The 1,153,433-nt window shown below is 43.6% G+C and overlaps 12 protein-coding genes, 3 long non-coding RNA genes and 1 other non-coding gene across 37 annotated transcripts; 9 read left to right on the plus strand and 7 right to left on the minus strand.

Moving 5' to 3' along the window:
* Positions 1-55,198: 55,198 nt before the first annotated feature.
* FTO (FTO alpha-ketoglutarate dependent dioxygenase) lies at positions 55,199-584,172 on the minus strand. Of its 13 annotated transcripts, none has more exons than XM_088671937.1 (9): positions 583,969-584,172; positions 544,052-544,129; positions 537,211-537,868; positions 527,397-527,540; positions 522,088-522,167; positions 517,426-517,569; positions 511,049-511,168; positions 476,118-476,242; positions 55,199-55,244 (listed from the first exon to the last, which is right to left on the minus strand). In XM_088671937.1, the coding sequence occupies exons 1-9, from the start codon at positions 584,008-584,010 to the stop codon at positions 55,214-55,216; spliced, it is 1,422 nt and encodes a 473-aa protein (XP_088528063.1). In that variant the 5' UTR covers positions 584,011-584,172; the 3' UTR covers positions 55,199-55,213. The 13 variants fall into 13 exon arrangements, with proteins under 13 accessions (XP_088528063.1, XP_088528062.1, XP_088528060.1 ...); XM_088671932.1 differs by lacking the exon at positions 55,199-55,244 and adding an exon at positions 277,879-278,200; XM_035119015.3 differs by lacking the exon at positions 55,199-55,244 and adding an exon at positions 337,334-338,227.
* Positions 215,647-222,852, plus strand: IRX3 (iroquois homeobox 3). 2 transcript variants are annotated; one of them, XM_035120685.2, is made up of 4 exons: positions 215,776-216,501; positions 218,637-219,828; positions 221,081-221,147; positions 222,487-222,852. In XM_035120685.2, the coding sequence occupies exons 1-4, from the start codon at positions 216,280-216,282 to the stop codon at positions 222,539-222,541; spliced, it is 1,536 nt and encodes a 511-aa protein (XP_034976576.1). In that variant the 5' UTR covers positions 215,776-216,279; the 3' UTR covers positions 222,542-222,852. The 2 variants fall into 2 exon arrangements, with proteins under 2 accessions (XP_034976578.1, XP_034976576.1); XM_035120687.2 differs by lacking the exon at positions 221,081-221,147 and having other exon boundaries at positions 215,647-216,501.
* Positions 584,173-584,350: 178 nt separating the features above from the next.
* On the plus strand, positions 584,351-656,803 carry RPGRIP1L (RPGRIP1 like). 6 transcript variants are annotated; one of them, XM_035119297.3, is made up of 26 exons: positions 584,351-584,480; positions 587,215-587,297; positions 588,629-588,773; positions 591,095-591,393; positions 594,556-594,664; positions 598,198-598,341; positions 601,285-601,390; positions 602,213-602,359; positions 603,249-603,322; positions 608,178-608,317; positions 612,306-612,412; positions 612,660-612,710; positions 614,343-614,522; positions 615,987-616,104; positions 617,180-617,632; positions 619,570-619,706; positions 620,937-621,300; positions 622,006-622,202; positions 623,013-623,096; positions 624,213-624,293; positions 625,383-625,545; positions 628,139-628,233; positions 636,316-636,499; positions 648,274-648,358; positions 653,458-653,591; positions 655,401-656,803. In XM_035119297.3, the coding sequence occupies exons 2-26, from the start codon at positions 587,222-587,224 to the stop codon at positions 655,493-655,495; spliced, it is 3,768 nt and encodes a 1,255-aa protein (XP_034975188.3). In that variant the 5' UTR covers positions 584,351-584,480; positions 587,215-587,221; the 3' UTR covers positions 655,496-656,803. The 6 variants fall into 6 exon arrangements, 5 of the variants coding, with proteins under 5 accessions (XP_034975188.3, XP_088528069.1, XP_034975189.3 ...); XM_088671943.1 differs by having other exon boundaries at positions 584,373-584,480; positions 591,095-591,326; XM_035119298.3 differs by having other exon boundaries at positions 584,390-584,516.
* A 29,441-nt stretch (positions 656,804-686,244) lies between these two features.
* LOC148685300 (uncharacterized) lies at positions 686,245-692,647 on the minus strand. Of its 2 annotated transcripts, none has more exons than XR_015950518.1 (3): positions 692,509-692,647; positions 691,755-691,870; positions 686,245-686,372 (listed from the first exon to the last, which is right to left on the minus strand). It is a non-coding gene; the product is annotated as an uncharacterized LOC148685300 (long non-coding RNA). The 2 variants fall into 2 exon arrangements; XR_015950519.1 differs by having other exon boundaries at positions 691,755-691,873; positions 692,509-692,645.
* Positions 692,524-730,228, plus strand: ATP2C2 (ATPase secretory pathway Ca2+ transporting 2). The gene is made up of 27 exons (XM_035117919.3): positions 692,524-692,750; positions 702,218-702,328; positions 703,397-703,513; positions 704,668-704,757; positions 705,196-705,231; positions 705,328-705,389; positions 706,947-707,055; positions 707,722-707,871; positions 709,003-709,071; positions 709,185-709,260; positions 710,110-710,176; positions 713,653-713,777; positions 714,758-714,855; positions 715,685-715,786; positions 716,593-716,682; positions 718,172-718,273; positions 719,419-719,575; positions 720,790-720,960; positions 721,776-721,873; positions 721,979-722,029; positions 723,562-723,728; positions 724,657-724,725; positions 725,146-725,262; positions 725,871-726,018; positions 727,162-727,257; positions 728,443-728,584; positions 729,765-730,228. Exons 1-27 carry the CDS (start codon positions 692,646-692,648, stop codon positions 729,887-729,889), a joined length of 2,850 nt encoding a protein of 949 aa, XP_034973810.1. The 5' UTR covers positions 692,524-692,645; the 3' UTR covers positions 729,890-730,228.
* A 2,421-nt stretch (positions 730,229-732,649) lies between these two features.
* MEAK7 (MTOR associated protein MEAK7) lies at positions 732,650-748,108 on the minus strand. Its single transcript, XM_035117920.3, has 8 exons — positions 747,963-748,108; positions 745,120-745,313; positions 743,142-743,372; positions 742,691-742,835; positions 741,937-742,377; positions 739,667-739,785; positions 738,261-738,440; positions 732,650-737,094 (listed from the first exon to the last, which is right to left on the minus strand). Exons 2-8 carry the CDS (start codon positions 745,288-745,290, stop codon positions 736,969-736,971), a joined length of 1,413 nt encoding a protein of 470 aa, XP_034973811.1. The 5' UTR covers positions 745,291-745,313; positions 747,963-748,108; the 3' UTR covers positions 732,650-736,968.
* A 5,805-nt stretch (positions 748,109-753,913) lies between these two features.
* On the plus strand, positions 753,914-755,258 carry LOC148685301 (uncharacterized). Its single transcript, XR_015950520.1, has 2 exons — positions 753,914-754,162; positions 754,846-755,258. It is a non-coding gene; the product is annotated as an uncharacterized LOC148685301 (long non-coding RNA).
* A 14,101-nt stretch (positions 755,259-769,359) lies between these two features.
* COTL1 (coactosin like F-actin binding protein 1) lies at positions 769,360-786,068 on the minus strand. Its single transcript, XM_060276056.2, has 4 exons — positions 785,652-786,068; positions 785,100-785,182; positions 774,634-774,791; positions 769,360-770,988 (listed from the first exon to the last, which is right to left on the minus strand). The coding sequence occupies exons 1-4, from the start codon at positions 785,726-785,728 to the stop codon at positions 770,878-770,880; spliced, it is 429 nt and encodes a 142-aa protein (XP_060132039.1). The 5' UTR covers positions 785,729-786,068; the 3' UTR covers positions 769,360-770,877.
* Positions 771,871-771,941, minus strand: TRNAT-UGU (transfer RNA threonine (anticodon UGU)). The gene has a single exon. It is a non-coding gene; the product is annotated as a tRNA-Thr (tRNA).
* A 4,594-nt stretch (positions 786,069-790,662) lies between the features above and the next one.
* On the plus strand, positions 790,663-799,750 carry KLHL36 (kelch like family member 36). Its single transcript, XM_035120943.3, has 5 exons — positions 790,663-790,796; positions 793,302-793,383; positions 794,701-795,774; positions 796,934-797,091; positions 798,229-799,750. The coding sequence occupies exons 2-5, from the start codon at positions 793,321-793,323 to the stop codon at positions 798,782-798,784; spliced, it is 1,851 nt and encodes a 616-aa protein (XP_034976834.2). The 5' UTR covers positions 790,663-790,796; positions 793,302-793,320; the 3' UTR covers positions 798,785-799,750.
* A 2,761-nt stretch (positions 799,751-802,511) lies between these two features.
* On the minus strand, positions 802,512-805,014 carry LOC118087213 (NKAP-like protein). Its single transcript, XM_035119656.3, has one exon. The coding sequence runs from the start codon at positions 804,519-804,521 to the stop codon at positions 803,145-803,147; it is 1,377 nt and encodes a 458-aa protein (XP_034975547.3). The 5' UTR covers positions 804,522-805,014; the 3' UTR covers positions 802,512-803,144.
* A 2,080-nt stretch (positions 805,015-807,094) lies between these two features.
* Positions 807,095-845,295, plus strand: USP10 (ubiquitin specific peptidase 10). 3 transcript variants are annotated; one of them, XM_035118143.3, is made up of 14 exons: positions 807,095-807,235; positions 824,003-824,071; positions 824,495-824,618; positions 825,861-826,883; positions 829,228-829,319; positions 829,598-829,707; positions 830,757-830,812; positions 831,808-831,911; positions 832,737-832,836; positions 833,491-833,671; positions 839,122-839,287; positions 841,216-841,360; positions 843,217-843,282; positions 844,192-845,295. In XM_035118143.3, the coding sequence occupies exons 1-14, from the start codon at positions 807,215-807,217 to the stop codon at positions 844,377-844,379; spliced, it is 2,445 nt and encodes an 814-aa protein (XP_034974034.1). In that variant the 5' UTR covers positions 807,095-807,214; the 3' UTR covers positions 844,380-845,295. The 3 variants fall into 3 exon arrangements, with proteins under 3 accessions (XP_034974034.1, XP_034974036.1, XP_034974037.1); XM_035118145.3 differs by having other exon boundaries at positions 824,495-824,555; XM_035118146.3 differs by lacking the exon at positions 825,861-826,883 and having other exon boundaries at positions 824,495-824,555.
* Positions 845,296-857,763: 12,468 nt separating this feature from the next.
* On the plus strand, positions 857,764-904,392 carry CRISPLD2 (cysteine rich secretory protein LCCL domain containing 2). The gene is made up of 15 exons (XM_035118260.3): positions 857,764-858,363; positions 871,599-871,920; positions 878,046-878,164; positions 880,664-880,796; positions 880,942-881,057; positions 882,929-883,029; positions 884,111-884,248; positions 884,923-884,983; positions 886,969-887,035; positions 888,322-888,452; positions 889,666-889,709; positions 892,374-892,446; positions 893,388-893,463; positions 898,838-898,971; positions 901,716-904,392. The coding sequence occupies exons 2-15, from the start codon at positions 871,672-871,674 to the stop codon at positions 901,768-901,770; spliced, it is 1,497 nt and encodes a 498-aa protein (XP_034974151.3). The 5' UTR covers positions 857,764-858,363; positions 871,599-871,671; the 3' UTR covers positions 901,771-904,392.
* A 62,777-nt stretch (positions 904,393-967,169) lies between these two features.
* LOC118086927 (hepatocyte nuclear factor 4-beta-like) lies at positions 967,170-992,008 on the plus strand. The gene is made up of 10 exons (XM_035119026.3): positions 967,170-967,529; positions 977,599-977,770; positions 978,985-979,079; positions 981,999-982,105; positions 983,286-983,441; positions 985,186-985,273; positions 986,802-986,954; positions 988,192-988,428; positions 989,410-989,529; positions 990,150-992,008. Exons 1-10 carry the CDS (start codon positions 967,412-967,414, stop codon positions 990,287-990,289), a joined length of 1,386 nt encoding a protein of 461 aa, XP_034974917.1. The 5' UTR covers positions 967,170-967,411; the 3' UTR covers positions 990,290-992,008.
* A 2,372-nt stretch (positions 992,009-994,380) lies between these two features.
* ZDHHC7 (zDHHC palmitoyltransferase 7) lies at positions 994,381-1,023,540 on the minus strand. Its single transcript, XM_035119657.3, has 8 exons — positions 1,023,272-1,023,540; positions 1,016,239-1,016,320; positions 1,010,143-1,010,465; positions 1,006,927-1,007,051; positions 1,000,707-1,000,803; positions 999,969-1,000,050; positions 998,098-998,228; positions 994,381-997,913 (listed from the first exon to the last, which is right to left on the minus strand). The coding sequence occupies exons 3-8, from the start codon at positions 1,010,446-1,010,448 to the stop codon at positions 997,737-997,739; spliced, it is 918 nt and encodes a 305-aa protein (XP_034975548.1). The 5' UTR covers positions 1,010,449-1,010,465; positions 1,016,239-1,016,320; positions 1,023,272-1,023,540; the 3' UTR covers positions 994,381-997,736.
* Positions 1,023,541-1,131,390: 107,850 nt separating this feature from the next.
* LOC148685302 (uncharacterized) lies at positions 1,131,391-1,142,465 on the plus strand. Its single transcript, XR_015950377.1, has 3 exons — positions 1,131,391-1,131,630; positions 1,135,648-1,135,768; positions 1,141,924-1,142,465. It is a non-coding gene; the product is annotated as an uncharacterized LOC148685302 (long non-coding RNA).
* The last annotated feature ends 10,968 nt before the right edge of the window (positions 1,142,466-1,153,433 follow it).

The raw sequence follows: 1,153,433 nt of genomic DNA on the forward strand, positions 1-1,153,433 counted from the left end.
TCTGTCAATTTCAGCTTCTCATTTTTCTGATCTTCAGTCCATTTAGTTCCATTTCTGCATCAGTTTGCAATTCTTCTTTTTAGTTTTTTAAATAAAAGTCTACACAGAAAATTGTACACCTTTTTGGGTATCTTCTTCCTCATTTGCAAATGTTTGTATGCAGTTTCGCCCAAAATATGCATTTTTGAAAGCAATTTTCTTTTACCATAATGCATTTTGGGTATGTTATTTTTCCTAATTTATGCATATATTTTATTAGAGAAACTGCACTGTGACCTTTCGAGTTGTGCGAATTCTGAAGGATAGCTGTGTTTCAGTTTGTGTATTTGTTTGGGAGGTTGGCCTGCATCAAAATGTGAACTGAGGAAATGTAAAACACACACACACACACACACACACACCATTTCTACACACATCATTCTTATGCAGCTATATGGCTGTAAAATGACAAGGAAACATACCAATGCAGTTGGATTTACCTATTTATTAATCTTAAGTTTCTGGTTTGGGAGCTCAACCTCATTAAAACAAGTATGTTTTGATCACCAAAGAAATCTGCTTGAAAAAACATCTGCTTCTGTTATGTTTGACTCTTAAAATATTACCCAGAGGAATCAACCCCTTCCCTTGAATTTTGACTGCTTTTCCTCTTTCAGTACAGATCATCAGGGTTGGTGTAAGCATCATGTAACTGTGGACGTGAAGATAACATGTGGGGATTTTCTGGAAATACAAAACAGAATAATACAAGTGGGCTTGTATCATTTGTCTGGGCTGGAGAGAGTCAAAAGAGAAATAGTGCTCTGCATCTATAAATGTACTCATGTTTCTCATTCATACCTGAATGTGGCAAATTTAAAATTCTTTTCTATTCAGAAATGCAAGAGTATTTCCATGTGGTTCAGCTTTCACTGAAATGACTTTTCACAAGTTGGAAATTCAGTGTATTCTTCGTAATTGCAAATGGCATCAAATTCCTTTTCAGGCAGTGAAATGCTTTTATTGAGATCAAAGAGACATTTTCCAAGGAACTGGGGCAAAAACTTCAGATTTCCTTAGTGACTTTTACCTTTCCAAATGGTGCAATCTGAATTCTCTGGATATGAATTTCGCAAAGCTATTCATTTTTCCTGCCGTGGGATTAATAGATACATATTTGATATGAAATGTAGCTATTGTGTGCTAGTTTTAATGTCATGTGTCTATGGTTTTTCTGACTTGAATAGTCACTTTGTACACCACCAAGGTGAAAAGATTTAGCAAACAAGATAGCAGTTGACCTGCTATCTTAAATTACTCAGTATGGTGGGGGAACCGCATAGCATTTCTCCATGAAGCAATTCTGCTCCTACATACCTGAAATCCAAGAATAATGGAACTTTAGTTTGTGCTTGAAATCAAATAATAAGCACAGAGTCCCCTTCCCTGTATAATAGTTCCTGGGTTGGCTCGGAAATACGTCAATCTCTCCCAGTGGTTGAATCCCGTCGTCTTCCTTGATAGCAATTTGAGGGCTTCCCTCATTTAATTCGCTGGTTTCATTTCCTCTTTTATTTTTCTTTTGTTCTTGAGAGGGCTCAGGGTTTTCATGGGTTAATGGGAGAAATTACTGCTCTTTTGCAACAAAGCAATCAAAGGCAATTCAGGGCAGCCCACTGATAAAGCAAGAATAGCTTATTCAGATTGGAATGGCAGGCTTGAACTCACAATTGCAAAGTTTGAATACAAAATAAGATATTCATTTAAGTGGGTATTATATTTTTTTAATAATAAAAAAAGCAGAGCGGGAGAGAGAATCCGATGTCATTCATTCTAAAAGAGAGAGAGAAAGCATTACAGATTGCCGACACTGTACAGAAAAATAGGAGATGTTGACCTTTTTATTATAGACTTTTCTCTATCGCTCTCCTCTTTTCAAATGCACACCCACCGCCTCCCTCTCCACCAACACACACACACACACACACACACACACACACACACGCTTCAGCTGTATGTTATCTCAAATAATTACCCTCCGCTTTTGGCTGTCCCTAGTGACTGCAGCTAAAAAAGCTACTCATTGTCGGTGAGTGAAGAGGGATTTCAGACCTGCTTCTGGAGACCCAGCAACAGCTCTTAATTAACCACTCAGGTATTGAGAAGCCTCTTCAACCCGTCTCCTATCCATATGGCCAGAACATGTCCACAGCGATAATCACTGAAGAAAATAGTGTATCAAAAAAAAAAGAGGGGGGAGAGAAAGAGGAGGGGGTCGAAAGAAAGGAAAAGGAGGGAGGCCATCTCACAGAACAGAAAGCACAAGCAAATTATTTTTAATGATTCTCCTCTGATGGGTCGGATTATCTGTAATTTCAAGCAGGGCGCGATGGCAGAGGAGGGAAGCCGACCATAGCCGTCCTTGACCTTTCTTCTCCCCCCGCATTTGCCCCTTTGCCTGGCCCTCCTGACTGCAAAACCTGGTTCTTAGCACCAACATAAAGAGAGTGCCCCAGGTAGCAGGAGCAAGCCTTCAGGCAGTGCGGGGAAGCTTTTAGTGCCTGTGATTTTGCTAATCCTTTGTTTCTGGTATGTGACTTCCTTTTAGCGCACCTCGGATATATGGATTTCCTGCGAGCCAAGCATTCGCGGCAACTTGAGAAACACGAGTAATATTTTTTCCCCCTCTCCTTTCCCACCTCCCCACAAATTCTTTTTGCACCCCCACTTCCATTCGCTGATGAAAAGGAACAGAGGGGAGGAGGAGAAGTTTGGAGTCTGGCAGCCTAATTAAAAAGCAAACAAACAAAAAGCTCCACATTAACATTTTATATTTATTTTTTTGCAAAAAACACATACACACACAAGGAGAGAGGGAAAAAAACACCCATGCGAACATGGGCCTAGAGTGTCAAAAGACATTATGTATGATTTTCCTTTCTGACAGCAACCATTACATTTAAAAATTCATTACAGCAAGGTTAGTTAGACGCGTGATGGATGCGGCTTTAATCCTGCCATATATTATTACAGTTAAAATGTAAATGATGAAAAATATTTTGTGCTTATCAGCGTTTATGTGGAAATGTGTTCCGCAGTGATATATGGCGTTATATTTCTATTATTCTGATGAGAAAGAACTGAAGAAGTACAAAAACACAAGATGAAGTGTTTATTAAAACATGGTTACTTGTGATAAAATATGCTTGTTGTACATGACTTTAAACATATTTACTGAGGGCACGTGTCCAAAACAAGCATGAAATGTGTTTGCTATGCAAATTCTGCTTTGTCTCTCTTCTCTCTGTTGTACTGAATATTGGGCTTGCTTGTGGTTCTCTTTGGTGGGGAGTAGCCTAATAGTATTCATTTCAAGTCAGGCTAATAATTTTCTAGAGTAGGAGGAACCTTATTTTATTGTGGATGTTCATATTATATATGAGGACTATTTGTGGCAGCCTTCTTCAACCTTGCATTATAGGAACAACATAGGAACACAGAAAGCTGCCTTAAACAGAGAGTCATATCATCGATGCATCTGGCTTGGTATTGTCTATGCAGCAGACCTTCAGGATTTCCGACTCATGCACATGTTATTCTGAACACAAGTAGCGATTACCTCTGTACAAGAGTTCATGGGAAAGAGTATACACGTCTTGATTTGTACAGTCCAAATGTTGTATACAGAGATACACATAGTGTACACTTGTTGAATGGGAATAATTAAACAAGTATACAGCAGAATTATTTGAGGACCCAGGTACATGGACTGTACACTTATTGAATGTGACATGTGAATAAGCCTACAGTAATGGCACCTACGCTTTGGAACAACCTTCCATTAGAGATTAGGCGCACACCAACTGTACTATCTTTCCAACACATTTGCTTTCCAAAATATTTGCTCAAATAGGCATTTCCTGACCAGTAATGCTGCCTGCACACGCAAATACTAGATTGGCTTGCAAGTGTATTACTGGTTCATGGGTTTCAGTGATTTATTCCATTTGTTGTATTTTGCGACTATATATTGTACACTGCTTTAGATTTATAAAGCAATATATATATTTTAAAAAACAAAACAATAATAATAAGAATTAAAATACAGTGGTCCCTCGACTTACAAATTTAATCCGTTCTGAATGCACATTCGTAGGTCAAAAAAATTGTAAGTCGGAAAAAGCGGTTTCCCATAGGAATGCATTGGAAACGGAAAAATTCGTAAGTCAAGTAAACCGCATCTAAAATTCGTAAGTCAAGAAAAACCCATCTAAACCGCAATGGTTTTCCTTTCGGATGTCAAAAAAAATGTAAGCGTGCGACCAATTTTTTTTCATTCGTAACTCGAAATTTCGCAAGTTAAGTACTTTGTAAGTCGAGAGGACCACTGTACTTTAAATCTAGTTCTGTGTGCAAAGGCTATGGGCAATATCCATTGTAAGTCATACTCGGAGTAGATCAATTGAAATCAGTGGACTGAATACAACAAAGTTGTTGAGCAAGTGGAATGACTTCTACTCATGCAATGGAGCTTCTTCTTCTGCCTTGTGTGCCCTGCATCCCCATTCTGCTTCAGAGCATGCAGGAAACCCCCAGAGAAGATTTGGCATATGCAGGAGGTACACAGAAGAGGAGAGAGTGGGGAAGTTCTGTTGCATGAGAAGCCATTTCATTGATGCAATGACTTCACTGATAGAACCTAATGGACTTGAGTAACAAGTCCATGGATTTTAATAAATCTACTCTTGAGTATAACTTAGCGGAATACCACTCTAGGCATATAACTAAAGGACAGATCCACACCGTGCCTCTCAAGCACAGTCCAACCTACCTTTGAAACACATGGCTTCACTCAAAGAACCTTGGGAAATGGAGTTCCCCTCAAGCCGTGCTTCTAAGCCATGCTTAGATTGCCGTTAGTCATTAGGGGAGGGCCATAGCAAAATGGTAGAACACCCACTTTGCATGCAGAAGGTCTCTGGTTCAATCCCCAGCATCTCCGGTAAGGCTAGATGAGTCCCACTGTCTTAAACCCTGGACAGCTGCTGCCTATCAGTGTAGACAATACTGAGCTAGATCGAGTGATGTTCTGAATCTGTATAAAGCAGTTTCCACGAGGCTTTTCTAGGGTATCCTTCATGAGGCCGCCATTCTGCTGAGGCTAAGATGAGGTTGGACAGGTGGCTGTCTTGTAATCACTAGTATGGTGCTTTGGGTTCCATAACAAAAGAAAGGTGGGATATAAATGTAAGAAAATAATGGTAAGAAAATAATACAGGCCCAGCTGTTTAAATGGCAGCTTTCTAAGTTCCTAAGTATTTTACTGATGATGCTTTTGTTGCATGGAAGCTGCTTTGAAGTCATATATGATGGATATAAACCAATAAATAAATGTAATATCAGAAAGCAGAGCCCCTCATGCTGCACCTTTGCATTTACTGCTCTTCCATGCTGGTCAAAGGTGATCTCATTTCCTTCCCTCTGTAGCAGGGGTGGGCAGGGCCGGCTCTTTGTAGCCCCCGGGTGGCGCAGTGCACCATGGCGCGGGGCTGGTAAGCTGGGCACCGGCCTGGCAAGGAGGGCGCCGCACGGCAAAGCCGCACGGAAACCAATTGCGCCCTGTGAGGGCGGGGCGGGCGGCGGAGCGATCTCCGCCCCTCAGCACCAGGGGGCGTGATCTGCTCAAGACGGCCCTGGGGGTGGGGGACCTGTTTTCAGTTGAAGGGCTGCATTTCCTCCTGGATAATCTTCCAGGGACCATGGGCCAGTGGTGGCTTGGGCCATAAGAAAAAGTCGGTGGGGCAACAAATGTACATTTTACCTCTGTACAATAGGCTAATCTCCATGTACATTCACACACATCCACTGGCATTATCAGAGCTCAAGGATGCATTCCAGTGACAGCCAGGGTGGTGCAGTGGTTAGAGTGTTGGGCTAGGACCTGGGAGATCTGGATTCAAATCCCCCCTCAGCCATGAACCTCACCAGGTGATGTTCGGTCAGTCCCTGTTTCTCAGCCCAACCTACCTCACAAGGATTAAATGAGGAGGGGGAGAACCATGTTTGCCACCTTGAGCTCCTGAGGAAAAAGGGTGAGATATACATGGCAACAAATAAATAAATACTTTCAGCCAGGCAAAAACAGGATGTGAAGTGATGAGTGTGGCCTGGGGACAGAGGTGTATCCTTTAGAGCACGGGTGTCAAACACAAGGCCCGGGGGCCTAATCCAGCCCGCCAGACCTCGTCATGTGGCCCGCGTAGCCGCCGCCAAAATAGCCGCTGACAGTAGTTCTGGAGCCTGCGATTGGCCGAGGGTCAAAACCGGGGGCGGGGCTGCAGGCGGAGGCCGGGGCGCTGGAGCTGCGCTGACGGCCTTGGCCAGGGAATTTCAATTTCGAATGAGGCTGAGGGAGGCGGTGGCACAGCGGCTAGACGGGAAAGTGAGATGCAGGAGGAGGAGGAGGAAGCCCGCCAAGGAGGTAGGAAAGCCCTACAGGCGCCACCGGCAAAGTTGGTGCCGGGACGGAGCAGCGCTGGTTTTTTTTTGGCGGGCTTTGCTGTTGTCTCTGAGAGCGAGTGAGGCGGCACTGGGGAGCCGCCGCCCGCCGCTTCCCTTCCTCTCCTCGGCTGCATCCGGGAGGTGGGCGAGCGAGCGGGCGAAAGGGACGCGGAGTGAGCCAGAGGGGGAAGTAGGCGAAGCACAACAGCCGCTCTCTTGATGGAGCCGGGTTTCTCTTCCCTCTTCCCCCGTTTTCTCCTCATAGACACTCGGGAGGGTGCCTGGCTTTTGCTCTGCCCCCCACCCCCGAGCCGCCCTTTGGCTTCTCAGTTCCGGCGGAGCTGCTCCCCGGGGGGCGGCCGGGAGGGAGGCAGTGACGATGGCACGGGTTCCTGCTCTTCCTGCTCTGCCGCCGCCTCCTCTCAGCCCCTCGTGATGTAGGGTTCCAGATGGAGTCGCCTCGCGGTTTGAGTCGCCTCACGGTTTGGGGGGGGGAGGTTTTCAAGCCTCCTCTGCCTGCAGTCCCGGTAGGGAGAGGCGGCGGCGAAGACGACAACAGCGCGGGTGGGGGGAAGAGCAGCTCTGAGGCGAAGATGCACGTCCGCTGGGGCTGCCGCCGCCTTCCTCCTCGGGAAATCCGCTGCCCTCCCTCAGCGTGAGGGGAAGGGACTCTGGCGCTGAGGAGGGAGGATGCAAAAGCAAGGCAGGGAGTTGGCGCTGCACCGCATGTTCCTGCCCCTCTCCAAAGCATGGGGTGGGTTGCAGCGTGTGGCATCCTGCCTAGCGGGGTTTGGGTGTGCGCAGGGCGGGAGAGGGAAGCCCTCTTTCCATCTGCAGGTTTTTAATCCCAGCAGTGGCTTTCTCCTTCCTGCCGAAGGTTTAGTTGAGCCCCCCCCCAGAAGCCGTCGATCCCCACCTTTTGTTCAAATTTCCCTCGTTTACATCCCCTCCCACACACGTGCCACGACGCAGGAATGTGATCCGCGTGGGGCGGGAATGAGCTTACATTATTACAAAAAACAGTAATAATTGAATGCAGTGACAATAATTTATGATAATAAAGAGTGGACACATAGTCCTACAGACACAACCGGCCCTTTGAGGGTGACCAAACTGCTGATGCGGCCCCCGATGAATTTGAGTTTGACACCCCTGCTTTAGAGACTCCCAAGGGCCAGTTACAGAGTTTTGGATAGGCCACTGGATCTGAATTCCCCACTCCTGGTTAGTTTAAAAGGTGAGCCTAGAAGCATTCTGCTAGCCTAATATACCAGCAATTCCAAAACAACGGAAGCATGTTCCGCCAAGAACGACACTGAAGGAACGTAGCAATAACAGCAATGAAATATTTAAAGGAACCCAAAACATTTGACCGTTGCTGCAGTTCAGTGTTCCTTTCCGGTGAAGCCAGAGCGCGAGAACTGCTCCCTTAAGTGGCTAGTTCCGTATAAACTTTCCAAGTGCAACCATAACGTTTATTCAGTTGTTACGGAAGAAATCTCATTTGTCCATAGGTCCACAATTACCTAATTTGTTGCATAAACTGTTACTTTTTCTCCCTTCTCAGGTCGATGACAGAATCATTTAATTGACTTTGAATCACGGGGCCTTGGAAATTGGTTCCACATTCTCTCTTTTTCTCCTCCCCCCCCCCAGCCCTTTTAGTTTAGTTTCTTAAGAAGTCCCTTGGGTGAAGTCTACACAGGCTGAATGCAATTTACAATTGGTTATTTTTTCTTTCTAAAAAAGCAACACATCTGCTTGTATGAGGATGTTGTTATATGCATTAGCACCGCAGAGTTTAGCACCCTTTTGAATTCTGTTTGGCTCCTTTCTTTGGCAAGCTGGTCATAATATATCAGGAACTCAAGGTATTTCCTAGTTCTTCACTCTTCATAACTTGTGTGTATAGTTCACTGGAGCTGTTTTCTTTAGGAAGTCTAAAAGCAACAGGGTTGGGATAACCTGGCACCAGTCCTATTTATAAGATCCCCCCCCCCCCGAAAAAACACACACACACACACATCCCTGAACACCTTTGAAACTTTGTCATGTAGAGGTCACATCCGCTTAAATTAATAGCTATTGAACCAATGACGGAATGTTGACCACATAACCTTTATTGTCTTGTGAAACTTCTGTTTGAAGTTGAAAACCCAACTCAGCTGATCTGCTCCAGCATTAAGGTTAAAACATTCCCAACCATTCTCTTTTAAGCGTAATAAATTAGGAAGTGCGGTGCAGCCAGTTACCATGTGCAGTCTATTTTTATACTGGTTTCTGTAGTATAATTTTTTAATATATATTTTAATAATTGTGCCCTTGCGGTTGAAATAAATGTTCTACGTAAACGGGTCAGCAAATGTTATTTTTACTGGGCTTTTTAATTGGGGAAATGTGGGTTCACATACCTGGTCAAACATAAATCCTGTTCACATAACAATTCTGCATAAATTAAACATATGGAAGAATGGAAGGAGTTGGATTATGGCTTGTACTCCCTACCTTCAACATTTGCTCATTTAGCCTTTGTGGCCATCACTGTATCTCCTGAGTGTAAAGTCTATATTTTAATTTATGCATTTTGTGACAATCAACTTGCTTTTGTCTGTCCTGAAAAACATCCTTTGTTCCAGATGCATATATTCCTTTTTGTTGCATTTGATACTGTTTTATTTACGGTACTTTCTTGCTCTGTCTCCTCCCTATTTCCCCACCTGTGGTTTCAACGGCCGAGAACTGACTGTGGCGACCCTTTTTAATTATAGCCATTTTATCCTCCCGCAAATATTGTGTCATTTCAGGAGAGAAACAATGCCCTCCCCCTTTGATGGCCATGTTCTGTCCTATTTCCCCCCCATTCATTCATATTTCTTAAACAAACGTCCAGCCTTGCAACCATTGACAAGCTTACTCTGGTGTCTGGCTTGCTTGTTTGTTTTGTCTCTCAAGGCTGGATCCAATGTTAGTCATACACAAAGGAGACCCACTGAAATTTATTAGCATGATTTTCTTAGGTCTATTAATTTAAATGGGTCCACTCTGTGTAGAGACACCCCCCGACCTTCATTCTAAGACCAAGGTAGTAGAAACAAGGATTGCATTCTCCAAATTATCAGGCAAGTGAAGTTACTTTGTTTACAGAAGGGGGGGAAGTGGACACTTTTGTTTAAAACTTTGTTTAAAACTCCTTCAGTATACCTGAAGGAGTGTCTCCACCCCCATCGTTCTGCCCGGACACTGAGGTCCAGTGCCGAGGGCCTTCTGGCAGTTCCCTCGCTACGAGAAGCCAAGTTACAGGGAACCAGGCAGAGGGCCTTCTCGGTAGTGGCACCCATCCTGTGGAATGCCCTCCCACCAGAGGTCAAAGAGAACAACAATTACCAGACCTTTAGAAGGCATCTCAAGGCAGCCCTGTTTAGGGAAGCTTTTAATGTTTGATGGATTTCTGTATTTTAATATTTTGTTGGAAGCTGCCCAGAGTGGCTGGGGGAACCTGGCCAGATGGGCGGGGTATAAATAAATTATTATTATTATTATTATTATTATTATTATTATTATTATTATTATTATTATTATCTCTTCTGCTTGGCACCATATAGAGAGAGCTTCTCTAGTTGCTTCTATTTGGGAAAGTGTGTGTTTGTGTATGTGTATGTGTTTGTGTTTGAAGATATGCAACCTCCATTCAATTTGTAGGTGGCCTTCCTTAAAAAAAAGTTATAATAAAAAAAATCTATGCAGATTTATGTGAATTGGATGAACTCACTCAAGCATTTGAATGTTAATCTGTTGGAAATAGTCTTGGAATAGCTCAGCTCCATCGAGCAGGGAAGCCTAAACTGCAACCTCTCTTTCTCTGACATTTTCTCCATTGATGCCAAAGTAAACACAAGAGATTATTATGGGAAAAACCAATGAACTACTGGAAAGGAAACTGTGATATATTTAAGCCAGCTTTCCCTCCCCCTCCCAGATTCACAGAACTCTCAGCTTTCACTAATGCTTATATTTCACCTGCTTGGCCAGTCCTTGTAAATTACTTTCTGTCGATTTTTACTTAGCCAGCCTACATTTATGAGAGCTTTTCTTGACAGCCACCCTTACTTTTTGATGACTTACCTTACCATTTCACTCTCCCCTGCCTCTTAAAGAAACTTAAACAATTTTGTTTTGTTTTTCACCATGGAAGAGGGGCTCCCGGTTGATGGTGCTACCTTTTGTGCGCAGTTACATTACAGCAACAGAGGGAATGCCAAAGAGGCTGGAAGATGGGGGTAGGGGTAGGTGAAATGGTCAATTTCAGTCTTTTTCCCGTCTTAAGTTCAGATCTCCACATTTCCACATCAGTCTGCATTTTTGAAAATAGAAAGTCATCCTCAGAATTTTAGTGCGAATTTCTCCTAATATACACATTTTATTTGGCCAAATAAGCACACATTTTTGCTAACCAAATTTCCTGAATACAATGCATTTTTGCATGTTATTTTCCCTAATGTAATGCAGTTTAATGCACACTCTATCACAACATATGGATTTTTGCACTAGAGAAATGTGTTGCAAAATTCAGAAAAATGCAAATTTCAAAGGATGACTATGTTTTGGTCCATGTGCTGCTTCAGAAAGCAAAAATTAAGTAGGTGCACCTTTAAATGCAAATGAAGTTCTACTCCAACCACAGTGGTGATGGGGATTGGTTATGGGAAGAAAAAATGAGCAAGGGAGTTGGGTGCAGATGGCCATCTGTTATTCAGTTCTTTTTTTCTGTTTTTGTGTGTGTGGTTTTTTTGGTGGAATCTGAATGGTTCACACATTTTTCTCAGTTTTTATTCTTGTAGAACATTGTTATTTTTCTTACTGGAATTAAAGCAATATTTTGCTGATTATTTTCGCTTTCGAAGTTCCCACAGTTCCATCCACCACTTGCTTTGGGGTCTGTAGTGTTTCCAGTGGGTGTGTTTTTTTGGAATTCTGAAGTTTCCTGACTCCTCATTCATCCAAAGCATCCTTGGAAGTGTAGGGTCTCCTAGCAACTCTCAGCAGCTTTAACACACTGTAGTTCCAAGGATTCTTTGGGGGAAGCAATCACTGTTGAAAGTGGTGTGATACTGCTTTAAATGTAGAGTGCAGATGGTTCTAAGTAACTTTAACAAGTAAATAGAAAAAGAAAAGATAAATTTCAATATAAAATAAAAGGAAAGCAGGTTGCACTACATACACCTTGCTCTCTCTGGTTATGGTCATTGGGGCTTTGTACAACAACTTGCCCACTATTACATCATAGCACACTCCCTGTCTGAAAACCAGGAGAGCTGCTGCCAGTCAGTGTAGACAATATTGGTCTCCATGGACCAGTTGTTTGACTCTAGTATATGGCAGCTCCCTGCAGTCCTGTGTTGGCTGGCTTGTGCCTGCCATTTCCCCTGACTGCATCCTACATTTCTTGCGATCCACTTCTAGGAAAGCTCAATCCCTCTTTCCCTCCCCAGCTTCTCTGGAAACAGTATGCAGATCTGATGTTTTCAGCAGGCTGTAACCGAAGCAGCTTGCAGACTTCCTCATTGCTCTCATTAACAATGGTTTCCTCAATGGGCATAATGATTGAGATTACGGTTGTGGCCAAAAATTCTCTGGCACGCAGCAAATGCTGTTGGAACGAGAGCTTGAAGCCATTACAAGGGCCCGAAACAGCTGCAGGAATAATATAGCAGCATATCAGTGAGTGAGCTTGGAGTGCTTTGATGGATAAAAACAGAACAAGATGTTAGGTGAAGGTGTGCACACACATTGTGGTGTTGAGTGCAATGAGGACACCAATGTGCAGCAAGACCATACGCACATTTAGATATGCAAGTGATCGATTATTTTTGAAACCACAGCCAGGTTTTACCACAGGCAAGCAGATTATTTGAGGAACAGCCAGACATTGAATCTAGGCTGCATTCCCACTGCAGTTTACTTCATCTCCTCAATGTTTCCCTAACTGTTAATTCCCACATTATATCTGAGCTTTCACACAAGGCAAAAGCCACTTCTAGAAAAAAATAAAATAGCACATGTTTAGTGCTCATTTCTAAGTTATTTGATTTCAGAAAAAGGAATCTATTTGCAGCCCCCTTAACCCAGAAGATTGCAGGATGAAAGTAACAAAATTTGGGGCACTATTCTGGCATGCAGTTCTGTTTTCATGGAGAAGCAGCAACCTTGTCCAATGGTAGTTGTTGTTGTGTCAGCCCACCCCACACCCACCAATGGGAATGAAATTTAGCATGGCATGCTGGTATATGAGTCAAAAAGCTGTGGTTTCATAAAGCAGCAGGTACTATGAAATGAACTTGAGAAAAGGTGACAGAAGTGCTAGGAAGCAATATTCTTCATATCTGAATGTACTCTTAGTTGCAATCTGGCTGGACTCCATCAGCAAAGAGACTAAAGTGGGGACAGGCAAAATTAATGGACTATGCAGAAATGGCAAAACTCACAGGAAGAATAAGAAACCAAGAAGAAGGAACTTTCAATAAAGGATGGAGGGGGAATTGTGGACTATCTGAAAAACTATCGCAAACAATTAAACACAATTAGCAGGATTAATTTAAAACCAAGCAGTTAAAAGGTTAACTTAAAGAAAAAACAGAGAGTAGCTAATGAAAAGAAATTAGGGGGTAGGTGCAGTTTTGAAAATGATTCTGTAAGAAACCACGGAAGATGGGGAGGGAAGTCAAAATAAGTATGTATTAATGTATTCATTAATTTAACAAATTTTAAAAGAAAATAAAAAGAAAATACAGTAACAACTTTTTATATAAAAAAGAAATTAGGGAGGGGGGTAGAGATATATTATGCATCATGATATATCTGTATCTGATGTCACATATGATGTCAGGTGGGGTGGGGTTTGGGGAAACTGGCCTCTTGGCCTAAGTTGAACCCCTGACAGGTGAAGTCTGGCCTGTGGAACCAGAGGTTCTCCACCCCAAATATCTGAAAAACTGCCTCCTTCCCTACAGACCTTCATAGCAGCAAGAGGGAGCCTTCTTGATAGTTGCTCAGAAGCTCAGGGTGGCAGTGACCCAGGAGAAGGCATTCTCTGTGGCAGCCTCTAAGTTGTGGAGTTCCTTCTGCACAGATTTGCAAGCCCACATTCTCACTTGAATCTTCAAATATTCGAGTAAAAGACCTGGAGAGGGTTGTAGTCAGAAACAGGATCCCTGCTTGCCTGCATGTGAGACTACAATTGTAGGAGACCCTTTAAGACTTTCTGGTGGGCATATGGAGATTAGGGGGAAGGTGGAAAGAGACTGAGAAACACTAGCAGATATAATCCTAGCTGCATTCTAGAAATTCCATCCACACATGGAGAACAGGGTTACTGCTTATTGGTCCATCTAATCCCAGATGGTCCATTCTGACTGGCATCATCTTACCAAAGTCTCAGGTAGAGGAGAAGCTTTTTCCTGCCCTGTTCCCTGAAATTATTTTAACCAGAGACACTGCAGGTTGAACCTGAGACCTTTTGCCTTCAAAGCACATGTTCTACTGCTGAGCTGTGGGCTCTCCATGAGGCTAAGAGCAGCGTAATTTATGACAGAGACACACAAGACAAGGCTTGCTGCATCCAGCCCACCCAAACTGCAGCTGTGTGCTGGTGACTCACCTACAAGCTGGTTGTTCTGGAGAAAAACAGGGAGCAAGTTTTCATGGAGGAAATTTCAGTGAGCTGCATATTGGCCCATGGGTCTTATACCTCACTCACTATATAGAGCATTCTCCAGCCTGGGGCCCTCCAGACGTTTCAGACAACAACTTCCACCATACCTGACCATAGCCCACGTTGACTGGGGTTGAAGGGAGATAGCATCCAAGATGCCAGAAGGGCGCTAGTTTGGGGAAGGCTGCTTTAGAAGATTCCCTACCTGTCTATCTGTTCCTAATGAACATGAATATTAAGACAGTACAGAGGTGCATAGAGTAGTTTGAAGTGTAAAGGGTTCATATAGTAGAGATGCTCACAGGGCCTGTGTTTCTTAACTCTGAATTGTTATGCTTTTTACTTGTTTGTTTTACTGTGCATTTTAATTAAGGGTGTTTTTGTTGGAAGTATTGGAATTTAACTGAGCTTGCATGGCAGGCTGCTGCACCTAGATGGAAAAGGTAAATAGAGAGGAATCCCCCATTCTTCCTAGACTGCCTTTCTTATGATGACCTCGTTGATCTTCCTTCAGTGTTAGACTGTTACTCTCAGGGTTGCTGACCACATTTCCTTCTTCCTGCTTCTCCATCCTTCCCTTGAGAGAGGAAACATCTTTGTGTATCTCCCCAGCTGAGATGAAAGAGCAAACATGGCTTTTTGCATCCCCGCCTTGGGTAGACATAACTGGGATATTTCCTATCAAGTGTGTACTTCCTGCAATAAACACAGCTTTCTTCTTTTCCGAAATTCATTTTCGTGTGTGACTATATCCAGGGTAAAGTGTGATCCTCCAACAGAGATCCAGTGTTCTCTTCAGCTTCTGAGAATGTGATAAATTCAGATACCAATGCCAAACACCTTCAATGTAATTGCTATTGTATATTTTAATTATGTGCTGATTTATTTATTTTTTACCTGTAAACTGCAGAGAAGACATTTTGGCATATGAGTGGTTTTTAGAGTAATTAATTAATAATAAGCAGCTCCTGTGAAGGATATGGCCTTGGGGTGAGGGGATGGTCTTGAGAAGGCCACAGACAGACATTTGGGGGGCCACACTGGGCCATTCGGACTGAGGTTCCCCACCACTAGTATATGACCAATTTGTTCAGTTTGGTTGTATATTTTTAGATACTTCATTTGCTGTTCATGACTACTTTTGTTATATTGTAATTATGTAACTTTTGTTATATTGTAATTATGTAATTTTTTTCATGTTGTAAACCAACTTGAGTGTGGTTTAAGCTATGGAAAGTTGGCATGCAAATAATATTATGGATGCGTGTATGTACCTGAGTCTTGCCACTCTGAGCTTAGGCTTGATCTCTGCACCATGAATCCACCTCTCTGCCTGCCTTTGTAAAAGGTATAAGGCACTGTTGTTTTCCCCAATATGATTAATCAACCTCCGAACCCAAGCTCAGCTCCAGTCCTTCTGTCACTAGACACCAGTCTAGACCTCCCCTTATACATGAGCATCTAACTGCCATGCTGTTCACCTCTGTCCATTTAGAGCTTGCCTACCACTAGAAAGACCCTAAAGTTCCATCTCTGATGGGATGGAAAGGGGAAGTTTGGGAACTGGCTCTTCTTGAGCATCTAACTAAACACAGAAGCAATGCTAGGGGACAAACTAAACACGGCCATTTTGATAAGGTATGCTCTCCATATATCAACTATGTAAAGAGAAGTGATGTTAATGTAAGACCTCTGTCCATTCTTGCATACCTATGGAGATGCTACATCATGGATAGTTGAAACCTTGGTGATGTAGAAAGTGATTCAATTATTTGGCAGTCTCCCCACTCAGATTTTAATTTCTTATCTATGTGACTGAAATAAGCACATAGCACTCTAGAGGTCTTGTTGAATTGATCAATGTTATTTTACTTTAAATTAATTATTATTGTTTAAAATGGATATGTAAGGCCATCTCTCTCTCTCTCTCTCTCTCTCTCTCTCTCTCTCTCTCTCTCTCTCTCTCGTGTTGCCCCACAAATAGGATGATTGTATTGATCTACCATCCTAGAGGGATCTGGTGTGCCCTTAACAACAACAACAACAACAACAACAACAACAACGTACATTTGTTACTCACTTGTTGCTGGAAAGGTGTCTAAGCAACTTACAAAGTATAAGACATGGAGGTATTATCCTACTAATACTATGGTGGTGTCTTTTAAGTATACCAGGAGCCAAAGGTGTTATGTAAACAGGTGTAAGAATTCAAAACCAAAAGCTGAAGTCTTCCTGAAACTTGCAATCATGGTCAGAGGTGAAAAATCTCATTCTTAGAGCTTTTCAATCTGCCCCCTAGCTTTAATAAAGCCCTGGGAGATCTCGTTCTTTTGCCCAACTCTTGCCTTTGCTCTTTGGGTGGTCCATAAAAGAACAAAGCTTCTTGGCACAGGTTGGTAATGAACAAATCAAAAATATAAATGGGTGTGTTTGTGTCGGACTCCTTTAAAAACAAATCAGGAGCTTTTAATTGGCAGAATCAGGAGTCTGGTCTCCAGTAAACCAATGAATAATGAGGAAGAAGAGATAGAATGTAAAAGTTGGTGTTTGATTCACTCATGAGCTCCAGACTCTGAGGAAGTGTTGTTGTTCACCTGGGCTAACCTGATCCTTGCATTTGGCTTGGCTTCAACAGGGTAGTTTAGCAGGTAGAAAAGTAGTCAGTGGTGTGAAGCCTTTGTTGTTATGAGACAAAATAGCATATCTTCCTCCACCTGGTGGTTAAGAAGTACCATCCAGAAATGTGGGTGAAAATTCCATTATAAATAGCCATTAACCAATGGGGAAAGTCAGCTGGGGGCTGCAGCCAATAGTGGGAAGAGCAGAGCAGATGTTGCGCAGATTGGAAGCAAAAGGGATGGAGCAAAGGGATTATAATAGAGCGCCCTCCCTCCCTCCTTCTTTCCTCTTCCTTCTTACATTTGCCGCCCCGCCCCCCTCTGTGGCACCTCATCTTTCTCTCTCTGCCCTGCATATTACATGGTATTCAATGGGTAGAACATGCACTGCTGTAAGGCAGTACCAACTCTTTCACAAGTGATGTCAGATGATTGGCAGGTGGGTGTGGTTTGGAGAAAATGGCCTCTTGTACCAAATTGAAACCCCCCTGGTGGGCCAAGATTGACCTGTGGGCTGAAGGTTGCCCACCCCTGCACTTAAGAGATAGGTAGAGCCATGAAGTTGTGTAAATAAAATGTGTGACAGAAGTGCTGGCCAAATTAGAACAGGCTGTTAAAATTTATGCTAAGCATGCATATATATTTATTCATCATCAAAGCGATTTCCATCAGGAAAGAGAAACCCTCAGCTCTGTGGTGCTTAAAACCATAAGAACTATGCTAACTAGTTCAATTTATCAGGCACGTTTTAGCTCAGGTATTCCTCTGGTTGCCAATAGACTCTAATATGCATTGAGAAAAAGGGAAAATATTCAGCAAACAGAGTGGTTTCCATGGTGACCACAGGTGGCTTTGAATTTTATGCACTCTCAATGAGCTCACACATTTATGGCTGAATAAATAAAAGGTCAGTCATACTTGATGCCATAGGTAGGCAAATGATATATAAAGGTTATTTTGTGTGTGTTTATGTGATTTCTTTATTTATTTGCTTGGAAGCTCCTATTAAGGACAGGAACTTAAACATAGGCTTAGATCACCCATAATTTTGAAATGTTTTTGTGCAATTAAAGATACAGCTGGCAACCAGAAAGGTTGATGTCCTAAGTACTGTATGCCCGTCCTGGTGTGATGTTCTACCATAAGACATCAACTGCAGCTCAGTGGTAGAGCACGTGTTTTGCAAACAGAAGGTACCGGGTTCAATCACTGGCACCTCCAGGTCTAAAATCCTGAAGAGCCACTGCCAGTTGATTTATACAGTCCTGATCTTGATGGGCCAATAGTCTGGTTTGCTATAAAGTGGCTTCTTATGAGCTATAGGAAGTCACCCATATTGATGGTGAATATATCAGTGAATGGACCAGGCCATAGTTTTCCAAGCTGAGCTCAACCTGTGGCATCTTCATTTATATATCCCTGGGCAGTAAGGCTTTTCTGGAGCCCTTGGAAGGCTACTGCTTGTCAGAACTAGAAGGTCAAATTAGAAGATGCGCAAGACCATAAGAACATCTGGATCAAGCCAATGAGACATCTAGTCCAGCATACGGATCTTACAGTGGCCATCCAAATGCTTATGGGAAGCCGGCAGACAAGACCCAAGCACAAAAGCACTCTTCCCTCCTGCAGTTTCCAGCAAGTGGTAATCAGAAGTATTACTACTTCTGAACATAGAGCAGCCATTGATTGCCTTCTCCTCCATGAATAGGACTAATCTTCTTCTAAGGCCATCCGAGTTGGTGGCCATCACTGCCTTTTGTGGCAAAGAATTCCATATTTTACCTATGTGCTGTGTGAAGAAGGCCTTTCTTTGGCCTGTCCTGAATCTTCCAATATTCAGGTTCCTTGGATGTCCCTGAGTTCTAATTTTTATCTGAGAGGGAGGAAAACTTCATGTTCTCCACACCGTGCATTATTTTATAGACATCTATCATGTCACCTCTTGCTTGCCTTTTCTCTACACTAAAAAGGCCCAAATGTCGCAACCTTTCCCTGTAAGGGAGTTGCAGCATCCCTTTGATCATTTTTATTGCCCTTTTCTGTATCCTTTCCAACACTACAACATCCTTCGTGAGGTGAGGTAACCAGACCATTTGTACATATACGTACTTCTCCCATCTACGTAATGGACTGTGGTTTGGCCCTGTGAACAAAGATTATTTTGGATAATACACATGTGTGTGCGCGCACACACACACACTTCTTGAAATAGCCAACATGAGGCTCCAATACTTTGGCCACCTCATGAGAAGAGAAGAATCCTTGGAAAAGACCCTGATGTTGGGAAAGATGGAGGGCACTAGGAGAAGGGGACGACAGAGGACGAGATGGTTGGACAGTGTTCTCGAAGCTACCAACATGAGTTTGACCAAACTGCGGGAGGCAGTGCAAGACAGGAGTGCCTGGCGTGCTATGGTCCATGGGGTCACGAAGAGTCGGACACGACTAAACGACTAAACAAACAAACAAACAAATCATTGTGTACAAGTTTTTAAAGCTGGCAATTGAATTAGACCCTTGTATTCAACCTTAGTCTTTAGCTGCACCAAAGTATGAGAACAGGTGCCATGCTGTTGTCTCTAAAATTATCTTTTGCAGATGCACTTCTAGAAAATTGCCATGCAATTTGAATATATCAAAGAAGGAGGGGAAATATTTTCAAAAATCTGTGTTTGTAATTTTTATTTTTATTTTTTATTATTATTTTAAAAAAAGAGCAAGACAAGACAAGCAAAACCTCCCATAGTATTTTTTTAAAAGGCTTAGTTAAGGTCAGTTGGAAGTGAAAGATATTAACACTCCACTGACAAATGTATTGTTGTTCCTTTGAATGGATGATGAAACTGTCTCGTCTACTGGGTTGTTAAAAATTTATTAAGCAGCTCAAATGCCTGTTGACTGGAGATGAAATAGACATTGTAGTAAGTGCAGTTCAGTCTTTGGATGACACAATTGCACCTAACAATGTGCTGAGGGAACACTTCCCCCCACTCCCATAGGTATTTCATAAATAGAAAATTCTGCTTTTATTATGAAGTGTTTACCTCTTTTTTAAAGACAAAAAAAAAAACAGTCTTCAATATCAATTTGCAAACCACACACGTAAACACACACAAAATGTAAATGTTATTGGTGGGCATCGTTGAGGAAATCGATCATTCTGAATTGCAGAATAAATTTACCAAACATTCTAACATGTAGATTGAAACTTTGACTTCATTCCTAACCCCACTTACCTGGGAGTATACCCTATTGAATTCGACAGGACTTATTTGCAAGGAGACATGGCCAGGATTCATCTAGCTTTCACACTTTCCAAATGCTCTAGTGTAAATCTCAGCTCAAAAGATATATGAAATGTCTGAGGCCCTTCTTCATGTAACCCCTCTTCGGAAGATCTGGAGGGTGGCAACATGAGAACGGGCCTTTTCTGTGGTGGCTCCTCACTTAATGAATGCTCTCCTGGGGGGGGGGCTCACCAGGCACCATCATTACATATATTTAAGTGCTAGGCAAAAACATTCCTTTATAATCAGGTTTTAATATATGTATGTGGTTGGTTTTTGCTTAAAATATTGTAAGTCGTTTTGTGTTGCTGGGCAAAAAAAGGGACTAATAAATTCAACAAATAATAATAATTTAAGGGAAAAAATCATGTAGAAATATGCAGCTTGAGAGAGAATAAATTGGGGAAGGGATATGTATTTAAATACATAGGATTCTATCCAGTGCTAGAACTACTCGAAGTAAACATAGTGAAGTTAATGAGCATGACTTTGATTCATTAATTCCAGTGGGTCAACTCTGAGGGGAACTTTGTTGGAGACGATCCATATTTAAATGTGAATTTTCATGCAACTCTTTTTTAAATCCTCAGATGAATGCTGACATGACAGTTATGGATGGATGGATGGATGTGAAGGAGGTAGGTATTATCTAAGTAGACATTACAGGGGCTCTGGAAGCCATAACCCATGCCCCTGTTCTTGCTGCTGTGCTGTTCAAAAGCAGTTCTATGTGCATTCTGATTTGCATGCTTAAAATCCCTCCATTTGAGGGGGTTCCTAAGGTGAATCAGGTATATGTATGTAGAGCACCTTCCCATATGCTTCAAATGTGCAGATAGTCCTGAGTGCCTCAGTGGCATGGAGCCGGCTTAGTCTGCCACTGCTTTACAAAATTCTGCCAATAGCCGGGAGGTCACCCAAAGCCCCCTAGTGACTGTAGGGGGAAATAGACATACATCTGTCATTTTGGGTGGGGAAAACCAATTTCCCAGTTTCAGCCAGAAGGTAGTTGAAGAGGTTTTGAGTGAAACTTTGTTTTCGATGGTATGCACACATACCACCATCCACCCCGAATCCAACGTGTTTTGGAAATACAAAAACCTTCAAGACCTCTTTGGACATCAATGCAAAAGTGAGGTGTTAACAGAAGAGAGAGCTGTGACTTTTCTTTTAACCTGGCCTCTCTTCTTTCCAGAAATACACACCCATACACACATGCTTCCTGTCTCTAGCCTTTAATGTTTTCCTGATTTCTGATGCATCAGGGGGGAGAAATAAAGGTAAATAATTAAATCAGAAGAATCCTTGGAAAAGACCCTGATGTTGGGAAAGATTGAGGGCACAAGGAGAAGGGGACGACAGAGGACGAGATGGTTGGACAGTGTTCTCGAAGCTACGAACATGAGTCTGACCAAACTGCGGGAGGCAGTGCAAGACAGGAGTGCCTGGCGTGCTCTGGTCCATGGGGTCATGAAGAGTTGGACACGTCTAAACGACTAAACCATTGCTGGGTGTGTTTTAAGGATAATAATAATAACAATAATAACAATATTATAACAATTATTATTATTATTATTATTATTATTATTATTATTATTATTTTATACCCGACCAATCTGGCTGTGTTTCCCCAGCTACTCTGGGCAGCTTCCAACGCAATAAAACATCAAACATTAAAAACTTCCCTAAACAGGGCTGCCTTCAGATGTCTTCTAAAAGTCAGATAGTTGTTTATTTCCTTGACATCTGATGGGAGGGCATTCCGCAGGGCGGGTGGCACTACTTAGAAGGCCCTCTGCTTGGACCTCAGTGTCCGGGCTGAACAATGGCGGTGGAGACGCTCCTTCGGGTATACTGGGCCGAGGTCATTTAGGGCTTTAAAGGTCAGCAAATTCCAAATAAAAAACAGAAAACCATAGCTAACTTCAACATGTGGTCAGCCAGTGGCATGTGTAATGTAAATGGTTTGTGACTAGGGATAGGGGAGGAATTTGATAACAGATTTATCTATCTCTGCTTGTGGCATTCTGGGAAGGTGTGTACGATGTATTGGCTATAGCATAGAAATTCCTGTCTCATAATTGGAAGGAGGAGGGGAGAGAAGGAAAGGAGGAAGAGGAAGAGGAAGAGGAAGATTTGGCCTTCCAAACTCCTTCTCATCAACCAAGTCCCTTCTGAATCAAAAGCTGGCTCAATCCAGAGTTAGCCATGATAATGAAAAGTTAACATCTGTTCTGTCTTCCAGCAACAAGGATTAGCTGTTTACTTTTGCTGTCAAAAGCGGGGCAGCATAGGAAGTGACTGCAAAGAATTTTTCAAAGCCGCTCCATTATCTGCCGTTCAGGTCAAGCCAGCTACCACTTCTGAGTAATTTATAAAGTGCTATGCTCGGAGGTATTGCACAATCTCATTATCATTAGGAGGGCTTTTTTTTGCATATTTAACTACAGTTTTTAATTAGATGGTATTTTATTATTCATGCACATAATTTGACTCCAACTCTAGCACTTTCGCTTGTAAAAGGAAATGCATTTGAATTTGGGGTTTGAGGCTTGCTGGGTGCTTTTGGTTGGCAAAAAAAAAAGCAGGGGTGGAATGGTGCGAGCCTGCAGTCGGTAATGGCTTTCTTTTAATTTAGCTAATAGCTATCATGTTATGTACCTTTATAAATTTGTTAAATTCATAGCACTGGGAGTTGTCTCTCAATGCGGTAACAGTAAGTAGTTTGCTGTGTTTGGATTTCACATACAAACTGTTTGCACAGGCTCCTTGATGTATTATTAAAATTGGTAATGGACTCCCGGGACGTCATCTCGTTATATGCCTTCATTTGCAGAATAAACCATGCGTTGTTTTCATCTTTACTCATGATTGTTAATGGCATTGGTGATGAGAGGGGTGGGTGTTCCCCCCCCCTCCACTGCCTTTATCAGCTGTGCTTTATTATGCAGGCAAAATAGCCAAGCTGCTGATTTTGTTTAAGGTTTTCAATTAGTCATTTGACTGAACACATCTGTTACTGGCAAGCTTCCAGGCCTGGACTGCAGCTATTACTGGTTTACACCTGCTGGACCATGGCTATAAACTGTGAAGAGGAATAAACCTGAAATTGGCCTTTTAGATATGGTTGAAAAGTCGTAATGTTACGACGTTTGACTGCAGTATCAGAAAGGTATGGACTCCCCCCCCCCCCTTTACTGTTTTTTTCTGTTGGATCCAAGCTCAGTCACATACACAGCACTCCAACTCATCCAAATAAAATCTGTTTATGTCATCCATTTGAGTTATTGTTGTTATTAATATCCTCCAATTGTATAATCTCTTCCTCTTCCCCCACCCCTTTCCAGCCTCCATGGTTTAATCAAGGCAGCATTAAGGAGATAAGGCCATATTATATTTCTAAGGGTCTACCTCCTGCTTAATTAGCATATTCCCAAACAGAACACGGTAATTTAAACAAAACAAAATGTCTCCTGATAATTTCGGATTAATTTAAGAATATTTGTTATATGGATGAGTTGGGGATCTTGTACAAACTGGAGCATAAGCGTTGGGGATTGTTTGCTTTGAGCTTCAATCAGGAAATGGTTCCCTATTTTCTACTGTTCAGCCATTTGCCACAATGCTACGTCATTAAGATCCAGGTTCTCTACATCATAGTGTCTGAGAGCTCAAAAAAATTTTTAAAAATTGCTTGGTGGGGCATGGAGAAAGCAACCAAAAATCTACTGATGGAGTTCAGGGAAGGTTCAAGGAAGAAGGGAATGCTTTATTTGATCCTACTGATGCCATGGGGGAATGGGGTGGAAATATTTTGTTTTTGTACTCCACATGAGAAAGCAATGAGACGAATGTGCCAAATCACAGATGATATTCAAATAGGTAATGGAGCTGGAGGTACTATGTTACAGCATGGCATAGGTGATCATTATCAGCTCTTTATAATCTCTAAATCTTCTTTGAATTCATAAGGTTGGGATGAGCACCATTGTTATTTAAGACTGAGATAATGGTGACACTCATCCCAGTTCTATGGCTTTCTCTTAAAGGTAAAGGGACCCCTGACTGTTAAGTCCAGTCGCGGCTGACTCTGAGGTTGCGGTGCTCATATTGCTTTACTGGCGTTTGTCCACAGACAGCTTCCGGGTCATGTGGCCAGCATGACTAAGCCGCTTCTGGTGAACCAGAGCAGTGCACGGAAACGCCGTTTACCTTCCCGTCAGAGCAGTACTTATTTATCTACTTGCATTTTGATGTTCCTTTCGAACTGCTAGGTTGGCAGGAGCTGGGACCGAGCAACGGGAGATCACCCTATCGTGGGGATTCGAACTGCCGACCTTCTGATCAGCAAGCCCTAGGCTCTCTTACTATTGGTCAATTTCTCATACATCTACAGTTCCATCGGTGGACTGTTGGCTGCCCTACCAAAATTGTCTTTTATTGTTTGAGTGCTAAGAGGCTTCAGCAAGAGTACAGATAATTTTCCTGCTTTCCTCCCTTAAGAATGTAAGAAGAGCTCTGCTGGATTAGGCCAAAGGCCCATCTAGGATGCCACCAGATTGTCACTATTTCCTAGGAGGGAAATTTAGGGTTGTGGATTGAAGTTGCAGCACACACAAAAAAAAATCCATTTTAAAAATAGGCGTGCATAGCAAAATGACCCATAGACTGCAAGAAGATCAAACCTATCCATTCTGAAGGAAATCAGCCCTGAAAGCTCACTGGAAGGACAGATCCTGAAGCTGAGACTCCAATACTTTGGCCACCTCATGAGAAGAGAAGACTCCCTGGAAAAAACCCTGATGTTGGGAAAGATGGAGGGCACAAGGAGAAGGGGACGACAGAGGACGAGATGGTTGGACAGGGTTCTCGAAGCTACGAACATGAGTCTGACCAAACTGCGGGAGGCAGTGGAAGACAGGAGTGCCTGGCGTGCTCTGGTCCATGGGGTCATGAAGAGTTGGACACGTCTAAACGACTAAACAACAAGCAAAATGACATTGAAATGCACTGAAAAGTGGGAAATGGATAACTACAATTTTTCCAACTACAATGGTTTTATTTGGATAGTGATAAGGATGTGATTTGCAGCTGTTAAAATTGAACTAATCTCTTATGTAATGAACACCCTAAAATTACATAATTAATCCTGCAAGGCATCTTCAAAAATTTGCCCAACACTTAAGGTTACCAGCTGAACTTTATATGAGTACATTCAACAAAGTAAGAAATAAGGCAGTAGCACTAATGGTTTGATATTGAATCCTATGCACATAGTAACTACCGGTAACACTATGTGACCATGTAAGCTTCGTGCAATCAAATCAGGATGAGGGCTCAATAAACTGGTCTTCCAGCCCCTGCTCCAGCATCTTGTTCTCACAGTGACCAGCCATTCATTGTAATTAGAAAACATTGGTAGCAATTGACTTGTAGAACATTGTGGCACTGTTCACGGGTCCAATGGGATCATACCTAAGAGGTCGTTTCCGGCCCATAGGACCTCCTTGCTCACACCTCAGCTCTACGAGATCCCTAAAAACCTATCTCACAAATGGGACAACAGCAGAGGACAGCATCATCAACCACCTGCTAAAGCCGACACCCCAGAAGAAGCCTGAAGGCAAGCTTTTGAGCTCTCCTGGTCCTACTACTATTACCTCTTGCTGTCAATGCATGTTCACCCACTCTCTCTGAAGGTCAAACCTCCAGTTGTTATTCCAATCACATGGCATGGAAATGTCTACTAGTCATGATGGCTCGGCATCATGATACCTTCAGTATCAGAGAACTCTAAATAGGAATTGCTGGGCACCATGAGTGGGAGAGTGCTTTGAACCCATGTCCCGCATGTGGACTACCCATAGGCATTTGTTTGACCACTATGAGCAGAATGAAAAACTCTCCTCTATTCTGTGTAGCTAGGAAACTTAGGGAAGACGTTCCCAGGAGCCATCAGAGCAAAGTCTAGTTTCCTGTGATTGATTTGTAAAGCCAGTCTGACTAAACATACTGGGCCCTCGTGACAGGTTTTATATTATTTTTAGTCTAGGTCAGATGCAGCCAATGTGATGCCATCTGGACACTTTGGACTACAACTCCCATCAGCCCTATCTAGCATGCTCGATGGTCAGGGATAATTAAAGTTTTATTCCACAAACATCTGAAGGCCACCACATTGGCAGCACTCGACCTAAGCTTTTCATCCAGTGGTTCCCTACTTGCAATGTCATGGTGGATGCTGTATTATGAAATCGAAATAAATTCATCATGTAAATGTATGCATATTTTAGTGCATATAGAATTTGCATTTCCTCGTTAAAAAATTGGTTTGCTCTTAGGCCTGTTGATCATCACTGCAGATATGTTGGGAGAACCTACATCTGGTTGCACTCATGCTCAACAGTGCTTGCAGTCAAAGATTAGAGAAAATCAACTGTGTGTGTGTGTGTGTGTGTGTGTGTGTGTGTGTGTGTGTTTTGCCCATTCTCTTCTCACACAGTATCCTGGACAAAAGCACACAGCTCTCTCCTTCTCCAAAGCTTTTCCTGTATCCTTCTTTAGCTCCTCAGAGTTTTTTCTGAAGTCCATAGCTAATGCCTGTGGTAAGTGCAAAGCAGAGCTCACCCTGAAGGAGCTATGAGCAAGTTCTCCATAATTGTTAACACAAGTTTGGGAGACCAAAGGGGTTTGGCATCAAACCAACCCAGCCAGCTCCCATTGAAGTTCATGTGGATTTCACTTATATGGAAATCTCAGCTGTGCACCATTATTCTTATCGCAACCATCTTGCATTGGGCCCATTGCTTGATTGAATGAATGCCTGGTGTGGGACTCAACTGATGAAGAACCAGTGGTGATGGGTGTTCATAGGAACTGGTAGGGCAGAAGGCTGGGAGATTTGCCCATCCCTAAGCCTTTCCTAATTAATGTCCTTAGGAAAGAAGGTGAGGTGTTGTCATCTTCCTTGCCAATTCCTTCTATAATGAAGATGGAAGCAAATAATTTGTTCAGTTTCTCTGTAACAGCTCTGTCTTTAAGGACACTTTTTCATATCTAATATTCTAATGGACCCACTGGCTATCTGGCAGACTTCCCTCAGCTGCTATGCTTCAATCAATTTTTAATATTAGCTTTGCGTCTTCAGCTCACCACTTCTCATAGTGTCGTTTGGCAATCTTTTTTTTTTTAGATTAATTTTGCCACTGCTTCTTTTGTGAATGTTTTAAAGCTTTCTTTCCCTCCCTCTTCCCACTGAAGAAATGATTGTACCTCGCTCTTCCCACTGAAGAAATGATTGTACCTCTATCTAGAGTTGGGGGAGGCCCCTATCTGAAATTCTGAACAGCCTCTGTTACGTATAATTATGTAAGTGACACTGAAAATGGAAAATGCCTGTGTATTGTTGAACAGGATTTTACTGGAAGATTCCCTTGAAGCTAAAGAACAGCTACCGGTAGAAGAGCTCTCCCAGCCCGTTTAATGGTTGATAACTGTTGTTGTTCTCTAGTAGCTAACTTGTGAGTGTTAATTTGGATGTATCATTTAAGCATGTAAATGATACATCCAAATTATCCATACAAGGCTGTAGCTTGAGGTGAGGTGAGTAGAAGGTACCATCTGAAAGCAGAAGTGTACTTTTGAATCCATCCATCCATCTCTCTCTCTCTCTCTTTCTCTCTAAATAGAACTTTTAAAATTACTGTTCTCCAAATGTCTACTATGTGTACAAATTCAACGGCTAATATACAACCCTTGCTTAACAAACAAGAACGGATTGGTGGAAGCACTTTTCTGTAATCCATTTTGCAAATGTTTGAGCTTTTATTTTTTCACCAAGAGAGAGAAAAGAAGAAGAAGAAGAAGAAGAAGAAGAAGAAGAAGAAGAAGAAGAAGAAGAAGAAGAAGAAGAAGAAGAGGAGGAGGAGGAGGAGGAGGGAGTTTGGATTTGATATTGCGCTTTATCACTACCCTAAGGAGTCTCAAAACGGCTAAAGAATTAATTATTGGTGCCACTCACAAAAGCAACCTTGGAACCCATAGGAGATGGTTGTCATGATCCAGTAGCTCCTTGAACATGTGTGAGGCACAATGCATGTGGAGCTGCATTCTCCATTTATGGTCATGGAAGTTACATCTTCATGTGCAGCTTCCTCTTTGAAGGCCTTGAGTTGCCTGAGGTGAGAGAAGACATCCCTGTGTATCTGTAACTACTGGTAGCATGGCCAATGGTCAGGGATGATGGGGGTTGGAGCTCAGCTACATTTGAAGGACATCAGGTTCCATCTTCCTGTTTTAGAGCTTTCATTCATAACCAAGAAAAGGAACAATTTGCTTTTAGAAAAGGAAGTTGGTAGGGCACATAGGAGCCACCTCCTAGGGGCCGAGGTCCCTCTGGCTCCCCCAATAAAATATTTGAGGGTGCCAACCCCCCCCTCAGTTGATGGGTATTGCCATTCAAATGGTGTGCACATGCCACATCTTGTGATTGATTATGCAAGGTGGGGCTTACCTGGGTCCCCCAATATTTTATTCAAGTTGGTATCTCTGGTAGAGCACAAAACTTTTAATCTCAGGGTCTTGGGTTTAAGCCCCACCTTGAGCAAAAATCAGGGGGTTGGACTAGATGATCTGCATGGTCCCTTCCAACTCTACAATTCTATGAAAGTTGAGCTTCTTGTGAATTCAGTGGAAGCCCCCAAAGAGCATGCTGAAAGCCAACTTTCAGCATCTGTAGTGTTAAGAGCAATTCTTCTCCCATAGGTTACAGCTGATTGCTGAGTAATTATCTAACTCCCCAATGTCAGCCATGAAATAATTATATAGTTCAGTGAGGTTTCGCCTCATCTTTAGTTGAGCTGAACAAGTCCCCCCTCCCTCTCTGTCTCCTAAATAAATACCTTATTGCTACATACATCCATGGTGATAAGCAACTCACAAAACAATGAATACCAAATATATAAATTCAGCCTAGATGGCCTTTGTGTCAATGAGTAAAACAAAACACAGAAACAAAAGCAACAAGACAATCAGAGCTCAGCATAGGTCAACAATCAAGACTATGTGTATTCAGTTAATGATATCTGGAAACTTGAATAGAGTCAGCTGATCCTAGACTAAATGAAAAATTATTACGCATAGATGAAGCAAATATAGTTATTTGGAGCAAGTAGCATATTGTTTGACCTTCTTAATTCCCCTCTCTCTCCCCCTAAATTTTTCGGGGGGTGGGGGCAGTTTACATTCACACAATCTTCTTTTGTAGAAATTCACTCAAATCTGAGAGACAGCAACATATCTAAAATTGGAAATTATCTAGGTTCTGCATCTTTGCTCAAAAAAGAGGAAAGGAACAGAAATTGCTCCTTTACCCTCAATGACGATAAATTATGCCACTTAACAATGGATAGCACTTCCCTATGATACAGACCTATTGTGAGCTAGTTTTGGGTTGACAGAACAGCCGGAGAGGTGAGGCAAGTCAAAGACCGGGCTTCATTGGGCAAAGATGACCATTTGTTTGTTAACGGCTTCTCTGGAACAATTGATCATTTCTGAAAACAAAGCCTCCAAGCATGACATATATTTATCTATTTCCTCTATCTGTGTTCCTTTTTCCACCAGTACAAGTCTAGGCTTTGGGACTCTTTTGATGCAGTGAGCACATTGCACACAGTTCTGGAAAAGTAAAGTAGATGGACTTTATCTTCTCCTTTCCATTTCTTTCTTTCTAGATGCTTTGTACTCTGAAATACAGAAGCGTCATCCCCTGTAATTGACAGAATACATGCAAATCACAAAATGCAGAAATTGTATTTTATTATTTTATGTACAGTAGTCACTTTAGGATGGAGATGGTTGAGGAATTTGATTTGTGAAAAAAAATCCAATATAAACTGGCATGCTGCACACCTTCTGCTCTTAGGTGTGGATCGGAACATAGTTTCACACTTCTCAAAAAGTTGAAATGCAGATCAGATCAGAAAAAAAGGTTTTTAAATGCACATCTGGAGTAAAATACAGAAGTTAAAAATTTAAAAGAAGGTATGTTTAATGGTATGTATTTAGGTGCAAATGTACATGTGTATATATATATATATTTATTATAATAATATTGTTATCATTTGTACCCCACCCATCTGACTAGGTTGCCCCAGCTGCTCTGGGCAGCTTGCAACATATATAAAAACCTAATTTGCAAATTAATGTAGAAACAGGATAAGTTGTCAATTCCTGTCCCAAATCTGGCTGCAGTCACCCCTGAGATACTGGGGTTGATGCGTCTTAACTGCATCAGAGGTGTAAGGATCGGCTGGGTTGTTCATGGCATAGCCTAGGAACATTTCCCAGACAGTGGAACTGAAAATTGCAGAGTTATTTACAGGTCTTGCAACAAATGATGGCAAGCAGTCAAACTGCCTTCATTGTGGCAGAGCAGAGAATTGAGCTATGCAAGGTCTTAAGCTGGTGTGTGGCTGTTGTTCAGCTGGAGGTCCAAAGTTCAAACTTCAATCCTCTCTACTGTTAGTGGATACGATTTTTTTCAGTGCTTTATTGAGAAGCCATTTGATAGCAGCTGAGATCAGCCACAGCGATTTGCTCAGGGAGGAGGGGAGAGAGAAATTCCAGAGTTAAGAAAATGAAAAGGACATCTCACAGTTGAAGCTGCAGGTTAAGCATGGAGCATGTTCAGATCCTACCAGATTTCATTTAGCAAAGGTGATATCTAGACAGAAGCCCCCTGTAGTCAATGATAATGTTTGAATAACTTGGCAAGTGCAGCCTATGAAACCTGATCTAGGCCAAGGGGCTGGTGAACAAGGTGGAAACCATTTGACAACTATCTTGAAATATTATGAACACTCTCTCAAGCTTGTTGAAAATAGCAGATATGGCACCTCTGTCTGATAAGAGAGGCACTGAAGCAGACTTGCTGTGTCCATCATAGTTATGAACTTGAGAAATAGTGGAGAACCTTCATTGTTTATAGCCAAGACACCCCAAGAAAACCCATATTGGCTCGTGCAAGCATAGAAAGTGCTTTCAAACCATAGTGTCCATATGAACAAATGTCCCTTAATCACATCCCAATTCAGCTATTTGCTCTAGAGCAGGGAGGCTTCAATGCATAAGCAAATGCCCCCTGTTCATAAGGGTTATTCTATTTATTAGGGGAAACAGGACATGCACAGTATGAGCCGCCGACTCCACTGAAGTCAAAGTAGGAACCCTATGCATGGACAAGAGCAGACCTAGGGCCCGGTTCTGGGTGAGAAGCAGCCAACATAACCTAAGGACACAAGATGAGCCCTGATGGATCAGACCCTGAATGCCCATGTAGTCAAGCATTCTTTTCTCTTTTCCTGCAAGAAGCCTGCAAGCAGGAGTGGAGCATAAGAGTGCTTTCCCCATGTGTGATTCCCAGCAACTCGCAGAACATAGCCACTGACATCCTTCTTCTCCATGAATCTGATCCTCTTTTTAAAGCCACCCAAGTTGATCATTACCAGCAGTGTGAGGACACAGTGTCATTCTGAGGGAGCAGTTCTGGAGAGGAACTATGATGGTCACCATCCAGCATTCCCTGTAGAAAGGCATGCCATGGCTGTAAGCTCTTTCCCCTCCAGCCCTTCCAAGTCACTGGCATTCTCCGCCTCTCATCACCACCTTGAATGAAATGGTAATATTGGGCAGCTCATTCCAGCAAGTCTTGAATTGGGGGGTGGGAATCTCCAACCCCCAAAACAGGAAGGAAAAAAATGAGAAGTATAGGCATTGGCATAGGGTTATGAATTTCATTCCATGAGGACATGCCATCTGCACTTTTTCATAAGCACTTCTTGAGAAAAATAAGTTTAAACACCAATCTGCTACTGACTAATTGGAGACAACATTTTAATCTTTTTTTAAAAAAAAATCTAATCAATTCCTCCATTAAATGTTGCAGTCATGTTTGTTTATTTTTTAAGTTTCCCTTTAGCATGCGAGAGGGTATCATTTCAAATAAATAAATAAATGAACATACCCTGGTAAGCCCAGATGCCACTTACAGGGTGCATGTTCACTGCCTCAGACTTAACCAAAGAGCATAGGTAATCCCAAACGGTGCTGTGGTACAGTGGTACCTCGGTTTGCGACCACAATCCGTTACGCAGAGGCGGTCACTCTCCAAAGGCACGCTTCTGCACGTGCGCGAAGCGCCGATAGAGCGCTTTTGCGCATGCTCGCGCTGTGCAGATCGCGTCTGCGCATCTGACGCCGCGGAACCCAGATGTAAACACTTCCGGGTCTGCGGCGGTCACTCACTGAAGCGGTCGCTCGCCGAGGTAGTCGTAAACCAATGTTTGACTGTATTAGTTAAGTGCACAAAGTAATTATAGCCCTTGGTCATTACGATCAGAGCAGCAAAAGACCCCAATGTGCCTCTTGGAGTTTGCCTGCACATAGTCACAGCCACATACTTTGCATCAATGAATTATCTTCACTGGAACCATATTGCAAAGAAAATGCCAATGGCATGGAGTGCCGGTTGTTCTTGGTGGCCTTCCTTATGACAGTTCATCTCAGCAAACTCCTAAATGCTCAAAAGCTGCTCTGCATTTCAGGCTAAGCATCATGGTGTCATTTCTCTGGACTGGTCCCTGGAGGATTTCAGAATGCATCGTGAAATAAAAACAGCTGGAAGGGGAAACTTGTATTACTAGGATAGGTGCCATATAGCAATTAGCAGGCAGAAGTTTTGATCTGGAAAATCACATTTGTTTTAATTGCTCCACTGTTGTATTCATAAAGATTTTGGCTCGCTCTACTCCCTTCTCTTGTCTCCCTTATTAGATATCCTATTTAGCAATGGAACAATGTAGACATTACTCCCTTTGTTCCAGGTTTTTCATTGCTCTAAACGGAACGACAGAGAAATGTTCTACAAGGAAGATGGCATATAAATATTTATTGTAGCCTTAATAGATTGTTTTGTAATCCATCTTGATCGCTTAGCACATCATTCACCCAGATATTGCATTTAATCTGCAGTATAATGAGTGACAGCCTCTTACCTGAGAGTCTCGTAAAGCTACTTAAATAAATTCTGAAATGACTTGCTTTTTTTCCCTACCCAAGTTTGGCCAACCCCAAAATGTTACCTTGATAGTGACTGCCTCATAAACTGAGGGTGGAGTAATAGAAGACTTGTGATTTGGACAGAATTCAAGGTGCTAGCTGCCTTCCACCTACAGTAACAAAATATTTCTGGGCTGAGGGATTTTTCTCTCTTTACAACCACCACCCCGGTATCCAAGTATGGTTCCCAATAGATGGCATATTCCCTACAGGATGGCGAGGTGCTTATCATCAAAAATGGAAAAAAAAGACAACAAAAAGGCACAGATTTCCAGAACATTTGCATAGGCTAATGTTCATGTATACATGCCAATTTAGAAATGATTACTATAATTTATATAGACATGCCATTCATCTCACCATAGTGAGGGAGACAGTGACCAGGTGAGCTATGGGCCTTCTGGGGGTGGGAGAGAAACTCGGTTCCATTTGCCTTTGAAGAGAGGCCTGCCACATTTGTAATTTCGACAATACATGAACCAAAACACAGCTAGCCTTCAGAACTCACACTTCACTAGACTTTGCAAGCAGTCAAGTGATATAATGATGCACATACTAGGCAATAGGGTAAAGTGTGCCTAGAAATATGTATATTAAGGGAAAGAACATACAGAAAATTCACTATATCAGGAGATATTAGGAAAAATTCTCACTATAAGATTCACCTCTTTCCTCTGGCTTTCGACACTTGAGGTGTATATTTTTAGGATCCGCCTGATTTTTTTGTGATTGCAAGCTGTTTTAAACTGTTTTTAATATTGTGTTTAATGTTGTGACCCACCCTGGGACTTTTGGGTGAAGGGAGGGCAATAGAGAAATAAATAATACTGGTGACTTTTCATGGGGTCTTCTTTTTTAAGTGACAAGCTGATGTGGAAATGTGGAGAACTGAACTTTAAGATTAGAAAAATAGGAAACTGAAAATGACTGCTCCAGTTTATTTATTATTATTATTATTATTATTATTATTATTATTATTATTATTATTTCAACTTATTATTCATTATGCTTATTTTAAAAAAAATATTTATGCAAAGGTAGCTCAAAGCAACTTACTGCAATGAATAACACATCCAATAAAATCAGCTTAAAACTAAAACAAAATAAAATCTAATACAGTCTAACTATTGATGGGCAACTTTGAGGCCCCTGCAGGCCTCCCTTCTTAGGGTCCTTTATCTTTAAACTAGACTTGGAGTACACAGCCTTTCAAACATATAGGTACCTAAATGGGAAGAGGGACTTGAGTCTTGACCTGGAACCAAGGATGCCTTTCTCTTCCCATCAGCCAGACTTGCAGCTTTCTGGGATAGCAGTAGACTTGACAGAGGTGCACATGAGACTTTGTCTGCCAAAACTGGCATCAGTCAATTGGAAACAAATGAAGAAAACACCAAATCTTGGCTATGTTCTTTCATGTTTGAAGGAATCACTTCAGGTATAATAAACTTGAAGGGTTACTTCAGGCATACCCAAAAAAGGGGGGGGGGTTAAGGATTCGTATGAGTTCTGGGGAAAGCTCCAACAATGAGGTGCTAATTAGATTTCCATTTGCTAATTAGATTTCCAGTTGTGAAGTTACCTTCCTCCATGCCCTCCTTGCAACAAAAATATTATTTTTCTTCATGAATCCCATGTGGGAAATACATTGAAGGTTTGATAAATAAATTATTCAAGATACATAACATTTTCCCCTCTGTATAAACCAGGGAAGTGACAAGTTAGTGTTTTGGTTTTCTTAAAACTGTAAAAAAATGTTTTTAAAAACCCCCACACACTTTTTATTTGAACATTTGCAGTTACATCTTGTCAAACCCTACATGGCTACCTAGCAAATGGATTTGTGTGCTCAAAATGTAGAAAGACAGAAACCTATTAAAGCAGACTTTTATTAACCTAACATTTCAGAAAGAAATATTATTATGATGGGCATTCTTCTATCAATATAAAATACTAATGTTTTACAATTCAAGCCTATGCATATATGCTGAGAAGTAACCCTACTGAGTTCGTTAGCACCTTAATACCCACCCCCACCACCCGGAAGTGTGTCTAGGATTGCAGACTTGCATTTCCACCTACAAAGAACTTTCACCACAATGAAATTACCCATGACTCTTGCACACTGCAGAGACTTAGCTGCCAAGTATCCTGTTTTTCGCGGGAAACCCCCAGATTTTAATCCGTTTCCCATTGTTCTCCCGAATGGAGAAAAATCCCAGAAATCCCCTGGATTTCCTACCTGCCAGGGAGCCTCCATTTTGGGTGCTGCTCTGCCCATGAGTGGGCACTGGAAATAGGGCAGAGTGGCACTGGACGTCGCTTCTACGCATGCCCGGGGCCATCTTGGTGGTGGCCACATGGTGGCAGCCGTCACCAAGATGGCTGCTGCCATGCAGCCACCACCAAGATGGCCGCCGCCATGCGGCCACCACCAAGATGGCCACCGGGCATGCGTAGAAGTGACTTCTGGTGCCCTATTTCCGGTGCCCACACATGGGCAGAGCGGCCCCGGAAGTTGCTTCTACGCCGCTGCTGATTCTGCATTTTTCAGCGGGAAACTTGGCAGGTATGTGCAGAGATTGATGGAGAAAGTCCTAGACCATGGAGGGAGAATCTGTGGCCCTCCTGATATAGGGTTCCATTTCTCCCAAATGGAACGTCCCACAGGAATTTTGAAGATAAGGCAGAGCACAAAAAGTGACAAGGTTTGGGGCAGCAGATGTCCAGCTATCAAGTGTCACCCAGACTTGTTTTCTTTCTTTCTCTTATCTGCCTTGAGTTCATAAAGTGCAATCTATGAAAGAACTGAAATTAATTTGCAAAACAAGGTGCACGAGAGAGAATGATCGAGAGAGAGAGAGAGAGAGAGAGCAGCAATCCAAGCTCCATATTTTACTTATTTGAAAAGTTTCCAGCTTTTTTGGCAAACTGGTGCTCTCAGTTGAAGAAGGCTCATAATGGGCAATTTGCATTTCTTCATTGCAGTGTTATACAACAAACTGGAAACATGTGTCAAAAGAAATTGGCCTGCATCAAAGAAAGTGCTGCAAAATTAAGACGTTTTATTTTATTATAATACACACAGAGAGAGACGCACACACAACATGACCTTTTCTCAAGACGACACAGCCAAAGGGCATCCAAATTTTAAGGAAAGGAAAAAAGAGAGAGAAAAGACTTTCCATTTGAAATAATTAATATGTTTTGGTGGATTTTCCCAGTTTTTGTGGTTTTGTCATACAACATACTTCCAAAGAACTCTGTTGAACATGCATATTTTGGACGGAGTTCTTTCTGCTTATGTGTAGCAGCTACCAACAGCTGTCTCTGCTTTAAAAGTAAAGGGATAAAGTTTCATCACTGCCCTTAGTCAACAGAAAGAATTAGTGTTATGTTAAATGGGCCTGAATGTTTTTATAAAAAAATGCTTTGAGCAATGGCAGCTGGAGCCAGAAACTTATGTGCACATGTACACACACACACACATCTCAGAGCTTTTCACCCAGGCCCCAGAAAACCAAAGCTTTGCTTAAAGAGTTGATAAAAAGTCTGGGGGGGGGGCTCACTGACCAAAGACTGTTTCAGATGCCAAGGATATCTTATTATTTGAGGCACCAACTCATGTCTAAAAGATCCAGCTAATCAGGATTTCAAATCCAAATAAGTGGTATTTAGAGAATGTTCATCAGACCAGCTGATTGCTGCATGATTTATAACTGGAAACACCACAAATGGGACTTACGCTTTCCCACACTTAATCACATGACCGCAACTGTGCTCCATTCCCAGATTTCTTAGTTTCAGTCTTAGCATCTCATCAGATAGGATGCTTCGGACATTTTTTCATCACATTTGGATCCCAAATGTTTTTGCCCTGAGCTTGGACCTACCAAACGGCTTGAATTCTGAATGTTTGGAACAGAGGAAGTTGCCTTTTACTAAGTCAACCCATTGGTCTACCTTGCTCAGTATTGTCTACACTGACTGACAGTGGCTCTCCAGGATTTCAGACAGAGATCCCTCTTAGCTCTACCTGGAAATGCTAGGGATTGAACCTTCTGCATGAAAAGCAGGTGCTCTGTCGTTGAGCTATAGCCCCTCCTTATTTAAGTTGCAGCCGCTATAAGATGTGCAAACTGCTCTCATCACCCTCAGAGCAATGATACTTTGCTGGTCTCCCTCTCCTTCTGTGCTGATGCACAGACTAGGCTGGAGGAGACTTGGGTTTGAATCACCCTTCAGATGGAATACGTCCCTGAGTAACTTAGTGCAGTTACCATCTCTCAACCTAACCTACTTTACGAGTTGTCATAAAATTACAGGAGGAAAAACCTTTGGGAAAGGGTCTTAATTCAGTGGTAGAGCACCTGTTTTGCATTCAGAAGGTCCCAGATTTGATCCCTGGCATCTCCAGGTAGGGCTGGGAACATCCTCTGAAACTCAAGAGAGTCGTGAACAGTCAGTGTGTGTAGATGGGAGCAAGGGTCTCACTGAGCATAAGGCATCCTTATATTTATGTGTCTATCACACTGAGCTCACTGGTGGAAGGGTAAAATAAAGTGTGTGTGTGTGTGTGTGTGTGAAGTCCTTTGACATTTTAATGTCCTTTGACATTTCTTGGCATTTCACTGATGTACAAATCTTTACATTCATCTAGAGTTTCATGGAAGGTGAAATTTGGTAGTGACATGGACATTATATTATGGAGATGCCTTCTAGATCACCACTCTTCAACCTTTGGTTCCCAGATGTTGCTGGCCTACAACTCTGATCATCACAACATCGTCCAACATCATTAGGGGACCCGAGTTTGAAGAACACTGTTCTAGATCATAGGATGAATTCCAGATGGTGGTAAAATCATACCAGGGCATTGCTGTTGTGATTTGGCAATGGCTAGCAGCTAGACCCCAACCCATCTGTGCACACAATTCCCTCAAATAAAACCAATTATGGCTTCTTTAATTAAGAGTACAATCAGGTTTGAAACAGTCTCATGGGTTACTTGTTGAAGCGATAAACAGATGCATTGCACAGGCATTGTTCACCCATTTTCCCTGTCTAGTACTTTGGCAAGAATGAAATCTTGACAATCAATGCTATCTGGAGCCATTATCTTTGCTCTACCTTCTATAACACAAGCTGGAGAAGGTTGGGAGTCTCGATATAAAATTACCCTATGTTCAATTTAATTGGCCTCTATGGAGCGGTCAAGCATGGTCTCAAGTATCTAGTGTTACATCATGTGCGATGAGAAATCAAGGAGGCATTCAACTGAAATTGGGAGACGCTGATGAATCGGGTGACAGGTCACCTCATATCTCTCCCCTCCCTCGCAGGAGAGACATTCCTCATCTCATTTCTCCAGTTTGCCATGTGCCACTTTGCTGCTGTTTAACACAGGCTACCAGAAATGCAGAATAATGAGCCTAAGCTTATAGGGGAAAGCTGAGAAGCTGATTTATTTATGTTGTGTGAGCTACAGTGTTGGCATCAGCAGAGCCCCATAGGAGCTTGTACCTGCATATGTTTCTAACCTTTAGGATCCCAGGTTTCTTTCAGGACTCAAAATCACATCTTTTCTCCCCACTCCAACAATTTCAGATTGTTTTGAAAGGAATTTCCCCCCACAACTGCATTTTTAGAGTGAATCCATGATCAGCGTCATCCATTTATTGATATGTCACTTTTCCACAAAACTCTGTCCAAAGTGGCTCACAGAATATCAAATGAACTATAACAATGCAAAAAGAATTAGAAAAATGTGAAATAATCAATCATCCTAATACTCTATCAAAATACAAAAAATCCATACAACACTGTAAAAAAAACAATGCCGACCTAACCGAAAAGCTTAAAATTAAATTAAACAGGAGAGAGAATGATGCCAAACACAGAAATTAAATTGGATCACCAACAGTTGTGTTGTATTTTCAGGCATCAGGATGGAGATGGCTCACTACAGAGAGATCATCTTTGCCAATTTCCTTACTGTGACCATATCGTGGGCTCCAGCATCTGCTAGATGCAGTTATTTAATCTTGCACTGGTCTTGCTCTTTCAGCTGCTGTGTATAGAGCTGGCAAATACCCTTTCTGTTTGTTTCTGTGTAGGTACAGAAATTCTGCATGAGTTTCTTCTCTGTACACTTCAATGGAGAAACAGCTCCCGAAGAAGAAGAGGAAGAGGAAGAAGAAGAAGAAGAGCTCTTGCAACCACAAAATTGTTGGATTGAGCCTAGGGTGCCGCTTTGGTTTTGTTTGTTTGTTTGTTTTTCCTGTTCTTGCATCTTTAACATTAATTCAGCACATGGTAGTTAAGCTGGCAAAGCTTTCTCCGTCACTCATCTCAACACTAGTGAAGACTTTCCCAGCTTACATTTCAGGCTTCTGATAAATGTGGGGCCAAAAGAAAGAAAAAAGAAAAATAGTTGGGTCATGTGTGTATACTTCCTTAAAGAACCGCAAGACCTTGATTGAATCTTATTGAATAAGTTTATATTGCATTGCAAATGAGGGAGGAATGTTCATTAGGGAATTATGCTTATTTTTGGTGCAAGTTGAAAAGCATAATTGAGCACAGCATAGTTAAAACGCACAGACATGCAACAATTGAGAAAAAACTGTGCACAGAATTATAGTTAAAGTCTATATTGCATACAGGTACACATACTTTGGAATTTAGATTATATTAATGCAAAGGGAAGTACTACTACTACTGCTGTTACTATTAAGCACAGTAACAATACAGCTGAATGGCAAACCCTGTCTCCAGCAGGTCAAAACGTCATACTAGGAAAATAAAAGTTCTGCTTTACAATGTCTCCCTTTTCACTTTCACAATCATGTCTCCATTTTATTAACCAGCAGGCCTGGATTTGCAATTTCTCAGGTTTATGGTACCAGATACAAACTGGTATCTGTGAAATAAAGCATTTTATCCCCAAGCATGCCTAATGGTGGAGCGCAGATGGGTTGTAAAAGATTTTAAAACAGATCTCTTTCAAGGATATTATACTACCAAAGTTGTCCGTAGACTTTATAGCAGCCGGTTCCCAAGCTCCCATGCACTGCCCAACTAAGGCTCAAACAACATATAATGTTAATCACATGTAGACACGCTTCAGGAGCTGGTCTCTACCAGGAGACCAGCACAGGAAGGGGGGAGTGAGAGGGCTGTTAACTCTCTCTTCTCCAATGCTTTTCCATCTCTAAATGCCCTCCCCACAAGTTGCTCTTGGTGACATGGGAGAAAAGAAATTGACATGCCAAAAGAAGTGGACTTTTGTTGTGGTCAATCAAAGAAGGGAAGGGGGACAATATCATTTTCGTTCACAATTTAATGAGAAACTACACTTTCCAAAATGATGTGTGAACCAGAAACACACTCATCCTTCGAGATTCACACTTCTCTGAATTTTCGAAGCAGTTTTGGGAGGAAGCGTGCATAGATATTCATACAACAGTGTGTAAAAAAGATGCATAGATGCATTGCACATGGTAAATGGCTTGCAAAAATGTGCAGGTTGGCCCCAATGGCATACAAAAAGGATATATAAAGAGAAAGTTCCCCTTCATGGATCAATGCCTTGTCGTGGCGAAGGGGCTTGAATAACTCAGAGAAGCTATGAGCTATGCCATGCAGGGCCACCCAAGATGGACAGGTCATAGTGGAGAGTTTTGACTAAACGTGATCCACCTGGAGAAGGAACTGGCAAGCCACTCCAGTAACCCTGCCAAGAAAACTCCATGGACAAAGACAACAGGCATATAAAAGTTATGACGCTGGAAGATGAGCCCCTCAGGTCGGAAGGCGTCCAACATGCTACTGAGGAAGAGCGGAGGACAAGTACAAGTAGATTCAGAGCTGATGAAGCGGCTGGGCCAAAGCCGAAAGGACGCTCAGTTGCGGATATGCCTGGAAGCGAAAGGAAAGTCCGATGCTGTAAAGAAAAATATTGCATAGGAACCTGGAATGTAAGAACCATGAATGGAGGTAAGCTGGATGTGGTCAAAAATGAGATGACAAGAATAAATATCGACATCCTGGGCATCAGTGAACTAAAATGGAAGGGAATGGGCGAATTCAGTTCGGATGACTATCATATCTACTACTGTGGGCAAGAATCCCGTAGTAGAAATGGAGTGGCCCTCATAGTCAACAAAAGAGTGGCAAAAGCTGTAATGGGATGCAATCTCAAAAATGACAGAATGATCTCGATACGAATCCAAGGCAGACCTTTTAACATCACAGTAATCCAAGTTTATGCACCAACTACCGGTGCTGAAGAAAGTGAAATTGACCAATTCTATGAAGACCTACAACACCTTCTAGAAATGACACCAAAGAAGGATGTTCTTCTCATTACAGGGGATTGGAATGCTAAAGTAGGGAATCAAGAGATAAAAGGAACAACTGGCAAGTTTGGCCTGGGAGTTCAAAATGAAGCAGGGCAAAGGCTAATAGAGTTCTGTCAAGAGAACAAGCTGGTCATCACAAACACTCTCTTCCAACAACACAAGAGACGACTCTACACATGGATATCACCAAATGGGCAGCATCGAAATCAGATTGATTATATTCTCTGCAGCCAAAGATGGAGAAGCTCTATACAGTCAGCAAAAACAAGACCTGGAGCTGACTGTAACTCAGATCATCAGCTTCTTATAGCAAAATTCCAGCTTAAACTGAAGAAAGTAGGAAAAACCACTGGGCCAGTAAGATACAATCTGAATCAAATCCCTTATGAATACACAGTGGAAGTGAGGAACAGGTTTAAGGATTTAGATTTGGTGGACAGAGTGCCTGAAGAACTATGGATGGAGGCTCGTAACATTATACAGGAGGCAGCAACGAAAACCATCCCAAGGAAAAGGAAATGCAAGAAAGCAAAATGGCTGTCCAACGAGGCCTTACAAATAGCGGAGGAGAGGAGGCAAGCAAAATGCAAGGGAGATAGGGAAAGATACAGGAAACTGAATGCAGATTTCCAAAAAACAGCAAGGAGAGACAAGAGGGTCTTCTTAAATGAGCAATGCAAAGAAATAGAGGAAAACAATAGAATGGGGAAAACCAGAGATCTGTTCAAGAAAATTGGAGATATGAAAGGAACATTTCGTACAAAGATTACCATAATAAAGGACAAAAGTGGTAAGGACCTAACAGAAGCAGAAGACATCAAGAAGAGGTGGCAAGAATACACAGAGGAATTATACCAGAAAGATATGGAGGTCTCGTACACCCCAGGTAGTGTGGTTGCTGACCTTGAGCCAGACATCTTGGAGAGTGAAGTCAAATGGGCCTTAGAAAGCACTGCTAATAACAAGGCCAGTGGAAGTGATGATATTCCAGCTGAACTATTTAAAATTTTAAAAGATGATGCTGTTAAGGTGCTACACCCAATATGCCAGCAAGTTTGGAAAACTCAGCAATGGCCAGAGGATTGGAGAAGATCAGTCTACATCCCAATTCCAAAGAAGGGCAGTGCCAAAGAATGCTCCAACTACCGCACAATTGCGCTCATTTCACACGCTAGCAAGGTTATGCTTAAAATTCTACAAGGCAGGCTTAGGCAGTATGTGGACCGAGAACTCCCAGAAGTGCAAGCTGGATTTCGAAAGGGCAGAGGAACCAGAGACCAAATAGCAAACATGCGCTGGATTATGGAGAAAGCTAGAGAGTTCCAGAAAAACGTCTACTTCTGCTTCATTGACTATGCAAAAGCCTTTGACTGTGTCGACCACAGCAAACTATGGCAAGTTCTTAAAGAAATGGGAGTGCCTGATCACCTCATCTGTCTCCTGAGAAATCTCTATGTGGGACAAGAAGCTACAGTTAGAACTGGATATGGAACAACTGAGTGGTTCAAAATTGGGAAAGGAGTACGACAAGGTTGTATATTGTCTCCCTGCTTATTTAACTTATATGCAGAATTCATCATGCGAAAGGCTGGACTAGATGAATCCCAAGCCGGAATTAAGATTGCCGGAAGAAATATCAACAACCTCAGATATGCAGATGACACAACCTTGATGGCAGAAAGCGAGGAGGAATTAAAGAACCTTTTAATGAGGGTGAAAGAGGAGAGCGCAAAATATGGTCTGAAGCTCAACATCAAAAAAACCAAGATCATGGCCACTGGTCCCATCACCTCCTGGCAAATAGAAGGCGAAGAAATGGAGGCAGTGAGAGATTTTACTTTCTTGGGCTCCTTGATCACTGCAGATGGTGACAGCAGTCACGAAATTAAAAGACGCCTGCTTCTTGGGAGAAAAGCAATGACAAACCTAGACAGCATCTTAAAAAGCAGAGACATCACCTTGCCGACAAAGGTCCGTATAGTTAAAGCTATGGTTTTCCCAGTAGTGATGTATGGAAGTGAGAGCTGGACCATAAAGAAGGCTGATCACCGAAGAATTGATGCTTTTGAATTATGGTGCTGGAGGAGACTCTTGAGAGTCCCATGGACTGCAAGAAGATCAAACCTATCCATTCTTAAGGAAATCAGCCCTGAGTGCTCCCTGGAAGGACAGATCGTGAAGCTCAGGCTCCAATACTTTGGCCACCTCATGAGAAGAGAAGAATCCTTGGAAAAGACCCTGATGTTGGGAAAGATTGAGGGCACTAGGAGAAGGGGACGACAGAGGACAAGATGGTTGGACAGTGTTCTCGAAGCTACGAACATGAGTTTGACCAAATTGCGGGAGGCAGTGCAAGACAGGAGTGCCTGGCATGCTCTGGTCCATGGGGTCACGAAGAGTCGGACACGACTAAACGACTAAACAACAACAACAACAACAACAAAGAGAAAGTTGCACTACAATGCTGGTGGATTTCCAGGAAGATTTCTTTTCTTTTTAATTGCAAATTACCACAGAAATATGAAGAATTGAATTTGGGATCGGGAGCATGAGAAGCTGAAATCAGAAGGTTCAGGCATCCCTAATTCACAGGTGAAATAGTGAAGGTGAATACACACCCCTCCCTAGTCTCAATTGGAGACCAAAGCTTGGGTAGCTACATTAAATATAAGAGGAAAAGGTCAGGGGAAGTAGTATGCTCCCCAACAAACACACACTCACACACTCTTGTGAAGCTTAAGCACACAAGAAGTGTCCTGCAGGATCAGGCCAGTGGCCCGTTCTAAGCTCAGCATTCTGTTCTCACAGTGGCCAATCAAATGACCATTGGAAGTCCACAAGCAGGAGGACCTGAGTGAAACAGCTTATGATTCCCAGCAACTGGTATTCTGAAGCATACTGCCTCTGACAGTGAAGGTAGAACATATCCATTTTGGCTAGTAGCCATTGATAGTCTTATCCTCCATGAATTTGTCTAATCCTCTTTTAAAGCCCTCCAAGTTGGTGGCCATCACTACCTCTTGTGGGAACTGATTTCGTGGCTTAATTATGCGCTGTATGAAGACGGACTTGTGGCAGAAGGCTTACTCTTCTCAGAATATATTATGCACATTAAGCAAACCAGCTTACTTAGCATAGCTTATTCTGAATCTGAGCACCAAACCTAGCAATATTTATGTACATTGGCGCAAAGCAAGTCTGGTCCTGGAAGAAACAATGCAGATCTAAGTAACTGGAAGCCTCTGCAGGGCTATATATTCACTCAAGTTTGAACATATTTCTTGCACATTCAAACCAACTGATAAAAGTTATATTGGTCCCTTGCTAGCTAACCCATACTAAATGTTATTGCTTCACATGCCATGAATTCTAAAGCACTTTCTAATGGAGATATTATTTTTAAAGAGACGGGATGATCTATTGGTAAGGGACTGTTTTGTCACCCAAAATCACTTTTTCGCCTTCCTCCAGTGCTATAATATTCAGAGATTGTGCACTGCCATAAGTCTGGCTCCTACTGAAGTCGAAATAATAATTTTGGAGCTGCAGAGTGAGCACAGAAATTTGTATAGCCTTTAACTGGATGGGGAAGAGTTTTGTAGTTATTTTGTAATTTAAAACCTGCTCTGTCCACATTCAAAGTAGCTTACAAACTACTATTACCATTACTATTTCTGATGTTCAAGTTGGGAATATTGTTAGATGAGTAGCAAAAAAAAGCATCGCACACAGACACAAGAGAGGCTCAGAGGAACTATAAAGTTAGGGCTGGTGAAAGCAACTCTGTCCCCTGTGTCAGAGATGTCAAGGGTCCTTCCCGAGCAAGGCATAATGGAAGGGGGGGAACCTAAAATTTGCCTGAATGACTGCTGCTTTACCACAGCAGCAGCAAATACTATTTAAAGCAGGGGTGGGGAACCTTTTTTCAGTCCATTCTGTGTCAACTTCCAGGGGCCACTGTCAAACACTGTCTTACTATCATAAAGTTCTTCCTAAGTTCTTTCAACTGTTCCTCACAGGTTTTGGTTTCCAGAGAACACCAAGAGGATATTTCCTGGATCAGGTCAATGCAGCTCAGCATTTTCTTTCCAACAGCGCCAAGCCACATAAGCTCAAAAGCAAAACAGGGCATTTTTTATTTGAGTCTATATCTTCCTTCATTTAAATATTCTTAGGGTAGCTCATACCATCAGGCCAGCACAAGCAATGGGACAACATTCGCCCCCACACCTGAGAAAGCAAATTAGCAATACAGTGGTACCTCGGTTTAAGTACACAATTGGTTCCGGAAGTCTGTACTTAACCTGAAGCGTACTTAACCTGAAGTGAACTTTCCCATTGAAAGTAATGGAAAGTGGATTAATCTGTTCCAGATGTGTCCGCGGAATACGTAAACTGAAAGTACTTAAACCGAGGTATGACTATACAGGTTGTCGCCAACTGAGTCTTACACAGAGAAGACACATTGAAATTGATAGACCTGCGTTATGTCATGTGCACTCATTTCTCTGGGTCTAACTCTGAATGCCACTCAGTGAGCTCAGGGCATATACATTTCAGCCCTCCAAAAGAGAAGAATCCCCAGTCGTGGTTGTGGTGTGCTGAGAAGGAACATCCAGGAAGCTCTCTCTCCCCCACCCTCAGCATCTCCCACCTGGGGCAGCTGCCTCCTCCTGCCTAATGGTAGGACCTACCCTATCCCCAGTCCCTACATTCACCTGTGTCCATGTTGTTGGAGAATAGGCTGGACAGGATTTCTGGAGCTTAGTGACTGTCCAGTGATATTCTTCTGGGGAACTGATGGTCCTCTAGATGTTGATGAACTCCAACCAGCCACAACCAGCATGGTCGATGGCCAGGGTTGACTGGAGGATGCCAGCTTCTCCATCCATTTTTTTAAAAAATTATTATTATTATTATTATTATTATTATTATTATTATTATTATTCCATCTCATTTGAAAACTGATGCATCTCCTTTTAAACAAAAAAGGCAACAGGGGTGTGTGTCACTATTTGCATGCCTTCATCATTCTTAAATTGTTAAGAGGCTTCCTTGAATCCCAACAGCTACAGCCCTTTCCTGCCATTTTTTAAAAGAAGCATTCCCTGTCATTTTTTGTCCGTAATTTGTATGAAGTACTTAACATTCAGAACAGATCCTTTGTAACCTTTTGCCTAAGTCCCCCCCCCCCCGCCCCGGCTTTCAAAAATAGAAGAAGTGGAGGGGGGGAACCCACCAAGCGCCTTTAAGTATCTCAGGCCTGGCTTCCTTCAATATACAGGCTGTAAATGTTTTACTTTGATTTGAGATACATGACAATAAATTAGGGGGTATTTATCAAAGCCGCTTTGTTGCATTGCTGACAAAGGCGGCTTTTTGCATAAATTACTGCATTATACAAATACACTTAGCTGAATCCAGTTTCTTTGATGTTGGTGGAGGAGATTTACGTTCAGCCGAGTTTTTTATTTATCTGCCCTATTCACCTCAACAAGAGCCGGACATATTCCTCAATTAGTTCCATACTTCTAGAAATGACATATATATCTCACATCTTAGAAACAAAGAAATTTAACCACCACCAAAAATAGGGGGGTGGAAATCACACATGCCCCCCGTGAGTAAAAGGGAGGGGGGACTACTGTACACCATAAAGAGTAAATATTTAGTCAGAGCACTATCTTTGAAATCTTTGTTCTAAAAACACTTTGAAAACTAGTTAAGTAAGCTAATTTTTAAGGTAATTCTTATTTTTTTAAAAAAAACAAAAAACAAACCCTCTTTGCACAGAGAAAGAGGTGCGGGTGGGGAAGAGTTTGTCAAGACTTCATTACCAGACTAAGTAAACACAGGTCTGCTTCTACAAATGCTTGATATTGGAAGAAGTAGGTGAAAAAAGATTTTATTTTTATTTATTTTAAAAGAGCTATTCCCAGTGCACTTAAAATCCCTCTGAAGCTACGTTTCAACCAAAGTCTCTCCCACCCCCAGCGAATATATAATAAGTCAATAAAGAACGTCTTAGTCTAAATGGCAAATTAAAATAGTTAAAAAGGAGCTTGGTGAGTGAATAATTAGCTGAACAGAAGCATTTCTGAAAATTGAATATCTTCAAACCATATGCCCGCTGCTTTTTCAGTCACCTGCCTTCCTCACAACCATAATTTCAGATTATTTATTGTGCTACAAGGTCAGCAGTTCAAAGTCAGCCTTCCCTTTTGCCATCAGTGACTCAAAAGCACGATGGCTGCCACAGCCATGGAATTAAATGTGGTTCTATAAACCAAAAGAGTATTTGGAATTCAGGGTCAGTAAAGTAGATGGTGAAGAGACAGGGCTTGTTTCACTTAAACTAGAACTGCAGTTGGCAAAGTCTCAGCACGGCTGGTGGTAGGTTCAAGCAGACCCTCGCTCAAGTGTCCTGGATAAGACCCTATGCCTGCGGGGTCAGACCTCTTAATTGCTCAGGCATCTTATCTCCTAATTAGGGTTGCCAAGTTGGGAGCATCCCATACCATGAAATTGCAGGGAGACCTAGGGGTGGCCCCACATGATGCCACAGGGGTTGGGCCCCAGTGATGTCATTAAACACGATACATGAAGCATTGACCACAGTTGCCGAGAGCACGTCATTCAAATAAGAAACAACTACTGAGGATATTTGTCACTGGTTGGAAATTAAGAAACCAGCAGTGGAGCAACATCAGACCGCAGGGCAGCCCTGGTGGTAAAAAGCTCCACTGCTGTCCAAGGTAGACCTCAATGAGTGGACCTCCTGCTCCACAGTTGGACCTACCTTTTCATTTGCAGAAAGAGAGGTCTACACAGCATCTTTCGGGCTCCATCCACAATTTTAAATACCACATTTTCAGGCACAAATGTCTGGATATAGCTTTTATGTGCTAGGTTTATTATTTTTAATAAATAACGGCCACTTTTCATGTGCTATTGATGGACTGACATTTACTTGGCTGTGTCAATCATTATTTATGTCTGTCCGTATTTGATTTGAGGATAGGAAACAGCAGATAATCACACTACTCATATTGAAGTAGTTGGGCTAAAAAAATATTCAGTAATTCTGTGTCCTCCAACTAAATTCACTAGCAATAATTTGGGAAAGTGGGAAACCTCACATTCTTTATTCATATTAAATAATGAATAAATTAAATTTGAATGTTTGGGCATCGTTTTCAACAAACTTACAGGCTTTTATCCCAGTCTTCTCAAACTCGGTGCTTTTTAGATATTTTGGTCTATTTTAAAATTTTCATTATGGTGTTGTTTGGTAGAAATGAGAGCTGCTAGTTCCCTTCGCTCTGAAGCAGTCAAGGGCAAACTTTGTAGCATCTCCAGCTGGCCAGCTGCTATTACCAAGGTATCACCAAACAGAAATATGAGCAGTCATCAGTGGTCTTGTGCAAAGAGATGGGAGCCTGCGGCTCTGCAGACATTGCTGAACTCCAACTCCCATCAACCCCAGTTTACATGGCCAATGGCCAAGGATGGTGAGAGATTTAGGCCAACAGCATTTGGAGGAAACCAGAGTAGGGGTGGGAGTAGGACTGGTTTAATTGCAGCACCACTGGGAATCTGCTATTTGGGAATTCCAACCAGTCTCACTAACAGCACAAGCCTAAACACATGCAGTTGGAGATTAACCCCATCATGTCCAAAGCGATTTTTAAAAATTTAAATATTTTCGGACCACAGTTCCATATAAAATATTGCAAAGTGGTATATGACCTATTTCCACATAACTATGCTTAGGACTGCAGTCTAAAAGTGAAGGAAATTGTGACTGGAGGCCATGGAGATGCACAGCTTAAGAACCCAGGAAGCTGCCTTCTACCAAGCCAGACCATTGGTCCACCTGCCTCAGTGTTGTCTATGCTGGAGTGGGGAACCTTTTTCAGTCCAAGGGCCACGTTTTTCCATCTGGGAAACCTCCTGAGGGCCACATTCCAGGAGTCGGTGGAGGCCAGAAGCAAAAGTGGCTGAAGCAATAAATGCAACTTTGACCTTTGTACAGGTACTACATATAGTATACCTTTGTATAGTTTTGACACACATAGAGAGACACACACCACTGTCTCTACCCTCCCACCCAGACAAGCAAGAGACATTGTCAAATTTCAAGGACACATTCCAGCCAGGCAAAAACACCCAAGGAAGGTATGAAATAGGGGTAACGAAGGGTGTGGCCTAGGGAGAGGGTTATGGCCTGGGAGGGTCTCGAGGACCAGATGAAGAGACCCAAAGGGCCACATCTGGCCCCCAGACTTGAGTTCCCAGCTCCCCAGGGTTTAATCCAAAGGCTGGCATTTGCTGCAGTAGTGGATTCATGGGCCCGTAAGCCAGCTCGTGCATGTGTGAATAGCTTCCCTTTCCACTGATGTAAATTTGGAAGCTCAGAGGGAGGGGACATTCATATGTGCCCACTCAACTATTTTGAACTGCAGATCTGGCACCATTTCAGGTGCCACATAATACTCATTCCACAGTTGCAATAAATAAATCTTTTTCTTCTTCTTTTTTGCAATAAATAAATCTTTAAGAATGGCCATACCAACTTGTAGAAGCTCCATGCCTATTTTCGTCTAACAGGCTCTTTTGCTGTACTCTTCCCAGTGCCTGCTAAATATATTTCCTAAGCAAGTCTACCCAGACACGTAAATGTTGATGTGCTTTAATTTCTAATTTTAATTATCATTAAAAGTCTTAAATTGTTTTAAACTGTTCTTTATTGATAATCCCAATATTTATTGTAAACTGCTTAGAGGTTTAACTATAATCAAGAGATATATAAATTTTGTTAAATATGTGTGTGCTTTCATATATTGCATTATGAAATTAAGACAGATGAGCAGTTCACAAAAAGTTAAATGAACTGAGCAATAAGACAACCCTCCTCTCCCCATGTGTCTTTGTGTCCTCGAGAGTCCAAAGTTTCATTGAACATAGGTTTAATCACAGATATCTCTTTCATATCATTCATGCTATTTTAAGTGGGGGGGGAATGCATTTTGACATTGCATTTTTTTAAAGCATTTTCATATGATGTTCACAGCTATTGGGCCCTTGGGGCTGGAAAGAAGTATAAAAACAAACAATAAAAACAGGCAAACAACAATCTACAGTAACAATGTAATAATTCTGCTTTGAAATCCTCTTTCAATAGAGAGGCGGGGTGAGGAAAAGAGAAATTTGTCAGGTTTCTTTTCTTAATTGGAAAAATTAGAATGTCTGCTTCACTGTTTATTTGTTTTTAAATTGCATTTTCAACTGTCATTTACAGCTTCTTGGGCTGTCAAGGCTGAAAAGCAGAATAAAAAGAAACTGCAACGAAAGTAAACCGGGGGGGGGGGCAACCATAATCACAATCCCAACAGCATTTCCCCTCCAAAATAGCGCTCAGATTACCTTACGCAGCCATGATGAAATAAATCAACTTTAAAATTCTCTTTTAAAAGAGGGTGACGGGGGTGGAGGTGGGGGGAGAGAAGGAGAGAGAAGAAACTAGAACAGGATGGGGGCGGGGGTGATAAAAAAAAGAAAAAGAAATATATGACTGCTGAAGGAGCGAGTAATTAGCACTCTCTAAAATTGGAAACTCCCTGCCCAAACTTCATTCTGTAATGCAGAGTCCCAATTGGGAATTCTTTGGCAAGGCAGGAGCAAATGCACTCTTTTCTGTTCACTGCCAGCCATTCCTTAATCTATCCAGACAGCAGCATGTAAGAAGGTAAATATGCTATATTGGTAAGCACAGCCTTAAGTCATTTTGGGGTGGGTGTGTTTGTTTCTCTCATATATATATATATATATATATATATATATATATATATATATATATAATAATTTGCATGTAGAGGAACCTGTGCATCCAACATTTCTCTGAAAATTGTTCTGTGCATAGAACCATAATAATAATAATAATAATAATAATAATAATAATCCATTATCAAAACTGCTGATGTAATAAGGCCCTTGGTATATAAAATACACTTAATAACTCAGCTTTGGTAATTTATTGTGAACTGAGGTGCATTCTGCTTGATTCCATTTCCCAGAGAAATATAAGTGGAGTTTTCATCATGAACGCTTGGATTTATGGCGAGCCGTCCGAGCTGCATTAAGAAAGCCATACAATCCCTTCATTCAAGGCTTTAATAAGGAAGGCAAGGAAAAATTATCCTAGCTGGGTTGCGGGTAACAGCACAAGAACTTTTTTTCCCCTTCTTTCTTTCTTTCTTTTTTTGGAGTCAGAAAGTTAGCGCCATCGCTCCTTGTCAGCCCATTAAAAAGTAAGGTTGGCATTCCCTGCTATTAGAACCATGTGTGCAAAGGAATTTTTCTTCTGGTAAGACATTCCAAATATTGTCCCAGAGCCAAACACTTCGGTGTTAGCCTAATTTAAGCAGTATGTTGGAATCAACTTGCAAGCCTTTGATCATATGGAGATGGTTTGTTACAAATTGAACTAACCCAGTCTCTATTTCTGGTGGATCAGAACTCTGGATTTGTTGAATTAAATGCCTCATTTAATGCAGTTTGTACATAAAAGAAAGCTGAAAAGAAATTTTTCACCTAACCAACAGGTCTACTTTTTTCTTATATTATTATTATTACTTTTAAACCTAATCCATACTGGGCCCGCGCTGTTCCTAATCACCCTTAGGCTGTTTGCACTGAAGGTTTAAATCAGCTCATACGTTACAGGAGGCAGGACATCACTAAAATTATCAAACCATGTAATAAGGAACACATTGGAATCCAAAGCTAAAATAATTCTCTCTCTCTCTCTCTCTCTCTCTCTCTCTCTCTCTCTCTCTCTCTCTCTCCAACAAAGAAAAATAAATTACCCTTTTGGTTGTTAGTGGCCATCGAAAGCACCCAATTTTCATCTGAGTGAGCCATCAGTGAAATCGACAGAACGATTTGGCATTACTTTTGGGTTTCTTTTTCTCTCGCCCTTGTTTCCTAACCCAGATTCCCTTTCTTTCCACACCCAAAGCCATTTTGAGGGTTAAGAGAGCACAGGGAAAAAACAACCTCCCACATATGGCTGCAGTTTCTTTTCATTTCTCGGAGATATAATATCTCTAACTGTAGATAATGATATTATAAACTGTCATTAGTGCCTCCCTCCCTTCTTTTCGGACTGTGTGGAGTGCACGGCATAAAGATGAAGAGCTCCAGCCAAGTTTGAAAGAGGAACGCTGATTTGGTCAAAGAATGAAGGAGAAGCCACATGTTTTTAAGGAATATTGCATAACAGGTAATCAGAAACATACATAACTTGCACACCATTGATCCCGGAACATGAGACTTGATACAAATTCAAAGGTACACACATAAAGTTCAAAAGCAAAGAGATGAATTCCTGTTCTTTTGTTTTCATTTTTTATTATCATTCCACCCTGTATAACATGCACACGTACTAGATGGAGGGTGTGCGTTGCCACAGAAGACTCCCTCCCTCAAGGCCTCCATGCATTTTGAGACAGTATGTGAGTGTTTTTGTTTATTAAAGATTTCTTGAATTACAAAGGTGTGTGCAGTGTCTCTCATATTTTTACATGTATCATTTTTGCAAATCAGTTTCATTTGTTAAGACACTAAGAAGAAAGTTGCATTTTTGTTGCATTTTTGTTGTTCTATTGTTGTATACAGCATTTGGTAATGTTTAGAACAGGCATGGGCAAACTTGCCCCTCCAGATGTTTTGGGACTACAACTCCCATGATCCCTAGCTAACAGGACCAGTGGTCAGGGATGATGGGAATTGTAGTCCCAAAGCATCTGGAGGGCCGGGTTTGCCCATTCCTGGTTTAGATTTTTATAAATATTCAAGTTAGTCAGTAGGTAAGTAGTTCAATAGGGACCCAGGTGGCGCTGTGGTTAAACCACTGAGCCTAGGGCTTGCTGATCAGAAGGTCGACGGTTCGAATCCCTGTGACGGGGTGAGCTCCCGTTGCTTGGTCCCAGCTCCTGCCAACCTAGCAGTTCGAAAGCACGTCAAAATGCAAGTAGATAAATAGGAATCGCTACAGCGGGAAGGTAAACGGCGTTTCCATGTGCTGCTCTGGTTTGCCAGAAGCGGCTTTGTCATGCTGGCCACATGACCTGGAAGCTATACGCCGGCTCCCTCGGCCAATAATGCGAGATGAGCGCGCAACCCCAGAGTCGGTCACGACTGGACCTAATGGTCAGGGGTCCCTTTACCTTTACCTTTAAGTAGTTCAATAGCTAGTCGGATAGGTAGCTTCAGCACAAACAAAAGAAAGGACTTCTTCATGCAGTGCATAGTAAAACCATGGAACTCACTCTCACATGAGGCAGTGATGGCCACCAACTTGGATGGCTTTGCAAGAGGATTGTATAGATTCATGGAGAAGAAGGCTATCAGTCACTATAAGCAAGAATAGCAATGCTGGCGGCAGTAATGCTTCTGAATATCAATTGCTGGAAAACACCAGAGGGGAAAGGGGATGGGAGTCCTGCTTGTGGGATTTTCATTAGGGCATCAGGTTGACCACTGTGAGAAGAGGATGTTGAACTAGATGGGACACTGGCCTGATCCAGCAGGCTACTCACCGTTGGTCCTGCAACTGAGAGTTATCTGGGGCTGTCAGGGGCCAAGGCATCAGGTGGAAAGAAGGATGAACCATGAAAAGGACCTCCCCAGCAGCTACATCTTCACAGAAGAGGGCAAGGCTGGAATTGGGTGGGTGTCTTTCCTGCCTGACCTCTCCTTCTTTCCTGACAGGCTCTCCTCCTTCCTGCCCCTAGGAGCAGCACTGTTGTTGTTGTTTAGTCGTTTAGTCGTGTCCGACTCTTCGTGACCCCATGGACCATAGCACGCCAGGCACTCCTGTCTTGCACTGCCTCCCGCAATTTGGTCAAACTCATGTTCGTAGCTTCGAGAACACTGTCCAACCATCTTGTCCTCTGTCGTCCCCTTCTCCTAGTGCCCTCAATCTTTCCCAACATCAGGGTCTTTTCCAATGATTCTTCTCTTCTCATGAGGTGGCCAAAGTATTGGAGCCTCAGCTTCACGATCTGTCCTTCCAGGGAGCACTCAGGGCTGATTTCCTTAAGAATGGATAGGTTTGATCTTCTTGCAGTCCATGGGACTCTCAAGAGTCTCCTCCAGCACCATAATTCAAAAGCATCAATTCTTCGGCGATCAGCCTTCTTTATGGTCCAGCTCTCACTTCCATACATCACTACTGGGAAAACCATAGCTTTAACTATACGGACCTTTGTCGGCAAGGTGATGTCTCTGCTTTTTAAGATGCTGTCTAGGTTTGTCATTGCTTTTCTCCCAAGAAGCAGGCGTCTTTTAATTTCGTGACTGCTGTCACCATCTGCAGTGATCAAGGAGCCCAAGAAAGTAAAATCTCTCACTGCCTCCATTTCTTCCCCTTCTATTTGCCAGGAGGTGATGGGACCAGTGGCCATGATCTTGGTTTTTTTGATGTTGAGCTTCAGACCATATTTTGTGCTCTCCTCTTTCACCCTCATTAAAAGGTTCTTTAATTCCTCCTCGCTTTCTGCCATCAAGGTTGTGTCATCTGCATATCTGAGGTTGTTGATATTTCTTCCGGCAATCTTAATTCCGGCTTGGGATTCATCTAGTCCAGCCTTTCGCATGATGAATTCTGCATATAAGTTAAATAAGCAGGGAGACAATATACAACCTTGTCGTACTCCTTTCCCAATTTTGAACCAATCAGTTATTCCATATCCAGTTCTAACTGTAGCTTCTTGTCCCACATAGAGATTTCTCAGGAGACAGATGAGGTGATCAGGCACTCCCATTTCTTTAAGAACTTGCCATAGTTTGCTGTGGTCGACACAGTCAAAGGCTTTTGCATAGTCAATGAAGCAGAAGTAGACGTTTTTCTGGAACTCTCTAGCTTTCTCCATAATCCAGCGCATGTTTGCTATTTGGTCTCTGGTTCCTCTGCCCTTTCGAAATCCAGCTTGCACTTCTGGGAGTTCTCGGTCCACATACTGCCTAAGCCTGCCTTGTAGAATTTTAAGCATAACCTTGCTAGTGTGTGAAATGAGCGCAATTGTGCGGTAGTTGGAGCATTCTTTGGCACTGCCCTTCTTTGGAATTGGGATGTAGACTGATCTTCTCCAATCCTCTGGCCATTGCTGAGTTTTCCAAACTTGCTGGCATATTGGGTGTAGCACCTTAACAGCATCATCTTTTAAAATTTTAAATAGTTCAGCTGGAATATCATCACTTCCACTGGCCTTGTTATTAGCAGTGCTTTCTAAGGCCCATTTGACTTCACTCTCCAAGATGTCTGGCTCAAGGTCAGCAACCACACTACCTGGGGTGTACGAGACCTCCATATCTTTCTGGTATAATTCCTCTGTGTATTCTTGCCACCTCTTCTTGATGTCTTCTGCTTCTGTTAGGTCCTTACCACTTTTGTCCTTGATTATGGTAATCTTTGTACAAAATGTTCCTTTCATATCTCCAATTTTCTTGAACAGATCTCTGGTTTTCCCCATTCTATTGTTTTCCTCTATTTCTTTGCATTGCTCATTTAAGAAGACCCTCTTGTCTCTCCTTGCTGTTTTTTGGAAATCTGCATTCAGTTTCCTGTATCTTTCCCTATCTCCCTTGCATTTTGCTTGCCTCCTCTCCTCCGCTATTTGTAAGGCCTCGTTGGACAGCCATTTTGCTTTCTTGCATTTCCTTTTCTTTGGGATGGTTTTCGTTGCTGCCTCCTGTATAATGTTACGAGCCTCCATCCATAGTTCTTCAGGCACTCTGTCCACCAAATCTAAATCCTTAAACCTGTTCCTCACTTCCAATGTGTATTCATAAGGGATTTGATTCAGATTGTATCTTACTGGCCCAGTGGTTTTTCCTACTTTTTTCAGTTTAAGCTGGAATTTTGCTATAAGAAGCTGATGATCTGAGTTACAGTCAGCTCCAGGTCTTGTTTTTGCTGACTGTATACAGCTTCTCCATCTTTGGCTGCAAAGAATATAATCAATCTGATTTCGATGCTGTCCATTTGGTGATATCCATGTGTAGAGTCGTCTCTTGTGTTGTTGGAAGAGAGTGTTTGTGATGACCAGCTTGTTCTCTTGACAGAACTCTATTAGCCTTTGCCCTGCTTCATTTTGAACTCCAAGGCCAAACTTGCCAGTTGTTCCTTTTATCTCTTGATTCCCTACTTTAGCATTCCAATCCCCTGTAATGAGAAGAACATCCTTCTTTGGTGTCATTTCTAGAAGGTGTTGTAGGTCTTCATAGAATTGGTCAATTTCACTTTCTTCAGCACCGGTAGTTGGTGCATAAACTTGGATTACTGTGATGTTAAAAGGTCTGCCTTGGATTCGTATCGAGATCATTCTGTCATTTTTGAGATTGCATCCCATTACAGCTTTTGCCACTCTTTTGTTGACTATGAGGGCCACTCCATTTCTACTATGGGATTCTTGCCCACAGTAGTAGATATGATAGTCATCCGAACTGAATTCGCCCATTCCCTTCCATTTTAGTTCACTGATGCCCAGGATGTCGATATTTATTCTTGTCATCTCATTTTTGACCACATCCAGCTCACCTCCATTCATGGTTCTTACATTCCAGGTTCCTATGCAATATTTTTCTTTACAGCATCGGACTTTCCTTTCGCTTCCAGGCATATCCGCAACTGAGCGTCCTTTCGGCTTTGGCCCAGCCGCTTCATCAGCTCTGAATCTACTTGTACTTGTCCTCCGCTCTTCCTCAGTAGCATGTTGGACGCCTTCCGACCTGAGGGGCTCATCTTCCAGCGTCATAACTTTTATATGCCTGTTGTCTTTGTCCATGGAGTTTTCTTGGCAGGGATACTGGAGTGGCTTGCCAGTTCCTTCTCCAGGTGGATCACGTTTAGTCAAAACTCTCCACTATGACCTGTCCATCTTGGGTGGTCCTGCATGGCATAGCTCATAGCTTCTCTGAGTTATTCAAGCCCCTTCGCCACGACAAGGCATTGATCCATGAAGGGGAGCAGCACTATGCAGGATCAAATCCTCCTACTGACCAGCTTTGATTCTGTGTGGTGTCTGTCACTGCTACTTCTCGTGGTTTCCCTTACATGGAGGTAACAATCCTACTCTTCTTGCATGCATTCAACAAAGGGAAACATCTGCAAACCCCTAGAACGATCAAGCGCCAGGTAATTCTGCAGAGCTTCAATGGGGAGTCCTGCAGACACCAGAGTTACTGACCAGAAATGGGAAGTGTAAGTAGCTCCAACTCATATAATTTATAATCCTCCTGGGCTGGGAGATCAAGATATACAGGATGGCCAATCTCCAATACCACTGGCAAGTGTAAAGGCTTGCAGACTTCCTTAGACTAGTCAATTGGGGGAAGCCACCTGGTCATGCACACCAGGCTGCCGGCCATCAGCCAACCTATGTCCACCCTGCCTTTGGCTTCCCCAACTTCAAGATGCTCTTCAGCTTCAGCCCCAGGTTACCTTGTTCCACTTACTAGGGAAGGGATGGGATTTAGCAGAGTCTTCCAGTCAAGCTGCGGCAAGTCAGGACCCTGGGCAGCTCCCAGTGGGCTCTGCTGACTGAGCTATGGAAGATGTTGTCTCAGCAAAGGGGCAGAGTCCTATGAAGGCTTGATAAGGCTGGCAGGGCTTTCCCTTCCAGTGGAGTTTCGTGACCCTTAAGGGACCCATAGCTAATTATGCAGACAGATAATTCTGTGTGGCTCTGGAACAAGGGAAGTTACAGGGAAACTATCCCCAGAAGATAATGGGAGAGCCATGTCTGTAGGGTGGCCTATGATCAGTCCAAATCTCAGTTCTCCTCAGGGTGACACCACAGGCTGACCCTAGATAGCATAATTGAGACTGGGTGAGCGTTCATAAAGTTGAGTTTAGGTAATCAAAGCAATGTGAACTCCACTGATGGTTTGTGGAACTTAAATTAAAACAATGTGGATGAGTCACTGACAGTGTTTTGCTCCTAAAAGCACAATTATAAATGAGCAACATATTCACACCATATTTATTGTCAGTATATACCAGGGCTGTTAAATTAATGAGATCTCTAATAAAAATGAGAGATGAAGATCCAATGTGGGTTGTGTTTTTTTCTATTGTTCTCCAACGCAGAGCTAGATGTATGTTTGTTTTTCAGAGTGTAAGACACCCATGCTTAATATGATATGGTTGTATCCAGGGTATTTCAAAGCACCTTGAAATTCACCAGCCTGTTACAGTCCTTATATTAGCACTTACATATGAGTAGACATGGTTAGGATCACACTGTACACCATCAGTACCAGTAGGCTCTCCCAGTGCTCCAGGGCTTCAGAACAGCTCAAGGGTTCTAGGTGCTGCTTCTGGCTTTCAGTCTGTTAGCCAGTACATAACTCTTCCTAACTCTTATAAAACCAAACTTTGTGACCACTGCAGCAGTATGAGGAAGATTATTTATTTATTTATTTATTTATTTATTTATTTCCCGCCCATTTGGCAGGGCTTCCCCTACCACTCTGGGCGGCTTCCAGCAAATACCAAAATACATTAAAATATCGCAGATTAAAAACTTCCCTAAATAGGGCTGCCTTTAGGTGTTTTCTAAATGTCAGGTAGTTGTTTATCTCCTTGACCTCCGATGGGAGGGCGTTCCACAGGGCGAGTGCCACTACCGAGAAGGCCCTCTGTCTGGTTCCCTGTAACCTCACTTCTCGCAATGAGGGAACCACCAGAAGGCCCTCAGCACTGGATCTCAGTGTCCGGGCTAAACGATGGGGGTGAAGACGCTCCTTCAGGTATACAGGACCGAGGCCGTTTAGGGCTTTAAAGGTAATTGTCTCTCTTCTTTTCATAGGAACATTGAGAGGAACAAAGGAAGCTGCCTTATATCAAGTCAAACCATTGCTCTGTCCAGTTCAGTATTAACCACACTGATTGGCAGTCTTTCTCTGGGGTTTCAGGAAGGGGCCACTCTCAGCCCAGACTGCAGATGCCAAGGACCAAACCTGGGACATTCTATATGTAAGGCAGATGCTCTATCACTAAGCTTAGGGCCCTTCCCTAGAAAAATCTCACACCCTCCAAGACTTCTCTGATGAAAATAGAGACATCCCACTACATAATGATAATTTTACTATTTATACACCACACATCTTACTGGGTTGCCCCAGCCACTCTGGGTGGCTTCCAACATATATAAAAACATAATAAGCATTAAAAACTTCCCTATACAGGATTGCCTTCAGGTGTCTCGGGGGTTGGATAACTCCATACCCTCCAACATTTCTCCAATGAAAATAGGGAAAAGGGAAAAGCGGGACATTCTGGTATCAAAACAGAAACCGGGATGGCTTCTCTAAATCAGGGACATCCCTGGAAAATAGGGACACTTGGAGGGTCTGGAAGCCCTGATCACTGTCCTGTCCAGCTCAACATTGTCTAGGAAGGAGCATAGCTAGGTACATTATGCTGAGTCACATGATTGGTTCCATCTAACTCAGTATTGTCTAGGTTGTCTAGGAAGGTGTATTTTGCTGAGTCACACCACTGCTTCCAGCTCAGTCTTGTCTAAGCTGGCTGCATCATACTCAGTCTCATCATTAGTGCATCTAAATCAGTCTTGTCTACACTGGGGTCTTTCCCAGCCATGTCTGGAGATGCTGGGGATTGATCCTGAGACCTCCTGCATGGAAAACAAATGCTATCCTTCTGAGTTATGGCTCTTTTGTCTTCCATGTGCCTGGGAAACAGTGTTGAGGCTTCCACCTGCATGTCACACAGGTGACATTTCTCTCCAGTTCCCTAATTTGCAAGATAGACTAATGTTATTTAAAATGACAGGCCTACTCAGCACTGGGCATTCACTAAACGGGAGAGAAAATGGGTCCCATGCAATTATTAAGAAGCCATCCATCTTGTTCCAAGTGACTTACTGTACCAACCAAAAATTAAATACAACATGCCTAGGGAAGACAGCACTACAGAATCAGGAATTGCGAGGAAACCCAAAGCTTTTGGTAAGAAGCAACAGCAACATATTAAAGAGTAAAGGCGGGGGGCGGGTTCCACTGAAATTGACATAAATAAGTGGATTTCTCAGATGAAACATTGTTTGTCGCAAGAGAAGCTTTTAATCCCCTTAAGTTCATTTCTAATCTCTCTTGGAAGTGCTTGTCTAAGGAATATTACATTGATAGAAACAATTTAATTTATTAAAAACGAAAGAGCAGCCAGCACAGGGCTAAGAAATATCTTCTGCACAGTACTCTCCCAAATGAATAAAATGCTGCCACAGGTAGGAGGAAAGAAGGGAGGCTTTTATGCGCACTGTTAGCTCAGCTTTCATTAAAAATGCACACATTATGTTCCTGATTCATTTCTTTATTTCTCTCTTTCTCTCTCTCCATCCCCCCCTCCTTGCTCAGTGTGGGGGGGGGTTGTTTTTTTGGCAATAAAGCAAACACTTTGGAATTCATAAGGCTTCTTTATCCTGTGTGCACAAGCCACCTCCTCTCCTTTGAGCACCTAACAAATGAACACACACAAAAAGGAGATGGAGTAAGCAGAAAAATAAATATGTGTACATTTCCCCAGCCTCTGGGATGGTGGTGGGGAAATGCACACACAGAGAGGTTAGGGAAATTTCAGCCAAGAAGACAAAGTAACCTAGAAGCCAGCTCGCCAAGATTTGTCATACAGCTCAAGCATCATTAACAAAAAAAAATTGGAACCCACCATGAAAACTGATTCAGCTGAAAGGGCTGAATCCATACCTCACTTGCAACCAGACCTCAAAGGGGCTCCCACCCAGTGCCTGTCACCTGATCAAGACTGAGAGTGAGGCCTTTTGAAAGTGTCACATGATGTCATCATGATGTCAGGTGATTGACAGGTGTGTGACCATGTCTACCTTGTCAGTGTTGGCCTGTGGAGAGTTAGATATCCAGGCCACCAGCTGTATCTAGTTCTCCACCCCTGAAAAAGTAGCTGGTTCCGTGTAGAGTGGTATAATACTGCTTTAAATGGCTGGTGCAGATGGGTCCTTCAAGGCCAGAATGAAAAGGTGAGAGGCAAGGAGGTTTTTACCTTTGAACAGTGCATCCCTTTCTACCCTCCATCCAGACAAGCAGGAAGCATCATCGAAGTTCAAGGAAACATCCCAGCTAGACATAGTCAAGCAGGGTGTGAAGCAGGGCTGTTAAAGCATGTCCTCCCTAAAAGAGGGCACGTGTTGCGGTGAGACCTGGAGACTGACCTCCTGGCTGTGGGTCTATTGGACAGCAACGCACCCGATTGGTAGGTCCCTCATTGTTGGGTTTAATCTGGCCAATGGGGTGCAGTCTAAACGGACTGAGGGACCTATATATACCCATGCACGTGACCCAGAGCTTCCTCTTTTGGTGCATGCATTCGGAACACCCGCCCACTTTAGGGCATTTTTTGCAATTGACCTTGCTATGCTGCTGTGTGTCGTCTGTTGTTGGGACAGGGGCACGGCAGGATTTTTCCCCACTTGGCTGATTGGCTGGTGCAATTTGGGTTTCGCCTGCCGCGTAGCAAATCGTCACAACTTGTAAGTTTGTGGACAGGCACTGGTTCAGGTGATAGGGATGGGAGAACGGTCTCACCATCCCTATGTGAAGAGTATTCTGTTAAAGGAATCCAGGGACTCAACTTGGTTTGCTCAACCCTGTGAGGGGGTTCTGCCCGTGCCTGAGTCCAGGGGAGCATCTGGGGGAGTGGACATAGTCTGTTCCTGGGCTTTCTACCTACCTCAGGTGTTCACCCTTGGCTGACCTATGATAGAGCTCTGGTGCAGGGAGCTAGTCGAACCAGAGCCTATGCAACTACTCACTTTCTGTAATCAATAAAGTTGTGGCCTAAATTCTGCCAAAAAAAAACAACTAAAATTTGAGTCAAATGTGTGTTTATATAGGGGGGAAGTCTTTGGGTCTGAACACACAAAAGGGGTAACCTAGGTGAGGGTTGGCTGGGGATATGGTGTGATTTGGTAAGAGTCCTGAAGGTCAATAGAGAGGCCTGGGGAGGTTGTCAGATCTCACCCACCCCTCTTGTGGGTGCTAAAGTGCTAAACCGATGTCAACCCCATTTCCACTCCCTCCATTTTGTGATTGATTTCACGCTGACAAACTTTCTTAATAAAAACAGAAATGAAATAAATAATGGCAAGAACGAGAGAAGTTGCTATGTACTGAAAAGATGTATAGCTTGGTTAAACACATTTCTGACAATAGTAATCCCTGTGATACTTAGGACAAGCTGGCATTTTTTGGCCCACATCCTCATATACTTTACATCCCAAACAGAGGGAATTCTCATCATGTCTTAGACATAAATAATAAACGGAGACAGTTTTTTTAAAAAAATTACCTCATGCTAGTGCACACAATACACTGTAATCTATTTTTTGCTGTTGTCAAATTCTAAACTTACCTATGACTGATTGAAAAACAGTAGTCATCAGCCTCTCTTTTTTAAAAAAAAACAAAAAAAACCTAGGAACAGAGAGTGTGACTCACTAATTATTCAGGAATAACTCTTGTTAATGAAGTGGTGATAACAGATGCTGGATTTATTGCTCATGGGGTCTTAGCACAGGCACTGTGGAATTTCCAATTACTCCAAGGAGTTTGGGATGAACACCAGTAGAATGAACTCAAATTATTCCAACAATCCTGTTATTTTAATTCATTACAGGAAATCCAGCTCTCCTCACTACTCTGAAGTCAGCACGTAGCTGCTTCTGCCCAAAGGCCTCCACCTCTCATCCTTCTGAACACCCCCTTCTACCTTCTACCCCTTCTGTCTCCTAAATTCCCTATTCTCATAGCCCAGAGATGGGGAATATGGTGCCCTCCAAATATTGGCAGACATTCTTAATCTTAAACATTGGCCATGCTGGCTGGGGCAGATGGATTTTGAAGTCCAACAACATTGACAGGACAAAATGAGTTAGCTATTCTTACTCTGAGCTCTAAGAAATTACAGCAGAGCAAAACGGCAAGGAGTTAAAACTGGATTACAAGCCATGTGGTCAGAAAATATTTAGCAAATAAAAATGTGCTTATTAGTCAAAACTGCATGCAAAAACGTGTTTACTCTAAGAACTTTGCATTAATATATAACTTTTGCATTAATATTTTTTAAAAAAAAATACAAATTGCAGTGTAAATTGGGGGGATTTAATTTAAGATTGTGGAAATGAAAAACTGAAATTGAGAGATTTGTCTCTCCCTAATTGTGTGTATTTTTCTTCCTATTTATGGCTGCCTGTATCATTTTGTTTAGTCTTTAAGGAACGGTTACCACCCAAACCCAGACATTTTTACACTGACATCCATCACTAATGGTGATATCCCTGACCTTAACCAAACCTTACATTTTCTAGAATGCACTTTTATGTTCAGCTACCCTGAGGCTATGGTGTTTAAAAGTTTAAATTGAGAAAACTGGTTTGTTTGTATCGGGCCTTCTGCAATGCCATCAAGAAGGACAATATTAATTAGCAATGGCTAACAGCAAAGTCTAGAGAAAGTAAATAATCTTTAATCTTTTTTTAAAGCTATCAGTATTTTACTAGCTATAACAAATGATGCAGATAAAAATTAAGGGGGCAGGGGTAGAAAAAGCATACGGTAAACTATGCCAAAGCTGCCCATTTGAATAATTGATTTGACTTCCTTGAAATATTTTTGCAATACGGTTGCATTTGCTCTTACAAAATGTTGGTTGGGAAATGGTGAAACCCAGTGAAAAATGCTAATTGACTGCATTTGTTGTGTTGGAAGAGAGAGAGAGAGAGAGAGAGAGAGAGAGAGAGAGAGAGAGAGAGAGAGAGAGAGAGAGAGAGAGAGAGATGATAGATAGTAAGTAGTGTGTGTGTGTGTGTGTGTGTGTGTGTGTGTGTGTGTGTGTGTGTGTAGCCTGATGTCCTGGGTTACATTGTAAAATATTAGTTTTTGTACAAGGTATGTAATTATGCCAATTATTTAGCTCGCTAGAACAGAATGAACAGCAAAGAACATGAGCAATTGAGCATGTTTTCTGTTGCTACACCAAAGAACAGGTTGTGTGTGTGCCTCTGGCTATACACATATTTGCCTTTTATTCTCAAGAGGTCAAGGCATAGAAACACAGCAATCGTTATACCAGATTGGATCATTGGTCCAACTAGCTCAGTATTGCCTACACTGACTGGCAGCAGCTCTCCAGGGTTTCAGGCAGGGGGCATTCCCAGCCCCACACTGGAGATGCCAGGGATAGAACCTGGGACCTTCTGCATGCAAAGCAGATCCTCTGCCACTGAACTGCATCCCTTCTGCTCAAAAGGCAGAAAGCAAGCTTTATAAATGCAAGTGTGTTAAAAAATCAAGACTATAAAATATCAAAAAGCAAGCAAGCTTTTCATTGCTGCAGATGAATGAAAATTGTTTCATCTTTTGTTAAGTTTTTATTTATTCCCTAAATTCGTTTCCTCTGCCACGGTTCTCCTCCCTTGATACAGCCCGTAGAAGCCAGTGCAGCTATTCCAAATGTGCAGAGGGAACTTTTAATATGTTAAGACATCAGTTCCTCTTTCCCAAGCATTTATATAAGTGGTTGACAACTGCCTTTCAAAGTAGAACATGGGGTGGATGCTAATGAATCATTAAGGTTAATTATATGTCTCAACATAGCTGTGAAGAAGTCAAAAGTAAGAAAGCTTTGGCCTTGCAACATTTAAAAACTTAATGCTGAACTTTTAGACCACAATGGAAGTTGGCAGTGCCAGAAAAAAGTAACTGCCCCCTCCTTTTTTATGAATGCCAGGAAAATATAAGGGGAATCTAGGAAAAATGAAAAAAAAATTCTTTCCCCCATTCTGCATAAAGTAAAGAACTGGAATTGCCAACTCATGGGTGGAGGGGAATCTGGCCTGTTTGTAGGCTGGTGAATTATGAATCACTTAAAAGGGGGACAAATAGGGACACCCATTTGCATGACATGTATACTGGCTAATTTATAGGGATAGGTGCAAATTTAGAAACAATGCCTTTAAATTAAATAGAAATACACACATTAGCTTAGTAGGGAAAATAGTGAGCAGCTGCCCTGTGTGCCTGCTCAGTTTGCTGACCAGGGCCACATTCACGCCATACACATAAATCAGCATGACGACACTTTAAGTGTCATGGCTTCCCCCAAAGGATTCTGGGTGCTGTAGTTTGTTCAGGGTGCTGAGAGTTGTCAGTGCTGGATTTAGGGTGGTGCAAGAGGATCCCCTGCATAGGGTGCTGAGCCAAGGGGGCACAAAATTGAGAAGACCCATGATTGAAAAAAAACTTCCCTAAACAGGGTTGCCTTCAGATGTCTTCTAAAAGTTGTGTAATTATTTATCTCCTTGACATCTGAAGGGAGGGCATTCCACAGGGAAGGCACTGCTACTGAGAAGGCCCTCTGCCTAGTTCTCTGTAGTTTTACTTCTCGCAGTGAGGGAACCGCCAGAAGGCCCTCAGAGCTGGACCTCAGTGTCTGGGCTGAGTGATGGAGGTGGAGATGCTCTTTCAGGTATACTGGGCTGAGGCCGTTTAGGGCTTTAAAGATCAGTACCAACACTTTGAATTGTGATTGGAAATGTATTGGGAGCCAGTGAAAATCCTTTTGGACTGGTGTTATATGGTCCCGGTGGCCACTCCCAGTCACCAGTCTAGCTGCCGCATTCTGGATTAGTTGTAGTTTCCAAGTCACCTTCAAAGGTAGCCCCACGTAGAGCGCATTGCAGTAGTCCAAGAAGGAGCTAACTAGAGCATGCACCACTCTGGTGAGACAGTCTACCGGCAGGTAGGGTCTCAGCCTGTGTACCAGATGGAGCTGGTAGACAGCTGCCCTGGACACAGAATTGACCTGTGCCTCCATGGACAGCTATGAGTCCAACATGACTCTCAGGCTGGACACCTGGTTTTTCAGAGGTTTCTTCTTCTTCTTTGGCAATCACTTGTAGTCGAGTAAGATTGTCTTCCATAAACACGATTTTGACAATGGATCTGTAAGTGACTGTGGAGGCCAATTCTGGATCCACACGTCCTTCCACAGTGGGGACATTGGTTTCCAGGCAGGAGTTGATCACGGTGTGGATTTGCCAAGCATGCCTTCCTCTTAGCACGTTTCTCCCTTGCATCCTGCGAGAGGCACGGTTACCCTGTTCAGGACCAGAGAGTCCCCCACACACCCACCATGTATACCATTAAACGTATGGCATGAATGTGATCCAAGGACTGTCAGCTGTTGGTTGGCAACTTCAGAACCCCTGTTGGTTGCCCTTCTAAGGGCCCTTTATCTCTACACCAGACTTGGACAGCTCTTTGGTAGATACCAAACCATCAGCTAAATGTGGGAAGAACACTTTTTTTCCCCTCCAGCAGAACATGTTTTTTTTTTCTTAAGGAACCCAGCCTATAAATAACAAGGGTGCACTTAGAAAGAACAGCAACGATTTCTTCCTCTTCTTGGTGATTGCTGCTGAAATCCAACTGTTGCTATTGTACTGTTCCTTGACAATGTTCTTCCAGTAGGACCTCTTTTTTTACAAGTGTGTGCATAGTTGTAGTAGAGAGAGTAAAAGCAAGGAGTTAAGGGAATAGCAGAAAAGAAGGGGGGTCAAAGCAAAGAGGAGAGTTGTAATCTGGATAAAAAGACATTCATATTTCTCTTCTCCAGTTCTGCTGTCAGCTAAACAGACAAACCCAGAAAATGCCTGCGGGGGCTCAGTTTCCCAGGAGCGTTTCAATCAGAGAAGAAAAAGGGCACCTTGGGGTGAATGTACTCTAAACAGGGATTCAGACCAGGCAAGAGATGAAACGCAGTTGTGAAGGCTGCCGTCGCTCACCTCCATTAAAATATTGCAAGTGTCAAGCCAGCTGAAGAAGACCAGGGGGTCAAGTATCACGACAGGAAATGAAATAAGAAAGAAAGGAGACCTTTTTTCTTGTCTCTCCAGTTTGAAAACTCTTTGGTTGCTATGAAAGTTATATACTCTACAACCTCAGAAAGAAGTGTGAAAGACAGAATAGGAATTCCTCAGGGTTTATGACAAAGATCCAGCATGTGGTTGGTCAGACTGGAGGAGGTGACTGAATACACCAAATGTATGTCAGAACAAGGGTTGCCAACATGGCATCTGTGGATGCACATTCACACAGAGATGCCTTCCCTGGTTCCTGCAGGGTCTCCTTCCTTTGCTTAAATTAGGATTGAAAAAAGGAGATTTCAACTACACTTCAGGCTAAATGGCTCATCATCAAGGTTGCTGCAGTAGCGCATAGCTGCCAAGTTATCCCTTTTTTTAAGGGATTTTCCCTTATGCTAAATAGGTTTCCTCGTGAGAAAAGGGAAAACTTGGCAGGTTTGGACTTGATTACCTTTGAAGTCCTGCTCAACTCCATCAGTCTGACTTTCTAATCTTATTTCATCATTTCAACCACTATTATCATCCATGGAGTTGGTCTACACATTCAACTGCCAGTCATAAAGTGGCCTTTGACACCTGAAATGGATGGACCCACCAGTGGCAGACTTTGGGCTTTCAAATTGCAGAGGCGCCCTGTGCGACACGAAAATTCAGTTTTCCTTGACTCTTGCGCTCCACTCAACAGCATTGTAATGGTGCCCAGTGCAACCTAAAGCCACCTTTGGACCCACTCTTTTCTTGTGACTGTAATTTGTTTTGAAATGATTTAAATACTGTTCTGGGATTAGTTTTTTTTGGGGGGGGGGCTGATGATAACCTTGGGTCTAAGTCTGTGGTTTTATATCTGTAAGATGTGAGTGTCCAGTAGAAGGAACTGCTGAAGTGGTCAAACTGGTCTTTTTGTTAAGTTAATAGCCCTAGCCAAATCCGCTAAACATCCTTTTTATGTGTCTAAAGAGTTGGTCAGATATAGGTGTGTTGCCATAGAAACAGCTAGCCAGTTGCCTCCAGACGGAAGAGGCAGGTCTTCTCCTCCCTCACCTGGTGGGAGGTGTTGGGGCGCTGCCTGGAAGCCTAATGAGGAGGGTCTGATGGAGTGTCAATGCTGTGAGCCCCTACAACTTATATATATATACTGTATGCAAATAAAACTGTATGTCATAAAGACAATGCAGTCTCCAATGACTTTCATTCCAAGAAAGCCCAAACCAAGGCAAGCACTGGCAACCTTGAAGTCTCTCTCTGTTCCGAGAGTGGGCTGCATGCAACACTGTTTCTAAATTGCTGTAACCCAACCTGGGATCATATGCAGAAGGGCAGGTAAGAAACTAAAATAACCATGATGATGGGGGTAGTGATGATGAATGGGGAACGCAAGCATGAAGGAACAAGGTGTAACGACCATTTTGCATATTAAAGATTTTAGGTGTGTACCTGAAAGATTTTAAGCATATACTTCAAAAGGAGAAGTGTGAGTGTGGCAAAAACCTATTTCACTCAGGTAAACTTTGTCAGGAAGCCACAATCTGTAACACCCAGTAAAAAAAAATGGGTTTGTTTGGGATATGGGGACACACCAATTTTTAACTTTTTTTTTTATTAACCAAACACTTCAAGATAGCTCACAGCTGGTAACATTATTTAGGTGTAGACTTCTTAAGCTACCGGGAGTATGCAATAATGCAATTTTAAGTACTTAAGTGCCACTGATAATAATGGAATTAATTACGCCAAATTAGCTAGTGGAATCTTGGGGGAAAGGGTGGAGCATAGCGAACATCCTGGATGTGGTTTCCTGCGGTGCCATCAGAGGTATTTCTTTCTGGGCAGTCAGTCATTAGGTTCTTTTAAGGCTCACCTCCACACTCTGGCAGTTATATCTGGATAAACATGTTCCTGCTGTTACCTAACTCAGGGTCTGTTTCCTTGCTGACACAACAGAAACCAAAAGATGAAATGGAGCACATCACCATTAACGAGATCCAGTGATAAGATCGGCAGTGGAGACAGATTCTTAAAAGGCATAGCCGCTTTGCTCTGGCCACCATTTATAATACCCAAACTCCAGTCCTTTCTGCACATATGTTGGTATTCCTTTAAAAAAAGACAACAGACCTTGTTGTTAATAATCCTCCTACAACGGAGCTGCTCTGCTTTTTCCCGGCTCCTCTGAACCTCTTTCCTTTTTCACTTTCGCCTCTCTCTCTTGCTTTTCACTCTCTCTTTTCACTGCCTTTTCACATTCTGTCATGATTCTTCTTCTTCTTTTATCCTCTGACGGCAGGCCAACGTAGACATTGTTAGCAGAATCAATTGAATAATGTAGAGTCCAGAGAGGAAAGAAACTGATAATGCTTTACTTGGTAAACTGAGCAAGAACAGAGTATAACTTGAGGGGACACATACAGAATGGGGATTGTCTTTCTTAGATCAGGCCATGTTCATAGTAGGAAGACATTCGACAACTAATCATACAGGGGGAAATTTGTCAGAACTACACAGCCAATCAGAACACGTTACCTCAGCAAGGATCATGCCAGTCTGACTGGTTGCTAGGCAACACCTCCAGTTGTGGGTGGCCTATCAACAAAATTGACCGTTGGATTACTAGCTGAACGATCCTTGCTGTTGTGCTACCAACAGACATTATATTAATCACATCATGAGCTCATGTGCATGTGTGTTAAGCAACAGCAGTTGTAGGGGCTATGGGAACTACGGTAGATCAAGAACAGGGTGTAAGGGAAGGGGAATTAAAAACTTTGCCCGCAGCAGTAGTAGCCTGTGTGGTGGAATTGCAGAACCGTCTTCCCAACACCAGTAATGGTGAAGGGCATGTGGTGAAGTTGGGGCTGTGAGGATGCACCAGCAGAGCCAATCCAGCACTTCTGCTAATGCATTGACATAGCCCTGTGCTGATTGCTACACTGCCCTGTCCAGGTCACCTGCAGCAATGCCAATGCCAGGAGGGTGACTCCACCCCACCACACTGGACCACACCATGACTCCAGCCTGCCTATTCATCTGCTTTCTCCGAGCCTGCAAATAGCAATGGTATCTACAAGCATTTTCCAGGTACCCTTCTTGATAGATTTCATTCCTTTTATTGAAATTCCTTTTATTTCCTTCAGATTCCGTACAGCTATCTAGCCAGTGAGCAGCCCTCCCGCCATTTCCCCCTGTTTTCACTGTCAGCTGAAATAACTATCGTTTGAATTAAAGAAATAAATCTGGTAGCAAGTCTGAACAAAGATTCTCCCTGCCCACACTAACTGAACAGCTCTATATGAGGCCAAATCTGCTGAGTGGGTTGCAGGTACTGCTGATGTAAGCAGTGGATCAACTCATGGGAGAATTCCTCTAGCTATTCAACAAGACTCAGGTACTCCATAAGACAATAGAGGACCAGGGCCAAGCAGTGTAGCCTTGCTGGTACCAAGCCATCCTCCCCCTCTGGGTTTGGGGCATGATAGAACAAGGAGCAGTATAGATGCATGGAGCAGTATATGATGTATGCATCATAAGCATGCATAATTTATGACACTTTGCAACATCATTGCTGTCATGGGACTTGTTCATTAAGGCATCACCCTTAGTGGAGCTTGAGCCAGTATGTTAGAGACAAACTCTTAAACCATCAGGGGTTTGATGACTGCGTATTTGTTTAAGACAAAACGGCTTTTAGAGATGGGGCAGAAATTTGGTTTGGCTTCTGTTTAACTGCGATCTGACTTAAATTTGCCCTTCCCAAAATGACACACAGCTATCCTTCCTGACTTGTATTTCTCTGAATTTTGCAATGTACTTACATGTGCAACGATGAGTGCATGGTGGGCGGGGAACATAACTTGCAAAAAAAGGATTATATTAGGATAAATTGCTTGCAAAAAAATGTTTATATAAGAGAATAGTCATATCGTAATTGTCATAAGGTGTCAGGTGCCACACCATTCATTATCTGACATTGCCTCAAGTGAAGCTTCACCTACCCTTCTCTGTACTTCCCTATTCATCAGACTCCTCCTCCCTCCTCCCCATTATGGTGGCTGTTAAGTGCCACCAATTTTTCAGCCCTCTTCTCTGCTTTTCTCAACAAATGCCTGGTTTTAGGGGAGGGAATGGATTCTGGACTACTCTCAAATGACAGTGTGTCAGTCAGCTGCTGCTCAGGCTCTGCCTGTTCTATGCTACATGGTTCCTGCTCATGATCTTCCATTACAGTCGTACCTCGGAAGCCAAACAGAATCCATTCCAGAAGTCTGTTCCACTTCCGAAACGTTCAACTTCCAAAAGCGCGGCTTCTGATTGGCTGCATGAAGCTCCTGCAGCCAATCAGAAGCCCCGTCAGGCATTCGGCTTCCAAAAGAACGTTCGAAAACTGGAACAGCCGGAATGTTCAACTCCCAAGGCATTCGGGAGCCGAGGTATGACTGTATTTCCCAACTTCTTCCCTCTTCTTCTAGGGTGTGACCTGTGCCAAACCACTCCTTAGATCTATACTATCTGCCCTTCCTCCTCTCTGGAAGGCTTATGGGGAGGTGGTCTCCACGATTCCTCTTCCCCAGTCCCTGACATAAGGACTTTAAAAAATTATTAATTTCAAACTGATGTGGAAATGTGAGAAGTGAAAACTGATGGGAGTGAGGAGGAGAAACTGAAATGAATCAAGATCAACAGATTTGTTCATACCTAAGTGCTTTAGCCATAACAAATGTTACCGCTGAGGGAATTCCTATCCTTGAAGAATAAAGGCGGCGGGGGGGGGGGGAGAGTTAATCTAATTTCATTAACATCAACAACATTGGAAAACACACAAAAAAATCTTCCTAGCTTCTCAAGGTAGGGAGGAAACACCGTTTTTCATGTGTTCCCCATCCTAATCTTTCTAACAGGTGTATGGCTTTAGTCCCTAGCTCTCAGCTTTCACACACAAAGCACTGGGCCGAGAATCTCATTAAAGGGTTTTATAAAAGTTTAAAGAAGCTAACAGGTCCTATGGGCCAAATTAAGAAGCCTCAATTTACAGCAATAAAGTTATTAGAGGAGCAGCCATCACAATGAAAAGCCTGTTTCTTCTAACGACAGAATGCTAAGTGGTAGAAAAACGAGAACACTTGAGGGGTTTCCCCCCCCCCTGCAATGCGCCAGGAAGGAGGCAGATCCCCACAACCAGCCACTATCTATATTGTGTTGCTGTGGGGCCTCTGGCAGTGATTGGCTGAGCTAGTGTCATGCTTCAGACTGTTCAGTTGCTCAGTGAATTAAACCATTTGCAGGTAAATTTCTGTGAGGGAAGAGGGTATTGTCAAGTGGACTGAGATTGAAGCCTCACATTAGGCAGGGCAAGTTGAGGACTGGGAAGAATCCTAGACACAAGGAGGATAGGGGAAAATGGGCATTGGGGGGGGGGAGCGAGCCTGAAATAAAATTGAAAAAAAGAGTTTTGAGTTTAGGGATGCTTTGAGGAATTGGAATTTTGTGATTCCTATACAAATTGACCTGATCTACACCTCTTCCACTGATGTGTGAATTAGAATTGCAAATTTAGCTATGCAGATGTTTTTGTTTTTCTTTGAATATTGTGGCACAGTTCTATGCAGTTTAAATGTACAGTATTCAAACACATTTTGATGAGAGGAAATACATATCCTAAAAATGCATCTTAATGTATGTAGTTAGGCATTTTAAGAGGAATTTCATTAGGAAGGAAACAGTATCAGATTAACAGAGAATCAGAACAAAATTGGAGAGGGATATGCAAAAGTGATACTGACCAGGACTAGAGTAACTGAATTGGAAAGTTCCATTGCTCCATCCCCTTGATCATTTTGGTTGCCCTTTTCTGAATCTTTTCCAACTCTACAATATCCCCCACTTTGTTTGCAGTGAGGTGACCAGAATTCTCAGGCATCAAGCTCCCAGTGCCAGCTATATTGGGTAAACCCATCTCAGTGTTTCACTCAGCTGGAGCAAATGGCAGCTATTAATGAGTATAATTGTTTGTTATTTTTTGGAGCTGCCCTTAATCCTGTCAAGAAAATCACACACTACAGGCTCTGTGGGAATCCCCAGTAAAGGCATGTGGCTTCGTGTCCTGGCTCCAACTTCTGCTCTGTATTTTCATTTCATTTTTTAATGTATAGGGTGCCCACAAATGCAGCACCAGAAAGGGGGAGGGCAAAAGAGGAAACACATTTGCGTAGAATTTTCATATGCTGATTTAGATGTAGAGATGAAAATTCAGAAATAATTCCTATAATTTAAAGGAAAACATAATACATCTCACAATTGTGGGGAAGACAGTGACCCATGTTTTTCCAGCTCAGTTTGTTCTCCAGGTACTGAGTATAGATGGGCAAATCTGAGATGCTCGCTCTCCTTTCTGATAGTTCTTGTACTTTTGAACTGGACTTGGATGGGGCATTGCTTTAAACACAGAGAACTGTTCTTCAACATCCCTTTCAACCAAGGATTGAACTCTGTAAAATAAGACACATAGACACCCTAACTGTGGAACAGATAAGATTTGCTTTCCTGTTTGTCCCAAATATCCCTTTTTCACCCTAAATCCAGTGTGTAGTTTATTTGAATGACAGATTTACCAACACCACAGTCTCTCTCTGCGCCCCCCCCCTCTCTTCGAACTGGAAGTGATTTCACTCTGTCAAAGTCAATCAGCATATCAGTTTTAATCAGATAAAGCTTTCAGCTTCTGCTATCTTAATTGTCCTTCCCATCATGCATCACAGCTGCTTAAGATGAGGGCTTCGGCATTCCACCCCACAGAAGGAGGGCGTTGATACCCGATAGCCCATTTCTGCTCGACGGCGTTTTACATCTAAAGTTGACTTGGATTTTCATTTAAGACCAGTTATAGGTTTGCATTGAAAATGAAAACAATACTTCTCTGTTTCTATTGCCATTCATGTCGACTTTTGTTTCAGCCTAAAATAACACATCGCCAGAGGCTGTTTTCTTAACACTGCTAAGCTTCAATGCAGACCCTGTAGAAAATGTTTGTCCTGGGATCGCCATGGTCCAAGCTAATAAGGATGTGATGATGTATAGGTGAATTCCTGGTCTTCAAGTCCTCTGTGACAGAAGGATTAGGCCTGCCCTTATCTTCTAAGACATCTGGATGAGTGTCTGGGTTTTAATTTCACAATGAAATCACCAGGGACTAGAGTTATGTTATGTGCTTATGAACAAAGTGGAATATCCCTGGTAAGGGCAAGAGCGGATTACCTTAGATAACTTGACTTAAACCAGAGAACATTTGAGAATGTTGAAGAGAGGAAAGAGGTCCCAGCAATAAAAACAAACAGGGAGCCTAAATTTGTGCCCTGTGTACTAAACATCTAAAAGCATCAGATGGGTGAAATATGACCACATGAAAACAGAGTGATAAAGCTAAGCCCACTTTTAAAAGGGCAACATCAAACTGCCCAGGACAACTACCAGCACTAAACTCCTAATGGACACCATATATAAGCTGCAGACAGATTGGTTGAGAATTTGCTATTTGAAAAACAAAATTAGCTTTCCGATAACAATCACAACCTGTTATTAAAAGTCTTCAGAACTAAATATAAAGGAGAAAAGGAGGTAGGGAATCTCGAGAGGGTTCTGGGGTTGCAAGCCTAATCACACTTACCTGAGAGTAAGTCCCATTTGGACTCAATGGGGCTTACTGCTGAGTAGACGTGTACTGGATTTCACTGTAAATCCTCAAATGCCCACTACTGTGCTTGCTGATTTTTCAGAGACACACAAAAAGGCTACTTTTAATAATGAGCAGAAGCAAATTCTAAAGCATTTTCTGGACTGCACCACTTCAGGGTGCATAAAGAGCTGCTTTTGAAGGGGCCGGTGGGGGGGGTGAAGACAAAAACATTAGACTGACCCCCTTCCCTCTGGCTTTTGTTTTTACTCACATGGAGCTGTTGTGGCATTTACATGGGCAATACACCCACTCAGTCTCTGGAAACGTATAGTCCTGAAAGATAATGTACCATGACACTTTTTGCACAGCAGTCAAAGTGAGTGTAGAAGGATGAAGGGAAAGGGGACCCTTGGTAGCAGGAATGTCTTATGGATGGAACATCTATTAAGAGAGCAGGGATATGACAAATAAAAACAAAATAAGGTATTAGTTTGGTATCTCACTCCCCAATTAAAGGGTAAGTCTGTACATTTCTCCTCATCATCCAAAATAACCACACGTGAGCAAGACCAAACTTAAATTGTCATTGCAGCCAACCTACTTTAGTGTCCATCATCAGAAACATAGAGGGCCTGTGAGGGGAATAAAGGTTTCCCAACAACTCTTAAGTACGGTACCCTTAACAAACTACACTATCAAGTAAGCTTTGTGGGAAGGGATGACTGAATAAAGTGGTACCATAGCACTTCAATAGATTACAGTTACAAGAAAGGAGATTCTGACTAAACATCAGGAAGAACTTTTTGACAGTAAGAGCTGTTTGACAGTAGAACAGACTCCCTCAGAAGGTTGTGGACTCTCCTTCGTTGGAGGTTTTTAAGCAGAGGTTGGATGGCTATCTGTCATGGATGCTTTAGTTGAGATTCCTGCATTGCAGGGGATTTGACTAGATGACCCTCAGGGTCCCTTCCAACTCTCCAGTTCTATGACTTATGAAATGTATGGTGTGACTGTGGCCCAAGTCTATCCCCAACCTCTGGTGTTTTGTGAGCCCTTCTCTGCAATCTCTCAGCTGGGGAACTATCAAAACATGTTTGTGCTGCCTTCCTGGGAGGCCGCAAACTCTTTTATAATAGCCAGGTTGTGAAGCCATTATCTCCAAACATGCAAAGCTTTGTTGAGTCTCGTGATCTCATCGGCCTTAATATAGGCTGACTGGATACGCAGCCTACAAATTCACACTGTTGTTTTGTAACTGCTGTTAACTATTATAACTTCCTCGTGGCATTATCCAAGCAGCTAACCCATCTTCCCTCTCTCATTTAGCCACCCATTTGCTAAAGTTTTCAGTGCTTCAAAAGGCTGGCCATAACTGTGAGGCAGGGCAAAACAAAGCACTTGCCCTAGGCTTCAGATCTGGGGCAGTTGTGTCATTAAAGGACAGTCAATTACCAGTTATTTTATTTACTGTTACATTTCTACCTTAGCCGGGGGGGGGGGCGTCATTTGCATTTTCTGCTTTGGCTTTGAAAATGTTGCAGATTGCATCTTCAAGTGTGGGATAACACTTGTTTTCACTCAATGCCAGTTAGAATCTCTCTGCAAACCAATCAGCGCACATGGTTAATAAAGGGATCTTCTGGCAGCACCTTTGATATAAGATAGTTGTATCTGCTCCTGTGATCAGGAACCCTGAAAAAAAAGTGGATGGATAACTGCCTTTGCACAGCTAAGAGGGACATTTGAGGAACTGCCAGAGCTTAGTTAGTAGAGCACCTGCTTCATGTGCAAAAGGTCTCCGGTTTAATCCCTGGCACCTCCAGGTAGGACTGGGTATGTCACCCACCTGGAACTCTGGCCAGCTCCTGTCAATCAATGTAGACATTACTGAGCTAGCTGAAGCTCTGATCTAACTTGCTGTAAGTCTGCTTGCTATACTGCTTGTTGTGTTCTAAATGAAAGCTGTGCTACCCTCAACCTTATAGGCTTAGGTTATCTGAAAGACTGTAGTGTCCCATACAAACCTGCACGGGCTCCAAGTTCTTTAGGGGAGGTCCTTCTTTCAGTCCCAACAACAACAACAACAACAACAACAACAATAGTTGTGTATTTAGTCAAGAGAACTGAAATCATGAACCCCACATAATAATAATAATAATAATAATAATAATAATAATAATAATAATAATAAATTCTATACAACTAAGGATCGCAGAGCAATTTACAAGATAAAAATGCCAAAATATATAACATAGTAACAAAAAAATACCACCCCCAGTTTAAAAAGCCATAAATTGTTTTAATACTGGTGTGTTTTATTATCTGTACTTTAATTGATTTATTTAATACTGCTGTTTTTATTATTCAATAGATTTGTGTTTTATAATCTTTTAATTCTGTTATTGCTTGTTTACTTTTTAATGATTACCTTACATATGGTTTTTTCTTACTTTCTGTGTTTTATCTTTGTTGTTTCAATTTGTTTTTCATGTGTTTTTAACTTTTTGTATTTTTTGTATTTTACCTGTGTTGTTTCAATTTGTGTAAGCACCTTGAGTCCAGGTCTGGGGAAAAGACAGGATATAAACAACAACAAATGTGCCTTGTGCTCCATGATGGAGGAAGTGGAGGCGATATATAAATATAAATTAATAAAAAGAACTTGCCAAACTGCTAAAAATGGGGTGCACAATAGTCACTTACTTTTAATTTCATGGTAGTAGAAAATCAAGGCATGCCCGCACCTCCTGGAATACTAGCCTGCTGGAGGCAAATCTATTTTATAATCGACAGGCATTTGGGCTTTCTAACTCTCTCACCCTCCTTATCTGAACTTCTCAGTTAAAAAAAAAAGAATGGGAGGAAAAAACTGAGGGCAAACATTGAAACCTTTATATAGGCCATCAACACCCGCCTCCCCTCCCCCGCCCCCCCAATCGGTGCCTACAAATGGTTCCAATTTGCCCTTGTAATTAAATATAAGCATTTAAGGGTTTGCACTCAGATCGTTTTGCCTCTTTGGAATTTTACTGCCTATTTTGGAAAGAAAACAAAAAGAAGGCTCTGAGTCACCACCAGAGAGAGTTAAAAAGGAAAAAAAGAAGGAGGAAGCTGCCTAAATAAACTCCAAAGCTCAACTCAAGTGGAGCTGGGACGAGACAAGTCAGAAATGGTAAATATGGATCTGAGGATAGTGTAAAAGGGATTAGGGATCTTTGTCACATGAAGAGCGAAAACCCGCCTGCCAGCGGTGCCTTTGCAGGGAGAGCATCAACTGATCAAAGTAACATACACCAGTTTGTAAATATGCTAATCTTCATGTTTACACAAATGTGTCAGCACTTGCTTTACATCACAAAGAGGCTCGTACAGTGGAAGATTAATTAATTCCCAGGCCTGTGATCATTTCTAAATACTGGTCGTACCAGTACCCTGCCCTCTTCCTGTATTTGAACAGCTTCAAGCGAGGTGTGCATTGCTAAGACGGATCATTCCGAGACACTCAAATGTCAACTTTGTCTGAAATGTGATACTCTCCGCAGTCTGTTTGTGTTTGTGTGCACAAATAGTTCGGTGGTTTCTGTTGAACAAGGATTAGACATCATGGTTTAAGGGTAGGATTTGAAGATACACACACACGCATGGATGCATGCTTATCTTACATATTTCGTACATTCATTTCTCACCTTTTCTTTAAGGAGGGGGCACACTAAAAGAGGCCAATGAGGAGTGACCAGAGAATGTTGTCTGGGGACATTAAAATGGGTGTTTGTGTGGAATGGAGTATCTAGAAGGAAGGAATTGTTGTCTGGCTTGCACACTGAACATGAGCACCCCACAACTGCAATATTTGTATTCCAGGGCTCACTCATAATTCCAAAAAGCCTTTGTCCTAGATTTCTACCAAAGTTTTGTCAGCATGGCAACAGTTCTCATTCAAGGTACAGTGGTACCTCGGTTTGCGACCACAATCCGTTCCGCAGAGGCGGTCGCTCGTCGAAGCAGTCGCTCCCTGAAGGCACACTTCTGCGTGTGCGCGAAGCCATAGCTGCCAAGTCTCCCGTATTCCCCAGGAAACCCCCGTTTTTCCAGCCGTTTCCCACTGGCAGCCCGGATTTTTAAAAAACCCATAAATCCCCCGGATTCTTACCAGCCCGGGGAGGCTCCTTCTGCGCATGTCTGGAGTCTCCGAACATGCGCAGAAGCGATTTCTGGCACTGCAGCCATTTTGGAAATGGGCAGATCATGCATAGAAGCAACTTCCGGTGCCACTCTGCCCAGTTCCAAAATGGCCACAGCGCGACTTCCGGTGTCACGCCACGCCGATCCCGGATTTTTCAATCTGGGAGTTGGCACCTATGCGTGAAGCACCAATAGAGCACTTCTGCGCACGCGCGAGCTGCGCAGATTGCGTCTGCACATCCGATGCCATGGAACCTGGATGTAAACACTTCCGGGTCCGCGGCGGTCGCTCGCCGAAGCGGTCGCAAACAGAGGTAGGTGTAAACCGAGGTTTGACTGTACAGTACTTTAGCACCTTTACAGAAGTAGATATGATGATTCAGAGGTGCAGAGAGGGCATCCTCAAGGTCAATTTGTGGGACTCTTGTAGAGTCCCTTAACTGCCCATTTTCTTTATTTTGTAATCCCTGTGGGGGGGAGTGGGGAAATTGCCCCATGAAACTTTCAGAAAGAGCAAGTGGCCACACTGCTCTTCTGGATCCTATGATTTCAGAACACAGGTATGAGGGCGTATGTTTGCATGCCCCACTTTGTTGAAAGCACTGTCTGTGGGATATGGGAAACAAGGTTCCAGCACAACCTTGACAGTGTGCAATTTTGGAGCACACACACCCCCCCCCCATGCTCAGTCATGTCATAGTATGGTCCTCTTGGAGGATTTCTTGGAGGATTCAATGAGCACTAACTTTTGGGGGAAATGTAACATCATTGCTTAGCCACAGATATTTGGTGGCAAAAGTATCTGTTCTGGGCAGCTGAGAAATGATTAGCTGTGAAAGGAGGTGGTTGTCTTTTTAGGAAGGGATATAAATCTAATAAATAAATAAAATAAATGGTTAAGTTGCTGTATTACACACCACGTCCTCTGGATCAATGTGTCTGTGGTCAGAATTTGAGTGCCTTGCCCAGCACTTATTGAGGACCGCAGACAGCTAATCTTTGGATAATCACCTTTAGGACAGTAAGTATTTCTTAATCTCATAATCAGACAGGCCAAACCCATCCTTTGAAGCCATCAGTATCCTTTGAGCATTGATTGTCATCACTGCCCCATGCCTAATTCTCAGGCTTACTTAGGTTCTGTTGAATATTACATGAAGGTCTTCTTTTCCCCTAGGGATCTGTCAGTTGTTTGACCATTTTGGTTTTCCCATTTTGCTGATTTCTAAAATAAAAAATAGTTTTGTTTTATTTGAATATGTAGCTGAGGTGGCTTTTGGCAAAATGTAAGTTAAATTCTCTGCAGCTGATGGAGTTGAAGAGGTCTAATAGGGCTCAGAGGGACGCGGGTGGCGCTGTGGTCTAAACCACAGAGCTTAGGGCTTGCCGATCAGAAGGTTGGTGGTTCGAATCCCCACGACGGGGTGAGCTCCCATTGCTCAGTCCCAGCTCCTGCCCACCTAAAAGTTCAAAAGCACGTCAAAGTGCAAGCAGATAAATAGGTACCGCTACAGCGGGAAGGTAAACGGCGTTTCCGTGTGCTGCTCTGGTTGGCCAGAAGCGGCTTAGTCATGCTGGCCATGTGACCTGGAATCTGTCTGCGGACAAACGCTGGCTCCCTTGGCCAGTAAAGCAAGATGAGCGTGCAACCCCAGAGTCATCCGCAACTGGACCTAACGGTCAGGGGTTGTTGTTGTTTAGTCATTTAGTCGTGTCCGACTCTTCATGACCCCATGGACCATAGCACGCCAAGCACTCCTGTCTTCCACTGCCTCCCGCAGTTTGGTCAAGCTCATGTTGGTAGCTTCAAGAACACTGTCCAACCATCTCGTCCTCTGTCGCCCCCTTCTCCTAGTGCCCTCAATCTTTCCCAACATCAGGGTCTTTTCCAGGGTGTCTTCTCTTTTCATGAGGTGGCCAAAGTATTGGAGCCTCAGCTTCACGATCTGTCCTTCCAGTGAGCACTCAGGGCTGATTTCCTGAAGAATGGATAGGTTTGATCTTCTAGCAGTCCATGGGACTCTCAAGAGTCTCCTCCAGCACCATAATTCAAAAGCATCAATTCTTCGGCGATCAGCCTTCTTTATGGTCCAGCTCTCACTTCCATACATCACTACTGGGAAAACCATAGCTTTAACTATACGGACCTTTGTCGGCAAGGTGATGTCTCAGGGTTACCTTTACCTTTAAGCCCCTGGTCCAACCCACTACTGGCTTGTGCAGCCTGGAAATTTTTGCAGAAGGAAATGAGATTCAAATCATGGCCCTCTTTGAGGCTAGTGAACACATTTTGCTTGGGTTCTAAACTTTCCCCAGGTAGAAGGCAGGCAGATGAGGAAAGACGAATTTAAGACTAGCCTTGTGAAATCACCATGCTCAATCTCGTATTTGCATATCAGCAGATTCATTGCTAATTACAGTCTATTGCTCTTAAGTAGATTCACAGCAACAAGCAGTCATAAAAAAGACTAAAGGGAGTGTCATCAACATCCCTAATTATATCACCACTGTCAAGATTACAGCTCGAGTTATCAAACGCTGCTGAAGAAAGATACGTCTACCATTGCTTCATGACAGCTGCTTGATTGCTTCATGTCCTTTTGTCTCTTAAAAAAAATAAAAATCTGATCGCATCTGTGTTCTACAACTACCCACACACACATACACAATAAAAAAATGCTCCACCCTTAAAAAAAACACCCGTAATTATCTCATAATCTTGGAATAATAAGTGATCACCAAACAGACAGGCCAAAAATTATAATAACCCAAAATATTAGCAAATTGGCATCAAACCATATAGCTGTGAAAGCCGACAAGGGTTTATTGGTTTAGTCATCATAATCCCTTTTGGAAGGCTGGACTGTTGTTGCAAATTTGTTCAGAATCTGCTAACATTGACTGAGCAACAGGGCAACACCTGAAGCAACAAGATGGGTGGGGATGGCAAGAGAACATTGTGCTAGATATGCGTCTGTGGCATTACCAGGGGCAGGGACAGAGTGGGGGGGGGAGCTCTAAACAATGCCAAATAAGAGCCAGCTTGTTACATCTCTCAGTAGGCAGTTCAATCTTTACATACAAAGGAAACCGACTATCCCCCCCCCCAACAAGTGTTTAAACCTGATTCAATAGAACCTTATGGGGGTGGTTACTTTAACAAAGCTGCTAGGTGACTTAGTCTTATGGGATCCTCTCAAAGCAGGCATCCCCAAACATCGGCCCTCCAGATGTTTTGGACTACAATTTCCATCTTCCCTGACCACTGGTCCTGTTAGCTAGGGATCATGGGAGCTGTAGGCCAAAACATCTGGAGGGCCGCAGTTTGGCATATCTGCCAAGTCTCCCGCAGAAAAATATGGGATCAGCAGCAGCAGCGGCACCATAGCTGCCAAGTTTTCCCTTTTCTCAAGAGGAAGCCTATTCAGCATTATGGAATTTCCCTTTTAAAAAGGGATAACTTGGCAGCTATGAGCGGCACTGGAAGTTGCACCGGAAATTGTCTGGCGGCCATCTTGGGGGTGGCCATGTGGCCACCTCCAAGATGGCCACTTCCATGCGGCCACCCCTAAGATGGCCGTCGAGCATGCGTAGAAGCTATTTCCGGGACCAGCGGCAGCCATTTTCTGGGGCCCATAGATGGGCAAACCGGCACCAGAAAAATGGCTGCCGGCAGGAGCGGATTTAAGGGAGATTTAATGGAGAGGAGCTCAAACGGGAGACTGCCGGGAAATGGTAAGGAAAAATGGGGTTTTCCCGGGGAATACGGGGTACTTGGCAGCTATGCAGTTTGGGGGTGCCTGTCTTAAAGCAATGCTATTTACTGTATATTCCTGCGTATAAGACTACTTTTTAACACAGGAAAATCTTCTCAAAAGTCGGGGGTCGTCTTATACGCCGGGTCATATTTCTTATACGGCGAGTATATCCCAAACTCTATATTTTATCTGGAAAAGTTGGGGGTCGTCTTATACGCCAGAATATATGGCACAGTACATAAACCAGAGTGGAAAGCTTTGTTAGGCTGCATATATATCATATGTTTAATGCACATTTAAAGCACATCTCCTCCTCCACCACATCCCCCAAAGAATCCTGGGGACTGTGGTCTGTTAAAGGTGCTAGGAACTCTGGTTCTGTGAGGGGCAAAATAAGATTACCAGGATTATGGGTGGCTGCAGAAACAACCAAGTGTCAGGTTGGGTGATTCATGTCCCTTAGTCCATCTTCCCACATGTGTGCAGGGGAGTGAAAGTGTGTCTTCTACCAGGTCTGTCTCAGTTGACAATACAGTTGCACCTTGGTTCTTGCATTCACTGTATTTTTCCGTGTATAACACACCCCCATGTATAAGACGACCCCTATTTTTTGGGACCACACAAAAAAAATATTGAGGGGGAGATTGCCCAGAGTTGTTGAGCTTTTGGGGGGGGGGTCACTGCCACCAGTTGCTCTACAGCCTGCCCACAACTGCAAATCACACGCATCAACACGGCCACCAATCGTCTGCACACTCACAGCCAAAAGCCCACCTGCCCACTCAACACAACCACAGCCGATTGCACGCACCCTTTGCTGCTGCCGTAAATCGGCCGCCCAATTGCCGCAGCCACACCCAATCGCTGCTGCCAATCTCCTGCTGGATGCTGCCACCAATCAGCCCCCCCCCCTGCTTTCCATGTATAAGACGACCCACAATTTTTGGCTATTATTTCTAAGGAAAAAATATCGTCTTATACATGGGAAAATACAGCAATCCATTCCAGGAGTCCGTTCAACTCCTGAAATGGTTTGGAAACCAAGGCATGGCTTTCAATTGGCTGCAGGAGCTTCCTGCACTCAATTGGAAGCCGCGTCGGATGTTCAGCTTCCGAAAAACGTTTGCAAACCGGAACTCTCACTTCCAGGTTTGTGACATTTGGGAGCCAATTTGTTCGGGAGCCAAGATGTTCGACTCCCAAGGTACCACTGTACTGAGCTGGAAGGGCCCTTCCAGACTCTCACTATTTTGGGGTGAAGATTTAATCACATACTGGGAAATTCAGGTTCTGTCATTATAGTTGATTGGGAGTCTTCTGCAACAAACCCACTTACCTGGCCCAATGCTTGGCATCTCCAGGTAGATCTGGGAAAGACTACTTCGTTGCTTTCGAAAGGCAGTCAAGCTAAGATTCCATCACTCTGGCCAGCCACCATTTTAAATTGCTTGTAATGTGATGCCCTGTGCCCATCTATGGGCTGGGACATTGCATTCTGGGTAGCTCAAGATGGAAGGCAGGCACCACGTATGGGAAATCATCTTAGTACATACCTATTCTAAAGAATTGTCACCTGCCCTGCGACTGGAGCAGGAGGGGCACTGCTGCCACCACCAGTGTGGCAGTAGTGCCCCAGCAGTGGCCAAGAAAGCTTCTGGCAGCTGCAGCCATGATCACTACAAGAGGGCTTGATCCTGCCCAGATTTGGGGTGTTGTTGGAGTGGGGCCCCATCCTCATTACCAGGCCAAGCCACCGCTCCTTCAAAGTCAGACACTAGGCCTGAATCAAGACAAGCATGTTTGGACAAAACTAAAGCAGTTAGCGATCATCTCCTAGTATTATCTTGTCACCATTTAAAAAAGAATTTATGTATAGTTGTGTGCGTTTTAATACGAGGCATCGCATTTTATGAACCCAACTTCCCAACCTCATAGTTGAGTGTGCAAGACTGAAATTTAGGACCATTGACCTTTCACACAAAGTGGCCATAGGTGTCCCCGCAGCTGTTAAATAAACCTATGTTTATGGAGTCATAAATGTAGCACAGGTGAAGATCTGGGTGATGTAATAACAACTCCCATTACTACACAGTTTGTCATTTATACAGCATTTTCCCCATCGTGGGTGAATATTGTTTTACAATAACAGCACAAGGTCCTCTGGATTTAACCACTCTTTCTTCATTTATGAGTCATTTGACCTTTGACCTTTCCAAAAAAGATCAAACCGCTTCTGAAAGGCCCACTTCTCTCCCTCTCTCTGTTTCTCTCCCTCTTAAAAGAAAAAGAAAAAAAAACAATTCAACAGCAGTTGGCTGAATAGCAGAAGAAGCTGGTATGTGCCCCTAGGGTTTCCAAAACAACTGTCCTAGATCGTTTTATAAGATAATCTCAGTGTAATCGGTGTAGCCACAAATTATCGTGTAAACTCCCAATTAAAAACACAAAATAGGAGCTGTAAATCATGACACCAAACTACCACCTTCTCAGAACAGAGTTTGGGAAACAGGGGGTGGGGTGGGGAAATAGAGCAGCAAACTCTCCCCCCCCCCATTATTATTTCCACACTTTAAAAAACCAGGAAAAAGCAGCATTCTTGATTTATGAGCAGGTTTTAGAGCAAGCACAAGACAAAAAAACTATTTGAAATTGTAGCTTTAGGAAGACCGCACCACTTGTAAAATAATGATGATGATAATGCTCCACCCTCCTCGCAGGACCGTGCTTGTAAAGAATCAGCCTGTGCTTTTGGCACCATGCCACTCCCCACCCCGTCCCATTTAAGAAATTAAACTGGTAGCACGCAGTCCTTACTGTAAGGTTATGCTTTGCTTTGTTTTGCTCAGTGGTGGCTTAATTTTAGTCAATTAAATGATACAAATGAATTAAACGAATTAAGATGACGTCAGCCCAAGGTAAGGAATGAGAGGCTTTCCGCCGCCTTCTATAAATGCTATCCTGGGCTCCCCTTGCAGGTGTTCTTTAGCTAGCCTCTGGGTGCCAGGAACATTGGAAGCTACTCAAGTCAGAAGAAAGTGAAGCAATGATGGACGAGGCTTGACACCAGCCTGGTGGTTGCGTGCAAGGAGGAACACTTTGCAGGCCGTAGAGCAGGCATCCCCAAACTTCGGCCCTCCAGATGTTTTGGACTACAATTCCCATCTTCCCCAACCACTGGTCCTGTTAGCTAGGGATCATGGGATTTGTAGGCCAAAACATATGGAGGGCCGCAGTTTGGGGACGCCTGCCGTAGAGTGTCTCCTTTGCATGCACTATTGCAGGGGTGGAGAACCTTAGGCCCAGATGCAATATGTGGTCCTCCAGACCTCCCTATCTAGCCCTCAAGACTCTCTCCAAGCCACACACCTTCTCCCTAGGCCAAACCTCTCACCAGCCCTGTTCTGTGTCCTCCTTGCATGTTTTTGACCTGCCAGGTATGAGTCCTTGAACTCTGATAATGCTTCTTACTTACCTGGATGGAGGTGTGTGTCTGTGTCTACAAGCTATACTAAGGTAAGTTTTACATCCCTTCTTCTGTCCACTTTTGCCTCTGGCCCTGCCCACCAGTGCTTTGTGGCCCACAGAAGAGGATGCGACCCTTGCTGGAAAATGTTCCCCACTCCTACCCTGGGATCTACAAGCAAGGCTGGAAAAGACACCCACTTGCAATTCTGGAGAGCCACTGTATTCATAGGACTAAGCTAGGTGGCTCTGTCGTACGACTAGCGTAGCTTTGTTCCTGTCTCACATTAAACAAATGACCACTTGCATTTATCATTATGGAGTTGTGGTTAATTAGGATAGAGCAGAGCTGCTGGATCAGGCTAGTGATCAACCAGATGCCTGTGGGAAACCAGTAATCAGGATCTTGGCACAAGAGTACCTTTCCCTTCTGTGGCTCCCAACAACTGGAATTCAGAAGCACTACTGCCTCTGACTGGGGAGGCAGAACATAGCCCACAAGGATAGCCATTGATCACTTTGTCCTCCATGGTTTTCATGCCTTCCACTTGGTTTCTAGATCCAATCTGAATTTTGACCTTGTTTGCCCTGTAGAGTTTGAGCCCACAATCTTCTGCAGCATATATGCCTTTATTTTGGCCTTTTTTCCCTCCCACCTGCCCCAAATTTGCATATGACTAGCATTTGAATTCTGTCAATAAATTGTTGGCTTCGAAAGAGCTTGGTTCAAATCCCTTAGTCCAAAATATTGCTTTCCATGGTGAGGAAAAAACAGTGAAAAGATTACACTTCACATACACAGGGCCAGCTCTGCTATGAGACAGGTGGCAGATTTTGGGGGCAGGAGCAGCAGCCATTCTTCCTGACTGCACCCTTTGGCTGGAGAACAGGGCTGTGTGCCATGTGAAGCATCTGCAACCCCATGACTGGCCTGCACTCCTTAAGTGCAGTGGAGGAAACTATCCTATTCTAATTCCCCTAATGGGAAAGGGCCACAGCTCAGTGGCAGAGTATCAACCTTGCATGTGGAAGGTCCCAGGTTCAATCTCCAGGGAGTGTCCTCTGTTTGAAAGCCAGGAGACCTACTGCCAATCAGTGTAGATGGATCAATGGTCTGACTCACTTCCTATGTTCCTAATATTAAAACAAGTTTCAGCTGCTAGTGTGGCCCGCTCCTATACATGGAATGCTCAGTGTGGCATCTGCTCCCTCCCCTCAGGCTAGGATGAGCGAATCTGTCAATTTTAGTTTCTGTTTCCGTGAAAATTCATCGTTTTAGTGCAAATTTCTTCTAACACACATTGTTTTTTCAAACCAATAACCCCAACAGAATGCACTTTTGCATGTTATTTTCACAAATACATGCATTTTTATGCACACTGTACCATAACATATGCGTTTCTGTATACATTGCTTGGCTAGAGAACTGCAGTACAAAATTCAGAAAAGTGCAAATTTCTTCATTTTTCCTTTTAAAATTATTTATCTTAAGAAAGAAGTGCGCATCTTGGAGGATGGCTATGCTTCAGTTTGTGAATTGTTTGGGGAAGTGCAAATTGTGGGAGGAAAAAATACGAATCCCCGTGGCCCACATGTGTGGAAAGAATCAGCTGGGTGCCTGGATTCAAAATGCAGGGCTAAATTCACTCTCCAGCAGGCAAGAGCCGCTAGTAGCACAAAAGTCAAGCAGCGGCATAGTACTAGGAATACAGATTGTTAGATCCTTTTATCCTGTTTAGTAGTGTGCCAAGCACTCCCCACTTTCTATTCCTGCAATGAACAGACCATACACTGTTAAGTAAGTTTAAGTGCTTTACTTACAAATTCTATTTATTCAAGCAGCAGCAAGAAGAACACAGGTTAAAAAAAAGTCTTGGGTAGAAAATATAAAGAGAAAGCTTCAAACGTGTTCTAAGCTTGGAGCAAAACTTAGACATATCTTGGTCAGTTACATGGCACGGAGAGAGAGAGAGAACAGGAAAAGAAGGTTTTACTTCCCCATCTGAGAATAGTGGGCGTGACCTAACTGGGTCTAGGAACACAGCTCTATGATTTTAACTCCTTCATACACTAATTAACACTCATGCATAGTTATGTCTGACTGCAATTTCCTACACAAATGAGGTTGATTTGCTTTTGAATGCAAACTAAATTGAGTTTCTTTCCCATACATATCTCCAGCTGCCCCTTTAAGCACCCTTGCAAAACAAAGTGAAACCATGTTTGCAAGAATCCTCTCTGCATATTACTTCCTCCTCCAAAGTAATTACGGTTGTAAGTAGTATGATCGGAAATGCTTTTGTAGGCTACTTTCTTGACACACACACAATCTCAACAATTACTTAAAATCGTTTAAAGCACTCTGTAAACACACATCTGCCAAGAACTCCACCTGGCCACAGATAGCAATCAACTAAGGCAGCCCTTGCTTCTCCTCCTACTGCTTCGCATTACTCCATTGTCACCAGGGAAACTGGTAAGCTAAACAATAGAAGCTTTGCTAAACATGCTCCCGGTATCTGTATAATCTCTTTGAATGTACATTATTAACTTGGGCCATGCCCAGATTGTTGCTTCTCCTCTGTTGTCAGCACATCATGATCTGCAAGGAGATATTTATTGTTGCAAGCATATGACGCTCTTGCACAACCCACATGAGACTTCCAGAATTATGCCCAATTACGTTAGACAAATTTACACTGGCTTCTGTTTCTCTCCCACAGCTGATATGTGGCTTGAGGAGGCATTGGGAGGTTGCTCCATCATCTAGCCCAGCCTTTGCCCACCTGATGCCCTCCAGATGTTTTGAACTACGACTCCCTTCTGCCCCAGCCAGCACAGATTTTGAAGAGCTGTGGGCACCAGGTTAGCAAAGGCAGATCCAGCCCATAGAATGGCTCATATCTCAATTTCAGCTTCTCCTCCTCCTCCTCACAGCGCATAGTTAAACTATGGAATTCACTCCTGTAAGATGTAGCAATGGCTATCAACTTGGGTGTCTTTGAAAGAGGGTTAGGCAAATTATTAGAAGATAAGGCTCTCGTTGGCTGCTAGCCATGGTGGTTATGTTCTTTCTCCACTGTTGGAAAGAGTACGCCTCTGAATACCAGTTGCTGGAAATGACAAGAGGGGAGAGTGCTTTCGCACCCAGATCATGCTTGCAAGTTTCCCACAGGCATCTGGTTGGCCACTATGAAGGCAGGATTCTAGACCAGGCGGGCCTTTAGCTTGATTCTGGACCAGGTGGGCTCTTACATTCTAAGGCACATGCCTAAGTAGATATTGCTGAAGTAAAGCACAGACTCACCAACCCTGCAGTTTTCAAAGGCAACTGATCTAGGAACCGACCCAAGGAAGGCTAGCATAAAGGATTCTCATGCATGTTATGCTATAGTTCAGCAAAATCAGGATTTTCTCGTTCCATCTCACAGCTACTGAAAAAACACTCACCAGCAACCTGCTAAACCATTAGGCAGGCCTTCAGAAGATTACTTCTAGATAGGTGAAAAGGTTCAGCTGATAAATGATGATGGTAAAGTCCCCCCTTAAACTAATGCCATATTCTGTAAGTGAAGAGATTCCACATACAATGGAATTCATTTTTCAGCTACAGTCTTGGGAGTAAGCTGAGTATACTGAGACTTTCTTCTGAGGAACTTTGCATAGGGCTGCAGTACAAGTGAACTTGGATGCAGGATTGTTGCAAAAGCTGTGTTGAAGCCTTGTGGGTGGCTCCTGCAATGCCCCATAAGCCCTCCTAGAGAGTGTTCAACGCAGGATTTTAAGGGGCAGGAGTTAGTGTCATAAAAAGAGGGGGCAGAAATATGTGTAAAAGCAGCTGGTTGGATAAAATGGAAAGGAAAACGTCACGGGCTTTTTTGTTTAGTTTTTTTTGGCAAGGGTTTTGATTTCATCTACTTGGTGGAGATTTGAGAGGTAAAAAAAAAAATCTCAGCTGGAGAACATTTGCATGAGCTCCACCAGCTGCAGACTAACTGGAGCTCAGGGTTGAATATCTAGCTGCCTTGAAGCTCAGCCTCTGTAGGGTGTGTGGCCGTTTAAGAAGTTAGTGGCGGACGTGGAGAGGGGTGGGAGAAGGTGACTTAGGACATATTAGTGCTTAACACTTGGCAGAAAGAGTGTTTCAAACTTCAAAGTCCTTTCCCATCATTAATGATTTAATCCACACAGCATCCCTGTGAGGCAAAAAATGTTCTGTCCTAGGTTACTGGAGAACTTCAGAAATCGAGGGAGTTGAGCGTCGATAGGGTAGTACATAAAGCATGAGCCTTATTGATCACATCTGTACCTCATCTGTGGTCACACGGTGCTGACTAATCCCCTAAAGCTTCTCCCAGCATGCACTGAGCTCAGTGGAAAACCTGGTAAGAATTCTGTAGGGTTAACATCTCCCTCAAGTCACTTGTCCCAGAAGCAAGGAATCAAAGAAGGCTAACTGCAAGAACCATAGCTGCCAAGTTTTCCCTTTTCTCGCGAGGAAGCCTATTCAGCATAAGGGAAAATCCCTTTAAAAAAGGGGATAACTTGGCAGCTATGGCAAGAACCCATCACTGAATGTCTTTCATTTGTCCTATTTGTTTCATTCTTCTCCCTTTCATTGTACAAGAGAACAACTCTTAAAAAATCTGTACATGATGAGGAAAAAGTGCTTCTAGAAAGTTTTAAGAGCTGACAAAAATGCTGCAAATTAGTTTATCAGAAATATATTCTTTAACTACATTGAAAACAAACTCAGTAAATACTGAAAGCCTGTATATTCTCTCTCTCACACACTCTTACTCTCACTCTCTCTCACACACACACACAAGTTCCCTATCATTACAATTTTCAGAATCTCAAGGCCCTGCTATGATGTAACTGTAAACTGTTTTAAGTAACTATAGGTTCACAGAAACAAGCAAGCATAATAAACCATGGTTTGAAACTGGTGTATTTCTACAACCCATAGTGAAAACAAATTTATCAGACTTTTGGCATGATGCTTTGCAGTGGTTAGATAAAAATGGAAGCAGACGCTTCTAATCTCCTTCTTGTGGCTGCATCAGAAAGAAACAGAGGAGGGGGAGCATATAAGCCCCAAGTTTATAAGGGGGCAGCCATGGGCTTTTTCTGTACAGTTCCCTCTGAGAACAATGAAATATCACTCCCATGGGGACATGCTCTGTTCTATTAACATTTAACAGCAAGAAGCCTTCTGAGCTAGCCACGTCAGGCTGTCCATGCCTGGATGACTCCTGGAGCTTTGGAAAAGGGGTGGGGTGGACAAATTCAGCATTGCTTCCTTCAGACCATGCAGTAGTGGGATCTGCAGGACTGCAGATTCTAAAGCAGACTAAGGCCTTGTCCATACTTCTGTTTGGTCCATGGCTTCTAGGCATGGGTCTGACAGGGTTTTCTTTGGTACCTCCACTTTCCCCCGGAAAACCTTAATCAGCTATTCTGCAGGTTAACGTCTGTTCCTTTACAGCAGTAAACAGTAGGTATTCCCGAGGAAAGCTGCAGGAAGAGAAGGGAAAACCTCTCAGATCCATGCCTAGCAAATGGAAGAAATTGTGGGCCAAAGGGAAGTCTGGATGAACCCTAAAATGGATTCACAATCTGATCTGAGTCACGATCCACCCAGATCAAATCAGGTGAGTATACTTTTTCAGTCCAAATTCTGGATTGTTTCTTCATCTAATATTCCTACCCATCCACGCCTTCGGCCACCGTGCAACAGTGAGGGAACCTCAGAACCCACCAGTAATTTCAAGGAATTCTGAAGTGTCCTGAGAATGAGGCAGAAAAATTGGAAATCTTCCTACTTTGCAAAGGAAGGAAACTTTTGAGAAATTGGAGAACATGTTTTGGCACTTGTACTGTTAAACAGGTACTGTTGAATGGTATGACTATGTGGAGCCTGGGTGTACCATTAATTTAAAAAAGAAAAGAAAAACCAAAGAGGAAAGAAGCCTTTGTCCTTGTTTTGCAAACACAAATAAAGTGGTTGTGATATATGAAAGTATGCAGAGGCAGCCTGCCATTATGTACTGATCCATGTACTTCTCGTTACATTCTAATTTGTTTGGTAGCTCATTGCCAACCACTCATCAACATTCTTGGCCACAGAGCTCCAGGGAGATGTGATTCATGTTGTATCAAAGAGCCTGGCAGCCTCTTTGGCCCAGTTGTGGCAGTTCACAAACAATGTGTTCCCTGAAACTCCCACACCCAACCCAAAAAGATTTCACAGAAACCATCCATCCTGTCTGAGTGGGAAATGGCCATTCTGTTGCATTGTCATGCCAACCTGAAGTTTCACACTACATTGTTTCCAGCGTAGGATCATCCGTGGGTGAGGTTTTGTTTTGCATAAATCTATGCTCAAGGTCTTCATAGAGGTGTCCAACAAAACAAAAACCACAAATCCTAATGGCATTGTGCACTGTAGAAAGTCTGGGTTGTATCCAACTACTCAGAGTAGACTCATAGAAATGAATGAACCTGGTAGATTTGTCCATTATTTAAATGGCTCGGCTCTGAGTAGAACTAGCATTGCATACAACCCATTGAATAGCCAGTGAAAATGTATCAGTTCACTAAGTCAACAAACAGGTGAAACCAGATAAGTTTTAAAACCAAGCTTGTGTGCAATGAGGGCCCCTCCAGCTTGGAGAGTTTTGTTTTGTTTTGTTTTGTTTTGTGGATATATTTGGAACTGTCCACACCACATTCTGCTTTATTAGTTATTCTGTGATGCTTCCCCAGTGTTGCTGCACAATTGCTTTCTGGGAGGGCACTCTTGCACTTTAGCACAACAAAAGCAAGATAATTTTATATATATAAAAAAATGTGATATGAAAAGTTGCAAGATTTCAGCAGGAGACTATGTGACATGCACCAATTGGTAATGAAGCAGTATGTCTGCCCCAAAACATTTGCAGGCATAAACAGCATTGAAAGTGGGATTGTATGTTTTACAAAACCTGTACCTTCATGAGCACAAATAATTCTGAATGCACAATAAAAAGGACATTTGAAGGGCCCCTAAATTAGAAAAGTGGTAACAGTGACAAGAAAATAAACTGTACAACTGTTAAAATGTTCATCTTTCCATTTACAATGAGAATGGAAGGAACAAATCAGTCTTCAAAATGGAACAGTACAAGGACATCTAAGCCTTATGAACTCATGCATTTTAAGTTCTTAATTTGTCCAAATTGTTAATCAGGGTTCACATTTGCACGTCAACCAGCCAGTGAGTCATAGTGAACCTGCAGACTCAAGAATGTAACTGAAAGCCAATCAGACTAGGTTCAAAACATATTACGATCTCCGGAATACCGAAGCAAAACATTGTCTATTAACTTCAATGGGTATACTCTGAGTAGGACAAGCTTTGGATATCACACACTAACTTCGTTCCTGACCTTTCAGGAATTGGTTGGGGATCAAAATACAAAGTGTGCACCGCTGGTCCATATATACAAGGTCTGCTCTGCTTAACAACAACAAAAAAAGTATAGCTTTATGTGAACATAAGTACCATTACTTGGGCTTCTTATAACAGTGTATTTCTCAATTTTTGTTTCAATAAATTATTCCTTTTAAAGGAGGGAAGAAATTGAATGAAAGAGCTATTTCCACGCATGCATTTGGTGGCAGCATGTGAAATCTGCATGTCTTTAATTTGAGTTCTTTGATCTAAGATGATTAATTCAACTTCTTTAAGTTCATTAAAACGGTTGATAGAAGATGAACAGTTGTCAGCGGCTGTTCATTTTTTCACTGGATTATCAAGATTATGTTTTGTATTGATTTCTTCTAATTACTCTGTGTAATTTTTTTGTGTTTTTCGCTACCTGAAGTAGGACAATGGAGAGGCAGGATATAAATAGGGATGAACTGCTGTTCTGTTTCAGCTTCCCGGGCACTCAGTCATAGATCCTGTCCCATTTTGTGTGCACAAGTCTGCAATTAAAATGTACACACATTGTGCACATTGGCAGCATAACCTTTGCATTTCTGTTTGCACTCTGTATGAAAAATACACATTTTTCAACATTTTCCATCACACAAAAAATTCTGTGAAATTCACATTTTGTGTAAATTGGTTCATGAATAATACATGGCTTGGGGGTGCACCTTTTGCACCCAAACTGCATCACAACATCCAAAGGAGTGAGTAATCCAACTGGGAGTTTTGATCCACAAGGAAGTTTGGAAACATCAGAATGGATTGGTACACTGTGAAAAGGGGACTGGATGAACTCCTCTTCCGTATTTAAATATAGATAAATATAATATACATTACCAAGTATCATTGAATTGCATTTTCTGGAATGCCTGACTTTTTTCTTTTTTCTTTCATTGATACTCCAGAAAACCAGAGAACCTTTGAACTCTGTGATCCTGGATGAAACTACAGAGATGATCCTTGAGAAGCAGGATGGTTAATTGCCATCCATTTCAAGCATGCTTTCTTTGACAACAAAATGCAATTAAAGAAACCATCATTATCATGTTATGGTGCCTCTAGGAGGTCCTGGATAATGTGGAAAGGGCACTGCAAGAGTTGCTTAACCTTCTTAGAAATGAACTTCCTTAACATTTTTACATCTTCCCTTTGGTTCATGTCGGTCACAATGATGAAACAATTTAAAAGAGGAAAGGTCATGACAAAACGGTGAACCTTACATGCAGCTCAGTGCCGTAAAAGTCTCCTGAAGTAGCAGCAAGGGAATGGTGAGTCTCTTGCTAGAAGAAGAAAACAGTGGGTTGGTTTTAGTATTGGGGTTGATTATGCTCAAAATAATAGATTTGGATTCAAGGGGAGTTGTTGTTGTTGTTTTTTTAAAAAAACTTCTTTAAAAAAACTTTTGGATGTCGGTTCTTTCTTTCATTAGAGACTTGCCAAAGCTTAAACTCTTGTATCTTCCAGAAGTCATATAGGGTAAATATTGTTTGTTTTATTTATTTTCGAACAAACTGTCCTTCAGTAGCCAACTACCTCCAGTAAGTAAGTAAATACCATAAGTAAGTGAAATAAAGCAAATACAAACAAACAAATATTCCTGACAGATAGACAGATAGGTGATAACTAACAGAGCACCCTCAAAATATTGTTTCCTTATGTTTCCCACCATCCCCTGACTATTGGTAATGCTGACTAGGGCTGATGTAAGCTGGAGTTAAGCAACCTCTGGAGGATATTGGATTGTCTACTCCAGAGAGAAAGAAGATATTTATTCATGTCCAGGTGTTTGCTTTATCTTATTACTTATTTACTGGAATCAAAAGCGACTCTAAGTGCTCAGTTCAGATAACAATATGTTAATTTTCCTCCTCCATACTCTGTCCACTGAAAGATAGATCTATAACTAAGACTTGCCAATGAATATTTACACACCGCAATAATATGGCAAAGTACTAATTGCTGGTATGGGTTTTTTTGCTTGCCTGCTTGGTGCTATCTTTAATCCCATCTCCGCAATGTCTTTGGAACCAACTACCAGATGAATGATCAATGGTCTGTAGGCCAAAGTAGTAAAGGGGAACTAAATAAGTAAATAAATGGGGAGATAAATTATTCTTTATGAATGATTAGCCCTGTATTGTTTTCATTACAAAGAGAACACATGATTTACATTTCTCCTTACAGATAATCAGCAGCTTATTGGTGTCCTAGTGTGACACGGAATGAGGCTCTGTCATCTGACTCTATCATTTCCGAAATTCATCACAAAACTGTATTAAATATCGTATGCACCATGTAATTGTCTGCAGTGAACACCGCTAAGACAGTAATTGTGTAGTCAAGAGTTAATTTATTCACAGCAAGCCCGTGCAATGTAGATATTAATCTCCTGGAGTACACAAACTGTTGTTCAGGGTTAAAGTATTCACTCTTCCTGCAACATAAACAAGTCATCTCCTCATAGCTCTTCACATAAATTGCTAACTTACCACCAGGGGTGAATTCAGGATTGGGTAGGAGGCCAGCAGGAGCCTCTCCTTCCCCGTTGCCATTTCTGTCCATTTCAAGCGCTCTATTTACAACTACCCAGCAAACTGAGCACAAGGTAGGAGGGGGGGGAATCCTTTTCAATATCTTCACCCTTGCTACTGTTCACTTGCATGCTCAAGGTTGGCAGGCAGTTGAACAGGAAGGAACAGCAATGGGCAGCAACCACAGGGGGGGGGTAGCAGGAGAAATGGGTGAGTCTGTTAATTTCTCTCTCCTACTTTCTTTGTTACCCATTTTTCCAATCTTCCACATTCCACATCAGTTTGTGATTTTTAATATAGTCCACCTGAAGATTAGTCCCCACTTGAGTGTGCATTTGTTCTTATATGCCTGTTTATTACTTGACTAAGATCTTCTCAGAGAAGATGTGGAAATAGCAGCATACAAGAACCTACTGGTAAGGCAAGCAATAATTTTTGCAAGCATTAATTACGCACAGCTTTGGGTTGGAGGAATGCATCACAAAAGTCAGGACAGTGAGAATTGCAGCAAACAGCTGCGTTTGGGTTTTTGCATTGTTTTGGAGTGCACAAATTAGGTAAGTTCTCAATGAAATGCAAACTGAACTGAACTTTCAGTAAATGGTCAGAAGAAGAAGGAAGACCCCAAAGAATTTTCAGTCCAGCACTACATTGCTTATTTCCAGTGTCCTGTTGTCCAAAGAGCACTGAACAAATTCACATTGGCTCTTGTCTTCTTCCCACATGGAGAAGTGGGAGACTTTTTATTTAATCTAGCAAAACTGCTTCCAAGGGTACTTCAAAGAAGCACTTAGTCTCACCAGTGGTTTCGGAGAGTGGTGACAATGCTTTATTTCCATAGCTGTCAACTCACCCATTTTTCGTGGGAAACTCCCGTATTTAAATCCGTTTCCCGCTGTTATCCCAAATTGCAATGTCTGGGCACCAGAAATCGGGCGGAGCCGGCACCGGAAGTTGCTTCTGCACATGTCTGGACATGCGCAGAAGCGACTTCCAGTGCCGCACTGCTGCTGATCCCTTATTTTCCAATCCGGAAGTTGACAGCTATGTTTATTGCCTTATGACAAAGGAGGCCATACCATGATGGCACAATCTGGAAGGACTTACTAGGCTAGCAAGTTAAAGTGTGCCTGGGATCTTTGTGGTGTGGTTCTCATGGGTTGTACAAGATGTGGTTCTTTTGTTTTGTTCTTGCTTGTACCATTGTTGGGAAACCTAATGAATAACCAAATAATATATTTTAGGGGAAAAATATGACAATCAAAGATCAATAGATTTGTTATTCTAGTGATGCAAACATTGAATCATTAAATTGTAGAGTTGGAAGGGACTCCAAGGGTCATTATCTCAACACGCGGTCCCTCATCCAATTTGAAACCATGCAGGACCTGGAAATCAGTTAGACAAAAACGCTTTCTTAGGGATGGAGAGCCTGCAGCCTTCCAGATGTTGTTGGGCTCCAGTGCCCATCAACCCCAGCCAACATGGCCACTGGTGAAGGGTGATGGTCAGGGATGATGAGACTTGTAGTCCAGCAGCTTCTGAAGAGCCACAGGTTCCCATCCCTGCACTATCTAGAACAAACATGAACCAGCCCTTTACTGTTTACTCTCCTGAGTCAATTATAATGTATAATTACGAAAGGAAATAGTCCAAATGCCAAAGCAAAATTGCCTCTCTAGGGAGATACAGATCAGAATTAGTCGAGCATGATACTACCTGCATTTGAAAAGCATTTATAGTGGATTAAGATAAACTACTCACATTTATGAGTATTACACTCACCAATGCCTTCAAAATCTAGGCATACCCCTTTATTGATTTTGGGGGTTTTGTAGAGTCAAATAAACTGTCTATTAAACTGAAGATCAAGGTTGGCACAATAAATATGTAGCAGTTAGGTGACATTTGGTATGACCTGGAATTGTTGGCAGACAAACTGATGATGGCCTCGATCCATTTCATTATGAGACTGCTTGCTAAGGCCCAGTTTTTGCATCCAAAAGAAAATGTATTTTCTGCCACCTAGTTACAAGGATCCAGGGCAGTCTCGAGCAGATCGCGCGCCCTGGTGCTGAGGGGCGGAGATCGCTCCGGCGCCTCCGCCCTCGCAGAGCACAGCATGGCTTCTGCGCGGCTTCGCTGTGCAGTGCCCTGCCTACCAGCCCGGCACCCTGGCACCCCGCGCCACCGGGACTCTACCTAGAGCCGGCCCTGCAAGGATCGATGGTAGCAAAAATCAAGCCATATGCATGCATCAGCACACTTTCATTGAAAGTAGGTGATAGGGAAATTGTCACCTTCTGGGTGAGGTTTGACTATGGTTTCCATCTTCCCTGACCATGACCCATGGACCCCAACAACATTTGAAGGACCCCACACCAAATTTAAAGTGAGGAGGGAAGTTTTAATTCTAGAATGGAAAATTGCATTTACTTACCTACTTCTTTCCACTTCCTGCTTTGAACAATGCCAGAAGAGATCTTTCCAGTCTCTGAAGTTGGCAAAATGCTCTCAATGACTCCTCCTTATGCCTAGGTGCCATGGCCTGTTGACCATCTACTGACACACACACACACACACACTAAATATGGAAAAGAATTTAATATGAAGTGACTGAAATGGGACAAGTGGTTATGAATAGAGGGATTTCTGAACCAGACCTTTGCTTTTTCATGCTTCCGTCTCAAGGGGAAAGCTTTCATTCCAGAATGATAAGATTAGATACACTTTCTTACAGCCGTATTCTTCACCCTGCTACACTTTAGTCAAGAGACTTTAATTTGGGTGCTGTACAGTTGCCTAGTGATGTCTTCATCAGCTGTTCAAAAGCTCCGGGTCAGGAGCTCAGAGATTTGAATATATAATTTGGCTAATTGACTCAAGTGTCCCTTTTGACCATAGTCAATTTCTACTAATTAGAAATGAGGATCATTAGCTAATGTGTGTAAAGAGTGCTGAGGAGGATGTGTTGCAAGAAGGGCTGAGTGCTGCATTCAACACATGAGACAGAAATGATCTTCCTTTCTCCCTATTACCACTTGGAGTTTGAAAAGGTCCCAGACTGGATGGACATGGCCTGAAGGTCAGTTCTAAACTCTGTATTCTGCACATGAAGATTCTTGCCTGTATATGCACAAGCATAAAGCCCAGCACCACAGTTCTGATCTCTCAAATAAGGTGACCTAATTTATCTCTACAGTGTGTTTTCAGCTACATAATGAAGATGCCAAATGGATAAGTCATGGGAAACACAGGAAGCTGCCTTATACTGAGTCAGACCATTGGTCCATCTAGCTTGGCATTGTCTATATGCTGACTGGCAGCAGGTCTCTAGAATTTTCAGATAGGGGTCTTATCCCAGCCCTACCTGAAAATGCTGGGGATTGAACCTAGGACCTTCTGCATGAAAATGTGGGATGCTCTACCACTGAGTCATTCCCCTTCCCCTGACCTGGTAGAATGCAGTTTCCTCCATAGAGTGTGAAGTGCAGCACGACTCATCATCTATTCAAGTGGTATGATTAGTCATTGAGCCTAGGCAGAGCATGGGATCCCGATGACACATGGTTCCATGCAGACCACACCATTGCTACCTTCTACCTCTCTGCATGCACATGTCACCGTCTCCTACATAACCCCAGCACAAGGACCTCCTGCTGCAAAACTGTCGTGACAATAAGAGGCTCCACCAAGCTTACACAACCACAATGCAAGACTTGTTGCAAACAAGGAAGTGTCAAAAAATGTATGGGTAACCATCTTATCCAAGACCCATCCTACTGAGTGTTGTTGTGCTCGGGCTTTGCTTAAGGATTTCCATAGGCATCTGGTTGGCCACTACAGAAACTGGATGCTGGATTAGATGGGTTTTGGTCTGATCCAGTAGGGCTCCTCAAACGTTCTTATGAATAAGAATAAGAGTAAGATTAAGGAAGGGCTGTTGCTTTCATGCCCTGACTGTGAACCCCCCAAAATAATGTGGTTGGCCACTAGATCATCTATTTGGCCACTGTGGGAGCAGAATGCTTGACTAGATGGTCCATACAGCAGGCTTTTCTTATGTTCTATATGCTGACATCTAAGTGCCTTACTGTTGGGTTTTTTTCACCAAGGCTGTAGAGATAAATTCAGTCACCCTGTAAATCACCCAAAGCTGCTTCTGGTCCAGCTCCCCACCTTTATGAGAAACTAAAGCATTATCGATCCGTGAACATGCACTTTCTTTGTACATCACTTCAAAAGTGCCCCCTTATATACAAAAGCTACTAAGAGTATCAGGAAAGCCAGCTCAGGTGAAAGACTTCCTTACTCCCCCACCCCCATTTTTTTCAAAGAGTTAGACCTTTGAAAAAAAACACATAAAAGGAAAGAGAACCAAAGCCTCTATCCCTCCCTCCTGATAGTCAGCAAAGCAAAGCTGGTGAAGCCACAGGGGAGCCGCCATGTAGAACCTGCTGTTCTCACACAGCTCAAGCCTGGCTTTTGAGGTTTGCAACCATGACAAATCATGAGTTTCAGAATACCAGTACGCCGGGGATGGGTCATTCTTGTGTACTACTCGATCCCAAGAGGGAGAAAAATCCAGAGGGAAGATACCTGAGTGACATTTCAACTGACACATAGAGGAGTAGCAGAGACAGCTTCTCCGCTGTGTGCTGGGTTTGGTTGCATCACTCCCGTTGCTTCCAACCCTAGGACAAAGCATTGCTGCTGCTGTTGTTGAATTATTTGTACATTTGCAGGTTTACATTTATAACTCAACCTTTCCAAAGAAATCAGGACACTTCTCAACCTTTTTGGGGGGGAAAGGTTTTTGTTGTTGTTGTTTTTAAAAAAGGTGATATTCAAATTCATGGATCTAACTAAGGCCACATTCATTCCATACATTTCAACCACTACAATACCATTTTAAACAACCATGGCTTCCATCTCTTTGTTTGTATAGGGTGCTTTCTTTGCCTTGGCGTTGTTTGGCATTTGGGATACTTCCTTATAAATAAGTGAGATATAAATGTTGAGAAGTAAACTGAGGATGGGTGAGGGTGAATAAAAATGAAGAGTGTGTCCTGCTTAGACATTTGTGGAAGGCTTATCAATTCAATACACACAACCCCAAGCTATATTCATGCCATACATGGGCTTCCCCCAAGGAATTCCGAGAGCTCTCATTTGTTAAAGGTGCGAGAGTCACTAGGGGACCCCTTATTCCCCTTCTACAGCTGCAGTTCTCAGAGTGGTTTAGCTATCAGTCCCTCTTCCCAGGGAACTCTGGGAATTGTAGTTCTGGGACAGCAAATTCTGCTTTAAATGTATAGTGCAGATGAGACCACTGCTGGAGAGGGAGAGGGAGCCAACCCACCCCATCCTGTTTATTTGGATTTCTGATGGAATACAGCTGGTATAGGTGGGGTCCATACACAATTTCAGCAATCTTTGGTTAGGGCAAACAGGGGCAAAATGGTTTGGCTAGAAGCCGTCTGCACTGCCTGACCGAATCCTTCAGTCTCTCAAAGTGACTGAGATACATGAAGCCCAGTGGCATCCCTCACGTCCTTTTGACCAGTGCTTTCCCAAGAAAAGGAGAAAAGTCTCCACATTTCATAGTGAAAGGTCATATCCTCTCCCCTTTTATTTTCCAGGGAGTATTGCACCAAAAACATCAACACAGTCAGAGTTTCTTTATCAACTAGCAAGACAACACAGAAAACCAGCTTACCCAGTAGCTGCATGTATGCCATGATCATGTTATCGCTTAATAAATGGTTGTCTATATGAACTATTACAACTTAGAGGCAGGATGGTGGGTGGCGAGGCATTTTTCTTGGCAGGACTTGGTGCACAGGGTTGGGTGCTCCCTGTGAATAATGGTCCATTGGAGCCAGAAATGAACATTCCTAAGATCAGAGCACCAGATTGTTGATTGTCTTTGGAGTTTGGAGGAGGAATAGGGTCAAGCCTTCACTTATTTTATTGGCATATGGATAGTTGGGAGATAGAGATCCATGGAAGCAGCCACTGGTAGCTTCAGAAGCAGGGAAGTTCTGACCCTACAAATGTTGGGTTATAACTCCCACCAATACAACCAACATGGAATAATCAGAGTTGTAGTTGAGCAACACCGGGGTCTGGTCCATAGTTCAAGAGCAGACGACCTGATTTACCTCCAGAATGCCCTGGGATCAGTCTGGTGTGTTCAGTTAAAAGGATCTCAAAGTGGACAAAACAAGGCTAAATGGACCAAAACCTGTGTAAATATATGGTAGTTTCATATGTTCATATGGGCTAGTGGCTAAGTGGACCAATGTGGACCAATGGCTAAATGGATCAAAACAAGACTAATATATCAATAGCTGAATGGACCCATAGCTAAATGACTAATAGTCAATAGCCTGTCTCAATATAAGGTTGTTTCTTATGTTCATATATTGTCCCTCATATATTGCAATACAGGAGATACCCATCCTAGGAAGAAAGTAGGTGCAAAGAGTAGTTCAATCAGTAGTTAGTTCCAAAGTTAATTTGGAGCAGAGATGGGGAACTCTTTTCAGTCTAAGGGTTGTATTCCATTCTAAGCAACCTTCCAGAGGTTGTATGCAAGTGGTGACTGCAACAATGGGGAAAACTAATGTAAATATTACAGGAGACAGGAGACTGGCTTCTCACCCTCTCTCTGCCCTCTGTTCAGGCAAGCAAGGGGCATTCTTAGAATTCAAGAATGCTCAAAGGCAAGGTTGGTGAGAGGTGTGGAGAGAGGGGATGTGACCAGGAAGGTGATGGGGCATGGAGAGAGAGTTCTGATGCCCAGATAGAAAGACTTGGAGGGCTGCATTTGGGTCTCGGTCCTGACATTGCCTGCCCCTAATTTAGAACATGTATCTTATTCATACACAGCCACTGATACAAGTGTGGGATCATCTTCACTTTCCAGATGTTACTAAACTGCAACTTCCATCATCCACCCCTTCACAGGAGGTACAGAGTGTGGCAACACTGGAACAGGCCTTTTTAGCTATGGCTCCCAAGCCTTGGGATGGTTCACCTGGCACCATCTCTACTTTAGGTGCCAGCCAAAAAAGCTTTTTTCCCTCCAGGTCATTGACTTGTAATTAATTATCTGTGGCTTCGGTGGGTGGTATGTTTTAGTCCTGCCTTTTAAAAATACAAACGAGCTTTTGATTTTATTCTACTGTATTTTAGTTTTGTCCTGATTGCTTCTGGCTCCAAGTGGCCAGCACGTGTTGTGATTCCTGCATTTCAAGGGGGTGGAATAGATGACTCTTGGGATTCCTTCCAGTTCTACAATTCTATCATTCTAGGATTTATCTATTGTTGTAAATTGTTTTGAGGTGGTGGTGATGATGATGATGGTGATGATGATAGTAGGAGCCCCTGTCCATTGACCATGCTTGATGGTGCTGAGGTTGCCCACATCTACACCATGTTTATAGATGGGGACCAAGGACTGGAAGAATGCCCAGTTGGTTCATTGACCGTGGTCTAGGTCAAAGTCATGCTTCCAGGCCATCATTCATCACCCTGGTGCCTGCCTTCCAAGTGCTGCTGGACCTCAACACCTATCATTTCTGACCATTAGCGACACTGGCTAGGGCTAATGTGAGTCCAGCAATGTCCAGGTTGAACAAATCTTCTCCAGACTAATCTCACTTACCTTGCCACCAAACATTCCAATGAAGTTGTGGGCCAGTCCCCTGCTTACAGCTAAGTAGTTGTTATCTATGTAGCTCCTTAAGGGAAAAGGGAAACAATTGGGAGCGGGGGTGGGGGGTGGGTGGCTGCCAAAACTCTGGGAAATAATTAATTTCCCAGAGAAGTTGAGACTGGTGCATTTGAGAGCCCAGCAAAACACAGAAGGTTTGAGCATCAGCTAGCGCCGGTGTCTCCGAAAACTCAGCAAGCAACAGGAGATCAAGAACCCCTTGATATTTATTTATCTGGTGTTTTCTTTCAGATCTTGCAATATGACAACACATGTCAGTGTCAGTCGAGGTCCTGCTGGCAACACCTTGAAAACTATGTGGAGGTACAGAAAATAAACAGCGCCGGCTGTGATTTCAGTGATAAAATACCAATGTAAGGGAAGCCTCTTGGGATCCATAATCTCAAATTGTCACGGGATAAGAATTGTCTGTCTTTTTGATAAAAGATGTCAAGTTTCCCCTTCTGGGTTTTAAAGTGAAAGAAGCACTTTTTTCTTCTTCTTATTATTTTTAAAAGCTGGCTGTATACCAACCAAGTCTGCAGAAGGGATTTGCTTCGTGGTGCGACTGTTTCTGCTTCAGCCCATCTTTTCCTGTAGACTTTGATATCACAATCCTATTTGATAGTCCGATCCCCACATTTTATTTTTTTGTTCAGCACATTTAATTTTACCAGCATGGACTAAGGGTGACAGATCTTAATTACTGTTTACTTCAAAAAGCATGAGGTGAGCTTTTATTTTATGAAAACAAAAACAAACCTGCATTTGTAATTAAACAAACAACCAATTAATTAAGTTGGATGGAAGATTGATTTTCTTTGTTGTTTGTTTTATGGATTATTATTATTATTATTACTATTTCTTAAGATTACATTAAGGTTTCATTCTGCAATGCTTTTTAAAAAAAAACCCAAATCCTCTTGGAACCAGTGGCCATTTTAGAATATTTCAAATAACTCACCTATTTCCAGATAGCTGAAATAATTTTTAATTTGCTGTGATACTATGTAGGCTTCATGGGAGAATAAGGATCCTGTATAAATGTTTCATGGGTGTTACTGCCCTTTGTTGACAGGGTAAGTTTATGCATGTTTCTTCCAAGTATGTCCCACTTCGTTCAGTGGGACTTGCTCCCATGTAAGCGTTACATTGTTTTGGTGAATATTTTCTTCTGAGTAAGTTAATATGTGTAGGATTGGACTGTTAGTTTTGAACACTGCAATGCTATGAAATCATCAAGAGAGTGGAGAGATTTGCATGATATTGGGAATTGTTCAAGGAGTGTCAGGAGACAGATGGGCAAATAGGTCAATTTCAGTTCCTCATTTTCCTACTCTACATTTCCACATCACTTTGCTTTTTAAAAATCATCATGAAAATTCATAGTTTTCCCTAATGTGTTTCATTCTTATATGTTGCTTTCAGAAATATATGTGTTTATATGCACATGTTGTGCTAGAATATGCGTTGGGGTACACATTACTTGGATGGAGAACTGCATTACAAAATTCAGAGAAGGACACCCAATATTTTTTCTTTTGTTTTCAAAGGTACATTATGATCTGTAAAAACTACTGAATAAATTGTTCTGCGGCTCTCCAGGCATTCCAGTATGGTGTTGTCTTCGCTCATGCTCTCACCACCTACACAGGGATGGATGTGCCAAGATATTTAGGTTGGCTTCCTTCAAAAGAGTGGGAAAAACGGGCTCAGCCCTATGTCGGTACTTCTGATGGGGCTGCTCTTCCTGGCAATGGGGGCGGGCGGGGGGGGGGAGACTGCTGGCATAGGATCTGCTTTTGCTTCTCATATGAAGCCCTGGCACTCAACTTGAAGCTGTTGCTTACTTGGAAGGGGAGGGGCAAGGTGGTGGGAAGGGAGGCATGTTGCAATCACAATGTGTCCCAAATTGACAAAGTGTACTGTGGAACTTTGGAATTCGCTCCAACAAGAAGCAGTGATGGCCGCCAACTTGGATGGCTTCTGAAGCAGATTTAACCAATTCATGGAGAACATAAAAACATCAGAAGAGTCTGCTGAGTTAGGCCAGTGCGCCATCTAGTCTAGAATCTTATTCACATAGGGGCCAACATGTTGCCTGTGGGAACCCCACAAACAGGACCTGAACACAAGAGCACTCTCCCACTGTCCTGTGGTTACCAGCAACTGGTATTCAGAAGCATTGTCGCCACCAAACATGGAGGCAGGCCATAGACATCCTGGCTAGGACCCACTGATAGAGCTATCCTCCCTCCATGAATTGGTATACTCCTCTTTTAAAGCCATCCAGGTTGGTGGCCATCACTGCCTTCTTTTTATGTGATGTGTTGTGTGAAGAAGTACTTTTATTCTGTGTCCAAGTGAAATACAGTGTGATGACATTCTTATATTTTTCTTATATGCAGAGAGAGAGAGAGAGAGAGAGAGAGAGAGAGAGAGAGTTATGTGGTAGAGATATCAAAATTTTATTCTGTATCATTTTTACCCCTCTAACAGTCATGGAAGATCCTGGGAAGTGCAGTCTGAATCATATAATTGGAAAGTTGGAAAGGACCACAAGGGTCATCTAGTCCAGCTCCTTGCAATGCAGGAATCTTTTTGCCCAATGTGGAGCTTAAACCCATGACCCTAAGATCAAGGGTCTCATACTCTATTGACTGACCTATCCCAGAAAGCTCCCTGAGGTGCTAAGGGTGCTGGGAACTGTAGCTCTGTGTGGTCAGCACCCTTAACTAATGTGAGTTCCCATGATTTTGCAGGGAGGCCATGGCCATTAAAATGCTATAAGAGTGCTTTAAATATCTTGGTGGGATGTTTCCTGATCCATTCAGCAATGAGACCACTCAGTGGTGCCCATTTGGTTAAGCCAGAGCCTGAGCACCTTGCAGATTTTCATCTGTGCTGCTGAACACTTTTCTTGTTTCTGTAGCATTGCTTACAGAGTACATCAGCCTTGGGGAACATGGAATGCAGTGGCCCATCCCTGCCTATGACAAGCAGAGGATAAATTAATGTTATTGCCTGGTTGATGCATATGTAGGTACAGAATATTCTTCTTTTAATTGAGCTGGTTCTCTCTGTAATTGAAAAGCGCAGCTAACACAGAGGCAAGACTCATAACAATAGCTTGTCTCCTGTCACAACCCTCTAGTCAAAGAACATGGAGAACTCAAACATAAATGGGAGACTCAGTGACATGGAGGAAAAGCCAGTTTATGCTGTCTGTGTGTGTTTATGTGTATAATGTTGAAGTACAGCTAATGCCTGTGAAAATATGATCCCTGTAAACTTGCCACCATATAAATGTTCTTTCTGCAAGTCAGCTTACAGGTGAAGGAGGAGAAGAAGTGCTGGATCACCATTGGTGCATAATTGGTCAATTGATGTTAGATGCTGATGCTGATTAATATTGCATTTATTTGTCATCAAGGGTGGATTACATGGTTTCCCCCCTCCTCAATGAATCCCCACAACAGGTGTTTAGGCATGTGTGCAAACCAAGTTTATTCTCTGCAAAAATTCATCATTGGTCAATGTGAGATAGTAAGCCATTTCAGTTCTTGCATTTCAATGGGATTTGGTCTTAGTTCCAACATTTCAACCTGATTCACTCCTTGAAGTCACAGCAAGAGCTCAGCTGGGTGGGATCAAAAGATACACTCTAGCCTAGCAACATGCTTCCAACAGCAGACCATCAGATGACTCCAGGAAACCAACAAGCAGAATATGAAGTCAACATCACATCAAGTGGCATACCTCCTAGGAGCATTTTGGCAGGGACAAGGAAGATGTGGCTCTCCAGCTGTTGCTGGACTACAACTCCCATAACCATGACGATTGGTCATGCTGGCTGGTGGCTGGTGGGAGTTGGAGTCGAACAACATCCAGAGAACCACAGCTTTCCCATCCCAACAAGTTAGGATCATGCATTTTTGCCATTCTGTATCATAGAGTTGCCTCCTCTCTTCCCTGAATTAGTCTATAATCTCTTGAATCTCACAATCATGCCCATTGTGAATGATCCCAAGCCTTTAAAAAAAAAATTCTCTGCACCCTTTTGGCTCCAAGAAAAGGTCAAGTGGCCACTTCAGCTGAGTTGCTGTCTTTGATCCCACTGCTCTCTTCCCAGCACTGCACTCCTTAGAAGTGGTTTCAGCACCTGATTTATTAAGAGGCGGGTGGGGCCAGGCAAGTCTGTCGCAATCCCCAAGAAGATGATAATAAATCTGATCCTCATATCACAGGTGGTGCTGATGTTTTTGCCGGATTATGCTGAAGTTAGCAAATCAAACACAAATGTTTCTACCTTTTCTTTTCTTTTCATTTCTTTTTTTAAAAAAACACAATTATTTGTTTTTCCCTGATTGGTGCTAGCAAACCAGGAGCATGGTGGAGAACAGGTTTTGCAACACTTTTTCTTTTATAAAACACACACACACACACACACTTCCATACTAATAAATTTTATTTTAATAAAAAAGGGGTCAAAGAAGCAATAGTCCAGCTATTTTTATGCCATGCTGTCTGGGTTCAGTTTTTCGTTAGCCCTTTAAAACACTGTCAGAGGCACAGATGTTTCCTTATTGGCAACAAAAAGTAGTTACTTAGCTACTTAAGTAGTATTTTTAACCTGCTCTTCAGAGCGGGGGGGGGGAGGCTGTTAGAGCATCTTACAGAGATCATTAATATAACAGTTCTTACCGCAAGGCCTACAGTCTAAAAGACGCAACACAAAAGGAAAAGGAAACGAGAGGGATGAGGTAAAAAGCAATCTCTGGAACTTGAGTATGTTTCAAAGTTTTTGTGAGTTTTCTTTCCAGGAAGGGAGGTGGGGAGCAAGCTCCCTGCAGCATCTCCTTCTTTGGGTAACTGACAAAGCCCAGTTGGTCTCCACTTTGCCATGATATTCCTCCCAGGAGGCAAGGGAACAGCTTTCCAGTGTGGCCCTTGGTGCCTTGGCTGATGGCAAAGCATATTCCATGCCATTAGGGGAAGGGCTGTAGCTCAGGGGTAGAGCTCCCACACACTTTCCAACATTTGGGCAAAGATAATCAGGACAGGGTGGCTGGAGGAGGGCAGAGGCAGCGGGAGCAATGGCAAGGGGGCTGCTTTGTGGCTCCAGCAGCGGGGAGCAGTGGCAACAAGACTTGCCCATCACCTGACCCCGCTTTGCCTTACCTAGTGCCCACTTCCTATTATGGTATAGAGTTCTCTTAATCAGGCACTTTCTATGATAAAGACAGAATCCATGGTAGTGATTGTCCTGGCAAAAAAGTTGGAGGGTATGCTCCCACCTTGCTTGAAGGTCTCAGGTTCAATCTCTAGGTAGGGTTGAGAGAAACCCCTGCCTGAATCAAAACCTAGAGAGTTGCTACCAATCAGTGTAGACAATGCTGAGTGAGATGGACCAATGTTCTCAGTATAAGGCAGCTTTCTATGTTCCTATTCTAATGCAATGCTGCACATTAAGTCTTATTCAACATCTTTATCAATGACTTGGATGATGGGCTTGAGGGCATCCTGATCAAGTTTGCAGATGACACTAAATTGGGAGGGGTGGCTAATACCCCAGAGGACAGGATCACACTTCAAAATGACCATAGATTAGACCATAGCTGCCAAGTTTTCCCTTTTCTCGTGAGGAAGCCTATTCAGCATAATGGAAAATCCCTGAAAAAAAGGGATAACTTGGCAGCTATGGATTAGACAACTGGGCCAAAGCAAACAAGATGAACTTTAACAAGGAGAAATGTAATGTACTACATTTGGGCAAAAAAAAATTGAAAGGCACAAATACAGGATGGGAGACACCTGGCTTGAGAGCAGTACATGTGAAAAGGATCTAGGAGTCTTGGTAGACCACAAACTTGACATGAGTCAACTGTGTGATGCAGCAGCTAAAAAAGCCAATGCAATTCTGGGCTGCATCAATAGGAGTATAGCATCTAGGGATAGGAGTATAGCATCTAGGAGTATAGCATCTAGATCAAGGGAAGTAATAGTACCACTGTATTCCACTCTGGTCAGACCTCACCTGGAGTACTGTGTCCAGTTCTGGGCACCACAGTTCAAGAAGGATACTGACAAGCTGGAACGTGTCCAGAAGAGGGCAACCAAAATGGTCAAAGGCCTAGAACCGATGCCTTACGAGGAACGGGTTAGGGAGCTAGGTATGTTTAGCCTGGAGAAGAGAAGGTTAAGGGGTGATATGATAGCCATGTTCAAATATATAAAAGGATGTCATATGGAAGAGGGTGAAGGGTTGTTTTCTGCTGCTCCAGAGAAGCGGACACGAAGCAATGGATTCAAACTACAAGAAAGAAGATTCCACCTAAACATTAGGAAGAACTTCCTGACAGTAAGAGCTGTTCGACAGTGGAATTTGCTGCCAAGGAGTGTGGTGGAGTCTCCTTCTTTGGAGGTCTTTAAGCGGAGGCTTGACAGCCATCTATCAGGAATGCTTTGATGGTGTTTCCTGCTTGGCAGGGGGTTGGAGTGGATGGCCCTTGTGGTCTCTTCCAACTCTATGATTCTATGATTATAAGTGAAAGGGCCATAGCTCAGTGGTAGAGCATTTGTTTTGCATGCGAAAGGTCTCAAGTTCAGTTCTCGGCATCTCCACTTAGGGCTGGGAGAAACTTAAGTCTGAAACCATGGAGAGCTGCTGTCAGTGTCAGCAGTACTACCTTACACGAACCAATTCATCGTGCTTGGCACAAAGAAGGTTGAGAGAGAAGCAGGAAGGAAAAGCTAGAGGATGGAAATAAACTTTGGAAACTGAGGTTGTCATATAACATATAGAATGTATTAGGCTCACAATTTACACAGGGGGTGGTATACATACTGCAGATCACTCCTAAAGCCGAACTCATGTATAGTCATGACCAATATTGGGTTCAATGGCGGGTGGCGTTGCCAAAATCATTTTCCCCAGAACCTCACCCACTTTTAATTTTATTTTTATGCTTAAAGCTGAACGTGCATACGTTAAATGCACACAAGTTGTATGTAAAGGCAAGAGTCTGGTGAAAGGGAATGTTGACTGGAGAATGCATTCAAAACTCCAGTCCTTACCTGGGGGTAAGCCACAGTGAAGTCAATGGGGTTTACTTTTGAGTAAACATATATTGGACTGCACTAATTTTCTAATCCTCTTTTCCCACAGTCTAAGCTATTCTTGCAAACACCTTAACTCTGTGCCCATCTAAGTCAACTCCACCCCACCCACCTGTTAGGCAAGATTTTGCAAGCGCAGTATCAGTGTCGCCTCCCTTCAGTTATCTTCCTTTGCTCCTGTTACACTTTCTCTTCTTCTTTGCACTGATAGCTACACCACTGAAAGTGACCTCCTTCATTTCCAGACAGATCTGCTTTTATGTCTTTCTATCCCCATCTCGTTGTTCTTCAAGCTCCCCTCCCGCTTTTCGCATACTTTGCCAACATTTCTCCAGCGGATATTGCGTGCATTTCTCTAGTTCATGGATGGCTAACCGGTGGCAATGAAGGATTTTATTATTTATTTATTATAGAATTTTTATACTGTTTGATTGGAAGAAGAAGAAGAAGAAGAAGAAGAAGAAGAAGAAGAAGAAGAAGAAGAAGAAGAAGAAGACTCAAAGCAGCTTACAGAAAGCAATTACAAGATTCAGAAAATTAAAACCAGCTGTAAACTAAAAACACATCAGCATTGTGAGATGTTTGGAATATATTCTAGATATATTCTAGATATCTGTAAAAGCTACTGAATAAATTGTTCTGCGACTCTACAGGCATTCCAACGTGGTGTTGTCTTCACTCAGCAATGGTCAGGGATGATGGGAGTTTTAGTCCCACAATTTCTGCACAGCCACAGGTTGGCCACCTCTGCTCTTGGGTGACGCAGCTCCATACATGCATGTTCATCAGTGGAGAACAGCAGCATCAAGTGGTGACTTGCATAGGTCAATGGTGCAAACTACGAATGGGGTCTTCGGTGCAATTTCACATCACTTTATATGTAAACCATTTTAGAGGAGATGCTTCACACAAGTCTGGATCAAACGTTGAAGCATGGTGATGAGTAATGAGGGCATCGGCATTCCCAACTATTGGGAGACAATAATTGTCTGAAAGCAGGGATAAAAAAGTGGGAGGGAAGCTAATAAATAAAACAAAAGGAAAAATGTATTGGGAGGGGGGTTAAGCAGTGTACTGACACAGAAGTTTGACAACATTCTCCTTAGAAACACTATTATAATTATGATTATGATTATGATTGAATTTATTACCCTCCTTCACCGGCAGGTCCCAGGGTGGGTTACAACACATTAAAATTTGGAATTAAAAAGAATAGATTATAGTCACAGCTGTCTCTGTATGCAGTTGAATGTAGTAGTAAAAGCCCCAACTTTGTTTTAATGGATGGTGGCCCCAGAGATCCTCTCAAGACTCGAAAGTGAGATCCCAGTATTCAAAATAAATAAAATGGAAAATAATCCCACTACACACTTTTTTATGCTCTCCAATTTTGTTGTGTTATTGTAATCTTGATTTTTTAGCTGGTGAGTTTAACATGTTTCCTTGACTCTTTCAGGATTGGCAGCTGATTTGCATTTTAGAAATCATAAACAACACCATCAGCAGTATTCATCCCATATCTGGAAAGAAAATATGTCATCAGCGAGTGACTGAGTAAGAAAAGGTCTGGTCTTTGGACAATAGAGAGTGAATGGAACAGGGGATCTGGTTTGCCTAGAACAGGAGTAGTCAACATGGTGCCCTTCAGGTGTGGACTACAACTCCTATCATCCCCATCCAATGTGGCCATTGAACTGGGATTATGGGAGTTGTAGTCCAACAGCATATGGAGGGCACCACCCTGGCTACCGCTGGGCTAGAGCCCTACTCTATAGGGTCATTGACATCTAAATTAATACAGGCCTAGAACACGGTATCCGCTTCCTCACTCTTTTCCGGTTGTTTGGTTTGTGGCAATAAGGAAAGGCAAAGGCACATTTGAAACATACAAGAAACTGACGTGCTGAAATTTAACAGCCTTCCCCAGGTCTCAGTTGCTGTTTGTGCAAATTAGTATCCAGGCCACTTTACAAGTGTATATTCTTTGCCCAACAGATGCTATTCCTGTCTCTGGTGTAAATAACATAATGAGACAAAAAGTATGGCATGGTGTAAGCCATTTCATAACAATAAGAGGGGGTGGGGAGCCACTGGGTGAAGAAATAATTAAATCAACCTGTTTGAAACAATGCTGGAGACTTGAGTGATATACCATTACACGTTCCTGGGAAGAAGAAGAAGAAGAAGAAGAAGAAGAAGAAGAAGAAGAAGAAGAAGAAGAAGAAGAAGAAGAAGAAGAAGAAGAAGAAGAAGAAGAAGAGGAGGAGGAGGAGGAGGAGGAGGAGGAGGAGGAGGAGGAGGAGGAGAAGGGGAACCACAGCCAAGGAAGTGGAGAATGTTTAGCTGCCAACGTCAGAAGCAAGGGGATAACATTACTCGCTCAGTAGCTTTGACTTTGGCACCAACTTGAGTGTCACAGTATTAAAACAAAAAAATGTTGCAGCTAACATAACATTGCAGACAAAGAACAGATGATGCAGCTCTTCTGCCATCCATCATGAGCGGCGTTTCCAACTCCGGGGCTTCTACCGGCGCTGACATTTCAGACAAAGTATGTGTCAACCATATTAAATAATATACCAAGCTGCGGGTTATTAAGTGTGGGGTAACTTGACCACAGCAATTAAAGAGAGATTAAAGTATAAGGATCAACGGGCTGTGTGGCGTGCACCACTTTCCCCAGCAACATGTGGAAGCATTGAATATTTCAAAGTGTAAAAGCCACATCAGAAAGCAAAAGATTAGTCAGTCAAAATCTATTTATTTTCCCCTCCCCTGTTCTGCCTTCCATCTCCATGCAGCAGACACTCTCGAATACTACTTGGTCATTATCATTTTTTCTGGTTATTATGCATATACATAAAAAGGCAACTAAGACTACAGTCTTAGAAGCACATACCTGAGAGGGTCATTGAACTGAATGTGGCTTACTTCCATGTAAACACATGGAAGAGAGGGATGGGCAAATCTTTCGGTTTCCATTTCTCTCTGTTTCTCACTGTTCCATTCTTAAGTTCAGTCCTCCACATTTCCACACTCCTGTGATTTAAAAATGAAGTCCTTGCGAAAATTCATCAGTCTTTTTGTGTGGATTTCTCCTAATATACATGTGTTTAAAGCAATGTCCCTGAATAAAATGCATTTTGGCACATTCTTTCCCCTAATTTATTCTTATGCATGCTTGACCCCCCAGGTATATGTTCATTTTCAGACATTGTTTGGCTGGAAGAATCAGAGACAAGTGTGTTGTGAAAGGTGGCGGTTGGCAGATTGTTTAAGAAAGTGTGGATTTGGTAGGTTTACCCTTCAACCAATAGCTGCTAGCCACAATAGCCATGCTCGACCTCTATGGTTGGCTCTTCTTAAGCTCTTAAAAGTGAACTGCAGAAAATTTCTCCTGCATCCTTAACCTAAGAACATGAGAAGAGCCTGTTGGATGAGGCCAATGGCCCATCTAGTCCAGTATCCTGTTCCCTGGTGGACAGAAACCTGCAATCAGGAGCTGAGCACAAGAGACCTCCTGGGGTTTCCAGCAACTGGTATTCAAAAGCATTACTCCCTCTGACTGTGCATAGCCATCGTGGCTAGTAGCCTTCAATAGCCTTCTCTACAGATTTGTCCAAGCCTTCTTTAAAGCCACCCAAGTTGGTGGCCATCACTCCCTCCTGTGGGAGCTCATTCCATAGACCAGTGTTTCTCAACCTTTTTTGGGCCACGGCACACTTGTTCCATGAAAAAAATCACGAGGCACACCACCATTAAAAAAGTTAAAAAATTTAACTCTGTGCCGCCCTATATTGACTATATAATTATGACTGTAAGAAACACTTGCCAATTGCTGTGTTGGTTGCAATCTCCTGTAATAAGGCTTCACAAGCCGCTGATTTCTCTGCCAGCACAATCCTTTGCTCAGCAAGTTTCAGGTTGAGCTCATCCAGCCAGCTTCTTTAAGTTTGTCTAAATTTTAGTTTAGTTTGTCTAAATTTTGCCGCGACGTGCGGCGACGACAAGGGCGATTTGCATTGTCACCACTGACCCGCCGGAAAGGAAGCCGGCCGGGTCACGACGCTGGCGCTCGCCCCGTAGGTTAGAGCTACTTATTGGCGGCCGCCAGGCACGTGACAATGCAAATCGCCCTTCTCGTCGCCGCACGTCGCCGCACACCAGCCAGCGTCTCGCGGCACACTAGTGTGCCGCGGAACAGTGGTTGAGAAACGCTGCCATAGACTAACTATGTGCTCCATGAAGAAGTCCTTCATCTTATCTGTCCTGAATCTTCCAACATTCAGTCCTGTTAGATGGATGTTCTAGTATTATGAGAGAGAGAGAAACCTTTTCTCCATCCACTTTCTCCATATCCTGCATAGATGTTTCTCCATAAACTTCTGCCGCATATTCCCACAATGGCATTCATTGACAGTGTCCCTGTATGTTGCTGTCCTGTCCATTCCAACTGCAGCTCTTCATCTTCTCTCGGTAATTTTATTGGGCAGAAGGGGAGTTGAGAGCCCTTCGCGGCTTTTGTCCGAAGCGGTTGTAATGGGATGGGGTAGATTAATACATCACCTCTAGAGCAAGACAATAAGAGTCCCAGCATGTGACATATTTCATTTTTCCTCTCACTTTATTTTATTTACTTTTTAACAACCAAGCTGTAAACTCCTCAATAATGAGATTTGTAATGGGAAATGCTGAGTCTCCTTTTACTCCAGCGGCCTGAACTTGCTGCTATAATAAGCTATTTTTATCGTTTAAGTGATTACACCTTAGAAAATGACTGATGGTGACATAACTCCTGAGTTTAATGAGAGGAAGTCTTAAATGGCTCAAACTGATATTATAGCTGTTTAAACAGATGAAACAACAACAACAAAATATGATTATTATGAGTGGGAGGGAGAGTGTGTGTCGGGTGAAGGGCAGAATGCTCTGCAAATAAAATAATTATATACTGATAGTTTACAGCAAGCCATAACAGCAGATGAGACCATATATTACTGTTCTTTGAAAAACACGGTGGTTAACCTCTAAATCTTAATTTAAAAAATCAATGAATGCATTCATAGAAATGAGTGCTAAATAAATACACCCCAACTAAAAGCCAAGCAGCACATTTAGCTACCATTTCAAGAAAAATGATTTCTCTGCCTCGCTTGAAACCTGGTACACATTTTGGAACAGGGGTGATGAAACTGTGCCCTCCAGATATGGTGCTTTGGCTACATTCACATGACAGTTTATCCCATTTTACCAACATTCCCCTGTCAACTTTCACACAATGCAAAAGCTGCTTCTAGAAATATAGTGGAATACAGTGCAAGTTTACTGCTCATTTCCACATTATTTGCCAATGGTTTTTTCCCCCTTTCAAATAGCAAATATACATACATGTGCTATATTCCACTTTATTTCCCTCAAAGATTCCTGGTAACTGTAGTTTATTAAAGGTGCTGGAAATTGTAACTCTGGCCCCCATCTTGACTACATGTTTGAAGCATGATTAGATCACTTTAAATAGTCATGGCTCTCCCCCCCCCCCGCCCCCAAAACATGGGAAGTGTAGTTTGTTAATGGTGCTGATAAATGTTAGGAGACCCCTATTCCCATCACAGAGCTACAGTTCCCACAGTGGCTTCACAATCAATCCCTCTTCCCAGTGAACTCTGGGAATTGTCGTTCTGGGTGGGGAACAGCGGATGGATACTCAATGCTCTTAACAAATTACAGCTCCCAGGATTCCTTGGGGGATTCCGCGACTGTTAAAGTGGCTACCTGAAGGAGCATCTCCACCTCCATCGTTCAGCCCGGACACTGAGATCCATTGCCAAGGACCTTCTGGCGGTTCCCTCCTTGCGAGAAGCGAAGTTACAGGGAACTAGGCAGAGGGCCTTCTCGGTTGTGCCGCCTGCCCTGTGGAATGCCCTCCCACCATATGTCCAAGAAATAAACAACTATCTGACTTTTAGAGGACATCTGAAGGCAGCCCTGTTCAAGGAAGCTTTTAATATTTGATGAATTATTGTATTTTAGTATTTTGCTGGAAGGCGCCCAGGAATTACACGTTCCTGGGAAGAAGAAGAAGAAGAAGAAGAAGAAGAAGAAGAAGAAGAAGAAGAAGAAGAAGAAGAAGAAGAAGAATGCTTTAAATGCCAACCTAGCAGTTCAAAAGCACGTCAAAGTGCAAGTAGATAAATAGGTACCGCTCCGGCGGGAAGGTAAACAGTGTTTCCGTGCGCTGCTCTGGTTCGCCAGAAGCGGCTTAGTCATGCTGGCCACATGCCCCCAAGCTGTATGCCGGCTTCCTCGGCCAATAAAGCAAGATGAGCGCCACAACCCCAGAGTCGTCCACGACTGGGCCTAATGGTCAGGGGTCTTTACCTTTACTAAATGTAAGGTGGTGTGGATGTAACTTAAAACAGCTGCATAAATGCTGAGGGATACAGCATACCCTCCAACATTGCTCCAATGAAAATAGGGACATCCCATTCCATAATTTACTATTTATACTCCACACATCTTGCTGGGTTGCTCCAGCCACTCTGGGCAGCTTCCAATATATATAAAAACACAATAAAACATTAAACTTAAAAAAACCCCTTCCCTATACAGGATTGCCTTCAGACAGTTCGGGGGGTCAGATAAGTCCATACCCTCCAACATTTCTCCATTGAAAATAGGAATGTCCTATGGAAAAGTGGGACATTCTGGGATCAAATCAGAAACCGGGATGGCTTCTCTAAATCAGGGGCATCCCTGGAAAATAGGGACACTTGGAGGGTCTGATACTGCATAAGACAGACTCTTGGTCGGATCACAAGGCGATCGCTGTGGTCGTGTTTGTGTTTATTTTGGGCTCTGGCTTTATATCCTGAATGCAAATTCTTAGCAATTCTAGAACTTGAAAATCTGGGTGGAAAATGAAAGCTTTGGGGCCCTGTGGGCTTTCAGAATTTTATCTGAACGGTGAAGGCTTGTCTGTCTCTTCATTTCTCAGCCTGTTTGTTTCTCATCTCACTCCTCGGCTGACCTCTGGGGAACATCGGATCACATGGAACGACAAGCAACCTGCCATCCATGCAAATCTTCAAGCTACTTAAAACTATGCCTGCAACAGCAGGATCCAAATAATAGACACAGCTCGCAAAATGGTTCCAAAGATAGCAGCGGGATGAAGGCAATAAATAGGAGGCCCTTCTCCCGAAAGATCACGTTGTCTCTTGCAGTAAACGTGTGGAGACGTGCAACCTTTGAGGTAGAGAGCTTCAGGACCAGGGCGAATGCAGCCCTCGGGTATGTCTGTCTGGTCCTCTGGAGTTTCTCCAGGCCAAAAACTCTTCTCCCCCAGCCATACTCCAGCACTTGTGAATCACAGGTATATTGTCTTAGAACAGGTGGCATTGAGCACCGGTGGCTTCTCAAATGTCGCCATCACCTGAGACAGCCCTCTAAACCTAATGGATAAAGCAGGGCTTCAATCTGGCTCATTTAGACTCATGGGTTGGATGTTTTCTGACCCTGGTTCAGGAGATGTGGATCAGGTCTAGCTCATCTTGGAATCACACCCCTAAAACATCCCTCAGGTTCATTCATGGTCTCTGAAAATTGCGTGTGCACGCTAGATTTTCACTTCTGGAAAACCTTCCTCTTGTCAGTTAGCATGTTTACATCTCTTTAACTCTTCTTTAATGTCTTTTATTTTTCTCTCTCCCTCCCTCACTCACTCCTTCCCTCCCTCTTTCTCTCTCTCTCTCTCTCCAGCCTTTTTGAAGTACATGCCTTTGGGAATAACTTCAGAGACCTGGATCTTTCCTGGGTAACTGACTAATAAATACATCACCATAAATACAAACTTCAATGAAGCAGCTTTATTCAAAGCAACTTCATTTGCATATGGAAAATGTTGTTATTTTTAAAAAAACAAGTAAACAAATATGCAACAGCATTTATATACCACTTAATCGTCAAAATCCCTACCTGTGATGTATGTATGTATGTATGTGTATATAACTCCTGGTTTTATTTTGGAATGCTATTAGGGTGTGTGTGTGTGACCAATGAAATTGTAGATTAAAAACAAGTTAGCCTAAAAACATTCCAAAATAAAATCAGGAGTGCTACAAGATACATCACAATAATGAAATTACATATTAAAATACATGTGAAATGTACATAGCCATATAGTCTTTGTTGTTGTTGTTTAGTCGTTTAGTCGTGTCCGACTCTTCGTGACCCCATGGACCAGAGCACGCCAGGCACTCCTGTCTTGCACTGCCTCCCGCAGTTTGGTCAAACTCATGTTTGTAGCTTCGAGAACACTGTCCAACCATCTCGTCCTCTGTCATTCCCTTCTCCTTGTGCCCTCAATCTTTCCCAACATCAGGGTCTTTTCCAGGGAGTCTTCCCTTCTCATGAGGTGGCCAAAGTATTATAGTCTTATATAGTCTTTAATCTTGCTTAAACAAAACATTTTTAGCAGATGCCAAAAACAATATGGTGAAGGCTCTGGCCTAATATCAATGGGCAGGCAGTTCCAAAGAATCAGTGCAGCCACATTGAAAGATTGATTCCTTTGAAGTGTGGAACAAGCATTATGTGGTATGTGTGTGTGTGCGTGCGTGCGTGCGCAGCAGCAGCTTGCAAAAGGGAAGAGCCAACATACATAGATGCCATCCTGCACACACAACCACACACACATACACACACCAGACACAAAAATGCAATCTTTTAGGAAACATCTGAAGCTACCAACTTCTATATGTTTTTCTTCACATGATGAATTTACTTCTCTGTGACCTCTCTTTAGTCTGAAACTGAACCTGGGACAGCACTAGCTGACCCCAAACATTTAGTTACATTAATCATGGGGTGGGTGGTGTAGTGGATTTCTTTTATTTATTTATATTTTTTTGGACTCTGAGCACCCTCAACAAAAGACATTTTATCCAATGGACATTGATCAAAACAGGTATCTCCAGATCACAGGACATTAATCACTTTCCCGATTATCAGTTCCGCCAGTAGAATATGTAAATGGGATGGCTGTCAGCGATAAAAGGAAGTGGAATTTATTTCCCAGTGGAGCCCATCTGGAACTGTTGATACCATCTTCCCTAAGACAGTAGAGGTGTAGAGATAAATTCTTTGCATTCGTGATGCTGGCTGGCTTGTCGACAGACCCCCACCCCCACTCCCGCCTCCCTCAAAGAAATAATGATGTCCAAGTGCAATTAAATGAAAGCTCACAGTAGAGTGTTTGCGCAGCGAGGCGGGAGTTTCAGTCCTCCCGTCAGTCCCTGGAACGATTTGCTGACCTGCTTGCACAGTTAGAAAAAGAGGTTTGGGGCTTTAAAAGAGAGGGAGGGAGAAAGAGCGGCGATGTTTCCTGAAAGCTCTTCTAATTCTTCTGGAGCCTCAAATGCTTCGAGGGAATACAGCTCCTTCCTGCGCCAATCCCCACGCCCGGCTGTGATATCTTTGCCTCGTGACTAAGGACGTGTAACTGCAACGCTCAGAGGGGAAGGCTCCCCATGGCAGATGGCAGACCCTTTGGACATATTCATGAGACAGCAATTCTCACGTAGGAAACGCAGAGCTTGTTGGGACGCTCTGCCGGACATCTTGAGACACGTGTGCAGCATTTATGCAGAATGCAACAATTGCACTTTTGCTACCGGGCCAAGTTTAATTGTCCTACTCATATTGAAATACTGCCCCTCAATGAGGCTAAACTTAGATTCACAAAATGTTTAGGGGTATGTGTACCCCTGCAGGCTATTAGTACATAAAGCAGCTTAGGAAATACCTACCTGTGAGATTGCCTTACACTGTATGTGCCCACTTGACCAGTTTGCAGAACTGGCACTGTAATAGATGCTACATAATATTCATTTCAGATTGGTAAGATTTATTATTATTATTATTATTATTATTATTATTATTATTATTAATTATTTTATTATTATTATAATTTTAGTGTGCCAGCACCATACCCTCCAACATTTATCCAATGAAAATAGGATGACAACAACAACAACAACAATTTTATTATTTATACCCTGCCCATCAGACTGGGTTGCCCTAGCCACGCTAGGTAGCTTCCAACATATATAAAAACATAATAAAACATTAACCATTAAAAAAACCTTCCCTATACAGGCCTATCTTCAGATGTCTTCTCAAGGTGGTATAGTTACTTATCTCTTTGGCTCGGGGGTTGCATAACTCCCATACCCTCCAACATTTCTCCAATGAAAATAGGGACGTCCTAAGGAAAAGCGGGACATTCTGGGATCAAATCAGAAAGGGACAGCTTCTGTAAATCTGGGACTGTCCCTGGAACATGGGGACACTTGGAGGGTTTGCAGCACCCACACATAGGAACTCCCTGCCTATTGATATCATTTTACTGCTTTTGGCACCTGCTAAAAACAGACTGCAAGCTGTGGAATCACAAGTTTGAACTCTCCCCTTGCAGGTAAAAAACTAGCACAGGAGATAGTGGCCTGAGATATATGGGTTGTATCCAAGTATATTCTACTCAGAGTAACCCACCAAAATGAAAAAAACAAAACATGACTGTTAGGTCTATTCATTTCAACAGGCCTACTCTGAGTTACGAGTGGGTGAGTAATTCAATTCAGACTGCATTTTCTGCTTTATATTTTAGAGGGAGGGGGCAGAGTTGAATCACAGAGCAACAATTCCCAGGGTGGTTTAACAGTCAATTCCTCTTCCCAGGGAACTCTGGGAATTGTATCTCTGTGAGGGGAGCAGGGGCTTTCTCTCAGCACCTTTAACAAATACCAGCTCCCAGAATCCTTTGGGGGAAAGCCATGACTTTTAAAAGTGGCATCATGATGCTTTAAATGTATGGTGTTGATGTGGCCAAAGAGGAGGTGTCCTACATTGGACCTCCTTCTCCAAGGATAGATCTGTCTCTGTGCCCTTCAAGAAACAAACCTGATGGCTCATATAGGAAGGGCCTAGTTCAGCTGGCAGAGCATATGCTTTGCATGCAGAAGGTCCCAGGTTCAATCCCTGGCATCTCCAAGTAGGACTGAGAGAAACTTCTGCCTGAAACCCTGGAGCCCCACTGCCAGTCAGTGGAAACAGTAATGAGCTGGATGGACCAACAGACTCAATATAAGAAAGCTTCCTGTGTTCCCTGCAACACACTATTCCAGGTACCATAGGATTGCGGGCTTAAAATATAGCCATGTTGCTTGGAAAATGAAATATGTCCTCTCTTCCTTTGTTCTGGGCGCTATTCAGTTGGGTGTCCTACCGTCCCACTTTCTCCTATGTAGCCATGGATTTACCAGCTGAAAACATCAATATTTCAGGGTCAGCGTGAATGAGTAAATAAAATACAGGATAAACCTTGAGTTTTCCCTATTTGTCTATAAAATAAAGATTCTCTGACTTACACACTTCCAGCAGTCTCTTTTAACCCCGATTGTATTTTCCAACATCTTTATGACAAAGAAAAGGTAAATAGGTCTGGAAATGTTCATGTATGTAAACTCACTTATTAAAAAGGTACTATAAATATCAAGATGGGCTTGTTGTTGGCCTGGAGTTGTTTGTTTGTTTGCTGGTTTGTTTTTAGAGGAATCACGTACATGCATAATGAATGAATTTCGCCCTTGGATAACATCCTGAGCCTTCTCTTCGTTTAGTATGGAGGAACCAGTGCTTTTCATAATGCAAGGCAGAATTATCACATGGTGTAATTCCTAGCTTTATCACTGCCTCGTAGTGCCCTAAAGCTGTCATCAAAATGTTAAAATTGCACTTGCTTCGAGGATCTCTCAAATACAGAGAGCTACGTGTGTGTGGATTTATTACCTTCACCAGAAGTAGAACAAGCTTAACATCCATTATTTGTAAACATTTTAATTATTCCACCATGAAGATGTAAATCAAGTTTGCTTTAAAATAAATAAATTACTGTTTCCAGGATTTTAAACACCAACAACTCATTTGCTAAATGTTATTCTTATCAAGCATCATCATCATCATCATCATCTTCCTGCCATCTCTCCTTAAGGCTTCTGGTGAGCATTAATATTTATACAGCTCTGTTGGGCCTTACAACAATCCTGTAAAGTAGACTTATTTCAAATTTGTATAGAAAGAAACTGTCCCCAACAAATATACAAGTTGATGGGGGTTTTTTAAGTTAAAATGCAGTTAGATCACATCTACATTATACATTTGAAGCACATGACTCCCCCCCCCCAAAAAAGCATCCCAGGAATAGAGTTTATCCCTCACAAACGTACAATTCCCAGCACCCTTAACAAACTACAGTTCCCGGGATTCTTTGGGGGAAGCCATTTGCTAGTGTGTAGGTGACATGATGCTAGTGGCATCCATTCTTTGGCCCAAGCCAGTATTTCATAATGCCTTGGGTTTATGACACGTTAGGTCAAACTCAGAATCCATGCTAGACTGGAAGGACAAGGAAACATTCTAGAAGGAAGAAGAGGAGTGGCTGTATACCAGGCATGTCCAACAGGTAGATCGTGATCTACCGGTAGATCACTGGACATCTGCGGTAGATCACTGGCTCCCCCCAAAGAAGCTGTACAACTGTGGGTCACCAAAAAAAGCTCAACATTTTACCTCCTCCTTGAAAAAACTCAACAACTTTGACCTGAACCCTCCAAAAAGGGGGGTAGATCTCTGCCAGTTTTTAACTCTCTAAGTAGATCGCAGTCTCTTGGGAGTTGGCCACCCCTGCTGTATACAGTCCTGGGAAAGAACCTGAGCAATACACTCTGCATCTGTTAAGCATAACCCACATCCAGATTCTTATCCCCATGCATTCAAGGTCATGTGGCTCCTGCAATGAGGATGTGGGGTCTTCAAGATGGCTAGCAGCAATCCATAAAATACATGCACATGGATCATCATAGCTAAAAGAGCAGTCAACCAATATCAAAGAAGCAGCAAAATCAGAGAGAACTGTGTGCAATTAAGGAAAGGATTTAACTTTCCAGAGCAAAAGCATGTTGAGATGATGGGACCTTGCTCTTGTATATAAAAACAAGTAAGAAGGCAGTCAATCAGGATCCAAAGCAGAAAATTCCAAAGGATGGGAGTCACTACCAAGAAGACTCTGTTTCACAAACACACCTACCATTCCTTAGTTGGCAATGGAAGTTCTGAGTATTTGGGGCTTTACACAGTGGACATTTCTAATTTGTACTACATCTTTTGTAGTACAAAGTTGCTCTGGTGGGCTCCATCCAAACAACATCAAGTGTTGTTGTCCTTGCCACCCATTACCCTTGCACTTTTCTGAGCTTCTGGTTTGTCTAAATATAGTTTCATAAAGTGTGATGCACATTCATTGTAATATGGAATCATGTTGGAAGCCTCAGGCTACAGTAGACTTATTTCAGGCTACAGTAGCTCTTCCAAAGGATCACATAGGCAGGGCATGCAGCAAGTGTGAAAGCCATGATATGTACCTCCCAAGATTTGACACATGTATTATTCTCTATTAGAATACAACCATGTGAAAGATTAGAGCAGTAGGAACACGCCTTATACTGAGTCAGATGCATCTATTGGCTACGCTCACTGGCAATTACTCTTCAGTATTTCAGGCAAGGTTCTCTCTCAGTCCTACCAGGAGAGACCAGGGACTGAACTTGGGATCTTTTGTGTACAAAGCAGAGGCTCTGCCACTGAGTTGTGGCTTTTCTCCCATATTCATCAGGATTCAGCAGCTCTGACAATGGAAGGGAGGTGGGGGGGGGAGAGGTCATCACATGATTCATTGTGCAATGAGATAAACAAGGTTTGGGGGGAGATCACGGTGGCGAGGATTCATCATAGAATCATAGAGTTGGAAGAGGCCACAAGGGCCATCCAGTCCAACCCCCTGCCAGGCAGCAAACACCATCAAAGCATTCCTGACAGATGGCTCACATCAGACATGTGGTGGTATTCAGCTAACTTTTATGCACTGTAAAGTAGGTCATGTTCTTTTATTTCAGTGGGTCTACTTTGGGTAAAACATAGTTGAATACTACCCATGGATTCTTCATTCCAGGGCCAACCCAAGACATTTGAGTAGCTGATCAAACCGGCAACTGGATCTTACTTCTATGTTTGTGTTGGGTTGGCATATTCCACTGCTCCTGAAGGCAGCTGGTTCATTTAGGGGGCACAGGTAAAGTCATGTGGTACACACAGCTCTGTCCCCATACATATTGCCACCTCACCCCACCCACCAGCACTTCCCACCTGAAGTGGTTGCCTCATTCTACCTAATGGTAGGGCCAGCCCTGTTTAGTGCCATGACCAAAGTTCAGCATTGAGATGCAAGACTGTAATCAGCCAGAAACTAAGCTTGACATTAAGAGAGAGAGAGAGAAATAAGCATTTTATAATCTCAACCAAATTAGGTTCTTCAAACACAGGCAAGTATATCGGGAGGAACACTTAGAAGTAATTGCTGGAGAGGTAGGTGGCAAGAGGCACATCTTCTGAGACATTGAAGAATGGAAGTAAATGGGAGTGAATGAACAAATTAATGATTAAGGATGATTTCCCCCCACCCTGTTCTGGAAGCTCCGTCCAGCCTGCCCTCTCAGCTTCAAGCAATCTTTCACTGTCAACATATGCCAAGAAATTGATTCAATTAAGATTAGGAGCCTCCGGGTTGGGATGTGCACAAAGAGAAATGGCTGCACTGTGGATGAGTATTTCCTCTCTTCTCTGCTCCAACAGTGACCCACAAGGTCCAAGAATGACCTAATTATAATGGATCATCAGGTAAATCTTGGTGACCAGCTCAGAAGATAAACAAAACTAATGGCCATTTATATTTCAAACACTGTGGCTTTTCGAGGGGCACATGCACTCACACGCAGGCTCACATTCCAAAATAATGAGTTCTATCAGCCATTAGAACTTCCAGGAGAAAGAGTAGGGTACAATTCAAATAACTATGGGGATCGATTGTTTTTAAGACCATGGTCAATTCAGCATTTGTACTAGGGATGGACGTATCACAGTCATGTAAAAGTTGCAGGTCTTTTCCATCTTTTTCCCGCATTAATCCTCAATTTAACGCAAAATGTGCCCCTAAATTTGTATCTACATACATATTTTATAATGTATTACATAATATTGTGCCTCATAACACCAGATATGTATTTATATCTGTATTTTATCTCAATGTACACATTCTTAAATAAATTTTATCTAAAATACACATTTTGGAACACAACTTGGTATATATTTTTTAACCAAGAACTATATCACCATTTCTGAGAATTACAAAATCCAAGGGATGTGCATTCTAATCCATACATTATTTTTAAAAAAATGTATTTATTGACATTTTCAACTTAAAATTACATTCACGTCATCATATTATATCATAATACCATGTAGAGAGAAAAAAACGTATAAAAAAAAGAGAGAGAAAAGAAGTTACAAAAAAAACAAGAAACAAAAAACCAATCTTATATTAATAACTTTGTCATAACTTTGACTTCCCCATTCCTCCCTTCCCGAATCTAATTATATCCCATCTTGGCAATTTTCATAATTAAGCGATTCCAAATTCAACAATTTCAATCTTAAAATAATACCTTATATAAAATTATTTGATCCAAATAATAAACTACTTATTCCTCTAATTATTCCCTTTAGCCTATTAATTTCCACTAAAATATTCTAATTTATACCATAGCTGCCAAGTTTTCCCTTTTCTCACGAGGAAGCCTATTCAGCATAAGGGAATTTCCCTTAAAAAAAGGGAGAACTTGGCAGCTATGATTTATACATTCTAACAATTCTAACCTCTCACATTTATCAAATTGAATTCTAAATCCCCCCTCCTCCACTGGGTGACATTCCCCTGGATGTCCCAACCAGCTCCTGTATACAGTCCAGTTCCAAACCATTTAATCAGTCCCTTAATTACCCTAAATCTCAACCCACTCCGTCTCTCGACCACTCCAGCCCAGCTTCCTCTCTCCAACAGCCCCTCTGCCAACCACCCTCCAGTTTCTACTTTTTCTTATCCCCCCATTTAGCAAGTCCTTCGCCTGGTTCTTGCCTCCCTTCTCTCACTAAGGAGGTTCGAATCCAGGCCACCTCTTTGTTCCTTGACACAGCTTGGTTGTTTTTGCCAGGAACCTGCTCTCCCTCTCTCACTGGGTGAAGCAGTTCTTGGAAATCCCTACGCAATAAAGCTCTTTTGTTGTAACGCATGTCCTGTGCAACCTCTCTCACCGGTTGCACTTCGTTCAAAGTCTGGAGTTCCTCTTGATCTTCCTCTTTTAAAAGTTTAAAGTTATTATCTTCTAAAGTTTCAATCTGTGTCTCGAAGTTGTCAGTGGGGAGAAGTTGGTGCTGGGTTTCAATCCATAACTTTGTAAATCTTTTGTATTCTTTTAATCCCATCATCACTTCTTGAACTTTTTCCCATACACTTTGTATCCCATTCTCACACATCTTGTAAGATTGTTTTGACTGTCTGTATCCTTTGTCTTCTCAAGTTACAATATGGCGCATAGGCTGTTGTGCCAGAGACGAATTCTGATCTTGGCTAGTCAGAGCCTCCAGATTCCCGTCACCTGGTTACCGGAGAGCTCGTTATTAAACCGTTCCATTTTTTGCAGAAATCCACACAAAAAATCACTCACCTCCCCTTGGCTCCGCTACCACAGGGGAGGGATTCAGCTTAATTCTTAGCGAAATTCAGCGTCCTGTTCCACCATAATGGCTGCAGGCTCGGCAATTGCTTATTAGTTTCTCGGTGGGGGGGGGGGAAACAACCTCCGTTATCTTTTGAATTCCCCTCCCAAGTCCAGATTCTTTCCAAATTTATTAAAATTCTTTACTTACAGGTCCACATCAATTCTTTGAAGGCATCTAGCACGCGTTGTCACAGGCACGGAGCTTTGCGCCTCAGAGTTAGCGAGTCGACCCAAGGCTCCGTCCCGCTCAGCCTGCTCACATCGCCCCCGAAAAAGGGGCTTGTCGGGCGGCGAACAGGACTCTACGGAGCTCTGCTGGGTGCCCACGTTCCCGAAAAGCACAATTCGGGGGTTCTCCGGGTGGCTGCTTCGCTCAAGCGGCTCTCTCCCCCTCTGAGGCGCAGGGAACCTCGGAGCCCAAGAATTCCCTCGCCGGTTTCCAATGGCACCAGACCGGAAGTGTGTCTAATCCATACATTAGTCTGGGAGATGTGGGTCAGTGTTCTTTGCCTTGGAATTCACAGACATCAAATGCCTCAAGGATTTCCCATTTATACTGTGGTCCCAGAGAACAGGGTTTTCAGAATTCACAATGGGCCTTTCCAGGCCTTCTAAAAGTACATATAGTGAGCCTATATGTGCCTACAGTGTTATCATGTCTACTTTCTCCATCTCTGATCTCCACAAATTGACCAACTCTTTATGCACTGAAGTTATTCTGCCTCCAAGAGTACTTAGGAACATGGAGACTTGTGCAGTGCCACACCTACAGAAGTTGGTCCAATTGATGAATAACATCGTTTGAGACAGAGCTCACTAGAACCAGTCATCTCTTCTAGGGTTCAGGCTTGGAAATCATGATAAAAGAAGTTCCTCAGATCACATTTAGAGTGCCTATTCCAGGCATGAGGGGCATGGTACCGTCCATATTAATTGAGATTCCAAGTCCCATCAGCCAGTATGGCCAATGGTTAGGGATGATGGCAGTCCAGCAACATCTAGAGAACCAAAAGTTCCCCATCCCTGCTCTAACCCCTACCAAACCTCAACACATCTGGGGTTAGAGAGTAAGTAGGTGCAAACTATAAGGAATTAAATAAATTAGATTTCATTTGGAATTTTTTTAAAAATAAAAACTGTGTGGACCCTACAACTAGATCAGACTAAAAGGTCTAACTAGTCAGGTACCCTGTCTCAAACTGTGGCCATGCAGATGGCTCTTAGCATATTGTGAAAGCAACTGTTTCCCCTTGTCAGAAACAGAGGTGTCCTGCCTTAAATCATGGTGGTACTATCTAGCTGTGTTTGTTAATAGCTGTTGATCCAACCAATGCCTCACGAATTTGTATAATTCTTAAAAAGGAAAAGGAAAAGCCCTCTAACTGCAGTGGCCATCACTGTACCAACCATTAATGCTCCATCCAGAAGTAAAGAGGAGCCAACCAGTCCCAAAAAATGAAATTAAGCAGTCTTGTTGAGCAGATGAATCTTCCCAAACACCACCAAAGAGCTTTTCTATCAGTGCTTTTGGGGCAGCTGCAATTTCTCAAAAAGAGATGGTTCCTTGTGGAGTCCTCCCTCCATTCACAATTCATTTTTAAAGAGTCCTAACAATTTTATGTCCCTTAAGGATCACCCTCTTTGTGTGCTGGATTGCCAATCAAGGATCACTTAATGACAAAACAGAATAATTTAACTCCTATTCAGCAGACAAAGCCCAGAATTGCTCAGTTAGTGTTTTGACACAGCAGCCTCTTAGAAGAAAGCATCTTTGCAGAATAGGGTAGCTATCATTAACAAGCACGTCTTTGGGGCGGCCGACTACAATAGACTGACCTTTGCCCTTTGAGCTTTTGCTTTGACTGAAATCACAAGCATTTTAACATTCCAGTTAGTCGTTTAAAACCTGCAGGTGTGGCAGGAGTACAATACCTAATAAAGTGCATGCAGGGGGATGAATGCGTCAGCGCCGGCACCAGGGGAAGAATCTCCCCCGTTTAAACGCCACACAATGTGCGAGAATTAGCAAAAGACATTTCAAAAAAGTTAATGTACCGTACCCCAGATCCACTTGTTAGAGTAACGGGGCTAGGGACTGGGTTTCTTTTTCACTCTTGCCTTTAAAAGAGAGGTCCTGCCAACAGAGTAGTCATTACTTGAGTCAATTGAATTTCAAAGGGAACCAGCTCTTAAAATAAATTTGCGTTGGCCCTGCTGACAACTTTGGTTTAAGGAATACAGGCCATGTGAAGCAGAGTCAGAAGAAAGGTTTCTGAGTTCTTCAGAACCCCCTTTCTCTTTGGAAGGGGAGGGGGTGGATATTGGTGAAAAGCAGACCATCAAACAAACAGGAGCTAATGGACATGATCCAGGCTAAGCTGAACACTTCTGTCTCCTATCAGTTTCACTTAGATTTTTCTTATGGTGATCCTCATAATGCAAAAGTAGAAAGAAGGGTTTCCCAGGGACATGTCGGCTTATTTATTTTATTTCGAAACATATAGGCTACCTTTTAGGGATTAACTCTCCCGATATAATAATGTTTGAGCAGCTGTATTAGAAGCAATTTAATTCAAATCAATATATACAATCTAGAAACTCTTAAAGTTATAAAACATAATTTTCTATATTGCATTGTGGCTTTTGGGTTAACCTTTAGAAATGTAGAAAGGATTTGTGATACAATCTTTCCCTCTCTCTCTCTCTCTTCTTAAAGTATGTCTAAGTTAGAACAGCAATAAGTACCCAAGATACAATGTTTGTTTTTCTTCCTTCTTTTGTTAAAGCATGTTTGGAAGAAGAATGGCATTTTTCTTTCTTTAAAAGCATAAAATTCATAGTATAATAGCAAATCATAAAGCCACAGTTTATAAAACACTAGGGCCATGTCTGCACTGTACATTTAAGGCAGGATTATTTTAAACAGTGATGGCATTCCCCAAAGAATTCTGGGAACTGTAGTTTGCTAAGGGTTTTGAGAGTTCTTGGGAGACCCCTATTCCCTTCCCTTCCCAGAGCTGCAGTTATCAAGATTCCCTGGGGAGAAGGATGGACTGTTAAACCACTCTGGATGGGCCACTGGTCCACCTAGCCCAGTAGCGTCCACCCTGGATGGCACTTCCAAGCCTGCTATCAGATACCTCTTTAACCAGATATTTCAAGGACTGAACCTCAACACAGGCATGTTCTCATACAGCCACCATTGTCCAATAGACCCCACCCCCACCCACCTTTCCCCCCCCTCCACCTCTTTCCCCCTTTTCTTTCTTAATGTCTCAACAAATGAAACTGAACTGTAAAAAAAAAATGTTACTTGAAAAAGAGAGAGAGAGAGAGAGATTGCACATACTTTTGTAAACCAAGAAAATCTTTAATAAAAATACAATAGAGCCACTCTGTTTGCAAGCCTGCTTGCAGATCGTTGACCTTCTCAGTGGTGGCCCCACAGTTGTGGAACTCTCTTCCAGTTAAGAATCATTTGACCCCCTTACATAACATAAGAAGAACCCCACAGGATCAGGCCAAAGGCCCATGAAGTCAAGCACCCTCTTCTTACATTGGCCAACCAGATGTGATTCCCAGGAACTGGTATTCAGAGGCATATTGCCTCTGACAGTGGAAACGGGATATAGGTTTATTACCTTTGCATTTGTCAAACCCTCTTTTAAAGCCATCCAAGTTGGTGGCCATCACAGCGTGCAAGGAAGTACTTTATTTTATCTGCCCCAAATCTTCCAACATTCAGCTTCATGAGATGACTCTGAGTTTTATGGGTGAAGGAAAAAAAGAGGGGATGGCAAAGTGGGGTAGTGGTGTTGAAAATCCTTTATTTTCTATGACAAAACCTTAGAAGCCGCCGAGAGTGGTGGGGGAAACCCAGCCAGATGGGCGGGGTATAAAAAATAAATAGAAGAAGAAGAAGAAGAAGAAGAAGAAGAAGAAGAAGAAGAAGAAGAAGAAGAAGAAGAAGTATCCACATTTACAGTCATACCTCAGGTTACAGAGGCTTCAGGTTGTGTGTTTTCGGGTGGCGCACTGCGCCGAACCCGGAAGTACCAGAACGGGTTACTTCCGGGTTTCAGCGCTCACGCATGTGCAGAAGTGCTAACTCACGCTTTGCAGAAGCGCCAAATTGCAACCCACGCGTGTGCAGACCCAGCGCTGCGGGTTGCGAACGTGCCTCCCGCACGGATCACATTCGCAACCCAAGCGTCCACTGTATTTGGAATTATCAGTGTTAAAAATTATGAGCGCAGCCTTTTGAGTTGTGATGAACTCTTCATGTTATGGGGGAGGAAGGAGAAGAATGGCATTTCCTCCATATTGTGCATAATTCTATGCATTTTCTAAGAACATAGGGACATCTTGGTGGATCAGGCCAGTGGCTCATCTAGTCCAGCATCCTGTTGTCAAATGGTCCAACCAGATGCCTCTAGGAAAGAAGCAGGGCCTGAACACAAGATCCCTTCCATCTCCTGCTGTTTTCCAGCAACTGATATCCAGATGCATTGCTGCCTCTGACAGTGGAGGCAGAGCACAACCATCATGGTTAGTAGCCATTGATAGCCCTATCCTCTAATCCTCTTTTAAAGCCATCCAAGTTGGTGGCCATCATTGCCTCCAGGAGGAGCAAATTCCATAGTTTAACCATGTGCTGCTGTATATTTCTCATGTCCCCGCTTACTCGCCTTTTCTGTAAGCTGGAATATTGTAATCCTTCTTCACAGGAGTATTGTTCCAACCCTTTGGTTGCCCTTTTCAGTACTTTTCCCTGTTCTGTAACATCTTTTCTGAGGTGAGGTGACCAGAACTGTACACAATATTCCGAATGTGGTCGCACCATTGATTTGTATAGTGGCATTAGGATCATAGCTGCCAAGTTATCCCTTTTTTAAAGGGATTTTCCCTTATGCTGAATAGGCTTCCTCGCGAGAAAAGGGAAAACTTGGCAGCTATGATTAGGATACCAGCAGCTTTCTTTTCAATTTCTTCCTAATGAATTTTCTGCCTTTTTCACAGCCACCACACACACACCGGGTCAACATCTTCATCAAGCTATCCACTGCTACCCCAAGGTCTCATTCCTGGTCAATCACTGCCTGTTCCAACCCCATGAGCATATGGAGCTTCAGCTCTTAGATTCAAGTAAGCCTTAAAGGCTTACCTTTTTACCACTGCCTTCTTCCTTGAAGTCAGTTTTGGTGACCCAATTCCAGACCTCTTTGTCTGCATCCATCCAATGCTTCATTTTATGTTTCTCAAGCAAACACCATGACCAAAATACACAGTGTAAAGTTTTTTGAAAGTTAGAAACTTGTGACATCTTAAAAACCACTGACAGATACGACTCACTGATTCTCTCTCTCTCTCTCTCTGGCCAATGATGTGTCCCTGGTAATTTGTCTACAAAACAACAGTTGCAGTCCTAAATCCTTTATTGCACACAATAAATAAATAAAACAATTCTGCAAAAAAAGCAGTACACTAAACAGCAGGGCCAGGCTCAGAAACCTACTATAACCTACCAAGAACCTGTACCCAGGAATATTTCCTAGCCATGCCTGTCCCTTAACGGGTTCACAACTTCTATATTCTAGCAAACATCTTGATTCAATTGGCAGCCTGTGCTTAATTACACAGGGTTGAATGGGGGGGGGGAGAGAACCAGGGAAGGAGGGGGCAGGCTTGTTTATCTCTCTTAAACAGTGCCTTGGTTGCAAACATTTGTTATCTTTGGTGTGAAATGTAGGCCGACAACAATTAATGTTTCCTATCCCAGCAGCTCTACAGCTTTCGTCTGGGGGGTGGAGGGAGAGTGAATGGCGGTGGCAGTGAGGGGGGGAGGACAGGCTGTGGCTGAAGCAATGCAGCTCCTATCTTTCAGCTCTCGTAGGCCTGGAGCCTTCCTGTCACTCATTATGCAAGCGGCAGAAGAGGAACAGCAGCAGCTGACAAACTCGCCAAGGCCTCCCAAGAGCCCCCCCCCCATGATAAAGCGCCCTGCTTTGTGGTGTAATCAGCTTGCCGTACATGCATTACTTCCTAATGAGAGCCGTGTTTAAACAAGTGTATAGAACACATCTGTCCGAGCCTTGGGATTTGAATCTGTGTGACCAATTCAACATCTGAAAGTTAAATTAATGGTAAAGAGTTTAATTGTGAGTAAACAATGCCACATTAAAGAGCAGTAAACACAGCAGTAGGGTACTAAAAAGATGGAGTATTCAATCACAGATGTGGCCTGCTTCGATGCGTCCCTTAATGATCTTTCCCCAGCTGTACCTTATGACTGGTTCCTCCCCCTCCCTCCCTGGAAAGGGACACTTTTCTTTCTCTGACTCTTGCTCATGCGATGCGCCATCCACAAAATCATTTGCAGTTTCCATTTGGACTGGAAAGTTGTGTTTCTATGAAGGGGCCCGTAGACACACAGTGATACAACACTGCCGGGAGGACTTACCTATCCTATACAAGAGATTCCCCACGTGCTCCTGTGTGGGTGCTGCATGAGCAAGCTTCCTCATAGAGGGGAACAGTCCTGCTTGACCATCCCGGTGTGGTGTAGTGGTTAGAGTTTTGGCCTAGGACCTGGGAGACCAGGGTTCAAATCTCCACTCGGCCATGAAGCTCAATGGTTGACTTTGGGCCAGTCACTGCTCCTCAACCCAACAGGGTTGTTCTGGGGATTAAATGAGATGGGGAAGAACCATGCATGCCGGCTTGAGTTTCTAGAAGAAAAGGGCATATTCCTATGTCCCTAGATTTATGCTGGGTATCTAAACAGCAGGGACAAATTTCTGGCAGTAAGGGTTGTTTGACAGTGGAACAGACTGCCTTGGAAGGTTATGGGAGCTCCTTCCATGATGGTGTTTAAATAGAAGCTTGATGGTCATCTTTCATGGATGCTTTAGTTGACATTCCTGCATTGCAGGGGGGGGGGGTGGATTAGTTGACCCTTCGAGGTATCTTCCAACTTTACAATTCTATGATTCTATTAGGTTTGTGTGTGAGAGTGAGTGAGTGAGTGAGTGAAGTACTCCTGAGATCCACTTACATAGCCAAGACACTTAAATCTCCAAGGCTCATTTGCTGCTAGGAAGGTTGCTTCAAGGACTAAAAACCCAATCACATTATCCTTTTAGCATGCCGTAATGTAGGGCTCGAAGAACTGGAAGTGGCTGATGAAATCCAAAGCTCATACCCAGATATGCAACAACAGGTGTGTGAATCTTCCCAGACCGCCGCTGGATTGGCTACAAAATAGAAAACAGCATTTGCTCCTGACTGGGTTGGTGTTCAGTCATCGTTTACATTTGCAAAAACAATAACAACTTTGAAACAGCAGGTCTGGATGCAAAAATCCTCACTCCAGCTACAGCTTTATTTCCCTTATTATTCTCCCTCTTCTACCAACTGTGGAAGTCCATTCTCACTCTTTATTGATTTTGGTCTCCAGACGGCATATGAATGACAGACTGTATTAAGACGACGCTAGTTGAAATGTCACCTCCATCAATATCGCAAGGCAGCACTAAGTGAGCAGTCCTCTGTTGTTTAGTGATGTATGTTCACCCGTCCATTAAATGCCTAAAGAGAAGAGGAAGAGGAAGAGGGGGGAGAAGAAGGAGGGGGAGGAGGAGGAAGTAGGAGGAAGTAGGTGGACTTCCAAAGTGCTTCCCTGCATGATGTCCAGTGGGAGGATCTCCACTCAACGGCGTAGCTAGCTGCTCGGGTGCCTGGGGTGGGGTGAGCAGGGGCAGGGCGTGCAGTGCAGAGTCCGCCCCCCGTCAGCAGCCCTCCAGCTGAGGGGGAGGCAGCGGGCATACGCAAACCCCACACCACCTTTGCGGGTGGCACGATGCCTGCAGGCTCCCAAGCCAATTTGTAACCCAGCATACAAATTGACTAAAAGTGACCCTCGTTTGTTTAAAGTAAAGTCCCCAATTAATTGCTCCCGTTAGGAAAGCAGATAGTGTGGAGCTCTCCCCCAGGAAAACAAAACAAAGCCAGCATTCTATCAAGTGTTGTCCCACCATGTAACATTTCTCAAGACAACAAAACTCAGTGTTCTTTCTTACCCACCATGATTATAATGCACGAAGCTCTAAATCAGACATGAAGAGTCTTTACTGCACCGTTCTTCTCCATTCCAGTAGTAGTGTAGAAGTACAACAGACGTAGTATAATGCAGAAGAAGTGGAGCTTCCACAAGAAATAGGGATGGCTATCAACATGGATGACTTTTAAAGGAAGATTCGTAGAAGATAAGGCTATCCATGACTTCTAGCCATGGTGGCTGTGTTTTACCTCTACTATCAGAAGTAATATGATTCTGAACGCCAGTTCCTGGGAATCCCAAAGGCAGAGTGCTGTTGTGTTGAGGTCGTGCTTTGGGGCTGCTCATGGGCATCTGGCTGACCACTGTGTGAAAAGGATGCTGAGCTGGATGAACTCTTACTATGTCCTTATGAGCAGCAATTCTCTTGGCTTTCAAAGCATACACGCTGTACAATCTGACCCCAGAAACTCACTCCCTGTGCCCTTTCAGAGAATCCCACTGCCTATGACAAACAAACCACTGGGCTGTACTTTACACATGTACCCTCTGTAACTAACACAATTTGCCAATTTGCCAAAGGGCAGGAAACCTCTCTGCTCCCTTTCTTTGCCTCGCTGCTGAGTGACTTCAACTGTGGGGGCAAAGACTCAAGCCAAGTGCTTGAGGATGGGTGGTTGGTGTGGAAGAGTGCAAAAATGACAGCTCACAGCTCTGGAACCTGCCTCACGTGGCAAACCATGATGCGGCCATTTTCCTAATGAGCTTTAATTTAGCTACAGTATCTCTGTTGTTTTCATCAGTAAATAAAAAAGACGGACTTGCTCTCAGAAGCACAACACCGGCTTGTGGTCGTGTAGATGGATCGCAGTGGAGTAGACAAAATGCTGGTAATTAAGGAAGGCCCAAAGAGTCGCAGCTCTCGCCGATCCCGAACAGATTGGAGGGTCTTGGCTTTTTGAACCTCTCAGCACGTTTCAAAAACGGGAGACAAACAACAAAAGGTGTTAATAGCTTTACTGAGGGAGCCCCATGCTGATAGATTACCCATTAGAGTTATCCACTCACGGTGAAATGGCAAATACGTTTGATCAATTCGATTTTAATGGAAAGTGGGCCAGCAAGAAAGGAGCAGCGAGCAAAGCGTTGGTCTTTTGTTGCTAATGTGCCTGGGAGAAAGGGAGGGGGAAAGCACTTAATTGAGGTCATAATAATATTAGTGGCGATTGCCATCAATAATTCAGGCGTATTTATTACTACATGGGTAAAGTCCTGTCAACCAGGAATGGTTGGGGCTTTTGTTACATGTTAACACAAAGCTTGACGTTGGATGTTGTGATGCAGCTGATCTGGACAGCGGGATAGCAAGAGCTAATGCAACTCTTCCAGGCTGCTTGGCCTTCTATAAGAACAGTAATACTTTGTCTCCAGCAATGCCTACTTTTCAGCTTGCCTTCCTCAGTAATGGCCTGTATCCAATGCACTGCTAAGTTATAGTCACTCACCAGTATACTTGCTCTGCTGGTCACCAGTGGAACGTTGTTGCTCAAGAAAATGCACAAGCAAGTCGCTAGTCACTTGGCTGCACAATAGATTGAGTAGTCTGCTGTGCCACGGTTTTCCACCAGTGCAGCTACTGTGTTGGATTCCTCTGGTCTGCAACATTGAAGCTAACTCATCCAATAGCACAACAGCCCATGCACTAGTGGACAGGGAACGCCAGACACAGCCCAATGATACTTTGCCTTTTGCAATATATATATTGTATCCTGCCTTCTACAAAAAATATTCTGCCTCCTGTGCTACCGTACTTTGCTTTCCACAGTAATGATAGTTTGCCTTCTACAATGTGGATACTGTGCCTTCCACAATAAATGAATCAGACTTTGCTTCTACTGCAGAAATATAAACTAGGAATTGTGATAGTCCCACATGAAAAGGATTCATATAGTGATGAACAAAGTCAAAGTGGTCTGTTTCAAAGGACAGCTCAGCGACCCAGCCGGAGCAACCTGTCAAAAGTTCCTTTTTATACATATATATAATCTAAATGAATGCATAATTGTACAATTGCAGAGCCTCATTCTGGAGTTTAGAAATTTAAATGTATTAGCCTCACAAAATGCTCAATTAATCAGGGAGTCTGAAAGTGACATACTTTTCTGGTAATGAAACATTATGTATAGAAAATACATGGGGGGTTATTGGCTTATTGGAATATCCTTTCTTTAAAAACAATTTAATAAAAATATTATGATTCCTATTATTTATTAAATTTGCATACTGCCCTTTATCCATAGATCTGAGGGCGGTTCGCAACATAAAATTACAATATAAAAAACATAAAATATACATAAAGTTGTTTCCTTTTTCTTCCTTTTTTGCTAAAATCAAAAGCTGTGGGGAACTGTAGTTTGTTAAGGTTGCTGGTAATTGTACCTCTGTGAAGGAGAAACAACTGTTCCTGGGATTATTTGGGGAAAAGTTGTGTGCTTTAAACGTGCATTGCAGTTGCTTCTAATATATAGTGTAGATCTGCCCTTATAAGATGCAAATCTTCACATAAACATTTTCTGGTCATCCGATTGGGTTGGGGCAGTGTGCCAGTTACTATGGGAGCTGTATTACTTGGATTTCTTATCCTTGGTTTGTGGTTTCTATGGCTTTCCATTTATTTTATTATTGTCTCTTACCTGCCTCAATATTGCTTTAAAAGGCACAGTAGTAGAAAAGCATTTTAATCAATAAATTAATACAACAGGCAAAGTAGAGTTGGTAGTTATTTATAAATAACCAGGGTCAAAATGCTAAGGGCCCATGCGCCATTTGGGGGTCCATTGAGAAGACCCCTCCCCATGCCTGCTTTTTCTCTTCAGCTTATACACCCACACTTCACCTCTGACCCAGACCACTGTGATGGGCAGGTGGAGCAGAAAGAGGAGCAATAGGCGTCGCTGCTCATTGACTCCCTGGCTGGCAAACAGGGATGAGCAAACAGTATCAGGGGATCCTAAGGATGTCGTTCCAGTTCACAATTCCTCCATTTCCCAGGCCTTGCTTCTTACACCCCCACAATGCAAATATTATAACCAATACAGAAAATCTGAATCCCACACTGTGAAATGGCACAAAGGATTCAAATGCACTTATGCAAATCTCGTCACTGTACATAACTTATTCCAGTTGCAGAATCTTTGTAACTTGTTTCCTTTTCCCTTCTTTTTCAGACAGCTGTACCATCATATCATCTTCTCTTTCCCTTTTATTCTAGACTCAAAAGATGTCTGCCAAATGACTGTGTTTGATGAGGAAAATCTGCATGCTGTATCTCCTGATTATTTCTGTTGGTGTTGTTGCGACCTGTAGTTGACACAAATACATTCTATCTGACCTTAAAAGTCCATGGTTAGGATGGGCAGTGTGTTGGGGGGGGGGGTGCATGGAAGGGAAGGGAGCATTGTATACTGTAGAGTACTCAGGGAGACATATTGCAACCCCCATGAAATCTCAGTAAGGGCCACACACAGAAAGGCACCTTGATTTCAAAAGCAGGACTTGTATTTTCCCCATAGGAGTGAATGGCAATAATCCACTAAAATGTGGTTAAGCAGGAGTGGAGAACCTTAGACCCTGGGCCAAATCCGGCCTGCCTACTCTCTCAGAACTCTCCCTAGGCCACACCCCCATCCATGAATCACACCTTCTCTCCCCAGGCCACGCCGCTCCCTTTCCTTGCTTCTCACCCTGAATGTATTTGCCGGGCTAGAATGTAACCTCAGATTCAGATAATGCCTCTTGCTTCCCTGAATAGAAGAGAGGTGGGGTATGAGTGTGTGTAGAAACTAGCCTGCCTACTGCACAAATCTAAAATTTACATTTGTGGCTCCATGTACTTTTGCCTCTGGTCCAACCCAAGGGCATGAGGCCCTTGGAAGGTTGCCCAGAAGAAAATGTGGCCCTTGGGCTGAAAGATTCCTGCATTGCAAAGGGTTGGACTAGATGACCCTTGTGGTCCCTTCCAACCCTACAGTTCTGTTATGCAACCCCTGGGGTAAAGGGAAGAGGTGCAAAACACAGCTGAGGTGTGCCTAAAGCCTACTCCAGAAGCCACTGAGAATCAAATCTTTCCCTATACATATCCCCATCTCTTGATTTGCATAGCCCCACCTTCGGTTCTGTTCCTTGGTCACACTAGAGAGTGACAAATGGAACCAGCTCTTATATGCAGAGATTTATTTATTAATTCAATAGCAGTGGGCATTGAGGGATGGAAGTGCGTCCTGTCAAATTTCTCCCTCTCCATTCAAACTCTTTGCCCATGACAATGGTGTGGGTAAGTGTTTTGAGCATGCTTATTATTTATAGCAAAGCCTTTATCACTTTCACAGTGAAAAATTTAAATCATCCCTGATCCAACTCTTCTTACTGAAAGTCAGCTTTATCAACCACAAGAAATTCTGGGATTTTGGAGAGATCTCAGCAAATTCACATTGTTTAGATAAACTCATTCATGAGGCTTCAGCAAACCAGAGCTGAAGTGGATACTGATTCTAGAGAGGCTGCAGACTGAGAATAAAGAAAAAAATGAGTCGAGGTAGGGGCTTTCTTCAAGGGGGGATGGGGAAGATGAAGGGGGGAAACAGGTTGATAGCAATATATCTTATAAAAAGCAGATAGTCACAGACCACATTTCAAAGGGATGGTTCTGTCCCTTGATACTTAGTTCAGGTACAGATCACAAGAGAGAACAACATTATTTACAGAGGAGCAGAAATTGTTCAATGGAGATCACCGCCCCGGAGTATGTTGTATGGTCAGTTTGTTGTCCTATCAAGAATGCTAATGCCTGCAGTTCCACATTAGCCCCCAGTTTAAGTAACTCCAAATCATGTATATTTAAAACCGTCTCTCTGTAGTTTTAATTATCTCAGTCTGCAGGGGAATAAAAAAAAAAGGCAGCCATTCCCAAGCCCTAGACCCAAATGAAAGTGTTTGCATGCTGACAGCTAAGATGTCTGTCCTAGCTTGTCGGATTTCCAGTAAAATTTGCATTGAAAAGGAAGCTTTAAATATACTTAAAATAAAAAAGAGCATTTGCATCTCATTTGCTACACTGGCAGTCTTAAAGTTTTATCGGAATAAAGACATGTCAAATGGATTTATTATAGTTAAGCTGATAGCTTTTAAAATCAACACAGTAATGTTGGCTAAATTCAACAAAGTAAATGGCAGCAGCTAATGGCCTTTATTCCTTGAGCATCATTTACTTAAAAACCATAACGCAGATCATTTCCTTTCAACATGGCTGTTGTTTGTGATTCTTTGGTTGGGGCTGCATTCGTTTCTGCAAATAATAATATGGCAGGGAATGACATGTTGCTGACATGCTTTTCCAAGCTGGAAAGATTGGTTCTAAGAGGAGTGTGTTGGGCCATGCCTTTCTGAATACTGGGCTGCGTGCTTTAGCCGTTAAGCAGCTCAGATTATGACTGAACAATAACTTACTCAAACTAAAAAGAAAAGCTGGCTAGCATCAGCAATTTTATAGGACCATGTGGGATCCTATTGGCTCCATGTGTCACCTGATCTCTGCTGGATTCAAAGCTGCAGTATCTTCCTCCAGCCATCTGCAGTGGTGGACGGGCTTCAAAAATGCATATGGTGGCTGGTACCCATTGAGACGGGTGGGGCAGAAGGCAGGGAGACCAAAGAGTAGGTGGAGCCGGAGACACTGACAGATGGAGCCAGCTAACGACCATAGTTTCATCCCCATCCTTCTCTCCACTGAGTTTTACAGGACCAACATTGAGACTAAAGAGAAGGAAGCTGTTAGCCAGGGTCAACCTGCTGGACAGCATGTAAGTAAGAAGGCAAGGAGGTGAAGGCTTGGTGAGGGCAGGTGATTTATTATTATTATTATTATTATTATTATTATTATTATTATTATTATTAGAATCATAGAGTTGGAAGAGACCACAAGGGCCATCCAGTCCAACCCCTGCCAAGCAGGAAACACCTCTGCTTAAAGACCTCCAAAGAAGGAGACTCCACCACACTCCTTGGTAGTAAATTCCACTGCTGAACAGCTCTTACTGTCAGGAAGTTCTTCCTAATGTTCAGGTGGAATCTTCTTTCTTGTAGTTTGAATCCATTGCTCTGTGTCCACTTCTCTGGAGCAGCAGAAAACAACCTTTCTCCCTCCTCTATATGACATCCTTTTATATATTTGAACATGGCTATCATATCACCCCTTAACCTTCTCTTCTCCAGGCTAAACATACCCAGCTCCCTAAGCCGTTCCTCATAAGGCATCGTTTCCAGGCCTTTAACCATTTTGGTTGCCCTCTTCTGGACACGTTCCAGCTTGTCAGTATCCTTCTTGAACTGTGGTGTCCAGAACTGGACACAGTACTCCAGGTGAGTGGTACTATTACTTCCCTTGATCTAGATGCTATACTCCTATTGATGCAGCCCAGAATTGCATTGGCTTTTTTAGCTGCTGCATCACACTGTTGACTCATGTCAAGTTTGTGGTCTACCAAGATTCCTAGATCCTTTTCACATGTACTGCTCTCAAGCCAGGTTTATTAGTCGCTTTATCTTGCATGAGGCAATCCAAAGCAACTTACAATTAATGAAACTAGTGATTCCAGTTTTGGTATATGCCCATTCATAAGATCATTGGGCAGGTGTAGATCCACTGCAAAGTACTCCATCTCTACTGATTCTAGAACAAAATGTCATGTGAATGCAGTCCCAGGCATACACACTGAAATCATAACTCACTTAAGTGCATTTATTTCAGTGGGTTTACTCTCAGTATGACTCACAGTCTGATACTAAGATAATGACGCAGTGTTGCTGTGACATACAGCCCCATTTGGCTTGACTTGTTTCATTAGCGTAAAAGGATTCCGTTCTGGAAATCTTGTGACGTTTCAGTTTCTGTGGCTCTTTAAGCAGGAGAGTAGGAGAAAGCCAAGGGCTGCCAACATCTTTTGTGGTTTGAACACCCTAAGATCATAATGGCTCCAAGGGGGGATTTGTAGGAAATCAGTACGTCTCCAGGGAGGAACTCAAAACTTTGCACGGTTGAGCCTTCAAAAAGCAATGGGAAAATACAGTGCATTGTGTTAAGATCCCTCCCTCAGCCATACTGTATAGGTCATAAATTGTTCTTTTTAATAAAAAAGAAATAAATTTACCTTCTGAGAGCCTTTTAAAAAAAAAAGCACCACTGCTACCTATTCCCTAAAGCCTCAGGGCTTTCAGGGTAGACAGCCTGGTGGAATTCCAGTTAACAGCTTAATTTTCCTCCCGATAAAAGAGACAAAAAGTTCCTTTCAGTAAAAATAAAATTAACGCGGTCAGCAAAATTGATCTATTGTGACCTCTGACCTTAGCTTAATTGTTCACAAAGGGCTAACAGTACGGCTGGCAAATCAATGGCTTACAGAGAGCACTGGGACCTCGTAGCTTGGGAGAAAGTGACAGACTGTCAAAAATGTTTAATATGAACCTTTAAGCAAGTGAAACTATTCAATACAAACCTACACAGCGAGTCTTTGGGCATCACTCTATAGGTTCATTGGCAAATGAAATGGAAATGAACAGGCACTGAGCAAGGTGGGTTGTTCTAGAGAAACCCCCACTTATTCCAGCTGGGCTTGAACTTGAGAAGTTCTTGTGGATCTTGTCCTTTTGACAGCTTCTAGTCTTCAGTTACTAAATCATTGCTCATTTATCTCTTTACTGAAACATTAATCCTCCCTACTACAGTGGCTCAAAATGGAAAACAGCATTTTTAACAACTTGTAAGGACCACATGATACCTTATATCCCTGCCAATCACTGAGGACTTAGGAGCAGGTAAGAAATCCTATAAATAAATACCAATTAGTCCAACAACCGTGAGGGTCCTTATTTAAAATGCCCTTTTAAAATGTGCTGTGGAAGGGGGAATATTGGGATGATGATGATGATTCATTTTGTACTTTTTATATTGTAATTTTGTGTTGTGAACCACTCTAAGATCCATGGGTATAGGGCAGTATACAAATTTTAATAATAATAATAATAATTCACCAAAAAAGCTACACTTACACTTACATTAGTTGGCTTCCATAAAGTTCAGCTGCAAAACGGCCCAAGGTACATAAAAGTATTTATTCAAAAAAAATCATTGTGGGTCAGTAGTTGCAGTTCACTTCTTTGGGGACTGGCATGTACTGTACAAGAAAAGGAGACCATGTATCCAGAAATTCACATTCTTGTATTTTCCTCAAGCCAATTTGAATTGCTGAGTGAATGGATACAAGTCTTAAGGGTTCCAACTCAGGCAACTACAGTACTCTATTCCGAACATAAAAATGGAAAGCGTAATGCTGGTGGTCAACAAAAGAGGTTTAAAGACTGTCTCAAGGCAAATATTTAAAAAATGTAGTATAAACACTGACAACTGGGAAACACTGGCCTATGAGCACTCTAGTTGGAGAACAGCCTTTACCAAAGGTGTCATGGACTTTGAAGAAACTCGATCTCAGGACGCAAGGGAGAAATGTGCTAAGAGGAAGGCACGCTTGGCAAATCCACACCATGATCAACTCCTGCCCAGAAGGCATGTGGATCCAGAACTGTGGAAGGACGTGTGGATCCAGAATTATGGACTCATTGTTAAAACCGTGTTTATGGAAGACAATCTTACTCGGCTATGAGTGATCACCAAAGAAGAAGAAGATATCTATTCAGATTCCAAGGGAACTTTTTGGGGGGGACTTGCAGCCTTGAGATACTATTTGATGTAGCTGTGTCAGACTAGGACCTGGTAGACCAAGGTTCAAATCCCAGCTCATCTAGGAAGCTCATCAACTGCCCTTCATCCTCTCTCTCTCTCTCTCTCTGCTTCATCCATCTCACAGGTAGGATAAAACAGGGGTTGGAAGAATCAAATATACCACCCTGAGATCTTTGAAATTGGCATATAAATGTAATAAATAAACACAACAGTGCCAATTGCTATTCTGAGATCAAGCGTTTCATGCCCAGAAACTGTGAGGAAAGTTGGTACAAAAGTTGGCGAGGGGTTGATTTGTTATAAAATCTGGATTGCACTGTGTGTGTGAGGTAGCCCTCTTTCTCTCTCATTCTCTCTCTGTGATCTACCAGTCAAGTATGTGATTGGATTTCAGCTCAACAAAACCTTAAGATTACACACTTATTGTGCCTGAGCTAAGCCCAGATTCACAACAACACAGGCAACTCCTGTTGCTCTTTTCACCACTGTTCGATTGGAGCTCCTGCTATCATTTGCAGGTTGATGAATGAGTAATCGGATTAGGAAATCTCTTCTCTGAAACGCTGTAATTGTAACTCATTGGGTGAATTGACAAAAAGGGCCCAGGCGATGGAGAGGTACTCCTAAAAGCAAAACCATGTTCAGCTTGCACTTTACAGTTAAGAATGCATCAGGGAGCCAGGAACAGCTTGACTATTCTGATCAAAAAGCTCCATGCCTACCAGATAGTAACACCATCACTTAGGGATGGTTCACAAGGACCTGCACAGAGATAACTTGATTTCTCTAAACACAATTGCTGGAGACACAATGGAAAACAGCTGAATGCATGTTCCACTGGAAGGCACCAAGTCTGAGAATTGATGCAAACTTCCTGTTTAGGGTGTTCTACCTGTAATGCCTCATTTATATTAAATGGCAAATATACATGATATAACCAGCTGTTTGGGGCATCACCAAAAGTTATGCAGGGCTGCTTGCAGAGGTGAACACTCCAGTTCATCTCAAGTGGACTGCTCACCTTGGTTCGATTCACACATGCACACGCTCCCCATCACCCCATCCTGGTCTCCACAGGGAGCTCCGGATAAATTACCCCAGACAGGGAAAGGTGGTCCTAGCATTGCAACACTGACAGTGTCTTACCTCTCAGCATCCTTTACAAACTACAGCTCCCAAGATGCTTTGGGGGAAGTATGATACTGCTTTAAAAGTAGAGTGCAGATAGGACCAGAACTTGAAACTGCAGCTACAACAGACTGTATAATATCCAGAAATCAGAAATTAGAAGACGAAAAGGTTGCTAGCCTGGTTAGTAGTCCTTCACAATCACAACCAGACAACTGAGAAGTCATGACGGTTTCAAGGAGTATGATACTGCTTTAAATGTCTAGTGTGAATGGAGCCCCTACGGGGCAGCAGCTCTCCAAGATTTCAGGCAGGGACTCTCTCTCAACTCTTCCTGGAGATGCCAGGGATTTAATATGAGACCTTCTGCATGCAGAGCAGATGTCCTGCCACTGAGTTATAGCCCTGCCATTCTTCTTAGCTGCTAGAGCACACCAAATTTATGTAGTCACGGCCATTGCTTTGCTTTTCTTCTTCCTACTTTCCCAAGGATCTTGTCCATTATTCTATTTCAGAAACAGAAAGTCTCTTAATATCAAATTTCTTCTCCTGAGCAGAAGGCTCGGGAGAAGAAAAAGAAAAACCCGCAGAGTTGAGCCCAGGCCTCATTTACCACTGATTATTTTTGCTCCAAGTCTTCCACTCTGCTAATAGGTTTCAATGGAAAAGGCCAAAAGCTGAAATTTATTTTTAATTTACAATTTTCATTATCCTGCTCCTTTGGCTCAGAACAGCGGTCCCACAAGGCCAGCTATTAACTCCGTAACATGGTATAATAGAGTAAGATCATTCAAAGGGTTCTTCCTCCCCCCCTCTCCTCTTTCTTTCCTTTCCTTTTCCTTTTTTCTTTTAACTGAAGACATTATGACGATGGGAAGTGGTGAATAACTGCAGAACTTCCCACTCGCTTAGTACAATTTCACACCCTTTTGGAGTTTGTCCTTTTTAATCACACCTATGGACAGACTTGGCTGCTTCTAGGAGCAACCTGGTCCTAAGATGGGGGCAGGGAGGGGACAGGGGGGACTCAGAGAGAAAGAGAAGCATCCAGGGAAAGGAAGAAAATGGAAGAGAAGAGAGGTGGCTAACCTCTGGCACTCCAGATGTTGCCAGACTACATCACCCTTGACCATTGGCCATAAGGGCATCAGAAGAGCCCGCTGAATCAGGCCAATGGCCCATCTAGTCCAGCATCCTGTTCTCACAGGGGCCAAACAGATGCCTGTGGGTAACACACACAAGCAAGTTCAAGGACAAGGACACTCTTCCCTCCTGTGGTTTCCAGCAACTGGCATCCAGAAGCATTACTGCCTCCGAATGTGGAGGCAGAGCATAGCCATCATGGCTAGTAGCCATCAATAGCCCTCTCCTTCATTAATCTGTCTAAATCAGTCATAGGCAAACTCAGCCCTCCTGATGTATTGGGACTACAACTCCTATCTGACGTAGCTAACAGAACCAGTGGTCAGGGATGATGGGAATTGTAGTCTCAAAACATATGGAGAGCCAAGGTTGCCTATGCCTGTTTTAAGCCATCCAAGTTGGTGGCTATCACTGCCTCCAGTGGGTTTATCTATATTGGCTGCATAAAGAATCTTTACTGCAGCTGCTGGAAGTTGGAATCCAACACCATTCATTCATTCATTCATTCATTATTTGCTTGCTTAATATGCCACCTGTTCCTCCAAGAAGATCAAGGTGGCACACATGGTTCTTCCCTTCCTACTTTATTCTCTGTGGCTGAAAGACTGTGACTGGCCCAGGCTCAGACTATAACCTGGAGTCTTAGGTTATAGTCCAACACTCTAACCATCATATCACACTGATCTCCACAGGTTACCCATCCCTGCCCTATATATTGTCACACACCTCCTCAATCTCTGAGCAGTGAGAGAATCCAGGTGTTGCAGGCATGTACACAAATTTGGTTTTCTTGGAAGGAAGATCAGCAGAGACTGTGGTGTATTTAAGCTATATGGTTTTATTTATATGCAACCAGAGAACAGCTTGAAGGGTATCATAGCATTAACACCCCCATAGATTTTGCTTCCCCTTTAGGTTTCCAAGGGAGCCCCAAAGTCCGACACAGAGCAGACCTGTCTCTGTTGTCTCCAGCTCCCAGCTCAGTCACACACAGCTCTGGCTTTTTTTCTCCTACATACCTCAATGACTGCCTCTCCCCATATGAACCAATTCAGACTCTGCAACCACTATCTGAGGCTCCTTTTTGTGTGCCTCCTCCATGAGAAGTCCAGAGGGTAGCCTCTTCTGCTGTGGTTCCCCACTTGTGGAATGCTCTCCCCAGGGAGGCTTGCCTGACAGCTTCATTACAAATCTTTAGGCACCAGGCTTCCTCTTCCGCCAGGCCTTTGACCAGTTAATCAATCTATGGCTTTGTAAATTGGGTGTGTGTGTGTGTATTATTTTTGTTTGTTACTATGTTTTTATATTGTAAACTGCCCTGTGATACTCAGGTGAAGGGTGGAGTAGAAATTCAATAAATAAAATAAAGTAAAAACATAAATATCTGACAGGTGAGGAAGGTGGGGGGGAATGCCCACCTGGCACAGAGCAACTTTTTTGGATGTGCTAAATTGTGGAATGTAACTAGGCAACCAAAGTCATTCCCTTGATAAAGGTACTGCTCTGAGCACTTTCCCCTTATACATTCTACCCTCACAGATACAGAATCCCAGTTTTGGAAGAGGACCCAGGGTTTTATCCAGACTGACTCCCCAAACTCATGCTAGTATATGTATTCCAACTGAGTCTAAACCAAAGCATATGAGAATTCCATCCCGTTCCGTATGCCTCCCCCTTTCCTCCCTTTATTACACCTGCATTTATAATGTACTGGAGACAACTGTGTCCATTACTGAAACTTCAGACTTGGAAACACCCGTTGTCCTCAAAGATGTCCTTCCACTTTACATCTTGCTGTGCCACCTTAGATCTCTCCTTCTCCTCCAGTAGGGCTGCCAGACCTCCAGGGCTGACCTGAAGTCTCCAAAATATAAACTTAGTTGGTCTTTAAGGTGCTACTGAAGGAATTTTTTTATTCTGAAGTCTCTGTGTTTGCCTGGCTCCCTCCAGGGAGCTTGAATCTCCAAGTGGGCAAGAGTGCCTTATTTTTAAAATAAAATAAAGCCACACCCACAATTCTTAATAACGTGAACTCCATTTTCCCAGACTGTTCAATCCAAGTCTTCACTTGGAGCAAGAGACCTCTGCTTCCAGCATTAAAAATCTAATTCCAAAGAGTTTGACAAAGCACTGGCATAACACAGGTCAGCTGTGTATTGACAGGGTGTTAATTTCAAATTGTGTCAGCATTTCCTGGCTCCAGTGTTAATGTCAATTAGCACCTTACTGCATAACCTCAAAAAGTTATCCCCTTATTAGCAGAGAGAGGCCAAAACAGCTGCATCCCAAACACCCATGGATGGCTCAAGGAATGAATGCCTCAACAAAAAGCAGAAGAGTGACAAAGACCTAACTGTGATTTTGGAGTCTGCTAGAAACCTTAATCTCTCTCACTCTCACTCTCCTTGCACCCTTATTCCTACTATTAGTTGTGTGTATCATGTTCGAGGGAAAGGCTAATTAATGCTAAGACTCTTCAAAATATTTTTTTCAACCACTCTGAACCTCTAAATCTGACACAAAGCCTCTGGGCTTTGCATTCTGCGGCAGATAACTGACTATAATTCAGTCATACTGCAATGTGTGTACCGAACAGAAATATCAAAGTGGTATTTATTTCGAGTCACACAACACTAGCAGGATGACCACTTCTGAACATAGCTGCCAAGTTTTCCCTTTTCTCGCGAGGAAGCCTATTCAGCATAATGGAAAATCCCTGAAAAAAGGGGATAACTTGGCAGCTATGCTTCTGAATCATCAAAAACAGTTGGGAGAAGGAAAAAAATGAAAAGGGGTGCCCATTTGCACAAAATCTGCATGTGCTAATTTGTAGGTATGGATGCAAATTTACTCTGATTTGAACAGAAAGGCAAAGCCTGCCACTGTACTGGGGAAGACTGTGAGCACGTGATCCATGCAGGCTTGGTCTGCTGTCAGGGGCGTAGCCAGGATCAAAACTAGGGGGGGGCAAGCCATGGTCGTTCAGGGGCGGGGCCAAGGCATGGGAGGGGAGGGGCCACGAAGTGGGAATGTGGGCGGGGCTACAGGGCCAGCGGGCCTGATGACATTGTGGCGGCGGCAGCAGCGGCCACCTTGTGCTTCTGGGGCTGGCAGCGTTGGCAGCTACCCTGCTTGGCTGGAGAGGATGGGAGGGTCGGGCAGGCGAGAGGGGGTGGCAGCGCGGGCGAGGGCGAGGCAAGGCATGGCCGCAGCCACGACGGCTCCAAGGCGTTGCTGCATATCAGCATAATATTTCAACCATGTCGTGGGTTCAAGCCCCACCTTAGGAAAAAATTCCTGCATTGCAGGGGGTTGGACTAGATGACCCTTGTGGTCCCTTCCGACTACAATTCTATGATTCTATTGATATATTACCATAGCATATGCATCATTCTGCTTTCTTGAATTGTCCTACTCCTAGGCATAGCAGCCAACTCCTAGAGGCCTAGGTGCCTCTCCCCTCCCCCCCCCCCAATTACTGGTAAATACCGTATTTGAAAGAGTCATCCCCCCATGTTGATGGGCTTTCTATGTGGGGCTTATCTGCCCCCCCCCCAGTATTTTATTAAGGATGGAAGAGGGAGGGAAGGAAGGAAGAAATAGAGAGAGGGATAACTCATATTTTTGGGTGCCTCTGGGTGACGCTGTGATGCTGGAACTCTGCAGCAAGAGGAGTCTTGTAAGCAGCTTTCTCTCTGCTTGATTTACAGCAGGCACGTCCAACAGGTAGATTGTGATCTACCAGTAGATCACTGGATGTCTGTGGTAGATCACTGGTAGGTCACTGGCACCCCTAAAAAAAGCTCACCCAAAATTTTCCTCCTCCCTAAAAAAAGTTGAACTATGACCTGAAGCCCTAAACAAAAATGGGCCTCCCTCCCTCCTAAAAGAAGCTCAACAAGTTTGACCTAAACCCCAAAAAACAGGGCTTCCCTTCCTTAAAAAAACTCAACAGCTTTGACCTGAACCCCCCAAAGGGGGGTAGATCACTCCCAGTTTTTAACTCTGTGAGTAGATCAGAGTCTCTTGGGAGGTGGCCACCCCTGATTTACAGTATACAGATGCAGGAGGAGGGGCAGGCTGGAACACCTGTGCTTTTTATAAACATCACTGTGTCTGTCAAAGCTACAGCCCCCCCTTCTTATTCACTTCCTTTTAGCCTTGCAGAGCCACCTTAGTCAAATTGAATCCTCTGCACCCTCATTAAATCGTCAATAGAACTCTTAATGTGATTCCTGAATGCTCATTAAGAACTCCCACTCAAGAACAATAGGGTGAATTGGTCAGCTATCGAAACTTGCCTGGGGATATCTGCTCCATTGTCTTAACTGCTTAACTACTGGTAGCCACTTTGCTTTATTTATTTGATGTGTTTTTGTTACAGCTGTGTGTCCCCCCCCCCAGCAAGCGGAGACTTAGCTGCTCTTGCTAAAGCAAAGCCCTTTCCACTTCAGTTTTTGGAGGGGAAAAGTGCTGGTTATGGTCTGTAAAATACATTAATTTTTTGCTTCTAGGGGGGGCAGCTGCCCCCTCCTGCCCCCCCTGCCTACGCCCATGTCTGCTGTCCCAGTGCTCAGTCTGGATGAGCTACTTCAGACCCCTCATCTGCATTCTTATGATGCTTTAGCTTAAACCGGACTTTAACTAGGCAGGCAATGGGCAGGGAGGGTAGCAACTTCCAAGTCTGAACTGAAGTCCCCAGGTTTTCCTGTCCCCCTCCAGGCGCCAGGTGAAGGGCTTGAATCTCCAGGTGGGCAAAAGTTCTTTAATAATGGTGGCGGTGCAGTGAGAAAACCATCCTTAAAAACAGCAGCTAGAAATATATTAGCACAATATTGGGAAACAGTTACTAACTCTAGAGGCATAGTAGGAATAGAACATAGCTCTTGCTATGGAGAAACTAAGAAAGCATCTTAAAGCACTCAGGAACACGAAGACCAAAGGTGATTTTGAAATTGTGTGGTCCATGTTTACTCAGTACACTGGAAATTATTGTTATTGTTAGAATTTATATACCCCCCTATACCCAGAGGTCTCAGGGCTGTTCACAGAACAAAATCAAAATACAGTGGTACCTCTACTTACGAATTTAATGCGTTCTGAACACACATTTGTAAGTTGAAAAAAATTGTAAGTCAAATCCCATAGGAATGCATTGGGAGAAAAAAATCGTAAGTCGAAGCAACCCTATCTAAAAATTCGTAAGTAGAAAAAATCCTATCTAAACCGCATCCAAGATGGTGGATGGAGCTCCATTTGTAAGTAGAAAAATTCGTAAGTAGAGTTATTTGTAAGTAGAGGTACCACTGTACAAAACCACAAAATACATAATCAAAATAAAAACAACAACAACCCAATGGAATACACTTAACTGCTATAGTCAACTCTAAACTGTTGCGCAAACCTGCTTCATGTTTGACTGTATCATTTATATATGCATAGCATGTTTCCTGGGGGAGAGGTATACAGGGATTGCTTGTTATGAGTATTTTCAGAAGCTGAGAAATAAAGTTTTTTTATATATAAAAAAGGAACCAAAAAGAATGAATCAAGCTTTTTTTAATAATAATAAAAAAACAAAAAAAACAGCAGGTGGCATCATATAGTTGTTTTGAAAAACTCTTGGCATGTTCCAACTTCTTTCATTTAAAAATACTCATTTGCCACTCAGCTTCTGTGTTTACTTCTCCAAGCTGCGGATTCTCAGGTGTGGCCAGGTGTAACATCACAAATGTTTATCGCTTCTCAGGTGCTGTGTTGGAATTATGTAGAAGCATCAGAGTGGTAAAGTGCTTATTATCCGTTTGCATTCTCAACAAATTGACTAAGCAGATTTATGCCACACACCCTGTACTTGGCTGGCCACACCTTTGCTGTGCTCCCTTTGAAAGCCAGAAAAAGATCCACTTGGTAGTGCAGTGTGTTTTTCTTTTCTTTTCTTTTTAAAAAAAATGTATCCCGAACACGTTGGAGAGACATGTTAGAAGTATAGGAGCAGCAGCATGTAGATCTTCATGTCAGAGCACAGCAACAGCAGGAAAATATATATCTCCAAAGCTGCTACATGTTTCCATTTAATTAGCAAGCTCCTAAAATGAGTAATTTGTATGAGCAAATGCTTCTTAGCGGTTTCATAATGCCACAACTCGTGTTTCTTGGCACTAGAAGCAAAAAATACAATACAAAACCCGACAACATCAAAACATGTCGAAATCAAGCCAGGCAATGCCTTCCTTGTTTTGACATGGGAAAAGGTGCCAGGTGGGAAGAACATTGAACCCCGAAGGCTTTGAGAGCCTCTGAATTTCAGGGAACTGAACCCAGCTGTTCCATCCCAAGCAGCAAGCTGTGAATCAGGTTCCTCGAGGTTCATTTGGAGTTCGATGGGAGCGCTAGTCCGCAAGGAAGAATGTTGCCCAGACAGCTGCTTCCAATGAGGTAGGAAGAAAGAAAGAAAGAAAGAAAGAAAGAAAGAAAGAAAGAAAGAAAGAAAGAAAGAAAGAAAGAAAGAAAGAAAACCTCTGTGTATATGAAATATACTCGGAGTCAAGAGTGAATTTCATGCTCTTTATTCAGCTCATAGTCATCAAGGAGGAGAAGAGAAGACGAATGGCTCTTTTCCCCAAACCATCTGCTTATATACATTATTTACACAATGGGCCTTGCGTGATTGGCTACTTCAGGGCTACACCTGTGGGCCAATTATATTATGGATTGACTTCTGCCTGCAGCCTGATTGGCTGCTCCTACAGGCCAATCAGGTAGCAGATTCACTTCTGCCAGCCGCCTGATTGGCTGCTCCAGCAGACCAATCAGGTTGCGGATTCACTTCCACCTGGAGTTGGATTGGGTAGCTCCCGCTGATTCTGAATCCTATTGTTCTAGGATTCAGCTCAGTACATAACAGTATATTAAACTATGGGCGGGGGAACTGGACAACATGCGTAGATCAGGTTCCCATGACTCATGGTCTAGAGCAGGCATCCCCAAACTCCGGCCCTCCAGATGTTTTGGACTACAATTCCCATCATCCCTGACCACTGGTCCCGTTAGCTAGGGATCATGGGAGTTGTAGGCCAAAACATCTGGAGGGCCGCAGTTTGGGGATGCCTGGTCTAGAGGTTCCCCACTAATGGGTAATGGCTGTTCTTTTTTAAAAAAAGAAAGCAAAGACAAGTGGATTTGGGAGTTGTCTGAATGTACACCAACAGCACCTCCCATATTCAGATGTCACCTAATTCAGAGTGAAAATGGTGGTGGCTTTACTGTTGCCCTCCCCCCATTGGAATGTGGTGTCATGCTGCCTCAGACCATGGTTGCTTTTTATGTATCTAGAATATTTCTAGCATGCTTAATAACCCTGAAATACCGTACTCTCAAAGTGGCTTATAAAAGATTCTCACAGTAAACCAAAACCCAAATCACATTCAAGCAGCCTCAAGAATATGAGGAACAGAAATAACACGGCGCCACTCTTGGGCCAGAATTACTCCAATATTTTTAACCCTTCATTGCCCCTGGTGATGCCCTTTGGCCTTTACCTGCTGGGCAGCAGAAACCACCAATGAACTCTGAGGAAAGGAAGCGAAGCTGGTTCCACTGCATTGCCACCATCCATTGAATTGTTTGGACCTGTCAGAGAACTCTAAAAACATACTCTATCTCAGGGATCAGCAAACTTTTTCAGCAGGGGGCCTGTCCACTGTCCCTCAGACCTTGTGGGGGGCCGGACTATATTTTTTAAAAAAAATGAACGAATTCCTATGCCCCACAAATAACCCAGAGATGCATTTTAAACAAAAAGACACATTCCACTCATGTAAAAACACCAGGGAGGCCCCACAAATAACCCAGAGATGCATTTGAAATAAAAGGACACATTCTACTCATGTAAAAACATGCTGATTCCCGGACCGTCCACGGGCCGGATTTAAAAGGCGATTGGGCCGCATCCGGCCCCCGGGCCTTAGTTTGGGAACCCCTGCTCTATCTCATTTATAATGGGTACTTCAAATTTTAATAGACAGAGCATAACTTTGGGCAGAGTGTTCTATAACAATGCCTACATTTCCAAGCACAATTCGAAGTGTTGGTGCTGACCTTTAAAGCCCTAAATGGTCTCGGCCCAGTATACCTGTAAGAGCGTCTCCACCCCCATCATTCAGCCTGGACACCGAGGTCCAGCACCGAGGGCCTTCTGGTGGTTCCCTCACTGCGAGAAGGGAAGTTACAGGGAACCAGGCAGAAGATCTTCTCGGTGCCTGTGGAACACCCTCCCTTCAGATGTCAAGGAAATAAACAACTATCTGACTTTTAGAAGACATCTGAAGGCAGCCATGTTTAGGGAAGTTTTTAAGGATTGATGCTTTTATTATGTTTTTGGATATGTTGTAAGTGAGCCAGAGTGGCTGGGGAAACCCGGCCAGATGGGCGAGGTATAAATAATAAAATTACGTACTTACTTATATCTTACCTTTTCTCCAAGGAGCTCAACGTGGCATGCATAGTTCTCCCTCACCCAATTCTATCCTCACAACAACAACCCTGTGAGGTAGATTGGGCTGAGGAAAAAGAGTAATGGGGCCCAAGGCCACCCAGTGATCTTCCTGGCTGAATAGGCATTTGAACCCTGGTCTCCCAACATCCTAGCCCAGCACTCTAACTACCACACCGCACTGGCTGGCTACCCATTCGTTTGCATTTCTGTCCATTGGCCTTTCATTCCTGCGCTGTCTTGCCAGCATGGGCGGAAGTGCCTTATCTGAAAGCTAAGAGAAACAAGAAAGCAATGCGCCATGTTGGGGGGACCCTCCCTTCATCTTTTATTGGAGAGAATCGAACATAGCCTTTACACGAAAGGAACCATGTTGCAATGTTTTCCCTTGCTTTTGGAAGCTGCCGGTTCCTTTGTGACATCAGAAGCCATCAGACCAATCCCCACTCTCCTCCTACACCTACTTGCATGCCTACAACTAGCACAATTCTCCTAAAGGAGAAGAGCAAAGTGAGCCATGCTAAACAGGTTTGGGAGCAAACAAGAATGAATGTCAACATGCAAAGGTCGGCAACAAGGAACACAACCGCTGGTTACTGGATGTGCTTGGTACAATATCAAGCAATTCCTTCTATCAGAAGATCTCAGTCATTCCTTTTACCACTAAATCTGGTTTATCCTAAGATCTCTCTTTTGCTTCCTCCAGAAATCTAGATACACTTAGCATAATAAGAGGCTTAATGTATCAAACCAAAGAGCTGTTTCATCTAGCATCTGGTTTTCCATAGTGGACAACCAACTTGTCCACCATATTCCCCTTCCTCTGTCTGTTGCTGTCTGCCAAACTCAACATATTTGCCACCCTTAGTATGGGGTCTGAAGCAGGTCAGTCTGGAATGTTGCTACCGGTAAGTCCTTTTTCCCATCCAGAGACCAACCCTAGAAAGCTCCTCAGATGTATTTCACCTTTATCACCCCAGGCATCAAGAGTCTTCGCAAAGCTCCTCATTATGACTCCACCCTAACCCAAAGCCAGCTCTGTATACCAGTTAAATACTGCTTAATAAATTACACCCCACCCTTTAAAAACTAGTGTGGTTAATATACGACAGCTAAAGAGTTGTTTGTAATTAAAGGTAGCTCTGTTACAGCTTGAATGTTCTAACACAGAACATTAATAAAAGTAATAAAATTCCCTTGGTTAAGAGAATGACACATATTATTATTATTATCCACGTAATGCACTTATATATTAATTTCTCCTACTACAACCATGACTCAGGGCAGGGTTGGGTCTTTTGGCTGAACTCGCCCATTTGACATTCCGTTGCCTGTCTTGTAAGCGTGATAACTCCATTTAGCTTTGAGATACTGAAATAAAATTTGGTGCACACAGCAATAGTCTTTGGTTGCCCGTTGTCAAAATGGGCTGTCCCAGAGGGTAGGACCCAAACCAATGGCTTCAGATTACAAGAAAGGAGATTCTGCCTCTGCATTATAAAGAACTCTTTGTAACAGCTGTTTGACATTGGACGGGCTACCTCAAAAGGTGGAGGAATCTCCTGCATCGGGGTTTTTTTTCTTTAAGGCAGAAGTTGGGTTGCCATCTGTCAGGGATTCTTTAGCCATGATTCCTGCATTGGAGGGGCTTCAGCCTTCCAGATCTCTCATTCTGATTCTATGAAAAGGCTTGTTCACACATCACACTTCTTAGGAGACCCCTATTCCCCTCACAGGGCTACAATTCCCAGAGTTCTCTGGGAAGAAGGATTGCTTGTAAACCACTCTGGAAATTGCAGTTCTAGGGGGTCTCCTAAGAACTCTCAGCACCCTTAACAAACTACAATTCCCTTAATTCTTTGTGGGAAGCCATGGCTGTTCAAGTGGTATAATAGCGTATAGTGTGGATTTGGCCCTCGTTCATCTAACTCTCACTCAGTATCTACACTGATTGGCAAGCAACTCTCCAGAGTTTCAGCCAAAGGACTTTCCTGACCCTACCAGGAGATGCTGGGGGGTGGAACCCTTGACATTCTGCATGCAAAGCATGTTCCCTGCAGCTCCTCCAATGGTTCTATCACTAACTGCAGGTCTATAATCTAGTTACAGTTAGGTAGCCGTGTTGGTCTGACGTAGTCGAAACAAAACTCCTTAGAGACCAACTAAGTTTGTCATTGGTATGAGCTTTCATGTGCATGCACACTTCTTCGGTTATTTAGTCAATAACTAAATGTACTTGTTCCCCTTCTAGCAGATGTATCTCTCAATCCAAGGAGAGTATTGCCCATATAGCATACTGTATATATGAATATATATCGGGGTGGGAAACCTTTTTCAGCATCCCCTTCCACGCAACCTTCCAGGGGCCACATGTCAGTAGGTGGGCCAAAAGCAAAAGTGGGTGGAGCAACAAACATTTGTTTAATCCCACTCCGTCAAGCAAGAAGCATGATGTGAGTTTAAGGGCATATTCCAGCTAGGCAAAAACACTCAAGGAGGGTGTGAAGCAGTGCTGGGAAGGGGAATGGCTGGGGAAGGGTTGTTGTCAGAATGCTGCCAGCGGCTCCCGGCTGGTTCCCAGGGAGATATAAAGCCAAGGGAAGGTTTCTTACCGTCCTTTTTATTCAATAATTACAGAGAGAGGCTATAGAACCCAGCCTCTTGGATAATGGTATTGTCCTAAGTGAAGCTCCACCCCCCCCATCTCTCCCACTTCCTCATTCGTCACTTCTACTGGTGCTACTACATGCCCTCTGTCTTTGAGCTCTTTGCTCTCCTACTTTCAAGGCTCTCTGGATTCTTGGAGAGGGGTGGGGTCTGGAATGCTTTCTAATGTGTCCATCAGCTGTTGCCCCTCTGTTGCTTCCTCCTCCTCTCCCGTTATTTCCCAACTTTTCCCCTCATCTAACTCTAAGCTATGACCTCCTGCAAACCCATTGTAAATCTAAACTGTCTTCCTCTTCCTCCTCCCTGGAAGGGTCAGGCTGGGGAGGCAGTCTCCACCATTCCTCCTCTGCCCAGTCCCTGACAGTTGTGGCCTACAGAGTATGTCAAGGGCCACATAGAGGCACCCTAGAGGACCACATTCATCCCCCAGGCCTGAGGTCCCTATCTCTGATATATGTGAAAAAATGTAGGCACTTTAAGACCTTCATAATCTTCACTCAGAGTATAGTTTGGTACCACTACATAAACACAGAAACGTGTTAAAACTATCTTAAAACTGGCATGCTAAAAAGAATTTTTGTGTTAAAATACTGTTTTGCAAGATCTCATCTTTTAAGGAATCTCTCTCCCCACAAAGGAAATCTACACATACACTATTTCTGAAATCCTTGTATCAACCCTGAAAAAAGGTCCATCTTATTTATCCAAAAACCATCAGTTCATGATGGCCAAGGTAGGATCTGAGCCAAGACGTCCTTGGTCACATTTCAGTATCACTTACTGGCTATACTACCGTACTTCATGGTGTAGATAGACCTACATTACTTTGGGTATAGTAGACGGGAAACAAGAAATATCACAGCCATTACATGCTTATGCCTTTTGTGAATCAGACCTGAGCTCCAGTTTAATCTCGGAGCCCACACAATTCAGTGGTTTGCATTTTTGTCTAGGATTTGGGGAAACTCATCATTCAAGCTCAAGTTTAGGCACGGATTCACTGGGTCCCCCTGAGGCATGACACTGTCTCTCAGCCTCACTTCCTTGTCTGTAAAATGGCAGTAACCAAGGCTTTCTTCCCAGGATTGTGGTCAGAAGAACAAAGAGGTGGAAGGCCACATATCAGTGATGATCTGTGGTATCAACAGGACCACCCCAAGCATGTGGCTTGGGGACTGGAGGCTTCCTTCCCAAATGTGAACTAAAAGCTCTTATGATCTTATAGTCAGTACAAACTTGACGGTGGGAAAGGTGATAAACTGGGACATCATCTGGCTTGCCCCAGAGCTATAGGGGAAGTTAGTCAGCAACACATCTTGGCTTCAAGCCCTTTCTGTCTAGCTTAGTGAAATCATGGAAAATATCCCTTGCTTCATTTTAGTTGGCAGTGTTGGTAGCAGCTAAAGAAATACCTAAAAGCATGGGGGCTCTGCGGAAAGTGTATTTGCTTATTGATCTGCTTCTTTCTAAAATGTAAAACTGCCCTCCCGTGCCCCACACCCACCACCTCCTGCAAAACTCCCAAACTGGTTGGAAGAAAGGGTAACCACATAAAAATAAAACTAATTTTAGTTTGAAAATGTTTAAAAGCATAGAAGTGGCAAAAGAACAAAATCACCAGCAATTATTTACACACACACACACACACACACACCCTTTCCTTCACTATTTTCACATTTCTTGAGCATTCCTGGAAGGTAGCACTCCAGTAGATCTCTTTCAAGAGGGATCACCATTTATTATTATTATTATTATTATTGGTAAAGGTAAAGGGACCCCTGACCATTAGGTCCAGTCGTGACCGACTCTGGGGTTGCGCGCTCATCTCGCATTATTGGCCGAGGGAGCCGGCGTATAGCTTACAGGTGATGTGGCCAGCATGACAAAGCCACTTCTGGCGAACCAGAGCAGCACACGGAAATGCCGTTTACCTTCCTGCCAGAGTGGTACCTATTTATCTACTTGCATTTTGACATGGTTTCAAACTGCTAGGTTGGCAGGAGCTGGGACCGAGCAACGGGAGCTTACCCCGTCACAGGGACTCGAACCGCTGACCTTCTGATCAGCAAGCCCTAGGCTCAGTGGTTTAACCCACAGCGCCACCTGGGTCCCTATTATTATTATTATTATTATTATTATTATTATTATTATTATTATTATTATTTCCCACCAACCATTGTAAAATATACATGTGTGCGCACGCTCCCTGCCACTGCAGTTAAGTGGAATGTCAGTTGCCCAACTTTCTGACCTCAAGCAAGAAGGAGGTCTATAAAGGAAGATCAGAGTAGGTTGCAGCGAAGGGTGAATCGGTCAGTTTTGGTTTCTCTCCATTTCTCACCCTCTCAATCTTGAATTCAGCTCTCCACATTAGCTTGTGTTGTGTGTTTTTTAAAGTCCTCATGAAAATTCATCAGCATTTCTGCGTGAATTTCTGAGTGCAATTTTACCTAATACACACATTTTTGCCAAGCATTTTCCTCATTCCCATGTTATTTTCACTAATATATGCAGTTCTGTGCATACTTTACCTTAGCAAATGTTCCCTCTTTAGCCAGGCCTTTGGATGGTTAATATTCTACAGCCTTTTAAATGTGTCTGTTGGAAGGGGGGCATTATTGTGCTGCTGTTTTTATTTTAATTATTTACCTGTGTTTCTGTCTTGTATTTTATTCTGTGAACTGCCCTGAGATCTTGTGATGAAGGGCAGTGTATAAATTTAATAAATAATAATAATACATAATAGTATATATACTTTGGCCACCTCATGAGACGAGAAGACTCCCTGGAAAAGACCCTGATGTTGGGAAAGATGGAGGGCACTAGGAGAAGGGGACAACAGAGGATGAGATGGTTGGACAGTGTTCTCGAAGCTACGAACACGAGTTTGACCAAACTGCGGGAGGCAGTGGAAGACAGGAATGCCTGGCGTGCTATGGTCCATGGGGTCACGAAGAGTCGGACACGACTAAACGACTAAACAACAACAACAACAACAAATTTTAAGGTGCTACTTTAAACTTTAAGGTGCTACTGAAGGAATTTTTTTATTTAACAACAAATTTGTACAGGTTGGCTGCTGGACTGCATCGCAAAATTCGGAGAAATGCAAATTTCAAAGGATGGCTGTGTTTCAGTTTACATCTTGTTTCAGAAAGTGCAAATTAGGTAGGTTCACCTTTAAATGTGAACTGAATCTAATTCCTCCCCCACCCTGCCTGGCCCTAGTTGTCTTACCACCCACCTGGTAATTCGAAAGTCTTCTGGAGCAAAAAGTAAACCAGCAGGATGGGAATGGCTTGCAAGCTTATCCTCACTTAGATAATTCAAGATACAGTCTAAACACAACAACACCTCCCAAACTGCCATAGGAGGAGGTTCAGCAGCTTAGCAAAATTACATTAAATCAGGGTGTCTAACCTTTGGCCCTACAGATGTTGCTGGATTTCAGCCTCCCAGACTGCTGGCCCTACACTACTTTCACATCACCTTTGACACCAAAGAGAGGTTCATGGAGAGATTCCCTAGCAAGTGGGGAGGGCATCATCCAGCCAAGAGGGGAAGCTGGACAAAGGAGGAACCAGAGGAATTGAGCCCCGTCCTATCACCAGGAACTGGACATGGCATCTGCCATTGGCAACAGACCCAGCCCCTTGAGGAAGCATGAGACTCCAAGTTCTTGTTGGGGGAAAGAGTTTCATGCATGACCATGCCATGTCTCACCTTTAAAAGCTGGCAGAAGCGATGCGACGATTTGTTGAGACATCTTTGCAGCTTTCATCTAGTCTCAGACCCCTGGAGTGATTCCTGAACTCTCTAGCCATGCCATTGTTGATCTGTTTCTGCATCCCGAGCCATGCTGTTGCAAGAGCTGAATGAAACTTGCTTTATTACTCTCACATAAGAGTCTCTGTCATCACATAGAACAATCTTAGGGCTGCCGCACGTCCGGATTTTCCCAATTCCAAAGGTGGAACTGATTATCCAGGTGAATTTTGGGGTCTTCCTAAAAAACAGCTCAGCAACTTGTCCTCGTTTTAACCTTTTGAAATATGGCAACCCTTGTCACAGTCTCCAGGACTCCTTCCAACTAAAAAAATTCCAAGATTCTATTCTTCTTCCAAGTAAAGATAGATAGGATTGCGTGTTTAAGTTCAGCAGAGAAGGGGGATTTGTTAAAATCCTTGGCTCTATGGGAAACCAACCATGAGCTAGTAAGTTCTGTGGAAGAATCAGGAAACTGCCAAGCTTCCTCCCTGCTCCCCATCTCATGGATATTAGCTCTATGCAACCTCTGAGCACTACCATGAGGAAATTATACCCCATGTGGCCCAGCTCCTTCCAGTGAGTATTATCTGAAGCTGATCCATTTTTAGCACTTTCCAATTATAATTGCCCTAGTTAGGAATGCTAAATATCATGCATAATTACTTTCAATCCTCCCACCCACGTGCATATTCCGAAACCTCTGATATTAAGATGATGACGATGATTCAACGAGCCCAACTTTCCGCCACAGTGCAGAAGAAGATGGAGAAACACAATTAGGCATGTGTGCAAGTTTAAGCAAAAGCAAACAAAGCAAGGTGATAAACAGTAAAAATTCATAGCACAAATGATATTAAGGAGCGAGCTACAGGGTTTCTTACACAGAGATATTGGACACACAGAAAAGTTTTAATCAGCGTCACGCTTTTGCACTTTTTCAGGGTTTTTCTAAAAAAAAACACCACACAAATCAATCAAAAAATTACCGTATTAAACCAAGGAAGATGTAGTAAATTATGGCAGCATCTGGAACAATGTGGCCATGTTTGTCTGTGTTGGTTTCTCATTTCTCCAATCTTAAATTAGGTTTTCCATATTTCTGTAGTGACATGCAGGTTGGTTGTTTTTTAAAAAAAATCCTCATGAAAATTCATCACTGTTTTAGCACAAATTTCTCCTAATAAACACAATTTTTGTGGCTTTGACTAATGTACACATTTTTACAAGCAATTTCCCTTAATATAGCAGATTATTGTACACTGTTTTCACTCACAGGTACATTTTTATCTACAGTTTCCCATCATTATGTGCATTTTTGTAAGCACTGTTTGGTTGGAGAACTGCCTCACCAAATTTGAGCAAGTGCACATTTCAAAGGATAGATGTGTATATTTGTATATTAGTTCAAGAAGTCATAATCAGGTAGTTTCTCATTATAGTGCAAACAGAACTGAATTTTTATTTATTTATTATTTCATAAAATTCATACACTGCTTGATTGTAGGGGGGGGACAAAAAGAATAAAACAATTTTTTTAAAAAAAGTTTTTTAAAAGTTTAAAACAATTTAAAACATTCACAAAATTAAAAATCAGCAATAAATTAAAAACAGATTAAAGCACACACCAGCATTCTAAGTACTGTAGCTGGTTAGACTTGTCTAAACAAAAATGCTTTTTAGTAGGCACCCCAAAAAAGGTACTGTGAAGGTACCTGGATGGTGTCAAGTGGCAGGGAGTTCCAAAGTGTAGCTGCTGCCACACCAAAAGATCAATTTCTTACAAATGCAAGGTAGGGTTGCCACGTGTCTTCTTTTTCCAGGATACGTCCTCTTTTTCATGGGTAGAGTTGTCATAGCGATCCATAGCTAAAAGTAGAAGTTGGTAAATGTGTCCTCTTTTGTTGCTCTTCAAAATATGGCATTCACAGCGCTACCTGGAGATAAAAGGGATTGAACCTGGGACATTTTGCAAGCAAAGCAGATGCTCTGTCACTGAGCAATGCCCTTTAGTATGGAGCTAGTAGTTGGATGTGAATTTGTCTTTCTTTCTTTCTTTCTTTCTTTCTTTCTTTCTTTCTTTCTTTCTTTCTTTCTTTCTTTCTTTCTTTCTTTCTTTCTTTCTTTCTTTCTTCCTTCCTTCCTTCCTTCCTTCCTTCCTTCCTTCCTTCCTTCCTTCCTTCCTTCCTTCCTTCCTTCCTTTCTTATTTTGCATTAAAGGTCTTGCCCTAATAACAAAACAAAAAAAATATGGAATGTTTATGTTCCAGAATGGACTAGGCCAGCTACCCCCGTTAGTCTATGGACAACATCCACATTCATTCTGCTACACCTGATACAGGCCTTAGGTGTCAGAATCCTCTGGGGCACCTGAACAGATAATGACCAGTTCAGTGAAGACTTATGGCTACATGTTTTTCATAGTATGGGTAGCCACCAGGGAACCATATTTTAATGGAAAATGCAGCTTGATGGAGGCAAACCTCGTAGATTTATGAAGAAACCGCAGCACAGATCGATGGAAGGGTTTTGCTTCCCAAAGAACTGGGGAAGGGCTGGGAAAATCAGGCCCGGAAACACACCCTCGAGAGACCAGAAGAGAAGGGGAAGGATGAAGAAGGGCAGGTGAAGCTATTAAGAAGGCAAATTCCCCTGCAAGTGATTTATAGTGGACAGAAGGGGAGTGAAGTCCACTCCTGAACTTTTCACACCTCTCCCTCTTTGTGATTGTTATTCTTCCCCGTAGAGAAGTGGTCGTGTTACTCAGGCTGACACCACATCACACCTCCACAACGGGATTTGTCCACTTAAAGCAACATTCATCACCTTGCCGCTTTATAAATTGTTTCAGCCAAGGCAACTGTGGCTCTTGGAAGTCAGGCCCCCTTGAACTGATCCTTCTGTCAGATAGCTCGCCCACTTTGTGTTTGTTTGCACTGCCTCTTCAGCCAAAATGCTTCTGATCTCTGCCAAAGACTGCTGGGTTGGTCCATCTCAGCGCAAAGTCAGTCCCAGGTTCAATGCCTGCCATCTCCAGGTAGAGCAGGAGCAGACCTCTACCTGAAATGTTGGAGAGCCACTGTCAGTCAGGGTAGAGCAGTGGTTCTGAAACTTTTTTTCTCTGCGCCACACTTTCAGGGAGGGGGCAGGAAATGCTTGTGCCACACCACATTTTTTCATTGATAGGAAAACAAAAAGAAACAACTCCTAGCAGTGCCTGATTTATAACATAGAACACTACAGTCGTACCTTGGTTCTCAAACGGAATCCATTCTGGAAGTCCGTTCGACTTATGAAAACGTTCAAAAACCAAGTTGCAGCTTCTGATTGGCTGTGGGAGCTTCCTGCACTCAATCGGAAGCCATGGAAACCACGTCAGATGTTTGGGTTCCAAAGAACTTTCACAATCCAGAACACTCACTTCTGGGTTTGCGGTGTTTGGGAGCCAAAACGTTCGAGAGCTGTGCTGTTCGAAAACCAAGGTACGATCATGAGACATCCAGAAAGTATAAAACAATGCAGCTACATAAGAAAGCCGTTTTCTTTTCTGATTTTTCATATTTGTCGAGAGTTGAAAATCCCTGTTCACAACATGGAGAACTGTAGAAGAATAGCCAATGTTCTTGAAGAAAGGCATAGATGCTGTTTCTGGTTGTATATCCAAAAATAATATTTTGATACTATACTGTACTGTACTACACTGAAATGCTTAAATGTTTCTTTGATTGTCCTTGAATCTTTCCACCATACTTGCCATCCTCATCCTCACCTGCTCTGCCACCTGCTGAGATGCTCACATCTACGGATGGGGGAGGGATTCTGTTTGGCTCACATACCAATGTGAACTTGCCTACTGTTTAGGGAAAATTTTAATATTTGATGTTTTATTCTGTTTTTAATCTTTTGGGAGCCACCCAGAGAGGCTGGGGAAACCCAGCCAGATGGGTGAGGTATAAATATAAATAATAAAAATTACTACTACTACTACCACTACTACTACTACCGTACTACTTTGTGCCTCCCTGGAGATTGAACCTGGCACCTAATTCTCACTGAGACAAGCAGTCTTCAGCATTGATCCGAAGCATTTTGGCTGAAGAAGCACTGCAAACAAAAACCAATAGATACATAGCTGTCCTTCAAAAAGTGCACTTCTCTGAATTTTGCAGTGTAGCTCTCTGACCAAATACTATGTGCAAGAATGCATATATTACAGAAGTGTATGCACACAAAAATGCATGTATTTCTGGAAATAACATGCAAAGGGTGCAGTATAGTAGGGGAAAATGTTCAAAAATGTGTGTATTAGGGGAAATTGCATACAAACGTGTACATATTAGAGGAAATGCACACTAAAATGCTGATGAATAAATATAAAGAGGGTGGCTTTTTTTTTAAATGCGCAAACCAATGTGGAAATGTGTAGAACCGGACTGGAAAAATAAGAACCCCAAACTGACATATTTGCCTATTCCTACTCCCATGTGATGAAGCAATTCCTTCACAAGAGCTGTTGCCAATTCCTGACCAAATGGAAAGGAATACATCCTCTAGGAATGTAGAAAGGTGCACTGATCCATCTAGTTGGGCGCTGTCTACACTGACTGGCAGCAGCTCTCCAGGGTTTCAGACAGGCAACATTCCCCACCGTACCTGCAGATGATGAGGATTGAACCCGCAACCTTATGCATGCAAGCCAGATGCTCCACCACTGAGCTGTTGTCCTTCTCCAAAGATGCCTCCTGCATTCCACTACTTTTTAAAGCACTTGAATTTTTTAAATTTAAAAAAACCTTTAACAAATTAAAATATTCTGCCCAATTAATTGGGAGGGAGGCCGTATTAGTCAATCAAAATATTTTGATCAGCAATTGACCAATCAAATCAGTGTTGGAGGCAGAATAAATGTACTGCCCAGCATGAGGGTAAGGAATTAGTGATTGCTCAGTAAAAGTTGTGGAGGTTGTGTTTCTATTCAGAATTCCTTGCCTTTAAAAATAGCTATTTCCATTTCACTGCAAGTTACAATGTGGTTTGGTTTGGGGTTTTTTTAATTAAAAAAAATCACCTGCATGGTCTTTGCTTGCCTTCAAACCTTATAGTCTATCAAAGTCTAGGTTTCGTTTCCAAAACACAATGGCAAAGAGACAACAGGAGAACAGATCTGGGCAGTGGAAGATGACTAGTCCTGATTAATCAGTGTTGTATTTTTAGCCTGCAGTCAAGCCATTAATCACTTAATTGCTCCAATTAATCAGTTAATATGCTCCAAACGCTCTGGTTTAGTTAGAAAAGCCTATATTCTGTTGCCAACATAACAAGTTGAGTTTGGAACACAGGAATCTGCCTTCTACCAAATCTGGCCATTGGTCCACCCAGCTTAGTATTGTCTACACCAGGCATCCCCAAACTGCGGCCCTCCAGATGTTTTGGCCTACAACTCCCATGATCCCTAGCTAACAGGACCAGTGGCCAGGGAAGATGGGAACTGTAGTCCAAAACATCTGGAGGACCGAAGTTTGGGGATGCCTGGTCTACACTGACTGACAGCAGCTCTTCTAGGTTTCAGGCAGGGGTCTTTCTTGACAGCCTGGGTTAACCTGATGTTCACTGGCCACTGCTGTCAACCTCTGTCACACGGCCATTGGGTGCAGGCCTGCATACAGGCATACTTACCTGCTTTCCCACCCCAACACCTTTCTTCTTTAGAGAAGAGCCTCTCATTTGGAGCATGTCAGTGCTCACTCCAGCTGACGCACCACACAGCATATATTTATTCTGAAGAGACTCACCCCAGCAATGACACAGAAAGAGCTACACAAATTATGTTGAATACTAAAGCTTCATATGTATTCAGGAGTCAAGCTGGCGTTAATATAGCTTATTTTTCCAAAGCTGCTCTCACGTGCATGTTGAGAACCCCAAATAGAATCCAGTCCCTTGGCTCAGCCCACAGAAGAAATCAAATGAATTACTGTATAAAAGTTTGGTTTGCATTCTGAGCAGGTAGCCTGAAACAACACACCTTGCTACAGTCATAGAGTGAGAAAGAGAGTCTGTTGTGTGCCATGCAGTTCTGGTCTGCATTTCATAACGCTGATGAAAGCCAGCAGGTAGAGAGATAACTGCAAAGCACCAATTAAACATAATGGAGTGCTGGCGAAAATTCCCCCAGATGCATCAGCATCACTAAATGCTATTATAACATGGCAGGAGTAGTTACGAGTCATGTGGTTGCTTTGATCACTGAGTGCAAAGTGGGGTAATGGGGTTCTCCTGGCTTCATATGGTCTAGTATTGATGGGATCAGCGGACACTAATCAATGGGCAATCAGTTCAGCAGGTCACACCAGGCTGATCAGGTCAGGCAAATGGAATGCTGGGGGGGGGGGGCGTGCTAGTTTTGAACATGATGGTTTTGCTTGCGGCTGAGGATGAAGTGTATGTTCCTCCAGGAGAGATGCAAAAGCAACATTTCTGGATCCAGAGGAACTAGACTAATGTTGCTATCAGACTCCTATAACCTGCATACATGCTTTCTGCACCCTGTGATGTATATTTGTCCTACGTATTTAAAAGCTAACAGTCAGGCCTGTACAGAGCTTGTCTGAGGCTCAAGGCAGGAATCTTGTTAGAATAAAGTTATAAATTCAAGCAAAAAAAAAAAAACCACACACACAACCCACTTGGATCCATGCCTGAAACCCTGGAGAGCAGCTGCCCATCAGCGTAGACAGATCAATCAATGGATCCAACTCAGCTTAAAGCAGCTTCCTAAATAAATCATCATCTACTTGATCCTTTTAATTGGAGGTGCCAGTGACTGAACCTGAGATCTTCTTCATCCACACCAGGTGTTGAATGCAGCTTCACACTGAAGTGAAATGGAAAACAACTATGATGCCTGACAGGGAATCTCAAGCTCTGGAAATGCTAAGAAATGGGACTGAAACTTAGACCTTCTGCCTACAAGATGTGTGCTCCACTACCCCAAATTTATGGTCCCCCCTTACCTGTGAGAGACTTGTCACAGGTGCGTTGCTGTTTTCATCTGGAACCAGCTGGAGGGAATTTTATTACATGTATATCTCACCTTTGCTCCAAAGAGCTCAAAGTGGCATACGTGGGTCTCTGCCTACCCATCTTTGTCCTCACAACAACTTTATGATGTAAGTTAGGCTGAGAGACCATGGCTGCCGCCACTGCCCCAAGGTCACCCAGTGGGGTTCATAACTGAGTGGGGATTTGAACTATGGTCTCCCTAGTCCAACATTCTAAGCACTGCACCACATTGGTGTGACATTATCTAATTTGCATTATATATTCTAGTTGCAGAATTTGCATGTGCTGCAGAATTTGAGGAAACGTTTCAGCAGCACAAGCAATACAGCATGCAGTCCATCACTATCCCAACACAGAAGCCTGGATGCCTCAACAGTGCCAGAGAGAAGGGAGGGAGGGAGGGAGGGAGGGAGGGAGGGAGGGAGGGAGGGAGGGAGGGAGGGAATCTTGTGCTATACTAATCAGTGTATAGCAGTGTATACTTTTCTTGTATATTCTTCCCAGAACATACACTGTAGATGGGAAATTTCAGCCCAGGAACAGCAGAGTGCCTTGTTCCGATGGTTGTTTTATCTGGGGGAGGGGGGAGTTTAAACCATGCCAAATGGGTCCATTTTCTATCGTGAATTCCAAACACACAAAACCAGAGATGTTAAATCCTATCTCTGTTGCTTCTGTTCCCTTCAATGTGAAATTCAGAAAGTGTTGAATAGGAGTGATCAGAGAGAAAAAGGGGAGCTTGATTGATAAAGTCCCTATCTGGTCATTTACGATCTGGCTGAAGGAGAAGCCAGCTTGTGCCAACTTGGGGGGGGGGGGAAGCAATTAATCTGTAAACGAGCCCAGAAAACAGCCAGCCTGGGCATTGGAGTTTAAGCTGCTGGGAACTCACAGAGAAGATAAGGCCGTAGACTTCTATTTATTGTACATTTTAATTAAGTGGCTTGTTAACGGCAGTTATCTTCGCAGTCATAAAATTACTGTTGTAATGCATTTTTGGTGGGGGGGTGTATACAGAATGGGTGGGATGGGCTCTGCGCCTGCAAAGGCCTTTATGAAAGCAGTTGCAGATTGCTTTTACTTTAAATCAAAGGATAAATTCTGGTGAGGCGGGATGTAGCCATGATCTAAGCCGAGCCACTAATGGTTATTTAATGTGGCCATCGGCGTTTAGAAGTCCCTAGCATACGGAATGTACACAATAGCCTCCAAACCCTCTTTAACACTTATTTGAGATGACAGGAAAAATGAAACTGTTTGTGCTTTCAATGGGAAAGCAATCATTGGTACATTATATTCGGCTTGCCCTATCATGCTAATGCGTGGTAAAAATGTCACCAACTGTATTTAAGGACCTGATGGAGTGTTGCCGTTTGATTCCTGTTACCAGGCTGATTAATAATAAGAAGGGGGGGGAGAAAATCTTCAATTTGTATGTAAATGCAGCGGGGGTTTCATATCATCCGCGTACCTGCACCCGGAGAAAATAATAAACTGAAGTTTAATGTGGCAATTATAAGCATTTATGGAACCTTTGAATAGAGGCTGCTCCCTCCCTCGGCCATCAAGATGAGAAATTCACAGAGGAATATTACTGATGTTCAGACAAGGAAGGCTGCAGATGGTTCCCTGTGCAAATGTTGCCAGTGCAGATTAACTCATGCTCACTTTGGTACAACAATGTAAGCTACTTATGTTTAGACAAAAGTGTCAGATTTCTGCGCTCAACAGCCCCCCCCCCAACCCTCCCCTCATCATCTGAAATGCAACCAGATTACAAGGTACTTTGGAAGGGATTGTTGGCAAGGTGGGGGGGGGAGCAGAGGGGGGGGACAAAATTGGGAGAACTTGGTCATTAACATTTGCAATTAGGTGTGTTTGCATTAGGGTCTACAACTCATCCATATTGCCTTCAGGGCACAATTAGAAAATGTTGGCGTGGGGCATGAATGGATTTACCAGCTTGGGTGGTGGCCATGTGTCCTCGTTTTCAGGGGACAGTCCTCTATATCTGTCAGAGGACGTTCCTGCCCTCTGTTTAATGGTGTACAGTTTTAATATGATTTATTTATTATTTATTGCATTTATATCTCATCTTTTTCTCTAAGAAGCTCGAGGTGGCATTCTCCCCCTCCTCATTAATCTCCTGTGAGGTAGATTAGGCTGAGAGGCAGTGGCTGGACCCAGGGTCACCCAGTGAGCTTCATAGCCAAGTGAGGATTCAAACCCTGGACTGCCAAGGTCCTAGTCCGACACCCTAACCACTATGCCACACTGGCACTCATAAAGGCTTCCTGACACGTTCCTGGGTGGGCTCAAAAGTACATACTAAAATTACATTCCTGTGTAGACTTGGCAGCACAATAAATATTTTAGCAAGCACTGAAAATAGTACACTGAAAATAATACCAATGGGCAGGGAGTTAGAAAGTTTCCAGGTTATCATACCACTGAATCCTTTGGAAGAAGAGTAGGTTTCAGATATCACAAATATACATACTGTATATCATGCATACCTTTCTCTGAGAGAAGGCCCATATACCAGAACACCAAAATTAAATCCAAATATATTAGGTAATTTATTGTGAACTTTGGTCCTGAAAAGGATGGAGATGATAGAGATAGAGATACAGTGGTACCTCGCAAGACGAATGCCATGCAAGACGAATTTTTTGCAAGACGAATGCATCTTGCGATCTGATGGTGACTCGCAAGACGAATTCGTTTTGCGAAAAATTCGTCTTGCGAATCACGGTTTCCCATAGGAATGCATTGAAATTTAATTAATGTGTTCCTATGGGCAAAAAAAGAAATTTCAAAGCATTCCTATGGGAAACCGCGATTCGCAAGATGAATTTTTCGCAAAACGAATTGACTTGTGGAACGAATTAAATTTGTCTTGCGAGGCACCACTGTATGTGTGTGTGAGAGAGAGAGAAAGAGGGAGATGATAGATAGACAGAGGTAGAGATAGATGATAGATAGATAGATAGATAGATAGATAGATAGATAGATAGATAGATAGATAGATAGATATAGATTACTCCCTGAGAATTTTGTATATAATACATCTGCATTAGGCAAGACTATTATTCCACCTGTCATGATACATTCTCATGTACCTTTGGAGATGGTTAACAGTGACTAGTACAACATAAAACATAGGGAGCTGCCTCCAACCAGCCCAGCATTGTCTCATTTCACTGGCAGAGGCTTTCCAGCGTCTCATGCAGACACAGTTACCGGTATATATTCTCTCCTACAAACTAATTTATTGTTTTATTTTTTATTATTTTTGGTATACCGCCCTTCATCCATAGATCTCAGGGCAGTCCACAAGATAAAAGACACAAAATACATAATGATATCAGGAACAAAAACAAAACAGAACAATAACTCCCCCAACCCCAACCCCCCCCCCACAAACACATTTAAAAGGGTATAGGATGTTAATCCTTTTAAGTGGAGAGGACAGCAATTGGTCCTGGGACTTTCTCCATGTTTCATAGCTGAGCTATGACTTGATGTCATTTCCAATTTTTTCACATAATGTTATAAAGCAGATTGTGGATATTTGAATAAATCAATAAATGCAAAACATGTTCTTTTGTTACCAGAAGGCACCTTCTCTATACCAAAGAAACCCCTTCTTTGGATCTGACCCTTATATTTTTATCTTGATCTTTTACATCATAAATGTGTGCCAAACTTCCCAAAGCCCACAATACACAATTGACGGACGAACCAACTGAGAATCATTTATTCCAGGATGCCTCCAATACTAGTCAGAGTAGACCCACTGAAATTAAGGAACGCGATTAACATAGGTCAGTCCATTCCAGTGGCTCAACACTAAGCAAAACTTAACTGCACATAACCCACTGTTCCCTCACTTGATATATTGCCCTTAGTTTCTATCATTTTTGTAATCATTATTTTATTAGATGTTGGTTGGCTTGCAACCTTGTAAGCTGCCTTAATTTTTAACTTTGGGGAAAGGCAATATCTAAAATATCAGCTATAAATACCAATTGTGTCTCTGTGATCTTGCCACTCAAAATAACTTTTTAAAAGGGCATTGACAGAGCTCTTTGATATCCATAACTGTATCTCACATCTATCTACCGCTCTCTATATATACAGTGGTACCTCGCTAGACGAATGCCCTGCTAGACGAATTTTTCGCTAGTCACATTCCTGGGACTATGATGTGGGGAAGAGGCTTGCGGTTGGCTTGCTAATAGAACGGTAAGTACTGCCAAAGCAGAGAATATGGGGCTTGTATATGAATACATTACAGCTAGGCACCCACTTTGATGTATGCTCATGCACAAAGCCTTCCTACATGGGAACTTGCGATTAAGCCTGCCCACCCCATAGATGCTCCCAAATTGTGGTAATGTATTGATCTGTGCTTTCATATCCCAGCCTGTGTATACATACAGATGACAAACAAGCACATTAAGCCGTGAGCACCGCCAGCCTGAGAACAGGATAAATTATTGTCCTCGCATAGCAACAGTACATCCTCATTAGAATGGAATTCTTAACTAACCCAAGGGTACGCAGTTTGTTTTCATTTACCGTAATGTGCCATAAAAGGTTATAGATATTCTTCATAGATCATCTCCACAAGATGAAATCAATGACCTGTTAAAAACTGCAACCTTGACAAAGTCTTTTTCTAACACTCTCAGACAAGGGTTTTAACTTCCACCAGCCCCAGGCTGATGATCTTTTAAAACAGATGAGCTAGGTGTTGTTGTTTTAATTATTCTCTGGTTAAAATTACAAAATAAAATAGGGTCTCTGATTTAAAAGGCAGTGCTCAGGTTTCCTTTAAGAAATAATAACACTGTGTGTAGAGATCAGATATTAATTAATTTTAAACAATTTTGGAGCAAATGTAGTTATGAATCGCTTGGATATGTAAAGTGCGGGTGATATTTATTTTGCTGGCTTTGGTTTGATTTGATTTGGTTCAGTATTTCATTCACAACCAAGAGAGGTTGTCCATGAGGAATGCCATTTTTCAGAGACAAGATCAAGAGCAGTGAACTGTCCAAGGTCATAAACAAACATTTCCAAGTCTCCTGCCCACATTTTGATACACAATGTGTTTCTACCACAAAGGGTCCTCCCATTCACTCCAATGGAGGGGACACCTCTCCATGCCATATGACACACAATTGATTTATGGCAAATATGGGGGATCTGTGGCCATCAGCTCCTGCCAGCACAGCCAATGACAATAATAATAATAATAATAATAATAATAATAATAATAATAATAATAATAATAATAATAATAATACATAGCTGCCAAGTTTTCCCTTTTCTCACGAGGAAGCCTATTCAGCATAAGGGAATTTCCCTTAAAAAAAGGGATAACTTGGCAGCTATGATAATAATTTCATTATTTATGTCCTTGGTAAACAAACAGGGACAGGTGAAGTGTTTGTATTCTTCCTTCGTATATAATTCATGAAAGGAGAGTAAATTGCCCCTACCTTTGTCTACCATCTCAGAGATGTACCATTTTTGTCAATATAGTTGCTACTGATACTTTATGAGCTGTTTTGGTTTTGGTGCTACTGTTGTACATCGTTTTAAAGTTAATTTTTAGGGAATACCAACCCTTTTCTTACATTACAGCTATAATTTTCTCCCTAAAACTCCCCATGTCCACCATCCATGCGCTGGTGACACATTTCCATGTATCACTAACAATGTTATTATCTTTTATGTATAGCTGAGCAAGTCCATTTCCCTCTGCCTTTGTCTCCCTCTCCCATCTTTTGCAAGTGGAGCCTGTTTTCTTACCCTTCTGGGAATTCTATATGGGACGCTGAATACTGACATAATCCCTCTGTTGTCATAAAAACATTCAATTTTCCCTCTGGTTTTTCAGAGTAAATTACACAGGTTAGCCGGTCGACATCAAAACTTTATGATGAGAAGTGTCCCTCCTTGGAGGGTTCCCTAACACCGGAGTAATCAACTTGCTAATGCTCTCCATTGGGAGAACCCATTAGCAGAAATCTCTAAAGCATTGCCAAAGCTAAGCCTTGCATGGGTTGGGTGGAAATGCCTGGCTTTTACTTCTTCCATGGACGAGTCCAAACACTTCATTTAAAATAGACATGAATGGAAAGTCATATCAAACCAATTTAACTGCATTGGCTCCTTCTCAAACAGGGAGCCTAGAGACTTTTAGCGCCATGAAAACACTAAGGTTGCTTCCCAGACACACAACCTTCAAAGTTATAGTGCTGTGAAGGTGCAAAGGATCTGCATTAAGTTGTGCTAAGCCAGGTATCCCCAAACTGCAGCCCTCCAGATGTTTTGGCCTTCAACTCCCATGAGCCCTAGCTAACAGGTCCAGTGGTCAGGAAGGTGGGAATTGTAGTCCAAAACATCTGGAGGGCCAAAGTTTGGGGGTGCCTGTGCACTCTCACCATTCCCGCAGTTCTTTGAGGGTACCAAATTGATGGGCGATAATTTAGTGGTAGGGCACGTGCTTTGCATAAAATAAAATAAAATTCCCAGGTTCAAGATATGGTCCAGGACAGATTCCTGCTGAAAACTCTGGAGTGCTTCTGCCAATCAGTGTAGATGATACTAAGCTAGATAACCCAGTGATTTGACAGTATAAGGCAACTTCCTATTTCCTAAACAGGTTTGAAAACTGGTTTAAAAGTATAGGGTGCAAACGAAAAAAGGAGCCAGTGTGGTGCAATGCAATGGCCTCCAAAATTTACATTTTCATAGCCCACCTTTGACCTGCAATGTGTGGGATCCACTTTTGGTACCATCACTGCATAAGAGGGAGGAACCAGCAGGCCTAGAGGAACCACAAGGTTTTCAGAGGAAGGGGGTGGAATGGACTATGGTGGAGGAAGCCTTCACTGGTTGATGAGAACAGGGAACAGGTACAGTCTGTGCTGCAATATTTTGTTGCAGGTCCCACTTGTATCTACCTGTTCACATAGTTCCTACCTAAGTATGGAAATCGGTATTTATTTATTTATTTATTTATTTATTTATTTATTTATTTATTTATTTATTACATGTATATTCCACCTTTCCCAAAACAACTCACTGTGGCATACATGGTTCTTTTCCTCCCTGTTTTATCCTCACAACAACCCTGTGAGGTAGGCTAGACTGAGGGATTGAGTTTCAAGGTTAGCCAGTGAACATCATGGCTCAGTTCTTTTCTTTTTCTTCTCTTTCTTCTCTTTCTTCTCTTTCTTTCTTTCTTTCCCATCCCAAGGCATACCTCATATTTTATATTGTGCCACTCATCTGTTCTTGAGCATTCACTCTCCTGCCCTTGTTTATACAGATCCCCCTTTCCCTCGGGCTCCTTAGCATTATTTAAAGTGAGTTTTAATTGTTATTTATTGCATGAGAAACCACCAGAGGTTCAGGGGGGGCAGGGCCACTGTATAAATCCTCTGCGGCTGCTATGAATGATAATATTGGAGGGCTTGCATCTGGATACACTTTCATGGCGAATATTTTGCTTTATACCGAGATGGGTGTACAATACACAGATGGCACAAGCTGGTACAAAACAGGCAAAGAGAATCTCTCTCTTTCTCCCTCCATCTCCTCCTCTTCCCTTTGCTACATTTGTTGAAAGCCTTGAGTGGGAGGATGTTAAAGCTTATACACATCCCAGCATGTCAACCTATGGCCTACTGTGATATTTGACTGTCTGCTGCGTCTAAGCAGCTGGAGGAATGTCAAACTGTCATCGCTGATTAAAATGGGATTTTACACGAGGCATCAAACATATTGTCAAAAATCTTGATTTCACACCATGAAACAGAGAAGAAGTTAATCATTCTTCCATTGGAACAGTGAATACAGGGTGAGGGGATTTTATTTTATTATGTTTTAGTTGAGGTGGGGGTAAGCTACCATGTTTTCTTTCCTCCCACTGAGATCCAGGAATGTTTAGTCACTTCCTGTTGACTCGGTGAACAAGGCATGATCTCTTCCCTCCAGCCCTCCCAACTGGAACAGTAGTCCTGCGACTAGGGAGGTTCTCCCAAACTAACACAATTATCCATACTTACAGACATGTAGCAACCTCCTGAGTTCTAAGGGCGACTCTGCTGGAACCAGGGAACTCATCGCTGCTGCAGTCAGGACTTGTTTGCGAGTTTTCCACAAGCATCTAGGTGGCCACTGTGAGAACAGGAAGCTGAACTGGACGGGCCAATGGCCTGATGCAGCAGAGTTCTTCTCATCTTTCAAGAAGTTGGTCATCGTTCACGCTGCACCTGCTTGTAATTGGCCCACAGCAGTTTGACAGGCAACAGCTGCTTTACCTCTCAAGAGGAATTATGATCCAACCTGGTTTCAGCAGGGGTGAATCTGCCTCACATAACCCTAGAGCACTGGTCTTCAACTGGTGGGTCGGGACCCACTACTGTAAACTGCTCGGGGGGGGGGGGGGGTGTAAATAAAAGTACATAAATAAAACTATTGTTATTATTATTGTTGCTGCTGCTACATTTATATAACACTTATTTTCCAAAATGGCTTCTAGCAGCTTCTATATTCAACAGGTGCCGATTTTAACAGGCACTGATCTGGGGACTTCCTGCAAGACAAGATGGTGATTGCCAAGGCTGCACCAATGTCTCACAACAAATGTAACTGATCTGTAGAAAACACAACCGGAAGAAAGAGACAATGCATGTCCTTTTGTAAACGAGGAATATACTTTTTAGAATAAAAAACAGGCACCGATCTGCACTACAGACCTGTATTGGTTTTATTCTGCTCTAAGGGCAATGGCATCATTCAGTGAATCCTGGGAATTGCAGTTTGAGGGGGTGGTGTTACGAGATCCCTATCCCCACCATGCGCTCAGTGGACTAAGAGAAAAAACACTGCTAAGCTTGTTTGTTTGTAGGGTGCTCCCATCCTGGTTCCTGAATGCACTTTACAAATCCGAGTCCTTTCCACTCAATGCAGGAAGGTGGAGGGGGGTGGAAGAATTCGGATTGGCGTATGTGACCTTGAACACCCTCTCCTGATAAGAGTTCAATAATACTTGGGAGATGGTTACAGTCGCAATACCAAAACAAAACATCTGGCTTGTTGAAATAAGCTAGTTCCATTGACTAGTAGTATGGCGTAGTAAAGAAGTGAGATCAATTCTGAAGAGCCCTGCTGGATCAGATCAAATATGATCCAGCAACCTGCTTTCCACAGTGACCAATCAAATGTATCCAGGAAGTCCATGTGGAGGACTTGGAAGGCAATAGCCCTTCCCTCCTACTATTGTAGCCCTACAGCTGATATTCAGAAGTACTCTACCTCATCCTCCATGCATTGGTCCAATCCCCTTTTCCAGTTCAACTGGTAGTCACCACCACATCTCCTGGAAAAATCCATAATTAAAACTCCACTAATTGTGGGATTTTATGGGGAAATCTTTTTTTTTCCTTTTTTTGAGTTCTGAACATCTTGGCAGTTAGGTTTGAATCTGGTGAACCCAAAACCTAGTATCCAGCCAAATATTTGACTATCTGGCAGCTGTTTCTGTTTTATAATAATCATACACAGTTTTCTTCTTTCCATGCTGTTGATCACACAAAATGATTTGAAACACACACACACACACACACACACACACACACACACACACACACACACCACAGGGTCATTAAGTTAGATTGCATCTTTTGCAGCATTGACTTCTCAGTGAAAAAATGGGAAGAAAAACAAACTTTTCAAGCCGCGTGACAATTGAAAAACCAGCTCCCCCCCCCTTTTTTTCCCACAACAAGTTTGCCCAACGAGCGATATCATCTCAGGCCTGCTCCATGTCTCTTTCAGAATTTTAATATAGACACAAGGCAAAGGTACAAACAAAAATAGAAGATTAATCTCCAACCTATCACAGTGAATGCCACAGTGTGTTGAGATTGTTCAGAACAGCTGCTTGGAAACCCTAGAGGACACGGCTCTCTAAATATTTTACAGATCATAGTCATTAATAACCAAGGGATTATAGATTAGACTAATCACCTGGAGAGGACCTGATTTCGAGACAACCTAGAAACTAAGTCAACAAGCATATCGTTTAGGGGGCTGGTGGTGTTTTCGTTCTTAACCCTGCTGTGCCAGCCCAACTGCATACGTAGTTGCCTTTGAGCAAGGACTTTGGTGCCAGGTTCCTTTCTGGGTTCAGCTTTGGGCATGCCACCGTTTTGACAATCTCACTCATTCTGATAAATGCGCATGGAAGCAGTTTTACTTTTCAGCAATGATATACTCATCCTGGAACAAAATTAGGAGGCAATTAAACTTTTTTAAAAATCCACTTTTCACATGCATCTCCGAGTGGTTTAAGAAGAAAAAACCAAATCATATAATGTACAATGTTTGAAACGAATGCTGCATATGGACCATACATTTAAAGCACATGACCTCTCCCAGATAATCCTAGGAACAGTAGTTTTCCCCCACAGAGCTTCAGTCAGGGATATCATTGGGGACCGCCTCTTGGTTTTAGGTTTGGGCCCTTATATCTCAAGGTCAGAAGCGTAGCAAGCCCAGGTGGCACCCAGTGCGGAATTTTTTTGTCACCACCCTCCCCCCCCCACGCAGCTCTGGCTCTGGTGAAAAGTGAAAAACATGAATTGCACAAAAACTAGAGCTTACAGAACAAAACCGACTTCAGATATGAAATCAGCATTGAAAGAACATATAAGAACAGTTGAAAAATCTCATGCAACAGGGGTGAAAATTGTTCCCCAGTGGGGGGACGCCGAGTGTCACCCCCCTACAGGGTGGCACCCGGGGCGCACCGCCCCCTTGCTACGCCACTGCTCAAGGTCTGAGATGTTCCTGACCAGGCCACCTCTATTCGTTGGTTAGCTGCTGCTTCACAGGTGGTAGAGGGGGAGGCGCTACATTGGCCTCATCTTGCTCCTTCCTCTTCTACAGCAGCAGCAACGTGTCCCACCAAATCATCTGTTACTGGGTGTAGCCAGTTTTTCTGAATGATAATAGCTGCCAAGTGCTGAGAAAGTAGGTAGTGTGGCATTGGCACACAGCAGTGTGCAGTGACAGGCACCAGTACCACAGGTTTTTCCCAATGCTACTGTGTGCAGGTGTGAACAGGACTTTAAGAGGACATAATAACTGCTTTGCTATAGCAAACCATGAACCATCCAGTTGAACATTCAGTCTGTGCCCATACTGACATATTCTTCTCAGATGTGTTGAGGTGTTCCCCATGCAGAAGCTCATAGGTTCAATCTGTAGCATCAAAAAACACCACCGGCAAAGAACTCTGTCTGATACACTGGAGAGCCACTGTCAGTCTAAAATTAGTACAGTTAATACTAGATTGAATGGACCAATGGCTATTAGAGTGTAGCTCTCCCAATTCAATGTAGAACAGCCAAAGACCTGGTAAACAATATGTAACCACGTCTATGCTTGTCCTGATTATCATCTCAAGAATTTTAACACACTTAACCTCTACTTGAGAGCAATATATAAATAATAGACTGCATTAGATTGTAGTGTTAATCTTTATTTTGTTTGTTTATTTAAATTTCTCTCCAACCCTTCCTCCCCAAGAAAGCCCATATGTGTGTGTGCGCATGTGCAAAGAGCCAAGAAATTAAAATGAAATAAAATAAAAACATATTTTAAGAATTTGAAAACATTAACAACATCTTCTTTTTTTAAAAAAAAAGTCACATAGACATTTCAAAAATGCCAAGAACAGTCCGTTTCAGCCATCACATGCCTGGGAATGTGATGGGAATGTTTTTAATACCTCTTTGAAGGTTGATGATGATGGGGAGAAACCCATTTCATCAAGGAAGGCATTCCACAAATGGGGAACCACCACTGAAAAGGCCCCGTAACAGGGCCTACAGGGAGTCAATACAGTTAAACTAACTTAAAAGGGCTGTTGATTTGTGACTATCACATACACATTCCAGTTCCCCACATACACATGCTCCAGTGCTCTCTCTCTCTCTCTCTCTCTCTCTCTCTCTCTCTCTCTCACACACACACACACACACACACACACACACACACATGTGTTTGTATTGTACCATGCATGTGGATCAACCTGTGTATGTAGATACACACACACAAATTAATGATCAGACCCAACAAAGCCCCACAATTCCACAGATCACACCTCCTCCCCAACCGGCACACTGACTTCTACCTACATATGGTACTATATGAAGCATGTAAACCTTTTCCTGTTGAGAAAAGTAAATATTGGCTTAGTGTGCAGGCAAAGTAATACAAGTGGCATTTGTCCCAACAAAGAAGCCATTGCTTCTCCCCCACCCCACCCCACTACAAACAGAGACAAAAGGGACAGAAAGTAATGTGTCACACAACCACTGAAGCCTTGGGCAAATAAGCTCAGCTTGTTATCACAACAGTTTGTGCAACGGTGGCGCAGGCATCTTGGAACATGAGAGAAGGACTGTTGTTGTTGTTTTTTTGTCTTTATGGAGGTCCTTACTGATGGCCTGATCTGTATGGCAGATTTAAGAAAGCAAGAAATGAATCCAAGTATGACCAGAGGTGTGCTCCTTATTATTGCTCCTTATTATTGCTCCACATATCCTGAGCAGGGCTGGATGAGGCCCTAAGCTACTGAAGGTACCGTAATGGGGCCCTTTATATGTCCAGCTGTCCTTTGTCAACAACAAAGTGTTGCTGTTTCTTGTGCTGAATATATGCTATATGGTAATTTATGGACCTGGTAGGTATCTAAAGCCATTTGCACATAACAAAACACACCGTTGCTGTATGTAGGTTTTATTTTATTTGTTTTTTTATCTTATGTTTTTGGAAATGTACATCCAATTTTGTTCTTTTTTAAAAAATGGGGTGGGCAAGAGAGTGGGGCCCTAAGCTATAGCTGGTTTAGCTTATACATGAATACGGCACTGGTCCTTAGGCTGATCTCTGCCACTGAAATGAGATTCTGGGAATGAGATGTAGGAAAAGGCTCTGCTCCCACATAGCCTGTTTATTTTCTGGTGCTGATCTAAGGCCCTGCACTATCCTCAAGGCTGATTCACACATTGCAGGGGTTTGGTGTCCTCCATAGATGCTTGAGGGTATACCCATAATTGTGAGTGCAAAACCCTCATGTCTGCAACCTTGGTATGAGTGTACGGTCACACTTGGCAGTGAGCTGGGACTGGAGCTCTGTTGAAGCTCAAGCCAAAACCTGGGTTTGCTGCCATGCAATGTGTGCCACACACAAAAATGGGCAAAAGAAGCTTCACCACACAAACCAAGAGGTACCTCCCAGAATTCCTTATGGTGGTACAGATTGTGCTCCATGGTATCCATGAGTGGCACCATCCCAGCATCATCCAGTGATGTGGCTCAGTTGTAGAGCACATGATTTACATCAGCAATGGCCAATGTTGTCTCCTGCTGCAGAGGCTTTGAACTGCTGCACAGCACAGCTGGAGTGGTGAAAGTTGCAGTCTAGCAACATCCGGAGGGCACTAATGTTAGCTGACTGCTTCACATACAGATTGCGCCACACACTTAGTCTGAGTTCAGTCCCTAGCATCTCCAATCGGATGCTAAGACTGCTAGTGAAGACTATGCTCTGGGCAATCTTGGGCAAGGTGAACCAATTGTATAATGGCAGGTGTCCTTAATGCAGCATCTTCAAGTGGTCCAAATATAGATAGATATAGATGTGGATAGAGATAGATGGATATCTATCACACACACACACACACACACACACACACACACTCCTGCCGAAACAAGAGCAAAGGCAGCAAATGCAATCAGGACTCAGTCCTAGCAGTATGCCATAAACAAAAATGGAAATTCCATACATTCTGTCTTTCCAGTCCATCATTAGGGGGTGATGAGTGTCATGTCAATGAGGTTTTGAATAATAGCGAGAGAAGATGGGTTCCCATTACTGTTATCAAATTCAGGGTCCCTTTCTAAGAAGCCAGAGTGTCCCTGGTAGGCAAATAATCTGAAATCTCAGCTGTGACCGGACACTTAGCTATCTCATATGTTTCACTTCCTTTCCATCAAAACTGCAGGGAATTGACCATTTTCATGCAACAATGCAAAGCCCCTCATTACCATCTCCTAAATATGCATGAAGAAAATGCTGAATAATGACCAGCCAATTGTCACAGGAGATTGGCCTTTTACTGTCCAATACAGCAACAAATTCATCTCTCCCAGCTATGGCATATAAAAACTTGAAGCCTAGAAGGTTTTTTTTTTTAATATATAGAAAAATAGACAGGTGGAAAAACTAAGAGGGAGGAGGGGATTTCGAAATGCTAAATAAAATAAAGAAAATCCGTCATGTTGACTGACATTTTTAAACTCCATGCATCTTATCCAGGGTGAGATATGATTATCTGACTGTCATAGGATATGACATGACATATCCACCAGCCCTGCATAAGGAGGTGGACGGTGACTGTATTGCAGGTGGCTGGGTGACAATCTTGCATGTGATTTGATTCCTTAAAATATAAATAAATAAAGTATTGGCATTCGGTGCATTCCCAAGCAAATGGGGGGGGGTGTAATCCAGAATTAATATCCAACCCATTGTAATCAGCCCCTGAAGTGCTGAAAAGTCAAAACAAGTAAACAAGCTTTAATCTTTCTGCTTACACACCATTCCAGGCTATTGGGCCATTTTATTATTACTATGTTTTTATCAAGCACAAGCCCAGCATTCAGAATAGATGGATAGGGGTTCTCAGCACTATTAATTATTATAAATACCGTTATTTATAATAACTGCACCCCATAGCTGCACTCCAGTTTTAATTGCAAGAGGAAAACCCATTGATCTGGATTTCAACTGAATTATGGGGTGTCCAATTCTGGAGCAAGTTGTTTGACATTTTTGATGCACAAAAGATCAGGTCCAGATTTTTCAGCAAATGCAAGGTTTTCACACCTGGAAAGCTGCTTTGCCTAACACCCCAAATTCCATGTCATTTGCAACCATTTTCATATTCTCACATTTAGTAGTTTCATTATTCAATGACCATTCTGGAAAAGGATTTCTCCTTCCAAAGCCTCAACATATGAAAACACGGTCACATTATGGGTGCAGTCACATTTGAGATGCGTGCACAGCCCAAACATTTCTTTAAATTCAAATGAAAGGGAGAGAAGGGGAAATCTTCTAAAGAAAATTAATATATATTTATATTGAAATTTGCAAAGGGAGGGGGAGAAAAATATTTCCTCTGCCAATCCTCTTTCATTCTATGAACAATGATTTCTGTTTGTTTATTTTTCTGCTTTGGGAATCCACTTCACAGGTCCGCCTTGTCAGGATTGGAGGGGCGGGGGGGGGATAACACTTTGCCTCCTTTTCCCCCAAATCAAAAGCGAGCATTTGAAACTCATGTCCAAAGAGCTTTGATATGCTCAGAGTCCCCCTCATACGGCAGTATGAAGGGGAGGGGAGAGAAAATTCTCAGCTCCATTTAAGTCTCATGCAAAGAGCTTACAACTGTAATTAAATCATTAAATTCTTGTCTACGCTTCACAGAGCGTAGAGAAATTAACTTCCCACCAACCTCATTTTCTATTTGAACATGAAATAATGATTTTCTGCCAGTCTAATTACAAAGGCAACATCTGATCAAGCCAGCATCCAGAGGGGATTATCACGTGCGCGAGTATTAGACCTCATTACTAGCTTGAGTGCAAAATTATTACATCTTGTAATTGGATGGTGAGATTTATATACAGATCGGGCCGGTTTCTGTAAGATTATAATTACAAGCTTCGTTGGTTAGCTACTTATCAGAACTTTGCAGGAAAAAAACAAAACAAACGACTGGGCGAAATGAGGATTTCATTAACCTGTAACCCTACCATGGGGGGAAAACGAGTGTAACATTCATGTTATGCATTAAGGAAAATGGGTTCATCCATTTCTCGGTTGGCTTTGTGATGGCTGAGCAAAACAGTCTGTTTCATTTATTTAACCTGGATAATCTGGCACTGGAAGAAGGAGGGGAAAAAGAGTGAGAGAGAGAGAGAGAGAGAAATAAATGAATGAGCTGTCTCTTCTGCTAGGCTGGGCCCAATGTATCTATTACTTAAGGGTAACTGGCTGTGAAGCCATCCATTTTTGCAGGTTGCAAGGGGTTGCTTTTCTGCAAGCAGGAAAAGGGGAGAGAGAGGGCCATTGATTGCACACTGCTGGTTGGAGGGAGGGGGAAAAGGAAGGGAGGAGGAGGAATTAGATTTATGTCACAGAAACATTAACACAAACAGATTATACACACACACACACACACACACACACACACACACACACACACACCAGATTAGACAGAAAGACAGGCAAGTATTGTTATACTTGGAGGTTTCCAAAGCAGCAAAAGCAGAAAATGATAAGTCTCTGCCCCACGGAGCTTACACACCAATATTAGCATAAGGGTCTAAGGGATTTATCAATGAGCCGCGGCTTTACTGCATATGAAAAGGGATAATTTCTCTTTCTGCTGTTTTCAAGTCTCCAAAGAGCACTAGAGTTTGAGGTTTGGGCTGTATGCAAATGAATTTAAATTAAATCAGTTAATCGATGAGTTGGTTGAAAGGCCAAAGTTGAATCCATTGGAATATCTTTGAGCAGATGGCAGTCCTCAGACAAACAGTTCAGCAGGCAGACTGCAGATAGTCCAAATCAGCCGCCTTATCCTCACCCTCTCGCACAAGGAATCTAACAACAGGATTCTACCTGACTGTCTGGGGCTTACACCCAAGTAAGTATGGTTCGGAGGTCTGAAGCCCTCATCAGTGCTTCAGCTGATCTGATACCTTGAACTAAAATTTGAAGGTGCAGTGAGGGTGAGGGTGTGAGATGTAGCCAGCAGTTAGTCCCTTGATTCTGCTGTTTCTACTCTATAACCCCCAACATATAAAGGTGCCTAATCAATGCATCAACTGATCTGATGCAGAATGAGAGAGAGAAGGGGGCAGCAGGTTAAAATAATAAATAAAATTGTTCAATTACCAAGCAAACACAGGTTTTCTCCTTCCCCCCTTTCTTCCACCGCCCCCTTTCTATTCCGCCCCCTCCCCTCCTTAAACAAGTGATTCCACTGCGCAAATCAATGTTGGCAGGGCAGGCAGCCCGCCACTAATCTTGGCATTACGAGTCTCCAATCACAACCTGGCAGGTAATGGAGTTGTTATTGAACTTCATAGTTCGGATTAGATCCTCTGCAAAGATCAATGTGCTTCTAAAATAGGATTGATAAACCCTTGATAGAAATCTGAATCCCTGAAGCCACGGAGGGTGCCCTGGCCGTTTATATACAGGCTAGAAGGGGGGACGGGGACGTAGTGGAGGGGAAGGGGAGAAGGGACTGGAAGGATTGGAGACCCTTTTAGGAGAAAATGGATTCTTGAAGCTGTTGAAAGGGGTGTGTCTCCTAAGGAAAGTGTGTGCATGGGCATTCATGGCTCTGTTGCTTTAAATTTTAATGTACTGTCAGTCTATCACTACAGGGGGGATGCAATCTTAAGCATGCTTACCAAGAAGTAAGGCCACTGCAGACAGTGGGGCTTACTTCTGAGAAAACATGCATAGAATCAGGGTCCATGTGAGCTGCAATGGGTGGCATCTAACTAGCTGGTCCTACTGAAATTAGACTCATTGAAGTCAGTAGACATTAGTCATTCGTTTCAGGGGGTCTACTCTGAGTAGGATTTAGTTGGCTCCAACCCTATGCCCCTAGAGAGAGAGAAATGCCTCAGGAAGACCAACCTGATACTTTACATGTTTACTCAGAAGTAAGAGTTACTTACTCCCAAGTCATTGTACAAAGATGTTTGTATTGTTAGCGATCCCTGCCCAATTCCATAAGTGTGGGTGAACATCCTTTGGAGAGTTCAGACTGAGCGAAGCAAAAAAAAAAAAAAGGCTACTCTGTGCATGCTTAGATGCCCTTAATTATTATGTTCCTTCCAGCGCAGTGATTTCAGTGCACTGGGGTAAAGTTATCTTATAAATATTATAAGATATCTTATATATGCGCTCCAAATGGGCTGGGGCGTGTTTGTTCCTGTTATCACAACAAGGTAAACCTCCAGTTAAACCTATTGAGAAGTCAATTCCATTGTGTACAGTTTGTTTGTTTGCTTGCTTGCTTGCTTGTTTTAACTCCTTAGATGGGGATGCTTAGAGCTGCAATCCTCATTCTAGAATTCAAATAGAATAACTCCACAACAGCCTGAACCCCGGACTCTTTATCACTCGCCTCTCTCAGCAATTCGGGCGAATGTGGAAGAGAAATAGGAATCCTGGTTTGGAAATAAATATTATCTACCAGGCCGAAACTAAAGATTCCTAAGATGTGTATCTGTGGGAGACCGGCTCACACGTGCACGTGTCTGCGCCTTGCCTTTGCCTTGCGGTACCCGTGAAGACGGGAGGCTGAATGTGTGAATGGACTCCACCGAAAGGCATCGCGTTCAGCATCAGAGCGTTCTCAATCAACTGCGCTGTTCAGAGTTCTGATTACGGGTTCACGCTGGCTTGCAAGTCAGCACGTGATGTTGTCTTCAATGTGAACGTGTGAACCAACTCAGTAATCTCTCTCTGTGTGTGTCCCTCTCTCACACACACACGCACGCGCGCGAGAGATATTTGGGTCTCACGTTCATACACAACACACATACACAAGCAAACTGAACAAGACCCAAACAAAGCCGAGCATTTTAATGTCTCGTTACTTTTCAGAGGGACTGAACACATATTTCTCGTAGAAATCAATCGACTATAAAAGTAATCAGTGTTGGCTAAATCACACCCCGTGCCAATTGCTGTTGTTGTTTTAATATAGAATAATGATATCCGTCTTTTACACGCACCTGCAGGCACAATTCAACACAGTACCAGCACCCGAATCCGGATCGACATAATTCGGAGCATACTGAAGATCCCAAATCAAAAGGGCGCGATCTTATACGAGTCTACTCGAACGTAAGCCGCATTGATCGCAGAGGAGCTTGCTCCCAGGAAAGTGGTTCTAGCGCTGTAGCCTAAATATCTGATTCTCCAATTTCCTCCTTTCCATTTACACTACTAGTTCTGAGACTTCTAGCCGAGGCTATCAATGACGGGTGTCTTGCCAGGTTGAGAAACGCCTTTCGGTGTACAATGCATCCATTGTTTTAAAAATAAAATAAGAAAGATTATTTGGATTAGACAAGGGCCAGCCCCGTTTGGCAAAAAGTTCTTAACCTTTGCTTTAAGGGGGGGGGGGCAGCAGGCTGACTTGAGGGTAAGCCTTATTGAACGGAGTGGGACTCACTTTTGAATGCATTCGGCTGGAATCGGACCGCAAGACTGCAGCTTGGAAGACTCCGGCTAAAGGTGAGGTTCCTCTGCCTCCTTAGGGAACGCAACGAGTTTGCTTTCAAGAGAAATCTGCAATAGGATAAGGCTAGTAAGAACCTAGAATCTCTCCTTTTCTTCTTAGCTTCGGCTAAGTGGCCTTCACAGATTGCCCTGCCCTTGAAGGCAGGCGATTGAACGTGTGAACGGGCTGTCTCGAAAAGCCTCTCATTGGAGTTGATCAGAATGTTCTTTATGTGGTGCTCTAAACTGGGACAGAGAGAGGTGGTCCATCTAACATAGAACAGGCTCACTGACAATGACTTTCCAGAGTTTCAGACAGTCGTCTTTTTCAGATCTTACCTGGAGCTGTTAGAGATTGAATTTAGGACCTTCTGCGATATCTCTGAAGTTCTGGGTGCCATCTTCGGCTGAAGAGTGGGCTAAAAATCCTTTAACTTAAACAAAATACAGGTAAAGAGATACATTCCTATATGTGCTTCCTCATAAGGGAATCCCATTGAATTCATTCCTGCTTACTTTTGAGCAGAGGACATGCTAGGGCTGGGGCAAAGTCCATGCTTCCCACCAGCACCCATAAAACTGCATATTATGGGAGCAGCAGTAAACAATAGTGGTTAGAAGGTTGGACTAGCATTCAAATCCATGCTCAACTAGGGTTGCCAGACTCAATAGAGGACAGGACTTCTCTGCCTTTAATTGCCCTGCTCTCTTTTGAGTCTGGAAAACTTAAAGAGAAACCAGCAGACCCTTTGCTTGGAAATTAAACAAAGGGTCTGCTGGTTTCTCTTTAAGGTTTCCAGACTCAAAAGAGAGCAGGGCAATTAAAGGCACAGAAGTCCTGTCCTCTATTGAGTCTGGCAACCCTATTGAGTCAACCATCATAGGAGCCAACTCTTAGCCCCCCCCCCAAATAAAATATTTGAGGGCCTTGGGCCACCCCAAAGTTGATGGGCATTGCCATTCAAATGGTGTGCCTGCACCACATCATATGATTGATTACCGGTATGTATGGCAGGGCTTGCCTGCCCCCCCCCCTCAATATTTTATTCAAGTTGGCACCCCTGTCAACCATCAAGCTGACTGGATGGTCTTGGGGTGGTCACTATCTCTGAGCCTAACCTACCTCACAGTGTTGTTGTGAGGATTTAAAAAAGGAGCCATGTTCTTAAGCTTATTGGAGGAAAGGTGTAATCGTCCTCTCTAGGCTGAGGCCTAGTGGCAATGTTAGGCCTACTGGTTGACACCAGCTTCTTTTGTTCTTATTTTAAAAAAAAATATTTAGACAGCCGGGCATGTATATCATGCTTACAGACTGCCATTTTATTATATGTATTTATTTTAAAAATAAACTATCGTTTTCTACAAGGGAATGGTACTTGTTTGAATTCGTAAGTAAATGTGCTCGCAGAAGCAAGCTCTGTTTTATTACTATAGTCATGGTGGTAATGCTATGATTTAAGTGAGCTTCCAATATGAAACTGCACATGCTCAGAGTCTGCTGTGTTTTAAATATCAGTGTTGGAAAACTGTTTTTATTTCTTAACATATCAAGACTGCAGAAGCAGATGTGAGGCGTGAAAAGCCTGGAGAGGAGGAGGAGGAGAGAAATGTTAATTGTTTGCTTCACAACTAAAGTGATACATTTGGTCACCTAAAATGGGGGGGGGGGCGCACTCCATAAGGACCATTATGTCAAAGGTCTAAAATAACTGAGTAACTATGCACAGGATTGCAGCCTTAAGAAAAGCAACCCTCTCTGAAACCCACCCACTCACACACCCTTAAAACTGCAATATGAGGATGAGAGGCCAACCTTAGAGGGATGTTGTAAGGATTTCTGGAATATGACACATGACACCATTTGAACTCTGCAGCATAATTACTATCAGGTGGTATCCAATATCAGCTCTACTCAAAGAAAACCCATTGACATTACTATATTGTGTTTCATCAAAAGACCACAGGGTGGTTTATAACATGGAACACAACTGTCATCTATACAATATAAAAATCAAAATTGCTACATATATAATCAGATACTGTTTCTCATAAAATACAGATTCTCATAACACCGATGGCATATACAATAAGGGGGGAGACAATTCTCATGACAGTGTACATGACTATGTTGTTGGAAGCTGCCCAGAGTGGCCGGGGAAACCCAGCCAGATGGGCGGGGTATAAATAACAACAACAACAACAACAACAACTTGGGTCCATCAATTTCAACAGGTCTATTCTGAGTACAAATTTGTTGAATACAGCCATTATTATTATTCCACTTTATCCCTTATATACCCAGAAATTCTTCTGTGGGAGAGCAGAAGAGTTTCTCCCTGAAGTCCCTAAAAATATCAGAAGCCCACACCACTATTACTCCAAGTGGGGCCTTCTGTATGGCTGCCCCTCTTCTGTGGAACAACAACTCTGTTGAGATCCAAGAGGCACCCATTATCTGTACATTCAGAAACAGCGGAAGACATTTTTGGTTTGGACAAGCTTTTCCAGCTAGGTGAAAAGGTCTCTGTCTTTAGTGATCATTTTGTATAGGTTTTGAAACCTCTCATTTGCTGCTTTATGGTGTGCTTGTAAATCACCTGTAGACTCATTAGGCTGTGGGTACACACCATACATTTAAAGCACATGCCTCATCCCAAAGAATCCTTGGAAAATTTTTATTTTATATTATTATGTGTGAATCACCTTTCAGAGGAAGCTGCCTCAATACCATACCCTTAAAGCACACTTAAAGTGCATGGCTCCTTCAAAAGCATCTAGTTTCTTAAGGGTGTTGGGAACTGTCACTCTGTGAGGAGTCAGCTACAGTTCCCAGCCATCCTTTTGAAGAAGCCTTGTGTTTTAAGTGTGCTTTAAAGATATAGTGTGGAGGCCCCCTCGCCGGAAAGGGGATCCATACATTAATAAAATACTCAAAACAATTTGACAGTGGTGCCCTCACAAGACTTTTATGGATAAGTTTAATGTTCTGTTTTTAAAAGAGGTTTTGTTACAATCAAGTGGTATGTAAAAAAAAAGCAGCAAATAAATAAATGGTTGCAATTTAATTAGTGAAACAGCCGCATAAGGAAGAAGGAACCGTTCGCTTCTCCCGCGTCCTTTTTATAAGGGAGCAGTTTCGGCATCTGGAGGACCATTCGTGGGGAGATCTTTTCTCCAGAGCCTTTTCGGGAAACGTGGTGGTTGTGCCTGTGTCTCTGTGTGTGGATTTAAAGAAGCCATCGCGGTGAATGAAAGAGGCCCCGGTGAGCCGTCTGTCTCCTTCGTCTCCCTGGCCAGAGCCCCCGTTCCGCCTCCCCTCTTTAGCGCTTGTGCCAAGCGAGACAGGCTGGGCGCGCCTTGGCGGATCGATGGGCGATCGATGCGGGAGGCAAATCAATCACGCGGGTTTTCTTTACGAAATATTTAATTAAATGCGGTGGCAAATAACTCCAGGATTTATGGCTCGACGCTAAGAGCTCTGCCGATTTCCGCGCTGCTAAATTTCCACACGGGGACCCTCTTTCCTCGGTTGCGCCAGCTCGGGAAGGGATTAGCAAGGGACGAGGGAGGCCGCCCAAAGACAGATTCCCGATATATAATAACTTGTCTATGTACATGATTATGGACTCACGCGCCGCGCTTTAAATAAATCCCTTCTGCTGCCGATGACTCATTCCATTAGCGCAGAGAAATAGCGCGCCCAAAAAGTGCAATCCGGTTCAGAAGATCCTCAGTGTCGTTGAGGTTCGACGCTGACATTAGAGGGACTAGGAAATCCTCAACAGTGACAAGGAATCCAGAAGGTCAGGGCAGGGTTCAAATCACCGCCCCCCCCCCTCATAAAAGTTCATGGGATGACCTCAGGCCAGTCAGTGCCTCTCAGCCTAACCCACTCCACAGGGTATTTGTGGGGATTAAGTGAAAAAAGGGTAGAACCATGTTGGAGAAATAGGTGGGATATGACTGTAATAAATTTCTGTTTATTCTGAAACATCTATACCTCTCCCTTTAGCAGAAAAAGCTCCCAGAGTAGCTTATTTATCAATATAAAAAACAGCACAGGCTTTGCCCTCAGGTTAACCATCTAAAGAGACATGACATAAAAAGAAAAGAGGAGGGGAGGGAAGAGGAAAACTAGCAAACTCACCTCCACAATTTCTTAATGTTGTAGTGACCACCAGTTTGGATAGGAAAGGGCTATTTACTGTTGTTGTTGTTGTTGTTGTTGTTGTTGTTGTTGTTGTTGAAAAAAGAAAGAAAAACAGAATGAATGGCTTTATGGAAAGATATGTGCTATTTTCCTGCTTTGTTATTTTGTGGGAAAGCCGGAATGAAATATCTGCCTTCATTTTTCTTCTGTTTTCCATGCTGCTTGTCTCATCTGGATCGAATCTGAGATTGCAAGCTACCAGAGACAGAGACCTGTCCTTTTGTGCTCTTCAAACATGAAAGAGAGAGCAAAAAGACAGAGAGAAAGTGTTAATGACAGGTAAAGATACACTTCCCTTACATTTTCTGAGGAGAGAAAGAGAGTGCACTGGGGTTTAAAGGACAAGTAGGTCATTTTAGATGGAATCTCCTTGGGAGATATTGCTGCACTTAATGCCGAGGCCTCATCCATCTTAAGAGCGATTTAGTGAACGATTGCTTTGTAAGGAAAGAAACTTCAATAGGAGGGGAAAGTGCTCTCCTGCCGTCTGCATCATCTCCACCAACAAGCATGAGAGCCACCAGTGTTGAGCATTATGTGTCAGTGTCTCCAAATACGGAACAAGGAACTGTCCCACTAGAGAAGGCCAGAGCTTGGGCCAATCAGCTTTGCAGAATGACTGATTCAGTTCAGGCCTAGGTGGCAGTGGTGGGAATAGGACTACGTACTACAAATCATACATGTAGAGCAGATTTCTTTTCTCCTCACAAAGACCCCTGGAAATTGTGGTTTGTTAAGGGTGATGGAAACTGGAGCTCTGTGAGGAAGTAAACTACAATTCCCAAGAGTCTTTGGAGGGGTGTTCTTGCCATTTATTTGTATTTATTACCTTTATTTATTGTTACATTCCTTCATGATCAAAGATGTATCCCCTTCTCTGAGGCACCTTCTCCGAGGCACCTTCTCCGAGGCGCACAGCTCCCCCTTGCCATTTATCATCGCAACAACAACCCTGTGAGGTAGGTTAGCCTGAGAGTTAGTGGCATGCCCCAAATCATACGAATGAGCTTTATGGGTGACTGGGAATTTGAATGCTGGTCTCCCAAGTCCTTCTAGCCCAGCACACTAACCACCACACCACACTGACTCGAGGGGGGGGATGTTATCCTCACAACAACCCTGTAAGGTAGGGTGCACTTTAAACATGTGCTGTGTACTGTTGTTCACCTTGACAGGCTACTGCCAAGTGACTTCCCTTGTATGCCCTATTTGTAGTAAAATGCCTCCACTGTTCCTCCCAAGACACACGTACTCTTCCCCCCCACCACCACCTCACTTTCTTTCAAGGGAACAATCCTCAGGAAGAGCAGAAGGGAATCAATAGCACCTAACGATCTCATCTGACCTGCTTAAGAAAACAGCAGTAATTGTTATCAGCCACCTTCTAAAAAAAGAAAACCAGGTTTGTTTGCATATCTTATTTTAATGAACAAAATAAACAAAATTTTAAAAGCCATTTTAGAATCAAAGTGCTCTAGAGAAGGAAGGAGTTCAGGGTGGCCTTTGGGTGTGTCAGTGATTCCACCTGGATAAGTGGCCTTGATACTTGATATGAGAGAGAGAGAGAGAGAGAGAGAGAGAGAGAGAGAGAGAGAGAGAGAGAGAGAGAGAGAGAGAGAGAGAGGCAAAGCATTGCATGAAAGCAAGCCACAAATCAATACAGTCTGGGAAATTAATCTTTTTCTCCAGAGCCTACACTGAGACTGTCTTAAGGAGGTAAGGTGAGTTCAAGGGTTAGCAGCAGCTGACTGGTAAATAATATGCTCTACCAGGGGAACCCTTTGAGAGGTGAGAAGATGGAGAGAGGGAGAGCAAACTAAACTGACAGAGGCAAATAATAAAGAAATTACAACAGATAATATAAATACAGAGTAGATGGCTAAGGAGCAGAAATGGGAGAGGGATAGAGAAAGAGAATCACTGTGCTTAGTTTTACATAGGTTATAGCTTTCATAAGAAGATAGAAAGAGCCCTGCAGGATCAGGGGAAGAGCTCATCCAGTCCAGCATTGAGTCGCACAGATGCCTATAGGAAGCCTGCAAGCAGGAACTGAACACAGCCAGTGTGCTCAGAGCATTGGACTAAGACCAGGTTTGAATCCGCCACAGAGCCATGAAGCTCACTGGGTGACTTTTGGCCAATCACTGCCTCTCAGCCTAACCTACCTCACAGGATTGTTGTGAGGATAAAAGTGAGAGGATAACCGTGCACACTAGTTTCAACTCCTTGGAAGAAAAGGTGGCAAAAGAGGCATGTTTAGGGAAGCTTTTAATCTTTAAGAAATTAGTGTACAGTATTCTAATATTTCTGTTGGAAGCCGCCCAGAGTGGCTGGGGAAACCCAGCCAGATGGGCGGGGTATAAATAAAAAATTATTATTATTATTATTCAACAAACAACACACTGCAGTACTAACTGAGGGCACTCCCAGATTGGAGGCGGGATTTGCCACTGCAAAGGGTCCTAGAGAGGTGGACAGTCGAGGTGCCATTTTGAATGCCAGTCATGTCGTATGGATGCTACAAAAACACTTGCTTGCAGGCAAGTGACCCCATCTCACAATAAACAGCCACTTGGTTGCTCTCTGAGTTGGTGGGGGGTTGAATTTCATGTCCTTTGACCGTACTGCTTGGCACTCCTATTTCCCCTCACCAAAAGGAAAAGAAATGGACGGATCTAGGCAAAGAAGCTTAGAAAATAAACAAGAACTGGGTTAGATGAATAGAGAAGAAATCTTAAAAGATGAAAATTTGAGAATGGGGAGATTTGGGGGGTAGATTTTGATTTAATTTCTTTAAAATCTGCCCAGACTTTTCAACAATAACATTCAAGTGGATGGGTGGATATAGCTGGATCAAGGAAGGAAGGGAGGAAGATTGTCATAATTTCCAAGTATCACCTCCATTGCAAGATTCCCAGCAAAGCTGACCATAGCATGGGTCTTCCCAAATCCTTTCATGTAGTAACAAAGTAGTTCTGAATAGCCCAATAAAATCAGAGAGAGAAACTAACTTGAGTTTAGCACTTGCACCAAATTCTGTTCAGTAAGATGGAGAGAGGCAGTTCACTTGGCAGCAGAGCATTTTTTCTGCATGCAGACAGTCCCAGGTTCAGACCCCAGGCAGGCCTGGGGAAGCCCCCTGCCTGAAGCCCTGGTGAGCCACTGCCAGTCAGTGTAGACAATCCAGACTCTGCTGGAGCCCAGCTGCAGCAGGAACAGCATTCCAGCTGATCCCTTTGGGAAACCTGGGCAGGCAAGAAATGCAGCATGCTTGCACAATATCAGGTGCTTGAATGCCATGACTCCATGGATGGGAATCTTCCTGCCCAGGCAGCACAAAACAAGCCTATATTTTTCTGATGCCATTTTGGTGATGGGAAACAGATGGTGTGTGTTTGCGTGTTTGCTCTGCTTGTTATTGACATCACACCTGACTCCCATCCTAGAATTTTGTATAATTCAAGGCCTTCTTCTTCCTCCCTCCCTCCATGCTGCCCAGGCTCCCCTGCACCTGCTGAGGTTTCTTTCACTCGGTAACCTGCTCTGTCTTCCACTGCCTGCCTCTCTCTCCCTCCCTCCCTCCCTCCCTCTTTCTCTTTCTCCCCGGTTGGAGGCAAAAATCTCTATTGGAAATCAATGTGGGTCACGCTTTCGTTAATGATGGTGAGCCTATAAAAATTAGCCATGGAGAAAACAGTGTGGAGACTGGGGCAAAGGGCATCCACAGAGGCACCGTGGCTCCTTCCCTAGCCCATCTCCTAATCCGATTTGCTGTTCAGCATGTCAACTAGACCCTTTCCCTTCTCCTTGTACCTCTTCCATAGAGACAGGAGACAGAAATTCTGTACCATGTACAGGCCCAGTCCTACCAAGAATTGTTGAGTTGGAAGGGGTCCCTCAAAGATCATCCAGCCCAACCCCAGGGATTAGGCATCCCGCTGGAACACCATCCAGCCTCTACTGAAAAAAGGAGAGTTCGCCACCTTTGGAGGCAGTGTGTTTGCCTGTCAAGCAGATCCTAACATCAGAAAATTCTTCCTAATGCTTAGCCTCAATTGTTTGTTTGTTTGTTTGTTGTTATCTGAACCCAGAAAGTACTACCCTCTGAAGCACCTTGGGGTGAAATCCTCCACCATCAACATGGCAGCCCTTGAAGATGTTTGGGGGGCAGGCAGAGGGCCTTCTCAGTAGTGGCGCCCTCCTTGTGGAACACCTTCCCTTCAGATGTCAAGGAAATAAACAACTACGGGTATCTGACTTTTAGAAGACATCTGAAGGCAACCCTGTTTAGGGAAGTTTTTAATATTCTGTTGCGAGCTGCCCAGAGTGGCTGGGGAAACCCAGCCAGATGGGTGGGGTATAATTATTATTATTATTATTATTATTATTATTATTATTATTATTATTATTATTTGGCGGAAGGGCTGTAGCTCAGCGGTAGAGCATCTGTTTTGCATGCAGAAGGTCTCGGATTCAGTCTCTGGCTGAATCTCTCCAGGTATGACTGGGAGAGACACCTGTCTGGATCCCTGGAGTGCCACTGCCAGCCAGTGTAGATAATCTTGAGCAAGGTGGATCAGTGTTCTGACTCAGGCAGCTTCCTATGTTCCTATGCTACCTTACTGCCTTTTAACCGTCTCTTCTTCAGGTGAAATTTAGTCAACTCTTTCCAACCATTTTGGATAGCGCTGGATAATATGGGTTCCTTCTTAAACCACAGTGCCCATTACTGGACACAGATCTCATGATCTGACACTATACTTCCATTGATGCAGCTTAGAAGTGTATTACCCTGTTTAGCTGCTGCATCACACTGCTGGCTGATGCTTCTGGTTTGGTCTTTAATTGTCATGAGCTGCTTTGAGCTCAGCTTGATAGCTGGGAAAGCAGCATACAAATATTCATTCAAACAAATGTTTATTAAACACTGCTGGTTTTTATTGGGGGATTCGGTTATGCTGGGGTTTTATTTATTTTTAAAAATGATTTTTTTAATTATTGCTAGCTGCCTCATGGATTTTCTGAACTGCAAAGCTTTAAATAAATGTCACTCACACCAGCCCCCTCATTCCTTCAGGTCGACATTAGAGACCCTACTCTGAGTGCTCATACTTTCAGTGGATGACAGCTGGGGAAAAGAGCCTTTTCAGTGGTTGACCCCTGATTTTGGACTCCGCATTGAAGCAGTGGCGAAGCTGCATGCTCCGCTACCGGGGGCAGAGAGCAGGCGGGGGCGTGGCGCACATTCTGGGGGTGTGACACGCCGCCTGTGGGGGCATGGCGCCCAGCGCTTGGGGGTGCGTGTCCGTGTCTGGGGGGTGCGCCGCAATGGCACCCTACCAGAATAGTGGTACCGGGGGTGGTCCGCTCCCTCCACACTCCTGTTCCTCCACCAGTGCATTGAAGGGCTGCCTGCTAAGCACCTTCTTTAATAAACTTCAGGTGCCAAGCTAAGGGTGGTATCCAATGTGAATGGAGTTCTGCTCACACAGGATAGCTCTGTCAGTAGAGCATGAGAATCAGGGTCATGAGTTCGAGCCCCACGTTGGACAAAAGGATTCCTGTATTGCCAAGGACTAGATGACCCTCATGGTCCCTTCCAATTCTGTGATTCTGTGATTCTATTATTCGAAGGTGCCACCAGGATGTGCAAGGGGCTGGAGGGGGCAGGAGAGGAAGATGATGTTTGTGTACACAAAAGTATGCTGCATGAGTGGATATAGCCCTAGGATTTTTCTCCACCCCGGGTTTATTACTGCTGCTGCTATTACTACTATATATATTTTTTACTCCAAGGAGTTCAAGGCAGTGTAGGTTTTTCTCTCCCCTCTCCATTTTATCATGGCTCAGACAGCATCCTCCTGTTGGGTGGCCTCTATATATTTTGGACTACAAGTCCTATTTGCTCATGGCTAGGAATGATGGGGGCTGTAGTCCAGCAACATCTGGAGGGCACCAGCTTGGGGAAGAATATATTTAACCACGAAGCTCACTGGGTCACTTTGGAGCAGACACTGTTTCTCAACCTACCATACCTCAGAGGGTGGTTGTGAGGATAAAATGCAGAGGGAGAGAACAATGGATTCCACCTTGAGCTGCACAGCTTATTGTCATTGCTGGTTTTAAAAGTATTTTCAGGAAATTCTGCAAATATTGTGTGTGCATGCATGTGTCCATTTTGTTTGTTTCTGGTTGATTTCTTGGAGAGATCATAAGCCACCTTTAATTATAGGATGAGTATAGAATTCTTCTTTTTTAATGAATGAATGAGTGAGCTGTGCTGGTCCTCTGTACCTGAGCATACTGTGCAATCAGTTCTGTCCCTTATATGAGCAGCAGCACCTTGAAGATATTTCATGCAGCCCTGATATGGATCCAAGTCCTCGCCCGCCACACACACAAACACAAACACACACACACTCCTTCAACCTTGCTTTCTGCTAGACAACAGATGCAGCCTCTAATGCAAATATTGCCATTTCCCTGCTGAATTAGCCTTGTCACTTAGCCCAGAAGCTGGCAGTGTTAAGCCAGCTTGCATTTTAATTTGGCCCTGAAGTTACTTATTTCATTATTGATCAAACATAATGCTGAATCAATGTTCATCTTGTTACCTGGGCCATTTCCATGTAATACAGTGATAGCACTGCCTGGAGTTACTCATTCCCATCCCAAAGTGACTTTACCATAAAATCAATGCTTGTTTGTTACTGATATAAGGGGGCAGCATCTATGGAATGAAGTGAAAACCCAGCGCTTATATAGAGCAGGTGAGAAGGTCTCTGGCAAAGCCGCCCCCAGACAGCTCTGAGATGCAAACAGCAGCTTATCAGCATCAGAACCACCCAGGCCCAGCATCAAAGGCTTCAAAAATGAGAAATGTTGAGCCCCCCCCCTTGAGTGTTGCCCTGCACAACATGATGCACCCCCAGCTTGGGAGAAAATGTTTTCTGAGCCAGCCTGGCCAAAGCCTAGCAGATCATGTGGGATGGCAAAATTATGGGGCAAGGAATTGCTTTTCTTCACCTCTGAATAAAGTGATAAGTGAGAGTGAGTCCAAAATTCTGCATATATATATTTTTTTGTTTTTTTGGGGGGGGGGGGGATACCAGATCCGGCATATATATTGAACTGGAGTGTTTTGCAATTCCATCTGCAAAATCTCCCACTGAAGACACATTTTCACAACTACAGTACCAGGGATCTCTAGGGGGCAAATAAATTTGCTTTTCGGCAGGGTGGAGTCACATTTGGCCCCTAACCAGTTGGCCAAGCCCAAGACAGACAATACAGCAGTGAAAGTGCAAGGTTAATGGTCACATTTATTGTAATGATGAAAGTGATATACTAGCAATCTCAGTTTTCACTATACACACACAGAAAGGAGAGATCAACAGGTATGGGGTAAACCACTGCTAACAGAAGTACAAAAGAACTTTAGGGGGGGAATTCAAGGAAAACAACTCCCTCAAATAGCAGCCAATGAAGAATGAGCATGCTCAGCTGAGGGGAGGGGAGAGAAAACTAGGAAAGTGGAATAAAATGCGTTGTCTGAAATCCAGAACAGAACAAGATATTCCACAATTTGGAGGCCACTGCTGAAAAGGCCCTGTTTCTTATACTTGTCCATCTGCTCTCACTTAATGGTGGAATGGAAAGTGATCCCAGGGGTCAGCCAAGGGTTCTCAAACATTTTTTTCTCTGGGCCACACTTGGAGAATAAAAATTTGCTCATGTTACACTAAATTTTTAATTGATAAGAAATACAATACACTGGAAAACAAAAAGAAACAACTCCCAGCAGTGCTTGATTTATAAGAGACAACACAACTACTTTATAATATATGATGGTGGTACCCTCAGGAAGTAGAAAACAATGCAGCTGCATAAGAACATGAACCATTCCCAAAATATAATACATGTACTGTATTGGTTTTCCTTGAATCTTCCTGCCACACTTGTCATCCTCTCCTGCCATACCAGTGTGGTATGCCACACCCTTTGAGAACCACTGTCCTAAGCTTAAGTCCAGATGCACACACAAAACCTTTTATGGGTTTATCTACAAAATGTGAACATGTGAAGCGGTCAGCAGCTGGAGGAGTAGAAGAAGAGAGACAAGAAGAAAGTTCTTAGGGGACGCCAATTCCCTTCCCAAAGCTACAATTCCCTCTTCACGGGGAACTCTGGGAACTGTAGCTCTCTGAGGGGATTCTTGGAGTCTCCTAACAACTCTCAGCACCCTGAACAAATAACAGCTCCCGGAATTGGGGGTGGGGCATGGCTGTTTAAAGTGGTCTCATGGTGCCTTAAATGTGTGGTGTGAACATGGGCACAAGAGCAGGAAGACTCTTGTAGAATTAGGTTTAGCTTCCAGTTGCTGTTGAATCCTGACCGCTTCTTCTAATCCACATCATTGAGTTGGAGCTACTGTTTAAACAGCAGCACCTGCATGGGAGCCAGCCTGAGCAAACAGAAAGCCAAATTTTGGAGGGGGCAGCGGCTGTTGTTGTTTTTTGTGGGGTTTTGCTTTTCATGCTTTGGTTTCAAAAGCCTCCCATTCCCCTCTTAGGGCCCTTGATCTCAAGGCTGGAAAATGAGTTTATTATGCCGGCTTCTCCAGATGAGTCCATAATGGAGGCTCAAGAGGCCTCAAGCCACTACCCTCTCCTCCCCACCCCAAGGTTGTGTTTACATTGATTAATTAACACGTCCCTGCAGTATTTGGCTAGAGCTGGCATTGAAGAGGGGAGAGATGAGAAAGAGAGTCTTCCTCTCTTTCCATTCCCCATGCGCACGCACAAACACACACACACACACATGACCATGTTCAACTCAGAGCAAGCATTGGAGTTCATTGGGGACACACAAGGGTAAATACCAAAATGGGGAGCTGTGAGGAGGAGGCAAGGCACAAAGAGAATAATCGGATTTAAAAGGACCTAATAAACCCCAAGAAGCCCAGCTCAGCCAAGATCAACAAGCTAATATTGACAAAGAAAGAGAATGTAGATGCCCAAAAGGGCATTCACCATACAAACACACACACCTACTGTCTCCATCAATACTCTCTGGCTTTGGCTTTTTGGTGATTGAATGCATTTGTAGGAGTTGTTGGGGGGGGGGCAGTTCTGGGACTTGGGGTGAGCTGATCACTAAGCAACTTTCTCTGCTCCCAGTGAGCTCCTGGTTCACCCAGGCCAGAAGCATGGCCCTTGTTCCCATAGGGGGAATTGTGGCATTGAACCTGAATGAATTGCATGTGTTGTGTGTGTGGTCTGAAGGCACAAAGCACAGAAGATTCAGATCTGGTTTGTGCCTAGAAGGAACGCAGGGCGACCATGTGTCCTACTTTACAGAGGACAGTCCTCCACTGAAGAGCTGTCCAGTCTACATCCAGTTTAGATAGCAAAGGATGAACAGGATTGCACAGCAACAGTTAGCACCTGGGCAGCAGATGGAGGAGCAGCCTTACAGGTCACACCCTATCCATGGCAGACATGGGGAACCTTTGGCTCTCCATCTGTTGCTGAACTAAAACTCCCATCAGCCACACTTCCTGGGAATGGTGGGAGCTGTACTTCAGCAGCATCTGGAGGGCCAAGGGTTCTCCACACTTGAGCTATGGTCTTCTCCACTACAATGTGTTGTTGTTGTTTAGTCATTTAGTCGTGTCTGACTCTTCGTGACCCCATGGACCATAGCACGCCAGGCACTCCTGTCTTCCACTGCTTCCCGCAGTTTGGTCAAACTCAAAAGACTCCTGCTTCTTGGGAGAAAAGCAATGACAAACCTAGACAGCATCTTAAAAAGCAGAGACATCACCTTGCCGACAAAGGTCCGTATAGTTAAAGCTATGGTTTTCCCAGTAGTGATGTATGGAAGTGAGAGCTGGAGCATAAAGAAGGCTGATCGCCGAAGAATTGATGCTTTTGAATTATGGTGCTGGAGGAGACTCTTGAGAGTCCCATGGACTGCAAGAAGATCAAACCTATCCATTCTGAAGGAAATCAGCCCTGAGTGCTCACTGGAAGGACAGATCCTGAAGCTGAGGCTCCAATACTTTGGCCACCTCATGAGAAGAGAAGACTCCCTGGAAAAGACCCTGATGCTGGGAAAGATGGAGGGCACAAGGAGAAGGAGACAGAGGACAGGATGGTTGGACAGTGTTCTCGAAGCTACGCACATGAGTTTGACCACTACAATGTATTTCTGTTTAAACCACGGATAGGGAACCTGTGGCTCTCCAGATGTCATGAAACTCCAACTCCCATCAGTCCCAGTTAACATGGACTCCAAATGGTCAGGGATGATGGGAGTTGAAATCCAGCAACATCTGCAGAGCCACAGGTTCTCCATCTGATATAAATTGTAGCAATTATTTATAAAGCTAAATAAAAATCCATTAAATATTACATAGACCAGGCATCCCCAAACAACGGCCCTCTAGATGTTTTGGCCTACAACTCCCATGATCCCTAGCTAACAGGACCAGTGGTTGGGGAAGATGGGAATTGTAGTTAAAAAACATCTGGAGGGCCGGGTTTGGGGATGCCTGACATAGACATTTTAAAAGTTGTAGGGAGCTTCTGGTGCCTAATGAAGTCATTCTTATTCCAGCAAGCATTTTAACTGGTTTGATTTTATTTTTTTAACTGACTAATGATGGTGATGATGAATGATTATATTGTATCTTTGTAAACTGCTTAGAGACTATTGTACTTTACCAGTATATAACTTGTTAAAATACATAAAACTATAAATCACCTTCAGGGTCAACAATCAAAAAGTTTGATCAGAAAGCTGTTTCGAGGGGCTTCCATTTACTAAGAGTTATACAATGATTTTTAATGAAAACCTTTTTTTAAGAACAAACTTCAGTCTAATTGGTGGGGGGATTTGGGGGTTTTTCTTCGTCTCTCTCTCTCTCTCTCTCTCTCTCTCTTTCTGCCTTCAGACTCTTTCCAGGAAAAGAATAAGTTTATACCTCTAAAGCAGGCTTCCCCAAACTGCAGCCCTCAAGATGTTTTGGCCTACAACTCCCATGATCCCTAGCTAACAGGACCAGTGGTCAGGGATGGTGGGAATTGTAGTCTAAAACATCTGGAGGGCCGAAGTTTGGGGAAGCCTGCTCTAAAGTTTAAAATAAAGAAAGGCAGCAGAAAAGAGGTGAGGAAAGACAACCTTCAAGGCCTTGTTTTTCCAAATCAGAGAAATATGCTTCCTTTGAAGTACTGAAGCTATTGGTCAAATTCTCTTATGGGCAAACTTCTGAGGGCTGCATACTGGCAATGGGTGGAGCCCTAGCTAAAAGTGGGTGGGGCCATCATTTTTAGCTTTACCTTCGTAGAGTAGGCTGATTTCTAAACATATGTACCTCTCTGTCCTCCACTCAGAGTTTGCCTGCAATGCAAAGCAGGGTGGGCAAGGAGTGTGGGAATGTTAAGGTAGGTCAGAGAGGATATATTGTTTTGATATTATCCCTCCTCACTCACGCTAGTGAGTAAACAGCAGAGCACATTCCCATTGCAACATACTGGAAGCAAGTTGATGATTTGTTAGAATCCTTAATTAAGCAATCCAGTCTGGCTTGTCCAGTCTGGATTGCTCCTGGTAAGTTTCCCCTTTATTTGCCCCCTTAAAATAATAATAACACAACACGGTCTTCTTTAAAAGTAAGAATAAAGGTTTCTCACATTCAGTTCACAGCAATAATCTGAAGGCAGGCTTTATATTGTGGTTGTGGTGGAAAGTAGTCTGAGCTACACCTCGGACTTTCTGTTCATGGGCTCCATCCTATGTGAAGGTTGAGCCATGCGCTGGCTAAGAGCCAGGAGACCAAGAGTAAGAGTCCAAAAGACCAAGAGAGAAATGATTGTGTGGCCTGCCATTTTATCTGGTCAGCCATCTACCTGGTCACACACAGGGGGAGGAAACTCCAGAGCAGGGAGGACAGAAAGTCCTCCCTGCCTGGAGCCCCATTCCTCTGTATGTCCATTCTAGGCAACAGGAAAATGTTGTACTTGACTGCTCTAGTAATAATACATCCCACAAGGAGTGAGGCCTGGGGAGAATTCCAAGGGCCAGGTTTGCCTCATTTGGCCCCTAGTCCAAAGTTTTCCTATTCCTGCTCTACTATGACAGACGAGAAAAGGGGACAAGAAACAGAATAGGCAGAATGCCCAAAGAGATCGTCTTTTGGGGCCTTCTGTACAAAAATATTTCCTTCAAAACAATTGTTTTAGTCGTATGTGCAGATTTAATTATTGCTCACTTTAGTCATCTATGCAGATTTAATTATTGCACTGTCCTTCTTTTGTCCAACTTTTAATATATTGTTTACTTTATTGCACTGCATTTGCAGGCCGTATCGCAACACTGATGCATGATTTATCACTGTCACATAAGACAATGCATCCATGCCCACGGATCTGATCACAAGCTCAAACATGCCATATGTTGAATGGGTACACATGTTGTACCTTTTATTAGGTACACAGGGAACCACCCTGGATTATATCCTCATCCCATTGGCCATATCTAGCTCTACTGCCAGGGCAGCTGCTCTCCAGGATTCCAGGCAGGAATCTTTCCCTGGTCTACAGGCTGCTTATGTTTATTAGATTTTAAGAAGCACTGGTCCTTATATTATGGCAATATTGTGGGATATGGGAGTGTTAAGAGCCAGCAGCAATATTACTTGCAATAGGGGAGAATAATACACACAGAACTTAAAGATGCTTTGGACATCTGCACATTTTTCTTGTAACTTGCTTTTTCTCTGTACAGGTACTTTGGCTCCCTTCTTCTCCCCCCCCCCTTAAATGGCTTAGAAAGCACTTAAGACTCCTGGAGCCGCTGTTGGCGAGTGTTTCCAGATTAACTAATTTCACTTCGATCCTATTAAAATGGAGGCTTTATAACCTTCAATTGAACTCCCCACCTCCAAAAGAAAATCCTTTTGCCTTCACATTTAATGACAGTGAGAAGCGCATGCTCTCTCTTTCCAGAAGGCTATCACACCATCTGGTTCCGGTCTCTGCTGCCCTTATGTTTTGCAAGATCTAAGGCGCACTCGTGAAAATGTAACAGTATGTCTTCTTCCACAAAGGAAGAAGGGAGCAGGAGTTAGCTCCCCTCAGATCTGATTGTTTATAATTTGAGGGTTTCACTTTGGAATTTGCAATGGGGTAGCAGGCATGGCAGGGCTTCTGAGAATGTGCAAAGGGCCTTTTCCTCACCACCTAGTTGTCACTGTGGTGATCTGCTCGTTCTGAGGCAATACCACTTCGGACTACAGCTTATATGGTGTAATGCAGGCACCCCCAAACTTTGGCCCTCCAGATGTTTTGGCCTACAACTCCCATGATCCCTAGCTAACAGGACCAGTGGTTGGGGAAGATGGGAATTGTAGTCCAAAACATCTGGAGGGCCAAAGTTTGAGGATGCCTGGTGTAATGCTACACACACAAGTAAACATTCCTATCAGGTGTGCCACACGTTTAAAGAAAACTTAATCCATTGATCAAAGGAGCTTTCACCAACTGAGCAATAACTAAATCTGCATATACGACTAAAGCAATTGTTTTGAAGGAAATATTGTTGTACAGAAGACCATATTATCATATGAGCATTCAATATGCAGTGAGGCCTCTTTGTGATAACTGGGCCAGCGTTTGTGAAGAGAAAGCAGAAGTCACCAACATTTGGGGGGCATGGGAAAGGCTGTTGTGCACACACACCACAACTAAGCACACACTGCTATTCAAGCTATTGGCAACAATGGGATGCTTTTTTCAAGTCTCATTTCAGTAGGGAGAAGGCATTCCACAGGCACCGGGGAAAGCCTCTGTGGGCCCCGTGTTAGAACCCCTTGAGAAAATGTGGTTTCCATGGTGGAAAGGGGGGCAGAACTGAACTGAACATTCTTCGGGATGCTTCCTTGTTTTGACTATAGTGAAAGACGTGGCAACAGGACCCTCTGAAGTCCCAGAATTTAAGTCTGAGAACTCATCTGCTATGATGAACCAGAGAGTTCAAATCCCTCCTTATCACAGCCCCAAATTATATTGTTTTGATATTTGATAAATTTAGATGCGGCATATAGAGGGGAGAGAGAGAGATTCTCTAGTGAAGGATATCAAAGCAGGGTACCCCAATCAAAGCAACAAATCCAAAAAACACATTGGAAGTGGATTTTCTTTCTTTTCTCTCCCCTCCCTCGCTTTCTCTTTCTTTAGGTTTCTCCTTTCTTCTTTGTCCTTTACTTGCTTCTAAGAAGACTAAGTAGCTGTTTTATCTCAGTGTAAAGATACTTTGTAATGGGTATGTATTTTTGTATATCTTTGAAGTACTGTATGTGTATGTGTTGGGGGGAGGAGTGGGTAACAATAATAAAGAATGTTATAACACAAGTGACAGTAATTACAAATTTAACAATGAGAGAAACAATTACTAAGCACTAGTAAATAACCAGGTTTTAAACTGGTGCTGAAATGAAAACAAGGTTGGCTTCAAGTAAATATCAGTTTGAGGGCATTCCACTATCTGGGTGCCACTATCAAAGAAGCACACACACCCCTTCTAAAAAACACTTCAGCAGGGCAGGCCCCCTCTGCCCTCTTACAATTTGAGCACTGGTCCCTACTCATCAAGTTCATAGGGCTATTCATTCATTCATATGGTTTTGAATACTTGTATTCCGCTTCATAGCTCCCAGAGGTTTTCAAAAGCAGTTTACAAAAGGTTACCAAACTCAAATCTACCGCAAATCTTCCATCAAGGTGGTGTAGATCAGGTGGTCTCCCACCCAAGCACTGAGTAGATCTGGACCCGCTTCAATTCAACAAGGTGGTAGCTTCAAATACCTTTAATGTGGTTTCTATATGGACTCATTTGGGACCTAGGAACTGGTTATAACAACAGTGGAAGAGCAAATCTCTCCCTCCACCTCAATTTATTGTCAAGACTCTTAAGTAAATTGGAGTTTATAGGCCCTTTGTTATTATTGTCATTAACTACCAACTCCCCGCTATTTCCCAGGGGACCCTTGCAGATTTTATAAAAACGAAGAGGAGGAGAAAAAGAAATCAACTGCAAAGGAGCAGCAGTAGACACAACAACCACAAACGTTTTCAGCGACGCCTCAGTCCTAATCGCTCGCAAATGAAGCAAAACCGTATTTGTTGGGGAATGTTGATCTCCGGTGGAAAGAGATCGGCAGCGCCCCCTTAGCCAAGAAAGGGGGACCGTCTCGCTTTGTGCTGGCTGTCCCGGATCAGACGTGACCGCAATTAACGAATCGTTGATCAAGAAGCCGAGCGCAAGATTGATCCCATATGGGATAAAGGAATGCAGAGAGCGCTATCTCTTCGGTAGCTTAAGAGAACGTCGGCGGGGCCCGGTTTTTGTTGTTGTTTGTTTGTTTTGAGAAGGAGGGCTCGAGCAGAAGCTAGCAATTGGGAAGGTGTTAAGTGACACCTCCCCGTCCCGACCTTCCTTTTCTTTTAATTACCTGTTGCTTGGGATGGCTTAATTAACACCTTTTAGCTTCACGTCGCTTTGGGGCGTTTACAGGGTGGATCAGGAAGCTGTGTTCCCTCCCCTCAAAGTTGTTAGAGTCCATCTCTTATCGCCCGCTCCAAGCCAGCATGACCAATGGTCTCAGAGGTGATGGAAGCTGCTGGAGGCCGACAGGAGCCCCGCGGTCTAGTTCAAAGCAAATTCCTCTTCCTCCATTATTATTTTTTTAAGGTGGAGCATGGACTTTTCCTTACTTACATATACTGTATACCGGTAGTCCGCCTTTCCTCCCAGGAGCGCAAGGAGACCTACACGGTTCTTCTCTGCCATGTTATCCTCACAGCAACCCTGAGAAGTAGACTGGCGCCAAGGACACACCCACTGAGCTTCAGAAGACTGAGTGGGGATTTGAATCCTTGTCCTCCAAATGTTTTGGACCACGGAGCCCATCATTTATGACCATTGGCTGCTGGGACCTGTCGCCCGAAACATCTAGAGGAGGATCTCACGTCGACTGCATCTGTGATGCAGGACCTCCGCTTAGCTCATGCTTGGCGCGCCAGTCCCGTTGCCTGAAACGTGTTTTTACTTCCGAGTAAACTTGCGTAGGCTGGAGCTGAAAAGCTATCATTCGGTGATCATTTGCTGATCACTGAGTGCAGAGGCATTTGTTTCATAGGAAACAAATAGGGCATGGCTGCAAATTAGCGATCTGAGCAGGATCCAAGCAAAGTTCAGCCGCAATTCTTATGTACAATTGTTAAGAAGTGTGCCCCAGTGAACAAAAATCAGAGTGTGGAGGCTGCGTTTGAATGACGTTTTGATAGAGAAGACAGAATGGCTGGATTTTGTAAAGGGGGGGGACAAATCCACCTTATTCGCCCATCTTCGCCCTGTGAAATAGACTCAACTCGCCTGCGACGGATTCTTTGTAGAAGAGCCTCCATATGCAAGAGCAGTATACCTCTCAACACCAGATGCTGGCATCGCTTCCTTGAGACATCTGGCTGGACGCTGTTGGAGGCTGGAGGCTGGAACAGACGGGCACCTTAATCTAATACTAACGGATCTCTTGACGTCTTGGGTGCCAACTTGAATAAAATATTGTGGGGGACCACGTAAACCCCGCCCCGCATAATCGATCACATGACGCAGTGCACACACACCATTTGAATGGCAATCCCCATCCATTTTGTGGAGGCTAGCCCCCCCTCAAATATTTTATGGTGGGGGCCGAAGCCCCCACGGATTCTAGCAGTTGGCTCCTATGCTTGACGTTAATGAATAGCTCAGTACCCCCGGCGAGATTTCCCCCCCCATCCCCCGCTCCCTTCCTCAAGTATAGCAAGGGACATAGGAGCCACTTCCTAGGGGCTGAGGTCACTGAGGGTCTCCCCAATAAAACATTTGGGGGCGGCCCCCCAAAGTTGATGAGTGTTGCCATTCAAATGGTGTGTGCACACCGTGTCATGTGATCGGTTTTGTGGGCCTCCCAATATTTTATTCAAGTTGGCACCCCTGGGAAGGGTTGCTAAGTTAGGGCACTCCCGATGTTGTTGTTATTGTTTTTGGGAATTTGGATCCCATCAGTCCCAGCCAGCTGGCCAATGGTCAGGGCCCGGGGATGATGAGAGTTGTAGTCCAACACCTGGGGACCCCAGTTTGAGAAACACTGGGCTAGGACCTGGGAGACTAGAGTTCAGATCCTCCCCTCGTCTGTGAGGTTCAGTGGGTGACCTTGGGTCAACTCTCAGGCTAACCGACCTCACAAGGTTGTTGTGAGGATCATCTGGAGGGGCGGGAGAGAACAATGTAAGACATCCTGAGCTCCTTGGAGAAGAAGCGGGATAAAATGCCATCAAATAAATAATAATGTTAGGATTGTGCCAATTCCCTCCCCTATTTGCCAAATACCCACATTCATCGTTACAAAAAGTAAACAAAGCATAAATGTGTGGGGCTTGGGGGTGAAGCTTAGGGGAAGCATCTAAAAAAAACCCCGAATGGACTCCCCACTACTACCACCACCCATCCAAAGGCTATTTTTAACGGTTGCAGATGCAGGCAGGAATCCAACAGGTATATCTTTCATCTCAGCAGGGAGATGTTAACTAAGCAATTGGGAAATAATGAGTTCTCTGTGGAAATCCCACCAGCTGTTAAAAGCAGAGGAGCCCTGCGGGAAACAGACCCACAGGACGGCAACCCCTATAGAAACTGTGCCGCGCGAGGAGGGAGGACGGTAAAGAAAAAGGCTTTTCTCTCTTTGTCCCTCTCCCTCCTCATGCCCCCTTCCAGGGAGGAGAAGGCCTTAATATTTGAGCAAGTGCTTAAACCCGGGCGCCTGCCAGGACTCAGCTCCGCAATAAGAGGAGCAAAACGAGAGTATTTTCGAGCACGCACAGAATGCACTTCATTCATGGTCGAATAACCCTGACCTCTCCTCATGTCTAGAACTGGGGTGCGAAAGGTGCGGGAAACGTCCCCGCCCCAGACCCCAGCTCAGGTATGTAGAAGTAGCAATAGATAATATTATTACAGTTGGCAAATGAAGCCCTTAAAGTGGGAGGAGTGGAGGAATAAAAGTGGCTTCTTATTTAGTCCAGGGATAACAGATCAAGAAGCAAAGCTCTTGGCTTTTGACAGATCTCAGACGGAAGACACGTGTCGTCGGAGGGAGTTAGTGGCTCTGCCCGGGCTGGTTTTCCTTTTCTTGGCAGAGCCCGTGGCCGAGAACGGGGGAGGCCTCCTCTTCTCCCCGCCTCCTTGGCTCGCTTCTCTAAAATTTGCAGCTTGTGGAGGTTTTCTACAAACGCTTATCCCGTCAACACGCAGACATGACATTGACTCTGCCACCTTCCACGCCAGGCGATCGTTACCTTTGGCCCTCTGGTTGTTGCGGAATTACAACCACCACCATCGGTCATTCTCTATGAGGTTGATGGGAGTTCAGCAACATCCGGAGAGTCGAATGCTCCCCACGTCTGCTTCACAGGTTCCATCTTGCGCCTCCATGCATCTTCTCCACGTGCAATTAGGATTGCGGATCTTTCCCCTGCTGGGATCTTTCCACCCTCCACTCTAGCCTCGCCACCAGTCACCCTTACCGGCCTTCTGAGATTTCCTTCCTCTCTTTGCTCCCCGATTCACACAACCTCTAGGTACTGGCTTGTCCATTCCCTGCGCTCCCCATTCATTTTTCAACACTACAATGCCACTTCCTCTCCTCTCCCACCCCACACTTGCCACAGTCAAAGAGGGGTGCTGGTGTCCCCTTTTGATCTGGGAATGGGGAGAGACGAGAGACGGAAGAAAAACGGTTGGGTGGCGAAACTACAGTTCCCTTCTATCTTTGCTTCTGCTAGAAGCGTCCCGCCAGGCCAGCTGCCCCTCTCTTCCCCCGGGACCGTGAACCGAGGAAGGGAGAGGAGGGAGGTCGCTCAAAGTCCCAAGCCCTGCACAACACGTGGCTCTTTTCCTTATTAAGAGGCTCGACCTGTATTGAATAATGCTGTTTATAAAATTAATCACCCCCCCTTTCTTGAGAAAACCAAGCAGGGAGGGGAAAGTAGTGGGGAATTTCAGAACCCCGGAGGTTTGTTTCCACCTAGATGCTCTGGAGATTATCCGGGAAAAGAAGGGACCGTGGTGGCTCAGTTGGTAGAGCATCTGCTGCGCAGGCAGAAGGTCCCAGGTTCAATCCCCGGCGTCGCCAGGAAGAGGCGGAGGAAAAACTTCTTGTCTGAGAGCTTGGGAGAACCTCTAGCTACCTGTCCGCGTTGGCAATGAAACAGAGATGCTAGGGTTGCAAACAGGCACACAGGCGGGCTGTGGATCGCTCCCATGAATGAAGAGGTTGAGGATCACAATGCGTGCGTGTGACTAAAATCGCATTATTAAAAATTCGTGCACGATTTAATTTTAATATACCTCACCCATGAAGACACACACACACTTTTGACATATATAAAGTACACGTGCAGGCTTGCAAATATTCACACACACACACCTCCTCACGTTGCTCGTTTTTTCAAGCAATTAAGAAGGCGGCTTTTTTTAAAAGAGGAAAGGTTGACTGGAAAGGAAGGGGTTAATCGTCACACCACCGCCCGCCGGTCTTCCTCCTCCAGCTGACTGCTTTTCACTAAAGGAAAGACGAGGAAAGCCGTAGCAGAGAGGCTATTACGCGCATCTCTCGGGCACAGCGCCCGTTGGGCTCCGAAGCGCCCCACCAGCACCTCTCCGCACCCCGCTTGCAAGGCAATCTGGCCAACTCTTTTCCCCACGCGTCTGTTGTATATTGGTTTTACACGCCACTGAAAGGCGCCTGTAGTCAAGCGAAGGACGGCTGAACTCCGGTCAGGGCCCTTTCCAGGGTTCAAAGCGCCCCCGCCGATCCGTACGACAGTCCTGCAATGCAGGACAATGAGACGGCGGCTGTGAGAGGGGAAACACAGAATATCTGAAGATTTGAAGGAAAGGCGCGTGTGCGCCTGGACTATGGTATCCACAGCACCTCCAGGCTTCACACGTGTGTGTGTGTGTTTAACCTTCTAAGATTTCTTTAGGGAACTCCAACTTGAACGAGCTGAGGTCCCAATCCCAGTCTGATGCCAAGAAACAGAATCGGCAAAACCTTTTGCCCACCGCTTATTCTTCTTTGGGGAGACTGTCCCTTCTCGATATTGGAAGAGGAGGCAAAAGTTACTCGCGAGTAAATTGCACCGAGGAATAAGGTTTTCGACCGTTTCTCCCTTCCGGTTCCCCTTGGTCTCTAACCGACTTTTCCCGTCCTAACTCTGCCAGATCACCACCATCCTAACCCTATGGAATATACTAAATTCTTGAAAATAATATAGAACAAAATAGCAAGTAAAACGGGGAGCTGGCGTTTTCTCGTGAGGGTGCTTCTCTGTCTCTCTCTCCTCCCCCTCCCTCCCTCCCATATTTAATCATTATAATGATAATAATATCGAAACTCAGTTGAATATTGGGATATCCACCCATCACACGGCACTTCTAAAACTCCAAGAGGAATTTTTAAAAAAAATATTAGGGATGGGATACAGAGAAGACTGCATTAGATTAGCAGATAGGGAAAGCTATCAAGAGGAGCGTAATACGATTAGAGATGTTTCTTCGAGATTGCTCGCTATTGATTCCGAGAATTTTAATTCTGACTCTTGCTATTGGATATAATCCGCGTTTATTACAAGACGGGAGAGGTTTACGAGAGGAAGCTATCAAGGTCGATTTCTTGAACTGTATAATCCAACATGCACTTCATTTTAAAAAAAGGATAATAATAATAATAAATAGAGTTATAAAATTAAACCCAGACAGGACTGGAAGCTGGGGGGGGAGGAATGGGACAATGGACGATTATCTGAGAGCACTCAAGATATATTGTGGAAGAAGTTATATATCCGGCGGGAGCCGGGAAACGGAGGAGAAATTGCGATGCCAAGTTAACTTTAACTTTGAAACGCTTAGAAACTTTGTGGGATATTCCACAAAGTGAAAACGCATGTCCTCAGGTGGGTTCTGAGCAGAACTTTTTCTGCCGGACTTACTTCCCGGTAAAGGTGCGTAGGGGCTCCTAAACAGATGGCCAAAACTATAAATAGGTCCTGTGATGCATCTAATGGACTGTAGCCCACTAAAGGCTGACGCCAATGTTGCTAGCCCTGAAAGTGTCGCAAGACGCTTTGCTGATGTGTACGCGCGTGCACCGAGGCGACCATGTCCAGGCAGACGTGCGTGTGCGTGTATACTAAACTATGCGTAAATTAGGGCATGACCGTAAACTGAAGGCTGGAAAAGGCTGTCAAACTACATATGCATAATAACATATAAGAAATCTACACTACAGGAAAATTTGTGTGTGTGTGTGTGTGAGAGAGAGAGAGAATATGAAAAGGTTAGTAGAGTCTCATGAACAGCAAAATATTCTTCTCAAGAGAAGAAGCAATTTTGCCATCGCTGGGGGGGTGAGAGTAAATTAAGTCAGTGCGGTTGCAATATTTATATGTGGGACTCAGCCCCACTGAGCTTACCTCTGAGTAAAATACGTGCAAGTTCGCCCTGCCCAAGTCAATTAAATGCCCACGCATTTGCGAAAGAAAAATGGTGGCGATTTTCGGAACAACGTCCGATTATAACATCCAGCAATAATTGAACCAAAAGGGGGTCTTTCTCCCTAAAAGTTCCCCCGTCTCTTATGCCTACACACCCTCTTTCCCTCCTGCGATTTTCTTACAGTTTTGTCTGGTTCAGGTACTCAGGGAAGTGGTACCTCGCCCTTCCTTTGCGCGCACCGCTAAAGAACCCAGGGACCGAGCAAAACGATCATAAATTTCCTAATTAGAGTTTTAGCACCAAGACAAAAAGCTCTTAATGAGTTCCATTCAGATGCCTGTCATTGTCTCCTTGTCTGCATGTGTGGTGTCTCCCACCCACCGCCCCCACCCCATTTTTTCACACCGCTTATTTACCAACGGCCCACGGGGCTGTCCCTACGTCTCTTTTGTTAAAATTTTAATTTGCCTTCTTTTCTCGCCTTTGATGTCAAAATTCTGACCTACAAGCCTTTGAAGTTTCTTATTAGGAGGGAAATTAACTTCGCTAACTCCCCCGTCTCACTTTATTTCCCCCCTCCTTTCTCTCTCTCTCCACCTCTCTACTGCATTTTGCCCTACTGTGTTAAAGAAACTACTTTAAAATTCGGTGCGAAAAGAGAAATTCACCGTGGGGGGGGAGGGCGGTTCGCGAAAGAAAGAGAGTGAAAGCAGACTTTTAAATCTATATTAGTGTTCAGTCCAACAGCTCCAGGAATGAATGGGTTAATTTGCGCGAGGGAGGGGAGAGTCGAGGGAGTTTGGGAGATTAATTTTGTGGATATAATCAGCAAAATAATAATAATAAAACAATAACAATGGAGGGAGTCTGCGTGTGCCACAATTCTTCACGGATCCCTGTCTTAACTCTAGTTGATACATTTTGTTCTGAAGGGAGATTATTTTAATAATAATAATAACAATAATAGCAATAATATTTTTTATTATTATGTTTTAAGCAACAACTCTCCTAGACTGAGTTGAATCTTTGAACAAACCCCGAACTGATTGGCGATGGCTTCCACCAGATTTGAAAAGCACTCAAATAAAAGACGGCGACGTCAGTAAATGGAAGGCGTGAGTGGCGGGGGGAGGGAGTGAGAAAAGAGCCGGAGTGAGAAACCGAGAGCGAGAGCGAGAGACTGACTTAAAAGAAAGAGGAGGAGCTTCGAGAGAGAGACTCCGGCTGTCAATCAAAGGCGGGAGTTCCAATAATCTCCAGCAATCTGTTAGGACCTGACCTGGAGTCCACTCAGATCAATAGGAAAAGTGAAGGGAGAAAGAGACGGAGGATCGTTACGCAGCAGCGGCTGGAGGAGGAGGAAGAAGAAGACGAAGAAGAGGAAGAGGAGGAGGAGGCGGCGGCGGCAGGAGCAGCGGCAGTCCCCCCCCCCGGCCTCGCCTGGTCTCCCCACCCCGCTAACCCACCCGGCACCGCCAATGCCTGGCAGAGTTTCTGAGACGCACTAAAAAAGTGCAGGCGAGGCGAGCAAAGGGCGAACTACCGGGCTCCTTTTCTTCGCTTCTGCGCCTCTCTCTCTCTCTTTTTCCTTCCTTCCTCGCGCTCTTTCCTTTCGCTTCTCTTTCCTTTCCTCCCCCTCCCTCTTTCCCCTCCCCTCCCCTCTTTCCTTCCCCCCTTCCTTTCCCTCTTCCCCCCTCCTCGCCTCTCCCCCCACCCCCCTACCCCAACCACACACCACCCCGCCATGGCATTTTCCCAGTTGGGATACCAGTATATCCGGCCGCTCTACCCGTCGGATCGCCAAGGGAACAGCAGCTCCCGAAGCGGGGCAGACCTCAGCCCGACGGGGACGCTCTCCAACGTGCTCTCCTCCATGTACGGAGCGCCGTACGCGGCAGCCGCGGCTGCTCAGGGATACGGAGCCTTCCTCCCCTACACCGCCGAGCTACCCATCTTCCCGCAGCTGGTAAGGAGACGAGTCCACAGATTGCGCTCTTCTTTCTCTCTTTCTCTTTCTCTCTCGCTCTCTGCCACACACACCCCAACTCCAGATTTCCCTCTTTAAAAACCCGCAGTCCTCCTTTCCCCCCTTTCTTTCTCTTCTTGGAATCTTCAGCTTTTCTTTCTCTTCCAACTCCGCCTGCGATGTGACTTTGCACAGCTGCAGGCGTAAAGCGAAGACGCAGGGAAAGGTGAAATTGGCTGGCGGTGGTTTGCAAGTGAACATCTCGGTCTCTTGTCCCCCCCCCTCTCGATCTGGGCCCGGGGGTGCGCTAGGGGGCAGAGCAGACGGGGGGGGCTTAAAAAATATCTCTTCTGCAGATTAAGAGAATGCAAAAAACTCCTGCCTCGGCTTTATTTTTTATTTTATTTTTAAAAAAATAACTCTCAGAGTTTAGGACGCAGTTCGCGGCCGTCCCCCCCCGTGACTTTTTAAATTTTTATTTATTTATTTTAAAAGAGGCACCCGGATCCTTAAACCACTGCTTAGTCGGAAGTAATGGACCGTTTTAATTTCAATGCAGCTTGCAAATAATTCCGGGTGCGTGGAGAACTGAACTGAAGCAAGGGCAGCGGAGGGGGGGGGAGAGAGAAACACCTCCGCGAGTGCCTTTGATCGTCTTTTCTCAACTTAAGAACAATCGCATATTGTGCCTTTTCCTTGTGAATAACACGCACTGGATGTGACGGGGAGGGGGGAGTCGGAATCCCGCTTTAAAAATCAGTAATCATGTTACTATTAATAAGCCTTGGAAGCCAAAAGATCTGCTGTGGGGATCCAAACCTAGCAGAAAATAAAGTGTTTGGGTTTTTCATAATATAAGGGAGCCTGATTTCAACAGAGAGTTGTAGGAAGGAGTTACTGAGTCCTTTTGTTGTCCATATATCTTCGAGAGTTTGAATATAGTTTCAGAGCGCCATTCCTAGGCCCGTGTTTTCCCAATGAAAGTTGAAAAAGGGAAACAATTTCCCCAATACGGACACACATCAAAACACAAATGGGCGCCGGTATTCTCTCTCTCTCTCTCTCTCTCTCTCTCTCCCCCCTTTCCGTGAGGGGTTGATTGACAGTTCCATCTAGCGCACGGAGGAATCGTCAGGCAAAGGGGTGTTTTGTTTTTTATTTAAAGGGGTTTTAGCAACAACACCTCCGTTGTGTAAGTTGCGGGGCGGGGGAAGAGACGCGCAGAGATTTTGTCAAGTTAAGCCTGAGCGTTTCTTTAAAAAACAAAACAAAATCCAACTTCTGCAAAGTTGCAAGCGGTGAATTAAAAACTAGAGCCCCTGTCTAATAATACCCTGATCTGTTATGTTTTCTCTCAAGGAAACAAAACAGTGTAGGATCTCCCATTAAATGCACGCCATATGCTGTGCATCCCCCTCGTCTCCCCACACCACGTCTCATTTGGGGGGTTGTGTGTGTGTGTGTGTGTGTGTGTGTGTGTGTGTGTGTGAGAGAGAGAGAGAGAGAGAGAGAGAGAGAGAGAGAGAGAGAGAGAGAGAGAGAGAGAATATATACCTATACCTATTTTACTTCTGTCATATACATGATAACGTCCAGCTACTTTTCGAGATTGTGTTTCCCGAGTTCTGGAGGAGAGGACTGCATGCGAATGGCCCAAGAAGTTTAAAAAACGTGAGCGGGGTGCGCGTGTGTGCGCGCGTTCAACTCGCTATTGAAAAGTACTTTTCAAAAAGGACTGAGTGAGAAACTTGGCTGGGACACCTCTAGACCCTGTGGATTTAAGAAATAACAGACAACCTCCCAGCCCTCCCCCGCACACACATCAATCCCCTTTATAACTTTTGAAATGAGAAATTATTATGAAACTGCGGGCGGAATCGCACTTCTCCATATATATATATCGAACTTAAAAGGGCAAGCTTCTGAGTCTCACAGCGTTCTTCGTCACCCGGCAGAATGACAGCCGCGCAGCCCTTGATTCATTTGATCCTGTCGAATATATTGCTCGGCTTATCTTCCACCCCTTTGGGAGTCAAGAGGGCTACTGAACCGGAGTGGGGGCTATCTCCTCCTTGAAAGAGCCCATTTCCATGCCTAACACACACCCCTCCCCATTTTTTTCTGTCCTTCTCCAGGGAGCCCAGTATGAGCTGAAGGAGGGCCCCGGCGTCCAGCACCCGGCTTTTCCTCACCACCACCCGGCTTTCTACCCCTATGGGCAGTACCAGTTTGGCGACCCGTCGAGGCCCAAGAACGCCACTCGCGAGAGCACCAGCACCCTCAAGGCCTGGCTGAACGAGCACCGGAAAAACCCTTACCCCACCAAAGGCGAGAAGATCATGCTGGCCATCATCACCAAGATGACCCTCACGCAGGTCTCCACCTGGTTCGCCAACGCCCGGCGGCGCCTCAAAAAGGAGAATAAAATGACCTGGGCTCCGCGGAGCCGCACCGACGAGGAGGGCAACTCTTACGGCAGCGAGCACGACGAAGAGGACGGCGAAGGCGACAAGCGGGACCCCGACGACGAGGAGATCGACCTGGAGAACATCGACACCGAGAATATGGAGAGCGGGACGCCAGGGGCCAAAGCGGGGCAGCTTCTCCTGGAAGGGGAGGACGACGAGGAGGAGGACGAGGAGGAGGAAGAGGACGATGAACCGCCGGATGATTCGGTGCTCCTCCATTCCGACGCCAAAACCACCGACTCGGAGGGCTCCGACGGCTTCGAGGACCTGCCGGGAGCTCAGGAGCGCTTCCTGAAGGCTATGGAGGCCCGGCAGCGCGCCTCGTCGGGCGAGCTGCCTTCGCCAGCGGCTCTCCAGCAGCAGCAACAGCTGCAGCAACAGCGCCATCCTTCCTCCCCAGCGTCCCCCCCAACGGCTCCCAGCTCCGCTTTGGCACAGCAAGCGCAGCCTCCCAAGCCCAAGATCTGGTCCTTAGCAGAGACGGCTACCAGCCCGGATAACCCGTCGCGGAAATCTCCCCCCGGCGGAGGTTCCCCCCCTGCGGCAGCGGCCACCCCCCAGAGCCTCCAGCTGGTGGGAGCCCCCGCACCGCCGCAGCCTCCTCCGACGGCCCCGGGCCCCGCACACAGACTGGTCGCCTCTTGCCCTCTGGGCAAATTCGCTAACTGGTCCAGCCGGGCCTTCTCGGCCCACCCCCATCATCACCACCACCACCATCCCCACCCGCTCACTTTACTGAACACTCCCCACCTGCTGGGACTTGGGGGGTCGAACCCCAGCGCGGCCCCCAGCGCGGCGGCTATCGCGGCTTTCTCCAGACCCGCGGACCAAGCGCAGAGCGCGGAGTCCTCCGGAACAGGTAACCCATTCGATGGGAGGGAGGCGTATACCTGAGAGGGGGGAAAGGCAAGGTGGGGGGAGCAACTCGGCTGCAACCCTAAGATCCATGGGACTTACATGGGGGAGAGAAGTTTGAACTAGGGTGGGTTTGTATGTGAGGCTACACGTTTATTCCCTGAGACTTACGGTATGTGGCATTCAGTTAAGTTTCCTTAGACAACACTGAAATGAACCTGAAGAAATTTGAGTCCATTCATTTCAGTGGTTCTACTCTGATTAATACTAAGCTGGCTACCACTAAAACAACTTATAAGAACGCAAATGGTAGAAGGGAGGGGGGACTTAGAAGGAAGCTCCAGAATAGAGTAGGTGGAATAAAAAACGACGAAAGCGGGAGGTATTCCTCGAGGGTTTGAAGCCCAAAGAAGCGATTCATTATGGCGGGGAAAGACAACCAGACCCTCACTGTTCCCTTTTCTGGACTCTCTATATCTCTTTTCCCAAAAGAGGTCCAGGCTTTCTATTTGGCCTAAAGATTCAGTTTATATTTCCGACAGAAACATTGGCTGGGTCTCCCCACAACCCACGAACATGCAAGCCCCCCCCTTCCAGGCTGGATCAGTTTCTGTCTCCTATTCTATCGACTTCAGTGCCAGGCTCCCCATTCAGAATCACTTGGTAATAAATAAATCAGAAGGCCTTTACCTGGGGCCCTTTCTTTTTAAAACAACAACTTCCACAAATATTGCCTTCAAAACTGGGAGAGTTTTTTAGTTTTTTAAAAATGTATTCTCCCAGTTAGGGATACCCTAGTTGCTGTGGTCAGAATTGGTGTTCTCTGTATGGATGGTATCATCTGCCTATTTTAAAAAGCACATTTAACACCTCCACAAAAACAAAACAAAAAACCCTCTTATATTTGCTAGGAAAGAAATCCCCAAACTGAAATCAAAGGTGTGGGTCTTTGGTTTGTTTGTTTTTTTACTTCCATGTAAAATGGGTTTGGCAATCCAGGTGTTCTGTGACCTTAAGCACACACTCTGAAGTGATCAAGAAAATCCCACTGAAATGAAGCATTTTTATTTTAATACTGGACATGGTTAGGATCTGGGTTCTCTTTAACAGGTTTTCATTTTTTCATTTTTTAAAAAAGAATGTACTGAGCTAAGTTCTTAAGAGTGACATGAATTCAGGAACCTTAGAGAAGCAAATCCAAGGTGGGTTTTTTTTTAAGGAACTTTTTTTTCTTTGTTTGCTTTTGTTTGTTTTAGATCGATCTAGTGCCTTGGAAGTAGAGAAAAAGTTAATAAAGACAGCTTTTCAACCAGTTCAGAGGCGGTAAGAGATTATCTATGTCCTAGAGGGTACATTTAAAAAGGGAGAGGTATTTGCTTGTAGACCACTTCCCATTGACATCAATGGGACTTGCTGTCCTGCAAGATGCAATCTCTTGCAGACTTACTTGGGAGTAAATGCCAAGACTTGGACTTTCTTCCAAGTAAAGATGTGAGGCATTTGGGCACCACCATGTATATTTAGGACTGGGGAAGAATTATAAATGGCCAGTTTGGTTCCAGTCCCTCTGAGATTCATTTTCCAAGCCAGCTTTAGTGCACTTTTGTGATATTAGATTAGAGGACCAAGGAAAGATTGCAGAGTCAGTTTTCTAGAATTTGTAAACTAGTCCTTGTGAGATACAAAGGTCTCCTCTGCAACTCTTTAGAGTCTTGTTAAAATCAATATAGGGAAGCAGAAAATTCCCAGTCTGCTCAGCTCCTTTTTAATCCTCCAGTTCAAAACTGGCCAAATTGAAATATTGGTCTAGTCAATGAAATAAGGTGGACAGGCCAATGTAAACCTGTGGAGTTTAGGTGTGTGATATATCTGCATATATTTATTTGCACATGCACACCTATATGTATAATCTATCCTGGTTATGTACAAGTGTGCATTCACAAATGCATATAGATGCACCCTAATGAAATGAATAGCTTTAATTGTGTGGTTGATGCGTATACATACGCACATATATTTCTTTGGATATAATATCATGCACTGTGTCTGCACGTTGACTAGAAAGAATGTGTCATGATTGCATGTGAGAGAGGACACATGCCTGTGCATAAATGTACATATATTTCATAACTTGCCTTTATCAGTGAAATAGAGTTCAGTGCAAGGTTGCTTGATAGTGCTTTAAAAATGCACAGCACTTTTGCCTAAATAATAAAAAAATAAGTAAAAGGATTATGTCCCTAACATATTAGAGTGGCTATAAAACTGCACAGGGTTAGCCACGTGAATCTGCTGCAGCAAAACTAAGAAAAGATTCTCCTGGCACCTTAAAGACTAACATATGGATTGTGGCATCAGTTTTTATGGACTAAAGGCAAAGGAGCAGGCGGGTTAGTGCATTTCAGAACTCCGCAAAAGCTTATGTTGCAGTCAATCTGTTAGCCTTTAAGGGCCACCCCCCCCACTCCGCATAAAATTGGAGTAGTTTTTGCTCATGGCTTTTGAATGTTTTCAAAGACTTTTTGTTCCACGTTAAAGAAAGCATAAGCTCCGCTGCAGTCTCCAGTTCTGGCTGCATATTAGATGATCAGAGAAATCAGTATTCAATATATATATCTATCTATATATCTTCCTTTTTTTTTCTGTGTTCCTTTTCTTCCAGGCCTCAGAACCAACTTGATGCAGCTATGGTTCTATCTGCGTTGTCATCATCTTAGTTAATTTTTTTTATAATTATTGTTCTAATGATTGTAAAATAAAATTCTCTGTATAGTTACAACTTGTACGCATGTCCATGTATCAAATGAAAAAAATTACAAAAACCAAGAAAAAAACCCCCTGCTTCTGTGCTATCATCTGGATTAGCTGAATTCGTGAGGTTTTTTGGAAGTCCAGTGCGAAATAGGCGTCTTCATTTTCTTTTTTGTATATATAGTAAAAAGAAAAAAAATATGTACATATGTGTGAACCAAATTGTACAAGAAAGTATATATTTTTGGCTAATAAACTGTTGCCACTTTGACTACAATTTTCTGATACTTACGTGAATTATTATTATTATTATTATTACTATTATTATTATCATCACCATCACCATCAGCATAATCATTTCCTTTTGTCACTTTGGGAAACTTTTGAACTAACTTTGGAAGATTACCCACTATGCTTAGATTTACAGAAGGGTAGCCATCTTTAGAGGCTTCCAAATCCTGATTTTCTATAACTGCGAGAACGAAAACCAGTAGCAATCCTAAGTACATAATGCAACTGTGAGCTAGCTAGAAGAAAATGTGAACAGTGTGTGTTTGTGTACAGGGAAGAGAGGAGTGTGCGTATTCATTTGAATTAAAGAGAGCGGGGGCAGAAATCTGCATTTGGGACTTTCTGGTTACTTTGCTGTATTAATTTTTAAATATATTTTGGAGGGGGGGGGACCCGCGTGTTTTTGTACTGTATTAGGAATCATTGGTGGGGCCATCGCTGCAGATCTGATCAAAACGCCTCGCACTATCCTGTTTTAATTTTGTGTGTGGTTTAAGAGGTTTCTGCTTGAGAGCAAAGTCCGCTGGTTTAAATGGCCCATATTTTTCAAAGTTGCAAAAAGAAAAGAAAAGAAACGTCCTTAGGAGATCGAATCGTCTTTTCGCTTTGCGGCTGGAAATCCTGGGCAATTTCAGGGGGTCGTTCAAAGCGCGCTCGCGTCTGTTTGAATTGCTAAGCGCTACGGGAATTTGTTTGTGTGTGTGATTTCCACCCCCCCCCCCGGCCGCTTCTCCTTCCACGTTAGCGTAAGGATCGCACTGTATATTTGAGACAGCTGTTGGCTAGATCAAGTCAGGGGCAAGGCAAGTTGGGAAAGTCAGCCCCGTCGTATTCCTCCTTGTCCTTTTTCCACGGCTAAAGAGACACAAGGTCGGAAGGAGGTGGGCGGAGAGACGAAAGGCCCGAGTAAAGAGAGGAAGAGGAGAGGGGGTCTCTCTCGCTCTCCAAGGATATGTGGATTAAGAAGGAAAAGCTATTGCTGGCTGAGCTGGCAGCGCACGGGAGGGAAGGAGCAGGATCGCTGTCTCCCGTGATTATTTTATATTCATTATCCGGCCGTTTCTATTTATTAAAGGGGGGAGAGAAATCAGAAAGTGAGAGGGGGACGGGAACCCGCAGTCTCGGCTTCGGAGCGCGAGTGAAATCTGGAACTCGAGCGCCCTCTGCAGGCAGAAAGCCACATGTCTAGTGCGCATTACCCTGCTGGGAGCCAGCTAGCGTGTGTGTGTTTACTCGGAAGTAAGTTTCGCTGAAACCAGTGGCCACTTACTCCCGGGAAAGTTCGCATGGGAGTTCGGCTTTTTTCTTTTCTTTGGAGGAAGGCCTGCTTTGTTCGTTTCCCTTTCTTCTGACTTCCCTGCGTTTTCCCCCCGCCGCCTTTCACGGAAAATATGGGTTTTCTATCAGGCTCCAGCATGCATTTAAAGTTAACCCTCTCCCTAAACGTCCCTGGGAACTCTATAGTTTAATCGCCACGGAACTACAATCCCCAGCACCCTTCACAAACTCTTTGCGTGGGTGCAGGTGCTTTAAATATATGGTGTGCTTGCAGCCAAACAAAACCGATACATACCTTTAAAGCACATTCCAAGCAAATTTTGCCCTCTCAAAGAATTCTGGGCAATGTAGTTTGTCAAGCCCTGCTGGGAATTGTTACTCTGTGAAGGGTAAACTACAATGCCCTGGATTGTTTTGAGAAAGTGAATATGTTTCAAATGTGCTTTAAAGGTATAGTGAAAGCCTGGAGTCACATCAACATTCAGTTATTTTGGCATAAGCTTCAGTGAACTCCATGGGGCTTACTACAGAGTAGACATGCGCCCTTTTGGTCTATTTCTGGAGTGGTGGTGGTAGGGGGAATAATCTGGTTCAGGCTACCCCAATTAGGTGCCTTTCAGTTTTTTTATTACTACTACTACTAGTACGGTGGTAGTAGTAGTATTAGTATTTTGCCAAGCTACATCTCCCATCAACCTCTGGTCATTGGTCATTGCTGGCTGGGGCTAATGGGAGCTGGAATTCAACAACATCTGGAAGGCACTGGGCTGCTCTGGTTTGTACAATGCAGGGCAGGGGAACATTTTTGGGCTTCTAGAGCGAGCTTGGTAAGCGATGGGAGAAGTCAGCAGCAACTTTGACCTGCCTGCAAAATAATCTATGACGCCCCAAGGACCTTATTACCCCATGTTGTAGCTATTGATTAGCTTTTTGGTTAACCCACCTCCAACCCCAGAAATGGAGCAGCAGGCTCCTGGGGGGCTGGACTGGCGGGGTTGGGGGAGTGGGGAGAGAAAAACAAAACTAGGAATTTAAAACCAAAACAAAAAAGATTGGAGGAGAGAATTATCTTCTTAGGGTAAATGATATGGTGGTTTTAAAAAGTGCAAATGGTACTGCTTTGCAAATAAGGGATGCTAGCAATATTCACCATGTCTTTAAAGAGCGCAGCTGCCCCACCAAAAAAGAGAATCATGGGAACTGTAGTTTGTGAAGGGTGCTGGAAGTTGTAGCTCTGTGAGGGGGAAAACTACAGTCCCCAGGATTCCTTGGGGAAAGCCATGTGCTTTGGATATGCTTTGAATGAGTGGCACAGACCTGCGTTTCTATTGCAGTTCCTGTGGAGGAATGTACACAAGTGATGTATGGAAGACAAAGGCTGGGGCAGGGGGAACAACAACAACCACCCAAATGTGGGATTCTGTCAGTGTCACTTGTGAATGTGCATCCTACAATCCCTTTGCAAGAAGTGGTTTTTTTTGAAAGTTAATATGTAGAGGAAAACCCTACTGGGAAAAAAGCTTAAGGCCAAGGCTGCGTTGGTGCACACGCTTATTTGGAAGTTAGCCCCATTGAACTCGGTGGGGTATACTTTTGAGTTGAGTAAACATGGAGAGGTTCTCCAGCTGCCCACTTTGGAAAGGAAACAGGGTTAAGGCAATGATTTTAGTCCTCCTTAGGTCCGGCGTGATCAGTTGGAAAATGCATGGTTGGAACTTGTTGGGAAGGTTCCATTTGCCGAACACAATTGGCTAGGATGGAAAAACCTCACAGATTTTCATTCATTAGAGTGTATTGCATCAATTTCACTAGTTTGCAGAAAGGTGTATAGGGAAACAAATCTAATCTAGGGTATTACTTGTTACAGATACCCTTTAAAAACAAAACAAAACAAACAGCAACTATTGAGCTGCATTATCCAAAGTTAACACCCCTTCCTTAGTTTGTTAAGTGTGATGGGCATTGTGGCTTTGTGAGGGGTAAGCTACAGTTCCAGGAGTGTTTGAAGGGGTGTGTGCTTTATACGTGCTTTACATATATGGTGTGCATACGGCCTTGTAAGTCTTTTTATCAAATTTCTTCCAAGGAAGTTGCAGCAGGACACACAGGCAAAAAAGAGGGACCTCTCTCACAGCAAAAACCCTATGCCTATTTACTCAGTAGTAAGTCTCAGCTGCATTCAATGCAGCTTACCGTACTTCCAAGTAGGAAAAGTTACTCTCCTGTCATTTCTTCTACTTCTTCCCCTCCACCCTTTTTCAGAGAAAAAGCCTCCTAAAAATCTGGAAGGGGAAGAAAAATATAGGAAACACCCCTTCCAAATTTGATTGTAATTGGAAAAACCCACAAAGTTTTGCATGCGGATCTTTGCATGAGGTAGAAAAGAAATGAAAAGCAACAAGGTGGCGAATCAGCTCCATTTCCTTAGCAATGTTGAAAATTGGCCAGCTTTGCAAGAGGTCAAGCGGCTTAGAGTCACTTCAGTTTTACCTGCCGGTTTGAGGAGGGAAGGGAGTAATTTTTTTCTCAGTCTGAAAGAAGCATGGGTTTATACAAGGTGGGGGATTAAAGCCGAGCTGCCTTTGCCCATTAGGAAAATTAAAATTAAATTAAAACACACACTTTCCCCGTAACTTTTGACTCCTAGCTTCAGAATTCAGGAAGCTTAGCACAATCAAACCACAGCCATCCCATCTCCCCATTTGCTGTGGGTCCCTCCCCCCTCCTTTCTTTGGCAGTTAACTTCAAAAACTGTACAATTATGGGATATTAAAACTAACTACAAGTCAGGCCTGTTATGAGGTTGGTGCAGGGCCCTCTCAGATCTAACAAAGCAGCTTTTGGTGTGAACAAAAGGTTGCAAGATTATTATTATTTTATAAAAAAATCAGTTTAAAACACATAAAAAAGCTAGTAGTTGTGTTAGTCAGCAGAGCGAAAGGAGATCAAGGAACAGAAATAATAACCTCTTTTACGGGTTAACCAATTGTTGCAAACTTTGAAAGGCAGGTAACTTTCACCAGCGTAAGGACAGCCAGTCTGTTCATGCAGGCAAGCGTGTAGGAGATTACAAAGTGGGGTTTGCATTGTGCAATGAGGCTGACATCCAGCGGTTTGCTTTGGAGTAAGCATGCACACAGGATTGCATTGTAAGACGGACAGGGTGTGTGTTTGCTGAACTTTCTTTACAGCAGGACTCTTGTCATTTTAATTTAGGGTAGGTTGCTGGTGCGCGCGCTAACCTGTGACTCTTCAGAAGTTGTTCAACTCCCATCATTCCCGACCATTGATCATGCTAGCTGGGGCTGATGGGAGCTGCAGTTTAACAACATCTGGAGGACCAATGGTTAGCCCTCCTGATTTAGGGTCAATTCACATCCAAGGCAAAAGCTGTGTGCACATTTACCATTTATTCTGTCCCCAGTGTGCTCCCACCACAGGTATTGAAGCTAAGTACACATGACATGAATCTAGGGCTTGATGATCAGAAGGTCAGCGGTTCGAATCCCTGCAATGGGGTGAGCTCCCGTTGCTCGGTCCCAGCTCCTGCCCACCTAGCACATCAAAGTGCAAGTAGATAAATAGGGACCGCTCCGGCGGGAAGGTAAACGGTGTTTCCGTGCGCTGCTCTGGTTCGCCAGCAGCAGCTTTGTCATGCTGGCCACGTGACCCGGAAGCTGGCTGCAGACAAACGCCGGCTCCCTCAGCCTATAGAGCGAGATGAGCGCCGCAACCCCAGAGTCGGACACGACTGGACCTGATGGTCAGGGGCCCCTTTACCTTTTACCTTTACACATGACATTAGCCACAACCCATCTTTAACTTGTAGTTTCTTGAGAAATACCACCCGTTGATGTGTTTACCCTCAAAATGGCTCACATCTAGTTTGAAAATGTAAGCTGTGGCTAAGCTGAGATGTGCATATTCCAGACATCCACTGCACATGCGCAGATGATCATGCATGCACAAAAGGGTTCAGGAGGTTGCATGAGCAGGGAAACAAATCAGGTGATCTGTTAATGGTGGGCACAGGAAGGCAAAACATGATCATTGAAGCAGCAGGGGGAAATGACGTCGCTGATAGGGTTGCCAGACTCAATAGAGGACAGGACTTCTGTGCCTTTAATTGCCCTGCTCTCTTTTGAGTCTGGAAACTGTTTAATTTCCAAGCAAAGGGTCTGCTGGTTTCTCTTTAAGGTTTCCAGACTCAAAAGAGAGCAGGGCAATTAAAGGCACAGAAGTCCTGTCCTCTATTGAGTCTGGCAGCCCTACTCGCTGAGTTTTAAGCTGTTCATGTGCCCTAAGATGGAGTCGTGCATTGCCAAGAATGTGGAGCTATCAGCGGGAATGACATCTCTAGGTGGAATCCCCTCCTTCCATAATAAATAGTAAAAATTTCACGTTGAGTGTTTCCCCATTTTAATTTATGTGTTAGTTTATACGTCACTTTGAGTTACATTGGTAAAAAATGACCAATAAATTTAATTAATTTATTTATTAAGTACTGGTAGGTAAGTAAGTAATAATGACATTGAGACTTAGGTTTATGCCGGGTTTTTTTTAACTACACATTGCAGAAAAACTCAATATATTGATGCCATTGTCAACAACAGGCACATTCTCCTTGTAATACAGGCAACTCCTCATTTGTGCAGGACCGGTGATGCACAAGCTGTTTTCGGCACTGGAAGGGGGTGTGGCAGGACTGGAACAGGACAGGCTTACATGCGTCCCACTGGCACGTGCGGTGACATAGAACCTCCACCTCCCACGTAAATGGGGAGTTGCTCTACAACACCTCAACTTGCTATTAAGCCTCTTTGATACTATGTGAATGCATGTGTGGCTATTATTGATGCAGGATAGAAAGTCTGCAGCGTGTGTCCATTGTTAAATGGCATGTGCTTCCCAGGCTCTATGGGAATCTGTGGTCCCCCTGCAGATGCTGGCGGACTCCCACCAGCCCCAGCAAGCATGGCCAAGGACAATGGGAGTTGTAGTTCAGCAACATCTGGAGGGCCAGAGGTCCCCCACACCTGCTCTATGGGTTTTACATTAGCATTTTAGACATAGGAAATGCAACAGACAAAAGTCTCTTCTTGTTTTGTGCAAAATCTTTCCAAGAATGCATTTTAGGCTGGGTTATGCCCCTTGCAAATGTTGTTTGTGAGAGGCAAAACAGAGCCATTTCCCAATCAAATGTTTGGGAAATCTCAGTTTCTTAAGTTTGAATTGCAGAGTTAAGTAATGCAGAATGCCAATATTAGCATGGGGGGGCGGGGCGGCGGCTATAGTCATTCTTTCTCTCCCTCCCTAACCACCACTCCATCTCCCTATGCTTTCCTTGTGTGTTGTATAAACAAATGCCAATTTGGAAATTCAGTTGGGTTGCTGAATTTCAGTCGGATTGCATTCTCAAAGTACCCTGGGAATTGTAGTTTTGTGACTGGAGAGAATTTCCAGAAAGGACATATCTGCACGGCGAATTAAGACACCACCTTTTCAGAGATGTGGGAGGGGGGAAGGATCAAGGAAGGACTTAGAGAACATGGGGGAATACAGGAAGCTGCCCTATACCAAATCAGACTGATGGTCAGTATTGTCTATACTGATTGGCAGCGGCTCTGCAGAGTTTCTGATAGGATTCTCTTTCAGAGCTATCTGGAGATGCCAGGATGTGAACCTGGGATCTTAGGCATGCTCTACCACTGACCTATGGCCTTTCCCTATGAGGGGAGAAGGACAAGGAACGAGTGAGAAAGATGGGTGCTCCAGGACTCTGTGGAGGTACAGGCAGCTTCATGGGCAGAAGTTATTTTTACCAACTTTGGCTACTTCACCAACAATAGTGTTATTGGAAGAAGGCAGATCTTGCCTCAGTTAATAACATGTTTTGGTTACCCCCCCCCCAGGTTAGATTACTGCAATGCACTCTACAGGGGCTGCCCTTGAAGATTATTTGGAAAGGTCAGTTAGTGCAGAACTGGGCAGCTAGAACACTTGTAGGGGACTAGGCATTATGTCCAATCCATGCTAGTTACATTGGCTGCCTATTTGTTTCCAGATCCAGCTGAAGGCGCTCTGTTATTGACCTTTAAAACTCTTGTAGTTAGGGGCCAGGCTCTTCCTGCACTTATATGAGCCTGCCCTGGCCTTAAGAACATCTGATCATCTGCCCTGGCCTTAAGATCATCTGAGGCCTTGCTCTGGTGAGAGTTTTCAGGCTGGCAAGTGTCAGAGACATTTGTAGTGGCTTCACACCTCTGGAATACCCTCCCTGAGGAGATCCATACAGCCCTTTCTTCACTGACTTTGCAGGAGATCCTTAAAGCCCTCCTTATTCCAGTCTGCATATAATTTTATGTAGATCTGTTTTAGCACATCTTTCTCTGGTGCCTTTATTTTCATTGTGCTTAATGCTAGTGCTTTATGCAATTACAAATTATTTTCAAAACATGGGGATTTTGTTGTACTGTGGTATTTCATATATATACAGTCATACCTCTGGTTGCATCCGCTTCAGGTTGCGTATTTTCAGCTTAAGTATGCAGCGGACCCGGAAGTAAACACTTCCGGGTTCTGCCGTGCGTACATGTGCAGAAGCGTTCTGTGCGCTTTGCGCATGCGCAGAAGTGCTCTATTGGCGCCGCATGCGCAGAAGCGCCGCTCCGGATACGTACTTTTCGGTGTGAGAACAGCACCCCGGAACGGATCAGGTACGTATCCAGAGGTACCACTCTGTGTGTGTACACACACACATATATACATATACATATACATATACATATACATATACATATACATATACATATACATATACATATACATATACATATACATATATATATATACATATATATATGACATCACCTTGTGAGGCTATATAACTTGAAAGGTGGAATAAGCATCTCTGAGGCCCCCTCTGCACTATACATTGAAAGTAGTATCATACCACTTTCAACTGCCATGGCTTCCCTAAAATAATCCTGGGAACCGTAGCTCATTAAGAGGGCTGAGAGTTGTTCCGAGAGTCTTATTCCCCTCAAAGAGCTATAGTTCTCAGTGTAGCTTAACAATCAAACCCTCTTCCGAGGGCCTTGGTGGGTCCTCAAAGTTCCTGGTCTTGGTCTGACCTCTGTGTTTCTGTTGTAACTTCTGAATGGAATCCACATGTCTACACACTGTACATTTCCACAAATTACTGACTGTGCAACACAGATCCACTTTGAACATGTGTAGACTCTGTTATGATGAGCACATAAGAACATAGGAAGCTACCAGTCAGACCACTGGGTCATCTACGTCAGTATGGTCTTCACCAGGTGCCTCCAACCTTTTCAGACCCAGAACCCACATGAATGTGGGGACCTATTTCTTAACCACATATTTGAATGGTGGTGTGACCCACTTTGCATCAGGCCATGACCCAATAGTGGGACATGACCCACTAGCTGAAGACCAGCAGTCTACACTGACTGGTAGTGACTCTCTGGGATTTGGGGCAGGGAGTCTTTCCCCAGCCCTATCTGGAAATGCCAGGATTAAGTCGGGCCTTCTGCATCCAAATAACCGGGTGCAATCCTGATCCCTGCCCCTCCAATGTGTGTGTGTGTGTGCGCACACACACACACACACACACACAATCAAGTATTATAAATATGCTGTCCATACACATACTTTTCTTTGAAGAGAAGCAAAATGCAGACTAAAGTTAAATTCAGGCTAAAAACACAGAGGTGCCTTTTCTTGCTGTATAATTCTTAGGGCAGCTTTCAACAACCTGGCACCTTCCAGATGTCTTGGACTATAGCTCCCATCATTCCCCACTCAGCATGGCCAAAGGTCAAGGACGATGGGATTTGGAGTCCAACAACGTTTGGTTGGGGAAGGCTATCTTATGAGAATCGCAGAGAAGCTTCATCAGAAGAGCTGCGGTAGATTTTATTACCACTATCCTTCCTACGCTGCATCTCCTGCAGAACCGATAAAAGCTGCCGGGTGCTAAGAGTTAACACCAAGTTAAAAGTACCAACACACAGGAGCATCCAGGGTGACATGCTTCAAGTTGAGACAGTACAAGTTATGCAAATGCAAAAGGGGTGTGCGGTATTGACATTTTGAGGTCACAGTGATAGGAATGTATTATTTATAGGCCTGGGTTGCAGGAGGCCGATAAACTACATTTGAAATCCTCGAGGTTTGTAAAGCTAGAAGAAGAGTCCCCCCCCATTTCCTCTTTCCCTTTTTAAAGATGCACATTAGTAGGTATGAGGTCAACCTACCTAAAAATTCTCTATTTAGGCAGCCTTTTCTGTAAGACGGCTGGTTCTGTACAATAAAGGATGTGATGTAGAAATAAAAGTTTTTATATAAAAAAAATAAGAGGAAAACAATTGTCAGGATGCTTGCTTTATCTCTTGCTACCTTATTTATTTATTACATTTAAACAGAGGAAGCCTCCAAAGAGAGGGCTGTCCTTTGTGAAACAGGACACCCAGCTGTATGGGGAAGGTCACACTTTTGCTTAACTTAGGGATCGCCGATGAAGCACCGGTGACCTTGCCAGTCTACTCCGTGGCAGCCACAAACAGCTTCAGTAAACATCCCCTTCAACAATCAACAGTGCACGAGAGACTTTAGGATCTTTTATTTTTTTTGCCGAATTCCTGTGTGCAGCAGCTTGGCCACTCCTGCCCTGAGCACGCCCCCATGCTTCCATTTTGCTGGATGCTGGGATTAGACACCCACCTTCCCTCCTGTTCTGAACAGAGGAGAGGTGCAAAGAGCTTCTCTATGTAAGTGAGCTCTACTTGGCGATGTAGGTTACTTTTGATCGGGGGCAGGCAGGCAGGCAGGCATGCTTGCTTCCACCATTTTGTGGTCCTGTTTCTTTTTCTGCTCTTTCAGATGTGACACCCCTTTTGTGCTTTGCCATGCCCCAAAGGAAGCTATTTTGTGTCATGCCACACATCCACAGCAGCCATTTTGTGGCGGGCACCCAGTGTACGTTCTGCGGGGTTGATGTGCCATTGGCTCCCTTGCATCACCTGACACACCAACAAATCAGAAGCCCGGGCATAGCACTACAGCCTCCAGATGTGTTGTGCCTGCAATACTGCCTCCTCGCCACTTGCCTTGGCAGTGCCCAAGAGCAGTCGATAATTTTCAGCATAGCTATGGCTCCCTCTCCTGGCAACCTACCTTGGTGACAAGGAACTTCAGTTGGCAGTGCCCCTGGTTTATCTCCAAGTGGCTGTGTAAATTAGTCCTCGTGATTTATGCCTCTGTTTTCATTGTGAGGCTCACCCTTTAAATCTTTCTCCTTCAGATGATCGCTGGTTTGCCAAAGCTCTGGCTAGCCAGAGAAAGCTTTTAGCCTAGCCCACCTGCCCCCCCCCCCGCTTCTTGGCTGCTCTTTCCCTGTCTAATCAATTATCTTCCTAGCTAGTCCTTCTCAAAGGTGAGAGCTCATTATGCATATTCATAAATCACAGTGCCCAGACCTGACACTGATTGATGTAATCATCTCTCTTCCTCCACAAGGGCTGGGATAGGGAAGAAAGGGAGCAGGGCTGTGTTGGGGGGGGGGCGCAGGAGATGGCAAGCGATTGAGATTTGCAAATTGTCAAACCAGGGTCCTCTCCAACTCTCTTTCCTGCTTCCTATTGACTGCAGAGCAAGGGACCCAGCACAAGCATCTTGAAAAGGCAAATGAAGAAATGCCAGCCAGTTGCCTTTGGTCATTTGTTTGACTTAGAATATCTGCAGGCTGCTTTTCATCAGTGCTCTCTGAGCAACTTACAATAAATAGAATGAAACCGTAACTGGGATATGGTGCGAGTAGGGAACCTTAGAACTGGGGGCCAACTGTGGCCCCTAGGCCCCTTTATCTGGCCCTCGGGACTCTTCCCAGAAAACAGCTCTCATTGGCTTTGTGTCTCACCCTCCTTGAGTGTTTCTGTCTAGATGAAATGTGTCCTTGAATGCTCATAATGCCTTTTGCTTGTCTGAATGGGGGGTCGGAGGGGTGTGTGTGTGTGTGTGTGTGTGTGTGTGTAGAAACCAGGCTACTGTACAGAGGTAAATTTTACATTAATTGTTCCAGCCACATTTATCTCTGGCTCCGCCCACCAGTGACATGTGCCCCTTGGAAGAGAATGCAGGCCTAGCACTCAGAGAATATGCTTGTGGTTAGCATGTAGATTGCCACCATAGAAGGCTATCAAGAACTACTAGCCATGATGGCTGTGCTCTGCCTCCTTGGTCAAAGGCAGTAATGCTTCTGTATACCAGTTGCTGGAAAGCATAGGATGGGAGAGAGGGTTCTTGTGCTCAGGTCCTGTGTGCAGGTTTCCCAGAGGCATCTGGTTGGTTATTATTATTATTATTATTATTATTATTATTATTATTATTATTATTACCTCCTTATGTTCTTAAAACCTTCTGAAGAAGTTTAAGACTTGGGCAAACATCCGTTTCCTCCTGGTGCTGAAAAGAAAACCAGTATGGTATTAGGTGCACCTCTTTGGGGAAGGGTTGCATGTTTTCTTCCTGCCACCAGAAGCCTGCCAAATCATGGCTTCTCTTGAAAAATCCTGGAGACTGTAGGTTTTTTTTAAAGAGTGCTGGGAGTAGGAGACCCTTATCTCTCCCCCCCCCCCGGAAGAGTTACAATTCCCTAACATTCAATCTGTATTCCCAAGGAAGTCAAGTACTTGTAGCTCTGTGGAGTCTCCTAACAACTCTCAGCATTCTTAACAAAGAAGCCATTACAGTGGTACCTTTACTTACGAATTTAATGCGTTCCGAACGCACATTCGTAACACGAAATAATTTGCAAGTCGAATCCCATAGGAATGCATTGGGAGAAAAAATCCGTAAGTCGAAGCAACCCTATCTAAAAATTCATAAGTAGAAAAAATCCTATCTAAACTGCAACCAAGATGGCAGATGGAGCTCCGTTCGTAAGTAGAAACATTCGTAAGTAAAGTTATTCGTAAGTAGAGGTACCACTGTACTATTAAAGTGATGTGAGACTGCTGTGAGATGCAGATGTGGCTTCCATTTGTTTCAGTGTGGATGTGGCTTCCATCTGTTTCAGTGTTTCTTGTATCTATTAAGGGAGAAACCGACACTCCCAAAGAAATGCTGAATCGAAGAAGAGAAAATGCTCAAGGACCAGCCTGCTAATAAAAAGAAGAAGCTGAAACTTATTTTACCAACGACCTTGCTATTTTGGATGCTATATGTATTCCTTTTGAGATGGGGATAGAAACAAGCTTTCCACAAGGTTTGTTTCACAGCTGAAAAGCACACTCTTCCCTTACACTCCTTCATAAGATTACACTGCATTCAGGCTCTGCAGTTACGGTGCTGTGCTCAGACTCACAACAACAAGAACCATATTGTGTTGATTAAGGCATGGGCAGTCAACAAGTTGTCCTCCCTATGCAGTTGGACACCAGCTCCCATCAGTCCAAGTCAATGTTGCCAATAATCAGAAATTATGGACCGGGGGGGGGCAGGTGTGGCCTGGGGAGCTTCCTGAGGGTCCGAAGAAGCTTGGAGGACAGCATTTACCCCCTCGCTGGCCTTCACCTTCTCATTTTTGGTACAGTACAGACAAAACTATGCTAGATGGACCAGTGGTCTGACTGAGTATAAGCCATCTTCCTATGTCCTTAAAGCATTAGGTCTATTATTCCAAAACAGATCCATTTACTTTCATGCATGACTCTGGAGGAGAAGGTTTCCATTCAACTTCTTCAAAAGATGTGCAGGTTAAAGGACTAAAAGTCACTGATGTTAGTGCGACTTACTTCTGAGTAGGCATGAATAGGACTGAACTATATTATAGACTATATTATAGAACTATATTATTGCCGACAAAGGTCCGTATAGTTAAAGCTATGGTTTTCCCAGTAGTGATGTATGGAAGTGAGAGCTGGAACATAAAGAAGGCTGATCGTCGAATAATTGATGCTTTTGAAATATGGTGCTGGAGGAGACTCTTGAGAGTCCCATGAACTGCAAGAAGATCAAACCTATCCATTCTGAAGGAAATCAGCCCTGAGTGCTCACTGTAAGGACAGATCCTGAAGCTGAGGATCCAATACTTTGGACACCTCATGAGAAGAGAAGAATCCCTGGAAAAGACCCTGATGTTGAGAAAGATTGAGGGCACTAGGAGAAGGGGACGACAGAGGATGAGATGGTTGGACAGTGTTCTAGAAGCCACCAACATGAGTCTGACCAAACTGCGGGAGGCAGTGGAAGACAGGAGTGCCTGGTGTGCTCTGGTCCATGGGGTCATGAAGAGTCGGACACGACTAAACAACTAAACGACAAATATTATAGACTCCCTGCTCACCATATAAACATTTAAGCTAGCAGTGTGTTTCACGCTGATGGTATTATTCATGTTTGTTCGAGCATAACCATGTTCAAACTTCAGTTTCCATGCTGAAAGATTCTACCCCCCCCCAAAAGGTTTGGGGCTTCTTCCTTTTCTTTGTTTTGGAAAAAAAGGAAACATGATTCTGATCAGGAGTGTAAGAGATGTTACCAAAGACCAATAATAAATCCAATAAAAGATATGTGCACCTCAAACCATGCCAGGGATATTACCAAAGAAAGTAACCGCTAATCAAGTGATTTTGAATGCCTTATCTCCCCTGTTAACAAACAGCTATAAGAAAATTAAGGCTTATAGCCTGATTGCTTTTTAATCTAAGAAAAACCAATAAAGATATCAAAGGTTCTTTATACTGAACGCTCTGAATGCAAAGCAGACTAACAAGGGCCTTGCTCCGCTTTAAGTAAGATTCTCCCCCCCCCTCTTTAAACTGCACAGATGTTAACCCTTACCTTTAAACAAAAATCCTCCAAACGTCACATTCCATAGCACAGCTGAGGAGAAATATTTAATTTTTATGGACAAAGGCCTTTGGAGAATACTGCCAGGACAAAACCTCCTTTTATGAAATGCCGAACAGGCGACGGCGCCCACAATGGCTGCTTGCTAACGACGTATGTCCAACAGGCCTCTTTAACTATTCAGCAAATGAAGGATATTAAACAACATTTTGCTTTAAGGTATGCTGAGGCCATCCCCATTAGGAGATGGTGCCATTCATTTATCCACATGTTAAGTGAATGTCCTTGTGGCTAATGAGCAATAATCAACAGTGACTCCACTTCATTCCTTCGCTTGCAGCAATGTTAAATACTCTGATGGAGCCTCTTTGCTCACACACACACACACACACACACACACACACACACACACACGAGAATATGGTTAAAGAAGTGCTAAAGGACATTCTTAGCAGTGAGGAGAGGAGGGGGGGGGAAGAATAGCCACACATCAGCAGACACAGGGAGAGATATTCCTTTATTACATAGCCTACCTTTCTTAGGTCCAGCACTTAGAGGCAGGACTGCGCAACTCCTTTTACGCCTTTCACTATTATTGTTCTTTATTAAGCTTATTTGTTGCCTTTTTGGCCAGATGCAACCCAAAGCAGCTTACAGCAATAAATAAATAACGCCATCATAAAGCAAAGTGTAGAAAAATCTAAAATGCATTCATATTTTTAAAAGGCAGAATAATTAAAACCAGGATAACTGAAAGCCAGAGGAAAATAAATGTTTTTGCCTGGTGCTTAAAGATATGTAATGATGGCATCAGCTGAGCCTCCCTGGAGGGAATGTTCCGCAATTGGGGGGGCCACCATTGAAAAGGCCCGTTCTCATGTTGCCACTGATTGCAGGGGCACTGTCCAGGTTCCACAGCATCTGTAAGGCTGTTGGATTGTTGCTGTTAACAGAGAGTTGTCTGTTCCAGGCCCGGCCCTACGTGCAGGCTGGGTGGCGCAGGGCACCATGGCGCCGGCCCGCCAGGAGGGCGCCGCGAGCTGCGCCCACCCGCTGGCCGACCGGTCCGCCGCGCATCTGCGCCTGCCTGCCCGCCTGCCGTGCAGCAGCACCTGTTGCACCCGCGCTGCGCGCGGCGCCCACCCACCCACCGCGCTGGGAACCGGGGTGGGAGGGCGCCGGAACGGGGCGGAAGGGGGCCGGAGGATCCGGCACACCACGGCGCAGGGAGCGCTTAAGACGGCACTGGTCTGTTCAGCTTGATAACTGGGGGGGGGGAGCTCAAAATGGTAAGTAGGATACGGGACATGCCATTTAATATAGAGACAAGGGATGGTCTCCAGGGTTTCAGGTAGGGGCCATTCCCAGGTCTATCTGAAGATGCCAGAGATTGAACCTGGGACTTTCTGCATGCAAAACAAGATGCTTTACCACTGATCTGGGGCACTTCTTCAAAGAAGGGCTCTCCTCCTTTGCACTCCAAGCAAAGATATTCCATGCATACTCTGAGACTTCCTATTTTTACAGATTTTAGGGCTGAACAAAGGCAATAAGGCCGAAGAAGTGACAGATTGAAATGCTCACGAGTCCTTGCTCAAATTAAATCCTGGCTGTTTAATGTTTAATTTACTCCTTCCTCTGCAATAATATATACACATCCAATCTGACACATCTTTTAGAAGAGAATGTTACTTCCACAGCACTTAATGAATCTATTTTATTGCAACATCCTCGGCACTTTCAGTAGGTCCATAAACTTAGTTAATATTATATATAATGCTGTATATCTATGTGCAGTTTTGCTCAGGCAACCTTCCCCATTGCTCAGTCGAGTTGCCCATTGCCTGGTTGTCTTCTGTGTCAAGTTTCGAAAGTCCGGGAGGTGTAAATGAATCATTTCTTTGCCATGATTAAGCTTAAAGTTAGAAATAAAATATGTCAATCAATCGGGTTGGAAATGTTCCTGCTGTCTAAGCTGGTTATGCAAAGCACTCGCAGGTGCATAGCTACAATCAATTAGGTCAAGGAAAGTGATGGCACTCGGAGCCATCAATGGGTGTCACTTGAATTCCTCATTATTTTTAGCACCGGTGGAAATGCGTGTCAGTAGGCCAGCATGCTGGGATGGGAATACAATTACTTATGAGCTATGCATTCAACTCAAGCTTCCGCCACATTAACATCTCAAAATTAAATTTTATTTTCAAGCAAAACAGCCAAGGTGGAGGGTATTTTTTTTAAAAAAGGGGGGTTGATGGTGGTGAAGAAATGCCTTCCATTCTATACGGTTGCACCGCTAGTCACCATGCAGAATGCCTTGATAATGATGAGGGCAACCATCCCAAAACAGCCGGATAATTGCTGCACTTAATCTATGACTGCCTGCATAAATAATCCAAGCAACCCCCCAAATGCTGGTGGAAAGGAAGAACAGGAATGCATGTGATATAGGAATTCAGAATGCAACCAGGTACAAAAAAAAAACACCAGCGAGAGGGCCATATATAGATCCCTCCTGCTTCAATGCATCATACTAGAACACAGGGTCAAATAATAATAATAATAATAATAATAATGAATATGATGGTGATGTCGCTCATCTGACTGGGTCATCCCAGCCACTCTGGGAGGCTTCCAACCAATTAGAACACAGTAACAAATTAAAACACAGTAATAAAACTGACTGGATAGTAGGTTCTTCATACAACAATCACAACACAATATTTACCACCCAAAGAAGTGGTAAATATTAGCATATGTAGATGATTGTTAAGAGGGTTAGACAAATTCGTAGTGGTTATCAGCAGCTACTAGCATCCTCCTCAGCTTTCCCAATCAGGGCACATGGCTATGAAGCTCACAAGGCCAATCACCACCTCTCAGCCTAACCTACCTCACAGGGCTGTTGTGGGAAATAATGAGGAGTGAGGAAACAATGTACACCACCTTGAGTTCCTTGGATAAAAAAGCTGGGATATAAATGCAATACATAAATAATACTGCAACTTTTGGCGGAGAAAAGCAGCTTTTGATTGTTACAGTACCACTTGGGATTGCCAGTGCAGCCTCCACCAAAAGACCAAGTCTAGGAAATGCAGGTCCATATTTTGTGAGCTCATCAGCAAGTTGCACCCATGATTATCTTTCTTTAATCCAGAGATTTTGCCAATTTAAATTTTGCTCAAATTCAAATTCAAATTGGTTTCATCTGTGTTCCCGTGTTGGAGCAAATGTTTGTCTCCTTGAATCTGTTTTCCAATTCCTGAGCACAATGGTCAATAATGCTGTTATTAACACCATCACTATTGCTGTTGGAAAACCTTTTGTGTGAGTTTACCAGGATGTTTTAAATGGTGCTTCAAGGTCCACAGATTCATATGACTTTTAGACTGCTTCAAAAGTGTTGTTGAAAACAACATCATTTCAAATTCCTTGCAACTCCAAACATTGTCAATAAGAGTTTCAATGCTTCCTTGACATCTAGATTCTTCTTCTGCAGCAGTGATGTTACAGGTTTAAACTATCCCAGCAACTTTAGCATAATTTCAGTAAGACAGGAAAAAGGAAAAACTGCTGATCAGATTGAGCAATTTAATAACCTCAGTTTTTAGATCACCAAATTTGTCACAAGGGGAAGATGCGCTGATTAATTTGGGCGTGGACATAATGAATTCCTTATCTGAAATGTAAACTGTAACTAATCCAAGCGTCCAGTCCATCATTGAACCAGCAGGCGTTTTAAAGAACTGCCTTTATAAATCTGAGCAACACACCCTTTCTTCAAAAGGTGTGTGCAGTTCACATGAGTCAAAATATTCCTTCATCTCAGGTATAGTCTCAGCTGCAGGTACTATTACAAAATGGAGCGGGTGATTAACAGAATGAAGAAGCAAAACATTTCGGTCAAGTTATTTTTAGAACCAAGCTTGAACAACACCAGATGTGCGAAAGGAAAGGAAAAGCAGGTGGTGAGGGAAGAGGGAAACCAACTCAGGCACCAGTTTTAACCTTGCACACAATGCTCTTACAAGAAGCAATTTGGCTGGAAACAGTTGAGGAAGGAGAGGAGCCTGATAGAAGTGATCTCTCAGCAGAGTTGCTGGAGTGGCCCTACTTCTCATCTCTCCCTCTGCTGCAGTCTGATGGAGTGGCTGCCGCCAGGTGACTCTGTTCGCTCTGAACCCAACCTGTTCTTCCCTCCCCCTATAGTGGTTCACGAGGCTTCCTTTCAATCACAGTTTGATGGTGGGGCACAAGAACTGATGCCTACCAGTGAGAACCGCTGTTTAGGTACATGGTTGGATGCTGCATGTTGTGAAATTAAAGCCAAGGCTGGCAGCAGCCTTCCTTCAAACAGGCGACTCCTCTGAATTTCACAGTGCAGTTCTTCAGCCAAGTAACATGTACAAAAATGCTTACGCTGGGCCAAAATGTGCAGTAGAATGCACATATAAATGAAAACAACATACAAAAATGCATTTTATTAGTGGAAATTGCTTTGCAAAAATGTGCATATTATAATGGTAATTATGATTATTAAATGTATTACCTGCCCTTGACCAGCAAGTCCCAGAGCGGGTTGCAGCAATTTAAAATTCAGAATTATTATGGAGTACAGTCACAGGAATTGGGGAGGCCCTGTAAACACACATCTCGAGTGTGAAAGATCAGAGTAAAGAGGGGCATCTTCAGCATTCATAGAAGCATAGAATTTTAGAGTTGGAAGGGACCCAAAGGGTTATGCAATTCAACCCCCTACCACTATTCACTGAAAGCTGTAAAGTTAAGAAGGTAGATCTGTGTGGAGGGAATACCACAGCTTAAGGGCTGCCATGGAGAATTCTCTCTCCTAGGCCAACCACGGCGCACCAAACACAGGAGCAGACTGCATCCAAAAATGGGAGAAATTCACCCTAAAATGCTGGTGAATTATCCTGAGGACTTAAAAGTAAAACACAAAACCCTCAAACTGATGTGGAAATGTGGAGAGCTGAACGTGGAAGTGGAGAAATGCAAAGAACCTGAAACTGGGAGGGGGTTGTTTATATGCTGGTTGGAGCAAGGCAACCAGCCATCTTAGGTTGTGTTGCTTCTTAAATAGTGCAAAGGCCTCTTGCTCATGCTGCTTAGAGTGGGGCAGGCCAGCCAGCTGCCACAGGTGAAGAGCCTTGAGCGCTTACCTTGCTGCCTTCTGCTCCTGCTCTCAGTTGCAGGTGGCATCCCGATGAGAGGCACGTTACAATAATCCAGGCCTTGAGGCCAGGAAGACAGAGATCCATCCTGATAAGGTCGATGCCTGGAAGTAAAGGTCTCACATTTTGAATTCTTTTGAGATAGTTTCAAGGGGAGGGGAGGGGTTGGGTTGGGGAGGAACAATCCAGTTTTTGATGGAGGCAAAAGATTACTGCCAGAAGCCAGTTTTCCACAGTCAGCTTTCCTTTGGTGACTGACCTCATCTCTCCGTGTCTGTCCAAAGGCGAAAAAGCTTCTTGCTGGGCTCCAATCCCATCTCCAGATAAGATAAATCAGCAAGAAGAGAGGGGAGCCCTGTCCCTTGAGGGGATCCTTTTCATCCGGCAATGGAAGCAACTAATTTTCTTGCGGCTGCTCCATTCAAATGGGTGAGAGACTAGGGGAAGTTTAATTCATCTGAATGGTTTCTACAAGGAGAGGAAGCCTGCCATCCTCCTGTAGACCCCTCTGACATTGGCATCTCATATGTGAGGTTTTGCACCCAAATCTGCTGTTGACTGCACAGCTGGGAAGCTATGGAATATTTCTGCACTACTCTCCAGTGTGTCCATCCATTTGAAAACAGATGCAGGAGGTCCTGGCAATGAGGGCTGTATCCACACTTGTCCAATGATGTTGTCGGTGGGCACATTTCAAGAGCACAACCACCACTTCCTTCTTCACTCACCTGGAATGTGTGGGTAGGGAAATGCTAAAAAAAAGGGGAGGGCTTTCAAATGTACTGTGTGTTCCCAAAAGCTTCTGTATCATTAGTCTGAATCAACATGAAACTGATGAATAGTGACATAATTTATATCCATCTGCTTGCTTAACCTCATTCCTGAGAGCAGGACTCCTCACCCCACTCTTTGGCCACTCATTGGTCTGAATCTTCTCCTGGAGACACTGCATCATTGAACACCAGCTCTCTGGAAGTCTAGGTTCAAGGTTTGCCACAATGGCACCTCTCAGATGTTGTGGTCTACAACTCCCATGTCCCCAGCCAGAGTGTCCAGTGGTAGATTCCCAGGGCGGTTTAACCATTGATCCCTCTCCACAGGGAACTATGGGACTTGTAGGCCTCTCAGGGCCATAGGGGTGTCCTTTAACATGCTAAACTTCCCAACATTCTTTGGGGGAAGCCATGACTGATATGATGCTGCTTTAAACATACAGCACAAGGCTGAGCCTAAGAATGAAGTGTGGCTTTGATTTAAATTGGGGCCAGGAGAGAGAGAACCAACCCAGGCCTCAAGAGTTTGGGGAAAACTTATATCGACTACGTGTGCTTGTTTGTAAACATATTTCTCTCTCGCTTCCCCACTCCCAAGATGTAGGTACCCAAAGCAGTTAACAAGAAGAAACATAAAATCAACAATAAACAGTGATGAAAAAATTCAGTTTGTAAATATTTTTTTCCCACTCTTAAGTCCAGTTCATCACATTTCCACATCAGCTTGCAATTTTAAAAAATCCTCATGAAAATTCATTAGCCAATTTCTCCAAATATACACATGCAATTTTGTCCGTAATGCACATGTTAAAAATGCAATTTAAAAATGTTATTTTACCAAAATATGCACATTTTGCCCCAGTATATGCATGTTTGTACACATAGCTCGTCTGGAGTATGGCATTGTAAAATCCAGAGAAGTGCAAATTTCAAAGGATGGCTGTCTTTCTGTTTGTGTATTTTTTTCAGAAAGTGCGAATTAAGAAGCTTCACTTTTAAATGAAAACTGAATCTCCACCATCAGAGATCACCAATGTCATACCCTCCGGATGTCACTGGTCTATAACTCCCATCATGCTTGACCACTTGCCATGCTAGCTCAGACTAATGGGAGTTGTAGTACACCACACCCGAAGGCCACCGCTTTGACTACTTGCTTAGACCATGGTTTACTATAAAAAAGCATTTTCTCCACTAGCTCTTTGTTGTTGGTGGCGGTGGTGCTTTGTGTATGTTTTTAAGATGCAACTGCATGCTAAATTAAACAACACTCGTGTGCTGAAAGGGCAAACGTTCTGTGCTCAGTGAGCCATTTTTTAACATACCCTTTATGAAAAGTTTCATAGGGAAAAGGATATCGCAGGAAGCCCAACACAGCTTTCTTGATAGACCAGAGTTGTAAAGTGCTTAGTTACAGTAGTCTCACCAGGGTTTTCAAGAAAGAGCTAATAGGGATGGTAAGTTAAGGGACTCTTAGTGAAGCCAGTGTGAACACCTGGGATGCCACTGATGGGATGTGACCTTGGCACATCTCTTTCTCATCTTTCCCTTTAAAGTGATGGCTGCAGCAGGGTACCATGCAGGAGACATTTCTTGTCCCCTTCAGCCCAGTTGCATGGATCTCAATTTTTACCAGGCCCAAGTGAGTGGCAGAATTGAGCCACATGAGATGCAGGGCTGGACTCAGGCAGAAAAAGAAGGTGGTAGAACAATGCTGAGGAGGTAGACTGGAACGCAACATTGCAACGGGGAGGGATATTGCCATAGCTGCCAAGTTTTCCCTTTTCTCGCAAGGAAGCCTATTCAGCATAAGGGAAAATCCCTTAAAAAAGGGATAACTTGGCAGCTATGGATATTGCATATTTACTTAAAACATTTTAGCCCCAAAGAAAGGCTCCTGGGGTGGCATAAAGAGGCGAGTCAGTAAGACAGCCCCTGCTCTAAGGCTTCCAATCTAGAAGACACGGCACAAAAGGGAAAAGGAATGGGCAGGGAGGAAGAAGAGAAGGAGAAGAGTTTGGATTTGATATCCCGCTTTATCACTACCCGAAGGAGTCCCAAAGCAGCTAACATTCTCCTTTCCCTTCCTCCCCCACAACAAACACTCTGTGAGGTGAATGGGGCTGAGAGACTTCAGAGAAGTGTGACTAGCCCAAGGTCACCTAGCAGCTGCATGTGGAGGAAGGAAAAGCCAGGCACCAGTTCTTAAAGTGACAGTTCTTATAGGGACCACTTGGGATGGAAACAGCCCAGGCAGACCAGAGGTAAGCAACAAGGTGTTGCTGGACTCCGACTCCCATCAGCATAGCTAATGGACAGAGAAGATGGAAGCTGTAGACCAACAATATATGGAGGCAGTAGCTGTCAGTGAGGCAGCATGTGCAGGGCATTGTCGCTCTCCTGGCGGCTTTCTAACATGGAGAGGGGAGGACAAGGCGAAGGGAGTACAGAGCCAGGGCTGGCCCTAAGGCAAGGCTGGGCATTGCCAGGGCGCTGGGCTGCCAGGAGGGTGCCGCGCTGCACCCGCCAGACAGCCACACTGGGAAACGGGGCAGGGGGCGCCGGAGGGATCTTCGCACCATGGCCCCAGATATGCTTAAGACGGCCCTGTACAGAGCAGAACCGTGTAGTGCACAGGGGCAGGAGTGCCCAGTTAGATCTGTGAACCATACTCTACACTGCACCAAGCTCCCTGCACCTCCCCTCCCCTCTGAGTAAGCACCAGTGACCCACCATATTGAGAATTTCGTGGTAATACCCACAGCACTCTCTCAAAATTGTGAATGTACCCATGGAATGAAAACCTCGAACGCAAGAAGAGCCTGCTGGATCAGGCCAGTGGCCTATCTAGTCCAGCATCCTGTTCTCAGAGTGGCTGACCAGATGCCTGTGGGAAACCTGCAAGCAGGATTCGAGTCCAACCCATTCCTTCCTCCTGTGAGTTCCAGCAACTGATGTTCAGAAGCACTGCTGCCTCCGGCTGTGGAAGGAGAGCAGAGCCATCGTGACTAATAGCCATGGGTAGTCCTCTCCTCCAGAAAACTGTCTAATCCTCTTTTAAAGCCATCTAGGTTGGTGGCCATCGCTGCCTCCTGTGGGAGTGAGTTCCATAGTTTAACTATGCACTGCATGAAGAACTATTTTCTTTTATCTGGCGAGAGAGAGAGAGGTCTCCAAGGAGAATCTTAACGCGCAGGGAGTTTTGTTGCTAAATTTCATTGCTAAATTTCATGATGATCTGTTTTGTGCTGGAAAAACAGCTAAAATGTATTAATAAATCAACCTTTCTTTGCCCCCCAATGCCTCTTTTTCTTCACAGGGACCAAAACCACACTTTCCTTGTATTTTTTTTTTAAAAAAATGAAATGAAATAAAAAGAGACAGTTGGGTAGAACTGTCAACTCCCCTTTTGAGGGAAGAAGAAGTAAATGGTTTGAGTTTGTCGTGGTTTCTGATTGAGGAGCCTTTGAAGTAATGATAGCTATAATTTAAAGCAACAGTTACCATATTTTCATCTCTCCCTCCCCTCCTTGCCCATGACAGTCTTTTATGCTGTTAAGTATAAACCTACTGAAAACTGTTGCTATGCTTGAACATACTAGCAGAACCCTTAGAGGTTCTGTCTCTAATTGCCATCATATGTAGCTAATATTGCAAACATAACTGCCTAATGATAAGGTTACTGCACATAATTTCTTGACAGAGGAAAGGGAGAGAGAGAGAGAGAGAGAGAGAGAGAGAGAGAGAGAGAGAGAGAGAGAGAGAGAGAGAGAGAGAGAGAGACTCAGCTTTTCTTTTTTCCTTACTGTTTGCTCGAAAATATCTTTTGAAAAGAAATTATTTCTCTTTCTGGAAGCAAGATTCTCCAGGCCTGGCAGTGAGAGTGAATTAGAGTGAAACGGGGTGCTATGTGGTGGTTTCGGAGTTGTTGTTTTAAGCTGTCTGTGCCAATCCATCATCCATGATCTGGGCTCATGAAAGGGTTTGGAGAACCTACTTGTGGCCTTCAGTGCATGCCCATGTGCCCTGCTTTGGGGAGAACAGTCTTCTAATTGAAGTGCTGCCTGGTCTAAGTTTGGTTTGAAGATTAGGCATCACAAGGAGGGAGAAGTGCAGGTGATTTCAGGTTGCCCAGCCACAGTTAGCACCTGGAGAACAGACTAAGGTGGCACACAGATCAACAGGTCATCATATTCATATGTCAAGATGGGCAAACTTGTCAATTATTGTTTCAGTTTTTCCAGTCTTAAATTCAGTTCTCCACATTTCCTTGCAATTAAAAAATATCCTTGTGAACATTCCATCTGATTTTAGTGCAAATATATTAGGATATACATAGGTTCGTATGCAATTTTGCCCAATAAGCACCTTTTTTGCACACTTTATGCGAATATAATGCATTTCATACGCTGTTGTCACACGTATGTATTTTAATGCGTCCTGTCCCCAAATATATGCATTCTTGTTTCACAGTTTTGGTTAGAGACCAGCTGCATCACAATATCCAGAGTTTGAATTTGGACAGATAGCTGCATTTTGGTTTATGTATGGTTTTGGGAAGTGCCAATAAGATGGGTTCTCAAACCGAGCCAAATTTCTCCCTCATCCCTACCTCAGAGGAAAAAAACAACCTGCACCCAAAACAAGCAGTAGGTCTGTATCTGGAATGTAGAACCTGTGGCCCTTCAGATGTTGTTGGATTCCATCAACCCCGGCCAAAAGAATGTGAGAAGAGCCAGCTGGATCAGGCCAATGGCCCATTTAGTCCTGCATCCTGGTCTCACAGTGTCCAACCAGATGTCCGTGGAAAACCCAAGCACAAGAGCAGTCTCCCCTCCTGTAGTTTCCAGCAACTAAAGGACCGAAGGCTGCTGTAGAACATGCTGAACTTGATGGACAGCCTTATTCAGAGTGAAACCATAAACTGGCCAAACCTTTCTCAGCATTATCTACACCAGCCTTCTTGAACCTCATGCCCTCCAGATGTTGTTGGGCTACGGCTCCCATTATTCCTGACCATTGGCCACGCTCATGGGAGTTATAGTCCGGAACAATTGGAGGCCACAAACCAAGATCATGGCCACTGGTCCCATCACCTCCTGGCAAATAGAAGGGGAAGAAATGGAGGCAGTGAGGGATTTTACTTTCTTGGGTTCCATGATCACTGCAGATGGTGACAGCAGTCATGAAATTAAAAGATGCCTGCTTCTTGGGAGAAAAGTAATGACAAACCTAGACAGCATCTTAAAAAGCAGAGACATCACCTTGCCGACAAAGGTCTGTATAGTTAAAGCTACGGTTTTCCCAGTAGTGATGTATGGAAGTGAGAGCTGGACCATCAAGAAGGCTGATCGCCGAAGAATTTATGCTTTTGAATTATGGTGCTGGAGGACACTCTTGAGAGTCCCATGGACTGCAAGAAGATCAAACCTATCCATTCTGAAGGAAATCAGCCCTGAGTGCTCACTGGAAGGACAGATCGTGAAGCTGAGGCTCCAATACTTTGGCCACCTCATGAGAAGAGAAGATTCCCTGGAAAAGACCCTGATGTTGGGAAAGCACAAGGAGAAGGGGACGACAGGGGACGAGATGGTTGGACAGTGTTCTCGAAGCTACCAACATGAGTCTGACCAAACTGCGGGAGGCAGTGGAAGACAGGAGTGCCTGGCATGCTATGGTCCATGGGGTCACGAAGAGTCGGACACGACTAAATGACTAAACAACAAGGTTAACGAAGGCTACTGTGACCCATTCATTCTTGACTGTTCTGTTATTTTATGTATTTCAGTTATTTCCTTTAAGCCCTTTTTGGATATGGTTTTCTTGTAGAAAATCAAGATACAAATATATGAAGCACAATAAATTCACATCAGGCTGCTTTGAGAGCCACACGACATACAAATCCTAGGTCAGATATGAATATATAATAACATTTATTTTCCACTGACAGCTGGCTAGTTAGTTATCAGTGAACAGATGAAGCCACTTATAACAAGCCAGCATTTAACAAGCCAGCATTTCTATCAATATCTGTCTGAGACAGGACTCTGCAACTAGGTGCTGATATTTCCCCTCACCCCAGTGCTGTGACCAGCTGTCCACTGCAATTGGTGATTGTAGTGACTGATACCCAGGCAAGGTTGAGCAATATCGATAGCAGATCTATAACATTCTACCGATGGAAGAATGGAAGACTTGAGCAAAACTTAAATGGAAAAGAAAAGGAGAAAAGGGTCATTAGCAACATAAATGAAATCTTTCTCTTTAAAAAAATGCATTAAAAAGGAAGTAAAGATTAAATCTTGGGAAACACTTAGGCTTTAGTTTTTAAAAAAAGAGGGAGGGAGGGAGGGAGTGAAGCAGGTGGAAGAAAATGGCTTTCCCTGTGGGAATAATGTACTCTCTACATCTCATAAACCAGCGCTTTTATGGGAAGTTCAGCCCCCCATTCGTTGCAGATATGCAGCAAGAGTGTAGGTACTTTATACAACATGAGTCCCTACAATAAGTCATGCAGAATCCAAAAGGTTGCTGACATTTTCGGTTATGTGTCTTTTCATTAAAGGTAACTACCACTTTAAGCAAATTGTTTCAGGGATTGGAATGTAGCAATGGCTGATCTAATTAGTGTAGGCTGTAATTTAGGAGGGTTCATTATGTCACAGACATTATGACTCCTGGGTATTACTAAAGGACTCATTTGTAGTACTCGAAATGAATTTCTTGTGAACGCATATAATGTCATCCATATACCTAGGATGCAGATTTAAGATGACTTGACATGTTTTAAAATCTCTTGAGTTTTCAGTGGAGATTAAGTTTCCAGACAGTTGTAAACAGATCTTCAAACAGCACAGATTTATTATTTTGCAAAATGCATTAAAGATGTTCACACAGTTTCCCATACTTTCTGGATGCAGAGGAAGAGGAACTTCACTTCTATATACTTCTGAACAAGATGCTCAGGACAGGTCAGGAAGGAGTTTCTACAACGAGAAACTTGCAACTGCCTCTAGACCCCTTTCCTCATAGCAATCACCTCTGGAGCAGGAATGGGGAACGGGGAACCTGTGGCCTTTCAGATACTCTTAGATTCCAATGAGCTTCATCCCCAGCCTGCATGACTAATGGTCTGGGATGGTGGGAGCTGTGGTCCAACAGCATCAGGATGGCCACCCCTGCTCTAGCAATGAGACTTGCATTTTTCCAGAATGCTGAACTCACTCACTGTTTAGTGCTAAAGGGCTCAACTGAGAGCATAGAACAGATGTGACCCGATTGTCACAAATGGAGTTGCTTTCATGCTGGAATTCTGTGGCAGAGTTTTACGTCTGTAAACCAAATCTACATTGACCCTGGAAGATTTGGTCTGTCTCCTGAGAAATCTCTATGTGGGACAAGAAGCTACAGTTGGAACTGGATATGGAACAACTGATTGGTTCAAAATTGGGAAAGGAGTACGACAAGGTTGTATATTGTCTCCCTGCTTATTTAACTTATATGCAGAATTCATCATGCGAAAGGCTGGACTAGATGAATCCCAAGCCGGAATTAAGATTGCTGGAAGAAATATCAACAACCTCAGATATGCGGATGACACAACCTTGATGGCAGAAAGCGAGGAGGGATTAAAGAACCTTTTAATGAGGGTGAAAGAGGAGAGCGCAAAATATGGTCTGAAGCTCAACATCAAAAAAACCAAGATCATGGCCACTGTCCCATCACCTCCTGGCAAATAGAAGGGGAAGAAATGGAGGCAGTGAGAGATTTTACTTTCTTGGGCTCCTTGATCACTGCAGATGGTGACAGCAGTCACGAAATTAAAAGACGCCTGCTTCTTGGAAGAAAAGCAATGACAAACCTAGACAGCATCTTAAAAAGCAGAGACATCACCTTGCCGACAAAGGTCCGTATAGTTAAAGCTACGGTTTTTCCAGTAGTGATGTATGGAAGTGAGAGCTGGACCATCAAGAAGGCTGATCGCCGAAGAATTGATGCTTTTGAATTATGGTGCTGGAGGAGACTCTTGAGAGTCCCATGGACTGCAAGAAGATCAAACCTATCCATTCTTAAGGAAATCAGCCCTGAGTGCTCCCTGGAAGGACAGATTGTGAAGCTGAGGCTCCAATACTTTGGCCACCTCATGAGAAGAGAAGAATCCTTGGAAAAGGCCCTGATGTTGGGAAAGATTGAGGGCACTAGGAGAAGGGGACGACAGAGGACAAGATGGTTGGACAGTGTTCTCGAAGCTACGAACATGTGTCTGACCAAACTGCGGGAGGCAGTGCAAGACAGGAGTGCCTGGCGTGCTTTGGTCCATGGGGTCACGAAGAGTCGGACACGACTAAACGACTAAACAACAACAACAAGTAGGTGTTGCATTTTTTTCACTGGACTATTCCGCTGTGGGACACGTATAGATATTTGTCTACAGCTACATTATTCTGAGAAGACGGAAGTCAACAGAGAGCCTTGTGTGTAAGGAAGTCAAACCTTTTAAAAAAAGAATAAAGTTTGTTGGATTCATGTTGAATTGTGTATTAGACAATGTTTGTTGAGGCCAGCACAGATCCAAGTGGACGTCTACCTTGATTGTAAAACACCACTGTGGGATAAGAAAATTCAACATTAACTATATTGGAAGAGCATGCATGCATTCTCTGTATTCTGGGGAAACCCACCATAAACAGACAAGGTGAACTTTAACATTGGCAAGATCATATGTTGGGATGAATCAATTATTGGATGTAGCTTTGACATCTGGGGCCACTATTGATCCCTTTGTTGCTTGATTAGCTATCCCGTAAGCTTTGTAACATGTACAAAAGAAGCAATTAGATAAGCTGCTTTGATTTCATGTTATTTTTAATTAATGCCCTGGCAGGCTTTCCTAATGCAATGCCCATATATTAAGACAAGACATCAGAGTGTGTTGAGAGTATTAAGAGGCTGGCTATAGGTTCTTTTGGTGCCCTGTTGGGCATACATTGAAATGAGCAATAAATTTTCAGGAGCAGATGGTGCAGGTAGGGTGGTACAGCCACCCTCCCAACACTGGTGTCATTACATGAATGCTGCAGGGCAGAGGCAGGGTGAGGTCAAAGTCAGGGCTGCGCAGGCACACTGGCACAACTATTCCAATGTTCTTGCACCCACATAGCCCACACCATACCACCACCTTGCCCATATGACCTCCAGGTAAGAAGCAGCAATGCCAGCACTGGAAGGGCGGCACAGCCGCACCCGCCTTGCTCACTTTGGTTCCTCTCTGTTGCTTCTAAAATAAAAGAGACTCGTCACCCACATGACTTGGCAGGGCTTGGGCTGCAGGCTTGAGGGGGGGGGTCCCCTAGCCACATGCCATTTTGCAGGTCTCCTCCTTCATCAGCAGGCCCCACTGGTGGGCTTATGGAGCAAGAGTGTGCCAGCGGCAGGTGCTTCACCATAGCAGCCCAAGCATTGCAGCACTCTGGAGGTTGTGAACTGACCCAGAGCCTGCGATCGTCACCTGAGCCAGGAGAGCGACAGACTCCATGCTACCTTAGTGCCAGAGAAAGTGCTATGATGCACCATCCCAGCTAGACAAAGCAATCTGGTTAGCCAGTAGAGGCTTGGCTAGTCTTGTACGTTCTATCTCTTCTGGGCAACCCTCTGGGAGCTGTGTATTTCAGGGGAGGATGGGACCAGAGAAAAAAAGGGGGTGATACCAATAATGTAAATTTTACCTACACACTTTTCCTATCCTCCACCCAGACAAACAAGAGGCATTATCCTGGCCAAGCAAAAATGCTCTGGGTGTGAAGCAGGGTCTGCGAGGGGGTATGGCCAAGGGAGGGTTGTGTGGCCTAGGGAGAGTTTTAAGAGCCAGATACAGGGGCTTGGTGGCAGGGCTGGATCTACTATGATGCTTAAGTTTCAGGCCCCCTAATCCTGGAGGGCCCCCAGAAATTACCATATTTTCCCGTATATAAGACTAGGTTTTTTTCCTTAAAAATAATGTCAAAAATTAGTGGGCGTCTTATACTCTAGGCCAGGCATGTCAAACCTGCGGCCCTCCAGATGTTTTGGCCTACAACTCCCATGATCCCTAGCTAGCAGGACCAGTGGTTGGGGAAGATGGGAATTGTAGTCCAAAACATCTGGAGGGCCGCAGGTTTGACATGCCTGCTCTAGGCCATCTCCCCGCCATTTTCTTAAATCTGAGTCCCCCAAATTAGGGAGCATCTTATACATGGGGGTGTCTTATAGATGGAAAAATACAGTACTTTAGTCCACATTGCTTTAAAATGTTTGCTCTAGTAGACCCAATTTGAGTGGCACTACTCAAAGTGATTAGTTATTTTCGTTGCATATTTTTCAACAATGACAAAGTTTGAGAGTCAGTAGCACAGACATTGTAAAGGTGTGGTAATCTGTTGTGCAACAACCCCATTAACAGTGGTTAGCCAGAAGATTAACAGTGGTTAGCCAGGCATTGTTGCTGGTTGCGAAGGGCCCCCCAGTCAAGCTTCAGGGTCCCCAAAATGTAGGTCTGCCATTCCTTGTTAGGCCAATTTTGTCCTGTAGACCAGAGGTTCCTCACCTCTGCCCCTCTTCAAGGTGGCATTTCCTATACCTACGGATTTTCAAAGAGAAGAAGCTGGTCTACTAAACTGGACAGAAGAAACCCCTTCTATTTGTTGCAGTAGCAAAATCCCTGTCTACTGCAAAATAATAAAATAAAATAATCTGTCCTAGACAACAGCCTAACTCTTGGACAACTGCCTACAGTCCTAGACAACTTTTTACAGTGGAGTATTGAGAAGGTCAACCTTGGATTTATTTATTTATTTTCTTTATATATATATAAAAATCTCTTTGGCATTTAGGATCTCATAGAAAGTTAAAAAACCTCCCTCGGTATGCATGAAACGTAAACCAATCAATTGTCCACGGGATGTGGTGGGTTTGCAAAAGTCCATTAAACTGATTAATAATTGGTTTGCTGACAAGTTAAGTGTCTCGTTGCCATTAAAACTAAGTATATTTTTAACATATCTGACTTCCTCCTATTATCTGTCATCTCCTCTGAAAAGATGGTCAAGTTAAAAAGGCTGATAATTGGAACCATGTCAAAGCTTCTGTATCATTAACATACTCAAGTTATTACATTAGACTTGCTCTCTTCCACTTAGAGCAATCTCACATGGCCCAAATCAGTCCCTGGCCAGCATCACCTGCAACAAAAAGTTACCTTTCCCCTCTTCTGTTCCACCCCCCCAAAAGGTACAACTCTGTGAGGCCCTCAGATTATCAAAGAGGTCTCACAAGAGGCAACAAATTGACTGTGGTCAAGGATGGCCAATGATTTGGGTGCAGGTCAATGCAAGTCCACTTTCCCCTATGTACGCCCATTGAAGAACTGCTTCTATCTGCAGAATTGGCACTGTTGGAGGTGCCACATAATACTTGTTCTGCATTTGCACAAAACCAATCTTCTCTTGTGGCAGCACCACACTTTGGAACTCCCTGCCTTTTGACAACAGGCAGACCCCTTCACTGTACACTTTATGGCACCTGCTAGAAACATTTTTGTTTAGACCAGCCTACCCGATATGTAGAATGTTGACAAGTGTTTTAATCTCCTTTCAGCTTATCACTATTTTTAAAAAAATGTTTTAAATTGTTGCTTTTAACTTTTTTTTTACCAATACCTGTATCATTTTATTCTTTTTGTAAACTGCTTTGAGGGTTTTTAATTTAAAAAAATCACGCAGTGTATAAATTTTATGAACTGACTAAATGAACACTACAGGTGTCATTTTAGTTTCAGAATTTTTTGGCCAGAAAAAAAAACTTTCTTTGCCATTCCCCACTAAACTTTTTAATACGTGCTTTTAAAAAACAACAACAAGTGCTGTATTTGTTTTAAAATGTTTGTCAAGAAAAATGAATAAATGTACATAAAAAGTGTCTGTCTCTGTGTGTTTTCTATTTATGTTACATGGGAAACAGAAAAGCAGCAGCAGCAGCCATGGAAAAGAGAGGCTATTTGAATTAAACTATTCTTTAAATTGTTTTCACAGCATTTTTCCAAGCTTAAGTTTGGTTCTCCTAGAGTTGCCATATGTCCGGAATTTCGCAGACATATCGGAATACTGCAGTTGGAAGCAGTGTCTGGGCAGAAATTGGCAAAAAGCTCAACAAAATTTCTGTCCGGATTTTCACCTTTTGAAATATGACAACCCTAGTTCTCCACATTTACACATCATTTTGTGATTTATTTATTTTTAAGTCCTCATGAAAATTCACCAGCATTTCTGTGTAAATTCCTCCTAATATGCACACATTTGTATATAATTTTGCCTGATATACCTATTTTTTTGTGTGCAAGAATTTCCCCCAAATATGTGGGGTTTTTTTGCATGCTATTTTCACTTATACATGCATTTTTATGGACACCACAGTATATGCATTTCTGCACACAAAACTTGACTCCAGTGCACTGCACCATTCTGAGAAGTGTGAATTTTGAGAATGTTTCAGTCCACACATTGTTTCAGAAAGTTCAGATTAGGTAAATTTGCCTTTAAATGAGAACTGAACCAAACCCCCTCCATCTTTAGTTAGGAATGAAGTCTGCATGGGCAAAAACAGCACACCTATTGCCTCCATCCCTCCTTGGGGTTCAACCACTCTCGGAAACTGGATACTGTACAAGTTGGACCTTTGGCCTGATCCAGTGGGGGCTCTTCTTATTGCAAGAAAAGGAAAGGGATGTCGCTTTTTTCAATAGTGAGAAAGTAAAGAAAACCATGGGAAACATTCAGTGCAGAAAGGCCCTCTTTTAAAGTCCCCATTTTTCACTTGTAATGCAAGAATGCTGATGTCACCCTCCCAGTAAATGAGATTGACAATTGCAGAAAGGAAAGAGAATGGTATTCTGTAGAGCAGACGGTCATGAGATACACTGGCAGGAAACTGTTTAGAGGTTCAAGGAACTTCCAGGAGACATGATGAATCCTCTGCTCTGAAAACAATCGTAGATTTGTTTTTCAACTGCCTTGTAGAAACATCTAGGTGTCTGGGCCCTCACGCTGTGCATCAATTTGCGTCCAAGCCCAGTGCTCAACCCCCCCCCCCTGCCACTTCTGCACATATTACTTTCTGTGCAGTTCACACCATAACAATACTCAGCCTCAAAGAGCAGTCTGAAAGATAGATCATGGTAGTGACACCACAAATATCTTGAGGGGGAAGGATCGAGTGACACCCTGCCTGGAGACCCAGTCTCCAGTTAGATGTTGCAAGGTAGCAAAAATTAAATTTGGCTCATTGTTCCCCCCCCCTTTCACTGTACCTATTCCCCAAACAGAATGACTGCAGCAATAGCTATTGCAAATGTGGAAAAGACCCTTTACTCACCCATATGGTGGAGTGTTTATCCCAATCAGTCTAGCACCGTCCTCCACCCCACCAGACAGGGACTATCACAAAACCACTTTGTGCATAATGGCTACAATCCATTATGAATATGGTGCTGGCTCAATGGAAGAAGACAACAGTCCGAACTAGAAGAGGTTGTTGCTATGTTGTCAAGGGCAATGTCTAGGATAGTTGTCCTTTTCTGTTAAGCCCGTGGCTTCTTCACACAACACACAGTTAAACTATGGGCTTTCCTACAGCAAAATGTAGCAATGTCCACCAAGTTGCTTTAAAATGGCATTAGAAAAATTCACAGAAGATAAGGCTACCAATGACTATTAGTCCTGTTGGTTGTGGAAGCACTATGTATCTAAACACCACTTACTGGGGAGCACAAATTGGAATTGTGCTCTTACACTTGGGTCTTGCTTGTGAGCTTCCCACAGGCATCTGGTTAGCCACTTTAAGAACAGAATGTTGGATCAGAGGAGCTTTGGTTTGATCCAGTAGGGTTATTCTTATGTGGAGGAGGGACATGCATGGAGCAGTCTTTTTCTAAACAACAACAATGAAGCCGCTTGCTGCACAAAGGATTGTGCCCCCACAATTCCTCTACTTTGTGTTGTCCTTTGCTCCCCTCTCCTGCCTCTCTCAGCTTTCCTGTTTCTGGTTCCTTATCAAGTCCACATCTCTCCCTCTGCATTTCTGCTTTATCTCTGCTGTGCGCTGACAGGAGAGGCATGCCTTCAAACCTGACCAGGCTTATTGCTGTCAGGGATTCCTTACTGAGGCATGGCACCCCCTCGCTTTCCTCTTCACAACTAACACAAGGCTGCAGTTTCTGAAAGAGCATGCCACAATAAAATCGTTAGTTTTTAACAGGATTGGTGTCCTGAAAGGTGGGGTGCAGCATGTGTGTGTGTGTGTGTGTGCGCGCACACACACACACACACACCAGGGTGATGACTTTTTTACAACCTCATTTCCCTGTATCATAATTTGATGAGCTTTCATTAAAGATTAGATAAAATCTTACTTTCAAAGAGATTTGATAAAAAAAACCCTCACGAACAAAATGATTTTTAAAAATTTATTTATCAGTTTTTTGACCATTTTTGAAGTCACTGTAAGCAGATATAAAATTGAACCCAAGCTTTAGAGTCACATATATACAGTACAACATTATATAGGGTCATCAAACACACAAGGAAGCTTTTTTTAGCTGCAGTAACAGTATAGACGCCACTAGAGGATGATGTTTTGCTACCACTCCTGTAGGTTCTTTTCCCAGCATGCCCGGCAGGGTCTGCTGGCTGAGTTTTTAGGTCCCAAAAAGGGGCTTTTACCTTTTGCAGGTGTGACATTTGTATACCCTATGTTGCTAAGAACACTCCCCATTGTGGAATGTGGTGTTGTGTCTAAATTTGATACAATATATATATAGAATTGTTAATACAATTTCATGAACCCGGCCAGATGGGCGGGGTATAAATAATAAATTATTATTATTATTATATGAAATGGTAAAACGGCATACAAAAAAATTAAAAAAGGTTTGTGCGTAACCTTTTTAAATATTTCAATGGAATATACCTCAGTTTAGCCATTAATAGGCAAAAGTTCATCCATTTGTGCTACAGGAAATAATTTTTGAGGGGAAAAAATATGAAAAAGTCATCACCCTAGTGCGCACACACACATCTATGGAAGCATAAAAGCAGCCTGCATTATTTGAGCCATGCTGGAGCATATTCATTTAAGGTAATATTGCTCTGCGGCCAGGGTGGGAAAGCTCAGGTCTAGCGGCTGAATGTAGCCACCCTGGATGAAGAATGGAGAGGGCTGTGTGTGTCCGTGCAGAAACCCGCCTACTATTCAAATATAAAGTTTATATTTGCTGCTCCACCCACTCTTGCCTCAAGCTCCACTCACCACGGGTTTGTGGCCCCTGAAATGTTGCTCAGAAGGGCATGTGGCGCTGGGCTGACCTTCCCCCACCCCCACCCCCTGCTCTACAGGAAATGGTTTTAGAGTTTGTAGCTTGCACCGAAGAGACCTTGCCGAAATATAAATCTATTGTACACACAGACCAAATCTATTCTCAAGAACTTGTCTCTTGTGCCAAAGACCTCACCAACAACTGTCCAACTTAACTCCTATCCAATCTGTTTAACATATACAACCCACTGCAGCTAACACAAATGATACGGCCTGCAACTTCCAATGATATGCCAAGACAAATTTCCTCCAGGATATTATATATATACATATGTAGAAATATATATCTCCTCAACATCCAACACAAACTAGTACTGTCTTCCAGATTTCTCAGTGCATGAAAGAGATTAGCTTCTGGGTGAAGAACAGCTGGCTCCAACTGAACTCTGGAAATCTAGGAGATTAGTCTCGATGGAAGAAAGGATCGCTGTCAGGAACTGATGTTTGATCCCAACCAGTCATCAGTTAGGGGGCCTTTAGCCGGTGCGCTGCAGTGTGGTGGTTAAGAAACTGAGCTATGAATCAATCTGGTTCAGATTTCACTGCTGCCATGAACTCAGAAGCAAACCACTTTTTCAGCAACTATCCCTTTCCCCCGCTCCCTCCGCCATATGGGAATGACAATCCGCACCTGCCTTACAAGATTGTTGTAAGGATTAGAAAGACATTGTAGTTAGAGTGTTGGACTCAAAAGGGGGTGCTGCAAGTTCAAGGCACCGCTTGATCATAAACTTCACGAGGTGACTCTGGGCCATTTGCTGCCCTAACTCTCAGCACAGCTCAATGGGGATTTCATGGGGATAAATGTTGTGTGTCTGTGAAAGATGCCCTGAGGTCCGAGGCGTACTTACTCAGAAGTTTGCAGTATTCAATGGGTCTCTCTTCAGGTATGTGTATAAGATTGCAATCTAACCATGTTTAAATATAATTAGGTACCATTGACTTCAACGGAATTTGCTCCTAAGTATGTATATTTAGGATTGCAACCTGAGCAACTGAAGTAGGGTCATCTCCTGTTCTCTAGAAATTATTAAGACTACATCTCCCATCAGCCCCAGCCAGCAGTGTCACTGGCCAGGGAAGCTTGGAGTTTTAGTTCAGCAACACCTGGAGGGCACCACCACCACGTTGGCTACCCTACCCTAAGTTATACAACACTGCTCTTTCTCTTGCTACCACACAAACTAACATCATTATTCCTCTTGAGGGAGGAGACAGAACTGTTATTTTCGATATTCTTTTTCAATCCAAAATGGATATATTTCTCCATCCCTTGTCTATAATCACAGTTTCTATGGAATGCTTTTCTAAGAAAAAGAAAAAGATGCCTTAAAGTCTTCTGGGCCAGTTACGAAACATGAAATGTATGCACGAGGTTTTGATTCAACCAGGCAATCCTGGAAAGCTTAATTCCACTCCCTATCCCCCCAAAGTATATTTACTGCCTCATCTGATAGATGGCTTGGGAAGCAGTGTTAAAAAAAAATTCTCCGTGGATTTTCAGAGTTTTCAATGCTTTTGCCAGATTATGATCTAACAACAGCAGGGACAAACATATAGCCACTTTGAGTCCAGTTTTAAAAGATTAAACGGCATTCTGCTGTTTCATCGGTAGCATTGTGGGCCCAGCTTTAGTGCCTCTGTCTTAAAACTAGATTTGCAACCTGATCTATGAAGTCCCAATTTTATTATTTATCTTTATTATTTATATAGGGCTCTCAACCGATTCAAGAAAAGTTAGAGTGCAATCACATCCATGATTATTGGGCCACAGCTTGCGTTGTGTTCAATAGTAAGCGCATTTAGGACTGCGTCCTTAGTTGATTAATCAAATTAGTTCTAACCAATTCATCAACAATTAATTGATCAAACCAGTGTGCATTTACTTCAATGGCCGCTGCTTCTCGTCTTCATGCTGCCACCGCTGGCCTGGAGCTGCTTCCAGCCTCCTTTCCCTCTGCGGCAGGAGAAGGAGGAGGAGCCAGAGCTATGGCCATGGCCATTGAGGCCACAATTTGATCGACTTCATGCTTAGCCTCCTTGGGAGGCCTTGGGGGGGGGTGGCTCACTCCCAAATGTAAGGGGGGGAAAGGGCTCAGCTCCTAGGAGATGACACCCCTTTGCCACACTCATTCTGTTTTTGTAAGAAATTGATCTTTAAGGGGAAACTTTCTGACAGTAAGAGGCGTTTGACAGTGGAACAGTCTCCCGCAGGAGGTTGTGGAGTCTCTTTCCTTGGAGGTTCTTAAGCAGAGGTTGCATGGCCATCTGTCATGGATGCTTTAGCTGAGATTCCTGCATTGCAGTGGGTTGGATTGATGACCCTTGAGGTCCCTTTCCAACTCTTCTATGATTCCAAGTGTGGCAGTAGGAGGTATGGCCTGAGACAGGTCCCAAGGGATTGGAGGGCTGCATTTGGCCCCTGGGCCTGAGTTCCCCCACCTCGACCTGTACTGAGGACAGAGGAAGCTATCCAGCCATAAAAGCTATGCAATCATTTCCCCTTTCACCATGGAGAATTGCCTCCTTTGGCTTTTGGCTTTCCTGCATTTCATACACAGCAGCTCATAGGATCAGCCCAAGAATGTTGCGTCAATATCGTATGATCTTAGCTAGCATCCACCTTAATAGAGGTGTTCGGCCTGAGTGAGAAATTTGAGACGAAGACCATAATGCTTGCATCTGCGAGGCACAGAGAGAAAATGCCACAGGGTATGAGGACAAATCTGAAGAGAGAGAGAGAGAGAGCACAAAAATCCATGCACATTAAGTCAGGCATATAAAGAGACTAAGTATAAAAGACAGTTCCCTTGTAATATCCAGCTGTTTCATCTAAATATTTCCAATGAATCCACATATGTACATTTTCAGAAATATACCGAGAGGGAATATCAATACTTATGTCTGAAATAAAGAATTAAAATCCCCTCAGATTACCTCATGTTCTTTCTCTCCCCCCCCCCCCCCGTCTTCTTATTCTACAGCTCACACTCAAAGCTGTCCAGATTGGAGAGGTGTTATTTCAGCACCATCCTAAATAGCTTCCCTACTGCCTTGCAGTGGACTAATCCGTTCCTCTTTTTTCCACCCTTTCTTGCTTTCCTATGGTCCAGCACAGATGTAAAAGAGATTAAGACTGTGTAGGGAGGGAGGTGGGGGAGGAGAGAAGAAAGTAGAAACCCGGAAGATTTCACCAAGCTCCTCTACAATAAAACTCGGGGCAGTGGATAAAACGCCTCAGGAGACTGTAGCAAAACGACGAGGGTCTTGACTGATCGCTTCAAGGGAATGACAGCTCAGCAAGTTCATTGTGTTTTGTTTTCCCTTTCGCATCTGTGGCATGGAAACTTCTGTCCATCCACAAGCCAAAACATATGTACAGTCAAGAAGAACCGCCGGCTTGTTTGTCAAAGCTCGCCTTCCTTGCTTTGACCACTTTCGAAGAGAACCTTGCCAAATAATTCATTACTTTGTCAAAAAGAAAAAAGAAAAGAAAAGATGCACAGAAATCAAAGTAGGTTGTGGAAAGGCCTCCACTTGTTCATATTTGCCTCTCAATTAGTTCTTAAACCTCCAAACGGCATTTCAGATAAGTTTGTTCTGGATCCTGGAAAGTTGTAGCTATCCCCAAATCTATATATTTAAAATGGTGACTTGGAGAGCAACCCTATGCACAGGAAGCTGGCATAAAGGAAGCCTGTTTAAGTTCAGCTGGTATAAAATACACTGGATCCAAACTCCGTTCAGGAGTGGGACTATGGCTGGCTGCGCTGTCCTAAGCCTGGCAGTCATGATTTAAAAATAATGTTTGAGTCACACCACCCTTTTTCTTAGTTTAACTTATGCCAGGTTGTGTGCCCAAGACTAGGATCTAGTCTAAGCACACCTGCCCAGTCCTGCCCCCACTGCACCTCTGGAAGGCACCTTTCAGGGCTTACACCTGTGTAAGATCCACTAGGCTCAGCCCAGCTACCTGGATCCCGGCTGAGCCATGACTGGAGATATACACCAGTGTGTCTCTGACTGTCTTCTAGAAGGTTTAAGCCAGGGGTCCCCAAACTAAGGCCTGGGGCCTGGTTGCGGCCCAATCACCTTCTAAATCCGGCCCGGCAATCAGCATGTTTTTACATGAGTAGAATGTGTCCTTTTATTTAAAATGCATCTCTGGGTTATTTGTGGGGCATAGGAATTCATTCATATTTTTTTTCAAAATATAGTCTGGCCCCCCACAAGGTCTGAGGGACAGTGAACTGGCCCCCTGCTGGAAAGGTTTGCTGACCCCTGGTTTAAGCAATGCCATGCCAATCCTCCTCCTCCTCCTCCCAATTATTACCCCACTGTTCTTCCCAAAGGAACCAAGGACAGCAAACACACAAGCCATAAATCAATTTAAACCTCTACAAACAATTCCAGTATAGATGCAGACTGGGACAGATCCCCACTTTAAAGGCTTCTCGGAAGAAGATCTTCAGCAGGCACTAAAACGATAACAAGCCTAACTAGTATGTAATGGGAGGGAATTCCTGCAGTGATCAATGGGGTATATAAGGGGTGAAACAATGTTTCAGATATACAAGGTAGAGCGTGAGACTTGTAACCTCGGGGTTGTGTGTTCAAGCCCAGCGTTGGGCAAAATATTCCTGTATTGCAGGGGGTTAGGCTAGATTAGGCTCATGGTCCCATCCCATTCTATGAGTCTATGATCCTACAATTCTAAGGGGTGAAATGTTTTAGGTATCTTGGTTCCAAGTTGTACAGTATGTTATACACCAGACCCAGCACTTTGACCTTAGCCACTAGCTAACTGACAGCCAGAGAAAACTTGAGAACAATGTTTTCAGATAGACAGAATACAAGTATTTAGGAAAAAATATGGCTCAGCTCCATTTGATATTTGGGGATATATTGTTAAGCATTTTCACTTTGTTTCCTTCCAGTGGCATATTATGCTGGTATAAAAAATATCACCACTGACCGCACAGTGTACACAGAGAGCCAAGACACTTGAGAATGGTATGTGACCACATCAGTAACCTCAAAATACATATTTTGCTGCCCACAGCTCTTGTGTGGCATGTTCTACACACACACACATACACACACACACCAACCAGACAACAACCCAGAGTATTACCAATGAGCGAGTGGGAGAGAGAATAAAACCAAGCAATAGTACAGGGGTCACCAACAAGGGTCCCTCTTGAGGTCATCCTCTGGCATCCACCATTGTTAGGCTGGCGGAAAATAGACTCCCAGAAATGCCTATCAGAACAAGCTGATAATATAAATCAGTATAACTGGATGCCCCAGTGTGAAGCTACAATGCAGGCATTTGGTACTGACTTCTTCAAATGTAGAAAACTGGAGCCTGGAACAGGGATGTAAAACACAATTTAAAAACATACACAAAGCAACCTGGGTTGTGAGAGTGCAGCACATGATATGGAGCTGATTAAGAGGTAGTTTTTATTTTATTTTTTACCAAATCTACATTTTTAAAATAGATTTGGCACCTTCTTTTTACAAAACGTCTTCCTTGCAATATCATTTCAAATTATCATCTTGGTTGTCCTCCTCTGTGCATGTTCCAGCTTGTCAAGATCCTTATGAACTGGAAACAGTGGTCCAGGTGGGTTCTGAGCAGGGCAGAATAGAGTGGTACTATTACTTCTCTTTATCTGGACACTAGACTTTTGTTGATGTGTGGCCTATTATTGCATTAGCTCTTTTTTTTTTTTGCCAACTCGGTCAATTTAAGAATGTAAAATAATCCAAATCTGAGAACTTCAGTATACGAGCAAAGGTACCGGCCTGCGTCCAGACAGTTGTGAGAACAGACCCAGATTCTTCTACAGGTCCACATTTCAGTAGAAATGTCCCTGGCAACATAGTTGACAGGAAGTCAAAGGGAAAGCTTTACAACAGCAGACAGCTCAACTTAAACAGGATATTAATATCATCATTAAAAAGGGGGGAAAGAAAATCTGCTTAAGGAAATAATATTTCCTTTCAATTCACTTTTTATTAGTGCCTTAGCACCAAGAAAAAGGCATCAACGTATAATTCCAGTGGCTCATAAGGGTCTCTAAATTTTAATCGCACTGTACAGAAAGTCACAGCTGGTGGAAAAATGAAGTTCTCCAGCTGTTTCACACCCTCCCTTGCCTCCTTCTTGCCCTCCCTTTTCTCCATGCTCCAGCTCGTTTCTTAAATACTGAATATTAGCTGACTGGTGATCAGCTAGCATATTCAAAGAATCAGTGGATATTAGCTTCTCCTTAGGCACCAGGAGGGAATGTTTTATTTTCTTTTTCTGATATGATCCGTCTTCCACTTGATGGGCACAAAGATTTTCTCTCTCTTTGCTGCAAAGGAGAGACTTAAGCACCTCATTCCCATTAGCCTTAACATGAATTACCTGTGTAAATCCCTAACACATTGAATGGAAAAAACAGACTCCAGTGATTTTGCACTTTCTCTCTCTCTCTCTCTCTCTCTCTCTCTCTCTCTCTCTCTCTCTCTCTCTCTCTCTCTCTCTTTTCACAGGGGAGTAGTATTAATACAATTGAGCCTGTTTAACATTAACAACTTATTGGTAAGTTCCTCCAAAGTTCTTCCCATAAATCTTCTCTTTTCTATGAGACAGATTTTTTTTAAGGGTTCTGGTTTCACTGATCTCACAGAAGAGACTTTTTAAAAAAGGGCAATCCAGAGTTCTGGGTATGATGATGTCTTTTAAAACCTTGCCACAGGAAGTACCTCTTTAAGGAAGCTACACTTCCTCTTTCCCCATTATGGAAGGGCAACGGGGCTTGCCCAGACAAACTGCCCAATGTGCATGACTTGCTGGAAACATTTTTCTTTGTGCTGTCATCTGCAACAGAGATAATCTAGGGGATTTGAAATTTCATTAATATCCCTTGCAGAGATGTAGCAGCATAAATTCCAGTTCACTCACATTCCAGATTCACACCACCCATTTATAGCACCACGATACCACTTTAATCAGTCATGACTTCTTCCAAAGAATTCAGGGACCTTTAGTTTTGTTTTGGGTGCTGAGAGTTGTTAGGAGTCTCCTCTTTCCCTTCCAGATCCACATTTCCCAGAGTGGATTAACAATTGTTCCCTCTTCACATGGCACTAATTTCATTCTTTCCCACATTTGGACCTTGTTCTTTCTTTTGAAGCAAAATAGCACAGGTACAGCAGAAAATCAGAAAGGACAAAATGTGACAAGAATGCCGTTGCAAACATTTGTGGTTGTCCAATATTACTGTATTATAGATCTCCAAATGGCTATAAATACACCAGTCTGCGTCTGTGTCTTTTGTTTACATTTCCCTCCTCCCTTTTCTTTTTGGAATCAATATAAATCACTGTGCTACATGGCAAAACCACGCTTCGTTGACAGTACATATGTAAGGCCTCAGTTAGTGGTTGATGTGAAAATGAGAACATGCTGTTGGCATTGCCTCAGAATGCCAGCCTTCTTAACCATAAGAACTGGCTTATAAACTCTTCACTCAAATGCATGTGTGAGAGAGAGTGAACCAACTTCTCCAATCAACTTCTTCCACAACCAACTTCTCCAATCAGATGCTGCTCTTTGAAAACCAGAGGCATATATGCATATTAAGTGCATTATGACCCACCATTACGAATAAATTATATTGTGGCATAGCTAACCTTTTGTCCACTTTTCAGCCATAAACCTCAGTTTTACTCTTTACACCCCTGATTTTTAAATTTACACCCCTGATTTTTTAAAAAATAAAAAACAACTCATTTCCACTGGAACATCTTGATGGCTCTTCTTCTGAACCCCCCCCCCCCCGCCCTTTTGTCCCTTTAAACATTTACACGTTGTTTAGGTAGCTCTGTTTTCACTTACAGCCACCACAATAGCCATAATTATGGACTACTTATCCTGTGCCAAGCACCTCTGATTTAACTTGTGAAACCCAGTTGGGTTTCCACTGTAGTTAATATCCCCAAACACTCCACAAGTCAAACATGCTCAATTAAATGCCATAGTTGAGGTATCAAATTTGGAGACAACCTTCTATTCTTTTCTAGAGGCGAGATCTAGATTTCCAGGCTACATGCCCAGCTTTGTCTGCAGGGATATCTTTTGCCAACTTCATGAAATGGCTGTGATTATGATCGGTGACTGGTTAATGCACCTAAAGTATAGGGTAAGATGAGTTTAAATGATGTCCTGGGGTCTTTAAGAGACAAGGCATCCCTCTCCCCCTCATCTATACCCTAAACCACAGGTAGGAAACCCTCTTCAGTCTGAGAGCCACATTCCCTTCTGGGCATCCTTGCAGGAGTAAAATACCACTGCTGGGCATGGCCAGAGGCAAAAGTGTCTGGAGCAATTAATGTGAGTCTTACCTCAGTCCATGAGGCTATTTTCTACACACACTCACAAACCCCTCCCTATCCTCCATCTAAGCATGCTCAGAGTTAAAGGACACATTCTAGGCAGGCATAAACACTCAAGGATGATGCAAAGTAGGGTCAGGAGAAGGTGTGGCTTGGGGAGGGGGTGTGGTACAAAGAGAATCCTGGGAGCCAGCTGGAGAAAGTTGCATTTCCCCCCCCCCCCCAGGACCAAGGCTCCCCACCCCTGCCATAAATTAATACCAGCTGTTAACTACCATGACTTCCTCCCAAAGAACCTTGAGAACTTTTGCTTGGCAAATGATTCTCTGTTGTTATGCTGCATCCTCAAAATACAATCCTCAAGAGAGGTTGTATCCAACTAAATCCTCCTTAGAATAAGGTAAAGGGACCCCTGACCATTAGGACCATTAGGTCGCAACTGACTCTGGGGTTGCGGCGCTCATCTCGCATTATTGGCCAAGGGAGCCGGCGTACAGCTTCCAGGCCATGTGGCCAGCATGAGAAAGCCGCTTCTGGCAAACCAGAGCAGCACACGGAAATACTGTTTACCTTCCCGCTTAGAGCGGTACCTATTTATCTGCATGCACTTTCACGTGCTTTCAAACTGCTAGGTGGGCAGGAGCTGGGACCGAGCAACGGGAGCTCACCACGTCGTGGGGATTCGAACCGCCGACCTTCTGATCAGCAAGCCCTAGGCTCTGTGGTTTAACCCACAGCACCACCTGCATCCCAGTTCTCCTTAGAATAGCCCCATTGAAATGAATAGATTTATTATTATTATTTATTAAATTTATATACTGCCCTTCAAGAAACCACAGGGTGGTTTATAGCATAAAATCTAACCATAGATCTAAGCTAGTCATTTTAGTGATTAAGCTAGTGATTTTAATGAGTCTATTCTGAGTAAGTCTAACATTGAATACAATCCAAGTTTCCCCAAGCAGTTATGTGGCACCTCTGGCCATCCAGATGTTGAACTGCATTAGTCACACTGGTTAGCAGTGATGGCAACATCTGGAGGGCACCATGTCAGGGAATATTGCAGTAAAGCGATCTGTGTGTAGTTTGGTGTATATATAACTGGCAGTAGATTGGATCCAATAGTTTCCTTCTCTGAAGAGAACCTTTGGATCCAGCCCAAGAATGCTAACAAGAGAACCAAGTAAAGTTTTTGGCTGCATAAGGAATCTCCCATTCATAAACGCTAAATGCAAGTCATAACATTTGGACAGTTCCTAACAGCATTGGCTGAGATATAAATCATTATTGTCTAACTAACCAAAAGGGATGAAAACTACATTATAAATGGAAAAGGCACTTCAGTGATCCTGCCATGGAGTCTTCCTATTCAAGTATGAATGCCATGCATAGATTATTTACCGTTCCTCAAAACAACCCGTCCCTTTTCAAACAAGAAGCCTTTGCTTTCTTGGATTTATAATACCCTAGACCTGTAAACCTCATGTCAAAACAGATTTTATTTTAAAGAAAATATCCCTCAGTTGATGGTGCATACCAGGTTTCAACCATGAGGAAATGTTTATGCATGAATTACCAAGCCTAGAAAAAATACAGAGTTACAAGCGAAATGGAAACATATACAGGCTATTAACTGTAATGGCAGCACCAGGGCAGTGCTTAGGCACATATACATCATATTTATTGACTAGTTACAGCATCTTACCAGTTTCTAAAAGCTCCCAAAGTTGGAAAGTTTGTCATGTGATGAAGCCAAAGATTAAGGGCAGTATTTCACTGCGGAATTAACTTTTTAGAACCCAAGAATTTAGTGGGCAGGGTTTTACCTTTCAAAACCTCATGGAACCAGAGCATATCAGTGACCAGGAGTTTCAGGCCACACAGACATACTGTATAATAAAATTAGACATCCAGCAGCATTCAGGCCAAGCTAAAACAGTTTTTCTATATAGGCAAGCTACAGGTATTACCAAGGGCATTCTCCCTTGGCCATTGATTCTGAGAAGGATGAAAGATGATTCAGATGACCTCATTCTCTAGGACTACATTCATGCAATTCTCCAAATCATGTTTTTAAAATAATTTGCCTATTCTGAAATGTCTCCCCTTCTGGCTGATGTTTGGACACTACTTCCTCTACTTCTCTTACCATTGGCACACAATGGAAGAAAGAATAAAAGCTTTGGAATGCTAGTGAGCATCAAACCATAGTTCCTTGTTGTAGCCAAACATGGTAAACTATGGCTTAACCATTACTTGGTTTGCAGATGAAATGGCAAACAATGGTTAGTGTTTGATCATTCTGTGCTTTTTCACTAACATACAAATGAAGTGTAAAGCTCACTGCAGCTCATTACCAAGGCTCTAAACATAAAATCTTGCAGCCTTTGTGTGAAAGTCAATAAGGGACCATTGCTCAGTGGCAGAGCACATGTGGGGCATGCAGAAGGTATGAAGATTCAATCTGAGAGAAACCAAAACAGAGAGAAACACTTCCCTAATATTGAACTGAGGCCTAGAAACTCATTGCAATGTTTGTCAGTTGAGTTCAGCAGATTTGCTTGGGCTGGCAACTTTTTAGTGGGGCAAGAAAGTTATATAGGATCTGAAAATTGCACAGCAGTGCCTTCTTCAACAGGATCTCAAAGTGTGCACTTCTTGGACTGCACAGCACAGGGACACCAAAATGTCCAGCCCTTGAAATTAAATCTGCCCTCCCTCCTGTCTATTTGCTAACAGATGACAATATCCAGGAAGACTGTACTGAATTAACTTCAAAATAACCACTAAATGGCACAGGCATAATTTAGCAGAAGAATCCTTAAATATGTCACATTCCTTTCTCAGGGAATAACCTGTCTTATGTGAGACTTGAGGGTCTCCTTCTAACCAGCACCAACTCAGAGTAGGTGCCTAGCTAAAGCATACAAACTAGTTAAAAAGGTAAAGGACCCCTGATGGTTAAGTCCAGTCACAGATGACGCTGGGGTTGTGGAGCTCATCTCACTATACAGGCCAAGGGAGCCAGCGTTTGTCTGCAGACAGTTTTTCCAGGTCATGTGGCCAGCATGACTAAGCCGCTTCTGGCACAACGGAACACCGAAACCAGAGCAGCGCATGGAAACGCCATTTACCTTCCCGCCGGAGCGATACCTATTTATCTACTTGCACTTTGGGGTGTGCTTTCAAGCTGCTAGGTTGACAGGAGCTGGGACCCAGGGCCGGCTCTAGCTAGATTCCCGGTGGCGCAGTGTGCCAGGGCGCTGGGCCGGTAGGCAGGGTGATGCGCGGTGAAGCCGCGCGGAAACCATGCTGCGCCCTGCAAGGGTGGGGGCGCCGGAGCGATCTCCGCCCTTCAGCGCCAGGGCGCCCGACCTGCTCGAGACTGCCCTGCTGGGACCGAGCAATGGGACCTCACCCCGTCGCAGGGATTCAAACCGCCAACCTTCTGATTGGGAAGCCCAAGAGGCTCAGTGGTTTAGACCACAGCGCCACCCGCATCCCTACAAACTAGTTAGTTATAGATATATCACATGCACTATTGCTCCTGGCCTGCAGTTGGGACTGCAGGGCTCCTTCCCTCCTACAATCTGCAATAGCTTTACCATGTGATCTGCTGTTAGCAGTGACAAACATGGTGGGGTGGAGGAGGACATTCTTCTGTTTAGTTAGTTGTTAGGTAAAGGTAAAGGGACCCCTGACCATTAGGTCCAGTCGTGACCGACTCTGGGGTTGCACGCTCATATCGCATTATTGGCCAAGGGAGCCGGCGTATAGCTTCCAGGTCATGTGGCCAGCATGACAAAGCCGCTTCTGGCAAACCAGAGCAGCACATGGAAACGCCGTTTACCTTCCCGCTGTAGCGGTCCCTATTTATCTACTTGCATTTTGATGTGCTTTCGAACTGCTAGGTTGGCAGGAGCTGGGACCGAGGAATGGGAGCTCACCCCGTCACAGGGATTTGAACCGCCGACCTTCTGATCAGCAAGCTCTAGGCTCAGTGGTTTAACCACAGCGCCACCTGGGTCCCTAGTTAGTTGTTACCTATTTGCAAAACAGCAATACATTTGCAAGGGAAGAGGATGCAGAGAACACCAGAAGTTGAACACACCCCTGTAATCTTGCATTGGACACCCCCCTATGATTTCTTAGTAGCCCACCAGGTCTAGTGGGAATAAGCCACCTCTGGTGCTGAGACAACTCTTAGGAGACCCTTCTTCCCAACACAGCAGCGGTGTTTGATGGGATCAGTAGGGCGAAAGGCAGAGTGACCAACAGTAAGTATTGCCAGAGCCAGTGACAAGCAGAACCAAATGATTCTAGTTTTGTTCCCATCCTCATCCCTGCTGAATTCTCTAAGGGCAGCACTGAGGCTAAATGCATAGTGTAGATGGGCCTTACGTGCATTACTTACAATGAGCCTGCTCTCAGAAGAACTTAGTTGGCCATCACCCAAAATGTTAAAATGATATCTTTCTCTCATCTTCTCCCCCACCCAAGGAAGAAACACAGCACTCACACAGTTAACGGCTTAAATGCCATTTCTAATAAAAGACACTTCCATTTTTAAAGAAGTCTTTTGTGTGAGTTTAATAAAATAAATTTTGAATATCAATAAAGAACATTCTATTTTTCTTGGCATACCTTTGCTGCTCTATATCCTTCTGTTGCAGAAGCTGCCATGCCATGGGGCGGATGGCTCCTCCGTACTCCATTGAAGTCATGCCATAAAAGCTGGAGATGGTTTGCTAAAATGCTCCAAAGGTATTCAAATTTCTTTCAAGAAGAAATTCAATTTATTGCATTTATATTACAATGTCTGTCAGGAAGAAAGGTTATAATCGCCAGCATATTTGCAATTTACATTTTCTTCTTTATATGAGGTAATGGTATTAGAAGTCAACTCTGAGATTTAAAGCTGAATTGGGTGTACAGGCCTCTCTCTCTTTTTGCTCTCTCTTTGCCACTAAAATAGCATTTTTAAGCTTTTGCGGAAAAGCATGAGTTACCAGGTGTTAAAGAAATGCCAAAGGCCGGATGCCAGGTGGCTTAAGGGGCTGCAAAAGGCTTGTCCTGGTTTCCTGTAGTTATGTGTCAACTGGATGGGACAGACGGAGACAAGCTATATGTGCTACTATTTCTTGTTTTAGGAACATAGGAAGCTTCCTTATAGAGAATCAGACAGCCCATTTACAGTTGCACATGTGTTGACTGAACACGCTTATATATCATGTGTGAAACGATGAATGCATGATAACTTTTAGTCAGGTAATTGGCCCCTCTAGGCCACATCCACACCATACATTTAAAGCACTATGGCACCACATTAAACAGTCATGGATTCCTCCCTAAGAATTCTGGAAACTGTCATTTGTTTAGGATGCTGAGAGTTGTTTAGAAACCCCTATTCCCCTTCCAGAGCTACAATTCCCAGAGTGGTTTAACAACCAGTCTCTCTTCCCAGGGAATTACTCTGAAAATTGTAGCTCTGAGAGATAAATAGAGGCTTCCTAACAAGAGACAAGCAATGACAAACCTAGACAGCATCTTAAAAAGCAGACACATCACCTTGCTGACAAAGGTCCGTATAGTTAAAGCTACGGTTTTCCCAGTAGTGATGTATGGAAGTGAGAGCTGGACCATAAAGAAGGCTGATCACCAAAAAATTGATGCTTTTGAATTATGGTGCTGGAGGAGACTCTTGAGAGTCCCATGGACTGCAAGAAGATCAAACCTATCCATTCTCACTGGAAGGACAGATCCTGAAGCTGAGGCTCCAGTACTTTGGCCACACCATGAGAAGAGAAGACTCCCTGGAAAAGACCCTGATGTTGGGAAAGATGGAGGGCACAAGGAGAAGGGGGATGACAGAGGAAGAGATGGTTGGACAGTGTTCTTGAAGCTACCAACATGTGTCTGACCAAACAGCGGGAGGCAGTGGAAGACAGGGGTGCCTGGCGTGCTCTGGTCCATGGGGTCACGAAGAGTTGGACACGACTAAACGACTAAACAACAACAACAACAAGAAGAGATAATACATAGCCCAAATAGAAGAGAATTCAGTCAATCTTTACTGGGAAGAGGAGTTGTCTACCTGAACCTCTGCTTGAGGGCTACAGTAGAAGTGCTGTAAGTCAATGCATGCTGTATATGCAAAAGATTCAAGTTTCAGTTTCTGGCATCTCCAGGAGGAGTGGGGGAAAGACCCTTGTCTGAAACCCTAGAAGTCCATATAGACAATACTGAAGCGGGCAGGCCAATGGTCTAGGGCACCTTAAGAACATATGACAAGCTTGCTTCATCAGGCCCTTGGCCAGCATACTGTTCTCGCAGTGGCCAATCAGATGCCTGTGAGAAACCAGCAAACAGGACCTGAGTGCCACATCCCTCTCTATTTGTGATTCCTAGCAACTGGTATTTAGAGGCATAATGGAGTTAGTGCATAGCCATAATGGCTAGTAGCCATTGAGAGCCTTGTTCTCCATGAATTTGCGCAATCGTCTTTTAAAGCGCCCAAGTTGACGGCCATCACTGCCTTCTGTGGGAGCAAGTTCCATAGTTTAGTTCATGTGCTTCATGAAAAAGCATTTTCTTTGGAATCTTCCGAAATTCAGCTTCATTGGAAGTTCGTGAGTTCTAGTGTTATGAGAGAGGGGAGCAAACTTCTCTAACCACTTTCTTCAGGTGCTGGTCCATAGCTGATGATGTAGAAGAATATGCTTATTTTTACTTACTTATTCATATATCAAGTCAGTCCACACAACACAATCTATGCACTTAAACATAAAACACCATTGAAGACAGTATAAAAGAATCATTAAAGTGACTGGCTAATCATGAAAATTTTAAACAACTGTATAGGCCTGTCAGCATTAAAGCATCTTCAGGAGAAGCCTGGAAGTCAAAAGCTGGAAGAGTTTTCCGCAGTACTGGGCCACTAACACAAAATATTCGACTTTTGGTTGAGGTCAATTGGGCCTCTGCACCATGGGAGTCTACTACCAGTGCTTCTTCAGACAATCTCAGTGTTCAGGTTGGGATATCAGGATTCAGGTGCTACTTGAAGTATCCTGAACCCAAATTGCTCAAGGCTTTGCATATCATCACAAGAGCCTTGAACTTGGCCTGGTAACATAGGGACAGGCAGGACAGAGGTTTCAGCAAAGTTGTCACATGCTGTCAACCATTTGCCCCCACCTGCAGTCAAGCCCAGACCCTCCAAGTGTTCCTATTTTCCAGGGATACCCCCAATTTAGAGAAGCCTTCCCGGTTTCTGATTTGATCCCGGAATGTCCCACTTTTTCTTAGGATGTCCCTATTTTCATTGGAGAAATGTTGGAGGGTATGCTAGCCGCTAAATTCTGAACAACCTAGACCTTCTGGAACTTCTCTTAGAAACCTGTAGAAGGTGTTACTTAGAAGATAGAGGAAATCTGCAGTTCAGTAATGGGATATTACCTAGTACATTTCCATCATATGCATACATCCGTAACAGCATCAGTGATGCTTGCCTAAGTTAAACAAACTTACTACTCAGCAACGACTCATGCCTAATTTAGCTCCCTGTGTGTTGAATTTAGTACAGCAACTTTGTTTTTGTTTTTTTTAAAAGTAGTAGTTGTATAAAACAGGACTTTACATCTTTCCTGTTCTACACATATTTACCTTGAGTTTGTAAATTCATTTCAGATGATGACTTCAGTTTTTGGAACCTCTCCCAGTTATAGAAGCATTAAATCTCTTACATGGTTTATTTCCACAGTGTGCTAATTTTTCTACACCTCCTTGCCGCTAGTGAAATCAGCTATAGCTCCTCAGTATTTCAAGCAGATCTTTTGCTTAGAATCCTAAGCTCTTACCTGCACTGAGTGCTGTTGGTATTAAATGGTCACAAACCCACAGCAATTGAAAACTTCTTCTGAAGTAAGGCAGGGGGCTACTGAAGAGAGGACATTTTCTTGGGTGGCCTCCAAATCATAAAACCAGGTTTTTGATCATTGGGTTATAGTCTGTCACTTCTCCTGGACTTCTTGTGTCCTCCCACCCTGCCTAACTTCTTCTCTACTGGCCACAGATGGTGGTAGCTCCAGATGAATGGTATGGGGGTAGCTGACCACTTCTAAATTAAGAATGGCAATGGCCTATGTCCTTGTGCAAAAACAAACGTTTTGAATTATTGATCCTGCTGTAGTATTTGATAATCTTGAAAGCAGACAGATGCTACGAATTTCCCTGCAATGCATCCAAACAAATGGCAGTTGTTGTTTTTTCCTTTTGTGAAATCTGACTCGGTACATAAGTAACACAGTTGGAATTCAAGTCATGGCTTTGATTCTTGCTCAGTACATTGTCACAGAGTAAAGTCAGGCCTGAAAGTGAAACCCTGTGGATGAGTCATGCAGGCACTTTCCGTGCTATGTATGCCTGTGTTATTGCAGTCCCACATGCAGTATGAAGTGATTTTGTGGGAAAGCTTCTGTATGTCTCCTGTTAAGAGCAATTAGGCAAGTATTTTCGGCTGACCGGGAATACTTTTAGATATCAGATGGATTAATCCAGACCTGTGGCAATGAAAAATAAAGCATGGGGTGGGTGGGAATACTCCAGAACGAATTACTCGCCATTTCTCTTGTAGCTTGACATGGAGTGGATCTTAGTATGAGTGAGCAAAATGGGTTATAGTTGGGGATGGGGAAATCTATCTACTCCAGTTTCTCATCCTCCCCCCCCCAATCTTCAGTTCAGTTCTCCACATTTCCACTGTTAGTGCCAATTTCACAGATCAAAGTGGTCAAGTGGGTTTGTAGTTCCTAGCACTGGGAACCTAGTGCAGCTAAACTGGTTCCTAGTTTTTAAGGGCTGTAGATTTGTTGTTTCTCAAGGTTTCACTTATTTTCTGCTTCTTCTCCAAGTCAATTGGTGTTACTGTTAACTTCATGACTCCACGATGACCATGTGTAAGCTTGTACTCAGAATGGCTTTGTTTGCCATACATAATAAACTTTAAGTTTCTTCATTCTTCCAACCAGCAATCTTAACAGACTATTTATCTCTGCACTTGGAACAGTAGATATAGGTAGATAGATATAGATCACACTCCAACATTCTATATATGCTCTATTTACAGGAAAAAACGATGGGGGATTCAAGATAACGGAGTTATCAAAAAATTAAAGGAGTGGGGATACCATTGGGTCATGAGTTGGATGTGGTCAATGGGGCTCCCTATCCAGCCTGCAGCTTTGCCTCCTCCCTCAAGTGTGGCTTGAAAATAGCTTCCTATTTGAGGAAGCCTACTTGCAGCATGGAGGGGGGGGGGCATTTCCAGGGCAGTCACAGTCAGTGTGAGAAGGGTTAATGTCCACGACCCTGTGTACTGCAGTCTTCTTGCCAAAAGCCACCCTCATGCATAGACACATACGCCAATTGCTTTGGGGGGGGGGAGGAATTCCATCTACCAGCTCCAAAAGGTTCTCAGCAGGATATACCTCACATTAAAGCTACGTATGTGTCTGTTTTCAACAAGCAGCAGAACTCAAGCTGGAAATGGAAATGTTACATGCGTTAGGCATGTTCACCAGAGTTTCAGGCATCTGTTTAATAGAACTGTAATGAGGGAGCCTTTTGGTGACTCTTCCTTTTAAATATATAATAAATGCTCTTTGCAATTGTCTCTGGGCATGCAGCATGCATGCAACACACACACACACCTGTGATGCGTTGATCAATATCTGCAGAAATAGATTACCTGCTGCATAAATCATGTTTATATGTAACTGACAATCCATCCCCATTGGGGAAAAGAGATGGAAACTTAGATAGGCCAGGTGTGTTGGCTGTTAGGTCGCAGCATGCAGCTTGTAAGTTATTAGAGTCAGATAGGAAGAACACCAGTGTTTCCACTCTGCCTCCATTCCTAGAGGAGTGGCACATTCTAGTGGGCTGGCAGTGGGCCTGTGCCAAAAATGTACCAGGAGTCACATTATGGGCATTTGCATGCCCCAGAAAGAACTGGATGTTGCACAACGACTGCATCTTGGGATAGCTATCATTACCACACGCTTCCATCTCAAGATTGGAGAGCTACCGCTGTGTAGTAGTGCAGGCCACTCCTGGGCTGGATCCAGACCCAGACCCAGCTAATCACACTTGGGTCCCACACTTGGACTTAAGACCTCACCTGAAGTATATATTTACAGCACTATTCTACCCCTCACAGAGCTCCAATTCCAAGACTTGTTTAACAGTCAATCCCTCCAGGCCAGGCACCCCCAAACTTCGGCCCTCCAGATGTTTTGGACTACGATTCCCATCTTCCCCGACCACTGGTCCTGTTAGCTAGGGATCATGGAAGTTGTAGGCCAAAACATCTGGAGGGCTGCAGTTTGGGGATGCCTGCTCCAGACTGATGTATTTTTGCAGGTGTGTTCTGAAACATGCCATTGATTCAACAATTGCATTGCATTGGTGCAAAGGGTGTTGTTTATTCCTGTTAATACTGACTCCCCAAACTGGACATTCCCAAAATCATGTTTCTATTTTTGCATTAGGGATGCTGCATCTTTTTAAAGCAGTTTATGTGGTTGCTCCAGTCTTTCATGCTAGCATCACAATAACCCCAAGAGGAAGATAAGCTCAAGGTCACCTCCCATGATCGTGTGGCGATTCGAACTCAGGCCTCCATAGGTTGCCTCCAGCATTCTAATCACTCCATCACAATGGCTTTGTCAATCGTCATGGGCCAAAAACCTGTGTTCCCAATCGGATGGCATCCCATGAGCAAGCAAGGACCAGATCATAGGCACACACATTGTGCTGTCTCAGACCCTTGGTTCATTTAGCTCAGGACACTGAAAACAATGGCCCCTCAGGGTTTTAGGCTGGGGCTTTCATAGATCCACTTGAAGATACCAAGGATGGAAGCTTCTTCATGCTAAAAATGTACCTGGCCAATAGGAAACTGCCTTACAAAACACATTGTGGGCCCACCTAGTTCAATATTGTTTTCACTGACCAGAAGCAGCTCTTTATCGTTTCAGCCAGGGGTCTATCCCAGCTGGACCTGGAACTGTTGGGGACTGAACTTAGGGCAGTCTGCATGCAAAGGCAGTTGATCTAGCACTGAAGTGCAGCTCCCCTCCCAAAGTAGAAGGGGGAAGAGAGACACAGGGTTACAATCAATGTTTGCCACGACATTATACTTTTCACTGCATTCTGTTGAGTCTTCACATACAACTGTTTCTGTACATGAGTTTGCTCAGTGTTGGAACAGGGAGATTTTTTGTGACATCTTGTACAAACAAGATGCAATTTCTTCTTCTCGCACAACCTGTTGGATTTCTGTCCTCCACACCACTGCTTCTGCCTTGCAGAGGTAGGAGAGAAGCAGCTTTCACTTTCTTTCACATATCTGCCTTTCGTTCTAAAGGGGGGGGGAGAGAAAAGAAAAGGTGAACCAGCAATGCTTTCCCTAACGTGATTTGTTTTCTAATGCACTCTTTTTTCTTTAAAAAAACAACCCACAAAACAACACAGTCTAAATTTAGTCACCTAAACAAACAAGTAATCTGTATATTATTTTTCATAAAGGTTTGCAACATCCTTCAATGTCTGTTCATTTTTTATTCTGTCTGGTTACTCAACAGCGAAGTCACAGGGGACTCTTATTAAAATTCAGTTCAGCTCCTCTTTCGCATCATGTTAATGTTGAATTTATACTTCCACAGAGCGTCGTGGATAAAGAGGGTAATGATACTTGTTTAGTACTTTGTCCACGTATGAAATTGTTGGCTGTAAAAATTCAAGAAGTATAAAAAAGGGATTGGGTCATTTAAAAGAGAAGCATAAAAAAGGTGAAAAAATTATTGAACTTTGGGGAATAGTCTGATTGCATGCTGCTGCTGTTTTTGCTTACAATGTACTCAAGACCACAAGTCTAGATAACTATATAGGAGATTATGTAGATTTCAAAATCTGCCCCATGCCATCTTCAGGCTCCTGATGAAACTTGCACAAGATCTATGTGGGATACTGAGCCCCTTAATTTATGAATGAACCAGAAATGATCCAAGTGCTTTGGTGCTAGAGGTGACAACCGAAATGCCAATCCTCCCTTGGAAAATAAAACAATATATTAAGACTGCATTCCCAAAAAAACAAATCTTAGGCAACATGTCCCATTGAGCACTATGGACCTTTCTTTTGAGTAAACATGCACAGCATTACACTTAGGGATAGGGGGAGAAATTCATTTCACTTCACATTTTAATGCAGAATTTCACACTTCCTGACATAATGTGTGAACCGAAATGCCCCTATCCTTCAGAATTTGCCTTTCTCTGAATTTTGTACAGTTCCCTAAAGGAAACTAGAACCAGAACCAGCATTTATTTGTAGGTGCCCCTTCCATAGTATACTATGCTCAGGGCGGTTCACAACACGAAGAATATTACATTATTCACTAAGATACAAAGTTCAACAAAATTTAAGTCGTCAAACAATAAGTGAATGGAAACATCACATTAAGAAATATGCAATTAATTTAAAGAATCCCCTTAAAATTCATAAGGCTGAAGAATATAATAACTTAAAACAAACATAATTTGAATAACAGCAAATTTAAGCCCTTTGTAAATTAAATCTTGGCCCCCAACAAAAGCCCAGAAACACCCCACCTTTATCACCTCTACAAAACTGAGGCGCATTAATGTAAATTGTAACTGTGATCTTTCTGTAATTCAGCTTGGGACTGTTTGGCAAAGGGGAGGGTATAAGTACAAATGGTTGATAAATAGACAGCTAGAATGAGCATTAAAAATCTTAACCTTGTTGTAGGTGAGAAGTTACAGGTTAGGACCATAGCTCAGTGGGAGAGCATCCATGTCGCAAGAAAAACAAACAAACAACCACAGGTTCAATTCTCTGCATCTCCAGGTAGGGCTAGGAAAAGATCCTTCTGAAACCCTGGAAACCCACTTCCAGTGGGTGTGTAGACATTACTCAGCTAGATGATCTGATGGTATGACAGCTGCCTATCTTTTCAATGTTGTTCCCACCACAGCTCAGTGATGTAGGGCAGGCTTTGCATGCAGAAGGCCCCAGGTACAATCTCTGATCTGAAACGTTGGAAAGCTTCTGTCTATCTGTGTAAGGAATGCTAGGCTAGATGGACCAGTATAAGGCAGTCACCTGTTCCTTTGTAAGTTTGGAAAAGTTGAAGGTTACTGGTCTAATAGTAGAGTCAATTCTGAAATGAAACAGTTCTTTCCCCCCTGACTATTGGATAACAGAGATGAAAGAAATATCAGGTGTCTATAGATGGACTGAATTATCTTTCCCCACAACTCACCTGGGCTGATGCTTATAGCTAAGGTGAGATCCCAAGATTAAAGAAAGATGTGTAGGAATGAAACTTTGAATGTGGGGCGGGGGGGGGGACAGACTTGGAAGCCCCGACATCAAATTTATGTAGTCTTCATTGTGTTTTAATCTCTTCCTTCAATATAGCTCCAATTAAATCTTTCCTCCTTTCCCTCATGCATATTTAGGTAAATTAATTCTGAATGGGGTGGGGGAAGAGGAGAGATCAAAAGGAAAATGTACTGCTATAAATTACTGGGTTCTCCTCCTCCAAAGACCAGTAATGATGTCAATCAATCAAAAGATCCTAGCCAAGATCCAACAAAACATGAAACCAGTTACTACTGAGAAGGTCTTGGACTTTTATTTTTATTTACACACAGAGAGAGAGGGGGGGGATGGGAAACTGCTCTTGAAATGTGGAGCACATCTACAACAGCACAGACTTAAATTGGCTTAACAGTAAGTCAAACTTTTTTTTCAGCTTATTGCATCTAAATATTTATCCATTATTTATCACTATTCCCTCCAGGAGCAGAAGTTTAGATTCCAAAATAAAATACATTTAGGCTGCAATCCTATGATCCCTGGGACGGTGTCCTGGGGGGGGGCATAGGATGCATCTCCTTTGCTGAGCTGAGAGAAAATGAGAGAGAGAAGGGGGAAAACTGGCCTCTCTGAGAGAAAATCCAATGTTGGACGTCCCCTTCCTGCTGCCACAACTTCTGCAGTAAGTTGGACCTTATTTATAACCCACCTTGAGCCCTGTCAGGGGAAAAGATGGGGTATAAATAAATATATTTTAATAATAATATTGATCAGGAATTCCCATGGCTTCTATTTAAATACAAAAATCAGACGTGTTTAATGTTTCCCTGCCTTTTGAAATCATGTATTTTTTACCCCCAAGCTGGACACCTAAAAAACACAAAAAACACCCCAAAATGTATGGGGAATCTTCAGCCATCAAGAGTTTTAGGAACATAGGAAGCTGCCTTAAATACCACTTCAGACCGTTGATCCATCTAGCTCAGTATTGTCCACACTGGCTGGCAGTAACCCTCCAGGGTTTCAAAATGGGGACATTCCCAGCCCTGCTTGGCAATGCTTGGGATTGAACCTGGGACCTTCAGCAAGTAAAGCGGGTGCTCTGCCACTGAGCTATGGCCCTTCCCTTTGTTGCAGAGTCTCACACAAGCAGTAAGGAGAAGAAACAAGCACTTCTTTCCCTGCACATTTTGCATTAGAAATGTTGCCCGTTAAATGACTCAGAGCCTGTGGAGCAAATGCCGGCTCCTTGCAACACACATACTGACATATCCCTTTGAAATTAATATAGTGGGCTTGGAATGTACCATATCATTAAGAAGGGATTACATAGCTCTGAGACAGCATAATGTAACACCGGCTGAGGAGCCTCTAGTCGTTAAGCTAATTGGACAGCCAGTGCTCTGATAACTGGGAGCTGCCATAAATAAGCAAAGAGAGAAGCTTTGGGAGGTGCTCCTTCGGAGTCAGCCCCTCAGGGAAGTCATTAAAATTTCCATTGCCACCTCCCACCTCAGAAACAAACAAACAAAACTGACTGGACATCCCTGAGATGTCGGGATCTAAGGGATCTCATCCTTAATGCTCCCGGAATTTTACTCGGAGCCCTCACCAGGGCCTCACGAAAACATTGTTGGTTTCCACTAATGGCGTCAACTTCCTGTAAAGAGGTGGGGGGTTGTTGTTTTTAAGCAGTTGCTGGGGCACATCAATTCCACCATTGCAAACCTTGGATGGTACTTCAGGGACAACGCGAGTCTTCTTTGACCTCCTGTGTATGCACAAACACCTTGAAGGATTGATTTTGGCATTTGTAACCTAAGCTCACTGGTATATGCTCAACTCACCGGTATAAGCTCACCGGTATATACATGGGTGGCGCTGCGGGTTAAACTACAGAGCCTAGGGCTTGCCTATCAGAAGGTCAGCGGTTCGAATCCCCGCGACGGGGTGAGCTCCCGTTGCTCGGTCCCAGCTCCTTCCAACCTAGCATTTGAAAGCACGTCAAAGTGCAAGTAGATAAATAGATACCGCTCCAAGCGGGAAGGTAAACGGTGTTTCTGTGTGCTGCTCTGGTTCGCCAGAAGCGGCTTTGTCATGCTGGCCACATGACCTGGAAGCTATACGCCGGCTCCCTCGGCCAATAACATGAGATGAGCGCCGCAACCCCCGAGTCGATCACAACTGGACCTAATTGTCAGGGGTCCCTTTACCTTTACCTAACCTCAGCTCACTGGTATATGCTCTGCATGCAGAAGGTCCCAGGTTCAGCCCTCGAAATCCCCGGCAAAGCATCACAAGTGGCAAACATGGACCGAACCTCTGCCAGAGGTATGCTGCTGGTTCAAGTAGGAAATGCTGAACTAGATGCACAAATAGTGTAAGGCATCTAGTACAAGTGTGTCGATGGATGAAACTTCCACACCCACGCCATCGATCAGGCATCTCCAAACTTCTGCCCTCCAGATGTTTTGGACTACAATTCCCATCATCCCTGCCCACTGGTCCTGTTAGCTAGGGATCATGGGAGTTGTAGGCCAAAACATCTAGAGGGCCACAGTTTGGGGATGCCTGCCATAGATTGAAAGCACCAGGATACCACTCCAACCCTGGCTTCCACCAACCAATCATGGCTTCCACCCAAGAACCGTGAGAGTAGTACTTAGTTAAAGGTGCTTGCTGAGAGCTACAATTCTCAGGGATCCCTGGGAAGAGGGATTTATTTGCTAAACCACACTGGGAATTGTAGCTCTTTAAAGGGAATAGGTCAGGCATCCCCAAACTTCAGCCTGCCAGATGTTTTGGACTACAATTCCCATCATCCCTGACCACTGGTCCTGTTAGCTAGGGATCATGGGAGTTGTAGGCCAAAACATCTGGAGGGCCGCAGTTTGGGGATGCCTGGAATAGGTCAAAATTCCATGCAAACATGATAAAACTTGCACTAAAATGCTTTTAAATAAAATAAAATAAATGCAAACTGACATGAAAATGTGAAGAACTGAAATTTAGATTGAGGGGGGGGGAATGAGAAACCTAAATCCAGCCCTAGATACCAAACACTAATTCCAAGAATGTTGATCATTCTTGTTTGGAAAGCTGGGTGGGGCACAGCAATTCTGTCCCTCATTTTTTCTTCCCTCTGCTTCCTACATGTGGGTTTCCCATTATGATGGATCTCTTTGGCAGCCCCACCCACTCTGCAAATTTGAAGAGCTACGTTTACAAGAAGACTGGGCCCAATTAACAGTCTGCATAGGAGAAGGATTGGGTCTAACTCGATTTCTTCCATAGCGGCCTCAAACTTTTTTTCATCTCATATGCTATGTAACATTTTTTTCTCATTGATGGAAATAAATAGATAAAGTGCAATGGGGGGGGGAATTCTTAGGTCCTGCTACATCATTAATGTAGTTGTGATTGGCAGTCTGTAATAGGACAATCAGCAATCAATGCCAAAAAAGGTGACCTGCCATCAGCCCTCTGGAATATCAATCCATATATAATTCTTGCCAAAGAGAGCACAGTCTCTAGATTTGATGTTTCATCTCAGTGGGCGTCATTGTGGGATAAACACACTTTTAAATAAATAGCGCAAGAACATCAGGGGTTAGTTTAAATTACATCCATCTAGCACAAAGGTGAAAGCAGTTCCACTTGAGAGATCTTACTCTTCTGTCCAAAACAAAGTATTCTAGCCCTCCCCAACACCCCAACCCCCAAAGAGAAAGAAAACCACTCTTCCTTAATAACTGGCTAGTTACACGGTGCACAAGTTTGCATTGCTCTATATTCACATTATCATAAACCATTTCCAATTTGATAAAGGGGATCTCATAGTAAAAATGCAAGCTATTATAATTCCTTGCATATAAAACAGAAAATTGGCATGGAGAGCTGATTCGTTTGCTTGCAATTTTAATCGGAAAAAGCATAGACAAGTATTACTTGTCTGTAACATGAATTTTCATGAAATGCTCTCTCTCTCTCTCTCTCTCTCTCTCTCTCTCTCTGTGTGTGTGTGTGTGTGTGTGTGTGTGTGTGCATTAAAAAGACAGTTCCTCCTTCCCCTAACACACAAACTAGCATACGCACATGCATCTGCACACACACACACACACACACACACACATCTTTCTTTTTGCCTTAGGTCAGTGTTTCAGTAAACGATTGCTAAGTCATTTTGATGTGGTATACAATAATACCAAAAAAAATTCAAGACATATTGGTTTTGTCTGCTGCCTGATGGACAATATTGATTACTTGTAAATCAATTGGATCAAGAACACTTTATCTGCTATCTTTTACACCATCAGTTATTCATTGACTTTGCTCTAGCTAAGGAGGTAAGTGCTCTGCTTCACTGTCATCCTTCTGTGGTCTTCTGGTGGACACCCCAAGGTGCAAGAGAACAGTAGATTATATATGCATTGGAAGATAAGAAGCTGCCTTGTACTGAGTTACATCCATTGGTCCATCTAGCTTGCTACTGTCTACACTAAGGGGCAGCGGCTCTTCTGGATTTCAGGCAGGGTTCTCTCCCTGCCCTACCTGGAGATACCAGTGGGGATTGAATCTTGGACCTTCTGCATGCAAAGCAGATGCTCCAGGACTGAGCTTTGGTCCTTCCCCATGGCAGGCATGCAAAACTATCTTGTACTGAGTCATGCCCATCTATGCCTGTATGATTTGTTGTTATTTTTAAAATTCATCAGCATTTTAGTGCAAATGTCTCCTAATAGACACATTTTTACAAAGCATTTCCCCCCAATATAATGCATTTTGCACATTACTTTCACCAATGTATGCAGTCCTGCCTCCCTCCCCGCCCCCCAGTGTATGCATTTTTGTACACATTACTTGGATGGAGAACTGTACTACAGAATTCAGAGACTTTGAAAGAATGGCTGTGTTTTGGTCGTGTATTGTTTTGCAAAGTGCAAATTTAAGTGGATCAACACACTCCCCAAAGCCTATGCACTGCTGATCACAGACAGTTGACCTTGCCCTATTCAAGTTCAACCATAAGGACATAAGAAGAGTCTACTGCATCAGCCCGATAGCCCATCTAGTCCAGCATCTTGTTCCACAGTGGCCAACCAGATGCCTCTGGGAAGCCCACAAGCAGGACCTGAGTGCAACAGCACTCTCCCCACCTGTGATTCCCAGCAACTGGTATTCAGAGACATACTGCCTCCACTGACGGTGGAGATAGAATCTAAGCATGCCAAAAATTCATTCCTTCCTGATATTTACATATGCTGGAAATGGCTGCATATCACTTGAACCTGAAAGTAGTCATATCAACTCATTGCCTTTGGGATATTAGAAAAAGGATGGGGTTAGAAAGACAAGCAAACAGTAGCCAAGTGCTGTCTTAATCATTCCCGTCCACGTTTCACAGCTGCAGAAGAGGGAAGCACCCCCAAACACACCTGAAAGCAAACCTGCAAGGCAGGCATTGAAGTTTTGACAGACAGGGAAAGAAAACTCAATTAAAGTCAAGAGAGAAATTGACCGGGGGTGGATGGGGGGGAGAGAGAGAGAGAAGCAATTAAAGGCTATTTGGGGACACAAATTGTAAATAACTCCAACTATAAAATATTCATTTTTTGATATGGAGAGGGGTGGATTTTGAATATTTCATTGCTTTTCCTCTGTCCCCAGTGCATTTCTGAAGAGAAGGGCTCCACTTCAAAGGGTGGGAGGCCTTACTGGTGCATTCAGTCTGCTGCTCCATTGAGTCTCTGCATGTCTTTCAATGGCTTATAGCAGGCATCCCCAAACTTCAGCCTGCCAGATGTTTTGGACTACAATTCCCATCATCCCTGACCACTGGTCCTGTTAGCTAGGGATCATGGGAGTTGTAGGCCAAAACATCTGGAGGGCCGCAGTTTGGGGATGCCTGGCTTATAGCATGTTAGCCTTAGAGCCTCACCCTGTGAAAACTTGAAAGGTGATTGGTCCAGAGGAAATGAGTCTTGTTCTGGGAGCATCAAGCAACCCCATTGTGTCTATGGTGGAAACACCTTGAAGGTCTCACCACCTTAGGTCTTTTGTCAAGTTATATCTTCTCCCCACTTTTTGCCCCTGTAGTCATTTGGGTTTGGATCCTACTGAGTTGGGCCCCATCTGCAGTATCCATTTAAAGCATCAACATACCACCTTAAACAGTCAGGGACTGAAGCATCCTGGGACCTATAGTTTGTTAAGGCTTCTGAGAGTAGTTAGGAGGCTCCTATTTCCCTCACAGAGCAACAATTTCCAGAGTGGTTTAACAGTCAGTCCTTCTTCCCAGGGAACTCATGTCCATAGATTTCAATGGGTTGTCTCCAGCCAAGTTCTACTCAAACTAGACTGAGTGAAGTTAGTGAATCCAAGTAAGCCATGTCTACTATTTTCAATGAGTCTAATCTGAGCAGGTCTAGCAATGGGTACAACCCAGTAGTGTTACTCTGAATAGGAATACAATCCTATCCTGAATAGGAATACACCCTTTGCTTATAGGGTGTAATTCAAAGTACAGTACTGGTGATTACATCTAAAGCCCTGAATGCAGAAGCTGGTTGCTAGGGGGGCTGGAGCCACTACACCAGCTTCCCAGCAGGAGGGTTGCTGCTGCTTACTGGAAGAAGGAGGCATCAAGATAATTGGTGTGATGCAATAATCTGGAACTCCTGCATCACATACTAGGTACAATGCAGGTAACATTAGGTATATCAAAATACCATTGAAGCCACTAAGACATAAGTCGATATAGACTTCTGTGTTAGGAACCTAAAAAGCTGCCTTACACCGAGTCAGTCCATCTAGCTCAGTAATGTCTATACTGATTGCCGGCAGCTCTCCAGGTTTTCAAACACAGAGGACTTTTGCAACCCTACCTGGAGATGCTCAGGATTGAATTTGGAAACTTCTGCAGCTGAAGCATGCGCTACTGAGCTATGACCCTGCCTACACATCCAAATCCGGATTACGATTGTTCAAATTTTGTCACTCACTATCTCATAACTCATGCAAAGGGAGAGGATGCCCATCCCTCTGCCATTAATATAGGATCCCTGATTGGCTAAGTGAGCCTGTATGTATGTGGTATTTTCCATTGACTTCAACAAAACTTTGGCATACCCGGCTTCCTCTCTGCAGCTTCCAACTCCTTTCAAATTTATAAAGAGCAAAAGAAGCGAGGGGGTGGGAAGAGAGATTAAATATCAATAACCGTAACTCATTTGCAAATGAGACTCTTCACAATTTTTTCACATTGCGTATTTCAACAGACTTCTTGAAGATCGGGATGAGAACTGATTTTGAAATACACAGGCAAACCTCACCAGCTCCAGAGAACTAAGGAACTCGGGCTGTTTAAGGTTTTTCAGGGTCTGGAATTCTCATCAGAAGTGATTCTGACACCGTCCCCCTCTCCGGGTAACCTTGGAGCACCTCTTTAAAATTCCAAAACGCAGGGCTCATGTTTTCTGTGTCTCTCTTCACTCCCCATGTGATGAAAGTGAAAAAATAAAGAGAACGAGAGCCTCATAATGGCGTGCTTGTATCCCTTTCGTTCATCGGGTGTCAAAGGCTTAAAATGCGGCTTCACAAAACACACACACATACATACATGCTTAGCGGGTATTTCAAATACAGATAGTGAGCCCTGGAGGGACTTTGAAAAGTATCAAATTAGGGTTTGTCAGATGGGTTTCCTTAAATACTGCAGATGTGCACTACATAAACGGGATAATCTTTTCGGTGCTCAGATGCCCCTTAAAAAAAACTTGACAAGCAATTTATCAATAAGGAAAACATGCAAGGGGGGGTATACATTTTGGGACCCCCTTCATCGAAATATAAAGCTCTCAGCGCCAGCAGAACAATGTATGGTAAAATAACAGCATGTTGTAAATTCTCTTTAGCTATGCCAGTGAAGTTCTCCAGGCTCTGAGTTAGATGCAGAATTTTGGGGCTCATTAAAACCACCTCAAAGAGGTGAGCGTCATAAGACCCAGGACTGGCACTAAGGGTTGGCATCTTTCAATGGCCTACTGACCAATGCAGGGGGGCCTACTGACAAGAGCCCCAAGACCTGCTCCTGCTCCTTATTGCAATGTGCTTGATGGTCCCCCCCATCTCTTGCTCTGGGTCAGGGAACTGTGGTGGTAAGAGGTTTCAAATATATGCTCAGCCATGGAGCTCAGCAGGTGTCCTGGGCCAAAATGCCACCTCTCAACCTCAGCTACGTCATAAGATTACTGTGAAGATATTATTATTATTATTATTATTATTATTATTATTATTATTATTATTATTATTATTTTCACTCTAAGGTCTCAGGACAGAATACAACATATAAAGCACATTAAAACACTTTAAAACAACTTACAATCACAAAAATAAGGTGGTTCCTAAAAACATCTCAAGTGTCAAAAGCCAGGGTAGAAAGGTATGCTTTCAGCATTCAATGAAAGGTGCATAATGAAGGTGCCAAAGACATATTTGTCGGGAGGGTCTTCTTAAAGTCAGACTTGAGTCCTGCTGGACCACATTTGCTTCAGCATCCTCTTCTCGCAATGGCCAACCAGTTGCCCAGAGGAAGCCTGCAAGTAGAAGTTGAGCCCAACAACGTGTTCCCCCTCCTGCGGCTTCCAGCACCTGGTGCTCAGGGGCATCAATCGAGTTGGTACCTGTCCCAAGTGACTTGTAGCTTTTGGTAGCCTTACCCTCCACAAATGTGTCTAATATTCTTTTAAAGCCATTCAAGTTGGTGGAGATCACTATATCTCGTGTAATAATGGGTGATCTTTTTTTACTGCTTCTCAAGAAAAAGCTACAAGCAAAATACTTTATTACACCCAAATTCAAACTAGACAGGGCCATCAGGGAGCATTTTAAGTTGGCACAAGTTGGCCATTGCTGGTTTACACCAGGATTCTCCCAATTGGTCCCCTCCAGCTGGGTGGCCTTAAGTCACAATCATGGAGAAGAAGCCAGCACAAATGGCAGAAAGACCACATGTGTCATGAGGCAGTGTGGGATTAAAAGTTAGGGGACAAGCAGCAGGATGTTTCGTACTTGTGTGGATTAGGTGCAGAGAGAGGATTTAGAGCAAAAGTCACCAGTGCGGTATCCATGGGCAAAATGGAAATCTTCCCTGGACCCCTCAAAAAATCCTCTGCGCCCCACGTCATTGTTCTTCTGGCAATGAGTTAGAGAATGTGGTCATACTTTTCTCCCTTGAAGAATACACAGAGCTGAGAAAATATGTTGGAAGTCTGACCATCTTTCCCACTTCCTCTTTTAGCTCTATGAGCCTTCCATTTGTTGTTGTTTAGTCGTTTAGTCGTGTCCGACTCTTCGTGACCCCATGGACCAGAGCACGCCAGGCACTCCTGTCTTGCACTGCCTCCCGCAGTTTGGTCAAACTCATGTTCGTAGCTTCGAGAACACTGTCCAACCATCTTGTCCTCTGTCGTCCCCTTCTCCTAGTGCCCTCAATCTTTCCCAACATCAGGGTCTTTTCCAAGGATTCTTCTCTTCTCATGAGGTGGCCAAAGTATTGGAGCCTCAGCTTCACGATCTGTCCTTCCAGGGAGCACTCAGGGCTGATTTCCTTAAGAATGGATAGGTTTGATCTTCTTGCAGTCCATGGGACTCTCAAGAGTCTCCTCCAGCACCATAATTCAAAAGCATCAATTCTTCGGCGATCAGCCTTCTTTATGGTCCAACTCTCACTTCCATACATCACTACTGGGAAAACCATAGCTTTAACTATACGGACCTTTGTCGGCAAGGTGATGTCTCTGCTTTTTAAGATGCTGTCTAGGTTTGTCATTGCTTTTCTCCCAAGAAGCAGGCGTCTTTTAATTTCGTGACTGCTGTCACCATCTGCAGTGATCAAGGAGCCCAAGAAAGTAAAATCTCTCACTGCCTCCATTTCTTCCCCTTCTATTTGCCAGGAGGTGATGGGACCAGTGGCCATGATCTTGGTTTTTTTGATGTTGAGCTTCATGAGCTTCATGAGTTTTTTTGATGTTGAGCTTCATGAGCTTCATGAGCCTTCCATGGCTCAGGCTAATTCTGCTGGATCCAACTTGCACCAAGATCCCATGGGAAAGCAAAAGTGTGTGTATATACCGGTATGTATGCACTTTTTGTCTTTCTCTGTGTTGAAGCTGATTTGTGTGGAGAGAAGTGGCTGGTGGGGTGGGGTTAAAAAAACTGAATATGCCCATGGGCTTAAAAAGGTTGGCAACCACTGATTTAGAAACATAGGGTCCCACTGCTAAGAAATGCAGAGCTGGCCCTCTGTCTTAAATTAAAGAGAAACAACACAATCATGACATATTTGCTGATCCCCCTCTCCTAATTATAGCTTTAAAGAACTACCATTTCAGTTCCAAAGTCGTAAACATGTGCATGTATCTGGAAATGTTTATCTGGGGAGTGATGCTATCGCAAAGACATCTATTCACGTTCTCACAAAAGTTCTGGTATGCGTTTCAAAGAGGCTTCCCAAGCAGTTACATTTTTACATGTCCAAGGCGGAGGGAAAAACCTGTGTTGAAAGGTAGCTTTGCAATTCTGCGTCTACTTACTCATTTACCTGGCAGTAAACCCCCGTGTGTTGATTGATACTTAATGCATCATCTTGGATAGGCTGTTGGTGTAAATCAACACCCACAACTTTCACACTGGTTCATTTTATTTCACAGGGTGCGTGGTGTTTTTTCTTACCTAAACCCTGATGGGCAGTGGCTGTGCACACAGCCTACATTTGAAGCACATTGTTCCCCCAAAGAATCCTGGGAATGGTTGCTTCTTCTTCTTTGGCAACCACAGAACTACAACTCCCAGCACCCTTAACAAACCACAGCGCTTCTTTTGGGATTCTTTGGCGGAAGACATGTGCTTTAAATGTATGGAGTGTACACAGCCAGCGGAGCATGGCTTAAAACTGTGACCAAATTGCAACAGTTCATTTTCTTTTATTCAAACCTTCTTCATTAAACCACAACACTCTGCTTTTCTTGCAGATCCAAGCATGTTTGCTTTCCTTTCAGTTCAAGCTGTATTCACAGCAGGCCAGGTTCACACCCCCCCCATCTCCCTCCGCCCGACTGCCTCTTCTTTTACTATTAAAGAGCTTCCTTGATGCAGCGTTCTGTCACAGATCTTAACTCAAAATCATTTATTTAACATCTGCTCTGTAATCATTTCTCCAAGATTTACTTCCTTGAAAACACAACTGGGACACTTGATCCTCCCTTGTTTTCAATCTGTGATAGCCTTAGAAAAAATAATAGTAAAAGACGTTGTGAGTGGGGAGGGAAAAAAGTCAAGCTGACACCAATAAATTGTAATGACTCATTTCTTTCGCATTATTCCTGCTTGGGTAATTTCTGGGAGGAGGTAAGCTGCAGAGACACTCAGAGGCAGCCTTGCAGAATTACAGAGAAATCCATTGAATATGCACAGCAAAAATTTCTCGTGTGTGTGAACACTAACAATGAAAAGAAACATTAATTCAATTACTGTATAGGACCTGGAATACTGTGTATTCCATATTAATTCAGACATATGACCAAAATTTTTAGCCTTCTCATCTGGGAAAGGATATGGAAGTGATGGAAAATCGGGTCCTCCCTTAAAGAGGGCACGTAATGCGGTGAGACCTGGCAACCAAACCCTGTGTTGTGGGTGGGTAAGATTGGAAAGCCACAATACCCAATTGGTAGGCCCCTTGATGCAGGGTTCAATCGGGCCAATGGGACGCAGGCTAAACGTATCAAGGGACCTATATATACCCATGCACGTGACCCAGAGCTTCCTCTTTTGGGCTCAGTGCATCGGAACACCCGCCCACCTCTCCCTACTTTTAGGGCTTGTGCGCTTGACCTTGTTATGCCATTGTGTGTCATCTGTTGTTGGGACAGGGGCACAGCAGGAATTTTCCCCACCTGGCTGATTGGCTGTTGCCATTTGGGTTTCGCCTGCCGCGTAGGAAATTGTCACAACTTGCAAGGTTGCAGATAGGCTCTGGTTCAGGTGATAGGAATGGGGGAATGCTCTCACCATCCCTATGTGAAGGGTATTCCGTTAAAGGAATCCAGGGACTCAATGGTTTGGTCAACCCTGTGAGGGGGTTGTGCCCGTGCCTGAGTTCAGGGGGACATCTGGGTGGTGGACATAGCCTGTTCCAGGCTTTCCGCCTATCCGGGTGTTCACCCTAGGCTGACCTCTGCTGGTGCCCTGGGTCAGCGCTGCCTGCAACGGTGCAGGGATCTAGTCGAACCAGAGCCTATGCAACCATTCACTTGCTGTAATTAATAAAGTTGTGGCCTAAATTCTGCCAAAAACCAAACCAAAATTTGAGTCTTGTCTGAATTTATTTAAGGGGGAGGTTTAAAGGTCTTAACATGCAAAGGTTCAGAAACTGGCAGCCTAAATGAGCGAGCGGCTGGAGCAAATTTTCCATGAGGAAATGCCGAAACATTTGGGACTTTTTAGTTTTGAGAAAAGGCAAGTAACAATGGGGTGAGAGGTACATGATAGTGGTGTATGAAATAAGGTATGTGTGGGGAAAGTGGGTAGAGAAGAGTCTCACCCCCCCCTCTACATAATGCTAGAATTCGGGGCATTGGCTTTGGATCCTAGAAAGGGTGCTCCTGAGAGTTATAGCACAGCAAATGTTCATCACAACTGAATATAGGGCCTTTTCAGTGATGGCTCCCATTTGTGGAATGCCCTCCCTAGTGAGGCATACCTGTCTCCATCATTATTAACTTTCAGGAGGAATTTGAAAACATTCCTATTTGCCCATGCATTTAGTGGCTGTAGAAGACTGAAACCCTGAGATAACTGGGTGAAATGATATGTTGAATTGAATCTGTTAACTAAAACTCTATTTAGATACCCCCCTCTTTTTAAATGTTTTTAACTGTAGCTGCTTTTAGAATGCATTAACTGTTTTTTATGATGCTTTAAAAAAGTGGGCACCTTTGCTGCCCTGGGTTCCTTTAGGAAGAAGGGCAGGATATAAATTTAATTGATTGCGATGATGATATTAATTGGCTGTAATTATAAGGGCTGTAGCCTTAGAGTAATGGACAGGAGTAACTTAGGTCCATTAATTTCAGTGGGGCTACTTGGAGTAGAATTTAGTTGGCTAGATGCCTCTAACTTGATTTCATTGTAGTGGATGTTTAATACTTCTTTATATTGTAAGCTTCCCTGAGTTTCTGTTGAAGGGTGGGGTATAAAAAACGATATATAAAAATAGAATAAATAAATATCCCAGACTGAACTGCTGCCCTGCATTACATTATCTTAAAAGAAAAATTTGTATGCATTTCCAGCTGATTTCAACACTATTTTTCATCTGCCTTCCAGAAACTGAATATCAGCTGAAGGATGCGTCAGTTTTTATACTGCTGCTAAAAGAGAAAAATGTTAACAAATAAAAACAAACAATGATATAATTGACAATCAGTTTGCTTGACCTGAACATCTCTCCATAATGAGCCAGGATAAATATTCACAACACAGTCCCTATCCTGGCACACAGAAGTATATTTTATGGTTTCACATAACATATTATGCTGGCTGCCTAGAGTAGCATGCTTAATGGTAACTTAGACTCAGAGATCTTCTTATGCATTCCATCCCTGTGCCTGCCATAATATGGAAAATGTCATAATTTGGATAATAGGTATGCTGATATATAGAAAATATTGCCGTCGTCCAGTAATTTTTGCCATGCACCAAGTTTCAATGTGCTTATGGGATAGTTTGATCATCATTAATGTTAATATAGGGAGCCCAATTCACATGGGTGTTCCTTTGCATGAACAAATCAGGTCCTTCTGCTCAAGTAAATGCATGCCCACACATGTGCAAGAGATCCATTTGATCACATATCAATCTCAGGATCAGGGCACTTGGTCCTCATTTTTAACAATGCTTCTTCAAGACAACCTGCTAGCACACCTTGAAAAGCTGAACTACCCAGGTAAATCCAAAGGTCTACAAAAGTCCAAAACCATTTAAAACCCAATCCTGAAATAAGCAAGCCTCACCCATCTACCTCCAAAAAACTCAATTAAGATTGAGCATGCTCAGTGGTCTTCTTGCTGAGGAGGAAAACATCTGGAGAAACTGGAGAAACATCTAGAGCCCAAGAGGAGAGGAGGCAGCAATTCCAGCTGGTGAACGCCGCTAAAGCAAGACGGTTGACAGGGACAGACTATCAGCAGCAGACAACAGCTCCAATGCTCAAAAGTCTACACTGGCCTTCCATACAAGATGCAAGATTTACGTATAAGATAAACAAACTATAGCTTAGAACCCCACTCTCTTGGAGGCTCCCAAAAAATTTAAAGGAAAAAAAACCCTAGATGTACATTTCCAAAATATTAATATACTTCTTCTTAATTGTATTTTAGTTCAACAATTACTTTGAGAAAATACATATTTTGTTATGTGCAAATGGCTTTAGATACCTATTTGATCCATAAATTACCATATAGTGTATATTCAACAGAAAAAACAGCAACAATTTGTTGTTGACAAGGGACAGCTGGACATATAAAGGGCCCTATTACCTTCAGTAGCTTAGGGCCTCATCAAACCTAAATCCGGCCCTGGTCCTGGTATTTAGGTCCAGGATCCCTCAAGAAGCACCTAACCCCTTATATCCTTGCTGGATCACTGAGGCCTTGGGGGAGTCACTGTTAAGTGCCCCCCCGGCTTGCATACACAGGTCACATACACCTGTAGTACAGGCCCCAATTGTGTGGCACTCCTTTCTAGATAAGATCAGACAGGCATCCTCCCTGTTGATCTTCAGTGCCTACTGAAGACATCTTCTTTTTTTATCCCAGCAGGAAATTCTAACTGATATTTTATTTTATAGTTTTAACTGATTCTTCTTCTTAGCATTTTTTTTGTATTGTATCTTTGTAAACTACCTAGAGACTGCTTTAGTTAAGCTGTATATAAATTGTTTGAATAAAGGAGCAGAGGCGAGGGGATCTTTCCCTTTGCGGTTTAGCTTTTAATCACAATGTACACCAGACTCAGCAAAGCTAAACACATGCTACATTCACCTAGCCCATAGCTGCCATAGCTGCCCATAGCTCGCGAGGAAGCCTATTCAGCATAAGGGAAAATCCCTTTAAAAAAGGGATAACTTGGCAGCTATGACCTAGCCAGATCCTCCCTGGGCATCAGGGCAGGAAACCTGCCATGGTCCAAGGGTCCAGGCCCCAAGCCATAAAGAAGACTGCATAAGTGGGGGGGGGGAGCAGGGCAGCACGATGGATCCCCAGTGGCTGCCTTGGGATGCCAGGTGCTGACACCAGGCTTATCTCTGGTTTTAAATTTGGCAACACTCAATGTGCTTGCTTTGCTTTTTATTCATCCACTATGAAATCAGACCCTCCAAGTGTCCCTATTTTCCAGGGACAGTCCTGGATTTACAGAAGCCATCCCATTTTCTGATTTGATCCTGGAATGCCCCGCTTTTCCTTAGGACATCTCTATTTTCATCAGAGAAATGTTGAATGGTATGGAGTTAGCCAACCCCCCCCAAGCCAGCTGTATAGGGAAGGTTTTTTTTAATGCTTAATGTTTTATTATGTTTATATATATGTTGGAAGCTGCCTAGAGTGGCTGGGGCAACCCAGTTCAGATGGGTGGGATATTGTTGTTGTTGTTGTTGTTATATCAATTAGGGTGTCCCTATTTTCATCGGAGAAATGTTGGAGGGTATGTGAAGTGTGTGTGTGTGTGCTGAGTTATGGATGGATTCCCACATCGCGGTCTGAAACCAGGGTGAATACTGTGTCATGTCAGACATGACTCTCACTGTATGAGTTTGAGGCCCCTTTCAACACTGCACAGGTATGGACAGACAGACTGGACTTCTGGAGAGCCAGCGTGGTGTAGTGGTTAAGAGTGGTAGACTTGTAATATGGAGAACCAGGTTCATGTCTCTGCTCCTCCACATGCAGCTGCTGGGTGACCTTGGGCTAGTCACACTTCTCTGAAGTCTCTCAGCCCCACTCACCTCACAGATTGTTTGTTGTGGGGGAGGAGGGGAAAGGAGATTGTTAGCCGCTTTGAGACTCCTTAGGGTAGTGATAAAGCGGGATATCAAATCCAAACTCTTCTTCTTCTTCTTCTGGAGCATTATTCCCAGTTCTCTTCTTGAGCCTGTGGTGCCATGCTGAGCTTTGGCACTTGTATCCCAGAAACTAAACTAAAGAAAAAACCTCCCATCGCCCCATTAGCCTCCATAACCTTTTCAGCAGATCCAGTATTCAACATCTTCCTGGCAGCTTTGGACCATCCTCCAATAAATGCCAACAGGAGGCAGGGATGGAGGAAAGGGGGGGGGGAGAGCCCATTGCGCAGAGAAACTCCCCTCAAGCCAGAATGGCTCTGCCAAGTTCAAAAGGTGAAATAAATGAATCTTTACACATTATAAGAACAAAATCAACATTCTTCAGTGGCATAAAGTGCCTGGAAAAAGCAGCAAGTAAAAGCAGGTGTGAGGTGCTCCCTGTCAGCTAACGACTGCTGATAAGCTTCCCATGCCTGGTTCTGCTTCATTTCAAACAAAATTGGGGTGGGGGGGGGAGAGAGAAAGGGTGGGGGGAGAAAGGGAGAGTGGGGAGCAGTGGGAGGAGGAGGCAGAGCAGAAATAATTGCTGGAGCTCCGAGTTAGCTGAGAAAGCCTGGGGGCTAAGATCAGCGAGAGAGATTTCATCCTCTTCCTTTTATTTCTATAACCTTAAACGTTCTGCTATTATAAAAGTCATCCTGTCAGCTTCCCCTCAAGCTTCAACAGCGGGCCCGTTTTCAAATTGTATCAATTGGCAAAGTGCTGGGCTGAAGGATTTTCATCTTGATGTTAAGGGTTGACGCTTTAAAGATGAATATATATATATATATATATATATATATATATATATATATATATGTCCAATTCCAGCAACCTGATCTGTCAAAAGATGGATCCACAAGTCGCTTATCCCAAGGAGGTGTTTCTAATAACATATGGACATAAGAAGAATCCTGATGGATCAGACCAAAGACCTATCTAGCCCAGGACTTATATACTTACTCATTTCCGCTATTTATAGATGACTCCCCCCCCCCATGAATGGTCTCAAAGCGGTTTACAGGGCAATCAATAAAACAGTGCGTCAGTCAAATAATATGGGGTTTAAAGCAGTAAAAAACCATAGGTGGAATTGTGAAAGAGGTGTAATGCAACTTACCGTACTTAAAATGCCAGCTGGAACCAAAAGGTCTTTTGTCAGGTGCCAGAAGTTCAACAGGGGTTGAATAAGGGCAACCTGGGAGGGACTTCCACAGAGTCAGGCCCAGGGCAGTGAATCATACCTGGTGGATACAACAAGTCATGTATCTGAGCCATGGAAGACCACTTAACAGAGACTCCCGCAATGATCTCAGTGATTGAGCAGGGATATAAGGAATCAGGAGGTATCATGGACCCAAGTTGTTAAAGGCCTTGTAAATTAATACAAGAACCTTGAACATGGCCCAGTAACACATGGAGAGACAGTGCAAGCTTCTAATATTACATTCAGACATGGGGAATATTGAATTTGTTTTCCTGATTCTGTTTTCTAATGCTCCCTCCACACTGTGTCATACAATTGAACAACATGGCTACTCCTACTCCACCCTACCCACACGTTTACTTCAGCTCCCCCTTGATCTTCACTTGAAAACTATATATAAATGCTGGTACACCACCACAAATTTCACCACTGTACTCCCATTATTTTCCAGGTTAAGGGGGCTGCAAACAGATTTTTTTCTTTAATCACATAGCATGAAAATGAGTGATAAAATGCACAATATTCCATTAGTTTCCCAAAAGAGCCTTGTGTGCCCCGTGAAAGCTCAGCTATAAGGGAGAAAATTAACAGTTATGGAAAGATCAGGGAAAGAGAACAAACTGCTGTGTGAATGCAGTGTCAGTACATACAAACATGCATACGTAGTTTTATTTGTACGCCGCCTTTCCACAGATCATAACTTGCCCAAGGCGGCTTACAATATGAAAAAAAATATGTAACTACAATGTAACAAAAGTAGTCATAAGCAATAAATAAAACTAGAAAATACACAACCCAACTGAAGCATTTCCACAGAAATCACATGAAGATCAATCATAAAAACAACATCAGCAATAGCAGCAACAGCAACAAACCCTACCAACCAAAACACCTAAACAACACCCTTGTCTCTCAGATCCTAGCCAGAAACTCTAACCACTACACCACACTGCCTCTCTGTGATGTGTTTGTGGCACCCTAACAACTCACTTCCCATCAGATTGTCTAATCTTTCTTTCTTTCTTTTTTAAAGCTAGTGTTCATATAACACTCTCTACACATTGTCTTACAAGTTGCCTTGGGCGTTGCCAATGGAGAGGTGGCAATTAAATATGATGGGTCTGCTCTGAGTAGAACTACCCTTAACCTCTGGACAGGGTTTCTAGGAAGGTCATTCCCCCCTCCCCCAATAAAGTCCCACTTCATAAGGACAGAAGACGAGCCCTGCTGGATCCAGCCAAAAGCCCTCCTAGCCCAGCATCCTGCTCTCACAGTGGCCAACCAGACGCCATGGGAAACCCTCAACAGCAGAACCTGAGTACAAGAGCAATTCTCCCCACCTGGGATTCCCAGCAACTGGTATTCAGATGATGATGATAATAATAATAATAATAATAATAATAATAATAATAATAATAATAATAATTTATTATTTATACCCCACCCATCTGGCCAGGTTCCCCCAGCCACTCTGGGCGGCTTCCAACAAAATATTAAAATACAGAAATCCATCAAACATTAAAAGCTTCCCTACTAAACAGGGCTGCCTTAAGATGCCTTCTAAAGGTCTGGTAATTGTTGTTCTCTTTGACCTCTGGTGGGAGGGTATTCCACAGGGTGGGTGCCACTACTGAGAAGGCCCTCTGCCTGGTTCCCTGTAATTTGGCTTCTCGTAGCGAGGGAACAGCCAGAAGGCCCTCGGCGCTGGATCTCAGTGTCCGAGCAGAATGGTGGGGGTGGAGACGCTCCTTCAGGTATACTGGACCGAGGCTGTTTAGGGCTTTAAAGGTCAGCACCAACACTTTGAATTGTGCTCGGAAACATACTGGGAGCCAATGTAGATCTTTCAGGACTGGTGTTATGTGGTCTTGGTGGCCGCTCCCAGTCACCAGTCTAGCTGCCGCATTCTGGATTAGTTGTAGTTTCCGGGTCACCTTCAAAGGTAGCCCCACATAGAGCGCATTGCAGTAGTCCAAGCGAGAGATAACTAGAGCATGCACCACTCTGGCGAGACAGTCCGCGGGCAGGTAGGGTAATACATCCATGCCAGTTATCCCTTCCTAGTTTCTGATGCACATCCCTGAGAAATGACTGCCCCATTTTGCCACAGACGTCCTTTTGAAAACGTTGGTGGCAAGGATATGAGTAGTAGGCTGCAGGAAACTCACTTCCCTTCCAACCCTCCTCCCTGCCCCCCCTTTCAGTCACCTTCTAGAGTGAGTTAATGTGGCCAAATGTGTTTGATTTGCAGCTATTCTCAATCGAAGCGTTTAGCCTCACAATGGATCTATTAAATGTTCTTATGCGGTTTTTAAAAAAAGGAAATTATGAGCCTAACTAGATGTGGAACAGCCACATATGTTGTCTGCCATCTGCTCTATTAAATGTACAAAGCAGGAGGGAAGGTCTTTTTTATATATATAAAAAACAAAAACATCAAAGGGGGTCAACATTTGGGTGAAAGAAGTTGAATCTTGCCCCTTACCTGACTTCTATATCCCTGTAATCCATTGGACTGTGTGGTTTCCTCCAAACTTAGTTCCCATTTAGAGGAAGGGTCATAGTTCAGTGGCAGAGCACCCCAGGTCCAGTCTCCACGTTTTCAGGTAGAACTAGGAATTTCTCCACATGGAACCCTGAAGAGCAGCTGCCAGTCAGTTTAGGCAATGTTCAGCTAGATGGACTGGCAGTCTGAATTGGTATAAGTTAGCTTTCTGTGTTCCTATGTGAAGAGAACAAGGCTGGGAGAAAGTGATAAGGTAGTCTTGGTATATGAGGAAATTCAGCAATTCTTGGTCAAATTACTGCACGGGGAACTTTTTTTTATTATTCTTGAGGATATCTCAATAAAGGGGAAGGAATGCTTAACTCTCCCTTCCTTGTCCACTGTGGTGCTGATGAAAATTCACCCTCCCCGACACCTAATATTTATTTATTTATTTATTAAGCAAAACCCCACCATGTGGCTTTGCTCATGACAGCATTAGCATCATGTCTAGCTCATTCCGCAGATCTTTTCCAGGAAAAGAATTATCTACATACAGTAGTTCCTCGGGTTACAAACCCCTCAGGTTACAAACACTTTGGATTACAGACTCCACTAACCCAGCCAGATGGGCGGGGTATAAATAATAATTAATAATAATAATAATAATAATAATAGAACCGAAATCACGTGGCAGCGGCGCGGCAGCAGCGGGAGGCCCCATTAGCTAAAGTGGTACCTCAGGTTAAGAACCGTTTCAGGTTAAGAACGGACCTCCAGAACAAATTAAGTTCGTAACCAGAGGTACCACTGTACAGTACTAACGTTTCCACAGCATTGGTTGGCAGCAGTAAGGGGACGGGACTTATTCTGTCATGGTGCTCCCACCCACCTCAGGAAACCAAATCGTCAGTGACCTTCTGAAAGACGGTAAAGGTATGCCTTCTGGTGGCGTTTTTCTGTTTGTGAAAAATAAGGTGGCTCTAAGAGCCAGGACAAAATGGGTGCCTTGGGCAGAAGAAAAAGAGGTGACAACATTCTCCATTGGCCACTTCTGTCACTCAGCCCCCACCCCCCAAAGTCTTCTGAAGACCTTACAGAAGCTATTCAGAGAAGCTTTGTGTACTGAGTTTTATGACACGTTTGTTGTATTGCTGTTTAGTACTGTTGATAAAACTTGAGTTCTGTTTCTTAGGCATGTAACCCCCTTGTGTCTATGCGCCAGAGCACTGGTTCCCAAAATGGGTGTTTACCACCGGCTTGAAGGGTGGGCTATCTAGGGGACCTTGGAGGCATAAATGACTTTGAAAAGCTAGTATCACTGAATCAAACTCATCAATTTTGCTGCATTAATTAAACTAAATATGTGCAATTAATCGTCACTGTTTTGAACTTTGTTGTGGTATTCTCTTCCTTATTTGGTTGTGCAAAGCTCTCTTCTGAATAATGCATTCTATAGGGCAGGGGGCATTGGGGGTGAGTTTCTAGAACCAAAGATGGGGGGGACTGAAAAAGTTTGGAAACCACCATGTTCCCCGCCCAACCTAGTGCCCCCCACTCCAAGAATTTGGGGTACAAAATTCCCACCATCACTCCTGCTTATTGGCCATGAGGCTGAGGCCAAAGAGAGTGTCTGGTTGGAGAAGGCTGGGATAGAGAAAGCTGGCGAAGAAATAGAGGGATAGAGCAATGATTATTATGTAGATAAGCCCATTCTGTCATACCCTGGTGTGACCAAAAGACAGAACCAAGACTGATCAGTGCAGATGAAGAGACAGGCTACGCAAATAAAAAAAAAGTTTTGATTCTCCGTGGCTGGCATCACCACAGGAAGCAGGTTTTGGTTTCTCAAAGTGCATTCCTTTACTTCCTCCCAAACTAAAATGATTCCCACCCATAGGAACAAACTCCTAGGGGCCGCTCCCCCCCCCCCCCGTGGATGGGCATTGCCATTCAAATAGAGTGCATCATGTGACCGGTTATGCAGGGTGGGGCTTACCTGCTCCCCCAATATTTTATTCAAGTAGGCACCCCTGTTCCCACCCACCCAATCTAAAGCTCCATCTCCACACCACTTTGCAAAAAAATTTAAAGTCCTTTCAAAATCTGTCCAGGTTCTTTTCTTCTAATATACATATTTTTGTATGATTTTTTGCCTAATATCTTCTTTGGGGGAAATGAATCCCCCCCCCCCCAATATGATGCATTTTTGGTATGTTGTTTTCACTATTTTTATGCACCCTTTCCCCCCTAATATATATGCATTTATTTCATTTTATATTTTGCACAAATGATTTGTTTAGAGGACTGCACCACTAAACTCAGAGAAGTCTGAATTTGAAAGGAGAGCTGTTTTTGTTTGTTTCTCTGTTTTGGAAAATGCAAAAAGCAGGTTGACTTGCATTAAAATGTGGCCAAAAGCAAATTTCTACCCTATCACTCTCATGAGACTAGAAGCTGACCTTTACCTGTTCTGGCTATGTGTGGCAGCAATCCCCCTTTTTGTTTCCCCTTATGGTCCTTGCAGTTTAGAACATCTTCCTCTCCAACTGCTCATTTCAGTTTTCCTCACTCTGGCTAATGGTAGGGCAAGCACTATCAAAAGAAGTACAGAAGGTACTGGACTCTTACGCTTTTAAAATGGTTGTCAAATGGGGGAAACAATTATTTTTTACTACTAGGAATGCTAGGAATGAACAATTCTGTCCATTTCAGTTTCTCTCAGTTTCTCATTTTTGTCCAGTCTTAAGTTTGGTTCTACACATTTCCATCAGTTTGTCATTAAAACAAAAAACAAAAAACCAGCCCTCGTGAAAATTCACCAGCATGTGAGTGCAAATTTATCCCAATGTACATGCTAGTACGCTATTTTGCCTAATATATACCTTTTTGCTTCACCCCACTATATGCAGTACGGTGTAATTGTTAGCATGTCAGACTAAGATCTGGAAGGCCTGAGTTCAAATCTCCACTCAGTCATGAAGCCCACTGGTGACCTTGGGCCAGTCACTGTCTCTCAGCCTAACCTACATTACAGAGTTGTTGCAGGGATTAAACAAGGACAGGGAGATTCATGTATGCCACCTTGAGTTCTTGGGTGAAAAATGTGGAATATCTTTTTTTTAAAAAAAATATTTTATTGAAAAGAAACTTTTAAACAATACGAATTACCAATAACATAACCAATTACACTCCCCCTTTCCCCCCTCCCCTCTTTCCCTCTCCTGCTCTCTCCCACCCTCTAAAGACTTCCCCCAACTCCCCTCTCAGGTTTGTTTGTACATATTATTCTCTGCATGTTATAAAATTGTACATATCATTGCTTTATCTATCATGTGTTCTACTAATAAATTGTGGGTGTTTATTCAAAACCTGCCAAGGAGTCCAAATCCTTTTGTTGTCTTTTTAAATAGTTTGTAAAAAGTTTTCATTCTTCTTTGAAGTCACGGTTGTCCTTCTCACATAGTTTATATGTCAACTTTGCCAACTCCGCATAGCTCATCAGTTTTTCTTGCCATTGTTCTTTCGTTGGAATTTCCTCATTCTTCCATCTTTGTGCTAACAAGACTCTTGCCGCTGTTGTAGCATACATAAATAAGTTCTTTATTTTCCTTGGCAGGTCTTGTCCTAGAATCCCTAACAAAAATGCTTCTGGTTTTTTTACAAATGTCATTTTGAACATCTTTTCCGATTCATTATATATCATCTCCCAATTTTTTTTGACTTCTTTACATTCCCACCACATATGATATAAAGTACCTTCTTTTTCTGTACATTTCCAACATATGTTCAACACGGTTTTGAACATTTTTACTGGTATAATATACCATCTGTACATCATTTTCATGTAATTTCCCTTCAAAAGAGAACAGACTGTAAATTTCAAATCTACCTTCCACAATTTCCCCCAATCCTCAAATTGTATATTATGTCCTATACCTTGCGCCCATTTGATCATAACTGATTTGACCTCCTCGTCTTTCGGTTCCCATTCTAGCAGAATGCTATATGTTTTCTTCAGTAGTTTCAAGTCTTCTTCTATCACCTCCTTTTGAAATCTAGAAATTGTATAGCTAAGCTTTTTTCAAAATCCTCCTTAAACATCTCATTTAATTGTCTGTAATGCAACCAACTCTGAAAATGATCTTTAATTTTTTCATAGTCTTTTAATTTCCATTTTCCTTCTTGATCTTCCAATAAATCTCTATATGTAGGCCACTTTCCCTTTTTGCCAAGCGGTTTGTGTAACGAAGCTTCTATTGGTGATAACCACCAAGGTGTTTTTTTTTTTTTGTTCTATTAAATCCTTATTCCTTTCCCACACTCTCATTAATGAGAAAAATGTGGAATATCAATGCAATAAAGAAATAAATTTTGGACACATAGCTTGGCTAGAGCACTGCATTGCAAAAAAAATAAAAATCAGAGAAGGGCAAATTTCAAAGGATGACTGTGTTTCGGTTCATGTGCTGTTTTGGAAAGCACAAATCAGGGGAGTTGCTTTTAAATGCCAACTGAAATAAAAATTTCTCCTCATTCGTACCTGCAACAGTTTGCTGAACTAAATAATAATAGTGCAACGTTCCTCCATAAACCTAGATGAGGGTTCCAAATCCAGTCATTCTGCTTCCTGATTTCATGCTTGTTGACAAAAGCGTAAACGCAGCAAAGCTTTTGCAAATTTAAAAAAAGGTGCCACATAAACAGTTTAAGTGGTACATACATAAACACCAACTCTAAAATGACTGTTGGGAACTCTGAGCTATAATTGGCATATTTAAAGTGTGCATTTGGGTGGGTGCAGTCAAAGCCTTAAATGTTAGCCTTGTTTTTCAGGGGGGGGGGGGAGTTTGATAGAGGAGGGGTTGTGTTGAGAATGTCGACAGATTTGACAGAAACTGTCTTCATTGAGAAACCTTGTTTTGAAGTTCCTTTGGAAATAAATGGACAAAAGGAACTGGCCTAGCTCTGACAGGAGGCAGGGACCCTGGACTTCAAATGCAAACATTATGGGGGGAAAACAAGCAACATCTGCAAACAGTAAGTACTTATTTATATTTTATGGAGTGTGTGCTTGGGATTTTGACAGGTTTGGTTTTTTAAAAAGAGAGGGAGGGGGAAGGAGAGACCGTTCTTATATTGGACGCAGACAAAGGGGCGAATGTCCCTTTTTAAAAATGCATTATGCCATTGAAAAGCAGTTGAAGGCGGCCGTCCAAGCCTCAGGTGAGACGGCGTGACCCCCTCCTAGCCTGGTCTAACAAAACACATATGCAGCCTTTGCAAGAGAACAGTTTACCGCTAGTTTCTCAAGGTCAGGACAAGGCAGACACTGGAGGGTTAGCATTCTGCAAGCTTTTTCCCCTGGCTGCCAGAGGCGCCTTTGAACTTTTCCCTTTTGAACAAATAGGAAGCGAAACTGTGAGGAAACAAGCGCTTGGAATCACAGAGCGGAGAGAAACACACACAAAGAGAGAGCGAGGACTGGAGAGAGAGAGAGAGAGAGCGAGAGAGAGAATAATCTAACTTTCAAGCTAGCCAAAAAGAGGCTTCCCATTTAATTTGAGGTTTTAAAACAGGTCCTTGCTTAGCGTGAAATGTTTACAAGTGCCACCCCTCTTCTCCCACAGGTTTATCCTTTTCTTTTTCAAATAAATTTATCTAGCTAACTAACTAACAACTAAGGCCACTTGGCAGGTATGCTGTGCTGTGTGCTATGAAATATTTAGTGAGGCAATAGCGACTCCCTGGGCAGCATAAGAAAACCACAATTATAGTTGGAGAGAAAGCCAGGAGAAAACAGAGGAAGTGGGGTGTGTGTGTGTGTGTGTGTGTGTGTGTGTGTGTGTGTGTGTGGAGGGGAGGGGGCATGGAGTACAAAGAGAGATAAAGGTGAAGCTTTCATCGGATCTTCCTGTCCAATAATACACTCAAGCTTGATCCATATGTTGTGCTGGCTGCAGTTTGCAGAGGGGCAAGGAATCAAAGTGTCACGGCTCTCCAAAATGTCAATCGCTCTCTAGTAAGGAATGTTGTCTAACATTTTCTCTTACACTGCTAAAGAATTTGCCTCGCGGCACAATTTGGAAGAGCCCTTTCCTTCCAAAATGCACACATCATCTACATATAGGATACATCCCAGCGAGGAACAAGGCCCACTTGTGTCAAGAGTGTGTAATATGATAACACAGTGGACTTCCCCGCTCCCTACAACAGTGGAAGGAAATGGATATCTTGATGAAAACGGGGTCCTTCGCCACACCTCTCAGGTTACTGAACCCTTTTCTACAAACAGACAGTGCCGCAAGCCACTTCCTGGTCAGCATGATCTAAGGGAAGGTTCGCCACCAAGGAGGGAAACTGGAGACGTCTCAGCTTCTCACCGTCGCTAATATTTCCCTAATCCTCCACCAATGACCCCAGGATTGGCTCACAAAAAGGAAAGCTAATTTTGCTGTGCTTTTGGCGTATCTGTGCAACACATTGCCCTCCCCCTTGCATTCACCACCCATCTGCCTGATTTCAAGGCACCCATATCTTTCTTTCTCTATCCACCCCATGGAGGTAGCCAATCTCTAAATAAGCCATTTATTGCAAAGCTGGTTTTGAAGTCTCCAACACGGTGCCCATGGGCACCGTGGCACCCCCAGGCACCTTTTTTGGCACCCACCAAGGCCAATTATGTTTAGTTGAGGCAAGGGTGCTTATTATGCAGTGTAGTGGGGTCATGACGCTCACCTGATCTCTGGTCAGTCGCATTGCTGGTAGAGCGGGACGGGCGAGGTAGCAGCAGGATCAGTGTGGTGCAAATGCATCAGCAAGTGTATCCTATTGGCTTCGCCAGTCCATTTGCATTGCACCAACTTCACGGCAGCTTCACCCCTTCTCCTCTACTTCCTGGTAAGCAGCAACAATGCTTCCAACCAGAAGCCAGGTTAGCACTGCCAGACCATCATGCTGTCCACTGCTGAGGACATGCCATCGTAGAATCATAGAGTTGGAAGAGACCTCAAGGGCCATCCAGTCCAACCCCCTGCCAAGCAGGAAAGCATCCATTGATGGCCGTGATCAGCATCCATTGATGGCCTTGTTCTCCCTATTTTCGCAAGCATTCCAACATGTTTCATAGTTGGCCAGTTGTGTATTTGATGGCTTTCTCTGGTTTTTATAGATGTACGGGTTCTCAGTTGCTGCTTCTGTATTGATTTTATATGATGCCATGCCATATTGTTTTATGGCACGCCTCCCTAGGAAGCTTGCAGCAGAAAGACGCTTATAAATGTATTAAATCATTTTTTTAAGGAATAATGGATGCTTAATTGGGAGCTTGGGGAGACACCGCTGGGTTTGAACTGCTTGATCCGGTCCTGGAAGACCCTTTGTACAGTTTACTACTATCCCTTCTCTGGATCCAAAATGCCTTCTTGCCAGGTGATAGCCATGTAACATTTGCCTCCCCTCCTAACGCACAGGAACAGATTGGGCCACTAAAGAGTTCATATGGAATATTTAATGGAAAACTGGCACTATCTCTTTCCCTTCAGAGGGGGATATATCGTTCCCAGGTGGCTCTGAGTCCCCTCTAGTCACTAACAGTAAACAGCAACAGAAATCAAAAAGTCACAAGGGTGTAGCTGTCATTAGTATGTAAATTTTAAAAGCTCAGTCAAAACTATCAATATTTCCCACTTAATTTATTACTCTATGAAGATGGATGATAGTAAAGTGAAACATTGATTGTCAATGTTCTTTTGGGGGAAAATGGTGATGAAGAAAATACTCAAGGACAGCGACCTCAAAAAAAGAAAGAAAAAAGCATCGTCTCAAAATTAATTATTGTATTTCAATCCTCTCTCACTATTTTTTCTCCCTTTTTGCTGTTCAGTGCAATGCAGTTTGATTGCTTTTTAAAAAAAAATGAAGAAAAGGACTATACCATTTATGTAAAGAGCCATTTGAACATTGATTAGATGTAAAGGCAGGTTAGCATTTTTACAGTATCGACAGAAAGCCATTAACGGAGCAACCTATGGACATGGTCACTGAAAGTTAATCGAAGGGAATAGTAATTCAGTAGTGCTTTGCATGACAATCATGCAAGTTGAGTCCATCTGAGTCAGGGAGATGGAGAAGGGACTGATCCCCAGCAGGCCGGCAGCCGTCCCTTTTCAGCACACTGCATGATTCCTTTTATATTATCATCGCTGGGTTTAAACCATCCTGAAAAATGAAGCGTTGTTGTCCTCGCATTGTTACAACCCATGCATTTAAACATCGCAAATCGAATTCTAGGTTTCTGTCCAAGCTACACTGGGGCTCCCTTCAAGCAGATGTGCATAGGATGGAACTGATGGTGTTGAGCCACAACAAAACTAAAACAGCAAGGTAAAATAAAATCCTAAAACAGTATCTGAACTGCAAACCATTTAAATCAACAGGATATAAGTAATCAAGAAATGACTTCCAATGTCAGTCCTACTCAGAGTAGACCCACTTTCAGTATTGATTATCACATAGGATACATACACATGCCACTTTCTGACAACAAGGCCCTTAAGGCAGTTACAGTGGTACCTCGGGTTGAGAATCCAATCCGTTCCGGGTGCCATTTGCACCCTGAAAAGTACTTAACCTGAGCAGCGCTTTAGCACATGCGCGAAGTGCCGATAGAGCACTTCTGCGCACACCTGAAGTGCGCAGAACGCTTCTGCACATGCGCAAAGCGCGCAGAACGCTTCTGTGCATGCGTGCACGGCGGAACCCGGAAGTAAACACTTCTGGGTCCACCGAGTATGCATCCCGAAGGTACGCAGCCCACAGTGTACTCAACCCGAGGTATGACTGTACAAGTTTGTTTTTAAAAAAGGTATGCAATAAAAAATAAAAAAGACAATAATAAAATGCAAATTGCTGCAAAAAATAGAAGCAACCAGGAAACAAACATTTGTGGCGGAAGGATAATTAAAGCAAGCTAAACTCCTGGCAAAATTGCTCACCTTAAGACCAAAAGAAAGAGAGGGAAGCAGTAATTGTGTTTGTATGTACATGAGTGCCTGTGTTCACACATGCGAGCTCACAGCACATAAACATTATTAACTTGGGCCTTCCGATTTAAAATCCCAACACAGAGTATGTTGTCTGAGGGGGTCTGCCAAAGCTCCTGCATTTTTTGTGGGTGTCGCATGAGTCAACTGCTCAGCTTTCTCTATGCAATTTCAGTCACGAGTACTTCTTAAAAGCAAAGTGTTGGGTTGTGGGAGAGCGAAGCCTGAGAAGCATCACCCTTGTTGAAGTGAGAAACTGCTCGATTTGAACTCTGAATATGGGATGCCTGCTAAAAGCCTGGTGTGATTCCTCCCCACCCCACTTTTTAAAGAGAGCTCTCATCCTCTTCTATTTAAAGGAAATCAAAACTGGGAGGAAAACAACAACCAAGGATGCTAAAAGCTTTCAGGACACAAACTCAGAGGCGTTTAGCAAAGGTCAGCCCAGGCTGTGATGAAAGGAATGCTGAAGCATTTTGTGACTAGCAGAAGAAACTAGTATCAATGTATGTGGAACTAAGTTAGCGGGTTAGGACTGCAGTCAGGGAGAGAAACTTAGTGACACAGAGGGAAGAATGCATATATTAAGGGAACAGCTACCAGGAAGTGGCTCTGCACAGAGAGTATAGCAGCAGGGCAGGAGAGTCAGAGACGTCTAGGAGATGAATGCAATCTTGTTTCAAGTTACTTGTTTTCTATGACTCCTGCTTGATTAATAATATCCCTAACACCACTTGAAACACTTGGGGGGGGGACACATGACCTCAGAGCACATTTGGCCCCCAACCCTCTCAATGTGCCGCTCAGGATCCTCCCTAGGTCATGTCTCCTCTCGGGGCCGCACCCTCTGTCAATGCTTTTGCCTCTCTGGAAAACGTGCCATTGAACTGTGACAACGCCTCTTTGCTTGCCTGGAAGGAGAGTTGAGAGTTGAGAGATGTGTGGGTGTAGAAAACTCTGGTGTTTGCATGGCTGAAAGGTAGCCTGCAGGACAACAGAAGGGTCACATTCATTGCTGCAGCTACATTTGCCTCTGCCCCGCCCCCTTGCTGGTTTTTGGACCACAGAAGATAAGAGGGCTGCTGGCCCATCTAGTCCAGCATCCTGTTCTGATCAGGCCCTGGAGATTTGAATTCATTTAATGTAGCTAGGTGTTCCCTTACCACCTCTTTTCCAATATTGGGGTGCAACTCCCTCCCTGAATCATTTATTCTTTTATCACCAGGTTGGGCACTGCCTTCCTTTTGGGCAAGGACAGAGGCAAAGTATTGTGTGGGGCAGTTCCGCCATCTCTCTGTCACCCATCTTCTCCATGCAGAGAACTTACTGCTTGCGTGTTCTTCTTGCTTTGAAAAACCTCCTTCAATACTTCTTGGGACCTGATTTTGTTAGTTTGGACTAACGTTAAGCCCAGCCAAACTGACAACTCTCCCTTCCGCCATTCTGAGCCCCTTCACTCGGTGGAATGTTCTGTGTGCTCACAGCAGCTCAGCCAATCAGTGTCAGAGTCTTCACTGCCGCATATGCAATCAAATATAGATCCTCTCTACCAGGTCTGGGTCGCCCCCCCCCCCAGCAAAGAGAATTAATATTTACTTCCTCCAGGCTCTATTCTGCTCCCCCCACCCCCACCGCACCTGCCCCAATATTCAAAACATTTATTCAAGGTCCCTTATGGAATCAATGAGCCAGGCTTGAAGTTATTTGACATCTCAATTATTCCAAGGCCAATATAGAAAGCTATTTGGCTAGTGTCAATCATGGGCGCTTACGACACCTGGGTGGGGAATCAGTGAAAGGGGAAATTTGGGGTCTGTCACGTCTTCATGCAAAATATCACTGATTATAAAAACCATTTTCATAAGGCACCTTTTTCCAGGCACCTGTAAAGCCATTTCAAAGTTTATTGAAAATGATAACCATAAACATGGAACATGGTGTCAAAGCTTGCCTCCCTGCTAATTTAGCAGCATTGATTAAGTTATTTAGTGATGCTTTTAAATTGGATTGTCAGGTCTGGGCTCCAAGATGTGGGTATCGAAATTGCAAGCTTGTGTTGTCTTTTCACTAGACAGCTGAGCAGTATTAAAACCTTTCATTTCCACTCTAAAAAGGAAGAGATCACTCATATATACCATATTTTCCTGTCTATAAGACGCCCCCATGTATAAGACGCCCCCTAATTTTTGACATTATTTTTAAGGGGGGGAAACCTAGTCTTATACATGGAAAAATATGGTATATCCAACTATGTCATATTCAGAGCAGACCCACTGAATACAATGTACTGTATGTATTTTAGTTGTGTTAACTGATTTCTGAGTATGACTTAATCTACATTCAGATAGCATTTTTTCCTGTTTTCCTAGCATTTCCTTCACTGATCATTCCTGCTTTTTATGTAATTATTCATATGTTGTAAAAGCCACTTTTGGAAATCTAGTGCAGGCATGTCAAACCTGCGGCCCTCCAGATGTTTTGGCCTACAACTCCCATGATCCCTAGCTAGCAGGACCAGTGGTTGGGGAAGATGGGAATTGTAGTCCAAAACATCTGGAGGGCCGCAGGTTTGACATGCCTGATCTAGTGGAATTTAGTGGATGTTTAGCACTCATTTCCATGTTTGATTTTTCCGGCGGGGGGGGGGGGGATCCATTTGCAACCCCATTAACTTGGAAAGTCTTGGGAGTTTTCCACTGTAATTTCATACAATAACATTTGGGGCAGCATCCTGCCATACACCTCTTTCCTGCTGCTTGAAATTTAGCATGGTATGGGAGTATATCCATCAAAAAGCCACAATTCCACAATACAACAGGTAATGGAACTTTAGGGTCAGCGAAATAGAAGTTCCCTCCTCCCCCTCCCCAAAATGATGGAGAGTCTCCAGAAAAAATAATAATGTAAAGGGTCCTTCTTATGAGGAGGGTATAAGGGGAAAAGTCCCAGAAACCTTCTCAGGAAAAAAACAGTTTTCTGAGAAATTTTGGCTAGTTCTTTTGGATCTAGATCTAGATAATGAGGGCAGAGATGATGATGAAGAAAAAACCCCACTAGCTTTAGGCTGCCAGCTTAACCATGTCTGTTCAGAAATAATTCCTGTTGAATTCAATGGGGTTGATTTCCAGGTAAGTGGGGGTAGGAATGCAGCCTAAGTATTTTTTGAAAGGCTTGCTGAGAGCTTTTTTTGACCTTTAACTACAGGCATGGAATTTTTCAGGGCAGACAGAAGCAAACCCTGTCATCAGTTCCATCTCATCTCCTAAGCTTAAACACACCTCACAGTGTCTCACCGGTTTTGGGGGAAAGCCCCCGGTATATTAAGGGCATCACACTTATTGACTTCATTTTTTAATATTAAACAGGTGGGACTCAGTGGCCCCCATATTGACACTCCTAAGTCCATTAATGACCCCTGGTGACATCACTTTAATTTACGCTTTGAAAGGGAAACGGCAGCCTTATGAGTCAGGGGCCAGGGAGAATATTGCTTATATTAAAGAGCTGTATAAAAAGAACATCAGCCCTGACCCGCTGAGGCAAAGTTGATCACTCCAAACAATATTTCCAACTCTGCTGTACAGGAGAAATAATATTATGAAACGTCTGGGCTCCCTTCCAGCCAGAAAGGTTGAAAGATCCCTATGTTTATCTAAGTAAGGTGATGAGGTCCTTAATATTTAGTTGGGAGCTAAAGGGAAAGCAGCCTGATTCTAGGCTAAGCTCTGCAGATAGAAACCGTATAATTGTAAAAGTCCCAGGCTGCCGAGCCGTGTGTGTGTTCACCTTAATGTGTCGGCAAACATTGGCTGATGGTTGCCCTGTCTGCACTTTAGATCTCTTGGCCAAATAATAGTGGGGGGGGGGGGCTATAGCTCAGGGGTAGAGCATCTGCTTTGCATGCAGAAGGTCCCAGTGTTCAATCCCCAGTGTCATCTCCCAGCAGGGCTGGAAAAGCCTGTCTGAAACCCAGGAGAACTGCTTCCATCTAGACACAATACTGAACTATATGGACTCATGGTGTAACTTACCATTAGCAGCATCCTATGTTCTCAATACACCCAAGCAGATTACCAGTGTTGGACCAGTCACCAACGAATGTTCACTCACACACCTGCTGCTGTCATATATCAATCGAAAGCCCTAAATGGCTCTTATGAGGGTTGACGCCTTATTCCGGAAATGGATAAGCTGGGCAGCAGGCAGAAATTCCACTGGTGAAACTGCTAACACATTTGAATAGCAGGTACTAATCCCACTGGGGAAGACAGGAAACTGCCTTTATCCTGAATCAGGCCATTGCCTCAGCTAAGGGGCAGGGAACCTGTAGTCCTCCAGATATGGAGTTCAGTTCCCATAAACTCTAACCATTGGCCATGCGGGCTAGGGGTAATGGGGCTTGAAACCCAATAACAGTTTCCCCACCCCAGTCTACACTGATTGAGAGCATAGCTGCCAAGTTCTCCCTTTTTTAAGGGAAATTCCCTTATGCTGAATAGGCGTCCTCACGAGAAAAGGGAAAACTTGGCAGCTATGATTGAGAGGCACCACCCAGGGTATGTGGTAGGGGGGGGGGAAGTCTTTCCTGTCAACTTTTGCCTCCTTCTATACCTGTTTTTGCAAGCCATTTCCCCAAATACAATGCATTTTTTTATGTTATCTGCAAAAAAAGGTGCCATTTATTCTCACTTTCCCCTAATACAAATATTTTTGTAGCCACGTTTGGATGGGAAAACTCCATTGCAAAATTCAAGGAAGTGCAAATTTCAAAGGATTTTGCTTCATGCAGTTGTAGGAAGTGCAAATTATGGATGTAGTTTCTCCCCCAACCCTGTTGGGTATGCTAGGGTTTTGTTTTGTTTTCATAATGTCCATAGTTTAACCTCAAATATCCCATAAAAATACAGGATTCTAGAATGACAGCCATGCTGCAGAAGCAAAACTTGCTGCTTCCACTGACACCAGCAGCCTCAAAAAAGAAATGTTAACAAGAGGCTAAAAATGAACATGAATGCGAGTAATGAAACAAACGCCAAGTTAATGAATGAACAATGAAACAAATCCTCCACTCCATTAATGATTAAATGAAGATCTTTTAGCAATGAAAATGAATGGACTAATGGAAAGGGAATGGAATCTTGTATAGACCTAGATTTCCTTGGGCCACTTCTGATGGAGGCTGTGTCAGGCTGTAACACTAAACCAGGCATCCCCAAACGGCGGCCCTCCAGATGTTTTGGCCTACAACTCCCATGATCCCTAGCTAACAGGACCAGTGGTCGGGGAAGATGGGAACTGTAGTCCAAAACATCTGGAGGGCTGAAGTTTGGGGATGCCTGCACTAAACTGAGGGTGGCTGACCTGTGGCCCTCCAGATGATGCAAGAGTCCAACTCCCATCAGCTTGAGCTGATGGCCAAAGGTCAGAGCTGATGAGAGTCCAACAGTACCTAAAGCAGTGGAGCCTAGTGCCCCCGCCGCCACTAAACCATTGTTTAGTGTGTCATAGGTCCTTTCATGCATCATTCATTGGATTCCAATGTGCAAATATAGTAGTAGTAGTAGTAAATGATAATCATTTCCCTTTTTATCTTTTACAACCATCTAAAAGCCCTGCCTTTCCTTACATCATTTGCAGGGCTGGCCCAACCATTAGCCAGAGTGTGGCAGCAATGGCAGGCAGAAGATGCTGGGAACATCCTGCCTAGCTGTCTCCCCGTCAGAGAGGTGGTGCGCCTTATCCTCACCTGTCGCTCTCAGGTGTAGCTGAAGATCTGTTCCATTGCTAGTGTTGAAAGTAAGACCGAACTGCCAGTTCATTCAGCTTCTGTACATTTAATTGGAGCTGGAAGAAGAAAGCCAGGTACTACCTTGTCCTTTGCCTCAGGCTGCAAAATGTCTTGCGCCGGCCCTGATCTTTGATCACCTTATGCTCCACATAGGCAAAAACATCTCTGTCCTTTTCCCCTTCGCCTCCCCCCCTTTTCCTCTCTTTTCCTGGGCACCGGCCCAGCCTGTTTCCGCAGCAGCTCCAGAGCACACAGTGCAATTTAAAGATATTGGCAGCCAGCTTTCAATAATTCCCTGTTAGATTACTGTCTGCGGAAGAGTATATATAACACAACAGCTACAAATGCTCGGAGCAAAATCTTCAATAACAACTCCGTGCTTATGATAACTTTCCCAATTTCCTGCACCGACACCACCCCTCTCTCTTTTGCTCGCCTCCGTAGCAGCTTGTTTCTATATTGAACATCTGCCTTGGGATCGGCTGTCACAAAAAGTAATAAACACATCAATCCAAAAGAAAGAATATTGTTGCAGCTTCTCTCTCCAGCACCCCCCTCCCCCCTCAAACCCTTCCCGAAACCAGCTACCCCCACCTCCTCTGACTACTTAACCAATCAAATTGGCAGCTGGCAGCGTGAAACTAAAGAGAGGAAGACTCAGAGGTGCATTTGAGCACAGGACACTCCTAACTATTCTGCACACCTGCTGCCATTTTGCACACTCAAAACTGCCGGCGCAATCTTAATAAGTTAATTACCATTTGAAGCGCCAATTATGGATTTCAACCTTTGTTTACAGGTATCAAGCAATGGGATTAATTTGTAAAGCTGTTGCTGAGCCAATATTTTGACAGCTATTCCTTTGATTTCATTGAGAGCTGCAGGAAATAAAGAGGGAGGTGTGTGTGTGTGGAGGGGAGGCCCTCTTTAATGAAATATAAGGGAAAAGAGCAATAAGCAAAAGCCTTGTCGCTTATTACCAATAGACCCACAACATGGTGAAAATGACAGTAATTAACATTGTTCTCTCTTTCCCCCTCAGGCTTTGGCAAACACAATGACAACACCTGAAAGGAACAACAAAAGCAATTTGCCATTCCCACTTATCCTAATATAAATATCCACAGATTATTCAAACGCGATGGAGATCAAATCTAATCTTGCCACACTGCTTGTAAATTACAGATTACATTTTTTTTTCCTGTCAAGTTTTATTGATTTCAGAGAAAGTAGCAGCAGCTGATCTGGGAGACCAATCCAAGAGCAAAACTACCTACGGGCATTAAAAAAAATAAAATAAATTAAAATGCTATCATACCTTGAAACTCAGTAATACAGACATCTTGCAGTCTGTGAATAAAAAGTGTGTTTACTTTTAAGGTGTGCACAAGCACCTGGGAATGAGGCTTTATTCAATGGGCAGCCTCTAAGTGACTGTAGCAGCTAAATTGCAACAGCTGCTCCCAGCCATAAGGAGAAAGCCCTCTTCCATCAGCTGCTCGTCATTCAATTGCTCACCTGCTGCTGTCTTTGTTGTTCCTCTACACTCCTGGGGTTTCCATCATAGCACCCATAGCACTACCCCTTCTTCTTAAGATGGCAAGAGTGGTTACCTTACCCCCCACCCCTTGAGAAGTGCATAGAAGTGAAAGAGGAAGCTCTTTTTCAGTTCTTCCTTCAACTTTATAGGAATGTGGAGCACCCAAGAGGGTAGGACGGAAAGGGGAGTGATCTGGAAAACTAGAAGGAGGAACATGAAGTGACTAGAGGAGAGAAAGCGAGGTGCCACGGGCATCAGCAGAGAAAGAGGTGGAGTGGAATGAGTATTATGTGAGCAAGGGGAGAGAGAACATAAGAAGGGATCTGCTGGATCAGGCCAATAGCCCATCTAGTCCAGCTTCCTGTTCTCAGTGCCCAACCAGGTGCCCGTGGGAAGCCTGAAAGCAGCCCTCCCCACCCCCTGCCTCTGATAGTGGAGGTAGAATAAAGCTGTCATGGCTAGTAGCCACCAATAGATTTAGCTTCCATGAATTTGTCTAAACCTTTGGCCCTCCAGATTTTCCTGGACTACAACTCCCATCAGCCCCAGCCAGGGATGCAAGTCTGTATCAATCCTCATCATTTTTACAAGGGGTGCCCTCAATTTGTTGTTGTTGTTGTTGTTTAGTCATGTCTGACTCTTCGTGACCCCATGGACTAGAGCACGTCAGGCACTCCTACCTCCCGCAGTTTGGTCAAACTCATGTCAGTAGCTTCGAGAACACTGTCCAACCGTCCTATGTTGTCTTCTCCTTGTCCCCTCAATCTTGCCCTCAAAGGCACCACCCAATCTCAGGTCACTGCTGTCACTGCAGACGATAAGCAACCTGAGCAGGTGATGCTGAGAAATTTCTCAAAATTCCAAATGTGCTTACTGGTCCAAGGAAACTGGTGACCCATGTTTCAAGTGTAGGCAATAAGCACAGGTGGAGGAACATGGGAGGAACGGCAGTAGTAGCTCTGAGGGAAAGTGTTGGAAGGGTGATCTCTGTCAGAACTGTTAGCTGCTACAGTCATGCAGATGCTTTTCCACCACATGCATCTTTGCTTAAACGCCTTACTAAGTGAGCGTAGGCTAAGGCAGCCAGGTTGCAATCTTGGCAGTTACTTCTGTAATGGGCCTCAGGGCAACTTGCCCCTTGGGTATACCCTAATCCAGGGGGTCAGCAAATGTTTTCAGCAGGGGGCCGGTCCACTGTACCTCAGACCTTGTGGAGGGCCAGACTATATTTTGAAAAAAAAATATGAACGAATTCCCATGCCCCACAAATAATCCAGAGATGCATTTTAAATAAAAGCACACATTCTACTCATGTAAAAACAGCTGGGAGGCCCCACAAATAACCCAGAGGTGCATTTTAAATAAAAGGACACATTCTATTCATGTAAAAACATGCGGATTTCCGGGCCGTCCGCGGGCCGGGCCTTAGTTTGGGGACCCCTGCCCTAATCTAATCTAATCTGACCAGTACTGGAAAGCAAAAGTTGCAAAAGCAGGGGAACATAGAAAGCTGCTTCATTGGTCCACCACTGGTCTGTCTAGCTCAGTATTCACACATCTGACTCAGTTTTGTCTATACAAACTGGTAGTAGTTCCTCAGAATGGCTTTCCAGAGTTTTGGGCAGGAGTCTTTTCCAGCCCTACCCAAAGATACAAGGGACTGAACCGGGGAACTTTTGCATGCAAAGCATATGCTGTATGTAGCCCATTTGCCCTCTTCAGGAAGGCTGGACAATGAAGCAACTCAGAACGGGAGATTATACAGCAGCTGGAGGTTCCACCCCTTCCTGGACCTCAGCTACACCCTGATCAAAGAGGCACCTCTACGTACTTCCCGAGAATGAGTAGTAAATCTTGCTGGAAATGTAAAGATAAAGATGGTGATTTTCATCATATGTGGTGGACATGCGAAAAAGTAAAAAGATTTTGGGAAATGATATATAATGAATTGAAAAAGATGTTTAGGTATACCTTTCCCAAAAAAACCCCGAGGCTTTTCTATTGGGACTGATGGGAGAGGAAATAACAAAGGGAGATCAGAGACTATTTATGTACGCTACAACCGCGGCTAGGACTTTATTAGCTCAAAAATGGAAACTACAAGAGACACCGACGATTGAGGAGTGGCAGACGAAAATGATGGACTATGCAGAGTTAGCAAAGTTGACCTGCGGGATCCGAAACCAGGGAGAGACAAAGTTCCAAAAGGAATGGAGTAAATTTGTGGACTATATGGAGAAGAACTGTAGAAGCTTAAAGACACTTGCAGGACTGAAATAAATCCTATGAATTGGTTTTAACTAGATGGACTAAAAGGAACTGCGAGATAAGAGTGGGAAAGAAAACCGAATGATGGGAGGGAGGGAAGTCAAAGCTCGGCAAAGCAAAATGAACTGAGATAGGCGAATATAAGATAAAATGCAAAAAAACCTTTTTTTTGTTGTTTGGTTTTGTTTATCTGGAAAATTTAATAAAAATTATCTTTAAAAGAAGAAGGAGAGAATCCTCTGGATAGATCGTCAGGCACTTGGGTGAGAGCTCTGCCTCATCATCTCCTCTTCTCCTGTGGCCCTGGGGGGAGATTGCGGGGTCTCCTGAGAGCCAGCCAGGCACCTGGGCAGGTGGCATGGGGATTTCAAGTTCTACAGCAGAGATATCTAGATCTGATAACTCATCCAAGTCATTGGCAATGTGGAGATCTGCTGGAGGTCCCAATTCTTATTGCCCATCATCTGGGAAGGTTCAAAGTCTGTGCTGAACCCTGACACTAAATTGTGGCCATTTCCAAGATGGAGAGTGTGGCTTTTCAGCAAGCAATAGGGCCTTAACTTGATAATAAACACCAAATCCCCAGTTCGTAGTTCTCCTTCCCTTGAAATGGAGTTACTGTTTGGAATCCTAACTTTTTTTTTTTAAAGCGGATACTTACATACAGGTAGATCAAGGCTGGGATATGATTCTCTACTTTTCCATTACCAAGCTCCTTCCAACACGGAAAACATCAAAAGCAAAATTGCCTGTCAAAGCAGCTGTCTTCCTAGCAAGCGTGACACAGAGAAAGTCAAGTTGGAGTTGAGAGTCTCTCTCTTTTCTTTCTTTCTTCCCCTCCAAGGGAAGAAGGTGTTGCGTTTTTAATATACAAAAGCATGCCAATTTCCTGGAGCCGGCATGGCAGTCGAGGAGTGTGAGCAGTGCCTTCAACAACAATAGCCAGAGGGCACTTTTGGCTCCGCAACTCAACTCCCCGATTGGAGCTGAGAAGAACTACAATCGGGAGATGAACGAAAAATAAATAAAGTGCCAATTTCACCTGGAGCTTTTTCCTATATTGCAAAGACTCCACTCCTGCCTGAATTGGATTCTGTCATAAAACATTAATTGAGTGAGACAACTAAATATTAATAGAAGACTAGCAATAAATAAATAAATAAAAGGCGCCCACCTTTTTGGTATCTGGGTGCGCAAATCTCTCCTCTTCCTCCCCATGTTGCAGGGGACCCCCAGGTTGCATTAATGGGGAGGAAGCACCTTCCTTTCCTTAGTCTAGGGGGCCTAGACTAAGCCCTCGCTGCCAGGCTGGCTCTGAATTGGCAAGCCCAGGGACAAAGGAAGGGGCTCTGAGCCCAGCAAGTGTGCTATGAGCCAGCTTTGGGTGGGTGGCTTTAAAAGAGGATTAGAAAAATTCATGGAGGATAAGGCTATGAGTGGCTTCTAGCCCCGATGGCTGTGTTCCCCCTCCACTGTCAGAAGCTCTACACTCCTGAACGCCAGCTGCTGGAGCTGCAGAAGGGGACAGCGCTGTTGCACTCAAGGTTTACTTGCGTGCTCCCCATAGGCATCTGCTTGGCCACTGTGAAAACAGGACTCTGGACTAAATGGACCCCCTTTGGCCTGACCCAGTAGGTTCTTCTTACGCTCTTGTTTTCTTCTGTTCTTATGAGACAATCAGAATCATAGAATCATAGTATGGTAGAGTTGGAAGGGACCCTGGGGGTCATCTAGTACAACCCCCTGCAATGCAGGAATCTATTGCCCAGCATGGAACTCGAACCCACGACCCTGAGATTAACAGTCTTATGCTCTACCGACTGAGCTACCCCAGCTTAGGTTTGTTCACACATTATACAGTGGTACCTCGACTTACGAATGCCTCGACTTCCGAAGGTTTAGACTTCCGAAGTCTGCTAACCCGGAAGTATTTTCACCGCGTGCGCGGTCTGCGCATGCGCAAAATGGACATTTCGACTTACAAAGGATTCAACTTCCGAAGAGCACCGCAGAACAGATCGCCTTCATAAGTTGAGGTACCACTACTGAACACAGGCAGAAGCTATCTCTGCACGTGTTAAATTTGCAATTTGTACAGCTCAGCCATGGTGTACACAGATTGTACCCTGGCCGGATGTTATGTGTGAATAACGATATGTACGAGTGCACAGCTCAGCTGATTCCTGCACAGGTACACAGATGGTACACGCACTCGATGCAACACTGATTTAGTATTCATTTCATTTACAGCACTCTACACATTTTCCATACTGGTACATTAAAATTTTTGATAAAAACCAGGGTTTAAAAGAAGCTAACCTTTTTTTACCTTTTTTTTTTTTACAAAATATAAATAAAACCAGCCATTATAAATATTCATTATAAATTAAAATTACATATTAAAATACATGTCCACTTTAGTTAAGGAGATAAGTGCTCTGGTTAACAGTCATCCTTCTGAAGCCTTCCAGCGGACACTCCAATGTGCAAGAGAGTAGAACATCTCTGCATAGGAAGATAAGAAGCTGCCTTGCACTGAGTAGACCATTGGTCCATCTAGCTCAGCACACTGACTGTAAGTAGCTCTCCAGGATTTCAGACAGAAACATCTCTCAGCCTTACCTGGAGATGCCAGATAGATATTACAAAAGGGACTTTCTGCATGCAAAGCAGATGCTCTGCCACTGAGCTATGACCCTTCCTCGGTTCTAGCCCAAATATTGGAGCTTATGGGAGTTGTAGTCCAAAACAACTGGAAGGCACCAGACTGGGGATGGGAATAATGCTGGCATAATGCGTTATACAGTATTTTCAGGTGCTCTTTTTAAAGAATACTGTACTTTGGGTCTACATAAAAAAGATACAATGTGTGAAGCAGCCCTAAGAGTCTCCCTCCCTCCCTCCCTCTCTCATTTTCTCTCCTGTTGAGGGTCACCCACACGACCAGGGAGAGCGATACTCTCTTTCAGAGCACATTATCACTGATTGGCATTCAAAGTGACTTCATTGAGCGTTTCTCTGGCCTCCTAATGCAGATGAGGTCTAAAAACCTTTCCCCCATCTGCCTCCGAGGCTTAAGTACATGAGATCCCGGTGCCATTGCGCTAGCTTATATTTTAGCACTAGGCACAGCTGAGAAGATTTATGCCCCTCCACGTGACTGTCCCATCCATCCATCACTATTAGCCACAATAAAATCTTTCTCCTTGTTTTTAAAAGCCCTTTGAGTTAGATTCCATTATGGAGTTAACATATCACAGATGGTCAAGCTGTCATTCAAGGCAAAAAGAGAAAGAGGTGGTGGAAAGCAATGCTTTGCCGCCTTGGGATGCTGATCAACTAGAGATCAGGATGGTTGGCCCGCCCTCTGGGAGCTTCAACACATTGAGAGCTCTGCATGCAAAACCAGGGAGAATCCTCATCTGACAGGAATGGTGTTCCTGTTCCAAAAGATCAGATGCATCATGAGAGGATCCTGTTGGATCGGCGGCCCAATGGCCCATCTAGTCCAGCATCCTGTTCTCACAGTGGCCAACCAGATGCCCCTGGAAAACCTGCAAGCAGGACCCATTCGGAAGTGCACACTTCCCTCCTGTGGTTTCCAGCAACTGGCATTCATATTATGACTCCAATCATGAAGGCAGAGCATAGCCATCATGGATAGCAGCCACTGGTATCTCTTTATTCCATGAATTTCTCTAATCCTCTTTTAAAGCCATCCAACTTGGTGGTCATCACTCCTGTGGTGAGTTTCATAGTTTAACTCTGCACTGCATGGAGAAGTCAGCCAGTGTGGTGTAGTGGTTAAGAGTGGTAGACTAGTAAACTGGTGAACCGGGTTCGCATCTCCGCTCCTCCATATGCAGCTGCTGGGTGACCTTGGGCTAGTCACACTTCTTTGAAGTCTCTCAGCCTCACTCACCTCACAGAGTGTTTGTTGTGGGGGAGGAAGGGAAAGGAGAATGTTAGCTGCTTTGAGACTCCTTCGGGTAGTGATAAAGTGGGATGTCTAATCCAAACTCCTCCTCCTCTTCTTTATTTATTTATTTATTTTGCCTGCCCTGAATCTTCCTACCTTCCGCTTCATTGGATGCCCATGAGTTCTAGTGTTATGAACGTAGGAGAAAATCTTTTCTGTATCCACTTTCTTCATGCCATGCATACTTTTATAAATTTTAATCATGCCAGTTCTTGCCTTTTCTCTAAATGAAAAAGTCTCAAAACGTTCTATGAAGCGGTATATAAATTGTTGAAACAAACAAATGGGTAGTCAAGATGGTGTCCTCCAGATGTTGTTGGACTCCAACTCCCATCAGCCCCAGCCAGCATTGCCACAGGTGATGGATGATGGGAATTGTACCCTAACAACTTCCAGATGGTGTCATGTTGGCTCACCTTGGTCTACAAAAACTCAGTGCTGTCTACATTATCTGACAGAAGCTGTCTAAGGTTGCAGATAGGAGTTTTTCCCCCAACCCTACCTAGAGATTCTATGGGTTGAATACTGGAACCTGGTGCCCTATAACTGAGCCAAAATTCCTCTTTCTAAAATGGGAACATAGGAAGTGAGCATCAGATGTTTGAAGTCTCTCAGCCCCACTCACCTCAGAAACTTCCCCAGTCTTACCTGGAGATGCCAGGGATTAAACTGAGGACCTTCTGCATGTAAAGCAGATACTTTGCCACTGAGCTATGGCCCTTCCCTTAAATTGTTAAGCGTCAATGGGCTAATAGCAAAAGAAAACAATCGCCTTTGACGTCCACAAACGCAGGGCCTACCACACAGGTGCCATGTTTTACAACCCCGCTCTATCTTGTCATTCATGAGAGTTCCCCGAACAAATTGCCTGTCATATTTGAAGATAAAACCTGACAGTGGCAGAGCTGACAAGTTGTCCTCAACCCTGACATACAACACGGAAAACTTGAATTTCACTCGACTCTACTGTGGATGGGCTTGTCTTCAGAGATTCGTGGCAGAGCAGAGCAGCAGCAGGAAAGAAAAAGAAAGAAAGGGAAGATTTCAAAATACCTCCAACTGAATGTCAGTCTTGATTTTATTTTTAATTTTTTAAAAAAGATGGCTTTATATAGGGTTCTAAGCACTGGTTTGGCCTTCCTCATTTACTTATTTTACCACTCCCCCCCCCCCCCCGCTTTACATCCCGCATTGTATGTCTCCGTAAAAATAATAACACGGGCCTTTCAAGGAATGAAAACACTGAAGCAAAAAGGGGGGGTGAGATACATTTTCATTACTCTTTAATACAGAAATGTATTTTCTTTTATAGGCCATTTCATTTATTATATATATATATATATATATATATATATATATATATATATATAGGAAAAAAGCCCTCGAGGTATCCCTAAGAATATGTTCTATAAATAAGCACTAAACAGCAATTACCTGGCAGTTTCAGTAATTATAGATCTCATGCTTCCTCAGTGGCTTGCCTTGCGAAGCTATTGGATTCTGCCTCGAAAATTACCATAAAGATTCTGCCTTAGATAAACAGATAAGGTTACATCTATTTGCAGGAACCTTTCTAATTACCAGAGAGGATAGCTGGGGATTGCAAACTTAATGATATTTTGCTACTGCACAGGACTGACAACTTAGATCCGTCGGAGAGTAGATGTGACCACTGATCCTTAAGTGAACACAGGGCGTTGTCTTAAACCGAGTCAGACCATTGGTCCATCTATCTCAGTGTTATCCAACTAACTTGTTCTGTCAGCACAAGGATTTCCCCTTGCACAGTGAAACTTCTCCCCCTCTCCTCACCCCAAAAATCTGCTCCGGAGGATTGCTGGAACCCCCCAGATTTAGGGGGAACATGCAAGGGGGAGAAAAGCTCCATTGTGCAAGCAGAAATCCTTGCGCTGATGGAACAAGTTGGCTGGATACCACCCCATGGCTGGCAGCAGCAGTTTCAAAGGAGAGACATTCCCAAAGCTACCTGGAAATGCCAGGGATTGAACCTGAGACCTTATGCCTGCAAAGCTCTTCTACTAAGCTGTGGCATGTCACTAATGGGAAGGTTTTGCCTCCTGGAAGACAGCAAAAGCAGATTTGTAAAAGGATCTATACTTACATTTAGGGTGGCCACGCCACCTAGAAAACAGCCCTCTGTTTAAAGTCCTCCAAGTCAAGGTTAAAGATAAAGACCTCTAAGACAGGTGAGTCAAGGCCTTGATGTTGCGTATTAAAAACGCTTTCCTTAAAAAGCAACCAGTTCCCAAGGGCCTGTTGGAATAAAACAAGGAGGGGCACAGTCTAACTTCTCTAGGGAAAGGAGTTCCAAAGTCTGGGAGCTCACTGTGGACAGAGGCCCTCAGCTTTGGATTTGCCATTCATACACACTTTAGGACTGTGCACACACCCTACACTTAATGCATATGGCTTCCCAGGCCACACCCCTTCCCAGGCCACACCCCCATCCCCAGGCCACACCCCTCAAAGGTATCACATTCACACCATACATTTAAAGCACATGGATCACCCTTAGGCATCCTTGGAACTGTAGTTTTCAATTTTCAGCACCCTTCAAAAACTAAAGTTCCCATGATTTTTTTTTGGGGGGGGGGTCATGTCCTTCTAATGTGTGGTGTGTACACAGTCTAAGTCTGGCGACAGAGATGCATGAATAAAGATATGAGGTGACAACAACAAGAAAAGGTCTATATTCATCCTGACAGTTCCCATTGTTACCTTGCGATGTGTGGCTTATTTCCTGAGTTCTTCTTTGACGTGTTTCACTTTATATATATATATATAAAGCAAATGCTCACTGTTAAGGAAGTTAAGTGAGGAGATTTAGCCTTATAAAGACAAAGAATTTTTCAAGGGAGAAAGAAACAACACTGTTTTGGGGTTTGCCAGAACAGAGGGTGTTGATCAGTAAAGCAATATAGCCATCACCTTCTGGCATAACATAACTCTTTCCTGTCGAAGTCTATCTAGAGCTTGAAATATCTGTCTTTGTAAACACCAAGCACTCACATTCAAAATGAGTTGTAGCCAGAGGGGATGCAGGAAAGAAAATTTAGGGTCTAGAATTTGGTTGGTATTCAGAGAACGACAGCAGAGGCAGCTACGGAGGAAGATTTTATTCTGTGCAAGAAATTGCAGGTGCCAAGCTGATCAGTGCTTCACAGAGGCCCCTAAAAGAGCAGTGGGGGTGGGGAAATGGGGCACTGCCCCACCAACCACAGTCTGTGCTCAGCTAGCCCCCACCTGTCTACATTCTGAATTACAACCAGCCCAGAGGCTGGTACTAACTTGCTAATTACAACTAGCCCAGGTACTGGCACAGAGGCTGGTACTGGCTGACACCTTCTTCCTGCTTAGTCTCAGTGTTACCTTTGTAAAACTCAACTGGAAAGAGGATGTAACTAGAATTAGTTGGCTCTGCATGCCGTTGGATCTTTGGCTCCACCTACTGTTGGGCTCCCTGCCTTCCACTCTACCAGTCCCGTCACTTCTAAGGAAGTTGTGTGGGATCGAGTTGGCTTTTGCATAGGGCTTTGGTTGTTATTATTATTATTATTATTATTATTATTATTATTATTATTTGTACTTCACTAGCAGATCTGTTCTTAATGTAGATTCATTTAATTTAAATTTTATTTAATTAATCTTAAATTTAAATTAAAAACAGTTAACACAGATTAGACTCACATCTCAGGTATCAAATGCTAGGGTAAAGAAGAAGCCATGTATGAAGGCAGTGCAAGTGCCCATTATTAAGACGACTATGTGCCCAGGCTTGAATGCCTAAGAGGCTGGATCCAAGCATTAGTCAAAGCACAATAATTTCTATAACTCAGCAGACCAGAATATTAACTGTGAGGACCAAGATCCCCTTGATCCCCTAAAGCCCAAGCAAACAGATGCATCTTCAGGCGACGCTGCAAGATTATCAATTGTGGGGGGCGGGGGCGGACAAGTGTTCCTATTTGGGAACTCCACAAATAGGGTGCCACAAGGCTTACAGTGGGATCCCCAACTGCAAGGAGAGAGAAAAGGCTTCCTGTTCCCTATCTTTCTAATTGTAGATGTTGGACATGGTTCCTGTTGGGATTGCGGCAAGATGAAGGGTATGTACTTGTAACCAGAGATTACTAGCATCTCTTTGTTCAGAGGTGGGGAACCTGTGGGCTTCTAGATGCCCTTGGACTACAGCTGACCATGCTGGCTGTGTCTGATGGGAGCTGGAGCGCAGCAATATCTGGAGGGCACCAGGTTCCCTACCTCTGTTGCTCAAACTGTTAGGCAAGCCCAACTCAGAGGAGTCAGGTCACATCACATGATCATCTATGGCAAATCAGCATAAAGGAAATGAAATGGCTTCCTTGTCGGTGTTTCTGGTTTCAATGCATTTCAATGTCGGAATATAGGCTGAAGCCCCACCCGATATTCCTCATTCTCCAGTTTGTGTTTTTATGTAGCATTAGTCTTTTAATTTAGTGCCTGGGCAGAACGACCCCCTTCCGTCCCCCGACCCCCTTTTCTCCTACCCAGATGTGACCCGATCTACCTGCTTCAGAGACAATGGATGGGTTTTGACCCATGTTCTTGGAAAGGTCGTTGAAGAGCTCGTGCCTTGTGGAATGTGGTTCTTACCTCCGTGAATCATCGTAACTAAACGCTGTAATTATCATTCCCTTGAGCTGCATCAAATGTTATTTAACGGCCCGTCTTCTCATTGTGGCCTGTCTCTCAAAAGTCCTTGTGCCCAAGGGACTGGCAATCTATTACCAAAGGAACTGTTCTGACCCCATTAGCCAGGGAGGCAGAAGTAACTTTGAACTACAGACAATGGAGGTGCGGGAGGACCGGCATCGGCAAGGGAAGGAGATGAGCATTAGGAAACCATTGAAAAATGGAAGGCCAATGTTGAGCTCTGGCACTGCCTGCTTTATAAATGATTCTCCTGATGTTCTGCACACAGGAACATAGAAAGATCAGACCAAAGCTGGGTACTTTAGGGGCAGAGACTCAGGTCACAAATTTGCCTCTGGATAAATTGAGACTGTTGCTGGCTGAAGTCTAGGGATGGGTGAATCTGTCAATTTCAGTTTCCTACATGTCACATTTTTGTCGTCTAACAACAACAACAACAACAACAACAACAACAATAACAATAATTTATTATTTATACCTCGCCCATCTGGCTGGGTTTTCCCCAGCCACTCTGGGCGGCTTCCAACAGAAAAATAAAATAAAATAATCGATTAAACATTAAAAGCATCCCTAAGCAGGGCTGCCTTCAGATGTCTTCTAAAAATCTGGAAGCTGTTTTTCTCTTTGACATCTGATGGGAGGGCGCCACTATCAAGAAGGCCCTCTGCCTGGTTCCCTGCAACTTGGATTCTTGCAACGAGGGAACCGCCAGAAGGCCCTCGGTACTGGACCTCAGTGTCTGGGCAGAACGATGGGGGTTGTAAGGGGGAAAGCTTATAGGGAACAACCCCCCCCCCCCAATCAGGTCGAGTTCCTCCCCAAGCAGTAAGTCAAGCACAGGATCAGATTACAAGAGCCAGGAAACAGAAAGGGAGAGCCAAGGCTCTGGCAGCATCAGACAGCCCTTGCTCCAAGGGGAGGGAGAAAGGGAGGGGGAAGAAGGGGCCGACAGTCATTCGGTCGGAAGGCCATTCCCCCCCCCCCACGCCAAAATTGAGGCGAACGGCTTCCCGTCAGAGAAAGGGGAGGCGCTTCACAGTTCCCAGGCTGTTATGTTGAGCGCGAAACAGAAAGCCAGCATTGCGAGATTCTGACTCAGACTGAGGCAGACATGTTTTTGGACGCTTTACACTGTAAATAATATGCACCAATAAAAACATCTGAAAGACAAGCAGATGTGGAGGGTCGTTACTCAAGAGTAGCCACAACAACCCCTGACAGGGGTGGAGACGCTCCTTCAGGTATACCGGACCGAGGCAATTTAGGGCTTTAAAGGTCAGCACCAACACTTTGAATTGTGCTCAGAAACGTACTGGGAGCCAATGTAGATCTCAGAGTTTGCTAGAGATGTGCTAATGCAAACTCAAAATGGCCTCCTTTATTTTGCACACACACACACCCCCTCTGAATGACATGGAAGTGAGGGTGGTGTGGGACTGAAATTCAGGGCGGGGAGGAGGCCAAACTCACCTGCCCCTTATTTAGTGCTTCTTTCAAAATTATCTAGTGGACATCTTCTTTTTTGGTACCTATTAGTTCCCATTAGTTCCCGTACATGATGCTATGTTATCACATAGCATTGTTCTCAGAGTCTGTTGGAAAAAAAAGATGGCAGCTATCATCTGATGGTCCCACAGATGGGTTTCCAGACTCAATAGACGACAGGACTTCTGTGCCTTTAATTGCCCTGCTCTCTTTTGAGTCTGGAAACCTTAAAGAGAAACCAGCAGACCCTTTGCTTGGAAATTAAACAAAGGGTCTGCTGGTTTCTCTTTAAGGTTTCCAGACTCAAAAGAGAGCAGGGCAATTAAAGGCACAGAGGTCCTGTCCTCTATTGAGTCTGGCAACCCTAGTCCCACAGCAGTTTTGCCTTCACTAAAGTGTACCGAGAGTTATCCCCTACTTCAACTTGGGCCCTTTTCCATATTCACACTTCAGCTCTTTCATAGCACACTGAATATGGTACACAAATTTTAGCGTTGATTTGTTCCACGTTTGAGGCCGAATAAGTGGGAAAGTGAGGTATAAAGGTTTAAATGCAAACATTGCTTTCTAGCTCCAAGGGTATCTGAAGAAGTGTGCATGCACACGAAAGCTCATACCAAAATAAAAACTTAGTTGGTCTTTAAGGTGCTACTGAAGGAATTTTTTTATTTTAGCTCCAAGGGGTCAGTCAAAAACATACGGTAGTGATGTTTATGAAAGAGTTAATTAAAAACTCATAAGTCAAGGACTTTAGCCAAGCTAGGCATTTCGCTTATGCACCTGTTGTGTTTGGCAAAATGAAAGCAGAATCTGAGAAGCACCATATAGAGGCTGATCTGTACCTCCTTAGAAACAGTGAAGAGACACTAATACAGTGGTACCTCGGTTTATGAACACAATTGGTTCCGGAAGTCTGTTCATAAACGGAAGTGTTCATAAACTGAAGTGAACTTTCCCATTGAAAGTAATGGAAAGTGGATTAATCCGTTCCAGACGGTCCGCGGAGTAACCGTTCATAAACTGAAGCGAACTTTCCCATTGAAAGTAATGGAAAGTGGAGTAATCTGTTCCAGACTGGTCCGCGAAGTACTTAAACTGAAGCGTTCATAAACTGAAACATGGGTGTAATTGGTTCCGGAAGTCTGTTCATAAACTGAAGCGTTCATAAACTGAAGCGAACTTTTCCATTAAAAGTAATGGAAAGTGAATTAATCCGTTCCAGATGGGTCCGCGGCGTTCATAAACCGAAAATTCATAAACCGAGGTGTTCATAAACCGAGGTTCCACTGTACCACCATGCAAAATCAAGCTTTCTAAGGAATACTGGGGGTGTTTAATGGAGCCCAAGTCATCAGACACACTTAGTTTCAAAGTTATGCCATTGCTTGCAGAAAGAAATCAATTGCCCAATATATTAAAAGCAAATCATTGCGGTTGTTAAAGCACTGGAATATTTTAAGCTTCAGATGCATTCAAACTAAATGAAATCTTTTCTTCTTCTTACTGTTAAAAAAAATAAGTTCCACTGATCAAGGCAATATGCATGAAAAACACCAATGAGTTGTGGCTTGGTTTTGTTTTGTTTTTAATGCAGGGGAGTTTGTAGGAAATGAAACATTCAGCTCAGTAGCATTACCCTATTCAGTGTAATAAGAGATAACGGAAATCCTATACACCAAATTCTTCTCTCTCTCTCTCCTCTAATCAAAGCAATGAATCAATATTGTTGACAGAGAATAAAGCACCTGAAGATCCATAACATGCTGTGGTGAGGCCAAAATCCAGCCTGAACCATACACAGAATTACTTATAGAAGCAAAACACAGCTACAGAGAGGGAAAGTCAAGAATGAATTAACCACTAGTAGAACGTAAGCTCAGTCCTCTAAATGCCAATGCAGGGGTGGGAAACATATTTCAGGCCAAGGGTCACATGCCCTCTTCAAGAGGTTGCATGTCAGTAGTGGGTGGGACCAAAGGCAAAAGTTGGCAGGGCCAAAATGTGAATTTTCAGGTCAGAGGAACCTTTGGCCCTCCCCATGTTGCTGAACTACAATTCCCAACACCCCTAGACATTGGTCATACTTGCTTGGGTTGGTGGGAGCGACATCTGGAGGACCAAAGGATCCCCATGCATGTGATGCGCAAATTCCGAAGGAGAGTGTGTTTCGGTTCACATATTGTTTTGGAAACAGCAAATCGGGCAGCTTTGCCTTTAAATGTGAATTTAATCAATCCCCCCCCCCTCCAGCAATACCAAACCCAAACATAATGTCAAATGGGCAAGTTGAACCTAAGACCTCATTTCAATCTCTGCCAACAAGAGATCATGGGTGTGAATAGTGAACTGAGAATTGCACCATCCAAAACCAGGGGCTTTCTATGGCAAACTTTTAAGAATGTCTGATTACTACTTCCGTCTTCAGCCTAGTGAGATGATAAAAGGATTTCATTTTCTGCCAACAATTTCATTCTGCTAATGTAAAATCACCTTTAGATCTGATTTTGTTTAGGCTTTTTGTTGTTCTTATATATAGAAAAGAGCCCCATTGCCTCGAGCGTTTCACATTTGTATTGGCTCCATGTTTAGTTGAGAGCTTTTTGTAAAATTGATGAATATTGTCTAAAGGCAAGTGCAGACAGGCAAACAGATCTGTATCTCCCGTAATCCATTTAGCCTGACACACATGTGCCGGGGACCAATTTTACTGCAATTCTTTCAGCGATGATGAAAAGTAAATGCAGGCAAAGTCGTGAACTTCATTTTGCAAGGAACCCTTTTGCAATCTAATGAAAGTTGCTAAAGAGAAGCATCTCTCTTCCACCTGACCCTGGCCCTCTGCACACAATAAACAAACACCAGGCGTAGGGAGAGGTTTGTGTTAAGAATGCTTTTGTGCGTCAAGTGATGTCCAGGTGGCACACAACTCCAGAAATTCTGAATAAAATATCTGCCTCATAAAGTCAAGTAAGTTGGAAGGAAGGAAGGAAGGAAGGAAGGAAAGTGTCTGTGTTATGAACTGGCAGGACTACAGGGAGGAAGAGAAGGAAGAGGATCCTGGTGAGGGGTGCAGCTGGGTCACATGGGGGCAGTATGGGGATGGGGAATGAGAGGTTTGTGTAGGTAGTACCCACAGAGTGACAGAGGATGACCAGGGGCCAATGCACGGGAAGTCGAGCAGCAGAACGCCAGAGAGGCCCCCGTCCCCACAAACACTGCGGGTCCTGAGACTTAAGGAACAGCAGGCAGGGCCTGCAGCCCAGTTCACTAGCTGACCAGATGGGGAAGGAGGCATGTGATTCCTCAGCTGGGGCAAGCTGAGAGCAGGTAAGGGTCACATGTCTCCTCAAGCCCAGATGCTTCAATCAGCAGGCACAGTATAAGGCATCAGAGGTGAGGTGCTGTGTCTGCTCAACTGGCCGCGTTGAGCAGCTTCTCCTTGGACCATCACAGGTTTCTACTTCAGGCATGATGTTGGACTGCATCCTGACTCTAGACTTGGACTGACCCTGAACCTCATTTCCGGACCTTTGGCCTTTGATTTTGGACCTTGGACTGCGGACTATTGTATATTTTTAGAACCCATCTTATCTCTGTGATTATAAATTGTAAGTTGTTATAAACGGTTGTTAAACATTGAGATTTGTTGTAGCCTGCCCTGCAACCTCAGGGTGAGAGTGGGTTTATATATTATTATTGGGAAATTGTTAGAAAATATAGTGGAAATATAGTGAAAATTAAAATATTATTTTACAAAAATAACTGTACAAAGAATGCCTATGTGAGAGGCTGATAAAAGCAGGTGCTGGACTCTGTGCATTGTGGCAGGCCCAGCTCAACCAGATATAAACACCAGCAGGCTGTAAATAACACCGCATGGCAATGGCAGGCTGTCTGATATCATTGGACCATAGAATTGCAGAGTGGGAAGGTAAGCCAAGGGTCATCTAATCCAACCCCTTCCTTGCAATGTAGGAATCTCAACTAAGGCATCCATGACAGATGACCATCCAACCCCTGTTTTAAAAACCTCCAAGGAAGAAGAGTCCATATCCTTCCAAGGGAGTCTATTCCATGGTCGAACAGCTCTTACTATCATAAAGTTATTTCTGATGCTTAGTCGGAATCTCCTTTCTTGTAACTTGAAGCCCTTGGTTGCTTTTGTCTCCCTTGCTGGTGCACAGAGGAAGAGACAGAGTGGAGGGTGGAGAGAGCACCTCATCAGGAACTTGGGGTTGTATCTGCTCAGAGTAGACCCATAGAAATTAATATACCTAATCCAGTCATGCCCATTAATTTCAATGGGTCCACTTTGAGTCTAACTAAAACTGGCCTTGGGCTACGAGTTCTACTTAACTTTGCCCAAGTTTAGCCTTTACAGGACAGGGATCAGGAACACTAAAGGTCAAGAGGAAAGCCCATTTGGGTCCCTTGAGCTACCCACAAGCAAGGAAGGAGACCATGGAGCGAGGTGGTAGAGATCATAAAGGGAGACTTAAGGGTGAAGCAGGGGGTTCATGGTGATTATGTGACAAATGCACAATGGTGAGCCAAGCTCCCAACATTCTTTCTTTAGGAAGAAGGAACACTCACACTCTCCTCTGGAGTAAGAGGTAGGCTTGAGGGTATCCAAAGGCTTTTTCATCTACCTGGACCTCAAGGATTGTGACAGTAACTTTGGCATACCAAAGGTTGATACTATATATAATTGTAGCAGCATAGAATATGTTATGCAAACTATTGGAATCATCCAATCAATTGAATGTGGGGGAGTTAGAGGAACAGACTATAATGTCAAAACTAACTATATATTTATAGAAATGGAGGAGAACATAACAATTTTGTTCAATATTGACAACTCACATTGACTACTGGAAAAAGCTAACAATATACTTCTAAGATAAATTATGTAGATGAAATGCTATAATGTATGTCGTGTAAATTTTAGAATTTGTTTTGCATGACTAGAAAACAAAACAAATCTTATTAAAAGGGGAGACTGAGAGACAGAGAAAGAAGAGCAGGCAAAATGGACTGAGGCCGCAATTCCCATGACACACACTACGATGTACCCCAAGACATCCCTGGAAATCCTCACGCACAATTGCTATTGGAAGAGGTAACAGAGCCAAAGAGTAGGGGATTTTGCTGGAATTCTGTTCCAAGCAGAAGTCACAGTCAGATGGTGTTTCAAACCCAAGTGTGATCTTCCACAGTAGTTCAGGATTAAGCAGGACCACGGACAGCTCCATGGAGTGTATAGGCTAGAGACTACCACATAAGCACAATACACAAATGTTGGAGCCCTGGGACTCCAAGGACATGGGTGGCTCAACTGCTTTGGACCATGGAGGTGGTGGCATCAAAATGTGTCCATGGGATTTTGCATGTACCCTTCCCACGCCACATCCTCCTTGAAATTCTGGACTCATTTCCTGAAGCTGTGGAGTATAATCCTGGGGTCACACATGCAAGACCCACTCCTGGTGTCCCTGTGCATGGGGAGGTCTGAAGTGGAGCCAGTGAGCACAAGGATATTGGGGCTTGGGCTTGTGTGTGTCCTACTTTCTCTCCCAGCCTTCCTCCAAAGTTGCACAGGGTGGCAAGCATGTCTATAATAAAATAGAGTAGATGGACTAGCACACATGGATTCAGACAAATGCCTCAACATCGCTAGAGTATATGTGCATCAAGGAAATGAACCAGAATAATCAAGAGCATAAAACCTATATAAGCAGAGGTTTGCTCGGAACTGGATGTGCAAGTATGAAAGAATTCAGTTGCAAATATTGACATTGTAATTGGTGAAGTACCACTGAGGAGATCTTGACAAGCAGATCACGCAAGTGTTGCTGGGAAAAAACCCTGTGTTTTAACCAGTGCTATTTTTCTAGAAAAAGAGGTGCTGGAACTCGTCAAGAATGCCTCCATTGTTCTCTTATAATGGTGCCCAGCTGAGAGGTGCCGGAACTGAGTTCCGGCGAGTTCTGGTTGAAAAAAAGCCCCTGTTTTAGCCAAATTCTATTATATGCACTAACCAGGCTCCTAATGCAAAAGGAAATTAGCACTGCAGACAAAAAAAAGCATTCAGTAGTCAGCCCCATTTGTCCCTTTCTTCTTTACAGAAGGCTTTCAACTTTCATGTGAACACCCTTGTTTTCCTGTACCCTTTATGAGTGTCAAGTGGATTTTGCCACTGCGAATCTCACAGCTTCTAACAATGCTTAATTAAAACAGAAATTAATCACAAATCAGCAGTAAAAGAAACACGATTGCTTTGTTCTCCACATTGCCACTTCAGTTTCTTTCAATCTGTTACGTTTGTTTTGAGGCAATCACTGTCAGGACAGAGGATAGCTGTGCTTTTCTTTTTCTTGCCAAAGCAAAATGCCCCTCCTCTTCTATTGGGCTTGCCCTGTGATTAAAAATAATAATAATCAAACAGTGTTTCTTAACCAGTGATCACCATGCACACAGTGCCAGCTAGTAATTTTTTATTTATTTTACTAAATGGTTAAATGAAGCAAACACAATAGAGATTCAATGAATCCAAGTTTGGAGAACCAGTTCAACCACCCACCCACCAGTATATCTGACTTTGCACTCAAGCACACATATGCCCAAGGAAATATATTTGGGGGTGGGGGTAATATATGTATTTATTTCCCTTTATCTCCCCAGGGAATTTATTATTTCAGTTTTGACCCTACCCATTTTCAAGGGCTTAGAAGTTGATAATAAGACTGTAGAACAGGCACCCCCAAACTCGGCCCTCCAGATGTTTTGGAACTACAACTCCCATCATCCCTAGCTAACAGGGATGATGGGAATTGTAGTCCCAAAACATCTGGAGGGCCAAGTTTGGGGATGCCTGCTGTAGAATATGAGCTAAGCATTTTTTTGTTTAGTAGGCCTACTAAAATGAATGGTCCCATGTGGGTCATGTCCACTAATTTCTATGGGGCAACTCACCTGTACACCTAACACTGGATACAACCTCTTGTCAATCAAATCCACGGAGTAAGATGATATGTAACATGATATGGCTTGCACCCAAGAGGAACAATATGGCCCAGATGTAAAACAATCCCAGGCTGGCCCTGCTTTTTTAGCCTGAGAAAAAGTCATGCTGCTGTGTGTACCTTCCTTGCCCTTCTGCTCCCCAGGTTTCATATTCTGGTTAGGAAGCAAGGATTAAGCCACGGTTTCCCAGTTTGGATGTAATGGGAAATGGGTAGTTTAAAGGAGCCATTTGGCTCCAAGGTCCAATCCCTGGTGGGATCTCCAGGTAGGGATAGGAATGCCCCCTGCCTGAAACCCTAGAGAGCTGCTGCCAGTCCGTGTAGACAACACTGAGCTCGCCTGACTCTGTATAAGGCAGCTTCCTATGAACATTGGCTCTTCTGTCATTTCTCCAAAGTTGAGCAAGCCACCTTTTCCACTGGATGTGGGTGATTTCTTTCTTCCTTTAACAGACAATATAGACAAGCCCCTTTTTTATTATAGCAATACAAGTGTAAAAATCCTGAATATGCAAGGAGGGAAGCTTCCTATCTCGGCAAAAAAGACATGGGTGCTGCAAGGTGCCCAGATGCCAACTGAAAAAGACCCTCAAAAGTTCAAGAGGTAAAAAGGGTGGGAATTGTGAACATCTGAGCACAGCTGGGCCTTCTTCCGAGTTAATATGCAGTTTAGTGTGAAGTAAATTCTTACCTTCAGCCTCAGTCTGCAGGCCCGTGAACAACATTTTGGTAACTCCTGACAAGGCCCGTGCTCCATTATCCTTTACTGACTATATTGAGACTGCAAGCATATTGTTGTGAAGCGTCATGGAATTTTTAAAGTGAAGGGTGGTATTTGAGATGCCGCAATGGAGATTTGGCTTTGTTGAGTTCTGCCCCACCCCCACCCCCCGGACAGCTGGTGCACAGAGCCTTCACAACACATCTTAATGGATGAGGAGAGCAATCCAGGAATACTCCCACTGAATTTGAAGTTTGAGAATGTCCTGATAAGAATATGAATTGGGGTTGGACCAATAGAGGATGAGGTAGCACATTTCATGAAACAAATAATCCTTGCATATCATCCCCACATTATAAAATATATGGGAGGCTGAGAAAAGGAGCAATCAATCAATCAATCAATCCTATTCAGAGTGAGAGTAGAAAGCATTGCCCTTACTCTGAATTGGCTTTGTGACAGCTCTATGTAGCCAAATCAGTATGGTGCTATAGCAACATGGTGTCCTAGGGTTGGTTACATGATTCCTGAATGTCTGACCCTGTAGTCAGAAGTAATATCTATCTATCTATCATATATCTATCTAACTATCTATCATCTGTCACCTATCTATATATGTACAAACCATGCCAAAAAAAGGATGGGTGGGTGTTTTTCCAGATAAGATTTTGTTGGCCCAGAAACTCTCTTTTTGTACTGAAATGTTCAACCACAAAAAAGACTCAACCATACTAACATTTAGTATCTAGGTAGCACTTTTATTCTATTTAAAAGAATTCACATTATTATCTTAGCATAATCCTCACAACAACCCTGAGAGGTAGGTCAGTATTATTTATCATATCCATATTGCAGATGTGGGGCCTAAGGCTCAGTGTGACTTGCCTAGGTGAAATTCAGCCCAGTGACTTCCCAATAGCTTAGTCTCTTATGGAACAATCTTGGACAAGTTTCCTTAAAAGTAAGTCCCGTTGAGTTTAATGGGATATACTTCCATGTAGGCATGTAGAAGATCACAGACTCCGCCATACCCTATGCATGCCTACTCAGGCACAAGCCACATTGAATGTAACAGGACTTACTGCCATATTAAGTGTGTAAAGGATTGCAGCCTAAGGCAGGTTTAGTGCTTGCATTGGGTAATTCAATGTTCCTTTGTTTACCATCAGAAAAAAGAGGGGGGGGGACATTTGCGCTAAAACAATTTGTAATTGGCTCTTTATTTCACTCATCCGATCTGAAACACAGCAGGGCAGTGGCTGCCTACCCAACTTGAAAACAAACCACAGATAATCTTACTTTCATGTTCTGGTGCTTGCGATGTACACTTTTGGTTAATTTCTTAACTGATTATGCAGCCAGAATGCTTCCCCCCTCTGGGCTGTTTCTTCCTCCACCCCACTCTTCTTAGAGAGATCTAGTGCCTCTTACAGAAGATGTTTCTTTGCGAAATAATCTCAGTCAGTTCATGATCAGATTGCTCCATCTAGCACTCTAGAAGACTCTGTAGCTCAGCTATTATGTCTTCAAGGTTGAATGGCAGCGGCATGCTGGCATCGCCTTCTTGCCAATAAGGATGGCATTCTGGCTTTTCATCCTTCGGTAAATTCTCCACAAGTTGGGAATGGCACCTAAAAAAATAAAATAAATCTATAAGATTAAAAATGAATTAAGGGGATGCATTTAGGGATTTATTATTTCTCATGTTTGCCTATTAATGAAAAGAGGGTGGGGGGCACACGCTAAAGGACTATTAACCAATGAAGTCACAAGGGTCTTTTCTGCCTTAATGCGAGTTTTTCTTTAAAATAAATAAATAAATTCCTAGAGGAATATTTGAGAAAGCCCATCACAAAGAAAACGCAGCTAGTGCACCTTTCGATGGGGGAATTATTTTTTCATTATCTCCAGTCTTATTTGAAGTCAGTCAGCAGTCTATGCCATTGTCTGCGGGTTTCTGTGATACTACTAGATTATTGGGAGAGATTAAACCAAGTTTACTGCATTTAAGGTCACAGCACAGATTAAACAATATCGCAGAATGTGGTTTGCAAATCTGAGAGTTACAAATCCATCAGGTTTTGGGGGAAAGTAACGAGGAGGAGAGCTGCTGTTGAAAGATAGATGCAAATGAAGGTTAATAACAATTTCTGCTGATGAATAGATGGGCAAAACTTCAACAAAATTAAATTAAGAGGTTAGCGTTTGCTAGGTCCCCAGAGAAACCCTTTGAATTACAGTGTTTCTTATTAAATGGATTCCTCATCAATAGTAGTGAAGTCTAATTATAATAAGCAGCTAAAACTGCAGTCCGGCACAGGGAAATTTTACGAGTAGTAAACCAACACATCTTGTAAGATTACTTTGTAATAAAGACTGCCACTTATTGGTCCTGCATTAGTAAATTTGTAGCAGTTCAGTGTTTTCGGTTTCAGGGGGTTTTGTGTAGGTTGTTTGTTTTAATTTGCTGGTTAATCAGCTAATGTTTATAAAGGAGTGAAAGCTGAAGAGAGGTGAGTATTATTATAATATGATCAGCAAAAAAAAAAGGTTAAAAGAAAACTAAATATCACAAAAAGGAACTACTTTAGTAGCTCATTTGTTGTTTTAAGTTTTAAAAAGTAGCTATGCAGCAATTTAATATAAGGTAAGTGACTGGCATATACAAGAAGATATTTTATGACTGGGAGAAAATTGACCAAGTGATCAATGCATTCTGTTCAATAGGCTTAGCTACTGTAAAAACCAATGAAACTAAATTCCTGTAAGTGAAAGTATTGTCTTTTAAACATCTATTTTATTTATCACGTTCAAATGCTGCCCAGTAATAATACTGACTGGTGGGGAGGGGGCTGCTTAAACATGAAATATTAAAATACAACAACCCACCATAAAAGAAAAGAAAATGGCAGCAATTTACAAGATCGAAGAAACATGGGGAAATGAAAAGATGTTTGTCTGGCGACCTCATAGTTTGTACCAGGTGAGCATCTCTTGGGAGAGCATTGCACAGCCAGAGTGCTGTCATTACAAAGGCCCTTTCTCCAGGAGTCACCTGCCATACCTCACTCGGCGGCCGGGGGGGGGGCACCTGTAGAGCATTGGAAGATGCTGTATTCTGAGTCAGACCACTGGTTCATCTAGCTGACAGTAGCTTTCCAGGTTTCCAGGTAGGAGTCTGTCCCAGGGATCAAACCTAGGACCTTCAGCATGCAAGGCAGATGCTTTACCATTGAGCTTACACCCTCTGAAGATGATCTAGAGCAGGGTTAGGCAACCTAAGGCCCAGGGGCCAGATGCGGCCCAATCGCCTTCTCAATCCGGCCCGCAGATGGTCCGGGAATCAGCGTGTTTTTACATGAGTAGAATGTGTCCTTTTATTTCAAATGCATCTCTGGGTTATTTGTGGGGCCTGCCTGGTGTTTTTACATGAGTGGAATTTAAAATGCATCTCTGGGTTATTTGTGGGGCATAGGAATTCGTTCACCCCCCCCAAAAAAATTTTTGGCCCGCCACATGGTCTGAGGGACGGTGGACTGGCCCACGGCTGAAAAAGGTTGCTGACCCCTGATCTAGAGGTCCAAGTAGAGCTACATGGGGCAAGAGGTGGTCCTTCTGGTAACCTGCCCCCAAGTTGTTTAAGGAGTTAAAGCAAGAGGCGCATAGAGAGAGAGGAGAGGGAGTTCCATCGAACAGCCAAAAAAGTGCTTGCAGAACTATTTGCTTGGATGCTGCCCATTATTACTATTTTGTTGCTTATTCAATTCCTATCTCAACCATCCTCCCAAAAGAGCCCTGGGCAGTAAACATCAGAGCGGTAAAGTAATACAATTAAATATAAAATAGTCGTGTTTCAAATTTTAAACAATTAAGAACGTCCACAAAAAGCAGGACAGAAATGGTTTTATAAGTGAACACAAAATAAACAAAGCTGAGGTGGTTCCCTACTCCTCTTTCCATTCTATTCAATGCAGGGATGGATCTTAGGTTTATGAAATGTTCTACATTTCACATGTACAGAAAATTTAATTCCCATAGCTGCCAAGTTATCCCTTTTTTTAAGGGATTTTCCCTTATGCTGAATAGGCTTCCTCGCGAGAAAAGGGAAAACTTGGCAGCTATGAATTCCCACTTCCCTTGGAATAGAGGTGTTAACTGAAACACATTTGTGGCTTCTCATCTTCACATGCTCTGCCACTTTATTCTAATGCACCTTTAAGATGCACTAGACTAAAGTGGCAAAGCTCATTCATTGCCATAATATATCCTTGACTGTTAATTGTAGGTAAGGCACCAGAGGCATTTAAGCAAACAGGAGGCTAGGAGAATGCTCAGAAAAGCAAGTGAGTTTGGAAAAGGAAAAAGGCCAGCAAGGGTTTGACATTTCTTTATGCATAGGAGATTAAGAAAATCCAAGAAAAGCACTGAAAATGTTAAACAATGAAGAACGTCCAATGAAAACAGCATGGGGAGAATATGGGAAAAGCATCTCTGCCTTAAAAGGCAATGCCTGAATCAGGCAAGCCAAAGAGAACTTTTTTTCCTCTTGCTGCGGGGAGGAAAGGAGGGTAGTGACAAATAAACCGTAGGTCGACTGCCACATCTTTGCATTTGCAATGGGGGAGATAACCGACTCATCTCAACAATTAACCGATTAATGCTTCCAGTGGCTGCTACAATGATTAACACACACGACTCTCTGGCCACTTCCCTACCCTGACCCTCTCTGAGGAAAGAATGAAAAAGCCCACACCAAAGAAAAGAGGTCATCTTCCTCTTGGGAATTATTGATGGCAGGAGAATCCCCAAGAGAAAACATACGTCAACTTTACACCCATGTTGGTATGCGGTTAATTGCGGCTCCAGCCTCCTCCCACACTCAATCCATCGTACATTACAGCGCAAGGACAGTATTAACACGTAACATTCCTATATATCTTCAGCTCCCCACATCGGCCCGTGATAATAGCATCTGTTAACATGCACTAAGCACTATTATGTAGCACATCACTTCATAAATAATAAGATTAACCGACCTCGGGCCCTCGGAGAAGAGTAATGTGTTCAAATGTTCTCATTATTTATTTAAAACAAGAATTAAAGGAGCACAAGCTACTTTTGACAATCCTCTTAGCATAAATATTAAACTGTTTGCATTGATAAGCCGCACCGTGTGGAAGAACGGTAGATTTGTTGGGCGGGCCGCCTCAAAACAGTCGTTGAGGAAACATAGTTTAGCGCGGAGGCCTCTCAGTGGTTCCCAGGTGATTCCGGAGCCCACTGCTGGAGATATTTCGCTTCCAACAAAATTGCAGAGAAAGAACTCAGTTATTACGCAGAGGAGACTGAAGCTGATTATAACCTCAAACAAAGAACTTGCTTTGTGTTCTCTCTTGGTTAGAAAAATATGAAGGTGTCATTTGCTGGGTGCTCTGGGTCAAAGGTGGGGAACCTCTGTCCTTTCAGAAGTTGCTGGACTACAACTCCCATCATCCCTAACCACTATGCTGGCTGGGATGGGTGGGAGTTATAGTCCAACAACACCTAGAAGGCCAGAGGTTACTCGCCCTAGCTCTAGATGAAGACTTTCAGTTGGTTTTCTATACATTACTATACCAATCTTCTGGAACATAGAGGCCATTCACTTGGAAGTACCTAATTCACCAGGTTGTCTTAGGGCAAAGGCACTATTTCTGAGCCTTAACTTCCCACATCTGCAAAATATGGATAATATACTGACCTACCCAACAGCTAGAGGTCACATTGAATGAGACTGCAACCAAACATTAAAATAATCAATAATAATAATAATATTGTACCCCGCTGATCTGACTGGGTTGCCCCAGACACTCTGGGAGGCTTTCACAGCTAGGAAGTCCACAGGGCAATAGCCATTTCCCACTGTTGGTCTATCTAAAATGCTTGGGTTGTCATTGTCAAGGGCTCAACCAGTGCTCCTGCTCTGTAGCAGCTAAATCAGGGGGAGGAACATAGAAAGTTGCCATATACTGAGCCAGACCTTTAGTTCATTTAGCTCAGTATTGTCTACACTGACCGGCGGGTCCGGGTTGGGGGAAGAAGCAGTTTTTAAAAATGGTTTCCTGTATCAAAACCCAATTAAAAATCTTGCTCCACAAGTAGTTGGCTCAACTAGAACCTTCCTTACTAATACACTCAGTTTTTCCTTCTTCCAGAGGGATTTACACAGTGGGAGAAATGGATTCCTCTGCCCTCCAGTCCAAACTGGTTCAGTCCACTCTTATCACTCCATTTTGTTGCATGGGTGGAACAGGTCTAAAATGGTGACTTCTCCTGGAATCTGGAGGAGACAGCTGGTTCCTTCCCCTGTGGCTTTACTTACATTTAGATGATTAGGGTGTCAACTACATTAGGAGACACTGGTCACAATGCTAAAATTAACCACTTTAGCTAAAGTGTGTGTTAATTATGGGTATGCAAGCAGTCAATAAAAGGTTAATGTAAGAGTCAAAGGGATAAATTTATTTCGGGATTGCATCACTCAAGAGACTAAAAGACTAACATTATGCTTGGTGTTTTTAATCAATAGGTTTTATACTAATGTGCTAACCATTTATTTTAAAACATTATTCTCCCCTCTTCCCCACCCCCCTTCTCCCTAGCTAAGATTTGCAGCTTGTAAGGGGGAGAAGCAGTAGGGTGGTTTTTCTCTCTCCATCTTTTTCTCTTCCTCTTAACAAATAGTTTATGTAAGTGTTTAGACCTCTGGTTTTTGGCTATTGTCTCACTTTGGCCCACCATGTAGACCATCTGAATTAACAGAGGTTTCTAACTAGGCTACACTTGTGCTATATGTTTATAGCTGTATCATGCTGCTTTAATGGCCATGGCTTCTCCAAAGCATCCTTGGAATTGTAGTTACTTAAGGGTTCTGGGAGGGGGATACCCCTATTCCTAATTCCCAGCTACAATTTCCAAAGTTCCCTGGGAAGAGGGATTGGTTGTTAAACTGTATCTCTGTGAGTTCATAACAACTTTTAGCACCCTTAACAAACTATAGTTCCAAGCAGTGTTTTTTTTCCTGGGGGTACACATATCTCTAAACATTTTGTGAATCTTTGTACTTTTGTTCATTTGCTGTATTTATTTTTCCCGATTTGAACTATAAAATGGTGATTTTCTGCAGTCAAAATGAGAGAACCCCTAAACATTTTAAAGGGGAAAAAGCACTGTTAAAGTTCTTGCAGATGGAGGGATGGACATAAAAAGGTAAAGGTAAAGGACCCATGACAGTTAAGTCCAGTCACAAATGACTCTGGGGTTGCGGCGCTCATCTCGCTTTACTGGCCGAGGAAACCAACGTTTGTCCACAGACAATTGGACATGTGGGTCATGTGGCCAGCATAACTAAGCCGCTTCTGGCAAAACCAGAGCAGCACACTGAAACGCCGTTTCCCTTCCCACTGGAGCGGTACCTATTTATCTACTTGCACTTTGACGTGCTTTCAAACTGCTAGGTTGACAGGAGCTGGGACTGAGCAATGGGAGCTCACCCCATTGCGGGGATTCAAATCGCCAACCTTCCGATCGGCAAGCCCTAGGCTCAGTGGCTTAGACCACAGCGCCACCTGTATAGTCTAAAGCACTGTTAAAGTTGTTGCAAATGGGGGGACGGACATAATCAATTATATATAATTTGATGACTGAATGCATTAAATGTCTGAATGCAACAGCAGCAGCAAATACCGATTGTATTTGCTGGATTGATTTCCATTCCAGACATTGGACAAGAAAGCAACCATCAGCATTTTCTGCTTCCGTTTCTGTTTTCTTCAGAATTCTATGACATCCCTAGGCAGGGCAATAGTATCTAAAAAACTGGTCTTGCATAGTTTACACCCCCCCTCAAAGAGAGAACAGAAATGGTACTATTTCAGATATCTCTTTAGATTCTTACAAGGGACAACATCACAAATCAAAAGCATGGTAGGGAAATTCAAAGCAACTGAAGATTTGCCTTAAAAATAAGGGGGTTTGACCCTTTCAGTTTAACAGAGATGTTTGCAAGTCTTTTATTCTTGTCAGGCATATTAAACTTGGGTTATATATTTTTAAGGTGTACAAAGAGTCTGAACAATAAAAAATAGTTAACATGATACCATATGTTGGTAGGTGTTGTCCATTGTGGCATTAAGCATATGACAAAGAATGATATGCCTAATTTTCATCTTTCTTCTTTCCTCTAGCCAGTTGTCTGCTCAAACTAACTCTTAACATGTGGAAATTTATGGCAGCCAATTAAGGTTTAGGGTCCTCAAGTAGCAGAGAACAATTTTATACCCCAGGACTATTTGTCAGTATGTCAGTTACATAACAGTGGTGATGAATGAGCTACCTTGACAACTAAACAGTTAGGACTTCGTGACCTCTGATCTTGGTCACATGATAGGGTCACCTGAAACTCACTTTGCTCCTACCTGACTGCGTGTAACAATATAGAGGTCAAATGGCTTGGGTGATTATATGTATCATGTCTGAGGTGGCCCAGTTATAAGCTGCAGGGTATGGTCGTGTTGAATTCCACAGCTCCATTGCACAAAAGCTGTAGAACAACTTCAGAAATGCGCCCGACAAAAGAGATACGATTTCAAAGGAGGATAAAATAACTTTCCTCACTACTCACTAGAATGGATGCAGTGTTCTTCCAGAGCAACAATGAAAACAAAACACATCGGTTGCAATGGTGACTCTGCCATAAGGGGGAAATGGACTGCTGTGCTGCCATTGGTTTAATTTATGCTTTTCCTTCTCTAGAATATGAATGTTAATATGCGGAAATGATATCAAACAAAACCACTTTCCAATTTGTCCCAGGAAGCTCTTCTAAGCACACCAAGACACAGACTACAAAGCTTATGAGCTTGATTCCACTCAGTTCCCCCCCCCTTTCACCGCTAGCAGTGTTCAGAGACTGCCACAAACTTAAAATGGAGCCCCTGAACGGTCTCAGGTGAGTGTATAACTTCAGTATCTATTGTTTGGGACTGTGAACTCTCCCTGAATGAGGTTTAAAGCCAGTAAAATTGAAAACGAATTCAAGGTGAAAAATGTATCCGGGTATGTTCTTATTTAAAGCATCTGTATCCCACCTTCTCATTTATAGAGCATGGTCTAAAGCACCTTTAACAAACTACACTTCCCAGGATTCTTTGGGGGAAGCCATGACTATCTAAAGTGGTATGATACTGCTTTAAATGATGTATTGTGCCGATGAGGCCCAGCTTACATGGGTTTTTGCCTTGCATGCAGGCCTGTGGCTCTCATTGGCTGATGAGTGTGGATATTCCTTTATATCTCGGCAGTGGTGCCCGCCCTGTGGAACGCCCTCCCACCAGATGTCAAGGAAATAAACAACTATCTGACTTGTAGAAGACACCTGAAGGCAGCCCTGTTTAGGGAAGTTTTTCATGTTTGATCTTTCATTGTGTTTGTAATATCTGGTTGGAAGCTGCCCAGAGTGGATGGGGAGGCCCAGCCAGATGGGCCGGGTATCAGTAATAAAATATTATTATCATTATCATTATCATCATCATCATCATCATCTCATCAGGGCCAGTCCCACCATTAGAGAGAGAATGGCACCTTCCTCAAGAAGCAAATGGTGGCATCAGCCCCCAGCCATTCCCCCCGAGTCCCTTAAGTCAGCCTGTTCAGGACCCCTATGCTTTCCTGCTGCCCTCAGGTATGGTGCAGGATGTTGCCCCATTGAAGTCAGATCCAACTGCTAGTCTGGTCAGAATCTGTACATGGATCACTTCAGGCAGCAGAATGTCTATCCCTCCCATGTAAGAATGCCAGCAGGGTCTTCCTTGCATTTCACATCTGCCTGCTTCTTTTTCTGGGTAATCCACAAGGCAAGGAATCAAATGATAGACCTCGGTTTATTGGGGGTCTGGGGTGAGAGGGTAGTAGAATTCCATTTGACCAACACTGCTAAATGCCACAGCATTTGCAGATACATGAAGTCTTCTGTTCAATATAAACTGCAAACTTTACATTGCAGACCCTACGCAGGCCTGCGGGCTGTTTCTCTTCACAGAGTTTTACAATCATGCAAGTTGAGAGAATACATTTGGAATGCATGAGGGGATCGCGATACATATGCATGTGCACACCTCCACATAGATATACAGACTCTGAAGGTTTAATAAATTACGCATATATTTTTGGCAACACAGTTCTGGATTCCCACAAGAAGGTTCTCGCATCTGACCAGAGGGCTGTGCAGCAAATCCTTTCCCCACTCTTAAACCGTATGACTCTCGCATCGCAGGTGACCAACCTGGGTTTTTTGTCTGACTACAACTCTCATCGTTTCTGTCCATTGCCCAGGCTGGCTAGAGCTGATGGGAGTTGGAGTCCAACAACATCTGGAGGGCCACATGTAAGCCACCCATGTTGCATGATGGCAATAAAACGTATCTCAGCCTCAAATGTATAAGGAGAATATAAGAACACACAGAGAACCCTCCTGGATCCGGCCAAATGCCCACCTAGTCTAGCATTCTATTATTACTACTGCTGCTGCTACTACTACTACTATCTATTGTTTGGGACAATTTTGCGTATGTGAGGTGGAGCAGGCTTTGTTCACCATTTCCTTCCCCCTTTTAAATTGTTTTTATGAAAGATTTTCTTGGGTTGCAAAAGTACATACACTGCCTCTGTTTCCAGGTCACAAAGTCCTTTCTACAGATCAGTTCTATTCAATGTGAACCGTCGATGTTTTTATAAGGTTCATTTGGCATTTTAACGGAATTCTGGTTTTGTAGTTTAAACTGATTTGTATTTTTTATGGTGCTATTTGCGCACCACTTAAGGGATGGTTGTAATTAAGTTTGATATAACCCGTTGGAACAAACAAACAAACATACATGTGGGTGTCATAAGAGGCTGTCAGGGGGACGCCATACAGAGAGAGAGCCGCTCCCTGTCATTCTGACTAGCTCCTCACCCAGCGTCAGCATGAGCAGCGAATCAGGAGAAAGGAATGAGGAAGTCAGTGGGGTGGAGAGAGGGCTCTGGCAGGAATCGGAGCCCCAGCCCCGCTATGAAAGAGGGTCAGGGGAGGAGGAGTCTGGAGAGATGTCGGACACAGGGCTGCCAGAAAGGAGACCGTTCCCGCCGACGCTCAAATTGAGGCATGCTCCCACCCATAGGCAGAATCCAAGGCAGACCTTTTAACATCACAAGGCAGACCTTTTAACATCACAAGGCAGACCTTTTAACGAATCCAAGGCAGACCTTTTAACATCACAGTAATCCAAGTTTATGCACCAACTACCGGTGCTGAAGAAAGTGAAATTGACCAATTCTATGAAGACCTACAACACCTTCTAGAAATGACACCAAAGAAGGAAATGACACTCATTACAGGGGATTGGAATGCTAAAGTAGGGAATCAAGAGATAAAAGGAACAACTGGCAAGTTTGGCCTGGGAGTTCAAAATGAAGCAGGGCAAAGGCTAATAGAGTTCTGTCAAGAGAACAAGCTGGTCATCACAAACACTCTCTTCCAACAACACAAGAGACGACTCTACACATGGATATCACCAAATGGGCAGCATCGAAATCAGATTGATTATATTCTCTGCAGCCAAAGATGGAGAAGCTCTATACAGTCAGCAAAAACAAGACCTGGAGCTGACTGTAACTCAGATCACCAGCTTCTTATAGCAAAATTCCAGCTTAAACTGAAGAAAGTAGGAAAAACCACTGGGCCAGTAAGATACAATCTGAATCAAATCCCTTATGAATACACAGTGGAAGTGGGGAACAGGTTTAAGGATTTAGATTTGGTGGACAGAATGCCTGAAGAACTATGGATGGAGGCTCGTAACATTATACAGGAGGCAGCAACGAAAACCATCCCAAGGAAAAGGAAATGCAAGAAAGCAAAATGGCTGTCCAACGAGGCCTTACAAATAGCGGAGGAGAGGAGGCAAGCAAAATGCAAGGGAGATAGGGAAAGATACAGGAAACTGAATGCAGATTTCCAAAAAACAGCAAGGAGAGACAAGAGGGTCTTCTTAAATGAGCAATGCAAAGAAATAGAGGAAAACAATAGAATGGGGAAAACCAGAGATCTGTTCAAGAAAATTGGAGATATGAAAGGAACATTTCGTACAAAGATTACCATAATCAAGGACAAAAGTGGTAAGGACCTAACAGAAGCAGAAGACATCAAGAAGAGGTGGCAAGAATACACAGAGGAATTATACCAGAAAGATATGGAGGTCTCGTACACCCCAGGTAGTGTGGTTGCTGACCTTGAGCCAGACATCTTGGAGAGTGAAGTCAAATGGGCCTTAGAAAGCACTGCTAATAACAAGGCCAGTGGAAGTGATGATATTCCAGCTGAACTATTTAAAATTTTAAAAGATGATGCTGTTAAGGTGCTACACCCAATATGCCAGCAAGTTTGGAAAACTCAGCAATGGCCAGAGGATTGGAGAAGATCAGTCTACATCCCAATTCCAAAGAAGGGCAGTGCCAAAGAATGCTCCAACTACCGCACAATTGCGCTCATTTCACACGCTAGCAAGGTTATGCTTAAAATTCTACAAGGCAGGCTTAGGCAGTATGTGGACCGAGAACTCCCAGAAGTGCAAGCTGGATTTCGAAAGGGCAGAGGAACCAGAGACCAAATAGCAAACATGCGCTGGATTATGGAGAAAGCTAGAGAGTTCCAGAAAAAGTCTACTTCTGCTTCATTGACTATGCAAAAGCCTTTGACTGTGTCGACCACAGCAAACTATGGCAAGTTCTTAAAGAAATGGGAGTGCCTGATCACCTCATCTGTCTCCTGAGAAATCTCTATGTGGGACAAGAAGCTACAGTTAGAACTGGATATGGAACAACTGATTGGTTCAAAATTGGGAAAGGAGTACGACAAGGTTGTATATTGTCTCCCTGCTTATTTAACTTATATGCAGAATTCATCATGCGAAAGGCTGGACTAGATGAATCCCAAGCCGGAATTAAGATTGCCGGAAGAAATATCAACAACCTCAGATATGCAGATGACACAACCTTGATGGCAGAAAGCGAGGAGGAATTAAAGAACCTTTTAATGAGGGTGAAAGAGGAGAGCGCAAAATATGGCCTGAAGCTCAACATCAAAAAAACCAAGATCATGGCCACTGGTCCCATCACCTCCTGGCAAATAGAAGGGGAAGAAATTGAGGCAGTGAGAGATTTTACTTTCTTGGGCTCCTTGATCACTGCAGATGGTGACAGCAGTCACGAAATTAAAAGACGCCTGCTTCTTGGGAGAAAAGCAATGACAAACCTAGACAGCATCTTAAAAAGCAGAGACATCACCTTGCCGACAAAGGTCCGTATAGTTAAAGCTATGGTTTTCCCAGTAGTGATGTATGGAAGTGAGAGCTGGACCATAAAGAAGGCTGATCGCCGAAGAATTGATGCTTTTGAATTATGGTGCTGGAGGAGACTCTTGAGAGTCCCATGGACTGCAAGAAGATCAAACCTATCCATTCTTAAGGAAATCAGCCCTGAGTGCTCCCTGGAAGGACAGATCGTGAAGCTCAGGCTCCAATACTTTGGCCACCTCATGAGAAGAGAAGAATCCTTGGAAAAGACCCTGATGTTGGGAAAGATTGAGGGCACTAGGAGAAGGGGACGACAGAGGACAAGATGGTTGGACAGTGTTCTCGAAGCTACGAACATGAGTTTGACCAAATTGCGGGAGGCAGTGCAAGACAGGAGTGCCTGGCGTGCTATGGTCCATGGGGTCACGAAGAGTCGGACACGACTAAACGACTAAGCAACAACAACCCACCCATAGAGCCAGGGGGTGGCGCTTTGGGGTGCCCAGGCTTTTATGCTGGTCAAGAACCCGGAAGAAGCCATTGCGGGGTTCTGACACGGACTAGGCAGTCATGCTTGCTGAGATCTTTGCACTGTAAATAATATGCACAATAAAACCTTGAAAGACAAGAAGGAGTGGAGTGTCTTTACTCAAGAGTAGCCGCAGACGCCTCTGACAGAGGCAAAGAGAAGTGAGGCACATCTACAATGACCAACTGTGATTATAGACATTAGTTGCATACACACATCCTTTTATTCTAGAATCAATGGAGACAGGGTGCTACTACGTAGTCCACACGCAATCTAGATCTATTACATCACCCCCTCCAAAAAAAGAAGCACTTATTGAGAAACAGGTTTAATTCTGAATTTATTTATTTATTTATTTTTTTAAAAAAACTCATTTCCCACCATGATGCTAAGTCAAGGGCACTATGGAAAACTAAAAGGGTGGCTTGTTCCTACTGCTTGGCACTGCTCAGAGTGGTAGGCTAAAGAAAGCAACAGTTAAAGGCTAGCTCAGTATCAGCATCAACTGGGGGCACTAGGGTCCTGGCAACAGCCCAAGGATGCCAGGTGCTGATGGCAACCCTGAGACTACTGCTGTATTAACCTTAAAATTGGTTGGCATTTTGTGAGCTTTGAATTTTAGCACCAATGCCTACCCCGCCACCCCCCCCCCAACTGGAACACCAGGAATCAGGAGAGAATACAGCATTAAGGATTTATACTGTGTTTGGCTTCTATTGACTTTGTACCTAGTACACCAGGATAAAATTAATCTCAATTAGCCCTGCTAATATAAAGGCAACCATGTTTTTCTTCACTTCTGGCTTGCAAGAGACCTGTGTGTTTTGGTTAGGGCTGGAGACAGATGAGTTAGGTGCCAGACGTTACATTTTCAAAAATGGGGGAAACAGTCATTATTTTTTGCTTTATCCCAGGAGACAAGGCACACCCTTGCATCCTGAAATCCACTCAAATCTGCATAACTGTTCCTGTGATGAACAGCTTTCTCACCACTTTGTAACATTTTGGCTGGACCTAGTAAAGGCATTGTCATATTGTGATTAAACATGGCATGTCCAAACTCAAACTGAAGACGTTGGGGTAAATGGGAAAATGGGTTGGGGTGGAATCCATCTAAGTGCTTCTGCTAGTGCATGGCCTTGTGGATCTGCAATGGACCTTCCCCTCCCTCTCTTCTCCTCACACACCCCCAAAATCTGTTCCGGGGCAGTAGGGTCCTTTAAGCCTCCAGTGCAGATCTAAGGAGCATGTGTGTTTGTGTATGTGTCCATGCGCATGCATGTTGGGATAGGAGAGGGAGAGAAGGTTCCACTGAACAAGAAGAAATAGTTGTTCTAGCAGATGCAAATAGCTGGACTTGTCCTAACACTACAAACCTTGGTGCTGATGTCTCCTAAGATTGCACAGGAAAACAAAAGGCATGCTACACACAGAGTATAAGGCATGAGTAGTTTCCATTGCCCCAATTATTGGCTTTATGCGCTTTCAAAATGTGTTTCCAATCTCCTTGTATTATCAGCCTGGACATTACTTCCAGAAATACAGATAAGGTTAAGGCTGAGAGAGCCTAACATTCAGGACCCATGCTTTGTTTTGTTTTTTTAATCATCACCAACATTTTTCTTCCTCTGGGTCATGAAGATAGCCTGGACAATGTTAGGATTTCTATTTTTTGCACCGGCAGCCAAAAGCAGTGACGCAAGAGCAGCAAGGGAGCTATGAACTTGCCCAAGTTGTTTTACTAGGGCTGTATTTACATTGGTCCAGAGACCTTCCTTTGATTCACAGGCTATAATGGAAAACAAAGGAGAAGGAAGAGAAAGAAGTGGAAAGAAAAACACAGCAGAGGAGATGATTCTTGGAAGCTGGAGATGAATGAATGATGTTGCTTTAGACCAGGGATGGGGAACCCGTGGCCCTCCAGATGTTGTTGGACTCCAACTCTCATCAGCCCTAGCCAGAACAGTCAATGGTCAGGGGTGATGGAAGCTATAATTCAATCACTTCTGGAGCACCACAGATTCCTCATGCCTGGCCTTAGACTAAGTCAGACCCTTAATCCATATTAGCTCAGTATTGTCAGCTCTGCCAGGCAATGATTCTCTAGGGTCTCAGACAGAGATGTGTTTTCCCTATCGCCCATTCAATCATTTAACTTCAGATGCCAGACTGAACTTGGGACCTTCTACATACTAAGCATGTGTTCTACTAATCACCCATGGTCATCTGCTCTACGAGCATTGAGAACTTCCTGAAGTCTTCTCCAGATCATTAATTTGATCATCTGTACAATCCTAAAAACACAAACCAATTGGATGAGAATAGGTTCTGTATGTACAGCTGGGGGCCCTGCAAATAGCAAGATCTCCAACTATGTGTACTCTTTACACACAGGTACAGATCAAACACTGTTACACTGTTGAGAGAATGCATGGAGATTAGAAAGGGGCTTGCCACCACTATCTCTTGTATGTTCATTGTTTGCACAATAGTCATGCTAAGAGGAATAGGGCATGATATGGTTGGTCAGGGTAATTCTAATTTTGAATATATGTTGTAAGACCTGAAAAACGTGTAGATAGTAGATCAGTTGCACCAAGAGCTCAGATCAGATAGAATGGGGTTTCTGGACAATCTTTCATTAACATTCCTAAAGTTTCCAAAAAACCACTTTTATCAGCTTTTGCCAAGCCTGCAGTCCTCATCCCAAAAGGAAGTCTAAGCATGTGGTAACTTCATTTTAGCATCTGGTTGTCCACTCTGGGAAACAGGATGTTGGACTAGATGGACTTTTGGTTTGATCCAACAAGGGCTTTGTCGTTTATCCTTTCCGCCATATGTCATCTCTTGCTTCTTTAATGTTGCAGATTGGCTAACTGGGAGGAAATGTGGATTTCCATCCTGTTGATTTTCATGACACACTGTAGCCCATCCATGGCTTGAGGACTGGTGTCTTGCCATTCCTGTGTTATGGTCAAAGCATTTGGACATTTTTAAAAGCACGTGGGGAATTTTCCAAGGCCCGCAAGCAGAAAGGAGCAGAAGACTTAAGGAGCTAATCTTCCCCTCTTCTTCTTTTCTACGAGAAAGCAATTTATATTGGTTTGCCTTAAAAATAAAATGAAAAAAATGAAATTCACATAGCACTAGTGAAATGCTGGAAAGCAGGAGGTCTAGGGAATTTAAAACTTCCCAAATACAGAGTTTACTATACAGCAAATGCTGTAAATTAATGTCCCTGATTACCCATGATCATAGCTGAGATCTGAAATGCTTGCTGCTTGGTCATAAAATGAAGAAATGGAAAGCAGATGCATACGTTATAAATACTGTCCACTAGTCATGGGGTGGAGGGATGCCTCAGTCAAAGAATGCAACCTCTGCATAGGAATATAGGAAGCTGACTTTTACTGAGTCACACCATTGGTCCACCTAGCTCAGTATTGTCTACACTGACTGGCAGCGACACTCCAGGGTTTCAGGGATCTCTCCCAACCCTCCCTAGAGATGCTGGGGATTGAACCTGGGACCTTCTGGATGCAAAGCAAATGCTCCACAAAATATGCTAAATTACATTAATTTGGTTTCAGAAAACCAACGCATTTGGTCCTGGGAGAAGACCCTGTTTCACATAAAAGCCTGTGTGCAATGGCTAATGAATTATTATTTGGACAATCTGTATACTGCTTAATTAGAATAGTCACTGAGAGGCATACAAGAGCCATAATTCAATCAGACTAAAAATGAGTTAAAACTATAAAATCAGAATTCAATTAAAATACTGGAATAAAAAAGCTGTCAGTAGGCACCAGAGATTCAGTAGTGAAGGGACCTGTCTAACCACAACTGGAAGGGAGATCCATAAAACTGGGCCTACAATATTAAAACACAAGGCTTTTGGTTGGATACAAGCCATACATCTGAGACATGAGGGAACACTAAGAGTGATTCCTCGAAGTCCTCAGTGATTAGGCAGGGATATAAAGGATTAGGGAGTCCTTGAGGTATCCTGAACCAAAGTTGCTAATGGCCTTGTAAATTAATATAAGAACCTTGAATCTGGCCTAGTAGTGTATGAGCAGCGTATGACAACTGAGTCATTCACCACAAGTCACTATGGTGGGACAATTGCCATATTTAGTTCAATAAGCCCACATATCCACATATTACAGGATGAAGATCCATTTGGTTGGAATTCCAGGCACTGCCTCCATAGAGTGCCACTCTAGAGTCTTCGGGGGGGAATCTAACCACTTGTTTTATGGATTCCTATATACAGCACTGGCTCTGAGCCATTCCACTACAAAGGCCTTTGAAGCTTTGTTCTATTTCACTTTAGGATGGTAAAGAACAAATAATGGCGAAGTCTTCCTTTACACCAGAGCTCGTCTGATGTCTGTCTACAGACACTTCAAACCTTCAATTTATGTCTTATGCTGAGGATTCGTGGAGAGGGGGTGGGAGAGAGAGTGAAGAGGTAATGTAATATCCCAAGATCTATGGAAGATTGAAATGACCTTCAGAGTAAACTTGGGTGTTGTTCTTAAAATTGCCCTTGCCTGGATTGAAATGACAAAATTGCTTTTCAATTGATGGCGTGCCTGGTTCTGAAATTCCGTGCTGGATGGAATCATTGGCACAGGGCATAACCTAATGAGAATAAAGTAGGTAGAACCCCAGGCGTAAACAAAGTGGCTTAGGCTGATCCTTTGTTAGTACTTATGAATGAACTGTGAATGAGTGTTATACTTTTGGTTTCATTCCCTTCCAGAGCAAATGTTCTGTTAATACATCCAGAGAACAGCCAGTTAAACTGGATAATGGAATCAGTCACAATATATTTCAACATGTTCTATATGTGACAGTGCTTGCGAGTGGGTTTTGGGCTTCCAAATATCCATACACCACATATAAAATATTTATTTATGGGAAGGGCCATAGCTCAGTGGGAGACCATCTGCTTTGCATACAGGAGGTCTCAGATTCAATCCCTGGCATCTCCAGGAAAGGATGGGAGAGTCCCCTTGTCTGAAACCCTGGAAATCTGAGCTTATTTAGCATTACTGAGCTAGATGGACCAATGGCCTGATTCAGTATGTTCTCATGTGAGTGTGCATCCATACACACGTACGACCTATTCATACCATCCATATCTTCTTGTTTGCAGCCCATTCATATACAGATATAACCCCTGTGGGCATCACACAATTCATGATGACGCTGGAGCAAGATTCCAACACTTGATGTCACACATTGCTGCATGTCCATATTAAATGTTGGCCAAAAGAAATTCATAAACGCAGTAAATAAAATCTAGGGGGGGAATTATCTTGAAGTCTACAGGCTTAATTTAACCACCAATTTATAAATACCTTCTAGTGTTTCTGAAAGAGGTCCAGAGTTCTGGAGCAGCCTCAGAGAATCTGTATGAGAGATTCTGTAACATCTCTCATTCTGACTCTGATTTCTCTTAATGCGCACGAGAGTTTTGGCAAACTAAGGCTATAAGCAGGAGTGTGCCGTTCATTGAGCTAAATAGTCGTGGCCATTGCTACTCAAGTACATGGTGAGACCCCAGTGCCTTGCTACAGATTTGACACTACGTTGCAGAGCTATGGAAGAACGCTGGAAAGAAGCTAACTACAAGTGCCTTCTGCTGCCATTAAAGCACCCCCATAACAAGTGCCATTTGTGCCACCACTGCTGCAGGTGTAAGGGGTTAACAAATCAACATTAGAAGAACCCTACTGGTTCAGACCAAGGCCCCATCTAGCCCAGCATCCTGTTCTCACAGTGGCCAACCAGATGCTTATGGGAAGCCTGCAAGCAGGACCTGAATGCAACAGCACTTTCCCCCCAGGTGATTGCCAGCAACTGGTATTGAGAGGCTTTCTGCCTCCAACAGTAGAGGCAGAGCACATCCACCATGGCTAGGAGCCATAGACCGTCTCATCCTCCTCCATGGATTGGGACAAACTGTGGGGCAGAGGCAGGCAGTGCTTTAGGCATGCCTAGCTAAAGGGTATCAGACAGCGATGGGAAACCTCAGGCCCAGGAAAGCATGAAGGAAAGCGTCACAGGTATCGGAGCTCCACCGCAATGCACTCCGAGTCACTCAACTTATATTGGGCGGCTTATCTATACAAAACATATCTCCATCAAGCCAAGTGTACCTTGGCAGAAACCTCCTTTTGGCACAAAGCTGCTTTTGAGACTTTACATGCAATAATTCAGAAATCCTACTTAACATTATCTACCACGAGCCCCGGTACAACCAGCCTATTCAGCAAAACACAAAAGGATTCTACTTAACTTCCTCTGGACGCTGCCGCTGCCTTAGCAGAGGTTTAAAGCTAATCGCATGAACGGAGGTGTTTTTCTAATTAGTAAAGGCCTTCACTATGTGCTAAGAGGCTTGGATGGATCAGGTGGAGGATCAATATTTCCTTCCCATCTGTGCTTTAATCAACTGCTGTGCACTCACGTACCTGAGGGCCTGGTGTGGATGCACAGGTTACATTTTCCAGAGACAGAAACAAATATCAGCAAGGCAAAGCCATGGTTGCTTTTGTTTGAATGGCAGGGGTAGCGGCAGCAGCAGCAGCAGCAGCAGCTACAATTAGGGCTGTCACCCAATTAAAGAAATCTTAGTTGATTCTTCAGGGTCAATTAATCAATCAATTGATTAAATTTGCATAACTTCCATTTCTTTATTTGAGGCACTTCCATCCCACTCTTCATTAAATTAAATTCCAGGATGGGATGCTATGTAATAAACATAATGTAGAAAGCATAATAAAAACTAATCATTCTTCCCTGTAATCTGATCTGTGGAACTAGCGCTTCCATAAGCACTGCACAAACCCCATTCCACATTGGTAAAAACTCTATATTTTAGTGTGGCAGCACCGAAATTTTGGAACTCCTTGCCCATTGACAACAGGCAGGTGCCTTCACTGTGCTGTTTTCAGTGCCTGCTAATTTTTTGTTTGTTAAGGCAACTCTACCCAGATATGTAGTTCACCAGCATTTGTGTGTGTGTGTGTATGTATGCACAAAATCTATGTTTTAACTGCTGGTTTTACCTATATAGTGTTTTTTGTCAACTTGTTTTAAACTTATTTCAATGTATATTTTATATTTTTATGTAAGGCGCTTTGAGGTTTCTACAACTCGAGAGCATACAATTTCTGTTCAATAAATAAATAAAAGAAGAGAAGCCTTCACCAATGTGGATGGCTTGCTTTAATCCTATCAGTAACAACATGCCCCCAAATCAGTAGACGGTGCCAATGATCTGAAATGAACTGCAGTATACAAATATTAAGATGCCCCCCCGCCGCCGCCCAGTCACATTTCTCAAGCTAACACTTGCACAAAGAGAGAGAATGAGAGAGAGAAGCTCTGTAGGTGAAAGAAAGCCCTGGCCGTGCCGTGTTCTCAGTTGCCTCTTTAAGGCGTCTTGGAATTGTGTAAACTGAGAAGGTCATTCTAAATCAAAGGACATCATCTGCCTGTTCAAAACGCTATTAACGGGGAAAGCAGTCTTGAGCAGTGCATTACGGCCCCAAGGTCACCTGGGAAACCACTGGGCCTCACTGGTTACCCCGTAACAGCTCTCGCAAGCAACTTGATTAGCTGAAATAACCCCCGTGCCCTTGTGACTGGACTTGATGGGAAGTCAAGTTTATCGGCAGACTGCTGAGCTGAAACTTGCACCTTCCTTCCTCTCTCTCTCTCTCTCTCCCTCTCTCCCTCCCTCCCACCACCCCCACAACTTCTTTTTTCGTCAAGAAAACAGCTTGGCTGGGAATTCAGATGACATATTCGGTGCTAACACAGAGCTAGCGTGGCATAATGGCAAAGAGACCAGGCTGTGAACCAGGAAAACGGCTGCTTCAAGTGACGCCTTGTCCATGAATTGACTTGCCAGCGTTAAAGATGATAATGTTCTCTTGCCACATCCCTCCATCCCTGGTGCCGCTGATACAATACAAGCATTCGTAATAACGGCCTGCCTTCCTGGGGCTTTTTAATGAGTATTTTTATTCAAATACTTTCTAAACATACCACTAACAAGCACCAGCATAAAACAGAATCACTGTACATATGTTGTAATATCGCTTACTATGAAGTCCAGCAGCTTAACTTAAGTCTCCCCACAGGTCTCTAAGAGTTGATGGAAGGATGATAGTATGGCTAGATCTGTTAGCGCATGTAATAAAAACAAAACCAGACAGTATCAAAGTATTTTATTTTATTTTTGCTGTTTTTATAGCCTTCAATCTTCCTGTTAACTTTTTGGCTGAAGCAAATGGCCAAATGTTTGCATAGCCCACCTGCCCATGCTTCTTACAACTTTCAAGGGATCCGGCCTTAAGTTATGTTTATACGAACAATTTTCAAACATTATTATTGCATTGGTATCCCACCTTTCCTCCAAGAAGCTTGAGGTGGCGTACCTGGTTTTGCCCTCAGAACCACTCTGCAACGTAACTTTGCCTGAGAGACTCTGACTTGCCCAGAGTCACCCGGCAAGCTGGTTGGGGATTTGAACCCTTGTTTCCCTAGCCAGCAGGATCAGTGTCATGCATGATCAAAGTTGTAGTCTGACAACAGCTGGGGACCAAGTTTGAAAAACACCACTTGGCCACTATACCACACTGGCTCTCTACATTAACTTTAAACAGCAATGGCTTCCCACGAAGAACCCGGAGAACTGTAATTCATTAAGGGTGCTGGGAGCTCATTCCTTCACTTCAGTAAGTGGCCCAGCAACCTGTGAGTTTTCCTCTCAACCGAGGATGGGGGACCTCAGTCCCTGGGGCTGAATGTGGCCCTCCAGACCTCTCAGCCTGACCCTTGGAGCTCCCTCTAGGCCTGGGTGTGAAGATTTTTAGATTTTTCAAATGAACATTAGGAACATTAGAAGCTGAGGTTTACTGAGTCATGACTGTTAGTTCATCTAGATCAGGCATCCCCAAACTTCGGCCCTCCAGATGTTTGGGACTACAATTCCCATCATCCCTGACCACTGGTCCTGTTAGCTAGGGATCATGGGAGTTGTAATCCCAAAACATCTGGAGGGCCGCAGTTTGGGGATGCCTGATCTAGATCAAAATTGCCTACAATGACTGGCAGATGTTCTCCAGGGTTGCATTACATAAGAAGGCAAGAAGAGCCTGCTGGATCAGGCTAATGGCCTATCTGGTCCAACACCCATTTCTCATAGTGGCCAACCAGGTGCCTGACACACACTGGCAATTAGCATCCGAGCACAAGAGCACTCTCCCCTCCTGTGGCTTCCAGCTGAGCTATGGGCCATCCCTTCCAAACTTCCTAACAGTATAGGTTGCTCTATAGTGGAAGAAGGTGCCTGGGGCAGTGGTGGATTCTCTTTTGCCAGAGGCAAAGATGGGACCTTCTACTCTCAAAGCAGCTGCTCTGCTACTGGGCTCCGGCCCTATCACGACTCTTGGTGGCGACTTAGCCATTCTCAGTCAGAAAGAAATCGTGCCAAATCCGCCAGCCATCAACACCACAGCAGCCTCACACTCCATCAGTATCCTAAAGACAGACAAGGGCCATGTGCTTGACTGAAATGCGCCCAGTTCTCGGCAGGGTAGCCATCAGCCTGTAACATGCAAGCAGTTTCTTCTTCTCCCCCCCCCACCCCTGCTCTCTCGCTCTCTCTTTGCCTTTAGGTATCTCAGCCAGAAAAGAAATGTAACTATAATTTCATCTGACTTCAATTGTGTTCAAATTACAGCAAAAAAGGAAGCAGACAACAAGCTGTAAATATTTAAAGAGACAGAAAATCATTGGGAATCACGCCTTTATGAATATTTGATGAAGAAAGGTTAGCTCTACTGCTGGTAAATTACAAGAAATTATGTCCGTCATGTGACTCTTGTCAGCAGAGGTTAATACAAATAGGTTTGGATTTAGTCAAGATGACAACGGGGATTAAAAAAGATTTGTCCTGTCTTCACCGCAATTAGTTTCCCCCCTTCCTATTATTAGTGTAACAGAGTTTATCGTTAGGATTATGGCAGCCAAGCTATACCTCTCGGAGAAATCATTTTGCTTCTCATAATACTGTGGCAGTTCCACAATGCATTTTTCATCTCCGCTAATCTGGCTCTTAATTGTGCATTTCCGGAGGGAAAGAAAAGACCATTAACCCAACGAGTGCCACCAATTCTTGGCAGATAATTATTTATTAAAATTATTGATGCCCCTGAACTTCCATCATGGACAAAAACAGAAACCTTGCATTTGCTAACAACCTTTATAAAGTAACACCAATCAAGCAACTTTTTTAATAAAAAAAATACAATAAAACATACAAGTAGATCTACAAACCACTGCTGGATTATCAGGCACTTACTGAAAAGCACAGCTGAACAATAATGCATTTTTTAAATAAAAAAACCCTGCTGCCTAAAAGCATACAACAAGGTTTCCTAAGGCATGGAATATTCCATAGCCTGGGTGACACCACCAAGAAGTCCCTGTCAAATATTTACCAGGTTTAGGTTTCTTGAACTGGTGATTCCCGAACTCTACATTGGGGTACACCAATGTGCCATGATAAGGGCTGGATGCATCCTGTATAATCTCCCTGGCCTTGTCAACAGATGAGCAGTGGTACCATCCCAAAGAGTGTGGGGATGTGTCAGGATTCTGTGGTGCAGTCCATGCTACAGCAGACAAGAAATCCTGGAAGTATCTGCACTTTCCCTGTTAACCCTCAGTGACCAATTGTATGGGCAAACTTTTCTGGAATGGGAGGACAGGTCACCAACAGATACTTCTCCTTCACAAAAGAGGAAATTGTTTTTGTGGGGAGTGGTAGATTTTCCACAACATTTTCAGAGGGGCCACAGTTATCTACTCAAGAGTGGGAAACCAGGGCCACATTTCCTGGTGGGCAATGCTCCAGAGGTTGGTTGCCAGTGATGGGTGGGGCAATGTTTCTTGGAGACTATGCATACTGACCAGAGAATGTGCATATTGCCCAGAAAATGTAGGTAAGATATGCACATTTCTCAAGGTCTGTTGGGGATTATGTACAATGATCGAAAAATGTGCACGATTCCTTTTTATTGGAAAAATTATGTGCAGATTCTGTATGAGGCTCAGGGAGTGTGCCCAATGACCAGTTTAATGCACATTTAGAGGTCAGTTCAACATTCCTTTATTATTCACTCACCCAGTGCTATTTTTTCAAGAAAAAGATGTTCCGGAACTCACAATGAATGCTTACCTAGTTCTCTTACAATGGCAATGGTGCCCACCTGAGAGGTGCCAGAACTGAGTTCTGGCTGAAAAAAAGCCCTGCACCCACACTGAGCTTCCTATCTTTGGCTATATACATATTTTCTTTTATTTTTCTGCAGACATCCATGGAAAGGTACGGCACTCATTTGCCAATTAAACATTTTCCTTGTCGAAACTTTGCGGCGAAGACCTCTGAGGCACCCCTCCAATGAAGGAAGAAGTATAAAAGCGTGCTAAATCAAGTTGGGTGGAAAAATCAAAAGGTAACATGCAGCTGCAGACAAAAAGGGTTAACCAAGCAGCCAGCCAAAATGATGAATCGGAATTGGCGTGCCTGGCACAGTTTGATCGCAGGCATCGGTACTTTGGGGATTCCACTGAGATTTGCTTCTGCAGCCGCAGACTCTTCCTTCCACACTTAGAGCCACGTGGAAGGAGGACATTTAACACATCAGGGAACCTTGCTGGATTATCAGATCAACTGATCAATACCATTGACAATACTGCTGTCTAAAAGCATTGGGGCCTGCCATCAGAAATGTACACAATAACCAAACGTTCAGGACCTCTGCCGATACATTACCTTTGACCCGCTGCTTCCACAGTGGGCCCAAGAGGCCACTGGCTCTTCCTTCCTGAGCTTTTCCACCTAACTGATTTCCAGCTGCCTGCTTGAATCAAAAGCACCCCTTCATAGCAAACCGTGACCCGGGGAGGAGGAGGAGGAGGAAGGGTATGAGAAAGAATCTGGAGCTACAACCAGAGTCTCTGAGGCATAAAAAGCCCAGTGATTCAGGTCATTCCCATTGCCACTCGGAGGCAGTAACCTCGTCGTCTGCTTCCATCAGGCTTGTGTAAAATCTCATCAATGCACTCTGCATCACGGGGACTCGGTGGGATACAAATGGCTTCTTCGTGTAGTCTGCTTGCTCACAGAGATTTGAGTTACCTGCAGAGTTACTTTCCTGCTCTGTGACACACACCTGGGCCTCCTGAATAGACATCACGACAAATTTCAACTTGCTGGATTTAACGCTCTAAAAAGCAGCCCAGATTTTTATTGCTCCCGTTGAAGTTAACTCTGAAAGACAGAAGGACAGGGCTTCGTCGATCTGAAAAGACTTCAGAATGCATTAGGGAGACCCAAGAAGAAGAAGAAGATGATGAAGAAAAGGCATGAGGGGGAAGGGAGGAAAGAATACCCATTAAATCTGGAGCATCAATGCAACGCATCAGGTTTGACCGTTGTACTTGATGTGTTGTTCTTATGGGCGTCTCACCGTCAAAGAGGAGGGAGGGAGCAACCTGTTCCAGAGAGGAAACATCACTCAGATCAAATGTACTACATAGGAAACATGGGCTGGCAAGGAAAGTTTCAAAACAGGTGGAAAAACCCCAATGAACTGCAGCGACGACAAATACAGAAGATGTTCCCTTAAATGTGCAAACATCCTACAAAAGATCAAAAGTATCACAGGGTGGATGAAATGGGGCTGATTGATTCACAGCTGGCTTCTCAGTACGCTACAACCAGAAGGCTGCACGGGAGCATAGAAATACCGGAAGATGCCTTATACGGAGTCAGACACATTGGTCCACCTAGCTGGATTCTGTCTACACACTGACTAGCAGGAGCTCTGCAGGGTTTTGGACAACGGACAGTCCCAGCCCTACCTGGAGGGGCCAGGGGTTGAACCTGGGACCTTCTGTATACAAGAAGATGGTCTACCCACTGAGCTATGTTTCTTCCACTAGCAGGCAGCAGGCATTGTCCTTGTGTGTGGGAACTCTGGTGCTGTGTATAACTGATGTTGTCCTTAAACTACATATTTATCTGTTCCATTTCTCTCCTGCTCTTCACCCCAAAGGAGCCCATTCTGAAGCAGTAATGCTCAGTTGTGGCTACTGCTGAATTGGTGGTTTTCTAGGTGGGATGTAATGCAATGAGACATTAAAGGTAAAGGGACCCCTGACCATTAGGTCCAGTCGTGACCGACTCTGGGGTTGCACGCTCATCTCGCATTATTGGCTGAGGGAGCCGGCGTACAGCTTCCAGGTCGTGTGGCCAGCATGACAAAGCCGCTTCTGGCAAACCAGAGCAGCACATGGAAACGTCGTTTACCTTCCCGCTGTAGCGGTTCCTATTTATCTACTTGCATTTTGACGTGCTTTCGAACTGCTAGGTTGGCAGGAGCTGGGACCAAGCAACGGGAGCTCACCCCGTCACAGGGATTTGAACCGCTAACCTTCTGATCAGCAAGCCCTAGGCTCAGTGGTTAAACCCACAGCGCCACCTGGGTCCCGGAAGGACCAAATAATGTACCAGGTCCTGAAAGAAGAAAGCCTGCAATTTGAATCGTCCATCTGCCATAAACTTGATGTTGTTGTTGTTTAGTCGTGTCCGACTCTTTGTGACCCCATGGACCATAACACGCCAGGCACTCCTGTCTTCCACTGCCTCCCGCAGTTTGGTCAGGCTCATGTTGGTGACTTCGAGAACACTGTCCAACCATCTCGTCCTCTGTCGTCCCCTTCTCCTTGTGCCCTCCATCTTTCCCAACATCAGGGTCTTTTCCAGGGAGTCTTCTCTTCTCATGAGGTGGCCAAAGTATTGGAGCCTCAGCTTCAGGATCTGTCCTTCCAGTGAGCACTCAGGGCTGATTTCCTTAAGAATGGATAGGTTTGATCTTCTTGCAGTCCAACTTAGAGTTGGAAGAGACCACAAGGGCCATCCAGTCCAACCCCCTGCCAAGCAGGAAACACCATCAAAGCATTCCTGATAGGTGGCCTATAATAACAGTCATTTAACTTACAGGGTTGTTCTAAGGGTTACAAAAGTACATGAGACTAGCCAGGGGCCCATCTATTCCAGCACCGTTTTATCCCAGTGGCTTATCAGATGCTTATGGGAAGCCCACAAGAAGGACTAAAAGCAGGGTCTCTTTCTGGTCCTCAAGACGCTCCCCAGGCAACACCCCTCCCCAGGCCCCTTCCATTACTGGCCCTCCTTGAGTGCATTCGCCTGCCTGGAAAGTGTCCTTGATATTAATGCCTCTCCCTTGCAGGGGTAGACGACGGAGGGTTTGTGCATGTGAAAACCTCTGATTTCTTTGTGGCTGGAATGCAGCCAGCTGCAAAAGGCAAGAGTCACTTCCATTGTTTGTCCCATTACTGCCTTTGGCCGTGCGCACCACAAGGCTGTGGCCTTTGTGGAATGTTGCCCTTGAACTGAAAAAGGTTCCCCAGCCCCGAGATGGAGTGTTGAACCTGGACCTGCAGACTTGGGTTCAAATCTGCATGCATCCACACAGCTCAGCCAGCCGCCTTGGCCCTACCACTGCCTCCAAGTCTAACCAAATCTAACAGGCTTGTTGTGATGACTGAAAGGAATTAGTTCAGATAGACTACTCTTCAAAAAAAAAAAAGGCAGAGAAACTGAAGTAAAATAAGTGGACTGGGTGTGTTTTCACATAGTGGCCCTGTTCTGTATTTTCTACCTGGTTCAGTTCTGGGTGGGTGGGTGTGGGGGAAATTCTGGCTTTCTTACTAGACTTGTGCATAAGAGTTTGTCACAGCAAGCTTCACGTGATATAAATTCAATTTTTATTGCAGGTTTATTAAAGAATAGTTGTTTCACCAACAGTTAATTAAATCGGCTATCTAAATTGAACAGAAAATTACAGGGCAGGCAAAGCTTGTAAAAGACTCTATTACAGATAAGGACATACTTGGTCATCTGAAGAGTTTGACATCAGTTTTGAAAGCAGCATTGTGTTCCAAAACTCCTCGGCAGTTTTCCTGAGCTCCTGGAAGCCACTTTTGTTCTTTCCTACCCATTCATTACCATGCCCCATTTGCTGAACAACTTCTCTGTTATTTTAAGGTTCCTCCCCACATCCCGCCCACCATTAATAAAGCGTGATATATATTTTTCTGCAGGCAAAAATTAAAATAAAAAACTCTGATTCTCAGCCTTTAAAGCTGAGAAAGCCCTAAAATTTCATTTCGCTTTGATGGCACAGCGGAATACACTATGTTTTAAATGCAAATGGAGTAGTGAGTTTAGCATGTTAGTCCAAGGAAGAGCTTCAACCTAGATAAAGATGCAGGAGGAAGAGGAAGATGCAAACAGATCGCCTTTTCCCTGTCATCCTGCTCGAAGATGGGGAAGGGCAGTAGCTCATTGTTAGGACATCTGCCTTGCATGTAGAACGTCCCAGCTTCAATCCTCAGCATCTCTAGGGAAGAGATTCCCTGTCTGAAACCATGGAGAGCCATGGACAGTTGGGGCTCATCCACAATTCTGTTTGCTCCCGCTGTTTCCCCCTGCGAAAACATGCAGTTTAGCCCTGAATTGGAACAAACAGCAATTGGGTTTCCCATGGATCACCGTTTGTTCCAATTTAGTGCTAAAGAGTGGGTTTTCTGGGGGAAAGGAACAGGGCAATGGCAAAACTGCTCAGACCCATGCCCACGAAGCATGGGGCAAGCAGAAAACCACTCAGACTTGTGCATTCTAGGCATGGGAGAAGCAGAAGTGTGGACAAGCTCGATGGATCAAAGGTCTGGCTCAGCATAAGGCAGCTTCCTATGTGTCTATGAAGCATTAGATCAGGGTGGGAAGGCCTTTTCAGCCCCATTTCCTTCTCTGTTATCTTCCAGTGGAGGGAGGGGTCAGACACAAAAGCAGAGAAAGCAAGAATTGCAGATTTTAGCTTTGTACCGTTGGCTAGTTTCTACAGATGCTCAGATCTTCTATGAGTTAGAATGACAAAGACAGCTCACCATTGTCTTTGCCATTCTTGCTAATCATTACTGGGACATTTCACTGCACAACTTGCTTTGCAATAGCTATCCCATTTATTCTCACCGCAATGTTGTGAACTAGGCTTAAAGGGACAGCAGATTTCTAGGGTCATTTAGAGAGAGTCATAGCGGAACAAGGATTTTAATGTTGGCTTTCCACACACAATGATGATGATGATGATGATGATAATTTATTTATACCCCGCCCATCTGGCTGGGTTTCCCCAGCCACTCTGGGCGGCTTACAACAGAAAAATGAAATAAAATAATTAAACATTAAAAGCCTCCCTAAACAGGGCTGCCTTCAGATGTCTTCTAAAAATCTGGTAGCTGTTTTTCTCTTTGACATCTGATAGGAGGGCTTTCCAGAGGGCAGGTGCCACCATCGAGAAGGCCCTCTGCCTGGTTCCCTGCAACTTGGCTTCTCGCAACGAGGGAACCGTCAGAAGGCCCTCGGTACTGGACCTCAGTGTCCGGGCAGAACAATGGGGGTGGAGACGCTCCTCCAGGTATACTGGACCGAGACCATTTAGGGCTTTAGAGGTCAGCACACACAAGAGCTGACACACTACCTACTGCTTCATATAGGCCCAGTTATAAATTATTGGTAATAATTCCTGTTCCTTACTTCAGATATTCTAGAGAAATTCTTCTGCACCCACTGGGGCTATGCACGGTTGGCATGGAGGCATTGTGTGTGATGGGGCAATGCACATCATAGGGACTTTTGACAACCTCAGGGTCAGAGTCACGTATTTTGGGGGAACTTCTGTCCTGGACTGTACCATTGTACTTCAGAGTGGAGGTATGAATCTCCTTACATGTAGAAAGTTAATTTGGGGGACAGAAAGGTTAGACACTTTCATATTGATGTGCTAAATTTCTACATGCAGGGATGTTTATTATTATTGTTTTCCCAAAGAAGAGCATTAAAAAATGCAACACCCCCCCCCCAATGCAATCTTAAATAGTATAGTTCAGGAAGGACTGCAACACATGAATCAATTTACTGACCTTGCAGTTTGAACCATAATCTTTCATTGTCATCAGGTTCTTGGGCTGATTTTCCACGACAGATTAAAGTGGCTATTTTGAAATTATTTCACCTTGCCTAATAGGGGAAAAAAATGTTTCAGCTCCTGTCATGGATTGTTAAGCTGGCAAAAATATTTCTGTTTATTCCAATTAGTGAAATCATTTGCTGGTAGGAGACATTTCAAGATAGAAGGATCCACTTTAAAAATAAACCTTGCCCCACTGGGAAACTCATCCTTTGTCTGACAATTCAGGCAATGTTATTTAGAGATTTTTTAATTGCTCAGTTGATCTGTGGGCAAATCTCAATAATCAAAACAATATAAAAACTGGGCTGGATGGGTGATTGTCTTTTTTGAAAAATAATTGTAATAAAATGCTGGTAACATCTGGGGAATGATAACTTGTGCAAGATTGGCAGTGTCAGAATTTATTTTCCAATACATCTTTGTGTCTCTGTGTGTTTTCTTTAAAAATTATAACCATTTAAAAAAAGTTCTTGTTAGCTCCGGGAAAGACGGACAATGTGACATATTAATGTTCATCGAGACAATTGAGTCTTGCTTAACGATAATTAGCAGGGAAAGCAGAATGCAACTAGGTCTCCCAGAAGCATTGAATAACGTTTGCAATTATTATTATTTTTAATTCTAAGTCACCTACAGAATATGAGTTAGAAATATGAATAAACAAATAAAATAAAGGAGGCCTGTCATCCTTCAAGCCTGTTGTGCAAACTTCACTACAAGGGTGGGAAGGCAGAATGCAGCCCCCAGATTTTTCTACTTGGCCCCTTGGAAGCTCCCCAGCTAAATCTTTTCTCCCCAGGCCACACCCTTCTCCCATCTTGCTTCACACCCTGATTGGCTGTTTCTGCCTGGCTGGAACATGACCTTGAAGTGCGATTGTGACTCATGCTTGCCTGGAGTGGGAGATACAGAAGGGCTTGAAAGTGTGTGTAATGGCAGTCATTGTTCTGGCCACCTTTGCCTCTGGCCCTGCCCACCACTGCCACGTGGCCCCCATCAGGTTGCTCTCAAGGGAATGTGGCCCTCGAGCTGGGGGGAAACTTCCCCACTCCTCCTCTAGTTTCAGACAGGGAGTCTCTCCCAGCCCTATTTGGAAATGACACTGAACCCAGGACCTTCAGCATGGAAAGCAGGTGCTCTGCCACTCAACTAGGGTCCTCCCCACACAGGAGAAGCACCATCCAATCCAGGCCAGAGCTGCTCTAATGTGCCAAGTCCACACCTGACCTTTTGGTGCATGAAGCTGACAGGCGCCTCGTGTGATTCTCCCCCTGACCAACACTACGCAATTTTCTACTTAAATCTGTAATTCTGAAACCGGTTCCAGTTATTTGGAGGGATGGGAAGGCAAGGCATGCCGTTACTGAGACCGAAGGCAACTTTCAAGAATGCCAGGAGAACACCAGCCTTTTATCTCCCTCCTGTATACGCACCGGAGAGTGTGGGTCAGAGGTTATTGTCCTATGTGAGCAGCATAGACCTTATCAGAGTAACACACATATCAAGCCGCCGATCAAAGCCCTTCTTAATGTGTGCTCAAAAGCACTCAAAAACAACAGCCGAAGCTTATTTTTCATGACACCATATGACTGTTGGACATGTATATTGACTGGGAAATGTGCACAATTCCCCCTTCATGGAACTATTATGTGTACATTCTCCATGAGACCTGGTGCACAATGTCTGGGTTGTAATGCACATTAACTGCTCAACTTGCATTCCTCTTAAAATATACAAATCATCTCAACAATTACAAACAATCATGAATCCCATCTGGTGTGCAGAAAATTAAAACCAAGAGTTCAACGTTCAGATAAATTGGGGGGGGGGGGAGAGAGAGAGAGAGAGAGAGAAACAAGTTAAAAGCAAAGCTATAGACAAAGATCCATTAATTCCCAAACAGCAAAGGATGCAATCCTAATTGCATTTTCTTGGGGGGATACAACCAATCGGGCTCACTTCCAAGTATAGACTGAGTGGTCAGAGTCCACGCCCCACAACTTGTGTTAATTATTTATTATCCATTAATTACTTCTATGTATAGACTGCTTACTATCTGAAAAATCTCAAAATTGTTTACAATAGAGAAATACGTAAGTATATATAATTATCATAAACACACAAGTGAATATGTCAATGCAGCGTGCTGCGGCTGTGCAAAAGGCAAATTCTATACCAGGGATCATTAGGAAAGGGATTGAAAATAAAGTGACCACTATTATAAAGCCATTGTACAAGTCTGTGGTGTGCCTGCCCTTGGAATACAGTGGTGCCTCGACTTACGAATTTAATCCGTTCCAAGGGCACTTTCGTAAGTCGAAAAACGCCATTGGAAACGTGATTTCCCATAGGAATGCATTGGAAACAGAAAAATCTGTAAGTCGAAGCAACCCTATCTAAAAATTTGTAAGTCGAAAAATCCCTATCTAATACTGCCACGGTCCCCCCCCCCCGGATGTTGAGACATTCGTAAGCGCACGGCCATTACCCCCATTCGTAAGTCGAAAAATTCGGTTGCTGAGTCGTTCATAAGTCGAGGTACCACTGTACTGTGTACAGTTCTGATAGCTTCCCCTCAAAAATAAAAATAAAATAAAATTGTAGAGCTGCAAAAGGTTCAGAAAAGGGCAACCAAACTGATTTCTCCTTCTGCTGTAGAATGTTCTCCCCCTCTCCACACCACCTCCATATGCCCCCTAAATGTGTTCTAGGTTAAGAAACTCCTCTGGAGCAGTTTTGGAAGTGGGGGTGGGAAAAGAGAGGAGAATTCCCATTGCGCAAGCAGAAATCCTTGCGCTGCTGAGTCACAGCAGTTGAACACTGCCCCTCAAATTCTTATTAATGTCAACCAACTCTTCAATATGGAAATTTGAATGACAGCAAAGAAATGGCATCTGTGGGTCACCTATGATAATACGCTACTTGAGAGAGAAAGAAGGGCTACATTTTAACATGCAGATGCAAAACAGAATATCTTGCCGTGCCCTGGTATGCAGCTGGTTTATGAGTATCTGGAAGGGAACCTTTATGCTTGGTCACCCCACAAGCAGGAGACAACTGGCTCCTCTCCTGTAATATAGTACTTCATTAAAACTCAAGACTGTTTGGCAGGCACAGACGTTGAGCACGGCTTACAGTTCACATCTGTTGGTAATGACAGGAGGCTGAGTCTGTTTCTTCCCACTAAAGACCAAGTACACAACCCAGCGCAGTTAATCAATAAGATAATGGAATGAATCAATAGCAAAGATTTTTAAAAGGTCTTAATTAAAGAAACACTTGCAGATACAAACGACGTCTTCAATCTATTGATGGTACCAGGGTGAGGGGATAAGCACACACACACACACACACACACACACACACACACAACTTTATTTTGCATGCATGCATTTTGCTGAACCACGCAATTGCTTTGGGGGCGGCCTGAGCTACCCAACTAATCAATGTCTTCTCCACTCCAGTTGGGTAAATGGCTCTACAAAGATATTCCAAAATGTCTTGCCTTTAAAAGAAGACATTGTGGTATGGTGGTGAACCCACATCTTGTGTTATTTGTTTTCTTGGACAGACTGCTCAATTACCTGGGTGCAGGATCAAATTGGCTGAACAGGCCCTTTTCGGCTCTGAGATGCAGATTCAGAATAATTAAGGAACACCTAAATTGATGGATCCTATTAATGCAAAGGAAGCCTCAGACGGGCCCTCCAAGCAAACGTTGTCAATAGTTTTGATTCTTCCACAGTTGTGTGCCAGACACTGTTTTAAAGAGACATCAATCTGTAATGTCAGCATTTATCTAACGAACCTTCAAAAATCAATGTCTAAAACAGTCCATTACGTGAATACACCCTATTTGTACATTTTCCACGAGAGGTTGGAAAAAGCTAGATGTTAACCTCATAATTAGAACACAAGGCTGGACAGTCTTAAAAGGACCGAACAACATGTTCAGGGTGCCCTGGGAGGATTTTTGGCTTCTTTCCTTCCTTCCTTCCTTCCTTCCTTCCTTCCTTCCTTCCTTCCTTCCTTCCTTCCTTCCTTCCTTCTTTCTTTCTTTCTTTCTTTCTTTCTTTCTTTCTTTCTGCAGTTCAAACCAGTTTGTGATACAGAGATCTGCTTAAAAAAAATCTCATTGGTCACTGGTATCCAATTCATGCCAGTAGGAATTAGAGGCATACCTGGTCAAGAGTAATAGTGCTCAGTCTATGTCTAATCATTTATTACAAGTTGTTTTTCACCATTATCATGTTATTATTATTAATTCGATTTGTTTGTCTCTTCTTGTCACTTGTAACCTGGAAATATCCAAGTGACTTAAATCACTGTTAAAAGCACCAAATAAATATTTTATCCCCTCAAACAGCACACACACAAACAAAATTAAGAAGTTATGGGAAATCCACCCCCCCCCCCAGTTCAGCTACAATTTGGGCTCAGCAAATTAAACTACAGTGGTGCCTCACTTAACGAATGCCCTGCTTAATGAAATTTCCGCTTAATGAAAGGTTTTTTCTAGTGGAGGTTGCCTCGCTAGACGAATGCGTTTTACGAAAAATTCGTCTAGCGAATCACGGTTTCCCATAGGAATGCATTGAAATTCAATTAATGCGTTCCTATGGGCAAAAAATAATAATAATAAAAAATTCAATGCATTCCTATGGGATTCGCTAGACGAATTTTTTGTTATAAGAAAAGACCTGTGGAACGAATTAAATTCGTCTAGCGAGGCACCACTGTATTGCCCATCTAAAATGGTGGGGGGGAGAGAGCAGAATTCTGAAATTCACACTCTGTTATGTTCCCTGTGGTGTCCTACTTATCAAGGAGCCCTGGGACATTTAGTTTCCAGGGCATACTAAAGACTCTGGGACCCTGGGAAAATAACATTTCCTAGGGTCTCTGGTGCCTGGAATTGTTGCCATGTTTAAGCCAGGAGGAAAAGAGCCACACTGGCTAGGATTATGAGCATTGCATGCAGAAGATGAGTATTGTGAGGATGCATTAAGAATGGAAAAAGTTTGTCTACCCTGACTAGTATTAAAAGTTTATAATTACTGAAGTTAGTGCAACTATTTGCTATTGTACTTTGCACTTTGCAGCTCAGGAGCTTAGCCAAGATGTACTCCTATGAGACCTTCGGGTATAGGGCGGTATAGAAATAATAATAATAATAATAATAATAATAATAATAATAATAATAAGCCTGGAAGGGAGGGACACTTAGAATTGCAACACAATTCACTGCACATCACCTTCCCAAAAGACTGGGCCACCTCTGTAGTACACAGAAGATTTAACAACTGCAGGGAATCAAGATGATCCCAATTATTATATGCTTTCCCACATCTCCCCTGCTAGACACACCAACTTGGTTTCTTGACACTGCCTTGGAAATATACCTGACAGTTGCGTTCTCTCTTTTTCCCTTGGCTATTCAGTAGGGAAGTCCACTTAGCTCCCCCCCAAACTTGTGGATGCTTCCAAGCTCTCTTCCTCCTTTTGATTTCTTGTTAGCATTTACTCTCCGCTCAGGCTCACTCTTCTGTCTGCGAGATTCCTTGAAAAATGATGTTTTTGACACAATGTCAGGCAGGAGGAAAAGGTTTGAGTTTGCTTCTCTTCTGCTTTTATTGTAAGCCGGCCCACATGATTGTCATAAAGCTGGGGTTCTTCTGCCTTATAACAAGGGGTGACAGGTATTCCATTCAAAGCTCTAGCAGATGGGTTGTCTTGTAATCTCTCTTTATTCCCAGTGACTCTCCCGCTCGCTCCCCTCTTCTCTTCTGTCCAGAGTGTTTACTCTAGTTGCTAGCATGTAACTGTTAGGCATGCCTGAGACAGTTCAAAGCACTGACGGCCTGGTGAATTAGTTGGGGTAGGATGCTCGCCGGCTTGATTGGGGAGGCTACTTCCAAGCAAGCCAATTGCCAGATGTCTGTCCAATTAAATAAGTCTTCCCCAAACTTTTGATATCTGAAGACCCCCCTCCCTTTAAATTATAAATCAGAGCCATGCTTCATCCTTCAGTTCAAAAAAGCAAACATTTAAAGGGTGCTGGTGTTAGCAGTCTGGGGTTGCAGGGGGCTGAAAACTCATCACTATTTCTGCAATGTCCTGGAGCTGACCAATCAGCATTTAAAAAGGGGACTTTCCAGCTGCTGTTTGCTCCAAAGCTAAGTATTTGGAAACACCGAAAACACAAGATGCTTCAGTGTCAAGAGAATGGTGGGCAAGTTCTGCCACGTACAATGGAATTTCATGGGAAACACAACTGAAGTCAGTCCAAAAGAAGATATTGGAGCACGCCAAATCATCTGCCCATATATGTGCATGGAAAATAGTAGGTCCAGCTGAAAGGCAACACGTGGAGATCGGTACTGATCATTGCACTGCATCCCTAATTATTATTATTGCAGAATTACAAGATTATTGTATAATCTTAGAAAGGGTGTAGCTGCGAAAATCATAAAGGGACCCTGCAATCCTAAATTTCTCACTATGGTACTGAAAGTGCGTAAGTGTTCACAGGAAGCTGCCTTACACCAGGTCAGTTGTCTATTCAGACTGGCAGCAGCTCTTTGGATTTGGGGGGCATTCCCAGCAGGGAATACTGGGGAATTACACCTGGTGCATTCTGCATGCAAAGCAGATGCTCTCCTACTGGGCCACAGCCCTTCATCACATTAAAAAAGAAGAAGACCTGCTATAATGAACCTGACCATGAGAAGAAGCCAGGCCCCCGAAAGACAGGTGAACCAATTGCATTGGGAAGACTGTGCAAGCTGTGGAGGTGCTAAACGCAGACCAAAGTCCATCCAGTGAACCTGAGTCAGAGACCACTGAACTGGGACCCCCAGAGACAGTATCCTTTGACCCAGATGCTCACGAGGAACTGGTGCCCTTTCTACAATAGGCCTCTGAGACTAGGATGCAGCACCCTAGCAGGTCTTGACCCGCCAGCTGAAAACCGGTGCTCTGGGTGGATTCAGTACATGAGCCGAGGAAGTATGTAATGAACACAATCCAAAATCAATAGCAAGAAACATGAGCAGCATCTGAATAATATTTGGTTGAAATAGGCTGACGGCAGAGAGAGCAAGCCAGAGACATACATCGATAGCTGTAACTGAGTTGTCTACAATTTTTGTACAATAAGAATTTGAGTACATATCAATAGAGCAATTCTTAGGGTGAGCAATAATAATGATGAAAATCAATGTCGTAAAACAAAAAGTTAGCTCAGCAGACAAACTCTCTACAAGCTAGGCAGGCCTGGGCTTTGAACTGGAAGCAGTTCTCTCCAGTCTTTTAAATCTAACACCCACCCATTGTTGTTGTTGTTGTTGTTGTTGTTGTTGTTGTTGTTGTTGTTGTTGTTGTACCTTCTTCCCAAGAAGGCAAACAACAAGTGATAAAACAATAAAAACATATTTCAAATTTTTAAATTAAGACGCAGACTGGGAAAGATCTCAAGTGAAAAGGTTTGTTGACAGAGGAAGGCCTACAGGTGAGGCCTAAAGGACAATAGAGATGATGCCTCCCTAAGATTCAAGAAGAGCGAATTTCAAAGGTGCCACAACACTATAGACCCAATTCCTACACTGTGTGAAATGAACCTCCTGATAAGGTGGCATCTTGTAGAAGGCCCTCACCTGAAGGATGCAAGCTCTGCTGATGAACTGGATGTAAAAGGGGTTAGATGATCTTTCATTAAGGGAATAGAAAGGAATGATAGGGAACCTATGGCCCTGCAGATGTGGTTGGACTACAACTCCTATTATTCTGACAGCTGTTCAGAACTAATGGGAGTTAGAATCCAACAACACCTGGAAATCTGCAAGCTCCCCAGCCCTGAGCTAGGGGAATAAAATGTGTTCCAAATGCTCCAATACACAAATATGTATAAAAGCAGGAAGATACCGAAAGCTGGTGGAAATGGCACTCTTTATTTTATTTGCACTTTTAATTGAATTGTTGTTTACTAGGTGAACAACTGTGACCCAATGCATGCTCATTCAGAAAGAAGCGTTCATTAGGGTTTACTCCTGGGGAAATGTGCATAGGATTTCAGCTTCTCCTGTATCTATTTGCAAACCTACATCCATCCATTTAACTGGGAGTTAGTTCCACTGCAAACTGTGGCAATAAACTCTGAGCAATTATGCATAAGATGGTGATGTAAATTGGTTAGATTGATTCATTACCCCGCCCCAGATTAATGGGAAAGCAAATTTTTATAAAAAGTACTTCCAACAAAACCCCATGAGCAGTAAGTGGCATCTCTGAAGAGAGATCCACTCCTTCTCTCACATAGAGGCATAATGTCTCTTCCAAGATGTTAAAAGCCTGCTGGATCAGGCCAGTGGCTCATCTAGTCTGGTATCCTGTTCTCATAGGAGCCAACTAGATGCCTATTGGAAGCCAATGAGCAGGGTCTGAGTGCAACAGCACAATGGATTGTATCCAGCGCCAGTCCTACTCAGAGTAGACCCACTGAAGTTAATGGACATGGCTAACTTTGGTTCCTTAGTTGCAGCGGGTCTGCTCTGAGTAGCCCTTAGTTGGATACAACCCAATAATAATATATGAAAGGCGATATATGTATTTCAAAGAAAGAAACTGGGCCTGCAGCAAAACAAAAGAAGTGGGACCGACATGGCAGCAAGCTTGTTCAGGATTCCAGCCAGCCATGCTCATTACCAGAATATGGCATTCCATCCTCCCTCCTCATTTTCTGCCATCCCTTCCCAACAGCATTGTGTGCCCACTGAGCATGCTCAGCATTCACCAATCTGCTTTGGAGTCCTCCAATCCTTGGGTTGATCTGCCCCTGTTGTGCGTGGGTGTGGGCTGCCTTGTCTACATAAGGATCTTATTGGTATACATCTGGGGTGGGTAACCTTTGGCCACACAGACGTTGCTGAACGGCAACATCAGCTCCAGCAAGCATGGCCAATGGCCCAAGAGTTGCTGTTCAGCAACATCCGGGGGGCACTGGTTCCCCACATGATAAATAAATTAACGTGCTCCAGCCAAGAGTTTGTGAATTTAGTCCCCTCACTTAACTGAGAGGGTTATTGTGAGGATAAATGGGCTAAGCATCGTAACGTGTACCTGGCGTGCTCAAAAGGGCTGTTGAACGTGAACAAATAATCATCAAAATGCAAGGGACGCTCCATCAATGTTGGCGGCTCCGACCTGCATTTAAAAGGGGGTGGGAGTAGGAGAAGGAGCAGCTTAGCCTTTTGAACACCTGAAGTTGGCTGCCTTGTTTGCATTTCGCCGAAAGTACTATTGAAAGTAAACAAGAAGCTTTGGTGAATTATTTAGCATACAAATAAACCAGGAGAAAAAAAAATCAGGCTAAGTAGGCCACTATGCGCTAACTTGGATTGAAATATTCATCTGTAAATAACTCCTCAATCTGCTGCTTTCACGTACAAATACTACATGGAACATTAGCCACAAGTAGCTTCCAGGGATATTCAGGCTCGCTGGAGAGCAATTTTTATGTCTAGTGGCATCTGTGGGTAGTGATATGGACTGAGTCTTAATATAACCAACATAAAATTTATGGGAACACTCAGAGCAATAGCAACACACCGTCAGACAGCTGGTGGCTGATGCGTAGCACATGCGGATTTTATATGCGCTGCGTAAACTAACCTTTGCAATAAAGATTTAGCAGGTTTATTAGTTTAGGAAATCGCTATAATTAAGGATAATTCATAATGGGCGCTTATCCACTCTACGGCAATCGCAAGCTTAATTTGGGCTCCATTTCTTTGAGCCATAAATAAGTGCGCCGCTATCTTCGGCACAGATGTGGCATTCAACCTGTTCAAGTTGGTTGGTTTTTGCTTGTGTTTTAATCAAAAGAATTAGGAGATAAGCCAATAAAATGCAGTGTGCTTGAAATGAATTAGCGAGAAAACGCAGAGTGGAAGTTTGCAAAACTCCACTAAAAAGTAATGTAGCTCCCAGGCTGAACACAAACATTGCAAACATTTCTATGTATGGAGAGCATCCTTACCATATATTTTCCGATCTGGGGAGAAGGGGCATATATGGCTGGAATAATTAAGGAAGGCAGAGGGGAGGGGAGAGAAATACGAGTTTGACCTTTGTGTGCCATTTCTGTTCCACGGCACCAGTAATTGGAGGTTTGACCTTTGTGAGTACCTGGCAACTTCCTTACGTTCTTTTGCCTTCCAAATTGCCTGCACACAAAGGAGAGTCCCAGAAAGTACTCCTGCTTAAGTAGGGATGTGTGAACATGTCAATTTCGGTTCATGTCAATTTCTCATTTTTCCAATCTTAAATTCAGTTTTCCACATTCTTCTAGATCGGTTTGCAGTATGTGTGTGTGTGTGTGTGTGTGTGTGTGTGTGTGTGTGTGTAATTGAAATTCATCAGCATTTTAGTATGAATTTCTCCAAATATATACTTTTTGGCAGTTTAGACTAATATACACATTTCTTTACAAAGCAATTTCCCCATTAGTATTGTATTTTTGTATGTTATTTGCACCAATATATGCATTTTTATGCACCCCTTACCCCAGCAGAGACATTTTTGTACACCCTATTTGACTGGAGTACAGCATTGCAAAATTCAGGAAAAAAGGCTGCGAATTTCAAAAGATAAACATGTTCCAGTTTGTATATGGGAAATGCAAATTAGGCAGGCCCACCTTTAAATGCAAACTGAATTGATTTCCTCGCCTTATGTGTGTGGTAATGGGGAACCGAATTCTGTGCCCAATACCTCCTGCTCTCCAAATTCAAAGACCAGAATAATTCAAAAGTTCTACAGCAAAGAGCAGCCTGCAAAGTCCAAAATGGCTTCTTCTGCCTCTGAAGCTGAGTGAACTGTGTTAAAATAATGCCAGTTTGAAACTCAGAGAAAACACAGCTCTCATAAGGAAAATACGGAGTTCATAGGGAATGAGCAAAGTGCATTGTTTTCTGGAGGCAGGGGGAGCTATTCAGAATTCATCTAGTACTTTCCATTTTTTATTCAGTAGCATGGAAATTTCCAGTTTCCCGATGTGGGGATGATATGGAATTTTGCAAGGCTCATGTTCTACCATGTCTGGGGCTAGAATGGTGCAAAGCTGCCATGGGGGAATCATGGAACGTCCTGATTCATTTATCATGACATTTTATATACAACCTTTCTGCCAAAGAAGGTAAAATAGGTGCCCTGCCTCCCTCCACCCATTCTGTCCTCACAACAATCCTGTGAGGTAGGTTAGACAAAAATGCAATGGCTGGCCCAAGGTCACCCAGTTGCCCATAACACTCACTAAAAAAAAAATCCAAATATGCCCATGGGATGAAAATGGTTGGTGAACTCTGTGCTAACTCTTCAACGATACTATTTAAATATAGTATACCACCATCTTGCTGCTGGACACAACATTGCCATTTGGATGGCACTTGTATGCAGCAACCATTGGGGCTTACTCTCAGGTAAGTGTGAACAGGATTGAAGCCTTAACCACTGCTAGACTATGATTATGCCTCATCTACCTGATTGCTCCTAAAATGCCTGATGCAATGATGCATAGAATCACTCTCTCTCTCCCTCTTTTAAAAGTATTTGAAACAGAATAAGAAAATTGTCTTTCTGATTTGCAAAATCCCTGATAATCCTTCAACAACATGTTTGAAATAAATGAAGGGGAAAACACGAACACATTTCTGAGTTCATCAGTTAGGTACTGGCACCTGCAGTTGTAACACTCATTCATTTCTCCTTCCTTTCCATCTCCTTTCCTTTCATTAGATTTGCAGATGGGGACCTCTATTGGTCTAAATAAAATGTCTCAAAATAATAAAAAATGCCATTAAGACCAATGGGGTAAATATGGCTAAGATGAAGCAGGTTGGAGGTTTATAAAATTATGACTGATGGGGAGAAAGTTGTTCCCCCACTTGATCTCATTAACTTAGTGCTGTGCTGAAATTTGTACTCCAGAGGTTCCCATTTTTCTGCCTCGATCCCAGAGAATCTCTTCTGAATCTCAACAGGTTACCATATCATTGCAGGGGGGGGGGGCCAAGGGAAGTGTATGAGTTTTCCTTCCCATTTTTTCCAGCACTCTACAGTTTCTGCAGCTGCCTGAGCTTCCTGACCTGAAAAAAAGTTGTCCCGTGATGACTTCCTATGGGCTTTGATTGACACGTGCAGTTTTCAGACTCCTGGTGAAATGGTTTGTAGAAGGAAAGAAAGGGCACACACAAAACTCCCACAAAAGGCCGGCAAGTGCATTTCCAGGCACAATTTTGTTTCCCCTTAATTCGCAGCGTATGGCTAGTGGTGGTGGGGAAACAAAGGAGGATATTCGGCACAGCACTAGAATTTGGTGCAACTGCAGTACATGTTTGTGCCCTAAAGGCCAGGGATGGGGAACCTGTGACTGACAGCAGCTCTCCACAATTTCAGACATGAGTATTTTCCCGTCCTACACAGAGGAGCCAGGGGTTGAACCTGAGACCTTCTGCATGCAAAGCAGGTGCTCTCCCACTGAGCCACTGTGCTTCCCATCCCTTTGCATACCAGAAGCTGGAAGCAAATAACAGGGAAGACGTTTGCTGCCATTTGGGGCTTCCTAGGGGCATCTGGTCATTTGCTCTTTGAGAATGTTGGGTCCTTGTTCTGATTCAAAACAGGGACCTGCTCCTAGATGGTAATAACCTTAATGATATTAATATGGTTCAGGTTCTAATTCAATCTCATGTTGAGCATTTGAGAGCAGAAGGACTACTGACACGGAGAACAAGCGCCAGCATTTTCCTTGCACATTTTAGGCCTGGGCGCAGTTACAGCTCTGCGGCTATATAGCTATAGATGCACATCATAAATAAATATATATAGCTGCGGAAAGAAGAAGGTGCAATGGTGTACATTAAAGTTAACCTTCTTTTTCCCGCAGTCGCCTGGGGCCCTGGTGCTCCAGCCTTCATGTATCTATGCAGTATTTTAGCTCCGGACTGACACATTGCTGTGTTGCGCTGGATTTTCAATCCTTCATGACTATCTATTTGTCACTTGCAGGTGAGTGGTAGCACTCAGGTTGATCCCTAGCCACTTTAACAGTTACTTATCTGTCTTTATGGATTCATCCGGTGTGTCAACTTGGTGCATAACAGCATTACTGTCAGGGTGACAAAACTGTCCCTAGAGTGTCACAAATGATTCCCCTCTCTGGGTGGATGCAAGCAGGTAGAGACAACGCACAGGCAGAGTCTGGCTGCACCCCCCCCCAAAAAAAACCTTCCTATTGCATTCCCACCTTGGGTTTAAATTGCTGCTTACAAGCACAGACCAAATACCCAATTCAGATTAAAATAGGACTCTCTTGAAATGAATGGGACTAAATGAGAGAGGGGATGGAGAGAGAATCTGCACAGTTAGGTTGGTCATTCCTTGGTGGGATTCCCATTTACTGTATCTTATTATGAAACAATGTAGTGTAGTCTTTTTTTCTTCCTTTCTTTTAATAAAGGGAAAACCAACAGGCAGAACTATCCTGTCATGACACTAACGAAGCTAGTAACAGGAATAGAGCTGTTAATGCCTCCTTTTATTTGAACTACTCATTCAAGTGAGTATTCTTATGGCCTTACTGCACTGAGTTCTCAAGTTTTACGCGAAACCCATTGACATAAGAAAGTCAGGGCACTAGCGAACCGCAGCTTGAGCATAATTGGCTACAGATGGAATTCTTACCTATGTTAAACAAAAATAGCTGATCAATTATCTGCCTTTTAGCCGATTAAGTGGTTATCCATAGTTTACATCCTAGCTATGGTTTGCTGTGGATTTGCAAATCCTGATAGAGGTGTTTAGCATTAACCGTGGCCAGAGCTGGTGCAGCAGATGTTTCACGGAATCACGGGGAATCAGCAGGCATAGAGTCTCAGGTCTCCTGTCTTGCAAATCAAACTTTGAAGGGAGCTAACATTCCTGTCTACACTAGGTCGAAGGACTAACCAAGACAGAGACATGTTTTTAAATTTAAAGAAACCCAAAACCCAAATACAAATATTGCTGCACTAAAGGGGGGTAATGGAAGAAAGTAGCAGAGTAGTAGTAGTAGTAGTAGTAGTAGTGCAATTTTACATGCCAGCCCACACTGCACTTTCAACTCCCCTTATATTTACCATTTCAGTACACTTCAATTGGTTTTGAGGTGATACAGTAAACACAGGTTGAAAGGTGAGGTAGGTGTACCCTGGGACAATTCATACAACTTCTCCAGCACATGGTGAACAGGGTATGTACCCACTCAAAAGTGTATCTATATCATGCTAAGTGAATGGTGAAAATGGGCCCCCCCAACTGGGTTGAGCAAAGGCATTTGAGTGCCTGACCAAAGCTGGTGCTTTCACAGTTCTCTGCTTCCACACTTGTGATGGGACTCCAACTCCTACCACACCTGAGTGCAGCAGGCTAGATTGAAGGATGCAGGGCAGACTGTGCAGGACACAGAGCCGGGTCCTTCAACACCTTGCTGTTGCTTACTCATTGTTCTCTCTAGCTTCTGTGCAAATGCTGCAATGTCAGGTCAACTCATGTGCATACTCTGGGGTGGGGAACCACATTCACTTCTGAGGGCCGCATGCCAGTGGCAGGGCAAGAGGCAAAACTGCACAGAGCAAGGAGTGCAGATTTTCTCTTGTACAGTAAGCTAGTTTCTACACACACACACACACACACAACCCTCTCTATCCTCCATTCAGGCAAGAAAGAGTCATTATCACAGATCAGTCAGGCAAAAAACACTCAAGGAGGGTGAGAAGCAAGATGGTTGATGGGTGTGGCCTGGGAAAGATTCCCAAGGGCTAGAGAGAAAGGCCTTGGGGCCCCTGGGCTTAAGGTTCTCCACCTCCTGAAATGTGTGGCCCATCTACCTGCCTTTCTCAGTCACACTGCTTGTGATTCCTTGGAAGACGGTGACATGGTGAAGCGACCAGACAACACATGCCAGCTATGCAAGAATTGCTAGTGCCAGGACACGAGGTTAGGAGGATAGGAATGGCTCAGGAGGACTGGACCAATCTTCTGTCTGAGGCAGCTGCCTCACTCTGCCTAATGGTAGGGCCAAGCATGACCCAAAGCACTATTTTAAAGTCTGGTATCATTCATATTCTAGCTGAGAGTAGGGACTCTGGAGCAATGGTGGCAGCAGAACAGCAAAGAGGGGGAGACTGTGGTCCTCCAGGCATTGCTGGATGACAACTCCCATCATCTCTGACCATTGGCCATGCTGGCTGGGGCTGATGGGAGTTGGAGTCCAACAGCATCCGGAGGCCTGCAATTTCCCCACCTCTGGATTTCAGCATCACCCTGAATTTGTTGGGACTTTTTGTGAGCTTTCATTATTTTCCTTTGCAAAGTGGTCTGGTGTGTTTCTTTTCTCTCCCCCCCCCTTCCTGAAAAATGGGGGAAGGGGTTGCGGAGAGAAACCACATCAACTAAACCTAGAAGCAATTTAGCAAAACACCTGCCCGTGAAGTCAAAAAGGCAAAATATCTAAAGCTTCTCATGGAATCTCTGACCTCAGAGGCTGACATGGTTTGATAGGAAATTTAATGTAATAGCCGGAGAAAGCCAAAGGGTCTATTGTCAGCAATGAAGTCCAAAAGTTAGCAGAATTAATATAAGGATACAATGGAAGTGCCCTCCAGGGACAAGGCCGCAGAACCCAGGTCACGAGTAAAGGCGGGGTGGGGGGATGACTCTGGAAGTCATTTCACTATGACATTCTGTCATTGCTGCTAAACAGAAAGTAAAGAAAAAAGAAAATCGCCAGATGCTTCTGTGTGCATTCTTTCCTTATCTAATATAAACTAATAACACTGACGTTCCAACGCCCCACCTGAGCTGGGAAGAGATTCTCCAGGGACTTAGAGCCCCCCCCCATGCCCCCAATCGCTGAAATGCAATAAGAATAAGTGTATCTGGGAGTCTGTTTAGCAGACAGCAATGCTAGCACTGCAGCCCATCAAAACTCAATAAATCTCAATGTTTCAAACAAGAGACGAAAATGATTCTCTCATCATTTTCATGCCAGGGACGAAATCTTTTCTGAGCCAGAGCCTCCCTCCTCTCTCCATTTCTTTCCCTTTTTTTGCACATGATTTATGCCCAGGACAGATAAGTGCTTAGTAAAATAGGAGGGGAATAAATGATGAACAGAAAGTAAACAGAATAAGCACTGTGGCGGCTCTTAGTTATATATGAAAAGTGTGTCCAATTGCTGGGGTGTGTGTGTATGCCTCTGAAAAAGTGTGTATATGTAAAGTTTAATCAGATTACATCTTAATTCTTGAAAATATTTTGGAATCTATTTATATAAGCCGGTCCCCTTAATTTCATCCACTCTCCCAATATTCTCTCATGGTCTAGGTTGCTATCTGCCTAGGTTGCACCACTTAATTTTTCAGAACAGGTGCATCTTCTTTTAAAGAGAAAAGCATGGAGAAAAGTACATGCCTGGGTAGGCCTGCCTAAACAACAACCATTTTCTTTTCGCAGGTGCCGCAAACAATACAGCGAAGGTGTCAGACGGATAACAACATGCAGGGAGTTCCAGAGAGTAGATGCTACCACACTGAAGGATCTATTCTTTGCAGGTGCAGAACGAGCACTTGTAAAAGTGCACTTTTTGCAGAGGGAAGTGGTTGAGTGGGTGCATAGAGGGGCAGGGTTGCAAGATGTTGAGGACTTTATATACCAATAGTAACACATAGGATTGCTACTACTAGCAACACCTTCAACTGAATTCTTATGTGCCATTTTCAGAAGACATCTGAAGGCAGCCCTGTTGAGGGAAGCTTTTAATGCTTAATAGATTATTGCATTTTAATGTTCTGTTCTGTTGGAAGCCGCCCAGAGTGGCTGGGGAAACTCAGCCAGATGGGCGGGTTATAAATAAATTATTATTATTATTATTATTATTATTATTATTATTATTATTATTATTATATTATGTTGATGCAGGTATCATGTTTTTGTAAGGAGGAGAATTCTAGCAACATTTTTTGCGGCTGGGGACACCAGATGTGGAATACTCTCCCCAGGGACCAGATACTTTTTCCTGAGCTGTTTTCAGTGCTTAAGTGACGGCCTTTTTGTTTTCTCAGACCTTTTAAATAAGCATGTTTTAAAGGTCCGGCTTTATTCTCTGTTGCAAGGTTTATGCTGCATTCATTTTCTTCCTCTTAGGGCAAGGGAATTTTCATGGCAAATGGTGCGGCACCTTTTTGCATCTTTGAACAGGTGCACAAGAGATGTGGCCAATAGAGTTCTGGATGAGTTTGGGGTTTGGGGTGAGTGGGTGGCTCAAAAGCCCCACCACGCATTTGGAACGCCCTGCTGGATCTTTGGTATGATCTTCAGTCATCAGACCCACAAACCAGTGCTTCACTGAAGGCAGACAATTTTCACATTGATAAAGAACTTCCAACTGATTTGGATGGAAGTCAAGCTTCTAGTCCCTTAGGATGGAGAAGGTCACTGCAGTGGGGGTGAGCACACCAGAATTTGCATTCAGCATGGCTTGGAAAAGCAGACCAAATGCCCAATCCTATGCATGTTTACTCAGAAGTGTCGCTGCATCCGGTGGGGCTTACTGTGAAAGTGTGCGCTGGGTTGGAAGCTAAATTATGCAGCATTTAAAATAAATGAATAAAGCCGAGATTCATATGGTTGCTGTCAATGTGTGTTGTGACTACTCTTGAGTAACGACCTTCCACATGCTTGTCTTTCAGACGTTTTTATTGGTGCACATTATTTACAGTGTAACGGATTGCTCATTTCATGTCTACCTGCTCGAGTCAGATTCTTGCACTACCCCCCTCCGCGTTCGGGACCAGCATAAAAGCCTCGGAACTGAGAAGCGCCTCCCTTCCCTCCTCCTCCGCAATTCTGGCGTCGGGGGGGACGGGTCTTCTGTCTGACCTATTCCTGTCCACTCTTTCCGCCTCCCTCCCTTCCTGCCTATGGAGCAGGGGCTCTTTGATGTTGCCAGAGCCCTGGCACTCCCTTTCCGTTTCCTGACACACCCCTTCAGACCCCTCGCTCTCATGACTGCTGGGAGACGGGCTGCTTCTGATGAGGGGGGAGGGTTCTCTATATCTACCAGAGCTTTAGGGGGGGGGATTCCTACTGCATTCCCTTGCACTCCACCCCCCACTACGAGGTCACATTTGACAGTTGTGGGGGACGGGACTGTGTAATGCAGCCAGAAGGAGAAATTTGCAGACCCTCCCACTGTACACATGGAGATGTTTAATTCTGCATCCTGGCTGCTGCACCTTTAGTCTACATGGTGTTTAATTCATACTGATCGCAAACCCCAGCTTTTCCCGGGGCAAAATTTAGGCTGCGTTAGTGCCTTGCATATAAAGCACTGCCTTCAACGACGTTTCTGTGCCCTGCAGTGATTTGCTGGATTGCAAGAGATGCGGAAGGGAAGGAAATCTGTATTCTTCAGGTGGATGTAACCGAAGAAACTGCAGGGAGGCCTTGTGAAAAATAAGCAGATCTGAGTGTTTGACTAAACAATAAGGTAGCGGCAAAATCAGTCGAGCCGGAAGTTGGCCTTTTATTTAAGATTGGTTGGTTTTCTCATTTGCATGTGGGGGGGGGTGAGAGATGGTCCCTCTCTTCTTTTTAGTTTTTAGGGATTTACTTCCTATAGCCAGCCATGGAGATGGAGAAACAAGAATCTAATTATCCTTTTAAATGCCCAAAATACCATGTCCACCAAAAGCCCGCTGCTCATTAGCAGTAGTAATTAACTTTACAACTGTCAACACAGACATCGCGCGAGCTGACAGATAGATAGTAGCTCTGAGGGTGCTAATAAATCCGGAAATAACAACTTGACACGCAGATGCACAAAAGGATGCAGGTGATAAAGAAATGTTGACATCAAATCTAATTATCTTCGAAACGGCCAACTACTGCCGAATCCCCCCAGTAATGCAGTGTTATTGCTCGTGATCAGCCCCTCCGGAACAGCTCTTAACTGCAGCATACAATAGAGCTTTTACAGCCCCTTGTCATATCAATTGAGGACAATATCAAAAAGGAAATTATGAGTGTCATGACCTCTCTCTCTCAGTAATATATATATATATATATATATATATATATATATATATATATATATATATATGAAGATCTAGTGACGAGTATAGGCTCAGCAAGGCATAGCAGATTACCCCCTTACCGAGTTTTAAAAGACTGGATGATATATGACATTTTCATCAGGCACTTCGGGAACGTCACCCGAGAGGGTAAATAAAGGGTCTGAAAAGAGACGATGAGGTGAATTATGCAACTGTAATTGCCGATCATAACCTGATATGAGCTGACAATTGCTCTGTTTTCATATTGAGATTGCCGGAAATTGTCAGAAAATGCAATGGCTCCTTAATGTGGCCTAGATCAGGCTAATATTTTGATCATTTTTCACTCGGCTGCTAGGTAAATTCGGCTTCCTTAACACCACTCGCACTGGCCCAGGGCAATTGCGGGGCCCAATTTTACTCTGGAAGGGAGACAATATGTGTAAACTACAATTTTTCATATTTTTCTGCATGCATAAGAAGATGAAACATCTTTATCATGTGTATTGTCTGGCTCAGCTTATACAAAATATTAGTTTATCTCCCTAGCTTGGGTTGATTCCATAAGCAAAAGACATAGATCTAAAGGAGAAGCAATATGCTATATACAAAATAGAGCCATATTTTATGCAGCTTCATTTCTACGATTCTTAGGAAGCACTTTGGAAAAAGCAAGCACTGCAACCATTATTTTTTCTCCCACCCGGGGGAGGGGGCAGGGATCCCTCCCCCTCAAAATGCATATACCTTCCTTGAAAATCTCTGCAGAATTCAAACCACAGCAATCCACTTTAAGGTACTTCTATGGGAGATGTGGTGTTTTTACGTTTTTTAAAATTAAAAATAATAATTCTGGGCAGGGGATAAAAAAAAGAATGTCTGTAAGGCAAACAACTAATTTCCCCACTTGGATGGATATTGGTTAATAAAAGTCATTTGCAAAATTGAAAATAAAAATAAAATAGAAATCTACACTAAAATAATGGGATGGAAATCTTGGTACTAACCATTTGGTGATAATGATCAGCAATAATACCTGGGGCGGAAAGGTCAAAGCCCTTCCAATTCAGGAGAGGGAGTAATTCATTGTACATACCTGTCTATAAGAATTAGTTTGATCAAGTCATTATCTAGACAGTTAGGTGTTGTCTGTCAATTTGACCTTCCTCCAAATATGAATCAACAAACTTCCATGTGGACAAAGGACACTTTGATTGCAGATTCAGTTATTTGGGCATCTTTGCTAACCTGACAGGCCTTCGTGGGGAAACAGGAGCATGAGAATGTACAGGCATGCTCATGGACTGTGAAGACACACTCCCGCTCATTTCTGGCTTTTGTAAAGCAACAATAACAAAACTAGGACCAAACCTTTATTGAAATGCAACTTGATGTTGTCCCCCTTTTGCTTTAAATGTCAATATTTCAATCGGAAGTAAACAAGCAAAAAAAAAAAAAAGAGAGAGAGAGCAAAGGGGATTAAGTTTCTTTGTTAGCATTTACATTATCTGTGTTTAATTCCTTATATATCCCCCACCTTATCTTGCAGCTTCAACGCTAATTGCAAAGCAGCATTGGTGTGGAGTAATGATCCTCTGCACTTTGGAAAAACCCAGCACATTGCTGGCTACTAGAGATAAGGGCTCCCTTTGCAAAGTTGAATATATATCTCGATCAACTTATTTCAGGCTTCGTTTTACATGCCTGGCCTCCCAGAGACCAAGATTTTGCACCAAATTGTGTAATGTCAGGTGATACCTGCTCCACTGAAAGAATCTTAACCCGGCTAGTTTTCAAAGGTTTTGGAACTAGGGATCTGCAGTGTTATACAAAAATACTAACACTTTACGAGGTTGCTCGTGTTATCCAGCTATTTGGAGGGATATCACACAGGAAATAAAATCATCTTACTTAATGTGGAGTGATCTCAAGCACCCTGTTCCTAAATCTATTGATCAGTGAGAACGGTACTATGAATTTGCCAATTTCAGTTCCTGTCAATCTCTCATTTTTCCAATCTCAAATTCAGTTTGTGATTTATTTATTTTATAACATACGTAATGAAAATTCATCAGCATTTCAGTGTCAATTTCTCCCAGTGCATACAATTTTGTATGCAATTTGTCTAATAGTATTATTATTATTATTATTATTATTATTATTATTATTATTATTATTATTATTATTATTAAATTTAATACCCACCCTTCACCCTAAGGTCCCAGGTTGAGTTATAGCATTAAAACACAATAAAACACTCCTGTCTTCCACTGCCTCCCGCAGTTTGGTCAGACTCATGTTGGTAGCTTCGGAACACTGTCCAACCATCTCGTCCTCTGTCGTCCCCTTTTCCTTGTGCCCTCAATCTTTCCCAACATCAGGGTCTTTTCCAGGGAGTCTTCTCTTTTCATAAGGTGGCCAAAGTATTGTAGCCTCAGCTTCAGAATCTGTCCTTCCAGTGAGCACCCAGGGCTGATTTCCTTAAGAATGGAAAGGTTTGATCTTCTTGCAGTCCATGGGACTCTCAAGAGTCTCCTCCAGCACCAAAATTCAAAAGCATCAATTCTTCGGCGATCAGCCTTCTTGATGGTCCAGCTCTCACTTCCATACAACACTATTGGGAAAACCATAGCTTTAACTATACAGACCTTCGTTGGCAAGGTGATGTCTCTGCTTTTTAAGATGCTGTCTAGGTTTGTCATCGCTTTTCTCCCAAGAAGCAGGTGTCTATTAATTTCGGTACTGCTTTCACCATCTGAGGTTGCTGATATTTCTTCTGGCAATCTTAATTCCGGTTTGGGATTCATCCAGTCCAGCCTTTCGCATAATGACTTTTGCATATAAGTTAAATAAGCAGGGAGACAATATACAGCCTTGTCGTACTCCTTTCCCAATTTTGAACCAATCAGTTGTTCCATATCCAGTTCTAACTATAGCTTCTTGTCCCACATAGAGATTTCTCAGGAGACAGATCAGGTGATCAGGCACTCCCATTTCTTTAAGAACTTGCCATAGTTTGCTGTGGTTGACAAAGTCAAATGCTTTTGTGTAGTCAAAGAAGCAGAAGCAGAAGCAGATGGTTTTCTGGAACTCTCTAGCTTTCTCCATAATCTAGCGCATGTTTGCAAAACATAGGATAATGCATTTTGTATGCTATTTGCAGTAATATATTCTTATGCACACTTTACCCTATTTGTATCACTGTCCACATAACTTGGCTAGGTCATTGCATTGCATGATTCAGGGGAGCACAACTTTCGAAGGGTGGCTGCTTTTTCGTTTCAGTATTGTTTCAGAAAGTGTGAATTAGGTAGGCTGACCTGTAAACACTACTTGAGAAATGAGAAATTGCAGCTGACATATTTGCCCATCCCTTCCTCCTAAAAACTTTCATTTCCCAATGAGTATTTTGGAGAGGCGGTTAGGTTGAAGGCATGACTTCTCTGTGGCCATGTAATAATGTGTTTCACAGTTGAGTTGGGGTGTGTGTGTGTGAACTTGGGCTTCTTGTGTTGCCTTGGCTTCCACTCAAAGATACAGTACTTGGACTCTCGGCTCAATTACTGCCAAATATTCCAAGTTTTACAGCAATGCCTGAATATGGATCTGGTTATGAGATATGCACCTGCAGCTATAGAAGAGCTCTAAGGTTCATGGCTAGGCATAAGCTAAGACATTGTATCAACACTTTCATGCCTCCTGAGCTCCCCTGCTGAAGAGCAAGGTGGGCACAGTCATTTGTGCTGTTGTCATCCCGAGCTTCGGGACTGGGCAAGCCAACAGACACTCCTGTGAGTACGCTGGGTCTGCTCGTGTCATCACAGCTGTTGTTGCATCCTGGTGCAGTTGACATGACTGGTTCACTGTCTGATCCAGCCTCATGTGCCTCGCCAAAGGCAAGGGGAGCTATGATGTTGTGAGGTGTAAAATCAAGTCAGGAGGCCCCTCCTTGGCTCTTGGGAAGTCTGGTGATACTGAGGTTCTCCTTTGCCTGACAAGTCGCTCCTCGGTGTCCAGACTCACACCTCCCAAACTGCTATGCCCTTCCCTGGGATCTGATTCCACAGCCTAATCTCATTCCTTCTTCCCTTCGGACCAGGCCTGCCAAGACGCCTAGATGGGGCTCATAGGTGTTTCAGGACAACCCCTTAGGCCGGGGGGTGGCTAAACTGTGCCCCTCCAGATGAACTACAACTCTCCATCATCCACAGACCATGATGGAAATTGTCATTTGGCAGCATCGTTGTTCTAGACACTAAAAATATTGCATGGGCTACAAGCAAATTGGAGCTGTATGGGGAAAATACATTTAGGACTGGGGTGTTGGCTGGGCATAAAAGAAAACAAACTGGAGACTCATGCCAAAATTATTATGACTCCTCTTACCGAAAGCATGTGATATCAGTTGCTGTCTATGTAAGCGACCTGTGTAGCAAGGGTGTGGACATTTTGAGAAGCCTTTCCTATCCATTTTATACTCAGGCTATCATCACTGTGAAATGTTGCAGTTTCCAGTGCTTCTGTTCAGAGTTCCAGCCAGCCATACTCCATTCTATTCCCTCTCCATCAGACTTTCCATGCCCCCAACAGCAGCCAGAATTTGGTACCCACTGAAAATGTTCCGTAGTGATTGGGCTGTTTGGGGTACCCTCCATTAGTCCCCTCCCTTTTTTGCACCAGTTCAAAATTTCAGGCTCCTCACAGTCTGCTGATACCTCCCTCCTTTGTGTAGCTGCTGCTGTTTTGGCTATGAAAGTATCCATGCTTGGAGTTTGCTATTAGTATATATTTTGAAGGGTGGTAAATGTTTTCCCATTGTGAAAAAGATCTCTCATGCTTCACCTTGGGTATATATGCATAGTTCCTTCTTGCAACTGGAGTAAGTAAAGTGCTTATTTTGGGTCTGGGTTTATAGAAGCTTTCTCTACAGACAGAATAACTTGACAGGTGTTATAGTCTCCTAACCAAGTCACAGAAAGTGGGTTAATTTCATCTTTTTGTCTCTGTATCCCCCTTCCGGAGACTTAGAGAGTCTGCTGGTGCTGCGGTTGCCCAGCAACTCCAGAGCAGCAGCACATCACCAATTTGCTAATTGTTCCCAGCGTTTTCAGCACTACAAATCAGGACATTGATGGGATAAATAGGAAGCAGCTGGGACCTCCAGAGTATGTTCTACAGACTGAAAAGTTAGAAGATCAAGAATGGGCAGGAAAAATAATGTGCAGAAACAACAGCAGTGGTCAGCTGTGGGCAAAGTTATGGACTTCTATGAAGCTGACTTTGAGTTAGATTAGGTGCAGGGAACCTCAGGCCTGGGGCAGTGCCAAATGTCGCCCCCCTAGCTTTGCTATCTGGCACTCTGGACCCTCCCAGTCCACACCCCTCACCAGCCTGCTTCGCGCTTTCTGCATGTGTTTCTGTCTGGCAGTCCTAGCCAGCATGGCCAATGGTCAGACATGATGGGAGTTGTAGTCTTGCAACATCTTGATGGCTACAGCTGTGGAGAATCCATGCCCCTGCAGATGTTGTTGAGACCCCAACTCCCAACTTCCCTGACCCACATTTACTGAGACTGATGGGAGTTGGAGTCCAACAACATCAGGAGGGCCAGAAGTTCCCCTTTCCTGCTCTATAGCTTCACCTAAAGATCAATCCAGTCTTGAATGAACATAAGATTCACTTGCATCCCTGATATTTTTCAAAATCCCATTCAAAGAAACCCAAGACCACAAGTCTTTTGAGCTGCTCAAAGTTAATTCAAGATCTATTCATAATCAAATTTCATCCCGGATTTTCTGGTTAGTCTAACAGACTTAATTCCCCTAATGTTGCTGATTCGCGGAAGAAGTCTCTAGCGACTGCGCCAACCTGGGATTCTGAGCAGCTGTCAGAAGGTACTCAGAGGGATTCCATATTAGCTGGGATGCAACCAGGCAGAAAGCCCATTAGATGGTGCTAAATATACTTAATCACATCTATTAAAGACAAAAATGGACTTGGTAATTACAACAAATAACCAAACTATAAGGGATTATAATGGGATTCAGGGTTGGGGCGCCTGAACCATCTGAATTTGTCAATGGAGAAGAGGCTTCTCGTCATAAAGCCACATATCCCCTCCCATACCTGTGCATCCTGCTAAATTCCCTTCCACACCCCACCTCTTAAAGAGAAGGAAACTTTTCATACCGGTTTCAGAAACACATGTCCCACACAACCCCTATACATTTTCATGATATGACTGCACCATAAACCCATTTATTATTTGGAAATATATAATCGAGTGGGGACATGGATCCCACATATATAAAGTCCCATTAAAGGGGCTACATTTTCTCTCTGCAACCATAAAACACCTCTTAAAAAAAGAACACAATCCCTTTGTTTCCAAGCCAAGCACATATAACTAAGACAGCTTGCCTTCTTTTAAGTAAAAGAAAAAGAAAAGATGTGTATTGAATAAAATGAAAGATTGCATGTTCTTTGTAATTTAGCAATAAAGCACATCGGAAGACATGCTTACTGCAAGCTGACCCTTGCCTTTGAGGTGTCAAAAGTCAGATGCTTTCAATGATTCAGAAACAGCATAGCAATTAAATGCAAAAATAAACCAACCAACCAACTAACTCCTACGGTAGAGTGCATCAGATACAATAGGAATCCCAGGGCCACAATGATTCATAATCATTAAAGGTCCCCTGAATTCTCACTGAACAAAAATTAGGGACAATGTACAGAAATCCAGTCAAGGGGTGCCTCTGGACTGTCAGTATTTTGGAGGAGAGATTAAAGGGTGTATTGGGAAAATATGTTCACATAATTAAAGCATATTAAAGTGCTTTAGTGCTCCAGCACAGCAAATCCAAAGGAAGGTGACTTTTTGCTGCTAGGAAAGTGACGGGAAAATGCAGTGGAAAGTGCAGAGTGAAAAAACAATTAACGGGAAGACATATAAACACCCTGTAGGGAGTTTCGCATTGTGCTACGGTGAACACCCCATAAAATGCTTTGCAAGCAAGAAGCCCTCACTTGCACTGATGGGACTTGTTTGGTGAATCCCGTCCATGGAACCAAATAAAAAACTCATTTTTGTACGGAGGGGATTTCCATTCATTTTGCCATTCCAAGCCAACTGTTTAAATTATGCTTTATGTTTCTCCTTTCTTTTGCGGGGGTGGTTATAAATATTTTGATTTAATTGATGCTTTTCACTTTAGGCACTATTTTGGTAATTGGAAAGACAAGAACAAACAAATAAAGTATCAGGTGGTTAACATTCTTACTGATTCAGATGAAAGAAGCATCAAACACAAATGATTTCAAGGATCCCGGGTAGAAGTCCTCCCAGGACTTGCTTTCTTAGACCCTTTAACATAAGATACAGTCATACTTTAGTTTAAGTATGCCTCGGTTTGAGTATTTTCAGTTTTAGGACTCCGCGGACCTGTCTGGAACGGATTAGACAAATTCGTGCAGGACAAGTCTCACAATTAAGGGTGGAGAAACCTGCCAATTTCAATGCCATTTGCCCCATTACTGCACCCATTTGTTATGCATTGTGTGCATTTTTCAATGCACATTTTTGTATGCAATTTTGCATAATATGATGTATTTCTGTGTTGCTATTTTCACTAATAGACACATTGGTGTATGTAATTTTGAGATGTAGCACTCTGCTAGAAAATTTGGAGCCAAATTCAAAGAATAGCTGTGCCAAAGCACTGTGCAGCTTGGATCCTGCCTCATCTCTATGGTATAATGTACACTGGTTTGCACATTGGTTCAGGGAAAGTGCATTTTACAGACCCTAATCAAAATGTGAACAAACTCTCCCCACCCACCCCACGCCAGTCTCCATCCACACTCTCAACAACAAAGGAGCAAAATAGGAGAATCTCCACATTCAGAGGCAGATCCAGGAGAATGTTTACTCCACTAGGGTTTCTAGGGGCAACTCTTTGGCCATCACTGTAGGTAGAGGGATGAAGTGGACTGTCCTTTTGATCTGCTTCAAGCATGGCAATTGTTATGTTCCTAATATTAGACACGCTACTCATGCCCTTGCACAGAGTGAATCCGAACTGAAGGAGTGAAATAGGTAATCACATTGCAGGTTTTTACTATTTACATTTCAAAAGATTTGACTTTATATTGTTTTAATTCTATTATGGTTTAATTAATTGTATATGTTTTAGCTTTATGTATTTCATGTATGTTTTAATTTGTGTAAGCAGTCGCGTCAAGGTCTGGGGGAAAAGTGGGATGCTACTACTACTACTACTACTACTACTACTAATAATAATAATAATAATAATACCACCTCATCAACCACATAGATGTTGCAATGATAGTCTTACTTATCATTCAGTTTGCTGCTGATCTGTCTCAGGTGCTAACATAAACCTGACAGTTATTCTAAGCCAGTGATGGCCAAACTTGGCTCTCCAGCTATTTTGGGACTACAACTCCCATCATCCCTAGCTAACAGGACCAGTGGTCAGGGATGATGGGAATTGTAGTCCCAAAACAGCTGGAGGGCCAAGTTTGGCCATCACTGTTCTAAGCACTTCCTGAGCAAGACTTGAACCATTTTTTCAAACAAGCACATAATAAAAGACATCACGTTCTAAGAATCCACCCTCCACCTGGTAACCCATTTACTAGGACATCATGTTCTAAGAAACTATCCCCCACCCCACTCGCTTGGTTACCCACTTGGGGTACTTTGGGGTGGGGTACTTTGTATCCTTGTTTATGCCAGTTAGCATTATTCTATGTTTCCCCCCCCCCCCATAAAAGATCTACCAAAGTGACAAGCACTTGTCGGGGTGGGGGGCAGTCTCACCGGCAGATTTGCTAAATTACATGAGTAATTAAGTATGCAGAGCTACAGCTGTTGAACAATGGTGGCTTCCAACAAAACGATACCCAAAAAAGGAAAATAACCAGGCATCTGGTTTCTCTATCGAAATATCTTTCTTAGGGTCTGGATCTTAATTTTTTACAGTTGACAGCAGTATTATTTCAGCCAGTCGGCGGCATCTGGATGCTAGATAAACACACACACGCACACACACACAGAGCGAGCGAGCGAGCGAGAGAAATCAACAACTCTATGCACTTTAATTAATTGTGGAGAGATTACATGGTCTTCCAACCGTGTAGTCTGTCATCAGCAGGCATTACAGATTTATATTAGATGTTTCTCTACGGTGTCAAGAATAATTAAAAGGGGGGGGGAGTGATGCCAGCCAGCAATACTTTACATCAGTGGCAATTCCGGAGGAAAAAAAAAATCACCGCTGCCAAACCATTTAAAAAGAAGATGTCAATTTTGGTAGCCTGACTGTGCGAGGAATAAATATTAGGGTGGTAAAGCAAGCCAAAATATTTAACCACCTTGAATAATGAGAGGCTCATGTTCAATCTATCAGACCCACCAGAACTGGAGTGACATGTCAGAGTTATTAACGGAGCAGCCACCAAAATACAATAACTAACATATGTTTTCCTGGTTACAGGTAGGTAGCCGTGTTGGTCTGGATCGAAGTAAAATAAAAAAATTCCTTCAGTAGCACCTTAAAGACCAACTAAGTTTTTATTTTGGTATGAGCTTTCATGTGCATGCACACTTCTTCAGATAACATATGTTTTCCTTTTCTTTTTCCTGAAACGATTTCTGTCCAACTGCTTCTTTTTATTCGTCGGAGAAGCAGAAGTGCCAAATGCACCCATGCATCCTAGCTATTTTCAATTGCTAATTTCCTTCAGTAGAAACTAACCAAGCAACAACAAGCAAGCTTCGATTTCAAGATCTCTGACTCCCTGACACTTATGCAAAGGCCCCCTCTGCACAGTATATTCAAAGCAGTATCATACCACTTTAAGCAGCCATGGCTTTCCCAAAGAATTCTGAGATCTGCAGTTTGCTAATGGTGCCAAGAGTTGTTAGGAGACCCCCTACTCCCCTCAGAAAGCTACAGTGCCAAGTGTCCCCCATGAAGAGGGATTGAATATTAAACCACTCTGGTAACTGTAGCTCTGTGAGCAGAATAGGGGTCTACCAACAACTTCTCAGCAGCTTTAACAGACAACAGTTCCCAGGATCCTTTGGAGGAAGCCATAACTCTTAAAGTAATATTGCTTCAAATGTGTGGTGCAGAAGGGGCCAAACTGAGCGGGCCTAGGTTTAGCATTTCAGAAGGGAGTGCAGGAAGGAAGGGTGAGAATATCCCCTAAACCTGAAAGAAGTGGGGTGTGCAAACTGAGAAATCTCATATGTTGCCTCTGACCTTCTTGAATGTTCCTTGCAGAGCTGAGAACAAGTGCACATTAGTAGTTAAGAGTATTGGGTCACATCCATACCATATGTTTAAAGCCCATGGCTTCATCTATAGAATTCCGGGAACTGTCATTTACTCCTCACAGAACTACAATTCCCAGCACCCTTAAAAACCAGGATTCTTTGTGGGAAGCAACATGCTTTAAATGTGTGGTGCAGATTAGCTCTTAGCCTAAAACAAGGAACGCTCAGGTTCAAATCCCCTCTCAGCCACGCAGATGAACTATGATCAACAATCACCACCTCTCAGACTAGCCTACCCCTTACGGTTGTTTTTGTGTGTGCAAACCATCAACACTATCCTGAACTGAGTGTTATTGATTGTAACATATCAATAAAAAGTAAAAACTGCTGTGGAGGAAGCTGGCCCCGCTCCCCTGCTAGAGGAAGGCCTTAAAAAAACAAAAAACCCTTGCCTCCAATTGGAAGATTTATCCAACTTACTTATTTGGAAAATTTCTATACCACCAACATTATCTACACCACCACAATCAACAATAAAATTGCATTCATAAAACAAATACAAAATACAACATCCCCGTAACTGATCGCCATTTATTGTGGGAAGGGAGTGCAAACACGCACGTCAAATGTTTACATTGAGAACATAAGAGGAGCCCTGCTGAATCCAACCAAAGGTTTCTCTCTCTCTCATAACACTAGAACTTGTAGGCATCCAACGAAGCTCAGTGTTGGGGCATTCAGGGCAGATAAAAGAAAGAACTGCTTCACAAAGCACACAGTTAAAGTATGGAACTCACTCCCACAGGAGGGTGTGATTGCCACCAACTTGGATGGCTTTAGAAAGGGATAGGAAAATCAGAGAGGAGAAGGCTACTACCCACCAGAAGGTCCCTTGTGCCCTTGGCAGTGAGCTGTATCGTCACCCCACCCCCATCACCTTACTGCTATAGCCACATTAGAAATTACTAGAAATTAGAAATTACTGGGTAAGGTAATTGAGAAAGCGGTTGCCAAACAGCTTGGTAGGTTTCTGGATGAAACATCGGCTCTGGATCCATTTCAGTCCGGCTTTCGCCCTGGTTATGGGACCGAGACAGCTCTGGTCGCCCTAACAGATGATCTCCGTAGACAGCTGGATCAAGGCGGGTCGGGACCTCTGATTCTTTTAGATTTGTCAGCAGCCTTTGACGTGGTTGATCGTGAACTTTTAGACCACCGCCTTGCCGGCGTGGGGATTCAGGGCACAGTCTGACAATGGGCTGCGCTCCTTTATCTCAGGTCGGGGACAGAGGGTGGCACTAGGGAGGGAGTTGTCGCCGCGGCACTTCTTGGTGTGTGGAGTCCCGCAGGGCGCAATCCTTTCCCTGATGCTTTTTAATTTCTTTATGCCTCCCTTTGCCCAGATTGTCCAGAGTTTTGGGCTGGGTTGTCATCAATATGCTGATGACACCCAGATTTATCTGTTGATGGACGGCCGCCCTGCCTCGGCCCCAGACACACTGACTAGGTGCTTGGAAGCTGTGGCTGGATGGCTACGTGGGAGCCGGTTGAAGCAGTTGGTCCCTTACCTTTCTCGCCCTGATCTGGCCACAGTGATCCATGCGATGGTCAACTCCAGGCTTGATTATTGTAACTTGCTTTAAGCGGGGCTGCCCTTGAAGCTGACCCAGAAACTCCAGCGGGTACAGAATGCTGCAGAAAGGCTCCTTACGGGGTCCCTGCTGCGGGACCACATTCACCCAGTGCTCTACCAGCTGCACTGGCTCCCGGTGGAGTACAGGATCAGATTTAAGGTGCTGGTTTTGACCTTTAAAGCCCTATGCGGCTTAGGACCCTTGTACCTACGGAACCGCCTCTCCTGGTATGCCCCACGGAGGACCTTAAGGTTCACAAATAACAACATTTTGGAGATCCCGAGCCATAAGGTGGCTAGATTGGTCTCAACTAGGACCAGGGCCTTTTCAGTACTTGGTGGAATGCTTTCTCACAGGAGACCACAGCCCTGTGGGATTTGACATTTTTCCACAGGGCCTGCAAGGTGGAGCTGTTCCGCCTGGCCTTTGGGCTGGACTCAGTCTGTCCCCTATGTTTTCCTCCCTTATGGTTTCGATTTGGGCTACTTTAAAAGGAGGCTACATTTTAAATTTAAACTGTATTTTAACCTGTGTTTTAATTAATTGTTTTTCTTTCTTTTTTCTTTTACATCTTATTGTAATTTTACTGGTGTCAGCCGCCCTGAGCCCGGTTTTGACTGGGGAGGGCGGGGTATAAATAAAATAATAATAATAATAATAATAATAATAATAATAATAATAATTCTACTACTACTACATTTTACATGACCCAAGTACTCGAAGCGTCTGAAGTGAGGGCAAGAAAGGAGGAAGGGTGGAAAAATTCACATGCTTTTATGCCGTGGTGCAAGAAGGACAGGAAGTTTCTCCTGTGTTTGATCTCACCGTGACAGCAGTGGTGCATCGCCACACACAAATACGTCATACATGCCGTAGTCTGGTAGGTGATTTTTGCACACACCCCACCTGGGCCTTCACCCCCACAGGAGGCAGCTTTGCCAACCCCTAGCTACACCTCTGCAAGCTGCAATGTCTATGCTCTGCCTCCAGGGTCAGAGACAGTAATACTTCTGAATACCAGCTACTGGAAACTGCAGGAGGGGAGGGTGTTTTTGTGGTCGGGTCCTGCTTACATGTTTTTTACAGGCATCTGGTTGGCTGGACTAGACATGCCATTGGCCTTTTATTCTTCTTATCTAATCCTGCATCCTATTTCCCACAGTGAGTTGCCAGATGCCTCAGAAACAGGGCCTAAGAGACAGGAGGTCACTTCTCCCCAGCTTCAGTTCCTGACCCTCTTCTCCAAATCCCGGAGGTTGCATACAACCATCACAACTGGCAGCCATTGGTAAGACTAACCTTCCATGCCTCGGGTCTCTGTGACTGCTCAAATTGCCAAAATTAAGGGCCACCAACAAATCTTGGGTAGCAAATCCCATAAATTAATTCCACAATGAGTGAAGAGGTATTGTCTTTTGTCTGCCCTGCCTCTACCAAACACCAGGCCGTATCAATTTCTTCCAGGACAGTGAGGAACAGAACTGAAACGAAATGCGGGAAGGGAGCCAGCTTGGATGCAATCCATAGTCTACTTCTGCAATATTGGAAATGGTTATACAGTACACACACACACACACACACACACACACACACACACACACATCACAGAGTCATACATTAACCTATAGTCTCAAGAATGACCTGGAAATTCAGATACCATGAATGTGTCTGGGAAAACGGCCTTTGTATCCGGTTACCTTGTCCCTTTTTCTTCTGCGGTGCAATGACAAGTTGGCACCGGGAGCCGTGAACAAAGCTAGGCGGTAGCTACTGAACCCACCCTGGCTTTGATGATGGCTTTGATCAAAAGTGATGTATCATATTCATTAGCGCTACAGAACACCTTAGTCTCCCCATTCTCTGTGCGTGCACCAGATGGAGGGGGTGTCTGAGCGTTATCTGCCAGAGTTCTCTTTTCCAATTATCGTTTCTCCACTGGAGAACTTATACCTTGCAATGTAACTTTCAGGTCCGACAAGCCAAGAAGTGACAACAATGCAGCCTCTGTTAAAGCTTCATTTGTACTGATGGACAAACGTGTTACGGTTCAAACAGCCTACCAATTAGTCCGCTCCTTATCACCGAGCTGGGAAGAGGCTGAGATGAGAAATATCCTGCTGCATGTCCTTCAGATCTACCTCTCCTTATACCAAAAAGTTAATTATTATTTGTATGTTAACATATATGTGGATGGAGGTTATGATTCTATGATTCTTTTTTTTAGCCTAGTTCCAATGTTCTCTCCTAGCAACCCCTTGTTCCAGACAGAACCCGGGTTCAAACTTTCATGGGATAGATGAAGGAGGAGAATGCCAGCCCCCCCCCCAAAATAGGGTGTGGCAATGACATTCCACCACCTTGAAAGGAGGGAGAAGGCGCTAGTAGGCAACTCAATGGAATACATACATACATACATACATACATACATACATACATACATAGCTAGGATTTAGAAAGCTGCCTTATACTGAACCAGACCACTGGTCTAGCTCAATACGGACACGGACTGACAGTGGCTTTCTGGGGTTTCAGGCTGATCCTGCAATCTTCTGTATGCAAGACATGTGCTTTGCCACTGAGCTACAGTCTAACATTTATGTAATGTGGAGGGGAAGAGACAGGAGGAAGCAAGGGGAAAACATCAGAGGGTTGCATACCTTAAGGGTGTAACTTACAAAATAGGAGGAAATGGAGTCAAATGAGTGTTGAGTTTCTTAGACATGTCTTTGGCTGAGGGTTACTCAGTAAAATTTCTAATGGTGGACAAACCTACCTGAAGCAACATTTCTAAATAACAACAGCAACCTTTGACAAACCAGGAGTCAGAGGCAAGAGAAATGAATGAATGAATGAATGAATCCACTAGCTAAATGGCTCCTGAAAAAGCCAGGCCTTGGCTTCCTGCCACGTGAATTGTGGAGTAGGGAAATGACACATCTGTGTGGGGAAGGCATTGCATGGCATTGTTGTCACAACTGGAAGGGCCCGGTTCACAGTGGATTGCTGCCATTTAAGCACAAGGATGGTCAAAAATAGCACTCTCATTCTCATTCTATGTGCAAAATTGGACTAGACAGGCAAATGGAACTAACTTCAACTATTGTGAAGGAGAACTTCCTCTTCACTATGCCCAAAGCACCAGGCTACCTTAGAAGGCAGGTAGCATAGAGAAGCTCTGCCCTTCAACAGAAGGAGGGACGGAGCGAGATGCTCAGAAGGAAGAGGCAAGGGGCTGTCATTGCTGGCCACCAGCCTCTGCTGCCTGAGGTGGTCACCTCACTTTGCCTAGTGGTAGGGGTGGCCCTGCATAGGCATCTTCCCCTCCCTTGCACAATGGACCCGTAGTACACACTTAGCATCATCAGCAACACGTAGGAATTCAGTGGCAGAAATACAGGTGCAGGAGTTAATTAATTAATGTCACTGATTAAGCGGCTCATGCTTTCAGCCCTGTTATTGGAAGTTGTGTACCGTATATCTCTAGGAGAAATTGCTCATTAAGTTCAAATTACAAAAGCTTTTTGACATTATTAACCAACTTACTTTTAAACTTTTTTTAAAAAGCTAATAAGGAAACATCGAATTACTCATATTACTGTGCACTGTCATAGCAGTGTATGTATTTTCCCTCTGGCGCAAAAGCGAAAATAATAATTGTGTGTCAATTAAAAATAATATACTTGTTGTAAGGTTAACCGAGCGCTGCTAATGCAGGAGCTCTGTTTTGAGAAGAAATAACAGTGAATTAGCCCCATTAGCTGTTCTGGTTTGTTCAGTTTTTATAACACTCTTTTAAAAATCTCTACCCTACCCTAGTGGGTCTGAAAAGACACTTAAATGCAACAATAAATCACAACAAGGAGACAAGCGAACGGGCAAGCAAGCAGTCCTTTCATATTTTGAAGGGGGAGAGGTTTGGGTGGGGAGATGTAATAGAAAAAAGAAAAGTGAGGGCCAAGCCAAATGCTTTCATTTCAAAGGAGATTGGATGATAATGCAAACAAGATTTTCCAGACTGAGCATTCTGTCTAAGCAATATTTTGTGACTAATAACAGCTATATATACTTATTGAAATCCCAGGCTCAGCAGCACCCCAGTTCATGGGAGAGTCACCCTTTAAAGCAGTAGAGATGCTGGGAAAGCTAGGCGGATCCTCTCCCCCCACCAACTGCCCCACAAAAGGTAGAGGGATAGTTCTGCAGTGGTGAATGTATATATTGCAAAGCAACTCTCAAGCAGTGAATCAAGGAAGCAAGCCCCCTCCTTCTGCAGAGAAAAACCCACAGCACAATCCTTTGCATGTCTACTCAGAAGTAGGGATGGCAGAGAAATTTGGTTCCATTCTCTTGGAAAGGCAGGATGACCTAATCTGCACTTTCTGGAATAATACGCATAATGAAATATAGCCACCCTTCGAAATTTGCATTTCTCTGAATTTTGCAATTCAGTTCTCCAACCAAGCAATGTGTACAATGATGAACGTACTTAAGTAACGTGTGCATAAAAATGCACAAATAATTGAAAATAGCCTGTAAAAATGCATTCCATTAGGCAAAATTGCATCCAAAGATGCATTTTTTATACCTTTTCTACACAGGTGTGCCATGCTCCTGCCTTGCAGTTCACCTGGTCTTTTTGAATGTGTGACAGGCAAAATTGCATACAGAAATACACATATTAGGAGAAAACTGCACTTAAATCCTGGTGAATTTTCATGAGGACTTTTTTAATGCAAACTGAGGTGGAAGTGTCAAGAACTGGAGTGGAAAAACTGAGAAATTGAGAAAAACCGAAATGGACAGAACCATCTATCCCTACTCAGAAGTAAGTGCCATAAAAGTCAGGGGAGCTTACACCCAGGTTCATGGATGTATGATTGCAGCTGGTTGCAGTACCCATGGTATGATTTTACTCCTTCCTTGCCCAGCCAGTTAAACAAACAAACAAACAAACAACACCAATGTGCAGAGGTGCATGCGCACTGAACATGTGAATGCACAATATAAGAAAAACATTGAACCTGGATCCATTTTCATACAAAGCAGATGCTGTACCACTGGGCTACAGCCTTTCTCCCAAGTCTGCATCTTGCATAACGACTGGGCAAAAATATCCAACTTCTTTTAGAAGTTAGAAACTGGGGCAGAAGCGCTAGTGGTATGACCAGGGAAACTACTGCAATAATCCCTACATCTGCATCTGCCCTAAGTGATATTATGCCATTTGGGGTCTGTTGCTTATTGAAGAATGAAAGGCCTGACGTTCTCTTTGGAAAGCAATTCCTACATTTGCAATATTCCACACCCTCCCCCCAAACCTACAATTGATAGAAGGCACAGTATTAATGTAAAGGGAGATCGAGCTACCTAAAAATAAAATGAAAGAAACTTACAATGTCATGATTATATTATTGGAGTGTATCTGGGATGGGAAAGGGAGAAAGGACGCCATTTTGATGTTGTAAATGAATCATCTTGTGTGGGAGATTTTTTTTAAACACACACACACACACACACACACACACACACACACACAAATTTGGATTCAGAAACTAATTTAGGTTTGGGGTTAAAATGGAAAATCTGACCAACTGAGTCCTATCCCAACTTTCCATAAGCAATTTAGCATTTATTAACACTCCGAGGCAGGTAAAGTTTGTTACAGAACCTCTGTTGGAGTAAAACCACAGAGTATATAAAAATTGCATTTAGCAGTTAGGAAATAAACACCTAGGATTTTATTTGCTCGATTCAAGAGGCCCCCAAACTTTCGCCTTGATGTGCTTTTATGCCAGAGGCCCTTGCGACACACCTTTTAACCTTTCAGCACTCAGAAGTACAGCCGAGAGGGCTAAAATGTGGGTGGGTGGGTGGAAATGTTGTAAAACATGGGACACATAATAAATTGACTTGCAGGATAGTGCCAATAAGAGCACTGAGGTAAGCTTCTATGGAAAAGGGGCAGAAGCATTTCATACAACATACCCACTATTTTTTAAATACCTGTGCATACTGTGGAAGGGCATCAATGGATTGAAAATAAGGAACAATTTTTAAAAAAAATTATTTTAAAAACACGCCTATATTCCACAGTAAATTAGGGAGAGGCACAAATATCTGCAGAGGTCAGATACCTGGGAGGTCGGATGCCATAGCTGAGTGGTAGGGGCGAATAGCAGTAAGGCAGCTCCTTGCAAATTCTAATACAGCCTGATCTGATCCGCACCTCCCGGAAAAATACATGGAGATTAACCTAGTTATGCACCAGCTTTTGAGCTGCTCCAACAAAGATCTGGACTAATATCTATCTATCTATCTATCTATCTATCTATCTATCTATCTATCTATCTATCTATCTATCTATCATCTATCTATCTATCTATCTATCTATCTATCTATCTATCTATCTAATCTATCTATCTAGTGCACACACACATTTAGAAATGTGTAATTTGAGAGAATACAGGTGGTAGGTTTCCCATAAGCATAGGGTTGCCAGACTCAATAGAGGACAGGACTTTTGTGCCTTTAATTGCACTGCTCTCTTTTGAGTCTGGAAACCTTAAAGAGAAACCAGCAGACCCTTTGTTTAATTTCCAAGCAAAGGGTCTGCTGGTTTCTCTTTAAGGTTTCCAGACTCAAAAGAGAGCAGGGCAATTAAAGGCACAGAAGTCCTGTCCTCTATTGAGTCTGGCAACCCTACACAAGCATCCAGCTGGCTACTGTAAGAACTAGATGCTGGACCAGATGGGCCATTTGCCTGACCCAACAGGCTCTTATTTTGTCACTGGCAGACAGGGATGAGTTAGAGGGTTCAATGATCTGACAGAGTATAAGGCAGTTCCAATGTTAACCTGAGCAGCCCTTAACACATGCATTCTTTATTTCTCATTCTGCACCCTCACCTTGGTTTCTCTCCCATCTCCCTGTGCATAAGGTCAAACTCTTGGAGCCCAGACTTTAAATTAAATCAAAAGGTGCATGCAGCCCAGCTCTCCTTAGCAGGATGTTGCATTTGATACTGTTTACTCGGCAAGCAACTTCAAGGCTTCCTTGCTTCGGGGCAAAAGCAACTACTACACAGTGTCAGATAAAGTACTTTATCTGTCAACAGCACTCTTGTGAATTAATCATAATTCAATAGGTTTACTAATCAAGATTGGAGATGAATGTTCTGATAAAGCAATCAGATTTGTCCCATCTATCATGAGTTGACAGCTGCCGGAGGCAGAGTGCTCACTTGGCATTACTACCTGGTTCTGATCATCGAAGTGTGGCCCAACCAACCACTAAGCACTGTTCAGGATTATAGCAGTGGGCCTCTCAGCATATACTAATTGATTCCTCTCTTGTCCAACCAGCCCCCTTCCTCCTAAGCATGCAGGGCTGTCTGGGTGGAGAAGTGCCCCGATGAAAGGATCCTCCCATCCTGTAATGCATCGTCGCCACATTTTTGAACAAGGAGTTCACTGAGAAATTCTCCCTTTAAATAACAGAGATAGGCCTAACCTGTTGACAAAACTGGGCTTGATTTATGGGCAAGGTAGGCAAGCCTTGCAAGGAGCTGGAAAGGGTGGGGTGGAGTGGGAGTGGGGTCACCGGGACAGAAAGGAGATAGATTTAATATATTGTTAAATGTTACTAATTACAAAGCCAGTCACGTCCAATGTCACTAAAATTGTTCTCTCTTTTGCCCGCTTCTGCATTCTTTGGGGGTAATTTACAGCACCGCTCGGAGCGCTCTGCTGAAGTTGAAAGCATAAAATGAAAGCTTTCATTGTCTATTGACATATTTTTCTTGTTAAGCAACATTTAAAGTATCAGGACAAGATGCTGTAATGGTGGGTTAGTCTACCAAGTGCAAGTTCAGTCTGTCGTTGTCAATAATACATTAGCGTGGGAAAAAAATAAGAGACGGATTGATTGGTAGGAGTGTGTGTGTGTGTGTGTGTGTTGTAGAATTGTGTAATGAAACTGTTCATCAAGATATTGAGGGGTGGGAACCTAGATATTGAAAAGACTACATGTTCCCACATGAAGCTGCCTAGTTATTAGGATTATTGGCAGCGGCACTTCTCCAGGGTTTAAGAAGGTGAAATGACCAGCAAATACGTTGTGTGTGTGTGTGGTGGCACTCTAACTCTGAAATTATTATTATTATTTAGGCATGTTGGTTCCTTGTTACCCAAAGTGACTTGCTTTCAAAGTCACTCAGTTTCATGGCTGAGTCAAGATTGGAACCCTGGTCTCCCAGATCCTAGCCCAACGCTCTAACCACCACACCACACCACACCACACCACACCACACCACACCACACCACACCACACCACACCACACTGGCTCTCTATCTATCAGCAAAAATGCTCACGATAGACCATTAAAGTAATTCATACAAAACAACATTCGTATGTAACAACAACCCAACCCATAACAGACACAGGAAGCTTTAGCAGCACAGTGACAACAAAAAAACTGCATCATTTCAGTCCATGAAAATCTTGTAAGTCTTCACCTTGCACTGAAAAGATGTCAATGAAGGAGCCTGGCGGACCTCACTAGGGAGAGCATTCCACAGACAGGGAGCCAGAACTGAAAAGGCTCTCTTCTTTGTCACCACCCTTTGAGCCTCCCTCCCAAGAGGCATCTGGAGTAGGGTCTCAAAAGGCCTACAATCCCTAGGACATTTGCAGTGCCAAATAATAATTTTATAAGAACTAGCCGGCACTTTTGTTTACACTTTTTATTCAACAGTCCCTATTGTCCGCTGAAATACAAAACACTTTTGAAACATTGGGGTTTTTTTTTTCCTACCTCCCCACCCCACCTCACCCCACCTGGAACTCATGTGTTTAGCATGGATAAGAGGAGACATGGTGGCTATCTAAAGGATGTCACATGGATGATGGAGCAAGCTTATTTTCTCTTGTTCTGCAGTGGACCTTAACCAATGGATTCAAGTTACAAGAAAGGAGATTCCAACTAAACACAGGAAGAATTTTCTGGTGGTAATAGCTATTTGACAGTGTAGCAGACTCCCTCAGTAGGTGATGGGCTCTCCTTCCTTGGAGGTTTTTAAGCAGAGGTTGGATGGTCATCTGTCATGGATGCTTTAGCTGAGATTCCTGCATTTCAGGGGGTTGGACTAGATGCCCTTTGAAGTCCCATCCAACCCTACAATTCTATGATTCACCCCCCACACACACTATTCATACCAGTTGTCAAATTGGGAGAATCCCTTAGTGTTGCATAAAGGAGGATCCACATCATTTAAGTCACTAATAATGAGAAGGCATTTATTAAGCTTACAGAAGCCTAACAATTTTACAAAAACAACAACCCAAATATAGTGTGATCATTTTTGTGCCTGTACTTTATTTATCTTCCCCTGAATCTTAATTTTTTCACCCCCACTTTCTCTCCCTTCTTCTATTTCCAAACCTAGATTCTCTTAATCAATCGTGAACCACATATGGGGGTCAAGGGAACCTACTTCCTTCTCTGATAGCCTCCAGTGCTTCCACTCTCAGGGATAAAAATGTTTTAAATGGAGTTATATTCTAGCAAAATCAATATGTGATTACTGCAAAGATTTGTATTGATTCTCCTGTTGCACTGCAAAAAAAGATTTCCAGAAATGGACGAAAGGGGGAAAAAACCTTTATGGTTTACTTCCCTTCTATTTTCCACTTTGCAAATATTTGGGCAAGCTCAAAAGAAAAGGAACTTGATTTCATAAACCAAACTGCTCTTCATCCAATCCATCTAGTCCAATCCAATCCAATCACCTGCATGTTTTTTCTCTCTGAAATGATTTGATTTTCCCTTTGAGTTCTTCTTTGATAAAGCCTGACATTCCTGTTTTGAGTCAGGTCTCTGAACAACTACTGTGCCACAGCTACTGATTTGCTTCTAATAAATAACCGCAATATGGTCTAGCCTAGAGATGTGAAGGCCTGGGGCAGCAGCCTCTTTTGGGGGGCAGGTGGGTTTCTTTCTCTCCAACTCTTCCACCTTCCTCCAAAAAGAAATTAAAAACAGAAAATGTTTTCGTTGCTTTTTCCAGGTCTTCATTTCTAGTCTAGCCTGTCTCTGAGCATCATATCGGGATATCCATTTATTTCTCCTAGTGACCTTGCATTTGTTCAGTTGGGTTCCATTTTGACTGCTGCAACCCTCTATGGCAGAAGAACTGATTTTGGTATTGTGTGCCTTTCATGTTCATTTGCTTATTCTCTGTAAAGACAACAAAACCCAAGCGGCAATGAAACTGCAAGCAAACCAGGAATATACAACCTGGGGCCACTCTAAAAAGGCATATTGAGAATACAATATGCAAATTGTATGAGATGAGCTAATATGCATGCATGGGGATAATGTGTGCATCTGAAATTACTAACCCATTGGCTTTACACATGTATTCTGACAGACTTCTTTGCTAAGCATTTTTTATCAAAAACATTAATGTACATATATTTTGAAAGAGGAAACTTTAAAAAAATATGTACTAAGGAATTTAAAGGGAAAAATTTTGTGCAGATTAAAAAAACAAAACACCACACATATCAATAGAGAAACAGGATGAAATAGCTTTATGGGTGAATACAACTGCAAGTAACATGGACCACAAACACGACTGATTCACCTAGACAGGAGGGGATCACAGTCAACATTGTGATTTGCAAATTCTAATGCACTCCCCTCTCTGCCAGATGTTGTCTGTATTGCAAATCTCTCTCCTTCTCCTAAACATTTTGCCCATCTCACCATTGTCCATATATTTGTAGTAGACACTGTGTAATATCGGATTAGGTAGATGCCCCTCCCATCCACCGTGGAAAGAACATGTGCGCTGAATGTTCACAATGGTACCCAATGGTGTAGCAGTCTCATTTCCTCGAGAAAAGGGAAATTAGTGCCTTGTATTATTGTATTAATTTACAAGGCCTTTACCCATGGGCTCAGCCAAGGGGGGTGGGGGAGGCAGCTGCCTCCCTAAATCAAGTAAATAATAATAATAAAACATATTCTGGCTACGTTCCTGCTTGGGTTCAGGATGCCTCAAGGACCCCCTAATCCCTTATATCCCCACTCAATCCTGGATGTCTTTCGGCAGAGTCGCTGTTGGTGGTCCTCCATGGCTTCGATGCATTGCCTGCATCCACCACCAGCCATTCATACAGCACTGTGGGCCCAATTTTATGGAACTCCCTTCCATAAGGCAAGGCCCACTCCCTACTGAAGAGTTTTATAATTATTATTCCAGTAGGCATTTTAATTGGATTTTATAGTTGTAATTGAATTCTTATTGTTTGTTTATTTGTAAACTGCTTAGAGAGGTGTAGTCAGCGGTATATAAATTGCTTAAATAAATTTTAAAAACTGCATGCAGAAGGTCCTGGTTCAATTCCACAGCATGTCCAGATATGGATGAGAATCTGAAACTCTGGAGAACTAGCGTAAGTCAGTCTTGACAACACTGCAGACAGTTGAACAGTTTGAGGTCAGCATAGAGGCAGCTTCCTATTTATCCATTATATATATATATATATATATATATATATATATATATATATATATATATATATATATGTAGCATGAGTGGGCTTAATTGTGGAGGAATACTTGGATCATTAAGTTCTTGGAGGGAATGGCAAAGGTTGGAGGGTGCTGCAATGGAGCAGTGGGGTAGAGCTCTGGTGCTTTTTCCATAGCAGGTACAATGACATCATTATCTACTGGGATAAACTGGAGAACTGGTCTGGCCTTTGTTAGGTAGGCTAGGCTCAGAACCTGACTGACCCAAGAAGATACTTTGAACTGCATGGTTGGTCAGGGATGTAAATTCAAGTCTCTTCAACAAAAGTTCAACCATGGCATTGTCTTTTGCCAGTTCACCATTCTATGAGCCTCAGATGAACTTGCTCTTGGGAAATTATTTATTGCCAATTATATCCCAACTTCTTTTCCAAGAAGCTCAAGGAGGGGAACATGGTTACCCCTTCATTTAATTCCCACCACAACCTTGTGATGTAAGTTAGACTGAGGCAGTAGCTGGCTACAAAGATCACCTTCAATGACTTCATAGCTGAGTAAGGATTTGAATCCTGGTCTCCCAGGTCCTAGTCCGATACACTAACCACCACACCACACTGGCTCTCTAGCTATTGGGACACAAATGCTCACATACTTTGGACTCTCCATGGGGGAATGGCTATTGGCTATGGGTTCTTTGGGGGGGGCACAGCAATGGGGGCTGTCCTGATGAATGGGAGCAAAAATTTATATGTGCCACTTCACCACTGGGTGACTTAGGATTCACTTCTGTAAGCACACTAAAGATGGATAGAATGGCAGCGAAAATAATATTAGGCAGCCTTTGATAAAGAAAAATAAAGGGGTCTTCTGTTTGTGGAGGTCTGGAATGCGCTAACCTACCTGCATTTTTTGCACAACTAGTTTCAGCTGCAAGGTAGCAACAACAATGTGTGACTCACACAAAAGAAAGCATCCTCTTTTCCTTCCCGATCTTCATCACATTATTTCAAAATGAAAATTTAAATGTAAGGAGCTCCATTCAAAGACTCATCCACCCCATTTCCACAATCCTTTCCATCAAAAAGCCAAATCCATTACATTAAATGTGTAATATAGAAGCAATAAGTAGAAAAATCTCATTTTTTACACAGTAGGCATTATGGACTTGCCTGCCTGATCTGTGAATCAAAAGAGGCCATCATTCCATTCCCATTCAGGAGCACTAAATTCCTTGACGTACAAACTGTATATATTTTATTAAATAAACACAAACTAGGATATAATGGCATGCATTTGTTTTCATTACAAGTCGTAATGCAATATTTCTCCAAGGCTTGCTACATTAGCATGTCTCTCCACGTTCCTGGTGCCTTTGAACTTCCTGAAAAGCTACATCTGTTTGCTCCCTTGTATACAGCAGAAAGTTACCAAGCGAATTAAGTTTTAATACAAATTGCTTTGTTCCCTATTAAGATTGATGTTGGACACTGTGTACTGTAAGTTGCAAAACTTGCAATTACAGTTCACTGCAATTATCTCTGGTTGTTAATAGCACAAGATAGCATGTCACTTTCTACCCAGTGTATAATTTATCATTTGCTTTTCTCTCTCTCCTTCTCTCCTTCTCTCTCTCCCCTCGCCCCCACCTCCTTCCCCTCCCTCCTTTCCCCATGAACTCTTGTGGTATTTCCAAATGTATAATCTTGTTGTATTTATTTCCCAAAGGCCCAACAAAATGAACACAAGTGCTGACTAGAACAAACTAAAAAGCAGTGCTATTGACAAGCCGTCAGTTGTGTAGTAATGAACACCCTGCCTCGACTTTCACCTCGCCAAGCTAACAGCTTTAATTTATGAATAAAGCAAACGAGAGACAACCTCCAGTTTTTATTATACCCTCAGTGCTGTTTCAAATAAAGTAATTAGAAGGTCAAGATGCAGGGCGAGGGAGCCAAATAGAAAAGCAACCTTTCTGCACTGGCTTTCCCCCCTCTTAAATAAAATCTTGAGTGTTCAAAGAGCATTTTATCCCTCATTTCCCCCCCCAGCAATAGCACCGCAACTCAGTTCCTTTGGCCAATGTCACCAATCCAAAGCAGTGGCCGTTCGATTGCTTCGTTTATTAATGAGCTCCATGTGGAAAATAGCCACGGTGCTTAATGGACATCACTTTCAAGGTTCTCTGCCTTTGGTGTGTGATAGCAAGCAAAAGGTGGGTCTGTTGCTGAAAATATGGAGGAAACAAGCCAAGCCCCTAGCAGGGGAATAGTTGCTTCTGATGTGTAGCAAAAAGAACTATTGATATGGTCCGAGAGGAGCAAATTCTAGATTATTATTAAAATCTGGAAGAGACTGAATATTAGGGCCCAGTTTAAAGCAGGCATGTTAAGACAACCTTCCCAGGATGTTGTGCAAGCATTCTCACATTTAAACCAGGAGCAACACATCAGCACGCCGGGGGGCCTGGGATTATGCTTCACTGATATGCTAATGCAATAACACATTGGTGCCATTGGTCCAGGATAAATGGAACCTCACAGGGTATAGGAGCAATGCTGGAAAGGGCTTTGGCCTGGGTAAAATCCCGAGGCCCAAATAAAGGAGGCCTGGCGGCTCCCCAACCCTGAATTAGGGGAAATAAATTACCTCTTTCTGGAGGGCTTCTGAGCGGATTTTTCCCCATGAGATTGTTTTTAATGGAAACTCAGTTACTGTGTTGTTATCTCTCTGCTGTATTTGGATTACATTTATTTATGGCTTGTTTTACAGGGTGACTGCATGGCAGGCAAGCATTCATGTACAGTGCTGGCTATGTGGTGAATCAGACTGTTTGCACATCCATGTGCTCCTGCATTACCAAATATTATTTCTTGCGCAGGTAACATATCCCTGGATTGAGCTGCTTTGCTAAAGTTTCCGCGGCAAAACGTATCTCAAGCATGATAATATTCGGCAATATGTCCTGGAGACTGGACAAATGCATCTCTCGAATACAATATATTCTTTCTGCATAATGCACATACGATTCATCCATATTATGCCAACAGAAGTCATGCTTTAGCGTAACTTCTGCAACATAAGCACTTATGTCAAAGTTCAACTGCACGCTTGTGCAGAACTTCGGCACCAAGTATCGATTTTCATATGTGACTGGACAGTCACAGGCTTACATCACATGTTGGATTTTCATACACATAACTTTTGTCACAAGGTCTTTTTAGGGACTAAAGGAAGGGCCATAGATCAGAGGCACATTATCTGCATTGCATACAGAAGCCCCCAGGTTCAATCCCCGACATCTCCAGGTAGCTGGAAAGTTATCGTGGGATGACTCAGTCAGGTAAAGCATAAGACGCTTGATCTCAGGGTTGTGGCTTCGAGCCCCACATTGGCCAAAAGATTCCTGCATTGCAGAGGGTTGGACTAGATCACCCTCAGAACCCTCTGATTCTATGACTCCTTCTCTGAAACTCTGGAGAGCTGCTGCCAGTCAGTGTAGACAACATTGAGTCAGATGAACCAATGGTCTGGTTCGCTAAAAAAAAGTAGCTTCTTGTTCAGATACAGGTTATCCAGTGAAGTACCAACAGATGTGAGCCATTCAAAAATGTGTTCCTGGCAAAAAATAAAGTTCATTTTAAAGTGGTCTCTGATTATACTGAAAATACTATATATATGGTCTCAACCTATTCATAAAAATCCCTTATTCAAAGCCTAAGCCTGCAGCTTCCTCAAGGAAAGGGTTAAACCCAAGCTCATATGGGCATTTGATTGAAAACTGGTTGAATATTATTTCAAAGGGCGGGAAGGAGGTGTATTTTAAGAAATTCCAATTACAGATAAGTAATTTGCTTCTCTGGCTTACTAAGCTCCATTTCATCCTTCTGTAATTTCAAGTGCCAAACCCTCTCCCCCCCTCCTTATTTCAACAGATATTTTGAGGATGAGAATCTGATGTCAAAACTTAGTCAAACCCTTCATGAGGGTGGTTTTTTTTTTTTTAACCTAAGTTAGAATTCCGTTTCTGAGAATAAACGGATATGGATCAGAAAGATTTTTCTACCAGCTAGCCTCCCTTTCTGGATACAAGTTCACAAGCAATGCCTTTAATCATGTTTTTGTTGATTATTTATTAGTTTCTGAGGGAAATCAAAGGATGGACAACCTAAAATATGTCTTCCATAAAATATTTCCTGACTCACAAGTTGTAGTAAAGAATTTATAGGAAGTGTCTTTCATGTGCCGATATGACCTGATTGAGGGATAAAATATATGTCTTCCGCATGCAGGCAACATGTAAATGAGATATGGTCCCTAAAATGGAGCACTATATCATGAATATCTGACTGAGTAGATGTTAGCCGCTCACCACCTGAGTAGGTAAATCTGTTGGGGTTACCTTGAAAGTCTGAGCAGAGAAGATTTCCATCCTTTTGGAGGAAATTAGAACATAGAACAATAATGTTAATTTAAACCCGAAAGCGAATCCTCAAAAACAGTACATTTATTTTTTTTAAGGAACAACTGGTAATCTGGACAATTCCTGATGATGATCTATATACTTCTAGAATAGAATCCAGTATTAAGAAACTCTACAGTACTAACAAAATCTTTAATCCACCATCTGCTCAATTTGTGAGTTAGGCTTTGAGAAAACACTAATGTACTTACTACCTTGATTGGTAACACGACACTAATTAGGAGAATTAGTAACATTTCGTTATAATAAAATTAAAGCACATTGTTCGTTCTTAAGAGAAATCTTTTACTATAAACAAAGTAGTAGATGCATCTTACAGGGGTTTGACAGTCAGCCCCTCTTCAAGGGGAACTCTGGGAATTGTAGCTCTCTGAAGGGGATAAAAGGTAAAGGTAAAGGGCTCCCTGACCATGAGGTCAAGTCGTGACAGACTCTGGGGTTGCGGCGCTCATCTCATGTTATTGGCCGAGGGAGCCGATGTACAGCTTCCAGGTCACGTGGTCAGCATGACAAAGCTGCTTCTGGCGAACCAGAGCAGCACACGGAAACGCCGTTTACCTTCCTGCTGTAGTGGTACCTATTTATCTACTTGCACTTTGACGTGCTTTCGAACTGCTAGGTGGGCAGGAGCTGGGAACAGGCAACGGGAGCTCACCCCATCACGGGGATTCGAACCACCAACCTTCTGATCGGCAAGCCCTAGGCTCTGTGGTTTAACCCACAGCGCCACCCGCGTCCCCCTGAAGGGGATAGGGGCCTGCTAATAAATCTCAGCACCTATAACAAACTACAGTCCCCAGGATTCTTCGGGGAAAGCCATGACTGTTTAAAGTGGCACCATAGGGCTTTAAATGTATGGTATGAATGTGCCCTTAGCCTGCGAAAAGGAGCGGGAAGGCAGTGAAAGCTTGCCCTTTAGCCAGAAGAACTCCTTTCTCCTGGTGCCCAGGTTGCCAGATATTTTTCTCCAAAGCTCATGCCGTCAAATATCTATTTAACTCACATCTTAAATGTGTTCAGGGTCAGATGACTTCAGTAGCTGTAAGGTTTCTTTTTCTTGTGTTTTTTTTTTTAGCATTCAGTAAAGATTTCTATAAAATAACTTATGGAACAATAGTGAGTGATTTACAGCTTTGAGTCACACCATTTTGAGGTTTGGGTTGGGTTTTTCTCCCCTTTTACAAAAACAGGTCATTACTTAATTCCTAGGTGTGTTTGTGGGAAGGAAACAAAGATAAATTTGTTCGCAAGTGAATCGGCGCCCCAGGTAAGAGCCCAGGTGTTCTTTCAACTATGCTGTGAGACTAATTTCTTCCTGGCCCTCCAGGAACCAGTTGAAGATGGAGACCAGCTGGCCTATCTTCAAATCTTACATACCAACATCTTTCCCTGATTCGTAGATTTCCTTATAACCCCAGACGTTCCACCCATACTTAAAGCTGGGGTGTGTGTGGGGGGGGAGAGAAGGACAGAATTTCAAAGACAATGGCAGTTGAAATGCCTTCCTTTACAGTCTGCTGTAACTCAGACCTTGGGGTGTAACCCTGGTGCACTTTGTGGAATTTATTTCCATGAAAGTAGACTTGCAGCAAAGTTCTTCCAGGGAATAGGCATGGTCCATCCCATTTCGTCGCCTGAGGCGAAATGGGAAGGTACCACTCTCCCCACCACAGGGTTGTGAGGCTGCAGCTTCCAGATTCTGGAAAGATCTTGCAAGAAGTCCATGAGATCTCTCCAGGCCCTAGAAATGCCCCACCACCACAGAAGAAGTGAGGCAAAACAGTGGCAAGATCTCATTGTGAGGCAGTGTCACTTCTCCCGAGCTTCTCCAGCTGTCTCAGCCTGTCTCACGGGGGGAGGGCCCTTTCTAGGATATTACCTGCATGGTAGTCAAGAATTTTGAAGGAAGTGCTTCTGTCAGGGAATTGTCGATCCTGCTCCTCTAGCCCTAAGCTGCTTACATCCTAAGGGCAGAGGGAAGACCTCATGCTGATCAAGAAATAAATGCAAGGGAGAACTAAAATGATTTTTATAAATTATTATTTTTTAACACGGAGATAGACAGACAAGGAAAAGGCTAAGGAGGCAAACACAAGATCAAAAACAGTGAGGATATTTTTTCCCAACACAGAGAGGGAAAATCCATGCCAACCTGACCAGAGGGCAGATCAGATCTGGAGAGCAGGATAGCTCCTCCTCCTGGACGAAGGAGCCATCTGTAGAAGGAGCCATCCTATTAACTAGATGTCCTCAAGTCCATTCTGGCAAACTGTTCATGGAACATTCAGTCATGAGAACCCACCTCCCTTGCAGAGTGAAATGGTATAGGCTAGAGACGCAATTTTAAGGAAAGATTTGCAGCTTAGTTGTAGAGCATCTGATTTGCATACAGATGGCCCCAAATTCCATCCCCAGCATCTCCAGGTAGACATCTTTGTAACCATGGAGAGCTGCAACCAGTCTTTGTAGACAAGACACTGAGCTAGGCAAACCAATGGTCCGACTTGGGAGTAAATCAGCTTCTGTTTACTGCCTTATTTGCTGTTTGAAGAACTAGGCTGATTTCACCAAAGTAAACATATTAACACTGTTTTATGTTTTGTAAATTTTACATTTACACAAGCCCTTTTACAGCAATCGAAACACATACACTCTAATTACGTGATTACATGCCTTCATCTCACTTAGGTTATTACATGCAATTATTATTACTAGTCTAAAAGTGCAGCAACAACAAAACTTCTACAAGAAAACTTTAATTAGAAGTCTATTAAACATAGGAGACACACCTTTCAAAGAGACTGACCTCATAGCTGGCAGTGGGGATGGATGAACCCTATAAAAATCTGTGCTGCAGTATTGCTTTATAGTTAGGGCTCTATGTGAAAGAAAATCCACACACTCACACATACATACATACACACACAGAGAGAGAGAATTGGGAAAAAAAGATGTGCCATAGATTATTTTTATGTTTATTTCATTTTAATTACATTTTCCCTCCATATATATATATATATATATATATATATATATATATATATATGGTTATCCCCATGTCCATTTTAACTTTACAACATTACACATATTAGGTACATTAGGCTGAAAATGTAACTGGCCAAAAGTGGGGATCTGAATCCTAGCCCAACACACCATTCTTTACACCTCCCTGTTCCATAAACAGCTGCCCATAACAAAAAAAAAGCTACAGTATTATTACTATTATTTTCTGGAAGCATTTTTGTTAGGAATAATAGGAGGAGAGATTAGAAAAGAAGATCAAGTATTGTTTATGTATGCGACAACCGCGGCTAGGACATTGTTAGCTCAAAAATGGAAATTACAGGAATTACCAACAATTGAGGAGTGGCAGACAAAAATGATGGACTATGCTGAACTTGCTAGGTTGACTTGCAAGACCCGCGACCATGGTGAGACGAGGTTTCAAAAAGACTGGAGTAAATATGTGGACTATATGGAGAAAAACTGTAGATCTTTAAAAACACTTGCAGGATTGAAATAAATCCTACGAATTGACTAAAAAAGTCAAAAAGGAACTGCAAAAATGGAGTTAACAAGAAACCCGCAAGAAGGGAGGGGGGGAAGTTACAGCTCGGCAGAGCAAGATGTAAGATGAAAATATAAGATGTTTTGTATAAAAGATTGTTGTTTTTTTAATTTGATAAATTGGAAAATGGAATAAAATTTATTTTAAAAAAATATTATTTTCTGACAAGATACTACTTAATTATAGTGGTGCACCGTAAGCTTAACAAATGCAACATACAATCTAAGTGTAACAGTAGAAATGACTTTAGAATGCCTCTTCAAATAATAAAAAGGTATTTCATCAGTATAACTGAAATGTATTAACATATCCAACTATGCTCCAGCCTTTATTGTATGTGTTTGTGGTGAATGATGGCTGCCTGGATCTAAAGCACAAACCATTTTGACATAAATCAGGGATCGCGGATCTCTGGCCCTCCAGATGTAGCTGGACTCCGAAGACCCATCAACTTTGATGGTTAGACATGGGGGTGGTTGGAGCTGGAATCCAATCACAGATTCCCCATCCCTGGCATAAATGAGCATGACTAAAGTTATGGCCATGTTACCCAGAGTGAGTTCCCACCAACATGTCTACTGAGAAAACTGCACTGCTAATTCTTCACTGCTGCAGAGCCTGTTTACATTTTCATGTAATCCTGCCTTCCCATCTTCCCATACAGCTGTTTGCCGTAGCAGCTGTTAATCATAGAACTTCAAGAGATGCTCATATTACTGAATCACAGGACTGCAACAAGAGTGCCTCAGTAGAACATTAGAGACCAGCCCACATAAAGCCTGGACTGCAGCAACATCACTCCTGCTGAAAAGAAAATGCTATTTCACCATCACAGATTCTCCCGCAGAATCTTGTTTTCTGAGGTTGTCAAGAATGCTATACTAGAGATCCTAAAAGCTTGTAAACAAATCAATGTCCACACCCTGCCAACATTCATGACATTCATGCATTGATTGCATAGAAACACATGTTTAGACACTCATGGGTACACATCCCTTCGCAGATATCCCTGTTCAATGGTCAAGTGTTGGAGCTCACAGGGCGTGTGTCCCTACTCTGCCCCCACATGTTAGCCCTATGCACAGAGGCTAACAAATGGGGATTCTGCCTTTTGACAGAGCTACACTTTTTAATTTTTTTTTAAAAAAGACTTTATTTCATTTCTTTAAAAAATTTACATGATAGAAAAAAGGAAAAAAGAAAAAAACAGACAAAGGAAAACAAATATGAACATAATAATAACAAGTCCTTTTAAGTTAATCTAAAGCAAAAAAAAAACTTTAACAAACCTTACAAACCTAAAATCATCAAATCAGAATTTACAGAATAAAGCATACAAAAACAGAACAAAGAAAAAAAACAATAATAAAATTAAGAATTAAAAAATGACTCCCTACTATTGATAATACTGCTTCCCTCTAAGATAAATTCCTCTTGTCTTGCATTATCTAAGTTTAACTTATATAGATTCACTATATATTATTTCTCTATACTATTCTCTATAGTATAGAGGACAGAGCTACACTTTGTATAATGCTTTGAGGGCAAGGGCAACGGTTTAAAATGGTAGCATAAAGTTTTAGCAGACGTATATGCCACGGGTGGAAAGGTCTTTAGTAAATTGGCTAGCTGTCATGCAACATAATTTGCATGCGTGTTCCAAAGACCCTGGCTCAGGTCCCATGTCTAAACTGCATATACACATACACCCTTCCCTACCGCAAGAGTTCAAATTCCATCCTAGTAAATTCCAGGTTAATAAAGTGACTCCAGCAACCAAACCACATTTTGCAACATTTACTCAAGCAAATTAGCTCATAAGCCTGCTTAAAACCAATTGCTCCTGGAAGAAGAACTGTTAGCTGCTTGACAATATTGCCTTCGTGCTGCTTAGGCATCTCTGTGATGAGAAGCAGATGCACGCAGGCCACTTCATTTGATTGGGAAGAAAGAGGTCTCCGGGATATATGACAAACTCAGGGAATGTGGCTCCTTTAACACTAGTCATTTTGTAGGCAAACTTTCATTAAGAGCAAAGCAAAAAGTTCTCTGAATATTTGGGGCAGCGAAAGTCCCCTCTGAGACAGCAATTTGGATGGCAGAAATAAGTGTCTGATTTTTCCTAATTGCTAGGAATTGGCTTGAAAGAAGGAGATGGAGAACAAATGTTCTACAAAAGTTACAATAGGAGCCAATTCTCTGAGATTACAGGAAGCAAGGTCTGGTCCAGAGATCTGGGCCCATGGTCACATCTTTCATCTGCTGGGAACTGGGTAAGGCCACCAGGGTGCAGATGCCCATCACTATAAAACTGTCCGGCTCACATATTTGTCCTGGATGCCTGTTGCTGGGAATGACAAGTGTAGAGAGTGCTGTTGCCTTCAGGGCCTGCTTTCAGGCTACCCATCGGAATTGGGTTGGCCACTGTTAGAACAGGAATGCTGGACCAGATGGGCCTTTAGCATAATCCAACGCTGCTCTTCTCTGACACTCTGCTGGCCCTGTTTAGACAAGCATTCCCCTGGACTTGAACTTTCTGATCTAATTGTTTTAATTTTTCTTTTCCTTCTTTATTTTTGTTATGCTTTTGAGCACACTTGCTGAATTGCTTATTTTCAGTATGGTTTTGCTTTCTTGTGCATTTTCATTATTTGCGGATATTTTATACCTGGAAATCGCTTAGAAGCTATTTTGACATGTAAGCAGTATATAAATTAAATAGTGCTGCTGCTGCTGCTGCTGATAGCAAATTTTCATGATGAAATGATTTTTAAAAATCTGGAAACTGATGAGGAAATGTGAAGAACTGAACATAAGATTGGAAAAAGGAGAAATGGAGAGGAACCGATATTGGCACAATCTCCCATCCCTACTGTAACGGACGACCCCTTTAAGGTTGGTTTGTGGGCCGGGTGGAAACTTGTTAGAATTCCCAATATAATGAGCTTCCACACAGCTGTCTCCTGTCAAGGCTTTGAGGCCTGCGTTGAAAGGTGATGAGAGATATGTGAGGGGTAAACGCCCATTATCAGCATTCTCTTAAAGTCTGGATGGGAGGAGACTCTCAACAGCCACAGCCAGGCCAAGGTCAGTGTCCACTGAGACCTTTGAAGATATCTCGTTGCTCAGTCTCTGTGATTTAAGTGTAAGAATTTTCTTGACATAAGGCAGTTTTTGTTATTTTAGCTTCTGAGCGATTTTAACCTATGTAATTATTTGAAGTTTTATTCTTTCTGGCCACTATCCAGGCGGAGTTTACCTTCCTCCATTCCAGCATTCCTTCCATGCCCATACCGCTGTCTTCTTCACTCACCATTATTATATCTACTTCTGGGTCGAAAATAGTAATGTTCATTTCAACCTCCTCCTCCTACTCCATATTATTTAAGAATCTAACTCCCTCCAGCCTTTTCTACCAACGTTCCAACTATCCAGCTGGCTAGAAAAAATAGCACACACGCCTCTGAGCATTCAAAACTGTGTATTCTAAATTTTGCTCAAGAGTAACTGAACCTACTCCACATTTACCACCATGTGATGGATGACCCTTGCTTCGAAAAGCTCAGTCAAAATAGAAAGAAGGCTCAAGAACTCAGACCAGATCAAATTTCACAAAATCACACCCAACTTTACTAAAACAGAACTCTTACAAGAGAGAAAAGGGGGTAATCTCACCACACTTGCGACTAACCTAGAGAGCTCCCTGGCTGAGTGGAAAAGCACGTCACGCCTTTTTAAGTAGGCAATGCCATCCACCATGGGCTAGAGGAGCAATGAATGTCTCAGGAAACAGCTATCATGAAGATGCTTATGCAAGAAGCATGTGATGTTCTTAGAGCATCGTCACTGGCAGAAGCATCCTAGATATTTATAGTTAAGGCTGCCGCTCTATACTAATTCCCACACAGGTTGGAAACCTGGGGCTCCCTATGGGAACATTGCACTTCTCTTCAAGCAGCGTCTCCTCTCTAGCCTAGAGGAATTCACTGTACCTCCAGAAAGTCTCTCTCTCTCTCTCTCTCTCTCTCTCTCTCTCACACACACACACACACACACCACCATCACATCCAGATACTAGCTCTGGGGAATAGTCATACTGTCCCTGCACTTGTCTTTTTTAAGGATGCTAGTTTACTGTACTTTCAGGACAGAATCCACTGCATTCAAGAGGATTCTTAGACTCCTTTTTCTTCTTCTTTGCACATTTGTTTAGTGAGGTAATTGCAGCCCATATGTTTGCAAAGATCCAAGTCCATATGGCAGCACAGGAAAGAACCAGATATTCAATTAAATTTTTAGTATTTAAATTTAAATTTGGAAGAGGTCCATTAGGGCCCTTGAGTCCCGGTCTTGTTAGTCCTCTTAATCTTTCTTCCCTTTTTTGCAAGATGCTGGGAAATTACATCAGTGCTCCAGCATCTGCACAGGCTCCATATTCTCCTCCAAGCATAATTGAGGCCTCTGGTTATAGCCAATAAAGCCCTAAAGATGGCTTAGATAAAGCATATCATAAGCAACAGTTTCCTTCTATGAGTCTAATAATTATCCCAGAGATTGATCAAGGGCGCCCTTGTAACCAACTCCATGCAACTCTCCATTGCAGAGGACCATACTTATGTGAGGGACCCAGTTAACTAATCCTTCCTCATCAAAAGGAAAGAGGTTTGCGCAAATGCACTCATCAGAATTTTGCAATGCAGTTCTCTAGCCAAGTACAGTAATGTATACAAAAACTACATCAACTCTGGTAAAGTTTGCAGAGAAATGCAGAAATTAGTGGAAATAAAATTACATTGGGGGAAATTGCCTTGTAAAAATGTGCATATGATGATGATGATGATGATGTATTATTTATACCCCACCCATCTGACTGGGTTTCCCCAGCCACTCTGGGCAGCTTCCAACAAAATATTAAAATACAATGAGGCAAAAAGGCAAATATAAATGTGTATAGTAGGAGACATCCGCCTACAAATGCTGATGAATTTTCACGAGGACTTTTATTTTTAAAAATAATAATAATGTCAAACTGGTACAATAATGTGGAGAGCTGAACTTAAGACTGGAAAAATGAGAAACTGGGAGAAACAGAAATCGACATCTTTGTCAATCCCTGCCACAGAATCAGTTACAAACACCAAATGTTAACCACACAAAGTTATTTTAGTTACAAGCTTGTACAAATGAAAGCACCATATACAGTGGTACCTCTACTTACGAATTTAATGCGTTCCGAACGCACATTTGTAAGTCGAAAAAAAAATGTAAGTCGAATCCCATAGGAATGCATTGGGAGAAAAAAATCATAAGTAGAAGCAACCCTATCTAAAAATTCGTAAGTAGAAAAAATCCTATCTAAACCGCATCCAAGATGGCGGAAGGAGCTCCATTCGTAAGTAGAAACATTCTTAAGTAGAGTTATTCGTAAGTAGAGGTACCACTGTAGAAGCAAGGAAAGTATTCACTAATGTAATGCTGTGAGCATTCTGCTCTCACATGTGTGAAGATTCATCTTATCACAGGTTCCTGTGTCTCCTGCATTACCACACAATCAATGAGTGCTCATGTGACCTCTTCACAGAGGACCTTGAAAGATTAGGGGATGTTGTCCCTTATTTATGAAGGAGAAGAATGGAAACCAAACCTCTTCTGAAACCCCTTTTTGATATGCCCCTCATAGTTCTCCTCTACAGAAGGTGATCTGAGAGAGCTATGCCCCCAGACATAATTGATCCAGCTCTCAATTAGTGGCTCTGCCTAGGCTTTCCAGTGATGAGCAACAGCCAGTTCTGCTGCTGTCAACTGAAAGAACTCTAGGTCCTTGTGTTCAATCGCTGGTTTTGTGTCACTTTCCAGTGACAGCGGGGGGGGGGGGGGGCTAAGGATGGATCAGGCTTCAATTCCCTTTCATAGTTCTCGTAAATTGATGGGGAATGGCAAAACATCAACAACACACGCGCAACACACACAAGCAATGTTCAGCAAAGCACTAATTCAAATGCTCCCAGCTTTCATCCAATCTGCTTTTATAGCTTCCTTTCCTGTATCTGCTACTTCTTAAAATTTATTACACTTTCATTAAATATCCTTGGCTGATTGGAGTTCAGAGGTGAGAATCTGTTTCAGGGCAATAATAATAATAACTTAATGGAGACCCTTGTTAATGAGGTATTAACAAGGAGGTCTCCAATCCTTATTTCTCCAGATTTAATTCAACCCATGCTACTGTTACTGCCATGTCACAAAGAGTGGGGGGGGGGAGCCCTCAGATCATCCATTATTATAGCTATCTGAAGATTTACTGGCCTGTCTTATTAAAATAATCAATTAATGCAGTCGTAATGCCAAGATCTAGGCCAACCTTGCAGGCTAAAGGGGGTCAACGCCTAGTTGATAGGTGGTTAGCTGACCTCCAAAGTACACCTAAGGTTTGGCATGGAAGACAACAGCTGGGGCGTAGGGGGAAGGTTACTCTTGAAATAAAAGTGGTTTGGGTGTTAAGAGGGATATGATAATATATGTAGTTACTAGTAGGACAATTGAGACATTCACATTTTTTTTTATCCCAGAGGGGGGAAACAGAACAGGGACAGAACGGGTAACACTGGAATTGAATAGGCACATGATTTTTCACAAAAAATCAGCAAGCTGAAGTTTAGATCCTTGTCTTCAAACCCCTGTGGATTTTTCATTCCAATGGAATTGCATCATGCCCTTTCTTCTGTGAAGAGGAAACATTACATCAGGCTTAATCCTCCCACTTCATGGAACAAATGTAGTGACTGGGTTTGGGGTCATGCAGTGGCTTTCATGGCTGAGTGGGAATTTGAGCCCACTCAGTCATACACTGTAGTCCTACATATTAAATACTATGCCATACTGGCACTGCAATTCACATCAGTTGTGGTTGCACCGGGGGTGGGTAGAGGTGGGAATCACTACTCTAAAGATGGGGAAATTCAGATGTTGTTGGACTCCAGCACCCACCAGCTCTACCCAGCATGGCCAACGGGGAGGGGCAATGGGAGATGGAGTCGAGCAACATCTGAAGGGCCACATATTCCCAACACTGCACTACACAATGGTCTGGTTCATTAGGTGAGTTGTACTAAATGATACAAACAGGGGCTGGACACATATGAAGGTACCATATCCTAAGTGAGATCACTGATCCATCTCAACCAGCCATCCCAACCTGCTGCCCTCTAGATGTTGTTGGATGGCAACTCCCATCATCCATGCCTCAGTAGCTCAGTGACACAACATGAGGAGAAAAGGTGCAAGGTGCAGCCTCTAGTGTCTCTAGGTAGGGATGGGAAAGTCTCCTGCCTGGAGACCTACTGCCAGTAAGTGTAAACAATACTCAACTAGATGGACCAATGGTCTTGCTTCATATTAGGCAGCTTCTTACATTCCTATTTTGTATGATCATTGGCCATACTGCCTGGGGCTGATGGGGGATGCAGTCCAAAACATCTGGAAGGCACTGATGGAGATGGATTGTGGATTAAATTTATAAATTAAAATGTAAACCTTCTGCCCCACATGTGTGGGAGAAATATGAGAGTATACAGGCTGCGTAGCCCTTTTAGCAGAGTGAAAAAGCTCACCACAGGAGGCAATGATGGCCACCAAATTGGATGGCTTTTAAAAAGGATAAGACAAATTCATGGGTTATCAAAGACTACTGGCCATAACGGCTATGCTCTGCCTCCACAATTGGAGGCAATGTTGGACTAGATTGACCATTGGCCTGATCCAGCAGCCTCTCCTTATGTTCTTATGTTTTCATACTAAAGACCTGGCTGTCTGCTTCTGTTGCAACCCGAAGTTAGATTCTTGCTTCTCAAAGTTTTCCTTCTTCTAATCCTCCTTGTTAAAAAAAACAACTTGCTATTTTTGAGTCTTTTTCTTTTTTCACTCCCCTCCTCCTTACAGCTTCTGGCAACCAGCAGCATGCCAACACTGGGTAGCCCATCTGAACCTTACTTCAGAATCAAACAATTTTCTCAGTCTCGCAGAGTCTGAATCGCTCAAGCTAAATCGAGAGGATTTACCTATTGAACGCTCAGGCAGGCTCCCTTTCAACTCTGAAAGAAGGAAGAATTATGAGACTGGAGTAATTCATTGAGAGCTATCTGTCCTGGCACTTAATCAAAGGGATTAGGACTTGGAAAGGAGTGGGGGGGGGAAGCCCACAGGTGAACCTCCAGGAAGCATACCAAGCAGTTATCAAAAACATACAAGTTCAAAGCAGCTCAATTTTCATATGTTAAAAGTATGTGGATGGAGCCCGGGGCTTGTTTCTAGGTAAAGTGCTGTGTTAAAGCTGTTTGTACTTGCATATTTAACAGACAAGGGGAATGAAGCAGTGAGTGGCGGAGCGGTATTTAGGGTCCACCTCGCCCCTCTTGCAATGCAATAAATCAAGCCTGGTGAGACGTGAACTGTTGCCGCATCCAAGTTTCACATGCCCTCTCCCCGACTTTGGCAGTCACAACAGATATTCATTTACCTCGTCAACAACGGGGGCTGTCATAACACACACAGGCAAAGATGTTATATGCTGGGGTAAAGGTTGGAGCTGGGGAGAGGGAAGAAGGCCTTTCCATAATTGTTATTAATCGTGTCACTGGGGCTGGTCTAACAGCTTTATTTAAACTCCCAATGGAAAAGGCTGTGTTTTCTTTTCTTTTCTTTTAAACACACATACTTTCTCTTCTGAATAGAACAGCGGCAAATGGTCTAAGTTAGGGCATCATCTGAGCCTGGGCTGATGGGGGGCTTAGACACCCAACCTGTTGCCAATGCCAGCGCTCAGAGATGAGCATACAAAACAAATAGTGGTTAGACCCAGGCTTTCCATCGTTTGGTGTCCTACAGCCTTCCCCAACCTCTGGCACCCTACAGCTTTGGCCTACAGCTCTCATCACCCTGTTGGTGGCTAGGGCTGTTGGGAGTAGTTGCCTGGCAATAGCTGGAGGGCACCAGGTTGGATAAATCGAGTGCTGCTTCCCCTCAAAAGCTATGCCCATGAGGTGTATGGGGTGTTAGGGGAGGGGTAGTACCTCTGGTGGGGGACAAGTTGTGATCCTTCTGGGGTAGTTTGTCCAATTTTACTCCCCACTCTGCACTCACTTGTGGCTCCTAGAAGCTGTCAGCGACAGCCGCCACACCCCAGGAAAGGCTTTGACTGGTTGGCCAATGGGTCTCAAACCCTCAGTGAATTAAGGTCTTCTCCTGCATGCCAAGACAGTCTCTGGAGGATTGAATGGGCATGACCAATTGTGGGTCCAATGGTTTCTGCATGCACTGTAGAGGGAAGGGGGGGGAGATGGGGCTCCGTCAAGGAGAAGGGAAACACCAATCCTAAACCTCCACTGCCTTTGGGAGAAGAAAAGGCTAAGGAGTAAACCCTACACAAATCTGGAGTGGAGTTCCTAAGATGGTTGGTTGGCACCTTGCACGCCTTCTTCCAGCAACTCCAGCATCCAAGCTGGTGCCAAACTATGGTATGGGCGCCAGGAAAGTCACTTTGTGCACTGTCTCTCAAGACGGATGGATGCCAACTTGCCTGCACACTTGATTTTCAGCAAACTGAGTCGCCGAAGTCACTTGATGGGAGTTGGAGTCCGGCATCATCGGGGGCAGGGGGGCAGACTTGTTCCGCAATCCTGCTTTACAGACTGCACCCATAGTATGTTGGTGATGCTTCTTTCTCCCCTCCCCCCCAAAAAGCCAAACAGGAAGAGAGAGAAATAATCCTTCCCTCTCCCTTCCTCCAGCTCTACTATATGTGGGAATGAAGGGTCATCTAAAGGTAGAAAAAAGCAAGACATTGCTGACATTGCTGCAAAACTTGCAGGATGGGGTCACTTTCTTATTTCCTCCCCATTCTCCATGGAGGAAGGTTTTGGTCCCACCACGAGCTTTACCATACAGTGCCATCCATGATGCCTTCTGCTGTCTCCAGCACAAAACAAACAAACAAACAAACAAACAAGCAAATGTGGGAAGGGAAGGGAAGGGGAAAAGAGTTGTTGTGACACAGACATGATGCAGAGCAATCTGAGAGATTCATTTGCAAATATCATAGCAGAGATACACAGAAACAAAGATCAAACTCTGTAATTCAGTAGAAGGGTGGCGTTTAGGATCTTGACACTTCAGGAATCGCATGAGAAGATAATGTTTGATAAGCATGACAGTGAACGTTGGCCTAAAGAGAAAGCCACAGAACATGCCATGGTTGAGCTGAGGTCCATAGCTTCTCACAAGGACTGCAGTCAAGTGGCTCAGTATGTAGAAGGTCCTTGGCTTCTTCTGTTAAAAGGTTCTCAGCAGAGTTGGAAAGACCCCCCCCCCCCTGGAGAGATGCTGCCAGTTGAAATAGACCACAAGACCAAAGTGGCACCCTTTAGATCGGTGCTTCTCAAACTTGGGTTTCCAGCTGTTGTTGGACTACCACCATCCCTAGCTAGCAGGAGCAGTGTCAGGGATGATAGGACTTGTAGTCCAACAACAGCTGGGGATCCAGGCTTGAGAAACACTGCTCTGGATGTTGCTGGGACTACAACTCCCACCACCCCATGCTGCTTGGGGCTGGTTGTAGTCCAGAACATCTGGAGGTCGCCAGGTTGGCTTTCCCCAGAACAAAAAATATTGAGACAGATAATCCAATGCCATGTCATGTTCCTCTTTCCCATTTCATAGCTTCAAGTGCTTTCAATGTGTGCATACTATTGAATGCAGAGCCAGAGCTGATGCTGGAGACCATGCAACAATCTTGAAAACCTATTCAGCATTTCCACCACTGCCAGTGTCCTTTATTTTAATCTAACGTCTCAACAAGCAAACTTCAACCCAGTGAACTCAGGATCCCACAGGTCCAAGTCCACCCATTGAGTATTGGATTTTCTGTTCTTTTGCTTGCTTCTTTGCCTTTTAAATTGGTGTGCTATTTAAATGAATTAACATATGCAAATAAAGATTGACAGAGCTTCCCTCCCCCCCCAAACCCAGAAAGCATTCCTCCGAAGAGAAAAAGGAAAGTATTCATGTGTCTTAATTACTCAAAAACTGTGTCTTCTATTTAAAGCCAAACTCATAAATAAAAGAATTAGCATATCATTCATTTTGTCATTGCTACTCTCTTCTAGGAATACACAGCTTTGTTTCCTTCAGGTTCATATAAGTTGTGTGTGTGTGTCACCTTTATTTTTTTTAAAAGAATAAATATTGGCTTCATGGTTGCAAAATTTTGGATGGGGGAGAGGAGGGTGAAGGGAGGGCGTTTGCCTGAAAGAAAATATGGCTTTAATAGAAGTTTTACATCTGTGTGGTATTACGTGCATGTAAAACAGATGTAACCTAATTACATTTTCATTTAAATTGCTAAATAGCTACTTCAGGTTTTTTTGGATTTTTTTAAAAAGAAAAAGCTAACATAACATACAAACAACAGTTACTATAATAACAAGTGTACTTAGAACTAAATGGGATGGATCAAAGAGACATCAGACAAAATTTGAGCTGGTCTTTGAAAAAGATACAGTGACATAACAATGCTGTATTGATTTACTTAGTAATTTAACGTCTCTCTAGCTCAGCCAGAAGACACAGCTCAGTTTAGCAGAGACACATGGAGGTAAATCCGTTGAGTTTATATAAAGACTTTGAGTTGCATGAAGATTAGATGTACTCTACTGGAGATTATGTAGCAAAACCCCAAATTGGAAATTAGAATGCTAATGCAATACAATCAACATGATTACAGTTTGAATAATGTTACAAATCGGACAGCAGCTACAGCCTTGCTATTTCATTTCTTTTTATGTCTCACGAGCAAATTCTAAGCATATTCTCCTGGCTCAGGTTATAGGAGGTCATCTGTTTGACTGTTGCTAGCATAATAGAGCTTTCTCCGCCATAAAAAAAATAAAAATAAAATTGCCCCTTTTGACTAAGAGTGAGTAGAAGAAAAAAAACTAGGGATGGGTGGCTCTGTCGATTTCTCACAGTCTCTCATGCTCACCATCTTAAATTCAGGTCACCATATTTCTGCAGCAGTTTGCAAATTTATTTATTTTTTAAAGTCCTTGAGAAATTTCCTCAGTATTTTAGTGCATCCTTCTCCTAATATAGACAGAATTGGGGAGTTGAAAGCATTAGGAAATGGAATTCCTTTGTGAATGAGAGATGTAACTTGTAGTCAGGGGGAATGATTTTACCCGGGAAGTATTTAATTTTATTCTAGTTCTTCCACCCCAAAATCAACTTTAAGGTGTCCAGCACAAAGGCTTCCATATCTATTTGCCTGCAATTTTGTAGGTTTTATTCACTCTGACGAAGCTACCATGCCTGCAAATTTCATCCAATTCTGTCAAAAAGGAGGGGAATCCTCTTTTTCATTTCTCAATATTTATCCACCCTCTCCCCTCAAGAACCCTTCCAACAATGCCCTAAACTTTGCTTTAATTCCCGATTCTCCCCCATCCCCATTTGGGGCTTGAGAGTGAACATGGCAATGGACCTGATGAGGATCCAGAGTCATCAGAGGAAAGCCCAAGTAATGAACTAGTAGAGGACCAGGTAGAAGAGGTCCTGGTAGTGATTGTGTAAGTCACCTCTTTTCCAGGGATATAACTCTTATTTCAGCTTCTTAATCTCCAGGTCTTCCTGGATCAGTTTTAGATGCAACTTCAATACCAGGTAGGGGTCATGGACACTTGAAATCATCCTTCAGCTTTACCTTTCGCAGTTATTTTGTGCCTTCTTACACACACACACACACACACACACACACACACACACACACACCCCTTGTAACTTAGTGCATGTATGAAAATGTGAAAAAGGCAGGAAAACTTGCAGATGAGAAGGTGGACAGCAGACCACTTCAAGCAGAAGCAGAATTCAGAGTGAAGTTGGGTTCAGTTTGGTAAGGTAAAGGTAAAGGGACCCCTGACCATTAGGTCCAGTCATGACCGACTCTGGGGTTGCGCGCTCATCTCGCATTATTGGCTGAGGGAACCGGCGTATAGCTTCCAGGTCATGTGGCCAGCACGACAAAGCTGCTTCTGGCAAACCGGAGCAGCACATGGAAACACCGTTTACCTTCCCGCTGTAGCGGTTTCTATTTATCTACTTGCATTTTGACGTGCTTTCGAACTGCTAGGTTGACAGGAGCTGGGACCAAGCAACGGGAGCTCTTGTAACTTAGTGCATTTATGAAAATGTGAAAAAGGCAGGAAAACTTGCAGATGAGAAGGTGGACAGCAGACCACTTCAAGCAGAAGCAGAATTCAGAGTGAAGTTGGGTTCAGTTTGGTAGCAACTCCAAATTTAACAACTGGGGGAGCTCACTTCCATCACTTCAGTTTGCAAAGTATTTCTTCATCCTGAGCTTTGGTGGTCAAGCAGCCCAAACTTAAACATTAAGAACCGTGAGACACCAATGAGCTTTCATGGATTGACTGACGGCACAGCCTTGCCTTTGCTCGTCCTGACCAAATTATCTTTATTAAAAGAAACACAAGTTAACTCGTCTGGGAGATGCTATTCCGGTGGTCCCTCTTTTGAAAACTTCCATCTTTAATACGAAGAAGTCTCCTGCATCACTATTTATAGAACCAGAACTCTTGTGATCTCTTGAAACAAAAAAAGGAGCTGTGTGTGGGAGTGTGTGTGTGTCCCACCCCCAAATTGGCAAAAGCAACAGAGGCGTTACTTTATCATGAAAGGCTCACTGTTTGCAGTGATATACATTAAAACACCGACACTTCTGAAAGATGAACAAATCCTCTGACCCTGTTTTGAAGTGCCAACACACTCCAGTGTTTGCCTCTTAAAATATTTATTCCCTTCATAAAATATCTATGTGCTGATCTCAGTCCCTCAGCAGTAAATATTCTTATTTTTCACATTAGCAGAAGCCCCAAAGAAACTTGAGTCTGCAATCAGAAAAAAACACAAATTTGTTGTTTTTTTAAAAAAGGAATATGGTTCCTATTTAAAATATTACTGCTTTATTACCAGTTGCTGTCTTCAGATTGAGAAGACTATTCACTACCATATAAATGCAAACCTTTTGCTTGAGGAACATATGAGCCTGCTGGATCAGGCCCATCACCCATCTAGTCCCGCATCCTGTTCTCACAGAGGTCACCCAGATGCCTATGGGAAACCCACAACCAGGACCTGAGCATAAAAGCACTCTCCCCTCCTGTGGTTTCCAGCAGCTGGTATTCAGAAGCATTACTGCCTCTGATCATGGAGGCAGAGCACAGCCATTGTAGCCAGTAGCCATTGAGAGCCCATTTATCCATGAATTTGTCTAATCCTCTTTTAAAGCCCTCCACGTTGGTGGCTATCTTTGCCTCCTGTGGGCGTGAGTTCCATAGTTTAACCATAAGTACACTGTTATCTCTGTCCTGAAGGCTCAGCCCGTCTCAACCTTTGTTGGGGCAAGTTGCTCATTCATTTGGTTCCAATAGGCCTTCCTAGCTGGATAAATGGGTCTTTGCCACAAGTGCCTATTTTGCATTGTTTTAGTCTTGTTTCAAATGCATTGCCTGGTTCAGAACATGAGACAGGCTCACCTTTGCAGCAACTGTATTTACAGTAAGCCATGAGTCCCATTCCAAAACCTTTTGATATTTCAACTTGCTACAAAGACAGGTGAGGTTGCTAAACAATGAGCCTCCATCAACAGTCTTTCAACTGTCATATTTCTTTACATAGTTCTTTTTAAAGAGGCTGCAACCTGCTCATCCCCGGAGTAGGGTGAAATCTCCTCCTCTTTCAGATAGCATTTGTGAAACTGGTTGCACTAGCTGTAAGAGTCCTAGAAAGGCACCATATAAGGATTTCACCTGCAGGAACTCTGTACCTGGGACAGGGAGGCTGTGGCCCTTCAGAATGCTGTTGGTCTCAAACTCCCAACAGCCCCCAGCAGCATGGCCAGCCAGGGAGTCCAACAGCAGCAGGATGCTCTGTCCCTCTCAGTGTAACATACCCCAATGGTTTGGGCAAGTAACCCTAAAAGTGAGAATTAAAGACACAATAACTACTTTTAACATGCATTTTAAAATGGCACCCTGTCATATAATACTGGTTTAGAGTTAATTGCAAAACACATTTCGAACCAGCAATTGGAATACACTTTGCCCTGAGAGCAGCCCAAGTTGAGAACATTGTCAGGACCTAGTTTCCAAAGGCTTGTCTGAACAGGAAGGTCTTGGCCTGCCAGTGCAAAGATAACAAGGAGGGAGCCAGCCTAACCTCTCTTGGGAGGGAATTCCACTCCAGTATAGTTCCCCCCCCACTTGCTGAATTAATGCACTTTGCACATTGACACACACTACACAATCTGTGACACACACTTCACAATCTGTGCCTTTGTAACACATTCTGGACATAAGCCCCACTTTTAAGCCTGCACTGTTCCAACCCTCTATGTGACGACCAAGGCCACAAGTCACCCATCTGCATGAAAGGTTTTGATTTCCTCATCCACGGGATCCAGGGGAAAGAAGTGGACACTCATTATCCACGCTAGGCTTGGAGATCCTGAAGGCTACAGAACAGCCTCAGGGTAAACAACTGAGCTTCCATTAAGCCCGGACTGTACCGCTGGCTGATTTCCTCTAGCAATAATATCCAGGGTCACACGTGCAGAGAATTCTGAGCTGAACGCTGCTGGAAGAATCCCGACCAAACACCACAGCTGCATTTCCCCATACTGTTTAGTATGATGTTTTGAAAAAGAATAGCCATCTCTCTATTCAACATGAGCACCAAGCCCCCCACCAAAATAAAATAAAATAATACTTAGGTTACTATGGCTGTACCAGGGAATTCCTGGGGGGCATTTTTCTCAGTTACTCAATCTGATTGTTTTATATAATAATAATAATAATAATAATAATAATAATAATAATAATAATAATAATTTTTATTTATACCCCACCCATCTGGCTGGGTTTCCCCAGCCATTCTGGGCGGCTTCCAACAGAAAAATAAAACACAGTAATCTATTAAACATTAAACACCTCCCTGAACAGGGCTGCCTTCAGATGTCTTCTAAAAGTGTGGTAGTTGTTTTCCTCTTTGACATCTGTTGGGAGGGCGTTCCACAGGGCAGGCGCCACCACCGAGAAGGCACCGAGATGTGCAATTTTTTTGGGGGGGGGGGGTTTGAAATATTCACTTGTGCTGTGAAATACTCAATACCATACACCCTCTGGGCATTAGTATAAAGGTCCAAATTAAAAGAAACAGTTTGACAAGTGGGAACTGGGGGGGTGGCAATGTGGGGTGCTTCTCTCCATGATCTCAGATGCTCCATTTTCTCCCTCACTCTCATTTTCATCCCCACCCGCTTCAACAGCCAGCATTATTTGAGCACTGCACACTGATCCCCTGGGGCATTTGGGGGGGTCCTTTTCCTCACCCCAAATAAACTAATCTACTACTTATACCCTACTAATACCTGCCTCTTATGTACATAATGTTCTGCTTGAGCTACATAGGATCTGCCGCTCAGAGCCTTGGGTATGTGAAAGATCAGACAAACCTGGTACCCAAAATAATTAATTTGTAGCTGCAACAATGTAAATGGCTTGGGCAGCTTTGTTACCCCCGCAGCAGCAGCAGCCTGCTTGCAAGAACTGGGATCCTCCTTCAGTCACTAGTGGGCAAAGTTGCCATCTCATGATACAGAATCGGAGATGGAACAGCAGTGCAGAAACTGCGTCCAGCTGTCTAGGACTAAGAACATAAGCCCTGCTGGATCACATGAAAGGTCCATCTAGTCCAGCATCCTGTTTTCTACAGCAGCCAGCCAGATGCCTCTGGAAAGGACAGAAGAAGGGAAGGCCTTTCCCTGGCATCTCCAGTGCAGAAAAAGAAGTCTCAGATAGAAGTGGTAGCAAAGATCCCTGCCTGAGAGACTCTGAATTGCTGATAGAACAGAGCTAGATAGGCACTACAAAAGTAGCTTAATGTGCACTCAAGAGGAAAGGTTGCAGCGTTTGTCACTTTTCAGTTTCAAGAAAAGGCAACCAAGAGCTGACATTGAGAGAAGTTGGCAAAATCATACATGGGATAGGGAAAGTGGATAAATGAAAAGTTTTCCTCCCTCTCTCATAACACTAGAACTCCTGGACATCCAATGAAGCTGAACATGGTAAGATCCAGGACAGATAAAAGAAATGATTTCTTCATGCAGGGCAGTGATGGCCACCAAGTTGGATTGCTTTAAGAATAGACAAATTCACAGAGGATAAAGCTATCAATGGCTACCTGCCATGATGGCTTCTTCTGAATACCATTTGTTGGAAACCAACATCATTTACATTCATTGCTCTGCTCGCTTTTGCCTTTGGTCCCAGCCACCACTGGTGTGTAAACCTGAGAAGACTGGCCAGAAGGGAATGTGGCCTCTTAGGTTGAACAGGGTTTCCCATCCCTGATCCACAGGGTTTCAGCTTTGAGTTCTATGATGATTGATCTGGAAGCTGCTGGTCAGACTCACAACACTGTCAACTTACGCAGGGTCTCATGCAGGTCTTTCTATTGCCTCTTCTCTGCTCCTTTAAACTGGAGATTGGATGTGAATCCTTCTGCATGCAGGGCCTGTGCTTTGCTATTGAGCTGTGGTCCCTCTCTGCTGAATCTTGCGGTTACATTTTAAAATGATGACTTTTCCAATAATACTTTTGGAATCTGATTTGGAAGAAATAATGTGCAGGCAGAGAGAAGATATAAAAGGAAGTATGGGTGGCAAACATAATTCTTTCTGGGACCATGAAAAGTTTTATTAGAATAGCCTTGTGGGGGGAGCCCTGGACATTTTGACTATAAAGTAATTGAAGCGATTGGATCTTTACCTGCATAAAATCATTATGTTGAACAATTAAAGCTTTCACAAATGTTAATGACCTAAATTTAAAGATGTGCCCTCCCCTATTAAACTGAAACAACACCTCATGCTGTTTAATCAATACTGACAGGATGGGAGCATTAAAATAACTTGGCACTTCAAGGCTGGCACAAACAGCTACTGCGGAAAGAAATCTGGGGGGTGGTTTTTCTTTAAGTATCGAGACTCGACTCTCTGTTCTGCTTACTGGGTGACAGAAACAAGAGTGAGAGTAGATTTTTAAGAAAGGAAAGCACTGCCGCATGTGTATGCAGCTTGAGGAGGCTTATTTCATCATGCTGGCTTGGGCCGGCATCTACACTAAATAACAACACTTTATTAAAACTCCGAACTCACAACTCCCAAGAAGCCTCAGAGTGACATTTAAAATAATCCAGTTATCACCATTCAGTACATGAGCAGAAAATGTCAGTGACAAACCCAGAGCACTTAGAAGCGCCAGGTAGCCATCGCCTTTGAAAATGAGCTTGCAGCATAATGTCAGCAGGGATCCATCCGCTACCCTAGGGCTACATTTTACCCTTAAGCAAGCTTGGCTATTTTTACACAATTAGGGAATGTGTTCATACGGGACAAGTGGCTTCATCCGTATGAACAACCCCTCCTTTTCCAACAACAACAAAAGAACTTTAAGCTTAGCATATGAAGGGGTTACCTGCTTTGATCCTCATGTGCTCCCAGTTCACTTCAAAGGAAGGACCGGTGGAATGGATCACATTTGCTCAGGTGAGTTGAAGCTGCTGCTTTGTTCTATCACTTTATGCCATTTTAATTATTCTTATTGTTTATATGGTGTTCTGCTGTATATATTGGTACAAACTGCCTTGGTATCTTATGATCTGGCGGTATATAAATATTGTGATGAAACAAATAAACAACGTGCACTGCTCAGGCCTGATACACCATCACGGCCACAGTGGGATGGACGAGACAACACCACCAACAGAAAAGGCGGGGGAAATACCTTTTTTATCACTGACCCTTCCCACCCACTACACACAGTGCTTCTAACTGGCATCAGGATTATGAGCACCAAAAACCATCTCCCCTAGGGATAGTGGTGGTTCTGAGCATGCATGTGGAGGAATTTTGGGGTGCAGGAAGGGACATAAGCTGAAACTTAATCCTGATGGGGAATTCCGCTGATCTGAATGGAGGGGGACAACTGGTTTCTGGAGGGGGCTACACCCCCCAAAAGAGACAAGTACTGTATACAATTTGGTAAGTGTGCAATATGCAGAGCTGCAGATGGTATTGGTGGCCACAACTACCTCAGAGGTGCTTGTTCTGGTTACATCCTGACTACATTACTGTAATGTGGAGTTGCCTTTTCTTTTCTCTTGTCTTTCCTTTCCTTTCCTTTCCTGTTTGGAAACTTCATCTGCTACAGAGTGCAGCAGCAAGAAGATTCATAGGAGCAAAACCATCAGAGCATATTGCACTCATTCTACCCCACTGACACTGACTGCCTATTTGTCTGCCTGAGCTCTGCAATCAGCCTCAGGGTCCCTACTCTGCTAGCAAAAACTCAGTGCATGGATCCCGAAATGCAGAACTGCACAAAGCATTTAATACTTACACTGTGTGGAAGTATTAAGATTCTCATCCTAATTTTCCATGAATTTTGTAAGAGCAACTTAAATTTTCCATGGATTTTGGAGCATAAATGAAATTTGTAGGAGCATTTAATCTTAAACTGAAGAGTTTCTGTGGTGGTGGTTGTTGTTGCCCATGAAGCCACGATGTACAAAGTTTCCTGTGTCCAGCAAATCCATTCAAATAATCAGAATAATTTATCCCTAAAATTGCGCAAGTGTCTCTCTGAATATATAGTGCAGAGGATCGATCTAGATCCAAAAAGATATATTGTTGAGACAGAAAGAACCTTTAGTCCAAGACAAAGGACAAAGGCTTTATTTTAATTAGCCAAATTTATCCTGGGGAAAAAGAACATCAGGTATATAACATAGAAGAGTCTTTTAATATAAAAAGGACAGATGGCGACATCACTCCTGGGACTTGCTTTGACTGCCCTAAGAAGAAGAAAAAGCCCATAGTTTTAAAAGGCTTTGAGAATTCCCGAAGGATTGTACGTCTAGATACAAGAAAGCTTGAACAGAACAGATCACAGTCCATTTCAGCAATGTTTTTCTGCTCTTCAAGAAGTGGCCAATGAGTGCCATTTCATTAAAGCCTGAAACTTTTGGCATACCAGGATGATATCTGTCAGTGGAGGAAGGGGCTGACAATGCAGAAAGCATAGCTGCCAAGTTTTCCCTTTTCTCGCGAGGAAGCCTATTCAGCATAAAGGAATTTCCCTTAAAAAAAGGGAGAACTTGGCAGCTATGGCAGAAAGTTAGGGAGGGCATTGATGAAGGTCCACATTGGTGGGTGCCCAGATGCATGCAGGCACCTGCCCATTAAGTATTTGTCTGCAAAAGTTAATGGAGAGGGGATGCTGTGCAGATCCACAGCGTCCAGTCAAATGGGTAATCCTTTTTTTAAATAATATTTTTATTAATTTTTACAATAGCAAAGCATCACATTAAAAAGAAAAACCATACATCAAAGCCTTAAAATAATTATCTATAAAATCCACAATTGCTCCATAACCTGGGACTACAAGAGTCCCATGGTTCCCTTGTTTTCTGTTATTCATACATGGCCATCCATTATTTACCTCATTTTACATTCCAATTTTGTACTTGGTAATCTCTGAACATGTTAAAGCCATGTGTGCATTTAATACACATGACTCTCAAGACTGGTTTTCTTGTGCTAACTGGAATCAGAATGCAAGGTTACATAATTCATAAACATTGGATAGAGAAAGCCCAAATGCACACAATAAAACTCAGAAAGCTGCCTTATACCAAGTCAGACTATTGGTCCATCCACCTTAGTACTGTCAACATTGACCGACAGCAACTCTTCAGGGTTTCAGGCAAGGAATGTTCTTTGTCCTTCCTGAAGATGCTGTGCATTGAACCTTGGACCTTCTGCCTGCAAAGCAGAGCTACAGAAACACTCTTTCTAAAGTGTTTTTTTTTAATTTTAAAAAAATAGATGACAGTTTGAGAAAATAAATGTGCAATGTGTTTTGCAGAACACCATCATTCAGACTCATGCTCTCAACTTCATGGGGTTAAGGTTAGAGGACGCTGAACGGGTCTTCTGTACTTAAGAAGCTACCTAATGGGTCCATGGCTGAGCTGGGAGATACAGACCCAAGCTTGATAGGCTCAGAGACCACAGTGGCTCTCAAACAGTCTTTGCTCAGGGGCAGAGAATCTGGTCTGCGTGCTGGAGGGTCCAGGTACAAACCCCAGCATCTCCAGGTAGGGCTGGGAGAGAACCCAGTGTGAAATCCTAGAGAGCTGCTGTCAGTCAAAGGGGACTGAGTCAGGTGGACCAATGGTCTGACTCTGTGTAAAAGAACTTCCTATGCTCAAGTCCTTCACCCATCTCTAATGTAGTTTACAATGCTCCATCCATGGCATTTTGTTTTGAATGCTGCGCTAACCCTAAATTATTAAATTGTCCACCCCCATCGCTAATTTTACATACGCAGATTATAAAGTGCGGTGGCGCATGCGCACCCATCAAGAAATGATTTGCACCCTTTTCTAAATTAATCCAATTATTCAAATGTCAGTTAAAACTGTCAAAAAGCCAGTCCTTGGGCTGGACCAAAACTGTTAAAAATTAAAACTGTTTTACTTCGTTTAGTCTCTCTGCCTTCTTAATGTAAAACCCATAGTCCTGACAAAAAGATGTGGGATTTGACACCCAGTGCAACACAACCCTGCTTCTGTCATACATGCATAATTCACTTTGGAAATGTGTGCTCGCTTTTAAAATATTACTAAAATATACATGTAACATATGCTAATCTGGCCTCTTTGGCCCGCCGGCGAGAGCCAATAGGTTAGATGTAAACTTTGCCAAGTGCATATACTGTACATAAAGGGATTATAAATGAAAGGGAAGAGAGCGCTTGTCCCTAGCTCTCTGTCTTCAGCTCCGGCCAAACTGACAGCCCCAAATCCCTGCAACATCTAACATGCCCTTCCTGTGGCGAAGACAGCCTGTTCTCTGAGTCTTAATTACATCCCAGCTGACTGCCCAGCCTTGCCAGAACCGCGCAACAAACGACGTACCTTCGCTGGCAATATGGTCTGCTAAACAGGCTCCCAGTCACACAGAAATAAAACTTTCAACAATGAGGAGGAAGAAGGGGACACACCAGCAAGGGAGGGAGAGGGCAGGCAGCTATCAAGAGGATGTGAGAGGAAAGAAGAAGGGGGCTGTTGTTGTTTTTTTGGGGGGGGGAGAGAAGCTTCTCCCCAGAATCCTCCAGGACTGGCAAGTGGCAGAATGCAAGTCAAGAAGGCAATCCCTCGCTCGCTACAGAGGCCTCTTGCGCCAAGGACTGCTGTTCTTCAAGATGGGCCGCTGTTACGAAGACTTGGTAGATTAATGATTGTTAAGGAAGGCTAACCAACCCCACACTGCTTAGGCCATTATAATTACAGGAGAACAGCAGGCCACATTCTGCAATGGCAAATGGTATCATATGTTTCCCTGGCTGGTTTGCAAAAGAAGCTTCCTTTATGCAGGCACTTCAAGGTTTAAAGCTTTCCCTTTCCCTTCTCTTTTAAAGGAGAGGGAGACCTTAAAAAGAATAATATAATGAAAGGATTAGAGCAACACTTTATTCTTCCAAAAAACTGCTTTCAGGCCAAGGTTTAATATTCAGAAGCTTTCTTGACAACTATTTAACCTCAACAATGGCCGTGCTCCTAAATGTATTTAAAAGGCAGGACAACACACTTCCTCCCCAATTCTAGCCTTATTATGAAAGTGTTATATGAAAGGCATTGGGTAGTATCCAGTGCTCCTCCTACTCAGAGTAGACTCATTGAAGTTAATGGACATGAATAACCTCAATTTATTCTACTCTGTGTAGAACTTTGTTTGATACAGTCCATTGATATTTTTAGATGTCATACTATTTGTGAGTCTGTGAAATGAAGTGTATTTAAACAAATAAAAATATAGCTCTAAAAGTCAAAGAGGGTTACTTGTTACTAAATTCACGGAGCCAGTGGCACTGCAGAGATGTTTAATTTCTTGTATTGCATCTTTGTAAACCAGTTAGAGACTACTTTAGTTAAGCAGTATATAAATTGTTTAAATAAAGAGAAATGATCTCTCTCCATGTGTACTTCATGTCCTCCTCAGATCTGCTCCAGGTGGTTGAAGGAAACCCCAGAACAGATTTTTTTGGGGGGATCTATTGTGCAAGCAGAAATTCTTGCACAAATGGAACAAGCACTACTTTGGACACAAGCAAATTCTGAGTGGTTTAACGATCAAGTCTTCTTCAAGGGGAACTCTCAGAATTGTAGGTCTGTAAGGGGAAGAGTGGTCTCCTAACAACTCTCAGCTGGGATAGCTCAGTTGGTAGAGCATGAGAGTCTTAATTTGAGGGTCGTGGGTTCGAGCCCCACTATGGGCTAAAGATTCCTGCATTGCAGGGGGTTGGACTAGATGACCCTCATGGCCCCTTCCAACTCTAAAATTCTATGAAGCTACAGCTTCCAGAATTCTTAGCGGGAAGTCATGGCTGCTGCTGCTGCTGATGGTGATGATTACAGTTTTAAATCTTATCTTTATGTTTTTGTACCATTTTAAAAACTAACCTCTACCTGTTTTATAGTACTTTAGTAAATCGCATACAGATGCATGTGAAAGGCAATATATAAATAGCACACTGAAAATTTGTGCTGTTGATGGAAGTTGGGACTCAAGCACCAGCCGGAGTTTCATGAGGCTTCTCAAAAGATGAAAGGACAATAGCGTAAGGTGGGACCATTTATCTGCTCGGAATGAGTACTTATCTTTTCTGCAGGAGGGGGATTTTAAAATGTCAGTTGCTCTACTGTTTGCCTTCTCTGGAGAACTCCAGGTTTCTTGGACTTGGGGATGGCGGAATCAAATACAGGAAGCTAATTCTGTATTTAGTTCGGATGTGTTATTGTTGGAGCCAACACACAGGAAAGTGAACTATTTCCCCTGTGGATTTTGGCAGGATATTGTTCCCGCATTGCGTTGGCAAGGAAATGTTTCCTCCTGGGCTGGACATCAGATGTGGCACCCCTAGTGGAGCTGCTGCATGGCTTTTACGTGCCTAGCGAGGAAGCAAGGAATTGGAAGGAGGGAAAATGTGAGTAGTGTGGCAGAAGGATACCAGTCCCTGCCTGTGGATTGTCTGCAACGAGAGGGGCCTGTTATGCAAGACACAAACAGCATTTGCTCTGAGACATGCCTATTGGGCATAGACAAATGTGACACCATGCAAATGGTTGGGGTCTGAGAAATAGCACTTTGGCTGGGGATATTTTATTTTTTTTAATACCTGAACTTAGGGACATGGGAAGCAGCCTTATACTGAGTCGGACCATTGGTCCAGCTTTCTCAGTACTGCCTGCACTGGCAGTGGCTTTCCAGGGTTTCAGATGGACATACCGTACACACACCCAGCCCTATCTAGAGATGTTGCAGGACTGAACCTGGGACTTTCTGCTTGCAAAACAGATGCGGGCTTTCCCAATTACTTCTTGTCATTGGCTGCAATGGGCAGGGAGATGGTCCAAGAAAAAGAGAGAAAAAGGTGTTTATTCCATACACAGCCTAGTTAACCAAAGGAGCTCAATGCTGTTGGAAGCACCATCTGGGGAGTCACCCAGGACTATAGATTGAAATATGCTGCTGTCCTAAGCAGAAAAGCAAAGATGGGGAACCAGTGGACCTATAAATGTTGTTGGACTCCAACTCCTATCAGCCGCAGCCGACACAGTCGGGGATGATGGGAACTGGAGCCCAACAATACCCTGGGGGCCACATGTTCTCCATTCTTGCAATGAAGGGTTTCTAGGTACTGGAGTGACTCTGCACACCCACGCTAGCCACGGGGTAGTCTCTGCTATTGAGGGTGGTAGTTTGCTTGGGCAGATCTGGCCTTCTTAGCTCTTGGTGTGTTTTGACTTCCTGACGTGATCCGTAGCCCTCTGGATCTTAGCTTACATTTTCATTAAAAAAAAAAAAGTAGAGATGTGACCAGAGAGGCATAAATGCATTAAAGTGAATGTCAGTTTATCACGAAAGTGAACCAAAGCTTCTTGTGATGGGAGTTACCACTGTGACTGGTAGAGCAGATATCAGGGGGGAGAAAAGTAAGATTTGGCAGCACAAAAGGCTAGTGGAGGTAGAACCAATGATAGGCAGAGAAACCTAATTCTGGTTTTGTCCCCATTGTCCTCCCTGTTAAATTCTGGTTTTGTCCCCATTGTCCTCCCTGTTAAATTCTGGTTTTGTCCCCATCTTCCTCCTGGTAAATTCTGGTTTTGTCCCCATCTTCCTCTCTGCTGAATTCTAGAAGGGCAACGCTAAGAGGACTAAAAAGGAGGAGGCTGGTTGTAAGTAAGAAGGTAGGTAGATGGGGACTGGCTGAGGACAGACAGAGGTGGTGGGGCAGTGTCAGACATGCCCAAATAGACCAGCCTCCACAGAGTTCAACAACATCTGAAGGACCACAGGATCCCTGTCCCTGGTTCAGAAGTCATAGTAGTAGTAACTCTATTCATCCTCCATGAAGGAAATGCATATTTGGAGTTGGGGAGAGAGAGAGAGAGAGAGAGAGAGAGAGAGAGAGAGAGAGAGAGAGAGAGAGAGAGAGAGAGAGAGAGAAATATTCCATCACGGGTCTAATCATGCACAGAAGTACAATCTCAAAAGAAGCGTGAGATGGATGCTGTGTTCAACAGGCACTCATAAATCAAACTGAATAATATTAATACCTGTTGCAATTTCCTCCAATTTATTATAGGAAATAACAAACATAGGAAGCGATTAGAATAAAGGTGGTGGGTGGGTGGGAGGGAGGGAAGAGATGAGTTCAGGTGGTGCAGCATTCGTTCAACATCCAGGATCAAATGTCAGCGCACATTAACAAATTTTCATTCATTTTTATCCACAGCAATGGAGACCCGCCGCAACCGGCTTTAATAGTTTGGAATGTCAGTCAGTTAAATGACTTTGTAAAGGCACTCGGGTGCAGGCAGACAGCGACAGTTTAATTAGGCAGTTTTGCTATAATTCTATCTGGGAGCTGAAGGCAGCAGACTAGGAACAAGTGTAAAACTCTGCTCGGTCCCAAGTAAGAAAAGCGGGGAAAGGGAGAGAGAAGATACTTTTGATGGCAGGTCCTTTCATTTACTCTGGCGTCAGGTTGGCTACAGGTGAACGGGAGCAATGTAACTGCTACAAGAAGAAGAAAGGTGAGGTTAAGAGACCAATCACTTGTCTTATATTGATTTCGGGACACTATGTCCCAGATATTTTTCCAAGATAGAATGACAGCTCTCGAGCCAGGCTTCGTGCTGGGAAGAGATGAAATTGACGAGGGCAGTGGGGACCAGCGCTCAGGAGAGGTTGGTCCATTAGGGCCCCCACCAGCCTCAGTCAGCCCCCACCTGCCTGCCTTCCTATTTATGACCAGTTCAGGGGTTGGCACTGCCTCCTTCTCCCCTTAAGCATTAGTCCCCTTGGAGAAATAGCAGGTCAGGTGGGCACAGACTAGAATTGTTCCTTACCCAGAGCTACAATTCCCAGAGTGATTTTGACAGGGAACTCTGGGAATTGTAGCTCTGGGAGGGGAATAGGGGTCTCCTAACAATACCCTTAAGCAACTACAGTTCCCAGGGTTCTTAGGGGGAAGCCAAGACTGTCTAACGTGATATCATAGTGCTTTAAAGGCATGGTGTGGATGTGGCCTAGCTGGTTCTGCCTATCACTGGGTCTGGCTCCACATACTGTTTGGTCTCCCTGCTTTCTGCTCTATCCATCCCAATGGGCACCAGGCACCATTCACTGCATTTGTATTATTACACTTCATTTAATAAATATATTACACTTGGGTTTAAAATGGGGGGGGGGGACATAGATGTGGAAGAAGCTAAAAATATTTACCATGCTAGGAAAAAAGGGAAGGGTTGGAAGCAGCACTTAATCAACCTATTTGTTGTCACTGCCACAAATCCTGTGAGTTAAGAGGTCAGAATCAAGTGCAAGTGGTCCTTAAAAAAAATATCTCAGGTAACCCCACATCTCTGGTAATTGAACCCATTCTGCCCAGTCAGAGGTCCTGTCAACTCATATTCAGTGTCGGTCATTACTGAGAAATATTTTGTGACATGTTACACTGAGAGGAGCATTGCAGCATGACTCAAAAGATTCCCCTGGCACCAGAGGTAGAAGACAATGGAGGCTCTTTTCAAGATTGGCGGTGTTTAACTTCTCTCTTTTTAACTTGCTGGTGCTCTGATTAGCCGCCAAAGTATTTAGAACCTCGTAAATGGCAGAAGTTTTTTTTTTTAATACAAAAACAAAAATGGGAAAGCTCTAAAGGGACCAGCAGACAAACCACTCTAGTTTTACATATCTAACATAAAAGAACCTATTCTCTAGGACTTTCATCCTAGCTTTTTAATGGATGATCTGGGGCATCTAACCAAATGAAAGACAAGCAAACATTTAAGATAATGTAAAGCTTTGCTGCAAAGAGTTTAAACCCTTATATATCTTTCAAACACAATTCTAGTGGGATAAATACATGGCTAAACAAGATATGAGACAAAGTGTGTCACTATTAACTTCACCCATTTTCTGGCACAGGTTTAGCCACCTCTTGGGATATTGCCACAAACTCAGCATGAAGGTTTTTTTTTAAATGTAGAGATGGGAACTCTTCGTTGACATTTTGATACCAGACACGATTTTGAATCAAGATGGCAGACTGGCTTTTGAGTGGCTGGAATGTAGCACATTGTGCAGAGGCACAGTGTCTGTCTGTCTACTCTTGCCTCTGGCCCTGCCAACCAATGGCATGTGGCCCCTGAAAGGTTTCCACATGAAGAAATGTGGCCCATTGACTGGAAAAGGCTTCTCTTCCTTAGAGTGGGAAAAACTGCAGTTTGATGGACAAAAATAATCTGCATCCACCAATATTTCCACCCTTAGCTCTGCTTCCACAAAGTGTCTCCCGATCAAAGCTAGAGAAATCTCAACAAGCACTACCACCACAGCCCAAGGATCATAATTAATGGTATTCAGGCCTTACAGCCTAGCAGGGGGGGAAATGTGTTGTAACAATTTTTTCTAATGCTGAAATACCACACCGCCAAATGTTCCTGTCAAAGAGCGGTTTAATTACTTTGGCACCCACGCCACTTATAATCACCTGTCATTAGCAACAACGCTTGCATCTGTTTACACGTCTGTCAGAATCGGCAGCCCAGCTGAAGCCGACGGATGCAAGACATCGCTTGCTAGGACATGGCCCCAGATGGGCAAAGGTCAGCTTAAGGTTATCCACCCAACCCTCCACCCGCACTTGGCCCCGAGTGGGATGCTAAGAACTTCTGAGAGGTATAGAAGCATACGAGGGGACACTGAAGCTGACCTCCTCTTAAAAGAAGCGCAGGGGCTTATATTCAAGCTAACACCCCTGCAACTGTTTTACTACCCAGATGAATGACTTTAAAGAGCACTGTCTTCTTCGGAGCTATGGGGGTCAAGCGTTTCTTAACATTATGTAGGGCTGAAATGTGTGGGCAGAGGCGTTATTCAGCCTAACAGTCATGTGGGAGCAGCCCTGGAAGGAAGAGAAATCGCGTACATGAGCCTGAAGAAGCTCACTTACAAGAAACTACTCCCGGTGTGAAAACTGCAGTGGTAGAGCCCCACAAGCTGGCTGTACCACCTCAGCTAATGAAGGTCTTTAACTATAACATACCATCTAATATTTTAGGGAAATTTATGCTTAGGACATTCAATCAAACAGATCAAAGGGACATAGCTGCCAAGTTTTCCCTTTTCTCGCGAGGAAGCCTATTCAGCATAAGGGAAAATCCCTTTAAAAAAGGGATAACTTGGCAGCTATGCAAAGGGAGCCAACCCCAGGGCAATGTGGGAACCTGCTACAACAACATCCCTCATAGGTTTTAAAGAGCTTTAAACAATTTTATTGTTTTATTCTCTCTGTAAACCACTTTGAGGTTGTTGTTTTTTAAAATCAGATAGTGTATAATTTTTATGAAATAAATAACCTCTGACAAAGGAGAGTCCACCTCTTTCTAAGGTGGCCTGTTCCACCATCAAAAGGCTCTCCCATATGTTTAGTTTAAATCTTTTTTCTTCCCACTTAAACCCACAGGTTAAGGTGTTGGTGCTGTTATATCGCTTTCTACACAATCATCTCAAGGTAATGTATAACAAAAACAGCAAAAGAGCAGTTAAAAACACAAAAAGTGCAGGTGCATTTAAAAGAAAACTAAAACCATTTAAAGCAGACGCTCGTGTTATATACCCATCCATCTAGCTCGGAAAGCCTATCAGACTAAAAATGTCTTCAAATGTTTCCAGAAAGTGCAGATTGTGGGGAACTGTCGTATCTTGGCAGGGAATGCTGTTCCATGGAACAGGAACAGTCACACTAAAAGCCCTGCTCCGAGTTACTGTGGCTTCTGAGATCTTTGGAACTTGCAGGAGAACTGGTCCTACGGTCCGCAGGGATCTACTGGGTACATATGGGATAAGGGATCTTGCTCTATTATCTCTGTGACAGCCCCTCAGATATTTGAAGATGGCTACCACTTTGGCGTGGATGCGGGTGGCGCTGTGGGTTAAACCACAGAGCCTAGGGCTTGCTGATCAGAAGGTCGGCGGTTCGAATCCCCGCGACGGGGTGAGCTTCGGTTGCTCAGTCCCTGCTCCTGCCCACCAAGCAGTTTGAAAGCACGTCAGAGTGCAAGTAGATAAATAGGTACCACTCCAGCAGGAAGGTAAACAGCATTTCCGTGCGCTGCTCTGGTTCGCCAGAGGCGGCTTAGTCATGCTGGCCACATGACCTGTACGCCGGCTCCCTTGGCCAGTAAAGCGAGATGAGTGACGCAACCCCAGAGTTGTCTGCGACTGGACCTAATAGTCAGGGGTCCCTTTACCGCATTGGCTCTTAATTTCCAGGTTAAACTCACTTAACTCCTCCAACCTATTTCAACATAAGAAGACCCCTGCTGGACCCATTGAGTTCAGCACCCTGTTCTCATCGTGGTCAACCAGATGCTCATAGGAAGCCTTGCAAGCAGAACCTGAGCAGTACAACACTTTCCCCACTTGAAGTCCCCAGCAACTGGGACTCAGAAGCTTCTTGCCCAACAGTGGAGGAGGAACTTAGCCATCATGGCTAGAGGCCATTGACAGCCATTGATATGCCTAATCCTCTTTGGAAGCCATCTAAGTTGGTGGACATTGCCACATATTTTGGGACCAGACGCCATAGTTAAATTACGTGCTGTGTGAAGAAGTAATTTCCATTGCCTCTCCTCACAGGACTTGGTATCCAAGCCTCTTATCATTTTCAACACAACTTTTACCTCCACTGTTCGCATCATGATACGCTCACGGAGCTACATCTCTGGTTTTCATTTGGTGGAATTATGTGTCATTATCAAGGGCCAAGATGTCTCACCCTAACAGTCTGCCTAAGCTCCCTGCTACTTGCTTCAAATTTGTCCACAGTTGTGGCTGTTCTCGGAGTTAAGGATAACTCATCTTCTTAATCGGTTGCAATACATCCTCAAAGCCAGCTCTTTTATTTGCTTAAATTAAGTGCTCACTGGGAATCCCTTAATGATGGGCCTAGGCTTTCAAGGAATGGAAATACCAGCGTGCTTACATTACATCTTGCATTATAGAAACGTCTGCAATTGTTAAAAGAAACATGTGGCAACATTTGATGCTAAATTTGAAATGCATTTTCTGCCCCTGTTACTCACCTGAAACGGAGCCAAGATATCTCTTTGCTTTGCATTATAGTGAAATCCAAACTGGTCTGAATGACTATAAATGGTTAGTGTTTGTCTTGGCTCCTACCTGTATCAGATTCAGACTAAGGAATCTTAGCAAAGAAATTACATGGGATAAAATGGATATTTCTAAATTACAACCCAGCAATTCCAGGGCCCTGGTATATCGGTTTTCTGTTTCATCTAATCCTGCTGGAGAGAAAATTGTGTGGATCTGACAACAAAGGATCGAAAAGCATTTGCTTTCATGGGCCAAACGCTCCTTGTTTTGATTATATTGAAGATTTTAAAACAAAATAAAGATCAAGATCAGTTACAGCTTACTAACGAATCAAACGGTTGTAGGTTTGAAACAGTGGGAAACTTGGAAAAAGTTTAAAATTCGGCATCGTGGCACTCTCTCAAGGCCAAACTATAAATTGTAAGGAACAAGGGGCTGCCAGTGAACACACAGTCCTCTGTCAAATTCCCCTCTTCAAAACGTATTGTGCAATTTACACTTTGTGTTCCAAATACACATTACCTTGGTTTATTTATTTATTAATATTCATCATCACTGAGTGTTTGGCCACCCATCAGTGGCAGCCAGTGGGTTGGGGCACAGTGTTAACCATCATTTCTTTGTCTTTATTCACAGGGAAATGGACAATGTCAGCATCAAAACCCGGGGGGAAGACTACCCTCCAGGGGTTGAGTCTGGGGCAGGCATCCCCAAACTTTGGCCCTCCAGATGTTTTGGACTACAATTCCCATCATCCCTGACCACTGGTCCTGTTAGCTAGGGATCATGGGAGTTGTAGGCCAAAACATCTGGAGGGCCGCAGTTTGGGGATGCCTGGTCTAGGGATTCATAGCTGGAGAGGGAATTGCCCCTCGGGGCCAACCCCAGAATTATTTTTGCATGAAGAGCTTGTGATGCCAGTGCCCCTCTGGCCTTAGGATACCACCATGTTCTCTTCCAGATGAGAGGGTCCCAACTCAGATCACAGTTTCTAACAGAGTCAATGACTGCTAGAGCAATTTGAGCCCCTTTAAATGGTGAGGATCCTCCCAGCAAATGCAGAACTATAGTTAGAAATTTTGATGGAAGTGCCCAGAGTGGCTGGGGAAATCCAGCCAGATGGGCGGGATATAAATAATAAATTATTATTATTATTACTATTATTACTATTATTATTCTATTTCAGGCTCAATCCAAGGGCTCCTGCTGCTAAAGCAACATCTGAGCTCTCCCCTCATGAGGTCTCGAACCTGAGCCCTGCATAAAACTGTCTAAGGCAGGGTTAGCCAATGTGGTTCCCTCCAGATCATCCCTGGCTATTGCTCATGCTTGTTGGAGCTGATGGGAGCTGTAGGCCACAACATCTGGAGGGAACCACATTGGGTATTCTTACCTCGCCTCTGCTGAAGTCAGCACTCACAACAGAACAATCAGTGTCCATTCAACAAATGGCATTTGTGTGTGCACCATTGTGACTGCAAACTTCATCATCTTACAATGACAGGGATAAACCCTGCACCCAGGTCTCCCGTCAAAATTGTGGCATGGACTATACATGTAATGAAAACAATAATACGGCACTGAATCGCTGAGCAAATGGAAAGGATGTGCCAAAGGCGCTCCATGGCTCGGACGCCATTTGGTCTAGGGCTGGCCCTGGTGCTATAAACATGGCCATAAGAATAAAAAGCACTAAACACAACAATGACTTGGGAATGTTAGAAAATCATGCTGGAAAAGTGCCTAGATTCCTCTGTTCAACAGAACTGTTATTTTATCACGGTCATAAAAAAGCATTTTTTTCCTTTAGGAAAAGAAGAACAATTTAAATGAGCTGTGATTAAAGTAATGAACCCCGGAGCCGAAGCATTTCAGATAAAAGATACATTTGGTGTTTGGAGAGATAAATTACATATGGAAGCGAAGTGAACGTCTCTGCAGCAAATGCATTGCCACATGACGGTGCAGGGGGGGGGGGGACAACATAAAGAAGTTTCCACTTGCATCATTAGCTTTCGCTATAATAAACGAGGCGCTCCATGTGATGTATAATACAGAAAAGAAAACACAGCTGCTTTGCTTCGGCAGGGGAAGTGCATAGGTGCGATGCACCTGAGTCTTCGCACACTTAATAAGCCCTCTATAGCGAGGCTGGCGAGCTCATAGCATCTACTGCTGAAAACCATTATCTATGGATAATTAACTATGTCAGGACACTGAGGTCCTAACATGAGGCCCTCATAATTCCCCACTAAGGGAGAGACAGTATAACATTATTGTAATATATTACTAATTTTTAACAATAAGGCTGTATCATTGTTGTCTTATTCGGGGGGGGGGGGCTGCTACAAAACGGCCCAGGTTTTAAATGAACGATGTTTTGCTTCTACGGTTTGTAATTCTGCTACCTCCTCTTCTCTGCCTGCTTTTATTTTTTAGTATAGGGATTTCTATCCCACCCTTCAAAGAGATTCCCAGGACAGCATACAGTATAAATAAAATAATTTAATAAATAAATAAATTATTATTATTATTATTAGTAGTAGTAGTACATATCTTGCTGTACATTTTTAATGTCAATTCAGAAAAAGTTAATCAATTATAGTAACTGTCCTGTAATACAATTATTTTGATTTTTAATTATGTTGGGGTGTCCCCCCCATTTTTTAAACGTAACCGTTCAAATAATAATTTAGATTGAGAATCTTTTGATATGACTCCGAGGAGGGTGTAAGGTTAAACACTGCCTTGTGCCGTGTTACTTCAAAGCATTGTGAAGACATTCCATTCATCGCCCATCAATTATCTGCCTTCGTTTCTTCTCTTCAATTTGACAATGTTTTGTCAATTTAATCATAAATACCATCTTCCAAGCACTTAACAGCCAGTCTGTTAAAGGGTGTGGATTGTATCCAACATCAGAATAGACTTGCTAAAACTCAGCGAGCATCACTAAAGTCACTTTATTTAAATGGGTCTACTCTGAGTACAATTTACTTGGATACATCACAGTGGGTTTACTTTACCCATACTGATGACTCTATGTACCTCCTTTTGATTGCTAATGACAATCATACATTAAACAAATATTAAACATTAAGCAAACATGGAAAAGAAAAAGAAGTTTGCAGTTTTGTTACTTTGTATATGTGTGCTCTATTATTAAATATCATGATTGTATAGATTTGTTATATTTGTAAACAGTTTTCTTATATGGTGGTCCGATTTATAAAACACGGTCCTAAAAATTATACTTCCCTCCTTTCAGATAACAGTAAATCATCAATTCACATTTATAGATGTTGACTTTGCAATCCACTTTATCCTCTCAAAGCATCTCCCTCTCTTTTGGAGGAAGGGAATGTTGGAGGAAATTTAATAAAAGTAAAATAAATATTTTAATCACTCAATGAAAAGGCTTTTTGACACGTGGAGACAAAAGCTTGAGGACATTTATTAAGAAGACTGCCTACCGTGTTGGGCTTTGTGCTACTTCATAATTAAAATTGCACCTGAGCAGAGCCATCTGTGAGTGTGTATTCAGTCTCTGCGAAAGCAAGAAACTACCCCCCCCATACACAAATGACAACACATTTCTGCATAACTCTTATGTGAAATAATACCAACCCCCCTCCCCACCAAAGAAATCACATAAATCTTTATAGAAACCCTTATAGAGGAATAAAGGAAGACTATTGACTTGATGGCAGGATTTCAATAAACACTCACACCTTTATTAACAAAGAACATTTAAAACAATAAAAGAAATGATATAGTAGATTCTTAAGAAACAGCAGTATGTAACAAGAGGGAAACAAACCAGAAGTGGAAGTTGGGGGAAGCCCAGGAGGAGAGGGAAGAAGTGATGAAACATAAATGTTATTGATATGAGATGTATGTAATGACAGAAAAAGAAAACTGAATAAAAATTTAATTAAAAAGGAAAGAAAAATAATAGATGGATAGATAGATAGATAGATAGATAGATAGATAGATAGATAGATGATAGATAGATAGATAGATAGAGATATAGACAGACAGACAGCAGTGTTAATCATTCTCAAAGTAGACCCACTGGACATGGCTAACAGACCCATTAATTTTAACTGGTGTACCCTGAATAAAAACTTAGTTAGATGCAACCTCACTAAAGCAAACGGTGGCCATTCTTAAGACTAATATGTGGATCAGAACAGCTAACAACTTGATTATATTTCACCAAATTCTGCGGTGCTGTTTTGGTTTGGTGTACAAAAATGAACCAACTAATTAATTTGAACTTTGCCTATGATCCCAGGCTCACTTACTGGGGGGGGGGGCATTGAACTCAGTGGAACTTACATAGGATTGCTCCAAATGTCATGGCTAACTTCACTAGGATTGGGGCATCTGTTTGTCCTCTGTTCTATTTATTTTATATGCAGTATGACCTCGTCCATCAAACTCTCCTTGAGCTGGATAGGGGCTCAAATGAGACCCCACAATAAATTAATGTCGCTCATATGGTGATATAATGATATGGATCTGCAATTGCTTTGAATAATGGAGAACTGTATCAGGGGGAACCTACAGTATACATATTTTTAGCTGCATGCATGTATTCAGCATCAGAGGGTATTTTTATTTCTGCATGTCTACAATTTATAAGTGCCTTTCTTGCTGACTGAAGGGGGTTGGGTGGGTAAACAAATGTCAAGACAGATCTCAATTTTGCAATCTGCAAATCCATAAATAAGATCCTATACAATAAAACCTAGATCTCAGTTAAATCAATGGAAGTTCTCTCAGGGCCAAGGTTTCTCTCTATAAAGGCAATTTCCCAAATGCATTTTTGACCTGGTACTGACCCTACCTTGAAAATGCAGTTTTCTTCCAGGATTGTTGATGCAACAAAATACAACAGGGCTTTTGGAATCATTCCCTCTTTGGTCTATTATTTCCTTCCATGGCATTTGCCTCCCCCTCCCCATTCTTTTTTTCAACACACACACACACACACACACACACACACACACACACACACACAAATGTATGCATTTCACTGAAAATATTTCACAGTTCACATGTGCCAGCAAGGTGCCCACCAGCCAAGTTTTAACACTGACTTTTAAACCAGCAAATTTTAGTATTCTCCTCCTCAAATAGTAGTTAAGGATTACAGAGGGGTAACTGAGGGAAGGAGTAATAAGAGCATGTGCTTGGGGCATAAAATAGGCATCAAAGATCATGCACTACACTGACAGTTATGAAAATAGTTACAGGTAGGTAGCCGTGTTGGTCTGACGTAGTCGAAGCAAAATAAAATAAAAATCCTTCCAGTAGCACCTTAGAGACCAACTAAGTTTGTCACTGGTATGAGCTTTCGTGTGCATGCACACTTCTTCAGATACACAGTTGTAAAAATAATTATTAATGGATGTAATGGTTTCATTAAGCACCTTTTTGAGGCAGCCAAGGAAAAGCCAGATACTGATAGAGTGAGGGGCTTAATGAGGGAAGTAGAACGGCTGCAGCCTAGCACAGTAAAGCTCATTGGTTTGTTACTACCAGTACTAGTGTAGAAGCAGAAAAAAATCGAGAAATGGGAAAGGAGACTGCAATTCTGCATCCACTTAACTGGCAGTAAGTTCCATTAAAATCAATAGGATTTCAATCTGAGTAAGACTGGTGTAGACACAGGATTACATTTGAGCAGCTATGGGTGGGATTGAGCTGTCAAAACTGTTTGTTTTTTTAAATAAAATTGCATTGCATTTCCAATTTCACAGAACTTTATCATACATTTTGTTGAACCAACCTTAAAACTGATCTCTCATAAGGTATTATTTTACATAAAAGTCCTATATTTAAATCAGAAGGTATTATCTTTCCTGGTTGGAAAAATACATTGCAATACTTTTTTTGGGGGGGGGACACAATGAAACCTAGGATTAGTTTACATCTTCATACCGGTAATTCATGTAACATTTGTTCATCAACACTTAAGTATGTCTCCTTTTCTTTTCGTAAATATAGATCAGTCAGCATTCGCTGATTTAGACAAATCTAGACAATTTGTAGACAAATCCTGTTGGAGAACATGCTATGATTATTAAATACATAGTTTGCTGAACATTACCTTGCTTTGATAAGCCACTGTGTGTCTGTGGAGGAGATTTTAGCTGCTTCCCCCCCCCCCCCCAGCTAATAAATAGCTAGAAGCCTTGCACCTGATGTTGCTGAGTAACTGTAAGAAGCCAAAGTAACAGTGAAGTTTTGAAAGGTTCAGTCCTCCATCTTGATTCAAAATGATGTATCCAAATGCAGACAAAATCCTGTTTTTGAATCTCAAGAACCATCATCATGCAAAATTTATCCATGTTATCTTAAGAGGTATCCAAATACACAGAGGATACACAAATAAACAACTTTCCAAAAAGATGGCTATAGTTGCCGTGCTTTAATGAATTGCATATTATAACTCCATATTGTTTGTTCACAGATGCTCTTCAGTTGGATATTCACCCCAGACAGCTAAATTCATATTTATTTACCTTGAACTCTGATATAAAAGTTGAGAAAATGAAAAGGAAGAAAACACACCGCTATGAGAGACAAAAGGTTTGATGCCCTCCCCCCCCCTTAAGATGCAACAAAGGGGATGAAAATACTTCACTTTGACTATTATAAATCCATGATACCTGAAACTTTTCCTATGAACTAATTTTGCAATGAAAACTCACCCCCCCCCGCAGAGTGCGCAAGAAAATAGAAGTGAACAGATGTCCCCCTCCCCTCTAAACCCATTCCTCCCTACAATTAAACCAGCAATGATTTTACAGACCAGTGAGTTGCTCCAGCGTGTGAGCGCGCATCTGTGTTTGTGTTTACGGGGCTAATCACTCGTGTCTTCGAGCGACCCCCCCCCCGATCCTGACTCTTCCTACACCCCTCCAACTCCAGTACATAACCACTGCCATCAGACAGTATCAAGTTCGTCTCTCCCTCTCCCTCCTTTTCTCTTCCTGCACTTTGCAGATGATGCCTCTAACCATCATGACAACAGCGAAGGCAGGAGGGAGGTCTCCGTACCTGCCTACCTAAAACAAGTTTCTGTAAAGTAATGAATAGAGACAGCTTGGGGACCATCCACCTGCACCAGCCTGCCTTTTACTGCTTGAAAAGCAAAACCACGAGGGATTGGCAGAAGGTACTTGTCTGACAGGGCCAGGACAGGCTTCCTCCTCGGTGACAGCCCGGGCCTTGCCTCTTAAACCTGACCCGCCATAATTCCTTCACAATGCAGCAGCAAAGCAGCTGACAGTAGCAGCTGCATCTCCTAAGCGAGATGGATGGAATTTTCATAACTAGTTCCCCAAGTTGCATTTTACCTTCAAGATAATTTATGAGCCGCTCCAGAGCCTTGAAGAGACAATATGCTTGCCATAAAATTAACTGTAACAGTCTTGTAGGTTATAATTAACACTGGGAGGGTAGCACCAACTGGGTGAAACACATGGCATAATTGATAGTGAAACTGGAAATTAAGGGGAAGCTAACAATATCATTACCGTGCACGCCGCTTGGGCAAAACCAACGCTTTCCAGGGGTTAATTGCACTCTCTTTCCAATCTACACATCTCTGATGGGGAGTAGATGTGTGTCCCGGGTAGGAGGAAAAGGCGAAAGAGGCAGGGATACTTGGCAAGTCCACTGTTGCACCTGGGCTGGTGGATTTGCATTATGGCTTCCTGACAGGAAGAGACATATGCATGGAACATGGCAGCATCTAAACATCTGGCGCCAAGGACACCACTGATGAATGGGGAAGCCTCACCAGATATTTCATTGTCTCTATAAACGGTGACCTTAATCTGCTAACAGTTCTCCTCAAAAGTTTCCCTTCCTGCTAGGTAAATACGCTCCCCACAAAAAAACCCCGTATGCCTAATGGGACTGGTAGAGTGGATGGCAAGGAGGCCAAAAGTAGATGGACAAAAGGTAAAACAAAGCCACCCCTGACTGGTTAGGAGAAAGAAGTAAGGAGGCCAGCCAATGGGGATAGCTGAGTGCAGACGACCGATGTGCTGTATTTGCCCGAATGGAACTGTTGGCCTCCATCTTGAGCAGCAGCTCAGACTCGATTCTGACCCAGGCAAGTGGGGGCTGCCAGATTAGTTGGTGAACTTGCCCTGGAGGCAGAGTTGTTGTTTAGTTGTGTCCGACTCTTCGTGACCCCATGGACCAGAGCACGCCAGGCACTCCTGTCTTCCACTGCCTCCCGCAGTTTGGTCAAACTCATGTTCGTAGCTTCAAGAACACTGTCCAACCATCTCGTCCTCTGTCGGCCCCTTCTCCTTGTGCCCTCCATCTTTCCCAACATCAGGGTCTTTTCCAGGGAGTCTTCTCTTCTCATAAGGTGGCCAAAGCATTAGAGCCTCAGTTTCAGGATCTGTCCTTCCAGTGAGCACCCAGGGCTGATTTCCCTAAGAATGGATAGGTTTGATCTTCTTGCAGTCCATGGGACTCTCAAGAGTCTCCTCCAGCACCAAAATTCAAAAGCATCAATTCTTCGGTGATCAGCCTTCTTTATGGTCCAGCTCTCACTTCCATACATCACTACTGGGAAAACCATAGCTTTAACTATACGGACCTTTGTTGGCAAGGTGATGTCTCTGCTTTTTAAGATGTTGTCTAGGTTTGTCATTGCTTTTCTCCCAAGAAGCAGGCGTCTTTTAATTTTGTGGCTGCTGTCACCATCTGCAGTGATCAAGGAGCCCAGGAAAGTAAAATCTCTCACTGCCTCCATTTCTTCCCCTTCTATTTGCCAGGAGGTGATGGGACCAGTGGCCATGATCTTGGTTTTTTGATGTTGAGCTTCAGACCATATTTTGCGCTCTCCTCTTTCACCCTCATTAGAAGGTTCTTTAATTCCTCCTCACTTTCTGCCATCAAGGTTGTGTCATCTGCATAACTGAGGTTGTTGATATTTCTTCCGGCAATCTTAATTCCGGTTTGGGATTCATCTAGTCCAGCCTTTCACATGATGAATTCTGCATATAAGTTAAATAAGCAGGGAGACAATATACAACCTTGTCGTACTCCTTTCCCAATTTTGAACCCGTCAGTTGTTTCTATATATGGATATGGAGGCGGGGGTACAGTACTAGATACCAACCCATGGCACAACATCGCCTGAGCCAGATCCTGATGGTCAGATGCCTCTTCAGTCCCAGATTGGGACTTCCAAAGGCAGTAAAACTTATGCCTCCTGAAGAGCCAGATTCCTCACACCAGGAATGTTATGCATGTGTTCATTGTTATGTTGTTGTTGTTGTTTAGTCGTTTAGTCGTGTCCGACTCTTCGTGACCCCATGGACCATAGCACGCCAGGCACTCCTGTCTTCCACTGCCTCCCGCAGTTTGGTCAAACTCATGTTCGTAGCTTCGAGAACACTGTCCAACCATCTTGTCCTCTGTCGTCCCCTTCCTAGTGCCCTCACTCTTTCCCAACATCAGGGTCTTTTCCAAGGATTCTTCTCTTCTCATGAGGTGGCCAAAGTATTGGAGCCTCAGCTTCATGATCTGTCCTTCCAGGGAGCACTCAGGGCTGATTTCCTTAAGAATGGATAGGTTTGATCTTCTTGCAGTCCATGGGACTCTCAGAGTCTCCTCCAGCACCATAATTCAAAAGCATCAATTCTTCGGCGATCAGCCTTCTTTATGGTCCAGCTCTCACTTCCATACATCACTACTGGGAAAACCATAGCTTTAACTATACGGACCTTTGTCGGCAAGGTGATTGTCTCTGCTTTTTAAGATGCTGTCTAGGTTTGTCATTGCTTTTCTCCCAAGACGCAGGCGTCTTTTAATTTCGTGACTGCTGTCACCATCTGCAGTGATCAAGGAGCCCAAGGAAGTAAAACACTGCCTCCATTTCTTCCCCTTCTATTTGCCAGGAGGTGATGGGACCAGTGGCCATGATCTTGGTTTTTTTGATGTTGAGCTTCAGACCATATTTTGCGCTCTCCTCTTTCACCCTCATTAAAAGGTTCTTTAATTCCTCCTCGCTTTCTGCCATCAAGGTTGTGTCATCTGCATATCTGAGGTTTGTTGATATTGTTATGTACTCATCCCTTATATCCTCACTACAACCCTGCGAATTAGGATAAGCTGAGAAACAGTGAATGATCCATGCTCTCCCATTAAACTTCATTGCTGAGTCAAGATTTGAAGCTGTCTCTCCTTGGTCCTCATCCAACACTGGCTTTTTAGGAACACTGGTTGCTAGGAACCAGAGGGTGTGGGTGTGTGGAAGGGGGATTACTTTGTGGTGGGAACAAAGGCATGGATCCTAACTTTCCTTTCATGAATGGAGTAGGGCTTTGCTATCCCCTTGCAGAAAGTACCAGGTAAGACTGCAGTACCCATATGGTGATGGGTATGGTGAGAAGATTGCAGGTGGACTGGGGACTTTATCTGGACTGGGGACTTTATCTTGTTGAGGAACAACAAGGCAAAGTTTAAGGAGCACAACAATGGGTAAGGATGGATCTGTTTTTAATGGAACACCCCATTTGGCACAGTTTGAGCATACCGGAACATTTTAACTTCTCTTAATGTAACAACCCAACCTGGCTGTGAATTAAGATATGCTAAGTGCATGTCTCTCCCCCCAAAAAACAATTCTGCTCTATTAACAGTTGCCTTAAGAAATGCTGAAGTGCAATTATCTTAACATCTAATTCATCAAAGGAGGAAAAACACGGGAAAATACTGATGCTGCAGAGTTGATGAACAGAACCAATTTTATAAAAAGGCAATCTGGAACACCATCCAACCACTTACCCATTCTCTAGCAAGGACCAGAAACTGAAGGTATTTATTTGTGTCTTTCATACACACCTATATATATATATATATATATATATATATATATATATATACACACACACACACACACACACACACACACACACACACATGTCCCTGGACAAGATATTGGAATATGGTTTGATAAATGATGGAACAGTGTCACCTACAGGCAAGATAAGCAGTTAATAAACCACCTCCATCCTCAGCCACTTCCCCAAGCTGACAGCTGAATTTAGACTTTATCTATAACCTGGAAAATACATGGCAAAGGAAATGACTAAGATACACCGGGGACACCCCTAGTATAAAATAAAATTACTACTCTTCATGTGTGGCAAATTGTCTTCTTAAGATAAACACACTGTATAGCTAGCGATTAATCCATTATGGGGCGGACAAATTGCTAACCTTTCCTCTCCAGGGCATTTCTTCAAATCAACCTTGACCATGATGGTCAAAAATCATTCTGATTAAAGGGCTAACACGGCAGCTAAAGACAAATTTGGGGGTGTCAAAGGTACACTTATCTCTCCTTAACATCAAGCAGAACGCCTACATAACTCATAAGCTTTGTGGAAATGTTATCCATGAATCTACCAGCCCAGAAACTAAAACTATGTACCGGCCAAGCTTATTATAAGTTTGGGAGCAAAGTTCAGAAAATATATGAAACCAAAACACCCAGCTAGCAAATATTCAATAGCTATTTACATTCTGAAAGGAGGTTTTCACTGGGTTACTATGTTCACTAGATTAGTGTAAATCTTCATGAGCATCTTGGATGAAGATGGAGATCCTAATTTGTACAGAGTTATCACCTATCCTAGGATGTCAGGGGAGTGCCAAAGAGCAATGAGTGTGTTCACTGCAGATAATGGCTGTTTCATATCCACCTTGAGATCCTAGGCACTCAAGGAGCGTATGGATAGGCTCAACTATCTTCTGTATGTCTTCTGCTTTCACAATACAAGCCACAAAGGAAGTCCCATTTTGAGCTGGTAACAATAAATACTCATTTGGGCCACCCTAAAGAAGACACATGCAGCAATGTGATCTCATGCATGTTCAGTGAGTAGAGACGGAGAGAAAAACTGTTGCATTTTAATGAGAAGCTACCTAAGTTGTGCTTCTTGAACCAAGACACAAATTGAAACAGCTGTCTTTCAAAATTTGCATTTTCCTGAATTTTGTTATTCAGTTCAGCAATCAAACAATATGTACCAAAATGCATATATTCATGAATATAACATACCAAATACCTTACATTAGGGAAAATTGCTTGCAGAAATGTGTACATTAGTCAAAACAGCAGGCAAAAAAAATTGTGTTTTTAGGGAAATTTCTCACTAAAGGGCTGAGAAATTTTCATAAGGATCTTTTCTTAAATAAACATGCACAAATTGTTGAGGAAATGCAGAGAGGTGAATTTAAAGTTTGGAGAAATGAGGAAGTTGCAGAAGCAACATTGACAGATTTGTCTATCTCTACCCATAAGTGAATCCCAGTGTGATCAGTTTGTTTAGGAATGCAGTCTTATAGAATTCCACCTCTGAAGCAAAGAATATCTGGGCTCAGCCAAGTGTTGGGAAGCACCACTGCTGAGCTCCCCGAAGAAAGTATGGGTTACAAATGGAATAGCTAGCTAAATTTGAAGGAGGCCATTCTGAGCCACTGGGTTGTATCCAACTAAGTTTGACTCACGGCAGAACAAGTTCTAGTTCATTTCATTTCAATATGTTGAAATGAAACCTATTCATTTCAATAGGTCTACTTCAAGTAGAATTTGGTTGGAATAATATTATTTGCTTTTGCCAAAAACAAAACAAAACGTAGACTACCTATAGCAGCAGTAGCCAAAATGGCATCATTCTCCATATGTTGGACTCACATTAGCCATACTACTGGTAGTTGAAGCTGATGGGGGCTGCTGTCCAATAATCAGTGTTAGAAACCGAGATATAAAAGCTAGGAGCTAAATGGCACCTTAAACCTGGGTTATGGGTGCAACAACGGAATGTCCAGGCACACTTTTTTATAACAAGAATACAAAGTTGAAAATGTATGAACTGCAGCTAAAATATTATGTTCATTTTTCACATGGTCTAGTCCCTCTCCTGCCCACCCCCCTAATATTCTTAAGAGGGTCTCTTCTCCAGTCTTTAGGGAGTAACTGGAAGTGGGGAGACAGAAAAAGGTCCTCCATTACTTCCACTTTGCCGTTTTAATCTGAACCCTTAGGCGCAGTACTGTGCACACTAGAGCTCAGAAACTGCTCGCACTAATAAAATTCCCCGTCGCAAAATGTGCCTAGAGCAGTGTTTCCCAACCAGTGTGCCTCCAGATGTTTTGGGACTACAACTCCCATCATTCCTGACCACTGGTCTTGCTAGCTAGGGATGATGGGAGTTGTAGTCCCAAAACACCTGGAGGCACACTGGTTGTGAAACACTGGCCTAGAGAACAATGAGAGTTCAAAACACTTCCAACAACATCCAGAAGACATCATGCTCCCTAACCCAATCTACAGAATTGTCTTCAAAGATTGTCTGCAAATGTTAACTAAGAATGGGCTTATGTGGGGTGATTTTACAGATTATCTTTCAGAGCTAGGGGGTACAAGCTGATCCTCAATGGGATGCCAATGTTCTAGGTCCACAAATATTTTAAATTATGTTTATATTAATTAAAGGTAAAGGGACCCCTGACCGTTAGGTCCAGTCGTGAACGACTCTGGGGTTGCGGCGCTCATCTCGCTTTATTGGCCGAGGGAGCCGGCGTACAGCTTCCAGGTCATGTGGCCAGCATGACTAAGCCGCTTCTGGTGAACCAGAGCAGCACACGAAAATGCCGTTTACCTTCCCGCCAGAGCGGGACCTATTTATCTACTTGTACTTTGATATGCTTTCGAACTGCTAGGTGGGCAGGAGCAGGGACCAAGCTACAGGAGCTCACCCCGTCACGGGGATTTGAACCACCGACTTTCTGATCGGCAAGCCCTAGGCTCAGTGGTTTAGACCACAGTGCCACCCGCATTATATTAATTAAGTTAAAGCAAATTAAGAGGGGGGTGGTGATTTGGAGGTGCACAATGCACAGACTTTTTAAAAATAATATGATACATAAATCTTGTTTAATAAATAAATAACATGGGGGGAAAGTAGAGCGGGTTTGAAGGAAGTGCAGAAAACAGGAAGTGACTTAACATCCGCTAAAAAGGGGAGTGGTTTCAAATCCTATTGAAAATAAGTGAATGGTATGCCACAGTATCCCACCCCAATAGGAACACCAACCAGCTTGGGTGGGGAAGGAGGGGGCAGATTCCACACCTCTCTCTCTCTCTCCTTGTCTCCATCTCTTCATCCAGCTACATTATCCGTACCTTCTCTCTCTGCCCTGTACCTTTTGTGTCCTGCCTTTTTAGATTGTTAAGCTTGTGGACAAGGACCGTCTTGTTCTGATTGCACAAAAGCTGCACAGGGAACCTCTTTAGTGAGGGCACACATGCTCTAAATAAATACATACATTTCATCAATAACTTCATTAAGGTCTTTCACTTCTCAATTTTCCAGGTCCCATCAATGTTGCCTTTGATGGAAGGAGGTGAGGGGAGCGTTACTAACTTCAATATTAAAGTTAACCCTAAGGGCTAACTCTATGATCACTGGATGGAAGACTTTAAAAAGAAAATACACACAATACAGAACTGCTTTTAGAACTCTGTAACTTATTTTAGGTTTTTTTCTAAATAAAAATGAAATTGTTTATTAGAACGTTTGTTTTGTTTTTGTCTTAAAAGATACATCTGTTTGCCACCCTGGGCTCCCCAGGGAGGAAGGGAGAGAGATAAATTTAATAAATAAATAGAATAAAATAATATTTTAGACTGATCTTTTCCAGCAGCAATCTAGGTAATTTTGCCAGTATTCTAGGGATTTCCTCAAAAATACTCAAAGCAATACGAAAATAAAAATAAAATCATAACTGGGGGGGGGGCAGTATTAGGATGCAAGGTGCCAATGGGACCTAAGAGGAGAAGAAGCATTTCTTCAAAAGGTTACCCCTCTCTGTAGTCATGGCTCTCCAGAAATTCCAATGGGTTATAAAAATGCTGGTCTTCCAATGTCACCTTCTGCCTCCTCCCCCTTCCCTCCTGCAGTTCTCATCTGTTGCTATAAATAATTTTTCAGGGGTCACTGAGATCATTGCTTTAAAAGTAACATCTTAACAGAAAGAACCATTACCCCAGACCAGAGTATGTTGACAACCTAGCTTGCACCAGAGATTTCTTTGGCGGCCGCTTCTTTGTTGAGAGCAGCGACTGCATGTGTGCGTGTGTGTATATATTATTCCAACGGGGAATTAGCTGCGTGAAATTCTAAGCAGAGCACATGTTTGAAAGCATCTTGTTTTTTTATTGTTGTTATTCTTTTAAGGAGATAAAGCAGAAGCACCCTTAAGAAGGGTGTGGTAGGGCTCACACACTATGAATCAGAGACCATACCCACAAATATGTGTGTAAGGGGGAGGGCTTATAGGGAACAGCCCCCCCCCTCATCAGGTCAAGTTCCTCTCAGAGCAGTAAGTCCAGTCAGATTACAGGAGTCAGGAAGCAGAGAGGGAGGGACAAGGCTCTAGCAGTGTCAAAGAGCCTCAACACCGAGTATAGAGGGAGGCAGCTGGGCAGGAAATGACGGGAGAGCAGTCAGAAGGACAGCCCTTCCCCCCGATGCCTGAATTGAGGCGCACGGCACCCCGTAGGGCAAGAGGGAAGCGCTGTGGGGTTCCCAAGCTGTTATGTTGGGCGCGAAACAGAAAGAAGCCATTGCGAGGTTCTGACTCAGACTAAGCAGACATGTTTTCCAGACACTTTGCACTGTAAATAGAATGCACAATAAAAAAACACCTTAAAGACAAGCAGGTGTGGAGCATCATTACTCAAGAGTAGCCGCAAGAACCTCTGACAATGTGTCAGTCGTTTGCATACCAAATAAAAATCCCTACCTTTTATAAAGCTTGTGCTCTTGTTCACCTGGAAGCAAATTTGGCTCATTACGGAATGGGTGGGATACCTGTGCCCCTCCAGATGCTGCCAGGTGACACAGCCCATCATTCCTGTGCTGGCTGGGGCTGATAGGAATAGGAGTCCAGCAATAAGGACCCAGCTGCACTACTCTGTTCCGAACTTCAAAATGGAAAGCGTAATGCTGGTGGTCAACAAAAGAGGTTTAAAGACTGTCTCAAGGCAAATCTTTAAAAATGTAGTATAAACACTGACAACTGGGAAACACTGGCCTGCGAGCGCTCCAGTTGGAGAACAGCCTTTACCAAAGGTGTCATGGGCTTTGAAGAAACTCGATCTCAGGACGCAAGGGAGAAACGTGCTAAGAGGAAGGCACGCTTGGCAAATCCACACCCTGATCAACTCCTGCCCGGAAGGCGTGTGGATCCAGAACTGTGGAAGGACGTGTGGATCCAGAATTGGCCTCCACAGTCACTTACGGACCCATTGTTAAAACCGTGTTTAGGGAAGACAATCTTACTCGGCTACGAGTGATCGCCAAAGAAGAAGAAAAGATACAGCTAAAGCAATTTCATAGCACTTGGAACAGGGAGATCGCCTTGCCCCATAGATGCCCACTTGACTGCTTCAATCTGCGGAACTGGCACTGTTTGTAAGAAATCTATGTTGTAGTGTGGTAGCACTTACATTTTGGAATGGCATCTCTATTGCTATCAGGCAAGTGCCTTCACTGTATTCTTTCTGCTGTCTGTTAAAAAGAAGTTTTGTTTAGACATGCCTACCCAGATATCCGGAATGCTGATGTGTGTTTTGATCTGTTTTTAGTTTACTGCTGATACTATTTTTTCTTAATGTTTTAAATTGTTGTAAACCTCTTTGAGGGTTTTTTTAAAAAAAATTAAAATAAAAACCGGTTCAAGTAGTGTATAAATTTTATGAAATAAAATTAATAAATTAAACAGTCGTGGCTCCCCCCAAAAAAAGTATTATGGGAACTGTAGTTTGTTCATGGTGTTGAGAGTTTTTAGGAGGAGACCTCTCTTCCCCTCGCAAAGCTGCAATTCTTAGGCCGGTTTTGCAACCAATCCCTCTTCACGGTAAACTCTGAGAATTGTAACTCTGTGAGGGGAATTGGGTGTTTTAACAACTCCCAGCATCCTAAACAAACTACCATTCTCAGGATTCCTTGGGGGAAGCCATGACTGATTGAAGTAGTATGAAACACACACACACACACACACACACACACACACACACACACACACACACATAGGAATGAAACATCCTTGTTAAGCAACATACAGTCGTACCTTGGTTGTTGAACTTAATCCATTTCGGGAATCTGTCCAATTCCCAAAATGGTTTGAAAACCAAAGTGCAGCTTCCGATTGGCTGCAGGAGCTTCCAGCACTCAATCAGAAGCCGTGTCAGATGTTTGGCTTCCGAAAAACGTTCGCAAACCTGAACACTCACTTCAGGTTTGCGAACGTTTTTCGGAAGATCCTGGTTTGCAGCATTCGAGAGCCAAAACGTCTGAGTACCAAGGCATTTGACAACCAAGGTACGACTGTATAGCACACTAACTAACAAATCAACTAAGATTCAAGCCAGACTAAAGAAAAATGAAAATGGTCATTGGATGTAAAATGTAAAATGATGGGAAGAAACAGGAGACTTGAAAATCCTGAATGCGTTCTGAGGGACAAAGCTTGTCCCTGACTTCCACAGCTTCTAAATGCTTCATCATTTATGAGGGATACTAAGCTGGTCAGCTGAGATCTTTTACTGGATTGGGTTCCATATCCAAGTGCCGGAGTTATCTTGATGGAGAGCTGTGTGACTCAAAAAGGCAGCAAACTCCCTTGCCAACAAAGGCTGGCCTCATAAAAGATAACACCTGATCTGACATCCTCTTATACAACACAGTGCCATATATAACTTCAACCTGGTATCTGATTATCCATGCAAGTGGTACAAGGCCACTAGAAGGGCAGATAGTTAGATATTTACACACATAAATAAGTGATCACTTAGATCATCTGGGGAAAATTCTACCCTGCCTAAATATTATAGGGCGGTAATTTTCCACCATTGTGCTTCTACTATGGAATGCCCTTCACTCTGGCACAGCAACCATCAGCTGCTTCAGATGGATTGTAAAGATACATCTTTTTGCCCAGGTTTTCCTTAATACATAAGATTGGACCCTATTTCTTTGTGTGGATAACTAGATCAATAATAATAATAATAATAATAAATCAAGCAAAAAGTCCTGAATAGTCTGGGCCAGAAGCTGGGCTTTTTCTTTCATCTGGCACTCGCAGGAACTCAGTTCTGGCACCACTGACATTCTAAGACATTCATTAGCGACACCTAGATCACAGAAGTCATAGAATCGTAGAATTGGAAGGGACCCTGAGGATCAGGTAGTCCAGGCATCCCCAACCTTCGGCCCTCCAGATGTTTTGGGCTACAATTCCCATCATCCCTGACCACTGGTCCTGTTAGCTAGGGATCATGGGACTTGTAGGCCAAAACATATGCATAGCTGCCAAGTTATCCCTTTTTTACAGGGATTTTCCCTTATGCTGAATAGGCTTCCTCGCGAGAAAAGTGAAAACTTGGCAGCTATGCATCTGGAGGGTTGGGGATGCCTGAGGTAGTCCAACCCTTTGCAATGCAGGAATATGCAGCTGCCTCACATGGAGATCGAACCTGAAACTTTGGTATTATCAGCACCATGCTCTAACCAACTGAGCTATCCAGGCTATAAGTCCCTTCTAGAGAAGGCTCACTTATCTCCTTTCTTTAGTCCTCACATCAAAACTTTGCTTATCTATTTGGGGTATGTGAATCTTTTGAGAGGAACACATAAAGCTGTCTTATATTGAGTCAGGCCATTGGTTTATCAAGATCAATATTGTTTACACTGACTGGCAGTAGATCTTGAGGGTTTCGGACAGGTCTCTCCCAGTCCTAGTTGGCGATATTGGGGACTGGAACTGGGATCTTCTGCATGTAAAGCAGATGCTCTACCACTGAGCCACATTATTGAGTTTTAACACTTCAACAGGGCTAATATGGGCACGTGTGAATCGGAACGAAGAATTCATAAAAGGAAACATGAGTTCAGAGTTTGAATGGGGCAGCTGCAATTCTGGTTTGCTAACCTAGATTGTCATATGCACTTCATCCCCCTTTAAAGTTATTATGAAGTGCAACAAAAGCGCCAAAGGCCCTACCAGTTCTGAACACCACCAAGATTATGGGGTCATTTCTTGGGAAGGTGAAAAAATGTAATCCATCTTTGGGACAGTTTAAATCCTCAACGTCTATTTTTTATACACAGTTTCACTTCTTGTGCTCAGTATGTGAGCAGGTTTTATGGAGATTTGCAGTTACGAGGCATAAAGGATGTTCAGGAAAAGGGACCTAAGAAAGTATGGATGGATGGATGTCTTGGAAATCAGAATCCTCGACAAGCAGATTAAAAATAAATATTGGCTATTTCCTTGTTCCCCAGGGAGTTGTTGTGTATTCCCAGTTGCAACACCAATTTGGTACTTGAAAACCAAGCAAGAGTCGCACGCTTTCCTCCTGCACAAACCGGCTGCCTCTGGCAGACACCATTGTTTTTAACAGGCACGATGACAGCTGATACTAATGCCACTTTGTGGGTCAACTGTCAGATGGTGGAGCTAACACTCTGTCTTCACAGATTATACATTTTTCAGTCCTGTGATGTGCTGGGCTTCCGCCATCCTACGCAGCCAGGAAGCCTGACCATTTCAGTTTCCCTCCACTTGCAGAGTCTATGTGGTAAGAAAAGTGGTGGGGGGGGGGAAATGTCACCAAATTACCAGAATTCCAAGCCAGCTCTAACTATCCTTCACGTACTACAACTACCAAAGCTGGTGTAAACAAGGAACACAGTCTGAATTCACGTCATGGATTACAGAGTTTGGAATTCTTGCTGGGAGGAAAGATTGTTGAGGTGTGGAAGGCATGTTGTTCTATGTTAGAGATTCAAAAATAGGGAACTGAAGAAAGAAAGAAAGAAAGAAAGAAAGAAAGAAAGAAAGAAAGAAAGAAAGAAAGAAAGAAAGAAGGAGAAGAGAAGGAATCCCATCAGTGCTGATTTTTAGGGTGTATGGTCACATCGTGGGTGGGGAACCTGTTGCCCCCCAGAAGTGGGCTCTAGTAGTGGTAAAACAAGAGCTGCCCAAGGTTCTGCTTGGCCTTGAACTTCTGTAGGAGGTCCCACTCATACTACAAACACCATCCATCTACAGCAAGGAAAGACAATCAGGTGTGTCCCCCTGAAGTTGCTGGACTCCAATTCCCATCATCCCTGACCATTGGTCATGCTGGCTGGGGCTGGTGGAAGTTGGAGTCAAACAACTTCTAGAGGGACACAGGTTCCTTGGTGATATCCCTCCTCTCTCAAGCTCTGGCCATTTCTACAGTCTGCTTGGTTTTGTTTCTCAGAAAAGAGTAGAGTGGGGTGGGGTGTCTTAACTTTCTGGAAGAACTAAGGTAAGAGAGTGACTCAGAAGCTTAAGGAGCCCCCAGTCCACCTTGAGATATCTTGTTGGCAAGGTGACCCAAGGCAGGAACCCAAGTTCTTGACATAATTCACCCTAATTGGCTTCACTATTTGGAACATGCACAATCCTAGCATTTCCACTTTTTTGGGTGCTGAGGGGGTTAGGTATGGAAGAAGAGTCCCTCTCAATCTTACTAGCTGTTAGCAGCCACAAGAAACTGAGAAGTGACAGATATCAGAGGGACAAGGAAATTACTGACAAAATACATTTCCCCCCCTAAATTGAGCATAAAGGCAATTTAATTTAAATCAATGTTACCATTCATATGACACTTTAGCAAACTGCTACAGTAACCAAATCTATAAACTATTTGTCTATTGTGTTAAATTTATTATAAAACATGGGTGGGTATGTGTTTTCGTTTTATTATTTCAACTAGGCAATAACCTCTGATTAATTCCTGTTTGGAATCAATAGTTTGAATCAATTAACATTTTTCCACTGTATAAGATGAATACAAACTATTATTATTATTATTTGCCTTGGGCCATGGTCTTTTATTATCTGTTTTTGTGTTTACGCCAGTGATGCCTAAAAGCCTGGGGATGCCTAAAATGTTCATTGTGCACCAGCATCAAAGTTAGAGAGGCATCTTAACTCCAGAATGTAGAGACTAGTCTTAGATTCATGTTTTTGAAGAAGCTTGCAAGAGAACTGATAAAGAAGTTTGTTCAAGAACTAGCAAACACTTCACACAGAGACACTCACCTTTATCAGAAGTGTTTTACCAGCAACAACCATTTCAATGAGTTCGAAAATGTTGTGAGGTTTGTCTCCTAAATTAAGAGGTGCATGTGATATCATACTGAATTCTTTTCCATAAGATGTCTTCCTAAGCCACAAATGGAATTAATGCAAAGAAGGGTCTACATGCCTACATAGAGTACACTTTTTAAAAACAGGTAGGTAGCTGTGTTGGTCTGACGCAGTCAAAACAAAATTAAAAAATCCTTCCAGTAGCACCTTAGAGACCAACTAAGTTTGTCATAGGTATGAGCTCATACCTATGACAAACTTAGCTGGTCTCTAAGGTGCTACTGGAAGGATTTTTTTAAAAAAACACACACACAGAAATACATTTTATCTTTTTAATATCTATCCACCACACTAACCCCCACTGAGACACATCTTTCATGGTTATGAAAACTCTAAATAGCCCTGGTGCTATATAAATGAATAGCTACAACCAGCATTTTGGCATAAAATATGTACTCTTTAAGCAGTTAAACAGCAGAATAATCTGCCCCTTGCCATGTTTGATGAGAAAAGGCAGAGAACCTATTATTGTTGATTAAAAAGCAGTATGGTGAAGACTCAGTCCTCTGCATGCTTACCTGGCTGCAAGACCCATTAAAGTCAATGGAACCTACTTCTCGACGCAGATAGCATAGGATCACACAACTTTCATAAACTAAAGGAGGGATGAGATAGATACTAAACGGCACTTTCCCCTGTCTTCTCTTTGTCTCGTCATGGGTTCATTTCTTCCATGGTCGCCATTAACTCTTAATCTATTCCAGCTCTCCTTATGGGTCATTGATTCTATATGTACCGTGGTTATTTTTAAATGCTTCCCTTTGGTCAAAGGGGGAGAGAGGAGAGGAGAGAGGAGAGGGTGGGGGGAGAGAGTGCTGCCTTGAGCCAGATGGGCGACTTCACACTTCATTTATCAAACCCAATAGACTAGGCTCCATCTCCCCATGCTTGCTTATTGCAGTTAAATTTCCATACAATTTGGTAATAATTTTCATTATCAGACAGTGACCCTAAAATACAACGAGCTTCCTTCCCCCCCTCCCCACTTTTTTTTTGGGGGGGGTTGTCTTCATGGCAGGTTTGAAATTCACAGCCGCACTCTTTTAGCTTCCCGACTCTACAGTAGGACGTGAGAAGCTGCCTTTACTTTATTAAGAGAAAGATGACCTCTTGTAAGCAGAGGTCAAGAAGAGGTCAGCTCAAAGGCCTCAAGAAGCTCTTTAACAGCTATAACAATCTGTCCATCAGACCCTATCTCACAGAATAAACAAACGGCAGCCTTTAGGAACCTTTGGTTGGTTCTGTTAACACTCTGAGCATATTCACATCCTTCCTCCTTCCCTATTTATATCCTGTTCTTTTTCCTATAACTGCTGTCGCTCTGTGTACTGGGTTGCTAACACACCAAGTCTGCTTTAAAACAACCAACAAACACTGGGCAGCTTGATCCTCTTTAGATCCAGACAGGGATGCTGCCGGACGACTTCCATCCCCCAGAATGCTCTCTGCCCTGCCAGTGCAGAAAATGATCTGAGATGGCCAACTGATTGGATAAGGAACTTTACTAGGATTCAAGGGCTGGGTCTTTCATAAGCGCATTACAAAAACCAAGAGGATTTCTAAGAAATAAAAGACACATATTCAAGAAGATTCTAATCACTATGATGATGATGCATTGCAAATTTAGCCAATTAATATCAGTTCTTGTTCAATTCTATAGGAAACGAAGAGCTACCATTTTAACACATGAAGTCATCTGCTAAGCCATGGTTTGTTTGATAAACTATGAGTTAACCATGGGTTGTAGCACAGGCAGGCAAAGAAACCATGGCTTGTTTCTCCAAAGTCTGGCATAGTTTCCCAGCAGCTCTTTTCCCATGCCTTTGCAGTTTGGTGAGCATTTGGTGTTCAGTGCTCAAACAAACCACAGTGAAGGAAAGGTGCTGGATACTCATATAACACCAAACAGTGGTTAAAATAAATTGAAGTTCAAAAGCCAACAACAAACCACATCTTCACATCATGGTTTCTTGGCAGTAAACAAACCACAGTTAAGTGACTGGGCAGGGTTCATGCATAAGACTAAATCAGGGTTTAATAAACCACAGTAAAACAAACCTGGCCTGATAATATGGGCTAAGCAGGTCACTGGCTGCATTTGCATGGAGTTTGCATGGTTTAGTACTACATGGAGAAGCTGCAGCAAACCCAAGTGGAACATTGTGTCTGCCTCTTCCTCCTCCTATGCACCCAGGAGGACTTCTGTGGAAATTCTATACATTTTCAAAGGAAGTTGACTTGTATTGTATGGACAAGTATTCTGGCTTATATCAAACTTCACGGAGTAAAGTTTGCAAACAAGACAACTTCAAACCATGGATTAGAAACTGGCTTGTTTAATTGGGGACCTTCTGTGCAGCGGCATAGCGAGCCGCCGTGACACCCAAGACGGCAAATTGCCATGCACCGGGGGGGGGGTCGCTACGCATGTGTGTTACATAACGACACATGCGTCGTTACATGGTGGGGTATCGCCGCCGCCCCACGCCTCCAAAGCCGTGTGCCTCCAGAGCCAAACTCTAGGTAAAAAGCCAGCTTGGCGTTGAGATTCCTGCACTGAAAAGGGTTGGGCTAGATGACCCACAACTCTACAATTCTCTGAAATCAATCAATCAATCAATCTTGGAGGAGGCAGAGAGAAGGTAAAAGCTGCCCTCAGCACCCAGCTCAAATGACTCCAGCACGTGCAGGACCCCAGCTTGCCAACATCTCCATGGCTTCAGGAGGTTGTGCTACTCTTAACTTCACAGTGTGAAGAATTCAGTCCAACAGAGCCACAATCCCACTACACCACTGGATTCAAGCACTTCCCCAATAGGGGAGCGACCCTTCCATTATAGGAGGCTTTCTCCAGTGGGCCTTTGCCTATGCTGGCTGGGACGTGTGGGAGTTGTAGTCCAACATCTGGAGGGCACCGCATTGGCCAACCCTGCTCTTTAGCAGGCATGGCTAATTGGTGGCTCTCTAGACAATGGAGGACTGCAACCCACGTCTTCCCTGGTCATTGCCCGCACTAGCTGGGGCAGATGGGAGTCAGAGGCCAACAACTTCTGACAGCCCACAAATTAGCTACTCAGGGCTACAGCCATTACTTGAGTGTCAGGACAATATAGGGTGAAAACTCTGGGGAAGAAAAGGAATATGATTTAGTGGGACACACACTTCTCAAATTTCCAGTTTTACATGGGAGCTCACAGCCAAAACTACAGTACTTGTAAAACCCGTTAAATATACACACAGACTTACAGAGTCTCTCCCCCCCCCCAGCTCTGGCTGTTTTCCCTCTGATCTACTTGACCTAAATTTCTCCAAGTTGCATTGTTCATAATATGTCTTCTCTAATGCACAACGTAAGGTAATTGGAGTCATCTGTATTTAACTTCCAGAGAAGGGGAAAAGGAGAGAGAAAAAAATCTATTATCTAATCTGGCTGATCCCCTGATGGCTTGCTGAAAGTAAAATACTATAACCTATTGCCTGGCCTTTGACAAGCGCTAATTATTTCCTGTCGAAGCACATTTTTCTTGTGTAATTCCAAAGTACACAATAGGCTGATCTCTAAAACACAGGGGCTGCTCCTCCAGAGCCTCGGCGGATGTTTTATAACTTTCACCACCCTAGCGAACGCTTGACGGCTACTATCGTCAGCGCCTCCATTCCAGACATCTCTCCAAACCTTTGAAGAGGTAAAAAGTGCGGGGATATGGTAACAGTCTGTTTATGTGGATCATATGGATGGGACATTTTAAGATAGGTCAGTGTGATGAGAAACATCAAATGTGAGTCAGAGGAGAGGGGAAACCGATTACAGTTATTTAATACTCTGGGGGCACTGTCTTTTCTAAGGCTTTCAAGACACCATGCTCTTGAAATTTTCTTTCAGGTGTTTAGTTTTAATGAGGCCTGTGTTTCGTCTGCTGCTAAGTCTCTCCTCACACATGCCCCCTGTTCCTCCCCTTCCCCACTCCACCCTGAAGCCTGCAAAGTACTTACCATTTTTGTTCTAGAAGCTAAATTATGCCTGTTGGCTCCAGCTTCTGACTAAATTGGTAGTTGTAAGGGAAAAGGCCAGAAAACCGTGTAACTAGATTCTTTCCAAGAGGGAGTCCTCTCCCCCTCATCTCCCTACGGTGCTGCTTGGTGATTATTTGTTCTGCTAAATTGATCCACTCACTGAGTTACATTTGTTATGTTTTCTTTAAAATACCCTGACTTTTCCATTTTTAGTTTGTTACATTTCTAACCCACAGCGCTCAGTCTAAACAGAGGAGGTATTCGCTGCTAGGCACAGACCCTATGGAACTGAAGGCGAAACTTCTAAAACCTCAAATCTGGTGGGTGGAACCCAACTGCACCAAGAGACTCAGTGAGAGGAATCCATTTAACTGGTTTGAGGAAACCAACATCTGGTATGGTGTTGTCCCCAGAAAGTGGGCATTTGCCACTAGTTCGAAACACAGATGCACTGGCTCAATTTGAAGTGCTTTTTTTTTTTTTACACAGAAAGCCCAACCCAGCTCCAGACCTCAATTATCTTTCAAAGTGGCTCTTCCATTATGAACCTGTTTGGATTCTTTGGACGTCTTTTGAGGTCCTCCTCTGGGTGCTCCCTATAAAATTTTTTTGGAGGGTAGAAACAAGGCATAGTCCTCCTCCACTGGGGCTCCCAGTTTGTGGAATCCTTTTTCCAGTAAGATCTACCTGATACCATCATTAACATTCTATTGGCACCAAGTAAAAAAACAACAACACCCTTATCACTTCTCCCAGACATTTGACAGAAGATGATGATTTGCTGGATATGTTTTGCTGCTTTCCCCCCTTTTCTTTTTTGCTGTTGTTTTACTGGGTCATATCAGTTTATTTATACACCACATTTCCCACAAATTTGTGCTCAGATCTGTGTACTGTATGCCCCAATCTCCCAGCCATATAATGTTGTCCAAAAGTGTCAAATTCTTGTTTTCATTTTGCTCATGCACAAAAATATATCTACAGTGCATGGCCCAACACACAAATATGTTTTGCAGACAACCATTTGTTTTGAAAATGCAACAGTAGAGGGATGGCCAAATAGGGTAAATTTTCATTTTTTAGGAAAAGGAAGTGAAAGTATCAATCAGTATTTAATAAAATCTCACTTTAAATGCAACAGGCAACCCAAATTAAAGTTTCGGCTGACAACAACCCTGCAGTGTGCCTTTAGTCCCTTCTACCATCACCACCATCAACACATGGTGAGCTAAAGTCAACTGAGAAATAGGCCAAGTTCTTTTGGGGGTGGGAAAAGCAATTGGTGAACTTCAGGTCAGGGATGGGGCAAACATAACCGCATACACAATGCAGCTCTGTAGAAAATAAAAACGTCCCTGCACTTAGAAAACTAGACATCAAGGAGAAGAGTTCTAGCCTTGCTTGGGACATGCCAGCTTTCTACGTCTTTCCAGCTCTCAAAGAGCATTCCATCAAGTGAATCCCCACCACCAGTCTAAAGTAGTACAGGCCAGAAACAGGCTTATCACCTCCTCAACATTGAGGGGGCCTGACCCCTTTAAAACAAAAATGGAAGGGGCTGAGGTGCCGTCAGACCCCTAAAATAGGCACGCCTGCATCACGTCCTCACCTTGCCAGCCAATCCTGCCGTAGCTCCTGACGCTCTTCAAGAATGGACAGGAGGCAGCCGATTCGTTCATTCCTTTGTTCCTCTGCCTGCTCCTCTTTCCTGAATTCACAGAGCAGTAGGCTTGTCTTGGGGAGCAAGGGTGAGGGGTGGGTTGGAAGAAAAGAGAAGGTGGGGGGGGGAGAGAGGCCATAAACATTACAATCCAAAAATAGGAAACAAAGCATAAAATTAATTAAAAAGCCCATAAGCAAATAGAGACAGTAAATCAATGGCCCTTCTTTCTTTTTTTATTACGGTTCCCCAGCTCCCAAATCAATACAGTAAATGATGGTCCAAAATGGCCACCATCTATCTGGTTTTTAATCAAAGTACATGGAATGCAAGGTAAAACCTCAAAGCATCGTTGCCCTAAGTAATACCACAGACCAGGCATTCTAGGTGTAATTTTCACATTTTTGCCAGACAGAATTGCTTTTCTTTTCTCCTTCTGTGGGTGAATTGTTATTAGAAAGTGTGCATGCGGCTTGCTCCCTTCCACCCCCACCTCTAATGATTGCGGGCGGAACGTTTTAATTTTTCTTGAACTTCGCCTGTTACAGACAAGAAGAAGTAGAAAATCTCTGTAATGCTGATTTGTATAGAGATTTCCTACTTCTCCTTTTTAACTGCTTCTTATTATTTCCCTCCCTTTGTTAATAAAATGAATCATTCAGCAAAATAATGTTTGCATTGAGAAAGACACAGATATGTCTCTTTTAAGCAATTTTACAGCTATGAAAAATGGTAAGAGAATCTAACATATAAATCACTCTTATGGCCAGATACTATGCATTTTTTTACACAGAACTAAGTCCAGCATAATTCACTGAAGTGCACTCCTTAGTGGGTATGCAGTGGAGATGTGTCTTAGATAGTTGAAAGGAACACTGGAAGCTGCTTAATACAATATCAGACATTGATCCATTTCACTCAGGATTGCCTACACTGACTGGCAGTGGCTCTCCAGGGTTTCAAAGAGGAAGTCTTTCCTTAGCACTACTTGGAGATGCTGGGGATTGAACCTGGGACCTTCTGCATGCAAAGCAAAAGCTCTTAATACTGAGCTTCTTCTATGACCCTTCACCAGTGTGAGTAAATGGACACAGAAGTTGCATGTAGATACTGGAAGCAAAGCATGACAAAGAGATGTTGGGAGCTGTACCTTAACAACATGTGAAAGGTCAAAAGTTCCACACCTGGTCTGCACTGACTGGCAGTGGCTCTCCAGGATTTCAGGCAGTGGTCTTTCCCAGATCTACCTGGAGATGACACTGCCAAATGCCCAAGACCCCATGTTCCCCTGTTCTTGATTACTTGAGAGACCAACAGGTCCGCTAAGTGAGTAAAGGTAAAGGTAAAGGGACCCTGACCGTTAGGTCTAGTCATGGAAGACTCTGGGGTTGCGGTGCTCATCTCGCTTTATTGACCAAGGGAGCCGGCGTACAGCTTCTGGGTCATGTAGCCTGCATGACAAAGCCGCTTCTGGCGAACCAGAGCAGCGCACGGAAATGGCATTTACCTTCCCGCCGGAGCGGTACCTATTTTTCTACTTGCCCTTTGACGTGCTTTCGAACTGCTAGGTGGGCAGGAGCTGGGACTGAACAACAGGAGCTCACCCCATCACGGGGATTTGAAACCGCCGACCTTCCAATCGGCAAGCCCTAGGCTCAGTGGTTTAGATCACAGCGCCACCCGTGTCCCTTGCTAAGGGAGTACCATCTGCTAAATAAAGGAGTTTGAGACTCCCAGGGATCAATTCTTCACTGAGATGGGATAGGGCTTATGGGAGCTGTCCGGGCTTGAACAATCATACAAGGCTCAACTTTGCTCTGGAAGTTGTCAGAACAAGTTGCCTATTTGAAGCAGTCCAAGCAGTCCAAAACCTAGCATCCAACTGACCATTTTGTTTCAAGGGGTGGGGAAACTGAAGGGCCCAGTTTGCATTTAGTGGACTTTTCTGGAATTTTCCCATTTGAAAGGGGGAGAGATGAGGTCAGAAAAAAAACCTGAGTCAAGTTGGGGAAAGTCTCAGTGGGTTTGCCCAACCCCAAGCAAAAGACAATGTAGTAGTAGTAGTAGTAATGCTGTTGTTGTTATATCCCTCTCTCCTACTATCCTTAATTTATTACTAATCCTATTAAGCAATTTCTTAAAAATAAGAATGGTCCATATATTATAATTAACACAAAACCAAAATAGCCATGTCTATAATTAGATGGCTGCACCCAACAGATTCCAATAGACTTTTTTGCTGAAACCGTGGGCAGGATTGAAGCCTAAGAGAAAAAATATGGTTCATTAAAGGGTTTCCAATGTTCATCCCATTTTAGGAACCTGAGTTAAATAAAGGGTTAGAAGGTGAAAAGATGTGCCCTGACAGTGAGAGGTCGAGAGTTCAAGAAATGTGGTCAAAGATGTTATCAACTGGGAAAGCCATTTCCTCAAATCAACACTGATTTTTTTTAAAGGAATCCATCAAAAAGTTTACTGGTATGACTCCTGTCCCCAGAAGATGGGAGAGTCTTCTTCTGAATGCTTTGTGCGCTATCAAAGAAAGGTCAACTCTGGGTTCTTCGTCCATGTAATGATCTTTAATGACAGATAATTGTCTACAGAAACTTTGTTTTACCCAATGTTGAGTGAAGCCTTCAGATTTGAAAACTGGACTCAGCTTTGGTTCAGGGCACCCCTCTTCTTCCCGCAAGATGTGCTTGGCACACAAGGTCAGCAGAACAAACAAACAAACCCTGCAGGTCTGCTTTATCTCATCAGTCTCTCAGCAGAGACTTTTTGGAGGGTGCTAATGCTTAGGACCTGATGAAGCTATCTTTCCTCTGCTCCCTATGCTGGTGAAAGCACATCCTGAATAGGCCCCAACAGAGATAACAAGACATTGCTTGCTATTGGAAAGTCCCAAGCAGTGTTTTTTAGGATCGTTATTCTCATCAATTAACTTGGTGCCCTGATAAAGCTCTGGCCTCCTGTCACGGCCATTCCATTTCCTGCAGGACAGTGCCATGATTCCACATATTTCATTTCTCTCTGTGTTCTGGAAAACAAATACTCCAGATTTAAACCAAAGCAGAGGAGGCTGTTCCGTTTTCAGAGTCTTGCTTTATTTTGTCAACAAATGAGGTTTTCACCAGGAGATCTAATGCACTCCTTAGTCTTTCCAAAGAGATTAGCAGGATAAACCTCTGAGCCCTTGCTAAGCTCTTCCCACTTCAAGGAAAGCAGTCCAACAGCCAATAATCAATAGCAAAGAGAAATGGCGGTGGGGATAAGACATGTGTTTGCAAGCAGTGAGATTCACCTTCTGCTAATTATCCAGCTTGTTTTAGTTTTTTTATGGTGGGAAAATGACAGTATCGTGACAAGAGTTGGATGCAACTAAAAGTATAATTTAACTTGAGATCTCGAAGGCATACATGTTGGCTAGGACTTGGATGGTGTATATCAAAAGTAGCTTGTATATCTCATCGGTATACACAGCATGTAATGGGGCCATGTTGGCAATTGCTATGGTGAAAGTGGCTGGCATGTTTTAAGTTATCACCCAGCAATTTGAACATATTACGCTCAAACACTGGTCCTGTTTTGTTTACAGTATGTCATGCTTGATACCCAAGTTTCACTCAACAACTTTTTTGGTGCGGAGGGGGGACCATGTTGAAAAATGGTACTGTGTTTGTGGAGTGGAAGAAAGCAAAGGGAGGAGAGCAGAGACGTGATGAGGAAAGGGAAGGGGGGGAGAAAAGAAATTGTTTATAAAATCCAGCTGCTCAGCCGTTGGCGCCAGAAACTTCTCATCCTGCTACTTTTACGCCTGCAACCCCTTTTACCTCCCCACCCTTCGCCTTGCACAGGTATAGCTAAAATGTTGACTTCAATGCTTCGGAGAGCACTCAACTGATTCTGTAACATGATTAATTGCCGAAGACACGGAGGACCATATGGAACAGGGAACGCATCAAGTAATTCATACTTCTGTATATGATCATTTTGGCCCCTGTTGTTTTAATGTACAGGAAAGAGCTAGTATAGCACAGACCTGGTGTCTTGCCCTTGACAGCCCATTAAGAAATCTCAAAGCACCTAGTTGAAGTTATGCTGTTGGCTTTTCAATAGCAGCCCAATAAAACAGGAGCAAAGCTTTTCCAGCGAGTCTTAAATCTTTCACATATAGTACATTAACCACTGCTGCTAAAAACAACTGGTTTCTTATGATAGGAAATGGGATTTGATTTCTAGCCTCTGCATACTTACCAAAAGCCTTTTTCTGACCTTTGCAGGGTTTACAAAATTGTTGCTTCTCTCCCCACCCCACCCCCACCCAAGCCTTTTTCTTTCCTTTCAGCAATTTTCCAAGGGTTTCTTTTTCTTTTTCCTTCTTGGCTGCGGTGAGCCTAATAGACTTGTTTAAAGCTCAGTACATTCTACTCTTACAGTTGCGATATGCAGCCTATACAATGAAGACAGACTCATGGGAGCTAACAGGCAAGAGATTATTATTAAGAGCTTTCTCCCCCGGAGTCATAGAAATCATGACAACAGGTAAAAACATCAGCTCCCCTCAAAGAACCTATAAAATAAACAAAAATAGAAATGGGGTGGGGGAACTTAATGAAAAATACAAAACGCATACAGGCTTCCTATCAGCTGAAAGGACAAATCATAAGGCTTCGTTAAAGAAACAAGATCAATCTATTAATTTAAGAAGCATGCTTCTCTGGAATTATGTTGCTGGAAGATTGACTTGTCTGGCTGTATCCAACTAAGTCCTACACAGAGTAGACCCCTTGAAATTAATAGGCTTAACAAAGTTAACCATGTCCATTAACGCCAATGGGTCTACTCTGAGTAGGACTCAGATCAGATCTCACTTATTCAGCTACACATGGAGGGTAAAATACTGGGGGTCAAATAAGACCCCACACATCAGGGATTTTTTTGGGGGGGGAGGGGGGAATGAGATGAACTTGGCAATGACTCTAATTTAACCTAAAATGAATTATGGAATTTTAGATTGTTTATTTAAAGCATGGTGATATCACCCTCCAACTCAAAATCTCAAGTGGTTTGCAAAGTTTCCAGAGGGGTGGCCCTATTAATCTGTGATGAAAGCAAAAACAATGAAGAGACTTAGGATACCATAAAACTTTCATAGAATGGAGTACAAATAAAACAGCAACAGGTAAGCATAGCAAAGGGAGGGGAAGCACATCAAAAGGTTAGAAGTAAGGTGCTTCAGTCACAAAGGCCTCCCCCAGGTTAAGGAATATTATTTGAAAGACAGCATGACAATGGCGTGCTTAACTGTGACCTGGTGCCAGACACCAAGTCCTTGAAGGATGAACCAGACCCACTCCACAGGTCAAGGACCTTGATGAACAGGAAGGGTTCTCCTGGAACCAGTACAGAGGACCCTCCAGAAGAGCCCTCTTGGAGCTCTGAGAGGTGGAGAAGGTGGAGCCACCCTTCAGTCTTCAAAGTGCTGGTGCTGAGAGGTCCAGGCGCAGGCTAAAGCATAAGGAAGTCAAGGAAGTGGGGGGAGGTGCCTACTCAACATAAATGTCAAATTCCAAAACAAAAGTGTCTCCCTTTGGGTCCCTCTATTTGTGTTGAATTCATTGCAACAGTTAAAACGGCAATCGAGAAAGAATACTGTTTCCCTTTGAAGCCACTTAATATGACAATGCCAAAGAGTTTAATCCTCTCCACAAAGCTCTTTTGGCAGCATCCGACATACATCGGCAGAAACATTACTTTTGGCACTTTCCATTATCCAAAATATTTACTTTGCAGCGTTTTAAGAAGTCATCTTATATATACACTGTAGGTGTCAATATTACCTTTGCTTCCCTAAAGAAGAGTATGGTGGGAAATCCCATTTCCACCTTGGTGGGGGATTCCCCATAAATAGAAAAATCTATAAATACCACCCCCCTCAGTGGAAAAGTTGGCTTATTCAGGTTATGTACTTTAAGAAAGTGGGAAAGACAAATGAGAAGGCCTTACTCCTAAAGACGTCCACACAGAAGGACATTCTGTCTAAGTCTGTGGGAGCTCTCTAAGAAAATAGGTCAACTAATTAAAAAAAAGGTAATGTCCACAGAATGGGAGATGGCACGATCCCCAAGGAAGTGATCTATGGGGAGCTGCCTTCAGACACCAGGCCTGTTGGCAGACCAACTCTGTGTTACAAAGTTGTCTGCAAACATGTGGACATGGAGCAATGGATTCAAACTACAAGAAAGAAGATTCCACCTAAACATTAGGAAGAACTTCCTGACAGTAAGAGCTGTTCGGCAGTGGAATTTGCTGCCAAGGAGTGTGGTGGAGTCTCCTTCTTTGGAGGTCTTTAAGCAGAGGCTTGACAGCCATATGTCAAGAATGCTTTGATGGTGTTTCCTGCTTGGCAGGGGGTTGGACTGGATGGCCCTTGTGGTCTCTTCCAACTCTATGATTCTATGATTCTATGACATGAAGGCTGGCAACATTAACCCTTCCCTGTGGGAATCCCTTTTCGACGACCACAGTGCCTGGAGACAGACAATGTGGTTGTGTATCCACAGCAGTGGAATGATCCCTGGGAGGAATGCAGAAAAAAACACAACATGGTACACCTGCAACAGCACAACTGGATGCCTTCCTCCGCTCCAGCTGCAACAAAACATGCCTCTCCTCTACAGCCACAGCAGGCACTGTAACTCCCCAGCAGTTTGGCTTCACCACCAAAGGTGCACACTTACATTGTCTCCCGAGACAGACAGGTGCCAACCGATAAAAAAAGGTGGTAAAAGATACAGCAGCTGTCCACAGAAAACCTTTACTGACCTTTAAGCAAATATCCATCCACATTGGGCCTCAGCCAAATAGCTGTTTCAAGGAAGGATCCCTCATTTGGGAATAAGGGTTGGGCTGAGTCCCCTGATCATCAGCTTTAAAAAATAAATTCAACTGTGCACACACTCCTGATATCTCCCCACACCCTCCAAAGCAGAGCTCTGTTAGTCGCTGCTGAGGCATTTTGTGATTGGAATTAGAGCAGCACCTGGAAGGGACCCCAAGGTATAGAGGTCTTCCAGTTTCAGAAAGGGGCAGGAGGGTCTCTTGGACAGTGATCCATGAATTGGTAGGAATGGGGTAGAAATTCAATTCATTTCAGATTTAATGATGATAACCTACCTAATTTCCAAGCAGTGTGTGAACCAAAACACAGCTATACTTCGACGTTAGCACTGACCTGGATTTTGTGCTGCAGTTCTCCAGCCTAATTATGTGTACCAAAAAAAAATGTGCAGATTAATGGCCGTATTACTGAAAATAACATATAAATTGTATTATTTTATTGCATTGCTTGAAAAATGTCGGTAGTAGGGGAAATTTGCACTACGATGCTGACTCATTTCCATGCAGACGTTTTGTTTTCAAATTGCAAAAGGGTGCAAAAATGTGGGGAACTGAACTAAATGCTGAAGAAATGAGAAACGGAAATTGGCATATTTGTTCATCACTGCGTTGGTGGCACAAGTTTTCTGCCATGACTTTCCATCCCAGTGTGAGAACCGAGCTGGAAAAGATGCTCCAGTTGGTCAGACCTGGCCTCGTACTGTCAGATCTATGGATGAACAGGATTCTGATTTGCCTGTGATCTCCCTCACCTCTCAAAACATCAAAACCATCAAAAGCTGTAGTGAACCCAGAGACAGAAGATAATATGAAGTGTAAATAACATTCAGGAATGTGTGTGTCAGGGTGGTGGTGAAAATCTCTTTTGAAAGCAAGAGGACACAACAAAGAAAGTCTCGTTTGCAAAAGGATCCAGCTGAGGGTCTAACTTTTCACAAGGGAAACAAGTCACCATATTTGCAAACATTCTGAAGAGAAGGCTATAGCATAGCATGTGTTTTTGTTCCTCAGCCTCTGTATCCTGAACCCAAAGATTGCCTATCAAGGCTGAACATATGTTCCCTATGCAATAACTAAGTCAAAAATTCCTTGTAGAATACAACGTCCCAGGTTCAATCCCAAGTATATATCCAGAATTGTCTCCTGCCCAAAGCCCTGGGAAGCCACAGCCAGTCCATGTAGATGGACTGATGGTTTGACTCAGTATAAGACGGCTTCCTGTGTTCATACTTGTGATCTCATGAGTATCAGCCAACCTTGCCTTAGCTATGAGTCAAAGCAACCCTAAGCTCATCCAAAAACTACTGGAAACCAAGGTCAGAATGCCAGATTTTGCAGGGTCGCTGTTTCAGGGAAACGGCCTAGGCACATACAAACTGCATGTCTCTATTCTCTGTGTAGAAGAACTTATGAATTTGCAAAGGTCGGGGTGGGGGGAGGTGGTCCTGTTTCCTAGTTTCACACATTCAGTATTTCCACTTTGGATGCCAAAATAGGAATCCAGTAATTAAGCTTCCATTTCAGAGATCTATACCTGGATTTTACTTCAACTGCAATTAGGTAAACAAACATGAACAACAGAAAGAGAGAGGTGCTTTTGTTTTTTCACCCTGATTAATGCAATTTGAAAGGGGGGGAGGGGCGAGACCACCGTAAACTGCTCTCGCTTCTGGCATGAATCCTCACTGAAGTATAACTTGCAGTTTTTCAGAGCAGTGTTCTGCTTTGATAAGCATATATTATTGGCTCATCTTCTAGAGATAATAGCTTCCTTTGCCTTCCTCGGTATATTTATATGTTCCATTTACACAGAGGAACAATTGCAAAATGAAGCTTTCATATAAAAATACCAAGGGCATATTCCTCAGCTGGGTTTGCTAAGAATGAGCCAGTATGTCTTTCAGAAAGCACACTTGAAACACATCAAGGAGTTTGGTGGTTCTAAAGCAGAAGCCCGAAACCCTAAATTCTTATTTACATTCCTAAATAAAACAAACTTTCAAACTTTTTAAAAGAAAAATCGGGGTTGGGGGGTTGGGGGGGGAAGCATTTTTTTTAATGACCTGGAAACATACAGAACTGCCATATGACTGCACAACCTCAGGTTTCAGCGGAAGAGCTTGCATTGATAAATGACAGGGTCCTGCAGGAGCAGAGATTAATGTTGTGACCCAACCTGGCCAGTAGTCAGAGCCCAAAAGGTTGGACTGGATGACCTTTGGGATCCCTTCCAACTCCACAATTCTATGATGCTATTACTATAAAAGGCTAGTCTATTCAGTATATATTCAAGCTCCAATTATCACCGATTGTAATATTTGCACCTTCATTGCCCTTCAACTTCCACCTTATTATTTTCTCCTCTACGTTCCTGCCAGCTAAGAATTCTCACTTCATGCATCTAACGAAGTGGACGTCTTAAGCAGTACTAAATCTGTTAGGCTTTAAAAGGTGCCACAAGACTCTCGGATTGTTTTTGCTGCTAAGAGACTAAACAACATGGCTACCCCTCTGGGAATTGTTTCATTTGCGTGTCCCATTTCCCTCGTGTTACAAAGAGATTTTATCTGGTGGCACATCAGGTGTTAAGGTATGAAAAAGGAATGCAAGCAGTCTGTGCCCACCCCCACCAGCACCTTTGGGGTGGGCCCGAAAACAAGCCAACCTTAGCTATTCCTACTGTTTTGGATGTATTAGAATAACAAAAGTTGTCTTAAGAAAGGAAGAAAGAGAGTGAACCTGTAAGGTCAGTAAGATGTATTCCAGGTCAAAAGATCAACATGCCACACAAAAGTCCTCTCCCTTGGCAAATCAATCAAGCGGCCTGCACCAACCCACCACGAGACAAGAGACAAAAAAATATGCTTTCTTTGGTCCTCCCTCCTTTTAACAATAAGTTATTTAAGTAATGTGAAAGCCCCCTTGCCTTGCATTCTGCCCATATACTACTCTGGATCCGTATTAATGAAAACAAAAGGGGGCCATTTATATTGTAGCCATGCCAAGGGGTTAAGCATGTGACCTCGGAGGATGGCGCACTTGTGCTCAGGGAAAAAGCCTCTTGACAATATAAACAAGAATTACTGCTGTCAAAGAAAGGGGAGACAATTAAAAACAATCCAGGATGTTTGTCAGACAGCTGTTCGAGTTTCAGCCCCATCTGACCTCTAAAGATGTGGCGTGTTTCACTCCGGCAACTTGAAATTTTAGGTTTTTATTAAGGGGGGGGGACAAAACAGAGGGAGAGAGCAGATTGCCCGATTTATGCCTGGTAGTTTCTGATAAATTAGGCTGCGTCGTGATACCAGGTATCACCATCTGGGCACCTCTTTGTGGCTTTTGCATAGTCATTTTTAAACATGAGCCACTCGGTTTGGCAACAGAAAAGAGTAAAACGGGGAACACAAGAAGAGCATTGGCCCAGCCGGTCTAGCATTCTGTTCTTATAGTGGTCAAGCAGATGCCTGTGGGAAACCTGCACGCAGGATCGAAGCATGAGAGCGCACTCCCTCCTCCTGTGATCTCCTCCAGCAACTGGTGTTCAGAAACATTAGTGGCTCCAGTTCTGGAGGCAGTGCATAGCTATCATGGCAGCCCTCTCTTCCATGAATTTGTCTAAACCTCTTCTTATAAAGCAATCCAAGTTGGTAGCCATCACTGGCTCCTATGGGAGCAAGTTCCACTGTGCACTGCATGAAGAAGACCTTCCTTTTATCTGTCCTGTATCTTCCTACATTCAGTCCATGAGCTTTAGTGCTACGAATGAGAGGAAGAAAAGCTTTTTGGTTGCCCTATTCTGAACACTTTTGAACTCTGCAATTTTCTTTTCAAGGTGAGGCAACCAGAACTGTACAGAGTATTCCAAATGCGGTCACACCGTAGATTTGTGTAACAGCATTATGATATCGGCAGTTTTATTTTCAGCTCCTTTCCTAATGATCCCTAGCATAGAATTTGCCTTTTTCACCGCTGCTGCATCTTGGGTTGACATCTTCATGGAGCTCTCTGGATTGAGTGTGTCTGCGTGTGGAAATAAACAAAGGCTTACCGTACATAAATGTTGCTTTGCTCAGGGAGAGAATTCAAACAAGAAGGGCACAGGAGCTTGCAAGCTGTTCAGCAGCTCCTGGCTGCTGAAATAATAGCCCAGGTGATGTATTTTTGGACTGCCACACACACAGTGAAAATAGATCACCAATTCCTGAACTGTCTCAATTTATACACCACTTAACTACAATAGTCCCTAAATGGTTTACAAAGATACAATACAAAAAAAAATATTTAGGAATCAGTGAAGGCTATAAATTCAAACATCAAGTAAAATGCCTGCTGGATATATATAAAAAAAGCATTTGGCAGGTGCCAGAGGTTCAGGTGCAAGGGGGTTTGTCTGACCCCAGCTGAAAGGCAGTCCCATAAAACTGGGCCCACAGTACTGAACGCATGGTTCCTGGAGGATACAAGCCAATGTGGCCCACTAACATGGACTCCCCTAAAACCTCAGTGATCAGGTAGGGATACAAGGGAATAGGTGGTCCTTGAGATATGCTGGGCCCAAATTGTTAATGCATTGTAAAGTGATGCAAGAATCATGAGCTAGGCTGCTAATGTATAAGCACCAAGTGCAAGCTATTGAGCACTGCAGTTATGAGCTGGCGATAGTCTGTCCCCATCAACAGTCAAACTGCAGCATTTTGCACCAGCTACAGCCTCTGGGCCAGGCCCAAGAGTAGCCCCACATAGAGTGCCTTGCAATAATAGGGTCTTGAGGTACACCTGTATGGGTGCAGAGCTCCTTCACAAGTGTTGGAACCCTGGTTCAGCAAGCCCCCACTCCCACACAGAGGAACTCTATACATGTAGACCAATGTGTATTCAGAGCCACTTTTGACAAGCGGAATATGGGGGTGTAGCTGCTAAGTTCTCCCTTTTTAAAGGGAAATTCCCTTATGCTGAATAGGCTTCCTCGCGAGAAAAGGGAAAACTTGACAGCTACGTGCTGGGGTCAGAGCTAGCTTTGTGAATTTTTTTCTGTGTGGGGGGCAGGGTCTTCCGACCTCCCAGCCCAAGTATCTTCAAGGGGTCGAGGAAGGGAAAATATTGTGTGACACAGGACAAAAACATCCATTGTTTCCCTCTACCCTGTCTCTCTTCTGTGGCAGAGCCCTGGAAGGGAGAAAAAAATATGATAGGAAACAAGCAGAACTTCTAAGCAAGCAACAAAAGATATTGGCTACATTTCTTAAACCCGGCATTCGCCTGCCTGTTTGATCCTCCCACAGCCAGCTGAACCTACTGATACTCCTACAGAAATGAGAAGCAGTCACGGGAAGCTATTGGAAAGCAGCATTTTCCTTGGGGAGGTAGCACAACAAAAGGAAAGTTTGTATCTGCCACGTGGGCTTACAATTGGTTTTAAAATGAACAAACCACTGCACTATCATTTCGCTTTGTGAAAAGTGATACTTCCAACTTCTTCTCCCTCCCTCTCTTTTTTCCCCCCAGGAAGAAAGGAAGCCGTGTATAAACAGAACAAAGAAAAGAGGCAACACAAGTGAAGCCACTCATAATAAATATTACAGTGAAAGTTTTGCTCATCAAACTAAGATTAAAAACATATTCTAATCTCCGGAGCCACCTCGCTTTGATGTATGCTGAAACAGAAAGCGTATGTATTTTGTAAGATTTACAGCATTCCCAGTGGGAATCGTTTCACATTTCATTCCCCCCCACCACCTTCTCCATTTGAGATTAAGAATATATTAGGTGAATTCAATCTCCTGATGTTTATTGTGTCAGATTGAGTATTTACTCAAAGGACAGGATTCAGAGTTTCTTTACACTCAGCTATACCGGCAATATCAGGCTCAGAAGTTCATTTTTCTCCCCAGGAACAAAGATTTTAAGTATATAGGGAGGGGCGTGTGGTGTGTGGATCTGGAACACAATGACAACCAAGGCCTATTTAAAGAGAGACAATGGTGGAGAGTTTAAGATGGATATATTATAAAATGGATGCTTTGAACTTTCCACAATTGTATTTTTTTATTATTTCAAAAGTCTAAAAATGAGTATTTTTCTGCTTTTAAGAAAAGAGATTGGTTTAAAAAATATATCAAGGAATGAAAGGAGGACTTCAGAATCACAGTCGTTATTGGAGCAGACGTTCTCCATGAATATGGGTCCATTCCAGGAACTGCTGCCCTGAACACCAGGAGGGCACCAGGTTGGCAAAGGTTGCCTACTCGGCGTAGGAAACCGAAGCAGCTGCACATCGCACACTGCTTCCCTGTTTACCCGTCTCTGCTTCCCTCTCCTTTCTCCATTGTTTCCTGTCTGCCATATTTTAGACTCCTACTCCATGAATCACACTGATGGTTCTATAGCAGGGCTCGGGACCTCAATCCTAGGGTCCAAATGTGGTCCTTTGGTTCCTCATCAGGTCTTACCCTCGACGAGTGTTTTTGCTGGCTTGAATGTGTCCCTGAACTGTGACAATGCATCTCGCTTGTCTACAGATGTACAGATGGGTGTGTGGATGGGGGCACGTCCCCATATTGAAACCTCTGGCTTTTACATGGCTGGAATGTAAGCTATTATACAAATGCATCTGGCCCCACCCACCACAGGCACGCCCACAAGGGAATGCGACCCTAGCACTTTAAAAGGTTCAAGGTAGGAGGTGGAATTCTACATGGTGCTAAAAAGATCATTCCATCAGCACAAGCATTCCCGCTTGCACGTGCAGCAATTTCTCCTCTCTGCACCCCACACCTCTGGGGGTTCTCCCAACCCTCGAGAGCGGATTGGGCGGAGGCACAAGTGGGGAAGGAAAGGGGGCAGTCTCCTGCACTAGCGGAAGTCCTTGCACTGGCTTCCAGTAGAGCACCAGGTTATCTGAACCCAGCCCAGTGACAAGAGAATAAGGAACACTTCCGATCTCTGTAACAGAGAGAGCAGCTACCGCTGCCCAGAACATATGTCCACATCCCAAGTACAGCTGACTAAGGTTGCAATCCTAACCCCACTTACTTGGGCATCAGCCCACTGAATTCAGCAGGATCTGCTTCTGACCAGGCATGGTTAGAACTGCAGTCTAAATGACCCATTGTGCTTTTTTGCGGTTTGGGGAATGTCCTTCTTCTTACCTCTCTTCCCCTTCTTGAGAGGAAACAATAGAAGCACAGATCACTCCTTTAAGAGCTCGAGTGAAACTAATGATATATGATGGAAGATTAGCAGGAAAAGAAGGAAGAGGGGTGTGTGTGTGTGTGTGTGTAACAAAAGAAAGAATGTCTCATATTTGTATAAGAGAACTACAGCTAACCACAAGCCAACGGTTGACTGGCAGACAGCAGTAAAACAACCTTAAACAGAAAGTCATGCTGAAAGCCACAATGCCATATGCATGGATATGCCTTAAACACAGCTAGGTAGAACAAAAGGTGGTGGTTGGGAAGCATCTCTGCTTTCTGTCCTGCAAAGTGAGGCTAATTGTCTGACCTGCTTCAACACTTTATGTCAAGACTGCTAACTGTATGGGGTTTTCCTCTGCTTTGCAGAAACAAATGACAAACACACACACACACACACAAAACAAAACAAAACAAAACAGGGGGTGGGGGAGAGACGAGACACAATACACAAGCACAGCAACAGGCCAGAAAAGCTGCTGAGAGACGGGTGAGCACTGTGAAGCTTTCCTTGGATTGGCCCAGGAATTCCCCCAGATTCCCAGGGTGGAGCAATTGAGAAGATGAAGATGATGATGATGATGACGATGATTCTGGAGTCGATCTGCACACTTTGGAAAACTGTTGGCATGGGCAGTTTGTCATCTCAGCTCTGCTTTATCCACCTACGTCTGGTGCCAATTCTTAACAAATTCTTAACAAAGCGTGGTAGAATATGAAAGATACAGCAACTTCCAAAAACAAAAAGGGAAATGCTTGGCCTAAAGAACCTCAAAACTAAACATAGCCAAACAGGAACACACACTGAACACCTAAGGTTGGGGGGGGGGGAGAGATCTTTAACCACCATCATCACCATGCTGTTGAGCCAAATTGGGTGTTAATTGTCATAGGATTAACACTCTTTGCATCATAAATAACATAACCAGTCATCAGGAAATTGTAACACCTCATATAAGCAAGACTCCAGCACTGCTTAATGGCACAAACAGTGGGAGATACTAGGAAGAGAAACTCTTTAACATATTGTGCCAGTTTGAAAGGACTGAATCTTAAGAATAAGACATTAGAAAGGATGGTTTAATATTTAAATGCATGCACATTTTCTCTAGCTTTAACTTCTTTTCCAAGCTTATGCTTTATTCAGAAACGCTCAATACCTATGAAACTTTGGTTGAAAGACAGTTGCAGAAATTATCCAGCTATATCCAGATTATATTTAAATCCATTATCTTTCCCTGTACCTTAAAGCTAGATTCCTGCCTCTCGGAGACTAAAACAATAAGGTTTGTGGTATTTAGACCAAAATTACCTCCTTTCTTTACAGGTAGGTAGCCGTGTTGGTCTGGATCGAAGTAAAATAAAAAAAATTACTTCAGTAGCACTTAAATAGTCCTGAGCAATTAAATAGTCCTGAGATGGTATGTTGGATGTTGTTGGGGCCAGTAATGGTCCACCAGATAATACAACCACCAGACTTAACATGGACACTGGTACCAGAGCCTGCAATAAACCCAGATGCCAACTTTGCTGCCACATACACCCAGACAACACCATTACTGGCCCCAACAACATCCAACATACCATCTCAGGACTATTTAATTGCTCATCCTCCAACATTGTGTATGCCATCAAATGCCAACAGTGCCCTTCAGCTCTCTATATTGGACAAACAGGCCAAACCCTACGCCAAAGGATAAATGGACATAAATCTGACATCAGGAACCAGAAGACAGAAAAACCAGTAGGAGAACACTTCAATCTCCCAGGACATTCTATACAAGATCTCAAAGTAGCTGTCTTACTACAAAAGAATTTCAGAAATAAACTGGAAAGAGAAGTTGCTGAATTGCAACTTATCACCAAGCTCAAAACCATGGAGGGACCTGGTTTGAACAGAGATATCGGATTCTTATCTCATTATACATGATAAGCGATCTTCAGCCATCTCAACCCTTGCTTTTTCATGCAAAACCATTTGCAGTCGTTTGCGGTCATCAACAGCTATCAGTCAGTCAATCACCCATTTCCACCACCCTTCTGAGTGATCCCCCTCCCCACCCCCACCCCTCCCCACCCCTTCTCTACATAAGTGCCTGGAAACTTCCATTTCACTGTATCTGAAGAAGTGTGCATGCACACGAAAGCTCATACCAAAATAAAAACTTAGTTGGTCTTTAAGGTGCTACTGAAGGAATTTTTTTTATTTTACTCCTTTCTTTAGTTCAACTTGGACATGCGGGGTACGACCTACAAATAACTTAAGCAGAAATATTCGTACTCCTGACCTATTTTGACTTGCTGACGTGGAGAGTTCACACAGGAGCTATTGAAAAAGCCTCGGTGTGACCCATGGGGAGCCTATTGTGACTGTAGCAGCTACCAGTTCCAACAGCTGCTACAGCCACTTTTGGAGAGCCCCATTCCTACTTTCTCTCAGCATCACCCACCCACTAAATTACACAAGACATCCCACTGTGAAAAGGAGCAAGGGTAGGAAGACAGAGAGAAAATACATTTTTGTATTTTGCTTCTACTTTTTATCTGTAAAATTTCCTTTCCTACTCCCCCCCCCCAATAATTTAAATACAACATGCTGTTGATTTCTAACCTCAAATGTGGATCCCTTTCCCCAGCTCCCAGTGCCCGAGGCTGATCCAGCTAAGCATAACCAGGTGCACATCCTATGTTCGGCTCTTTTGGAACGCAGTCTCCTAACACCCCTATTGCTTTCAATGAAATGCATGCTCAGATGTACCTCTGTTTTCTGAAGTCAAAACTATCCTCTCCGAACCATGCATCAGCCTTTAAACTTCAGAGCAGTCTCACTTGCAGTTTAAAGGATCCACTGGGTGAGCTTGGAAAAGGTGTGCTCCCTCCAAGCCCAATTCCCACCATCCCCGTCAGGCTGAAAGGCAGTAAACAAGAGGATGGTTGCTTCCCTTAGGTCTAAATGCCAGCCCTGGGTGGCTGAGAAGTGGTGGGCGAATGCTGAACTTTCCACTGGCAACATCGCAGGGGCAAACTGACATTTTATGGGTGCTATTTGCTGATTTTATTCTTATAACAGGTTGCATACCCCTTGAGATACATATGCATACATACATACATACATACATACATACATACATACATGTTTGTGTGCATATGTGTATGTGTGTACATATGGACTATAGATACATCAATAAATACACACAGGGGCAATGTGTATGCAAAGCCTTCAGCAACTTTTTCTCTTTCTCATATCATCAGGACACACCTGGTGCCCTCTAGATGTTTTGGGCTATACAACTCCATCTCATTGGCCATCGGCTATGCTGATGTTGGGCTCATACAGCTGGGAAGACTGCATTGGATCTCAGTGTGACCAAAGGAAATAGATGGGCAATAGATTCAAGACAGACAAAAGAGAGTGCTTTATGCAATTACTATATGGAACTCACTTCTGCAAGGTGCGGTGAGGGTTGCTAGCTTAGGCGGCTCTAAAGGAGGGTAGCACAGATCAATGACCATGCTATTTTCAGTAACAAAATCAGGATGTCGCAATATCTGACATGGTTTTCTGGGCTTCCTGGAGGCCTCTGAATGGCCCTGGTGGACAGCAGAATGCTGGACTAGGTAGAACTTTGGTCTGATCCAGCAGAACTCTTCTAATATTGGACAAACACTGGGGAGACCTGGGTTCGAAACCCCTTTGCTCTGTTGTGAAGGTCAATGGATGGCTTTGGGCCAGTCACTTTCACTCTCTGCAAGTCATCTATCTTATAGGGTCATTGTGACAATAAAAGCACCCTGAGTTCTTTAGAAGAAAAGCAGTATGAAGACAAATAATTGCACAACCACCATCACGTTCTCCCTGCACTGTACTCCATCACTTATCTCTGGCTGAAGCCTGGAACTAGGCTGAAGTCAGGCCCATCAACTCCCTTACAGCCATTGGCCAGAGTTGGTCGTGTGACCCGCAGTGACCCACTCTCTATAAAAACTTGCTCACTTTTCTGTCCTGTAACCAGTAGACCTGCTCTGGCTGAATATAGACTGCCTTCCCCTGCCTTTAACCTCATCTCACCCTCAACTAACGTAAGGGAAGGAGGAAGCCAGGAACCAAGGAGCACTCAGGAGCAGAGGGCAATCCAGAAGGCAGGAGCAGAGAACAAGGCAAGAAGCAGAAGCAAAGTGCAAGGCCAGGAACACAAGACGCACCAGAAGTCCAACAGACCTTGCCACACAGCCAAAATTTCCACGAGACAGGAAGTTCACCTATAGAACCTCCTGCACCAGGAAGAAAACAGTGGCCAGCCTGGGCTCAGTCGATCTGGGAGGTTGCCTGCTCTTGATGGGGGTTACGCTGCCACTGAAGGAGCAGGTTCATAGTTTGGGGGCACTCCTGGACCCTTCGTTGTTGCTTGAGGCTCAGGTGGCTTCAGTGGCCCGGAGTGCCTTCCATCAGCTTCAGTTGCTGGCCCTGCTACTGAGGGATAGCCTAAGTACTGTTGTCTATGCTCTGGTAACCTCTGGTAACCTCTGATAACCTCAAGGTTAGATTACTGCAATGCGTTATACGTAGAGCTGCCTCTGAAGACGGTTTGGAAACTTCAGCTGGTACAGAATTCAGTAGCCAGGTTGCTCACCAGAGCAAGACGGCTTGAGCATATTACACCAATCTTGCTGCACTGGCTACCAATTAGTTTCCGGGCCCAATTCAAAGTGCTGGTTTTGACCTATAAAGCCTTAAACGGCTCAGGACCACAATACCTCAAGGACCGCCTCTTCCCATATGAACCTACCAGGACCCTGAGATCATCTTCTGAGGCCCTTCTTTGTGTGCCTCCTCCTTGAGAGGTCCAGAGGCTGGCAACATGAGAATGGGCCTTCTCTGCGGTGGCTCCCCATCTGTGGAATGGTCTCTCTAGGGACGTTCGTCTGCCACCTTCACTACACACCTTTAGGCGCCAGGCAAAAATGTTCCTTTTTTACCAGGCCTTTGCCTGACCTATACCCTTTTTAAAATGATGGCTCTTTGGGGGGGGGGTATTGGGTTGTTAATGGACACGGATGGCACTGTGGGTTAAACCACTGAGCCTAGGGCTTGCCAATCAGAAGGTCGGCGGTTCGAATCCCCGCAGCGGGGTGAGCTCCCGTTGCTCGGTCCCATCTCCTGCCAACCTAGCAGTTCGAAAGCACGTCAAAGTGCAAGTAGATAAATAGGTGGGGAGGTAAACAGCATTTCTGTGTGCTGCTCTGGTTCGCCAGAAGCGGCTTTGTCATGCTGGCCACATGACCTGGAAGCTATATGCCGGCTCCCTTGGCCAATAGCACGAGATGAGTGCCACAACCCCAGAGTAGGTCACGACTGGACCCTTTACCTTTACCTATTGGGTTGTTTCTATTTTGATTTCATGTATGTGATCCTTTGTGTGAAACGCCCTGAGACCTTTGTGTATAGGGCAGTACTGTATAGAAATAAAATAAAATAAATAAATAATCTGGAAGATTCTTTACTGAGACTCTACAGTGGCACAACTGGCCACAGGGGCAGTAGTCAGCTGTTCCCAAAACCGGGTCTAAAAATGTGTGACACAGTCCCTAACAATGAAATAAGGAAGGCAAAGGGCGAAGAACCCTTTTCAGCCCAAGGGACGCATTTCCCCTGTAGGCAGTCTTCTGGGAAGTACATGTGAGTGGTTGGTGCGGCCAGAAGCAATAGTGCTCCTTACCTTTTTCTGACAATCTATATTCTAGCCACACGAAAGCCAGAAGACACACTTCTCCATCCAAGCGAACAAGAGGCATTATCAGAGTTCAACAACTCACTCCAGTGAGGCAAAAAGCATGGGGGGTGGGTGGGCGAGGGGGCTATGGAGCAAGGCCAGTGAGAGGTGTGGCCTGGGGAGGGTCCCAAGGGCCTGCTAGAGGGGCCTCGAGGGTTAAATTCAAAATTCAGAGTGGAGAGTTTCCCACCCCTGACTTAGCCTCTTTCTTTGGGACTTCATCAAGGAACAGGAAAATAAAGAGGGTGGCTACCACCGGGTTTGTTTGTTTGTTTGTTTTTTAAAAAATCTATTCATTAAGATTTAATTGTTTAAAATCCTGCAATTAAATCACAGCAAAGACAGCCCAAGAAAATGAGGAGGGGGGGATGTTTGCTTAACTCCAGTTTTTAAAGTAGCAGAGAAAAAGAGACAGAGAGCGCGTGGAGACAAAAAAGAAAAAAGAAAAGAGTGTACGAATGTTTAATCCCAATGGAATAAACTGACTCTTGCTAGACAAGCTGAAAGCTGATTAAAATATTTCTCATCCTTTGGGTATGCAACAGCTTTTGATGATGGAGAGTGTATTAATATTCAGGCGAGCCGCTTGTCAACACTTCAGACAGGTCCCAAGAAAGAATCTGAAATTGACCAGGTTTTCTCACAGTGCCAGAAATCTTTATGAGACACACAGCAGCACCCTAGCACCGGCAGAAGCAAAGATAAGCATTAGGGCTTGCCTTTTAGACCTTTTTCTACACACACACACACATACAGAGAGAGAGAGAGAGAGAGAGAGAGAGAGAGAGAGAGAGAGAGAGAGAGAGATTTATTTTAAAAGGTACCAAAGGATGCTTTTCTTTTCCATTCTGACTTTGCATGTGCAAAGGTTTAAGAGAGACATTTCAGCTGTGTTAAACGGGGAAAGAAGAAAGGCATTTTGATTTCGGCGGACATCAATGATGCTGTTATTGCCTATTCAGTTTAAGCCCAACTGCCCAAGCTGCTTCCAGACACATAGACTCCAAAGTTAATATCGGAGAGAAAAATCTCTTAACAGTAATTGCTGGAAGAAGCTGAGCTGAGATGGCAAGGGCTGGTCCCTCTTTCTGCTTAACTGCTTCCTTGGCTGCATCTTTGGAAGGACGGCAAACAAGATGCCTATTGGCTGGGGCTTCAACGGGGAGGGCAAATGATCAGGATGTGCCAGCTTCTCAGCTTCTATGTGGCCAAAGAGACACAGGAAACACAAAGCACAGCAAAAATGCCTCAAAAAATTATTCTGTGGCCAGATATTTATTACAGCTGTGGTCTTCCCAAAGGCATCAGGCTGGCCACTGTGACAAGAGTGATTCTTACTGAAATTTGTTTTGTTTTTATTAAACTCATTTATTGGAGTTCTCTCCCCACTCCTGTTAAGCTATGGGTTCACTCCACCCCTGCTGCCCATACAACCAAAGCTGAAATTAATTTCTGAATTACAGGATCTTTAAAAAAAAAGTTAGGTAAGTTACAGAGCACTAATGGTAAAAGTTGATTGTATTTTCACATTGCTACTACTAGCATCCAGACTCGAAAATGAAAGTAACGTCAAAGTTAATATTGGAAGAAGAGTCTCCCAGCTGTCCGAATTTTCCAAACTCTAACAAGGCTGCACTGCAAACAGCCTCCTGTGTAGGGTTGTTCTCTTTCACAGTGCAAATATGTCTGTTTATATTTTCACTCTGAGTTTAATCTTATACTACTCTATGTTTGGTAGCGGTGGTGGATAGCTAAGAGGAGGAGGGGGGAGTATATAGACAAACACACTGCATGGATCTCTAGACTTCGGTCAACAATCATAAAGACGCCTAACCTTGGATGAATCCATATAGAAGTTGATGGGGCAGGTGAGGAGCAGAGGGTGGCTGAAAGAGAGTATCTGTAGATCAAGGATTCTTAAACTGTGTGCTGGAACATACTACAAAGGCCAAATATCTATTGAAAAACCAAGCCACCATTTTGGATGCATCAATAGCTACAATGCCCATCACAGATGGAAGGTCCATTAACTTCCCACGCATGAAACGGTTTTAGGGAAAGGACCATAGCTTAGTGATGGAGCATATGCAGAACGTCCTGAGGTGCAATTCCTGGCATCTCCAGGTAGGACTGGGAAAGAGCCAAGTCTGACACACCAGGGAGATGTTGCTGCCAATCAGTAGGCAACACTGAGCTAGTTGGACCAATGGTCTGACTCAATATAAGGCTGCTTCTTATGTTCCTATGACTGTGGTATTATCCCTCGGGTGTGGGGGAAGTGAAGAGCTACAGCTGACAAGCACAGAGAAATCCCAGATGCATCATCCAAGACCTAAGGAAAGTTTCAACCCCTGAGTCCAAAATGAGCGCGCAAAAGTGGCCAACTGAGATGTCATGAGGCTACTTTAACAGAACTTCCTTAAGAGTTGTAAGGATGATAATGCCTGCCCTGGAGCTCACCATGAAGGCATACCCATATGCAATTTCCCCACTGTTAAAAAGAGTGAATTTTGAATTTTGCCTCCAATTTAGTGCTAAAAAAGAAAGAAAAGAACCAAGAACTTTTGGCTTGCATTTTCAGTAGCAACTGGGTAGCAACGTGTGTGTGTGTGTGTGCGCGCGCGCGTGTGCGTGCGTGATAATATTCTATAATTTGTCTTTTTTGCCACCACACCCACCAGTTGCCCAGTGGTGGCAATGCAGTTCTTCCCAGCGACCACTGGCTGGTAATTGCCCTTTCTATTTCTCATCATCCCTTCCCCACTCTGCAATGACACGTTGCTGCCACTGGGACAATGGGGTTTGGAACGTTGCGCTTGCAGAAAAACGTAACACAGCATTGCAGAGTAGCTGGAGGCGACTTTACTAGAGACGCAAGGCGGTGATAGAGACTATACACAGCAGTATTACAATTTCTTTAAAACGCCAAGCACCTCAATACGAGCTGGTTAGCAGATATGGAAGGCTGGTCTGAATAATGCAGGTTTTAGAAGAGTTTTAAAAACGAGCAGCGGTGACTCCTGCCAAAACACCATTGGCAAGGAGTTCCACAGGGCAGGCTTGGTTGCAGGATGAAAGGCCTGGTCCCTGGTAATCGGCCAAAGTAACCCCAAAAGTGACACACACACCCCCCACCAGAGGACCTTGGTGATCAAGAAGCATGTATGTTTCAGGCATTTACTATTCCTTGTGCAGAGATCACACAGTGTTGCAGTTGTTGTTGTTGTTGTTGTTTCAGATGGGGGTGGGTGGGTTTGTGGTGCTGATCAATTCCAGCTCAAGAAACAGGCAGCGCTGCACGCAGATGTAGATCTCTGCACATCCACAGAAGGGTTAAAAAAAAGAAAGCAAGTGCTATCCACTGGTTTGCTCTGATGTTCCTGTAGATATTGTCACTGGATGTATCCTCCGTAGAATTCTATTCAACACCTCTGTCTTTAAGTACAAAGCTGTAGGCTGTAGCAGCTTTAGGAAACATAAGTATCCTTTTTTTTTACTGCACAGTATCTGTGTGTGAAATTCTCTAAAGGGGTTTAAGTATTTACCCTGAACACTATCAGACAGTTTCTAAAAAATTTCCTTATCCTATTGCAAAAAGAAAAAAGGAGGAAGGAAAAAAAACCACTTCAAAGAGAATCATAAACACAGCCCTTTGTGCTTTGAGCACACATTTTGTTTTGGAAGCTTAGCTTTGAATTTGCTCAGAATTGTAAATATATCTATATGAGGGAGATGTGGAAGACAACTATTTTATTAAAAAGTAATAGTCATTCAGCAACTGGAGAGTGCTGAATTTTCTTCCACACTTATGGAGATTGACAACGCCGCAGCCTCAGCCATAAACATATTTATTAGGAAGTAAGCCCTGCTGAAATCAATTGGGCTTGTTCCTTGCCGAAACGTATTTCAAATTGCGCTGCCAGGTAGGAGAGGAGAGAGAAAAAATGTCATGTCCTCAGTTTAACTTTTCAATTAAGGATCTTTTTTTAAAAAATAAAAAAAAGATTACTGCGTCCCTCATATGCAGAGTTTAGCTTTATGTTCAGTCATTTAATTCTATCCCTCCTCAGAATTTGAAATAAGCAAATTATTAAGTTATTCCTGCGAAAAATGTGAACCTATAAGGAACTTCAACATTATAGATTAGATTTACCATATAATTCTAATTACATCCATTTGACAATAAGTGACACAGCAGCCACCCATACTAACTTTATGTACGTGTGGTGTTGGCGTGCCAGGTCACTTTCTAACAGCACAATCCTAACCATATCTACTCAGAAGTAAGTCCTATTGAATTAATAGGCTTACTCCCAGCTAAGTGGGGTTAGGATTGCAGCCTAAACTGCTAGACAGGTGGAAACTGGCTACACCTTGTCCTCTCCAGCACGGCAATTGGAAGTTACAATAAGAACTAAATTATAAAAAGCTGCAAATGTTATTGTTGTTGTTATTGTTGATGTGGCTGTCAACAATTACATGTTACTTAAGTGGCCTAAAGCTCTGCATACATGACTATTCAAAAAAAAAAACTGAGTAAATGAACTTTGCTTAATTAGTACGAATTTCTTTCACTAAAAGCTATTCATCAACAAGTATCAGGGAAAAGTTCACATTTCTAGTAAATTATTGCCCTACTGCTGTGGTTATTTTATAAAACAGAATTGGCTTTTGCAAAATAATAATAAAATTGATTGTTTTTGTTGTTGTTGTTGTTGTTGTTGTTGTTGTTATTATTATTATTATTATTATTATTATTTTCATCGTGCTTTTTCAAAATTTGGAGATGTGTGCACTGGAGCTCTAAGCTGCTTCTAGGCTTGAAAAGCTTTAACAAAGACTGGTTTATTTTGACAAAAGTGCCTCCTAATCATACAAAAGCTCTGGTGTTTCTTAAATGGTAGCAATGACCACACAAAAAGAAAAATCTTGCATCCAAAATAATTGGACTAAAGGTGAAGAACCTCACTTATAACTGGGCAGCTGTCCTTAGCAGTAAAGAGTGTGATGTTCACTTCTTACCATGGACACTCATATTTATCGGTTCTTCCAAACACCAAGCTGGGAGGAATGGTGCCTTTCAACACCCCTCCAAGGGCTCCTTAGACTGACTCTTGGTGTTGGTATGCAAACGGGAAAGTCAAAAACGCAGTTTTAAATGCTCTTGCTAGTATCAGGTTTTTTAATCACTTGAGAGCTTATACAAGGAGGTGGTTTTACGGTGACATGTCAGCCTTCCTTAGTCTTTGGTGCAACTAAACCATATCAAATTTGTTGCTCGTTAGCCAAGCAAACTATTTGCATACACAGACAATAAAAACAAAGTAGCTACATGTGTGTGGGGGGGGGGGGGGAAAACGGAACCCACATTAAACCAAGAGGGCCAGTTCAGTTTGCTGGGAGACAAAATTCCATGGGTTTCATTGATGGTGGTCAAATTTCTATCGGTGGCAGCAAGAATAAGGAGGCAATTAACCTCTTTATGGAGTTAGAAGGATTATTTCCAAGGGCTTACCTGAGGTTATTTGCTATTTTGCATATAACCAAGCTGCTGTTATACATTTTGGCACTGAAGGTTTTGGTTTAAGTAATGATGGTGATGAATTTATTTAGTCGCCTTGTGCCAAAGCCCCTGGGATGTACAATAAAAATAACCAGAACAGTATAGTACTTGCTTTGGTAGCACATATACTAAAAACTTCCAGTATGCACAACAACAAACGTGCAAACCAACCACCACGACCAGACGTAACTATAAAGCTACAGAGTCCATATCCCTGCAGACACAAAAGCAATCATTTTTCTTTTTTTCCCCCATAAAGATTTAGCATTTGCTCCCCACCCCCAATATTTTAACCGCTTCTCTCTTTCTACTTTAGCATCTCTTTAGTCACTATTAACAGAGGTCTGGCTCAGGGATGAGTTCCCAAGAGAAACAGACTTCCCCGAACACCCACACTCCTCTCCCTAGAAATCACACTTTCTCACTTTTGGCTTAATTTTTTTATTCGTATAAAACACCCGAAGCTCGGGCCATGCCTCCTCACAGCCTCTTCCCCCACAGATCATTCTGATGGGCCACCAAATACTCCCATGCGCTCTTAAATGCTTGTACCGCAAAAAGCAAAAGAGGATCCTCAAATGTGCTTATACTACCCGACCCTGAAGGATGAATTGCCAGATGCCCCCTACTGCTGCCCACAGGACAGAGCCAACTCCACCATTCTTGATGTGCCCAGAAATCACCCTTTGCAGACCGACCTCCCCTCCTCTCCCTTCTTCAGCAGACCTAGGCTGTATACCCAAAATACATTTAAAGCCAATGGCTTACCCCCAAAGAATCCTGGGAAGCCAGAGCTAAAATACCCAGCACCCTTAACCAGAGTTCCCAGGATTCTTTGGGGGAAAGTGGTGTGTTTTAAGTGTACAGTGGTACCTCGGTTTACAAACGCAATTGGTTCCGGAAGTCTGTACTTAACCTGAAGCATACTTAACCTGAAGCGAACTTTCATTTTGAAAGTAATGGAAAGTGGATTAATCCATTCCAGACGGTCCGTGGAGTACTTAAACTGAAGTGTACTTAACCTGAAGCGAACTTTCCCATTGAAAGTAATGGAAAGTGGATTAATCTGTTCCAGACGGGTCCGCGGAGTACTCAACCTGAAGCGTACTTAACCTGAGGTATGAGTGTAATTGGTTCCGGAAGTCCGTACTTAACCTGAAGCGAACTTAACCTGAAGCGAACTTTCCGATTGAAAGTAATGGAAAGTGGATTAATCCGTTCCAGACGGTCTGCGGAGTACTTAAACTGAAGCGTACTTAACCTGAAGTGAACTTTCCCATTGAAAGTAATGGAACGTGGATTAATCTGTTCCAGACGGGTCCGCGGAGTACTCAACCTGAAGCGTACTTAACCTGAGGTATGAGTGTAATTGGTTCCGGAAGTCTGTTCATAAACTGAAGCGTTCATAAACTGAAGCGAACTTTCCCATTGAAAGTAATGGAAAGTGGATTGATCCGTTCCAAATGGGTCCACGGAGTACTTAAACTGAAAATACTCAAACCGAGGAGTTCCGGTTTCCGCCTGCAGGAATGGCGGACCTGTTTTCCATCTCTCTGACCTTCGTAAGGAATTTGGCGGTTGCTAGGGGAGTAAATGGCAACCCCCTACCCTCTCCGGGGGTTACGGAGAGGGGCCGCTGGCCCGCGATGCCCCCAGACCCACTCCGACTGTTTTTGGAGTGGGGGGAGCTTGGGCTGAGCACTTACGAGGGCCAGGACTCCCGGACGCTAATCTGCATGGCGGGGATTTCCATGGTTAAAGAAGATAATTAGGCTTAAATCTATGGACATACTTCAGAAGGAGGGGAAGAAGCGCTGTTTACTGCTGAGAAATTTATGCTGCTGAGGGAGAGGAGTCAAAGATTGTACAGCATCTGGAAGAAGGATTGATGGGGACGGAGCGATAAGGGAAGTGAGTTTTTATTTTATTTTTCTTCATATTGTTGCCTCGTACCTTCCCGGACGCGATGTCCTGGCTTGTTTGGAGTGAAAGAGAAGCAAAAGACTGTGTGAGTTGAACTTTATAACTGTTGTTACTGAGCATATTTTTTAAAGATGTGGAGTTGCCGATGAGAAAAGCCCCCCCCCCTAGTCGGACGGAAGGAGTTCTGGACGCGTTCGGAGGATTTATGAGCTGTGACACACTTTAAATTGGAGCAGCGACCTGAAGCTAAGTTCAGCTATAGGGCAAGGAGATCCATTAATTTACCAAGAGTTTATGGTTTGATGTTTGGGTCTCCTGCCTGGAAAAGCTGTAAATTCTATAATGATCGTAAATCTTCATGGCTATGAGAGGAAACGAAAGTGATTTGAGTTTTTTAAGATGGCGCTGCTTCGTGCTGCTTCGACGCAACAGGGAGCTCCATTAAGAAGATTTATGGGGAGGCTGGACTGATTAACTCACACAGGAGAAAGAACATCTGTGAAACTTTGTTTGATATTCATCTCAGCAGCTGGGAAACAATCGGATGAAAGTGGAAAACATCTATGTGACTGTAAGGGGAAGATCTGGATTATTATGAACTTGGAGGACGATTTGAACTTTAGAAAAAAGACGGCAGTGGACAGTTGCGAGGAATTCCCAATTTCTTGAAGCATGGGAACCCAAATAAAAAATTCTTTAGATGATTTGGCATAACATTCGGTTTGATTGATATATATATGTGTATAATTTGAAATATTGAATGTGATATAATTGGTTTTAATTGGAAAATTAATAAAAATATTTTTTTTTTAAAAAAAAATACTCAAACCGAGGTGTACTTAAACCGAGGTATGACTGTATTGTGTATATGGGTATATATGAAACAAGGGTTCAGCCTTGGTACTGGTCAATGCCATCTTATTTCCCTTCTGTCTTCCCTTGACGGAGGGCAAAGAGGCTGGCTCTTCTCCAGCACAATGCATTATTTAATCCTACCCAGCCATAGTAACCAGCAAAGTCAAGCCGGCACCACATGTTGCTCTCTCATAACCAGAGGCACATTCAACCCTTCCCACTCGCTGTTTCCTTCTCTCTTAAACTTCTTTACTCGCACCTCCTGCAACCCCTTCAAAAGAGAATATACTTCGATGTTTTTTTAAAATAAAATAAACAGAAATGAGTTGAACACTGCTGTAGTGAAAGTGACAAGGCTTTCCCACACATTTGTCAATTTCACTGGTGAGCGGAAAGGAAGGAAATAGCAACAAGTGAGCATGTAAAATGTGGGATGATGCACAACAACCAACCATTCCTCCATGCAGGGCTGGCTCTAGGGGAAGGCTGGGTGGCGCGGGGCACCAGGGCGCCGGGCTGCCAGGGGGGCACGATGCGGCAGCCGCGCGGCACACTGCGCCCGCCAACAGCCGTGGCAAGAAACGGGGCAGGGGTGGCAGAGCGATCTCCGCACCACGGCGCCCGACATGCTTAAGACTGCCCTGCCTCCATGCGAGGTGGGACAAGAGCACTATATCAGGTCACTCCAGGAAGCTTTGTGGTAATATCACAATGGAAACTATAAAGCTGCAACCTATTGACCAAAACAGAGGAACTGTTTCAGGTGGGGATTAATGCCTGCTTTTTCCAAAGAGTTCAGAAGGTCTGGGTGCTGAAACACTATGAGATCAATTTTAGTTTATCGTTAATTTTAACTATTTTTGAATGTTTTAAATTGTTGGGTTTAACTAGATTTTTAAATTTGATTGTTTTATTCTTTTTGTGAACCAAACCAAACTGGGGGGGGGGTGTTATTGTTGTTTACAGCCAAGCAGTATATATATTTCATGAAACAAACTATTAACTGTATTTACTTATTTATTACATTTATCTCTCACCCTTCCTCCCAAATGAGCCTAGGGAGGTACATGTCTCAACATAGCATGAAGCCAAGCTGCTTTATTATTAGAGGAAGCCACATTGCTGTAATAATAGTTGAATAGGGGGCTAAGTTTGCATTTTCCTCTACACTCAGCACAGTATTAAATAGGAAGCAAAACATTTATGTCCTGGGAGATTATTGTTTAGCCAAACCTTTGTGTATCTTTCTAAACATCAGGAGCACAGCCCGCGTACCAAATTTCTCCAGAAATGGTTGGGATTAATTGGAGCTTAGCCCTACCTAGCATAATGAAAAATTGTTGAGATTTTGATACTGCAAGAAAACAGATCCGTTTTAATAATAATTCTTTACGCAGTGGAGTGAATGAAGGTCATCAAGGCCAACTGCATTCTAAATACACAACTCTATTGTTAAACGGACTGTCAAATGAAGGAGGGGAAGCTTCATACAATGCGACATGATTTGCATTTTAAAAAACACATATGAAATGGAATGTTAAAAAAAAAAGAATCTGCAGAAATGTGTCATTCGACGGCAAATTCTTTTTAAAAATAAAAATAAAAATCAAGTTTACTCCGCAAACAAACTACATTATTTCTGCATCATTTTATCTTGCATTAGGGAAGAAGGAAACGGTTGAGATTCTTCTTGGATTGCTTTTCTCTTCTCTAATTCCCCCCCCCCCCCTTTACATCTTTCCTCGTTCCCTCATCTTCAACGCAAACGTTAAAACATTTTTATAGGTAAAATAAATGTCAGTTTTGCGGGGTTTTGCATGAGACCAGACCCTGGGAGACAAATTGTCTGTGTGCTGAATCTCAGAACAGCTTCGGCAAGAGCTCCCTGGCATCACATGAGATTTCAGCCTTTCAGAACAGACTCTACCCAGAAAGCAAAGCTTCTACAAGCCCTTTCAAATGGTAACTCTGCCTTTGAATTCGCAGAGAACTTTATCTTGATGTTGAGCATGATAACGTGCTAATCTTGGGCAACTAAAATTAAATATATAGATATACACACAAATACGTGAATTGCTTTCATATAGTTAAACGGGTGGGTTGGGGGAAAACAGAAAAGAAATAGAGGACACACAAACTTTAAACTGGTTTGCCTTTCAATGTTCATAAATTCATGCAGTAATAAGCAGGGGGAAGGGATGGAGAGAGAAGAGAAGGTGGGAGAGAATGTGGTTTTATCAGAATGTCATTCAAATGAAAGGTTTAACATTTACATCACAAGAGTGAGCTGTGAGGGGAAACTATCCTTAGGGGAAGAAATGCCAAGAACAAACATTAGAAGATACACACACACACACTAATACACACAGAGACAGTAATGTCACACACACACACACACACACACACACACACACACACACACACAAAGACATCCATGAGCTATAGACCCAGCGATGTAAACTTTTTGTAGTATGCTTCTGTTAGAATACTCAGGAAATTAGTGTTACCATGAATGAAATAACATTCCGAGATTTATTTATTTTTCAAAAAATCTACAAAAGAAGCAATTCTCAAGAGTATCTCCCATTAGAAAAGATCAAAGGCATAAATATGAAAATGAACGACAAAAGTTGTTCACCTCAGACAAGACAGACAAGAGAAGGAATTAATTCTGCCTTAATGGTTTTGTTTTTCCTGTTAGTTACAGATTTCGGAGAAAAGCAGAAATGGTTTGTATATATTGGGGGGGGGATGCTAAAATATGCATTCCCCCCCAAAAAAAACCCCAAAAAAGCTTGTTTTGTCTTTATAATTTAAACAAATACATTATCTTTATGTGAAACATCTAGAATTTTTGTTTTTGTTTTTTTTAAATTAGCTTAATTTTACAGAAACCAGATCTGTCGCAACACACTGCACTTTTTTCAAATGCTAAATTGCTGTTGAATTTGTTAGCCCACAATTGATTTCCTGTATTATGGAATCTTAGAGATTATGGTTAACTTGAAGAAACAGGGGTAAATTTTGATACTTATACCGACATGTAGCTGCATTATTATTATTATTATTTCCCCAAACGGACTTGTTGGAAGCCTACCTGAACACTAGCTCAACAGTGCCCCCTGCTGCCCAACAGCTAGTGTTTTTAAGAGTTTGGGACATGAGATAGGTATGAAAGGAATATGACCGACTTGGGGAGGGGTGAGTTGAAAGAGAGTAAATCTGAATCCCAACCATAATAAGCACCCAAATTTACTTAGAGACCCAACAAAAACAACAGACATTACCTATTAACATTCTCTTCTGTCTCCCTCAATAGCTCAAATTAATTGTGATTAATGTGTTAGGAGTCATAAACATTAAAGCCATTCTTTTTAAGATTTAAATTAGAAGCAGCTTCTGTCTTGGCCTCCAAAAAAGCCTTGCAAGCTTGCTGATAAATATCGTCCCAAGTCCCGTTGAAAGGAGATACACTTGACAGCGCCGTGTTTCTAATTAGAGACACATGGAGACGTCACACCAATTGCAGACAACTCAGCCCTTGAGAATTCTCCGGGTTTGCAGGGTTTTTCCATGTCCTCAACACGCAGCGGAGATAAAGTAGCAACGGAACCATCTTGATTTCTGACCTGCTAAGCGACGCAGCTAACTAGGGGGAGAAGGCTATGACTGTAGCACCAACAAAGACAAAACAGAAACAAAAATCCCAAGGGTAACCAAGAGTGAAAAGGGAAACCGCTTAGATCAGAGTTTTTCAAGCTCCAAACAGCTGCAGGACTACCCACACCCTAATTTCAAATTTGGCAGACGTTCTTATTACACTCAAAAACTGAATTGAATGCAACAGTAAACTATTGATTAACATTATGAGGATGAGGCACACACACACACACACACACCGGCTTGTGCACCCCCCACTCCTTCTCCTCCAGCGTGGTCATAAGGAGGAGAACAGAAGCTTTGGATCTGATCTGATATGTGGACTAAAGAACAAGGGGAGCTTGGAGAGCAGGGAGCCTGTGCTCTTCAAATGTGCTAAAATACGGTTTAACTTGACATTTCAACCAGCTCAAAGAGTACCAGTCACTGTGCAAATGAGTAAGAGTAAGAATTACTGACCCTCCGGGTGTGCCATCTGATGACGGGAAGAGGCAAAGCCCTGAAGACTAAATCACGCACAGAAGGCAGATCCCTCTGTGACCTCACTGCATCAGCCCTGATTCAATCCCACATACAGATGTGGCAGAATGACCTAGCCACAGCAAAGGCCCTTTGAATAGGGACATGTTTTCCTACCGTGAGTTGGTACGATGGACACCTGAGGGTGGCATGGTTAGCCAGGTGGCACGTTGGGTTTCAGATAGCACCAAGCACGGTATGGAGCTCAAGCGGGGCCTAGCACTCTGTCAACAAGAACCCCATATGAACTGATCCAGACTCTGCGATCATCATCTGAAGCCCTACTCCACGTGAGGTCCAAAGGGTGGTAACATGAGAACGGGCCTTTTCAATGGTGGCTCCCTATTTGTGGAATGCTTTGTGGTAACATGAGAACGGGCCTTTTCAACGGTGGCTCCCCATTTGTGGAATGCTTTACCCAGGGAGGCTTGCCTGGCACCATCATTACATATCTTTAGGTGCCAGACAAAAACATTCCTGTTTTTGCTAGGCTTTTGGCTTTTAAAGATCTGGGGTGGGTGGGAAGTTTTAATCCCCCTGTTAAAAATATGGATGAGTTTTAGATTTTTCTATGCTTTGTTTTATTACGGGTTTAATGCATATTCTTTATTTAACCAGTCCTCCGCCAGAAGAACCCATAAGGCGATGTGGGGTCACATATCAGCACCATGGATAGCTCTGAGTGCACAACTTTCTCCGGCAAAAGCTGGGGCCTGACTGGACCCTTGGATGTCCCTCTGTCCACCTTTCCACTCCTAAGTCCCTGACCGAGATTTCAAGGGGCAGCCACCCTTGTCTTGAAGGCAAGAGTTTTTCCTCCGGCTCTCTGGGGCTTCTCACCTGGTACCCTCCCTGCACCACTGGGTAGGTGGTGTCGATTGGGTGGGTTTAACCTCCCGGCAGGAAGAAAGGGCCAAGCAAGAGACATGGAAGGCAGCCTCCACTGTGTGCAGGGTGGCACTGGGCTCAAAACACGCCCTTCATTATTCAGACCGTCATGTTTTATGTTGCATGGGAGGAGGTCACAGCACAGTTTGAGAATGACTAAGATTTCCTAAGACATGGATGTATTAAGCACCAACCATTAACAAAAATAGTTTAATGATTGTCTTAAAACTAAAAGAGGGGAAAGAAGAAGAAGAATGAAGAGGAGGAGGGGGAGGGGGAGTTTAAGGGGGAGGAGACACAGAAATAGTACTATCAATATGCATTTACAAAGTGCAAGGTTTCTGCCCCGATAGTCTTGCAATCTATAATCTAGCACAGGGGAAACAATGGAAAGGAGGTAAGAGGAGCAAGGCTGGTATCTTTTTTGTTTGTTTGTTTTTGTTTTTGTTTGTTTTTGAATATTTTATAACTTGAATATAAGAACAACATATAATCAAATACAAGCAATCAAATACTGTACAGTTTTCCCCTAACACCCACCCACCCACCCACCCAGGCTGGTATCTTAACTGATCAATCCTATGCACCTAGTCCACCAGCATTAGCTCCACGGTATCCAAACCATATCCAACTCAGGAGGTGAAGCAGGGGGGAAAGCAGAAAAAGTGTGGTAGGTAAAACTATCTATATTTTCCCCTGTTCCCTCCCATTAGACTCAATGAGAGGGAATTACTTAAGCCTGGCATAGGTTTCCAATGTGGCTGTGGTTTAGGAATTAGCATTGATCTGCTCTACCCCTGTGCCACCCTGCTACACTCATAGGAAAAGAATGTGCATTATTTCAGGGCCAGGTATTTTGGGTTAGTTACAACAGGGAATGGAGAACTGGGGGGGAGGGGGAGGGAGGGGGACCCAGGTGGCGCTGTGGGTTAAACCACAAAGCTTGCTGATGAGAAGGTCAGTGGTTCGAATCCCTGTGACGGGGTGAGCTCCCGTTGCTCGGTCCCAGCTCCTGCCAACCTAGCAGTTCGAAAGCACGTCAAAATGCAAGTAGATAAATAGGAACCGCTACAGTGGGAAGGTAAACGGCACTTCCGTGTGCTGCTATGGTTCGCCAGAAGTGGCTTTGTCATGCTGGCCACATGACCTGGAAGCTATACGCCGGCTCCCTCGGCCAATAATGTGAGATGAGCACCCAACCCCAGAGTGGGTCACGACTGGACCTAAGGGTCAGGGGTCCCTTTACCTTTACAACAGGGAATGGAGAACTGGGGGGAGGGGGAGGGAGGGAGAAAGGCTTCTGGGGAGGAAAGTTGGGTTAAGAAGACGAGGAAGAGGAGTGGAAAAGAGAACCCATACCTTGTTAAGTAGCTGCAACTCTTTCACCTGTGGACTGGCAACAAAAGGGCAAAACAGCATCCTCGAGGTGCAGGATTAGTCCAGGGCCAACTAGTTTCCCTTTCAAAACAAGCTTAATCAACTGAGGCCTAATTGTCTCAAAATGGAGCTGAGAGCTTTAAGGTGCCATCAACTCACCAACCCACAGCAACTGGGTAAATTGGGTGCAGAGTATGGTTAGGAGGCATGATGCCAAAAAATGGTACATACCATGAGCTCCAGCTTCCTCCAAAATTCTTCCAGCGCAGCCATTGGTTTGTCCCACCAGTCAGTGCACTTCCTATAACGTTTACCCTGGAACCAAAATTGTCGGATCCACTCAAACTCAACCTGCAACAAAGACAACATGGATTTTTTTCCCCCTTAAAGGAACGTTGAAAATTTTCCCAAGTGGATCTTTTATGCCTATGCAGAAAAATAGAGGAGAATCAACTGTATAGGAGTAAACAAATGTTTACAAAAAGGCTAGCTTAGGTTCAGCAGAGCAAGACATGCCTCTCTTTGCCTGCCACTTCCAGCTCTCACACACAATTCTGGCAACTGTTCATTTACCTTCTATTATTATTATTATCCTTCTGGACTTAGTCTGTTTGGATTTCAGAGACTGGAATACTGAAAAACTTGGATGCAGGCTTGCAGGTTTCCCACAGGCATCTGGAGGGACTAGGTTGCTGGACTAGATGGGCCACAGGCATGATTCAGCAGGCTTTTCTTATGTATAGCATGACTTTATGTTCTTGGAGCCAATCTGTACAACCACGACCTATGTGACATATCTATAGCTGCACTTTACTATGGCAGACTGCATGGAGGAAATCTCAGGGGTGGGTGGGTGTATATAACACACACACACACACACACAAACACACACACACTAGAACAAGTAATATGCCAAGAAATAGGTTCCAGTGAGCTTTCTTTGTAGAAATTATTTAATATGGATTAATATTCACGTGAGATCACCCACCTGTAATCTGAAATAGTACAGCCCATTGACAGTTTTATCCTATCTTATAGCTTGCATCGTAAGAACCTCAAAATGTTGCTATGGTAGATCAGACCGAAAAGGTAATCTATGTGCAGGGGTTCAACCCAGCAACAGGTTCACCAGACAAGTGTGCTGATCATGTAGTTCGGCTCATCATCTCCTAGCCTGCTTTCATGCAGTCAGTGACGTGCTGCAAAATTGACTAAATCTAAACCGTGTGCCCTTTAATGGAGTCTCCCCACCCTTCCAGTGGACTCCACCAACATTTGATGGTGCCTTTCAAAATGACATGAAGGAAAGACACAAAACCTTTCAGCATCTTGTGTTGCCACTACTGTAGTTAAGGAGCAACAATGCAACTTCGGAGAGCTCGTTGCTTAATCTTCAAGCATAGTTCTTTTTTTCCCTTTTTCTTTTGTGATACCCGGATCCCACTCTCTTTTCTTCCCTCTTTCTTCCTCTCTCTCTCTTTTTAATAATTCAGTTCTGGTCAATTGGAACTGTGTATTTATCTTTGTTATGGTAGTTTGTGTTTTATACACAGGCTTGAATCCCCTTTCAATCTTCACCTGAGACCACAAAGAATTTTGTTCTGTTTACCCTGACTGAAGCTATGATGGGCCAAACAAAGAGAAACCTGTGGATGGAGCAACATTGAACCCCCTCCCCACCAAAGTCCAATGATTAAGTTCTCACCTGATAATATTCTCTTCTTTGCTGCTGCTTTCCCCCCCCCACTCCAAATCCTTCACTGCTTCCTCCTCCCCCAGGCAAAACAGATCAGATACAAAAGTCTGAAAGTGATTTTAGTTGACAGTCGCTAAACGCCCGTTTGATGTGTGTAACTGCTTTCAATAGAAGCTGTTTAAACAAAAAAGGCTATAGATAAAATAAAATAAAAATTAAAGACAACCCTGTTGGTAAAACATATTGGCAGGATTAGTGGACACCGGTTAACAGAGGTACACCTTAGATGTTTTGAAAGAAAGGTTACACAAATAGTTTAACTTCTCTTAGTATACAGGCTTAATAACACATGTCCTTCCCTAACAGGAGTTCAGCTAAAGTTGAGTCATCCTTCCCGCACAAGCCATATATATGGGTCTATAGTGGGACTATAAAGATGGGCCACAGGCATGATTCTCCTGTGATTCAGATAGATAGAAAGATAGATGAAAGACAGATAGCCAGACAGACAGACAGATCTGCAGTACCATTCTAGTAATTGGGCAAAGGACTCTATCAGCTGATCCCACCAGGGCCTATTAAGTTCTAGCTGCAAAGCTCTGAGCAACTTGTATTGCTAGAGAAGGTCTTGCCTGGCTAAGCTCATCTTCCTTGCCCCTGTACTGTTGTTACAATTTGGAATGTCACCTCCTGACTGACTGTCCATGGCAGACCCATAAATGGGTGAATTGCCACAGCAGGAGTTGAAATGCAGGGCTTCCAATGTAGGCTGGAAGGGGGAAGAGGGAGAGAAGAGGACGGAACCACAGCAAAGTGAAGGCAGCTTGCAGGCCTTCCCTGCCAATGCTTGATGTAGAATATTCACATATTTGCACCCGGATTCTGAACAAAGCTAAGTTTCTTTTTTTAAAAAAAGTTTGTTTGTGGCAGTGTTGTCCTTTCAATGGGAAATCATTCATACCAAAGCCAAATCAGTCCACGGCAGTAAGCTGAATGGCACCACCCCAGAGTGCATTGTAAAAGCAGAACAACATAATGCTGCACACTTTTTTGTCTTGATCTCCCTCTGTTTGCAGCACTGATTTACCCCCAGCATCACATCCAACTCTTCTCCGCTCGCCCTTTAAGCTATTATTAAAGGCACACTTTGAGAGTTACAGTCGATAAGGCACAGGGAAAAGGCCAGCGGACGCTGGCTGACATTTGGTGAGGCGGATGGGGGGTCCTCCGTTAATTATTTAAAGGCACTTGGCTTATGAAATGCCACCTAGGCAGGTGATCTATATTTCCTCTCTTCAACGCCAGCTGGCCACCGACTGCGCTGCCATTTCAGTGTAATGTGCGAAACACACACGTTAACCTTACCTTCGCTGTGTACATCGACACTCTTCTAAGCGGTGACCTAACAGTCTGCCAACACAACACCTTTGAGGTGGGCGTTAAGCTCAGGTAAGCCATAGGGACATAGGAAGCTGCCTTATACTGACTCAGACCATTGAGTCCATCTAGCTCAGTATGCTTTACACTGACTGGCAGTGACTCTCCAGTGTTTTCCAAGACAGGGCTTTCTCCCAGCCCTTACTGGAGATGCCGGGGATAGATCCAACAACCTTCTGTATGCAAAGCAATATGCTGTGCCACTGAGCCACGGACCTCGCCCTAACAAAAACCCTTCACCTAGAAGCAATGCAAACTCGCTTTGTAGTAAGGAATGTCCAATGCACTCTATAGCACTGATACTTAGTGCTGTTGAGAGGGAGAGGGAGAGGGAGAGGGAGAGGGAGAGGGAGAGGGAGAGGGAGAGATGACCATCACCATGATCCTAGAAACTGAGTTCTACTCCCTAGCCAGCAAGCTCAGCTACCCTGAATCCAGCATTTTGGAATCACATTGTTCCAAACCCTAAAGGGCACAGGGTTGTATCCAATGTTAGCTCTACTCAGCGTAGAACCACCAAAATGAATCGGCACGACTAACGTAGGTCCATGGATTCCAATGGGCAGAACTTAACTGGACACAACCTGTATTTTGCAGAATGCTGACACCCATTGAGCAGCCCTGGCTGGGCTGGCCTGGGCTCATGGGAGCTGGCACTCCAGAGGCCGCCATGTTGGCTACCAACTTCATGGGCAATATTGTGGGAGGTAAATGGAGGGAAGGAGCTGCACGCAGAAAAGATATAATTGTAATTAACAATAGTGAGATAGGAGTTCCGCTTGGATACTTGCTTTACCATGGTGCTTTTGCATTCCTGCAGACCTGCGCAACTGCTTGCAAACTTATTTTATCTTCCCTGTTTAATGCTATTTACTCATGAGTGATACCCCCCCCCCAATCTCTGTACACCATTCTAGACACATCCCAGGAGCTGAATAAATCTCTAGCGCTGGCCAGATCAACAGCTCAGCATTCATTCAGCAGTGCCAGATCATATATTTCAGGGTAAATTACTAGTGACCAAACAATCACCTGATTGCTTGAAGGGGTAATTTGAGTCGTTCTGTAACAACTGTGTGTGCTGTTGCCTTTCTTATTATTGTAAAGATGGCTGTACCTCAGCAGAGTTGCCCCAAGTACTCCAATAAGCTTACCACACTCTTTGCCGACCTACGTAACACTAGCCAAGTGTTTCAGGCACAGTCTGCTAATTTTAAAACAGGAGAGCGAGACACATTTGTTAATCTGTGATGTTTTTATGATGCTCTCAATCTAGCGGTTCTGTGCCCTGTGCAGTCCAGTCAAGCTCCAATTAGAGTGCATTATTGGGTTCAAGTCAAAGGCCTGACAAGTATCAGGATCACAAGTGGAGCCAGATGAAATCCACAGATGGACGGGGACAATCTTTCAGGCTGTCAAGGGAAAAGATATGGAGTGGGGTCATTGCCATTCTGGACACAGCAATATAAAACTGAGAAGGGTAGGAATATTTTTTTTTTTAATCGGTCCAATTTCTACTGCTTAGAGGGCTCGTGGTTCAGAGAACCTTCCCCCCTTCACACACGGACTGCCACTGCCTTGCAACCTGGCAGCAATAACCCAGAATCTTGCGCAGAAAAGTATTTATGCGGCAAGCCCACCGTGGAAGAGTACCCGCTGCAGTTTATGGACATTTTCCACCATCTCCACATAGATCAGGACTAGGGAACCTATAGCTCCCCATATATTGTAGGAATCAAAGTCCTATTTTGAGCCAGCAAGGCCAACAGCCAGGGATGATTGGAATTGCACTCCAAGGTCTGATGAAGGGGAACAAGTTCCTCACTCCGGACATAGATCAAACTTAGGGGAAACCTGTTCTGCTTTGAACCAGAAAGTACAAATTTGACAGCGCTGATTGGCTGCCCTTTGTGGCAACCACAAAGCTGATTTGCCTCTTCTATGGAGCCCAGCTGTCTATTGCACTTCTTGGCTAATCGTTGCATCAGCCACTAAGCCCTCTCCCCTCCTTCTCAGAGCAGTTTTTGCCCATAAAGCCGCCACCCCCTCCAAGAGTGTCTGGCCATAAGAGCATAAGAAGAGCCTGCTGGATCAGGTAATGGTCCATTTAGTCCAGCATCCTGCTTTCCCAGTGACCAACCATATGCCTGTTGGAAGCCATCAAGCAATACTCCTATTGCAATTTCCTTTGTTCTCACCAGCAAAAAAAATCCTGCACTGAAGAAAGTTCTGGGGGACTGCTGAGCTATCTCTAGGACTTCGTATGTAAAGCTGAGATTTTCTTCCAACATATGCCTCACAGATTAAGAACATACCAGTTGTATTAGGCCATGAACCTACCAGGCATTACTCTATAATTAGTATACAAAAGGCATGTGGTCCTTTTTCTCTTTTCTTTTTCTTTCTTTCCCTCCTCCTCCTCTTTTTTTGTTAAGGGAGAATCAAAGACCTGCATTAGCACCGCAGATGTCTAGGCTTCCCGTTTACAGTGGGATTCGACAAAGAAATGTGTCTCTGCAGCAATGTAAACCACAGATAAGTTGCCCACATGTGTGGCAGAGAGGAGAGACTTGTCGGAAGGAAGAGAGGGAGGGGGAGAAACCTGCTGTTGTGTGGAATTAGCCCACTTTCTGACTGAAAAGCTAATCCTGGGGAAAGGGGCTGGGAGGGTGGGATCAAAAGCTCATGAGCGGGCAATTCCAAACTCTCTTGCTTTATCATGGCATGTAGAAATCAAGATCTATTGTTGGGGTGAGTACAGGGTAAAGGAGTTCAGAGCGTAGGGAAGTACTACTTCCTGCCAGCCGGTGTCTGAGAGAACAAGGAGTTGAATATGGAGGGCAAAGCTGGCCCTTTCTCAAGACCACATAGTAAGCTTCCTTATACCTGTTCAAGCCACTTATTATTTATTTATTTATTTATTTATTTATTTATTTATACCCTGCTCATCTGGCTGGGCTTCCCCTGCCACATTAAAATACATCAAGTATCACAGATTAAAAACTTCCCTAAACAGGGCTGCCTTTAGGTATTTTCTAAATGTCAGGTAGTTGTTTATCTCTCTGACCTCTGATGGGAGGGTGTTCCACAGGGCGGGTGCCACTACTGAGAAGGCCCTCTGCCTGGTTCCCTGTAACTTTGCTTCTCGCAATGAGGGAACCGCCAGAAGGCCCTCGGCGCTGGACCTCAGTGTCCGGGCAGAACGATGGGGGTGGAGACGCTCCTTCAGGTATACTGGACCGAGGTCGGTTTAACACTTGTTGATTTAACCCAGTGTTGTCTACTCTGAACTGGTAATAGCTTTCTAAGGGTTCAGGCCAAGGTCTTTCCTCCCACCTGATACCTGATCCTTTTAACCGGAAACACCAGGACTGAACTGGGAACTTCTGCAAGCAAAGCAAGTGGTCTACCCGTATGAAATGCAAATTCCATACTCCCTGTGCAGCTTTTCTTTCAATGTAAACCTTCTTCTCACCTCATTATGGGTTTCTTCCACTCGCTTTATGTCATCGGCATCCAGAGATTTCAAAGTCGGACAGCTCAAATGAGTATCGGTGCACAAGTTCTGAAGTGCTGCATTGCACTGGTCTAAAATATAAGGCAGGGTCCCTTGCGAGCACTGTTAGAAATCATGAATGCAGAAAGAAAAATTAGCCCCAAATGGAGTCAAACAAGCAAAAAAGAGATTCCGAAACCAACTCCAGTCACTTAAGAGACTGGTACTATATTAAAATATAGGTATGCACCAATAGCATCAGTAGCTGCCCTGATTTCAATTGCTGCTGTTGTTATTATTATTATTACTACTACTATTTTGTAAGTCACTTGTTACCCAAACGTATCCAAGTGACTTAAAGGTAAAGGGGCCCCTGACCATCAGGTCCAGTCGTGTCCGACTCTGGGGTTGCGGCGCTCATCTCACTCTATAGGCCGAGGGAGCCGGCGTTTGTCCGCAGACAGCTTCCGGGTCATGTGGCCAGCATGACAAAGCTGCTTCTGGCAAACCAGAGCAGCGCACGGAAATGCCGTTTACCTTCCCGCCAGAGCGGTTCCTATTTATCTACTTGCACTTTTATGTGCTTTCGAACTGCTAGGTTGGCAGGAGCTGGGACCGAGCAACGGGAGCTCACCCCATCGCAGGGATTCGAACCACCGACCTTCTGATCAGCAAGCCCTAGACTCTGTGGTTTAACCCACAGCGCCACCTGGGTCCCTCTGTCCAAGTGACTTACAAGATATTTAAAACATAAATATAAGTACATTATACCATAAAGATATCAAAACAACTGTACAGTCCCAGGAAGCTTTGGCAGCACACTAGTAACAAAACAACATTAGCTTAGTCTGTCAGAAAACCCTTGGGGGAAAAACAATGGTCTTTGCTGACAACCAAGGCGCCAGGTGGATATCACTGGGGAGAGCATCGCACAAATCAGGAGCCACAAATAAAAAGGCCCTACTCTCTTGTCTTCACACTCCAAGCCTCAACTGTGAGGGAGAACCTGGAGAAGGGCTAAAGGTCTAGGTAGTAATAGTACTAGCACTAGTAGTACCTGATAATAATGTTTAATAATAATAATAATAATGTTTAAGAATTCCTCAATGGCTGTATGGCCCACTAAGATCAGAATATGAGCAAAATAAATGAGTATAATGTGATGTATTTAGCATTGGGATCTACCACTTCAGGCTCTTGTTGAGGTTTCTAACATATACCCCCTGCAGACACAGAGTTGTCAGGGTAGACCTTCCTTCCTGGCATGCAGGTTTTGTTCATATTCCCCACCCCACCCCCTCCACCACACTGCATTTTGATCCCCTGCCTGCACTAGGTAACAGTATAGCCCAGCAACAACAAAAATGCTGCAACTGAAATTCAAGGTAAATAATCCATGCTGCTAGCTCAGTTCTAAGAACTGTTGCAACAACAAAGAAAAGCTTAAGATCAAAAACACGTAGCAACATCTTTGGCATCGGAGACAGATATGCTTGCACAGGTAATTACGGGTAGAGAGCTGGATTGCCTCAGTGTTTATGATTGAAAGTGGGCAGTTGTTTTAACAATTATCTAAAACCCTCTCTCTATTTCCCTCTCGCTCGCTTTTGTTTTATTTGTTTTTTTAAAGTTTTCATTTATTTTCTCCAAGGAGCTCAAGGTGACACACGTGGTTTCCCACCCTCTCATTTAATCTCCACAACAACCCTGTGAGGTAGGTTAGGCTGAGAGTTTAGGCAAGATCAGGGGTATGAACCCTGATCTACCAGATCCTAGTCCGACACTCTAACAAGTACACCACACAGACTGATGTATGCAAAGTACTCTGAAGCCTCCTTACGATCATGAACATAACAGCATAAGAAGAACTTGCCGGATCAGGCGAATGGCCAGCCAGATGGCTGTGGGAAACCAGTGAGCAGAACTTGAGCACAAGAGCACTTTCCCCTTATGCTTTCTCCAGCAACTGATATTCAGAAGCATTACTGCTTCCAACTGTGGAGGCAGAGCATAATCTTGATAGCAAAGGACACTCGCCTGCAAGGAAGCTCTTTAGCTCATTCTGCCAAGTGTGCTTAGAAACACCTTTCAGGCAAGACTTTTCTCTAAAAACCTGGATAAAGGCTGCAAGAAAGGGTACACCAGCCTTCTCCAACCTGTTGCCCTCCAGATGTTCTGGACTACAATTCCAATCATCCTTCACCATAGGCCATGGTGGCTGGGGGAATGACGGAAGTTGGAAGAAGACCCAAACCCCCGGAAAGGGGGATTGGGGAACCCCATTTGGGAAGGGTAGGGTAGGTAATACCGAGCCCAGTAAAAATAAAACTAGCTTTATCTCTCACTCTGTCTCTCTCAGAGTAGGGTCCCATCTGCACTATATATTTAACCACTTTAAGCAATCATACCATAGCTTCCCCCACAGAATCCTGGGAACTGTAGTTTGTTAAAGGTGCTGAGAGCTGTTAGGAGACTCCCGATTTCCCTCACCAAGCTACCATTCCTAGTGGATAAACAATCAATCTCTCTTCCCAGGGACTTCAAGGACTCCGTACAGTGCAAAAGAGGGCCTAAACCTACACTCCAGGGTTGGCTCAAATACTACAGTGAGCTTCTTGGAGTAGCAGTGAAACTAATTTAAACATGGAATAAAGTAATTGATGGAAGTTAGATCTATCAATGGTTTTGAGCCACAAGGGACTTCCATAAGGAGCTTACAAACACTGGGTAGGTGAGGGGCCAGGGCAGTCTCACAAGATTGTGTGGGAGGGTTGTTGTCTTCATGCACTGCTTGTGGTCTGGAGGCATCTGGGTGGCCATTGTGGGGGAAACAGGATGCTAGGTTAGCTCGAACTTCGTTCTGATCCAGCAGGGTTCTTCCCATGTTCTTTAATTAATATGCAAACTGGGGTGGGGACCTCAGGTACAAACATGCCTATGGGATCCAAGACTTTGAGGCGGTAGGGGGTTCCTTGCTTAATTCAGGGCCCAGAGGGCACCACCCGTATGCGGGAAACAAGCAGATGAAAAAAGCCACACTGCAGATGAAGAGAATACACATGTATGCATTGGAACATCATCTGCCCCCTTTCACAGGAAAACTCTATTCTGGACTGAAAGAACAAACAAAACATGAAATAGACTTTTCTCTGTGGGAAGGGGGGGGGTGTTCTCACACAATGATGCGTCTACATCAGGATCTTTTTCAGTTAAATATTTATAAGTGCAGCTAAATCCCCAAGAACAGCCCTGAGAAAGGACCCCTTGGTGCTATGATTCTTTGTATTGAAAATTTCCATACTATATAATGTGAGGTTACAGAGGTTTATGAAAACAAAGCAGGGTCTTCTAAAGAGGAAGCTTCTTCTCCTTTTCTTTGTGTGTGTGTGGAAGTTAATGTGCATTTTAATATCAGAATAACAGAGTGTGGGGAGCAGGGTCAGCGAGTTCATTCTTTACTGCAAAGGACAAATAACAAGCCTTTTAAGTGATGTTTAGAACCCTAGACTAATATGGGTATATTACTATGATAATAATACATAATACTATTACACTAATGTGTGTACATTAGATTGCTTATTTTAAGAGTCTTAGCTTGCATGGTTTCTGTAATTATGTTTTATGATGGCTGTACACAAGTCTGTGGGCTGAGTTCAACAAAATAAATGTGAGAGTGGAATGACTTCTGCTTGCGTGGCCAGACTTTTGCCCCACTTGCCCCGCACTTTCCCTGAATTTGCTCTGGAGGGTTGGGGTGGGGGTGGGGGAACCACCAGAATGGATTTAAGGGGCATGCGGGGAAGATGAAAGGGGGCAGTCTCGTTGCAGAAGTCATTCTGCTCGCTCAGAGCATTACTTTGAATACAACTCTGTATCCTACTTTTTCTGTACTGCTTCATCAGGGTGGGCAGAATAGGTCCCACCACAGTCTCGCTGTGCTAATAGCCCTGCACAGGTAACAGGGTGTTCATGTACGTTTCACTGACAATCAACCAACCAACCAGCGTTAACAACAAGAGTGTTCATCTGAGGAACAATCATATCAATGAGTTGTAGATTTTTCTCTGTTTTACTTTATGCTTGTTTTAATGTATGTGTGATTTATTTGTTGTTGTAAGTCACTTTTGAGTTATTTTTGATTTTTTAAAAAAAGCAACGACTAAGTTTAGTAGATATGTAATGACAATGAAAACAAATTCACAGTAAACTCAGTAAACTAGTAGCCACTTCCACCCATTCCCACCCAGCTAAATGGCAAAATTTCCATCCCCTGCCCAACTGCTCCCTTGAAATCCCCTTTCCCACTTATCATAGCAAGGCAATCTCATCCCCCTTTCTTGCCAAACACAAACCTCAAGCATGATTCACTGTGAAAGACACCTCTTTCTCGCTGCTATTTTTGTTGGAACATAAATGGCCATTGGGGTCCTACAAGACTTCAGAATAGGATGAAATGGTTTTTAAAAAACCACTCCACCTGCACCACATCATAGCACCATTTAAAATGCATGCAATGCAAGCTACCCATTTAAAGTAGAATGTAGTTGGGCCCTCAGAAAAGAGCAGCCGAGATCAAACCATTATTGTTCCAGAAAAAAACAAATGATTAAAAACCAAACCCACAAATTCTCTGTTACTCACTTCTGCCACCCTATGAGTAGAACTGAATCTAGGCGGCAAGCCAGCCAGGACACAATGCTGGTGGGTCATGTTGAGATCATCTGTGAATGGAAAATAAGAATTATAGTCAACTGTGGAGATGGGTACACGATATAGCTGCAGCAGAGGAAAGCAAGGTAATGTAGGAGCAATGCAGATGTTGCTGGACTACAACTCCCATCATCCCCTGACCACTGACTGTGCTATCTGGGGCTGACTGGAGTTGGAGTCCAAAAGATTTGGAGGCCACCAGGTTGGCCGTGTGCCCATCTTGAGGGTCTAGAGATGCATATCTCCCCTTTGCTCACTGAAAATGTTCCTGACGTGCTTTTATGATCTCGAAAGCAAACCTTCATGCTCAGAAGTAGTGCAACTCTTTGAGCACCAGTTATCTGGAAGTTGGACAATCATAAGAGGGCTACTGCCTTCATGCCCTGCTTGCTAGCTTCTCAAAGGCATCTACTGATGATGCAGGATGCTGGTCTAGAGGGAGCCTTGCTCTCATTCAGCAGAACTTCCTCTTGTTTGGTTTTAGAGCAGGAAAAAAGCAAACAGCCACTGTAAAGAGTAGATCCATCTGCAGTATACATTTAAAGCAGTATCACACCACCTTAAACAGACGTGGCTTCCCAAAGAATCCTGGGAACTGCAGCTTGTTAAGGGTGCAGAGTTGTTAAAGGACCCGCTATTCCCCCCACAATTCTCTGAGCTACAATTCTCAGAGTGGTTCATCAGTCAGTCCCAAGGAACTCAGGAAGTTGTAGCTCTGTACAAGGAATAGGGAATAGGGAAGTTTCCTAAGACCTTGCAGCAGTCTTAAGCTACAGTTCCCAGGGGTTTTTGTGGGAAGCTAAGAGTTTACAGTGGTATGATACTGTTTTAAGTGTATTGTGCGGATGGGGCCTATGGGGCTCAGTCCTAATAAAGAATCATTTTGTAACCATCAGAAAAAGTATGCATTATGTGTGTGTTTTTGGGGGGAGGGAGAGGTGGGGCTGGAGAACCTTACATAATTAATTAGCAGACAAATGAACAAGATGTAGCAGATTTACCAAACTCGTATGATCAAAGTTTAGCAACAACAAATAACTTTCAGGAGTTCATGGCCTTAGCAAATAGAGATACACAAAGTATGTAGATCAAATGCAGGGGTCAAGTTTCAGAGGCAAATTAACTGGATGAAAATATGAATGAGGCTCACGGTGCATATGGAAGGGTTTTGCTTTTCCATTTTTTTCCATTTAAAGCTGCAAATCTCCAACCACAGACCATTCAGCCAAATCTAGGCTCCCAACTTCTAGTTAATGAAAATAAATTTTTTTTATGCTCCTTGAAATATATAATTTGCTCGGTCCCCTTCCCCCACGAACTCCTCTCCCCCCCCCCCGCCAGAAAAAGAGGCCACTGAATACATCCTCATGCCGTGTTTAAGCCCCATAACCTTCAAGCAACATTTGATCTATAGGAAACAGCTGTGGAGAAGCAAGTCTTCCCTCTTTGAACAAGCCCGAAGTATATTTTGCTCCAGTGTGTTTTGAAGTCACGGTAGGCAAAAATTAGTGACAATTGTAAATCTGCTTGGAAAATCTGGTCATGTCTACCTCTTAAAGATTAGGGGTGGGGGAAGACTTCTATTTAATGCAAAGACCATGACAACCTCAGTTAAGCATGCTGTGGGGCACAGCAGATGGGGCCGCCCCAACTGCCTGCCACGTGCTATGGATTTACTGCATGCCCCCCCCAATACGTCTTGTATCAGACACCCCTTTGATGGAGTACTGGAGGCGGCAAAGTTCAGCCGAAACTCCCTCTACAAGCAAGTGTGTGTGTGTGTGTGTGTGTGTGTGTGTGTGTGTGTGTATTGAGCTAAACTGTTTCTCTTTCACATAGGACATGAAGATCAGATTTCACTTATCGTAAAAAGCTTCTGTCTGGGAAAGGAGAACACCGTTTCCAGATAACCCATCAAAGTCTATTTTTGATATTAAGAGGAAAAGGTGACGATCAATTTTCAATGCAAACTGCACAGTTCAAGGTGTGGCTTAATATTCACCTGAAAAGAGAGGTTGGGGGGGGGGATGGAGACAAGAGCTTAAGAAGCAGGTGTTGAACTAACCTTTAAAATTTCAACTTTAACACCTTCCCCCTTAAAGCACAACAAAGAGTCTTATTATATTCTCCAGCACCAGAGCTCAGAAAGACCTCAGGAATTCTTTTGGAGGGGGAAAAAAGAGAGCAATAAAATACTAAAAATGCACTCACTCTTTCCAGTTCTTTGAAAGAAGTGGGGGTTTCTGGTTGCCCATTTAACTTGTCTTAATACATCATTTATGGCATCTACGATGCAGAAATATTTGAGGAAATAATACTGCTTCCAGAATTAGCAGAGGCTCTAGCAGTAAAGTAGGCACATCCTGAGTTCATGAATTAGGCCAATTAGTGCAATTTCTGTTGCCGAGGGGTGATGTGGAAACATGCCTTTTGCCTTCCAGTTTTGTTTATGTGGGGAGTACGCTGTGGAAGATAGACCCCATTACCTATTCAAAAACTCTGCTTCTTGGGAGGGAACACTTGGTGGAGGTTTCACCATCAGTTTGCCATGTCACAGTCTCCTTGGTCAGATTTTCAAATAATGATTTGTTTACCGGTAAATATCAAAATATCATTGTCAGCACAGGGGTTGCCCTCCCACTAGCTATAGCCAAAGATTTCTGGATGCTTTGTGAGAAGATTGGATGAGTGCAGGGATCATTCACATATTTTCCAAGTTTCATTAATGATGATATTCCTTTTATGTCTTACACCTATTTTTCGTTTACAGTCTGGAACCAGACTGTTCACAGCCCGCAGTGTAAATAAACCAAAAGTTTATTTACGCTGTGGACTATGGTCATTACACAGAACACAGGGAAGCTGCCTTATGCAGAATCAGATTATTGGTTCATCTAGCTCAGTATTGTCTTCACTGACAGGCAGCAACTCTCCAGCGTTTCAAACAGGGATTATATCCTGGCCCAGCCTGGAGATGCCAAGGATTGAACCTCAGGATGATTGGCATGCAAAGCAGCACTGACCTTTCCCAAATACAAAAAGAAGAAAAACCTTATTTAATTCGCAGCAGCAGCAGCAATGTTAGATGTCCCTTCATTAATTGCATTTTTAACCTGCCTTTCTCTCAGAGAGCTCAGGGCACCCGATATGTTTCCCTCCCTTCTAGCTTTGCAGCAATCCTATGAAGTGGAGGTAGCTTAAAGACGTGACTGGTTCAGGGTTACACAAAGAGCATTATGGCTAAGTGGAGATTTGAAGCTGGGTCTCAGCAGCTGTAGACTGACACTCTAACTGCTATACCTCCAGATGCTGCTGGATTACAAATCCCATAATCTCTGACCATTGGCCACGGTGGCTGGGGATAATGTCCAACAATATCTGGAGGGCCACAGGTTCTCCATCACTGCTCTGGGGTGAGCAATAGTAGGTCTTTGAAAGTAGAAGATGGCTAAGTTGTCTGTTCACCCAAAGAATAAAAGCATTTATTTATTTGTTTACTTCCAGTGTAGATACAGAAACCATAAAGTACAATGTACATTGCTGAATCATTAAAAAAACAGATTCAAACTCAAGAACTTTAAAACTCCTAATGAAATAACAGGCTCTAACCCCACACCAGGATGCCTCAAAAGCCCAGTTGGGTAAGTGCCTCTTAAATGGACAACTCCACAGGGAGGATGACTGACACACCATTGGGGTGGGGGGTGGGGAGGGAGGCGTTTCCCAAATGGGGCACTACCACAGAGAAGACCCTATCCTGGATCACCGCACAACAAGTAACACCAATCAGTGTGGCAGCAAGAAGGGTTGAGCTGCTGTGAAGCTTTCAAGGGGCAGGTCAGCAGATTAAAGCTAAAGAGGTTGAATTCCAGAACACAGCTGAGCACTCTCCAGCTCAACTGAATTCTGGATTAGAGCCTCTGTACTTTTACAAAACTGTTTTAATGATTCAAAGGTAGGTGTGTCCTTCAGGCTTACAGGAGGTTAACTTGGGTGTACCAGATTGTAAGCTAGGAGTACAGAGGAAGCTCAAAGCTCATATAGGTGGACTGAGCATTCATATATTTTAGGTTTTTTCTAGCAACGATGTAGTAGCTACTTTCATAAGCTTTTGTTTTTTTAAAAGTAGAGCAACGTTGAACCCCCCCCCAAAAGAACCCTTTGTCAAATATTACAAAAAAGGTTGCAAGTGATTTACAAATACAGAAAGGAACTTGTAACCCCCACCCTATAAATATCCAAACCAGTTGGTCCCTATAAAGTACTGGTCAGAATAAGTGATTTATACACTTGAACTGGCAGAGAATTTAATATGTCTCCATATAAACATGATCAGGATGTTGTTACGGTGTAAAAATAAAATAATATTTTTTAAGCTGTTCTTTATATTGCATTTCCAACACGGCATGAGATGTAGTATATTAAGTTAAATATGTATCAGGGGAAATGAGCCAAGCTCACACCGACCCAAGGTTTGGTTTGATGTGACTGGAGAGAATTTAAGAAGCACAGAATTCTACTACACACATGGGCTGATTCTTGCCAGTACAATCAACATTGAGGCAGGAAAGTGCATTAAGTTAAGTGTGGGGAACCTGTGGAACTCCAGGTGTTGCCAGACTACAACTCCCATCATCCCTGAGCCCCAGCAATGCTGGCTGGTGCTGATGGGAGTTGGAGTTCAACATCCAGAGAAACACAGGTCTCCCACCCTGATTTAAGGGGTTACTGTAGCTCTGTTCAGCAATCACACAAGGGGGATAGCAGAGCCATGCTTCCTGGCCCCGGCCCCACTTCCTCACTGATTCCATCTGTGCACTGAAGTGCAAGAGCCACTCCACACTGGCTCTCATGCATTTATATACAAGCATTGTTTGTACATAACTCCCCTCCACCATGTAATTCAACAAGTGTCCTCCTGTATCTTGCACATTAAAATATTTTTAAACAACAACAACTCTTTTGATATTGTCTCTTTTGGTCATGCAAATAAAAATAATAATGGACTGTGCATATTTTTCTTCTTCCCAATCTCTAGATGTGAAGGCTTACAGTCTACCCCCTTCGCCTCCTATAGTAGTCCTTTTCCTTTTGCTTTTCCCCCCTCCTGCACATATTTTCCTTTCCTCTTTTTTAAAAAAACTGACTATTGGTCTCCTTGTTTTCCTGCCCCTATCAAGGAGGGGTGAGAAAGTGGAAAATAAATAGAAATGGGTACCATGTTTGCTTTTAGATACTACCTAGCATAAAGTAACAGTCTCCCGGGTAAAGGGGTACAGCCAACCCCGGGTTCTTTATGTCCCAAGCAACTTTCAAGCCAACATGCCAGACAGCTGGGTCTCTCCCACTTGGACCCTTCTCCTCAAGAAGATCAGCGACAGGTTCTGAAAAGCAAAAGCAAAACAAATAATTTAACAGACCTGGAAACAATCTCATTTTTTGTTAGGGAAGAAAATCTCTGTTCCCCATCAACATGGTCATTCATGAGAGATCGGAATGGCAAGAAGGTGAAGGACGATTTGACCTCTATGCTTCTAACAGTCTTTCACAACACAATATTCCATGGGCTGCTTTGGTGCCTGCTGTAATGGTGCACCATCGAAAAACAAAGTGGTTTTCCTTCAAAATTATTGCTTATAGCTGCATGCATTTTAAACAGATAAATCAATATGGTTAGATGACAAAAAAAAATTCTGAAACAAACAACAACTATCTTTGTTGCTGTCATTGGATTGGAAAGGGGCTTAGCAAATGATCTCTGCAAAGCCGTGTGGGGAAGGGTCCTAGCTCAGTGGTAGAGCACAAGCTTTGCATGCAGAAAATCCCAAATACAATCTCCAGATAGGACTAGAAAAAGTTTCCAGTGTGACATCCTGGAGAGCCACTAGCTAGTCTATGTAGACAATTCTGGACTAGACTCAGTATAAGGCAGCTTTCTATGTTCTACAAGACATCAAGAAAAACCAACAGCTTTGCCACAAACTCTATAAAACATCAAAATTGGATAAATGTGTCAATTTGTTTGTCCATACAAACAGGTGTCAAGTGCAAGTTTTTCTGCAAGTTTTTATCCTGATCAATTTTCAATTTCCACCCCCACAAAAAAAAAACCACTTTAGGGTGGGAGAACAGATTTATAACTTTCATTATTCCACACACCAACCTGTGGACCAACACTGACCTCCTGGCTTCTCAATATTCAAGCCATCCATCACGTGAGGCTGCAGCAATGTTTATTTAGACTAGGGCTTTACTAGTCAGTCATAAAATATGAAAATGATTTCCCAGCTGATTTGGTACCCAAACACACTCATCTTTCCCCACCCCCTTCTTTTAAGTATGCATGTGGGCCTAATTCTCATAGTTGTTCCTTCCTTCCGGCGACTCTTGATTGTGACATCAATAAAATAAGCAATGGTGGCAAACAGCTTAAAAAGCAACACTGCCAGAATCAATAATAACTTGCTTTCAAGGGCCTTTAATATTTTCTACCTCCCTTTGGGAAGAACTCTTAGCAATATTAGAACAGGGGAGTTTCTGAAAACGGCAGATAAGAGCTTTCAATGCAATCTGACCCAGATAGTGTAAGAAAGAGGTAATTTTTTGAGGGTTAATTTTGTCTGTTAGGTTGCTTTCCACTCATTTGTGCTGTTCACAATATGGCCTCAATAAAATATGGAACTACAATCAGAGACAGCAATTTCAATCAAAGCTTCCTGGGGTGCCCTCATAAATCCAGCACCTTTGGAATGCACTCGTTATAGCATCTCTCTCTCTCTCTCTCTCCCTCTCTCCCCTCTGCAGTTTGATCATTTTCTCCCCTTTTATTGCTTAAGCATAGAGTTCAAATATAGCTCTTGTGCTGCCATTCCCGTTCCTCTCAACTAACGTGACTTATAATTATCACCACCAATTGAAACAGATTACTCCCACTGTGCTATTTTGGAAACAATAGAAGAGCAAGCTGCTACTTGCTTTCAAAACGTCAGTTGCTCCAAAGTGACTGCAACCGGGTAGCGGTGACGATGGTGTGCATGCAAAAGTTCCCATGTTCCATTGCCAGTATCTCCAGATTGGGCTAGGTACTGGATTTGCTTATCTGTGTGTCACCTTGCTCCCAGTCGTGGAACGCAAGATGGTTTAAATGGTGTTTCCAGGAAATTCCCCGTTCCAGCATGGAGATGAATGCAACAGTACATGTACGCCCCTCCAGTAGTGTGCATTCATGATGGTTTGTGCTCAGGATGCTATTGGAGGAGTTACATGCAATCTCCACTTTCAATACTGTTGGTGTCTGCCAAAATTTTGTGGTGGACAAACTGATTTGTTTCCAGTTGGTGCATGTCCCATTACATTCTACTGAAATCCTGTAACTTTTCACACCACAAATGGACGGTGGTAATGGTGTTTATCCCACTTCTGTTGCACTGAAGTGAAAGAATGCCCCCCGTTGACAGCAAAAATGGACTGGAGAACGACTTATAAAGTGGAATAATGGATGGATGGTCCAGTATAAATCCACCACGACAACTGCGTCAATGAAATGCTGCAGAATACACCTGCAAAAAATTACTAGACCTCCAACTTTCTAGCTTATCATAGTGTATCAACCACTTCACTTGGCTCCTCCCCTGCAGCAAGTGGGATAAACAAATCAGGATAAATGAAACAACCCCTTGTGTTATGTGCAAACCAGGGATCTAGTTTCTTACACCTTAAGAAGCCATGATCAGCAAGCCAACAACAAACCATAGCTTCAGGTTGGCTAGTAATCATGGCTTGTTAGGCCATAGAGCAGGCTTCCTCAACCTCAGCCCTCCAGATGTTTTGAGACTACAATTCCCATCATCCCTGACCACTGGTCCTGCTAGCTAGGGATCATGGGAGTTGTAGGCCAAAAACAGCTGGAGGGCCGAGGTTGAGGAAGCCTGCCATAGAGTATCTGTTTTACATGCAGAATTCCTGGTTGAAGGCTGGGAAAGACTGAAAGAGCTGCTGTGCACACGGACCAATGGTCTGACTCAGGCAGCTTCCTATGTTCCTCAGTGGCAATGAAGCACGGTCCCCGGTTCATTATGCCAAGCATTCCTAACTTGTTTATCCTGCTCCCACCAGGGGAGGAGCAAAGTAGGAGTGATCGGATAGTATGCTTGACTAGTGCTCGTGATGCTATTGGGGAGGTCACAAGTAATCTCGTTTTCAATACTGTGCGCCTGCAAAAGTTTTGGGGTGGTGACACTACTTCATCTCCAACCTATGCATATCCTGGAACTTCCTGCTGAATATCACAAATCTTCTGGCGTCTTTTTTGTTGCACTACAGGCCCGCCAAAGAAGCAAGTATGTGAGAGTATTGGGGAAGCATTTCAAAACAAACTAAAACAGTATAAATCAACCACTTGCACTATTATTGTGCCAAGAACTTGTTGCAAAATACACTCGCAATAAAAGGGGTTCTACATTGCCCCTGTGCTCTCTTCCAGAAGTGTCAACAACGGTTTCTTTTCCAGCATGTTTTCTGTAGTTGAGGAAGATGCCCCACAACAGTCTTGGCCTTGCTTGCAAGGATTACCTCCGGTTTGTTTTGTTTTTTTTCCTCCCAGAGGGTGACGTCTTTAAACTCATTAGTATTGCTAGGAAAATCTCCAAACACAGTTCCTTGCAGGCTGTACAAATTACTGCTAACTGACCTTGCATCTATTAAGCAGCAAATAGAAGGGATTACTGGTCAATTATCAATCCACGGGAACATTCCAATTGGTTTATAAAGTCATTAGCAACGAAGAAGCTGTCAGCTCTCGCCCAATCACAGCTGCGGTGGAAATGAAGTAGCAGTTGCTCTGCTTAGCCTATATATATATATATATATATATATATATATATATATATAATTTAATAAATATAATAATAATAAAGTACTCTGTGTTGGGGTGGAGGGACAACACAAATTGTACATTATGAAAGTCAGAAGTAATAAGCCTTTCACGATCGGTCACCATTGCAGTCAATCACTGGTTTGTTAGCCTGTTAAACATTAACTTGTCAACTAACAGATCCAGTTGTTTATTACTCTAAGATTTACACACTCAGGCAAGTCTTAAGAGGCAGCAGGCCAAGAACAATACTGGTGAAAGAATCCACAGAAAGGAAAATGCTTTCTCCGCAGTAGAACAGCCTACCTATGTTACAAAGAATAGAAAGAATTGAAAACACACACTACGAGAATGTTATAGCAATTATTCATATATGTTCATCTATATCCACTTTCACGAGTCACTGATAACTAAATTTAGGGGATAAGTTCCAGGATCTAATATATGCTCACACACCAAAGCCCATCATCAAGCTTACATCCCCAGAGTGGCTGGGGAAACCCAGTCAGATGGGTGGGGTAAATTATTATTATTATTATTATTATTATTATTATTATTATTATTATTATTATTATTTGGTTACAAATACATGTACACCACCTTGAGCTCATTGGAGGAAAATGGAGAGATATAAATGCAAAAGATCAATCGATCGATCAATCAGATAGAATAGATACATAGACACTCTGGGCAATCAGGCCAGGGTATCTCCACACAGATCCTAGGAGTAGAAATAACTATTACGGTATATGGGACAAGGCTGCCAGAGACAGAATTTCACTAACTGATTCAACACCAAATCTCTGCCTTCACATTCTGGGTCACCGTACACAGCAACCTAACCATATCAGAGTTAACGCTCTCTGCAGAATAGAACTATTGCCCCCTGCAGAACAATGGTGGAAAAATCTGTTTGAGAACAACAGGCTTGGACTGTCAAGACTAGCGGTGACGGGTAAATATTAAATTCACGGTTCTCCATCCTAGTTCTCAAAAGATTTACAACTTTAAAAGCTATTAGCTTAAGTAGACTAGTGAATTCCACCTGTCATGAGTGTACATGAAATAGGAGGCAGCCTCCAACTGCTAAGACTCAAGTTATAAGGAACTACATAGATCAATGTCAACAAGTTTAATTGTATACCTAAATGCAAACAGGAAGTCGAAGCAGCTGTTGGGAGAAAACTGGTGTGACGCGTTTTCAGCAGCAAGCATCGGCAGTGTTAAGGATCAAGGTGCTCCACACAAAGGTAAACTGGCAGAGACCTTGCTCTGGGAATCTTTCCTTGCAACAGGTCTACAGTACACATGTTGTGACAGCATTCCTTTATTGTATGAAGGATTCAATCATCCACCCAAGAAGGTCTTGAGATCAGGTATTATATAGCATTAGCGGTACACATTTGGCTCTTTGCATTCCAGAACTGCCTCCAACAGCAGTCATTGAGTCCCTGCTTGGAAAAAAACCCAATCATGGCTTTATTCAAATGGTAATTTAGCCAAAAGGTGCAACACTTTAAATAGTATAAAAGATTGCTGAATCAAGAACTCTGTACATGCACAGAGGCTATGTCATCTTAAAAAAAGAAAAGAGAGAGAGAGAGAAAAGAAAAGGGAAGTTTTAACTAAGAGGTGACAAAGTTATGCTCTGCACATTAAACTTAAATTCAAATTTCTTTATGTAAAATTGGGAACCATTAAGGGAAACGCAATGAGAATTACCCCTTTTGCTTAGGTTGCCCAAAATCCTTGCCCTAGTACAGAACCATTGAGAACCATCAACTGTCAAGAGGCTGCCAAGTTCCAACCTAGCATGCAAATTCTTTTCACAGCTTTCCCACTGAGTTTGTCTTCTGAGTAGTTGTTTTTTGTTTTAAAAATGGATTTTACTGAATTTTATCAGGTTTTGCTTTGTGAGTACTGTATACCTATGCATTTTAGGAACAGCATTTCCTGACAGAGATTTTCACATGAAATAATTTTCCCTTTCAACAGGATACGTGAACCTCTAAGAAGACTCAACCCCATTAATAAAGTGTTTGTCCCTTCTTTTCTCCCACAGCACCAAAAAAAAGCAAAAAAATAGAGTAAAAGTGAGGGGATACAAACAGTAATTTAAATATACTATATCGGAGGTTCTCAGAAAATTGCATTTGTATTTCTTTTTTTCTTTCCTTCCTACAGTCACTTTCCTTCTGTTCTGTGAAACAAGTGTGAATCCCTGCTATATTAGTTGACTTCCCTCTATCTCTTTGTGTCTTTGACACTTCTCTTAAGTTACAAATAATCTGTTTTCATTTATTAAATCAGTTTTTCCATTATGTCTATGAAATTAATCGAAGACCTTAAAATTCTTATAAGAGAGGTGAGACTGCAAGGCCCCCTTCATCGGCCTGACTGGGATCAATTGCCATTTAACTCTTCCCCTCACTGGAAATCATTCCAACTGGCTGCCTCAAAGAGGTGAGACAATGAGGCTCCCTCCATCAACTTGGCTGGGGCCAACTGTCATTTAACCACTCATCTCCCAGGACTCATTTGGCAGATGTGATAACTTCGATTTGTTTCTCTTCTTCCTTCCTCCCAGCCCCTTCCCCCTTTTTGCACTGTCTATTAAATTGCAACCTAAAATCCAAAACTACGAACCGCACTGAGCTCATTGGCAGAAATCTAGCAATCTGTGAAGCATATAGACTGGAACAATGGAAGAGAGAGAGAGAGAGAGAGAGAGAGAGAGAGAGAGAGAGAGAGAGAGAGAGAGAGAGAGAGCACAAATGTATTAACTTCCATGCTTCTACAATTAGCTCTGTGGCAAAGGCTTCTTGAAAATATTACAAAGAAGGAAAGAAAGAAAGAAAGAAAGAAAGAAAGAAAGAAAGAAAGAAAGAAAGAAAGAAAGAAAAATGCATGTAGAGGATGCCTCTTCTGACCACTGACACAATTGCCATAATGGTCCCACAGAAAGATACAAGGATCATTATGACATTCTATTCAATAGGGCTAATCGCCTCTGCTTAATCAACCTATTAGCAAGTAGCAACAGTTCTGAAAAGTTTCCTTGGATTTTCAAAATGAATGGGTTACCGCCACGTTCTGCCAAGCAGAGAAACACAAGGTAGCTATTGATCAAACTGTTCAGAGTAAATTGGGAAACAAAGGCACTTTTGTAAAGGTAATGCTATCATATAACACTACACCAAGCACATATTCTGCCAGGTTCGCTCCCCTGCTAGGGAGATCCTGAGCTTCTGGAGCTCCCAATAAGGGCCAGACAAACTGGAGAGATATCAGTATTTCTCAGGAAGCTCTCAGCACCTTGAAAAACAGAGTCGCGATTTAGCTGAAGTCACCTTTTTAAAGGTCTGAGTGTAGAAATACTTCAGCAGAGCAGAGTCTCCAGTTACAGGCTTCATAAAGGATCACAATTTACATAGGCATTGAAGTTCCAGCTTCTGCAATCATTAGGACAATATATGAACCCATTCACTTCTGAAGTAGTCTTTTTTTAGAAGTGTACCGGTAATTGCATATGCTCTCTGCTTTCTCTTCCATGTTAACTGAGAGACCGAGTCTCTGCCTGCACTCCTTGTCACCTTTCATATCAGTTTTCTCCTCATTATCTCAGTGCTGATCTTGGGCTGAGGTGCATCAGCTTCTTGCAATATTCACAGTGAAGTCACTTACAAGGGCTTCTCTCTAGGACCCCTGCCACTGAAGAACCCCACACAAATGGGAACTATAAAAAGTGTGAGAGGCAAGAGGGGTGAGGGTGCCTGTAGTGAAGAAGGAACCTGAGAAACATAGAGAGCTACCTGCCTCCATGGAAGTTGTCCATCTCTAGCAGAGATGGAGAAATCTGTGGTCCTCCAGATGTTGAGCTTCAGCTTCCATCAACCCCATCCAGCACGGACAATGGACAGGAACTGGAGTCCAACAACAGCTGGTCGCAGATACCCCATTCCTGACATATAGAATATTGTCTCTTTTGGTGTGGTTCTACAGCAGGGGTTGTCAACCTGGTCCCTACCGCCCACTAGTGGGCGTTTCGGGATTCTTGGTGGGAGGTAGGGAGTTCTACGGCACAAGCTGAATCCTCCTTCCACCGAGCACTGATGGGCGGTAAGGAAATTTTACCATCAAGAAAGATGCATTAGTGGGCGGTAGGTATAAAAAGGTTGACTACCCCAGCTCTACAGTGTCTCAAGGAGAGGCCTTTGCCATCACCTGATGGTACCTGGTATGAAGCTGAAAATCTTCAGCATGCAAAGCATGTGTTCGGCCACTGAACTATGGTCCTTCCCAGTTGCAATGAATCATTGTGCAATGCCAGTACCAACAGAGACACCTAAAATGTTTGTTTCAGCTGTTAAAGGGATGTTCCCACTTCAGTAGCGTCTACGTTCTTCGGCTAATCCATTCCACGTGCTTATGAATCATTCTGCATAGCCATAAGTAACCCTTCCACAGCAATATGTGATGAAAATCTAAATGCTGTGAGAACTTATGGTCCTTCATGCAGCTTAGTCTAATAAATGGAAGTAACAAATACGTCATTCCTTGCAGAAAGGGTGGTTGCTGTTTCAGAAATAGTTACAAATCCAACAAAATTGCTATGGAGTGGGTAAGCTGGCATTCTCGAGAAATGGTTTGGTTCACAGTACCTTTGGCCAAGTATTATCTGAAGTCATGGAAAGAGTGCTTCTAAAATTGCATGTAGAAGCAAGCGGAGCCATTGGCTCAATTCGGACTTCGCACCAAACCATGGTTTATGCTAACCACCATCATGGTTTATGATCCCATACATCCAACAGACAAATTGTGGTTTAAAGCTTCTTGTCTGCTTTTGTTTTCCATTTTGTCATCCATATGTTCACTCCAGTCCAAAGTGCAACAGTCTCTTGAGGAATGGCCATTGTTCATTTGTTTGTGAATCTAGACACAACGCAAGCCACAGCTAGCACAAACTAGCTTCAAAATGTGGTATGCTATCCTGGCTTGGCAACCCGTCGCAAACCATGGTTTAGTGAGCTTACATGGGTAAAAGCAAATCATAGGTTTGGTGTAACACCTGAACATAACAATTAATAGTTAAGATGCCCCTCAGGCAGAGGTTTATAGTCCTTGCACTGCACCAACCTTGCTACCACCTCCCCCCCCCTCCGCCTCCTGGTAAGCAGCAGCAATGTAGGCAATGAGAGGTCAGGTGAGCCCCACCAACTGCTACTGTTCAGGCTAGAGACCTTCTTCTGTGCTGAGAAGCATGCTAAATCCACCCCTTTCACCCCTTGTGGAGGGTGACTATTTGAAGCAGGGAGCCCACTGTAATCATGTAGGCTCCCTGCACATTTAGAATCCTGACTGTCCAGAATTTGTATGAATCCATAGCAATGCAGCTTTGTTTTTGTTTTTTTTAATCAGTGTTGTATAAGTCGCATAAAAAGCCTTTTTTAAAAAACAAAAAAAACAGAACCAACATTCCACATTACTTTCCCCGTCAACAGGGATGCTACATTGGAAGGTGAAGCATCTGACAGGACCATAACAGTTTAGCACGCCTGGGCAAGAATCTGTGCAATGTTGTGAAAACATGTAGAAATCTCCTTCCAAAGTCAGAGTAGCATATTATTTACAAAGAAAGGACAGTAGGAAAAAACGGTACAGAGCTGAACCATGAATTCATATATGAAAAAATGCCCCATTTAAAAGAGAGAGAGATGTCAAATCACAGCTTTAATAATAATAATAATAATAATAATAATAATAATAATAATAATACAGGCTTGAAAATGGGTATCTGTGGGAACCTGGAGAGCAGAGATTTGAAAGGTTTTGCTTTCTTGGCTCCCGATCAGCAGGTTAATTATAGCAACTTTTCAATCCACTTAAAGTGCTCCTGATAAGGGAAGCTGCAGCAAACATGGCTGAGCTCACTTGCCTCTCATTCTCTCCCCACCCCTCCGATATCCAGAAAGATTGAGAGGGTCAAATACAGGTAAGTGCTTACATGGGAAAGTGGGGTAGGAGGCACATACGGTTTTGCATATGACACAGTAAACCTGCTAACAAGTTCCAAATTTACAAGCAGGTATGGGTGCCTCTTTTGTGCACCAACCCGCTTAGCCTTAGGGGTTTTAAAACTGCACTTCAGAGCGAGACCCGGTTTTCGTATTTGCTTTACCCACCTTCACAGCTATAACTGTAGACAGCCACCGTTGACCCTTCAACTAGATTTTCATCATGGTGCCAACTCACAGCCATTTTCCCCATTCCAAAATAAGGCTCTTGTTTCAAGAATGACATTTGTTGTGGATCCATATAATTTAATAAAGACAGGTTGTAAGATGTTCTCTCTTTCAGATGGCTATGGTCATTCTCTGGGACATGAGAAGGGCTTTGATCTTGCAGAATGGACCCCATCTCTGTAATGGAAGTAGCATAATCCTGCTGCCTATCGATGACAGTATCTTCCATTCCTTTTGTTTCGGCCAAATTCTGCTCTTGCAAAGCCTGGATGGATTCTCTATGCAAGTAGCAATTAAGTTTGATTAATGCCTTGCAAGCCTTGGCTATTTCAGGATGGGAATAATTTATTTCATAACCTTCCACAGGCCAGGGGACCGTAAATAACCTTGTGTTCAAATATTTGTAGGTACATCCTGGGTTTCCAACTAATATACGAGATACTGGGGTAACAAAATCTTTCCCTTTGATCCTTACAAGATCTTGGAAAAAACAACCATGCTTTTGCAAAGTCAAAAAAGCTTCCTGAACTTCTTCATGGACTTCTTTGGGAATCTTCTCAGCAGTTCTGAGGACGAGTTTTGAATATTTTGTCTTCCACTAAAAAGAAAAGAAAAATCATGGATATGTTATAAATATAAAACAGTTGCGTACTTGAGGTGTTAGTTATGGCTTATCAACCAAATAAATAAATAAATAAATAGAGATACTTCTTTGCAGGAAGAGGATTGAGGCCTCAAGAGAAACCACACACCAACTTGGGGGAGTCATCAGTAGTCCAAAGGCAGCCTGAAGAGTCCCATCTCACCAAAGCTTTTGACTCCATTCTAAGCCCTGCCTTGATCCCTGATTCTCCTTCATTGCCACACACACCACTGACCTCAGAAGTGTAGGCAGCAGTAGACTTGATGGACAGCTTAAGTCACCCAAACGTCCACCTGGACAATCGACACTCAAGAGTCTACTCAGGAAAAGGGAGAAGACCCAACTACAATCAGTCGCCCAGTAGAAGCAGAGCTGGCAATGGGTGGGAAACCATTTCAGACCGAGGGTCAAGTGCCCTTCTGGGGGACTCATGTGAGTGGTGAGCAGCGCCAGAAGCAAAGGTGAGCAGACCAATGGGTGCAAATTTTACTTTTGTAACATAGCCCAGTTTTGTACACACCCCTCTCTACCCTCTCTATCCTCCAAAGAAGAGATATTATCAGATCAAGTACACATTCCAACCAGGTGAAAACTCAAAGAGGGTGTGAAGTAAAAGCAGTGAGGGGTACGGATGAAGAGGCTGTGTAGCCTTGAAAGAGTCCCAAGGGTCAAACAGAGAAGCCTAAGGGTCACATTTGGCCCCTGGGCCAGAGGCTCCCCACTCCTGCTATTAGTTTCCTACTCTCCTCTGGATTCTGCTAGTTTTTGAGCTCATTAAATCTCCAGCTCATTCCTGGCAAGGCTCCCAATCTGACTCCAGCTGCACACTGGGTGTGAGTCATGGGTTGGTATACCACCTTAATCCATCAGTACTCTTATTATGTTGTTACAGACTCACATTTAAAGCATCTTCATTTTTCAAAAAAAAATATATCAAAGCAATTTATAACAAACATACATATATACAATAAAAACCGTGTCAAAAATTAAAATCAGAGACCATCAACTACCGGTAGCTATCACAGACTGACATTTTCTTAACTAGGTGCATAGGCTTGGCAGCCTAGAAAAGTTTTCAGCGGAAATTTAAAGATTAAAGCCAAAGGTTCCTACTGCATCTCTACCAGCAGAGCATAGGACTGGGCTGGTTTCTTACTACTGTCACAAATGAGCCTCGTCAACTCTGGGGACAACCAGCAAGGCTCCTGCAGATGACTGCAGTGACTGAGCTGGGATGCAAGCATTTAGGCAGTGCCTACGGTACCTTTAGTTGTTCAAGTCTTCGTAAATTAATACAAGAATTTTGAACCTGGCTTGATAGTAGATGGATTTAACAATGGTGTCACATGTTCTCAGCCATGCGCGCCACCTGCAACTTGGCTGCCACATTCTGACCAGCTGGAGCTTCTGAACCAGGCCTAAGGGCAGCCCTACATAGAGTGCACTGCAGCAATCCAGCCTTGAGGTTACCCACCCATGGACTACAGTGGTCCCCACCCAAGAACAGCCATAGCTGAAGAACCAGGTGGTGAAAGGCACTGCTAGTCACAGAGGACACTTGTATCCAGGAGTACCCCCAAGCTACACACCTGCTCCTTTTGAGGGAGTGTAACCCCATCCACAGCAGAAAATGTGCCTATCTCCCAGACTGCTGGAACAGGGGATTAAGATCTAGAGAGTTTCAGCAATGGCCAGCAATCTCGGCATTTGTTGGCCTTGTCCCACCAAGGTCCACAGGGTCTTTACTAAGAAGACAGCGGTTGTGTGAATCTTGTCTCAAGAAACAGGAGGAATGACAAGAAGATAGTGTAAAAACAAAGGAAAAATCTGCAATGACACATCTATGGGGAAAGCATGCCATGCTTGTTCAAAGGCTGTAATATTTCACTCTCCTGTGAAAACTGGGAGTTAATGTGTTCCACATTTTAATGCCAGCCTAATGAGAGGCACATTACCTTTTGGCTTGTGAACTAAAGATTACATGCTTTGAAAGTATTTTATCAATATATCTTAAATGGTGTCTGAGGGGTTTCTGCTCTTTAAAAGCACCCTAAAAATGTTGTGCTTTTTTATTTTAAAAAAATCACACATTAGTATCTCAGAAGAAGAAGAAGGAAAAAATTCAGGAAATGGAAACACATTTCCAACACATCATCTCAGAATACCGGTCGGTCTTCTTTAATTCTCCAGCCAGTCATCCTGCTATGTCCTACATCAGGAAAGCATTAAGAGATCAGAAGACCAAGAAAGGGGAAAAGAAAAAGGGAAAAAAGAAAAACCCCATGGAACTCATACTGGACACTTTTACTGATTGAAGGAACAAAACAAAACAAAACACCAAAAAAAATCCCGTGTAGTTTGTGCTTTATCTCTGACAGCTAATATTAAAGGTCACCTCACTCGTCATGCAGATAAAAGCAGTTGCATGACTGGACACTTCCAAAAAGCATACAAAACATTTCATGCTTAATTTTTTAACATGTCCATTATCCCAGAACAAAATTTAACACACCCATAGAAACTTGAGGCCCTACTACATATTTTCAGCAATCTACAAATCATAAAGCCTGTGCTTGAAGGAGCCAGGATGACCTCGTCACTCAAGTGACAACGGCAAACCGCAAACCAGTGAGGTAATCTCTGGATAAACAAGTTGGCACTTCAATTCTACATTATAAGATAGTAACATTTCACTCAAAGAAGACATTTGTCTGGTGCTGATGTTCCTAAATGTGTGTTCCTCTTCAGAGACTCATGACATAGTTCCAAATATCACTGAATCATCGTGCTAGGCTTTGAAGAGGTTTCTTCTGAAACAACTTCTTTTTTTATACAAAATTCATTGCTGTGCCCTATTGCTGCATTAATTTTCTCTACTGAAAACGGGCCACATTTGCACATAATGACGGACTATGTTTTAGTGCAATGTGAATAAGCCAGAACAAGCTGCAGTGAGCCCTGGACCTACTGGTTTGAAATTTGATTTCAAACTGGCTTCTTTGAAGCATACCATAGTTAATGTTCACTGTAGTTTGTCAGTCTGGACAACACAATAAACTACAGTTTAGGTTTAAAAAAAAGTAAAAAAGTAAAAGCTTTTGAACTCCTCCTTCGGGCCACACAACAGAAGGCGAGGGAGGTGTGAAAGCCTGAGATTCACTGTGAATCATTATGGTTTGTTCATGTCATATTAAACTATGGTTTTGCACCACACACAAATACAGCCAGCCTTCCAAGGAAACCAGCCCACCGCTGTCTTCTTTTACTGCTCCAACAAGAACCTTCAATCCAATTCTATTCCCATATTATTCATATTATTCCTTGTTGCTTTGGGACATTTTATGTGGTAAGAAGAAGAAGAAGAAGAAGAAGAAGAAGAAGAAGAAGAAGAAGAAGAAGAAGAAGAAGAAGTTGTCATGCCCTCTGTCTAAGGAACACAAGACAACTTACAAATAAGAGCACAGCTTTCTATCACACCCGGCTATTTGTCTACTCTTGACTAGTCTAGGCCAGGCATCCCCAAACTTCGGCCCTCCAGATATTTTGGACTACAATTCCCATCTTCCCCAACCACTGGTCCTGTTAGCTAGGGATCATGGGAGTTGTAGGCCAAAACATCTGGAGGGCCGCAGTTTGGGGATGCCTGGTCTAGGCTATCAGACTTTTTCACATCACCTTCTATCCCAGTCTTCCCGAAGCATGAGTCCCCATATATTGAACTACAACTCTCAACACCTCTCACCATTGGCCATCCCATCTAAGGATGATGGGGATTGTAGTTCAACAGCATCCGAGATCCAATGACTGGGGAACCTGTTCCCTTTTTTAAATGGAGATGCCAGGAATTGAAACTGGGACCTTCTGAATGCAAAGCATGTGCTCCACAGTTGAACTATGGCCCTTCAACTAAGTTGTTTGTGGTTCAGTTCTACAGCACTAAGTTTGAGATAAGGGTATGTTTTAGCAGATAAAACTTGGCATGGAACAGAAGAGTCACACACCAAGTTTCAGAGTTCATAGTGTTCCCACAACACACATGCACACACACCCTTTGCTCTGCAACCCACAGGTGTATATGGGCTGGGTGTCCATGCAAGTCCAACTTCATTCAGCTGGTCCGCAGCAGCGTATTTATGAATTTGTTGTTCAGAGGCAGCACATCCACTGAATTAAAGATTCCGATTGATTTTTAATTACATTTTCACTGCCTCTTTGATTTCTTGTATTTTATTGTGTTATAATTTGAATTCTATGGAATACACTGTATAAGAAAAAAGAATTAAAAAATTTCAGTTAAACCTCATACTGCATCTAGCACAGCGCATTACAATGGCTACAGGCAGAAAAATCACTACAGGCAGAAAAATCATGCGCCAAGACCCTCAGCTATTTTCAAATGATCCATGAGAAAAAGCAGTTTGGGAACCACATCTCTACAGTATTATACTTCTGTTGTGGTTTTATTGTTAATTTTTTAAAAAATTCTATGTCTTGTTGTGAGAACTGTGTTATAGGGAAACCTATAAAATATTATAAATAAACCAGAACAAGTAACAAGAACATAGGAAGCTGCCTTTTACTGAGTCAGACCATTGGTCCATCAACTGTGTTCATGGAAGACAATCTTACTCGGCTACGAGTGATCGCCAAAGAAGGAGAAGAAGACCACCAGTTGTTCCCAAGCTGCTACCCTCCAGATGTTTTGGATTCCAACTCCCATCAGGCCTAGCCAGCATGGACAATGATTAGGGATGATGTGAGCTAGAGTCCAAAACATCTGAAGGACACCAACTGATCTACACTAACTCAGCCAAGGGAGTTGGGTTCAGAGCTCACTGGCAGCAGTTCTCAAGGTTTCAGACAGAGGTCTTTCCCAATCCTGCCTAGAGATGGTGGGGCTAGAACCCAGGACCTCCTGCATGCAAAGCAAGTGCTCTAGCACTGAACTACGGCCCTTCCCTTGAAAGGCATAATGGATGTCATCTGAAAATTTAGTGCTCTAACTCAGGGAGATGTAAGAACCTTAACCTGATTTTAACAATGAAATAGAAAGGTACAGAAACTTCATTTCCTTCCTGTATCAGTGGGGGAGAAAATGAGATTATTATATTTTTTAAAGATGCTACTTCGTATGCATCTTTCGGCCACATGTCAATACAAGAACGTTGACATGGCTATAATGTTGGAACGCCTGCTGAAGCTGTTCAAGCTAAATAAGAGATTCCTTTTTATGTCTTTCATCTCACTCAATATGTTCCAACTTAGTTTGACTGAACTCACCCAAGTCTTTCCATGTGTTTCTCATTTGACTGGGGTATTGTCGAAGAGGGACTTTAGGATATTCTTCCGTTTCTTTAATAACAATCCTTCTCTATAGCACTTTGGATTATACTTGTGCGTATCATTTTCAGGCTGGATTTTCTTTTGTGTGTGTAAGTCACAGAACTGCATGGCTGGGAGGGCCAGAGGGTTATCAAACTCAAACCACACTGTTCTGAAATATGTTCCACCTCCAACACACACACACACACACACACACACACACACACACACAGAGAGAGAGAGAGAGAGAGAGAGAGAGAGAGAGAGAGAGAGAGAGAGAGAGATCAACCCATATAATCCATATCATAGGGCATCTCCCAAGCAGATAACAGAAACAAACATGACATACTTACCACAATACTTGAAGAGGGCAGCAAGTAACGCCCATAAAGAGCAGTTGACATGGTGAAAGCACACACACACACACACACACACACAGAGAGAGAGAGAGAGAGAGAGAGAGAGAAACAGAAAACTGGGTGTCAGGAAGCCTGACCTTTGTAAGTGACATGGATTAAGTCTTTAGGGCCTTGTCATCGTTCTCCAGGAACTGAATCTGTGTACTCTAGAACACAGCCTACACTCACCTGAAGCTGTGCAATTTCAGAGAAAGAATGGTGGTAGCATGCACCTCCTCATCCTCCTCATCCTCACTGGGTACGACTCAGAACCAGCATATGCATGCCAGCTTCTCCTCAGTAATTTTGTCTTCTCTAAGCAATGAACTAAGGAATTCAAGAATAAAAATAGCAAACCATTTCAAGTAGTAAAGGAATATTTCCCCGTATATAGAACACAAATCTTTTGAACTATTACCAGTTGATGGAAGCCATCATCCTTGGGTGTCAAATATGGAAGCCAGCTCTCTCCAAGTTCATCAAGGAGTTTCCGTTTCTAGAGATGCAAAAATAGATAATTTACATTGAGTTTTGGGTTTGTTTGTTTGTTTGTTTGTTTAAGTCATAGGCTTGCTAGGTATTAGAACTAATGTACTGCTGTCCAATACTGGATTCAAGTTTTGGAGGGGTCTTCGGCAAGAAACCTCCATGCCACACCTTCTTTTGTGAGTCTACCTCCTCACCACCATTGTCACCAGCTGTTCCTCTTCCCCATAAATGCTACCATCTATTTGCTGGCCACGTAGAAAGCCACTGAGAAAACAGATAGCAGCATCTACTGCTCCTCCTCACCACTACTGTCATCTATATGCCAAAATAAGAATTAGACGAAGAACTTGTAGAGGAAGAACAGGCTCAGAAGGCTCTTGTCTTGTCAGTGTATCTTCTGCTGGGATGTAGGACCTTGAAAGATGATTGACCATGCCCACCTGCCCTGCTCCCATCCATCTTGGTACATCAGAAGTAACTCCTGGTATTGTTCAACTACCTCTTAATGGGGAAAGAGAAGTGAGTCAGAATCAGATTTTGTAAGCTCCACTTCTACTTCCAATTGCCACTTAAAACAAACAGCCTACTTGCTGACTCCTCTGGGACAAAAAAAAGAGGGATGAGGTAAAACATTAAGACTACAATCCTAAACATACTGGCTTGGGGGTAAGCCTCATCAAAATGTGGGCCTTGCTTCTGAGTAAATGTGCACAGGACTGGACAGTGAAATCTCATATAAAGAGGCCTTGCAACGCAACCCCTGTGAAAGTTTACTCGGACGTAATCCCCCTTGTGTTCTATAGAATTTGCTTCTAGTTGAGTGTGTATAGTACAGTAATATTGGAGCCTCAGTGTGTGCTGTGTTTAAAGATCCTTGGTTGCAATTTGGGTGAGTGGGGCTAATCTCTTGTTATGCAAAAGAGTAAATGAAAGCAAAAACAAAAGCTCCTGTTCATGACGAAGGATCCAACCCAATTCTTCCCAGTTTACATCTATGGTTTTGTTTCACATTCCTTTGCTTATCGTTATTTTCCGCATCGTGTTACAAGACTAATGGATTTTAAACTTTTACAGTACTTATGGAAATGGCATTTCTCAGGTTGAGTCATTAGCTCAGAAAACCCTGGTGTTGCCCTATATGCATTTCTTACATAGCCTCCACCAGCTCCGTCCACCAGAGTGGGAGGGGGTGTCACCCAAAAACCATGATCATTTATCCGCTCTAATCAAAATGGTCTTTGCCTCATGTGGTTCAATAATTATATGCTCAAAGGAAATTTAGCTTTTGCATTGCATGTCCCAATCAGGCTTTGTTTTAACTTGGTAAATCACTAAAAACTGGCTGGAACAATGTAAATTTTTCTATGCAAGAATGGGAAAAATTGAGTATGAAAATAACAAGATGAGGACTAGCAACACAGAGTGTATTGAGCATGCACCCTGATTTGCTTGCAGTTTAAGCAGAGGTTAGCCTATGTCTGGTCTTTATTGAGCACTCTGATTTGTTTGCAGGTAGGTAATACAAGACTAATTTAAATGAAGCCATCAAAATAGAAACAGAGTTAAATGTACCCTTCAGTCTTAAAACAAAAGAATATGAAGCATTCTAAGATATCTCTATAGTACAAATGTGTATCGTTTTCATATCAATTTATCTATCACGGGTTTTCCAAAAACAACAACAACCCGGGAATTACCCGGGAATTACCGTTTTGCAAGGGTGCTGAGTATTTTCTTAGAGCACCAGTCATTTTCACAGAATGACAGAGTTTCCAGAGATCCCTGAGCAAAGTGCACAACGACTGGCAACACTAGCCTATGCATATTTACTGGGAAGAAAGCACCACTGTGTTCAGTGGGGCTAACTCACAGGTAAATGTGCACAGGATTGCACCTTAAATCTGTAGTGGAGATAGTCCCGAAATGAAATGTTGTGCAGTGCACTCAAAACACAATTTGCCATAAAATGATGGTGGTGGTGGTGGTATTTAAAACATTGGGGGCGCATCCTATGCCCTTTTAAAATGAGGCTCTTTGGGGGGGGTGTTATTGGGTTGTTGTTTTTATTTTGATTATATATATTGTGGTTTTTATGTTGATCTTTTCTGTGAACCACCTTGAGACCTGTTGGAACTAAAAAGTAATCATCTGCCAGTGGAAGGACAACAAGGAGGGAGCCAGGCTAAATTCTCTAGAAATAATAATAATAATAATAATAATAATAATAATAATAATAATAATTTTATTTATACCCCGCCCTTCCCAGTCAAGACCAGGCTCAGGGCGGCAAACAACAAAAATATCAAAACAAGCATAAAAGAAACAATTCAATTAAAATACAGATTAAATACAATGTTAAAATTCAATTTTAAAATGGGAAGGGAGTTCCAAAGTCACCTAGATGCAATTAGCTGCAATCACATTGTTTTTCTCTGCTTAACTGCCACTATGGATACTGGAGGTTGGGCCCTTGTGGCCATTCAGAGTTCCAGGAAGAGGAAGTCTCCCACAGCCTCCCACCGCCACCCCATTTTTTTTCAAAACCAGTACATGCCAGCACAGCCAACAGAACAGTTAGACTTTTTGAACCACAACCAGGTAGCATTGAGTAATCCATCCAACGCTCGCTTAACTGCAGCTCACTGATTCTAAGTGGACTGACAACCACAGCATTAAAATTTATAAAACAGACATGTAGCCTGATCTGGCTGAGTTTACAGACTTCTTTGGGGACACATTATGAAAGTGACATGGAGTTGCTGGTGAAACCAAGCGGAATGTAACTTTAGATTAAGCTGGCAGGCAACACATTAGTGCATTCTGAGATTTCATATACTGCCCCTCAATGAGGCCAAACTTAGATTCACAAAATGTTTAGGGGTACACACACCCCTGTGTACCCCCAGGAAAAAGCACTGTATGTCTGTGCGTGCGCGCGCGTGCACGTGTGTGTTAGTTTTGAAAAGTACTGCAGTTTAGAAATCTATATTTATACATGCACACTTGGATGTTTGCATGTAGACACAGTGAATGTAGCTATATTAACATTATTTATGGCATTAAACACACTGAAACGATAGGTCTGGTTTTGCTGAGCCTCAAGCAGAGTTCACCAAAACTTCTTTTTTTAAAAGGCTTATTCTCCTGTTTGAACAATAAAAGGATGTTGAGCTGGTAGAGAAAATATAATTCAAACGCATGGGGTAGCAATATATATACTGACAATTTCTTTGTCAAATGTTAAGCTCTTGGCAAAAGCACACAGCATTAAAATGCACTCTGGAGTGGAGGTAGCATCAGCTCACATTTGATTGTCAGATCTGACTAAGCGAATGCTCTCCTGCTTGATGTGCAGACAAATACACACACAGCTGGGTGGTACAACACACATCTCTTCTCATATACACGGAGCTGTCACACACGTGTCAAATACATCAAGTTACTTGCAAATTCCTCCAAAACAAAACGAAAAGCGGGGGTTGGGAATAAAGGGGAAAGAAGAGGGATGTGTGTGGGGGGGTGCTTTGCCAACTGACTGAGCCAGTGCTTGAAAGTGTGTTGTGTTTACAGTAACCTCAACAGGTAAGTAAAGAGCTTGCAGAAGTGGCAACTTCCCCCACCCCCAGAGAGACATGAACAGACCAGTTCTGTGCAGGCATTGAGGGAACATGAGTAATGGGTTAAATATGTGTTTTAAACACATCTGGGAGCACACAAGGAGTTACTACTGAAGAAGTGAGGGTGTGGCAACCAGAAGACAACCTGGCGTATGTGTATGTACGGCCCCGTGTGTGCACTTGACTAGATGGTCTCTTCATCCCGTCTAACTCTATGAGCTGCTCTCTCAGAACAAAGCCCACAATGGTATCTGCAAGGGGGTAAAAGACTTGTTCACACAATGCATAGTTAACTTATGCAATTTGTTCCCACAAGATGTGGTAGTGGCCCCAGGGTTACATGATTTAAAAAGGAGGTATGGGGAAATTTATGAAGGTTAAATGCATGGACAGAGGGATGTTGCTAGACTTCAATTGCCATCATCATTGGTCATGCTAGTTGGGAATCCAGCACCACCCAGAGGGCCACCGCTTCTCCACCTCTGACCTACACCAACTAGCAACATCAATCTCGGGTATTGGGGTGGGGGTGGGGGAATCTTCCCCCAACCCTGGTTGAAGATGTCAGGTATTCATCCTTGGACTTCTGCAGATCCCCTCCACTGGGTAGTTCAGCCAACACACACTTCTTACATTCTCAATCAGGAAAAACAGGCGTTGCAAGGAGAGGCAAATTCCTTTGCCCAGGTGCTTGAAACAAGAGACTCAAATCACCATGCAGATCATGGGTGAGGGCTGCTGAGACTTATAGCCCAGCAACTTCTGGAAAGCCACAGGTTCCCCACACAGCAAACAAAAACATGTATTAATCCCAACTTGCTGAAATACAGCCAACAGACACTAAGACAGGGTGAATGGGCAATGTCAAGCTTTGCTCAGGAAAAACTGCCATGGGTGAGTCTAGCGATGTGCTTGTATTTCACTTGCAGACTAGAAACACCGCTGGCAACAAAATGTGTGTTGTTCCTTCTTCTCCACACCCCCTCTGAAATGTAAAGACTACACAACACAGATGTGAAATGCACCAGAATCTGTTTGCCAACATTTGAAATGGATGAACACTTGCTTCACCTGTGCAAACAAAGCTATAATAGAAAGCCAATAAGGCTGCTTCAAGACTTGGAGCAATGTCTTGGCCTAACTCAGTATTAGCACACACATTTTTACAGATAAATAATACAAGTAAATGGCTTAGGTTCTGCAAAATCCTTCTCCAGGAAGAAGCCAGTGGAAGTTTGTTGTCAGGTATATACAAAGCAAGATTGCCGGGAAGACGCTGCTTTATGCTGTTGGATCTTACTCAGGTGTGGAGAACATTTGGCCTGTAGGGGAACTGGTCGCACTTGCAGAACTGGAAACTGGGATAACCTCAGAGGAGCAGAAGCTAGCAGTGGGGCTACCGGTAACAATCTAAAGCTGGAGTGAAGAAGCTATGGCCCTCCATATGTTGGTATTCTACTACTCCCATCAGCCCCAACTGATACAATTGTTTCAGGGGCATCACATTAGTGAAGGCTGATCTATGATAAAAATGTTTGGCAGAGAAATTACAGTGAGGGGAAACATAACTTCTTCCTGCTAGGATCGCTCTCCCATTAGACCACCCTTCGCCAACCTTGTGTTCTCCAGATGTCTTGGACTACAATTCCCATCATGCCTGTCCATACTGACAGGGGGTCAGAGCCATTTGGCTAGGGTGGACCACCACTTCCATCATTCCTGACCACTGGACAAGCTGGCTGAGGATGATGGGAGTTGGAGTCCATCAGCGTCTGGAGGGCCACAGATCAAAGCAGGTATGAACTGTGTCAGATGCTTCTCAAGCAATCTGCATAGAATGAAATCTACATAAATTGCCAAGTAGCATAGAAGCAATATGTTCCAGGACACAGACTGAGAGACACACTCCAGACCACAATAATAACCCTAAAGCAGTTTTCAACAGCATATGCACCTTGAATGAATGAATGAATACACACACACACACACACACAGAGAGAGAGAGAGAGAGAGAGAGAGAGAGAGAGAGGGAGAGAGAGCGCTTAAATGAAGCATGGCCACAATCCTAAATCATTGAGCACCTTTTCCTGCCTCTCTACAGTCCACGCAATCCAAAACTACAGGTATATTGTTACCAAATCACAGTCTCCACGGTTGATTACAAGGTGAAGCGACTGTAGAATCCGATGAATATTAAGCAAATATTTTTAGAAGGAGACGTGGCACTCACATTTTATTTATCTTCACACCAGAGAGTTCCCAAATGGTAACAAGCTCGCATTCTGCCGTGATGGCTTCTTGGCACAGCTACCTATTACGGTAATGAACTTCATGTGTAATTTTGTCAGCTTATGTTTGATGTTATTGCAGAGTGTGTACTTTGTGTCCTCCTAGTTTACCCTCTCTGTTCAGTAACTATTGAAAATGTACTTGCACCGGCTTGTCTGATGGAAAGTCAATCATGCTAATAGCAGAATAACTATTCTGCATATTGAGATTCATTGAAGCTTGCAGGCTAAGTACATCACTGATTGACTCTTGTTACAACGGGCTATAAATACAAGTTGCTAACCTGTTTTTAGTTCAAACTTATTTAAAAAGAAATCTTCCAACTTGGGAGGGTTGGGGGGGGCAGTTCTGAAGCACATTCTCTTACACAAATGTATGAAGGAGATGCTTTATTATATCAAGTCAAACCATTGGACCCTCTATTCCAATTTTTTTTATTTAATAGGTGAAGAATTTCATACCCAGGGGTCACCCTCCAGACCTCTCTATCTGGCCCTCAGAACTCTGCCCAGGCCACAACCCATAAGAAACCGGAAAGGATCTGAAAGTAAAACTGTTTGGGGAACTCAGAACTTTTCACTTGGGAGAGAACTTCCCAAGTGCCTCTATGCTCTGTAGCATGAATGCATACATGCACACAGGAATGACACTGTTTTAGGGAAGCATCAGAACATTTGGGGTATCAGCAGACATTACACCAATCTCCACCCTCCCTTCAGGGCTAGCTGCATGTCTAGTAGCAACCAACAGATCAAATATTGAGGAAAGTCTGCCATGCCTATGGAAGAAAAGGGTATAGAACAGGAAAGGATCTGCTGTTTTACACATTACAAGGTACAGAGATGAGCCAAATCTAGCACAGTTAGTACAAAAAGCACATTCCTACCATTTGGTGGCCATCTTGCTAAGAAATCTAAAGCATCAGCACTTATGGTGGAGCAACTATCTACCAACTGCATAACATACAGGGATAGAATAGATTTGCTTCCCCTATTTCAACTCCTCACCTCATAAATCAGCTGGCCCACTTTCTGGTTTCCACTGAGATACACAGAGAGAAAGAAAATTTCTAATCATCCATATATGCACAATTTGCTTGCCCTACGTAACTGTGCAAAGACTTAATTTATGCACAGAAACAGCTCTGCTACACGTGAAAAATGGTCTTCATTAGAAGCATTCTTTCACAGACCCTTGCCTCCGCAATGCTGAAGGTCCCCCTAATTGCCATTTTTTAAAAAAAAATCCAAAAGAGATGTTATTTTAAACGCACATACACACACAACCTGGCACATAACAGTAGCCATTAATGAAATGGAATAGCCAATCTCCTTGTCTAGCCAAGTGTTAGATTCGTCACGTTTGATTTAACCATCAAAGTAATTATAGTACGGTAGGAAGCTAACAAATGATAAACCATTGAAACATGGCCTCTCTTTGGTGTTGCCCTGCCAAAGGATACCCTATAAAATTAAACTACTGGCAGGACCATGAACGCCTTGACAGCATCATCTGTCTTCAAGATCAGAAACTGGTGGCCTTAGCCAATCACCACCCCTGCCCCCAGTATCTCTCTCTCCAGCCCCCGCCTCTCTCACACTTTCCCACATACCCCTAAGGTAGCAAACCAAAGGCAAAAGGAGTGTGTGGGGAAAGTGACTATGGGTAACTATGGCAACAAGCCTTGCTAGGTTGGTCCTCTCCTCCCATCCTTAAAAGCAGTCCTCTTATGAAACTAACTAATGTTGACTTAACAGATTTAATGGAACAAAAAAGAAAAGATTATTGGGGGGGGTACTTTATAGCCTAGGCCTCACAACAACCATGTGAGGTAGGCTTTGGCTGATAGAAACCAGCTGACCCAGCGCCACCCAGTATGCTTCAATAGCCACTTCATGGAAGAGTGGAAATTTGACCCTCTCTCTCCCTGGTCCTAGTCTAATACTCCCAACCACTATACCACATTACCTTGGAATTGTGTCAAGGAATAAAATGAAAAAGGCAGAGAAGACCTCTGTGTACTAAAGTAGTATGCCCAGAATGGAGAGCCCTCACGAACAACCTCGTTAAATTTCTATGCGATTGTCTATCGGGGTTGGGAGTTGGTTCCTTTATGACAAATATTGTAAATACTGCTTAGAGGTTTCTTACAAGTAGTGTTTTTTTATAAAAAAATTGTTAAATAATTAAATCAAATTATATAATTTAGAGAATTATATAACTTAATCTCTCCATTAGACACTTCATTCTGCCCACAGTATTCCCCCCCCCCTCTTCCTCAAAAATGGGATAGGAGATGCACACCAAACAACTTCAACTTTCATCATAAAAGTTTGTAAATTCTAATTGGCACACCAGTGTGTTTGGCACATGGAAGAGAGCGTTCATTCTTTGGAGGGAGAGAGAGAGAGTCAAATCTCACTCTGAAGCAACATAGCTTAGAGTTGGAGGGGGTGGAAATACTATGTGCCGATAGCCTTCTGTCAAATCAATCCTGACATACTGAAATTATTACAGAGATGGAGCCAGGCTAAAAGATTAATGCTCAAAGAAAGTTGACTTTTGGCAACGAAAAAAGCGTGATGAGTCCTTACACTAATGTAAGACTATTCTAAACAGTGCCTCCACTGACAGTTAGAGTTCAGAGGTAGAGACAATTGAAAACAGGAGCCTGCTTCCAATCTTGCACTGAAATGGAAACAAGAAGCCCCTGTAAGGGGGCAGGGTGGGGTGGGGTAGGGTGGGGGAGAGAAACAAGGCAAAGGAACTAATGGAAACCAAAACTGCTGAAAGATGAATAAGTACCTATAGCCACCACCGCAGTATTATTACCAGGTAATCTATGCAATACATGTATGCCTTGATCCAGCCAGGGCCAGCATCAGTACCTGACATCCCCATAGCCCTGCCACTGAACATCAGAACATAAGCAGAGCCTGTTGGATCAGGCCAATGGCCCGTCTAGTCCTGCATTTCATTCTCCCGGGGGGCAACTAAGATGCCTGCAAGAAACTCACAAGCAAGATTTGAGCCAAAGAGCACTCTCCCCTCCTGTGGTTTCCAGGGAGTGTGGAGGCAGAGCATAGCCATCATGGCTAGTAGCTATCAACAGTCTTCTACTTCATGAATTTGTATAGTCCTCTTTTAAAGCCATCTAGGTTGGTAGCCATCACTATCTTCTGTGGGAACAAGTTCCATAGTTTTAGCTATGTGCTGCATTAAAGACTTTCTTTTATCTGTCCTTGGTTGCTAGATATCTAGTCACTCCTTTAATTCAGGCTACGCTGGCTGGGGCTGATGGAAGTTGTAGTCCAAAATATCTGGAGGACCCAAGTTGGGGAAAACTAGGCTAGATGGATAAATAGTCTAAGGCAGACGTCTACATTCTTAATATCTGGCTTTTCAGATCCCCGTAAACACTTACTTGTAGTCCAAACTGTTATTTAATGCACAATATTTATTACACAGCACAGATAACAGTGAAAGGAGAAAGGTATCCTCAAAGACAAAATGACCACTAAATGATTTAAAATAGAAACTATCTCTTAAAAAAGAGGCTTGAAACATTCCTAAAGATAGCACTGATACCATAAAAAAATGATGTTCTGTAAATTCTTTGTGCATTTTAAAAGCCTTCTAATTGTCAGAGTGCAGTTTTGCAAAGTTGTCCTTGATGGCTGCTCTAAAGATCTTACATTAGCACTAAGGCCAGGTGCTAAGTGCTCAGGCTTGGGCCCACACCATCGGCTAAAGAGAAGATCAATAAGTAGCCAGAGCATTAAATTTCCACATACTGTAGCTGTCATGCCCATTACATCGAATTTGAACATCTTCACAGGCGGTTACAAAATGGCTACCTCTTGACATTTTTCACTATGAAGCAAAATGTGAAATCTCCCCAGTTTATGCTTCCACCGTGAGGTTAGACTGAGAGATGTCACAAATCTAGATCTGCGCAGATAACTTCACAGTTTGACAAAAAGAGCAAGGCGGACCATTTATTATTTATTCCTCTATGCTTTCCTCTCTTCTTCTTCTTCTTCTTCTTCTTCTTCTTCTTCTTCTTCTTCTTCTTCTTCTTCTTCTTCTCAAGGAGACTCCAGTGTCTCTTTACTTTCCGCATGTGGGGCACAGAAAGGCCTCATTCAGGTACAGGAATCCATTATGAAAATGAGCAACTGTGGGCAATGAGGACTGGGCTATCCTCCATCCCCCAGTGACATCCAAATTTGGACAACTGTCATTTATGTGGGCAGAAAGTGAAAGCTTTCTATCTCCTCTCCTCACGGTTTGTAGAACAAACAGGATTAAGTAGCCAAAGAGACCTGCCAGCAATTTTCATGCGGTCCATGAAAAAAGGGTTGAGTTTGAAAACCATTCACTAAAAGCTTGTTTTGTCCCATATAAAGCCACATAAGTTTTAAGACTCCTCCTGGAGAGCTTAAGCGGGGGGGGGGTACTCCTTTGGGTACCCCCACTGTTCCAGGAATGGGGAGAGCTACCCGCAATACAGCTTTCTCCGTAATGGCACCAACACTTTGGAAATCCACCCAGGCAGGTTTCATTGCCTCTCCCCATTACGTTTTCAAAACCCAATGAAATCTGTGGGTTTCTAGAGAGCAACTGAGAGCCACTAAGCATGCACTTCCATGACTGCTTTTCCATGGAATTCTGTTTGCTTCTGGGTTTTTTGTTTACTACTATTTAAATTGATTAACTGGCTAAGAACATAAGAAGAGCCTGCTGAACCAGGCCAATGGCTCATCTAGTCCAGCATCCTGTTCTCACCATGGACAACCAAATGCAGGTGGGAAATGAACCACCATGATCCAAGCACAAGAGCACTCTCCACTCCTGGAGTTTCCAGCAACTGGTATTCAGAAGCATTACTGCCTCTGACCATGGAGGCAGAGGATAGCCATCATGGCTAGCAGTCATTGATAGCCTTAACCTCCATGTTATTAAAATATTTGTGTGTGTGTGTGCTCTAGGTTTTAATTGTTTTAATATATATATATACTTGGTTTTTTAAACCTCACAGAATTCTCCTGTGCAAAACAGATGAATATTTTAATAAATAAAATACACAACTCAAACACTGTATTTGTACCAGGGAGGTTTTAATGAACACTGCACAGTCCATAAAGAGCTGTTTTAAATGCTTGGCATCTACTTTCTGTTGCAAAAGGAAATTTTGGGGGAGGATTTTCCCCTTCCTTGTTTCTACAAGTTCCTTAGGTCAAATATTCCAAAAAGAGTAACAGCAGAGTGCTACAGAAGGCAAGAAGACAATGGGCCATTGATCTATTATGCAATCGTTAGAGAGCCGCAAAGCATGTGCTACAGAGGCCAAAAGGAGACACATTCCACAAAACAAAGAAATCACTCTTCTTCATCAACAGTAACTTGCTTGAAGAATACCTTTGTTGTCACAAAACAACTTAGACATTATTGCTTTCTTTGGCCCATTGATCCCAGTAATGGATTAAGGGGACGGAAAACGAAGATATCATCTTGAAAAATAAAAATACTTTCATTTTCAGACATTTTGTTTCATTTTTGAGAGTAAATCTTATCTATTTGATTCATAGGCTGTCCTATTACAAGGGCTCAGGGTAAATAAATTGAGCACAAAACTCCTCATTGCACTGATTAAACCCAAAATAATGTGCGTCAAGATTCCACTGGAATCTTGTAGAAGGTGGAACCGGGTGCAGAATTCACATTGCTGAAAACCTCAGCTTTACTTCTTTTAAAAGCTTTCTAGTTTTTATGGCTAAGGAATGCTTGAAAGTACATGGACAATATCTGTGGTGGCTGGATAATGATTCCAGCAGTTTCTAATTTCTTCATCACCTGCACAGTGCCCAAAAAATGTTATGAGAGTTTGCTTGGTTTGCACACTATGTGACGATCAACCAATTGTTATCTTCTTAGCCAGGGGTCCCCACAAACTAAGGCCCGGGGCCGGATACGGCCCGCGGACGGTCCGGGAATCAGCATGTTTTTACATGAGTAGGATGTGTCCTTTTATTTAAAATGCATCTCTGGGTTATTTGTGGGGCCTGCCTGGTGTTTTTACATGAGTAGAATGTGTCTTTTTATTTAAAATGCATCTCTGGGTTATTTGTGGGGCGTAGGAATTTGTTCATATTTTTTTTCAAAATATAGTCCGGCCCCTCACAAGGTCTGAGGGACAGTGGATCGGCCCACTGCTGAAAAGGTTTGCTGACCCCTGTTCTTAGCCAAAAAAAATTTGTATACATTTAATTTGGCACAGAGGTTAAGTTCCATCTTGGCCGACGCCTGGCCACCAAAAGCTTGAATTATAAGGTCACAACTTTCATTTTAGATGCTTGGGGGCCCACAAACCCTGTACAAAACAACTAATTATTTTCAATGGCCATCACTCCAATCCCAGCTCCCAACTTCTGCTGTTGTACCAAATGCCCACAGGCCAAACGTAGTGCCCAGACCATCCACGTGTCCCAATTTTCCAGGGACAGTCTTGTAATTATGAAAGCCATCCTGGCTTCTGATTGATCCCAGAATATGAGCCAGCACTTGTCCCAAGCAATGGCAGCAGCTGTGAAGGAGCATCCTGTTAGCTCTCCATGGTCATTGCTGTCAGCCTCCTCCCTGCGGCAGCTCATAGTGGCTGCTGGAAAACGGGGGGGGGGGAGGAGGAGGAGGAGGAGGAGGAGGAGGAGGAGAGGCTGCTGCTGCCAAGGCCCTGCTCCACATAATGTGCCGGCTTTGAGGGCAGTGCCACCTTGGTGAGGAAGAAAGTGGGAGTGGATCGAGCGCAAGGTGTCCTGATTTTTCAAAATAAAAATAAAAATGCTTTGTGCATCCATATCTAATCTCACCCCTTTTGGAAATTTATTTATTGGTGTGTGCTTTTCTTTTTGTAAATCTACCAATGAACATAAAATTGGGATTAATGGTTTTTCTCAGGGCAGTGGAGGGTGTGTGTGCTGCATCCCGTTGGTGTAGTCATGGTGGCGCTCACCCTTCTTCTGATAGGAAATGTTCTGCGGGGGGCGGGAGGCCACAAAAATGGGGGAGTCAAAGAGGGTCAGTTGGGCGGGGGAGAGAGAAATATCCCTATTTTCATCGGAGTAATGATGGAGGGTGTGCATGCCCAATTTTTCATTCAGAAGAACGAATGAAATGAATTGTGGGTGGGGCAGGGGGGAGTGTGAAAATAAAATAATGCAAACTATGTGTTTGGTGTTCTCAAAAGACAAGTCTCTTGCTCCACATTCCCCGCCTCCCCTCACTGATTTCATTTATTTATTACTTTATTAATAAATATATTAAATAGGGAAAAGTCTCAAAGCAACTTGACTTGATTTACTGCAGGTTGATGTGTTCACTGGCCAAAGTAAACCTACCTTGCCAGGTTGTTGCGAAGATAAAAGGGGGGAAGAAGAGGAACCATGTAACCTTGAGCTCATTAGAAGGAAGATGGGTCATAAATGCAATAATAAGTAAGTCATAAAGAGGGACTAGTGTGTAATGGTTAGAGGATTGGACTAAGGCTGGGGAGACCTAGGTTCAAATAATGACCTTAAGCCAATTAGTATCAGAAGCAGAACAGCAAAGATAGGCCATCAGTGACCCTCCAGATGTTGCTGGACTACAACTCCCATCAGCCTCGATCACTGGTTACGCTGGCTGGCTGGGTATAATGGGAGTCAGAGTCCAATATCTGGAGAGTCATCTGTTCCCCATCCCTGCAGTATAGTAATCACTAGAGCATTTAATACTATACCAGGTTACATTCTGGGGACTAAATCTGGTATAAAATTAAGATGACAAAAAAACCCAACACCCAGTATTGAAAGATATATTGACAAAAGTAATGGATGATGTTGCTTCAACAATCATTTTCCAAAATGCTTGAGCTCTCAAAATGCCCGAGCAATAAGAAGGATTGGAATTGGGGGGGGACCTAAGGAGAAAGGTCCATTCTGAGCACAGGGTAGGGTGTCCATCCCTTTTCTAGGACACTAAAACATCCCGGAAAGGAACAAAATGAACAGATCCGTTTCACGTCAATGGCTTTGGGGAAGAGGAAGAAACATTAACCACTGCCGTTTTAATTATATACTTCAAGTTTAGAAGCGGTGAATCTTAAACAACTCTTGAACTCTGAAGGTGGACCCAAGGTGGGCAGGCCCTGATGCAACAGCAAGACCCAAAGTGCTACTGTTCCTTGCACAGCTGGCAAATATTATTTCAGAAGCCAAACTTAAAACTCCAGGAGGCATCCAACACCAACTAGAGGAAATCAATGTTTAACTTTAACTCAGAAGTACAGCCCTTGCTTTGCAGGCAAAAGGTCCCACGTTCAACCGCAAGGTTCATTTCCAGGTAGGGCCATGAAAGAGTCCTGTCTAAAACCATTGACAGCTGCTGCCAGTCAGTGTCTATACAGAACAGTGAGCTATACAGAACAAGTCTAACTCAGTGTCAGGCAGCTTACTGTGTTTCAAAATCACCCATTGCCTGAAGGCAGGGCTGTCGCAACCCCAGCTTGGGGAACTGATGCAGCTGCCCAAGCAAAGTTTTCTGCCCTCACAAGACGTCCCAATTTTATCAGTGGTCACAACAAATAATTGAAGTAGACGCTGAGACATTTAAACTTGCAGGCCATGCCATGCCCAGCACCCTTATAATCAGGGAGAAGGCAATTTGCATCCCTATCAGTTGAGGATGGGAGTTCCCATTCCTTCCCCACTCATCCTCTTCTGCTCAGTTCAGCTCAAATACACATGTATTTGTCCAGTATGTTTGGGGTGCATGTCTGTGTGAGAGAGAGGGGGGGGGGAAGAAAATGCACCATGAGATTGTGGAGCTCCCACACAAACAATTGGCATTCTACCGTGTTTCTCCGAAAATAAGACACCGTCTTATATTTATTTTTCCTCAAAAACAAACAAACAAACAAAAAACCCACTATGGCTTATTTTCAGGGGATGTCTTATTTTTTTCCTCCTGCCGCGGCCGGCATTGCTGCTGCGCCATCACTATGTCTTATTTTCGGGCTATGGCTTATATTCCTTGAATGCTATGGTTTATTTTATTACTACATCTTAAAATAGGGGGAACAGAGTACTTCCACACACAAAGTCAGCCACAGGCAAATGCAGCCCTGGTACCACGGCTGCCTTAAGAATACAAAGGCAATGACATTTTAAAGCAGAGGCCTCCTAACAAGAACGCTGCAGTAGTGTTTTCTACAATGTCAGGGTGGGGGCTGGACTTGATGACTTTTGAGGTCCCTTTCTGCTCAACAATCCTATGACTGAAAGGCATTCAAATGCAGGCAGCAATGGATCCAATTAACTCTATCTTCTAAAACACCAAGTAAAGGAAGGCTGCTTGTAGTGGTGTTTGGCTTTTCCTGTTGCTAAAAAACATTATCAATGGTGCAACACGTGAAACTTTTGTTCCTGAATAACCTAAAGGTGAGGTGGGGTAGCGTGCATGTAATCTACAGTATACCACAACAGCCTTCTTACATGTTGGAAGTCCCAGTTGGAAGTCCATTCTCTTTTTCTCCCATAGCTATTCATTTATTCTCTGCCTTTCACACCCAAAGTTGAACAATTAACAGCATCGTGTTTGCAAACCTTTCCCAGCCTATTGCTCAAAAAGCTTTTTTTAAAAATTGTTTGCATAAGACGTTGCGAGGATCCAGGAAGAGGTTAATGTACACCCGCTCGAAAACAATTGTGCGGAAAATAGCGGTGTCGTACAGGGCTGAGGTTTTGACCCGCTTAACTTTATTCACAGAATGCGCAATCCGTCACGTACAAAAACACAGAGGAAAAATGTGAGGCGTTGGTAAGTGCCCCTGTTAGTGAGAAATTCTGCTAATTATTACACCAAATAAGCATAGTTAACAGGCCAGAGCTGTGAGAGGGCCATGTTTCAGGGCATTAAATGGCTGCCTTGGATGGAGATGAATATATTACACTATGCCCTTTAACAATAAAACAATTTCCTTGACACCTAGAAACCAAAGCAGCTGAAGCGGCAGCAAGGAAAGGCTCGAGACTCCGCTGAGTTCAGCGAAGTTGCAGTGCCACCTAGCGATGTGCACATAAATTTCATCTTCTCAACCCAAGGAAGTTGCATAGCTAATTTAGTCAGTGTAGCAAAGACAGGGTACAATGCAACATTTGCCTTCCCCCACCCTTCCGAGACTAGACAACGTTAACAGGGGTATTTATGGGAACAAGTTAACCTTGAACTTACCTTTCCCATGTTGAGGTGTGCAACATGTGAATAAGAAAACAGAGACACACAGTTACGGCTCTGCAATGCTGTGCCTCATAGTGTTTTGCTACAGTTCTCTGTTACATCTGAACTCTTGGAATTGTGGTTTATTTTAACCAAAGTAAACAACCCCACCCCCCAACTAAGAGACATTTAAGAGATCCTGGGGAAAAAGCACTGATCTGTTAATTTTCTAAAAAATTTGTCCACGAAAGCAAACAAACTTAGTTGGTCTCTTAGTCCCCCCCCCCAAAAAAAAACCCAAGGTAGGTGTAAGAGAGAGGAACAGAAAACTAACATCCAGGTAGGTAGCCCTGTTGGTCTGACACAGTCGGAATAAATTAAAAAAATGTCCAGTAGCACCTTAGAGACCAACTAAGTTTGCTTTCATGGACAATTTTTAGAAAACTAGTGCTTTGTTCCCAGGATCTCTTAAATACATTTCCTAGGGGGTACGTGGCTACTTGTTAGCATAGGTCAGTTTCTAGACTGGCCTCCCCCCAAAGTTCAGATTCTTCCTTGGGGACCAGTCTCATTCATGTGTATGGTTGCTCCATGTGCATCTATCCCTCCACCTGGCAGGTGCTGGTTTGTGCTTGGGCCGGGTAGGAAGGGGGATGCTCTGAAAATATTCATTTGCTTCTGATATCAGCACCAGCATCATAATCCCTAGTCACTGCAACCAGTAAGAACATAATTCTGGAATATGCTCCGGCTAGGCATTTGGAATGTTCTCCAGGAGAAGTTCTAAAATTTTGGAGAATAACAGAGTTTCTCTATATACTGTATGCTAATAGCAAATGGATGTTATGCTGATATGAGTGACGGCCGCAAAAACTCCATACTGCAGCCTTCACACTAAAAGCAGGCAGTGAAAGTTCACTTTTGCTCCCTGACACAGTAAGTGGTTTTGAGGGAAACAGATGGAACCAGGAACACCCCAAGAGTAAATGATTGCATGCCCAATAATGCAAAACACTATCATGTCTATCTTCTGTAGAATGTATGGTTTTACAATCAGGGTTATTTTAGACTTCATCTAGCCTTAACTGGCACATCTGCATCCACTCTCCATGGATCGCCAGCCTCCACGAGTGTGCAACACTGTGTAGACCCAAAGACTTCAGGGTATGGATCGGGTGAAAAGGAGAGATAGGGCAAGGTATCACAGCTCCCATACACTTCTGTCTACAACACATAATGTATGGGGGAGGTGTAATGGGACTAATATTTAGATAAATCACAGGATATGTGCAATGTAACAACAGTCTGGATTGCAATTAATGTCAGGAAACTCAAACATTCTCTGCAATCCCCATTCTGCATCGAAACATCAGTCGCTCTCCAACTCCACCAAAACAATCTGACTTATTATTAAGAAAAGGGGGGAAATAGTTAGCAACCTCTGAAACAGCACACCATATATTAAATAGCTATAGGGTTTTTTCTTCCTCTTTTGATGTCAATGGCAAAAAATGCATTAAGAAAGAATAACTGTTTCATGTCATTCTGCTTCAGTATTAATAACTTGCTTTTAATTGCTCAACATGACAGATCATTAAATCCAAACAGGTTTATCACAGTGTAACAAACTTCATGCTTTAAATAAATAAATCTAATTTACCTATCCTGTTTTTTTAGAATTTATTTTTCTATAAATCATAATTGTGTGGCATGTTTATACAATATGCCACAATTTATGTTCTCCAGATTTACTATTTTTAAAACAGGCCATTATGTTACACTTCCAATATGGTAATTTCCACCAAAGTTTCCATAACCAAGAATGACCTATTATCAGGGGAAAGAATTTAGAATTGGACGACCTCTGGCAGGAAGATTAGCTTGCAAATGCCTGGGGACAGATGTCAGAGTAGGGAATTGTGTATGCATAAGAAGAAAAACAGCAGAAAATATATGTTGCAATGTTATATGAGAAAGTGGTAATGTACCAGGGTAGCAAATACTAAGACTATTGCGCTGCTACCACAATTGAGATAAGTGACACTTGCAGTATTCACATTAGTCAGAAAGGTACTCACTCTCCTTTCACCATGGAAGAAAATATCCATTACAGATTTTATATCCCCTGGGACATAGAATGAAGCTGAATTTTCTGATGAAGATGAAGGCCATCAGGCATAAGTTGCACCAACCTCGCTCATACCTCACTCCCATTGACAGGGAGGCTCAATGGGCTGATTCGGACATAATGCTAAACCATAGTTTAGCATTACAATGAGTCTAGGTGAGTTTCAGGCTTGTGTGTTGTCCCCTCCCCATCCTCATTCCAGCACAACTGTGAAGAGACAGAAACTTTCCACTTTAAATTAACTAAACTTCTGCATGGCCTCTGAACCCAATAAACTGTTATTAATGTTAACCATGGTTTGCTTAAACAAGTCAACTTCAATTCATACTTTAAGAAGTTTGTTTTATTTTAGCAACCCATAGCTATGACTACACTTCAGGCTTTGGACATAATTTTAAACTGTCATTAATCTAAACTAGAAGCTACCAATCTCCTTTAGAAGGACATGTTCATGATGCTGGAGGAGCAGAGGGGGGAGGGGAGCATGCAAGCCTGAGACAAATAGTGCTATGTCTGAACCCTCATTATACGATGACCCTATTTTGCACTGCAAATTCTGCTTCACAGTATATCCTTGTGGGCATGAAATTCCCAGGGGCTGAGCATCACCACAGTGAAAGTAGCAAGAGGGCTAGTTTAGGCTTAAGATGACACTATGGTCGTAACTCTGCAACAACATGGATACCCAGCACTTCCTACTTTTTGAACATCAACAGCAGCAAGAAAGGGACCGATCCATGCCTCAATAAGCTTACAACTTGATTTATTTATATCATATTCACCTAGCCGTTTGCTCTCTTATGGGAGTCTCATAAGGAGAGTATTAAACTTTTTTTAAAAAGTAATGATAATGATTTCAAAATGACATTTCAACAAAGAATTAAAACCTAAATTCATTTCCTCCACCAAAAGTCTGTTGAAAACAAGGAAATCTCTTTCTGAAGTTATTATCCATCTTCCATTCTCCTTCCAGCTCAAGACTGACATACATATGTTTGCTGAAAAGGGCCGCTATTCATTTCCTTATGCAGGAAACAAATAGACTATACCCCTATAAATCTGAAGGCTCCTTCTGATTCCAAGCCTCTGGGTGTGTATCGCCAATGAGTGCTCCCAGCATTTTACACCACAGTTTCAAGTGATTATTAACTTATCCCCAATCTTCAACTGTTCCCAACACCAAAGGATTCATTTTAAGAGGCATTTCCTCATTTCTTACAAATATAGTTCCCTGGTTATTCAAGGAAAAGAAAGGCTTACAGAAGCAGCCAGCAGAGCAGTTGGCTCTATTCAACTTGACAATAAGCACACCGTCTCTTTTCTCCTGTCAGGATGCTCCCTACACATGTAAATATTTAATGCTAATACCATCCTTCACTCAGGGATCGTATTGTCTGATCAAGCATCTATTTCTGTCTCTTAGATACACTGGAAGATAAAGAACATTTTTCATGTCTCCTGCTCAGTCACACAGAGCCTTGGATTCTCAAAAGTTCTTCAAAGTTCAATAATTCATTAAATGTCGTGCACAAGGGCCAGTCTCATTCGCTGAAACACACAACTCTAGACTATGGGAAAACTATTTAAAATGTCTTGGTGATTTTTTTTTAATGACACTGCTCCCAAGAGGTGCTATTGTGTGTTGTCTACAAAGGAGGAGCCCATGACATTTCTGTGCACATATTTACCAAGTCCAATGACTGCATTACCCTCAATGTTCAACATCTTGGTAGTTTGTTTTGCTGAGGATCTAAAAGCAAATCAGCTACCACAATTCTGCAGGAATCCCAAAATTCCAGGCAGCAAAAGTTCACCAGAACCATGCTTTCCTTTATTATGTAATAATTACATTTATTATGCAATAAATAAGGGCATAATTCACCAAGGACAGCTTTTGTACATATTTCAGTAGACCAGAGGGGATTTTCACATGTGCACTCCTGTGCAAGCCACATTTGTTCAAATTAGATTTGCTCAGGATATATTCCTGGAGGATTATGCCTTAAATTGTTTGGTGATGGCAACCATTTTCAAACGGGTTTGCAACAGCAACCGTACAGAACTCAGCGGCTCGGAGCTTCTTTCAGACTTGAAATGGGGGGTGGTGGCAATTTTCACCTTTTGTTCCCAGGTACACAAACCCATGTTCAAAATAACTGAAATGTGAAGGGTAAAATGTCAGCTCTCAGGAAATGTAAGACTCCAGGCAGTCACAATCCGGTAAGGTGGGAGAGCTGGGTGCTACTTTTGGGGGGCCAAAAGCAGTTACATGGCCCAAAACAGGAAGAGGTCAGATACCAAAGCAGCAACTGAAGAAAGGGCAGAGAAATTACAAGGTCCTAATCCAACCCTCTGATCATTATACCATTCAGGATCTCTTCCTTCCCTTCATATGTTCTTGACCTCAGCAATGGGAAGAGATCACCAAACACACATCCCAATACTGGGAACCAAGATTTACAAGACTGGACCATTCAAGCTATTCTTGTTTCCATGAGGGATTGGGTTTCCAGGTAATTGGAGCAGGACAGCAGGCGTTATTAATGAAGAACTTGAATTTGTTGTTCACTCTCACCATCTTCTACATTTTTCAACTGATACATCTTTCATGGTAGCAATTTATTGACTGTCTTCCACCAATGAAAGATTTCCTACACCTGCATACCAATCACGGTTGCCCCTCATTAAACACTGACCCTTCATCTCCTATGTAGCAATACTAAACATAAATTACATTTTGTTGTAGCCCAAAGGTGAGAGAGATGAGAGGAGTATAAACAAGGAATAATGCAAGAGCCGGTTGGGTCAGCCCATCATTATAGTCCTTTCAGAAGCTATTGATCTTGCGCGTAGTCAGTGGGCTGAAAATAATTACTTCTCCTAACCTATGTTGTACACAAGGCAGGCAATAACAACAGGTCAGGAAAGATGCATATAATGTTTGTTTCCTGTTTAACTGTTTTAAATGATCTTTCCTGGACACTGTTGAGTGTGATGCTTCATTTCCCAGCAAAGAAAAAAAAGAGGTATCAAAAAGAAATATGGGACTATAATCCACCCTGAAATTTAATGGCACAAACAATGAACAAACAATTCTGAACATGTAGCACACAGACATCATCACTGTAATACAAAGAACTATTCTAATGCTAATGGTCTTAAAGGTAAAGGTAAAGGGACCCCTGACCAGTAAGTCCAGTCGTGACCGATTCTGGGGTTGCGGCGCTCATCTCGCGTTATTGGCCGAGGGAGCCGGCGTACAGCTTCCAGGTCATGTGGCCAGCATGACAAAGCCGCATCTGGCGAACCAGAGCAGTGCACGGAAACACCATTTACCTTCCCGTTGTAGCGGTACCTATTTATCTACTTGCACTTTGACGTGCTTTCGAACTGCTAGGTTGGCAGGAGCTGGGACCGAGTAACGGGAGCTCACCCATCACGGGGATTCGAACCGCTGACCTTCTGATCGGCAAGCCCTAGGCTCTGTGGTTTAACCCACAGCGCCACCTGCGTCCCTGCTTAGGGGTGGTTAATAAGGGGCAGTATCCAGCTGCCATGACCTGTCAGTGCATGGATGTATGCACTATTCTACCCACTGTGTGCACCCTGGTTACCACATCTGCTCCAGGCTAGGGCTGGCAAAAACCCCAGAACAGATCGAGGGGCGTGGGAGTTCCATTACACAAGAGGAAATCCTTGCCCAAGTTGGATACCACCCATGCTTTTTTGCCTCATCCCCCCCAGCCCAGCCCAGCCCAGCCCTTTGAAGTCACGGGCTTCAATTTCACCAGGCTGCATCAGAGGGAGAAGTGAGACCTTCTCCATCAGCCCAGTTTGGACAAGCTGCATCCTCTTCACCCAGAATGGAATCCACCAAGAGGGGGTAAATGAGACAGCAAAACAGCATCCACTGGCCTGCCTGGGACCATCCCTGCTCCTTTTGGACGCATGGGACTAAGAGATTTGGTTCTTTGCTTCGATCCACTTCCTCCGTTCTGCCAGCCTGTATCCTGGTCCCTCAGACCAGCATCCCAGATTCTTTGTGATTTTCTTTCCCAGCCTCCTCACCTACTTTGCTGAGTCTTTGCCTCAAGTTGCAACGGACAACTGTCTCCTCCCACCCTGGAGCCATGTCCACTGCATTTTTTTTCCTTTTTGCCACCCAAGGTGGTAGGGCTTTTTTTGAGGGGGAAGGGACATAAAAATGCCTGGGGGCCCCCAAACCAGGGATTAACTACCACTACTTCATAGCTTAGCCTTAGTGCTGCATGTGAAAATAGCCATTGCAGGATCATTACCACAAGAGCTTCCAGTAGCTGCTGCTGCAGCAGCAGCTACCATTTTCAGCCTGGGAGCCACATTTACTCACGGGAAACCTTCCAGGAGCCACATTCCACTAGTGCGCTTGGGCCAGAGGCAAAGAGTGTGGGGCATCACATGAGTCTTAAGGGCTAGGTAGAAAGTTCCAGTCCAGATGTTCCCCATCTGACATATAATGCAGCCTCCGTACCAAATGCTACTTAAGACTAAGCTATTTCACTGCAAAGAAGATAACCTGCATTCTACCAGATGCAAATAAGGACCATCCACTGTTCTGTATGCAAAAGTAGCCAGCCCCATCCCTTGGATGTTCATAGGGAGCGCATGGTGACAGAGGGATTTGACAATATTCAAATGAGCAGATAACAATAGTGGAAAGGTAACTATCTCACCAGCAACCTGCCTTTCTTTTGGTGCCTTGGAGGCCCATTATGGTAAAAGTTGCTCAGCTGGAAGCATATGTAAGGAAATGCCTGTCACAGTCCCAATGCAAATTTAATTACTTCAAGTTAAAACCTTCCATCTTGTCTAAGGGTCCTTTTTTTTTTTGAGGGGAGGGAACCCTTGCAACTGTAAACAAGCACTACATTGCAATCAGGTGTCAGGGGCTTATTTGATCTCTTGCAAAATATGTCACAAATCACTGGCAGAAAGTGGGTCGAGTGAGAGAACAAAGGAAAAATCTGTCAATGGACTAGGTCGCTCATGTGAGTTTGCCTATTAGTGCACCAGATCTTTCTGCTCCTGTCTAATGCTGTCCATATAAAACAATCCCAGCCTGACAGTATTTTGTTATCTTGCATTTGATGTAATTTTGCTACAGTAAGCAGAAATCAGGGAGGAGGGAGAGGGGGACAACTGGTAAGTAACGCTAAAAGGCATCAGAAATGTTGCACTGGGGGGGGGGGGGACACCAACTGCATCTTATTTGCTCACTTTGCCATTTACACACTGCTACTGTACACTTTAAAAAAAAAGTGCCTTAAGACAATGCCTGAGAGGAAGAAGATAAAAACCACACACCCAAATGGCACTTTGTGCTGTCGAGCAACATTTCTCCATTTGTACTTTTCGCCTTTGAGCCACACATCTCAGGGAAGGAGCGATCCTAGGGAAGCAGTCGCAAGGAAACACATCCACTTTCATTAATCCATTACATTTCTGCAGCAACATAGCCTACCTCCTTTGAACTGTGCCCTAGCCTAACATATATCAGGAAGACTGGGGAAAGGCAATGTGAGGGATGCCCAGGTGTTCAAAATTAATATATGGGCTCTGGCACCTTCGCCAAGCTGGTTTCCTCCAGATGTTCTATATTACAACACACATCAGCCCAGAATATCCTGGGGGGGGGAAGCAGGTTGGCAAATGCTTGGCTATGCTAACTAGGCTTTGGGAAGGAGCCCTTGTGCCTCCTTCCCAATGCTGCTGCCACCCTGGCAGCTGATTCTGCAGCCCCCATTCACTGGCAGTGAGATATTGGGGCACCCCAGGAGCAAGGTAGAATGCATGGCAGCTGTAGGAAAATCGTGGTCATCCTGCTTAGCGGCACTTGGAGGGTATGCTAGTTTAGCAATATTTGTGCTTATATGGGCCCCACGGCAGCAACATGTGGTTTCTCTCATCTAGGCACTGACCACACCCAGGCCCTGCTTAGCTTCCTCTAGGTAGCAGCTTCATGTGCCTTCAAACCATATCCTGGGACACTGTTTTAGCATCCTATTTTGCACATACCAGATGCTTCTGACAAGCTCACTAGCAGAGGTAGAGAGAAGCAAGAGAGGCCAAAGGCCACTCCTGATCTCACGCTACATAAAATCTCCAGAGCCAAATAGTGCTTTAAAATGCCTTTGCATTCACAACTCGGTGCATATAAATTTCTGGACTGGGTTATTTGCCTCTTGAAAAACCATCCCTTGATTTGTACCACACGGGAGGTAAAATGTGAAAATTTGCTAACCGTTATTCTGACATGTTTAGCAGATCTAATGTCTATGTATCTTTCAACCTTCAGAAGCACATTAATCACCCAACATATTGATAGCCACTTACAGCTATTACAACACACCTGCTTTATTAAGTTTATAAAATGGATGTTCAGACTTCTTTGTTTTCCAACTAAGAAAAAGGGAGGGGAGATAGCCTGTTTGACTATGCAATTCTGGATGTGTTTCATTTATTCATATACTGCAATACCACTATGGGGACAGTATGCTTCCTTGGTCTGGAACAGACTTCTTTTCCATTCTCCAGCTGCTTGCTAAACTGAATTCATTACGAGACGATTGCCAGTTCTATTTATCCCATTCCATGGAAATTTAAACATTACATAAAATGTTACCATTCCCTGCATTATAAACTCGCATATGAAGTGTATGATAATATTAGCATTAATGTTTTCATAGCCTCTGAAGCAAAGCAAATAGGGGATGAAGTAATTCTGTCTATTACTCAACTACAGTTGCAAATGAGAAAATTACAAGAGGCATATTGAGTGATAATAAAGAGCCCAGGCAATAACTGTAACAATATATCTACTTTGTCATCATAGTCTTTATATATTTAAGAAAAGCTAATCTGCAGTTTTTCATCACCGATATACATTAGCTCCCCTGTTGAATTTCAGACCATTAAATTATAGCCTATATGCTTTACTCACTTCATTTGTTGGGAGGACAAAGACAAACACACCATCAAACTAGACAATATGCCGCACTTACAAATTCCATATAACACTTTGCAATTACAAAAGGAATCATTGCAATTTGTTGCATTGCTACATTAAGGGAACTGTGCCACATCAACTATATTTGCTTCAGGTTACAACTAGCAGCGTGTCCTATGTCCTGGACCTTTCCATTGTCGGTAGCTACAGATGTGATATATGCTGTTTGCAAGCTCCGTGGCAGAAAGCCACAACAGCTGTCAGCAAACGTTCCAAAAGGTTTCTTGTTAACATTTCCAGACATTGTGCGACCCAAAGCAGGGGAAAGAGCAGTTGATGCCTTCCTCAAAACAGAAACTGATATGGCATTCTGATTTTGTTTTGTTTTAAGAGGCATATACATTTTCTCCCTTCAAAACACCTCAAGTGCCGTGTGATCCAATCCCATGCTCATTTACTCCAAGGTTAATGTCACTATTGCAGCAGGAATTACTCCCAGACAATTGTGCACAGGATCGCAACCTTGAACATTTAATCTGCACCACTTGGGGAAGCTGTGTCCAGCTAAGCTATACTCAGAGCAGACCCACTGGAATAATGAAGCTAAGTTAGCCATGTCCATTAATTTTAGTTGGTCTGAGTAGGATTAGCACTGGATACAACCTACTATTATTATCATTGGCAGCAATAAGCAGCAGGGAGCTGTAGAGTGAAATGATTTCCCAAAGTCAACTGCAAGTCATCTGAAAGAAAAATGAAATTCCAAGCAATGGTATTCAAAGAGCTCATAATATCTGAAGGGTAAGACATATCAGGGGCCAAGCCCAAATCATGTTTAAGCCCACAGGGGTCCAGTTTCATGTACCACTGAATGCCTGCAACTACAACACACTTGCAGGAAAGGGCTATTCCTATAATGCCCTGCATGTGGTCTTCTTGGATGCAGCTGGTTGGTTGCCGTGAGAAAGAAGAAGTCGATGTGGATGGGAATCAACCATTTATCTGATGAAGCAGGGCCCTTCCTGTGTAGCTATGTTTCCAAACGGACGGAGGCTGCGTAGGCTCTGAAATTACATGCTGACACAGAAGAGGGAACTCTGAACAAGAATGGCAATACTTCAGGCTGGCTGGGAAGGGGGACTGACCGTTAAATCATTCTGGGAATTGCAATTTTGTGAGGGGTTCACGGTTCTCTAACAACTCTCAGCACCCTTAATACACTACAGTTCCCAGGATTCTTCAGGGAGGAAGCCATGGCTTTTAAAGTGTTCTTTAATGTGCTGATGGGGCCTTAATCAAAGCCAACACCACCTCTTATATTAGCAACTTGTATATAGCTATGTCCTTTTGTCTATCCTGAATCTCTCTACCAGATTTCCAAACATGCAGGTGGGCTTTCAGGGAGTTCAAATAGGAGGAGGCACCCAAGTTACTCTGCATCACTGATAAGACATCAACGGTTTCTCCGTAGTATGAAGTGACTCCTGCACCACTGAGTCATTGTGAAAACTTTGCTTATGGCCAAAGTGAAGGTGAACTAATGTGGACCACCCCATATGAGATTTGTCCAACTCAATTTTGAAAGAAGGGCAGTAGCACTGGATGGCAACACATAAAGCCACACAGTGACTGATCTGATCACGCCGTTCCAATAGCAGCAAAAAAGGATGAGATAAAACATTATACTGTAATGGACGTACTAGACCAACAATAAAATGCTGCACTACGGAGTGCTCAGGTTTAGGGTTTAGCTTCCCAGTTTCCCCACTCCAACAGTCAGGTGGCATTCCGTGTTTACTGAGCATGCTCAGTTCTCACTGGCCCATTGTGGGATTCTACAAGGCCACATAAGGTCACAAGGATGAATTTGCTATCAAGCTGGGATATAAGGGTTCAGGTAGTCCCTGAAGTACCCTGGACCTAAGCTGTTCAGGGCTTTGTAAATTAATAAAAAAAATATGGAACCTGGCTTGATAGTAGATAGGCAGCCCATGCAAATGCCTTAACAATGGTGTCATATGTTATCCAGATACCCCGATCAGCAATCTGGCTGCAGGATTCTGCCATCAGATGGAGGTTCTGAACCAGGCTCAAGGGCAGTCCTACACAGAGTGCATTGCAGTAATCCAGCCTCAAAGTTACCAATGCATGGACTATAGTGGTCTTGCTTCTACCCCGTGAGTATTATTATTTTTTTACCTGTAGCCAGATCATAGAATCATAGATCATAGCTGTCAAGTTTTTCATTTTCTCGCGAGGAAGCCTATTCAGCATAAGGGAAATTCCCTTTAAAAAGGGGAGAACTTGACAGCTATGTCATAGATATGTCAAATGTTTTTATAGGAAGCAGAAATATCTCCGCCTATATCACACACACAAATAAACACGTATACTAAAGGGTTGAGGGGGTGACAGTATCATCTGCCTTGAGCTACTCCATCACAGTCATTCGCCTTCTTTCAAAGAGAATAATTACATCATTTTATATCTGCAGCTGCAAAGAAGCCAAACTAAAAACAAGTACCCTTGAGGTGTCTTAGTTTCTATTTTACCCAATACAGACATTTTACTGTAAGCGCATTAAAGCTGATGGAAAGGCAAAGATTTGTGCCCTCGGAAATCAGCACTACAAAGGTCTCAACCTTTCTAACATGCCAACATTTGTAGTGCAATGACAGTGCAGTTGACAACAGACCGCTTCCCTCAAGATATCACCTTTGGTTTGGTGCTAGAGGCACAACATAGTATTATGTGTCTTTGACCTCTCATAAAGGGGCGGACACTGCTGATTACTTCTTGAAGAGGAGAGCAAATGGAAGAATGGGAGATGCCTGATGAATGGGCAAACAATCTCTGGAGTGTCCTTACTTGAGACATGTCATAACCTAGAGGGTGACAGCGGACTCTAGTAATAATCAATAGTGTATAGCACAGTTTTAATGTTTGGATAAAACACATGCAACATACAGTTTTTTTAAAAAAAAAACTCGCTATTTCAAAATCTGACAGTGTACCACCAATGGATATCTTCCATTATTATTTGACTAATGGTGTTTCCCCACCCCACCCCCCATTTATTTAACTTAGGATGAATATATTCCACCTTTATACATAGTTTTCCCTGGGAGTCTCCCATCCAAACACTAAATAGATCTGAACCTGCTTAGCTTAAGCAAGAAGACCGCATCCCGTGCCCTCTGGCCACACCCTTCCTCTGACACCTGCTCACACTTATATTTTGGTTATTATTGCCTCTGGGGACCAGGAGATCTGTCTGATTACTCTGGGCAACCATGGTGACTATTTTTCCTCAATTACTAAAAATGAGAAACTGTGACTCTGTAGTTTGATTCCACCACCAGTATAATGGCATAGTTCTCAGAACCTACATAATGTTATCTGTATAGGCAACTCCCTATTTATACAGGGGTTGTGTTCCGAGGCACCGCACATGCCACTGGCTGTGCACGTGCCGAACGCATGCAAATGGGGAGTTGCCTGACTTTGATTTGAAATTGGTTTTATATAAATTGCTATTGATGGTGCTTCAATTATTGATCACTTTGGGGAATTAGTCATAAATGGCTGGGGGGAGGGGTGTGTAGACAAGGCCAGTCCATAAATCTAGGCCTCTGGTCCAATTCTACACCAGACCATAAAATCTTACTCTTTTGTAAACCAGTTAGAGGTCCTCTATCAAGCAATCGGTGCATACGTTTTGTTAAAGAACATAAATAAAACTCAAGCTCAAAAAAAAAAGCAAAACAAATTTACAACTCATGGTTGAGCTGGTAAATGGTAAATATTTTTGTAGGGCCAACAATACCATACAATATATATTAGGCTGCTGCAGTTAGTATGTAACTTTTCCCTACTAGAGATTTGTACTAAGTTGCACAACCACTTAAACAGGATAATGTTTTGCCAGTGTAACAACTAAAAGGATACTGTATTCTCAACAAACTGTTTCACAGCTTGGGAGTACATATTCAAGCGGTGTGCCACTGGCCATAGTGGCTGATGCCAATGGAGGGTCACATCTACAGGGTCACAAGTTCCTCATAACTTGCATGTGGCAGTGGCGAGAGCGGTGGGCTTGAGCAGGGAGCGAAGGAAGGCCTAGGTTCAAATACAAGCTTAGCAAGGAAGCTGACTATTTGACCCTGAGGCAGTTGATCTCTCTCTCTCTCCTGCCTAACCTATCTCAAAGTTTTGTTTTGTTTTTTGGGGGGGCAGGGGTGCTACTAGATGCGCACACCATCCTAACCAGTGTGGAATACAAATAGAAATAAACCTCAGCCAATCAGGTTATTTTTAATTAGTTAAATCTGAATGCATTTGCAGCTGAGTACATTTACCCATTTGCACCAATGTGATATGTGCCATCAGCAGAGTTTTAAAAAAATTTAAATACTGTATGCACTTTCGAAGCAGGCATGGGCTTAGCCGGGGGGGGGGGCAGGGGGAACAGCTAACCACAAGTAAATACAGTAAATAAAAATACTAAACCAACTGACCAATTGCATAAAAGATAGGTCGGTTCTGCCCCTCTAATGTAACTCCAGCACCCCTTAACACAAATCCTGTCTACACCCATGGAACCAGGTGACTTGAAGGAACCCTTGCTCTTCCCCTGCCTATCCTGTGCTTGTCATCAAGGCCTTGAACTTTCAGACCCCGCTAAGCACTGTTATCTACTCTTGGGTTTCTTTTCAAAAGCTGCCTGTACCACTTTAAAATTAATTGACTACAATTTATTCCGCTTCTAAAACTGGGGAGTCCTGGAAAGAGAAAGAGAGGAAAAGGGAATCAATAAAGATACCAAAACTTGAAGCAAGTACTACTTCTGCCATTTTAAAGTGTTCACAGAATTGCACAAGCTTGACCCCACATGCGTTCTTTCTCTCCCCCCTCCTCCTTAGATCACATTACTGAGTCCTTCAAAATGAACATTCCACTTTGACAGCTAAGCTCAGGCACCACTGGTCTAGTATCTAGCTACTTACACCGACAGCTAGAAAGCTGATAGGATATGTAAGTGAAGCTGAGAATTTAACTGGCAGAGCTGCTCAAATCTCAATCGTGTGCCGTTTGAAACTTAGACCACAAGAGAAAACAGTTCACTGCTTTCCCCCAATACACACAGAGATTTCTTTCCTTTCCTTTTCTTTTTTTTCTTTTAAAAAGCACTACTCTGGCAACAGATTCAACCTCATGGCCCCAAGAAAGCCATCCGAATACATTTAGCAAGTACGTGCACCAGGAAGGCATAAAGAAGAAAAGGAATATTCCAATGATGCGACTCAAGATGTATTCAACATGCCTATTTTTCTATGCACATTTGGTCATCCCATTGACAGCCCTGGAAGTTAAGTAATATGGGCTGCTGCACATAGGTTTCAAACCTTGATGGAACCCAATGGCAAGCTACTCTTGACAGTCAAATAATGACAAGCACGTTGCAGGCCGATGCCCGTCAATTCACGAACATCTCGGCCTGCTCCAACCGTTGCACGGCGACTAAGCGGAGGGTCAAAGGTTAAGCTCAGAGAAGACAGCAATGAAGGGCAACTGTCATGCTCCGTTGCCTGCGGCAAAACAGCAAGGAGTGGTTGTCTTTGGAAGAACATGCAAAGTGCTCTCATTCTGTCCAGGCAGACACATATCCGAAGGTCCTAAATGAGACCACTGCCAATTCATGAACAGCCCAACTGACAGTATGCCATTCAAGCTGTCTAGCTCAAGTGGGGCTATGCGCAGGGTGGGCTTTTTTCCCCTTCCTTTCCTATTTCAGATTACAAATGCATGCAAAGTATACAGTTAAACAAAGTCTACTGGCAGCTTTCCCCTCCACCTTTAGTCTCTCTTTCGTTTGAAGGAACAGAAAACTTGCTTTCCAAAAACTGATTTATTTTAGAAAACAAAATGTTTTTGTTTTTGCTCTCAGCAAAATAATAATAATAAATCTACATTTTCAGCAAGCAACTCTGATTATGAGGACCACATTTCATCACAGGCAAAGACCAGCCAAACAAACGTAAAATGCAAGGTGGATAATTCAGTTGTTTCCCTGTTGTTGTTCCTTATTAGAAGTAAACTTTGGTAACCTATGTGTGCCTACTCAGAAGTAATCACCACTGCGTTCAATAGGATGTGCGCTCTGGTAAACAGGATTGTAGCCCGGTCATTAATGGGCCTGAAAACTATATGAGGAGTTTGTCACTGATGCCACAATCCAAGCATGAAACAAGCAGCACATCTTGTCAGCAATTGTGCATTAAGAATCTATCTCAAGCATTGTCAATGCTACACAGTAAATAGCATACTTCTTTTAAAAATCCCATTAACGTGTCATTTCTTTGCAAAGAGAGGAGAGGGAGATCAACCTGAACTCTGGCCTGCAACAGTCAGGGGCAAACTTAGTGGTGTGACAGAATTTCAACTGCTAATGACCTACCCAAGGGTCCACACCATTTCATTATAGATTGACTGATATTTATATCTCACAAGGAGCTCAGAGTGGCATATGCGGTTTCCCCACTCCATTTTATCCTCCCAACAGGTTTAGGCTGAGAGGGTATGCCAGAGTGACTGACTCAAAGTCACCCAGTGAAAATTCATTGCTGAATGGAGAGTTGAACTTGGGTCGTCACAATATGGGGCCAACGCTCTAACAACTACACCACACTGCTGTAAGTCTTAGAGCAGGGCTGGGGAATCTATGGCCCCCAGATGTTCTTGAACTATGAATCCCAACAGCTGGCTGGGGCTGGTGGGAGCTGGAATCCACCAACATCTGGAGAACCACAGACTCCCTACGCCTGTCCCATTGCAATTCACCTGCTTCTGCATGTGAAACCTCTTATGCAAGAACTACCTACTTCCTTGCATTTGGTTTGAATCTTCATGCAAGGCTTTTAGCATGAGGGTGTTAAAAAGTAAAAGAGAACCTCTTTTTCCATAAACCTGGCTAATTCTTATATTGTTGGAGCTCTGACATGGTGAGTGAATGTGTTAAGATTAGAAGATGGCCTTATTTATTACAGAATCGAAGCAATGTTTTGCACTGTGTTGTTGTTGTTGTTGTTGTTGTTTTAAAATCCTAATAATTTCAATTAGAGATTGCATCAACAAGCTTAATTTAACTACCACTTTCCCCCTCCAAAGCAGAGCTTGGAAAGAATGATGATTCCTAGCAGATGATCAAACACAAAACACCACTGCTTTGCATAACCTTATTTTAAAACCATTTGCAGCCAAGGATCTGCATGCTTGTGGTTCACATTTAAGTGATGTGAACTCATCTACCTTTGCCTGCATTAACATATAAAATACTTGCGGGAGGGGAGAAAAGTATCTTGTTTATTATATAAACATCACTGCCTTCCATCCTTTGTATCAGTCCAATGTATGCCCAACACTAAATTCTAGCCAACAAACAAAATGCTAGACCTTTATGAGACTTCAAATAAATAGCCCATCAACCTTGATTATGTGTGATGAAGGAGGGAAGATAGTAGGAAGGCAAGTGCTGGCAAGGATATTTATAAATACATGAATATTTCTTCTGCATCAATGCTGTTCTTCAGTTTCTGATACTACATACTACCCTGTGTGCTGATAGCAACCCCAATCCCCAAATACCCATCCTTCCTACATACCGAACTGATTCTCCAAGGACCCATGCTAATTGTGAATTCATTCCCAAAGTATCTGCCTTTCCTATATGCTAATAACAATCACAATCCCCAAGTACCCACAAATCCAATATACTAATGTCACACTGACAACTCTAGGTCCGTAGACACAAGCTACACTGTCACTCTTTAATCTAGACCTAGACCCTTGGCACCAGCATTCCCCAAGATCTGAGGGGTGGTTCCACCTCCTCTTCTGACAGCTCCAAGGGTTTTTCAGCAGATCTCCCCACAGGGGAGTCCCTCAAGGGGATCTTCAGCCTTGGTTCCAGGAGCATCTGGTGGTTTGTTCTCCAAGGACTCCAAGGACTCAGCATCTGGCACAAGATCAGAGTTAGGAATGACACTTCCCTATCCTAAGCACCTCCGTGGTGTTTCTCTATGTGCAAGGAACATTTTAAGGCATCGGTCTTCAACAGAGTGGGTAGGGACCCAATACAGCCTGATCAAAGGTGGGTCACAACAGTAGCACAACAACCATACACATATATAGTAGAAATTAAGAAATGGATCTCCCAAAGCACTTTGGGTTATAACGGTATATCCCGAGTCCGAAAAGGTTGAAGACTACCAAGTGAGGTGATGCTCACATGCACGCTAAACCACCTTCATGAGAACCAGGTCAGCGTCCCCCACAAACAGCAGTAACTACTTTACCACACGAGGTATCATTTCAAGCATTCAGCTCATGAAGCACCGGTTGCCTCAGGGTCATGAAATAATACTCAAAACTTTATAATCATTCATTGATTTAGTTTTCAGCATAGTATATCATTTGAATCCAATGGGAACATAAAGAGCTATTTGTGAGGTCAACCACAGTACAGTCAGAGGCTGACATGATATCGATGGTGAGGTAGAAAGAAATTGCCAAATACAGCAGATCAATACCTCGTTTCACCGTTACAGCCTTCTCCTGACATTATATATATATATATATATATATATATATATATATATATATATATATATTCTCTTTACAGCTACGAAAATAATAATAATGGAAGTAGGAGATAAATGCTTCCCTCCAGCTAAACTATTTGATTAGCTGAGGGCAGAGGTGACAATCGCAGTTGCAGTAAAGTAACTTTATCACCTTAAATAAAAGTGGTGGGATGAGGAGCTGATAAAAAGAGACAATGAAACTGAGCAAAATTCAAAGAGAATTGATTCTTTGAGGAAGTAGAGATGCACGTGTAATGATAGCACAATGGAGGAAAAGCTGCCAAACTACAAACAATGCACATTTTCCCTTACTTAAAAACTTCTGGAATTAAAAAAGAAAAGAAAAGAAATAGGAACACGGAGGCCGCATTTGCATGATACACTATGATACCACTTTAAACAGTCATGGCTTCCCACAAAGAATTCTGGGAGCTGTAGTTTGTAATGGGCGCTGAGAGCTGTTAGGAGGCGTTCTCCCCTCCTCACCACGCAACAGTTCCCAGAGTTCCCTGGGAAGAGGGACTGATGGTTAAAACATTCTGGGAACTGTAGTTCTGAAAAAGAAATAGGGGTCTCCTAACATCTCTCAGCACCCTTAACAAACTACCGCTCCCAGAATTCTTGTGGGAGGGGGACCATGACTGTTTAGTGGCATCACAGCGCTTTACATGTAAGGTGTGAATGTGGCCAGAAGTAGCCGCAAGGCGAGTATAATTAATTATAATATATAATTAAGATCCTCGTCAGAGACTTTGCTCTGAGTGCCCTGACGTGAGCCAAAGAGGGAAAGAGGAAGATCCTTTTTGGTTGAACACCCATGGTTTTTCTGTGGGGGCTTTTTTTTAGTTAAGGAAAAGGTGAGTAAGGGGGGGGGACATGATAGAGGTGCATAACATAACACATAGTGTGGCGAAAGTGGATACGGATAAGTTTTGCCTCCCTCTCTCATAGTACTAGAATTTGGGGTCATCCAATGTGGTCCCAGGAAGGCTGTCCAATGTGGCCCTCAGGCTGAAAGAAGATTCAGCCTGCCTCCCTGCTTTAAGGAATGGAAAATAAAATTAAACAGGTTGAACAATACAAACTCACCTTTTCACACAATGCATAATTAATATATTCAGTTCTCTGCCATGAGACATGATTATGGCACTTTCTTAGAGGCCTTTAATAGGCATTAAGCCAATTCATGGAGGGTGTCCAACAATATGGATGACACGAGCAGTGATAGCTATAGGCTTCCTCCAGATGTGGAGGAAACATACCACACTGAATTCAATTTGAGGGGACTGTTGGAAGGGCAGCAACAGAGATCATTCCATGTGTGCCTTAAGGGTTAATTCTGTGGTCAGCAAGTCCAAGAGGGGGATGGGGAAAGGTGTTGCCTAGCAACCGGAGTGGCATGATTCTTGCTGGGGGGGGTAACTCGTACTCTGATTGGCTGCGTAGTTCCAAGGCAGCTTTCCTTGGAAAGTGTTAATGTAGTTGTATGTCTCCCTGTCCTGCACAGGGTCTGAACTAAGAAAGACAAAATATATCTGTTCCTTTTTCCTCAGTTTACACCATGTTTTTGTTCAGTTTGCTCAATATGGTGTTATCAGGGCTTTTTTCCTTTGGACTCTATGTTCATGTGTTATTTCAGTGAGTTCTCCAGCGGGAAAAGCAATAGCAGGAGAAGGCTTTTGCAATCCTGTCCTGCTTGCAGACTTCCCAGAGGCAGCTGGCTGGCTAATGTAGGAGATGCTAGATATCCAGCAGGGCTCATGCTCTTATACTGCACTGCAATACTAACTCTAAGGTAGATTTTCACGCATTAGTCTAAGAAACATTATCCTTGTAAGACACAATTCAATAAAATGTGAGGGAAACATGCAATATATATATTTATTTTAAGTACCTTACATCCTCAGAACGTCCAGATAACCCTTGTATCCACAGGTGTTTAAACCTGGGCAAGATGCATCCTGGCCTTATTTACAGCGCACAAACACATAAACACACAGGTTTACATCCAGTTTTATATTTAGCCTCTTCATAAATCCGAAGCAACCTAAAGCACCAACATACCGTAATTCAGGACTGCCAAGACAGACACTGCTCTTTAATTAAGTGGGTGATGTTCTGTTTAAAACCAGAAGACATCCTTGGGCTATAAGTGAAGATTAAGTGTCCATTCTCGCAAAAGAAGATCCAACTGTTATCAATGTTTAAAGGCCTTAAATCATGAAAAATAAACGATCTAATGGCCTGTATTCAATAGCAAGTAGAAAGTCAGGACACAGGCTGATTTGGATTAACACATTTTCAGTTATAACAAGTAATTTTACAGAGGATTAGTATCTTGATGGGCTGATCAATACGTGGCTCTGCTGCTATTACAGATGAAGAGAAAATTACCGCGCTGGTAATAAAGTGTGTGTGTGTTGGTTCTCCTTCATTTGCAGAGGCCATTACTGTAATGGTCCCTGCGTTAACAGCTGGGGCAATTTGAACCAGCGTCGGTGTGATGAATTTTAAAGCAGAGAACATTTGCCACGCTCTCCATCTTATGTTTCACACGCACCCCTCCCCGAATCTGTGCACCGCTTCCAACATATAGGTAATGCATTACATCAAACACACACCATTTATCAATAAGCTGTCACATTAATAGCATTTGGAGGCCAATAATGCCCCATCAGGGCCCTTCCCACCGGAAAATTTTCATTCACAAGAGCATCTCTGCAAAATACTTCCCTGGACAAAAAATCGTAATGTGGGAGAAATTTATGCTCAGAAAGATAGGGAAGAAAGGGAGTGAGTCCCAAGGAAGACTGGAAGACTGGGGAGGTTACGGCCTCGGTCCAGTATACCTGAAGGAGTGTCTCCACCTCCATCGCTCTGCCCGGACACTGAGGTCCAGTGCCAAGGGCCTTCTGGCGGTTCCCTTGCTGCAAGAAGCCAAGTTACAGGGAACCAGGCAGAGGGCCTTCTCGGTAGTGGCACCCGCCCTGTGGAACGCCCTCCCACCAGATGTCAAAAAGAAAAACAACTACCAGACTTTTAGAGGACATCTGAAGGCAGCCCTGTTTAGGGAAGCTTTTAATCTTTAAGAAATTAGTGTATTTTAATATTTCTGTTGGAAGCAGCCCAGAGTGGCTGGGGAAACCCAGCCAGATGGGCGGGGTATAAATAATAAATTATTATTATTATTATTATTACATAAGGCGATGTGAAGCTGTTTGCTCTCCTACTTAAGGACTGTCTACTCCAGCCTTCCCCAACATGGTGCCTTCCAGATGTTGGACTACAACTCACATCAATCATGACTAGTGACCATATTGACTGGGGCTGATGAGAGTTGGAGTCCAACAGCATCTGGAGGCCTATTTCTGGGTCTAGGGCAGAGATTTTTCCTCATTTGGTTTGTTTTTTTTAACTGGAGATGCTTAGATGGGGTTTGGAACTTTCTGCGTGCAAAGTGTGTGCTGTGTCATCAAACTATTCTGAGACATAGAATCATAGAGTTGTAGAGTTGGAAATGACCACAAGGGTCATCTAGTCCAACCCCCCTGCAATACAGGAATCTTTCTGCTCAGTGTGGGGCTCGAACCTACAGTATAACCATGAGACTAAGAGTCTCATGCTGTACCGACTGAGCTATCCAGCATGTCTAAAGAAAAAAAGCTGGCTGAAGGTTGTAAGAGATACTACATGTGTGTGCAAGGGCCATCAAAGGTATTACACCACAGACTGAAACCGTCTTGCCCCGGTAAGCAACCTGGCTGCTGAATTCTGCACCAGCTGAAGTTTTCAAACAGTCTTCAGAGGCAGCGCCACATATGTTTTGCAGTAATCTAACCTCGAGTTTAGCAGAGCATAGGCAACAGAAGTTAGGTTACCCTTGTCCAGCTGGGACTTCAGTCAAAGCTTATGGAAGGTACTCTGTGCTACCATAGTGAAATCACTCTTTGAGCCTGTGAGGCTGAAATCAAGTGAATTATTATAGGGAATAAATTCCAATTAAATCAGTGGGATATTTCTAAGTGAACAGCAGAGTAAAATGATGGTCTGGGTGTCTGACTAGGAGTTGGCAAACTCAAGTTCAAATCCCCATTTGGCCATAAAGCTCACCCAGTGATCCTGGGCCAGTAACAATCTCACTCCCTAGCCTACCTCAAAAAGTTATTGCAAAGATAAAAGCACAGGTGGGGGGGGCAGGAGGAAGAATCATGAATAACATCCTAGGTACCATGGGCAAAGAGCAGAATATAAATATAAGAGACAAACAAATACAATTTGTTTGTTGCAACAAGGTTGCAAGACTACGCATGTTTATCTAAACCAACTGTATTTATTTGTTTTAGCAATATTTTATTATGATATTATGCTTAATTTGTTTTAATTATTGCAACTATATTTTGTTTCATACCAAACAAAGGATGGGGGGGAAAGTATAATAAATAATCATACCAATAGTTTTGAGGCTTATTTCCAAGTAAATATACATAACACCAGGCTACATCTATATAGAATCTCTGGGAATACAGCTCCACCTCAGCTGGGAATACACAGCAGCAACAATGTAAGGATTTCAAGGACGGGACAGCAGATAAAGGCCAAGGAATCCATAACTGAACATATTTAGACTGAAACATGCTGTGAAAAATATTAATAATTTGAGCTCCCCATTTGAAATCCTATGAAGTTAAATAATATAACAACATTAATAGAAATCACTAATGAAGTTGTTATTTAAAAGATTTAATACATCAATTGAAATGTAATTTGAAGTTAATAAGAATACGAATCGCAGTAATATAAGAACTGGATGAATGCACTGATCACGGAGTGTGGGAAACCACTCTAAATAAATTGCATAAATCTTGAATTAATTTGATATTAATTGGTATTTGTATAATTGGGGTAATATTAGGTAAATATTGGAAAACTAATAAAAATTATTTATTTATTTTTTAAAGATCAGGCTACAAAGTTGCAATCCTGAACTCAAAGTTAAGCCCCATTGAAATCGGTACATACACAATGATCGAAGAGTAAGGTAAGTGGTCCATTGCACACTTACCTGAGAACAAGTGGGGCTTACTTAAAAATAAGCATGTACAGTGGAACCTCGGTTTATTAACACCTGTTTATGAATTTTCAGTTTACGAACGCCGCGGACCCATCTGGAACGGATTAATTCACTTTCCATTACTTTCAATGGGAAAGTTCGCTTCAGTTTATGAACACTTCAGTTTATGAACAGACTTCCGGAACCAATTACACCCATGCTTCAGGTTAAGTACGCTTCAGGTTGAGTACCCCGCGGACCCGTCTGGAACGGATTAATCCACTTTCCATTACTTCCAATGGGAAAGTTTGCTTCAGTTTATGAACGCTTCAGTTTAAGTACTCCGCGGACCGTCTGGAACAGATTAATCCACTTTCCATTACTTCAATGGGAAAGTTTGCTTCAGTTTATGAATGCTTCAGTTTATGAACAGACTTCCGGAACCAATTGTGTTCATAAACCGAGGTACCACTGTATTAAGATCTGCGGGCCTTCTTTCCAAATGAACTATGCAGAAGCTTGTAGTGTGTTGTGCGATGTACATTACAGTAGGGAGCAACTCGGAGCCGGTGTGGCGTGGTGGTCAGGCTGTCAGACTAGTATCTAGGAGACCGGGGTTCAAGTCGCCACTCACCAGTTAACCTCGGGCCACTTTGAGCCAAACCTACCTCACAGGGTTGTTGTAAGGATAAAAGGGGTGCGGTGGGGGAGAAGAGAACCTTGTGCGCTGCCTCGAGCTCCTTGGAGGAAAAGTGGGGGATATAAATGTGCAAATGCAAATGCAATGAGCAGATAAGCAGCTCTTGGCTGTGAGAAAAGAGGGGAGATGCAATTTTCCAATGTTAAATATTTCCACCTGCACAGAGCTAGTTGTGAATTACCTTGACATCCTTCTCTCTTTCCCCTGCTCCTCTCCGCTTCATGCCGTTCTCCTGCCCGGGCTGCGCACTTTGCCTCGCATGCAAAAGGCCCGCCCTTGCGAAGAAAAGCCTCCTTCCTTCCGGACAAAAAAAAAAAAAAAGCACAGCCAGCTTGGCTTGGCAGGAGGAACCACAACTCCCACAATGCACGCTGAAACTTCCGCTCACGGTAATCTGGGTGGGTGGGGGGACTATCTAGGAAGCGCACACTTTGAGTAGTTCTCAGCCGCTTCACGTTCGCAAGGAAATTCTCCTCCTTAGAACTACTACTCCCGGCAGGCTCTGCGGGGAGGGCGATGGTGCGGCGGGAAAAGGCGTCCGCGCGGAAGCCCCCCCTTTCTTTCTTTCCACGCCTTCCCTTGAACGAGAACGGAAGTGACTCTGGAGGGATAGCAACGGAGGCGGTTGCTAACGTAGGATGCGGAGAGGGCGGAGGCGGACCGGAGGAGAAGAACTGGGGGGACTGGGCAGCTGTGAGTTGCTGAATTGGGGCCTCCAGGGGAGGGGAGGTATGTCTAGGAAATGGGTGGTTTTGTAGGGGGTTTGGCTCTGAGGTGGCAAGGGGATATTTCTATGCAAATTTAAACTGCAATGTATGTAAATGTATGCATATTTAGGCTGGGATTTGATATGGTGCTTGTTTTTGCATAGGGTGATTTGATAACTGGTACCTCTTTTTATTTTTTTAAAAAAGGAATTGGCTTGCATTTTAATGATGTTTTTGCTTTTGATATTTTAATTAGATACTGCACAACTTACTGGTGAAGGGTGGTTTAAAAATCGAAATAAATGACTTCTTATTTAACTCATTTGAAAAGTTTTTGGATTTTTTGTTACCCTCCACATCCCTACCGTCTAGCCATTCTAATGTTGTATACTGTCAGTTATGAAAACAAAATGCTACCGGTATCAGTAAAAGGGAAGGATGTATTTGTTGCTCATTGTTACTATTTAATGTATTTTACAATACTTTTAAAGAAGGGGAATCCTCCCAAGGTAGCATACGATTAAAATGCAACACCGTAAGGAATGAGAATAAAATAACTGAAAGCTAACTTTTATTTATTTAACTTCTTTTACCCTACTCTTCAGCAAAAAAAAAAACTTCCAGAATGACTTGCATATAATCATTTAAAACAAGACTGTTTAAAAAGCTTTATTGTCTAGCTCTGAAAGCGATTGGGGGTTTCTTGCAGCTAAGCAGTATATAACTTTTGTTCAACAAAATGAAATGATACAAAAAGAAAAATGTGAGGAGGGAAGAGAAAATGAGCAAACTCGGGCATGTTTTTTAAAGTGAAATAGTGGGGGGGGGGGAGGTTTCTCTAGTGAACAAGTATCAGTAAAAATAAATAAATAAACATCCAGACACTACCACCATATAGTTCATAATTAGAGCAAAAACAATCAGAAGAACAAAACTCCCCCCCCCAAAAAAAACCCAGGCACAAGTGAGTGTTCAGAACTTTCATACCGGTAGGAATATAGACCCATTGGTCCATCTAACTCAATATTATCTACCCTGACTGGCAGCAGTTCCAGAGGGTTTCAGGCAAGGGTCTCTTTCTATCAACGTGGCATAGTGGTAAGAGTGCCAGACTAGGTCCTGGGAGACCAGGGATCAAATCCATGCTCAGCCATGAAGTTCACCAGGTGACCTTGGGCCAGTCACAATCTCTTGGCCGAACTTGCCTCACAGGGTTGTCGTGGGAATTAAATGAGGAGGTGGGGAACCATGTACACCACCTTGAAGTCTTTGGGGAGAAAGGTGGGATATAAATGCAATAAATAAATAGTAAATAAAATAAATATCTGGAGATTCAAGGGATTGAATTTCTACATACAAGGCAAATGCTCTGCTACTCAGCTACAGCATTTTCCTTATTATCTGACATGTTCCAAGATATATATCGTGATCCCATGCTGCATTTTTTTAACTCTCCTTGTTGTCACACAAACATATCATGCAGCTAAAATATTATTTCTCACTCAGGTATTTAAACTGTGATTTTAGTAGTTGTAAAGCCTATGTCTCTTGTTTTATTATTGTATTTTTACTGTGCTAAAATTGGCAGTACAAAAACCTAAATAGGCTCCAGGTAGTATATAAATGTTTCAGATTACCGTAAGTGGGTGTGAAGCCTAAAGCAAGCAATGTGAATAAACAGCAATTTAATTAAAGCAATTTAATTAAAGAAACGGTGTAAAGTGTTTATCTGGCACTTAAGAAATTGCAATGTACCAGGTGAGCTTATTGCAAAGGAGATAGGGCACTAAAGTTGAAAATGCCCTCTCCATGTTTGCAGATTGCCACCTGCCTTGTCTCTGACACCAGATGTATCCAGCAGAGAGTACTGATACAGTTCTATCCCTATGTTATATAAAAGTAGGGTCACCCGACTGACAAAAATTGTGCCATTTGAATCTGTGCATGTTTGCTCAGAAGTAAATCTAATTGATTTCAGTGGGACTTAAACCCAAGTAGGTTTGCAGCCACAATTAATTGTATGAAGGTTGCCGTGTAATCCAGTGTGTGTTTTCTCAGAAGCTAGTCCTCCAATCAGTGGGGTAGACTTTCAGGTAGATGACTCTAGAATCTCACCCTTGATCTATTAAAATTGTGGCTTTCTGGAACCTACTCTGCATTGTGCAGTTTCCCAGTACTGTATGTCTAAACATAAGAAAAGTCCTGCTGGGTCAGACCTGCCTGCTCCAGCATTCTTTTCTCACAGAGGCTAGCCAAATGCCCATGGGAAAACTATCTGCAGGACATGGGCACCATAGCACTCTCATGCTTGTATAACCAGCAGATTAGGTCCAAGCTTATTGAAGCACAATATTGACTTGTTTTGTCTGTTGAAACTACAAGCCCTTTGATTCATGTAGACCTGTTGACATTTTTTTACAAAATCAAGTACACTCTACATGGGCATGCATACCTGGAATTAAGAGCTGCAAAATCTACATTAAAAAAATAAACTATATGAATGAATATGATTATATGCAAAACAACTTTTAAAATAGAACTTTATGATGCCCCTGGTGTTGTGGTTTCTGTGTGGTGAAGATGAAGGGAAAGAGTTCTGCCAGAATCTGTCATTACTTTTCACTCTCATTTAATCTCATGTACCGGTAATTTACAGTGCATGGTGCTTGTGCAATTTTATGTTACAGAGAGAATCTTTCTTTGGGTTTTGTCATCTACAGCTCAGTCATGTCTGCTGCAGCTGACGAAACATCAGAGGATCTACCGGTGAGAGACATAGGTCTAAATCTCATAGGGCTGCAAGGTTTGTTCCACTTCTTACACGTTTTAATCAGCTGGCTCCTTTGAAAGGATAAATTTATCCAGAGGGACAAGGATACTGAAAAGAGGGTCTGAACTGAGCACTCCTGGAGAGCATACCTAGGCTTCCATGCCTGGGGCTGCTAGTTGTAATACAAAACATCTTCAGCTTGTGGAAGCTTGGCAATACCAGAGTCTGGAACACATGTATTCACACCAGTAGTAGTAGTAGTAGTAGTAGTAGTAGTAGTAACAACTATCTGGGCTCTTCCCACTCCCTGGGGTTTTACTTGCCAACCCCCACCCCCACCAGGTCTGCCTGGATTTGCTCTACACTGGTGACTGAATTTGGAATGGCTCCCTGCATTCAAAAGAAGTTCCCCTGAGCACATGCAGAGCAACTTTTCCTCCCCCACTGGGTAAAGAGCAGCCAGCAACAGGTCGGCAAGGCAGGTGAATTGGACCAGGGAACTGGCAGACTCTCTCACTGATTTTGGCTGATGTCCTTCAGTCCCTACCTTTAGAACCTCGCTAAACATTATGGCGACAGTCTAGTGCAAATATACTATAGAGAGAAATCATTTTATACCATTTTGTCTTCATTTGTTATTAAGGGCATTCACAACAATCAAAACTGGTAATAGAGACTGTGCTGTAGAATTAGGTGCTATCACAGAATAGGCCTGTTGATGCATATCCATGTGGTGGACTTCAGAAAGCTGTGGCACAGTGAACAGGTCTTGCTCCAATTTCAGGAGCAGCCTTAAATGCATCCTCACATAGAGTGCATTACAATAACCTAGTCTCTGTGGTTACCAATGCATGCATGGTTCATTGTGGCAAGTTATCCCTGTCCAGGAACAGTTGTAGCTGGCATACCAGCCAAAGATGGTCATAGGTGCCCCTTGCCGCTGAGGTGACCTGGGCCCCTAGTGCCAGTGATAGATCAAGGAGCATCATCATACTACATAACTTGTTCCTTCAGAGAGAGTCCAGCCCCCATCCGAATGTCCCTTGCCTACAGGGCCTCCTATTTAAAAGAATTCAGCATGTTTATTGACCCTCATTTAGTTCACTACTGCATTCAGGTCATGCACAGTCATTCTTGACTCCTCCTCAAACAAAGGAATAGAGCTGTGTGTTGTCACTATACTGATGACCTCATGCCCCAAATCTTTTAATGACTGTCTTTTGCTAGTTACACTCTAGTCATCTTCCGATCACCCAGGGCTCCACAGAAAACATGGAGCAATTTATGTTCCAACAGCAACTGAGAAAATGGTGGTAGGGCCCACATTCAGCAAGTTTCTGGTATGGACATCCTCTCTGTTGCAGAGCCATCAATGGTCCTAAATGTCAAGGCTCGACATGGGATTTCACGAATCAGTCGAGAGGAGCTGGAAGACCGATACTTTCGCTTGCACGAGGAGAACCTCTTACTTAAGCAACATGCACATAAACAAGAAGATAAAATTAAAAGGTCAGACTTCCTTCTCTTCTTCTAAAGCAAAAGTTTGGGGACCTTTGCCTCTCAGTGGAATTGTAAAAGATAAGTTTGGGTTAGGTAAGCTGTTTACATGCTTTCAGCTATTATTAGGGTTAGGGTTAGGGTTATTAATTATTATTATTATTATTATTATTATTATTATTATTATTATACATTTATACAATCCTTAATACTAAGACAATTTTGTAAGTTATTCTTATAATAACAATATTATACACAGACACACACACACACACAAACTCATGTGGGATGCAGCACCCTCTCTGCAACTTAACTGGTCTTTAACCTGTTTTCTCCACTGTTACAATTGGCTTTGATGCTCATTCTCATTGTAAACTGATTTTTCTTTGTTTCTGCTACACATTTGAGAACAGCCTTGGGTTTTAACCACTCTCCTGGTTGCTGTAGCCTACTAGGAATTTCCTCCCATGAAATGAGTGGGCTTCCACAGGAGGGAAGGATCACTCAGTCTCTCTTCTATCAAGCTCCTGCAGTACAGTAGCTCAAGATCCTAAGCATCCAGCATAAGAACCAAGAGGGCTGGCTGCAGAGAGAAGGAGCGCTACTTTCCTCCGCCACCAGCCTGTTGTGTTTCTATGCTAAACAAACTGCTGGCAAATCCCCAGGGTGTCTAGTGTGGAGATATGGTGAGCTTGGGGTGGAGATGTGGCGCAATCCCTGCCTTTGCAGCCAGCTCTCTGGGCTGGGCGTGCAGGAGACGAAGCCCCATACTGAATATACAACATAGAAATTGAGGGAGTAGGCGACTGTGGCTTTCTCCTTCCACTGCCAGTCCACTACAGTTCTGTGCTGGGTGCACAGGAGTTTGACCACCTGGCTGTTCACTTGGAACAGACACCAGACAGAGCAGGGGACACTGATTCACTCTCCTGCTTCTTACTCCTAAGAGGAACTAGCCTAGGCGGAACAGAGCATTCCATCCACCTTGTACCAGCCCCTCCATGAGTAAAAAGTAGGTGATGAGGAAAGAACCAAACAAAACACAAGCTAATAACTTTTGGGGGCTATTTTACAAGGCTGCTTTAGATAATAGCTTACAGGCGAGTAAGTTATTCTGTGACATCTCAAAGCTATTAACTTGCTCCGCATGTATACGTTTGTTCTTTCAAATAAGAAGATTGTCAGTATACTGTACAGAAATAAAGTACTGTAAAGCATTTCAAACAAATGAAGTGCGTCTCTATTTTCAGTCTCCCGTCTAGATATCTTAAAATGAAAAAAGCCTCCCTATAAAGTAGATACAGCTCTTGAAGATGTGCGACCAATTTTGTAAAGTCTTGAACTTCTCTCTTCCATCAAAGCCACCTTTTCTTTCTTTGTATGCCAAGTCCTTCCCCGACACCCCACCCCACCCCACCCCACCCCCACCCTCTGCAACCCTATTCATTGCTGGAAGTGTTTTCTGCTCTTGTATGTTACATCACCCCCCATGTGCCCTCTCTGTCTTTTGTTCTGGCTTCCCCATGTTTATCAAAACTAAGAGAAATCAAAGGTACAACTCTTGAGATGCCAAAAGCAAAATTTGTATCCTTTTAAAGCTAGATGAAAACCATACCTCCTGCATCCAATTATATCCCACGGCTAACTGTTAAACCTCTCTTAAGCACGCTGGTATTATTTGCTAAGCGTAAGATGTAGCAAGGCGACATGAGCTATTAAAGGCCTGCCTTTGAGCCTGCCCACCTACTTGTTTTTAGAACTGAAATTTAGGGGGGGGGGGGTCCTCCACTTTTGCACTCAAACTGGAAGCACTACATCAATGGAATGTGTTACATATTGTAAGCATGCGTTGGATAGCTTAATATCATATGGGACTGAAGCTTTTATACGTGGCCCCACCACATCCCCAATCTGTAACTATACTTAACAGCATGCAGAGTTCCTCAGGAAGGTCATGCGTTCCAAATTTGAGCAGCATATGGAGTAAATATGCGTCCCTCCCTTTTACTAAACTTTAAATGATAAGCCTTAGGAAACTGTTATTTGTCAGTGCTATAAAGCAGATTGCTATCCAGTGGTTTCAATTATCTTCAAAGAGTTCTTCACAGGCAGTAATAGTTATATCAAAACCTGAAATTTATTATTCAGGTTCTGCACTGAAGTCTTCACAGTGATTATGTTCCTTTCAACAGAATGTTTTTTATGCTTAATTCCCCCCGCCGCCACCACCACCTTTTTCATCTTATATAAGTTGTATTTTCCCTCTCTCTCTCTCTCTCTCTCTCTCTCTCTCTCTCTCTCTCTCTCTCTTCCACCCCCCCTTTCCCCCACAGAATGGCCACCAAGTTAATTCGACTTGTGAACGACAAGAAAAAAGCTGAGCAGGCCGGTGGCGGCCCCAAGCGGTTGGGTCACGACGTGGAGATGGAGGAAGTGATTGAGCAGCTGCAGGAGAAAGTTCGGGAACTGGAGAAGCAAAACGAAGCTGTCCGCAACAGGCTTATTTCAACCAAGCAGCAGCTCCAGCTTCAAGGCCCGCGGCACACACCCTACAGTTATGTCCAGGCACGCATTAATACAGGTCTCAAAAAAGCGGTGGAGGGTGTTGGTGTCCAGGAGCGCGCAAAGAAAGGTACATGAGAGCCAGAAGGCGGGAGCACAAGAACAGGCCCATTCTGTGCTTCATGGAATTCTCTCCCCAGGAAGGCTCACCTGGCTCCTTCTTTACATTCCTCTTCTCCCAGGCCTTCGGCTAATTATACCATCTATGGCCTTTTTAGCTGGAGGGTATTGATTTGTTCATTAATATGTGGTGTATTTTCATGTTTTTATACTGTAAGCCGCCCAGTGGTCTTCAGATGAAGGGCAGTATATAAATTTTAAAAACAAAGAAAATGACTTTTGATACAATGCAAAAAAATTAAATTAGTATAAATTAAAGAACAAAATTAAAGCTAAAAACATGATAGACGTAAAAAGAAGCCTAACAGATCTCACCCACTAAGAGAGGACAGGTATCAGACTATAGCCCAGAGCACCAGGGTTTGGATACCCACTCAGTCATGAAGCTTAATGGCTGACTGTTGTGGGAATAAAATGGGTGGCAGAGAACCATGTATACCACTTTGAGCTCTATGGAGGAAAAAGTGGTGTATAAATGTAATAAGTAGATAAATGAACGAATGGGTTCATTCGAAAGCTTGGCTGAAAATGAATGTTTTTGCCTGGTGCCTAAAAGCAGCCAGTAGTGGCACCAGGTGTTTCCCCCTGGGGAGAGCATTCCATAGTTGATTAACCAATTGAGTGAATTTACATAAGTCAGCATGTGGCTAGAATCAAAACTTCTGAATCAGAAGATGTGGCTTGTTTCCAAACAGCACACTCATTTATCATAGCAGGCATCCTCTTACAAGAGGAATACTCTGTTGTGTGGGAAGGATTAGGAATGTCAACTTAAAGATGGTCCTTGGCATCTATGCTTTGTAACATTAAACCTTTGTCGTGATTAATTGGAGCAAGCCCTAAATCAAAAGGGTTTGTTTGTTGGCTTCTCTCTTTTAAAGATTTCGGTCTACAGAGGGACAACGCTGGCTGGGGCCAATGAGAATTGGTGACCAGCAATATCTGGAGGGCCACAGGTTCTCCATCCTTGAGAATGAAGGCTTGAAATTCCGTAGGTCAAATAGTATCTAAGCATAAAGTGCTCAATTTTAATGTGGAGTTGGCTTCAGCACACTTATTTGCAGCTGCTCCTAAAATCCTCAAATCTTTATGTGTTCTATCCAACAAAGTTTATTCAGGGTAGTCTCATTGAAATTAATGATCCTATGTTAGTTGTTTCCATTAACTTTGGTGGGTCTACTCTGAATAGGACTTGCATCGGATGCCACCGTATATATTTACCTCCTTCTCATCTGTCAACCCATGAAAGAGATAAAAGTAGGTTCTTGGAAAGCAAGACCCTTGAAAGCAAATTAAAATTATCTCAGCTATCACCCTTAATGCAATTCATTTGCATAATTTACTTTCTTGCTCTGATATTTATTTATTTATTGGCACACAATTATAGGTAGCAGTGCCTAATAGTTACAGCCAGGTCTGCCGTTATATCCCTGCTTCCATGTACTAGGAAATTTCCTATTATTTTTATCAAATGAATTCTAGCCTCTTGGGATGCTTTGGGCAGACTGTTTGCCGTCTCTCATCTTTTAACTTTAATTCCTTTTCCTCCCAGTTTGGAGGAAAGCCTTTGCCCAATGCATGCCAAGTTTTTGTAAATGGAGGAAACATAGCATTCTAACATCACTGTCAAGCACTGGATAGGCTAATACAACTGCTTTAATGCGAATTAAAATCTCCATGAGCTTCCAGAACTTGGTTGAAATCAAAAGTTGTAACCCCATTTTCCTGCAAGCCCTTCAGAATCTGTTCTCTGCTAAAACTGTGGCCTAAAACAACAGTGACTTCTAACTGTAATGAAGAATGTATGCTGTTATGTTTAGAATTTAGACAAACTGGCCAGGATCCAAAAAGCTACTTGCTGCCAAAGGCATGAGTATACTTACTGGGTTTTGTTTTACTTTTTCTCCTTTGAATAGCAGCTGCCCTCCATGCCATGTTGCCATAATGTTTGTGGAACACCCCTTGACTTCAAAAGAGGATTGTCAAGTAACATTGCAAGGAGGGGGTTGTCATTTTAGAGGAAACAGCTCCAAAACTCTAGTGTGTATGCTGTGAATGAATCTCACTGGCCTTTGGATCCATGCCACCATTTTTAATAAGCCTATTTATTTATTTAACATAGCATACATTCCACTTGATTGTAAATGAAACCTTGAAGCAGTTTACAAAGGCTATAACATGCATTAAAACTGTCAATAAAAAGGTTAAGAACAAGTTTAAAAAACCAAAATATGAATGAAGTCAAATCTTTAAAAAGGTATAGATGTTCATATTAAAATTGTTGTGCTGAAATGAATGGACTTGACTAATTTAAGTCCATCAATTTCAGTGCGTCTCATCTGGGTAGTACTTACTTGAGTACAGCCTTCAAATTAAAATACATGTTGACATCTAAATGTTCATTATGTTTAGCAGTATAGCAGTTGCTCTGTATGTAGAAGGTCTTAGGTCCAGTCCCTGGCATAAAGGAAGGCTGGGCTTGAAAAGGTTCATGCCTGAGGCCTTGGTTAATTGCCACTGATGGTCAGAGAGGAAAATACTAGGCTAGAGAGACCAATGGCCTGAATTAGTTCAGCTTCAAAAATAAGGGGAGCCGTGGTCCAGCAATAGAGCTCTGCATGCAGAAGGTCATAGATTTGGCTTTGGTTCTTTGGCATCTCAAGCAAGAAGGGTATGGAGGGGCAGGGCTGGAAAAATACTTTTGAGTGATGCCCTGTAGAGCTGCTGCCATTCAACTGACAATTTTGTCCAGATGGAAGAATGGTCAGACCAGATAGATTGCAACCCCAAATGAAGGCACTAGGTTATGGGCCTTCTCCATAAAACAGGGGTATTCAAACCTGTGGTCCTCCAAATGTTGTTGGACTCCATTTCCCATCGACCCTTGCCAGCTTGGTCATTAGTGAGGAATGATGGGAATTGTAGTCTAGCAACTTCTGGAGAGCATCACATTGGCTTTCCCTGGCTTAAATTCAAGGCTGTTACAAATATAGTAAGATAATGCTCAGTATGTGTGATTACTGCTTATTTTTTCTCTCCTTTTAGTCACTTACCTTTCAGTAAACATACTTCTCTGATTTTTCTCATTCCACCTACTCCCTTCTTCTTTTAGGAATGAGAATGCAGGATGTAGAAATCCGACCTTTGAAATCTCCACAAGCGTTGCCCCCCAAGTATGGACACAACTTACTTGAGGAAGCAAGAGCAGAGATAAGAAACTTGTATGACTTTTCTATATTTCTTTATTTTCCCGACATCAACTGTTTGCTTGGTGTCATCAGTTAACTGACAGTCTAAAGCAGGCATGGGCAAACTTCGGCCCTCCAGATGTTTGGGACTACAATTCCCATCATCCCTAGCTAAGAGGACCAGTGGTCAGGGATGATGGGTATTGTAGTCCCAAACATCTGGAGGGCCGGAGTTTGCCTATGCCTGGTCTAAAGGGAATTAAAACTGGACTGCATACTACATCTACACTGGGCATTCCTTTAAGGCAGGGGTGGGCTCCTTTTCTCTATCCAAGGGATTCTGGATAAAGATGAGCAAGGAGTTGATTCTGTGATGACTCATGAATACTAATGCCTTTGGGCGGAAGAATCTTGTAGCAGCGTACCTTGGATAGTCAAACTTTCATGAAACAAAAGCAAAAAAAAGAGTGGGTTGTGTTTTTTTAAAAAAAAGAATGGACTGTTAAAAAAAGAAAATGCCACACACACCCAGTTTCACAGCATTTGAAGTTAATAACCTCTCATATTGTTTGATCTCAGCTTTGAGCACCTGCGTCAATCACCTTCAATAGGAAAACATATGGTCACAGGAACTGGGGGCATATATAGGCTAGTCAACTTAATAGGTACCAACTGTAGGCAGCTCACAAAATATTTTTAGTGTGGGGGAGAGTACAGTAAAGAGAGATAACAAGACACTGCCTCTTGAAATGCCGTGGAACATTTTTTAAAGTCTCCTGTTAAGAATATTTTAGGAAATAAGACTTTCACTGGTCTTCTCATATTTTGCCAATGTGTTGCCTAGGGATAATAAAGCTCATTTTCCTGCCCTGATATTTTTGTAATAACTGCTCCCCCCACCACTGCTTTGTAGCTTAAGTGAATGTTAAGTATTCAAACCCCCCACACACACACACACATTGCACATCTGCTGATTTTCCAGTTGCCAGGACTTGAACTCACAACACATCTTGAACCACTGACCAGGGGAGGATTTTATCCGTACACCTCTGTGGAGGTTAACGAAGCTGCATATAAGTTACAAAAAAAAATTCCAATATAAAAATGTATGTAAAACAGATCTTAAAATATCCTGAATAAAAACAGCAGCATGTAGATAATAACATATCATAAAACGAATAATTCAGGCTCAGCTTGTTATTATTTCCCTATGCATTATCCTGTGGATAATTGTTATCAATTAATAGTTATCAAATTGTTCAGTGGTACATGGTAAACATCTTAAGCCTCCAATCTTATACAGACCTATGTGAGAGTAACCATGTGCAACTCTAACCATGTCTGCTTAAACTCTAACCATGTCTACTTAAGTCCTGTTGCATTCAGTGTGGGGCTTACTGTTCTGCTTGCAGCCTAACTCATTGAACTCAGCAGGGCTAACTATTGAGTAGGCATACACAGGATTGCACTGAGATTTATTTGTTGAATTGATAGTTGCACACAGTATAAACATTTTCATATCCAGTGTTGCACAGTTAGTTTCAAATATGTACAGTTCTACAGGCCAAGCACGAATTTATTACAATACAACTCAAGAGGCTAGTTCAAAATAACCGTGTCTGATGAAATCTCAATAATGAGCATATAACTTACATGAAAAATATGTGGGTGACACTATGCCATACAGTGAATTTATGCATATTCAGAAGCATTACAATTTATTAAATATCTCTTAGATCTTAATATCCTAATTATCTCTTAGAAGCTCCCATGGAGATACCCCCCAAGACCTTCCATGTTTAGTCTTTCCAAGCTAAAATAAATGTTATTTGAAAAGCAGCATGGAGACTCATCTTGAGATGCCATGGAGTGAAATGAAAATACTTTGTACATGCAATTGCTTGTTTTAGCAATCAATTGTAATTATTTTGACACAGTGTAGCGGTGTTCATTTTTTTCATAACTGGGAGCTAGCAAAGTGTTTATTTTATTTATTGGGGATCCTTACACCCCACCATTTGAAAGACAAGGTCCTCTCAAGGCAGCTTACAAAGGAGGATAAAGCACCACATCCATCAAAACCAGAATGTGTTGCAGTTAACAAGAGCTTTTTAAAAACACCAGTTATAAAACATACTAAGGCAACATGCGACCAATTGGAAATCAAATTTTTAAAAGCCTTCAGGGTCTGTCTAAAAAGAGAAAGAGTTGGGACTTGGGAGTGTTCCTTTGAGAAGGAATTCCAAAGGCATGAGGACACTATGGAAAAGGCTCCGTCTCTGAGGCCACCAACCTCATCCTCCCTAATGGCCTTCAAACTGTGTTCTGGAGAACTCTCCACTTTTTCTGATAAGTGTCAAAGTGGGTACATTTATAAAATGAATAAAAAAATTAAAACAAAAGTGGGTTATCAAAGTGAACACCAGTAATGATGGAGAAACCTCCCTAAAGGAAGATCAGCTGGGTCTGGTGCGGCTTTTCCTGGACTAGGAGAGCTTGACCACGATTGTTCATGTGACTTCAAGGCTGGGTTTCTGCAATGCACTCTTAAGTGGGTCTTTGCTTGCACTTGATTCAGAAGCTGCAGTTATGGCAAAATGCTACAGCATGGTTGCTGGCAGGGAGTAAGGCCTTGTCAGCATATAGCACCTCTGCTCAGAGATATGCACTGGCTGCCCATTGCTACTGGGCCAAATTCAATGTGTTATTATTGGTAAAAGCATGGGACTAATTTACCTGTGGGATCACTTTACCCCATATAAGCCCATTTGACGGCTTCAATCTGCCTAACTGGCAACATTACAGTTGCCACATAATACTCATTCCGCACTTGTAAGAAATTGATCTTTTTGCGTGTCAACACCTATACTTTGGCACTCGCTACCTATTGACATCAAGCAAGTCCATTCACTGTACGATTTTAAGCACCTGTTTAAAACATTTTTGTTTTGGCAAGCCTATCCAGATGTGTGTTTTATTTCTTTTCAGCTACTATGTAATTGGTTTAAATCACTTTTTGGATATTGTTGGATACCCGTTTTAACAAGTAATGTTAATATTTTATTTTAGGGGTTTTTTAAGCACTTGGAGGGTTTGGAGGGGGGTTGTTTGTTTGTTTGTTTGTAAATAAATAATGGCTTGTTCACACTACTGATAGATCAGTGTGGAGTCACTATTAACTGGATTTACCTCACTGCATTTGTGAGGCCCAGCACTTGTGAACTAACTTGACGCCCCAGATCAGAATCCTCTGTGACATGAAGAACTCCCTTAGAAAAAAGTTGCCCTGGGAAGAATTCCTAAAGGATGCAGGTGTAAATTTTGGGTTTTCAATTTAGAAAGCTTTGTTGCCTCAACAAAACCTGGCCTGTCATACCACAGCTTCTTTGCCTGTTTCATATAGCCTTTTCAACTTCGGGTGGCTTCAGTGGGACCAGTAAGAAGTAAACCTCTGATAAACATTTATATACCTGGCAGAACATGTGTTTCATTCTAGTTTCCCATTATGTTAAACATAAAGTTTCCGCTTTTTAACTGGTAAACTCAAAGCGCTTTGAATGTTGCAGGGAGAATGTGGTTGAGTCTCAACGGGCGCACAATGAAGAGTTGGTGCAAGCAGTGGAAATGCTCAGAAGCGAAATACGGAAGAAGGAGGAGGAGTTTGAAGCAGCTCTCCTGCAGCTGAAAGAGCAGCAGGCAACAGGCCAACGGTAAAATGGAATGGACATGCTCTCAACTCATAAGTTGTATCCAATCGTGTGACAGTAAAGTTTTGGTTTACTTGCACTCAGTTTTCTTGTGCTGCTCTTGCAAGCATTTGCATGGGGAACATCAGGTATTACTTTACCCGTTACTGGCCAGTTGATATAATAGGGTTGCTGTCTTGATGACAGAACTAACAGTGCCAATGAAACCCAATTAATTACATGCAAATGAATGGACTCCCATCATGTCTCCAAGGCTCAAATGTGCATGAACAGGGTTGCTTACTATATACTATATGGATTGGGGGGGGGGGGAGTTATGAGAAGTGAATGCTGCCAATGGTGGGGGAGACTGGAACAATGATTTTACAAATTCCTGCACTGGTATAGTGTCTACAGCAAATTGGCAGCAGGACCTGATAATACTAGAAATGCAAGCTCGGAGCCCAATATGTATTACATGCTTGTTTGTTGCCACAGCAGCTCAAAGTAAACTGCTGCAAGATCTCCCCCTCACACATGCACACTTGCACAGCAAAAAAGAAAAAATCAACCTTGGATCATCCCAGCATGAAATCTCACCAGGACCATGCTGTGCAGAAGAAGCAATCTGGGCAATATGGGTTGCATGTAGATGGCTCGGGTCATCCCAGATTGTTCGGAACAACAGATGTTTTCATGTTGGAAAAACATGGCTCATGAATTGTCCATCTGGAGTCTTGTTTTCTTAACATTCCTAGGTTCTATCATTTGCATGGGTACTTGTGCTCACGGTAATATATTTTAATTCTGCTCAGTTCCATTTTTGCCTTCCCTAAGGTCACTTAATCTGCAGCACTTTGGGTCAGGATGATTTAGGCCAAAGACATAGAAAGGCAAGATGGGGATATTATCCAGTCAAAAGGAAAACCTCTTAGTTTCTCTGGTTTTGGATGGCTAGCACTGGTGGCAAATGCTTGCAAGAAAGGGCAACTACAAGCCCTGGGCTGTGTCATTGTCTTCCCCCATTTCCTTTACCTTCTTCTTTTGCACCTTTAAAGAAGCGATTGGAAGCTACTTAGGCAAACTTGGTTGATTTAAAGCTGGGGGTCCCCAACAGGGCACTCTTGGGCACCATAGCTCCCTCATGTACACTTCTTTGGGACTACCATTCCAACACCCTCTGCTTTTCTTTTCCTATGTTTTGGGTCATTGGGAGCTGCCCTACTTTTTTTGTTTGTACTTTATTTAGGTGTTTGTCTGTTTCAAGTTGTGGGAAGTTCTGAGCAATGTCAGTTTTTTCTTCTTTTTTTAAATGAAAGTTTGTGGTATTTCTAAGATTTTCAAATGTACCTCAGGCGCCAAAAAGTGGGGAGCCCTAGCTTTAACTCTGGTTAGTGACAACAAACCAGAATCTGAAATGAATCTGTATGGTTCTGACTTTTTCTCACCAACCATCATCTAACAAATGACTGTTCTCCTAGTTTAGGTGTAATGGGAAACTGTGGTTAGTTTAAAGTCAAAAGAATAAGTTTTCCATCTCTTCCCTCCTGGCATGGAAAAGAAAAGGAGAGGGGGAGAGAAAGTGTGTGAGCCTCAGACTCACTGTACTTTGTTCTCCTGGTGGGAGACCATGGTTCCCCATTAGGTCTGAACACTCAAAGAGTTAGGCACTGTGGTACATACTAGTTAATGTCAATTGTCAGGAGACATTTGGCTTAGATCTACATGTATCATAAATGTCATTCTTCTCAACTCCTTTTATTCTCAACTCCTGAAAAACCTCTTTTGAAGCCAACCCTGCTATTTGTTTGATGTGATGTGAGAAACAAGATTCATAAGAACATGAAATGGCATTGGAGTTTTTAGTGTTTAGCATCAGGCAAAAATGTTTCCTCTACTTGCTACATCTATTTATATGAAGGGTGCAATAAACCGGATTCCTGGTTTGTGAGCTTTTTAATCTTCTCGGTAAGGACAGTTGACTAGGTAATGGTAAAACACAATGGACCCTGAGTTTCAAAAGAATTATATATTAAAAAAAGGATTTCAAGTTCTCAGCTGGTTTACAGATGTGTAGGCTTTGTAGTCTATTTTCTGGTTCCAGCATGGCACTGGGACAATTTTTCCAGTCTGTCTATAACAGATAAGTATTAGAGGAGAAACAATGTATTTCAAGATGTGAGATTCTGTTCTGATGTTTATCACACTTTATTTGGCATTAGCAGTTAAGATCAATTCAGGGGTTTCCTTTAAAACATTTTTTGGTTGAAATACATGCAAAAACAATAATAATGAGATCACCTTGCACTGTTCAAGGGATAGGGTTTTGAAAGTATATCTGTATTTATCTGCGTGATGACTTTTAACAAGATTAAATAGTGAATTTTCAATTGAATCTCGGCAGGGAAAATATATAACAGAATCTTAGCCATATAGAATTTCGGTCAAGATGGTCATTGTTAAGATACATCTGCAGCTAATTTGAATGCCAATCTCGGGACATTATCTGTGTAAAATGCTAAGCCGCTAGCCTTGGAAATACTTGGAAAGGGGTTATGTTCTTGGATAATGCTCCACTAAATAGTAATTCTCTAACACAAAAGTTTTGGAAGAAAGTGTTTTTTTCTCTCTTCCTACTGTAAGTATAATACTGCTCCTTTCACCACAGGCTCCACCGAAGTTTGATAAGCATAAACCAAAACATCCAAATAATGAGTAATGTTCAAATATCTTCATACTGTAAAAACATGTATTTATTTAACAACCTATAATGTTTATTTTAAGGAAATGAATTGTTTTAGTTGTTATACACACACCTCTCCCCAGTTGTGTTTTGGAATTAGGAAGGTGTGAAGAACCCATTTTAAAGGGTTTTAAGTTTTCCAAGGCAAAATTAACAAGGTGACTCGACTATTATTGTACCATAAACCTCACAATTACTTTCTTTTTGAACATGCCATTTTGTAGGTTAAGCATTCGGGACAATGTTGAAATGATCAAGCTCCACAAACAATTGGTGGAGAAAAGCAATGAGTTTGCAGCAATGGAGGAAAGATTTCTTCAGCTTCAGGAGGTAGGCAAAGACTTCAGCTAGAACTGTAAACTTGTTCACCAGGAAAATGTGGATTTTTTTGCCCACTGCTTATCATTTTTGTCCACTGCTTATCATTATGGTAATATGACATAGCAGACGAAGCTGAAGCACCACAGCACAGCAACCGCACTCATTTGTAAGGGAGTTATAGAGTGGAATTATTTTCAGAAGATTTAAATGCTTATCAAATCCTTGCAAATTGTGGTGTGTGCAACAGTTTCCAAAGCGAAATAAACAGAGGTGCACGTTTTTGAAATGTTGAGCGCAGCTCGATAGTTGAGATGTCACACAGAAGTGCAGAATCAAATTTTAAAGAGACACAGAATTTCTTTTAATTAAATCTTAATGCAGCTCCCTTGGAAAGAATTAAGAAGGCAAACGAAACATCAGCTGGTGGGTTAGCAGCAAAATGACAAGAGCTGCATGGACATATTTGTGGTCAGGTTCATTTTTGCTTGCTACTGTAGCATTTTGGGTCAGCGTGTCCAAACCACAAGAACCACAGCAAAATACTTTAATTGCTAAACAGATGTCTGTCTTGGTCCTGCTCATCACAGCTGAACTGGGTGTGGTTAGCATGCTGGAGGAGGGAGGAACACCCTCCACCCTCTTTGTTGCCGACATTGTGTCAAAAACATGGCAAGAGCATCTCCTGTCGACTGGATTGAGATTACATTTTAAAGGTTGCTGGAGGAAACCTTTTGACTCTGAATCCATAGCCTGCATCCAAGAATAGTGGTCGCAGCCTAATGTTACTCACCCAGACCCAACTTCAGCTGCCTTCTCTCGTCTCCTCCACAGAACCAAAAAAATCTTAAAGCAAGCCACAATGCACTCATGGCAAAGGGGGACGAACTCAATTTGCAACTTAAAGAAGAACGTTCCAAGTGCCTCCACCTCGAGAGTGAGTTACAGGCCACAAATTTTTCAAAGCGACGATTAGAAGAGGTGAGATCCTTGGGGTTGGGGGGTTGGGAAGAGCACAGTCTTTGCACAATCCTTTAAATTGGGCTAGAGAAACTTGCGTCGTATCCCGGACCAAGTCGTAAGAGGACTCCCAATAATTTAAACATTCTGGTCTTACTTGGCTTATGACTGCACAGCTGGTGGATATATTGCACTTAACGCTCTGTTGTTAACCTACAGTAGTATTTATATACCTCTGAGCAGTCTTTGAACACCCATGTAAGATCAAGTTTGCAGTCGGACCATTTCAAGATGCTGCATTCATCCTATTACATGATGATTGCATTAAAGGTGGCAAACACCATCTAAATTTCACCTATAGACAGAAGCAGCTTGCGAGATGGGACCAAGCTAGTACACCAGCTTTCTGGCGGGTGAGTCGTTGTTACTTACTGGGATGAGGAGGGCACCGTGGTGCAAACACACCAGCAGGAGTGCCAGATTGGCTCCATCAGTGCTTTTGCACCACGCCAACCTTCCCACCGCTTCACTCCTCCTCCTCCTCCTGGTAAGCAACAGCCACCCGCCCCCACCTGCCAAAAAGGCAGCATAGCAGATCTGCCCCCACCTCTTGAGCCATCTCTACCTATAAAACAGGTGAAATGAGTCGACCCAACGCACTAATGCTTGGTTGATATTAAAAAAGGAGAAAACCTTACAAAAATGAAAACGTTTTGCAAATCTTGATTTTTCCACCGTCCCAATTGGCCTTGCTCTTTTGTGACATCAGGGCATTCACTGTAATGTCAAAGCTTACCAGCCACTGACTGCCAGAAAGCACAGCCATGCATGCAGCTATTCAGAAAGCTTTACTAGTGTCGGTAATGTTGCTTTTTAATTGCATCACTTACAACGTTTGTCTTCATTCCAGCTTCAAGATAGAATTAATGATTTGGAAAAAGAGAGGGACCTTTTAAAAGAAAACTATGATAAATTATACAACAGGTAAATAATAACTGATAACAGAACTCTTTTAACATTCCATTTCTCAGTTTATGTATGGGCTAAAATAACCAATGCATGAGTAGTGGCAATTCAGCTGCAAACACTTTTGGATAAAACTGACCTCTTTCAGTCTGGGTTCAAGCCTGGTTTGGGGACTGAATTGGCCTTAGTCGGTCTGATAGATGACCTTATTCAGGAGAGATGGTGGGGGAGTACAGCCCTGTTTATTTTCCTGGATCTCCCTGCAGCTTTTGATTTCATCTGGACTGATGAGGGTTAGACGCACTATTATACGGTGGCTGTGGACCCCTGGCAGTTAACCTGCAGAGTATGATTTTTGTCCCCAGTGCTATTTAATATTTATATGAAGCCACTGGGTGGGAGTGGCCCTTAGGAGATTTGGGGCAGTGTTGCTTATATGCTGATTGATACCATTTTGAGGTTTTCTCCTACCATTTTAGGCAATAAAACAAAATACCCAAAATTAATTCTCTGTAGCATCTGAATTTGGAGAGACTGTACATGTTCAAAACCAGTGCCTTGATAAAAACATGGGCTGATGGAAAGCTAATAAACTACACCTGCATCCTAACAAGATAGAGACCCTATAGATGGCCAGTCATTGCCTCCTAACCTAACCTAACTCACAAGATTGTTGTGTGGATTAAATGAGGCAGTAGAAAACCATGTGCGCCAGCTTTAGCTTCTTAGAGAAAAAGGCGAGATATAAATGCAATAAATAGATGGAAATATTGATTGATTGATTTGCATATTATAATTATGGCCTCTCAAAGTGATTAATAAAGTAGCTCTTGGGATCCCAAGACTGGGACCACACTCCTAAAAGGTCCTGTGCTATTCCTGTTGATCTTTTCTCCTGCCCGTCCCCTGCCTGCCCCGTTTTAACTGCTGACTCTCTTCCATATCACAACCTGCTTTTGTAATGGTATCCAGTTTCTAAAGTAGTTTGCTCCACTGTGTGGTAGGTAAAATAATCTTTTAAAATCCCTTGGACTCAGTGAATTAGTTTTGCAATTCTTTTGATCCTGGCCAGAGTTGAACCTGCACAGTTTCTAACAAAGGGTCTATAACGTTGGGTGTTGTTTTGCAGCCTTGTAACAGAAGTCAGCTTAAAACATTTTTGCAGTCAGTTTTGGCAGTACTTCCCAGCTTTAACTCATTAGCACACCTGCCCCTTTATGCTGGCCAACAGACAGCATTGTCATGATGCGATAGCAGATTGCAGTGGGCTGGTAGGCATCTTTTTTTCTTTTCTTTTACTTCCAGCTTAGACCTCAATGTCTCAATTTCTTTTTTTTTTCTTTTTTTAAATGGACCCCAATCAAGAGCAGCACAGGGCGTGACTCTAACTTTTTCAGGTGCCAAAACGCCTTAGGCTGGCACTGTGACTGCACTTCATATTTATGTAAAGATGCTCTGAGGTAATAGTCTGTGTAAATTCTGTCAGCAGTGCTTAATATCACATAAATAAAAAATTAGGAGGCTAAACCTACTGAACATGAAATGAGACAGGGCACTGAATTCATTTTCTGGTGCCGAACAGAAAATTGAAGCAATTACAGTCAATTTGCAGAGGCTTAATGAGGAAACACCTGATCATGGAGTCGGTGGAAGGAGAACCCTCCAGCTGTAGGAGTGCTTTTGTTGAAAAGAGAGCGCAATTGCCATTGCGTTTTCTCTAAGGGGGAGAGAATAATATCCAATTCTTGGGGAGCAGGGATAAAATCTGCTGTGGCTTCAAAGTGCCATGTCCAGTTTAGCTGTCTGACTTGCTGATTTCGGGCATATTCATGCCATGCATTTACAGCATTATGGCACCATTTCAGGCAGCTTGTTCCAGTCATATTATGTTGAGGTGGAAATTCCAGAAGCCGCTCCAGAAGCTGTAAGAGCTTGACCGTGTATCCCTCTGACCCTCCGTCCATACTGGTATTAAGAGCACAGTGTGGTGGATGGCCAGCCATTTGTACATTACCCAGATGGCTTCAAAATGCAGCGGGGTGAAGTAAACTCCAAAGACATTCCAGGCAGATTCCAGTGGAATGCTGTCCTAACTGCGAAGGAGATGATAGCTGAGCAGTAAATTTCAGAAGAATTTTGTATGCCTTTAAAGTCAGCATTATGCGGATTTGGAATTCTACATTGCTCTAAGTTTAACCAGAGCCAAATTCTGAGGTGGTTGTTGGAAAATGTACAAATGTACAAACTTTTCTGACAAGTGAAAACTATACATATCTGTATTTAAACAGTGTAGCCTGTAATTGAAATCTCCACACTGCAACAGTGATGTGGTAGATGCAGTTGTTGGCCCTCAAGGGCCTAATATGAAAGAATGATGATGATAAGCATTATATTTATAATTGCAATTTATTTAAATTTGTGTCAACTGAACCAGAGTCTTTAGATGATTTAAAATACGCAAAACAAATGTATGATTTAAAATTCGTAAGTACAAATGCATATCTTATAAAAAATCTCAGTAACCTGCCTCTCCATTATAGAAAGCTGTGTACAAGAAAACTTCCATACTTAAATCAAAGTAGCAGTCCCAATGGTCCACATTAAAACTATTGACAAGAATGAGGTATTGGCTCAAACCCTAATAACTTAACTGCTGTTAGCTAATAAAGATGCTAAAAATTACTAAAAAGACTGGGATGGGTGGGAACAAATGTCTTCACCTAACATAGAGGGCAAGCTCCCCTAGGGAATGCATTCCATTGACAGGGGCTGCCACCCCAAAGACCCCTTCAATTGTTGCCCTCCCTCCACACTCCCTATAGATAGGGCACCCTGGGGAGTGCTTTTTTAGATGATCTTAAGGCCAGCATAGTCTTATTTGGGAAGAGCTAATTCCTTCAGGTATAGGTTAAAGGTAGCAATTTGAATTGGGCCTGGAAATGCATTGGCTTCCAGTTGGATTCATTTTGTGATTTTGCTATTTTATATTGTTTTGAAAGCACTTTTGTTGAGTTTTTCATTTGTATTACTATGCTATCCATTGCTTTGGGACGTTTGAATCAAAAAGCAGTATATAAGTAAATCATAACATAGCATTTAAGCATGCAGTCTATTAAAATGTTTTAAAGGATTGAGCATATTGTTCTCCAGCCCATTTCTTTATTATATCCCTCTACACCCTGTATTCCATTCCTCCTGAATTCTAGTTTAACTAGGGAGAATATATGAATATGAATTTGTGGCATGCACATTTTGCCCATTTGAATATTTCCCTCCTCTTCACTTGTAAAGCCCCTGCAGAACAAAAAAAAACAGAAATCTTGAGGTGATCACACACATACGTGTTCTGTGCAGAATGCAGAAATTTAAAAGGCTGATCTGTGGAAGGCTCCAAACTTATCAGTTCCTTTGTCCAAACCCAATAATTTAAAACTTGAAAGTTTGGGAAATAATTCTAACAAGGAGACCTTGAAAGGCATCCCTACCAAGTCCCGAGATCTACTAGCCCCTCTGGAGGAAGCTAAGTCAAGCCCTCCTCAGAGCTGCATGTGATTCTGGAACCACTGCCTCCAAAATTGCAAAATTCTGTTAACATTGAACCATAGCTGCTACATTTACTGGAAATTGAGCATTTTAAGACCCCTGTATGGGGTAGTTGTTGTCGTTTGAGACCCCCGTATTAAATGCAATAACATTAAGTAGAAGGGGTTGGTAATAATGTCGTTCTGTCCTTAGTTCTGTTATATCTGAAATCAATAAAATATGGTTACAGGTAGGTAGCCGTGTTGGTCTGGATCGAAGTAAAATAAAAAAATTCCTTCAGTAGCACCTTAAAGACCAACTAAGTTTTTATTTTGGTATGAGCTTTCGTGTGCATGCACACTTCTTCAGATACCACTCTGGTTCTTCAGGTATCTGAAGAAGTGTGCATGCACACGAAAGCTCATACCAAAATAAAAACTTAGTTGGTCTTTAAGGTGCTACTGAAGGAATTTTTTTATTTTACTCCAATAAAATATGGTAAAAGAAAAAGTAGTATTACGCACCATGCATGCAGTTTTTTGAACTGTGAATCATTTGATAAACACTTGTGTTTTCTGGGCACACACCCCTTCCCCCTCCCTCCTAAAGACCATCTTCTGTTCCTTGTTAACAATGTTAACATGTTAACTCATGTTAACAATGCAAGTTTTTGGTTTAAGGGTATAAAGTTGGCTTAAGAGTACAAAGATTTTTACTATGTTTCAGAGGGGCTGTTTCATGATAGGAGAACCGCTGTTCTGTTGTAGCCAACATTTCTTTGGACAGACAACTGCCTCTGGGCTTCCTTCGCTCCCCCCCCTTTCCCCTCCCTAGGTCTTTAAAACGGATCAGGTGGGTCACTGCAGGGTTGTACACGAAAAGAGGTTTAAATGTGCAAAGGCTGCCCATGTTCGGAGTCTGTTGCTGAGGTTTCGAGTAGCAGATTCCTCTGGAACAGGCCTCCGGATTCCTTCCCAAGTCCCCACAAACCTTCACCCGCTGCCAACTCTCTTGGCTCTGGAGCTCTAAATTGAGTCCAGCCCCGTTGCTCATCCCGCAAACCCTTTCATGTCCCACGACCGCAGCCTGAGAGAGGCGCCTCGGTTTCAACAGCAGCAGACCAGCATGTGTTTACTTAATTCCTAAGACATGATGACAATGATCTCTGCCACTAAAATCGCTTTCTCCCCACACTCCCCTCTTTATTATTTTCTGTTAAAGCCTATTTCTGAGTTCCTTACATGCCATATGTTGGTCTTTAATATAATTCTTTTCTGTTCCCTCTCCCTCCCTCCCTCTCTCCCTCTCCCTCTCTCTCTCTCTCTCCATTTCTCCCCTTTTAATTCCTTAGTGCCTTTGGCGTGACCCACGACCAGCAATGGAAGTTAAAGGAGCAGCAGCTGAAGCTGCAGATTGCTCAGCTTGAGGCTGCTTTAAAGTCGGATTTAACAGATAAAAACAACATCTTGGCCAGAATGAAAGCAGAACGAGGTATATTGCTCTGAAGGACATTGCAAGGTGTGCAAGCGAGTTTTCCATTTTTTACTCAGCTGAGAGCTTTGCAGAACATCAGAAGCTGCCTTGGCTCAGGATGCTTCCCCCCCCCCCCGCCAGCCCAGCATTTGTCTTCTGTCTGGAAGCTGCTCTCCAAGGTCTCTGGCAGAGAGAGGACCTTTCTAATCACCCAGGAACTTCTGCATGCTGTAGTTCCCCACACTTTGGTCTTTTGGGGAAAGGGCCACAGTTCAGTGTTGAGTATCTGCTTTGCATGTTGAGAGTCTCTTCCTGCAAATAGGTTGCATCCCCTTATGAGTTCCATCAGGCAAGCAGATTCTCAAGTCAACTGGGCTGGCAGTGGATAGAGTCATCCCTTCTCTTTCTGCCACTGCCTTCTCTCTCCTTTGGCATTCCCACCAGTGTAGGGGAAGGGCTTTAGCTCAGCAATAAATCACCTGCCTTGCATGCAGATGATCCCAAGTTCAATTCCCAGCATCTCTATGTAGAGCATGGCGAAACCCCTGACCTGAAACCCTGGAAAGCCACTGCAGTGGAAAGTCAGTATAGATGTTTGTTTATAAAAAAATATTTATATCCTGCCCTCATACAATATACAGCAGGCATCCCCAAACTGTGGCCCTCCAGATGTTTTGGCCTACAACTCCCATGATCCCTAGCTAACAGGACCAGTGGTCAGGGAAGATGGGAACTGTAGTCCAAAACATCTGGAGGGCCGAAGTTTGGGGGTGCCTGATATACAGCAATACAATACGTATTTTAGATGGACCAATGGTCTGACTGTATAAAGGAACTTCCTTGGCACAACTTGAACTAGGCGCACACACTCCCTCTGGTGGTGTATCTAGATTCCCCTCTCACAAATATACTTCTACTTATTTTAAAATGTAAAAGTGTGTTGGAGTGCTAACATACATGTTTTTTCATAACATAGTCCCAAAGGCAAAATGGGGAACTTCTGGCCTTCCAGATGTTGCTGGACTTGAACTTCCATCATCCCTGGCTGTTGACCTCGCTGGCAGGGACTGATGGCAGTTGGGAGTCCCAACAACATCTGGAAAACGCTAAGGTGAGTTGAGTCAGGCCATAGACCAGCATTGCCCTGAATTCTGCTTTCAACATTGGCTGAGCAAATAGCCCCTAAGAGCCAATGAATGAAGCATGGAGTTGGTACAGTATAAAAGAACAGCCATTAAGCAATGGTGCAATGGTACTGCTGGCGTTAAGTGACAGTACAGCAGAGGAAACAGACCTGTTCTCCGAGAGATACTGCCTTGGATCATGAAGGTTTGATTTGGCAATCTTGGCAAGTAGTTTTTCGTAGGCCTATTGTAACCCTCGTCTATAAACACTATAAAAAACACACAACCCTTATTTTAAAATCTAATGGATTTAAGGATCACTCTGATTGAATCTGTTTTCTGACTCTTTCAGCCACAATAGTACCATTTTCCTCTTTCTTTGTGTCTGAAAAGGACTAGAAACTTTAAAAGAAGCAAAGAAAACTATCCAGATCAGGAATATGTCCTCTGTGGGCAAAATGGAAGCAGTACGTGAACTGCATATGAGCTGTGGGAAAGATGTCAGGAAGAGTGTTGATAAGCAGTGTGGGTCTTGGAGGCAGATAGTTTTCTCCACAGAAGCTGATTTTGCAAATCCCGTTTGTTTCTCCTGTCTTTTTCCTTGGCCTTCAATTTACCATTGGTAGGCTGCCCTTTGAAAAGGCCCATGTGTTCGTTTAGATAACGCAGAACTGTTTTGGTTCCTTGCTTGCTTGCTTTCCTCCACCCCCACCTCCCTGTTCAATGTGCAGATTAGTTTCAGGTTTTGTGATCCTCTGGGTTAGAACATTTAAAAGCAGTTTAATGTTTAAATTAATTGCAGGCTTAGGAGCCTCTTTATTCCAATTCTTTCCCCCCCTTTTTTCCCCCTAACATGAATGCGTGGGTCAGCACCCTGTGCATATTGATTACAGATGATGATATTAGCACAAACGGCTTTTGACAGCTGTTTGTTTTACCAGTAGATTATCTTAATCTTTGTTTTCTTAAATCCCCGTTCTTTTTATGTGAGCAGGCAAACACTCCGTGCGCACAATACAGAATCTTGTTTAAGTTAGACCAAAGGCACAAGTAGCTATGTTGTTCCATTAGAACAGTCCCACACAGAGTGAAACAGAATATTTCCATCTTTAGGTTGTTACTACAAGCTGCAGGCTGAGGGTCTTATCATGTCCAAAAATAGCTTTTGCTCCAGCCTTTGTTTGTTTGTTTGTTTGTTTGCTTGCTTGCTTGCTTGCTTGCTTGCTTGCTTGCTTGCTTGCTTGCTTAATACTCAACCCCGAAAAAGAGAAGAACTCAAAAGCTTGCACCATAGTTTCAGGGGTTGGGGTGGAGAGTCTTCAGTGTATTCTTTATTCTTCCTGCTTAAGTTATATCATTAACGCCCAAGTCTTCCCCACAGAAAATGCTTCCAAATAATTACATATATCTGGTCCAGTGGGCTGGTCCAGAGGGTTGGACTAGGACCAGAAGACCAGTGTTCAAATCTCCACTCGGCCATGAGTGCCCTAACATAAAAGACCCTAAAAGATTAAGCAAATGAGTTTTATGTTCTCCTCTGGACTAGAGGATGCATGTGTATTCAGTGATAGTCCTGTTCAGAGTAAACCCACTGAAATTAAAGGACATTGTGTCCATTAATTTCACTTGGTCTATTCTGAGTAGAGCTTAAGCTGTACACAATCACTTGATGACTCTGAAGGAAATGATTTCAGTTGAATGTTTGCAGATTGAGTTGACAATGTACAATATTTATAAACATATAGTTTGTTCTCTCTCTCTCTCTCTGTGTGTGTGTGTGTGTGTGTGTGTGTGTGTTTTGGAACTGAATGCATAAAATCATCATTAAAAAGAGATTGTTAATGTTCTAAAAACATTTATTGAGAACATTTAACGTGAGGGGAAAACAGCAGCCCAAAATAAGCCAAGAACAAAACAAACAACCTGGGTATAGATATGTAGCTGCTTTGTGGGTCTTTAGACTGTAATAAAGAATGTGTGTGTGATATGTAGCTGCAGGAAAGCAGGTGAGATGTCAGCAGAGAATACTATCCAGTCTACAAGATACAATGTGTAAGAGATCAATAAGCAGATCAATAAAGCATTTATCTCTCTCAGTCAACAATATCCCACAATCTTCCCACCTCACCAACTTATGAACCTAGTTACCCAAACTTGACCTGTCAATAGAAGGTGGGAGCATTTATATTGATATTCATTCTGGGGAGGCAGAATAGAAATCAGGCTTAGGTGAAATAAGGATATGCTGCTGTTTTATTACTTGTCCTCAAGCTATGTCATACATCAACATTGACTTTAGTAAACACATTTGTAAGCACATGGCTTATCCTGAGATACCTCCTTTCCATGTCTCTTATAACATCTCTACCTCTCTCTTTCTATGCCCCTTTTCTGTTAATATTATTAGTAATAATAAAAGTAGGAACACATGACAGATATATATTTGGCAGTCAAGATCTAGCTTGTGGGCAATCAGTGCCTGCCCTCAGCATGGCACACATTAAAAGTGTTCTCTGGGGTCCCATTGCGTTGCCTAAACATGCTTGTACAGTCACAGCAGGAATGTCCAAATCCAGTGCATCTCTTCATGTAGCAGTGAGAAGCCACTGCATGGAATTCCTTCGTTTTTACAGTCCTGTGGGGTAGGGGTGTTCTCTGCATGGGTAGAATTTTATTGCTGGCTCTCTGAATCCCACTTAATGAATGGGAAAGAAGGGGGAGGGGGCGGTTCTTTGTTTGAAATGTATTTGCTTCAAGTAAAATAGGTTTGAAGATCATGATGGTCGTTTCTAGGGTTCTGCATTTAAACAGAATCTGTAATTTTCTTTCTTTCTTTCTTTCTTTCTTTCTTTCTTTCTTTCTTTCTTTCTTTCTTTCCGGAGACAAAAATGAAAAGCTGGCCCAGGAGAACAATGAGCTGCGGTTGCACTATCTAGAGCAGAAGCAACAGCTGGATGACTTGAGGAACCGCATGAAGTTTTTCACCAAGGTGAACTTCTTTAGGAAATGATAGAAAGTGGGGGGGGGGAAGGTAAAGCTTTTCTATATTTCATGCACAACGCAAATGTTCCTTTCTTAAAAGCAAAAGAATTGCAGGGATATGACAAGAGTTTACTTATTCATGATATCCAGCAAAATGCCATGTTTTAGCGCAAATGCACTGTGTATTCTCGGTGTCTCACTCCATTATTCATTCCCGTCGTACAATGCCATCCTATTGACTGTGTCTGTTTCAGGAGAGTGACATTGACATGGCCGAACTCAGCGAGGCCCTCGCGCTTATCAAGGTAACTTGCAGGAACTGTCGTACGCCACTTCCCCCCACCCCAAGCTCTCCAGTCCTCTCTCAACACCTGGTGTTTCAAGAAAGGCTTTTCTTGTGCTGCTTTTGCGAGCTAATGTGTCTTGCTTGTATGAACTGGGTATGCTGCTGTTCAATTTCCGTAAAGCAGGAGACAGACAGAGAGAAGATGGCAGCGTAGAACTTTTTAAGGTTATGTACATATTTCATTGCAACATCAGAAGTAGATTAACCTTAAGCCTACATGGATTTGCTTTAAAGCTTCTCTCTCTCTCTCTCTCTCTCTTTGTGAGAGTGAAAACAGTTGCTTTTCGTGTTATCACATTGCCCCAGTACAGGTCTGATTAAAACAACTTTTTGTTTACAGATTCTGAAGGATATGAAAAATAATTCTGAATGATATAAAAGCAGGTGCAAAGCTAAAACGTTACACTCTGGAAACATAAGCATTTTCTTTTCTCCTCAGTAGCTGAAAAACCTGCTAGTTGTTTATTTATAAAAGCACTAGAGGGAAATTTCAGTTTTCTCCTTGCACTGCTTTATCGTTTTTTCTGTTTGCAACATAACTGCAGTAATGTGAAAGAGAAAAGAAGGAATAGAAAATGATCGGTTTCCTGCCTTAAATAATTTTTGCAGTCTCTTCCTCTCCAACCCCCGCACCTGTAGCATTTGTAGTTTCCGTGAACAATTACAGATTAATAGCACTTTTGCATAGAAAATAGTGCTCTTTCCCCATGCCTTCCTTTAGCATAATGAAATTTATATTAAAATGCATATTTTGGAGCAGGCCCTTTAAAGGGTGTGAGAGATCCAAAGGCCCTTTGAGGTGCCCTTCTCACTCGGTCCTGTGTCAGTGTCCCAGAATTTCTCAGAGAGTGCTATTTTTCACTGTTCCATATGGTCCCCATCCCATTTGTAAGACCCATAGCTTTAGCTTCCCTGCCTTCTCTCCCCACCTTCCCCTGATAAAAATGTGCATACACAGGGACCTCTGGACAGGGGTACCTCTGGTTACGAACTTAATTCGTTCCGGAGGTCCGTTCTTAAGCTGAAACCGTTCTTAACCTGAGGTAAGCGATTTCTGTTCTCATCCTGAGGTAAAGTTCTTAACCCGAGGTACTACTTCCGGGTTAGCGGAGTCTGTAACCCGAACTGTTTGTAACCCGACATACCACTGTATTAGAGAGTGCTCTTCCAATGTTGGTCACAGGGAATTGAACAGGAGGAAAGTAGTTTGTAGCACAGGTATCCTTTGAACCAGAGACTTCTTGCCTGCTTTCGTACTCAGGCTACAGTATTGTGCCACTTTTCTGGGAGTAAGTTCTGTTACAGCTTGACTTACTATACCAGCTCTTGTTGAAATTAATCCCAATGAACTCATTAGAATGTACTTCTGAGTAAAGGCTGCAAAGTCAATTATTAAATGGATCTGAGTTGCTTTTGTTCTTTTCCATGGAACTGAAACATTTACAAGCTTGGTCTCCAAGCATAGATTTATTTTAATGCCAGAAAGTGACAGGTCCATCTGTTTCAATTATATATATATATATATATATATATATATATATATATATATATATGCTAGCTAATTATAATGCTGTCAACTTTTATGGCTCAGGTTCGTAGGCAGCAAGCAAGTGGCGACCTCATGTTCTTGGAGAAAGTAGAAGATGACAACCATAAAGACTTGGAACGTTCTATGCGTGAGCTCCAGGCAACCCATGCAGAAACTATTCAAGAACTTGAAAAGACACGCAATATGTTAATTGTACAGCATAAAATTAACAAAGACTATCAGGTATTTAATTCTCTCACTGTGCAGTTGACTGCTGGTATCTCTGTGATTATGCGTTTTCCTTTTTTCCTTTTTGTAGAATCTGATATATTAAGATTAATGAATCTATGATTTTGCATGATAACCAGGTCTTAATGAGCTGAAATCTATCAGACTGTGCTATTGCGATGAGTTCTTTATTGTAAGATACGTGTTGTACCACACATCACCAAGAATTCCCCCCGCCCTGAAACCAGTCTGTTGTACCTGCTGAAATACAAAAGTCCCCATCAGTATTGGCATTCTGCCGGCTCTTGAAGACACACCTATTAAAACAAACATTTCCTTGATCTCATTTGAACCTTCTGCTTTGATTGTAGTTTTAGCTGTTAAATTATTTTAATGGACTTGTTGATCATTTTAATTAGGGGTGTTTTAATGTGGTTTTAATGTGCATTTTAATTAGAGGTAGTTGTATTTTTATAACTGATTTTATTCTTGTTATTTTGCTGTTCGCTTATGGGTTTTTTGTGAACTGCCTTGGTATTTTTTCTGAAACCTCTACAAAAGTTGCCATGTGATTTTTGCAGAGGTTAGGCATCTAGAAGGAACTCTCCCCAAGACCCCAAATTTGTTAAATTAACAAATTGATCTACTGTAGTCAAGTGAAAGGGGGAGCTGTTTTTTAAAGGGAAGAGGGGGAAATAATTAACATAAGACTGAGGCTGTATGGGGCTAACAAGCATAAAATATATTTTTCTTCTTCCTGAGCCTTGTTTGGATTACATTTTCGCTAACGTTTATACCAGGATAAGATCAGGCATGGGCCTTCGTCTCTTGTTTTCCCCTCCCGTGGCTCTCCCCATTTGCACCATGGGGAGGAGTGAACAACCAAATTCAATCTCCCTTACCGTGGGCAATAGGACCTCCTTAATTTGGAGCTCAGTAGAAGAGCATGTGATTTGTATGCAGAAGGCCCTAGGTTCTATTCCCTCTAGGGCTTGGGGAGATTCCTGTTTGATACCCTGGAGAGTCATTGCCGGTCAGTGTAGACAGAACTGAGCTAGATGGACCAATGGGTCTGACTCAGTATAAGGCAGCTTCCTATATTAGGGGACCTGGGCCGCAGTCCTAACCCTACATACATTTGAGAAAGCCTCACTGAATTCAGGACGTGTTTCTGAGGAGAACTGGTTAGAGTAATAATTGTGACAGAGTCAGTGAAATTTTGAGTGCTGTGACTCTCAGTCCACATCTCCTTGCAGTGAGTGGAATTTGGAGAAGAAACCAGGGGCCTGTTTTTGGTTTCTTCCCACCCTCGCCCCCACCACCAGAGAATTAATACCATGGAACATATTATCTGAACAGCAGATACGTCCTGTCCCATCACACCCCATAAGCACCTTCCACACAAACGTTACACGAATAAGGGCCAATTTCTTCCCCAATAAGTGTGTGTGTGCTTTACTCGCTCCTTTACATCATCAGGCAGAAGTGGAAGCTGTGACACAGAAGATGGAGGCTCTGAGGCAGGATTACGAGGCAAAACTGGAACAATATGTCCATCTTCTTGACGTTAGGGCTGCACGTATCCGGAAACTGGAAGGTACGCTGGTCAGGACTCTGGTTTCAATAGCAGGAAATATATTGGGTTTGATTTGTATCTGGTTGATGGATTAGGAGAGTGGGAAAGTGTCAGTTTGAGATCAGGTTCCAGGTGCAGTCCTGAACACTTGCTTCATAATTAGTTAGCTGAAATCCGCAGGGGGTTAAAAGTAATATTCTCTGGGATTGACCGGGTCAAGTCCCTGGCATCTCTAGTTCAAAAAAGGAGTCCGCAGTTGATGTGAAAGAACTCTGCCCAAGCCAATGTTTGTTGGAGCTCGATAGCCTGACCAGGTGTTAGACAGCTTCCTGTGCTCCTGTTCTTGAGGGCTCCTTTCCTCTGACTGGCATCCAGAACAAAAGGGAGGATATCCTCCAGTGCTGGGCTCCAGTCAAAGATGAATGGGGCAAAGGAGGATGTTCTCACTGGGAGAGGCCCATCCAGAGCTGGAAGAAACCAACGACATGAAAGTAAGAAAAACTCCACACAGGCAGATTTTGGAAAGAGCATTACAGGATCCTTGTGCAGGCACCCTAATAGGTCTTTCTGGGGACTCCAGTTATACAGGAGGTACACAAGCATATTTCAGTGCTAGTTAAGTTTTGTATATAGACTTAATCCTTTTATTTCCCCATGTGTTGTTTAAGAGTGGGGTCATGATTGTTTCGCTAGCTTTTGTATTTGTGCACAGCAGACCCCTCCTTTCGCCAGTCATCACAAAGGCCACCGTGAGGCTCTTTTCCCCATTGTATTGCAGGGGGACCAAAGCTGAGAGAGAATGGCTCACTCAGGTCCACAAGGTGACTTATGATTAAGGTGGAATTAAAAAAAACAAATATCCCAAGACAAAGTGCCCTGCTGTTCTGTTTACATTCAGCTGCAGATCAGCTGAATTTAGCGTTACTTGCTCCTATAGGTTTATAAAGTGGGACCAGATTTTTAATATTAACAGTGATTCTGGTTATAACGTGCATATATCACAGGGCAGGTAGCCAGTGAAATTGAGAAAAGCAGCAGAGAGGACATTAATACCAACAAACAGAGTCATATCTACTTCTTATTGTTTGCATTCCAGCCCAGCTGAAGGATATTGCTTACGGTACCAAACAGTACAAATTCAAACCAGAAATCATGCCGGATGATCCAGTTGATGAGTTTGATGAAACTGCTCACCTAGAAAGAGGAGAAAACCTGTTTGAAATTCACATCAGCAGAGTAATGTTTTCGGCAGAAGCTGCCAAGTCTTTCGGTGATCAGGAGCCCACGACTTTCTGTACCTATGCATTCTATGATTTTGAACTACAGACAACTCCAGTCGTCCGTGGCCTTAGCCCAGCCTATAATTTTACTTCTCAGTATCTCATACGGGTGGATGACTTCTTTTTGCAATACATGCAGAAAAACTCTTCCACGCTTGAGATCCACCATGCCTATGGCTTGGAGTTTGAGACAGCAGCAGCCTGCCAGCTCAGATTCCATGAAATATTGGAGAAGAATGGCAGAATCTACAGCTCAGCCATGTTAGTTGGTGAGTCTTGGTAATGTATGTTGCAGTGTTGAGCTTCATTGAGTGGCAGCTGGTACCCATTGGGACTGGCAGGGCAGGAAGCAGGAAGTAGGCGGAGCCAGAGCCAATTTTAGCTTTGTTCTCCTTCTGCCTTCCTGCTGAGTTCTACAAAGGCAGCTCTGAGATTAAGGAGGAGGTAGCTGACAGGCAGTGCCACCCCCTGGCCCAGTTGCAAATAAGAGAGCAAGCAGATGGGCGCTGACTGAGGCCAGACTGCGGCTGGTGATGGTCATACATCGTTCAGGAATGGGGAACCTGTGGCCCTCCAGTTGTTGCTAGATTTGAGCACCCATAATATCTAACCATTGGTCATGGTGTCTGCGGCTGATGGGGATTTGGAGTCAAGTTCCCCATCTCTGGACAACATCCACTTTTTAGTTCTGTGATCTGACTGTTTTTTCACATCAGAAAGGAAAGACTCAGTAACTGCAAACTTGTGTAGTTACATTTCTGTGAATTTCAATAAAACTAGTTCATGAATTAGTTATGTGGCAACAAATGCCTGCTTGGATACACATAGTGAGGGTCGTGTATTTTGATGTAAGCACTGGAAATTCCAGTTCAAGCCACCAACAATGTATATAAGTTTATAGGTGGCCTGAATGGGATAGCAAATGTATGTATTCTTATGTTTTCTTACATTTGTATCCGCTCTTGCCTCTGCTGTGGAGTCTAAGGTGATGTATGTGTGGTTCCTAGACAATTACTGATCCAGGTACTGATCAGACCCAGACCTGCTTAGGAAGGTGGTAGCCTTAGGTGCCTTCAGACCATACCTTAGGACCTTATAAATAAATTCCTTTGTTAGTAGATCAAGAACCAGTTGTCATGCATATTGGTAAATCTGAGGTCACTGCAAAATGCAGTATTATTGAGACATCAAAAAAAGATAAACAGATGTTTCTGCTTGTTAATTATGGATTGATCAATATTTATGCCAGAACATTAAAGGTGCAGGCATAGTTTTGTTTCAATAATTACCATGAAAATATCAAATTCCCATTGTGGTCTACATATTTATTGGCTATTGATGGGTCATGATGGATTTTCTTCCAACTAAAGCTGCACTAAAAAAAAAACATTAAAAATATTATCTAATCGAAAGCATGACTCCCATTACCAGTAAATCAGGATTGAACTTTTACGTTCACCATCCAAAATGAGTTCCTCCTGCTACTGGTATATTGATTTAAAGGGAACTATGCAGGCTTAAATTCATAATCTTAGCTGCAGCTTTTTACAAACAACTGCTTTGACCACAGAAGAAATCAGAAACGAGTCTTGCTTATAGCACCCCAGAAGGTGTGGTGGGGAACAGTTTTCACTTCATGTCTAAACACCATTAAGAAAGGAGCTACCCAGCTCTCCCAAATAAGGATTTCCATAATGTTGGCACCAAAAGAGATGTCATCTCTTGGACATCCATGAATCTCTCTGTCGAACATAAAACAGCATGCTCCCATTATTACACGGATAACCTTTGCAGATACAGCACTACTAATTTCTAACTAGGGATGTTGGGCCTGTGGCCTCAAGTTGTTGTTGTATTCCCATCCGCTATAGCCAGTGTGGTCAATGGTCAGGGCTGATGGGAGTTATGGGCCAGCAACATTCCCCATCCTGCTCTAAATCATGGTTAAGCAGCTTCCAATGCTGGAGCAAAAGGATAAGGGGTGATCCAAAAACTGCCTTTGTATACTGAATACCAGATCGTAACAGCATCAAGCTTTGAATGAAATTAGGATCGCAAACCATATTGAGCAAGTCCATTGACTGCATTATCCAAATCAAAAAGATTGTTGTTTTTATTCTTCTGTGCCAGAAAGCTGGCATAAGCCTGAAAGCTGGAACACTTGACTCTCTAACTTTGTGTGATGCATCACATGTTTTATGTTTAGGAGTTGGACGAAGTGTACGGAACTATGGTACTGTGGAATACTGGGTCCGGTTAAGAGTTCCTATGGACCAGGCAATCAGGCTGTATAAAGAGCGGGCAAAAGCCCTCGGATACATAACGACAAATCTAAAGGACCAGGCAAGCTGAAGAATCTAGATTTATTTTATTTGCCTTATCGTTGTGGCCATAATTCTGTTTCACTTCATGTAACTGTATGTTGTAGCATTTTGTTTATATGTCTTTGCTCCATATGATTGTGTTCCTATTGAATTTCTGGTTTTGCCTTAAATGCTTTGCTAAGATGTGGACTCGTAGATCTGCTCACACGTGTCCCAGGTGATCCTCCAGATTTATCACCCTAGGCAATAATCCATGCATCCATTGGTTATAGGAGGATTCAGTAGCATAGCTCCATCCTATGCCAACAGAACCCAAATCATGGACACTGGGATGAGACTGTGGGAAGAAAGTATAACAGTGTTTAGACACATTGATGGAGGATAATGCTATCGATGACTACTAACCATGATGGCCATGTTCTGCCTCCACTATTGGAGGCAATATGTCTTTGAATTTCAGTTGCTGGGAATCACAAGTGGGAAGAGTGCTATTGTGTTCAGGTTTTCCTAGTGGGCTTCCCATAGGTATCTGGCTGGCCACTGTGAGAGCTGAGTACCAGGACAAGGTGGGCCCTTGGCCCGATCCAGCAAGGATCTTCTTAGGTTCTTACAACAAAGAATAACAAAGCTTATGGTGGGTCACCAGTTTTCCTAGTGGAATTGGCAGGAATAAGGAGGAGGAGGAAGGGACTTCAGAACCATCAAGGAACAAGCACAAGATTCTTTTTGTAGACGTCCTTAGTTTAAAACAAGGACTTCCAACTTCTAGAGTTTGCAGGACTAGTTTATTCTTGAATAAGCTGCTTTCATGACATCATCAGTCCCAGCAGGAAGATGCCTGCTTCCAGCTTGAGAAAGTGACTGGGAGGAAGACATTGTTCTGCACATCAGATAATGAGGGTGCCACAGTAGAAGCTGCGACCCACACTCATTAATTCTTAAAATATACCGCCTCAAATTTATTTGTGCCATTTTTATTATGCCCTCCTTCCAAGGAGCTCCAGGCTGTGTACGTGGCTTCCCCTTTTTTAACCTAACAACCATCATGTGAGGTAGGTTAGGCTCTGAGTGGCTGGATCAGCCCACAACCTTCATGGCTGATTAGGGCTCTTTGAACATACCTCTCGCCAGTCCTAGCCCACTACATCAGAGTTAATGCCAGTTCGATCTTTGTGTGCATTTCAGCTTGCCAATATGTCTATAAGTCTCTCTTCACCTAATTAGCTTTCCCCCCCTCTTGTTAAAACAGCCCGTGCTCAGTCCTGCCCAAGTCAACGCTTCAGCAGATGGAAACTTAAATGAGCTTTACATTACAATAAAATGTTGTAGCAACCTACAGTGCCGAAAGAGAAACCTCCAGCCAAATCCTTATGTTGTCTACAAGTTCTTTGATTTTGCGGATCACGATACCGCCATCATTCCTAGCAGCAACCACCCGGAGTTTGCCGATCATATGTGCTTCCCAGTGCCAATGAATGCAGACCTCAATTGCTACCTAAAATCTGAATCCTTGAGTCTGTATGTTTTTGATGACAATGAAACAGAAGATGGGGTTTATCTAGGAAAAGCAAACGTGCCTTTAATTTCATTAGCACACGACAGATATATCTCTGGTAAGAACCTGTCCTTTTGCTAAACTATAAAATTAGCTGGTATATTTAAATTTAAATTGGTATATTGTGTTGAAAAACCGAGCTCAGCTTGGTCGTTGCTTCTCTGCTAGCTTTTAATACCAGCATCCTGTCCACGTTGCAGCTGTGTTGTGTCTTTTAAATCTTTTGAATCTGTTAAATAACTTTCAAAAAACTCACTCTGGCTTTCTCTCTGCACAACCTCTTCTGAAACAGTTGTTCAAGAGCCCCCGCACAGGTCCCATTCATTCCCATGTAGGTCATGCAGGAGAACTTCTAAATGTGTGGTCCCCTAAGACCTCTGTCATACTTAACTTGGAAGTAATTTCCATTGGGGGGGGGGAGATGGGGCTTACTTCCAAGTGCATACGTGTATGGGTGGGATCTTGGTGAAAATTGGTTCCACTCCTCCATGCTAACTGATTTACCAGTGTAGTTCATTGCTGTTATGATAGCAAAGGCCCTACTGTACAATTACCGCTTGTATAATTCTGTTAGACTGTGCCTTTTTATCCAGTAATTTACTTATTTATTTTGCACTTCCATTCTTCCATCATGGAACCCAAGGCAGCATACACATTGTTCCCAGGTGCAGTGGCCAGGGCCAGCCCCGCAAGGTGGTGCTTAGTCAACATACAAAATATTAAGTAGACCAGCTCATATATTTGCTCTTGTACTTAATTTCAGGTACCTTTGAGCTAACGGACTATGAAGGCCACTCCACTGGTACAGTTAGTGTTGAACTAAAATGGAAGTTTGCCTACCTCCAGCCAGCTGGTTTGATTGTTGCTGCAGACCTAGCAGATTACATCCAGAATGAGAAACCAGTGAAGGGCCAAGGGGAAGGTCCCATCCTGGCTCCTTCTTTCTCGTCGGCACCAACGGTATGATGTTTAAGTCTTCCTTCTTTTTTAAAACTAAAGGGTATATATGTGTCTCCAAATGAAATGAAATGAAATGAAATGGTGGTTGGATACCCACCCAGCCCAATTTTCCATCACTGGATCCCCATGTCTCTTTTTAAAAATGAATAAAGCTAGACAAATGCGTACTACTGAAACATATTTTGATGGGCAAGCTTCTCCCAGCTTACCACAGTATGGACTCATCTCAGTTGCTCTGGCTCAGGCTCAGTTCCAATTTGGCATTGCATTAATTCTTTTAAGCTCAGACCATTCCAGTTGAAGGCCCTGTCACACTCCTAGTGTGATGGAATTGGGAGTCAAGATCCCCAAAGACACACACATCCCAACATAGAGATATAGGAATCTGTCTTATAGCAGCTCTCCAGGGTTTCAGTCGGGGGAACTTTCCCAGCCCTGTCAGGAGAGGCTAGGAATTGAATGTGGGGGCCTTCGGCATGCAAAGCAATTGTTCTGCCACTGAGACACAGCCCTATTAGGGAATGGTTGTTGTGAAGCTTCCCAGCGTTTGAAGAACTACTGGCCCAATCCACTAAGTGGGAAACATTGAGAACTAAGCATCCATTACAACTAGGATTCCTGGGGGATGAAGTTTGCAGTGCTTCCCAGCTCAGTAGTTTGGACCAGAAAGCAGATCTGCATATTCCAGGCTTGTTAACTCTTCTGAATTCGGGGGGTGGGGGTGGAAGACAGTGCATCTGAACCCAAACTGGCTTATCAGGAACTTTGCTGGTACTGCTAGTTTTTGACTCAAGCCTCTTTGTTCCGTAGAGGCCACAGCCTAAGCCAAGACAACGCCCAGCTGCAGCAGATAAGAAAGTATCTTTTGTGGAGATGCACACGTTTCCAGTTCCAGTGAGTCTGGACTTTTTCTCTCTCTGTGTGTAGAGCCCGTTTCTCCAGGCAACCTAGAATAGGCTCTTCAAATAGCTCTGCCTTTTCTACTGAGGGACTAGAAGATCTTAAGGTCTATGAGATCTCCAAGAACTAGGGGACGGAAAAAGTGGGACTGTCCAATCAGACAGAAACAAACTAGCTTCCTCAAGTCCTTTTGCCAAGTATTTTAATGATAGCAAAACTTCTAGGGTACGGTATTTTTTTAAAAAAATAAAATATTAAGTTCAAAAATAAAAATGTTATAAATAGCATCATGCACACAGCCAGAATAGTAAACTACATTAAAATGCTTGGAAAAATAAACATTTATTTGGCTATTGATGAAAGGATATTGATGTTGGGGTTTTAGGGATAGAATTCCAGAAATGGGGTGCCACCACCAAAAAGGATAGTTCCACCTCTCTCTCTCCCTCCCTCCCTCTCTCTCCCTCCCTCTCTCTGCAGTAGCTTTTTCTCATATAGGATTACACTTGTGTTGTCTTTAGATCTAGTTTGTTGATGTCCCATGACACTGACTGTCTAATAAACAGCTGGTGTTTTTCCCCAGGATCAAGTAGTAACTCTCTAAGTGATGTCTTACTATGTGTTTGTCTGTTTAACTGAAATGGTTAGCTGCTTAGAGTATAAATATCAAAAACTGAGTAGAAATATGCTGAATATTTTTATTCATTCTTAAAGCTTTAACAATATTTGTATGCTGCCCCATAACAAAAAGTTATCTGGGTGGCATACAATAAATAAGTATAAAAACAACTAATATACAAAATGAAATTTATACACAAAAACCATAAATACAGCAAGAAAACAAAACTCTCCACAACTCCCAAAGCTAAAGCACAGATTTAAAGACTGAGAACCAGATTGCATTAATTATTTTTACAGGACTGAGTGAACGTAAAGTTCACCTCCTGGCACTAAAAAGATTACAGGGTGAATCTCTTGGAAAGGTTGTTCTATAGCGGAGTGCCACTACCAAAAAGGCCTTCTCTGTGGTGGCTGCTGATTTTACCTGTTTAAAAAGTGACCCTTGAGTTTTAAGAAATGTTGTCTATATTTGGCTCCTACTAACTTTAGAGTTCCATTCCTGTAAAAGAAGATCAAGAGACTGAGCAGAAAACTAAAGATGAAAGGCCCGATGTTTCAAACATTCCACAGGTACAAAGAAATTTAAAATCCACTAATTCAAGATTTTATTTCTAATTTTATGTGGTGCTGAAAGCATTAATTGATTGTGCAATCAATACATTTAATTTTGGATTTGAAATGATGGCTGTAATTTAGTTTTAGAACTATACCATGGATGGGGAACCCTTCAGATCCTGTTGGACTCCGATTCCCATGAGTCCCAGTCAGTTGATGGCAGTCGTAGTCCTAACAGGGTGGTTGGAAAACATTTTATGTCTCTGCATTCAGGGAGTATATGTTGGATGCCTTTCCAAATAGTGCAAGGCTTGTCTGCAGTGTTTAATAGCAAAAAATATAATAGCGTAGTTAAACCCTTTAGGTAAATCACCTTTGTGGCAGGGTGATTGTGGGAACTCAGCAGATCGATCAGCCTGGAGTAGGCAAGGATGCTGCAACTATAGCATTCCACTTAGATAGTAGACTCTCCATTTCGAAGGAAGGTTAAGGGATTAGACTGGTTGTTCTTAGTTACAGGAAAGTAATTCTCTTTCCTACTCTCTCTCCCTGGATTGGTCATTTGACAAGCTGCTCTGAAATGAATGGCAAAAAATCTACAGGGAAAAGAGAAAGCTAGGCATTGCAAATTGAATGCTTTAGTGAATGGCTTTATACAGGTTTACAAGACATGTCATGTTATATATTAAAGAACCAAGAGTGCAGTGCCAAGATGGATTAGAGTTCATGGAGTCAGTCTCAATAGCGCTTCCGCTGTGGGCCGCTGTCCAAGTTGGAAGTTGCATTCACAGCACAAAACATTCCTAACGTGAGAGTGTAGGGTGGGAAATTCTCATACATCTGACCTGCTCCTTACGCTGGATGCATTTGAATATATCAAGAACTCAACAAGCAAGTGAAACTTACCCTCTACCCCCAACCCCGCCCAGATTTCAAACCTCTTTTATAGAAGATGCATAAATCTCAGCTGTCGAATTTAGCAAGTTGGAAATCAGACCTTAAAGAAACAGATTTTAAGTTTAAAAACCCTGTTTGTGTAAAATTAAATGCTAACAATAGCTTTAAAGGTACCATGTGTGAAGGCTTCTGTAATCCTTACTCCAGCTCATGCCAGAAACACAAGCGGACAGAAGAACAGGAAAACCCACAGCCACATTTCAGCAGGAACAGGAGGATCTTTCTCAGCTCTCTGAAGGTCAGTTTGCTGACCAGAGCTCAGCTACTTCAGGAGATGAAACCGAAATTACTGAGGAACTGGAACCAGAAGGTAATTTTCTGCTTAGACAACATACCTCTGCTTCGCTCCCTATTAGACATACAATGTTGACAGTACAGGCAGCCAGATCTGTCAAAGTTGGTTTCTCTCACTTCTCTCACTTTTCCAATATTCAGTTCATCCCATTTCTCCCCCAGTTTGCAACTTCTTTTAAAAAAAAGTTTGCATGAAAATTCATATGCATTTTGTGCACATTCCACCTAATATACACAGGTTGGTGCACAGTTTCGCCTACCATGTACATTTTTGTCAGCTATTTACCCCAATCTTCATTTTTGTTTGCTTGCTATTTTCACTAATACAGGCATCCTTGTATCTACTTTCCCACAATTATGCATTTTTCTTTGTGAACTATATCACAAAATTCAGGGAACTTTCATTTTGTGAACTGATAGGACAATGGGGGTTATAACAGGGGTAGTCAGCCTTTTTCTACCTACCGCCCACTAATCCATCTTACTTGATGGTAAAATTTCCTTACCGCCCACCAGTGCTCGATGGAAGGAGGATTCAGCTTGTGCCATAAAACCCCCTAACGCCCACCTAGAATCCTGAAACGCCCACTAGTGGGCGGTAGGGACCAGGTTGACAACCCCTGGGTTATAGTTTGTGTATTGGGTTGGGAAATGTGAATTTGGTAGTTCCAGTTAAAAGGCAAACAGAAATAATTTCTCCCCATCCTAAGTTGACTGCTCAAGTAACTTCAGCAGAGGCCATTGTTCTGCTCTCTCACATCTGTAGCAAAGTTGGAGTAGTTGGCGTGTTAGACTAAAAGAATAACTTCCAGCTTTGTAATAATTGAGAAAGAAGGTGGGAGGGAGTTTCCAACCAAGTTCCATGGAATATTAAAGGACGCTGGCTTCTGTTTTAAAATGTTTTTATATTCTCTCTTCAGAAGAGAGTTTCCTCTTTCAGAAGAGGTGCTGTTCTGAAGACTATTTTGAAGTGTGTGGTCCTTTTGTCTGGAGATAGCAACCACTCATAATGTCAAAGAGAGGGAGTCTCAGACAATAAGAGGCTAGTGTATGACCTATCACATATCTCTGGATGAAAGGAGCTAGAGGCATCTTAATGCAAAGAATGCAAACATCCCAGGTCATTACTATTATTAGTATATGCTCACTGTATAGGAAGTGAACAGAGACCTTCTGTTGCAGGCCCAGATTCCATTCAAGCGCCATTGAAATGAATGGTGTTGCAGGGAGAACAGCGGTTTCTGAATTCCAGTAATGACCAGAAGCATAAATTGTCATGTGCCACAAAGCTGTGTTGCACACAAGGGACCTATTCAGACCAGAATTCAGTGTTCAGTAGAGGCCTGCAGAGGTGATCAGCTGAACCAGTGACCATATAAGGAGAGCATGGTCTAGCTATTCCATGCATGTCCATCACTTGATAACCTGCAGTATTAGTGGGGGTGGGGGGGTCACTTTGTATGTGTGAATGGGCCATTGGGGTTGTAGCACCACAAACCTTCATATCAATCTAGGGACAATTTAGTTCAAAGGTGTTGGTTCACAACTTCTGCTGCCAATTGTGAAGTTTACAGAAATCTTGTTGGGTGGTGGGGTGGGAATCAAGCAGTAAACACATCTGTGTGAAATAGCCCCATTTCCTTGTATCCCCAAATTTCCACATACAACTGCATTTATGTGGACAACTCATGAGTTGTTTACAGGGTGATGATGATCGACATCCCATTCCTACAAAACATTGCAAAATGACTAGTCCACAGGGCCTGCATGGTCAGTGTAACTGCTGTGAAATGCATTGTTTGTGAACAATTTCTACAAGTTGGGTAGTGCTCCTGGATTGGCACATGATAGTAAAAACTAATTTGTATAATCATCCAATAAGCTATTCACAGGGTTGCAATAGCCCCAGTGTGAATGCCTCCCTGGAGTGTCACCTTTGTTAACTCCTTTGGTGGTTAAGTAATAAATCTTCATTCCTTTGGCAAAGGAGACCCATAGATGTGATAGAAGCTGTCCCCAGCAGATTATACAAGTATGTAAATAAGTTATGGGTAAATAAACTGGAACCTGCACACCACAGGGAAGCCTGGCATATGGGATGACAACTTGATCTCAGTTCACCTTTTGAACTGACAGGGAGCAGCATTATCCCCTGAACAAAAGCTATATGAATGCATGCAAAGTCACAGCAAACTTAATATGAATTGTTCAGTATAGGCTTGGGGTCCATACAAAATATCCAGGGTTTGGGCTTTCTTTTCTTTTCTTTTCTTTTCTTTTCTTTTCTTTTCTTTTCTTTTCTTTTCTTTTCTTAATAATCTCTTACTATGAATGAATTGGTAACACTGAATCTCTCCAAGTGCCAAATCAAAGTGAAACGAGGCCTGAAGAGGAATCGGGTGATTCTGCAGACCATTTAATGATAATTGATTGGCCAGTGTCACATTGTGTCTGCAAGGAAGAGAAATCGTACACCACCCTGTGGAACTATTTCCATTCGCTTTTATACCATGTGTTTTAACAGTTTTCTTTGACCATCTCAACTGGACTTAATACTGGCTATGTGTTTGTTTGTTTGTTTGTTTCTGTTCTGGTTGTTTTCACAACAGACCAAGATGATAGACAGGCAACTGATGCTGTTGAATCAGTGACAGATAGTGATGACTGTATTGTCCCAAGTTCAGTGTCTACAAGCCTTAAGCAGGTTAGTCTCTTTCTGTGTGTAATTAAATTCTTCCATCTATACCTTATCAAAGACTTTTTAACCCCCACCCCCACCCCACCCATTGATATTGGACTTAGAATATCAAGAAGGTTGTTCAACTTCTAGTTAGTCCTTTGTGAATACTCTTAGAGAACAGAATATCCATTTGTGGTGTGGGGAGGGGCAGTGGTGATGTTTGATGGAGGGTGTATGTGTCTGTATACATATATGTGACAAAGAGTGTGGGAATTTCCTAACTTATTTCAGGCTTCTTAACATCTTTCTTCAAAATCTGGCCTTGAATTTTTAGTGTTGTGCCTACAATGATTGATATCAGCCTGATTATAATGTTTAGGCACTAGCTTAGAAAAGAACGCATGTGCAACATCTTAGCCCGTAACCAGGCACATTAAACAATGTTTCGTGCTTGATTGGCTTCTTGTCTATTCATCATCCCTCACAGGGATTTTGAAATTCTGCCACCTATCTAAACCAGACAGAGAGAGAGAAATTATTTTAATAGCTGGAACTGTATTATGATTAACTGCATATTCCATGCCATCAAATTCTTTTAAGCTGTAACAATGTGAGCCAAATAGGAAAATTACTCATTGCCAATGAGCCCTGCAAGAATGCAGCTGGGTCTACAAATCTCTAGTATTGTTGCACTCTATTATAACCAGAATGATTTAGGAGGACTTAAAATATCTTGCAGCCTCTAAAGAGCTTGGTGCGTGGATCTTTTATTCCTATCTTTCTCCACTCATCTGCCCAAGACGAAATGTAGCAACTGGTCCAAGATGGAGAGAGAAATCTTAATTATCAAGGGCACAGTCCAGTTCTCCATAAGTGATTCATGAGCAGCGGCTGCCCTGCTCACTTCAATGTCAGGGGCAAACTGGGATTCCAAGATGTCATTGCAGAGTATTGCTGCCACATCTGTTAAACTAAACTAGTGACAGTTCTTTGGGCATGACCTGTCACCTGTTTTAAGGGAAACCTTTGTGCTCAGTTCACATTGCTGTGAACAGAGAAGTCCTCACATGCTCTGGAGCGCCTGTACATTTAGGCATCTGATGGACTAGGACCGTTAAGTTAAAGTTAAGTCCCACTTGAACTCAAGAGATTTGCTTCAGATTAATGGGGATAACCCAGCCACTTCAAAAGTCTCATTTGTTTCAATAAGTCAGTATTAAATATGTGCTTCACCTCTCCCTTTGACTTCAGTGGGACTTAGGCATGCTTGATGTATGCTGAATTTGGAAGGAAATCCCACTGAGCTGAAGATGACTCTTAAAGGGGGCGAGGGGACTTTCTCCTACCTAATAGCCCCCATCCAGCAGTTCTTTCTACAAATGGGAACTCTTATACTCACAATGCAATTATTATCGGATGTTCAAGGCAGGTGTTGGAGACCCATGACCCTATGGATGTTGCTGGAATACAACTCCCATCATCCCTGATAACTGGCAGTGCTGATGGGGCTTGTTGGGCTGTGCAACATCTGGAGGGTCATATGTTATCCAACCTTGATTTAAAGGATATATTAAGAACTGCCACAAATTCACTAATCTGAGTGCTGGTGCATGCATAGAGATGTACCATCTATTTCAACTAGCAGCAGACCTTTGAGGTTCCTGGCCTGCTACTTGAGGCCTTTCTTGTGTGTCATTTAAAGCAGAGATATCATAGCTTAAATGCGCTGTGCCACTGGGCTATGGTTCTCCCCTTGAAATTGCTTCTGTTATAGCCGTTTGCCGAAGTGTTTGCAATATCAGTTACAGCTACGATCAAAATCTGTAGGTGGAAGAAAGCCGTTACACCAGAAATGCCTAGTTGGTTGTAGGAGGGGGAAAAAACCTAACTAAAACCTTTGTTCAAGATCCAGCTTCTTATTTTTATCAGTGAGATAAATATCCCCAAGGCTGTTCCAACGCTGTAAACACAACTTCCGATTTTATTTAGAGATTGCCTTGCTAATTATCCTGTGAATCCAAATGGCAAGCCACATGGTTTCAGCCACTTAAGATTATGCTGTTCCCTTCTTGCAGGTTGCAAATCAAACAGTCCATGGTTATTTCTTAGTTATGTTGATCATAAAAGGAATCTTAACAGATATTTTTTCCACCCAGGATTTAACTATACCACTTGCTTTTTCTCCTTCTTTTTCTTCTCTGTTATGTATAATTAATCATAGATTACTTCATTTTGTTTCATTGCATTTACAACATTTATGAGCTTCGCTTTGTCGGTAGGAAATGCTTGTCCCCTTCTTTTTCCTTTCCAAAGTGGCGTAATTAGTGTTAGCATCTTTTTTAACAGGCTACATAAAGTTTAGTGGCTGGATTAAATCATGTCATTAACATAATGTGCTATACAATTTGCCCCTATCTCTTTTCGTTTCCACTACATCAAAGTGCCACAGAGTGCCAACGTAATTGGGCCTTGCTAGCTTGTCAGGTTGAGTCAAGATGATGACTGGTGCTTTTGCTAAAAAAGCTTCCAGGCATGATAATTAATGGAAGGGGGAGGTAAAAAATCAGGGAAATGTAAAACTTTGGATGGTTCTTTATGAATATTTCATACATTTGAATAATCAGAAGTTAACATTATCAATTTGATGTATAATACATTGATTAAAAGCCTTGTTACAGGCCCTCGAAATAGACATCAGAACTGGAAAATTTGCATTTTCTTTGGCGAAGTCTAAAAAAGAAATAAAATAAAATTAACAATTGCTTGCTCTCATCTCCACCTCTGCACTTGATCATTTTGAGTAATACTATAGCTTTCAATTATCACAATAAAATTTAACTGCTGTCAGCTCCCAAGTTATCTTCAAATGTGCCCACAAGGCAAATCTTAGCAAAACCAATTTATTCCGTGGTGGTCTCATTTTCCTCTAGGTGTGTTTACATCTTTTCTCCTTCATTATAGATAGTCTTTGTGTGCTTTTCTTGCACTAATAGCAGTTTAGTGAAAACTGTCATAATCACTTTCCTTAAATTAAGATCTTAGGGTTCTTAATTAATTTGGACATTCGGCATTCTTTAAAGAGCACAAGCCAGGCTTTCCAGGTGGCTGTGTTTCTGCAGAGCACCATATGTTGTAAAAAAAAAAAGAAGAAGACACTAAGTTAAATTGGGGGTCCTGGAAGAGAAAAGAAAAAAGCTAGCTTTTGTTTTTGGGGTTTTCTAATATATGTATTTTTAGACTTTATAACTACCCGGTCCACCTGGGCTAGATCATGAGCTTCAGAGGAATTCTTTTTTTTTTTTTATGCGCTCATGAACCGCAAGAAAGCATGATTTCTTGGCTTTAACTTTAATTCCCCTCTAATTACGATAAATCAGTGTTTTTTTGTATGCCTCTTTGAAAGCTGTTCAGCTGAAAATGGCTTACAGGGACTGCATTCAGATATGACGCTCAACCATGGTTTAGCGTTATTAGAACGAGCCATGACAAGCCTTTGGGTTCACGCACTCCCTTCTCCTCTGAGTGTGAGGGGAGAAGATTGAATGCTTCCATTTCTAGTTGTGAGTAAACTGCAGTTAGCCATTAGAGCCAAAACTCAGGGAAACGGTGGCTTACTCTAATTGTGGTTAAGTCAAAGAAAGCAAGATCAGACCATCCTTTCAGATCCAGAACAAGCCACATTTTCCTGAGTTCAGGAAGGGGTAAAGCATGTGGAAAAAGGCTGTGTCTCTGGCTCCATTCCTGGTGATGCAGTTTTCCACTACCCATCCGCACGTTAGCATGGGCATCCATGGGGAGCACTTGGTGTGTAGATCTGCTATATGCATAGCCTTCCCCAGATCACTCAGGGTTCCAGGGGCCAAGAAAAGGCTACATGCATTGGTGTGAAGACTTCCCTGCCTCAGGCATCAACTGTAATGCATGGTTGGCAGAGCCAAGAGCCGCCATGCTTTATTGGTGGCAGGGCCTACAATGCCATTTCTCTTTACCTCATGAGCTGTGGAGGAGAGGGAACCTAGGGGAAACCATCTCACCAGGGGACTGTCTTGTAATGTTAATTTGGTTTAGTGTGATTTCTAAACTAGTCCAAATTCTGAAAACGCAGTGGTACCTCGGTTTTCGAACGTCTCCATTGCCAAACATTTTGCTTTTCAGATGGTGTAAACCCGGAAGTCAATGCTTCGGTTTTCAAACACACCTCGGAAGTCGAACATGCCACACAGCTTCCGCTGAGTGCAAGATCCAGTTTGCAACCAATTTGTTTTTGTGACTGTCCGCCTAGGTTTTCAAATGTTTCAGAACTTGGTCTTCCAGAACGCATTACGTTCGAAAACCAAGGTACCACTGCAACAATATTGAGTTGCATCCAACCAAGTTCTGTTCATGGTAGGCCCGCTGAAATTCTAAGTTAGTCATTCCCACCCATTTCAGTGGGCCTACTTTAAATAGAACTAACATTGGCTACAGCCCATTGACGTTTTGGGCCTACCCAGGGGTTCTGTATGTTGTCCTATGTTCACACAGCAGGGAATCTGATACCGGCTCGTTATTTCCTGCATTGACTGGAAGTACCTCTCCAGGTTTGCAGGCTGGGGGTTCTTTCCCTACCTTCCATGGGGATTGAACCTGAGACCTTTTGCACTCTTCCACCAAGCTACCGTCTCTCCCTTGCAACAGCAGCCCTCACCTCAGTACTCCCTTTAGCTCAGGGTGGGCAATCTGTGGTCCTGCAGAAATTGTTGTACTATAGCTCCCATCATCCGTAACTGTTGCAGCGCTGGCTGGGGCTGATGAGTGTTAGAAGTTCAGCAACATATGCAAGGTCACAGGTTGCCCACTCCCCACCTTCAAGGACCATCCTTCAGCATTCTGGAAGTGCAGTCCTCTTTTTCAGATGTCTCCAAAAAGACGCTAAGCCTCATGCTCAATGTTTATCATACAGATTTCTTTGTTGGGCCATACCATCCAGCCCTGTGAATTTATATGCCTTGCCCATTCCTGTTGCAAGCCATTTCTTTCCTTAATATAAAACAAGTGTACTGATTATTTTCTCCATCAAACATTATAAAGGGTCTCCTTTACATCCATAACTCCGACATTTGGACTTCATTTGTTGACGGCCGTCTCAGCATGAGCCGGTTTTGACAGTCGAGTTAAATATTTGGAGGGGAATGACTCTGAATTTCACTTAAAAATACCCCTAATATATCTGTACAATAGAAGGCGAAAGGAGTTGTTTCCGAAGTAAAATTAGACAATAGAGGCAATTTCATTTTTTATGCATGTGAATGTAGAGTGCTTGAGGTTATTAGTTGAAACTGAGTAACCTTTCCAGGCTTTCATCTCTTTCTTTTCAAATTTGAATATGAAAAGCATATTCAAGTCAAAGACCATCACTTTAATGACATTTGGCAGTCATTTGATTTATTAGGTTTTTAGAAAAAAAATTCCTTTAAATATTTCATCATACTATGCTAATCCTAGTAATATTGCCAGCTGAAGCCATGTACCTGTATTAGCGGAGACAGAATGGTGTGGAATTTTCTCTGTCATCCTAGTAAAATTTCCATGAATCTACTGAATAATAAAACAACCTTATTGAAATATTCAGATTTGGGTTTTTAGTTAAAGTGTCTTAGGATACATAATAAAAGAAAATGTCTTTTGAAAAAAAAGGTGGGGGTAAAGTTACTTCATCAAATATTGAAAGAGGTTGACAGGAATGAATATTGTTCTTTATTAAGGACGCTCATTTATTTATTTTTTATTTACAGTGGGGTACTCAAGCTTTCAATTGATTAATTATAGAATATATTTTCTGAAAAACGCATCGACAATTGCCATGTTGAGCTTGAATATTGTATTGATTTGCAATTTGAACGCCAGCCCTCTAGAAAGCTGATCTCCCTTTCTTGTTATTCTAATTCTGTAATTATTACTGCGAGGTTAGTGATTTGAATTTACAACCAAAAGCCTTCAAATTCCACACACAGGAGAAATAGTCTTTAATGTAGAGAGGGAGCCATAAAGAGAAAAGTTAAGCAGAACTTGACAGCTGAGATCTACAAGGTGCTAGGTTTGCTCTTTGAAGAGCAGAATCTCATGCTTTGAATGTTCTTCTGTGTAGCCTAATTTTGAAATCACAGTGGTTATGCATTCTTTGAAACCATTGACTTATTCAGGAAAATGTTTGTGTGCTGCCCTATTAGCATTTGACATGAAAACCCTTCCCAAATAAGGGTGCAGTGCCTTTCAAACCTTAAACACACTTGTATACTCATAGGTCACAGTCCCATTCTACATTTAAAGTGCCTGGCTTCCCCCAAAGAATCTTAGGAGCTCACAAAACTGCAATTCGCAGCACCCTTAACAAATCTCATAATTATTTTGGAAAAACCATGTGCGTTTATATGTCTGTTAAATGTACTTTAAAAGCAAGGATTGGTCATGACCATAGATGCTTTGCTTTGGCAGTTTTGACATGTAGGGAAATCACCATGAAGTTACTTTTCCCTTTCATCTTTGCATGGTGAAATCATTTTTAAATGCTTCCCCTTATGGTAAAATGGACATTTTTCTTCATCTTGGAAAAACCTTGGGTTTGTTTGTATTCAGCTTAAGTTCTGGATACATTGACCCATTGGGTTTACTCTGAGTAGAGCTAACATTGTTGTGACCCTTGCAGTCCCATCACATTTCATGCTGCACTAAAGGGACATTGGTATTTGTGGCAGGAAAATCTGTTACTGTGCAGGAGAGATCCATGCCTCCAAAAGTTTGGGCTTGTGACTGACACACCAAGTTTTGGATGCAGTTCTCAAATACTTGGTGATTGCATGCTTGAATTTGCAGGCCTTCCCAGCACATTTAATGTGTGCATGGATGCATTTTCACCCCATGAAAATTCTAAAGGAAAGTTGCCTTGTGGCATATTTTTGGCACATCAAAAGGGTTTGAATGAATGAATGAAACTTTATTTGCATCAGCCATCGGCCATAGCAACAATAGAACATTGCGATATACACAAAACAAAATAAAAAGTTGATTATATAAAACACAGTTTAGGATTTGCAAGTAACATTCAACCATTGTTTAGTGTTTAGCCTTTGTAAGCATGAACAAACCATTGGGCTCCATCACTCGCCCCACCTCCCACACAGCCAGGAGGAGGAATGAATTTATTTATACATTTTATTTCACAGAATGTGCAGACTGCCTAATCATAAAAGCCTCTAAGCAAAATACACAATACACATTAACATTATCAATAAAGTACAGCTACAAATAACTATTCAGTAATCCATTGTTTGAAGTTGGCTTCTTTTGCAACTCAGTATTTTAAAACCATGAATTTGTACAGGAATTGAGGGAAATGAAATTGAATCATGGCTTATTCCTCCTCCCAGCCTTGTGGGAGGGGGAGCACTTAATTCCAAGGCTTTGCTGCGACTCTCAGAGGCTTGTGTGCGTAGTGGAAAGCCATAGTTTAGCATTACATACAAACCAGGGCTTAGTTTCTGTTGCACGGACAAACCTTGGGCCTGTGTGCCCCCCTCTCCTAGTTCAGCACAGCAGCAAGATCAGAAGCTCCCACTTGCAACTAACCACAGATTATCATTTTACCTGAATCAGGATGTTCTTGCTTTAGACTGTGGTTTGTCCAAACAAGCCAAGATCAAACTCTACTTTCTGATCCTGACTTGTTCAAATAAATCATAGTTAAAACTAATGGCACTTCCCGGTTAAGATTAAGCAACACTTGTGAGTTGAGAACAGTACATGTGGCCCAGAAAAGTGTCTTTGCGATGTGAAGCAACAACTTGCATCAATGCATGTTAAAGGTTCCAGGATCAATCCTCAACCATAATCAGCAGCAGGGCTGGCAAAAAGTTTTTCCAGCATAAAATATAAATCTATAGGTCTGTTGCAATGACAGTGTTAACTACAAATCCCAGTGCATCAGGACCTCATTGTCTCTCTGTCATAAACTATCAGTCATGTTTTATCATCCAAAACATCTGGTGTGATGTGCAAGTTTGTTGTGACATTTTGGCATTGCAAGAAGTATATACTCTGCTACTTTTTCTTTCTTTCTTTTTGTCATAGTCTGGTGAAAAAATCCGGATTGAAATAGTATCCCTCAGTCTAACGGAATCCCAGGTTGCAATGGATGACACAATAAAACGCCTGTTTGTAGAGTGCAAGTTCTCCAACTTCCCAGCAGATGAAACCCCAGTGTCACTTCCTAAACCGAGAAGGGGACAACGGGTCTACTACAATTATAGCCATGGTATGTGCTCATTAAGTATTATTCTGTTATGTTTCCAAGTCACCAGTGGTGTGGCTTCTTTTAAAATGATTCCAGTTTGAATATTAGCAGGTAGGCATTTGGTAAGTTATGCTTCAACTTTCATAAGTAAGGCCCATCAGGCCAAGCTTCCATCTCTTCTAGGATCCTGCTTCCTGGAGTGGCCAAACAGTTGCCATCAGGTAGCTTGCAAGTGCCTCTCACAGAAGTGACTTGGTGTGAGGTCTAGTGCCCAGGAGCCAAGCCACTAATTGCTCAGAGGGTCAAGCTAGTGGATTAGTGGATCATCAGAAAAATAAGCAGGTTGGTCTGCAGACAAGTGATTTTTTCCCCTCTCTAGACGGAGGAGCCAATCCAGAATCAGCAGCGAGGATCCAATGAGATCCAATTGGCTTCTTCCATATCACCCTTCTGGGCTGGAAGCTGTAGCAGCATTCCCAGCTGTAGTGGTTGTTTTCTCAGCTTACAAGCTGCCATGGTGTTGCAGGGACTAAGACTCTTCAAGACCCCTGAAACCTTATACTTGGTTGATTAAAGCAAGGATAGGCAAAACATAACCTATTGTCCACTTCAAAAGTGGTTAACAGGGTGCTCTCTAGATATAGCTGGACTGTGTCTTCCCTCAACTCCAGCTAGCATTGCCAGGAATAATGGGCTGTAGTTCAATAACATCTCGAGTTAACCACCCCTGTTCTACATGCTCTCATCCAAGGTACAGAAGTGTATTGCAGGAAGAACACCAGTTTTCATTAGGCTTGTTTAAAGGGGGAAATTTCTAACAATTGTTCCAGGGATCGTTTTAAAAATAGGATAGCAAAAATTGATTAAATTAGAAACTAGGCAAAGGGGGGGGAACCTCACTAATAAGTAATTTTCACAATTTTAGAAGAGGCTTTCCTCATATTTTCCAATATGAATTCTATAGGAAATATTCTATAAGAAATAAGCAGAACTGGTCCACCAGTGAATGAATGAAGTTTCACAATGTTCACAAGAATCATATCCAACTTGCATTACTTTGGACTTTAATTGTGATTGAATATCACCCAGGATTTAAAAAATAGCACTGACAAGGCAAACAAATGGAGGAGCATCAAACGCTCAACCCTGCTTCAATTCAGTGGTGCTTGTCGGGAATCAGCGCTTGGCAGATTCTACCCCCAATCATTTTTATACATAACACTAGAGTGTCGCGTATAAGCAGATGAATGCTGTTTGTTATGCCAAGCTGTAATAAATTTTGATGGCACATTGTCATGCAGTAAAATACAGAAAACATCTGTGGATTCGTTAATCCCCAGGATTTCACAAAATCCAGCATTCAGACATTCCCCATTAGAAAGCTTAGAGTTAAAACTTGCACTTATCCTTGGTACAGAGCGTACTGTTCTAAGTGATGTAGCTAATCAGGAACTCATCCAGTTGTTGGTGTCAGTAACTGCTGTTATTTGAGAGTGATCTTATCTAGTCTGTATGTTTTCTGTGTCAGAAGGCTGAAGTTGGGAGTGAAATTATGTTAGCAGCCAACTTGGTTTATTATTATGGCATTCATTTTCCATATAAAAAGTGCTCTTTGTGACTTCATTATTCCCCCCCCCCAATCCTGGGCTTCAAAATTTATTGCGCAGCAATTCAGACTTGAAAGCTGGAATGCACCCACTCAGCTTTATTAAAACTTTTAATCCCAAAAAGAAACATCCCACATTTTAATTCTAGCAATTTGAACATATTATTTGAACTGATGTCAGGCGGTTCTTTTTAACGTATTATTTTTTTAAGAAGGAAAAGACAGTTCATATCGCTTCCATGGCAAAACCAGGACTCACATTCAAGCTTTAAAGCAAGTCAACTTCTTTACACTATTCCCCTGTTCCAAGTGTCCTGCTACAGGTTTGACATCTCCACCTGTTACTGAGTGGTCTAGGTTGTCCTTTGCCTGTATATGCCAGTCAGCATCCACTTGTCAGATTTTTTCTCTAGCACAGAAAAGCAAACCCCACCCTTACGTCACATGCCTAGGGGGCAGGACTGTGCATTAGAAATGGAAAAAGAGTTCTGAAGCCATTGATGGGGAATCTGTGCCTCCCCTCTGCCCAAAGCTGCTAGGCTCCAACTCCCATCAGCCCCAACCAGTGGGAACTGGAGGGCCAGAGGTTCCCCCAACCCATTTTAAACTATTTGGTTGTGTCATATTCTTTTTATGCTGAACCCCATCTGTGAGGCAGCCTGAGGGTTCTGTTTGCTGCACATTCAGGCATATACGGTAGCTAGGAGTACATCATCCACTCTTCCTCTTGGGAAACATTTTTTGCTGTAATTGCCACAAAGCTATAACTCGCCACTAATTTCCAACATGGTTGCTTTGTTCTTCCTAGAGAATTGCTTAAATAACTGGCCATCTAATTTCTCTTTAGTGCCAGCTTTTCTGGTAAGGGAACAGCATATCAAGGAAGTGCCCTAATGAATTTGCTGTTTGATAATGTCAGTGAGAAAGCCAATAATCTAATAGTAATGAAGTCAGAATGTGTGTGTTTACTATAGCTTTACTCCATTTCTTATTCATGCCTAATTAGATTTGGGTATGTAGAATATTAGGGGTTAATTGAATATTTTCTTTAATAAAACTGAGATTTACATGATTGGCGAAGGAAGTGTACTTTGAGCTTAGAGGGAAACTAGCAGTCCCCTAGATTTTGCATGGAAAAAATGACGATAAATCCAGATGTAATTTGAGAAATCATTATTTCTTGGTAAATAATACATTCTTTTTATTGAGTTCTCATTATACTTATATCTTAGCACTGTGACTGGCTTTAAAAAAAACTGCTTTACATCCTAGCTGAGACAAAGAGATCTTTTGGAATTCTGGCATAATAAGCAACACCTAATGTAATGATTTAGTGCTCTCAATTCCTCAAGCCTGTGTTTTTAAAATATATATAGGTAGAAGCAAGGTAGTCTTACAATTAATAAATTAAATCTTATTGTTATACTACGATGGAGCCAAGTGGTGTTTTGGTTCTTCTTATGTGGATCAATCTATCCATGTAAAGAACTATATATAGCTCTGTGTTAAGTGAATTTAGGGAAAGATGGAAAGGGTTCAACTATCTAACATCTATTCTCCTTCATATTTAAATGTCCTGCTGAAAGTGATGTAAATCTGCCAGTCCCATATCCAAACAGTCCTTCTCCATCTTGGTTCCCTCCAGAAGTTTCGAACTACAACTCATATCTGCCCCCGGCAGCACAGATGTGCTACCTGGGGATGATGAGAGTGCTAATCCAAAACATCTGGAACGCATCAGACTGGGGAAGGTTGATGTATAAGGACAGTTAAGTCCTTATGACAGTTGTATGTCAGATGTATGACAGTTAAGTCATACAGAGAAAGGGGAAATAAATTTGAACACTTCGTAACCATACACTATATACACACCCACACTGAGTTTAAACCCCTTCCCTATGTAATTCTCCTGATCTAGGTCTTAGACATGTCCCCAAGCCAGCCCTGTATCTAGGAGGTTTGTTGCCCCAAGCTCAAGTTGAGATATCACTACCACTAGACCCTATCTTCTGCTCTTTCTGGCAAGTGGCCATCTCCAGCTGTACCCCAGTAGGTTCCTCCAAACATCCTTCACAATTTCATAGGAGTACAGCTGCTGTTACCTCCAGCCAGCATGGTCTATGGCCAGGGGTGATGGGCACCATGTTGGTGTATGTTGGTTTCAGTATCAGATCCCTGGGGTAGAGCAGGGATAGCCAGCTTGGTGCTCTCCGAATGCTGATGGGCTACAGTTTTAATCATCCCTGAACATTGGCCACTGGGGCTGATGGGAGCTGCTGTCCAACAACATCTGAATAATACCAGGTTGGCTGCCCCAGGATAGGGCCTCAATGTGGGTCAGTTTTAAAATAACTTGATCTGCTAGCGGTGAAAATAGGAAAGCAATAGTAAGCAGGCGAGTGTCATGCTCATGTTTTCAAACTCAACCGAGTGATGATTCTAACTTTAAGGGGGAAATATTGTAGATGCAAGCAAACTGACCTTATACTTTCCTCTAACTCAAAATAGATAGTTACACCGTTGGGGTCGACTCTTAATTTCACCTTGACAAAATGATTTTTTTTCCCCAGACAAGGCCACCATAATTGAAATAACAAAGATTAAGTTCAGTTGATAGACACTGATAACAAGGAAATAGCATTTATATTTCATAGGGCTGAGAGAATATTGCCATGAGAATGCTGAGAAGGCAAGAAAGGGGCCTGGAAATAAGATTAATGATCGAGGGCCTAAAGAATGTTATCTTGGCTGTATATAAACCTGCTTGGGAATTGACAATAGAAAGGGGCAAGATTAATGAAATCTTCCAAAGTTTTTTTTATGAGACCTATATAGATCAGAAGCCTTTGGCTCTGTGGAGTGAGTAGTTGATTATTTGGACAAATTGTAGTTACCTGAGGCAAGGCGAGAGAAGGGGGGGCGGTAAGAGAGAATTGATGTCTAGATGCACTTTGGATTCTGAATAGGATGATAGAGGAAAGGAACTTTCCATGTTCGCAACACAGAAAATTCTTTTTAAGTTCTCTCTCTCTCTCACTCTCTCTCTCTCTCTCTCTCTCTCACACACACACACACACACATATGTTTGGGACCTGTTTCAGAACAAGGGACAGAAGCACATCCCCAGTGAACAGATTTTGGCACATCTGTACTATTCTGAGACCATGTCAGCATTCAGGTTTAGAGAGAAGTGTCTTTCTAACCTTCATGGCTGTAGAAAGCAAAATGCTGAAAGGTCCAGAAATCAGGACACCAGTCAAATCAATCACACCGTCACAATGTTTTCCAGCATCCCTTCAGATCAAATACTGCTTGATTGCCCAAATTATCCTAGTTTATAGGTTAGTTTGAAAGGCATTGGCTGCATTCAGAATATTTTATTCCAGCTTAAGATGCCACCTACTTCCTTGACACAGGGCCCCTTTTCGAGCTGCAGTTAAACCAGGAAACTCTAATTAACCGTAGTTTCCTCTTTTATCTGACGTGGGAAATTATGGTTACCAGCTTCGGAACTAGCCAGGCTATTAAACTGACTTCAGACCATGGTTTAATATATTGGTTTGTTCTGAAGCTGGTAGCCATAGTTCCTTGCTTTGAAAGAAATGAGAAACTAGGTTTAATTTAAGACTTACTGCTTTATGCCACAAAATGGGGTGCTTGTGCAGGTGAAAGACACATTCATATCTTATTAAGCTTTGAGATACGTTTCCCTGAATATGGAGAGTGTGGTGGTAAGAAATAGAGAGACCTGGCATCAGTAGGTTCACTTGGGTAACTAGTAGGGAGACTCCAGGGGTTTGATGGGGGAGCCTTGGATAGAGCATTCCACCTACTCACTTACATGATTCTTGTTTCCCATTCATCTGTTGGTTTCCTACGTACTGAGAGAGCAATGGGCAAGGGTGGTAGGGATCTTGCCATAAGATCTTTGGCTCATGAGAACATAAGAAGAGCCTGCCAGAAAAGGCCAATGGCCCATCATAGATGAGCACCCCATTCTCATTGTGGCCTATGGGAAGCCCACAAGCCATAGCTGCCAAGTTATCCCTTTTTTAAAGGGATTTTCCCTTATGCTGAATAGGCTTCCTCACGAGAAAAGGGAAAACTTGGCAGCTATGCCACAAGCAGGATCCGAGTACAGTGGACCCTTGTTCCTGCACTCTGTCGAAAGCCGTGTCAGACGTTTGGCTTCTGAAAAATGTCCGGAAACCGGAACACTTGTTTACTGGTTTTGGGCGTTCAGGAGCCAAAACGTCTGAGTACCAAGGCGTTCAAAAACCAGGGTATGACTACTACAACATTCTCTCTCCCACTTGTGATTCCCAGCAACGGGTATTCAGAGACTTGTTAGCTCCAACAGTACATCTTTTGCTCAGTATGCCCTCCAATATCCATGGGCCCTTAAATATTAAACCCTTTCAGGGCTTAGAGCAGATCTCTCCCTGATACTGTATAAGGCTCCACGCTCCCCACCCCACCACCCCCCAAAAAACCAAGTTTCCTGTAGATTTTTTTTTAAATTATAGTTTTCCATGTTTGTGCCTTCTTGCTTTGGTTCTTAATCTAGACATTCGTGTTCCGGGAAGCTTTAAAACTGGTGAAATGAGAATTGTTGTATTTTGCTTTTCAAAGAAGCGGGAGCATGTAATACTTCGCAGAAGAGATCAGAAGTATAGCACATAAGATTTAGTGTGCAGTGTGTAGGGAGGAAAGGAATTTTCTTCATCTGACTTTTGTTAAGCAGTACAGTGTGATTCCTCAATATTATCCCTATTCCAAGTTAGTGGGTGGCAGCCTTATGGGAATTTGGATGAGAGTGGTCGTTGGGAGCAGGCACAAATATTTTCTCTGCTTAAAATATTTATATCCAGAGTACAAACCATAGTTCTTGAGGAAGCTTACAACATTAAAAAAACAAACTAACACAGAACAGCATGTAACAATACATCGTAAAAACAAGTAAAATATGTCATAAAAACACAGAGCAAAAAGTAGCAATATGTCATAAAAGCAAACATCAGCATAATAATACCAAGAAACTCCCCACAGATTAAAAAGAATACAAAACCCGAGATTAATCAACCACTTAAAAACCATTAAAAGCCTGGGTAGTCATAGCAATATAGTACTCAACATTTGGCCTTGTAAGGTAACTCGGCACTATTATCCCCCATAGGACAGAGGCCAACAGAGAGTTGCTTCCCTAAGGCTACTTAATGGTTTCATTGCAGAGGCAAAGTTTGAAATAGAGACGTCTTCATATGTGCCCCAGTCTGCCCTCATTTACCCATAGCTGGTGTCCCCAAAATCCTGTATCCACAATGTTTTATTTATTTATTTAACAACTTTAACAAATAGAAAAGAGAGAGAAAATATGAGCTCACATTAATGATAATGACATAACAGGCTAATTAATACTAATTTAAGGATATGATAAACCATAATATATCAATAATATAATAATATTATTCCATTAATAATTGAAGAAAGAAAACATGAGCTCAAACTATAGATTAAGAACAAGAAACACCTTTATATTTAAATTCATCCGAAAGCACAAAAAGGGTTTAAACGGCTCAGTTAAAACTAACAAAGGTGAAGCCAGTTTAACTTCTCTAGAGAATGGATTCCATGGTAAAGATTCTACCACAGAAAAGATCCTGTCCTTATCTCCCTATCCACCTCAATTATCTCCAACAACTTTTGGTCAGGAGTCTGGGGCCGAGATAAAATTTGGTTGGCATCTCTGGTCCTCAAGCCAACAAGAGCTTATATTAATAATACAGTGACCATCAGTCAACATCCACCTCAGTTTTAAACATGTAAGTTGATATGTGTCCTGATAGATATCCAAACAAAATTGACATTTATAAGAAATAGGCTTAAACGTTGCAAGGGCAGTAAGGTCCTCAGGCCATTGCATAATATATGTTGGGTGTTTCGTCCTTCCAGGCTCGAAGTTTAAGTCTCTTGGCTCCCACAACCCCCTCTTCGTGTCGTGCTGTAAGTCCCATACAAGATGAATATAATTTAAAAGTGCGTGAACATCTGCAGATAACAAGGATTTATCCAATACAAAATTAATGCGGACAGTAGCTTCAGACAAAAAGGGAAATATCACTGGACATGCCCGCTGCATTCTTATCAATTATTTCCCCATAGTATCTGTAAAATCCAGCTCATAAAAATTTGTCTTAATGCTTACATTTGTAACTTCATGTACGTTCCTGTGATACTGGAAGATGCTCCAAACCGGTGTCCACATTCGTAACCTGACTGAAGGATTTTCGTTTTTTATTATTTTATTTGGGATATAAAGAGATGAATGTCAGGCTGTAGCTTTCCCCACTCTGCTGGTCTAAAAGTCTTTCTTATTGCCTGTTCTGGCAGGAGAGGGGGATTAAATTACTGGGGCTGTCAGAAAGGACAAGCGCTCTGCCATACATTATCGCTATCACTGACTTTCACTGGGCAAAAGAAAGAAACCACCGTAAATCCCCTCCATTGCGAAGCAATAAAAGCCACTGGCTTTCACAGTCGTGACTGCCAGGGCCATTAACAGGAAATGACAACTGTGTGGCATTCTTAGATGCTGCCTGTATCTCTTCTGACAGTGTGAGCATAAACCTGCCAGCAATATGACAATTGGATCACATGACTTCCATTCCGGCTTTCATTGTTGATTTTCCTTAGGATGCATGGAAAGAGGCAGTTAGTTCTTCCCCCACCCGGTTCTCTTCCCCCACTCCCCAAATTATTCCCTTTAAAAATAGTGTTACACAAGTTTAACGTACCATAGGTTAACTTTTCACATGTCTTCTGTTCTCATAGCTAATTTCACAAACTGGTATTTAAAAAGCTATTTATTTATTTATTTTTGCGTTCCTTTTACAAGGCAAATTTAAATAAAGAGTTAACTGGATATATAGGCAATTATGGGAATGCCTCAGATTAATTGTCCCAGTATTTCTATTTTGTACCACACCATTTGATTTATTGCACTTAATGTATTTGTATATTTATTTTTTAACTGCATTGAACTTTTTAGGAAAAGTGGGTGATAAATGTTTTAAATAAATAAGAGATGTGCTCCATCCAGCAGTCTATTGCAGATCTGAGTACTCCAGTTGAACACACAGAACATCCCCTCCTGCTTTTACCCAGAAAAGCTTTCCCTTTCATTTTGAGAGGGAGCGCGCCATTACATGCAGCTGAATTGCAATTAAGAAATAAGCCAACATGCACAGGAATTTGATCTGTGTATCTGCATGCATGCATGGTTCTGGATTGGAATAGTGGGGTGGAATCTGCATGGATCCTTTTAGGCCAAGCCAGCCCTATTCCATAAGCCATCACATGAATAATAGTAGTAGTAGTAGTAGTAGTAGTAATAGTAGTAGTAGTAGTAATAATAATAATAATAATAATAATAATAATACTTTTTACCCCGCCCATCGGACTGGGTCTCCCCAGCCACTCTGGGCGGCTTCCAACAGAAGGTTAAAAATACATTAAAACATCAGTTATTAAATACTTCCCTAAACAGGGCTGCCTTCAGATATCTTCTAAATGTCAGATAGTTGTTTATTTCTTTGATATCTGATGGGAGGGCATTCCACAGGGCGGGCGCCACTACCAAGAAGGCCCTGTAACTTTGCTTCTCGCAGTGAGGGAACTGCCAGAAGGCCCTCGGCGCTGGACCTCAGTGCCTGGGCTGAATGATGGGGGTGGAGACACTCCTTCAGCTATACTGGGCCGAGGCTGTTTAGGGCTTTAAAGGTCAGCAGCAACACTTTGGATTGTGCTTGGAAATATACTGGGAGCCAGTGAAGATCCTTTAGGACTAGTGTTAAATAGTCCCGGCAACCACTCCCAGTCACCAGTCTAGCTGCCGCATTCTGGATTAGTTGTAGTTTCCGGGTCACCTTCAAAGGTAACCCCACAGAGAGCGCATTGCAGTAGTCCAAGCAGGAGATAACTAGAGCATGCACCACTCTGACGAGACAGTCTGCGGGTAGGTAAGGGCTCAGCCTGCATACCAGATGGAGCTGGTAGACAGCTGCCCTGGACACAGAATTGACCTGTGCCACCATTGAAAGCTGTGAGTCCAATAACCAGCAGATGTCTTGTAAGTGTTTGGGAGGAATTCAACACAGCATTAATAAGATTGCTCTGTCAGTGCAAGCATTTCTGCCTGCCTGATGGAAGGATCTCCCCTCCAGGTGCTATTCTAGAATTTCTCCCATGCCACCACTGAGCCAATCGGGGCAGATGAGGTGGGAAGCCCCATTGCACTAGCAAAAGTCATTGTGTGGGCTTCTGATGGTTGGACCCATGAGTTGAACCAGTCTCTTATGTCTGTGCCCCAAAAGAAATGCCCCCTATGCAAAAAGGGGGGCATTTCCACTGCTTTCCTGTGCTTCCTGTTCCATGTTCTATATTTACAGTTAGGAAGTGCTTCCTTACCTTTAGATCAATGTGCTTCCCTGTAGTTCAAGGACAGTGTTTTTCCTAGTACCACTTGCTGGGGAGCAACAGTGGAATCTACCTGCCCTGCTTCAAAAGGTGGGTCACTTGGAGAATGTCTTCAAAGACAAGGTAACTCAAATGTGGGAGCCAGTGTTTTACACTCAGTACCTTGCATCAAGAGTGCTCCAGGAAACAGATAATAAACAAATGGAAATGGTTGATATAGTACATTATTTATTGCACTGCCTACCATATACCCATCGCAGAAAAAAATATATGGTTATCTTGTGTCACAGTGTGAGTGGAGATGGGTGAGCAATACAGGTAATAGTAACTGACTTATTTTCTGATGAATGCGAGTATATATCCTTTCAAGTTGCACTGTTTCCAATTGCTGCAAAGAAAATCCAGCTGCAAATCTTGAACCAAACGCCAGTGCTTTGTAGAAGGTGGCTTGATAATTTGACCCAGTTAAATCTAGGAGTAATCCTAGAAAGTTTTAAGTTTTTTTTAATTTTGATTACATTTTGAACAGAGAGTCTATTTATCCATGTTTTATGTCCATGCTGATAGGGATTTTACTGTATTTGCAGTAGCCTATGGCTACAAGCATTAAGTATTTATTAGATGTGGGTGGGGGGAATCCCCCTCTTTACCACATTTCAACCAACTCTGTGATATGCACAGCTGAGCAGTTAAATGTATTTAAGACTCAACAAAATCATTATAAGGGCCCTCAGACAAAAGGATTCTAATCCCACAGGTATTTCTACATTTTGCTTTCCTTTTCTAAAAGTAGATACTTCTCTGGATTATGTAGCATTATGTCTACTTTCTGTTCATCTACACTACACTTTCTTATTTATAAAATTTGCAGTTTAGTGGGTTCTGGTTTTTAATTCTATTCCTCAAAGCAGGGCATTAAGAACTATCCCACAATCCTTTCCTTCAGTGTGAGGGGGAGAAATTGAGTACAGTAAAAGGATTTACTTACCCTCATCAAAGGATGCATATGATAACAACTTATACAGAAGCAGACCTTTGGTACATTTAAACATTTGGTACATTCTACTCCAGCTGAAATGAGCTCTCTTACTTAAAATGTTGGGTTAAGGCAACCTTCCCCAGTCTTGGGCCTCCAGATGTTGGACTACAACCCACATCATCCCCAGCCAGCATGATGGGAGTAATAGTCCAAAAACATATGGGGACTCAAGGTTGGGGAAGACTAGGTTAAGGGGGCTTTCCCAGCCCAATGAACCTGGGGGCTTCTGCTCCCCAACTCAGCTGTGATCCTTCAGCGTTGTCCAGAATGAAAGAAAAATAAAATAGAATCATGTCACATCATAATATACAGTCATCTAAGCCATAAACAGGAACTGTTCATCATGGACATTGGCTGAAGGAATATTTGAATACAGGTGTGTTCCCATGTAGTGAGAATTTATACCACTGAAATTTCATAGTGATTGGATACCTGCCTTATCCAATGGACCCCTGTTCATCAAAAAGAAAATAGCGTTACTATAGAGTCTGTAGCCATTTTTTGCCTTACCATGTCATTCCTCTCCACAGCTGGGCTTTGTGGGGTGATACCTGTTTCGATGACTTAAAATGAAAGGAAGTTACCTTGAAAGCACGTGACTAGCAAAGCAAATTGTGTTCATTTCGTTCATTGCAAGTAATCGCAGACATTGCCATTTCCTGTTGCGTTTTTCAGTAATACATGTGGACCAGGCAAACAACAAAGCGAAGCACGATTTCCTCAAGGCCATGCTTCGAGGATCAGAACCCAGCCCCGGAAGGTAAATTTTGCAGCAGAATGGGTTTATCACATTTCCATGTGATAAATGCTACATGTTTCTTTCAAGGGTACATGATGTCACATAGTAGCACCTGAATTTTATTTATTATTTATCATTTTCATCCCCCCCCAAAAAAACAAACAGAAAAGAACAACAAGCACAATATGTACCATTTTTTTCCCTTCTACAGGACAGTCATTCTCCTTGTAGAGGAGTAATTGATCCATGCCGTTTTGATTGTGGTTCAGAATAGCTGCTGGTTCAGGTAGAAGTATAAGGGCTGCCAGTCAGCCTTTTGCACACTTAAGTTATCCATATATAGACAGATAAGGAGTGCAGACCTGAGGGTAGTACTTGGCAATAAGACGGTAGTCTTTGTTTTCTCCATTTTACTTTAAAATTGAGCTTCATATGTTGGCTGGTGCACAATTTTTTAATGGAATCCGACAGGAAGTGCCATAAAGTGATCCCTTAAGAGCAGGCATGTATCACATCTAAAGCACTTTGAAGTTCAGAAAGATTTTTCTTTTCTTTTTTCATTTCTGCAAACAAGGAAAGGACTTCCAGATTTACTGCATACATTAGTAAGATGGATAACATGCTGGTGCGAGCAGAACTCCAAATAAAGTTACAGATTTCCCAATAGTGCCATATTCTGTGTCCCGATCGTTGTTTCACAGGACTAATTTGAGTCTAATGACTAAGCAAGATCTTTTGCTCAAATGCTGAAATTCCACAAACATTGGCATGCTGCCTCTGTACAATCATTGTTCAAGGTTAAGTCCATGTCATTCCAAGGGTAGAAGATTAAATCCTTTCCCACTGAAATCTTTCGAAAGCCCATGCATGAACGCGAGATAGATAACCTTTTCCTCGTGTTCTGAAATGATTCTCCTCACCTTCAAGTCTCCAGGGAAAGTCCACAGATTCTTCAGGAAGCAAATACCATTGCTCAACCATTCACCTTATGTCACAACCAGCAGTTAGTAATGCTCAAGTCTCATTTATTTCAGTAGGAATCCAATACACATAATTGTGGGCATGTGTTGGATTCATTTCCTATACATGCTCACAATTATACTCTGTCCTGGGGTTACATTATGAAGGGCAAGTTATAATTTCTTAAAATACATTTTTTTAAAAAAAATAATTCAGATTGTATATAATTTCAAAATACAGTGTGCTAACTTGTCATTCAGATCCATTCCTGCTTTATAGCAGGCTCACTAGAAACATGTTTCCCTTACTGCTGACATCTTAATCATGTGGAATTGGTGTACATATTCCATCACCATGCTTCAAACATGCTTTTTACCATCTAGAATTAGGTTGAAGGAACTAGATCTATCTTGATCCAATTTGTCTTGTTGGAGATTCTTCATCACTCTCTTGTGATTGTCCTTCTTGAATTATATAGGGTAGCTCAGTAGCAGAGCATATGCTTTGCATGCATATTCATGTTCAATCTCTGGCCTCTCCAGTTAAAAGGATATCAAGTACCTTCTCTGAGCAAGACCCTAGCAAGCTCCTGCCAATCAGAATACATGGTACTAAGCTGGGTGGCTGAGTCATCTGAGTCACCATAGGTTGTGCTTATCAGCTCTTGCCTTATGGTAGCCAGAAATGGACACCGTACTTCAAATGAGATCTCATGAGTAGATTCTGTTCCAAACCATATAAATCTGTACCATGCCCTCATTGCAAACAAGATGCTCACTTCTTGTTCAGTTGCATTTAGTCATTCATTTTGAAATCCCTACCCTCTTCCTAGAAATCTGGTTTTTGACCCTTGCAGTTAAAGGTACTGTTCCATGTGCATTTCAAAAGTGTGGCGCATCGGCAGTAAATAGCAATTCATGCCCTGCTGTGGCATCATAATTACCATAATGCCATGACTGGCACAACCAGCTTTCTACGTGGATCACTTGCATATCAAGCCAGGACGTCTCCTTCTGTGGGAAATTAGTATGCCAGCTCAGCACGTGGCCGAACACACACGTCCACATCCACACAAAAAGCCATCTGCATCTGCTACAGTATCCGCAAAAGGCTTCCGCCACATGGAAGCGTTTTCCAGAAGTTACCATCCCACCTCCAGAACATCAGAAGCAAGCCTTGCCGTCTGGGCAGGCTCATCCATAAAGCCTCCTCACTCTCATTCCACCTTTTAGAAGTTGGGCCATCAGGAAGGGAGATGTAGCCCTCGAATGCACAGACGCAGCACATTTTGAAGTTGGCGTATTGCTCCCTCGGCACATGTTTCCTATCACAATGCCTTATATAATAATAATAATACCAGAACTTTTTTTCTCATTTGAAACAGGAACTAAACTTTAAAGTTTAGGAAACCAGAGGACCCAGGATAAAAATATCATTCCAAATTGGCTGCACATGGTCTAGCCATAGCGATAGGATAAATCAGTGATAACGGAAATGAGGACTAAAATTGCGTAACTTGAACACTGAACCCATACTTCTCCAAAGGCCTCCCCTCCTCAATCTCTCAGCAGTAGGGGCAAGGGGGACTGTAACAATATTGGTCTATTATCTGTTTGAAAGGAGTGCAGAAAGTTTGGAACTCTTGAAATGTGTCCTATTAATGCAGAGTTTTAGTAAGATGATAAGAAGCGCACATCGGAACCAAACCACCCACCCAGATTTTATCTTTCAAACCCTTTGATTTAAATCTGAGATGGCTAACCTGTGGCACTTCCGTTGTTATTCAGCTACAGCTCTCATCAGCCCCAGCCAATAGGAATTATGGAAGTTTTAGGCCAACAGCATCTAGAGGAAGTTTGCCATCCCTGGTTTAAAGGCTCTTCCCACAGACAAATCAAGTTACAGTGCATCCCTATACCTCTTCACTGCAAAGTAAGCCCCACTGAGTACAGTGAAACTTTCACCTGGCATAAAATATTTAATATTTTAATAAATTAATTTAACATTTGGTGGCCTTTAAGCCAGCAAGGGTTTCTCTAAGCCTAACACCCCGAAGAGTGAAATGAAGGGGGAAAGAATGAGATGTTGGTTTTGTTGGAGCAGTTAACACAGGTAACAAGCGCACTCACAGAAAATCTCACAGAACAGGGTTCGATCAATAGTAATAACCCCACTTTAACCCACTGATATTTCATGAAATGAAACCTGGATTTGGCTTCAGTCCTGTCTTATGTAGAAAGGTGCTTCCCCTTACCATTCCCATTTTGATCCTTTAGAAGCGAATGAGTTTTCTAAAGCAGCATCTACAGTATCAACAGTGGGATTAATTCTCACTGACGTTGATGTTTTCATAGATGTCATTTCTTGACATACGCAGCATACTTTGACTGTCTACAAAGCCAACATTCTGTGGTCTGGCTAGACCTCCCGATTGTGGCATTGATGAAGGTGCCAGGGAAAGTTAACAAGTTACATGTGTCTCTATGGTTTGTACTCTTCTGTGTTTTCAAGTAAACAAACGCAGGCGAACATAGCAGGAGGAGGTAGCGGGAAGTAGGCTATTTGTCTGCTCCTTAAAGGATAATGTACTTTTAAATTTGCCCCAAATAGTATATTAGTTTTATTCTGTATCCTGACTTAAGCGAATGTCGCATTCCAAAGGACAGTTCGTTCCAATTCTTTGTACTTAAGTGGATAATTTTATTGGCAGAACTTACAGCGCGTCTTAGCATTGTGACTAAGATACTTTATGCTATGAGGAATGCGTACAGCTAGAGGACAGTCTCATATTTTACATATGTGTTTGAAAGCTCTGTTTAAGATCATGGGATCTTCTCTTGCTGACAAAAGGTTTTTGTGGTGTGGGGGTTTTTTGAGAGAGAGAAAGACAGAGAGAACAATAGAGATACAGAGGGAAAGTTGTCTCCATGTGTACATATTAAAAAATATAAATACAATTAAAGCCAGGACTCACAGTGCCATACTTTCTGCAACTTAACCTTGTTGCATGTTCTTGGAAGGCCACATAGTTGTTGTAATTTCCTGTGAACTTTCTGGTGAAAGAAGGGCACTGCGGCCACCACAGGCCCTGGCCGTGTCCCTGATTTTTGCTCTTTGAACAGCAGAACCATGTGGCCTGTCACAAAGGGGCTTGACACTCAGGGTTTCTTAAAAGAAGAAAGAAAACATTTGCCACGCAGCATGTCAAACTGCTCTTCTTGACCTTCAAATCCAAAACCTGCAGTTCCTTGCATCCTCACCATCGGCTGCAGACCTCTGAATCCATTGGACGGCACTGGGACAGGATTCAAAGAGCTACTTGTCCAAGTTTGTCCAAGGCCTTTACGGAGCCAAGTGGGATTTTTTGCCTCTATATCCATTTCACCCACACCAACGCAATGTTGCATCATCAGCTGCTTTTGAAACTCCCTTGAGTGATGGTTTGTCATTCAGCAGAGGAGTGGGGTGGCGGGTGCTTTAGAAACACAAATCCCGAAGCTGCCTTGAGCATATACATAAGCATATGCTTAGGGAAGGACTGTTGCTCAATGGTTATAGCATTTACTTTGCACACAGAAGGTCCCAGGTTCAGTCCCCAGCATCTCCAGGTAAGGCTTGAAAACATCCCTCTCCGAAACCCTGGAGAAGCATTTCCAGCCACTGTGGACCATACTGAGCTAGACGAGTGCAATGGCATGACTCGATATTAGGCAGATTCCTATATTCCTATGCTCTTTGCATCCTGGTACTTCACTGAGTGTGGTGGGAACCTCTCAAAAGTGTTGTAGCCCTTATAAAACAGGAGGAACAGAGCAAGGACATAGGAAGCTGGTCTAAAGCTGTGCACGATGATCTCAAAATGAGACTGCAGCCTAGTTTCCTGCTGAAAATGCCATACACACCTTGGGCTGCCAATTGCCCCCAAATGTGCTATTTACTGCAAATGGCACTCTGGATAGGAAATAGCCACAGGCAGCAATTTCTGGCAAGAAACTGGTGGATTGGAGCCCCGTGGCTGCTTTCTCTTTAAGCACCCAGTTCTTAAAAGTGTGAATAATATGCAATTGACCCTGAGATTCTCCAATGGAAGTTAAAACTGAAATACCAAAAATAAATATATGAGTTTATTACGCCCCCTTTTTTCTTCTTCTTCTTCTCAGCATACGATTTACAGTAGTAAGTGACCCTCCAGAGGATGAGCAAGATCTTGAGTGTGAAGATATTGGCTTTGCATACATCAGTCTAATGGAGATATTTCGGAAAGGGCAAGACGTCATTGACCAAGACATCAACAGTGAGTTTCAGGGCATTTTCTCTTTAGTTTTACTTTCTCACAGCTCTGAGGATTGTATCCAATGCTAGTTCTACTTAGAGGAGACCCACATACATTAATGAACCTTAAGTTATTCAGGTTCATGTACATTTGTGAGTCTACTCTGAGTAGCACTGGCTATAACCCTCAGTTCCCAAATTTTTCCCAGGTTTGTTTGGGCTTCCACCCACCGCCTGCTTGGAGAGGTGGAATTTTTATCAGGTAGTCCTACCAAAAGAAAGATACCCTGTTTCTCATATTTTAAGACATACCCATAAAATAAGCCATAGCAGGATTTTTAAGCATTCAAGGAATATAAGCCATACCCTGAAAATAAGTCATAGTGATAGGCGCAGCAGCAATGCCGGCCGCGGCAGGAGGAGGAGGAAAAAAATAAGACATCCCTTGAAAATAAGCCATAGTGTGTTTTTTTTTTGAGGAAAAAATAAATATAAGACGTGTCTTATAATATGAGAAACATGGTAGCAAAGAAGACCCAAGTCACTTTGCATTCCATGTGCAAAACACAGCCACTGCAGAGTGTTCCCTACCGTACCTGAGCAGAGGCCATGTGACACATACAACTCTATCTGTTCCAAGCCCCTCATCACCTGTTGACTGAGGCAGCCACTCTACCTAATGATAGAGCTGGCCCAGATAAATATTTTTGTAAAAGTGGATTTTGGGTTGTGGCAGTTCTTGGAGTGCTGCCCCAGACCTCATAAGTGAAATATAGTTATAAAAGGTGTATTAGCGGCTGAAGGTATTTGGGCAGAGTTTACTTCAATTCCTAAAACAAGACAGAACCCAGCATCTCCCTTACATCTTAGGTACATTCTTCTGAACCAGACATCAAGCATTTGTTCTTGAACTGGTCATCTTAGGTCACAACTAGATTGTTGTTTTGGTTGTTTATCCTGGATTTTGTCCGTATCTTTGCAACAGCTCAGTTAGGTTAGGGCTGAGAGATGAGTGACTGGCCCTGTTTTACCCAGTGAAGCGATGTGAAAACTTGAACGTGGATCTCTCTGCACCATGCTGGTTTTCTGTGTGATTGAAGACATGTGTTTTAGAAGATCCAGCTTTCATATTCTGGATTGTAAACCAAAATTAAGGCAGTTTTCCATTTGGGATACGCTGGGAAACTGGTTTAATAAACAGCAATGGAAGTACTGAGCTGCGGGTAGAGGGAAAGGATTAGGATGGAGGACATAGGCATAGGGCTCCGTTTTAGTCCAATAAACCATGGTTTATTACGTCAAGATTGTTACAGCTACCCTAAATTCCCAGGATGATAAGGTAAATCTTGGACAGTCATTAACCTATTAGTCACGGAGAGGGACCATGTCAGGCCAATTTGGAATGTCTTTTTTAAATGTAGTGTAATCTACCTAGGAAGAGCTCTCTCTTGTGCAGGAGAGCAGGTTTCATCTTCCTCCACCATAAGAAGGTGATGGCAGTGGTCCTTCATCTATGTGTTTGTAGTTGGCGAGAACCCAGGACTTTCCACAACTCGTATCTCCTTCTACCTGTGTTAAACGTATACTCCGCATCTGGAGATGTGGTTAGCTCATGGTCTCAAAAGAGCAACTGACTGCGGTTCTCAGATGCACTTACTTGAAATGGCCAAGAGTTCTGTTACTACAACACACATACACACAATCTCTTTGTGCGTGTGAATGAAGGGCCTTTGCATTTCAGCAACCGAAGTTGAAGCTCTTCAAAGGTGTGGAATGCGAGGGTCTGTGAACTTGCTATTGACATTGCTTTCCCTCTCTGCTTCTTTTCCAGTTTTTGATTCACCAGATGGTGGAGCGGTAATTGGGAAGCTCAAAGTAACAGTAGAAGCTCTCCATGCTCTGCGCTCAGTCTATGAGGAGGTCTGAAAATGAGAGCCTGTGTCGACAGATGTGCTTTCTCCCCGCATAACCAACACACAGGCTAGATCTAGGAAGAGAGAGAGAGAGAGAGATGCTACAGAATATTTAATGTATAATTTATATGTGAAGGATGCACAATTTGCAGCTGTAAACTTTGTATATTTTCCTGTCTGTTTGGATTTTCCTTTTTATACATTTCCCTCCCCAACACACACCCTTAAGGCTACAGCCCCTACCCCACAATGGACACCAGCTTGTAAATAATTAATACCTACATGATTGAATGATGTGCTTTATTTGCATTTTCAACATGATGTTTGCCTTAACATAAAACAGTAATAAAAATGCAAGTCAAATTTTTAATTTTTAATAAAATAAAAAAACCTGATTAAAAATAAAAAACTGATTAAAAATACTTTTATGTTATCCCTAATCACCCCACTAAATGGAATGCCTGCGATTAGCCTCATTAAGGATTTTATACTGTGAAGCTTTTATTAGAAGCAATATATGAAAATTACTTGGATTAATGTGTTAATCTGCCTCTTTAAAATGCTAATATCCATTTTATGCACATTAAATCTCAGTATGCATTTTCTTTGATGCATGCCGTTTCTATCAATTAAATATAAAGAAGGAGACTGGTCCCAAGACTTATTAAATTACTGCAAGCTTTTATAAAAAGAAACACACAACTTTTGCCCTTCTGCTAACATTATAATCAGTTGTTTGTGATTATCAAGTTTTTTGAAGGGAGAGGATTGCGTAAACCTCCCTTTTTTGTTTTGTTTTGTTTTTCATCTGCAGGAAAAAGAGATTTACATATTTCAACTAATAGCTATCAAAGTGCAAGATGAAACCATAAAAGAATCGATCAGATTATCTTACGCTCCAGGCTGGGCCTTTGGTTCCCTTCTCACCCTCACCCCCCCCCCCACCACCACCACCACACTTAAAACTTCTATAAAACATGAATAACAAATAGTTTTATCCTGATAAACAATGATTGAAAACAGCCTGGAAACTCAATTTTCCAGCTTTCAACCAATGTTGATGAAGGATTTAATTGATTTTTTTTAATTGAGCTGTGGATCAGCCCCTCAAAAAAGATAGAAGTTTCTAGATAAGATTCATTTGGAATAGCTTATACTTTTTCCATTTCTGAATATCTTTTTAGTGTATTTTAAACGGGATTTTATAGGTAAAGGGGCCCCTTTGCCGTTTACAAAAAAACAGGCTATATTTATTTCGTAAGCATATGTAAAGTATTCAGAAAGATAAGTAATTTATTAAAATCTACCTAATTTGCCGTGATATATTAAATCTCTGCTTCAGTGATCACAGGCCATTTCATTTACAGAATTAGGCATTCCCTCTTTGTGTGATTAAAGCTCTGGAAAATGAGTTCTTTGCTCCTATTTGTGAACATTCAGAGCCTGCTAATGGCAAGAAGATGGAATAGATTATGAGACAATTCATTACAGTTCAACAGCGCAAAAAAAAAAAAGCCAGACAAAATGCAAAAAGAAAAAGCACAACTATGAATATCTGCATATAGTTTGAACCATCTGTGCTCTAATGGCTTCAGATACGCCTCTTCACCTTGAAGAGGCTTTGAAATGGCAGCCATACAATATTAATTTGTTGATGTACATCGAGAAGCCATCAGAATATATAAATTTTTGACCACAGAAATCTCTGAATTCTGCCATTAAATTCCCGTCCTCCTCATTTCCAAATTTTAGGGGAGGACAATCTCCAAGGAATACATTTGGCAAGTTCTCACAACAATCTAATCCTATGGAATGTTCTGGAAACCACAGATGGTGACATTCCTTAGCCCCCTTTCCATTCCCAGTCAACAGGCACATGTTTGTGTTCTCACTTGCGCTGCTTCTTAGTTCATTTCTTGGCCCATATTTCCCAGTGTTCTTTGGCCCCCCACAACTATATTGTCATTAAGACTTCTTGTTATACTTTACAGTAATTTAAAACAGCTAGATTCAACACCAAGATTAATAAAGTGGCTTTTCGGAATTGGAGTTGCGGCATTTAAGCAGGAGGTTTGCATTATTCACCTAATATTTTGCAACCCAAAACAAAATCACTTCCTTATAAAGAAGTGAACATGAAGCCACACACACACACACAAAAACACCATTTGTTGAGGTTCTGTAGTGTAACTGATTTTCATGGAAAACTTAAAGGACACATCAGTCAGGAATCCAGGCGAGGACTTTATTGTCCTCAAATACAAACACAACAGAAATAGGAGACTTCTGGATCCTATGCTATCTGGTAACTAAAGCTGCAATCCTAATCCTGTCTACTCTGAAGTAAATCCCATTGAATTCAAAGGGGTTTGTTTCCAAATAAGATGGGGTGGGGGTAGGATTGCAACCTATGCCATAAAACTCTGCTTTCCACACACCGATTAACAGGAATGGGTTGTGTTCAGTGTTAGTCCTAGACTCTTTGAAATTGATAAACATGATTAACTTAGATCAGACATAGGCAAACTCGCCCCTCCAGATGTTTTGGGACTACAACTCCCATCATCCCTGACCACTGGTCCTGTTAGCTAGGGATGATTGGAGTGTAGTCCCAAAACATCTGGAGGGCCGAGTTTGCTAAGGCCTGACTTAGGTTCATTAATTTCTATGAGTCTGCTGTGAGTAGAACTTAGTTGGACACAACTTTATTTTCTGAAATAAACTTTTTAGGCTGTACTAGATGGTAAAATTGGGAAGTTGTTAATTCTCATTTTGCTTAGGCACCTGCAGTTTTAACCCAATGTCAGAAGAGCCTGCTGCATCAGGCCCACCTAGTCCAGCATCTTGTTCCCAGTGGCCATCCAGTTGCCTCCGGGAAACCCTCAAGCAGGAGCTGAGGACAATTTAAGACTTGGCATTTAGCCTTTGCCAACTGAAGGTGGAAGTGTAGAAGTCATAAATTCACCTGGAGCAAAAATATTGCAGTGCATTGTGGCTGAGTGGTTGGTTGGCTGGCTGGCAGGCAGGCAGGCACCTGTCTGTCCCGTTGAGACAATGCAGGAGTACACCTTTGAGAGGTGAAGTCAAACTGTTGGAAGGTCACAGTGCTTTCTGTGGCTGAAGAGACTGATACAGGAGAGACATATTTTGTTACAGCTGGGGCAGATGAAGGCATCTGGTTGTGCTGCTGCAGGTGCACCACGGCATTTCTTCTCTCCGCCACTGCTACCAGCACTGCTGTGAATGCACAACTTGACTGGTTGCCTCATATTTGCAGGGAGGACCATAGTTCAGTAGCAGAATACATGTTTTGTATGCAGAGTATTCCAGGCTGTGTCTTTATCATCTCCCGATAGGGCTGGAAAAGACCCTTTTGGGAATCCTTGAAGAACCTCTGCTAGTCATTTCAGGAATAGGAAATGTGGTTATCCAGATTATATTTGACTACAACCTCCGTCAACCCTGATAATTTGCTGTATGAGCTGGAACCAATGGAATCCAACAACATCTGGAGAGCGGCAAGCTCTGCTTTCCTACTATAGACCACTGGTCTTTGGCAGATGGGTTATAGTTCCCAGCTGGGTCATAGCTTGGCCCTAAGGTAAAAAAAAAGAGACATCACCTTGCCGACAAAGGTCTGTATAGTTAAAGCTATGGTTTTCCCAGTAGTTATGTATGGAAGTGAGAGCTGGACCATAAAGAAGGCTGATCGCCAAAGAATTGATGCTTTTGAATTATGGTGCTGGAGGAGACTCTTGAGAGTCCCATGGACTGCAAGAAGATCAAACCTATCCATTCTTAAGGAAATCAGCCCTGAGTGCTCACTGGAAGGACAGATCCTGAAGCTGAGGCTCCAATACTTTGGCCACCTCATGAGAAGAGAAGACTCCCTGGAAAAGACCCTGATGCTGGGAAAGATGGAGGGCACAAGGAGAAGGAGACGACAGAGGACAAGATGGTTGGACAGTGTTCTCGAAGCTACCAACATGAGTTTGACCAAACTGCGGGAGGCAGTGGAAGACAGGAGTGCCTGGTGTGCTCTGGTCCGTGGAGTCACAAAGAGTCAGACACAACTAAACAACAACAACAAAGGTAGTTTGCAACAGCAGCAGCAGCACTATAAAAGTATATGGTTAGAAGAAGTGGACCCCCAAATGCATGTTTAGCTTAAAGATTGTTGAAGGGTACTGCACACAATGCTGAACCAGGTGAGCCAGTGCTTTATCTTGCCCTGCACTGTTTACCCCAACCTGGTGCCCACCAGATGTTGGGCTACAACTTCCCCCATCTCTAACCTTTGGCTGTGCTGGCTGGGGCTGATGGGAATTGAGAGTCCCAACAACACCTGGAAGGCTGCAAATTCACCACTCCTAGGTTCAGTATTTCTTCATATGACTTCCATATCCTTCATCTACTCTTTCTGGCAGCAGCAATCTGGGATTTCAGACTGGGTGGGGCCATTCCTAGTCCTACCTAGAGTGCCGGGGATTGAACCTGGGACCTTCTGCATGCCAAGTATGTGCTTACCACCAAGCTACAGCTCCCCTAAACGCTCCCCTATGCTCAGCAAAGGGAGCTAGGGACAGAAGCCCACTTGCAGCTGGGATGTGAAAAACATTTGTGTTAATTACCAAACTTTGCTCTTTGTTATGAAGAATAATTCCCAGCCACCAACATGTAAACAGAGAGACCCTGACAGCTATTATGGTTTCCAAATGCGGTTTATTCAGATTATTTTTCTTCAGATCGTTTGCAGTGTTGCATCTTCCAATTTACAACGGTTTGCTATTGCTTTCCTTATATCAACTTAATAAAGGAACCTGGAGAGCCCAGATGAATGGAATTAAATTCAGTGATTACTATCAAAGCTTGACTAGGCCTAGACTTCACAGTTTAAACTTGAATAGTGCTGGTTTGTAGTGTGCTTGCTGTGTTTAACTTTCTATGCCAATAAATGAGGTTGGTTAGTTGGTTGGTTGGTTGGTTGGTTGGTTGGTTGGTTGGTTGGTTGGTTGGTTGGTTGGTGGAAGTGTGTGTGTCTGAATAAATAAACTCTCTGTTTACACAAGAGGAGGCTCTGTAAGACGCAGGTGGTGCTGTGGGTTAAACCACTGAGCCTAGGGCTTGCTGATCAGAAGGTTGGTGGTTTGAATCCCCGCGACGGGGTGAGCTCCCATTGCTCGGTCCCAGCTCCTGCCAACCTAGCAGTTCGAAAGCACAACAAAGTGCAAGTAGATAAATAGGTACCGCTACAGCAGGAAGGTAAACAGCGTTTCTGTGTGCTGCTCTGGTTCGCTTTGTCATGCTGGCCACATGACCTGGAAACTACGCCGGATCCCTCGGCCAATAACGCGAGATGAGCGCCGCAACCCCAGAGTCGGTCACGACTGGACCTAATGGTCAGGGGTCCCTTTACCTTGCTCCTCATTTCATGGCACAGGCAATTCAACCCCAAAGCCTCTGATTAGTTAACTAGAGTTCCCCATCTCCTTTTTTATCAGGAAACTATGGTTACCAGTTTTGAAACAAACCAGTGAATTAAACTATTGTTTGGAGTTTCAAGCCCTTCACATGTACTGAAGCCGATAATCAGCAGCGGCTTGCGCATGGTCACAGAGGCAGTGGTAACTTTATGGTGGTGGCATGCTTGACAGGAATAGGGTGAAACAAAGGAGGCTGGGGGGCCTCTGGCTTGCGGAACCCGCTGTCACCAACTCAGAGCTGTCCTGATCTCATCACTGCCACTTCACCCATCCCAGGAGGCCACAGCTGCTTCTGCCTCCGCTGATGAGCCACCCGTGCAAATAGTCTTTGCTTTCTGGTTCGAATGGCATAGGAATCTGGTTAACTGGAAACTTCCTAGTTGAATTGTAGCTTCCACAAAGGGAGAGCTGAAAGGGACACACAGCCAAAGGCTTGTGAAGATCCCAGTTTTGTGAGCTGAGCTATTATCGTCCGGACATGGTCAAAGTGTGGACAATCCACACAGCTCCATGTATGTGAAGAAAAAGGTAACAACTCTTCTTAGCAACGCGTATAACTCTTCTTCCGCGAAACGGCACTATTGTTTGCAGTCCAACATCAGTGGTTTCAAACACAAAACATCACTTACACATGTTTGAATAACAATCCGCCCAGGATTTCTGTGGATTTAGCAAAATACAGGGTTTTCTCCCCTTAATGTATTCAGTCAAACTGGCACTGTGATAGAATGTAGAATTATTTCCTTATGTAGAAAGAGAGAGAAAAGAAAATAGTTTTCCCCCCCCTCTCTCTCCAAAAGGAAAGCAAAATCTCATTCTGAAGCCAACAAAGGGAAGCCTCTGGATTCTGAATACTCGGGGCCAATCAATAATAGGCAGAGTGATCATTTTTCTATACGATAACAGAGCCATTCCTGCAGGGTCATTGGCCACTGAGACTAAGAGAAATGTGGTATATGATTGATTTCAAGTAATCTGTTCTCCTAAGGAAATCCAAGCATGCTTCTGTATATCTCAAAACAATGCCCTAACAATGCTATATTTGCATGTATATTAGGAAGTAAATCATGCTGATCTCAATAGGCCTTATTCCAAAATAAGGATGTGCAGTAATGCAGTTCTGAGGTGTTCTGGAGAGGCCTTTCCATAGATCCTGCCACCCTCACAGGAAGTTTTGATGAGGACATGAGGAAGGGCCTTCTCAGTGGCTGCTCCCAGATTGTGGAGGCTTTCCTTTCGCCAGCAGACAATTACATTCCTCACCCCCCAGGCCTTTGGCCACTAATGGGCTGCTCTGGCAGAATCATCTGAGGTTCGGTGTTGCGCTTTTCTGTGTGCTTTTAAAATATTTTCAGTGCTGTTTTTTATAGGGTTGCTTATTTTATTGCTTTTTTTAAAAAAAAAATTATTGTGTGTGTTTTAGTCATTACTAGTTTTAAGTTATGCTGTGAGCCACCTTGGATTGTGCACTGGGAGAAAGGCAGAATAAAATAATAAATAAATAAATAAAGCAAGCAAGCAAGCATACAGTGGTACCTCGGGTTAAGAACTTAATTCGTTCTGGAGGTCCGTTCTTAACCTGAAACTGTTCTTAACCCGAGGTACCACTTTAGCTGATGGGGCCTCCCGCTGCCACTGCGCCACCGCCGTGCGATTTCTGTTCTCATCCTGAAGCAAAGTTCTTAACCCGAGGTACTATTTCTGGGTTAGTAGAGTCTGTAACCTGAAGCGTCTGTAACCTGAAGCGTCTGTAACCCGAGGTACCACTGTACTAGTTAGGAGTGCATACAGACAATAGGGGGGGGGGTTATTTGCAATAGTTGTATTTTATTATTACCTTACAGTTTGCATTTTACAAATATTGCACTGTTATATGCATCCACTGTTTATTTGAGCACATCAGAATCAACCATCATTTGGAGCTATTTCTAATGGGTTTGGCTGTGATTATGCCCCTAAATGAGATGGTATTTGTTCTTTCAAAATACCCACAAGTGTTTGTCTAATTAAACAGAAGCATTATCAGGCGGCTTTATTAGCTTACACTAAGCATAGATTAAGCAAAAGCATACCGCCTTGATATTTCTGTAACCAAGAGAGCATGTATTATAATCATAACCAGTCACTATAAATAGACATTGATCTTTTTCTTAAGGTAGGAATAGATGTTCCATTCAGATCTTGGCATTATGCTTTGTGAGGGGGTTTCTACTCATGGAGCATCAAGTGAAGGAGTGTGGGATACTCGGCCAATGTTTTACCACACCTTGGTTAAATTTCAATAGGGCTACCAGGGTGGGGACACACTCTAACTCCTAGTTTGGGGTTTTCAACTACTAGAGGACTGGCACCAAAACTGGGTTGTGATATGAGCTCTGATTATTCCCCCAATAAAACAGCCTCCCTCTCCATCGTCTTTTCATTGCTGAGCAGGGGTCAGCAAACTTTTTCAGCAGGGGGCCCGTCCACTGTCCCTCAGACCTTGTGGGGGGCCAGACTATATTTTTGGGGGAGAAATGAACGAATTCTATGCCCCACAAATAACCCAGAGATGCATTTTAAATAAGAGGACACATTCTACTCTTGTAAAAACATGCTGATTCCCGGACCGTCCGTGGGCCGGATTTAGAAGGCGATTGGGCCACATCCGGCCCCCCGGGCCTTAGTTTGGGGACCCCTGATTGATAGAGTAAAGCAGAAGGACTGAGAGGTCTGCAACAAGAGAAAGGGAGGGAACCAAAAATGAAGAGAGAAAGGATAGCATATATGTGTACAGCGGAAGGGGGGGGTTGTCCTATGTAGACAGAGGCGTGCCAGAGAGGGGCAGGGATGGGGAAACAAATGCCTTATGCTGCCTCCAATGTTATCCTACTCAAAATAGACCCACTGGAACAGATGAATCTGACAAACAAAGTCAGTATGCCAAGTTCAAAATCCAAGGGTTGATCCACACAAGCGGAGTCCAAAGGTCAGGAAAGAAGGTTCAGGGTCGAGCCAAGTAGCCAAAGTCCAAAGTCCAGCAGTCAGGATACAATCCAGAGTCAAACCCGAAGCACAATCCCCTGGACGTCCAGGGGCATCCAAATTAAGGCCCGTTGACATGGGCAGTTGAGCAGACACAACACCTCAGCTCTGCTTCCCTTTTATACTTTGCCTTCTGACTGCAGGATCTGGGCTTGATGAGGCATGTGGTCCCCACCTGTTCCAAGCCTGCTCCAGCTGAGGCATCACACACCTCCTCCCAGAGCTAGCAAGTCCCACCTAGCCAGCTAGGGAACTGGGCTCTGGGCCCTTGCCTGCCTTGGCCTCCTGGAGCACCCCACCCGCTGCTCCCTAAGCCTCAGATCCCACCATGCTCATGGAGACAGGGGCCCCTCTGGCTCTGGAGATGGGTCCTGCTGCTCTGGTTCCTGTGCACTGTCCCCCCCCCCCATCCCCTCGCTGTCCTCGGTCACCTTGTGCTAGTACTTCCTTCCCCATCCCCTTCTTGCCCCAGTGTGGCATTCTTCCTCCCTCCCTGTTGTCCTGCCAGTTCACGGCACCCAGGATTCTTTGCAGGAATCCATGGCTTAAAATGGGATAATGCTGCTTTAAATGTAAGGTGTGCATGTGGCCCTGCCTTCAGGTACGGTGGGTGATATGGTCCCGTGAGGAGTTATGAAGTAAGATTCAACTTGTCCAGTCCGATTCCAGGTGTGAAATGGGAGGGTGTCACCTTCTTCTTTGCCTCAAGTAGCAAAATGTGTCAGGTTGGCCCTGTCCACAAGAAATAAATTTTGCGGGATTTGCTTCTCTTCCCCCCCCCCCCTGCACTGCATCCGGGAGGGCAGGAGGTTAGTCGCTTCTTTCCAAGACAACTCCCATCATCAGAGCATGGGAGAACAGAAGCTCTGCTGAAAATTTCCCAGCACTCCTTCAGTGGGATTTGGATGCTTGCCTCAATACATTTTGCCTTCCTTACAGTTAGTGTCTATATTATAATCAGCCTTTAATGACATCCAGAAGGTTCTGCACTTTCAACAAATCATTCCCACCACTCCAAAAAATGTGTCTCGAATTAGCCTGTTTTGCCATAAATCAATAAACTAACAGATTCCACTGCAGTCTTGAGTTCTCCCCAACAGGGGGCTCAGTGCATGGACAGTATTTCGGGGGGTGGACATAGCTCAGTGGTGGAACATCTGCCTTCCATGTAGAAGGTCCTAGGTTCAATCCTGGCTGGATTTGTGCTCCCCCCTTTGTCTTAATTACTGGCATGGCTGCAGAGAGTCTGACCAGGTCTGCATGGGTGAATTGGGTTTATGGCCAGGGTTAGGTGTCAGGAGCTGGCATCCTTGGGCAACTGCCAAAGTCCAGGATCCCAGGATGACCCACTTACTTACCTATGCCCTGCTGCGGAGCAAGCAACAGCTACCATTTCCTGCCCTCTTTCTAAGGGGAAGGTTCCCCTAATAGACACACTTTTGTACATATCGCTTCATAAACTATATTGCCTTTTTCTTTTAAAGTGCTAATTTCAAAGGACAGCCATGTTTCAGTTCCCATACTGGTCTGAGAAGTGTGGGTTGCGGAGTTTCTCATTAAAATGCAGCCAAACAAATTGCCCCTCCATCCCTACTCCCAGGGATGCAATGCTAGAAGGGAGAAGCTGGTTATATCTCTTCATCCAATTCCCTGCTGGCTGGCTTGCACCTGCAGAGTGGAAGCAGGGGCAAAAGTATGCTTCTCTTTTACAGGTCGGATTGTGGGGCATGTTGTGGGACTGGGAAGGTGCTGCATCCTTTGTGCCCCCGCCTTCCTTTGATTTACCCACAGGACACAACTTTTTGGGGCCCAATTGATGTATTTTGGACTGTCGCACCAGGATGGGATCTTGAGCAGAGAAATTATTGTAGGGAAAGAGTGGGGGAAACGGTTTGATTTGCACATACCCTGTACATTTAAAGCAAATGGCTTTCCCCAAAGAAGCCTGGGAATCAGGGCTGGCCTGTTCATGAGGCAAACTGGCAGCAGAATCCAAGGGGCAGCATGCCCTGTGCTCCCCGGTGCCTGGAGCAGTGAGGAGAAGAGGTGGGGGCTTCTGGGTTCTGGCGAGATCTCAAGGAGCTCTCAAAGCTGTGTGATTCTGTATGCAAGGCTTTGGTGGGACAGCTGGGGAGGCAACTTCCTATATCACCTCAGGCAGTGAGACTTGATGGGCTTCCCCTGCTGGGAATGGTAGATTATAGTGGGTGCTGGGAATTGAGGGGTAAATTAAAGGTAAAGGGACCCCTGGCCATTAGGTCCAGTCGCGACACTCATCTCGCACTAATGGCCGAGGGAGCCAGCGTACAGCTTCCGGATCATGTGGCCAGCATGACAAAGCCTCTTCTGGTGAACCAGAGTAGCACACGGAAACGCCGTTTACCTTCCACTGTAGCGGTTCCTATTTATCTACTTGCACTTTGACGTGCTTTCGAACTGCTAGGTTGGCAGGAGCTGGGACCAAGCAACTGGAACTCACCCCGTCGCAAGGATTCGAATTGCTGACCTTCTGATCGGCAAGCCCTAGAATCTGTGGTTTAACCCACAGCGCCACCTGCGTCCCAACCTTGGTAAATTACCAAGGTTAGATTACTGCAATGTGTTATACGTAGGGCTGTCTCTGAAGACGGTTCGGAAACTTTAACTAGTGCAGAATTCAGTGGTCAGGTTGCTCACCGGAGCAAGATGGTTTGAGCATATTACACCGATCCTGGTCCGACTGCACTGGCTACCAGTTAGTTTCCGGGCCCAATTCAAAGTGCTGGTTTTGACCTATAAAGCCTTGAACAGCTCAGGACTGTAATACCTCAAGAACTATCTCTTTCTATACAAACCTACTCAGATCCTGAGATCATCTTCTGAGGCCCTTCTTCAAGAGGTCTGGAGGGTAGCAACACGAGAATGGGCCTTCTCTGCAGTGGCTCCCCATCTCTGCAATGCTCTCCGCAGGGAAGTTCACCTGGCGCCTTCATTATACACCAGGCAAAAGTGTTTGTTTTTAACCAGGACTTGGGTTGATTTGATTGACATCCTATGCCCTTTTAAAGTGTGTGTGTGTGTGTGTGTGTGTGTGTGTGTGTGTGTGTGTGTTTGGAACAGGGAGGGGTTATTGGGTTGTTTTTATTTTGATTATGTATTTTGTGGTTTTATATCTTTATTTTATTCTGTGAACCACCCTGAAACCTCAGGGTATAGGCCAGTATATAAATTCAATAAATAATAATAATACCATTCCCATGATTCTTTGGGTGAAGCCAGTGCTTTTTATCTTTTAAAAAAATGTTTAGGGGTACTCTCATTTTGACTCAAGAAAATCACCATTTTATCGTTCAAATCAGAGGAAATAAATACAGTAAATGGACAAAAGTAAAAAGATTCACAAAATGTTTAGGGATATGCATCCCTCTGCATCCCCCCAGATAAAAAGCACTGGGTGAAGCCATGTGCTTTTAATGTGTGGTGTGTCTGTACAGCTATGCTCCATTCACCTCTGGAATAGGCAGGCTGTGTGAAGCCACTGGATTTTGTGAGCCAGCCATACATACCAGAATGTTGGCCTTCTGCCTTTGTCTGGGCCATTGGAGGTCATTGCTGGACATATTAATAGCTGATAACAATTACTTTTCTCCTTTGCTTCTAATCTGTACTTTGGTTGAGAATATAACTTTTCCTGAGGGGTGGACTTCAGTATTTCCAGTTTCAGCAGCGCCCAGTGCAAGCCCAAAATTTGGCACCCTTTGCCTCTCGCCTTTCATTCTATGCATGCACTATGTCATAGTTGTGACAACTTGCCCCCCCCCCCCCGTCAGCTCAGCGCTGCCCTAAATAGATCTCTGTCCTGAGGTTTGCCACCTTGTATCCAATTCCCTGGAAAGAAGACACATTGAAATCAATGGGACTTATAACTGCCTAAATGTGTGAGTAGGCATGGATTGTAATTATGCATGTCTGAAGAAGAAGAAGAAGAAGAAGAAGAAGAAGAAGAAGAAGAAGAAGAAGAAGAAGAAGAAGAAGAAGAAGAAGAAGAAGAAGAAGAGATAAAACAAGGAATATGTGGATAAATGTATGTCCTGGTAAGTGTTCTTGAATGCCGAATGCCTTGTTCAGATAGTTCTGTCACAAAGTACTACCTCCCTGCCATAAAGATGGTGTTATGGCTCCATCTACAGCCAAGATAAAATAAACTGCAAGCTGTGAAGCTCAAAACTGCCTTTGTATATTTCGGCTGCAATCCTATGTATGTTTACTTGAGAGTAAGTCCCATGGCACTCAATGGGAGTTGCTTCTGTGAAGAGTTGTGTGTTTTCATCCTTTCATTGAAAGGTGTCAGTCTGTCAGATCAACAGGAATTTAAGTCATAACAAACTTTTCCCTTCTCTCTACAGCACATGCAGAAACCACCTTCTTGTCTGTTGGTTCCACCATCGGTCTGATCTGCTCAATCCACTGGAGCCTGTCTTGGTATGCAGGCAAAGTCCCTAACTCAATGAGGGTTTGAAACCCATCAGCTGCCCTCACCTGGTTTAGCCAGCCAGTCAAAGCCATTCCCGGGAGTGTGGCTGCTGCTGCTGCATGCTGACAGCCTCTAGAAGCCACAGGTGAGAGCTGAGTGCAGGATGGGGACCAAAGGTGACGAACTACCCCAGAAGGAGCACAATGTGTCCCCCACCAGAGATACTATCCCTCCCCTAACACCCCATACATCCCAAGCAGAAGTAACACAAGAGTCCTCTGAATGCACCACAAATTGTTGAGAATTTTGACTTTGGTTTTCTTCTCCATCATTGCCAAATCAAAAAAAATTGATGTGCCAGTTCTGGATGTTCAGTCCTGGTGAGTTGGTGTGACAGTTTATGAATGATTCCTTCCATTCGGAGTGTCTAATCTGGGAGCTGCATCCCAGTAGAGGGATAAACCAAAGTAGGTGTGGCCAACCCTCACTCTCTCTCACACACACAGAGAGAGAGAAACCCGCCCCCTTCAACCAATTCATGAAAATCAGCTGAGAATTTGGGTTTCTCCACTCACCAAATTCTTGATCTGATGGCCACAGAGGGAGCAACTTGCATCCACATCATTGAGGCACTGAGATCAACCCACCCCAGTGCCATTCCTGCTTTATTTTTATTTTATTTTTCTGCTGTCAACAAAATTGGTAGGGTCTGAGGGGTGTCTTGAGAAATTTGCTTGGGGGAGTTGAGAACTCCCAAACGAGAATTAGCCACCCTTGCCCTTCATAAATTACACCCTGTGCTAATAAAAAGCCAGTACATCAAGGAGGAAAAGTTCTGCTTGCGGAAAGTTGTTTATTATGAAATATATTGTTATGCTTAATAAATTAAAGAAGGTTTATATTCGGCCATGTACTGTATCCAGGACGGTTTACATAGTATAGCTATTTACGTATTGCAATGCAACAGTACATTGACAACAGCATCCTATTTTGTTCTGCATGAGTCTTAACAAGCTGTAAACCAGCTTAGGATCACAAGCTTGTTCAGCTCTGAAGGATAATTGCATCATGAATACCTTGTTCATGCGTTCACTGTGCCTCCTTACTAAGCAATATATCCTCATTTTTAAAAAATAATATTTTTGTTTGATATGAAACGCTGGCATTTAAAGATATCCAATGATCATTTTTTAAAAAAACCCAACTTCTAGATGATAGGCAGAAATTATTACAGATGCAAAACTTTCCAACTCAAACAAAGCTACTTAGAACTCAAAAGTACTTAAGGTGACTTTAAAATGAAAATGGAATACATCTCCATACGTTTTAGAAGTGCAGTAGTAGAAAACTGTAGAATTGCATCCGATTAATTTCAAACACAGATTTTATGCAAGGCTGTTTGATTATAATTTGATTACCTGACCTCGTAATTAAAGTTTACCACCATTTCCGAGCTTATGTGTGTCCTTCAACACAATACGCAATCCAAGACACTCATTGACTTCCTGGTTTTGCATTTAAAGGGGGTGGGGAAATACGGTAATAACATGACAAACAGGTTTGGGGTTTTTGATCATTAATCCTGCTAAGCAATATTCATAAATTCAATTTTGAATAAGTTGGATACTCCCCCCCCTTTATTAGTTTCAGTGTTATTAAATGAGATTGTTTCTGACTAATATATTTTGCGACTCAAACTGTAGCTCCGAGCTGTTATTCAAATCAAATAACATGCCCCTTACTGGTGCCTAGCACTAATAAATGCCAAGTTTTGATACATTTCCCGGAGACCGTCACGAATATTAAAGGAGGCAATAATGCTGCTAATATCTCATAAGTAAGCTGATTTTTCTAAAGGGCTAGAATCAGCCATTCCAGCTTGGTGGGGGAGGGGGAAATATCTCTCGACAGAAGACTAAAGCTTTCTTTCTTTCTTTCTTCTGTTTAAGACACCTCAGCTTAGCATGATTGCTGAAGAGGTAAACGATAGCAAAAGTATAACAGGAGAGAACGAGCAAGGGAATGTCTAATGTCAGAAGCCATACCAGGCAGAGGCAAGCCAGGGGCAACCATTGCAGGGCAGGGAAAACCAGAGACCTAATGTACTGGCCCTGGCCCAAGACGTTTTCTTCTTGAGACAAGGCAGCAAATGGTCCATCTTTAAAATCCATCCAAGTCAAGATCCATGATAGTACCCGACCAGCCAGTTTATTTTGGCACACGAAAATCGGTGCAGGGAAAATCCCACATAGCAGGAAAAATCCCACAAGCACCTCTTTCGCACACACTCACTGGCAATAATCATTATTATGTAGTAGTAAATAAAATAGTAGCAGCAGTTGTAGTAGCAATAGGTTGTATCCAATATAGTGTTGAGTTAGAGTCTTATTTGTATATTTGTTCAACTGATGAAATACGCAAAGAAAAATGTGGCACCATTTAAAATTCCTTTGCAATGCAGTTCCTCAGCCCAGTAATTTGTGGAAGGAGGCGTATACTGCATATATGCATATATTAGGGAACCTAACATAATGCATATATTAGGGAACATAACATAAAAATGCTTGATATTAGGCCAAATGTATGTAAAAATGTATGTATGTAAAAATGTACGTATTAGGAGCTCCAACATGTGAATGGATTTTCATGAGGACTTTAAAAAACAAAAACAATAGGCAAACTGATGCGGAAATGAGCAGAACTGGGGAAATGAGAAACTGAATGAAACCAATGTTGACTGATTCACCCATCCTTACAGCACTGGACATGCACACACAGGCCGAACATGGACCCAATAGGACATTGGCCTTGTGTTTTTTCAACCAAAGTAGTGCGAGAACTTAGCACTGGACCACCTGCCAAATAACCTCTCCATTCTCACTAGGAAGTAGTAAACAGAACCCTAAGTCTGGCCCCTTCTGGTTTTTCAATGGTGAACTACAATGATCCTGATGGCACACATATGTAGGAATGGCAAAGTCTGGCTGCCCACTTCTGTTCAGCCGCGTGGTCCTTCCACCTGGCATGCCAAGGGGGAGTAGCATCACTCTGAACAAGGCCAGGGTTTCAGAAAGAGTTGGCACAGGAGCTCATCCCAAAATTAGGCAGCAACTGAAAGGCCTCCAGATGTTGACCCCCTGTTACTGGTACAAAAGATGTAGGCAGTTTTAGAATGGATTCAACCAAGTATTTCCGCCATTAACTTTATTTGTTTTCGATCCCGGTTCATTGGCAGATAGCCCGGTGAAACTAGTTTACCAAAAGGGGTTCAATGTAGGATGGGTTTGTTTGGATCCCCTCTGAAAACCTACCACATTGATTCCACTTGGTTCCTAACACATGCCGATATCAAAGCATGTTGCCAGTTTGCTTTTCTGCTTGTTAATTTAATTCCTCTTAAAGCTGGGCTCGGAATGGAAAAGCCCAACCTCCATCCATCCCATACCACACACTGAGAACACAAACTTTCATCTTCTTGCTGGGGTGTTTAGACCTGGCACTCCAACTTTATGCCATGTTCCTTCCAGAGCTGGCCCAAGACATTTTGCTGCTTGAAAGCACCCCCCGTTTCCTATATGGGAGCCGATTTGGCTGGTGGCTGAATCTTATTTTGACGCTGGTGATGTGCTAGTGTTTTCCTGAGATCTTAGGGGGCACAGGGCAGGCTGTCCTCCAAGCTCCAACACCTTGCAGTTACTGCCTGCCCACTCTACCTCCCCAGGCCGCCAGTGCCTGAGGCTGCCATCTTACTCTCCCTAATGGCAGAGCTATGCCTGGCTCCTTCAGAGTCGCACCCCTCCCTGCCCTTCCCACATTCCTTATTCTGATCATTCCCCCTTGTTTTCATCTCCACCTTCCCCCACGAGCCTGTTACTGATGGAGCAGTTGGGGCTCAGGCAGCTTAACTGTTATGTGGAATGACCTTTACTTTTAATATTAATATATTATTGTAAAGTCTGTGTGACTCATGAATGCAATTTTGGAATTCAGATGAAATGCCAAAGTGCCGAACCCTCCGCAAGATCCACCGCCGCCCGTCCCCTCCCCATCCTGCTTCGCGTGGCAAATGACGAGAATTAATATGCATCCTATTTCTTTCCCTTTTATTTACCCAGCAAGGTTTGCCGAAGCAACTTTATCAAGAGTAACATTATCAAGAGCTTTCCGGCGAGCTGCTTTATCATATTCACATCCGTGTCTGCTCGACACTTGTCACTGTCAATCAAACCGCAATAAGACGCAGATGATTTGCTCATTTGGTTTAATAAAATCTCCCTGCTTATTTGCAGTGCAGTCATTATGCCACATAATTGCTGCACCGCGGAGGTGAAAGGCAGCCCGTTGCCTGGGGGATAAGATGAGAATCTGACTATATGAAGGGGTTGTTTCTTTCCTTCTGTCTCTCCCTAGTCACTCATATCCCTAAAATTAATATTGTATTTGAATCTGCTCCTGCAATTCCTATGCAGGCTAACATTGTTATTACTTATTATTTGGATGTGAAGTCATTTATTTTTAGTTTTGATGGCAAGGCTGTCAAGCTTGATTGCATCGGGGAACGCCACATGCAATTTTTAACTGCCATTTAAAAACCTACTTTTGGAGATCCCGAGTTATGAAAAGAATCCATTCAAAAGTTAACGGGGCTGAAAAGATGCTGAGCCAGAATCTTAGCTTTCCTAGGAAATCAAAGATTTTCCCTTCTGTTGTTATTTTAAGCACATGAATCATTAGTTATCTACAGGCTGGCTGGTCACTGTGATTTCTAGAAGAAAACAAAAAAGAGGAAAAATTATGCATGAGAGTTCAAAAGTTTACGAGCACTATCTTCTTAAGAGGGTGGGAGCCAGAGAAACAATTCAGGCTCAACCTCAAGGCATGGTTTGCAACACCAACTCATGGTTTGTCCTAAAGGCTGAACAAACACAATCCAACAAACAATTCACAATCCAACAAACTATGGATGTAGTATATCCAGATTTTAGTGAGGCTTTTGACAAAGTCTCCCATGATATTCTTGCGGAGAAAGTAGTAAAATATGGACTGTATGTTCAGTGGATGTGTAGCTGGTTGACAATGAGTGCTCACTAATGGTTCCTCATCATCCTGAGAAAAAAGTGACAAGTAGGGTGCCGCATGGTTCTGTCCTGGGCCCGTTGTTGTTCAACATCTTTATAAATGACTTGGATGAAGTTATTGAAGGGATGCTCACCCAATTTACAGATGACACCAAAATGGAAGGGGTAGCCAATGCCGCAGAAGATAGAATCAGGATTCAAGATGACTTTAGCAGATTGGAGAACTGGGCCCAAACTAACTGAATGAAATTCAATGGAGACAAACGTAACCTTTGACACCTAGGCAAGAAGAACCAGCTACACAAAGAAGAATCAGATGGGACACCTGGCTTGCCAGTAGTATATGAGGAAAGATCATCAGGTCTTAGTAGACCACAAGCTTAACATGAGTCAACAGTGTGATGCAGCAGCAAAAAAGCTAATGATATTCTAGGCTGCATCAACAAAAGTATAGTGTCCAGATCAAGGGAAAACATAGTACTGCTCTATTCTGCCTTGGTCAGGCACCACCTGGAATACTATACTATACAACAAAAGTATAGTGTCCAGTTCTGGGCACCACAATTTAAGAAGGATATTGACAAGCTGGAACATGTGCAGAAGTTGTTAAGCAGAGGTTGGATGGCTATTTGTCATGGATGCTTTAGCTGAGATTCCTGCAATACAGGAGGTTGGACTATATGATTCTCAGGGTCCCTTCCAGCTCTACAATTCTATAGTTCTATGGTTTGCAATTGGCTGCCTCAGCCAGTACCTGAAACTGTGGTTTGAGGGTGGCCTGGAAGCCACAATTTGGGTAAACTGTGATTTTGCTGTTACATCTGATCCCATGGCTTGGGATCTTTCTCTACCCTCCGACAATTGTTTAAGATAACATCCAGGGATTCTCAAAGAAGGCCAGGAAAGAAGGAAGCAATATGCATTATAGTTGGTACGTGTGGAACACAGACCTGGTTTGGAGCTAAAGCATGGTTAATCCACACTGGTTTGGTGCAACATCTGAACTAATCCATGGCTAGAATCAAATTTTCACAGTAAACAAGGCTCTCCTGATGTTTTTGGGAAAGATTGGCAAAACTCCCTGCATCCACTCCTGAAAAGAAAGAAAAAACAGCATGGGCTTGTGCCCATGTTTGTCTATGAATGACGGCTATGTGGAGAGTACAGCCTGTAGGTTGAAGCTAAGTGGTCCAAGAAGGTGTTTTGAACTTTTTGCTTACCTCATTTCTTCCATCATGGAACCCAGAACAGTGAAGGTCACCCATCTAGGAGGTGACCAGAGTCAGACTTGCTTAGCTTCTGCAAGGTAGTAGTCCCATGTGCCTTCAGATCATAGGTTGTCTCCAACCAAGTTCTACTTAAATGAGCATAGCTATCTTTTAATTTCAATGACTAACATTGGGCACAACCCTATATCTGTAAAGTAACTAAATACCGTAGTAGTAGTAGTCATACTCCTTGTAGAATAATTTTGGTGCTTATAAGAACCGTAGAGGGCAAGATGCACTCTCCCTTTTCTCACATACGAGGAGGGAATGCCTCTTTTAAAATGATGCCTGCTTTGGCACCCATTGGCATCGTGTAAGAACAAAGGAAGTCTTTAGGCGGATAGCTATTTGTACCCTTAAATTACCAAATTTAATTGAGAGACTAAAATACAGGTGATTAATTGGCCAAAACACCTTTTAAACATACTGAAACCTAAGAACATTGAGCGTAAGCTTCTCCCCAGAAGTTATTTTTCATATCTCTCTTCAACCCACTTCGAAGGAAAGGGATCTTCACAATAGCTTAGCATCCGTGCCCCTTGTGTTGTACCAATTTTGTTTCCTTGAAGGAAACCCTTCTGCTTGTTCATCAAATCTTTATGCAGTGCTTCTGCATAACACTGACTGCCTTAGGCGATATAACCTTTTTTGCCCATTCTGATTAGCAATAGGATGTCTGCCAAGGGGGGAAATGAATATTAAAGGCTCTATAAAAAGTTCAGACCAGTCCCTTGGTGGGTTTGTGTGCATGTGTGTGTATGTGTAGTACAGCAGTAGCTGTAGCTGTAGTCCTTTTGCATCATCATGCTGTTCTTAATAGGACTGTCAGCTGATTAAATAGATATTTATCAATGAAGCAGTTGGGTTTTAACAGATAAACTGGCCATAGATTCACCTGTGAAAAATTATGGATTCTATTCAACCAAATCCCAACTCAGAACAGACCCACTGGAATGAATGAACCTAAGTTCATCATGTCCATTCATGTCAATGAGACTGCTCTGAGTTGAACAAGCATCGGACACTTCAGTGGCTGTGGAGAAAAACTGCATTGGGGTAGCTAATGTTGCGTTGCCCCAAACACAGGCCATACTGGCTGGGGCTAATGGGAGTGGGAGTCCAGCAAAATCTGGAGGCTACTACAGCAAAGGCTGCCCCTGTTTTTTGAAGATGCACACACTCGGCATAGCATACTTCGTGGAGGAGCCATGACCTACTAGAGGGGTAGGGACCCTGTGGGCCTATTGGACTGACAGCTTGCCTGAGCCACAGCTAGCATGGTGGTCAGGGATGATGGTGGTGAGGGAACTACCAGAACACCCTTGGAGCTGGATCTCAGTGTCCGGGCTGATAAAGAGGTTGAAGCGCAAGGAGCTCTAAACTCTGGGGCCCTCCGGTCATCCTTTTTATTTTGCATGCATGGTCATTGGAACGGTTCCATATGCTCTTGTTTTGAAAACTGCTTGCAGCTGGAAAAGAAGTATCAGGGTGGACAAACTGCTTCGTTTCTGACCGTGCATACCCCATAACTTCTCCTGAAATCCTCTAACTTTGTACAGTGGTACCTCTGGTTAAGAACTTAATTCATTCCGGGGGTCCGTTCTTAACCTGAAACTGTTCTTAACCTGAGGTACCACTTTAGCTAATGGGGCCTCCCAATGCTGCCGCGCCGCCACTGCACGATTTCTGTTCTCATCCTGAAGCAAAGTTCTTAACCTGAGGTACTATTTCTGGGTTAGCGGAGTTTGTAACCGGAAGCGTTTGTAACCCGAGGTACCACTGTATGCCTCAAGTATTCTATGAGTGTTGCTGTTTTGTAGTACAAGAGCGCCCCTCCTGGCAGCATTGGGAGAGAATTGTAGGACAGCTAATAGAGTGGAATGAAATGTGGGTGGCCTTGTATGAGTCACTAGATTTGCATGATTACTGTATAAATGAAAGGTTGCAGCCCCCAAACCCCACACCGCTCTGAATGAGCCCTATATTGATTTGGGAATGACTACATTGACCTAGACATTTTCTTTTAGTATCTAGAACTGGTGTTCCAAATAAACATGATTTTGCTGTTGTCGCCCACCCCACCCCTTGCCTATTTATTCCGAGTCCATCGTTTTTACATTTCAATATTTGGTGCTTTGATCAGCTGAATGTGATTTTTTATGCACTTCCCCCCCAAATTATCAAGTACTTACAAACCTGTTTAATATGTCACTACACTGGGGAACTAATAAGGAGATGAAAGCAGGCTTGTGACTTTTGTGTGAAAACCTGGCTCCCTATGCAAGTGAACACAAACTTTAAACAGAAGATTTTAAAAGTTGCATTACGTCTGATCATCTCCAGAATTATGTCGGCAATTTATTTTCAGGCAAACAAATTAATTTTCACTTGGAACATAGTTTCAAATTGGTTCCCAGACTGGCTACGACCCATCACACAGTACAATCACAGCTATAAATAAAAGTCGGTAATTATATTATAGAAGCGGCTGATCAAAGGTTGTTTACAAGGGCTGCTTTCTCTGATTTACCAAGCTTGTAGCTGATCAGACTGTAATACAGGAGCGGGTGGGGGAAATTCTACAAGCCGAGCCAATTAGTCTAGGGTCCTCCATTTTACTCTACACAGGGTTAAATTTTAAAATATTTTTAGGACAATTCCTTGCGCATTTTCCTGGGAGTGGATATGCATATCATTGTGCTGTTAATTTTTAATTGGCTATAAGACCCTTAAAAATTGACAAAAAAAAGGATTTAGTGTAATAGAGCACAGTATTTCTTTCCTATAGCTTAAATAACATGAACCATTTTATATCATTTTCTGGAGGTCATCCGGTATTGAATTAAGGCAATAGTCAGGTGGGTGATTATGGTAAGCATCTCCTATGCTTCACAAACTTCTGATATCTGAGAGTTACCAGGTGATGCATAAGTAACCCCCCCCCCGCCCCCCTGGAAGTAAAGCAAGGGAGTTAGTCTTAGTGCATGTCAAAAGTAAGAATGCCCCAAATGCAGAGAACCCTGCACTCAGTTATTTGGGTTATATTTTCTAGGATGGCCCTGTGTCCTTCCTCAACGTCAGGCTAGGTGGGCGGTTGGCCTGATCCAGTGAGGCTTTTCTTACATTTCATATTAGATTCCCCCCCCCAAATATGTCAGAAATTGCTGCAACTGAAAACATATGTTTTACTCTCTGCCAATAGGGCAGCCACAGAACGCCACCTAGTGGCACTTTTATTTCCTAGAGTCAAAAGCAATATATTTGAAAGCACCTTTGACATTTCTTTGCAAATTGGGACACATAATCAAAGGGCATTTCAGGCAGACCAGAAAGCAGGTAACAGACCTTCTGCCTCCCTTTAGCACTTGTAATTGGGTTTAAAGGGAAAGGGATCTACGGAGCCTGCCTGGCTGAACTGGGGTGCCATTCATTTTATGGATCAGTTATTAGGGCTGTACATCAACAGAAACTTCCTTCCTTTTTCATGTTACCTTTCAAGGTTTCTGAAGATATATACACATGATAACAAGAAAAGTTGAAAGTTTTTTTTATAAAAATTGTCTGCCTTAGTCATGTGCTATTTTTGTCATTCAGCCTCAATATTCCTCACCTTTAAAACAGGAATATTAATTGTCTATTTCTAACAACATTTTTGTACAGATCTGCTGGCCAGTTTTACAATTTTGGGACAAAAGTTGCAGGAAAGTGTGTCCTGCAACAAAATTTTGCAGTATGTTCTCATTCACAGGCGCTGTTTTGTGCAGGATCCCTCCCAGCTTGTCATGTCCTTCCAGGCGGCCCTCACGCCTCACAGCGGGGCTGTGCTGTGCCGGAGGCTGCCCGCCTGTCCATTGCTGGATTGAGTGGGGGAGGGACGCCGCTGCTCCGTGCGGCCTTCCTCCCTTCTCCCAGCGGGCCGGGGTGCCTGGGCAGGCCGGGCCGCGCTAGGGCCTTCCCGGCCGTCTCCCGCAACTCCAGCGCTTGCTGGGTCCACGGCCGTTTCATTCCCGCCAACAGGACGCCGCGTTTCATTGGTAGAGGTGCTGCCATGTGGCGTTGCCTCTACCAATGAAACACAGCACCAGGGTGAGGGATGACCCTGGCGCTGCAGAGCGGAACATGGTCCTAGTGCCCCTGTTCCACTCGCTTACCTCCCTGCTCTCCCGGTGCAGCTAGTGGAGGGAAAAGGGAGGCCGCCGCGCAGCTCCCCCACTTGCTGGGGCGCCCCTCAGCGCCCCCTGATCGCCCAGGCACCCTGGCGCAACGCGCCACTAGAGTCAATGGGCGAGCCGGGCCTGCCCATATCCTCTGGCCCTCCAGCTTTCCATTTTTCTTTCTTAACTGCAAATATATGTCCTGCTCATGGATGCCACTAAGCATTCTCAGTTGTCATTCAGGTAACCTTCCCTCCCATTTTCCAGACTCCGGGACTGTGGGCCAAATTACTGGACTTTTTAAATAAATAAAAAATTCTGACTCATGTTTCTGGTCATTTTTCAGAACCTGACCTGCGGGTCACTTACTGAGCAGATTTTTGGGATCCTAGCTGCTGGGCCACATTTTTAGTTATTTTTCAGCACCGTATCCTGCCGTCATATTTTTAGCCATTTTTCAGATTCTTAATCTGTATTCAATATGTCAGAAATTGCTGCACCCGAAAACGTAATGTTTTACCCTCTGCCAATAGGACAGCCACAGATCGCCACCTAGTGGCACTTTTTGCTTCATAGAGTTAAAAACAATACTGTACTGTAGATTTGAAAACATGTTTAACTTTTTTTTTTTTTTTGCAAATTAGGACACATAATCCAAGGGCATTTCAGACAGACCACAAAGCAGGTAACAGACCTTCCACCCACCTTTAGCACTTGCAATCAAGGTCAAAGAATCTATGGATCAGTTATTATGGCTGTATAGCAGGCATCCCCAAACTGCGGCCCTCCAGATGTTTTGGCCTACAACTCCCATGATCCCTAGCTAACAGGACCAGTGGTCGGGGAAGATGGGGATTGTAGTCCAAAACAACTGGAGGGCCGAAGTTTGGGGGTGCCTGCTGTATAGCACCAGAAAGAAATTTGCTTCCTCTTTAATGTTAACTTTCAAGGTGTCTGAATATATATATATGTATATTAAGTAAAGTTGCGCTCTCTCTCTCTCTCTCTCTCTCTCTCTCTCTCTCTATATATATATATATATATATATATATATACATATATATAGGTAAAGGTAAAGGGACCCCTGACCATTAGGTCCAGTCGTGACCGACTCTGGGGTTGCGCGCTCATCTCGCATTATTGGCCGAGGGAGCCGGCGTATAGCTTCCAGGTCATGTGGCCAGCATGACAAAGCCGCTTCTGGCAAACCAGAGCAGCACATGGAAACACCGTTTACCTTCCCGCTGTAGCGGTTCCTATGTATCTACTTGCATTTTGACATGCTTTCGAACTGCTAGGTTGGCAGGAGCTGGGACCAAGCAACGGGAGCTCACCCCGTCACAGGGATTCGAACTGCCGACCTTCTGATCAGCAAGCCCTAGGCTCAGTGGTTTAACCACAGTGCCACCTGGGTCCATATATATATATTATATAATATATATATATATATATATATTATTTGGCGATCACTCATAGCCAAGTAAGATTGTCTTCCATAAACATTGTGTGTGTGTGTGTGTGTGTGTGTGTGTGTGTGTGGATCTGCCATAGTCAGTGCCGGATTTATGTATAAGCTAAAAAAAACTATAGCTTAGGGCCCACTCTCTTGTGGGCCCCCCCCAAAAAATTTAATAATATTTTTTATTAATTTTAATATAAACAAGACAAAACAACACATAACATACATGATCCGTCCCCCTTCCCTCCCTCCCCCCACAAGTCCACTTCTGCCACCAGTAGGCCTTGCGGGTGTTGAGAGCCAAAAGGCGGTCCATTTTAAAGCTGAGTTTGTCCTCCCCCCTCCCCCCTGACCCCCCCTGCCACCAAGAGGCCTGGGGTGGAGGGAGCATTGAGGTTTAGATTTCCAAAATATAAGATAAAAAACAAATGAAATAAAACCTACATAAAGGTAAAGGGACCTTTGTTGTTGTTGACAAAGGACAGCTGGGCATACAGGTATAAAGGGCCCCATTACCTTCTGTAGTTTAGGGCCTCATCAAACCTAAATCCGGCCCTGGCCATAGTCATGTGCTGACATTTCACATTTCGCTTCAGTGTTCCTGGGAGAAGCCCAGAAAGGATTAAAGTTGTGACAGAATATTCAGAGGACTGCTGTTGTTGTTGTTTAGTCGTTTAGTCGTGTCCGACTCTTCGTGACCCCATGGACCATAGCACGCCAGGCACTCCTGTCTTGCACTGCCTCCCGCTGTTTGGTCAGACTCATGTTGGTAGCTTCGAGAACACTGTCCAACCATCTCATCCTCTGTCGTCCCCTTCTTCTTGTGCCCTCCATCTTTCCCAACATCAGGGTCCTTTCCAGGGAGTCTTCTCTTCTCATGAGGTGGCCAAAGTATTGGAGCCTCAGCTTCACAATCTGTCCTTCCAGTGAGCACTCAGGGCTGATTTCCTTCAGAATGGATAGGTTTGATCTTCTCGCAATCCATGGGGCTCTCAAGAGTCCTCCAGCACCAGAATTCAAAAGCATCAATTCTTCGGCGATCAGCCTTCTTTATGGTCCAGCTCTCACTTCCATACATCACTACTGGGAAAACCATAGCTTTAACTATACGGACCTTTGTCGGCAAGGTGATGTCTCTGCTTTTAAAGATGCTGTCTAGGTTTGTCATTGCTTTCCCCCCAAGAAGCAGGCGTCTTTTAATTTTGTGACTGCTGTCACCATCTGCAGTGATCATGGAACCCATTACTTTCTTGGGTTCAGAGGACTGCAGGGACCTACAACTAAGCTTGAAGTGTACAGACAGACATCTCCTAGAGGCATTGATTGCGTAGGAGAAAAAGGAAGCTTTGGCTCATCAACATAATGGCAATCAGCTATAGTTTGTCAACATCATTTACACTGTGTACTGTGATGAAACAGAACGTAGTGTGCTTGTGGATGTTTATGTGAGTATAACAGCATGATCTCGGCCCAGAGGGATGGCCCAGTGGAGCAGCAGCAATGTTGACATTACAGTAATACATGACAATTAGGCGAAGTGCCCAATCCCTCCAGGATATTTTCTTTCTAGTTTACCTGTCATCCAGGTGCTACCAAACTGGCAAGGACACCAGATGTTCTTTGAATGAAAGAAACTGGGAGCAAAGACTGAAGCAAAATGAAATGCCTGCTTCAGCGGGGGGAGGGGGGAGGAGCTGGTTGACGTTAAGATCGGCCAGGTGAAGGCTGGACCGGTTGAACTTAGGAGACGTAGCTTAGTTCATGAGATAAGAAATGGCATCAAAAAATTATCAAAAGGAAGAGAACATTGGAAAGGGCTGTCGCTCAATGGTAAATCATCCTCCTTGCATGCAGAAGGTCTCAGCTTCAATCCCAGTGGCATCTTCAGGCAGGGCTGAGAGAGACCACTGTTGAAACCTCGAAGAACTCCTGCCTGTTGGTGTGGACAATTCTGAGCTAAATGGACCAACGGTTGGACAGCTTCCTGGAGTCTTGTTTCGTTGAAATTGTAAATTTGTAGTGCACAGAGGTTTCGTTGCACCTACTTTACTCTCAAGGTTGCCAAGGGGTGTTTGTGAGTGTGATTTCTTTCATTAGACAAATTTCTCTGGTGTTGTTCCTCGACACAGCCTAAAAACAAAACCATGACATCCTTGGTGGGTGCACAACAGTTCAGTGTAAGGCAGCTTGTTGGACCAGATGAAAGGTTCTTCTCTAACCCAGCATCTGGTTTCCAAGAGTGGAGAGCTAGATGCCTTTGTGAAGCCTGCAAGCAGGGAACAAAGCCAAAGGCCTTCATCTCTGTATTACACTCAGTGTTCAGGGATAGACTGCCTCTGACACTGAAGGTTCTGTTAGCCAAGAACTAGGCTAGAAATTTAAGCTAATGAAATCCGGATTAGATTCTCAACGTTTCACACCCACCATTGCCTCTTGCACTAGAAACAAGAGGCACCCCACCTCCCACGTGGAGATTAAAGAGGGTGTTGTAGGGCATGACAAAGGCATTGGTTTAAAATGTGGCAAAGCACAATGATAAGATTTGGAAAAGTTTTTGAAAATATAGTATTTGTTAATAGGTGGTTCCTGGGTTAATAACTCTTCATTGCTGTATTGGGTCATCACGGGGTGACACCATCTCCTACACTACCAGAGTACTGCAGACAACCCTCAAAATATTATTCATTTGTTTAATTTTTCATCACTTCAACTTGAGCCACCCCAGCTGTCAAGTTTTCTCTTTTCTCGCGAGGAAGCCTATTCAGCATAAGGGAATTTCCCTTTTAAAAAAGGGAGAATGACAGCTATGCCCAGAGCCAGTGACCCAGAGATTTTCTTCTGAAATGTTCTTCTGAAATCCAGTCAAAATTTCCATCTTTACAAATCGATGGTCATGGGCCAGGAGTCTGCTTCACCTTCTGAACAGCAGCCTGAAGGGGGAGAAGGCAGCATGATTCCACCTGCAGCTGCTCAGCCCTTCAGGAACAGGAGGAGAAGGGACTGATGAGAACCAGCTGGCTTCAACCTTCTTCAGCAGAGCTTCCAGCAGCACTCAGAGGCAGGAAACAATGCCTGTGGTTCCTGGTCCCACCTTGGTGCTTCCTGCCCTCCATCTGGACTGTTGGCTCTGTTATCACCTGGGTTCCCTAACCTCTGGACTGTCTGACTTTGCATGTGGATTCTGCGCTCAGGCAAGTGTTCCTCGGAGATTCCTTTTATTTTATTTTATTTATAATTTTCAGGTTTATACATTTCAATTATTTTTAGTTATTTTAACATTTCAAAACTTGACTTCCTTCCCCCTTGACTTCCTTCCCCCTTGAATTTATTTTCTGCATATCCAAATTAACTTAACTTGTTCATTTATTCATCTACTTTAAATATATACTCTTATGAAACTGCAGGTTATTACAATAAGCCTGCCAGTGTTATCTGTTTACAATTTATCTGTAAATATTCAATAAACCATTTCCATTCTTTTATAAAAGTTTTGTTATCTTGATTTCTTATTTTTCCAGTAAGTTTCACCATTTCTGCATATTCCATAAGTTTTTGTATCCATTCTTCTTTTGCTGGGACGACTTCTTTCCATTTTTGGACAAGTAACATTCTTGCCGCTGTAGTATCATACATGAATAAGTTTCTGTACAATTTGGGTAGTTCTGTCCCTGCAATTCCCGAAAGGAAAGCTTCTGGGGTATTATATTATTATTATTATTATTATTATTATTATTATTATTATTATTATTATTATTAAAAATTAAAAATTAATTTTAAAAGTATGTGCAATGTCTCTTTTCTCAAGTTACATATTCTACAGGTCAGTTTCATTTGTTGAGACATTAGTATTACATTAGGAAGAAAGGAGGGGAGAATTGGAGGGGGCCATGGCGGTGGGTTTTTTTTTACATCCCTCAGAGATTCCTAGCCCCTGCTTGAGAACTCAGAAGGGGCTGCAGCATCGATTAGCATGTGCAAATTTGCTGCTTTGGGGCAGATTCCAATGTCATTTGTATTTAGTGTATGTGAGAAAATTATTTTTTTTCTCCATTTCTCAAAATACTTTAATTCAGGGCCATCCACTGAAGCTCAGGGCCATCCAGACAAAAGGAAGCACTTCATCACACGACACACAGTTAGACTGTGGAACTCACTCCCACAAGATGCAACTTGGACTGCCTTAAAAGAGGATTAGGTCTATTAAAGAAGGCATTAATATCTCTGAATACAAACTGCTGGGGCTCACAAATGCAGAGGGTGCTATCATCCTTGTGGGATTCCCACAGGCACCTGAGGAGCCGCTGTGAGGATGCTGGACTAGGTGAGTGTTTGGTCTCATCCAGCAATGCTCTTTTAATGCCTTTTAAGGGTTTAGGACGCAGGTGGCACTGTGGGTTAAACCACAGAGCCTAGGGCTTGCCGATCAGAAGGTCCGTGGTTCGAATCCCCGCGACGGGGTGAGCTCCCGTTGCTCGGTCCCAGCTCCTGCCAACCTAACAGTTCAAAAGCACGTCAGAGTTCAAGTAGATAAATAGGTACTGCTCCAAGCGGGAAGGTAAACGGCGTTTCCGTGCGCTGCTCTGGTTCGCCAGAAGCAGCTTTGTCATGCTGGCCACATGACCCGGAAGCTGTACACTGGCTCCCTCGGCCAATAACGCGAGATGAGCGCCGCCACCCCAGAGTCGATCACGATTGGACCTAATGGTCAGGGGTCCCTTTACCTTAAAGCTTCCAAATAAGACAAATGGAAGTGTTTCTTCAAACACCTAATCAGCCACAAGATGGCATTGTTGACTGCTACTACAGAATATTAGATTAGAAGAAGGCATGGAAGATGGTTAAAGATCAAAATAAGGTTGGTTAAAATGTAGCTTCTAGGTTCAACTGCACGGTAATTCTGAGTATCAGATGTTGATACACTAGGACAGCCTTTGGATGGCAGTTTATTCTGTTTCCCCACCATTTCACTACCCGTGAATGCTTATATCTGAGCATTCACACAACATCAAAGCCAGAAATCTTGCAGGATGTAGTGGAAGCTAAATGCTCAGTTCTGTGTTAGTTGCTTCTATTAAAAAAAAAAAGTTTGCAACTCCATTAACCCAGGAGTTCATCGTAATAAGGTGATGAAATTTGGGGTGGTATCCTGGCATACAGTTCTTTCCTGCTGTTTTCATGGGGGAACAGAAGCATGCAGGTGTATGTTGTTGTGTGAATGAAATTTAGCACAACCTGAAGGTATATTTGCCCAAAAGCCACAGTTCTGCTATGCAGTAGGTACTGCAGTGTGGAAAAAAAATGATAGAAATCAGGACAGAAGTGCTAGAATTCTAATGAGGAAAATGAGTGCAATATCCTCCATGTCTGAATGCACCCATTCACCACCATCACCCTGGTTATAAACCTCCCTGGAGCCTCCTTCTGCCCAATGTCAGACTGAGCAGTCACACAAGTCTCCTGCAAAATAAAAAAATTCCTTCAGTAGCACCTTAAAGACCAACTAAGTTTATATTTTGGTATGAGCTTTCGTGTGCATGCACACTTCTTCAGATACAAGTCTCCTGGTCACTCTCTGTCCCATTGCGGAGAGCAGCACTATATTTAAATGATAGCAACCAGTTCTACATTTGCATCTTTACATATAAATTGGCAGCTGCAGATGCCATAGAAGTCTCTGTCCTCATTGGTCCTGGTGATGAATTTCCTGCGCAGTGCAGAAGAGGACACCCTGACCAGGGTCACCATCACTTCCTGTTTGAGAAAAGCAATCAACTCAGCAGATTGTTTGCCCCAGGAAGGGCTGCAGCTCAGGAGTAGAGCGTCTGTCTTGCATGCAGAAGGTACCCGATTCAATCCCCAGCATGTACAGGTTGGGCCTGGAGGGACTCCCTGCTTGAAGTCCTGGAGGGCTGCAGCCAGTCAGTGTGTAGACAATACACCTGACTCAGTATGAAGGCAGTTTCCTATTGTTCTGAGGAAAGAGAGAGGCTGGATCAAAGCTAGATAAAGTTTTCCACTGAAACCTTTTGGCAGGATATGTCATGGCCTGTTCTGCTGCATGCCAACTGTGCTGTCGCATCGTTCTATGGAATGACTCTCTCGCCACAGATACTCATCTCTTCCCTGCCCAGAGGGGGGAAACCCTTTTCCCCCAGACATAAACTTGGCCACTTCTTGGGGCATCTTGCTAGGATTTCTAGCTAGGAATGCAACTGAAATATACTCGGAGTCGAGAGTGAATTTCATGCTCTTTATTCAGCTCATAGTCATCAAGGAGGAGAAGAGAAGACGAATGGCTCTTTTCCCAAAACCATCTGCTTATATACATTATTTACACAATGGGCCTTGCGTGATTGGCTACTTCAGGGCTACACCTGAGGGCCAATTATATTGTGGATTGACTTCTGCCTGCAGCCTGATTGGCTGCTCCTACAGGCCAATCAGGTAGCAGATTCACTTCTGCCAGCCGCCTGATTGGCTGCTCCAGCAGGCCAATCAGGTTGCGGATTCACTTCCACCTGGAGTTGGATTGGGTAGCTCCCGCTGATTCTGAATCCTATTGTTCTAGGATTCAGCTCAGTACATAACACCCCTCCCCTCTAAGTTCCAGTCCTGCCCGGGAAGTTGCATTCGTAGTCCCCAAGGTCTGCTGGCCGCCTCCGTGTGCGTTGTGGCCTGGGGTGTTGTGCTGTGCTAGAAGAAATGTGGCAAGGCGGTATTCCCAGTCCCCTTGTGTCATGCGGCGGAGGCTGTCCTTGGTGGTCCGCACCATGCGCTCCGCTTGGCCATTGGTGGCAGGGTGGAATGGTGCTGAGCGGATGTGGCGGATGGCGTTCTGCGCTGTGAAGGTCTGGAACTCCTCTGACGTGAATGCGGTTCCATTGTCCGAGACGAGGGTGTCAGGGAGCCCGTGGGTCGCAAACAGCTTACGTAGTACCCGGATGGCTGCCGCTGTAGAAGTGGATGGTACCAGTGCGACCTCCAGCCATTTGGTGTAGGAATCCACCACTATGAAGAATGTTTTTTCCTGGAAGGGGCCAGCGAAGTCCACATGCAAGCGTGACCATGGATGTCGGGCGGACTCCCAGGGCTGGACTGGGGCCCTTGGGGGATCCGGGCGGGATTCTTGGCAGGTCTGGCAGTGTTGGACCCAGGCCTCTATCTCTCTGTCAATCCCCGGCCACCACACATAACTCCTGGCAAGGGCCTTCATCCTCACTACCCCTGGGTGTGTCTCGTGTAGGGCTGTGAGGACCCTTTTGCGGAGGGGCTGGGGAACAACAACCCTGCTTCCCCATAACAGGCACCCCTTGTGGGCCGACAGTTCATGTTTGCGGTTTGTGTAGCCAGCGAATTCTGGCCCGGGGCTGCTGCTGGGCCATCCTCGCCACACCCAGTCCAGGACCCGGGAGATGACCCTATCTTTTGTGGAATGGTGCGCAACTTCTTGTGCCTGAATGGGTCGGTCGGGAAGCAGCTCCAGGGTCATAACCTCTTGTGCAGGCGCTGGGTCGGGGCCTGTTTCTGGTAGTGGTAGCCTGCTGAGGGCGTCTGCGTGGCCCATCGCCTTCCCAGGGCGGTGGATTAGTGCATACTGGTAGCCGGCAAGGAAAATTGACCACCTGAGGACACGTGGAGACAACACTTGGGGGGTCTGCTTCTCAGGGGCAAACAGGCCAAGCAACGGCTTGTGGTCAGTCACTATGGTAAAGGGCCGCCCGTACAAGAAATCATGGAATTTTTTTACGCCCTTCACGATTGCCAGACCCTCCTTGTCAATCTGTGAGTAGTTTCGTTCGGCTGCAGCAAGCGTCTGGGAGAAGTATGCCACCGGCACCTCTCTTCCATCCGGGAGTTGGTGTCCCAGGACAGCGCCGATGCCATAGGGAGAGGCGTCGCATGGGGCCGTGAGAGCCTTGTTTATGGTGCATTTGTAGTCTGCACAGATGCGGACCGAACCGTTAGGCTTGACGGGTGTGACAATTGGAGTTTCCCAGGGGGCGTTGGGCACCGGCTCCAGCACTCCTTGCTCCACGAGCCGGTCCAATTCCTCGTCTATGCGGGGTTTCAGGGCGAACGGGACCCGGCGGGCCTTGTGTCTGATGGGTCGTACAGCGGGGTCTAGCTGTAGGGCAATGGGGGGTCCTGTATATCGTCCCAATGCCCCATCGAAAACCCCTGGAAACTCTTTGCATATGGCGTCCACGTCCACTTGTAAGCTAGTGCGGTTCACCCCGGTAACGGCTAGCCCCAGAGGTCCAAACCATGCCAGTCCCAGTAAGCTAACGTAGGGGCCCTTAACTACCAGCAAGTCCAATTGTTGCTTTCGCCCTCGATATTGCACCCTGAAGGTCCCCACCCCCATAGTAGGGACCTTACGTTTCTGGAAGTCCCGGAGGGTGAATGGGGCCGGCCTTAGTTTGGGACCCCCATTAGGGCACAGTTCCCTTAATGTTCGGGCCGAGATTATGGATAGAGTTGAACCCGTGTCCAGCTCCATGCGGCATGGGGCTCCCTCTATCTGTACCTCTATATAAATTTTCTCTGTGCTGGGATGGGGCAACTGGAATACCTGGTAGTCCGTGATCTCCGTTGAGTTGCCTTGGTGCATGGTGCCGTGTGACCTGGGGCTCCTGGGTCGGTCATCTGATGCTTGTCGACGGGTGAGTCGAGCCCGACACACCCGGGCGATGTGTCCCAATTTTCTGCACTGCCTGCACTCTGCGTTGCGGAAACGACAGGTCCTCCTCTCGTGGTTCTCCCCGCAGCTTGCACAGTTCCCTCCTTCTCGTCGAGGCTGCTGTGGTGTGTGTGCTGCTTGAGTGCGCCGCTGTACTCGGTGTACTTCCTCCCTGTCAGATTCGGATTCATCGGTGAGGTCTTCGTGGTAGACCCTCGGTTGGGATGGCGGGGCCGGTCGTGCCTCTTGCGTTGACCTCTCGGCGGCTTCGGTTGCCAGGGCTTCCTCCAGAGCAATCTGGAACGTGAGGTCTTTTTTGGCGTAGAGGCGTCGTTGCAACATCTCGTCCCTCAGGCCACCGACGAGGCGGTCACGAAGCATGTTCTCCAATTCTGAGAAGTTGCATAACCGGGCGGCTTGGCGGAGGGAGGTCACAAACCCAGTTATGGTTTCCCCCGGGGCTTGCCGCTTTGCGTAGAAGGCATTTCGGCAAGCTACCACCGAGGGCTGTGGTGAGAAGTGCTCCTTCAGCCATTCCATTATTGTTTTGTAAGAGACGGTAGCGACATCTCTAGGTGCAAGGAGAGCCCGGGCGATTTCAAACGTCTCCTCTCCACAGACGCTGAAGAATGTCGCCCTCTTCATGGCATCGTTGGTGACTTCTTTCGCTTGCAGGAGGAAGTTGAAACGGGCGGCGTACCCTTCCCAGTCTCCTGATGCTGGTTTGAATGGCGAGAAGCTGCTGTCGGTTGCCATTCTGGGTTCCTTGGGTCCTGGAGCTGAAGCCTGGATGCACGGTGCGATGCAGCGGTGCAGCAGGTGGCGGTGCTGCGGTGCAGTGCGTGGTGGCGGTCAGCTCAGCAGAATCCCATCCTCGTCGCCAGTGAAATATACTCGGAGTCGAGAGTGAATTTCATGCTCTTTATTCAGCTCATAGTCATCAAGGAGGAGAAGAGAAGACGAATGGCTCTTTTCCCAAAACCATCTGCTTATATACATTATTTACACAATGGGCCTTGCGTGATTGGCTACTTCAGGGCTACACCTGAGGGCCAATTATATTGTGGATTGACTTCTGCCTGCAGCCTGATTGGCTGCTCCTACAGGCCAATCAGGTAGCAGATTCACTTCTGCCAGCCGCCTGATTGGCTGCTCCAGCAGGCCAATCAGGTTGCGGATTCACTTCCACCTGGAGTTGGATTGGGTAGCTCCCGCTGATTCTGAATCCTATTGTTCTAGGATTCAGCTCAGTACATAACAGCAACCATGCTGCATCACTCAATTTGACTAAAAATCATTACAATTGCTTTTTTAAAGTGCTAGCCACTTGTTACGCAAAAAGGTCTCTTAAGTGACTCACAGCACATTTAAGAGCATGAACCAAAGTGCAAATACATTACAATTAAACACAGGTTTTGGCATTTCCCCAAGCCTTCCTTACTAAATGGCCTCGGTCCAGTATACCTGAAGGAGCGTCTCCCCCCCATTGTTCTGCCCAGACACTGAGGTCCAGTACTGAGGGCCTTCTGGCGGTTCCCTTGTTGAGAGAAGCCAAGTTGCAGGGAACCAGGCAGAGGGCCTTCTCGGTGGTGGCGCCTGCCCTGTGGAACGCCCTGCCATCAGATGTCAAAGAGAAAAACAGCTACCAGATTTTTAGAAGACATCTGAAGGCAGCCCTGTTTAGGGAGGCTTTTAATGTTTAATAGATTATTTTATTTCATTTTTCTGTTGGAAGCCGCCCAGAGTGGCTGGGGAAACCCAGCCAGATGGGCGGGGTATAAATAATAAATTATTATTATTATTATTATTATTATTATTATTATTATTATTATTATTTATTACTATTACTGTGGAAGTTCCTCCACCATGCCCCTCACTGCCTCTACTGGCGCCACTTCCCTAGGAGGTCTGTCACCTTGCTGAACAGCTCTAAGCCTTGAGGAGCCTCTCTGTGCAGCCAAAATCTGCTTCCCTGGAATTTCTACCCATCACTTTGACATAACAGCATAAAAAGATCCTGCTGGATCAGGCCAATGACCCACCTAGTCCAGCATCCTGTTCTCGCAGTGGCTAGCCAGATGCCGGTAGGAAACCCTGAGCACAAGAACAGGTTTCTCCAGCAGTTTCCAGCAATGAGAATTAAGAAGCTTTATTGCTTTTGACTGTGGAGGCAGAGCATAGCCATCGTGGCTAGCAGTTCTAGTCCTGCCCTCCAGAGCAATAGTGACCATGTCTGTTCCATCAACTGCATGACATCCCTTCAGATATTCATTCCGCTTGTGCAACAACAGACTTAAGAAAATGTAAGTTATGGTGCCTGTACCTCCCTCAAGCAAAACAGGAAGACGTCTTATTCATTAAGTGCATTTATATTCTACATTTTCCTCCAAGGAGCTCAAGGTGACATGGTTCTCCTCCTCATTTAATCCTCACAATAACTCTGAGAGGTGTTGACTGGCTCAAGGTCACCCAGTGAGCTTCATGGCTGAGTCAGAATTTGAACACTGGTCTCCCACGCCCTAGTCTGAAGCTGTAACCACTATCTTACTCTGGTTCTCAATTGCCTACACTAACTGGCAGTGGATCTCTACAGGCACAGGTGCAGGTCTTTGACATCACCTGCAGGGATGGGGGTTGAAATTTGATTAATTTCGCATTAAAAGGTGAACTTACCTAACTCTCATTTCCCTAAATGATGTGGGAAACAAACCAGGGCTGCTCTTTGGAGTCCGCACTTCTCTGAATTTTGCAGGGCAGTTCTCCAGCCAAGTGAAGTGTACAAAATGCATCTGCTAGGCAAAGTGTACATAAAAACACAGGTGTTAGTGAAACTAACATACCAAAATGCATTGGATTGGGGGAAATGTAAATATTAGGCAAAAATGTGCATATTCGTCAAAATTGCACACAAATGTGTATATATTGGGAGGAATTTGTACCCAAATGCAGATTAATTTTCATGAAGACTTTCCCCCACCCCACCCCCCAAATAGATTGCAAACTGATGTGGAAATCTGGAGAAGTGAATTTAAGGTTGGAAAAATGAGAAACTAAGAAAAACAGCTTTTGGGCTGTCAGCAGCTTTTGGGTTATCAGTAGCTCAATGACAGAGCATCTGCTTTGCATGCAGAAGGTCCCAGATTCAATCCCTGGCATCTTCAGGTAAGGTTAGGAATGTTCCTTGGAGAACATACTGAGCTAGATAGACCAAAGGCAGCTTCCTGTGTTCCTAAATGCAAATATTTTATTTTTTTAAAACCAGCTGTCTTTTCCTGGACACAGGCGAAGGCCACAGCACCTAACAACCGACTCATCCAGGTCTACAACTGCTATGAGTAGGCCTTAAGTCAGGAATTTAGCCTCTCCCAGGCACCTGTTCTGAGCAAGCGGGCGGGGCGTCACCTTGTCGGCATCAGGTAACACCCACCGATCAGCTTTCCTTGGCTCCATCCTTGGCTTGCGAGGGAATGTGAGGCTTGGCCAGGAAACACACAGCAAAGCGGCAGCCGCAGCAGCAGGTCCTTTGCTAGCTGCCGCTTTCCTTCGCCGCCTGCCCCAGCTAAGATGGGGGCAAAGCACTTGTTCTCCTTGATCTTCCGGAAAGGTGCCTCCCCGCTATGCATGAGCCGGAAATACCAGCCGGTGGGCAGCAAAGAACCAGAAGAAGAGGTAAAGCGGTGGCGGGGAATGTGTGTTGTTGCTCCTCGGGAATGTCACTGCCTTGGAACAATGTTTCTCCCGAACAAGCCCTGTAGCTCCACTTGCGGAGGGTGGGCCTGTCACTCTGGCAGGTCCCTTGGGCCATCTCCAGATACAGAATGGTAATCGAGTGCTGTTAAGTGGTGGTCCTAACTTTTGGAATCCCTTGCCCCTTTTCTCTCTCTCTTTTAAAAAGCTTTAAAACCTCCCCCCCTTTCCCTTCCCTTTACTTTTTTACTTTGCTGGTTGCACTTTGCTGTTTGCTGAGGACACTGCTCCCCGTCTTACAGAGCAAGCTGCTCTGTACAGAGCCAGACCCATGGCTTCATCTAGCTCAGTATTGTCAGCACTGACTTGCAGGCGCTCCCAATGATTTTAGGCAGGGGATCTCTCCAAGCCCTACATGGAGATGTCAGGAATTGAACCCGGGACCTTCTGCATGCAAAGCAGATGCTCCACCACTGCGCTACGGCTCTTTCCCAATTTTCACATAGCCAAAGGTGTCACTCTATACACGCTTAGTATTTATTGAGTGATAATGGTTGCCCAATACAAAAATCAGTTTCCAGGTGGCTTAAAAAGAGGATAAAAACACAGAGGCTGGGGTGGGGAGAAAAGGTTGCACCCAATTTCAAGGGTTGTATCATGCTCGGAGTAGACCCACTGACATTAATGGCCATGGTCAGCCACGTTGTCTTTAAATATAAATTAGCATATGCACACCTGTGCCATAGGATTTGTGCTTAGAGACCTTTATCCACCTTTAAAAATGCTTCTGTGGACTTTCCAAGTTTCCTTGCAGACATAGCTCAAGGGGTGGCTATTCCTGCCTTCCTTTCCTGCTTTCTTGCATTGTGCAAAACTTCAGTAATATTTTTTTAAAAGAAGCACTTAACTCTTGCAATGCACTTTCAAGTGTTTAAGGTGCTTCACACACTTGGCCTAGATGCCCTCCGTACGCCAACCCTGCAAGGCAGCATTTGCTGGGAGTTGATCGGCAAAGTGTGCTGCAATGTAAATCAGTATTTATTATCTCGACCTATATTGCAGGTGGGGGGACTGGGACTGAGAAAGTGGAAAGGGTGGGGTAGGGGAGAGAGAGATTTGCCTTAAGGCTCCTTGGGAGCTCATGGCCAAGGTGGGATTCAAACTGGACACTTCCCAATTTTCAACTCAGTCTCTTACCTGCTCCATTGCAACATGTATTTGGCCACATACATACCATTCTTTTAAAGCGTATGATCTCCCCCTAAAAAGAACTCTGGGAACTGTGATTTACTAAGAGTGCTGGGAACAGTATATCCTGTGAGGGGTATACTACAGTTCCCAAGATTCTTTGGACAAAGTGGTGTGCTTTAAATGTATGTTCAGCCTCATCAATCTGCCTCCCACCAGACACTTTACGGATAAGAGCCAAGGGCACTTGAAGATTCTGCACTTCTGCTCAGTTCTCCAGTTAAGGGTTAATCCCTGAGCTCAAGACTCCCCTATCCCAGCTACAATTTTTTGTATTCCTTTCCCTTGCGACAGCCTGGCCTGGATCGTGCAGGAGGGTGTGCTAGTAGTAACAGTTTATGCTTCTTAAGAATGCTTAATCTCCCAGTGGATCTGACAGAACAGCTTTTACAGAACAAATACCTTCGCCCATATTTTCTATCCCAGCAGGCAGTTAAAGGGACACTTGGAACAGGAGTGTTGTGCTAGCATTGGAACTCTCCCTCCCTCAGCTCAGTTATTTAAAGTCTAGGGACCTGGGAAAAGAAGGGTGCTGAAAATTCAAGGGATATACTATTCCCCTTATTATTTTACTGGTGGTGAGGAATCCATTTCTTTGGAAGATTTATACAAAATGGGGAACCTCAGGCCCCCATCTTAAACTTCAGGCCAAATGCCTCTCTAAGCTGGTCCTCAGAGCTCTTCCTAAAATCCCTGTAGCATTTTTAGAATTGCAAGAAGACTGCGCCAGAAGTTTAATATCCTGCTGAAGAGGCAACCCTCTGAGTTTGCTGAAGAAGCAAGCTGTATTTGAGAATGCCCAAGAACCCCCAGTTAGAGGCAGCATTCTTTCCCAGTGCAAGAGCCACACCCTCTTCCACCAGGCAACATCCCCCACCGGCCTTGCTTTGCACCATCCTTGAATGTTTTTGCCTGGCTGGAAAGTGTCTTTGAACTCTCAGAACACCTCTTGCTTGCCTGGATGGAAGACAAGGAGGGGCATGAGAGTGTGCATAGAACCTAGCCTATGGTTACCAAGGCAACATTTACATCTGTTGCTCCACCCACTTTTGTATTTGGCTACACCCACTACCTGCATGTGGCCAGAAGGGAATGCGAACCTCAGGTTGCAAATCCCTGATTTATGCTATACTTGCCATTCTAAAGATTCTCTAAGTCTATGGGGTTTACAACAATTTGCAAGTACCAAAGCAACATCTCATAGAACTGCAGTGCTGTAGCATTGAAAGGCACCTCAAGGTCCCTATCCCAACTCCAGCCAATTGCAGGAAATTCACTCCCACATACTCTCTTGTATACACACACACACACACACACACACACACACACACACACACATGCACCCACCCACCCACCCACACACATATGCACCAGAGAAGGAGCCGCTGCAGAGAGCTTCCTCCCCCACCAAGCACCAAACAGAATGATTTTAATATCTCATCAGGTGGCGCTGTGGTCTAAACCACCGAGCCTCTTGGGCTTGCTGATCAGAAGGTTGGCGGTTCGAATCCCTGCGACGGGGTGGGCTCCCATTGCTCTGTCCCACCTCCTGCCAACCTAGCAGTTTGAAAGCATGCCAGTGCAAGTAGATAGACAGTTATCGCTGCAACAGGAAGGTAAACGGCATTTCCGTGTACACTGGCACTCATCACGGTCCTCTGTGCCAGTAGCACTTTAGTCATGCTGGCCACATGATCCCGAAAACTGTCTGTGGACAAACGCCGGCTCCCTCGGCCTGAAAGTGAGATGAGCGCCGCAACCCAATAGCTGCCTTTGACTGGACTTAACCATCCAGGGGTCCTTTACCTTTACCTAATATCTCATATTAGGTGAATATGAGGTGAATATTATATTATCTCATATTAGGTGAATATGACCCAGGTGGCGCTGTGGTTAAACCACTGAGCCTAGGGCTTGCTGATCAGAAGGTCGGCGGTTCGAATCCCTGTGACGGGGTGAGCTCCCGTTGCTTGGTCCCAGCTCCTGCCAACCTAGCAGTTCAAAAGCACCTCAAAATGCAAGTAGATAAATAGGAACCGCTACAGCGGGAAGGTAAACGGCGTTTCCATGTGCTGCTCTGGTTTGCCAGAAGCGGCTTTGTCATGCTGGGCACATGACCTGGAAGCTATACGCCGGCTCCCTCGGCCAATAATGCGAGATGAGCGCGCAACCCCAGAGTCGGTCACGACTGGACCTAATGGTCAGGGGTCCCTTTACCTTTACCTTTAATATCTCATAGCTGGGGTCACTTAAAGGCAGGCATCCCCAAACTTGGCCCTCCATCATAGCTGCCAAGTTTTCCCTTTTCTCGCGAGGAAGCCTATTCAGCATAATGGAATATCCCTTTAAAAAAGGGATAACTTGGCAGTTATGCCCTCCATATGTTTTGGGACTACAACTCCCATCATCCCTAGCTAACAGGATCAGTGGTCAGGGATGATGAGAATTGTAGTCCCAAGACATCTGGAGGGCTGAGTTTGGGGGTGCCTGCTTAAAGGCCTCAAAGCGACTATTGACAAGAAGTGCAAAGCAAGCAGAGCCATCAAGAAAACACAACACAACAATGCATTAAGGTTAAGCAATGCACAGGCAGCATCACCCAGGCCCCCCCCCAGTGGTCTATGGCATTAGATACCCCTATTGATTTTTGTCTTCTTATTGCTCTTTTAATTTCTTAGGCTGTATTTCATTGTGCCACAATTTGAATTCCGTGGAATGCAAATCGTATTATGAAAAAATGCAATCCAAGCAGTAAAAGGAGCAATAAAAAGCCAATTAAGAATCCTGCAGCATCCAGTACAGCCCATTAGAGTTGTTACAATGGGCAGAAAAATCATTAAGCAGGTCCACCAAGACCCTCAGCAATTTTCAAGTGGTCTTTGGGAAACCAGTTTGGGAACCGCTCACCCAAGGCATGTGTAATCATGCTCACAACAAAATAGGAACAGCGTGTCGCCTGAGACAGGTACCAGAAATTAAAATCTTCCCCTTGCCAAACCATCATGTATTTTTTTAATAATAACCCTCTCTTGGCCCTAGTTGATGAGATGCAAAGTCCAGTCAGTGGCCACTAACTGCTGGAACAGAACTTGGGAGGCTTGTATTTCCAAGCCCGCATGATGCCGTCTCAGGGGAGTTTCTCTCTAAAACACATACACACACAGCCTCAGTTTTGCCATCTGTAAAATGGGAATAGGGACATAACTCACAGGCTGTGAGAACAAAGTGAAGATGGTAAAGAAGTGTTTGCATTCTTCGTAAATTATTAGGATGAGACCAGCCTGTGTGCTCACTCAGTCAAAAGGATAAAGCAGTCAATGGCTACTAGCCACAATGACTTTTTTCCTTTTCTTTTCTTTTCAAATATTTTTATTGATTTTATACATATAAAGACATAACGCACTTATGCAAAAGTGCAAACAACATATATTTACAATAGAATATTACACACCATGTCAATACATAAATCTTCCTTTTAACTTTCTTCTACCTTTCCAACCCTTGTTTCTGGGACTTTCCCAGGTCCCTCCTTACTGATTTCCTTTTCAAATCGGCTTTAGCAGTTCTTACTCATTACTTTAAGTATTTTCCATAGCTATCCCATCTTCTTTACCTCAATCAAGTAAATTAAAATCATTTATCTAATTTTCCTCTCTCCTTCTTTCCTCCCTAATGCCTTAACAGCAAAAAAGTTTCCCATAGATATTCAAATTCTTATACATCAAAATATTTCCCTAAATACACTTTAAACTTCTTCCAGTCTTCTTCCACCGTCTCCTCAGCTTGGTCTCGGAGTCTTCCTGTCAGTTCCGCGAGTTCCATAAAGTCCATCATCTTCATTTGCCAATCTTCTATAGTTGGTAATTCAGTTTTCTTCCAGTGTTTCGCAATTAAGATCCTTGCTGCCGTAGTAGCATACATAAAGAAGGTAACATCTTTTCTGGGGATTTCTTCCCCTATTATTCCTAGTAAAAAGGCTTCTGGTTTTTTTTCAAAAATGTATTTTTCAATACTTTCTTCAATTCATTGTAAATCATTTCCCCACAATGACTTTTTTTCTACCTCTGTGGCTGGTGGCAGTATGTCTCTGGGAGCCAACTGCTGAGAACTGCAGGTGGGGGGGAGTTGCTCTGGCGCTTAGATCTTGCTTGTGGGCTTCCCATGGTTGGCCACTGTGAGATAAAGGCTGAGAGTTTGTGCTGAAAAACAGCAGAGCTTGGGCAAACAATGTACCACATATGTGATGCATAATCTCCAAAAGTATGTGGACGGGCATGTTGCATTCATTTCCTTGCTTTTGGTATGCACTCTCACAAAGTTACTAGTCCATGCCATTTTCTAAAATCCTCTGTTTCTATAATACTTCAGGTATAGGTTTATGACAGCAATGGCATATACCATGTTGTATCCTTCAAATTTTAGGAGGGCTTCCCCCCCTATATGTTATCATTCTTGTATGATAGTTTGTATACCCCAGTTCTCTGTGTTCTTTCATTTTGTTTTATATAAACTGGATAGAAATTAAACAAGGGTGCAGATTTGGAATATGTTGTTCTGCTTTTTACTAGGCTTCCCAGTTGCTTACATCAGATATTTTGGCATGGGGATCTGGAGGTAGAGCCCTCTGGGTCAGGGGGAGAGCTGAGAACAAAAGCTGTCTATTACCCTCCCCTCAAGAGTTTTGAGAGGGAGGGAAAAAATGATATTCCCTCTTTTTCTTTTTGATAACAGTCTGCAATGAATGAAAGAAAGAAAATATATGTTCAGGGCTACCTACTATGGCAAGGGGAAGGGAGAGGAGCAATGGAAATCACTGTTTCCCACCCAAAGATGAATCAAAGTTATAAGCATCTCTTGGTCCTGAGAATCCCTCAAGGAAACGCTCATATATATCCAAACTGTGAGGACTAGAGACTTGCTTTTCAAGACAAACAAGCCAAAGTTCTTGAGATCCTCCAGAATCCTGATTCCTGCACACTGCGCCCAATTTTTCTGCTTGCCAGGCAGGCTCATAGCAGGGTAGAATAAACACAGCTGTTCTCCTGACTTCGTTTTAAAACATCTCTTGTTTCGTAAGAAACACCCAATGCCTGCCAGGCCTGCCAACTTTGCTAGGGTAAACTAATGGTTTTATTTCCTCCTGGTGTACCTGTGCTAAGCGTCATGGTGGTTGTTGGTTTTTTTTTACTATGTTTAACGTGTCTTTCTTGTAAAAAGGAAAAGGAAAAAAAAAAGAGGCAAAGTCTGGAAAAGGGCACCGGGACCCAAGATTTAAATGCAAACATGCCAGCTTCGCTGCCTCTGTTTCCTGGTCTTATTAGGTTGCTCTTCTGCCTGCTTGGCTTGCTTTGCCATCAACAATAACTAAGCCACTTATCCTGGAACCACTTCAGAAGAGGTTTTTTAAGGGCAGTGCCTGCCTTGAATCGCAAAATCGCAGGGCAGTAATCCTGTTTCCTTCTCAGAAGATTAGAGCAGGGATGGGTAACCTGTGGCTCTCCAGAGGCTGCTGGACAGCTGTATAAAAAGGGCCTGCTGGATCAGGCCAGTGGCCCATCTAGTCCAGCATCCTGTTCTCACAGTGGCCAACCAGATGATGGTGGGAAACCAGCAAGTTGGACATGAGCACAACAGCACTTCTGCCCTAGTTCAGTTCCCAGCAACTGGTATTGAGAGGCACAGTGAAGGAAGAACATATTGTGATTTTATGTTTTAGCCACCCTGAGACCTGCGGGTATAAGAAAGTATATTATTATTATTATTATTATTATTATTATTATTATTATTATATTTTTGGCCATCGTAGCTAGTAGCTTTTGATAGCCTTGTCTACCATGAATTTATCCAATCCTCTTTTAAAGTTTAGGGGGCCATCGCTGCCTCCTGCGGCAGTGAGTTCCATTGCTTCACTATGTGCTGCGTGAAGAAGTATTCCCTTCTATCTTTCTTCATGGCCTTATGGCCAAGACCCAAATTTCATTAAGCCATTCTTTCCAAGACAAGAATAATATAGCTTTCCAATTTTGAGCCAATGACAATTTTGCAGCTGTTAACAGATAGAAGGTACGCTTTCTGTGGTTTTTAACTCGGCTGCCGTTGTTGCGCTGTTTTAATTGTACATCATCTTGAGACTATTTTGCAGAAGGCAATTAGTAAATTAATGCTCGTGATAAACTACTCCTCGATGTTCCATTGGGTGGCAATGGAACAATTGCTCTAGAACCACTTTCTGCTCCTTGGCATAGAATCTTATAACGCTAGACAATCTAATGTTGGAAGATTCTGGACAGATTTTTTAAAAGTAACTTTTCACATAAGTGCATGAAATGTGGAACTCGCTCCCACAAGAGGCAGTGGTGGCCACCAACTTGGATGGGTTTAAAAGAGGATTAGACAAATTCATGGAGGGGGAGGATGCTAGAAGTGGCCACTAGCAATGATGGCTGTGCTCTGCCTCAACGGTCAGAGGCAGCAATGCTTTCAAATACCAGTTGCTGGAAACCACAGGAGGGGAGAGTGTTCTTGCGCTCATAACCTGCTTGAGAGTTTCCCACAGGCAACTGGGTGGCCATTGAGGGAACAGGAAGCTGGACTAGATGGACCATTGGTCTGATCCAGCAAGTTCCTCATGTGTTTTTAATAATGATATATATATTAATCAAAATTGCCCAGTAGGCAGCAAACCATTTCAGTCCAGAAATACTAAATAGAGATATTGAGAAGCCTCCGTGGAGCAGAGACTTGGCTGGCTTTCCAGGATTAAAGCTGCTTCCCTTCCCACCCCAAGCAATCAATTCATGTCCTCCACAGGGATGTCTTTTATTTCCTGTTGATAAGGTTGTGCTCTGAAATCTCAAAAAAGAAAGAAAAAGAAAAAAAGAATCCTCTGGGAAGTCAATGAAAAGAGACCGGCTTTACAATCCATATGTGTGTGTGCTCCTTCCAGCTATAAAAATCACTGGAATTCTGGAGTAGGAAACTTCTTTGCTTCTTTGCTTTAGACCTTTCTATAAAGAGTTTTTACTGTGGCACTCAAAGCGATGTTGGAAATCATGTTTTATTGTTCCTATCCTCTCACTTTCTCTTTTCTTCCTCTTCCCCTTGGTGTTGAAATATTTTTCTTTCTTCTGTGCTCAGCCTTGTTTCCTTTTTAACATTTTCCATTAACAGTATCTTAACAGTACAGTAGAAGGGTGGGGAACCTATGACCCTTCGGATCTTGCTGGACTACAATTCCCATTGCCCCTGATTATTGGTGGTGGGTGATGGGAGTTGTAGTCCAACAACATCCAGAGGGCCACTGGTTTCCCGCTCCTGGTGCAGTGAGTTCTATAACTGTGGCAACAAACCCTCTCCCATATTAGAGCTCTGATTTACTGTGTGTGCCTTTTGCCCTATTTCTTCCCCCTTAATAAGTTCCTGTGTGAGCTAGTTCATTAGAGCAAATGGGGCACTGCCCCTCTTACCTTACTTGCCTGCCCAGGGATTGGCACTGCTTGTCACCTTCCTCCTCCTTAATCTCAGTTTTGTCCTTGTACAGCTGAGCAGGGAGGCAGACGATGGCGACAAAACTAGAATTAGTCTGTTATGCCCATCATTGGCTCTGACTATACCCACTTTGGGGCTCTCTGCCTTACCAGGCCCAAAGGAGCCACCACTGTTAGCATGGTCACTTAAGCAAGATGAGTAGAACACAGAGGGAAAAGTCCTGATAACACATTACTGAGCAAAAACTGTGTGTAATTTGAGGAGAAATGAATGGAGGTTTTGTCTTTCTTAGTTCAAGCCTCATATGTACATAGCAGGGAGACATTCAACCAAATACACAGAGTAAAAACTCCCTTCGGAGTCAATCGGGGCACATGCTACCTCAGCAAACATCATGGCATTCTGTCTAGTTGCTAAGCAACACTTCCACCAGCCCGCCTCTTAGCTAGTGGCCTTTAACACTAACAGAATTAACTATTAAGTTACAAACTGGATGATACCTGCTGTGGCACTTCCAACAAGAAGTATAGAAGGAAGAGCCTTAGACATGCCAGGGATCACCTGATGTTCCAGTCAATAAGGCACGTATGTGTGATCTAGGCCTGAGCCCATTTTCCACTGTTCCCCCACTTAAATTTCTGGTTTAAATGGTTGTAGACAGTCTCATCTCTTCCTCTTTCTTCACCACCTAACATTTTATTTGCATTATGTAGCCTGAAGAAGAATCTGAACTGAAGTCAGTGGAAGAAGAGAAAGAGGTTACGGCCCTTCCTCCCAAAGAGGCTTGCAAACGCCATGCAGAAGAGCTGGCAAAAATGTTACAGGTAAGAGCCATAAAACCACAACAGAGACTTTTGAGAAACACTTCAGAAGAAAGAGGTGCAAGTTAGAATCATCTCCTTGTCTCTTGTCTTGACATGTGTTCCTGAAATGATCTAATATTCACAATATTTTCACAATGCTGCCTGCCATTGGAAAAGCTATGATGAGGTTAGAGAGTGTCGGCAAACGTGCTTAGCTTCTCAGGGTAACTGTGTCAGCAAAAGACCTCTGACAAGCCGTTGCTGTTTCAACTGCATCAGAGCATCCAGACAGGTGACAGTTTCTGCAGGAGGGGGGGCGGCGGCATGGGAGTCATTGGCCCCATTTATTTATTTTTACAATTGGCATGAATTAACTAGGAAAAGTCAAGGGAGTTGTTGTTGTTATTTACTAGTGGGGAGCACCCAGTGCTATCCAGGAATATGTAGAAACCAGCAAATAATGTGTCGGTTGTGAGCTTGGACCCATCACTCCAAAAATGGGCAAAGTCCTGTTGCGGTCTGCCATCTTGATTCAAAATGGCGGCCAGCAGCCAAACATCAACAGTGACTGCTGCCTCCACATCAGGAACCCTTGTATTGAAATTGGTGACAATATCTTTGAGAGGCAAACAAACCTATAGAGCAGACAGACAGATGGATGGACAGACAAACCACTTTCCAAAATATATAGTAGAGTATTACATTTATATCTCACCTGTCCTTCAAGGAGTTCAAGGTGACATTTGTTAGCTCTCTCCTTCCCTACTAGCCACACATTCAAACCCCTAAATATAGGTAGATTTTTATGCTGGTATTATGAACCCAGCAACTCCCAGCAGTAAGGGGCTTCCTAGTTATGGAGCAGATGTGTTTGGATATGTCCCTCGTCTCTGAGGGAACTTAAAGAGTGCAGAGGGGTGTGTGTTTGTGTGTGAAACCTTGGAGAGAAAGAGAGAGAAAGTGGTTGGCAGAGGAAGAAGGGAGAAAGAGGGTGCCCCACTCACCCCAACATATTACCCGAGGGAACTTTAAAAAGATTCCCCACCCCTGCTTTATGTTGTTTTTTAAAATACACTGTTGTCTCTTCAGGTTGATATACAGAAGGGACTGTCTGAAGTGTCAGTGCTTCACCGAAGGATCAAGCATGGCTGGAATGAATTTGTAATAGATAATAAGCAGCCAGTGTGGAAGAAATATCTAGACCAGGTAAAGAACGGGAATGCTAGTGGCTAGCGGCAAAGGGTTTTGTGGATCATTGGATCGTTGGGTGTATGTACCCTGTCTCTTTCTCCAGGGTTATGTTGAGTAATAACGTTCAATTTAAAACAAATATGTACATCTGGCATAGGAGTGGGTGTGTATATACACACACAATTACCAGGACGTTTTCCTGCTCAAGCTCCCTTCAAATGGTCCAAGATGCTAATCTAACCAGCCCAGACGTTTGTTTGACACGATTAATGTAGCCTGCAGATCCGTGGAGGCTGGTTCTTTAGGGCACTTTGGACACCGCCCCAGCAGCCTTGGCCTGCCTCCACCTGCCTGCAGTCATAACCAGTCCGGGTTGCTGCTTATTGGACTTCTCCTCCTTAGTCTTAGTATTGCCATGAAAGAACTTAGCAGGGAGGAGATGGGGACAAAGCTGGAATTAGTTGGCTCTGCCTGTCTTTGGCTCTGGCGCCCCCTCCTGCTGACCTCCCGCCCCAGGAGAGTGATGGAGCTTAGCTACACTCTCCATTCACTGAGCTCTACCTTAGCCACCTGCCAGCTGCTGTCTCTTTTATCCAAGCTCCGCCCCCTGACCCACAAGTCAGTGCCCCTCACCTTTGATGCTCTGGGGACATGCCAGTGGTCAGAATGCTAGGGCAGGGGCAACAAAGCCTTTTCAGCCTGAGGCCTGCATCATTCTCCTCCAGGAGCTGCAGAGCAGTGGTGGGCGGAGCCAGAGGCACACGTGGGTGGAGCAAAAAAATGTAAAAGTTTACCTTTGTGTAATAGGCTAGTTTTTACTCACAGGTGTGTATCCCCCTTTATCCTTCATACAGACAAGGCAGAGGCATTATCTGAGTTCAAGGGGTCATTCTAGTCAGTCAAAAGCATTCCAGGAGGGTGCAAAGCCAGTGCAGTGAGGGGTATGGCCTGTGGAGAGTTCTGAGGGCCAGACAGAGAGAGTTGGAGAGTCCTATTTCAGCCCAGGCTTGAGGTTCCTTACTCAAGCATGAAGTGAAACTGCTTGGATCAAGCAGAGATTATTAGTTCTGGGCATGAATTGTGTGACAACTTTACTCCCACTGTGAATGGCAAAAAACAAACAAACCTTACTTCAGTCAAAGGAATTTCTCCTCCTTCTTTCCCTTTAGTTTAAGAACCCCCTGATCCTTTTGCTGCTGGCCTCTGCTTTAGTAAGTGTGGTCACTAAAGAATACGAAGATGCCGTGAGTATTGCAATGGTACGTGATCTGTTTTCTTTGGAGTCCTCATTCTTGGAGACATCAGAACTAAGGGACTATTTTCAACTGTACTGAATAGGGGAGAAGAAAGGGGGGATCAGGTTTCTAGGGGGTGAAGAGAACCACTCATCAACTGATTTCTCTAGGTTAGGGGTGGGGTACCTTTTGGGGGGTAAAGGGTCCCAGTGGAAGACTGCGGGGGGGGGGCTGCATCTCACTCCAAACCTACACCCTTAATAAACACAGTCTCTTTCTCTTAAGCACACACAGAGAGTTATTTCCCTTAAAATCTTAGTAATTCTGTTCAAGTTTCACATTTTTATTTGTTTGTTTTCAGTTTGCCTAGTTTCCATGTATGCCTGAAATAAATATCCAGTCTCCACTGGCATGTGACGTTACGCTGTCTTTGTTTATCCACCCCCATTTTTATTTTTTTAGGCTGTCATCATCGTGGTGACTGTGGCCTTCATCCAGGTACAACCTTTTCTGATAACTGACCATTGTGGGTTCTCACCCATTCAGACAAAAAAAACCCCGTGCACTGACAGCGATGTGCTTCTTTTCTCGCAGGAGCACCGCTCTGAGAAATCTCTGGAGGAACTCAACAAGTTAGTCCCGCCAGAGTGTAACTGGTAAGCTTTTAAAGCATCCACACATTTTAAACCTTTGGTGTAGCACTAGCCAGATGCCTTCTTCGTGAATGTATGGAGGCACAAAATGCTTGTGTGTGTTTGAGGGGTGATGGTTACAATTGCAGGAGAACCCCTACCTCTGCCCCCCACCTGGAGCTGATACTCACACTTCCAATTTACAACTGTGCAGGTTAGCCTCCCTACTATAGGAGAAGCAGATCAGGGCTTAAAGAGGAGAGGGAGAGAGAGAGAGAGAGGGAGGGAGAGTTAGTTTGCTTGCTGGCTTGCTTGCTCAGGGTAAACCTGTGTCTTTACAAATGATAAAAATATCCTTTATTTGCCTATTGGTCATTTGTGCTTTATTTTACCGTGTGTGTTGAAATGTTTATAAATGTTCAGTTCTGGAACTGATGTTCATTTCCTTCTTCACCAGAAGGACAAATACCTGCTCCAGCCTTGCCAAAGCAAATATGTAGTACCTTTTAGTGGTTTTAATTATTATGTCCAAAGGGGTGGCGTATTTGTCTTCCAAGGTCAGAGAACACTTTGATCATTTCCCCCACTTTCCCTTGTTCCTTCCACACCCAGGGACACTTTTTAGAAAGAAAGTCACCAAATTTCTTGAGGCCACATGCCATTGGTGGGCAGGGCCAGGAGCAAAAGTGGGTGGAGCAACAAATGTTTTAACAGATCCAAACAGTCTGGGAACTATTTTTAACCATTTTTGTATGTGGAATTGTTTTTAAATGTTTTTAATATAACAACAACAACAACAACAACAACAACAACAACAAATTATAATAAATTTAAATAAATTTGTAGACCCGCTTCATAGCCCAAAGCCATCAAAGTGGCCTACTAGATAAAAAAACAAAATAAAGCACAAATAGACAAGTTTTAAACGCAATGAAAGCACTTCAGCAAACTCTACAAACAATAGAAAGGTATTTGCAAATTCTAAAAACGGTAACACAATATACAGTGGTACCTCGGATTATGAACTTAATCCGTTCCGGAAGTCCGTTGTTAAACCGAAGCTGTTCTTAAACCGAGGCACGCTTTCCCTAATGAGGCCTCCTGCCGGTGCCCTTCCACCGTTCAACTTCCATTTTTAGACCGAGGTAAAGTTTGCAAACTGGGACACTACTTCCAGTTTTGCAGCGTTCGTAAACCGAATTGTTCGTAAACGGAACTGTTCTTAAACCAAGGTACCACTGTACTACATTATCTGTCTCATTGTCCACTATTTAACATAAGCTATGCAACTTGTTGCATTACATATGTAACTTATATTCATTTCAATGTCGACTCCAAAGCAATGTTAAAAAACATCATTAGTTACAGTACATGTTGTTTGTGAACTTACTGTAAAAACAACTTCCTGACTACAGACAAACATACAAGCGGTAGCAATTTCTGCTTCCCCTTCTGTTGCCATTGGAGGGGTCTGACATCCCTGGCCACCGCAATGCATCTTCTCCACAAACCCTTTGGCAGCTCTGCTTTGCTCATACGATGCCATTTCTTTGTATTTATCTCCTTGTGGGGGGATACTAGCATGAGAGAGGGGAAACTGCAGGTTCTTCTTGCTCGAGAGCTTGTTCCCGGCGACATTGTGTGCCTTTCTATGGGAGACAGGGTTCCGGCAGACGTCAGGCTCGTAGAGGTAAGGGATGGATGATGGAACAGTACCATGTGCATTCCATAACTGGGTGCTCCCATTATGAAACTCAGTGTAAAATTAAACATGCCATCTCGTGATTCAGTTTTTATGCTTCTGAAGCTTTGACAGAGGACAAGTGCATCCATCCTCACAAAACCCATTTCCACTCATAGCTGCCCGTACACTTTGGGCACTTTCCGAAGCCCTTCTCTGCTTGACCCTGTCATAGGAGATGCGGTGGCTGGCAACCAGAGACAGGGCCTTCTTGGTGGTGGGACCCAGATTGCAGAATGCTCTCCCCAGAGAATCTCACCTGGTACTTACTCTGTGCTAGGCAAAGACTAATGATGCTCATTAGGTGTGTTGAGAAAACCCTATGAAAAGATGCAATTGTGTGTTTGATGACATCAAGACAATTTTTGCGGGGTGTTTTCGTAGGACGGAATCATGTGACTGCTTTTGGGGGGGGGCAGCATTCTATTGATGCTTGCATGGGGGGTGGATATGTGGAAATAAGTGAAAACCGTGCCAATCTGCACATGCTCTAGTTCCAGAATTAACTGTATCAAATCTTCAAGTTAAACTTTAATGAATGAGGAATGGGAGCGTAGCACCAAAACAGGAAAGGGATGGAATTCACGGGAGTCCATTTATCCACTGTTTTGTCAGGTTACAGATCTCTTAGTGGACGAATCCAGTTTCACGGGGGAAGCAGAGCCCTGCAGTAAGAACGATGGTATCTTAGCAGAAGCTGGAGACCTGATGACCCTCACCAATGTTGCATTCATGGGAACTCTAGTACGATACGGCAAAGGAAAAGTGAGTGGTAAATAACCTCCTTTTGCTAGCTGTAAGTAGCCCATCATTAGGCAATGATACATAAGCTTGTTGTATGTGCTGGCAGCAGCAAATCTAAACCTGCGTGCTCCTGATATTTTCCATGCAGTTACAATCCAGCACTTTTTGAATGTTGCTGTGCAAAGGCACAAGGGACGTGGGTGTTGCTGTGGGTTAAACCACAGAGCCTAGGGCTTGCCAATCAGAAGGTTGGTGGTTCGAATCCCTGCGACAGGGTGAGCTCCCGTTGCCCGGTCCCTGCTCCTGCTCCTGCCAACCTAGCAGTTCAAAAGCATGAAGTGCAAGTAGATAAATAGGTACCGCTACAACAGGAAGGTAAACAGAGTTTCCGTGCGCTGCTCTGGTTCGCCAGAAGCGGCTTAGTCATGCTGGCCACATTACCCGGAAGCTGTACGCTGGCTCCCTTGGCCAGTAAAGCGAGATGAGCACTGCAACCCCAGAGTCGGTCATGACTGGACCTTTATGCAAAGGCACACACACAAAAACAACAAATTCAAGATGTGCCCACAACAAAGGAAGTCATGTGACATGAGAATACTGGCCCACCTGTCAAAGTAGCCCATTAGGGGTTGGCTGTTCGCCTATATGGCTAATATCAGCTTTGTGGAGCTGTTTAAGGCCACATTCATACCATATGTTTAAAGCGATATGATACCACTTTAAACAATTGTGGCTTCCCGCAAAGAGGAGCTGCAGTTTGTTAAGGGTGCTGAGAGTTGTTAGGAGACCCCCTATTCCCCACCCCTACAGATCTACAAGCCCTCCTCACTCTGGGAAATAGCAGTTCTGTAAGGGGACTTCCTAACCCAGACTTCCTCTTTAACTATTAAGGAGCTATCATCACCCGAAAGATACAGATCATCTTCCTGACTTTGCATCTCTTGTAATGGGAAAAAGGTGAATGTGTATTAAACCAAGCTTTAACTATGGTTTATTGACTGTAGTTAACATTAATCATGGCTTGGCATTATGTACAAACCAGGTCGTTGTGTCTCCAGCTGTCATTCAGGGGAAAGTTTTTCAACTCTGGGGAATACCATCAAAATCTAAGGAAAAAGGCAACTTATTCTTTGCGTTCTTCTGCTTGTTCAGGGCATTGTCATTGGAACAGGTGAAAACTCACAGTTTGGGGAGGTGTTCAAAATGATGCAAGAAGAAGAGGTGAGAAGAGGTCCGGGGGAAAGTGGGCCAAGTTCTTAGTAGGGTAACATGCATAGGGTTCTATTTCAAGAGGGTTTTTCTTTCTTCCCTTTGCTGTCAATTAATGCATCAAGACCCCCAAGACTCCACTCCAGAAAAACATGGACAAACTGGGGAAACAGCTGACTCTCATTTCATTTGGCATCATTGGTGAGTTTTGCGAAATACTTTAAACCCCCTCCCTATTAATGACCTATTGCATATTTTAAGAACTAGATCCTGCTTATCAGAAGGGACCATCATTTTGGGAGAGACTCGCTATGTGTGTAGCAGGAACAGGGAAGAAATTTGACTCAGATCGGATTTCAAGGCAAAGTTACTTACTGGTAATCTGTGCAACTGAAACACAGCTGTCCTTCAAAATTCACAGCTCTCTGAATTTTGCAGTGCAATTCTCTAGCCAAGTCATGCGTACAAAAATGCAGTTACGAGGGCAAATTATCCATATGCTGGTGAAATAACATGGTTTTTAAATTATTATTTGGGTAAAATTGCTTGCAAAAGTACGTACCTTAGGCAAAATTGCACTTTAAAATGTGTACGTGGAGAGAGATTTGTGCCACAATGCTGAGGACTTTAGAAACAAAGAAGCCCCAAACCTGTACAGAAATGTGGAGAACCAAAATTAAGGCTGAGAAAATACAAAATGGACAGTTTCACCCATCCCTAGAGTATAGATTTGTACAGTAGAAGCCTGGAGTTAGGCTGTGAAAATGTGACTGCCCTAAGGTCCCAACACACTAACCCAGGGTTTCCCAAACTTTGGTCTCCAGCTGTTTTGGAACTACAACTCCCATCTAGCAGGACCAGTGGTCAGGGATGATGGGAATTGTAGATCTAAAACAGCTGGAGACCCAGGTTTGGGAAACCCTGCTCTAACCACTACACCACACTGACCTTAGTTTGTACTAAGTCCTTGTGCATTTTCATGTTCACGTATGTACCTGAACATGCCTGTGGTGCCATCAAGATAGCATCTGTGTTTTCCTCTCCTGCAAGGTTTACTTATGCTGATTGGCTGGTTGCAGGGGAAGCATCTTCTTGGCATGTTCACCATTGGAGTGAGGTAAGAGCTGGAAGGACATTTTATTGTCACAGTAGAAGAACAGAACAGAATGCAAACATGCTGATCAAAAACATTCTAGTGTATATTTCCTGCCTATCTCTAGATTGAGCAGGGGTGGGGAACCTTAGGATCTGGGGGCCAATTGTGGCTTTGCAGGCTTCGCTATCTGGCTCAAGGACTCTCACCAAGCCATATACCTCCTTGGCCCTCCTTGAGAGTTTTTGCCTGACTGGAATGTGCCCTTGAACTAGGCCTCTTGCTTCTCTGGCTGGAGGTTAGAGAGGGGTGAGTGTAGAAACTACCCTAGAAATTACATTCATTTCTCCACCTGCATTTCCTTCTGCTTAATAATAATAATAATAATAACCATTTATTTATTTATTTATTTATTTCGTTATATCCCGCCCATCTGGCTGGGTTTCCCTAGCCACTCTGGGCGGCTTACAACAGAAAAATGAAATAAAACAATTAAACACTAAAAGCCTCCCTAAACAGGGCTGCCTTCAGATGTCTTCTAAAAATCTGGTAGCTGTTTTTCTCTTTGACATCTGATGGGAGGGCGTTCCACAGGGCAGGCGCCACCACCGAGAAGGCCCTCTGCCTGGTTCCCTGCAACTTGGCTTCTTGCAACGAGGGAACCGTCAGAAGGCCGTCAGTACTGGACCTCAGTGTCTGGGCAGAATGATGGGGGCAGAACGATGCTTGTCCTTTGCATGTGGCCCAACTCTGTGATAGATAGATAGGTAGACGGACAGACAGATAGACACACATACGATATTTCCTTTTTTAAAAAATGACTTTTGATTACGTTGTACAAAGGGTAACGCAGGTGGATTCTGGAAAGAGATTAGTTTGTAACCAGAGCCCTCTCCAGGTGTTTAGGAGAGCATGTGAGGACTCAAACTGTATAGGGGCCATTGCCCCATTCCCTACCCCTTAAATTCTGCTGCCTGCAGTGACTGCTTCAATCTGTCACATGGACTGGCCAGTCCTGTAAGACAGCCAGTCTAGAAACCCAATCTTCTAGCTGCTCAGGCCTCTGAACAAGGGTGTTGAGGGGCTGTAGCTCAGCAGGAAGGCCCCTGATCTGCATGGAGGAAGCCTCAAACTCTGAACAGCAAATCTCCCCACTGCCCACTGGCGGAGGAAAGGGGGGGCGGGGGGAGCGCACCGCCCCTAGCACCATCGGGGAGGGGGGTACCATCGTGGCCAAACACCCCAGACACGTGCCGCATACCACTGCACCGGGAGCCAGGCCCCCGCAGGCAGCGCGTCACGCCCCTGCGGGCAGTGTGCCATGACCCTGGGGTGTGCATCTCACCCCCGGGATGTGTGCCAGCCATGCCCTTGCCTGCTCTCCACCTCTGGTGTTGGAGCGTGCAGCTTCGCCACTGCCACTGCCCTAAAAGAAAAAAACATCCATTCCACATAATGCTTTGGAAACTCCCCAACAAGGTGATTGAACTATCAGAATCTGATGCAACCATTTTTGTCAGCAGCAGTGGAGAGAGAGCTCTTCAAGCAGGACAAATGGTAGCACCAGAACCCAAGAGTTTAATCCCTGTAGCTGTTGAGCTTCATAAGCACTTGTGCATGTGCTGATGACGGGATGGGTGGACACAGCATGCCCACCCTTCCCCACCAATATACCTGCCACGAAACATTTGCTTCTCTCTGTGCAAATATTAACCTTGCTGGCCATATCTCCCTTGTTGTTTGAAGGCTGGCATTGTACATCCTTATAGTTTGCATGGCAGGCCGCCTTCTTATCAAATGACATGCGCCACCTGTTCAAGTATCTGGAAAAGGGATCCCTTGGCATCAGAGGATTGCAATGTTTGTATTACTGCCTGGCGGCACGATAAAAGCAATGTGTGGGAAAGTCGATACAGATAAAGAGAAATGGTTGAGGACTTGGAAAGGAAAAGGTTTAGGCTAGGTATAGAAACAATAAATAATAAATAGATTGGAGTCCTTGGAGAGTTGAGAAAATCAAATGAAGAAGATTCCAAGAGCTCTGGCCAGGTAGTAGATTAATTTTTAGAAAGTTTTAAATTGAGAATAATAAGACAAAATTCCAGTAGCAATCCAGTTCTGGTACGCTTTGACCTTGAAAATATGAAACTAGAGCTGATGAAGAATAAACCGAAACAGGGCCTTGTCCTGGGATTTCTAAAAACTGGATTGCTACTGGAATTTGTCTTATTATTCTCAATTTAAAACTTTCTAAAAATTAATCTACTACCTGGCCAGAGCTCTTGGAATCTTCTTCATTAGGTATAGAAACAAGGCAGGCAAGTATCAATGGAGGGTAGACGCTGTTGAATAAAAGTAACACTAAAGTGGACCAGCCAGAGTTGTCTTCTTTTCCTGCACAGTCCCTCTGTCCCTTGAGGGCTATGAATGTTGCCTTGCTCTGTATTCTCTTGTTCACCAATATTTGCGCCTGAAGCATAGATCAGGGCTTTGTCAGTGGTGGCACAAAGGCTACAGAGCTCTCCACCAACAGACCTCCATCTGACCCCTACACTTCTGTGTTTTGATGGCAGGCAGAAAAGTATTTTCATACTAGTCCAGGGATAGGGAACCTCCAGCTTGTGAGCCAGATCTGATTGGCTAGACCCTGGAATCCAGACCCTGGTGCTTTTTGGAGGCCACGCCTCGTTCTCTGCACTGACTGACTGATGTCTCACTTGCTCTGTTCACAATTGCCATAGCAGGCAAAGCAAAGTGTACTGAGTGAGTGTGTGAGAGATGGGGGAGGAAGGGAGGGGGAGAGAGAGAGAGAATGGGTTGTGCATGTCCCACTGATATAAAGCTCTGACTATTTTCTCCCAAAATAATGTGGCCCTTGGGTGGGGCAGGGGTAAGGTCCCCCACCCCTATGATGGAAAACCTTTCCTTCCTCTGTTATACATAAAAAGCTCAGGGTCATACAATACAATGGATTGGCCAGAGATTTAGGACAGAAAAAAGAGAGAGTACTTCAGAGTCAACATACAAAGAAATTGGACCAATTGGTTAAGCCCAAATGAGGCTTTGCATTCTGCATTCTGCAAAGCTGGCACCAGACTGCAAACAGCTCTGCCTCCGATGGACGTCTGCAAAGCTCCACTGGGCATAGGAACAAAGGAAGCAGCCTTCCATGTGGAGATGATTGCTCCCTTGAGCTCAGTGAATTGTCCACACTGACTGGCAGCGGCTCTCCAGGGTGTCAGACAAGGGCCTCTCCCAGCCTTACTTGGAGATGCCAGGGACTGGACGTGGGGCCTTCTGCAGATGCTTTAGTGTCCTTCCTGCAACGGAGCCAAGAGCTCAAGTGTTGAAAGAAGCACCCAGGGCCCATGAAAAGGCAGGTCTTAATGTGTTTCAGCATCAGGGCCCTGGAGCAAGTTGATGCTTGCATATACTTCCTTGCAGGAGTTAGTGAGGATGGTGGTGTGTAACACCAGTGGTAAATGATTCTGTGTGTGCAGCTTAGCGGTGGCTGCAATCCCAGAGGGCCTCCCCATCGTGGTCACGGTGACCTTAGTCCTGGGCGTCTTGAGGATGGCCAAGAAACGAGTCATTGTGAAGAAGCTGCCAATTGTAGAAACTCTAGGTAAGAGCACCGCGCGCATGAAGGCGGGTCATGGGGTGGGTGGGTGGGTGTAGAGCAGGCATGTCAAACCTGCGGCCCTCCAGATGTTTTGGACTACAATTCCCATTTTCCCCAACCACTGGTCCTGCTAGCTAGGGATCATGGGAGTTGTAGGCCAAAACATCTGGAGGGCCGCAGGTTTGACATGCCTGGTGTAGAGCCTTCCAAAACTGGATTTGCTATCTCTGTGGCTGATTCCACTGTCATTGTTTCCACCCCTTCATTTAATGTGAGGGAGGCGTTTCCCTTACTCTCTCATAATACTAGAACTTTGGGTATTCTAATGAAGCTGAATGTTGGAATATTCGGAGCAGGCAAATGAAAATACTTCTGCACACAGCACATAGTTAAACTGCGGAATTCAGTCCCATAAAGAGCAGTGGTGGCCATCAATTTGGATGGCTTTAGAAGACTATTAGATAATTTCAATGGCTACTAAGCATGGCGGTTCTACCTCCACTGTTGGAAGCAGTATATGCTCTAGATTCTAGTTTTCAGGGAATCACAGGTGCAGGGATTGTTGTTGCGCTCAGATCCTGCTTGCAGGCTTCCCATGATCATCTGATGTTGGAGTAGATTGGCCCAGGGCCGGCCCTACGGCCAGGCTGGGTGGCGCAGGGCAGCTGCGCCCACGGCAACCGCGCTGTGCCTGCCCGCCTGCCGGCCGCGCAGCAGCACCTGTGGCAACCGCCCTGCGCGCTGCGCCCACCCGCCCACCGTGCTGGGAAATGGGGCGGGAGGGCGCCGGACGGATCCGGCGCACCACGGCGCCAGGGGCGCTTAAGACGGCCCTGGATTGGCCTTTGGTCTAATCCAGCAGGTCTCTTCTTCGGTTCTTATCCAGTTCATGTGAATGCTTAGCAGCATGCACGCACGCCACGCACACACACACACGCCTGTGAGCGCAACCTCCGTTCTGACAAATCCTCCTTTCTCCTCAGGCTGTTGCAATGTTATCTGCTCTGATAAAACCGGGACCTTGACAGCCAATGAAATGACTGTCACTCAGCTCGTCACCTCGGATGGATTCAAGGCAGAGGTACAGTCAGCGGATGTGCGGTTTGGACAAAGTTGTCAGTTGTATACAAGACAACTCTGAACCTATAAGCCTCCTTGGTTGATAGCACTCTGATCTTGTCTTTTTATAAGATGATAAGGGTAGCAATGTGCTTTTAAAAAGTTTCAGTGCTGTTTTAAGTAGGGTTACTGATTTGTTTTTGGTTGCTTTTTTTTTTAGAAAATACTTTCATTTGTCATGTGTTTTCAGTTGCCTATGATTTATGCTGTGAAATGTCTTGGGTCCTGCATGAGGAGAGAGGCAGAATATAAAATAAATAAAATGAATATTAATTTGATTTATTTGTTGCCTAATCCAAAACATCTCTAGTAACTGACATACATAATTTAAAACAACCGTCGAGCTTAATAATAAAGCAACAGTGCCCCCCTCCAAAAAAAATGTAACACAGAAAGAGCAATAAGCATAATAATAATAATAATAATAATAATAATCTACTCTCAAATGCTTGAGGGAACAATCATGCCTTAATATGGCACCCAAGGATGTTAATGTCAGTACCAGATGGGCCTTGATAAGGAGAGTATTCCATAGATGGGGAGGCCAAAACTGGAAGATAAAACCCTCTCCCTTATTATCACTCATAAACCCATAATTTTCACTTCCAGTGGGCTACTGATTCACTTCGCCAATTAACTTCAATCCATAAATGCCGGTATTTCTGCCCGCTTTCCTTAACAAGATATCAATGTCTCTGAATGTACCCTCCTCTTTCCGACATTAAATAATGTCAGCTGGCCACAGAGTTGGATCTCCTCTGCAGGTGTCTTCTGGATTTCTGTTCTTCCAGGTGAGCGGGGTTGGATACAACAGAGAAGGAGATGTGTGTCTCTTACCCTCCAGAGAAGTCATCAAAGAATTTTCAAACATCTCTGTGGGGAAATTAGTGGAGGTAAGTTATTTGCCGGGGTTATTATTATTTTGTAGGAGGAGCAGAATAGACATGATGGGCTAGACAAGAGACAGGGCAAGACTTCTGGTGTTGAGGGAAGAGGGGTGGGCAACCTTTTGGCTGCTGAAGGCAATCATGCCTTGGCAGTAACTGGGGCGGCAGTTGCATATTGGCAAGCAGTGATAGGTGGGAGTCAAATTAGGTGGGACCACCCCTTCTCTCTCTCTCTGTGACTCCCCCTTTCTCTCCCTACCCACTGAGCTGATACGGAACAGACAGATCACTCTTGGCAGATGTCTAACCTGATCACTTGCAGGGGGCTTTGGAATTTAATTTATTATATGTGGATTATTTATACATATATACAACCTGAGTGTATGCAGCATTAACACCCCAAGAGGGCCTTGCTTCCCCCCTAGCCAGAGTCTTAGATTCTAACAGAATCTCTCTTTCCCTCTCTCCAGCTTGCTGTTTTTCTTGTAGCTCACATCACTCCAAACTCTCTGTTCTCAGCTCTGTCTTTGTCTTTCTAACTACCCGTGAATGGGGGGGGGGAGATACCCATTTACTGTCTCACACAGATCCACTTCCTTTGTTCCCTTAATAACCCAGGCAATCGACCCGCCTTATATTTTAACACTCGCTGGAGCCAGAGGTTAGAAGGGTCTCTGCATGCAGCCTACTCAACCCAGACCCCCAAATACATCACACTTGCAAACGAGCAAACTCTGAGCCCAGGGCTTAAGCATAACAGTCATTTGATTCATTTCCCCAACAAATGTCACAAAGAGGCAAATCTCTTTCAGGCTGGCTGTGTTGCCAACAATGCAATCATCAGGAAGACGACTGTGATGGGGCAGCCAACTGAAGGGGCCCTGATAGCCCTGGCAATGAAGGTAGGGTGGCTGCTGCAAGCCCCACGTGCTTATTAAGTTTTAGATTTAATCGGCTCTGTTTAATTTGTAATGGCTTAGCAAGGTTGCCAAAAAATGAAGGTAGGATTTAGTCTTCAACTGATCCGGTAGGGTATCTTACCATGGTTGCCAAAAATGAGAAAGAGAATTTAGGATTCAGCTGAACTCCCCATTTATCAACAGCAGAATTGAAGCAGAATTATAGTATTATAAACCCAAGGCAGCCAGAGAGCAACCTGACCTAGTGATCTTGGCAGTGATCCTCAAAACTAAATAAGTGTAAGGAAATGTGCCCAGTGGAAATATTTATTCCAGCCTCCTCCTTGGAGCATGTCACACAGTAAAAGTGGTTTTCCTTCATCTCCTTGATATAGGTCTTGCATTGGGCAAGCTGGTATTCTTAGGGAAGCTGGAGGAGGATTCCTTTGTTAAGTGGAGGAGTGAGTGATAGCCTGGGATGGTTGGATGTTGGCAGCGGCGTAGCTAGCTGCTAGGGTTCCCGGGGTGGCGTGCATGCCCTGCACCTGGAGGTGGGGCAAGCTGCCCATTGGTTGGGATGAGCTGGGGCAGGATGCGCTGTGCAAAGCCTCGCTGCCGCCTCCCCCTCAGCTGTAGGGGGCTGTGGGGGAGGTGGCAGGAAGATGCAAACCCAAGACTGCTGTTTTGGGCAGCGCAGAGCCTGCAGGTGCCCAAACCACTGTGTCACTTCCAGGACAGACACCTGACTTGGGTGCCGGCCCCGCGGTGTGGCGCCCAGTGCTCCTTGCCTTCCCTAGCTACACCTCTGGGTGGTGGTTCAATCAATGGGTTAGGAAAAGGTCTCTTAAAAGCTGGGTGTCCCTCTAGAGCAGGCATCCCCAAACTGCAGCCCTCCAGATGTTTTGGCCTACAACTCCCATGATCCCTAGCTAACAGGACCAGTGGTCAGGGATGATGGGAATTGTAGTCCAAAACATCTGGAGGACCGAAGTTTGGGGATGCCTGCTCTAGAGTGTTTTGAAGGAAACACATGGGGAGGATACCTCCGTCCCATGGGGGAGGATGCTCCAAGCCTCTCTATTTGGCCCTTGGCTCAGTCAGCCAACCAGATGTGTATGGGAAGCCTGCAGGCAGGGACTGAGCACAACAGCAGCTTTCTCCACTTACAACTCCCAGAACCTGGGGTTGATGCAACTGTATTTAAATATTGCCTGAGTCACACTTCAAAAACACCAGAACTTAGAAGCCCAAGATGCTGCCTTAAACCAAGTAAAACCATTGCACCCATCTAGCTCAGTATTGTCTGCACTGACTGGCAGCAGCTCTTCAGGGTTTCAACAAACATTTCGTTGTTAACACTCAGCATATGAAAACCTGTCAGATTTCAAATTGAATGGTAGCCATTCCTTTTGAACTCTATAAATCATGTATGTATAGAATTATTAAGTGCTAAAGCCCTGCTCCTCTCTCTCCACGCCCCCCCCCTTTTTAGATGGAACTGAGTGATATAAAAGACATCTATATAAGGAAGAAGGAGATCCCATTTAGCTCAGAGCAGAAATGGATGGCAGTCAAATGTGCTCTAAAAAACCAGGTAAAAAGCAATCAACTTGTTTTTTGTTATCTGTGATTATTTAATTTTTTAAAAAAGAATAAGGATACGCCACTGGAATCAAGTTGCGATCAGTCAGTAAACATTACATTTTTATCCTACTCTCTCTTTCCCTCATTCACTCACCACAGTATTACTCTCACAAGAAGCCTGTGAAGGTGCTTGGACTCAGAGAAATTGGAATACCTGTCCCAAGATTACCCTATGAACGTCATAAGGCTGAGAGTGGATTTGAATCTAGGTCTCTCTTCCATCCATGTCCAGCATTCTAATCACACATGGTGTGGTATTGATGGTTGGAAATCATCAACCTGTCTGTTTTTGTGTGTGTTATGTCACTCTGAAAAGCTCCATAAACATTTTTGCAATAGGTGCAATAGACCAGATTCACACCAGGCATTTAAAGCACTATGGTACAAGGAATTTTGGGAGTTGTAGCTCATTAAGGGTGTTGAGAGCTGTTAAAATACCCCTCACAAAGCTAAGATTGCCAGAGTTCCTTGTTAAGAGGGATTGATTGTTAAACCACTCGGCAGATTGTAGCTCTGAAAGGGGAATATGTAGATCTAGAAAATGATAAAGGTAAAGGTAAAGGGACCCCTGACCATTAGGTCCAGTCATGACTGACTCTGGCCAATAACGCTCATCTCGCGTTATTGGCCAAGGGAGCCGGTGTACAGCTTCCAGATCATGTGGCCAGCATGACAGAGCAGCGAACCAGAGCAGTACATGGAAACGCTGTTTACCTTCCCACCGGAGTGGTACCTATTTATCTACTTGCACTTTGACGTTCTTTTGAACTGCTTGGTTGGCAGGAGCTGGGACCGAGCAACGGGAGCTCACCCCATCGCGGGGATTCAAACCACCGACCTTCTGATCGGCAAGCCTTAGGCTCTGTGGTTTAACCCACAGCGCCACCCGCGTCCCATAGAAAATGGTAGAACTAGGCAAAACACAACACACAGAGATTTGTTGTGATGAGTTCCAGAAAGATATCTCTCTCTCTCTCTTTCTCTGCCCCAACCTGAAGGTGCTGAGGACTGAACTCAGGACTTTCTGCATGCAAAGAAGATGCTCTACCACTAAGCTATGTCCCTTCCCCAATTGTTCTTTTCCTTGTTTCATAGGGGCAAGAAGAAGTCTACTTTATGAAGGGGGCCTTTGAAGAAGTGATGCAGCATTGCACCATGTATAACAGTGGCGGCATCTCCCTCCCAATGACACCGCAGCAGAAGTCCGTCTATGTCCAGGAAGAGAAGCACATGGGATCACTTGGCCTGAGGGGTCAGTTCATGGCTGTACCTCATCCCACCCCTATACTTGCTTGAGTCTTGTGTGGGTTGACAAGCTGGGCATCCGAACTGCATCCCTTCCAGCTTGTTATTCCACACACACAAACACCAGGCACCTGAATGCTGAAGGACAGAGGAAGCCACCTTATGCCATGTCAGACCCTTGGTCCCTCTCTGGCTCAGAACAGTTGACACTGACCAGCGGTGCTTCTTCAAGAGCCATCAGTATCATCCTTACATTCTTCTGGGTCTCAAGGCAGATCACAAAAATTAAATACAGATAAAACACACATAGCTAAGAACATGTAAAAGGTCATGGTTAAAAAGTAATTGAACAATGTATGGGATTTAAACAATGTGGGTGGAACCATACCATTAGGAGCTATTTCCTTAAAAGCAGTCAGTTCCCCAAAGCCTGCCAGAATAAAACAGTCTTCACCTGTCGACAGTAGCAGAACAAGGAGGGACCCAGCTGAGCTTCTTTAGGAAGGGCATTCCAAGCCTGAGACCAGCCACTGAAAGGCCCTCTCCCATGTTCCCATCAAACATGCCTGTGAGGGTGGCAAGACTGAGAGAAGGGCCTCAGAGTCCAGGCAGGTCTGTATGGGAGAATTCGGTCCGTCCTTCAGATAGTCTGGACCTAAGCCACATGGGACATTTGCAGCCCCACACAGAGATGCCAGAGGTTGGACCATTTCCCCCTGAGCCACAGCACAACCACATTGCCACCTGGAGCCTGTACCGCTACACTATGCCTTCCTATCTTATGCTGTGGTGTAGCTTCTGCCCATTCCAGAAACACCTAAGAACCAAGCACTTCTTGACTTGGTATATTTTCATGCTTGTGTTCTTTTAGCTTAGGAGTAGCCAACCTGATGCCTTCCAGATATTGTTGGCCTGCATGCTCATCATCCATGGCCATTGACCATTTTGGCTGAGGCTGGCGCATGTTGTAGTCCAACCACATCTGGAGCTTTCTTATACAGAGTCAGACCATTGGTCCATCTAGCTCAGTATCATCTTCTACACAGACTGGCACTGTCCGTCCAGGGCTTCAGGCATGGACTCTAAGCCCTACCTGGGGATGTTGGGGAGAGAATCTTGGACCTTCTGCAGATGCTCTACCACTGAGCTATGCCCCTTTCCCTTTCTGAGTGGCAGTGTGAAATAACCTGGTCTGTGGTCGCTTTCTCTGCTCCTTCCTAGTGCTTGCCCTGGCTTCCGGTCCGGAACTGGGCAGGCTGACATTTTTAGGTCTTGTGGGAATCATCGACCCGCCAAGGCATGGAGTGAAGGAAGCTGTTCGAGCCCTCATTGAGTCGGGTGTTTCGGTGAAAATGATAACCGGAGATGCCTTGGAAACAGCCCTCGCCATTGGTGAGCAAGATAAACCGTGCCACTTTCTTGCAACATTTTGGGCTTTGGGCTTTAGAGGAAGGACAAGTAAAGGAGGGAGACATGAAAGAGGTGTATGAAATTATGCATGTAGGAGAGAGAGCAGCTAGTGGGGAGTTGGTTGTTTTCTTTTGCCCTCTCTTATAATACCAGAACTCAGGGCCATTCAATGAAGCCAAAGGCAAAAGGAAGGCCTTCTCTACACGGCATGTAGTTAAATGATCGAAATTGGCCACCAACTGAGATGGCTTTAAAAGAGAATTTGGACAAATTCATGGAGGATAACACTACCAGTGCCAGGTAGCTTCAGTGGCTATGTTCTTCCTCAACTGTCAGAGGCAATGTGCTTCTAAATACCAGTTGCTGGTGAGCTCAAGTGGTGTGGATGCTGCTAGACTCAGGTCCTGTTTGCAGACTTCAAAAGGCATCTTGTAATCCACGGGTGCTGGACTCAATGGGCCATTGACCCAGCAGGGCTTTTCTTATGTTCTGCTTACACTGAAACACAATTCATTGTATCGCGCTGAACATCACAGCTGATTCTCTCTACTGTCCACTTCCCTTCTTGCTGTACACTTTTTTTGTATCTCAGATATCTGCCTCAGCTCCCACGAGGCTGGATTTGCCTTTGGCTGTTCAAGATGCTCCAGGGGCAATGCTAGGTGACAACTTGGTGACCTAGAAATAGACTTTGGTGGAATGTTTCTGTCACAGTTACCAGAAATCCCTTGTCAAATGCCATATCTGCCTCAATTGGGATGGTCAGCCACATCCTTTCCCTTCCCTTTCCTTCACAGGACGAAATATCGGCCTCTGCAATGGGAAAATGAAAGCTATGTCTGGGGAGGAGCTGGAGAACACCACAGAATCAGCACTATCATCAACCGTCAAAAATGTAATGGCGCTTTGAAGGGGTTCCAGAACGCATGGTGTGTGCTCATTCTTAAAACCCCAGCCATCTCACATAGATCTGCTTTCTCTCTCTCTCCTCATCATCCAGGTTTCCATCTTCTTCCGAACAAGTCCAAAACACAAACTTAAAATCATAAAGGTATCTGCTGACCCCAAACAAGCCACAAGTCTGTCCCTTTACCGGAGAAGCTAGTTCTGATTTCTGCACCATGGTGGTCACTACTTTGCTTCTGATTTGCCCACTTCTGTTCAAATTACATTTTCCTTCTATAGCTTCTCTTTTCCTGCAACTCGTTCTGGGAATCATTTTCTGCTGGTTCTTTGCCATAGATGAGGGAGTCGGGGAATCAATTTCTATAAAGGAGAAGTGAAGCAGCAATTGCAAATCAAGGTGTATCTTCCTTGCCTTTCAGTGTTCAGAACTACAGTGGTACCTTTGGTTAAGAACTTAATTCGTTCTGGAGGTCCGTTCTTAACTGAAACTGTTCTTAACCTGAAGCACCACTTTAGCTAATGGGGCCTCCCGCTGCCACCGCGCCACCGAAGCACGATTTCTGTTCTCATCCTGAAGCAAAGTTCTTAACCCGAGGTACCATTTCTGGGTTAGCGGAGTCTGTAACCTGAAGCATCTGTAACCTGAAGTGTAACCCAAGGTACCACTGTACATATTCTAGCAATAACCACCCCAAAATACAGCTGGAAAAGTCCAGTTGGTTTAGGCCAGGCTTCCCCCAATCCAGTGCCCTCTGGATGCTTTGGACTACAATTCCCATCATCCCTGACAATGGCCATACTGGCTGGAGCTAAGGGGAAATGTAGCCCAGTAACACCTGAAGAACAACTGGCTGGGGAAAGGCTGCACTAGGCAGTGAATTACACCATTATTATTTATTAAACTTATTAGCTGCTTTTAAAAAAAAACAATAAATTGCCAGTGGAAATGCATTTAATGTTTCCTGAAACTATCTGTGCATTTCCCCCTACTCTTCCACATCCCTTTGTCTCACGAAGGGGAGAAATGAGTCCTGCCTCTCTCCCTGTTTTGGTGGTTGCTGCTCCTGTTGGTTGACATCAGTACAATTGTCTAGCCAAGCACAGTCACTTCCCGCTTGCTGTGATTTTCGACAGTTGGGTGATTTGCTGATTTGTCATTTTGGCCATGTATTGTAAAGATCATGAAAGTGGTAATCAAGTGTAGGCATGTCTTCATTTAAGTGAGCCTCTGTAAGTATCCTGATTTGCTGGCCTGGGACTATTACAGGCAGCATAAAATAATAAAAAAATGTCTGCCCTGATTGGCTGGTCTGGAATTTTTCCTAGCAACATTCAACACTTCTTCATATGATTGGTTGGGTTTGATCACATTTGCATGAAGATGCATCCTTAAATTAAAACTGATTGCATGAGCAAAATAATACCTAATAAAAGCTTGTTTCTTAACCAATCTTCATTTATCCTTTCAGCTAGAATTGTTAATTCCCACTGCTGCTGAAAGACCAAATTCTAAATGGCTAATATCTCCAGATTGTCTTCCTGTGTACTGCATTTTGTTTTTAATTTACTTTTTTTTTCTTTATTGAAAGTTAGAAAAATACTGTGTTTGACATTTTATATTCTGGAGAGGCCAAGATGGATACATGCTGAATTTTGTATCCATTTGCCACTTCACAGGCTTTGCAACAGACTGGCGCCATCGTGGGGATGACGGGAGATGGAGTGAATGATGCAGTAGCTCTGAAATCTGCTGATATTGGGGTTGCAATGGGGCAGGCGGGCACAGATGTCAGCAAGGAGGCGGCCAACATGATCCTTGTCGATGACGACTTCTCAACCATCATGTAGGTGGCTCTTAAGAGGCACACCACCGGACATCCCGGCGTCTCTGATCTTGCTCTGCCTTCTACATTCGTTTCAACAGGGGAAGCTGATTTACTCATTCACTATATCTATGAGACACCTCATAAAATAAGTTCTCTAGAAGAAGAGCACAAAACATGAGCGACAGCATTCAAACCTGAAAACAGAACCAGCATGATAAAACATGACATACAGCACAGAGCACAAACATCCTGGACCTGCTATTGTTGTCATTTGGCTGGATGGAGGGGCTGGGTGGGGGCAAGATGAGGGCTAAGCGCACATGCTGGTAGGACCCCTAGAGTGACCATCAATATCAAAAGCATGATTGGTGGTCCAAAGAGTGAGAGTCTTTTCTGTGGCTGCTCCCCTATTGTGGGTTTCTTTCTCAAGAGAAGTTCTAGTTACAGGTAGGTAGCCGTGTTGGTCTGAGTCGAAGCAAAATAAAAAAATTCCTTCAGTAGCACCTTAAAGACCAACTAAGTTTTTATTTTGGTATGAGCTTTCGTGTGCATGCACACTTCATCAGATACACTGAAACAGAATCAACCAGGGGTGGGGGTGGGGAATGGGTGATGGGCTGATAGGAGAGGTGAACCTGTTGATGGCTGATAATGACTGCTGATTACTGCAATTGGTCCTGCGGGGGGAGGGAGCAGTCCGTTGAAAACCCAAATTGCTGTTTGTTCCAATTCAGTGTTAAAGAGCGGGTTTTCCTGGGGAAAGCAGCAAGGAGAAAAAATTGCTCAGACATAGAGCTTGAAACCATGGACCTCTGGCTGTGCCTAGAAACAAAGTGTAGATGAGCCCTTTCAGCAGCACTGCCAGTTCCTGGTTCCCCCAAAATCCAGAGTTTGGTTGTCTCATGAATGGATATCTATTTACACACTATTTCTTTCCCCCCAACAGGAGTGCAATCGAGGAAGGGAAGGGCATCTTTTACAATATTAAGAATTTTGTTCGGTTTCAGCTCAGCACGTAAGTCGTTCTTGACTTAAACCCAGGGGTGGATGAGGGGGGATGCAGTGGGTGTGGACTGCCCTGGATGTCATCACTGAGGGGGGTAGCAAAATGCCAGGCAGCACTCACTGTGGGGCTTGTAGCACGCCCAAGCCACACGTCCCTCCTGGGAGAGACGCGGTGGCTTGGGTGCCCACAGGCTCCACGCTGCCCCGAACGGTCCACCCACCGCCTCCCCCTCAGCTGTAGGGCGGCTAAGTGAGAGGAGGCAGGCAGACTCCTTGGAGGCCCCGCAGAGTGTCCTGCCCCTATGGGCGGTGCCCCAGGTGCCCAAGTGGCTTCCTCCGCTGCTGCTTAAACCACATAAGAATCAACCACCATTGGGGCCACACAATATCCATGAAGACTTAACTCACTCACTCTTTGTGTTCATGGCAGGAGTATCTCAGCACTGAGTTTGATCGCTCTGTCAACAGTCTTCAATTTGCCGAACCCACTCAATGCTATGCAAATCCTGTGGATCAATATCATAATGGATGGGCCCCCAGCCCAAAGGTGAGGACACAGGAAGATTGGCGGTGGGGGGGGCAGGATTCACACTGGAAGCCATCGCAATTCTCTTCTAAAATCCTTAAGGTTCTTGGGAGGGCACCCAACAGCAGATTTACCTCTCCGACAGCTCTGACATCAGGAGGAGGAGATCCAACATCGGAGACTCCGTCTCTGATGGCACTGGCTTCTCTGATGCCCTGGAACAAGAAACCTTGAAGGTCTAATGATAGGGCCAAAATTTGGTGTGGGTGTGTTAGAAAGTAGCTAGGTTCCAATCAGGAAAAGGATGCTGGAGATCAGGTAATGTTGTTAGACCAGAGACAAACCGTTTGGACGAGTGATTGGACTTGGTGGGTAAGGATTGGCTTTTGGGATTCAGCTTGCTATCTGGGCTGACAGTGCTGTAGCCCAACTGGTGTCCTTGAGTCACAGAACTCAGAGATTCCAGAGGAAACAGAATGGTCAGTACAGGCCATTCACTGGATACTTTACATTGTGGTTTCCTTGTGCAAGTTGCCTATTTCTTCCCAGAAAAATAAAATAGCTAATGAACCTGTGCTAATAAAACAATGGCTTAGTTTTTTGTGGTTTTTTCTGGGCCTGGCAAACAGTTTGGGTGTTGAACCGGTGGACAAAGATGCCATCAAGCAACCTCCAAGGAGCATCACTGATACGATTCTCAGCAGGTCTCTGATTCTGAAGATCTTCCTGTCAGCCACCATTATAATCAGTGGGACCATGTTTGTCTTTTGGAAAGAGGTGAGACAGAGGGTGTGGCCCTTGCATCTGTGCTTCAAACAAGCAGTAACTAAGGGCAAATTAACACCATACATTTAAAGCACCATGGTAGCACTTTCAACAGTCACAGCTCCCCCCCCCCCAATTCTGGGAGCTGAATTTGTTTAAGGTGTTGAGAGTTGTTAGGAGTCTCTCTATTCCCCTCCCAGGGCTAACAGGGCTCCCTTTGTTAGAGGGACTGTTAACCCACTTTGGGAATGAATCTCTTTGTAGAGTACTATTGATTTTAATCATCTTTTGAAAGTGTTGAAATACCTTTTTTTAAAGTGTTTTTAATTGATAATTTTAGCATGCGGCTTTAGTGTAAGCCACTTTATTACAAATAAGCGGCGCATAAATTTTGTTATAACAAAATAAGCATTCTTAAAAGTTGCCACTAGTAGAAAAGGTTTTCACCACCTTTTAAAGAAGGTAAGACAACAGGAGTTTGACCAAAGTGCGGGAGGCAGTGGAAGACAGGAGTGCCTGGCGTGCTCTGGTCCATGGGGTCACGAAGAGTCGGACACGACTAAACGACTAAACAACAAGAAGAAGACAAGGTTATAAAGGGTTACTAGGCATGATGGCTGCAGTCCCTCCAATATCAGTGGCAGTGATTCCTCCAAATACCAGTTGCTGGGAATCACAGGTGGGTGGAGTGCAGTTGTGCTCACATCATGCTTTGGGGCATCCCTTAGCTATCTGGCTGGCCACTGTGAGAACAGGATGCTAAACTAGATGGGTTTTTCTTCTGTTATAGATATCTCTTCCAATCATGTCTCTCACCCTTGTAAGGCAACAGCACACACTGCAAATCAAAGTCATAAGGTTGCAGTAGAAATGGGCTACAGAACACTCCTCCTCTTCTTTTTTCGCCTGGCTTCTAACTATTTCCCTGTAGCCCATCAATCATCGCATATAGATTTAAGGCTCCTTGGCACTGCAGGGCCTTCTAATCTTCCCTCTAAAAAAGAAGAAAGGCCAGCTTTCAAGGTGACTGTGACTTTACAAACAAGGGCTCATTGTGAGATGGGAGGGCTGACTTTGCACATTCTCCAAACATCCACACTCCCTCCCTCGTCTCTCTTACGATTGAGTTTTCTCACTTGCGTGTTTTTTTTTCAGATCCCGGAAAGTGGCATAACGCCACGGACCACAACAATGACTTTCACTTGCTTTGTGTTCTTTGACCTCTTCAACGCCCTGACATGTCGTTCCCAGGTGAGAGAGCTGTTGGTTGCTAAGCCCAAAGAGGGGTGTGTGTGTCAGCAAAAGAAGATGCCCTATTATTTATGCTTAAAGTGTTAGTAAAGGGAACTCCCCCTCTCAACCAAAGGGACAGACAACATCTTTTTTAAAATATAATGATTTTTATTTGATTTTAAAGGATATAAACTTATAACAAAATCAATTAAAAATCCGCATAATGAGATTACTCTGAATCTCATGACTCCCTTCCATCCTCCTAATGTCAATATTTACATCTGCATATCAGTCCATTATCAACATTTTTTTATCCATCTAAATTGTCCATAGTCTTTGCTACCTTACAAGTGAGATTAAAATCCTGCTAATGTTTTCATCTGCTTACAATGGTCTCCTAAATAAATAATAAATTCCCCCCATTCTTTTTTTAAAGTTATTGTCTTCTTTCATTCCTGAGCTTTCCAGTTAATTTTGCCATTTCAGCATAGTCCATCAGCTTGGTTTGCCATTCTTCCCTGGTTGGGGGCGGGGGGTGGGATACAGACAACATCTTAAATGGGTGGTACTAATTTCATATCGATGACAAAGAGGCTTGTAGAACCTTAATGACTAACCAATTTATTAATTATTGATTATTAATGACTAACCAATTTATTACAGCTGGGATGGGGAAACCTTGCATGGACTACATCCACTTTATTTTTCATGCAACTGATGAAGTATAATTACCATACATCAAAGGTTAATCGAGCTAGCAGAATCGGCTTATAAAGACCAGGATGTCTGTGTTATCAATACAACTGTTGTTGTTTTGTCAATGGACCTCCTGCAATTGACCCCAAAGTGGCCATACTGAAGCAAAGGAAATTCACAGGGATGTAAAACTGCAATGTAAAACCAGCAAATTACAATTAATCAACATCTACCTATCAACATTGGATTGAATTGGGGCAATGCATGTTCTCCATATTTAAGGAGAGACTGGATGGCCATCTGTCAGGGATATTGTAGTTACATCCCAATTTGCACTTGGACAGAAGATTAGGCTAGTTGACCTCCAAGATCTCTTCCAAACTCTATGATTCTATCATATGAGTTTGCCCAAAAGCTGCTTTGAGAATAACAGGCTAGATTCATGAAGGAGAGACCTGTAAAGTTGGATCTATTTCCCAATTAACTTTTCTGTTTTTCCTCCTCCAGACAAAACTGATACTAGAAATTGGTCTTTTCCGAAACCGCATGTTCCTGTATTCTGTCTTGGGGTCTATTTTGGGTCAAATGGCTGTTATTTACATCCCTCCACTACAGAAGATCTTCCAGACTGAGAATTTAGGAGCACTAGGTAAGTCTGATGGCTGAAGCTCTGAAAGAGGATTGGGATTTTTCTTCCAAAAGATGATTTAAGACAAGTGCATAGCTCTGGCCGACAATTATTCCATCTTTTTCAGGAGCTTGGAAGGTTGGCCCAATAGCAGTGGGAATATATGGGTCTTGTTAGGGGGCAGTTGCAGGGGGCGGTTTGAGGGGGCACAAGTGAAGCTGTACTTGCAAAGGAACCACCAGTAGCAGACTCTAAGGCAGGCATCCCCAAACTTGGGCCCTCCAGATGTTTTGGACTACAATTCCCACCACTGGTCCTGTTAGCTAGGCCAAAACATCTGGAGGGCTGCAGTTTGGGGATGCCTGCTCTAAGGCTTTACCTGTTTCACACCTGACCACATATGATGGCATGATGATGAACAGAATCCTCCCCCCTCTGAGACTTGGGAAACCAAATTATCCCCACCCCTCCAAACTCCCAGAACCACCTAGTTTCTTCTGAATGCAAGCCCAATTGATCCCTAATTACACACCCACCACAAAAATAAACATTAGAGGGAGCACTCATACCCCCCCCTTGTGCAGGGTTGAAATGCCCTCCATATTATCGGACTGCAACTCCCATCATTTCTGACCATTGGCAGTGCTGGCTGGGGCTGATGGGAGTTGGAGTCCATAACAGCTGCATTGGCTATAGTCAAACCCTTCCCCCCCCCCAAGGGAATTGTACCTCAGGAGAAGTAATACGAGCCTCTTAAAAATCCTCAGCACCTTAATAAATGACAGCTCCCAGAATTCCTTTGGGGGGAAAGCCATGACTGTTTAAATCAGGGGTCGGCAGCCTAAGGCCCATGGACCCCCGCTACCCACTTGGGGACCCCCACTCGCTCAGTTGACTCCCATGCACCTAAACCAGCGCAGAGCAAAGCAGGGACTGCCTTCCGCAATGCTGGCCAGCTTCCCATTGGCTGCAGGTAACTCCTGCAGCCAATGGGAAGCTGCGCATGCCTCCTCCGCGCATGCGTGTGCACGCACACACACACACACACTTTGGCCTACCGCGGTGTCTGCGGGACCGTGAACCGGCCAAAGCCACAAAAACTTTGCCGACCCCTGGTTTAAATGTACAGTGTGAATGTGGCCCTTGCCTGTATATCAGCAAGAGATTGAATCTTTTCCCTTCCCTTTTCTATCCCCGATAGACTTGCTGTTCCTCACGGCCCTGGCTTCCTCGGTTTTCTTCCTCTCTGAACTGATCAAAGTGTGCGAGAGATATTGCTGCGCCCCATCAAAGACGGACAGCAACATCCAACTAGAAGCTGTGTGACCAAAATAACTCAGACTTCCCTTGTTGTGGAATGTGTTGGAATGGAACTGTGATCCAGGACAATTCACAGGGGACAAGTGGATCTTTTTATACACCTCTCAAAATTCCCAACCATCTCTACATCCCAGCCCTGTCACCCACTGATCAGATTTCTTCCATGTCACCATCCAGTCCATTGTTATAGTTTTGAAAGGCGGCTTGTGTTGCTCCCAGCTATCTCTCAGCTTACAAGAGTGTCTTCTGCAGGGCCAGAGAATGGAGCAGAACCACAGCACCATCTTTATTTATTTAAGTTGCAATTAATTCTTTTGTTAATAAAATGTGCCTTCTAGGGGCTAATATGGCGTAGTCGTTGAGAGCGTTGGACTAGGATCGAAAGCTGGGGGGGGGGGGCGTGCAGGGAGACACAGGTTCAAATTCCCATTGAGGTCGCCGAGCAACTTTCGGCCAATTACCATGTCCAGCCCAGCCTACCTCACAGGGTTGTTGTGAGGATCAAATGAGGTGGGGGCCTAGAGGACCTATGTTTGCAATACTGAGCTCCTTGGAGGGAGAGGGAGAGGAAGAAGAAAGAGAAATAATATCAGGTAAATCTTGTTGAGATGGAAGGCTTCAGTCACACCAGGGTTCGGGTTTTTTCTCCAATCTCACGGCTACGGAAGAAGGTTCCATCACAGGAATCAGTTTGGAAGATACCTTGGGAGATTATGTAGTGCAACGCTGCATTGACATGGCAGTTTATTCCATTTCCCTGACGATTCCCTGACTGTAAATTTCTGCATTATATCTGAGCTTTCGAATGATATAAAAGCCACTTCCAGGAAACTAATGGAACATAGCACATATTTAGCATTCATTTCCATGTTATTTGATTCTTGGGTGGGTGGGGGAGACTGTTTACACCCCCAGAAATCTTGGAAGTGAAAACCCAGAAAATCTTGGAAGTGATTAAATTTGGGTTAGTATTCTAGCAAGCAACTTTTTCCTGCTATTTTCGATTCTAGCATGCAACTTTTTCCATGCATGCTCTAAAGGATACGGGACTTGCAATATTGTCCAGTGACATTCATTGTTGTACCACACCATGCTGACTGGTGTGAATTTTAGCATGCCATGTCATTATATCAGTCAAAAAGCCATTTTCATAACACAACAGTGTGTGGGGTTAAGAGAACGTAAGAAAATTGGGCAGAGGTGACAGCATAATAAATCGGGGAAATTGATGCAATATTACCCATATCTCAGTGTGGGGATTCTTTGACCCACCAGATGTTGCTGAAATACACCTGTTGAGGCTGACGGGAGTTGTAGTTCAGCAACATCTGCAAGGCCAAAGGTTCTCCACACCTAATGTCTAGCCCAGGCGTGGGCAAACTCGGCCCTCCAGATGTTTTGGGACTACAACTCCCATGATCCCTAGCTAACAGGACCAGTGGTCAGGGATGATGGGAAATGTAGTCCCAAAACATCTGGAGGGCCGAGGTTGCCTATGCCTGGTCTAGCCACTTGCAAATGCAGCATCCCTGACAAGACACCCAGCCTCTGCTTAAACGCCTCCATCAAAGGAAAGTCTCCTCCCTCCCTCCCTCCCTAGGCAGTCTATATTCCATGGCCAAACAGTTCTTACCATTAAAACATTTGCTGTTCGTTAAAACAGCACCACCCAAATGTCCACACGCCAGCCACACAGGTTCATGTTACAGGCATGCCAGCGAAGATGTACTGTTAGTACTGTTTCAGCTGTTGCGTTGAATGGCTATCCTGTGACCGAGGCCCCTCTCATTCCAGCAGCCCAGGTGGTCACCGGCCCAAGACAGAAAAACTAAATAGCTGAAAAGCATCTGATGCTTTCGAAGGCGCACCTGATTCCTCCCCACACAATTGCCTTTTGCTAGGGTAGGTCATTGTGGGAGGCAACCGGCAGGTGGATATCTGTAAAGGGAAGAAGGATAAGACAGATAGGGATCCCACACCCCCCCCCATCCTCAGCCATTTCCATCTACCCCAATTCCAAAATGCAGCAAGATGTCCCTGTGGCTCTTTCACAAAGGGGACCGATCCAACGCCCCACAACATTTCTTTTAGGGGAAAAAACCCAGAAAAGCTTAAAAACAACAAACGTCGTCCTACGTTAAGGACGGTCCCTGGTACTAGGCAATGGCTAAGAACAGGACATAGGTGGGTGGGACCATTTCATCCCAAGGATCCTGCCCATTCTTCTTGTGCGGGAACCATCCAAGGGCTATATGCTAGGGGTGGGCAGGGTCAGAGGCAAAAGTAGGTGGAGCACTTTGCACGGTAGGCTACCTGAGTCTTGCCTTTGGACATTCCAGTGACGCAGGCGTCAGTGGTTTCTACAGACACACACTCACCCCTCTCTAGCCACCGTCCAGGCAAGCAAGGGGCATTATGGGAGCTCAAGGACATATTCCAGACAGGCAAAAGCACTCAAAGAGGGGGCATGGCAAGGTAAATGAGGAGTGTTGGTCCACAGAGGGTTCTGAGGGCCAAGCAGTAGTGAGAAGGGCCACATTCAAAGATGGCGAACCTCAGTCCCAGTGGCTGAAACCCAAATAAAAACTTAACTGAAGAAGCTGCAGAGAACAAGGGTTATAGAAAAGAACTAGAACGTTTTATTTGTTGCAATTAATTTGGTACATGCAGCTGGACGTGCATTATTATAATACTGCAGCCTTATTGCTGATAAGGGTCCTTTAAGTTGCCCCAAGCACAACAGAGATAGTCAAAACGACACCGGGGTTGAGTTCTTCCAGAGAAAGAATTTTATTTCTTATTAATAAGAGACTCAAGGTGGCTAGTTCCACGACATGAGTAAAGAAACACAAATTGCAAAGCTCTCTTATACACTTCTTTTGGGCTCTTTCCCCTCTGTAAGAGTGCGCAAGCAAGGGGGTCACGCATGCAAGGGGGTCACTAGTACACGTCCTGTGCGTAAACACATGCTGGCTTAGGCAGTGGTAACATAAACAGGACTATAGGGGACAATGGTGATTTGCGCATCTCCCCCCCCCCCCTTCACATCATCTATGCGTATTGTCAATTACTGTCGAATTCATATCTCTGGCTGGCCCTGGTGCCCTTGGGTAAGTTCCGTGTCTTCGGCAGCTAACACATCATTCCCTTTGATAAGAGGAATGTTTTCATTTTACAAGGCTGTTCTGTCTTCCTGTCAGTTCTGTGCAATGCCTCACTCTTACCCTTTTGGCCCACAGAGAGAGGCAAAGAAAAAAAAGCATTTTATGCAAGACATCCCAGGGCTACAGCCTATACAGTCAGAATTCATACAATGCAGGCAATGCAAACTATAGGATCAGATCTAGCTCAATAATACAATTTGCAAATCACTCTCTACAATACCACTCAAAAGGTGTTAAAAAGAAAACAAAAGGGAAAGAAATAGCATCATGAACAGGAGCAGACTCTTCTGTGCTGGTCTCTGGCCTAGATAGTTTCTCTTCTTCCAGCATGGAACATCTCCCTTTCCTTGAAGCTGTATTCCAAGTGTTAGATGTGTTGCCCAGCTGCATTTCCTACACATGCTATCTATTGCCTGATCTACGCCACAATTTTGCCCTCCGTGAATATATACCCGCCGTTATATATTTTAAAAAGAGGAAAGACAAAAGGATGTGCTCAAAGCAAGCTCACAGCCATCACCCTGGAGAAAAAAAATGCCAACTAAAGAAGATGGAAAAGTCTACAATTCTTCCAGTTGGCTGGAACAAGATCAAAAGGAAAAACCAGGGCCACCCCCACCTTTGTCCATGGCTTTCTATGCTTGACGGAGTTGCAAAGGGTTATAAAACATCCGCTATGGCCCAGTTCCCTTGTGCTGAGCAGTGCTTTGCTTGATTCTCCTCCATCCAGCTTCCTGGTCCACAGGAACAAGGGCGTACTATCTTCGCTGTCAGTCTGTGTCTCTGAATACCAGCTGCTGGGAATTGCAAGTGGACAAAGTAATCTTGCGATCCTGCCCTGCTTGACGGTTTCCCACAGGCAGCTGCTTGGGAGAACAGGATGCTCGACTAGATGGGCCCTTGGCCTGATCCAGCAGGCATTTTTATGCTCCCACCGCAGGCAAATGCAATCAGCTTGGTGACCTCCTTCAGCACGCTTGCTTCCCTTACCCCAGGGGTGGCTAACCTGTGACCTCCCAGTTGGCACTGGCGATTCCCCCTGACGGCTGGACCATCCTGGCTGGTGCTGATCAGAGTTCAACATCTGGAAGGCCACAGGTTAGTCTCCGCTGCCTTGCACTGATCGATATCTGCTAGAAAAACTTACATCTTAAGCCAAGTCAGACTAATTGGTCCATCAAGCCTAGTACTGTCAGCCGTGACTGAGCAGGGTCTTTAAAGGTCTCTCTTGCGGAGGGGGTGTTTCTATCAAAACCTACATGATCCTGCTAGCGGGAGCTGCCTGGGTCACACTTCAGCCTTTTCGCCTACCAAACACATACAGTGGTAACTCGGGTTACAAACACCTCGGGTTACAGACTCTGCTAACCCGGAAGTAGTAGCTCAGGTTAAGAACTTTACCTCAGGATGAGAACAGAAATCACGCAGCGGCAGCGGGGTGAGGCCCCATTAGCTAAAGTGGTACCTCAGGTTAAGAACGGTTTCAGGTTAAGAACAGACCTCCGGAACGAATTAAGTTCGTAACCAGAGGTACCACTGCATTCTACCCATCAGCTAAAGTCCATCTATCCCAAAGTAGGGGATCAAGTGAAAATCATCCTCTGGCAGGCCTCTCTTTTGATCTACTTTTGAGGGGAGGCTGGTTCCAGCAGCAGGAGAGGCACTTGCGCCACATAAACACCATACATGTTAAAATCCTGTGATACCACCTTAAACAGTCATGGCTTTCCCCCAAAGAGTTGTTTAGAAGACACCCCCCCCCAATTCCCCTCACAGACCTACAATTCGCAGAGTTCCCTGTGAAGAGAGACTGATTGTTATAGACTCTGAGAATTGCAGCTCCAGGAGAGGATGGATGAAGAGCTTGACTCTGTAAAAGGCAGCTTCCTATTGCCCCTATGAAAAAGAGGATAAAAATAGCTAGCTATCATAGGCTGGATACACAGCAAGACACAGCATCTATCTACACAGATAAGCCATCAATCAGGACAGAAGTCGCTCTTTCAGATTAACATGCAGATTTTCCGTTTCAAGCTTCTCTTGCCTTGTCTCATAGACACTATTCTACAGAAAGAAAAATGACTGTGAGCATGATTTAATTTCTGATCTGCGGCCTGTCCCTAAGCATTTTTAGGTAGAAGCCCCACTGAATTCAATCAGATAAGACTCCCAAGTAAGGGTGTAGCAAGATTTGAGGCCATCTGGCTATAGGGCAACATGGAAGGATTTGCTATCAAAGTATAGCTGCCAAACAAGAAACACCCCTATGTATCTTGTAGTTTTATTGCAACAAAGCCGGTGGAACAAAATAGTTCCTTCTAAGGTTACAGGCCTTAAACATGATGTCACCAAGACAGAATAGTAAACATAAAAAGATGCATTCACAAGCTAGATCGGTTCACTCAGAAGACCAGAACAGATCCAGCTACTGTGGAAATTATGCCTTTGCAACTTGATCAAATATGTCAACAAGCCAAAGGACACTTCAATTTCCAACATACTGTTTACCTCTATAGACCACTTTTATTTTATTGTTATTCCTCACCTTTCAGTAATCTGCAAGGCTCAAGTGGAACTATAGTGGAAGCTAATACTTGGTGTTTTTTTTACACTTGCAAAGGGAATGTCAGTTTTAGATTCCTTGCTTTGCATACTTAATTTTCTACTCAAAAGTTCACTACCTTAAGACTTAAAAAAAAAGAGGAAAAAAGTTAATGACTAATGTTATGAATACCAAGCCTCGGCAAGCAACTTTTTCACACACTTACTTTTCTTAGCATGATAAGAAGTTCTGAGTAGTTCTAAAGTGTGCAGCTTATGTTTCAGAGGATATCATGGTATTTGCCATGTGGTTTGTGCTGCATAAAGGTGCAGATTTGCAAAGCGGACAGGCGCATGAAAATCCAAGGTAGAACCCCGTCTTCATAACCCTTTATAGTTCCCTACTGAAGGCCTACTGAATCCTGAAGTAGGCCTTAAACTGAGGACTTGAAATCATTTCTCGACAATACCTAGCAAAGAAAATTGGGCCTTTGGGTTTCAGACATTGCTAAGCTTGGCTGCAACCAATGTTTCATCCTTCAGACTGGCGCCCCGTCTTACAGCCTGCATCCACTGCTTCACAGCATGATTTAGCATTGATTCGTGCTGATCCGGTTAACCTGCAACTTGCCGTCAGCAGCTCAAGGATCAGCCCAATCTCATGCATCTTAAAGGTTCTGGTGTAGTGATGCCATATGCACCCAGAAATTCACCAGGGGGGCGGTCTTTTGCTTGCACTCCCAACACTGGCCTGTGCCTGCACCACCCTGGAAATCTGACTTAGTTCTCAGTCCTATACACTTATGTGAATGGTGTCTGGGAAAGCAGTCTAAAAGCAGCATCGATCAAGTGTTCAGTTCTCTGGCTACTGCCTTTACAACATTCAAAATGTGGGTTTCCTAAAGCAGGGTCTGTGAATGTTCAACACTGAGTTGAACCAACTGTCCCCAACAAAACTTGCTTCAGCATGATTAGCAAAGGCCCTCTTGAGCCAACAAGCTGCAATTCGTTCAGGAAGCTGTTTCCCAACAGGATTCTTGAATCCTCCCTTGCGCTGCTCACAGATGAAATGTGTGACTAAATAGCGGGTGCTAACACTGATCCAAAGGAGGGGGAGGGACAAGGACCTGTCTTCATTTATATACAGCAATACCCTTGATTATTAAGAACTAGCTAAAGCATGCAATCACCCCATCTGCCCACCACCGACAAACCATCCTGCTACACTTAGGATTTGTCCCCTAACCAGACAACATGCAACTCTAGGAAAACACATTACACTTGAGCGGTTTGTGTTATCAAGTTTTGACATGCGGTGTTGAAGAGAGATCAGAGACTGCTCTGCACAAAGCATCAGGCAAGAGCTTCCAGGCCTTGTTCTCAGTTGTCGCCCCCGTCGCCATCGGCAGGATCCCGAAATCCGTCACTCTTCCGGCTCTTCCCGATCATCTCCAGCAAAGCCTGGGCCTCGGGGTCTGTGTCCAGGATGCTCTTCTGCCCTGCCCCCTAAATAAAAACCCAGAAGGCAGGTTGGAATGCCAAACAAACCAAGAATTCAAGAAAGGGAACAGGTCACGGCCAACCCATCCTGGGGCCCTTTCGTTTTCACGTCAGGTCTACGTTAGAAGGAAGTTGTTGTTGCTTCCCTGTATTACCTCTCCCCCCCCCCCCCCGGCCATCCCTCTGCAAACAGCAGGACAGGTTATGCGGCCCCCACCCACTTGCCAGCCTACTTTGTTGGTCCAGTCAAACAGGTTGGGCAAGGTCACAGAGCTTCCTGAAATGACTGGAGACGGGGAACAATGTCAGAGCGTGATCTCTGATCGCTAAGAGGAACCCTTGGGGCACCGCTGGGGGAAGGAAGGGAAGAAACACAAAAAACAGCACAAGCACCCACACCCACCATGGCATTGTTGCCAAGAAACTTAGCAGCTTTTCTGTGCCAGGAAAGCAATACGAAAATGCCGTTTTCCTCTCCGAAACTTTTAACGGACGATTAACTCTAGTCTTGCTTTGAAGGGGGGTGTACCTGTCTCTGCAACGGCTCTTGTTGCTGTTTTGATTGTCATTTGGCAATTAGACCAGACTTGTCACTCTGGTGTTAGCACTGAACAGAAGACTTTTCTTTTGCCTTTAGCCTTTTCATACATGCACGGTGCTATCATAGAAAAGGGCTGGCCTCCAGAAGCCACCCCCCCTCTTAAGGGGAAACACATCTTGTGGCCCATGACCCCAAAAGAAATAGTACAGCCATGCACAGCAGCCCATTGTGGCCTCAATAAATCTGTTTTATCTGAGAGGATGTGACACAAACAAGAGGACATGCCACATCCCCTCACTCCTCACAATACTGATCACCTGTATGGCTCAAAGGAGTTGGGGGGGGGGGGCGGTTGAGAACATCACAGCTTCCTGTCCACTCAATCTCCTCTCTTAGAACTGATAGCCTGTTAGGTGCCATTTATACAGCACAATGCCATGCCTGGACCATGGGTGCTTCTTAAGGGTTTCCACCCTCCAGCGCAACATCCTTTAGTGTTCATAGGGATGAAAGTTTGCAAGCCGTTTTGACTCAGAGAGTTCATGTGTGGGTTTCAAGGGGCTACTGACCCACTGCCCAGCTACCTCAAGGTTATTGTTTTGCTAGAGAGACAGTCACAGCGGTCACTTACGGCAGCACTTTCCGGGAGGTCTCCCACCGCCCAAACCTCCATGGCGTCCAACGTGAAGTTCTCCTTGGCCGACAGCTGGGGGCTGTTGTACGTGGTGCATCTGGGCTTGGCTTTGCTGTGGCCCTTCCCATAGTTGCTGTCGATCCACAGGCCAAAGTATTCATATTGTCCGCCCATGCCCTGGGAAGGAAGAGCAAAGGGGTTTGGCCGACGCACTGCAGCATGCAGAGTCTGCTCCTTAACTGAATGACCCTATCAGCGTTGGGTGGGGCTGGAAGGACACGCTATGGCAGGCATCCCCAAACTGCGGCCCTCCAGATGTTTTGGCCTACAACTCCCATGATCCCTAGCTAACAGGACCAGTGGTCAGGGATGATGGGAATTGTAGTCCAAAACATCTGGAGGGCCCAAGTTTGGGGATGCCTGCGCTATGGCAATCCACCCAGAGGCAGGCGTCCTGGCCCCACCAACACCCAACCCATCTAAAATGGGCCTTGCTGGTCACACATCCTGCTTCTTGCAGTACTCAATCGTCAGATACCTCGGAGAATCTCACAAGGAGGGCAGGAGGGTGACAGCTCATCCATGCTACTAGTCCTCAAGAACTGGCAGCACATTACCTCTGAACAGGGAGGTCCTGGATAGCAACCATTATTAGTCACCCTTTAACAGGCCTCTCTTCTTCCTTGACTTTATCTAACCCACTTCCGAAATGATCTAAGCTAACAGCCATCATCACACCTGTGAAACAGTACCTTTCTTTATTGTTCAAAGCCATAGGCTGCCACAGTTCAATACAGAAATAGCAAGACAGAATACAAGTACAAATCAATTTCACTTATATCAAACAACACGCCATTTTTTAAGTCAAACTACATACTGAAGGTGGAATACCTAAGAAGAAAATGCTGACAAAGAAGAAGCAATGAAGAACACGTCTTCCTATTCAATACGATTTGGGGAGAAAACTCCCAACAGGCTCTCCTCTGCTGAACTTTTTTTTTTTACAATAACTTTTTCTGTATTTCTATCCTTTCAGCGTATGTATCCATTGCTATTTTTTTAAATGGTTGCCTACATTTCATTGTTTTTTATATTAAGAATTTGTAATTGTGGAATCATCTGGCTCCCCTTGTTCTCTGTATTTTGCCTCGTAATAAATAAAAGCTCAGCTAAATAAATATAGGCTTTCAGTTAGATGCTCAGCAAAGGCCATCTGGCCAACCACACACACACAAAATCCTGGACAAGCAGATCAAGCACACAATCTGCCAAACCCACAATCTTTAAGTGGTGTGATCCAGCAAAAACTGACCCTCACTGCACAAGAGGACTAGATTCCCCAGGGTGACTGAAAGTGCCGTATTAGAAGACAGAGCTCTGTCCTTCAACTGTTTTGTACTTACAAGGCCATTCGGCATTGTCTGTTGCCCGTGATTCAGGTACATGTAGTGGTCGTTGTAGCCGGTGTAAGTGAAGACCTCAAGCGAGGGGGAAACAGAGAACAGAAAGCATCCATTGTTGCCTGTAAAAAGAAAGTGGAAGGAAGAAGGAGCACAGACCAAATAGCAAGGAACAGAAAGGAAGGCAATCTAGGGACACAGAACAGAGGAACCTGCCTTACACCGAGTCAGACACTTGGTCCATCTAGCTCAGTATCGTTGACACTGACCGGCAGCAGCGGCTCTCCAGAGTTTCAGACAGAGAATACTCCCAGTCCTGCCTGGAGATGCCGGGGATTGAACCTGAGAGCGTTTATTTAAATGCACAGAGAAATTTTGAAACGCCAGCACTCATTGCCAGAGGTCTTCCTGGCCCAAATGATGGCGCTTAAACTGACACGTAAAGCCCTGATTGGCCTGGTACCCAAGAACTTGAAGCAGACGAGGGCATCCTAATGGCCCCTGCATTGGATGAGGCACCCCATAACCCTACCGCTTCTACTGCTAATTTTCGCCTGCCACCTGTAGGGCAGCCAGTATTAAAGAACCCTCTATACACCCTGCATGGAGGTCTGGTGAGGCAGAGGCAAGAGAGATGCACTGGAACAAAGAAGCCTGCCTTATGCCAAGTCAGACTATCAGTACATCTAGCTCAGTATCCTCTGCACTGAGTGGCAGTGGTTCTCATGGCCGTCTTACCCATAGGTGCTAGGGGTGCAGGGCACCCGGGCGCTGGGCTCTCAGGGGTGCCAGGCCAAGAGTCCGGGGCCCGAGAGTTGAGTCCTGGGAAGAGCCTGCGCATTGGTCGGAGCGTCACAGTGGGCTCTTCTGCTGCGGGAGGTTCTGTGCTGCTAGTTTGGAGGTGACCAAGCCAGCAAGACGTTGAGGTGGCCGGCTGGCTCCACCCTCCTGCACACCTGGGACTGGGAAACCTGGGACTGGGGGCAGGCGGATCTTTGAACCCCGGCATTGCATACGCTTAAGACAGCCCTGGTGGCTCTCCAAGGTTTCCTGACGAGAGCCTGCTAGATCAAGCCAAAGGCCCATCTAGTCCAGCATCTTCTCCTAACAGCAGTCAAGCAGATGCCTCTGGGAAGCTCACAAGCAGGACATCTGAGCAACAGCACTCTCCCCATCTGTGGCTGCCAGCAGCTGGCAACCAGAGGCATGCGTTTTTCAGACAGGGGTCTCTCCCAGTCCTGCCTGGAGATGTCAGGAAATGAACCCTTGACCTTCTGCATGCAAAGCTACAGCTCTTTCCCGGAAGAACACATTTGCTCTACGTCCTAGGCGTTTTGATCTGTCCTGAGAATACTCTCCACCTTAAAGAGAGTTAGTTCTAATCTCGGCAGAATCCAAAGCAACGGCAAGGTCGCCATCTAGTGGGGAAACAGTAGCAAGTCATTTTGACAGCATGCACATTTTAAAAAATAAATAAATCTGTGAAGTCTGCAATTCTGTGCACACTTGCCTGGGTCTCCAACTTACTAAAACCAATAGGGACTTAAACTGAGAGCGTCAGTGAGAAGACCCCGGGCAAAATGTGGTGTTGGGTGCAAAATTTCATCTTCCCCAGAAGTTCGTGTGACTCTTGTCAGTGAAGACAGGCTTGAAAGAGTGAGAGTCAGGGGAGAGAAGCATCAGGCACAGGGAGAACATGTGGCCCTCCAGGTCCCTCTCTCCGGCCCTTGGGACTCTCAACAGGCCACACCCACTCTCCATGGGCCATGCCCCTCACTGGCCTTGCTAAGCAAAAACGTGTGCTTGAACTCTAACAAAGCTTCTTGCTTGCCTGTATGAAGGACAGAGAGGGTTGTGGGGGAACCTTCCTACTGTGCAAAAGTAAAATTTGCATGCATTGTTCCACTTTTGCCCCTGGAACATGGTCCCCGATAGGCAATCTCAGCAGGGAAGGCAGGCTTCTGGCAGGAACCACCACCAACCCTCCTGCCCAGCGAAGGGAAAGCCAGCTAAAATCTCTGAAGAATATTGGGAAGATGAGATTTCCAGGAGCCATGGAAATACGGTAAATTGCACGCTTTGCCCAATTTATACAAATGATCCTGCTTTCGTTGGCAAAGAATTTGGGTTGTCTAGATCTGTAGAATTTTTTAGACAATTGTTTTTAAACAGGATGTGCACAGGGCCTTGCCCCATAGCACCTGCCAGAGGAGCAGGGTTGAGATTTCATGAAATGTGAGCTATAGGTGGAAAGACCCAACAGGCATTCTTACCTTGAAACTGTGGTTTAACTTCCCAGGAACACGATGAAAAGCCACCAAAGACGTAGCCATCGGTGTCCTTCAGAACCAGCACGCAGGGCCCCTGGTTGACAATGTGCCCACACAGCTGCGTAAAGCTCTCGCCGTGGACCTGGGAGGCAAAGAGGAGCCTCCATTTGTGCTGGAGCTCGGGAGGCAGGTGAGAGTTGATGTAGGTGACGGTCGGGATGTTGAGGAGGCTGACGAAGCGGCTGCTTCGGACCCCTTGGCACTCTGGAAGCAAAGGGAAGCTCTCTTGCTCTTGGTCCGGGAGAGAGTGCAGGATGTGCAGCCCCTGCTGGACGACCACAGTGAGGAAAGCGGAGACCTGTGGAACCCGGAAGACCCAATCCTCAATGCTGCTTACGTCACAGATAGTGTCCAGCGCCTGACCACCCTCAAGCCTCTTCCCATCTGCAACAAGAAACAAAAGTTAGAGGTAAGTAGCACCAGGAAACCTGGTCGGGTCCAAAGGAGCCACTGCCAAACCTGACCACTGGATCCAAGGGCTTTAAAATGGATCAGGACTAATGGACAGAGGAGGAAAGGTCTATTAGTAGCTATGTTGTATTTCAGAGGCAGGAAACCTCATGCCCGAGAGCCAAATGCAGCTCTCTGAGCCTGTCTCGTCTCCCAAGCCACATACCCTATGGAGCTCACAATGGCCACTAACCATTGCCAGGGCCTACGACTAAACCAAAGCGAAAACGGACATTCTGCCACTCACCTGCCGATTTCAACTCCGACATTAACTGAGACGCCAAAGCTTTTATTCCAATGGTTGAATTCTGCATAATCTTCAAGTTCCAGCCCTTCAGCATCTTCCTGTAGCTCAGGACGTGAACCACAGAGCCAACCAGATCCTCTGCAAACTTCAAGATTTTTTTAAAAAATTCTTAAATGGCAGGTGCACACACACAAAAAGGAACAGAAAAGGATACTAACAGGGAGTAGTACGATACGAATAACTACAGCTTCCATATGGAGAAAGACAGCATCTGCCTTCCTTTCCTTGTGCTAAATTTGCAAACAATTCCTGGCTTCTAGCTATTGATTCCTGGCTTCCCACTCTGGGTTCCCAGATCCATCACCTTGCCCTATTTCTGCTCCAGTCCCTCTTCCTCTCTCTTATAGGCAAATGGAACACATTGGATTTCCCCCCCCCCCCCTCTTCTTACCTCGATGATCTGACTTCCCTTCACGGTGCTGTCCGTGTCCGATATCATTTTCATGACGATGCCTTTCTTTTCCTCGGCGTTGCCTTTGAAGAGTGCCGACATGAAAACGACAAACTGCTCCTTCCCCACCTGCCCGTTGGACCCAGGAGACTTCTCGGCCAGCGGGATGCTCTTCATCCCATTGTACAGCCGGACGACCATTGATTCAGGGAGGGCCTCCTTGACGTGGGCCTAGAGACAGAAGGAAACGCAACAGGGAAGTTCAGCCATCCTGAAGGAACAAGCTGTCTCCAAAGTGGCAGGAGCTCACCCTGCACCAAAGGCAACGCATCCTGATGCCAAGGGTCATCTCTTCTCTGGCTCCCCTCGCTGTATGTCTCTTGCTTGGGCTAACAGGCAAAAGGAACAAGCCGGCCGCTTGTTACACATTCAGCAAGCCAGGGATACTTTCACATTTCAGATTTCTACCTCTGGAAATCGGCTCTTAACTGGCTTGGGAAAAGGCTTCCCACCCACCATTCTGAGCCAGATGGAGCCACAGTTTGATCTGGTATAAGGCAGTTTCCCAGGCTCCTTTCTGGATAGCTTGGTTGGTTAGAGCATGATGTTCCAAAGTCGCAGGTTTGATCCCCGTATGGGACAACTGCATATTCCTGAATTGCAAGGGGTCAGAGTAGATCAGGCATCCCCAAACTGCAGCCCTCCAGATGTTTTGGCCTACAACTCCCATGATCCCTAGCTAACAGGACCAGTGGTCGGGGAAGATGGGAAGTGTAGTCCAAAACATCTGGAGGGCTGAAGTTTGGGAATGCCTGGAGTAGATGTTCCTCCGGGTGCCTTCCAACTCTACAATTCTATGATTATCAGGCTGCTGCAACTACACTTTTTAATTATTTGCATGTTAAATTTCTATCCCACTCTCTTCCCAAAGGACAGCAAGCCACAAAGCAACATAAACTGCAGGCATGCTGGATTAACAGTCAATACAAAATAATTCCCAGGATTTGCAGGACGGGGAAGAAGCCGCAGTGGCTCAACTTGAAGAAAGCCAGAAGGCTTTTTGTTTTTTATTTATTGCATTGATATGCTACCTTTTCCTCCAAGAAGTTGGAAGGTGCTGAACATGGTTCTCCCCCTCCTCATTTAATCCCCACAACAACCCTGTGAGGTAGGTTAGGATGAGAGCCAGCCACCGGGCCAAGGTGAGCTTCATGGCCGAGTGAGGATTTGAACCCTGATCTCCCAGGTCCTAGACTGGCACTCTAACAACTACACCACCACTCCGGCTATATTAATCTTTAAAAGTAAACAGTATAGTATCACTCATGCAACCCACCCAATTTAGGTTATGACCACTTTTGTGCTGTAGCTCATTACTGGGAGACCAATGCATGATTTCCGGAGGGGGGGGACCAGTGGACTGCAGCTTCCATCCTCACCAACTACTGGACATGCTAGCAGGGGCTGATGGGAGTTGGGAGTCCAACAACATCTGAAAAGCTACAGGTTCTCCACCTCTGTGTAGGAGCATCCTCTGTAAAAACAACATCACCACTACAAGCCCTGTCTAATCTTAGGAATATAGGAATCTGCATTATACCAAGAACTTTTAACTCCATCTAGCTCAGCATTGTCTGCACTGACTGGCAGCAGCTCTCCAAAGTATCAGGTGGGGGGGGGGCTTTCCCAGCCCTACCTGGAGATGCCAGGAATTGAACCTGGGACCTTCTGCATGCAAAGCAGATGTTCTACCATAGAGCTGCAGAGTGGCCAGGAGACTGAGACAAAGCTCAAGGAATCAAATCTTGCCACTGCTGTGAATTCAGTAGATGACTTTAAGCAATTCATTTAAGGTCATCTGCACTATGCAGGGCTACTGCAAATATTACAATAGGACCATGTCCACAAAGTGCTGCAAACACAGAAATTATCTGGAAAGGCTAAGCATGTTAATTGTCAACCAAGTTTTGTTTCTTGCCTTGAGCATCGCCAGAGTCACATCCTTCTTGGCTGGCTTGCCCCCCTTTCCTCCAACAGCCTCCCCCGACCCGGATAAGGCAATGAAGACGCTGTCAATGTCGGCTTGTTCATCAGGAAGGAACCTTGAGAGGTGCTTCTGGTAATGGCTGCTGCTTTCCACGTTCCCCATCTTTTCCAGCAGATGGTGGAATCCTACGAGGATGATGAAAGGGAAAAAGAAAGAGACAAGCATGAAAACGGCAGCAGGGCTCAGAAGGTACCAGTCCCAAGCGGTGTTTCAGGAACAACCAGGAAAGCCACTGAAACAGGGGCACTGCCAAGTTGCAGCAGTGGAGGGAGGGGCAGACGGTTCAAAGTCATTTTGCAAAAGCACAAAGGCTTCACAGTCCTGATCAAAATGGAAAAAACAATATGGTTAAACAATCAATTTGACTCGTGAAGAATTAATAACGCCTGGCTGCAAATTGAAATCTATTAGAAAGTGTCAAATGACCCAACAGCTCACGGATGTATGAGGGCTGAAGGCCCCACTTTGTGACTGGAAAGTAATTCTGCATGTAGTATGTGACTTTGTGTGTGTGTGTGCGCACGCATACATGAGAGAGAGAGAGAGCAACAACTAAGAGCATAAGAAGTTCCCTGCAGGATCAGGCTAATAGCCATCTAGTCCAGCATCCTGCTCTCACAGCAGCCAACCAAATACCTCTGTGAAGCCCTCAAACACGACCCAGACACAGGAGCCCTCTCCCCTTCTGTGGTTTCCAGCAACTGATATTGAGAAGCATTACTTCCTTTAACAATGGGGGAAGCATAGCTATAATGGCTAGTTGCCACTGATAGCCTTATTCTCCATGGATTTTGTCTAATCCTCTTTCAAATCCATCCAAGTTGGTAACCATCACTGCCTCCTGCTAACCTGAGAAAAGAATCTGCTCGCCTTCCAAAATGCCCCCAAAGACTAATGTTACAGTAGAAAGCCTGGAAGACTGAAAGCCACAAGGTTGTAGACTGCCGAATATTGGCTTGCAATTCTATACTAAAAGACCACAAGAACCCACCCCAAAGCATATGCTGGAATCCACTGATATTGCATTAAACACTCCTTTGGAAGCAATGTAAAACCTGCAACTGCATGCTGTAAAAGGTGCCTAGAGAGTAGGAACTCCTCATGACACCATCATCATCAACAACATCATTGGTTTGCATAGAAAAGGCCCAGAAGCGGAAAGTTCTTTGTCAATAATTTTGATACATTTTAATAGAATTTTTTAGCAGTTAACAAAAATATAAAACAATCAAGTGGGATATACATTTTGTAAAATAAATAAGTTGACTGTGTCGACAAAGGGGCTGTTTCCATACCATCTTCATAAATCTGCCTTCTGAAATCATGCTTCAACTGCAACCTTTCAAGCGCTCTCTCTTCATTCCTTTGAGTAATCCCATTGGGACATAATGAAAGAAATATTCCCAGCAGCATCAAACACACACGGCCCAAGCTCCCACTCTCTCGAGGTCAGGAGCATAAATGAAAGCCTTTTTTTAAAACCAAGTGTGAAACACAAGTGCTTTTCATTAAACGAGCCGCAGTGATGGAAATACAAATTAACGATCAAAGCCCAACAAGTATGAATTATTCACAAAGCGCAGTTACCTAAAACCTGTCAGAGAAAAACACACACACATACATATCAGGAGCAGCAGAAATACGTTTTGTCATCAAACAAGGTGAACATTAATCTGTTCTTGTTTAGGGCAATCAAGCCAGCACTCCCATATGACATTCAGATCAGGACAATGAGACGGACGAGGCAGTGCTTGAGCTTAGAGCTGTAACCAGCTCAGTCCAATTCAGAATATATCCACTGAAATAAATAGACCTAAGTTAGCCATGTCCAGTAATTTCAGTGGGTCTACTCTGAGTAGGACTGAGTTGTATACAACATCAGGTGGGGAGAAGCACACTACTGAACACCTAGTAGACATCAATGGACTTCTCTTTGCTCACCTCTTATTTTCAATAGAATGCTCCAAATACAGAGGTGGGATCTGGCTTCAAAAACCCCTTCTACCACAAGGTTCAGACTAGCCTACCTCACAGTTTTGGTATGTGGATACAAAAAATTAACCAAGGAAGGAAGGAGCAAGATCCAAGTGCAGGAAACAATTGGCCTTTGACTTCATAAGCTGACTGTTGCAGCAACTGCTAAGTGTTGCAATTTGCTGTTAACTTTAAGCACCACTTGGTGGAAAAGAAGGTTGCAAGCAAGCCATGATGTATCTTCACATTATTCATTCAGCTATTTAAACAATTTCTATACTGCTGAACTACAATTGTCTGCAAGGGGTGATGTATGAATTCATAATTAAAATCACTCAGTTACTTTTGAATTACAATTAATGAATTGTTAAAGATTAACATTATTAATAATGAAATAAATATGACTCGTTCCCAGCCTCTGTGATATACAGCTATACACACAGAGAGATAATTATATATATAATTCTTTATTTAAACAAAATATATACTATGCAACTACAATAGTCTCTAATATAATGTGTGCATGTATAATATATACATAGCTGCCAAGTTTTCCCTTTTCTCGCGAGGAAGCCTATTCAGCATAAGGGAATTTCCCTTTAAAAAGGGAGAACTTGGCAGCTATGTATATAAAACACATACATACCTTCAATTATACTCAGGTTCACAAATTCATAATCGGTGACGTCCTAATTGATAGTCACACGTGCCACGCCACTTATTAATATTAATGTAGGCCACGCCCCTTCGTTACTATTCATATTTGGAAACCCCCCACCCCACCGCGGAAATATCCTCACTTGTCAGCGACGGTTCCTCAGGCGTGGACGCTCCCCGGACGGCCGATGTTCCTCAGCGGTGTCTCCTCATTCCCGCGGCAGCGCCAGCACCGCCGCCACTCTTGGCCTCTGCGGAGGCCTTCCCTTGAAGTACCGCCCCGCTGGCCGTTTGACTGACAGAACGCTCAGCCAATAGGGGACGCCGAGCTATCTGCAGAGGCGGCTACTAAAGTCGGCATCATCGCAGCTGTCCGCGTTCTGTACAGTACTGCATCATCAACTCGACAGACTTGGCATAGAGATAGAAAAAGGGAAGAGTGGGTGGAGCGTGCTCACGAGAGTGGTGCTACATGGGCTCCTCCTCCTACCATTCCCATCTCTTTGGTGACCCTTCCTTCGCTATGCATTGTCCTGGGAGCTAAAACGGAAAAGGGTTCGACCTAAGCCGGAAGTTCTGATTAAAAACGGAAAGGGTGGACGACTCTTCATTTTAATCTCTCTATGTTGAGGTGAAGGCCGGGATGGGTTCTCTCTCGCGGGAACTTCCTTCTAGGTGTCCCGCCCCCTTTTGTCGTTGTAGCCAATGGGAGCGTTCGTGGAGTAGCGGGAGCGCCGGGAGAACAAATGAAGGCGCTGGTGAATTACGGGTTCGATTCCCAGGTGCGCTTGGATAGTCAGACTCTAGCACCAAAAAAGAAACTGGGTGGCATTTCTTGACGTTTTTACCTGGCTTCAACCTGACTAATGCATACATTGCCACTGTTAGCACAATATGACATGTGAAGTTGGGCAAGAGTTACAGGCACCTATTGCATGCTGTCAATCATGCAGGGGCAATTAACTTACACATGAGTGCATGATTTTCCCTTCGCTGCTATAGTTCCCATAACTCTTGGGGGGGAGTCATGTGCTTCAAATGTGCATTGGGTGTGCGTTAAATGTATGGTGTGGATCTGCCTGTGGTGCCCTTCCGCAAGCCTAAAGTTAAAACCAGCATTTTGAATGGAGGGTGGCCACAAATTGGAGGTGTCAAAATCAGGTGTCTTGTCACCTGGTTCCCATCAACTCTCTGCCTGCAGCATCTGGCATCAGCTGCACATTCTGAATAATCTTCACAGGCAGCCCCACATAGAGCATGTCACAGTAATCCAGTCTAGGTAGTACCACAGCTGCTTTGATGTGTACAGATCCCCTGACGCAACATGATCCCAATGTCCATAAGGTGGCAGTGCAATATTTATTACCATTAATGCACAACCTAGTCCAGGAACTGGACTCTTTCAGCATGTATTTAGTCGCTTAGAGCCTTAGACCCTTAGCCATTTCTTTTATTTTAATGAAAGCTGGAAATCTATGGAAGCGGAATACAACCAATACAGCAATCTGTGTGTTTTGTTTTGTTTTTGCCCTGCATTCCTGCAAAATTGTGGTACTGTATCTTATAGGCTGATGTGGGCGTATGTTTTTCCACCCTCTTTTCAAATGGAAGGCAAAAATGTGAAGAGGGCGGAGAAAGAAGAAGGGGAAATTGATTGGTGCTCAAACCATCCATCACTGCTTAAACACTAGCCAGTATATTTCATCTGTTCTTCCTCTCCATCTAGCCTGATATAGAATTCTGAACACTCAAAAGCTTACTTAAGGCATAGAATGATTATGTTAATGATGCATATTCTGTCACATCTTGGTCAACCTAGCAAAGTCATCGTCCTAATGTGGCTTTTTGGAACTTACATTCTTCTGGGCCAACACAGCTACTTTTACCTTTTTGTGACAGTTGCAACAAGTAGATACACACACACACTAAATAATGTCAGAATCCTACCTAATTGCTTGCTAAGAAATCACAAACTTAAGGCTTGATTCCTAAGCAAACCATCTGGTGGACCTAAATGCTGGAAGATTCAGTGCAGACCAAATAAAAGCACTTCTCCACGCAGAACACGGTTGAAATTTGCTCCTACAGGAGGTACTCGGTCGCTAACTTGGATGACTTTAAATGAGGATCAGGAAAATTCACAGGGGGGGGGGGGTGTTGGCTCTGATGTCACATGCAGCATGCCTCTCAATATTGGCTTAGCACTCTGTTCTCACCGTGGCCAGCCAGATGGCTGTGAGAAGCCTGCAGGCAGGAGTTGAGCACAACAGCATTCTGAGCAGAATTAAAACACAACCACTGCAGCAGTAGCCACTGGTAGACTTCTCATCCATAAATTTGCCTACATCTTGCAGGAGTGAATCCCACAGTTCCACTATGTGCTGCTATGTGAAGAAGTACTTTCTTTTGAAAAATGTGCCCCTTGATTCCAGTTGCTGGGGGTCCCAAGTGGGGAAAGTGCCACTGCACTCAGGTTCTGTTTGCAGGCTGCCTTTTTATTCACAATATATACCGTATATATATATATATATATATATATATATATATATATATATATATATATATATATATAAATGTCCAGTAGCACATTAGAGACAAACTAATTTTGTTCTTGGTACAAGCTTTCGTGTGCATGCACACTTCTTCAGATACACAGACAGACGTAGCCAGCGGAGGCTGCAGTCATAGGAACATGGGAAGCTGTCTCAGTACTGAGTCAGACCATTGGCGGCGGGTCTCCAGGGGATTCAGGCAGGGATCTCTTCTGCATGCAAAGAAGGTGCTCTAATGTGTCCACAAAAGGCATAAGCCCCATTGAACTCTATAGGGTTTGCTTTTAAGGAAACATGTTCAGAGGTGCGTTGCACAGCTCACGTGGCTGATGCACTGAATTGGGTGGGACCACTTGTGCAAGCCCTGCGATGGGAACTGTGAATTGCTGCACTCTTTGTATTTGACTATTAGGCAATGCCGGATGCATCCGACCTTTGGTCTTCAACATAGGTTGTTGTTTTTTTACCATAAAAGGCAGGCCTCACCCCAACCTCCTCCCAGCTGGCCTGGTTTGCGTCACTCAAGTCATATCCTGTGTCTTTCTGCTCAGAGTGACCCGGTTTGTCTTTTGTGCTGATAGGTTACCTGATTGGATTGCAAAAAAACATATGTGACCATATATGGTGAGAGAGAAAGAAGGGAGGGAAAGAATGAAAAAACTTCCTCTGAATCAGAAGTGTGTCTTTTGGGTGTTATTCACAGAGGAAGCACACACACACACACACACACACACAAGCACGCACTTTCTTTCTTTCCCTTTCTCTGTCTCTCGGTTTTGCAATAGACTTTCAGATCCTGCTGCAGATTAGCACAGAAGTGGAAATACTTATTTCTTCTCCTGCTATAGTGTGTGGGTGGGGCAGGGCGGAGTGGGGGAGATGCACGAGTCATACATAGACATTGCTGTGTAAGCATTACACGTCGTGCTGTGGTTGCAATGCTGCTTGTAGAGTTGCCAGGCCTCCAAGTCTGACCTGAAATCTCCAGGCCAATTCCAGATTGGTAGTGGATAGCTTAAATTCCCAGGCGGGCAAAAGTGCCTTTAATAGTAGTAATAATGATGATGGTGATAAATTATTATTATTTTTATTTTAAAAAATGCTGTGCATGAAGCTTGCAAGATTCAGCCCAGCAGCAGCTGGCTGCAAATTATAGAGTAGATCCTCCATGGGATGTGCCCTTCTCCCAATTAACCTCCATCTCTAGGGCCTTCTCCCATGACATCACTGGAAGCTGCCCCTTGGTCTCAGGTTTGGGCCCTGAAATCTCAAGGAATGGGATGCTTCTGACCTGGAAACTCTACCTGCTTGCACAGCTTTTTCTGCAGTGTAAGAAGGGTTATGCCTGTGGCTGAGGACTTAGCCTAGATGGCAGGAAAACATATACCGAATCAGACCACTGGACCACTTGGCTCAGTATTGTCCACAACAGGGCTGGGGAACCTCTCTAGCTGGCCCCTGGTGTCTCTAACTTCTACCCTCTCTTGCAGAGTGCCTGACTGCAGAAGGATGGGTTTCAATATATTTGTACCCTTCCGGCAGATAGTAAACCTAGGGAGCTGCCTTATGTCCATAGCATTGCTCCATCTAGCTCAATCCACATTGTCTGGTAGTGGCTGTCCTATCTGTCTTAGGCAAGGAGGCGTTCCCAGTCTTGCTTTAGGATGCTGAGGATTGAAGCTGAGACCTTCTGTTGCATGAGCTCTGCCAATGAGTCACAGCCCTTCCTAAGTGCTGTATTTTAGTATATTTGCATCCTGCTTGCAGACAGAAGGTTTTGTAACCTGTTTTTCAGTCCAAAGCATTCAATGCAGCTAACAAAATCTGGAGAGCACAGTGTGAAATGTTCAAGCATTCAGAAGCAAATAGCAAGCTGTTGCTTGCCGGGAGGCAGATGTATGTGGGTGTACAGAAACCACTGTTTTTTGTGCAGCTGGAGTGTAGGCTTCCATCCAAAAGATAAAGCTTCCATCCATTCTGTGGAGTCTGGAGACTGGGGCACTTTCCCACCAACCTCAGCCTGTCCCCACTTGCCTTCCTTCTTAGCTACAACCAGACAGGGTGTGCCTCTGCCTGCCATTGACTCTGGCTCCACCGACTGTCCCAAATGGCCACCTGTCAAACTAGACGTGGAAAATGTTGAGAAGATCACCATCTGGTCCGCTGGCCACATCCAGTTCCCCACCCCTGCAATAAAGAGAGGCAGTTGCATGGATGAGTGGGGAAGATTGGTTGCTGAGTAGAACTCTCGGACAGATCCATCCCATACATTTAAAGCACCTCCAGTGCACACACAATTTCCTACAAAGAGCCCTGGGAATTGTATTTTGTGCAGGATGCTGGCAATTGGAACTTCTTAACTAGGTGCATAGATAAGATATGGAGCTCACTGCCACAGGAGATGGGGATACTTGGACAAATTCCAAAGAGGATAAGGCTCTCATAAGGCTACTAGCCACGATGGCTATGGTGTGCTTCCCTGGTCAGAGGCAGTAATGCAGGCATGTCCGAAGTCCCTTTCGGGAACCTAATTCAGCCCCCGTGGCAGTATATATCCTTGGGTAAAATCCTAAAAAAAAGCTCAACACATTTGGTCGGCCTTCACGCATATTCACTTCATCAAATCTGGCCCTCTTTGAAAAAAGTTTGGGCACCCCTGCTCATGCTCTTGAGTACCACTTGCAAGAGACCACATAAGGGAAGAGTGCTCTTGTGCTTGAGTCCTGCTTGTGGGTTTTGCATAGGCCTCTGGTTGGCTCCTGAGAGAAGAGGATGCTGCACTAGATGGGCCATTCGCCTTATTCAGCAGGGCTGGCCTTAAGCTCTTAACCACAGCTCCCAGAATTCTCCGGGGAAGGCTGTGTGCTTCAAATGTGTGTTGAATGCCCTTTAAATGCATTGGGGGGGGTGTTTCAGCAGAAAACTCAGATTCATTGTTGAGTGAGGCAAGGGCCCTTTGATTGGAGGAGGAGGAGGATTTCAGAGGCGATTCTTGCCCCCAGCTGAGTCCTTAACACTAACAACGCCATCACGCCATAATGCGTCTCATAGCAGCAACTAAATTGCCTATTATAAGTAAGTGATTTACAGCCAACCACAGTGCTTTCAAATCAATAGCAGGCTGAGTGCAGGGAGAGAGAAACCCACAACTCAGGCAGCTATTTTAAATAACTAGGTGGGGGTGGGGCGGGGCGGTCTCTCCTTATTTTTGTCATGACTCAAACATGATGGTTTTGTTGTATCAGCAGCTGAAGCAGCAGCAGCAGCAAGACTTTGCAGGGTAAATGAATTGACCACACTGCAGTTTCTTTATGACTGCTTGTGTAGGAACAGTGAGATCTTAGCCAGCTCAGTCTCCAGAGAGTCGGTCTGCACTGAAACCTGGAGAACGATAGCACCCAGAATGTGTACCACAGTGGCAATGGAAGCTCGGATGCTCTGCTTCCCAGCCGAGCCTAGTGTTGTTTCGAAACCTGTCATCCTATTTCACACAAGGTCCCCCCCCCCCCCGCTGTAAAAGAGGCTTCCATTTTTAAGAACATAATATGAGCCCTGCTGGATCAGGCCAGTAGCCCAGCTTGTCCAGCATCCTGTTCTCACAGTGGCCAACTCTGTGGGAAAACTGCAAGCAAGACCCAAATGCCAGATCGCTCTCTTCCCTTATGTGGTCTCCTGCAACTGGAAGCATTACTGCCTCTGACTGCCCAATCAGCATGAAAAGGAAACTTTAGAACCCCTGACAAGTCTTCTCGCCCCTTTGTGCTGATTGAAGCCTATCAGAGTGAAAAGAGGTGAGTCATCTTGAAGATTGGCTCCTGGGCTCGCCCTGGAGAAGATGTGTGGGAAGAACACCAAGAAAGGGTAATGGTCTGTATGCATTTAGGAACAGTGAACAAGTTTCAGTTTCAAGAGAATGGGGTGCAAGTTGTGTTAAAGATAATGGACCTTCAAGGCCTAAATCACTTTGGGAAAATATATTGGAGCACTCCAAATCATTTGTCCATGTATGTACACTGAAAATAGTATATTTAGTTAGAAGGCAACATGTGGAGATCTGCATAGATTGTTGCACTGCATCCAGAATTATTATTATTGTATAAAATTATTGCATAAGCTTACAAGATTATATAATCTTGGTAAAGAGTGTGGCTGTGACTATCACGAAGCGACCCTGAATTTGCCACTACACTATTGCATGGAGAAACTAGGCTATCATATTTTCCCAGGGTCCAATTAAAAAAGAAACATACCGTAGGTCTCCCTATCTAAGCAATGATCTCTATTTGCTCTATTTCTCTGGCCTGGGTTGTTTGGGAATTTCACAGCTGAAGGAAACTCCCTTTTTCAAGCATTACTAATTTATAGGCAACCTTTGCCAACCGACTCATGTCCTGAGGAAGCTTCCTTCCAAATATAAGCTCATGATGATTTACTAGTATTTTCTCCTCTCTGTTCTTTTAATTTTTGGTTTTAGTGCGACCGATCTCTCTTGTTCCTGCTTCACTGGACATAACATGCAGGTTGACCTTATCGTTTCAGCTGCAAGGCTATAACTTGCCTTTAATTATCTATCCCTGTCATGTGGGCAAAGAGAGGCAACATGGGGAGCTACCTTGTACAGAGTCAGACCATGGATCCATCTCACTCCATATTGCCTGCACTGACAGGCAGTGGTTCTCCAGGATTTCAAACAAGGAACATTCCAAGCCCTACCTGAAGATGCTGGAGACTGGACCTTGGACCTTCTGGTTGCAGAACAGATGCTCTACCACTATGATTCTGTAAGGATTCAGTTTCTCTTAGTTTCTCATGTTTCCTCTAGTCTTTAATCCAGTTATCCACATCAGCTTGCAATTAAATAATAATAATAAAACTTCATGAAAACCACTCAACATGTAATGTGGATTTCTCCTAATATAGATGTGTTAATGCAATTATGCCTAATATATCACATTTTGCAAAGCAATTAGCCATCATATAATGCACTTTCCTATGCTATTTCCACTAATATATACATTATTTATGTGCGCCCTACCCTAGGATATGCATTTGTGTACACATGACTTGGCTGGATAACTGCATTGTGAAATTCAGAGAAATGTGGATTTTTGAAGGATGGCCGTGTTTCAGTTTGTGTTCTGTTTCGGAAAGTTTGAATTAGGTTGGAAAAATGAGATTCAATTTCTCCCCTGTCCCTATTCGCTGCTGAGCTACGGCCCTTCCCTAGGGAGCAATAGGCACACACCCAAAAACTGCTCTCATGAGCATGAGAGTCAAAAACATAAGAACATAGTCAAGTCTAGCATCTTGCTTCCCACAGTAGCTAATGAGAAGCCGCCAGGAACCCAGAATTCGCTGGGAGAGGGATTGATTGTTAAACCACTCTGTGAATTGTAGCTCTGGAAGGGAAATGGGGGTCTCCTAACAACTCTCAGCCACTGAGAGGACAGAATGCTGGACTAGATGGGCCACTGGGTGACTGGCCTGATCCAGCAGGCTCTGCTTATGTTCTTGTGTTAAATCATGCTGCCAGTCAGTGCGGCCAATACTGAACTAGATAGATGAACAAGCTGACTCAGTATGAAGTAGCTTCCCGTGTCCTGTCCTGATTGAGGGCCCCACTTCAAAAGCGTCTCTATTTGTCTGTAGCTGACAAATAACGTGAGCAAATGCCAAACCATTGCCTGTCAACACTAGAGGGGAAATGCTGCCATAGAGCCTAATTAATCTCCTCTCAGTTGTGATCGATTTTTGACTGAGTCAAGCAGGACAGTGTCCCATGAGATCTCCAGACTTTGGTTTTCAGTCTGTCATCAACTGCTGCTCTTTGACGTTCAGAAGCAGATGGATCAGTTTTCCTCAGGCTCTCTCAGTGGTCAAAATCAGCATTAAATGGTTTTGCTTGGAGCCCCCTCATACCTAAAGGGAGGAAAGCTTGACATTTTAAGATGAAGAGGAAAAAGCAGACTCTCGTAAAGGAGCAGCCAGATCTGTCAAGAGTTCACAGGCCTCTTAAATGCTAGGGCAAAGAGGAAATGAAAAATGGATTAGATTTCTTTCTCAGCAGCTTTGAAGCATCACGGGGTGAGGTGTTGTACTGCAATGCTGCTGCCTGCTTTTTGGGTGAGAGGGGAGACAGTTGGGAGAGTGGGCTTTGCAGTCTGAAGGAAAATATACCTGGAGACTTCCTTAGCTTGCCAAATGTGGAAAAAGAACCCAGAAGCCCAACATGATGGAAATAATAGACTGGGTCTCCTATTCATGAAATGAGTTTAAGAACATAAGAGGATCCTGCTGGATCAAGCCAGTGGCCCATCTAGTCTAACATCCTGTTCTCATAGTGGCCAACCAGATGCCCATGGGGAACCCACAAGCAGGACCTGAGCCCAACAGAACTCTCCCCTCTTGTGCTTTCTCACAATTGGTATTCAGAAGCATACTGTCCCCAAACAGAGGAGGTGGAACTTAGCCATCAGGGTTAGTAGTCATTGGCAGCCTTCTCCATGAATTTGTCTAACCCTCTTTCAAAGCCATCTGAGTTGGTGGCCATCTATGCCTCTTGCAGGAACAGATTCCCTAGTTTCCATGTCCCTTGTGAAGAAGGACTTCCTTTTGCCTGCGCTGAACCTTCCATTTTTCAACTTCATCAGTTGTCCCCTAATTCCAGGATTATGAGGCAGGGAGAAAAGTTGTTCTCTGTCCACTTTCTCCATACTGCCAATCGGGGATGTTGTCGGGGAATGGCTGAGCCCTAGGTCTTTGCCCTAAGGTTCTGGATCTCCTCCTGCCTTCCTACCCCCCCCCCAATCCCTGCTTTAAAACTTTTTTAAAAAACAAAAAACTTATGGATCACGTAAACACACTGCAAACCACAGTGAGACCCTGGGCACCTTCCATCTTCAACTGTGGAGGGCCCAATCCACGCATAGCATACTGGTCCCAAGAAATCCTGTTTGTGCTCCGCAACTCAGAATAAGCCCCGACAGGGACAACCAGAGTTTCGTTTCTTTCCCTCTGCATGCCAACCTAAATCTGCATCTATACATAAGCAGAAGCAAGCTCAATGCAAGCTGTCACCGTGGGCCTCTACCGTGTGTCTCGTGAGGACCTGGAAACCAGTCCATTTCGTTCCCAAATTCTAGAGCTGTGTACATTTAAAACAAATGCCTTCCCCCAAAGAATCCTCGAGGCGTGCTAGGAATTGTTAGGAATTGTAGGAATTGTAGCTCTGCGAGGGGTCATCTCCAGTTCCCATGATTCTTTCTGTGGTGGGCGGGAATGCGCTTTGAATGCATGGTGTGTGCACAGACTGGGATTACAAGGAAGGTTGAAAACATTGAGCTAAAACGGCCCCATCCTCTGTGTCACCAGGCTGTGTTCCTTCTCCCACTACCATGGATGCCCGCTTGTCACCTCCCACAACACAGTCCCCATTGGCTGGTTGGTTGCCTGCCTGCTGCCTCCCACACAGCACTCTTAGACTGCATCTTCAGGACAGCTCATTCCATTTCCCTGGCATTTCCCTCCCTGTTAGTTTCCCCATGATTTAGAAGCCACTACGGGGAAACTATTGGAATGTAGGGCCTGCTTAGCTCTCCGTTTTATTTGATTCCAGGGGGGGGGGGATTCACTTGCAGCCCGCTCAACCCAGAAAATTGTGGGAGTAAAGTGACAAAATTTGGGGCGGTGTACCGGCATACAGTTCTTTCCTGAGTCATGGGGAGACAGAGGCACAAGGAAAGGATGGGAGAATAGCGATGCTGTCCAGTGATGCTTCTTGTTGTGTTGCACTGCGCCCACTGCTGTGAATGAAATTCAGCGTGGCATGCCAGTTTATCTGTCAGAAGAGCCGCAGTTCCACGACACCACAGGCAGTGCAGTGTAAACAGAAAATTAGAAAAAGGGAAAGGAAACTAACACAATGCTCTTCAGATCTGAATGCACCCCTAGTTGCTTCCCTGGCTTGCTTTCAACCTCCAGAAACTGCGAGTTGTTGTTGTTGTTGCTTTCCTTGATCTCCCATCTCAGTTTCCAGCAGCTACTACAGCGTCTGGGAATCTTCCCGTTCCTTCCACACCCGCGGCAAAGCCCTATCAGCCCAACTGGCAACAGAGCTTCAGCCAAGTCGGAAAGGCACATTTCCCACAAAGAGCGACCTCTTCGCGAGCTGACCCTCTTCGTTTTTGCTGAGTTAACAGAGACGAGCGACAAAAGTGCTCCCTCCGCACTGCTGGTTCCTCTGTGGCTGGAAAGGGTTACGCTACAGGAAACACCAATAGGTTGCTTCAGCATTTCTGCAGGCTTCGCCCCGAGAGGTCACATTTCAGATATTCCCAGCACAGCAGCCTTGAGTAGCGCAAATCGGGATACCGCTGTTGAATGCTGCGGGGCAAACCCAGCTCGCATGTTGTCCCCGGACGGAGAGTGCGAGGGTGAGGAGGGGAGGGTGAATTTCCTCTTCTTTGATTCTCCATGGCAAACCCTTCCCGCCCCCACATTAAACAGCCCCCATCCAACAACATTTTCAGCCTAAAAAACACAAGTTTCCAAGGTTTCTTGCCCATTTACTCCTGCATCCTGTTCTCAACCTATGGCCAAACCAGCAAAAGGAGCCTGAACACAAGAGCAACACTCTTCCCACTTGTATTTCCCAGCCGCTGACATTCATAGAATCATAGAATTGTAGAGACCAGGGGTCTCTAGTCCACGCTGCCTCTGACAGGAGAGGCAAACCATTCATTCATTGAGACTTTAGCTATTCCACTTGACTGCGTTTAAGGTTTGGTGGCTAGGAGATGCGATCTCTTTCGAAAGTGGGTTGTTTCACTGATATTGCGGGTGGATCCAGGACAAATCTGGACTTTTCTGGGCAAGGTTGACTCCACTGATGGCCCCAGGGCCGTCTCAAGCATGTCGGGCGCCGTGGTGCGGAGATCGCTCCGGCACCCCTGCCCTGGTGGGCGGGCACAGCGCCACACGGCGCTCCCCTGGCGCCCCGCGCCACCCAGCCTACCCCTAGAGCTGACCCTCGATGGCCCCATCCTTGAGAACACTGCTAGAACATACCGGTACATCATCCCTAGAACCAATCCCCCGACTGAGCTCCATCTTCCAGCCTGTACAGAGGACTGTTCACACAAACCAGCTTCCTAATGGGGATTTCTGACTAGTCCATTATTATATACATAAATAGGTCTCTTGCGTGGGGTAATGTTAGGTTGCCATGACAATGGTTGCCGAGCTCTCTTGCAATAAATTGGTTGTAGGGTAGTGGGTAAGAGAATTGTAAATACTTCTGTGTTTAATTGGGAAGTGTTAGGAATTTTCTGTTGTGAGAAAGCAGCCGCTACATCCTTGCAAGAGGTAGTGTCCCCTGCAGGTTACCAATGAGTCTGGGACTGATAGCAGCTTCAGGAGGGGGAGGAGTTTCTTCAACACAAGCAAATACATCATTTTAACAAAGGAAAAACAGGCAGATTAAATGCATTTGACCTTAAGAAGTTTGGCCTTCTGAAAGCTTTGCGAGGGTTCAGCTCCAGGTTAGGAAGTAAGAGGTGGCACAGTGGTCTGATTTGGATCTCTCTTTTCGGGCTACCTGACCTACCTGTTCACCGGTGGAAGTCCGCTGAGGTCATTTCCAGGTGACCTGTTTATTGAACATTCATCCTGCTTTGTAAGCACAATGCTTATTGGTGGGTTATACAACACCCACAGGCTACTGATCATTCACTCCGGTTTGCTTGTGTTAGCATATAGAGTTTATCACACAGCGGCAAAGGTTAACTGAATCCTTGCTTGGAGCACACCTTTAGTTGAAAGGAATTCCAACTGAGGTTTTGTATAAAATAAGAAAGCTCGCGTTTATTAAGAGGTGTACATTCTTGATAGGAAAGAGTTCTATAACTCCCAGCTAACCATCTACCGGTAGTTGGAGAAACAAAAAAGCATGCCTGCCAATTCATTCTCAGAAGATGGCTCCAAGATGACCTCTTGCCTGGAGGTCCCAAGAAAGATTGCAAGGAGGGGCAGGAAGTAGTAAACTGGATGCAACCTAAGAGTATCACTCTAAACTTCAAAGAAATAGAGGGAAGTCAGCATAGAGATAAAGTTACAAGGGTAGTCTGGGAAGCTGGAGGTCCCCCACTCTTTCTGCCTTAACCCTTGCAACCCCTCTCAGCAAGCTGACCTGTACCTAAACTTCCAACAATTTGCAAGGAAGTTATATGATGTTGTTATCCCACACTTTCTGGTTCATCTTCCAGTGCGCCTCCCTGTCTGCATAAAATCAGTGCTTTGATGCTGGTTTTTTTTTTAGCAGAATTGTTTCACAAGAGTGCCTAATCTACTTTAATTGCATGACCTGAATTTGCCGGTTTGCCATTGAATCCCACCCACAAAAGAGCAAAAAAATCTGGAAGCAGCCTTTATGCTTTAATTGCTGAAAGAAAGAAAGAAGCATCAACCCCATTGCACTATGTTTGCAACATTCCCTGAGAGGCAGTGCACAGCATTTCACAATATACCGGTACATTTCAACACCTACTTTGTGCCATTGACTTCACGCTTAAAGCATCGAACCACTTCGCAGCAAAGCATATCTCTGTAACCCAGATAATGGCGATGATGACCATTACTCAACCGCTTCCAAGATGCAGATCCCAGATTCTGGGGGCGAGATTTGGGCAAAGCTTAACAGTTCTCAGCAACGCTGAGTTTGGAGAGCAGATCAAGAATAGCATCCAATGGAAACAGCTGGCAGGATTTAGGTCAGTTGAATGTAATTACCCAAGTTGGAGTGTGGCCAGGATACCTGAGCTGCTACTTCCAAGTAAATTGCCGTGGGATTCACAACAGGAGGAGCTGAACTCTGCCTGGGGACAGATACTTAACCGCCCAAAGGAGACTTTAAATCCCTAATGCAGCTTGCTCAGTTGTGCTTGGTGGTTATGGAAAATCTCTCACTTGATTAAATTCAAGCGGATGACAAACACTACTGAGAAGAAAAGTCCTAGACTGAACTGTCTTATTATTGATGGTTTTGTAACTGAAAAATAGAGGGGTTCCCTTCAATCTAGGAATGGATGCATCCCTTTGTTTTACATTCTCTGCGTTTCTCAATTTCCCCATATTAAGGTCAGGTCTCTGCATTTCCACACCAGTTTGCAAATTATTCTTTTTTTAAAAAAAAGTCCTCGTTTGTTTGTTCATTTAAGACATTTCTATACTGTTTAATTATTCGCATTTATAAGCAAAGTACACAAAACAATCCACTGAAAATGGGAGAATAAAACAATAACAGTTTATCATCAAACCAAACATAAAACCAAAATGAAAATTCACCTGCACTTTAGTTCATATTGCTCCTAATATACTGACCACCTTTTGCATGCAATCTACACACTTTTGCAGAGCAATTATTTGTTGCATTTATAGCCTATCTTTCCTCCAGGGAGCTCAAGATGGTATACAGTACCTGGTTCCCTTCCTTCCCATTTTATCCTTCACCACAAACCTGTGAGGTAGGTTAGGCTGAGAGACTGGTCCATGATCATCCCATGAAGTTTCATGGCTGAGTGAGGATTTGAACTCTGGTCTCCCAGGCCCTAGTCCAACACTCTAACCACTATACCATGCTGGCTCCCATGCATTTTGTATGTTATTTTCACTAATATATGCATTTCTATGCACATTTCCCCTCTAGTCTATGCATTTTTGTACACATTGCTTGGCTGGAGAACTGCATTGCAAAATTCAGAGAACTGTGACTTTTGAAGGATGGTTGTGTTTCAGTTTGCATACTGTTGCAGAAAGTGTGCATTTTTGTGATGAGAGAATTTTTTGGTTACTCATCACTGATATGGAGCACAATCACCTCTTTTTGTGGTCTGTGGCAGCCATTTTGCGCTGGCACCCCTGGCTTCCCATTATGCTTGCAACTGCTATCCAGAACACCTATGTGCTGTTGTGGACTTTGGGCTCTCGAATTTCAGCGGCGCCATGTGTGATGCTAAAATTTGGCAAAACAACCCCCCACCTACCCACGTCTTGCACTCTACTCTTCATCATCGTTGCAGCACACGAAGGGGCACCCAGTGCGGCCGAATTAGTCATGCTACTCTAAAGCCACCTCCGCTTACGTGATGCCACCTCTATCTCTTCCTTCAAATCTTTCACCAAACCCTTCCTTTTCCATAAAGGCTTTGACCACAGAGATGGGGGGCCCTGATGGCCCCAGAAGTTGCTGGGCTACAACTTCCAGATTCCTGCATTGCAGGGGGTTGGACTAGATGACCCTCGGGATCCCTTCAAATTCTACAATCCTATGATCTCTGACCATTGGCTATCCTGCCTGGGGCTGATGGGAGTCCAGCAGCAGCAGACTGGTGACCCCTGCTCTATTCAGTACACCACACTCACTGGTGGAAGAAGAGGAGTGCGGGGGGAGCGCACTGCCCCCGGCAGCACGTTCCCGGTGGGCTGCCATTGCGGCTGCCCCTCCGCCCGTGCTGGGCACCACACCCCCGCAGGCAGCATGCCACACCCCCAGGACGCGCATCACACCCCCAGGACGTGCGCCAGCCTCGCCCCCATCTGCTCTCCGCCCCCTGGTGCTGGAGCATGAAGCTCTGCCACTGACCACACTGGATCCAGGGGTTATCCAATGACGCTGAAAGGTGGGAGGTTCAAGACAGGCCAGAGAGAGTGCATCTCCATGCAGCCCACGTTGTTGCCCAATGGAATTCACCGCCACAATTCACCGCCACAAGCAACTTGGATGGCTTTTAAAAGGGAGATGAGACACATTCATGGAGAATCAGGTTATCAGTGACTATGGTACTAGTCACAATGGCTATATTCTCTCTCCCCACTCTGAATACCAAATGTTGGGAATCGCAAGCTGGGAGAGTGTTGTTTTGCATATCTCCTACCTGTGGGCTTCCCATAGGCATCTAGTTGGCCGCTGTGAGAACAGGAAGCTCAACTAGATGAGCCTTTGAGGGTTACCCAGCCAGCTAGTGAGGGCTAGGATCCTGCTAACTCCACGGCTGTCTCCCCACCCCCATCATCTCTGTGGGAGGAGGTCTCTCCTAAGTATAATGATTTCTAGCAGGAGTAGAGAGACTTTTTCAGCTGGAGGGCCACATTAACCTCTGGACAACCTTCCAAGGGCCACATGCCAGCAGTGGGCGGAGCCGGTGGCAAAAGTAAATGGAGCAATGAATGCGAATGATTCAAGAATAGTTTCTGCACACACACATCCCTCTCCATCCCCCATCCAGGGAAGTCAGAGACATCAGTTCAAGGGCAAATTCCAGACCAGCTGAAAAACACTCAAGCAGGCTACAAAGAAGTGCTGGTGAGGTGGTGGGTGTCTGGGAAGAGTTCCAAGGGCCAGATAGAGAAACCTGGAGGGCCACATCACATCCAGCCCCTGGGCTTGAGGTTTCCCACCCCTGATTTACTGCCACAAGACCTGTCGGCTGCCCTACATTGTCTTTGCCATTTAATAACATGGAGAGATGAGGACAGTAAACCTTTTACGGCCTGAGGGATTTATAGCTCAGACGTAAACTGTGCCATTCCAGAAGGTCACGGGAAAGTTTCTTTCTTCAATCATTCAGCCACCATGCTAGAATTAATTTTGCTGCAAGGGGCGAGCCTTTTGCATGGAAAGCAGCAGGAGCACATGCTGGAGGAGAAAAGGCCCTTCAGAACATGCCAGAACTTGAGAATGGGACAACCAGCCAAATGCATGACATGCCGTCACGTGTTAGCAATGCACTGCAATTGGAGAGAAAACCATTTCCAGCTTTGTTTATATATAGTATTGCTGGAGCGGCTCACTTCTGGCTGACTCCAACTCCCATCAGCCCCAGCCAGCAGAGACAGTGTTCAGGGATGGTGGGAATGGTTGTGCAGTAATGTCTGGAGGGCTAAGGCTAGCATCCCCTGTGGTCATTTGTGTTGCAAGTTTCCCAACCCTTGGGAAGAGTCCTGGCTCATTGGTAGAGCATCTGCTCTGCACGCAGAAAGCCCCAGGTTCAATCTCCGGGTCGGGCTGCTCCCTGTTTGTACAGCATGAAGGTCAGGGCTGGAGTCAGACTCAGGTCAGCACAAAAGACGCAGTGCTCTGTGGTCAGTGAAGTTAACTCTTTATTCAAGGAAACGACATACAACTCAGCAACACTTCCCAGTAGGTCTTGCCCTTATGGAGCAGTTGCCAGGACTGGAGGTCACTGCCTTCCACCCTTTCTAAGGTTTCTCCTCTGCTGGATGTTTCTCAAGCAGTCTCAAACAGCGCCTGAACACCTCTGGCCTTTGTTCTGCTCTCCTCATTATTCTGCGCATTCTTGGAGACAAAGCAGGAAGAGAGCTTGTTGCAGCAGGAGAGGGAGACTCCCTGGATTTTTCAGCAGTCCCTTGACCTCCCCCCTCTTCTGCTTCAGCCTCAGAGTCTGAACTGCTACCTGTCATCAGCTCTACCTGCTCACTAGACCCTGTTGCCCTTTCTGCATCTAGCTCCTCCTCCCAATCTCCTCCCTCTGACCTCTCCTCAGTGTCCCACCACCAATCCCCAGGGCCTGAGCCTTCCTCCTCTGGGGTTTCCCTTAGGGGATCCCCAGCCAGTTCCTCCCCCCTCCCCCCCCCCCCGCTCGTCTTTGTCCCTGACAAGAATCAACACTAAGCTAGGCGGACCTGCAGCTCTAGGTGGGGAAAACTGAAAGCAGGGATGTGGGGTTTTTTTTTAAGTCACAGGTTTAAAAATGTCTAAATAAAATAAAATTTAAATCACTCTGAAAAAAATTGAAGCGCTCCAAATCTTTTGCCCATGCACGTGCATAGAAAATAGATCTAGCTGAAAGCCAAGGCGTGGAGATCTGAAATGATTGCTGCAATGCACCCCTAATTTTTATTCTTGCACAATTATAAGATTATTGTGTGATCTTAGAGGGTTGTATATCCTTGGAAAGGGGCTGTGAGGGGGGAGGGTGACTGTGAATATCATGAAGGGACCCTGCACTCTTGAATTTGTCAGTATACAACAACACACACACACACACACACACTGCTTTCCAGGTGATCTGGGTAAAGGCTCCAGTAGAATTAACTGGAGCCTTGAAAAGCAGCCAGAGCAAATAGAATAATACCAAGGAATTGCCACCCACCTACTTGGATGTTAAGTACCCTTGAAGCTTAAGAGGAGAAAAGATTAGGAGCATCTCCATGGGGTTCCAATGTGCTATGTCCTGCCTTGGCACCAACCATTAATCCAGCTTAATGTGTTCCCAGTCTCCAGGGTGTCGAAAAAGCTGTATGTGGGTCAGGGGCTGTTATTCCATAGATTGCAAGGAGTCTTCAGCCAAAACCTGAGAATCATAGGGCAAAGTGTTAGCAGGTAGCCTTCTGCACAGGGCCCCTGATTTCCTGGCATTTCTTTTCTTTTTTTAAAGAACCTACAGCACCATCCTAACCATGCCTAGTCACAAGTAGGGGGACAGGCTCAGTGGTAAAGGCCATGTTTTGCATGTAGAAGGTCCCGGGTTCAATCCCCAGCATCTCCAGGTAGGGCTAAGAAAGACTCCCATGGGCCAATGGTCTGATTCAGTATAGGGCAGCTCCCTGCCTATATGCTAGGCCACCTCCAGGACTGAGGATTAGTGCCCTTGATGCTATCAGAAGTCACACATGATCCTGCTTTAAATATTACTTGTGCCTGCAAAGGTTTTTGGGTAGTCACCCTGCTTCATTTCCAGTCTGTGAATTTCCTGCAACTTTGTGGTGAAATCCTGTAAATTTGTGGGACAACAAATGTTCTGGTTTATTTTCATCTCACTTTTCTTGCGTTACAGCCCCTCTGGGCAGCAGAACTGTGGGAAAGCATGGCAGAACAAACTAAAGCAGAATAAATCCACTGCTAATGCAGTGTTATTGGGTCAACATCATGTTGCAAAAACCTTTCAGAGGGCCCTGAAGTTCTAGTGAACCCACTGGGGCTTACACCCAGGTGAATGAGGTTAGGACCTCAGTTATTTGCTCTGAAAGTTGGCCTAAGTTTGATTCCATACATCTTCTCTCTCTCTTTGGCGATCACTCGTAGCTGAGTAAGATTGTCTTCCATAAACACGGTTTTAACAATGAGTCCGTAAGTGACTGTGGAGGCCAATTCTGGACCCACACATCCTTCCACAGTGGGGACATTGGTTTCCAGGCTGGAGTTGATCACAGTGTGGATTTGCCAAGCATGCCTTCCTCTTAGCACGTTTGTCCCTTGCATCCTAAGTATGAGTGTCTTCAAAGCCCATGACACCTTTGGTAAAGGCTGTTCTCCAACTGGAGCTCTCACAGGCCAGTGTTTCCCAGTTGTCAGTGTTTATACTACATTTTTTAAGATTTGCTTTGAGACAGTCTTTAAACCTCTTTTGTTGACCACCAGCATTACGCTTTCCATTTTAAAGTTGGGAATAGAGTAGTTGCTTTGGAAGACGATCATCAGACATCCACACAGCATGACCAGTCCAACGAAGTTGATGTTGAAGAATCATTGCTTCAACACTGGTGATCTTTGCTTCTTCCAGTACACTGATTTTCGTTCACATGTCTACCCAAGTGATGTGTAAAAAAATTCAGACACAGTTGGTGGAATCTTTCGAGGAGTTGGAGATGGCATTTATAAATGGTCCATGTTTCACAAGCATATACCGTAGTAAGGTTGGTAGTACAATAGCTTTGTAAAAAAGCATTTTGGTTTCCCTGCGAATGTCCCGGTCCTCAAACACTCTGCACTTTAATCGGGAGAAAGCCGCACGTGCAGAGCTCAGGCGATGCTGGATTTCACATAATGTGGTGTAGTGGTTAGAGTATTGGACGATGACCTGGGAGACCAGGGTTCAAACCCCCACTCTGCTGTGAAGCTCACTGGGTCACTGTGGGCCAGTCACTGCCTCTCAGCCTAACCTACCTCATGGGGTTGTTGGGAGAACAATCTATGCAACTTTGAGCTTCCCTGAAAGAAAAGGAGGGATACAAATGTAGTAATAGATGCACATTTTATGCAGAATCATGGTGGGTTGTTGTGGGGTTTTTTAGCACTAGGAACACCTCTGCTAGGGCAGCCAATTGCAAAGGTTGAGAAAGTGTCTCCTCTCCAATCCTTTTCCAAGCATTAATTTATTCTTTTTAAAAAGAATCCCATTGGGGATGGGAATCAAAGGCTGCATATACACCATACAGTTAAATCACATCTCCCCCTGAGAAATGTAGTTTACGTTCACAGAGCTTCAATTACCAGCACCCTTCACAAACTAGAAACTTTTCAGGATTATTATTTTTCTTTTGGAGGGTGGGGTGAAGATGTGCTTTAAAAGTAGTGTGTATACAGCCAATCCCTTTTCTCAGTTCATACAATGGCCAGGCATCTGCTCAGCATCCTTGAACACCAGATGAGTTGCCCTGATGAGTTCATGGTGTGCTGGCACAGAGATGCTTAGCAAGAGGAACCACAGGAAGCGAGGCATCTCAGCAGCCAGGCACACAGGGGTCCCTCCAGCTCCTCCCTCCAGCATTTAATTCCTTGAAGAAAGGAGCCCTAGAGTACACATGGCACCTGAGGGCCCATGAAAACTCTTGCGGGCGTAAGGCTGCCCATGGATGAGAGCAGATGTCGTTTGGCTGACTCTGAAAGGGACACATCAGTGGTCAACCTTGAAAGGCTGTTGTGTGAATGAGGTAAAGGCAGCAGTAATAATGCACTTGTGAAGAAGTCCTGGAAGACTTAGTTCTGAGTTGAACATACATAGGGTTCTGATGAAACTTTGCAAAAAGATAGTGACCCAAAGGAGGGTAAACTCATCACTTCAATTGTCCTTCCAATGCTCCCCGCCTCTTGATTGTTCCCCCTTTCCCAAGTCCCCAACCCACAGTTCTCAAGGGCATGGGTCTCCCTCCTCCTTTTTCTTGTTTTTGCTGCTTTCATTGCTTTATGCCACAGATGACACAACCTCACTGGGTACACCTTATGGATGGAAGGCAAAAAAGGGGGGAAATAACCCAGAAGAATCTCTTTCCAGAACTGCATTGATGTGGTTCCTAACTTCTTTCTCTGGTTACTACTTAGGGATTATAAGAATTCAGAGAGAGAGAGAGAAAGAGAAAGAAGTGTCTCTAAAGCTCTATGGTTTGTTTCATGAATGAGGAACAAGGGGCTGAATCTGGCCCACCTGGCCTCTTGACTGGGCTCTCAGACCTCTTCCCAGGCCACACACCCTTGCCCCACACTGGCTCTGCTTGGCCCCGCAAGTGTTTTTGCCTGGCTTGTATGAGACCCTGAACTCTCATTAACGCCTCTTGCTTGTCTAAATGGAAGGCAGGGTTGAGGGTGTGTAGAAACCAGTTGACTATACAAAGTTAAAATTTACCTTTCGTTTTCCCACCCACTTTTGCTGCTGGTCCCACTCACAACTGCAAGCACCCCTCAGAAAGTTGCCTAGCTGGAAACGTGGCTCTCGAGTAGAAAAGGATTCCCTATTCTTGATAAAAATCATCCTATGCATTCCTACTTGGAAGTGAGTCCTATCGAATTCAACCAAACGTGTGGAACCTAAAAGACTAACAAACGAAAAGGTAAATTTCTTCATCTTCCAGGTGCCACAAGGTGCATTGTTGTTTTTGCTGCAAGAGACTATCATAGCTTTGGAAAAGTTTCCATTGAATTCATTGGTATTTACTCCCAGGTTGTATAAATGTGTAAATAAACCATATACAGTATCATAAAGACACCAGTCTGCGCTGTCCCTCATTCCAAAGAAAACACAAACTCTGGAGCCCCCTGGAATCTTCCACCACTCAGAGATCAGGGTGGCTTGCAACACTTAAACAGAGTGGCACCTTCAAACAAATGTTGGCAATGCCATTGCATATTTTGTCTTAGCAACAGTATCCAAAATGCAAATGCATAATTAACACACACACACACACACATACAAAACAGTACAATCAAAAGAGGAGATATTTTACTTCTTCCTTGTTTACTGCTATTATAGCAAACCTTTAAAAAAAATCCAATAAAAACAAAGCACTTTGTTTAAAAGAGAGGGAGAACCCATATATAGCACAGAGCCAAGCAATTTTGTTAAGGCAAATTATATTTCTTCTTGTTCCTTTGAAAGCTGAAATATAGATTATGTTTTCTCATGACTAGAACTCAACACTTCTGGATATTTCGATTCAACGTGTGATTTTGACTGGCATTGGATTGAGTTGATCTCAGACTTGGGGAACAAAATGTACTTAAAAAAAAACTTGCTAATAGCACAAGCCTATGCTTGTTTATCCCAAAGGAAGTCCCACTGTGTCGTGGGGCTTTCTCCCAGGTAAATTAAGTGTGCATAGGATTGCTGCCTAAAGCTAAGGTCCTATGCACACTGATTTAGGAATAAGTCCTCTTGAATTCAGAGGAAGTTACTTTTGAATAAACATGCTTAGGTTTGTGCTGTAAGGTTGCGACCGTTTGCAAACTTGCTTGGGAGTACAACCCACTGAACTCAGTAGAACATGCTCAATATAGGACAGTAAAGACTGCAATTGTATTCACCCTTAATTGGGAGTAACAGTGCAATTGTACAGATGGAACCGAAGTCCCCCTGATTTCACTAGAGCTTACTCCCCATAAAAGTTTGCTTAGAATCGCTGCCTATATCTACTTTGCTGCTTAGGATTTTGTGCTGCTAATGGAAAGGTTGCAAGTTTGATCCCTGTATGGGACAGCTGCATATTCCTGCACTGCAGGGGATTGGACTAGATGATCCTCAGGGTTCCTTCCAACTCTACAATTCTACTTTCCTAAGAGTAAGCCCCACTGAACACATTGGGACTTACTTCTGAGCAGATGATTATAGAATTGCACTGCAAGTCCCATTGAACACAATGATATTTACTTCCGAGTAAGTGTGCATGTGATCAGACTGTGCCTAACTAACTGCATGCACTGCTCCTGGGAACACTTCCGTCCGGGAGTTGGAAGGTCGAGTGCGGATTCACTAAAAATGCATATTTCTCCCCTATGCTGCAACTGCAGGCTTCCCAGAGCAACAACAGATCTGCCAAAATATTGAGACTGGAACATGTCAACATGCTCTATTGTCAAGAAAGTCGCAGAGGCAATGTATTATGGAGCCCAGTACCCATGTAGCATTTGTTAAAAGCAAAAGATAAGCAATAATAATAATAATAATTTCTTTTTTAAAAAACAACAACCCAATAATGTAAAAAGGAGAGATCCATGTATGAAGGAGATGTTTCACTGGATGGAATGAAAAATCAATGTCCACTTTGGGAGGCAGGAAGGGACTCTGAAGGTGCAGAAGACGAAGGAGGTTGGTCCTCCCACTTGGCCTCCGTTCATCTCCCGGTGTTGATTTTGAAGATACATTGTGCTTTTCCCCCCTCCCTCCCCTTCTGGATGCAGGCAGGTGGCTGTGAGAGGCACAGTGCATTTCCCCCACCCCCATTACTCTGCCTGCGCATCGTAATTGGCACCCCCAGCTTTCTTCAGCTCGCTCTTGATATAATCCTCATCCAGCTCCTTGTGGTCACTGATCACAAACTCTTTGGCAAAATTCTGCAAGAGACAAAAGCAAAGCATGAGGCTCATCGAGGGAGGCGGTGCAAGCGATTCAGTCAGTGATAGGAATCGTTCTGTGCCTGAGATTAGGGTAAGGGTCCCCACCCCTATCCTTAACTCAGTGGCAAGGAATGTGCATTGCATGCAAAAGGTCCCAGGTCCAATCCCTGCCATCTCCAGATAGAGCTAGGAGTGTCCCTTGCCTGAAACCCTGGAGAGCTGCTGCCAGTCAGTGTAGACCAGAGATCGGCAAGGTTTACCTTGCCTGGGCCGGTTCACTCCCACAGAGATTGCTCCGTGGGCCAGATCGCATATGCGCAGACACGATTTCCGGCACCGCGGAAGCAAGTCCCCGCTCCACTAGTTTAGGGCAGCACGTGGGGACTCGCTGAGCAGGCGGCTCGGTTCGGGGGCAGCCGAATGTGGGCCATTTAAACGACCCCCATGGGCCGCAGGTTGCCAACCCCTGGTGTAGACCATACTAAGCCAGAGGGACCAATGGTCTGATCTGGTATAAGGCAGCTTCCTATTTTCCTATGGTGTTGCTGGACTGCAACTCTGATATTGGGATGAAAAATGCCCTTCCCTTGCCGATGTGGCCTGATGAGTTCCTGGATCCAGTTAAATCCGTATCCTAGTATTTATTATTTATTTTCTTATAAATAAACTGCTCAGCTTTTTTTTAAAAAAAAATCTCATAAGCAGTTGTACAATATGTTGTTTTTCAGTGCCTGATTAAAACATTGTTTCATCTCCTGCCACTTTTCCTCATCTGGACCTCCAACCACCACAATGTCCTCACAGGACTTGTGACACTTGTCTACACTGACTAGCAGTGACTCTCCAGGGTTTCAGACAGGGATGTCTCCCTGCCCTACCTGGGGATGCCAGGGATTGAACCTGGGACCTTCTGCACACAAAGCAGATGCTCTACCACTGAGCTATGGCCCTTGCCTCTTTCTGACCTTGCTGCATGTAATGTAGTTTCTTGCCTACAAGCCCTGCCAGAGACGTCTGGTTGACTAGCATGTGGGACTACTTGGGACACTTGATTGGATCCAGCAGGGCTCCGTACTCATGCTCATTGGAGCATCAGAAGCTACAAGGACACCAGGCAGGATGGTCATGTCAGTTTCCCTGGACCATCGCTCACATATTCTGGTGAAATCCTTCCCCTCTGTTTGATGCACAGACGTTGTTTCTAGCTCCTCTTAAATTCCAGGCATGAGACACGCATTCTGAGGACAAGAGCCTCTCAGCTCGCCTCTCTGCCCCCACCTCTCTGTCCTCCCATCCTGACCTCGGCTGTGCCCCAGGAATGAATTGCCGCCTTTGTGTTTGTTCCAGAGCGTATGGGCACCACAAACAAGCATGGCCATTTATTTTAGGCCAGGAGGCCGGGACGCAGCAACAACCTGAATCGCTTCACAAAGACAACTGCAGCAGCAGGCAAAGTCTGTGTAATGAAGTGGAGAAGCCGACAGCAAATGTTCCGTCCGAAGTTCTCATTTGATCCATTGACTGCTGCAATGAATCAGAATTGCTAAGGGACCCCGTGGTTCCTTAATCTTGAGGTCTTGTTTTAGAACATGTTTAAGAACATGTGCAAATGCCACATTCTGAATGAGAAAGGGGTCTGTCCTGTGTATACAAGCACAGCTTCGCTGGACTTCCTCTGTTTCCTGCATTCCGTTGAAACAACAGCTATGTAAAACAAGCTCTGGTGGCATTACCAGTAGCAAAAGTGGGTGGCATCAAATGTGTAGAAACCTGTGGCTTTTGCATGGCTGGAATATCGTCTGCTGGCCAGATGATCGCTGCACCCCATCGCTGCGCCTACTTTTCTTCTGCCCTCATCCACCACTGACATGCACCTCCTGGAAGGTTGCCCTTTGGGCTAAAAGAGGTTCCCCCGTTCCTTCTCTAGGCAGATTTCCATTGGGGGGGTATGCTTTGACTATTCCAAATAAATAAATACAAGTTCTTGGGCACTCTGCAGCTTTTTGGCTGAAGTTGCTGAAGGGCCCTTAAGATATCGCATTATGTTTTTACCGCTGGTCCCATAAGTAGTTGAGTGGAAAATGGAGACAGGGCCTTGTCAGTGGTGATGCCCTGGCTGTGGAATGTTCTTTACAGGGACCCTCAACCAGCACTGACTCTTGAGAACTTTTCAGCACTAACTGGAGAATAGGAGCATAGGAAGCTGCCTGATACAGAGACAGACTTCATCTAGTTCAGTACTGACAGACAGTAGCTCTCCAGGGTTTCAGATGGGAAGAGGGTTTCTGCCAGCCCTACTGGGAGATGCTGAGTACCGAAACTGGGACCTTTTGCATGAAAAGCAGGTGCTCTAACCACTCAGCTACAGCCCTTCCCCTTACAGTCATACCTCTTGTTACGTCAGTCTCCGGTTGCGTTTTTTCAGGATACGAACGTGGCAAACCCGGAAGTGTATACTTCTGGGTTTCCCAGTGTGTGCATGCACTGAAGCACTCTCTCACGCCATGCTCATGCGCAGAAGTGGCACTCTAGTTGCAGACTTTTCAGGGTGCGAACAGCACTCTGGAAAGGATAGAGTCCGTAACTAGAGGTACCACTGTCAGGGCAGTCTCAAGCAGGTCGGGTGCCCTGGCGCTGAGGCACGGAGATCGCTCCGGCGCCCTTGCCCTCGCAGTGCGCAGCACGGCTTCCGCGTGGCGCCCTGCCTGCCGGCCCGGTGCCCTAGCACCCAGCGCCACCGGGACTATACCTAGAGCCGGCCCTGACCACTGTACTGTACATGTTTATTGCTCCAGACTTTTAACAGATACTATGGTGGTTTCTTGTTTTATTGCTACAGTTTGCTGTTTTGCAACTGGTTTCACTTTAGTCATATTGTTGCTTTATTGTTACACTTGATTTTACTTTCTTTTAAATGATTGGGGTATTTAATGCCTCTGTTGTTTTTTTGGGGAAATATATATATATATATTAAGTTTCTTTACCTCCCTTCACAAGGGTCGTTTACAAACATATACTGTTAATTCCAAAACATTGGAAGCTTTGGCTGAAAGTTGCCCCTGATGTGTTTAAAAGAAATAATGACCAGTTGTCTTGTGCTTATTAGCAACTGCAGCTGATTCTGTGGGTGGATGAACTCCCATCAGGAAAGGATTAGGCGCACACACCACTGTTTTCCTGTTTCCGTCCAACGTCAAACAGGAGGCCGTTCCTATATCCTAGTTAACTATTAAAAGCTGCTCGCTTGTTAATTAGTTTGGACTGAAAGCACAGCCCTCGGAGCCTGCACACAGTCAGATAAAATTATCTGGGGTGTTTCCAGTCTTCTCAAATCAAAAGGGCATGACTCAGTGGTAAAGAAAGAGGGAGGCCTGGTTACCTTGCAATTTACTCAGAGACACATCAAGGTTAATATGTAGGTCATGCATGAGGATGTTCATGCAAATGTACCCCCTTACACATATGTAAATACAGGCTGCTGTGAAAGGCACACGAGTAGGGATACTACTACTACTACTACTCTTTTTATTTTTATTATTTGTTAAATTTATATACCACCCCCTTCATCCAAGGCTCACAGGGTGTTTTACAGTATAGAAACACAACAATATAATGAGTAATATTAGTAATAGTTAAACTTGCCTGTACTACTTCTTTAACCAAAGTCTTGTCCGTCCCAGTTTTGGCTCTCTGCAAACCACTAACACTCTCACCGATCCATGTGATCAGGGCAAACTTGACTCTCTTGCTCATGGCATCGCCAGTGGTGAATCGGACGAAGCCAAACAACCGAATGTCATCTGGATGGGGAGGAAAAAAACGAAAGAAAGGTTACAAAGCTGGTGGAGTAAAATAAGACTAGCTGAAGAATGTGTAACCAAACAGCTTGCAAACGCAACGAGCCTGGACCCAGGATACCTTAAGGCAGGGATGGGGTGGGGGACCTGTGGCCCTCCAGATGTCAGACTCCAACTTCCATCAGCCCCAGCCAACATAGCCAACAGCCTGGGATGATGGGAGCTGGAGTCCAACAGGCCACAGATTCCCCATCCCTTCCTTAAGGATTGCCTATTGCTCTATGAATCTATCAAAGTGCTAAGTTCCTCTTTGGGGGATCTGTTTTGTGGCTCTGACACCATCTGAATACAGTACATGATGTCAGGGCCGTCTTTGCCCAGGGGGGAAAGGGGTGCAGGGCACCCAGGCACCAAATTCAGGGGGGGCAGGTGCCCAAAGCTGAAACCACCTAAGCTCTTAACTATCTACCTGTTATGAAAGAATAAATAATTTTGATCAAGCTAGAAAAACAAAATACATATATACCTGGGTATTCCCGAAATGTATACCTACCGTTTCACTAAAGGACTTTTGACTTTGTACGCTCATTTACCAAAGACACGCAGGCGCCATGCCAGCGGCGGCACTTGTCATTCACAATGACGTGTTTAAATTTCATCACTTACAGTTCAAATTCATTTAGAGAAACCTTCTTAAACTCACTCTAAATTCCTAATGGAAGCCTCTCCCCCCCCCACCTGCCCCCCCACCCTGTACTAGCCTCCTCCCCACCAGCCCTTAAAGGAGTTTAATTCACTCTTCCACAGTTGGCTGGCATTTCTGCAATGCTTGCAACAAAATGCAAGCAACTTCCCTTTGAAGGAGGAAACGCCACTGTCATCATGCAAAAGAAAAAGAAAAAAAGCAGGCGGGGTGTGGGGAGGTAAGCCACTTTCCTTGCCCTGTAGCTGAAAATACATTGCTGAGGTTCAAAATAAACAAAAAATGGGAAGTCTCACAGATAATGCCAGGATGAATGGACCCAAAGCAGGCTACCTTCCCACAGCAGTTTACAGTATTCACTTTTCAAGATGTTTACCTACAGTAACTCTGAATTTCCTCATTCTCTTTGAGATTCCAGAGAACATAATGGGGACATCTAGCAACATAGCGAAATATAGCATGAGTTTAGCACTCATTTATGTGTTCTTTGCACACAGATTTTATCTGGGAACAAACAGCACAGAAATGAGCATTAAACTAGCACGATATGCTACTGTGTTTCTGGAATTTGGGGGAGCTCAAATTAGGGAAACATTGTGAAAATGGGGGGGGGACTTGCTGTGTGACTGCAGCCATAGAAGACACTCCTCACCGATTCCTTTTAGAAGTGTTTTTTTATAATAATAATAATAATCACACAACAAACCTGCAAGGTGGGTTAGGTGTTGGTTGTGCTTTAAATGTTTGGGGTGTGTGGATCAGCCCCAAGAATCATCAACAAAAGGCTCTTTTGCTACTAATGAGCAGGCGTTGTTCACATCCACACACTCCTCACAGAGCTACAATTCACTTAACAAACTATAGTTCCCGTGATTCTTTCAAGGAAGCCATGCACTTTAAATGTATGGTGGTGATGTGACCAGGAGACTTACAGGGCAATGTGTCTTTGCTCAGAAGTAAGTCGCCCAATGAGGCTTACTTAGTCCCTAGCAGATGTATTGAGGATTGCAGACTAGTGACATCTAAGCACTCTTTGGGGCACCAATGGGGCTGCTTTGCACATGAGCGAGTAACCATGCAATTCACGCCTAAAATACACACAACTTAATCAGCTCTTCCAAAGTTCATCGCTCACTTATCAGTAGGTGGCATTTTCCCCACCACCACCAAACTGGTTTCCTGATTGGGCAGGTCAATTCTCAACCACCCAGAATCATGATTTATTCCAATAAGATGTAGCCAATGTGGTGCCCTCTGGACTACAGTTCCCATAATCCCTGAACACTGGTTATGCTGCCTGGTACAAGTTGGAGCCCAATATCTGGAGGACATCAGATGGGCTACCCCTGTTCTAGTGCAAGGACAGAGAAAAACATATAGTGCCGTCTTAAGGTGGTTTACTTGGAAGTAAGTGCCACTATGTTAAATGGGGCTTACTGCCAAGCAAGAGTAGCTAAGATTGCCGGCCTGGTGATTTACAGAAGATCAGGCAAGCATTTCTCACTCTAAAAGGTTAACAAAAGCAATAACTAGTACAGTACTAATAGATCAAACTGCTAAAAGAAAGGTTGGAGGAAAACCAGGAGTGGACTTTTTGTGTGAAAGGACTGAGAGGTGGTTCAGAAGTATATCGATGGTTCATTGTAAGTGTATGCACCTCCCATCCACACCAGCCTCTATTTTACACTGGTTCTGGTTGGTGGAGGGTGGGTCCTAGTAAAAACATAAAATAGCTGCCCACCTCCGATATGGTATCATCCTGTACCATTGCTTGGAAGGGCTGTAGTCATTTTTACAGGCATACATTTATATTGTTGCAGCCTGCCCTGGGACCTTGTAGTCAAAGGCAAGTTAAGAAATCTTACAAAGAAATCAATGTTTTAAATAAAGCATGTGCGTGCGTGCCTTTACGTTTGCGTGTTCGTGAAAACAACAACATGTCTGAGAAGAAGGCCTTGCAATTAGAGATTTTGCATTTTACGAAGAATCAAAACCCAATTCCAGATGGCCACTGGGGAAGCAGAGGAACAAGTGAAATGGCATCTGCCTGACAGCCTAGGGAGGTGCATTTTGCAAAGGCAGAGAGAAAAGGAGGGGGTGGAGGTGGGAAATGATTTGCAGGCAGACAGGAACAGCCTGTCAATGAGAAACGCAACCACAATCACTGCCATAAGGAGGGTTCATCTTGCTGCTTCTTCTTCTTCCTTCTTTCTTTCTTACAGGCTTACCCTTTAAAGTAAACATGAAAAAGAGAGGCTGGCAGTAAAAGCAGAAGTTGGAGGAAGATTAGTAAACCATTAACCCTTGCATATTTTCCTCCTGCCAAGAGCTTTCCGCTGCAAACCTTAGGAGTGGGAGAGGATCCTCATCAAGCCACACAGCCAAAGATTTTAGCTAGTCATTTCGGAGTGATTGAGGTCTGCTGGACTTCTTGAGCCAGCATCAAGGGCACCGCTAAGCCCTTAGAAGACCAGAGGGCACAGGACCATGGCACGAATTTGCATACAATTTGCACAGGTTCTTTTATACATACAGACACTAAGTTTAGCCCTGTAAGCAAAGCTTTTTCTAAAATCAAAAAAGAGAGAGAAGTGTGAGGAGTTCCAGGGCCCATGTGCCATACCCTAGCAATATCCCTGACCTTCTGCTGAACTGGCCTACTTGGCTGGCAGCAGCTGAATATCCCCTAAATGATTTGGCCCATCTGTGACATAACTGATAGACCAGCACCTCTCCCAGTACTTGCCAGTCCACCAGTTCAGTTCTGTGGAGGGAGCCCTCTTTGTGGTCACAGCCCTGGGCAGTGCCCAAGGGCGGTGGCCCAAGTAAAGGCTTTCTTGGTTGTGGCATCCTCTTTGTGGCAATGTATTGCTGGAGGTGCAGCTCTTCACCCAGGGCTTTGGGTCACTGTGCTGGTGTGGCAGAAATCATAGAATTGTAGACATGGGAGGTACCATGAGGATCATCTAGTCCAACCCCCTACAATGCAGGAAATCTGCAGCTGTCCCTTATGGAGATCAAACCTGCAACCTTGCCATTATCAGCATCATTCTCTAACTAACTGAGCTATCCAGAACCTAAGAAAGTCAAAAAGACCGCTGACTGATTGAAGGGTCTATGAAGTGGAAATTATCTTGGTGGTGTTTTTTTGGGGGGGGGGTTACTCTTAGTTTGGCTGGTTTTAGTTGTGTGTCTTATCTATTTTATATTATTATTTGTGAATCACTTCACTTTTCTTTGTTGAAGAGCAGTACAGAAATGAAATAATTAACAAACAAACTTCTGTATGGGAAGCTTCTTCCAATGTCCCATCTAGTTAAAACACTTAGTTCCCATTGAACTCAATGGGACAAGTTATGAACATAAAGTAAGAGCCCTGCTGGATCAGGCCAATGGTCCACCTAGTTCAGCACTCTGTTCTCACAGTAGCCAACCGGATGCCCCTGTGGGAAGCCCATGACTAGGACCTAAGTGCCTATCACTCTCTCCCATCCACGCTTCCGAGTATATATTGATAGAGCAGGCACTACACAGTAATCATGACTAATGGCCATTGATAGCCTTATCCCCCAGGAGGTTGTCCAACTTCCCTTTAAAGCCATCCAATTCGGTGGCCATCACAACATCCAATAGGAGCAAATGCCATAATTTAACTATGCACTGTATGAAGAAGTATTTTCTTTTGTCTGTCTCGAATCTTCCAACATTCAGCTTAGTTGAATGTCTCTAAGTCCTAGTATTTCCTGCCAACCTAGCAGTTCGAAAGCACGTCAAAATGCAAGTAGATAAATAGGAACCACTACAGTGGGAAGGTAAACGGCGTTTCCATGTGCTGCTCTGGTTTGCCAGAAGCGGCTTTGTCATGCTGGCCACATGACCTGGAAGCTATACGCCGGCTCCCTCGGCCAATAATGCGAGATGAGCGCGCAACCCCAGAGTCGGTCACGACTGGACCTAATGGTCAGGGGTCCCTTTACCTTACCTAAGTCCTAGTATTAAGTAATACATGACTGAGTGCTTGCTGAAATCAATGAGTTGACTTAAGGTCAACTAAGTTAGTCTGGATCCAAGGCAATAGAGTCTCACTCCCAGGTAGGTGAGGGAAGGTGTGGCAGGATAACTTAAAAAAAAAGTATGATTTTTTCCCAATCATTTGAAAAGCTTTTAATCAAATGAGCCTTGCAGTCAGGCCAACCTCCCACTCAAACATAGAGCCATAACTATCTGCTATAGCTCAGTAAAGTTGGCGAGAAAACATGCCTTCTATAGATGTCAAGTGGTGGATAATCCCTGTCCTTTCTTTTCTCCTCTTTTTTCAAATGTGCCCTATAAAATCAGATCTTTTCCCACTTAGTGACCTCATTTTTAACCTCAATTATAAATACATTAAAGTGTTATTTTTACAAAAAGTGGATGATGGAAAGGCACTGAAGGTTATCGCAGGCATTTCTGAAATGCACCCTTCCCTAGTTTCAAAGTGGATTGATGGCTCACGGATGCCGTTGTTAATGCGGCCTCTGGAGGGATGCCATCCCTCATGGACCAAAGGGAGCAGGCTCAAAAGCCTTGAATTAAATCCTTAGTTAAGGCTCAAAGAGCCCACAGAGAGCCATCCAGGCCCTGCAAGAGAAGTTCTTGAAACAGGATGGGGTTGATTGCACATTAGCTTCAAACACATTCTAGCCATTTCCTTTATTTTTAGGGGGAGGAGGGGGAAGGAACCCATCTGAAAGCCACCGAAAGACAGATGCTGTGCATCTGAGAGGCATGGATGTAACATGCTCTGGGAAGGAGAATGTAGGAGCCATCTTCAAATATCTAAAGGGCTGTCACATGGAGCAAGCTTGTTTTCTGCTGCTCCAGAGGGTAGGACCTGAACCAATGGATTCAAAGTACTGTACAAGAAAGGAAATTCTAACTAAGGATTAGAAAGCTGGCAGGAAGAGCTGTTTGACAGTGGACTGGGCTACCCATCTGTCAGGGACTCTTCAGCTGTGCTTCCTGCATTGTGGGGGTTGGAATAGATGTCCCTTAGGGTCCCGTCCAACTCTACGAGCCTATGATTTTTCATTGTAGTACATTGTAGTACATGTAGTACATTAAGTATACCTAATGGCCTGACCCAGGAGTGCCTAACTTTCAGTTTGGGGGCCTACTTTGACCACCACCCCAATTCCACCCAAAGAAAAAAACAGTAAAGTAGGTGCAGGACAGTATCCAATGATTTTTGGCTGTGCCATGGGGAACTTCCCCAATCTCTCCTCCTGCATGGTTGAGTGTGTGTTGAAACTACCCTCCTGCACCATGGCAAAATTGGCATCTGTTACTCTACCCACTTTGCCACTTGCCCCACCCACCACCAGCATGTGGCCCATAGCAGGTTACCTAGATCGAATGATAGCCATGTTCAAATATATAAAAGGATGTCATATTGAGGAGGGAGAAAGGTTGTTTTCTGCTGCTCCAGAGAAGCGGACACGGAGCAATGGATTCAAACTACAAGAAAGAAGATTCCACCTAAACATTAGGAAGAACTTCCTGACAGTAAGAGCTGTTCAGCAGTGGAATTTGCTACCAAGGAGTGTGGTGGAGTCTCCTTCCTTGGAGGTCTTTAAGCAGAGGCTTGACAGGCATATGTCAAGAATGCTTTGATGGTGTTTCCTGCTTGGCAGGGGGTTGGACTGGATGGCCCTTGTGGTCTCTTCCAACTCTATGATTCTATGAATGTGGCCTTGGAATAAAAACATTTCCTCACAGCAAACACACAGCAAGGCAACTTCTCCTTGAGAAGGTTGTGCTGTTTGTCTCTGTTCATGTGAACTGATGCCCCATAAGAAGGGGGTGACACCCCCTCCAAAGGTTATTGGCTGGGGAAGGGAGGGGGTAACCCAACCGCCTGCCTGAATAAACAGATGCATACGAAGCCGTTCCCTAAAAGATTCATACAAAGTCATTCATTCTCTGACAAAGCCACACACATCTTTTCTGCTTTCCTGCTGAGCCATTCTGCTTCTGCTTTGGTATTCTAAATCTAAACACAAGCAGGAACCACTGACTGCCTCCCAGATGGAAAAAAACCCAAAAAACACAGAGCCAAACACAATGCAAATAAACAGAGGAAGTTAATAAGGAAATTGTTCAGGCTCAAGATGCAATACTTGGAGGTTGGGATAATTTTGTGGGCAAGTTTACTTCATGGTGCAAGTGTTCCCCCCTTCTGCAAGCAATATGAAGTTCTGTGCAGACTTTGGAAAAGAGAACACTGGAGAGTGAACATTTCTTTTGCAATAATGGGTGGTATTCCAACTAAGTTTTCACCCAGAGTGGACCCATTGAAACTGATGGACCTCAGGTCACTTCCAGACAACCTGTTTATTGAATATGCATTCTGATTTGTGTGTAGGGAAGTTAGACAATGTTGCATTCCACACTTTCCAGTCCAAAAAAAGGAAGCAGGTTTTTTGTGCAACACCACCCAAATCACCTGTGTGATTGACTATCCCACCTGAAAAAAGTCACAATCTGGAAGTGCCCTACATTAAGTCTCATGCCCATGAATTCCTGCCCATGGGCCTTAGGTTGCTGACCCCTGCTGTAGAAGGAAGCACACAGTTGAGCCATGCGGCTCCCAAGACCACATTAGCTCTGTTGCCCAACCTGCAAATCCAAATCAGTTTCCTCCCAGCCAAATCAAAGATGCTGTGACTCAGTGATCCTTACCGTACATGTGTGTGACTCAAACCAAACAGCTCATTCCTCCTTGCAGATTGATGTGACTGATACAAAATCCCTATTCTGGTGTTCACAAATGTTCTGGCTCCACCCGCGTTGTCCTTCACAAGTTGGGAGGGCGGCTGCAGTGGAGAAGCCTCCTGCCACTCATGGTGTCTCCCTGCACATTTTTGAACCCCCGTCTTCTATAAAATGAGTAGGGGGGAGCCTCCGCAAGTACAGGCTGTTCCCTGCTTCAGCTCGCTGCCCTCCAAGTTGTGTAGGATGACTGGAACAGCAGGTGGGGAGCAGAGCTAGCAAGCACACACCTGCTCTCTCCCCAGCACTCTGAGCCACACATGAACACTTGCATAGGGCTCTAGATAAGGAATCCTCTGGACTGTCTGTTCCAATTTCACTTTCCTCTGCAAAGCAAGACATTATTCTTTCTTTCCATTTTAGAGGTCCTGGTCCAATGTGTCTTGGTATCTAGCCAATATTACATGGCTGAATGTGCTCAGGGGCTGAATGTGCCCCACTAGCCCTCTTTCCCTGATCCTCAGAAATGCCCCCAGGCCACACCCGTCATGGCCCCCCATTGGCTTCTGCATGGTGGAATGTGTCATTGAACTCTGATTATGTCTCTTGCTTCCTTGGATGGAAGAGAAGGAGGGGTGTGTTGCATGTGCCTAGAAACCAGCCTACTGTACAATTTTCATTGGTTGATGTGCTCACATTTGCCTCTGGCCCCGCCCACCCCTGGCATGTTGCCCTTAGAAGGTTGCCCAGAAGGCTGTGAGGCTGCATTTATATATAAAAAGCCCCCTGGAAGCAGGTGGCCCAAAAGTTCATAGAAGTGCAGTTGACACGCTCTCTAAGACTGCGTCCAGCTGTATTTTAAGACACAAGTCTTTTGATCTGAAATGCATACAAAGCAACTTGTCTGAATCACTTCCCCAAGATCTTGTGGGCCCAACATTCCAGCTACCTGTAAATGGTATCTGAAGGACTGCCTTCTCTTCTATATACTCTAGGTACCCTGGAGTAATTAAATAAACCAAATTAATAACACTAATATTAATACAGGTACATCTGCTGAAGAGCAGGGACAGGGCCTTTTCCATATGGTGCTCTGGTCATGCAATAGCTGCCCAGAAATATTCATTTAGCATTGACCAATCTATCTTTTATATGCCAACTCAAAATTGACAAAGGGCTCGTCTACACTTCCGCTTGTCCCAGCGCTTTCCTCCAGGAAAACCTGCTCTTTACTGCTGAATTGGAGGAAACCTCAATGGGGTTTTCAGCGGATTGATGTTTGCTCAGATACAGCAGTAAAGAGCGGTTTTCCTGGAGAAAAGCAGTGGGACAAGCAGAAAACCTCTCAGGTTCTAGACACAGGACAAGAAGAAGTGCGGACAATCCGTTGGTTTCTTGAGCATCTTATAGATAATTGTGTTATCCTAACTGCTATCCCGTTGCTTCTGCCATTTCTTTTACTGGATGGTGTAGCTGGATAGATTTTAGGTTTTTTGTTTTTTTTATTAAATAAATGATATTATAAATATTTTATAAATAAGCTATTTTATTTCTTTTATAAACAGTTCCTTATTTCTTTTATAAATAGTTTCTTGTTTATTTTATAAATAGTTCAACCCTATGCATGTTTAATCAGAAGGAACTTCCATTGCACCTAGTGGGCTCTGCTCCTTAGCACTGCAGCAATATGCTGGTTTTATAAGCTTACATGGAGGCGTGGTAACAGGAAGTTGGGGTATAAATGTATGAAATTATTTTTATTTTTAAAAGTTGCAGTGTATTTAATTTTCAGAGCTTTCTCTTGCTCCAGAACCCACCACTACCACAAAATATTCACACAGAGCTCCATCATAGATGCACAAAGAGAGGGAATATGTGCTTAGGACTTCGATGGTGCTTTCAACAGAGGGAGCTGCTCTATAAGCACACAAGGGATGCAAGCAAGAAGGTATAACCTCCTGCAAAAAAAAAATACACGCCCAAACAAAAAAGCCCACCATTCACCAGCCTCTTGTAACAAAGCTTATTTCCTTCTCCTTCCCAACTTATCTTCCTTTTATAGGATATCTTCTTAGATTGTAAGCCTGAGTGTACCACTGTCTCTTTCTCTCTCTTTTTACTGGTTCATAAGATTCTGGGAGACTCGTGTGTGTGTGTGTGTGTGTGTGTGTGTGTGTGTGTGGATGATCAGGATTTTTTTTTTTTAAAAAAAATCAAATCAATAAATAAAATGGGTGGATTGCTGAATTAATTAATAAAACAAACTTTGGATTCTGCATTGCCTTTCCATTCCCAAAAGATTGCTGGCTCTTAGATGAAAGTTTATAACTTTAAAAAGACCAAAAAGAGAGAGAGAGGAGGGGGTCCCCAATGGAAATAAGTCATGAAAGCTGCCACCATTAGTTTGAAGTTTGTGTGTGTGTGTGTGTTTAAAACAAAACTCCATCTGCTTTACAGTTTAATTGCATTATTAAGATGTTTCCCCCTACAAGAAAAAGATGTCCCTAGAAAACAGAACTCACCATTTACACTCCAGCAATGAAAAGAAGAACATTTCCTGAAGAGAGGGAGAAATTGTTCTTGGAGGGGGGAGGAATCCCCTCCCCAACTTAAGCCAAGGGTGAAACAAAAGAGGGATTAGCTGAATGAGATCATTCCACTGTGCTGCTTAGACATCCAGGGTGAGATCATGTAAAAAGCCAGACATTCAAACTATCCTGAAGGAATGAGACATTTGGGGGATGTAAAAACCATTTGCAATCCACAGCTCACCTCCCATTCAGCCTTTTGTATTCCTTTCCCCACCCCCAACCCCATGAGGTCATCTTCGGAAGAAAGTACATCTGCCCTCTTCTTACCTGTGCATTGCCTGGTAAACTCCTCATAATCGGCTCCATGGTGCCCTGGGACGATGGTGGATCCTTCGTACTTAAACGTCACCCTTGGAGAAGTGGGAGAGGAGAGAGCATCGTAAAATATGTGTTGGAGGTCTTTGCATTTTGATTCTATGAAACACCCCCCCCACACACACACACATACACAATGGACCACACATTAGACACAGGGAGGGGGGATGAGTAATGTGATTCCCAACTTCCAATCTTCCCCATCAGTGTATAAGCGGCCTAATGCTAACCTCTGGGGCATTAATCATAACTGCATGCTTTTGGCCAGTGATTATATCCACCGGTCAAGGATATGGGCACATGGAGCGAGGCTGAAGTCCACGGGCATCTGCTTCAGTCTTTAAGCCAAGGGGTGTGGTACTGCTGGGTTTTTAAGCTTAGAGATCGCTCGCTCGCTCGCTCGCCCTCCCCCCCCCAGATACCTTTCTTTTGTCTCTCTGTTATATTTGCACTGGTCTTTAATCGTCATTATTATTTTCACCGAAGTCTAACGCTGCGCCTTACCAGTTGACATCCGTGCCGTCGTCCCTCACGAGATTGTACGCTTCTCTGCACGCCTCTTTGTCGATTTTCGTTGCCATTTCTGTTGAGGAAAAACTTCTTTATGAAGAGTGGGGCGGTGTCGGGGGTCTCCTCTCTCACGATTCCAGGGATGGTGGGCAAATGCAAAGATGGGATCCGGACGAATAATGATATATTTAAATTTAATAGTAATACCAATAATGTTCCCCCTCACCGATATAGGCTTAAGATACTTGAAAAGGACCCCAAGGAGACGACCCTCTCATTCAGAGCGGCTGCTCCGATCCGCTCCCAGGAGCCGCTTGGTAAAAGTCCAAAGGAAAGAGAAAGGAAAAGGTTTGCTGCTGATGTAGCCGGTTGCTGCTGCCGCTGCAGTTGCTCATGCGGTCCTGCTCGCACAGCCTCGCTGAAAATGATCAGTCAGAGCAGATCCTGCTTTTAACCCCTTTGCTGCCTGGCGGAGAAGAAAGGAAGAAAAAGGAAAGCTCAACCTACGTTTGGCGCGACTCTATTGGTCCCTTTCTCACAAGGAGGCGGGGGGGGGGTGCCCTTTGCCTCCCACCTTCTGCTCCTTTACGAAACACGCCCCCCCCCCTGAAACCGAGTGGTCTTTTCCTTACCGCCTACTCCAGCCGACTGTGTCTTTTCTGTTCTGCAAAGCATTGCTGGGATTTCTGTGCGGTGATGCAATGGGTTGGGGTGTGTGTGTCTGTGTTGCAAAAGACGGAGGAAGTCTTTGAAACGCATGCATATATAATGTATGTGTGTATAAATATTCACCGACTTGGGATTTGTCTAAGTAGACCTGATGTGTTTATGGGGGGTCTATAAAATTATACCCACCGACTTGGGATTTGCCTAAGTAGACCCTGATGGTTCTTAGAGCTGTCCTTTGGATGTCGTGCAGAGGTTGCTATGGCAACTAACCAATCTCTGGCTGGAGCACAAAGTGTGACATGAGTTGGGGGAAGAGGATATGTGCTCTGGCGCAAGCTGGGGCAGTGGTGTCCCTTGACTGTACAGGAGCCTGTTAAGCCCAATCCTTAAACACATTCCCCCCCCATTTTTTTTCCATAATGAATTGAATGCTAGATCAGTTTTTTTGCACTGTTCACATAGGGGTTTTATCCATTCAACGAAGACCCGTTGAAAGTCATATCCCTGAGAGTAGTCAGTGAGTCTACTCTGAATAGCACCAAATGCGACCTTTGCACATTGTCAAGAGACAAGAAGGCTTAACAATGCTTGGAATACTGACAACAACAAAAGAACAAAAGGCTGAAGGTATGATAAATGGCTGGTAGTTCATAGGGAAAGTGAATAGGCCAATAAACAGTGCCCTTTATCAGAAGTTGAATTTATTATAATTCTCACGCAGCTGCTGCAGAAGTTATTTGAAGCAGTGGGTCTTTGTTCTGGAAAGGCTGGCCTATCCCTATGCATGTTTCCCCCAAAGGAAATCCCACTGTGATCAACAAGCCTTTTTTTAACAGGAATGAAGAAGGAAGCTGCTAGAATAATTTCCTTACTCCAGCTTCTTGACCGCTTCCTTGCTGTGAACGTGACTGCTGTGTGTGTGTGTGTGTGAGACCTTGGCCTGTTACTAAACTTTTTTGCTCTTGATGCCCTCCCCCAACCTCTTGACATCAGAACTTATCCCTTGAAATGTTATATTTGTTTTTATACTAAGTCTATTAGAACCTGATGCAAAATTGCTCCTGTGGGCCACGACATTCTTACTATTTCTAGGGGATCCTTCAAAGCTTTGGATTCAGGCCAGCTGAGGTTCAAGACAAAACCAGCTCCTGGTCTGTTGTTTTCTTACAATGACATCACACACACCCCCGGTCAGGGGAGGGGCAGAGAAGGCATGCCTTCTGTTAGCATCTCCAGTTAGTAATTGCTGTATTATTTAGTCCTGCAAAGAGATACTTATCAGTCCCAGCTAGTGCCTTTAACTTAACAAAGCCTCATGTTCGCTCTGCATCCAATGTGCTCCCACTGCCGATTTGGGGAGCGATGTACACATGACATTAAACACAATCCACATCTATCCTGCATCCTGTTTTAAAATTGTTTAATGAACTGCTTCATGTGGATGTGTTTCCTACCTCCAAGCCAGCTTTGAACTGAAGACAAAAAGAAGCTTGAAGCTGCTAATGTGTACACGCAGCCAGAGTCTGACCACTTCAGCTGCCTCTTCTTAACACGCTTGCCAGACTGTCACATTTTAGGGTGGGATTCAATCACATATCAGCAATCTCTGGTCAATTATAGTCTGCGGAGAGGTCTTGCCTACAAACCTGCATACCCCATAAGGTTGGACTTTTCGTGATACGGAAAGTGATGGGGAAAACACACTAGTTGGGGTGACACACAACATCAGCTAACATCCACACATGTTCTCACAAACATAATCTAATCTCCCTACCAACAAACAGGGATGAATAAACAGGTCAGCTGGAAGTGCCATTCTACAAAATCCCACTTTATAGATATAAAAACTACTGTCCTGAGGGGGAACCAAAATATGACATTCAGATGAATATGAGTATGAGACGTCCAATCTCATAACTATACTATTGTGACAGGAGAAAATCATTGCAGCCAAGTTACAGGGAACCAGGCAGAGGGCCTTCTCGGTAGTGGCACCCACCCTGTGGAATGCCCTCCCACTAGAGGTCAAAGAGAACAATAATTACCAGACCTTTAGAAGGCATCTCAAGGCAGCCCTGTTTAGGGAAGCTTTTAATGTTTGATGGATTTCTGTATTTTAATGTTTGATGGATTTCTGTATTTTAGAATTTCTGTTTTGTTGGAAGCCGCCCAGAGTGGCTGGGGGAACCCGGCCAGATGGGCGGGGTATAAATAATAAATTATTATTATTATTATTATTATTATTATTATTATTATTATTATTATAGTAAACTCTGAATGGAGGTGAGATTTATATAATCCTGAATGGCAGTTTGAGCAGAGGCTTGACAGGCATATGTCAAGAATGCTTTGATGGTGTTTCCTGCTTGGCAGGGGGTTGGACTGGATGGCCCTTGTGGTCTCTTCCAACTCTATGATTCTATGTGGCTGCATTATATACTCTATTAAATTAAAACAACTTTATTGCACTCGGGTCCTGCTTGCAGGCTTCTCACAGGCCTCTGGCTGGTCACTGTGAAAACAGGATGCTGGACTAGATGGGCCATTGACCTGACCCAGCAGGCTCCTCTTATGTTCTTACCTTCTTAGGCTGAGTTAAAGATATCGCTTGAAGTATAATTCTCCCACTTTGTTTCAGATGCAGATATCTCCCCCTGCTGGTCTAGAATGTTTCTAGTCTCTATGATCCCAAGGCAGTACAAAGAGCAGGTAGAGAAGCATTAGGGGAACAGAAACCCAGCTGCATAATAATCTAAGCATGACGGTTGGCATCTAGGTTGCAGCAGAGATCAGGAATCAGGCTTTCCCTCCTATCTGGCTCATTGAAATTACTGTTGCCTTGTTGTTCTGCAGAAGTTTTGATACCCCTGGGTTGAGAGAACTTGGAGACTGGGGGGCATATAAGCCCCAGAGAAGATAGGGAATGGAAAAAGTGTCCCCCATCTTATGGAGCCTCTCAAAAGGCTCTGCTGAAACCACCTGGAAAGGACCTTTAAATCATGACTGGAAGCATGTTTGCTTAGAAGCCGACCAATTAAGTTCAAGGGAGCTGTCTCCCTATTTATTTACTGACACACATTTGGATCCCAGGCAGTCCCCCATGCAGGTCACTGACCAGATCCACACCTGCTTAGCTTCAGCTATGTGGTGGCTTCTTGTGCCTTAAGCTTGGGACCATACCCTGGGTGTGCTTGGGATTGCAGCCACACAGTAGCAAAATCGTGAGCACGTTATATCAGTACAGCCTGTGCCACCTGTCAGACATTTGCATTTATGGTGTATTCACATTTATGGTTTATAATGCAGAGAGGTCATTTTTGCTCTTCTACATTTAAAGCCATGTTTGTGGTGTTGTACACATCAGAGAGGAGGTGGGCAGGCCTTCACCTGATGTGCATGACCTTTTTTTGGTTTCCCTGCCCCAGGAACTCCTATTCATGAAGGAGTCATCTACACATGTGCAATGGTTGTCTCAAATTCACACGACATTCCTAAGGCTTAAGTTTTCTAGTTGTATTAAAGCTGGTTTGAGAGGCCCCCACTATCTGCACTTTCCAGAAACAAATGAAGACATTTTTGTCCCACAGGGTTTCCCAGCTGGATAAATGGGTCTTTACCACAAGTGTCTACCTGTTCCAGTTGTAGCCTTGTTCTAAATGTATTTATTGTTCTTGGGTTTGTTTGTTTTTACTGTTTTTCATAAATCACATTGGGGTATGGTTATTTAATAAATCAATATTAATAATAACAATATACTAAGGATAGCTCAGTCAGCAGAGCAAGTGACTCCTAATCTCAGGTGGTAGGTTCGAGCCCGTTGGTCAAAATGATTCCTGCCCCAAAAGGGGGTTGGACTGAATGACCCTTGTGGTCCCATCCAACTCTCGAATTCCATAATTCTAATAAAATAATAATCCTGGTGGCATGGGAAAGTTTTCAACAAGCATTTGAAGGTGGAAACAGAAGGCACCTGCCAATCTCTCTTGGAAGAGCATACCAGAGGACTGCTTTTTTATTATTATTTTTGTTGTTGTATGTTCTTATTAAAAAACCAATGCAAAAGCTCTTCCTTGGCTGCAAACAGACGCTCTCTTGCCTCTACCCCTCTTCCCAGGCAAAGGCGAGAGAGAGGCGCCTTCCGCTTGCTGCTGCAGCCTGAGCGGAATTTCAATGCCCGAGGGAGACCTGACCTCTTTGCTGCAGCAGCGAGATTAGCTTTGCTTTCCTTCCGCGCTTTGCTCGTGCCCGACTTGGCGGAGAGGCGCGAGCCCGAGCTAGCCCCACCCTATCTGCCAACCTCCTCCACCCTCTCTCTCTCTCTCATTGGCGCGCTCCCCTTTCAATCTGGGCAACAGTTCCTGGATGATTTAAAAGAAAGAGAGAGAGAGGGAGACATGGCTGCGAGAGGAAGAGGCGAGCAATGTAGCCTTTTCTGCGGCTGCGAGAGCAGCAGCGCTCCTGAGCCCTGCGGTAAGAGCAGCAGCAGGGCCCTCGGCGCCTCCTTGGGGAGATGCTCGGGGCGAAGCATGATGGGAAACTCCCGCTGCCCTCGAGCCCCTGAGCCCAGCAGCAAACCCGCCTCACCATCAGCTGCCTCCCCCTACCCCGTGATGCTAATTGACTCTCAGCGTGGTTGGGCAGATTTGGGGTGACGAAAGAGCTTTGGAAGCGTGGTGGAAAGTTTGTGTGTGTGTGTGTATATATGTCTCTCTCTGTGTGTGTGTGTGAAGGCCGATTCCCATTGGCTGTTTTCTGGGCAGGATATTCGTGTTGCAATCCCTTCCTGAGCACATTTAAGATTGATGTTTTGTTTTCCCCACCCACATGCTTACTGCTGGGTTAATCCCCCCCCTCTTTCTTTACCCATTGGAGTTTCTGAATTTGAATCCCCCTTTCTGCCTCTTTCACCAACTTCCTTTCCCCATTTTCCTTTGGCTTTGCAGCACAGGCTCAGGTTTAGGACAAGCCAGGAGAACCCACTATTCCCTCCCCCTTTTCTGAAAGGGTCAGATCAATCAACTTTGTTAACTGTGCCTGTTTACATTATGAGAGCAACCCCTATTGATCATAGCTGTCAAGTTTTCCCTTTTCTCGCGAGGAAGCCTATTCAGCATAAGGGAATTTCCCTTAAAAAAAGGGAGAATTTGACAGCTATGATTGATATCAGAGGGACTTAGTCCCAAGTAAACAGGTCTGGGACTGCACTGTTAATTTCACAACCTAAAAGCAAACTAACACATTAGTTAAGTGAAAATGCCATCCTTAACTGCCTAGAATGCCAAAATATTTGTTAAGGACATTTTCTTTTACATGTTTTGGTTTCAAATCTCCTTTTTATGCCTCTAAGGGCAATCCTAACTTCCCTCTTCCCATTTTTAAGGCTTCAGTCCTATATGCAGTTACCTAGAAGGAAATCACATAGAACTGGGCTTGCTTGTTAATAGTGCAGTCCTATACTGTATGTGTACTCAGAAGTAAGTATTAAGTTCAATTTACTCTGTGTTAAGTGGCTACAGAATTGGATAAAGGATTGCAACACACACACACACACACACACACACACACACACAGAGAGAGAGAGAGAGAGAGAGAGAGAGAGAGAGAGAGATAAAGTCAGGATACATGACCCATTATTCCCCTTTTCTTCTTTAACCTCACAACAACCCTGTTATGTAGGTTAGAATGAGAGAGAGAGAGAGAGAGAGAGAGAGAGAGAGAGAGAGAGAGAGAGAGACTGCTCCAAGTCACTCAATGAAATTTAGTTGAGGGACAGTTGGTTGCCTCAGATTGGACTGCACAGTCCTCTTGAGATTAGACTTCAGTGCAATTATTATTTTTTAAAAAATAGTATAAATTGGTTTAATTTTTAAGTGGAAAAAACTATTATTATTATTATTATTTTAAATGTGCTTCATATGTTCCAGTTTACTCATTGCCCTCTTCTCCCAAACTGATATCTTGGTTAAGCTCTTATTACATGACTTATGCAAAAACAAGACTCACTGTGTTCAATGCTGTTTATTCCTATAAACAGCACTGGATTGCAGTCTTAATCTATAGCTAATTCTGTGTGTGTGTGTGTGTGTGTGTGTGTGTGTAGATCTCTGGCCCCTGCTAAATTTATTCTCCTTAAAATTGTATTACTCTCATTAAAAAATTCTATCTGTGCTTGTGGAAAGGCTGTGCCAAAATTCCAAGGAATGATGTCTTACCTTGGGCTGAATACACCCTCCTCTCTGGCAGTTGAAATATTCTGCAAGGGGGGAAATGAATTGCCTGCCAAATAATGGCTGCCTTGGAAGGTGGTGGGCTGTCCTTGGTTAAAGGATTTTAAGCAGAGGCTCGATTGCTATCTATTGCAGATGCTATAGCAGCATATTTCTTGAATCAGCAAGTGGATGGACTAGCTGGCCTTTGTGGTTCTTTCTAACTTTATGATGGGGAAACCTTTCGAGAGCCTCCTGAGTGTGGCTAACCTGTCAATGAAACCTATGAGACTTTTGGTACAATCCTATGTGTAGGATGCTACCAACTGCATAGCAAAGGACCATAGCATTGCACTATAAATTGATTAAGCTGTAGTCCTAACCTTGCAAAACTTTTCATATCCTTAAAAACAATTTCATTTTCACTTCTTGCACTGAAGAGGATGCCTTTTTAAGATGGCATTTGCAGCCTGCAGTTTTAAACAATATTATCTGTTTAAAATACAACATTGGAGGTAAATTTTTATCTGATTAAAAAGTGTTTCTTTATTCAATGGAGGTTTCAATGCTATACCCCCACCCACTATTGGGATTCCGTGTGGCCTCAGCCCCAAAAAGGGTTTCCCACTCCTGATCTAAGCAACTGACTAAAGTTAAAACTTAAACTCGTTGACTGTATTCCAGGACCCCGTGATTAGAGTTCATCTTGCTTTCTCTTTCAAAGGTGACTGGGTTGTTAATTAGTTTTTTTTGTTTTCCACACTCATAGGATTGCAAGAAGCTGCACAATGATGGAAGGAACAAGACAAGCAAAGATTTCTCGCCCACACAAGATAAGCGAATCCTCAAAGGTCTGTTACTTTTTGCACATATTGCTTGTTACGTTGGCAGACTGGAACTTCTCCCATGGATATGGGAGACTTGCATTTCTCTGTTTAATACCCCAGAATTAACGCCCATTTTACATGTGGAATGTAGTGTTTTTCTCCTGTTTTCCACATGCGCTGATTTATTCGCAAGTCTCTTGCCCAAGAAAAAGAAACAGGTTGCTTTTAGAAGTTGCTTTCTTCCAAAAATGTCTAACCCTAGATCATAGTTCTGTTGTCTGATGAGGAGACCACTGTCTCTTAGGAAGCTGCTATATATTGAGTCAGGCCATTCATCCATCTAGCTTACTGCAGTTATTACTGGCTGGCAGCAGCTCTCCAGGATTTCAGACAGGGTGCTCTCCCAGCCCTACTTGGAGATGCCACGGACATTCTGCCTGGAAAGCAGGTGCTCCCCTTCTGAACTAAGACCCTTCCCAAGAGACATAGGAAGCTGCCATATTGGTCAAACCATTGGTCCGTGTGCAGAGTTTTCTCCCAGTGTAGAGAGCCAGTGTGGTGTAGTGGTTAAGAGCGGTAGACTCGTAATCTGGGGAACCGGGTTCGCGTCTCCGCTCCTCCACATGCAGCTGCTGGGTGACCTTGGGCTAGTCACACTTCTCTGAAGACTCTCAGCCCCACTCACCTCACAGAGTGTTTGTTGTGGGGGAGGAAGGGAAAAGGAGATTGTTAGCTGCTTTGAGACTCCTTCGGGTAGTGATAAAGCGGGATATCAAATCCAAAGTCGTCGTCTTCTTCTTCTTCTTCTTCTTCTTCTTCTTCTTCTTCTTCTTCTTCTTCTTCTTCTTCTTCTTCTTCTTCTTCTTCTTCTTCTTCCCAGTTCTACCTGGAGAAGCTGGGTATTGAACCAGGGACTATCTGCATGCATAGCATCCACTCTGAGATGTAGCTCTCCTGAACTGCCTAGGAGAGGGGCAACGGCCAACCTGTGACTCCAGGGCTTTGTGTGACCCTCTGCCTAATTCCAGGCATATACCAAGAAGGTGGCGGGGAGTTAAGATCAACACTATCCAGCATTTTCTCTCTCCTAAGATTACCATACTGTATTTGCTTTCTCTCCTTCCTCCCTCTCGATTCTCCCATAAGAAAGAGAAGGAAGGGTGGTGGTCTTCTTAAGAGATAAACAGAGAGAGTGTGAGGTCGCTCTTGAACCACTCCCTGTGCTGCCATATTGCTTCCAAAAGATTACCTCCGAGGGAACGTGGCCCTCTGCCAGATAAATTAATAGAGTTATTACCCCTCAGGTGAATAGCAATTTGACACCCATTCTCTTCCTTTCAGGTATACAAATGGGTTGACCACTCCAGCCTAGTTCTTCAGAGCTTGAACGAACAGAGGCAACGGGGCCTTTTCTGTGACGTCGTTCTGGTTGCGGACGAGCAGAGGGTCCCCGCCCATCGGAACATTTTAGCGGTCTGCAGTGACTATTTCAACTCAATGTTCACCATTGGGATGCGGGAAGCCTACCAGAAAGAGGTGGAGCTCTTCGGAGCATCCTATGTTGGCCTCAAAGCCATCGTGGACTTCCTGTATGGGAGTGAGCTCTCCCTCGATGGTGGCAACATCGATTACATTTTGGAAACTGCCCACCTGCTGCAGATCTGGAAGGTGGTTGACTTCTGTTGCGAGTACCTGGAGAACGAGGTCAACGAGGAGAACTACTTGTACCTGCAGGAGCTGGCCTCTCTCTACAACCTCAGGCGCCTGGACTTGTACATCGATTCCTTCATCTTGAGGAACTTTGGCACGCTGTCTTTCACGCCACACTTCCTGCAGAACATTTCCATCCAGAAGCTGTGCCAGTACCTGGGCAGTGACAACGTCCAGCAGGAATGTGAGCACGACTTGCTGCAGGCTGCCTTGCAGTGGCTGACGCAGTACCCAGAGAGGGAGAGGGAGGCCTACCCCATCTTGGAAAACATCCATTTCCCCTTGATACCAAAGAGCGACCTGCTGCACCGCGTCAAGCCGGCCGTCTGCTCTCTCCTCTCAAAAGAAACCAACTGCGAGACTTTCGTCGAAGAAGCGGTCCACTACCACAACAATGTCGCGGCTCAGCCGGTCCTTCAGAACAAGCGGACCGCTCTCCGCACGAGTGAAGAAAAGCTCCTCTTTGTCGGCGGGGAGGTGTCGGAAAATTGCTTGGAGCTGAGTGACGACACCTGCTTCCTGGACACCAAAACGGGGCAGTGGGTGAGGGAAACACCGCTCCCTGCCCCGCGAAGCCATCACTGCGTTGCAGTGCTCGGAGGGTTCATCTTCATTGCCGGAGGAAGCTTTTCACGTGACAATGGCGGGGATGCCGCCTCCAATCTTCTATATAGGTATGACCCTCGGTGTAACCACTGGATAAAGGTGAGGCTTCAGCTGCAATGGGCACATATACGTTCTTGTAAAATGTTATGCTTTTAGCAGAAGGTAAAGACTTCTGTCCTTAAAAGACGAAAACCAAGGAGTGCAGCCATCTGTGTAGCAATGCTTATGCTGTGAACTGAGGAATCTGGTTTCCATATTGCAATATATCATGCCCCTTCAGATTCAATGGAGGTGGGGGAGCAGTTTCTTAGCATTCATGCTGATGCATAGAAGACTGAGAAAATGAGGCAGTGTTCTCTAAGAAAAGTCAGAAATTGGGACAAGGGGTGGTGTTGGAGCTTTGATAGGCAGAGAGTGCATTGTATGGCTTGTGAGTCTGGCTAGAGGGAGACTGTTGCAAGCACATGGACAGAGATGTTTGTAGAGTAAGAAAATAACAAAGCAGTTTATTATAGGAAGTACGTAAGTTGAAGAGCTTGGGAGGCTCTGAGTACTGAAAAGATTGTGTTCTCTCTCCTAGTTTATTCAAAGTACTAAACCACAAAATAAAAAATTATATTTCAAAATGAAGCAAAACTTACATTGTATATTAAATTAAAATAGCTTCTTTCTAGAGTTTCTCAGTACAAAATACTGAATAAATTCATCAAAGCTTTTTTAAAAAAAATTAATAGCAAGTGTCAAATTCCTCCTCCTCGGTGGTTCCAACAGTCTCTCCCCTGTAGCAAGTCACTTCTATTTTACTAACTCCTTGATTTCCTGTTCTCATCAAGAGAGACGTTCGAGCGAGGAGGGGGTTTGGGTGCTTCTCTGTAAATGGATTGAATTAATCAGGCTTCCTGAAGATATCTTTCTTCTGATATGGTTAAAATAGCCTAATCTAGACACAACCAGCTCCGTTACCGTGCATTGTTGTGAGCCAATCTGTTTTCTAGACTATTGTCTGGCCATCAGAAATATATTTGGCTGTAAGATAATTTAGAATATGCAGGAAATGATAAAAAATAAATTTAAGGAACCACAGAAAGAGGAGGAAGTCGAGTATTGAAATGTTAAAATGACTGTAAAACTATTGAAATGAATATAACTGAAAATCATAAATTAAAAAAAGATACGTACGTACATACATACATACATACATACGTGTGTGTGTGTATGACTATTCAGATATGTTGTGGGGCTTCCTTTTCTTTCACAGCTTGCTTCCATGAGGCAGCGGCGTGTAGACTTCTACCTGGCTGCCATCAAAGACATGCTAGTGGCTGTCGGCGGAAGGAACGAAAATGGAGCACTTTCATCTGTTGAGATCTACAGCCCGGAGAAAGATGCATGGACCTATGTAGCAGGCTTGCCAAGGTAACCTGGATCAGGATCTGGAGACAGTCATTCACACTGGGGTGTATGTGAACCTCAGGTCTGGGGTCCAGATCTGGCCCTCCAAGCCTCTGTATCGATCCTCCCCAAGCCATGACCCTGCTTTGCAATTGTCAAGTATGTGTATAGTGTATGTGTGTTTCACTTCTTGCCATGGCCACTAGTGGCAGTTGAGCCCTGGAAGGCTTTCCAGAAGGGAATGGGGTCTCAGGCTGAAGATTATCCCCTACCCTTGTTTTATTTTGGCTTTCACCCAATCCAGCACCCTCTGTATGTTCTTGGGGTGTAACTGCCATCCTTCCTGGCTGCTGGTCATGTTGGCTGGGGCTGATGGAAGTTGGGAGTCCAACAAAGTACCAGGTTGGGGAAGGCTGTTTTATGTTGCAAAAAGAACAATGCGAGTTTCCTGGAAAAAGTTGCAAAATTAAGTGGTTTGCTTGTTGCCTCTTACTCTTTGTGGTGGCAATTCAAAGGAAAAGCTGTAAGGATCCTCAGACTGTCCAGGGGCAAAGCGGAATTTGATCTATTGGCTTGCAGAACCAGGAGTCATGGCAGTGGAGTCTAGCAGAGACTGGGACACTGAATCGGGCCCACGTGGGAGGCCACGGCACACAGGAGAAGCAGAGCTTTTCATCTGTATTTCCTCAAACAAAGGGGGCATTGCATAGGGGTTGTGGACAGTAGGCAGAGGCTCAGAAAGCCTCAGGTCAACTCCAGCCCCCCTAAAGGGCAAGTTGCTCACTAGGAGCTCTACTTGGTGCTGAGAGCCAGGAACCTAGGAGAGGCGCATGGGAGGCAGAGGTTGAAAAGACTTCACTTCACCTCCAGCCTTCATAGGAGCAAGTGGGTCACTAGGAGCTCTCCTTGGTGCTGGAAGCAAATGTCCTGGCTTTCTGCACTGTGCGGGCCCCTATTCAGGACCAGAACACCATTAGTGTTGTATCCTGTAGGCTATTATTACCACTTCTCCCACCACTATTACTATTATGATAACAGTACTTCAAAGTTTAGTGGGATTTCTAAAATATTCATCTTGTTTGAAAGGGCTTCCTTCTGGACCCTGAAGGGAACCCCACAACTGATGATATCTTTCCTCCTCCCCCTTTCTTTCTGTCCTAGGTTTACTTATGGCCATGCTGGCGCAGCCCATAATGATTTGGTTTATATATCAGGAGGCCACGATTACCAAATCGGTCCCTATCGCAAAAATCTGCTCTGCTATGATTATCGCACCGACGTGTGGGAAGAGAAGAGACCGATGATCACTGCCCGCGGCTGGCACAGCATGTGCACCTTGGAGGATGACATTTACTCCATTGGCGGCAGTGACGATTACCTCGAAACGATGACCCGCTTTGACATTTTGGCTGTGGAGTCTTACAGCCCACAGTGCAATCAGTGGACGAGAGTGGCACCCTTGCTGCAAGCCAACAGTGAATCTGGAGTGGCCATGTGGGAAGGCAAGATCTACATCCTTGGTGGCTATAGTTGGGAAGACACTATCTTCTCCAGAACCGTCCAGGTGTACAACAAAGAGAAGAACAAGTGGCAAAAAGGAACTGATCTTCCAAAAGCAATTGCTGGGGTTTCTGCTTGTGTGTGCGCGTTAAAACCAAGATCAGAAGATAAGAAGAAAAGGCCAAAAATGAAACGGCATCAGAATCAAGGGAGATGACAAACTTTTGGACAGTTCAGCCATGGAGAAAGAATGTGTAACAAACCTCTAATCATATTTTATATAACCTTGTAAACGTCTTTGGAAACTTCCATAAAACTACAACAAAGGGTTCCTCCCACCCTCTTGTCTGTTGGACTGGGTGATTTCCGATGATGAAATATCTTCATGGTTCCAGGAAAGGCAGTTTAATGTTAATGCCATATTGTTCTTGGGACTGTCATGTCATTGTAGAACAAAATCCATTAGAAGGAATGGTAAAATGTATGTAAAAAATGGCCGTTGGGAACATCTGTTTTGAAATCAAAGGAAGGAGGAGCTGAGAGAAAAGCAGGTTGTCCTTAAAAAAAACTGGAACGGTAATTCAGAGTTGTCTTTCAATTCTCACTCATCCAATGTAGCTACAAGTTGGGAGGTATGCCTTTAATTATGGGCAATATGTGTGTTCCCTATTCAGATAGAACTGTGAGGAAAGCATCTGAAGTGAGAGCGAAGTGAGGGTTACGTGTGTTTAAAAATTCAGGTGTGCCGAGTATTAAAGGCTGCATTTGTTAAAGTCTCCCAAACTTGAATGGGACATTGTTCTGGAGTAGCTTATTGGTATATTCCAGCAACTGGGTCGGTTACCTGAAACAAGGAAACATTGCTTTTGTCTGCTGCTGTATTGAGGCCCTTGTTACTTGTGTTTGGCTTGAATGGTCCATCTGTGTCCATCGGCCAGTATGTTTATTTTATACAAATGTACTACTGTATAATTTTATAAGAACTTAAATGCTGCCAGTTGGATGGAGTCTCAATGACAATGGTGGGGATTCCCCCTTCCCACTCCAGACAATGAAAGTTTGTTTTCTAAGAGTTTTTGAAACCTTTTGTATCATTTTTTTAAATGAGACACATTTTTGCTAATACCTAGCCTGTAACTTGTTACCTGGTGTGTTAATTACTCTTAAAGCTTCCGATGCATAATTATAGTCCTGTCATTTCTGTTTGGGAGTGTATCACACTGGGGCTTTCCCAGGAGGTGTGGATAACTTTGTAGTGAAATCTTGCCTTGGAAAAACTAATGACACACCTTTGCATTGTCAGGTGGCTACCATTCTTCTAAAACAAGACCAGTTTGCTAGCCTAACCGAAAGGCGAATGCGCTATCAAATACCTTTCTAAGTAACGGTACTTTCACAAGTCATAATTATTTATGAACATATGCAGAGCCTGCTGGATCAGGCCATCATCCCTTCTAGTCCAGCATCCTGTTCTCATAGTGGCCAACCAGATGCCTATGGGAAACCTGCAAGCAGGACCGTACCACAAGAGCATTGTCCCCTCCTGCAGCTTTCAGCAACTGGTATTCAGAAACATTATTGCCTACAGCCTACATTGAGGCAGAGCAGAGCCATCACGCCTAGCAGCCTTCAGTAGCCTTGCCTTCCATAAATGTGTTCATTCCACTTCCAAAGTTATATAGGTTATATACTATATTACTGCCTCCTGTGGCAGTAAGTTCCATAGTTTAACTATGTGCTCCGAGGAGAAGCACTTCCTTTTATCTGTCCTGAATCTCCCAACCATAGCTGCCAAGTTATCCCTTTTTTAAAGGGATTTTCCCTTATGCTGAATAGGCTTCCTCGCGAGAAAAGGGAAAACTTGGCAGCTATGCTCCCAACATTGGATCCCTATGAGTTCTAGTGTTAGGACAGAGGGAGAAAACCTTTTCTCCATCCACTTTTTTTGAGCCCATCCAGAGTCAATGTCTATACCTTAAGTACTGCCAGTTTTGCCTCCTTTTGCAATAGCCTCTGCCATAGGTAAATCTGTATCACTCAATTTGCTAATAGGGCTAGTCACATTCTCAGCCCCAGGAATCCCCCCATCCCCGATGGTTTATGCACATAACTCAGTTACAGCTGCCTAATTTTTTTTAATCCATTATGGGAACCAAGATTGGCATTCCAGCTGCTGATGGGAATGAGAGGCATGGAAAAACTGTCGTTGGAGTGATAGAGCCTTGGGGAACCAATCAAAGGGAGCTTCTGTGAGAGTTGTAGTAAGGAACAAATCTGAAACCCAGCTTGTTTTTCCTTCATTGTCAGATGTCATATCCCTGCTCCTTTAAAAAGGAGGACTTTGCCACTGCAGAACTGCTTAACTCTACAGCCAAACTCAACCAGCCCCCAGAGTTGTGGGATATCTTTTTGTCATCACCAGTAATGTCTGATGGTCATGGGGCATGATTCAAAGACCTGTCCATGACATGCACAGGATATCGTTTTAATCACTGCCAAATTTGGGTGATGTGCTAATAGAGCTGATTCCTGTACCTATATAGTTCAACATGTCTACTTCACCCAGGGTTGGGAATCAAGATGGGTAGGGTTTTTCCCATGGCTGCTGAACAATAAATTGAATGGCTGAAGTATTTACTTGTTAAGGAAAAGATGAAGAACCAAGACCATTTAGATCAGGGGTAAGTTATCTCTGACCTACAGACATAATTAGAGCTGTGAGGCATCTGCAATGGGCTCGGAAGGCCAACATGGCTCAGCTGAAAGAGGTTTGCAGGCACCTGATTGAGGATGTCTGCAAAGCCCTGTGCAAAGTGCTCCATGAGACCCGATTATCCATCAGGTCTGATGGAGTGCTTTAAAAGGCCATTGCAGGCTATGCATTTCCCTGAACAGTTTGCTTTCAACCATGGGGGCAAAAAAGTATTGCCTGATACCAGGTGATTTATAGGTGTGCAGTCCTGCCCACCTGTGAAATTTGGCCTGCAGGGTGGGCGTAGCAGATAAGTATCAAGCCTGTTGGGCAGATCCAGTTGCCCCTCCCCCACTTGCTCCATATGCTGTGGGATCCCATCAGTGTGGCCAGCGGTCAGGAAGGGAGTTGTAGTCTGAACATCTGGAGGTTCCCAGGTTTCCATTTCTGAGTTAAGGGATTTATTCCTGTTTTTCAGACCTGGAAGGGCTACGTACTTGGAAGGAGCGACTGAAAATAAATATAAAGCATAACTTAGTGCTTCTGATTTTCTAAAGATGTGTTCACCCCATGAAAAAGCTTCATTTTAAAAATAAAAAAAATAAGGAATTCTGTCATTACAAGACATACCAAGGTATCTGTAGGACAGAGAGAAATAGCTGATAACTAATTCATGTACTAGAATGAGTTTAATATAGCTGGAGCTGAATATGTTTATAAACCATGGACGCGGGTGGCGCTGTGGGTTAAACCACAGAGCCTAGGGCTTGACAATCAGAAGGTCGGCGGTTCGAATCCCCACGACGAGGTGAGCTCCTGTTGCTCGGGCCCAGCTCCTGCCAACCTAGCAGTTCGAAAGCACGTCAAAGTGCAAGTAGATAAATAGGGAAGGTAAACGGCGTTTCCGTGCAAAGCTCTGGTTCGCCAGAAGCAGCTTTGTCATGCTGGCCACATGACCTGGAAGCTGTATGCCGGCTCCCTCGGCCTATAACGCGAGATGAGCGCTGCAACCCGAGTCGGTCACGACTGGACCTAATGGTCAGGGGTCCCTTTACCTTTACTGTATCTAGTGTAAACACTAAACATGGACTGGCTCTGATTTCCCCACTTTCCATTTGAGTATGTTTTAATTCTACAAGTTTGTGAATTGGGAATTCAGACAGAAAACCACTTCCAAAGAGGTGGTTATACCATGCAGTCATAAATTTTAAATCCATTGCCCTTTGAAGATGACACGCATGTCAACACTGCATCAGAAGAGGCCTGCCAGATCAGACCAAAGGTTTATGTTTTGTGAGCATAACAGAAAAACAGGAATGTTTACAAGGTGAAAAAGAAGCTGGAGCTGGCCTAACTTTTACCAAAAATTACAAGTATATTTAGTGTTTTCCCTTGGAACTGAAATTAGGAGGGTAGGGGTGGGCAGGTGTTTGAATTTTCAGGGGGTAGCAGTGAGAGGAAGATCACTTTGATCCACTCTCTGTGGCTCAAACCCAACATTCTGTTAGCAAAGGATTTAAAACAAAGCCAAGTTTCAGTTACATAAGTCTTGGTTTACTGCTCAGAATTTTACAAAGTGTTTTTGAACCCACCAACTGGCACAATATATTGGATCCCTAGCAATATTTTGGGAAGGTTTGCAAGAGAGCGTGCCTTGTTTCATTTAGACCATTGTCCGCCTGCTGCTGGCAACACCATGCAGCAAATTGGCGAAGCAGGGCTGTACACATATACCTGTCAATGTTCTTATTTGATACACACAAACCATTTTCTGAAGTTCAACCCAGAGTATACCCTGCAAGTAGGGCTGTGATGCTGGACACCCGTTTGCAGATCGCTGTTAACAGGTGTCACTTGTCAATATACACAAAAAGAAGCATCCAGTTCATTTGTCATCTTTGCCCTGGGTTTTCCTGTGGACCATCTCTCGGAAGCTTGCCAGAATCTTGTTCTCCCTCTTCCGCCTCTCCTCCTGGTTGAAAGATGCCAGGGCCCTCTTTTCATCTGCACTGTAGATCTGGTTCTCCTTCCGCAGGCGCACAGCTTCCATTCTCCGGTGCCTGCTGCCGCTCATCACGTAGCCAGACTTCTCAAATGACGCAATCTCTTCGCTGGTTAGACCAATCTCACCTCTCCTAGGGATGCGTTTCCCAGCTTTTACATACTCGGCCATGGCAGCACCTTCGCCGGGGAGCAAAGCATGTCCATAGTTCAATGGTCGATCCTCTTGAGAGGCATGGGTAATGGGAGCTTCTGGTCCTATGAGATCCACCCCATCTGCATTTCTTAATCTCTCAGTCCAGAGATCAGCCTCTTGCTGTTGGTCACTATCGGAATCTTCGCTGTTGCTGCTCAACTCCCTGCTTTTCTTACTCTTTCTTTTCTTAGACTTCTTTTTCCTATGCTTCTTTTTCTTCTTCTTGGCTTTCTTTCCCCCCTCCTCATGTGAAGCAGCCTTTCTCCTCCTCTTCTTTTTTTTCTTCCTCTCCTCTTCTGAGCTGGAACCAGAGGAGCTGCTCTTTTTAGATGCACCACCCTCGCCTTCTGCAGGGGTATGCTCATCAGAGTCCCAGTCAGGAACTTTGGGCGAGAACCCCCAAACTTCAGGTGCTCCAAGCTCACCTATTCTCTCTCTCTCGTTTAGTCGCCTCTGCCTCAGCGACTCTTCCTGCTCCTTGCCGTAGTGTTCGTGGCCTGGCCGGGGCCCGAAGGAGTGAGGGGGCCCGGGGCGCTGACGAAACCCGCCGCTGCTGTCGCGATTGAGGGACCGGGACCGGGACCGGGCGCGAGAACTCTTGCAGCGGCTGGACCTGGGCGGGGACGGGCTGGTTGAGCTGCCGCTCCGCTGCCGCCGCGAGGGCGGCGTCTCCGCTGGGCTCCGCGAGCGGGACATGGGCGCCATGGCCGTGGCGGAAGTGCCTCCGCTGCGTCGAGGGGCGGAAGCGGCGCCTCCGGCTTGCCGTTTGCACACCTTTATTAATGGAGAAGGAGCCTTTCCTCGGGAGGGTCGCCCCCCCTTTCGCCTTCTCTTCCCCCTAGTCCTCCATAAAAAAGAGAGGAATCCACCGAGGGGGCGAACAATCCATTGCAACACAGCTTGGCCCCACCCACAAATTAGTGTTTTTAATACATTTCTCACTAAAATTGTTTTTGGGGAGTTCCCTTTCATAAAGCCAGCCAGGCTGTCTCTGTTGCTAATTGCACCGTTCTGGGGAGGCCTAGCCCCTGTTTTCTTTCCGAATCCTTTGTAGCTGGAGCACATGACATGTCAATTTAGGCACCCTGTACCACACCCGCTTTCTAACAAGCATTTAATGTTTTTCACCTGGAACAAGACATATAACTTAAAATAAATGGGTTTCCCTCCCCTAACTTATCTTCCCACTCATGCCAGGATTTGACTGGTAATAACTCTGCCCCCCCCATGGGGAGTTGTGTTAGTTTGGTGCAGTAAACACAAAACACTGCAATAATAATGTAAACATCCTGACTGCCTTGATATTTGCTTCTGATCAATGAAGTTTCAGTTTCCCTAACTGAACAGGTAGCATGGGAGTTTCATTTGGCAGGATGCTGCAGTGGTGAGAGCGCTTTCAACAAGTACTGTTTCTTCTGTAGGTTGCACCCTTCTGGAGAACTTGAAATAATAATAATAATAATAATAATAATAATAATAATAATAATAATAATAATAATATTTATACCCCGCCCTCCCCAGTCAAAACCGGGCTCAGGGCGGCTAACACCAATAAAATTACAATAAGACATATAAAAAAGAAAACAAAATACAGATTAAAATACAATATTAAAATTTAAAATGCAGCCTCATTTTAAGTAGTCCATGAATCCAAACCAAGAGGGAGGAAAACACAGGGGTCAGACTGAATTCAACCCAAAGGCCAGGCGGAACTGCTCTGTCTTGCAGGCCCTGCGGAAAGATGACAAATCCCGCAGGGCCCTGATCTCATGTGAAAGAGCGTTCCACCAAGTTGGGGCCAATTCTGAAAAGGCCCTGGCTGATCTGTGCTTTATAAACTGCAGGTTTGACTACTGTTAAATACTCCCTCTGGTGCTTCCCTTGAAGACTTTTGGGAGGTTTTACCCAGTAGTGCAGGGGTTCCCAAAAGGTGGTGTTTGAGCAGCATTCATGTGGTCTGCAGTGCCATTGGGTATCTGGGTTTGAGGCCAAAGATGGGAGATGGCTCATCCATTGTAGTAAAAGATTCATGTTGCTTTTTAATTGTATATTCATTGCTTTTCTTACTTATGTTGTATTGTACAGTATTGTTTTACAGTTTGAATTTTATTTAATTCAAATTGCCATATAATAAAGGGCAATATATAAGAAATAAAAGAAGCAGTTAAAATACAATTAAAAATCATACAGCACAATACAATTACTCAAACAGGAGAAAAATAATTATGTGGTCTGCCAAGACTTTCAGCTATTTTCATATGGTCTGTGGGGGAAATGGTTTGGGAGGCACTGATCTTCTACCAAATGCAGCCATATCTTCCCTACTATGAGGAAGACAAAAGAACTTGGGGACCTCTTTCTTAAGCTACACAGTTGCTCTGAGAATGGGGAGCTTGAACTGAAAAGAGTTCAGGGAGGTATGGAGCCTAATACCAAGCTGCTACCCTCTCATCTGAGTCAACAGAATGGGTCTCCACTACAACCAGTGGATGCATCCATGTATACTTCCTCCGTGAAGCCTAGTGTATGATTCTGCCTCTCATTTTAACAACCCTGTGAAAGAGTGGGTGGCTCAAGATCAACAAGTATATTTCATGGCAAGTGGGAATTTGAACCCAGGTTTCCCTTCACCCACACTGGTTAACACGGTAGCCTGCCTGCAGCACAGAATCAGTAGAACAATGGTTGCTTTTACAGCAAATTTTTGAGGAATTGCAATACATGTGACCCCCCCCCCCCAATTACAAACCAGTTCCCTCCAAACGCATTGGACATTTATAGAACTGGGACCCATAAATCTGCCGCCTGCTGCAACTGTTGGATTAGTTTTGTTTCGGTTGTGTGTATATATATTATTATAATTGAAGATATAATTGCAAGATAACAAGAAAAAGCACCATCCACAACTCTTGTCAGTGTTGCCATCCTATTCATTCATTCACATTCCGCCCACTGTTGAAACAATCCTAACTGCGCCTGCGCAGCACAAGCGGTTCAGCATTTCTTTGCTCATGCGTACCAAACAGAACCGCCCAATCCCGCCCCTTGACAGTGTTGCGCACGCGCGGAATATTCATTCATCTCTTAATACAGCAAGCCCACATGCGCGCTCTCGAGCTCCGCGGTCGAACTACGCACGCGCAAAATGCACTTTTATTCTTTCTTCTCCGCCTTGAGAGCCGCATGCGCAGAACCCTCCTCACCCCGCCCCGCCTTTTCCCTCACATTCAGCAGCATTGATTTGCCTTTATCCCAGCGCAACATAGGGAAGAGCTGCGCATGCGTAATGTATCACCAGCCTCCCGTTTCTCTCCGCCTTGCTTCCCCCCCCTTTCCTCCAATCCCCACTTCGTTCTCTCACGGTCGCTTGCCGAAGAAGCTGCGCACGCGCAAAAACGTGCTCGCTTGCGCCTCCCTCTCTCCCTCCTGTCAATCTCGGGCCATCCCCGATTACGCGCGCGCGCGAGGGGAAGGAACGCGAGATCCTCGACAAGAGCCCTTTTTTGTCAAGGCGCGTGCACGCGCGCGACAGGGACAGACACCGGAGCGCGCGGCGTGAGCCAGGATGACTAGGTGCGCTCGCGCCTTTGCGCAGGCGCAGCTGCCCGCCCCGCCTCGCGCTGCCCGCCCTCTCCTGTGTGGTGTGTGTGCGCGAAGAGAGAAGATGGCGGCGGCGGGGCCAGCAGCGTGAGGCGTTGAGGGAGACGCTGAGCTCGCTGCTGCCGCCGCCTCCCCCGCCGAGTGGGGACGGGGGCGCCATGGCCGTCCACGGCGCGCAGGTAAACGCCTCAAGCCGAGCCCGGAGGCCGCCACCTTTTATTCCCTTTCCCTGCCTGAAGGGGTTTCCCCTCCGCGCTGTGGCCCGGCCAGGCCTCGCCTCCTCCTCGGGGCAGGAGCACGCTGCGTGTGTGCCTGGCTTGGCAAGGGCTGGGCCTACCCGGCCGATTTCTGCAGGCTCATCGCGTCGTGTGTGTGTGTCATGGCGAGCGAGCGGCTTGTGGCGGGAGGGCTTTCTCCCCGCTAAGCCACGGGGCGCCTCTCTCTCCTCTCTGTACATGATGAAAAGGAGGGGCTGGTGGTGGGGGGGCGCGCGCGTGCTCGCGGAGGAGGACAGCCAGGCGAGGGGTTTAAAGGCAGCCATCCCATTGCACACTTTTCTTGGAATTAAGCAGGAAGGAAGAAATTGCGGGTGGGTGGGTGGGGTTGGGGAGAGAAAAAATATTGGGTATGCGGGATTTTATACCCCCTCCCGAGTTTCAAGCACACATGGGTAGGGGGTTTCATCGATACATTAGTAAGGATGAATTTCCTTGAGCGGGTTTATTCGGAGAACAAAACCCATTGGTAGGACTTCACATTTTGTTTTGTTTTACTCGCAGTTTAAAGCGGGAGGAGGGGTTGTGTTGTTGCAGCTTTGCAGCTTGATTCTCTGAGCAGGTTAGGGAAACCGGCCAATATTCAGTCATGAGACTTTGCTCCTGGGTAAGAGTGCGCTCTTAGGAAACCTAACAGCGTGCTTTGAGGGAGTAAGTCTCCCTAGGTTCGGCCATAGGGTGTTATAGGTAAAGGGATATAGGTTTACAGTGGAACCTCGGTTTATGAACACCTCGGTTTATGAATTTTCGGTTTATGAACGCCGCGTACCCATCTGGAACGGATTAATCCACTTTCCATTACTTTCAATGGGAAAGTTCGCTTCAGTTTATGAACGCTTCAGTTTATGAACAGACTTCCGGAACCAATTACACCCATGCTTCAGTTTATGAACGCTTCAGTTTAAGTACTCCATGGACCCATCTGGAACGGATTAATCCACTTTCCATTACGTTCAATGGGAAAGTTCACTTCAGTTTATGAACGCTTACTCCGCGGACCGCCTGGAACGGATTAATTCACTTTCCATTACTTTCAATGGGAAAGTTCGCTTCAGTTTATGAACGCTTCAGTTTATGAACAGACTTCCGGAACCAATTGTGTTCATAAACCGAGGTACCACTGTACTCAAGAGTATAAGCCTCATAGATTGCATAGGATTGTTGCAGCTTTTCAGCCAGGCACCCTTTACTTTTGTTGTTGTTGTTGTTGTTGTTCAGGAGTGAGTTTCCCTGGGTTCAGGTATAGAATTTTACTGCTAATGTTGTTGGACTATAACTCCCATCTCCCTGATAACGCCATGCTAGCTGGGGCTGATTCCAGCTTGATCCCTGAGCAGGCTTATTATTATTAGGAAGTGAATTATACTACATTCATAATAGGACTTTGGTCCTAGATAAGTGTGCATAGGGTTGTAACCTCAGTCTTTATACATTTTTAAGTGGGTGGGTAGATTAACTTTGGGGGTAGAAATGAAATTTTGCCAGTGATGGAGGCAACAAATATGGAAGGTAGGGAAATACCGAAAGTAGGAACTGCTTTTTGTAGAGGAGGGGAGGGAATTGGAAAAAAGTGCCCACGGTTGCTCTGTGCTGAGCGAGTACATTTCAAATGGACTTGCATCCATTCATTCACTCTTTAGTTCTCACATGCTTAACTTGGAAGTTTTATTCCTTGCTCACGATTATAGACTGCCAGACATGCATGAGAGTTAAAAGTATTGAACAGGTACTAATTGCCAGTAGTTTTATACTTGTTTGTTGCACTCTGGTAGTAGGTGAATACACGGGGTATACATAGGACACACAAATAACTGGGAAGATTTCTTTTGCTCATAGAACTTGCATCTAAAGGTCATATAATTGAAATAACTCATGTTGAGGCAGGATTCTCTACCTTCAGGCCTTCCTGAAAACATTACAAGACTGCAAAACAGTCTACAATCAGCCTCACTAAAGTAAGGTGGAGGATCTGGGCACACTATGCTAGGACACTGAAGGACAAGGACATTGTTTTAGTAAAATGAATTTGTATGACTTGCACAAAGCAGCTATGTCACTGACTATGGATGAAGGTGACTCACACCCTAGAGTACCCAGTAGTCTGACCTATATTAAAAAAACAAAACACCATCTTAATATGATGGAGCATGTTGACCCCTGGGATTTCAAAGAAACAAGATTATCTCTTCAAGAGAGAGAAAATGTTACTTAAATGCCAGTATAACTTGTTTTGTATCAAATTTCTAGATTTGGGATTCATCTGATGTCTTGGTTTGCAGAATGAGTAATACAAATCCCTTCCTATTCCCAAGTTATTTTCTAGGAGATCTTTGTTTTGGGTAAGGCAGTGGCAAATACTAAGTGCTGTTTTCACAGAGAAAATTGGAGGGGTATTAATATTGAAATATCCTGAGAACTTGGGGTACAATTGCAATGAATCTTTGTCTAGCCAGTTAGAAAATATAACTTGATACTTCAGGAAAAAAGAGATTGGATATGAGTCTTAGAACTGAGACACATGGTGGTATCTTCTACATCATAATCTGAATTCTGCTATGTATGATGCCTAGTTGTTTTGATCTGGAACTGTTACTACTTTGCTGTTTGGATCTAATTCTTGATTTGGCTGTTTAATAAATTTGTAGAGGTTCTTTGGTCAGTGCCTTGGGAAATATAGAAAATGACAAGCAAAACATGAGTGTAGGCATTTTGTGGTTGTATGTTACTGTTCTACTTGGTTTTCCCCTAGCTCAGGGGTCAGCAAACATTTTCAGCAGGGGGCTGGTCCACTGTCCCTCAGACCTTGTGGGGGGCTGGACTATATTTTGAAAAAAATTATGAACGAATTCCTATGCCCCACAAATAACCCAGAGATGCATTTTAAATAAACGGACACATTCTACTCATGTAAAATCATGCTGATTCCTGGACTGTCTGTGGGCCGGATTTAGAAAGCAATTGGGCCACTTCTGGCCCCTGGGCCTTAGTTTGGGGACCCCTGCCCTAGCTTTTTGTTCTCATCAAAGACTTGTGAAATAAAGTGTTGTTCTCCAATTGTACTGTTAGGCTACTGATGCCCAGAATGTTTCAGTTCAGCCAGATCTCCAACTTGCTGCCTTCCATATGTTTTGAATTACAGCTTCCATCATCCCCAACCAGCATGGCCATATTGGCTGAGGCAGATGGGAATTGGACTCCAAAACATTTGGAGGGCTTCAGTTCGGGAAGTCTGTCTTTGGTAGTGTGTCCCTGTCTGATGTGGGATATATATACAGGTTTAGTATAAGTTTTATACCCACTAGTTATTACTGTGTTTCTTTAGTATTACCTGTATGGTTGATCTTATTATTGGCCTCTCTAAACATATCTTTAATTTGTATACTTGGATGATCAGTTTGCAATTAAGTTTCCTTTTCAGTGATGTAATTGGGGGACTAGCAGTTGCTGCTAGGTGAACACAAATGACACCTATAGTCTGTATACAGTGGTACCTCCACTTACAAATAACTCTACTTACAAATTTTTCTACTTACAAATGGAGCTCCGTCCGCCATCTTGGATGCTGTTTAGATAGGATTTTTTCTACTTACAAATTTTTAGATGGGGTTGCTTCGACTTATGAAGTTTTTCTCCCAATGCATTCCTATGGGATTCGACTTACAAATTTTTTCGACTTACAAATGTGTGTTCAGAACGCATTAAATTCGTAAGTAGAGGTACCACTGTACATTCTTTCTGGCTAGTCTTTTGGGCATGGCTTAATTTATACAGTGAAGGGCCATAGTTCAGTGGTAGAGCATCTGCTTTGTATGCAGAAGGTCCTAAGATCAAACCCTGGTCTTTCCAGGGAAAATACTCTGTCTGAAATGTTGGAAAGCTGCTGTCAGTAACTGTTGACAGTATGTGCTAGATGGACCATGGGTTAAACCAAAGGTTAGTTCTACTCAGAGTGGACCCATTGAATTTAATGGGCCTAAGTTAATCATGTCCATTAATTTCAAATATTTTACTCTTGGTTGGGTAGAACTAATATTGGAAACAACCTCAGTGGTATAAAGTAGCTTACTATGTTCCTGTAGGAAGTTGCTTTATAGAGCAGTCCAAACTGCATATCTGCCATGCTGTAGTGTAGAGGGATTTGGATGCGCTTCAGCCTGGTGAGTAACACGAAAGTGCTTCCGCCCAAGGGATAGACAGACAGAAGTTAGAGCAAACACCAAAATGGCCTAATCTGGCCTCCTTGCTGCACCAGTCTGAGAGCTGGTGTAACAGAGTCATTTTTCTTCTACCCTGGATGGCATGAAAGGCAGGGTTTTGGATGTGGCTGTGGCCGTAGCTGCAGTGTTCCATTAAGTACCACTGCTGTGCGGCAGAAATTCTAGCTCAATATTGCCTGCACAGACTGGCAGTGGCCCTATTGATTGGGAATCCTTCTCAGGCTATCCAGATGATGCCAGATTCAACCTGGGACCTTCTGCATTCAAAACAGCTGCTCTACCACTGAAGTGTGTAGATACACACTGTCCATATAGAGTCCATGTAACATTTAAGTGAAAGTAAAGAGTGTGGGCCATGGTTGGTGTGGCTATACCAGTATTTACCCTGTCAACGGTTTGTTTGTTTGTTTTTAAAAGGCAGTACCCTTCAACCCTCCCCCTAGTATTGGTGTAGATCTGGCTGTGTGTGTCCCATAGACGGTTGCTTGATTTTCTAATCGTGGTTAAGAGCCCCAGAGCTCTTGCAGGCATGTGTGGTCTCTCTTGCATAGGAATTTGCCCTTTTCTTTTCGCTTTGGTGCTAGCTATGGTTGGTGTTATGAAAGCAAAATTTGGATATTGTGCAGCATTCTGCCTGTACTGATTGATAGTGGGAAAGGTTTATAGAGATGGTAGTAAACCTTTCAAAATACATGAAGAATGAGAGAAACATGCCTTAAAGTATTCTTATTTAAAGGTGTTTTTTTTGCGAAACAGGATTTTCTGAACACCTAAAAAGAAGTTGCATTTGCATTTCTAGCATTTTATATAGATTAAAATGTGGTCATTGGATTCAAAATTATTTTAGTAATAAGCAATTGGACTTATTTAATGCCAGAGAAGCCTCATGGACATGATTCTTTGCAGTTTGTATCTGGTGCAGTGGCTAGAGTGATTGTCCTGAAAGGTAGGATAGAAATCTTTTAATAAATAGCGTGTTAGATTTGATTAGAAGAAGCCAAGGTTCACATAAATGAACAGCTGCAAAGCTTAGTAGATGGCCTTAGACAAGATACAATCTCTCAGCCTAATCCACTTCTCAGGGTTGTTGAGCATTGTGTGCAGTAACGTTTCTTGTTTGTCATAGATTTGTTCCTGGTTATAAGAAGTCATTTAGGAGAAGCTGGTGACATGTTTGCATGTGGGTGTAATGGTGTCCCAACTGACTCATGAACACGCTGCTCTTTGCTACTTCAAGGACTGACCAATTAGTAATAGTTATCACTTATATTGGTTTTTGCAAGTTTAAAAGCATTATCTCAGTACTTGGTAAAATGAAGCAGCTTCTAGTTTGTGTACATGGATGAATAGCAGCAGCAGTCTAATACAGGCATCCCCCCACTTAATGTGCAATCAACTCGTGTGCGACCATGTATTCATGTGGCACTGGGAAATAAAAACTTCAAATAAATAATTCAATTCAAACCTGAAATGGAGGGAGAGAGCTGGAAAGTTTTTGTGGCTCATGAGGAGACCCTCCCCAGAGCCTGAAGAGCTCGCTGGTGAGCCAAAAGTCCAGAAAGAAAGCTTTAAAAAGCTATTAAAAGAAAAGGAGTCCAAGGGTTCCGAAATGGTGTGCAGGAGCTCTCACTGCTTTCAGGTTATCCTGGTCAACAGCTGTTGGGCAGGAAGCTGTATTGCAGCAGGCTCTCTACTTAGGCAAATTTCACTTATGCGTGTGGTGCCCAGAAGACAACCCTCTCATAAGTGGTGAGTCGCCTGTATTTGGAACTAAAGACACCATTTGGCAATGATAGCAGTGGCGCAATAGACTGTACAGTAGTGTAGTAACAGGCAAGTGGTAAAAGTCAGTTTCTGACAACGGTTCTGTAAACTAGACCAGTATTACTACTATTCCCTGTATAGCAGATGGGGGTGGAATTGAATTTGAGGGCTAGTGGTTTGCCAAAGACTTCTTAGCAAATTTTCATTAGAGATGATATTTATGTAAGTTATAGACTGCGGGGGTAGCCAACATGGTGCTTTCTAGATGTTGGAGAGTGTCTGATCAGCTCACTGGCCAGCATAGCTAGTATACAGGGATGGATGGCCATTGTAGTCTAGCAACATCTAGATGGCACCACATCGATTATTCTTGTTATACATTTCTTAAGTTGTCCAGGTGCAGGTCCTGCAACCATGTTGAAATTATAAAATGATAGTTGCTGTAAATTGATTTCCACCTATAACCTGTCAGCTTTTCACTTGCAACATCTGTTTAAATACTGTGTTAGGTTAGATTGATCCCACTGAAGTAAGTAGCAAATGTTCTTTTAATTGTTTGATCTCAGGCTTGGCTAACTTCAGTTTGTTAGTTTAGAGTCTTTGATTTCAGTGCGGATTTTTCTGCTTAAAATTTCCTTAACAGGCTCATTCTCAAACTACTAGATGTACACCTTAACCTTTCTTGCTTGAATAACTTTGATAGAATAGATCTCATTTATCTTACTATAGCTTCTCTCTGATAATCATTCAGGATTTTTGTTTCTTCATACTTATTAGGCAAATACGCTGTCTGTTAATTCCCTTGTTAAAGGGTCTTGTTCCACTGTGATTAGGTTAGTCATTGTATAGCACAGATATGTGGGTTTTTAAGGTGGTACAGTAATACAATTACTTTTAAAAAGAAGCAAAATATTAACACGAGCATTTCTGCAACCAGATGAAAACACTCATCATTTGTTAGAATATGCTGTTCTGTATATAGTAATATTTCTATATATTAAGGCTAGGGGGCATTAAGTAGACACTGCCAGGAAGGCCACTGATTTTCTTGGAGTTTAGACCAGTATTCCTGAAAACCCTTTAGAGCAGGGGTGTCAAACTCAAATTCATCGGGGGCCGCATCAGCAGTTTGGTCACCCTCAAAGGGCCGGTTGTATCTGTAGGACTATGTGTTCACTCTTTATTATCATAAATTATTGTCACTGCATTCAATTATTACTGTTTTTTGTAATAATGTAAGTAATAACTAGCTCTGAAAGCGGAAACATAGAATAATGGCAAGTAGATATTCAAATGTACAATTATTGTACAATTTATTGAAAAATGATTTTTGATAACTGCACTGGGTGGTGGAGGCTCGCTAGGGTTTCATGCAGGACCTTTGCAGAGCTACTTTGCAGAGGGGAGGGGAGGGGAGGGGAGGGAGGAAGGAAGGAAGGAAGGAAGGAAGGAAGGAAGGAAGAAAGAAAAGAGGGAGTGGGAGGGAGAGAGGAAGGAAGGAAAGAGGGGAGAGAAAGAAGAGTAGGAAATAAGGAAGGGAATAAAGAAGAAAAGAAAAAGAAAGAGGGAGAAAGAAGGAAGGGAGGGAAAGAAAGAATAATAATGAGGGAGAGAAAGAAAGATGGGAAGGAAGGAAGGAAGAAAGAAAGAAAGGAGGGAGCAGGAGGGAGAGAGGAAGGAAAGAGGTGAGAGAAAGAAGAGTAGGAAAGAAGGAATAAAGAAGGAAAGAAAAAGTAAGAGGGAGAGAAGACAGAGATAAAGAAGGAAGGAAGGAGAGGGAAAGAAAGAATAAGAACGAGAGAGAGGAAGAAAGAAAGGGAAGGAGGGGTCACCGCCTTGATTGTGGGCCACATGACGAGGGCCACATGACGAGGTCTGGCGGGCCGGATTTGGCCCCCGGGCCTTGTGTTTGACACCCGTGCTTTAGAGTGTTTAGAAACTTGGTGAGGGAGACAGTTCCAGCCACTCAAGCATTTTTGCAGTAGCATACATATGACAGAAAATGACAGGAGAGCAGTGACTGTCAGAAATCTACATATAAATTTATTTCAGAGTTCAGTATGCGAAAGCAAAGCAGTTAAATCCTAACATTTGGATTTAGGATAACATATACCTACCTAGCAGTTCGAAAGCATGTCAAAATGCAAGTAGATAAATAGGAACCGCTATAGCGGGAAGGTAAACGGTGTTTCCATGTGCTGCTCTGGTTTGCCAGAAGCGGCTTTGTCATGCTGGCCATATGACCTGGAAGTTATACGCCGGCTCCCTCGGCCAATAATGCGAGATGAGCCAATAATGCGAGATGAGCGCGCAACCCCAGAGTCGGTCACGACTGGACCTAATGGTCAGGGGTCCCTTTACCTTTTATACCTACATAGCAAATAAGTTTGCAAAAGTGGAAAGGCAGGATACACCTCTAATAAATAAGCTACCTGCTCAAAACATTTTGGCAAGTCATATAAACAACCATTATTTTATAAAATGTAGTCTTAGAGTTGACAAAAAATTATGTCCTCGCTGTTACTCAGTGTAGATGTGTTTTCAATCCTTGTGCATTCTGATTGTAAATGGGTACTTGGAAATATGTACCTCTAGTTTCAGTGAAACTTAACTCCCACATAGTTGTGTTAGGATTACAGCCGAAGTTGAAAGGCCATAGTATGCCCTCAAGTATACCTTTACCTGTAGCATCTGTCCAGAAGCCTTGACTTCTGAGTACTAGCCTGAGACATTGCACATCAAGTCTTGTTATGGAAAATGGCTAGGCAACAACAAAACAACAACAACACCCCAGCTTGACTTTATCTTCTTGTTTCTAGCAGTTATTTGGTTGCAGTAGCTTTCAGGGGCTAAATAACTTGACGTTGAAATACTGTACTGTTGCTAACTTTATTGGAGTAGTGGGCTTGCAGCAGAATGAAATAACAGGCTGGACTTGAGCACTTCAGAGTATATGGGGAGATGCAGTTTTGGAATACTCCCCTATGAGCATCCTGCAGATGGAAAACTAGAACTTTAGCGGGAAGATACAAACCTCTTTGCTGCTGTGGTGGTTTCCTGTTTTCTGGGAATTTAATAAGGAAGATTTCAGTAATGTGATTCTGTATCTGCAGCCTTTAGTGGTGCAGCCCATTCTACCACCATATTCTTTTGCATATACAGACCAGCCCTAAGATTCTGCTGCCATGATTCTAGAACAGTTTGAATATCTCTGCCTCATCACCTTCATTTTACACTGAAGGTGGTGTTTTAGTTTGAAAGGCAAGCATGCCATTGCTCTGGGTTTATTATAGTAACATAGCTGTCAAAAGTTTCATAGATCTTTCCACCAAGGAAACTTCTGTACTGTGATATCCCATGTTTCATTATATGCAAAATACATTGGATATGCAGTATTTTGTTGTGTTTTGTTTAAAACATGCTTTCTACTTGGAATTACGTTTAGATGGGCAGTATTGTACAAATAGTGGTAGCCTTGAAAGCTGTTGTGAAATTACTGGAATGACATAAGAGAAGAGAAATTTCTACCTGTTTTGTTCTGTGCAAATCAATTGGGTAGAATAATTTTAGTGCTCTTCAGCATTATAGATGTAAAATTTCTGGGAATTTTGAATCCTCACTGGAGGATGCAATTTTTTACCCTGAGGGATTTGGGGAGAAAGGGATTTTCTTTTTTAATGGAAGGAAAATCATTTCAAAAGCTTTCTTTACCTAGGAGAATAGTTACAAAAGTTGAACCTCAAATATAAATTCCAGGTAAGGGGTACTTTGTGACCAGGAATTGTTAATATGAAATGAGAGTGTGGAAAATTGGGTGAAGGAATTAATGTATATGCAGCTAAGCAAGATGTAAAAAAAAAACTGTCATGGAATGCTGGGTGGGAAGTCAGACAGAACTATTGTGTAAAAATGGGAAAGAAGTGTAATGTTAAACTCAAAAACAAAAATCTTAGAAGCTTACTTTCTTATCAAAAGTGACTTTGTTACTTTAAGAACATAAAATGCATAATGTATAACTTGTTTTAGCATTCATCTCATATATTAAAAATACAATTTATTCTGACAAGCTGCTGAACTGTAAGGAGTCTAGCTTCTCTTATGTTGTTGCAAGTTTATGAAGATCAGGAAAAACCCCAATAAAGATGAGCCATCAACATAATAATTAAACAAACTATTATTTACTCTTAAAATTATTGTGTCTCTTCCAGTCCTGCACAGTGTCAAGCAGACATAAAGCACTAATTTGTTTATTAAAAGAGCCAAGAAAAAGGGTAGAGGAAACAAAATTCACTACAGTGGTACCTCTGGTTATGAACTTAATTCGTTCTGGAGGGCTGTTCTTAACCTGAAACTGTTCTTAACCTGAAGCACCACTTTAGCCAATGGGGCCTCCTGATGCCACTGCGCTGCCGGAGCATCATTTCTGTTCTCATCCTGAAGCAAGTTCTTAACCTGAGGTACTATTTCTGGGTTAGCAGAGTTTGTAACCTGAAGTGTTTGTAACCTGAAGCATTTGTAACCCGAGGTACCACTGTAAATGAAATGTATTCAGTTGCTTTCTCTTCATATTTAACATGGACTTCTAGAAATTGAAAGTTTACCCAGATGGAAACACATGTTTACTCTTTCCCGTGTCAGTTTATTTCTTAATTTGGTATATTTCCAAACATAGACCAGTTTCTTTCACATGCTTCAGAATATGGAGGAATCTGAAGTAGGTAAGAAGCAAGAGCTGGAGGCTTTGTTGTGCAAAGGCTTTGCCACCATGTTGCAAGAGAGATATGTTTGGCAGGATCCCAGACTACATTTCTTAGCCGAATACCTGACGTTTTGTACTCTGCAATATTTGAAAGTACCTTTCCAGCATCAATTCCTAAGTGTGCTGCTTGTTTTGTAATCCATTCAAATGCGGAAGTAGTAATACCATCATAGGATTGATTTATTATTATTATTATTATTTCAATTTCTATACTGCTTAATACTGTATATTTTAAAAATATCTCTAAGCAGTGTACGGGAAACTGAAACAACAACAGAGAACTTTAACAAAATATTGCAAAACTACACAGTTACATATAAAAATGATACATTGATTCACCCAGGGTCAAACAAACTCAGCTCACCCACAAAAGTTTCACAATGAGAAAAGTTCTTGGAAACAGCGGACATCACCCTAGTCTTTCTTTCTAGACTTGCTTTTTATGGGCAGGCTCAAGGTGGATGGCACTTCCTCAAGCTGTGCACAGCTGTGTTCCATTCAGCTGCACTCTCCACACCCAGTTCCTGGTACAGGGGGTCCAAAGGATGGGTAGAGGGGCCCCCTTCACTCACAACTCTTCCTTCACCCTCTGTCCTCTCCTCTTCTAGCATCTTTACTGTCCCATAGCAGGACATGCTTTTTATGGACAGACACCAAGGGTGGTACTTCCTCAGGCTTCCTACAGCTGTGCCGCCTCCTCCTCCTCCTCCTCCTCCTCCTCCTCCTCCTCCTCCTCCTCCTCCTCCTCCTCCTCCTCCTCCATCTTTTTAGATACTGACTGGCTGCTGTTACATATGCATGCATCACACCCAAGATGGTCTCCAAAGTCACTTGCATTTCTCCTTGAATCTTAGGTCCAACGTATTTGCAGCAGCATGAATTGGATGGCAACAAAATTATGTTGTTCTGTACTTCCAGTCCTTTGAGGCTTAGTGACAAGGAAAAAATAGACCCACTTTGGCTTGCCCCCCCCAAAGCTCCTGTAAAAAAAGCTCAACAACTTCAGGTCCGCTCCCCCCCATTGGCAGATCACTGCCAGCCCCCCCCCCCAGTAGATCGCAGTCTCTTGGGAGTTGGATGTCCCTGCTTTAGAAGAAAGCCTTCATACTTAAGTTGATTCTCATTCTTCTCTGAATCTTTGTGTCTGCCATATTGCAAGAACTCTTCCACATGAACATAATAATATAGACAACCTAAACACTTCAGTTTCAGTTTACTGCCATAAACATTCTACATGCTGTTGTCTGCTTTGTACAGGTCTGTTTGTAGTAGAACTTGCTGGCCTTGAGCCACTGGATTATAGTCATTTGTCAGTTTAATGCTGCTTCAGCAAAGTAGATATTGAGTTTGAAAGAACTGCGTTGCTAGAGCTGCAGTTTTTTTCTGTTCAGTTGAAATGCTTTATATATAACCATTTAACATACCACTCAGGATTAAGGAACTTTGTGTGGAACAATGGTGCTTCATGGCAGGAGAGCTTCTAGCAGTTCTAAAGCATGTTTATAATTGAGACTAGAAATTCCTGCTTTTCCTCTGCATTATTCACGTTCTTCAAAATAAGCAGCTTGTGAAAAGTATATACTGTGCAGTGGTAGTGAACTTTAGTGTACAGTGTCCAGTAGTAAATGTGCATATTGCTTTGGCTCTGTGGAAGCTTCCAAGGAAGGCTTCTTTGTGACTGCAGTTCTCTCTTTGGGAAAGATGGGACTAATATATAGAAACATTTTTCTGAAGTGACTTCTCTGTCATAGGGTTACTGTCTGTTTTGTACATTGCACATATTAAATTGTGGGGCATTTTTGCCAAGGTGAAGTCAGAAAGGCTCTTGCAAGTGCACATCAGGGACTGTTAGTTCACTGGTGAGACGATAAGAAGCTTATTAGGTCACTCAGTATCTGATTAAGTTGAAGGTGGCCTGTGTTTGAACAAGAGTTGAGTGTTGTATTGGAAAAGTTAACATGGCCAGCAATATTGAGAATTCTTCAGATGCCAAACTAGATAGTTTGTCATGCAGTACCACATGTAGAGGTGTTTTTTTTGAAAATAAGTGCAGGAATGTCATGGACACAACCCACTGGGATTTGCCTTCACACTGTAACATTTTGTTACATCACACTGCTGTTTTAAATTTGCTAATTTGACTTGACACTTTTTTAAAGCTAATTATTTGGTAGAAAGCTTTTATTATGCCGCAGAAACCACTAATCTCTCAACCCTTCCCCTCAGTAATTGTCAGATAGGTAAAATGTGTTTTTGACTTGTTGTTCTGGTAGTAGCTGCCACAAACCCTCCTCATCAACCTTGAGAGTTCCCTAGCAGGATCTGCAGGTTTTGGAATGCAGATGCTATCTGGGTATGGAGTAGAGTTTCATCGGACAAGTAGACTACTCCCTGCTTTTCCCCCCACCCTCAAATCATCCTGATTTGTTTGTCACACTGAGACAGTAGACACAGCTTTTGAGACTATTGCATTATACATGTGTTCTGTTTGTGATTGGAACAGCTACTTTCACACCCTAGATTGGATGGTGATGTAGTAGTCGGGGTGGTAATCCCAGAGTGTCTGTCTCTGTTTGTATATGACTGACTTAAGTGTCAAATTAAACTTTTCATAATAACTTTTAGGCTTGGAAATGTAAATAGTTTAAAAACGTCTTCAGGTGTTCATGCTATCATAGTTTCTCTAGAATTAGACCAAAATACATAGGTGCATGTCGGAGTGAGAAGGGCTAGTCTGGCTACTGCCTAGCTTCTAATGTTAATCTAAGCATTCTAGGTTCTGAACAAGAAGACTGGGCTTCTGGAGAGAGAAATTGGCTGGATATGCATATGTACTTGAATACAGAGGTGGTAAATTAGACTGCAGGTGGAAAATAATGTTGCTGAATATTTCCTCATGTAAAAAGAAAAGAAAAGAAAGGAAAGAAAAGAAACTTCATACTAAATGGAAAACTAGCATGTTGGGAGAAAAGGCTCCAGTCCAGTGCTGTGCTAATTTTGCTGCTTGTAGAAAAGTAAGTGGTCACTACTAATTGATACCCACTAGCATTCTGAAGGGTTTCAGTCAGTTTTTCTACTTCAGTAGTCTACCACTGAATGGTCTCATTCAGAATAGGGCATTATTGAAGGTGGTGAAATGAGAAGTGTTTAGTGTTTAGTTGGGACTGTTGGTGCCAGGGGAAGGTTGTGATGATATACAAGGTAAGCTTGGCTAGTGTATGAAATTGCTGCACTAACTTTAGATTAGCTGTGGTTGGTTGGTGTATCCTTTGTCTCACAGCATATTTTCATGGCACCCACTATCATCTCTGAATGAGGTGAAGCACTTGACTGTTGGGGCATCCAGCAAAAAATTAACTCACTGGAGTGGGTGTATTTTAGTTTGTGGTGTGGTCACAGTGCTTTGGTCCTGAATAGACAAGTGATTTGCCAGCAGCAGCACCAAGGGGGCAACAACCAAAGCAATATTCAGGGCCAGTCCAAGTTCAGGGTCCACACTTAGCAGAGTTCACAACAAGGTTTAGATGAGAGGGAAGGTCAGAGCACTTCAAGGTCTGGTTTGACACAGGGCACAGAACTGCTACATAGAATGTATCTAGTACCTTCTCTCCAGAGGTTTCCTTGATAGGAAAATCTTACGCTCAAGGAGCTATTACTCCTGAGGAGTCCTTGCCTGCAATCAGACACTTTTCCAGATGGACTAGGCTTCCACCTGGCATTTAAGGCACCACCTTTCCCTTGGTCTTCAGACTGTTCAGTCTCAGCTTCATCTCAGGGTCCTGGCTTTTTGTCACTGGGTGCAGACTGACCTGGGGCCTGGTGTAAGAACAAGGCCTTCTGGGTCTCCTCTGATGAGGGTACATAACACATCTGTTGAGTTGGCTTTGCATCTCTATTTTGCATCTCTTTTTGAGAAGTTCATGGATGCACTTGTCACAGACCTGAGATGATAATGCTTCATTTGACACACTTTCTTGGTGACTGTAATATATCAAGCACTTCACATATTGATTTAAGCCTCTGCGAGAAAAATGTGGTGGGAACAAGTTTTATTTGTGTAACAGCATTTTAAGCTGCATGACTGCATTTCATGCTTCGCATGACTTCATCTAATATGTTTCTAACAAGTTATCATTCAGTACGTTTTTGTGCAAGCAGCTATTTTTACTTTGGTGTGAAATTGTGTCTGTTGAATTGTTGCATTTGAAATGAGTGTTACTCCTTGATTAGTATTGAGAAATCCACTGAAATATGAGAAAGGATTCCAGTATGTTTCAGTTGTGGCTTACTTTGAGGTGTAACATAGTTGATATCAAGCAGCTGCTTAGATGGTACTTAACAGATTAACAAAACTTTAACCAACTTCCAAAAGCAGTTTTCACTTCAGGGCTATAGCTAAAGCAGAATCAGTATTAGAGGCTGCAGCATCATTGCCATTAAAATTCTCATGTTTAGTTTTTGAGCTTTTAAAATCATAAGAGCAGTATCCATTGGAATATTTCCAGTAGCAGAAAGATTTTTGTTTACACAACAAAATGTCCCCTTCCCCTCCATGCCCCCCCATTTGCTCCAGAGAGTTGGGGGAATCCCCAACATAGTTTTTTTGGGGGGGAAGCATGATAATAAGTTACGTTGTTCAGCTAAAAGTCCTTTGTAGTAACTAAACTATTTCGTTGGATACTGCCCAAAGCTCCCAGTATACATTGTTGTTTCCATGACCCTTCATATATGTTCACACCATTAGGGGCATATCTCCATCTGCTTGTTAGAAACTCCATTTGTAAAATTGCTTGAAAGGAATCCCCAGACCAGTGGCGGAGCTTCATGCTCCGGGGGCGGGGCTGGCGCCCGTTCTGGGGGTGGGGCGCACCTCCCGGAGGGGTGGTGCATGCGTTCCAGGGCTGTGGCGCGCCTCCTGGGGGCACGGCACGCGTTCCGGGGGTGGGGCACACCTCCTGGAGGGCCGTGGCACGCGTTCCGGGGGCGTGGCACGTGTTTTGGGGCGGGACGGGCACCCACAATGACGCCCCTTGGAGCCCGCTGCTCGGGGCGCCCGCCCCCACCGCCCCTATCTTCCTACGCCCCTGCCCCAGACTGCAGTTTTTCTCCACTGATTGAAAAAGTGAAGATGCTTGAACGCCAGGATGGCACCTGACATCTTTATCATCTGGAGGTGCATGCCTAGGGTTCCTTGGGTTTGGACTGTTTTTCACATGATAATACCCCATCCTGTATAATTCTGTCAGTTATATTTTATTTACAAAATCAGAATGAATTTCAGGAACCGAATGCTTTTTCTGTGCAGGACCAGTCATTATTGAGAAAAAGAGGTGGGAAATAGGCCAGTATCTATATGTTCTGTCCATGGATCAAATGACTTCTTCTTCTAATTCTCAAAGTTCTTAACCTAGCTCAAGGTTGTCATCTGAACTATCCACATGTTTAACTGAGAATCATCACAGGCAGTCCATCATTTGAAAAATAAGACTTTAGAGCCAGCCATCTTGCCCCAAAATGGCAACTAGACATTCTGTTTTGGCAACTGCAACCTTCATTTAAGGAGCCATTTGGTGCCTAGCTTATATATCTTGCGTTTCTAACACTAATGACATATGTAACCTTTACAGTAGCTGTACACAAGACATGGATGTTTATACAAAAAGCATAAGCATAATTGGTCTAATCTTTCAAAATCTGAATGCTGGGGCCTTCAGTTAACCAGCTACTTGCAGTTTTAGAAGTTGTGGTTGGATAATTGTCAGCTTCTCGTATAAACTAGAGGTCACACAAATTCCCAATGAAGAGATTTCTCAGGATTCTTTTTGACAAAGGCCATTGAAATTTCCAGCGAACATATGCACAACAGCCAAGTTGTGTTGCCGTGATCAACTTCAGTTAATCTAATTAAGTACAATATGTTTTACTTTTTAGTACATCTTTGGGGAATTCAGCCCCGATGAATTTAATCAGTTCTTTGTGACTCCTCGTTGCTCTGTTGAGGTAAGAACTATTTTAAATTTATTTACCTGTATGTGTGAAATCTACTGTATGTTGAAAGCATAGAAGAAAGTTAGTTCAGTATAGATCAGTGAGTACCCTATAATACTGCCACACAATTTTGCTTCACTTCAAATTTTGAATGTTGTTAGTTGTCAATAGCATATCAGTCCGTCCCCAGCCCACCCCATAAATCCAATGTGTTTATTTTATCAGTCAGTCTGGTAAAAGACTGCTGTGTATATCAAATTGTAAAGAAGCAACTGTGAATTAAAGGGCACAGGAGAGCATGTGTACAAGAGAGGAAGGGTGGTTGGTGGTTGGTGGTGGGTTCAGATTGTTCCATTCAGTGCAGACATAAGTTATCTTTGGTGAAATCTTCTTTCCTCACCACCGATGCAACCATTTGTTTTATTTTCTGTACAGCTTCCACCCTACAATGAAACCATTTCATGTGGCCTTAAGTCCACAGGAGAGCTCCATGATGGTAAGAAGCCATTCCTTCTTCACAACTGTTTCCCCAATCCTTTTGAAGTCCATTGTGTTGCAGGTTCGTTTCTTCTGTTCAGCTTTGGGGGTTTGGGTTAGTTTGCTACTTAAATGTACTAACCCAGTTAAACTTATAGCAATCCATATTTTATGGTTTCTTTAGCTAACAGTAAACCCTCACTCCCAACTGATGGCTTTGAAAAGTTCTTTTAAAAGAATCCAGTGATTTTGAGGCTTTGTTGGATCAGTGCTGTTAGTTGTTGATTATTAGGGACTTGTAAATGTTAAAATTTCAGCACTTCTCAATATTGAAATCTGTTTTTCTTTAAGAAAGAGAATGACTTGGACAGGGCTGGAAAAGTAAGCATGACTGATCACTGATCTGTTGAGACATTAATGTATATTGTCTGTATTGAAAGCTTCATTAGATGAAGTTTCTTCCTTGGCACAATTCAGACTTCGTACTGGTTTTAATCTTCACAGGCTAGTCTTATGTATGTTTACTTGAAAGCAAGTGCTACTGGGTTCAATAGGGCTTACTCCCAGAAGAGTGTAAATGAGAGGGCAGCCTTAAATCCCTAAATGTTTGTCCCATATAGACCACCTCAGTTATTAAGATAATCATTAGTGGCCTAGGTGTCACCACCTGCTAAGGGGGTCTGTTTGGGGATGGTACTTCAACTTGGCACCCTTTGTTTCCCAAATTTGATATCTTTTATGGGCCAAATTAAAGTATATTTTCATAGGGTTTCAGCAGTTTTTAACATTGGCCTTTTAAAGCAACTGCTGCTGCTTTGATTACTGATAGTTTTTACTGTCTTATGTATGTTAGCCACCTTTAGAATAGTTATTGAACATATTTTCATCCTTCATTTCAGAAAAAAGTTGCCATTTCTTGGATGCTGGTATCAGATGTTTATGTTGCTTAGTTGCAATGACCTTTGAAATTCCTTGTCTTAGAGATGGGACTATGATGGTTTTACAGAATGTGTTTTTATTTTTCTTGGTCAAAGTCACAGAATTCAACTCTTAGTGCCAGCCATGTGAAATATAGAGCCTTGAACATCCTATTGTTGAAAAGCTTTTGACATCCCAATCTATGCTGACATAGTATTGGAAAAATAATTAAGCTATTTTCATATTTTCAGGCTGCACAATTTATATTTGATTAGGAATGTTTTTTAACATTCATGATAAAAAGGAATAACTTGAGGTGAAGACAAGTGATTGCAAACCTTGTATCTGCCCCCACTTCCCAAGGAAAAAAGCACCACTTTAATAGAAGTTTATTTTTCTCTCCTAGGGGAAGAGTATCAGAGAATTGAATTTGGTGTTAATGAGGTTATTGAGGCAGATTCATCTGTGCTGAATAACAATGACTACAGTATTTCAAGTACTCTGAATCCTCAGGCACCGGAATTCATTCTTGGTTGTGCACCTTCCCAGAAGACGCCTAGTGATATACTCAACGAAGCCAACTATAACTCCATAGACTGCCAGTTCACTGATTCTGCTCTCACTTTGGATAGCAGTTCTAATGCTGAAAATGATAGTTTACCCGGGAGCCTTGGGCAAAGGGAACGCAAAAAGAAGAAGAAAAGACCGCCTGGATATTACAGTTACTTGGAAGATGTTAGTGATGGCATTGTTCCTGCCGAGGCTTTGGTAAATGGGCATGCAAATTCATCAGGACTTAATAGCATAAGCACAGAGGATGTAGACCTTACAGGCGACGTGCCATCGGTCACTCCAAGGACTTGTAACAGCCCTGAAAATTCTGTGGACTTCACTAGCGAAGCTGTGTCTGATGATTCGGTTTCTAGTGCGCTAGATGCTACAAGGACTGCAGGGCAGCCTGAAGTATGCAGTGTTACTAATTTGGAACAGTCTTGTGTCCCCTCCGAAACTGGGAGGGACAGCCCATTAAGGACAGCTGTTGTACAGCCATATGCTGGTACTGATACTACTGAAAACCTTGGTGTTACAAATGGACAAACACTTGAATCCTCTAGTGAGGGCACAGCTGCCAATGGGGTAGACTTGCATCCTGTGGAAAGCACCGACTCAGACCAAACTAAGCCTGAGGATGCTTTGCCTACTACTGAGGCAACCACCCCTGTTTCAGGAGCCGTTTCTGTTAATCAGCCTGCAAAATCATGGGCAAGCCTCTTTCACAATTCCAAACCTTCTGTTTCCATGCCTATGGCTTATGTTGAGACTAAGTATACCCCTCCTGCCACATCTCCTGTGGTCCCTGAGAAACAGGTTGAAGTCAAAGAGGGGCCTGTTCCAGTTTCTGAGGATCCTGTAGCCATAAGGATTGCAGGTATCATTAATGTGCTTCAAGCTTGAGCTACAAAGAGTGTAGGAAGGTTTGAAGGAGTGGAAAGTTTGAGTGAACCTAAATGTCCTAATGCTTTAGTAGCACAATAGTAAGAAAATAATTAACTCTGTGTTGGAGTGATACCTCTTGTTTAGTGTAATGGCTTCCAGCTTTTTGTTAATGTAGTATCTGGTTAAACACACAACTGTGGATTGATGCTTACTTCCTTTTCAGTGTACAAGTAAAAATGAACTCTTGTTTTTATGTGCACACACACGAAAGGATGAGTTTGTTTAGGCTGGAGCAATTTTGTTCTCTCTTCTAGAGCTAACCTTTTGTTGCTGCTGTGAGAGCCTATGTGTGTGACTCAGTTTGGAAAGTTTTGCCAGCTCAGCACTGAAAGCTTGCTATGTTCGGGGGTTCTTTGTTCTTTTTAATAACTCCTTCCACCCAGGACCTCTTTTGGGAGGGCTGAACACTGCTCGTTTATTGCTAGGGAGTATTTGAATAAAACTACTCTCCTTCACTCATACATTTATCTGTCTCACCAACAAATAAAAACACACATTTTACTGGTCCATGGCAGCCTTTGAGCCACCAGACGAACACTGACTTTGAATGTATAAACAGTCTTAATAGTGGCCACCAGGCCTTAGCCTGTGATCTTTGCTGTGAGCACCACATTGTTTTGTAATATCTGATACATATCCAGAATATGCAAGCACATGCAGCTTGACATTCTGCTCATTGTACACAATGTGAAAGTATTCTGTAAAACTGACACATACCCTTTAACATGATAAGGGGGCACAGAATGGTGCTGAAAGCTGCTGATTCTTCAGAAACGTATAACTGTATCAGACATACAGTACAGGCAAGTCCCTATTTGCATGCATTCAAGGCACAAGTGACCAGTGACACGTATGCCATTTTCAGCCCCAGAAGGGGCGGAGTGGGCCTACGCGCAACAAATGGGGAGTTGCCTGTAAATCAGAGTTGCATCCCCATAGGCAACTAGATTGCATGAAGAGTTAACTTGAGCTGCAGGCAGAACTTATATATAATACAGAAAAATAATACTCTTGACTATAGAAATGCAAGGCTTGTATAACTTCTTGGTCTTGATATAATTTCTTTATATTCCTTTATTTCTAAATAGAGTTTTTTTCTTTATTAGCAAGCCATTTTCTGCATGTCTAATCCCCCAAAGTGGTAGTACTTGTCACATTTGATTTCAAGTCTAGGTTTATTAATCTCTTTGACCTAAATTTCAATAGAAACATTCAAAAGCGTAAATGCATGCAACATTGCTGGATAGTGTGCATATAATGATTTACTTCATACAAGTTGGCAATATGTTCATTTTTAAAAGATCACCAGTGTTTATTTGATTTGACTTTTTTAAAACAACCACTAGTGTTTATTTGACTTTTCATTAAATAGTAATAACCTCTTCGGTAGCATTATTCTACTTGGGTTATTAGAACCTTTGGTGGTGGTGGGAACAAGACCTATCTATATATAATGGCAATAAAAGTGTAATATGTGGCATTTTAAAAATTATAAGGTTGTTGGGCTGGCTTCATTCTGTTTAGTCATTGGTGTTTGTATCTGCAAAGAAAAAGTAACTTCCAAGAAATAACTTGTTTCTGTAGCAGAACATTTTATTAAGAGTTCCTGTTGCTAGTGTTGATTACATAAACAGGGTTGGTTGCATGTCAATCAGGATCTAGCTCTTAGAACTTTATGCTGCCATGTAAGCCCAGCCCTGCTTAAGTTCCTAATGCAGATGAGGTCAAGCACTTTGGAACAGGCTTAGAGTAATACTGTCTACTGCTTCATTTTACACCCTGGTCTTCTCTTGTAATGCACTTAATGCTTGTTGCTGTAACAGCAAATGAGATGTTTTTGCACGTCCCTTGATTGTGTATGAGATTAGAATTAAAAAATGGATGTTGGAAGAAGCTTTATACAGAGTATAAGCAAGCATTGGAACCGTAAGAGTAACTCTTGAGCGGGGAAATCAGAACTGTTGTACAGGTGATACAAGTCATTAGTGGACAACTGATGGTACATGCATGTTGGAGCGGTTCCAGGTGAAGTTTTATACCTGTACTTTGCCTCACCTTGCCTGCAAATCTGTGGGAGGATAAATACTGGTAAGCATGATAAGACATAACCAAATGTCTTGCAACAAGAAAACAATGTGTGTAAATTCATTTCATTGGCCACAAGGGGATGCTAAAATACTGTTTGATTTTCCTGCGCTACATGTGTAATAGGCAGTATATTTGTTCAGTTGGAAGTGGATTTGCTGACATTTTTGGATGTGTTCTTCATTTAACAGAATTACTGGAAAATGTAAAACTAATACATAAACCAGTATCCTTGCAACCACGAGGGCTGATCAATAAAGGAAACTGGTGTTATATCAACGCTGTATCCTTGCATTGGAAAAATATTACCTGAGTTAATTAACTGCTTGTGTTTCTCATACTGAAAACAAAATAGATCCTGTTATCAGACATTAAATTTAAAGGTTCAAAATGGGAATGGGGTATATTTCAAGTTAGCAGTATCATTATGGCTGCTGAATGGCTTCCTTGTGCCATACAGTGTTTTAAGTTTATTTTCGTTCTCCCCCTCTCTCTTTGCACATAGACTTGGGTGTGTTAAATGCTGTCTTTATTAACTGACTCCTTAATGCAGTTCTATAGACACTGCAAGCTTTGGTTGCTTGCCCTCCTATGTATCACCTAATGAAGTCCATTCCAATGTATTCGAAATCACAACGACCGTGTACTTCAACACCAATGATAGATAGTTTGTAAGTAAATTGCAAGACAATCACAATGTTTGAATTAGAATTGTAAGTCAGTAGACATTCTTAACTTTTATATATATAAAAAAATACTAATTAAAGGTTGGAAACATTCAATGATACTAGGTATTTGGTAGCTTAATTGTCCCCTCACAGAGAGGTACAAGGATAATATTTGGAACAAACATAAATTAATCTCTAATTGCCATATTGTTTGATTTTCAAATTATGCTGCCATATTCCCAACTCCCTCTCTTCCCCATTCTATGATTTGGGAATATTTAAATTTATCAAAGGTAAAATGCACACCCATTTCTAAACCAAAGCCCTGAACTTTGGAGAATCTCTCGTTCAATGGCTGTGTTTGGACTACCTTTCCTGATTTCATAAATCAGATCCTGGTTTACTATCCTAGTTAAGCCAGACTTATCCAGTTGGGTATAACAGGGAGCTTTGGTTTAAACTAAACCCAGCACTAGAAGGGAAGCAAGGGCCAAGGATGGAGCATGTGGCCCCCGTGTGCATTCCCAGCTTTATAAGCTGTAGGAAAGATTGTCTGAACCTAGCCAGTGGATTGCATTCAGAAACAGTTCAACATTGCCATTGTTAACGTGAGCCAACTTTCCCCATCGTGGCTCTCCCTCCAGACGTTTTGGATAATAACTGCCACCAGATGGGAGTTGTGGTGGAAAACATCTGGATGGTGCCAGGTTGAGAAAGGCCACTCCAAGTAGTGTGTATGCTTAGTTCCCCTACCACATGGAACAAAAACTTGTTCATTTCAATGCTAGAGATGAAAATATTGAAATAGTTGTTTTTAGAGCATCAGCTGAGGAAGACGGCCAGTAAAATAAATGTATGTTGACACTCAAATGAGATTGTAATAATCTGAAGAGAGGTAAATTACCCATTTTTATCTTGGAACAAACAAGTTAATAATTTTATCTTATGTGAGCCTTTCCAGTATTAACTTGATCAGATGTATGTGGCTAGTTGTATCTAGTAACATTTGCTGTCTCTGTTGCTGACACCGATTTCCTTTCGTTCTAATACAGTGTCCGTCTAATGAATGAGTTTACAAATATGCCAGTCCCGCCTAAGGCAAAACAAGGTGGGTAGAAAATAATCACCTGCTAACTGTCTGGTGACATATTGGTAGAGTGGAGGAGTTCAATGCTGTCTTTGTATGATACAGCTAAGGTACTTAAATTTCTGCAGTACAAATTGGCTTTCACCAAGAGGCTTGTGTGATGTCAGGTAAAAAGAACCTTCCTGTTTAAAAGGCATACAACGTTTTTGCAGCATCTTTTTTCAGATCTATTAGGACCTTACACAAAATATGATCTTGTTTCAGGAAGAGAGTGTTCCTTCTGTACTCTTAAGATTGGTTTGTTTTTAAGGTGGCAGCAAACCTCTTGCATCAGTTTTGGAGGTGTTGGGAAACTTGCTGTATTCAGACACAATCCTTAGGTTTGATGTATCAGCACAAATAAATTGTATTTCATGGTTGCATGAAGTCAATTGCTGTCATTCTCTCCATGTAAAATAAAAAATTCCTTCAGTAGCACCTTAAAGACCAACTAAGTTTTTATTTTGGTATGAGCTTTCGTGTGCATGCACACTTCTTCAGATAGTGATCTGAAGAAGTGTGCATGCACACGAAAGCTCATACCAAAATAAAAACTTAGTTGGTCTTTAAGGTGCTACTGAAGGAATTTTTTATTTTACTTCGATCTAGACCAACACGGCTACCTACCTGTAACCATTCTCTCCATGCTGATCCAGTGCCTAGGTTTCTTTTGTATAGCTCTCTTAATCTTTGCATCACTCACCTGTAGGTTTTTTTTTACCTAAATTCAGTTCTCAGTAATATGATGGTGTAAGTAGGCACCTAGGAGAGCTTTAGTAGTTGCCTTGCCTGCTTTTCAGTGTTGTGTGATTGTGGTTGAGCCACAAACAAACCTCCACAGCATAGTGTTGCTAAAAGTACAGGGGCAGTGATTACTTCGTTCGTTGAATCTGTCCCACCCTGTTGAAATTCTGGCCTTTTGTAATGGTTAAGTTGTTGATCTTTGTCAAATTGCTCTGTCTTTCTCCTTTTGGCAGCTTTAGGTGATAAAATTGCAAGAGACATCAGGCCTGGAGCTGCCTTTGAACCTACATACATTTATAGATTGCTGACAGTTATCAAGTCAAGTCTGTCGGAAAAGGTGAGATTAGATCTTTTGAGCTGTTTCTTACCCTATATTATGTAAGCAGCTGTAGAAAAATAGTGTTTGCAGTTCCATTTTATTGCGGCACTAATGTGGTTAATTTCATTCTTCAGCAGTGGTGGATTATCCTTGGTTGCATCTAGAACACACAAATAGTACCAGGGAGCAGGAGTTAAAAGAATAGTAGGCTTGTTTTAAAAAAATGAGTTAGATGTGTTAGATGTCAATATAAAAAGTAAGATAATGATAACTTGTGGTAAGAATACTGACGGCGCCAGCTTCCTCTTCAAACCTTGTGGCCTAAAGAATTAGTCTTTACATTCAAATGCAGACATATAGTATGGATGTTTCCATAACTCTGGAATCAAGAGTACAAAGGAGACCGAAGAATATAACACAAAATTTGTAGTTAAGCTTTTATCCAAAGCTAGGATTAGCATACCCAATGTTTCCTTCATTCAGCTTCTAAATGTGCCAGAATAAATGCTTCATTGATGAGTGGTACTTTTTATCAAAATCAGTTGCATTCAGACATCTTATCATTTGAAGTGAGAGCTATTGAAAGGAAGCTCCTTGGACTGATGAAAGGCCATGTTAGAGTACTTTTTCTATTCAGAAGTTCTTGCACCAAATTCTCAAACTTTAAACTCTCCCGAGTTTTAAAAAGCAGTTTGGAGTACAGTAGGGAGTAGTACTGCTTTGGAAACTTAATTTAACTTCAGTGCACTGAGTAATGTACTTGGGCCTTTGGATCACTCCCAAGAACCTAAAGAGGAAAGTGTTGGAGAATGAGTGGTTATACTAAAACACCTGTTTCTTCAGGGCAGACAAGAAGATGCTGAAGAGTATCTGGGATTTATTCTAAATGGCCTACATGAGGAAATGCTTATTCTGAAGAAGTTGCTATCTCCACACAGTGAAAGTAAGTTTTTTTAAAAATGCAAATTAATATGTATGTTTTTATATAGCATATTTGTATATAGACTGTGTGCAGACATAATGCTTATTTATGGTTTGTTTTCTTTAACTATGCCATGAAGTATGTAAACATAGTTAATGATTTGACCTTAGCCATTTTGTGAATCAATAGTTTGAAGTAGGTTTGCAAACCTGCAAACCGTGGTTTACATTAACTAATTAACCATTACATCTGCATTGCAAACCAAAGCTAAAACAGTTTTCTCAATTCTCCAGCCACTATGTCCAAAGTTGCCAAGTGGTTCTCACTGATGTCTCCCTACTTTCCCTTCCTCTCCCCCAATCTTTGAGTTAGATGGTAGTTTCTTTCTGAGACTTCTGGGTTAAAGAAACAAACTATGGTGTGTCCTAAACAATCTTAAGTCTTATGCCTGCACTGTGCTATAGTCTTAACGTTTCGAAAGAATGGAGGTAGAACTACTCATGTAACTGCAATAGTTGCCTGAGCAGGTAGAGGAATTATACTTGCTTTTAATGATAAAGTTTCCATAAAGCAGTGTTTTCTTCTAGACAGAAATTATCTACTCTTGAGTATCACTTACCATATAATAATATATATATCCAGGAACAGAAAATATACATTTCCTCCTCCCTCCAGAACTTGCAGTTTCCAATGGCCCGGAGACCCAGACTGTAAATGAAGAGGAAGAACAGGAGGAGCAAGGCGAAGGAAGTGAGGATGAATGGGAGCAGGTTGGACCACGTAACAAATCCTCTGTCACTCGGCAAGCAGATTTTGTCCAGACACCAATTACAGATATATTTGGTGGTCACATAAGGTACAATAAATTGTAATTACTGTTAATAGAATGTCAGGATCATGTTTATGGGTGAGGGAAAATGGACAAAATGAATGCATGCCACCATAAGTACAGTCGAACCTCTACTTACTACCACCTCTTCTTATGGTCGTTCCAAGTCACGACTGTGACAAACCCATAAGTAACTGGTGGGCTTGCTGTCATTTGTGCATGCGCAGGAGTGATTATCACTGTTTACGCATGCACAGGAGCGGCGTTTGCACATGCGCAGGAGCGGGCAATCGCCACCTGTGCACAATGGCGCCTCTCCCAGCGACCTGTTTTGACCTCTGGAACGGATTATGGTTGCAAATAGAGGTTCCTTGTTGTTGTTTAGTCGTTTAGTCATGTCTGACTCTTCGTGACTCCATGGACCAGAGTACGCCAGGCACTCCTGTCTTCCACTGCCTCCTGCAATTTGGTCAGACTCATGTTGGTAGTTTTGAGAATACTCAACCATCTCGTCCTCTGTCATCCCCTTCTCCTTGTGCCCTCAGTCTTTCCCAACATCAGGGTCTTTTCCAGGGAGTCTTCTCTTCTCATGAGGTGGCCATGTCTTGGGCCCAGTCTTATTCAACATCTTTATCAATGACTTGGATGGTGGGCTTGAGGGCATTCTGAGCAAGTTTGCAGATGACGCCAAATTGGGGTGGGTGTGTGGCTAATACCCCAGAGGACAGGATCACACTTCAAAATGACCGTAACAGATTAGACAACTGGGCCAAAGCAAACAAGATGAATTTTAACGAGAGAAATGTAAAGTACTACACTTGGGCAAAAAAAATGAAAGGCACAAATACAGGATGGGAGACACCTGGCTTGAGAGCAGTACATGTGAAAAGGATCTAGGAGTCTTGGTAGACCACAAACTTGACATGAGTCAGCAGTGTGATGCAGCAGCTAAAAAAGCCAATGCAATTCTGGGCTGCATCAATAGGAGTATAGCATGTAGATCAAGGGAAGTAATAGTACCACTGTATTCTGCTCTGGTCAGACCTCACCTGGAGTACTGTGTCCAGTTCTGGGCGCCACAGTTCAAGAAGGATACTGACAAGCTGGAACGTGTCCAGAAGAGGGCAACCAAAATGGTCAAAGGCCTGGAAACGATGCCTTATGAGGAACGGCTTAGGGAGCTGGGTATGTTTAGCCTGGAGAAGAGAAGGTTAAGGGGTGATATGATAGCCATGTTCAAATATATAAAAGGATGTCATATAGAGGAGGGAGAAAGGTTGTTTTCTGCTGCTCCAGAGAAGCGGACACGGAGCAATGGATTCAAACTACAAGAAAGAGGATTCCACCTAAACATTAGGAAGAACTTCCTGCCAGTAAGAGCTGTTCGGCAGTGGAATTTGCTACCAAGGAGTGGTGAAGTCTCCTTCTTTAGAGTTCTTTAAGCAGAGGCTTGACAAGCATATGTCAAGAATGCTTTGATGGTGTTTCCTGCTTGGCAGGGGGTTGGACTGGATGGCCCTTGTTGTCTCTTCCAACTATGATTCTATTGGAGCTTCAGCTTCAGGATCTGTCCTTCCAGTGAGCACTCAGGGCTCATTTCCTTCAGAATGGATAGTTTTGATCTTCTTGCAGTCCATGGGACTCTTAAGAGTCTCCTCCAGCACCATAATTCAAAAGCATCAATTCTTTGGCGATCAGCCTTCTTTATGGTCCAGCTCTCACTTCCATACATCACTACTGGGAAAACCATAGCTTTAACTATACGGACTTTTGTCAGCAAGGTGATGTCTCTGCTTTTTAAGATGCTGTCTAGGTTTGTCATTGCTTTTCTCCCAAGAAGCAGGCATCTTTTAATTTTGTGACTGCTGTCACCATCTGCAGTGATCATGGAACCCAAGAAAGTAAAATCTCTCACTGCCTCCATTTCTTCCCCTTCTATTTGCCAGGAGGTGATGGGACCAGTGGCCATGATCTTGGTTTTTTTGATGTTGAGCTTCAGACCACATTTTGCGTAGAAGCTTAGTGTTCATAAATATAAAATGTGTTGTGCATTACAGTACATCCCAAAAGTTTATATAGAGAGATTCCTATAAGTCAGATAAGCTGGTGCTGCCCCAAAGAATGTACCTTCATTTCCATTCCTTGGTGACAGGAACTCTGAAGAGGCAGTCCTACATATTTTTGAGACGACTTCTTTGTATGTTTAATCTGGTAACAATTATTAATGGTGAGCACATCGTCCTCTGTTGACATCCAAACGAAGCAAGATGAAACTGAGGGATTCTGGTTTTCTTCTTTTTGCTGAATGGGAGAACCACAAATCTTTAATCCCACATGTGTAGTTTGCTTTCTGCCACGCCTGTCCTACTCTCTATACAAAGTAGGTCACCGCAGAAACAAGATCCCACGTTAGGATGTTGGAAAGCTTTCTCTTGTGAGGCCAGCAGCGGAGATAGGAATGGTCTAATAGTAGTCTACCAAACATAAGCTCTAGAAATAGTTGTATTTTCCATCCCACACAAAAATGTAGACTAGTACTTCCTTCCCCATCGTGTTTTTGGCTCTTAATTGCCTTCACGAATACCTTGTTTCTTGCAAAGAAATAATAATGCATTAAAATCTGAATCTGCATATATCTGAACTTATCATGCTTCACTCATGTATGTGCCTTTGTGTGGACTTTGCTTTTAAGAGCAGTAGTTGAAAAGTGCTGTGGTGGATTTTTAGTATAGAAAAAAGAACTAAAAATTGTGGCAGGGGACACAAGAGAGGTTTATAAATTATGTTTGGTCTTGAGAAAGTAAATACGTAGAGATGGTCTCTTCCCCCCTTCTATTAGAACTCAAGCTCATCAGATGAAATTAATTGGCAGTAGATTTAGAGTGGTTAGAATGAAGTACAGTGGTACCTTGCAAGACAAAATTAATTCGTTCCACGAGTCGTTTCGTGTTGCGATTATTTCGTCTTGCGAAGCGCAGTTTCCCATAGGAATGCATTGAAATTTAATTCATGCGTTCCTTTGGGGAAAAAAGAAGCGCAAAAAAAGAGGCGCCGACTCACCCGCTATGGCCAGAAGTCTTCAAGGCTCTGAGGAGGGGGGAGCAGGAGGAGGGCCAGGGGTCTCTTCCCGCCGCAGCCTCCGCTCCTTCAGGTGCCGCCGCTGTTCCTGCCAAGGGCCGCCTGGTGAGCCCCGCTGCTGCTCCTGCTGGATCCCGCCAGCCCGCCGAGGAGGGCGAGGCCGGAGCCGCGGAGGCCGCCATGAGCGCCGCGCCACTGCAGGAGGCAGAAGCGGCGGCCGTGTACGTCACCGGCTGAGTCCTAAAGGTAAGTGGCGGCGGCTTCCCTTCCCCTCGCGAGGCTGCTTCGTCTTGCGAAGCAGGGCCATAGACTGTTTCGTTTTGTGAGTCGTCCAAAAAATCGCAAAACGCTTTTGTTTTGTGATTTTTTGTTGTTGCGCGAGGCGTTCGTCTTGCGGGGTACCACTGTACTTCATCCAGGTTCCAGAATCCATTGGCACAAGATGTGGTGATGGCCACTAGTTTTATGGCTTTAGAGGAGGATTACACAAGTTCATGGAGAAAAGACCTGTCAATGACTACTGTAGTCAGGATCACTTTGTAGAACACCCATTTCTGGTAGGACATGGAATGGAGTCCCCCATTCCAGTGAATTCAATGACCAGGCAGAATTACTTGGAATTGGCCTTGGAAATGAAAAACTCAGCACATAATAGCATGGATGTAATATGCTCCAATAAATGTGGCTGCAGCCTTCTGCAATAGCTGTAGTTTCTGAATACATTTCAGAGGCAACTCCACAAATTCAGGTGTATTTTTTTATTTTTAGAAACAACCTGCATGGTAGCAATTTCAGAAAGTCAAGATAATTTTCATCATTGCATTATTGCTGGTATTGCTAGTACATGCTTATGTTTTGTTTTAAAAAGAACTGAAAGAAAACATTTAGAAGTTGTGGATGCACTAATAGAGATAAGACAGCCAGAGGGAGAGATTGATAGAGATTTTCCATTCTTCTGTTAGTCCATAATGTATAAGCTAGAAAAACTTGGTTGCTGTGGTGGATGTTGATGTGTTGGTCAGTCTTGATAGTTTCAGGGTGGATATAGTGAAAATATATATTGATGGAAAAGAGTATGTAGTTAATGTTTTTTTATTATTATTAATGAAACTGCTTCATCTTTCTAAGCTGGTATTGTGATGGTGATTCTTCATTGCTCTTATTTTATAAGATAGCTTAGTTAATAAAGTTTCCCCCCAAATTATTTTAGCCAGTATATTAAGGTGAATGGTTAGTTTGTTTTCTGTAATCAAGCCATGTAGATCTTTGCACAAGTCAGAAGAATTGTGAGTAGTTGTTGGTCATTATTCCAGACTTCTGATTTAAATTCCCAGGATAAAGGGAAACTATAACCGTTGAATAAATTTAGCTGGTATAAATTTGTAGCTGGATATACCCTCACTTGAACAAATAAATTTTTGAGGTCAGTCTTTATTCCTGGTGGGCAGCAGTTTAAAGAAAGAATGAGTGTGTGCCACGCTCCTGGACTATTCACCAAACATTGCAGTTTTATTGGTGTTTTCATGTGTTGTGGAAAAATACCGCTGCAAAATGCTAACCTGAAATATTATCTGGATTAAGTGTGGTCTCAGTCTGCCTTGAAGAAGCCTCTGAATAAACAGCATGTTAGTTCTTGATGAGAAAGGTATCCCTCTTATGTAATGGGTGGGGCAAGTTGTCTCTTACAAACATCAACCTTGCCATTATGAGGGCTTCACATCGTCCAAGAAAGACCTTATTCTTACCTTAAAATAAAGATGCTACTGTATAAAGAGGTAACTGGGTGCCAGTATTAAAGAGAACCTGGGGTTATATGTGAACCAAAGTAACAATTTTATTCAGCTTTTCACATTCATTATTCATGAATAAGCTTAAGCAAGTTGAATACAATTGTTTTAAGAATCTGGATGTATTAGTATCTTTCAATGGACTGTAAATCTGAAAAATAATTGGACATGAGAAGTCCTGTATGTGGCTATTTCCCATTCAATCCTAATTATGTTTTTAAAGAAGAGGAGAAAGAAAAGTACTGTGTTTAAGCTAGGATTATGGGTCAGTAACTGAAAGAAGTACTACTCTTTCCTCCCCATCCCTTGCAGGGGACACATCTTTAAACTGTATTTCATTTCTGAATAAAACCTGACATTCAGTTTCTGGATACTGAATCTGGTCATTACTTTAACCATATGTCTTTATATCTGTCAAAATCTGGCAGGGCTTTGTAACACAAGAGCCTCATTTTAAACCTGCCTACTGAGTTTGGCTGCGAGACATTTTTATATGGGTTTCAGGAAGATATACAGTATGTGAAGGTATGTGTTGGCAGTCTCACCATCAGCCATTCCAGAATTAAATTTTGAACAGTTTTCACAAATGAAACTTTTAACTTGTTTCTTTAGATCTGTGGTTTACCAACAAAGTTCGAAGGAGTCTGCCACTCTGCAGCCATTTTTTACTCTGCAGTTGGATATCCAGTCTGATAAGATACGCACAGTTCAAGATGCTCTGGAAAGCTTGGTGGCAAGAGAGTCTGTTCAGGGTTATACCACAAAAACCAAGCAGGAGGTAAGTTCTTTAATGGCTGGGTACACTTTTGAAGTCAAACATTACCATTAATCATTATGTGGCTGTTTAATATTGTCTGTGTTGACTGACAGCAATTCTCAAAGATCTCAGGAAGAAGTCCTTAATCCTGTTACCTGACATCCTTTCAAATCCTTTTACCTGACATCCTTTCAACTGGTAATGCTAGGTACTGGACCTGGGACCCTGTGCATCCAAGGCACATTCTGTCCCATTGAGCACATTCATAAGACAAGTGCAAAATGTGTTATGCATCCATAAAGCCTAGAGTCTCACATCTGTGGCTGATTGAACACAGCCATATCAGGACAAACTAATGGGGCAGTAGAAGAGAACCAGGCACCGGGCAACTCCTCCAGTCTACTTTGTGCTTCTTCCTCGCTTTTATATGGCAGCTGGGTTGTCTGTGACTGGTCTTTATTATGTCTGTGTAGCATAAATATTGCTATGCTGCTTCATTCTAAAAGCTGATTCAGTGAACTGCTTTTTGAAACCAAAGTGATTTCCCCCCAGTCTGTTCCTAATGAGAGTCTTGTGGAATTTAGTGCTCTAGAATGACCTAGTGCTTAGCTCATTTATGTAATTAATTTGCGTACTTTCTCAATTTATCTTGCATTCCAAAGAACCCCAAGCAATGTATAAAACAGAAATAAAAGAGACTATGTGAATTTTGGAACAATGCAATACTATTTTAACAGTGACCATGCCAAGATTATCTTTCTGAGAAGGCCTGTTGGAATTAAAATGTCTTCAGTAGATGCTAAAATCACAAATATTATTGTATTAAAATAGTTTCTTTTACATTTTTGTGTGATGTCAAGCCATGCAGATGAGTAAAAAAATGCAGTGCGTTTGTCCTGATTTTTCAATAGTTAATAGAATGATGTGCCTAGTTGTATTTTTCCACTGCTATGCACTGATCATCAGGTGATGCTTTGATAGAATTGGAGATGGCTTATTTAACTAGCCTTAATGTAGGAAGCACACATCATCGTTGTAAACAGAGTGGTTCTCTACAAGATAGAAAAGAGTGGGCTTTACCACAGTGCTTAGGCATTGGGAGGAGAGGGCAACAACTTGAAAAAAGGGTGAGAAGCATGTTGCCCTGAAATTATGTGTAGGCAAACGCAGCCCGTCTGGATTTTTATGCCTGACATTATGTGTGGGAGTGGAAGTGGCAGAACATCTCTTTGGTTGTCTGAGAGACCTCCTTGTATGGGAGGAAAACTTGCAGTGCAAACTCCTCAGGGCTTGCCACACGGATTTTGTTTGGCTAGCCGCTCACTTCTGGGTTTTGGTACATATATGGTTTTAGTCTCCTCTTTACTTGACAACCCAAATGTTCAATTATGGCTTCTAGAAGAAATGGGTGTTCACTTGAGGTGCTAGTCTGGTCTGGTTTATATTTTAGTGTCTAGTCTGGGAAGAGTGCAAACATCTCATATTGCGTTTTTAAAAAAAATAGTTTTCTCTAATGTATTTATGAACAAAATCTTCTTTTGCACTTTGCACCAGTCATTAACAAAAGCTGATTAAATATGTGATCATTAGCTCACAGGAGTAGTGTGTAGAACTGGAGTCAAGAACTGAACTGAAAACAAATTTTGAACCAAAATTTGTCCACCAAGTGCTTTCTGCATTGAAAGCCTTCATGCCTATGAAAGTAGATATATAATATATAGGTAGGTGGCTTTAAATGTTGTACATAGCCAGAAACATTATTCCGCCCCTCTTGTGGTGGAAATCCCTCATCTGTTAGTCTGGCAGTGCCTAAAAATGGAAGGTAGAGGTGTTTATGTGTGTATTAAACTGATTTCAGTAATTGCCACTTCTGATTCTAAGGAAATAAGCTTAATTAGTGACTAGCAGAGATATGAGGTCCAACTAAAATTCTGCTTTCACCATGCTAGGTGGAGATCAGTCGAAGAGTGACACTTGAAGAACTCCCGCCAGTGCTTGTCCTACACCTCAAACGATTTGTCTATGAGAAAACGGGGGGGTGCCAGAAGCTCATAAAAAATATTGAATATCCTGTTGACCTGGAAATAAGTAAAGGTAAATCTTCTGAACAAAGCATTTGGGTGTTTTGTTTGTTTGTTTTGCAGAAAGAGAATATTGTTGTTTATGCTTTTGGGGCGGGGGGTGGGTCTGTTTAGAGCAGGGGTGTCAAACTCAAATTCATCGGGGGCCGCATCAGCAGTTTGGTCACCCTCAAAGGGCCGGTTGTATCTGTAGGACTATGTGTTCACTCTTTATTATCATAAATTATTGTCACTGCATTCAATTATTACTGTTTTTTGTAATAATGTAAGTAATAACTAGCTCTGAAAGCGGAAACATAGAATAATGGCAAGTAGATATTCAAATGTACAATTATTGTACAATTTATTGAAAAATGATTTTTGATAACTGCACTGGGTGGTGGAGGCTCGCTAGGGTTTCATGCAGGACCTTTGCAGAGCTACTTTGCAGAGGGGAGGGGAGGGGAGGGAGGGAGGAAGGAAGGAAGGAAGGAAGGAAGGAAGAAAGAAAAGAGGGAGTGGGAGGGAGAGAGGAAGGAAGGAAAGAGGGGAGAGAAAGAAGAGTAGGAAATAAGGAAGGGAATAAAGAAGAAAAGAAAAAGAAAGAGGGAGAAAGAAGGAAGGGAGGGAAAGAAAGAATAATAATGAGGGAGAGGAAGAAAGATGGGAAGGAAGGAAGGAAGAAAGAAAGGAGGGAGCAGGAGGGAGAGAGGAAGGAAAGAGGTGAGAGAAAGAAGAGTAGGAAAGAAGGAATAAAGAAGGAAAGAAAAAGTAAGAGGGAGAGAAGACAGAGATAAAGAAGGAAGGAAGGAGAGGGAAAGAAAGAATAAGAACGAGAGAGAGGAAGAAAGAAAGGGAAGGAGGGGTCACCGCCTTGATTGCGGGCCACATGACGAGGGCCACATGACGAGGTCTGGCGGGCCGGATTTGGCCCCCGGGCCTTGTGTTTGACACCCGTGGTTTAGAGATTTCAGGATCAGCGTATATCTTCAGGACTGGTTAAGCAGCACAGATTGAGCTGAGTTTAACACCAAATATCATCTCCAGTGTTATTTTCCGTATATTTAAAAAAAAGCTTGCTGTACATTAGTATCACAGTCTTCATAAATCAGCACATTGATATTTATTCCTCAGAATTTAATCACCAAAGTCTTGCAGCACTTGGGGGGACTTCAGTGTAGTGCTAAAGTTCCATCAGCTTAAGAATTCTTGCCTGTGCAATTGAATGTTTTGCTCCCTCAATCTGTTCAGGATGTTTCCCCAGCCCTCTGGGGCAGATTTGGGGAGGATGTGGGGCACATGCAGCTGCAGGGGTGGCATCCTATTAGGCAAGCAGAAATCCTTGTGCTGATAGGACATGGTACAACAATACTGCTGTTTCTCTCAAAACGGATGCTTTTTTTTTAAAAAAAAAAATTGCCATCTTTTTCTCTCATTCCAAGGTTTGGAATGCTGTGATTTAACTCCCTGAAATAACAGCAATCTCTGAAGTTATTTAATCTCACTAATTTATAAGCACTTCTTTTAAAAAATAAAACAAAGACCTAAAAATAAAGATCATCTTAGCACCAGTGTACTATAAAACTTATTGCCTGCCATTTACTTTTGTGTCATACCCAAATCTTGGACAGGTATCTGACAAAAGGAAGCCCTCATATTGGCAAAGATCAGTGAGAAGCTTATATCTCCTCAGGGAGGATGGCCATACATCCTGAGCCTTCGCAGTGGAATAGAAGAGCTATTGTTGACAGGCTCAGCTTTCAGTAGTTCTTTTGTTCCTTGCAGTGTGTGCATGCTCTTTGGTTCGTTAAATGTGGGTAGAAGAGAGGCGGAAGTAATCTTCTAATACTAAAGACAATAATTCACTTAAAATTCTGTTTGCTTTTTCAGAGCTGCTGTCTCCGGGGGTCAAAAGTAAGATATTTAAAGGCCAAAGAACCTACCGGCTCTTTGCAGGTATGTGCTCATTTATCTCAAGTGTAATTAATTTTGTCACAAGGGCTCTTGCTGTTTTAAAATATTGGCAGTCCTCTCGGATCAAGCATATGCACTGCTAAAATTAATTCTTTTTTTAAAAGTTCCCCGTTGTGTGTCTTAATCCAAGAATGCCAGTTCAACAAAGATGATATTCTGCAACCACTCCATATTATTCAAATCAAGGAAGTTATTCAGAGTTGCTTCACATTACTCAGACCTGTCAGTTGATGGCAGCCAAATGTGCAGTCAACCTTGTGGAATTTAGTACTTGAGTCAGTACTGACTGTGGTTGCGACTGTGGATTGAGAGATAGTCGCTTGCAAAGTATTGAAATTAGGGAGGGAATAACCTGCTGCTTGTAAAAAGCTTGCATTTAGTTGTTTGCTGTTTTGCTGCACAATTTTAGTGATTGCAGAAGTTCAGCAAACAAACCACTTTCTCCCAAGCAGTCTAAAAAGTCAGAGTTTTATCTCTCCCCCATTTTTAATATTCTCCAAAATTACGGAATGAATTTCAGGTGACTCCCCTGTTTTCTCAAGCCCTCTGGCAAGTAAGTTTGGGAGAGAGATGGAGTTTTCTTACACTTGAGTTGAGGTTTGAAGAGCATTTTAAAAATATCAGTATCTCCCACTATTTCTGATGTTTTGTGCCAGCCCAATTGAGGGCACTCCTTGCTTCTTCCTTAAGTCCCTTTCTCATGCCCAAGGGTTCTGGTCTTTGTATGGCAAGATGTAATTATCTGGCTAATAAAGCAAACTGATTATTGTGGAACTCCATCCCTCCACATAAGTTGACAAACATTTGGAGAAGCCAGCATCCATTGAAACTTGTTAATGTTGTTTCCTTCCCTGTTGTCTTATTAGTTGTTTGGTTTTGGTTTTTTGACAGTTGTCTACCATCACGGAAACAGTGCAACTGGTGGACATTACACTACAGACGTCTTCCAGATTGGTCTCAATGGCTGGTTGCGCATAGATGACCAGGCTGTCAAAGTGATTAATCAGTACCAGGTGGTGAAGCCGGCTGCTGAGCGCACAGCCTACCTCCTGTACTACCGCCGAGTTGACCTGCTTTGAAAACTCCCCGTTTTTCTGCTGTGTTTGCCAGATTACCTGCTTTCTAGAACGCCAACTCTCTCTAACCCTTATTTCTCTTCCTCCCCTCAATGAATTCTTTCCCCTCTCTCTTCCTTCCCCTTGCAACTATGGGATAGAGTGAAAGAGAAGACTATCTTTTTGAGGTTTGTGAACAACCTAGTTGGTGTTGGCTTATTGACTTTGCTGAATGAAGTCATTAGGGTTTGAAAGACTCAGTCTCACGAATCACACACAAAGTATTTCTTCTTCTTTTTTTGCGCTAATGCTGAATCCTAAGAGATTATTAAAACGGGATTTGCAACTGATTCCCACTTTCTAATTGCATAGTAGAAGCAGCCCTGCACCAGCAACAGAACTTGTAGATTTCTGTGAAAATGTTTTATCTTTACTTAAATAAAAAAACTAAAAAAAATTCCTCTCTAATCCTCCCCCACTAGTTTTTTTGATAAATGGTAAAAATGAGCCAGTGTCTATCAAGGAAAAAATGGTCCTCCTTAAAAAGAAAATACTCTACAAAAAAGTATAATATACAGAGTTGCCGGTTCCTGATAGGGAAAAATACACATTTTAATAATTGTGCGATGAGAAACTGCTTAAGTACACATTGCAGATCAAAATACTTTTGAGTTAAAATGTTAGTCTATATAGATGGGTGATTGTAACTTTATTGCTATTAAGAGATTTCAAAACTGCATTTATGCTTCTGTGTACATGGGATTTTAAAACAAAAAATGGGCAAAATAATGAAAGTTGATATTTTTTTTCAGTCTGCTTTGTTTAATTTTGCTGTCCGCTCTCCTATAATGTTGAGTTCCTAAGTGTACACAGTCTAGTGATATCTAGGAGTATAAAGTTGTCGCCCATCAATAAAAAAAAGTCACAAAGTTGATATAAAGCTCTGAGAGTGTTCTTTGACCACGGGGCTCAGCTGAAAGCAACACAGACATTCAAAAGAACAGGAAAAGCTGCGAAGCCAAGTCTCCTGGTAGGGTGCCAAAGACAAAACTGAGAAATACCAGTTTTGTACTTCCTGACCAGCTTCACTTTCACCTCCAATCAAGTGAGATTAGACAAATCCATTTGGTGTAGTTCTGTCAATGGCTATTAGACCCAGTAAACTAAATGGATGTTCAAAAGCAGTATGCCTGGGGGGGGGGCAGTTTGGGGAGGGTTGGCTTTGGGGCACCTGTGAAACATCTGGATAGGATGCTAGACTAGATCAACCTTTGGTCTGATCCAGCAGGGCTCAGTCAACTTGTCTAAAGTCTCACAATCCAAGCTTGCAAAGGACGTTTCACCTTGATTGCCTTTTGAATTTGAATCTCTGTAAGGCAACAACACAAAAAGCTTTTGTAAACTACCGGTACCAAAGTTAACCATTTGTTCTTTCAGGCTGTCCATGTGCCACACAAATGGCTTCAGTAGGTATAAGTTCTGTAAGCCAGTAACATTGAAGGCCATTTATGAAGTTCTGCCATTTTAAAAAGTTTTTTATTTCCTCCTCTCCCAACACAGACCATCAAAAGTTGACAACTTGAATCTATTCTGACTTCAGAGCAAATGGCATCTGCTTTCGTTGCAGTGGCTGTTGGTTCTTGGGAGTGTTTAGCGGTGGGGAGAGTCATTTGTCCCACAATGCCAGCCTGTCATCTCTATTGTTCCTTACACACGTCACTATCATCCAGCCCCCCCCCCCTTCCATATGACACATTACTCAACTTGTACTTAGGATAATTCTGGCCCACAATAATTAGCAAGCACAGTATGATTTATGGGGAGGGCGCCAGGGCCACGTCAAGAGTCCTGCACTCCCAAGCTGTGTTAACTCGCCTCTTCATTGATTTTATATTTCAAAACCTTTTGCCAGAAGGGAGTTAAGAAATCTGTGAGCTTAAGTAGCTGTTCCGGTGTTAAATTCTTTCTTGGAATATTTATTTTCCCTATCTACCACCTAGAGGAAAACGTAAACTTGAAGACCTGGGTGGAGGACAGTGTCTGTTTTAAATTATCTTGAAGGTGTTGCAAAGGCAGGGGACTCCCCTTGTATTGCTTCATGGGACATACTCCTGTGGCCCTCTGTTACTACATTTCTCATACTTTTGTGCCCTAATACCTCTCTCTATTCAGTTACTCCATTTTCACTCAAGATAGTGTGCAACAAAATGCATAAGTTTATTTTAAAAAATGCCTTCTGTGCTACCCTGTTTCCCCTATTTTAAGACGTAGTCATAAAATAAGCCATAGCAGGATTTTTAAGCATTCAAGGACTATAAGCCATACCCAAAAAATAAGACATAGTGATAGGCGCAGCAGCAATGCCGGCCACAGCTGAAAATAAGCCATAGTGTGGTTTTTTGAGGAAAAATATAAGACGGTGTCTTATTTTCGGAGAAACACGGTAGTTGCAATTTCAAATTTTAAAATTTTTTATTTTAAAAATAGCTTATGTAAACCATGTAGAGGTTAGAATTGATTAAGCAGTATATACATTTTGTTAAATGAACAAACCATGGCTTTTATGATTCTGTACATTTCAGGAACAAAAATAGCAGACTAGCAGCTTGGAGATCTGTTACATCAGAACACCTCCGGCATCCTTTGCTGCTCCGAGATAATAATCTCTCTCTAAGAACTTGGCACAGTCAGCCTGTTTTGAAAAGGTAGCACGTCTTATCTGCCTTGTATGCAGAAGGTCGTAGGTTTAGTTCTGGCATCTCCAGCGATTCAGTTAAACGCGTTGTAAACTTTAAAGTCCATTGGCAAAAAAATGGGACTCCACAGCGCCATGTGGTGTCATAGTGCTATAACGGATATAAAGCCCTTTGTCTTTACAAATGTAGCTGAGTCCAAGGTAGGGTTGGGAAAGACCAGGGGTTGTCAACCTGGTCCCTATTGCCCACTAGTGGGTGTTTCAGGATTCTAGGTGGGCGGTAGGGGGTTCTATGGCACAAGCTGAGTCCTTCCATCGAGCACTGGTGGGTGGTAATGAAATTTTACCATCAAGAAAGATACATTAGTGGGCAGTATTAAAAGGTTGACTATCCCTGGGAAAGACACTTGCCTGATACACCGGAGAAGCTGTTGCCGGTCAATGGTGACCACGCTGAGCTAGATAGACCAATAGCATAAAGCAGCGACCCTTGTACATTTCTTTGTCCTTGATCCATCCTATATTGCCTATGTTTACTCTCATGTTGTAAGCCCTTATTTTGTCCGTATCTTAATTGGATCAAAATGTAGAATGAACTGGCTTCCTGCATGGAAAACTCTTGTGTCCAAGTCCTATTTGGAGTAAATACCATTTAAATTAATGAACTTGTGTTAGTTGTGTCCATTAGTTCAAAGAATCTCTTCTGAGTAGGACTAACATTGAATGCAAGCCTCCTTTTTGGGTTGGCTTTCTGTGTTACTCAGTTGTGGTCCTAATCCTAGATCATTATCTTGAGTTTTACCTCTCACTGGGATCAAATTCAGCACTTTACCTCTTGTTTGAATTTTAGCTACTGCTGTCCTTAAAATAGTAGAAACAGGACATCAAAATATTTGAAAGCTACCCCATTTAGCCTTGCTCCGAGATGAAATGTGTTGCACAACTGCTGAAAGTCTCTCATCTTTAGGTCAGATTTTGCTAGAGGAAAGAGGATTTCAAATGTAGACTGTGGCTACAGAGAATGCCTTTGTTTAAGGGCAGACAGCAGCTAATGCAATCAGGCTATTCAGTGCTCGGAATCACTTACGAAAAATACTATTGCAATTTTTTTAAGCCATGGGCCATAAAATCCATAATTAAATAGGGCTTTGCCTAGAGTCATACATACATCTGGGAAGGACCTAAAAGTTCATTTAGTCTCAATCCCTTCCAGTGCAGAAAAAACCAGTATTGCAGCAGAGCACTAGATTTTTAAAATACTAGCACAAAAAATAAGAACCAGAGTATAGTGGTTAGAGTGCTGGGATCAGGGTTCAAATCCTCACTCAGCCATCAAGCTCACTGGGTAATCTTGAGCTAGTCACCCTCAGCCTAACCTATCGCACAAGGTTGTGCAAATAAAAATGAGAACTTGAACCATGTATGCCTGCTTGAACTCCTTGGAGGAAAGATGGGATAGAAGTGTCATAAATAAGAATAAAATGCTAGTATTAAATATTTCACAAAGTCCTGGGCAAATGAGGGTTTTCTTGGTATGAAAAAGAAAAAAAGTTCGGAAAGAGTTAAAGATTTCAGCTACCACTGCTGAAAAAGCCTCATCTTCATCACTCACTTCCTCTCCAAGATTGGCGGGACCCAGAGAAGAAGCAGATATTGACACCTAGATAGCTTCAGTGGAAACAAGTTGTCATTGAAGTAGCCTGGTCTCAAGCCACTAATGACTGTCAAAACCAACCTTAATTTTATCCAAAAAAGATGGGTAGAGCATGTAACTGTTAAGAACCTGCAAGATAGGCTGTGCTCTGGTGTACTTGCCCCTGTTGTACTTTCTCAACACAGAAGGACTTGGAAAGTTGCTGTCAGAGGAGGCAGCACTTTGCTAGATGGGCCAATGGTCTCATTTGGCATCAATGCACCTTTACATAGAAGAGCAAGCCTTGTGGCTTTATAGATGTGAACATGACTACAATTCCCATCATCCCTGACCACTGGTCCTGCTAAATAGGGATCATGGGAGTTGTGGGCCAAAAACATCTGGAGGGCCGAGGTTGAGGAAGCTTGATCTTGATGCTCCAAAAGCACGAACTTTTCTTCATATGTTAGGAAGATTTGGTTAAGGCAGCCTTCAGAGCCCACCACCAAGAGTATTTACAGCTTTGGTATACCTACAGGCACACCTAGGAAGACCTGCTTGATCAGTCTGAAGGCCTGCCTAGCATCCTGTTTCAGTTAATGGCCAGGTACCTCTGGAAAGACATCAGGGCAATAGCACTTGGCTTCTCTTGTTCCTGGGAACTGAACTTGGACAGGGGTCATCAAACTTTTTCATCAGGGGGGCTGGTCCACAGTCCCTCAGACCTTTTGGGGGGCTGGACTATACTTGGGGGGGGGATGAACGAATTCCTATGCCCCACAAATAACCCAGAGATGCATTTTAAATAAAAGCACACATTCTACTCATGTAAAAACATGCTGATTCCCGGACCATCCGCAGGCCGGGTTTAGATGGCAATTGGGCCGGATCCAGCCCCCGGGCCTTAGTTTGCCTACATATGAACTTGGATATACACTTCCTATGATCATAGAGGTATCCTAAAGGTACGGTACCATGCCCAGTAGTCTTATCTTCCATGGATTTGCCCAACCACTCTTTAAAGTAATACAGTATATGCTAGTTACAGGTAGGTAGCCGTGTTGGTCTGAGTCGAAGCAAAATAAAAAAATTCCTTCAGTAGCACCTTAAAGACCAACTAAGTTTTTATTTTGGTATGAGCTTTCGTGTGCAGGCACACTTCTTCAGATACGCAAGTATATGCTAGCGATTGTCGCCACTTCTTGTGAATTCCATATGTCAACTATGGGCCGTATGAAGAAATCCATTTGTCTTGAATTTCAAACCAATCACATCCACGGAAGCCCCCAAATTACAGTATTACAAGAGAGGGAGAAAAATATATCTGTGCCATGCATTATTTTGCAAAAGTTTTCATGTTCTCTTGTTTCATTTTCACAAACTAAATAATCCCAAATTATGCAATCCTTCCTCATAGAGTTGCCCCAGTCTCTGGATTATTTTAGATGCTGTTTTCATCCCTTTCCAGATCTGCCATATCCTTTGTGAGATGTGATGACTAGAATTATTAACGCAGTATTCCAAGAATGACATCACCATAGATTTGGGGGAAACCATTTATTGGTATTTTTATTTCAGGACCCTTTCCCTAATGATCCCTAGCATGGAATTGAGTTTGCTGCTGCACACTGAGTCAACAGTTTCATTCTCCACCATAACCCCTATATATTTCCTGTTGGGAACCCTATATATTTCCTGCCATCATCTGTATATATTTCCTGTCAGGTCAGACCCTAGCTCAAGAAACCTTGACCATTTATTTGGACTTGTGTCTATTACTTGTTGTGTTTTATGGTCATTTCCAAAGGACAGCTCCTTCTGAAATATTGCCCAACAATTATCTTGTTCTGTTTACTTCACCTTTATGAGAAAGTTGTACACCTTTGCTAAGAAATGACAAGTATGGTTCTCTTCTCCTGCAATACATGCCCTTCTAATTGCATGTATGTTTTTAACGATCCTCTTGGATTTTAATTGCTATGTTTACTTTTACGAGGAATCTCTAGTGCAGGCTGTAAAGGAGACATTATCTGAAGTGGGCTCCTTTATGATGCATTAGATTGGAAGGAAATTGTGAAAGAGGGAAGGAATTGCGTGGTTTACAAATGAAACATCCTGTCTAAAGTGAAAACTTGAGAGCATGGTTTTGTGTATTGACGTTTGTTAACTAATTGGATTTGGGTTCTATCACTTTTGAATGGGCCACATTAACTGAGAACTGCAACAAGATACAATGCTGGCACTAAGAACCTTCTTTTTCTTAACAGAATGCTTCTGCCATGTAACCCTACAGAAAAACAAGTGTTGAAATCCTGTCAGGACTGAGTGGCTTAATTGGGTTTTTCATCAAGGATCATGCAATATGCCCCGGTTGCCAAGTAGCAACATTCAGGCACTTACAGGAACTAACCAGCTCCATTGAGCAACGCACAACATCGTTATCACCTAACCACAATTTTGATTTTAGTGTGGGCTTCATGGCACCACATTCTTTGCTTTGGAACAAACTGTGTGTTGTCTTAAAAGAACTCTGTAACTGACTGCCTGTGCAAAAGTTGGGGAGAGTATTGTATTACAGTTATTCAGTATCAGGGAAAGGCTGTAGCTCAGCGGTAGAGCATCTGCTTTGCATGCAGAAGGAAGCTCCTAGGTTCAAATCCCTGGCATCTTTAGGAAAGGCTGGCAGGGAGACCCCTGTATAACACAAGCCAGTCAGTGAAGGCCATACTGAGCTAGATGAACCCAATGGCCTGACTCGGTATATGGCAGCTCCCAGTGTTCCTGTCAGGATTTCGGGCCAAGAATAACTGGTTTGACTCACTATTAAAGTCTGGGCTTTGTAATATGGAGACCCCAAATGAGAATGCTCCCCGCCCCCGTGGTGAGATTCCAGGTGGGCCTTATTTCTGAGACAGGGCACAGTACAGGGATCACCATAAAATGGCTTCTGTCTGTGTGTGGCATAGCACAAAATGGTGGTGATGGGGGTGTGGTTTAACCACATGGCTGCTGCCTTTAAAAGACCAGAGAAGAAGGACCACAAAATGGTGCTGACATGCCACCCCAACAATGAATGAAGGTGCCTGCACCTCATTTCCCTCTACGGCATGTGCAGAAACTGCCTTCTTGACCGTTGGCCTACTATTGGTCTCATCTGCCCAGTCTGATGGAGCCTGTCTTTGGATGCAGGGGAAATCCCTCACTCACTGAGGGTTTGAGATTCATTGGCTACCTTCACCTAGTTTAGCCAGTCAAAGCCGTTTCCTGGGATGTGGCTGCTGTCACATGCTGACAGCTTCAAGGAGCCACAGGTGAGAGTTGAGTGTAGGGTGGGGACCAAAGGTGGACAAACTACCCCAAAAGGAGTACAACCTGTCCCCCACCAGAGGTGGTACCTGTCCCCTAATACCCCATACAACCCATATACTCCTATGTAGAGTTCTGGATAAAGGAAGAATCAGCCCCCACCCTTGTCATAGTCTGATGGTGGCATTTTGGACCATGTGAAGTGTCTTGACTTTTCAAGGGCAGCCCCGTATAAGATGCATTGCAGTAGTCCAGGTTTGATGTCACTAGAGCATCAACTCCTGTTTATCTTCTGCAGGAAAGACTACCCAGATCACATTCATCATTTTGAAAGAATTTCAGCACTTGTTTTAGTTAATAAACACTTTATAGAAGTATTTATAGACCACCCTCTCAGAAAATATCAGGACAGTACACGACAATTGGTATATATAAAAGCCTTTAACACAGAACAAAGGCATCATTAAAGTAACAGACTAATCAGAACGCTTTTATAGCTGCAAAGGCTATAAAAAAAAAGTCTGCAGGCGACTCCTGAAAGTTTAAAGTGAGGCTGCTTGCCAGATCTCTGCTGGGAGAGCATTCCACAGCATGGGAGCTGCAACACTAAATGTCTGGCTTCTAGCTGAGGCCAGTTGGGTACACAATGGTACACAATGAGCAGAGCTCTTTGGGAAAATCGCAGTGATTGAGCTGAGTACTTAGCCCTGTCTATGAAACCACTAGGCCCACAGTTACCCCACATTTTTAAAGCAGTATGATGCCACTTCAAACAGCCCTGGTTTCTCCCAAAGAATTATGGGAGCCATAATTTTGTAAAGGGTGCCAAAAGTTGTTAGGAGACCCTGTGATCCTGGTGGTTTTCTGGGTGAGGCTGTGAGAAAGTGACCTAGGTCTGAAATCCTACCCAATGCACTTGCTGCTCTGGATTTCTGTCAGCATCTCAGCAGCCATGTTTTACATTAGAGCTTAAGAAATGCCTGCCAGGCTAGTCCAGCATCCTGTGGGAAGTTCAAAAAGCAGGAGCTAAGTGCAACACCTCTCTACCCACCTATGACTCCTAGCACCTAGTATTCAATAGCCATTGATAGTTTTATCCTCCTTGAAAGCCATGCAAGTTGGTGGCCACCACTGTCTCCAGTGGCAGTGAGTTCCATAGATTAACTATGCACTGTGCGAAGAAATCTTTTCTTTTATCCATTCTGAATCTTCCAACATTCAACTTCATTGGGTGTCACTCGATGCAACAGCACGCGTGGCTCTGGATTATACATGATGCTCTTGAAAATACTCCCCCCCCCCGTGCCTATTTCCTTCTTATTGAAAAGTGTGCTTTCCTGGGTTTTAAAAAGTTCTATTAGATGGTTCTTTTGGGGGAGCCTCCCTTGATGTGTACACACTCTCCTAATCCAAAATCCCCCCTTGTCCCTTTTGCTAAAGTCTCGCATCAAAGCTTTGTGTGGCTTTAGAGCTCTGTCCAAAAAGTGGATTAGGGAGCAAAATTTATGGCGTATTAATTATGTGTCTGCCAGTAACTGATTTATTTTTCCTTTAAAAAACAAAAAAACAAAAAAACACCTTAGTTCTCTTTTTGGGCAACCATCTTCTGACTCAGCTTTTTTTGGTAAAGAAATCCATTGAATGGTTTTTTGGAATCAACAGAACTCTGTAGTGGTTCAGTGGCTCACATTCAGGAGACCTGACCTTCAATCTTGGAACTTGCTTAATTTCCACATTGCACATTGAAAAAGGGGGTTCCTTTACTCACTGCACAGCAAAGTTACAGTATTTCTTTCCCGCTACTGATCTGTCATCTCCAACCACTTGCCAAACATATAAGGGTGGGTGATCAGTGGGGGAGGGGATCTTTGGGTTGGGAGCTTTTAACCTCTCTTCTCCACAATTTTTCCACACTGATCCGCTGACATTATTACAGCTCAGCAGTGGAACTTAGGAACATAGGCAGCTGCCTTATACCAAGTCAGGCCCATCTAGGCCAGTATTGTCTGCACTGACTGGCAGTGGCTCTCCAGGAATTCAGTCAGGTATCTCTTTGCAACCCTACCTGGAGATGCATTGATTGAAACTGGGACCTTCTGAGCCCTTCCCCTTCGGTGGTGGATATGGCGCCTTTGGCAATCAGTTTAGCCCATGTGCGCTGCTGCTCACCTTCCCTATTTATCCCATGAAAAGTATCTGAAGCAAGGCCTTATGCACAGAGCAAAACGCTCACCAAATATATCTGTTTCCGGAGGGGCATCCAGGTGAGTTTATTGTGGTGAAAACAATGAAGTAAGAACCTTAAAGCTTACGGTAGCATAAACTTCTGTAGACTCCATAGAATGCATGATATAATCTTCAGCTGCAAGAACAGACCCACATAGCTGAACTGAAAACTGTGAGGTCTAAGGAACAAGTGCAAACAGTGATAATTACACTATTAACCCTGTGACCATTTGCAGTACAGACATCCTGGCATTGGTGAGTCAATTAACTCCTGCTTTGTGATGAAAATCCATTGTCCCAGTTCAATCCAGAAGTGATAGACACATGTTGGTGAATTGTAATGCACTCATTTTATGTTTCAGTCTTCCTGTGAAGTCCCTTTGTTCCAGCATGACCACTTTAATGTCCAATAGATTGTCCTGGGAGGATGCAATGATCTCCCATAGGTTTTTGTGTATTGCCATTTCTGATGGCAGATTCGTGTCTATTGATTTTTTCCCCCCTGTAGCAAATGTCCTGTTTGTCCTACTTAGAATACAGATGGGCACTGATTTGCTTGTTTATTAAAGTGTTTCCGTACCACTATAACATAAAATATCAGAGTGGTGTACAACCCTAAAATATAAGTTACAGGTAGGTAGCCGTGTTGGTCTGACGCAGTCAAAATAAAAAATAAAAAATCCTTCCAGTAGCACCTTAGAGACCAACTAAGTTTGTCATAGGTATGAGCTTTCGTGTGCATGCACACTTCTTCAGATACCTCATACTTCAGAAAGCTTGCTCACTATTTCTTGACCTTTTGTTTGGTCCTAATAAAAGTACTTTGGACTAGCCAAGCCACAATAAATAAATAAATAAATAAATAAATAAATAAATAAATAAATCAATGTGTAGTCTCACAATCTTTTTCTAGACATACTGTCTTGGAATATGAATGATGGTGCAACAATCAATCCTTTTCGATAAAGTAATAATAAATATTGTTTTTCCTCAAGTGGGACAGCTCTTGAGTATAGCATCAGAGCTCCCCCTAATGTTCTTCATGGTACCGGAAGCCACCTCTTTGGAAACATGGTCTGTGAACATGCCAATTTCTTGAGCTCAGGCATTTTCTGATTACTTTTTGCATCATATGCTTCTTTCATGGTTTATGACATTTACATGTTTCTGGAAGGTTTGTGGCAACCTACGCAGTGGCTTGCCCTGTTTATCTCAAATGAGTCAATCTGGGAGGGAGAAAAGAATGTGGGTTGTGGTCTCACTGGCACTGCATTCTGCAGCATGCCCAGATACTCTGAAAGAAATGGACAAGAGATTCAGAGGCTGATGCAAAACAACAACAACCACCAAATAGGACTCAAATCACTTCCACATTATTTATTGAGCAAACATCCTGATCTGTTTGCACAAAGTTTGCAGGACGTTTAAGCTACACTTGCTATTTAATGAGCATTCATATTCTGATTTGTTTGTAGGAAGCTGATATGCGGTGTCAAGCAATTATTATCCCGCACTTTCCTGATCACACCAAAAAATGGGTGGGAGTTGCACAAGAGCATGGAATTAACCTCCCTTCCTTCCTTCGCATTTCTAAACTGCTTGCTATTTTAAAGTCTCTGAGAAGAATACAAACATACATCTAAAAAGCAATCAAGCGTTGTAAAAGGAGAGATGCAAAACATTTAAAATAGTATTTTAAAACAGGCGGAAACAGAATTTCAGTAATAATTGCAACTAGTCTCATTCACGACAGGGAAATCCTGTGGAAAAATAAATGTCTTTATAAGACACTTGAAACAACAGATGGATGGTGTTTCAGAATCGGCAATAGGGAAGGCATTCCACAGTACCTTGTGAAATTCTGTATTGTCTTTTGGCTATTTAATGAGCAGTTACTTTGATTTCTTTGTGAGAAAGTTAGACAGTAGTGCTTCAAAGCAACAAAGGTAAAGGTGAAGGACCCCTGACAGTTAGGTCCAGACGCAGACAACTCTGGGGTTGCGGCACTTATCTCGCTTTACAGGCCGAGGGAGCCAACGTTTGTCCACAGACAGTTTTTCCGGGTCATGTGGCCAGCATGACTAAGCTGCTTCTGTCGCAATGGAACACTGAAACCAGACCAGCGCATGGAAATGCCATTTACCTTCTTTGACATGTTTTTGAACTGCTAGCTGGCAGGAGCTGGGACCGAGCAACGGGAGCTCACCCCGCCGCGGGGATTCGAACCGCCGACCTTCTGATTGGCAAGCCCAAGAGGTTCAGTGGTTTAGACCACAGCACCGTCATGATGGCTATGTTCTGTCTCCATTGTCAGAGACAGCATCCTTCTGAATACCAGTTGCTGGGAATCACAGATGGGCAGAGCGCTATTGTGGCCAGATCCTGATGTGGGCTTCCCAGAGGTGGCCCGATCCAGCAGGCTCTTCTTGTGTTTTTGTATTCATGCTTTGCAGCATTTCCCCATCACTTCCCTTCCTGCGATTTACTGTGCAAGACCTCCCAATCAACTGTAACTGCATAAGCTGAATTTGCTGGCATGTGATTGCATCACATCTTAAAAAACAGTGACAGACTGGAAATGTCCTAAGTCAATCAGAGCAAATGCTCAATAAACAGATTGTTTGGGAGTGACCTTGACTGCAGATGGAATAGCTGATTACATCTCAGCTAACTACACCAGTGAGGTTGCAAAGGCAAGAGGTATAGGATCGGCCACAGCTCAGTGGTGAGCATCTCCACCGCATGCAGAAGGTCCCAGGCCAGGTTCAATCCCCCGCAGCATCTCCATGCAGGGAAAGTCTCCTCCGAAAGAGAGCTGCTGCCAGCCAGTGCATTTAATATCTGAGCTAGCTGGACCAATGGTCTGATTTGGTATAAGGCAGCTTCTCAGGTTCCTATGCTCCTTCACCCCGTCAACCTCTCGCAGCTTCGGAGATTCACAGTAGCGCCGCCAGCCAGCCTGCCTGGGCAGTGGACAAACCGCGTTTCGGAGCAGAGGGCAGCCATAGCAGCATCTCAGAGCCGGAGGGAAGCGCAGCGCCTGCAGAAACGCCACGAGCATTTGTAAGGAGGCGCGCGGCCAATTCTGCAGCCACTCCGGCCAAAGAGGCCAGTCCGTGCCTTCCTCTGAAAGTGAAGGCAGGGGCAGGCAGATCGGGGATCTACTGGCAGATCTCGGGATACTTTTCAGCAAGGATTTGTGTCCCCCAATTTCTCCCCGCCCTATAAAATTGCCCTGCTGGAATGAAGACAGTTTGGACTAGCAAGAAGTAATTAAAATAAAAATAAAAATGCTGGAGAATCAGAACTGTGACTCTTGAGTTCCCACATCCAGTTTTGTTGCTTAAAACAATTTCCTGGACTCCGAGCGTGATGGATGGATCTGGGGATTCTAGTAAAACACGCGCAAAGTAAACACCACAAGCCCGAAGCTCGCTCGCTCGCTCGCTCCTGGTCTAAGGTCCCTCCCTCGCTCCCTTATCTCTCCAATCCACTTTCTCAGACAGGAGGAGACGTCTAGCCAGCTTGCCCATTTCACTCTGGTTACCAAAATGGATTGCTCCTGTCTACGCTTCTGCCTGGCGCTGTTTGTTGGGCAAGAGTGTCCAACACTTTTGAGGAAGGGATTGCAGTGGAAAAAAACCCGGCAGCTACCCTAACCTTCTCCTTTTAACTTCACACATTAGGTGTGAATATTGCGGGGTTGGGAAGAGAGGACAGGCGGGTTTTTGTTTTGTTTTTTTGGTGGAGCGAGTTTCAGTCAAATCTGTTGAATTTCCCCTTCAGTGCAAAGCCCCTTCTCTCCTGCAGAGGCTCAGATGCTGCTAAGGAAGCGCATCTTCCAGGGAAAGAGAAATGATTCACTCGTATCTTGTCATAAGGGGTGGGAAGTGAGGGGGGCGGAGGAGGAGGAGGAGGAAAGACAGGATGGTATAAAGCAAGAGACCCGAGACACTGCTCTACCACAGTTGCTCTGAGGTCCTGGGAGAGAGAAGGAGTAGCCTACACACTCTTCTTCCCGCTTCTCGTCTGTCCGCCTCTCCTAATACTTGAAATAAGAGACGCTTCACTTCGCCACCCGCAGGTTCCAGAGGAGAAAATATAACAAAGAGGGTCTCTTTCCCCCTCCTCCTTCATATTTTGCAAAGGTGAGTGCCGATTTTCTTCCTTAAAAAAAGCACATTTTTTTTTAACAATCGGTGTTCTTGCCGATCAGTCTCAGGGGCTTTGGAGATTTATAGTCAGTGAATCCGGACTCCTTCCCCTCAGAGGGATGGGGTAGTTTTGTCCATTTTTGCTCTGTGCTTTTATTTTTGTGTCTTCTCTCTTTTTTGTAATGCTTTTATTTGCTTGCATTTTCAGCCTGCTCTTTGGATTGCATCCAACATAAGTTGGGTCCATTAATTTCAATTACTCCAAAGAGGACTTGGGTTTTTTAAAATTGCATTTATGTCCCACCTTTTCTTCCAAGGAGCTCAAGGTGGTATACATGGTTCTTCCCCTCCTCACTTAATCCCCACAACAACCCTGTGAGGTTGAGCTTCATGACTAAGTGGAGATTTGAACTCTGGTCTCCCAGGTCTAAGTCAAATGCTCTAACCACTGCACCATACCCCATAGCTGCCAAGTTTTCCCTTTTCTCGTGAGGAAGCCTATTCAGCATAAGGGAAAATCCCTTTAAAAAAGGGATAACTTGGCAGCTATGACCATACTGGCTCTAAATACATCCCTTTGAGATTTTTTTTAAAAAAAGAAAGTGGCAAACAAGTGCAATTATTATTATTAGATGGAGGTGAAATTAAGTTGTGTTTCCACTTTGTTTTATAGCTGTGTGTATTTTTTTATTTTTGATGAAAAGGTACCTGAGTTTATTTATTAAATGAAACTCGCATGCATCCACATCCATCCATGCCAGCTCTATGAAAACTGAAAGAGTGTGACTGACAGGCTCATATTTGTCCATTTATGACTTAAACCCAGTCCAAAAGCCAACATTGTGTCTGCTGCTAGGCTATAGACTTGCTCCCTCACAAGGGCTGAGTCCTTGGTTTGTCTGTCTCCTGAACCTGATCATTTTTGCTCAATGTTTTATGGAACACAGCAGAGCATCTGGTGCAATCTTCACCTCTCCTCATCTTATGCATGGATAACCTTTGTTCTATGCTTTGCCCGCTAGTAAATGCTTCAGCGAAGATGACTAAAGAATTTACATTGTGCTTGATTGTGGACTGGCTGCAATCAATGCACCTAAAATTAGCCATGCCCATTAACTTCAATGGGCCTACTCTGAGTAGGGCCAGCATTGCATACAACCTACGGTACTTTCTCTTCCTCCCACATTAGCTCATTTAAAAACTGCTGACTTGAGTGCCAGTAGACCCAAGGTGTAGTAATTTGGATAATTATTGGAAAATATTGGATAGTTTTATTTATTTATTCTGACATTTGAACCTCATCTTTCCTCCCAGGAGTTAAGAAAGTGGACATAGTTCTTCCCCTCTCCCATTTCTTCCTCAAAACACCCCTCTGAGGTAGGTTAGGCAGAGAAACAGTGACTGGACCAATATTCCTGGATGACTGAGGATTTGAACTTAGATCTCCCAGGTCCTAATACACCACACTGGTTCTCAGAAATAATGTATTTACCTGTCTAGATGTTGGATGAGGTTTTTTTTAATCAGGACCTGGGGGGGGGGGACACCTGTGGTTGCATGGATGTTGTTGGACTCCAGCTCCCTTTATGATAGGATCATGCAACATACAGTAGTACCTCGGTTTAAGTACACAATTGGTTCCGGAAGTTTGTAAACCTGAAGCGTACTTAACCTGAAGTGAACTTTCCCATTGAAAGTAATGGAAAGTGGATTAATCTGTTCCAGACGGTCCGCAGAGTACTTAAACTGAAAGTACTCAAACCGAAGCGTACTTAAACCGAGGTATGACTGTAGTCTTAACTGAGTCAGATCAATGGTCCATCTAACTCAGTAATGTCTACACTGGCTGGCAGCAGCTCTCCAGAATTTCAGGCAGAAGTCTCTCCCAGCCCTACCTGGAGATGCCATTGGGGATGGAACCTGAGACCTTCTGCATGCAAAGCAGAGGCTTTTCCACTGAGCTATGAATCTCCTGGGCTAGGGCTGATGAAGGGTAAAGTCTGCACTGCCTGCCTTAAACAAGCTGCTACTTGTGTGAAATAGCAAGCTGCTTACAAGTTATATTAAAGCAGCATTATTCTTTCTAAAGCTGGCACATCCTAACAGGCTTGTTCCCGTCTATTCAGCCCTTCTGAAACTCCTCATTTTCCATCATGCTCTTTCTATTAGGAACCCATGGCGGATGGCAGTCTTCAGCAGATTCACATGACTTAGGCTGCTATCCTGTAAATACTTACCTGAGAGTAAGTTGCATTAAACGGCACTGCTCTGTACTAATCCAGGGCTCTGCATGTTTACACAAGTCTAAATCCTACTCAGTTTGGTGGTGCTCCTTACTCCTGGAACAACATGTACAGGATTGCATCTTTTGTTGGTTAAATATATTTTTTTGCAGGAACGTAGCTGATGCTAAAGAACAACTAGAGAACATGTTGTTCATTTTGTTTAATGGTGTAAGAATTCCTAATTGTAAAAAGGGAAAACCATATCCTTAACTAGTCAGCTCTTCAGTGGGTTGCTATGTACTCTTAAGAATCAGAAGGGTTGACTATTTTGGCCAGGCTAGAATGAATAGGCTTTTATGGCCTATAAGCTAAGTGGGCTATAAATGTCATTTTTAAAGGGATTATTAGATCCTATGTGCTGATTTCAACATGGGACAAATTTGTGTGTTGAGAATGTGAGTTCAGCATGGGTTGCTGTGGCTGCTGGAAGGATTAATCCCATCTCCTGGTTGAGAATTAACCATTATCTGTTTATTGAGTTGCACAGTTCAAATACCTATCAAGTTTTTAAACAGATCTGTAATATGAAGACAGGGGTCCCCAACCTTTCTGGAGGGAGATTGAGGGCACATTTCAGAATCTGTCAATGTACCCATTTCACAGACGACAAACTGAAAATGCAGAGAAACCCCTCCTCAAAGAGCAGGCAAAACATCTACATTCCCTCCTCAATAAAATACAGACACAGGGACACAAGAAACTGCCTTTATACCAAGTTAGGCGATTGGTCCATCTAGCTCAGTATTGTCTACACTGACTGGCAGTGGCTCTCCCAGGTTTCAGATGGGAGTCTCTCCTGACTGTACCTGGAGATGCCATTGGTGATTAAACCTGGGACCTTCTGCATGCAAAGCAAGTGCTCTACACTGAGCTATAGTCCTTTCTTCAAATCCCAGTCCTCAGGGTTCTATGTACAACATAGATTGAAACCTCTTTGCAAAAACACAAAATGATGCTTTGAGCTTAGCATCTGGCCAAGCATCCATGTGATAGCTCAGGGGTCCCCAAACTTACCCGGCTTCGGGCCGGTGCCTGTTGCACCGATCGTGCGGTGGGCCAGAGGGCGGGGGAAGCGCACAGGAGCGCCGGAAATAGCTTGTGCACATGCACACGGGCCTCCTCCGACCCAGAAGTGCACCGGAAATGACGCTTGCGCATGCACGCAAGGTATTTTTGATGCTCCTCTAACCCGGAAGTGTGCCGGAAATGACTCTTGTGCATGCGCACAAGCTGTTTCTGATGCTCCAGCCACCTGGAAGTGGGCAGCTGCAGCGCACCGCGCTGTTAAGAGTGGGCAGCAGGGGTCGCCGGGGGCCACATAAAGGAGCCTCGCGGGCCGCATCCGGCCCACGGGCCTTAGTTTGGGGAACCCTGTGATAGCTTCACCTGTTGAATGCTATGCTCATGCACAGATCCACCATGCCTTATTTTTTAAGAAGGCAGTTTGCTTCTTGGGAATCGGAGCTGATGAGACTCTGTGCAAGAAGTGTGACAGAACAGGGGCTTCTTTTGTTGGAATCGGTTGGCCAATCCTGCCACAAGCCAGGGGTGTGGGGTGACTCTGATTTTGTTCCCAGATCAAATATCACTTCAGCTGATCATAGCAAAGGTTTCCCTTTTGTTCCATACCCTCCAGATTCTTTTTCCACATGAGGCTTCTCCTGGGTCTGCACCAGGAGGCATTTTTTCTGCCGACTCATGGCTTTCTGATCCATCCCAGATGTTGACACGGCATCCGTAGCCTAAGCCCAACGGATTGAAAAGGAGGCCACGCTCCTACGGTTTCCTCCTTCCTCCGCCCCACTCCCACCCTCTTGCTTAAAACAAAAGCAAAGTTTATTCAGCTGCCTAGATGGCAGCAAGATCCTTTCAAAAGAACTTTAGGCGCATACCAAAATCTTCCAACACAAACACAGTTTTGTTTGGGCAGTTTTCTTTTTGGAAGGCATCTCAAATGCTGTGAGCCCACGAGAGCTTGATTTGATGGGTCTGTGGTGGTATAGAAAGCCCTAAATAATTGGGAGCCCAGGTATACCAGAGAAAGGGCCTCTTCCACTCATACCCTACCCAATTATTAAGATCCTTCTGGTGATCCCCTGCTTGCTATCTCAGCTGGTTTGTATGTTGCTCTTCTTTTATCCCAGGGGAAGAACCTTTGCCTTTAGCCTTTGGAGCCATCCTTCTTTGCTGACTCTGCTACTTTTGCTTTCTTGCACTCCATTGTCTCCTGAGACGGATGGATGCCAGCAACAACAGCGGACGCTGCTCCTGCTTTGCTTTTGTTTCCGATTTAAGCGTGATTCCCAGGAGGGCAGTGGCCAATTCAGAAGCACAGGATACCTTCGTGACAGTCACCGTCAAGTCCCCTCACACCCTTCCAAGATTATGCAGCTTTCTAAGATTCTACAACAATATTATCGTTATACAATAATAATAATAATTAGGGGTGCTTTGCAACAATCAGTGCAGAACCTCCATGTGTTGCCGTTCAACTGGAGCTACTATTTTCTGTGCACATACATGGGCAAATGACTTGGAGCACTCCAACATCTTCTCTTGGAGTTACACTTTTCCCATGAAGTTCCCTTGTTTGGAACAGAAGCTGCACACCATTCTTTTGAAATGGAAGCACTGTCTGTTCTCAGTGTTCCTAAATACCTAGCTTTGGCTCAAAAGGCTCCCGTTTCATGCTGACTGGATGCTGGAGACAGGGACCCTGCTGCAGAAACCCTGGGCCATGACCCCACTGATGCTGCCAGGCTGTCACTATTCTTAGGTGGGACTCAACCACATACTGGCAAATGCAGGTTGCACCATTGTCAGCCAGTGAGGACATTACTGAGCTAGACAGACCAATGCAGAGTCCTTAGGAATGTAAGAAGAGCCCTGCTGGGTCAGGCCAATAGCCCATCTAGTCCAGCATCCTGTTCTCATAATGGCCAACTGGGAATATCACAGGCAGGTCATGAGTGGCATCAGTGTTGTCCCTGCATGCGATTCCCAGTGACTGGTATTCAGAGCCATACTGCCTCCAATAGTGGCGGCAGAACCCAGCCACTGGATAGCCTTACCCTCCATGAATTGGCCTGATCCTCCTTTAAAGGCATCCAAGCTGGTGGGCATCTTGGAAGGAGGCATCCCTTGGGACTGAATTTCTCCAAGAGAGGAAGCACAGCAGCAAATCTTGGAGGAATGTGGTGTCCATGGACCCATCACCTGATGAGAATTCTGGTCTATTACATCTATCTGGTCTATCTTCTCCCTCCCCCCCCCAAGACTATAGCACAAGGAATGGGGAACCTCTCCCTGACCCACTAGGCACCTGACCCAAAGGCATGGCTTAGATTCAGGGATGGGGGATGAGCAGCTTAGCCATTGTGCTACATAATTGATTGAGCCAGAGAGAGAGAGAGAGAGAGAAGAGAAGAGGATCCTGCTGTGGCTTAATGATCTTCCAAAGTGAATAGCAAGCCATTCCTCTGCTTCCCTGCACAGGGGCGCCTTGGAAATCATAAGCTGGGAGAGAACTCTGCTTCTGCTCCCCTTTATCACAAGACAGAAGAGCAGCAGCCAAGCTCCCAGCTGGAGGCCAACGCTAGACAGTGCTGTTAGCTTAAGCTGCATAAAGAGCAGACAGTTCCCTTCGAGGTCAGGATGGGATAAGGCGGAGAGAGTAATTAAGAGTGTTTGCATGTCCCCACATCTGGATTGTGTGTGACACAGCAGGACTTTTCTCTCTTAATGTATTTATATGGGGCTGAATCCAGTGTTGCCTTTCTTCTTGCATGGCAGACTTCCGCTAGCGCAATGGGATTCCCCCCCCATCTCTTTTCTCCCCCACAGTCCCACCACCATAAACCCTCAAAATTTTCTCCAGATGGTTGGAGAACCCTTTGAAGCACATTTTTGGGGTGTGGGTTTGTGTGCATGAAGAGAAGGGGAACAGGAAATCCTGGGCAAGTGGGGTGTTGTCCATGCAGTGCGGGATAGCATTGGCTAGGTTTATGATAATCTTCCTCCAGGTTGCTCTGGGCAGCATTCATAGGGTCCACCAAGCAGGGATGGATGGGTCAGCCTACGCTCACCCCATTTCATTTCTCCTGGCCTCCTACCTTGATCTCTTCTATCCAGTTTTGTGCAGATTTCTTTGAAAGAATGCATGAAAAGATTGCATTTAAATTGGACACACTGTTTGTACGCATTTCCTTCAAATGCACATTTCCCAATGTTTTCCGTTGCAGTTTCCCCATAAAACACTTGCTTGAAATGCACTTGAACTATAAAACATGTGTGTTTTTTTTAAAAAAATGTGCAAACTGCATTGCAAAATTCAAAGGGGTACAAAATTCAGAACTGTGGTTTCAAGTAAGGTCAGGACTGTCAAATTGAAGTGTGCTGCAAAAGGGAGGCCAAACAACATATAAGGCTGTGCCTACTCCACTCATATATATATATTTAAAATCTCTGCAATAACCTGGTGAGGAAGGTTAGCCTAAGACATAGGGACCAGCACAGGTCATGGAGTGAGTTATATGGCCAAAGAGGGATTCAGACTCAGATCTCCCTATTCCTTTCTGGAGGCGGAATGCTGGACTTGAGAGAAGGTTGTGGTCTGATCCAGCAAGCAATATAAAAGGTGCCCTGCTGGTCTATCCAGTCCAGCACCTTGCTTTCCACTGTGGCCAATTAGATGTCTTTGGAAACCCCCTAGCAGGGCATGAATGCAATGGCCATTTCTTGCTGTTGCTGTTTTTGGCAACAGGTGTTCAGACCAATATTGCCTCTGAACAATAGGGATTCCATACAGCAGAGCTGGAGCAGAGGGATATTGATTTTATTCATGCCACTGTGCTTTTGGAGAGTTAAAAGCTGGTCAGGAGGCTGAAGTTAGAGCTAGATTAGGGAGAATTGCTCAGAAGCAGGATCTAGGCCAGGCATAGGCAAACTTGGCCCTCCAGATGTTTTGGGACTACAATTCCCATCATCCCTGACCATTGGTCCTGTTAGCTAGGGATGATGGGAGTTGTAGTCCCAAAACATCTGGAGGGCTGAGTTTGCCTAGGCCTGATTTAGGCTCAGCAGAGGATGTTTGGGATCTCTCTTCTTGAACCAGATTCCATTCCACAACCTTAGGTTGATCCTCTTAGCCTTTGGATTCTGGAGAATGTCAAGGAATGTGAGGCTGGCCGACAAGTCAATGCTTCCTTGGCGCGTAATTTCATTATTTCATTTTAAATCACGTCGTTGCTGAAATTCCTGGTTCTGGCCACTGTCAGTGACAGGATACTGGATGACTTGAGAGGGGAAAGAGAACTTGTGGACATTTTGGCGAGTCTCTTTGGCCAGTGTTTACCTCTCTTCTTCCACAGATTTTTATCAGTCTTGAACCGGCTCCTCCTTTCTGCATCTTGTAAATTACTCACTCAGGACACTGCAAGTCACTCAGCACTCTCAAGCAGAGAGAGGATTGTCTCAGCGTATTCTTTTCATAATCCCTCTGAGAGCTGGTTCTGACACATGATGGTTGCCATCTGGAGGCTGCTTTAAATTGGTCCACGTGGTGGTTGTCATCACGTGGAGAGCTGCTCGCTCTAAAACAGCTATCCCAGGTCTTAGACAGTGAGATGGTTCCCAGCAGCTCTGCTGAGAGTTCTTAACTCGGGGACCTCCAGACCTCCAGATGTTGTTGGAGACCATGAACATCTGCAGGGCTGCAAGTTTGCTGCTTTTGTTATAAGTGAACTTCTGAGGGGGTGGGGGAGACAAAGCTCAATAGCAGAGCACCTGCTTTGAATGCAGAAAGCCACAGCTTCAACCCATGGTATCTACAATTAGAAGGGGATAGTTTAGCAAGGGGATAGGGTAGAATTCTTTCTAAGACCCTGGAGAGCTGCTGGCAGAACAGACAATACTGAACTGGATGGGCAAATAGTCTGACCTGGTATAAGGCATCTCCTGCAACCTCAATGCAAAATGTGTGCTCTACCACTGGACTTTGACACCTGTCCCCCCAAATTAACTGCACTGGGTCCCTAAATTTGATAGATGGCAGGAAAGGATTTTTGGTAGGTGTAAAGGAACACAGGAAGCTGTTAGCATTGCACTGACTGACAGCAGCTATCCAGGGTTTCAAATGGGGAACATTCCCAGTCCTAACTGCATGCAAACTAGTTGCTCTACCACGGAGGCATGATCCATTCAGAGACAAATAATACCTCTGGGAACAAAGAGACAGCGGTCACATTCACACCACATATTTATACAAATATGGATCTACTTTAAACAGTCATGACTTTCCCCAAATAATTATGGGAACTGTAGTTTGCTGTTCAGAGCCTCCCTATTCTCTTCCCAGAGCTGCAGTTCCCAGAGTTCCCTGTGAAGAAGGATTGACTGTTAATTCACTCTGGGATGGGAATAGGAGCCTCCTAAAGCTCTCAGCACCCTTAATAAACATATATTTTTTGGGGTGGGTGTGGGTGGGGAAAGCCATGACTGTTTAAAGTGGTTTTAAATGTGCTTCAAATGTATGGTGTGAATGATTGCAAGGACAATACCCTGTCTATTAACATGGTAGGGTCTAGCTGCTGCAAGGATTTAAAGAAAATTGGCTGAGTTGTCCCATCCTGAAGGCTCTCCATCCTCAGTGTGCCGATTTGCCTACATAAAGCAGCTAGTTTGGTGCCTCGTGTGTGTGTGTGTGTGTGTGTGTGTAACAAATATTACATCAGATTGGCACATTGCTCCCTCTGTAAGTTTACTGCAAAGGCCTGGCCCTGTTTGGGAAAGAGAGTCAAGACGGCCTGCGAACTCTGATGTGTGTGGGGCGGCAACGGCACGGCTTATGGTAACCGTCTGTTTCCCTACCTAAAAAGCTGCCCGCGTTGAGCAATGGGACAGGCTAAAAGGCCACATTGTGGACGCTTTACAGAAGAGCATCTATTTATAACCCCCTCGGAGAAGCCTCTGAAAGTAGGAATTGTTCCCCTGAAGTGGGTCAGACCGTCTACAAAAGTAACGGCTTGAGGTTAGCCACACCAAGCCAGCCTCTTGCTTGAGTGGGGTTTTGCAGGAGGGTGTGTGTGTGTCAGTGGCGGGGGTTGGGCGACGAGGACCGGCCCAAATAATGCTGGAAAGAGAACGAGGTTAAGGCAATATTTGCCCTGAAAAAAGAAGTGAACTCATCGTCCAGGAAGCTAACAGGCACATAGTTTGAGAAAGGAGAGGGGGTGGGTGCCTTAGGTTTATCAGTGACTGTTGGATGGGGAGAGAATGAATGGTGGAGAAGATGCTTTAGATGCACAGAGCTTAGAAGGCAGGGGCCCCTCTAAAGGGAGCTTGTTTCAAAGAGATTTCCTCTGCAGGGGAAGAAAATCTCAATCTCCCTCTCCACCCCCCCCTTTCTCTTTCTTCAGCTAGAATTGCCAAAAAAGAAATGTTCCTTGCTAAAGTTTCCCTCAACTATACAGAAGTGTCAGCCTCCAGATGCTTGGATTTTAATGTTTAATGTGTCTTACAAGGCTGTCTTCAGTTTAAGGACAGAGAGGAATTTGGTTTTCTTTGCATTTTTATGACAAACACCATACTTGGAATGTTGCACTTCTACGAGTTTTGCGACGTGGTTCTTCCACCAGACAATGTGTACGAAAATGCATATATTTGGGGGAAGTGTTTGTAAAATGCATACGTTTGTGAAAACCAGAGGCAAAAATGCACCCCATTGGAGGAAAATGCATACAAATATTTGGGGCTGGGGGGAAGGAGTCACACTAAGATGCCGACAAATTTCCATGAGGGTTTTTCTCCTTATATACACAAAAAGGTAAAGTATTGTCACATTTTGAAGTTCATGTGGTCACGGAGAGGCTGGGAAGTGCTCCCCCCCACTCTGTGAAACAAGTTTAATGAAGGGAAGGAGGTGCTTGGCACAGTGGTTTAACAAGTAACTGTCTGGAGTGCATCCCATCTTCTTTAAATGGGGGTGGGGTTTGGGGTGAGCTGTGTGGGGAGAGGTGAGGGGGTAGGTGAGGTGTAAAGGGAGGGTTGGTCAGGTGAAGAGGGAGGGCAAACAGGTTTATGGGGTTGGCAGGCAGAGCAATCAGGAGTGGCAGCCCCTAGGTCAGGCATCCCCAAACTACGGCCCTCCAGATGTTTTGGCCTACAACTCCCATGATCCCTACGTAAGAGGACCAGTGGTCAGGGATGATGGGAATTGTAGTCCAAAACATCTGGAGGGCCGAAGTTTGGGGATGCCTGCCCTAGGTTGTTGGTTTTTAAAAATGCAGATTGCTGTGGAAATGTGATCTGAATTTAAGACCGGAAGAGTGAGAAACAAAGAGAAACTGAAATTGACAGTTCCATTCATCCCAACTTCAGTTATTATATATGATTATATGTACATATATGATTATATGATATATGTATATGATGATATATTTCACTATATATCATATAGTGCATAAACAAACAAAAAGAACCATGTAATCAAAGCATAGCAGGATAAACATGCGTGCTTAAACATCAGGCGTGGCAATGAAAATATTTTTATCAGGAGCCTGGAAAGTTGAAAATTTTAGCAGGGAAAGTACATCTGTGCAAGATGGCTTTATGGCTTTGGGTAAAAAGCTTAGCTGAAAAGTGTTTGTTCATGTGTGAGATGTATGGGTAGCATCTCACTATGAGGGAATCTGACTGTGTGAGACCACTGGACATGTGTACTTGTTGCATCAAAGCCATTTTCCATCAGTGTTACCACTGACTTAGGGCACATCCAGACATCCTTTTCTTTCCTGGCACTTTCCCTGGGGAAACCCACATTTTATCGCTGAATCGGAGCAAATGGCAATCCACAGAAAACCTGATTGCTCTGATTCAGTGGTAAAACACAGGTTTTCTGGGGAACTCACTGGGACAAAAAGAAAAAAGAAAGAAAAGAAAAACCACCCGGACGTGGAGCATTAAAGCCCGGACTGGAACCTAGAAACATGGCACAAAAGGAAGTCTGGATGAGCCCTTAGTGTAGGCATCTGGCTTGCTTTCCAATGGCCAGCTCTTTCCATTCCAGCTGCCTGAAGAAGGAATGTCACAAGGTCTTTTTATGCAGTGTTGGCTGCAGCCCAGTGGTAGAGAAGTTGCTTTGCATACAGACTGTTCCAGGTTCAAAACTCAGACAGAAGCCTATGTTTCCTGTGCTCTCGAAGTCACTGTTAAAAATGTTCAACATCTCAGATCAATCAGGGCTCATCTTACGGTACATTGTTGCAGCGAAATATCTTTTTTTTGGCCCAACTCCATCCCCAGACCTCACTGATAGCATTCTAGAGCCAGTCCAGCACCCTTATACATGTCTTTTCCCATCAAAGTGACATATAAGCAATAACTACAGCAATTAGAGAAAATCCTGATGCTTCCTTTGCAAAATGGGTCTTTCATTTGCTCTGATATTGCTGGTGACAGATTTTGGGAGCTGGCAGAGAGTTCTGCCTCTGTTTTTCTGCCAGGCAGAAACAGCTCATAGCTCATGGCTGACCTCTTCAACCTGGCTCTTTGGGAACGTCTGCTGTCCTTTCCCTTTAAGATGGGATTCTGCTTCCATGATAATACTTGGCAGGACCACTTCTCCTGTCTGGGCTGGCCTGGAAATCAACAGGGATTGGGGCTATTTAAGAGCTTACACAGGGTATAGATTGTAAGGGCATCTACTTGGCATGCAGAAGGTTCCAGGTTCAATCCCTGGCATCTCCAGGTAGGACTGGGAGTGATCCCTATCTGAAACCCCAAGACTCACTGCCACTCAGTGCAGACAATACTATCAATGTCTAGGAGAATGCCGGCTCTACTGTTAGGCAGAGTGAAGCATCCACCTCTGGTAGCAGATGCTTGGTGCAGGGGGTAGTAAAATCTCAGAGGACAGAGTTTGTGCACCATCCAGCCTGCCTTTCACCTCCTAAACTAGCTTGCTGCCCTCGATTACAGTAAAGGATGCTGTCATCAGTCTGGAAGTTAGAGCCAGCTGCCAGCACAGCTGGCTCTTGAATATGTCATGGGAAGGTGCCATCTACTCCTTCACCTCAGACATCAAAATGTCTTGGGTCAGCCCTGTCTGAGGCACTGATGAGGGAATGAACCAAGTAATGGATTCCTCTCATGTTGAATGAGAATTCTGCCAATACTCCCCAAAACATGAATGACCTGCTCTGCTGAGGCCCCAATTCCATGCAGCTAATGTCACAGTGGGCAGCTAAATCTTATTTCAACAACAACAACAACAACAACAACAGAAAAGTGTAAGCTTTCTGTTTCATTTAATGGAGAAAAACACAACAGCTTGAAGGACCCCATTTTATAAGCTGGGGTAGAGAAACTTTTCTTTTCTTTCTTTCTTTTTTTTTGCCAATTATATTTTACTGAGTTTCAAAGATGTTAACAATTTAACTTCTAATTTAATACAAATTTAAAATAATTTTTGTGACTTGATTTCCCACCCTTCCTCCTTGATGTTTCCATCCCCTTTCCTGCTGCATTATATAACATACTTTTATCTGTTACATTTCCCCTTCATTACGACTAATTTTTCATTAGGGTAGGGAAACCTTTTCAAGCCACATTCCCTTCTGACGGAGAAATGCCAATGGTGGGCAGGGTCAGAAGCAAAAGTGGATAGAGCAGTCGATGTGAATTTTACCTTTTCTCCAGGACAATTTTCTTAATTTCTTCACACTCTCACATCCTCCATCCGAGCGAGCAAGAAACATCAGAGTTCAAGGGCATGTTTCAGCCAGCCAGAAACATAAAAGGGTGTGTGAAATAGGGATGGTGAGGGGTGTAGCTAGGAAGAGGGTGTGGATTGGGTACTGTCATGAAGGTCAGACAGAGAGCCCTAGAAGCCCAAGAGCTTGTCCAGTGTCAGGCTGAGAATAACTAAACTTTCTTCACTTCTTCTAGATCTGTTGCACGGACCAGAAGAGATCCCTTTGAGGAGTGTTTCTTCTCTCATCCTAATTCCACTGAGCAGAACATGGCCAGAAGTCCCACTCTGACTCGGACTGTTGTACCATTTGGGCTACTCTTCCTAGTCCATGGAATCCATTGCTTTTTCTTGCCCAATGCTACCGATTTGGAAAGCATCCTCAGTAGATACCAGGAGGAGCAGTCCCACTCAAGGACCAAGAGAGCCATTTCTCGATCGGACAAAGAAGAGATTCTAATGCTTCACAATAAACTGAGAGGCCAGGTCTACCCTTCAGCATCCAACATGGAATACATGGTGAGTTCAAAACGATAAGAGTTCAAAACTGCCTCAGAATTTTCCTTCCATTCTTGCTCCTTTGTGTGCCATTTGTGCTTACTTCCCCAAGTTTTGGACACATTCTTTTAGGAAATACGCACCACAAACAGAAGCCTTCTTCTTGCACAGCTTGCAAGTAAAGACCATGTATTTCCCTTTGCTGCAACTTTGGTGATACACAGACTTCAAGATCCCAGTCGTTACGTTAGGATGACCAAAGATACAGCAATACGCAATTTCATGGAAGCAGGGCACAGGAAGCTTTTATTACACATTACAAGGGAGACTTAATATAGGCTTGCCTGCTTGGGTGCCAGCCACCAAAACTGGTAAGCCTGCATCAATATCCCCTTTGTAATATGTAGTAAAACATTCCTGCTGTCGTGGTGATGTGTATTTCCCCATCTTTGCTCCACATCACTGGCTGCCACTACAGTACTGAGGGTGAATAAACACACCATGGTTGATTCCTATAACTTTGCTCTTTAGCACCGCTAAGGAATTGCTTTTCCACAAGCAGCTGGAGGTGAAATAAAAATGATGCCTCCATGTATAATTTAATATAGTGCTATATTATCTAGTGTTGCCCTTTTCTGTGGCCAATTTTCTTTTGTAATGTTGAGACTCACAGGTAAGTCCTATTCAGAGTTATTCAGCAAAACGGCTTTCGGATGTTAAATGAAACTTGTACATTGCTTCTTGTTGAGTGTGGCTGAGGGATTAACAATCATCCTTATTTTGCTATATAAAAGAGTGGAGAATGGAAGGTCACCAGTAATTTAACTGAACAAGGAACAGAAACTCCCAGCCACACTCAACAGGAAGAAATGAACTAAGTGGAGCATGCCAACAGGAACCTTTTCCTTTTCCTATATCTAGTTGTACCACTTTCCGGTACCCAAAGTGTTTCCAATAATTAGAAACAATCAATAGCTGGTTGTTAGCAGAACATTAACGAGAAAGGCAGGTGTGAAAACCAGACCCAGAAAAAACATTTCCAATATGTAACATAGGGTTAGGGAGGAATTTGTTTGGACTACCTTTTGCAGGGGACAAATGCAGCTGAAATATGCCCTTCACCAGATTTTGCAAAGCTGGTGTGATGCACAAAAACTACAACCCCCCCATATGTATTTTACATATGTCACAGGTGATGCATTGGAAAGCACTGAAAAGTGGGTATTTTGGGCAAGAAAAGTGCATACAAAATCTGTATATGTTAAATGCAGACTTTTGTTATGTTCTTAAAAAGGAAAAGGGGGAAAGGATGGAAGATAAGATGTGTGAATGTGGAGAAGCTGGCCCACTGAAGAAAAGTAACATTCTTCTATGTTGCTCTGTCCACTTTTGTCTCTGGTCCTGGCTATCTATAGCATGTGATTCCCAGAAGGTTGCTCAGAAGGGAGTGTGGCCCTCAAGCTGTGCCCCATCTTCATAACGGACACCTTGACTTAGGAGGGCAGGGAAGCATCACATTTTGGGTGCCATCCTTGAGCATTTACTGTATCTCCATTCTTCAGCCTGGCCCTGGAGACTAACCTATTTTTGGTCTCATTTAGGCCATATGCCTGTTAACAAATTCCAGTAACAAGGAGTTTCTCCTTCAAGTGGTTTCCTGAAGCAAATTCAGCTCAGATGCAGCTTCTTGAGTCATTGCAGCTGGAAAGGAACTGTTAGTAGGTCAGGTCAACCCAGGGCTACCCTCTGCATAGTTTGGTTATTCGCTCAACCTCTCTTGCTAGGAAAAAAAAGAAGGCTCTTTTGCCAGGGCTCTGTGGCCTTGCCTGGCCAAGCTGTGAAACTCAGGGTGGAGCTATGCCGATGAGGAGGGTGGGTCTACGCTTGGTGCTAAATGCCTCCCAATGAATTCTGGAGGAGAATATGGACCTGTTGAGCCCAATCCCCTCCCCAGAGGGTCCCCAAATATCACAGAGGGCCAATGTGTAGTAGCAGCCAGAGTGCTGGACTTCAGATAAGGAGGCCTCGGTTCAAATTGCTGCTCAACCATGAAGTCCACTGGGTGGCCTTGGGCCCATCAAGATGAGCATCCCTGATTCAGAAATGACATATTCTGGAAGAATGGAATGTATCTCAGCCGGCTTGTTTGAATGTCCGTTATTGAAAATGATGATGCACAGAACATAGAAAGCTGCTTTATATGGGGCCAGACCATTGGCCCATCAAGTTGAGTATCATATGCACTGACTGGCAGACACTGTCTATGGTTTCATGCTGGAGTCTTTCTCAGGCCTGCCTGGAGATGCTGGGGATCAAACTGGGGACCTTCCACATGCAACGCAGGTGCTCTACCACTGAGCCAAAACCCTTTGATACACATCTAAGGCTATATACACCCAAGGAGCATTGCTCCTCACTCATCCTCCTCTCTATCCCAGAGGCAATTTAGGTGGCACGATCACCATTCCTCATGTTTTCCCCATAAGAACCAGAGGTGAGTTTCTTACCTACTGGGGAGAAAAGGAAGGACTGTTATTTTCTTCAAAAATAGCGCCTTAAAAATTAGATGTGGTGAAAACAGAAAAACAAATATTTTTAGCCCAGCGGCTTTCCAAGTCCTTTACTATTTGTCATCCAGGTTTTGTCAGTGAAAGAGGAATTTATAAAACCTTTCCAAGAAATTTCTATTACACACACACACACACACACACACACACACACACACACACATCCCTTAACACATTTATGTGGAAATCCTAAGGCTTTGGAATGCATTTGACATAGGTCCAGTTTTCCACAGACTAATGAGTCAGAATGTGAAGAAGTCTCCATGTGCCCTACTTTATAGAGAGCAGTTCTCTCTTTGAAGGTGTCCTCTGTTGGCAGGAGGAAAGTCCTCTGTTTGAATGTCCTGTCTGCTCCATGCCTGGTTTAAGGTATATATTTTAAGATTTTATATATGGATGTTTTATGATGGCCTATATTTGTAATGCCTAATAAAAGTTTGGCAAAGTAAGGAGGTTTAAGGTAAACAACACTTAAGAGAGAAGAGCAGGGTCTTGATGTTGCCCACCGATAATTTGCAGCACCTTGCCAGCAGCCGACAAGAGCAGTCACACTGGCCACAGTCTTCCTTGCTAAGTCTCCTGTATGTATTTAAATAACTAATTCATTTAATATATTTTAAAGCACTTAAAAGCCACTTCATCTTTTAATAATAAGTGGCATACAATGTGAAACAAACAATATCATTAAAACAAAAGTACAACCTAAAAGCAGCAAAGCAGCAACATGAAAGCATATAAAAATGAAAAATAAATAGGAATTGAGGGATTTATTTCATTTGCATCTAAATGTATAAATTAGCAGATGCCAATATTATGCAATTTGGCACCTTCTTCAATCTTTTTCTTTTAAGTAATGGGTTTTCTCTTTTTGGGGGTGGTGTCAAGGAAGCCAAATTCTGTGATACTACCAACAAAGAAGGCAGGTGTGCAGGAGTGGGAAAGCTTTTTTTTTTTTTTTGCTCCATGGCTCAGATCCTCCAAAGGATCTGCATTGTGGGCTAAATTTGAGAGATGAGTGGGGTTGCCCACTTGTCAAAACTCCTTGTGCTTCAATCTGAAAAGGAGAGGGAGAGAGATTCTCATCTGTTCCCTTTTAAGCTCTTGATCTCTGAAGCCAAACGCTTCAAGGCAGTCTCTGCACTTCACCCATCTCCCCACTTAAAGCAAAGGGCTTTAACTTCTGAGATTAAATCCTGCTGCCTGGGCTGCAGGATCCTGTTCCCTGCTGGAAGCAGGTGCTGTGGCTGATACAGGATTAATAAATACACTGTCTTCCCACACAACAGCCAATGTCAGCTGATGGGCGAGTGGGCACGGTTCATTGTGGCAAAAGCAATTCAAGTGTTTCATGGAACCTGATGGGACACATGGTCCAAAAACATCTGGAGGGCCACATGTTACCCATTCCTGGATTACCTTTCAATCACTTGGCATGGCTCTGCTAGAATTATAATTAATTATAATTAATAATTATAATTAATAATTACAATTAATTATAATTAATAATTATAATTATAATCTTTGCAATGAAAGCTAAGATCCTCAGGGTGTTAAATTGGGTGTGATCTCTTGCTCTCCATAATTTGATGGCCAGGTGCACGAAAGACACAGTGTCCCCATCGTGTGCAGTCTCCAGCTGCAAATCTATTTAGAATCACAGCTTCAGTTATGGCTGGGCAGACAGCAGGCGGTTCCAATGCTTATGAGGGCAGAAATGGCCCTGCTGCTTCTCTGAAAGTAAACACGCAGCTGAGACGTATTTTCCTTGGCTTTCGGCTTCCTTGCAGCTCAGCATTGCAGCAGCAGCAGCAGCAGAAGACGACTCTTCAGGCTAATGTCTATTTACTCATCCAGCATGGTTACAGCTTCATGTTTTGCTTTTGCTCGGTGTGCTTGTCTCATGTGTTCTCCGCCCCCCCTTTTTTCCTGGGGGCCATGAAGCCTATAAAAGAGTCTCACAGACCAAGCAGAAAGGCCAACTCTAAACGACTCTCCTGGGGCTGGCTCATAATCCGCCTTTCATCGAGTCATATTTACCTAATAGGACTTGGAAATCATAAGCGTTCACCTCTGGAATACAAATGGAGCTTTGAAGTCCTTTGTGTTTCAGTGGCAAGCAACACACAAGCCAGTGAGTCCTTGGTGCTTTTTTTCAGCCCAGGAGAGGGGATTAGCAATCGCAAATGATTTTATTTTCTGCACGCCCATAGCAAATGCTTCCAACTAGAGCTGGTGCTAATTTGAAGCGCGTTGCAAGAACATGTGTTCTTGGCTCAAGTTTGACAAGCCCCCCTCCCCACTCCTCATCATGCTTTGGCTTAGAAAAGTTCCACGATCTAAGCATGGGATGTACTTAAATGACCCAAACACAATGCAGGGTTGCCAAAAAGCCAGGTACTGTACTTTTACCTTGTCTTGGCATGGGCTTGGTTTACATTTATGTTGAACCAATGATTCGATGCTGCGCTGCCAATTTTATATGCCTGTGAAACACCTCTTTTCTTTTAAAGAAGAAAACAGTCCCAGTAAAGCCAAACTCAGTGCTATGTCCCAATTAGCACTCTAGCACAGGCATGAGGATGATGATGATTATAGCACAGGATTGGGGAACCTGTGATGCTCTGGTTGTTGTAGGACTCACAGCCAGCATGGCCAGCAGTCAGAGATGATGGGAGCTTTAGCAGTGCGCTGGTTTCCTCATCATAGAATCATAGAATGATAGAATCATAGAGTTGGAAGAGACCACAAGGGCCATCCAGTCCAACCCCCTGCCCCCGTGTTATCATAAAAGTCAGTTCCCCTAGGGGGGAAAGGCACCAACCTTCCCATAATTTCCATTGTAGTCACCACATGATGCCCATAACTATTTCATTATTTCTCTGAAATTACAATTTATTTCCATTAAAAAAAGAAAATGAAATTATGGGATGCATTTTTATAATTTTTTTATGGTGCCATCAATTCCTCCCCAATGCAATGTATTTCTGTAAGTCACTTTCACAAAGAGCCAATGATGGGCAGAATCAGACCCAGTGACAGGCAGAGCCAACTGATTCCAGTTTTGTCCCCCCCCTCCTTCCTGCTGAGTTCTACAAGGAGCAGTGCTGAGACGGAGGAGGGGGAAGCTAACAGGCAGGGCCACCTATGGTCTGTTTGTTAAGTAAGATGGCTGGGAAGCTGGAGGCAAACTGAGGGTGGACTGAGGTTGGTAGGGCAGTGCCCATTCACCCCAAAGGACCAGCCTCCACTGGTTCCAGTCCTTCCCCAATCTTTCAGGGGCTCAGGCTGCAAGTGCTAGTCTTCCTTCATGACCTACTTGAAACAACCTTTCTCCACAAACTGGACAGGATGCCCAATATGGAAATAACATCATGGTATAAGGACTTCTTCTTTTCCTGGAATGTAAGGATGCTCTGGAACATTCCTTATTGAGACACACTTGATGTGTTGCTTCTTTGGGTTTAATTCTGAGGCTTGGTTGGAAAATGCCACCATCTGTGACCAGAACTTCATTTTGCCTCCTGTTTTTATTTCCAGCAAGGCACTACTCTAATGCTTTTCTGTCTTTCATCCACATAGAGATGGGACGATGAGCTGGAGAGATCGGCCGAGTCCTGGGCCCATCAATGTATTTGGGATCATGGGCCTGCCACCCTCCTTATGTCCATTGGTCAAAATCTGGCTGTTCACTGGGGCAGGTAAGATGTGTTAATTGTCTTATGGTGTCTGTGCTTGCTGTCCTGGGCTCCTTTGGGAGAAAGGGTGGGATAAGAATTTAACAATGAACAGAGATAATGAATGAATCTAAGATGGCTGCCAAGCCAAGCAAGGCACAGTCCTACACATATCTACTCACGAGTAAGCCCCACTGAGTTCAAAATTGACTAGTAGTTAAGTGGTTGTAGTATAGAAGCCTTTTTAGACCATGCCCATATGGCAAATTTACAAGTGTGTAGGCAGAGGGAAATGCCAGACGAAGATTTATTCTAAATACAGTGGTACCTCAGGTTACGAACTTAATTCATTCCGGAGGTCTGATCTTAACCCGAAATCATTCTTAACCTGAGGCACGCTTTCGCTAATGGGGTCTCCTGCTGCTGCTGTGCCACCGGAGCACGATTTCCATTCTCATCCTGGGGCAAAGTTTGCAACCAAAGGTACTACTTCCAGGTTAGCGGAGTTTGTAACCCGAAGCATTTGTAACCCGAGGTACCACTGTGCAGGTCTTCTCTCCACACACTCTTCCTATCAATAGAGCTTTTGCATGTGTTGAGCTTCACTCATCAATGGAAACTTGTTTAGTTTCCCACTGCCTATGCACAGGTTTTAGATGCCCCGCTTCTGGTCTGTGGCTCAACCATGCAACAAGGAGCAGAATTTAAATGTCTCTGATATGTGCCCTGGTCTAAATGCCTGGACCATTCATACTCCAGGATTGCAGAGCTATTGTTGGCACACACGTTTCCCATGTGTTTGGTTTTTTTTTAAAAAAAATTGCTCTGTGCTGCATGAATTTTCTCCGTTAGGAAGAGTGCTGGTGATGTGATGCAGGCAGGGAAATGGTCCAAGAAGAAGCAGAAAGTCAGTAGCAAGACAGAAGCCAGGGCAGAATCTTCTCTAACCTACAGAAATCCATATTTGGTGACGGAACACGACGTCCAAATGGCTAAGCTCCTTAATCCTTAGTGTCAACCCACGTCCTGCTAGGCTCTGTACTCCCCACTTTGGGTTCATTCCCTGATTGTGAGCACATAACGTGGACTAAGAGGGAGTGTACTTTCCATAATCCCAGTTGAAGGCTTCATCCTAACACTGTACTGGGCAGGGTAAGAAATCATGCTTGTTGATGCAGCCGAATGTTTTTGCCAGCTCCAGCTGCCAACTGGAGAGTGGGCTGAGCTTCACTCCCTACTTTCAATTCAGGGTTTATATCTTCCACTTGTTATTTATTTTGCTACACCTGCAGCCTGGTGAAAAAAGAGAGTCCCTGAGTTTCTGGAGAGATTTTACTTTCTCTTCACTAATGTCTCCAGAGAATGAGAGGGCTCCTAAAAAGAAACAGCGTGGGAGATTTCATGCTCAGAACTTTATAATGCTACTCACTATGAATCCCATTTTTAGGGGGGGGGGAATTCCATTCTGCTCAGTTGCTAAAAGTCACCAGTCCCAACCTGCCCACACTTATACCATTCTGGAGTCAGTCCGGGGCTCATCTCCACTTCTTTTCCCAGCAAAGTGGCATATAAAAAATCCTTGTGGAGAAATTCTCAGTGCATCTCTTGCAAGATAGGAAACAGGAGGCTAGACCAGACTGGCCCTGGTCTGATCCAGCTGGGCTTTTCTTCTGTTATGGATTCTTGGCAGTGCAGGAAAGGTACTCTGCCATAAATACTCAAGAGAAGCAATGGTATTCTCTGTCCAATTAAGAACACAAGAAGAGCCTGTAGGACCAGGCCAATGGCCCATCTAGTCTAGCATCCTATTCTAACGGTAGCCACCCAGATGCCTGTGGGAAACCAGCAAGCAGGACCTGAGCAGAAGAGCTCTCATGCAACATCCAGCAACTAGTATTCAGAAGCATGAGTGCCTCCGACTGTGGAGGCAGAGCATAGCCATCATGGTTGGTAACCTTTGATTGCCTTCTCCACAAATTTGTCATCTCCTCTTTGAAAGCCTTCCAAGTTGGAGGCCACCACTGGTTCCTGTGGGAGCGAGTGCCATAGTTTAACTATGTGCTGCAGGAATAAAAAGTAAAGGACCCCTGACAGTTAAGTCCAGTTGCAGACGACTCCGGGGTTGTGGCGCTCATCTCACTTTACAGGCCGAGGGAGCCGGCATTTGTCCACAGACAGTTTTTCTGGGTCATGTGGCCAGCATGACTAAGCCGCTTCTGGCGCAACGGAACACCGAAACCAGAGCAGCACACGGAAATGCACTTTACCTTCCTGCCGGAGCAGTACCTATTTATCTACTTGCACTTTTTGGCGTGCATTCTAACTGCTAGGTTGGCAGGAGCTGGGACTGAACAATGGGAGCTCAGCCCGTCGCGGGGATTTGAACCACCAACCTTCTGATCGGCAAGCCCAAGAGGCTCAGTGGTTTAGACCACAGTGCCACCCTTGCTGCAGGAGTAGGCACTGCCTTTTATCTGCTCTGAATCTTCCACCAGAACTGGAACATATCTTTGTTTTCCTTAGGTATCGCTCTCCAGCTTTCCATGTCCAGTCTTGGTATGATGAAGTGAAAGATTATACCTATCCCTATCCCCACGAATGTAACCCCTGGTGTCCAGAGAGATGTTCAGGACCAATGTGCACCCACTACACACAGGTAAGGGAAATGGGACGGGGGCTTCTGTTGGAACTTGCTGCTTGTTGTTACAAGTCTGCCAGATGTGGGCAGATGTGAAAATGCTAGGAGACTGATCTTGTGTGGTGAGTGTTGACATCATTTGTGCCCTTGTGCCCATTTGCAGGTGGTCTGGGCAACGACAAATAAGGTTGGCTGTGCTGTGAATACCTGCAAAAGGATGGACGTGTGGGGTCAAATCTGGGAGAATGCTGTCTACCTGGTCTGCAACTACTCTCCTAAGTAAGGAATTGGGAATGGGGTTATACATTCATTTCTGTTCCCCTTTAAAAGGGAATCTAACAAATTTGGGTTTTCTGAAACAACATGTGAACTGCAGCACAGTGATCCTTTGAAATTTTCTGAATGTTGCAATGCAATTCTCCAGCCAAGTAATATGCACAAAAGGAGGGTAAAGACTGCATATATTAGTGAAAAATATATGTAAAAATGCAATTTTTGATTGGGTGCCAAAATGTGTACATTAAGCAAAATTTCCCACAAAGGTGTGCATATTAGGATAAATTCACAATGAGTGGGTGATGAATTTTCACGAGGACTTTTGTTTTCAAAAAGCTACCAACAGATGTGGATATGTGGAGAGCTGAATTTAAGGCTGGAAAGATGAGAACTTGATAGGTACTGATTCACCTGTCCCTATAACTGATGCAAGTTGAAGTAATTGCAGTTTTGTGCATATTTTGTCTCAGTTGGCATCAACTGGGCAGGCGATTTCCAACTGTCTTTCTGGTTATGAGGAATGCCAAAGCCCAATGGGTCATTGTTAGGGGCAGTGGCATTGCTGGTGACATAAAAGTCAGGGGATTGTATCCAATGTAATGCTAAGTTAAAGTCACTTAGTGGTATACTTACCTGCTTGCCCAATGTGTTGCACCAGCAGAACGTTGTTGTGCAAGCGGATAATCAGATTGCTGGTAACTTTGTTGCACAACAGATTGCACAATCCATTGCTAGTGCAACTGTTACATTCAATTTCTCTGTTGTACAATAGTTAAAGTCACCTGTCTGCTAGAGCAAGAGCCCTCATGCTTGCAAACACTGGAGAACACTGGAGACAGCCCCATAGTGTAAAGACCAATGTTGAACACCAGGCTGGGTTGAGGAAATGTAATCAGTTTTGGACCCCACCTGTGCTTCCATCACTTAAGAATATAAGAGGAGTCTGCTGGATTAGACCAAGAGCCCGCCTAGTTCAGCATCCTGTTATCACAGTGGCTGGCCTATGGGAAGCCTGCAAGCCAAACATGAGCACAACTGCACTCTGCTCACCTGTGATTCCCACCAACTGGTACCCAGAGACCCCTGACAGTGGATGTAGAACAGAGGCATTCTTAATCCAAACCTCGAACAGGCCCTCTTGTGGGCTTGTTTGTATCAAAATGGCAGCTCCTGCTCCTTTGAATGTTTTGAGAAGTGTGTTTCTGGACAGGCGTGGCTCAAATGTAGGCCTCTTGCCTCTCCTGAAGACAAATTTGGTGCTGAGTGATTTCTGCCCAGTAAGGATGAGTGGGTTAGCATGAAGGAAACATTGTGTGAGTCTGATGTTCCCAGACACTGGCAATTTGTCTGGCTCACACATCACAGCTAGTATTTTGGATCTCTTGGAAGACTCTTCGGAAGCTCTCCAGGACGGGGAATGGAACATGTTCCTGAGTGGGGAAGACCTGAACATCCGTGCTAAGTTCCTCCAGCCACCTGAATGTCTCTGGGAGGAAAGAAAAGGAGGCAGCCTTGACTAACTGCTTTGTGGAATTAGCGAGGGGGAGCAAAAGCCCGTCAGTGACTGGCTGGTTGTGAGGTATATAAAAAGGAAGCTGGACTTCTGGACTTGCTAGAGTGCTGCTCAGCTATACATTGTGGAAGGGAGTGATCTTTTTCCATATTTACAGTAATCTATCAATGAGTAAGTAAGTACAGTAGGGACATTCAGTTCTTCCATAGCGCCATGGTGCTTAGAGGCCTCAGGAGGGTAAAGATCCAGGCAACTGGCCTGGAACAGTCCAGTGAAGCAACTGCATATGTTAAGTGTGGAACAGAGGATGCTTGAGAGAGTGGGAATTAAGGAACTTTCAAAATGTGTGCTCACTTTTCAGAGGCAACTGGATCGGAGAAGCCCCGTATAAAAATGGCAGGCCGTGTTCTGAATGCCCGCCTAGCTATGGAGGAAGGTGTCAGAATAATCTCTGCTACAAAGGTAGGTGGTTAAGCGGTTTGCAAGATGTCAATAGAATTGGCATATGCTAATGCATCTGCACAGATGCAAATGCAGAGCTGTATTTCCCCCTTAAGGCTGTGAGCGAAGGGAGGGGGTTCTGTGTGCTTGCTCAGTGTGCTGTCCAGCTGCTTGCTGTTGATGGGTTAGCTTCAAGGCCCACCCACTCTCCCTTCCAACACAATAATGCTTCTGAATGCCAGTCACTGAGAGCCATGGATGAGGAGGCGGAGAGTGTGCTTGCGCTCAGGTTTCCCACAGGCATCAGGTTAGCCACTGTGAGAAGAGGATGCTGGACTAGATGGGCTGTATCAATGTTAGTCCTACTCAGACCCACTGAAATGATTGGACACAACCAACTTGGGCTCATCAATTTCAGTGGGTTTGCTTTGAGTAGAACTTTGCCGGTGGCAACACAATGGATGCCAGGGTTACTGATGTGCAGTGGGCTGGTTTCTACACCCAACTCTCATACCCCTCTCTAGTCCCCATCTCGGAAAGCATGAGTCACAATCAGAGATCCAGGGCACATTGCCAGCCAGGCAAAAATACTCCCAGAGGGTGCAAAGTGGGGCCAATAGAGATTGTGGCCTTGGAAGACTGGGTGTGCCTTGGGGACATCTCATGGGCTGGACAGAGAGGCCCAGAGGTCTCTTTTTGATGCCTGCCCCCAGGTATGAGTTCCCCTATGCCTGGGCTAATCAGATAGTAATTTCTATATTTGTACAGGTCTTGTTTGTTACTTAACTCCGGTCAAAGCCACACTGTAAATATAAAACACATGGCTTTCCCCAAAGAATCTTGGGATCTGTAGTGTACTCTCCACAGAGGTACTGTGGTGGTGTGGATGTGACCTTTAGAGGAGAGCAACCCACTTTTTCCTTCTGTTTGCTTTGCATTTTAAGCTTTCAAGCAGAAGTGAACTTCTGGGCAATGCAGCCAACTCCCCCCTAAGTAAATTATTGGGAGCAGTTGCTCCATCCCCTGCACCTCCACCGACTGCGCCACTGACCTAAAATATTAACAAGATTCTTTTTCTTTCAACCTGCTGGGGTGAAAAAAGATGACGGTTACGTCCAAAAACCCGAGACCGAAGAGACCAATGAAGTGGAGACGCCCCAGGTGTCAGACAGCAAACCTGTGTGGAAGCCCACAGCCGCAAAACCTGTGAAAGAAAAGCCAACCAATGTGTCTTACATGAGTAAGAGAGCATTACTTTCTCCTGCTCCTAAGTTTCAAGATGCTTTTGCTTTTTAAAAATAAAAATAAAAATAAACAAACCTGCAAGGGAATTTTGGGCCAACTGTAGCTTTTTAAAGATAAAGGTAAAGGGACCCCTGACCATTAGGTCCAGTCGTGACTGACTCTGGGGTTGCGGCGCTCATCTCGCATTATTGACCGAGGGAGCCAGCGTACAGCTTCCAGGTCATGTGGCCAGCATGACTGAGCCACTTCTGGCGAACCAGAGCAGCACACAGAAACACCGTTTACCTTCCCGCTGTAGCGGTTCCTGTTTATCTACTTGCACTTTGACGTGCTGTCGAACTGCTAGGTTGGCAGGAGCTGGGACCAAGCTCACCCCGTTGCGGGGATTCGAACCGCCGACCTTCTGATCGGCAAGCCCTAGGCTCTGTGGTTTAACCCACAGCGCCACCTGCTGTGCTTAAAGCTTCTACACCAGGGCTGGGGAAATTGTGGCCCTGCAGATCTTGTTGGACTCCAACACCCATCACCAGCGTAGCCAATGGTCATGGATGATGGGAGTTGTAGTCTAGCAACGGCTTGAAGGCTTCATCTACACAAGTGTGACCATGTGGATATCTGTTACAGTACTTGCCCTGCTGATGGTTCTATATTTTCTCTTCCCCCTGCCAGCACAAGTGATCAAGTGTGACACCAAAATGAGGGATAAATGCAAAGGATCGACATGTAACAGGTAATCACCTCCCCCCTCTCTTTCCTTTCCCCACCTTGCTGGGAAAACAGAGGCCTCACCCTTGGCAAACTTGCACTATATTTCCAAAGCAAAAGATGGGCTGTGCTCTGTTTGTTGTGACACGGATCCAGTGGCTGTGTAGAAGCCCCTTGTCTATGAAGCCAGCCTTTCAGGGCCCATTCATGTAAATGATGCAGCCAAATTCAGCCAAGATTAAGGGGCCCGCATTGCAAGTGCCTGCAATGTGTAACCCGCAGTTCCCAAAGTGCCCCACACTGTTTGGCTAATGTTGGCACTGACCTTTCAGCACTCTTGCTCCAGCAATGTTTACTTATCTCAGCTGGACCATCAATTGCCTCCACCCACCAAGCCTGCGTGTGATGGTTTTAGTTAGTACAGTTTATCACTTTGGGGTTTTTTGTGGGGAGGGGGGGCAGGGAGGAGAGAAGCACGCCGAATCCAAACCAAACATTGGACTTAAAGAGAGGGTTGTTTGAAAATGCAGAGTGGGGATGATGTTCCTTTTTTTTTTAATGCATTGCTCTTTTTTGTTATTGTTTCTCCTTAAAACGTGGGTAGTTCAGATGAGGTTAGTAAGGCTGAACAACATTTAATTTGCAAATCAGTGGAGCCTGAGTACTTGCTTTTGCAATGTAGCCCACACTCAGTCTAGATCTATATTTTCCCCCTGAAAAGTGCTTCTTGAAAAACTGGTTTCATTCCAAAAATAAAAACTCATTGCAGGTAGACCTTGCCATGTGTCCATTTGAAAACAGATATGGGCTGCCTCAGCAATTTCGGTGTGTGTGTTTCTCCACACCTGCCCAGTGATAGCTGGGCATATGCCAATATCACAGTGACTGCTTCCTTCTTCATTTACCTGGGGAAGGTGCAGGGAGGAAAAAGAGGAAAACCTAATCAAGGGGAAGGTTTTCAACTGTGTATCAAGTAATCACATCCACCCATGTGGACAGCAGGATGTAAGATCGATCTAGACTGAAAGCGGCATGTTGAGGACAAGCATGAATGAATAGAGATTGAGAGAAAACTACATTTTTGTGCTATAAAAGGTTTAGTGTGTACCAGGGTGGATTTGATTTAAATCAAATCGATTTAAAGCATGATTTAAATCACTAGCCAGTAAGACTTGATTTAAATAATATTTTTTTTTGCAGAAAGACTCATTCTTGCTGGTATAATCTTAATATTTACAACCAGATGAAGGTTTCATTTTTGGAATCATAAATCTTCAGAGTAGTTTTTACAGATATAACAAAAATTACTGATTTGGTTATACTATTAGAAATACAAAGACAGGTACAATTTCTGCTGTACTTTATTGGAAGGAGAAAAATAATCATTACCTTAACAACAATTTAAACAATTTATTTAACTAAAAAAATAACATTATAGCATATGTATCCATTTTTGTTAACTGATGCGGTTAAATTAATTTTTTTTAAAAAAAACTTAGACTGAGTTTTAGCACACGTGAAAACTTAAAACAAATCCTTATTTCCTGATGGATAGCCTTTGGACTATAAAGTAAATTAAATAGAAAACTATCTTTAGGAAGATTTTTTTCTCCAAAAGCATTTTATTTTAAAAATCCGATTTAAATCAAAATTTAAATAATAATAATAAATCCAAAATTTTGATTTTTTAAATAAAAAAACACATTGATTTTTATCTACCTTTATCCCTAATCAAGACCCACAAGTCAAAGCTGGTAACAGGTGCATATCCATACCTAACATGCATTGCACCCACAACATCACCCCATTTCAGGGGAAGTTTTTATTTGTTTGGGGTTCAAAGAAGGAAGAAAAATTAAGGGAGGGAGGAGGAACAAGAGAGAGAAAGAGAAGAATGGGAAATTCAGAATGTCTGATAAAAATAAAAAGTGGGTTCTCTGTATCAGGCTGGGTCTACGGATAGTTCCAAAAAGCTTGAAGACTAACTATTCTGATATTTTTTTTTGCTAGATACCTGTGTCCTGCTGGTTGCTTGAACAATAACGCAAAAGTGTTCGGAACCTTCACCTATGAAAGCGTAAGTATTAAAGTATCAAACAGAGAGATATTTGCAACTCCCAAGAAATGGAGGATAATGATGTGCCTTAGTGACCTGTGTGATGATAGAACCACCAAGCACACAATCACAGCCTTGTGTTCTGTGTAGGTGGCTTTCAGTTCAATAGGGCCACTCCCATCATACAGTGTTTAATTAATTAGTTTTTACCTGTAAAAATAAATAAATGCATGATGTCTGGCCTCCAAAACTGGGATGTCTGCAGAATGAAGAAGCTCCAGATTCTGCCGGAGCTCGAAATTCTGCTAGACACCATGCATCACGAGCTAGGCCTTACCCTGGCTCCATCCAGACAAATGCTGCTCCAGCTTACTCCTGATAGGTCACATTCCTCTTAGCTCCGTCTCTAATAACGCAAACATTTTATATAAGAAATGTATCACCCTTCAACATAAACTTCCAGGGCAATGTACAATTTAAAGACTATTATTGTAATAATAAAACTAAAATTAAAAGATCAGCAATAAAACCAAAGCACAGAAACAGTAGCATTCATTTAGTGATCAGCAGTTAAAATCAACAATTTTTACATTCCACCCCTTGAAGTCCAGATTTCCCTTGTACTCGTTCCAATCCGTGTGTGTGTGTGTGTGTGTTAGTATTTTGAAGATCAATGTTGTCAGCTATGCTCCATATTAATTGTGGCTTGTAGGCTATGAATGGCGAATGCCACTAGATCAATTCAGGATTTTGAGACAGAGCTGTGGGCATTATCAGTTACAAGATTGCTGCCATAGGGGCATGGCACAACACAAAACGGCTTTCAGATCTAAAAGAGCAGAAAAAAGGAGGCCACAAATGGATGCAATCATTGGAAAAAAGCATCTTCATCAATCACCACTACACTCACTCATAGAGAGAAACTCTTTCAGCCTTTCCTCTGTTCAGAACTAAAGGGAGGGAGGGTGTTCTGACATCTGATGACATGTGGGCATGTTTAAGGGGATGTATTCAATGTGGGAGAAGCTGAGCCAGAACAAACAGAAACTGAGCAGGAAGAGCAAACAGTCTCCCATACATTACAGACTTCTTTTTTTGGAGGGGGAGAATATTTATTGAGGCCTTTCCCAGGTGCTATAGGGGGGGTACTAGAGGGCACTGCGGCACCCAGGGGCACTGCATTGATGACCCCTGCTCTGGATTAATGACAAATTGCTAGCAAAAATGCAAGCTATTCATCAGCTAGGAAGAGTCTTACAAATAAACTCTTATCAACTGTCTTCTGTAAAAAATAATGTTCCTTGCAGTCATCCAGTATATGTCGGGCTGCCATCCATTCTGGGGTGCTGGATAACAGAGGAGGCTTGGTAGACATCACCAGGAAAGGCAGAGCAGATTTCTTTGTGAAGTCTTCAAGAAATGGCATCCAATCATCAAGGTAATGTACCAAGTGGAAAAATCTGAGCAGTAAGTATTCTGGGTGATGGTTTTGGTGGGATCAGATTTCATCTTGGGCCTGCTGCACTCACCAGTTGGTTTCTACATTTACTGAGCTGCCTGGAAGGCTCTGTAGTCAAGGGCATATGGACATCACAAGATCGATCGGACCAAAAGCCCATCTAGCCCAGGATAGTGTTTACCTACAATGGTCAGCCAGTTGACTCTGGGAAGCCTGCAAGTAGGGCTTGAAAGAAGTAGCCTTCTCTATATTCTGTTGCCCATGGGCAAATATTTGGAGGTATATTGCCACTGAATGTGGACGTTCTGCTTAGATCTGAAGGCTCGTAGCCTTATCCTCTCTGAATTTATTTAACTCCCCTTTAAAGTATCTAAGCAATTGAGGGTGAATTCCATTGTGTTTTCTGCAAAAAACTACTTCCATCTGCCCATCCGGAATGTCCTGATAGTCAGTTTCACAGGAAGATTTTGAGTTCCAGTCTTAAGAGAGAGGGAGTAAATCAGGATCTATAGAAGCAGGGCCGTCTCGAGCAGGTCGGGCGCTCCGGCGCCCCCGCCCTCGAAGCATGCGGCTTTGCCGCGCAGAGCCCCCCCCCCAATGCCAGCCACCGGGAGTGCACCTAGAGCCGGGCCTGTATAGAAGTGAAAGTCTAACTCCAGCTTCAGGAGTGATATGCTTTAAGGAAATGCTGAGTCATGGCTAAGTGTGTGACTTCCATTACTTTCTTATTGGTCCGTGCTCCCAGACTGGTCCCTTCTCCACCTATAATATGGAGTTCCTGACATACTATTCTTAATCTGAGAAACCTGACGTTTCAAACTTCACATCCAAACTCCTTTGGGGTAGCCAAATGATCGCAGAAAAATGGCCTGTTTTCTGCCTTTAACTGCAGTATAATTCAGAAAAATAAATAAATGCTGGTGAGCATTTTCATGGCATTAAATACACAAACACACACTCCTGCTAGTGGCTGCAGGTCAATTTGTAATACGCCCAGCAGCAGGGCTTGTTTAACAGTTACAAAATCTGGAATTTATGCATGCTTACTCTTTTATCCTGCCTACTTCCGATATCTAACAGATGCTGGTCCTCCTTCTATAATACTACATGGAGATTTGATTATTCAGTGCATGTCTTTTAGTCTGAAACAGCCAGTTAATACTTTTCATTTTCTGTCTTTTGCATTTCACAGTAAATTCAAACCTTCTAATTCCTTCACTGTTTCAAAAGTCACAGGTAAGTTTTCTGTATAGAGAGCCTGTAATAGCTGAGAAGATACCATGCCATTCAGGGGTTTGTTAGGCATGGAAAAGCTTCCTAGAACTGTACATTATACTAGAACTAGCCTTTTGGTTTACATCAAAGATGTGTGGGATGGGATCTGGCTGACAGGTCAGGCTGTTCTCTCGCCCACCGCTTGTGGGCCAGGTTTGACAGGTGGACTTGTGGGGGCAGAACAGGTGATCTTGCAGAGGGCTTGGCAAAGGCACTCTGCAAGACAGCACTCGAAAGACAGCTTCTCTTGATCCAACAATCAACTTATTGTCAGGTGTTGCTGAACCCATTTCAAAGCTCCACTCAAGAATGCCACTTGGTGGGTGATAGTTCCCTCACAGTGTTGTAGTCCCCAGAGTTCTCTGTGAAGAGGAACCAACTGTTAAACTAGGGTTGCCATATTTCTAAAAGGGAAAATGCAGGCACAAAGGTTGTTGAGCCCAGACACTGTTTCCTACTGCCATATTCCGGCTATGTCCAGGAAATTTCAGACGTATGGCAACCATAGCTGCCAAGTTTTCCCTTTTCTCATGAGGAAGCCTATTCAGCATAATGGAAAATCCCTTAAAAAAGGGATAACTTGGCAGCTATGATGGCAACCCTAGTTAAACCCCTCTTTGAATTGTAGCACAACGTGGGGACCAGGGGTGTTCCTATCAACTCGCAGCACCCTTCACAAACTACAGCTCCCAGAGTTCTTTGGGGGAAGCCATGGCTGTTTAAAGTACTATCATAGTGCTTTAAATGAATGCTGTGAAAGCAGCCACAATCTCTTCCATTATAATGATTTTTCTGATGGCATCTGGCTGTTATTCATCTCTAAAATGAGATTAAAAGTGACCTACATTGCAGAGGTGCTGTAATGACTTACAGAAAACATGGTGAAGAACATTATAAGTAAAAATTATTGTCTAGGTGAAATAATAATAATAATAATAATAATAATAATAATAATAATAATGAACATTGCTAGTTGCCTTGTCAATCTGTGACAAAAAACAGCAAGGGAGGTGCTTTCATAATTAAAAAAAAAAATCAAATCCCGGTTTTGATTAGGTTGGTCCAAAATGTGTCCTGCAATTTACTTTGAACTGAAACAATCTCTTCCTGTTGGCTTCCCCGCCACCCCAGCCATCAAGATGTGTGTCTCTTTCATGTGCCTGTAAAAACAATATTCATAATTATGACAAGAGCAAAGCATGAAAACTCCAAAAAGAAAGAAAGAAAGAAAGAAAGAAAGAAAGAAAGAAAGAAAAAAGAACACACACAAACACTCAAAAGCTAACTTGGCATTGTCCTTAAACAGGCCCGTTTTCCATCCAGTTACAGTTCTGATCCAGGCTAAACACAGCTCTGTGTGTGTGTGTGTGTGTGTGTGTGCGCCAGACCCTTGTTCGCCTGACACTTTCAAAAGCGATGCCATCAAAAACCCTTTAAAGTTAGGATGCGACTTATAATCTGCCAGGAACAGTCTGCAGACCGGACAGGACACTTACAAGGAAGAATGAGGCCACTTAAAAAAGAGGGAAAAAACCTTGGATTCCTTCCCTCCTTTTAAATGAAGGAATCTTTTTTGCAGTTTAGCAGATCTCCAAGATAAAGACTCTCAAAAATGTCTCCTTTGTGTAAAACTCTTTGAAGAGAAGGGACTTGGATGTGCAGGGCTGGCATCTTCCAGCACTCTGCCTTCCAGCTGCTTCCAGGACCCTAACACCCGTTAAAGCACCAGCTGTCTTCCCTGGATGGCCCCTGAATTTTTCTTTGCTTCTGATCCTCAACAGTATCAGATATTTGGATTTAGCCGCCCTTTTAAATTTCCCACCATGCCCTTGAGTTTGTGTCACTCTGGGGCCACCAAGGGAAATGTAAAGGGTGGCTCGACCCGGCTGGTTCACAGCAGCCAAGACAGGTTAGCTGACAGAAGGGGTCCACCAGAGGACGCTTAATGGTCCTCCCTTACTAGTGATCCAGGGACGGCATGGGGTGTTTCATTTATCTCACTGACTGGCTAGCAGTTCCTGACATCAACAGAGGCTGCTTTCCAATCAGCAACTGCAAGGCTTTCAAGGGGATGACTGAGCCACGCAGGAGAAACTGCTCAGGATGGTCCAGTGCCGAGGGCCTTCTGGCGGTTCCCTCGTTGCGAGAAGCCAAGTTGCAGGGAACCAGGCAGAGGGCCTTCTCGGTGGTGGCGCCCGCCCTGTGGAATGCCCTCCCATCAGATGCCAAAGAGAAAAACAACTACCAGATTTTTAGAAGACACTTGAAGGCAGACCTGTTTAGGGAGGCTTTTAATGTTTAATAGATTATTTTATTTTATTTTTCTGTTGGAAGCCGCCCAGAGTGGCTGGGGAAACCCAGCCAGATGGGCAGGGTATAAATAATAATAATAATAATTTATTATTATTATTATTATTATTATTATTATTATTATTATTATTATTATTTCCTCTCTTGGCTTGATCCTGCTGCAGCAGCACCAGAGGACCCTTTGCCCAAAGACTTCTCACACCTGGAACTGGTCCTCTTAATATGCAATGGGTGGTGTGTGCATGGGGAGTCTGTCTCAAGTGCTTCCTTCCATCCCATGGACCTCACAACTTGACCTTATGTTTATTTCCACAGTGCAGACTCTGGATTGTTACACCACAGTAGCGGAGCTTTGCCAGTTCAAGAAGCCCGCCACTCATTGCCCAAGGTAAATGCTGGAGTTATACTTGGTGGGTATGAGTGGCCCAGGACTTCCCCCTGCATGAGTTCCTATTGCAATGAAAGGGAAATTCATTTGTTTCTTTTGCTCATATAAAGTATTTATATGCCGCACTCTTGCAAAACATCAGGGTGGTGTTCAGGAACGCAAAAACATTAAAAGCACTATGATTCAATCATAAAAATGAACAGCCACTCATAGGACATTCTTAACAATGGTATAAGGCTGTCATCTTAAAAAAAATATTCAAGAGACACTTGGAATTCAAAAGCAAGACTGGTGAAAGCAGAGAGAAGGCTGGGAAAATCCACAGCAAACAGCAGTAGCTGGTGGGATGGTTCTCTGGTGGGGACTGAGAGGTAAGTGAGTAGCAGGGGCTTTTCATTCAGCTCTGTGCAGTTCCTGGTTGACTAGCAGCTCCCAATGTGGTAACATCATCACAAGCTGCTAGCCAGTCAGTAGCCACAGTGTTTGGAAGGTGCTGACAGAGGCAATCCTGCCTCCCCGTTGCCTCTTCCCCATTTGGCCTAGTAACTGCAAAAAACAGTAGCTGGTGACTCCCAGGAGCGAATTCCTTCACCAGCTGACAATGACTCTTGGTTTGATCCAGCAAGGCTGTTCAAATGTATATATGTGCCAGGCAAATTTTGTAGGATGGTGGGAGACAGCATCTGGAGCTTCCTGCCTAAAAGCTCATTGTTGTAACATAAGGGGTAGTGAAGGTGGCTCTGGAGGGAAACAGCTATTCTCCTACAGTGCCTTCCAGATATTGCTGGGCCACAACTCTCTCTCATCATCCCTCACCATTGGCCAGGCTGTCTGTGGCTCACAGGAGGTGGAGTCCAAAAAATCTCCTAGGTGGAGTCCAAAAACTCATGGGCTGCCCATGGTGCAAGATGCTCATCTCAATGCATTCAATTGCCTTACAGGTCTTACTGTCCAGCTTACTGCAAAGATGAGCCATCCTACTGGGCACCGGTGTATGGCACCAACATTTATGCAGATGTAAGTAACCTTCTTTTCATCCTGCTTGGCAGAATGAGCTATACATGAACAGTGGAGCTGCTGTCGCATTTTCGGCTTCTGTAGTTTTATGAATGGCAGGGGTATATGCACCTTACACCAATTGTGCAGGGGAGCCCGGCTACGGGTGCTGTATATCACGTCCAGAGTGCAAGCCAGGCTGTGTCATTGAGAAATCTGAAGGCTCTCAAAGCAGTTTACCAATAAATAAATACAGAAGTGTGTGTGAACACAATGTGGAGCTAAGATGTTTTTTTTTTTAGAAAAAAGCTTTATTTCATTTAAAAAAGACATACAAAAACATACAAAAGAAAACAGAACACAAAAATAAAAATACACATATTCAAATAATTTCCAACTAAATCATAATCATAATAAATCAAAATAACATCATACTCAAATCATAACTACATTAAATCATATCATAAATAAAATTAAATCATATTTAAATCATATATAAACCAAAATTTTAAATCATTCATACAACACTAAACAGAAAAGGACAGAAAAAAAGAAAAGAAAAGGATGTTGAGCTAAGATGTGGCTGCAAACCTGCTTTCCATGTGACAAAGGTAAGGTGGAGGCAGACTCATATTTTATAGGCACGTGACAGAATTTGTAGTTCACTGGCAGCCAGAGGATTACCCGAAGAGAATTCTCAGCATTTTGGGAAGCCTACGGTTCCCAGGATTTCTTGAGTAGGTGGACAAAAATCATGATATAGTCAATGTTAGAAGAGTGGCATCCAATTCCAGCTCAACGCTGTTACCAATGGTCATGCTGACTGGGCCTGAGAGGAGTTGTAGTTCAAAGCACCCAGAGGCCATTCATTTGGTGAAGGTTGGCATAGGGACATTACAGAGCAGGCCTATAATTCTTATGATTCTTTGAGCAGATAGAAAAACCATGAGATACTCTATACCAGAAGGTGAACGTCATCTGCATGTCTACAGCACAGAGGCTTAACACACCAGGAGTTCTTAGGGCTCAGCAGAAGGAGCCAAAAACATTTATTCCCTGTTGAATTAGGGATGTGTTCAAGAACAACATCCATCTTGTTTGGAGACCAAATCTTTGCTCTCCAAAATTGTTGGCTGGCAACAGAGCCTGACAGTGTTTAATCAACGTGTGGGTTGGCAGTGGAATAAAGTTACTACTGCACAGCTAGAATGGTCCAAATTATTTGATGATTTTGTTCCTACTGTAGAGCTTCTTGAATGGCATTTTTTAAAAAGGAGAAAAACCCAAACAAAAACTTACGGTTGTATCTCTGAAAGGGATAAAGCTCATTTTGGATACCATGTGGCCTTAGTATAAGATCATTGTATGAACTGGTTTCTTTTAAACTCCTCTTTAGATCCAAGTTAGCACTCTTCTGCCAGATCTTCAGCAATGGGTTGAATGGAAGCATGGCTTCCCACCCTAATATGACTGCTCAACTGCCTTGGCTTTGGCAGTTATGAGTGGCGGACTTAATTGGATATAAGGTAGAAGCAGAGGGTGGAAGGGTCAGGGAAGGTTTGTGCTAAAGAAATATGCGCCAGTGTGCATAGTTATCACTTGATGCCTACAGGATGAACTGATGATTGCACATAGTTTGGTCATGGCCTCATTCTGCCTAATGGGAGGGTTGGCCTTGGGATTTCCATTGCACTTCCAACACATAAAGACTGGCACTCGGATGGTTGAATCTCTCTCTCTCTCTCTCTCTCTCTCTCTCTCTCTCTCTCTCTCTCTCTCTCTCTCTCTCTCTCTCTCTCTCTCATAAAGAATGAATAATAGTACTAATTTACTTGAATTCTTTTTTAGACAGCCTTTCATTAATAAACTAAAAGTGGTTTACAATAACTAGAAAAATAGGACAGAATCTACACATACAGAACCAAGAATTGTTAAAACAAGTATCAAAGCCCAGGGAACACATGGGCAAGAAGACTTGTTTTCAATAACGATTGGAAATTCATCTGGTTGACATACCCCCTAACTGTCCCATTTTAAGTGGGACATCCCCAAATCACGGGACGCGGGTGGTGCTGTGGGTTAAACCACAGAGCCTAGGGCTTGCCGATTGGAAGGTCGGCGGTTCGAATCCCCATGACGGGGTGAGCTCCCGTTGCTCAGTCCCAGCTCCTGCCAACCTAGCACTTCGAAAGCACGTCAAAGTTCAAGTAGATAAATAGGTACCGCTACAGCGGGAAGGTAAATGGCATTTCCGTTCACTGCTCTGCTTTGCCAGAAGCAGCTTTGTCATGCTGGCCACATGACCTGGAAGCTGTACGTTGGCTCCCTCGGCCAATAACGTGAGATGAGCGCCGCAACCTCAGAGTCTGTCACGACTGGACCTAATGGTCAGGGGTCCCTTTACCTTTACCCCAAATCACAGAAGCCAACTCCAACTTCTGTTTACATCCTGGAATGTCCCAGTTTTTGGTCCAGCACTCTGGTGCGAGTCCTCATGTCAGATTGCCGGAGCAAAAGAAGTTTACTCTGGCGCGAGTCAGCAAGGATGCGCCAAAGTGCCGAACGTCCAGTGCCCAGTCACAACCCTGCTGACAAGTGCCAGAGTGTCAGAATGGAAGAGACACCCTTCCTGATGTCCTGATTTTGGCGGATGAAAATGTTGGAGGTTATGAGTTCATGGCACAGGGCTATAGGGAAGTAGAAACCAGTCTTTGCAGAGGCCCTTGGACTTGAAGAATCTTTCCCCTCTGCACCCCCATAAAGACTGAAGCTTTTTTTGGTCCCCCCTCCCCCTGAGACCTGTTTGGTGTGCTTTCCTCCATGGGGATAAAGAACACTTAATTCTGGCCTGTGTGACTTGAATGAAGAAAAAAAAAACAGCTCACATTTTCCCCATAGAAACCAGCATGCTATTTTAGCTGGCTCAGGACTGAGGCCTTGGGAAAGGTATGTTTGCAGGGAAAGAGGTCACGGTAGCTCTGGAAACGCTCTTGAGAGCTCGAGGAGCCAGAGTGCTTGTAATCAGTGGCAAAATAATGAGACCACAAATGTGCCGGAGGCGCACTCCAGGCTTGGATGAACTAAGGAAGCAAACAGTCGAAAGTAGTGAAAGCTTATCATCAAAGCCAGATGGCCCATCAAAACCCTGCATAAAAGTGGTTTCCTAAGTTGAAATGCCATTCTGCCACCCTGCAGAGAGCAAGGGATGGTGCTCAGCTGTTTCTAAAAGAGACCAAGGGGGAAGGGGAAGAAAAAGGAAAGAAAACCCTATTGAAATACAAACTTCCAACAGCCATGGGTGGGCAGAATGTAGAGTGGGATCTCCCGGTAGCAAGGGTTTCTGATTCCCGATTGTTTGACAATAGTGACAATGCCAAGGCTCTCCAGTCCACTGAACAAGCAGGTTGCTGAAATTAATAACTTGGGGGGGGGCATGGGGACAGGAGCAGATTTATATTCTATTATTCACTCATAAAGTTGGCAGTGACTTTAAAAAATAGTAGAATGCAACACAGCAGACAGCAGTTGGGTGTGTGTGTGGCGTTGTGTATTGCAAACAAAGAGAAAATGCAACCTCCCCCCAAAAAAGATTAAAAAGGAGACATATTTGCATAAAAATTGCATGCAAACTTAGAATTAATGGGCTGTATGCTTGATTGTATGTCTCCCTGCTATGTACAAGGCCGGAACGAAGAAAGTCAAAAGCTCTCTGTTCCTTTCTAGTGAACTTATATGCAGCTTTTGTTCAGTAAGCTCAGTAAAGTGTTATCAGGATTTCTTTTCTCTCTTGCCTCAATTTCTGTTGGTTAAGTGATTTTGCTGATACGGTGCACACTGGGTTTTTGTTCCTCCCACAGCACTGTGCCAAAAAATTCTCAGTTTCCCCCCATTCTCCATCAATTTATAAGTAAAGAAGTTCCATTTGAAAATTATCAAATGCATGGTGTGGATGCGTTGGCCATCGTTCTATATTATAATTGCTGTTTTTTAAGGAAGGGAGGAAATTCCTTCCTGTGTTGGGGCTTATCCTCTTTGAACAGTTTTGCAACTTAAAGATAAGAAACTCTTGCTGGGAGCAAGCGAAAGGCAACACCAGGGGGTAAGGGGGTGGAAGGGGTGTGCCTTGACCACACCGGAGGTGAATTTCGGAAGGCAGAACAGCCCAGAAATGAAGGCTTTGGAAAGAACTGTTGGAAAGGGAGGCTTCCGTAGTGCATAGCTGCAGAGCCTATCTGACTTCCTCGACGACAGGGTGATTTTATTTTTTTTAATGTCCCGGTTTTAGATGCTTTGTGGCTTGCATACTCAGGCAAATTCGAAGCATATATGCTTCAGCTGTGTTCCTCCACTCTCCTTGACCATATATAGAAGCCCTCAAATCAAGCTGGCAATCGGAATGGGCAGAGCTGCCAGCACAGAGGCAGTGATAAATGTTAAAAGGGATGAAAGAGAACCTGCCTTTTATGGCTTGGGTGGGAGAGGAGGAGGGGAGACCATGATCTCCAACGTGTGTGTGTGTGTGTGTGTGTGTGTGTGTGTGTGTGTGTGTGTAAGAGAGCTCTGCACATAATATAAGCCAACAGCATACATTCTTTTTTGTACCTGTAATATGACAACAGTTAGAGTTCATAAATGGAGAATAAATGGTGGTATTTTCTGCCCTTGATTCAAGAGGCTGCACTGGAGAGAGAGAGAGAGAGAGAGAGAGAGAGAGAGAGAGAGAGAGAGAGAGAGAGAGAGAGAGAGAGAGTTTTAGCTCTTTGTTCCTCTGTAGCTGCCTATCCACAAATCCTCTTGAATCCAAAGACTGGCATTCCCTTCAGCGTCTGTGTTCCATGCTATTTCCCTCTTTCCCAAATAGCTTTTAAGATACAGTGATCCATCAATGGTTGTTGCGATTCTCTAGAGTTAGGCTTGACATTTTGGTAAACTTTAATCATCAAAAACTTTATTGCACTAGCCAAAGGCCATGGCATCATTCACAAAGGAAACAAAAAGAAAAACAACAATAACCACAAAAACCATAAAAACAAGGTAAACTTTAATGTGATCTGGAATTGACCTGGTATAAAGGTATACATGGGCCTGTATTTTTTTAATTTTTTTAAAATTAATGCTGCTTTTTGAAAGGCACCAGGGTGGACATTGCTGTCACGGTTGACGATGAGGGAATTGAGGATTAATTTTGGACCAGGATGCTGAGCGTTGGGGCTGGTGTTGAATGCCCTGTGCCCTCAGTCCTGGCACAGGCCAAGTGATAACAAAATGATATCCTGGAACTGTGTTTGTGTGAATAATGTCCCAGCTAGTATGCAACATGGGTTGAGTTCCATGCGATGCCTCTGAGCCTCTGGGCCCCTTTGCAAATAACTGTGGTTGTTCTATGACCTTTCAGAATTCCAGTATCTGCAAAGCAGCTGTGCACGCAGGGGCCATTGGGGACAATGCTGGTGGGTACGTGGACGTGATGCCTGTGGAGAAAAAGAAATCCTACAGTGGCTCTTTGAAGAATGGGATCCAATCTGCAAGGTAAGGCAGCCACCCCTCTCCTGACTGGGCTCTTTATGAAATGGTTCTTCTGTTGTCTTCCTTGTTCTGCAACCTAAGAACTGAAGAAGAGCCCTGCTGGATCAGAGCGCAGGTCTATCTCACCCAGCATCCCTCTTCCTACAGTGACCAGTCAGGTGCCTACAGGACATCCGCAAGCAGGAAACAATAGCAATTCTCACATTTGTTCCACACAATTGCTACTCAGAGAGAGAGAGAGAGAGAGAGAGCATATGAGCATGTGGACTCCATAGGGCCACCATGACTAGTAGATCATAGACTGATAGATCATAGAGTTGGAAGGGACCCTGAGGACCATCTAGTCCAACCCCCAGGCATTGCAGGAATATGCAGCTGTTCAGGGCCGGCTCTACATAGACCCCCGGTGGCGCAGTGCACCACGGCGGGGGGCTGGAAACCAATTGCGCCCTGCGAGGGCGGGGCGGGCGGCGGAGCGATCTCCGCCCCTCAGCACCAGGGCGCGCGATCTGCTCAAGACGGCCCTGCAGCTGTTCCATACAGGACATCTTGGCATTATCAACACCACTGGCGAGACTTTCCCCTCTATGAGTTTGTCTGTTCCTCCACATCTGATTTACTGAGCAGCACCACATCTTATGACTACAAATTCCATAAATCTGTGATGGCTGTACGACAAAGTATTCAATAAGGAATTGATTCACAGTATTGTTCTTGAGAGTGATCAGTGGGGATAAAGAAAGGTGGTGTTCAGGCACGTTCCATGTTTCTGCTTTGTCTGAGAAGAGAACCAGTAAGAGCAAATAATTACAGAAATTTAGAGGGATTCATCACTTTGTTCTGATATTTCCTTTTACAATAGTGACGGTCCTTTGGCATGGATAGGAATCATAGGAAGCTGCCTCATGCTCTGAAAGACCACTGGCACAACCAGCTCAGTATTATCTAGTCATACTGGCTGTGTTTCTCCAGGGTTCCCAGTGGGATTCTTTCCTAGACTTACCTGGAAACAACAGGGATTGAACCTGGAACCTTCTGCTTGCAAAACATGGCCTTTACCACTGAGCTGTAGCCTGTCCCTGGTGATCCTCATATGTTTGGGGAGAGGTGTCACCTGGAAGAGCATCTTCTTTGCAAGCAGAAGGTCCCAGGTTCAATCCACAGGATCTCCAGCGTTGACTGTGAGAGACCCCTGCCCGAAATCCTTGAAAGCAGCTGCCAGTCAGTCTGGATAACACTGAGCTGGATGGACCAATGGTCTGACTTTGTATGTTCTTATGTTGTTGGACTCTATTCCCATCAGCCTAAGCCAGTGCAGCCAATAGTCAAGGATGATGGGTGTTGTAGTCCAATGTTATCTGAAGAGCCACAAGTTCCCCATCCTTGTTCAAGGGAACGGAAGTGATGTCCCTCCTCCCCATTAGTAGAATCTCACTTCTAGAAAGCATATAACAAGGCAGTAAAACACTGGCTGGCTTTTCTAATTGGTTTTTTCTTTTTCTTTACACTGACCCTGTAGGATGCTAAGCACATCTCTATGAGTTAGTTTGTGGGGAGGCCCCTAGATCTCATATGACATCAAGCAGCCAGGCATGGTGCCCTCATCATTCCTGCCTTAGATCCCATGGGGGTTTCTGGGAAAGTACATCTTGGATAGCTCCCTCTGTGCTCTTCTCAGTCCTGCGTAAGCTTCACTATGTTGCTCCCTCAGGAGGAAAAGGCTTTTGGGAATATCCCAAGATAGCTCACACTGGGACTTCTGTAAAAGCCCAAACTCCCAGGGTTGTGACTGGTTCCAAGACTGTTGCCTTTTTCTCCCTTTGATGGAAGCGAAAAGGGAGGGCGAGTCAGCAAGGCAACTTTTGAATACTCTGAGCACGGTGAGGAAGAACGGTGTCTCTGTGAAGGGAATAGGGGGTCCCTTTGCAACTCTCAGCACCCTTAACAAACTACAGTTCCCAGGGTAATTTGGGGGAAGCCGTGACTATTAAAGTGGTATAACAGTGTTTTAAATGTATGGTGTGGATGGGGCCTCAGTCAGCCAACCATGTTTCTACTGTTTGGAGCCAAGGGTCATTTTCCATATAATTCATTAAAAAAATCCACTGGGGATGTGGATGGGAGGAAGTAGCCTACCTAGTAAAGCAAGCAACCCTATAAATAACAAATTTGTTTGCATCAGCCAGCCGCCATCTCAATTTTGAAATAGGTTTCAGGGTTTCAAATGTAGAATAAAATCCCCATTGCCTTTAAATGAGTTTGAACAGAGGAATTAGCAGAGGAACATTGACTGCTATGCCCCACCGCCAACCAAAAGAGCCAAGCTTTTCAGACAGGGCCTGCTGAGTTTTCTTTGAATCTTATCTCCTCTCTTGCAGCCATTGGAGAGTCTCCTGAGATTCCCCCCCCCAGTCTTTTCAGGGCGGGGGAATTCATATAAAGAATTTCCTATTGGCTGTGAGATGGCGGGCGGGCGGGCGGGGAGGACTAGACAAAAGTGTGGAGGGTAAATGGCTTCTTGGTCATCATAGATAAGACCAGAATATCCCTACTTAGAAGCTGTTCAGAAGACCAGATGCTGGAGATGTGGTCCCCAGGAGGCTTCCTATGAAGAAAATATTACTTTATGCAATTTTCCAACTATTTAAAACATTCAAAAGAAGATGTAGGGGCTCCCCCCCCCACTCCTGTGATGGAAAAACTGCTTATGCCTTCCCTTTGTCTTATTTCTGATTCTGTATTTCCAGCTTAAAGCCACAGACAGAAGGAAACGCCTTCCGAATCTTTGCCGTGAAGCAATAAATTTGTAAGAAACGGAACCCCGTCTGTTGGGAGGAGGATGCGGTGCTATTCCTAAGCAATGGGAAGCCCACACATGATGGTGGTCGGTCCTGGCATGTAGTACGACGAAGCCCTCTTGGTCAAAACTCTTTCAGGGACGACAAAGACTGCTGCCGGAATCACATTCTGACTTAACTATCCACATCCCATTGGTGTCAGCTCAGTGTTTATTATTATTAATATTACTTTCAAACATTTAGGGTCAGGTTTTGAGAGCGGAGTGTTCAACACCTTATTCTCTGGTGCACAGCTTAGATTGCTCAAAGGCAAGAGTTTTGCACTTCATGGAATGAACCTACCGCTTAAGGGTGAACGTTAGCTTGAATAACTATGGAGGCCTTGCTATGTGTGTGATAGTTTGTGTGTGTGATTGGGTGTGTTGGAGTGCGAGAGAGAGAGAGAGAATCCAAGTCTCCCTGGATTCTTTTCTTGGGTTAACAACAGGTCCATTAAATGCAGTGCTGAAACAACATGTGGTAGACTGTTCTGTGGATAGTGCAAAAGACACACCTAGCTGTCAGAAAAACAAAGCTGCCTTTCAAAAGAGCACCACCTCCATAAACCGGGAATTTCTCTCAAACAAAGGGAAAAAATGTGGAATAGCTGGGTTTGCTGGCCAAACAATTGCAGGAAGTTAGGAAGGTTAGGGGTGTTAAAAATAAATGAAGGAACTAGAACCCCTGTCCAGGCACATTTCGATTGGTAGTACGTTAGACAGCATTGTTTTATTTACAATTACCTACAATTTATTTTATTCAGCAGAGCTGGTCATATCTTAATTATGCAGTGATCTCTAGAAGTTGATCTTTATTTTGTTAGAAACTTACAGAGCGTTTGCTTTGCCCCTGTTTTTGTACAGATGTGGGGCTTTATTTTATTATTATTATTTTTATATATATAATGTATGTTGGGGTTAACCACAACATATATATTAGAGAACTAATAGATCTGGTTTGTTTCCTTGTATTCAGTAAGTATATATTTAGATCCCATGCAGATCCCAACTGTCTCCATGATGAATGGAGTTGTAACATTCACCCAGCTATTTTAAGGGTTGGATTTTAATCATTTATCATTCTCACACCCCCACACCCCATTTAAAACCTTTTAAAATCAAGCCCAATCCACAGTTGTGATCCAAAGAGCTTGCTTTTGTCTGTCTGCTGGGAATTTGGACATAGCAGTTCCTCTAATATCCAGGCTCTGAGTGTCATAGAGCGCTTGGAAAGTTGTTTTTATTTTATTTTAAGGAATTCATTCCAGTTCCGGTTTATTCCCTGCAAAGAGGAACAAATTCCATTCTGATTCAATTAACAAATTTATAATAATTCATAATTCCTTCATGTAGTGCTATGTGTTATTCTTTTCCTCTATCTCTCTAGACACCAGAATTTTAAAAGCTGCTCTGGAGAGGTATAAAATAGAAGAAAACATCAAAACACACACACAGTGCAATGTGAAAAAAAACTAATTCACATTTGGTTCACCTGGAAATTATAGGAACTGCTTTCTGGTGTAGCTCAGAAAGAGCTGAATTAATTCAGTGAAGTAGTTCATTCCGAGCACTAATGTGATCACTTATGTAACCAAAATGGCACCATCCATATATAACAGAAGTATCAGTAGATCTGGAGGGAATCTCAAAGTCTGCATAGGTTCAACATATCTTTAGGTTAAAAAAAAAGGAGAAAAGAGGCAATGAGAGCTGGTCATGCTCAATTGCCATGGAATGCTGACTAAGCAGTGGGTGGGTCAGAAAACATGGGCGAGGGGAAATGGAATGGACCAGTAGAAATCTTGAACAGTGTCCCACGCCACAACATTTTATTGCAGGACTCTCTAAATATTGGCATCTCATCTCATGCCATATCACATTCTGCCAAAGATTATAAACTGAACATTTACTTTCTATTTATTTAGAGTGAATCTTTATAGTGAGCAATAGTTGTTTTCTTTGCTTTTTTAAAAATAGTGATGCAGATGATTAGATAAGTGCCTTGGATGAACTTTGGGGTCCTGGACTTCAATGAATGCTTGTCAGCCATGGTGCTAAAGTGGTGCTAATTAGAGAGAAACAGAATTGCATCCCACCCCCATATCTGCCCCAGGAGTTGTCCCCAATAAACTGATTTAATATTCCAAAAAGTCTTTTGAACAAAGGAAGGGGGGGATGTAATACACAGACATTGTCATTTTATCCAAAATATACCAGCGGGCACATTCAGATATAGAACAACTACAACAAAGAATAGCCTTTCCATTCCTGGGTTCATGATTGCCTATTTTGGATGCCTGATTTGCATAGATCTCTTCTCTGTAGGCAGCAAGGGCCTGCAGGGTTGGTTTTTTGTATATTTGCTTTTTTCTATGAAAAATGATGTATTTTTTACTATTTCCTTTGTAAAAAAAATGTTCGCTGTAAATGACTTTGTTTTAGCTTTGCATGGTCTCCTCGATGGGTTTAGGATTTCAGACTGATTCTCTAGCACCACAGCAAAGTATCTCTACACCAAAACAGACTGATTTCCGGCTGTTTTGGTTTATGACATTTGTAGAAATAAAACTCTTGAGAATTAAATGAGACCATTTAGCACAGAGCTTGTTTGTTTCGCATCTTGTCTTGTTGGGTTTGTTTCAAGGCTTTTGCAGAATTGTCACACAGAACAAAATTAACTCATCTGAATTCAGTTCTCCAGGCCCCTCAGTCTTGCCTTCACTGCCTCTTTTTTGTGCTTTCCTTGAGAGTTTTTGTCATGCTGGAATATGTCCTTTAATTCTAATGACAACCCTTGCTTGCCTGGATGCAGGGTACAGAGGGGAGTGTGAGTGTGAGTGTGTAAACTAGCCTACCGTATAAAAGGAACATTTCCATGTGTTGCTCCACCCAATTTTGCCTCTGGCCCCACCCACCCCTGGTATGTGCCCCACCCTCCAAGTTCGCCCAGAATGAAATCCGGCTGTCAGTCTGAAGAAAAGTTTCTCCTTCCTGACAGAGTATTCTTATCTATTCACTTTGGGAGGGCAACAGGGCATATATACATGTGATTCAAATTCCAAGGAGGGTTTCCTCGCAGTTAATAAATGAACACACACACACACACACACATTCAGGCAGGTAGTGAGTGAGCTGTGACAATCTCCTCTTCGAGATACAGAAACATGTAGCATAGCAAGGATGTTTTGGACTAATGGAGCCTAAAGTATCTTGTTGTTTTGTAGCAATTGATAAGACTGAGCCACACTGTCATTGACACTTATAGCCAACTTTGCTCTGTCTGGTCAAGTGAGAAATGAATATTCATTTGTTTTGATCATAAGAGCCCCACGTCATCTGAAAGTTTTATGTAGTCCAATAGGAAACAAAGCTACCCCAACAAAAATGTATCACCTTAGTTCAGGTGGCTGGGGCTGATGGGGAATTGTAGTTCAAAACATCGGATTAGCAAAGGTTTCTCTGGCTGTTTATTTCCTAGCTCCAGTGTCCTAACATGAACTCCTTATTATTTCCGGATCTTCCAGATTTATAGATTGCCTTGTTTATATCAAGTGGCAAGCTTGCCAACATATATATATGTGGTCCGTTTTCAGAATGTAGCATTCAGCTATGGCAGAATTGCTGGCAAAGCTTTCCCTTTGCACCCCTTGCTTTGCTCGGTGATCCAGACTTTAAAATTAGCACCAGGAGGAACTCACAGAGAGGTTTGTGCATGCCTGTTCTTAGGGATGCAGTGTTTAGAAATGGGGTCTCCTGCAAAGAGCCAGCAGCCGAAATATAAACAGCAACCCAGGAGGATGGTGCAGGGAAGTGTTCCCTGACTGTCACAGAAAAGGGCTTCCTTCAGGACTCTCAGTGGGCAGGCTGGTCAAAGTTTATAAAAAGAGCATCCTTCAGCAAACATTTGATCCTCAAAGCCAAATATTAGCAATTCATAAATTGAGAATCTAAATATGAGTCATTTTCCCATAACCAGCCATTTGAAAAAGAAATGTTGCATGAAAAAGTAAGAAGAGGCCTGTTTGATTAGGATGAAGGCCCAATTAAGGGAACATGCACACCATGTATTTTAAACACTATGATACCTTTTAAAAAAGTCATGGCTTCCCTCAAACAACAAATCCTTATTCAGCGTGCTGTTTGGAAGGTTGGACTAGACCAGGCATCCCCAAACTACGGCCCTCCAGATGTTTTGGCCTACAACTCCCATGATCCCTAGCTAGCAGGACCAGTGGTCAGGGAAGGTGGGAATTGTAGTCCAAAACATCTGGAGGGCCGAAGTTTGGGGGTGCCTGGAATAGACGATGCTTTTGGCCCCTTCCAGGGGTTATATTCCAGGGTTCCCTGGGAAGAGGAATTGATTGTTACTCCACTCTTGACACATCAACAAAACTTTACAAATTTGTGGCATGGGGGAGAGATTTACCACCATACTCCCTTTCACAAAACTCACTTTGAATCCTCCCTTTGAAAGCAGTCGTAGCAATGAGTTCTGGAGAGTTTTGGATTTAAATTAAACCTGGGAGACACTCAAGCCTTTCAGCTCAGAATGCTATGGAGTAGAATGTTCATAAATCTTTTGAGGGCTGTGTTTTTTTTTCAAATAGAACATTCAGAGAAGCTGAGCAGGTGACAACCTCTCTCCTTCCAAATCTCAGGCTTTCCCTTAATAGTGTTCTTATTTTGGAAGGTGGATTCTTTCCAGCCTGGAGAGAAAGGGCACTCTGTGATCCACTGTGCAGCTGGTCCCTAGATGCAAGCACAGGCAGTCAAACGAATGCCAGCTTGTACCTCTGACGGCCAACCCATCCCTAGCAAATTGAGGCAAGGGTTCTCCTCTGCCTTTAGGAATCTGCCTTATACCAGGTCTGCTATAGGTACTTCCAGGTGAGACGACCTGATTACTGAGCATTCATCCTCATTTGTCTGCAGGGAGACTAGAAAATTTTGGCTATTTGATTCACTCATTTGTTTACAAGGAGGTTAGATCTCACTGGGGCAGGGGAAAACCTCATATTGAAGGTGACCTATCACTTCCTGAAGCAACATGTAAACTGAAACACTGCCGTTCTTCACAATTCACACTCTCCCATATTTTGCAATGCCATTCTGCAGCCACATAATATGTGCAGAAATGCAATTGCTAAGGTAAGCTGTATGTGTTATAAACACATGTAGGTTAGCAAAAGCAGCATACAAAACTGCATTATACTAGAGGAAACAATATGTTAGACAAAATACATTTTGCAAATATGTTACATTGGCCAAAAGTGCACACAAATCTGTGTATGTTAGGAGAATTTTTTACCAAGATGATGAAGAAGTTTCATGAGGACTTAAAAAAGAAAAAGCAAGCGGATGTGGAAATGTGGAGAACTGAACCTGAGAGTGGAAAAATGAGAAATGGAGAGAAATTGAAATGATCAGATTTGCCCATCCCAATACCAAAGCAAATGCTATCCCACCCTTTTCAATGCCTTTCCCCATCACTTATTGCTAAAAGTTTGATCATTAGGGAGAAGCAGGTTTGTGGTGCAAGACCTCCTGATCGACTCTAATTGCATGACTTGAATTGCCAATACATGACTGAATCCCACCCCAAGGCAGCGATGGTTTGGACATAATTTGTGTGTCTGCCTAGCCTAGTGTTGTTCTATTCTGACTGGCAGTAGCTCTCCAGGGGCTCAGGCAGGGGGTCATTCCCATCACCTGATTATTAATTTTTAGAAAGATTCGTAAACTCATTATTCAAATTTCTCTCTACCGTAAGTGTTGTGAATTATAAAATTGTTGATGGAACACAGGTAAATTCCACGCTACTTTTTTTCTTAAAGAAAAAAACCTAGTAAGACGTAAAATAATAATTAAAACACACAGAAAACCAGTATACATTTAAAAAAGAATATAGGTGACTGCACTATTTATCTGAAATAGGGGGGGGCAGGGGCGGTCGGGAATCAGCAGGCATCTAGAACAAGTTGACGTGCCTAAGCAAAATTGGCTGTGAGTTCCAAAGCACAAGTACTGCCACATTGCAATGCCTTACACTTAAAATTGTTGTTGTTTAGCCATTTAGTCATGTCCAACTCTTCATGACCCCATGTACCAGAGCACACCAGGCACTCCTGTCTTCTACACTTAAAATAGGTTCACCATATATCTGGGGGTCTCCATATGTCAGGGGGGGGGTTGGCGACCGGGGGCGATTTTCAACAAAATAGTAAATGTCTGGGATTTTGTCTGTTCCCTGGCAGAAACGGAAGTGCTCAGCAGCGGTCGCTTCCTTGTTGCCTTTTAGATGGAGATTTCTGAAGGCACCTGCCAATGCCACTCCACCCCCCACCCCACCCCAAAAAGCTCAATAACTTTTCTTTGGAGGAACTGTACTTGGATTTGTACTTCTTGAAATATGGCAACCATAACTTAAACCACAATTAAGTCACAAGGCTTCTGCCTAGAGGGAACTGTAGTTTATCCCTTTAAGGGCTGCAGTTCCTAGCATCCTTAACAAACAACAGTTCCTAGGATTCTTCAACAGAAGCCATGAACTTTCAATGCCTTTTGTGGATGTCACCTTCAGTAGGATGGCCTGTTAGGGACCATCAAAATGAGGTCAAAAAAGAAGACTGTCTAGCAAGTCTGGTTATGAAAGATTGCTGGTCACTGAAAGCCAAGCCCAAATTTCAGAGGGCCTTTTGGCTCAGCTCATAATGAGCTTTGCTTTACCCTCCCCAAACTGAGGAAGGTTATCTATTTTGATGGATTGATTTCTCACATATATAGCCCTCCTTTCTTCCCGAAGGAGCCCAGGGTGACATCTCTGTAATAATAATAAAAAAAAACTACAATAAAATTAAAAAGTTCATTTCTCAACCAACCCCAATTCTGAATTTTGATGCCATCAACTAGTTAAGTTATAACTAGGACAATGTTTATTTTATTTCATTTTTTGAAACTCTGCAACAGGATTAGTTTAGGTTTGCTTATGTGATTGTGAGTGCTGTTGTGCGGTCCAAAAGAGAGCCATCCAAGGATGCCAAGGCTGTATCATTGGCACAAAGAAAAGGGCATCTGCTTCATTCATCCTACATTGTTTTCACCATTCATGCTGGTGTTCTTTTTCTTTAACCCACACTAGGGTAAGTGGGGATAATATATTCCTTTAATAATAATAATATTAAAAAACAAACAAACCAGGAACATCTCATCACTTTCCTTGGACACTATTCAACTAAATGAACACGAGTGAAATGACTTCCACTTGAGCAATTGGACTTCCCTCCTACTTGTGTGCATGTCCTGTATCTTCCCCAGATCTGTTCCAGATAGTTGGGGGGAGCCTCTTGGGGGCGGGGGGCGGGTGGTGCAGCAAGGGGCAAGGTGGGCAACCTTCCGTTTTCCAATTCCCTCAACCGTTCCTCATAAGGCTTGGTTTCCAGACCCTTGATCACCTTGGTTGCCCTCCTCTGCATATGTTCCAGCTTGTCAACATCCTTCTTAAATGGTGGGGTGCAAAACTGGACACAGTACTCCAAAAGGGTATTGTATAGTTAGAAAAGGGCAAAATGATTAAGGTGATGGAAGGACTCCCCTGTGAGGAAATGTTGCCATGTTTGTGACTTCCATAGCTGCCAAGTTTTCCCTTTTCTCGCGAGGAAGCCTATTCAGCATAAGGGAAAATCCCTTTAAAAAAGGGATAACTTGGCAGCTATGGTGACTTCTTAGTCTAGAGAATAGGCGGTGAAGTGATAGAAGTATGTAAAATTGTGCATGGCATGGGGAAAGAGAAAGGTCTGCCCTTCCCCCTTATTACACCAGAACTTGCAGACAACCAATGATGCTGAATGTTGGAAGATTCAGGACAGATAAAAGAAAGTACTTCTTCACAAAGCAAAAAGCTAAACCATGGAACTCACTCCCACATGAGGCAGTGATGGCTACCAACTTGGATGGCTTTAAAAGAGGATTGGACAAACTCATGGAGAATAAGGCAATCAAGGGATCTTTTCCCCCTGTTTTGGGGATTTCTTTTTTTATTCTTTTTTGAATTTTGGGAATTTTTGCTTTATGTAGAAACAAAGCTGAAGAAAATGTGATGTATGTGAAATGTAATTTTGATATTAGTTATTGGATATGTAAATTTAATAAAGATTATTATATCTATAAAAAAGAGAGAACAAGGCAATCAATAGCTACCAGCAATGCTTTTGAATACCAGTTACTGGACACCACAGGAGGGGGAAATGCTCTTGCGCTTGGGTCCCGCTTGTGGGTTTCCCATGAGGATCTGCTTGGCCATTGTGTGATGCTGAACTAGATGGGGCCTTGGCCTGATCCATGCACCCATGACAGACTAAAGTTCCCAGGATTCTTTGGGGGAAGCCATGCCTGTTAAAAGCAGGAACTGCTTTAAATGTATAGTGTGGCTGTAGTCTGCATCACTTTAAGGGTTATATTGCCAGTCTGTGTGATTTCAGCTTCTTCTGTTGCTGTTTCAGATCCCGAAATGGAGGCTATCATTATTGTAAGGACCCATCTGTTCTTCTTCCTCCTTTCACCAAAGGCACTTTGCCGGGGACTGCACTCTTGGCAGGCAGAGAATCAGAAAGGCCGCTTTTAATTACACCAGGTTGATTTTGACGTCAGTGCCCATCAGGAAAAGGGTTTGAAGTGAGCTGAGGACAGGAATTGGCTCTGCTTCTGGCTAAGGAACTGGGCCACGTCTTTGCTTCAGAATCTCTGGTCCAGATTTCCAGGACCAAAGACTACAAAATCAGGCAGGACAAATGAGGTGGCAAAGGACTGCAGCACGCAGAAGGTCCCAGGTTCAATCTTCATCCAGGTATGGCTGGGAAAGTCCCTAGAGAGTCACTGCCAGTCAGTGTAGGTGGGGACAGGGAGAGAGTCTTTTGGAGAAAGGCAGCAGTTCAGTGGATGGAACATTTGCTTTGCATGTGGAAGGTCTCAGATTCAAGTCCTGGCATCTCCAGATAGGGATAGGAAGGACCCTTGCCTGTTATCTTGAAGAGCCGCTGCCGGTGGTATGAGGCAGCGTCTTATATTCCTACAACAGTTTATTTTTATTTATTGTTTAAAAGGATTGCAGATAGGAAAGCCAGGAAAGACGCCAAAGAACAGGGCAAAGGACACATCTGTATAAAACATGCATGTGCTTAATTCATAAACATAGATGCCCATAGTGAAACAGCAAGGCAACCAATGACCCTTGACATTTTGCATGACTGTTAAAGAGCTTTAAGAATGCTTTGAATATATGGTGTGGCTGTGACCCAAGACCTGCCGGCCATTATTCAATAACAGACAAGCAGACAAAAGAGGACACCAGAAGGGGGAAAGCTGGGGTGGGGTGGGGGTGGGGGTGAGGAGAACCAGGTTGTTTAGTTTGATAGAGGGAAACCAGTCACCCTCTCCTGAAGACAATAGTAACACTGTGGGTTAAACCACAGAGCCTAGGGCTTGCCGATCAGAAGGTCTGCGGTTCGAATCCCCATGGTGGGGTGAACTCCCGTTGCTTGGTCCCAGCTCCTGCCAACCTAGCAGTTCGAAAGCACGTCAAAGTGCAAGTAGATAAATAGGTACCGCTACAGCAGGAAGGCAAACGGCATTTCAGTGTGCTGCTCTGGTTCGCCACATGACCTGGAAGCTGTACGCTGGCTTCCTCGACCAATAACGTGAGATGAGAGAGTGCCGCAACCCCAGAGTCGGTCACGACTGGACCTAATGGTCAGGGGTCCCTTTACCTTTACCTTTAACATAGCCCTAACCTAAAGTCTTTGCTGTATACTTGTTGCGCTGATGGAATGTTGACATGCAGGGCAAAACAAAAGCGCACGACCAAATATTGTTGCACTTGCATGGCAAGAACAAGCTTTTGCACAACAGGAATCTTACCTAGTGTGAGGGACAGGGGATACCGGGAGGTCCCTCCCATCTTGAGCTCCAGCCCATCCCCGAACGCTGGGGAAAGCAGGGAGAGTTCCGCCTCTAGTGGAGAAGCAGGAAGTGGTGTCCGAGGCTCAGGCAAGGTAGCGGAGCCACTGCCCAAGGTGGGACAGGAAGGGGGGAGCAAGGGGGGAAGGCCGATCCCGCCCACCCCGGAATTGCGCAAGAAACATCGTGGGAAGAGGCTGGGTCTCCCCAAGCTTCTTTGCTGGAGAAAAACGCGCCAACCTCCATTCGGAGGTACTGAGGAAGACTGACAACATGTCACACTATCTGTAAATAACATTGCTTTGAGCACTGTAAATACACAGCACCAATAAAAGGATAAAATGCAGAGCTGTGTAGAGTCATTACTCTGAAGTAGCCCACCCAGGCCACTGTGACACCTAGCAACCTATGTTTGGCTACTACATTTCCCCCCGTCACTGGTGCCACCCAGCACTGCCTGGAAGGATGTCCAGACGGGAATGTGGCCCTCTGGCTGGAAAAGGTTCCTCACCCTTGTGTTAAGAGAAAAGAAACTCTGTACCACTTTCCTAAGTTGGCAACTGTTGCCCTGAAAAGGGTGGAGCCAGTGCATTGGCATGTTGGGAGAAGGCTGGAAAGGGGCCACCTACACGTCCTGCGAGCTTTGATAGGTGCTGCTTTCCTGTTTCCATTGGAAGAGGGCGCAGAAATGGCACAGCTTCGCGAGTCAGGGAAACAGAACTGAGCAGCATCTGCTTTTTCTCAGCTGCCTCTTTGATCTCCCTGGAGTGCAAAAGGATGTGAGAGGCCAAATCTCAAAGAAGCCAAGAAGCGTCTTTTTCATTCCCCCTTCTCTCCAAACTGATGATGGTGATGGTGATGATGGTGCTGATAAATATGAAGCGTAATTATTTTATCGTTATGTTTTTTTATGAACCTTTTGCAAATTATATAAACTCCAGAAATCAGCTCTACGGATGCAGCTGTTGGACAGATGTTTCCCTATTAAAAAACAACAACTTCCATTTGCCTTTGGATTATTAGTTTTATAAGGAAAGGGCTGCCATGGCACGTGGCTCTCCTTTTGTTTTAGTCCAGAGGTCCTTAGGTAATGAAGGAAGATCTGCCATACACATTGCAACCCTGGATTGCCCCTTTTATATGAGGATATTAGCACCATGCTAAAGAGGGACTGGCCTGTGTGGGAGTTGTCTCTGGTTAAATCACTGCCCCCATTTTTCATCCCATTTATTTTATTTTATTGCCTTTTGGAGAAGGGCCAGAGCTCAGTGGGGCAGAGTGCTTGTTGTCTGATGGACTGCTGAATTTGCAATGACTTTTAGATACCAGGGATGGGAAAACAGGGTAGAAATCTGCCTTTCAGAGTGAGGTAGGCAAACTAAGGCCCGGGGACCGGATGCGGCCCAATCACCTTCTCAATCCAGCCTGCGGACGGTCTGGGAATCAGCGTGTTTTTACATGAGTAGAATGTGCCCTTTTATTTAAAATGCATATCTGGGTTATTTGTGGGGTATAGGAATTCGTTCATTTTTTTTCTTCAAAATGTAGTCCAGCACCCCTCCCCCCAAGGTCTGAGGGACAGTGGACCGGCCCCCAGCTGAAAAAGTTTGCTCACCCCTGGTTTACACTAATCTCACTGTTATGTGTAGTTTAACAGTTTAGGAAAGTTGCACCAAATACCTGCAAAACCTAACGATGTATGTATGTATGTATGTATGTATGTATGTATGTATGTATGTGGTTAGTTAGTTAGTTAGTTAAAAATGACTATTTCCTACATCAGAGACAGTGAAGCCTCAATGGTGCCACCTTCAGAATTGTCTCCAGCCTCCCCCTGCAATTGAGAAAGTGAGTATATAGTTGTCTCAGGCTATATTATATATGACTGAGGTTATTTCTCCCTCTTTCATAATATTAGAACCCAATAGGACCATCCAGTGAAGCTGAATATTAGAAAATTCAGGACTTCTTCACATAGCACATAAACTATGGAACTTGGTCCCATGAAAGGTAATGATGGCCAGCAACTTGGATGCCTCTTAAAGAGGGTGAGACAAATTCATGGTGAATTAGGCTACCTGATTATTAGCCACGATGGCTATTCTCTCCCTTTACTGTTTGTTGCTGGGTTGCACAAGTGGTGAAGTTCTGCTTGTGGGCATCTAGTTGGCCACTGTGAGAACAGACTGCTGACCTAGATGGACCTTTGGCCTGATCCAGCGCGGCCCTTCATACAGTCTGTGTATGATTCTGCCTCGAGCCATTTTCTCTACACCTCTTCCTCATGAACTTTACTTGTGGCCTGTAATATTCCTGAAAAGATACAGCAAAATGCCTTAGATGTTGGACATGCGGGGGCGGGGGATCTGTCCCTTTTTCAATTTGTTTAATTCCAGATTTTGCCAGTGCATGCTTAAAATTCCCCTTCTTGATTCCCATCCCTTCTGAGTCACCTATGGGGCAGAAGTGAAGTCACGGAGCGGTTTCAGAAGAGGAAGAGGAGAATATGGTTTGCATTACGAAGAACCTCCTTCCAGTGCTGATTGGCAGGCTTACATCGATGTGTGCTTTCAATTTCCCCTCTGAAATATGAACCAGGTAATGCTGCCAACACAGACTCTGTCCTCTCAAATTCTAGCAATTCAAAATAGTTTGAAGGGCAGTTCTTTCACTGGATTGCAGCGATGGGGAACCTCCAGCCTGCAAGGCCATTTTGGCCATAGTCATCTTGTCCAATACCTGACGATCAGCTGACTATCAGGTTTTGCAAAGCACTATGCAGGGCTGGGGGAGACAGGTTTCATCTACAGTGCTTCTGGGGTTCTGTGCAGGAGGCTTTGCAAAACTTGGCCAGTGGATCATTGGTGCTTTGCAAACTGTGCCTTTGTCTGTTGGTGTCAAACCATGTGGGCAAAAATGGGCCACGTGACATTATTGCGGTGTCAGGTGATTGTCTAGTAGGCAGTGCTGCCCATTTGTCAAACTTGGTCTGTGGAGGTTGAGGGAATGACTACATCTCCTCACATGGGAGATCCCCAATTTTCTGGGGATCCCAAGAATAATATTTTAATCAAATGTCACAGGAGGAGCAGAAGTACATCAAGGAAACTAAGCAAGCAGGGGTAAAGGATCAAAAACTTTAGTCAGAATAACCTCAAATAGAGTTAGAATTGCTAAAACCTCTCTCCCCTAATAAATGCATTTTGGTGTGCAGTTTTGTCTATATACACATTTGTGTAATTCGCTTCCCCTTAAATGATTCAAGTTTGTATGTTCAAGTTTGTATGTCATTTCCCCTCCAATAATCCAACCACATTTTGTGGGGTTGCAAAATTCGGAGAAGTGCAAATTTCATAGGATAGCTTTAGAAAAGGCAACAGCATTCAAATTTCTTTCTGCAGCCTGGCACCCAATCGACACTTTCAGAACAGGGGTGGAGAGGGGAGAGAAGGGTGTTTTGCTTTTAACATCTGTACAAATTTGCCCTTGTGTTTGCCATACCAACAAATAGCTCTAGAATCAAAGTTTAGGCCTCTGAGGGAAGGAGGAGGGATTTTGCCAAGTCATATATTTTTTTAAAGGAGCATCTATTCATGTAAGCATGCTGGGCAATAACAGTTCCCAAGTCATTTGGAGCTTACACAGAAATATAGGAATCAGCCTTAACCGAGTCATACCACAGATTGGCAATGGCTGTCCAGGATTTCAGGCAGGATTGTTTCCCAGCCCTATCTGCCAGTGAGTGAATCTGGAATCTTCTGCATGCAAAGCAGATGCTCTAGCACTGAGCTATGGTCCCACCCCAAGTGGTAGGGCAATAGTGAAATACACTCATGCCTAGGAATGAATCCTATTGAACGCAATGGGGCTTAATTCTGGATAGATATGTATAGGATTGCAATGTGAATTGCACAAAGTTGGATTAGCAATAATTTTAAAAATAGGCTAACATCCAATTAAGTTGTACTCAGAGTATATCTGCTGAAATTAATGGACCTATGTTAGTCATGTCCATTAATTTCCATGGGTCTATACTGAATAAAATTTAGCTGGATGCAATCCATAACTGATTCTAAATTGCTATATATATTTTTTCTTGTTTGCATACATTATTTTTCTCACACTACCCCCTCATAAATGACATTTTTTCATATTTGCATGCTTCCAAAATTGGATGAAGTGCTATTTCAACAAATATCACCTTGTTTCAAATAGTACAGGAGTAGAGGACCATTGCACTTTCTAAAGCTTCATTAATTAAAGAGAGGGAGAGGTTTTTTTGGTTCAGCCTGGTCCTTGTTGTCCTCTAGAAATATACCCACAAAATATTTTTTGCACACTTGACAAAGCATGAAATGGCATGCAAGGTTACAGAGGCTCTTTGGCAGTCTTTTACTTGCTTTTGGAAAATGTTTGAAATCTCTCTCTCCCTAGTTCTCCCCCCTTCCCCAATTAAACTAGGGGGAAAGCCCCTCCTGAATGAGTCATGTCAAGCTTGGTTGGTTACCTCAGTCAAAAAGGTAGCGTCCTGACATCAGGTTTGTTTTGGAGGGCCTGTTAACTGTTTTGTGGGATTGTTTTTGGCAGTAAAGAATTCAGCAAGACTATTTCAATCACAGCCACTCTGCAATCCTGAATGACCCAGCTGTATTTAGTGGGGGTAGAGTGCTGAACTCTGATGTAAGAGGGTGGCATTGACATTGTACGGATGAAAAGAATTGTAACATTTTCCAGCAGCAGCGCAATCCCAGCCATCTCTTTCTTCTCTGGAGCTCAGGTCTGGGAAAACAGCAGCAAAAGAAAACACACACTTTTGTAAGTTTGAAGCAAATGCATTGCGGTGAGGGGGCAGGTGTGATGCTAGGTGATTGCCTCCTTTGCAATGATGTCATGAGGAAACCTTCTCCGATCCATGAAGCAGTTTTGTCTCTTTAAAAAGTGGCTCCTTGCCAAAAACAGGGTTTGCAAGCACCACTCATCACCTGATTACTGCCGCCTCCAAAGCCCTGTGTCCTTGCCTGCCTGGTTTGATTTCATGCTGTTAGGCCTATGTAATCCCATCGAAATCTTATCTTGCATGGTACAAGTCAACTTTGGCACAAATCAGCCCATTTGTATGCTTTGAGGTAGGGATGGGGAGCGATTTGGTTTGCATTTTCTAACCTCATTTGCATTTCTTGAAACAAAAAGCAAGTCAAAATGCAGCTATCCTTTGAAATGGGCACTTCCCTGAATTTTGCGGCGCGGTTCTTTGACCCGAAAGAACATGATGGGAAAGTATGCATAAAAATGCATATGATGGTGAAAACAAATGTATTATATTAGGGGAGATGGTTTGCAAAAGAAATAGGAAAAATGCACTCTATGATGCATTGTTATAAGGTCTTTATTCTCCCTCCACCCCAATGAAGAAATGTAGCAAACTAACATGACAATTGGAAAAATGAGAAATGGTCTGCATTGACATTTTTGGCGAAGTCTCATTCTCGGAGGCTGCTCTATCTTCCTTATGCAAGCTATCTTTCCAGAGCCCTGTATTCCTTAAGTTGTTTTGTGCCCTTTTCCAGATGCCAGTGGAACTGTAAGATTTAGGGATTTCCTTTGCAATAGTTCAGAAGACCTGCTTTTCTAAGCAACTTCTTGTAGCACCTGTTGGCATTTGCTGCATTGCTCATCTGAGACTGGGACCATCTTGCTCTAACCAACACACCCCAAGGCAGTTAGAGGATTCATATCATCAAACTGGGATTAAATTAAGCTGGAGAAACAGGTGTTCTGGTCTCCAGGGGTCAAAAGCATTGCTTGCAGCCTGACATATTGCAGGCACATATTTCATTTCATTTCATTTATTGGTGTTTCTTTTTTTTAATTGTTCCTTGCTCTCCACAGTCACAGGCAATCCCAGAACAGATTAGAAAACTTACACTGAAACAATGCAATAGACATACAGTAAAAAGTACATATCAAGCTACAGTATGCTTTCCTGTGCTCAAAGGAGACAAAATCTTGCATCCTTTGATGTGCCATATCAGAGTAGTCCTTTGTCAAAATGCAACTGAGCTCATGGCTATTTGTGCTCAATAAGCAAAATGTATTACTTTATTTATAGTTTATGTTCCACCTTTCATCTTACTGGAGCCCCAAGGCAGCCTTGATTCAATGTTAGGGCTGTATTGAGTTCAAGGTGGCTTTGATTCCTTGGGATCTAAACACAGTTTAACCATGCATTGGATTTTTCTCCCTCCCTCACATATATTTTTTGTTTCATTTAGGTGTCCCATTTTTAAATCCAGGATCTGGTCTTCCAGATACTCTTCTTAAGCTTAAGAGCATAAGAAAACCCTCCTGAATCAGGCCAGTGACCCATCTAGTCCAGCATCCTGTTCTCACTGTGGTCAAACAGATGCCTATGAGAAGCCAAGAAGCAGGATTTGAGCACAAGAGCCCTCTCCCCTCCTGCACTTTCCAGCAACTGATATTCAGAAGCATTAATACCTCAAATAATGGAGGTAGAGTATGGCCATCACAACTATTAGTCAATGACAGCCTTCTGCTCCCTGAATATGTCCAATCCTCTTTTAAGGTCATCCAAGTTGGTGGTCATCACTGCCTCTTGTGGGAGCGAGTTCCATACTTTAACTATGAGTGAAGAAGTACTGTACATTTTTTAATCTGTGCTGAATCCTCCAACATTCAGCTTCACTGGAGGTCTAGTGTTAGGAGGAAAGGAGACCCCCCCCATTCTCCATCCACTTTCTCAGGTTCTTGGATATCTCAAAACAAAAGAAGATGATGATTTACTCCCAGGTCAAAGGTGTGCTTGAACAAAGAAGGAAGCACATCAATGTTTCCCTTCATTTAACATTTTAGGAACTGCCAAAGAAGATAAAACACACTGGTATCAATTGTATAGCTACCCTAATGCTGAAGACTGACTTTTTGCATGATGGTGACTTTCATGTGTTAATGGACTTCTAAATGAATAAATGCCATCAATGCATTTCATAAAGATACTTAAAGCAAGGATAGGCAAGCCTTCTCAACCTGAGGGCCACTTTCCCTTCTGGGCAACATTCTGGGGGCCATAGGCCAGTGTTGGGCGGGGCCAGAGGCAATTAGTATGGGTTTTTCTTTTGCACAATAGGCTAGTTTCTGCACACACCCTTTTCTAAACTCTACCCAGACAAGTAAGAAGCAGTATCAGAGTTCCAAGGAAACACACCAGCTGGGAAAAAAATATCAAGGAGGGTGCAATCAGGGCAGGTGAGGTATGTGGCCTAGGATGAGTCCCACAGGCCAGATACAAGGTTTCTGAGAGCCTAATTAACCCCCCCCAGGCATCAAGGAAAAGAAAGAGGCATAACACACAACAGAGGGCTTTGTTTTAAATGTGCCCTTTGAGGCTGACCACTAGTAAGGAAAGTATAAACCCCAATGAGAAGTAAATTCATGTGGGGAGTCCTGAAATACGACCAAATTTCATAATCTGGAAACATTTATTGATGGCACAACCCAAGCAACAACAACAAGATCCAAGGACATGTTGCCTCCTGCTTAATATAGGCATGGAAAACAAGCACAGATGACAATGGGGAATTAGTACAACAGCAACTACCCACAACCCATCCATGATATCACTTGTAAGAATGGTGGGTTAGGCGTTTGCAGGGGGTTGTGGAGTTGTGTGGCTCACAGGTCCTTTTATAGTGTGCAATGTGAAGAGCGCACACTAGTAGGTAGAATGCCAACCCCAGCCAATATGTATCCTGATCCTGGGTACATTGAATAACATTAAGAACACACTGGATCAAGCCAGTGGCTCCTCTAATTCAGCAGCCAATTCTCACAGTGGTCAAGCAGGTGTCTGTGGGAAGCCTGGAAGCAGGACCTGAACACAGCAGCACCTGGAATCCCAGAAGCATATTTCCTCTGACCAGTGCTTTTTTTCTAGAAAAATAGGTAAAAAGGTAAAGGTAAAGGGACCCCTGACCATTAGGTCCAGTCATGACCGACTCTGGGGTTGTGGCGCTCATCTCGCACTATTGGCTGAGGGAGCCAGGGTACAGCTTCTGGGTCATGTGGCCAGCATGACAAAGCCGCTTCTGGTGAACCAGAGCAGCGCACGGAAACTCCGTTTACCTTCCCGCTGTAGTGGTACCTATTTACCTACTTGCACTTTGACATGCTTTTGAACTGCTAGGTTGGGAGGAGCTGGGACTGAGCAACGGGAGCTCACCCCGCCACGGGGATCCGAACCGCTGACCTTCTGATCGGCAAGCCCTAGGCTCTGTGGTTTAGCAAGTGCCACACTTTCTAACAACAAAAATGAGGTGCTGGTACTATGTACCCTTGGGTATCTTCGGGGGGGGGGGGAACCTGACATTGGATCTGGAACACAGATACTGAGGTAAACATAGGCATAGTGGCAAGTTAGTAGGCACTGATATGCACTTGTAATAATAATAATAATAATAATAATAATAATAATAATAATAATTTATTATTTATACCCCACCCATCTGGCTGGGTTCCCCCAGCCACTCTGGGCGGCTTCCAAAAAGAAAAATGAAATAAAATAATCTATTAAACATTAAAAGCCTCCCTAAACAGGGCTGCCTTCAGATGTCTTCTAAAAATCTGGTAGCTGTTTTTTTCTTTGACATCTGATGGGAGGGCGTTCCACAGGGCAGGCGCCACCACCGAGAAGGCCCTCTGCCTGGTCCCCTGCAACTTGGCTTCTCACAATGAGGGAACCACCAGGAGGCCCTCGGTACTGGACCTCACTTGATTCAACTTGCCTGATATCTCCTGTTGATATGGGGACTGTGGCAATCATTTGAATATATATATGGAGCCGCCTTCTGTAGGATCAGATCATTGGTCCAGTGCTATCTATTTTGGCTGGCAGTGACCCCACAAAGTCCAGTTTTTGGGTTGCAAAGTTCTGATACGTAACCATAGTAATAATCATAAGAATGATAATGTGTTCACATTTTTTGCATTTGGTGGGTGTGCCAAGAAGGCAAAGCAACCAAATAAGAGACACAATAAAAAGACAAGCAGAAGTGCAAATAGAACTAGATACAGTCTTGCTTTGATTGACTTAAAAAACAAAAAAGCATTTGTATAATTAAGACAGTTACTTTGCATCCCTCAGCGTGGTTACTGAGAAGCCACAGCACAATCCTAACCACATCTACTCAGAAGCCCTATTGAAGTCCATGGGGCTTTCGCCCAGGTAAGTGGGGCCAGGATTGCAGCCTGCATGCCATTGAACTCACTAGGCATTACTTCCTTGTAAGCGTGCTTAGCATTTATTCAATTATCTTCTACAATTCTTGCTGCCAGACTTCGTTATGCAAAATATTGGAGACAGTCACATTCTGATAATAATCGAATGGGAATCAAAGTTGTATGAATGTGCCATTCTGGCAGAACTTCCTAGTTACATAAGAGTAAGATAGAGGTGAAGACAGGCCCTCCAGATGTTGCTGGACTCCAACTCCCATCAGTCCCAGCCAACACGACCAATGGCCAGGGAGGTGGGGATGGTAGTCCAGCCACATCTGGCGGCCAACAGGTGACCTACAAATCTGCCAGTTTTAATTTCTGAGTTCTTATTTTTATTTTCCTGTCTTAAGATGATTTTGTCCCATTTCTGCATCAGTTTGTTAATTTTTCTTTGAAAGTAACCACAAAATTCACCAGCATTTTAGAATGCACTTCTCATTTTTGTATGAATTTCTGCCTAGGTAGGAAAGTGTTTTTCAAGCAATTTCCCCTACTATGATGCATCTGGAGTTTCACAGAGAACTGGGAAGCCATTATTATTATTATTATTATTATTATTATTATTATTATTATTATTCACAGTAGTGCACATCCCCTAGAAAATCTAGGTTGTTTATTTGCAATGCTCTTGACTTAGAGTGATTTTTGTGCGACTTTAAGAATAATAACATTAAACAGTGAGCAATATTACTATTATGAGTATTGTCAAAGGCTTACTGCTTTATTTTCAAAGTTATTTGATTAATTCTGAAAGCGAAGAAATGCTTAGTAATAGTTCTCCATTTTGGTACTTAAATTTGAAAAGAGATCCCACATGCTTCATCCTTTCTCTAAACCCTTCTGCTTTCCGTTCAGAAAAATCAGATGCCATCCAGGAAGCAAGATGGAGATTTGGGTTTATTGGATTATTAGCCCTGGAGCAACATGAAGCTTCATATTTTTGTGATATGACGTTTTGCAGGAGGAGAGATTTTGTGAAAGGTCAGTGGAAGTGTCAAACCTCAAGAGCGTATTACACAAGCGAGTGCTGAACTCCTGCTGCTTCATCTGACCTTTTTGCCTTTGTAGTCCACAGATCTCTGACAACTATGATTCTATGGTTCTAACAGACTTGGTTGTTGTTTTTTTGGGGGGGGGGAGCGAATGTGTGTTATTTAACCAAGAGCAAGTGGTCTCCAATAAGGACCAAGCAGAAATGACTCAGGGAGGCTGGAACCCATTGAGACTGATAGGGCAGAAGGCAGGGAGGCCAATAGTACTTGAAGCCAGAGGTCACATTCATCTCCCCATACTGTGATACCGCTATGAGGTCCCCAAAGAATTCTGGGAGCTGCAGTTAGTTAAGGATGCTAAGAGTTGTTAGGAAGCCTCTATTCCCCTCAAAGAGCTGGAGGTGCTTCACAGAGCTACAACCAATACTTCTTCCCAGGAATCTCTGGGAATTGTAGCTCTGTGAGGGTAAGGGGGGGTGTTTCCTAACAACTCTCAGCACCTACAGCTCCTATAATTCTTTGGGGGAAGCCATGACTGCTTAAAGTGGTATCACAGTGCTTTAAATGTATGGTGGGAATGTGGTCAGAGTCAATGTCAGGCAGAGCAAGCTAATTTTTGTTTTGTTCCCATTGCCCCTCATATTGAGTGCAACAAATATAACTTTGAGACCAAGGAGGAGGAGGAAGCTGACAGCCAGTGGAGCCCTCTGGTAAGGATGGTGGTGGGAATTCAACGCAGTTCACATTTAAAGGTGAGGTTTTCGTATTTGCACTGTGTGAAATAATATGCAAGACAAAACATATTTCACTGTGTGAAATAATATGCAAGACAAGACACCTTTTGAAATCCACGTTTTGCCAAATTTTGCAGCCAAGCAATGGATACCAAAATGTATATATTAGGGGAGAGTGTGCATATATTCGTGAAAATAACATACAAAAGGCATTATATTAAAATTGTTTGAGAAAATACATACATTAATCAATGTGATTATTTGGAGAAATTCACACTAAAATGCTAAGATTATTATTATTGTTTTTAAACCACCAAACACCACACACAAGAATTGCTGGAGAAATGTGAAGAAGTGAATTTAAGATGGGGAAAATGACGCGGGAGAACAAAAAATGGGTTGATTTGTCTATCGCTCCCCTCTGGATTGGTTCTAAGTAGGAAGGTGGCTGGCTGGCTGAGGCTGGTGGAGGTGCCTTTGCCCTAATGTGCCAGCCTCCTCTGCCCCTCGTCTTAAACTGCTGCACTGTATACAAAGCATATGAACTTGCAACTTGTCTCACTATAAGGCAGCTTCTTACATTCCTAAATGAAAAAGGGGAAGGAGGAGGAGGAGGAGGAGGAGGAGGAGGAGGAGGAGGAGGTGAGCAAGTAAGAAGAGGTATAGGAAAACGAAGAAGAATGGATTCCGCCAGGACAATTCTGAGTAAAACAGGGAACAGGGTAGATACCAAAATATTGAATTGGACTGCAAACTGGTACATTCTGTCCATCTGCTAAAATTAGGAGTCGCTCCAGTGGGAACACAGTTGTGTACAAGAATGTCTTCGGCAAGGTCTTTTGCCAAGCCACTGACGCCCAGAGAGGGAGAGATCTGTCATGTAAAAGCAATCTCAAATGACAGATGGTATAATAATTATTATCTGCTGTACAAGAATGGCTGAAGACCACACCGGACTCTCTGCCATTCACAGGTCTGCCAAAAGGAGCCCTTTTCTGTGCCAAGAGAATTCATATTCCACTCTCATAATAACTCCAAAGAAGGAGGGTTGGCCTAACCTTGAAGTGGAAAGGAGCCGGTGCTCTCGACAGCAGGTTCAAGAGGTTAGACATTCAGCCTCTTCCTCTGTGTCCTTTGGGGTGGGGATGGAGAGGAGGGGGAGAGCATTTCCCTCTTTTGCATCAGAAGCCCAAGTGCTCAAGTTGGTTCTGAGATGAAGTTCACATATGCCACTCAGTTATATTACTTTTCAGATTTTTAAAGAATTTGAAATGGCTTTAACCAGTGCTTTCCCCTCCCCCTGGGGGTACGCAGGGGTACACATACCCCTAAACATTTTGTAAATCCGATGGCAGCTTCATTTCCTTTCCTGGTGATTTTCTGGAGTCCAAATGAGAGTACCCCTAAACATTTTTAGAGAAAAAAAGCACTGGCTTTGGCTAGAGTCAGGGTTGGACCGACGTTATCTGAAAGACTGCATATCCCTATATAAACCTGCCTGGGTGCTAAGACCTCTGAGAAGGTCCACTTCCACCTCCAGCATACCCTCCAAAATTTATTGGATGAAAATAGGGACATCACATTCCGTAATGATAATTTTACTATTTATACCCCACATATCTTACTGGGTTGCCTGAGCTACTCTGGGCAGCTTCCAATATATCTAAAAACACAATAAAAAATTAAACATTTTTTAAATAAAAAAAAAACCCCTTCCCTATACAGGATTGCCTTCAGACGGCTCGGGGGTTGGATAACTCCATACCCTCCAACATTTCTCCAATGAAAATAGTGACATTCTAAGGAAAAGTAGGGCATTCCAGGATCAAATCAGAAACTGGGATGGCTTCTTTAAATCAGGGATGTCCCTGGAAAATAGAGACACTTGGAATGTGTGTCTTGGCTGAGCACATCAGGGACATGGCTGGAGGTGATAGAGAGTGAGTCTTTTCTGTGGCTGCTCCCATATTGGGGAATTCCCTCCTGAGAGAGCTTAGGCTGGCCCCCTTGCTGCTTTCCTTCTGCCAGCAGACTAAGCATGCTGATCACTGGGCTGCTGTCAGGGCAAACTGTATTTTAACTTTTGGTTCTAAATTAAATCATCACCATCAGTATAGAGGGCAGGGGTTGAGAGAGGGGAAAACCAAAGAAGCCCAACCAATGTCCAAATCTGGTGAAAGGTAAATGGGGCAGTGACCCACTAATGTCAGCCTGCCCTCAGCCTAGGTAAAGGTAAAGGGGCCCCTGACCATCAGGTCCAGTCGTGTCCGACTCTGGGGTTGCGGCGCTCATCTCGCTCTATTGGCCGAGGGAGCTGGCATTTGTCTGCAGACAGCTTCCGGGTCATGTGGCCAGCATGACAAAGCTGCTTCTGGTGAACCAGAGCAGCGCACGGAAACACCGTTTACCTTCCCGCCGGAGCGGTCCCTATTTATCTACTTGCACTTTGATGTGCTTTCGAACTGCTAGATGGGCAGGAGCTGGGACTGAGCAACAGGAGCTCACCCCGTTGCAGGGATTCGAACCGCCAACCTTCTGATCAGCAAGCCCTAGACTCTGTGGTTTAACCCACAGCACCACCTGGGTCGTCCTCAGCCTACCTATCATTTAAATAAGACATTTTGGCACCTGAGACAGACCCCAAAATGGTTCCCCCCTCCCTGCCAGTGAAGAAGGGGTGAGGGAATATCTACACCAGAAACAGGGGGTGGGGGTGGGAAGAAAGACCAACATTGGGATCTGCTGCCCCTTGGATCCTGTTGCCTAAGGCAGTCACCTCACCCTGCCTCATGCATAGGCCAGCTCTCAGAGCTGGGCTGCTGTGGGTATTTCTGCTGCTGTCTCTGGAGCCAATGTGGCTTCTGTGTTGTTGTTGTTTAGTCATTTAGTTGTGTCCGACTCTTCATGACCCCATGGACCAGAGCACGCCAGGCACTCCTGTCTTCCACTGCCTCCCCCAGTTTGGTCAGACTCATGTTCGTATCTTCAAGAACACTGTCCAACCATCTCATCCTCTGTCGTCCCCTTCTCCTTGTGCCCTCCATCTTTCCCAACATCAGGGTCTTTTCCAGGGAGTCTTCTCTTCTCATGAGGTGGCCAAAGTATTGGAGCCTCAGCTTCAGGATCTGTCCTTCCAGAGAGCACTCAGGGCTGATTTCCTTCAGAATGGAAAGGTTTGATCTTCTTGCAGTCCATGGGACTCTTAAGAGTCTCCTCCCACCATAATTCAAAAGCATCAATTCTTTGGCGATCAGCCTTCTTGATGGTCCAGCTCTCACTTCCATACATCACTACTGGGAAAACCATAGCTTTAACTATACGGACCTTTGTAGGCAAGGTGATGTCTCTGCTTTTTAAGATGCTGTCTAGGTTTGTCGTTGCTTTTCTCCCAAGAAGCAGGCATCTTTTAATTCCGTGACTGCTGTAACCAATAGATACTATGTAAATACACATTCGTTTAATGTTTTTATATTACAGACATTAAACTAATGTGTATTTACATAGTGTCTATTATTATTAACAAGTAGGATCTGGACAGCAGATAGAGTAATCTTACAAGTGACCTGCTCCATTGGCTTCCCCAGGATGAGATTATTGAATTTCTATTTAAATGATAGGCATTCTAAATCAGCCCCTCTATGCAAATTAGTATCCTCTTTTGTCCTCCTTTTAGGGGAATGCATTTCCTCTTTTTAGGACCAAAGCATATGTGGCTGCTGTTAATGAAGCGAGGCTCCATCATCTTAAAGGTTCCTCTGAAGCTCAGGGTCTCAAACAGAGCAGTCAGAGCTGAAACAGTCTCTCTAGGCACCTAAGCAAGCCTTGTGTGCTGTTTATGTCTAAGTAAACAGAGGTTTATTGAGCCAGCAGTGTCTGGGTGGCTTCTTAACTTTGGTATTCTGTGTGTGTGTGTGTGTGTGTGTGTATGTGTACATAAGGAACAGTTACACAACGGTGATGTAATATCACACCACACAGCAGAACGAAGCTGTGTTTTGATGCACCAAAGCTCATGGCTCTGTTTTCCAGGAGCCTTGCCACTCTCCTAAACAAGTTCATCCTCTATGCGACATACTTTTTCCAGTAATATTTGGCAGAAGGAGATGGGCAAGATTGCATAATGATCTGACAATGAGTCAAAAATGGGGAGGGAGGAAAGATAGAGATTCCTTCCAGAAGATACTATTTCTTTCTATATTTTCAAAAAGGTTGTTGTTAGTTGCACAACCTGCAAGATGCAAATGTCCCGAAAACCTTACATTTGCAATATGTGGTTGCTTATAATTTTCAACAGTGCCTTATTTCCCCCCACCTTTTAGGGTAAAACTCTCACAATGTGACTCACGACGATAAATAAATACAATGTATCAAACGAATAAAACTTTAAAGGCAAAACTGGTCCATTTAAAAATCAAAACAGTCACAGCTCAAGCTTGAAGCCAAATAAAGCCATTGGTAAGAAGCTGAGCTGAATTTAAAATGATGTAATATCCATCAAAGAAAGGGCTGTTATACACACCACCAGGGAAGGGAATTCCAAAATGTGGGGCCACCATTGAAAAGGTCCTGTCTTTAGCACTTGCTGATATATGATTGTTCTTAGAGGCAAATCAAAGATGATGATCCCGGGTCTCAGATGAAATCCTGGATGTCGCCAGTTAAAAGGACCAGACACCACGTGGAAGGGAAATACCTCCATCAGAGAGCGGCTGCTAATACTGGGGTAGATGGGCAAATAATTTGACCAGAGGACTGAGGCAGCTTCCTATGTTCTTTGAGAATAGATGTGACTGAGAGAAGTGGGAGTTGCTGTGTTTGTGTATTCACATGCCAGCAAATAATCATTTTTAAAAGTCACGTACAGCCTCTTAGCACGTTGTAAAAAGTTGCTGATAGAAATGGTTTCGGCACTGCCTGTTATGAATTAAATTATTTGCTACTCTCTGTGTAGCTGCTTCTGATTATGTTTCCATTTGACCCAGGCTGCTATGAGTGTAAAGCACTCCACATTTATATAGAGCCACCCCCTGTGGATTCTGGGCTGCTGTAAACTAAACCATTTAGCACTTTATATGTAGAAATTGCTGCTAATCATCCCTTCTGCCTGGCCTGTTCTAGGCTATGCTGTGTGTGCTGAGGAACTCTAGAGGAGTAACGAGCCGGCCACTGAAACACACCAAAATTTGAAGATGTGAGCAGCCACCACAATCACAGATGGTATCTTCTGTATCGCTGAGTAAGAATGATTATTTCATTAACACTGACAGCTGGTCTTGAAAAACGCCTTGCTGGTAATTGGGTTGAGTACTGACAGTTAACACTGTAGCACCTAAAAACAACAACCCTGAATCAAGTCCTATATTGGATGGTTTGTATCTTGAACTCATTAGTGATCAAAAAGGATTGAAATCACAGGTGAGTAGGAGGAAGACCAGGATTTAATGTTAGGTCTCTGGGTGATAGGAGAAATATGATTTATTTGCATTTATATCCCACCCTTTTCTCTAGGTGGCATACATGGTTCCCTCCCTTATCTAACCCTCACAACCCTGCAAGGTAGGTTTGGCTTAGAGGCAGTCAACAGCCCATAGTCACCCGATGAGCATCATGGACAAGTGGGGGATTTGAATCCTGGCCTCACCTGATGTGCACTACTGATTTGTTGCCCCATGCCTGCAACCCTCCACACTCCTCCTCCTTTAAGTCACCACCTACCTGTAGCACATGCTGTCATTTAAATTTTAATACTGTATTTTAATTAATTGCTTTTTATGTTTTATTGTAATTTTATTGGTGTTAGCCGCCCTGAGCCCGGTTTTGACTGGGGAGGGCGGGGTATAAATAAAAAATTATTATTATTATTATTAGTATTTATTATTATTATTATTATTATTATTATCTATGCATGTGCAACAGAGGTCTGAAATGCACCCACTTCTGCTTAACCACAGCTTACTTTTTCAAAGCTGATGGAAGCTGGTTTGAGGGGAAAGGCACCCCAAGCCCCTGTGCTCAACCACAACCATCAAGGGATGGAGCAACTCCCCAATGGAGAAAGGTTGCAGCAAAGGCGAGTAAGACAGAAGTTTACAAAATTATGCATGGCATGGAAAAAGTGGGGGGGAAAATTCCTTCCAGTAGCACCTTAGAGCAGTGTTTCCCAACCAGTGTGCCTCCAGATGTTTTGGGACTACAACTCCCATCATCCCTAGCTAGCAAGACCAGTGGTCAGGAATGATGGGAGTTGTTGTCCCAAAACATCTGGAGGCACACTGGTTGGGAAACACTGCCTTAGAGACCAACTAAGTTTGTCATTGGTATGAGCTATTGTGTGCATGCACACTTCTTCAGATACACTGAAACAGAAGTCAGCAGACCCTTATGTATAGTCAGAGGGTGGGGAGGGGTATTACTCAGAAGGGTGGTGGGAATGGGTGATTGGCTGATAGGAGTGGTAAAGCTGTTAAAGACCACAATTGGTGTTGCAGGAAAAAGCAAGGGGTGAGATGGCTAAAGATAGCTTATCATGTATAATGAGATAAGAATACAATGTCTTTATTCAGACCAGGTGTCTCCATAGTTTTAAGCTTGGTAATGAGTTGCAATTCAGCAACTTCTCTTTCCAGTCTGTTTCTGAAATTTTTCTGTAATAAGACAGCTACTTTGAGATCTTGTATAGAATGTCCTAGGAGATTGAAGTGTTCTCCTACTGGTTTCTCTGTCTTGTGATTCCTGATGTTAGATTTGTGTCCATTTGTCCTTTGGCGTAGGGTTTGGAAAAACTGGGTAGAGAAGACTTTTCCTCCCTTCATTCTGAACCAATGAAGTTGAAATTTAGAAAATTCGGGTTGGATAAAAGAAAGTGCTTCTAAAGTGCGTAGTTAAATTATGAAAAAGCAAAAATAAATAAGGAATTTACAAATCACATCTTAAGAGGGGCGCTCTACGAAGTATGGAACAAATATAAAAGGTACGTAGAGCCTCTAACACCATGGTGGATTTCACCAATAGAAGCACATGCCGTGAAGAAATTAAATACAAGAAAGAATTGGCCCATATATAGACAATTGTTAGTAGAATATCAAGGAAATTATAAATTAAAGGCTTATGAGGAATTAAAAGAATATGGAATAGATAATTGGCAGTATAGGCAGCTCATTAGTATTTTTAATGCAGATTAAAAAAAGGCTTTTCAAAAGAAAATTTGAAATTTGACAAAGAGGTGATCCAAAACAATAAGAAATTATTATCTAAAACATATAACCTATTATCAGACTGGGATTTGACGGAGGAAGGAAAAAAGGAGGTGATGTTAAAGCATAGCTGCCAAGTTATCCCTTTTTTTAAGGGAAACTCCCTTATGCTGAATAGGCTTCCTCGTGAGAAAAGGGAAAACTTGGCAGCTATGTGTTAAAGTGGTCTAAAGATCTCGACCGCACAATTTATATGGAGCAATGGAACAAATTATGGTGAGAAGATATAAAATTTACAGCCTCAAATAATATAAAGGAAATTTTTCTAAAAATGTATTACAGATGGTACCTAACACCCATGAAATTGGCTAAGATATACAAATTAAAAACCAACCTTTGCTGGAGGTGTAATAAAGAACCAGGAACATTTCTACACATGTGGTGGACATGTGAAGAAATTTCAAAATTTTGAACAGTTGTACATGAGGAAATGAAGAAAATGTTGAAAAAATCAATATTAAAAAATGCAGAGATGTACCTGTTGGGTTTGATAAATGAAGAAATACCAAAAGGAAATAAAAAAGTTTTTTTTATATGCCAGCACAGCATCAAGGATGGTAATTGCAACCAATTGGAAAACATCAAAGGTACCAACAAAGGAGGACTGGATTTCTAAATTTAGTGAATATTTGTTAATGGCAAAGTTAACAGCAGCAGTAAGAAATCAATCAAAACAAGAATTGAAAAATGAATGGAAATGCTATGAGGATTATATGAAGAAACATTACTCCAAAGATGATATGCTAACATGCTTAGAATAAGAGATATGAAGGAAAATAAAAAGAAATAGAATTAGAAATAAATCGAACATAGAATTGTACAGAAAACAGAATGCACAAATGGTAACAAAGATATAACAGAAGTCGGAAAAGCGACGGGGGGAAGTCGAGGGGGGGAGGGGAGGGAAAGGGGAAAGGTTGACGGGAAATAGAGATGGGAAAAATGATGTAATGAATTGAAATGTATTTTATTTTATTTTATTCCTGTTATCTTCGTTATTCTTTTTCTGTTGTTATTCCCTTTTTTGTTGGTGGTGTTATTGCAGAAATGGAATTGCATTGAATGTATGATATAAATTGCAATAAAAAGAAAGAAAGAAAGTGCTTCTCCATGCAGTGCATAATTATATTATGACATTCAGTCCCACAGGAGGCAGTGATGGCCACCAACTTGGATGGCTTTGAAAGAGGATTGGACAAATTCATGGAGGATGAGGCTCTCAATAGCCACCAGCCACGATGGCTATGTTCTCCCTCCTCTATCAGAGGCATCATACCAGTTGCTGGGAATTGCAGGTGGACAGAGTGCTCTTGTGCTCAGGTCCTGCTTGCCGGCTTCCCACAGGCATCTGGTTGGCCACTGTGAGAACAGGATGCTGGATTACATGGTTCTTCTCATATTCTTATTGCTCAAGAGACCACAGGATACATATTGATGGAGGCTAATGTCCTGTGCACTTGGCTTCAAACACTGGTGGTGGGAATGTGCTGGAACTGGAGAAAACGGTAATATGCGAACAGCCTGAGTTTTTTTTCTGGTATTCAAAACAAATTCCTAGGTGGAGAATTCTGTAATTCTAAACCTATATTCATGTGTTCTTCTACACGTAGGTAGAACTGCCCTGCAAGGGGCATGCACTTAGCCTCACCCCTAATATCATGTGAATTTTCCTGGCACTTAGTGTTATAAAAAGTAGAGTTCTGTGTCGGGGGAGAGGTTGGGTTCCCCATGCAATCTAGAACCCCGATCTTCCACCTGTATGAATGATCAGTCCATCTGATCAGCATGGTGTTTATTTGACAGAGTGATTAATGCATGGCTCTGACCGCTGTGTACGTACGTACATACAGTTGGATCGGGCCAAGAAGCTTAATACAGCAATAAAGCACTAAAAGTACAGCATTCCAACTTATGCAAGTCAGCCAGAGGTTACATTAGGAACTCACTTTGTTTATTTTCTAGGGTGTCTTCTCTTGCATCTCTGTTTCATGTCGGGTTTTGACCAATGCTGCTTTTACACACATACACACACATTTCGACCCATGGTGTTCTCTGCACCTGAAGCAAGTGGTTTACTGCCAACAATATTCAGCTCAGCAGGCATTTCATTTAAGATTCCTGCTCTTAAATGTTTGCAGAAGGAATCACCCATAAATTCAGGTTGGTTATAGTTTCACTGATGTTTTCTAAATGGTGCATTTTATGCCTCATTTCTTGCTGGATTTACGGCATTTGCGCAACTGGCTTAGCCTTGTTGGCTCCAAGCTCTTCTCGTCAACATCTGCAGAAAACTCTCTTTTTGTTCTTCTGAATGTTGTTATTGTGTGGAGAGGACGGGTGTGTGGGGAGAGTATACACATGTTTTTGTGGACATAAAGTTAAGTGCTATTTTGTGAATCAAATTGAATAATGGTCACTTTGGGGTTTGCTGATATCAAACTGGAAGAGATTTCACAATGCTGTTCATGAAACTGGCCATGCTTGAAGTGGATAAGGATTTTCAAGGAGGCACATAAGGCTGTGAGAATCAACTGGACCACAACCCAAGGGCAAGATGCTCTGTAGCATGGCATGCACACCAAAACACATTTCCAACTCAGTGGATCAGGATGGATAAAACTGTTAGGTAGCAGCAGTGTTAAGACTTCTAAATAAAATTGATTCAGGGCAGCCAAAACTCTGGATTGCATTCCATTCTGGAGCAGAATCCAGAATGGCCTTGGCCATGGTCTGCTAACATCTTGTATTGGAAACCTTTGCCCCTCCATATGTTACTGAACTACAACTCCCATCACCCCTGGCCACTGGGAATTGTAGTTCAGCAGCATCTGAAGGCCCAATGGTTTCCCAGAATTGTTTTCAGGTAAGAAAGAGCAGGAGGCAAACCCCTTTTATTTCCCCCAGAGACAGACCCTGGACCAATTTGTCTGCAATCTGACAGGCTTAATCCACTCTGGAAGGGCTCCTATGCCAGTGAATTTCATCTACTTTGGCCAAAAGAGGAAACGTTACAGTTGCTTTCCCATTATACTGCACGGGAAATACAAACCTTTGTTCTATATAGAGTGGTTTGGAATCAAAACACAGATTGAAATCAAGAGAACACAGATCAATTCAGAAACAGACTAGACTTTTAAAAGAAAAGAAAACACAAAGATGCAGATACAAGGCAAATCTGCACATTCACACCCCTATTTGTAAACCCATCTCAGTTATTTTCATCTATGGTTTATTTTGTACCTAAAATTTAATTGGATTGATGGCATTTTTCTTTTGTTTCAAACCTGATTTGCCTATATTTCAATGAGTCTAAAGCTATAAGTGGGAGCCAGGAAGGATCTCCAACAATGACAGAAGTGAGAGATGGAGAAAAGCAGGGAAGGCCAACATCTGTATCATAGTCTATCTCATAATATTAAAACTTGGAGGTCATCCAATGAAGGTGAACATTGTAAGATTCAGAAATTTGCTCCCAGAGGAGGTAGTGATGGCCACCAATTTGGATGGTTTTAAAATAAGCTAAGGCTACTTGCCCCGATAGCCATCCCTTCACTGTTGAAGGCAGTATGTCTCTGAATACCAGTAGCGGGCAACCACAGGAGGGGAGAGTGCAGTCGTGCTCAAATTCTGTTTGTACATGAGCCTCTGCAAGAAAAGAGTGCTGGATTAAGGATTTAGGACATGGGCAGGGTGATAAAGGGGAGAGGCACATTCTTCCCCTCACTTCCTTGCAAAAACCAGTGATGACTGTCTTAAACATGCAAACCCTCACTTGCCACTGCAGTCATCAAGCCTTCACCATGCATGTATGAGCTCAAACAAGAGTTTTCTTATTGGTGTTTTGTCAGCAGTGACTGTCTTAAACATGTAAGCCCTCACTTGCCATTGCAGTCACCAAGCCCTGGCCATGGACCTGTGAACTCAACTCTAGAAGTTCAGCAGTCCCTGAACTAACCTCTTCTAGCTGATATAACAGATTTCTAAAACATACAAAAATGTCTACCGTTTTCACCCTGGTTAATATGATGAAGGTTAAAAACACTGTACATTTCCACCAAGTCCTGTGAATATTTTATTTGTTCCAACTGGCAGGATGTAAGGGAGGAAAAGTTCCTTCCGTTCAATAGCACTCCACTCATGGTGGTCTGGCGCAAGTTTAAATGATAGTTTTGAAGGCTCAGAAGACAGCATCTTGGAGCCTTTCTTAGAAATCAATATGTACAATGCAATTAATTTTCTCTCCTCTGATGATGACAAAAAACAAACAAACCACACACTTGCAATAATAATAACAATTATAGGAAAATCCAGGAACATTGATTGAAGAGAATTGAAAAATGCAATTGAAAGCCATTTGCAATAGATATTTGTAAGCCAAGCTAGGGGGGGTGCGTTCCTGACTCTTTAATATTCTCAAGACAACATAAGAGGAGCTTGCTGGATCAGAACAATGACCCATCTAGTCTCAAAGTAGCCAACCAGATGCCTGGTGAAAGCTGAAAAGCAGGACCTGAGCACAAGAGCGCACTCCCTTCCTGTGATTTCCAACAACTGGTATTCAGAAGCATTCCTGCCTCTGACCATGGAGGCAGAGAGTGGTCATCATGGCTACCATTGAGAGCCTTGTTCTCCATGAATTTGCTGAATCCTCATTTCAAGCCATCCCAGTTGATGGAAATCCCTGCCTCCCGTGGAACATCATTGTTACTGGGATGGAAAAAGGAAATGAAAATAAATAAATACCCACAAGAATAGCAGCCAATCAAGGATGTGAATAGACACCTATTCACTTTTTGTTTGTTTGTGCTGAAAAAGATCACTAAAGGATATTCTGCTCAGTCCCACCATTTAGTGTTTGTCCAAAAGTTGAAGATGCCAAACTGAATGCACAGCTGAGCTGTCCGTTCAGCACTATAATCTCCAGGGAAAATTGGGAATCATAACAGCTGGCTCTGGGGTTTTTTAATCTGGAAGATTGTACAGTGCACTTGAAAAGTGAGTGTTCGAGTTTCTGATTTGAGCTGACTTTATCTTGTTTCCTGGCCAAGGGTCAAAGAGCAACCAGGAGTAGGGGGTCCAGAGAAAATATGTTGGAAAGGTGAAGAACAAGGTAGGAAGCTTGAGGAAGCAAGGGTGAGGCTGAACTGGTTGCAGAACATTTTACAGCCTGACAGTCACATTTGGTGCTGGTGGGTGGGGCTAGAGGCAAAAGTGAGTGGAGTAATTAATATGAATTTTACCTCTGTACCGTAGGCCAGTTTTACACACAGTTCCACAATGCTCTCTTGCCCATCTGGAAAAGAGTTCAAGGACACATTTTGGCCATGCAAATACACTCAGAAAAAGTGCAAAGCACAGTCAGTGAAGGCATGGCTGGAGTTGGGTTGTGGTCTGGGGGAGAGTCCTAAGGGTTTCCGCATCCCTGGGTTAAAAGGCAATGCAGCATATAGTGGGAAAGACCTCTGTCAGAGCCCCTGGAGTGATCCTGCCATTCACAGTAGGCAACAGATGGATCGATGGTCTGACAGCATAAGGGTATTGTCATCTCTTCATATGCTGCCATATGTCCACCTACATGCTGGCCATAAACACGCGTTTGGGAATCCTGTGTTTGCTACTGAACATCTCCTTCCATTATGGGTTGCTGTGCTACACTGGAGGCATTATAAACATGTAACTGGTGACCTGAGGGGGGCAGAGTGTACTAGCTTCACCCTCCTCTGCCTGTTTTCATTGCCTTCCACAAGTGGGAAGCTACATATGGTGGGGAGCCTTTTGTATCAGTGGAGACTCCCTGCATGTCTTGGAAAATTGGTACAGGGAACCTCCATGGATACAAGAGCAGCACCCCCCCCCATTTTAGACAGCAGACTTCCAGTGTGTGATAGGCAATGAAAACAAGCATGGAGAGGGTGGTGTGATCGCTCCATTTCCCTGTCTCACTCAATGGCTGCATTCACGTTGTTTAGTCGTTTAGTCGTGTCCGACTCTTCGTGACCCCATGGACCATAGCACGCCAGGCACTCCTGTCTTCCACTGCCTCCCGCAGTTTGGTCAAACTCATGTTCGTAGCTTCGAGAACACTGTCCAACCATCTCGTCCTCTGTCGTCCCCTTCTCCTAGTGCTCTCCATCTTTCCCAACATCAAGGTCTTTTCCAAGGATTCTTCTCTTCTCATGAGGTGGCCAAAGTATTGGAGCCTCAGCTTCACGATCTGTCCTTCCAGTGAGCACTCAGGGCTGATTTCCTTAAGAATGGATAGGTTTGATCTTCTTGCAGTCCATGGGACTCTCAAGAGTCTCCTCCAGCACCATAATTCAAAAGCATCAATTCTTCGGCGATCAGCCTTCTTTATGGTCCAGCTCTCACTTCCATACATCACTACTGGGAAAACCATAGCTTTAACTATATGGACCTTTGTAGGCAAGGTGATGTCTCTGCTTTTTAAGATGCTGTCTAGGTTTGTCATTGCTTTTCTCCCAAGAAGCAGGCGTCTTTTAATTTCGTGACTGCTGTCACCATCTGCAGTGATCAAGGAGCCCAAGAAAGTAAAATCTCTCACTGCCTCCATTTCTTCCCCTTGTATTTGCCAGGAGGTGATGGGACCAGTGGCCATGATCTTGGTTTTTTTGATGTTGAGCTTCAGACTATATTTTGCGCTCTCCTCTTTCACCCTCATTAAAAGGTTCTTTAATTCCTCCTCACTTTCTGCCATCAAGGTTGTGTCATCTGCATATCTGAGGTTGTTGATATTTCTTCCGGCAATCTTAATTCCAGTTTGGGATTCATCTAGTCCAGCCTTTCGCATGATGAATTCTGCATATAAGTTAAATAAGCAGGGAGACAATATACAACCTTGTCGTACTCCTTTCCCAATTTTGAACCAATCAGTTGTTCCATATCCAGTTCTAACTGTAGCTTCTTGTCCCACATAGAGATTTCTCAGGAGACAGATGAGGTGATCAGGCACTCCCATTTCTTTAAGAACTTGCCATAGTTTGCTGTGGTCGACACAGTCAAAGGCTTTTGCATAGTCAATGAAGCAGAAGTAGACGTTTTTCTGGAACTCTCTAGCTTTCTCCATAATCCAGCGCATGTTTGCTATTTGGTCTCTGGTTCCTCTGCCCCTTTGAAATCCAGCTTGCACTTCTGGGAGTTCTCGGTCCACATACTGCCTAAGCCTGCCTTGTAGAATTTTAAGCATAACCTTGCTAGCGTGTGAAATGAGCGCAATTGTGCGGTAGTTGGAGCATTCTTTGGCACTGCCCTTCTTTGGAATTGGGATGTAGACTGATCTTCTCCAATCCTCTTGTCATTGCTGAGTTTTCCAAACTTGCTGGCATATTGGGTGTAGCACCTTAACAGCATCATCTTTTAAAATTTTAAATAGTTCAGCTGGAATATCATCACTTCCACTGGCCTTGTTATTAGCAATGCTTTCTAAGGCCCATTTGACTTCACTCTCCAAGATGTCTGGCTCAAGGTCAGCAACCACACTACCTGAGGTGTACGAGACCTCCATATCTTTCTGGTATAATTCCTCTGTGTATTCTTGCCACCTCTTCTTGATGTCTTCTGCTTCTGTTAGGTCCTTACCACTTTTGTCCTTGATTATGGTAATCTTTGTACGAAATGTTCCTTTCATATCTCCAATTTTCTTGAACAGATCTCTGGTTTTCCCCATTCTATTGTTTTCCTCTATTTCTTTGCATTGCTCATTTAAGAAGACCCTCTTGTCTCTCCTTGCTATTTTTTGGAAATCTGCATTCAGTTTCCTGTATCTTTCCCTATCTCCCTTGCATTTTGCTTGCCTCCTCTCCTCCGCTATTTGTAAGGCCTCGTTGGACAGCCATTTTGCTTTCTTGCATTTCCTTTTCCTTGGGATGGTTTTCGTTGCTGCCTCCTGTATAATGTTACGAGCCTCCATCCATAGTTCTTCAGGCATTCTGTCCACCAAATCTAAAACCTTAAACCTGTTCCTCACTTCCACTGTGTATTCATAAGGGATTTGATTTAGATTGTATCTTACTGGCCCAGTGGTTTTTCCTACTTTCTTCAGTTTAAGCTGGAATTTTGCTATAAGAAGCTGATGATCTGAGTTACAGTCAGCTCCAGGTCTTGTTTTTGCTGACTGTATAGAGCTTCTCAATCTTTGGCTGCAGAGAATATAATCAATCTGATTTCGATGCTGCCCATTTGGTGATATCCATGTGTAGAGTCGTCTCTTGTGTTGTTGGAAAAGAGTGTTTGTGATGACCAGCTTGTTCTCTTGACAGAACTCTATTAGCCTTTGCCCTGCTTCATTTTGAACTCCAAGGCCAAACTTGCTAGTTGTTCCTTTTATCTCTTGATTCCCTACTTTAGCATTCCAATCCCCTGTAATGAGAAGAACATCCTTCTTTGGTGTCATTTCTAGAAGGTGTTGTAAGTCTTCATAGAACTGGTCAATTTCACTTTCTTCAGCACCGGTAGTTGGTGCATAAACTTGGATTACTGTGATGTTAAAAGGTCTGCCTTGGATTCGTATCGAGATCATTCTGTCATTTTTGAGATTGCATCCCATTACAGCTTTTGCCACTCTTTTGTTGACTATGAGGGCCACTCCATTTCTTCTACGGGATTCTTGCCCACAGTAGTAGATATGATAGTCACCCGAACTGAATTCACCCATTCCCTTCCATTTTAATTCACTGATGCCCAGGATGTCAATATTTATTCTTGCCATCTCATTTTTCACCACATCCAGCTTACTGGGGTTCATGGTTCTTACATTCCAGGTTCCTATGCAATATTTTTCTTTACAGCATTGGACTTTCCTTTCGCTTCCAGGCATATCCGCAACTGAGCGACCTTTCGGCTTTGGCCCAGCCGCTTCATCAGCTCTGAATCTACTTGTACTTGTCCTCCGCTCTTCCTCAGTAACATGTTGGACGCCTCCCGACCTGAGGGGCTCATCTTCCAGCGTCATAACTTTTATATGCCTGTTGTCTTTGTCCATAGAGTTTTCTTGGCAGGGATACTGGAGTGGCTTGCCAATTCCTTCTCCAGGTGGATCACGTTTGGTCAAAACATAACTTCTCTAAGTTATTTAAGCCCCTTCGCCACGACAAGGCAGTGATCCATGAAGGGGGGCTGCATTCACAGGGCAGTTTATTCCCCCCCCCCAAAATGTTTCCTTATCACTTTCCTCACTATATCTGAGCTTTCACACCATGTAAAAGCCACTTCTGGAAATCTAATGGAATATAGCACATGTTTAGCACTCATTTTCATTTTCCAGAAAAAGACCCATTTACAGCTCCTTTAACCCAGAAAATTATGGAAGTAAAGTGATGTGATTTATTTTGAGTGGTAGATTGGCATACAGTTCTTTCTTGATGTTTCCCTGGGGGAATCATGGAAGAACAGATGTAAGAATGTGCAGAAAGGGTCAGGAAGCTGTGACATTGCCCAATGACATCTGTTTTTTAACACATCATGCCCACTGGTATGAATGACATTTAGCATGACATGCTGGTATATCAAAAAGCCACTGTTTCAACATTCAGCTTCAGTGGATGTCCATGAGCTTTAGTGCTAGAACAGAGGGAGAAAAACTTTTCTTTCTCCACTTCTATCATGTCCTCTTTTACTTGCATTTTCTCTAAACCAGTCAATCTGATGGTTGGGGACGTAGCAATTTTCATCTCCATCAAGGCTTTGGGTTCTGCCTACTCCAGCTGTGTCCACTTTAATTTTGTTGCCTTTTTTACTCCTCCGCCAAAGCTGGCAAGGGCCTAGAAAAAAATCTTTTTTGGGGGGTCGATCAAGCTGCCAAACTGAGCACTAGTCGCCCTGCCCCAGATCAGGTCCCTTTCCAGGTCACACCCCCTCTCCCGAGGTCACAACCCTTAATGGCTCTGCTCTGCACCTCAAATAATTTTTCATGGCAGGAATGTGTCCTTGCACTGTGATAATGCCTCTTGCTTGCCTGAATGGAGAAGTGTGTGGGTATAAGGACCCCTGGATTTCACATTGCTAGAATGCAGCCTACTTTCAGGAGGGAAAAGTTGCACCCCTCTTTGCTCCACCCACATCTGCCTCTGGCCCCACACACAGTTTGCTCCAGCTCTGCCAACCATGCAGCCCCATTTTAGCAATACCTGTACAAAGGGAATGTGGGCCTCAGGTTGAAAAAGGTTCCCCACCTTTGTGCTTGAGACCAGTGGCAGAGCTTCATGCTCCAGCACTGGAGGAGTGGCTGGTGTGCCGCCCACAGGGGTGTGGTGCGCGTCCTGGGGGCGTGGTGTGCTGCCTGCAGGGGCGTGGTGCCCAGTGGGGGGCAGCCACAGTGGCATCCCACCAGAATCATGGTGCTGGAGGTGGTGCGCTCCCCCTGCTCCCCTTTTCCTCCACCAGTGCTTGAGACAAAATAGGAGCAAATGCCTCCTGATACTGAAAAAAAGTGGTTGGAAAACCCCAATATCGAAAGGTCTGGGAAGTGTGCATCAGACACTTCCCTGAATCTCTCTCCTCCACAGCTTTAACAGATGGCTGAAATCACAACATTCCTAGTCTTTAGAAGCACTTGTAATTCCCCCCAACTCATTTCCCAACTCCAGTGGTTAACAAGAACGGGTTCCATATTTTGCAACTAATAACATTTCACCCTCTGAGTCAGGCTCGTTAGGGGAAGATGATGGCCTTTGAGCTTGACTCTGCTTGTTGATGACTTAACTACAGATTATTGTCTTCAGGCTGATGCATTGCAATCAGTTTATGCCCAGACTGAGTCATTTATGTGATCATGGGAATATTTTACCATTAAGCTTCTCCTCTTGGGCTACTAGAGCCAATATGCAATATGAAACACAGTGGTGTCAGGGCAGCTTCCCCAGGATGCAACCCCACATTGCTCCCTGAATGAGTATATAAAACCAACAGCGGAGCTTTGTTTTTGCAGGCCAAGGGTCACATTCCCCTGAGGGCAACCTTCCAGGGATCACATCCCAGTGGTGGGAGGGACCACAGGTGAAAGTGGGTGGGGCAAGAGCAGGGGTTGGGAAAGGGATCTGGCCAGAAGGTCAGTACAGTGACTTCGCTTCCTGGAAGCCAAGTTGCAGTGATGCCCTTCCTTTCCTGCCAGTTCTGCATCATGGGCCACTTTAACACATGGGGTGGATCCACTCTCCTGTCAGCTGGTGTCAGGCAATGGTGGTGGTGCTACCACCAGACGCTTCCTGGCTGATGCTGACCCGTGACAGGGCCTTTTCAGTGGTGGTGCCTCGGTTGCAGGATGCCCTCCTTGCACCTGACTATTATTATCAAGTTTCAGGAGGAATTTGAAAACATTCTTGTTTACCTCGGCTGAAGAATACTGCTCCTGGCATTAAATGTATGGAAAAAGAAGAACGGACAATTGTCTCTTTAATCGGATTGCATGAAAAAAAGGAACTTCCCAGCCAGAGACAGAAGATTCCAGGCTGGCTTTTTGTAGGTGGAAATGTTCACAGGGCCGTCCCATCAGGCAAGAGGTGAGAGGGAAGAGAATGTTTAGCCCATCCCTTGCTCCAGCTTAGAGCAAGGAAACAATGATGACTAATTCATAAAGAATTACTAGCTTTCTTTGCTCTGAACATTTTCTGCCAAAAATTAGATGTGTTTTATATTGTGTTGTTGTTGTTGTTTAGTCATTTAGTCGTGTCCGACTCTTCACGACCCCATGGACCAGAGCACGCCAGGCACTCAACTTTTATATGCCTGTTGTCCATGGAGTTTTCTTGGCAGGGATACTGGAGTGGCTTGCCAGTTCCTGCTCCAGGTGGATCACGTTTAGTCAAAACTCTCCACTATGACCTGCCATCTTGGGTGGCCCTGCACGGCATAGCTCATAGCTTCTCTGAGTTATTCAAGCCCCTTCGCCACGTCGAGGCAGTGATCCATGAAGGAGATTGCGTTTTACTCCTGGTTATTCCAGACAGTCCATTTATAGCACAACAAATGCAAAGGTGTTGCTTAATTTGTTGTTTGGGCTTCAGAGATCATCCTTCAGAGGAAGCATTTCTGCTTCAGGGAGATCCTTAGCCAAACTATGGAACTCCCTCTTTCAGGAGACAATGATGGCCACCAACTTGGGTGGCTTTAAAAGAGGATTAGACAAATTAATGGAGGAGAGGGCTATTGAAGGCTACTAGTCGTGATGGCTAGGCTGTGCCTCCACAGTTGGAGGCAGCAATGCTTCTGAATGCTACTTGCTGGACATCACAGGAGGAGCACTGGCGGAGGAAGAGGAGTGTGGGGGGAGCGCACCGCCCCTGGGACTCGCCCCAGCCCCGCCCTGCCTGCTCTCTGCCCCCCCCCGGTGCCAGAGCATGAAGCTCCCCCACTGAGGAGGAGAGAGCACTCTTGTGCTTAAGTTCTGCAAGAGTAGAACGTTGGACAAGATGAGCCATTGGTCTGATCCAAGAGGCTACTTTTATGTAGTGCTCAATCACATCACAGTCATAGGGTGCTCCCAGACTCTCATTCTTTGCTGTTCTGCAAGCTGCAAGGCGAACAGAAACTCTCCTTGTAGACCTTTGGCGCACCAATGATATTTTGTAGCTGGGTTAGCAGTGCATGTTTCAATAGCTTGTTTAAATAGGGTTATTTTTTAACAGTGCCAGGGTTGTGGGGTGTTTTTTTTTGTTTAGTATTTATTTAAATAATTTATTTCTGACTTAACTGCAATCTAAGCTGTATGAAAAAAAAATACTGAAAATGTATACATCAGTTTAAAATCTCATTTCACGTGAAATGCTGTTTGGAAGCTGGACCTGACTAATCTCAGATAAACTCCTTGTCAGTTTAATCGCTGACTTAAATCGCTCTTTAGACTTTGTCTCGAGTTTGCTGAGCCTGAGTGTGAAACTAACATGAGCTTTCTCCAAATTTCAGAATACTTAGTTACAGCTCTGATGTGAACTTTCTCTTTGAATGATGAGTGCTCCCTCTCTTGGAGAGTTGGAGCACATGTAGGTCTTAAAAAAATTATAGGGAGGCAGAAGACAGAGAGAGAAACATGCAAAGGAGATGATAATTTTTAAAGACTAGGTAGACTAAGGTGGCATGCAACATTATACTGCTAACTCATATAAAATGTGTTCAACTCATATAAAATGCGATCAATGTGAACAATATATTAAGACAGCTGTATATATCATATACATATCATATACATAGCTGCCAAGTTCTCCCTTTTTAAAGGGAAATCCCCTTATGCTGAATAGGCTTCCTCGCGAGAAAAGGGAAAACTTGGCAGCTATGATCATATATCAAGAGGGTATAAAGCTAAAGACAACAATAAACATAAGCACCATCAAAACAATACAAAATTATCATTAAAATGACTGGTTAATATAAAGGAAGTTACATATGTTTTATCTCTTCTTCGCTATTGTTGATTTTAATAATCTTTAGACTGTTTTATAAAATCTGTGTTGAATTGCCTTTTCAATTGAGAATTGTAATTTAAAAAAGATTATTATAAACCACTTACAATCAAGTGGCATATAAATATTATTAAATAAATATAAATAAATCATCATGTTGTCCTTTGAATGCCACCCAAGTAAGCAATTGCAAGTTGTTACGTGCAAACAAAACAAACAAACATACAAACAAAAAAAACTACTTTCATTATGGCTGTAATTATGTAATTTTTTTCATGTTGTAAGTCACCTTGAACTGTGGAAAGGCAGCATACAAATAAAATATGCATGCATTTATGTGTTGCAGAATCTGTGACTGCAAGAGCATGTTGCAGAATCTGAGATTTTTAAATAGAAAAGCATTAAAATGAAGGTGATTGTGTTTCCTCCCCCTGACCCTGCCGCCTTTTGGTGTTTCCTTTTAAACCAAATCTGTGTGTTCAGAATGGCTTTGTTTTAATAGCAAGCAAAGCTGGAATCCCAGAGACTTCTTGAACTGATTTCTCAGTTAAAAAGGTCAAACAACAGATGTAGCTGTTCCTCATGCAATGTTCCATGTCCTGTTAACTTTGGAAATGTAACCAAATGTTCTGCCTTTCTTGAGTTTGCAAACCATGATCTGCGAGCAGGTCCAGTGAATGGTTTAGGGAACCTACATCCCAAAGGATAATTGAAGCTTAACAGATTCGAGCTTGATTAGCAAGCTGGCTGAGAGATCCCTAGGAGCCCAAAGGAAATAGCAGGGCGAGCATGCAATAAATAAAAACACAGTCAGTGAGCAAATCCTTTGTGGTGTGAGAATATATTCTGAGCCGGCCCATCCATGGGGGACCTGAAACATTTGGCCTAGCCCTACAGGATTTGCCAATTCAAGTGCAAGCAACATTCTGCAGACTAAAACACTTTTAGTGTTTTTATAAGAACACAAGAGCTCTACTGCAATCGGACTAAATGTCCGTCTAGTGCCTGCATTTTGCTTCCTAGAGTGCGCAACCAGAATATGTGTATGAAGATGAAGACATTTTGGTTAATAGACATATAGCTGGTCTCTTCCTTGAATTTGCGATGACCAGGTTAAATATTCCTCTGGCTGAGTTCAAGCACTTGAACAGACTGAAAAGTATCTCTACAACGGTCTATAACATTGGCATCTTCTATAATCATATTACTGCCCATTTGCTCTTAACCCCTGAACAGTTTTGCTGGTGTGTTCAGGAGGCAGTTACAAAATCCCTCCATGCTATGGGGAAAGGTATATGGGGAAATGTTATCTAGAGGGTCCAGAATGCCCCATGCCCTATAGAAGCCACAGAAGGAAATAGCTCTGCTTTCTCCTGATTCTAGGCACCGATGTCTTTGTGACATCATCAGATATGGCTCCAATCCCAGTCCTCATCTCAGACCTGTTTGCATGTCTAGCAATCAAGAAGCATGTCTAGCAATCAAGAAGCTGAAAGGACTCAAAGTCGGACACATGTCCTGCTTTACAGTATTATTTATTTAAAGGCCTGTCAGAAGATAGCCTCAGTCTGAAGGGTTCCTCGAGTGAAACAGGGGGAAATAATCTGGCCCACCATGCCCCCTCAGTCCAGCCTACTACCAGGCCAGTCTCAGCAAGCCCCACCCTCCACCAGTCATTCCATGTTATTTTATTGCATATTCCAATCAACTGAGAATCTAACCATTAGACATTGGCAACAGGCCTTGAAAGAGTAAAGGTAAAGGTAAAGGGACCCCTGACAGTTAAGTCCAATCGCGGACAACTCTGGGGTTGTGGCACTCATCTTGCTTCATTGGCTGACGGAACCAACGTTTGTCCGCAGACAATTTTTTTCCTGGGTCATGTGGCCAGCATGACTAAGCCGCTTCTGGCAAACCAGAGCAGTACATGGAAATGCCGTTTACCTTCCCGCCAGAGGGGTACCTATTTATCTACTTGCACTTTGACGTGCTTTCAAACTGCTAGGTTGGCAGGAGCTGGGACCGAGCAACGGGAGCTCACCCCGTCGCAGGGATTAGAACCTTCTGATCGGCAAGCCCTAGGCTCTGTGGTTTAACCCACAGTGGTTTAGACCACAGCGCCACCTGCATCCCATGTCCCTGCGCCTTGAAAGAGTAGACATAGGGTATCTCATCCCTCCAATTTTAGGGCAGGCGGATACTGTGTGAAGTATGAATGTGGGTTGTAGCTTGATTTGTTTACTAGCTTCAATGTCATTCAAAAGTTCCACTTAGGAAGTACTGCAGCGGAGGCCCCACCTCCCTGTCACAGTCAAACATTGTGTCTTTCCCTTTTGATCTCTTTGCACTTTCCCTCTGTTCTTTGCTATGGACCCCAACAGCATTTCCACATTTTACATGGACCCAGTGGGTGTAGCTGACAATTGTCATTTGCCTGAGAGGTCAGCGATTGATTTGAAACTGAGATATGTTGGTTTGTTGTTTTTTTTTTAAAAAAATCATCCATCTCTGTCTCTGGTGGGGCGCTTCCCATGGAAAGTACAGCAAGGAACTCGGCTAATAGTGAGCATGGAATCTGTTTCAATTGAGTTGGCAATTTCAGCTGGCTGGCAGGTGGCCTGTAACAAGCCATTAAAAAAATGTGCGTCATTCCTGCAGCTTTCTTCCTTTTTTTTTTCCTCCTGAGGAGAAGCGCATCCGGAAGTTTCTTAATGCTTCCTATGTTGCAAAATGGAGAGAAACTTGAAGATCCTCCAGGCAGAGCTAGAACTGAATACATAAATTTATAAAGAAAGCTCAAGCAGCGTGGATTGCACAAACATATTATTAGCTCCATGAATTGTCTTTCGGGCTTTGCTGAAAACTCTCCAGTAAGTCTTGATAACGGACTGAGATATTTAATGTAATTTTTCCTGGACACCTTGCAGATGGCATCTGACCTGTTTTTGGAAGTCGGCATCAAACACAGACCATTATGCTTGACTCGGTTAGGACTCAGTTTTCTTCTGCCCAATGACTGATGATGGCTGCTTTTCTAGAGAAAGGAAAAGGTCTACACAGTGATAAAAAGAAATGACTCTAAGATACAGATTGCTGGGAACTTCCAGCAGATGACTGGCCTGTTACCCCAATTGCAGAATCATCTCCAGCTACTAAAAGGAAACATTGTAGCTCCTCTGGCAAATTGCCAAGTGACTGTTAGTTAAAACCCTCTAAAGCAATGCTTCCCAAACTTTTTCTGACCACTGCCCCTTTGGTACCATAAACTCACCCACTGTGTCCCCTACCCATTAAAAAGCATGATTTGGAATAGGAGTTTGCACAACCCACTAAGGAAATTACTGACACAATAAATTTCAAAACAGTAATTAATTGCACATTTTTTCAAAACCCATTTAATTTAACTAATAATAAAATAATTTTATTTTTTAAACAATAAAATAATAATAATAATAATAATAATAATAATAATAATAATAATTGCCATTTACACTTCCAGCATCCCTCTGCTGCACCCTGGCCTCCTAGTGCCCTCCTAGGACCGGTAATCCCATTCCCCCCCCCCACAGAGAATCACAACTATAGTAATCACACAGTCAAACATTACACAACACTCACAGTACAAACTTGTGCATGTCTACATTGAAGTAAAGCCCCACTGAGTTCAATGGGGCTTATACTCATCTAGGGCTGGTCCTACCATTAGGCAAAGTGAGACAACTGCCTCAGGTGGTGGATGGTGATGATGTAAATTTTCTTGAGCATGAGAGCCCTCTCTCCTCCTGTGTCTTCCAGCAACTGGTAGTCAGAAGCATTGCGGCCTCTGACTATGGTGGCAGAACATAGCCATCATGACCAGCAGCCATTGATAGCCCCATCCTCCATGAATCCAAGGAGTTTCTAGCTGTAGAAAAGCATCAGCTACATCTGAAGGCCTCCTGCTCTGGATTCTTCACTGCAACATTGGCAGTTCCTCTGATGCCCAAGAGATGGCAGCACACATTTCATTCCTGGGTAGATGGAATGTTCCATGAGCCGCCAGAGGGGCTACTGTGAGGAGGATGAAACACTGGTAATCTAGAAGACAAACGGCTCGTATAGTCCTTTCTGGTTTTATTTGTTAAAGTCAAATAGTTCAGCCCAAATGGTTTTCATGGCTCCCTACCCCCCACAAAGCACAGGTGGGAGAGGATGACTTTTTATGCTAGACAGACAAAGGATGAACCTTGACAGGAAGCCAATGAACACATTTGCAGACACTTTGAGAGAGGCTGTCTGGCAATCTTGTGCGGGAATCTTATGATTCAGCAGCAGTTTCTGGTTAATTGAATTATGTCTTATCTCACCAGAGGAGAGGAGGAAGGGGGCCCCACTTCTCTAGTGGCGACTCTCCTTTGGAGAGCCAAGCACAAATGAAAAATTTCAGAGGCAAAGAAGAATGCCTTTCTTTTTAAAACCTGAGTGGGAAGCCAAAGTTATAAAATGACCACAGTGTATTCATTCCAAAGATATGTCTACAGGGCCCGTAGCTTGGTGGTAGAGTATCTGTCTTGCATGCAGAAGGTCTCAGGTTCAATCCCTGGTAGGGAGGTAGGGCTGGGAGAGACTCCCATTCTAAAGCCTTGGAGAGATGCTGCCAGGCAGTGTAGAAAACGCTGAGCTCGGTGGACCCAGCGGTCTGATTCAGCATAATACAGCCTCCTCTGTCCCTATGTCTGAATGAATGAAGAATTAAAACTCACCACCTACATCAAAGAGAGAGAACCTGCTCAGATGTTGTTGGAGTGAATCTGCCATCATACCCAACCATGCTGGCTGAGGCTAAATGGAGTCCAGCAACTTATGGAGGGCCACAATTTCCCCATACCTGAGCTAATTAGACAATGGTTTGAATCAAGGTCAAGGATTTCTGGGTCATTCAGCTCAGTAGTACTCAATCTCAATATTACAAGGGTGAGATTCCAGAGTCTTCCTGCCAGGAATGCCACTCACACCTCTGTGCCTGGATTTCCCAAGGTCTGCTATTGGGAACAACCTTTTTTTTTGCAACCTGAGATTCCCGTGTGGGAACTCGATCTCAACCCCAGAATTGGTGAATTCTGAAAGATCTGACAACTGCTAGAGATGCATTTCTGGCCTGGTTCACTCATCCCCTGGTATAAATTTCCAGCTGTTTAAAAGAATGATACTGGAGGGGTGGAGGAAGAGGACACCCAACCCCCCAGCAATTCTCTCCATGTGCTTCAACAGCCCCAAGCAGGATTATTTAGAATGAATTTCGGTTTGACGTATTTTGGCAATCCTGTTGCATAGAGAGCAAGACAAATGGTCCTCTTATCTCGAAAGCAGCAACCCGCAAGCACTCCTGTTTCTAATTGGAGCCTGGCAGAACTTCTTTCTTCCATCCATCAAGCTGGTGAATAAAAAATGAGTAACCTTACAGCTGGGACTCGCCAATGGTGAGTAGCAATGTTTGGGGAGGAGGTAAAGAAATCCAGGCCATTTAGGACCGTCATTCCTTTCCTTGACTCAACATTAACTTGTTTTCCACTGTAGTTTTTGAAGACCCCAGTTGACTCTATCTCTTAGATGAGGGAGGATAAGAAGCACTCCTCTCCCCAGGGGCCTTTGATAGCTGGTCCAGCACTCCAGAAGGGGGCAAATGACAAGGCAGGACCTGAAAAATGTGGCTCATTAGGAAGGCCGGGAGTACAAATCTCTTTGGAAAAGGGATGTTAGGTTTTACTGGGGTTTTTTTTGGGGGGGGGGTCTTCATCTCTATATTTCTTGCATCCCTCTTTTGTTTTGACCGAAAAGGGGTGATTTTAAGAGGGCACATGTGCTCTCTCTCTCCCCTGCCCACCTTCTTAAAACAGCCATACAAAGGTAGAGGCAAAATGTATACAAGTGGATATTTATTTATTTTAACGTGTTTTCTAGGATCACATCCTGTTGCACACACACCAGCAGGAAGAGACTCCAGGGGTTCTTGCACTTACCCAGGGCTCTGTTGCCTTGGAATGAGGGTCAAAAGAGACAGTGGTGTACAGACAGGATATATGGTTTTATTTACACATATGTACAACCTGAGCATCTCCTGCCAACCTAGCAGTTCGAAAGCACGTCAAAATGCAAGTAGATAAATAGGGACCGCTACAGCGGGAAGGTAAACGGCGTTTCCATGTGCTGCTCTGGTTTGCCAGAAGCGGCTTTGTCATGCTGGCCACATGACCTGGAAACTATACGCCGGCTCCCTCGGCCAATAATGCGAGATGAGCGCGCAACCCCAGAGTCGGTCACGACTGGACCTAATGGTCAGGGGTCCCTTTACCTTTACCTTTTACAACCTGAGCATAGGATGGACGGGCTCACAGCATCAACACCCCAACAGATCTTGCTTCCCTATTAGGTTTCCAGGGAGGCCCCCAGCCACAGCTTTGGGTCCAACATAGAGAAAAAACAGCCTCTGTGTATACAGCTTCCAGCCAAAACTCTCTCCCCCACAAGCCCTCCTTGGGTTATTGTTCACCCTCCTAGCTATGACCTGACATCCAGCCAGGTGAGGCTGTGAAAGGACCACCTGTTTGTCTTTATGACAACCCCTTTAGGCATATAAACAACAATCCCTTACAGGCCATTATCTTAAAAATAAAGAACCCTGGTCTGACAAGTTCAGCAGGTTTCTGCTTATATATTCTAAGCTCACAGATACAGAACAGTCGAAATATAAAATAAAAATAAAAATAAATTGTCCAGTAGCACCTTAGAGAGCAACTAAGTTTGTTCTTGGTATAAGCCTTCGTGTGCATGCACACTTCAACAAACTTAGTTGGTCTATAAGGTGCTACTGGACAATTTTTTATTATATATATATATATTTTGACTGTGTCAGACCAACACGACTACTTACCTGAATCTTGATACAGAACAGGTTTGGAAAGGACCCCTGGGTATAATCCAGACTGATTCCCCCCACCTTCTATAAGAATACTATACTTTTAAAGCACACTTAAAGGACACGGCTTCCCCACATTTGTGGGGATTCCCTGCATCCTCCACAAATGACAGTTCCCAGGATTCTTTTAGGAAAGCCACAGCATTTCAGGTGAGAGCCAAGGTGAACACAGGGGATTATTGTTCTTGGACAGTCAGCAAACCATGTGGCACAGCCTTCCTCAAACTAGACTGCAGATAAAAATACATTGATGAATCTTTATTACTTATTCTCTATGCTCTCTGCATATAGAAATCTAGCTCCACAGGAAGGTGTCCAGGCAATAGTGTTTCACTAGGGACTCAGCTATACAGATGCAAATAAAATGTTTTAAGTGTGTTTTAAGTGCAATGTGACACTAGATAACGATGGTGAGCCTTATGGAAAATTCAGTGTATTTTTAAAAACGCTTTTAAAAAGAAGCATTTTTCAGAGCGGCTTTTATATGTGCCTAGATTCCACCACTGACAGTTTTCTACATTAGGGGAAGTTTTCTTAATTTAGCAAAGTAAGCAAACCCTACTTTGATTTTTAAAACCTATGCCCCTCCTATGGCTGAGATCAAGCCATCTGCCCAGCTTCCGTCACCACAATAAAACAATTACAAATTTGTAATTGTAAAAACAACAACCCCAACACTGCAAGTATAAACAATAACAGACATGGATGGCAGATCCTTTCCTGGACTGCACCGCACACACACACCTACCTACACCTTCTGCCTGAAATGTTCCACACACTTTTTGCTGAAATCTGGACTTCAGGTGTCCGCCTGGGGGCATGTGGTTTCAAGACCATCCTTGGCCATGTCATCCAGAACAAAATGGCCTTTCTTAAGTTCTCCTCTCTGAAGCCCTGGGCTGATTGTGGTTTATGGGAATTGTAGTTGAAAACAGCTGGAGGACACAGCAGGTTACAGAACCAACTGAATGTCCAATGGGGCATGCTAAGCGTTATCTCTTATATACTGCAGTCTTCAGGAGGGTTCCTCCTGCGAGTTCCAACGATCTCAGAAGGCACAGCGACTCAGATCAGGGCTTTTAGTGTGGCTGCCCCTGCTCTGTGGAATAGCATTCCTGTCGAGATATGACAGGCACCCACTCACTGCACTTTCCAGAAGCAGCTGGATAAATGAGTCTTTACCTAGAGCGTCCAGTTGTTAGGGTCTGAGCCTTGTTTCAAAGATATTTGTTGTTTTTAATTTAATATTTTAAAAAACTTTGAGGCGGGGGCTTTGAAGGCAATTAAAATAAATCAATGTTAATTAATTAATACATAAATAAGCTCATTTGTGGGGGCTCATCGTATCACTGAACTCAATCCAGATTTGTATACTATTACTGCATCTTTCCCCCCTGCTACTTCAAGCCACGTTTAAGTAACATCACCACAAAACCCACCTGGGTAACTCCCACTTAAGGCTTAAGTGACGGATCTGATCACTCTGCTGATTCAGCAGCTTGGCAAATTGCATTCCTTCAGGTTAGAGTCTGAATGTTCAAAATATTACGAAATGCATTGCTCAGCAAAAGAGAGGGGTGAGGAGGGTGGAGAGAGAAGCCTTTATGGATGCCTATAAACCGGTGGCCATATTTGTTTGGTTTCATGGAAAGCACTTTCAGAGCAAGTCATTTCGCCGAAGTTCAAAGTGTACGGTTTCAAACGGTTTCAACGGTTGCCAAAACCTTCCTGGTTCCGAGGGTCTCGTCATGCTAAGTGGTTGTCATGGGGACAATTCTTTCCCATTATTATGCCTGGAGTCTTTCCTAAACCACATTAGAAGTGGATACTGTTACAACGGTTTCAGAATCAACAATGGAAGCTCAGAAGAGGACAAATCCTTTCCAGATGTTGTAAACTAAGAGTAGTTTACCTTTCATGCAAAAGGGAATAATTTTTGGAATGATTCTTAATGCCTGGGGGTGGGGGGTAGAATTCCTTCCAACCAACCACCTGTTATATCCTTGTAGTTAAGATCAGAAGTACACATTTTGGGATAGGTCTCCCTTTTAGCATCCTTCTAAAAAGTTTACATCTGAGCTGTGAAAGGATATATTTGAATTGGGAAATAGCCAGTGGCTTGTTCCTTCTTCACATTCTGTTTCAATATAGTACATCTTTTCAAGATGTAAATGAATTTCTATATACAGTATTTAAATTCACCAAGGATACAGAGCAATGCAACAGTGGCTTGTTTCTGTATCATATTTTTGTCAGACATTTTGCTTGTTTTCTATATTGATCTTTTATCTCCTCTTTTTGGCACAGAAAGATTGGCCTCAGCCTTGCCCCAGTAATGCTCCTTTGAAGATTTGAAATTTTAATTAAAACCTGAAAACTTGGGTTGTGGCCAATATTAGCCTTACTTTGGTTAGGTGAAAAATTCCTGACACCCGCAAAGTAAGTTGCTGAGCTGTTTTTAGGAAGAGTGATTTTTTTGACAAAAATTCCACCCTGATGTCCTTTTTACACCAAGAAGCCATTTTGGGATTTTTCCTGACGTTTGGGAAGCCTAAAGACATGGGTCCATGTGAACACTGTATACTTAAAGCACTATGACAATGTGAATAGTCATGGCTTCACCCAAAGAATTCTAGGAGCTGTAGTTTCTTAAGAGTACTGAGAGTTGTTGGGGACCCATATTCCCCTTACAGAGCAACAATTCCCACAGTGGCTTAACAATTAATCGTTCTGCACAGTGAACTCTGGGAATTGCAGCTTTGTGAGGGGAATAAGGGCCTCCTAACAACTCTGAGCACCCTTAACAAACTACAGCTCCCAGAATTCTTTGGGGGAAGCAATGATTGTTTAAAGTGATATCATAATGCTTTAAATGCATGGTGCAAATGTGGCCATAGTTGGATGCAGCCCTTAATTAGTGGCTGTTCATGAGCCAATGCATGATATGTTGAGCTTTGGCTTCTTCGGGAGAAATGGCCAGCTGCTATCAACAAGAGTGAATCAGCTGGCGAGAGGTTGACTAACAGTTAATAGAGGAATCTGCACTAGACAGTTCGTGCTCCACAGGTGATCTTTTGTAAGATGCTCCCTTCCTCTTATCTTTTCCAACAAGGCAACCTTGAGACGAGTCATCCCTCTAATCAGACTGTGCAAATATTACTGGGCAGGAGGAACCAAATGTTCTTGTCCAGAGTGGTGTATTTATAGACCACAAGGGCTCAAGATTTCCCCTGTTCTATTATAGAAATTGAGGCATCTGCTCCTAGTACTGACAACAGCCTTACACTGGTTGTAGAACTGATCGACGCTGATTAAGTTCCATGCATAGAAAACCACCATAGGTCAACACAGGAGTTCAGAACATAATGAGAGCCCTGCTGGAGCAGTCCAAGGGTCCATCTTGTCTAGCAACCGCTTTCCAATGGTGTCACTAAATGCCTCTGGGAAGTCCACAAGCACAATCATCCTCTCCTGCTGATGTCACCCCAAAACTGGTGTTCAGAGGTTTTTGATCCTGGAAGTAATATAGAGCCATCAAGACTAGTAACCATATGTTGATCTATCTATCCTCTATTAATTTGTCCAGCCTCTCTTTAAAGCCACCTAAGCTGGTTGCCATTGCCACATCCTATGGCAAAGAGTTCCATTGTTTAACTATGAGCATACTTGAGCTTCAGGCAAGCAGGTAAGGCAGAGTGCCTGATTGCAAACAGCAGGGGCTACTACACAAAAGACCCCGGTCTTAGTAGACATAAGATGGACCTTGGGAGCATTTGGCACTACTAAGAGCGTATCTCCCAAGAATCAAAGGCAGGGATATGCATGGTAAGGTGTTCCCAGAGGAAACTGGGTTCCAAGTTGTTCAGAGATTTAAATCTCAACAGCAAGACCTTTAACTCGACCCTCAAAGCACATTTCCCCCCCTCAAACAATTTTGCGAAGGAGGGGCGGGGGGCGGGGGGAGGTCTGCCCCGGGTTCCATCTTTGGGGGGTTGACAAGATGGTACACCCCTGGTGCGGCAGCACGAGCCACTGGCATCATGCCGCCACAACTGTGAGGGGAGGATCTTTCGCACACGGCTGCACCCTCCGTGGCCGCCCTTACAGTGCTTGATCGGCGCCGTCAGCATACCGCCCGCTGGCACATGCATGGTGTGCACCCTACTTACAGCGCATGAATGGCACCACTCAAGCACCATACTGATGGCGGCAGGATCTGTCCGTGGCAGCGGGAATCGGATCCGTTTGCCACCGCCTGTACGGCTGCCGTGCAAGTGGCAGACCGTACCAACTGCGCATGTGCGGCATCCCGTATGGTCGCCACACATGCGCAGTCCATACAGGATGCCGCTTGCGAGGCAGCCTGTATGGTCGCTGTGCAAGCGGCAACCCATATGGACACTGTGCAAGCAGTAGCACGTACAGCCGCCGCATGCGAGTGGCAGCCCGTACGGAGTGCACATGTGCCGCATTCTTTACGGAGTGTGCACACGCGGGATGCCGCATATGTGCAGTCTGTACGGGCTGCATCACCCTGGGTGCCGGAGAGGGTTCCTCCACCACTGGGCCCAGAATTCTTGGGGTGGGGACGGGTGTGTGTTTCAAATGTGCTTCAAAGGTATAATGTGTACATAGCCTCTCTCTTCATAGAGGCTTGTTCAGGTGATTGACCAAGGAGAGATTAAAGCAGTTCTAAACATGGAAGCCAGGGGGCAATATGACAAATAATACCATGCCCAGTTGGGGCGGAGGAGTGTTGGCTTTTCTGACTTCCAAGTGCCGGCAGAAAACAATCCTATCACCCAGAGTTTTTAATAGATTATGTATTTATTACTCACTTGCCATCTTAATTTTATTGCTGTGCTGTGGATTTGCTTTTACTGCTCTTTCTGCTTCTCTCCCGTTCCTTCTTGTCACCTCTGCTCTCAGTGCACTTTGTCTCATCATCTTACCGATTGGATGGTTTGCATTTTTGGCCTGGCCAGGACCAAATTAAGACCTTTAGAAGAGGCCCTAAGCACTGAAAAGAGTATGGTGCCCCCCCCATACGTAATTCAAAATAAAAAGAATATCGAACCAGAAAATATTTTTTGAAATGACACAAAACTTTTTACGTTTTGATTTTTTTTGAATGTTTTAAATAGTTGTTTTAAGAACATATGAAGAGCCTGCTGGATCAGGCCAATGGCCCATCTAGTCCGGCATCTTGTCCTCACAGTGGCTAACCAAATATTTGTGGGAAACCTGCAAGCAGGATTCAAGCTCAAGAGCACTCTCCCTCCCTGTGGTTTCTAGCAACTGCTATTCCAGCAACTGTGGAGGCAGAGCATAGCCATCATGGTTTACTAGACATTGATAGCCTTATCCTCCATGAATCTGTCCAGTCCTCTTTTAAAGCCATCCCAGTGGGTGGCCACCACTGCCCCATGTGGGAACGAGTTCCATAGTTTAGCTATGTGCTTCATTGAAGAAGTATTTTCTTTTATCTGTCCTGAATCTTCCAAAATTCAGCCACACTGGATGGCTATGAGGTCACTGTTATGAGAGAGGAGAAAAACATTTCTCTACACATTTTCTCCATATATAAATTTCTACCATGCCACTATCATTTCCTTTAAAATCCCTCCTCACTATTTCTTTAATCTCTAACGTATTTGTTTTGCAACCCAGGATTAGCTTGCTGTCTAGGATTCATTTCTGAGGTTTCAGAGTCCTTAACAACATATCATCGGCAAGGCATGCTACAGTTGCCGGTTGGCCTCTCTCCCCACCCTCTTAAACTTACACAGGTTCAGCCAAATATTGGCCCCAGTTCTGAAAATAAATCAAAAAGAATAATCAAGAGAATAATGCAAACGGTTAGCACCCAATTTATGACATACTCTGAAGAAAGGACTGGCTAAGATTTATGTATTTTATGACACTGTGTCATAAGACACACATCTCAACCAAATAGTGGCTAGCTAATTATTAAACATGAAGTATCTATCAATGAACTGTGGAATGGGATGGGCAAGTACAGGGGTTTTCTCAAAGCTATGGTATCCCTTCTGACAATTTGCTAAGGTCTAACATTTGCTAGACGCGGGTGGCGCTGTGGGTTAAACCACAGAGCCTAGGGCTTGCCGATCAGAAGGTCGGTGGTTCGAATCCCCGTGACGGTCCCAGCTCCTGCCAACCTAGCAGTTCGAAAGCACATCAAAGTGCAAGTAGATAAATAGGGACCGTTCCGGCGGGAAGGTAAACGGTGTTTCCGTGTGCTGCTCTGGTTCGCCAGAAGCGGCTTTGTCATGCTGGCCACATGACTTGGAAGCTGTACGCCGGCTCCCTCGGCCAATAACGTGAGATGAGCACTGCAACCCCAGAGTCAGTCATGACTGGAACTAATGGTCAGGGGACCCTTTACCTTTACCTAACATTTGCTAAGGTTGAGTCTCCATCCCAGTATTGATTTGTACACACACACACACGTTATAATCAGTGCTCTATGTTTTCTGTGGGGCTACAGAACTCAGCCTTAGAATTAATTCAGGTTAACCAATGTATCTTGAACAACTTATGTGAGTTAGGAGCCAAATGACTGAATGTTCCATCACTGTCACAGTCAGGCTGCAAGTACGTAGTGGTCAGAGATCCTTCAAAAGCCAGAGAAGAAAGCCAGCAGCCAAGCCAGGAAGTCAGGATTGAAGGAGAAATAAGGGACAACAGGTCTGGAAACAAGACCAAAGAATAGGAAAGGATACAGGAACACACCAGGGTTCAGGAAGACCATGTGGTTTAAGCAAGGCTCAGTTGAAAGAGGAAGTCTTCTTATACTCTCCCCTGTCCAGGAGGAGCCAATGGCCAAGCTGGGTGAGCAGAGTTATTCCAGGACCTGATGGTATTTCACGTTTTCACGTACACACACAGTTTCCTTGCCAATGGAAAACAAGCATCTTCAGGGCCGGCCCTACGTGCAGACTGGGTGGCGCAGGGCACCACGGCGCCGGCCCGCCAGGAGGGCGCTGCGAGCTGCGCCCACCCGCTGGCCGGTCGGTCCGCCGCGCAGCTGCGCCCACGGCAGCCCCACTGTGCCTGCCCGCCGCGCAGCAGCGCCTGTGGCAGCCGCGCTGTGCGCGGCGCCCACCCACCCACTGCGCTGGGAAACGGGGCGGGAGGGCGCCGGAAGGATCCGGCGCACCACGGCACCAGGGGCGCTTAAGACGGCACTGAGCATCTTGCCTGGATGTTCTGCAGCCTGAGGGCCACCATTGCCTCCTAAGCAATCCTCCAGGGGCTGTTTGGCGGTGGTAGGTGTGGGCAAAAGTAAAAGTGGGTGCAGTAATGAATGGAAGGCAAGATACACTGATACAGAGCAGAGGCAGCGGGGACAATAGCCTAGGAGGGGAGTCTCAAGGGCCAGATGGAGAAGTCTGGAGGGCCATATCTTGTGCCTAGACCTCAGCTTCCCCAATCCTGAATGTGCAGAGATATTGTTTTTAAGGAAGAATCGTTGTGGCATCCTCATCCAAAGTTTGTGTCATCACCTTGCTCTCCTTATTTATTTATAAGCCTTTGAGGACAGAATATTGTATGGGTTGGGGTGTGTGTGGATAAATCCTGGATTGGTTGAGAAATAGTTGCCTTCGGAGAGTCAATCTCAGGAACAGCAAAGGAGAGCTGGTGTACCCAAGATACATATGTTTTCCATTGATGAGATAAATCTCCACACACGCGTCTTGGCTCGCAGAAACTGTTGATCTTCCACATTGCATAATATTATTTTGTGGCTGATTTAATTCTCCTGCTTTCCACCCTGACACCCTCCTTACAGAGAAAGCCAGCATGGCGATTGAAATAAGGCTAAGGCATCTGTGATTTCTCAGAAATGACTTTCAGCAGAACTATCTATAACCTATAAAGGGAAAAATATGCTAAAGTTCTAAACAGTGCCACAAGCCTCTGCAGCAACGTATCTAGCACATTTAGCACCAGTATTTTGCCAGCCATAACTCAGAATGTTCCACTGAGTCAAATTGTTGTGATTCAGCTACAAATATTGTATCTAGTTACATGAAGACAGGCAGAGGCAACCAGGTAAACTTAGCCAAGCGGAATCATTAGGTACTTAACAGACTTAGCAGACTGGCCTATGGCACAACTTTGCACCTGTTAATTTATGCATAAAAATCGCCAGTGTGGTATAGTGGTTAGAGTGCTAAACCGGTTCCTGGGAGACCAGGGTTCAGATTCCCACTTGGACATGAAGCTCTCCTTGGGCCATTGGGCCAGTCACTACCTCTCAGTCTAACCTACCTCACGAGGCTGTTGTGGAGATTAATTGAAGAGGGGGAGAACCATGTATGCTACCTTGAGCTCCTTGGAGGAAAGTCAATAAACAAATATGCAGATCTTGCATACATTTACATGTACTGAATTATATGTATACATGGAAATTTAGGCTGACTTTCAGCACTTGCTGTCAGGCCTTATTCTGAACTATGAGTTCATAGGTTTGGGAACCTAGTGCACTTTATGTGGGTTAAGCAAGTCCCAAGGAGCTCAAAGTGACGGACATGTGGTTCTTCCCCTCCCAATTTTATCCTCACAACAACCCTGTGAAGCCGTGTAGGCTGAGAGCTTCCTGGCCAAGTAGGAACTTGAACCCTGATCTCCCAGTTCATAGCCCGATACTTTAACCACTACACTCCTTCTCTCGCTTTGGCTTTCTCTGTTGGCATTGATGAAGAAATAGCACTTTCTGAGCACCTGTTTATATTTGAGCTCTTACAGGGGTTGTCATTCTGTCCCTTTTCGATGATGTCTCCCGTATTATGGTGTTGGTCATTGAGCAAACACAAGTGTTCTGGGGAAATACCGTATATTCAGGAAAGTCCTTAGTGGAGTAGACTGAGGTCACATCCACACCATACATTTAAAGACCACGACCCCACACCACCCCAAAAGTACCTCCCATGAAATTACAATTCCCAGCACTCTTAACAAACTACAGTGCCAAGAAATCTTTTGGGGAAGCCATGAGCTTTAAATGTGTATTGGGTATGCCTTCAATGTATGGTTGTGGCTATGACCTGGAGCCATAGCAGACTTTCTATTTTCTTTTGGCCCGTAAATTAATGTTTGACAAATGGGGTGTAGGTTTGCAGCAAGCAGAGTCAGAGGAAGATCACCGGCAGACGCAGCCCCCATGGAAAACCTCCGTCAACTGTGTCTGATTCAGTGTCTGTGTCTCCCTGGCTTCCAGTTGTGTTTTTCACTACTGTATCTTCTAGAAATTCCTCCTAGGCAGAAGTGTTACAGAAATTGCCAAAATCAGGCCAAGAAAAGAAAGCAGACTGCTTTCTCCAAAGCTCGTGTTTTCTCTGAATTTCTTTGGACTCTTTGAAGAAGAGTTCCTCTAGCTCAGTTTTGTCTACATTGAGTGGCAGCAGGTCAGTATTACAAACACACTCTCTCAACCCTACCTGCAGGTCCTGGAAATTGAACCTGGGAACTTCTGCATCCAAGGCAGGTAAAGGAAAAGGTAAAGGGACCCCTGACCATTAGGTCCAGTCGTGACCGACTCTGGGGTTGTGGTGCTCATCTCACGTTATTGGCTGAGGGAGCCGGCATAAAGCTTCCAGGTCATGTGGCCAGCATGACGAAGCCACTGCTGGCAAACCAGAGCAGCACACGGAAACACCGTTTACCTTCCTGCTGTAGTGGTACCAATTTATCTACTTGCACTTTGACGTGCTTTTGAACTGCTAGGTTGGCAGGAGCTGGGACCGAGCAATGGGAGCTCACCCTGTCGTGGGGATTTGAACCGCCGACCTTCTGATTGGCAAGCCCTAGGCTCTGTGGTTTAACCCACAGCGCCACCCGCGTCCCAAGGCAGGTACTCTTCCCCAAAGGCAAACTGTACCTGCTTCAATGCTGGAATTAATATTTTTTGAATTTTTTAAAATTTAAAATGGAAATTGGAAGGGGTAGAAAGAAGAGGGGAGCAAACCAACAGAACAATGAATTCACAGGAAGAAGGAATTTTTCTCAGCATTGTGTACATACACACATGCATGCAGGAACCATAGACTCGGCACATTCTTTTACAATCCGGATCATGACTTTGATTTTAATGACAGCTTTGCTAGCGATGGAGGAGACATAACTAGCAACAGCAAGAGATTACTGGCTGCTAAACAACATTCCAGGATGCAATACAATGCAGGACGTTCAAAATGATACTACTGAGACAAGGCAACTGATTACCCAGTCATCTGGTTAGGGTAAATGTGTTAGACTCCAATGATTTGATTTCACACCACTGATTATCACAGGCAGCACACTGTTTCTAATTATATGTCTCCCCCTGCCCCCCAAGACATCCATTGGCTTTTGAATTTCAGCTATTGAGTTTATCTAGAGAAGATCTATTAGATTATTGACCTTGCCAATCTTCTCTTCTCAGCCATCATCTGTAGTAAGGATGGGGAATCTGCAGCTCTCCAGGTGTTGCTGCAGTCCATCTCCCATCAGTCCCAGCCAACAAGGTCAATGGGCGGGAGTAATGGGAATAATTGCCCAGCAACACCTGGGGGACAGAGGCTCCCCATTCCTGACCTGCAGTAAGGATGGATGAAGAGGGAGTTGGGTACATTTAGCTTGGAGAAGAGAAGACTGGCCAGTGATATGATAGCCACCTTCAAGTAGCAGAAGGTCTGTCAAATGGCAGATGGAATGATCTTGCTTTCTGCTGCTCTGAAGGGCAGGATCCAAACCAATGGATTCAAGTTACAAGACAGGAGATTCTGACTAAACGTTAAGAAGGACTTCCTGACAGGAAAAGCTGTTCAACAGAGAAATAGATTACCTTAGAAGGTGGTGGGTTCTCTTTCATTGATGGTTTTTAAATGGAATTTGATTGACCAACTGTCAAGGATTCTTTATCTATGAATCTTGCATTGCAGTGGGTTGGACAAAGTGACCCGTGGGGTCCCTTCCAACTCTACAGTTCTGTGATTCTATGAATAAGTCAATAAATTGGATTTTTTTTTTTCTTTTGAGGAGGACGGGAGGGTCCTTTCCCCCATTTCCCCCCTTCAGGTTTTCCTTTTTAAAAAACTTCCATTTGCAATATTTCATGTTAGTTTATGAAGTTGTTTTTTGTTTGTTTTTAAAGTCCTGGCAGAAATAATTTCAGCGTTTTAGTGGGCAAAATATGTACATTTGATATGCAATTTCTCCCAATACTGTATACACATTTTTGCAAGCATTTCCCCCAAATATTTTGCCTTTTGTTTATTTTCATGGATACACACATACTGTCCCTCAATATATGCATGCTATTGGTTGAAAAATTGCATCATGAAATGCAAATTTCAAGCAGTAGCTTGAATTTTGGGTTGTGTATTGTTTCAGGAAGCATGAATTAGTTAGGTTCACATTAAAATGCAAACAGGAGGGAATTTCTTCCCCATGCCTATTCTACAGAATATGAAGATTTTTTTGTGTGAAGGTGAATGAGTTCACCATTTTCTTAATGAATGAATGAACAGAGGGAGAAGGAAGGAAAAAGTGGTTAGGCTTATTTACAACCCCGGAATCTTCACAAGGTGACATCCACCCTAAACAGAGACTTCCAGGAAATTTTGGTTCCCCAAGGCATGGATGATACCCACAAAAGCTGTGATCTTATTTTTATAAGATATTCAGTAAGTAAAAAAAAAGTCAAAGTTCCATAGAATGACTTGCTACAGATCACATTGGGTAGTGAACTTTCTGAAATAACTACTGGATGTAGTCTTTTCCATGTGGTTGATTTTAATGATTTTGGCTCAAGACTTAAGAGGAATGCTTAGAGCAGGCATCGCCAAACTTCGGCCCTCCAGATGTTTTGGACTACAATTCCCATCATCCCTGACCACTGGTCCTGTTAGCTAGGGATCATGGGAGTTGTAGGCCATAAAGATTGGGAAAGTTTTTTTCAGCCCAGGGGCAACATCTCTTTGTGGGCCACTGTCTGGGCCTGCAGGACAGCCATGGGCAGGAACAGAGGAAAAGCTGGAGAGATCAGTGGAAGTTTGTGCAATAGGGTAGATTCTACTCATGCAAAAGCTGCGGGTTTTCAGTCCCACATCTCTTTGTATCCTCCAGGCAGGCAGGCAAGAGGCACGGTCAGTGTTCAGGGACACAGTCCAGCCAGGCAAACAAGGGTATGAAGCAGAGCTAATGAGGGATGTGACCTGAAGAGAAGTATGACCTGGTGAGAGTCCTAGATACAAAAGCCTAGGTGGTTGTGTTCTGCCTCTAGGGTTGAAGTTCCCCATCCCTTAGAGAATATACCAGGCATCCCCAAACTGCGGCCCTCCAGATGTTTTGGCCTACAACTCCCATGATCCCTAGAGAACAGGACCAGTGATCGGGGAAGATGGGAATTGTAGTCCAAAACATCTGGAGGGCCGCAGTTTGGGGATGCCTGGAATATACCCATCAAAAAGCTAGGTAATAACATTATTGTCTCTTGCCACTGAGAACAGAATAGTAAGAGGAAACTCCTGACTCCCTCCAAATACAGCTAAGTCCTGTGTCAACACAGTATATTAGTGTGATACCACATCAAAAGTTCTTAGAAAGATGTGTGTTGGTGGTACTTTGTTGATGGTGGAAAGAAGAAGAAGAAGAGAGCTGATATAAAGTATGAAAAGGTAATGTTGGGGTAGGCATCCCTCTTTTAAGATCCTGTGTCCCTACTCCAAACTGGGTTTACTATTCATAGTTATAGGATGCATTTGGTACCCATTTATCATGCTGACACTCCAAGAAAGGAGGCATAATGTCTGTCTTTAATAGGCCAGCCCCCAATGTTCTTCATATTTTAGCTAGGAATGTTTGACATTTGCCAAGTTTGTGTTTGGCATTGACTGAAAGAAAACTCAAATGTCACCACCGGCCATCTTCAGGAAGCTGTTTCTGCCCATGGTACTGGGAAGTGGGAATGTTTTGATTCTGCACACTCTAATTTAGTTGGCACCAACCTGGTGTCCTCTATATGTTGTTGGACTACAACTTCCATAAACCCCAGACAGCATGGCCAATGAACTTATGGGAATTGTAGCGCAAGAACATATGGAGTGTCCCAGGGTGTGGAAAGCTGATCTCATAGTCAACTCTAAAAGGGAATAAAGAAAAATGGGTTAGCAGGTCTTCCATAATACTGTGCAGAATCCATGTTGGACAGGCAAAGCAGGAAGTGCTAGCAAATCCAACTTCCTATGTAATGTATCAATGGGAATCTAGGCATCTTCCTTGTCATTACATTAGTGAGTTGTCCATGTGTCTGAATGACCGCTCCACACATCAATGGGGGGGGCGCTTTTTGCATGGATGTGCACAGCCCCCTAATCCCAGAGGGTGGCTCCCGCCTTCCTAGGTAGGATGCCAGGGGTCTCCGCCTACTCAAGCTGGGCATCCAGTCCTGCCTGGGGAGGTGTTGCCAGGGGATGGCCAGGTAAGGGGAGGGACAAACCGGCTTGGACAATAGCATTTGAATCTTACCTCCAAGCACCAGTTGGTTCCAGAGCTTCTCCCACCCTCCACACCCTTCATTCATGTTCTTTTGCAGGTTAACCTGCTCTCTACAGGTTCTCAGGCACTGCTACGTCAAGGCCGCTGTTGAAGGGTCGGAAATGAATTTCCCTGCATTGGCAGGTTTCACCTTTCCCGTAGCAATTCGTCACAACTTGGCGGTGTCAGGCCTTGGGCGGAATTCTTTGGCGATTTTCCTAGAGGGGGGGGGCATGAGGCGGAGACGTCATCTCCTGGCGGCGACAAGATCGGGGTATTGGGGGGAAAGCCTTGACCATACCAATAGGTGTCATCATTCCCCCTACCAGCGGTGGCGAACACGGGGCGGGCTCTCTCTGCTTGAACATATGTTCTCCAGAGCCAGCCCCAACCCCCATACATGTGGATGACCCCGAAGCCTCCCAGAACCCCGGCTGGGGACTGGGAAGGATAACGCCCAATGCCTGAAGCCAAGGTCTTCTGAATTTGAATAAAGTTGTGGCCAATTTGAATCCCATAGCACGTTGTCTCGTGTATTTATTCTGCTCGGGGGATTGCCTGCAGGTCTGGGGGACTCCGCCTGTCCACGCAAAAATACCCATTTCCTGGCTGGTTGCTTTGCTGTGTCATAACTTACCAAGACCCACTATGAGAGTCATAAGCAAAATCAGAACTACTACAGGTAATTAACGCCTAATTGAGCTGATGCTGGCATTTCTGGAAGCCTTTGTACATAGTCCAAGGATAAAAAACATAAAACTCTTATCTTTCCAAGGAGCCTGTGCTGTGCTTATTCTTTAAAACAAAGAGGGAATTGATTGCACAACTTAATTATTTTATATCTTGCACACGATAACAAACGTTCTTGCTTGAAGATAGATTTTAGGGGTGGTCTTTGTTTCAGTTTTTACACTGGCTGATGGCAGACCAAACAGATCCAATCTTGTGTTTTCACAGGTCACTTGTTGACGTGGTAATGTGGGGTCTCCAAGTCAGAGACAACAATCAGAGGTTGAGCCTAGTGACCTCCAGCAAAAGGTTAGCCAGTCTGAGAACTGAATTGAGGTCACAAGTATGAAAAAGAGAGAAAGACAGAAGATGTTGAGCTGTTCAAAGACTGGCTTTGGCTCGTCCCATTATTTGTATTATTAAAGGGTTTATTAGGCTAAACTGGGCCTCCCTACGAATGGAGTTGAATCTGAGTTCAGGAAATTTGGCAGAGAAAGCAGTTAACAATCCTTTGGCCCAAAGCCTTCCTTCTGGAAATTGCACCCCACCCCCATATCTCTTTCTCTTGAAACATGACTGCATATCAGAGTAGGTTTGCCTAGAGTTGAAATAACAATCCAATCATTCCATTTTCCATGGGTGTAATTTTAGTGAGGCACACACACCTTCTATGAAGGTCTTCCTTCTCGCTATCTTGGGCTGTGGGCCTCACTTTAAGTTTCTTGTTCAAAGCTTCAAATCTGCCACCCACACAGTTTCAAAGTGTGCCACTGGATTTCATTCCTCATAACTGATGCTTCTCCAACTTCTTCTGTTGTTGTGGTGGTGGTGCTATTTAATGCATTTTGTGTGCATGCGTGTTCATATGCCAATGCACTTATTTCAATTTGGTGGCCATTTTCCCCACATGCACCAGTGAAACAGAATGGTGGTGGCCAGCAGCGTGATCCAAATATGGCAGCCATTTTTAAATGTGCAAATCCATGCTCACAAGAACAATGGGGACAATAATTTGAATCAAGTGGAATTATTTGGAACAACTACTGCTTTTGCAACGGAACTTCCCTTTCCTTTCCTCTACTGACCCCCTGTCCCCTGTCCCCCTCCCAGATCTGCTCCAGAGGGTTGGGGGATAACATAGAGCAGATTTGGGGGAGGTCACATGGGGGGAAGGGAGAGGAAGATTCACTGCACAAACAGAAGCCTTTCTGCTTGTGCAATGACTTCATTGGATACAATCCAGAGACTCAAAGTCCCCAGATGAGCAGTCCTAACTGTGGATACTAGTACCAGATACCAGTTTATACCAAAGTATAAAGAAATACTGTATATTCCTGCGTATAAGACTACTTTTTAACACAGGAAAATCTTCTCAAAAGTCGGGGGTTGTCTTATACGCCAGGTCATATTTCTTATACAGTGAGTATATCCCAAACTCTATATTTTAACTGGAAAAGCTGGGGGTCTTATACGCCCAGTCGTCTTATACGCCAGAATATACGTACTCACTGTAATGGATCAAAGTGGAGCCAATAATGGAGTGACTGAAACAATTATCCTTCTCTGCACCATTGTGGTGGGCGATACCAGGGCTGCCATTTTCAAAAGGTGGTGTTGTGTCCTGGATCTTAGGCAAGTTAATTGAAAAATTGTGGGGGTTTTTTGTTTAAAAAAGCTCAACAATTTCGGGATGTCTTGGTTTTTACTTTTTGAAATATGGCAACCCTAAGTGATACAGTAATGCATTGCATCTGGTATTAAAGTCTGGGCATTTGAGGACTTTGAGTTGTGCTCCCCATCATTCTTGTGGTCTAAGTTAATGTGCTTGCATGCACATATGTACAAAAGATTGCTGTCTTTGGCACCCATATTTGACACCTGCCACTCCTTTTACGTTTCAACTTTCCAATTGTTGTTTAAACATCAGAATTTTCAATGGGATATACACAATCGGTACGCAGTACCAGCACTTCTCTCTCTTTTGGTTAAAAAGAGTGGCGCTTACTGTAACAACTTCATGATGAGTACCGGCACATATTTTTCTAGGGGGGAAAAAAAGCACTGGATATACATTATATTTCCCAAGCAGAAATACATTGGGGGGTTCGTTTGTTTGGTCTAAGAGCCAACAATGGCCTTCATAGCACCTGGATAACTTTCTCTGTAGCTTCACATGCTTCCTATGAATGTGTGGCTTTCACGTAGTTTCCTCCACATAGCCGGAAACTTCCTTTTCTTTCACAAAATGGTGGCACTTTCCTTCCAGCATCCTTTCTGACAAATATTGATATTTAAAACCCTATAACAAAACCTAGAACGAAAAAGTGCATGATAGCCTCCAACACTTCGTGTCCTGCAGAAAGAGTATGTTAGATCATTTGTCGTTGCCTGCGCTTTTCAAAATGTTTGCTTAAGGATTGCCATAAACCACACACTATTGAACGGAGGATGCAATTTAAGTTGATTTAGACCAGGTCTTATCTGCCACCATATAATCATGATTCAGGGCATAGACTCATAGGGCACAAGGCAGAGAGAGAGAGAGAGAGAGAGAGAGAGCATGCAATAAAGACTAGGTCATTTCTACCTTCCAACCTTCTGATAGTAGTGGGGGAGGGAACAGTGGGAAAGTTAGGTAATGATTTGTCATCCTCAAGCCTGCCGTAGTTGTCAACCCTACCGTGCTGGAGATCCTCGCTGTGATTGACAGCAGGGTCGTGGGGGCCTCACTTGTCTCTGTTGACAGTAATAATGCGGATTTGTCAAAGCCTAATGGACATGGAGATGCCAGATTACGCCGAGTCCCTCGACTCCTCATACACCATGTTGGAGTTCGAAAACCTGAGGGTGCTGCCCACAAACTCATCAGGTGAGTGAGGAGATGCCTTCTGTTGCCTCTCCAATCGGCCTCTGCTTACCTTTGTTCAAATGTTGTCCTCTTTGGTGGACAAGAAGAAATGGGGTCGAAGGGTGGAGGGTGTCGCATTTGTGTGGGTGAACTCTTGGACTTCTGCATTGGGACGGGTCTTATGCTGCGGCCTTGAATTATATTGCCGATAAGGGACTTAGATTGAAAAGCATGTTATATTGTGATTGAGAAAATGGATTTTTAATCAATGGAAATTTCTTGGGAAAGGTGTATTCCACACCCCACACCTCTTATTATGACATCACAATGCTGCAAAATACTTAGCCAATAGCAAAGACTATTGTTTATTAAGCCTGGAAAAATCTACTTTCCGAATATTATGCCGATGATGTATTTATCAAGTAAATGACATTTTATACCACTGCCCACTTTGTTTGACAAGAAGTACCATTGATAAATGAGATGGTGGGGAGAGATTACGTATGAAATAGCTTGACCTCCTCCTCCTCCTTCCAAATCACTCTCATCTGAAGCTGATTTCTGGGGCACAGGGAGAGAGGTCATCAGAGTTTTGTTGGGCATGTTCATTGTGAATGTTCACTGAACTTCCATATATTTAGAATCTCATGTCATCTTGGTTCTGATTGTAGCTCTTGGAATTCTTGACCATTCAAACCCACTCTTTACACACGTTTCCCCCATCTACCAGCTGAGGAGAACATAACATTTTACATATCAGATGAAGTACAACATTTCATTTTCCAGAGGGGGAGCTGCATTTGTCTGCTGTAGCAAACACAACAGAGAATGCTGTGCTACCTTAAAGATGAACACATTAATGACTGGATAAACTTTTGCGGACTACAGTCAACTTCATCAGTCCATAAAACCTCACACCATAATAAATGAGTTAGTCTTTAGGGGAGACAGGACATTTCAAGCATCCGATAAAATGAGCTCGAGTCTTGTGCTACAAGATTTCTCTTAGTCTTTAAGGTGAAACACAGGTGTCTCCCTGTTCTTCTTAAACAATATGGTGACACCTTTCTGTGACTTTGACACAGAAGGCTTGTGGGTAGCCAGAAAGCTTGAGCTGATGTTTCCTTCAAATATGTTCCCCCCCCCTTACAACCTGTGGCTCAAGTGTCACTGACTGGACAGGACATCATTCCTATGAGTATTTCTTGTGGTTCCCCATGACCCCAAATTTCAGCCAGCCTCTGCTATGGACCGAGCCTTTAGTGTGGTAGACCCTGCCCTGTAGAACTCCTTGCCAGTAGAAGTTCAGCAAGTCCCTCCCTCCCTTCAGACATCTTTTGAAAACTGTTTAATTTAGAAAGGGCATTGCAACCTGATTTTTCTTTTAACTGATCAATATCTATTATTATTTTTTTGACATTTTATTAATGTTCTTAATGATGTGTTATGGATCTTTGGTTGGTATTTATCTCTATAGCTCCACCTTGCTATATATTTAGAAAAAGTTAGGATTCATAAATAAATTATATCTAGACAATAGTGTAGAAACAACACGCTAGCTTTTCTGAAAGGTGAAGGCTGTTTCAAGTTGGCATTGTGGTATTTGCCTACTTGTTAATAAGTAAACCAACATAGTCAGGAACTTGCTGTTTTGAAATGAGCATGTTTGTCTTGGGTAAGCATCCTCATCAAAAATTTGTCCAAACAGCTTAAAAAAAGAAAACACCCCATTCCCTACAACCTAGCCAAAACGCTGAGACCGCGATATATCCCATTAGTAAAGTGATCCAAATAAAAGAGGTCTATCCAAGAGCTTTCACAAAGCTCTTACAATAGACAAACAGTCATCTTTTTAATGGTGTTTAGGGAAAATTAGGGGAAGTGTTTGCTCAAATTATGGAATTAGCAACTGGTTTAGAAGAAAGGAAAGGCTTTGTCTTCTTTTGTGTTCTCAGTCTCATTCTTATCCTGGGCTTTGGAGCTTTCACTAGTGCCCCCCCCCAAACAAAAATGAAGTTTGGTAAAGTGATACTTCTCTGTTACAGTGGGGAAGGGGGAATATATTGATCCCTGAAAGGAAGTTTGTTGTTGTTTAGTCGTTTAATCGTGTCTGACTCTTCGTGACCCCATGGACCAGAGCACGCCAGGCACTCCTGTCTTCCACTGCCTCCCGCAGTTTGGTCAGACTCATGTTCGTAGCTCCGAGAACACTGTCCAACCATCTCATCCTCTGTCATCCCCTTCTCCTTGTGTCCTCCATCTTTCCCAACATCAGGGTCTTTCCCAGGGAGTCTTCTCTTCTCATGAGGTAGCCTAAGCTTCAGGATCTGTCCTTCCAGTGAGCATTCAGGGCTGATTTCCTTCAGAATGGATAGGTTTGATCTTCTTGCAGTCCATGGGACTCTCAACAGTCTCCTCCAGCACCATAATTCAAAAGCATCAATTCTTCGGCGATCAGCCTTCTTGATGGAAGTTTACATTGAAACATGGAAACATGAAACATGGAAGTTTACATTGAAAGGAAGTTTACATTGAAACAAAATTAAGACTCTCAAAATGGTGGTGCATCATTGAAGGGGAGGAGATATTTTTGCTGGCACTGCTTCTGCTTATTCTCTAAAGGGTGGTTTGGCATGAAAACGCTGAGGCTGACTTTAGAGATGCAGAATAAAATTAAATCGAAGTGTCTTTTAAAGCGTACAAAGATGGTGTTGACATGAGGTGGTGGTGGTAAGCTGCACTGCTTATCACCAGAGATATCACGAGCACTCTCTTGAGTAAGGTGTTCATGACATTGACGCAAGCACACCTAATAGGACTCTGCAAGTTTACTGGCTGGAAAACTGAGCTCCCCTCCCCGCCACCGATTGCAATTTATTGCAGCTTGAGCAACAGGGAAATGGGATATCCTTGGAGCAGAAACACTTTGTAGAAGGAAAACTTGGCGGATCTCATCTTGCATGATAAACAAGCAACATCTGTGCACTTGTTTCTTGAAAAGCTCATCGTTGGGTAGGGTTATAGATTTGCCCCGTTGAATCATCTCGTTTTGTCAAAGTCAATGCAGTTTCCAATGCAGATTTCAGAGTTGAAAGAATGTAAGAATTGAAATCCAGTGATGAAACCTTGTGACTATCTTAATTTTGTAGTGATTTCCCGTAACCTTCAATAACCCCACTGGATTTCAGTGGCCTTTCTGTAGCCTTCCCTTGCCTTCCCAGTTGTTAAGATGATCTACTTCTGATGTGAAATTGGGGAAGACCTCCATGGTAGAGCAGCTGCCTTGCATGCAGATGGTCCCAGGTAACATCCCAGCATCTCCAGGCAGGCCTGGGGAAAGCTCCTGTCTGAAACCCTGGAAAGCCATCGTCAGTCAGTGTAGCCCAGGGTTTCCCAAACATGGGTCTCCAGCTGTTTTGGACTACAATTCCTATCATCCCTGACCACTGGTCCTGCTAGCTAGGGATGGTGGGAATTGTAGTACAAAAGCAGCCAAGTTTAGGAATCCCTGGTGTAGACAATACTGAGCTAGATGGACCAATAGTCACTTGGTATAAGACAACTTCCTATGTTCCCATGTGAAGCCAGCATAAATTGACCTTACAAAGGACACCCATGTGATTGCTTGGTGCCATTGCTACTCACTTCCAGGTGGACAACAAAGACAGTTTCATTTCAGTGGCATTTTTTTTAAGAGACTGCCTTGGGAAGGGGATTTTATGCTGACCCTGTCTTTGTAATAATTTTAGTTTGTTTTATCTGGTATGATTGAAATTGTTCTTGCTTCATTTATTAGTACGCATGATTTGATTTTGATTTTGATTTTAAAGAAAATCCATCTTGAATACTTAGTGGGAAAGTGGGATATAAATTGTGGCAATAAAAGAAAGAAATATACATATCTTTTTAGTAGATTTTGGAATTTTGAAGACTCACCAGAAGTGGATTGAACCAGAACAAGATGTATGGTTGTAATCTAGAATAATTTATGATCCTGTTTCTCATCCCTCCCCCCTCTCCCCTTTCCTTCCTTTTCAAACCAACTCTTACAAACTTGAGAAATATTCCCCACCATGCTACATCTGTTTATTTTTCTCTTAGGTACCATTTTAGCTGTCCTGGTCTTCTTAACCTACATTGTTTATGTTGGACTAACACCTGCCCCATGATACAATTCCTCATATTGTTGTTCCAATATTTGGCTGATGTATCTCATTAATTGGAATTGCTTTGACAACTGGCTTGGAAAAGGAACTTCTCTTATGAAAATGTTTCATTGTTTGCCCTAATACTTTCCCCCATCCTAAAAGTTCAGTGTGACCCTTTTCAAAAAATGTCACAGCTGCAATCTGGTCCATGGGTGGTGGCCAGGATGACCAAGTCAAACAGAGGAAGCTTATTATAGAGTAACATACAATGCAATAGACTATATATCTGGATTCATGGAGAAGTGCACAGGGCATCGGGAGTAAAAATGGCTCCGCTCTTGAGGTGTGGCAGAACAGGCCTGATAACGTCAACCTATGCAACGTCTCAATGCCGTTTCAATGAGCCTCACCCCACTCGTTGGCAAGGAAATACCCCTAATAAAATACATTGTGACATTGAGTAAGCTGCTATCACATTACCAAGTGCCACATGATGTTCGTTCTGCACTTGTAGGGAATCATAAGAACGTTAGAAGAGCTTTCTGGATCAGATCAAAACTCCATCTAGTGCAGCAATCTGTTCTCACAGTGGCCAACCAGATGCTCTGTTGGGAAGCCTGTAAGCACTCTCTCCATCTGTGATTGCCAGCAATGGGCAACAGCACCTACTCTTTGGAACGCCCTGCCCATTGATATTAGGCAGGTTGCCTTCACTGTATTGTTTAAAACTTTTTTTTTGTTTCACCAAGCTTGCAAAGGCATGCCATTTTAACATGCCATTTTTAGCAGGCAGTATGGCTGATTTTATTTGCATTTTGAGAATTGGTTCATGTCAGCTTGACTTTAATGCTTGCTTTTGCCAATATTTTAAATGGATACTTGTTATTGCTCTTTGTAAACCCCTTGAAGGTTTTCTGTCCAGTGAGCAGGATATACATTTTGTTCCATAAAATGTACAGAAGAAGAAAGCAGGGAGAAACTCGACACACAAGCTGCAGTTCCACTGCTAGCTCTTTGGCATTAAAATAATAATTGAGATTCCAAGATGAAAACTAGGACTGATCCTTTGTTATATATAGAGAAGCTCTAAGCTGCTCTGAGCAGAAATCCACAGGGAAAGCTATTTCCCATGTACACCTCTGGGCCACAATCAGCTTTGCCTGTTTAGTCCTGTTGCTTTTAAATAGTTAGGGGCCCTACAAAACCTATTTATTTACTACTTATTTGCCAAGGTGACTTCTTGTTGTTGCTGTTTGCATTTCTTCATTGCTTACTCCAAAAATGTCTGAAAGTGACTTACAATTATAAAAGCATACCTGATACAGAATTTAAAAGACATCAGAGAGATGAAATAGCATCCATTGACTAAATCCTGCAACAACAAATAGGGCAAAAATTTTACCCCACACTACTAAAAGAACACCACCAATGCAGCCTAAGGTACTGTCATTCCCACGTGACCCCAATTATCAGGCAATTAGTTGACTGAAGAGTAACATCTTTGCTTGCACTTAGAAGTTGAGAATGATGGCACCAGGCACTTCTCTCTACGCACACACATAATGAAAACACACAATAAAATAATTTCACCAGAACATTAAAATAAATTAAAGTGTACAATAAAACATGCCCATTAAAACAACACAACAATTTAGCTGATTAGGGAAATGTTTGTCTAAACAAGTGTGTCTTCAAGAGCCGGAGGAATGCCAATACTGATGGGGCATCTCGGATTTCAGCAGTGAGATCATTCTACTACGCTGGTTTCAACAATGAAAAAGCCTGCCTTCACGGTATCACAAGCTGATAGCCATCAGACCATGGTGACATTAACCAGGTTCCATTTATTGCCTGTAATGCCCTTACTGGCAAATAGAGTGAAATAAAGTATTTTGAGTAACATGACCCAGAGTTGTTTAGGACTTTATAAGTAAGAAGGAGTAACAAAGAAATAATTAAGTCTATCTTGTTGAGTGATAACCATAAATTTTACGTTTTCTGGTTTAAACACCAGCCCTTTGTTCTGCATGCACTGTATATATTGAAGATCAACAATGTGCTACGCACTTCCTCCACACATGATGCGGTTGTGAGGATACATTTTCTACCCCAAGACATTGCCATAAATTCCCAAACTGCACACAGTGCATCCATCACAGCCAGAATGTTTGTGGAACTTGGACCAAGTAGATTATTTTTCTGCCAGAGAATTCTCACCACAAATACATCTCAGAGCCACTCCCAGGAATTATTTTCATGCCCCAGAACAAGGCCATTTATTGTATTTAAATTAGGGTATGTTTAGAGGAGATCTAGAACCCAAGTTCTATTAAGAACATGGGCTTCAAGAATTATTTAAAGAATTATTTTTAGCCTGCAGAAGTTTATGGAGAGACATCATAGTAGTCTTCAAATCTCTGAGGACTGTCACACAGAAGATGGACAATACCTGGGCTACATCTGCACCATACATTTAAAGCACTATTTAAAGCACCCTTTAACAGTCGGCTGCAATTTTCAGATTTCTCTATCAAGAGTGATTGATTGTTAAACCACTCTGGAAACTACAGCTCTGCGAGGCGAAATAAGGGATCTCCTAACAATTCTCATCACATTTAACAAACGACAGCTCCCAGAATTCTTTGGGGGAAGCCACAACTTTTTAAAGTGGTATCATAGCGCTTTAAATCAGGCATCCCCAAACTTTGGCCCTCCAGATGTTTTGAACTACAATTTCCATCTTCCCCGACCACTGGTCCTGTTAAGCTAGGGATCATGGGAGTTGTAGGCCAAAACATCTGGAGGGCCGCAGTTTGGGGATGCCTGCTTTAAATGTAGGCTATGGTATGAATGTGGCCATATATTGCCTGCTTTCTTCCCACCCACCACCTGCTTTTAAAAAGCACTTCATCCCCCCTCCTTTTGACATCACCATAGCATCACTAAGCAAAGGCATTGAGGAGTATTTATGGCCAAATAAAATGCCATCACCATATATCCCAAGCTAACATTTACGTAGCTGAGTTAAACCAATGAGAGGTGGCAAGCATCAACAAAGGATTGCATTTTTTAAGGTTTCAGAAGGCAGAATTGGAGAGATGGCCCTGCGACACAAAATATTAATACCAATGATGCTTACCTTGGTCAGGCACCTTTGTGGGACGGCACCAGGATCCAGTAAGCACTCTGGTGGCGAGGGGTTTTCCTGAGCCTGGGTGAACCCACTGGAGAGGAGAGTGCTGTTGTGTTCAGGTCTTGCTTGCAGCTTTCCTAGGGGCACCTGGTTGGCCACTGTGAGAACAGGATGCTGGACTAAATGCCTAATTGGCCTGGTCCAGCAGGACTCTTCTTATGCTATCTTTCCAAACACCTGAATGGCTAAACAAGGGAGGGACTTTTCAGTGCTCACACCTGAATTGTGGAATTAGCTTCCAGAGATACCCACCCAACTCCATCACAGTTGAGCTTTAGGCATCTGATTCAGAGAGCAGAGGAGTCAGTAGATGACCAGCCTCTTCATTGCTGGGTGGCTTGGCTGCTTTACTGATGCTGTAGTCCAGGCATCCCCAAACTTCGGCCCTCCAGATGTTTTGGACTTCAATTCCCATCTTCCCCGACCACTGGTCCTGTTAGCTAGGGATCATGGGAGTTGTAGGCCAAAACATCTGGAGGGCCGCAGTTTGGGGATGCCTGCTGTAGTCTCTTAAAATGGTATGTTGTCTTTTAATTCTGTTGGTTTTATGGCCACAAGCCACCTTGGTGAAGGTGAATATGAGAACGTCAGGTATAACTTATGGCTGTGCACAGCTCATCCATCAAGCCTGTGGTCTCAATTGGGGTGGGCAATCAGGCTACCTACCCCAATCCACCCCACCCCAGCCACCTACCCCTAATTAAGCATACAGCTGGGGGGGATGTTGCGACTCTCCCCTGACTGAGAATAGGGGGGTTGAACCTGGAGGGGGCGCTGTTTTGCAAGAGGCTTTCCTGCAGACAAGCTACTTGGGAAGGAATACCCGGCACTAGCTGTTGCACAGAGACACCAATCATGTGAGGTGCTGCTTCAGAGACGGTGTATCAGGCAGGGAGGAGAATCAGGTGGCATTGGGCTCCTATCTTCTCTTGGGAAGATGCAGCTGGTGGTCAGATAGGCCTTGGCCTCTTAGCGGAGGTTTCCTGTCCACCGTCTGCCTCTCATTCCTGCCTGATGCCAAGTTGGTTGCATGTTTTTTTAATGTGAAATGGCAGCTGCCTTGAATGAGAAAGCAGCATTGGTAAAATAAGGTGGTCTGGAAGGGCAGTTGCTGGAAGATCCCTGTGCAAGACAAGAAAATAGAAGTCCATTGGGATACTTCCATGTGTGCACAGTCTTGTTGCACCATCTTTTGCACGTAGCCTTGCACAACATTGCAGGATACTTGCTCACAGAAGATGCATTGCACATCAACACACAATGTTTTTCTGGTGGCTCTTGCACAACAGTTAAATTGAACAGCACCACTGCCAGAAACTTGTCCTTTATTGCATCTTTGGATCCAACTCTAAATAAATAATGCTTTCCCTCCCCCCAAAAGATTGTCAACTGATCCTGGGTCGGCTGCTTTATTTATCTGCTCTCTTGTGTGGTGCAGCTTGGTTTAGTAGCATGAACCACCTGAATCAATAGCTTTTTAATGCTCAAGAATCTGTTTTGTTTTGTTTTCTATTTCAATACCTATAAGGCAGCACCTCTTGCACTAGTACTGGTCTTGGCTTGTAGCATCATATTCCAGGACTGCATAGACCAGGCATAGGCAAACTCAGCCCTACAGATGTTTGGGGACTACAACTCCCATCATCCCTGACCACTGGTCCTGTTAGCTAGGGATTGTGGAAGCTGTAGTCCCAAAACATCTGGAGGGCTGAGTTTGCCTATGCCTGGCATAGACTGATTTTCAGGATCCTGATTGAACTAGCTTAGGAGTGGGCAGATCTTGCTTCCATGGCCAATTTCTGGTGGACCACCTAGTGTCAGCTGCTGGCTTTGCTAATTTAGACCAAATTCATATCATAGACATAAAGCACTGTGATAACACTTTAAATCAGGCATCCCCAAACTGCGGCCCTCCAGATGTTTTGGCCTACAACTCCCATGACCCCTAGCTAACAGGACCAGTGGTCAGGGATGATGGGAATTGTAGTCCAAAACATCTGGAGGGCCGAAGTTTGGGGATGCCTGCTTTAAATAGCCATGGCTTCCCCCAAGAATTCTGGGAGCTGTAGTTTGTGAAGGGTGCTGAGAAATGTTAGGAGACTCCTCTGTTCTCCTTACAAACCAATGATGCCCATAGTTCCTTCTGAAGAGTGATTGATTGTTATACCAATTTTTGAATTGTAGCTCAAGGTGGGTAAAATGTGAGTCTCCTAATAATTCTCAGCACCCTTAACAAATTCTACTCAAATAAGTAACAAATTCGACAGCTCCCAGATTTTTTGGGGGGAAACCATGACTGGTTAAAGTGGAATCATAGTGCTTTAAATGTATGCTGTTAATGTTGACTCATTTATTACACAGCAGCGGGCCATGTGGATTTTGATTTTAAAAATAAGGCAAGACCCAATACTCTATGGGTTGGGTTGGTTTTGTTCCTTTCCAGAGCTGGTCCAAGAGGAAAGATAGAGCTTACCTCCCCACCCATTCCATATATAAAAGCCAACCAGATTGGTGGTTGCACCAAACTTAGACATAGGTGGTGAGACACCACCCTCCACTCCACTAGAGGGCAGTAGATTAGTTTATAAGTTACTAGGCAGACCCAGCTGTATCTATTCTACTCCATACCTCTTACCTATGGTCACCTGTGGCAGCTGCCTCCCTCTGCCTCACAGTAGGACTGGACCTGTTCCTTCCACCCCCAGGACACCCACTTTATTGACCACTGGTGAACTCCCTTTTTTTGCAGATGCCATTGTTTCAGAGTCAGGGAGTGGCGGCCTGCTGGCAAATGGGATCAGCTCAATGTGTGCCATCTGTGGGGACCGTGCTACTGGGAAGCATTATGGAGCTTCCAGCTGTGATGGCTGCAAAGGGTTCTTCAGAAGGAGCGTCCGTAAGAATCACGTCTACTCGTGCAGGTAGCTCTGTTGTTTTGTAGGGTATCCTTGGACACTGACCAGCTTTTCCATAAGCTTTGAACATTATCACTGGCTTGAAGATGAATGCAAACTTGAAATTTTCTCTAGTTTGCACTGCCTGAAACAATGTGTGAACCATCCTTTGAAATTCACACATTTCCTAATTTTGCAGTGGAGTTCTCCATCCAAGGAGTTTGTACAAAAATGTGCATACTAGGGTAAAGTTTGCATATAAAGGCATGTTTCCATGAAAATAACACACAACAGTGCATTATATTTGGGGAAATTGCATGCAAAAACAAGCACATTTTAACCAAAACTGGATAGCTCAGTTGTTTAGAGTGTGGTGCTGGTAACAGCAAGGTTGCAGGTTTGATTCCCATAAGGGACTGGTGCATATTCCTGCATTGCAGGGGGTTGGACTAGATGATCCTTGGTGTCCCTACCAACTCTATGATTCTATGGTCAGGTTACGTTTGCACCAAATTTCTGATAAATTCTCATGAGGACTGTTTTAACTAAAATTCATAAATTGCTACAGTAGCTTGAAAAAATGAATTTAAGTGGGGGGGAATGAGAAATGGAGAAACAGACAGAATTGCCCATCTCTGTTGGCTGTCCATGAAGCTGCCCCAACACTTAGCTGAAGCTAAGCAAGTCTGGCCAGTGGCTGGATGGGTGGCCACCCAGAGACCACTTGTACTCCACCTTGGGTTCCATTATGGACAAACAGTGGGATATAAAATGTAAAATAAAATAAGAGTCTAAGACATTTCATTGCCTGAGGCAAAGAACAAGATAGCTCTCAACCCAACCACACTAACAGTTGACCCTTGCTTCAACCCCGGCAAAAGGACAGCGTACAAGGCAGCAGGATTTGGGATGGGCTGGTAACTCATTGTATCTGCTTTGCACCCCAAAACTCCCAGGTTTAATTCCCAGCATCTTCAGGCAGGGCTGGGAATGTCCACTCCCGTCTGAAACCCCAGAGAGCTGCTGCCACTCAGCGTAGACAATACTGAGCTAGATGGGCCAATGGTCCGACTTGGTATAAGCTTCCCCTCTTCCTCTGCTTAGCAGGGGAGTGTCCAGCCTTTAGCATTGCTCATTGCCACCTTCACCCTGGCACCTGCCGTCGAAGGCAGCTGGCTCACTCTGCCTAATGATAGGACTGGCCCTTCATACCACCAATGCTTGCCTCTTTCCCTTTCTAGATTTAGCAGGCAGTGCGTAATAGACAAGGACAAGAGGAACCAGTGCCGATACTGCCGCCTGAAGAAGTGTTTCCGGGCAGGAATGAAGAAGGAAGGTAAATGGTTTTAAACTATCCCCTGATCCAGACTCCCATATGCACTGCTGTGACGCTAGCCCTGCATTCAGTAGCCTGCTGCTAGCGTTGGGGGAGCTGATGAGTTGTGCCAAGTTCCACATCAGCAAATTCCTTTGCAGCACCGTCGATGAGGGTGCTGAATCACAATGGATGAATCCTGAATCATAAATAGGCAGAGCTGGATCATGTGGTTTGGAAGAGGGGGGGGAGGGTGGAATTTTTTTAGGACGTTGCCCAGGCAGTGCCATCCCACCCAAGACATTTTGCTTCCTGAAGCAGAGTTCAAATTTGTATTAGTAGTTTGATTTATTGCCTACTGTTCACTATGCAGTCTCAGGGCAGCTTTCAACCATTCAAAAATACATTAAAACCAGTTAAATACAAATTGCGATCATAAGAAGACGATGGGCCCTGAAAATATACCTTTCTAGTGTCAAAGGCCAGAGGTGCATCTTCAGTATTTGATGAAGACAGTATAGTGAAGGTGCCAGATGAAACACGGTGAAAAACAAGGATAGAAACCTCATCTAGCTTTAAATTTCCTAAGCTGCTTTGAGAGCTTTATGCAGGAAAAGGGGACTATTTTTAAAAAATAAAATAAGTAATTAGTCTATAAGCAGAGCACCAGATGTTGCAATCAGACCCTCATCGTTTACACAGGATCTGCATATCTAGCGAAAGTTTTGGGAAGTTACTGATTTGCTTCCTTTGCCATAAAAATGACCTCTACTGGGACATTTATCGATTTCCTGTGGGTTTTTTTTTATTTCCGCCCCTTGCCCTACCCTGATCCACCCCCTCTGCAGCAACCCAATCCGATTTCAGGGGAAATGAAGCCAATTGTTTGGTTGGTGTTGCACTAGGAAGTCAAACAGCAAACACAGTCCTGTTTGTTCAAGATTTTGGACATGGAAGGGACATTGAAGTTTCCCATCATTCGATTGCAGAATGCTCAGCAAAATTCAGATATAGCAAGGCTCCTGACAATAAATACCCAGTGATTTTCTACACCCTAAATCCTGGTCCAAAACACCAAGAAGGCATTGAGTTGGCAAAGGCCGAGTCAAAACTTGCTCTGTGATCATGCTGCATTTACAGTGATGCAGTTTCAGTAAGCCTTTGTATCTTTCTAGCCTTTCAGATAGGCTACTGGCCTCAGCTTAGGGATGGAGGAGGAGAAACTCAATTCAGTTTGCATTTATGGGGAAACCTTCCTAATTCACACTTTCCGTAATAATAGTACATGGTCTGAAATGCAGCCACCCTTCAAAATTCACACGTCTTTGAACTTTGCAATCTACTTCTCTAGTCAAGTAACAAATAGAAAAATGCACATACAGAGGCAAAGTGTTCACAGAAATGCATATACGGCATAAATGAAAACTGCATATAAAAATGCATTATGTAAGGGGAAATCGCTTTGTGTGTATATTAGGGAAAGCTGCATACAAAGGTGTGTGCATTAGGAGGAATTCACACTAAAATGCTGCTGAATTTTCACAAGGAAAATGTGGAGAACTGAACCTAAGGTTGGGAAACAGAAAAACTGAAATTCACAGGTTTGCCCATCCCTGTCTCAGTCTTAATGTTTCTTTTCATCAGAAATGCATTGCAATGCACTCACCGCCTAATAATGACTTACTTTTACAGTAGGTAAAATATTAACTGGATAGGTTTCTTTCAAGGAGCCTCCTGCGATAATGCCAAAAGCATCTTGAGAACGTCATGCTTTAGGCTGGGGGGTTGCTATCTGCCCTGAAGGGAAAATAGAAAAATATACACCATAAACCACACAAAAGATAAACTAGGAGCCACTTTGCTCTCCAAAGGGTGTGATTATGATAGGAGCATTAATACAACTCACTTCAACTGGATCCTGTATTCATTTGTGCTTGAAACAGTATGTGACACACCTGCTTTTTTATCTCTTGCGTGGATGACCTTTTGGCCTCACTTTGTCATAAAATAATTCTTCTTTCTGTTCTCATGGTATATATGCCTAGCTTATGCATCCATATACCTAAGTGGGTCCCACAAAAGCTTTCAACACAAAAATGTGTTTCAGTGTATCCGAAGAAGTGTGCATGCACACAAAAGCTCACACCAATGACAAACTTAGATGGTCTCTAAGGTGCTACTGGAAGGATTTTTTTTTATAATTTTTTCTTTCAAAAATGTGTCTGTTAGCCTTTAGGGTACTGCGGGAACACGCTGAGTCAGACCACTGGCTCATCCAGCTCAGTATTGTTGACACTTAATTTGTATCCTGGGCTTAGTGTAAATGAAAACAGATGCAACTTAAACCACACAATGAATATCAACAGCAGCACTGAAAACAAACCACACAGAGAGACAAAAATACAGCACCCACCCTCAGAAGACACTGCCGCAACAGCCAGTTGGTGGCCAAGGACTGTTAGATTAAAAAAAAATACATCTTTGCCTGCCGGCAAAAGGAAAGAAGAGAGGGGGCCATTCTAGCTTCCCATGGGAGGGAGGTCTACAATCTGGGAGCAGCCAGCAAGAAGGCCCTGTCTTGTGCGCTTACCAAATGTGCCTGTCATGGTGGCATAGAAAAGCCTCCCCAGAATATCTCAAAGCCCAGGCAGGCTCACATAGGGAGAGGTGGTCCTTCAGAAAGGAATATGAATTAAAAGGGTGTGAACATTTGCAAAGGATTCTAATCACGTCCCCACCAGAACACTTGCCTATGGGTTCTCCCTACCTGGCCTGACCAGTTCCCAAGATTCTTAGCATCTGCATTTGGTGCAAGTCCAGTAAGAAATGTAAACTTCAGAAATTCCAGTGCAAGTCAGCCCTCTTGCTTATTGACAGTCGGTTGTGTGGCCATTGGAAGTGATGCCTGCCTGACACAGTTGCTTCGTCTCTCTTGCAAAGCTGTACAGAATGAGCGTGACAGGATCAGCATCCGCCGGAGCAGTTACGAAGACAACGGAGCCTTGTCAATCACCATTCTGACCCAAGCAGAGGCGATGGCGCATCAGGTAGGAGGGGAACCTCCCCCCCCCACATTTCTTCTTACATCTTGTGGGCATTGGGAGTCTACTCCCCCTGACGTCCTTAACCATACTGAAGCCTGGCAATAGGGTATAATCTTCCACTGCACCTAAGGCAGCACAATGTGAGTCGGGTCACATCTAAAGGTGAACCTACCTAGTTCGTACTTTCCAAAACAATCTGCAAACTGAAACACAGCCATCTTATGAAATTTGTGTATTTCCATATTTTGCAGTGCAATTTGTCAAGCCAAGTAACGGGTTCAAAAATGCATACACTAGGGTGAAATGTGCAATAAAATGTGCATATAAGCAAAAAAGAAAAAAGAAAAGAAAAAGTGCATTGTGTTAAGGAGAATTGCATATATGCTCTGAAATGAATTTTTGTGAGAACTAGTTGTTGGGGAAATGTGGATGACTGAACTTAAGGCAGTCAAAATGAGAAACCAAAATGGACAAATTCATCCGCCCCCAAGCAACAGGCTAGTTTAGGAGGCCAAAGCAGGCCAGATACATGGCTATGAACTCATTAGCCTCCCTGAATGCCCACATTTCCTGAAATCCCCAACATCCTCAGCTGGGCCTTTCCCATTAGCTCAAATAGATGGGGAAGCTTCTGACTGTATGTTTGGAATCTGTTTATCATTTTTTGGCTGTAACATCCAGATCATTTTTTTCTATCCTTTTCTTTATTCCCTTTCCTTGTCCAACCACTCCCTACCACATGGAGCATCTTATCCAACAATGAACTCTGGAGAACTCTTAAGCTTGCCACATTTTGGCTACTTTTTGTTTTGTCCTAAAATAAAGGTATCAGCCAACTGTGTACTATGGAGTTAGTTTCTCTCTCTGTCTCTCTCTCTGAAGAAATTCTAAAGTGCCCCAAACAGGAATCAATAAATAAAATGCAAACCTCTTGCACAGAAGGACTACAGATTTCCAGAACTTGGAGGGTGAGTTTGGGCACAAGGCAAATTCATAATGTCAACATACACTGTTGATAGAATAGTTGTGATCTATTGCCACCTTCTGGACAAAAGGGTAACTTTCCATTTGGGCACAATAGACTCATCTATATGGAGGCGTGTTATATGGAGGCGTGGGAAAATGGGGAAGAAGGAGATGTAGGATTACCTAGTTAAAGGATGCCTGATTTTTTCTCTTATAGTATTCAGCTCTCCGTCCTGTGCACAGTGCTGATATTGCCATGAAGAAGATTGCGACAATCAATGATGTGTGTGAGTCGATGAAGCAGCAGCTCCTGGTCCTCGTTGAGTGGGCAAAATACATCCCAGCATTCTGTGAGCTTCCCTTGGATGATCAGGTGAAAAAAGCAACTTTTAGGGAGGAAGGAGGCATGTGTGGCTTCTGCAACCTGGATTCTTTGAATGTTATGCTTTCCTTCTGCAGACATGCGATGTGCAAAGGAGAAACCTCCTAACTCAAAAATCTGTACAGTTGTTTGTTTCACAACAGTTATGGATTGATTCAGTGATTTGGGAGAGAGAGAATAGAAAACCTGGGTGTAAAAGGTTAGCATTTTTCAAGCCAACACATCTACTGGATGGCAATTGTGACACAGAGCCTCAGATATCAATGAACTGGATGGGTAGGATTTCATGGAATGTTAGGGAACATTGCACTTGCTCAAAGAACAGGCATTTTCTGCTTCTGAGAGGGAAATGGAAGTTGTCAGTTTGGCTGAAATGAAAGCATTGCACAGACCCTAGAGACAGGAGTGGCTTTTGGGGGTTGGTCTAGGAAGAAGTCTTCAGTCCAAGAGAGAAGTAACCCCCATAAGCAAGCTATCCAAAAACAGGGTAGAATGGACTGAGAAAAAGGTACCTGAAGGGAAGGTGTTGATGGAAGAGAAGGGAACTTGGGTAATTGGACAGATGAGGCAACAAACTGGGGCAACAGGAGGCTCTGAAAAGACCTCACAGCACTTAAAGGAGGTGGGGAAGAACATAAGAAGAGCCTGCTTGATCAGGCCAATGGCACATCATGGATCAGGCCAATGGCACTGATGGTTGTAGGTAGGCAACACTGTAGGAACCTAGGGAGGCAATGAGCGTGAAGAAGCTGTAGGGAGGTTACTGGGGAACAGATTTCACATGTTGAGGCCAGCTTGGATGTAACAATCCTAGCTGCTACCCCAGTTTAGTAGGCTGGGGGGAAAGTATCAGGTCACTTCTACATTACCAAAACATATATTTTAACTTGGGTATGTTTTAAAGTATGGTTGTGAATTTTTCTCAGTTTTATTGTTTTATTTTTTGTAAATTGCTTTGAGGGCTCTTTTTTTAACAATTAAGTGGTGTATAAATTTTTATGAAACACACACACACACAGAGGGGGGGGGAAATGCACCATTTGTAAAGGAGACAAAAGGAGAGGACATGTTTGCATACAATTTGCAAATGCTCATTTCCTACCTATAGAGGCGCATTGAAAGATAATGGCTCTAATTCACACAGACCTGTGACCAGTGTGGAGAAGGCTGCGACCAGATGAGCCATTTGCCTAGTGCTCACTGTCAAGTCTCACCTGCTCTCCCTTCTTAGGGTCCTTTATTTTTAAACCAGGCTTAGGCCAGACAGCCCTTCAAACAGAGGCCACCTTCAAATAGGGACCGACCTCTGTAGAGTTGGACACATGGCCACCCTAGCCAGCCCTTCACACTCTTCTTTTGTGGCTTTGTGGCTTCAACCCTAGTTGATTTAAAACAAGAGTTCTCCCATATACTCCAATGGGCAACTCTCTGGTTTTATGTGCATTTAATTAACAATGATCTTAAACCTATGGTTTGTACTTGGTTTAAGGTCTTAGGATTTCCCCCCTAGTCCCAGTAAAGGGAAGAACGTATAGAGGCTGTAGGTAGGTAGAAAGGAAATTTATGGCAGCACCAGACATAAGGATGTGGGCTGATTTAGTTCATGTTTTGATCACTTCACCAGAACTAGGATCTGATCAAGATCCATTGTCGACCTGCATCAGTAAAGCAGACTACAGTTCAGTCAGTATGAAATTGTTCTTCCTTTTCTCTCTTTCTCTCTTGGGATTCACAGGTTGCCTTGCTAAGAGCCCATGCTGGTGAGCACTTACTGCTGGGAGCTGCAAAGCGTTCTATACCGTACACGGATTTTCTATTACTAGGTAAAATACCCATGCACTAGAACACACCTCATTGTCTAGTTTCCACAGAGTAACCAGATCTCTGTACTCTCTCTCTGTTTTCAAAACCACAGTGGTTCATTGTTATATTTTTGGTGTTCTAGAATAAGACAACTGGAAAGATTACCCCCAAAGACCATATTTGAACTGCTGACCTTCTGATCAGCAAAGCCCAAGAGGCTCAGTGGTTTAGACCACTGTGCCACCCACATCCCTCTAGTAAGTTAACAGTAATCTATAAACACCCCACCCTAAAATGTATCACCCTAACACAAGAAGATCCCTGCTGGATCCTGTTTCCCACAGAAGATAAGCCAGGTGTTTCTTTAAAGCTCACATGAAGCAGGGCAAGAGGTTCACTCTACCCACTGCACCTGGTGCTATTCAGAGGTAGACTGTAGCTGAACATGGATGTTCAATGATCAATAGCTGCTGATAGACCCATCCTTCACGATTTCATCTAGCCCCCTTATAACTCTACATAAGTTAGTCGCTCTTGTCACATCCTTTGGTGGCAAATCCAACAAATTATTTATTTATTTAGAACAATAAAGCATGCATGCATATATATATATAATTGATGGAATTTATGCAGTATGTGAAGAATTATTTTCTTCTGTCTCAATTTCACTGAGCCTTTATTATGAGAGAGGGGGGAATATCTCTTTGGTTCCCTCTCTCCACACTCTCCACATTAGACAGCTTTATAAACAGCCACCATATAATATCCCTTTTACACTGCAAATCTATACATGTCTACTCAGAAGCAAGCCCCAGGGAGTTCCATAGGACATACTCCCAGGAAAGTGGGCATAGGATTATTGCCTTAAAGTGTGATCTTATGCATCCATTGTCTACTCAGAAGTAAGCCCCCCTGAGTTCAATGAGGCTTCCTGCCAGGTAAGAGTACACAGGATTGCAACCTAAAAAGCCCAGAACACTCTAGCTTGGAGATGGGACCCTCAGATGCTAAACTCCAACTCCAAACTCCAAATGTTGGTTGGGGCTGATGGGAGGTGGAGTCTAAGGACATCTGAAGGTCTACAGCTTCCACATCACTCTTACATCCTTTCCCCAACAGAGAAGGGGGTCCACCCTTTTCATCCTTTACCACCAGGTTTTCAGACAAGGCAACCAGAGAACTGTGCCTTAACTTTGGTGAAGAGTCCCATTTTTAGAGTCCCAGAAGCTTGTTCATTCTTACTTGCGGGGCCAATTTGTTAAAAACAATAATTTTGAAACAGCACATCAATATTTGCCCTAAACGTTGGAGAAGACCTAGAGAGCTCAGTGGTAGAACATCTGCCTTCCATGTAGAAGGCCCCGGGTTCAATCTCTGGCATCTCCACATAGGGCTGGGAGAGAACTCCCTGTCTGAAATACTGGAGAGTCAGTGAAGCCCATACTGAGCAAGATGGCCAAGGATCTGACTCAGCGTATAGCAGCATCTTATGTTCCTCTTTGCATCAAGGTAAGATGCTTTTTCTCCGCCCCCCCTCCCTCTTTTCAGGAAACGACTTCATCATCCCAATGCACTGTCCAGAGCTTGAAATTGCCCGTGTAGCTACCAGAATTCTGGATGAGCTGGTGAAGCCCTTGCGAGAAATTCAGATTGATGAGAATGAATACGCTTGCCTGAAAGCCATTGTGTTCTTTGACCCAGGTGAGGTCCTCTCATGTGCTACTGTCCGTTAATCCTCAGAGGATGGTTCAGATTTCAGCAGAGAGGCTTCACTGCTTATCTCTGTCCATCCACTATGCTTCAGGTTCCTTCCTGGACCAATGGTAGCCCCTTCACCCTTTCTTCAGAACCCTCCCACAAACATCACTTTTCTTCAAGGCCTTTTGCTGAACCCCTTAATCCTCTAGGTATGCTGGAGGAATTTAGTTTTGGTGAATCTGAAAAGTGAACTGACCTGATCTACAGCTTCGGGGTTAATGTGTGGATCGGAATGCAATTTTCTTTTGGATTTTGCACTTCTCTGGATTTTACAACATGGTTCTTGACTTGTGCGATTTAGCATTTGTATTGTAGGAGAAAAGAGTGTTTAGAAGTGCATAGGTTGAAATAAAATATATTTTTGAAACAGCTATTTTTCAATAATGTATGTACTGTATTTAAATGCAAATCTTCATGCAGATTTCTTAGAAAACAGCAACAACATATGCAATAAGAGGATAATTTATTTATTTTAAAAAGGTATAGCCTGAGTTTCACCATCTCAGTCCCCAACAGTCTTACAAAATAGAAACATTTGAAACATATACAACATTTGGAACATAGATTAAATGCCAGACATTTAAACACCAGTGCAGCAGAGTCCTCCTGGCATAAAACAGTTTCAACCAGGTGTCTGAAATTTAGCAGGAGTGGTACAGGTTAATGTGGAAATGGGTTGCAACAAGCTATGAGCATATGTGAAATTAACATGGGGCACCTTTATCCCATAACCAAACCTAAGTCCATCCAATGGTATTTGCCCTTACCCATCCCTTGCTCCTCTTGTCTCTCCTTCACCCTCTTCAGTTGTCTTCACCACATGTCCATTTCCTGGGGCGAGGAATTCCACAAACTGGGCTTCACTAGGGAGAATGTTCTTTCATGCACTGTTGCGAACCACATCTCAGATGGTAGCAGGGCACACTGAGAAATCTCCTTAGGTGATCTCAGAGGGTATGGTGCGTATCCTAGTTGCAAACCCTTTAAGGCAGGGACAGGGAAACTGCTGCCCTCCAGATGTCGGGCTCCAACCCCCATCAGTCCCAGCCAGCATGGCCAATGGTCAGGGCTGATTGGGGGTGGAGTCCAACATATGGAATACCACAAATTCCCCTGAGTCAAATTGCTGCATGCAAGCCAAACTAACCTTAGTTAGTTTCTCTCTCTCTCTCTCTCCCAGATTGCAAAGGCCTGAGTGAGCCCGGGAAGGTGAAAAACATGCGTTTTCAGGTACAGGTGAATTTGGAGGATTACATTAACGACCGGCAGTATGACTCGCGAGGCCGATTCAGTGACATTCTCCTCCTGCTGCCTCCTCTCCAAAGCATCACTTGGCAGATGATTGAGCAGGTTCAGTTCGTCAAGCTCTTTGGAGTGGCAAGGATCGACAGCTTGCTTCAGGAAATGCTTCTGGGAGGTAACAAACAACATTTGGAATGGTGCTGTGTCTTTCTCACTTGTGTGTCTTAAAACAGAGCTGAGGACCCTCAGGCCTGGGGGCAAGAATGTGGCCCTCCAGACCTTTCTATATGGTCCTCAGAACTCTCCCTAGGTCACACTCTTCACTAGCTTTGTGTCATGCCAGAAATGTGTTTGCCTTGCTCCAATGTGTCATTGAACTCTGGTAATGCCCCTTGTTTCCACGGATAGCGAACGTACAGGTGTGTGAGACACTAGCCTATTAGGCAAAGGTAAACTTGCTGCACCCACTTTTGCCTCTAGCCCCGCCCACTGCTGGTATATGGCCCTTGCAGAGTTGCCCAGAAGGAAATGCAGCCCTTGGACTGGAAAGCTTACCCCGCCTGTACCTTTAAACCAAACTAGGGGCATAGCTTCCAAGTACCCCGTTTTCCCCGGGAACCCCCCGTATTTTCTTACCGTTTCCCACAGGTGTCCCGAATGGCAAAATACCCTGTATTCCCCCGGATTACAGAGCTCCTGTTGGCGGCCATGTTCTTCTGGTGCCGCGCCAGCACCGGAAGTCTCTTCTACGCACTTCTGGACATGCGTAGAAGCGACTTCCGATGCCGTTGTGCCCATTTCCAAAATGTCCGCAGCGCCAGAAGTCGCTTCTACGCACCAGACATGCTGATCCCGGATTTTTCAATCTGGAACTTGGCACCTATGACTAGGGGGAATGACACACTTTGGGTGAAAGCCAGGAGACAAATCCATCCATCCATTTGGGTGTTTGCATACAAAGAGAATGGCATAATTAGAAAAAAGCTTTCTGAAAGCTCAGAGTGGGTCACATCAATAAAAGCAAAAGGATTGCATTAGGCTTTCCCATTAAAGGCAGAACGAACTTCAAAACAAAGAAAATGACGCCTGTGTTTTGTACAGTATTTGGTCAATAATGACTGGCAGAATGAGACAGCTTTTCTCTCTGTTCATGCAGGGACAACTATGGATGCACCACAGTACCAGTCAGGACCTTCCAGCCTTAACATGGAACCTCTTCCGGGACACATTGTGCTCCCCAGCAGCATCGGATCAGTAATTCACACCATTTCAGCCTGTAGGTGTCCAATTTCCTATCTGTTTCACTTAGTTAAAACCTTTGCTTATTAAGATCTTTCCTCTGAAATATTAAATTCTGAATGTGCACATATTGGAACATTTCAGAAAGGCATGCACTTTCTTCCATGGAGCGAGGATAAGAAGAGGAAAATCTGGGAGCGATGCTTCAATTTCACTGTGAAAATTTAAGCTGCAATATGCAATTTCCTGAAAAGGAAATTGCATACTCCAAGTGCATATGTCTTCACAGCAATGGGAGAAATTGTACGGGGGAGTAATGTAATTCAATGATAGCAAAGATGCTTTGCACCCAGAAGTACTCCGGTTTGATCCTGCCAGGATCCTGTCCAACCCAGAGACCTCTTTGGAGGAAAAGGTTCAGGGGATGATTACATACATAACATTTGCAGACTTAAAAAAAAAGCTAGTGAATGCTACTCATATAAACTTGTATGATTCCAATTCCTGATCTCCAATGAACATGCAAATTGCAGCAATATCCACTCCTGTTCCCATTTCTGATGGAATTCCCCAACATTTATAGTCCTGACCCACTGGCTGAAGACTAATGCCAGGCTATTGCAAATAACACCTTTTTGTGTTTTTTCCCCTCCACAGCATCTCCTGAAACATCCCTTCCTTCTCCTTCGACCAGTACAGGAAGTGAAGATTACAAGCTAGGTCCTGCCCCCAGGCCTGAAGTAGTACCTGCGACTGTTTTGCCTCAGGTGGTGATACCCAAACAGGAGATTCTATAAAGAACCACGCTGAAGAAATCAATAATTTAACCTTTCAAGTCTTAAGTCCAACCATCACTGTTCCCACAGTAGCAGCTAGCACTGCCAACCTCGCGGGGCCCTTTTCAGACACTGAAACAAAATGGCACCTTTCAACAAAGACAGGAGAGAGCTCACCTGTCGGCAGTTTCCCCTTCCTATGGGCTCATGTCATTTCCTCAGTTAGAATTGTAAGGTGTTTGGGGCAGGTGCTTCCTAATGAAGCTGCAGGGGTTCTTTGTTAATGGAGATTAAGTAGAAGATAGGCGCATGTATTCTAAGTTCTCTTGGTGACGGGTCTTCATGCTTGTGCGTGTTCAAGCTTTCCAAGCTCTGCCTACATACCAACAATGTCTGGAAAGCTCAAGCAGCAGACAGACTCAGAGAGACACGTTCAAAAATGAGAAGCAAAGAGCAGGAAGCACATTGTGAACCCTGGACCTGTCTACTGCTCTCTTCTCCTCTGGGAAGCTCAACAGTGCTTCAACACAGAGATACTCCTTCATGGGGCTTGGCAATATTACATCTTATGAGGCCTGAATAATGTGCTGCATACTAGGGCAAGCAAGCATAAAAGCATCACCAGACCTTGTTTCCAAAGTCCCATACCCTCCCACATTTCTCCAATGAAAATAGGGATGTCCTATTCCATAATAATACTAATTTTACTATTTATACCCTGCACATCTTGACTGGGTTGCCCCAGCCACACTTGGTGGCTTCCAATGAACAACAACATTCAGCATTAAGAAGCGTCACTATACAGGGCTGTCTTCACGTGCCTCAGGGGGTCGGATAACTCCATACTCTCCAACATTTCTCTGATGAAAATAGGAATGTCCTAAGGAAAAGCAGGACATTCCGGGATCAGGTCGGGAACTGGGACAGTTCTGTAAATCTGGGACTATCCCTGGAAAATAGGGACACTTGGAGGGTGTGGGATTCCAGTTGGCTCCCACTGCAGAACATCCAGTATCTCAATCTTGCAGCACTCACTAAAGAGAGGCCCACTGACATTATTATTTGTGTAATTAATAGATGTTAAGTGCTGTTTGCACTCTCCTCAGTTGGTATCTCAATGGAGGTTGGTCCATTTGGGCAAATGGGGCACTGCCCCACCAGCCTCTAGCTGCTGTCTGGCAGTCCCCAGCTGCCTGCCTTCTTGCTCCAGCATGTGGTGACACTGGCTGTCAGCTTCCAACTTCTTAAGTCCCAGTGTTGGCCCTGTAGAACTCAGTGGGGAGGAGGATGGGGACAAAACTAGAATTAGCTGGCTCCACCTGTCCTTGGCTCTGTTTGTCTATGTGGGTCTCCCTGGCTATGTGGGTCTCTCTGGCTTCTACCTTACCAGTTCCAACGGGCACCAGTCTCCACTGAGGAGCATGCTGCTCATCAAAAATTGGCAGTTTATTTTCTGTTAACACTCCCAGCTGTTGTGTGGTTCTTTTGGAACAGAATAAAGGATACATAATCCAAAGTGGAGAAGATTGGTTCTGCTCATATCACAGCCTCTGCCAAAATTGATTCCTACATTCCCATTGCTATTTCTTTTGATCCCATAGGTTTCTGTTTATGAATGTCTGATCAGCATACTATTAGGACTTCCTAACGTTTCCAAGATTTGTTATGCCATTTTTAAAAGCTGTCAACATTTGAAAATAGGAACATGCTGTGCTTAAATAAAAAGTCACGAAGTGATACAAAAGTATGCTTCAGTCTTTCCATTGCTTCTTGGGGACAGAAGCCTCTTCATATGTGTCAAGCTATGAAGTGCTCCTAAGAATATTTATCACATGAAAGCCACAAACCACTGTATTGACTTGGATGGATGCATTGCGACTGCTGCCCTCATGAAGCGGGAACCACAACTCATAGCAATGATTAAAAGCCAGGGTCACCAACGCTTTGGACCCAGCGGTTACATTTGGGATTTTGAAAAAGTGCTGTGGCACGAGTCACAAAATGGCTGCCATGGAGACATGACAGAACCTAACACAAAATGGCTGCTGTGAGGTATGTGGCAGAACACAAAATGGTACCGCCGTGCCTCTCCATCAATGGTAAACAAAGGCACCTACACTCAGCACTGCCAAACTTGCCCACGGAGAAAGAAGCTCTTGGCATCTCTCCTATGTTCAGAAGGGTGTCCTGGTACACAATGAACTGTGGACATGCTTAGGAGGACATGTTCAATATAACAGAGGCTGAGCCAGTGCAAATAGGAAGAGAGTGGAAAGAGCACTCATGGGATGTGGATTTTTGAGGGGAGACCTTTTTGATGGAGACCTTTTGGAAACAACAGAGAAGGTACTTGCAGACACACATGTGGGCACCACCTCTGATTTAAAGCCACCTTCTGAAGATTTTGAGTTGAGAAATATCCTTTACTACATGGAGTGTGTGGGGGTATCAGCAAATACATTCACCATCAACACCATACCACATTTTCCCATGTACCGTGTTTCTCCGAAAATAAGACACTGTCTTATTTTTCCTCAAACAACAACACACTGGCTTATTTTCAGGGGGTGTCTTATTTTTCTTTCTCCTCCTGCCGCGGCCGGCATTGCTGCTGCGCCTATCATTATGTCTTATTTTCGGGGTATGGCTTATATTCCTTGAATGCTTTAAAATCCTGCTATGGCTTATTTTATGACTACGTCTTAAAATAGGGGAAACAGGGTATAAGACACCCCCATGTATAAGATGACCCATATTTTTTAACCCAAAATTTAAAAATTAAGTTGTTTAGCTTTTGGGGTGGGGGAGGTCACTTCCACTAATCGTTCACCCACCTACCCGCCACTGCTGATCCCACACTATGCCGCCACCAACGGCCCACCGCCCACTTGCCGCAGCCGCCAATCGCCTGCCCATCTCGCCACAGCTGCCAATCACCTGCCCAATTGCCGCAGCCACAGCCAATCGCCTGCAGGCCTTGCTGCAGCCACCAATCACCCGCCCAATCGCTGCTGCCAATCTCCTGCTTGCTGCTGCCATTAATTGCACATCCCCCCTCTGCATTCACTATCACAAGACACCCAATTTTTGCCTTCTTTAAAAAAGCAAAAGGCATTGTCTTATACACGGAAAAATACAGTATATTCTATTCTAGCCCCAGCAGGGGAAGCTAGTTTACATGCTATGAAAGTCAGTGGGCAGCACGCAGGGATGTAACAAACGTTTCATTCAAAATGATACCAGTCTATGACTTATGCTAGGACAATGCAACAATGTCATGGGTAGGAGTGGTTGCTATGAATACATGCAGATCCTGTTGATTGCTCCTTCTTGTAAAACTGTGTTTGACATCAGGTATAGCAGAGGCATATTTAACTACACCTCTGTTGAACCAAGATGAAGCTTCCAGGGTGGCCACATGTCATCTTTTACAAAACACTGTTATCTGTTTGAAGGAGTCCTCTGTTGCAGAGCTATCTGGTCCAAGTCCAGTCTACAAATAACCAACACTTAAGACTGAAGAACAAGAGGTTTCCTGGAAACTTAAGGCAGCAAACTGAGTGAGCACACAGGAAACCTAGCTTTCCTCACTATGTAGAGATGTACTATATTTCTACAAACAGGAGATGGGTCGGAGCTCAGAGGTAGAGTATTTACTTTGCACCCAGAAGGTCCCAGGTTCAATCTCTGGCATCTCCATGTAGGGCTGGGAGAGACCCACAACTGAAAAACTGGAAAGAGCTTCTTCCGGCCAGTCTGTGAGCAAGATGGACCAATGCTCTTAGTATAAGGTACCTTCCTATACTGTAGTCCTAATATGACCAGATACCAGGCTTAACCAAAACACGTTAACAGTTGTTTCCTCTTTGAACAGCTGAAAAATAAAATGTCCTTGAAGGTAAGGAAGTTCTTAAAAGACAAATGCACAGGGAACAAATGACTTTTGGTCATCTGTCCCCCCTAATGCCTCCTGTGTTTGGTTTCAGAGTTCCTGAAAGTCTTAAGTAGGTATTCTTCCCAAATTCAAAAAGGATACCCAGACTTCTATGCACGCAAAACAAGAGCTCTGCTGTCAATATATAAAAATGAAATTAAATATCCAACACAAAGCCCTCAATTAGTTACTTTATTTTACATTAAAAAAATTACAACAGAACAAGGATTCAAAAAGCCAAGAAACTCATTTTCATACACACACACACACACACACTTGCTAAGTCACACACAGGTTCAGCTGCTTTAAAAGGGATTTGCTGAGTTCCAGCAGTATACAGTCCATCAAAGTGTATGTATGAAGGCTTGTGTTAAAGTAGATATAACCAATTCTCAAACTAGGTGAAGGTACAAAATGGAAATGGGCAAGATCTTCCTGGGCTTGCTGCATTTTTACCCCTTGCTCTGGTGATCCGAATCTAATGGTATTTATCTGCTTGCAAGTTCTGCTTCCCTAGTAACACGTGCAGACTTGACAGAACTGTGAATATGTACATAAGAACAAACTGCAGGCTTTTGTTAATGGGCCGAGAATGGACTGCAAAGATCCCTTGAGGCATTGTCTGAGCATTTTTTGATTCTTACAGGTCACTTAGTTCACCTGTAAGAATGTGTGTGCCTGGCTTCGCTACAAGTCACCACCTGCTTGCGGTGAACGCATTTTTCTGCATGGCAGGTAGTACACAGATCACCATGGTTCCAGTTTATGCCTTGCATGGTGGGAGAGCAAATAGGACCCCTTCATCACCATATAAATACTGTGATTTTGTAAGCAGCCTCTCCTGACGGGGGCCCAATTCCCCTCCTCCAAGGGATAATTGTTTACATGGATGTATGTACAGTGTGCTTGCCCCACAGCTTACACTATGTGTGTGTGAAGAGGGGGAGCCTGTAACAAATTTATCACCTATATTAGGAGGGTCAGTGAACTGGTATGCAGGCCCTTCCGCTGTATCTCTTGTTTCTCCCCCTGTACTTCCATTCCTCCAGATTACACAGTTTTCATTTAATGCCAAGGACCAAAATGGTCATGCAGGAAGCCCCCTTCATGGGGACACATGCTTGGGCATCATTGCCATCCTGCTATAAAACACAATTCTGGTCATTATAGTTAAGACGCTGCACAGAGACATAGAGAAATATGCGAGTGAACCTCCAGGAATTAAAGATCCTACTGCAGGCATCCCCAAACTGCGGCCCTCCAGATGTTTCGGCCTACAACTCCCATGATCCCTAGCTAAGAGGACCAGTGGTCAGGGATGATGGGAATTGTAGTCCAAAACATCTGGAGGGCCGAAGTTTGGGGATGCCTGTCCTACTGGAAGCCTCACACTAAACTTATAGCCTACAAGTCATTCAGAAGAGGGAATTCTGCATGAGACAGAATTTTGCTTGCTGTTTGTTTGCTTTTGTAATAACATAAGACGCAATCAACTCAATAAGCCACTTCTCTTCAGCTGTGGGAAGTGCTGGGGTGATATCAGCAAAGCCCCAGCTCCCCAGGCACATGCATAATCTGTCATCTGTGGGGTGTGCCAGCCCCCAGATTCTTGAGCATGCTGGTACTGCGAAACCAATGGCTAAGTGAAAGCTCAGCCTCGATATGTTTAAAGGCAGGTTTCAATTTAGAAAGGCTCCCCCCGCCCTCAAAAAACATTTCTCCTTTCTATACATGCATGCTCAAGGTGTGAAGTCTCCTGTTTAAATGGCATTAAAAGAAAGGGGGGGGGAGGATCAGCTTCTGCTACTGAGCACACATCACCCCCTTCAGACAATGTTTCATTACTTGCAGATGTAGCAGCACATTCAGACCATGTAGTGGTTTCACTCTACAAGGGATGGTAAAAGCTGGTTTGATACCACTGATTTCTCTAGTTCAGAAGTGGTTTTGTTTGGAATATGGTAGGGTGTGCTGTATTTCCTTTTGCTGCCAAGGATTAAAAATAAATAAATCATTACATGGAATCCTCACAGTCAAGTACTGCACTTGCTTCTGAAGAAATCTGCCCATCTCCTTTGCCGTTAACGGTAAGCAAGTGCAGCTATGAGTCACACGGTTGGCATGGCTGCAAGGAGACTATCTGAACAATTGGCAACATTCCCAAACACATTCAAGATTCATCATGAGCCCCATATTTGTGTAGGAGTGCTGAGGAGTACTCAGTGCTCTCATAAGAGTAGTGCCAATAGCTTCAACATGACAATGCCACTACAACAATCCCTTTGCGGAATCAGGAGGCGCCTCTCCCACTGCAATGAGCATGAAAACTGGTGTGTTATGTGGCAGCAGTGCATGCAACAATGGCGCATCAGTGAACTCAGCAATTAAGGCCATCTGGAACCAGCAAGTCTGACTTCCACAGAGCATGTTTAGAATCTGGCTGCAGGCCAGCATGTTTAAAGACATGCTTGTTCTTCAGATCTATTGCAGCTTACATATTCCCACCCCCTATGTGCATATTTTGGAATATCAAGTTCACTAGGTCTTACCCATAGTTTTTGAGAGGCCTGGCTTGCATTCTGACGAATTTATATAATGAAATGCAAGAAGCAATTGAAGCTGTTGGTTAAATTAAGAGACTTCCAATCTGCAATTTTTCATGCCACCAGAAGTTTATACCCATGGTTCCACCCGCCCCCCTTTTCAGAAGGACAAAAAGTAATCCTTCAATACACCTAATGATGAGTTCCCTTAGAAATTATAATGAACAGGAAATTGGTGTAAATACCTCAGGGTAGAACAAAACCCTGTGATATGATTTCTGTACACTTACCACTTAAAATTGAATCCCCAAAAAAGAATACATTTCTGAGCCTATGGAGATTTTGGACACTGATCGGCCTTGTATGTTTTGGCTACAAGGTAATGGATTACAGACCTGTTCAGATACCCACATGCAGAAGTACAGCTGAGGGGGTCTTTGGGGACAAACAGAAAAGTTACATAATGGAGCTGAGCATTGCCTAAAAACTATCAGGTCAAAAATGGTTTCTTTTGGCTCGTGGTTTCCAGCATTTGTACTTGTATAATAACATGATTGACAACTGTGCCTTGCCACAAAGTCATATAAAAACAGCAGAGGTCAACTCCTTTAAAAAAAAAAAGGACACATATCAAATAAAAGGGGTTTGACAAAAATAAATGCATAATTAGTCCTCTAAAATAATAAGTTACAGTAGTAAAGACAATATTTTGGCTTCATAGTGTGACTGTCCACCTTTCTTGGTTGTTTCTGATTGTTTTGTCATCTTGCTTGAAAGCCATGTGTGGTAGTATCCAGTTTACACTTCTGAGAGTTAATGAGATGTCTGTGACTATAAATGTATAAAATTCTGCTTGCTACAAGCAAAATGTTTCATGTGTGTCAAATCTTCATTGGTCACAGGTTACTTGTGGGCAGCTTTTTCCTTTTTTCCTGGTGCCCAATAAATACAATATACTACTTTTTGTGAGTTCCAGCATGATTAGACAGACTCAAACAGAAAACTCAGGACCTCCTTTCTTAGCTCTTAGCATAAGCCGCCTGATTCGAAATCCAGCAAACGGATTTATCCATAGCAGAGAAGGCTGGCCCCCAAAGACAGATTTCATTCCTTCCCAGCGCAACCTCCGTTCCCATGTAGGCTTCTCACTCTTCAGTCTTTCAATCTCCTGCAAGTAAATATGATAAAAATTGGTGTTAAGAAATTTGGAAAGCACGCCAAACTCTAGCCAAGATTGAACATCTATCTCAACAGAGGATAAGGAAATGTGTGGAACAAGGGCATAAGAGAAGCAGGTTCAAATCCCTATCCAGTCCTGAAACCAGACCCCAAGAAAAACTCTCAGTTCTTACCGTTTCATCGTTGCATATCGAGTGGATCTGGGTGCCGAACATTACTGCGGTAAACGTCAGAAACAGAAAACCCTCAAGGCACAAGAAGATCAACAGGATCACAGTCACAGGTGGTGAAAAGTCACTGCATTCTGAAAGAGAGCGGATGAACTTCAATGAAAAAACAAACTGCAAAAAGCACGCCAACAAGAGTTAACTTCAAAAGGATTAGCAAATCTGAGAATGTAACAGGAAGTTAGCAGCAATCTACAACACAAAGCCCAGGCTGAGGGATCACAATCAGCAGCCAGACTGTTGGCCTGCACAAGGGGCCAGCGACATGCAGAATGGGAGTTTGTTCCTGTATGGAGCTGCCAATGTACACAAATGGTACAGTGCTCAAATGGAAAGTGCCTTCCAGGTGCTTCAGGCTCAGGAGCCACCAGAATTTGTATAGACCTAAATATCCACTGGAGGAAGTGAGCGATTTTACTTTCTTGGGTTCCATGATCACTGCAGATGGTGACAGCAGTCACAAAATTAAAAGACGCCTGCTTCTTGGGAGAAAAGCAATGACAAACCTAGACAGCATCTCAAAAAGCAGAGACATCACCTTGCCGACAAAGGTCTGTATAGTTAAAGCTATGGTTTTCTCAGTAGTGATGTATGGAAGTGGGAGCTGGACCATAAAGAAGGCTGATTGCCGAAGGATTGATGCTTTTGAATTATGGTGCTGGAGGAGACTCTTGAGACTCTCTTGGACTGCAAGAAGATCAAACCTATCCATTCTTAAGGAAATCAGCCCTGAGTGCTCGCTGGAAGGACAGATCCTGAAGCTGAGGCTCCAATACTTTGGCCACCTCGTGAGAAGAGAAGATACCCTGGAAAAGACCCTGATGTTGGGAAGGATTAAGGGCACAAGAAGGGAATGACAGAGGATGAGATGGTTGGACAGTGTTCGCGAAGCTACCAACATGAGTTTGACCAAACTGCGGGAGGCAGTGGAAGACAGGAGTGCCTGGCGTACTATGGTCCATGGGGTCATGAAGAGTTGGACACGACTAAACGACAATCAAATACCCAGTTGTAGTTATATGGCAAAGCATAAAACATGATATATGCAGGTCTCGCTCATCACTGATTCATCATGACCTGCGCCCACATGCACAATTTGAAAAGGCAATTATTTTAAAAGCAAAGTTGCCAGATGACTGCCTTCTCCCCTATAGATCTGTCTGACCCCTTCTGAGGTCCTTCTCAAGGTACCCCCATCTTCAGAGGTAAGGAGGATGGTTACCAGGGAATAACTTTTCAGTGGTGGCCTCTATACAGCCGTACCTTGGTTAACAAATGCCTTGCGACTCAAACGTTTTGGCTCCCGAATGCCGCAAACCCGGGAGTGTTCTGGTTTGTGAACATTCTTTGGAACTTGACTGTCTAACACGGCTTCTGATTGGCTGCAGGAGCTTCCTGCAGCCAACTGGAAGCTGTGCCTTGGTTTCTGAACATTTTGGAAGTCGAACAGACTTCCAGAACGGATTCCATTTGACTTCTGAGGTTCCACTGTACAATCCCCAAATAAATCTGGAAGGCATTTTTAAAAATAATACTTAGGTGGTGAGTGAAAGCTTTTTTTTATTAACCAAAGTGTTTGAATGACTGTTCTGCTGTTCTTACTGTTTTAGTGGTTCTTGAGGTTTATCTGCTAAAAAAAAAATCTGTTGCTGATTTCTTTCTTTTTTAGATAATGCTATTAACTTTTCAACTGTTTGATTTTTACATGGTAGTTTCTTTTATGGCACTTGGATTCTCTGGTAGAAAAGTGACTTAGATATACCGAAAATAAATAAGTAAAACGCCATATTACAAAAGCAACTGAAGTGCGTGCTTACCAATCCACTGTCCTCTGACGCAGGAGAAGAACTGAAACCCACACAGGATGAGAGCATGAGCTGAAATTAGAGCTATGTACATCTGGAAGTGAGAAAAAGATTTGGAAATCAGCTGTGAAAACCATGCAACCATCAGGCAGGCAGTCAATATTTAAATTCTTTTACACCTTTTAAGAAGACCATGCTACACTGTGTTGTGCTTTCAAAATTCTCTTTCTTTTTTTGAGGCAAGTGGGCAGGGAAGCTTTGCTGTATTAACTCAAGGTTCCATCTAGCGCAGGGATAGCAAACCTCTCCCACCGTGCCTCCGCCAGATGTTGTAGGACTGCAACCCCCATGATCTCAAACCAATGGCCATGAAGGCTGGGGATCTCCTGCTTGGCAGGGGGGTTGGACTAGATGGTCCTTGTGGCCTCTTCCAACTCTGTGATTCTATGGATCTACACACTGACTATCTGTGATCTAGCCCATCAATGTTTTCCAACAACAACTAGTCAGACGAATCCAGGAAACTCACAAGAAAGCCATGAAGTCAACAGCTCTCTTCTGCGGTTTTTGCATCTGTCCCACCAACTGATACCGTATTCAGAGGCATGCTCTGCCTCTGAGTGTAGAGGTTCCAACTTGAAAATTCAATCCCCACATTAGGATAGCCAGGGACAGTTTTATATTGGCAACAAACAAACAAACAAACAAACAAACAAACAGGTAAACAACTAAATAAATAACCCTACTCACAGTAAACAGCACAAAAAACCTCTGGTTTCTTTCCCCCACACAGTTATTGACCCAGGGGCAGTGATGATCCATCTTCCGAATGCATCGCTTGCAAATGCTAGTGGAAGGAAGGAGGGGGAAACACTGAAAGTTATGCTGTGGTATGTGTTATGGATATTTTGCCCTTGGTGACAGCAAAGAGGCCATCTCTCTGGAAACCTAAGACGCTGGCACGCATGGTACAGGAGGCCAAATGGAGGATGATTTCAAACTGCAGCTCATTCAATGCAGCCGCTCAACATTAACAGATGCTGTAGGACATTCAAACATTGTGCGACTGCTTTCTGCATGTCAAGGTGAATAAACGTGATTAAAATACACACAAACACCCCCTGAGGGGGCACACCTTGCTCCCTCCCCAATAAAAACAGTTAAATGAAAACTGAACATACTTAGAAGTCGTGGAATATTGAGTATTAGCTGGAAAAGGAAAAAAGGAAAATTGAGGTGGGATAATGGAGGAGGGTACGACTGGATGGATGGCTCTCTGAGCAGCACTCACGTTTGAAGGTGAATATATACATTTTGTTTCTTGCCCCACCAACAATACTAATGCTACTAATTATAATAATCTTCAATACATAACAAACAGCATTCATTGCACAGTTCCACATTTCATTCTACACTGGAGTGCTGGCACCTTCCCTTACCTTGAAATGAAGGCTCTCAAGCACCACATTTTCCAGGAAACACAACTAAAAGCTGGCAATTTTTAGTGCAGATGAGCTCTGCCAGATCTTCCAGGAATGGCCAGATTCAAGTGCTTTGCTATCACAAAGCCACAGCAAGCTTTTAAGCATTCAACTTAATGCTTAGAAGAGCGAGGCACAAAGAGATGGTGGGACAAAGTGGGGAAGCAGCTGCAGGCAACTTGTGGAGAACAACAACCCTCCATGCTCCTGCTTAGCTTGTTCAAACAAAAGGGAATCTGAAAGGAATCTTGAAAGAAATGACCTTGTCTGTCACTTTTGCACAAGCTATAGTGAATTGCAGGCAACTTAAAAGTCACACAGCAATGCTCTGTTCTGAGAAAGCTGCAAATAGAACATACATGAAAGCAAAGAATACTTTTAGGGAAATGTGCTGAACGAGAGGTATATCTGAGGTCTGAGAAGCCACGCAGGAGCCAAACTATACATTACACTGAGACTGCCATTGTTTATGTGATGTTTTTTTAAAAAAACAAAACAAACCACAGCTTCAATCCATATTGGAAGTATTCTGCAGAGACTGTAAGGCTAACTCATTTCCCCAAGTGCTGAAGTCACAGGGAAAATTGCCATACTATTTTCCCCGGGAGGGAAAGTGGTGGTGGAGGATGATTTTCATTGGGGCTGTGGAAAGGAGGAAAGGGGTTAACTTCCTTCCACCTGCATAACTGTGTTGAATGATTGTGTAAAAGTGTCATTATTGTTTCACTGTACCTTTAAGAGTCAGGAAAGATTTAATGACTGGGGCTCTGCAGCTGTGGAGCAGCTCTACAGGTGTTGCTGTGAAGCTGATGATGCAGGGTATATCAGGGGTGTTGTGTGTTGCCTCTGTGCTGGGCGTTTTCCCAGTGTGCTCTTGGTGGGTGGTTTGGTTGTGTGGGTATTTTGTATAAGCCTGATTTAATTTTTGTTAAATTTACTTTCTCCATTAAACCAAGCATTTGTTTAAGTCTTGGTCTCTATGTGTAAGTTCCTCAACCAGTTTCTGCTGATTTTGCTTTTAACCCCAACATCTTGGTTATGGGCCCAGTGGTTGAGCGTGGAACTGCACATGTTAGTTTTTGGAGAAAGGTTTAGAAAGGTTTTTTCCTTCTTTTTGCTGCAACGGTTTTGTGGGCTGGTGGTTGAAAAGTTCCAGCATGGCAGACCGTGTTGCTGAGGCTGAGAAGGCTTTAAACATTCCCGCAACTAACGGCCGAGAACTACAGTCTATGGTCCTTTCGATTGGAAGCACTTCTAACTTCCCGTGATGTGTGGAAGTACGTGACCGAGGACCCTCCTGCTCCTGTGACCGATGCCTGGTCGAAAGGTGATGCTAAAGCAAGGGCATTAATTAACTTGTCTGTTAGTGATCAGCAAGTTGTGTATATAAGAAATAAGAAGACTGCCAAAGAAATGTGGGACAGTCTTGCGGCAGTGCACGTTAGAAAGGAGTCAGCGTCTGCCATAGCTAGTCAGATATCTGCTGTACCTCCAGCAAAATTAACTGTGGAAGGGGTAACAGCAAGATTGATGGGCGAGCTGGACAGAAGGGAGGCTTGTGGGATTAGCACTCCTATTTCTAAAAATAATGAGGAACGCCGTATGCAAGTCTGTGGTGATTCATCTGCTTTCAAAACTTCCAAGCATTGCTGGTTTTGTAAAAAGCAGGGGCACCTTGCGAGGGACTGCAGATTTAAAAAGCAAAATGCTTCAGGGTCCGTTCCATTTCGTAAATCACAGACAGCAACCCAGCAGTCGGCAGCACATCGTAAAGATGGACGCGAGCCGCGAGCGTTCCATGTTCGTGAATTAGGTCGTAAAGTAATTAAAGATGACACGTGGAAATCGTTTGTAGTAGATTCCGGGGCGTCAAGTCATCTTTGTAACGACCGAAGTCTGTTTGTTTCTTTCGAAGAGGAAATTGGCACCATTCATCTGGCCAACTCCGACGTTCTACAGTCGCTTGGCAGAGGTACTGTGAAACTTGACTCCTTGAACATCACAATAGCAAATTGCACTTACTGCCCATCAGTGGACAATTTATTATCAGTAAGTTGCTTTGCACGCCAAGGAGTAACTGTGTGCTTCACAAAATCACTATGTGAGTTCTACAAAGGGGGAAAGCGTGTATTGTATGCCAGAGAGTCTGAAGGTTTATATAGACTATATTTTAAAAAGCATTCACAGCCACCTGTGAACTGTAGAGTAACCCAGCCAAGTCAGGGGCTGAAAAATGTAAAACCTCACTCCGGATGTATTCATGAGGCGCATAGACTTTTGGGACATTTAAATTTCACAGATGTGATAAAGACAGAGAAGATTGTTGATGGACTAAACTTGAAGCCATGTAAATACTATATGCAATGTGTATCTTGTTGTAAGAATAAGATAAAAGTTGCAAGAAAGGGTAAATGCTCAGGCAGGAAAGTAACAGAGCCATTTGAACGTGTGCATTGTGATTTAGTAGGGCCACTCCCTCCTTCCTTAGGAAATTCAAAATATTGGCTTACTCTTATTGATCAGTACAGCAGATATTGTTTTGTTTACACCATTGCTGAAAAGTCACAAGCACTTGAGAAGTACAAGATTTTTTGCAACTGGGTAAAAACCCACTTTAACAAACCTATAAAGCATTTGTTTTCTGACAGGGGGGGAGAGTTTGTTTCTGAGGAATTTTCACATTTCCTGGAAGCGCAGGGGACTGTTCACGAGTTGTCCTGCCCTAGAAGTCCTTGGCAGAATGGGATTGTAGAAGTAGTGCAACGTGATTTGCAGGCAGGTGTTAAAACTTACTTGCATGATGCTAATTTGGGGAAAGAATATTGGGCGGAATCTCTTCATGCCTATCTTTTTGTTAAAAACAGATCCTATCATTCTAGTTTAAATGTTACACCCTATGAAATGTTGTTTAAAAAACGCCCTAATTTAAAATACCTGCGAATTTGGGGTTCAGACGTTATTATTCACTACCCTGCTAGACACAAGTTGGATGAGCGTAGTGTTCAAGGAAAGTTTATGGGCTACCAGCAGGGGGCGTACAGAGTTTATGTACCAGCAACTGGTAAATTTCATATTACCAAAAGCATGATTGAAACTGTAAATTGGAATAGAGTTGCTATTTTTCAAGATAGTGATGGTTTAGATAATGCTGATGAGGAGGAAGTAGAAGTAGAAGAGGGAGAAGCTAGAGCAGGGGATACTAGTGAATCTGAAGACGAAAAGCCTGTTGTGTCTGGTGATTTGTTTGAAAATTTAAAGACACAGACACCTAAAGAAAGGTTAAGTTCTTCTGAGTTTTCTGAAAGTAAGAAAAGCCCACAAGAGTCTCATCAGTCTGATGATAGCAATTTACAGTCTGAAGCTAGAAGTCCAAATAGTTCTACTGATTCTGAAGGGCCTAGCTCTTCTTCAGGACTAAGACGTTCAGACAGAAAGAGACAGGAACCAAGACGGTTTTCAAAAGAGCAGTTATATACTGTGTATGCCAATAAAGCAGTTTTTGAGCCAAAATGCTACAACGATGTTCAAAAATTACCTTTGCATGAAGCTGTAAATTGGTACAAAGCTATGGATGATGAAATAGCTTCTTTAAAAGAGCATAACACTTGGTCTCTTGTACCACAAACCCCAGACATGAGAGTTATTGATTCAAAATGGGTTTATAAAGTGAAAATGAATGATAAAAATGAAGTTGTAAGGTACAAGGCTAGGTTAGTAGCCAGAGGTTTCCAGCAAATCCCAGGTGAAGACTATGATTTGTGTTACTCACCGAGCGTAAAATATGAATCTGTTAAGCTTTTGTTAAAAGATGCATCCCAGCGTGGACATTCTGTCTATCATGTAGATATAAAAACTGCCTATTTGTTTGCAGATTTAGAAGAACAAATTTTTATGCGTGTTCCTGATGGCGTAATCGCCACTAAAGGAGTAGTGTGCAAACTAAATAAATCTCTTTATGGTTTGCATCAGAGTGGTAAAAACTGGCATCAGACTTTAGTGAAGGAATTGCTGAATTTTGGTTTTACACAAGGCAAGGCAGATAACTGTGTATTTACAAAAGAAAATGGAAATTCTGTGACCAAATTATGTGTGTTTGTAGATGATATATTAATTTCTACAAAAACTAAACATGAATATACAAAGATAGTGTCACTGTTACAAGAAAAATTTGATGTGGTAGAATTAGGCAAAGCTAAAAACTATATATCCATGCAAATTGAAGAAGGCAAAAATGGTTCTTATTTGATTCATCAAAATGCAAAAATAGATGATCTTGTTGAAATGTTATGTTTAAAGAATGCAAATGGGAAAGAAACGCCTATGGTATGTGGTTTCACTTTTACAGATGGCAATAACACGTTCTCTGACAAAACATTGTATCGCTCTGCCATAGGCAAGCTCAATTTTATTCAAAGAGTTTCAAGGCCAGATGTAACTTATGCTTTTCATTTTCTGGCAAAATTTGTAGAAAAACCCACTACCCAATGCTTCAAAGCTCTTAAGAGAGTGGTGATGTACCTCAAACACACAAAACATTATAGGTTGGAATTTACACCATCTATTGACAAAGGTTTTGAAATATATTGTGATGCATCTCATGCTGTAGAGCAAAATAATTACAAAGGTACATCTGGTATGGTTTATTTTTATAATGGGTGTCCTTTTGAATGGAAAGCACAGAATCAAAGGATTAATTGTCTTTCTTCAACTGAAAGTGAGTTATATGCCTGTACTCAGGCCATCCGTGATATAGAGTGGTATTTACAAATATTTGAAGACTTAAAGATGCCAGGATCACTCCCAGTAAAAGTTTATCTCGATTCCCAGAGTGGACTTGCTATCCTGTGCTCAGAAACCAACACACAGCGCACTAGAGTGTTGAGATTACGTTTACAATTTGTAAAGAATTTGATTGCTGACAAAACAATTGTTTTTGAATATGTCCCCAGTGACAGACAAGTTGCAGACATCTTTACTAAAGCACTTCCAAAAGTTGCGCATGAAAGACATGTACAAAGTTTGTCTCTGTTTCACAATAATGAACTGCAGGGGATATGTTGAATGATTGTGTAAAAGTGTCATTATTGTTTCACTGTACCTTTAAGAGTCAGGAAAGATTTAATGACTGGGGCTCTGCAGCTGTGGAGCAGCTCTACAGGTGTTGCTGTGAAGCTGATGATGCAGGGTATATCAGGGGTGTTGTGTGTTGCCTCTGTGCTGGGCGTTTTCCCAGTGTGCTCTTGGTGGGTGGTTTGGTTGTGTGGGTATTTTGTATAAGCCTGATTTAATTTTTGTTAAATTTACTTTCTCCATTAAACCAAGCATTTGTTTAAGTCTTGGTCTCTATGTGTAAGTTCCTCAACCAGTTTCTGCTGATTTTGCTTTTAACCCCAACAAACTGCAATATGCAAAGACGATTTTAACGTCACTTATAGTTTGGGCCTTGGATTCCAGGCTGAGAACAGTACAGAAGCAGCAATGGGACATACCTGCAATGGTGGGCACGTTCTGGTTTAATGCTGCAGCACTTTGGACACTTGTAGATCACTTCGCCTGGTTTCAACTGCAAACTCTCCATGTACTCTTTCGTGGCATTTCCTTTCGGAACAGCCCCCTAAGGCATTACAGATGGAAAGGAAGACAAGGCCCAGTTACTGGCATATATCTGAAGAGTGCCAGTGGCGTTTTCAAGAGTGATCTAAAAGGTAACCTGAAGGCACAGCTGACAATAGGAATGAGTATGAACACAGCTACACACAACTTTAATGTTACTTCTATAGAGGTTGAAGTCCACAAGTTTCATGCAAAAGGTATGCTCCAAGGAGGGATTCTGACAGAAAGAAACAGGGCACCACCACGTTTTTGAGGGAGTTATCAGCAAAAAGGAAGAAAAGGCAGAGTAATTTATAGGACCTGGAAACATTTGGGCAGATGAGTGTGGTAGAACAGGAAGGTTGCAAGCAGAGGTGTAGCAGGACAGGAGGGCAGAGTAACAAGATGGGACAAGGATCTGGGAGGTCTTTGGTGGTAAGCACTAACTGCCCTCAATACGGAGCCTATATACATAGAAATAACATTTTAGAAAGTTAGAGAGAGACAGCTGTATTTCTGTATTTCCTCAGACACTGGGCCTTCTCAGTAAGCTACCAAACTGAGCAGTATCATGTTCAGACAAAAACCTACTTGTATTTTAATTTACAATCCTAGTTTAGGAAGACAAAAAAGGATCCTATGCCTCCATTTCTTTAGCAAGTGATATATAGGCATGTAAGATTTAATCTTGGGAATATACCAAGGAAAAGCACACTATGTCCATGAGAAAGGTCTGTAGGAAGGAAGATGTATTATGGGTTTTATGGTAACAAGACCATAATGTGGCAGACACTGGAGCAATTTCTTTGATTTCTGGCTACAATTTCCCACTTGACTATTCATGATGGTTTAAGCTTTGGCAACTGAATGTTCACTGTGAGCCAAGTCAGAGGAGTGCACATGTATTGCACAACTGGACTGTTTTCTTATTTTCCAGCACAAAGTTCAGTGGTGGTGGTGGTGGTGGTGTGTGTGTGTGTGTGTGTGTGTGTGTGTGTAAATTACCTTTCTCCATTCTAAAGGCAGCTTTCCATGAAAGAGAGAGAAAGGCAGCAACACAAAACTGATAGCAGTTACTGAATCAAAGGTCGTAACACTAATGGACAATTTAAAGAAACAAGCAGGCACTAGGGCATAGCTGCCAAGTCTCCCGTATTCCCTGGGAAACCCCCGTTTTTTAAAGCCATTTCCCGCTGGCAGCCTGGATTTAAAAACCCCCGTAAATCCCCCGCATTCTTACCGGCCCGGGGAGGCTCCTTCTGCACATGTCTGGAGCTCTGGAAAAGCACAGAAGTGATTTCTGGCGCTGCGGCCATTTTGGAAATGGGCAGAGCATGCGTCGAAGCGGCTTTCGGTGCTGCTCTGCCCAGTTCCAAAATGGCCGCAGCGCGACTTCCGGTGTTGCACTGCGTCGATCCCGGATTTTTCAATCTGGGAGTTGGCACCTATGCACTAGTGCCTGGAGGGAGTGCTGCCCGAAGTTTCAGTGTGGTAGCTAGGGAGAACTGCAGTGTGTGAGGCTATAGGGATGGGGAATTCTTACATGATAACAAAGCAGATGCAGCAGTCTAGAGCAGGCACCCCCAAACTTCGGCCCTCCAGATGTTTTGGACTACAATTCCCATCTTCCCTGACCACTGGGATTTGCCAAGCAGACGGCTCAGTGACCGGGTGGCTCGTGGGCCGGAAAAACGGCCTCTATGGGCTAGATCCGGCCCATGGGCCAGAGGTTGCCGACCTCTGGGTTAAACTCTGCCTGCCATGACTCCACCTCCCAAAAAGCCCTCCTGTGTACCAACTGAATTGAGAACAAAAAGCTTCCACTGGTGTCAATGGAAGCTTTTATTTCTAGTTATTGTGCAGAGCTTATTTTCAGGGTGGAAAGAAGTGCAAAGAGGAAGAGAGGGTGTGTGTGCGTGTGTGTGGGTGGGTGGGTGTAAGATAAATGAAAAAAAGAGGGGAAATTGTGTAATGGAAAGTTGAGGTGGCTGTGGTGTTTGTCACTGTAACTGACTTGTACAGGTTTGATATTAAAGAAATATACAGTAAAATGTTATTTAGGGAGATATTTGTAAGTTGTAAGGTAAGATGAGTGCAAGGGGGTGCAAGTGAGAATGCGACAGAATGGTGTGGTGTGTCCTGATTGGCTGAGGGTGGAGTATGATAGTGTGTGTGCGCGTGTGTACAGAAAAATACAGTTGCGTTCTGGAGAAGGGTGGTTGGTGTGGGTGCCGAGGAGCAGGGGGCAGAGTGGGCGGGATAGGATTTGTATTAGGAACAGAGTTATAGGCACATGCTATGAAATTTCTAATGGTATTGTTGAAAGCAAATCATAGCTGTTAAAATCTGCTTTTAATAAAATAAATATTTGGCCAAGCCATCAAGGCTGTGACAAAGTTGGTCAGAGAGATTATTGTCTATATCAGGCATTCCCAAACTTCGGCCCTCCAGATGTTTTGGACTACAATTCCCATCATCCCTGACCACTGGTCCTCTTAGCTAGGGATCATGGGAGTTGTAGGCCAAAACATCTGGAGGGCCGCAGTTTGGGGATGCCTGTCTATATGGCAGTAGCAGAATACCAGTGGTTAGAAGATTGCTTAAGGTATTGGAATTCCAGAGCTGGAAGCCTGATAAAGCAAATGGGAGCCCAGCGGGGTTGAGAGAACCTTCACCAAAAGGGATTGATGATTTGAATTAAAGTATATTCTTGTTCCTAAACCTGAATACGACGATGGGTGTGGCCCTGCCTGATTTTGGCTTTAGCAGTATGTGGTCCTCAATAGATTATCCCTAAAGGAGCATAGTCCTTTGCATAAAAAGATTTCCCAACCCTGTGGTAGGCAATCCACAAGTGCATGCCAATAGGATAAATTACTAGGAAAGGCTTCACACACAGTAAGAAGTGTTGACTGTTCAAGCACGATGTGTATATTGCTAGTTGTGTCTCCTGTTTGGGGCATTTTTATTTGAGTGTAGGTTCTGTTTCTTCCCAAACACGTTTGTGGTGCTATGCAAGCGCCAAAAGTTCTGCCCAGAAAAGGTTCCCTGTGTATCACTGTTCCATGCGTACAAAATGGTTAAACCCAACTGTGAGGAACACTTCTACTCACGGGATCAGTCAGCATTGTTCTCAGGTGCGAGGACAAGGCGAGCACCGCCAAGCAGTTGAAGAGGACCCCATTGATGAGGGAGTACCAAAAGTCTTTGGAAGGCAGCAGCATGACAAATGTCACTACAAAATCCGCATAGATAACGAGAAGCCAAGTCATCACAGCACAGACCATCCCACAGCCGTCACGGATGAACCAGACCCGGTCGGCCATGTCAGACTCCGACGATGATGAATCATAGCTGTCATTTTCGGCAAGCAGCGGGTGATGCTCGACGTCGCGGAACCTGTGCCCAGATGACTGCATGATTTTCTGGACTGGCCCTGCAGAAAAATAACAAGAGGGCAGCCATGAACCAAGGAGTTTTGACAGCAGGTGTCAGGTTCTATTACCATGGGACAGAAGCAGGTCTGATGGTAGAGGTTACCTCGCCATAACAATTTTGTTCAAGGAACAGTACTTTAGCGCGAGAAAGTGTAAGGCTTCTGCCAGTTACCTGAATATTTTGCATCTCCCATTTCTCTCTAGCAGACAGATTTGTTGTGGTTGTAAGAACATGCACAACCCAGTAAGATACATCTCACACCACTTCAAGGGCCATTTGTAGCCTATATTTTTACAAAGTCTGAATTCTTATGTCAACTGCAGGAAAGCATTTTGTTAAAAAAATTAACTGAAGTTTTTGTTTTTGTCCCTCCTTCAGTGCGCTCTGTATGTATTCTCATCTATTCTAATCCCAAATCTGTGGCATTTTCTGCATTTCACAGCACACCATTTTTTTCTCTTTCTGCACTCCATCCATTATTCCTCTTTTCCATCACTCATGAGTAGGGTGAGGGAATTAAGCCAAAAGCAGAAAAGCAAGTGGAAGCAGAGATTGCTGCAGTTAAAGGTTCATCTGTGGTCAGGAGCATAAATTAATCAAGCAAAGACACCACTGTTGTTTTCTTTGAGTCTGCAAATGACTTTTTAAACCATTGCTTTGAAATTTGCTTTAGACTGAAATGAATGTAAGTTACATACCTTAAGTAAATAGTTATTTAACTTATGTTAAACAGCAGACAGAACACAAATAACACCGTATTTGGTGGAAACTAAACTGCAGTGGAATAGAAACAGTGCCGATTGTGATGAATGGAAATTGCTGCCTTTTTACATCTCTATCTACGGATTTCTCAGCACCCCCACTTCATAGGTACTTGTTTTTTTTCTTTTCCTCACCCCCCAAATCACTTTGCACTCCATGTCACCCCTTTTTTCTCTGTGCATCCTTGCCCCTCATTATTATCCCCCCCCCGCTTCCAGGCTCTAATTTTTGCTCATTTTGTTGTTGTTGTGCACTCCCTTCCCCACAATCACCTTACTTCTACAACCACTGTCTGAAATTGGTGGCAACAGCAAACGAAATGTTTAATACCCCAACCATTAACCCCACTAAGGAGTTTTCAGCTGCAATCATCGGCTCACTTACTAGGGAGTAAGCCTCAATGAATAATATGGGATTTCCTTCAGAGTAAGCATGTTTATGATTATGTTACTACATTCAAATGGAGCATGCAGCAAATTAGCTAAAAATACTGGTGCCAACTCCACTGGGTGCCTCAGCATAGAGCCAGAGGAGCAATGCAGATATTGTGCTGTAGACATTCTCCCTTCCTCATCTCTGCCTTTAACAGGAAGGAGGCGCAGGCTTAGTCATTTTCAAAGAGATGGGAGATGACTGTAAGGTGTAGGCATTTGGAATTCCCCAAATAGGAAAGGAGGAGTACAACTGGCTCATGTGCCTAAAATTACATGAATGCTCCTCACAACATTCACATAACACAAGAAAAGGAAGCCTATAAAAGATAGGTTTTTAATTCACTGAGGGAGAACATTTATACGTTTGTACAGAGTTAAAAATAGCTTTTATTACATCCAGGACAGATTCCTCAACTTACAACAGTTAATTCTAAGTCTCATTTAAAAGTACCGTATGAAGAAACGGCCTTAACAGCTCTAGCTAATTAATGTTTAGTCTGAAACAGGATCCACTGAATTTAATTGGGGTGAAAAGACTTGAGGCTCATATTAACATTTCCCTAAGAACTAGCATCATTTTTTTGATCCCTGGGGCCAAAAAAAGGATTATGCCCTCTGCCACCACAAGTTATAAGTAATTTAGGCAGAACTGTTAGCATATGATGAGAGCACGCTACAATTGGTACAGCAAGGTGGCAAAGAGATTAAATGAGTCAGGAAACTCTATGTGATTTTCATTCCACCATAGATTAGATGGCCTAAGGCAAGCCACTCTTGCTCTTAATCTCTGCAATTTGAGGCTTATCAGACTTGGGTACCTTTCAGGGTTGTCGTGAAGCAGGGATGGAAACTTTGCAGCTCTCTATATGCTGCTGCACTACTAATTCCCATCAGCCTCATCCAGCATGCCTAATGACCAGGGGTTCTGGACATTTGGAAATCACGTAAATGATTATGTTCACATCACAAATTAAAAATATACACTTCTGTGTAGATGGAATAGTAGGGAGAGCAAACAATTGATTCCATGTGGTGCTGGCAAGCAGAGACAGTTGCTAAAGCAGAGACAATAGCTAAAGCACACACAGAGTAAAAAATATGTATGTCTCAATTTAAACAATGACTCAGCGAAAAAAGAAAAGAAAAGAAACAGGGCAGAGGCTACTAAATGCACTGCAGCAGCAAGATCTCTGGAAGGGGTTGTGCTTTGCACTTTCAGCTAGCAATTTAATCTTGGGAACAGATGCTCTTTCTGCTGCCCACACATTCTGTTCATTCAAAAGTGGTTAAGTGGTGAAATAGTTCCAGCCTTATGAAATAAGACTGCTTTCCACAAGAACACCTTATTTTTACACACTGGCTTTTATACTCATTCCTTGGATAGAATAATCTAAATCAAGTCAATTTAAAATCAGTTAAAAATAGTAAAGTTATTTAAATCACTGTCTTTAAATCAAGTTTCCCCATTTTAAAATTGATATATTTTATGAACAAGTGTTATATTCAATGATTCCTGTTTTGAAGCAAATTGGTTGCAACTAAGCTGAGTTGTTCTACAACCTACAAATGTAGGAAGCTGCCTTATACAGACCACAGTCCTACACAGAGTCAAACAAGTGGTCCGTCTAGCACAGTACTGTTTACACAAAGCTAGCTGAGGTGGAATCCTCCAGATGTTTTGGACTCTCAACTTCCATAGAGCAAAACATCATCAGGCCTGGCTCGTGCTGAAGGGAGTTGCAGTCCACAACACAGACAAGAGATAAATTTATCTTTGGCCTTCTGCACACTTATGCATGAATATTAAGTGAGACTGCCTTCCTGTAGAATATGCACATTTATGGGAAAGTAACGCCTACTGAACCAAGTGGGACTTATTAATAAACAGGTATATATGATCAGATATTCAAAACATTACAGAAATAAAGGCAGGTCTTAAGTGGGAGAACCATGAGATGGAAAATTAATGTCTATGCTGTTTGGTTACTGGGAATCATAACTATTCATAATTTGGAAACAGAACACCTTGCAGAGTTCAGATTGTTGGAGGACATAAAGCGTAAAAAAATCACCCATATGAACTGGTGAGATAAAGGATGCCATCTCCTGGCTTCCAGTCTAATGACTGAAACTTCCTCCAAGAACACAACTTTGAGCTCATTTGTCTTACTTTCTTCAAATCCTTCCTTGAAAAGCCACATTTTCTTTGCTGCAACCCTATAGTTCTCATAACATTATCAAATCTAACATTATGCTGCTGAAATATTATTCCACTGCATACACAAGCTTTAATTAGTGCCCCTGGGCAGGTACCCCAGTGTTGGATAAGCACCTGGGAGACCAGGATTCAAATCCCTTCTATATATAAAGGTGTGATATAAATGCAGCCATAGATAGATAGATCGATCTATCTATCTATGGCTACATTTATATCACACCTTTATATATAGAAGAGATAGATAGATAGATAGATAGATAGATAGATAGATAGATAGATAGTCTCTAGCCCAGGCTTCCTCAACCTTGGCCCTCCAGATGTTTTTGGCCTACAACTCCCATGATCCCTAGACAGCAGGACCAGTGGTCAGGGATGATGGGAATTGTAGTCTCAAAACATCTGGAGGACCAAGGTTGAGGAAGCCTGCTCTAGTCCTTCTAGAAAGAAATGGGGCAAAATGTGCCACTATCTTCTAAGTGATTTCAGTGAAATGAGAGTCTTCGTACTTAAGTGTTCCCTCCTATTTAGTAAAGCACCATGATGATGGATGGCATGTTGTAAATAAGAATAATTTTGATATATGCTCACAATAATGTCAAGTGCATGCGTTAACATTGTTCCTTCTAAACTGGGCATATTTTTGAGAGAGAAACAGTATAATTTACTTAAAAAATAAAATCAAAGGTTATATCCAGTGTTAGACCCATTAATATTACTTTACTTGGATACAACTCAGTATCTTTAAATACTAAATAACATACTGATTTTTTAGCTACCCTATTGGTTTCATTTTGCAATAATGCTCTCTCCCAGCAGATGGAGGGTTTTTGTTTTGCTGGTGGGACTAGGTGTTCATTGAACTACACTTGTGGAACTATAATGAGCTTCATTTATTTGCACATTGCCTCAACGCACCAGGAACAGAAAGGAGGCCCCAGAGAGCCTCCAACTATCTATATAGAAAATCAAAGTATTATGACCAGATTGCAGCATAACCCCAAAAGTGCCAGAAATAGCATGAAACCCTAGAAGCGCTTTCATCACTGAAATCCCTATTGATTCACTGCTATTAAGGACCATGTTGGAGAGCAACCTGAAAGCACTGCATTGATTTGTGATATCTGAGCAGATGCCTCACAGCTTTCCAGCTTATGCTAGGTCCCCTTCCCTATAGTAAGACAGCTTCAATGCAGTTTAAAGTGCATGCTTATTTATTTGTGTGTCATTACTGATGTTCTTCCAAACATTAAACTTGCACTATCCAATTTGATCATAATAAGAAATTTTGAAGTTTCTGAACCAAATAAGGGAGACCCCACCCCACCCCCCTTGTCAAAGGGTATTCACAAACAATGGGAGTTGTAGTCCAGGAACACTTGGAGGGGAAGCAAGATTTGAAGTAGAGACTTCAGCCTCAGTCACATTACAGCACATCACCTCTATGCAACATCTTGCTTTAAGTCACTAAACCCTGCTGAGCAAATAAGCAAGTTGAACTGCGGAGGGGGAGGGAAACTGCAATAGGATGAAATTTGGGGTAGCTGCATAAATTGATCAACTTACTGCGATCAGGAAGCAAGTACAAAAAGGCCTATTAAGGTAATGTCCGAGGAACAGCATGAACTTTGAATGGAAGCATGCTAAAAATTTATCTGCCTTGAAGACGAAGACCTAATGAAAACATACAAGTGAGCTGCCATTTGTGTGTGGCAGGTTGCTATGCCAACCCAGTGGTGCCACCAGTTCATAGGAATATAGGAAGGTTATACTGAGTCAGACCATTGGTCCGCCTTGCTTAGTCTTGTCCAGGCATCCCAAAACTTCGGCCCTCCAGATGTTTTGGACTACAATTCCCATCTTCCCTGACCACTGGTCCTGTTAGCTAGGGATCATGGGAGTTGTAGGCCAAAACATCTGGAGGGCTGCAGTTTGGGGATGCCTGGTCTTGTCTATGCTGACAGGGAGTTTTTCCCAGCCCCACCTGGAGACTGAACCTGGGACCTTCTGCATGCAAAGTTGGCGATTTACCACTCAGTTATGGCCCTCCCCTCATTTTTTTTGGTCTGGCATACACAGCATTTGAAATAGCACAGACAAATGGCACTTCTGCTTGCTGAGTTGCTTGAAGAGTGGAGGAGCCTCCCTGCTTTGGCATTTTAAGGTGAGCTGTTGTGGCTTGTTCCAAGGCATCATACTTATGTCTATTGCTCTATTTTTACAAATCTGAAGAAAGCTTATTCTGGGCTACAGGCTCACCATTAGGGACCTAAAGGCATCTAACCGTTTGTATTTCTATTTGCAACCCACCTTGAGCCTCTGGGGACAGGCTGGGCAATAAATCCAGAATCAACACATACCTGACAAGGAGTGTGAGTGTTAGTTTGACATCTTGCTGTTCCTTTGGGCTTCTAAGATGCATGTAGTCATAGTTGATGTAACCTGCACAGACATAATAAAGCCATTCATTAGTTACAAGCGCAGCAGCAAGGTTATAACAAAGCATGAGGTGTCTTCTGTGATGGAATTACAGCACATCTGTAGAAGGCAAAAAACCTGCATTAACGTGGAGGAAAACTTCCATTCTGACCTCTGATTCACTTATCAAGTTAAAAGGCTGCTTTTCTCCTCTGTCCTTGGATAAACACTGAATCTCTAGAAACACTGAATCTCTAGGGAAAAAGTGGGGGGAGGGGAGAGGGGCTTTTCATTTTTCTGAAGAGAGGATAATGTTAATGATAGGCATTATCCACCATCAGCTGTTCAGGAAATCTCAGACTCAAACCATTTGCCCTGCCCAGCTGCTCCATGTTGCTGTCCAGCTGTCTTCTCCTTTCACTTCCATGTTCTTCCAGCAAGGGATTTCACAACTGGGAAACACCCAATATGTGCTGTAGAAGACTATCTATCTAAGAACTTCTACCTGAAGCACAACACGGTCGCTAAATTACTGACTTTGGATTGTAACTTGTGGTTTCATTCTGGGCACAATTTAAAAATGCTGGTATTGACTTTTAAGGTCAGTAAAGACTTGGAACCTGGATACCTAAGATGCCATCTTCTCTTACATGAATCAGTCCAGCCATGATAAACTTCATTGGAAGTCCTTCTCCAAATATCTGGGCATTGTCTCTTCCTCCATGGCTGAACACCCTCCCTAGGGATGCTTACCAGACACCAACATAATGAAGCTTTAGGTGCCAGTTAATAATGATGTTATCTACCATTTGTTTTTCTTTTACTGAATTATGATTTAATTTTACTACTTCTGAGTGGATTTTTGTGTGTCTCTGTGTTTATATTTTGCTGTCTATTTTGCTGTGTGTTTATATTTTGCTGTCTAAATAGCCCCTTTACTATTTATACAGGCAATGCTTTAGGGAAGGTCTTAATTATGTTTATTTTTATATTAACCATAACTGGGAACTTGCCTTGGAAATTTTAGCAAACTGAAAGGTGGGATATCATTCCCTCCATTTATGAAGTTCAGAGGTAGGTGACAGAACTTGCATAGCCAAAACAGCACACATTCACAAGAGAGATATCAGCAAGTTTGCGGAACCATCAGAATTTGTTGAAGTTAAAAACAATAATAAAAAAGGCAGGATCCCAAAACAAACCACTGAGCACTGGCCACACTCAGTGGTCACAGAATGCTGACTAATGATTTGGGGAGGGAGAGAACAGAAAAGCAGGTAGGTGGGGAATAGAATATTGTAGATTACCTGGGACAGTAAACCACTGTACAGTGGTACCTTGGTACTCAAGCGCCTTGGTACTCAAACAACTTGGAACCCAAACACTGCAAACCCAGAAATAAGTGTTCTGGTTTGCGAACTTCTTGGAAGCCGAACATGCTGTTTTGAGTGTCACGCTTCCGATTTGAGTGTTATATTCCATTTTGAGTGTTACGCTGTCTGTTTTTGCTATTTATTTTACATTTCTGTTTTTGCGGCTTTTTTGTTTTGTTTTTGTGGCTGTGTGGAACCCAGTTCAGCTACTGATTGATTGATTGATTGACTGATTGTGTGACTGCGGTACATTGTTTATTGCTTTCATTTTATGGATCAATTGTCTCGTTAGATAGTAAAATTCATGTTAAATTGCTAAATAGTCTTGAACAGATTTTGCATTACTTTCTATGGGAAAGTGTGCCTTGGTTTTGGAACGCTTTGGTTTTGGAATGGCCTTTGGGAACGGATAAAGTTTGAGCACCAAGGTACCACTGTATGGACATTGCAGCATCATATATAGAGGTACCTTCACCTATTATCTCAACTATTAACACATCCCCAGACCATAGCTGCCAAGTTTTCCCTTTTCTCGCGAGGAAGCCTATTCAGCATAAGGGAAAATCCCTTTTAAAAAGGGATAACTTGGCAGCTATGCCCCAGACACAGTGCTTGAGGTTTCATGACCGTAAATTCAATTGGGAAAAATTCTGTCTCTGCAGTCAGATTAGCTCCCCCTTACCCCAAAAAGATTTCTGTTGGCAGAAAAGAAAAATCTACAGGGCCCTAAACGTGGGCACCAGTGACAATATTAGTGAGAATATCCGCATTGACAATGTAAGCAAAGCTGTCACACACAGTTAAGGCATGGTTTCAAAAACGAAAAATGAAAATATCACAGCAAACTGGCTCTGCTAACTACAGAGTCAGCATCTCCTCTCTCAGAAGGCAGGCTGGCCAGTCTTTCATTATACAGGTCTGTAGCCCAGGGGAAGCCCTTCTGCAGGAAAGCAGCAGCTGCAGGAGACTCAATCTACCTATAAGTGCTCAATTAACCCCCTCTTGATTATTTTGTCCAAGTATTCCATGCTCAAGGTCACAGTTGCTCTACTCCGGCTAATGGTAGATTTTCTGCAATTGGATACGCAAAATGATCTTGAAGTAAGATATTTTCCCTGGAAGCTTCCTTTGTACATTGCCAGCTGTATGTTTGGAAAGTCAGGGAATTATTTTCAACTATGCTAGGCTACCTTTCACTTTTTGTATCTCCCAAGTCTCTGACCTTCACAGTTTGTATATGCTTGTGTCTTGCACCCTCTCCTTCCACCCCCTGCGTGATCCATAATCAGTCCTTTAAGATGACTTTAGTTACTCACAAGTAAGTAAGATGAACTGTTCTAGCTGAAAGGGTGAAGGGGCTTGGGAATTCTGCGGGCCCCGCAGGCGCTGCCCGACCCACACGGTGATGCATGATGTCATCCCATCATGGAAAGCGGGCAGAGCAGACCCTGTTCAAACTTGAGGGCCTGTCACAAGTCCATAGCCCCCTTCAGGAGCAAGTCTCAACCATACTGTGTGAAATCATGATGTCACAGAGCCCAGCCATCTCCACTCTGCTTGTGAGGGCAGGGAAAGAGGGCAGACACACATATTCAGCAACAGGCTGGCTGAGAGCAGTCACAATTTGAGAGTTGGACACAAACACACCTAGAAGGGCCTGAGGTTTACGAATGGAAAGATAGGAAGTAATGGTAAAGGGACCCCTGACCATTAGGTCCAGTCGTGACCCGACTCTGCGGTTGTGGCGCTCATCTCGCAGTATTGGCTGAGGGAGCCGGTGTACAGCTTCCAGGTCATGTGGGGCAAGATAGGAACAGACACACAAATCTGAAACTAGTCCTTCTTCCTACATATGCTGAGATTTAGTGAACCCTGGCTTTGGTTAGGATTACACAAGCAAGCCCACAGACACTACCCCCCCTTTACAGTTTTACACACACACACAAAACCCAATCCAGGTTTTGAAAGGCAGTCTCCTGGAGCTTTCTCAATGCTTATGACGTTAATACAAAGCAGTGTGATGTATGTTCCATTAAACTGTATACACATCCAACCACTTTCATTTGAAGAGCTTTCCAAGCACATACAAAAATCTACCTATTCTTTTGCATGCCAGTTACTGGATTGCTTAATCCAGTAGAGAAGGACCAAAGCTTTCAGTAACAAAGTGCCCACTTTGCATGCAGATACAGTCATTGCCTTCTCCAGTCCAAGTGCTTCAGGCCCAAGTACCGTACTTGAAATAACCTCTGCCCAAAACCCTGAAGGGTCAGTCCAATCAGAATAGAAACAATTCAGCTAGATGCACCAATGGTCTAACTCAGTTCCACATGGAGCTGCTTCACATGATTTGTCAGGAGTACCGTTACCAACACCTTTATTAAAACATTAGAGAGAGCTTGGAAGTACGGAGGTACACAGCTAAAGTATTTGACATCAAAGTCCAAGAAACAGCACTTATCACAACTACTTACTAAACTACTGACTCCTATTTCTGGTTAATGAACTTTACTGACAAAGGTTCCCTTCCCCACCTTAACACATAACTTCCTGCTAGGTGGACCAATAGTGTAAGGCAGCTTATGATCCTAAAAGCTGCACAGATATACAGCAGGGACTACAAATTCTTGTAGTACAATAGGGGCCCTCTCTCTACTCTGGTGACTGTGACTGGCTTTAACCTGTTTAAATATTGTATTTTTATAATGCTATAACTTGCCCTGGGATCGCATGGTGAAGGGCAGGTAAGAAATCAAAATAACAACAAAACAAGTTGTGGTTGCCTACTCCAAAATGATTATCAAAGCTTCATGTTCTTATTTGTTTTACAATTTGCTTAAATCATCTGAAATGTGAGGACCTTAAAGAGAGAGGTTGTATTGAGCAGTGATGGTGGTGGGGAGCCAATTGAGGAGTTAGGTGGAGTACATGCAGTTTCCTGACAGTATGTCCTACCAAGTTCAATCCCTTGTCACAGAAAAGAAAAAAAAGGAGTGAGAGGAACCATAGACTGCTGAGAGGGAAATATCATCTCTCTACCAGATATTCTTGAAAGCCAATACTAGTCACAGCAGAAAATGCTGTTGTAGATGGACCATCAGTCTGACTCAATATAAAGAAACATAATGAGCAGTGTCTCTTAAAACCAAGCATAATGAATTAAATCAATGACAATGTTCCTTGATTTCTTTGGTACAAAGACAGCAGCCAACAAAAGCATCAGCACCTGGCTCTCAATGTGAGTTTTTCTGTACAGTACAAGGTGAATGAAATTATTTTAGCAGACATATCAGAACAGAAAGCCAATTATCCCAGACATTGGGTTGGTTAAAAACATTTTCTCTCAAACTTGGTCTTACAATCATGGAGGGACACAAAGCCATGGCTGGAAAAAAAGGAGAAAACCTATTCTCATTTACAGGACTAGGTCACTGGCAGTCCTGAAAAATGAATGCTAATGGTTAAGGATTTCACCTTTATGCCAGGAGGAAAAATGTAAGCCTCTGTATTAAACTGCTGAGACAAGAACAAAGATAACAGCATGATGGGAAAATCCTGATCAACAGGGAAACCAGGACCAATTTCTCATAGAGATAGCAAGCCAGTGTCTAGACTACACCACATCAGCCTGTAAGTGGTGACTTGAAAGCAAACCATCAAATCATGTGCTCTTAAAAAAAAAAGCAATTATGTCAGGGAAACAGCAGGGTTCCTGATTTCCTGGTCTTCTATGTGGATGGATTTTTAAATACATATATACATATACATATACATATAGGAACATTCATTCAAGTGCATCCCCCCTGAGGCAACGCAGTTCAGGCAAACATATGTTCGGACTACCTCAGTGAGCCCTAGACGAAGCATGGTACAGCTTTTGCTGTGGGATGGAACAGTTATTCAAGGGCTGCAATCTCGTACACATTAATTGGGAATACAGTACCTCCAAGTACAGGATAGGGCTACAAAGATGGGATAGGGTTGAAAAGTGGGAGAAACACAAAGTAACAAAGTATTGAAGAGTAGAAGGCAATAACAGCTGATTTTATCCATGGCAGTTTGTAGGGGTGGGGGTGAAATACAAGCTATCAGTTGTCAGATGGCGATGAAAAGTGTGGTCAAGTAGAGGTAATTTTCAAATGCACAAATAAGACTGGGAGGGGTTTACAATTAGCCAGCTGGAAGAGAGAAAAGGTGTTAGCGCTGTTGGTTTAGGACTGGAGAGACCCAGGTTCAAATTCCCATTCAGGCATACAGGTGCTAGTCATGACCTCAGCCTAATCTACCTCAAGGGTTAGTGAGGATAAGAATGGTAAAGAGAACCAAGCGAACCTTGGCAGAAAGGTGTGATTTAGGTAAATAAGCATAAATATTCAAGCAAACTAATTAAGTACAGCAGAACCTCGGGTTACGTACCACCCTCCTTACGAATGCTTCAGGTAACGAGCTCCGCTAACCCAGAAGTAGGTGCTCCTGGTAGCGAACTTTACCCTGGGATGTGAGCGGAAGTCGCACGCGGGCAGCGGGAGGCCCCATCAGCGAAAGGACGCCTCAGGTTAAGAACCGTTTCGGGTTAAGAAGGGACCTCTGGAACGAATTAAGTTCGTAACCGGAGGTACCACTGTACTTGGTACTTTAGTTTTTAAACTAAAGTATTTTAAACATCAATTTTATTATATCTATTGCATTTCTATCACAACTTTTTCTCCAATGATCTCAAGGTGGCGTATATGGTTCTCCACCTCCTCATTTAATCCCCACAACAACTCTGTGAGGTGACCCAAGGTCACTCAATGAGCTTCATGGCTGATTTCCTAGGTCCTAGTCTAAGACTAACGCACTACACAACACTGACTCCACTGTTTCTGAAAGGAGCTTATCACAAACCACCTCTCACCAATTTCCCCAAGATGGTGACTACTAGATGTTGTTGAACTCCAGCACTGTCAGCCCCAATCAGTGTGGTCAATGGTTAGGGATGGGAGCTAAAAGCCCAACATCCCAGCTTGGGGAGGGCTGCTCCAGCTTAAATGTGCTATATGGCAGCACAGTTGTGGGCCTTCTCAGTGGCGGCACCACATTAATAAACTTCTTTTCTGAAATACTGGTAGTGTGAACTCTTGATTGGTATTTTTGGCACCAAGCAATGTCTGCCCTGGAGTTTGTTGGGAATGAGCACTGGCACTGGGTGTTGTGGTGTTTCTCTGTCCATGCCGGCTGCAAGTTTAAATTGCTATTTCTTTGATATAGTTTCAGTTTTGATTGCATTCCCCTCCATGGAGTCGCTTTAGCGATGGCAGCACAGGCCAAATAAATAAATATTCCAAATAAATACTGTAAACCAAATCTACATCACAGAGCCATGAGAGAAGCGTGGTTGGGGGGAGGTACAGTTTGTGGGGCAGAGGAACATGGGTGGGGGGGAGAGAACTGGTGACATGCTTGGTAGGCGTGGTCTAAAGAGGAAGGAGGGGTTGAAAAGGGCGTGGCTTGGGATAACAGAGGCGTGGTTTAGAGTGGGGACATCCGAATAGGCGTGGCTTAGAACAAGGGCGTGGCTTGCTTATCTCTCTTTCTCCCTGCCCCTCCCTCACAGACTCACCGTCGCTTCGGTCCCTTCAGGGCTTTGCCGACGACAACCCAGGATGATGAGGGCGGCGGCGGCGGCGGCGGCAGCAGCAGCAGCCTCGCATTCCAAGGCCCGGCCCATCCCGGGGAGAGAGGAGCCCTTCTGCTCGCGGCCCGCCGAAGGGAGGTTGGCAGGCCGTGTGTGTCCGCCGTTACCGCTGTTGTGAGGGGAACGGGGCGAGCGCGAGCTTGGGAAGCCAGCCCGGCGCACTGCGCATGCGCCTCGTCGCGCGGCTTAGGCCCAGCCCCTGAGGGGTGGGGAGGGAAGATTGCTGTGCGCATGCGTAGAGCGATGGGTTCCAAAGGGCACAAGAGAAAGCAGAAAAAAATTAGGGCACTGCAGCGACTCTAGAAGTCTTGTAAGCAAGCCTCTTTTCCTGTTCTCCCATTAATCGAAAATGCCGGGGAGGAAGGAGAAGTAGCAGCGCGGGAGCTGCGGAGCATACAGGACATCTCGTTTTGTTTTGTTTTGCTCTCAATCGGGATTACGTCGCTGCCCCGCACATGGCAGCTGTCGAATGGAAACTCGAAGTGAGGGGTGATGGGCAGCGCTCCTGGAAAGGCCCGGATTCCTCGTTGCGCTTGCGCAGTGCATAAAACGTGCCTGCTCTGCTGTTTTTTCATGCTTTCTCCTGGGAAGTTTTTAACCTGTGACCTTTGTCGTGATTGTAATTAATTGCTGCGATCGGCCTTCATTAGAATCTGGGGGCTCAGCCTCACTTCCAAAGCCTGCTTCTCTAGGCTAGGCTTCATCTCTGGAGAAATCATCTCCAAATCCAAGAAGGATAGGATTGCAACTTTATTTAATTACAATTACCGGTAAATAAAATAATTTCTTTTAATACAGTTTAATGTGCATTCATTCATTCACACACACACACACACGTGCCATTTATGACTCCCCGTAAAATAATCTCGAAGTGATTTCACATTAAAGCATTAATAAAATTTGCACAATAAAAGCAATCAGAAACATTAAAACCATTTAAAATCACTTTCATATGTATTTTTAAAGGTTCATATGTAATATAGATACAGACTGGAATAAATTCCCTGCTTTTGTTGCCATTTTTCTTCTGAAAATGAATCTAAAAAGAGCTGCAAAATCAAAACAAGCACTAAACCAATTAAGCAATACTAGATAAAACAGAATGAAATGACACAATCTATTCCCAGAGCATCCTACAATAATTTTCTTGCAAATACCTTGGTATTCAAGTGACTCAGATTTTAAAAGAGGCAAAGTAGACGTAGGGTTGGATCTGAGCATATATACAACAAACCTGTAAAAGTCCCAAGATAGCCTCACTCAATTTAGTGGGAGCCCGGGGCAATGTACACACAACAACCTTGTGAGGTAGGATGAGGCTGTGGTAAGTACCTGCCTCAAGGTCAGCCTGTGGACATCATGGCTGAGGGGGGATTTAAACCTGGGTTTCCATGCGGTTGTTCTGACACCTTAACAACCATAACACCCACACTGGCTCTCTACTCAGCTGGCTGTCAAGAAATAAAGAATAGCCAAGGAATGAGAAAACATATCAAGAAAGGGCCTTGGCGTTTCATTTAAATGCAAAAAAGAAAGAAGCCTGACATCCATTTTCCAAACTCCTCACTGCAGTATCTCATCCCTGTGCAGGTTTACTTGGCAATAAGTCCCACTGTATTCAAAAGGCTTTATTCCCAGGTAAATAACCATAGGACTGCAGGCTGAAATAATTCCCTGGTTCTATTTTCCCCATAATCCATTGATCTTTATTTGGCCACCAGGTGGTGCATTTAATTCAAAGGCCCATGCTGGAAAGGTGTTACAGTATTTCAGTTATTCCAGTGTGTTATTTCAGCCCTCTGGGAGCTGATTCAGACTGGTCCAAGGTCACCTAGTGAATTTCATGGCAGAGTGAGGATTTGAACTCTGGTCTCCCAGTTCCTAGTCTGACACTATCACCATGCTGCACTGGATCTCTGTTGGAACAGGGCTTAAAATGGAAGGTGGATGCAGCCACCAGGCAATAGCTCCTCAGTGGCAGCATAAAGAGGAATTATTGTGGGATGGTATTCGGACAGTCATATTTCCAGGATGGATAACATATTCATTGCTTTCCTTCTAACAACATTTGTAAAACTTGGCCATTTGTGTCTGATAGAGCACAGCTGCATGGCTCAGCTGGGATCCAGATGTTCCTGAATATCTTTACATCTGCTGCTCTCAGATTGGTCTTCCTTTGCCTGGCAAGAGAATATAAATGAAAACAATCTTCTCATCCTGCTTCTCACTCTCACACTCTTTCACCCATTCCCTCCCAAAGTGGTGATTTTAAAATATAAATATATGGGCAGGATTCATTGAGGAAATTAAAGAGCATGAAAATAAAGAAATCTCTGACTCCTTCCAGATGGGTGTCTCCTACAGCTACCCAATAATTGCTCTTTTGTTGTAAGCTGTGAGTAGATTTGCAAGTGACTTTCCACACTGTTGGGAGGTGGGTGGGTTGTTTTTTAGTTTTTAATTATGGTTCTTCTGATCCTGCAGCACATATGAGGCTTGTTGCCCATTTTTAGAGCAAGAAAATGTGTTGAAACTGTAGAAAAGCCCAGGTTGTGCTTGCAGTGGCACAGGATGCTTTGAAAACAGACTTCCAGCCCAGCAGCATTCCCTTGTATGCCTATGTGACTACACTGCAGCAGCTGTGGTGCAACCAGGCTTGAATTAGTGATACCAGACTGACCATGAACTCATTGGGATTGGTGGCTTCTTTGGGACAATTTCCAAAGATCATTGCAACCTTACTTACATAGGAAGCTGCTTTAGACTGAGTCAGACCATTTGCAGGTTATGGTGGAGCCCAGGGAGACTCAACCGTCTACAACCTTTCAAGCATTCAAAATGTTTTCAATGTATTTTTCCAACAAGATTCACAACAGCCCTGGTAGCAAGTACTGACCCACGTTGCCAATGATGGATTGAGAGTGAGAGAGATTGTGTGTGTGTTTATTGAGGCCACCAAAATATTCAAAACAGGATCTATTTCTGGCCTTGCCCTCTACATTGGAGGTGGCCACCCAATAATTGCTCTCTGTTGCTGCAGCTTTTATTCACAGTGCTTGGTGGGTAGAAGGGCATCACCCTTTGGCCAGTAGCCAAGTGGTCTTCCACCTGCTTGAGACATGAGGCAGGTGGCTCCAGAACCCAGAGCCTCACTACCATCTCTTTTTCTTAGTTTTTGCCAGTAGTGTAGTGATTGAGTATCTTGAATGTCAAGCAAGTAAGGGAGAGCAGATCATAAGATTTAAAGAGCTGGGCATGCAGCACAAACTCTTAGCCATGGGGTCATTTATTTAGGGCAGCAACGTAGAGAACTGGAGGCTGGTCGATGCCTAAGGGTAGGAAATCTGCTGCAGAACAATTTCAACATTCACAGTCTCTCTTGCTCAATAGCAAAGCATTGTTTACACTAGCAATGGGGAACGTGGTTTTCCAGATGTTGCCAGACTCCAACTCCCATCATCCCTGACCATTAGGCACATTTGTTGGGGATGATGAGAGTTGGAGTCTAACAAAGTCTTAGAGGCCACCCTAATTTATGGAGTTACGACAGAGTTATTCAAATGTGGGTGTCCAGGTGTCTCATTATCCAGATTAGCCAATGGTCGGCAATTATGGAAGTTGTTAGTCCAACAGCTTCTGGACACCCAAGGTGGAAGAAGGCTGGTTTAGAATAGAGGTGCTTTGGGACCCTCATGCAGCCTTTGAGTGGCTGAGAATAATAAATAATAAATAATAATAAATACTTTATTGTCACTGCATACCACACCGTAATGCAGTATGAGAGGACACTTTCTATCGTGGTCCGATAATTGGCTGCCTTTTAATAATCAAGATTCTATTCTGGGAAAAGCCAGTTCTGTAATCCAAATAATTTGTACAAAGCCTATTAGCTTTCAGACACAATTGTTTGTGGGTTCCATTTTCATTTATAGAATTATAGAAACATAGCATTGCAGAGTTTGGGAGGGGCCCTGAGGATCATCTAGTCCAGGGGTCAGCAACCTTCTTCAGCCGTGGGCCGATCCAGCCGTGGACCTTGTGGGGGGCCAGACTATTTTTTTGGGGGGGAATGAACGAATTCCTATGCCCCACAAATAACCCAGAGATGCATTTTAAATAAAAGCACACATTCTACTCATGTAAAAACATGCTGATTCCTGGACCGTCCGCGAGTCAGATTCAGAAGGTGATTGGGCCGCATCCGGCCCCCGGGCCTTAGGTTGCCTACCCCTGATCTAGTCCAACTCCCTGCAATGTCAGCACACGACCCCCACCCAATTTGAAAACATACTTACAGTATTTGAAGGAAGCTCATTCTTAAATAATAGGCTATCCTTTTTGGAAGATTCAGAGTGACCTCTAGTGGCTGAAAACAACATAAATACTATTCCCCTCAAAAAACACAATTGAAGGTGTACAAACGACCAAAACTAAGAGAGAGTGGGATGTCTTGATGCTCTGAAAGAGTCGATGCAGCGCCATTTCTTTTCCCCACTCTTCCTGATGAAATCTAGTGCAGCCTTTCCGCCAACATACATGTTTGGACTGAAACTCCCATCATTCCTGACCATTGGCGTTGCTAGCTGGGATTAATGGCAGTTGGGCAGTGCCAAAATCTCGAGGTTGGCAGATTGGGAAAAGCTGGTTTTGTGTAACATATGATATAATTGTGCTGGTTCTTTCCCCACCCCTCCCACCATGCAATGCTGCAGATCGGAGCACCAGAAGATAGGCTTGCTCCTTCTCCTATGTGACAGAGCTTCAGGTACAGTGGTACCTTGGGTTACAAACTTAATTCATTCTGGAGGTCCGTTCTTAACCTGATACCGTTCTTAACCTGAGGTACCACTTTAGCTAATGGGGCCTCCCGCTGCCGCCGCACGATTTCTGTTCTCATCCTGAGGTAAAGTTCTTAACCCGAGGTACTACTTCCAAGTTAGCGGAGTCTGTAACCCAAAGTGTTTGTAACCCAAGGTACCACTGTATTTGAAGATGGCTATCATATCATCTCTCAGTCTTTTCTTTTCCAAGCTAAACATACTCAGCTCCCTCAACTGTTCCTCATAAGTCTTGCTTTCCAGACCCTTAATCATCTTGGTCACCTTCCCCTGTGCACACTTCAGCTCATAGTGAATGATAGTGCCCTGAACTGGACACAGTACTCCAGGTGGGATCTGCCCAAGGTAGAGTACTGTTACTTCCCTTGATCTGGACACTATACTTCTGTTGATGCAGCCTGGAATTGCATTAGCTTCTTTTGCTGCTGCATCACACTGTTGATTCGTGTTAAGCTTGAGGTCTACTAAGATCCCTAGATCATTTCCTAACTTACGACGGATGTATAAAAAAAGTTGTGTCAGTAATGAGTTCTTTAACTTCATTTTCCTCCAACCAACATGCTACCCATCCCTTCCACTTGGTTTACTTTATTTTCTTTTAAATAGGTAGAAGCTAACCATTGCAAAGGATAAGGAGTGCTTTGCCACCAGCTGTTAACACTAAAAAGAGGTGTTTTGATGCTCCAAATTTGGGAAATAAATTCTCTTTTGTTCCCTCCATTTATTTATTTTATTTACAGTGTCATTTCAAACATATTTTCAAGGGGGAAAGCAGCCTGCACAAATCCAGTGCATCTGAAGTTCATTCTAATACAGCCGTAAAGTTTCACGATGTACATTAAATCATGAGGAGCAGGAAGAGCTAAACCGGCAGCAAAGCTCTGAAACTGTCAGGCTCCCTTACCGGAGCTGTTTCCCCAAGGGAGCCATTTATGTAACAAACGTTTAAAATCTAGTTGTAAATGATGGCAGGACAAGGAAAGTGCTTTGCTCAGTTTACAAGGGGATTTTTCTTTCATTTTTCTTCTTCTTTTTTTTTAAAGTACACTTTGTTGACAAATGCTCTTTCCCCTATGCTTAAGGGAGAGATTAAATTTTCTTGGTTTTTAGGTAGGGCCTCTCAAAGACAGTTCTGCCGTAATAATGGAAGATGGAATTATTTTGGCAAATTCAGTGAATGCCATCTGCCCTGAGTTGCAACCATGGCAAGAGGGTCCCCTGATGACTTAGGAAAGGGCTGCTGTAGAGCATCTGCATTGCATGCAGAATGTCCCAGGTTCAATCCCAGGCTATTCTAAGGCTGGGTAGACTAACGATGTGGGCACTAAGGGGAACAGCCAGGTATTTTGATATCCCTCTGATTTGCTCTTCGGCAAGTCTAACGTGCCAGTTTCTCATCCTGCCAAAAGATGGTGCTGTTTCCTAGAGCTGGGAGAAGTACCTAGCCTAGGAGGAACATAGGAGGAACATAGCCTTGTACCGATGAATGGTTCATCTAGCTCAGCATTGTCTACACTGACAGGCAGCAGCTCTACAGCAGTTTTTCCACAGCTTCCCTGGAGATACTGAGCTATGGCCCTTCCTGGTAAAGTGGTGGGACATGACACCTAATGCCTTTAACATTCAAGGGCATTGTTGATTTGCCCTTGCCTTGGACATCATTAAAGAAGAAGATTGCTACGCACATTTCTTAGAAAATCCATGTTCCTTGCTCTGTGCCATTCTGATAGGGATGCACCCAACTTTCAACTTAAACCTGCACAAAGCCCCGCGCTCATTTCTTTCTTTCAGGCCTTGTTATCAGCCCTGCGATTTGCTAGCCTTGTGCCAGCCAGCAGGGGAGCAGTCTGAATATGAAGCTGAATGTGGTGCCTCAGTGGATGTCAGGCAGATTGGCCAGTTACCCCTGCTGGGTTATAATGAAAGGAATAATGCAAAGCTGAAGCCAGGAGATGTGTGTCCATCTCAGAGGGACCATTCCCCACTGCTCCTTTATTGGCTTTGGGCTCCGTTCAAGGACTTGGGCTTTCATCTTTGCCATCTCATCCACCGCCTCATCCCATATTCTGCTGAGAATCATATATGATTGCAGGAGCAGCATAGCTGTATATCCAGGGGCCACTGGTAACATGTTTTCAATGGACTTTTGCCTTTGAAATGGTCTGTCCCTTTCTTGAAGAGATAATGTTGGAGTTTGCTGAGTCTTGGGCTCAGCTCAAAGGCTGTCCCTTGCTGTGAGGAGATGAGAACATAAATCATATATTTATTTGAATTTGGGGTGGGGTAACGTTTCGAATTGGAATTTCTGGTCCCGGGCCTTAAAGAAACTGCGTTTGTTTGGATAATTGCGATAAACTTGAGACTCGGGTATATGCTCTCCTAACCACGATCCCTTCTGTGCTTCGAAGCTGTAAAAATAAAAAGGAAAGGGGAGGGGGGGGGAACCCAATCACTCTTGTGTTTTGTTTAGTTCCTCCAGGCGAGGAATTCATGAACACGGATCCACAGGTAGAGCCGAAAGAGCCAAGCTATGACCAGAGTAGAACCATCTCTTGTTATTTTCATGGAAATGTTTCTTTGCAAATGCATTTCGGTTCCAAGGGGGTTCGGATGGTATTTTCATTGGATCGGCGACACTGACAAGGCAGAGGAGCAGCCTTCCAAGTTGTCTGCTTCAGCCTTCAAACATTCTGTTATGGTGGGCACTGGAAGAACGGAAGAGCACAAATCCCTCTGGGTCAGGTCAAAAGCCCATCTAGTCCATCATTCTGTTTCTGGCAGTGGCCCTTCCAAGATGCTTCTGTGATGCTCATAACTGGACCAAGGAGGCAGCCATCTCTCCCCAGCTTGCATCCAGGTGTGCCCAGCCCCATGGAAAACTCCAAAATCCACAGCTGAGCAATACGTATTGACTGCAATAGAACAAGGGGTAGACAAATCTGTTGATTCTGGTTTCTCTCAGTTTCTCACTTTTCCAGTCTTAAATTTAGGTCTCCTTATTTTCAAATCAGTTTGACTTTTTTTTTTAAAAAAAAAAGTCCTCATGAAAATTTATCAGCAATGGAATGCACATTTCTCCTAATACAAACTTTTTTTTTGTATGCAATTCTGCCTAATTCAGGTCCACAAACCACACAGAGTAGACCCATTGAAATGAATGGACCAAAGTTATCCATTAACTTGAATGGGCCTACTCTGAGTAGAACTAGCATTGGATCCCACCCTATCTCTCTACAATGAGATCTTATTTGATTCCTTGGTTCTGAGCTCTTGGCTTCTGATTGTTGACTTGGCAGGGGGTTGGACTGGATGACCCTTGTGGTCTCTTCCAACTCTATGATTCTATGACTTCCTCTCGACTGTTGCCTGGAGTTCAGCTCTGAGATGCACAGCACAATCCTATGCCTGTTTGCTCAGAAATCAGTCTTGTCGCATTCACTGAGGCTTCCTCAGAGGCAAATGTGCACAGGGTTGCCAGCCTGATATTCATTTTGTCCCATGTGTTTCTCCATTAGCCTTCTGAGGAGCTCAGGCTGGTGGTGTGTGTGGCTTTTTAAATCCCATTTTCTCCTTCAATCTTGTGAAGCAGGTTAGGCTAGGAGAGAAAGGAAGTGCTTGCTTTTTGCATGTGAAACTCATCAGGAATTTGCATACAGGCTTCTGTAGTCCAGAGCTGCCTAAGCGATCCTGCCTATATCCCCAACCCTTTGGGCGAGGGACCTTATTCAGCCTGAGGCCCACTTTCTGTTCTGGGCAACCTCCCAGGGGCTGCATGCCAGTGGTGGGCAGGGCTAGAGGCAAAAAAGAAGAGCGCAATGAATGCAGATTTCATCTTTGTATAGATAAAATCTATGTGCATGGTTTCTATGTGCACCCACACACCCATCCTCCATCCAGGCAAGCAAGAGGCACCATCAGAGTTGAAGGGAACATTCCAGCCAGGCAAAAACACTTCAGGTGTGACTCAGAGCCAGTGAGGAGGGTGGCTTGTGGAGAGTACCAAAGGCCATACAGAGAGATCTGGAGGGTGGCATTCATCCCATAGGCCTGAGGTTTTACGACATACAGGTGGGAAAGGCACATCACTTCCAAATGCTGTAACTCCCAGCAGGCTGTTGATCCTCACCACTCCAAAGAGCTTGATGAACTTGACCTGCTTGGTCATCTGCTAAACCAGGGCCAGCAGAGGGTTTTCCTGGAGACGGGTGTGTAGCTGAGTCCCAAGGGGCCAGGCTGAGAGGCCTGGAGGACCACATTCCACCCCCAAGTCTGAGTTTTCCCACCCCATTGTTTTTTTCTTTTTCTTTTTGCCCCCATGTAATCTCTGATGCAAGGCCCTAGGTGGCGCTGTGGGTTAAACCACAGAGTCTAGGACTTGCTGATCAGAAGGTTGGAGGTTCGAATCCCTGCAATGGGGTAAGCTCCTGTTGCTCGGTCCCAGCTCCTGCCCACCTAGCAGTTCGAAAGCACATCAAAGTGCAAGTAGATAAATAGGGACTGCTCTGGCGGGAAGGTAAATGGCGTTTCCGTGTGCTGCTCTGGTTCGCCAGAAGCGGCTTTGTCATGCTGGCCACATGACCTGGAAGCTGTACGCCAGCTCCCTCGGCCTATAGAGCGAGATGAGCGCCGCAACCCCAGAGTCGGACACGACTGGACCTGATGGTCAGGGGCCCCTTTACCTTTACCTTTAATCTCTGATGCAGTAACCCTAGTCCAATTTACTTGGAAGAGTAAACATCTTTGAATTCAGAGGGAGTAGATACAGTATATATTGGATTGCTCTGAGGAAGACCTAGGGAAGGATCCTGATTTCAAAAATATTTAAAGGCTTTCAAACAAAGTCAGCTATTGTTGAGGCTTCCCTCTGCCTCCACCCCACCCCTAGAATTTTGGATTGTGGCCACAGTCAATCAACTCCAAATATGGATTTTCTGGCATCGGATAACTGTCATTCCCTTACTCTCAACATTCTGTTTCTCTCCCTAGGCTGTGCAAAACCACCCAGGAAATTGTCTCAAACTTTGTTTTTTTTAGGAAGGAGGATTTATCGGTCCATTATTATTTTGTTCTCATATTCACCATCTTCTCCAGTTGTGGCTATTTCCATATTTCTTGTTTTGTAAAAAGCAGAGCTGTTGTTTTGCTGCTGAAACTGCATTTTTTCACTGCAGTTGACCAGCTATCTTATTTGCCTGATGATGAGAAATGTGATATATTATATACACATATATAAGTTGCTATTCTCTCCCCCCCCCTTTTTAAAAAAAATGCTGTAAAAGCAATTGTGAACTCAGTGGGTGATTTTCCTGTTGTTAAACCATAGGCCGTAATCAAAGGGAAACAACCCGCCCTCCTTTTATTTTCATTTTTTGAAGCAGATAAGATAGGCAGTGTTATTAATCACGGGTTTCAATGGCCATGGTGGGAATTTGAGGCTGGGACTGACGAGTTCCAGCTTTATATGAAACTTGTCAACATGTACAACAGAGCCCGGCTGAGGTCTGGAGGGAGCCTTAAAAAGTCATTATGCATCTGTGGTACGATAAAGAGCAATTGGCCTGTGGTGATGTCATCTTCTTTGCGTTTTTATGTTTCACATAAAAGGAACCCAGCAACACAGTTTCTCTTGTACAGGGCAAGTGAGGGAGTAATGTCTTTAATCAGAGGCAAGTGGGGATTATTATTTACCATCTCACAAACTTCAGGGCTAAGCTGAAACAGAAGGGCTGGTTGTATGAAAACCGTGACCCCTGCAAAACACATACACAGTCATTCCAGTCTGGGAGAGGGCAGAGAAATGGAGGGGAAATGTTTGCCTATTCAGGGTGAGAGCAAGAAGCATCACCCTCACTCTGATCTGGCTCATAGCTGCCAAGTACCCCGTTTTCCCCGGGAAACCCCCGTATTTTCTTACCGTTTCCCGCAGGTGTCCCGAATGGCAAAATACCCCGTATTCCCCCGGATAACAGAGCTCCTGCCGGCGGCCATGTTCTTCTGGTGCCACGCCAGCACTGGAAGTCGCTTCTACGCACTTCCAGACATGCGTAGAAGTGACTTCCGATGCCGCTGTGCCCATTTCCAAAATGTCCGCAGCACCAGAAGTCACTTCTATGCATGTCTGGAAGTGCGTAGAAGTGACTTCCAGTGCCGCGGTGCTGCTGGTCCCGGATTTTTCAATCTGGAACTTGGCACCTATGATCTGGCCTCGTAACACTGGTCGGTAACCTCACCATACATTTCAAGCACATGATTTCCCCAAAGGATCCTGGTGCTGGGAATGGTACCTCTGTGAAGGGGAAACCATGTGTCCCAGGATACTTTGGGGGAAGTCATGTGCTTGAAACGTGTGCTGAATATGCTCTTGATGTATAGTGGGGATCCACAATATTAATTCAGTTAAAACATTTCACAGTTGGATGGGTGATTATCCCTGTAGTGGGGAGAGAATTCCACAGCCTAGGAGCTGCCACAGAGAATGCCCTTTTATGGCCTGCCACACCCCAAATCTCTGGGAGCAGTGGAACTACTAAGAGGGCCCCCTCTGCTAATCTTTACACCCAAGTAGGCTTGTAGGGAAGGAGGCAGTGTTTCAGGTATTTGGGGCCTTGAACTGAACCAGGCAACCAGGGCAGCTGTTTTCAAGCAGAGATTTTGTGAGATCTAAACAGGACCCCAACCAGTTATCTGACCACTGCATTTTGGACCGGTTGAAGTTGCCAAGTCATCTTCAAGGGCAGCTGCACATAGAGTGCATTGCAGTGATCCAGTAGGAGAGGGAAGCAGCTCCTCCCATTTCAGGCGGGAGAACTTAATGTAAAATTCAAGTAACTCAAAAGAATTCCAAAGGGTGGTTTTGTTTCGGTTTGCGCATTGTTTCAGAAAACGCAAATTTGATAGATGCGACCCTAAATGCAGACTGAATCAGATTTCTCATCTGCCCTTGGCCTCCAACAGCCAGCTCATTTTTGTCTCTGCTAGAATCACCCTGGCTAATCGGGATCCACTCCCAGGTGACAGGAGGCAAAGCAGGACATCTGAGAAAGCATATTGGTGGCCTGGCACATTTAGGACATTTCCCCCTCAACCATTAACAACAGCTCCATTTCTGCTTCTGCAGAGCCTGTGTTGCTGAGAAAGGGTGACATCATATGTCTGCAATGTTTGAGCCTTGAGCAGTAAAGCAAAAGACTTAGGACACAAGCCATCTACAGGGTCCCTGTAGATTTTTTTTTAAGTAATAGTCAAGGGCTCATGAACAGCAAGTTGTTTTATGCAGTTGGCATCTGCAGAAATCAAACCAACAGAGCTTTCCCCCTTCGTGATGGGGTTCCAGGTCTGCAAAAGCAGCATGAGCTGAATTTTGTTTCAATCAGCTTCCTTCTCTATCTCCTTGTTGTTTAGGCTGCTACGTCTTAGGTTCCATCCAGTTTACAACTCCCTCCTCCTCACACTTCTCTCTCGAACCTCCATATGCCATCTTTAACTATCCTCTCCGGGGAAACTGTAACCCAGATCTGGAAAGGAAAAGTGCCAGAGGACAAGTGTCATCATAGAAGCAAGGAGTGAACTGGTTTCCGCTGGCCTTTTTTTCAGGAAAGGAGCAAGTATTTCTGCCTTGTTTTTCTCTACACTACTTAGACTAGAATGAGAAACTTTCCTATCCAAGGTATGCATTTCCTGCAAGAAGCCACTGTATTATTTTCTTACCTACAATCACCTCTGTCTGTGTGATTGCAACAGATGAAGTCTACTTTGGCTAGCTTAGCACTGCTCACTCTAGAGGGTTTCAATAGATAAATGACCTTGTTATCCCACTAGGAGTCAATCCAGAACTCCTGCTGGTACATTTGCACCACACCAACCTCTACTCTGCACCATGGAAGGTGCCAACAGCTGGCATGCTTCTGACATTTATCAACAACATACCTTAGATGCACAAATGTTTCCTGACTGTAGACGCCAACTTTTAACAACCCTAGTACTGCAATCGTGACGTCTTGCTGTTTTATTCTTGCATGTTGGTATTGCTATGATTTTATTGTGGCAAACCGCCTTGGGATTATTTCTTTTAATGAAAAACAGCAGAATTATGTTAGTTAATTAAGTTGATTGGCTCTTTTTCTTTTTTTAACCTTTCTAGGGTCTAGTTCAGGCACCCCCAAACTTCGGCCCTCCAGATGTTTTGGACTACAATTCCCATCCTCCCCGACCACTGCTCCTGTTAGCTAGGGATCATGGGAGTTGTAGGCCAAAACATCTGGAGGGCTGCAGTTTGGGGGTGCCTGGTCTAGTTCTTAGAAAGCAGCTGATGTGCTTAGCCTGCTCCTGGGCTTTACAACTGCAGGATTGAATGCTCCTTAGGGATGCTCTACCCAGACTTTCCCTACCTTCTGCTCATTTGTTTTGTAATGCCCAGTGAATGATTTTGGTATGGAGAAATGCACAGCCATTTCAATACCCCACCTGACATTCAGCCCAGCACAGACTGACCAACCTCATTTACTGCTCCTGAGAGGCAGGCTTATATTTATCTCTAAATCAATTGTTCTGAACCTATAAAGCATATCGCATTACTTTGGTAATTCTGGATTCTTCTTCCTTTCTACATAACATTTACAACCTCCTGAAATAGTTTGCAAGATGGACCTCCCAAGCTTTGATTCCTTGCTGCATTCTGTGTGTGTGTGTGTGTGTGTTAATGTAACTTAGACTGCCCCCCCCCGCCCCCCTTTGGCTAACAGATTGAAATGATTACACTCCACGCTAGGTGTTAATGCTCCTGACATTTGCCCATTGTGAGAAATTTATGTGCCAACTGTCCAGAGCTCTGCGGCCAAATTGTAGCCTCTCCGCTTTGCCTCAGAGCTGCCCTGCTTGTTGTGCATTTGCTCCTTTATCTGTTGCAGTGAATCTTGGGGAGAGAGTCCCACTCCACTCCTCGGAGGGGCCTGTTTAACGCCAACTTTTGGCGATAGGTGGAACAGGCTCAAAGGCAACAAGGAGATTTTTTCAAGATGTGCCCACAACGGCAGCTTCCATAAAATGCATCTTTGTTGCACGCGATTGCAAAGAAAAGTGCTTTTGCCCCTGTGTGGTAAGCACAGCTGAAGAAACACATTAAACTTCTGAAGTGTCGGGGAAATTCAGTTTACATCTTGGTTACAAGCCCTGGAACCATTTGGATGGACTTTTTTTTAAAAAGAAAAAGAAAAAAAACACAAACCACCTCGTTGGGCAGTCTTTTAGGATTCCTAAGGGCAGAAAAGAGTCACCAGAAATGATTCAAATGTTGGCTCACCTTCCCTAGCAGGAAAAGTGAAAGTACTGGGGAACTTTTAGTTAAGGGGAGATACAAATGAAAATTATAAATGACAGAGGTTTATGAAAGTAAGCACAAATCTTCAATGCATGTGTAGAGAATATTAGCTGTCTACATTACCATGAGCCAGCCAACATCACACTTAACGTTATGCAAACTTAGTAGTTCCTCCTTCTGCTGTGAATATCTTTAGAGAGATCATTTGTAATTACAGTTGTACTTATGAAGGAACCTTCCCTGTAGATGTTCATGTATCTGGGTGTGGGGAATGGTGGGGTGGGGGGGACTTATAATACCGGGATAAATAAGACTTTTAAAAGATACTGTTCTTTGCACTATGAGTTCATGCATACAGCACAGAATGTCATCTTGACTGCATCTAAGGAAGAGATGAGACAGTGAGGCCCCTTCCATCAGCTCAGCCATTTGGCTCCTTCCCTCCCAGAAGGGTCTCCATCAGCTGCAATAAATCCAGCACTATAACACTATAACAATTGTATAACCTTCTATAAGAAGCAGAAGCCAAATCAGTTTATTTTCCTCTTCCATCCTCATCCCCTTTTCCTTATGTGCCATGCACATTGGCTCACATTGGATCACATTTTAAATCATAAACTGACTCGAGTGTGTTGCTAAGGTATAAAAATGCAGCAAAGAAGTGAGGCAGAGAGACATATGGCGTGCCAAAAATATAGTCCAGGATCGGCTCTCAGTGTTTTATAATCCAGTGATGACTAGGAGCCTCAAGGAGTAAATAAATGAGGTGCATATCAGGGAACTGACAAAACCCTTCAACTCCTGGTGAGAAAGGAAGCCCCGTTTTCCAATCTGGTTCGTATCTCTGTCGATTTGAGCTTGGCAAGTCCTGCTGGCTCCTTATTATTCCAGGTGGCTAGGTGTTGGGATTAATTGGCAGGGGTTTCTGTGTGGCTTTGACAATTGCAGTAATTTTCCTATCAGGGCCCTGACATGTTACTTTCTCACAGGGGGTGGGCAGGTGGGGGGTAGGTGGTGGTGGTAGAGGAGAGCCGAGCTCTGAAAGTTTTCAAGCTTCTGAACCTTTTCTAATTATCTCCAATCAACATGCCCTTCTGCAGATAGCGAACCCTTAGCACGCAAGGCGATGAGTGAGAAAAGGGGTAACGGACAGCAGCCTGGAGAAAATAATCGGGCTGCAGAGGAAGGCGAAAGAGATCGATGTGGAGCTTGGAGAGTTGCAGAAAGGGAGTTCCTTTTCCAACATATTCCAACATCTGCAACGCACATTTGTGAGGGGCATTTTTTTTAAAAAAAGCAGTCTACCAGCAGGTCTTTGGGGAAGAGGGCTCACAAAAGACTTGAAGAAGGATGGATGGATGGATGCAGAATACACAACTTTCCGGAGGGTCTAGCTTAGTAAATCCATAGACCATGACAGGGCCGTGTGTATATCCAAGGATAGCACACTGGTATTTTGGAGGGCAGGGTGTGAGGATGGAAATGGGGTTTCCCTAAGCAAGGCTGTTCATACCTCTGCTTCAAAAAGCCTCTTTTGCAACCTAAATACACCTCACAATTTAAATTTATCCACTAAATTTACAGAGGGTTTCCAGAGCAGGACTTAATAATAGTACTAATAGGTTTCTCAGATCTCAAATAGGGCATTGGCAACGTTTTTTAAAATAAAAACTCACCGGATTTTCCACGGAAAAGGTAAATCTGGGTTAAAGGGAAGGGATGCAGGCTGGCATTTTGATGCCAACCACTTTATGTGGATGCTACAAAACAACTTGCACGCACCAAGAGCACCCATCCCATGATAAACACCCACGTGGAAACACCCATCTTTACCTCTCTTTTTTGCATTTGCATTTGCATCTAACGTGTCTTCCAAGGAGCAAAGGTTGCTTTGCACTGGAACTGAGCGAGAAGTGGAAGTGGAAGGGAAAATGGGGTTGTTTTGTTGTGGCTGGGGATGGAGAGACACATAATTTCAAGGATGAGACAGTGGACACAAAACTCATTGGTGCTCCCCACCCCTGAAATTCACACCACTGGCCTTTGAAATGTAGACTGAATGTAAACAGTTTGACCTGCCTCAGCCAAGCCCAAAAATTCAATCTCTCCATTCAATGCTCAATGCTTTGCTCACTGTATCAGAGGCCACATTCACACCCTACATTTAAGGCACCATGATACTGTCACGGCTTTCCTCGAAAAATTCTGGGTGCTGATAGTTGTTTAGGAGAACCCTATTCCCCCCACAGAGCTACAATTCCCAGAGTTCACTGTGAAGAGGGTTTGATTGATATTGATATGAAAATTGTAGCTTTGGGAGGGGAATATGAGTCTCCTAAAAGCATCCTTGAAAACTATGACTCCCATAATTATTTGGTGGGAAACCACAACTGTTAAAAGTAGTACCATAGTGCTTTAAATGTATGGTGTGAATGTGGCCAGACTGGCTCTCAATTATTTACTAGCACCATAGCAAAATGGCACAAACTCATTTCTTATCTGATGATATGCTTATATACTACAGAGTACGATATAAACTTGTAGGAAACTGCTAATCATCAGAGGACTTTCAGACCAGGAGAACCTCCTCTGACCTGTCTGTCACTCTCCTTAGTAATGGCTTGACAGAGTTTAACCCTAAAGTAAGCAGAAGGCTCCTTTTCTTCTATGCGATGACTTTCCAGATCTCTACAGGTACAACCCAATTGGCCCAAATCCTTATGGGCACCTAGAGCCTTTGTACCTTGGGCCAAAAAAGGATCATTCTACGCTTTAGGAACCTGAAGCCTTTCCCACTTAAAACCTAAAGCCAGAGCACTGCTCTTTTTGTGATGAATCAGTGTTGTCATAAATAATTTTACTGCGCAGTTCTGGTGCTAATGCTTATTATCCACCTCCATCTTACAGCTTCTGTGGCCTGCTCTGTGATCTGAACAATGAGTTCCCATTATTAACTTAGCAGTGAAATAAAGTGGTGGAGAAACAACGCACCTATCATCGCCACCATCTTATGGCCCTTCATTTGTTTTCTCTCCTAATTGGATCTGAAAAGGCTAGACCCTCACAGCGGGAATGAGTTTTCCTTCGCAAGGAAATCATGCTCATGCTGTGCCGGACCAGTAGGTGGCACTGTCCTATGCTTCATGGGGTCATGTTTAGGCACCACAGAGGTTGAGATCTTGAGGTGTTGCAAACTTCTTACTCCTTTCCTGCACAAAGAGGAGGCCCAGTGCTAAAGAAAATGTGTTTCTGCTCTATCGGTCAGGTGCTAAGGACAAATGGTTGGCTGGGGATTAGCCGAGTTCAGGTTCTGAAAAGGGCAACCAAAGCGATCAAGGGGATGGAGCAACTCCTAAAGAGGAAAGCTGGCAACATTTGGTCCCTTTTTGGTATAAGAGGAAAAATGAATAACATGACATGGTGTTGAAAAAGTGGACAAGCATTCCCGCCCTTGCATAATACTTCGTCGGGACATCCAATAAAGTTGAATGTTGGAAGAATCAGGACAGATAAAAGAAAGGGCAGCGCATTAGTTAAACAATGGGATTTTCTCTCACAAGAGGCAATGATGGGCACCAACTTGGATGGTTTCAAAATGAGGATTTAGGCAAATTCATGGAGGATAAAGCTAACCCCGAGGGGTTTAACAACCAATCCCTCTTCCCACAAAACTATGGGAATTGCAGCTCTGTGAGAAGAACAGGTGTCTCCTAACCACCCTCAGCACCTTCAACAAACTACAGCTCCCAGGATTCTGCAAGGAAGCTGTGGCTGTTAAACTGGCATGATACTGTGCTCGATGGTTAGCGCAGGTGTGGCTTGGGTTTTTGGAGTATCTCAAACCCACCCTACCCAGCACAGTTTCTCCATTGGCACCCTGCAAGAAGGCATGTGCCGTTGCTGCCAGATGGTGTCTTCTCTGTTTTCAGATCCCCTCCCTTTGTAGTCCCAGGGACTCGACATTTGGCAGAGTGGAAGATGGGAACTGAAAGGGCAGCTGGTCAGATTACTCAGCAAGAAGAACCCAGTCTTTTGTCATGTGGGATGGAAGGAGCAGCCATAGTGGATAATGTGCTGAATGGAAGTGTTTCTAATAGTGTGGAGTCCCCCCCCCCTGTATATATAATAGAAACAGGTAAAATATAATTACAATTTAATCATCTTATAGCACCCTGAATATATATATATATATAGAGAGAGAGAGAGAGAGAAGGAGTGCTACACCAGGGTAAACAGAACATACCACATCAAAGAGAATAGCTACAGATCCTACATTATAACCTATATATTATTATACTCTATATAATTAAGTGCAATGGTGGGGGGAGCAACCAGTTGCTAAGCTTTCGAGTTCTGAGAAGCACAGCCTTTCAGTCCTCCTAGTCATTGCTACAAAGATGCCAGAACGTTAGCAAAAAGAGAGAGCTTCTGGATATACATGCTGGGCACATTAGCCCTGCATGGCCTCTGTCTGGAAGATGCTGCCAGCATTGCTTAGCTTCAGCGAATGAAGCCCATCTGAGCATTCTAGCCTCTGAGCTCTAAAACAGCCACCTTGGAAACAGCATCATGCCATTTTTTATCTGAGCAACTGATGAAGGCGGAAGCCACATCAATAAAAAATACTGTTTTCCTAATATATCTGTTTTATACTGAGCCAGGACACCGGTCCTTCTAGGTCACTGACCACCAGTGGCTCCTAAGGGTTTCAGACAGGGAGTCTCTCTTCCAGCTCTTCCTGGGCATTGCAGGGACTGGACCTGAGACTTCTCAGTCTAATGCATCTGCCTTACCACTGAGCTACAGGCCTGAATCCAAAGCTTGGAATTCTTATCAGTCCCAAACTTCCAGATAGCTTCCTGATTAGACGTCATGTGGAGAAAAGACCAACCTCTGCCTTCAACAGCTGTATCTGCTTTGCTGCTAGTCAGGAAGACAAGGAGAGGCTGTAAAGACTAAGCCAGTGGTGGTGTCATGTTTAGTGTCGGACTGGGACCTGGTAGTTGTTGTTGTTTAGTCATTTAGTCATGTCCGACTCTTCGTGACCCCATGGACCATAGCACGCCAGGCACTCCTGTCTTGCACTGCCTCCCGCAGTTTGGTCAAACTCATGTTCGTAGCTTCGAGAACACTGTCCAACCATCTTGTCCTCTGTCGTCCCCTTCTCCTTGTGCCCTCAATCTTTCCCAACATCGGGGTCTTTCCCAAGGATTCTTCTCTTCTCATGAGGTGGCCAAAGTATTGGAGCCTCAGCTTCACGATCTGTCCTTCCAGTGAGCGCTCAGGGCTGATTTCCTTCAGAATGGATAGGTTTGATCCTCTTGCAGTCCATGGGACTCTCAAGAGTCTCCTCCAGCACCATAATTCAAAAGCATCAGTTCTTCGGCGATCAGCCTTCTTTATGGTCCAGCTCTTTATGGGACCTGGTAGATGAGGGTTCAAATATCCATTTGGCCATGAAGCTCACTGTGAAACCCCTTGGGCCTGTCAGCAGTGGCAGACCTTGGGGAGGGGGGGTCTCAAATTTCAGAATTCAGCGTCCTCCACCTCTCACTTTCCATTCTACGTCATAGCTGCGGTGTCCTTGAGGCTCTATGCCCAGTGTGACACAATCAGTCGTGCTACCCTAAATCTGCCTCTGCTGTTACTGTCTCTCAGCCTAACCTCAGCCTAACCCAGTACGTTTCCGAGCACAATTCAAAGTGTTGGTATTGACCTTTAAAGCCCTAAACGGCCTCGGTCCAGTATACCTGAAGGAGCGTCTCCACCCCCATCGTTCTGCCCGGACACTGAGGTCCAGCGCCGAGGGTCTTCTGCCGGTTCCCTCACTGCGAGAAGCCAAGTTACAAGGGCCTTCTCGGTAGTGGCACCCACCCTGTGGAATGCCCTCCCACCAGAGGTCAAAGAGAACAACAATTACCAGACCTTTAGAAGGCATCTCAAGGCAGCCCTGTTTAGGGAAGCTTTTAATGTTTGATTTCTGTATTTTAATGTTTTGTTGGAAGCCGCCCAGAGTGGCTGGGGGAACCCGGCCAGATGGGCGGGGTATAAATAAATTATTATTATTATTATTATTATTATTATTATTATTATTATTATTATTATTACCTACCTCATAGGGTTGTTGGGATATGAGGAGAGGAAGAACCACCACCTTGAGCTCCTCGGGGGGGGGGATGTGGGTTTTAAATCTAATAATTATTTTTTAAAAAATAAAAAGGTATGATCTGCCGCTCATGATGTCTTAAAAAAAATAAAACAATTATATGTTGTGGCAGTGGCCACCATCTACTGTGCAAGACCCATATTGTATGTGCAGGGCAGGGGTGGGGTATATTATTGTTCCGTTACTGGTGCTCTTTGTGCTAAACATTCCCCCTGCTGCTCCCCACACCCCAGTAATTCTTCTGTTAAGGATCACTTGGTCATGTGCATCAACTCCTATCCTTATTCCCATCTTATTTTTCCCAATGAAAGTAGGGACGTCCTAAGGAAAAGCGGGACATTCTGGGATCAAATCAGGAACCAGGACTGTAAATCTGGGACTGTCCCTGGAAAATAGGGACAATTGGAAGGTCTGTCTTTACCACCCCATGACCAATGGGGGAAGGCAGTCAGAGGATGTGTGGGCATCAGAAGAAGACCTACTGAACCCACAAGTGCCACGATGATGGCCTCTGGTGTAGAGAAAAAGCCTCCTCTCTCCCGGAGGACCCGTTTTTAGTGAATGGTTGTCTCTTATTTGCCAATTATAGTTCCTGCAATTGAAACAAAATGTGGAGCAAAATGGCTTTGTGTTCGTTCAAATGCCAAACAAGCCAGCCTAATTCCCTCTCATTTTCTCTTCTGCCAACTTAAATGTTTTCTTTTTCTCTTTCACAGCCTCTGGTGGCATGTATCCATTGGCACATATCCACTGATGGTACGTAGACATTGGCGCACAGAGTTATTCACGGAATGATTCCACCCCTTGCTAAGGTGGGTCCATTTACTGCATGGGCGGGGAACTCAAGCTGAGGGGGTAAATGCGGCCCTTGAGGTCTTTCTAGTTGGTCCATGCAGGGCTGTCCCCAGGCCAAATCCCTCATTACCTCTGCTTTCTACCCTCCTTGGGTGCTTTTGCGCCTCCAGAATATGCCATTGGACTATGATAACACCTCTTGCTTACCTGGCCAGAAGATGGAGTGGTGTTAATGGGTGTGGAGAAACCTCCGAATTTTGCACGGCTTAAGTGCCACATACTGTACAAAGATCAAGGTTACATCCATTGCTCTGCTCAGTTTTGCTTCTGGCTATGCCTACTGGCATGCGGCCCTCGGAAAGTTGAGCATGATGAAATGTGGCCCTCCCTGCCCTGGATTTATTGGCTTGCATTTTGTTGTCTTTTCTCTAGACATGAATTGATGTCACTTCGCCATTCCCCATCTTTTAGCAAGTCATTCAGGGCTCGTTCGGGAGACTCTGGGAAGGTCAGAGAGGCTGCAGGCCAACATGGGTCACTAAACGTAACTGATATTTTGTCTTTGCATTTCCCCGAAGGAACAGAATGTCTTCCTTCCTAGCCGTATAAAGCCTTGCAGTTTACATTTTTGCCTTGTCACTTAAAAAAACACACAACCTCTGTCACTCTTCTCCCTCCTCTGCCATCTTTCCTCTTTGTTTTGACTCTATTTATTACTTTTCATGCCTTATATTAATCCCTCCAGAGGATGGCTGTGTTTCTTGCCTTCTGTATTTATTGCAGTTCTCCAACACCGAGCTCAACTGAAAATAAATAAAAATGGGTGAAGAATAAATTACACAAACTCAGCCTGAAATTTCTGACTGCTCTTTCCAGCTCCGGGGGCACCCGGGAGCCAACTCTGTGCAGCTTTTCACTCACCGCCGGTCATTTGTTTCCACAAGGCTGATCCCGCTGTCGGCTATGCGGATGTCGCCTTGGGTTTACAAAAAGGCCTGTCTTCTAGATGGTTTTTCTTTTCTTTTTGAAATCTCTGAGAACATCTAAATGACTTCGAAGGCTGTTGGCTGAACTCTGTGCATAAATAGGAAAGATCTTCCTGTTAGCTCTGAGTTACAGCTCTTCTAACACTAACCTACTCCACTGTATATACTGACGGACTTAACAGGGTTCTGTTTAGGGTGCTTATATTTCTTCTAAGCTAGCACTGAGCGCTAAATGAACATGCTGCTTCCCTTGCTTCAGAGAATGGAGCTTTGTAACTCCTCTTTCTCTCTAATGTCCCTGACTTGAACCTATTTCTTCTTCTTCTTCTTCTTCTTCTTCTTCTTCTTCTTCTTCTTCTTCTTCTTCTTCTTCTTCTTCTTCTAGAATCGTAGAGTTGGAAGAGACCACAAGGGCCATCCAGTCCAACCCCCTGCTGAGCAGGAAACACCATCAAAGCATTCTTGACATATGCCTGTCAAGCCTCTGCTTAAAGACCTCCAAAGAAGGAGACTCCACCACACTCCTTGGTAGCAAATTCCACTGCCGAACAGCTCTTACTGTCAGGAAGTTCTTCCTGATGTTTAGGTGGAATCTTCTTTCTTGTAGTTTGAATCCATTGCTCCGTGTCCGCTTTTCTGGAGCAGCAGAAAACAACCTTTCTCCCTCCTCTATATGACATCCTTTTATATATTTGAACATGGCTATCATATCACCCCTTAATCTTCTCTTCTCCAGGCTAAACATACGCAGCTCCCTAAGCCGTTCCTCATAAGAGCTCCTATGCCCCTCAGAAACTTCACCCAGCCCTCAATTTCCACTATGCACACCTCCTCATTCTACAGCCCCTAGATTCTGCCTGGAATTAGAGTTAGAAAAGGTTTGGAAAAGGGCAACCCAAATGATCAGGAGGCTGAGTGACTCTCCTGCAGGGAAAGCTCAAAGCATTTGGGATTTCTTAGCCGAGGGTAGATTGGCCATTGGCCTGATTTATCACGCTCTTCTTGTGTTCTTATCCATGAAGAGTGGTGGTTAGAAGGTTTGGTTTGGGACCTGAGAGACCTGGGTTCAAATCCCCACTCAGCCACAAAGCTTGCTGGGTGACCTTGGGCTAGTCCCTGCCTGTCTCAGTCTAGCCTACCTCACTGAGTGGTTGTGAGGATAAAATTGAACAGGGGCTAGTAGCCACTTGAGCTCCTAAGGGGAAAGGTGGTGTAAAAATGTAACAAAATAAATGGATAAATGTTATCCTGAGTTGCAGATACTGTATATAGAGACAAGCGGGGTAGGAGAGAGAGAGAGGAAAAATGTAACCAGAGAAATGAATTGCAGAAAGTACAGAGTGATAATTACATTGTTAACAGTTGCTATTCACACCCACACCAGTTGCTGTTGTTGATAACACAGAAAACCTGGCATTGGTAAGCCAATCAACCCATGCAGTGTGATTTATTATTATTATTATTATTATTATTATTATTATTATTATTATTATTATTCCAAAATCAGTTCCTAAGCAGTAGCAGTGAACCTCTTGATGCACTGTAATTCAGTGGTTTCAGCTACTGTCTCCCCTTAATGTTCTTACAGAATGTCATGGGAGGTTGAAATGCCCCTCTGGATATTGCCATTTCCAATGTCAAATTTGCATCCATTTATCCTTTTATGTAGTGACTGGCCTGTTGCCAGATGCATTGTTGACAGATTGTGGCATATCTCACATTGCGAGATGAGGAAGTGAAGGAACATCTGGTCTTGCACGCAACATTATTAGGTCCTGTGACTGTGTTGCCAGAACAGACATGGTGAGGTTGGGGCACACCTCTGGGGGGGGTGTTGTAAAGGCCAGTTTGTTAAATTCTGTTTCGTTTTTAAAATAACGTGAGTGCTGCCTCTGTAATTTGCAACTTCAGATGGAGGAAAGAGAGCCTCACATTCGCTGGCTGTCCAGTAAATTTCTGCTGAGACCAGGTGGGCTCCTCCAGATGTTTGCTACACAAGGATCCCAAGAGGCTGCTAAACCAGTCTTCAACTTGACCTTGCAGAGGTCGGCCCAGAGAGGGGAGGACATCATTGCTGGTGATTAACTTCCCTCTGCCCGTCCGTATCCCAGAGACCCCTCGGCCCTCACATTTGCACAAATGCTGGGAAAACCTGTGTGCGGCAAGTTTGTTTTTGATTAGTGAGCGGTGGGGACTGAGCGAACGCTCCCCGCAGTTAGAGCGGAAGGTAGGAGTGAAGCTCTGGGACTTGGGAAAGAAGAAGGAACATTGTCTCTGTTTAACTCGGCAGCCTCTCCAGAGAAATCTGAATGGAAGCCTGGAAGGAGAGAGGAAGTACATGGAGCTGACTACTGTGAAGAAAATGGTGGAGGAGAGATCTTCCTCTTAGGTCAAGCTGAGTGGAGAGACCTCCACAAGTTCTCTTAATGTAGGTGGTCTGAGCCTGTTCTTTTTGAACCAAGATGTAAAAGACTGGAGGTGAGGGACACAGAGGGAGTGGGGGGGGGGGTCGCCATCCATTTTAAAGCAAGGGCTGCACAGCCAAAGGCCAGCATCTCCTCAGAAAGTACCGTCTGTTCCCGGAATGAGCAATCTAATTTCCAAAAAACAGCGGCCTGCGTTTGAAGAGCAGAACCTGCGGGTTCTCCTCACGCGCTGCTCTTTAAAGTTCAACGTCGAAGGGAAATAAAGCTGAGCCCATCTCTCTCACTTGTTGCCAAAGTAATTCAAAGGCTATTGTTCTTCATATCAAATATGTTTCTATCCAAATAAGGGAACTATTTTCTCTTGGTGGGGAGCTGAAAGTGGGGGGGATATTTTGTGACTGACATTTGTTTATAGTATGATATTAAAGCCCACGGAGATATTTTCAGACTGTGACCCACATGCCATCAATTCATCTTTTTATTCACTAAAGCAATAAGCAAATATTAAAAAGCTAGGCTATTGGGACTTCCTGTTTATATCGCCAGACTGCACATTTTTCCTCTGTTAATTCTGCAGATGGATTAATCCGCAGTTATTTCCAGAGACTTCAAATAGGGTTTCAGTGGGATCACTGTAAGGTTTTTTTGGGGGGGGGGAGTGGGGAGGAGGTAAGGTTAGAAATATAATATGCATTACAATTTGCACTTTATTTAAAAAAATGCATGATTTTGGGAATTGGTTAATGGCAGCTCTGTGGATTACAGGAAGCACTGCAAATCTTCTAGAAACTTGCACCCTTCCAAAAAGTGTGTGTGTGAGAGAGAGCAGAACTGAATGTGGACCTCCCCACTTTCTAAGCACTCTAACCAGTACTATAACACAACTGCCACACTAGCTTATTTCCCTTTAAAACCTAATCAGATAAATTCATGGAAAAGGGGGCTAGGAATAACTATGGAACCTCCAGATTAATGGTGGTGCAACACAAAATATCAATTGCTTGGAAGAAAACAGCAGAGGTTAGATTAAGGATGGGGGAGAAATCTGGTTCATAATTTCATAGAGCACATAATTAAACAGATACATTCATGGAGGATAAGGCTGTCAGTGTGTACTAGACATGACAGCTATGTTCTGCTGTCTACTATTGGAGACAGTATGCCTCTAAGGAATACCAGTCTCTGGGCATCACAAGGAGGAGAGTGCCATTGTGCTTCCCACAGGCACCTGGTTGGCCACTGTGAGAACAGGCTGCTGGACTAGGTGGCCTTTTGGTCTGATCTGCAAGGGCTCCTCTTATGCTCTTATTGTTTGCCAAGCCATTCTTGACTGCTGCAAAGGATTCTGGGTAGGTGCCATGGGTTGGAAACTGAGTTCACATAAAGAGCTTGACTCATCATGTCTCCAAATGAACTGAGGATGCACCCAAGACCACACCCAAGAAATAGCAAAGTTGAGCAAATGTCTTTCAGGAAAGTTTGTCTTCTATTACTGATCCTGACACTGAAGAACCCTTGACTGCTTTCCAAGTGGCCCTGAGGTAAAGTCTCGACATCACTGGAATAGGCCATTGTTAAACAAGTGGAATATTTTATATCACCATCTTAGCTGCAGAAGTCCCTAAAAACCTATCCATTAGAAAAAAGGGGGGTATTTTCTTTTCTTTTCCCCAGTTCAACGAGAGAGCCAAGCAATTTGTGATCTCCCATGTGTGCTCAAAAACATCAAAGGAAATTCAAGATCTGCTCCAGCAACAAATTAATCTTCTTCCAGGAGAAATAACGTTACAGATATAGACATTGTCTTAATCCTCAATTATTAAATTGCAGTGAGGAATTAATTTGTCAGCAAACGTTTTGATACATTTTGGACATCTTGCCAGTGGTTTCTTTGAGGGCGCTGCATGTTGCTACGTGCGCTGAACTATGCGTGAACCCAAGATCATCATGAGCTTTTGAACATACAAGCGGTGGAAGAGCTCCCAAGGAAAAGTGTCTTCCCAGAAATGGATGCAGGCAAAAGCACCAATCCTGCAGGAAAAGATACAAAATATTATGAGAGAAGGGAAACAGGTCTCTCTCTCTCTGATAATGTTAGAACTTGTTGTCATCTAAGTATGGGGTGTTAGGAGAGGGACAGTATCTATGGTCGAGGACACATCATGCTCCTTTCCCCACCTTTAGTCCCCACCTTGCTATTAGCTCTCACATGTGGCTCCTAGAAGCTGACAGCAGCCACACCCTGAGAAACGGCTTTGACTGAGTGGCTAAACCAGGTGTGGGTAGCCGATGGGTCTTAAACTCTTAGCGAGTTAGATGAGTTTGTGGATGGCGTCTTGTACGCCTGCTTCTGACAACTGCTGGAGCCAAGCTGGTGCCAAATGTATAGCTATCCTTTTCCTTGGAACACTTCGGTGAGGCTGAGAGGAGAGTTATATGGGTAGCGCAGGACCTCCGTACACATTGCCTGGGCTTGGAAATCTAATTAAAGCATCCAGAAGGAGATTCAGGAGATTCGGGGCAGACAAAAGGAAATACTTCTTTACATAGTACAATTGCTTCTTGAAATAAACACCATATTTAACTAAGCAAAGCAATTTATCTGGAATCATAGAGCTGGAAGGGAACCAAAGGCAGTCACATCAAAGATTTGTATATGCATCTCATTAAATGGACTCTAGTCTCCAAAAGCTTAGGCTGGGACGAATTTGTAAGTGATAGCAAGGCTTGTCATTTTGAGGAAGAGAGAAATGTTGGCAAGCACTAAAGGCAAGCCAGTGTTGCTCTCACCCACTCCGAGAACCTGCTGCCCCCCCCCCAAATGTAGGGCAAGGATGCGCCTGTGAATGATACACTTGCCCTAGATGCAGCTGCTATATCTCACTCCTGCAGTCTCACCACTTGTCGTGATTGTGTTTTACTCCCTTTCCCCCTTGTGTTGCCTTACTTCTCTCTCCCTGGTTTATGGGCCCCATCAAAAGTCCTTGGTAGCCAATGGCAGAGCGACCACCAAGAGTAGATTTTTATAGCTTCAGCAACTATCATAAACAATCAGGCCGATAAGCCATGCCTGCCAAGAGGACTTTGCATCCAGCTGGTGGATAGCTGTTTATCTTTTTGTTTTAAGAGAACAGAGCCTTCATGAGGACTGGGAACTCTGAGAGAATTAGGTTTTTTTTTTTAAAAAAAACCAACAAGTGGACTGTTGCTCGAATCCAAATGAGGAACTCATTAAGGATGGTGGGGTTTAACCTTCTCAGTGCATCAGGAGTGTCTAGATCAACCTTTGCTGTCTTCCATGCTGGCTGTGGCTAACGGGAGTTGTAGTCCAAAACATCTGGTGAACACCTAGTTGGTGCAGGCTGAACTAGATGACCTTTGAGTACCATTTCCAGTCGCACAGTTGTATGAGTCTACAAGAAGACAAGGATAATTACTGGTTCAGTTTAAAAGCAGGAAAGCGAACTCTTTAAGGTACATATTCCAGTCCTTAAATCCTACGATTTTCTACATAAACACGCCATCCAGCAAGTGTTTTAATCATGGCCCTCGTAAAAATTTCATGCCTATACAGCCTCATTTTATAGGCAACCTTGCAACTGGCTCATGTTATTGCTAGCGTTATTACCGCAAGCTGGATACACATTCCAAAAAAGATTTGGGTTAACGGGAGGGATGGACTGCCTGTAAAGAAAACGGGGTGGGGGGAGGGAGGCAGATCAGATGCATGCAATACATTATAGATGCAAATAAAGCTTTTTAAAAAAACTAAATAAAAAATAGAGCAATTGGCAACCCCCGAAAAATCCCAGCAGGAGGGCCAAGTCAATTAGGGAATGTTGCGGTTTGTTGCTCGAATGAGCAGCTTGCTGGGTTTAAACCATTTTGAAATTGAAAAAAGCAAACAAATTATCCTATCTGAAAATCTGCAAGCCTTCTATTTTTCCAAGTGCAGAGCAATGTGGCAATGCAGTCAGAAATCCAAGCTGCACCTGTGGAGGTACAATGGAGAGACACGGTAAGGCTTAGGGCAGAGCCATGGACAGTTCAGGTTCCCAGCCCCTTCCAAATCCAAATCTAAAGTGTATGTCCCTTGCCACTCCATCTCTCCTGAATAGACACAGGAGTTCATGGGGCAAGAGGTGGTTGCAAGGTGTGTGTTTGACTCACGTCTCACACTGTGGGGACAGGTGGGAAGTTGGGGCAAGGTGAGGGGAATCCAGCCCCCTCGGAACCCCTTTCCTCAGGCTCTCCTCTTTGTCCTGCCTACCTGCCCTGCACTCAGAGCCCAAGACTAGTGCAGTCTGCCAGTGAGGAGAAGGAGATGTGCAGGCAACCTGTGTCCATCACCTTCCCCACCCATTTTTGACATTTTGTACATTTAATGAGGGTTTTAAAACCCCCAATTAAAGATAACTGGATCCATTTGAGCCACTGATCTGGGTTGAGTTGGCCCTGAATTGGATCTGGGCCACTCCAAAGCACCGGATCTGTGGTCCTATGTCTTAGACAAAAGCAATTTTGAGCATTTGCGATGTGCAAATGTGTCTATATTACACACACACACACACACACACACACACAAAAATGCACAAATCCAACCATTCTGAGCAAATCTAATCTATTCCAAGCATTTCAGCATAAGATGTTTGGATGTATAGAAAGTGTCACATACGTGAACAAAGAGAAAGATGGAGAAAAATGGAGGAGGTGGGGATTCTGGGGAATCAGAGCAGAGCCAGTGAGTGGGGAAGAGTAGGGGAGAGGAGTTTAGGCTTTTCAGAAGAGCTTTTTGCTGTCACCCACCACAGGATGTCTGTCCGTAGGTGTGAAGTGGAAGCGAACACCAGCAAGTATTTTGCAAGATGATATCCCAGCAGTAGGCTGACCTCTTTTCCAGCACATACTGTTCTCCTGCCAGAACCACACACAGACTCCCTCACCCTTGGCTGAAGTCCCCCCCCACCCCACCCCCACCCTCGGTTTCAAAACTGGCCTTTACATCTTTGCTGAGTTACTCCACTGGGAACAACCATTATCTGTGTGTACGAATCCCAAGCTGTCTCTGACTGGGGACTTTGCTTTTGAGCTGGCTCACTCTTCCAGCAATCCTTGATCTTGGAGGAGGGGATACAAGCTGTCTCTTTGATGTTGGCAAGCCTTGACCAGTGTTGAGCCTCCCCACTGATCCCTTCATGCTTTCTCTCCCCGAGACTACAAAGCCACAGGGAAGGGCATCACCCAGGTCTTTATTACTGAGCAGGAGTCAGGACAGACAGGTCATGCAGCACGAGGCCCAGAACTTGAAAGACCTTCATGTTAGAAGGATGCCAGGTTTTAGGGAGTCAACATCTACCTTGACTCCATTGAGTAAGCTCTCAGATGCAATGGAAAAGTTGAATGAATCAAAGGCATTAGCAGAGTTGATTAGCACATGGACATGGGTCACCGAGAGTCTACTCATGGCTGCCAAGTCTCCTGTATTCCCCGGGAAATCCCCGGTTTTCCAGCTTTTTCCAACTTAAAAAAAAACAACGGATTTTTTTTGTTTCCCCCCGGTTTATTCTGGCGTGGTGGCCATTTTGGAATTGGGCGGAGCATGCTCAGAAGCGAATTTTGATGCTTCTCTGCCCAGTTCCAAAATGGCTGCAGTGCGACTTCTGGCGCGGCAGCCATTTTGGAACTGGGCAAAGCAGCATCAAAAGTCACTTCTGAGCATGCTCCGCCCAGTTCCAAAATGGCGGCAGTGCTACTTCCGGCCCGGTCCCTTATTTCTCCGACAGCAACTTGGCAGGTATGAGTCTACTCCATCCTCCCTTTGTTCACAGGGATCTTCCAATGTGCATTAGCACATGGACATGGGCCACCGAGAGTCTACTCCATCCTCCCTTTGTTCACAGGGATCTTCCAAAGAATCACTTTAGGAGCACTCTGCCCAACCATCTCAGCACCCCTGTAAGAGGCCACTTAGCTCAGTGGCAGAGCATCTGCATTGCACACAGAAGGTCCCGGGTTCAATCCCTGGCATCTCTAGGTAGGGCTTAGAGCCTTAGTAGAACCCAACATAGATGATGTTTTGTCCCCCTTGCCTCTAAGACAGGGACTGGGAACATCTTTCAACTGAAGGCCACATTCACTCATGAAAAACATTCCAAGGGCTGTGTGCCAGTGGTGGGTGTGGCCAGAGGCAGAAGTAGGTGGAACAATGAATGTGACTCTTAGAATTGTAGAGTTGGAAGGAACCCCAAGGATCTTCTAGTCCAACCACATGTAATGCATGAATCATCACTAGAGTATCCCTGACAGATGGCCATCCAGTGTCTGTTTAAAAACCTCCAATAAAGTCGAGTCCATCATCTTCCAAGTTAGCCCATTCCACCGTTGAACAGTTCTTACCATCAGGCAGTTCTACCTAATGTTTAGTTGGAATCTCATCTCTTGTAATTTAAATCCATTGGTTCAGAACCTACCCCGTGGAACAGCAGAAAAAAGTTCATCCCATCTTCCATGTGGCAACCCTTAAGATATTTGAAGATGCCTATCACATCACCTCTCAGTCTTATCGCCGTCAGGTGAAACATACCAACTTCCTCATCTGTTCTTCATAAAGCTTGGTTTCCAGACCCTTGATAGTCTTGGTTGCCCTCCTCTGTGTACATTCTTCTTAAGCTGGTTCAGTTCTGGGCAACACAGCTTACGAAGAACGTGTGCAGAGAGTTAAGAGAATCTTAAAGTTTTACAGTAGGCTGCATTCCAGCTGCACAAAAGTCAGAGGTTCCCAGATGGTCTGCTCCTTATATCTCTACATTCATGCATGGAAAAGGCTTCGTGACAGTTTATGACACCCTCCATCTAGGAAAAAATGCTGAAAGAGGATCAAGGAAGCATAGCCCTGGGAGATTTTCTCGGGCCATATCAAGAGGGCACATTTAGTCCTCAGGTCTGGGGTACATCACCCCTGCTTTAGGGTGAAGGGGGTAGGGCCCATTTCAGCACTTCTGAGGTGGATAGTGGGTGGGCTGATCTTTTTCTTTTTTTAAAAGCCAGCAAAAATACAGTGATTGTTTTCACCACACTGTGCCGTCTGCTTCCCAACTGATGTTGGGTTGAGACAAGTTTTTAATAGTAAAAGAAAAGGGAAGTGGGGTAGAACCCATCACCCAACAACAACGTCACATAAAATGAGAATTGGTGAGGTCTAGGGAAAAAACCAGCCACATTCAAAATGGGAGAGCGGTTTAAACAAAACAAGCTTTCAAGCGATGGGGTCATAAAAGTGATGCATCTCCATATCGGATCTGGAGACCACACATCTTGGGAGTTCAGATACAATCGGAAGCTACTCAAGACGTCATTCCGTGGTTACCATGAAGAGGCCATCAGAAGGAGGGGGAACCCTTTGATCTAGTATCTACAGCTGGCTACCTGGGGAGTATCACCTCCACAAGCTTTCAAAGAGAGGCTCCATCTGCACCATACATTTAAAGCAATGCCATACGACATAGATCCCCACAGTAATGGGATGTGTAGATGTGGCTAGAAAATCAGTTCCAATCTCCAATGTGTAGGAAGGAATTATTACAGGCACCTCTCCACTTATGCAGGAGTTATCTTCTGGGTCCCTGCACATGTAACTGTAATAGCGTAAAGTGGGGAGCACCCTCTAAAAGCCTCCAAACGGCCATTCCCCCCCCCTGCTCTACAGCTCTCTCCTCCATTCTCTCCCCAATCCAGACCAAAATATCTGGAGTCAAAGCTCTGGGGCCAGCAGGAGGACATGCGGGAAAGCGGCTGGTGCCTCGTGCGCCAGCTGTTAGGTGGGGAGGCTGAGCAGCCAAAACAAAAGTCCTGCTGCTCCTCAGGTCTCTTCAGGGCTTCCTCTGCCTTTGCTGCTATCAGCTCCAGAGAGGGTCTCCTCACAAGCCATGAGGACACTACAGCTGTCCCACGATTTCCTGGTATGATTCTGTCTATTTATTTCCTGGCACTGCACATATATGTGGTTGCACACAAGTCGATTGCATGTAAGGGGGGAGGCACAGGTATTGTTTATGAATCGTTTCCCACGAAGCGCCTCAAAGCGATTTACAGTATAATAAAAACATATGTGAACCAGTTATTTATATAAAAACAGTTGAAACAATTGCACCTATTTCTGTGGATTTCTGTATTTTAATATTTTGTTGGAAGCCGCCCAGAGTGGCTGGGGGAACCCAGCCAGATGGGTGGGGTATAAATAATAAATTATTATTATTATGATTATTACCTATAAAAACACTCTCCATACAGACGTACATTGGTTGTCGAAAGCCTTGGCACTCAGACATTTTGGCTCCTGAATGCTGCAAACCTGGAAGTGAGTGTTCCGGTTTGCAAACGTTTTTTGGAAGCCGAACATCCAACGCAGCTTATGCAGCTTCTGATTGAGTGCAGGAAGTGCTTGCAGCCAATCGGAAGCTGCGCCTTGATTTTCGAACCATTTCGGGAGTTGAACGGACTCTTGGAATGGATTAAGTTTGGCAACCAAGGTATAACTCTCTCTCTCTCTCTCTCTCATATATATATATATATATATCTAAACAAAATCAATTCAAATCCAAGGCAAATACCAAATGGGATAAAGATCTTAGAAGGCTTATGGAAAGAAGAATGTGTTTAGCAGGTGCCAAATGGACAATGGAGAAGGTGCCTGTCTGATATATAACAGTTCCATAGGTGCTTCCATGCTAAAGGCTCAGTTCCGGCATTACATGGAACAGACAGGCAATTGTATCGGCAGTTGAATTTTATTTAGTATGCTGGCAGTGGGACAGGATCCTCCTGAGAGCAGCAGGCTAACATAGAGGGCACAGGCCGGCTGGCTTCCAATACCTCGTCACCACTCTCTGCCTCTCATCATGTGCCACCTGAGGTGGACGCCTCCCTCTCCCTAATGGTAGGCCTGGCTCTGGTCATTTCAAATGGAATGTTGCATAAACATTTGCTTATTTATGTATCGTACAGGCCCTTTGGGGCTCTGGATTTATTTCCTCTTGAGAACCGGTTGATTTTACGGCAAAGACATCACTCGCTTCATATTATAAAACAGAGCCGGAGCCCGGATTGCTTTTGCAGAATGCATCCCACTATATGTACTCCGACACAAGTTAATAATATAGTTCCTTCTGAAAATACGAGAGCACTTTGAAATCTTTTGGACAGCAACCTCGGATGATTTAGGGCTCTTCGAATGTTTGCCTTGGAATCAAATCTTATTTCTAAATTCACAGGTCTTCAGCAGTTGGTCAGAATGTGCTGTGAGACCTGCCAGTTTTCACACCTTAACCAAAGATTTATTCCCAATAAAAGTCACCAAGAAAGGAAATATCCTTATATACATAGCCATACACTTCTTCTGCCCCCACCCCCAGGAAATCTTTTCATGACTGGATGATTCCCCTCCTTGTTCATGCCCATATTTGCAGAACCTCTCCTCGCTAAACATCGTCCTTGCAAAACTCAGTACAAGGAGAAGAAGCTTTTAAACATCTCCTCCACTTTCAAGTACCATGTGTGTGTGCGTGTGTGCGTGCGTGCACACATGCACACATGCACACATGCACACACGCACACACACAAAAATTGCCAAGTGGCCTCTACAAAACTGGTCTTTGTGCCCAGCAACGGAGCTGCAGATGAAGAAAGGAAGTAGATTTCTTCCCCTCCTCTGTGATGATCTGTGTGGAATCTGGCACTGGCATGGCTGTCTGCAAAACCTGTCCTGGTAGCTACCTCTTCCTCTTGCTTCCTTCAAATGCATCCAGATGTGCAAAAATTGGGCAGGGACACAACTTTGGGAGCATGATTGCCACAGTTACAATGCATGTTCTGTCCTGTCCCCCACATAAAACTTAGGCTGCATACACAGTACACCATTAAAGCACATTTGAAGCACATTCACCCCTCAAAGAATCGTGGGTACTGTAGCTTACCCCACACAGAAGGACAATCCCCAGCAACCTTGAACAAAACACATTGCCCATAATTCTTGGGTGGTGGTGGTGGGTGTGCTTCAAATGTACTTTATAGTGCGCACACAGCCTTAGTTGAACAGAATGAGGATTTGCACAGTACTGACTGGCTGAACTCTGTGTCAGTCACAAAGCTACGGTACCTTCTCCCTTTTCAGGGCTGTGCATGCTGCTGATTGGCTGCCCTTGGTGAGAATCGTGAAGCCACCTCCCTGACTCCACACACCTTGTCAGAGGTGTCTTTAAACCATTAAGAAACAGAAAATAAAATCAGGCTATGTTGTGCTCTTAATGGAATTTATGGCAGGGAATGTCCCTTGCCTGAAACCCCAAAGAGTTGCTGCCAGTCAGTGCAGAGAATACTGAGCCAGATGGACCAGTGGTTTGACTCAGTATAGGCTGTTTCCTTGTTCCTATATCCTGTTTTGAGCCAATGAACAGGGTACAGTCTTACTGGCTGGGCTAGTAAAATCTTGGCTGATTGGCTATGCTCCCCTTATACCATAATCTTTACAACTCTTTCTCCATTTTTTCTGATTACAGTCATACCTCGGTTTAAGTACGCCTCGGTTTGAGTACTTTCAGTTTAAGTACTCCGCGGACCTGTCTGGAACAGATTAATCCACTTTCCATTACTTTCAATGGGAAAGTTCGCTTCAGGTTAAGTACGCTTCAGGTTAAGTACTCCATGGACTGTCTGGAATGGATTAATCCACTTTCCATTACTTTCAATGGGAAAGTTTGCTTCAGGTTAAGTACGCTTCAGGTTAAGTACGGACTTCCGGAACCAATTACACTCATACTTCAGGTTAAGTATGCTTCAGGTTGAGTAATCCGCGGACCCGTCTGGAACGGATTAATCCACTTTCCATTACTTTCAATGGGAAAGTTCGCTTCAGGTTAAGTACGCTTCAGGTTAAGTACAGACTTCCAGAACCAATTGTGTACTTAAACTGAGGTACCACTGTACTACTTTAACGTCTGTGTTCTTTAGGCCAATTTCTGCTGGGGTTGTGTGTGTGTGTGTGTGTGTGTGTGTGTGTGTGTGTGTGTTTGTAATTTGCAGCTCGAGCTTTTGATCTAGGGCAGCTGAGGTTTAAAGAAGATAATTAGGTGAATTACCAAAGGGAACATTTTTACACTTAATGGTCCCATTTGGTGTCTAAAACACGTTGTTGCAGTAAATAAAGCGAAGCTTAAAAACTCATACATGCCCCGAGGGTTCCTTTCCCTATCCCAAGGGAGGTGCTTTATTCAATGAAGCAGACACTGCAATGTGATGGTGCAATGTATGTATTTTCTTTATGAACAAACCCAAGACAAAAATTCACAGGGAATGGCATTCATTTTCACCTGGGTGAATTGAGACATTCAAGAAACATAGAGGGGAAGGGAAGCCAGCATTGCACAACTATTAGGGAGAATGAATTTCAGTTATGCAAGCACATCTACGGTATTTTGGAAAGCTATTTGTTCACTATGAAATTGCGACACCTCTTATATTATAAGCATTTTTTTATGACAGTCCCTGAGATCCAGGAGCAGGTTTTCTTCTAAGTTTGGATACAATGGTGAGCTAAAACTTTCAAAACAATGATTTACATCCCAGCATCTTCATGCAGGTCTGGAAAATCTCCCTTGCCTAAAATGCTGAAAGGTTTCTGCCAATCAATGTAGATGGAGCTAGTTGGACCAATGGGTCTGACTCTGCATAGGGCAGCTGGCAAGGTATTATTTCTAAGGAAATAAATAATGAGAAAGCTTTGCAACAATCTTTAAGGGTGCACCTTCAAATATTTAAGGTGTGGCACACATTAGGCCCCAAATATCTGAAAGATGGCCTCCTTCCCTGCAGACCCTTCTGGGTGTTAAGATCAGCATGGGGTGGGGAGGGATGAGGGTAGCCCTCTTGGCAGTTCCACTACTCTCAGAAGTTTGAGATGGAGGTGGTGCCCCAAGAGGGGGCATTCTCTGTGGCAGCCCCTAAGCTGAAGTTGCACCCGTTTACCCTAGCATTTGATACATAAGAGGTGTGTTTTCAGGGTCCAACCAATTCCTGTGATTGTACTCTGTTGGAACTAATTTTAATTTTTAATTGTTGTAATTGTGTCCAATTCTGGGCACCACAATTTAAAAAGGATGTTGACAAGCAGAGGAAGACAACCAAGATGACCAAGGGTCCGGAAACCGAGCCTTATGGGGAACAGGTTGAAGGAGCTGGGTATGTTTAGCCTGGAAAATGGGAGGGTGAGAGGAGATAGGATATCCATCTTCAAATAGCTCAAGGGCTATCACATGGGGGAAAGGGACAAGCTTGTTTTCTTATGCTCTGGAGGGTAGGACTCGATACAATGGCTTCAAGTTACAAGAATGGAGATTCCAACTAAAAACCAGGAAAAAAACTTTCTGACAGTAAGAACTGTTTGATAGTGGAACAAACTGTTAGGATCTCTTACTCACAAGTAGGATCCTAGCAGAGACACATGCTCAACTGGCATGTTCTCTCCGTCCTGGTCAATCGTTCAGGAGCTTCAAAAGCTTTCTCCAGCCTGAACATCATAGCGACTGATGGCAACTGACATCAGTACACTTACGGGTCCACAGAGTTTGCACAGTTGCTTAGCAGACCTCAGCAACTCAGCATTTGGCTAATCTACGTTTATTTACATATAAACACACACGGAGCACTGCAACATGGCTCCCTCCCTCTCCAGCATCAGACAGCAAAGAGAAAGAACAACGAACAATAGTCCCACTTCAGGAAACACAGTAACACAAACATCCTGTTTCCGTCACTTCCAGCTCTGTAGAATGTAAACATATATCAGGGTGTGATAGATAACAATCCCATGAATGCAAACACGGGGAATGAATCTCCAACACAATCTCCCTCGGGAGGTTGTGGACTCTCCTTCCTTGGAGGTTTTTAAGCAGAGGTTGGATGGCCATCTGTCATGGTTGCTTTAGCTGAGATTCCTGCATTGCAGAGGATTGGACTAGGGGATCCTTAGGGTCCCTTCCAACTCTACAATTCTCCCTGGAAGAAGAAGAAGAAGAAGAAGAAGAAGAAGAAGAAGAAGAAGAAGAAGAAGAAGAAGAAGAAGAAGAAGGGGAGGAGGAGGAGGAAGAGAGGAGGAAGAAGAATTTCCCAAGAAGCCCAAGAACTGCCATTTGAATCATACAATGCTACCAGATAATCGTGGATAAGTATTAAAGCTTTAGGAAGGCTTTAGAAAGCAGCATGCAGAGACACCAGCTGAATAGTACAATGTCTGAATACCCAGGCTGTACTTCAGAATTTCCTTGGCACTTTACAGGGCTGGTGCAAAACCCTTTTCATTAGCCCCCAGAGTGTAGGGCCCCATGCCAAGAAAACCCCATAGTTTTTATGAGTGCTGACTTTCCATTTGAGCCCGAGTGTGTCTGTTCTCCTGCAGAACATGCCTGGCTCCACCTCAATCTTTGCACCTTATAAAGCCTTGCCGTGACCCGACATGAGCCGCTTGCATAAAACCCCTTCAGCATCTCGGGTAATGAAGAGTAAATAACTGGGCAAATCTTTGCAGCTTTCTTGCCGTCTCCAAAGAAATAAAACAACTCCGTTGACCAGAATTCTTTAATCCTCTGCACCAGCTCGGCCTCCTTTATTGGGTGTTATGCTGAGCCAGTGTAAATCCAACTCTTGTTGGGGTTTTTTCTCAGCAGGTGTTGGGTGGATACAATCTAAGGATCTATTCCATCCCCTGGCCCCAGTAAAGGTCAAACCAAAGAGTCCCGTTGCTCTCACTTTCAACTTTGGCCACCTATTTCTTGATGTGTCCTTCTCTTCAGCAGTCTAGATGAGCCCAGTTTGAGTACAGCAAAAAGGGAAAGGTGGTTGTTTGGATGTTTGTCAGAGCACATGGAAGAAAACTTCTCATTTTTGAGCTGTCTGAGCAGCAACTTAATCTAGCAAACACTGTTCAAACAAAAACATCAGAAGAGTCCTACTGGATCAGGCCAATGGCCCATCTGGTCCAGCATCCTGATCTCACAGTGGCCAACCAGATGCCTCTGGGAAACCTGCAAGCAGGAACTGAGCACTAAGCACCTGCCTAGGATTATCAGTACATGATATTCAGGGGCTTCTGAGTGTGGAGATAGAACACAACCATTGCGACTAATAGCCGTTGATAGGCTTATCATCCATGAATTTGTTCAATCCTCCTTTGAAGCCTTCCAAGTTGGTGTCCGTCACTACCTCTTGCAAGAATGAATACCATATCTTAATTATGCGTTGTGTGATGTTGTGCAGGGGTGAGGAAATGTTTTCAGTTTTTGCCCGCATGTGTGAAAAGCAGGTGACTAGTCTATAAATATAAAGTCCAGTAGGCAGATCATGAGATTCTTAATTGCAGGGTCATGGGTTCAAGTCCCCTGTTGGGCAAAAGATTCCTGCATTCATTGCAAGGGGTTGGACTAGATGACCCCCATGGTCCCTTCCAGCTTTACAGTTCTATGATTCTATGATACTAAAGGGAAAGGTAAAGGGACCCCTGACCATTAGGTCCAGTCGTGACCGACTCTGGGGTTGCGCGCTCATCTCGCATTATTGGCCGAGGGAGCCGGCGTATAGCTTCCAGGTCATGTGGCCAGCATGACAAAGCCGCTTCTGGCAAACCAGAGCAGCACATGGAAACGCCGTTTACCTTCCCGCTATAGCGGTTCCTATTTATCTACTTGCATTTTGATGTGCTTTCGAACTGCTAGGTTGGCAGGAGCTGGGACCAAGCAATGGGAGCTCACCCCGTCACAGGGATTCGAACCACCAAACTTCTGATCAGCAAGCCCTAGGCTCAGTGGTTTAGCCCACAGCGGCGCCACACACAAATTCCATCCCCGACATCTCTGAGTACACCAGCTGCTCTTTAGGTCATCATCCACTTAGTGCAAAATAATTTCAAATAATTTGAAAACATTTCAAATAATTAATCAGATGGTGGGAAAGTCGCTACAACCAGACCCAAAACTAGCCCTATTATCTTATTGTACTCCTCAGATTAGGAATGCCATCAATAAAGATCTCAACCTTTATTTATTAACTGCAACTAGGTTGGTGATAGCAAAGAATTGGAAAAACTTTAAATGCAAATCTGTTTGAAGCTTGGATTTTGCAAGTATGGGGCCTTGTGCTTATGAACAAATTAACCATCTTGCAAATGGAACACTGATGTGGAAAAAAAGGCCTCACACCTTCTGTACAACATGAAATCCTTTTATTGACTTAATTAAGAAACATGGTTTTCACTCTCCATTAATACTGTACATAGAACCCTGTCGAGTGACACCTTCATTTGACTACATTGGAACATTTAAGATGACAACCATCAACTGGTATTTTTCTTTCTTTCCTGAACAACCATTAAGTTTTGTATTCCCTTTGTGAGCATGTTTTGTGAACTGAAATTAAAAACCAATACAGGTTCCTCTCTCCCAAGAAAAATCACATTTGAGTGAACACACTTAGAAATTTCCTTACAAGCAGGAAGCCTGACTTATTGTAGCCTCTGATTGCAGGGAGCAATTTCTAAGTGCATTCAACTGCACACGCTTTAAAAATCCCCTTCAGACCTTTGTGCTAATCATACATAGATCTGAAGAGCAGACTTCAGGTCCCCCAAATTGGAAAATTAAAAACAACAACAGCCAGCAATTACTTGGGATGGGTACATCTGTCAGTTATGGTTTCTCTCACTTTCTTGTTTTTCTCAAGCTTCAGTTCAGTTCTCCACATTAGATCACAGAGTTGAGGGTGGTGATGATGATTAAAGTCATCATGAAAATTCACCAGCCTTTTCAATGCAAATTTCTCCTAACAATCACATTTTGGTCTGCAGTTTTGCCTAATATACACATTTTGTGCAAAGTGATTTCTTACAAACATAGCGCATTATTGTAAGCTATTGTCACAAATATGCATGCTTTCAGTGCACAGTTTGTCTAAGTATGTGCATTTCTTCACACAGTACTTGGTTGGAAAACTGCATTGTAAAATTTGGAGAAGTGCAGAATTTTAAGGATGGCTGTGTTTCAGTTTGCTTATTGTTCTGCAAAGTGTGAATTAGCTAGGATAACCTTTAAATGGACATAAAATAGATTTTCTCATCCATCCTTACTGGCCGATTCTTACTAGGAACTGCAGCACAGTTGGTAAAGATCACCTGTGGGCTTAATCCCTTGCAATTATCCAGATCTGCCTCCATCCTTTGATAACTTTCTTATTAGTCACAGATCTCTTCTCTACCTGCAACAGCCTGACCAAATCCTCATATCTGATAAAAATATATGTGCAAAAGTGTGCTTGAAACCCCCACACCCATATATCAGGTGAAGGAAACGGGTATGCACATTTAATAGACCATTTACTTGCTTTGAGTGGCAGACCTCTAGATATGGCCGGACTCTAAACCCCATCAGCCCCATCCAGCGTAAACAATGGCCAAGGATTATGGGAATGGTAGTTCAAGAAGATCTGGTGGGCCATAGGTTCCCCATCCCTGGTAAACTGCATCATTTCTGTTGCACTCGGCATCTGCTGCAAAGGGAATAGGAGAACAAACAGCCTAGAACCACTTTCATCCAAATCTCTGCTCTTTCTATAAAAACTTTTTCCAAATCACCAAAGATGCAAGACAGCAATAGCAGGGTGTTCAAGCAAAGGCTTAACCTGTTCCTAGTTCAAGCCACTGAGCTTGGTTTAGAACTCCACTACCATTGCTTTCCATCAGAGGGCAGCAAAATCAGTTCTTCTCCCTGAATCAAATAAAGCACACGGAGCCAAATTTGAATGCTCGCCATCCAATACAATACTTCCCAACCAGCAGCCCAATTCCAACGACCCAGTTGTATCCCTCTTGAGTTGAAGCCCATCTTGCAGCCTCACTAACCCCCCTGGAATTGGCTTACTGCTCATGAATGCATGGTGGATTTTGCACCTCTGCGGAACAGCAAGCTTCTAAAGTCTGCAGAAGTTGCCACGGGGATCCCAATTGCCCCCCTTCTCTGCCCCCATTATGCATGCATCTGGGATACACTGGAGGCGCCTTTGGAGGTATGGAGTTGCATGGTTGCAGCCACCCAAACAGCCATGGCCCAAACAGCCATGGGCTGAAACTGGGAATACACAGGACTGTGTACAATGGTTCAGGGAACACATCCCCCAGGATAATTCTCCATGGCTGCCATGGGTTCTGAGATATAGGGGTGTCCCTATGCACCTAGGCTAGCCACTGGTTGTCATTGCTATGGGATGTAACCAACTTAGTCCAGCCCAGAATAGACCTATTGACCTGGATGGACCTACGTTGGTCACATCCATTACTTTCAATGCGTCTAATGCCCCAAATGCAGAAATGCGGATAGGTGCTCCAGCCCCTTGATAATTTTGATCTACAACTGCTGAGGGCATGAAGAGCATGGAGGAAGACACTTGAAGAATGAGCTTGTGACAACTCCCAGATTTTGGTGGCTTAGCTGAGCAGAGCCATGAGGAGCGAGTAGGGTTGCAACCCTTAGTATGAGTGATACAGACTAGGGTAAAGAGGTGCATCTTCAGCATGGGGTGAAAGCTATTCAATGAATGTGCTAGATACTCCTCTGAGGGGAGGAAATTCCACAGCTCTACCAGGGCACACACACACCCTGAAATTCTGAGGGTGGTAGAACTACCAAGAGGAATCTCTCCCCGCCCTCCCAACCTGCTGATCTTAACAGCCAAGAGGGCCTGTAGAGAAGGAGGTGGTCTCTCATATCTTCAAAATAAAGAGCTATAAGGAGAGAGAACAAGGTGGGGAGGGTTGCTCGATGTTGCCTGTGTACAAAGGCCTCAGACTCAGCAGGCACACAGCTCACTTGGCCACAGTCTTTCCCACTGTGGAGAGATGTATTGTATTACTATTTAAATGACAGCAGTGATTTATAAATATGCATGCAGATGTATAAATCTGCAGATGGACTGCAGCCCTGTGCCCCCCTCCCTTTTGCCAATGTCGGTCCCCACCCAGATCTGGCCTTGGAGGTCTCCTCTCTTGCACGGGGAATCTTGAACTCTGAGATACCCCACAATTCCACCAGCAGAGAAGCGCATAATGAGAGATGCGAGTTCTTGCCAGCTACTCCACAATCCCTCCTTATGTTTGCTGTTGTTCAAAGGAGTTACAAATTAATGCATAATGTGTTTTCTGAGCTTTATCTCCGCCTGGGAAGGAAAAATATTTGGCTCGCTGCATGTTCCTACGTCTTAATCCAATGAGAGATCTTTGATGGAGGTAATTTGGACGGTTATGCTTTGAATTATGAACAGGGCAGGGACTTCATTAACATATAGATTTTTTTTACAAAAAAAGAAATAAAAATAAAAATAAAAACCTTCCAATTAAGATTATCGCTCCACTTTTCTTCTTTAAAAGCAGCGTGTTCTCATGAGAGAGCTCTACAGGTTGCTTGGAAATCTGGGCCTCTTTCCCAGCCATCTCTTTTTATGCAGCCCAGTTTCCTGAGCTTGCTGACAGAGCTGTCTGGATAGACCCCGGCTTGCATTCCAAGGAGTCTTTGCTCCGAGTCAGCTTCGCTGGGCCCAATTTCAAACAAACACAGACAGACCACCACAATCCAGAGCTCCGGTGTGGGACTGGCACGGTGCGTTTTTGAGATATCGAGCATAAATCAACTCATGGCGAGTTCAGACGCATGTGGGAGTCAAGAGGCTGGCTGGTTCTGCGTACGGAGGTTGGCCGAAAGGGGCTCGTGAGAGATGGCAGGTTCTTCTGGAACGGAGAGAGTGTTGGGCAGGGAAGTAATATGAGAACCCACCTTGATGGAATTTGGTGCTCTGGAGATCTAGTCAAGCTGCTTGTTGCTTCTGATAGTCTATGCATTGGTGACTTTAATATTGGATTGCTGCAATGCACTCTGTGTAGGGCTGCCCTTGTATTTGGTCCGGAAACTGCAGAATGCTGCAGCATGATTGCTAACAGGAGGACCCTGTCAGCATATTACACCCTTGCTCAGAAATTGGCATAAAAACATGAAAAGAGTCCTGCTGGATCAGGCCAATGGCCCATCTAACCCAGTATCCTCTTCTCACAGGGGCCAGACAGATGTCTGTGGGAAACCTGCAAGCAGGAGTGCTATGCCGTCATGTGGTTTCCAGCAACTGGCATTCAGAAGCCTTTCTGCCTCCAGCTGTGAAGGCAGAGCTGAGCCATCATGGCTAGTAGCCATTGATAGCCCCCCCCTCCATGAATTTGAATAATCCTCTTTTAAAGTTATCTAAGCTGGCGGCCATCACTGCTTCCTGTGGGAGTGAGTTCCATAGTTTGACTACGCACCATGCGAATACAGTAAGCACTTTCTTTCTGCGGTGTCTGCTGATTTGTTACTGGGCCAATTTCAGGGTGCTACTTGCAATTAGTATACCCCAGGTAGTGTGGTTGCTGACCTTGAGCCAGACATCTTGGAGAGTGAAGTCAAATGGGCCTTAGAAAGCACTGCTAATAACAAAGCCAGTGGAAGTGATGATATTCCAGCTGAACTATTTAAAATTTTAAAAGATGATGCTGTTAAGGTGCTACACCCAATATGCCAGCAAGTTTGGAAAACTCAGCAATGGCCAGAGGATTGGAGAAGATCAGTCTACGTCCCAATTCCAAAGAAGGGCAGTGCCAAAGAATGCTCCAACTACCGCACAATTGCGCTCATTTCACACGCTAGCAAGGTTATGCTTAAAATTCTACAAGGCAGGCTTAGGCAGTATGTGGACCGAGAACTCCCAGAAGTGCAAGCTGGATTTCGAAAGGGCAGAGGAACCAGAGACCAAATAGGAAACATGCGCTGGATTATGGAGAAAGCTAGAGAGTTCCAGAAAAACGTCTACTTCTGCTTCATTGACTATGCAAAAGCCTTTGACTGTGTCGACCACAGCAAACTATGGCAAGTTCTTAAAGAAATGGGAGTGCCTGATCACCTCATCTGTCTCCTGAGAAATCTCTATGTGGGACAAGAAGCTACAGTTAGAACTGGATATGGAACAACTGATTGGTTCAAAATTGGGAAAGGAGTACGACAAGGTTGTATATTGTCTCCCTGCTTATTTAACTTATATGCAGAATTCATCATGCGAAAGGCTGGACTAGATGAATCCCAAGCAGGAATTAAGATTGCCGGAAGAAATATCAACAACCTCAGATATGCAGATGACACAACCTTGATGGCAGAAAGTGAGGAGGAATTAAAGAACCTTTTAATGAGGGTGAAAGAGGAGAGCGCAAAATATGGTCTGAAGCTCAACATCAAAAAAACCAAGATCATGGCCACTGGTCCCATCACCTCCTGGCAAATAGAAGGGGAAGAAATGGAGGCAGTGAGAGATTTTACTTTCTTGGGCTCCTTGATCACTGCAGATGGTGACAGCAGTCACGAAATTAAAAGACGCCTGCTTCTTGGGAGAAAAGCAATGACAAACCTAGACAGCATCTTAAAAAGCAGAGACATCACCTTGCCGATGAAGGTCTGTATAGTTAAAGCTATGGTTTTCCCAGTAGTGATGTATGGAAGTGAGAGCTGGACCATAAAGAAGGCTGATCGCCGAAGAATTGATGCTTTTGAATTATGGTGCTGGAGGAGACTCTTGAGAGTCCCATGGACTGCTAGAAGATCAAACCTATCAATTCTTAAGGAAATCAGCCCTGAGTGCTCCCTGGAAGGACAGATCGTGAAGCTGAGGCTCCAATACTTTGGCCACCTCATGAGAAGAGAAGAATCATTGGAAAAGACCCTGATGTTGGGAAAGATTGAGGGCACTAGGAGAAGGGGACGACAGAGGACAAGATGGTTGGACAGTGTTCTCGAAGCTACGAACATGAGTTTGACCAAACTACGGGAGGCAGTGCAAGACAGGAGTGCCTGGCGTGCTATGGTCCATGGGGTCACGAAGAGTCGGACACGACTAAACGACTAAACAACAACATATAAAGTCTGTAAGAGCTTGGGACCAGATTACTTGAAGGGTTGCTTTGCCCCATCTGTGGAACTGCCCACCTATCTGTGTAACTGACACTGTTATAAGTGCCATAGACCAGGGGTTCCCAACAAAATTTTCTCGAGGACCCCTCCTCGAGCCGCTATTGTGACAAGGACCCCCATTAATTCCTAATCCTAAAATTAAAAAGTGAGAGCCAAATTAAGAGTCTTTTTATATTTTATATTTATACGTTTTTTACAGTTACAACAGAGTACTCCATCAGTATACAGTTAGTTTTAATTTTCAGTTCTTAATGAGATGAGTTAAATCTGTCCTTTGAGTCCATTATTTCTGAAATATTAGGTTCCAAACTTGAAACTTTCACTCTGAAATCCGACCGCATGTCGAGCCGATTCCTATATTTGTTTTTCATGAAACACATGGAAGAAAATGCTTGCTTTGTTTACAAACACTACTGTTTTGCAAAGAGGCAGCGTGCGCCAGGGAGGAGGGAGGGGAATGGAGAAGACAGGGTACCTGCGCAGTAGCGCACAAATGAAGCCGACGCGTGCAAAGCATCTTGGGGAGGTGAGCGTTAGTAGAATGCGCACGCTGCCTCTTTGCAAAACAGACTCCGCGGACCACCTGTTGGGAACCACTGCCATAGACACTTATAACAAGTGTTACAGGTTTGTTCTTCACTTTTAATGAGTTTATTTTTCAGCATGGCAAACACCTACCCTTTGGAACTCCCTGCCCATTGACTTTAGGCAAGTACCTACTGTACTCTGTATTCTTTTCGGCACCTGCTTTAAAAAAAAATTGTTTAGGCGTGTCTGCCCAGACATGTAAAGCTAACATGTGTGTGTAATATAGTGCAGGATGTAGGCTAACATGTTTTAAACTTATGACTTTATTGATAATTTTAATGCATATATCATATCTTATGTAAACCACTTTAAGGTTTAAACATCTCAGGAGTGAAGATGATTCCCTTTGCTAAGAAGCAGATACAGGACCCTCTTGACCAGGCATCCCCAAACTTCGGCCCTCCAGATGTTTTGGACTACAATTCCCATCATCCCTGACCACTGGTCCTGTTAGCTAGGGATCATGGGAGTTGTAGGCCAAAACATCTGGAGGGCCGCAGTTTGGGGATGCCTGCTTTTGATGTTGGGTCACATCAACAGGGTGTATCAGGACATGGATAAATTAGAATTGAGTGCATTCTTGGTGTTTAGAGCTGATGAAGCTGAAGCTCATACCGGTAGTATGTTGGAGAGAGAGAGAGAGAGAGAGAGAGAGAGAGAGAGAGAGAGAGAGAGAGAGAGAGAGAGACAGAGACAGAGACAGAGACAGAGACAGAGACAGAGACAGAGAGATCATCAAGAAGACGATCTGCTAACAAGGAGAGCCGCCAGGGGCATGCTGTTGTCAGAGTGAGCCACACTGAGAACTATCTATGGCACATTCCTCCTCGAAAGGACTCAAGACGCTGCTGCAATCAACAGTGAGAATGGGCCTGGTTCCCATGTCAAAAGTGGGAATTCTAGATGAAGCAACCACATTCCAATGCGACGGCATCATGCAAAAGACAGCAGTGGCGTTTGGGGGGGGGGTGTCTCTCCTTCGCCATTTTTCCCTTATGTGGAAGTGACTTTCTTCCTTGCCCATTCGTTTGGTCTGGTTTCGCTGAAGCTCTTCCACATTTTTCCATGACATTCCTGCTTCGGGCTGTGTGTGTGTGTGTGTGTGTGTGTGTGTGTGTGTGTGTGTATGAGTGAGAGAGAGATTTCATTGACATAAAAAAATGGTGGCACAGGGAGATGCCTCTGCTTTGGTCATGTGTACTGTATAAGACTGTTGGGTTCATCTAGAGGTATCTACAGCAGGGATGGCAAGACTCCAATATCTGGGGTCCCAAGGCTGAAGAACACTGGTCTTCACTAACAAGCAGCAGAGTTGCAAGGTCTCAGGCCTGGGCATTTTCCAATCCTACTCCTTGAGCAAATCCAAGACGGTGCTCTTCCTTCTCCACAACAATTCATGTATTCATATACTTTGGAACTTCTGAGCTAATGGTTGCTTTGATTCCAACGGAAACAGGACTGGAAATTGCTGACGTTGGCTTATTTGTCCCATGTCTGGAACGGAAATCAGTGCAGCGAATGCCATTGGTATAGGCTGCTGCTGCTGCTGCTTTCAGTTCAAAAACAGTATGTAATTGATTACATCCCCTGCTTCATTTTCACTCTGTTTCCTTTGCATTGGAATTAATTGGGTGGGGTAACACAATGACAATGTAATTTACATAACGAACGATGTAAATAAATCATGCAATTTTGCCCCAGAGGGGCAAATGACATAGTTATTTTCAAATACAGGGCGGGATAGGATATCACTACCCTCAGCCTTCCCCCAGATCAACCCAGAAATGAGCCAATTTAAAACAGTTTAAAATAGCAATACAGTAATGCAGTGGTCAGCAACCTTTTCCAGCCATGGGCCGATCCACCGTCCCTCAGACCATGTGGTGGGCCGGATTATATTTTGAAGGAGAAAAAATGAATGAATTCCTATGCCCCACAAATAACCCGGAGGTGCATTTTAAATAAAAGGACACATTCTACTCATGTAAAAACATGCTGATTCCTGGACCATCCGCGGGCCGGATTGAGAAGGCGATTGGGCCACATCCGGCCCCCGGGCCTTAGGTTTCCTACCCCTGCAATAATGCATTCAGAGTACAAACATATTGTTAAATCCCATTTAAGGCCAATGCACTGACAATGTTGTGGCCTGAATGGGGTAAAAATTCAACACGTCTCCTTCCTTGGTGTTCTGTCTTGGGAAAGGCTCCAAACTGGCCCAAATATTTTCAGGTGAGCCTAAAGTTCAATCTGATTAAACGTTAACTTTTTTTTTTGTCCCAACCAAGTCGTCTTGTGATGCGAGAGATGATATAAGTATTCTGCTCTCTTCTTTCTGTTTCTTTTCAGCCCAGAAAAGGAAACTGGTCCTTTATTTCTTGGTTTAAGAGGTTATCAGGGCGGTGCAGGGTTATGTACCAAAGTTCATCAGGCTTTGGGAAGAGGGAGACAGACACGAGTCTCCCTCTGACGAGGAAACCTTTAAAGTCTAGGATGTTTCACACTTCCTGCCCATAGCTCATAAAGATAGGAGCTGTTTCCCAGAGGAGACAAATAAAAACCTAATCACTTCAAGTCTGATCCAGAGAGGAAGAGATGGGAAATCTCTGAATGATTTGCTTTAAACCACTGGCTGTTGCATAGGCTCAAGCAAGTGGCACGAACCAGTCAAAGTTAAGCATGTTGAGAACTTTAACAGGAGCAATGCCCAGCTGATTGGGACAAACAAATCTGTCCATATAGGTCTTCTCAGTTTCCCATTTTTCTAATCTTAAATTCTTTTCTCTATTTACAGGTAGGTAGCCATGCTGGTCTGCCGTAGTTGAAACAAAATAAAAAAAATAAAAAAATTCCTTCCAGTAGCAACCTTAGAGACCAACTAAGTTTGTCATTGGTATGAGCTTTCGTGTGCATGTATGTGAAGAAGTGTGCTAGTGCGGTTCACCCCGGTAACGGCTAGCCCCAGAGGTCCAAACCATGCCAGTCCCAGTAAGCTAACGTAGGGGCCCTTAACTACCAGCAAGTCCAATTGTTGCTTTCGCCCTCGATATTGCACCCTGAAGGTCCCCACCCCCATAGTAGGGACCTTACGTTTCTGGAAGTCCCGGAGGGTGAATGGGGCCGGCCTTAGTTTGGGACCCCCATTAGGGCACAGTTCCCTTAATGTTCGGGCCGAGATTATGGATAGAGTTGAACCCGTGTCCAGCTCCATGCGGCATGGGGCTCCCTCTATCTGTACCTCTATATAAATTTTCTCTGTGCTGGGATGGGGCAACTGGAATACCTGGTAGTCCGTGATCTCCGTCGAGTTGCCTTGGTGCATGGTGCCGTGTGACCTGGGGCTCCTGGGTCGGTCATCTGATGCTTGTCGACGGGTGAGTCGAGCCCGACACACCCGGGCGATGTGTCCCAGTTTTCTGCACTGCCTGCACTCTGCGTTGCGGAAACGACAGGTCCTCCTCTCGTGGTTCTCCCCGCAGCTTGCACAGTTCCCTCCTTCTCGTCGAGGCTGCTGTGGTGTGTGTGCTGCTTGAGTGTGCCGCTGTACTCGGTGTACTTCCTCCCTGTCAGATTCGGATTCGTCGGTGAGGTCTTCGTGGTAGACCCTCGGTTGGGATGGCGGGGCCGGTCGTGCCTCTTGCGTTGACCTCTCGGCGGCTTCGGTTGCCAGGGCTTCCTCCAGAGCAATCTGGAACGTGAGGTCTTTTTTGGCGTAGAGGCGTCGTTGCAACATCTCGTCCCTCAGGCCACCGACGAGGCGGTCACGAAGCATGTTCTCCAATTCTGAGAAGTTGCATAACCGGGCGGCTTGGCGGAGGGAGGTCACAAATCCAGTTATGGTTTCCCCCGGGGCTTGCCGTTTTGCGTAGAAGGCATTTCGGCAAGCTACCACCGAGGGCTGTGGTGAGAAGTGCTCCTTCAGCCGTTCCATTATTGTTTTGTAAGAGACGGTAGCGACATCTCTAGGTGCAAGGAGAGCCCGGGCGATTTCAAACGTCTCCTCTCCACAGACGCTGAAGAATGTCGCCCTCTTCATGGCATCGTTGGTGACTTCTTTCGCTTGCAGGAGGAAGTTGAAACGGGCGGCGTACCCTTCCCAGTCTCCTGATGCTGGTTTGAATGGCGAGAAGCTGCTGTCGGTTGCCATTCTGGGTTCCTTGGGTCCTGGAGCTGAAGCCTGGATGCACGGTGCGATGCAGCGGTGCAGCAGGTGGCGGTGCTGCGGTGCAGTGCGTGGTGGCGGTCAGCTCAGCAGGATCCCACCTTCGTCGCCAGTGAAATATACTCGGAGTCAAGAGTGAATTTCATGCTCTTTATTCAGCTCATAGTCATCAAGGAGGAGAAGAGAAGACGAATGGCTCTTTTCCCAAAACCATCTGCTTATATACATTATTTACACAATGGGCCTTGCGTGATTGGCTACTTCAGGGCTACACCTGTGGGCCAATTATATTGTGGATTGACTTTTGCCTGCAGCCTGATTGGCTGCTCCTACAGGCCAATCAGGTAGCAGATTCACTTCTGCCAGCCGCCTGATTGGCTGCTCCAGCAGGCCAATCAGGTTGCGGATTCACTTCCACCTGGAGTTGGATTGGGTAGCTCCCGCTGATTCTGAATCCTATTGTTCTAGGATTCAGCTCAGTACATAACATCTAGGATGTTTCACACTTCCTGCCCATAGCTCATAAAGATAGGAGCTGTTTCCCAGAGGAGACAAATAAAAACCTAATCACTTCAAGTCTGATCCAGAGAGGAAGAGATGGGAAATCTCTGAATGATTTGCTTTAAACCACTGGCTGTTGCATAGGCTCAAGCAAGTGGCACGAACCAGTCAAAGTTAAGCATGTTGAGAACTTTAACAGGAGCAATGCCCAGCTGATTGGGACAAACAAATCTGTCCATATAGGTCTTCTCAGTTTCCCATTTTTCTAATCTTAAATTCTTTTCTCTATTTACAGGTAGGTAGCCATGCTGGTCTGCCGTAGTTGAAACAAAATAAAAAAATAAAAAAATTCCTTCCAGTAGCAACCTTAGAGACCAACTAAGTTTGTCATTGGTATGAGCTTTCGTGTGCATGTATGTGAAGAAGTGTGCATGCACATGAAAGCTCATACCAATGACAAACTTAGTTGGTCTCTAAGGTGCTACTAGAAGGGATTTTTTAAATTTCTTTTATTTCTTTTCTCTATGTTTCTTTATGCCAAAATTTTTCCTAGTATAAACATCTTTGTATTCTGATTTGACTAATATACACATTCTTTTTGCAAAGCAATTTCCTCTTTGTATATTCTTTTCATGAATATGGAAAAATGTGTATATTTAGTCAAATCAATGTATATATTAGGGTAAAATGTGTATGGGTGACCTCCATTAGGTTATAATATTATGAGAGAGGCAGAAAAAACTTTTCACTGTCCACTTTTTCCACACCACGCAAGTTGGTGGCCATCACTGCAGGAGTCAATTCCATAGTTTAACTATGCACTGTGATAAAGTCCTCTCCTGAATCTTCCAGTGTTCAGCCTCAGTGGATGACCTTGCTGGGTTCTAGTATTTTGAGAAAGGGAGAGAAAAAAGCTTCTCTGTGCCATGCATCCTTTCCCACTTTCTCTACACCAGGGGCGTCCAACTCCCAAAGAGACTGTGATCTACTCACAGGGGAAAAAATGGCAGTGCTCTATCCCTTTTTAGACATCCCCAGGGCCGTCTTAAGCGCCCCTGGCGCTGTGGAGTGACGGATCCCTCTGGCGCCCCCCGCCCCGTTTCCCAGCGCGGTGGGCGGGCGCAGCGCGGCTGCCACAGGCGCTGCTGCACGGCGGGCGGGCAGGCACAGCGGGGTTGCATGGGTGCGTCGAACCGGCGGACCGGCCGGCCAGCGGGCGTGTGCAGCTCGCGGCGCCCTCCTGGCGGGCCGGCACCATGGTGCCCTGCGCCACCGGGGGTCTACCTAGAGCCGGCCCTGGACATCCCTGCTCTACACCATGCACCATTTTGTACAAATGTCTCTTATGTCTTCCACCCTCTTATAGTCACCTCTTTTTCTAACCTGAAAAGAAACACTGCAACCTTTCTTCGCACGTGAGTTACCCCGACCCCCTGATCATTTTGGCCACTCTTTTATGCCCCCTTTTCAACCCCACATCTTCTTTTTGAGTGTTCAGAGTGGCACCCAGTATTCTAAGTGTGGTGATAGGTTAGATTTGTATAAGGGCATGTTTGCCAGCTCAAAAATATCCATTTTGAAATGCAGTGCCCAGAACCTTTGCTCTGACCTTTTCTTTGCCCTGCAGCCCCAGGCTGTTGTATCGGTAACTGATCTTGAGTCCCAGTTATGGCTTCTCCCCCATGTGGCTTGGAATATGGGAGGTTTCATCGGCATCCATTCCTCTGTCAGTTCTCCTTCCTTTTACAGTGGTACCTCAATTTAAGAACAGTCCTGTTTACAAACGATTCGGTTTATGAACTCCGCAAAACTGGAAGTAGTGTCCCGCTTTGCAAACTTTATCTCGGTCTAAGAAAGGAATGGACAGTGTTCTCGAAGCTACGAACATGAGTTTGACCAATCTGTGGGAGGCAGTGGAAGACAGGAGTGCCTGGTGTGCTATGGTCCATGGGGTCACGAAGAGTCGGACACGACTAAACGACTAAACAACAACAACAAGAAGAAAGGAATCTGGTGGAAGGGCACTGGCGGAGGGAGGCCTCATTAGGGAAAGCGCACCGCAGATTAAGAATGGTTTCGGTTTAAGAACGGATTTTCAGAACAGATTAAGTTTGTAAACTGAGGTACCACTGTACTCAGAAAGGACACCCGCTCATGACAAGAGCCTGAAAATGGCTTGTCTGCCATTTTCAGCAGCTGCTTTGTCCAAGAGCTGACCTCACACACAAATGGCTCTGAGAATTAACTCTCCTTTGCCATCTGAAATGTGTTTGCTTTTTGCATTCTTGTGTGTGAATTACACGACAATCTCCTGGCATCCCCGTTCCTATTCACCCATGGGCAACAAAGATTATTTGGTTCTTTTCCATTAGCCGGATGCTTCTAGAGAGTGCTGTTGTGCAGCGAAATACAGCAGACACAGAAAGCTCATCATGGCATTTGAAACATCAGTTTGGAGCACCTTTTTTAAATAGTTGGACCATAAAACATTGTCCGGCCCCGTGTAAGCCACCCATTTTGTTTCTCTAGTGACCCTTTGCTCTGCTAATGGAGATGGCAAAGCTCCATGCTTGGATGCAAATGAATATGGGGGTTTGGCAGCTTGGAATAATGCTCCCAATCAATCATTGCCTTGTCTAGCAATGGGGACCAGAAATGTCTCTTTGGACGCTGAAGAGGCCAGTCGCTTTCAGATGCATGGCATAAGAACCGCCTTAAAAAATTCTATCCAGTGAAACTGAGGAGCTGGAAATAGGCAAAACACACACAGCGAGGCGACGCAGGCGAAACAGGTTTAAGGACAGGTTTGCCAGGCTCTGAAGTCTCTATTTTTTACTGACCCCCTCTAGGTGGCAGGTGGAGGGCCTGAAACTCCAAGTGGGCAAGTGGGCCTGTAATAACAACACAAATTATTACAAAGACTGCGCATATAGCTTGCAAGCTTCAGCCTAGAAGGAGCTGTCCACAAATAATAGCATGGACACTTGGGCTTCCATCTCCACTCTCCTCTCCCAATTAACCTCTGCCTCCAAGGCTTGCCCCTGCGACATCACTAGGAGCCTCCTTATGATACCATCCAGGTCTGCCTGTTGATCTCAGGCTTGGGCCCTGAAATCTCAGGGTCTCGGATGCTCCTCACCTGGCAACCCTGTGTAAGGGGCCTGTAGTCCCCCACCCTTGCTATAAGGAACCTGCAGCAATTTATTTTTGTGTGTGGCAGCACCTACACTTTGGAACGCTCTGCTTATCGACACCAGGCCTTTGCTGTGCTCTATTCGGCGCCTGCTTAAAACATTTCTTTGTGCAGGCAAGCCTACCCAGACATGCAGAAGTTATTTGTGTTTTATCTCTTTTTAACAACTGCTGATTTTAATCTTTTTGGTGAAGTTTTTAAATACCCGTTTTTTAATCAATAATGTTTTATTTTATATTTTTGCAAACTTCTGAGAAGTGGTTTTGATTTTTGTTTGTTTGTTTTACAATCAAGCCATATATACTTTTTAATATCTATTTATCCAGTGCTTTTTTATATATAAAAAATATGTTTAGGGGTACTCTCATTTTGACTCAAGAAAAACACCATTTTATAGTTCAAATTGGGGAAAATAAATATAGTAAATGGACAAAAGTACAAAGATTCACAAAAGGTTTAGGGGTATGTGTACCCCTGTGTAACCCCGGGGGGGGGGGAGCACTGTATTTATCCATCTGGAGGATCAGTGTGCTATTGCAATCGGGTCCTGTATGTTGACTTCCCAGAGGCAACTGGTTGATCATTACAAGAACAGAATGCGGAACTCAATGGGCCACTAACCTCTTCTGATAGTCTTCTAATGCATTTTAAAGCCCATTTATTACAACTGTTTTCCACCAATGAAATTTTTGCCACACTCATACCAAAGGACATAGAATTTGTTCTTTGGTCACAAATCTGTCGGGGTGTGTGTGGTGTGTGTGTGTGTGTGTGTGTGTGTGTGTGTGTGAGAGAGAGAGAGAGAGAGAGAGAGAGAGAGAGAGAGGAGAGATGACTTTCTGACTGAGTGATTTTGGCCCTAAATTGAAAAATCACACATTCTGAACTAAGCTGAGCCAAGCTGGAAAAATACTCAGTTTATTTTTCAAAAGGTCTTCCTTTTTTTTTTTAACCCAGCAGTACAAAAAGTGGATATGAAATGCTCTAGTTTTTGGAAATAACTTTCAGCATAGTGTTTACCAAAAAGAAACTGAAGCAACATACCACTTTGAGCTTTTTTATATATATATATATAAAAAAGAATCCAGCGGTGTATAAATTTTATGAAATAAAATAAATAAGAAATATAACCAAGGCTCCCTAGACGAGTTTGCCCTGTGATGAAGTTAACCAAGCAGGTATACTTACCTTGTATATAATTATGGATGCTCCACATGCCTTTCAGTGAGAAACTTCTAGTGAGAAACTCCATTAATTCTGTGGAGAAGAGAAATCATTGACCCCCTTCATCATATATCTAAAGTCCAGGTCAAGAGAGGGCAATAGAACATCAGAAGAATCTTCTGGATCAGACCAAAGCCCCATCTAGTCTACTGTTTCCTCAGTGGCTAATAGTCTGGCTCCAGGAGCAACTTAGGCTAGGCATGAAGGCAACTCATAAGAACATAAGAAGAACCCTGCTGGATGAGTCCAGTGACCCATCTAGTCCAGCATCCTGTTCTCACAGTGGCCAACATAGCTGCCAAGTTATCCCTTTTTTACAGGGATTTTCCATTATGATGAATAGGCTTCCTCGCGAGAAAAGGGAAAACTTGGCAGCTATGGACCAGGTGCCTGTGGGACACTCACAAGCAGGACCCAAGCGCAAAAGTACTCACCCCCACCCCCCCGCGTGATTCCCAGCAACTGGTATTCAGAGGCACACTGCCTCCGGTAATAGATCCAGAACATGCCCATTGTGATAGGTAGCCATTAGCAGCCTTATCCTCCACGGATGAGTCTAATCTTTTTTGGAAGCAATCCAAGCCGGTGGTCATCACTACATCCTGTGGCAATGAAATCTGTAGCTTACCTGTGCATTGTTGGAAGAGGTACTTCTTCCTGAATCTTCCAACGCTCACCTTCATTGGATGGCCCTGTTGGGTTTCTAGTAATTATGCTAGAGGGGGGAAACCTCTCTTATCTACTTTCTCCACACCAAGCTTGACAGCAGCACTGGTCACATGACCAAGATCTGGAGATACTGTATGTACGGAGATGATTGGGAGGAGAGACAGTGATCCAGAAAGGCCAGAAATGTGGTATGTGAGAGACAGACTTTAATATTTTACCTAAAGGCAGCCCTTTTCACAGTTACAAAACTGTGAAATTTAATGCAAACTTGTGTTTTCTTCTATAAATGCCTCTCTTTTTAAAATTATATTTATTGGCATTTTCCACTTAAGATTCCATTCACATCATCATATTACATCATAATATCCTATAAAAATGCCTTTTTTTTAACAAAACACAATGGACGAATGGAGAGTGTCAGGGAGGGGCTTTGGAGGGGAGGGGGTGCACAAGGTGTAAGTGCCTAAAATACCAAAGCTCAACTTCACTTCCAGGCACTGTATTTTATTGCCAGGAAAATATTTTCTCAGCTGTTTTTGCGCAAAGGTGGTGATGAGTAGCTGGTAACGCCATGTAACGCCATGTGCTTTGACCATGAGATAGCCCACAGATCTACTCGGGCATACACTTCCTGCTCGGAGGTGGCAGTCTGCTTGGTCAACCCGAGACAGGTCTTCAGCCCTTATGTTCAGCTGAAATTGTTCTCCTCCCATGAAAGATTATGCCCCTATAAAATACAGTGGAAAAGTGGATCTTAACATCAGCTGTGAGATTAGAGCAACTTTCTATGCTGGGGTGTCATGGAATGGTCGTGAATATCCCAACATTCGAGGAGGATGGGTCAGTAAAGGGAAACTTGCAGTTTCCATGGGGAGGCCATTTCAGCTGGGGAAGGGGGAAGGATCCCTCATGTAAGGCCTATAACAGCAATAGCCCCCTGCCCTTTACCCCAAGGTCCCCATGGTGGGTTACAACAATTAAAACACAATATTAAAACTGGTTTAAAAACATTTAATATGCGCATTTCCCCCCTATGCAGTTTTGCCAGTGTCCACATCTGCAAAGGAATTGTCCTCAATAGCATGCATTTTTGTATGTTGTCTTCACCAATATATGCATTTTTGTGCACATGACTTGGCTGGTTAGCAGAATTGCAATATTCAGGAAAAAAATGTACATTTCAAAAGAAGTCTTTGTTCAGGTTTGCATATTGTTTCAGAAAGTACAAATTGGACAGTTTTGCCTTTCAATGCACACTGAATTGGATTTCTGCCCCATCTGAGCTACATCTCCCATCAGCATAGAGGTGCTGGCTGGATTGGTCGTCCAAACCATTTAGAGGGTTGGCAAAGGCTGGTGTAGAAACCCAGGCAAAGCTTGCAGGAGGGAATTTGCAAAAAGGAAAGAAGAGAAGAGAAAAGAAAAGAAAAGAAGAGAAAAGAAAAATCTTTCCTGCAGCGTCTCAAGGGAAAATCAGGGTTGTTTCCTCCACCTCCCTTTTCCCTTATCTGAACGACAGGCCACATGGCCAGTTGACCTCCAGGCCACTTATGTTCCGGGGCTGATTTACATGAAGCATCTGCCTCTTCTCTGTGTGTAGGAGCTTCGCTCTTAGCAAAAGGGCATGGCTGTCACCCTGGGACATTATAAGGGATTCTGTCTGCTGAGATGACCACTTGTCCTCTTTCAAAGGGAAGTCGCAATCAGACCTTTTGCTCTGGCTTCAGACTTCCTGTTCCTGGTTGACTTATCACGTCGTGGCTTCTGCCTGACTTGAGCTTCCTCTTGGGTCGGCTAAGAGAGATCCTTCATCCTGTATCATTATTACCTCTTCCTGACACGATGGCTCAGATTTCTCAAGGGGACAGCAGTTTTGAAGAGTGCTGGGCTCCCATCAAGGGTAGTATGCGGTCTGCGTGGAAGAGTAACACCCTTATTAAAAAGCAGCACCATAAGACAGAAGTGGGGAACCTTTTTCAGCTTGAGGGCCATATTCTCTCCTGGGCAGTGTTTCAGAATGATGTATGGTTCCTAAATACTTAGCTTTGGAGCATACAGTGACTAAAAAGCCTCCCTTTCATGCTGATTGGTTGGTTCTAGGACAATGGGGACAGGGAATCTGTTGCAGAAGTACCAATGGGCCTTCCCCATGATTACAGACCATTGCACTTCCATTATGTTTTCTTGTATGCATCTTTTTTCTAAACTAAAAATTTTCTTCCTGAAAAGCCGACAGGTAAAGGTTTTATACCTGCCTCCCTTTCCTTCAACATGGAAAGATGCTACTGAACATGGGTTGTTGTTTTCTTAATCGTGAAGTTTTACGTTCTGGCTTTACGACTTGGGCGCTCCATCGTCTATGCCACAATTTCCCCCTCGTAGCATGGAAAGCAGTGGGATACCTCCTTCATGTCCGAACATTAAAATCTTGGACTTCTTTCAGGGAAAACGGTGAGGGAGACGTAACCCCCTCTTCGAGATTTATCTGCAGTCGAGGAGCCAAAATTACGTTTGCTCAGAGTTCAAAAGATGGCGGAAAAATATTTCAAGCCGTTTCTCCTATTAATAATAACAGTCAATCTGTGCAAATTAACATGTCAGCTTCTTTCGGCCTGGGCTATCTCAGCGCCCTTTCATCCCTCCGCTCACGGCCGGTGGCCCTGAAAAATGTTTTCACTCCATATTTCCCCCTTGACGGCTTTTGCAGGAAAAGCAATTACATTATTAAAACTTTAATTGCTTTCCTGTATATAATTTTCGACAGTTAAAGGGTTTTACCGGGGTCTGGGAAAGAAAGACCTAGTTTCCTTCACACAAATGCTTCTCCTACACAGACACCAGATTCACACCCATTGGAGAGAGGGCGTTGCATTGATGTGTACATGACATGTAAGTCCATTTTACACCCCCCCTGGTGGTATATTTATTTTATTTTATTTCTACAAAACTCTAGTTAAAGACAGGCGCTTGGGTTTAAAAAGTGCAGTGATATCATTAGCAGAATGATAAAATGGTACCTATTCGGTCAGCAGGTATGCGCACTCTTATTATGCCTCTGAATACTGATTGATGGGCATCACTGGTGGGCAGAGTGCTGTTGACCTCATGTCCTGCTTGTGGGCATCTGGTCAGTCACTGTGAGAACAGGATATTGGCCTGATCTGGCAAACTTGGCTTATGTTCTTATCTACATTGGTTCCCAGTACGTTTCTGAGCACAGTTCAAAGTGTTGGTGCTGACCTTTAAAGCCCTAAATGGCCTCGGTCCAGTATACCTGAAGGAGCGTCTCCACCCCCATCATTCTGCCTGGACACTGAGGTCCAGTACTGAGGGCCTTCTGGCGGTTCCCTCGTTGCGATAAGCCAGGTTGCAGGGAACCAGGCAGAGGGCCTCCTCGGTAGTGGCGCCCGCCCTGTGGAATGCCCTCCCATCAGATGTCAAAGAGAAAAACAGCTACCAGATTTTTAGAAGACATCTGAAGGCAGCCCTGTTTAGGGAGGCTTTTAATGTTTAATAGATTATTTTATTTTATTTTTCTGTTGGAAGCCACCAAATTTTTTTCCCAAAAAAATACAAGATCATGGGCAGAAAGAGATGTTACTAGCGCAAAGATGCACAATTTTACTTCACTAGAATGCCAGGGTTATTTATGAATTCTTTCCTGTCCACAATAAGTGTTGGGTAGAATCAAAATTAATCAAAATTAATTCAAGGTCTATCTGTATGTTCATCCATTGACATAGTCCTATTTAGTCTAAAGTGTGTGTAAATAATGCAAAGAGGGGACATGAGGCAGCATGCACGACACCCGCCCCAATATTTCCAACCTGCAGGCTGTACCCCTGACATTCCTGTACTGAGCAGGAAAGAGGGTTTCTTCATGCTATACATGCTTAGAATCCTTTCCATAGCTGATGGCACTCACCAGGGCCGTCTTAAGTATATCTGGCACCCTGGCGCCGTGGTGCGACACATCCCTCCGGCGCCCCCCCTCCCCGTTTTCCAGCGCACGGTGCCCCCCTGGCAGCCCTGTGCCCTGGCACCCTGTGCCACCCAGCCTGGCCATAGGGCCGGCCCTGGCACTCACAGCCTGAATACACATGATACTTTAGCATCACACTTAGAAAATTCAGGGTGGAGCTATGGGGACAAAGAGGTGGGATTATGCAGATCAAAGAGGTGGGGCCATGGAGATAGGGCCTGCCTCACTGACTCCCATTTGTTTATGGGAGACTCTGTGGAACATGATCTGAGACAGACTTAAAAGGGAAGTAGAACCTCACCATCAATCCATCCAGCTAGGTTCACTAGGGTAGTCCATTCAGGTCTCCAAGCACATCCCTTTACATTCTGCCAAGAGAGGGCCTCCTTACCTTCAAATTGTGGGGAAAGGAGACACTGCCTCTCTGTAGTTTGCATTGCACTGGTTTCTTCAAAGGCCCTGTGTTATTTTCAGATCTCACTGGTTTAATCTTGGAACAAACATTAACCCTTGGTGAAAGCTTGGATGGATGGATTGCACTGATGAATCAATTAATTTAACCAGCTCTGTGCCTTACATTTCAGACGTTTATGCCCCTCATCACCCTACTTGTGAGAAAAAAAATATGGTGCTGTTTTGATGGCTGTCATTGGAATGGCCAATCATAATTTCCATTCTACAGAGGGTTTTTTGGAAAGGATTTCTGGGAACGACGCCCGAGTGAACAGGGTGCCAAATTCTATTTGGAGAAATGGGGAGAGGAATTAGTGATGGGATGCTAAAGGTCCCACACACACCCAGATGCCTTCCTGCAGACCAGCCACAAATTTTCAACCCTTTCAAAATGGCCTCTTTTTAAGACGCAAAATGTGTGAATGGGGTGTGTCTGTGTGTGTGTCTCTAATTTGTAGTATAGATGTATTGCCAGTGCAAAGGAAGAGGGACACGTTTTAATTTAGAAAACACAACACCGCAAAACAAGGAGGCGATGCATTTAAGGTTTGTCTCCTTGTGGTTTTTAATAGCAACACTCACCAGAATCAGAAACCCAAATAAACCAAGCCGAATCAATGAAAAAGGAATTGTGTGCCTGTTTAATATAACACTTTCACACAAGCATACGGAAGCCAGGAATGAACTCAGCTCAGGGCCAGATAGTGAAGGGACGAAAACAAACAAACAGACAAAGAGAGGTCCAATCCTATGAGCTACTGTCAGTGGCCAGGTTGCTCACCGGGGCAAGACAGTTTGAGCCAATCCTGGTCCAACTGCACTGACAGCCAATTAATTTCCAAGCCTAATTCAAAGTGCTAGTTTCCACCTATAAAGCCAAAAACCGCCCAGGACTGCAATACCTTAAGGGGGTGGTGGCAATTGTTTGCTTTTTATTATGTATTTTGTGTTCTCATTTTGTATTTTTATGTTATGAACTGCCTTGTGATCTTTGGCTCAAGGGTGGGATGCCAATTTAAGCATCATGTTACCACAGTTATGACTTCCCCTAAAGAATTCTGGGAGCTGTCATTGGTTGAGGATGCTGACAGTTCTTAGGCGACCCCTGTTCTCCTCACAGAACTACTGTTTCCAGAGTTCTGTGGGAAGAAGAATAGACTGTTGAACTACTCTGGGAATTGTAGCTGTCTGAGGAGAATAGGTGACTCCTAACAACTTTCAGCACCCTTGGCAAACTTTAGCTCCCAGAATTATTTGCGGGAAGCCATGGATGTTTAAAGTGGCTCCATAGTGCCTTAAATGTATGGTGGGAATGTGGCCTGGCAGCATAGACTGCAACTCTCACCCAAGGATTTCGCCAAGATGAACCCCACCCCAGCTATACTAAAATCTTGGATTTCTCCATTGGTTTCAACAGGCAGCTTACAACATCTATTTCTGGAGACATTGAAAAAGAACATCAGGAAAATTACCTGTCCAGAGAATGGCACCCACCCCCTCTTCTCAGGCCACTCCCTTCACTGATGAGGACTCAGCAATACAGCTGTAAATAAAAAAAATTAAGTGTGTTTTAAGTACAATATACAATGTGACTTTAGATGGCGATGGTGAGCCTTATGGAAAATTCAAGGTGGTGTGGGGTTTTTTTTAATACACTTTTAAAAAACATTTTCAGAATGGCTTTTATATATGTGTAGATTCCACCTGAGTGTTGCACCCTCCTTGAGTGTTTTTGTGTGGCTAGATGTGTCCTCAAATGCCGATAATGCCTATTCTTTGCCTGGATGGGTGGATGAAAGAAAGAGTGTCAGGGTGCATATAGAAACTAGCCTACTGTACAAAGATAATGTTTACATTAATTGCTCCACCCATTTTTGCCTCCAGCTGCATCCAATACTGACCCGTGGCCCCCAGCAAGTTGTCTAGATGGAAATGTGGCCCTCAGGCTGAAAACTGTTCCTCACCCCTGATATAGATGACCTGATCCAGCTGGGCTCCTCTTACATTCTTGTATCCCCTGTTGGATCACAGTCTAGTTTCCGCCCTGTCCTGCTCTGTACGTGGCTTGTTTACGCATGTATGTTTTGCAAGAAGATGCCATTTAGCTGCAGGAGGAGTCCACCTCATACCTCTCTGGGCAGATGGCTGGGTGGAAAATGATTCACAATAGCAAGAGAGTTGGAAGACAGCAGAAAAGAGGAAGTTGCTTGGTCCGTGGTGCTCTTTGGTCTTCTGGTCTAAGATTTCAAAGTTCCCCTTGCTTTGAAATTATTAGACCACCAAAAAAGCGACAGGCTGCCAAAAATGACTGTAAAAGGTAATAATTGTTAATAACTTGGCAACGCCTTGCTCATTTGAGCAGCGGGGGTTTGGCATCCAGTAAAGACAACATTGTAAGCAAACAGAGGAGCAAAATGCCTGGTGTGTAATATTGTTAACCACATCATAACTAAATATTAAACTGGAGGCTGCAGCGCAGTTTACACTCTAAATAAGGCTCTCTGCAGCCGCTTTGCAGGGATTAACATGAGTCAGCCTCAGAAGTTGCTAATTATAACAGGGGGAGATGGAGAATTTGGAGAGATCAGAAGTGCATCTCTGACCTTATTTTAAAGCTATTTTTTTTTACTTCAGAAATTTAATTGAGAGTTAAAACAAGCTTTAAGCTTGGATTCATAATGGCATGTATTTAAAGATCCATTACCCTGTTTTCTTCTGTTGTAGGTTTTCCCTGGTCCTGGGGAAGACATGTATGATCTCAGTAAAGACTGGGAGAAATACTTAGGGTTCTCCCCTTTTTCTTTTAACTTTATGTTCTTGCAGTGGGGAGCCTGGGTGTTAGGAAGAAAGCACTGCTTTCTTTTCTGACCTTCACATCCCCCTCTAGTTAATGCTTCCTTCTTTAGGAAAGCCAAACTGCCCTCAGCAGATCTTCTAAGAACATTAGGAAGTTGTCTTATACCAAGTCACACCATTGGTCTATTTATCTCAGTACTGTCTGCACTGCACTGCAGTAGCTCTCCAGGTTTTCAGGCAGGGGATAGTCCCAGTCTTATCTGGAGATGCTAAGGTTTGAACCTGGGGGCACTGGCATGCAAAGCAGAGGCTCTACTCTTGAGCCATGGTCATTATCTTCTTCTAGCATTGGTCTTTTCTTCCTGCAACTACTCTTTTTTTTGCCAGTCCCAGGTATGCCCTTCCATCCATGCAGGTGCCATTTCTCTCCATCCAGCTAAACTAGCAGCCACCAGCAAGCAATGCTCATTTACCCATCATCTTCTAGCAATTGGTGCCGATGGAGGAAGCACCTTTTTGTACACCCACGCTGGAGGGGAGAGAGGTAAATTTATTGCCTGCTTCTTTAATTCTTTGTAAGAAAGTTGATGGACTTGTGTGGCAGGGTAAAGAATTGGGAAATGGGGGTGGTATCCAAGAAAGGCTTCTCTTTCAAAAGGAAACACACACACACACAGACACACACACACACACAGAGAGAGAGAGAGAGAGAGAGAGAGAGAGAGAGAGAGAGAGAGAGAGAGAGATCAGTTTCTGCTTTCAGCTCAAATGAGAGAGGACAGCTTATTCGCTGGCTTTTGTTTTTATAAGTGGAGCATGCTAAACTGTTTTTCCAAGGCTTGCCAACCAGTGTTAAAACATAATGCCATTAAATTTGAGGTCCTACTGGGAAAAGTAATGCAAACTTCATTAATGCTAAGCAGGGTTTCCTCCCTCCCTCTCATTCTCCACCCTGCCCCCCCCCCCCAGCTCTGTTTTCTACAAGGGCTTTTTTTTTTTTTTTGCTTGTAAAGCACTCACTCAGTCAACAAAGTGGCAGGAGCCAGGATGGAAGAAAGGTCAACCCAGCCCAACAAGGGCTCAGGAAAACAGCAGGCAGCAGTACAGACACCACAAGCATGGCACGGGTGTAGAATGGGACACACACAATCACACGGCAAGAGACCCTAAAATAGCATGTCTTGATTTCACTTTCATTTCCCCTGATGGGTTTCAGACAGGAGTCTCTTTCCAGCCCTACCTGGAGATGCCAGAGACCGAATCTGAGACTTTCTGCATGCAAGGTAGATGCTCTGAATGTAATAGCAGCAATAAGAATAAGGCTGAAAATCCGGACTAAAAAAGTTTTTGAGCTTTTTTTTTTTTTACTTTTGCCCAAAGTTTTGCAGAATCCAATGGCCGAATCCCAAAGGCAGAAGGGCAGGCTTTCCATATTTCCCCATATTTACATCAGGTCCAGCCAATCAAAAGGCTTTATGGTGCCTGCCACTTCTGCAGGCTGAATCCCTTTATCTGTCTGAAAAGGGCACCAAAGCTTGAGTGTGCCCAACCTTAGGTACCTCATTTGGCTCAATCCCATCAAACAAACAAACACAACAAACAAGTAAACCACCTGAAACCATGGAATCTCTCACAGAGAGACCAGTTCTGTGCTGAATTTTTGCCTGTGAAGATGCTGGGGTGAAAAGTGGGATTCCTAAATGTCCCCCTAAAGTGCAATTACAGTGGTACCTCGCAAGACGAACGCCTCGCACAATGAAAAACTCACAAGATGAAAGCGTTTTGCGTTGCATGAGGGACTCGCAAGACGATGAGGTTTTCTATGACCGCCGCTTCGTCTTGCGTACCTGCTGCCCGCCGTATCTCGCCAGCTCGGAGTCGTTGGCGATCTGGCAGGAGCAGCAGCGGGGCTCACCAGGTGGCCCTTGGCGGCAACAGCGGCACCGCCAGAGCCTTAAAAACTCCTGGAGCAGCCGTGGCAGGTGAGTCGATGCCTTTTTCTGTGCTTTTCTGCCCATAGGAACGCATTCATTAAGTTTCAGTGCATTCCTATGGGAAACCGTGATTCGCAAGACGAATTTTTCGTAAAACGAATTGACCCGTGGAACGAATTAAATTCGTCTTGCGAGGTACCACTGTACTTGGAGGCTGGGTTAGATTCAAGTTGTGTCCCTCTCTCCTCCGACCCTGATCCAAGCACTATCATCTTCTTCTTTGTAATGTGTACCCAGACAGTCAGGGATCACAGCATGGATGTGATTATGTCGTAACCAATCAGCTTTAGTATGTGCCAGCAACAAAGGAGGACTTGAAGGCAACTGTTTTTCAGCATTCCCACATTCTGACTGAGGAGGGAAGGGAATATGTTGATGCAGCCTGCCTTCCAAAACAAAAACAAATGCAAAATCAGCACAATTTGGCAAATGCAAATTAGGTAGGTTCACATTAGAATCTGATCCAAACCAAATTTATCTCCCCACTCCCGATTTTTCTGCCCCCAAATTAGCTGGAATTACATGATGGTGAAGAAAAGCACTGAGAATACCATAAATACAACTTCTCTGAGCTGCCTGCACCAGTGAATTTTGTTAGTTAACTAATTAAATTTATATTCCACACTTCCCCTTTAAGGTGTCCAGGGTGGTCAACAATTAAATTAAAACAATTGCAGTACAGATGGAGACTGGAGAAGATCCCAACTTGTTGCCTGTCTGATATTCAAGCAGATGGAATTAGGTGTCACAATACTAAAGGCCCAATTCCTACACTGTGGGGAACCGGCTTCCTGGTAAAATGGTATGTGCAGGAGGCCCTCACCTCCAGAGTGCAATGATCAACTGGGTGTGTAAGAGGCAAGACAATCTCACACTTATCCCTGTCCCAAGCTGTATAAGACTTCATGCACCAAAACCGGCACCTTCAACTTTGCTAGGGAGGTCATTGGCAGCTATGTGTTAGTTTCCACATATGTTTATGATAAATCAATAAAAATGATAATCAAAAAAGTGGGGCGACCCTTTGGTGATACCCTGCCCCAGTGAGCAGTCAAGCATTTTGCAACAGCTGTAGCTTCTTGATCAACCTCAAGGGTAGCACATAGTTGGGAGTTGAACCTCGAACCTTCTGCCCCAAGAATGTATGACCTGGCAGTTGCACTGCCTGGCGTAATTGCATTTGACATTGTCCTTCTAGCAAACAGTTGAACAAGTTCAACATCTGAGCTTGCCATTTCTTCCAAGCACTGGGCTGACGTTGGCCTCAAGTGTTTGCTTGCATTTAAGAAGCCCTACCAGGACAGAGGACCCAAGCCTCATTGGCTGCTACCGTCTGTGTTAAACCCTCTCTACCAGTCATTGTTTCCCCCACAAAAAACCCTTTGTTATTCAGCGTGTGAGTCCCATAGTTTTCTCCCTGCGGTGTCTGCGTTTTGATAAGAGGCACCAGAATAGAATTATCAGTCCACAGAGAATTCGTATTTCTCTAAAATTCAACAGGTTCATTACCCAGACACTGCTCCCCATCCCCAAACCCCCTCTATTGCAAATGTGAGCTTGATCTAGCTCTGTGATTACTAAAAAGCTATGAGTCTCCCTTCTGTAAGGGCATTTCCGGAGCAAAAATCAGCAGTGTGACATCTCTTTCTTTCCAGTACCCCAGGAGTATAAGTGTGTGTGTGTGTGGATTAAGTGAACTACGCCTACATGGAAAGTTCCCATTTCCTCCTCTAAACAACACACACACAAACACACATACATACAGAAAGGGTCTTTCGACTGCCTTGTTCTACAATTGTGGCAGGTTCCCGCCGCAACTACACTATAGGCCAACTTTGGCACCGTGCCGAAAACTCTCGTCTGTTTTCCAGACAGGAAATATGAATCAAAATAACATGACAGAAAAAAACAGTAATTAGCTTTTGTGTGAGACTGCTAAGGCCTTAATGAGGAACAGGCCTGCAATAAAAATGTTGGCTTCTCCCTCTCCTTCTTTCTCTCTGTTCGCATATGTGTGCGTGCGCACGTTTCTGCGCGCTTCTGAAATGCACATGCTTTGAAAAAGCAGCCATTTGCTTGTAAAATGAGATAGCTCCCCAATAAGGGCGGCAGCTTTTTGCATCGCCAAAACAGAGGGAATGCACCGTCCAAAAAGTACAAAGTTGCATGAAGTTTACATATGCTAACTTATAGATGCAAATTTAGAAACAATTTAAATAGAAATTCCATAGGCCCTTCCGTAGTACGGGAAACTGCGGGAGGGAGTCTAAGAATCTTAGGAACACAAGAAGAGCCTTTCTGGTTGAGGTCAAAGGTATACCCTTCAACATTTCTCCAATGGAAATAAGGAAAAGCGGGACATGCCGGGATCAAATCAGAATCTGGGATGACTTCTGTACATCTGGGCCTGTCCCCTGAAAATAGGGACGCTTGGAGGATCTGCAAAGGTTCATCCAGTTCAGTAGCCTATTCTCACAGTGGTCAACCAGATACCTATGGGAAGCCTGCAAGCAGAACCTGAACACGCTCCCCACTTGTAACCCACAGCAACTGGAATTGGACATATTCTTCTTCTTCTTTGGCGATCACTTGTAGCCGAGTAAGATTGTCTTCCATAAACATGATTTTAACAGTGGGTCCCTAAGTGACTGTGGAGGCCAATTCTGGATCCACACGTCCTTCCACAGTGGGGACATTGGTTTCTAGGTGGGAGCTGATCACAGCCTGGATTTGCCAAGCGTGCCTTCCTCTTAGCACGTTTCTCCCTTGCGTCCTGAGATCGAGCTTCTTCAAAGCCCATGACACCTTTGGTAAAGGCTGTTCTGCAACTGGAGCTCTCGCAGGCCCGTGTTTCCCAGTTGTCAGTGTTTATACTACATTTTTTTAAAGATTTGCCTTGAGACAGTCTTTAAACCTCTTTTGTTGACCACCAGCATTACGCTTTCCATTTTTAAGTTCGGAATAGAGTAGTTGCTTTGGAAGACGATCATCAGGCATCCGCACAACATGACCAGTCCAACAAAGTTGATGTTGAAAAATCATTGTTTCAACACTGGTGATCTTTCCTTCTTCCAGTACATTGATATTTGTTTGCCTGTCTTCCCAAGTGATGTGTAAAAAATTTTGGAGACACCGTTGATGTAATCTTTCGAGGAGTTGGAGATGGCGTTTATAAGTCTATAGCCCTTGATAGCCTTACACTCCCTGAATTTGTCCAATCCTCTTTTAAAGACTTCCAAGTTGGTGGCTATCACTGCATGTTGTGGTGAGACGTCTGCTATCCAGGCACTAACTGTTGATGGACAACTTCAAGGCCTATGCTCCCCTTTTCTTCTGTTTCTTTTTATCCTTAAACCTGTCATGGGGCCCTCAGTGACATCAGGAACTGGCATGGTTTGGCAGCCGCAGACAGAAGAGGCGGTGGTGAGGGCCGTCTTAAGCATATCTGGCGCCATGGCGCTGTGGTGCAAAGATCCCTCCGCGCCCCCCCCACGTTTCCCAGTGCGGCTGTCTGGTGGGCGCCGCAGCGCAGCACCCCCTGGCAGCCTGACGCATTGCGCCACCCAGCCTTGCCTTAGGGCCGGCCCTGGCGGTGGTGGAAGGAGAAGAAAGAGAAATCACAGTCTCTCGGCCTAACTACCTCCCAGAGTGATTGTGGGGATGAAATAGTGAAGCAGAAGAACTGTGTACACCACCTTGAGTGTCTTGTAGGAAAGGTAAGACATAAATGTAATCATAAACTTAAAAACCAAGGTCCCAGGTCCAATCTCTGGCACCTCTGCTCATCAGAGAACCTGGACAGCTACTGCCAGTCAAACAGAAGAGACCATTGTGGACTAGATGATAATAAGGCAACTTGTTGTTCTACTGACATGGTAAAAAACAATGCCAGATCTTGCTGTGTGAGAGTGAATTCCAATGGCCCAGGACCGCAATACCTCGAGGACTGCCTCTCCCCATATGAACCAACCTAGTTTCTGTGATCATCCAAGGCCCTTTGTTGTGTGCCCACTCCACAAGAGATCTGTTTCGAGAGAATAGGGCCATAATAAGTAGTGGAAACTCTGATAGAATTTGTTTGTTTATTTTTTAAATTAATGGACTCATTATTAGGTATGGTGATAACTTCTCATTGTATCAGGAAGGACACCAGCTTTTGCTCACATCCATGGTTTGGTACCTGGAAAGCACCAAGCTGAGAATAGCTGCATAGCAGTCGTATCGTTCTTACTTCCCTTCTTGTCACTACATCAGTCTCAATCTTACCATTTCCCCTCTGACATCATTTGAAACATTTCATCATAGCTGATGTTCTCTTCTCAGACTTCTTGTCCACATGGACTCCTAAGAGATATTCCTACTGACAGCCACAATTTGGACAGGAAACATGGGAGGCAGGGAAGCATGAGGGATGGTGGCGGTGACTATTATCAGTTGACAAGCACTGGCTGAACATATCCTGAATGGAAAGTGAGCCAAGGTTAAAGTTGATACCTTTCCCAGCTTTCAAATTTAAAATATTTTTGGATTGAAAGTCTGTAGGAAAGCTTGTCCTGCTGGCGACTTTCTTTCTACAACCTGGTTCAATGGGCCTGGGCACAACTCTGCACAAATTTGCTAACGTTAAAATTTAAAGTGCAGGAACAGGTGATGACACCCTACCGGACCCCACCCCCTTGGCCAAAGGACAGTCCATAGCTACACTCCCAAGGAGACTCCAAACATGCAGACGGGTCCGTACAATCTTGTGCCCAAGTGTTGCCATTGTGATGCTACTATGAAGTAGGAACCCAGACAAAGGAAAGGAAAGAAGAATCCAGCCTCTCTTTGTTTCCCTCATCGTCTGACCTGAACACGATACTGCCACAAGCAAATGTAGAGCTTCATTCTTTTGCTAGAGCAAGGCAGCTCCCTCATTTACCAGCATTTCATTCAACAAGTGTGCAATCTGTTTACCTGTGTGCACAGATTGATCACTTGTTGAATGCAGCTCTCTAGTACCGAAGGTGAGAACAAGGCGTAAGCTGTCTTCAGTCAGGAGATGCCATAGCCCTGTTTGAAAAGGAAATTTTTTACCTGTGTTGTGATCCCAGGGCCCATGTGTATCAGCTCTGCCCCAAACATCCCCACATGAACCAGCCTCATCCTCTCTGATTCCAGCCTTCCCATGGATACCTGTGTTTGCTTGAACTAGAACCTTCTGTGCAGCTGGTAACCTTGATAAATAGGGGTTTCCAGTCTCACAAAGGATGCTACTCCTACTCAAGCGAAGGTGCATTGAAACCTCCTCCAGATTTTCACTGCTAAGCAAGGGAAGGTCTGGAACCAAGCAGGTGAGGATGGGACATTTAAACCAAGGTTAGCATGTGTGGTTAGGAATGGAGGACAAATCCAATTCAGTTCTCATTCAGAGGCAAAGCTATCAAATTTGCATCATCTGAAACAATTTGAGAATTGAAACACAGCCATCCTTCATAATTTACATTTACACTTCTCTAAATTTAGCGATGTCGTTCTCCAACCAACCAATGCTTACAAAAATGTGATTATTAGGGGAAAGTGTCATTTTAATCCATATATTAGAGGAAAGTGTGTATTTTAATGAAATATTAGGGAAGATCACATATAAAAATGCATTATGTTATGCTTGCAAAAATTCATGAAAACTGCACACAAAAGCATTTTTATTCAGAGAAATTCAGAAAAAAATATACTAAAATGCTGGTGAATCTAGCATTATTATTAAAAACAAAGTTGCAAATTGCTGCAGAGATGCAGAGAACTGGATTTAAGATTGGAAAATGGTGTAAATGGGCAGATCCTTCCATCCCTAGACATTGTCCTATGCTCCCAACACAGATCTTGTACTAGTTAGAGGAGACCTACCAAAACTAGCGAGCATGGCTAATTGTAGGTCCATTAATTTCAATGGCTCTGCTTGGCATAGAGTTTAGATTGATACAACCCAATATTTCCTGATGCTTGAACAGCTGCTGGAGAGGGGGAATCGGTTGTGCTTGGACTTTGATGAAACTCCAGGGGAAGCTTTCGTTGGAGTGATCTCAGAGAGCCAGCTGAAAGAGGAGAGGGGAGAGCAACAGGCAGGGCAGATTAAGAGAGAAAGTGGTTTGGTGAATCCTAAAGAGGAAGGACTCCCCCAAGCATTTGCAGATGACAGCACAAATTGCATTGGACCCGTAGGACGTGTTCCACAGCAGCGACTGGTGTTACCACCCATTGAAGGGGAACTGATTTGGGAAGCCTGCCTAGTCTAAGTAGAGAAGGGAGGCGAAAGGAGGGAAAAGCTCTTCTCAGAAAACATTTAAATTGATGTAGACATTTATGACTTGTGAAAGTTGTAAAAGCATCACACAGCGTTCTCATAAAAAGCAATAAACCCTATTTACAGCCTCAGCATTATTGGCCCAGTAACTCAAACCAGAGCTGCCTCCTCCTCCTCCATTCCTTTGAATGGATTGATATGCATTCAAGAAGGCCCTTCTCAACTTGCTTGGAAGCATAGAGAGGAGCCCTACTGTTCTGGGGACGGGCGGAGGGAGGATGAAGAAAGAGAAGGAGGAACAGGGGTGGGGTAGAGATTGCTACATTTGCATTTCTTCATGTTGTTTGTTCTGCGGTCACATACACTGTTTCTTTTGAAGCTGAGAGGTGTAGTCTTTGCCATTTTGCATGCATGAAAGCAGGCCAATCAGAGGCCAATCCCAGAATGCAATGGGAAGCCATAGTCCTGAGCTGCCCATAGTTACAGAAAAACCATATTCACAAGCCACACGTTTAAAGCACTACTGTGCCGCATTGGTTTACTGAGATCCTGTTAAACAAACAAATCTGCCTTAGCCCCATCTGCACTATACATTTAAAGAAGATTCACACCATGGTAAACAGTCAAGGCTTTCCTCAAAGAATTCTGGGAACTGTAGTTTGTTTAGAGTGCTGAGAGTTGTTAAGAGACCTCTCTCTACAGAGCTACAATTCCCAGAATTCCCTGGGAAGAGGGATTGACTGTTAAATCACTGAGAATGTAGCGCCATCAACCATCAATTACTATTTCCAGGGTTCTTTGAGGGAAGACTTGACGGTTTCAAGTGGTATCATGGTGCTTTAAATATATGGTGCAGATGGGGCCCAAGGACTTGCCCTACACAGGGAGCCGGGTTCAGGCCCCAAAACAGAGGACTGACCCCTGAGTGCTCTTCAAATAGAGGACTGGGCTGGGTCAGGTAGGACAAGAAGGGCTGTAATTGACTGGCAAAGCAATTGCTCTGAATGCAGAAAGTCCTAGGTTCAATCCCTGCCATCTTTAGGTAGGTCTGGGGAACCCCCAGAGAGTCACTGCCATTCAGCATAGAAAGTACTGAACTAGATGGGCCTATGGCCTGATGGGCCTACAAAGAAGCTTCTTAAGTTCCTATGATGTACAACCACTCTCATTTAATACTTAGAACCTTAAACTGAGCTTGGAAGCAAATTGATGCCAAATCTCAATAATACAGGGCAGCCGCAACATTTTGGACCACATGCAGGTTCTGAGCAGCTTTAGGTCAATCTGGAGGCACCTGGACTTTCTAGGGAACTGAAACTGACATTGGGGCATAGATCAGGGCTGACTGTTGGGAAGGGGCATAGCTCAGTGGTAGATCATCTGCTCTGCATGCAGAAGGTCCCAGGTTCAATCCTCAACATCTCCAGGTTGGGCTGAGCCACTGGAGAGCCACTGCAGGTCAAGGTGTCACTCAGAGGAAGGCAGCTCCTTATTTTTCTGTGTAGGTCCACTCTTCCGTGTTCATTCTATACAGTAGTACCTCAGGTTACAAACACTTCAGGTTACAGACTCCGCTAACCCAGAAAGAGTACCTCAGGTTAAGAACTTTGCTTCAGGGTGAGAACAGAAATTGTGTGGCGGCGGCGCAGCAGCAGTGGGAGGCCCCATTAGCTAAAGTGGTACCTCAGGTTAAGAACAGTTTCAGGTTAAGAACAGACCTCTCTCATCCAAAATGGAAGAGAGCCCCATCATGCCTGCTCCTGGATCTTCCCACCAGCCAGGGAAATGAGGAACTAGGAACATAAGAAGCTGCCTTATACCAGCCCATCAGTCCACCAAGTTCAGTATTGTCTACACAGACTGGCAGCGTCTCCTTCCAGGATTTTGGACAGGGGACATTCCCAGCCTGACCTGGCGATGCCAGGGATTGAAGTTGGACCCTTCTCCATGCAAGGGCTCTTCTGCTCTGCCTCTAAGCTATGGCCCTTCCTCAACACGGTCAGTTGTTTTAGCGACAATGGCGTGTCCCAACATTACAGATGTTAAAGGGGAAAGAGAGTGGGTGGGTGAATTCAGGGGAGCTAGCCTGGTCCAGAGCGTATGAGAGCCATTGATGGAGGTGGCGGGGGTGGGGTAGGAAAACCTTCCAGTCACTTAATTGGGCCATCAATCAGCCTCAGCATCTGTCTGATCCAAGACGTGAGAAAGGGCCGTTCAGGAAGATTTGTTTATAATTCAACTTTCTCAGCATAGCCAAATATATGAAAAGAGGCTACCCCGTGGAGATAGCTGGGGTGTCAAGTTACCGTTGGTGGGAAGCCCACCCCTCCCATTGGCTGTAATCAAATTGTATCTGACTGTTGTCATCGGCCAAATGAACAGAGCTGAGCCTTTAAACCTCTGCCAGAGCATCTACTACTGACTGTATATGTCAAGGAATTATTGATTGATTTATTTTTTTAGCAGCGCCTGTAAAAAATGAACAAGTTCAAAGTAAGTAGCACAGAAAGGCAGCCATCTGGAGGGGAGGGGGGACTCACTTTCAGGGTTTTTTTAAAAGACTAGGATTCTAAACAGAGTTAAATTTCAGGTTTGCGAACTCCTTGGATGCTGCAAACTTCCTTAAGTTCCTTTAAGGGTGCCTCCACTATTTGATGTGAAGGTTTCAAGGACATACGAGAACTTTAGGTCTGGGGAGTTAATGTGGTTTCAAGGGCTTTGTAGGGCACCAAATCTGCTTTTAAGACAAAACCAGACTTTTTGCTGTAAGGAAAGTGATGGGGAAATGCATTGAAAAGTGTGGTACAAATGAATGGCTAATGGGGAGATGTGTAAACACCCCACAAACAAACCAGGATGAAAACAGAGATGAAAGTTCATTATAGCACAACGATCCTACAAACAAATCAGAAGAAATGCTCAGTAAAGACCAGATATAATCTGACTTCCACAGAAGCTTTGTGCAAGCAAATCAGGATGAATGATCAATAAGCACGTCATCTGGAATGGGAGTATGTGATCTCTGAAGCCAATGTCCAGAATCCAAAGAAATATTTCAAATGAGCCCAAGAAAGCTTTGATGTGCTCAGAGAGAATGATAACTTCTCTTCCCACCACCTCCCTGGTTGTCATTTCACAAACTTTGCCAGCTTTCCAGGTGTAATGAGCTTGGGTTTGTTTGTTTGTTTGTTTGTTTGTTTCTAAAAAAGAGAGCGAGAAGAGGAAGAACTTATCACCATTATTAATTATATTATACCCTGCCTTTCCTCCAATGAGTTTAAGGCAACACACACACTAACATTTATAGCTTCACAACAACCCTGTGAAGTAGGTTAGACTGAGAAGTGATGTCTAGCCTAAGGTTGCCCTATGAGCTTCATGGCTGAGTGAGAGATCTGGACCTGAGTCTCCCCAGTTAGCATAAGAACATAAGAAGAGCATGCTGGATCAGGCCAATGGCCCATCTAGCTCAGCGTCCTTTTCTCACAGTGACCAACAGGATACTTCTCGTAAAACTGCAAGCAGGAACCTGAGCACAGAGCACTCTCCCCTTCTGTGGTTTCTAGCAACTGGCATTCAGAAGCATTACTGTCTTCCAACAGCTAAATATGCAATGAATATTTGCTCTTAATTGGGCGAGCTTCCAGCTCTGACATGGCAAACCCCAAACACAGGTGGACCACCACCTCTGCTGCTCATGAGAACTAAGTCTTAAGCATTACGGTTAATTAAAAAAACTGAGTTTGAGGAAAGAGAAAAGGGGGGGGGACTGCTGGAATAATAAATGGCAAGAATTTATGGTTCAGTCAGCTATTTCCTAGAGAAGACCTTGCCCTGGGAAAGAAACCTGAGTAGGCTTGTACCTTTGAATCAAGGTCTTTAAATAGCTCTTTTCCTTTCACTGCAAATCTCAGGGTGGGGAAGGAGGATTTTCCCTTGCCTTTTGCATCGACTGTGTGCACACACAGCAACTGCATCTGTCTTTCGTTCCCAAAGAACAGGACATGAGGAAGCAATATTGTATTATAAAGCCAGAAGACAGGGCCAACCCGCACTGAATTTTCTTTTGACGGACAATTAACCCAGCCTAGTTCAGTTGGCCTTTGAAGCATTGCTTCTGTCTAAGGAATTTGCTTCATAAGAACATAAGAAGAGCCCTGCTGGATCAGACCAGCAGCTCATCTAGCCTGGCATCCTGTTTCCCACTGTGACCAACCAGATGCCTCCGGGAAGCCTATCCTCAGGATCAGCTCCCACTCTTGATTCCCAGCCACAGCATTCATAGGCACACTACTGTTGATCCTAGAGGTAGCATATACAACCATCATCACCACACCTTATGGGAGCAAATGCCATAGTATTATTAGCAGCTGTGTGGAGAAGTCATTTCTTTTGTCTGTCCTGAATCTTCTAACATTCAGTGTTATGAGAGAGGGAGAAAAAAGGTTCTTTGTGCACTTCATCCATGCTATGCAAACTTTCCCAAACTTCTATCATGTCAGCTTTGGGTCACCTTTTTTCTAAACTAAAAAGTCCCAATGCTGCAACATTTCCTCAAATTCCAGGGTTATGCGAAAGGGACAGGGAGAGTCTCTCTGTCCACTTTCTCTTCCCTGTGCCTTATTTTATGCATCTCTATCACGTCCCTCCTTATACTCCCCCCCCTTCTAAATCAAATAGCCCCTGATTCTGTAACATTTCCATATAGCATTGCTTTACATGCGACATGTTGCCAAAGCACGTTTGCTACCATATAGTAGTCCTATCACATCAGGGAGGACTGAGGCAGACCCACCTTGGACCTGCCCACACAGTGACAAACACAAGCCCATCGCATGCATGCGTTTTGGTTTACGAAAAAAATGTGACTTGATTGGGGGAAATGGAGACAGTGAGAATAAGTGAGGCAAGGTATGGTGAATGGAATACATTGTATGTTGGGGGGACTCCACTTCTCTCTTTTATACCACTTGAACTGGAACAGACAAAAAGAAATACTTTCCCACACCACCATCTTAAAGGCTGCATTCTTCTGTACCTGACGCCTGGTATGCTCAACATCTGAGGGCGTTTTTCAGACGACCACTTTATAGGGCATTCCTCCTGATTTATTTTCACAAAGTTTGCATGGAGGTTGCACAACCTCTGCTTTGCGTTCGCCATGCATTCTGATTTGTTTGCACACAGCGTGCAAGACAAATTACAAGAAAGGGAGATCCTGACTATACATTTTTGGGGAGGGGGGGAACCTTTTTGATGGTAAGAGTTGTTCAACAGTGGAATGGACTACCCTGGAATGGAATGGACCCTCCTTCATTGGAGGTTTTTAAGCAGAGGATGGATGGACATCTGACATGGATTCTTCAGCTGTGATTCCTGCGTTGCAAGGGGTTGGGCTAGATGACCCCCAGGGTTCCTCCCAACCTCCCAACTATGATTCCGTGATCACACTGAGTGATTGTTTTCCTACACTTTCCAGTGCATTTCCCCATCACTTTCCTTCATGCAAAAAGTCCCCCCTTTAAAAGTATGTTTGTTGCACAGGAACAACAAATTCACTTCAGTTGTACAACTGAAATTTTTCTACCCACAAAATAATAGCAGTCTAGAGCATATCTTGGGGACACAGGCGGCGCTGTGGGTTAAAGCACTGTGCCTCTTGATTGAAAGGTCACCGTGACAGGGTGAGCTCCCGTTGCTCGGTCCCAACTCCTGCCAACCTAGCAGTTTGAAAGCATGTCAAAGTGCAAGTAGATAAATAGGTGGGAAGGTAAATGGCGTTTCCGTGCGCTGCTCAGGTTCACCAGAAGTGGCTTAGTCATGCTGGCCACATGACCCGGAAAAACTGTCTGTGGACAAAAGTCGGCTCCCTCCGCCTCTAAAGCGAAATGAGTGCCGCAACCCCAGAGTCATTTGCGACGACTTAATTGTCAGGGGTCCCTTTACCTTTACCTTAGAGCATATCTTTGCCTTTGATCAAAATGCTAAATAAATAGTCATGTTTTGTTTTGTTTTGCTTCATGAAACCTGTTCTGTTTTTGTTGTTGTTGTTGTTGTTGTTGTTGTTGTTGTTGTTGTTGTTGTTGTTGTTGTTATATTTATATTTATACCTAGCCCATCCGCCTGGGTTTCTCCAGCCACTACCTAGTATGGGTCACACACATGCTTTTTAAAAATTCGTCAAGATGCACTTCCTTAGCCAGGTCATTGTTTGTGTGGCTGTTTCCCCTCCTCCAGCACTTCTGTTTTCCTTAAGAGTATTTGCGAATTTTGTTATTCACTAGGTTTAATGATAGAGATGGCAGAGAATTTCAGTTCAGTTTGCCACCCTACTTTTTTTCCCTGGTGGACATATTTGAAAAGAAAAATTCATGAAAATTACTTGCATATAGGATGTAAGTAAGGATTTATCAGCTAAGCAGAAAAATGAGCTGGTTTTTTTGTGTGAGCTGTGTAGGCTATCATAGGCTACCATTATGATTTTTAAATGGAAGAGATTACTTTGAACTGTAGGAAGGGGGGGATAAATTTGATTCCTTTTGCATTTAAAGGTGAACTCACCTAATTCACACTTCCTGAAACAATACACAAGTCAAAACACAGCCATTCTTTGGAATCCACTCCGCTGAATTTTGCAATGTGGTTCTCCATCCAAGAAATGAGTACAAAAATGCATGTATTTGTGAAAGCAGCATACCCTAGCGTTAGCGAAAGTTGCTTGCAAAAAAAAATGCATATATTTGGGAGAACTGCATACAAATATGTGTATATTAGGAGAAATCTGCTCTAAAGTGCTGATGAAAAATTGCAAAATGTGGTAGAGAACCAAATTTAAGATTGGAAAAATGAGTAACTGAAAGAAACAAAAACGGACAGCTTCCCTCATTCATAATTTGTACCTGTTTTAACTATGGTATTTTTCTAAACTATACTGGGGCAATTCAGTAAAGGATGGGTTATAATAACGAATAAATAAATACAAACACAGATTTGAGACAAGTCCATGGATGTCTATGGCTCATGTACGCTTCCCATAAGAATCCACTTCTATCAGCCTGGAGCCCTGGAGAATATACGTCAAGCTAATTCATGCAGTCATGCTATTTAGACCTTGTGCAATCTCTCGGCTACGGTTAGGTACCAATTCTAAATATTTGCTTTTTGAAGTGCAAATATGAATTTTCCCTTCTCTGTCCTGCCTCCACCCACCTCATTCACTAAAGGTCCAGGCACATTTTCTTGAAAAGATTGCAGAAAATAATGTCTTTAATTAGCACCATATTTTTAGGACACTCTTATTTTGAAAGGGGGGAAGCAACAACAACAAATATATCTTGGCTAGTGCAATCTTGTGTTCTTGCAGAGTTCTGAATGGGTAACTTGGAGGAATTTTTTCTTGACGGGCATCAGAATTTGATTTACAGTTCTCATTACAATAGTGATCTGAGACAGTGTGTTTCTCCACTCCTTTTTATCTGATGTCCATAATTTAAAGGACTTGTTAAAAAGATTGCCCCTTCTAGGATCTGCACGGCCTTCATCACCTTTCCTAGCTCACCACCCTGGACCACTGGCCATGTGGGCTGAGCTAATGGGAATTGAAGTCCCAAACATCTGGAGGGCACCAGGTTGGTTACCCCGATCCATGAACTGATTGCACAGTACGTTGTCTGTTTGATCCCCTTTGAAGCCATGGCTTGGATGCATATTCCCAAGGAACTTGTGGCCCTCCAGATGTTGTTGGAATCCAACTCCCATCATCCCCGAGACCATTGGCCAACAACATCTGGAAGGCCACAGGTTTCTCATCCTTTGCCCCCAAGGCAGGGGCTTCGCTGTATTCTTGGCGGCGGCAGGATATATATTCTGCACTTTACATTTTATCTTCCTGATGTTTCATCTGCCACCTTTCCAGCCCTGCACATCTGATATTAATTCTGCACCTCCACAAAACCAGTGTGTTGTTATTTCCTATTTCATGGGGCGCTCGTAATATTTTTATCCAAGGCCCTGTCTTCACCCCACTACACTAACTCTTTTATGCTCCAGATAGTTTTAAGAAGGGGGAGAGGTGGAGAGAAAAAAAGAATAAAAAAAGTGAAAACCAAAACCACAGATTAGAATTATTGCTACGAAGTTGCAGGCGCTTGACAGATGCTTTCATCCTGGATATTTAAATCCTCTAAAACAAAAATACCGCAGCTTCTACATAGCCTCCCCGCTCTTTCCTTTTTCAAACAAAAACCTCTCCATCTGTGTTTCAGGAAAGAAGGAAAGAAAGATCCACTTCTCTGTTCGATTTTCTTTTTAAGGTGTACAAACAGGTCTTTAAAGGCTGCAGATGGTTTGAACGGGACAGTGCTACTTCATGCCCCCCATCTCTCCATGTGCTAGAACAACAACAAAAAATGCAGAATCTGGCTTGTAGGCAGAGGCTTGCAGGAATCTAAAGGATAGCAAATTCCATGTCAGAAAGGGAGCAAGGCAGCCCTGTTTCTCTTGGCACAGTGCCCCCTCACTTATATGAACTTGTAGCCATTTCTCGCTCTGCGGGGCCAACCTCTGGAGGGAACATTTCAGAAGGAGATCTGTCTCAGCTTCAATGAAAACTGTCACACTTCCTCTCCTCCTCCTGCTCCCCCCCCCCTGCAATTTACCTTGGGAATATATGGGGCATGTGAAAAAATGCAGCCACCCACACAATGGGAACCCGCCCACCCGCCCAGGCTGCTGTGAAACATTGCTCAGGATCTGTCCAAGAGCACCCACTGGGTTAAAAAGAAAAGAAAAGTGGATTGTAGCCAGCTAAGTTATAAGCACAGTAGAGTCATTAAAATTAATGGACCTAGGTTAATTTCAACGGGTCTACTCTGAGTAGAACAAACATTGGATGCATACCTGTTTCTCTGCATATTGTTTTAACTGTCAGCAGATAAAAAGGGGACTGTGCACATTCCGGCACAAGCCATGAGAGCCACATTGCTGTTGAAACACCAACACTCCCTGCAGATGGAAAGCTAGCACACCAGGGAGATAGCAAGGTGAAGAACCAGACTAGATGCAATGGCAGAAATGTGGCTAGCAAATGCATGAGATGCTTTTTAAAAATAAATTGCAGATATAGGGTCTGCAGTGCCCCCACTGTGGTCCTGATCCAGATCATGCACCCTGCAACTGCATTGGCAGTGTGGAAACCCTTTTGCTTCAGCTGCAAATTTGGTCCTCAAATGCATTTTTAACATGCTAACACCCCCCCCACACACACACACAACACAGGTAGGTTATTGTGTTTCATTTCTTCTGTGGAATCATTCAAACATGTAATCTGTCCTACCTATTGTTTAATGAGAAACGGTCCCCTTCTGATAATTCCAGATGCTTTCTGTACATGTTTGAATAGTGTAGGAGTGGCCACAGGTCTGCAACACAACACATGATCTGCTTGAAGAAGGTTGTAGAGTCAGAGTTAAGTGTGGTGTGTGTCTGTGTGTGTGTGTGTGTGTGTGTGTGTCTGTGTGTGTTGATCAGAAGAGGCAGCCCAGGATATTTTGCCACCAGAAGCAGAGGACAAGATCATCTCCACCTTCACATTTTATGTACAGAAGTCTATGGTTGCCATATGTCCAACTTTTGGGGGGTCCTACATGCCTATGTGGCAGCGGCAGGGGAATTTTAGATTTTAAAGCAAATGTACTAGATTTTGGTTTCATAAAAAAGATGTGTGCGGGCAGCTATAGAACTGGCATGTACGGCTTGGGTTCACTGGCAGCAGAGGGGCTATTGGGCCATACCTTTTAAAAAAGCTCCAAATTTTTACCTCTTGGAATATGGCAACCCTGAAGTCAACAAGATCAGCAGTTGGATCAATGCTGGCTGAGAGACAGCATTGTGCAACACACCTGAAAGCTGTAAGCAGTGGCAGAGGAAGAGGGGAGCGGGGGAGCGCACCGCCCCCGACAGCGCAATCCCAGTGGGGTGTCATCGCGGCTGCCCCCTGCCTCGGCTGGGCGCCATGCCCCTGTGGGTGGCGTGCCGTGTCCCCAGGACTTGCGCCGCACCCCTGCAGGCAGCGTGCCATGCCCCTGGGACACATGCCACGCCCCCAGGATGCATGCCAGCCACGCCCCCGTCTGCTCTCCACCCCCCGGTGCCAGAGCATGAAGCTCCACCACTGGCTGCAGAGCTAGCTTTCATAGTGCAAAAGCTGCAAGGGCTGCCACTTGGCAACTAAAAAGGTATCATCTTCTGATCTGCCCTGTATTCATCTCATGCAGCACTTCATCAGTTCTGCTGCAGTTCATCTTCCACCCAAAATGGCATTAGTCATAGTCCACTGTGGCAGAATGACGTAACTTACATGATTTATGTTGTCATTGTTTTATCCCACCCCATTCATTTCAGTGCAAAGGAAAGACAATGGAAATGGAGCAGGGGGGCATATTGTTTGTGAACTGCAAGCAACAACAACAACAGTGAATACCAATCGTATTCACTGGATTGATTTCCATTCTGATCATGGGACAAATAAGCATATATCGGCAATTTTTGCTCCCATTTCCATTTTCACTGGAATCTTCTGACATCCCTCATGGAGAGGTAGCTCAGTTGGTAGAGCATGAGACTCTTGATCTCAGGGTCGTGGTTTCGAGCCCCACATTAGGTGAAAGATTCATGCATTGCAAGGAGTTGGACTAGATGATCCTCCTGGTTCCTCCCAACTCTTTGATTCTATTATGACTGCCACTGCAGCCCCTTACAATCCCTCAACATCTGCTGCCTGAGGCAGCCACCTCACTCTATCTAATGGTAGGGCCGGCCCTGATCATTAAAAAAGATCCTGAGGATCATTAGTTTTCTCTTCTTGAAATCTTGGTGAGCTTCTCTCAGTCCATGAGTAGACAACACGAGCCATGAGATGGGCCAAGGGTCTGACTCAGTATATGGCAGCTTGGCATGAACAAACTGTCTTCAAGAGTCACTGGTGCAGAGTTACAGCGTGTGGCTTCTTTCAAAGACACGAGTTACGGCGGCTTTTTGAAGACCACCAAGAAGCAACAAGATATTTTTAGGAGCATCTGAACGTTTGCCGGTTCTTATTGGTTATTCCTCATTTTCATCCAAGCCAAACCAATAAGAATATCAAGTGTTGCTTGGGTGGGTGGCCTTAATGATTTTACCATTATAGCCATCATAACCAAAAAGAGAGAGAGAGAGAGGCCCAGTGGATTGCCCTAGTTAATTGGGAATAGTTAAATTTGTTGCATATGAACAAACACACAGCTAACCACGGAGTTGTTAGCGGCTTAGGGAACAATGTTGCAAAGGTAGTCATTGTGCCACTGATAGAGTGGTGGTCCTGGAACCCACCCAGCTTCTTGGGAGTCCAGAATCCTATGCTCCCTTTTTTTGTGGGAAAGGGGGCTAGGAATGTTGTGGACGCAGGCATAAGTCAGAGTCGGCTCTCAGACCTTCTACTCTTGAACAGAAATATTATAGCTATAAGAACACGGGCAGCTGCTTTGCAACAAGATGGTTTGCTCCTTTGACTCAGTGCAGGGGTAGCTGATGTGGCAGGCCTCCAGATGTTGCTGGACAACAGCTCCAACCAGCATGGCCAATTGTAAGGGATGATGGGAGTTGTAGTCCAGCAACCTCTACAGGACGCTGCGTTGGCTTTTCCAGAAGTACTGTCTCCTTCAAGCAGAAGCAGTTCTTCTGGGTATCACATTTAAAGCAAGATTCCATAGTGTCCCCCTCAGATTTTGTGTACATGCATAGGTGCATATGTACATATACATATGTGAACATATTCCTCTACTGAAGGGGGTTGGAGTAGATGGCCCTTTGGGTCCCTTCCAACCCCATGATTCTATGATTCTACACATACGAATCAGTATATGTTTTGTGTTCATTCATATGTGTATATGCCCCTTAGGTAACAGTGCATAAATGGCATCCTTCTATTCCCTTCTCCCTCTCCCTCTCTCTTAAGAAAAAGCTTTGGGCATTTCAATACCATTAGTGCAACCTTTCTTTGCAGTTTGTTAAGTGACTTACTTTTTTTTTTTCCTGGAAGGCGACCGCCCCAATGATTCTGGGATAACAGCAGCTCTCATTGTTAAAAGGCAAAGAGCAAACTGATGGATGGCAGGTAATCAAAGTGGCGGAGAGACCTTGGCCTCAGCAATAGTCACCTTACATCTGTCACTCAAGACATTTTACTGCCAATCAGCTTCCTTAAGAAGGCTGGCTGGAACAATAGAGGCCTTTCTGTTTCGTTCCCGCTATTGACGCGAGCTTGTGCCTACAAAGTTCACCCTTTATGTAATCCTCAAAGCATGTGTGCTGACTTTCTCAGCCAAGTTTTGAGATATATATCCCCCAGTGTCAATGAACTGGTTCGTGGAGGGGAGGGGGGGAGGCCTCTACTCGCAGCCAAAGCGATGAAGGTGGTCCTTTGCAACGGCGACTGGGATGAGCGTATGATCGGCTTTGTCCGAAGATGAGGTGTCAGAGTGATAGGAATTCATTCGGGACCCTCCCTGCAGCTGCCGGAGATGTTAGGGGCCTTTGATGGCTCAGCAGTGACCACTGTTCTCGGATCATTTCTAGCTGTGAAGACGCTCTGTCAAAACAAGCCCTTTCTGCATGCAGCTGTGTGCGTCATCCTGTCTTTGCCGGGAGACCAGCTTTTACAGGGTGATTCAGAAAAGCCCACAACTTAGGGCAGGATCCTGTGAATGTGGGAAGCCTAGAGAAAGTGTTGGCTTCTTTCCCCTGTATTTCTCTGGTCACATTTTACATTTAAAGCACTACGATGCCACTTTTAACAGTCCTGGCTTTCCCCAAAATAATCATGGGAGCTGTAGTTTGTTCCAGGTGCTGTGAGTTGTAAGGAGATCCCATTCCTCTCACAGAGCTACAATTCCCAGAGTGGTTGAGCAATCATTCCTTCTTCACAGGGAACTCTGGAAATTGTAGTTCTGTGAGGGAAATAAGGGGTCCCCTAACAACTCACTAGTGCAATATTAAACATTTCCAGCCCACACCAAAGTACATTCAGGCTACAGAAGACATGAGGGTTAGTTAAGTCACTTAAATAACACAGAATTCCTGACCACACTTTACTGAGGAAATTGAACAAAAACAGTATACAATTTGTGGAGAATGGAAAAGACTTTTTCAAGCTTTGTACATAGCAGGGAGACATTTAACCACAGGCAGAGATAAAAATCTCCCTCAGAACTACACAGCCAATCAGAGTATGTGCTACCTCAGCATGCATCATGACACTCTGCTTGGTTGGTATGAAACACTGCCACCATTCTCTCTCCATTAGCTGAATTTTTGATAACAGGATTAACCCTTAAGGTACAAACAATGATTCCTGCCATTGCACTCCCAACACAAAAACCATCTAGTGTACATGTGGGCAACCTGTGAACTTTAGACCATATGTAGATCATGCAACCCCTTGAAGGACCCTCCACAGCCACCATGAGGCAGAAGGATTCTAACTAGTGTGGCATAATAATTAGAGTGTCAGACTAGGACTAGGAATATATCCCAATCCAGCCTTGAGGCTCACTGCATGCTCTGGAGCCAGTCCCTACTTCTCAGCCTAGCCTACCTCACAGGAACGTTGTGAAGACAACATTAGGAAGAAGGGAAGAGAATGCTGCCTTAAGCTCCTTGGAGGAAAGGTGGGATATACATTTGATTTTTTTTAAAGTAAGATATCATGACAGTGACAAATAGGGAGAGAGATATGGAGACTAGACAATTTCATTGTGAAGGTCACAGGAACCTTTCAAAAGAGAAAGTATGAGGACCACAGGGAAATGAAGGAGGGGGGGGGGTTGAAATTGGGATTTTGCCAAAGTAACTAGCTGACTTCCAAGACACGTCTGTCAATGCATTTGCTCTGGAATTTCCTCTGCCTGTACTAGAGGGTTTACTTTTTCCACAAGCCTCAGTATTCTCCTCGAATGAGGATCATTTTATTAAGCAAGGGGCACTGACCAGCGTTTCAACCTGGACTCCGCTAACCTGTTTTGCTTCTGACATTCTCAGAGGCCAAAGCAAGGATCATGTTCTTTTGACACTTCTGTAGGGGAGGCGATAAAAGATGGGCTGCCAGATTCCAAAGCAGGCTTGATTTGCCCAGGCGTGTTTCTGGAAAACAGACATTTCGGGGACATGGAATGGCCAAGCTGCAAAGGAACTGAGTTTGCATGAGACAGTCGCTTCCCACACTCCCAGCCTGGGAAAAGGAAAGTGCCACTTCCCCTTGGGCATCTCCACACTCAGCTGTGGATCACTCACTGCCCCTCCTCTTATTGCTGAAGGCCATGCATCTCTCTCCAGCTCACTGGGTCTTTGAGCTCAGACCCACTATTAACAAGCCGGGTTCATATATCTTATTCTGGATGGGCCATAGCTCAGTGGTAGAGCATCTGTCTTACATGCAGAAAGTCCCAGATTTGATCCCTGGCATCTCCAGGTCAGGCTGGGAATGCCCCCTGTCTGAAAGCTTGGAAAGCCACTGCCAGTCAGAGCAGGCAATACTGAGCTAGATAAAACCAATGGTCTGACTCAATATAAGACAGCTTAACTGAGCTTAGATAGCTCAGTTGGTTAGAGCATGGTACTGATAACACCAAGGTTGCAGGTTTGATTCCCACATGGGACAGCTGCATATTCCTGCAATGCAAGGGGCTGGATTAGTTGATCCTCAGGGTACCTTCCAACTCTACAACTGTATGGTTCCAACATTCCTATCTTCAATCTACTGGTCTGGGATTGCATGTTTCAAGGATCTTTCACATAAGAAAATGCCAAGAACATGGAAATCTAGCATGTAGGGTGATGGGGGTGGTTCTAGCCCCGATAGATATTCTTTGTGCAAAGAATATGTAACTCTGTATTTCTGGCAACATCAGTTGACCAAACCAATCAGTTTTACCAGAAAGGTTGCCAACTTTTGAGCAGGGCTGGCTCTAGGGGGAGGCTGGGTGGCGGGGGGGCACCAGGGTGCCAGGCCGCCAGGGGGGCACTGCGCCTGCCCACCAACTGCGGCAAGAAACGGGGCGGGGGCGCCCGGAGCGATCTCCGCACCACGGCGCCCGGGGCGCCCAACATGCTTAAGACAGCCCTGCTTTTGAGCTGGCCTCTGTAGCTGTTCCTTGAATTGTGACACAATGTACAAACATGGGCAGGTGATAATGTTTACCTCCATACTGTGAAAGCTTCCCCTGCCAATTCCTGCAGCTCAGGCTGTTATTAAAAGCAAGAGACCAATGCCTGTGGTTCTTCTTCTTCTTCTTCTTCTTCTTCTTCTTCTTCTTCTTCTTCTTCTTCTTCTTCCTCTTCCTCTTCCTCTTCCTCTTCCTCTTCCTCTTCCTCTTCCTCTTCCTCTTCTCCTTCTCCTTCTCCTTCTCCTTCTCCTTCTCCTTCTTCCAGTATTATTATTATTATTATTATTATTATTATTATTATTATTATTATTATTAGTTGGCAACCCTATTTGTCAGCCTCTTCAGGGTATGGTCATTGTCCTGCAATTCACACTCCATGGTGCAGTCCTCGGAGAGAAATCAGGATTCTCAAGAGAGGAACCGTTCAGGTTCCAGGGCCATGCATAGGTGACCTTCACTGACCTTGAGGTAGGTTATTAAAGATATACTGGAAAGTGCTTTGTGCCTTGTTTAACTGAGCCCTTTTAAAACTGCAACCCGTACCCACTTCAAAAGAAGAGACTACTAAGCTGGGTGGACAAATGGTCTGAATCAGTACAAGGAAGCGTCCTCATATAAGTAAACTGGGAGGTCTCGGTGACGTAATTCAGAAGCAGCGGCGTGAGGAACGCAACACGGAACATTTTAAGCTCTTCCCATCGCCCCTTTTGGAGACTCTTAATCCACCCATATCTGACCAACCTCGAGGAGGATGAAAGGGAGCTGCGTAATGCTACAGCTGTCGAAAAGGTAAAAGTTCAGAAGTGCATGCACAGGCACAATGAAGATATCAGACCTCCGCTTTGTAGAAATTTAAAGGAATATGGTTCTGAATCATGGCTTTGGAATGCGGCTCTGACTTAATAGCTGCAAGCGGGACAGATGACAAAATGGAAGGTTTGTGAGAGGGCATCGCACCGCAGGCCATCTGAAAAACAAGACAAGGCGATGTTGAGAATGGGAGGAAATTCTATGCCGGCTGCTTTCACTAGGGGAGGAGGTAAGCTCATGTAACACGCCAAGATAGGTTATGTTCCAGTTCCCAGTGGTTTCAAGGGGAGATTTATGGGTTTCAGCTGGAGCCTTGGCCATTCCCATCCAGAGCTTCACAGAGCTCGCACACAATGATCTGTCACTGCGAGGGCCAAGGCCAAGACCCACCCAGCTGAGTCCAAGATTGCTGTGGATTAAGGCTTCATGAAAGGGTGAATGAGATAGGAGGGGAACTCGTGGCCACCTCTCCAGCCTCATGAAAGAAAGAACAGGGAAGATGTTCCGATGGATATTGGAGATGCAGAAAATAATGCCCATCATATTTATTTTTACAAACAAATGTATGAGCTTTGTGTTCAGTTTTAGCTACACACAATGCTGTATCAGGCACCAGTATAGGTAGTGGTTGTTGTTGTTAGGTGATATCCAATTCTAGTGCTATTTAACTTGCTGAAGTTAATAGGCACCAGTAGCTAAGGTAAGCACTGGTAATAGTAAGCTATGGTTTTCCCAGTAGTGATGTATGGAAGTGAAAGCTGGACCATAAAGAAATTGCCGAAGAATTGATGCTTTTGAATTATGGTGCTGGAGGAGACTCTTGAGAGTCCCATGGACTGCAACAAGTTCAAACCTATCCATTCTGAAGGAAATCAGCCCTGAGTGCTCACTGGAAGGACAGATCCTGAAGCTGAGGCTCCAATACTTTGGCTACCTCATGAGAAGAGAAGACGCCTTGGGAAAGACCCTGATGTTGGGAAAGCTGGAGGGCACAAGGAGAAGGGGACGACAGAGGATGAGATGGTTGGACAGTGTTCTCGAAGCTACGAACATGAGTCTGAGCAAATTGAGGGAGGCAGTGGAAGACAGGAGTGCCTGGCGTGCTCTGGTCCATGGGATCATGAAGAGTCGGACACGACTTAACGACTAAACAACAACAACAAGCTAAGGTTCATTAATGTCAATGGTTCCATCCGAGTCCTGCTTTTGAACTTCCCCAGAGGCATCTGGCTGGCCACTGTGGGAAACAGGGTGGTGGACTGGATGGGCCTGATCCAGCAGGACTCTTCTTATGTGTTGTATGCAGAAGGTTCAGTCCCTGGTATCTCCAGGTAGGACTTTAAAAGAGCCCTGCTTGAAGCCCTGGAGAGCTACTGCCAGCCAGTGCGAACAACACTGAATTAGGTGGGCCAGTTGTCTGACTCAGCGCCATAAGGCAGTTTCATATACTGACTGTGGTTGCAGCTCTCTAAAAGAAACTATAAATGGCTGCCGGCCACAGCCAGTTGAACGCCATCCTGCTGGTTGCTGGCTACTTCAATGCCATCCCTTTTAGGGCATGACGTTCCAAGTAAATTGTCAAACTGTGGTGAAGATGTAGATATATGCATATTAGCAGGGGACCAATGGTTAGATGTGGCTAACGGTCAAGGAGATAATTCTTTCCCTTTTAGAAGATGAACCATACAGAATGGTTCTTTTCTTTGTACCATCTCATGGGACAGTTTCCATCATTTGTGGTTTGCCCATCTTGCAAATTCTACAGAAAATGAAATAAAAATAAAAAACCAAGACCCCAAAGCCTGTTTGCCGCAGCCTTGAATCATGAATCACAAGGGAACAGTATATCTCTGAATTAATAAGGCTTCTGGAGATAGGAAGCAGAGAGAGAGAGAGAGAGAGAGTTTGGTTGTCTATCTTTGCACCCAGCTATTACTACGGTAAATAAACCTTTAGCAACAAGGGTCTCACTTTCAAGTTAGGCTGCAGATTTGGGCCAAAGGGGGCATAAGTCATGATCATCGGGGGAAGTGTCCAAATATTACTCTGTTTTGGACATTTTTTAAAAAATCCAACTAAGATTTCCCTTCAGCTGACAAAGTGGCCCTGAGTCCATGGATGCTTTTGTGCAAAGAAAATAATTTTGTCCGTCTTTAAGGTATCACAAGAACGTAAGTCTGCTGGATCAGATCAAAGGGCCATCTAGTCCAAGATCCTGTTCTCACAGTGACCAACCAAATGCCTATGGGATTCCCAAAAGCACAGGAGCCAACTCCTAGGGGCCAAGGTCCCTTAACCCCCCCATTAAAATATTTGAGGGGGCTGCCCCCAAGATGATGGTCATTGCCATTCATATGGCGTGTGTGTGCCGTGTCTCTTGATTGATTATGTGGGACAAGGCTTACCTGCCCCCCCATATTTTATTCAAGTTGACGCCCCTGCACACAAGCAGGACCTGAGCGCAACAATACTTTCCCCACCTGTGATTTCCAGCAAGAAGACTCTTTGTTGTTTTAACCGCAAGGAACGGAAGATGGGCTACCCCTCTTGAATTTTTTAGTTTGGCAATTGCCTCTGTGGTGAGCTGGCTTTGGAAGCAGGTTCAGATCCCATTTGGTTGCCCTTTTACCGGTTATCATTTCGCTTTGGACAACCACCCTCAATTCAATAAGGACAGGAATTAAAAACAAAATAATATTTTTTTTTCTTCCAGTAGCACCTTAGAGACCAACTAAGTTTGTCATTGGTATGAAGCTCATACCATATTATTTTGTTTCGACTCTGCCAGACCAACACGTCTACCTACCTGTAACAGGAATTAAAAATTAGGCCTCTGGATCTTGAATGTTTAATTATTATCTGAAATCACTCTGACTGATTGAGATCACTTACGTGAGTGATTTTTTAAAAAATGACCCTCCTTCTTATGGTCCCCAGTAAGGATGGGTGAACATGTCAATTTCATTTTCTCTGTTCTCATTTCTTTAATCTTAAATTTCATTCTTCACATTTCCACACTGGCTTGCAATATCTATCTATCTATCTATCTATCTACCGTATCACCTATCTATCATCTGTCTGTCTATCTATCCATCTATCTACCATCTTCATGGATTTTTTCTGATGCAAGCCAAAACAGTCATTCTTGTGAAATTTGCCCTTCTCTGAATTTTGCAATGCAGTTCTCCAGTCAAGTAATGGGTACAAAAATGCATAGAACTAGTGTAAAGCGTGCCTCTTGATGCATATATTGGTGGAAATAACAAATTTAAATGCATTATGTTCAGGAAAACTGCTTTGCAAAGCTGTATATATTAGGCAAAATCCTCACTAAAATGCTGATGGATTTTCATGAGGACTTTTTTTAAAAAAAAAACAGCAACAACAACCAAGATTGTTGCAGAAATCTGGAGAATTCAAATTAAAAGTGGGGAAAATATGAAATGGGAAGAAATAGAAATCTCCATATTCTCTCATCTCTAATATTAGCTCGCCTGAAGGCATTACTTTCAGCCAGAAAAGAACGGATGGAAGAATAGATTTTGCACATCCAGAGCCCATTGTTGGCTTTAAAGATGGTGGTCAGGAACCCAGGGTCTCCTGTAATGGAGCAGAAAATGGATCACATCCTAAAGTCGCAATTACACCCACTCCTATGGCTTCTATAGACTCCTCATTCCGAGAGGATCAAGGGCTTGCTATAGACATAAGGGGGTACTATGTGAACTAGCATGGTTTGGAGGAGATGTCAAGCAGATGTGAGCGAGGCCTGCATGCACAATTCCTTTACTTTTGTTTCCTATTTAAGGGCATCCTCTGGAGATGCCCGTGGGTCTGGTCTGGACGCTGTGATTTCCCTATGGATCATCTCTCTTCAAAGAAGCCCTTTGAAAACGCCCCCATTGTGACAACTGCTCTATGAATTAGCTGCAATGTGTGGAACGGCTCCAAATTGGGAAGGGATATTATCATATGCTACTATGATTATATATTGTATATGATGGTGTTCATCACTATATTTGTCAGCGGTTTTACACTGGCTCTTTGAAGTATGTGATCCATGTAGTTCTGACTCTATAATGTGACAACGCCTTTTGGAAGATGGAACATTTTGGAAGATGAAAAAAATGCCCCAAAGCCCAGCAAGTGACGTCATGAAAACCTTTCCTGGCCTATTTTGTTGCCCGCAGATGTTTTGAGAAGGGGTGTTGAGTTATTATTTGGACCTCCAATTGATTGATGGGCCTCCTGTTTTTGTTTTGTTTCGCTGAGGTGAAATATGTTTACTGTGGCGTAATGTGGGTTAGGAACATTTTTCTTGTAATATTGCCTAGCTGGGTCACTGGGCACAACTGGCTTTTTATGTCAACCTCTATAATTAAAAAGCTGGGAGGGGGTTCAAATGTTAATTATAAGCCCTGTTTTGGGCCTTGTTTGAAAAGCTTCCTCTGTGATGCCAAATGTCACCATAGGGGTCTTTCCGAAAAAACCTGCTCTCTGTTTTGAATCACGACGACGTCAGGAATTTGTGGCTGACCAGTTGGAGGAAGTGGTCAACTGTATCTGCCTCTCCATTGAATCATGGCCCTTGGATTCCATTGGCTGTGACCACTGGAAAACGTAAAAGTGCTGTACCCAAGCCAAATTGGGACAAAATATAGCACAAGAGTAGCTCACTTGGGACCTGTTTTCAACATGGCATAGGAGAATGAATGATGAGGAAGGGCCAGTTGAAAAGGCTTTGATATTTATTATGGTTTATTTGATATATTTGCTGCTTTCCTCTAATATATATATATACAGTGGACACTCGGGTTGCGAACGTGATCCGTGCGGAGGACGTTCACAACCTGCAGCGCCTGCAACTTGCAGTGCAGCGGCGCATTTGTGCACACATGGGCCGCACTTCGGCACTTCTGCGCATGCGCAAAGCACAATTTAGTGCTTCTGTGCATGCGTGAGCACCAGAACCCAGAAGTAACCTGTTCCGGGACTTCCGGGTTCGGTGTGGTGCGCAACCCGAAAACACGCAACCTGAAGCGGCCGTAACGCAAGGTATGACACTGTGTGTGTGTGTGTGTGTGTTCCTTCCAGTAGCACCTTAGAGACCAACCCTCATAACCATTGACAAACTACATTTCCCAGGATTCTTTGGAGGAAGCTATGACTGTTGATCGTCATGTTGACCATCTGCTTTAAACATATGGTGCAGATGGGGGTTGAGGAGTCTTCATTTGTTTACTAAGGAGAACTTTCCACATCCATAATGCTGGTGTCAGGAGAATGGGGAATAAAGACCTTCTGGGTTATAAATGGAGAACTTGCAGCATCCCTAAATGGACCTAGTCCGATTGACCTCCATTAGTGGAAACTTTCAACTCCCAGCAAATCAAGACCAAGATTCCCAATCTGTCAACTTGAGTCTTGATACCTTGTTTCTGCTTCTGCAAGAACTAGATCTGGATATAGTTGTTTTTTAAGCCTTAAACAGGCAGGCTCGGTCAAGGCATTGACCAGCCCATTGCAGTCCTACCTTACCAGGTCATAGTGGGTGGGGTTACACTGGAACCTGCAAAGACATCATAGTTCAAGGAACCTTTCCCTCTGCAACCATAAACAGTTTGTTTGGCACAAAGGGTAGCAAAGGAAAGGTCCAGTGGCTTCCAGTTCAAGTCCTAATAATAACAATCTGTTTTATCCCTGAGATCTTGGAGTTGCACAACCTCAGGATGCAACAGAGGGAAAGAGTGGAAGTAGGGCTATTGCAATAGCTAGATCAAGGGAAGTAATAGTACTACTGTATTCCGCTCTGGTCAGACCTCACCTGGAGTACTGTGTCCAGTTCTGGGCACCACAGTTCAAGAAGGATACTGACAAGCTAGAACGTGTCCAGAGGAGGGCAACCAAAATGGTTATAGGCCTGGAAACAATGCCTTATGAGGAACGGCTTAGGGAGCTGAGTATGTTTAGCCTGGAGAAGAGAAGGTTAAGGGGTGATATGATAGCAATGTTCAAATATATTAAAGGATGTCATATAGAGGAGGGAGAAAGGTTGTTTGCTGCTGCTCCAGAGAAGCGGACACGGAGCTACAAGAAAGAAGATTCCACCTAAACATTAGGAAGAACTTCCTGACAGTAAGAGCTGTTCAACAATGGAATTTGCTGCCAAGGAGTGTGGTGGAGTCTCCTTCTTTGGAGGTCTTTAAGTGGAGGTTTGACAGCCATCTGTCAGGAATGCTTTGATGGCAGGGGGTTGGACTGGATGGCCCTTGTGGTCTCTTCCAACTCTATGATCCTATGATTCTTCTCCTAGCAGCAGCAGCCATTCACATCAGGCTGCTTCATCTGTCTCCAGCTGGTGATTATAAAAATGTTTGAAGAACTGATGCTTGTCTGTGTGCTTTGTCCACCATCCTCATCACTTTCCCTTTTTCTGCCATGCATTTTAGACTATAAAGCTGAAGACTGGGACTGCCTTCTTTTCACTGCCAAACTGAAGGGCTGGATTTTTTATTTTTTAAAAAACACTTCAACTAAAATGTTTGAAATGCTTTGAGTACTACCATCTCCTGGCATCTTTGGAGAACTTGGCCATTACATTCCAAAGAGCTAGAATGCTGCCTTTGACTCTGTTTCTTCTTTACCAGAGTCTGCATGTTGCTCGCCAGGCGAATGCAGCTAGCTGTAAAAAGAGAGATTTCTGAAATTTTAACAGGTATTTTGTGGTTGCGCCTGGGCTGCTGCAACATTTCTCAAAGTCTCCAGCTCGTACTTATTGCTAACCTTTTGCAGGTTTCTTTCTTAGTATTGTTGTTGCAAGGTTTTCACTGAAAACCCTGGAGATGTGTATTTCATTTCCAAGGGAGAGTCTTGGCAATGGCCCGGCAAGGGCGGCTTGCAATCTGGGAGGATGGGGTATGCCTTGCCTGAGGCAGACGTGGTGTTGGCTGAGTCCTTTGAAAGCAAGATTGAGACCCGTAAAACGGCCATGCATCATTCTGCTTCAGGACCACACAGTGCTATGAAGCTGGTTTCAGAAAATGGTGCCCTTTCTAGGGATGGAGGAAGTCTTTCATTCTGCTTGTCGCAGCAGATTGAACAAATTCAATGCTCTTGGTTGGATTGTGCTTTCCTCTGGATTCTGAGCTGCAGTTGCAGCATACAAACAGCACTCACAAAAGTACAGTGGCACCTCGGGTTGCGGACCCGATCCATTCCGGGGTGCCGTTTGCACCCCGAAAAGTCCACAACCCGAGCAGCGCTTTTGCGCATGCGGGCATGTTATACACGGAAAAAAATACTGTAACCTTGAAATCCACACTTTTCCAAATGCTGCAATGTGGTTCTTGCCTAAGTGTGCAGAAATACATCTGCTTGGTCAAGTGTGGATATGATAGTGAAAATAACATACAAAACACATTTATATCAGGGAAATGTAGCAGTGTTCAAATTAGGGGGAATTGCATGCAAAACAAAAAACAAAACGTGCATTGTCAGGAGGAAAAAAATGCTGGTGGATGTTCATCAAGACTCCCCTCCCCCAATAAATAAATTTCAATCTGATCTGGAGAACTAAATTTAAGATAGGAAGATCAGAAATGGAGAGAAACTGAAATGGACATACCCACCCATCGCTATTCTCTACCCACCGCATTGCACCCATAATACAGTGGTTTTTAAAATCTGTGTCTGTGGTGTATATTTTGACATTAGAATACCAAATACATTGTCTTCATGCATCTAGTATTTTTCCTTTTTCCTTTTTTTTGCAATAGCAATAATAACAATAGGCCCCAGTGCCTTTTTATAACAAGGCCTCACGCTGAGCACAATTAAACCTACTGTTTCCAATCAGGTTTAATGCGAGGATAAAGTGAGCGCTCCCTGAGATTTGAGAGGAGGATAATTTGTCAGTAATAATAAGTGAAGACAAACAGGATGTACTCCAGTGAATGTAGCCTGATTAGAACCAAATGTGTTCTTAGGGATCATTGCTAAACTCCTTAAAACGAAGGGATTGGCCAAGCCTAGTAATGCGCATTCTTCATCTCTCCAACCCTCCTCACCTTTCAGGGCTGCTTTGCAGCCAACAAATGTAGAGGGTAGAAATTATGTGAGTAACTAGGTTGTGGGGTTGTCATCAACCCAGCCTGTGCTTTTTAATACATCTTCTCCAAATTCAGCTTTATAACCTGCCTTGGGGAGAGCATTTTAACAAGAAATGAGGGGAAACTGCTGGATTCCCCCCCACCCCATTTGGCAGCAAAAAGCCAGCACACAGTATTTTGTACTCGGAGGAAACATGTCTGTTCAGAATTTGGACTTAGGCCTAGGAAACTTGGGTTCAAATCACTCAGCTCTCTGCCACTGATTTGTTGTATCCTCAATCTTGCTCTGTAAAATGGAAACAGAGAGAACAGACAGTTGCAAAGCCCTCTGCAATGTTTGGAAAGGGCCTGTTAGATGATTATAATACAGTATATATATATTTTAATAGTCATAGCCAATAATAGCAGGATAGCAAACCAGAGACTTGTTCGGTAAAGACTTTTCTTTCCCTTTTTTATTTTTATTTATTTTTTTGTTCAAAGTGTTGCGGAAGTAGAGGTTGAAGCCCTGCATCCAGAAGGGTTTCTCCTCAGCTGAAGAAAAATTTCCATAACCCAACATAACAGCACAACTAACAGACTGGCAAAGCCACTAATTAACCAACCGCATAGATGCAGACAGACTGCTTGTTTCCAGGCAAAATGCAGCTCTGAATTCACCATCACTCAGTCTGTGCAGGATAGCCCAGCCGAGGGTGTAAAATTCACTGGCTAAGGAAGAAGCAACTATAACATCAGAGGCATTGTAGACATACAATATACCGCATGGAGATATGCTTGGGGTTTTAGACAGGCGTCTGGTTGGCCACTGTGAGAGCAGGATGTTGGGCTGGGTGGGCCATTGGCCTGATCCAGCCGAGCTCTCCTTATGTTCTTATGAGAGGCCATTAGTGCTATCTTTATTATTATTATTTAGGGCTGTTTATTTCTTTTTGTGTGTGTGATTTTCCAGGGGGCATTTAAAATCCCTTTTCTTAAAATTTCTATTCTGCTGATGAATTTCCTTTTCTTTCTCAGCTGCTTAGAGCAATATTCTGTTGAAGGGGTGGTGGTGGAATATAAATATTCTCACAGTGTCATTTGTATGTGTGTCTACCCAGAACTAAGCCCTATTGAGCACTATAAATAAATGGCTTCTTTGGGTTGACCAAGTATCAGTTCATCTAACTCTCAGTACCAGCTAGACTGACTGGCTCCGAATCTCTGGGGTTTTAGATAGAGATCTTTCCCCAGCCCCACCTCAACATGTCGGGGTTCAAACTGGTGACTTTCTGTATACAAAGGATGAGCTATGGACCTTCCTTATACCTGGAAATTTAGAATGGCCTTAGGGCAGTTTGCTAGTGCAAGCAAGTTGGATCCAAGGGTTGTAACTAAGGGTGGGTGAGTGAGGGGGGGACTCCTGAAACACTATCTCTATCAGGTCATGTAGTGTCTTGCAAATCTCTGCTTTCACAGATGCTGAGAAAACTGTCCCATCTCAAGGAGAGGATCCACATTGCACCAGACTAAAAGGGCCTGTCTCAGCCAGGATCCTGTTGTCTAGATGCCTCCAGGACGTCCACAAACCAGACCTCAGTGAGTGCAGCAGGACTTGCCCCACTTCTGATTCCCAGTGACTGGAGGTAGTACATAACACATCATAGCAGTAGCCATTGACAGCCTTATCCCTCAAGAATGTGTCTACATGAAAATACTATTACTCCTGTTCAATGAACTGGGCATAGGAAGGAAGGAAGGAAGGAAGGAAGGAAGGAAGGAAGGAAGGAAGGAAGGAAGGAAGGTGGTCATTTGAGGGTCTCCTGAGACATGATTCCCTGGGCTTCAGCCCTGAGGTCCTGATCTAACTGCACCACTGCCTAAATTAACAACTAAAATCTGATGGATGGCTCCCTCTCTGTATCCCACCCATGGTGGAAACCTTGTGGCTTAGGCAGCAGTTAAAGCCACACCTAAACAGTGGAATACCTTGCTCCATGAAGTTTGGATGATCCCCTCCTTAACCATCTTCCATTAGTAAATACAGTATGTTGCTGCTGCTGCTGCTGCTGCTGCTGCTGCTGCTAGCTTTTGCCTTGCTAGTTACAATGGTTTTTTTTTAATCAAATAATTTATTTGTTACGCCAGCCTCCACTGTAGGGATGAACTTAAGAGTAGACTTCAGCCCTATTTCCGTTTTGTCCCATTCCATGCAGATATTTGGAGAGGATGCATGAAAAGTCTGCACTTAATTTGTGTGCATTTTACGTGCACTTTTTGATGTAAAAATAAACATTTTCTCAATGTTTTTCAGTATATTTTGTATGTATTTGTTATGTAAAAAGTATGTATCTTTGTGTGTGCTGCTTGTACACAAGAATAGCATTTCAAAAAATCCAAAGAAGTGCTTAATTTGACTGAGAACTGCTTTATGATCTGCAAGCAAGTTTAGGAGCTTTAGATTGGATTTGTCAGCCGTGAAAAGCAGACCAAATGAATTCCATCCTGCCTTGTTAATGTTGCCATTTTGTTGTCATTTTACCTGTCGTGTGGTGCATTTGCAGGATAAACATTCCTGAATGTATATATATATATATATATATATATATATATATATATATATATAGTTTGCCCAAGATAGGTGGAAAACCAAACTCTGAGCTGGGCAAAATGGGAGGAAGAGAAATATATGAGATCAAATACTCAGATTATCCCATCGAGACTGACAATATTTCAAATGTGATTGCTTGGGATGAATTCGTTTTTAAGCGTTTCATTTTATTTTGCCATTTCTCAGAACATAAAGCAGAAATGACAGACACAGCACATTGGAAGGACTGCATAAAAGAAAATAATTTAAGGGAAGTGGACAAGGAGCTATCAGCCTGCTGCAGAAGGCTGTTCAGAATATGGGCATCAGAATCCGACAATGAAGTAACAGCACACTGTCCATGTAGAGAAATAATTAGCACTGGGCTGAATACGCACAAGAAACAGAAGGGTTTTTTAAAGGGGGGGGAACCATGCCAAAGCTCCTGAACTCCACATGTTTATCTGAGTGGGTATTCCTTGGCAATTTTATTTATTGGGTTTCATTTACAAAATCGCTTCCTGTGAAAGATCTCAAAATGATGTAACAATAAAAACACCAACAAGAAAACCTATGAAAAAGAATTCTGTATTGCAAAACAATTGAAAACAACTTCATATATGAAGACAATTGAAAGCTACACACACACACACACACACACACACACACACACACACACACAATTCCTTACCCAGTGCAATGGCAGACCGGTATAAAAACTTCCGCTTAAAGGCTTGTTGAAACAGAAATGTCTTCAATAAGGTCCCCAAAAGACAATAAACTACATTTCCAACATCATATGGAACAGACACCCCAATTATCCTATTCTAGCAGCACCATCCAAATATATGGAAATTTGCTTTGGTAGTTAATTGAATCACGCAAATGTAATTCAGGGAATCTGTACTGAACTGCTAAAAATCATGCACCCCCAAAAGCTATCAAGCTGTTGACAATTACGCTTTATGTTTAAAAATACAAGCTGGTCTATTTTAAGATTTTTTTGGGGGGTGGGCAATCCTGCTAATTCCCACTGTGCAGGGAGTAAGCCTCACTGAGTTCCATGGCACTTATGCGAGAATAACTGGGTTCAGGTTTGCATCATGAACTTATGGAATGCTACTTTTTCCTTTACTTACCAGGTCAGTAAAAGCAACAAAATCCGACTGTCAAATTTAACCAGATCTTTTAGGAATTAATAGAATGCTTAAAAAAAAAACACCCTCATATAAAATTGCAGCAACAACCATCTATGACACACACACTCCAAATTAAAACAACAATTTCATTGATGTAATATTTGTGAGACCGAAATCACACGCCCCATAATTCCTCTAACAATCTCGGACAAACACCTGCACTTATTTTCTCTGTCTTTCTACGTCTTTCTTCTCTTTCAACTGAATGCAACAATACCTTAATCTTACAGAACTCATAGTGCTCCCAGTGCTTCCCAGTTTAGCTTCCACTGGTCAATGATTTCCATTGCCATATTGAAGATGCTCCTTTTCCTTTTTCCCGGCCAATGACATCTTTGCCACTGTTAATAAAATAAATACTAATTCATTTTCACTCTTGGATCATATGTTTTATCCAAATATCCTTTTTTAAAAAATCGTAAAAAGCACCATCACAACCTTGCCATGCTTAAGAAATTCAATGTTCATTTTAAGCTTTTCTTTTCAAAAAAATATGTCCAGGAAGACAATTAGAAATGTTTTGCTTTCGGCACATCAAACCAAAGCAACTCTTGGGTGTGTATTTGTATTACAACATTTGATCATTTTAAAATAATAAACGTAAACTGAACATGGCAAAACAAAGTATGCCAGAATGCCCCCCCCACCCGCCACTCCCTTTCTTTAGAAAGTGTGTTTTCACTGGGAAATTATCTGCTTGTAATAACCGTTTTATGGAAGGAGACAAGCTCACGCTAACATTTTGTCCATAAAAAAAAAAAAGTTATATTGCTTGCGTCCTGATGGAAAAGGCAGATGATAAAACAGCGAACAGCAATTATGGAGGGGAGGGGGTAAAGCAGACCTTGCGAGAATGGAAAGATCTCTCTTAAACTGAGCAAATTACTGGGAGTCAAAACAACAACAACACCCAAATGAACTTACTAAGGCTTACATGGCATTTGAATAAACATCCACACACTGGATTCCCACCTCTTTCTGCCTCTCAGACTAGGATTCTTAAGTGCCATCACCATTTCCTAGTCATGCAGTGCATGTGGGTATTTTATTAGGAATAATAAACCTCCGTTTTCATACTTGGGTGCTGTCTTGGGGGCCCTGGGAGTTTGACCATCAGATGCGTCAAACAGACAATGAAGGAACCAGGGAACTTTCTCAAGGGTTCAAAGGAGCAATTTGCTGTGTCTCATAAAGGTAATTGCCTCCCATTTTAACTGCAATCTGTTTTCTTAGTTGAAGAGGGGTCCCCCCCCCACTGCAAATGGCCCTTCTTCCAATCACCCCATTCATTCATTCATTCATTCATTCATTCATTCTCCTTCTTCTACATGAACAAATATATATTAGCAACCGCACTTTAGAATGCAGACTTCTAAAAGAGATTTGGAAACAGTTCACATGCGTAGAAGAAATTCATACCCTAAAGGGGAAACAACGAGCCCTATAGGGACTGAGGGTACGTAAAATGATCCAAAGGAGCGGTGCGGGAAAGAATCGTTAACTAAGGAAGCTTTCTATTTAAAGATCTTGGGGACTTGGGGGGAGGGTTATATATTGGAGGGTTGTTTTGATTTGAATGTATTTTGGGATAAAGTAAATACTCCGTTCTGGAGTTTCAGGTTTTCTGTGGTGCAAGAAAGGTGACGGCGAAGAATGTGAATTAGTTTGTGGTAGGTCCAGCATATGAAAGGGTTTTAGCCAGTGGGTATCGAATCCCTGGAGCTTCCTAAATTCTCTGCACATTTTTTTTTAAAAAAAATCTGATAATTGTGCCTTCACCCCAAAGAAGGGTTTGATCCTGTTGAGATAAATGATCCAAATCTGCAAAAAGTTGTCATCAAACAGACAGAAGCAAATCTGAGTCACTATATATAGAACTTTTCTTGTTGACGGGTATATCATGGGCAGAGTTACTATGTGCATTACAAGTTAAAATAAGCAAATCGAAATGATGGACCCGAATTAGATTCAGCTAGCATCAGCATCATGCAGGTTACTAGACTTTACAAAGGTGCAGAGCCACACTGTCCATTTACAGCACATTAGACACACATTTAAAGCCCATTACTTTCCCCCAAAGAATCTTGGGAAATGTAGTTTTCTCCACACAGAGCTATAATTCCCGGCACCCATACAAACTGCAGTTTCCATGATTCTTTGAGGGAAGCCATGTGTTTTAAATTATGATGATGATGATGATGATTTTCATTTTCATTTATATCCTATCCTTACTTGCAAAGGAGCTGGATGGCAAAGTGATCCACAATTTAAAAACAGAAAGAAAACACTGTGAAACAATTAAAGCTATCTAAATAACATTTACGGTTCAAAACACCTGAAAAGCAGTTAAAAATAAATAAATCATCCAATCTAGGGACAGTATTCTACCAATATGCCTTGGTAAACAGCAATCCTTTCAGATTCTTCCTGAAAGTGAATAATGATGGACACAGGCACACATTACTAGGGAGGGCATTCTGCAAGTGGGGAACCACCACTGAAAAGGCCTTGTCATGGGTCAACACCAACCAGGCAGCCCCTGATGGCGGCATCACCTGCCTGCTGATGATTGGTAACTGTGCTTTAAATGACTCTGCCCTCTCAGAGCAATAAAAAAATAAATAGGTCTCTTCCCCAAGAAGCTTGCCGGCTAAATTTAGAGAGAACGGGAAAAGAACACAGGATTAGCCAAGAAAAGGAATTGGTTGCATAGTCTGGCCACGGTAGTCAAAACCAATGTTTTTGGCAAATATCCTCCCCCTCTCCCCTATATCTAGGCCTTTGTAAACTGATTTGTAAAGCTGATTTCTCTTGTATTAGCTGCCGGTAATACTATTCTATTTGTTCCTGCCATTTTTAATTTGCTTTGATTTGCTATTTTTCACAGCTGTTTTAGTAGGCTGCCATGGAAAATGTAAGTGGAAAGTTTGGGCAAATTTTAACAAACTAAATATTAATATTAAAAGAATAGATAAAATTAAAATTAAAATGGTGGGCCATGCAGTTTGCCATTCTCAGGCTTAGTTGTGATGGGGGGATTTTGGCTGTTATTTATTTAAAGCATTTTAATGCCACTTTTCCAAGAAGCTAAAAGAAGAAGAAGAAGAAGAAGAAGAAGAAGAAGAAGAAGAAGAAGAAGAAGAAGAAGAAGAGGAGGAGGAGGAGGAGGAGGAGGAGGAGAAGAAGAAGAAGAAGAAGAAGAAGAAGAAGAAGAAGAAGAAAGTTCAGAACACAGAGAAACCAGGAAGTCAAATCAAATAATAGAGATAGGATAGGCATCATTTACAAATTCACAAAAACTGCCTGACAAAAATACATAAAGCACAGCCTGCTAGACCAAAAGCTGTTCACTATTGGTCCGCATTTTCTGGAGGTAATTAAATACATTCTTCAGCCTGGAAGCCACTACTATAAAGGACCTGCTTCTGCTGTCTAGAGCTCTAAGCTCACACTGATGGGCTGCAACCAGACTCTAATTTGAAGAGTATGGCTGGCAGGGAAGTTGCGGAGAGCTTTAACTTCATTGGATCCCAGGCTTTGAGGAGGTTAGAGAGAAAGATGACAATCTGTTCTGGGAGAAAAATCCAATCTTAAGGGGGCACTTAGGGATAAGCAGCAGACTAGTTTAGGAGAGAGACAAATCTGTCAGTATTGGTTTTTCTCAGTTTGTCATTTTACCAAGATTAAGTGCATATCTTCACATTTCCAAATCGGTTTACATTTTCAAAAAGTCCACATGAAAATTCATCAGCACTTTCTCCCAATGTACACATTTTCCTATGCAATTTCCCCTAATAGACTCGTTTTTTTGCCAGCCCACTTTCCCTAATATAACAGGTAGCATCCAGCTCAACGGAGACCCGTTGAATTCAATGCACCCATGTCATGCCCATCAATTTCAACAGGTCCCCTGTAAGTAGGACTAATGCGGGATACGACCCAATGCATGACTACATGGCATTTTCAACAACACATGTCTTTTTATTTATGCTTTACCCTGGCATATGCATTTTTAGACGCATCGCTTGGTGGCAGAACTGCGTTGCGAAATTCAGAAAAGTGCCACTTCCAAAGGATGGCTGTTTTTCTGTTCGCGTATTATTTCAGAGCCTGCGAATTAGGTGGGCTCACCTTTAAATGCAAACTGAAACACATTCCACCACCCTCATCCCTAGTGTGAGATCACCAGGCAGTTAAGAGTGGCAGAAGTGGAGGAGTAAACCCTCCTGGGAGGGGAGGCATCAGGAGATGAGGTCAAAGAGATAAGGGGTAGGGTGCTGCCTCTTATTCATGAATCAATAGCCTTTTAGAACCAGATCTAAATAATGAATTGTTTTGTCTGTTCATTCCCCCCTCCCCGCTTTTAAAGAAATATAAACTTGCAAGTTACAATGCTATTGGGTCTCTATCTCTCTTTCTGTCTCTCTCTCTCTCACACACAAACAAACAAACACACAGTGTCTGCTAGGAAACCTTCCTTGGCAGTCCCCAGCTCACATTTGTTAGGCTGCCCAGCCTAACTGCCAAGCGTAAAGGCATCATCCATTAAAAAGTTAGCTGGATTTTTGGAATGGTTCCTCAAGATAGCTTTGACACCCATCTCTGACTTGCTAACTCCCCCACACAAGGGGGAGGGAGAGAGTGGGGAGGATAGTAATAGGTGACAAAGTTCTTTATCCAGCACATTTCAAGGGTAAATCACAGTGGGAGGCAACAAGGTCAGCTCGGATCTGCGATTCCAGTGGTGCTGGTGGTTCAGTCCTTCCCTTAAAAAAAAAGCGGGGGGAGGCATTGTGAACCACATCAGATTGCCAGTGGCCAAACCTACTCCAAGGCCCAGATCTCTATATGAGGTTAGAACAGCAGTGTTAATCTCCTATCCAGTGTTTATAGAGCCTTCCCATCACCAGGAGGGAATGGAAGGCAGCCAAGTTGCAAGAAAACATTCATTATTTCATATATATATATATATGGGCTACTGTCAACAGTGGCATTCAAACTCTCGGCATAACCCATCGCTAGAAATCTATGGACCAATCTGAAGATAATCCTGGCACAAGGTCAGTTCACACCCTACAACCCCAAAGCATCTGAGTTCAGCACTGTGGAAATCCAAAAATTATATGTCAGAGAAGGTCGAATTCTACGCTGAAATTTCTGCAAACCAGAAAATAGAATGTATGAAAAGTTGGCTCATTTCAAATCATGTTTCTCTCTCTCTCTCTCTCTCTCTCTCTCTCTCTCTCTCTCTCTCTCTCTCTCTCTCTCTCTCTCATATTCTGAATTGCATCAGTGGTGAAAGCAGGCAGCTACAGCGTGCTGGCAAAATATTGAGAGCTCTTGCTGCATCATTTCACCCAACTTCAGTGCTGAGTACCAGAAAAAGCAGCAAGAGTGTTCTAACCATTTCACCGCTGAATCAAAAGTGTATGTTTTTGCAGAAAGGTCCATTGCTTTTGCAAGAAACATCAGGCACCTGCCATAACCCCACATGTTTTGACTTTTACATTTCCCTAAAGATGCTCAGGATGCAATGGATCTCCAAGAGAAACGCATTTCACATTTGCAGGGAAGCCACTGAGAAGACCACTCTGCATGCATACGATCTTCTGAGCTGGGACTCAGTTGGTATCACAGAGACAGCACCATCGCTTGGGGAAGGGATGTAAGTGCAATGTTAGAGCCTATGATTTGCCTGTCAAAGGGCCCAGTTTCAACCCCCAGAAGAAAGCGCTGGGAAGATTGACCAAAAGTCTTATTCGGGTGGAGAACCTGTTACCCTCCAGATGTTGTAGACTTCACCTCCTATCATCCCCTCCCATTGACTACGCTGGCTGCCAACGATGTGAGTTGGAGTCCCAACAATATCTGGAGGGCCATGGGTTCTTCATCTCTGTTGCAAATCGATATGCTGGCATCGCATGGTTGATCGTGGAGAAATGAGAGAAGATGTGACTGAATGTATCTCAGAAGCAGTGGTGCTTGAGGCACAAGTGTTATCCATATATCAGTTGTACTAAAAAGGGACTGCTGTCTTCATTAGAATGGACCATACTCATATCATCCATGGTCATTGGTCATGCTGGCTGGGGCTGCTATATACCATCCTAGATTTGCATAGCGCTGACCTTCCTACCACTTTGCCTCTCCCCCTCTTCCTAAGCAACAGGGACCCACTTGCCAGGAAGCTATTGTAGTGATTTTGCCACATCCAGTAAGCTGCTTTTGACTGATACCCCTTCAGTTTAGAGAATTAGCTAAGGTAAGAATTAGCATGCCAACTATATAAACTGTGTATGGGGAGCTTTTGGGCATCCAGATGCTGTTAAATTGCCTTCCTTCCAGTTGAGGCCAATGGGAGCTTTCTTCCCATCTGGAGCCAATGAGTTTTCCTTCCATTTGGAGACAATGGGAGCTTTCCTTCCATTGCAAACTGCGGGCATGTGAGGATTTGAATCAGATCCATAGCAGAGGCAAGGATTAAAGCTCACCTTCCCCATGTCACAGTTCCAATCTTCCCTCAGCCTCCCCAGAGCTATTAATTTTTATTTTTATTTTAAACCAACCCTGCAAGGGCAAAGCTTACTTCTAATTATGTTATTGGATGACTTTTTAAAAAAGTGATTTGAAAGTTTTGCTTCTTATGGTGGGCACACATAGTGCTTTTGTGCCACTGTCACTTGGGGGGGGGAGGGGTTTTGAAACATTGCAAAAGATGTTCAACAGAAACCAAAGTGAGTTTAGTATATCACTCACAAGCATTCCTCCCCCTTTCAAACTGCCTCCATTTTTCTGAAAAAGTGATTGTCACTAGTACAAATGGTGAGAGGTGCTTTTTATTAAGGAATAAAGCACTTAAGACTACTAGTTTGTTACTGCTTATGGGTTTTTTTAGGCTACCATAACTCAAACTTTTATAAAATCATAGTAGATATATTTTTCTTATATGCAATTAGATGCATGATGCCTTTTGATCATATGTTGAGTTGCGGAACCTCTGCTTTTCAGTAATTTTATGAGGTGCATTTCATTATTATCTTTTGCCGTAATATATGTCTTGATCTTTTAGATGCCCCAATTTTCTTTTCTACACACATTGAGTGGTGTCAAGGCAGTTGGCAGTTTCCAATCAATGTAACCCCAAACATATTTGTGTAAAATTAGTACACAGGGCTTGCTAGAAAGTATATACACTTTGTTGATAGAAAGTATAATAATAATAATAATAATAATAATAATAATAATAATAATAATAATAAATTATTTATACCCCGCCCATCTGGCTGGGTTTCCCCAGCCACTCTGGGCGGCTTCCAACAGAAGTATTAAAATACAATAATTTATTAAACATTAAAAATGTCCCTAAACATATACAATGACTATTGGATTTGGTGACTTGAAATTGCAGTTTTTCAAAAATGTTTGCATGAAATGGAGAAAAGTAACTCAGTTTAAAAGGATTTTGCTATGTTTTTAACTGCTTCAAACAACCTTCCCTTTCTTGTCTCTTTATCATTTTTAAAAGTTGGCAAATCTGCCTATATTCCTAGACAGTGAGCTCTTTGTCATAGTGGCTTCCTGGTGTTCCGATGAGCAAATTAAAAATAAACAAAGATTTGCCTTCAGTTTGGAGAAACGATAAAAGAGACAAGATTTGTTTCCACTGGCAATACAAAAGGTTTTGGACAACCTTTGCTCAACATCTGAGAAGTGAAAGGAAATTTAGAACCGTGCCCTCTAAAACCAAACCATTGACACAGATTTCACTTGTGGGGCCAAAATTTTATCTCAATAGGCATCTGTAACACATTTATCGGCATAAATTGAAACTTGCACCATTTAATCCTGCAATATGGGTTAGCCCCATATCAAGCTTTAACCAATTTCTCAATGACTGATTATGGGGATGGTCAAATATATCAATTTCAGTTTCTAAAATCCTAATCATAAAATCAGTCACCCCCTTTTCTGCACCAGATAGCAATTTAAAAATTGTACAGTTTGTGTGTGTGCATTTATACTAATGCACACACTTTTGATGTAACTTGGCCCAATATTTACCCTTTTTCTAGGGAATTTTGCAAATAGAATGCATTTTTATACATTATGGTTAAGCCGGAGCAAAACCTGAGGATGTGCAGCTTTCAAAACACAGCTAGTTTTGCAATCTGCATTCTGATTTGGGAAATGCAAATGAGGGAGGTTCCTATCAAAATGCAAACCAATCAAATGCACCCCCCCCCATCCCTGTGCTAGTGACTGTGGAAGTGAATAGTGACAAGAATTCGGAATTTATTAGCTTTGACGTGAGCTTGTGTACATGGTCTGGAAGCAAACAGATTAAAATGAATTCCACTTAGCTGTTATTCTTGAGTGTAATTTGGTTTCTGGTTTCTTAAAATTGGTCTTAGATGCTAACAATACAATGTCTACAAATCCACATGAAAATACATTGTAAGTGACATAATTCTGTCTTGTTCTCTCTTACTTTGTGCGAGGAAATACTCCTGTCTAAATTTCTGGAGGAGCAAGGAAATTATGAAATGCTGTGTAAATGTTTTAGGAGCATGGATTGCTTTAGGTTCATGGAAATTTGCTCCGGTCTTTTATGAAGTACAGTTTCTTTTAATTTTACTGCCTTTCAGGCCAGGGAGGTGGGGAGGGAAAGGCCCGTCTCTCTTACTGACATGTCCAGCAGTCAGATTTGCAATCCGTTTGTTTCAGAGGTTCTGTGCAATTCTGCCTTCCAAGCCAGCCTTGGGAAAACGAGTAGCCTTTATGCATTTGTTGTGTTTCCTTAAATGATTGTTTAGTTGGGAGATGTTGCCAACTTCCTGATGGGTTATTTCTGAAGCTGTGCTAGAGGAAACATGCTTCCTTTTTTTTAACTTAAGGAAAGGGAGACGGGCAGACGAGAAGCAACCGGCTTGGGAGAGAGATGGACTCTTCAATCTGTAGGTACTGGATCTTTCTCTTTCAATGCTTTGCCCATCTTCCCACCCCTCCTCCACTTTCCCAAGACTGAAATGCACACACTTTCTCAGGAATCCTATAAGACCTTCCAGTTTCAATGTGTTTGGAACCTTTCTGGAGAAACCTCAGTAATCTATCACCCTATTAAGAAAACTTGTTGGGTAAATATTGGTTGCCTTGAAATTTACTTCCGAGGTCTGCATGCCCTTTATTCACTGTAACTTTTGTTTTTATAACATATTTTGTCCTACAACATGCTTCGGATTTTCTTTTCGAAAGCTGCTAGCTCATTTTCCTCGCTGCAGATTTATTGCAAGCCGATTAGAGGTTTCATTAACAGATATAGCATTCCATTTTATGCCTCTCTCAATTGAATGTGTACATCTCTCTACATCTGTCAGTCAGTTTTTAATTTGTCTCGCTCCTGGAAGCTTTTGGGCAGGCAACAATATTTTTTTAAAAGCAACACATTCGGAATCTGGGGAGATTTATACAAAGAAAAGGCAGCCTTTAAAAAGTTCACACGGCTCACACGGTTTAACTTGGTGTTATTTTACTCTTTCAGTCCAATTGTTCTATCCGTATTTTCATCTTGCGAGCAAGATTGCAGACATTTGTACATTAGTATTTTGTCAAAATGTAGCTTGCTGTATTAGGGACGTGGGTGGAACTGTGGTCTAAACCACAGAGTCTAGGGCTTGCCGATCAGAAGGTCGGTGGTTCAAATCCCTGCGACGGGGTGAGCTCCTGTTGATCGGTCCCAGCTCCTGCCCACCTAGCAGTTCGAAAGCACATCAAAGTGCAAGTAGATAAATAGGGACCGTTCCGGCGGGAAGGTAAACGGTGTTTCCGTGTGCTGCTCTGGTTCACCAGAAGCAGCTTAGTCATGCTTGCCACATGACCCGGAAGCTGTCTGCGGACAAACGTCAGCTCCCTCAGCCTATAGAGCAAGATGAACACCGCAACCCCGGAGTCGTCCACGACTGGACCTGATGGTCAGGGGTCACTTTACCTTTTTAGCTTGCTGCATTAAATCCTTAGGATTTCAATTTTATTTCTAAGTTATAAATATGTTTACCTTAATCCCAGTAACATTAGATAAATAGAGATGCAGGTAGGGACCAGCTTTAACAATAGATTTTAAAAGACACCACGAGTGATATGATAAAAATCTGTAGAACAGTATGTCTTGTTTGCAGATGGTTGAAATGGGTGGGGGAGCAACTAGTTCCATCCTCTGTATGAAGTACAGAAAGAAAGATTTTGCTTAATGGAGCTGAAGGGTGGGGTGACCTTTGCATGCTTTACTATTTTGTGAAAAGTCATAGGAATTATTTCAGAATCTGTTGACAGGTAACATATATGCAGGGAGTGAGATGGGCAGATTATATTTGCTGACATAATGAAATCTCTAATCCTGGAAAGTTTTCCAAAGTACAGACAACAGAGCCACAGCCCCAAAATTCACATATTAATTTTTTTAAAGCCCTGCTCCGGAACATCACTTGCCCCACATCAAAGTCAATAAATCTAAATGAAACCAATGACACTTGGCAATGATGACTAGCTTGCAGCGCAAGCCTACTCAGAAGCAAGCCCCATTGAGCTCAACAGGACTTGCACGCAAGTAAATGCATTACACCCAGGATTTCAGCACAATAAACTTCGAGTCGAGGCCACTGTGGTTATGCGAGTTCAAATTCAGGCAAAGGAAGAATCTCTGTGCGTGCAGAGGCATCCACAATTGGAGTGGAAGGGGGAGATCAATCTGTGAGCACATCAGAGCAGGCTTGGAATCCATGTGGCTTAATAAAACTAAGATCCGAGTCATGGCACAGAAAAGAAAAGAAAAGAAAAAAGAAAAGAGAAAAGAAAAGAAAAGAAACAAGACTATGGAGACACATTTATGATACTCATGTTGAAGCAGAGATGGCTACAACAAATAGGAAGGTTTTTTAAAAAACAAAACACAACTTTGATAAACATTACAAAATCCAAACATTTTCTGAGTGCAAACAATGTATCACTTTTATAAAATGTAACTTGTTTATTAAGGAAGGATTCTGGCAACAATTCAATTTTCCCAGTCACAAGCAACAGATTTCCATGGAAAATTCATTTAGCAATCTGGCATTTGTCCAGATCAGGATGTGTGCCCATCATTTTCTGTTTTTGGAATTACTCAGTTTAGTGTTAGTCCAAGAATGGCAACCCAATACATCCATTGCTACTCCAAGTTACACTATCATCCCGCTCTGTGCATACTCCTCAAGCTACACAAACCCTTAGCCTTTCTCGTTAAGTGTGTATTTTGCTGGCAGTTGCATTGCCTCATTGATTATGTAGTCTTTAAATGTTTTGTTCTGTGGAACAGGTGTTAATCTGGGGAACAAATGTTCCCAGTTTTAAAAGAGTTCCCAGTTTTAAAAAATACACCATGCAGAATTGACAAAAAAAGGGTTAACCTATTGTCTGGGTGCTTGTAAGTGATGCTTTGAAAGAGCTTAAATACTTCCCAGATGAATGGGCATGAATTTTCAGATCAAAACTGAAAACCTCAGTATTCAACTTGAATTTTGGTGTTGCTGAAAATTCGGGAGCCACCCTCTTTCAAGTACTGGCGTGCAGCAAAGAAATCCAAATATTTTTCAAGCCTCCACCTCAGCATTTTGTTATTCTTCCAGATAAACTTTTGCTTTGTAAATCTGTTTTAAAGGATTTAAAGTCTGGGTAAAGATCTTTATCAGGAGGAAGCCTGCTGAGCTGGTTAGGAAAGGAGTTCCATCTTCATCCATTAGGGGGCATTGCTACTTCTGCAGATCAAACCGGGGGAGAAAAAAAACCTTCAAGATTCCGAGAACCTGACAATTTAAAGCAGATTCGACCTCATCATCTCTGTTTAGCTGCTCAGAACACCAATTTGGTGTAAAACCAACCTTTTAACAGTTAAAAGGAGCTGTTCTTGTTGCTATTTGTGGCTTCAAGCGTTAAAATCTTAGTTCATCAAAGGTTCTTCAGACTTCCAGTATGGTGAGAGGAAAACTGGCTGTCTATTTGCAAACCATAATTAATTAGTCTAGCAGGGCACAATTCAAGGTTTTCGCTTGTTCCTTTCTTTTTGACAGATCCACATTTCCCCCCAGTGATTCATTTAATACAGCATTTACCCCGCATTAAAAGGTTAAGGTGTTTAATGGTTCGATTTCTAGGGGAAGTGGGAAGCACTGGCTCTCAGGGATGAAGTTAATGGGGCAACATCAGTTTGTTCAAAAAGTGTATTGTGGACCAACTATTGGCAAACACTGTTATTCCAAATTCTTGCCAATGAAATATTCCATTTTTATTTATGTAAAAAATTCTACCCCATTCGTCTAGTGTCAATGCATCACTTAGGGCAGCTGACAGCATTTTAAAATCACAATATATTAAATATACATTACAATACAAAGAATGAGACAAGATAACATTCACAACATATAAAGTACACAACTTTCTTTAAAAAAAATCTATTCAAAAGCAACAATGACCTCCGTTTTTAAACCTGAGCAGACAAAAGCCTACTAGAATAAAATGCCAGCAAAAATGCCAGCAAAAACAGCTAGAGAGGCTACAATCCTATACAAATTTACCTTGGAGTAGGTGTTATTGAATTCAATGGGACACCCTTCTGAATAGATTTCTGGAAAAAGCCAGCCTGCCTGGTGTAGTGGTTAGAGTGTAGAACTAGGACCCAATAGACTTAGGGTTAAAAAAATTAACTGAGTGATTTTGAAAACTAGTTTCTCGTCCTAACCTACCTCACAGGGTTGTTGTGAGGATAGATTAAGGAGGGGGAGAACCTTGTATGCCACCTGGAGCCTACATATATTTGATAACAAAATTTGCAATGAAATTAATATTTTATTGCAAATTGTCCACTTGTTAGGGTTTCAGTCTTGTTTTAAATGTACTTGCTGTCGTGCATTTAACTGATTTTAATTATCTGTTACGTAAATTACCTAGAGATGGTGGCTGCGAAGGTGATGAATAAATTGATGATGGTTATGATGATAAACGACTTCTGCAGCAGGGAGAGTTAAGTCCTGTGGGCTGCATATCTAAACTCCCAGAGTGATTTTCATAGGTATGATACAATTTATTTTCCTATGTACATATTTGCTGCATTAACTTTTTAACTTTTTTTTTTTAAGTCCAGATTTCTCCTTTGGTTGGCGTTAGATTGCTTAAATCAGCAACAAATAAGATTGCCAGATAAAACTTGTTCAGATTCACTTCTTAGCAAGCAGTTAATTATTCTCTGGCTAATTCAGCTTCACAACTTGATATTTAACTGATACATTGTCTTCTCTCCACTAATCACGACCTATTCCTCTTCATTCACCACAGATTTCCCTTCCTATTTCCTGACATGTTTGGGATCGCTGGTGTCAGCAGGGAGAATAACAAGTCAAATGAGCGGCAGAAATGCCAACAAACTTACACTCACTGTGTTGCTATATGAACCCGACTAGGATCAACATCTTAAATATTAAAAGGGAACAAATTCAGCCTAGTGTTTTATCCAAGGTGTACATTGCTGGGCTCTGCCACAAAATGTCAAATCTTGTGGCATTTTCAGTTTTGGGATTATTATTCGTAGACCTGTAAAGATTTCTAACTTACATTGTTTCAAAGGTCGCAGCCAACTTAAATCAAAGTCTTGCTGTCTTTAATTTATCGTAGTGCCATTCTGCGGAATGGAGAGTTTCTGTTCATGAGTGACGTCTTAGGGGCAAATGAGCCCTAACGTTAAATCTCGTATTTGCATTGAGGCGGCAGGGTTTATTTCAAATATATAAAAAACCCCGCACATGAGATGCAGAGATTTCTCTGCTTATGTTATTTATATCTTCTTGTTTGCCCAAAGACCTCAGGGTGGGTGACAGCAATTAAACATTGTCATAATCAAATGTTAAATCAGGTAAAAGCCACCGCCAACTAACTGTATTCTGTGTCATGTGTTGTTTTCCTTTAGATGAGCTCTCAACATATAACTTTCCCTCTTCATTCATGGACTTACGTTATTTTCTCAAAAGTCTGGTTATTTTTATTTTATTTTATTTTTTTAAAAAACCAGCTACGTAGTTTTTCCAATGCACTTTCTGAAGTGTCTTGAGTTCATACCCCACCCCCACCCGTTCAGCGAAAACTAATTTTGGGAGAAGCTCTTCGGCAAGTCAAATAATAGGGTTGTCTGTGAGTTGGCACATTCTGTTTTGTTTGGTTAAGGTGGAGGAGATTTACGAGAAGCAACTGGCACTTCTGACTTCTGTTTTTGGCCATCCCTTAATAAATAAGGGAGAACAAATGGGTCCTCAAATATACAAAAAGAAAACAACACATCATCCATGTGTGGAATTTTCTGCAAAAAGATGCATCAGTGGCAACTTACTTTACATGGAATTAAACGGAGAATATGTTTATCGGTGGTTATTGGCCCTGACAGTTAAATAGAGCCTCCATGTTCATAAGCAGTTTACCCAATGGTACATTTATCGGTACGCTCAGTATATGTAGAAGGGCCCATGCAGCTGAGAGACCCCTCCCTGAGTTATAATATTTTTCAAGAGCATTTCATGAGTTCGGCAATTTAAAGTCATTTAGAAAGCTAGAGTACTGCAAAAGTTAAGAGTGTTGGACTAAGTCCTGGGAGAACAGGGTTTGAATTGACTCTCTGCTATGAAGCTCCCTGGGTGACCCTGGCCAGTTCCAGGCCTAGCCTATTACGCAGGGTCGCTGTGGGGATTAAATGAGGAGGGAGAGAACCGCATCCCGTAAGTAAACACTGAGTTCATTGGAGGAAAGGTTGGATGTAAATGTAATATATAAAAGAAATAATAAACTTCAGCCCTGTAAAGTTCTGCATTGCAAGACGTAAATTACGACAAGTTCCTCGACCGGTTTGTGCAAAAGGAAATGCCAGAAATACGCACACGTATATTTTGTGACTACCTGTGAATAGTTTACAAAACTCTTTTAATTTTCATCCATTCTGTTCCCTTCAATAAAATTCATTTTCTGACAGAAGGAGGGGTTTTCTTTTTATAGCTCTCTATGTATAGATATCATTAATGAGAAACAAAAAGCATAGTTTAATAATATAATAGCAAAGAAAGATAACCTGTGTTATTAGCTCATTCTTATGCCTTTAGCTTTGACCTGTTTTCAGACACATTCATGCTTACTTGGGTGAAGGAATAACCCCCCCCCCCGCATGCACACATAAAAAGAGGGCTGTGTTCAGGGCCCCACAGACCATAAATCCACAATTGAATATACCTGTGAACACCAAAGGGCAGTGGGGGGGGGACGACAATCAGTTTATGAAAAATACTCCTTTAAGCTTTGCTTGTGGGATTCCCAGAGCTTCTGGTTGGCCACTGTGGGGAACAGGCTATCAGAATTAGGGATGGGAAGAAATTTGGTTTGGTTTGCATTTTCATGTGAACCCATTTTATTCACACTTCCCAGAACAATGCCCAAATGGAAACACAGGCCTCCTTCGAAATTCACAATGCTCTGAATTTTGAGAATCAGTTTCCCGAGCAAAATAGTTTGCAAAAGTGTGCATATTAGGGGAAATGGTGCAAAACATAATTATACGCACACATATTTTTGCGAAAATAACATCCCTAAGTGCATTATAACAGAGAAGATTGCTTATAAAAATGTGTTCATTGGGCAAAAAGGCACTAAGAGAATTACTAAAATGCTGATAAAGTTTTGTAAGGAATTTTTTTGTGGGGAGGGGTGTCACAAACTGATGCAGAAATGTGAAGAACTGAACTTAAGATTGAAAGCAGCGAAATGAGAAAGTGATAGGCACCATCATTTACAGGCTTGTCCATCTCTGGACTAGATGAACCAAAATCTGATCCAGAAGAATCTGATCCATTGAAAATACATAGAAATATACTTAAATGTTAGACAACAAACAGGGGAGGGGGCGACAGGCAATACACTGAGAAATATGTTGCATACAAAACAACATGTTTATTCATTTGACGGCAAGTGTTCCAATTTAGTAGCAAATAGACTTAAAAAAGAAAGATCTGTTTAAAAAAGAAATAAAGATCTGATCCCATGTCAAGGGGAAAGGGCATAGCTCTTTGCACACAGAGAAGGTCCCTGGCAGAATTGCCAGTTCTTGTTGTTGTTTCAATTTTTTACCCACCCTTCGCTATAAGATTCCAGGGCAGGTGACAGCCATTAAAATTTTTTAGCATTAAAAACAGTTTAAAACAAATTACAGCTGCCATAGCAGGGTGGGTGCTACAAACATATCTTCCAGGTGTCAAAGGCCAGGGTAAAGAGGTCCATCCTCAGAAACTTCAGCACGATAGGTTTAAAGAAGTATCATGCCATTTTAAACAGTCATGCCTCCCCCCACCCCCCAAGAATCCTGGGAAGTTTAGTTTGCTAAGAGTTGTAAAGAGACCATTACTCCCCTCATGGAGCTACAGTTTCCAGAGTTCCATAGGAAGAGGGATTGGTTGTTAAACTGCTCTGAGAATTATAGAAGGGAACAGGAGTCTCCTAACAATTCTCAGCCACCCCCGACCTGTGTGCCTTTTTGCTTACATCCATGTCCTCGTCCTCGTAGAACTCAGCAGGGAGCAGGTTGGGGACAAAACTGGGATGACTTGGCCCTGCTTATCATCTGCTCTGGCTCCCCCTACTGTTGACCTCCTTGTTCTTCTGCCCTACCAGTCCCATTGGTCCTCAGTTACCACTGGGTGGAAGATAGCCCTCTCTAGAGCTCTTCAAACAGAGGCTGGCTGGTCATCTGTTGGGGATACTCTAACTCTGAACTACCTGCGTCAAGTCCAGGGATGAGCTTGATGACTTTCAACCACGCCTCTGACTCTCTGATTCTACTGCCACATTTTTAGAAGAAGGTTTCGCAGGAACTGCTCCCAAGCGAAACCACAAACAACAATTAGGGTCAGGAATTTTGGTGTTGTATCTGATGCTACGCAGAGTAGAACCACTGAAATATTCATTTCAATGGGTCGACTCCGAGTAGGAGTAGCATTGGCCTACATTCCCTACAACTCTTTTTTCTTTTTTTAAAGGTACGGCCTATTCTTTAGCCCATTGTACAAATAAGGAATTAATATGTATTATCTTAATAGTGGCATTTCATGTAAGCATCTAATATCAGTTACATTCAATGTGTTTCTGATCATGTATTTGCTGCTGAATCCCTTCCAAGCCTATGAAACTGAAACGCACTTTCCATTGTGCTGCTGCCCTTTATAACCCAACTGCAATGATTCCCCCACCCCTTCAAAACCTTTGCCTACAGTAAGATTTTGTTATTAATATGTTGAGGAATTTGCAAACGTTTCAAAGAGCAAGGGCAAACCCAACGAAAACTGTTTTGGCTGGAGGTGCTGGGCGCGACCCTTTACGATCTCGCCTAAATTCATTTGTCCGTGATTAAATCCAGCCCACAGAGTGAAATGTTAGGCATGTTACTTAAGAGCTCCACACCCCTCGAGTGGCAAGACTGAGGATCACCTGGCCCCTCCTTCGGCATAAGCTAAGAAAGTACGGAGATAAAAGCTGAGTACCTTCTTTCTTTTTGGCAGAACACCAACCAGAATGTAAATGCATATATATTTTTTTAAAAAAATAATAATCTGTGAACTGCCCCAGAAGTCATCACCAGCCCCATTCAGGTGTTACTCCTGCTGCATAGAGCAAATGGAGACAAGAGGGGCTTGGTCTTCATTGGGTAGAAACGCCCCCTCCCCAAACCCCTGACATTCCACCTGCTGAGATTTTATTGCTTTCGGGTAGAGTGGTGGGGATCAACCATTTTTGGACTGAGCGCTGAATTGAACCATGGTCAGCCCTTGGGTAGGGGGACACATGCCAAGGTGGGTGTGGCCCAAGTTTAAAAGGTTGTTCGCACCAAACAGTGGAACTGACTGCCACAAGATGCAGGGATGGCCACAAACTTAGCTGATTTAAAGTCAGACAAATTCATAAAGATTGGCCTAGCAATGAATAGCCTATTAATGAATAGCCTATCTGTGATTAATAGTCCTGAAACGGAACATTGCATCATGGAATTCCTCCTGTTCAGTGTTCAGTCTGCCATGCTCTCTTTCAAAATATTTGATTCTAATCTCCTCCCAACCTGGACTTTCCATGTTTCCACCAGCTGTGCAACAGGTAGGCAGAAGTCCTTGACCCACCAAAAATCCTCATTCCTCATTGGAGTGTTTAAAGGGTAAAGGGGACCCCTGACCATTAGGTCCAGTCATGACCGACTCTGGGGTTGCGCGCTCATCTCGCATTATTGGCCGAGGGAGCCGGCGTACAGCTTCCAGGTCATGTGGCCAGCATGACAAAGCCACTTCTGGCAAACCAGAGCAGCACATGGAAACGCCGTTTACCTTCCCGCTGTAGCGGTTCCTATTTATCTACTTGCATTTTTGACGTGTTTTCGAACTGCTAGGTTGGCAGGAGCTGGGACCAAGCAACGGGAGCTCACCCCGTCACAGGGATTCGAACCGCCGACCTTCTGATCAGCAAGCCCTAGGCTCAGTGCTTTAACCTACAGCGCCACCTGGGTCCCCCATTGGAGTGTTTAGGGAGTCCCTGACCCCATTGCAAGCCCCAGTTAGGTATTCCCCCCCCTAAAGATAATAGAATCATAGAATTGTAGAGTTGGAAGGGACCCCAAGGGTGTCCAGTCCAACTCTCTGCAGTGCAGCATTTTATTTATTTATTTATTGCCTAATGTGGGGCTTGAACCCACAACCCTGAGATTAAGAGTCATGTGCTCTACTAACTGGACTAACGAGTGAGGTTTTTTTAAAAAAATAATTTATGAAAATGTTGAGTTCCTCCCAAGCCTGTTGCTATACTTACAGTATGTATTAGATAGATAGATAGATAGATAGATAGATGATAGATAGATAGATACTTTATTGTCATTGTACATAGTACAACGAAATTGAATGCCATCCCATAAAAAACAAAACAAAAACACAATTACAGCCACACACACACACACACACACACACACACACACACACACACCCATCACAACTCCCCAAGATCATATTAATTTGTTACAGCATTTAAGATGGTTATAGCTTTTGGATAGAAACTGTTTTTTAATCTATTTGTTCTTGATTTAATTGTTCTGTATCTCTTGCCAGAAGGCAACGGTGCAAAAAGAGATGAGATGAATCTTGTAAAATATTATTTGCTTTTTTTAAGGCAACGGGAATTGTATAGTTCTTCCAGAGATGGGAGAGGATGACCGATAATCTTTTGGGCTGTGGTTATGACCTTCTGGAGCACTTTCCTATCCATGACTGTTAAGTGTGAGTGACGAGATTTTGGCTAAGCAAGCACCAACACACACCTCTGGACATGAGTACTAGAAGGAATGGTGGCCAAACAGACCTCCATGGTAAGAGGCAGTTGCCTGCTTCTGAATAACAGCAGCAGAGTGGGGGGGGGGACTCCTGTCTTCATGCCCTGCCCTGTGGGCTTCTTGGTAGCTTCCGGCTGGCCATTTATTTTTATCATTTGATGTTTCGTTAATGTTGTTAATGTCGTTTCATAGATTCTAAATGATGTCTTCGTTTGTTAATCACATAATGACTTTTGCTGTAATTGTAATGTTTAGCTCATTTGTTTGTCGCTGTTTTGCTAATAGTGTTTTATTGATTGCTGTTGTCCTACTGATGATTTGGTAATTACTTTCTGTGATTTATGCTGCCGTTGCAATGTTCTGTTATGCTTTGTTATGTTATTGCTATTTGTTGTTTGCAAGCTGCTTTGAGGTTCGTTTGAATGAAAAGTGGCACAGAAATGCAATAAATCAAAGCAATTGGGGGGGGGAGCACAGAATGCTCAACTATATTGACCTTTGGTCTGATCCAGCATGACTCTATCATTGGATCATTTCAGCTGCAGGACTATGTTCTATCCGTCAGATTTGTTTCACCTGTTGCTTGTTAAAAGCATTTCTCAGCAGAACAGAACAGGAACAGAACAGCAGAATAGAATAGAATAGAATAGAATAGAATAGAATAGAATAGAATAGAATAGAATAGAATAGAATAGAATAGAATAGATACCAAACCTTTAACACACATTTCTCCTCCCCCAAGGAATCCTATGAACTGTAAACTGTTAAGGATGCTCAGAATTACCTGCAAAGGTAAACTGCAGTACCCTAGATTCTCTGGGGGAAGGTGTGTGCTTTGAATGTGCTTTACAGGTATGGTGTGTATGCAACCCAAAACAGAACAGAGTGAGTGAACAAAACTTACCCACAAAGACCGAGACATTGTGGAGGATATGAGTTTCTTTCCAAAAAGTCAGCACTTCTTGCCTTGGGAATTCTTCACTTGTGGTAATTGCTCTCTTTCCTCTGTACCAGATACTAAAACTGGCAGTTCCTCTCAGCCAGTTAGTTCCACCTCCTTCCCAACCCTGCTTCCATCCTTTTTCTGCAAATAAAATAAAATAAAATAAAATAAAATAAAATAAAATAAAATAAAAATCCATCTTGCCTGCAATAGAGCACAGTTTTAGCTTGGACGTTATTTATGCCTTGTACTATGTATGTGTGCTTATATATATATATATATATATATATATATATATATATATATATATATACTTTAATATTCCTGGCTTGTTAATGCAAATCCCTCTCCGATGTTATGATCTGAAATGTTTCATCTTGCAATGTTTTTGTTTAAGCACATTCTCACTCATGCCTTGCCAACACAACCATAAATGCAAAGTGAACGCTGAACGTCAGATTGAGTAGCTCGGTGCTATTTCGAGGTCATACCCCAATTTGAAAGGGGATTGGTGTTAATCTTGTCTCCCAACCAAATTCCAGGAATCTGGGTAATTTAATTGGACTGATCTGATTTCCCTGACAGCTACAGCTGGCAATGACATTTTCCGTGAGAGCCTGACCTGCAGGGGTGTAATGCTGCGAGCTCTTAAGTAGCTGATGGATCTCACCCCAGAGGCAGCTGCATTTAAGAGAGGCGGGTGGGTGGGGGTGGAAGGGGATTAAAGGTGCGCACCTGGTCAAATAAAATGTGTGAACTGAACAATCATGGCGATCATTTTGCAATCTCTGCAGCATTCCCCCTACAGTCACTAGATAGACAAACTATACAATCAGAAATATCACATGGTAAATTCATGCTGGGATTGCAGAATCAAATAGGGGGTGTTCGTTTAAATGTTCCTGCGTATTTTTTTTAAAAAAAACCATACATGAAAAAGGTGACTATTATGGAGAAGGGCAACAGCCAAATTTGCTCCTTGATAAACTAGATTTCTACACACATGGCCTTAGATTTTAACTAGGCCTCTGCTTATGGAAGCACCCCCTGAGCAGGGTTCCACCCAGGACATTTACTACAGTGGAAAGGGGGTATGTTTTCCCCCATCAATTTCCCCTTCCCTCTGCAGTGTCTTGTTACCCACCCACCCCCCCAAAAAACAACCCAGCAACAGCCCCACAACAAATCTGTTCTGAGGGCTGGGGGACCCCCTGGAGCAGCTTGAAAAACTGTGCAAGGGGCTGCAGGGGAAATTAGTGAAAATTGCCTCCCCTCTTTCTGCTGGCAGAATACTTCACTGGACCTCAGTCTTCCTGACCATGAACAAAAGGAACCTGCCCATTTGTGGATGCTTACGTTCAGGCATAGGCAACCTTGGCTCTCCAGATGTTTTGGAACTACAACTCCCATGATCCCTAGCTAACAGGGCCAGTGGTCAGGGATCATGGGAGTTGTAGTTCCAAAACATCTGGAGAGCCAAGGTTGCCTATGCCTGCTTAAGATGCATGCCACACTTTGGCTGTGGAGGAGCATGTCAAAGGTTAATTGCCACACCATACAGTTGATGTGAGGGAGCTCAGTAATAACTGACTCTAAAAACCAGTCTGGACATAATGATGATGATGATAATAATAATAATAATAATAATAATAATAATAATAATAATAATATAGTGCTTTTGAATGTTCATATACCTCATACTGTAGAGTTGCACTCTTACAAGAGCCCTGTAAGGCAGGCCACTATTATTATCTATATACTGCAGATGTTGCTAACAGAGAGTGATTTGACTACGGCCACCCAGAGAGTGCACGGCAAAGGCAATATTTGAATCGGGGCCTTTCTTAATTGTAGCTCATTCCTTTAGCCCATAGATATCCAATATGGCAACTCTCCAGATGTCGCTGGACTCCAACTCCCATCATCCCTGACCACTGACCACTCGCTGGGGCTGATGGGAGTTGGAGTACAGCAGCATCTGCAGGGCACCAGGTTGACTCCCACTGCCTTAACCACTCCAGCTTCTCCAGCCCTCATGATCTTCGAAAAGTTTACAGCTAAAAACAGACATCATTCCCAATGGTCTCATGCAAGCAACTTCCTCCCTTATTAAGAGGGAGCTTTCTGCGGCTCCAAGTGTCTTTCTTTTCTTTTGGATCAGTGTTCTGCAGTTCACCCAAGGGTGCTCGAAGGGTTAATCCTAGGGGGTTGTCCAACTGGAGACCTCCAGCATCTCCTGCTGACATGATGGAGGGCTCACATTTCACACTTAATTACTTGCTCGCCAATCACGCCTCCAAGAGATCGATGTGTTTCTCTGTTTGGTCCCGTGCAGCTGTGAACTGTTTATTTACTTATCATTAGGCCGGGAATGGCTGTAATTTAAAGGTTCAGATCTCGACTCCCCCCACCCCCATGTGCCAGCCCTTTCCCTTTAAACACTTCCATATTGCTTTGATGGAATGTCACTTGCAAAAAAAAAAAAAAAACCCTCTTTGCCTGCCTCCTTTTCTGCCAATTTGTCTAAGGGACAACAAGTGCTGGGGGCTGCAATAGCCTGACTTGTTAAGCCATTCACAAGGACTACACACACACACATATATCCCCTGAAAGAAACTACCAAAAAAGCTCAAAATGCTTAAGGGATGGAACACCTCTGGGTGTTGCTTTTCACAAGCATTGCACCATTGCTGCCCTGACTGTCTCTCCCCCCACCCCAGGCCAAATGGTCTCATTAGGGTGCATGCCACCTCATGAGAACCAAATGGTACTAAGTTCAGTGTAATGCAGTCATAGTGTATCTGAAGAAGTGTACATGCACACGAAAGCTCATCCCAAAATAAAAACTTAGTTGGTCTTTAAGGTGCTACTGAAGGAATTTTTATTTTATTTTGCGGTCATAGGTGTGAGCTTCCTTGTTAAGGAGAGCCCAGCATCATTCAGCATCCTGTTCTCATTGTGTTGAAATTGGAAACCTGCAAGCAAGTCATGAGCTAAATGGTTGGGAGATGCTGTCCAACAACATCTGTAGAGCACCAGTTTAGGGATGACTGGTGTAGGCAATGTTGAGCTCGATGGACCAATGGTCTGATGGGATAGAAGCAGCTTCAAATGGTCCATATGCATGAAACATGATCCGGAGGGCTATAGTTTCTGTCTGCTGAGGTTTCAGTTCACTTGTGAAAGCTAGAAACCAGTGTGCATCCCCCCACAGCTAAACTTTTGGGTACATCTTGCCATCTTACGAAGTCAAGCTTTAATGGACCAGTAAGGAACTTGCCACTATACAAATTTCAAATTAAAATTTGAATTTTGAACTTTTGCTTCCCCAATAAACAAGAAAATGTGCTGCTCATTGGGGGGAAGAATGGCTAAAGCTCTGACAGAGTCTCAAGGCACCTATGCCATCATGTGAGATACAGTGGTACCTCGGTTTAAGTACACAATTGGTTCCGGAAGTCTGTACTTAACCTGAAGCGTACTTAACCTGAAGCAAACTTTCCCATGGAAAGTAATGGAAAGTGGATTAATCCGTTCCAGACAGGTCCGCGGACTACTTAACTTGAAGCGTACTTAACCTGAAGTGAACTTTCCCATTGAAAGTAATGGAAAGTGAATTAATCCATTCCAGGCGGGTCCATGGAGTACTTAAACTAAAAGTACTCAAACCGAAGTGTACTTAAACCAAGGTATGACTGTATTAAACATGCACTTTTGGTGGATTAGTTCTCACTGAGGTTGTTAAGTCGAGTCTGGGCAGTCAAAGCATTTTTACTGTTAAATCATTTTTGTTTGTTTATTTCATAAAATTTATACACCACTTGATTGGTTTTTTTTATAAAAAACCTCGAAGTGGTTTACAAAAGATAAAACAGTAAAACCGGGGGGGGGGGGGACCACAACCTTACTTAAAAACATATAAAAGTTAAAAGAAGAAAACAGATTGAAGTTACCTAAACTTTCTAAGCATCTGTGTAGACTTGTCTTAACAAGAATGCTTTTAGCAGGTGCCGGGGGGGGGGGGTACAGTGAAGGTGCCTAAATGTTCAGCCTAAATCTGCTCTGCCCTCCATGGCAGTAGGGGACAAGACTCTGCCTTCTTCTGGGTGACACTCATTTACAATCAGACAGAAATTATGGGGTCATCTGAAGCTGGGGCCATCAGCTCCAGACATGCAACTTCTGTTAGAAAAAGAAAGGTCTTGTAAATACAACCCAGCATTCTTTCCAATCAATGTCAGCTACTGTACGGAGTTAGCGTTTTTGGTGAAAACTCCATTGACCCTGGAATTAAAACCAATACAATAAGCATATTACTAAATACCATTGGGAAATTCCAAACTGGAGTGTAAAATCCAGAAGCATTAAAGGATTTACTACTTGGCATTGGGAAGGAGTGCAACTTTTGGATTGCTGGGCCCGTCTTTAATTACCAAACGCCCTGGCTTTCAATCTTAGCTTCATGGCTAGGCAGCGAAAACTTGTGAAAGGAAAACAAGCAGCGACACAATGAGTGAATCAAATATCTTATTACTGAGAAGTTGAAGTGGATTCTCATGGAAAATTCATTTCCCATTCAGAGCAACCTCTTTTCCTTTCTCCAAGTCCCACCCACGGCTGGCTTGAGAAGCCAGCTAAGCATGATTTGGAAAAAGAGAGAGGGAGAGCTGGAAGGGGAAGGGGGGCTCCAGGTCAGACCATAAGAAGAGCTTTCTGGATCAGACCAATGACCCTCTAATCCAGCCTCCCGTTCTCACAGTGGCCACCCAGTTGTCCATGGGGAGCCCTCAAGCAGGACCTGAGTACTACAGCTGTTTGCCCACCTGCGATTTCCAGCAACTGGTATTCTGGGGCAGAATGCCTCTGGCAGTGGAGACAGAGCATAGCCATCATGGCTGGTAGTCATTGATAGTCTCCTCCTCCATATATTTGTCCCATCCTCTTTTAAAGTCACCTCTCCTGTGACTTTAAAAGTCCATCACAACCTCCTGTGGGAGTGAGTTCCATAGTTTAACTATGAGCTGCATGAAGAAATTCTTTTATCTGCTCCGAATCTGCCAACATTCAGCTTCTTTGGGTGCCCACTCTCATTTTAGGAGAGGGGGAGAAATCTATTCTCTAGCCAATCTTCCCATGCCAAGCATAATTTTATAAACTTCTATCATCTCATCTCTTACTTGCCTTTTCTTTAAACTAGAAAGTCCCAAACACTGCAGCTTTTTCTCACAGGGGAGTCTCTCCATCCTCTGTCATTTGGCCTGTCCTTTTGTGAAACTTTTCTGAAACCAGGTTTTCATTTGAGACCAAGCCCAGCTCCAGGACCTGTTGGATCAATTGATCAATACTAGCTCTAGTGTCGGGGAGAAGCACCACCTAAGGCAGGGGTCAGCAAACTTTTTTTCAACAGGGGGCCGGTCCACTGTCTCTCAGACCTTGGGGGGCGGACGGTGGACTATATTTTGAAAAAAGAGAGAGAACAAATTCCTATGTCCCACAAATAACCCAGAGATGCATTTTAAATAAAAGGACACATTCTACTCATGTAAGAACATGCTGATTGGTGGACCATCTGCGGGCCGGATTGAGAAGGCAGTTGGGCCGGATCCGGCCCCCAGGCCTTAGTTTGCCTACCCATGACCTAAGGGGAGCAGCCTAAGGGCTGGGCAAGTGCACTTTGCATCCCCTTCAGCATGCCATTTATAACAATAGGAGCATGCCTGTAGCACCCCTGTTGCAGCAAAGATCACCATAGAATCCTATGCTCATCTGCTCAGAATTAGGGAACGACCCACATATGTCCCAGGGCTAAGAAGAGAGACAGGAGCGAATGGCAAGATTAGCATGGCTAATTGCAGTCTGACTGTGACATGCTCTGCCCCTTAGCTAATCAGCTCAGTGCTAGTTGACTGGGTGTATTTGTGGGGTAGTGGTGGTGGTGATGGACCAGACTTCTCTGATGTATTCTGCTCCTAGGGGCTAAACAGCACTTGTATCTCTGCTCAGCAAGCCTCTGTCCAGCAAGTTCACCCATTGCTCATAGTTAGTGCAGCTAACCTTTGTTATGTACTTTGGCTGCTTACCACAAACGCAAAGGGGACAACTCTGTTTGCATAGGATCATGTAGGGAAGGACCATAGCTCAGCAGCAGAGCATCTCCTTTGCATGTAGAAGGCACCTGATTCAATCCTCAACATCTCCAGGTAGGGCTGGGAGGGATGCCTGCCTGAAACCCCAGAGAGCCATTGCCAGTCCCTACTGACCAAATGGACCAAGGTTGTTTCAGTCCAAGGCAGCAAAGCTTCTAATTTGTATAGCTATGTGTTGTTTAGTTCCAGCAAGGAATGAAGGGGAATTTCATGACCTCTGCCTGGTGCCTCGTCCACCATCCTCTTGGCACCAGGTAAAAGCTTACCTTTCCCCACATAGATGGACTATGATAATGTTGTTTTGCTGCTATATTGGGGGCACCGAAACTTGGCTGCGCCCAAAACCTTCTGCTGCTGTAATGGGCTGAGTTGCTTTGTGACTTTTTTTTTATTGCCCGTGTTGTTGTGTGTGCTCATATTATTATGTGCTTTTACTTAGGTTTATTTTTAAAGAGATGTTGTAAGTCACTTGGAGACCACTCTGGGTCTGTTTTAAAATAACAGCTCAGTTTTAAAATAACAACATCCAATTATTATTATTATTATTATTATTATTATTATTATTATTATACCCTGTCCATCTGGCTGGGTTTCCCCAGCCACTCTGGGTGGCTTCCAACAAAACATTAAAATACAATAATCTATTAAACCTTAAAAGCTTCCCTAAACAGGGCTGCCTTCAGATGTCTCCTAAAAGTCTGGTAGTTATTAGGGGTGAGCACTGGTTGTGGACTAATATTGGGGGTGTATCAGCTCTGGGTGTACTCCAAATTATGAGATGAATTAGGATGATTTGGGAAAGTTTTTCACCTTTCCAGATCAGGGTGTAACATCTACAAGGTCCCTCAAGGCATCTCAGGGACCTTAGGCTTCCAAGTAGTGCTGTGACTTCAGCTCTCCAAACAAAGCAGATTTGTTTGATCCTCACCATAAGAACTAAAACCAACCTGTCTGGGGAAACACACAGAGCTTGAAAGGGGAGGGGATCTTTTGTTTTGATGGGCAGGTCTAGCTTTTAAACAGAGTTAATTGTTTTCCCAGGGCATTCCAATCACAGTTTTTCCAATGGTGCTTGTATGGTCTAGTGTTGGGGTCCTCAAAATGAAGATTGTGGGCACCATGGTGCCTCCTGTGCAAACTGAGGCCCCTTGTCCTTCCCATTTTTTTTTAAAAAAATTACATTTGGGTGTTGTTATTTTTCTTTTTTCTTTTAAATCATTTTTATTGATTTTCCAATAAAACAACCAATTAACATATCCATCAAATATGGGTGGGCGATCACCTATCCACACCCAAGCCCCGAGGGGGTGCTGGGTGGGGGATGAAGAGAGATGTACTCCAACAACGCTTGGACAACCAGAGGTCCTTCATCTCTGCTTTAGATCTCCATCCCTGCTTACAGAATCAGGATTCAAAATGACCTTAACAAATTGGAGAACTAGGCGCAAACAAAATGAATTCCAATAGGGACAAATGTCAGGTTCTACACTTAGACAGGAAGACAAACTGCACAAATATAAAATGGGGACACCTGGCTTGCCAGTTGTACATATGAAAAGGATCTAGAGGTATTAGTAGACCACAAGCTTAACATGAATCAACAGTGTGTTGCAGCAGCAAAAAAAGCTAATGCTATTCTAGTCTGCATCAACAGAAGTAGAGTGACCAGATCAAGGGAAGTTTTCTCCAGCTCCAAAGACTAGGAACTTAACCAATGGCTTCAAGTTTAAGAAAGGAGATTCTGACTAAACATCAGTAAGAACTTTTTGATGGTAAGAGCTGTTCGACAAAGATCTACATCCCCGCCCCTCTTCCTTCCTATCTTGCTTTTCTGCTGCGTTGGTAGTTGTGTTTTGTTTCCCCTCCCGTTTTTCCTTATATATATTAAAATTTTGGTTTCATTCACCTTTTCCGTGCTGAAATGTCACAACCTGAACGACCGTGGCTTGCCCATCCCCACCCCCCAAGTTTTGATCCTGGGTACTGGCTGATTAGATTATCTGTCTGGAAACTGTAGAAATGGGTCCCTTTCCTAGAGAAGCTGCAGAACTGTGAGTTGAACCCCATAAAAACAGGATTTTGTCCCTTTGCAAGGAAACTTTGAGCTGATCCTAAAAAATGGAGCTTTCCCCCTTTGCAAAAAAGATGCACAACTCTGAGCTGACCCCCCCCCCCAAAAAAAACAACAACCCGGGGCTTTTCCCATTTGCAAAAAAAGCTGCAAAACTTTGAGCTGATCCTTTAAAAAAATGGAGCTTTCCCCCTTTGCAAAAGAAGCTTCCTCAAATATTTAATAGGGGGGGTTGCAAAGGCACCTAGGCCTCTAGGAGTTGGCTGCTATGCCTAGGACAATTCAAGAAAGCAAAATATTTTTTTTCTTGTTTTCCTTATCTAAAAACTAGGTGCGTCCTATGGTCAGGTGCACCCTATGGAGCGAAAAATGTGGTAAATATAAATCAAACCATTGTTTTAAGCCAACAGGAAAAAAGGTTTATCATTTTGTAGTGGTGGCCCACAACAGATTTCAAAATGTGCCCCTGGGTCTGAAAAGGCTGGAGACCCCTGGGATGCAGTACTTTGGGTTTGCTGTGTCCCTAGTGAGAGATGCACTGGAATGGGGAGGCCACCAGGCAAAGGTCTTCCCCCGCTGACCTTTGAAAATCACAATTGAGCTCAAGAGCAAATGATTTCCCCCTTCGGTATGTTGAACTAAATAACTTCTCCTTTCCTCTTCGCCTCACATGCTGAAAGTCCAAGAAGCATTTCCTTTTCAATTCACTCCTCTGCACATAATGCTGATTCCTAACAGATTATTTGACAATGCAAAAATAAAAGTAAAAATCTACCCAGCCCCCAACAAAAGGCATTTCCAGTGAGGCTGCCTAGCCCTTTCCAAATAACAATGACATGACTTCCAAATGGGAAGATTTGGTAACGTCATAGACATAATGTGGTTCTTTGAATAGCTGAGGTAGGGAGGCCATAAAGCTTTCAACACAACAATTGCTACTCTGCTCAGCTTCCGATGGACCAGTGGATTGAGCTATGGAATATGGATGGTGGCTCCGCTACCATGAGACCTCCTTGAACAAACACATCAATACCCAATTACCTCTTGGGCAGGCTATAGAGAGTGCTGTATTTGTGCCAATGATATTTCCAGGTCAGCTCCTCCTAGGATAATAAAACAGCTCTTTTGCAATGTATAGTTACGGTGAAGGTTTACATGACTGACAGAACCCTAGTAAAATGAGCTGATGTCATGGGTGAGATTGTGTTGGGATAGAACAATTGGCTGGCAAGAAAACTTCCACAGCCATGTATAGCCATTGTTCTAGGGGGTTAACAGAAGGTGATCCGAGTTTTCTTTTCATCAAGGAAGCCGTGTTTAAGGCTCTCCTTAAACACGCATCTACACCCAAAACACCACCATGAATCCTTCTGTTCATAGTACCTTTTCTCCCTTCAGGGCTTCTTTGGTGACTATTGTTTTCATCCAACCCACTCAAGAATCAAATACTGGATGTGATGATGTCATAACGCTATGCAACCAAACTGGTTTTGTGGGTGTCACTGGGATTGGATTGGATCAGATTGGGCATAGGGAACTTCAGGCCTGGAAGCTGAATGCAGCCATACAAACCTCTTAGTTTGGTCCTCGGGACTTTTCCCAAGCAATGCCCCTCTTTCCCTCTTCAAGCCATCACTTTTCACCCTTGAAAAGTCTGGCTTACGGTAACTCCAATAACCCAAACACCACACAGGTAATAACAACATGCTCTCTGCTGTAGAGAACAGGGCATATAAGGGGTGAGGCAATTTTGTGATCTTTTCCCTTCCCAGCTGGTCATTCTTGAATCTAAGTTTGCTTGTTTCCTCCTCCTTCACAATCCATTTTCCTTTTGTGTTGGGTCTTTTTAGATTGTAAAGCTAAGGGCAGGGACTTTAATCTTTCTATGATTTGTTAGTCACTCTGGGAGCCTTCTGCTATTTTTGGCTGAAAAGCGTGATTTTAAAAATGTTTTTAGATAAGTAAACAATGATGTGAAAAAAACAATATTATCCTAGTGTATAAATGAATATTATAAAAGTGCTGTAGCTCCTTCTAGCTAAACCTTCTTCTATTGTGCCCTCCATATGGTGGCATATTGATGCTTGTGTTCTGCCTTGGGGCCGATATTCTCTTTGGATTCAGAACATAATGAACACAGAAATGGGGTGCAGGCTTAAGATTCTATTAAATGGACTAAAAGAAAACTAC

Source organism: Zootoca vivipara, chromosome 6 (assembly GCF_965207765.1).
Source record: "Zootoca vivipara chromosome 6, rZooViv2.hap1.1, whole genome shotgun sequence".
In the NCBI taxonomy this organism is placed as follows: Eukaryota; Metazoa; Chordata; class Lepidosauria; order Squamata; family Lacertidae; genus Zootoca; species Zootoca vivipara.

Coding starts and splice junctions, on each gene's coding strand:
- IRX3 (XM_035120685.2), top strand. CDS start 216,280: ATGGCATTTTCCCAGTTGGGATACCAGTATATCCGGCCGCTCTACCCG. Junction 219,829..221,080: donor CGCGGAGTCCTCCGGAACAG/GTAACCCATTCG, acceptor TGTTTGTTTTAG/ATCGATCTAGTGCCTTGGAA. Junction 221,148..222,486: donor TTTCAACCAGTTCAGAGGCG/GTAAGAGATTAT, acceptor CTTTTCTTCCAG/GCCTCAGAACCAACTTGATG.
- FTO (XM_088671932.1), bottom strand. CDS start 584,010: ATGAAGCGGAGAGGAGCAGGGGAAAGAGAGAAGGATGTCAAG. Junction 527,541..537,210: donor CTACAGTTATAGCTGTGAAG/GTGGGTAAAGCA, acceptor TTTGCTTTTCAG/AACCTGTCGCTGATCTTCTT. Junction 476,243..511,048: donor GGAGGAAGCTGGAGCTCATG/GTATGTACCATT, acceptor TTGCTCCCCAAG/ACAAGCCTACTGCTCTGTGA.
- RPGRIP1L (XM_035119297.3), top strand. CDS start 587,222: ATGTCTGCTGCAGCTGACGAAACATCAGAGGATCTACCGGTGAGAGAC. Junction 617,633..619,569: donor CAGCTCAGCCATGTTAGTTG/GTGAGTCTTGGT, acceptor TTTTATGTTTAG/GAGTTGGACGAAGTGTACGG. Junction 625,546..628,138: donor TGAGGAACTGGAACCAGAAG/GTAATTTTCTGC, acceptor TTTTCACAACAG/ACCAAGATGATAGACAGGCA.
- ATP2C2 (XM_035117919.3), top strand. CDS start 692,646: ATGGGGGCAAAGCACTTGTTCTCCTTGATCTTCCGGAAAGGTGCCTCC. Junction 705,232..705,327: donor TGACTGTGGCCTTCATCCAG/GTACAACCTTTT, acceptor CTTTTCTCGCAG/GAGCACCGCTCTGAGAAATC. Junction 710,177..713,652: donor ATGTTCACCATTGGAGTGAG/GTAAGAGCTGGA, acceptor CTGTGTGTGCAG/CTTAGCGGTGGCTGCAATCC.
- MEAK7 (XM_035117920.3), bottom strand. CDS start 745,290: ATGGGGAACGTGGAAAGCAGCAGCCATTACCAGAAGCACCTCTCAAGG. Junction 742,378..742,690: donor GTCGGAGTTGAAATCGGCAG/GTGAGTGGCAGA, acceptor TTCTTGTTGCAG/ATGGGAAGAGGCTTGAGGGT. Junction 739,786..741,936: donor AGTTAAACCACAGTTTCAAG/GTAAGAATGCCT, acceptor TTCTTTTTACAG/GCAACAATGGATGCTTTCTG.
- COTL1 (XM_060276056.2), bottom strand. CDS start 785,728: ATGGCAACGAAAATCGACAAAGAGGCGTGCAGAGAAGCGTACAATCTC. Junction 785,183..785,651: donor GACGGCACGGATGTCAACTG/GTAAGGCGCAGC, acceptor CACTTCTCCAAG/GGTGACGTTTAAGTACGAAG. Junction 770,989..774,633: donor TGGTTAAAGAAGTAGTACAG/GCAAGTTTAACT, acceptor TGTCTCTTGCAG/AATTTTGCCAAAGAGTTTGT.
- KLHL36 (XM_035120943.3), top strand. CDS start 793,321: ATGATGGAAGGAACAAGACAAGCAAAGATTTCTCGCCCACACAAGATA. Junction 793,384..794,700: donor AGATAAGCGAATCCTCAAAG/GTCTGTTACTTT, acceptor TCTTCCTTTCAG/GTATACAAATGGGTTGACCA. Junction 795,775..796,933: donor GGTGTAACCACTGGATAAAG/GTGAGGCTTCAG, acceptor TTTCTTTCACAG/CTTGCTTCCATGAGGCAGCG.
- LOC118087213 (XM_035119656.3), bottom strand. CDS start 804,521: ATGTGCTCCAGCTACAAAGGATTCGGAAAGAAAACAGGGGCTAGGCCT.
- USP10 (XM_035118143.3), top strand. CDS start 807,215: ATGGCCGTCCACGGCGCGCAG. Junction 829,708..830,756: donor ACACCAATGATAGATAGTTT/GTAAGTAAATTG, acceptor GTTCTAATACAG/TGTCCGTCTAATGAATGAGT. Junction 839,288..841,215: donor CCACAAAAACCAAGCAGGAG/GTAAGTTCTTTA, acceptor TCACCATGCTAG/GTGGAGATCAGTCGAAGAGT.
- CRISPLD2 (XM_035118260.3), top strand. CDS start 871,672: ATGGCCAGAAGTCCCACTCTGACTCGGACTGTTGTACCATTTGGGCTA. Junction 871,921..878,045: donor CATCCAACATGGAATACATG/GTGAGTTCAAAA, acceptor TCATCCACATAG/AGATGGGACGATGAGCTGGA. Junction 883,030..884,110: donor GAATAATCTCTGCTACAAAG/GTAGGTGGTTAA, acceptor GGGTGAAAAAAG/ATGACGGTTACGTCCAAAAA.
- LOC118086927 (XM_035119026.3), top strand. CDS start 967,412: ATGCGGATTTGTCAAAGCCTAATGGACATGGAGATGCCAGATTACGCC. Junction 983,442..985,185: donor AGCTTCCCTTGGATGATCAG/GTGAAAAAAGCA, acceptor TGGGATTCACAG/GTTGCCTTGCTAAGAGCCCA. Junction 988,429..989,409: donor TCAGGAAATGCTTCTGGGAG/GTAACAAACAAC, acceptor CTGTTCATGCAG/GGACAACTATGGATGCACCA.
- ZDHHC7 (XM_035119657.3), bottom strand. CDS start 1,010,448: ATGCAGTCATCTGGGCACAGGTTCCGCGACGTCGAGCATCACCCGCTG. Junction 1,000,051..1,000,706: donor GGTTTTTTGTGCTGTTTACT/GTGAGTAGGGTT, acceptor TCTCACTTCCAG/ATGTACATAGCTCTAATTTC. Junction 997,914..998,097: donor CGATATGCAACGATGAAACG/GTAAGAACTGAG, acceptor ATTTACTTGCAG/GAGATTGAAAGACTGAAGAG.